Source organism: Sus scrofa, chromosome 7 (genome assembly GCF_054392235.1).
Source record: "Sus scrofa isolate SSC_HxYL_T2T_F1_AM1 chromosome 7, Sscrofa_HxYL_maternal_Yorkshire_Landrace_v2.0, whole genome shotgun sequence".
NCBI lineage: Eukaryota > Metazoa > Chordata > Mammalia > Artiodactyla > Suidae > Sus > Sus scrofa.
In genome coordinates, this window is record NC_139389.1 from 71066037 (window position 1) to 72219469 (window position 1153433).

The 1153433-nt window shown below is 38.4% G+C and overlaps 5 protein-coding genes, 3 long non-coding RNA genes and 1 pseudogene across 76 annotated transcripts; 4 read left to right on the forward strand and 5 right to left on the reverse strand.

The window, feature by feature from the left end:
* Positions 1 to 5658: 5658 nt before the first annotated feature.
* On the reverse strand, positions 5659 to 313786 carry MIPOL1 (mirror-image polydactyly 1). 34 transcript variants are annotated; one of them, XR_014810628.1, is made up of 17 exons: positions 313707 to 313786; positions 255119 to 255197; positions 236759 to 236990; positions 234157 to 234292; positions 232720 to 232825; positions 215529 to 215658; positions 203952 to 203985; positions 203522 to 203692; positions 171367 to 171474; positions 121644 to 121738; positions 75505 to 75735; positions 37589 to 37720; positions 36434 to 36522; positions 27768 to 27919; positions 27466 to 27598; positions 22391 to 22544; positions 5659 to 6908 (listed from the first exon to the last, which is right to left on the reverse strand). XR_014810628.1 is itself a non-coding variant. In XM_021099131.2 (13 exons), exons 2-13 carry the CDS (start codon positions 255135 to 255137, stop codon positions 37654 to 37656), a joined length of 1431 nt encoding a protein of 476 aa, XP_020954790.1. In that variant the 5' UTR covers positions 255138 to 255197; positions 313707 to 313786; the 3' UTR covers positions 34529 to 37653. The 34 variants fall into 34 exon arrangements, 12 of the variants coding, with proteins under 12 accessions (XP_020954790.1, XP_020954791.1, XP_020954793.1 ...); XR_014810630.1 differs by having other exon boundaries at positions 313530 to 313786; XR_014810632.1 differs by lacking the exon at positions 171367 to 171474.
* A 15055-nt stretch (positions 313787 to 328841) lies between these two features.
* SLC25A21 (solute carrier family 25 member 21) lies at positions 328842 to 842319 on the forward strand. Of its 14 annotated transcripts, none has more exons than XM_084968940.1 (12): positions 328842 to 329139; positions 329261 to 329399; positions 636260 to 636308; positions 701734 to 701817; positions 786665 to 786731; positions 795127 to 795186; positions 798883 to 798990; positions 813233 to 813397; positions 834901 to 835082; positions 836004 to 836056; positions 839108 to 839165; positions 840619 to 842319. In XM_084968940.1, exons 3-12 carry the CDS (start codon positions 636280 to 636282, stop codon positions 840620 to 840622), a joined length of 810 nt encoding a protein of 269 aa, XP_084825066.1. In that variant the 5' UTR covers positions 328842 to 329139; positions 329261 to 329399; positions 636260 to 636279; the 3' UTR covers positions 840623 to 842319. The 14 variants fall into 14 exon arrangements, 13 of the variants coding, with proteins under 13 accessions (XP_084825066.1, XP_084825068.1, XP_020954805.1 ...); XM_084968942.1 differs by lacking the exon at positions 329261 to 329399 and adding an exon at positions 339236 to 339377; XM_021099146.2 differs by lacking the exon at positions 329261 to 329399 and adding an exon at positions 837502 to 837575.
* Positions 613006 to 618974, reverse strand: LOC100626204 (SUMO-activating enzyme subunit 2 pseudogene; annotated as a pseudogene).
* On the reverse strand, positions 711037 to 718578 carry LOC146401659 (uncharacterized). The gene is made up of 2 exons (XR_014810651.1): positions 718438 to 718578; positions 711037 to 714650 (listed from the first exon to the last, which is right to left on the reverse strand). It is a non-coding gene; the product is annotated as an uncharacterized LOC146401659 (long non-coding RNA).
* PAX9 (paired box 9) lies at positions 840393 to 857619 on the reverse strand. Of its 2 annotated transcripts, XM_084968936.1 has the most exons (5): positions 857439 to 857619; positions 856060 to 856683; positions 852954 to 853096; positions 843363 to 843585; positions 842341 to 842575 (listed from the first exon to the last, which is right to left on the reverse strand). In XM_084968936.1, exons 1-5 carry the CDS (start codon positions 857440 to 857442, stop codon positions 842484 to 842486), a joined length of 1086 nt encoding a protein of 361 aa, XP_084825062.1. In that variant the 5' UTR covers positions 857443 to 857619; the 3' UTR covers positions 842341 to 842483. The 2 variants fall into 2 exon arrangements, with proteins under 2 accessions (XP_005666257.1, XP_084825062.1); XM_005666200.4 differs by having other exon boundaries at positions 840393 to 843585.
* Positions 857620 to 936755: 79136 nt separating this feature from the next.
* NKX2-8 (NK2 homeobox 8) lies at positions 936756 to 949636 on the forward strand. Its single transcript, XM_001925340.6, has 6 exons — positions 936756 to 937102; positions 937304 to 937565; positions 938239 to 940063; positions 943792 to 943852; positions 945625 to 945707; positions 946345 to 949636. Exons 1-3 carry the CDS (start codon positions 936896 to 936898, stop codon positions 938805 to 938807), a joined length of 1038 nt encoding a protein of 345 aa, XP_001925375.3. The 5' UTR covers positions 936756 to 936895; the 3' UTR covers positions 938808 to 940063; positions 943792 to 943852; positions 945625 to 945707; positions 946345 to 949636.
* A 42832-nt stretch (positions 949637 to 992468) lies between these two features.
* On the reverse strand, positions 992469 to 1001816 carry LOC146401660 (uncharacterized). Its single transcript, XR_014809240.1, has 2 exons — positions 1001654 to 1001816; positions 992469 to 995696 (listed from the first exon to the last, which is right to left on the reverse strand). It is a non-coding gene; the product is annotated as an uncharacterized LOC146401660 (long non-coding RNA).
* NKX2-1 (NK2 homeobox 1) lies at positions 1000625 to 1004877 on the forward strand. Of its 5 annotated transcripts, XM_084966272.1 has the most exons (4): positions 1001099 to 1001275; positions 1001721 to 1001865; positions 1001962 to 1002347; positions 1003253 to 1004877. In XM_084966272.1, the coding sequence occupies exons 2-4, from the start codon at positions 1001726 to 1001728 to the stop codon at positions 1003987 to 1003989; spliced, it is 1263 nt and encodes a 420-aa protein (XP_084822398.1). In that variant the 5' UTR covers positions 1001099 to 1001275; positions 1001721 to 1001725; the 3' UTR covers positions 1003990 to 1004877. The 5 variants fall into 5 exon arrangements, with proteins under 5 accessions (XP_005666260.1, XP_084822398.1, NP_001298115.1 ...); XM_005666203.4 differs by lacking the exons at positions 1001099 to 1001275; positions 1001721 to 1001865 and adding an exon at positions 1000625 to 1000761; NM_001311186.1 differs by lacking the exon at positions 1001721 to 1001865 and having other exon boundaries at positions 1001102 to 1001275.
* A 2510-nt stretch (positions 1004878 to 1007387) lies between these two features.
* On the forward strand, positions 1007388 to 1052930 carry LOC102161914 (uncharacterized). 18 transcript variants are annotated; one of them, XR_014809233.1, is made up of 7 exons: positions 1007388 to 1007525; positions 1007942 to 1008005; positions 1023462 to 1023491; positions 1029524 to 1029622; positions 1037222 to 1037272; positions 1042929 to 1043105; positions 1049043 to 1052930. It is a non-coding gene; the product is annotated as an uncharacterized LOC102161914 (long non-coding RNA). The 18 variants fall into 18 exon arrangements; XR_014809230.1 differs by having other exon boundaries at positions 1007388 to 1007521; positions 1037222 to 1037321; XR_014809239.1 differs by having other exon boundaries at positions 1007388 to 1007521.
* The last annotated feature ends 100503 nt before the right edge of the window (positions 1052931 to 1153433 follow it).

Below are 1153433 nucleotides of genomic sequence, written 5' to 3' on the forward strand. Positions count from 1 at the left end.
GGATGTCACTCTCTGAGGTGTACACCTTCGCAGACTCCTCAAGCTCTAGCTAAGCCAGCCACCTTAGACGTTGGGTCCCAATGACGGAACAAAAAGCCTTCTAATCTCCCTGGCCCGCTGCGCTCGAGAGCCCTGCCTTCCCCAGCCTCACCTCCAAAGGGCTGTCTGGCCTCCCAGTCGGAGGTCTTAACTGATTAACCACAGATGGAACTCCTACGCTGCGCCACGAAAGACGACCCTGGGGCCCGAGGCCTAGGGCCCCCGAGGACGCTGAGGCTGAGTGTGGGCCTGCCTGGTCTCCGATCCCAGCCTCCCGGCCCCAGCGAGCCCCCTCCCCGCCAGACCTGCGGCCCCGCCCGCCAGACAGTGCCCGGGCGCCCCTAGACATATGCTGCCCGCAGGCCGCGCAGCCCGACGTGGTGCTCATTGCAGAGGCGGTTCTCAGCCCATCAAAAGCTCAGGCTTTCTTCAGCCGTATGGGCCGCGAGGTGAACAACAATGCCCGGGCCCCTTCACTTCAAAAGCAGTGATCAGGGGAAAGGCTCCCCTAGAGAATTTTTTTTTTCTCCTTAGCCTTTCATTCCTGGTAAAAAAAAAAAAAAAAAAAAAAAGGCAGCAGCAACTCCAGGGCCTGGCCGAGCCTAATGCCCTTTGATGGGGATTGAATTCATTATCTCCAATAACACAATTGTGCTTGGCCAACGAAAAGAGCAAAGCAAGGCTCTATCCCGCCAGAGGGGCCCGGCCGGGTGGGGCGGGCGGGCTGGCGAGACGCACTCCTGGAACCCGCTCCGAGGCGCAGTCTCGGCCGGCCTGGCCGGGATGCGACACCCCCTGGGCGCGGGGGCGCGGGCCCGCCAGGAGGCTGCAGGACCTGTGGCGCCGCCCGCGGAGGCCGCGCGGGGAGGGGGCGGGGTGGCTCTCGGGCTTGAATTATTTTTCGTGTCTCCCTTTGCAACCATTCCCTGAAGGCGGCCCCTCCGGCTAGGTGTTTACTCTCGTCCCTCCCGGCCTCCAGCTGTGAAGCAGTCCCTGACGCCCGGGGAACTCTGGCCAGAAAGGGCGCCCTGAGTACCCCGCTGAGCTGCTGACCGCAAAGGGCTCCCACGTCCCGGCCCCGCCGCCCAAACCTACTGCCCTCGGCTCGCAGCCAGCTTTACTAGCAACCCAGCTCAGATAAACTGGGCTTTTAAAACGTTCCCGTCCTGGAGGGAAACGCTTTCCCCACTGGCTGTCACACCAGCCACCCGCACTGGTCGTGGAACGGCGCCGGAGCCTGAGCCCGGACAGCCGGACACCATGTCCAGCACCAGGGCTCGGAGTCCGAGCCCCGGACGGTCCCTTCGCTTCCGGCCGGGTGGACACTGCCCAGGGACTGCGACCTCCACATCCCAAAATTCACTGCCATCCTTGCCCTTTCAGCCACCTCCTGCTTCCCGTTTTCAGAGAGGGAGAAAAAGAGGGAGGGAGAGAGGGAAGAGAGGGAGGAGAGGGAGAGGGGGAGGAAGGGAGAGGGAGAGAATGAATCATGTTCAAAGACTTCTCTATATTTTGGTGTCCAAAATTCGAGTTTAAATCATTTCATTATTAGGCATACTTCATACATCCCTATTTTCCCCCCTCACTCATTATTGAGAACAGCATGCATTGCAGTTTTACCTCAGTCAGATAAAAAATAACAATAAACAGAATTTAAAGTACTTTTTTTTTTCAAGAACACGTAAAATGCTCTATGGTATTTGTAAATGTGGATTAGGATCAGTCCTCTCTCAACAATGTCAAGACTATTCCAATCTTCAAGTGATTGACTCTTCACCTTTCTCCTCAGGGAATTAGAGCCACCAACATATACTTCAGGAGGTAGATATAGATAGATATGCCAGCACACATATAGGATGTGTGTGTGCACACACAATTAGATACGCTGATTCAGAGGAACATCCATAAGACCTTTCTGACATGATTGTCCACAAAGCATGAAAGCAATAAATTAAGTAATCTTTTGACTTGAGGCAAACTAAGAAAAGCATTTCAGATTTAAGACTTTCAGCTAGGCATTATTCTCATCAGGAGATACAGGAATTTAGTTATTTAATTCCCTTCAGCATTAAGTGGTGAAAACTTTACACATTCAGTCCATGAAACTCTGACCACTCCTTTCAGTTTTTAGGCCTAGGCACTTGGAAGAGGTGGAGGAGAAAAAAATCCATTGTGATAGGTAACGTTAAAGAGAAAACTTTGGTTCTTTGTTTTCTTTTTTCCTTTTCTTTTTGTCCTATAGAATGATATCCATAATATATTAAAATATATACTTACATTGTGAGGTCTGTGCTTTTCCTTGGCATCAAAAAGGATGTAAAACATTTACCTGCAGATATTCTGAGTCATTAATAAAGAGACCTATGGGTAATGTTATTCTTTAGATGAGTTATTGAACTCCAAATACATATTACAAATTATCAAGGAATGAAGTGACTTCTCTCCTGGACCCTTACTCCACGTTTTATTAACTTATTAAAGAATAGGTCTATATCTTATTGACCTGTACATTTTCAGTGTGGTATTACTTAAGCCACTCTTTATAAAATTTTTGTAAGGTGGAGGTTTAATCTTTGTCCTCAATGTGACATATTATTCCACACCTGGTGAACTGCTGTGCTTCCTTTGTCTATTTATTATCACATGTTTAGAAATACAGTGAGAGAAAGGCAGTGATATGGGGTAAAGATGGCAATGACTTAAATTTTACAGATTAACAATTTGAATAAGAGTTTAACATAATATGTATGAGCAGGATAAGTTATGTAGATATAGCTATTTGGGAACTAATTTTTATGATATTTTGAAGACGTCAGAGTAACCACATTCTGGAGTCAGTGTAAGAACCATTCTGTGAGTAACCATATGTTCAAAACAACCACAAAAAAGCTTTAATTTTGACATATATCTGTCAAACCATAGAAGCTACAGAATAGTGGTTTATCTGTGGTTTATCACATAAACAGTTTGTCTAGTACCAGAGCACACATAAAAGATTATGTGACTTCAGGTGAGCAGGGTCCCCTAGGATGGAGGAATTACCAAACTAAAGATACCATGGTTTTCATGTAGATGTCTTTAGCTATGAAAAAAAATTAGGAGGAAAGGAAATGTAAAGCATTTGAGTAGAAATGAGGATCCAATGTTATCTAAAGTGCAACCTCGATGTATATTTTAGTCTTAGGATCCACTGTATGGGACCATAGAATATAGTATAGAAAAGACCAATTTATTATGTTTTCTACTCCACTCACCTGCAAGATTACTCCCCTCAAAGTTTTCCCAGGTCAGGTCCAGAAAAGATTTCGATGTCAAGAACTGAAGGACTCCTACTTCTTGGATTTATCAATAATGGAGAAGCAGTATATTCATAGTATGATACATCTTACCAATGGAATGTTTTTTGATAGTTAGGTAAAATCAACTTACATTTTATTTTATTGTATTTTTATTCATTCATTTATTTACTTATTTTGTCTTTTTGCCATTTCTAGGGCTGCTTCCGTGGCATATGAAGGTTCCCAGGCTAGGGGTCCAATCAGAGCTGCAGCCGCTGGCCTACACCACAGCAACATGGGATCCGAGCCGCATCTTTGACCCATACCACAGCTCACGACAACGCCAGATCCTCAACCCACTGAGGAAGGCCAGGGATCAAACCCACAACCTCATGGTTCCTAGTCCGATTCATTAACCACTGAGCCACAATGGGAACTCTCAACTTACATTTTAAAGTATGCTTCTTGGGGTTCTCGTCATGGTGCAGTGGCTAATGAATCTGACTAGAAACCTTGAGGCTGCGGGTTCAATCCCTGGCCTTGCTCAGTGGGTTGAGGATCTGGCATTGCTGTGAGCTGTGGTGTGGGTTGCAGACACAGCTCGGATCCCGTGTTGCTGTGGTTCTGGTGTAGGCTGGTGGCTACAGCTCTGATTAGATCCCTAGCCTGGTAGCCTCCATGCTGCGGGAGCAGCTCAAGAAAAGGCAAAAAGACCAAAAATAAAATAAAATAAAGTATGCTTCTTTAAGGATCCTTTTTTAAAAATCTGGTTTTAAGCCTTTTCCAGATACCTGAATACCCCTGTCTTTACCTATTTATTTAACCAATATATATACATTTACATTCTTTAGTTCTCACCTAAGATTGATCCAAACAAAGTTCCCAGCTGGGAAAACAAGTTTCAGCATTTGACTTTCTATTCTTAATAGTGAAAGGGGAAAAAATAAAGTTAAACTTCAGTAATTCCTTTGCATTATACCAGCATTATAAACAGGAAACTTGGTGCATTTGTGAGATGTCACCCAAATGCTAGGTCGTGCAGCTTTTTCACATTTTAAGTAACGTATTATAAGAAGTCAAAGAACTTCAGTTTCTCAAAATATGGTGAGTTTTTAAATTATAAGAACAGAACCTAGAAACCAATCTGGGGGTTGGTTCATTTAGAAGAAACGCTGTTCCTCATACTAGAAAGAGTTTAGAGTATTTGTTAATTTGTGGCCCACCAACTTACATGTGATGTATCAAGACTATATTATGTTGGAGTTTTATATAGTAAAGAGACTGAGGAAGTTCCTTATTAAACTTTGAAAGAAAATTTAAACTTTAAAATTTCAATTCTAGAGACGCAAATCTAGAGCTTCAAAGCTGCATATGATTTCAGAGTTCCCGTCGTGGCTCAGTGGTTAATGAATCGGACTAGGAACCATGAGGTTGCAGGTTCGATCCTTGGCCTTGCTCAGTGGGTTGAGGATCTGGCGTTGCCGTGAGCTGTGGTGTGGGTTGAAGATTTGGCTCGGATCCCGAGTTGCTGTGGCTGTAGCGTAGGCCAGCGGCTACAGCTCCCATTAGACCCCTAGCCTGGGAACCTCCATAAGCCACCGCACTGCTCAAGAAAAGGCAAAAAGAAAAAAAAAAAAGCTGCATTATGATTTGGAGTCTGTTTCAAAATTGGACTCTGGGTTCCCCAAAGAATTCACTCACTTTCTATACTGACCACTAGGCCATGCTAAGGATTAACACTCCAGACTATATACTTCTCAAGTTATAATATCTCTACTGGGTCAGGCAATTAGAAACAAAATGCTTATGAATTTGACAAATAAGTCACTTTGCAAGTATAATCACAGTAAGAACAGGTAGAGAGTTAAGCAGGGGGAACAAATGACGAATGATTTCCACTGTATTCCACTCACCTGTTTCATTTTATAAAATAGAATAGGTGAAAGGGAAAATTGTAATAAAAATGAAAGTTTGTAAGGCCTCTGATGACTCAAAGAGTAACATTAGGTGCTGTAATAATATTATTGTCTATATAAATGCATTGAATGCAGGATTGCAAAGATATCAGTTTATCTCAAGTTGGCTATTGGGTTCTGAGATGAACAAGTTCTACACATTTCTTGTCTCATATGATAAAACAAGTTATGGTGTGGGGTTTTATTTAAGTCTTGGTATTATATGTGCAACTTTAAAAATATTCCAAGAAACTTCTTAAATAAAGTGAGGTTGGCATTTTTTTTTTTTCAGGATATGTTTAAAGTCTTACATTCACTTACAATGGTTAGTAGATGATGTGGCTCGAGGAATAACCTGAGATTTAAAAAATGAGCACAAATTAACGTTAACAGAGTAAATCATAACCCTTTTTATTTTAGCCTTATCTTCAGCAACAGAAAGAGTGATGTAGTAGCCAGTGTTCAACCTGAAAAATAAAAAATGTAGAACATTAGTAAGATTCTTCTTGCCTACACTCAGGACTCCTAAAAATGGATTTATGAGGGGAAATAAACAATAATTACCATCCTATGACCAAAAATAATATTTTTTTCTTAGTGTATTCAACTCAAGAGGTAAACTTGTTTTCAAGAGAAACAAGAACATAGAGATGGCCAAGGAAATGTAAACGATGAAAAATGAGGGGAAAGGAGGGACGGAGAACTACCAGAAAAAGCAAAGTCCTGGGTCTTATATGGACTCCTAGACCCAGAGACTGAGGGAGTGAGAGAAGGGACGGAGGCTGGAGAGAGCTAGAGAGTGTGTGCTGAGGAAGGGCCAGGCACGAAAAGATTTTGTGTTGTCATAGCAACGGGCTCAGCCCTGCTCCCCCTGAAGCCCATTCAGCTCTGAGCTGCCGGAACACGTTTTTAATTAAAGCGTATAAAAGTTGTTTTGTAAGGACTTCTCCTCATCCGATAGATTTCAAAATGGTTAATCAGGCTTCATCTCCTTTTGATGCTCACAAGAGCATGGGCTACTCAGCGCACAGAAACCGCTGCTGCTGCCACCGGCCCCGAGTAAGTTATCTCTCAATCACACCTAATACTGGGAATAAGAGAAGCATCTAGTTATTTAGATACACATAAACAGTGGGCATGGGGGGCATCCATTTTTCTGACTGTAAGTGAAAATGTTAATTTTCTTTGCTCTAGATTACCATGGAACTCATCCTTCTGGATGGCTTTTTGTCTCTGGTTGATGTTCTATTTAGTTTTTGAAAACAGCAAGATCTTTTTCACCTTGGGAAATACAGTCCAAAAGCCAAAATAAAAGTTACAGATTATTTGTATCAAATAATATTTAATCTAGTATGGGTATCCCAAGAAAGAGGTCTGTTGTACCACTCCCACCTAAAAAGACGCTAACAACGCCCCCCCCTCCTTTAAAAGGGAATAAAAGGGCTTTCACTTCTGAATCTCCATAAATCCACAATACACAGCAACAGTTGCATTTTCTTTAGTAAAATGGATGACAATAGAAAACAGCATCTTTTGTCGATTCACTAAACAACACCTTAGCAGACGACTCAAAGCTTCTCCAGGCCTTTTCATCTCCCTTTCTCCTAAACTGTTGGCAGATGATCTTGATTCTGACCTAAAAAGAAAAAAACAACAAAGATCATTTTACCTGACATCCATTCCTTCATCTGCCCTAATTTCCAACTTAGCATTTTTATTTCTGTACCAACACATTCTCTGCTTCCCCTCCAGAATAAACATATTCATTGAAGTTCTAAGTCTCAGACTCTTTTCTGTTTTTCACTACATTACTAGTATGTTTACTGTTTCTACTTTGAACGGTTGCTTCTCCTCATCTCCAAACATGTAGCGACCATTTCTATTTTAGGGGAAAAAAACCTCATTAAATTGCTTTTAAAAAATCTCTCAATTTATATCCCCTTGCTTTCCTTTTCACTGCCAAACTTCTCAAATGAGTGGTCCTTACCCACAATCTCTATTTCTCCATAGCCTTGTAACCTGAACTGTGGTCCCTTAAACTACTTTCTTGAAGATCATCAATGATTCCTTGATTCAATAATGTCTTACTCTTTTTTTTTGGCTCAATTAGTCTCAAGAATTCTGAATATTAGCAATGCTGAACACTCTCATACCAAGGACTCCTTGGCACCAACCTATTCTCAATCTACCTCCTCTAGGCTGCTTTTCTATATCTGTAACTGTCTTTGTCCACTCTAACCTTCACTGTAGTTCCCCAAGGCTAAGTAGAGGAGCCTGAGGGAGAAAAAGAGCTCCTCACAGATGGAAATTGGCTGGACACTTCCAGCTAGGCTCTGGTGTTCCTAAGAATTGGTCTGGCCCTCAGAGTTAGGCTTAGGTGTTCTCCTGTCAAATGTAAACAATTCTACCGAACACCAACAAGGATATTCTATAACTGTAAGAAAGAGTCAAAAATAAGACTACTTTGTAGTTTCATCTAAGCACAGATACAAATAGGAGTCACTGCAAACCACAAAAATAGAAAATACTGGGGGTTCCCATTGTGGCTCAGCAGGAGACCTGACTTTGTCTCCATGAGGATGCAGGTTTGATCTCTGGCCTCGCTCAGTAGGTTAAGGATCTGGCATTGCTTCAAGCTTCAGTATAGGTTGCAGAAGCAACTTGAATCCAGTGTTGCTCTGGGCTATGATGTAGGCTGGTAGCTGCAGCTCCAGTTCAACTACTGGCCTGGGAACTTCCATATGCCACCCGTATGGCTGTAAAAAACAAACAAAACAAAACAAAACAAAACAAAAAAATAGCAAATACCCATCTTAGCTAGAATGAGTAACTGCTGGTTTTGTTTTTATAAAGTACAGCTTTGGATTTGTTTTAGTCTTTCCTCCTTCTAGATAAGGTTTCTTCAGCTACCCCACCATAGAATTATTCTCACATTCTGACAGCATCCAATTCAAAGTCCCATTTTCTTGAGCCCTCCCTCAAACCAACACAAATACCCTAAGTTCTTTCTAACATCCTCTTACTGAAACACCACATAGTCCCCTATGAAGTGTGGTCTCCCTTATTTGCAACAAGCATTACACCCAACTTGCTCAACTATAGGTATATCCCTTAACCAAGCTAAAAGTTCATCTCTGTCCCCAACAAAAACTCCCATCTTATTTCTGCACATGTCTACAAGCTATTTCCATGACTGCTTAATAAATTTAAATCATAGCAACAGATTTCTCTTGGTAACATAGGCATGTCTCCTGATATCCATATTTTTCTCTGTCACTCAGGATTGAAAAGTCATAGTCATCATTGACTCATCCCTCTTATGGCCCATACATCTGTCCGTCTGTCATTAATTAATATGCTCTATCAAAACCCTCTATTCCTCCAACCTTTTATTCCTTGACATTCTAAAGTTCACAATTTTATTTCATACTACCTGTTGAATAGTCCCCAGAATCTCTTTGGCCAATTCTTGTCTGTACACCATTTCTGGCTTAATATTCCTGAACAATAGTTTTCAGTGAACACAATCAAGTCCTACCTCTTGAGGCCAGAGTTTTCATAGAGGTAAAATGAGGAATTACATAGAATAAATAGCATGATTTGGCCCCCTCCCTTATCATGGATAAATGCCATTGGGGCACATATGGAATGGGAAGGGCAAGAATGCCTGTTCACCACGAGATCATGTGTCATGAGTCCAGATCTATTCTTTGAGAAACAGTTAAAAAGTGAGGTGCATTTAGCAGATTCTGGATTAGATGAGAACTGGATGGTTGTGAAGGATGGTTTAGATTGGGGCTATTTGGCCACAGAATAAAACATTTCTGTTACACTAGAGGATAATTTAGTTATCTTAAGCATGTGTGAAAGAAATTGGAATACTCATTGCATATGATTGTAGAGGGCATAATCAGGGCCAGAAGGTAGAAATTTTAGAGAATTACAGACTATAGCTCAATACAAAGGCATTTGTACATGGTTATATATAGAGTGGGCTACCTCAGGAAATAATGAGCTTTTCAACATTGAACATTCAAGTGTAGACTAGATGACCATTTGGGTAAACATGTCCTTCAAATCTGTACCTAATTTAGCTGTGGTCACTAGACTTTCAATTATGATTGATTTGTTTCTTTTCTTTCTAAAGTTTTATTGAAGCATAGTTAATTTACAATGTGATAATTTCCACTATACAACAAAGTGACTCAGTCATGCATACACACATATCCATTCTCTCTTAGGTTCTTTTCCCACATAGATTATCACAGAATACTGGGTAGAGTTCTCTGGCAATAGATTGCTTGTTTTGAATAAAATAAACTTTTTATTACATGTATTCTATTTTTTCTTAAATAGTATTTTTCTTATCTCATATATTTACCCTTTCAGATGCTCTCAATCTTACTGTGATTCCTTCTGTGATCTCTTTCCATTTGCCTAATCAAGTCCCTTAAGGATTTCTTTTTTTTTTCCTCTTAAAAATTTTTTTTATTATAGTTGATTTACAATGTTCTGTCAATTTCTGCGGTATAGCAAAGTGATCCAGAGTAGTATTCCATTGGGTATATACACCACATCTTAAATTCATTCATCTGGCAATGGACATTTAGGTGGTTTCCATATCTTGGCTATTGTGAATAGTGCTGCAGTGAACATAGGGATAAGTGTACCTTTTTCAATGAAAGTTTTGTCTTGATATATGCCCAAGAGTGGGATTACTGGGCCATGTGGTAGTTCTATATATAGTTTTCTGAGGTACCTCCATACTGTTTTCCAGAGTGGTTGTACCAATTTACATTCCCACCAACAGTGATGGAGGGTACAACTTTCTCCACACCCTCTCTTTGTTATCTGTAGACTTACTAATGATGGCCATTCTGACCAGTGTGAGGTGCTATCTCATGGTAGTTTTGATTTGCATTTCTCTAATAATCAGTGATGTTGAGCATTTTTTCATGTGCTTGTTGGCCATCTGTATATCTTCTTTGGAGAAATGTCTCTTCAGGTCTTCTGTCCATTTTTTCAATTGGGTTGTTTATTTTTTGCTGTTGAGTTGCATAAGTTGTTTGTATATTTTAGAGATTAAGTTCTTGTCAGTTGCATCGTTTGGAACTATATTCTCCCATTCCATAGGCTGTCTTTTTTATTAAAAATTTTTTTAATGGTTTCCTTTGCTGTGCAAAAGCTTGCCAGTTTGATTAGGTCCCATTGTTTTATTTTTGCTTTTATTTCTGTTGCCTTGGGAGACTGACCTAAAAAAACATTTGTAAGGTTGATGTCAGAGAATGTTTTGCTGGTGTTCTCTTCTAGGAGTTTGATGATGTCTTGTCTTATGTTTAAGTCTTTAAGCCATTTTGAGTTTATTTTTGTGCATGGTATGAGGGTGTGTTCCAGTTTCATTGATTTACATGTGGCTGTCCAGTTTTTCCAGCACCACTTGCTAAAGAGACTGTTTTTTCCCCCATTTTATATTCTCGCCTCCTTTGTTGAAGATTAATTGACCTTATGTGTCTAGGTTTATTTCTGGGTTCTCTATTCTGTTCCATTGTTTGTTTTTGTACCAGTACTACACTGTCTTCATTACCCTAGCTTTGTAATATTGTCTGAAGTCTGGGAGATCTATGCCTCCTGCTCGTTTTCATCTCCCCTCAGGATTGACTTGGCAATTCTGGGTCTTTTATGGTTCCATATACATTTTGGGATTATTTGTTGTAGTTCTGTGAAAAATATCATGGGTAATTTGATAGGGATTACATTGAATCTATAGATTGATTTGTGTAGTATGGCCATATAAACAATTTAATTCTTCCAATCCAGGAGCAGGGAATATCTTTCCATTTCTTTGACTCTTTTTTAAGGATTTCTTTTATCGGAGTTCTGCTGATGATAAAATTCTCACTTTTTTTTTTTGATGAGAATTTAATTCTAGAAGGTAGATTTTTTTATTTCTCAGCACTTTAAAGGTACTCCATTTTATTTTATTTTAATTTCTGTTTCTCTGAGAAGTTCTTACCCTTATTGTTACCATTTTGTAATTCATATGTTTTATTCCGTTTTTCTCTTTTTAAAGCCTTTTTAAATTTCAACATCTGAGTCATCTCTGGGTCTGGTTCTATTGATTATTTTATCTTTTCATATGGCTCTTCTTTCTTTTTAGTGTGTCTTGTGTTTTTAAAGTTAAATGCCAGATATTACTTATAAAAGAATAGTAGAAACTCAGACAAATCCAAAAATGGGAATACCCCATTCACTAGTGGGGATTTTAGTGAATTTAGTTAGCATTTGAGGTGCATTGGGTTTTGTGGTTGCTACGGTTATCTTTAATGTATCACAGATTTGAAATTCCTCCAGTGGTGAGGTTGACTGTCATTATCTTGTGTTTAGTGAGAGGTCTAAAGAACCGGAGGGTGTTTCCTCAGTTTCCTTGCTCTATCCTTAGATTATAGCGGGTTCTCTATGCCTGCAACATAGAAGGAGTCTGTTTCCATGTTTTTGTTCTCCCCACCAGTACATGGCTGTTACCAGTTACTAGACACAAGGCTCATAGAGTGGCAAGGGAGGAGTTTCTCAGACATCCTGCTCCCATCTCAGTCTTAGGCAGTCCCTGTGCACATATTCCAGTGGCAGATGGTTTTTGCCTCTCATTCAGTGCAGGGTCTAGAGCACAGGTAAGTTCCCATTCTTCCAGATTCCACCTTGTATTGATGGGGGCATCTTAGGTAAGTGAGTTTGGGACTATCCCTTTGATATAGTTGCAGCTGGTCTATTAACAATTTATCCTTTAAAAAAAAAAAAAGGTTTCCCCATGGCATATGGAAGTTCCCAGGCATATGGAATTGAACCCAAGCCATAGATCTGACCTACACTTCAGCTGCAGCAAAGCTGGATCCTTTAACCCACTGCACTGGGTGGGAAATTGAACCTGTACCTCCACAGCATCCAAATTGCTGCAGTTAGATTCTTTTTCTTTATTTTTTATTTTTTTGTCTTTTTGCCATTTCTTGGGCCGCATCCACAGTGTATGGAGGTTCCCAGGCTAGGGGTCGAATCGGAGCCTAGCCGCCAGCCTACGCCTGAGCCACAGCAACACAGGATCCGAGCCCTGTCTGCGACCTACACCACAGCTCACGGCAACGCCGGATCCTTAACCCACTGAGAAAGCCCAGGGATTGAACCTGCAACCTCATCGTTCCTAGTCGGATTCTTGAATCACTGAGCCACAACGGGAACTCCTGCAGTTAGATTCTTAACCCACTGTTCCACATGGGGAACTCCTCACAATTTACGCTTACTCCTATGGCATCGCTTTCGCAGGATCTGAATCAAAAGCTGAGTCTCTCCTGTTTGCACTTCAATTTCTGACTCCTCAGCATCATGGGACTGACAAATTCTCTTCTTAGATTTTTATCTTCTTAGTAAGCGTTTTTTACTTGGTTTCTCTTTGTCTTGTAATGAACTTAGTCTCTTAGAAATCAGAAATGCCTAAAGGGAAAAATTGTACATAGAATGTTGATCTCAACTGCCTGTAGTTCTCTTCTTCTGATCTTGGCCCCCATAGCATAGCTGCTTAATTTAGCCCTAAACTCCACTTTTGTTTCTCTAGTTCAGTCAAACTGCCACAAACTCAAGAATGCTGCTCTTGTTATGCCTCTATGCCCCAAACCTTGAACAGGCAAACACCCCAAGGGAAAAACACAGCTGCAAATGCAGGACTCACCTCCGTGTATTTTCCTTCTCTCCAGGATCTTGGCCCTCAGGTCCTTGGCTGCACTGGTTGTTCTCCAGGGCCTTCAGACTTTGTTTTGAATTTTGTCCAAGTTTTATAGTTATTCTCACTCAGTGAATTAATCTGATTCTAGCAACTCTCCTACAGCCAGAAGCAGAGCATGTTTCCTTATTATATTCTACACTCTAGTCCCTTAGTCCCTAACTAACAAGTCTTGTTGATTCTTTTTTTTTTTTTTTCAGTCTTGGTGATTGTTATAAGATCCTGTTAATTACCTTGTATTAAAGGCTCAAATTCATTCACTTACTCATAATTTATGGATTGACATATATTTGAGGTCACATTATGGTAACATTTATTTTTCTGTAAATTTTGGTTTATTAGTCAATAAAGATCCTGTGGTCATATATTGCTATTCTAGAATAGTTGAATATCTTGGTACTATTTAATCTAAGTAGGTTAGTTTTATCTAAAGGGCAGAAAGCCACAGATTAACATCACCATGAGAAGCAAAGCTTCACATTTAAAAAATTCAGATCAATGTGCAGGATTTGTATTGGTGGTTAGAACTAGACTAGGTCCTTGGCAGAAGACACTCATAGAGAGGAAAGTTGGATAAATACATAACTGATTCAAATTAATATAGTAGTTGAACAATATACAGAAAATAAATACAGTGATACATGATCTAGGTAAATCAAAAAAATGCACTTGATGATTTTAAGCTGAGTTCCAGATAGCTGGAGAGATAATAAACTGTGCTGGTGGAAGTGAAGAGGTAGATGTTCCAGAGGTGAAGGACATTTTAAGCTAAAGATTGTTGGCAAATGGCAAGAAGATGGAAGATTAAGAAAGAAATGGAAGTGTGTTAGCATTAAACAGCTCTGTAATGTATACAGAAAGAGGAAAGATATGAAAAGGAATATAATTTGAGTTTATATTCAAAGCAAAGTCATGTTTGATGGCTTGAAAGAAGGGTGACTAATGTTGAGTGACCCTTTTAAGATCGAAGTTGTACTATGGTCACCCGCTAAGTGAGGTAGTAATGGAAGTAAATTCAATGGATTTAATTAACACTATAAATGAGATCCTGCTGTGTAGCACTTGGAACTATGTCTAGTCACTTATGATGGAGCATGATAATGTGCGAAAATAGAATGTGTACATGTATGTGTAACTGGGACACCATGCTGTACAGTAGAAAAAAATGTACTGGGGAAATAACTATTAAAAATAATAAAAAATAATTAACACTGTAACTTGTGGACTCTTTCAATGGAATGGATGGAGCTGAAAAAAGGGAAGAGTTTAAGAGAATAAATACAAGGCAATCAAATACAATTTTTTTTAAATGTTGCTTTAAGGTGGTTGAGGAAATGACAAATTATATACTTGTAGATAATTGTAGAATGGAATATCATGGCAGGGAAAATAAAAGATGGTGCTATAACTGAATTTCAGGGGATGATTCTCCATTTGAGATCAATTTAATCCATTAATATGATCAATCTATTTTTGTTGAATAATTACTGTGTATAAAATATTGTAATAGGAACTTACAAAGTGATATCTGATGACTCTTGACCTCAAAGAATTTATAGTCTGATAGGAGGGATGAGATAAAACAGCTATTCAACCATGAGAACAGAGTAGAAAATGGTGCTCAACAAAGATTGGCTGAATGAATGAATAAATGACTGAATGAAAGGCACAGAGAGGCACATATAAATACTGAGTTGAGATAAAAAGCTATATGTGAGAAGATCAAGAAGGGCTTTTACAGGGGACATGGCAACTGAGTAAGACCATAAATGTCAGATAGGGCTTGGATATAAGATTTCAGCGTGAGGGTAGTTCTGGATGGAAGTGGTAATGTCAGGAAATGGAAGCCAAAACATTCTAGGTGCATAAAGGGAAAGGTGAAGCTGAAGCATGAAAGAGGAGACTATAGGAAGATAAAGCTGAGAAAGTAGGCTGGAACAAAAGTCTGGAGGGCCTTGAACACTAAAGAATTTGGAATTTATTTGGTAATATTAGCATTAGAAAGATAATGTATGGACAATAAAATAGTTGAATCACTTGAGGATATATGGTTAGAGGCATAAAGAGAAATTATAAGAAAGATGGAAGAGAGGAAGGAAAGTTTCATCTGGGTACACTTGGCAATTTAGACTGTGAAATTCCTGAATAGAAGAAATGAAGATCAAAGATATTCATAATTCAAAGGTTAGATATGCCCCTCATTCAGTTCTAAGGCTCTTGTTGGATTTATACTATTGTGCTTGTACAAGCGGAATACAATTTATGAACACGGAAAAAATCCATTACTATCATTAGTACTTAATCGAGTGATGCAATGTGAAATTCCCTACTAAATCTTTTCCAAAGCAGCAAAGAGAAGAGTTAGAAGGTAGTTTCCTGGGACAGTAGTCTATACTCACTGTGTCCATTTCTATGTTCTCATATCTTAATTCACTGAAATCTAGATTTTGTGTCCTATTACAAACTGCTCTTATTAAAGTCACAGTGGACTCCTTAATTGCCAATTCCAAAGGCACTTGGCTGAAACACCACCTCCTCTGGGAACCCTTCCTTAATCTCGTAGACAGAGCAAGATAATTTTTTGCCTCTTTTGCCAAAGCATTTTAAGCCTACCTCTATTATGGTACCTATAATACTATATTATAATTATTTACAGTTCTGTTATTCCCTCTGGACTGTGATTTCCATGAGGGTAGAAACAGTCTCATTCAACTTTTTACCCCCAGCACGTGGGATGCTGTTGTCCGAATTATTGGTAAAAACAAACAATAATATTCCCTCTATTCTTTCTTTCTTTTTCTTTTCTTTTCTTTTTTTTTTTTTTCTTTTAATGGCCACACCTGCAGGATATGGAAGTTCCCAGGCTAGTGGTCCAATCAGAGCTGCAGCTGCTGGCCACATCCACATCCACAGCCACAGCGACGCAGGATCCAAGCCATGTCTGCAACCTACACCTACAGCTCATGGCAAAGCTGGACCCTTAATGAACTGAGCAAGGCCAGGGATCGAACCCGCATCCTCACGGATACTAGTCAGGTTTGTTACTGCTGTGCCACAGTGGGAACTCCCTATTATCACTTTCAATCAACTCATCAAGATACATTTTTAGAGAAATATTGAAGACTTCTAAATATAATCAGAATGGAAAAATATCCTCTGAGACACTACTTTCACCTTCTCTTGTACTGTAAATTATTTGTGACATGAAATGACTAATATATTAAGACAGATATTTCATAACTGATTCTTTTGTCCCCTAGCCCTCACACATTGCCATAGTATTTTATTCATAATTCTTGCGACTCTATTGAGATTTCATTGGGTAAGGACGGTATTAAATTAGCTGATTATTTTTAAGTGTCTCCTATAGTCAGTATGTTCTAGTTAATGCTGGAGATTCAAAGAAAAATAAGAATTAATGAACATAATATAGTTCATGAATAGACTCATTATTTTATTATTTCTACTTTCATCTGATATGGATGGCTTTGTCTAGTAATATAACTGGTTAGCAAAGATGCTCAGTATTTTCTTATTCTGATTATTTTGCCACATCCTTACATCTTTAAAATTTAATACGTGAAGACCTCTCGTCTACATTTGTGTACACACACACACACACACACACACATCCAAGTTTGCAAATACTTTGGGATTCATTAAATTGATACATGTGGCAGTGTGGAATTATCTTTGGTTGTTTCTCTCTGTTTTGCTCCTTTATTTTAGTTTTTGCCAAAATGTTTCTCCCCATCATCTACAAAGTCCACAGTTTTCATTCTTTTGTTTATAGTTAACATCTGCCTTTTCAGTCTTTTTTTTTTTTTTTTTTTTTTTTTTTTTTTAGGGCCTAACCTGCAGCCTATGGAGTTTCCCAGGCTAGGGGTTTAATTGCAGCTGTAGCTGCGGGCCTACACCACAGCCACAGCAAAGCCAGATCTGAGTTGCATCTGCAACCAACACCACAGTTCACAGCAATGCCGGATCCTTAACCCACTGAGCAAGGCCAGAGAGCGAACCTGTGTCACCATGGATACTAGTAAGAGTTGTCTCCCCCTGAACCACGATGGAAATTCCCTGCCTTTTCAGTCTTATACTTAACTATTACCTTGTCTCCCATTATCTTGTTCATCTATCATTTCGACCATTTTACTCCTGTGAAAGATTTTCCTATGACTACCTTATAGTAGGACCATGAATAAATGATATACAGGCATCTCTATATACCATGAAGATAGTCATCCAAAATCATACTTGGAAAAATCTGGAGCAACAGAGGTATAGGACTGTTGTCTTTTAAGAAAGTGTGTCTCAATCAGTGTCTAATGCAGTGCAAAGTCCAAGAGAATTGAGGACTTGTGATAAAATATTCCAATTGTCAACCTATTATTGTTCTGAGTTATTATTCCCATGAAAAAGTATTACATATTATGAATTTAAATAGCAATGGCAGTATACAATCAAGTGCTAACAAGTAGTGGAGACTACGCTTCAGTGAATGTCATATGAGGGTTGTTTGGGGTGGAACCAATAAATGTAGGCAGGGCTGATGAGAACAGTGATACCCTGATTTGATATTACTTTTTTTTTTTTTTTTGTCTTTTTGCCATTTCTTGGGCCGCTCCCGTGGCATATGGAGGTTTCCCAGGATAGGGGTCGAATCGGAGCTGTAGCTGCCAGCCTACATCAGAGCCACAGCAACATGGGATCCGAGCCGCGTCTGCGACCTACACCACAGCTCACGGCAACGCCAGATCGTCAATGCACTGAACAAGGGCAGAGACCGAACCCACAACCTCATGGTTCCTAGTCGGATTTGTTAACCACTGCACCACGACGGGAACTCCTGATTTGATATTACTTATGATAAATGTCCTACTGCCCTAAATGTACTAGGCATATGTTCCATATTTTAAAGAACATATTAATCAAACTAATTTCAACATTATAGTTTAAATGAAATATACTATGTGATAAGGAATATATGACTATCTGTAAATGTCTTGGTGTGAATTTCTTATTTTGCTTAGAAATTTTCAATTTAATAATGCTGAAGACACTTATTTTGAGTAGAATTGGATACATATCAATTTAAAATCATGTTTATATTTTTTAAGAATAAATGAATATCTAAGCTTATATTCATATTTAGTTTTTTATTTTTTCTTAATGTAATAAAAGATAATGAAGGAAAATCATTTGGATAATTACAAATTTGTTGGCAGATGCTATTAAAGAAACTAAATATTCACATAAGCAGAATTTTTAAAAGTGAAAAAAAAATTGGAAATAACTCTCTTTGCTGCTTATAAACAACTGATCTGTTATGAGGGGAGCAGCAGCCATGGAAGCTTTGCTTTTGCTTAAAAAAAAAAAGCACTGGAACATCTATGGATTTAGATACACTGAAGGCACTGCAAGATTATGCAAACTAAGAGTTCCTGTCATGGCGCAGTGGAAACAAATCCGACTAGGAACCATGAGGTTTCAGGTTCGATCCCTGGCCTTGCTCAGTGGGTTAAGGATCTGGCGTTGCCGTGAGCTGTGGTGTAGGCCACAGATGCGACTCAGATCTGGTGTTGTTGTGGCTGTGGTGTAGACCTGCAGCAACAGCTCTGATTAGACCCCTAGCCTTCGAACCTTCTTTTGCCTCTGGTGCGGCCCTAAAAAGACAAAAGACAAAAGATAAAAAAAAAAAAAAAAAGGACTATGCAAACTGACTGAAGAAAAACAGGTAAAAATTAGTCTTTCAAATATACCTCCTCATCCTTCTTAATGTAAACTTTTCTTCTAATTATTCTTTACTGCTGAATCAGTATAAGCTATGCCATACATGACAATGTTTGCTAGCAAGTGCATCTTAGAGAAGATTTTCAGGAAATAAAATGTTCTTTACAATGTACCATTTGTTAAAACAATGTTATGAACAACAAGATACGTAAGTATAAACTGGTGTTCTATTTATTTGATTTTAAAGATATGAGAATTAATAGGTTACATAAAACCACTTATGCTTAAAAACACAGCCTAACTGTTTGCCACAATTATTTTAATATACTTCTAAGGTTATTTTAAACTCAGGAAAGCAAGGTTTGGAATGGGAAGAGTTAAAAAACACGAAGCAACAGTAACCCCATTTAGATAAGGGAAAGAGGGGTGGAGCAAGGGAACAATACACTAAAGTGCTTTTCTTTCACAGATCTTGGTTCAAATTAAGGTTAAATTCCAAAGGAGGATGTGTTTTCCCCATATGGAGTCTTAAAGGACATGCCTTTGTTTCCAACTTCCAGAGAAGATATATGTTAACACAAACAAAGCATTTCATAATAAATTTAACTTTTATAGAGTGACTAATGCCCTGTGGAGATAAGGTAGACTCTCAGTCACCTGTGTTTAATCCAGGCTGAAGAAATTATGCCAAGGCACACTGACAAAACTTTATTCCTTTGGAGAGAATGGCAGTAACTTGGTAGGGAGCAGAAAGGGTCTTGGTTTTAAAAGTCTCACAGGAATGACTCTCCCTTCCTCACTGTGAATACAGGTTAGCATTTATGTACTTTGGAAGGACAAAGAGGTGAGGTAAGTCTGCCAAAATTTGAACCTGGCTTTCTGGGAACCTGTTTATAGGTAAACTGTTACAAATGTAAGAAGTGGCAAAGGAATGCTGGACACTACAAATTTGGAAGCTGGACTAAAATTTCATTAAAGCCTGCATACTTTTCTTCTTCTAGATCTCCAGTGAGGTGACATAATGTTTAAAATGATCAAATTATTGAATCAAACCAGTCTTTGGTGGAGAGTAGGGGTAGGAGGTGGAACAGCATAGAAAGAGAAAACTCTTTCTGCATTTACAGTTAACAGACAGAAAAAAATATCTTTAAAAATTACTTGGGGTCTTACTAACAATAATTTATGAATTCATTTCTTCCTTCTAAGAAAGACAATTTTTCTTTTTTCCTTTTCTGGGTCCACTCCCGCCGCATGTGGAGGTTCCCAGGCTAGGGGTCTAATTGGAGCTGTAGCTGCTGGCCTGCGCCAGAGCCACAACAATGTGGGATCCAAGCTGTGTCTGCAACCTAAGGCAATGCCGGATCCTTAACCCACTGAGCAAGGCCAGGGATCAAACCCACAACCTCATGGTTCCTAGTCAGATTTGTTAACCACTGAGCCACAAGGGGAACCCCAGAAAGACAATTTTCAAAAATGTAAATAGTGCTTTTCTTTCCTCTTTCCCTTTCTGTTATCTGCAATTATTCTTTAATAACCAGATGACTAATTCTTACATCCTTATTCTTGCAAAATGTCTGAATTTCTGTCTAGGTAATTCACTCACTGAATATATCATCACTATCCCATGTGGCTTCAATATTGGCTTCAATTCAAGATGTAAAAATTAGTCCTGTGGCTCATGAAGGAATTCCTTTTTTCAGAGAGAGAAATAAAACCCTATTTTTGTCAATTGTACCAAAATATCTGACCATACAGTACAATATTTTTTTTATGTTTACTAATTCATCCTTTATGAGAGGTTTAGGAAATCTATTTAAAATTTAAATAAAATAGAGCAACATTTTCCTTTCTTCTTCCACTCACTAAAAAGGAGAACTTGACATAGAAAAAATTTGACTTTAAGTGGCTTTATGAGTATCTTGAAAACATCTCTTTAGTTTATCAATCTAATATTGATTCTAGATCATCATTCATTCCACTAATATTGATTCTAGATCATCATTCATTCCAAGCTAGTAATTTCTTTAGAGTGCTCAATTTTCTTCTTCTGCTCTAAATTAAATAAGAAACTTCTTTCATAGTTTTTTGCTAGTCAGTGACTACCAGAAGAAAACTTTTCTGATCTTAGACTGTTACACAAGAGTAAAGAGGTTTATTTTCTCAGGCTATGTAATACCAAATTCAAATTTCAAAAATCAATTAACTATTCAGAGAGGAATACCACAAGGGGGCAGGTGAATCCAGGCTAGGTCCTAGGTGAGAGGGTCTTAGTATTGGAAATTCTGGTCAAAGGAGGGGAAAGATGAAATGAAGATCAGAAACAACCCTAAAGAGAATATTTCTTCATGAACTTAAGCATTATGTCTGGGTAATCCAAGTGGAATTTTGTTTAAAATATATTCAAAAACATTAATTATAACATGTCAAGAAAATAAATAAAAGAAATCAAACAAATGTAGTCACACATTGAGAGTGCTTACTATATTTGCCAAGGCCAAGAGTATGGTTTTACCAAGAAGAGAAAAGAGTGTACATACACTGAGGAGAAATCCAAAATCCACTATAGAGAAATTAGGGTATACTTTGAAAATAAATTACAACCAGATCAAAAAGTATCAAAATTACAAGGACATATGAAAAGATATCTTTGCTTCAAAGTGATCGTAACAAGCAACAATTTCATAAGAGAAGCATAAACTTTGAATAACAGAGCTATACCATTTTTTCCCTCAGAAATTTGAGAAACTAATTTCAGACATTCTAGGAAAGATAAAAGCTGCTGCTTAAAAGAATCTAATTTTAACTAGAAATTAATCTTAGCTAAACAATAAGAGGTAAAAATAGATAAATTCTCCTTAACAAACATTTTAAAATTGACATGACATCCCTCATGATAATGTCAGTGATATCATTAGTCACCTGTGTATGTGTGTGTGAAAAGTAGCCAGGATTAATTCTGCAAAACTGAAAATTATTGACAGCCTCCCTTTTATACCTCACTGAGGAAACACATTTAATTATTTTATGTGAGATAGTGTACCATTTTATCTTTTACAGATGCATAGAGCATTATAGCATAATACATAGTATACTATATATAGTATAAAATAATATGGTATACTACATAATGTAGTATAATAAAGTATACAAGTTTTGTCTCTTACTGGTGGATTTAGTTTCCAATAACAATTAGTAAATGAGCATTTAAGTAGCTTCTCTTATTTATGATAAAATTAACTTCTTATTTAGGCCTCTATCATAATTTTTTATAGTAACATTGTAGAAGTCAGCTTTTCTATTGTAAATCTATTGATTGATAAAATCATCTCCTAACAGACTTTAAGGCAAGCTGGGTTTTAGAATTTGAGGGGTCATGTTGAGTAATCTTGCTGTTATATTATGATATATTCGGTTTGTGGTACCATAGAACTTAACACTGGCCAGACTATTAAGCCTATTTTTAACGCAAAGCTCTGACTGAAAAATAAATGCCAATGTCACCTTGACAAAGGGTATTTTTCTCAAATTCACTCATTCTTCTGTGTGTATATGCATACATAAATATACACATGAACAGTATATAGTCATACATATAAATTCACACACACATAAATACATACATGATGCAATCCACCGGTGATAATTTAAGTTATTCTTTCTTCTCTTTTCAGTTTGTGAATTTGCTTTCTCTTCCTTATCTTTCTTTATCCCAAGTAACTGCAGGGTCCTCACAAGCTGTGTCACTTAAAGGACATGGAATCAGCTTCCGTAATACTGAAATAATAATGCTTTGATTTGTCAGTGGGAAAAGTTGGGTGGCTTTTAAAAGCTGACCAGTCCAGGGCTATTTGCACATAGTAGACATTCAATAAATATTTGTTGATTTGATTTATTCTAGGGTAAAGAACTGGGCTACAACTCTTTCTTCATTGATGTGCTATGATTTAGCCTGTGTACAAATGCATTTATGAGTAAATATTAATGGTCATGGTCATTGAAGATGTTTTAGAGAGAAAAAAAATCTAGATCTGTAGGTTGTTAGAGCAATGAGTGGGGAATATGTTTAACAATACTCTAAGTAGTTACAAAGCAATAGATGACAGACACCATCAAACAGGGTCTAGAAGTACATTCTGATTGATTATTCAGAAGCAAAATAATTTTAAAAATGAGAGGTAATATTTTGGTGATGAAATTTAATGAGCATATTTAAGACTCATAATACTTTCTTTGATATATTCTTCTTTGTGAGAATCACAAAAATGTTTATGTATGTTTTATTGACAACTGAGAGATCTTGAATATAAAAATGCAAATTTCTCTCAAATTTTAAGTAATGTGTAACTTTTAAAGAGTTAAACTCTCTACTCCTATCATTCAAAAGAGTGTAATTGATTTATTTTCTTTCCTGGTCACTAACAGTAAAAACTGTTTCTGAGCTTACAACATGTTAAATTTTGGCTCAAGGCAAATTTACAACAGCAAGGTTTATGATAAAATCTGTCAAAACATTAACTATGATGGCACAAATTTTTGCTCTTAACAGAAACAGGGAAGCAAGAGCTTAGGAATGGACATGCATTTGTACGTCTAGCTCTGAAAATGCCGGCTTATGTCACATTATGAAAGTCATTCAATTCCTTTTCTCTCATATTACCCTAATGTGAAAGTTCTATAAGGTGATTACATGTTTTAATTAACTGGCTTCAAAGAGATGGGAGATCCTAGGATTATAGATATAAATCTAAGTAAAAAATTACTAGCTAAGAGAACTTCAGATGTTCAAGACAAAAGCTAAGAATCTATATAGCATTTTCACTTCTTGTCTGATGAATTTCAAGAAAATTAAGTCTTACATGGGTAGTGTTTTACCCTTTGTGTTTCTTTAGGGCAAAGATGATTCATTTGGCCATGTGCCATCATTTGAGCACTATTTATTAAGATCATTTTAATTTTTAAACATGGTAAACGATGTTGGTAGTTTGGGTTTACTGTTGACTGATGAGGAAAGAAGCTTCATCTCCTAGAAAATCAGGAACAAAATACTGTTATCAAAAGTGAATCTATCTGCTGGCAGTCAATTATAACCAAGATAGTTAACTTTGTGTGTAAGACACATACTAGAAACAATTTCAGAGGACATACTATCTTAAGAAAACATAATTTAGTTAGACACAGCTAGGACAGATTTATAAGAAGAAACTCTTCAGGGAACTTAAAGTTTTCAGTATGTTAACATCATGGTCATACAAGGAAAATGCAGTGAGTGTTCTATGCTTAAGTGTTACAAAAAGCCTTTGCTATAAATGACCTATTTATTGAAGAATGGTGGGCATTTTTTAAGCTTTACGATCTTCATACAACAAAGTACATGATGAAAATTGGTGGAGACTAAAGAAGAGATAAAATAAAATTAGTAACTAAATACTAAATTTTGAAGCTGTTAACTTGGTGGGTAATGTTCATGCACAATTTATTTTTGCTCTCAAATATCCCAGGATAGGGCTTAGGTATTGAAACAATAATAAAGAACTGGAACTTAAAGACAATAATATCTGCAATAATTAAACTTGCAGTCCACAAGTTAGCTATATTTCTTGAAAAAGTTGTTGCAACTTTTATAAAAGCAGAAATAAAGTGATTCTTTGATATAATTGAGGTCTTAACTGAAGGGAAACTTCTTTCTTCTTCTTCCTTTTTTTTTTTTTTTTTTGGCTTTTTAGGGCTGCACCTGTGGCATATATATGGAAGTTGCCAGGCTAGGGGTTGAATTGGAGGTACCGCTGCCAGCCTACGCCACAGCCACAGCAACGAGGGATCTGCGCCATGTTTGCAACATATACCATAGCTCACGCAACACTGGATACTTAACCCGCTGATCCAGGCCAGAGATCGAACCTGCATCCTCATGGATACTAGCTGACAAGTCGGGTTTGTTTCTGCTGAGCCATAAAGGGAACTCCCAGAAAACTTCTGATTTCAAGTTTTTCCTCACTTCCAATTGACAAACAAGATTACCTATTCACATTCCTCTATGTCACCTAAATAAAAGTTCACAATTACTCTTTACAATATGACCACAATTTAAGAAAATATGCAAAAACAAATTTAACTTTGTAAAATGATGACTATGATGTAAGATACTAGTAATCAGTGTACCATTCAACTAAAGAGCCATTCTTTAAAGCAGTAATACTGAGCTATTTTGTCAAACTACTACATCGCTGTTCAAACCATATTTGAATTTTCTCCTCCAGAATTATCTTCAGAGCTGGTTTACGAATTGAAGAAAAAATTGTTTCCTCTCTTTTAGTCATCTGGTTTTTGTTTCAAAACAGTATATTAAGAAGCAAAATGAAGTTGAGAGATTTAAAATCAAACTTGTCTTTAGCAAGCCAATGTGTACATAATCTATATGGGTTTGAGAAACATTCTTTGTGGCACCACCAGGAGGGTCTCCCTAAGCAACAGAAACTGTTGGCATGGAAGAAAATTCCACACGAGACAAAGTATACTTGACTGGTGCGTTTGGCAGCTCTCACCTTTTCAAATATTACGTAATTTTAGCATCTCTCTTTTATGCAAAGTTCCCAAGTTTCAAAACAGGTATACATTTTGAAGTTTCTGTTACAGTAGGTGAGATTTTCTGAAATGAAAGCCACTTCTTAATTTAAGCTTTCTTAGGTGCACCTTGGTTTATTTCTTTATTTTTCAAATATATTTTGAAGGCTATTTTTTGGGGGGGAGTGGCTGGACTAGATATGCAGGAGTATCTTACTTTGCTAAAGACACATCATATGGTTTTATTTATAAAACCAGAAACGTTGACTGCTGCTTTTTTCTAAGTCTTACCTTACATGGAACCAGTGTTAAAAGTTCGTTAGCTAGAGCTTAACAACACAATGGCTGAAGGAATGGAGTTACCACACAAGTGTTTAAATTCCATGCCGGATCCCTAGCTACAACAAAGAAGAAAGTTCAAACAACAAAAACAGAGTTGCAAGGTCTGAACTTGTGTGTCACGGATACCTCTTACTCATCACCAGGCAGCTCTCATTCAGGGCAACCAGGCCCTCCCAAGCAACGTGGTTAATTGAATAAGGATTCTGAACCTTTTGGCTGCAGATAAACCAAAGTGGCACATGGCTCATAACTCAAACATTTCATTTTAGGCAGCTGTTAGTTTTCTTGCCCAGGCTAATTTGGATTATTCAATCATTTTCTTTTCTCTAATGAAAAACTGCTTGTAGTTACTGGTGGGGACAAAGAGCTGCAATTATGATCCTGAAGGTAAATTTATTATCTATTCCTTTTAATCATGTATACAAGTGATATTAAATTCAGAACATTTATTAGCAGTATGTGTGTGTGTGTAAATAATATTCAGGCCTGACTACTGTTTTCTACTGTGATGGACCCAGAACCTCCCACAGTGAACAACCAAACATGTAGGACAGAAAATGACAAACAACCTCTCAAATGCATCATTATTTTGGTAAGTCAGTAAGGAATACTGAGGCCCAAAACCTAAGTAAAACTGGGAACCCTTAATGATAGGTGAAGCACAAAGGACAGTTTTTACCTTGAGAGCATCTGACTTATGACAGAGGTAAAGTTGAGCTTTGGTTTTCATGCCTCCTAATGGAGCAGGGGATAGTGGACAAAACCCAGGCCCAGCCACAAAGAGAAATATTAAACTCAGACCTTGAATGGAAAATACAAAAAAAAATTCCTTCTATGAATTTTATAAACAGAAGCTAGACCTCGTGTGGATTTTCACCCCAAATTATTATTTTTAAGTGGACCAATAATATTCAAATTAAGATTTTAAAGTGTGCTAAGGCCTGTACATGTTCCCAGGCAGAAGCAAATACTAAATCTCTATGAAGGAACCCATCTTCAATTCAGGCCTTGAAAAGTCCCACAGAGAAAGTGCCTGTTGTGGCTCGGCAGAAACAAATCCGACTAGTATCCATGAGGACACGGGTTTGATTCCTGGCCTCACTCAGTGGGTTAAGGATCCTGCGTTGCCGCGAGCTGTGGTGTAGGTTGACACCTGCAACTCTGATTCGATCCCTAGGCTGGGAACTTAATGTGCTACAGATGCTACCCTAAAAAGTGGGGGCGGGGGGAAAGAGTCCCACAGAGACTAATTTTAGGACATATAAGCCCACATTCATGAATCAGGAAATATATAAACAAAAAGCAAAGATAAATGAAGCCAGCAGAAATAATATCAAAATTGGAGCAGTAAATACTTGAGATATTGAAATAATCGGAAGTATAGAATAAGCATGTTTAAAACATACAAGAAAATTTAAAAGGGGTTAAAAAGATGAGGTAGGAGCAAGACATCACAAAAATGACCAAATGGGTTTGGGAGTGAACAAAATAAAACTTCCTGAAATGAAAAATATATTAAGAGAAATTAAAAACTCACTGGAATTCTGCTTCCAGACAGAACAGAGTCGTTTGTGGCAGATCTGCGCTCCTGCCAAGAACGACTAGCAAAGCTGGACAAAGTACAAAAAGTATTTGTTTAAAAATATCAGAGAGGGGCTGAAACAAAGACAACTAAAGGAACTAAGATTCGAGAAGAGAGAACTGAGAGGTAAAATATGGTCTGTAGCTGCTCCTTCCCCTGGAGGCATTTGCTGGTTCCGGGTGAAGGTGAGAATGATACTCTGGGCTTTACCTTGGCAGAAGAATGCTGCTAGGGACAGAGGAACCAGCAGTGCTTTTGGCAATCTTGCAGGGCTGGAGAACCAGAGGGTCTGAGATACCCGACTTGTTTCCCCTTCAAAATATTTGGCAAATTCTGAGCTGTCCTAAATGGGAGGTTAAAAAAGCCCAGATGAGAATACCTAAAAGGTCCCCAGGGAAGATATTACCTTTACCATTGAAAGCCTAGTAAGTTATCCCATAGGAAAAGAGGCAAAACAGAGAAAACTGAGACTCATTCAAACTGCAACCCAGCTTCAACGCAATACACAGTACCTGACTGGATTAAGGTGATTAGCTTCCACTCAATCTTTCCAATAGACGAAAGGCTAAGTCCTCTCTGGTGAAAAACAAAATCACCTAGAGGCTCAGGATGTCTTATATTCAATCAACAATTAATAGGCATGCCAAGGGACAGGACCATGCACCTACACAGTAGAAACAAACAGAAAAGAGAGAAAGACCCATGGGTGATTTGGATTCTGGAGTTAGTAGATGTGGATTTTTAATTAATTATGACTACAATGGTCAAGAAAACAGAGGCAAAGGGGAGATAATATATTTAGAAAGACAAGTGTTTCATCAGAGAAATGCAAAGTACCAAAAATAGCAAGAGGAATCTGTAGCACTGAAAAATACAGAATCTGAAATTAAGAACTTTATTCATAAAACTAAAAGAAGAACTACCATATGGTCCAGCAGTCTCACTCCTGGGCATATATCTGGACAAAACATTCATTCAAAAAGATACATGCACCCCTATGTTCATCACCGCACTATTTTTAATAGCCAAGACATGGAAACAACCTAAATGTCCATCAACAGACAGACTGATTAAGAAGATGTAGTATATGTGTGTGTGTGTGTGTGTGTGTGTGTGTGTGTGTGTGTGTGTGTGGTGGAATACTACTCAGTCACGAAAAAGGACAAAACCATGCCATTTGCAGCAACATGGATGCAACTAGAGATTCAGAAATAATCACTAAGTCAGAAAGAGAAAGACAAATACCATATGATATCACTTATATGTGGAATCTAAAATATGGCACAAATGAACCTATTTACAAAACAGAAATAGACTCACAGACATAGAGAACAGACTTCTGGTTGTCGGGGGGAGGGAGGAGGGATTGGGCTGGACAGAGAGGTTGGGGTTGGTAAATCCAACCTATTATATTTAAAATGTATAAGCAATGGGGTCCTACTATATAGCACAGGGAACTATATCCAATGTCTTGGGCTAGAACATGATGGAAGCTAGTATGGAAAAAAAAGAATGCATGTATATGTATGACTGGGTCACTCTGCTGTATAGCAGAAATTGAGGGAACACTGTAAATCAACTATTCTTTAATTTAAAAAGTAAGAAAATTAAATTAGAAAAACATTTAAAATAAAGAACTGGATAGATGGCTTAGAAGAGAGGATTAGTGATATAAAAGGTAGTTTTGAAAATTCAAAAGTAATGCACATAGAGAAAAAATGGAAGATACAGAAGAGACATGTGGGCACACAGTTGAAAAATATATTAAAAATATATAATTGGAGTCACAGAAGAAGGAAAAAGATACTGACCAAATATTTCCTAAAATTGATGTCAGAGATTTCATGGGTCTATGAACTCAAGCAACTAAAAATATTATTCATGATAAGAAAAAAAATCAATAGAAACAGACCTGGAAATAGAGTTAACAGACAAGGACATTAAAACAGTTATTAGGACTATATTTTTTATATTCTAAAATATAATGTAAAGCATGAAAAAATTAAAGATGAGAAAGACATTAAAAATACCCAATTTTAATTTTTAGATGAAAAATATGTCTGTGAAGAAAAAGGCTCTCGATGGGATTAAGAAGAGCACATTAGACACTGCAAAAGAACAGGTTGGTAAATTTGAAGACAAAGCAGTAGAAACTATCCAAAATTAAAACACTCAGAGGAAAAGGAGGCCCCCCCCACCCCTGCAAATAAACAGAGAATGAATAAACTGTAGGAGAGCCTCAAGTGGCCTAATATATATCAAATAGTAGTTCCAGGAAGAGGAAAGAGTTTAAGAGACAAAAAAAAATAATAATAATAGCTGAAATTTTAAAAACTTGATAAAGATTATAAATCCATGGAACAACAAGTTCAAAAAATCATAAGTACATAAGTATGCAGGAAATTATAGCGTATCACAATTAAACTGGCTAAAACAAGTGATGAAGGGAAAACTTTTAAAGCAGCCAGAGGACATAAGCATAGAGAACAAAAGTAAAAATGACAGCAGGAACAAAGCAAACCAGAGATAATAGTGCGACATACTGAAAATATTTTTCAAAAAGTTAACCTAGAATTCTATAGCCAGCCAAAAACTTTTTTTCATAAAACGAAGGGAAGGAAGAGAGATTTCCAAACATACAAAAGCTTAAATAATTGATTACTTAGTCCTGCATTAGCATAAAAAATAAATATTTAGGAAGAAAATGGTAACAGATAGAAATTTGGATCTACACAAAGAAAAAAAAGAGCACCAGAAATGGTAAATATGTGTGTAACTATAAAATAATGCTGTTATTTTTTTTTATTTTTTCCATTTTAGTTGATTTACAATGTTCTAAAATTTTATACCGTACAGCAAAGTGATCCAGTCATACACACACACATATATATATATATATATATATATATATATATATATATATATATATTCTTTTTTTCACATTGTCCTCCAATATGTTTCATCACAAGCAACCAGATATAGTTAGTTCCCTGTGCTATACAGCAGGATCTCATTGCTTACCCACTCCAAATGATTGCAATAGATGTAATAGTTTACATCTATTAACTCCAAACTCCCAGTCCATCCCACTCCCTCCCCCTCCCCCCTGGCAACCACAAGTTTGTTCTCCAAGTCCATGAATTTCTTTTCTGTGGAAAGGTTCATTTGTGCCATATATTAGATTCTAGGTATAAGTGATATCATATGGTATTTGTGTTTTTCTTTCTTACTTCACTTAGTGTAAGAGTCTCCTGTTCATCCATGTTGCTCCAAATGGCATTATCTTGTTCTTTTTTTATGACAGAGTAGTATTCCACTGTGTATTGTATACCACATCTTCTTAATCCATTCTTCTGTGAACGAACATTTAGGTGGTTTCTTGGCTATTGTGAAGAGTGTTTCAGTGAACATGTGGGGGTATGTATCTATTTCAATGAAAGTTTTGTCTTGATATATGCCCAAGAGTGGGATTACTGGGCCATATGGTAGTTCTATATATAGTTTTCTGAGGTACCTCCATACTGTTTTCCAGAGTGGTTGTACCAATTTACATTCCCACCAACAGTGATGGAGGGTACAACTTTCTCCACACCCTCTCCAGCATTTGTTATCTGTAGACTTACTAATGATGGCCATTCTGACCAGTGTGAGGTGGTACCTCATGGTAGTTTTGATTTGCATTTCTCTAATAATCAGTGATGTTGAGCATTTTTTCATGTGCTTGTTGTCATCTGTGTATCTTCTTTGAAGAAACGTCTATTCAGATCTTCTGCCCATTTTTCAATTGGGTTGTTTATTTTTTGCTGTTGAGTTGCATAAGTTGTTTGTATGTTTTAGAGATTAAGTTCTTGTCAGTTGCATCGTTTGAAACTATATTCTCCCATTCCACAGGCTGTCTTTTTTATTAAAAAAATTTTTTTAATGGTTTCCTTTGCTGTGCAAAAGCTTGCCAGTTTGATTAGGTCCCATTGGTTTATTTTTGCTTTTATTTCTGTTGCTTTGGGAGACTGACCTAAAAAAACATTTGTATGGTTGTTGTTCTAGAATGTTTTGCCAATGTTCTCTTCTAGGAGTTTGATGATGTCTTGTCTTATGTTTAAGTCTTTAAACCATTTTGAGTTTTTTTTTTTTGTGCATGGTGTGAAGTTGTGCTCCAGTTTCATTAATTTACATGTGGCTGTCCAGTTTTTCCAGCACCACTTGCTGAAAAGACTGTCTTTTCCCCATTTTATATTCTTGCCTCCTTTGTCGAAGATCAATTGACCACAGGTGTCTAGGTTTATTTCTGGGTTCTCTATGCTGTTCCATTGGTCTGTATGTCTGTTTTGGTACCAGTACCACACTGTCTTGATGACTGCAGCTTTGCAATACTGTCTGAAGTCTAGGAGAGTTTTGCCTCCTGCTTGGTTTTTGTTTCCTCAGGATTGCCTTGGCAATTCTGGGTCTTTTATGGTTCCATATAAATTTTGGGATTATTTGTTGTAGTTCTATGAAAAATGTCATGGGTAATTTGATAGGGATTGCACTGAATCTGTAAATTGCTTTGGGAAGTATGGCCATTTTAACAATATTAATTAGAAGTTCCCATCGTGGTGCAGTGGTTAATGAATCCGACTAGGAACCACGAGGTTGTGGGTTTGGTCCCTGGCCTTGCTCAGTGGGTTGAGGATCCGGCGTTGCCGTGAGCTGTGGTGTAGGTTGCAGATGCAGCTTGGATCCCACATTGCTGTGGTTGTGGCATGCGCCAGCGGCTACAGCTCTGATTAGACCCCTAGCCTGGGAACCTCCACATGTGTGGGTGCGGCCCTAGAAAAGACAAAGAAAAAAAATTAATTATTCCAATCCAGGAGCATGGAATATCTTTCCATTTCTTTGAATCCTCTTTAATTTCCTTGATTAATGTTTTTAAAATCACCTCAATAGTTAATTAAAGTAAAAACAGTAACAAAGTTATTATTGTGTACATATGTGAAAGTAAAATGTATGACGTTTTAACAACATACATGGAGAGACAATTTTTTACACAGTAACATTATAGTTTAGATCCTATCAGTTTATAGAAACTCTGTCCCAATGATTTCTATTGTTTCCCCTCCAAACCCTTTAGTCACATACCTTAAACTTTAAATTTTTTTTTTTTTTTTTTTTTTTTTTAAGGGCTGTGCTCTTGGCATATGGAGGTTCCCAGGATAGCAGTCAAACTAGAGCTGTAGCCACTGGCCTACACCATGGTCACAGCAATGCCAGATCTGAGCAGCACCTGCGACCTACACTACATCTCATGGCAAGGCCAGATTCTTAATCCCCTGAACAAGGCCAGGGGTCTAACCTGCATCCTCATGGATGCCAGTCAGATTTATTTCCACTGAGCCATGATGGGAACTTAAGCTTTAAATTCTAAGTTGACTACAGGTGATAGAATGGTACATAGTCTGTTTATATTTACCTTGTCTTTATTGAATAATTTACTGAATAATGAAACACAACAGAAGCAATGTTTTTTAGATTTTAGCTATTGGTTAGAGCAAAATTCCACATACAAACTCCAAAATTAGTGTAGGTGCTCTGTAGTAGATTCAAACCAGTCTATTTTTTTTTTTTTTTTTTTTTAAGGGCCATACCTGTGGCATGTGGAAGTTCCTGGTCTAGGGGTCCAATCAGAGCTCCAGTTGCCAGCCTACGCCACAGCTTCAGCAATGCCAGATCCGAGCCATATCTGTGACTGACACCATAGCTCACGGCAATGCCCAGATCCTTAACCCAATGAGCAAGGCTAGGGATCAAACCCGCATCCTCATGGATCCTAGTTGGGTTTGTTATCTTCTGAGCCATGATGGGAACTCCCAGTCTATTATTTTTAATTAAGAAAATTTGATTTCCCTTCTTAGGGTCTTTATAAATACATTTACCAAAAATATTGTTTCTCTATTATTTTATTAATACAATTTTTTGATATCTAAATAGTGAATTTGTTTACAATGACTTTTATCTTAATTAAACTTAAGTCAGACAAAGTCATTATAAACAAATAGTGAATTTGTTTATAATGACTTTTATCTTAATTAAACTTAAGTCAGACACAGTTTGAGAATGAACTTATCTTTTTCCTTACTGCAGTATATTTTACAGAATATTCAGTACAGTGCCTTTGGGGTTGTTTAGATATATAATAATTGCATTTAAATGTGTAGGGTTTGTGATAGAGCATTCATATGACTAAAAAGTAAATATTCATATATTTCAGATATTTGAGTTTGTGTATTAAAATGCACCTATGTTAATAATCTGATAGCTAAGAAACTGGTGGCTTCAAAAGTTCTAGCATTCTCCAAAACTGTATTTGGAAAATAACCTTAAAAATAAGTATATTAAGCTTTCTGCAAAGAAATATCAGTAGTACAAATATTCTAATAATTCTTAAAAATATACATTTATTGTTGTCCTATTCTATTTATGAAATGCTACATTAAAAATAACTTCAACCTTTATAAATTAACTTGGAGTATATAATAAAAAAAGAAAATCTTTTCAAAAAAGGTTATTCCAGTGAAAGGATTACAAAAACTTGGTAACTTGAGATGCTATTCTGGAACGTATGCTACTAGTTCAAATGTGCAAGCTCCAACTTAACAAATGTTTAAAATATTTGAGTTTTTAAAACAGTGCCAAGATAAACCACATCTTTTCTAGAGATGACATATTTAGCTAAGCACAAGCAATATAAATCTTTCAACCATTCCATGTATTTGTTTAAAAGCCTCAGAAACCACGTGCATTTGTAATAAAACATGAACAAAATACTGAATTCACTGGAGCCTAACAACTGACTTTAAAATCAAAAATTTAAAAAGGCAAATGTATTTGAATGTGTATGTGTCTAGGTATTTATATATCTAAGCATATCTAGATATGAGTAGATAGGCTATCTGTAAATAACAGTTATCAACAACACAATAATGTCTTGTGAAAAATTTGGGTTCCATAAAAACCATATGTAAGAAGACAAATTTATAGGCCATTGCTATTTTATCATTATAATATGTCACTAGTATTTGTCATTGCTATTTTATCATTATAATATGTCACATAGTCTAGTATGTCACTAGACATATTATCATTATAATATGTCGAGTATTTAAAGATAGAAACTTTAATAATTATGTTTAAAAATATACTATTTATAAAATGGTTTTCTATGTAGCTATATCCAATACTAAGACTACAAATTTTTAATAATCTAACTTTTTTTGTGAAATAAAACTAAGTCTATTGGTAAGTGACCTGAAAGGAAGACTCCTCAATTTATTTGAATAAGGAAATATACAAAGGATCAACTTTCTCACTGAAAAACAAAAAATATTTTAAATAACTTTAATATAATGGCTTATTTATAAAAGTAGAATGGAAATTTCTTACATATTAATAATTAATACATTCTGCTATAACTGCTTTATACTTCGCTTATAATCAATAACCTTGCTTATAACACAGGCTTTTTTATTAATAATATATTGTCACAATATTCTTAATTAGTGGAGGCTAAGGCAAGGCACCCTGCTACAAAAATACTATGGAGAGTTACTAATAACGTGATGCTATTTATATACACAGCTCACATTACTGTACTTCACTGAAAGAAATGTGTATAATTTCAACTGTTAGAAAATTCATACATATATGTGTAAAAGAAATGGCACAATAACAGAAATTGCAAGAGTTAAAAATCTTTGATTTTTAATTTTTTTCTAATAGAAAGGTCTGAACACCTATGGTTGCATGAAGTTTACACATAAGACCACAGCTCTAAGTCCTAGTCAGTCCTTGGGAAATTTCTAGGCCCTCTGTGTGTGTTTCCTCATTTGTTAAATGTATTAATAATAACAACACCAATACTAAAATTACTATCATCATTATTACATGGTTGATATATATAGTTAGTTATTATTATATGAATATTGATGGGATCAAATAAAAAACGATGTGAAAACATTCTTTAAGTCATCATGTGCTACACATTTGTATGATTTTTTTCTGAATTTCCTCTGAACTACTTTTTTATAAGGGAATGTAAATCCTCATGTTATTATAGGAATTAGACTTGATGTTTAAAATAAACTCAAACCAACACCTCTGGGCAGTGTGGAATACCTCTTAAATTGCATTATTATTGAACATGTAGAGAACTAACCTTCAGTGAGCTAAACTATTCTTTCATACCCTCCCCAAAAATACTATTTGAAATGTTGGTGGATCTTTTTAAGTGCAAGAAATTAATCAGTAGAAATATTTGGCTGTAATTTTGTAGACAACTCATTTTCAAGGGAATGTAATAATTTGGCAGGGGGGAGGTTACTCGCACTGAGCAATAGCAGACGTTAGAAGTGTTTTATAAATTTAACATTATAATATCAAAGTCTATAAAAGTTCTGGATATTGATAATTGGAATTGGTTATGCTAATCTGATTGTTTAGTTACAGAAAGAGATGTTTGGAAACGGTAAAAATGTCTTTATTCTATATTTTGTGTTTTATAAAACCTCAAGCAACAATTCAAGAAAAGTTTGTTCTTCAGGAATAAACTGAAAGTTAAGTTTACTTGTGATTCATTTGAAGATAATTCAGGATTGGACTATTTTGTTGACAAGAACTGTTTCTCTTTACTTCTGCATATGACTTGAGAGGTGCTGTTCCTTCACATAGGAAGCTGCTACCTGTTTCAATTAGAGCCCAGAGAGGAGACTCCAAGAATGACCAAATTATTGCAGATTTCTATATTTATATTGTCATTGGTTTATGAAAGGCTATAATGCTCTTTAAGATGTAGAATAATTCCAGTTAGTTCTTTTTTAACCCCTATTGTTCCTTATTTTTTAATTCTCACAATTAAAAAAACTAAAAGTAGGCAACATGAGTAAATTCTAAAATTGAACTCAATGGGATGATTCTATCAGTTAATTCAATAGGTTTAATAGGAAAGAAATTGAGCTTGTTTGCATCACGATTCTTTTGTCACTCTATGATAAAGTGCCTTACATTTTCTTGCAAAGTAAAAAAAATTCAAATGCATAATTTTCAATGGTGTATGCAGTTAATTATTCTGTACTTGTTCTGAAAATAGGCAATGGTAGATAATTTAGTTTAATCTTAAAGGCACAGGAGTAGAAAATTTTTCACTTGCCTACAAATTTTCACTAATTCCATCTCTAATGGTCTATTTCATCCTGCTCCGGTCATATTCATTTTCTATTGGCTTCTCAACTATTCAATCTGAAAAAAAAAAAAAAGATATTTTCCCTATAGCCAAATATGTGTTACTTTTATTCATAGTTTCACATGATTAGAAGTGGTTGATAATGATGTAATTATTTTAAGTTTTAAAAAAAGTAGGTAACCGGAACTAAACTGCAGCTTTAATCTTTTTCTCCCAAAAGTTACAATATATTTTTATATTACAATTTTGTTGTATATTATATATTAGATTCCCCCTTTCCACAAAAAATTTCAAATGATAATCTAAATGAAGATAACAAAAAGAACACCTAACATGTTTGCTGGGCTCTTGCCTTTTAAAGCCATTCTGGCACATGCTAATTTTCAAGCCAAAAGTATCTCAGCCTATCAGGCAGACTTGGTAATTCCTACAGTTTAATAAGAGTTTAGGTAATTATTCAGACCCGACATTAAAAAACACTGACAACATGAATTTATTTATACATACCAATAACATTACCTTCTTTTTACTGAAAACAGTGTGCAGTATTTGTAGTGAAATAAAAATCATGCCTTGATTAATGTGATTTTAATGCACCCCTCTTATTAAAGCCAATTATGCATTTGATTCTTGGTATCTATACTTAATATTTTTTAATCTTAACAAAGATTACATGAATGTACTGAAGGAAGACAATACACTCATGTATATGCTTCTCTCATTGGAGGAGAGATAAACTCTATACTGAAAAATGCATGTATTTGAAGTTCTCACCTAACATAGTGGATTAAGGTTTAGACAATATTTATTTTGCTGCATTTTGATTCAGAAAGGGCTATATGTGAAGATATGATCCTGACCAGCATTACCATGTTTCTATATTGGTCTTTCAGTAAAAATATTTATATTAAATACAGTAAGATATAAAAATAGTTGAAAAATAAAGCTGCAACTTTATAGCTACCCATTGGTAAAAGTCTGTAGTTAATACATTTGGATAAATAACTCAAGTCAGCAGCAAAGTGGTTAAACATTTGTGATTTGATTTTATCTCAGCTTGGAATGTGGTTGGAGTGTCCCACTTCTAACAACTGTTTGCTAAGTTAAGGCTTTAGTGTTTACACAGTGTTGAATGAAGCAGCCTGGTCACCAGATGTGATTGCTTCCCCAGACTGTCGTTTTTTCAGTCAGATCACTGTCCTCATGGTCCCTGTTCCAACCTTCTTCCTCAGGACGTCTACCAGTCTTTCCAACCTAAGTTGGGGGCAGGGAGGCGGGAAGAGAAAAAAAAAAAAAAAAAAGAATATAAAAAGTGCAATCATTGTCAGTAATATTTTGGCTGAAAAAGGGCAGTATTTGCCGGTAACCAAGCAGTCCTGATAGTCATGTTAAGAAACAAGGCATTACTGTAAGTGAGAGACACTGGTGCAGAGTGCCAAGTATTTGAGGTTAAAAAAACAGCAAAAACACAAACTTTAACCCAGATCTTCAGATTATGTCAGCTTTAGACATAAAATATAAGATACTCATTTAATACATTTTCCTACTTGCATTAAGGTTGTGAATGAATCATCACTATGTAATGACGAGATGACATATTAAATGTAGAGCAATTTCAAACTAATTTTTACCTAAGAAGCACATATTTCAATACAGAAATATTATCAGTCTTACACCTGTTTCTTGGCTAAATAAGTGACACACTGGTATACTGTACATTTGTTACATATTAAACTTCTCTTCAAAGTAGGTATTAGGTGGCTAGGTGGGAAAAACTTCATGTCTCAGTGGCATAAAAATTATTTAAGGATTTGCAGCTAATAAAACCAGATTTTTTGGTATTACATTTTAAAAGTTTTTATTCTGAAGAATAAATAGGCTAGTCACGACTATATATCCTTTTGAGTCAAAGATAATTGATTTTTAATTGATTAAAAACTCACCAATTATAATGAAAATAGAGTAAAAAGTTCAGAAGTCAGTCTGTAGTGTTCTTAGGCTATTCTATGGGAGGGAGATCACATTCATTGAATCAGTGAGAGTTTTGTTTGACAAACGATGATGGAATCAGATCGTTAATTGTTTTTTTCCCTTTTATTTTCTTTACTGAAAGCATAAATCCTCAACCAAAAATCTTGTTGATGTTATACACACAGAAATCTCCCTTTTAAGTGAAAAGAACACCCAGCAGTTTTCATATACACAATTCTCTTTCCTCAAAGACTACTGAGCGACACAGTCTAGTCTGCTCCAGCTTGCCTCATTTATATGGATCCATGCATGAGGGTCCTTTGCAAATAAACACAGCACAAAGCTAGACACTAAAGGAATGAGGATATTCTTAGTGTCTTACACACTGGTTTAGATGGGCTAATCAGCTGCATGCAACACTGAAAATTAGCTCAAGTTTATCAGAAGACTCTGCATATATCAAGAGTTTGGTTAGCAGAAAACAGGAATGCAAAACAAATTCCTGTGCATAAAAAAAATCTTTGCTTTGAGAAATGTAGCAATTATCTTAGAATAAAAAGGCATATCTTGCTTAAATTTATTACCACAAATTTCTCAAATGTAAATTTTACACAAAGTGTTATACATCCAATAACAACTTGAACTAGGCTGTCAGGACTGGAATTCACTGTATTTCAGATAAGTCTGTATTAGTTAGATGTTCCCTAGTGATAAAAACTAGTACTATTCTACACACTTTGAATATTATGATTCATAGGATTATATAAATCTTTTAAGACAAAGTTTCACTAACTCAATTGTAGAGGAGGGGGAAGGAAAATGTCAGTATGAAATTTTAGGTGTATTGTTCAAATATGATAATAACTTGAATTAAGTGTTAACAAAAGACTCCCAGTAGAAACCTTGATAAGCCATTAATAGAACTTCTTGGCATATACTGTAAAAAGTTAGAAAGTATTTTCAAGTTGGTTAAATATATCCTCTCCCACAATGCCATTTACACTACTATTAAAAAAAAAAACTCCCTTGGAGTTCCGGTCGTGGCTCGGCAGAAACAAATCTGACTAGTATCCACGAGGATGCAGGTTCGATCCCTGGTCTCACTCAGTGGGTTTATGATCCAGGGTTGCTGTGAGCTGTGGTGTAGGCCGCAGATGTGGCTCAGATCTGGTATTGCTGTGTCTGTGGCTGTGGCCAGAGGCTACAGATCTGATTTGACCCCTAGCCTGGGAACCTCCATGTGCTGTGTGTGCAGGCCTTAAAAAAAAAAAAAGAAAGAAATCAAAAACAAAAACAAAACTTCCTCATAATGTAAAAGTAAGCTTTACTCTGCACAGTTATCATCATCATGAATTCCAAATCAATGGAATCCCAAATTATTGAGATGAATCTGTGCTGTGCTCCTTTTGGCTTCTCCTTTACAGGGAGACTCATCTTACTGTAGTTTTTTTTTTTTTTAATACACTAGGATAACTTTCCATTTAGAACTCTTACATCTTGCCAAAGTAAGAGGTGAGGAGGAAATACTTAAATATCATGTTTTGCAATGTCTTTATTATATTTCAACAATTACTAGATCAACTACATTCTCAGTTTATCCAGGTTGAATGATTTATGAAAATATGATTTCAGAAATGAGAAAAATGTCAATTACTTAGTTTTGTAAAAGCTTACTGACTTTTGAAACACAATGAAGTTCCTATTCTTCCTGTATGGAAGAGAAAATATACCTGCCAACCGTGGACTCTGTTGACAGGAAGGCAAGTGACTCTGTCTGCTGAAGCATCTTACAGGATATGCCTGTAGGCTATTCTTTATTGTTCTGATCAATAATATCTCTTTTTTTTTTTTTTTTTTGCTGCACCCAGGGCAGGTGGAAGTTCCCAAGCCAGGTACTGAATCCATGCCACAGCAGCCACCTGAGCTGCTGCAGTGACAATGACAGATCCTTAATCTGCTGTGCCACAAGGGAACTCTCAACAATATCCTTTAAAAAAAATATGTAATTTACTGAAATAGGCTCCAACTGCTTTAAATGTTTCTCAGTGAAAGCTTACCACCAGCTTCAAGAAACAGAAAAAGGTTACAGCTAGCATTAGGATTTTTCATTGTAAATAGGAAAAAAATGAAGCACAGAGAAGTAAACACTTAAACAAGGTCCTAAAATAAGACAGTGACAAATATGGGCCTTGATTCCTTGTTCTTAGTTGAAAGCCTACTTTGGGCTACTAGGGATTCAGATTATAGGTTAATGTATTATTTGTCTTAATAGCTTCATTAAACTGTTTCTTAAGGTTATTACTTAAGTCAAATTGAGTAAGTATCTGCTGGTGTATTTCATCTGTTAGTTTAGTAATACATTATAAGACAGTAAACTGATGACACTGCACATTATTAGGAAAAATAGTCAAAATTTATTATTTGCTATAACACAATTTTTTGTAAACTTGAAAAATACATTTATAGCTATATTATAGAAAGAAATCCTACTTTTTCCAATTATTTTTATAGTTTCTTTGTATCTATGTAATATGTATGTACTATAATGAAATACACAGTTTTACAGTAAGTATGTGAATTTTCTGAATTAGTTTACTTCTTTTTTTTTTTTTTTTCCTTTTTAGGGCTGCACCCATGGCATATGGAGGTTCCCAGTTACAGCTGCCGGCCTACACCACCACCACAGCAATGCAGTATCTGATCAGCTTCTGCGAACTTCACCACAGCTCATGGCAACATCAGATCCTTAACCCACTGAGTGAAGCTAGGGATTGAACCTGAAACCTCATGGTTCCTAGTCAGATTTGTTTCCGCTGCACCACAACGGAAACTCCTAAATTAGTTTACTTCTATTTTTCACTCTTAATTTACATTTAATATACATTTTTAAAGGCAAGTTAACCTAATGAATACTATGTGCCAGGAACTATGAGAAGTAAATTATGCACGTATTTAATTTTTATTACAATTCCATGGAGTAGACGTTATCATCTTTGGTAAATCAAAGAATTTAGATGATAATTTGATCAGAGCCACACACACTGCTAGTAGTTTTGGAGCTGGGATATGATGCAAGATTTAATGACCCTAATCTCTGTAATGTGTAACGCTGCTTCCAAAAATACTGTGACTTTTAAGGCTTATTTTTGATTTTTGTGTGGGCTTGAATTACTGACTAGAAAATATTTTTTTGCAAAGTGACAGTGTGAAAACAGAACAAATTCCTCATCATCAACTGAACTGTACCAAAACAAAAATCTCACTAAAGAGTCCGCTTTTGAGAGCAATTTTTTATCTGTCAATGTGAGAGGAGAATTCTTACTGGCTGGACAATTTTCTCTCTAGAAAAAGCATTCCATTCCCACTATTTGGGCAATGACATTGCCTGATCAAACATACTTGGTGTTTTAATTTTTTTTTCCCAAGGAGAAAGAACCAGGGAAATCAAAGAGAGATGGATAACAATCATTTTTCTAGGAGAGCAGACAGAAAAACAACTAAAAATGCTGCCCTTCGGGTTGGCCATCAGTAGCAAAGATCTTGCCCTCTTTCAAACATGGCAGTAGGGTGAGAAGATTAAATATAGTTTTTTTCTTTTACTGTTACAGCTGTTCTTCCTTTGCTGTCTTTAAAATATTGATTTTTTTTTTTTTTTTTTTTTTTTTTTTTGGCTACTCCCATGGCATGCAGAGGTTCTTGGGCCAGAGACTAAACATGAGCCACAGCAGTGACAATGCTTAGTCCTTAACCACTAGGCCACCAGGGAACACTTATCACACTCTCCTCAAGAGCTGTTATTCATCTCGTTGACTTCACTTAGGTGCCAGTGACTTCCAAATCTAGATCCCTATCCCAAAACTCTCCTCTGAGTTTCAGACTCACATATCCAACTGCCTTTAAAACATCTCCTCTTGCTTAGTCTACAGGCATATGATACTGAGCATACCTAAAGCAGAGATTATTTTACTTCCCATGCATATTTCAGCATTTCATATTTTGATTAATGTTGCTATTCATTAACTCACTCAACTTTTAAGCTGAAAAAATATAGAAAACCTGTTGGTCCACTGAATTTTTTTCTCACTGAAGCTTGAACCTGTGAAGACTTCTGTGATGAAACCAACGTAGACAGTGGGAAATAGTAAAAGAGTCTTTAACCCATCTAGTGAATCATTTTCATTTTAGGAAGATCACATTGGCAAGAATGTACGCCTGGGATGGAGGTAGGTTAGCTCATAGGTAAGAAGTCTATATGGCTTCTTATTAAAATAAGTGAGCACAACAATGTAAATGTACTTAAAGTCACCAAACTGTACACTAAAAAAGATTAAAATGATATACTTTGTTATAAAAATTTACCACAATAAATAAATAATCCTAATAAGACTTCAAAGCTTGAATTACAGCTGTAGCAGTGCAGGTGGAAATAATGGTACAAACATGAAAGATACCTTGGATATGGATCAAAACAACTTAGAGACTTCTGAGGGTAAGAAGGGGCAAGATGGAGTAAGCAAGAAGGATAATTCCCAGGGGCCTGGTTCTGGTGACTAGATAGTGGTACATTACTAACCAAGACAGTAGAGAGAAAGAACAGCAGTGTATGTATGTGTGAGGAAGAGTTTAGCTTGGTACATATAAATTTGAGGTGCTGGTGGCACATGTAAGTGGGAAAGTTAAGTAGACACTTAGATACAAGAGTGTGTTAAAGAGAAAATCCTGGGTCTGTTATATAGATTTAAGTCCAATCAATAAGCATTTATTCAATAATTCCTATGTACTAGGTATTGTTTAAGGCATTGATTATTCAAAGAACAGGACATGATTCTTGATCAAGAGGCAGTAGGGCAGGGAAGTAGATCTTTATATGGATTAATTCCAATAAGTGATTGGTAAATGCTGTAATAAAAGGATAAGCACAGGTATGACACAGAAGCTAGCTTGGAAAAACACATGCCTGTAGAGGCTTCCTGATGACACCTGAGTTAAGTACTGAAAGATAAGAAGGAAACAGTTACCTCAAGAAGCAAAGAAACTGGGGGGGGGGGGAAATGGGCATTTCAGAAAAAGGAAATAACATGTACAGGCATAGAAGTATGAAGAGCATGATGTGTGTCAGGTCCTACGAACAGTATACTTTCTCAGGATCATAAAGTAGGAGGTGGAGAATGGCAAGAAATGAGGCTGGAAAGGTTGGTTATGACTAGGTTTGCTCTAAGTAGTAACTGAAGCCATGGAAGTAGATAGAAATGCCTAGAGAGAAAGAGAGAGAAAAAAAAAAAAAAAGAAAAAAAGAAAAGAAAAGGAGGAGGGAGGTCTAAGAGGATAATCAAAATGAAAACAAATATTTATTTATCTTCCTTTTTAGGACCACACCCATGGCGTATGGAAGTTCCTAGGCTAGGGGTCCAAAGGGACCTACAGCTGCCGGCCTACACCACAGCCACAACCAACATAGATCTGAGTTGTATCTGCGACCTACACTGCAGCTCATAGCAACACCGGATCCTTAACCCACTGAGTGAGGCCAGGGATCAAACCCGCACTCTCATATTTCCTAGTCAAGTATTCATTTCCACTGCACCACGATGTACCCCTACCCTGGGAACCTCCATATGTTGCGGGTGTGGCCCTAAGGTCACACACACACACACACACACATGAAAATCGTAAGTAGGTGCTGTCACAGAATACAGAGAAAAGAATTTCAAGAAGGGAATGATCAACAGGGTTAGTTAAACAAGATCAAAGAGAAAAATGCCCATGTGATTTGGCAATTAGGAAATGATACCCTTTTCCGTGCAATTTTCATGGCATGATGGAAGTAGGATGAAGCCTGAACGAGATGTGAAAAAGTGAAGATTAAGTGTAGGCTGTTTTATATGAGGGTACCTAGAAAGTAAAGAGAATTATAGCATTACAGGGGAATGTGTGGCTCAGGAGGTTTTGAAAGAAATGGCATGTGAATATGTTTATGGACCATGGAGGAGAAGACTATGGGAAGAAGCTAAGGTAGAAGGGAGGAAGATGATACCTTTTTCAGTGGGGTCTAAGAGGATGGAATCATAAGCATGACTTGCAGTATTATTAAAAAGACTGAACAACTCTTCCTTGGAGATTAAAGGGAAAGAGGTGGGAAGAATATAGCTGTGAATAACTCTGTAGATGTGGAGGAAGGGAACTGACAGAACTCATCCTTGCTAGATTCAATTTACCCCATGGAGTAGGAGGCAGAGTTCTCTGCTGATAGCATAGGGTAAAGAAACAGGCTAGAAGAGACTCGCAAAAGTTTAATGGGACAAGAAAGGGAGGTGATCTGAGACATGTAAAAGCAATGTTAGTGGGATTGATGGCCCAGCTAAGCTAAAGACTGCAATTTGTAGGACACTGACCATTACAGCAATACGACATTTTTTTCCTCCTCAGTTCTATACTTTGGGGGGTAGGTATGAGGAGGGCATATTATAAAAGTAATTGAGAGTTTATGACTTAAAGGGCAAGACAGGGGAGACTGTGCCCTGGGGAGAAAGTGACTGAAGCTAGAATCCACAGTGGGTGGAGAAGAAAGCAAGTCTATCAAGAGCTAGCTTATAAACTTCTTCAAGGAAAATGGAAGGAGTAGGGGACTGGATGTCTTGATTTGTGCAGAGGTTAAAAAGTAAGAGTAGCTGGAAGAAGGCTGTGGTAATTATCAAACAGGCAACTTTGATTTTAGGATTTCACACCTATAAGAGTTCTGAGTGATGGCAACATCTATTTTAGCTGAAGTGTAGAAGTGGCAAAAGTTGTTAGCATTTAGTGGGAATTCCCCCAAAAAAAAACAAAACCCACTTTTCTTAATAATAATGTTATGTGATTGAAAAAAAGGCTACCAAGTGTACCTGCCTTTCATTACAAAACAAAGCTTTAATCCAAATCTGTGAATCTCTGATAGAACAATTTCAGCTGTCAATTGATAGGCGTTAAAAAGATATATTTTGGGAAACGGAATGTGACTATCATTTCTGTATACAAATAAGACTGTCCCTATTTGTTATCAACTGGTATTTTGGCTGGATCTAAATTTATTTAAAAAAAAAAAAGAAAAACAAAAATTTTGGTACATGTAACCAATATTTAGTTTTTCATTTTCTTTTTTTTTAGGGCCGCACCTTCAGCAGATAGAAGTTCCCCAGCCAGGGGTCAAAGCACAACTCCAACTGCAGGCCTATCCACAGCCACAACAACATCAGATCCTTAACCCACTGAACGAGGCCAGGAATCAAACATGCATCCTTATGGATACCAGCTGGGTTCTTAACCTGCTGAGCCACAACATGACTCCCAATATTTAGTTTTAAAGCATCATTATTAAGCATTTACTAGTTTGTTGACTGATTTTTAATACAGCTTTCAATTTAATCAAATCTAATTCAATCATTTTCCTAAAATTTTGCTATATAAAAATATATTTGGAGTTACTAGAGTAAAGGCTACAAAGAAATAATATGGATAGATTAACTTGGCTCTTCAGATTACATCAAGTATCATTTATTCATTCAGAAATATTTCCTAAGTATTTATTTTGTGAATGGCACCTTTTAAACTGTTGTGGTCCAAAAAGTATTTATTTATTTATTTATTTAGGGCTGCACTTGCAGCATATAGGGGTCCAATGGGACCTGGAGCTGCTGGCCTAAGCCACAGTCACAGCAACGCCGGATCCAAGTCGAATCTGTGACATACACCACAGCTCATGGCAACACCATGATCCTTAACCCACTGAAGGAGGCCAGGGATCCAATCTGCATCCCTCATGCATACTAGTCGGTTTGTTACCACTGAGCCATGATGGGAACTCCCTCCAAAAAGCCTTTAATGTGTCTACTATAGATATGTGTTATAGTAAGACTTTTTCTTTTGTATCTTTGTTTTTTAAAACCATTACTTAATTTTATTAATTAATTTTTGGACTGCAATGTGTAGCAGATTGATATGGGATCTCAGTTCCCAGCCCAGGGATTGAACCTGGGCTGTAGCTATTAAAGTGCTATATCCTAATTGCTAGACCACCAGGGTATTCCTTATGGTCTTTTTACATACAAAACCCTCTGCAAAGATGGACCATAAGAGGAATTCTCAGCTATAGCAAGTTACAATTTAGTGAGATCAGGTTATAACCTTTTGCAAATAGTTCTAAGGTTTTAAATATTGTGGGCAGAGGGTGTATTCACAGGAAGATAATGAGAAAGTGGGAATAAGCTGTCCTCAAGACATCACAATTTTGGGTCATTTAATTTACCATACTTTGTTTAGCTTCACTTTTATTTATTTATTTATTTTTTGCTCTTTAGGGCTGCAAAACAGAGGTTACTGGGCCAGGGGTCAAATCAGAGATATAGCTGCCGGCCTACGCCACAGCCACGGCAACACAGGATCCAAGCCGCGTCTGCGACCTACATCACAGCTCAGGGCAATGCCAGATCCTTAACCCACTGGCCAGGGATCGAACCCACAACCTCATGGTTCCTAGTCGTATTTGTTTCCTCTGCGCCACATTGGAACTCCCTAGCTTCACTTTTAGATTTGTATTAACACTAAGGAATTGCTCCCCACCTTGAAATTAAGCAAAAGACTTGGATTTTATCTTTGAGATTAAATAGAACATGCAAAAATTTAGTACATGTATATCCAACTGTGCTTAGGTTAGATATATGATATTTCTTATTCAATGTCACTAATACCTAAGGCAGATAAGGCAAGGAAAAGTTACTTATATTTTAAACATGGACTAACACTTCTCTTTTCTATATGACTTTGAAAAATCATTCTCACCAGTCAATCATAATATCAATTAGTATCAATTCAGATGATTAAAAAACATAAAAGTCAGTCATAGAACAACCCAAATATGTAAAACTTGGCATTCTTTACTTCTATTTCATCCCACTTAAAAATCAGAACATGGAAAGGATTAAAGCTGTATTTCCTTCTTTATAAGGATCTCTAAGGTAATTCTATTTCAAGTTTTGGATTTCACATTAATAACCTTGGTACAATTTCACCCAGGGGTTAAGACTGTTAGTAAATCACAGCCCACTGGATTCCAATGGTGTACGGCAGTATTAGTGCAGTAGATGATACTATTAGGAGAGTACCTGCAGAATATAATGGAGTTATTTTGCTTTAACCCTTAACTTAATATCATAAAATGATTGAGATAATAGGATGAATTAAGATCAAATGATAATTTTATTGGGCTCTTACACTTTTTCTATCAGAGGATATTTAAGCCATATGTAAAATTCCTAAGAAAACTCCATACCAGTAACAAGCTCATGAAGCTCCATGAGGCCAGGGACAGTGTGTGTTTTGTTCATAACTGTATTCTTGTAACTAGCAGAATAGGCTCTCAAAAGCCAAAAGGATGTTGTTTATTTGTTTATGAATAAATATTAAACCCACATGTTAAGGGTCTTTGCAAAATCACATTAAGTGATAAAGCAGTTATTCGAAAAGAACAGATTTCTCCCATTTTATTTATTTATTTAGTCTTTTTAGGGATACACCCACGGCATATGGAAGTCCCCAGACTAGGGGTCTAATCGGAGCTGTAGGTGCTGGCCTACACCACAACTCATGGCAACACCAGATCCTTAACCCACTAAGCAAGGCCAGGGATTGAACCCGTGTCCTCATGGATACTAGTCCTGTTCATTACCGCTGAGCCACAACCAGAACTCCCTATTTCTCCCACATTAAATGCAGGGAGTTTGGGGGCTTAGGGAAAAGATGTTAAATGAAATTTCCAACCTTAGTGCAAACTAAGCTAAGGTTACCCTTTCTTTTATCAGGAGGAAATTCTAAAAAACAGCACCAGCTTCAGCTCCTCTTTTTGATTTCCTAACTTATTCAGAGGAAAAAAAGTGAAGCATAAAAGGATGAAATTGCTATGGACACATCTTCTATGGGGAAAGCATCAGAGTCAAAAAAAAAAGAAAAAAAAAGCAGGTGCATGACAATGCTGGAAAAACAAATGAAAATAAGGTCAGTCATTTTAACTATTCCATTAAAAACTCTTGATTTCTACGAATTCAAACAGATGTTAGTGGCATTCTTTAAAAGAATGCAGATTTGGGAAAATTCCTTTTTCTTTTTTTTTTTTTTTTTGTCTTTTGTCTTTTTTTTGTTGTTGTTGTTGTTGTTGTTGTTGCTATTTCTTGGGCCACTCCCTCGGCATATGGAGGTTCCCAGGCTAGGGGTTGAATCGGAGCTGTAGCCACCGGCCCACGCCAGAGCCACAGGCCCACGCCAGAGCCACAGCAACGCAGGATCCGAGCCGTGTCTGCAACCTACACCACAGCTCACGGCAATGCCGGATCGTTAACCCACTGAGCAAGGGCAGGGACCGAACCCGCAACCTCATGGTTCCTAGTCGGATTCGTTAACCACTGCGCCACGACGGGAACTCCAAAATTCCTTTTTCTTATTCTAGTTTTGCGTTTTGCCCTTGCTCTGTAGCTTTCAGGATAGTACTATGAACTATAATTTACATAAATTATATCTCAAGGCACATTAGGAGGCCTTTATGTTTTTAGACTGAAAAGCACTACTGATTATATATGACTCCTTATTTCAAATATCACAGTATCACTATTTTTAGAGTGTCTTTTACTAAAAATTAAGTGATAAGTCATTTTTTCCTTAAATATTGTTTTGAAACTTGTTCAATTCCATTCTCCTAAAAATTTCTTCTTTTCCTATGAGGAACTGATCCTTAGTTTCAAGATAAGGATACTGTTAACAAAAGTTTGAAATTTAATCTCATTCATATCATTAGCCATATGGGCAGAAACTGCTCCTTTCTGGTTATTTAAAATTATATGTTACCAGACTTAGATATTTTATATATAGTCAAATTTTTAATATGAATGAGAGAAATTAGTCTAAAATATTAAAATTTTGTTAATATAATCATGAAAAGACAGCTTACTCTGAAAAGTTTATGATGCATATTGATCATTAAACATATATTATTTAATTAGAATTGCCATCAGAACAACATATTAAAGAAAAATGTTATAAAAATTTATACCACATATGTAAAAGAATGAAAGAGGTTTATATTTGCATCTATCTCAAAAAAGAGTATGTATTCCAAACATACACACATTTTTTTTTGCATAATTTATAGATAAGGGATTCTGGCTGCATACAAAGAGAACACTTCTGAGTTTCATTTCTTTCTCATTTCTGATTTTTATATGCTACTTGTAAATGTAATTTTCATTCTTTAATATCTATTCACTTCAGACAGAGTTAATACTTTTCAAGCACCAGTGACTTGAAATTAAATCACATGCATTTTTTTAAAATATGTTAAAGTGGTAGTATTAAGGATGAATAGGCATTATTCTCAATATCTAGATTATTCATTGGTAGTAAGTTAGTGACACAGGGACACATCCATTCTTTTGAGCTGACAGGACACTAGTAAATTGCATCAGGGACAGAGTTACAAAGATCTTAAATGTGAATTGTGCTTATATTCAAATTTACTTACAGTAAGTCAACTCACTGGGATGGATTTTTCCACATGATTTCCTTTAGCTTTACAGTATCTGTGGTGTTAACAATAAAGGCCAATAAAAACTATTCTTGTATTTTAATTAGTAGAGCAATTCTCATCCAGATGTGAAAAGCTGAGCCTCAAATCTGCATTCTGATAAAATCAATAAAATCCAAAAGATTTTTCAAATATTCTCTAAAGCTTCATCTATGAAAATTATAATTTGCCATTTTCCATTAGATTATGTTTGGGTAATATGGTAGTGTTTACACCTTCTGGTATGTGTTTTGTTACCTAAATTTTGTAGAAATACTTATTTGAATAAATAGATCCAAGTGGTATTAATGAGCAACTGCTGTAAATCTTTGCTAGTAGCCTGTCAACACTATGAGCCTTTTTAAACAAAATAATTATAAAAATTCCTTCTAGGAGTTCTCACTGCAGCACAGTGGATTAAAGATCTGGCATTGTTGCAGGTGCATCATAGGTTGGATTGGATCCCTGGCCTGGGATTGAATTCCATATGCCATGAATGTGGCAGAAAAAGAAAAAAAAAATTCCTTCTACATGCTACTTTCTATGCATATATCTGGACTTTTAAATATCTACCCACAATCCTGGTTCCGAAAATTCTTCCCAATGATATCACCTCAGGAACTGATGTGCTGTTTGCCTTGGAGAGGAGTTACATATTGCCTTTTGAAGAATGACACCTCAAACCACAGCCTTGACATTTGGCCTGTCTTTGAATGGCTTGAGATATAGCTCTTAAGAATAATCTTTATCATCTAGAATAACTTTGGACATTCTGACTTTTAGTGCTAAACTCCGCAGAAAGAGTTTAATTATGTGGGAAATAAGGTTATAGAATCAAAATTGCTACCATTCTAAAGACATTCTCATGGGTATTTCTATTATTCTCTTCTTCCCAGAGAAGAATCCTTAGAAGCCCTTCCCTTCTTTTGCTCTTCAGTTTCCGGAAGCCAATTTTGATGAGTTTTATATCTGTCATCTGACAGTACTGTTCTCAAACTCAATTACTTCTTCTCATGAGTTTCTAAGTTAGGGTTACACAAAAAGAAAATGAAATTAGTTCTCAGCACTGAATTAAAGACATTCTATTAATGGCACTGTGTTGTTCCTATCTTTTAGGCAAAAAATCTTAAAATACCGATTACTTCTCCTTTCACATCTCTTCAGTCACGAAATTATATTATTTTTCTCTATAATGTTTCTGCTATGAATCCCTTTCTCCCATTCTCACTGCTGCCAGCCTACACCAGCATACCACTTCTCCACATTATTATACCATATTATTATGACTGCGTCTTAGCTGGTGCTCTTCTCTCCAACACCAACCTGCTTCGATTAATCTTCCACAATACTAAGTGGGATTGGTGTTCCTAAAACGCTATTTCCAGCAAGTAACCTTTGCCTCTTTCAAAGCTTTAGAATGGCTTCTGATTCCCTATCACATGAAAGCTAAATGCCTCTGCATACTTTCGAAGGCTTTCAGTAATACAGCCTCGCCTCGCCTATCTGATGTCATCCCACAGGAACCTCTGTGCCCTGCCAGGCTGACCTTTGTGCTGTCTCCTCTCGTATACTATACTCACGCTAGCACCACTGCTTCATTTATGCTCTTTCCCTTCTCTCTTACCCTTTATTCTTTCCTCTTTGTTTATTCATATCCCACCCATTCTATAGGGCCAAGTTCAAACTCCCTGAGGCCTTCCTTTTCTCTGTATTGCCTGCACTGAACAAGGAACAGGATATTCAGTACTATTTTCTGAAATAATAAAAAAGGGCAAAATACATATAAATAAGTTACTAGCAATATACACAGATACAAGATGGCAGATACTCTAAACAATTCCACTTCCAAGAATTTGTGCCTTCTCTATACATTTAGTTACAAGTATGTTCATTGTACCTGTGTTTGGAAACAGCTAAATATCAATGCTTTAAAATTCTTGTAGGCAAGAGCTGTATAGCAAATTTTTCATTTATTCCTTATTTATTTATTTCACCCAATTTAATAGAGTACCAAATACATAGCATCTTTTTTTATGATTTCTCTTTATATCTTGTAATAACAGTAACAGATGAAAATAAAATTCAAATCTATTGCTCCTCTCTACACTGGTCCATATTTCTTACTAAAATCCTTTATCTTTCCAAAAAGAGATAAAATATTTTAAATTCCATATAGTAGTAAGAGTAACAAGAAACACCAGAAACTTTTTGCAATAATGCCTACAATGAAATGGCAAGGAGAAAATAGATTGCCAGTGCTAAAGGCACAAGTTGAAAGAGTTAATTTTATTCATAATTTTTACCTTTTTTGCCAAAAAAGTTTCCATAGGCAGTGTGTTTCTTTCTTTCTTTCTTTTTTTCTTTTTTTTTTTGGTCTCTTTGCCTTTTCTAGGGCCGCTCCCTCGGCATATGGAGGTTCCCAGGATAAGGGTCAAATCAGAGCTGTAGCTGCCAGCCTACACCAGAGCCACAGCAATGCCAGATCTGAGCCGCGTCTGTGAACTACACCATAGCTCACGGCAACCCGGGATCATTTAACCCACTGAGCGAGGCCAGGGATCAAACCCACAACCTCATGGTTTCTGGTCGGATTCGTTAACCACTGCTTCACAATGAGAACTCCGGCAGTATGTTTCTAATGCTATGTACATCCGCTCAAAGACCTAAGTCACTCATTTGAACCTGTCAAAAGTGCTGGCCCACTATTTTGACATGCTCACTGAGAAGAGAGGATGACAACTATTCTCAAAGCAAACTATTAACTCCTGTCTAAACTCCATCTGAACTACTGTAGGATGGCTCTTTGATGGGAAGCACACTCTGCCTTTTTTGGCTTCACATCATTTTGCTCTATTTTGTGCCAATGTCTTAGAGGGATATAAAAAGCCATATGAAAAAAGTACAGACATTTTATTTATTTAGTCTTTTTAGGACCACACCCAAGGCATATGGACGTTTCCAGGCTAGGGGTTGAATTGGAGCTGTAGCTGCCGGCCTATGCCACAGCCACAGTAGCTCCAGGTCTGAGCCGTGTCTGCGACCTACACCACTGCTCATGGTGCCAGAGTGTTAACCCACTGAGAGAGGCCAGGGATTGAACAAGGGTCCTTATGGATACGAGTCGGATTTGCCACTGCTGAGCCACTGAGGGGAACTCCAGTATAGACATTTTAAATAAAAAGTTTCTCAGTCCTTGTATCATAAGTACATCCAAATTAAAGTTTAGTTATCACTGTCCTTGTATATATAGCTTTTACAATTTAGGTCATTCTTATAATAGAAAGTACTTATAATAATGTGTTTTATAAGTAGAGGGCAAGAGAAAGTATTACCTGTCTACTATAAAAAAAGCCAGCACCATAATTCTCTCTTTTGCATATGCCTGAGGAGATTTAAAATCTGCTGTTCTGGAGTTCCTGTCGTGGTGCAGTGGTTAACGAATCCGACTAGGAACCATGAGGTTGCGGGTTCGGTCCCTGCCCTTGCTCAGTGGGTTAACGATCCGGCGTTGCCGTGAGCTGTGGTGTAGGTTGCAGACGCGGCTCGGATCCCGCGTTGCTGTGGCTCTGGCGTAGGCCAGTGGCTACAGCTCCGATTCAACCCCTAGCCTGGGAACCTCCATATGCCGCAGGAGCGGCCCAAGAAATAGCAACAACAACAACAACAAAAAAGACAAAAGACAAAAAAAAAAAAAAAAAATCTGCTGTTCTTCAGCAGCATCTCTACAAATAGCCTAGTACTTCTAATTAATAGAAACCGTTTCTAACAATTCTAAGTACTTTTTAACTTAACAATTCCACTTCCAGGAATTTGTGTCCCCTATAATAATTGCGGATATGTGCAAATATTTAGCCGCAAATATGTTCATTGCAGCAGTATCTTAAAACAAGTAACCAGTAACAATAATGACTTAGTCAAATAAATTATGGCACATCATACAATAGATTTAAAGCTATTTAAATTATTTAGTGAAAGATTATGTTTAATGATATAGAAAGCTATCATATTAATGAATCAGGTTATAAAACCCTTTGTACTATACAGGGATTTTTTAAAATGTCAAGTTGCTTAGTGATATTTTAAAAATTTTCTAAAATTAGCGTATATTGCTTTAGTAATTTGCATATAGACAGAGTGGTTGAAAAGCATTTAAGAATATTTGGCCTATCAAAACATTATTTAATATTTCTCTTGATAAAGATGAACACATGTACTTTACTACTAAAGTAAACAAGAAGGTATTTAAAAGAGAAAAATGCAACATCTTTTTCTCCCCATTCTTATTTATTTTCTCCTGAACTCGCCACATGTTTGGGAATCCAATAAGGCTAATAGAGAGCATGAGGCTTAAAAGTTACATGTGGCTTTAAAGTATTTTTATTCAGTATGCATATTTTGCAGTTTAAAAATTTTACTTCTTACTAGCTAGAAACTTCCCGGAAAAACAAATGAAGGGGACATAAAGTACACAAAGATGGAAGAATTATTTCACTGTTTTTTTAACATCATCAGTCAAGGCCATACAATTTTGCCAACTAAGTTTTTACAATATCTAAAAACACTACCTGAAATGGAAGAGATTTTCTTACATAGTCAAGGCTACCTCAGGTACTTTCCTTTAATCTCCCACACCCTAATGAGGCCAATCTAGCAACTAAGAGTTCAAACCTCTTATTGTGTTTCGATCCTGTTTGTTTTATCCTTGCAGGATATTTGCTTTGGAAGAGGAGATTTATAGCTGAAGAACTATGACTAAATAGCTTATTTGCTAAGATAAACCAACCTGTATTAGTATTAAGGTAAAAACAAACTGTTACCCACTGGACTACTAATTAATAAAAACAATCCTTTTCTTTAAAAGAAAAAAAGTATATGAAGATCAAGTTTATAAATAGTTCTAATGCTTTTTCTAGACAGATAATCATAGGTAACAATAAAAAAAAATCACACCTCAAAAAAGCAACAGCAAAAAAAAAAAAAAAAAAAAAAAAAAAAAAAAAAAAAAGCAAGAGCCACAGCAACACGGGATCCAAGCCACGTCTGCAACCTACACCACAGCTCATGGCAATGCCAGATCCTTAACCCACTGAGCAAGCCCAGGGATAGAACCCGCAATCTCATTGTTCCTAGGTGGATTCATTAACCACTGAGCCACAACGGGAACTCCTTTTTCTTTCTATTTTTTTAGGGCCATATCCACGGCACATGGAGGTTCCTAGGCTAGGGATCAAATCTGAGCTGCAGCTGCCGGCCTACACCACTGCCACAGCAATGCCAGATCCAAGCCATGTCTGCAACCTACACCACAGCTCACAGCAATACTAGATCCTTAACTCACTGGGCAAGGGCAGGGATTGAACCTACCTCCTCAAAGATACTAGTCAGATTCGTTTCTGCTAAGCCATGATGGTAACTCCTTGGATCACTTTTCTTTTCTCTCTTTTTTTTTTTGTCTTTCTGTCTTTTCAGAGCCACGCCCACAGCATATGGAGGTTCCCAGGCTAGGGGTCCAATCAGAGCTATAGCTGCTGGCCTATACCACAGCCACAGCAATGCCAGATCCGAGCCATATCTGTGACCTACACCACAGCTCACGGCGATGCCAGATCCTTAACCCACTGAGAGAGGCCAGGGATCGAACCTGCAACCTCATGGTTCCTAGTCAGATTCGTTAACCACTGAGCCACAATGGGAACTCCCACACTTCTTTATTTATTTATTTTATTTTATTTTTTGTCTTTTTGCTATTTCTTGGGCCGCTCCTGCGGCATATGGAGGTTCCCAGGCTAGGGGTCGAATTGGAGCTGTAGCCACCAGCCTACACCAGGGCCACAGCAACTCGGGATCTGAGCCGCGTCTGCAACCTACACCACAGCTCACGGCAACGCCGGATCGTTAACCCACTGAGCAAGGGCAGGGACCGAACCAGCAACCTCATGGTTCCTAGTCGGATTCGTTAACCACTGCACCACGACGGGAACTCCCACACTTCTTTATAACTGCTGATTACTTGTCAATATCTTTCTAGACTGTAAGCTCAGTGATGGCAAGTGCTACCGTATTTAATTTGATTTACCAGTGATTCCCAGTGTCTACCTCAATGCTTGGTGAGTAATACATACATGACTAAAATAATAACTGAAGAACAGAAGGAGTAAGTTCCAAATAATTTTTTAAGTACCGTCACATAGTTCAAGGTACTTAGAAATGGGCAGGCACCAGTCTCATTTAACTTTGTTTTTTAAAAAATTATGTAAATTTTCATCTGTGCTTTATCCACATTTTGGTATTTTTACACTTTCATTTCTTTAATTTTATTAGAGTATAATTGATTTACAACGCTGTATTAGTTTCAGGAGTACATCTTTTCGTTATTTAAAGCCCCCTTTCATCTTATTTTACCAAAATATTTTAATAGCTGTCCATTCACTGACATTTCTATTGTAGTAATATGTTTATTATTATTTCAACTTATTTCTTGGTAATCTTTCCTGTTAATAATTAGGATTCTTTGTCCTTTAAAGAGAGGCATCTGTGTTTAAATGCTCATATTTGCTAATTTAAATTTTTGCTGAATTTTCATTGCTACAGATTTAAAACTGCTACAATTCAGCATATATTCAAATAATATTGACTTGTTTTCTATATTCACAAATGAGCACTGCTCCCTCTACCACATTATTTTTATCTTTCTCATTTTTACTAGTGACACTGGCTTAATCTTGACTCAGATTCTCTGCATTCATTTTTATTTGAAAGAGGTAAAAAACTGAATTCCTCCTTTCTTGTTTCTTACACTAGCTAGTGGCACTTTGAATTTTACAATTCCAATTTATAAGTAGGAAGCTATCCAGAACGGAGAGCACCACAGACACATTCTGCTAATTGACCTGTTTATGATCTATTAGTTTCTGAATATGTACGATTCTTGATACTTAATTTTGGCTCAGGCATTGGTTTCTTTAGAAGTTTTTACCCTGCCATAATCTTTGGTTTCTTTAGATAGGATATTGTAGATTTTCAGAGGATTGTGACGGTTTCCTAAGGTCAGACTGCAGTTGTGCATTTTCCAGGACCTAATACTGTCCATGAAACAATAGGATTAACTTAATGTTTTATAGACCACTAACGCCTAGCTACCCAAGGTCCAATAAAAGTAACAACCTTTTGAAAACTTTGTGGGAGGCAGCTCTGACATGACTCCCAATGATGCCTGCCTCCTGGTATTCACAACACTGTGTGATCCCCTCCCCACTGGTGTGGACTAGACTGAACGACTTGCTTCTAATGAACAGAACATGGCAAAAGTGATAGAATGTCAGTTCTGTGAGTGGGCAACAAAGGCTGTGACTTCAATTCTGTTAGCCTACTCTTTCTCTCTCTCGTGCTCGTTCGGTCCATTGAAGCCACCTGACATGTTGTGAGATGGTACATGGAGAGACCCTTACAGCAAAAAACCAAAGAAGGTCTGAGGCCTTGAGTGTGAGGGGGACTGAGTAGCTTTAGACTAACAGCTTATGAGAACTGAATCCTGACAAACACCATGGGAGTCAGGCCCGGAGATGACTGCAGCCTTGTGAGACAACAGCCAGAGAACCCAGGTAGCTGTATTGAGACTCCTTACCCAAAGAAATTGTGAAATAATAATAGTTTTATGCTATTACATTTTGAGATAATTTGTTACAGAGCAGAATAACTAGGCTGATATAAGCCTCAAAGGCAAAATATTTTTTTTTGTCCTGAAACAAAATAGAACAAAATTATGGCTTCAAATTACATTCTAGCCTGGTTAATATATATTCATTATATCTTTTAACATGATACCAGTTCCTTATTAGGAGGAAACATATATAGCCAGGAAGAATTCTAGCACAAGATATTGACACATATGCATGAATGAAATAGTTTTAAAGCCTAAACTGATTCTTGGAAAGACGGTTTAGTGAAAACTTTTGGATAAAAATGTTCTATTCTATTGAAAGGAAAAAGATACTAACTAAATAGTGTTCTTAGGTTACATCTGGTATTATAGATGTAATCAATCATATCACAGGATATTATCTGGCTTCCTCATAAAGCCTAATGGTATGGTTATCACACAAGAGAACTGCAGGTTATCCTCTTTTCAATAGATTTTTTTTTTTTTTTGTCTTTTTAGGGCTGCATCAGCAGCATATGGAGGTTCCCAGGCCAGGGATCGAATTGGAGCTGCAACTGCCAGCCTATGCCACAGCCATAGCAATGCTAGATTCAAGCTGCGTCTGTGACCTACACCAAAGCTCACAGCAATGCTGGATCATTTAACCCACTGAGCAAGGCCAGGGATTGAACCTGTGTCCTCATGGATACTAGTCAGATTAGTTTCTGCTGAGCCACAATGGGAACTCCTTCAATAGACTTTTTAACTCTAAATATAAGTGATCACTTTAAATATAAGTGATATAAATCTCAAATATTTCCCTAAATGAACCTGTTAACAATTCTGAAGGCTTGTCTGTAAGAAGTCGAAGCCCCTTCCTTGAGAAACTAAGATACCAAGAAGGATGGCTATTTGGATGTCTTATGTACTTACTACTTACTACTCAAATTAAACTTGTTAAGAATGTCCTTCATTCCACCTATTCTTCCTCCAGTCTCCTCAATTGCAATAAAAGGCATTCCCATCTATCAGGCTGCTCAAGACAAAAAAATCTGTAAGTTCTTAACAGCCCACATCCTATCCAGGATATTTACTGCTTAGACGCCACGTGGATCTCAAGTTACACTCCTCAGTATCTCCAATGATGTTCTCCTGGTCCAAGTTATCAGTTTCTCAAGACTGCTATTCCTTCCTAGCAAGTCTCTTTACTTCTACTCTTGTCTCATCCCATTTAACCTTCACAGAGCATTCAGGATTGATCTTTTAAAAATGCAAACCGGAAAGTGTCCCCTGATTAAAATCTATCAACAACTTCCATAGCTTATAAGATAAAGCTAACAAATGGAAACTAACAGACAAAAATCTTGACAAGGGTTACAAGGTTCTTCAAGATCTGACTGCAAACTACTCCATCCTCTTTTTTTTTGTTCCATGTTGTCCTCTGGCCACAAAGATCTTCCTTTGGTTTCTCCAATGCGACAAATTCTTTGCTTTGGCTACCACATGGAAGGTTTTTTTTTTCCCCTGGCTAATTCCTATTTATACTTCTGCTCCCAGTTTAGTAAAAACCTCTTCCCTTTAACACATATAAATTAGATCTCCCTGTTATATTCTCTTACAGTTTTTGTTTTCACAATTTTTCCTCATCACCTTAAACATAAATTGTAGGTATATACTTGTCTGTATATTTAATATTTATTTCTCCTTGATTTCTTCACGAAATCAAGGTACAGTTTGTTCACCACTACCTGACACAGTGCCCAACACAGAGCACATGCTGAAAAAATATTTGTTGAATATAAAGACATGAATATAATTGTTTGAGATCCTGTGTGTTATAATTATAATTGGGAAAATATTAAATTACAGCCTTTCATCCATTAAGGAAATTTCTCTTTAATTTTTTAAATTTACAATGAAATACATTCATTTTTGAGATCTGAAAAATTCTAAATGGCAAATGGCATGGGTATTTACTTCCTCAATCAACTCAATTGTAATGGTTTGTACTTACTTTTTAACTTTACAGTAACGAATTAGGACAGATACACCTGCCAATTATAAATACAAACAGCCACTTTCTAATAGTCAAAGCGGGTATTTTTGTAAGTGATAAAAGCTATCAAGAAAAGAGCATCAAAGCTACGTTTTATCATGAAAGTCCAGTTTCATTACAGAATTAGGCAACAAGATAGGTTAGCTATTTAAGACTTGGTCTTATTTGAACAAGTAATGAAACATGACATTTAAGTAGGAATTATTTTATTTTATTTTATTCTTTTGTCTTTTGCCATTTCTTGGGCCGCTCCCGCGGCATATGGAGGTTCCCAGACTAGGGGTCCAATTGGAGCTGTAGCCACTGGCCTACACCAGGGCCACAGCAACATGGGATCCAAGCCGCGTCTGCAACCTACACCACAGCTCACGGCAACGCCGGATCCATAGCCCACTGAGCAAGGGCAGGGATCAAACCCGCAACCTCATGGTTCCTAGTAGGATTCGTTAACCACTGCACCATGACGGGAACTCCCCGGAATTATTTTAAAATGAGCAAGACAACATTGTTGTAAAGTGAATTCTTTCATGTACTCATTTTACTCCCTTCCAAACACATTTTCAATGTAGAGTTTATTATATTGTTACTTCAATGTATTTTTAAACATTTTAAATGAATTTTTTCTATCTACTATATAACATGATATGGAAAACATATGAAACCAATACAAGATTCAATTACTAAGATAAAAATTTTATTAGCAGGTCCCAGTTTCATTCCCTGAACAAAAAATATGATTCACTAATTTGCTCAAAGGTGGCACCAACATGTAGCTCTTCAGAATAATTTCTTAAAAATATATTCTTGGGATATAAACATTTTTATTATTTTATTATTTGCTGGATTTATTATTTTAAAAACTATGAACAATACAACTAATTTATGCCACACAATAAATGATGTATATTGTGAAAGTCAAATGTTCTCAGAGTCAATATAATCACAATATAACCTTTTTTGGACTCATGCATTCACTTACAGTTTGCTTATAACTGCTTCAGAGAGATAGGAGTTTGTACATTTCAACAAGGTTTTACTGATTTATCAGTTACAGAATATATACTAAGCTTTTTCAGGATATTGAAAAAGGTAGCTCTGGGGCTAGTACTATATAATAGCAAGCTGTAGAATACCTCAGAGCCAAATCAGAGTGTTGGCATAATAGATAAACAGTGTCAAGTGGACTAGCAAAGACTAATATTTAGTAAGTCCACTAACAAATCAGGTCTTAGAATTGTATACTGCTCATGATGAGAAAATATTTATTTAGCATTTTAAAGCATATAGCCAATTATTCTGTGATCAACTATTAAATTTTCTTTTAAAAATGTTTTTATTTATTTATTTTGCTTTTTTTGGGGGTGGGGGTGGGGCGCAGCTACGGCATATGGGAATTTCCAGGATAGGGGTTGAATTGGAGCTGTAGCTGCTGGCCTACACCACAGTCACAGCAATGCTGGATCCAAGCCACATGTGCAATCTATACCACAACTCATGGCAACACTGGATCCTTAATCCACTGAGCAAAGCCAGGGATCGAATCCATATCCTCGTGGATACTAGTCGGTTTCGATACCTCTAAGCCACAATGGGAACTCCTAGCAAAAGATTCTTTTCTATCAATAACTTCTATCCTGATTCACCTAATTCAGGTAATTTATTTGACTTTAAAATGTATTTGTGTGTGTGTAGGGAGGCTGGTTAATAATAATGAAAGTAGTTTAAAGTCTGCTTTTGAGGAAATAAATTTTTACAAACAATACAAAAGTGAGTTATACTGACAAAAGAGTAAAATGAGTGTGTAAAACTACATAACGAAATCCGATTTTCTAAAGCATCATATTTTCACTTTACAATTTAAAAATTCACAGATCATGTAGTCAAATGTAATAATTTGGTAATGAGTCCTGTTTTGAGTTCTTTTTTTGAAGCCAAAGCATAAAATTATCATTGAACATTATGCCCTTAATTTATTTAGCCTTTATAAAATGGACTAGTTTGAAGACTTCTGAGTGCAAATGAATGAGTAGAATGAAGGTCCAGCAAAGATCAGCATAGGATGTTCATGACTGAATCCTTCAGTTGATGTATCATTCAGCTAAACACAGCTGGTCAACACATTGCTTTTGAGCATCTCGCTATCTTTTTTTAAATTGTAAAATGTTTAATTTTTAATTTCAACCTCTAATGGACCACTGAAATATTTAGAAGCAGAAAGTACACTGAACTTGAAATACAAATGAGAAGCATCAAAATAAATCTGTAAATTCATCTCAAGAGTCTCTTCACCAGATCTCTATATTGTGTTTATTTGATCGGACTACTCACATCACTTATTTAGTAGCTGTAACTTAAAAAAAAGTTAGAGAAAATATTGGAATAATAATAATATTTAATTTAGTTTTACATATACTGGAGTAAAGACCCAAACACCCATAATGTGCTATTTGTGGAAATATTCTAGCAAACATTAAGTTTGCATTATTTTATTTTTATGTCATTGTTAAAGTTAAAAATTCCAAATATCATTGCATTAACAGTTATTTAATGTCATAATACATTACTACATTTTAATCTACTTCCTTATATGTATTTAGGCCCTAAACCAAACTAATGTATTATTATAAAGCAATAAATTGCTCTTTCTTATACAGCTGAAGTCAAACACTATGTGATGTTACATATGAATACTAAAGACTGTACTTAAAATAAAACAAAACAATCAATGCAAATTAACTTCTTTATCTTATACATGCAAGAAGGATGCTTAAAACTGTCTAGAGAAGATGTATTACTATTACAGGGAAGTAAGAGTCAAGAAAGGTTAGGAAATGATGCTGTAACATTGCTGAGATTTTTGATCATTTTAAATCCAGAAAAGTTTCAATTAATGATGGTGGAAGTGAGGCACTGAATTTTATACTGTCAAGTGAAATGCTGCAAGCTAGAATAACTGGTTAGTTTTATTAAGGTATCTTATTAAGGTGGCTTATTAAGCTACTCACTGTTGTTTTCTTAGGGCTTTAGGCTGATACTAAACTTTAAAATGTAGGATTCTTTCCTTCCTAACTTTCATAAAAGCCATATATAATTAGCACTGAATGAAATTTTCTAATGTCAACATTTCAAATTTTGATTAACAGGGAATACAAATCAACCTTATTCAAGTTTAATTCAAAAGACTGGCAACATCCTTTGGGAGACTAGTAGAGATAATATATCAATGCATCTTCAAACTTCACACTAAGCCAGGGGCCTACAAAGTAAAAGTAATATTCAACTTATTAAGCTAGAATCATCACAGTAATTTTCTCTACCTGATTTATCTTTGATTCACAAAAACCATATATTCTCAAATTGAAATCAATGCTTAGAGTCTAGAATATAATCACAATCCTACCATTGATAGATATGATTGACCCAACTACAAAGGTGACTGAAATAAAGAGAAAGCAACAGTTAACAAAAATGGTGCTGGTAATAACCATAAAGTAAGAAACAAATTCAGACAATGGTAGGCTTTCTGGACAGTATATTATTAAAGCCAATTTCCACAGGGTGGGAAGAACCACAGGTAGATGTTCAGCTCCAGAATATGACTATCATTTCTCAGTCTGAAACAACATTCAGAAGAAATCATACAAACTAGGGTAACTTAGCAGGTGCTTATTTCTGAATGAGGGTAAACTAGGAGTGGTCCGCCCTTCCTCCAGTCAGGGTCTTTTTCATCTATAGAGTATTCAGGGCTAAATCTAGGGTGAGGTGAATGGAACACTCAATTGAGGTGAAAATTTCAAAGAGTGTAAAAAACCTCATTATCAAGATAAAAAATATTTAATGCAGTATTTAAAAAAAAAAAAAATCAAAACTAACACAAAAAGTCCATGCTAGGAGTTCCCGTTGTGGCACAGTGGTTAACGAATCCGACTAGGAACCATGAGGTTGTGGGTTTGATCCCTGGCCTTGCTCAGTGGGTTAAGGATCCAGCGTTGCCGTGAGTTGTGGTGTAGGTCGCAGACGAGGCTCGGATCCCGCGTTGCTGTGGCTCTGGTGTAGGCTGGCAGCTACAGCTCCGATTCAACCCCTAGTCTGGGAACCTCCATATGCCGCGGGAGTGGCCTGAGAAATGGCAAAAAGGCAAAAAACAAAACAAAACAAAACAAAAAAACTCCATGATAAACAAAATATCAGAATTTAAATAAAAGACCAGTACCTAATCTAATATTGATAAAATCTCTATGTTAAAACTTCTTTACATTACAGTGAGTTTCTTTAAAAGATGAATCTTGATAAAAGGTTGAATGGTTTAGGTCTATCTTCTATTATTTACATAAGCACAGAATATTTGAGTAAGAATCATTTCTAAAGTAAATTTTAATAATAAATCCCTAAATATTGTTTGAAGGCACATGACATCTTAAATCCCCATGTCTAAGCCCTCCCTGATTTTTAAGGAGGCTTAGTTTAGCTAAGTAAGTATATGCTAAACTCTTTGGTATATGCTAAGTAAGTTTTCCCAAACTAGACTGACTCATTCCAGTGCCAAAGTAGCCTCTTTTAACTCATTCTATTGGCTGATGGATGGTCTTTGCTTGAATTAATTACATTGGGAGTTATAAGGTGGTGATTTTCTATCATTCCATTTGTTAACTGCCATTCCTCTTTACAAAAGAGATTTTTTTCCTTTCCATCCTCCATCTTTTTTTAGTATTTTTATAGACCCTAGATGTAATAATTAAATATTCTATAATAAAACACAGTTGCTTAGAAACACAAGAGACCCCGAAGAGCCAAAGCAATATTGAAAAAGAAAAAAGAGGAGTTCCCGTCGTGGCGCAGTGGTTGACGAATCTGACTAGGAACCATGAGGTTGCAGGCTCGGTCCCTGCCCTTGCTCAGTGGGTTAAGGATCTGGCGTTGCAGTGAGCTGTGGCGTTGCAGATGAAGCTCGGATCCTGCATTGCTGTAGCTGTGGTATAGGCCAGTGGCTACAGCTCTGATTAGACCCCTAGCCTGGGAACCTCCATATGCTGCGGGAAGCAGCCCTAGAAAAGGCAAAAAGACTAAAAAAAAAAAAAAGAAAACGGGGGAATCATGCTTCCTGCTTACAGACAATACTACAAAGCTACGGTTATCAAAAGAATATGGTACTGTCACAGAAACAGAAATATAGATCTGTGGAACAGGATAGAAAGCCCAGAAATAAACCCAACTTTTAATCTAATACATTGCTTTTTAGGGTCCTGCTTGTGGCATGTGGAAGTTTCCAGCCTAGGGCTTGAATTGGAGCCACAGCTGCTGGCCTACACCATAGCAATGTGGGATCCGAGTTATGTCTGGGACCTACACCATAGGTCACAGGCAATGCCAGATCCCCGACCCACTAAGCAAGGCCAGGGATAGGATTCACATCTTTATGGACACTAGTTGGATTTGTTTCCACTGCAACACAATGGGAACTCTCTAAAAAGTGTAAGTAGAAGATGTTCTTCATCAGCTTGGATTATACTTTTCAAAGTACTTCTATGCACATTTTGTGTGTGTGTGTGTGTGTCTTTTTTAGGGCTGCACCTGTGGCATATGGAAATTCCCAGGCTAGCAGTCTAATCAGAGCTGCAGCTGCCAGCCTATGCCACAGCCATAGCAATGCAAGATCCAAACAGTGTCTTCGACCTACACCACAGCTCATAGCAATGCTGAATGAGGCCAGGGGTCAAACCCACATCCTCATGGATGCTAGCTGGGTTCATAACCCACTGAGCCACAACAGGAACTCCTGCACATGCCTCTTATGTGATCTTCACAGCTATGTTCTGAAGTTGATTGGGCAGGGATATCAGCTCTATCTCCCAGATGAAGAAACTGAGATGAAACACAACTTAGTGACTTGTACATGCCCAATTAATGATAGTTAGGGGTCTGTTGGTTTACTGGTATTTCTGCTAGATACTAAGTTGTCTCCCTTTTAACTTTCAATTCTAGTATTTTATCATATGTTAGTGTCACTTAGTAGATAAAACTGTTAGGAATACAGATTTATTATATTTACCTCATATATAAAAACTATAAGTTAAATTTGTATTTTAAGCTTATTTTGGAAAATAAAGCTTCATTTGTTTGGATTTAGTGCAAGAGTTGTATAAGCTAGGGAGTTCCCAGTTGTGGCTCAGTTGAAACTAATCTGACTAGTATCCATGAGGACACAGGTTCAAACCCTGGCCTTACTCAGTGGTTAAGAGTCCAGCGTTGCCGTGAGCTGTGGTATAGGTCGCAGATGCAGCTTGGATCTGGTGTTGCTGCAGCTGTGGCTGTGGCCAGCAGCTACAGCCCTGATTCAACCTCTAGCCTGGGAACCTCCCTGTGCCGCGGGTACAGCCCTAAAAAGACCCCCCCCCCAAAAAATTGTATGAGCTATAAAGTGCCAGACAAGTTTAATAATCACATTTATTCTGGAAAAATGTACCATATTTCAATTTAATATAAGGTTGTTATATGAGCATAAGTAACAAGTTGAATACAGTGAATTACCTTTGAATATATATACAATTATTATGAATTTCTAAAATATTAGAAAATGAAATGCAAAGTACCAAAAAATGTAATTTCAAGACTGCATTGACGTTCAAAGGCTTCCCTTGTACTAAACAATGTCTCTTTGCATTCTCTAAAAACATAGGGAAAAAAGTCCTATTCCAAGTATAAAATATGATGGCCTAAAGTTTTAATTAGATTGATGCATCCTGGAGAAGGGCAGCATACATTTATTCTATCAAGTGAACTTGAAGAAAATATTAAATGATAACATTAACAAATGTTATAAATTGAGAGTCATCAAACAAAAGGTGAAATCAATGAGTATAAATATAAACCCTGATTTTGGTCTCTTTTTTGTGATGTAAACTGCTTTCCAAAATACACGATCTGTACATTCATCATTTATTTTCGAAGATAAATGTCATTTATTTTTGAAGTTGAAAAATAACAAAAGGACTTTAGACCCACAGATAAAATGTACTCTTTTCACCCTTTTCTGAGACATTGACCTGTATACTCATTTAAAAATGAACACCCCATCTTTATGTTATTAAATCTTTGTTTTGATCTATTAGTATTCACCAAAGTGGCATTTTTATAAAACCTCACACTGAATAGACAAGGCTCGAGGTGACCATCTGCAGCTTTAGAGTCTGTGTTTGAATTGATGAAAAGAGCTTTGTGTTTTCATTGCCAAGTTTGATTCTTCCAGTCATTAGGCATTCCCCTCAGATCTCATCAATGAAGCCGTACTCTCTTACACCCATGTGTTAAAATTCTCTTCTCCTCATGGTTTCCTTTGCCAGCTCTACTCAAGAATGACTATTGGGCCTTAGCTACATTCTTCTCACAGCTGTGTTAAAAAGAGCATCAGAAAGTCTTCTTAAAACCCGTATGTGTATCTGGTCAGTTCTCTGTCTTAGGGTCACCTCACATTGTGGTGTGATTATACAGAGATTCATTCTTGTTCTTGAACTGTGCTACTTCCATCATTCTGGGAAAGATTAGGCCCTCCAGTCAGTAGTAGAGAAGTTCTTGGAGGACTGATGTGAATACACATAGCTCAGAAGGCAGATTAGTAGCTTAAATTAAGGATGAAGATGTTTCAGGATTTTAAATATGTTTCTATGTTATTTTTACCATTACATAGCTTGGTAACACAAAGAGAAAGAACATATGCTTTCATTATGCTTTTAGGATACCATTGTATGTGGGAAAGGAAAAAGTCAATTGATGATGATGTTCCAAGAACTGCTAGTTGGAATGGTATAAAAGCCAAATGCCATTTTTATAAATCTAAAAAACTACAATTACTAAGTTGACTAAGATTCCAAGTACTACCTACTAGGTAATTTCTGGAGTTTTATTTTTCATTTTTAGTCTTTCTACAGAAACACCTGACAAAGTAATCTATAGCAGTGCAACTACTTTTTTCTTTATACTGAGGTTAAGAGTTGAAGAAAAAAACTTTCTGTTGAGTTGTTCAGGAATATATAACAATATGATAAAGAAAGAAGATGGACTTCAGCTGCTATTATATACCATATTGTTATAGATTGATTTTTCTCTCTGAATATAAATGATCAAAAATGAAGTTTAGGTATGGACAGTGTCTACGATTTCACTATCAAAGTAACCCTAAAGTTAGCAAAAGAGTCTTTCATTCTATATTTATTGAGGGCCAAATGTGCACTTGGGAAAAATCCCTTATGAATAAGAGGGAGAAATAATCAAATATGGTCTCTTAGTATATTTTAGGAATAAAACCTATACCTAGCAAGGAAGATCTAATTTCTGCAATAGCTTCCTTTTTTCCTTGACTATACAACAAAAGTATTCTAAAGTATACTGGTGGTTACTTTAATAAGTTACCTTTCCTAGGAAGTTCAAATCACTTTATATATCTTATTTTTATCAATTCTAAAACTATCTCAGGTAAGATGGAGGAGTTCTCCTGTTTTTACAGAATGACACTGGAGTCAAGGGTTAAACAGTTAAGAAGGCTTTTAACTGGAGCTAAGAACAGAATCAACTAAAAGCGTCTTAGTTAGAGCATATGACCACTCTAAGGAACTTATAATTCATATACATATATGTGAAAATCACATTTGAATGTCTCTGTGGTATAAGAACTCCTGTTGTTTTTTTTTTTAGCCTGTCTGAAGTGTAATTCCAAAGTGTACTTGATCATCAAGTGGGTTCTATAATTTCCCTAAAATAATAGGAACTCGTATCTCCGACTTTCAAATTTTCAATTATGTAGCACTAGGATTGATGAAAAATTACAAAAATCCTGCATTTTATTTAATCTTAAACCAAAATTACATGAACCTTCCTTACTTTATTTATCCCTTTGTTCATTTTCTCTCTTTTCCTTTCCATCACAATCATCTGAAACATGTTTTATTTGAGTAGGCTGAAATGTATACTAGCCTTACTCTTGGTCACTTACTAGAAGACAGATTCTGAAATGAAGAAGCATATCAAATGTAAGAAACCGTGTTGTAATTTAACTTTTTAGTCCCTACTTTCATGCTCTTTATGATTCATTCCATTAAGTTAACTATAAAAGGGAACTTATGAGGCACTGTGTAGATGCTTAGGTTTAGAGAATCCTTTTTCTTTTTTAGCCTGGATCCTTCACTTTCCACTTCACTGGAATTTTTCAATTTTAATAATCCTACATTAATCCTTCCCTGGTAGAAGAGAATGAACTAGACAATTAAAACTGTTTCTTTTTCATGTCAAAGTGAGACATTCCTTGAAGATCAAGGTATAAGCCTCAATTCTGTAGTTTTTATAAAGAAATGAATATAATTATATCATCTATCAAACATTGCAGGTATCTCTGTATATAATAAAGTAGCTCTAAGAAAACCTACTTTATGTACTCAATGGATAAGAAAGGTGATCCACTATACAAATATATACTAGAATTAATTTTTTAATAAAATACACACTTGTTTGATAGAGTACAAGACTTGAAACACAAGTTAAATATGTACTTAACTGACAAACATGTGTTATGATTTTTAAGACCCAAAACATTAAATTATTTTAAGCATATCATATGTTCAAGAAAAAAATATTAGCATGTTTGATGCTATATGTCTTACAACGATTACTTAGTAGGCATCTAACTCCATCTTCCATAAATAAGTGACAATAAAGCTATATCAAATTAGACCTAGATTTAGACCTTCCAAAACTGAATAGGGTGTTCAACTATACATAAAATCTCACAAATAAATTAACTATTTGACTTATTATTTGCTGAAGTAGGGGTCATATTTGACAGAGCTTTTAAATTTCAAACACAAAAAAGATTTTGAAGAAATTTCCAGAAAAGACATATTCTCTCATTTATTAATAATACTAATAAATCCAAGTCAATTTTCAACTTCTTATTAAATATTGATTTAAACCTTGAGCTGAGTTGGGAATTTATGAAATGCATTCTTTGATTCAATCAACAGGTATTTACAAAGTTGTTCAGCTATGCCTAGTATTACTTTGCAACCCTTAGTTCAACCCAGACTTTACAGGAAAAATGCCAAGATAAAGTTGGCAAGAAGCAGAATCATTTTAATGAAAACATAATGCAATTATAAAAAGTCACTGATACTTTTCATACTAAACTATGGAAGACAATTTTAGTACAATTATTTTTCATTATGGTTAAAATCAGATTTTGGAACCAACAACAAAACTAAAAAGTTTAAGTGTTAATGAAAAATCATTGGCTTTTTTTTTTTAATAGGAGAATAACAGGATTTTTTTTTTAAAGTCAAGAAACTGTGGAAATGCTCTGTTCCCCTTCCCAGTATCCAGAGTCATCTACCCTGTTTTATAATTCAACTTACAAACAGATTAAGCAGCTGAGTTTGTGGAAAGTATGTTTGCTCTACGCTAAGAACCCTTGTGTGACACTATGGTGACTCCCCTGATACCTCGAAGTGAACTATAGACAGTTCTCACTCATCAGCAAGGAAACCAGGCTGAGAATTCACAATTTCTTTGTAACCTCAACTTCTTCATAGAAATCAGTATTTGACAAATAGGCAGGAAAAGACTTTTTATTAGCTTTACATGTTCTTCTTTTCTTTTCTCCTATCAATGCTACTCAAAAGACACAGGATGCCCTATATTTTAAAAGGAAATGTTTTATGCTGATCTTTGAAATTTTAATTATGCAATTAAAAATTAGAATTTATGCAAATTTTAAGTAACCAATTTTTTAAAGTATAGAAAGTTATAGTTGATAATTTTTTCTTAAATATTTGTTTAGAAGTTTATATTTTTTCCGACATCTTTTTGTCCAATCTATTCATTATATAGTTATAGTTTATAAGGGAACTTGAAAAATATCGGTGTAAATCTGGCCCAGAGCAAAGATTTGTGATAAAAGTTATTTCATTGTAAAACCTAGGTCTTTGAGAGATCTAACCATATAAGCCTGGTTACAAATACTTTTATTTTAAATAGCTATCTGTAGCTTAGGCATGTTAAATATAGTAAAATATATTTTAAAAATTCCTTTGGAAAACTTCTCTAGGCCAGAGGAAGCATTATCTGTAGATGAAAAGGCAGATGGAAAAATACAGCACAAAGATAAGATTTTTAAATCTCTTGTGATAAAAACATCATTTAATGGACTAGTGCGTCAGTCTTCTCTTTACTAAATGAGGATTATGAATGGTCCTCAGCAAAACTACTCAGAGAAGGTTGGGGTTTTTTCGTTTGTTTGTTTTTTGTTTTTAAACAACGTTCTTGTGCTCTTTGGCCTCCTCAGAACTCTCTGAAACCAAGTGCATCCAGGGTGGGTAAAAGAGCAATTTAAAAGCTAAGTCACTATGTGCTCTTCTTTCACAAACATATACATTTTTAAAAGAGACAGACATAAGGAGAGTAATGCTTAATACAAGGAATGGGTTTCCATTGGTTAAATTTTAGGTTTTATGATACCTGTGCCAAGAAGCTATTTTTGGGCAATGAGATCTGGCATTTATTACATTTGCCCTATAAGTGACCATCTGCCCATAAATACTGGCTAACTTATGGATGGTAATTCTGCACAACTTTCTTTCCAAGTATACTCATATAGGTTTAACACTTTAAGAAAAATATTTGACCCTGAAAGAAAACAAAACACAAATTTAAGATTTTACAGTGATTAGAAACAGTATATGCTCTCTTTCTCCTATTACTGAAGATTTTAGGTCTTTTAAATGTAATTAAACTTGGTGAAAGTTGGTAGTTAGAACAAGGATTAAAAGCTAACCCTAACCCTAACCCTAAGAGATCCTAACTCTGAGGAGAGCAGAAGGAGTGGGGATGCCAGTGAGGGAGGCCATGCTTTTCTATGAAACTGGTAAGCTCTAGGTACTGGGTTGGGATAAAAAAAACTTTATCTACAGCCAAAGCAGATCAAAGCACATCTGAAATTTTCCTGTGTATTCCTGACCTGACCTGTCTTTACCTTTTTCTGTTATTCTAGCAAACTATTAAATTGTTTCTAGTTCATAAACTTAGAAGCATTTTTGGAGTGCCCACTTTACAGCAGGCATCTGTGTAAGGCAACAGGAATAAAAAGATGAATAGAACACTGTCTATGTCTTAGAAAAGCTCAATGATGGGTAATTTTGCAGAGAGTCGATAGGATACTGACATAAAAACAATTATAACACCTAGATGATTAAGACCACTAATAAAAGTATGGACTAAGTACTATGAAAGCATTAAAAAATGAAAAAAATAAAGCATCACAGAGGCAACATTTAGGCTGGAATTTAAGGAGTAACAAAAACCTGGCCAGTAAAAAGGGAGAAATATATTCTAAGAAGAAATAGCACAAGCAGAGATACTGTGGTAGGGGTCATGGGAGGGAAATGATACCAGAACAGTAGGAGAAGGCCAGTGATAGGCCTCCTATATCACGCTAAGTTGTTTAACTTGCAGGTGACAAAGAGCCCCTGAAAGATGTTAAACAGGGAAGTAATATAACTGAATTTATGTTTCAGAAAATTAAGTCTGGTGGTCATGAGGAAGGTAAACTTGAGAGAGCTAGAGGCAGATAAACTAGTTTTATGATTATTTCAATAGTCATGAGGAATGACGAGGGCCTGAACTAATACAATTCACTAGGGAAGAGGGCGAGGAAATCAGGAGATACTCAGGCAACAGATAATAGAGACTGATGGTAAAGTGAATATGAATCATAAGAAAGAGTGAGGGAACAAGGGCAGTGCTAAAACTGCTGAACTCTTCATGGAGACAGGAGAGACAGGAAAATGGGAGGGCTTTATTTTCAGGATAGAAATTTTTAACCAAAACAAACAAACAAACAAACAAACAAAAACCTATGACAACACACAGAAAAGAGTGATTTAACAAACCAAAAAGTTGAAGAAAATTTTGTAGAGAAAAGGCAATTGAACTAATCCTGCTAATTTGATGAATATGATGATACTACTGATAAAATTTATACAATGCTTATAATAAAGTAACTGGTACTAAATTAGGCATTTTTACATGACATCCAGTTTATTCCCACATCAACTTTCCCTGTGAAGCCCTGGGCAATGGTCTAAATATTTTAACTGAAAAACTTTTGCTTCTAGGGGATAAGAAATTTGTCCTAAATCTCAGAGATAACAAGAAAGCAGAGATTCAAACATAGGTCTGGCTGATTGACGACGAAGCTTGCCTCTATCTTCTATGCTGCAGTGCATCTCATAGGATGAATATGTTTATCATGAGGGGAAAGGGCAAAAGGCTCCAAGCAGAGAGATTAATGTATATAAAGGCATTTAGCCTCGAAGGTAGTGAGTGCCCTTCTGAGGAATGAGATAGTGCATATGAGAGAAGTAATAAGAGAAGGAGGGCCTATGCAACACACACTACTCTCAAAGCATCACATGTACAATCTCATCTAATTCTTACAACATTAGGAGATAGGAGTATTACTGTCCACATACTATTGTCCACATCAGCACAGTGTTTTAAAATGTCTAAGTTCACACACTTATGCATTGTGAATCCAGAGACTGAGCTTTTAAATTACCATGGTATACTGCTGAAGATACACAAGCATCTTATTTTACCATGATCATATATAGTTTTATAATAGAGTATAATTAGAAGTGGAGTGTTGAATTTAATACTTAGGCAATTACTGGTAATCTTTATTTTATTTTATTTTTTGTCTTTTTGCCTTTTCTAGGGCCGCTCTCACGGCATATGGAGATTCCCAGGCTAGGGGTCCAATCGGAGCTGTAGCCACCGGCCTATGCCAGAGCCACAGCAACAAGGGATCCAAGCCGCGTCTGCAATCTACACCACAGCTCACAGCAATGCCGAACTCTTAACCCACTGAGCAAGGGCAGGGATTGAACCTGCAACCCCATGGTCCCTAGTTGGATTCGTTAACCACTGCGCCACAATGGGAACTCCCAATTACTGGTAATCTTTCATCTAGGTCTGACTGCCAGAAATCAGAATAAAAGATTTAACATTTAAATTAAAACTTAACATTTAATTCTAAGAAAAGACATTAATTGTTGCACTTAAACTCTGTCCATGGATTGTCCATGCCATTTCCATGAAAAAAGTCTTGATTTGTCTGTTGTTAAATGTGAAAAATAAGAACAGTATAGTGAGTTTTTCAAAAGGTTAAACTTATTTAAAGTATTATCTGAGAAAATGTTATTTTTATTTCTTGGGGTGTAAAGTTATATCTTTCACAAAATAAAACTGATAGCTGATGAGACAAAAAAAAGTTGACAACATTTATAAATATTTTTTTTTAGAAATCTAATTGCTCTCTGGGAAACACTGTTTTAGGGAGTTTTAGTTATGTAGAGAAATTAAAGGATTACATATAAAAAAAGTTGAAATTTTTAAGTATTTGTAGTCTTAAAGCAAATAGAGCTAAATCAGATCTTAACTGTCAAAAGTTACTGATCTATAGTTTACAATGAAATGAGCTCTACCTATATATATATATCTTGGTGTTCGTAGAATGTTAATATACATTGTGAATAACTTGATATAGTTTCTGACTGAATATAAATTTAATGTTTACTTTTTTTAATTTTAGAATTTTTATTATTATTTTTTGGGGGGCTGTGCCTGCAGCACATGGAAATTCCTGGGCCAGGGATCAAACCCATGCCGTAGCAGCAACCCAGGCCATTGCAGTGACAATACTGGATCTTTAAACTGCTATAAGAGAACTCCTTTTATAAAAACCTATAAAAAACATAATACCATAAATCATAAGTTTCAAGGTACATACATTGATAATAAAGATTAATATGCATAATTCCTAATCTGGTTTAAAACAGTCTCAATTATATATTTACCTGATCTTGGGCTATTAATCAAAATATAATTTCAAGGATCCTGCGGGAATGCTTGAGATGACTTATTTTCAATAAAAAGTAGTGAGAAGTAAGAACTTCTTCATACTATAAAACTGAAAAAAACTTAAGGAAAAAAGTATGTCTTAGAAATTGAATGTGATTATGTGTGTGAATGACAAAATGCTGTTAATAAGTAAAGAAGCACTCAATTAAAATTACAAGTTCTTTTATATTAAAGCTGCCTTAGAAAATTTTGCTAGAGTATTCGAGTCCCATAAATTAACAAATGACTTCTTTGATAAGTTATGTTAATGTTTTGCTGGCTATCATTAAAGACTTATGATTATGCAGCTTTACTGAAGCTTTAATAAAGACACAAAGATTACTGAAAATAAACAACTATAATCACATACTTTGAAAAGCTGTATTGAATTCTTCAGAAGAGGAACATAAGAAAATTAATTTCACTGTCCTGGATTCTATGAGCTAGAGGTCTCAGACTGAAAGGTCATAGATGATCTCAACCCAAGCAGGATTATTGTGAAGCTAAATGAGGAAAGCTGGCAACTTGACTGCCTCTTCCCATTGCTAATAACTACCTATTTCTCATGAAACAATTTTAATCATATGGCCTGAATGAACTCATGAAGATCACTTATTAAATAAAGATGTTTATCCTAAATAGTACCTGTGATTCCCAAGTAAATGACTTTTGACCCCAAATATGGATATGACAGGCACTCTAAAAAAGTTCATCTGGCTCAATCTACTTTTGTCTTCAACTATTAACAGTATGCATAATAAATAATATATGATTTAGTTGCTAAAAGATAGCACTTTTGTTCTTTTTTGTTTCATGCTTTTGAAATTATGCAAGGTCATTTCACTTACTTCTGAACTTTGTCATTGGCTGCTCGGGAGGCCTCCACGGTGTGCTGAAGCTCTAATTCCATGTTTGCTCGATCTGTCAGAGCTTGCTGCAGTTGGATAGATAGTTCGTCATTTTGTTGTTGAGTGATGGAAACAATGTTCTCTCTGTTTTTCAAAGCTTCTTCATAGGTACTAAGGGTATGGTTAAACTGATCCTTCAGACTTTCTTCTTGGGATAAGGATTTGTGTAAACTGAGAAAATATAAAAATAAATAATGTAAACATAAATAGGGAGGCTGACTGACCAATAACTATTTGACAAAAATCTCCAGTTAGAAACATCCACTTCTAAAAATCAATAAAGACATACTTAAATGGGCAAATGAAAATAATTTTTGTATGACAATATTACGCTTGATAATTATCCATTTCTCTGCTTTTAGGCTGAAAGCTACCCAGACAAATGATTAGCTTTGCTATCAAAGCCTACACAAAGTTGCTGCAAGATGTTAATTATATCAGTGTAAATATTACATTCAATTTTCTTTAAAAGTAATAGCAAAGAATTACAAAATAAAGTATCTCTAGGTAAATAAAAGAATATAATAAGCTGACTGCAAAGAAGTGAGAAGTAAGAGAACAGGCATCAGTTTAGTAGATCCAGGGTCTATTTGGCTGAACACTTAATGAGAATGAATGAGGTTTGTACAAATACTGATCAGCCTTATACAGGGCATTTTCTACTTGTCACAGTTGAGATATAAATGAAGTTAAAATCACTACTCAGGCGGCACAGAAATAATATGTATTCAGATATATTTTCTTTTTGTTAATGAATCTTATGCCAAATACATGTGCTCATTAAGTCACACAGAGAAACAGCATATAAATTAAGACTAAATGAATGCAGAAGAAAATGCAGACAAATAGAATCCTAAAATGCTAAAGGTCAAATCTTTGATATGTCATTACACCTACCACCTGAGGTTATTTTGAAATGGCACCAAGCACCTCACTCAATTAAATAAAGACATTTTGAAAATATAAATATTTAATAAGGGAAATTTAAAATCCACACAGGAGATGTTCTTTTTTTATTAAATAAAATCATTTCAGTATATGCATACAAAAGAAATGTCGACGGGAGACTTTAAGTAAAACTACCTAACTATATAATACAGATTGATAATATTGAGAGAAAGTAATATAATTCTTAAAGCTTCAAAGAGCTAGTCAGGAACTTTAACTCTGGCTGAATATCTAGTCATTTAATATCTACTTCATTTAAAACTGTTCAAACTAAAGTAATTTTAAATTTCTCCTTTTTGCTTAAGTAACCCGTAAGCCTCTCCAGTGTGCTCAGTTTGGAGATGTCACATGGAAATAAGAAGGACCTGAGACAGGGACAGTTAGCATACCAAAGGAAATCATTTAAGAATTAAAATTAGTCCCTAAGAAGAGAGAATGCTGCTAAACTGTGGTGAAGTGATTGCTATATATGAAAGAATAGTGTACAATGCCAGATTTGCAGAAAGCAAAAAAAAAAAAAAACCTTTCTTTAAGGTTATGCATCTAACCCATATTTGATTCTTGGTTCTAACAATCCATATGCCTAAAGGCTCCTGTCTCTTGTGCATTTGCCCATTATTTTCTCTGTCTTCTCATATTTTCTACATTCTTCCAACTTTAATTTCTTTCAGTCTGCTCTTTGCCTACTTCAAAGATGTAAGAAAGAAAGAAACAAAACAAACAGAACAAAAAAACCTTTAAAAAGTGTATGTTCTTTATTATCCTTAAATGTCAAATACATTTTAAATTACAAAAATTGCACAAATCTCAAGTATTTAGCTTGACAAAATGTAAAGAACAAAATACAGAACACTGAAGACTCCACTCCTCGCAGTTGATCCACTCTCCAAAAATAATCAGTAATCCAACACCTATCAAGATTAATATTGCATGTTTTTGAACTTTTTGTCTGACTTATTTTGCTTAATATAGTTTATGAAATTTATCCTGTTGCGCATTATTCATTTTTTAAAAATTCTATGATGTATTCTGTTACATAAACACACAGCAACTTAATTAACCTTTCCACTGTTGGTGCTATGAATAATTCTTGAATGCGTTTTTTTTTTTTAAGTTTTATTTATTTATTTATTTATTTATTTTTTGTCTTTTTGCCATTTCTTTTTGCCATTTCATTTCATATCCCGCGGCATATGGAGGTTCCCAGGCTAGGGGTCGAATCGGAGCTGTAGCCTCCGGCCTACGCCAGAGCCACAGCAACGCGGGATCCGAGCCGCGTCTGCAACCTACACCACAGCTCACGGCAACGCCGGATCGTTAACCCACTGAGCAAGGGCAGGGACCGAACCCGCAACCTCATGGTTTCTAGTCGGATTCGTTAACCACTGCGCCACGACGGGAACTCCTTGAATGTGTTTTTTGATGGACCCAAGAACTTCTTTTTTTGTTTGTTCCCCCCCCCCCAGTTTTATTGAAATATAACTGACATAAGCACTCATTTCTGGAGCATTAGTTCTCCACAGGGTGCATGTATGTTCAGATTTAGTAGATGCTGCAAAGGTTCCCAGAGTGGTCATACCAATTACTACTCCTATCAGCAATGGTGTTCCAGGTCCTCTACATACACCCTCAGACTGGGACTGCCAGTCCTTTTAACTTTAGTCATTTTAATAGGGTGCAGTGATATTTTATTCTCTTAATGTTGTCTTTTGATGAATGTAAGTTCTTAGTTTTAATGAAGTCCAATTAATCATTGTTCCATTAATGGCAGTACTTTTTTGGGTCCTACCTAAAAAAATCTTAGCCTACTCTATTCCTTTGTATTTATTTATTTATTGTTTTTATTTTATTTTCCTACTGTACAGCAAGGGGATCAAATTATCCTTACATGTACACATTACATTTTTTTTCCCGCACCCTTTGCTCTGTTGCAACATGAGTATCTAGACATAGTTCTCAATGCTACTCAGCAGGATCTCCTTGAAAATCTATTCTAAGTTGTGTCTGATAAGCCCAAGCTCCCGATCCCTCCTACTCCCTCCCTTTCCCATCAGGCAGCCACAAGTCTGTTTTCCAAGTCCAATGGGAGAAAATAGTTTCAAATGATCCAACAGACAAGGGCTTAATCTCTAGAATATATAAGCAACTTATACAACCCAACAGCAAAAAAGCCAATCAATCAATGGAAAAATGGGCAAAAGACCTGAATAGACTGTTCTCCAAGGAAGATACACAGATGGCCAGCAAACACATGAGAAAATGCTCAACATCGCTGATCATAAGAGAAATGCAAATCAAAACTACCATGAGATACCACCTCACACCAGTCAGAATGGTCATCATTAATAAATCCACAAATAACAAGTGCTGGAGGGGCTGTGGAGAAAAGGGAACCCTCCTGCACTGTTGGTGGGAATGTCAACTGGTACAGCCACTATGGAGAACAGTTTGGAGATACCTTAGAAATCTATACATAGAACTCCCACATGATCCCACAATCCCACTCTTGGGCATATATCCGGAAAAAACTCTACTTAAAAGAGACACGTGCACCCGCATGTTCATTGCAGCACTATTCACAATAGCCAGGACATGGAAACAACCCAAATGTCCATCAACAGATGATTGGATTTGGAAGATGTGGTATATATACACAATGGAATACTATTCAGCCATAAAAAAGAATGGCATAATGCCATTTGCAGCAACATGGATGGAACTAGAGAATCTCATACTGAGTGAAATGAGCCAGAAAGACAAAGACAAATACCATATGATATCACTTATAACTGGAATCTAATAAAATGAACATCTCTATAGAAAAGAAAGTCATGGACTTGGAAAACAGACTTATTCCTTTATATTTAAATTTTACATACACGCTCCTCATTTAAAACTCAAAGTATGTCAGTTTAGTTTGAGAATTCTGCATCTGTCTATGATATCTAAAACACTATCCAGTATATTATAAGCAATTAAATAGTAAGAATCAATGACAGCTTTTAAAACTATACCATTATTAAAATCAATGCTATCCCAATTTAATCCCCTAATCATTCATTATTTACTAGTTTCTATCATTTAATCTTTTTTTCTTTCTTGAAAATTTATATTATAGATTTTAATTTTTTTCTCAGATGGATCTGTGACTGGGAGCAATCTCTTAAAAAGGTAAGTAAGGAAGTTCCCTCGCAGCACAGTGGGTTAAGGATCCAACATTGCTGTGGCTGTGGTGCAGGTTTGCAACTTTGGCACAGGTTTGATCTCTAGCCCGGGATCTTCCACAAGTATGGCCAAGAACAAACAAACAAAAAAGATAAATGAGATAAATGAGGCAACAGCACCTCAATGCACTCAGAATAAATCTCAAAAATAATAGCAAATTATATATTTTCACTCGCTAAACCTAACAACTTACGAAGGAAGTCCTATTAATATTACCTTTTTAACTGATGAAGAAATTGAAACAAAGAGAGGTAAGTAATTTAATTGATTTTACACCCCTGGCAAAGCCAGAATCTGAACCCATACCATAGTCTTATCCCTAGGCTGGAACACTCCTCTACTTGCCATAGGTTACAAAGCCCTCTATTATTTGGCCTCTCTATCTACCACCTTTTAGCAGACATTCCACTTCTTGGGAACATCAAGTTTTTCCCGCTTGAAGGATTTGTATGGAATGCCTTACCTTCCATGCTTTTACGTGACCAACTCCTACTCATCCTTTAGGTCTCAGCATAACTATTGCTTTTTAGATAAACCTTTTATAGCTCATCAATCTAAATTTTGTTGTTCCTTCTTTGTTATTCTGTCTTATAGACCTTACCCTTCTGCTTCTTAGTACTTTATAACACTTCATAGTTTTTTTTTTTTCCCCAGTTTCATTTTCTGATTTACTTCCCAATTCCAACATATTGTCATATTACTTAGGACAATTTTTTTTTTGTCTTTTTTTTGCTATTTCTTGGGCCGCTCCCGCAGCACATGGAGATTCCCAGGCTAGGGGTCTAATTGGAGCTGTAGCCACCAGCCTACACCAGAGCCACAGCAACAGGGGATCCGAGCCGCGTCTGCAACCTACACCAGAGCTCACGGCAACGCCGGATCTTTAACCCACTGAGCAAGGGCAGGGACCGAACCCACAACCTCATGGTTCCTAGTCAGATTCGTTAACCACTGCGCCACGACGGGAACTCCAGGACAATTTTATTTTATGGGAAGAATGCATACCTTAAGAACTTCAATAAGTCAAAATGTTATAATTTAGGGAAAGTTTCTTATAGGAATAAAGGTGAAGTAGAGAGGATATATTTCCAGCATGTATAAATCTATAACTATTGAAGAACATTTTTGTTTTAGTGTCGTTTTTTTCTTCCCTCAGAAAAATCTTCCCTAAACTTACAAAAAGGGCCATGCTGTTTAGCTTTCTTCAGAGTAATATCACAATTAACCTCTTTCCAAAGCTACTGATTTTCAGATGCATTTTTTCTGTATGGAAACAGCATTACAATTTAATGGCACCTAAAGGACATTGTATAGAAAAATATTTTAAGTTATAGTAAGAATAAAAGATAAAATAACAGCAGAAAAACTATTAAATCACTCTCAGAAATACATCTCTATTTATCATGAAGGAAACATGGTTAATATAAAAAATTCAATTCACCCTTCCAGTTTTGAAATTATGTAACTCTTAATGTATTAAATTTTCTAATTTACTATAGAAAGTAATATTTAAAAGTATATTTAAAAGTCTCCGGGTCTGTTTCCTCATGTCTGTGGTCCTAACTATTTTCCTCATCCCTGACTCTCTATATTGACTCAGCTTAAAATATCTTTGAATTTTCAGGTTTATGACCCACTTTTATGTTTTATTTAGATATTTATATTCTCCTCAATTTGTCTGTTAACCCGCTTTTTGAACTCTCTCTCAACTGTAGTGTCATACATGAATTTATCTTATTCTTACAACCAGTACTTTTCCATTTATACCAATTTTTTTTTTCTTTTTCTTTTTAGGGCTGCACCCATGGCATATGGAAGTTCCTAGACTAGGAGTCGAATCAGAGCTGTTGCTGCTGGCCTATGCCACAACCATAGCAATGCCAGATCTGAGCTGTGTCTGCGACCTACACAACAGCTCAGGGCAATGCCGGATCCTTAACCCACTGAGCAAGGCCAGGGATCAAACCTGCATCATCAGGGATGCCAGTCAGATTCGTTTCCACTGAGCCACGATGGGAACTCTCATTTATATCAAGTTTTGATGCTACTTTTCCTGGCTTCTTGTCTCCATGATCAACTGTTTCTTAAGTCCTTCCATGAGATAACTTTACTCACCATCCCATACTACGTACTTACTTTTCTATTTATGCTTAGTTTATTTAAAATAATTGTTCAATCATTCATGTGTTCTATATATTGTTTATTTTAATTGAATAAGTGTTCTTGGGTTAAAAAGTTAGACATAAGATGTGACAGTATAGACCAATAGTTCTTGGAGTAATTCTGTAACATTTGGAGACATTTTTCACTGTTACAGCTGGAGATGGGGATGCTACTTGCATTTAGTGGGTAGAGATCAGAGATGCTGCTAAACAAGCCACACGGCAAAGGACACAGCCCACAACAAAGAATCAACCAGTCTTTTTTTCTTTTAATCATTATTATTTAAAAATTATAGTTGATTTACAATGTTCTGCCAATTTCTGCTGTACAGCAAAGTGACCCAGCCATACATACATATACATTTTTTTCTCATATTCTCTTCCATCATGTTCTATCCCAAGAGACTGGACATAGTTCCCAGTGCTATACAGTAGGGTCTCACTGCTTATCCATTCTAAATGTAATAGTTTGCATCTACCACCCCAAACTTCCCGTCCATCCCACTCCCTACCACCTCCCCCTTGGCAACCACAGGTCTGTTCTCTATGGAACCTTCCAGTTTAATATGTCAAGAATGCCAAGTTTGGTAGATGAAAAGTTGTCAGATTTGGACTCTGAGGAATGAGATTCAAATTTTAGTCTTGTTGTTTACTCTGTCTGACCTTGGGGAAAATACTTTACCCCTTTGAGTATTAATTCCTCAACTCTAATAACAGTGGGAAAAATCTCACTGAGTTCATATAACAAATTGAGGTGATCTATATGAAGATATCTAGCACAACACCTGGCAAAAAACAGGCATTCGTATATTACATAATTTTTAAAATAAATTATTTATAATTAACTTTGTGTAAGATTTCATAGGATAATTAGACATTTTATAAATACTTTCATGACAAATGACTGCCTGTTGGTTCAGTTTTTTCATGAATTGGGAGAAGTAAACTAGTTTTCCTAACCTTTATCACTTACTGATAACACTATTAAATCATTCCGGAAAAAAAATAAAGAGGCAGGTCTGGCTTGTTTTACTGAATAAAAATAATCAAGTATGGAAAGCAGAAGTATTTGTTACGTTGTCTTAAGTACACAATTTCTGAGAGGATTGTGGCTTTACTTCCTGGTTTATTGTATCAATTAACTTGATCTGAGTTTCTGACCTAATGTGATAGCCTTTTCTCTGAAGAACTTTTAACATTTCTTGCAAGACAGGTGTACTGGTGACAAATTCACTCAGTTTTGGTTTGCCCAAGAAAGTCTTTATTTCTCTTTCACTTTTGGAGGATAATTTCCCTGGATTCAGAATTCTAGGTTGATGTTCTAAGTTTTAGTCTAACATTCAGGGTGCTCCAGAATTCTGCTCTACCCTTTTTTTTAAGATTTCTTCCTGCCTACTCTATAAAAAAAAATTTATTCTACGAGTTCCTGTTGTAGCTCAGTGGATTAAGAACCTGACTAGTATCCATGAGGATGAAGGTTTGATCCTTGGCCTCGCTCAGTGGGTTAAGCTGTGAGCTGTGGTGTAGGCTGCAGTTGTGGCTTAGATCCCACGTTGCTGTGGCTGTGGTGTAGGCTGGCAGCTGCAGCTCTGATTGGAACCCTAGCCTGGGAAATTCCATATGCTGTGGGTATGGACCTAAAAAGAAAAAAGGAAAACAAAATTTTATTTTAGACAAATAGAAATGAAAACTGTTTTTTAAAAAAATACCCTCATACTTTTCACTCTGAAGTATTGCTCACACTGTTGCCTCCACTTATTCTCTTTCCCTGTCCCTTCACTTATTCTCTTTCCCTATCCCTATTGCTATACTTTAAGACCCAGATGAATTGCCACAATGGTCATGAGGTCATACCCCCATATCCTTCCTTTAAGCTCCCATGTCCTTTCCACATTCCTTATTCATCACTTCCTACTTTCCTTTATACTGTATACAACTGCAAACTTGTTTTATCTTCTCTATTTTAGCTTAAGGCTACTGAAGAAAGGGATCATGTTTTACTCTTCTTTGCTTCCTTCTAGGGCCAAGAACAGTGGTTTCTCCATAAGAGGCAGATAAAAAGTATTTATTGAACACTGTTGCTTAAATGTTCCATTCAAATAGGTGGGCTCTATATTATAGAAGAGTCACACCAATTTTATTTCTCTTCCTTTTCTCCTTATCTTGATGTGCAACCCTATTTTTCCACTGCTGACCCCATCCATACTCCATTTCATTCCATTTTTGAGGAATACTTAAAAAATTAACCTTTTTGTTTTGAGATCATTGCAAATTCACAAGCAGTTATGAGAAATAATACAGCAGGTGTCCTTTACCACTTTCCCCTAATAGTAACATTTTATAAAATTATAGTACACTGGCACTATCAAGATATTGACATTGGAGTTCCCGTCGCGGTGCAGTGGAAACGAATCCAACTAGGAAGACTGTTGGGATTGTAAGCTGGTGCAACCACTGTGGAAAACGGTATGGAGATTCCTCAGAAAACTAAAAATAGGACTACCATTTGATCCAGCAACCCCATTCCTGGGCATCTATCCAAAGAAAACCATGACTCAAAAAGACACCTGTACTCCAATGTTCATTGCAGCACCATTTGCAATAGCCAAGACATGGAAACAACCTAAATGTCCATCGACAGAAGAGTGGATTTAGAAGATGTGGTACATATGCACAGTGGAATATTACTCAGCTATTAAAAGAAACAAAACACCAGCATTTTTAGCAACATGGATGGACCTAGAAATTATCAATTATCAATTCTCATTGAAGTCAGTCAATGAGACACCAACATCAAATGCTATCACTGACATGTGAAATCTAAAAAAAGGACAGAATGAACTTCTTTGCAGAGCAGATACTGACTCACAGACTTTGAAAAACTTATGGTTTCCAAAGGAGACAGTTTGGGGGGTGGGGGGATGCGCTGGGGGTATGGGATGGAAATCCTATAAAATTGGATTGTGATGATCATTGTACAACTATAAATGTAATAAATTCATTGAGTAATAAAAAAACCACTTATCTGATAAAGGACTAGTACGTGAAATATAAAAAGGACTCTTAAAATGCAACAGTAAGAAAATAAACAACTCAATTAGAAAATAGACAAAAAAAATCTAAACAGATACATCACCAAAGAAGAAATAGAGATGGCATATAAACATATGACAAGAAGCTCAATGTCATATGCCGCCAGAGAATTGCAAACTAAAACAATGAGATGTTGCTATATCTATTAGAATGGCTAAATCCAGAAAAGTAGCAACATGAAATTCTGGTAAAAATGCGGAGTAATAGGAACTCTAGTTTATTAGTGGCAGGAATGCAAAATGGTACAACTACTTTGAAAGGCAGTTTGGCGGTTTCCTACAAAGTGAAACAGAATCTTATCATATGATATAATGAACAGGATCCTAAATGTTTATCCAGTAGTAATAAAAATAATAAACAGCAGCTTTATTAATAATTTCCCCATACTGGAAGCAACCAAAGTATCTTTCAATAGGTGAATATATAAACCAACTGTGGTATATCCATACATAGAAAATATTCTATTGTATAATATTCCATTATTGTATAATACTGTAGAATACTCTATTATTGTATAATATTGTATAATATTCTATCTATTGTATAAATACTCTATTGTATAATATTCTATTCTTTAGTGGTAACAAATGAGTTATGAAGCCATGGAAATACATGGAGGAACTTTCAATGCATTATTACTTAGTGAAAGAAGCCAGTCTGGAAGGCTAGATACTTTATGATTCCAACTGTATGACACTGTGGAAAAGGCAAAACCACAGAGACAGTAAAAAAATCAGTAGTTGCCAAGAGTTCAGGGAGAGGCAGAGAGAGATAAAAAGGCAAAGCACATGGGTTTTTTTAAGTGCTGTGAAACTATTCTGTATGATACTGTAACGGTGGATACATGATGTTTTGCATTTTTTAAAATACATAGAACTGTATGTAACACAAAGAGTGAACCTTGGAGTTCCTGTCATGGACCAGCAGAAACGAATCTGCCTAGCATCTATGAGGACTCAGGTTTGATCCCTGGCCTTGCTCAGTGGATTAAGGATCCAGCGTTGCTGTGAGCTGTGGTGTAGGCTTGTGGCTACAACTTAGATACGACCCCCAGCCTGGGAACCTCCATATGCCAAGGGTGCAGCCCTAGAAAACAAAACAAAACAAAACAAAACAAAAGTGAACCTTAATGTAAATTATGGACTTCAGATAATGACACTGTATTAATACAGTTTCACTAATTGTAAAAATGTGCTACTCAATTTTACCGTAAATCTAAACTGTTCTAATAAATAAAGCCTATTAAATCCCATCCCCCCAGTACATACACACTCAGAGTAGTAATGAAGACTGGCTAACCATAAGTTCAGTAGGAATCAAAAGTGACACGTGACAGAAAGAAAAAATGGCAAGCATGGCCAGCAGTGGCATAATATCCAAATCAGAACTAATCATACCTGAATTCAGCTCTGTCTGTTATAGATGAAAAATTGAATCACCTGTACAGGAAGGCTTATCAGGTAGGATAAGCCTACCTGTGATCAGATATCATAGTTATGTAGACACTAGATAACAAGCTGTTAGAAATAGTGTAGAAGAAATCCCTGCACAGTGCAGAAGGCTGGACTTAGTCACCTCTAGACATAGTGATCTCACAGTGCTGAGGCTCAGTTAAATGTCAGGTATCATATTTTGTTATCCTAATTCTACTGAGATGGGGTACTTCATCTAAGAACAGTCAGAAAGGAAGAGTGTTACCTGCAAAAGGGTCATTTTTACACAAAAAGACTTGAGGGGCTTGGCACACACCCCCACTAGCCAATTTCTTAGCAAATGGCTGAGTATTTTGCTTACCTCTTGAAAACTCTGCCTGACATTATCTGCATGCATAAATTATTTTATTAAAAATGTAAAAACAGCAAATAAACAACTGCTCTTAACATAGGTTAAATATTTTTCAATTTTATTAATGATTCCAAGTGACTCCCCTAGGAAAAGTGTATTACATATATAGTTTTATTTCACATTACATAAAGCTTAGGATAAATACTGATGCTGATCTCAGCTATTGAAGTTTAAGTAAATTCATTTTATGAGACCATTACAAATGAACAGTACTTGATACATAGTTGTTGCTGAATAGTTATTTGGTTAACTGAATTGCTGAATAAGGATCAGTCAGTACACACATGTTGGAAAGCATGTGCTTTGCTTTACTTGGAATTGGGTGGCTGCATTGTCACACATCAGGCCCTGCTTCCCTTCTTCACATAAATGAATAACTCTGTGTGCAGGGCATTTTGCTAAAGCCAGAGCAGTGACTAAACACATATTTCAAATTTTTGTAAGTGCTATAAAGGAAAGGATGTGACTCTTGAGTTGAAATTTAAAGGTATGAGTAGGTATTAATTAGAAGGAAGAATTTTAGGCCCAGGGATGAGCATGAGCTAAGGCCTTATAAGAGAAAGGATAGCTGATGAGCTCAATGAAGCCCAGTTACAACCAGTGTTCATACTAGTGAACAAGTGGTTGGATTCTGGTTCTTCTCCTGAGGCAAATGAGAAGCTACTGAAGGCAGCCACAAGTCTCTTCTCCAAGTCCATGATTAAGAAAGGAGAATTTAAAAATTTGCTTTTTTTAAAAATTGCTCTGGTCTGGCTAGGGGGTGTTTTGTGTATCTTTTTTTTTTGTCTTTTTTTGTCTTTTGTTGTTGTTGTTGCTATTTCTTGGGCCGCTCCCGCGGCATATGGAGGTTCCCAGGCCAGGGGTTGAATTGGAGCTGTAGCCACCGGCCTACGCCAGAGCCACAGCAACGCGGGATCCGAGCCGCGTCTGCAACCTACACCACAGCTCACGGCAACGCCGGATCGTTAACCCACTGAGCAAGGGCAGGGACCGAACCCGCAACCTCATGGTTCCTAGTCGGATTCGTTAACCACTGCGCCACGACGGGAACTCCTGTATCTTCATTACCTTACACAACAAACAGCCTCTAATTGCTAAGACTCAACTTGCTCCTCTGTGTGGAATTTGAAGAGAACACGGAACTATACTGAGGCCTTTTTTTTTTTTCCCCCCTTCTTTTGGTCTTTTTAGGGCCTCGCCAGTGGCACATAGAGGTCCCCAGGTTAGGGACTGAATCAGAGCTATAGCCACTGGCCTACATCACAGCCACAGCAATGCCAGATCCGAGCTGCGTCTGCGACCTACACCACAGCTCACAGCCATGCTGGATCCTTAACCCACTGAGTGAGGTCAGGAATCAAACCTGCATCCTTATGGATACTAGTCAGGTTTGTTTCCACTGAGCCATGATGGGAACTCCTACTGAGACTTAAATGTAGAAAATACAATAAAGTTCTAGAACTCACCTTTTATTTCTTTACTTGGGCCTGATATTCTACTACGAAGATTTTTTGTTTTGTATTCTATCAGTTTTCTAAGTTCTAAAGATTTTTGAGTCTGGTCTAAAAGATGGGATTTCCCTTGGATCTAGTTTGGGATCATCTCATTTAGAAAAAGACTGTCTATGCTTATTTCACCTCAACTTCTATTTGAGGTTCTGCCATCTGCTCTATGTACAACTGCTCCAATAATCTTGTTGTTCAGTATGAAAGACATTTTTCAATCCTTTTATTTTTTTTTTTTGGCTTTTTAGGGCTGCACCCACAGCATATGGAGGTTCCCAGGCTAGGCGTCTAATCAGAGCTACAGCTGCTGGCCTACATCACAGCCACAGCAATTCAGGACCCGAGCCGCATCTACAACCTATCCCACAGCTCTTGGCAACGCTGGATCCTTAACCCACTGAGCAAGGCCAGGGATTGAACCTGCAACCTCATGGTTCCCAGTCGGATTCATTTCTGCTGCGCCTGGATAGGAACCCCCATTTTTCAATCTTTCTGTTATTTGACCTATTGGAAGCCAGTTCTTTCTGGAAATGTCTTCTTTCCATGCTATCTATGAAAATACACTTCTGGTTTTCTGCTTCATTAAAAATATTTTTTGATGCTTCCCAATGCTTCTGTATATTACTATTTCTTCTCATTTTAGCCACTCTCCCTTGATTTAACCCATCCTATGGCTTCACTCAACCATGAGATTGCTCATGACTCCTAACTCTGAAGTTTTTCTCTCTACCTCAGATTTCTATCCTGAGCACCAGATCTACACATCCACCTAGTGGACATCTCCAATTGACCATCCTGCAAGGACCTACAATTCAATACGTCTAAAACTAAATTCATGATCTTGTTTTAATCCTTCTATAAACCAGCCCTTTCTTTCCCTCCCTTCTCACTGGGCACTACTTTTTACTCAGTGTTCAAACTCAAAACTTATGCAGCATCCTTGACATCTATTTCTCACCACACAATCTATCAATCCTTTTGCCTTAAACTTAAATCTCTCTTGCATCTTTCTAGTATTTCTTTCTAGCCCCATTACTATTATCGTAATTTAGAATGCCTGCTACTATTTAAGTGGATTACTGCAATAGTCTTCACTTGTTCCTTGTCTCAAGTGAGTTTTCTGAAGCACAAATATGAATGTATAACTACCTGGATTAAAATCCTTCAGTGACTCCTCACTGCTCTGAAGATAAAGTCCAAACTCCTTAAGCATCATTTACACATGCATCTCTTTCCAGCTAATTTCTCATTATTCCCCTATTTATCTCTATAGTCCAGCCAGGATGAACAACTTTCATATCCCTTAGAACACTAACTTTATCTTCTTTTACTTAACTAGCCTCTACTCATCCTTTTGATCTCAGCATGGACATAAATTTCTTTAAGAAATTTGACCTGGTGTCAGATTAGGTGATCCTCTCACGTGTTCCTTTAGTGCTCTCACCTTTCAACTGGATAGATGTTAAGCAATTTTTTTTCACCATTTGATCTCTAGTGCCCAGAAAAGAACTTAATAATATTTGTGGAACTGATTAATTACTGGTTCCATAGGCCTGCTTCACGTGGTTCTTAATTTTTTTTTTAATGTTTTGATGGCTGACTAGAATCTCTGTGATTGGTATGTACCCTGCAGAATATAAGTTATGGATATGTAGTACTGGATATGTAGTTAACTGATGTGACTTTCAGGTTGGTTGCTTTGTGGACACAAAGAGTAATAAAAAGCCTAAGATTTGAAAAGGAAGTGAAAGAAGGAAATGTAAGCAAAAATAACTCTAATGAATTACTCTCTTCTGGAGGGGAATTTTAAATTGACTCTCATTACTATGGCACCATTGTGGATTTCAGCAGTTTCCCCCGAATACTAGAAACAAGTGCTACAGGACGCCCCTCTGGTGGCAGAGTGAACATTTGCTTACAGTGAAATAATCTTTGAAAGGAGTCATTCATTCAATAAATATTTATTGAGCAACTAATCATATACAGCATCAAGTACACGTTAAATGCTTGGGACACAACAGTAATTAAAACAGATAAAAACATCTGATTATATAGAGGTTTTGCCCCTACTTTACCTTTAGCGCCTGGAAGAATTAATATTTGTCAGTTGATTAATTACTGTTTCTTAAGCCCTGCCTCTAATCTGAATCATTCCATATTTCCTTACCTCTTCATGGCCTTCACTCTAAAGGTGGGACTGCATGGAAGATGCATACCTAAGGAAGGAGGACAGCTGTATGTAACATAATTCTCCTGGGGCAACCTCTACATCTCTCCTATTTCCTTTATTTCTGATTTTAAAATTCTTTTTACCATAAGTCAGTGTATTCACCAACAAATGTCAGTTTGTGGAAATTAAAGCAGGTTTCTTTATAGTGGAGAGTTATAAGAAATTATCTTTTATCATAATTTTATTGATGATTTGGGCTATAGTAATTATAGAAAAATGTTATTCACACATCAGAATGATTCCTAATTTAAGCCAATTATACATGTGCTCTATAAATCTTATTTAAAAGGAAATAAATTGGTTAAATATTTTGTTATATTTTTAAGCAGTTTCTCTGTATAATGTGAAAATTGAAGACGTGAATAAATTCAGCCCAAGCTACAGACTGCTTTATCTACATGTTTTAGGGATTATAAAGATAAAAGTAAGGTTATTGTTTCTTTGAGAGCTAAAGAACTCAGTAAGGCATTCATTCAGGTTTCTTCAGAAGGGAATACTTGGTTTATCAGCAGTCTGATAACACTAAAACATGCCTTATATCACATTTACAGGCATCAGAATTCTTTCAAAAAACATAGCTAATAATCAGAATGAATGTCATTTACTTTTGTTTTGGTCTCCAGGAAATACTGTTTACTTTGCTTTAAAATTTATGTGAGTCATTTTGGTTATATGCCTTTTTTAATTAGCTCGAAGGAAGCAATCACTGGGGAGAAAGCGGAAATCAATTCTGATCCGATATTGATAGCTACTGTGCTGTAAACTGTGTGTCCTTTCTAATTAAATGTAAACATGTTCAGTTCTAAAGTCCAGCAGCAATGACAACAGTCACTAGGAAAGATTGCCTAAGTACTTACTGCTCAACTGATCTGCCTGGCCTTTATTTCGTTCAGAGTTGTGCTTGTGCAATCATTGCTGGGTGAATGCTGGTTGTTAACTGACTTTTTTTAGGTCATCTTCAGAGAAAATATTTGACAAGAATGTAGAGTGCTCTGTAATACCCAAAGTTATTTATTAACTATGTCCTTCTGATAGCTAATCAATGGCATTGCACAGAGTCAAATTTGTTGCGCCAAACTGCCCCCCTGCCCAAAGCCAAGTCTTGGTAAATATTTAATGGCAGTAGAGGTGTTTTGCTAGTTATCAAACTGATATGTTAAAAGACTCTTAAAAGCAACTTTATCTTGCCTTCCCTTCCATAAATAATTTGCTCAGCAATATAGTGTGTAGGTGTAAAAGCATCAAGATTTCATTTTCCTGAGTGGCTTGCTCAGAAAAATACAAAATGAGAATATGAAAACAATGCTCATTTTAATCAGTATTCCATAACTTAAACATAAAAGGGAAAAACAAACCACCAAACTTCTCTCCTTGGTAAAATGCCAACTTAAAGGATAAAACAACCCAGCCCCTCCACTGTACTAAACACTACACCAGCCTTATTCAAAACCCATTATACAGCTGCTGTCATAAGCAAAGTTTCTGTTGCTTCTGTAAAAATCAGAGGATATATGGATTTTTGCTTTCTATTCAACACAATAAAGATTAGGTTATACATCTTGATCTTTTTTAGTTTCTGAATTTTTAGGCCCCTTTGTTTCATATGCTAACTCCTGGCTGGGCACAATAAAAAGCGACCGCTTTTTTTTTTTTTTAATCTGGAATAAATCTCTTCAGACAAATCTTATTAGAATACTTGATAATTGCTTAAACTCCTTCTAAAAATAAGGCTGATTTTTTAAAAAATTCTCACTTATTTAGTTTTTACAGATTTTAAGGAAGTTAACGCATTTCTTTTTTATTCTGGCATGCATACTGGTCTAAAAGTTTAACACTAAATTTACTCTAAATACTGACTTATGGAGTATGACTATTAATAGCCTAACTGTAGAAAGCCACAAATTATCTTCCTAAATATCAAGTAAGACCTGGAAACTCAAAGCATTGCACTGAATTAATGACCCTTCAAGATGCATCCTACATCAAAAGGGTTAAAATTGAAAATAAAGAAAAAAGGGTAAAAGTTTAAAGTTTAAAGTTTTCAGAAAGGGAAAATATTACAAATGTGCCAGATTTGAGGTGGAAACATTGGATTTCATAATTTTGGGATGATCTGGTTTATTTTACTTTGTGGTGGTCTGAAAGGAATGTTTATACATTTTTTTGCCTGACACAGCTAGTGTACAGAAGAGAAATAGCCTCCCACTATCAATGACATATGAAGTTAATTTTTAAGATATTACTGATGGCCCAACTGCTATTGAAGGCAAGGTTCTTGAATTTTTCCTAAATTCCTTTCTAAGAGTTACTTAATAATATGGTGCTTTGAGAAAGCAAAGTACCATACTCCAACTTTATTTTTTAATTTTTTTGGCAATTTTTATTACTCAATGAATTTTATTACATTTATAGTTGTACAGTGATCATCACAACCAAATTTTATAGCATTACCATCTCAAACCCTCAGTGCATCCCCCCACCAACCAACCTGTCTCATTTGGAAACCATAAGTTTTTTGAAGTCTATGAATCAGTATCTGCTCTACAAAGAAGATCATTGTGTCCTTTTTTTTTTAGATTCCACATGTAAGTGATAGCATTTGATGTTGCTGTCTCAGTGTCTGACTGACTTCACTTAGCATGATAATTTTTAGGTCCATCCATGTTGCTGCAAATGCCATTATTTCTTTCCTTTTAATGGCTGAGTAAAAGGAGTTTTATTTTGTACATTGTTAACATCAGTATATCAAAGTTTGGAAAGATGGCACAGAATATGTGTGTTCTTAAATTAGTATTTTTGGTTTATATCTTTTGAAGACATGTCTATATTGATTTTGACATCAGAAATGTTATGTGATATAATGCTATTTCCCTACTTTTCAAAATCTGGCCAGGAACCCAGGTTAGACCAGCACTGGGGGTAGGTTGACAAGGTACATGTCTAGGACCTCAATTTTAAATGGTCACAAAAACTTCGCTGGAATAGATTAAAAATATGGGGGTCATTAACTCATGTTGCAAGGTAATCAACTGCTCATGTAATTACAGAACATCTACTTTGTGCTTGACACAGTCAAGGCACAATGAAAAGAGCAATAAGTGAAAAAGACCAATATCCCTATTCTTCTGGAACTTTGAGAATGACATTTATTCAGCTTTATTTAGCAAAGACCCACCAGGTAGGTGAGGTCCCTTTCTGGAGACCTAAACTACAGCCCTAGACCAAAGGCTCCTATCTCTCACCTATTTTCTACTCTAGGTTAAGACTCTCAGATACCAGTTTTTTTTTGTTGTTGTTTTGTTTTGTTTTTGCTTTTTAGGGCCGCACATGCAGCACGTGGAAGTTTCCCAGGCTTAGGGTTGGATCATAGCTACAGCTGCTTCTACGATAGATAGCAATGCGGGATCTGAGCCACGTCTGCGATCCCCACCAAAGCTCATGGCAATGCTGGATCCCCAACCCACTAAGCAAGGCCAGGGACCAAACCCACATCATCGTGGAACTAGTCAGATTTGTTTTGGCTGTGCCACAATAGGAATTCCCCCAATTCTTTGTTTTTTAAAACGAATGCTTTATTTCAAATTTTACATTTTCATGATGACTCCTCTTTTTATATTATGTGTATCTTTAGAATAAATTTTCTGTCAACATAATGTATAAATGCTATGATTCTTTTTAATAGTGAAAGTATATTTGAATATTATGCAAATACCAAAAAGAATATTGGTTACAATTTTAAGAAACAATTCAATTGTAAAAACAATTCCTTCAAAGTAAGCTGTAAAGTGAGTTTTCATATATCCATGCTTATTTTCCAAAAGATTTGATAAGAAAAAACATTAGGATGAATTGAAATATTTTGATAATAAGAAAAGGTCTGAAATTATAAACACTGGATTTTTTAGTACTTCAATATCCATCTAGATTCTGGTTATCACTGCCTATGAAAGGTTTACTTGGGGAAGTGACAAATATAACTTCTAGATCTCTTTGAAGCAAGTAAATCATCAAAACAAACCAACCAACCAACCCAACAAACCAACCAACCAACCCAACAAACTGACAGTTAAATGATCTAGCATGGAAATTTTTATTGGCCTTACAGTCCAGTATTTGGCAAGCTTTGGACTGAAATACAGATTAGGACAAGATGTACTGCTGCTAAGCTTACTATAACAAAGAATGTTAGGCTCCTTTCAATAAGCAAGATTGTATTTCCCTTATCTGAAAAATTCATAGCTGCAACATGCTTGCATTTTATTTAATAAGTTCCTACTGTGGGTATGTATAGAACTTATCCATAATACAAGCATAAACATGGGCGTAACTAATTGGTTCTTCACTTGGGGACTATACATGGACAAATATCATTTAGCTATATTTATTTAGGTTGGGGAATATGTATTTGTCTTGTTCACTACTCAAGAAAGTATCTGCTAATTGAAAGGGAGATTCAACTAGGAAAAGATATAAAAGAAGACTGATTTGGATGGGTAAAGGACTGAAAGCTGGTCTTGTTTATTTATTTTATTCACTTTGTTCCTGCTATGCGTATGATAAATTCATAAATAAAAAGCTACCAATATTAATATAAAATAGAAGAAATCTATATTTTCATCTACATGATTTTAATGAGACAGGGCTTCTGCAATAATACTGTCAGCATATATTACTTTTTTGTAATTTATTGAAACAACTGCAAAACAGAATATAGCAAATGATTATTTCAATGAGAAAATGACATAATAGGGATTAAATCCAATTTGGTAAACATGAACTTACCAAATTGGAGCTATTAAAGATATCACTGATAACACAATGAAACATATTTAAAATTTTTAAAACGTAGTTTTTACGACTAAGACAATTTCTAACAGTATATGCATTTCATAAATACCTAGTGCCTATAATATACAAACATACTACTAGATTAAGTGGTATAAACTGAATAAAAAGACTATATCTGGCCTGAAATTCAGAGTGCAGTTGAGAAGACAGATAATTATAATACAAGCAGAGTGGAGACACATCTAATTTGACGAATGGGAGGTGAAGATGGTAGTAGGTTATTTATTTACTTATTTAGTCTTTTTAGAGTCGAACCCGTGGCATGTGGAGGTCCCCAGGCCAGGGGTCTAATTGGAGCTACAGCTGCCGGCCTGCACCACAACCACAGCAATACCATATTCAAGCCATGTCTGCAACCTACATACACCACAGTTGCAACACCGGATCCTTAACCCACTGAGTGAGGCCAGGGATCGAACCCACAACCTCATGGTTCTTAGTCGGATTTGTTTGCGCTGCGTCATGACGGGAGCACTGGTAGTAGATTATCTACAAGAGAATAATTTCTAAAAGTGTAAGCAAAATCATACTGGTGAGAAAAAAGGAGAGCCTATGGGCAACAGTAAGCAGTTTGGTGTGGATGGGGCTTCCAGTAAATGGCAGGGAAATGGCAAAGATGAAGCTGAAGAGGCAGTCATGAGGGACATCATGAAGAGCCGTAAAAAATAAAAATGATGATATTATCTTGTGGGAATGGAGGGCTATTCTTGAAAGACTTTAGGAGGGAAATCAGAGCAGGGAATGAATCGAAGAGAACAAAACTGGCCACAGAGAAATTTTTTAAGATGCTATCGCAGTAGTTCAAGTGAGGGATTATTATAATGAGTATCTGAATTGGGTGCTGGTAACTGTGATAGAAAAGAGAAAACAGATTCAAGAAGTACTAAAAAAAAAAAAAGAAAAGAGAGAGAGAGAATTGGATTTGTTGACTGAGGCATTTGGAAGAATTTTTTTTTTAAAAGGAAGTTGCTGCCTATAGTTTCAAACATTCTGAGTTGAGGTGCCCGTGAGATATCAACTGAAGTGAAAGAGAAAGGTTTGGGCTGCATATCTTCATTTGGAGTCATTAGCACATAGATAGGGATTAAAATTAGAGGAATAACTGGAGGAAGTCCAGGTAAAAGATTTATAGAATAATTATCATCACAAACAATGAAAAAATTGCTGACAGTCATAATAAAAATCATAGAAAGTTTTTTCTTAGAAGAGATAGTATCTTTTTTCTGATATTCAAAGTGAAATAATAATTGAAAATATTTATCAGTTACCTCCCACGTGCTTAGTATTGAGGGAAATAAGAGAAATGTAAGGCCTATTCACTAGTTAACACTACCAATACTTTTTTCCTCACATAGACTTATACATAGATGCTCCTTCCACATCATGACACAGCACTTTAACTGTGCATTTTCATTCTTATCCATCTAATGTTATTATCTTGAGACACTTTTGTTATCATTTGCCAGCAAAAGGATCACACGCAGTGACTGAGAGGTGAAAAGAGCATGGGGTTTGTGGTCAGAGGTCCTGGCTCTTCCATTACGATCTGTATGACTTCGGCCTAATTACTTAACTGAATTTTAGATTTCCTCAATTGTAACACAGACAACTTGCTTACTTCATACAGTTGTTATGAGGATCAACTTAGATTATGATTATGGAAGAACTCTGCCAAAAGTAAAGCTCTATGTAAGTATTAGCTAACACTATCACTACACCACTGTGGTAGACAGCATGGGAAGTAAGAAGAGGAAGATCCACATCAAGGCTGGCAAAGAAAACTGGCCTCAGAGAAGGCCAAACCTGGGAGCACCCTGAAGCTTATAATCCAGGAGGAGTAGAGACCAAAGGCATTGTTCAGGTCAGAAGATCATGGAGTCATGAATAGAGCCAGTAGATAAAACACAAGGTACCATGGATCAGCAGATATTTATATTGGGGCAACTGAATGACCTAGTGTGGAAATGTCTTATATATATATTCTAGACCATGGCTGACTAGCCCCATTTTCCAGATTCTGATAAATGGTTGTTAGAAAACTCTTTAAAAATAACAGGACTACATATAGAACTACTGTATGACTCAGCAATCCCACTCTTGGGCATATATCAAGACAAAATTTCCCTTGAAAAAGATACATGCATCCTTATGTTCACTGCAGCACTTTTCACAATAGCTAAGACGTGGAAACAACCCGAATGTCCATTGACAGATGATTGGATTAAGGAGATGTGGTCACACACACACACACACACACACACACACACACACACACAATGGAATACTACTCAGCCATAAAAAAGAACAGAATAATGCCATTTGCAGCAACATGTTTGGAACTAAAGACTCTCATACTAAATGAAGTAAGTCAGAAAGAGAAGGACAAATACCATATGATATCACTTATATCTGGAATCTAATATATGGCACAAATGAACCTTTCCACTGAAAAGAAAATCATGGACTTAGAGAACAGACTTGTGGTTGCCAAGGGAGATGGGAAGTGAGTGGGATGGACCAGGAGTCTGGGGTTAATAGATGCAAACTACTGCATGTGGATTGGATAAGCAATGAGATTCTGCTGTATAGCACAGGGAACTATATTTAGTCACTCGTGATGGAACATGATGGAGGATAATGTGAGAAAAAGAATACACACACACACACACACATATATATATGACTGGGTCACTTTGCAGTACAGCAGAAATTGACAGAACATTGTAAATCAACTATAATGGAAAAAATAAAAATCTTAACAAAAATAAATATCACACAGTCATGAAAAAAATCTGGGATTCTGACCTAAATGACAGATATTCAAATCTTGATTTTTGGGGACAGGAAAAGAAAGTGATGATAAAATTGAGTAATGTGAATATCCACCAATGACTAAAGAGCCTAGATAATTTCAATAATTAAGGGGCAACTGCATATGAGAAGAACACTGGATTTGGTTAGAACAACTTTATTCTAACTCTCTGTAACCACTAACAAGCCATGTTAACCTTTGCTAATTCTGTTTAACTTCTCTAGGACTGATTCCAAATCTGGAAATAAAAATTAAAATGGTGTCTATTGTCTTATTGAGTGCTTTCAACGTTTTTAGGCACTCATTTGGACATATGCTATATTTAATCTGTACAATAACACTGGAAAGTAGTTATTATTTCCATTTAAAATTAGGCTAAATGGGGGTTAAAGATGCTAATTTACCCAAGCGAGTCAGGGTTCTAATCATGATATGAGTTCTTCCGAAAATTATGTCATTTTTTTTTTTTTTTTTTGTCTTTTTTTTGTTGTTGTTGTTGTTGTTGTTGTTGTTGCTATTTCTTGGGCCGCTCCCGTGGCATATGGAGGTTCCCAGGCTAGGGGTCGAATCGGAGCTGTAGCCACCGGCCTACGCCAGAGCCACAGCAACTCGGGATCCGAGCCGCGTCTGCGACCTACACCATAGCTCACGGCAACGCCGGATCGTTAACCCACTGAGCAAGGGCAGGGACCGAACCCGCAACCTCATGGTTCCTAGTCGGATTCGTTAACCACTGCGCCACGACGGGAACTCCTCATTTTTGTTTTTTTAAATATTATCTCCTCAGGATTCTTTCAGCCTTAATATTTTATAAGACCAATGTTTAATCAAGTTAAATGAGCAAATACACATTCTAAATACTATTGTGTAGTATACCAAAGATTACTTTTGGGATCCAAAGAAAACTGCTGAGCCTCTCCTTATTTCACCTTTTAAACCATTTTTTATAAAGATAATAATTGATGATACTAATTATCTCACAAGAGGTGAGAAATAAAAAGTGCTTATGACCTTGATATGGAAGATACAAAGAACGTGGATAATAATATTATAATTGCTTATTAAACATCTAAGAAAGCTTTTGAAAAAATTTTTTAAATTATAAAAAAATCATACTTTTAATGCTCTATGCATGAGTTTATAATAAAGATTATCAGATGAGAATTGAAGGAAATTTCTTCCATTAGTAAGTACAACGCACACGCTAACATCATTCGTTTTTTGCATTACTGGAGCTCCTTAAAACCACTGCCTGGTTTCTCAAACACAGTTCCTTAGAAGGCAATTTCACCAAAAATACAGAATAAAGCTTAAAGAAGAAAGAATGAACATCCTGCTACTTGACATTAATCACATTAACTCAGAGAACCTAACAGACAGATATGGCATTACTCCTACGTGGAAGACACTGAAATTAAAGCACAGGGCTTTAAAGTTAATGGGAGTTGCACAACTGCGACACTGTATGTCAACCTGATAATATGCCCCTAAGTTATTGTTCATGGATAGTGCCATTCCTCTGTTTAATCAAGAGTTAAAGCATGTGCAGTAATTCCCTATTTTCATGATATTCTTTCTGACAATAAAGATAACAACAACAAGAACAGATTTTAGCTGGCTAAACCTGATGTACTGGTTTTGTTAATAAAAAATTCATGACAATTAATGAAATGGATCTATTAAGACAGTCCCCCAAAGTAATACAGCTGCCCCACCTACAACTGAACTTCTCATGACCTATATTATTCAGAAAGAACTGTAGTAACTTGCTCTAAAAACTGCTACATACAAAAGGTTCAAACCAAATCAAAGCATTACTCAGAAGCTGGCAAGATAATTCAAGAGAAGAATGTTTGATACGGCCACCTTTAATCAAGTTTTCATTTGCTGTTCATATTCACGAAACTATTTCTGTAATTAATACTTTTCTACTATGTTAAAATTTAATAAATGCAAATCTACATTTAAAAATAATTTCAAGATATTAATGACTAACACTTGGCTGAATTCCAGATTTTATACTTTGTTATTCCAACCGCACTGAAAAGACAGACCATTGAGTAGCCATATCTCTTTCTTTTTATCTCAAGTCCTTAGTGGTCAAGTGCTAGGCAAAGAGAATAGATAAAAGAATGTTAAGGTTCATAATGATTTGTCTGATAATGCTTTGACAAATACAACTCAGCAGAACATTTATTTTATACAGTTTTCCCCTTAAAAATAAGCCTTTGCTTTAACTAAGTCATATTTTGTGTTTTAAAATCTATTGGATGTCAATGCTTTTTCTAACATACACATATATTTCTTTCATTAAACAAGTTTATGATTATCAAAGGAGATAAGTAACTCCATTTCCACATATAAAAGCCAGAGTCTACATAGCAAAGTTCACTGTATAAGAATAAGAGACTTGTAGAAAAAGGTAGACAATGTGTTGCCCATGATAAGGTTATGAAACACTGATGATATACAATCTTTTCTAAGCCAGTGAAGCCTCACCATATTTAAATCTATCTTTAACTTAGGAATCAAAATTATTAAAAAAAACTCTACTTATGCAATAGCTAATAAAGTCCATACCAGACACTAAGCCTTTTTTAACTATGGAAAGACATGAGAACCACAAGATGAAAGAGGAAAAATAAGGCAAATAGAAAAACTACTCAAAAAAAGTTTAGATAACAAAAATAAGAAAAATATTAATATAGACAGAGGTGAGGAGACATCCATTACACAAGATCAGGATGTTATGAAAAAGGAAGAAAATAATAAGGCATTTTTAGAGAATGAAATTTTTGCTGACTAAATTAAAAGTTAGTAGAAGGACTTGCACAACAATGTAAATGTATATTGCCACTGAACTGCAAAGTTTAAAATGACCAAAATGGTAAACTTTATTATATATATATTTTATGCAGCTTGCTAAAATGGGAGACTATTTACCAGAAAAATTCCTTTTAGCTAATAGCTGTGGTGGAAATTTTTTATCTATAGACAACTTTTTTTTAATTCTTGGAAATGGAAACCTACTTTAAAGCAATAGTGAGGAAGTAGACTGAATTATTTATAAGAACAAATGGTTTAAGTCTATCAACAACAACAAAAAGAACTTGAAATAAAGTTGAAGAAATTTCTAAAACCATTTATCAGAAAGATAAAGACAGAAAATATAAAGAAAAATATGAAAGAATTACTTCAGGAGCCACAACGTCTGCCAATTAGAAAACCAGAGTGAAGTATCAGGAAAAAAAAAAAAAAAGATACTCTCAAATATGCCTAAGGAGCATTTCTCAGAGATGAAAGACAAGATTCTTCAAATTGAAAGCATCTAAAGTACAGAGCACAATAAATGAAAGAAGATCCATTCTAGGAACCTCCTTATGAGATTTCAGAATACCAAGGTGAAAAAAAATTAATTTCATGAGAAAAAGTCTACAAAAGAAGGCTGATACGAATCATCCTGGAATCTATTACTGGAGACCTAAAAAGAGAAGATGGTATCTTGAAAGTTGTGAAGGGATATAATTTTCAAATTTAACTTCCATATTCAGAGAATTTCTCTACCATCTGCTCTTTGTTTGGAAGTTACTTGAACAGGCAATAAAGCAAGAAAGAAAACATGGAATCCCAGAAACAGGGAAACCAACCCAGCAGAGCAATGAAGAGAAATCCTAGGGTGACAGCTGTGCAGGAGCCTAGAGAGCAACCAGCAGGTCCAATTACAGCAGGAGGATGGAGGGCTCTGGAGAAAAAGGGAGCTACATAAAACAGAAAGTAAGAGTGACAAGATGGAAAAAGCTGAAATAATAAAGCACAAGTTCCAAGAAAAAGAAAGGTAATTAGAAATTTCAGACAAGATGAAACAACTGTACAGGAAAGTCATGGCTCAAGTTAGAAAGAAACACAAAATATGCTATGATTTTAAGTTCCTGATGGAGTTAAAAAAAAATCCTTTTGTCTTGATCCAAAGAACATTTTCCTTTGGCACAGGGACTGACAATTCAATCCAAAGGAAAGGAACTGTAATTCTTGAATACCATACATCCAGAATAGTCAAAAATGTTGCTTTCTATTTTTCAAATAGGAAAAAAAATGTAAATCTTAACATCAATCTGTACATAAAGCAATGAAGAATTTAGAATCTCATTATTAATTCCACTGAAGGACAGGTAGAGAAAAAAAGGAAAATAAAATTCAAATTCTTCCCCTTCATTCAACTCAAATACTTTTTAGGACAATTGGGACATAAGAGTTCTTTATAGATGTATATATTTGCTATTTCAATATTTTCTACAAGTCTACATTCTGTCAGTGTTTAAACTGATAAATATAATTATTTAAAATATAATCTGAGTGTATGTTTGCTTTGAGTATTTTAACAATTGTTTGTGGATCATCTCTGCCAAAGACTTCTTCCATTTTTTAAATTGATAACATCAATTACAGAGCCCATTAACAGGGGGATTAAAAGAAAATGAAATAGAGCTATTGATTCATAAAAATCACTTCTGACATGGCAAAATGTTCAGCAACCTGTCTGTTCAAGTTTTGATGTATGGAATGAGAAAAATATTCCTCTGGAGACAAAAGGAAGAATGTGATCTTGCTGCCATTCCCTTCTTTGCTGGCATAAACCAGACTTATTTTAGGGTGGTCTCTGAGAATGTCTGTGGAGTCATATATGAGTAAGAAAATAAATATGCAAAAATAAATACCTTGAAGGCATAAAGGAACATGTCTGTCATGGAATTTGACCATGGTATATATTAATTAATAAATACTGATAAATGCAAAAGCTACCAATGATCTTCATACACACAGGAGAGTCAACAGAAGAGTGATTTTGAAATCTGAGGTCCTTTTGTCCTTTTACTATAATTAACAGTGTAAAGGAAGACTTTCAGTTCTCTAAGATCCCTTTAGGAAGTTTTCTGCCCCTTGCACTACTGATTAACTCTACCCCACTGATTTTAAAAGGTCCAGTATAGCAAACAATATTAACTTCCTTGTAAAAAAAAATTAAGATTATTTAATAAGTAAGGAATAAAATGAACTAATGAGACTGTAAAGCTGCTAATGATTTTGCTGGTTGTTATCAACAAGTATTTATTTGCAAATCAAACAATCCTTTAGAAAAAAGTGGTCAATATAGTTTGGTCAAAAAGAATTTTTCTATGTATTAGAACTTATTTATAATAACTTCAATTAAAGCAAATATAATTTTCTGCCAGTAACAGTGTGGTTACTTTATATAGTTTTGAAAAGAAGCATTTCATTTTCTGTGGCTAAAGACTTTATTCTTTTGTTTTTAAATTTAAGAGCATACCCAGCTTGCAGCCAAGTCATGAGGGAGGTACTCTATAATAAGGTCTACAGGGAGGTACTCCATAATACAGTCTCTTAATGGATTGTTTTATAAAATCAGCCATCAGGCATCCTGAACTTTACCTATAGGCTTGCTCTTCTGTGTCCATGGTCAAGTTATCTGAGGTCTCTAGTTCATCTACCAATATTAATCACTGTCTATCTACTCATACACGGGAAAGATAAGTAGCAATATCCTTTAATTTCTTTGAGCAAAATAAAGTCACACTGCACCTATATTGTTTTTTTTTAAATAAGAGCTCAATGGAATTAAATATTAGGATAAATGAATATGTTATGTTGACTCGAGTTGCCAGTGGGAGTAAAATGCAAAATAGCAGCATCAACAAACTACTGAATTATCCACAGGCACATATTGTTCTATCTCTTGTTACTCTAGGTTTAACATGTTCCTGTACCTGCAGTTTCTAATACATACTAATGCAATGACACAAAGAAATATCTAAAACTATTAAGCATTTAAAGCCAGGTAAGTATACTGTAAGCTTTGATTGGAAAGCTACCTAGATTGACACAGTGAATTGAGGGAACTAGAGTCTGTCTAATTAGGTTATATCTTATTGAAGCTGAAACACCAAGTGTATATAGCTTTCTAAAAGTGTTAACAACCATCTCTCACTGAGAAGAGACTTTGAAACCAAGAAATATAGAGTCTAATCATTTATTCATTATACAAACAATTATTTAGCACCTACTATCACAGACAGTATATTAGATACTGTAATAAAAATTTAAATAAGATAAAGTCCCTATCAATGTAACTTTAGTGAATAATGTGAGGTAAGGGTTAATGCTAATTTTTTACATGCAGTTATCCAGTTGTACTGTCATAATTAACTGAAAGACTTTCCTTTTCCCTGTAAGTTGCCTTGTCCTCACTGTTGAAAATAAATAGACCCTATATGTGTTGGACTCTATTCTATTCCATTATCTACATGGTACTTCTAACCTTTCATCAGTATCAATGTCTTACTATCTGTGATTTTGTAGAATATATTTTGAAATCAGGTAGTATACTTCTTCCAATGGTTTCTTTTATAAAATTGCTTTGGTAATTCTAAATCAATTGCATTTTCATATGTTCTAGAATTAGCTTGTCAATACCTATAACATAGAGTGATGTAATTTTTGTAATTTTTATTAGGATAGTGTTGGATCAATTTGGAGAGGATGAATATCTCGGCAATACTGAAGACTTAGAAAAGTCTTCTCATTTATGAACATTGAGTATGTCTCCACTTACTTAGGTCTTCTGTAATTACTTTCAGCAATCTTCAGCAGTTTTGAGGTCACAGTGGTAAATTCATCCTTAAATTTTTCATAATTTTCAATGTGATCATAAGAGAAACTAAAGTCTTAATTTCATTTTCTAGTCCACTGCTAATATATAAGCATATAATTTATCTTTGTATCTACTGACCTGAATTCACTTATTCTAGTAGCTTTTTTTGAAGATTCCTTAAGAATATTCTATGTATACAATCATGATGTCCATGAATAAAGGCAACTTTACTTCTTTTCAATTTCCAATGATTATGATTTCCTATGGGAAGTAAAATTGAAGTGGTGAGTGAAATTCCTTGCCTTGTTCCTGATCTTACATAGAAAGGAGTGAGTCTTATATCATTGAATATGTTAGCTCTAAGTTTTCCCCTAGATGTTATCATGAAGATTTTGCACTTGCCAGCCTCCATAATCACATAATCACATGTGTAGATTCCTTAAATTATATCTCTCTCTATATGTATACAACCTATTGGTTCTGTTTCTCTGGAGAACTCTAATACACATTTTGATATCAGGAGTATAACAAATACCTAAAAATATGCAAACGACTTTGGAACTGGATTAAAGGTAGAGGCTGAAAGAATCCTGAAGTGCATGTTAATTTTAAAAAAGCCTATATTGCCTTGAAGAGACTACTGGAGAAAATATGGACATTAAAGGTGATTCTAGTGAGGTCTCAGATGAGTTTGGAGAACATGTCTTTAAAAATTAGAAGAAAGGTGATCCTTGTTTTAAAGTGGCCAAAAATTTGGCTGCATTATGTTCTGCATTGTGTTGTGGAAAGTAGAAATCGTAAGTGATGAACTTTGCTATTTAATTGAAGAGATATTTTTTTTCCTTTTTATGGCCACACCTGCAGCATTTGAAAGTTCCCAGGGCCAGGGGTTGAATTGTAGCTGCAGCTGAGGCCTACACCACAGCCACGGCAACACAGAATCCAAGCTGCATCTGTGACAACTTGGGGCAACACTTGATCATTAACTCACTGAATGAGGGGAAGGATCGAACCTGCATCCTCATAGAGACAACGTCAGGTCTGTAACCCACTTAGCCTCAACAGGAGCACCTGAAGAGATTTCTAATAAGCAAAGTATTTATGGTATGGCCTGGTATCACCTTGCTGCTTACAGTAAAATGTGAGAGGAGAAAGATCATTTGGAGGAATTGTTAAGGAAAAAGGAACTAGAACCTGAAGATTAGGAAAATTCTCTGCCTATCTATAATGATAAAACTGAGCAAATGTGTTCTGGAGAGAACACTAAGATGGGACAGAAATGCCATAAGTGATTACAGGTGTGATCAATGGATCTAATCATCTGTCTCAGCAGAAGCAAAGAACAGACACAGGGTGCTATGAGGAGAAACACTGCCAGTTTGCACAAAGACAGGACAAAATAAAAGAAGGCTGTTGGATTTCTGGGATTCTGTAAGATGAGACACAGAGATAGCCAAAAGCTGTTAAAATGCTTTTAAGTGTGTTAACAGCATAATGGTAAGGTTAAAGCCGTTCTTAATTTTTTTGGAGATATATACTGAAATATTTATAAATGAATTTACATAGTATACAGGATTTACTTTAAAATAATACCTGAGAGCGTGGGTATGTGCATGAGGATGTGGATGAAAACTGGGGGTGGATGGACCTGGAGTTGATGGTTTTGGGGGGGCAGGTGATGGGAATATGTGGAAGTCATTTTTTTTTGGTATATATTCAAAATTTGAGCTCTCAAAATGCTTTATTTTTTATTTTTTTGTTTTTTTAGGGCTGCACCCATGGCACATCGAGGTTCCCAGGGCAGGCGTTGAATCAGAGCTGTAGCCACTCACCTACATCACAGCCACAGTAATGCCAGATCAGATTCATGTCTGCAACCTACACCACAGCTCATGACAATGCTGGATCCTTAACCCGCTGAGTATGGCCAGGGATTGAACCTGTATCCCCATGGATATGAGTCAGATTCATTTCTGCTGAGCCAAGATGGGAACTACAAAATGCTTTAAATTTTATGTATATTACATAGAGCATAATTTTAGCATAATTTTTATTTTTAATGACATCGAGGCAGATTCCCAAGGCTCGGTATTCCTAAGGAAAACAGAATTAAAACTGGATGCATATTAGCATTCAAACTCTCGCAATTTTCTTTCAATTCCACGGTGTAACACAATATGCTCATTATGACATCTTCATTTCTGCTTATGTTGTTCTTCTGGACTAGAATGCCTATCTTCCTCCTCATCTCTTTCAGAATCCTATTTGTTCATACCTCAGTTCCCAAGCATTCCATAAAACTTGATTTCACTCTGCAATAATTTCTCCCTTCTGTGACTTTCTATGGCAATGTAAAATTTTTATTTTATAGCATACAATCTGGAGTTCTCATCATGGCTCAGTGGTAACGAATCTGACTAGTATTCATGAGGGTGAAGGTTCGTTCCCTGGCCTCACTTAGTGGGTTAAGGATCCAGCATTGCTGTGAGCTACGGTGTGGTTTGCAGACATGGCTTGGATCTGGCGTTGCTGTGGCTGTGGTATAGGCTAGCAGCTATATCTCTGATTTGACTCCTAGCCTGGGAACTTCTATATGTTGTGGGTGTGGCCCTAAAAAGCTGAAAAGAAAAAAAAAAAGCATATAATCTTCTTTCTTTCCACTTATTTATTTGAGAGTAGCAATTGCATCTTTTTCGTTGTTACTTTGTTCTCTGCATACCACTAAATCCTTTGCATATAGTAGGCTCAATAAATTCAGACAGAACTGAAAATGGCTATTTGTTTAATGCTTATTTCTAAATACAGATAATGTGATGTTAGTGATTGTGCTAAGCACTGATAAAACAGCAATACCAATAAATACCACAACATATAAATAAAAATAAATGATTATGTGGATAAAATTACTTTTAGGTGCAGTATTTACTTTCATTGTCTGACATACGATATAATGCTAGAGCTTAAACTTAAAAAAATTCAGAGGTAGTCTATTTATAAATCCAGACACTAACTGCGGTTGTAATTTGTATAGTTTGGTTGAACACAGACAAAGACTGTTAAACACCAAAGCAGGTCAGATTCTTTTACCATTTTAACACGTCTTTAATGTGGTCCCCGGGTGTTTTATGTGATAAACATAGCAAGCACATCCAAACCAGGAAAATAATGTTGAAGTACCAGTTTTGCCTTAGCATTAGTTCTGAGAGAGGTGGGGGTGAGGGAAGCTGTCTAGGAGACAGAGTAAAAGGCCCAAGTATTGGATAGGTTAGGTGATATTTATACTTTTGTTGCTGGCCTTGATGTGACCTAGGGCATATTAGTTTGTGTTTCAGTTTCCTCATCTGTAAAAAGGGATAATACCTTACAAGGATTTGAAGAGATTAAAGAAGATAATGTTTGTACTGTACTTCAAGCTACGATATAGAAAGAATTAGGAACACAGCTTTAAAATTACATCCTTTTTATTTTCTGGGATAGATTTTTAAACAGAAAACACTAGGAGAAATGGTATATTCTGAATGTGTCCTCTATGAAAAATGTTTTTCATAGACTAAAACATATTTTTCATAGAGTGAAAAAAATTACTAAATTTCTAATCCTGAATAGATTTCTGAAAGTTAATATTCTTGTGTGAAAAACAATTCTTGAAAATCAACTGTTAGTCAAAAAGGGCCAAATCTAAGTTCAAGTACATCATTTTGATTAAATAGTTTTAAAATGTATGGAACTAGAGAATCTCATCCTGAGTGAAATGAGCCAGAAAGACAAAGACAAATACCATATGATATCACTTATAACTGGAATCTAATATCCAGCACAAATGAACATCTCCTCGGAAAAGAAAATCATGGACTTGGAGAAGAGACTTGTGGCTGCCTGATGGGAGGGGGAGGGAGTGGGAGGGATGGGAGCTTGGGCTTATCAGACACAACTTAGAATAGATTTACAAGGAGATCCTGCTGAATAGCATTGTGAACTATGTCTAGATACTCATGTTGCAACAGAACAAAGGGTGGGGGAAAAATGTAATTGTAATGTATACATGTAAGGATAATCTGACCCCCTTGCTGTACAATGGGAAAATAAAAAAAAAAAAAAAAAAAAAAAAAAAGTCCTATAATGACAACAAAAATTAACCCTCTAATTCCAATGAAAACTTGTTTCCCAAAGAAAAATCAAATGATTTCATATTGTAGTCACAGTACTGTACTTTGAGCCAAAAATACTAAAAATATTTGAAACGCATGAATAGAGTCTCAAAGAAAAGCATGACAACTGAATATAAACTCAGTACAGTCATTGTAACAATAGTGGTTCACACTTATTAAACACCTGAGTCTGTACTCAAGGTACTATACAAAGCATTTGAGATGCATTATTTCATTTGATTTTTCTCCAAAATAATATGAGGCAAGTATTATTACAATTCCAATTTTACAGGTCAGGAAATTGAAGCTTAGAGAGGTTAACTACCTATCAAAGATCACCTTGGCTAGGAAGTCAGAACCCACACCATCTGCCTTACTATAGTGTTAGCTAGGAATTAAACTCTATCATGCCAAAAGAATAACTGCAAAATAAAAACTAGGCAAATAAAAAGATAAACAAAAACCCAGTTAAGAAAGATTTAGAAACACATGAGATTTTCTTTTATATGAATTAAAATTTAAGTCTATTTATGTCACCTTTTAATTATGCTGATTATAAACCAAAAAGAAATATCTATTAAAAAACAAGTCAGAGATTGACTCTTTGGTTTCACTTAGTTTGCAGGTAACAGAGCAGAATAAATGAAACGTGTAGTTATTGAAATACTGAATCACATACAATAAAACAAATAAAGAAAAAATGAAGCCAGAGTCAGAAAATGCACACATCTCAGTTATAAGCCAACAGTGTCCAATTTTCCAGATGAAAATCTCAATTTTTCATATAATTGATGTTTTAGAACTTTTCATTTTTCTCAGTCCAGATCAGCTAACCAAGCTTGACAGGATAAGTAAAAATTCCTAGGGATTAAAGTATATTAAAACATCAGGTCAATAATATGTCTAATAAAACTAAACTTAAAAAATTCCTTAGGCTATTGAATTTCTTGCTTGTCTCATGAAATAAAATAATATTGTTTGTTTTTGATCTAATCCAAACCAGTTGTTTGGGGGAAAAAATGGAACTATAATAATAGAATATGGGCAGTCATAAAACCCTAAAAAATAGAATACCAATAGTCATGTAAGCCTATTGGGAACATGATATACTGTATAACAACATTTACAACTTAACTGAAGAAAACAGTAAATTGAACCATAATAAATTCTATGAAGTTTCACAAATACTTTGGGTCTGAAATGGTAAGAGGAATAAAATACTTTAATATTGACCTGTGTTTACAAAACAAATTTTTGTTTGGAATTATGGGAGAAACATTCAATTAAACCCTACTTTGAACTTTGCAAACTTTTCGAACATCAGTTTAAACTACTTCATATATAATTGCAACGGGAATATTTACACATTTAAATGCTTAACTGCAGGTAAACATTTGTCCTTTTGGGAGCGGCCCAGGTGGAAGGGCCCCGTGGCAAAATGACAACGTTAAGTCCCGGATATCCAACTGTACTGCCAAGTGCCACCCAGTCTTAAAGATATTGCCAGATCATCACTATCATCTTCAGTCAATATTTACTAAGCTCTTTATGACAGCAATGGCATTAGAAAGTTTACAAAAAATCTAGAGTAACTCAAAGATCCCAGTGTATTGTATCCTGTTCTGCATGTTAGTATGGATATTTATGTATTTGAAATTAATGAATTAGAATGTTTCAGAACAAAGGTCTTTAATTGTTAGTTATTCTACTTATTTTAAAATAGTTTAGATTCAATAAAACTTTAATATATTTAAAAATGTATATACATCTTGCATAGAAAGAGAAAACATAATTCAAATATGCTAAATAAATCTACTGCACTGACTAAAATCTCTTGAAATATGAGGGAATTCTCTCCTTTCATTGTCATTTCTGGCCATAACTAATGTTCACAGGATTGAATTTTTTAAAAAGGCACCCCTTTCCTCACTAATCTGTCATGGGTCCCACTTTTACCAAGTGGAAGAAGAATAATATGGTAAATACTTGTTTTAAAGAGGCTAATGTTTTTCTTAACATTATATTTTTAAAAAGTGCTTGAATTTTTGCAATGAAAAGTACTTTAAGATGTGTGATTAAGCATATGACAATTGCAAATACATGAGGTTTTTTTTTGGCTGTACCCACAGCATGAGGAAGTTCCTGGGCCAGGGACTGAACCCATGCCACAGCAGTAACAAAGCCAGATCCCCAACCTAAGCCACTGAAGAACTCCACAATGTCAAGTACTTAAAAATAGTTTAAATTATTGGCAAACTTAAAACATAAGTGAGGTTATAAGTTATATTTCATAAGACAGGTGAATTCGCTTTGGATTGTCATTCCCTTATATATCTCATCTTTTTGTAAAGCATAATGTTAATAAAATATATTAAAGAGATGAACTTCATTTATATATATATATATACACACACATATATATATATATAGACATTACAGACCTATTTTAATAGATGCTTATTTATTTCTAGGTATCAAATTTAATTTGTCTGGGTTATTATGAATGAAGGCATTAAAATCTGCAAACTCATCTTTATATCAAAGTAACACATATAAATAAAAATTCAAACACTGTAATGCAAGTTAAAATTTCCTCTCCTCTTATTCACCATATATATTATAAACCTAATTGCTAGACTCAGTCCCACTTCACAGGTAGCCTGATGTTGAGTTTCTGATGTATGAGAAAAAAATTTATTGACCATTAAGGATGTGCTAGGCACTGATTCAGATGTCAGATGCAGTGGTAAATACACAAAAAATCCTTGTCATTGCAGAATTTAATTTCTGAGGACAATCCACAAATAACATCATATAGGGTTGTCCACTACTAAGAAAAATAAAAGAGGGTAACAAGAGAGTGATGCAGTGAGGAGGTGAGGTAGGCTATTTTAGACAGTGTGGTCAGGGACATTTAAGCAGAAAGCAGACAGCTGGAACAAAGTGGGAAGCAGACTTGTGACACTGGGGGTGGGGGGTGGAGGTAGATCACTCCAGGCAGAGGAAAAAAAAGTCAAGGCCCTGTGATGGGAGCATTCTTAAAATGTTTGCAATAATAAGGGAGCTAGTGTGGCTGGAATGAAGCGAGAGCAGATGTTAAAAAATGAGGATACAGAGGTAGTCAAGGGTCAGTGCCATGTGGATATATGTACAAATACTCCTTTTATAATTAAATAAGACCACAACACATATCTGGGATCACAACCATACATGCTTATATGATTAAGGCAGATGATGTCAAATGCATGAAGTAAACAGGAGGGGGAAAGTGGTGGAATGGAAAGTGCAGGCCCCTTTTAGAAAAGATAGCTTCTACTTAGCCTCAGATAATTGTTGAAATGCACTGGTATAATGGTTGATTTTATGTGTCAACGTGGCTAGGCTATGGGATCCAGATGTTATGGGATCCATCAGTCTAGATGTTGCTGAAAAGGTATATTTTAAACTATGATTAATATTCAGATCAGTAGACTTTGGAAAATGTAGTTAGCTCTCATAATATTGATGGGCCTCATCCAATCAGTTGAAGGCTTAGAGAGAAAGACAGATCTCTCCAGGAAGAAGGAATTCTGCATCTTGGGACTCATAACTGTAACATCAACTCTTCCCTGGTTCTCCAGCCAGCTAATGGCCCTGAAGATTTTAGACTTGCCAGCCCTCACAACTGTATGAACTAATTTCTTAAAATAAATTTCTGTAAATATATATACACAGTCTATTGGTTTTGTTTCTCTGGAGAATCCTAATACACACACCATGCTAAGGGTCCTACACTGGCAGATTTTCCAGTTTTAATTTTTTTCACTATAAGAAACAATAAGTAAATGAACATAGGATAGTTATATCGTTTCCTAAACTTTTTTTGTTTATTCTAAATTTTAAGAAACGGAGAATTCAAAACATTTCTGGTAAGTTTTCATATCTAAACACTGTGCCCTGAAAAAAAACTTTGTTGGTAGATGAAATGCTTAGTCATATGGAGGCCTTGTTTTGCCCCAAACCCCTGCAAATGACTAACTGAAATGCCAAACTAGGTCCATGTTATCTCCAATCGTTTATTCATCATTGAGCTCATTATAATGCATTGCACAGACTACGACTCTACAGAAGAAACTTTTAATCTGAAGAAACTTTCAATCATTGTTAAACTTGATTGCTTATTTATTTCTTTGGCAAATATTTACTGAAGGCATGGTATAGAAAAAGAATAGAAGCCCTAGCAGGGGAATTAAGAGAAATAGTTATGTAATTACTATATAGGTAAGCATGTGGTATGTATTGTGAGAGTACATTGTGAAGAGTTATGGTAGTCAATTTTAGGTTGAACTTCTGGTTGTGAATGTCAGAAAAAGATTATCAGAAGAGTTAGTACTTAAACTGTCCTGAAGGCTCCATAAGACTCTGATAGGCAGAGATGGAGTACCCCAGGGGGAATGAGGTGACCTACAAGAAAGCACTAAAGTAGGAAATTTTGGGGTGTGTCCAGGAAATAATGAATGATTCATTTTGAGAGTGTGAACAATTTAATATAGGAAACACTTGTTGAGCACCTACTATGTAAGGCAGTGTACTGGCACCAGTGACACAAATATGAATAAAACCAGAAGGCAAGAAGATAACTGGTGAGATATTAAAAATAGAAGTGGTAGTAGTATTAAGGATTCATGAATGTTAGGTTCAAGAGTGGGGAATTAATTGTACAGGTACTGCAGTATTATTAAATACTGTCAATAGTTGATTGAGAGGGTGAAAATAATGTTTTAGGAATCTTAAGAGGAGTAAGGAATGGAGACAGGTAGATGAAATAGCTAGAAAAGCTTGGGCATGAAATTATATTAAGTCTGGTCTAAGGCAGGAATTTTGCAAAAGAAACAGATACTGCGAGGAAAAAATTGGCCAAATTTTGATTTGTAATTAAATTTGTGAAAAGGGACAAATCAAAGATTACCTATGTAGAAGACAACAGGCATCTGTGGAATATAATAATAGCTCCGAGACTAAAGGAAATACTTTTTTAATTAACAAAATATAAACTTAAGTTTTCTCAACCTAATAAAAATAATGTTAATAGATGGTAAACTCCAGGATCTATGACTGGCAAGCCCATTCTAATGCTGGACCTTTCCCTGGTCACAATGATTAAATGGGAAATACTTTTTTAAATGCTCTTGAAAGAGGAAGCTGAGCCACTTTATAGAATATAACTTACTGTTAAAATAAGGCACAGAAAACAGCAAAACTTAAGTTATGCAAAAAGTCCTTCTGGATACAAAGTCATGGAAGACATAAAATATTTTGGTAGAAATAACCTCTGTAGTAATTTAACTGGTCTTATATATTAGCAAAAAAACTTTTAAAGTATTTTTGATCAATGATGCTATTAATGTATTTCCTTTGCCCAGTTCTTGACTGTTTTCGAAAACATTCAAATATAATATTTCACTGATTTTTCTTAATAATCAGGTCAGAGAGTATATGCTTGTAGGTGAAGTAACTGACATACAGGTGCAACTCATTGGTATAAAAGAAGACAGTCCTTGACCCTAAACATCACTAAAGAAAAATTTAATCTAGCTCATATGAAAGGGTTACAAATTCCACAGTTAAAGAAACTGAAACTGGGAATGCCTGTTGTGGCACAGTGGCAATGAATCCAACTAGGAACCATGAGGTTGAGGGTTTGATCCCTGGCCTCACTCAGTGGGTTAAGGATCTGGCGTTGCTGTTAGCTGTGGTGTAGGTTGCAGACGCGGCCTGGATCTGGTGTTACTGTGGCTCTGACAAAGGTCGGCAGCAACTACTACGATCAGACCCCTGGGAACCTCCATATGCCGTGAGTGCAGCCCTAAGAGGACAAAAGACAAAAATAAAATAAAATATATATATTAAAAAAAGAAACAAATCTAGAAAGCTTGGAGCTTGTTCACATTAAAAAAAAATAATCTGATAAATGGCAAAGATGAAAGAATTCAGGTATTCTTCTTCTTCTTCTTCTTTTTTTTTTTTTTGCTTTTTAGGGCTACACCCATGGCATATGGAAGTTGCCAGGTTAGGAGTTGAATCAGAGCTACAGCTGCCCGCCTATGCCACAGTCACAGCAATGTGGGATCTGAGCGGCATCTGTGACCTACACCACAGCTCATGGCAATGCCAGGTCCCTGACCCACTGAGCGAGGTCAGGAATTCAAACCACATCCTCATGGTTACTAGTCGGGTTCGTTACTGCTGAGCCACAATGGTAACTCCCAGGTATTCTTTTCTTCTAATTATTACTGCTTTAGCAGTATGGTATCATAACACAGCTCCATGACAGCTAATTCCCATAGAAAATACAGATATGACAAAATGCTTATGTCACTGGGTAGTCCTATTAGCACAATTGATTAGAACACAGGACTAATGAGGTCAAGATAGAGCATTCGAAGCCCCTCAATGAGGGATTTGCCTTGAGAAAAGTGTTGCTGCATGACTAGACATTGTATGCTATAATCTCTGCTGACTGTCTTATCAATGTGGAGTTCTAAGACAGCATATGGTTCAATGAAAAACTATCACCACCACAAAAAAACAAAAAAAACAAACCCAAGCAGATCCCAGTGACAATATTTCTGATTGCTAAGGATAGCATATACATACATACAGGCAAAAAAAAAAAAAAAAGATATAAGAAGTAAAAAGACATATACTAAATATAATTTATAAAAAGTACATAGAAAAATCAAGAACTTCACTCTCTTTTTGAATAATTTTATACGGCCTTTTATCTTTATGGCTTCTATGACTTCAAAATGTAGTATATCATGAATCCAGTTTTTAGTCTGGTTTTCACTATGTCGACACTTAAGTATTCTATTGAATTATTTAAAAAATCCTAGTACAATTATAGGAAACATATAATCTTAAAATATGAAGCATACTATCCAATGTTTGACCTAAAATGTAAATTTACCATCTTCTAAAAGGCATCACAACTTCTCACTTGGAATTATATAAAATATAACAATAATTTAAAACAAAAACTGCTGTTATTACAAGTATATTAAATCCTAGTTTACTGGCACCAAACAAAAGGTTCTAATTATCTGCACACTTGAATTTATACTTTCTTTAAGCAAAAGGAAATATAAGGAAGCAGTATAAAATCAGCAAACATTGAGACTTAGGCATTCTCTCGATAGAAAGAAGTTTGTTATTATTATGCCTCCTGAACTTAGGAATGCAGCACTACAGGTTTATAAGAACAGGAAAAAAATCATTACTACATACAAATCTCAATCTTACAAGCTTAAGATTCTTCCCTGATCAAACTGTTAGATTTAGAGTAATGAAGCTATTGCAAATGAATCCAGCATTTGGTACTGATAATTTACTTGTGTAATAAGTAAAATTTATTTTACATCTTCACATTGCTAATGCCTCCCTGCAATCCCTGTTTTAACGTGAAAGCACCTTCAGTTATAATGGCATGTTTAGTATCCTTAACCCATTCACTTCACTTGCCCTGTCACTAACTGTGCCAAAGGATACAGAAGGCCAACATTTTCTTTTACTACTAAAAGTCTTCAAAAACTCAAAGGAAACAAAATAGAAAAACTCTGAAATATATACTTCCATATTCCTTATTTCCATTCAGGGACATGGAATGCTTATTGTAACAGTAGCTCTTAACGAACTCAGCAAAAGAAAATTATTTTGGGGAAAAAATTTAAAAAGAATAAAGTCAATGTCAGTAATTGGTAGAGTTAAAGGCAAAGTAGAATGAGAGTCATCAGCATATATTAATTGGCCCCATCAGCATATATTAATTGAGACTTATTCTTTTGCTGTTTCATAGTGTATATGTGTGCTGGATACTGACTGGCTCCTGGCTCTAGCTTACCATCCTACTCCTATTTATTTTCTTAGCATATTTCTCTTACTTACTGATAAATAAGTTTCTTTGACATAATAATACACATATGTGTATCTATATGTATATATGTGTAGATAAGTATAAAACAATTTGAATAACTGAAAGTATATTTTTTCTTAAACTTAAAAAAATCAATTATTTATAAGTCTATTTAAAAATCCTTGGAGTTCCTGTTACAAACCTGACTAGTACCCATGAGGACTTGGGTTTGATCAGTGGCCTTGCTCAGTAGGTTAAGGATCCAGCGTTGTTGTGCGTTGTAGTGTAGGTTGTGGACACAGCTCAGATCTGGCATTGCTGTGGCTGTGGCATAGTTCAGCAGCTGCAGCTCCAATTCAATTTGACCCCTAGTCTGGGAACTTCCATATGCCACAGTGCAGTCCTTAAAAAAAAAAAAAAATCCATTATGCATGTCTTCACACACACACGTGTGTGTATATGTGTGTGAAAGTTACAGACTTAGTCTTGGTTTTCTCATAATAAATGTAGAACTTTTTCCTTGTCCTCTATAACAAAGGAAACTTGGAGGGAAAAAAAATTTTTTTTCTATGAAATAGTTTAGAGTTACTTGTGTTTCATGTATGGATTTGTAACCATTATCTATTCAGATGTGTAAGAATACTGTTTAGATTCATTTAAATGAAAATCTGAGATTCCGGGATATGTAAGCTTTGCTGTTTTTGGTAATTATCTCTCCTTTCCTAAAGTTCTACATCCAAGGGATCTCACTCCACTCAAAAGAAATTTCTGGAATTCCTGCTATGGTGCAGTGGGTTAAGAATCTGGTGTTTTGGTAGCTGTGGTATAGGCTGCAGCTGCTGCAGCTTGATTTCAATCCCTGGCCTGGGAACTTCCATAAGCCATGGATGCAGCCGGGAAAAAAAAAGAAAAGAAAAAATAAATTTCTGTATATCCTCACAGAATGTTCTTTATACCTTAAAAAACTATTAACTGTGAACTTAAATTTATTTACATTCACAGCTATTCTTATTTCCTTCTCTCCTGTATAAGCACAAGGTGACCATCTTCCTGTTCAAGGCAAACTCTTCTATAGATTCTAAATTCTATCTCTCTCTAATTTGGGTGGAATTCTGTTCTACAACAATTCTTTACACTGGCTCCTTCCAAAGAGTCATAAACATGCTCAAGGCCTGCCATTTTTCAAAAACAAAAAACAAAATCCTTAACCCACATTCCTTTCTTCTCAACTGTCATTAACATCTTTCTTATTCAAGTTTTTTCAAGGATCACTTAATAGTCCAAATTGATATGCTTCTTTACTTCAAAACACTCTTCAATTTACAAAAAACTGACTTCCATACCTAATACTCTATTGGAAAGGATACTTTTTGCCTTATCTTACTTAATCATTTAGCACTATTTGACCTTATTAAAAAAAAATAACAACCAAAAAAAAACTCCTTCTAGACTTCAGTGATATGGTAGTTTTTGATTCTACTCTTACCTCACTTAACTTTCTTCCCTCACAGCCACAGTATGTGAAGTTCCCAGGCCAAGGGTCAAACCCGTGCCAAAGCAGCACACCAAGCCACTGTAGTGACAATGCCAGATCCTTAACTCACTGCACTACAACAGAATTCTCTCATCGAGTTCTTGTTGTAAAAAGAAATTAATCTTAACATTGGTTGAGCACTAACAATAAGCCAAATATTGTGCTAAGAGCTGCACATACTTAAAACAACTTTATGAGGTAGGTACTATAATTCTCACTTTACAAAAAGGAAATGGTTTTGGAAAGGTTCATTTACAAAGGTCACGTAAGGTAGGGCTGTCTAACTGCAAATTCCTATGGCTTTACTACATTATCAGCATTTTTCTTTTTTTTAAAGTAGCAGTGAGGGGGTCCTGCAGCTTAGCGTAGAGCCAATAATTATTACCTCTGTATTTAGAAGAATTTATTTAGCTGTGTTATATTCATGTAAACTTTTAAGTCTTTGAAAAATAAATATTTAACCTTTATAACTTTCAAAAATCTTTCAATACTCCTTTGCAACTCAGTAAAGGAAGGAGCCTCAAGAACTGGTATCAAGGTTTGTTTTTCAGTAAGTAATGTCACTTCATATAAGATTATCACATGGTTCTCAGCATTTGGGGACACTGTCACTTTAACAACAGCGTACTTGCTGTTCTATTTCATAAGGATGGCAAGAGAAGGTTCCATAAAAACTCTCCCTATCAATAGGGTGAAACTACTACACACCATATTATAATACCCAAGGTCTGGGCACAAATCATACAGTATCCATAAGTCTTAACAGAGGATTTAATAAATGCTTTTATTTTTCTGCCAAGAAGTAACCCTAATTTAACGTAGATAACTGAAGTGTGCATATAAATCAGCAGCCTTCAAACTTGGCTGCACATGGGAATTTCTAAGGAGCTTTAAACACATTGATAGCCGAGTCCTACCCCAAGAGACTCTGATGTAATCGGCCTGGGATGGGATGGGTATAAGGATTTTTATAGCCTCCTTGACTGATTCAAATGCACAGTTACAGTTGCAAATCTACTGCTGTACAATATTTACTTTCTTAAAAAAAATAAGGATGGTGGCTGGGATGTCTTCATCCACTATCAGGGTTCTGCTTACCTACATGCTTACTTATAACTGTAAGCAAATTATTCCCCTCAGACAGTCACCAATCAGATATACTTGCTATATGATAACTGTATTAGTTTCCTATGGTTTCTGTAACAAAGTGCCCAACCAGGGGGTTGGGAGGGGTGGCTTACAACAAGAGAAATTTATTGTCTCACAGTGGCTTACAACAAGAGAAATTTATTGTCTCACAGTTCTACAAACCCACAATCCAGGTGTCAGTTCGGTTGTGCCCTCTTTGATAGCTATAAAGGAGACTCCTCCTCTGCCTTTTCCAGCTTTTCATGTTTGCTGGCAATCCTTGGTATTCCTTTGCTTTTAAGATGCATCATTCCAGGCATAAGGTTGCCTTCACTCTGTGTCTTCATATAGTCTTCCCTCTATGCCTGCGTCTCTGTGTCCAAATTTCCACTTTTTATAAGAACATCAGTCACACTGGTCTATGTTAATGAGCTTATTTAAGTTTGATTAACTCTATAAAGACCCTATTTCCTAATAAGGTCACATTCTGAAGTAGTAAGACTTCAATATATTTTTTGAGGGACACAATTCAACTCATAACAATAACCAATTACTGTATATGTCATAACACTGATCCAAAGCATGGGTTCTTAACATGAGGATGGGAAAAAATTTTTCACCTTTATTTTTCACTAACTCTTACGTGAATACAGTATTTCCTACAATTATGAACAAGGCAACAAACTGTAGAAGTAGTATTAGCGGTTCTTAAGAGTACACATATGGAAATCACTGGTATTTTTACTTAACATTTCAGTGTTTGCAGTTATCCCCAAAAGAACATTTATAATAATAAGTACTTTGAAGTTACAGTTTTTAATAGATTTGCTATTAGATCTAGTCATTTAATGTATTAATAATGGTGCATGTATATAGCAACATATCATGATGTAATACTTTCGTAAATGTATTTCAATAAAACTTATTTTGATTTAATTCCATTTTATGCACTTAACAGCATTATTCTGAGATAGGAGCCAAGTGTTGAAAAATATCTTTCAATAACCTGCAACTCTGGTTAGGAAATTCTTACATTTCAGACTTCAGGATTTTTTTTTTTTTAATCTTCATAAGTATTAAAGAATATGCAAGGTATTGTACATCATTTTCAAACCTTTTATTTTAACTAGGATCCACTGTGAGAATATATATTTTATAGGTAGCCCAATATATAATCTTTGTCTGTTTGATTTTTTGTTTTTTAGGGCCACACCCATGGTATATGGAAGTTCCCAGGCTAGGAGTCAAAGCAGAGCTACAGCTGCCAGCCTACACCACAGCAATGCAGGATCCAAGTGGTGTCTGCGACCTACACCACAGCTCATGGCAATGCCGTATCCTTAACCCATTGATCGAGGCCAGGGATAGAACCTGTGTCCTCATGGATACTAGCTGGGTTTGTTAACCACTGAGCCACGAAGGGAACTCCCAACACACAATCTTACCTTTCACACAATACAAAACTGAAACAAAAATATCACAAAACAATAGTTACCCATACTATAGAAGATGCACTCTGACATTTCCTATTCTATTTCATTAAAAAATCCTGGTGTGATCTATTGAATTAATTTCAAAACTATTCTTGGAGCATAAATTAAATGTCTTAAAAATCCTTTAATGGCATTCCTTTAGAAATTTTTCATATTATGATAGGTGAAAGGCGGTTATTACTGCTATTCATGTACTATTTTAAAATATATGCCATCACTTTAGAGGTGCAATTTAGATCAGCAAATACTTCAAGAGCTAAGCCGGCTCCATTCAAACAACTGGTTAAGAGTTATACAGATTTTATAATTCTGATGGGAATCTAAACTTAAACTTTACCAAATACAGAAATGAGAAAAGGAAGAATAAGTAATATTTTATGCTTGAATCATTTTAAAATTACAAAAATGTTTTAAGTGCATAATGTTTAATTTCATTTGAGGTATTTCCTCATTCACCACTATAAAGTCGAGTAGAAACATTTCCCAATCAAACATTTATTTATGCCTAGGCTCTGACATTTATTTATGCCTAGGCTATAAAGGATTTTACCTGTAGTAAACTCGAAGAGTCTGGATTTCTTCCTCCAGTTTTTTGTATTGTTGGACTGCAGTTTCTCTGGCTTGCTGCATGGCTAACAACTTTGCCTGCAAGTAATTAATATTTTAGGAAATGTAATATTAGTTTGTTACATTAAAACACATACTATAGTATGAATAGAAGTTCTTAATTTCTGGGAGTTTTAAAACCTATCAGTATTTTTAGTAGTGTTTCATAATCTCCCACAAAATAATCTAAATATATTAATAACAGGAGTACTAAAGACATGAACATATTAAATTTACCAACTTTGCTCATTACTAAACTTCAACTTTATTCATCTGTATCATCAGATATACGCCTTTCTGCAATGTTTAACTTTATACACAGAATTCAGAATGTGGAACATGGGTTCAGAGCAATATCTACAGTAGAGATAAGCACAATGGGTGTTTCACATACAAATTTTATGTGGCTCCACTCCCTGATTGCTAGATTTCCTTTTAACTTTATTAATAGAAACAAAAAGATTCTAAATACGTTAAGCCATCTTTGATATTTAATGTTAACAAAATACACAAAATTACAACCTGATTCTTACAGATAGGATTTAACCTTTTCAATTCCTTTTCTGCAGGAAAAGAAGAATCTCTAACAGGAGAATAACAGCAGTCTTGAATGTTAGAGAGATATTTTATTTAAGGGATGTTACTATTCCTCTCTGCCTATAATACTCACGTTTTAAAGCAACAGTAATCAGTTTTCCAATAGGGTTCAAACTAAGAATTTTAAGAGGCCAATCATCATTGCCACTGAATTTCACACATAGCCACTGAATTGTCAACCTTACTTTAAAATACGGTACTGGTAGGTTAGACTTTTATTTTCTTTACTCAAAGTTTAATTTGAAAGAAAAGGTCTTTCTTTCTTTCTTTTTTTTTTAATTTTAGGGCCACACTTGTGGCATAGGGAAATTCCCAGGCTAGGGGTCGAATTGGAGCTACAGCTGCCGGCCTACAGCCACAGCCACAGCAATGCCAGATCTGAGCCGCATCTGTGACCTACACCACAGCTCACAGCTACCCCTGATCCTTAACCTACTGAGGGAGGGCAGGTACCGAACCTGCATCCTCATGGATCCTAGTCAGATTCGTTTCTGCTGAGTCACGATGGGGACTCTGGTCATTCATTTTAAATGGTGTTCCATAGACAACATAGAACAGAGTGTTATACACATTACCCACATTAAGGGTAATAATTAAATGCTAATAAAAAAATTGGGAGGCCGAAGTTCACAAATTTTGTTGAACTAATTTCACTGAAATTATTTTCTTGCATAAGAATGAAGTCCTAAGACAAATTTTGAAATCCTGATCATAGGAAAATTAATGAGTGTAATACAAATGAACATTAGACAATGCTACTTTTCTATTTTAATATGGCTATAATAAAAATACGCAGAAGTTTAGACCTTTGTATTTAAATTTAGGCACTAAGTTAATTTATTTTCTATCTGGGCTAGCAAATTCTAACAGTTATTTTTAATTAAATTTAAGATGTGTAAGTGTTTGCTTTACATCTAGAATTATAGATGAAACATTCTCAAAAATTATTTAAAAAGCATTTAAGGGTGATATTGGTGCCAATAATTAACAGCTTTGCTAATTTTTAGTATACTATAAAATGTGATTGAGGTGTTCCTGTCTTGGCGCAGTGGTTAACGAATCCGACTAGGAACCATGAGGCTGCGGGTTCGATCCCTGGCCTTGCTCAGTGGGTTGGGGATCCGGCGTTGCCGTGAGCTGTGGTGTAGGTTGCAGATGCGGCTTGGATCCCATGTTGCTGTTGCTGTGGCTGTGGTGTAGGCTGGTGTCTACACCTCCAATTAGACCCCCAGCCTGGGAACCTCCATATGCCAGGGGAAGCGGCCCTAGAAAAGGCAAAAAGACCAAAAAAAAAAAAAAAAAAAAAAAAAAAAAGAAAAGTGATTGAGATGGCAACTTAGACTTAGAACACCAGATATCCACTGCAACTACTAACAAGTTAAAAACAATCACCCAAAAAAGGACATATCACATTCAACTTAAAAAACATCAGACATTCTGTTGCATGTAATTTAAAGTTTATCAAATATTGGATACACAATTGAGAATTTGCTAAATAAACATGTGACAATGTTAATACCTTATATGATTATTTTGATGCCTTTGTACATGGTACTGCAGCAAAAATACAAACCCCCAAAACCTCCCCAAACCCAAAATCAAAAAACAAAACCAATAAAGCTCTAGCAGGAAAAAGCCACAATGAAGATCTGCCTAAGAAATTTCTGCTATGAAAACGGAGTCATGAGAACTATACTTAAATCCCCATGCTTGGGTAATAATGAACATTTCACTTTTCTTTCTACAGTTAGGTGGCTGTGAAGATTTGGTGTTGCCGCATAGCAATCTACTTAATTTATTCATTCCAAATGGCTAATCTTAAGAGTAGAACCTGATGACTGTGTTCAAAGCTATTATAAACTTTCTGGCTTTACAAGCTTCTTCCGCTACTTTATCAGATATGAGCTTATCTGGTCAACATTTTTTGGGGTGGGGAAATACTCTTACCCTATGCCACAGTAATCCTGTTCAATCCTGGTGGCTAAGATGAACTTCCTCTCCCACTACCTCAGGTATATAAGATCTAGCTTGTTCAAACAGAGTACTCCATCAAAGTAGCCCCAAGAAGAAAACTGAAGCTTGATGACATCATTCGTATCTGGATTCCTGTATACCACACAGATCCAGACACATTTTTTGGACTTCCTGGGAACATTGTTTTGTTTTTTGTTTTTTTTGGCTTAAGCTAGTTTTTTCAGTTAGATTCATGGTATACGCAATGTGAGAAAATTTAACTACTTTAAATGTGGTATTTATTTATATTGCTTTTCCTAGTTTCATTATTACCATAATTCCATCACATTATAAGCCAAGAATTAATTTAATCTCAAAAATATTGAAGAAATTAGCAAACCAGATATTTTTCCTATTTCTCTAGCCTCATACTCTTCATATTTCTGGCAATTACATGTAAACATCCCACTTCCAATCTTCAGTACTACAAATTACCTTCTGATAGATCTAGTTACCTGTTTGTTGTATATTCTTCCAGAAATAGCCTACACATATACCAGTATATATAGTATGTATTTGCACATATATATGCAAATAAATATATCTATTTATAATATTGATAGTACTATATATAAAGTTTGTTTTAAATTAAGAATTTTTGCTATTTTGCTTCCTGTTAAAGAAAAAAATCTTTTACCCTAACCCATGTGTCACACTTACTAGCCACATTCTCATCTTCCCTCCTACCCCCAAAGTAAAACATTTCCATGAATTTGGGATCATCATTTTAAAGAATATATTATACTTTTACTATATACTTACAGATTATACATGCGATTATTTACAGATTTCTGACCTTTATATAAATGATACCCTACATATTCACAAACAATTGCTTTTTTGGGCAGTACTATACTTCTGACTTTTAATTATATTGATAGGTGTATCTATTCTGATTATAGACACCTTTACATATTGTGAACATGTGCAGTACATTGCAATTACAGATATATTTGGACTTATTTTTACACATCTTTCAGGTTTAGCATCCTTTTCCTTTGCTTCTTTTTTTCTCTATTCATATTGGATTAAAATTTCTATATTCCCTTTTTGCTGTACTCTTTGGACACTATTTATTTATATTATACCTTGAAATTTTTGATAATAAAACTTTAAAATATTTTTTGAGGACTTCCTGTTTTGGTGCAGCAGAATTGAATCTAACTAGGAACCATGAGGTTATGGGTTCTATCCCTGACCTCGCTCAGTGGGATAAGGATCTGGCATTGCCGAGAGCTGTGTAGATCGCAGACATGGATCTGATGTTGCCGTGGCTGTGGTGTAGGCTGGCAGCTGTAGCTCCAATTGGACCCCTAGCCTGGGAACCTCCATATGCTGTGACTGTGGCCCTAAAAACCAAAAAGAAAAATTTTTTTGAGCAAAGTCTACAGGGAGTCAGAATTTCTATCTATTGTTGGCTTTCGGTATCCACAGGTCCTGCCTCCAGATAAAGGACTCAAATATCCACAGATTTTGGTATATGTGGAAGTCCTAGAACCTACCCCCTCCAGATAATGAGGGACAACAGTATGGCCATAGTTTTAGATGAACAATCTTTCACAAGCATGCACATAGCATTTTTTAAAAATTTGTATTTTTAGGTAAAAATTTTATTGAAGTAAAACATGCATGACATATAGAAGTATACACAAGGATAAATTATTTTAGGTAATTACTGAGTTATAACTTACACAAAGTAAAAATTCACTGATCTGTGATGTACAGTTATATAAAGTTTTTTGTTTGTTTGTTTGTTTGTTTTTAAATGGCTGCTCCGCAGCATATGGAAGTTTCTAGGCTAAGGGTCGAATCAGAGCTGCAGCTGAGGCCTCTGCCACAGCCACATCAATGCCACATCCTTAACTCAATGAGCGAGGCCAGAGATCAAACCTGTATCCTCACAGAGACAGTGTCGGGCCCTTAAACCCCCTGAGCCACAAGAGGTACTCCCAGCTGTGAAAATTTTGACAAATTATACAGTCATGTAATAACCATCATAATCAAGATATAGAGTATTTTCATTACCTCAAAATATTCCCTTGTGCAACACTGCAGCCAATGCTCTTCCTTTACATGCAGCCTTTGGCCACAACTGATGTAATTTTTGTCCCTGGAGTTTCCTCTTTTCTAGAATGTAATATAAATATCATACCAGTAGGCAGGCTTTTGAATTTGGCTTCTTTTACTTCATGCTCTTAACATTCATTCATATTACTACATGTATCAGTAGTTCATTCCTTTATACAACTGAGTAGTATTCCATTGCATAGATGTACTACCATGTATACATTCATTCACCAGCTGATAGACATTTGGATGTTTCCAATTTTGGACAATTTCAATAACACTGCTATAAACATCTGTATATAGGTCATTTTTGTGGAAATATGATTTCATTTCTCTTCTGTAAACACCAAGGAGTGGAAATGCTGGATCCCCTGATAAGTGTGTTTATAAACTTCAAAAGTTATGTCTCCATTAAGTTATAAATATTAGAAAGAAACTGCCAAACGTGCTGCCTAAATTGAAAATTTAAAAAATCTGTGCATAACTACATAGAAATGTCACTTTTTTTCAGGGCTGCACTTGCAGCACATGGAAGTTCCCAGGCTAGGGGTTGAATTGGAGCTGCTGTTGCCGGCCTATGCCACAGACACAGCAATGCAGGAACCAAGCCTCATCTGCGACCTACACCCCAGCTTGTGGCAATGCTGACTCCTTAACCCACTGAGCAAGGCCAGGGATTGAACTTGCATCCTCATGGACACTGTGTTGGATTCTTAACCCACTGAGCCACAACAGGAACTCTACAATGCCACTTTCTGAACATCTTCTATGGGTTGGACTTTGTATTAAGTATTTGAAATACATTACCATAGCCTATCCTCACAACCAATCTCTGAAATAATTCCTAGTATCCCTATTTTACAGCTGATAAAACTGAGGTTTATGGATATTAAGCAACTTGTAAATGTAAGAGAGCTAGTGACTGATAGCACTGAAACAGAAATTCAAGTAGTTTGGTCCCCCCCCAAAATTTCCTTCTTATACCATAATATACAGCATTCTGAGGTGTATGTATGTATGTGTGTGTGCCTTACATCATTTCTTTCTTTATTTTTGTTCCTAGTTTTATTAAGACATAATTGACATACAACACTGAATTAATTTTAGGTGCACAATATGATTTGATGTATGTATACACTGCAAAATAATTACCACAGTTAGTTTAGTTAACACTTGTTGCTTCACATGGTTATAATTTTTTTCTTGTGATGAGAAGTTTTAAAATTTACTCTTAGCAACTTTCAAATATATGATACAGTACTATTATGCTGTACATTATCATTTGCCCAGAACTTATTTACCTTAAATGACTGAAAAAAATATTGGTTAACTTTTGTTAGGTTAATCCTATAACTAAATGTCTCATTATTCCTAAACTCTATCTATCTTGAGCAATGCCATCTAAATAGGACAATTGTTTGTCCTACTACTGTATTAGAAATGAACTATATTGTTTCCTTAGAGTAATTTGGAATGCCAGACAAATTAAAAGACTACACTGTTCACACCACTGAACACTATTTGTTATGGATATTGTGGAAAAAGCACTTTTATCTGACTTTAAAATCTTGTTATGTTTGGTTTGAATGTGTTTTTAATAGCAATAGTCTGATATGGCTAAGAGTTCCTTTGGTAACTCCAAGACCATTAATGGAAATCTGCTTTTATCAGAGAACAGAGGTATTTGATCTTAAGTGTGATATCTGCTAAATAAAGAAACATACAGTCCAAATAAAATCACGGAACCAAATAGTGTTAAGACTTGAAAAGGATCTCAGAGGTAATATAGTTCCCTACTTCTGTAGGTGAAGAAATTGTTACAGAGTAACCACAAATGTATATGGACTGTGCTATGCTATTAAACACATCTCTAAGACATCTAATTAGCTATCTTCAAATAATATGTCTAATCATAAAATAGCTCAGACAATATGACTATAACCATCCTAGTATTTGACTTTTTTTAACTCAGAAGCAGATTAAGAACCTATTAAAAAACACTGCAAAAAGGTATCCAAAAAAATTAGAAGCTATTATATCAGAAAGATAAATAACTGATTTCAATTACACCTCATCTTCATAGGAAGACTGAATTTGTGCACCACAATAAGGTACCACAGTGTTATTGCTCTTTGAAGGTTATTGCTCAGAGCTTGTTTTGTCCTCACGTCATGTTTTTCAGACCAAGGATGATCAGGGTCTAGACTCAAAAGCAGTTATACATGCACTGTCTACCTCATATGAGAGAGGTAAGAAAACAGTTTGTAATGGAAACAGAAATAAAAACATTCATAGGCACACAATGACCCAAGAATAGTGAGCAGAAAATAGGAAACAGAATAAAGGAAGGTAGAGAGAAGTACACCAGAAAGAGGGCACAGCACAGGGATTAAGAACAAACTTGGGCATGACTTCCAGCAATTAGTTCTTCGACTGAATAAGTTGGGGCTCCTGAACTTCTTTCACATGGGTAAAATGTGGGTTACAATACTCATCTTATGGATTTATTATAAATAATAAAACAAGATAACTTATTACAATATAGCCATATCATAGTGAATAAACATATAAGTTGTACAACAGACACTACTGATCCTCTAATGTGAAAGTTGTGTTCCAAAAAAACTTATTACACCTTGGGAAATGAAGAAGGGAAATGCTTGGTCTGTCTAGATGAACATATTTCCAGGGGCAATAAAACGAAATACCTGAAATTCACACTATTCTAGAGCAGGTTCTTCTGGGTAAATAATGATAAGAAGGAAAAAAGGAATAAATAGTGGTTGTATGGCAACTATGTGCTTGCATGGTAACACTGCATTGTGACAGGAAACCATCTTGCCATGATTTCATCTGTTGTATATAAAGTGCAACAAATGAATTTTAAACCTTGTAACTTTAAATTCTGTTTCCTCTGATGTTAACAGAGTTTCAAGAGCATTCTTTTTCATTGGAGTTTGTATGGCATATCTTGTTAACTTCAATCTTTTTTACACAGCTAGGTTGAGATGTGACTACTGTAAATAGTATAAAGGCAAACCACAGAGATGTGTGAGTTCGGTTCCAGAACACCACAACAAAGTAAATATTGCAATAAACCAAATTACATGAATTTTTTAGTTTCTCAGTGCATATAAATGCTATGTTCATACTATTTTGTAGTCTACAAAGTGTGGAATAGCATTATGTCCAGAATACCACTGTGCATACCTTAATTAAAAAACACTTTAGGAGTTCCCATTGTGGCACAGTAGGTTAGGAATCTGACTGCAGTGGCCTGGGTCCTTGTGGATGTAAGGTTCATCCTACAAAAATATTTTATTGCTAAAACACACTAACCATCATCTGAGTCTTCAGTATGTCATAATCTTTTTGCAACAGTAACATCAAAGTCCATTGATCACAGATTGCCATAACAAATATAGTTAAAATGTTTTGAAATAGTGGGAATTAACAAAATGTGACACAAAGACCCAAAATGAACAAATACTAGTGGGAAAATGGTGCTGATAGACTTGCTTGAAAAAAGATGGCTCCAAACCTCCAAACTGTAAAGAAAATAAAAAATTATCTGTGAAGTGCAATAAAGGTGCGATAAATGAGGTTTACCCATATTTTTTTCCTGTCTAAAAATCTTTGTCTTTAAACTGAAACATTTGATCTCTTTATAGTTAATGTAATTATAACTGGATTTGGGTTGAAGTATACAGTCTTATTTTGTGCTATTTGTCCTGCTAGTTTTGTTACTTTTTCCTTTTAAAATCACCATTTCTCATTATACTTTGGGTTCTTCTCTTATTTCACCTGCTTTATTTGAATGTAATAATTCTTTCATATTCTTTTAATAGTTATCCCAGAAATTACCAGATTCAAGTTGACTTACCAAAATGCTCTTATTAATACTCCTGGACAATGAGAGGACCTAAAACTCTTCAACTCTTTTTACTTTTCTCCCAATTTATTTGTTACTGTGTCTTAAAAATGTATTATAGTTCATTTTATTTTGTTTAAACTTCAAAGAACATCATTAATATTATTTTCTCAGGTCAATATGCATTTATATTTGTACTTTTTAATGCTCCATTCCTTCCCTGTTGCGAGATTCCTTATAGAAGCATGTTCTTTCTGTTTAAACAAAGAATTTGAATGTTTCTTTAATACAAAGCTGAAAATGACTAACTCAAATTTTAGTTATCTGAAAATGTGTCTATTTCATATTCATTCTTGGAGGATATACATGCTGGGTATATAATTCTAAACTGGCATTATTTTCTTCCAGCACAGTGAAAACATTATTCCAATGTTCCTGACTTAATAGTGCTTTTTTGAGAAGTTATCTGTAAATCTAATTGTTGCTCATTTGAAAATAATCCATCTTTCCTTTAGTGAGCTACTTTTATGGTTATCTCTTTGATGTTAGATTTCCTCTATTTCATTATGATGTAATTAGGTGTATATTTCTTGATAATTTTGCTATGGGTAAATATCTTTCACCAGTTTTAGAAAATTATCAGCCATTTTCTGTTCTAAAAATGCTTTTCCTGGATTGTCTATATTCTCTTCTTTTAGAAACCCAACCAAACACTTGTTGGACCATCTTACTCTAATAAATCTCCTAATTTTTGTTTTATCTATCAATGGTGTATTGTGGGTAGCTTTTCAGAGATATTCCAATTCATATGTCTTTCAGTTCACTTATTTGGTCTTCAGTTATACACAACCAATTTTAATTTCTAGAGAGTTTTACTTCAAAATATTTGTCTATTTTTCTGATATTGTATGTGATTCTTTTCCAGATTTGTCTGATGTTTCCTAGAATACACTTGTGGTTTATTGATAGCTGTGATTCATACACTATTTAAACATTCATTGAATCATTTCATACATAGCTATTCTATGTTCTTTATATAACTTTATTTTTGTGTTTGTGTGTGTTCTTTTTTGTTTTGTTGTGTCAGTTGACTACCATTTACTTTTGCTCATGTGCTTGATTGACCTGTGCTGTAAATTCACATTTTTCAAGATAATAATTTATGGGAATCATATCAATCTTAATTGGGAATGCTTTTCTCTGAGGGGGACTTGTGTCTATTGCATTGAAGAGCCAAGGGAGACAATTCCTAGATCAAGCTAAAGAAGCCTGGATTAACGCTGGAGTTTCTGGTTCAGACTGGGATCCTAAGTGAAGATCAAAGCAGTTCTATCTGTTTGCCTCTAATGCAGCTGTGGACCAATGGTTTGCTTGTGATTGGAGAGGAAGGTGTCCCTGGTTCAACTTCCAATTTTTTGGTGAAGTAAAATCTTTGGAAGATTTCCTCTATTTTTTGTGAGTCTAGCAATGCATGAATTAGATATTGTCCAGGACCTAGCAGGTCAGCAGCAGAAGGGTTCCCAGAGGACGTTTTTGCTGCCTTTAAGCAAGAAGCCTATACCGAAACTTAACATATATTATGCCACCGACAGCGGCCTAAACTCTTTTTCTAATTTAATGTTTAGAATTCTTACATTTGGTATGTTAACCAGATTTAATTATTTTAATATTTTAATAATTGTCCTGAATTTTCCTGCATTTTAATAGAAAAGATACAAGAGAAAGTTTGAGACTGCCAATTGTAAGCCCCTCTCTGAAAACAAACCATTGTGTGGCTATTAAGTCCAAAATCCAAATACATAAAAAGTAAAGTAAAATTTGGGGCATAGTAACCCTAACAGTATTTCCAATATCATTGCTTTTAAGCTCTGTATAACTTATGCGACATCATTAGTATTTCTCTTGTTTCCTGTCTTTAAACAATAATCTCTCTGTTCTATAATAAACACAGTATAAGAATGAAAGCTATTTAAAACAGTTTAAGGGCAGAATCATTACAGCAGATAGCATGTTTGAGTTGAGTGATAAACTATATCATGTCACATATTATAACTTAACAAATAGCTACAAGTAGTCATAATCTTGCTTATTTTAAAGAGGGAAAGTATATATAAGTAATTATTTAACAAAGTGTGAAAAAGCAGAAATTGAAACATTTCCCATAACTACCATTAACAATGTGAATACTTCAGGCAAAAAAAAAAAAAAAAAAAAAAAAAAAAATTCCATGGGGTGTGAGAACCACTTGTTAGGAAATTATTTACTTAAACCTTCTCAGATTTTAAGGTTACTGTCAGAACCAGAATTTGAGTACAGAACTCTTAACTACCCATTCAATAAAAAATCGAGTCTGTGCATTAACTACTTTGCCAAGCTGTTCTCCAATTTTACATAGGCCATTATATCTTACTGTGATGACTCTAAAGGTGACACAGTTTACTGTAATTTCTAGCTCTTTTTCTGTTCACTGTCATTTATTTTAAAGTCTTTTTCTATTTTTTTATTTTTAGTGCATGATATAATTCAATTTTTCAGCCATTGACAATTTCACATAATTATTTTGAATTATTTCTTTGTCCATTAATTCAGTCTGTGGAGGTCCTATCCTTTCTGCTGAATGAACTTTATCTCAGATGATACTAACTTGACCTTAAATTTGTTGCTAGTTAGATTCCATTAGATGTTTGACTCCCAGGACTTCTTAAATATAGCTCTGAAAGTCATTTATACTTATATGTACAAAACCAGTGACCACCTCACTGGCTTCACTAATAACCTATCCATCAGTTGACCTCTAGAAACAGGTTAGTCATACAGTATTCATAGTCTTCACATAGTATCCATTAAATTATTTTTATGTCTATCACACCACTTCTTGAGGTCATTTCTTCTGGAAAAAAATGTATATACAAGAAAACACTTAAAGCATCAGCTGGAATATAAGTTCCCCCAAAAGTTCATTCTCCTTTCTCATGACATGATATATTCCTTTCACTAAGCTTGCTCTCTCTGATACTACCTAAGAACATGAGCACACAGAGAAAATTAAATTCTTATTTAAACTCAAGAAGCAAACATTTTCCAAAATGACAATATTCCCTTCCTTTATACCATGAGTCGTAAACATTTCTCTACATGCCACTGTTCTTCTATTTAGTGAGAATTTTAGTCAGCGGTATTTTGTTTATTTGTTCAGGATCATGTATGTTTTTTCACTACATCTATAATACACTTCACCACCTGAACACCTGCTGAACTAAACTTAAACTTGTCTTGCCAGCACAAAATTTTGAAATTATGCAATCTGCAATTCAGTCCATGGCAAGCACTTGGGTAGAATTTCTTCTATACCTTTCAACATACTTAACAATTAAAGAACTGCCTGCAGAGAAATATTGCCAACTAAAGTTAATGAAGCGAGTTTAGTCAAGTGAACTTGAGTAACATTTTAGCTAAGGACTTTTCCGATAGATACTCATATTAAATAAATACTATAGTCACTGTCTATCAGATTAAACTTAATATTAATCTAAAATTTTATGAATGTATTAAAAGGAAAATCAGTATGATCAAGCACTTTCTTATTAATAAAAATAAAAATTCCATTCACCAAAAAGTTTTTACATATAGGCTATGAAGAAAATGTAAGACTATGTAAAAGGATGTTAAAAACTAAGCCATGGTAACCAGAAAAATATACTCCTAAACAAAGGAAAGCCATGACTTTAATAAGTTATATTTTATATGGAAATTTTTAAGATAGAAGAAAAATTTTAAATATGTAAACATTAATATATTACTAGCAAAATTTATAAAAAACATAAATATAAAGCTTTATAATCAAGGCTATATGAAAAATATTTTTACCAAAATAGTTCATAATTAAATAAGAGTACTAGAAATTTTCAAATAAATGTCAATTTATACATCTTTCATTTGTAAAACCATTTTACTCAAGATTCTAACACTAAACCAGGAAATTTCTTATTTATTATAAAAAATCAACAAGAAATAATTGTTATCTGACTTAAAGGAAAAGTTTTAAAAAGACCAAAACACATTCTGAAGAAAAACAGACCAAGCAAGATTTCATAAATAAATTAAAAGTTTTCTTAAATACTTTAAGTTGACAAACAGGTATTAAACAAAGCAACTAAAGTTTTTAAGAGATGACAAACCAAGGAAAAGGAATTGCTAAACCTGACTTCATTTGTGTTATTCAATATATACATTAATTTAAACAAAAACTCAATATATGAATGTGGAATTATTCAGGAGTTGTGTTTAAGCATATGAAAAGCATAAGAAAAGAGAATTCCCTGTTTCCTTTTGGATGCTGCAGACAACAGCAACACAGCCTAGGGCACACTGCTGCGGATTTTAACTGTTGTATGGAACTACTCAAAATGCTTTTGATCCATTTTATCTTGCAAGTTAGCAAAGAAATGTTGCAATAAGAAACACCAACAAAGATCTGAAAAAGTTAAGCTCTGGATTACCATATTGTGTTCTCCTGCCATTCAATGCTTCATACAAAGGCAGTGGTGTTCAAAGTAAGGGGGAAAAAAAAGTGGAAGGAGAAAGAAAAAAGAGAAACTGGTCTCAGAAAGTGCAAAGCACAAAGTAAATAATATTCTTCTACATCCCTTCTTTTTCACAGATTGGATGTTAAAAGAGTTGCAGCAATTAGGCTTTTGTTAATTACCAGCTGTTGAAACAGATGTGTTGACTATCCTTATTAGCCAACAGCTGGGTGAGAAGAACAATTGATGCTCCCTAAAACCAACAGCCAGCTGCTCTGCAGTAATTATCTCCAATTAATAAAACAGGTGATAAAGGCAAAAAGCTCCTATCCCTCTGTTTCAATAACTTTGGTAGTTTCAATAACTATGGCTTTATCATTTTACAGTAATAGAGAATACATTTATTACAACAAGTAAGGTTGTACACTTGGATCACATTAACTCTATGGTAGTTTCCATTATGCAATTTCTGGAGAAGGAATAAGACAAGTGCTAAAAGTAGAAGCAGACATTCTGTAGGCTTTTATTTATCATATTTCAAATGCCACTGCCAACTTACTTCTCTAGTACTAACAATAATAGCTAAGCACTTAAGTTCTTTGAAAAGGAGAAGCATAACTAAAATCTATTCTTTTTGATTTCCAGGTGTTTTCACTGATCATGTTTTATATTCAGTTCACTGAAGCAATATATTTCCTCTTGGTATGCCTAAATATCAGTGTCTTGTTCCCTAGCTTACATTTCCTAGGTGACTGGTAGAAGTAATTTTACCGAACCCCAAAACGAATTTACTTCATAGCAGTAAACCTTATTTTATGTACACAAAGAGATCAGCAAAACAAACAAGCAAGCAGGAAAATGAAAAATAAAACTGTATTTTTATTTTGTAGACATAACCTTATAATATTCAAGTTGCTAATTATAATGATGGTAAAAAAAGAAATATCACAATGGAGCATACTAGTAAGACAGAAATAATGATATGCATAAAAATTAGTTTTACTATTTACTGTTGCCAAATGTTCATATTAAAATTTCACTTAAAAGAAATGTAAAACAAAGATTTAAACAAGCTAGGTATCCATCTCTGTTTTACAAAAGAGGTGTCTACAAGAATTACCAACCATATCTATTCACTAATTACAGAACACTTAAAGACACTGCTTTTCTGAAAACAAGGATTAGAGCTGGATGAATACACCCCTTTCACAAATCTTCCTCATGTCTCTGTTGGGTCATCATAAGCAGCTTGTTCTTCCAGCATTAAACAGAAAGGCCTACCGATTATCAGTTCTGATTGCCCTCAGACATCAGGACACTTAATAGGGAGAAAAACTTTAAGAAATGTAAATAAATAATTTCACTAAAAGAGGGTGTAATAAAAAAAAATGAACAAAGGCAAATTTTCTACAGAAATATTATTTAGGTTGACACCTGGGCACTCCGGCTTTCTAATATGAAAAATCTGAAGCTAGAAAACTTTTACCATGTTCTATGCAATTACAGTTCCTAAAATAGGAATTTCAATATTACAAACAATAATTCAACAACAAAATTCAATAATTACAAGCAAGAGAGATGTGCATATTGCAAAAAAAGATGGTCCATTTCTAGGAAACTAACTTTCCATGAGAATTTGTAATATTTAAAATTCTATAATTTATAAGGAGGCTCCTGATACACAAAAGCTAGCAAAATGTGTAAAAAGAAAAACAAACTGTGAGGTTTTATGTTTGAACATCTTTATTAGGCCATAGAATTTATTCTGTGATTTCTCAGTTCCAAGACAAGACCTAATTTCTCACATAGCAGCACTAAGAGCAAACAGCTTCTACACTGACCCTGGAGCAGTCCTCCTTTCCCTCTGCACTATGTAGGGATATTGGAAAAGTACACACGTGACATAGGAGCTGATCAATCATGCTTTTCTCTTTGTGGAAAGGAAGGTTGTGGTTACCATCTAAGGCAGCCATAGCTACTACTGAAGCAAGAGGGTGGTCCTCTCTTAGTAGCCTAGATACCCTAAATGTGGAAGGCAGAAGTGAAACCTATACTAAACTCACTGCTATTCAAAAATAAGCCAGGACATTTGTATCATCTCTCTTCCACAAAAAAACTAATGGCAATATATAGTGAATATCTGAATATTGTACACAATTCCTCTTAAATGCTGCCTTTTTTTGAAAGTTAAAAATACCTAGGGATAAACAAGAACAGTACTCAAGTATTCACAGCTACTTTTTCTCTTTTTTTCTTTTTCGGCCACACCAGCAGCATGTGAAAGTTCCCAGGCCAGGGACTGAATTCGAGCCACAGGTGCAACCTACACCACAGCCCAGCAATGCAAGATCCTTAATAAGCTGCACCAGAGTGGGAACTTCCACACCTACTTTCAACAGGTGGTACTTCAGAGATCTCATTTTCATACCAATTTCAATGCATTTCTCTTTTTTTTTTGGCCTTTTTTTAGGGCCGCACCTACAGCATGTGGAGGTTCCCAGGCTAGGGGTTGAATTGGAGCTGCAGCTGCCAGCTTACACCACAGCCACAGCAACCTGGGATCCTAGCCACACTTGTGACCTACACGACAGCTCATGGCAATGCCGGATCCTTAATTCACTAAGTGAGGCCAGGGATAGAACCCACATCCTCATGGATACCAGTCAGGTTCATTATTGCTGAAGCCACAACAGGTACTCCCCCAAAATAATTTTTATAAATACAAATCATATCATATAAAGATATGATTTATTTAATTTAGGTTGACCCACCTTGTATATCCACATGAATATGAAAATCTATTCTGTTAACCAAAATAATCAATTTGGATTTACTGTATTTCATACTTAAGACATTAATTCCAGTATTACATCACCTCATAACTGATATACTTCATAAATAAAGGCAAAACTTTAAAATCAAAAATAATATTTTTAAAAACCTCCTCTATCCTCACTCACGACTCCTATGGTTTACTTGGAATGGTTTAAAACTCCATATTTTGGATTTTCCCTGTTGTAGGTAACATAGTTAAAATTATCTGCTTACTGCTTTAATTTTATCTGTAAATTTTAAGGCATCTTGACTACCACTGATTCCTGTACATTGTCTTTCTTTTAAGATCTGTTTTACCTTTCTTTAGACTTTACTACTTCTTCAAGTAAGGATAAATAGGTACTATCTTAGCCTTACTCAATATGTCTTCACTATGCCCACCTGTAAAACTGAAATATTGGATAGATATATGATCTTTAGAATGCATATAAATTTACATATGTGATAAATAAGTTATTCTAGCCAGTCCTTGTGATGCACTTTCTTTTTGATAACTTAAGTTTTTCTTTGGTTCAAGTGAGATTTCACCTCATATTTCTTTGAATATGGTTTCCCTTCCATTTACTCCTTCAGTTACTTCTGTTTTTCACATACTAGGTTTCCTTTGTCTACATTCCACTCCAATTCTTTGCTTACTCCCTTTGTTCTTCCAAAACACTGGATTTTTATCCTTGCTTCTGTTGTTTAAATCACCAACGATATATATATATATATATATTTTTTTTTAATGCTGGTCTATTTTGATCACTCCCTCAAAATATCTCTGACTCTAATAAGAAGTCTTATTTCAAATTTTAAACTTTCTTCTTGTAATAAAACAGCTTCCATTGGAGCCAACTGTGTATGTGGTCTTTCTCTAGGAAGCAATCAAATTCCCTGAATTACATGTGGAATCTCAAGCCTACTCATATCAACTAATATGGATTCCCTCAGCACATTTGAAAACTGGTATATTTGGAAAAGTGTGATGAGCAAGACTGAATGGTAAGTAGTTTCTTCATTAGGAAGATGGGCAAGTGTCTCTTAGGGCATGATCATTAACTGGACAGAGATAGCTTCTTTCTAAGATAAGAGGACCTACTGTAACTCTGGTATTCAGGGGAAAAACAACTTTTTCCCACCACTTCTTTCTCTGTCTTTTATTCAAACTTAAAAGATGTATTTGTTTTCCTTTTGTACAAGTGGCAAAGGGTCCTCCTTTTGGATCACAATATTGACTCCCTAGGTAGTTAGAAGTGGTCCTATAGTGTTCTTTGAACTTGGTCCTACCCTTATCTATGACACCAAAAATACTCATCCAACCACAAAACAAACATAAAAGACTCATTTTTAAGAATACAATTGTTTTACAACTCAAAAAGAGGTACAGAAAGCAGTAGTACATTAGCTTCCTAGGACTACTGGAAACTGTGTGTGTGTGGGGGGGCAATCCCTTGCCTTGTGAACACATTACTCCAATCTTTGTTTCTGTCATCACATGATTTTCTTTCCTATGTCTTCTGGGTCTGTGCCCAGATTTTCTTCTTATAAAGACAACATTCATTAGGGTAGGCTCCACCTTTATGCAGGATAACCTCATTTTAACTTAATCTTATTTCCAAATAAGGTTGCATTTAAACGCACTAGGGATTAGAACTTAAAGATGTTTTAGGGGGACACAATTCTACCTATTATTCTATAATTCCATAGGCAAGTTAAAGAGGATTTTCTCAATTTCTTTAGTAAACTGTAACTTATTTGGAATGCAATTTCAACTTCATGAGTTCAAACTACTTCAGTATTCAACTGATGCTAAAAAGGCCTGAGAAAATTCAACATCCATTCATTACAAAAATTGCATCCTTGTTGTAACAGAGTACCTACCAAAAAATTAGAACTAAAGGTGAAAGACTTAATGCTTTTCCCAAAATTGAGAATAAGGCAATGATGTCCATGCTCCCCACTGTTATTCAACATAGTGCTGGGAGTGCCAGCCAGGACAATAAAGAAAGAAAAGGTATACACAACGTGGAAGGAAGAAATTAAAACGTCCCTATATATAGGTGAATGACTATGTTGAAAATTCCATGGAATCTGTGTGTGTGTATATATATATATACACACATATATGTATATATATGTATATGTGTGTGTATATATATGTATATATGTGTGTATATATATATATAGAAAGCCTAGAGCTAATAAGTGAGTTTATCAAAGCTGCAAGATACGAGATATACTAAAATCCACTACATTCTCTAAATACTGGGAATGTAAAACTGGAAACAAAATTAAAGACATTACTTAAAATACTGATAATACATTACTTAGGTGTAAATCTCAAAAAGCATGTGCAGGATCTGTATGCTCAAAAATACAAATGCTATAAAAGAAATCCAAGAAGGTATAAATAAATGGAGACACATACCATGTTCATGGATTGTAATATTCAACACAGTTAATTGTTCTTGCACTGATTTAAAGGTTAATTTCTATCAAAATCTCAGAAGGATTTGTTCAGATGTAGAGAAGCTGATTTAAAATTTTATATAAGGCAATGTAAGTACAATAGCTAAAATAATATTGAAAAGAAGAATAATGGAGAAATTACACTACGTAACTTTAAGAGTTCCTACAAAGCCACAGAAATCAAGACAGCTAGTATTGGTGAAAGAGCAGACAGATAGAGCTACAGAACCAAAGGAGCCGACCCACACAATTATGGTAATTTGCTTTTTGATAAAGGTGCAAAGCAATTCAACAGAGAGTAGAGCCCTTTAGCAAATGCTATTAAAAACAACTGAACATCCACATACAAAAAAAAAAAAAAAAAAGAAAAGGAAAAGAAAAAGAAATGAACCTAGGTCTCACATGTTATACAAACATTAACTCAAAATGGATCATAAATCTAAATGCAAAGTGTAAAACTATACAACTTTTAGAAGAAAATACAGGCGAATATCTTCATAATGTAGGGTTTGGTAAAGAGTTCTTAGGAAAGAACCAAAACCACAATCTGTAGAAGAAATAATTGATTAACTGGAATTCATGAAAATCAAAAACATTTGCTCCACCAAAAACACTAAAAAAAAAAATAATTAATAGATCAAAATTCTGTTGATCAATGGCTCCCCTAACTGGCTACAAGAGAATCCCCTGGAGAACTTTTTAAAAACATAGATTCTCAGGCCCTATCACAGACCTACTGAGTCAGACCCTCTGAGGGAGGGCTTTAGAAACTGCATCTTTTAAAAACTCTACAGGTTGGAGTTCTAATCGTGGCACAGCGGAAACGAATCCGACTAGGAACCACGTGGTTAAGGGTTCGATCCCTGGCCTCGCTCAGTGGGTTAAGATCTGGCGTTGCCATGAGCCGTGGTGTAGGTCCAAAACGTGGCTCGGATCTGGCATTGCTGTGGCTCTGGCGTAGCTCGGCAGCAACAGCTCCAATTAGACCCCTAGCCTGGGAACCTCCATATGCCGTGGATGCGGCCCTAAAAAAAAAAAAAAAGACAAAACAAAAAACTCTACAGATGATTTTGATACACAGCTGATCCAAGGACTATCATTTGGAAATGACTGTTAGAACAACAGAATAGAAGACTGAGAGCACAGCAGATGAAACAGAAGGTGGGACGTCATTTCTCTGATACATTAGGAAAGCAAACAAGAATGAGGTTGAGAGATTATACTTACTAAATTCATTTTCCCTGTGAAATAAGATGCAGGTTTATCTTCTCAGAGAGAAAGGGGCAGAGCACCAGAATAAGAATTCCAAAAGAACAGTGGAAGACAGAAATGGGTGTTGTAGAGATCATGCTAAAAGAATTGCTAAGAGGCACCGTGGACAAACTGAGGTTGAAGGTAAAGACACAGTCACAGCAATTGTGTAATTATCTTGTATAGCAGTTTAGGATTAAGAACGGAGAAGAAATTTACTATACATACTTTGATATCATTTCAATAATATAATGGTGACAAATTTGTGATGTATCTATATTTAAGACCACTTTTGAACCTCCACTATGGCACAATTTCCAAAACTGAGTGACAGGAACCTAGGAACCAGGAGATGTTAATTTGTGCTAAGTGAACAAAGTTGCCCTTGGTCATATAAATGTCTCTACTGTACTTTAAAATGCACAAATAACATTAGAATATTAAAGACTGATAAATTCCACAAAGAAATTTGTTTAATTTTGTTTAATAAATATGCAAACTTATTTTCAGGGGAAGACTACTTCTCAACACACATTAACTTTACCTTATTATGGTATTACCAGTTCTGGAAACTGAGAACAAAATATCTATTTATCACACTGTCTTTGATCTATTTGATGCAGGATATTCAGGTAAAACATTCTAAGATTCCAAATAATAATTAATTAAACTTCCACATTTACATAGATTTTAAATGTATTTCTAATAATAATGTTGGGCTAAGCACAAGGACATCTTGAGTCCTGAAAAGTTCTTTCTTAAAATATAAATTAATGGAGGAGTTCCCGTTGTGACTCAGTGGTTAACGAATCCGACTAGGAACCATGAGGTTGTGGGTTTGATCCCTGGCCTTGCTCAGTGGGTTGAGGATCCGGCGCTGTCGTGAGCTGTGGTGTAGGTAGCAGATGTGGCTTGGATCCCGTGTTGCTGTGGCTCTGGTATAGGCCAGTGACTACAGCTCTGATTCCACCCCTAGCCTGGGAACCTCCATATGCCACGGCAGCGGCCCAAGAAATGGCAAAAAGACAAAAAAAAAAAAAAACCCAAAAAACATATATATATATATATACACACACACACACACACACACACATATATATATAAGTTAATGGAACAACACCAACACCAAACTCCTTAATTTATTACAAAGAATTACAGTCAGTGTCCAACCATTACCGCAGATTTTGGCATGAGGCAAGGTAGGTCCATCTTAATCCACTTCCAATGAATTTTACTGCCAGATTGTTATAGATAAAGAACAGTTAAAGAAAGGAAAAGAGTGAAAAAAATAAGATTGTAAATTTTTCTTTTGGCAATCCATCCTTGGGGGAATAAAGGTAAATGAGGTCAGTAACCTGCATCTCTATCTGGAGGAATGGAGGTGAGGCCTTAGTTATGTTGAGGCATAGAGAGCTAGAGAAAAAAAAAAAAAAAGGTGAGGATTAAATTGTTAATTATGTTGTTCAAACCTCTATATGCTTCTTCTTCTTTTTTTTTTTTTTTTTTTAATTTTTAGGACCACACTGGAGAAGTTGCCAGGCTAGGAGCTGAATCCAAGCTGCAGCTGCAGGCCTATGCCACAGCCACAGCCACAAAAATGTCAGATCCAAGCCACATCTGCGACCTTTACCACAGCTTGCAGCAAGGCCTGATCCTTTAACCCAGAGTGGGGCCAGGGATGGAACCCGTATCCTCTTGGATACTAGTCAGGTCTGTTACCGCTGAGCCACAAGGAGAACTCCACTTTTGACTTGTTCATCTTATCAATTACTGAGAAAGATGTGTTAAAACCTACCACATGAGTGTATATTTGTCTATTTCTCCTTTCTGTTCCATCAACTTTTGCTTCATATATTCTGAAGATACTATTGGGTGCATATAGATTTAAAATTGTTATATCATTTTTATTTATCAATGTTAGATATTCTTTATTTCCAAGGTAACGCTTCTTGAAGTCTACTTTGTTTGCTTGAAGTTTCTCAGCTTTCTTTTAACAGTTGTGTGGTATTTCTTTTGTCATCCTTGACTTTCAACTTTTTGTACCACTATAATTTAAGGTATATTGCTTATAAGCAGTACCTAGTTAGGCTTTATTATATATTGTTTATTATATAATCTAAAATCTTTGCTTTTTAATGAAAATATTTAGTCCTTTTTAGTTAACAAATTACCCTTATTACATTTATGTTTACTGTTTTAATCTTGCTTTCCATCTGATCCGCTTTTTATGTTCCTTTTTATCTCCTTTATTAATAATCATCTTTTGGATTATTCAATATATTCCATTACACTACTAACCTCCTCTATTAGTCCCTAAGTGTACATTTTTTAACATTCTTTTTCATGGAAGGATATTAAACTGGAATTCTACCATACAGGCAACTTTATCCAAAGCTTCAATGATGTCATTCTACTCTCTTTTGGCTTCCCATATTTTTATTGAGAAGGCAGGAGTTAGTCTTGTTGCTGTTCTTTGAACAACCTTTTCTCCTTAGCCTGCCTTTAAGATTTTTTCTCCTTATATCTGAGCTTCATCACTTTTACTATGTGGTGTCTCCATGTGGTTTTCATTTATTCATTTTGCTGGGAAGTCTTAGAATTCATGAACTTGTGGTTTGAGTTTTCCAGCCATTTTGGAAAAATTTTGGTTGTTATCTCCCTCAGTGAGTCCAATTACACATATATCGGTCTATTTATTTATTTATTTATTTACTCTTTTAAGGGCCTCTCTCCACAGCATATGGAGGTTCCCAGGATAGAGGTCAAATCGGAGCTGTATCTGCTGGCCTACACCATAACCACAGCAACACCAGATCCAAGCCATGTCTGCAACCTACACCACAGCTCATGGCAATGCCAGATCCTTAACCCACTGAGCAAGGCCAGGGATTGAACCTGCGCCATCATGGACACTAGTCAGATTTGTTTCCACTGAGACAAGACGGGAATTTCCTATTGGTCTTAGGAAGATGCGGTATATATACACAATGGAATACTACTCCACCATTAAAGAGAACAAAATAATGCCATTTCCGGCAACATGGATGCAACTAGGGACTCTCATACTGAGTGAAGTAAGTCAGAAAGGGAAAGACAAAAATCACATGATATCACTTATATCTAGAATCTAATATATGGCACAGATATTATTTATTTGTGGGATTTATTATTATTCACAGAAAAGAAAATCATGGACTTGGAGAATAGACTTGTGGTTGCCAAGGGGGAGGGGGAAGGGAGCAGGATGGATTGGGAACTTGGGGTTAATAAGTGCAGACTATTGCCTTTGGAATGGATTAGCAATGAGATACTGCTGTGTAGCACTGGAAACTCTATCTAGTCACTTATGATGGAGCATGATAATGTGAGAAAAAAGAATCTATACATGTATGTGTAACTGGGTCACCATGCTGTGCAGTAGAAAATTGACAGAACACTGTAAACCAGCTATAATGAAAAAAAAATTATGAAAAAACGAAATCCCACCCTTCTTCTCATATGATATTTTCTCCATTTTTTAATCTATGTACTTTAATTTAAACATTTACTGTCAATTTTTTATCTAGTTTACCAATCTTGTCTTCTGCCCCTAAACTCACCTAATAAGTTTGTAATTTCAGACACTGTATTCTTCAGTTCTAGAATTTCCAACTGATTCTTTTTCAGAGATTTCAATTTTCTGGTGAAATATATGATTTCTTGATCCACCTTCTCTTTCATTCCCTATTTTTTTTTGAATATTTAAATCATAACTATTATAAAGTCTTTGTCCATCTAACTTCAATATTTGGATCAACTCTGGATAGGTTTACATAATGTGGATTACATAGTCATGTAGTCTTATGTTTTTGTGTGCTGAAGAGTTTTCAACTGAATGTCTACTATTTTGTATAAAATAATGGTAGAGATTCCAGATATTATTTATTCTGGAGGTTTAGCCTTACTTATGCCAGGCAGATGGATTAGGAACTGATCACAGTAGTTCAAACAAGAACTGCATAATGTAAATGATAGCTTGTAGCCTCTAGTTCTCAATAAAACACCTGTAAAGTCCATTCTGATTTTCAGACACTTTCTGTTTACGCTTTTAATCTCCTATCCTATGCAGCCCTGGATGTCCTGAAGGCACTACTAAGTGTGCACTTAAGTCCCCCTTCCTTCAACATCACCACTGAAACTCTGCTGGTTTTTCTGTATCCTAGCAGTAACCTTCAGAGGTATAAAGATGGAATTTTCAGATTTCGGCCTGCAGATAACTAACAAATGTATAGAGGGTAAAAGTGACTACAGAAATCAGTTCCTTTTTCAAGTGTTTTGCTTCCACTATCTTGTTATTGCCCCCAAGAGCCTTCAAATAAATTATTTTTCACAATTGTTCTTGAAAGGAGTGCTAGAATGTTGTAAACCACTGGATCCCACCCAGAAGCAGAAGCTAAAGCCTTTACTTTATTTTTTGTGTGTGTGTGTGTGCCTTTTTAGGGCTGCACCAGCGGCATATGGAGGTTCCCAGGCTAGGGGTCTAATCGGAGCTACAGCTGCCGGCCTACGCCAAAGCCACATCTGCGACCTACACCACAGCTCACCGCAATGCCAGATTCTTAACCCACTGGGCAAGGTCAGGGATTGAACCTTCAACCTCATGGTTCCTAGTCGGATTCGTTTCCATTGTACCACAATGGGAACTCCTAAAGCCTTTACTTTTAAAACAGAAGTTTTTTGTGAATAAAGAATTCTCAAGAATAAAAAAATCAAGGATCAGAAGATATAATATAGGATATATACCATAAAAATAGATGAAAAAAATAATAAAGACCTAGATTTCCAGACTGTCAAAATCCAATCTGACAAACACAGATATATTCCATGTAAACCAGAGATTAGCCACAATACATACGTATGTGCATAAATATACAAATGTATATACATGTATGCTTATGTTAAATTTGTGCTTATCTTTTTTTCTTTAAGAGGTGAAGAGGAAGGGACAGAAACTAAATTCAGTTTTACTAAATGCCAGGATAAATTTTTCAGTCATGTTATTACAGTGGAAATCTGTCTTTGGTTTGCTTTACTACTTTCATTCTTTCTTAGTTCTGATAAAATAATATTTCAAATTTATTTGGAAAACCATCTGTGTTAGTCAGTGTTCTTCAGAGAAACAGAACCAAGAGGGTTCTAAGCAGTCGCATGATTTGCCACCTGCAAGCTGGACACCCAGGAAATATGATGGTGTAGTTCCATCTGAATCTGAAGGCCTGACAAACAGGGGAGTCAACATTGTTAAGTCCCAGTCTGAGTGTGAAGGAGGGGAGCTGATAGTGTATATCCTACTTCAAGTGCAGGAGAAGACAGATGTCCCAGCTGATGTCAGTCAGAGGAAGGAATAATTTGGAACAAATTATTCCTTCCTCTGCCTTTTGTTCTATCCAGGCTCTCAATAGATTGGATAATGCTCATGTTCACTGGGCAGGACAAAGTGCTTTCTGGAATTCAAAAATTCGTACGTTAATCTCATTTGGAGACACACTGAGACATACTGTTTAGTGAAGACCTGGCAAACTGACAAATACGATTAACCATTATTACACTATTCTTCCCTCACTCAATCTAGCTTTAGGAATAGACCAAGACTATGGCAATCAGTGTATTTCATTCCTTTGGGCACAACAATTACTTCAGAGATAAGTAAATAAACACATGATCCGTAGTAGTCCAAACCAAGTTAATAAGACCCAATTCCAGGATTTCTATTTCTGATAATTTGCTTTTTTCCTTTTAGACTTCAGTAGAGAAGCATAAGCAACTAGCTTTATATAACATGAAAATTAAGCCAATACATAGAGGAAAACAAACAAAATCCAGAGATAGAACAAAACTTTTTGGACAGCAAGACACTTTTGAAGCTAAAAAAAAGGGAATGAACTACTGATATACATGACATATATGAATCGCAAAACATCATGCTGAAATGAAAGAAGACTACAAAAGAGTATATATTTTATGATTCTGTTAATATCACAGTCTAGAAACTGCAAGTGAATTTACAATAATAAAAAGCAGATCAGGAGTTCCCATCATGGCTCAGAGGATAACAAACCTGACTAATATCCATGAGGACATGGGTTTGATCCCTGGCCTTGCTCAGTGGGTTAAGGATCCAGCATTGTTATGAGCTGTGTTGTACATCACAGATGCAGCTCGGATCTGGAGTTGCTGTGGCTGTGGCATAGGCCGGCAGCAACAGCTCCGATTGGACCCCTAGCCTGAGAACCTCCATATGCTGTGGGTGGGGCCCTAAAAAGACCAAAAAAAAAAAAAAAAAAAAAAGGAAAGAAAAGCAGATCAGGGATTACTGGGACCAGGGATGGAGGGATAGATAGATTAGAAAGCAGAACAATCTTTTGGTTGGGGCAACTGAAATGCCCTCTATTTTTATTATGATGGATACATATCTGTCAGAATGCATTTAATTGTATACCTACGATGGATGCAACTTATTGTATATAAATTACACCTCAATAAATTTGGTGGAAAAAACAGTTTAACAACTGAACAAAAAGTAATCTCTAGAATTAGTCCTATCCTTGTCTTTCTGTGTGAACAGTAAGTTTTATTTCATTTTTCAATTTTTTTATTTTTTGCTTTTTATGGCCATACCTGTAGCATATAGAAGTTCCTGGACCAGAGGTCGAAGAGGAGGTGCAGCTGCTGGCCTATGCCACAGCCACAGTAATGCCAGATCCGAGCTGCATTTGTGACCTACACCACAGTTCACAGCAATGCTGGATCCTTAACCTACTGAATGAGGCCAGGGATTGAACCCGTAACCTCATGGATATTAGTTGGGTTCGTAATCCGCTAAGCCACAACAGGAGCTCCCAGGTTTTATTTCTTTAAACAATCTTGAGTGTGGTTTACTGATCTTGGAAACAAGCAAACCCTATCTGATACAATTACATTAGGTTTATAAATTTATTATGGTAAGCAAATGTATTAACATTTTTGAAAGACAGTCAATATTGGTAGAACAATAGGACTTACTGGTGTTTAATGACTCAGCTTCTCAGCTTTAACAAAAAACATGATTCTCCAATAATGCTGATTAACTCAAGAGTCCAACAAAGTTTCTTAACATGTTAGTTTGTTTTGGAATAATGATTTTTCTTATCACTGATTTAGTATTTTTTTCTGTTTATGCCTGTTTCAAAATTGGATGTGAAATAACATGTAACTGTCCAAGTTATCACATATTTGCAGAGTTACAAGCCATCGCTTTGATTTTGTCTCTTGTTTCAATTATCTTAATTTCTATCCTAAGTCTTTTTTTTCTTTCTTTCTTTTTTTTTTTTTTTTTTTGTCTTTTTTGGGCCTCACACATGGCATATGGAGATTCCCAGGCTAGGGGTCAAATCAAAGCTGTTGCTGCCAGCCTATGCCACAGCCACAGCAACACAGGATGCAAGCCGCATCTGCAACCTACACCACTGTCATGGCAACACAAGATTGTTAACCCATGGAGCGAGGCCAGGGATCAAACCTGCCTCCTCATGGATGCTAGTTGGGTTCGTTAAGCACTGAGCTACAACAGGAACTCCTTAAGTATTATTTTTTTTTCTTTTAACTATAGTTTACTTAAATTGTCAATTTCTGCTCTACAGCAAAGTGACTCAGTCATATACATGTACACTCTTTTTCTCATGTTATCTTCCATCATGTTCTATCAAAAATGATTGGCTATAGCTACCTGTGCTATCCAGCAAGATATTTAATTTTTAAAATAGCTTTTAGACCTTAAAGTTTTTCCATTTCCCCTTTAAAATTACATGGTAAAATATGAGTTTTAGAGATATATAGATTACCCCATACTCAATACTTTATAATAAGCATATCCTAAATACCAGGTTGATGGCTTAAGACTGAGGAAATGTGTTGTGTATGTATAGAGATTTATGGTTTTATAATTAGGGAAGTTACAAGTGTACTTGAGACAGATATACACATTAAATTTTTGTTAAAGAACTGTAAATTTTATATAACACAAAGAAGTGATGACATGTGAGTTACGCTCAAACATGTCACAGATATATACTACTATTAACAAGAATTGTCACCAGAACAAAACTAACACACCCTATGGAACACCTATATCAAGTTCCATGATTTAATAAGTTTAGCAATCTGAGTTTCTGGAGACAAATGTACTAACAGGACTAAGGGAATCTTTTCTCCCTTTTACTTCCTCATCAGTAGTCACAGAAAAGAATGAAAACGAAAGACATTCAATAAAACTATTTTTCTCAGCAATTTCATCTGACTAAAATAGTTTTGACTAATAGTTTTTATGATCCATGTTAAGCCATACAAAATACAGTACTATTATACACCCTTATTAAAATATTTTAGATGTCATATAACTTAGGCCACTTAAAATAATTTTGCTGCTTTCCCTCGGCTTCAAACATTTTTAATTATCTTTTTCTGAATTCTTTCATATTTTAACAACTCATTACAGTTATTTTCCTCAAGTTTTCATTATCTGTCGGGTTATATGCATCATTATTATCTATATTTCCTTTAGGAGACTGTCTGTAGCTGAGCATCATCCACCTAGATGAATGCCTACACCAAAAAGATTCTATTTTTGAAGTAGAATATCATCTTTTTGCAGCTTTTATGTAATGGCATCAGCTGACTTTATCCTTCAGTAATGCAATAGGTATATTGTCAGTTGCTTCTGTCTGGAAAAATTAGGCAATTGTAATTTTTATTTCAAATCCAATGAGGTACTGGGATTAGGACACCAACATAATGTGTAGGCATAATGGGATTTGAAATATACTGTGAACATACTATTTATATTTAAAACTGGCAAAATCAATTACTACTTTGTTTATCAACTCTACACACTTAATACTTTATTTGACCCAGTGATTCTCTGTGAAGTACTAAGTTAACAACTGTCTAAACAACTATCTATCTAAAGAATTCACAACTCTCTAAAGAAAATAAGACCTAGAATAGGATTCTCAGCCTGGGCTTGGGAAAGGAACAAACTCTTTGAAACTATGCAAATTCCTGTGAACGTGTGCTTTTCAAGGGAAGAGATTCATAACTGACATTGGCTTCTGTAAAGGGTTTAAGCACATAAAATGTTAAAAAGAAAAAAAACTAGTTATATGAAGAAATAAAGGACAATATTCTCTTATCAAAAGACAGAAGAAAAAATTAAAAATTTAAAAGAGGAGTTCCCCTGTGGTGCAATGGGTTAAGGATCTAGTATTTTCACTTCAGTTGCTCAGGTGGCTGCTGTGGCATGCATTTGATTCCTGGCCTGGGAACTTCCACACACCACAGGAGCAGTCAAAAAATAAAAATAAAAATAAAAAATTTAAAGTAAAAAAAACCCAAAAACTTAAGGGGTTCCCATCATGGTTCAGTGGTTAACAAATCTGACTAGCATCCATGAGGATAAAGGTTTGATCCCTCACCCGGATCAGTGAGTTAAGGATCTGGCATTGCTGTGAGCTGTGGTGTAGGTCACAGACGTGGCTCAGATCCTGCATTGCTGTAGCTGTGTTGTAGGCCAGCAGCTACAGCTCCGATTTGACCCCTGAACCCTGGCCTGGGAACCTCCATATGTCACGGGTGTGGCCCTAAAAAAGCTAAAAAAAAACCTTAAAAAAACTACAATCATTCCTTTTATATATCAACCAGCATTGACATTAACTGTAATCTCATGGAAATGTTTTGCTAATATAATAAATAATTTGAATATAACAGCTATGCATCACAAAGTATATGACATCTGGCTTCATTCTATAATTAAGCGGTCTGAAAACAAACAAACAAAAAATACTGAAACAAATCAGTAAAAACAAAATTTTGTTAACTAAGCCATCATAGCTCAGAATACCTCAATTTTAAGAACAATAAAGTTTATGAGTGTCATCTGAATATTATAAAAATGTACAAAATATTTATTTAAAAGAACATATCCCTAAATTGGAAACAAGACCAGCTAAGCAAAGATAATTAAGTTCAAACATCAAGCTATATTCAAACCACTAAAGATGATAAATTAACACAACAATGTAATACATTTTAGGCCAAATTCATTTCTGTCCAAAAAGGTACTGAATTTTCATCTTCATTTTGCAAAAACTTCTTTAAATTGTGAATGAAAATACATCTGTATAATATACTTAACAGTTTTTCACCAGCTTCTTCTATTCAGTGAACTAAAAACAGCAAAATATATCTATAAACATGAATGGTGTTGTTATAATCCAAAGATTACATAAATCCTGCATTATCTGGGGCACATATCTAAGTATAGGAAGAGATAAAAGTATATAAAGTAAGAGAAGTAAATTCTTGCAACAGAAAACTGAAGTATAAAGTTCATTTCTTTCTCCATTGTAAAAAATCCCAGCCATCATGAAGGCCTATTTCATTCTTAGGCCACTTTCAGGCAGATTCTGAAAAGCTGGAAAGTAAACACAGGTGTTTTAAAACTAGAGCTGCTGTCACGGACAACCACAAACACCCTCAACTCTGATGTGGCAACGCCTCTTTCCCGCCCTCTGTTTTTTAAAGCAGTGCCTGAAAAGAAAATGTCAAATGTTTCACCTTTCAACACCTCAAAATAAGTAAGAGCTTAAAGTATTGTTTTGCAAATCTCTAGCAAATAGATCATTTTTTCACTACCTTTAAATGTAGCCAATTAAGTATTAATTGCATAAAATAAAATAGAATTTCCTGAAGAATTAACACCACCACCAGTTTTACACCCCCTCTCCATCACCAAATGTTATAATACTTTATTTTTTGAGAGGAAAAAATCTTTTGTTTGACCACATTTAGATGGTTTGTTCTATTGTATAACTTTTACAGAAAGTAAATGACCTCCTCTAAGGTTTAACACACAAATCAGAAATACATAAGAATCTTTAAAAAAAAAAAAGGAGTCAAATACCTTTGGTTCCCATGGAAAGAAAGACCGAGACTACAGAATATTCCAAGCTTGAAAATATGTTATTATCTTTTAGAAAACTGTCCTTATGGATACTTAAATAGGGCTAGAAATTGTTCATAGAGAAAAAAATAGAAAGCAAAATAATTTCCGAATAGCTGTATGCATGGAATTCATATTCATAAATGAAATCTAATAGTGAAATTTCATTTAGTATAAAACAGATCCACTCCATAATTGTGTAAAACAGCTTCCCAAAGCAAGAACATGCATTAACAATTGATGAGCTAACTAGTGAATATAAAAACCTAACTACTGAATATAAAAACAAAGTGAATGACTTATTTATATTTTACCATAATCATCAAGAAATAGGTGATATTAAAATAATGGCCAAGTTTTTTTATCAGTTCCCAAATAAAACTTGGAGGTTATTTAGAGAGGTTTAGGTCTACTACTCAGGATTCCACATATAATTCCTTTGTAAAATTCATATTAGAACTACTCTGTGAAATCATACTAGTGTATTTGATTATTATAACAAAATACGAATAGTTTCTCATTAAGTTTTTTATATAAAGAATGATATCTGCTTTTCAAGATGACGAAAATGATAAAACAAAAAGTAATTAAGAGGAATAAAAATTAAGAGTGAATATTTTATATCAGTATGTTTTTCAAAAATTTGCTCAGATATTTTATAATTTTCTCTTGTATTACCTTTTCTTCAAAACTTAACTAATATCAGAGCTGCATGATATTGGCTAATCAGAGGCAATCAACTGTAAATGAGAGAAAAGCAAACAAACTTTCCATCTTATTCAGATCCACTCATGCATTGCTTCGTCTCACATGTAAAGGACATTATACAGCACTAAGAAACAAAATAATAATGTTAGGTTGTGACATAAACCAACAAAGTAAAGAAATTTAGAGTTATGTTTGACAGTTCTTAACTGAGTCCACTATATTTTGGTATTACAATACATTGATGATACCTACAGGCACAAAGCAGCAAGGAAAGGGCAGTGTGTCAGCCTTAGAAGTTAATTTCCTTGCTTTTGTTGGTTTATATTACCATCTAATGTTACGTAAACAAACTGTTTCTAGGCAATTAATTTTTTCCTCTGCCATGATGAGCTATGCTTATTTGGACACTAAATATCTTTCAGCATAAAAAATCCAATTTAAACTATTGAATATTATTTTAAAATAAAACTTAAAAAAATATAAGATATAAAATATCCACTTAATGGAAAGAACAGGATAACTTATACTATACAACCTTTCAAAAGATAAAACGGAAACGAAAGAATTTATTTAAGAAAAATGGCTTACCTTAGAGTACTTGGAATTTATTAGTAATTATTTCTTGGTCTTTCTAAAAGTAAAGTGATTACTTGAAAACTTATTGATCTAGATAAACACCAACATTAGTGACTACTAACACAAGTTAGATTCTAGAAAGTATTAAGGACAATAAGTGAATTTTTTAAGAGACAACTCAAGAGTTAAAAGCTGATCACCATCTAATGTGACAAAAATATGTACTTTTTTGATCACTATGCTCACTACTTAATTTCATTATCCTGTTAGTCTAGTAAAAATGAAAAGTCATTCTACTTAAAATGAATAATTATGTAATGAAATTCAATTTTAAAACTTGGCACAGTTAGAAGACAGAAAAATTTATATACCTGCAGAGTAAAAATGCACAAAAATGATTGTGGACTTAATTATAGCAAGTATCAAAAGGAAGTAAAGATTCAACAAAATATTCATAAATTACAAATAATGCTAGATAGAGGATATTGGATTACATTGGAAAGACCTCCGTGGAATATATAAGACTACAATGTGTGATCATGTGAAATTATTAAGGAAGCAGAAATACAAGATAATATAAATGTCATTCAGATATAGGTATGGTTGTATAAGATTCAAAGTTAACATTGTTTAAAGAAAGGGTTATAAGTTATCAAAACTCCTGAGGCTGATATTTACCTAAAAATAATCAAGAGTGTTTTCAAGACTATGAAATATATTTTAAAACATATATTTAATATGAATATAAGGGAATAAAAATGCAGGTTGTACATTTTGTATTGTATGAAACTTTAATACTCAGCAATAAATTATAGGATTTTTTAAAATGTGTCTAGGAGTCACTAGGCAAGAGTGATTTTTCAAGATGCCTTTTTTTGTTTCAGTTAAAATTAAAATCCATGCTGTCTAATCCTTGGAGTCAATTTGTAATTAAGGGGATTTGATGGGAGACCAGGCACTGAATTAATGATAAAATTTAATATCTGTTTTAATGCATCAACATAACAGAAAAACTAACCAACACTGAACAACACAATAAAGCCATTTTGATATAGAAGACATACTATAGCTAGGTCAATTTATGTCAAATGTTAGTTTTTTCAAGAAGGTGTGTACATGCTAAAGTTCTGTAGATTCATTACTGAAAGCTATGTGTCTGTAAACCACTCCAGTGAAAAATGTTACTATCAATTTGCTTGGTACAGAAAACTACACGATTAAATGCAGTTACTTTTCTTTTGAGAATTTTACATAATCTCTAATGAAGGAATTAACTGCTTTCTATCTTCATGTCTCAAATCAGAAACGTTTTCACTTAGTATCCAAATTAATTGTATTTGATAATAGTTTTTAAAAATATGTATTTTTAGTTTACAAACAACATGTAATTTTTAAAAACCATCAAGTTAAATTTCATATTAATTTAAAAAGCCATCTGGATTTTGCACTCCACTTTTCACAATACTACTACACTGCAATTCACAAGAGAATTTAATATATCACTTATTCCAAACCACAATGAGGTACAACTTTGTATAGAATTTGATTGCTGGGAATACTAAAAATGAAAGAGAAAAACTTCTCTTGGCTAGCAATCTCTATGTAGCTTCATCTAGCTTACCCCTAAAATACCAAGAAAGCACTTTATTTTTTTAAACAAATTTTACTGGAGTATAGTTGACTTACTACCAAGAAAGCACTTTAAAAAAGATATAGACTGATAATGCCACAAAAATACTTGTATTGGCCCAATCCTGAATCAACTAGAAAATGAAGCAGAACTAAAATTTAAAAGCACAACTGGTAGAAAACAAATTTTATTACCTAACAACCAATCAAGTGGACCTTTATTGCTTTTAAAGTGTCCCAGTGTAATATTTCCAACAATATCATGGACATATGCTCTTCGACACCTACTTGGTCACTGTAATACCAAAGACCAAGAGGTCAGGAAAAAAAGAGAATAGATAAAAAGGGTGAGAGCAGAAAACAAGAGGGAAGTAGGACTGTTGATGTGGGCAGACTTAGCAAAGCCCTGGGAGGAAGTTTTGGGAGCACTGAGAGGTTCTCACATATTACATTTCTTTTCAGATCAAGGCTTATTTTGTTATTAAAATGATTTCATTCTACCACCCAAATCCCTCTCCAGGGGCCAGAGACAAGAGGACTGTGGCCAAACTGAGGACAAATGAGTAGGTATTAGTTGGCCAAAAGAAGCAGGGCAATAGGTAATGCAGGACATTTCAATTAGAGGAAATACTAGGTCCAAAGACCAGGTGACACAAAGACTGGAATAAGATTCCAGGATCTTTCTAAAGCTGACACCCATAACGATGAATCTGCCTGGTGTGCCTAAAATTCATTTTCCTATTGAAAGTATTTGTTTTCATTCATGTATTCATGCTGATAAACATTTTTTAGCATATTAAAAAACATATAAAACAGTATGGAAATATGCAGTGTAACTGTAATGTCTATCAATACTTATCAAAATAATATCTCAAATTGCTTAACCAGTACTATTGAAGTCAAAATTAGAAAAACATAGTAACCAATATTAAGAGCAATTAAACCTAAGTATTTCCAAGTATTATATCTGGAATTTGCCACTGATAATCTCCACAGCAGTTTCCCACAGTAATTCAGCATTCCTTTTAAGTAAGAGGTAATAGTTCACCCTTGTTTCATCTGAACATCGTCAGTTTTATTGTCTTGATGTACTTGATGAACTTACACATGCTTTGATGATTTGGCTATACCTGGGTCAGTAACCCACAAAGCCACCCTTCAATGTAACTGTTCCTTTCAAAGAGCCTATAATGAATGATGTCATACCAATGCCTCATTTAGTATGCAAAGATTATAAACCTAGTCTAGTTAAGAGTCTTGTTTGTTATACAGAATGAAAAAATTTATTGTGTGGAAAACAAAGCCTGACATGGGAACGGAAGGTTATTAGGAACCAGGATAGACTCTCCTTCTATCACCCATTTCAGAATGTTGTGTTTTTTAATCTACTGGCTCCAACTTTTCCAACTAGCCTCTTCATAACTTCAGAGTACCGATGGCCTACAGCAGTCTATCTGGTCCTAAGTCTACAATGGGATCGTCTGGCTCAGCATTCAAAGCTCACTGTCCCGTTCCTTATCAGTTTCCCAATTCACAATTATTAAATTACCACCTCACTTAGCAATCTTTTGGAACCAGACCATACAGGTCATTACCAGCCAGCTTTGGATTAGACAGGTACACATCAGATTTCTTATGAAAGGAGAATGGTTGAGGATATTTTCACTATTTTGTCTTTTTGCCATTTCTTGGGCCGCTCCCACGGCATATGGAGTTTCCCAGGCTAGGGGTCTAATCAGAGCTGTAGCCAACGGCCTACGCCACAGCCACAGCAACACAGGATCCGAGCTGCATCTGCAACCTACACCACAGCTCACAGCAATGCCGGATCCTTAACCCACTGAGCAAGGCCAGGGACCGAACCCACAAACTCTTGATTCCTAGTTGGATTCGTTAACCACTGCGCCACGACGGAAACTCCCTCACTATTATTTTATCCATTCTTTAACTCATCCTCCAAGTGATATTATTCACATTACACTTTAACCCTTGCACTTTTATTCATAGATAAACTTCCCGAAAAATTATCTACCTTTGAGAGCTCCCATTGTGGCTCAGTGGGTTACGAACCAAACCAGTAACCATGAGGATGCAGGTTCGAACCCTGGCCTCACTCAGTGGGTTAAGGATCCTGTGTTGCCATGAGGAACAAAGAAAGTTCACCTAGGGCAGAGCATGGCAAGAAGGATCAACCATCACACAGAACCTTCCAATATCCCTGACAAAGAGAGGGTTGCACCCACTGGTAGAGTTTTTCCCACAGATCTCCAGCAGATGCTCATGAGACATATTAAAGACAGGGTAGAAAATCAGATAGCTTCCCTCAGTGATGTCCACATGTAGAGGGTATGGGAGAGGGGACTGACCGCTATAGAAAGGAGCAAACCTCCTCCCCTCCCACCCCAGAACCCAGCCCCAGCATCTTCCGTGAATAGAGCATAAGCCACGTATAGCTTGAGGAGGGGCAGAAACTCTCAGAGCACAGAAAACAGAAAAACTTGTTTGGGAATAGGAGAACTCTTTCTGTTCCTGGGTGATGGTAGCAAATAGACCTAGGCCCAGGATATTATACCAATAGCATTATATAGCTTCTACACAAGAGAGGGGCACAAGAGTTTTTCTTATACACTACCTGCCACAGTTACAGGTAGGTCAGAGTTTGGCTGCCATGGAGTATACAGTGAGACACCTCTGAGGTGTCATCATATAGGACCAACTAAAAATGAAGGGTGAAGTAAGAACAATGAAAATAATCCTCCAGCACCTGAGCTTCCATCCTGGGCATAAGGCAACAGCAACTTAGTGCTAGAGCAATGTGAAACTTAAAATGCGCTAACAATGACCACAGCAATAATAAAGCCAAATCCAGAGCAACTCTTGAGTGGATTAAATACAGTGCTCACACTATTGGCCTGATAAGAAGCACTGTTCTGCTCACAATGTCCAAGAATCAAAACAAACAAAGAAACAAAATCATGAGACATATGAAAAGCAAAAGCAAAACAAAAATGTCAAAAGACAAAGCAATCTCAAAACCAGACTGACAGATGACTTATATACTGGAACTATCCTACTGAGACTCTAAATTATGCAGGAAAGTATAAAATCCCATGGTAAATGTCAAAACTAATTGATGTAATATAAATACATTTCCATTAAAATTCCCATTAGACAGGTAACATAGGATAAGTATTGTAATTCCTACTTAAGATTAATTGGGCAGGTCCAGAAACTGTGAGAGGGGAGAGGATTAAAATTTTCTTATATATCTTAGCATATTTTTCACTTGCTATGGTGAACATGTAAAATTTTTAATAACATCCTGTTTTGAAATAATTCAAGGCCCACAAAAACTCCAAAGAATACAGAGATTTCTTATGTAGACTTCATCTAACTTCTCCCAATGGTACCATATAAACACCACAGTGTATTAATCAAAACCAGGAAGTTGACATTGGTACAATTCTATTAACTCAGACATAAACCTTATGTGGATTTCACCTATTTTTACATCTTTCCTCCGTTACTTTCTGGTAAATAATTCTATGATATTTTAATATTATAAAACTAGAACTTTTATTATTAAAGAAATTCCTTGGTACCCTTTAAGAGCCATACCCTGCTCCTCAACCTAACTCCTAGAAACCACTGATGTGTTTTCTATCACAAAAACTTTCTCACTTTGGGACTGTTAAGTAAGTAGAATCATATGAACATAACCCTTCAAAATTGGCTTTTTTTCATTTAGCATAATGCTCTTGAGACCCATCCAAGTTGTTGCATGGATCAATAAGCTATTCCATTTTATTGCTGCGTAATACAAGCATACCTCAGAGATAACGTGGATTTGGTTCCAGACCACTGCAATACAATGAATATAGCAATAAAGCGAGTCACATGAATTTTCTGGTTTCCAAATGCATACAAAAGTTACTATTGGTCTACAAGTCTATATAAGTCTATTAAGTGTGCAATAGCATTATGTCGAGAAAAAAAGTATTTAATTAAAAAATACTTTAATGCAAAAAAAGTTACTATCATCTGACAAGAGAGGGCTGCCACAATCTCTACTTTGTAAAAAACAAAACAAATAGAAAACCATTATCTGCAAAGTGCAATGAAGTGAAGCACAATAAAACAATATATGCTTGTATTTCACTATATGCTCATTTATGAATATTATAATAATGTAAATACTAAACATGGATCTCACAAAAGGAAATCTAAATCCTCATTTTCATAGTAAACAGTCAATTAATAATAACTAAAAATGAGATATCTATAAATAGTAAAAGCCTTTCATTTAGAAATATAGTGTAGATACAGAAGAAAATACTTGGAGTTGAAAGTGATTTCTTCTCTAGAGCAGAAATCAGAAGAGGTAAGATGAGGAAGCAGACTGCAGTATTTTTATTACAACCTTTATATAATCATTTGTTTTCACAAGTGTGTTTTATTAACACATAATTAAAAAGTTATGTTTAATTAGATGCTAATAATTGATTATTAATTTATTAATAATTAATAATCAATTATTAACCATAATTAAACAGAGCTAGTTTCAGCTGATATGTAAAAGTATAGCCATACAAACTGTTAATATCTGGCATCTGCTAATGATTGGTCACTGACTGTGAAATATTTTTAATATCATCAGTAGATACAGAGGTATACAAAGTAAACAAAATCCCTGACCTCATGGAGCATTTACTCCCATCAGGAAAAGAGAAACCAAATATAATAAGTAAAACATATACAGCTGACCCATGAACAATGCAGACGTTAGAGATGCCAAACCCAGGCAGTTGACAATCGATGTTATCACTTTACAGTGTGCCTTCTGCATTTATGATTCCATATTCACAGATTCAACCAATCTTGGATCATGTAGTACTATAGAGCATATTTACCGAAAAACAAATGCATATATGTGGACCTGCACAGTTCAAACCCATGTTTAGGACTTAATTGTATTTCTTAGCTAAGTACTTTGGAGAAAAGGCAGGGAAAGGGATAGAGAAATGGTTGTAAGGGTTTCAGTTGAGATTTATAATAGGTTAATCAGGGAAGGCCTAACTGAGAAGGTGGCATCTGAATAGACTTGAAGGAGTTAAGTGGGCTGTGTGAATATTTGGGGGAAGAGTGATTCTTGGAAGTAGAAACATGCAGTACAAAGGCCGTGAGATGCAAGCATGCCTGGTGGATTTGAGAAATAGTAAGAGAGGAATGTGACTAAAATAAGTGACTAAACTGAGGGCTAGATCAAGAGGTCTTGTAGGTTTATCCTCTGAGTGAAATGGCAGGCCATGGGACGGTTCTTAGAAGAGTAATGTAATCTAATTTATATTTTAATGGGATCATTCCAGAGAATGTGTTGAGAACAGAGGAAAGCAAGGATAGAAACAAGAAACCACTAGGAAGCTTTTCAACAACTCAGGCAAAAAATGAGGCTTGAAAGATGGTAGTAGGAGTGGAAGTGATGAGAAGAAGCTGAATTCCTGACATGCACTAAAAGTAGGGCCAAGGGAATTTGTTTACACAGAGGACCTGGAGTGTGAGAGAAGGAAAGGCACCAAGGCTAACTCCAAGGATTTTGACTAAGCTACTGGTGGACATAGATGTTACTTTCAGATAAAGTCTGCAGAATTAACAGGTTTGGGGGGTGAGATAGTGAGTTTGGTTTGCAGATTTTCTTTTTCTTTTTTTGCTTTTTAGGGCCACACTTGGGGCATATGGCAGTTCCCAGACTAGGGGTAGAATAGGAGCTACAGCTGCTGGTCTACACCACAGCCACAGCACTGCAGGATCAGAGCTATGTCTGCGATCTACACCACAGCACATGGCAACACTGGATCCCCAACCCACTGTGCAAGGCCAGGAATCAAACCCACATCCTCATGGATACTAGTCGAATTTGTTTCCACTGTGCCACAACAGAACTCCTTTTGCAGAATATTAAGTTGAGGTGTAACATATACCCAAGTTGTGACAGGCAGCCTTTAACATGGCCCTCAATAATTCTTCCCTCCTGGTATTCATGTCTTTGTATAAACAGTCCCTCCCCTTGAGTGTGGGCTGAGCCTAGTGACTCACTTTTTAAATATAACTTTTTACTTTGAAATAATTGCAAACTCACGGAAACTCAGAAAAGGAGGTCCTATGCACCTTCCATCTGATCCAGGAGGGGATGTTGACCCACATCTTGCATAATCACAATATAATACCTAGATGAGGAAAATAACACCAGGACACGATACACAGAGCTCATTCAGACGTCACTAGCCTTACATGTACTTGTGTGTGTATGTGTGTGTGGTTCTATAAAATACCACATGTAGATTGATGTAACCACCACCACAATCAAGATAGAACAGTGTCATCACCAAGAGGATGTACTGTGGCACCCTTTTATAGCTACAACCCTGTTTTCCTGCTATAATTATTTATCATACACCTCTTGTTTTCAAAAATGTCTTAGTTTAAATATAAATTTTATGGGATAATCCTACCTGTGACCATACTGACTTAAAACTGACTGAATTTCCCTTAAGTCAGAATCTTTCTGGGCCACAATTCAGACAGTCTCATAAATACATATATATTGTTTAAAAAATGAGTAAAACTATGATATAACACTACAAACTACAATTTACTATTGACTCAGTCTCTTAAAAGAGTCTCTTATCCTACAGTAAACTATAAACAGCAAAGGGCAAAATGATCAAACATCTCTTTTATCAGTACTTTTAAGCTAAGAGTGAAAAATGAAAATTCCTGGTACTACAATGTTCAACTCATGAGCAAAGAAATTTTAGCACAAAATAGAAATCCTCATAAAGTTTTTTTTTTTTTTTTTCCCACTGTACAGCAAGGGGATCAAGTTATCCTTACATGTATACATTACAATTACATTTTTTCCCCATCCTTTGTTCTGTTGCAACATGAGTGTCTAGACAAAGTTCTCATAAAGTTTTAATTGGGCACAGTTAGTGATTATAAAAACAACTTTATACCAGGATAATTTCATAATTCCATGTCTTCCATGTCTTGAATTTAGTAGATACTCAATAAATTTGGACAGATTAAAATTTCAACTAGGATAGATCAAAACTGATTTTTTTTTTCTTTTTAAGTCCACACCTGTACCATATGGAAGTTCCCAGGCTACGGGACAAATCAGAGCTATATCTGCCAGCCTACGCCACAGCCATAGTAATGCCAGATATGAGCCACATCTGTGACCTATGCCACAGCTTGCAGCAAGGCTGGATCTTTAACTCACTGAGCGAGGGCAGGGATCAAACCCTCCTCCTCACAAACATTATGTTGGATTCTTAACCCACTGAGCCACAACAGGAACTCCAGAACGGATTTTTGATCTAAAAATATTATAATGAATTCAAGCTCATCAATATGCTAAATTTCAATAGAATAGCGATATGCAAAAGCAATTATTCCTTAAGCTCAAGAAGTTTTTGATTTAGGGAAGATGACATGTAAGCAATCAACTAATATAAGAGACAATGAAAATAAAGTCATTAACAGAAATAAAGCCCAGAGGAAATTAAAGAACATGACACATTTAGGAAACGGTTAAGTAGTGGGGAATAGCTGGGATTTACCAAGACTATATTCCCACCCATCCAACCACCCCCAAAAAGAAGAAAAAAAAGAAGAAAAAACAGGCTAAAACTATAGTGTGGCATCCTAAATTTCATACTTAGGAGGTTCAGATTATATTCCATAGACAATAGAAAGCAACTGGAATTTTTTATTTACCTAATCTTTATGTCACCCCTGCTCTTGACACTTTCTCTCTGTATATTCAAGGAATTAGTTCCCTTGTTGCTTTCAGTGTATATAAGATATTTTCCCATTATTACTGTTGGGAAGTCAGTGAGTCTAATTGCTGTTCCTTTGTCAATATGTCTTTTCTAATGGTTGTTTTTAACAGGTTTTCTTTCTTCTAATTTATTATACTTGGAATTCATTTGGTATTACTAGATTTGAGGTGTGTATCATTTGACAACTCTGGAAGATTTTGAGTCATTATTTATTGCATCTATCCTACCTTTTCCCCATTCCCTATATTATCTTCTCTCAAACTCCAAAGAGACTTTTTAAAGACTTTTTTTTTTTTTTCCCTCTCTGTATTTTGTACCTTTTAGGATCTCTTGTCTATTTTTCATTTCTGTCTTTCTGGTTCTCATTCCATACTTGGTTCATATATATCTTCTAGTTCACTAATGGTTTCTTTAACCATGTGTAACTTGCTGTTTAACCTATTTGCTGCTTAATTTTAATTATTTGAATTTCTTTTAAGTTCCATCTATCTTTTTTCCAAATACACTTGATCATTTTTAGTCACGTCTTTGCTCTTACTGTCAAGAAGCTCTTTTTTAAGAAATCCACCATCCAGTTAGGGTTAGGGTTAATGAAACATGTCACATTCTCTGTCTGATAATTAGAATATCTGAACTATGTGGTAATCTATATGATTCTACTGCCTATATATTTTTACTGACTTTCATTAGAAATAATTTTGATAGCTCAAGGTCTTTAAAATTTTATCTACAGGAATTATTAGAGGCCTAATGCGAAGTCAGTGTGCTTCGGTCTATTGTTTATGGGCCCCTCCAGGATACTACGACTTGAAATTAAGTTTTCAACTTTTAAAACCAGAGATAGTGAGAATTCAGGCTACTGGTGTGGTTCTAAACTCCCCTAAAAGCTGGCTATGGATAATGAATTCTCAGAGATTTCTTCCCCACCACAGTGAAGAAAGTCCAATACTCTTGTTATATTTCATACAAAGGCCTTGACTCATGTTCACCTAACACCAATGGTGTGGCCATCTGGGATTCTACTTCAGGAGATCTCCCATTACATTCTGGTTTAAATAGGCCCTGGGATCTGTCTCCTATCTGTCTTGCTCTTATAGCCATTAAAATGGAAGCTCAAATTCAACATTTGACAAATGTATTCAGGGTGCAAGATGGCTTCAGATAATAATTTATCCCCACCCCACCCCCTGCTCTTTTTTCCTATTTCCACTTTGTTTCAGGCCTTTCCACATTACTTCTCTTCTTTTCTCAGTAATGCTGTAAAATACTAAGTAACAGCCTCCTTCTTGAGTATTTGTAATCATGAAAGTTATTGAGGATACTCTCTTACATTGCTAAAAATGTAAGACTTAGTAAAGGTTTTTGGGTGGAAAAGTGTCACTCGTGTTTTAGAATGACAGCTAAGGGAAGTGTGACAATTGATTAGAAAGGTGAGAAACTGAAGTTGAAAAAATTAGTCAGGAGGTACTATTATCTTCTAGGTCACAAACTTGACATAAGATAGGAGCATGATAAAATAAATGAGAGAAAAATAGGAAAGAAATTACTGCTGCAGAATTGACAGGACTGGATGCTCAACTGCTTTGTGGTAGGTGAGAGCCTGAAAGGATGTGAAGATTATGTCAATTATATTAGCCTATATATCTAGGAGGACAGTTGTGCCAGTAATTAGCAGATGTTAATAGATCAATCTGGACGTAAGTAAGAATGATTTAAAATACAGGGCATTGGGTTGCCAGAAAAATAAGTCAGGGTACAGGTGCTTAATATCCTCAAGTGGCTTCCTGGCTAAAGGACTCAACGATGTTAAGGCCAGCTTCTCTTGGCATTTACTTCATAGCCACAAAGCAGCAAGTAAGTGTTCAAGGTAATAAGAAGGAAAGGCGTGGTGCCTGCTGCATCTGTCATTATGTCAGGAAAATAAAAACTTGTCCAGAGACCCTGTTCCTTCTTCTCCCATTCCTGCTGCAGAATTCCTCTTATTTCTCACTGGCAAAAAGAAAGGCTCAGAAAATGTTTAACTTTTCCAGCTTCTATAAAGCTGTAAAGGCAAACAAAGGAGAATATAACTGAGAATAAATGTTAAGTTATACAGTCAATAGTGTTTGACTCAGGTCCTGACTTCTTCCCAGGTTGAAGAGAGAGCTTAGGAAGTCAAATTAGGGATTTGGTTTCAAGTCTGTTGAGGTTAAGAAGACATTAAAATATCCAAGTGGAAGGGTAGACAAAGCATTGATTAGGGCATAAATGATAAATGATGTAGGAACAGATGAAATTAGAAGAGACAAGTCTACAATAAACTGAACACCAAATGCTGGCAAGAATATAGAGTAACAGAAACTGTCATTCATTACTAGTGGAAATGCAAAATGGTACAGTTATTTTGGAAGGCAGTTTGGCAGTTTCCTACAAAACTAAACATACTCTTGCCACATAATCCAGCCAATGTAGTTCTTGGTATTTACCCAAATGAGCTGAAAAACTTATGTTCACAAATAACCTGCATGTGGATGTTTACAACAGCTTTATTCACAATTGCCAAAATCTGAAAGCAATCAAGAGGTCCTTCAGTAGGTGGGCAAATGAATAAACTGTGGTACATTTGGACAATGGGATATTATTTGGTACTAAAGAGAAATGAGGTATAATGCCATCAAAAGAATGGATGAACTTTAAATACATATTACTAAATGAAAGAAGCCAATCTGAAAAGAACTACTATATGCCATTCTAGAAAAAACAAAACTATGGATACAGTAAAAAGATTAATGGCTGTCAGGCGAGGGAGAGACAGGTGGGACCCAGAGAATTTTTAGAGTGACACTCTTCTGTATGATACTAGATACTCTCTGATGATAGTAGATACTTGTTTACATTTCTCAAAACCCAGAGAATACACAACACTAAGAGTGAACCCTAATGTAAACTATGGACTTGGAGTTACACTGAGGTAGGTTCATGGACTGTAACAAATGTACCACTCTTGTGCTGCATGCTGAGGACATGTAAATGTACGGGGCACAGGGTATGAGGGAACTCTTCTTGATCAATTTTGCTAGGAATCTAAAACTACTCTAAAAAAATAAGGTTTGGGGGAGGATTTTTTAGAAAGAGACTAACCACATAACCCAAGGGAACATTAATATTTTAGGAAGAGGTAGAAGGAGAGATTATCTGAAGAATAACAAAGAAAAGAAAACTGATGAGGATCTAGAAACAAACAACTACAGCAAAGTATTTCATGAGGGCAAGGAGCACTAAGGTTGAAATGCATTCCAGTTAGGTTGACTTGGATACCGAGCAGGACAGGAAATGGTAACTTTCACAGGTTTAACTATCAGAGGTCACATATAATTCGATAAAGAATGTTTTTCAATGGAATTACAGTGGAGAAGACCAATTGCAGAAAGTTAAAGATGTGTGATGAGGAAGATAAGTAAAATGAAAGAGGAAAGAAAAATAGTTTTATGAAATTTCTTTCTTTTTCCTTTCTTTTTTTCTTTTTTGGTCATGACATGCAGTAGCTTCATATGGGATCTCAGTTCCCAGTGAAAGTGCCAAGTCCTAATCACTAGAACACCACGGAACTCCCTGAAATTTTTTCTTTTTTTTTTTTTTGCTTTTTAGGGCCACACCCATGGCATATGGAAGTTCCCAAGCTAGGGGTCAAATTGGAGCTACAGCTGCCCACCTATGCCACAGCCATAGCAATGCCAGATCTGATCCTAGTCTGTGACCTACATCACAGCTCACGGCAATGCTGGATCCTTAACTTAATTAGCGAGGCCAAGGATTGAATCCTCAATCTCATGGTTCCTAGTTGGATTTGTTTCTGCTGTGCCAAGAATGGGACTCCCCCCTGAAATTTCTTATTAAATTTAATGTTTGCACGGTTATGGCTAATTTAACTTTATTTTAAAATCATTAAATGTTCAAGAGTATGTTGTTCAAGAAACAAATTTCTTAATATAAGTTTTCAAATGAAAAAACAAGCTGTCTTTTTAATTAAAGTAACCCTCAGGATAAATTCAGATCCTCATCCTATATGTATCACTGTATTCTGCTTATTACTAGGGAAAATTGCAACTATTATAAAAGTGGGGAAACAATGTCATGCAAGCAAATTTAGCTAGCACATATTCCATGCTACTTCAAAAATAATGCATTTAAGTGATCATCAAAAGTATAATTTTGGAGTTCCTGTCGTGGCATAGCAGAAACAAATCTGACTAGGAACCATGAGGTTGCAGGTTCGATCCCTGGCCTTGCTTAGTGGGTTGAGGATCCAGCGTTGCAGTGAGCTATGGTGTAGGTCACAAACGCAGCTCGGATCTGGCTCTGCTGATTGCTGTGGCTCTGGCGTAGGCTGGTAGCTGTAGCTCGGATTAGACCCCTAGCCTGAGAACCTCCATTTGCCGCAGGTGTGGCCCTGAAAAAAGACAAAAAGACCAAAAAAAAAAAAAAAAAGTATAATTCTATCCTCTACCATAAAAATAATTTAGAAAAAAATTTCTGGTTATTAAATAAAGACATTATTATTCCAAATAGCACTAGATTAATAAGAAGTATATCCTTGGAGTTCCCGTCGTGGCGCAGTGGTTAACGAATCCGACTAGGAACCATGAGGTTGCGGGTTCGATCCCTGCCCTTGCTCAGTGGGTTAACGATCCGGCGTTGCCGTGAGCTGTGGTGTAGGTTGCAGACGCGGCTCAGACCCAGCGTTGCTGTGGCTCTGGCGTAGGCCGGTGGCCACAGCTCCAATTCGACCCCTAGCCTGGGAACCTCCATATGCCGCGGGAGCGGCCCAAAGAAATAGCAAAAAGACAAAAAAAAAAAAAAAAGAAGTATATCCCCCTACGATAATCATATATTTGTCATAGTCATCGCTAGGGAAAATTCTATGTAATTCTAAGTAATAGTGTGATTATTAACTTAGATTTTTATTCCAAGCCTATCTCTAGGACTGTTTCTTTTAGGAACTACAGCACAACACAACGAAATAAAACAAAGTTTTTCAGTTCTCACTCTATTCAAATTTATTTCACCTTTCTTAGTGTTATTACTCATGTTATTATTTATGTTAAAATACTAGAAATATTGCTAGTAGACTAAAAGCTCCTAGAGAGAGTGACTCTTTTTTAAAAAATTCTTCTTAAACTTCATTTAGATACCAACTAAATATCAAATCAGCTAACAAATTAAATGACATGTAAATAGTTTGTAAAATAAAAACATAATGCTCACAAAGGAGACAGTCTGTTCACCAAATAGCTTTGTAATAAACTTATTATTCATACTTTATATGGCAACTTAAAGACAAGAAGTACAATAAAAGAATGAAATAAAGAAAAGTCCCTGAAAGTTAAGAATGATTTTTAAAAAATGATCAGAAAAAAGACATATTACAAATGACCTAACTTTTATAATAAACTTAAGGTTCCTAAAAAGAATTATGACACAAAATATTATAAAATGATCCAACACAGGGGCTTTAAAAAGACTGAATTGATAAAAAGAGTTTTTTAAAATTAATTCTTCTTCCCACTCTTACTCTATAAAAAAATTGAGTTGCTTGGTTAATGGACAAAGTTATGAAGGATTAAAAAAACAAAAAAAGGAGTTCCCGTCGTGGCGCAGTGGTTAACGAATCCGACTAGGAACCACGAGGTTGCGGGTTCGGTCCCTGCCCTTGCTCAGTGGGTTAACGATCCAGCGTTGCCGTGAGCTGTGGTGTAGGTTGCAGACGCGGCTCGGATCCTGCGTTGCTGTGGCTCTGGCGTAGGCCGGTGGCTACAGCTCCGATTCGACCCCTAGCCTGGGAACCTCCATGTGCCGTGGGAGCGGCCCAAGAAATAGCAACAACACAAGAAATAGCAGCAACAACAACAACAACAACAACAACAACAAAAAGAGACAAAAGACAAAAAAAAAAAAAAATCTGAAAATTTTGGATAATAAAATGAGCAATTAGAAAGATTTAACACAGCATATATTTGTCAGGAAGAAAAAAATGTAGCTTTTGTATCTATTACTTTAAATTACAGTCTACAGTTCACAAGAGATTTCTATTTTCTGGGAGTTTATTTTTTTGGGGGGGATTTTTTTTTTCTTTTTATGGCTGCTCCTGTGGCATACGGCAGTTCCCCAGCTAGGGGTCGAATCAGAGTTGCATCTGAGGCCTATGCCTCAGCCACAGCAACACTGGATCTGGGCCGCATCTGCAACCTATGGCACAACTTGTGGCAACACAGGATCCTTAAAACACTCAGTGTGGCCAGGGCTGGAACCCACATCCTCAGAGACACTGTGTCAGGTTCTTAACTCACTGAGCCTCAATGGGAACTCCTACTTTTGTTGTTTTGAACCTCCTGGTTTCTTCTGGTCTACAATTTACCTCTAGCTTTAATAATCTCTTAGAAGCATGTATCATTTTTCACTCCATAAATAACAGCTGCCATTTAATTCAATTTAACTATTCTATCAAATATGCCAGAATAAAAACTATGCAGTTTTTATGTAACTTAAATTAGAATTTTTATTTTAGATACTATTTTAAACGGCATTAGCCATAATATACATAGCACATAAAATATGTCCCCTAGTGCTGATAATAAATTAGTGTGCAAAGGAGTTCCCTTTTGGTGCAGCAGGTTAAGGATCTGGCAATGTCACTTGCTGTGGCTCTGATCATTGCTGTGGCACGGGTTCAACTCCTGGGCTGGGAACTTCCCACATGTTGAGAGTGTGGCCAAAAAAAATATCAGCACTCATAATTGAAGTTGTCTTTAAAAGAATGTTACTTTCTTTGGTCCATTTACTTTTTAGGGCTGCATCTGCAGCATATGCAAGTTTCCAGGCTAGGGGTCTAATCAAGCTATACCCACTGGCCTACACCACAGCCACAGCAACATGGGATCCCAGCCGCATGTGCAACCTACACCACAGCTCATGGCAACACCGGATCCTTGAACCCATTGAGCAAGGCCAGGTATCAAACCTGCATCCTCATGGATACTAGTTGGGTTCATTACTGCTGAGTCAAAATAGGAACTCCAAAAAAATGTTACTTCTGCCTTGCAAGTATACATGCAAAAAATTATATACTTAATTTTACTCATACAATAGTGAATCCCTTGGGATATCTGAAAAATAATCATAGCAATCTATAATTCTTTTCTTTCCTATTTACTGTTCTGGTCTATAAATTCAAGAGAAGAAAGATAAAGTAAGTACATTAAGCAATAATACACACCTCTACTGAGAATTTAAAAATGAAGCTAAACACATTTTGTAGAAAAATCTGACTTCAACCAAATCTCACACTTGATAAACAGATTAAAATTTTTTCCACATCAAGATGTCACAATTTTTCTCAATATTGGTAGATAATTCTGGCTTAATAAATTACCCTGCTGATGACATAATATTCTTTTGTAATCTGCAGCAAAAAATGAATTTAAGACAACAAAGTACAATATAATTTTCTCAGTAGCACATCTTTTTTTAATTGCACAGTAACAACAATAATGAATTTTTATGTTTTCTGTGGATATATTTTGTCTTTATTTTTAACCCATTAATGAGAACACACGCACCCTGAGGGCAGGGATCCCTACTCTGCCACAAGCACTATGCTAGGAAACTGGCCAAAGACAAAAAAAGAGAATGAAAAGTATCTTAAGATAAAAAGATAATTAGTAGAATTGAAATAATATCCTTTTTCATGATGATAGATCTATATTAAAATGAAACAAAAATTCTTGTCATGAAATGCAGTCTTTCCTTGTTTGAAGTTCTTGTAGAGCATATTTTTTTCTTGCTTTTTTTATTGTAAGTAACATTTTAGGTACTCTTTCAATTCCCAAACATATTCACATGCCTTTCAAGGAGTGTCAGTTCTGTTTGTTATTAACGTTATAAGTCATTTAGAAAATTATTGTAATAAATACTAATGCAAAAAAAAGTTCATTATTTTCTTTCTTTCAGGATGGCCACCTTTTATTAACTGCAAAATATACTCTGAAATCGGAAACAGAATGAACATGAACCAAAAGATATTAATATACCACCACTTGAAATTCAGAAAATATGTTGTTTTCATGTACACATACACACAATAAAATAATACCATAACAGAAGGGTGCTGTATCTGTGTTTAAAGAAGGGGTTGTTGGCAAACACCACAGCTCACTTCTGCTGAAATGTACACAACTGATATATGCAGCGCACAAAGCTGGCACCAAGGGCTTACAAACTTAATTTGCCTGCAAGAAGGAATGGAGATTTACCTTCAGAGCACGTTCTTGATTGTTTTCAGCAGTCAGATGTCTCATGTTGTTTGCTGAAGTCTGGTTCTGCTCTTTGAGATGATGAAGCTCCTGCTCTAGCCGTTTGCACTGCCACAGGGGAAGAATCCCATTAAGTAAAAGAGTTATAGCATTTTTTTACCTACCCACATGAATTAGTGTAAATAATAATACCTCTGTATTCTCTAAAAGACAAAATATCCTTTACGATAAGAATAGTAAGTTAAAAGTGATGTTGAATGTGAACAAAATAATATTGTTTATAGTACTCTGGCAAATTCAAATGCAATTTTCAGTCTGACCTTTAATAATCTAAATACTACCACATAAAATATTAGAAAACATTATTTCTTATAAAATTAAGACAAATTATAATTAAAATTATTTTCTTCATTTACCAAGTGGTTTTCGTTTTGTATCTGTTGGCTGAATAATAGCCTACTTCTAAAAATCACAAAAGGTTCTAAATAATCTACATTGTGGGATTTTGTGTTGTTTTTATTAAATTTTTAGTACAAACTATCATATATATGATACTTTTCAGATTTTAGAACTATCTAAAAAACAGCTGAGTAGGGAAAAATAAGAGCCACAGAGTGCTACAAGATGTGGAAATAACTAAGGAAACAAGTTTTTTAATTCCTATTTTGAGTAAATCTTACTTTTAAGTAAAACAAGAGATAACAAACATGTGAAATGACATTCTGACCTACTGGTAATATAAAAATTATAAGTAAAAAAATAAATTATAAATTAAAGCATAAATGGTCTAGTAGAAGCACCTATGTTCAAAAAATTCAGTGAAATGTCATGCCATTTAAATACAAGATTGTAATGTGAATATATAAAAGATTTTACACAATAATTGTATAGGACATAAACTGATCTGCTGCATATGAGGACCATATGAAGATACAAAGGTAATTTGCAAAGGAATAAAGTATTAAATCTATTGTTAAGAAAATACTAAAAATCACTCCTTAATTTACCTATTTTTAAATTTGGATATTTAATAACCAATAAGTACATGTACTGATTCAAGATCTAGACAAAGTTACTTCTAGAATGAATTGACAAATGGTTAGCTGTAATGAATTAAAAATCATTATTATGATACAATCAAGATGTAGTCATAATCCAAATTGGCCTTTCTTACTACCTTTAACAATGATTTTCGTCTCTGACTTCTATATTATTCTGCAGTCTCAATCAGTATTTCCCAATCTTGAGTAATATACAAATTCCTTTAAAAGAAAAGTCTTATCAAATTCCTGGTTGTGACCTGAATCATATAATGATGTTCACATACCTATGACATTTTTAAAAGTTGCATGAGTGAAACCATAGTGAGATGACATCTTTTGGACTTGATATGGAAGGGACACATACATAATTTACATAAATTGTAAAAATTAAAATATTTGGTGTCAAATGCAGTTGAAATACAACTGTGTTTAGTGAAGACAAAACATGTGGCTTGAAAATGAATAAGGCACAGAAACACAATATTCTCTACAAGAATTACCTGCTACATATTCAATTAATTTTAGTACAAATGATTACATACTAAGTTTAAAATGGAATGACTAACTATGAATTCTGAGGGAACAATGGTGGGGAAGACAGTTTTGGCCACTGGGGTAAAAAATGTTTCATGGAGCAGATGACATCCTAGTTGGACTTATTTTCAGTAAATGATTTTATAAACTGAAAGAGGAAAAATACAGGAGAAAAAGATTGAAGCTATAAATATCAGAGGTCAAGTAAGAAAGCATAGTCATGAGTTGTCTGACCACTTATTTTCTTTTGTTTCCATGTAAATTAGAGATGATCCAAAGAAACTTCTTTCTTTTTACATGATACATACAAAAATATTCACTCTTGCTCGAGAAATAAACATTAGATTTATTTTCATTTCTCCATAAGGTTTAACCTTAACATTGACCTGGGAATCATGCTGGGGTGAGCTAACGATAACTCTGAACTGAATAAAATAGTAAATAAATGATTGTGTCAAATACATGTTTGCAGCTTACACATTCAAAAACTGCATGTTCATATGGATATATGGCTATGAAAATGAGGTACCTTAATTTGGTTTAAAATGTTTTATATATCAGCTTGCTGGTATGTTCCTGAGTGAGACTTATCTCTATTTTCCCTTTTGAGGGACAATCTTTTTCAGCTGTGTTATCAAGAAAGAATTAGCCTCATAAAAAGTTTTCACATTTTATTTTCAGAAAGTTTATATAATATTATCTTTTCTTATAAGAATTGGTAGAAGTCCCTTATAAAACTATCTTAGCTTTCCTTTTGGGTTCAAGTTCCTCTTTTCAGAGGTACAGCTTTTTTTTTTTTTTTTTTTTTTTTTTTTTTTTTTTTGTCCTCTTGCTATTTCTTGGGCCGCTCCCATGGCATATGAAGGTTCCCAGGCTAGGGGTCGAATCGGAGCTGTAGCCACCGGCCTACACCAGAGCCACAGCAACTCAGGATCTGAGCCGCGTCTGCAACCTACACCACAGCTCACGGCAACGCCGGATCGTTAACCCACTGAGCAAGGGCAGGGACCGAACCTGCAACCTCATGGTTCCCAGTCAGATTCGTTAACCACTGCGCCACGACGGGAACTCCCAGAGATACAGCTTTTAAAAGATCTTTTAGTGAGACATTCTGCCCGAAATGTGATTATTTTGTTTTCACACTCTTTACTGGATATAACTGTTATGATACAAGCTGTATCTTCAGCTTTTTGAAGATACTACCTCATCACAGCATGGCATCTATTGTAGCTAATGTGAAGTCATTATTAGTCTAATAATCATTCTTTAGTAGGCATGTCTTTTCTTAATGGTTTCTTTAAAATGTTCTGTAGTTTTAACTTCAGAGTTCTTCAATTCTACAGTATATAAAAGGGTTGATTTGTTTTAATGTTCTAGATACTTGCTGTGCTTCTCACCCAGAAAACTCAGAGGAATTGTATCTTGAAATGCTACCTAGTTCCATTCTGAAATTCTTATAAGTCATATACTGGATTTATTCATTTTTCTTTAATAATTTTAAATTTCTATTTCTTTTTTTTTCAGCCACACCTGCAGCATATGGAAGTTCCCAGGCTATGGGTCGAATCAGAGCTACAGGTGCTGGCCTGCACCATAGCCACAACGGATGCAAGCCCATCTGTGATATATGCTGCAGCTTGTGGCAAAGCCGGATACTTAACCCACTGAGTAAGGCCAGGGATGGAGCCTACATCCTCACAGATACTACATCTGGTCCTTAACCCATTGAGCTACAATGTGAATTCCTAATTTCTATTTCATATTTTAATTTGCTTTAAATGTGTGTGAATTCTGAACATCTATCATTAGTGAACTGAGACTCTTGATTCTATCTTCAGCTGTGTCTACCCCCTTCATCTGTTCGCTAACCTTTTAATTTCAATGACCATAGTTTTCACTTTAAGATGTTTCCTTATATTCTTTTTCAATACTATCCATTTCTTTCATTGTGCTTTATATGTAATACTTAATGATTTCTCTGTTTATATCATACTAAGTGAAGTTAGTCACATAGTGAAAAAAAGGTCCTATGATATCACTTATATGTGGAATCTAAAAATAGGATACAAATGAACTTATTCAAAGAACAGAAAGACTCACAGACCTTGAAAAACTAGGTTACCAAAGGGGACAGGCTGGGGAGGGATGGACTAGGGGTTTGGGATCAGTATATGCACAATGCAGTTCATGGAATGCCTGGCCAATGGGAACCCACTGTATAACACAGAGAACTCCACCCGATATTCTGTGATAGTCTATGTGGCAAAAGAATTTGAAAGAAAATGGATGTGTACATGTATAAATGAACCACTTTGGTGTATATCAGAAATTATCACAACCTTATAAGTCAACAATACTTCAATAAAACCTTAAAAAATGAAAAAAAAAAAGAATGAAGATGTGGTACTGGATTTCCTTTATGATACAGTTGTTAAAGATTGATATGGCATTGTCACTGCAACAGCATGGGCAATTTCTGTGACAGGGGTTTGATCCCTGGCCTGGAACTTCTGCATGTCTCAGGCACAGGGGGAAAAAAAAAAACCCAACTGCAGTACAATGGAATACTACTCAGCCATAAAAATGAAACAACACTTTTGCAGCAACATGGATGGACATAGAGATTATCATACTAAGTGAAGTGAGTCACTTACTTCCAAAGGGGAATGAAGGGGAGGAGAGATAAATTAAGAATTTGGGATTAACATATATACACTACTATACATAAAACTGTTAATCAACAAGGATTAACATATATACACTACTATATATAAAATTGATAATCAATCAATAATCCCCGTATAGCATAGGGAACTGTACTGAATATTTTATAATAACCTACAAGGGAAAAGAATCTGAAAAAGAATGGATATATGTATATGTACAACTGAATGACTTTGCTGTACACCTGAAACTAACACAAAATTGTAAATCAACTATATTTCAAAAACATTTCTTTAAAAACATGAAAAAAAGAAGTTTCAATGAGTATTGCCAAAAAAAGTGGTAAATTTTTATTAAAGGAATTTGAATCATATTTACTATAAGATCTGTTTTTACCAGTAATTTCCTTTTACTCATTATTGTAAATTCTAAAGAACTGTATCAAATGGACAATATATTATGATTCCCTTTTACTTTATATGTACTTTCTGAAAGATTAACATGGCTTAAGTTAACACAAAGTTCTGTAACAATGTCTAAGTTTTTAACAACTGCTGTTTCTGCTCCTAAACAATCTGCTTTCAGTCACAAATCATGTTGATTTCATTACAAACATCTTCCCATTTGGATGCTATACAACTCTATCCTTTGCAGACAAAAAATAACACCAGATGCTTCCAGTCAAAACAGAAACTAAACGTTCGTGTCAATGTGAATTATGTACTTTAAACTGCAGGTATTTGGAAGCACTTAGGATGATATAAGGAAGTTTTTTTAATTCCCTTTTTTTTAAAGAAGAATTTATAAAAAGTCACTTCATTTTAGATTTGACAATAATAATTAGAATGTTTTCTCACATTACAGTAACTTGCAATAAAGAGTTTTCAAATTTGAAAAAGTAATTTGTTTCTTCAAAGTCCTGGCAAAATATCAAAAAAATTGGTTAAATGAACAATATATACAATACTCATGAGGTTTAAAAGAAAACAAAGATTTAAAAAGAAAAACAGAAATTATGTGAATGAGTCTCTGAAAAAACATATTCTGCAGCCGATATACACACATGCAATACACAAAAACAAAACAAATTATTCAGTAAGCACTCACTGAGCATCCTCTAGACAAGGTACCAGCACTTACCAGGCAAAATGCCAGGCAATGACATGTTTCTACATATTTATATATATGTACCTTAATTAGGTTTATATATAACATTTAAAAAACACCATATGAAAGTAGATAACTAAGGATTTAATAACAAATAGTTTATACTCATTTTAAACAATTAAATTGTTCAAAAAAGATTAAAGAAACATTTTAAATTACGAAGTAAAATGATTAATAGTCACCATGACAATTATTTTAAAAGGTATCAACAGATATACAGGTATTTTTTAGTATGCTATGCAATTAAGACAGCATTCTTGTAATACTATTAGCTGTATTCATAAAAGCTATTCATTTAAAAAATTGTGGTTTGTATCTCTGTTTCAAAATAAAAGCTGCCATATACTGATAGTCAATCATCTCTTAGAAATAAGTATGTGCCAATTCCTGTTCTAAGAACCTTCTAAGTATTAAATCAGTCAAACTTTGGACTTCTCTTGTGGCACAGCAGGGAAGAATACCGCATTGTCACTACAATGGCTTGGGTCCCTTCTATGGCATAGGTTTGATCACTGGCCCAGGAACTTCTACATCCCACCAGTATGACCCCAAGAAAATATAATCAGTCAAACTTCATGTGGACACTATGAGTTAGATATTATCTTGCTAGGTAGATAACGACGCAGAAGTAAAGAATAATACGTTCTTTAAATAATAAGTATGGTTCAAACTCAAGCAGAAAAAATCAGTTTATGAAAAAAATTTAGTGTACACACACAGGAAAAGAGTAAAAGGATTGGAAACAGCTAGAACTACAGAAAAAGTTAGGATAATGGGATTAAGATGGCAGAACAGAAGGACTGGAGCTCAACTTCTCTCATAAAAACAACAAAATTCACAACTAAAGGCTGAGTAATCCTCACCCAAATGGACTGGAAACCTTAAAAAAGATATCCTGCTCCAGAATAAAAAGAGGAGGCCATATCAAGAGGTAGGAGGGGCGATTTCATGATAAAAACAACCCCATACCTCCTGGGTGGAAAGCCCCACAGACTGAAAACTAACTGGTTCAGAGACTCACCTACAGGAATGAAAGTTCTGAGCCACACATCAAACTCTCACGTGTGTGGATCTGGCACTGGGAGAAAGAACCCCTAGAACATCTGGCATTGAAGGCCAGTGGGGCTTGTGTGCAAGAGCTCCACGGGACTGGGGGAAACACAGACCCCATTCTTAAAAGGTACACACGGACTTTCACATGCACTGGGTCCCAGGGCAAAGCAAAGTCTCCATGGGAATCTGGGTCAAACCTGACTGCAGTTCTTGGAGGACATCCTGGGAAAACAGGGGTGAATATGGCTTGTTGTAAGGGAGGGACATTGAAAGCAAAGCTCTCAGGAATATTCAGCAGCTGCCTTTCTCTGGAGGTGGCCATTTTGGGAAAATCTGGCCCCACCCTTCAGTCAACACTGAGAAGCCCCAGAGCAAACAACAATCCAGGTGGGATCACAGCCCCGCCCCTCAGTAAACAGGCTACCTAAAGACCCCTCAGGCACACAGCTGCCTCGAATCCCATCCAGAGACTAAGCCCCACCCTCCAGAGGGATTAGAATCAGCTCCACCTACCAGGGGGCAGTCATCAGCCCCTCCCATCAGGAAACCTACAGCAAGCCCCCATACAGACTTCAGCCACAAGGGGGGCAGACACCAGAAGTAAGAGAGGCTACAACCCTATTCTCTAAAAAGGTCACCACACCAAAAAACTAAAAAAATGAAAAGACAGAGGACTATAACTCAGATGAGGGAGAAAGGAAAAACCCCAGAAAATCAGCTAAGTGATGAGGAGATTCTCAGCCTCCAGAAAAAAAGACTTTAGACTGTTGATGCTGAAGATGATGCAAGACATTGGAAATAAACTGGAGGCAAAGATGGATAACTTACAGGAAACACTGACCAAAGAGATACAAGATATAAAACTTAAAAAAGAAGAGATGCAAAATACGATAACTGAAATAAAAAATTCACTAGAAGCAGCCAACAGCAGAATACAGGAGGCAGAAGAACAAATAAGCGAGGTGGAGGACAGATTAGTGGAAATTACTGATGCGGGACAGAAAAGAGAAAAAAGACTGAAAAGAAATGAAGAGAGTCTCAGAGAACTCTGGGACAACGTTAAACACACCAACATCCGTATCATAGGGGTGCCAGAAGGAGGAGAGAGAGAGAAGGGGACAGAAAAAATATTCCAAGAGATAACAGCTGAAAACCTCCCTAACATGGGAAAGGACCCACACACTCAATTCCAGGAAGCACAATGAGTACCATGTAAAATAAACCCAAGGAGGAACACCCCGAGACACATATTAATCAAACTGACCAAAATTAAGGACAAAGAAAAAAATCCTGAAAGCAGCTAGGGAAAAGAAAAAAATAACATACAAGGGAACTCCAATAAGGTTATCCAAAGATTTTTCAGCAGAAACTCTGCAGGCCAGAAGGGAGTGGCATGATAAACTTAATGTGATGAAAGGAAAAAACCTCCAACCAAGATTACTTTACCCAGCAAGGCTTCCATTCAGATTTGAAGGAGAAATCAAAAGCTTCACAGATAGGCAAAAGCTGAGAGAATTCAGCAACACTAAACCAGCTTTACAACAAATACTAAAGGAATGTCTCTAGGAAGAAAAGAAAAGACAGCAACAGGAAGCAAAAATTCTGCAAATGACAAGACTCACCAGTAAAGGTATATATACAGTAAGGACACGAAATCATCCATGCACAATTACACCACCAGAATCGGAAATCATAAGAAGAGGTGGGTACAAATGCAGGACACTGGAGATGAACTTGCAATCAAGAGAACAACAACTTAAAACAATCTCATATACATATAGACTCATATCAAAACTTCAGAATAACTGCAAACCAAAATCTACAAGTGATACACAAACAAAGAAAAATCAACTCAAATACAACACTAAAGATAGTCATCAAACCAGAAGAGGAGAGAACAAGAGATGAAGGAAAGAAAAAAGAGCAACAAAAACAAATCCAAAACAATTAATAAAATGTCAATAAGAACATACATATCAATAATTACCTTAAATGTTAATGGACTAAATGTCCCAACCAAAAGACATAGACTGGCTGAATGGATACAAAAACAAGACCCATATATATGCTGTCTTCAAGCGACACACTTCACTTCTAGGGACACATACAAATTGAACGTGAGAGGATGGAAGAAAATATTTCATGCAAAAGGGGATCAAAAGAAAGCTGGAGTAGCAATACTCACATCAGAAAAAATAGACTTTAAAATGAAGACTATTTTAAGGAACGAAGAAGGTCATTACATAATGATCAAAGGATCAATCCAAGAAGAAGATATAACAATTTTAAATATCTATGCACCCAACACAGGTTCACCACAATATATAAGGCAACTGCTAACAACCTTAAAAGGAGAAATCGATAATAACACAATAATCCACCTCTTAGAGTATTGACAACAAAAACAAAAATAAACAAATAGGACCTAATCAAACTTCAAAGTTTCTGCACAGCAAAGGAAACCATAAACAAAACAAAAAGACAACCCACAGAATGGGAGAAAATCTTTGCAAGTGAATCAACGGACAAGAAATTAATCTCCAAAATTTATAAACACCTTCTGCAGCTCCATAGCAAGAAACAAACAAAAAACCCCATCAAAAAATGGGCAGAAGATCTAAACAGACAGTTCTCCAAAGAAGACATACAGATGGCCAAAAAAACGCATGTAAAGATGTTCAACATCACTCATTATTAGAGAGATGCAAATCAAAACCTCTCTGAGGTACCACCTTACACCAGCCAGAATGGCCATCATCCAAAAGTCTATAAACACTAAGTGCTGGAGAGGGTGTGGAGAAAAAGGAACCCTATTACACTGTTGGTGGGATTGCAATTGGTGCAACCACTGTGGAACAGTACGGAGATCCCTCAGAAAACTAAAAATAACACTACCATTTGATCCAGCAATTCCACTCCTGGGCATCTATCCAGGGAAAACCATGACTCGCAGAGACACGTGTACTCCAGTGTTCATTGCAGCACTATTTGCAATAGCCAAGACATGGAAACAACCTAAATGTCCATCGACAGAGGAGTGGATCAAGAAGATGTGGTACATATACACAATGGAATATTACTCAGACATTAAAATGAACGAAATACCAGCATTTTTAGCAACATGGATGGACCTAGAAACTATGATGCTAAGTGAAGTCAGCCATACAATGAGACACCAACATGAAATGCTTTCACTGACATGCGGAATCTGAAAAAAGGACAGACTGAACTTTGCAGAACAGATGCTGACTCACAGACACTGAAAAACTTACGGTCTCCGGAGGAGACAGTTTGGGGAATGGGGGAATGTGCTTGGGTTATGGGATGGAAATCCTGAGAAACTGGATTGTTATGACCATTATACAACTACAGATGTGATAAATTCATTTGAGTAATAAAAAAAGTCAATGTTTTTTCAAAATTATAGTTTATTTACAATGTTGTATCAATTTCTGCTGTACAGTAAACTAACTCAATTATATATACATACACACTCTTAAAAATTCTTTTCCATCATGTTCTCTCCCAGGAGACTGGATAAACTTCCCTGTCCTACACAGTAGGACCTTCTTGTTTATCCACTCTAAATGTCATATTTTGAAACTACTAACCCGAAATCCAAGTCCATACCACTCCTTCCCCACTTCCCTTTGGTAACCACAAGTTTGTTCTCTATGTCTGTGATGCTAAAGTAAAAATTGAGCATAAGGGGCCTTGTGTTTCTTTCAAGTGGACCAAAATACACGTTATGGAATTCAAATTAAGTGAAGAAAGAAAGTAGAGAGACAAAGAGCTTATGTAAAGAAATAATGAAGACATAAATAGATAATTCTCCAAAGAAGACATTCATATAGGCAACAGGCACATGAAAAGATGCTCAAAATTGCTAATTATTAGAAATGCAAATAAAAACTACAATGAAGTATCAATTCACACTGGTCAGAAAGGCCTTCATTAAAAAGTCCACAGATAACCCTGACACCTATGGTCAATTAATCTTTGACAAGGGAGGCAAGAACATAAAATGGGAAAAGGAAAGTCTATTCAGCAAGCATTGCTGGGAAACCTGGACAGCTGCATGCAAAGCAATGAAACTAGAACACACCCTCACACCATGCACAAAAATAAACTCCAAATGGCTGAAAGACTTAAATATACGACAGGACACCATCAAACTCCTAGAAGAAAACATAGGCAAAACACTCTCTGACATCAACATCATGAATATTTTCTCAGGTCAGTCTCCCAAAGCAATAGAAATCAGAGCAAAAATAAACCCATGGGACCTCATCAAACTGAAAAGCTTTTGCACAGCAAAGGAAACCAAAAAGAAAACAAAAAGACAACTTACAGAATGGGAGAAAGTAGTTTCAAATGATGCAACTGACAAGGGCTTAATCTCTAGAATATATAAGCAACTTATACAACTCAACAGCAAAAAAACCAATCAATCAATGGAAAAATGGGCAAAAGACCTGAATAGACATTTCTCCAAAGAAGATACACAGATGGCCAGCAAACACATGAAAAAATGCTCAACATCGCTGATTATAAGAGAAATGCAAATCAAAACTACCATGAGATACCACCTCACACCAGTCAGAATGGCCATCATTAATAAATCCACAAATAACAAGTGCTGGAGGGGCTGTGGAGAAAAGGGAACCCTCCTGCACTGCTGGTGGGAATGTCAACTGGTACAGCCACTATGGAGAACAGTTTGGAGATACCTTAGAAATCTATACATAGAACTTCCATATGACCCTGCAATCCCACTCTTGGGCATCTATCCGGACAAAGCTCTACTTAAAAGAGACACATGCACCCGCATGTTCATTGCAGCCCTATTCACAATAGCCAGGACATGGAAACAACCCAAATGTCCATCGACAGATGATTGGATTCGGAAGATGTGGTATATATACACAATGGAATACTACTTAGCCATAAAAAAGGATGACATAATGCCATCTGCAGCAACATGGATGGAACTAGAGAATCTCATCCTGAGTGAAATGAGCCAGAAAGACAAAGGCAAATACCATATGATATCACTTATAACTGGAATCTAATATCCAGCACAAATGAACATCTCCTCAGAAAAGAAAAACATGGACTTGGAGAAGAGACTTGTGGTTGCCTGATGGGAGGGGGAGAGAGTGGGAGGGATCGGGAGCTTGGGCTTATCAGACACAACCTAGAATAGATTTACAAGGAGATCCTGCTGAATAGCATTGAGAACTATGTCTAGATACTCAAGTTGCAACAGAAGAAATGGTGGGGGAAAAACTGTAATTGTAATGTATACATGTAAGGATAACCTGACCCCCTTGCTGTACAGTGGGAAAATAAAAAAAAAAAAAAAAAAAAAAAAAAAAAAAGTCCACAGATAACAAATGCTGCAGAAGGGATGGAGAAAAGATAACTCTCCTACACTGCTGTTGAAAAGTAAATTGGTTTAGCCACTATGGAAAACAGTATGGAGGTTTCCCAGAAACCTAAAAATAAAGCTGCCCTTTGACCTAGCAATCCCACTCCTGGGCATATATCTGGACAAAACTATAATTCAAAAAGATACATGCACCCCAAAGTTCATTGCAGCATTATTCACATGAAGGCAGCATAATGCCCATCAACTGAAGAATGGAAAAAGAACATGCAAATTTTTTTTCCCAAGGATGCCAAGACAATCCAGTGGAGGAAAGGACAGTCTTTTCAAGAAATGGTTCTAAGAAAACTGGATATATACATGCAAAAAAAATGAAGTTGGATCTCTACTTTACACCATACACAAAATTTAACTCAAAATGGATCTAAGGCCTAAATAAATGTAAGAGGTAAAAAAAATCCAATTCCTAGGGAGTTCCCATTGTGGCTCAGTGGTAACAAACCCAACTAGTATCCATGAGGATGAGAGTCTGATCCCTAGCCCTGCTAACTGGGTTAAAGGATCCAGCATTGCTGTGAGTTGTGGTGTAGGTTACAGAGGCAGCTTGGATCTAGCATTGTTGTGGCCATGGCGTAGGCTGGCAGCTGTAGCTCTGATTCAACCCCTAGCCTGGAAACTTCCATATGCCGCATGTGCAGCCCTAAAAAGCAAAAAAAGTAAAAATAAACACACACACAGAGGCAAACACACAAACCCAACAATTCCTAGAAGAAAATGTAAGGGGAAAACTTTATAACATTGAATTTGTCAAAGACTTTCTGGATATGCCACCCAAAGCACAAACAATAAAAGACAAAACAGATAAGTTGTACTACATCAAAAATAAGAACTTCTGTGCATCAAAGAGCACAATCAAGGGAGTTCCTGCTGTGACTCAGAGGAAACAAATCCGACTAGTATCCATGAGGATGCGGATTCGATCCTGGACACACTTAGTGGGTTAAGGATCTAGTGTTGCCGTGAGCTCTGGTGTAGGTCACAGATGTGGTTCAGATCCCATGTTGCTGTGGCTGTGCTGTAGACCGGTAGCTCTGATTCGACCCCTAGCCTGGGAACATCCATATGCCACAGGTGTGACCCCCAAAAAAACAAACCAAAAAACCAACACCCCACAATCAACAGACTGAAAAGATATCCCCATGGAACAGATGAAAATATCTGTAAATCATATATCTAATAAGGGTTTACTATTTAGAAGACATAAATAATTCCTTTATTTAAAAAAAAATCAAAAAGCGGGCGAAGAACTTCAACAGACATTTCTCCAAGGATACACGAATGACCAATAAACATATAAAAACATGTCCTCCCTTACTAATCATTATGGAAATACAAATCAAGACCACATAATACACTACCTCACACCTATTAGGAACACTATTTTAAAACAAACAAAAACAGAAAATAATAAGTATCAATAGCATATGGAAAAAATGGAAGCCTTGTGCACTACTGACAGTATGTAAAATGATATAGCTGCTATGGATCACAGTATAACAAACAGTTTCTTGAAGAAAATAAAAATAGGAGTTCCCGTTGTGGTGCAGAGGAAACGAATCCAACTAGGAACCATGAGGTTGTGGGTTTGATCCCTGGCCTTATTAAGTGGGTTAAGGATCCAGTGTTGCCATGAGCTGTGGTGTAGGTTGCAGACGCAGCTCAGATCTGATGTTGCTGTGGCTCTGGTGCAGGCTGGCAGCTGTAGCTCCGATTGGACCCCCAGCCTGGGAATCTCCATAGGCCATGAGCATGGCCCTGAATATCGCAAAAAACAAAAGTAAAAATAGAATTACCGTTTCATCTGGCAATTCACTTCTAGGTATATATTCAAAAGAACTGAAAGCAGGGCCTCAGATATATTTGTTCCATGATCATAGTAGCATTATTCACAATAGCCAAAAGGTAGAGGTAACCCAAGCGTCCACCAGGGGATGACTGTGACATGTTATATACATAAAATAGCATAAATGCATTATACAAGGTGAAATAAGCTAGTCACAAAACCCCACAAAACATGTTGCATGATTACATTACATATAATGTCCAGAATAGCTAAATCTATGCAGATTAGTAGTTGCCTAGGGTTGGTGGAGTATGTTCTGGGGGAATGAATGGGAATAATAATGGGCACAGGTTTCTTTGGGGCTGATAAAAATTTTCTAATATTGTGAGAATACAATAAAAATGCTGAATTGTAACTTTAAATATATGGATGGTATGTAAATCTCAATAAAACTATTAAAATGCTAAAAAAAAAACAAGGACTATATGTGAGATCTGTTTCTGGGCTCTCTACACTGTTATACTGATTTGTGTTTGCACAAGACAGTCTTGATTATTATAGTTTTAAAGCAAGTCCTGAAATCAGATAGTTTAAGTGTTCTAATTTCATTTTCTTACACTATTGAGGAATCATAATTGATTCTCTCTGTAAATGATAGACAATCTAGACAAAATCATTAACATTGCAGAAGGTTTGACTTTTCATTTGCTTTGACCTAACAGAAATTTATAAAGTAATCAACAAAGGAAGAATACACATTCTTCTCAACGGAACAAAAGAAAAGACTATAAGCTGGGCCTTAAACTATATCACAATAGCTTTGAAAAGACTGAAATCATAGAGTATATTTCTGCTAAGAAAGGAACTCAATGAGAAATTAACAAGAATAAGATATCTATAATATTCAAAACTATTTGGAAATTAAACACAGACTGCTCAACATTGCTTCACAGATCACTGAGGCTGTATTCTTTTATTTTCATTTTCTCCTCTTTTCTACAGGTTGGATAAAATGTACTGATCTGTCTTAAAGTTTACTAAACTTTTATTGTACAGTCTCTAAACCGCTATTAACTTTGTTCACTGATTTTTTTCATAGCAGATGTAATGATTTTAGTTTTGCAATTAAGTTCTTTGTACAGTTTTCGATTCCTTGCTGATATTCCCCATCAGTTCACTCATTAGGATCAATTTCCCTTTAAGTCTTTAAAGAAACTTAGAATGACTTCTTCAAAGCACTTTTCTGCTATTTCTAACATAACGAGGTATGTCAAGATTTGTTTCTGTTGACTATATTTTCTCTCGACTGTGGGTCAAATTTAATTATATGCTGGTCATTGCGGGTGGTTCACTGTAAGGTATCTATAATGTGTTGTCTTTCTTTGAAGACTGGATTTTTCCTCCAGCAGAGTTATTTGTGGATTCCTCTGTACCTATGAAATTTATTCTTATAATTTATTTGAACAGGTCTATTCTAGTTTTTAACTTAATCCTAGGACCTGATCCTTAACTTAGAGTTGCTCTAGGCATGTGTGGCTATTAAATTTTAACTATGTATTAATTAAAATTAAATAAAATTAAAAATAAATCATTCTTTGATAATAGCCACAATTCAAGTGCTCAAGAACCACATGTAGTTTGTAGCTACCGCAATGAGCAATGCAGAAAACATTTTCATTGTTGTGGAATGATCTACCAAACAGGACTGCATTCATTCTTGGTCCTTAACCTGAGGAAGAATCGACTGAATGCCCAAGATTCTTTGCAAGGTTTCTCCCCTTTAGTTAGAGTACACCTACTCCAACTTCTCCATTTAACTGTGTCAGTGCTTCTAAACCACTTGCATGCAAAACCTGTGCATGAATTGCAAAACTCTTGGACAAGGACTGAAAGTGAATTACCTCACAAATATCTGGCATTTCCCCTCCAGGCTCCTCCCAAACATATGGGAATAGTTTCTTCTCATTTAATTATCATTTCCTGCAAGTTTCAGCTATTTTAAATACCTGTACTTAAATTTCTTCTTATTTAGTGAAAAACTACTGCTATGACTGAGTTCTACCTTTCTGAGTCAGCAAGAGTGCCTCCAAGCATAATACCAGGGAAATCCCTGAGCTCACTTCCGAGCTGTCTTGCACAGCCTGTTGTTCACACATTTTTTCCAATTTTATAATTGTTTTTCAAGGGATGACAAGATTGGTAATAATTACTTTGACATGACAAGCAGCCTCTACTGCTTTTCAAGGAACAGGAAAGCAATTATTCCCTAATAAGGGAAAGGTTCCTGCAATACAGAAACTGACTGACTGGAATATTAAGTTTTCCTTTATTTCAAACTGACTTAACACCCAATGAAACTTTTCCCTTCCAATTTTCTATGATTTTCAATATTTCTTTTCCTAGTATTTGTAAAACTGGTGATTTTCTAGAACAGTTAACAGAAAATGGAATTATTCCTAAACATTTCCTTTATAGAAAATTTTCTCCAGATTTTGTAATAATATATAAATGACAATAATTACTATCTCAATATGCTGGGGTAGCCTTCAGGTTGAAGAAGAAAATGACAATCTAACACCGAGGCTATTATATTTCACACCTAATACACGAATCATTAATTACATCAATAATTATAAATTATATGGATTCATAATTATACTTAATACGTTAAGGTGGAATTAGAAATGTTTATATAAAATTTAAGAAAACTTGGTTGATAGTTTCCAGATGTTCAGGATTATCATTAAGATCTAGGATTTGAGATGATAACTCTAGTACTTGAATTAAAAGTTGTAATTCATAGTTAATAACTTCCTCTTTAATTTCAATAATAAAACACTAGAACAGTTTTAAATTTTGGTTTTTAGGAATTACAGCAAATATATAGAATTACATATTTCTATAGTTTAACAGGAATAGCCAGAAATAATTAAAATATGTAACATTTTATAAATGAAACAATTAAAATAATTATAAAATTACTACATAAAAGAGGTCTGCTCTAACTTACTCAATTTCTATAATCTTCAGTGCTACAAAGGCATTTATTTGTAAGATGATGATTTCTAGTTAATGCCACTTCTAGGATGTGGTATTATGATCCTTTGTGTGTAGTTATAACCTTGCAATGCTGAACCCTGTTGTTAGCTAATGGTCAGGAAAACAAAATTCAGTAAATAATACCATTGTAATGAATTGGTTCTTAAGTAAACTTCAATGGATTTTCTTAAAATCCATAAATAAACAACAGTATAACCTAAATGTTAAGTTGGCAGTTATTGCACAAAAGGATAGAGATGCTCTTATACTACCGTAAAACACAAAGCAGAGTAAAGGAAATAGTATTAGTACTCACTGAATGACAGCCACAATTGAATAGTTTATTAAGCTCTTTTTCAGTTATTGTATTGCTGGAATCACAGATGCCTCCTCTTGCTTTACAAACCCTGTTTTCTATTATAAATGTTGTAATCTCAATAGAGTTGTCAATTAGTTAAGTGTTCATTCTTAATTTTCTTGTTGTATAATGTGTGTTACCCAAACTCTGTTAAAGCCTAACAGAAGCCACTTGAATTTCTAAGATTACAACAGGAATAAAACTAAAAAATTGTGTGATAAATCAAAGTATCAACAAGTTGAGTATTATATAGAAGTCATTATCTTTGAGAGATAAGACTCTAATTACTTTAGAATATGTAAATATAACTAGCATTCAACACAGGAAACCAGTAAATACTTGTGGACTGATTTACTGACTACTGTAACCAATGCTTTGGAAACTTTTGACAGTTCTCAGGACATTTCCTAGTTTTTCAACAGAGTTAATATTTTCACCAATTTTTAAAATTTTTAAATGTTCTTGAAATTGTTTTATTAATATGCATATGCAAAGGCAGGAACATCATCCAAACCAAAGAGCAATCTCAGTGAAAAATAGTCTACAGCTTCCTAAAGTCAACCTGAATTCTCTTCTAGCTTATTAGTTCTCTCTCTCTCTTTTTTTTGGTCTTTTTGCCTTTTTCTAGGGCCACACCTGTGGCATATGGATGTTCCCAGGCGAAAGGGTTGAATCGGTGCTGTAGCCGCCAGCCTAAGCCACAGCCACAGCAACGAGTGATCTGAGCTGCGTCTGCGACCTACACCACAGCTTACGGCAACGTCGGATCCTTAACCCAGTGAGCGAAGCCAGGGATCAAACCACAACCTCGTGGCTCCTAGTCGATTTGTTAACTACTGAGCCATGATGGGAACTCCTGGAAGTACTTTTTCATTGCCAAGATACTTTCAAACATTGTTTAATCATTTTATTTCCTCACCTCAATAAAAAAAAAAAAAACCAGAAAACCTCACTTACAGTGCCACTTCTCTCTGAACCCTCTCTAATGAGCTCACTCCTTCTTCATATACGGTTACTTTAGAGGCAGAAAAAAAACTATGACGTATTTTTCCTGGTTCCCACTATCATTCCTAGGTCCACTAATTCTTCATTAAACAATCCTTTCACTCCTGAAGTTCCTGTTATCTATTCAGTGTGTGGTTCACGTGCTAGTAGTGGTCAGAAACTGTTACTGCCAAGAAACTAGTACTAAAAGTCAGAAGAAATTAAAAATTTTATAGTAACGTCACAGAGCAATTTTTACGGCTATTGAACTCTTAAAAAAACTGTATGTTGCAGTTCCTATTGCGACTCAATGGAAACAAACCCAACCAGTATCCATGAGGATGCAGGTTTGATCCCTGGCCTCACTCAGTGGATTAAGGATTCAGTGTTGCTGCAGTGTAGATCCCAGATAGGGCTCAGATCTGGTGTTGCTGTGGCTGCAGAGTAGGCTGGCAGCTGCAGCTCTGATTTGACCTCTATCCCAGGAACTCCCATGTGCCACAGTGGGGGCCCAATTAAAAAAAAGAAAAAGGTATGCTTATGAGGTCCTACTGTACAGCACAGAGAACTATATCCAGTCTCTTGGGATAGACTATGATAGAAGATAGTATAAGAAAGGGAATGTATATATATATATATATATATGTATGACTAGGTCACTGCTGTGTAGCAGAAATTGGCATAATACTGTAAATAAACTATAATTTAAAAAATTTTAAATGTATGCTTAAATTTTGTATGTCTACATATTTTTCATTTCTTTTTGGTAAGCTATATCTATTACATGTTATAAAATTAGTGGTTCATAACACATTCAAAAAATACATTTAAAGAAATTGATTTTCACCACAGTTTGAGAAGCATTAATCTGGATGACTTTCTTCTTTCTCACTTGTACCACTGTGATCTGAGAACCAAGAGTACTTTCCCACATTAAAAAAAAATCTTGTTAATATTCTAGCAAAAGCAAGAATCATCTACATAACATTCTAGCCTCAAAATTTCTTGACTCACTTATTCTAATAAAATTTACCTTCAAACAATATCTCAAACCATGGTTTTTTGTTCCTAGTTCTCTTTAATCTTTAACTCTGCTCTTGGATTACAACCTTTCATTCTTCTACTTTCTAAGACTGTTCTTTACTGTTCTTACTGGAATAAACATTTCATCTAAATAGGGACTTGCCTTCTCTGAAATGCAATGCTATGCAAAAATACCCATCCATGGATTTCCAGAGTGCCTTACAAACCACCATGAGATTCCACACAGCATTGTTCTGATCAAGAAACTCACTTCTTAGCAAATGAAGTGTGGCTATGGGCTCATGCTCATGAACACTGATCCCACTATGTTCTCCATCATCCTGATGCACCTGGCTAGATAAAACAGTGGAAGGGACTTTTTAAGACTTGGGTATAGTGCCAGATATAAGACAATACCTTGTGGGGCTAGGACAAGGTTCTCATAACAATGTATATGGTCTAAACCAGAGTCCAATCTATGGTGTTTTTTCAACCACAGTCAATATTCATAGATCCAGGAATCAAGGGATTGAAATCAGAGTGGCTTCATTCACTATTACCCTTAAAAATCCAATATCAAATTTTTGCTTCCCACCTCGGCAAACTGAGATTCTGCTAATCCAGAGGTCTTAGTTCCAAAGGGAGAAAAACTTCCACCTGGTGCCATAACAAAAATTCCATTTAACTGGAATTTGAAACTGTTATTTGGGCACTTGGGGCTCCTCATGCCTCTGAATCAATATGTAAGGAATGAGGTTAATGTACAGGCTCGGATAACTAATCCTGACTACCCAGAGAAAAGAGATTTGCTAATGTACAATGGGGATAAGGAGGAATATATCTAGAATACAGGAGATCCCTTAGGGCATCTCTTATAGCCATCTTACATATTACATCCATCTATATCTAGTGACTATATCCTTAAAAATGAGGGTTAAGTAAAGATATAATCAGATAAATGAGAACTGACCTAACCAAGAGTAGATGCAAATTAGAAAAGAGAGAGAAAGATAGAAAGGAAAAGAAAAGAAAAAAAGAAAAGAGCTGAAAGATGTTATTCAAGTTAAGGAAAATAACACAAAATGAAAATTCATTCCAACAGTAAGAAATAAAGAGTACCTAAAATGATTAATGCATAGATAAACTTAGGAGAGTATATTTTTAATTCTCATAATTTCTCTGAAAGACATTATCTGAATCAAGCTAAATATAAATATGTATGTTAATAAATCAAAAGGATGAAGGAAAAAGAAATTTTACTATTTCAAGATTCCTAAATTTAAACCATGTGATGCATTATTACCATGAAGACTGTGAAAAATACCATGGATTAAAACAAACAAACAAACAAACAAAAACCTAAAAATTCTTAAGATGTCAATCCCATCCACTCCAGTGATCTATGCATTCTACATAATCTAATCATAATCCTATCAGGCTTTTTATAGAAATTGAAAATCAAATTTTAATATTTATAGGAAAATGCAAATAATCAATGATAACAAGAACCTTAAAAAGGAACAAATTTGGAGGACTGTCAATGCCTCACATAAAAATTTACAGCAATCAATTAAGTGTGGCATTGGCATAAGCATAGAAAAAAAAGATCATTAAGATAGAACAGTATGGGAGTTCCATTGTGGTGCAGTGGAAACAAATCTGACAAGTATCCATGAGGATGCAGGTTTGATCCCTGGCCTTGCTCAGTGGGTCAGGAATCTGGCAATGCTGTGAGCTGTGGTGTAGGTCTCAGATGCGGCTCAGATTCCACATTGCTGTGGCTGTGGCATAGGCCAGCAGCTGTAGCTCTGATTTGACCCCTAGCCGGGGAACTGCCATATGCCACAGGTAGGGCCCTAAAAAACAAAAAAAATTAATTAATTAATTAATTTTTAAAAAGATAGAATAGTATGTCTATAAACAGATACATATATGGTCAATTTATTTTCAAAAAATGACAGCAAAGCCATTCAATTTTCAATACATAGTGCTGGAACACCTGAGTATTAACCTGTTCAGAAAATTATCCTGAATCTTATATAATAACTCAAAGCTAACTCAAAGTAAAGCACAGATTTAAAGTAAAAACTAAAACAATAAACCTCTAGAGGAAAGATCTTTGTGATCTTGGGGTGAAGAAACATTTCTTAGCAAGGTATATTAAGATACTGATATATTAGACTTCATCAAAAGTCTAATACTTTATACTAAATTCATCAAAAATTTTTAGAAGTTCCTTTTTAGTGAGTACAGTGAGTTAAGGATTTGCTGTTGTCACTGCAGCAGCTAGCTAGGGTTTGATCCCTGACCTGGGAACTTCCATAAGCCATGGGTGTGGCCAAAAATTTTTTTTAACTTTTGTCCATCAAGATACAGAATTAAGAAATGAATAAGCATGAAGAGACTAGGAGAAAATATTTGTAATACATATATCTGACAACTGACTTTATCCAGAATATATAAAGAACTTCGACAAATCAGTAAAAACTCTTTTAAGTTTAAACTCTATCACCCTATTAAGAGATAGACAAGGAGTTTTGTTGTGCACAGTAGGTTAAGTTTCTGGCTGTTATCACCACAGCAGTGCGGGTTTGATCCTGGGAGAGTCCACATGCTGTGGGAATGGCCAAAAAGAAAGATATATAAATGATCAATAAACACATGAAAAACTGTTGAACACCGTTAGTCATTAGGAGATGCAAATTAGAACCACAATGATATATACTACTACAAATCTAATAAAATAGTTATAATTAAAAATACTGACAACAAAATTGTTGGTGAGTCTATGGAGCAATCAGAACTTCCATAAATAGCAGCTGGGTGTAAAATGATATAGCAAATTTAGTGAACAATTTCCTACTTTCACTTAAAAATAAATACTTGTCAGGAGCGCCTGTCATGGCGCAGTGGTTAACGAATCTGACTAAGAACCATGAGGTTGCGGGTTTGATCCTTGGCCTTGCTCAGTGGGTTAAGGATCCGGCGTTGTGGTGAGCTGTGGTGTAGGTCGCAGACGCGGTTCGGATCCCGCGTTGCTGTGGCTCTGGCACGGGCTGGCAGCAACAGCTCCAATTCGACCCCTAGCCTGGGAACCTCCATATGCCACGGGAGAGGCCCAAGAAATGGCAAAAAAGACTAAATAAATAAATAAATACTTGTCAAACATATAACTGAGCAATTCCACTTTTAAGTATTTAACCAAGAGAATGAAAATTTATTCCCACAAAAAGACTTGTGCAAGAATTCTCTTAGTAGTCTTAATCATAATGAACAAAAACTGGAGAAATCCAAACTTAATGTTCTGTCAACAAGAAAAACAAATATAAGATTACACAACATGGAATACTACTTTATCAACAAAAAAGAAAAAACTACTAATAGAAGGAGCAACATGGATGAATATTACAAATATTTTGCTTTCACTGTATAATCAATCCACTTGTATGAGGTTCTAGAATAAGCAAAACACACCAGTCGTTAAAAACAGAAAGTTGTTTGGGTAGGACAGGTATGACTGGTAGGGAGGAGAAATAAATGAAGGAACTTTCATGGGTTATGGAAATGTTCTATATCTTATCAAACGTGGTTATGCGGATGTTAAGTATTTTTTAAAACTTGTCAAATTGCTGATTTAATATACATGTACTTCATTTGTGTGTGTAAATTTTATCTGAAATAACTATTGTAAATAATAAGTAAACATTAATAGTGAAAAAGTCTCATTTTTCAATGGTCACTAAACCAAAATAACACTCATGAAGATCTAGTAAAACATTTACGATTTATAGATAAATTTATTTAAAAGTTTCCAGGTAAATTATAATTTAAAATTATATTCTATTATATATTTAACCTACTTATAGGATTATTATGATTTTTTACCACAGGGCAAATCATACTAATGATGAGTTTATAACTTTGGAATTTTTTCCAAGGAGTTTAATACTGAAAAAGGCTACTAGAAACAATAAAAACCATTTTCCTTTGAATCATTTTGAAGTATCAATATTATATATTTAAATTAATTCCAGAAGGTGGTTTGGGAATCTGATCCTTTGTGATCCCAGAGCTTAGTATTATGATAGGATGAGTCAAGTGGCAATTAATCAAACAAACCTGTAGGCAAATGTTCAAGCACAGCCACAGAGTCATTTTCAAAAGAATGGAGGCCCTAATATTGAGAATACATACACTGTACTCTGATACTTTTATTGCTTTGGACTAAAGACATATGTTTTATGGTGAATTACATATTCAGATAGCTTTATGTTCCTCCTGCACTATTTGTGTAAGCAAATCAAATAATTTTACTAGTCATTTTCTTGCCATGTACTTATTTATTTAACACAAAATTAAGCATAAATATAATCCACCAAAATGTTAACTGAAAACTTTCCTTTGGACCAAAGACATTTTGAACTAAAGACATACATAGGACTAAAGACACATATTTTATGGTGAATTATATATTCAGATATCTTTATGTTCCTCCCACAATACTTGGGTAAGCAAGTTAAATAATTTTACTAGCCATTTGGTTGCATGTGCTTATTTTTTTAAGATAAAATTAAGCATACATATAATCCACCAAAATACTACCTGAAAACGTTCCTTATGAAATCAAAGATGTACTAAAGAAAGAAAACCAGAGGAATTTGAATTTTTGTGCCCATAAGGCAGTTTATGAAATTATCAATAGTTTTCCAAGAATATTACTACCAAATTTATAAATTTATAACTTATACAAAAAAACTTCATTATGTTTTTAGAATAAAGATGGTTTCATGCCAAAAAGTTTATAATACAGGTTCCCCAATACGTACATACATCTATTAATTATCAAATATGTTCATAATGAGTTCATAGCTTAAATTCACACTCCTTACAATCTTGCCCAACTTGCTACTGGAAGAATGGCACTTCTGGAAAACCAGGATAGGTTTGCTATTACACTGAATAATAATATACTGGAGACAATGGTATTGTGTAAATAACATAGTCTATTTTATTTCAAACAGTATTACAATGCTGGTGAAAACTAATTTTTAGGGAGATAATTTCAACTTTTGATATATTAAGATGGCAAAACTATATGCAGACCTTTAGGAGTGATATGCTAAAATGCACTCATCAGTCTTACAGAATGACCTGCAGGAATTAGTACAGAGAAAGAAATAACAGAAATCCTAGACCTACTTCAAAAAGATAAAGAAAATCTCAAGAAAAAAAAAAAATCAGTCCTTAATAGCAAGATGCAAGCTTAGAAAAATATACATTTCTTATCTGCACAAGAATATAATACACAAATAAATGTGATCATCTTAGATGGATTGGGATCTCCAACATATAACTTTCTAGAAAAAAGTAAAACTAATTAATGATATAAAAATATCAGATTAGTGATTGTTATTGGGGAAGGGTAGGAGCATGGATTAACTGGAAAGAGCATGCAGGAATTTTCTGGGGGTGATAGTAATGTTCTACTATCTGGTTTATGGTAGCAATTATACAGCTCTACACACTTGTCAAAATTCTAAAAATGAAGACTTAGTGTTTACACATTTTGGTGTATATAACTTAAACCAAAAGAAAAAACTAGGAAATATTTAACATGAATTAATGATATGCTATGCTGAAGAATTTCAAGGCCAAAGTACTCTAAATGCATTTAATGAGATGAACCGATGGACAGAGGAATGGATAGATGACAGATAATGTAATAAATCCAGTTTAGCAAAATATTCACAAGATTCCAGATGGTTAGTAAATATTCACTGTAAAATTCTTACAACTCTGCCTTATGTTGCAACTATTTCTTAAGAAAATGTTGGGGAAAAAAGGTTGAAAGCAAGGATGGAAAAGGATATAACATTCAGATACCTGAAGTAAATTTTAAGGCAAGAAGTATTATAAAAAACACAAAAATGGGCATTTCATAATGATAAACTATTCTACTGAATAGGAAGATATAGTAATCCTAAAGATTTTAGAAACTAACAACATAGCTTCAAAATGAATAAGCTAAATGTTACCAGAATTAAAAGAAAAAATTATCATAATCATTTGATACTTTAAACATTTCTCTTAGAAAGATACAACAAGCGAGAATAAATCTATGAATATAGAATTGAAAAACATGATTAATCTACTTGGCCTAAACAACATATAGAGAACACCACCACATTCAACAACTGCATAATATACAGTATTTTAGAGGACATAGCTCATCTAACAAACAGAGCCTGGTTTGGGGTCATTGCAAAGTATCAACACATTTCTAAGGATTGAAAACATATAGTTTATGTCTTCTTGCCACTGTGGAGTTAAATTCTAAATGGCAGAAAGATAACATCAAATCTCCTAATGTTTAAGTATTAAGGAGCTTGTTTCTAAATGATTCATAGATTAAAGAAGAAATCACATGTAAAACAAATATTGTAAGGGACATAATAACAAAATACAACATAACAAAACCTTGTGGGATGAAGCTAAAGTGGTATACAAAGAAAAATCAATAGTTTTCATGCAAAGATCAATGGTTTGGAAGACTCTATACTGCTAAGAGGCCAATCTTGTTAAAGTGCATGCAATCGGAGTTCCCGTCGTGGCGCAGTGGTTAACGAATCCGACTAGGAACCATGAGGTCGCAGGTTCGGTCCCTGCCCTTGCTCAGTGGGTTAACGATCCGGCGTTGCCGTGAGCTGTGGTGTAGGTTGCAGATGCAGCTCGGATCCCGCGTTGCTCTGGCTCTGGCGTAGGCCGGTGGCTACAGCTCCAATTCAACCCCTAGCCTGGGAACCTCCATATGCCGCAGGAGCGGCCCAAGAAATAGCAAAGAGACAAAAAAAAAAAAAAAAAAAAAGAGTGCATGCAATCCACATCAAAACACTAGAAGATTTTTTTAAAAAATCGAAAACGGCAAGCTGGTCAATGGACCAAGAATCTAGAAACAGATACACACGTATACAGACATCTGATATCTTACAATTCACTGGGGCAGGAGGAAAGGAGATAATCTTTTTTTTTTTTTTTTATGGCCACACCCACAGTACATGGAATTTACCGGGCCAGATATTGAACCTGTACCTCCACAGCTACCCGAGCCACTGCCACAGGATTTTTAACCCACTGTGAAGTGGTAGGAACTCCATAAGATGATCTTTTTAATACATGATACAGGGTCCAGTAAAGTGGATATGCATAATCAAAAAAAGATGTTCCTTGACTGTACAAAAACTAATTTGAAACCAATGAAGACCTAAATGTGAAAGCTAAAGTAATCAAGCTTCTCTAAGAAAGCTCAGCAGAATGTGTTCATCACTGTGGGAAAAAGCAAAGGTTTCTTAAACAGGGGATGTTATGCATTAACCATAAGGAGAAAAAAATGACAAATTTCACTTCATTAAAACTAAGAACTTTTGTTAAGAAGAAAAGACAACATTAAGAGAATAAAAATGGAAATCCCAGACTATACAAGCATTTGTATCTAAGTTATATAAATAAGAAAAAAAACAAATTTATTATGAGGCAAAAGTCTAACAGGCACTTCACAAAGGAGGATATCAAAATGGCTAATAAATATATAAAGATACTCAACATCACTAGTGACTAAAGAAATACAAATTAAAACCTAATGAAATACAATTACATATCCATCAAAATGATGGAAACTACCAATGATACCAAGGATTAACCCTCACAACTACTGCAGTTCTTACATACCTGGTGTAAACTGGTACAACAACTTTGGAAAAATGTTTGGCATTACCTACTAAAGCTGTCTATGACAGCTATTCTTCCTCTTTGTATATACCTGCTTATGTACCAAAAGTAGTAAATACTAATGTCTACCAAAAGGCATGTAAAGAACACCCATAGTACTTCATTTACAATAAATCAAAAATCAAAACAATTAAAATTTCTAACACAAGTTATTTTTGTACGATGGAAACAGCACCACAATGAAAAAGATAAACCACTGATAACTGTCACAAGACACATCAATATACTGGCATAAATAAAACTGGGTGAATGAAGTCAGAAAAAAAGAGTACATGATTCCTTTTATATGAAGTTTAGAAACATGTGAAATGACCTATGGTGTTGGAAATAAAAAGGGTGATTACCCTTGGGAAGGAATTTTGACCAGGAAGAGACATGGAGGAGCCCTCTGGAGCGCTGCTCCTGGGTGCTGCCTTACATCACTATATATACATTGGCAAAAATTCACCACATTTTTCACTTAAGACTTGTGCTGTTTACTATATGTTATACATCCATTAAATTGTTTTCTTAAAATATAAGCTTAGTTTTCATATCTATGTGTCTACATTTTTCTTATTTAGACCCTCATTATCTCTTACCTGAATTATTACTGTAAGTTCCAAATCATTTCCTCAGCCTTGGACTTACACTACTCTATTCACTTTATGCAGTACTATCCAGAAATCTTATTTAAGATTTTACTTTATTATCAGAAAACTGAAAAAACCTCAGGAGACCTCATTTGCCTAGAAAATAATGTCTAAACTCCTTAGCATTTTTTTCTACTTAAATCCCCCTTGAATGAAATCTCAAATAACAGTTCTATGTACAATTTTTCTAGGAAGGCAATTTGAAAATATACACTTATTTAAAATGTTTATATTCTTTGACCCAGTATTTTCACTTTCAGAAATTTTCTCTAAGGAAATAAACATGCATGTCCATAAAAATTTAGCTACAAAAATGTTCCCACTACCAAAAGAAAAAAAACATAAAACACTTGTCAAACAGCAGGTGAGTTCAATAAATCTTAATATATTCAATTATAAAACTATAACAATATCTGACAAAATATAAAATTAAAGTGAAAATCAGGTTACCAAGTGGTATGCATGATAAAATATGCATTGAAAAAGACAAAGGATCTGTATATGACTGTTTTCCCTTCTTGCTTATTTGTATTCTCCAAAGTTATCAATAGTTTCAAGAAGTTATAAAAATTTTATAAGAAAAAAGTTATTAAAATAGATCAAATATCAACAATATAGTTCAGCAAAATAGACTGGAAAAAATGCACAGGCAAATAATTGTATGACAGACAGGAAAGCAAATTAACGAACTGACAGGGGAAAAAATTAATAAAAATTTACAGTCATCGTAATAATGAATGTTAAACATGTTTCCTACTTTTGAAAAAATGAAACTCTAGATGTTATAATTTATTTTTAAGTATGAGTTTTTTTGTCAAACTTCTAATAACAAATCATTATTTTGCATCTATTAGATGCTAGCTACTATGTGAATTATAAGGGATACAAAGTGAAGTAAATGCTAACAATATGAGGTTCAGAAACTTGGCTATATTTTTCTCTGCTAATGTGGAAGGTTACCTTTTTATGGTTACATCTCTGGCCAAGATTCTGTGTTTGATCTTCAAGTAGACTTGTTAGTTTATGTTCATTTACAAACAAACCAAGGCAACTACAGTAATCCAGGGGTATACGTGGGGGATTGGTTCCAGAATACCTTGACTCTTTTCTGGTTCATTTCCACCAAAACGCCAACAACAAGTCTTAGAATCTCCCATTAAAAAAGAAAGAAAAACCCACCACAGACACAATAAACTCCTCTCTATCTAATCCCAATTTCTCTGTCTCCATTACAGGGAGATAAAAGTTGTATATATAATCACTCTGTTCAGTTGCTCACCTTGCCATTCTCTCTTCCAATGTGGCCTCTTCCCTGGACAAAACTTGTTTCAAGGCTCTCAACATCTCCCATGTGATCAAATCTCAAAGCAGGAGTTTATGTCGTGGCTCAGTGGAAAGGAATCTCACTAGTATCCATGAGGATGCAGGTTCAATCCCCAGTGGGTTAAAGATCTGGTGTTGCCGTGAGCTATGGTGTAGGTCACAGATACTGTGGTGTAGGCTGACAGCTGCAGCTCGGACTAAAACCCTAGCCTAGGAACCTCCATACGCCATGGGTACAGCCCTAAAAGACAAAAAACAAAAAACAAAAACAAAACAAAAAACCCCCCACCCCCCAAAAAACCAATAATTACTCCTTCTTCACCTTGCTTTACCTCTCAACACCATTTAAGGAAACTGACTGCTCTCATCGTTTGCAAATACTTTCTTTTCTTTTTCTGACAGCACAGTCTTCAGTTTCACTCTACCTCACTTGCCAACCTTTCTAGTCTCCTCTATGCATCCCTTCTACTTAAGAAAGCCAATTGCTAAATTGTTGACAGATCACAGGGCTTGGTCCTAGGACCTCTTCTTTTTCAATTTTCTTTCCCTGCTTTCATCTAGACACACAGCTTTAATTATATGCTGATGGCTGCAATAGCCAAGTGCCTGCTCAACATTCCACCTGGATTTTTTTTTTTTTTTTTTTTTTTTGGTCTTTTTGCCTTTTCCAGGGCCGCTCCTGTGGCATACGGAGGTTCCCAGACTAGGGGTCTAATTGGAGTTTTAGCCGTGGGCCTGTGCCAGAGCCACAGCAATGCCAGATCCGGGCCATGTCTGCGACCTATACCACAACTCACAGCAACGCCAGATCCTTAACCCACTGAGCAAGGCCAAGGATCAAACCCGCAACCTCCTGGTTCCTACTCAGATTCGTTAACCACTTAGTCACAACGGGAACTCCCCATCTAGATTTTTTTTTTTTTTTTTTTTGCTATTTCTTGGGCTGCTCCCTCAGCATATGGAGGTTCCCAGGCTAGGGGTCTAATCAGAGCCGTAGCCACCAGCCTACGCCAGAGCCACAGCAACGCAGGATCTGAGCCGCGTCTGCAACCTACACCACAGCTCACGGCAACGCCGGATCATTAACCCACTGAGCAAGGGCAGGGACCGAACCTGCGACCTCATGGTTCCTAGTCAGATTCGTTAACCACTGCGCCACGACGGGAACTCCCCCCATCTAGATTTTTAATAATCATCTCAAATATTTCACATCCAGCAGGAATATAAATTCCCTCCCAAAATGTGTTGATCTTCCCCCCAAAACTTGTCCATCACAAAGCTAGGAATATCTACACAGTGTTCCGCTCAAAATATAGACTCAGCCTAATTCTTCCAGCTCCCTCACGTGCAAAACCAATACAGTAATACTCACTGTATTACTGAAATAGTTCCCAAATCTGTCTACTCTAAATTTACACTTGCTCCTCTCAACTAATATCAGGTTCATCTCTTGCTTGGACTAATCATTTGCTAGATCCCAAACCATTACAGGGCTTGAAGTTAAAAATCTAAGCCCTAACCCCTCTGAAAAGAATAGCAGAGTTTTACGCAGTCTTACAATGCTGAGGAAACAAACTCTAGAATACCAGATCTGCCAGGAGCAGTGCCCTACTGAATACTCAGCTCTCAGTTTGGGAAGCCTCAGCAAAAGTATAGGGGTGAACCACAAGCAAACCAAGACTCACCAAGATTACCACTTAGCCTCCATTGGATAGAGTAAAGAATTTTATATAGTGATAGAAATGAACGAATTGAAAACATTTTATGAAGTAGGAAAGAAAAGGAACAACTGATCAAGTGATAACCTTAAGCAGGCAAGAAAAGATGTAAACTAGTATGAAATAGGTTGTCCTTAAAGAGAATTATGTAAAAAAGAAATAAAAAAGGCAGAATATATGGATGCACACAGGCTGGTAGAGGAAATGGTGGGCACAAGCAGAAATTCTTTTTTAATTGGGGAGGAGAGGATAGATGCTTGAGAGAAAGGAGAAGAGATAAAATAGGCCTTCAGAGGGGGCCAGTGAGTGGATTAACAAAAGGCAAGAGGGTTACCAGGCAACACCATGTATCTGCTTAAAGACAGTAGTCATGAACTTAAATTCAATTGAGCAAACTTATGTGATATTCTCCTGCTATATACAGTTGTGAAGGTATAGTACAGGCAGACAGTTAAATTTATAAACCTTAGATTTTGGTAGGTGAGTAGGACAACAGAAGGGAAGGCCAAATGAACTAAGTTATACTACATGCAAGTTGGTGATAATTATGGTGAGCTACAGAATCTAAACAAAGAGGGAAGTGAGGACATGAGGGGGTTAAGGGATAGGAAAACAGGATGTAAGATCAATATAACTGGTGTCAGTAGAATGAAAATTTGCTGCAGTTAGAGTTCCAGAGTAAGCAAGCTGAGAAGATAATAACTGGTGGGCAGCAAGCAGGATGCTTGAAACTGAGACTAAATAATTATCAAGAGTAGTACAGGACAAAAAGGTATATGGCAGAAAGTACAGAGCATATGGCTGCTTGGAGAAGAGAGATTCAAAAAGATGAGAGGCTGGGATATTGAAAGTATCAGCTACAGAGATATTTAAATCACTAAGAATTGTGAGAGGAGAAGGCTGAAGAAAAAGACGATGAGATAGATCCTAAAACCTTTAAGAAATGGGGAGTATGTACACAAATACAACAGCAGTATGTACAGGGTGGTACAATCTGATGCATGGGCTTCAAAGCTGGAGGTGTTTAGAGAGGAAAAAGGAAAAGCACTGATGAGCAACAAGGATCCAAGCCCAGTGGCCTAACTGTTGAGGGAGGGAATACAATCACTATTTGAGAGGACTGCCATGGAAGCAGTATCCTCAGGGAGGTAATCAGGTTTCAGTTAGAGCAGGAACATGTGAGTCATGTTCAGAAAGGAATACACGAATAATTTGATTCACTTATCAATGTTTACTAAAAGGCACTGAATTAGGCACTGGGAATAAAACAGTAATAAAGACATAATCTCAGCCCTCACAAAACTGTGACTCAAGGAAGAAGTCTCATATAAAAGTGATTACATTAAAGAAGATAACTAAATTTTTATGACAACCTAACAGTTTTATTAAGAAATGAGGATGCATATATTTGAAGAGTGATATAACAAAATATGTCATTATTTTAACATAGATAATCATTGCAGTATTAATTATAAGCTAAAAACTAATTTGAATTAAGACTACGTTGGGGGAAAAGTCTTTTTTTTTTTTAATGTAAAGAAAGAGGGGGAAACATAAAATGTAAAGAAAGTAAGTGCTTTTTACTGATATATGCAGTTACCTGAGACAAAGCAGCATCCCTTTCTTCTATCACTGCATTCATTTCTTCTGCAGTTATTCTCTTTTTACATTCCTTGGTCTTGTAGATTCTATCCACAATTATAGCTCCATTCTTCTGAATAGCTATCCCTGTGTCTGCATTGTTTATTCTGTTCAGTAATTCCTGTAATGTCTACCAACACCATTATATGTTAGTCAGACATGAAGTTTTAATATATTTTATTTAATATAGGGTTTTAATTAATAGGCACATGTGAATTGTAAATTGACTGAGTGAAGTTATTGAATTTTCATATTGCAGCAAAGATGTACATTATTAGTGTGTCAATTCTTCTTTTTCCCACATCTTAGTTCTTGAAACCCACTCAATTGAACTTAAGCCTCTAAGATATAAGACTGACATCAAGAAATCTCCTCAGAGAATGGCTTACCATGTCATTTTCTTCAGGGTTAATATTTTCTAGCCTAGAAAAAAGGGACACAGAAAGCCTGATCAGTAGCATTTCCTTAGTGCAGCAAAATGAGTTCGCTTTTTAAATCTTTAGAACCTCAAGTAATTTCATTCGACTAGTCTTTAGAGTCAACCATGACACTGAACATATTAAAGTGCCACCTGCTCGACTCCATCTTTCAATAATGCTCCATATCTTCTGCACTGACTTCAGACTGTTAAGTTATTAATGTTTACTGCTATATATGACTACAAGGATCAATTGTTCATATGTGCTTGGATGAAGAAAGTTCCCCAGTGATAGAAGCACTCATTCTTATCATGATATTTATTCCTGGACTTTCAACTCTTACCAGAAACTGTATTTCCGCTCTCTCTCTCTCTTTTTTTTTTTTTTTTTTTGGACATCATCACAAATAAAATAAGGCAAGTATTTTTATTACAAAGTTTAACTATGTTCCCTCAAAAGCAATGACAAATAATTACCACTAAATCTGACCTGAAAATCACCTCCTGCTACCTATTTGTTAAAACAAATATACTATAGAAAGGCTGGCCAAAATTGGGCTACACTTTTAGATGACTAATGTTATTTTCTCTTTTTCAAAACAGAGAATTATTTAAAGGCAAAAAAAGTAAATTTGTCCCTTTATAAATGCATTTTATCTTCTAAGAGTCATAGTGCTTACTGAAATGTTTGTTGATGTTGGTAAATAGAAGAAATTAAGTAAAAAATAAAGAAAGAAGTTCTAAATGACATATTTAGAAAACGTCCATAATATAATTTAGGCAATCATTAAATTCAGTAGATTAAATGGAAATCTGTAATGATTACCATTGAAATGTAGATTTTAGAAATTGACCTCTATTATTTAAAAATTGTACTAAAAATAAAAATTGTACTAAGAAGTTTAGATATCCAAATTTCTGTCTCAAAAATTTCCCATTTTTATTCTCCTCTAATTTAACATCTACTGCCAAAAAAAAATACTAGGAGGAGATAAAAGAAGACATTTAACAAATTTCTTACAAAACTGTTCCAAATGCCACAGTTCAAACTGCTACATTCATGGAGAGAAAGTATAGATTTTAAAATACTAAACTTTGACAGGAAAAAACATGAACATTAATATATATGTGTAGGAAAAAACTATTTCTATACATACTTAAATAGCGTAAGTTAACAGGTAGGTACAGTAATTTTGAATTATGCATACTTAAAGTATCTCAAACTACTAATGTCCACTTGGATTCACATTCCAGTAAGGGCAAATATGTGCTCTCATCTTTTATCTTTTTCTCCCAAACTAAATCAACAGTTTCAAATATCCTGATTCTATAAGAACTATGAAGATAATCATTTCTTTTTACCCAATTAAAAACCATGGTGACAAAATGTAAGATAAAAATCTAAGACTTATTTATGATCATGTAAAAGCATATGAAGAACACAAGCAGCGTTTAGCCATCAGTTATTGGTTGGCTAAATATGATTTTTAAGTAAGTCATATGTGGTGAAGAATATTTACCTTAATGTTGTTCTTTTTAGATGAAATCAAACTAAGAGCCAATTAATGACAGTTTCCAAGGAAGATTCACTTTTTATATACTTAATAATTTAATAAACTTGATCATTTAAAATGCAAAAAGATACAAGGAAATTAAGCATGTAGATTGACAGGTTACTGAAGACTTTTTTTAAAAAAATGTTCATTTTCTTTGTTTCAAAAAATTACATATGATCAAAAAGAAAATAACAGTGTAGATAGGTTACCTAATTGATATATTCCAAATAATGAACACAGCAAAAAATCCAAGTAATTCCTATGCAGTATTTACACATTTTTTCCAAACACTCCTTACTACTTTAAGGAGACATGAAAGGGTTTAAATGTTTTAAATCAACAGCTTTCAACAGGATATGGTTAAGATTACTGTATTTAGTCTAATGTTAATAAGAGCTAACAACCAAAATTTTTTAAAAAATTAAAACAAAATTTTATCAAAGTTGTATACCAGATCCTTAACACATGAATTTAGCGTTCTGACTATAATTAACTTAGGTGATTGCACTTAAAATTATATAATAAATAGTGATTTATCACTTTCCTAATAAATGAATCTGAATCATGTTTTAGTGAGTGTGTCAGATCTGACATGCAGGGCATGAGTGAGCCAAGTCAATCACTTAGCATATTAATCTCAACTTAGATTTATTATTATCCTCTGTGATTGATAGAAATTTAGTGATAAATGGTCACTAAGAGAAAAATAAAGCTAAAAAAATTTTTAAAAACTCTTGCACCTACTAAATTCTGCCTCTGCAGTGCACAATCAGCCATAGACAGTATGTAAATAAACAGGCATGGTTATGTTCAAATTTGTATTTCTTTAAAAGTTGCAGGAAATATTTGTCACAGATATCAAAGACCAATGACACTGTAATTAAGTCTCAACTAGATTATATGCAGTAGGGACAAGCAAACTTTTTCTGTAATGGGTCAGATAATATTTTAGGCTTGGCCATATATTCTCTGCTGCAGCTACTAAATTGTGTCTTTGTAGAGTAAAATCATTCACAGACAATATGTAAATGAACAGGTGTAGTTGTGTTCAAATAAAACTTATTTACAAAACAAGTGGAAGGCTAGATTTACAACATACCTCCCTGCTTTGCTGATCCCTGATACATAGAGTATGGAAAAATAAGACCAGCTCTTTGATGTTAATACACTATAAGTGCCAAGTCCATATATTTGACATATTTTTCTGAGCCGGGACATTCAATATCTAGTTCAAGATTAAAAATCAACAAACATGGTTTCCAGAAAATTAAAATCAGTCCTACAATAACTACATTACTTATTGTATCAGTTAAGAAAACAAAAATTACACAACTTACCTTTTAAAAAAAAGAGGCAGTTTGAAACAGCTATACAAGACACTGAATTTTCTATGTAAAATGACTTTTTTTAGGTTTAGCAGCATGTACAGCATATAAAGTTTTATTAGCTTAATTAAAATAAAGTAATGGTGGTATATGAAATATAACTGACAAACTATACATTATATATCATTAATATGAGGTTTACAATCAAACAAAAGAATCTAAACCTTTTGTAAACCTTACATTATGCCTACAACAGTCTAACTAGACATAGTCATGATAATTAGTAAGAATATTGCTGAAGTAAATGTCTATGGGCTCAAGTTTCAATTGATTTCCTATACCATGCAAATTCTGACTGACAACCTTGCACTCTAAGTGAAAAGACTCATGCATGAAATGTCACATTTCTTGATTTATTCCTAAATCAGTCAATATCACATCTTTCCCTCTGAACCTATAGTCATTTACCTTGTTCAATGGAAAGAAGCAAAACTTTGACTTCAAATGATAAAAAGAACTAGTGAACAGCTAATAAGAAAATTCTAAATTATTTTTTCTCTCAATCTCTTTTACATAGTGTGACCCTTAATATGTTAAAATATATATATATGCCACTAATAACAAATTGAAAAAAGATACTATGATCTCAAAAGCTGGAATGTACTTATGCAAACAAGCCTAAATTGGCATGCATATATAAGTTATTTTAACTTGAATCCTTTTACAAAAGCAAAAGAGACAAAAAAGGCACTGAAAATGCAAGGAGTTAGGAAAAGCAGAGAAGCAGCAGAGTAAGACAAGACAAACATTATTACAGAAAAATTCAGTGTAGATTAGAAGTGGCAAAGATGATAAGAGAAAAAAAGAAAGGGGGGATCTGTAGATTAAAGGAGCAAGAAATAAGGGATTAAAACAAAAAGAGATGTAAAATAATTCATATAATTTCATTTTATACTCAATACCTCTAAACATCCTTTTCAGTCAAGCAAAGCTCAGTTAAAAATTGGTTCTATTTTAACAAAGATTTAGTCTAAAATGCAACTATTAAAAGTTCAGCTGAGAAGAAAGGAACCTCAAGAGTGCCATTTAAAACCAATACTGATATACTGTTATTTGTTGTTGTTGTTTTTGCTTCTTAAGTATTTTTCCTGATTTCCTCACCTGAACCCTTAGATTATAATATAGAAGGAACTGTATATAAACTTTTCCTAGGAACAATAATCCTTTATATCAACATTATTTTAAGTATTTATGTAATTATTTACATAAGGTCAATCTTCTTAACTAAATTGAGATCATAATGTTGTGTTCCCAGCAACTAGCAGTATATCTGATACATAATATATATTCAATAAATGTTTATTGAATGAATTGATTAACTAAAAGTCTTGGGATGAGACTGTTTTCCTTTCCTTCCTTCCCCATTTCTCCCTCAATATGAATGCTACCAAGAACAAAATGAAAAAGGCCCTGCCTCAAGGAACTTTAATTATCATGTATTCTAATAAAAACTATACCAAAATATGTGTATAATATAAATAAGATATGGAGGATTAAAAAAATTAAGGAAGAAGGATAGGCTCAATGTAGATCCATCATTTAAAGAGATAGAATGAACAAAAAGCTAAGAGACCAGTTTAATAAGAGCTCTGAGGAAGAAGTTTTGGTGTGGATATGTGGGTTAATCGTTGTGCCACTGATCAGTACAGGGAATTAAGGAGGGTCAGGTCTTAATAATGAATTAATAATTCCATTTTGGATATGGTCAGTTTGAACTGCCTGTATAGATGAGGTAGTTAAGTTCTACAGTGTGCAAGTGACTGACTGACTCTTTCGCCAAGTACTCAAAGTTTTCTCACCTGTAATGCCTAAATATCACCTACCTCAAAGAGTTATGACCTTGTAATAAAAGTTTATTTGTTAACTTTAAGGGTGAATTTTATTTCTCAAAACACCGAAGTCTATTTAGAGGCAGATTTCGTCATAAAATTGGTGATCAATCTACATAAAAGGTTTATGATCATAAATTACATGTTAACTGTAGTACTGTGCAGCAGTTGATAAACTGAGGGTAACAGCATTTCCAAATCCCTAAAGAACACATCTCAAGTTATTAATAGCTACATTACTGAAATAAGAATAAAAGGTATCTATTTTGAAAAGTATGTTAAAAACATTTGGCCCCAGCAAGTCTTTTTGTAGATATAAACAGACTGCAAGGTATACGGAAAAGCAAAAGTACCAGAATAGTAAAATAATTCTATAATAAAAGAGCCAAGTTTAGAGGGAGGGCAATATCCTATTTCAGGATTTACCATAAAAATTCAGTAATCAAGAGTTTGTGGTAATGGTAAAGGGACAGACACACAGAGCAATGGAACAGAACAGGAAGTTCAGAAATTAACCCACAGAAATACAGTCAACTGATTTTTTAGGAAAGGTGCAAAGGAAATTCGTGGAGAAATTATACTTTTTTCAACAAATGGTGCTAGAATAAGTAAATGCTATATGTCAAAAAAAAAAAAAACCCAAAAAACTTCTACATGTACCTTATACCACTTTCCACAAAAATCAACTCAAAACAGATTATAGACCTAAATGTAAAACATGAAATTTGTAATTTCTAAAAATACAGGAGAAAAATCTGTATGACCATAAATATGGCAGTGAGTTTTAGATATGAAACCAAAAGTACAAAACATGAAGAAAAAAAAATCGATACGCTGGACTTTATAAACATTTAAAACTTATATCCTGGTAAACAGAGTCAAGAGAACAATAACAACAAAAAGAAACATAGACTGGAAGAAAATATTTGAAAACCACATATCTGAAAAAAAGACTTACATCTAGAATATATAAAGAACACTTGAAATTTAGGTAGTTCCCATTGTGGCACGGTGGAAACAAATCTGACTAGTATCCATGTGGATGTGGGTTTAACCCCTGACTTCACTCAGTGGGTCCAGGATCTGGTGCTGCCTGTGCTGTGTGGCATAGGTCACAGACGTGGCTTGGATCTTGCATTGCTGTGGCTGTGGCTGGCAGCTGTAGCTCCGATTTGACCCCTAGCGGGGGAACTTCCATATGCCTCAGAAACAGTCCTAAAAAGCAACAAAACAAAACAAAACAAACAAAGACACAAAATTTAACAAAAAGAAAAAACCCAACTTAAAAAAAAACTGGTCAAATATCTGGACACTTTACAAAAAGATACATAGATGGCAAATAAACATATAAAAAGGAGTTCAATATCATCTGTCACTAGAAAATGGCTATTGTCCAAAACAAAAAACAAAACAAAACAAAAATGACAGTACCAAATGCTGGTAGGATGGTGAGAAACAGGAACTCTGATTTCATTGCTGGTGGGGTCGGTGGGCATATCGCTATAAAACACGACCCCAGAGCATCTTGTAGTGTCAAGAAGAAAATGTTCAAAAATCAAAAGGAGCCGCTTGGGAGTTCCCGTCATGGCGCAGCAGTTAACGAATCCGACTAGGAACCATGAGGTTGCGGGTTTGGTCCCTGCCCTCGCTCAGTGGGTTAACGATCCGACGTTGCCGTGAGCTGTGGTGTAGGTCGCAGACGCGGCTCGGATCCTGCGTTTCTGTGGCTCTGGTGTAGGCCAGTGGCTATAGCTCCGATTCGACCCTTAGCCTGGGAACCTCCATATGCCGCGGGAAGCGGCCCAAGAAATGGCAAAAAGACAAAAAAAAAAAAAAAAAAGAAAAAAAAGGAGCCGCTTGAAAGTTTTCAATGGCCAAAGTTGGAATACTCCAAGCAATAAAATATTATTAGATTATAACGCAAAGAATTAAATGGATATCAATGAGTCCATACTGACATAAATAATTAAAACAAATGAGGGATACAAATCTACTGTATTGAAGAATTACAAATAATTGATGTAGCTATTTGCCCCTGAGGGAAGTAGAATTCAATTAACCTCCTAGCCCCATCATTGAGTATGGGAAGCACTTTACTGATCTGCTTCAAAGGGTAGAGTACAAAAAGGTTATGTGGGTAAGTACTTTTATGGTGGAGAAATATGGCAAAGACTACCTCAGCCAGATGACCAAGATTAACATCACTGGTTGTAATGCAAGTCATGTTGATGGAATATAACCTTAAAATGATGTGATGAAAATGGCATGTCACTCCAGTACTATTTGTCCCATAAAACCAATACCTCAGTCTACCCATGAGCAAAACAGAAATTGAGAAACATTCTATAAAATACATAATCAGTACTCCTGAAAACTGTCAAGTCATCAAAAACAAGGAAATTTGAGAAAATGTCATAGAGCAGAGTAAGTAACAAAGATATGATAACTAAATGTCTACAGAATCCTGGATAAGCTCTTGGAAAATAAAAAGGACACTAGAGAAAAGCAGTGAAAGCTGAATAGAGCATGGCCTTTAGCAAATAGTTGTTTACAATGTTCATTTCCCCCCTGTAACATGTGTACCATAGTAATATATGATGTTAGCAATAAGGGAAACCTGATGAGGGTTATATAGAACACAGTACTATCTTTATAACTTTTCTGTAAATCTAAAAATATTCTAAAACAAAAAGTTATCGAAAATAAAAAAGGAAGTCCAAGTAAAGACAGTGGAGTGGAAGCTGAACACAAAAAAATCTATTCATCACTTCACATAACCACCTGAACCGAAGATAAAAATTAATCAAGCATTAAAGGAAATAAGACATCATGTAGTAATTTTTAAAAGTAGGCACAAGGTATGTGGTAGAAAAATGATTTTGAACAGGTTCAACTAACTTCTCCTTTTACATATGAAAACAGGTATTGAGAAAAAGACCATGACCTCACCAAATCCTGGGAATTTTGCACTAACATTACACTGCTTGGAAATAACCTACGAGACTAATGAATTGAGTTGACAGCTCAGAAAAAAATTGAGGACATTACTGAGAATCTGCATTACTGAATAATCTTTACAGAGGAAGCAAGAATCATCAGGGCTGGCCATTTTCTATTACACTGGTGGAACAAATAAAAGCCCAAAAGTAATACTCCACAGAATCAAGAGATCCACAAGACTAGAGAGAGTGAATCCTCAGTGCAATGCAAGACACCAGACAAAATCCCACAAGCAGAGGACAGAGCCTCAAACAAAAGGAGCATAGAGCTCCAGGAAGGTCTTCCCAACCTCCACTCCTACCCCACTACCCCAGGTAGGGCTTTGTAGAAAGGTAGCTCAGAAGCAATACCTAGCCAGGAATCAGAGGAGAAGGCAAGTAGGTTTCAAGTAATATGAAATATTTATCAAGGAAAATTCACTTGTACCATTTCAGAACAAAGAAAAATTCTTGACAATTTAAGCATGGGCAAGATGAAATGACATGCCAACTATGAATTCACCGAAAGCACATGACAAAACCTCATGCAAATGGGATATAATATATAAAAGATAATACAAACCAAGAGAAAAGAAAATTTTCCCATCAGTGGGTTAGAATATTAGAAAAACATAAGAAGAATATGAATTCTATAAAACAAAGCTCAAAGAGAAGCTGCCAAAACAAATGAGTAGGTGAATAGGAAAACTGGACACTTAAGGATAAATCTGAAACTTATATAGTTAAAACGAGAAAGAAATGAAACCTTAAGGAAACAGAATAAATATTTAATAAATGAAATAGAAAGAAAACGGAACAAAACAATAACAACTAGAATTACTAACATAAAGGAAAGGTTTGAAGTTATCACAGTGAATGCAGAGGAAAAGACAGAGATTAAAATAATTATTGAATAGACAACAGACAAGGACAAAATATATAAAAATGACTAGGTCTCTAAAAGAGAAAACTTAAAAAAAAAATCTAAAATTTCCCTGAAAAAAAGAATTAGTCTTTAGAAAAGGATGCTGTGATTCCAAAAATATTATTATAGAATAATAATTACAAACATCCTGATTAAGTTGTTCTACTTCAAGAGTAAATCCTTTGGGTACCCAGGAAGAAAAAAAATAAACTATCTGTAAGTGAGGGAAAAAGAAATATGACTGACCTCAGAGATCTTTTCAGCCAAACACAATGTCAGAAAAGTCAGTAACATTTTTACAATGTTTAGAATGAAAAAATACTTGAGCCAAGAATTTTATTCATGACCAATCTGAATATAAGGATAATACACAACCAGTCTGGAACATGTTAGAACTAGAGAATAAAGTATTTATAAGCCCTTCCTTTAAAAAAGTATTTGAAAATGAAATCTGGTTGCCCAGGAATACCCCACAATAAAAACTGAGGTGTAAAAATTCCATGTACAATAAAAAGTTCCAGTAATGATTATTCAACCCTTTAAAATATGAAATTAAGATTTAAAAAGGGGGCAGTTTGGCTACAGAATCCAATAATCCAATACAACTTCTACAAATATTTTAAAGTTTAATTTATAAAGAAAAAGAAAAAAAGGTGTTTAATACTGTTACTTATTTCATAGCTGAGAGTCAAATAATATTGTTTAACTAAAACACTGCATAAAAAATATTGACGAGATTCCAATATCCTAATGTTTTTTACCATCTCCATTCTTAAATTTAGAAAGATCTTTAGGGAGTTAATATATCTTATCGAGACTGCATAAAGTTCAAAAATTTCTTCAGTTCCACCTCAATTGATTATTACTCTAAAATTCAAGTAACATTTACATAGTACCTGCCATGAGTCAAGTACTTTTCAATACTTATTAAGTCATTTAGTCTTCATAACGACCAATATAAAATAGCCACTATTTCCATATTTTGAAGACAAAAAAAATTATTCAGAGTCACAAAAACTCTGAATATTTCCCCCATGGCTGTACACCTAGGGAGCAAAAGAGTTAAGATTCAGAGACAGCTACCTGAGTCTGGAAAATGTTTGTTCTCCTCTACACTATAATGCGGCTCAAATAAAAAGCATGGAGAAAATGAATAGATATTTATCAAATTAATTCTACCTATGCATCTATTCAACCACTGACCAGCATCCTTAGAGACAGTAATGCTTATTTAACAAAAAGAAAAATGTTTGGAATGTTTCCCTATTGATAAAGACAGTTATTTGAGAGGAGGGAGTGTGGAATTTAGCTAATTTTTTCCCCCCTTGCTTCTTTATTTTTATTTGTCAATGAGTTTAATGTTTTATAACTCTCTATCAGTCTTCAAAGAAATTAAGTTATTCATAGAGAACAAACTTGTAGTTGCCAAGTGAAGGGGGTTGGGGGGGAGGATGGAGTGGGAGGTTGGGGTTAACAGACGTAAGCACTCTACATGGAAGGGATAAAAAAGATCCTACTGAACAGCACAGAGAACTATATTCAATGCCCTATAATAAACCATAATGGAAAAGAATATTAAAAAGAAGTGTGTGTGTGTGTGTAATGAATCACTTTGCCGTACAGCAGAAATTAACACACTGTAAATCAACTACACTTCAGAAGAAATGAAGTCATTGATATGAACAAAAAACAAGTAACATTAATTAATCACAATCTGAACACTGCAATATTAATTAATTTTTTGGTCTAATGAGCTTTTTTTTTTTTTTTTTTGCTTTTTTAGGTCTGCACCTGTGGCACATGGAAGTTCCCTGGCTAGGGGTCGAACAGGAGGTACAGCTGCCAGCCTATACACCACATCCACAGCAATGTGGTTTCCAAGCCGCATCTGTGAACTACACCTGAGCTCAAGGCAACACTGGATCCTAAACCCACTGAGCAAGGCCAGGGATTGAACTGGCGTTCTCGTGGATACCAGTTGGGCTTGTTACCTCTGGCCAGAAAGAGAACTTCCACGAGCCACGTTTTAATTAGTAATTTACTGTGATCCCTCACAGACCCTAGCACAATGCTGGGCAGAGGAAGCATATGATAACTATATTGAGAGATCAATAAAATAATAGATTACTACATTTTATCTTGCAAGTAACATATTTCTAGATGCTCTAGGGTCGTTCCACAAAAAAAAAAGTGGACTCCTTAGATTAGCATCATTTGCATAACCTCAGAGTTTGAAAAAAGGCAGAATTTCAGGCTTCACTCTATATTTACTGAGTAAGAATCTACATTTTAACAATGATCCCCAAGTGACTGGAGTGCACAGCAAAATTGGAGAAGTACTTCCTTCCAAATTATTGTTTTTGTAAGTGTGGTCCATGACTTACATGTATCAGAATCACCTGGGCTGCTTGTTAAATATGTAGATTCTCAGGCTCTACCTTATTTCAGGCATCAGTAAGTTTGAGACCCACAGCTAGAAATAAAAAGTAGTGAAGAGAAGGAATGAACACATCAAGCAGAGAGCAGTGAAAGAATCCAAAGAGCTAAAATAAATCAAGGTGATAATAAGAAGGAGAGAGGAGGGGTCACAAAGGAAGGCAGAGTGCAGGCACCACCAACCTATGAAGAAGGAAACAAAGTAACTGTACTGAGAATGTTGTACCTTTCTTTCTTCTTTTTTTAAAGTGACTGTTATCTCTGACATGCAAACTAACTAGCATGGCAAAAGTTTTAGAAAAAGACTGGGGAGATATGGAATTTAGCAGTGTAACATATAAAAATCAGCAACATTTGTGAACATGTAACCACCACATAAATCAGGTACTTTATAAATAAAAGGTTCTAATGTCATACGTAGTTTTAAATGTGTACTTACACTTTTAGGGACATTTCCATATGCTTGGCTCGTGCTACTGCTTCATCTCTCTCCTCATTGGCTAACTGCAGACGAGACATAATAGCTTCATCACGTTCCCTCTGTGCAAAATACACTTCTTCAACCAGAGCTATCAAAATATATTTCATAATTAATAAGCGAAAATAAGAGAAATGCATACTTTTAACAAAAATAAAAAGCAGTAACTAATTTTATTTTATTCAACTGAATTAGCATCAATTAATCACTTAAGAAAACATTATCTTTTCAAGCTACTGAAAAACTGAAATGCCATTTCACAACCATAAAGGCAAAAATTAAAAGGTAAAATAATAAAAAGTATTGTGAGCTCCTGAAACAAAGGAAACACTCAAATATGCTGCAGATAGGTGTATATATTTCTACAACTATCTGAAGATCAGTTTGGCAATGGTCTTTCACTGGGCCTTGGAAGTTACAGCAAAGATTTTAGATAGCACTTAAATATGATGGTAGCCATTTTTTCTTTCTTTCTCTCTCTCTCTCTCTTTTTTTTTTTTTTTTTTTTTTTTTTTGGTCATTTTAGGGCCATACCTGCGGCATATGGAGGTTTTCAGGCTAGGGGTCGAATCAGAGCTACAGCTGCTGGCCTACACCACGGCCACATCAATGCTGGATCTGAGCTATGTCTGCGACCTACACCACAGCTCACAGCAATGACAGATCCTTAACCCACTGAGCAAGGCCAGGGAGCGAACCCACATCCTCATAGATATTAATAGGGTGTGTTGACCGCTGAGCCACAATGGGAACTCCCCAATGGAGGTTTCTAAGCAAGGAAATGACAACATCACATTTATGTTTAAAAAGGGAATTCTGATTTCTGGGTGAGAAACAGTCCATAGGTGGGGCAAACGTGGAAAAAGAGACCAGTTGGGAGACTACAGAAGTGGTACAAGCAAGAATTCACATCAATAAACCACATAAACAATCCAGTCCCTGGAACTTTAAGCTACCTAGAAATAAATATATATGCCATCCTAGAGAAAGGACATTTTGAGTAAGAATAATTTGATCGGATCTGCGTTTCAGAAGGAAAACTCCCAGAGATTAGCATTCAGGGTGTGTGTGGAAGATGCAGGTGTCAGAGCAAAGTTGCAGGTTGGATTGTACATATCCCTTAATCCAATATCAGGTTACTATAAAAGTCTAGGTAAGAAATAATGAAATCCTGGGAGTTCCCACCATGGACAGTGGGCTCAGAGACCAACTGCCCTTGCTGGGGTCGCTGCAGAGGTGTGGGTTCCATCCTCAGCCCAAAGCAGTGGGTTAAAGGATCCAGCATTGCCACAGCAGCTGCAGCTCAGATTCAATTCCTGGCCCAGGAACTTTCATATGTCATGGGTGTGGCTATTAAAAAAAAAGAAGAAGAAATAATGAAATCCTGAACTAAGACAAGGGCAATAGAAAGGAAAAACAGATTCAATTCATAACAAAGTGAAACATAACAAGCCTAAGAGTTAAATATGTATCAAATTTATGAGAAGAGAAAAATAAAAATAGGGCAGGTGACCTCACTAAAGCATCCCTGAACCTATCAAAAGGCAATCGTCACAAAACTCTGGGACAGACAGGTTGCTCTTCTCCTTACTCCTACCACACAGATTTCAAGGCAAAAAAAAAAGGAGTTCTTGTTGTGGCTCAGTGGTAACAAACCCAACTAGTACCCATGAGGATGAGGGTTTGATACCTGACCCTGCTCAGTGGGTTAAGGATCCGTCATTGCCATAAGCTGTGGTATAGGTTGCAGACATGGTTCAGATCCCGCGTTGCTATGGCGTAGGCCGTCAGCTGTAGCTCCGACTGGACCCCTAGCCTGGGAACTTCCATATGTCACAGTACTAGAAGAAAACAAAAACAAAAACAACAACAAAAAAGAATGAATGTCTTAGCCTATCATTCAAGGAAAACTATAGAATCCAATTCTAGCCTACTTTCTTCATCATCTACTATTATATTCCCTCTAGGATAGTACTTCACAAAATATTAAATGCAAAACACTTTTTTTATACTTCTGTGTCATTTTAATGTCTATTAGAAAATCATAAATAGCACATTAGACCTATAATTTCTCTTCGTGGCATTTATTGTCCATTAAAATTTACATTTAAGTTACACAAACACTGTTGAGCCAGATGTCAAAAAAAGGAAATCTCCACTATTTCATTTTATTTAAAGCTCAAAAACACAAAAGAATAACCTGGTTACCAAACTTAGGATAATGGTTACTAGCTTTTGGAAGTAGTACTAGAAGGGAGGATGAGGAACTTCCAGTGATATTAATAAGATGCCTTATTTAATATATATTGTTGATATCCTACTGGTGATATATTTTTTGGGGCGTGCTAGTTATACAAATGCGTACTTTCTGAGATTTGTAAAACTGCCCAGTTATTTGTGCTCTTTTTGGGTAAAACCTAAGTAAGAAAGATTACATTAATTTACCTAGTTAAAAAGATGAGGTGTTTTAAAGAAAAATATTAATATATTTATATTTATATTTATATTTACCTTGTTAAAAAGACGAGGTGTTTTAAAGAAAAATATTAAATGAATAATAGGGAAAAAGCATATATGATAAAATCTTAAAGAGTATATGTTAGGATTAAATTTTAAGCAATAGAGGCTTGTCCTAGTCAAGACAAGGTAACAGCACCCAAATTTGTCTTCCTACTTAAAACAAAAATTTTTTAATGGACAAAATACATGGCATGACAGCTTTCAAGAATATAAAGAAACAAAGAACGATGAACTCAAAAGAGTTGAGTCCTATGATTGGTCCAGCTTAATACATTGAAAGAGTTTCCTGGACATGGCGCAGGAAGGGAAGAATTCAAGAAGCCAGCAGATTTCACAATCTGAAGAAGGTAAGGGTCTAAAGAAACCAAAGTGGCTAGAAGTCACAAGTCGGACTATTACAGGGGGAAAAAAGCTGCAAAAGGGAAAGCTTTGGAGACATGCATCGTGTATTGCTCAAGAAATCACCTGAATAATGAGAATACACATGTAAGTAATCTACACCATGAAGGGCAAAGTCACCTGAAAGGATTAGTGTTCTGAGCTCCACAAAACCAGAAATAGTGCATGTTACTACTAATCAGATTGGAAGGTCTCATGATTCATAAAGTACTACATAGAACACACAGTAGGATCTTGCTTCAGTAGTGGGGATTAATTAACCCTAGACTAAACACTGCTCTGGTAATAACTAATCTATCTTTAAAGCATGATCCAGAAGTGTTGATTTGTTCCCAAGAAATCTGACTGTATCTCAGAATAAAGCTCAAAAATATTTTATAAGAATACAAAAATAGCCAGCTCCCAAAATGGTAAAGTGCATCATGTCTGGTATCCAATTATGAGGGACACAATCAAGCAGCCAAACTTAGGAACCATGAGAGAAAATCCAACCAGTTCAAACTGACCAACATTCTGTCAACTAATACATAACCTTCTTTTATGTCTGTTTCTTTTTAAAGACACCTTATTTAATATATATTGTTGATTTATTAGCATCAAATTCATGGCCAACTATACAATAATTCATGCCTGAACAAAGTTCATCTAACACACAGATTTTCTCAATAAGGTGCTTTACAGCCTTCTGCACTTAGGGAACATGAGATTGCATTTCAGTACTCAGCTGTTTTAAACAGTGAAATCACCAAAAAAAGGTACAAAAATGCAACAGTGCACTAAAAGGACACTTGTTCACAGTATAAGAGCTGAACCAAGAAGGCAGAGTGTGGTCTTGAGATGATCAGACTGTTTCTCTTGGTATGTTATTTTGGTAATTTTAATAGTTTTTTTTTTTTTTTAAATGGTAAACCAACCTTGCATTCCAGAAAAGGAGTAAGTCCCAAATGCAAAACCTAAAATTATAAAATTTCTGGAAGAAAACTTCTTTGACTTTAGGTAGGCAATGTGCTTTAACTATAATACCAAAACATACTCCAACTTAAAAACAGATGAATAGGACTTTAATTTAAATTTTCCACTCTTCAAAAGATACTGATAAGAAAATGAAAAGACAAGACCCAGACTGGAAGAAAATAACTACAAAGGATTTATCTGATAAAAGACTTGGACCAAAAACATACGTTCTAAAACTATCAAAGTTCAATAATAAGGAAACAAAAAACCAAATTAAAAAATAGGCAAAAAACTTGAGCATTTTATCAAAGTAGACATAGTGCTGGTAAATAAGCACAAGACAAGGTACTTAGCATTTTAAGTCATTAGAGAAATGCAAATTAAAACTTTGAGATAGCTATCATATATAGCTGACCCTTGAACAACACCAGGGTTAGAGGTGGCCCCCTCCCACCTCTTGCAGCCAAAAACCCATGTACAACTTGACAGTTGGCCCTCTGTATCTATGGATGCAGAACCATGGATCACATAATACTGTAGTATGTATCTACTGAAAAAAATCTGCATATAAGTGGAGTATAAACCAGCTTGGTTCAAGGGTCAGCTGTATATAACTATTGCAATATCTTACATGAAAAACTGAGTAAAGATGTTGGCAAGAATGTAAAACGACCTAGAATTCTCATACACTGCTGGCAGAATGTAAGATAGTGTAATCACATTTCATCACTTTCTTAAAAAAAGGGAAACATACACCCACCATAAGATTTTTCTATTCCACTCATTAAAGAGGGAAATTAAAATATAAAAATTACAACATATGTCAATAAAAAGGCTTAAATAGAAATATTCATAGAATCATTATTTATAATAGCCAAAACTCAGAAACAGATTTCTAGTAACAGATAAATAGATAAACAAAATGTATGACAAAATGTGCTAGAACAATTACATATCCACTTGCATAAAATCAAATGCTTTTAATCAACAGTTTAGATAAAGTTCATACGTTATTTTTATGAGCACAGCTTCTGGAAGATCCAGTACTTTCCAGCACAATTTTCATATATTTTTTAAAGGCTGTATCATTACTATTATGTGTGCCATACTATTCTGCTTCTAAGAATCAATTCTTCATGCTGTCTTGAAAGAAATTTCTGACTCTAATGTACTACGCAATAATGAATTCTATTTTCCCTTTCTAACTGTACAACAATCTTCTAGGAAGGATATCTGTATCATTTTAGAGAAAATAACATGATATATTACGATTCAGATCCATGGTATTATCATACTAAAGTTAGTCAAGTTGGCATTTTTATGTTTCTTAAATTATTTTGGTCATAGTTCAGGAATATATAATGAATATAATACCATCATTTATATTTATTAGGAAAACTAAATGAGATAATATATAAAAGCTCTTGGTCAAATAAAGTGAATTCTCAACAAATATTCACTTCATGCCACCATTACCATTATCACCCTCAATCCAGGCACAATTTAGCTTCATTTCTAGACATATTAAAAACGTGATTTTGGAGTTCCTGTCGTGGCGCAGTGGTTAACGAATCTGACTAGGAACCATGAGGTTGGGGGTTCGGTCCCTGCCCTTGCTCAGTGGGTTAAGGATCCGGCGTTGCCGTGAGCTGTGGTGTAGGTTGCAGATGCGGCTCGGATCCCGCGTTGCCGTGGCTCTGGCGTAGGCCAGTGGCTATAGCTCCGATTGGACCCCTAGCCTGGGAACCTCCATAAGCCGCGGGAGCGGCCCAAGAAAAATGGCAAAAAGACAAAAAACAAACAAACAAAAAAAAACGTGATTTTGATTAATTTGGATCATTTACAACTATTTCCATTTCAAATTTTCTTACTTCTTAGCATTTTTCATTGCCATGCAAAAATTGTAAATGGGAACTGAAAGAAATATTACTTAGAACACATTCTATATTGTATATTATAGTATAATGAATGATATTAGTGTACAGAACATCATGATATTCCAAGATATTTTTTTTTTCTTTTTTAGGGCTGCATCTGTGGCATAAGGAAGTTCCCAGGCTAGGGTCTGAACTGGAGCTACAGCTGCTGGCCACAGCCACAGCCACGTGGGATCCGAGCCACAGCTCTGAACTATACCACAGCTCACGGCAACACTGGATCCTTAACCCACTGAGCAGGTCCAGGGAATGAACCAGCATTCTCATGATTATTAGTCGGGTTAGTTTCCACTGAGTCACAATAGGAACTCCTAAAATTTATACATTATAAAATATTTCTAATTTGTGAGTCATATAGGATGGACAAAATGATACTAAATAGTGACCTAGGTACAGATTAACATGTACATTATATTGCCCTGAAATATTCTGGCGTACTGAAAGATTAAAACACTAATTACGAAATTTTAAATGCCAATAGGCTTCCTATTATTTCTGTATAGTGTGATGAGCTCTTTATAAAGTGACATTTATTGTAAGCTGTGTTCCACTTTATACACAGTAACACTTAATGAGAAAGGTAAGGCTAGTAATATCAAAGGCTTTAATAAGTCTAGTTATCACTGTGCTTAAAGGTAAATACTTTATGTCAAGGGTTTATTTGGTTCTGTGTGATCAAGAGAAAACACTTTTTCCTCTATAATAATTCTATATCAATGCTATACATATAAATAATGTGAGTATTTAAAGGAATATTCTATAAATTTAAAAATACCATAAAACATATGCACATAAAAACTGATTATACATTTTTAAAATGCTATGAGAAGTTTTTTAAAATTAAGGTATTACTAAACGATCATTTTTAACACTTATTAAGTTACATGTGAAATTTGCTGATTGTGAAAAACCTGATACTTTTTCTAGAACTCAGTTCGTCTAAAGAATCAATATGCAACTCTCAAACATTTTTAGTAAAGAAAACTTAATTGTAAACACTGAGCTTTTCCAAGGTAGATGACTATTACAAAGTTCACTAGAAAATCAATATAGCATTTTAGTTGGAATTTGCTCATTAAACACCCACAGCTCTAATGCAAATTATGATGGAATGAATAAAGCAAATACGCATGCTTCTTTCTTTTTATTAAATGTAAAATCTACTGTTAATTGCATCTCGTATGTCATACAAACTTTTCTCCTTAACTATTAAATAGAAGCTTTAACAAAAGTCATTAGAGATTCTCTTTCTTTGACTTGAATAAATTTCAATATTTGTTCAGTAAAGGTTCACAGCAGTTAAATTACATTAACAAATATTATTAGCTACTATGTAAGCCAACCAAGTAAAATACTTATATTGTAGGTAAAACAAATCATTGGGTGTTTACAATAATATTTGGATATCTCCATTTTTAAACAAGGTTATCAAATATCCTATAATTCTTAGTCAAATGAGAAACACTCAAAGTGGATCACCCCCCCACCTCCACCCCCAAATACTCAAATTTGTTTAGTAAGCTAATTGTTTTCTAATATGGGCAAAAGTAAATATGAAGAAGCTGAACCATACTAAGTATGAGTTTATTGAGTCAAGACAGAGTACATATTTTCTTAGTAGAACCCAAGTCTATTGACAAACCCATATTCTACACTTCTCAAACTACTTTTAAAATACAGTAGAAGTGAGATAGTGTATTGGAAAACATTCTAGTTTAAACACTGAATCATGATTCCCCAAATAACATAATTTAGAGGGCAGACATTTTCGAGGAAAAGGAATCCATTTATTAACATCCTAAGGTAGTTATGTAAACATCAAAGGCTACACTAAAGAGGGGGAAGAAGAAATCACTGGGATTTCATTTTGAAACATTTAAAATAATCCTGATTAAAATTCAAATTCTAAAGTTCTCAGCAACAAATATAACATAGAGAATAGTTTTGTGGAAGATTTTACTATGTATAAAAGAATTTCACATTGTCTGGTAGTATTATTGCTTTACATGCTAAATGAATTCCTTGCAAATATGACATTTACTGTTTTGTGAAACTACTACATATATATTCCACAACCAGAAACATTATTACACTATGTCTTAATCTCCTTAAAATTTATAATCTCTCTTTCTCAGCTTAAACTGTTTATTGGAAATTTAAAAACAAATGGTAGATGCCACAGACCAGGAGAAAATTAACAAACCTACTCCAAGTAGTTTGATGGTTCTATTTTTGGTATTACATTGCTGAATTCAACTTGTTTCTTTAGAACTTCTTTTACAAACCAAAATACTGTTTTTCTAAAACTGAATTTGAATGTTCAGCATTTTACATGATTATTCTGTAAATAACCATTTCTGCTTAAAAAGTAATACAGGTTCATTGTAAAAATGTGGAGACAGAAATATTTTGCATAGTCTTGTAACTTTCTGTGTATATTTAAAACAGAATATTTCCTATATTCTTTAGTATTCTTCAAAAATATAAAATACTAGATAGAATTTTATCATTTGAACATGCCATATTTGACTAAACTAAGATGCTCCTAAAATTAGATTTTACACTGATTCCAATTACTATATAAACAACACAGTAATGAACATCTTTGTACACAAAACTGTGTGTATATACATAGGTAATGCTTAGGAAAATTCCTAGAAGTATAATTACTACATTAAAAATCAATTTCATAAAGCTCTTAACATATATTTAAATTTTTCCTCAATAAAGTTGCTATAAATTTATACTTACCAGTAGTAAGAAATTACCAAAGATTAATTAGAACGTTATACAAAATAGTAAGTTTAAGTAGCACAACTATAAAATAATAAGTCTTTTTGGCAAAACTAAGTTATTATATACATGTATTTATTACAGATACTTCAAAGACTATATAAGAAAGTTTTCTTAAAATATGCTATTTACATTCAAACATTTAATATATCTGATATCAGAGCTACAATTTGTTTTGTTTTTCTCTCTTTTTTTTTTTTCTAGGGTCACACCAGCAGCATATGGAGGTTCCCAGGCTAGGGATCGAATTGGAGCTGTAGCTGCCAGCCTACACCACAGCCACAGCAACGTGGGATCTGAGCCATGCCTGCGACCCACACCACACGGAGCTACAATTTTTACTGTAAAAGATATAAGCTTATCTCTGAAGTATTAAAATCAATATCAATTATTTTATGCACTTTTGAAATACAATTTCAAAGGGTTTTTAACTTATTTTCTGCCTAGAATATCTAATTTATATTTTAAAAGATACCAATATGAAAATTCTGTGAAATACAACCATTACCTAAACTTTTCCCAAGATATGCTCTTCTTCAGAATAAATGAAATGTGTGGAAAAAGTCTTAATCATTTTTTGAAGTTTGGTTATTTTTTGTTTTAAATATCCTGGTAATATGATATTCCCTCAAATGCCTGATGTCATGCCAAAGTCCACAGTCTACTATATACCTAACAAAATATTTCCAGTTGTTGGCTACTATAATGGTCTCCCTGTTTCCTCCATGCTTTTTTTGTGTGTGTTTGTGTGTGTGTGTGTGTGTGTGTGTGTGTGTGTTTCCCAGAAAAACACCTTCCTAGGGAGAGAAGTTAGAAAAAAATAGCCATACTTTACCTAGAAGTATTATTTAACCTAGTACTCATTGTAATTAAGCCTGATTCATACCCACAGGATATTCTAACCAAAGATGATAATATAATCAGCATTCTACCTATCAATATTTCTAACTGCTATATTTCACAGAGGCGGGCTTTTTTGCTTTTATCTGAAATGACTGGTCATATTCTTGAAATCCTTTTTCCTTTCAAATTTACATATATATATGTAATGCTTCACTATAATTAATATGTTGTAGCATTTAAGTTTTAGATTAAAGCCTAACACATTTTATTAATGCCCATTATGTGTGTGTGTGTATATATATATATACACACACAGAAAAATGGGATTCCAATGTGTATTATTTCATAAAATAAATATTACATTATTTCTATTTTTTGATATATAGAACTCACTCTTAATCATTATATGGTCAGCATCATCTGAGATATAGTATATTATAACAAATAATTTTTTTCACTAGAGAACAAGGTAAACATTTTCCATTATACAACAATTTTTATTTTGCCATGTTAATTACTTGGGATGTCTTAATATATTTGCTATCACAGTAGGTTACATATCTATACTTTTAACATTTAGATGTTAACCTGAATAGAAAACCTTTTTATGTTTTCAGAGATCCTATGTTCTGATGCTTTAAACAATAACAATTATACTCATCTCCTCACTACCAAAATAAATGAACATTCTCTGTAATAAGAAGGGCTTACTTAATATTTTTTCATTTACATGTATCAGTCTAAATTTGGGTGTAGAGAAAAGAATCTATGTTTAAATTGAAAAGCATATTAAATGCTTACAGAATCAGTACGGTATACTGAGCAAATCATGTAACCACTGAATTACATGTAAAATGTAACTAAGATAGATAGACAGATAGATAGACAGATAGATAGATTTATACAAATATAAGACTTAAGGAACTAAGGAGTTCTTTTGGCTAAAACCCAATATTGGCCTTATTTCAGTTTAATTGGAAGAGGATCTCAAATTCATCTTCTCCATGAGATATCAGGAACCTGGATTTCTCTTTGTACCAAAGGTTAATAAGAAATGTGTCTGCAAAAGTCAAACAGCATTAAATACCAAAAACTGATTATTATTCTACAGGAGTTGTTCTGTCATTCATAATCTCTCCATGCTCCAAGCTTCCACAGCTAATCTTTAATGGATGACATGCAAGAAAGAAAAATAACTAACATATAGAGCAGAGATTCTCAAGTGAGCATTTAAGAAATAGAAAAATAAGGTCTTTAAAGAAATATAAATATTTTAAATATCACAAAAATAACTTATAAAAACTAATAAATACTTTTCTGTGTAAAAATTTAAAATATTTGTATACTGTAATTGCAATAGATTTTAATAAAAATTAAGAGACGTAAACACTAGATAATGCCCACTGAGACTGTTTCAGAAAAATGAAAGTTTTAATTAAACAAATTACATTTAACAGTTATAACTACATCACTGACCTAAGAGTAATTAATGGATGCAAATCAGGCCATATAAACTATCTCTTACTATCAAATTCAATTTAAGTAAAAGGATTTTAAAGTATTTGTGGTTTAGTCACTTTATTTAGATGAAAAAGATGTTTACCTAAAGAAGAGACTAAATGTTTCTACTGTGCTTCTCTAAAATATCATGAAGGTCATACATTCCAACAATTTACAAACAATATTAGCCACATGTACAATTTAATGAGATAAAGCACAGCAAGATCTGCTTATCATATATTTTTCCTTTATTTTTTATGGAGGTTTAAAACCTTTTTTTCATATTTTCAAACTTTCTAAATAATGTTAAATCTGAAAGTCAAGAAAAACTAAAAACTGTGTGGATAAACTGAGATATATAAAATACTTTATAAACTATTTTTAACAAGAAACACATATTAATTCTTTGTGAAACAAAAACATACAAATAGCTAGTTTCACTTTGATACGTCTCCATTAGATCAAGAAGTCTTGAGAAAACAAGATGGTGACATCATCTTATTGTCACAATTACAACTGCCATTTATTGAGTGCTTTCTAATGAGTTAAGTACTTCATAAACATTATCTCACTTAAGACATCACAGCAACCTATAAAGTAGGTTTTAACCAAATCTTAGTGAGGCTGTCACTTACACATGTGAGGTTGTAAAAAGATTAGAACAAAGGTCTGAATCCAAAGTCTGAGCATTTAATCACTATCTATTATAATGATGTATTATGAATGAAAAGTGACTGCAAATAAAAAGACATGTTGGGAAGTTCCCACTGTGGCTCAGTGGTAACAAACTCAACCAGCATCCATGAGGATGTGGGTTTGATCCCTGGCCTCTCTCAGTGGGTTAAAGATCCTGCGTTGCCAGTGAGCTGCAGTGTAGGTCATAGACATCGCTTGGATCTGGCGTTTCTGTTGCTGTGGTGTATCCTGGCAGCTGCAGCTCCAATTCAACACCTAGTCTGGGAACCTCCATGTGCCGTGTTTGACATGGCATGTCAAAGATATATTTGACATACCAAATCTGTCTTATTTACTGAGGTATATTCGGTGCCTATGAACACGGCATCCACAATATAAAAACCCCTTCAATAAATATTTTGTATTGAATTTTTAAAGAAGTTAACACAGTTCCTTTAGTGTCTAATAAAAGCAGTATTGATAGTGATGATGGCAATGATGATGTCAAAAAAGGAGAGGAAGGTTAAAAGTTCAAGCATTTGAGATTTTATCATGATGTAGGACACAGTGAATTCCAAACTCTCATGAGAGCACATTAAAAATGATAGTATTCACATTATTTAAAAACTAACAGAGAAGCAAAGGAAATGCTATTATAACAGTGTACCTGAAGGTATATCATAGGTACACACGAGGTTAAAGCCCAAATTCTGTGCATCTCACTTATGTGGAGATTCACATTTAATTAAAGTGTATTTAAAATAAATAAATAAATAAAATGTATTAGTGCTAATAAAAAATGAATGTGTATGTATATATATATATATGTGTGTATATATATATATATATCTCAATGGTAATTTGTTTCATCATCCAATCCTTTGTTTCCAAACTATTTCTTTTTACTTTTCTGTTTATGTCCCTTTTAAAATCTACTAACAATGAACCATTAATTTTAATGAAAAGCTAAAAAGACCAAAAATCTTCTCATGACTTATTACACTATCAAAGGTTTAATATTTGATAAACATAAAAATAATCAAGTATTAATATTAGCTACAACTTACTGAGAACCAGTTACATCCGAGGTGCTTCTATACATTATCTCTAATCCTTAAAATAACCTAGTAAATTAGTTAATATTTACATTTTACATGGGAGAAAGTAAACCTGGAGAGGCTAATAAGTAACTTGCCCAAAGGCACAGGATCAGTATTAAGTGTCAAAGCTGTGATTTGCATATCAGTCACTCTGATTCCAAGGTTTAGAGTCTTCCCATGGCTTCCTTTTGCCTCACAGAGTACTGGGAATATTTTGTTTCATGTGGGTTTGATTATACCTGATTTTTATTCTTATAAATTACACAATTTATTCTTATAAATTCTTATAAATTATATAAGCTGGGGAGGCAGCTTATATACATAAGTTACATAATAAACATAAAGATATATATAAGGGGGAAATCTGAAAGACAAGAAAAATGGTACAGTTAGAACGGCAAGACTTCATCAGTTATATGAATTTCATAAATTTTGGTTTATGTGGTCTTTATGTGTCAAACCTATCAAAGGAATTAAGGAATTAAGGTTAGAGAGCAAGGAGTTCCCGTCTGTCCATCATCATCCGTGGTATGGCACAGTGTAAATGAATCTGACTAGGAACCATGAGGTTGCGGGTTCAATCCCCGGCCTCACTCAGTGGTTTAAGGATCCGGCATTACTGTGAGCTGTGGTGTAGACTGCAGACGTGGCTCGGATCTGGCCTTGCTGTGGCTGTGGCTCCAACTGGACCCCTAGCCTGGGAACCTCCATATGCTGCAGGTGTGGCCCCAAAAAGACCAAAAAAAAAAAAGATTAGAGAGCAAGTAACTCAAAAAAAAAAAATCACACCTTTTAGGAGTAACATTTACTTTTTCTAATACTGAATCTAATCACATATCCAATGTAGAAAACTCATTAATGAAATCTATTAATTGAAGCATTCATACATCTAATACTATCAAAATCTGACTTTCATTTTATTATGTATATGTATATGCATATAAAGCTTTTTAAACAAAATTATATCATAGTTTTCCCCTACTTTTTTCACTTAACTTTGAGTCATAAACTTTTTCTCATATCATCAAATATTCTTCAGATATGCTGTTTTAATTATTGCATTATTATCTCATACAACAAATGTGCCTTATTATTCAATTGATTCTAATTCTACTGCTATCATATAAGTTATACTGATATGAATATCTTTATATACATAAATCTTCACATTTACTCAAACAAAATAGCTATTTCCTTAAGACAGTCATATTTTAATTGTTTTATTTGAAAAACCTAGACATTTATTTTTGTATCCTATTTGCAATTTTCTTTTTTATTATTATTTTTTAATAGTTGTTTCCCCAATACAATTTTTTTTTTTTTGGAATTTTCAATGTTCAGATGTTTTAGCATTATTTCTTTTAAGTGGAATATCCTGACTTTTAAAACATTTATATTCTGCTTAAGTATACTATAATATTAAAAATAAGCAGTGATAGAAACAAAAATCCATTCTTTTTTTTTTTTTTCTTTTTTCTTTTTTGCCATTTCTTGGGCCGCTCCCACAGCATATGGAAGTTCCCAGGCTAGGGGTCTAATCAGAGCTGTAGACGCCCAGCCTAAACCAGAGCCACAACAACGCAGGATCCAAGCCGCGTTTGCGACCTACACTACAGCTCACGGCAACGCAAGATTCTTAACCCACTGAGCAAGGCCAGGGATCGAACCCGCAACCTCATGGTCAGATTCGTTAACCACTGAGCCACGACGGGAACTCCCAAAAATCCATTCTTAATATGGGTTCTTTATTCTTTCATACAACTAAATAAAACATTTATCACATGTAATCATCCTACCAAAATGTTCCCCTTTCTATTAGGGTAGTGATATAATTGCTTTTGTTACTGTATTAGCTTTCTGACCGCACTTACTGATCAAGTAGAAGACAAGCTTTTTTAAGATTAGCTTTTTTTTTTTTTTTCTTTTTCTTTTTAGGGCCATACCCACAGTCTATGGAGGTTCCCAGGCTAGGGGTCCAATCGGAGCTGTTGCCGGCAGCCTAAACCAGAGTCACAGCAATGCCAGATCCAAGCCACATCTGTGATCTACACCATGGCTCACAGCAACGCCAGATCCTTAACCCACTGAGAGAGGCCAGGGATTGAACTACAACCTTATAGTTCCTAGTTGGATTCATTTCTGCTGTGCCACGAAAACTCCAAGATTAGCTTTTTTTTAAATAAACATTTTAAAAACTTATGTATGAGAAAATCTGAAAAACTTCAGTTGATGAATTTCTTGTAGTTTTAAAACAATGAATTCTTTAACCAATTCAGTTTTTTTTCTTTTGACATGTAATAAACAGTTCTCTCTAAAGTTAAAACATCTTAAATCTTTCTTAATAAGATAGAACTGAAACATTAAAAAGTAAAGATACATTTTGAAAAATTATTTATTTATTTGCTTTTTAGGGCCACACCCACGGCATATGGAGGTTCCCAGGCTAGGGGTTGAATCAGAGCTGTAGCTGCTGGCCCACGCCACAGCAACTTGGGATCCAAGCTGTGTCTGCAATCTACACCTTAGCTCACAACAATGCCAGATCCTTAACCCACTGATGGAGGCCAGGGATCAAACCCGCAAGCTCATGGTTATTCGCTGGATTCATTTCCACTGTGCCACAACAGGACCTACCCCTGCCTTTTTTTTTTTTTGAAAATTTATACTTTAGAAAACTTTAGAGGATTTAAATTTTGTGTCATTTCTGTAACTAAATGGTTGGACATATTTGTTTTAATTATATTGCTCAGCTACAAAGAAACCATACAACACTTAGAAGCTATAAAAACATACTAAACATCAATTAGGAGCTATAAAAACATACTAAACATCTTTCAAATATTCAACACTTATTAAAATAATATTTTGTCATTAATGAGAAGAATCTGATTAACAAGAACCATAAAGCAATCAAATTTTTCCACTTTATGAATGCATGATTCATACTGTTTAGTCATAGGGAACTCTTAAATATATACCAGTAAATAAATACATGAAGTTTAATATTAGCTATGTTATAGAAGAGTTTAAAGAGTAAATATTAGTGCTTCATGAGTTTTCCCCTCCAAGAGATAAATAAACTATGCAGATATACTCATTCATGATCCTCAGTAAATCATGATGGCCTAAATCCTATTAAATTACTTCTGTAAGATGTATACAAAGTTAAATTATAAAGCAAAACAATTTTACTTCTTGTAATAACAGTCTAGCAACTGGTACACATATTTGATCATAAAAAGCCAAGAAACTTATAAATCATTATAAATTTATATTTGAATTACTCATTTTTAATATACTGTTAATTTTCCTTAAAATATATTACTCTCATATTTCCCTATTAAAAAAGAGACCAAAAAATCCTTGGTAGTTTAACAGAAAAACAACCATCTGGTATTTGGCTGAAATATTTATTTATGATCATCTTGTTTATATTTTCATAGTAACATTTAGTTCCACTTTGCACAGTAATAGCTTGAAGACACACTATATTTGTTAATCATGTCTCTGACCTAAATCACCAGAATTCATTCATATATGCAACCAAGTTAAGTGTTTTATAAGGTATGACTATAACTTTTAACTAATCACAAAATACAACTATTTCTTAAAAGCATTCCAACTGATATAAAAATGTTAAAATGACTTATCTACAAAATGCCTCTGAATTCTTATTTCTACTATTCTATGACATGCCTCTTTCCTTAACATACTAAAAAGAGTCACTGGGATAATACACACAATGGAGGGGAGAGAGAGAATCCATCAGACACAAGTGAGAATCAGTCATCTGATCATATCTGTAACACACCACAGATATATTTCAAAAATGTTCTTGCAAAGACCTGTGAGTGAAGAGAGACTCCAAAACATAGGCAGTCATTTATAAACTCTGGCAACCTTATACTTTAATCTTTACAAGGAAAACATTATCTTCATCATCATCCATGTCATCAGATGAAAATTTATTAACTGCACAAAGCAGATTTTTGAATCAAATGTAGGTTTCCACTGGCAATGAATATATGACTATCTTCATACAAAGGAGTATTTCCTCTCAACGAGCTAAAACAATAAGTGGTATCTGAACTGCTGGTTGAAAGGTAGAGGCACTGGTAATCATTATTTCCCCTTGTTTGTTCAGGCCCTTCCAACAAAACAAACAACCTTTTTGTGATTGGATTGACATGGTGTTAACAATGCATTTAATGCCCAAATCAGTATGAATACAGGTAAAGCTCTCACTAATACCAGTACCAGGATGTTAAAGCCACCTATTTTCTAAGCAGCCAAAAAAAAAAAAAAAAAAAAAAGACAGAGCCTTCCCTCCTTTGGCAAATAAGCTAGTATGCTAGTATTCTCCAAGCCACATCATATATATAACAATTTTTGTATGATTCTTAATGCCATGTTAATACTCATCTACTATACCTGCTGTCTTTTCAGCAATTTGAGCTTCTGATGCTTTTTCTTGGAGTTCCAGCTTAAGCTTTAGTTTTCTCTGTTCTTTATCTTCTTCAGTCAGTTTTTCTTGAAGCTAAAACACATTAAAAAAAAAAAGATTGTTATCTGATGAATTTCTTGCATAATATAATTAACCTCTAAGTTAATTTTTGCTTTTTTCTAAACCCTTATATAATATTACATTTAACTTTGTTAAGACAACTCCATGAGCAAAAAAACCCCAAAAAACTATAATATTTAAGGTTTTAAGATAAATAATAATTACCTGAAATGATATAGAAATTATAAAAACATTTTAATATACACTTAATTTGTGTGTGTGTATACAGGCAAATGAAATTAAAGAAGGAACATTATTATTAAAAATAACTACGGCAAAAAGCTATCTGATCCATTCTTTTGTCTTAAAGCAAAGCTTTGGAAGGACTATCCTAATAAAATAATGGAAAGCACAAATTACAGATCCTCTTTGTAATTTTAATATTTTGAAACAAAATTAATTAAGATAATAATCTTAATATCTGATACAAATCTCCCTTTGAGAATGCTATGCCATCATATTCCATTTAAATTGCCATTGGACCTGACTTATAATTGGCATGTAATAAATAACTGCTAAATGAAAGTACAGAAAATATCTCATGCTTTTATACAGAATCCCTCCAAATATCTTCTTTTTAATTTTTACTTTCGTTTTGTCATTTGTGTTGTTTTCCATCAGGCATGATCAATATTCCTAATATGCTTCAGTTTGATTAGGTCAAACAACTAGAATGTTAGAATCAGAAAAGTAAGTAGACACTAAAAAAAATAAGAAAGCATAGAAAGCGAACATTATTTAATAACATTAAAGCTTAAATGAATGTAACTAGAAAAAGAGTAAGAAAGGATAAAACCTGACATGACAAAGTGGATTGGATAAAATGTAGCAGTATAAGATAACACAAGGTAAATGGCAATATTGCTAAGCCTTGGTAATTTAAAGTTTACATAAATTACTGAGGTGAAATACAGGGCACAGATACTAATAAAGAAAATTAAAAAGTTAAGAAAGTAACATGAAACCAATGCATTATACTTCCTACTCTCTATAATACTGAAGTCGTTTTATTATAGTTAAACTTGAATCCTTTTGGGGGGGTTATCTGTGCAAGGTACTATAGATCTATGAAAACGGAAGTGACATGTGGCAAATCAGCAAGGCAGGAAACCAAATAAATTGCCTTTAATAGCCCATGTCTCAACTCAATCATACCCTGAACAGCATGGTATGGCAACAGCATAAAGCTACTGTTAAAGGATTAAAGTACACAATAAAACTGAATTATGATGGGTGACAAAGCAAACTTAGAAGGTCAATAGCTAAAAGCATATTGTACAACTACCAGACTTTCTACATTGTACCTTTTTATTGCTTGCTTTGAGAATTTCCAATTCTTTTAGAAGAAATGCTATTGTCTTCTCTTGATCTAGGTCTGAAGTAACTTGAGAAGGAATCATACATTCATAATCCAAATCATTATTTCTATGTTCCATAATGCTGTAAAAAAGACAACTATTAATATATATAATTTCTACTATACAGGATTTATACATTTTATATTTCAAATTGAGAAAACATTTAATTTTAACAACAGATATGTAAAGAAACTTAATTTAAAACTTCTCTTGTAATGGCACTGTTAAGAAAATACTATGGATTAAAAAAAAAATTACAATTTCACACAGGTGCTAATTTATCAACTGAGAGGGCTATATCTACAAAACGTATTTGGTAACATACACAGAAACTCATGGCTCAACATCCTTAAAGAATCCAGGTTTTAAGAGGCTATAAATATTAATTCAATTTGTGCTTTTGGTCAAGACTCCAGCTACATTTCTTACTTTTCTGAAAGTGGGAACAATAAATATTTTTCATTATAATTGACAGAGTATCATCTTTTTATTCTTAAAGTCATAACATTGAAAGTGAAAACCGGGAGTTCCCACTGTGGCACAGCAGAAACGAATCTGACTAGCATCCATGAGGATTCGGGTTCAATCCCCAGCCTTGCTCAGCAGGTCAGGGATCCAGCACTGCCTTGAGCTGTGGTGTAGGTCACAGGCACACTCAGATCTGGCACTTCTGTGGCTGTGGTGTAGGCTGGCAGGTGTAGTTCCAATACGACCCCTAGCCTGGGAATGTTCATATGCCGTGGGTATAGCCCTAAAAAGCAAAAAAAGCCAAAAGACAAACCAAAAAAACCCCCATGAAAACCAGTTCTTATAACATTTAAGAGTAAGCAAAGTTTTTGACAATGTGCATGCTAATTGAGAACAATATTGACTTGTTAGCAAGTACTACAAAGGAAGAGAAGGGATGACTTTTCCCCAATCTCTACTATTTACTTTTCCCATGTGGTTATAAAACATTTAACCCTCTTCATTCATCCCTATCCCCCCAAAAATGTACTCTAATCTATACTTTGTTAAGAACATAAGTGACTGTTTAAGAGGTCAGAACATAGTAGTATATCTATTTAATTATACATTAATATTCAAAAATATCTACTTCATAATATTTAAGTAAATAGAAATAGCTATTCCTAATTTAAAGCGGGTTAAAATAGTATTCTTTAAAATATGATTTTGCCTACGTACCTGAAATTCATTATGGGGTGGTACTTTGCTGGGTACAATATAACTAACATAAAGATCTAGGTCAATATGCTACTGGAACTTAGAGAACTCATTTTACTCAAAGAGAAAGTGAAGACATTCAAGGCAACACATAAGTGTGTAGATATACATATATGCTTTTTTTGCATGCATATTCACCCACACACACATATAAATGGACAAAGGTCCATGTTTGTACATGTAGATTTATTTTACTCTTTTAAAGGTTCCCCTACAATATTCCATGGCATGTTATCCCACACAATCTATTTATTTCTTTTTGGAGCATTTTTTTCATTCTTTTTGCTCTATAAAGTGAATAATATAATGCACATGTTTGTGCATATAAAAAATAAATAAAATATGATTTTGTCTGGGCTGAAAATATTTATATTTCAATGTAATTGTGGCAGTTCCTGTCATGGCGCAGTGGTTAACGAATCCGACAAGGAACCATGAGGTTGCGGGTTTGATCCCTGGCCTGGCTCAGTGGGTTAAGGATCTGGTGTTGCCGTGAGCTGTGGTGTCGGTCACAGAAATGATTTAGATCCCACATTGCTGTGGCTGTGGGGTAGGCCAGCAGCAACAGCTCCGATTAGACCCACAGCCTGGGAACCTCCATATGCCATGGGAGCAGCCCTAGAAAGGGCAAAAACACCAACAAACAAACAAACAAACAAACAAAAAAACCCCCAAAAACAAAAATCAATATAATTGTGAATTATACTAATCACTGAAAATCTTTAAATTTAGCAGTATATTTATAGTACATAACTATTTATTGAAGTGCTTTACTTCCATAGGTAAAAGTCAGAAGTGTCACAAATTTAAATGCTTTCACAGGATAAGTAGGTAAAATGAATGGATAGAAGCTGCAGAATGTAAAACAATAAGGAAATGTGAGAGTAGAAAGCTCTTCCAAAATCATTCAAATTCATTTAAATGGAAAACAGTGCTGACCAAAACCAAAACACATCTTTGGGCTTAGTTTGTCCTGGAGCTGCCAGGTTATGGCTCTCTTGAATAATATCCCATATATATCAACTTAAGAGTTATTTCCAGATTCCAAATGAAAGGTCACATAAAATAATACTCGAAAAGAAAATAACAAAACGTCATGGCCTTCATCCAAACTCATCTCGTGTTTTTGCACTTAGCAATTTAAATGCATTATATCAACGTAATGAAAATACTAACTCTGGTAGATTCCCCAAATTCTAATAAGTTAATGATACATCAAGTTTAGCCCACATTACAAAGAAGAAAGGGAGAGACAGAGAAGGAAAGGAGGAAGAAAGAGTTCTCCCAATTCTTACTCTCTAAATCTAAGACTGCTAGCACTCACTTGGATTTCTCTGTAGTGCAGTAAGCTGTCTCATCACCTGGATCAAGACTGATGACCTCAAAACTCCTTGATCTCTGCTCTGATGGCTTTGTATCCTCATATGTAGCTTTATTAATTAATTCATAGGGTTTCTGATGAATGCTTCCCTTAGAATTCACAGTCCGTTGCTCATCTGGCAGTGTACTTTTTTTTCTTCCTGTAGTCTCTTGTTCAAGGTAAGTACGGGTTATGTCTGCATTTAAAACAAAACAAAAATATGATATATTAACACCACGGTTACATATTAAATCAAATGATCACTTCTGTGAAATGAGTGCTCTCATAGCTTTAAAAATGCGTGCTTACTAGCTTTACTCCTATTGTAATCAGAAAAGCATGTAGTGTGATTTTGCTATTATTATTTCCATTTTCACAGTCAGTGGCCATTTAGGACAGTGGCTTACAACCTTAACTGCCCACTGGCTGAAGAATTTCTGAAGACCCCAAAGCCCAGGCCATAACTTATACTAATTAAATCACAATCTCTGGAAGTAATCACATGATTCCAGCATATAATCAAGACTGGGAACCACTGATTTAGAGGTTATTAATCTCCACATTACTTTTCTAGATTTTGAAAAAAGGATGCAGCAAGTTACTTGATATGGTGAAGTGATAATGTGCAAGGAATTCTGGTATGAGGCTGAGTTAGAATTCTGGTTTTGCCAAGCGCATAACTTTGGGCAAGGTACTTTACCTGTCCATGCCTTACACTCTTATTTGTAAAATGAAAACATAATAGTACTTACTTAATTGAGTAGTTGTGAGGATTAACTGAATTAATGAATGCAAAGTACCTGGGCTAGTGTCTGGCATGTCAATAAATGTTAAGCATTATTTTTATAATCATCATCATATTAAAATGGAAATAATATAATTACTTTAACTTCCATTTTATCCAATATATATTATACATTATAGAATCTATTTTGTAATGCCTGGAGATCTCATTAAAATTATTTATCTTAAGCTGTAACTAGTAAATAATAGCTATTTCAAAGGAATAGTGTGTATCTGATGTTGTATTGAAATTTGGGGAGAGAAAATGACACACACAAGTGCACCAAACAAACTCATGAACCAGAAAATCAGTTCAACAGGCACAAATACTGATTATAACTAGTATTTTATTATTTCCAATAATAATTCTTCAACTTTAAAAAGCAAGTGAATCTCATCTGCTTGTTAATGACCTGCCAGACTTAAAAATCCTATTGAGGCAGAAGAAGAGTAGTTTTAGAATAAAAACAAAATAGGAGCACGTATAAATAAGGTATTTCTCACAAAGTACTCATTCTTCAAGGAGAAATTACCTGCTTATATCCACAATGAAATTAGGTATAGGCAGTTATAAACTCTAAGTCGTGGGCATTACCTTATTGGTAGCTGCGTGTTAGAACAAAAACCATTTGTTTTTGGTCAATTACTTTCAATTTCACTTTTTTTGAGGCAATAAACTGGGAGAATGTGCTATCATAATTGCATACTGTGGTGTATCTGAAATTTCATCATATTCTGTTTGGTTTTTCTTTTGTTTTTGTCTTTTTGTCTTTTTTTTTAGGGCCACACCCATGGCATATGGAGGTTCCCAGGCTAGGGGTGGAATTGGAGCTATAGCTGCAGGTCTACACCACAGGCACAGCAATGCCAGATCCAAGCCGTGTCTGCAACCTATACCACAGCTCATGGCAACGCTGGATCCTTAACCCATCAAGTGAGGCCAGGGATCAAACCTGAAACCTCATGGTTCCTAGTCAGATTTGTTTCATGATGGGAACTCTGAAATTTCATCATATTCTGTTTTAAACTTTAACAATTTTAGGTCTCTGAAGATTATTTGTTGGTTCTTGAGATTTCAAAACACTTATTTGGTTTGCTTTAGATATTCATCATGTTACTTTTCTAGAACAGGCTATTATTAATTAGTACTAACAGAATTAGCATTCCTAAATCTAAATGAGGATTATAAAATTTTATAAAGGACACTGAGGAATACCACTATATCATCAACAAACCATGCTGTTTAACACTAACTTTATAAGTAATTCAAATAAAATAAAATTATGGTTACAGAAAATAGTATCAAACTAACAAAAACTGTTTCCAGGGACATATCAAAAGGTAACTATTAGGCCCTATGCTCCTCTCCAGTTTATGAGGTACAGAAGAAATCCTTCAAAAGGTAAAAGGATAAGCCAAGGAGCATTGCCAGTTAGAAAAAGACCCTCGTTCCCCAAGAAAACACCTTACCAATTGCTTCATAATCTAAGTCTTGATTCTACGACCTGTTTTTGAGACCAAACTTACCACTATCTGCAACCTGTCCCATGTTTTCACTTCTGTATTTCTCGGTCTACTGCAGCATCTCTCCTTTCAATTTTTTACTTGTAATAAAATAATGTCAATAAGCTTACTTTAGCCCATCCCTAATATCTATACTTATTATTTGCTTACTATATCTATAGCTTGTTTCTCACCTCTGTTTACCTAATGCCAAATTTTGTGACCCCTGAACTCTTGTTAAGTCACTGCCTTTTCACCTATGACTGTGCTATCCTCTCCAAACTCTGAGCATATAGAGGACCTTCCCAATAAGAGGACTCTTCAGTGATCCCTCCTGGACCCTAGTAATCAAACTCTTTGAAATATTCTTTAAATAAACTCATCAAGTTCTAACATACTTCTGGATTTCAATTCTAAGTGTTTATTTAATATGTTTGAAGAATTCATACTGTATGACTTGGCTCTGACTATTTCTGGATGCTTCTAATCTTACTCTGTAGTATAAGCTTTTGGATTCCTAACTGAAAATGTTCATAGAGGAGTTCCCGTCGTGGCGCAGTGGTTAACGAATCCAACTAGGAACCATGAGGTTGCGGGTTCGGTCCCTGCCCTTGCTCAGTGGGTTAACGATCCGGCGTTGCCATGAGCTGTGGTGTAGGTTGCAGACGCGGCTCGGATCCCGCGTTGCTGTGGCTCTGGCGTAGGCCAGTGGCTACAGCTCCGATTCGACCCCTAGCCTGGGAACCTCCACATGCCGCGGGAGCGGCCCAAGAAATAGCAACAACAACAACAACAACAACAAAGACAAAAAAAAAAAAAAAAAAAAGAAAAGAAAATGTTCATAGATATTTAGAGCCTGCTCTGCAAATCAGACTCCCCATACTCTTCTACTGGGAATCTGATTTTACTTTAGAGTAAACAAAGCTGATTTATAAAATTTTCCTTCCTGCCTGCCTTTTTTGAGACCATCTATTTTAGCAAACATTGCTACACCCTATGAATGCTTTCAATACTCTTCTGCTCTGCCATACTGCATTGCCCTATATCAGAATTCAATCGTTTGTATAGAAACTTTGACCCCTCCCATTTATTTATTCATTAATTTAATAATAATCCATGAAAAAGCTTCAGTGTGATATATACAGCCTGTGGTAAGTACTGGAAAAACAAAGATGAGTAAAAAATAAAACTTTCTTCTTAAGGACTCTAGAGTACAGCAAGGAAGACTAACTGATCTAATAATTTAAATACAATAATACAATGTACTAAGGAGTATGCTAGGACTTATAGAGATCACATACAAAAAAATATGCTAGACATCCTGATGCTCAACTGGAAGACTCTGGGAGATTTCACAAAGATATCTGTTCCAAAATAGGACAGGAAGGAATATGCAAACTAATGAACTGTCAAAGGGTTTGAGTTTGGTGAAGTAAAGAAAAGTTGACAGACTGTAAGAATAAAAGACCAGGAAGAATAAGTACAAAAGAGAAGGAACAGCCTTAGGAAAAACACAGACATTTGTGGTTTTGAAAGGACAACAATTATCATTGAAGAGTGAAAACTTATAAAATGAGTAACAACATAAAGACAAATTCCAAGGTGTGGTAGATCTGGGAATGTGTTGATTAAATATGCTGATGATGAAGGTACTTGAAGAAAAGGAAATGAAGGCATCAGAGTACACAGAGTGTACTACCTTTCAAGCACTGAAGTCATTCAGAAAAATGGCAAGAAATGGAGTGAAGAAATGAAAGCCAAATGCAAAACACTACACAGACTAAAGAGGCAGAGCCAGATGAGAAAGCTGACTGATGGTAAACAGCAGTCATTTCTTTCCACCTTTTTATTTTGAAATAATTCCAGTCTTTAAAAAGTTACAAAAGTAGTACAAGAATTTCTACATACCCTTCATCCAGATTTTTCAAATGTTAATGTTTTAACACGCTTATAGAATCATTCATTCTATATATACATATACAATTTTTTCTGAAACATTTGAGAATAAGTTACAAGGGATGATGCACTTTGACGTTTCAAGTTTTAAGATACTGCTCCATTATACTGCATTTTGCCAAATTTCCTTTATCTTATTCAAAGCTCACCTTAAATTTAATTTCTAAGTTAGCACCTTCTCCAACCAAGAGAAGTGACTCTAATTCAGTATTGTTATTTTTCCTAACCTCTCAAGCGCCAGAAGATTTTTACAAAGCAGTAACAGGATGACACTACTAAAAGCTTTCTTTAGTTGAGATGTTGTGTTGTCCTATCACTTAGAAAATAATTGCATTAGAAATATAAACATATAAGAGTTCCTGTTGTGACACAGTGGAAACAAATCCAACTAGTATCCATGAGGATGAGGATTTGACCCCTGGCCTCGCTCAGCGGATTGGGGATCTGGTGTTGCTGTGAGCTGTGGTATAGGTTACAGATATAGTTTGGATCTGGCACTGCTGTGGCTGTGGCGTAGGCCGGTAGCTGTAGCTCCAGTGTAGGCCAATTCGTCCCCTAGCCTGGCAACTTCCACATATCAACGGTATGGCCCTAAAAAGCCAAAACAACAACAACAACAACAACAAAACCAAGAAAGCAATATAAACATGTCAATAAAATGCAATAAAAAGTGAAGTTATGGGTCTATTTTGTATACTATTCAATTAGAAAGATAAAATAGGAGTTCCTGCTGTGGTACAATGGGATCAGTGGCATCTTGGGAGCACTGGGAAGCAGGTTCCATCCCCAGCCCAGCACGGTGGGTTAAGGACCTAGTGTTGTTGCAGCTGTGACTTAGGTCATGTCTGTGGCTTGGATCTGATCCCTGGCCCAGGAGCTCCATATGCTGTGGGGCAGCCAAAAAAATTAGACAAATGTTTAAAAGAACAATTCACTTCTGACTCAAACTCATTTCTAGACAGTTGAAAGCTTGAAACTAAAACTATTTTATTGATTTCTCTTTCTCTCATATAGTTTGAAATGTGACTATTCTCTGTAACATTCTTTATTAAAATGCTTCAATGTTGAATCAACATCATTGTTAATTGTTCCATCATTATGACAACACTATTTTCATTCATTTTCCACATGAATTTAGAGAATAAACTGTCAAACTCTTCTTCATAATTCATAAATCTATGAAATCTAACTTTTTTCTTCAAATAACAAGAAAAAATTTTATGACAACTATCAACTCCTTTATTTACTTTATTTGCTCTTCTGTGGGCACACTGTATTATTTAGAAGTACGAATTCTGACCACTTCAAATATATTTCCCAATTTTTGCTATTACTATCTAATGCTGTTGCTGATACAAACTAATCCTGTGATCATTTGATAATGATTTTATGGAAAATTATTACCTGGTATTCCTCACATGCCACCTACTGCTATTGCTAGGGACAGTTTATTCATCTCAGAAAAGTGGGTGGATTTAGTAAAGATTTTTTAAAAACCTTAATACTTAATACATGTGCCTAGGCCAGCTGCATTATATGCTTTAAAGACCCTGTATCTTTCCAGTGACATTCATACTGTTTCCAATGGATCATTTTCATGACCTAACAAATTCTTTTTTTACTGCTGGAGGTATTAGTACTGAAAATTAACAGCATTATACTATTTCCTAACCTAGGGGGAAAAAAGCTATAGGATACCCTTTAAGTTCAATTCTCTAGACAATTATATATTAATGTATAATATATTCAGATAAATTGATACTATCCAAGAAATCATCAAGAAATCATGACTCATGGCTAGAAATAACTGTTACTTCACAACTACTATACAGAAGTGAAGAGGTAGCTAGAATCAAATAGGCATTCTTAGAGGCTGGGAAATTCTTTTCTGTCTGGCTTTGTAAATAGTTTGTGACAACTGGTATCTGTGTAAACGGATTTGATGGTCCCCTGGGGGGTCAATACTGTTTACAGAGCAGTTTCTTCAGAGTGGTTGAGCTAGAATTGTCTCTAGGGATCCTACAGGGGTTACTCAGAATAGCAACATCTCAGCTACCTGAGAGCTCAGTGGCAGAAAAGACGAAGAGGAATGGAAGTACTTATAGGCAAGTACATTCAGATAAATGGATCTCTTGCTCCATCAGATGCAGGTGCTACTTAGGGGAACTTATATCTAAAACAAACCATAAAGAAAGCAATTTGTTTTTGTACTCTCTGACATAATTGGTCACCATTTCTTTAAACTCTATCTTCTTTTTTTGGAAAGGTTATTATTTACAATGCGGCATGCAATTTCATAAATATAAAAAGAACAAAACCTCAATTTGTTGCTTCTTTCTTTTGTATATTATCATCACATTACGTAAGAACATCAAAATAATATTACATTTTTTTCTAAATATGTGTAAATTAGATTTGATGACGGAATTACTATACTAGTCCCACATTTTAGACAGAAGATGTCTTTTTTCCAATGGTTACGAATTTTTCTAAACAAACATGAGTTCAACACAGTATCAGCTAGTGGCTCCTAATAACTTCTACCAGTTCCTTAACTAAGTTACATGTAGGTTATCTATCTGTATGTGTGTACAAATACTCTTTATTTCCTTTATTAAATATTTCTGATTATTTGTCTCCTTTTATGTGTGGGGGGGGTGGATAGTTTTCCACAGAGATGCATATATAGGCTTTTCTCTCTCCAAACATATAAGAAAAATATCAGAAACTTCTGCCACATTATAGTAGTTGCACTTAATATGAGTGTGTACGAGAGCAAAGTTTAGACCTTCAAAGTAGAATGCCAATGTATTTATAGTTTCCAGTCAGAATCACAGGGCATGGGCTTAGAAGACAGACTGTGGAGTTTGAATTCTAGCTTGACCACATAGTGGTACGACCTTTACCAAACTACTAAACCGCTCATCAATGGAAACCTCTTAACAATAAAAAGTACATAATAATACCACCTACCTCCAAAGGTTGTTATGAGAATTAAATTGTTATATAATCTCTTGGGAAAGTGTCAGCACAAAATATACAACCAATGTTACCTATTTTTGCAAATATCTACTTTGCTAAAAGCAAAACATTTTCTCATTAAAATATAATTAGAATAAAACACAGTGAGAAAAAAATTCTTATTAAAATATCATAAGATATAAATGTAGAAAATAAATAAAATGCTACCCGCTTGATGCGAGACATACAATGAAGAGAAAACACTTAAGTTTAAAACTTGTAGTTAATATATGATGGTTTAATAAAGTTTATATCAGGTTATAAAACTAACATATTACAAAAGTAGTAAACAGGAGTTAAAAATTCAGAAATCCTGACATTTGGGAAAGATCCTGAAAGAAAATTCAATGTCATAGAAAGAGAAGAGTATTTGTATAAATTCAATCCCATAGCAGGAAAATAAAAAATAGCATGTTTCTGTGACATTTGAACACCTCTATACTGGCACATGATATTAGATAGTAACAGGATTGTAGCTAGTAGAACACAGGTACTTATCATTCAGAGATTCTAATTTAGGGGTGACAGGAAATTAGGTAACTTTTGGATCCTTGGCTCAAAAAATGCAACCTTGTTATCTGGAAACTATATACTCTCTTAGGGATTTTTCAACTTATTTTTTGGTTTGAATAGACATAAGAAGAAGAAGAAAAAAGAACTATAACTTCCATTGTCATTGTTTTGTATTCTCACTGCTCATATTTCAAGTGTCCAAAACCACATGTAGTCATTGGCTGTTACGCTGAAAAGCAAAGATATAGAGTTTTATGTGATTCTAATAAGGTCTATTACATATATTACAGGGAAGTCAAAAACATGTGATGGGAAAAGGCTGGATAAGACTTTGAAATAAGGCTTTATAAGAGCTTATAAAGCTGGAAAAGCATGAACCTGTGAACATCATGCATTCATTTGGATATGAATTCAAAATAAACTATATCTTTTACATTCTCATACCTGGTTATATCTCTAGACAAACATGTTCAAAAGAACTGGTAAGGCTATTTCATCTTTGATTAAGACAATTCAACGATTTAGTATACCGTGATTCAAATTATCCGCTAGCTAGTCATGTAAATCACTTTAGTGAAATTTTATGTTTTATTATAAAAAAGCTATCTAAAGGGGTTGTACTACACCAAATTTTTAAGTGTCTGTCTCATCAAGTCTGAAATAGTCATAAACACATCAATATTCATTCAACACAGATTTCTGTGCAAGAACTAAGTTCTCTTATGTTTCAGCTTCTAAATTTTAACATCTTTCACTACCTGAAGAGCATGAACAGAGTATATTACTGTAATCCCTAAAGTTTATGTTACCTAATTAACTTATGAGCATATCACATAAATTAAATCTTTGCAAAAATTTTATCGCCCTATTTAAACCATTACAAATATTATTTAGGCTAAAATGATTGTGAAAACTATTCTAAAATTTGATTAACTAGTGCAATAGTAATCATTATTCTTTTTTCCCCAGTGATATGGAATTATTTGCCTACTTACTATATATTTCTAACCTTTTTAACTTCTCAATTTTTCCTCTAAGAATAATTTATATAAAGTAATTAAAATATGAATGAACTACGTATTAAATTTCTACCATTGCAAGTAAAATAGGTTTCATAATTAAATATTTTTAAGTATGAACATACCAATTCTCTATGAATTCAACAATTCTATAAATCATTTACAGACATTATAGAAGGTAACTTTTCCAATAACAACTGTAAAGAGGAAAAAAAAGATTTTTTTTATATAGGTCCTTTATTTTATTTACGAACATTTTTAGATTTGGAAAACAAAACAGAAGAATCACCAGTCAGATACTAAGTGGAAATCACTGAAACACAATGTTAGTTCTAATGGATGGATGATTGTGTTTGGTCTTTTGAAACTTTGAAGTATAGGTAAGTCTTGATCACACAAATTAATAAATCCTAAAGCTGGAGTTAACAATAACCATTACACCCAAATTCTGCAGCTTAGCCCAGCCAATTTTTCAAAAGGTCAGGTTGTGAACTGGAGAAGATCAGGGAGGTCCACTGCATAGCTTTGTTGCCAGGCATCTCTCGTCTGGATTGTTGCAGGCATTTATTAGTATTCGTCAGCAGACTCAACAGAGCAAACAAGAAATTCAAGCACGAATAATAAAATGAAATGCTGCTATATAACCCTTTGTCATTCAGCAAATATGGGACTTTTTAGCTACATTGTTCCTAAACCTGGGTTACTACTTTAATTTTTCTCCCCAGTGCTGACTGAATGAGTATGCATGTGTGTTAAATGCAGAGCTCCCCTAACAACTGCAGGACTGCCATTTAATCTGTTGGTAGATGGACCATTTCCTGTGGGAACCTTAGCTATGATTTCCAGATCCACCAAATAAATCTCAGATTAAGATTCCAAATGAAACCTGCCTTTGGCAGATAAAAAATGTCAAGATGGATATAAACAGTAAAATTATAAATTATCTAGGTGTTGCATGACAAACCAATGTTCAATTTTTTTTGTTGACATGTGCCTAGATATCAAAACTATATGAGACATTCATCAAATGTCACACTTTCATAATATTGGAGGCATCATTAAAACTGTTTGACTAAGGACCTCAAAGTGTTTAAGCAGTAGCTCAAAAGTATATTTGTGCAAAGTAGAAGAATAAATTTACATATCAGCAGCAGCTCATAAGGGATGGGTAAATATTCTGTTTATCTCTCATTGTAATTCAGGTTACTTTAAATACAAGGTTTTAGGAAATCATTATACTCTATATGGCATCATTACATAACTTCCCATGCAAATGATGTGTGTTTTATTCAAATTCATCATTTGTTTCTGGTGGGAAAAGGGGGAGGGAATAAAAGCAAAAAAGGAAAAGGTAGATGCTCCCATTTTATTAATCAACTGTGACTACTATACTGATGCCTTGTTAGTCAGCTGCACTCCTTGTTAGAGTTAGCACTTTTTAACTTCTAAAAAAAAGCATTAAATACCCGAGAGAAAAAAGCCTGAGAAAAGTTTTAAAAAAAATTATAATGTGTTCATTTTAAATGACTTTGGAGAGAGACAAGAGAATTTTACAAAAGAAAAAAGTAATAAAGGGCCGTTATAGAACATATTAGAGACCAACAGCCTATTAAAAATGCAGAGGAAGTCTGATGCTAGTCTCTACAGCGTTCTCAGGAGATCAAGGACTTCCTTTTTAATGAAAATTTTTGTTTTGTCTTTGCTCTTCTTACCTGGACTAATGCAGCATTGCCTTGGTCTTATAATACACTAATTGATTATAGGCAGTGAAGGTTTCTGAAAGCAAAAAAATCAGACTTGCTGAACTGAAATCATTACTTTTTTAAATTTAAAACTCTTAAAAACACTTGAATAAAAAGGCTTCGGAGACTCCAAATTCTGCAACATTCGGTTTCTTCATCTAGATTCAAAAACCATCTAATCTATTTAAATTAAGAATTCTTCTGAATTGTAAATTCTTTATACTTACTTTAATCTATGGAAAGGATACAGAAAATTCTATATTTCATATCTGTAATGTTAGAATTTATACACAAGCCTAAATCCTTCGGGACTATGTATTTGTTCTGTCTTTTCCTATGTATTTCCTCCAGTAGATGTTGTTGGTTCAAGGAAACAAGCTAAACCCTACCTGTCCTAACCTGTTATGGACCAACATTAATCTAAAAATTTTGAACTGAGGGGGTAAAAATTTTAAAACCAAGATATTAATTTAAGAAGGAAATAAGGGTATCTTGTGCTTAAATTTGATTATATTTCTATACAAAAATACTCAAAAATCAACAAATGCTACTGTTTTATAGTACACCAAATTACCTAAAGTACCGCCAGTGAAACTATTCAAAAGGATTTCATTTTTAATTTAAAAAATATTTAATTAGCAAAAACTAACATATTCAGTATCTATACAAGTACAATTTTATCAATATGAACTAATCACTTTTACTTTTTAATCTACCAGCATCATGATTTTAAAGTACCAAAAAGTTTCAATATATGAAGACTAAAATCACTCAAAAGATAAAAAATGAAAGTCAAAATAAGATTTTCTAAAATAATGTCTTCTACCTTATATCTGGTCAGCACAATTTTACTATCTGGCAAAAGATTATCAAGTTTACCAAAAAGCTACAGATTAGAATATTCTTAATTTAATATTTCAGTCTATGAAATAATCGATGCAACCAATTTTGAAATTTTATAGCCTGATTTGTTCTAAATTTTCTTTTCCACCCCCCCAAAAAACCCAAAAATACAAACGGCAAAACACAAAGAAAATTTGTATCTGAAATTTCTCCTCCCAAAATAATAATGTCCCACATAACAGGCTTTTGTGATTAAAACAAACATACATACATGTACTAAACTCTCAAATTTTTCCTTCAGCTACCAGATTTATTTACAACCAAAAATAATGAGTAAATGTAGTAAATGTAGTCACTTCAGTTCTAATCTACAGCCAGTCAACCTGAACAAGTGTGCAAATGGCCATAAATTCGGCTTATACACTGTTGTATATTGATTCAGATCTATAAAATCAACAAAATGCCAATGCACATTCAGGACTTTACAGTAATCTTGCTAAAAGTGACAAATACAGTCACTATGGAGACCATGATAATCATCTTAAATATGATACCCTGAAATTATAATTTCTAGAAAATTAAAGATTCAATAATATATTATCTTGAGAAGATTTGAGTCATAATAGTGTGTGACACAAGTGCTATGGCATGAAAGGGCCATAACCAGAAATGAATGAGGACTTTTATCAAAGGGCACAGACTCTTAAGAATGGAGAACTTAAAACAAAGCAAAAAAATTCGCAAAATTCAAGTCGTTTTTTCTATTAAAAAAAAAAAAAACCTCATAATTTGGGGCCACAAATAAAGTTGAAAGAGCCTGCTTATTAAAAAGGGCTGTATTTTCATAAATCAAAGAAATAGGTTGCACAAAGAAAAGATCATACCAATAGTACAGAAATGGAGGTGAAGTGGTCTACTGAAAAAAGACATCATTCTTCATGCCTATTCTTTTCAGTAATTGTCATTTCTATAAAATGAAGGACCAAGGCGCAGCAAGAATTCCACACGAATTTCAAACACTTTAAATGTAGTAAAAACAAGCAAATAAAAGTCTCCTATTACCTCACAAACTTTTGCCTTATTAAAAATTTATGGGTACCAGGCTCATCAACTGTAGTGAATGGACCACTGCAGTGGGGAGGCTGTGCTTCTATGGGGTTGAGGAGTAGGGGTATAATGAGAACTCGGTACTTTCCACTCAACTTTGCTGTGAACATAAAACTGCTCTACAAAATAAAGCCTATTTAAATACTGCCAAAAAGTAAAAGTTAAAAATAAAATGGCATAAATTAATAAATATGAATTCCTCATATCAGAAATGATGAATCTTCACAATATAGTTTATAACAAACTTTATAACAAGTTAGAAGACTAAGTTGCTCTTATAAACATCTTCTCTTTTTCCATTAAGTTTTTCTAATGAGCCCAAGAGTAGTGACAAAATCATTCATATTGAGCTTAAAAAATAAAGACAGCAGAATTCCATTTATTTTTGCAAGCTTTTTAAAAATAAGACAATTAATTATTTTCTAAAAAAGTATAACCTCAATGATGCTTTTAAGGACAGTCCTAGCATTTCCTCTGGAAATGAATCTATCCATACTGGCTTGCTGCCAGCAGTCCTAAAACCACTCTCTCAAATACTTTGGATGGTCATGTGTAAGAAACTACCAGTGCTCTAAGTTAGTTAGGTCCTATGAAGATAAGCACTAAATTTAAGCAAACCTTGACATGCTCTTTTTTTAACCCTTCTACGGCAAAATGAAAATTAAAAATGCATTGTTAAATTCACACTTGCCAAATGGAAAAGGTACATCAAGTAATATCACCAGTTTGAAGATTTTATTGCAATTGAGATTATAATACAAAGTTAGATTTTACCCTAAATAAATATTATCAATTTTACATTCTATCAAATATAAATATACTAAGTAAAAGCTTTATTTACTATTTTGAAAAAAATTTCTAATGATATTGCGAAGAGTGTATTTTTAAGAGAATAAACCTTCTATAAAACTAATAATAACCATTTTAGATACTATTATTTGTTTCTTAAAACTTTTGAAACGTATAGACCTACTTTTCACATAGGGATGGAATAACAATGACAACAACCAACACCATTTATCTGGGCCCTGTAAAGTATGTCAACCATCTATTTTTTAAAGCATCTGTATAAACCATTATTACCATCATATTATGGAAAAGAATTACTCTGGTATGTGAAATCCAAATTAAATAAACTCATATCCTGTTGTAGTATTGTAGTAGGGCTTTTACATAATCTTCAGAACCCTCCTAATGGAATTACCTCTCTATTCCATACACAAGAAAACTCTGGCTTAAAAATAATTATGAAGTTTACACCTAAGTCCAAATAGGTAGTAAGCAGAAGACTGAATGATTAAGAATCCAAGTCTATCTAGTTCCAAAACCTATGTTCTTTCTAGTATAACATTTTACTGAAATTATTAAATGTGTTGTTGGCTTTCCAGTGCACTCAACCTTTAAATTAAAAAAAATTTAATGAAATTAACAAATAAAAACAAATTACGTTACTCATTCAGGGAAAATATACCAGTCCTCACCAGAAAGTCAATTATTAAATGTAATTCAAGTCTCATAATTCAACACAGAAATTAGTAATTATACAGATATTTTGAAAACCTTGAATTTCAAGAAGTGTCTAATCATAATGTCAAGTGAATTTTTTTTTCTACCAGCTATCTTGCTGGTGGAAATGGATGTCCATTCTATGCAAGCTGCCATTTCCTTCCTCTCTGATTTAAAACAAAATACATTATGAAAATGATATGAGATTCTATTATTTTAGTCATATGATCAAAGATGTTTAAAAGCATTCTAGTTGTTTTTCTATAGTGTTTCTATAGATGTTTACTTTTATAAAATGCTTGCAAATCATGCAGTAGTTATAGATGTAATTCAATTACAGAACAATACGCAGGTAAAAAATAAAAAGAATACATACTTTGTGAAAAGAGAAAGATAAATGAACTGATATTAAAAGAGGCTGATGGTGGCACACAGGTTCCAAATGCCAAGCAAAAATAAATAGCATTCTGACTCAAGAAGAAACCACTAATAAACCACTTAAAAGTTAGCTTTTGCTAAGTTTTAGTCCTCATTTATTTTGTTTGATAGAAAGACCAAAGCATGATAAAATATAATTGCAGAAATAAAGAGGATAGTTGCTTTTTAAAAATCAGCATAAGACTTTTAAAAAATATTTTCTAGCCTCCAATAAACTGCATCATGTAAGACATCTATTAACATACACAGTTGTAGAAGTGGTTTTTCATCTCAAATGAGTATGATGATTTAGAATCAGGCCCACATGCTAAACTTAAAAGTAAAGAGTTTTAAAACATATGATTCATATCTAAAATGAGATGATACATAAGTGAAAATAACTACTCTGTGTATAAAACACACACTAAATATAATTTACTAAAATAATAAGGCTAAAATAATATTAAGGAAACCCAAACTGAAAAATTGAAAGGTTTTTGTTTAAAGTTCCTCAAGCAGTATGATTCTTATCATTTCCTACCCTCAATTGATAAGAAATATTTAAAACATAGCAGACTTAATGTTTAATTTTGGGTAGGCACAGTAACCTTCCTTAACCTTTCTTAGGGAACACTGACCCCTAAAGGTTCTAAATTTAAATAAGTTTCACAAAATTCTAACATTAACTGGCATCCAGACCTTATTTTTACCTATGTAATTGTAGGTATGTACATTTATGACAGACATGTTTATTCAAAAAAATACTTAGCTTAAGCTATTTCCAATGGCCTGCTATGCACTATAAAACAACTACACCATATTTCTAATTTAATAAAAACCACTAAAATTTAAGAACTATTCAGAAATTTATCATACTATTCTAAATAATTACTCACAAGAGATTTCTAAGCCCCATGACTTTTTTCTAACATAGTTAAGTAAATCCTAAGTAAATGCTAAAATGGGCTAAACAACCAATAACATAAGAACTGATTGAGTATTAACTTTACATATGTCCTTTGATTATGACATTTCATTTTTTTTTCTTAAAAAAGTAGGGCGGGGGGAGGGGAACGCTGAAAAATAGGAACTTTCACGAAAGGATGATACATCATTTACTTCTTCAGAAGCCAGAAGATGTTACCAATGTTTGCTTGGCAACACATGCTTACTCAACCACCTATTGCTTCCATCAACTTAAAACTGCATTCTTTCAGGACTGTATTTTTAACCACCTAAAGAAATCTGAACATATTTTGTGGATATCTTCATTCATCCTACTCACTAACTTCAGCTTTACTTTTTCTAAACTGTCTATAATGACAAAAAAAGAGAAAAATGTAGATCATTTTGTCTGTTAACATTATTTCCTCATAAACTTTTTGGCATCAAATAGTTCAGCAATGTTTTGTAAGATGACACAAAGGCATATTTGTATAATAAAAGTTTCTAATTAGCTCCATTTCTTTAAAAATAAGCTAACTTTAAAAACTATTTACAAGAACAAATTTGTGTATGATAGTGCTTTGAAGCAATCTGTGCTTTATGATAAATCCCATGAACCTGGATATCAAAGAAATAACTATGAGATTTTACTGTTTAAACATCAGTTATCACAAAGCTCAAAAGATATTATACTTACCTGTTTATTTCTTAATAATGTTTCATTTATAGGCTTTTTATATAAAGGAATGCCTTACTCCTATTTCCAATGTTTAAAAAATGTCTGTAAAAATGCAAATTTTCTTAATGATGTTTCAGTCACGTCTACTGCAGTCTGTGCCTTCTGCAAACTATTTAAGCATCTATATCTTTAGCTATGAAACCTTCCTTTCCATATGTGTCCTAGAGCTTCAGTAGCCCCCTTCCTTAAAATCTCTCCTGGTTGTTTTACATTTATAAGAAGTATTTCCTCCACAGTCCCTACTCTTTAGATATATTAAAAAATAATTCCTTTGGCTCCTTAAAGATCCTTTTGTCTATAATTCAAACAGCATAGCTGTCATAGCAATGTGACCTCTGAATAGGGAGCACTGGCAAGAGGGGCATCATTATTTACTTCCTCTTTTCTTATTTTGTACATAAATTGAGTAAAACTGCTTTGAGTTCTTCAAAGGAATGAGTGTTTGCTTATTTGCATAAGTGAATAAAAACAATCAACAACAAATCAGTTTTTAGCCTCACACCAATGTATCCTTATTACAAACCTGTATATAGAAAGAGGAGAGCAAAATTAAGTGTCACAAAATTCACTCATTAAAGCTATTCACTTTGCATTTAAAACCTTTAACTACCTTACCCAGGTATTACTTGCTATTCCTTTATACACTATTCAATCAGTTACTGGATTCTAAGCTCATAACAAGTAACCTGGAATCACAAATAAGAGAAATGTTGCAAATGGTGGGCATTACCTACAAGAAAATTAACAACAGTGTGAAATCAAAAACAAATGCAGAAATTTAAAAAAAAAATGTATACTCGGTACAGCATCTTCTATACTTCGAAAGAATGTGTAGCTATTAACTTATTTAGTATGATAATAGAACATTCCCACAAAATGGCCTTTAACCTTCTGAAAAAAGGAACGGTTTGGTTGATGTATGGTGACGAAAGAGACCTGCTGAAGGAGGGGGAATCAAGAGAGAGAGCATTGTGTGCGATGTTTCGGGAGTAATTTTTTAAATTATAAAACTTACAGGAAATAAAAACAGTGAACATAAAGCTTTGAGGCTTCAACTACAAATAATACTATATTCAGAATGATGTTTCCCAAGGATTCCAGATTTGCAATTATATCCAGATTTAATTTAAGGGGCCTCAATTAAAAACCTAGTATTTTGTAATCCTGTTATTTATAGCTCTTTATCTTGCTCTATTCATGACAGATATGCTCCACCTATCTCCCTATCCATCCATCCATCCATCCACCCACCCATCCATCACTTCTCCCTTTTTCAGGCCACTTTGCAGTCTATCTTTCAAACTGTTTCTGTCTCTGTTCTCTCCCTCTGCCTATGCATATCTGTGTGCATTACTCTCTGTTTTCATGTCTCTCTCTGTCTCTGTTCCAAAGTGTCTTTTGTGTCTCCCACTGCACATCTCTTCTAGTCTCTGTGGCTGACTCTCCCTGGTCCCCTCTGACTCCGTTTCTGTCTCTTTCTGGATGTACCTTGGTTTGCATGTATCTCTACATGTGTCTCTGTGCCTGTGTGTGTCTTGGTCTATTTGTGTGAATGTGTCTCCCTTCCTGTATACATGTTTCTCTCTCTATATGTGTATAGCTTCTATATCTTTTTTGCTTTGTGTCTCCTGTCTCTGTGTGTCTCTTTTTGAGTGTCTGTTGTACGCCTGTGTCCCTCTCAGTGTGTTTCTTTTCTCTTCATCTCTCACTGTATACCTGCCGCTTCATCGTGTTTCTTACGCTGGCATCTCTCCTTCTTCATGAGTCTCAGTTTGTGTTTCTGTAGCTACATGACTTTCTCTGCCTGTGTGCCTTGGTATGTGTGGCCGTGTCTTTCTCCTTGAGTCAGTATCTCCCTCCCGTGCCTGTCTCCTTTCTGTTCCTTTCCCTGCAAGCATTTTTCTCCTAGAGATTCTCTCAAACTCCTGAACACTTTGTGTGTTTCTTTGTCTCTCCTTGTGTGTCTATTTTCCTTTTTTTTTGTCAGTATCTCTTCCTCTGTGTGTCTCTTTTTCCATGTGTCTTTCTTTGTATCTCTTTTGCAGTATGTGGGTCTCTTTGTGTGTGCCTCCTCCCGTGTGTGTGTGTGTGTGTGAGCGCGCGCGTGCACGTGTGGGCTTGTACTTGTCTGCCTCTGCCTAATATACTGGTTAGAACAAACACACCTCATTCACTGGCTTAAACGAGCACAACACTTGGGGTTTGGTATTAATACCTTAAAAGTCCTTACCTTTTGACCAGTCCTCCATGGGTACTCCTATTCTTGTTTGCTCTGGCAACGTCTCTGGTTTTTGCTCCAAGATTTGAAGCTAAAATAAAACCAACTCTAGATAAATAAACTTAAAACAATATATCAGAACACACCTAAATCTTAACTTTGTTTAACAGAGAATTTACAGGATAAATGGTTTTCTAAAACATTTATAATGGGACAATTTACTGTGTTTCAACAGGTGAAATTAAATATTTCTTCTCAGAAAAAAAAAGTTCTTGCATTCACACTTATATTTTAGTGAATACAATATAGGTTAAGCTTCTAGACATTCTTGCTCCTTTGGACAGGGAAACATTTATTTAACTGAAGTCTTTCCCAACTATAACTGCAACAATCTAAGAAAAATAAAAATTTTACTCTATTTGTCCTAAATTTATACAAAAAAATTTAAATTTATTGATTTGAATATACATTTTCACATAAAAACTTCAATTACTTTGTAAAAGTAATTTTAAAATGCTATTCTATTTTCTTAAAGATTATCATTAACTTGTGGAATTATCAGTATTTCTCTCCTGCACTTGTTTTCATAATAAACATGATAAAACTCTAAGGTTTTTTTTCATATGCTTTTAAAGTGAAAAAAATTAGATTTACCCCACAGCAAGAACTCTGTGTTCTTAAAAAAGTCCTCAAATAAAGCTGTAGTAAGATTCTCCTTTTCCAATTTTCTCTAAATATGTTGATCTGGAGTTGGCAATCTTTTTCTAAGTTTCTCATTTACTTTTGGATTAGTTGAAAATATAGGAAGTTATTAATATCAAAGAAATATGTTCCAGTCAATGAAGCCATTTCCCTCCATATTGCCCAAAAAGGTTAATAATAATTGCAGTCTTTTAATAAGGGATTCATATAGCAAGACATGTAGAAAATACAGTCTTTAATAACCTCTGTAGTATTTTAAAACATGTCTTACAGGCCTTAATGTGCTTAGTAATATACTACTTAAAACCATAATTTTATCCCTCTGCAATATACAGTCACTCTTCCTCATCATTTACCCAGCTAATGAATGCCAGCAATTAGTAAAATGTAATCCCATTGCACAATCATTTTAATGCTTTTAGCACTCAGAAAAGTAAACACCAAATTAATACTGCTCAAGCCATATCAGATCCTAGTTGGAAGCAAGCAATTATAGTTCAGCTCCTCAGGTGTAATTAAATGATTGGAATGATTTAGTTCCATAAATGCAAGTTAATTCATAAGCAAGCAACAAATATACTGGGAGTAATTACAAGAAACATTGACAGTCTAAGCAGGGCTAATTTTTTTATGAGATTGGCATAGTAAAATGCTGCCCTCTTCTGGGCATATAAGAGAATATCTTCGAGACCAAAACAAAAAAGTTCCCCTCAACCCTCAAAACCTAACTTTTAAAAACACGTTAGAAAAAATAATAATAACCAATATAACAACTTGATTTCATTCTTCACACAAAGAATTTTAACTTCCGGCTTACTGTGAAAATTTCTACATACTCTAATAATTAATGCTTTTTCCAATCAAGTTCTGAATTACAAGTACCAAAACACACCAGGCAATTCCTACAAATTGAATTAATCCAAATCATTCATATGTAACACTAATAGACTGCAGGTGAAATTTCTAGCACCCTTTTGAACTGCCAGGCCAATGCCTATATTCTTTCACTGGTAAATACTTACTGGTCTATTAAACATAATAAATAAGCTCTGCTGTTATAAGTACTAAAATTTGTAAGAAAAATTATCTCTAATGAAAAGTAAAATACTCAGTATTATTGTGACTATACATAATAATCTAAAATTGTTTTTAATGAACTCCAATAACAAAAATAAAAACTACAGCATTGGTATAATGTCATTACTACCACATTTGAAAACATAAAGAGTAGACGGAGTTCCCATTGTTGCTCAGTGGAAATGAATCTGACTAGCACCCATGAGGACGCAGGTTTGATTCCTAGCCTTGCTCAGTGGGTTAAGGATAAAGCATTGCTGTGACCTGTGGTGTAGGTCACAGACACAACTTGGATCCCGCATTGCTACAGCTGTGGTGTAGGCCGGTGGCTACAGCTACAATTTGACCCCTAGACTGGGAACCTCAATATGCCATGGGTTTGGCCCTAAAAACCAAAAACCAAACCAAAAAAAAAAAAAAAAAAAAACCCAAAAAATAAACTAAAACAAAATAAAACACACCCCAGTTTTACTTAACCATTCTCAACTTTCTACTTCCTTAGGCTAATGTTCAAAACAAATTTACTTTGTATACGGCTCGATGCTTATTAACTAAACTTCTTACACTAAACTTTCAGAAACATATTTATTATACATTTAAGTTATGCTATAATCAGTAAGTCTGTGTTAACACATATGTATTAGTAGCACTAAACCTATTCAGAATCATCCCTTTAACTTTCTGCAAAATTGAACATATTCTCAAATATTACTAATAGCACAACAAATGTTTAATTCTCCAATAAATGTAAAAGATACTTGTAGAGGATAATGGATAACACTACCAATATTCTGGGGCAGGGAGGGAACATTATTCCTATTAGGTTTCCATACCCTAAAAACTATAAAAATAAAATATATGAAAATACTAAAGTCCTCCCACTAGGTTTAAAATGTACAGCACATTTGCTTTGCCCTTGATGTCACAGTCTTATTTTTCAATTCATATCTTGTACACTGTAAGTTAATTGCTTTTGGAAAGTACTTATTATTCATGTAAAAATTAATGTGCCAATGTGTTTAAATCCTCTTAAATGACCATTCATGCATCTTTCTTCTTTAAGTACCAATGAAATCTGTCAAAAGACATCAATGCAAAATGGTCTTAAAGAAACTTCTAATAGAGATTTTTTTCCCTGCTAACACAAGATTTTCATATTCACCAACTTTACTTAAATTCCATTAATTTTTTAAGCTACTTTTAATAAATTCACCAAGTAAAATTTTTAGGCCCCATGGTCTGTCATTTGTGTTCCAGCTGACATTATGAATATTAATAACAGTGTTATCCTGATTAAATAGGCTTCATATGAAATCCCTGTGAATCCTATAGCTCAGACATCTCATTTTTCCAACTCTTTATGAATTTGGATTCAGCATTAAACTGGAAAAAATCTTAAAAAACAGATTTAATGGCACATTTGCATATTGTCAAGCAAAAATTAGATGTTCTAATGATTCAAATAATTACAACTTACATATCTACGTACTGTAATAGGAATAGAAAATTACTGTAAACATGCAACATATTTTATAGTTCTATTCATTTTAGGACAAAGAATTGAGACTGATAAAATACTGGTTCCTTTCCTTATACTCAATTTAAAGATTTTATATCAAGAACTTCTTTCATTCAAAAATTATACATTCACATTAAAACTAGTGGGATGATTTTATAGTAGACATCAGATAAACTAGGCTTATTAGTCAAAGTGCTAAAATCATTATGTCACAGATGTAGTATGTTAACTGCTTTATCATTACTAATGTATACCTGGTTCAAGCAGCAAAATAAAACCTAACTCAAGTTTGTTTTTAAGTTCTGCTGAAAAAAAAAAAATTACCCATGCTAAAAAAGAAAAGTAAAATCTTTATTATAATGGACAGAACATACTATATCAGCATCTGTTCAATTAAAATCTTCTCCATCACAGATTCCTAACTTCATTCCTCAAGTTGTTTTTAATTCTCAAAAGTGAGCCTTACCACATAGAAAAAAGAAATAAATAATAATTAGGGAAACCACATACCCTCTCGTCTTTCTTACTACACTGGAATTTGAATATATCTGCCAAAATTTCCTACTTTCACCCTATCAAAAAATGGAGATTGAAAAAAATTAAACAAACACCTCTATGCTCTCAAACATGACTTGACTCTCCTTTGTTTATTCAGCAGTAAAACACTTGATGAAACAAAATTTGTTCTTTGACCAGTCTAAAATTTCTAATCTGCCTAAAAAATTATAAGTAATTCTAACATTTACCCTTCAAAATTAAACAGTGCTTTTTTGATAGAAAGGCATTTAGAGATGCGATTTCATTCCCCAATGTAACAACACCCAGGAATTTTTTTTTTTTTTTTTGTCTTTTTGCCTTTATAGGTCCTCTCCCGTGGCATATGAAGGTTCCCAGGCGAGGGGTCTAATCGGAGCTGTAACCACCAGCCCACGCCAGAGCCACGGCAACACGGGATCTGAGCCATGTCTGCGACACCACAGCTCCCAGCAACACCGGATCCTTAACCTACTGAGTGAGTCCAGGGATCAAACCCACATCCTCATGGATACTAGTCGGGTTCATTATTGCTGAGTCACAAAAGAACTCCCTAAAACACTAAATTTTGGATTGTCTAGATTGAAAAATGTTGATAACTTGTGCACTGAAATGGTTTCATTAAATGGCCAAATAAAAGTGCTGTATTTCTTCTGAAAGTCAAATATTATATAACTCAACAAATGACATATGCATATCTCCTATTGATAGATTTTCATCTTATTAGACAAAAAGTCTTGCAAATATTCACAGTCCCTGACACATTTTCACTAAAAGAACTCCTTTCACTCAGTCTCCCATCACAGTCCACTCCTTACCAAGTTCCAAACTCAATTTCCTCCCAGCCAGGGAAAGCAAGAAAAGTTTAGAAAGAAAGGACAAGAGATGAAAAGAAACAACATGTCATAGCTATCAAAATTTTAAATACATATACTATTTGACTCCTCAGGTCTACTACTAAAAGTATTTTAAAAATATATAGAACATGTTTTTATGTACAAAGATATTCATTGAAGCAATATTTATTTCTATGAGAAAATACTCATTCTAGTCAAAGTGAACTTCTCTCTGTTCCTTAAACTCGCCAAGCTTATTCTTGCCTCAGCATTTGTATACTTGCTATTCCCTCTGCCTAGAATTCTCTTCTCTAGATCTCTGAACCATTTTTCTCAACATTTAGGCTTGCTCAAAAGTTAACTCTTCAAAAAGGATTTGCCTGGCCATCTTATCTACGGGAGAAACTCCTCTCTCACCACAATACCTGTGCTACTATCTTCATGAAACTCATTTTAAGTTTTATTTCATTCTTTTCGATATGTATCAGCCAACTATGTATATGGAATTCACATTCAGGCACAGTCCTTGTTTTTTCTTTTATCTGCATCCTTAGAAGGCGGCCTGACATATAGTAAGTACTCAGTATGTATATCTGACAGGCACACAGGTGAGTGGACAGCTGTGGAAGATTCTCTCAACAAGTATTTGTTAAGCTCCTATATATTATGTGTCAGACAACTGTTCTAGGAGTCAAATATAAAATAGATAGGTAAGACATAAATTACCTACATAAAATATATCTTTAGCCAAAACAATACAGGTACGGGGTGTGACTAAATTAAAGACAGAAAAAAATGTAAAATTATATTTACATATATGCATCCATGCTTGAACAGGATACACATAAAAAACTATCACCAGTGGTTACTCTGAAGAAAGGGTCTAAGAGTTGAGGATTAGGGTCTGAGATTGAGAGCATGAGAGAAAGAAGTATCTCTATTTTATATCTATCTGTATAATCTGCCTTTTTTTTTTTTAAACCATGTGCATGTATTATCTTTAACTTAATAGCAAATACTTATTAATAATCTTGGAATTTAATAAGAAACTCTGAAGGAAGACACTTTACATCTGAGAGACTCAAAATGAATAGAATGGAAGTAATATTTACGAATCCTTTGGACCTTTGAAAAAAATAATTAATGCTTAATTAACTTTTTTTTTTCTTTTTTCTTTTTTTTTTTTTTTTGTCTTTTTGCTATTTCTTTGGGCCACTTCCGCGGCATATGGAGGTTCCCAGGCTAGGGGTCGAATCGGAGCTGCAGCCCCTGGCCTACGCCAGAGCCACAGCAACGCAGGATCCGAGCCGCGTCTGCAACCTACACCACAGCTCACGGCAACGCCGGATCGTTAACCCACTGAGCAAGGGCAGGGACCGAACCCGCAACCTCATGGTTCCTAGTCAGATTCGTTAACCACTGCGCCACGACGGGAACTCCCATTAACTCTTAATTTATACTTTATTATGGCTGTTTGCTTCCTTGGTTCGTTCACAAAAAGTAAAAAGTTCCAATTAAACTAATATATGGCAGAATTTTTTAGAATAGAAGAAAATAAAATGAATGAGTTTCCTGAGAATTAAGCATGTTTCTTAAAACAACCACATTTCTTCATTCAATTAGGGACTATTTATAATGTCTTAGTGTTGGGATTCTAAAGTTTAAAAGTTTATAATAAAGATAAGTCATTCTATATTATGACTATTTGCTATAACATAGTTCCCCTGTTATATGTTTTAGTAATCAAGAAATTACTATCAAAAAAATGAATTACTTCTCATCACTTAAAGTCATGGAAGAACATCAAATTAAGAGGAAAGAAATATTTAGCGTTAAAAATATGAATTTCATGTTTTCAAAACTTGGAATACTGTAAATATACCACATGGAATACTGCAACAGTTTTCAGTGTCAGTTACAAATGACACTTTGAGAATGGATATGGTATTGCATTAGCCTACTGACAAATTTTTAAAAAGCAAAACTTTAAAACCAGAATTATTTTCAGAGGGCCAGATACAGGGTTTCCTAAAATATCCTGAAACGTTTTGCCCTAAGCTAAACTAAACCAAATCACTTAATCTAGCACAGAACAGAATATAAAAACCAAAGTCATCTTATAGAGTAGTTTTTCTAGGGAACAAACAGCCTGTTTTCTTAAGATTCGTGTGACTGCCAAGTTCTGATGCAATGACACACTCCTTCACACAAAGGCTTACATTTCCACACAACCAAATGAAGTTCTTGGCAAATCAAAGGTAAAAAAGTATTAGAGCAAGTTAAATCGATCTGTAATGACAACTAGTAAGAACAGCCACTTGAAATAAAATAAAACCGCAGTTGTCAGAAATTGTCTTTCTAAAATAAAAATAATTATAAGTTCTTATTATTCATATATCATAATGCTTATTAAAAGATTTTATCAAAAACCTGTTTAATAACTATAATTTATATACTTTAATAATAAATAGTAACAGGGACATTAATAAATAGCACCAGTATGCCCTAATAAAAGTTAAACTTTTGCATTTTGAATATTTTTTAGAATTATTTTTTTTATTTTTTATTGTGGTTGATTTACCATGTTGTGTTACATATTGAATATGTAATAGCAATTCATACATTGTATAATTTAATGTTTATCTACACAATTTGTTAAAATCACAGTATTTAATCATTCGCAATGGACAGTGTGCTGTATGCAAACTATGTATTTCAGTTTTTAATTTATAATGTTAAAGGTAAACTCTAGGTACAAATTACAATTACTACAAACAAAATCTTTAAAGAGTGATTTAAAGTTAGGTTTACAGCTCTCATTTCTTGTTCAATATTAAAAAAGTCACAGTCATTAACTTCACTTATCTGAAAAGCTACAAAAGCTCATGCAATTTCTTGAGTCATTCTTAATAGGTTTACTTTTGCTAATGAAAAGTTGTAATAAAAATATGATCCTAAAATAGATAATCCATAGTTAATATAGAATATGAAAAAGAAAAGTATAAGAAGCCAAATATACAGAGAAATTTCCTTCAATAAACAATTTTATTTTTCTTACATTTTAAATTTTAAAATAATGTCAACTATAAATTCTACGTAAGTATTTTACCAGCTCTTTTGTTCATACTACCATAAAGAGTTTCTTAGGATCTAGAAATATATATATTCACTAAAAATCTGTTTCAGGAAAGTTAAAAAAAAAAAATCTCAAAATGGCAAATCAACTGAATTAAAAACATTACTTACACAATTAATAGTAACACAACAGTGTTCCAAACTACTACATAAATTAAGCAATGTGTGCTGTTTTTTTGTTTTTTTGTTTTTGTTTTTGTTTTTTTTGGTTTTTTTTTTTGTTTTTTTTTTGTTTTTGCTTTTTGCTTTCTCTAGGGCCACTCCCATGGCATATGGAGGTTCCCAGGGTGGGGGTTGAATCAGAGCTGTAGCCACCAGCCTACGCCAGAGCCACAGCAACGTGGGATCCAAGCCACATCTGCAACCTAAACCACAGCTCACAGCAACACCAGATCCTTAACCCACTGAGCAAGGCCAGGGATCAAACCTGCAATGTCATGGTTCCTAGTCAGATTCGTTAACCACTGCGCCACGACGGGAACTCCTGTGTGCTGTTAATTTTTAAGAGACATTTTCCAAAAGACAATGCTTTTTCATTTTAAAAGATAATAATTTTATTTCCTTCAAGAAACTGCATATCTATATTGTGTTGATTTGTACTATAGTCACCATTAGTGCAAAATACAAATAACTTGACATTTTACTAATTAAAAAAAAAAAACTTTTTATAAACAGTGCAGAAAATAAGGAAAACCAAAAGCTGAACCTTATTCTGTCATAAATATTAAAACTATTATAAAACGTCAGTCAAACATTATAGCTTTCTGGTGGAAGTAACACTAACAATAATAACTAATAATAAGTATTATACTGGAGTGGGAGTTGGGGGTAGAGACTGAGGGAGGGAGAAGAGCAGCATTCACGGGAAGGTAGAATACAAGGGTGTAGTTCAACTAAGATTAACTAATATGACCTATGAAGGATAATTGTTGAAGCTGGGTTATAAGTACACAGGCCTTCATTATTCTTGTCCTCTCCTCTTGTACTTTTGCAATTTACCATAAGAAATACTTTAAAATACCTATTATAAAAGGTAACACCCAGCATCATTTACTTTCACAGAATTAGCAATGAGAATTCCATTTTTTACTAGAATTTTATAGAAATCCCATCAGTCTCATGCCTGATACATATATATATGCATACACACAATTATCATGCAAGAAATATTGCATATTTTTCATGAATATACACACGCACACACACACCCCTCATGGATTCTGTACTGCATGCCATTTAGAGAAAAGCCTAAAAACTTAGCAGGTAAGAACTGAAAAGAAAATATTATCCATGAGGGATATGTACTTTATTTACTAAAATGCTTTGGAATTACTCCCTGACCTTAAATTTAACAATTTCCTGAAGCTAAGACCTTATGTTACCAATGACCTAATGCATATGAGAAACAGGGTAGGTACAATCTGTCACCCTTAGCAAACATTCTCTTCACCAAGCCACTTAGAGGACATCTGGTGCACCCTGAAGCAACATCCTAGTTAGTTACTGCTACAGACTTCTGCAATGTAAGTAATCAAGTTTATCATTTGTTAGAGTCATAACTACATGAATCTGAAACATCCCCTTATTGTATCTTAAACGACATGTATTTCCCATGCTGGAGATGTTTACCATTTGTAGAACAGTCACAGTTCTTTGTATATGCACAATAATTATTTCTTAATTAACAAAGATGGTGATTTAGAAGAATCATAACCAGAAATAGTGACAATGACTATACCACCATGTCTCAAACTTTCAACATCTTTCATCATTTAAAACATGTTATCTTAAGTATACTTGCTTGAAACGACAAATTTCGGACTTGTTCACAATGTTTAAAAAATTATTTTAATAAGGAATGTCATAACAGTGGAAGAAATACGTGTGTTTGTAATCTTTCATCAAGGTGAAACGATAGTTTAGCATATGTCAGGTCTCATTTTGCTTCTTTTCTGACTCTTCATTTTGAGGAACTGCAAATTCAAATCTCATTCCAGGTGAAATAATTGACCATTTGCTGAAAAGCCTCCTGATAACACCATTTCAAACTTCGAGCGACTGACGAAAATATAGTAAAATATATATTTTTTAAAACATAGATAAGCTCAAAAGGAAAAACAAGAAACATCCACATGTCAAAATCAAACCACGTCATCCATGAGAATGTTGGGACTGGAAGCCACGTCATCCATGAGAATGTTGGGCCCAAACAGGCCTAACGGTTAGGGTTCAACAGTGTAGACTTTCCCTTTTCTTAACCTCCAATCACCTGCTCAATATTGAAGCCAGACATAAGGCACCTACCAAATTAGGAGGAAAAGTTAACTACCTAAGCTCAACACCAAAAGCCTTTGCCATGGTTGGGGCAAGAAATGCAAAACTGTACTTAAGCCAATCGACTAATGTAAAACCATTTAGCAACGTGAGACCATAAAGTCCAGCCAGAAATCTAAAAAGAAAAACAGAAAAGAAAAAAAAAAGTAGGACATGAGCTAGATTCCTTTACAAGATAAGTCCTTTTAAAAATAAGCTCACATCCCGTAAAAAATTATAACATATATGAAAGAACTTAAGGAAAAATAATACAGACATACAAAAGAGAGAAAGATTCATATTTCAACAACTAGAGAAAACTAAGAAATCTGAAATCAGTCTTCAAAATAGGAATAATTTTTAAATTACCAAAGAGATAAATCAACATAATCCATTAAATTAAGAAAGGCAGCTATTAAGCATATAAAAGGATAAGGATATAAAAAAGAACCAAGTAGAAATTGCAGAAATGGGAAATGTTAAGTTGAAACTCTGTGGATGAAGTAAAAACTAGAAAACTAGAACCCAGAATTACTGATAAGAAGGCAGAAGGGAAGAAATTCCCCAGAATGTTGTGCAGAATAAATAGGGTTTAAAAATATGAGAAAGAAGAGACACAGAAGATAAAAGTCTAATAAGGGTTAGAGGAAAATCATTAAAAGAAAGAAAAATAAAATAATTGCATGTATTCCAATTAGAATAGAAAAGGTGCTCCTAGAAAAAGAGTAAATGAATCAGAGTTGTACAGTATCAGTATCATCTAACTCCCATGGAGATGCACTCCCAGCATCACATTCTGGCAAAGACCTTTCACTTTCTTCAAATTTCCTGAAATTACTGCACATCTACATTGTTTTGTAATCTATAAATCACAGCAATGCAATAATACACTTCATAATATCAAGAGATGTTTCAAAATGCTAAACCTGCTTTATCCTCTCTTTTTTCATCTTGTCCATGAAGGCACACGAAACATCAATATAACTGCATGTTAATATCCAGCATGATGCTATTTCTTCATTTTTTTTTTAATAGCGCAGCATTATCACTTGTACATATCCTGTCATCGACTTGGTCAAAACTGTTTGCCAAAAATCAAAATAAATGGCAGAATGCAAAGCCACCCTTAAAGACTGAGCACATATAGTTCGGTCTGTAGTCTTAGTTCTCACAGGGCAAAATTCTATGACATTACTGAGAGCATAGGAAAAATATTCAGTAGCTATGCTCTGCAAAGTTTTTGTTTACAGATACAGAAATAAATAGGACTCCAAAAAAAAAAAAAAAAAAACCACCTTGCCCATATCTATATGATTTCTTGGGAAGCAGATTTAATGCAATCCCTATCAAAATTCCAATGGTGTATTTCATGGAACTTGAATAAGTAATTCTAAATTTATATGAAACTGCAAAAGATCCTGAATAGCCAAAAAAAAAAAAAAAAAAAAAAACCTGGAGAAAGAAGAACAAAGCTGGACTCACTCTGACTTCAAACTACAGTTGACCCTTGAACAACTCAGCAATTAGGGACAGTGACTCCCATACAGCTGGAAATATGTAACATATATACATATACATATATACATACACATATATAACTTTATAGTCAGCCCTCTGACTTGCAACTTCAGATTCAACAACCATTGACACTGTAATACTAGAGTATGTATTTACTGAAAAAAAGTCTGTGTATAAGGGGATCCACTCAGTTGAATCCTGTGTTTCAATGACCATCTATGTACTACAAAGTAATCAAAGCAGTAGGTTTGGGGCAGAAAAACAGACACACAGATTAATGGAACAGAACTAGAGCCCAGAAATAAAACCACATGTATGTGGAAAATTCATCTACAACAAAGGAGCAAAGAACATACAACGAAGGACAGTCTACTCAATCAGTAGTTTGGGAAAACTGGACAGCCATATGCAAAAGAATGAGACTAGAGCACTACATTACACCATAATGAATTAGACTTAAATGTAAGACTTGCAACTATAAAATTCCTAATAGAAAACATAGGGAGTAACCTCGCTCACATTAGCCTTAGGCAATGTTTCTGTGGATCTAACCCCAAGACAAGGGGAAAAAAAGCAAAAAACAAAACAAACAAAAACAAATGGGACTACATCAAACCAAAAAGTTTCTGAATAGAAAGGAAATCATAACCAAAATGAAAAGGCAACCTACTGAATGAAGAAGATATTTGCAAATTATACATTCAGCATATATTTTAATGTCCAAAATATATGAAGACAACAATAAAAGAAACATAATTTTAAAAATGAGCAAAAGACATGAGTAGACATTTTTCCAAAGATATACAGATGGGAAAACAAATAGAAAAGATGTTCAAGATCACTACTTATCAGGGAAATGCAAATCAAAAACCAAAATGAGATATTACCTCATACCTGTTAGAATGGTTATGACTGAAATGATGAGAAATAACAAAACAGTGAGGATGCGGAGAAAAGAAAACCCTCATAACATACATTGTTAGGTAGGATTGTAAATTGGCGCAACCACTATGGAAAACAGCATGGAGATTCCTCAAAAAATTTTAAGTGGAACTACCATATGACCCAGCTATTCCATTTACTTTAGACAGCAATCATGATTCTTTCCACTGGTCACTTTCTTTTCAGCTACTTGGATAAAATCATAAATAAAATCCACATAACTTGACCTAGCCCATACAGTTTCATATTTATATTTATACTATAGACCTGTTCAAAATATAAAATTAAAATTTTTGAGCTGCAGTAAGAACTTCAATATTTTCATCACTACACTTAGGGATTCAACTAAAATTTTATTTCCTTTGCTTTTAAAATAAATTTTGAGATGTAATTTACATCATGTAAAAGGCATCCATTTCAAGCATACATCTGATAAGTTTTGACTACTGTCTACAATGGTGTAATTAAATCCCCCATTAAAAAGTTGCGTCCTGCTCCTCTGCAATATATCTAACTACTTCCAACCCTAGACAATATGTGTTCCTTTACTACAAAAACTCAATACTACTTCTAGAGTTCTGTATAAATGGGCTCAGTGTACCTTGAGGAGTCCAGCCCCTATGTTTGATTTTTTTCAGACTCAACCATAGGCAATTACAAAGGCTTTACCTGGCAGGACACACAGGAAGAAGCTTCCCTCCTAACACAAGACTTTACATTATCAGTGCATTGCAGTCAAGGACTCAGGCCCCTCCTGGGCCTGTTATTTTACATACATCTGCATTCTGAGCCATTCAGAGATCTCTTCATAAGGAGCCTCCCTCAGAAGGAGACCTCATTAAAGAACTGGGGAAAAGGAAGATATTTCCAAACTTTGTGTCAATAAGCAGTACTTGCCATTCCTAGTCCTTTTCTCTCTCCCTCCTTCCTGCGCTGCCCCAGCCCACAACCTTGAATCTATAAAAATGCACCAGCTTTTTGTTAGTTTCCCAAGTAGTGAGATGACCCTCATATTTGTGCTGATCATTTCACCCTCAACTGTGTGCATGCAGGGGAAATATGGAAGAGCAGGGAGGTACTGTTTTCTCTGGTTTACTCTCTTGCTTATCCTATCATTTTAAGTGATTAAGGCCCTGACTTATTCACTAATTTCAATTTGAATTATTGTCTTAATCTGCTACTCTTGACACCTTGTTGTTTCAGCTCTAGCTCTGCTGAGGTCCTGACAATATTCTGTATCTAAATTTTCTTGTTTAGCATAAAGTTTGAGATTCATCTACGTTGTTGTCTGTTCCTTTCTACTGCTCAGTAATATTTCACTGTATTGTTTAAACGGACTTCAGTTTGTTTATCCATTCACCTGCTAATGAATACTTGGTTGTTTCTAGTTATTTGCTATTATGAATAAAACTGTGATAAATGTGCTGGTACAAGTCTTTTTGCAGACATGTTTTCAGTTCTGTTGGATAAATATCCAGAGTGGAACTGCTGGGTCATATTAACTTCAGGAAACTGTCAAGTTGTTTCCTCAAGAAGTTGCATCATTTTACACATCTACCAGTCATGTGTGAGTTCCAGATGCTCCATAAGACAAACAGACAAATAGACTGGTAGGTAGATTTACACGCACACACATATTTTATATTTCATTGTAGCTTTTATTGATCATTGTAGCTGTTACTACAGATTGTCATATTACAATCTGGAATAGACAAAACATGATGTATTTTGCTTTATCAGGTTTTTTAATTGATGCAATTGACATATTACATTAGCTTCAGGTGCACAGTATTTGATATTGTATATATTGCAACATGATCACCATAATGTCAAGTTAATATCCATCATCACATAGAGCTACAAGAAATTTTTTCTTGCAATGAGAACTTTTAAGATCTCTCTTAGCAACTTTCTTTTTTTTTTTTTTTTTTTTTGTCTTTTTGCTATTTCTTGGGCTGCCCCTGCGGCATGTGGAGGTTTCCCAGGCTAGGGGTCGAATCGGAGCCATAGCCACCAGCCTACGCCAGAGCCACAGCAACGCGGGATCCGAGCCGCGTCTGCAAGTCTGCAACCTACACCACAGCTCACGGCAACGCCGGATCGTTAACCCACTGAGCAAGGGCAGGGACCGAACCCGCAACCTTATGGTTCCTAGTCGGATTCGTTAACCACTGCGCCACGACGGGAACTCCAGCAACTTTCTTTTTTTTAAATTGAAGTATAGCTGATTTACAATGTTGTTCCAATTTCTGCAAAATGACTCAGTCATACATACATATACATACACATTTTTTAATAAATTATTTTCTGTCATAGTCTATCCCAAGATAGACCAAGATACAGTTCCCTGTGCTATACAGGACCTTGCTGTTTTATTCATTCTATGTAATAGTCTTAGCAACTTTTAATTACACAATATAGTATTATTAACTAGTCACCATGCTGAACATTACATCCCCATGAACTCCTTCTTTTTAATATTAGTCATTTTCTTGTGTAAACAGTTGCATCTCATGATTTTAATTTTCATAACCTGCTTAAAGATGATATGCATTTTCAAATGCTTACTGACCATTGAGAGATTTTCTTGTATAAAGTTACCGTTTTGTCCTTTTTTAAAAATTGAGTTGCTTGTCCTTTTACTAGAGTTAATTATATATTCTGAAAACAAGTCCTCTGTTGGACATATGTATTGCAAATATTTTTTCCCAGACTGTGTTCTGCCTGTTCATTTAGTTAACACTACCATTTGAAAAAATATTTCATTTTAATGAAGTCCAGTGTATCATTATTTTTTCTTTTGAGTTAATGCGTTTTGTGTTCTAAGAAATATTTACCAACTTCAAGGTCACAGCAATTTTCTTACAGGTTTTTTCCTTACAAGTCTTATAGTTTTAGGTTTCATATTTAGATCAATGATTCCTTTCAAATTTTGTATATGGTCATGAAAAAAGGGTCAATGCTTACTTTTTTCTCATACAGATATATAGTTATTCCAGCATTATTTGTTGAAAAGATTATCTTTTCTCCACTGAGTTACCTTGGCATTTATATTGAGGATGAGTTTACTATATATGCGTGGATCTTATGCGTAGGCTCTTATTATGCTCCATGTCTGTCCTTTCACTAAAAAAAAAACTAACTTCATTATAAGAGCTTTGCAATAAGTTAAAATTAGATAGGATAAATCCTACAACTTCGTTAATCTTTTAAAATATTACAATCTAGGCCCTAAGCATTTCCACTTAAATACTGGGAAAGCTTATAAATTTCTTTTTGAAAAGCATGCTGGAATTTTGATGGAGATAGATGAATTAAGAAAGAATTAAAAGCTTAACCACCTAATCCATAAACATGGTACACCTCTTATTTTATTTGTCTTCTTTAATTTCTCTCAGCAATGTTTTATAGTTTTCAGCATAAAGGTCTTGCACATATATTTTATAAGGTTTACTCCAAGTATTTAATGGTATATAATACTACTGTGAATGTAACTGTTTTATTTTGTTTTTCTGATGTTCTTAGCTAAATACAGAAATAAAATTGATTTTTTTATATGAACTTTGAATCTTAAAACTTCACTAAATTCACTTATAAGTTTTGCTCATTTTGTTTTAGAGGCTTTAGGGTTTTCTACATATAAAATTATGCCCTTTGCTAATAAAGACATTTTTTACTTCTTGGACCATGGTCCATTTGCCTTTATTTCTGAAAAGCCAAATAATTAAGACAGTGTGATATTGGTGCAAGGATATAGCAATAGACCAATCGAATAAAGTGTTCAGAAACACACACACATACACTTACCTGATTTATAGCAAATGATCCACTGCAGTGAGGAAAAGCTGGTCTTTTCAATAAATGATGCAGCATCAACCAGATATTCATACAAAAAAATCACCCTCAATTCCTACTTCAAACCGTACTGAAAAGTTAATCTGAGATAGATCATATAGATCTAAAAGGAGAATCTACAATCAAACTTCTAGAAGAAAACTATGGAAGAGTATCTTATTGACCTTGGGATGGGCAAAAACTTCTTAAAAGTAATATACTAAACTCCAATTATAAAAGATTGACAAACTGGACTTTATTAAAATTAAGATTTTATGTTCATCAAAAAATATGAGAATGAAAAGATAAGCAATGGACTGGAAGAAAACATCTGCATGCAACATGCTTAACTGATAAAAGACTCATATCCAAAAAATATTTTTAAAAGCTCCTACAAATCTATACAAGAAAGACAGACAACACAACTTTTTCAAAATAGGATGATAAACAGAACTTCCATTAGACTATTTTATTTTATTTTATTATTATTTTTTGTCTTTTTGCCATTTCTTGGGCCGCTCCCGCGGCATATGGAGGTTCCCAGGCTAGGGGTTGAATCGGAGCTGTAGCTGCCAGCCTATGCCAGAGCCACAGCAATGTGGGATCCGAGCCGCGTCTGCAACCTACACCACAGCTCACAGCAACGCCGGATCGTTAACCCACTGAGCAAGGGCAGGGATCAAACCCGCAACCTCATGGCTCCTAGTTGGATTCATTAACCACTGCGCCACGATGGGAACTCCCAATTTTTTTTTTTTTTTTTTAAAAAAAGGGCTAAATAGACATGTAAGAGGGTCCTCAGAATCACTGGTCATCAGAGAAGTATAATTAAAGCCACAGTGATATACCACACATTACACATACACCAGTGTGGCTATAACTAAAAGTTCTGACAAGGCAAAATGGTGGAGATGTGAAACAATAGAAGATCTTTCGCATTCCATCTTATTCATGTGACATAAAAGTTGGCTAATAAAAACCTAACTAAAACTCAAGGCCCAGTGCAATTTGTGAAACTTTGGGAAATGATGTGCGCAAGAAATATCAAGGACATCCTTAATCTCTGAAAAGTAATTTAATATCCCTTATGACCTCTCCCTAGATAGACAGCTCAGACTAATGGGACTATTGGAGTTTTGGCAAAGCCACATCTTCCACCTGAGGATGCTGCTAAGCCTATTAATAAAGTCAAGAAAAAGAAATGTGAATTTGAATAGGGCCATAGGCCAAAATAACCAATAAAGATTTACAAAGGATTGTCTCCTTTAGTCTAGGACATTATGATCTCAATGCTCAAATTATTTTAGAAGTATCTTCAATGCTGACACAAGAAGGAAGGCAGGAGTCTTGGGCAGAAGTCGATTATTACACCTCAGTGGACTCTCGGGTGAGTAGAAGAGATTGGAAAGCTGCCTTGCATAAGTGTTCAATACAGCCCTTTAGACTAGAGCTAACTTGTTGTTAGCTATTGGAAGAAATGGCATCTGTCATGGAAGGTCATCAAATAATCCTGAGGTAAGAAATATCCATCATGTCCTAGATGATGTTAAAAAAATCACTCAAATAAGGATAACAGAAATGTCATGCATGAGAGGTGTTCTCCAAAGGTAAATTCAGGAGGGTTCACTACACACACATACAAGCCCATTCACCACCTTTGAGGTCACTGACAGAAATGCCCTCCCAGGACCTCTCAGTTTGGATTGCTCTATGATGTAAACTCTATGATTTTCAGCCAAAGCAAAACTTATCACTTGTTTTAACAATGGGTGTTCCCTAATTGTAGTGGAGTGCTAAAGCCAGCTTGGAAGAGCCATTTATGTCTTTTTCCAAATACAAAATCAGTGGTGCCACATTTTAAGCTTGAAATTGGCCACAGTGGGAGTATTTACACCAAAAAAAAAAAAACAACAAACGCAATAAATGAGAGCTTTTTCCTTTCTTTTTTCCTTTTTTTCGGATAAAGAGCCTACACTTTATCATTTACCAGCATATCACTGCCTATGTAAGAGTTGTGATAATTTTGAAAATCAGTCATATATGGCTCATAGACAGTAAAGTCATGGTGGAAGGCAGGAAACGTAAATCTGCACAATGGGCATTTGGGGAAAGATCTAGATATTCACAAAATCCTAGGTTACTCTGGTAGAGTCTGGCAAAAAGGCCCTGGATGACTGGGCAATAAAAAATAATCCCTTAAGATACATCCAGCTATAGAAATCCCTGTGAAATTTTATCAAAAACAAAAAAGTGCTGGTCGGGGGCCGGGCGGGGGGGCGCGCTGGGACGCCAGGGCAAATATCTTAGTTCGACACTAGAACTAGTCTCCCAAGTTCATGAAATGAGCATTGGGTCACAAAAGAAATACAAAGATAGAACAAATGACAACATATTTTCTCTGCATTGAGTAAAACTGAATTAAAAGTCAGGAGGAATGGCAGACTAGAAAACTCTTAAGTTCTCATTAGTGCAGAGCAGTTTTTTAAAAAAAGAAGCCGCCATTTTCAAAATGGTAGGAGAGTTTTGTGGTGTTTCCCCTCACTTTTCCCCCACCCGCTTTCCAATGCAATGACGATCTTGTTCTTGAAGCAGCAGCTCAGTTCCCAGTTTCCTCCTTTTACCATAGGGAAGAGAGATGATCTGGTATGCAAATTATTGCGCAAATCTATTCTAAACTGTCTGAGTGTGGTGGTGAATCTGAAGGGCTGCCATAAGGTGCTTGCCTTTTTAATCACCTAACTTAGGTTGGTAAAGAGGCAGGTATTGCTTTTAAAAGCTGTAAGAAAACTACAGATCCATGGACACCCAGGGCAAAAAAAAAAAAAAAACAGAGACATAAACTAGACTATCCAAGGTCTGAAAGAGATGCTAGGGAGAGGCTCTGGGAAACTAAAACACGCAAAAGTAGCAAAAAATATTGGGGAATTTAGAGTCATCCACATGCTCAGAAAAGACCTCAGAAAACCTCAAGCTTTTAACTTTGGCTGATCCACAGGCTCGGAGCAAGCTTAATTAAGGGTTGAAAGAGAACCAAAGCAAAGGGGTAAGCTGCAAAGACTGGAAGAGCTGGCATTCAAGGAAATCTCTGTAAAAACACTGCCAGAGCATAAACTAAAGGAACATAGACGTCAGTGATCACACATAACAAGGAACAGATTGCAAAAATAATTTGGAAAAGTTTCAAAACAAACGACTACAGCCTTCAATAGTTAAAATAAAAAAATAAATACAAAGAATTTGAAGAGATATTCCTTCAAACAAGATATACAAACAGCCAACAAATACATAAAAAGATGTTCAGTATCATTAGCCATCAGGAAAATCAAAATCAAAATCATTACACACCCAAAAGGATTGCTAGTATCAAAAAACTGAAAATACCAAGAGCTGGCAAGGATTTATATTTCTGATAGAAATATAAAATGATGCAACTGGCTATAGAGAAGTTTGGCAGCTTCTCAGAAAGTTAAACATAGGGAGTTCCCATCATGGCACAGCGGAAACAAATCCAACTAAGAACAATGAGGTTGCAGGTTTGATCCCTGGCCTTGCTCAGTGGGTTACGGATCCGGGCATTGCCATGAGCTGTGTGGTGTAGGTCACAGATGCGGCTCAGATCCTGAGTTGCTGTAGCTCTAGCATAGGCTGGCAGCTATAGCTCTGATTCGACCCCTAAGCCTGGGAACCTCCATATGCTGTGGGTGCAGCCCTAAAAGGACAAAAAGACAAAAAAAAAAAAAAAAAAAAAGTTAAACATAGAATTACTATGGCTCAATAATCCCACTGCTAGGTATATATCCCAAAGAATTGACATCAGGGACTCAAACAAGCAAATGTTCATAGCAGGATTATTTACAATAGCTAAAGAGTGGAAGCAACCCAAGTGTCTATCAACAGATGAATAAGTAAACAAAACGTGGCATACATATAATGGAGCTAATTTTCAATTTTTTTAATTTTTATTTTATTTTGTATTTTTCGGGCCATACCCATAGCATATGGAGGTTCCCAGGCTAGGGATTGAATCAGAGCTTCAGCTGTTGGCCTACATGACAGCCACAGCAACGAGGGACCTGAGCCATGTCTGTAACCTACCCCACGGCTCATGGCAATGCCGGATCCTTTAACCCACTGATCAAGGCCAGGGATCAAACCTGCATCCACATAGATGCTAGTCAAATTTGTTTCCACTGAGCCACAACAGGAACTCCTTTTTTTAAAGAGAAGAAAATTCTGACGCATGCCTAAACATGGATGAACCTGGAAGGCACTATGCTAAGTAAAATAAGCCAAATACAAAGGACAAATAATATGATCCACTTATATAAGATACCTGAAATAAGCAAATTCATAGAGACAAAGTAGAAGAGACACTAACAGGGGTTAGAGGAGGAGATAATGGGAACTTACTGTAGATAATGGGTAGAGAGTATCTATTTGTGATGTTGAAAGTTCTGGAAATGGATAATGGTGATGGTTATATAATATTGTGAATATACTTAATGCCACTTACTTAAATGTTTACTTAAAAATGGAGTTTCCGCTACAGCCTAATGGGACAGGTGGCGTCCTGGGAGCACTGGGACTCAGGTTCAACCCCCGGCCTGGCACAATGGATCTGGTGTTGCTGCAGGAGCAGCTTAGGTTGCAACTTCAGCTCGTATCTGATTCCTGGCCTGAGAACCCCACAAGGCAGCCAAAAAACAAAGGTTAAAAATGCTAAATTTCATACATGCATGCAAAGTAGAATGGATGCTATCTATAGTTAATAAACAGTCTAATTATAATATGCACACACACAACGTCAGTACTAATGGCTTAAAATGGACTAACACCTATTGTTCCCAAATTGTGTGCCAAAGGATCCTAAAACAATGCAGCAAACATAGAGGACTTCTATGTTTATTTTATTTTACTTTGTCTTTTGTCTCTTTAGGGCTGCAAGCGCGGCATATGGAGGTTCCCAAGCTTGAGGTAGAATTGAAGCTACAGCTGCCGGCCTACACCACAGCCACTAGCCTACACCACAGCCACCGGCCTACACCACAGCCACAGCAAGGCGGGATCCAAGCCACATCTGTGACCTACACCAAAGCTCACGGCAATGCCGGCTCCTTAACCCGCTGAGAGAGCCCAGGGATAGAACCTGAGATCTCATGGATACTAGTCAGGTTTGTTAACTGCTGAGCCATGATGGGAACTCCCAAGTATGTTTTAAATTTTCAAAGGAAACTAACATTTTGAACACAACATAAACTAGTTCAAGGAATTTCATTGTTAGAACATTAGATCTTACTACATTCTTTCAATGATTTGCTATCTTTGCATTGCTCGGATAAAAAGCTTATTATGCACAAACCAATATGGAACAAGGAGGGCAGCTTATAAGCATCATGAAAACAGACATTAAGGGCATCATTTTTAAAAAGTTAGGGTACTTCTACTTTAAGAATGAAGTAAACAGACCAAACTAGACCCCTACCAGTACTGCAAGGACCTACAAATGAAAACTGACTGGAATCAACACCTATTTTATTCTAAAATTTGGTTATACTTTAATAGAAGTATTAAACTTCCAAGATTCAATTAAAGGTTTAGAGTAGAAAACTGATTATTAATTTGGACCACCTGAATATTTCCTCTAATTGTTACCTATGAACAAAAATGAACAAAGAAATAAAATATTACATGGCACATTCTGTATCACTCTCAAAGTAATGATCCCATTAAAAACTAGAATGGGCAATAAAAACATCGATTAGTTAAAATGGGAGACAGGGCATCAAGGGCTGGCTAACTCAACAGGGCCACTGAGTTAAAAAATTAAGTATGAGAGGAAGTGAGAGGAGACCCAACTGGAAAGGTTTCTAACAGTTGGAATGGTAGTTATGGGGATACTGGTGATGCCATTCATAATTTTCTATTATTTCCAACTTCACGATTTTTTTTTCAGCTGCATCAAGACCAGGATAGCAGTGCCAGCAGAAGTAGGTAATGCTGCACAGGATACATATCTGTAACATACAATTTGATCTTACATATTCTGAAAGGAATTTTAACTTGACCCCATGTAGCTAAATTAAGATTAACTGTAAGTGCTGCTTTAATATTAAGCAGGAGATAGTCCTTTAATTCTTTACCTGTCAAACTGTACAAAATTTTCCTAGGAACAAACAAAAGTAGAGGTCCTGGCAAGGCTGCTATAACTGTCTGCCACATGGACAGGCAGTGTGGTCAAATCAGAGCATTGCCCTAGCAGAGGAAAAGTAGAGGTTAAAGTGAATAATAGAAACTGAAATAAGTAACAGTCAATAGTAAGGGAGCAGAGAAATGGGTGATGACACAAGGAAGAATGCTATTATTCTTTTTCCATAAGAACTTCTCAGAGCAACAAAATAAGTATGACTGAGGCTGAGAAAAAGAAGTTGCCCCATTACCTCTAGAGGATGAAAACTGAACTAATGCTGACTTAACAACAACGAATGAAGTGTTCTGGATAGAGAAAGGACACCAAAGAAAATACCCTTAATGACTCACCTAAACAGTAATAAATTAGAAACATCATTTGAGCTATATTCTTGTTGGCTGTTTATCACAATGATTCCTCTGCAGGCTTAACAACGATTCTACCTTTCAATTGGGTGGAATGAACTATAATAAGTAGTAGACAACTGTACTGTCCTACAGTAGTGTCGTACTGCTGCCAATCAAGACCAGTTCCTCTTGAGAAAATTTCTGGGGTATAAGGGCAAAAATATTGCTGCAGCTTACTCACTGTATGAAAAGCCTGCTGCTTTGTTCCCTTGGTTATAAAAGGCATGAATACAAATGAAATAGTATTCATGGGATTAGAGTGGTCTCTAAAACAGTGAATATGATAACAATATGATGGCTACTTATCACTCTTAGACTCACTTTGGAACTAAAAAAAAGGGCTACTGTAGTAAACCCTATGGCTTACAGAGCTTCAACTTTATCTGCAAGTGAAATACATCTAAATGACTACTACTTAGAGCACAAAAAATATCTGAGTGTGTACATTATATTTAAAATCACACTCAGGCCAGAAGTACTCAATGCTAACAGGATCTGTTGTGGTTCTATCAATACTGGCCCCAATAATCAAGAGGCCACTGGGAAGCCTAAGGAATAGAATAAACTTGAGTTATTGCACCAAGCCCAACAGGTGTTCCAAGAAGCATTTCATCAGGATGAAATAGCTTGTTACCTCAAACAGAGACACTAGAGGGTGCTTTATTCCAGAAGACTGGTCAAGATTAGCAATCTGCTTAGAAAGGAAGCTACACATAAGTGAACCAGATGTCTCCCTAAGCTAGTAAAACAGTATACCCTCAGCCACACTACAGAAGGCCTATACTTTTACTCAGGAAGAACTACTGAATACTTTAATCACCATGGAATCCAACGGTTTTAAATTGGCCATGAGAATTTAATCTTTCTGCCATGGCAGTATGATGTAACAATGAGGTATAGGTTCATTAACAGAAGTAAATAAAACCAAACTTATTTGATTCCTGGGATTAAAAAAAAATTGGGGAGAGTGATTTAAAGACCTCATTTGATATATTTACGGAAAATGGACCCCCCAAAAGGGAATTTGGTTTTAGAAAAATTACACATGCAAGTAAATGCCTCCATCAACACACATAAAAATATAAGTATCTGTCGATAGAGGAGAAAAACAACAGTCAAAATGGCAAGAATAGAGTAAAAGACTTGCAAAGGGGTACAGCTGCAATTAGTACAACTTGCAGAAGAAACCCTTGTTTCCCAATGAATGGCTCATCCTGCTGATATCAGTATACTAGATGTTTTCCCTTTTATATGGAAGACTGCATACTGTAAGGCAAATGATGAAAAGATAACTGCAATCTGTGGCACGGAAATACAGATAAGGGACAAGTAGACTGAATCACTTAAGATGATAAAACTTGGTTATTCCTTCCCAAGGAATGCTTGAGGCAGTTATAACATTAACCAGAACTCCTTATAAAGCATAATGGATGGAATTTACTAGCTAAAAGATAAATCTCTAATTGGTAAGTTACTTTTCTTTCAACTGTTTTATTTATTCCCTATTCTAAGCATTATTTGCATTCATGATATATCTTTATATCATTATGCATTACAAAACAATACATATTAGGTACACTGTACTAGGAAAGTATAATTACATGCCAAACTATTACATATCCACTAATGAATTCATTAAGAAGTACAATAATCAGATATCAGTATTTTAAATGTCATACTGTGATGACAATTATATATTATTATATAAATGTAGAAGAGTGTTTCAGTGACATTTGGAAAACATCTGGTTAGGATTTGGGGAAAGGCTCATAACACTTTATTGCTTTTCCCATTTAATACAGTAGAACATAGGTCCTTCCAGTATTAGAAAACTATTTAAGATCCAGCAATCCCACTCTTGTGCATCTACCAAGAGAATACCATAATTCGAAAAGATACATGCACCTGGATGTTCACTGCAGCACTATTTACAATAGCCAAGACATGGAAGCAACCTAAATAAACATGTACATGATGGAATTATTACTTGGCCATAAAAATCAATGAAATAATGCCATTTGCAACAACATGGATGGACCTAGAGATTATCATACTAAGTGAAGTTATACAGTATAAGACAAACAACATACAATATCACATATGCAGAATCTAAAAAAAGATACAAATGAATTTATTTGCAGAACAGAAACAGACTTACAGACTTTGAAAACAAACTTATGGTTATGAAAGGGAACAGGTGGGAGTGGGGAGACAGACTGGGGGTTTGGGGTTGGCATATGCACACTAAGGTATGTGGAATGACTGGCCAATGGGGATCTGCTGTTTAGCACAGGGAACTCTACCCAATATTCTGTGATAATCTATATGGGAAAAGAATCTGAAAAAGAAGGGATGCTGTGTACATGTGTGACTAAATCAGTCTGCTGTAGAGCAGAAATTATCTGAACACTGCAAATCAACTATACTTCAATAAAACTTTTTAAAAGTTAAAAAAAACTCACTAATATATTTTCATGACAGGATTATATTTGCGTAATAAAGATTCTTATATTTATTAAACTCTAGGGAAAAAAATTTCTGTATCTCCCCCATTTTCTGATCCATTTACATATCTGTTCTATATCTATTCTCTCTATATAAGATATATGTCTATAAATATATGCTGTACTTATTTATACTTTTTCCAAATGCCTTTTAAAATCTTTACATAACCAAGTTTCTCAGAACCCCAGAGTTAGGGAGGACCTCAAATATCATTTAGTAATATTCCATCTCACAGAGTTAAAAATTAAGATTTTAGGAAAATAAAATAATTTCCTCCAAAGTCAAAAAAACAAAGTCAAAGATACATTAGAACTCCTGACTATAAGTTTAGTACCTGGAATATTCTATCAAAAATCGCCAATAGGAATTCCCATTGTGGCTGAGAGGGTTAAGAACCAGTCAGTCTCCATGAGGATGCAGGTTCAATCCCTGGCCTCCTTCAGTGGGTTAAGGATCCAGCAATGCCACAAGCTGTGGTGTGCATCACAGATGTGGCTCAGATCTGGCATGGCTGTGGCTGTGGTGCAGGCCTGCAGTTGCAGCTCCGATTTGACCCCAAGTCTGAGAACTATGCTACAGGTGCACGGCCTGCAAAAAGAAAAAAAGAAAGAAAAAAATATTGCCAACATTAATATTGATCTAAAGCTGTGGTCAGCAAAATTTTTCCGTAAAGAGTGTGTTAATGTTTTAGGCTTTATGGGCCACATGGTCTCTGCTGCAACTATTCAACTCTGCCACTATAACAAAAAAGTCACCAAAAACAACACAAAAAAATGTGCATGGCTGTGTTCCAGTAATATTTTACTTACAAAAACAGATAGCAGGCTACTCTGGGCCCATGGGACATAATTTGCCACCTCTTGATTAAAGACTTGACTCAGATACTAAAAAAATGTGGCTCCCAGGAAATAGGGAAATAAGGAAGGTTGTCCATACTGTTATCCTCCTAGAAAAGTTTAAAGACCCAGAGAAAATAAATCTATTGATTCCTAAGACAAAGATATTAAGTAATTACATTTATCAAATTGCGGAGTGCCTGTTGTGGCTCAGCAGTTAACAAACCTGACTAGCATCCATGAGGATGTGGGTTCAATCCCTGGCATCACTCAGTGGGTTAAGGATCTGGCATTGCCGTGAGCTGTGATGTAGGTCGCAGACGCAGCTCAGACCCTGAATTGCTGTGGCTCTGGTGTAGGCTTGTGGCTATAGCTCCAACTGGACCCCTAGCCTGGGAACCGCCATATGCTGTGGGTGTGGCCCTAAAAATACTAAAAAATATGTACATTTATTTATCAAATTATTGTTATTATTTTAAAGGGTTCTTCATCTAGTAATAATTTATCTAAAAATCAAGAGACCTGTGATTGAAAAAAATTACCCTATAGGAAATATACTAAAATAAAAGACAAAGATTAGATAGACTAGAATGCTAGAAACTATCTAAAAGTTATTCTTTTGGTAAATCCAGAGCATATCATTATAATAATAACAGTGCAATCGTGGCCAATATTTTGAGTGCCTACTTCATATAACAGGTAATGTTCTAACGTAACACAGATTTAAAAAGTCATTTATTAAATGATATAGATTAATATGGACTGACAAAGATATTTACAATAAAAATGAAAGAAAGAAAAATATGTATAGCATAACTGCCTTTTTAAAAAAAAACTTAAAAACTATACATGTACACTGACATCTGAATGTGTTTGTACAAATGAATACAAAAAAAAATCAGTCTGGTAAGATAACCAATTACTTTTAACAGTGGTTATCACAGAAAAGAGAAATGAGATTGACAGCAAGGTAAAACAGAAAACATTTAATTAAAACGTGACAAATCTGGGTACCTCAATACACATCTATTATTCTCTATGTTTTTCTGGATATTTGATACATTTTATAACACAAAACAAGATGCTATGTACGTATACTGGGCAGAAAAATGTAAATGCATAATCAAAAATTCTAACTAATAACTGCAAAAGATAAAGTGAAATTTTCTTAAGTGCCTGAAATTCTGTTGAAAAGAAAAATGTGTGCTGATACCTACACCTCCATTGCCTATCCCATATGAAGTCTCAGAGGTGGAGGGAAACTGAATTGAGAGCAATATTGCTAAAGAAAGGGAAGATTTAAAAAATTACACACTATAGCTGGTGACATAACTACATGTCAGAGAAAGATGCCATTAGGTTCTTGGTTGCTTAACAAGAAAAGGCATAATCTTGAATGAAAATACACAGCTTAGAGAATTTGATGGCTGACAGCTGCGAAATCTGACAGACCATCAGTTATTATAAACAAAAACTTACATACAATGTTCTCATTGTTGAGTTTCCCATTACTTTACACATGCTAAATTCCTTCTAATTCATTATGACAATGATCCAGTTTATTTCGTTTTCATAAAAGATAAATAATATAATGTAAAATATTGCTAATTTGGTTTTAAAAAGTAGAATTCTCTGAAAATTTAATTTATCCTTTTACAAAAATTAGACTATTGGATTTCTTTCTATATTAATTAACATTTTTCAGAATCATTTCACAAGTATCTGGTTGATCATTACAAGAGACAAAGACCAAAAAAGTTTAAGTCAAAGAATTAACAGTCAGCGGCAAAGTGGTATCTATCAAGAAGTTCTATCTTATTTCACAATGTACATGTATATTAAATCATCATCCTGTTCAAGCTAAACATATACAATTTTTATTAGTTAACCATAAGGCTGGAAAAAATGTAATTAACAACATAACAAAGCAAAGCGTAGAAAAAAGTTCTATCGTAAGTAAAAAGTTAATTTGCGTTATTCTCAATAATATAACAAACAAATCATTTGGATCGACCTTCCTGAGCAAAACAGAAATACTGAATAAAATATTATTAAAAATATTTTATAAATATTTATAAAAATAAAATGACCTACGATCTGAAAAATAAAGTAAGAAATTATAAGGCCAACAAAGAGCTAAAGCAAGAACGCAGAGGGGAAACTACCACAGATGTTAGGGTACACACCCAGCTCTTTTTTTTTTTTTTTTTTTTTTTTGGTGTTTTTGTCTTTTTGTCCTTTTAGGGCTGCACCCACGGCATATCATATGGAGGTTCCCAGGATAGGGGTTGAATCAGAGCTGTAGCTGCTGGCCTACACCACAGCCACAGCAACGCTGGATCTGAGCCATGTCTGTGACCTACACCACAGCTCACGGCAATGCCAGATCCTTAACCCACTGAGTGAGGCCAGGGATCGAACCCTCAACTTCATGGTTCCTAGTCGGATTTGTTTCCACTGCACCACAAAGGGAACTCCCCAGATCTCTTAGTACCAAGGATATATAATTCCTCCAGCTGCTAAGAGTGTGGCTACTGACAGCTTTCAGTCAAGACTTTTACCAGAACCAGCCCTCAGACAAAGAGAGCCACTTCACTCAGGATCATTCCTCCTCCATCAGAGTAGTCTGCATTACTCATTCAGGGGGCCAATTTGGGGGTACAAAAGCCACCCCTTTGCCTTAGATGAGATATCTCTAAAGGGCCATCTGAAGGATAAACTGAAGTCTTTCTTGTGACTATGTAGTTTAACTTCTCTCTCAGCCCACACCTGCTTCTCTCATTCTTCACAGACAGTGTTCTGCCAACAAACCTTTAACACACAGAGCTTGAAGTCTGTTTTACAGGAAATCTTAATCTATGAAAGAAGCTAAACACAGAATCTGATTTAGCCTAAGACTATTACCCAAATATAGCTAATTTAGCTGCTGGATTTCCTGGCATTCTCAGGATGTATAAAAGAAGATAAATCCCAGAATACATCCCAAGGTACAGTCTAATAGAACATTCTTCTTATAGAGGACTATAAACCTTTATAAAGGTTATAAAGGTACCACCAAAGAAGGAAAGAGTGTACAGGCACCAAAGAAATAAACTCAATCCACCACACCCACACTTATAGGACTGCAGAGGAATTTTCCATGGTATTGTCCAGAGCAGGAAAGAGAGGTCTTCAAGAAATTTTCACCATAGGCCAAGTCTCTGAAAGGTCTGCAACTAAAATCTCAAATCACTGGGTGGTCCAAAAAAAAACCATTGAATTTGATTTCAAATAGACCCAGAATGGTAGGGCCCTTTGACCGCTGGTACAGGTAAAAGCAGATCTTCTCTCAAGAAAAGAAATCTTCATTCCAAGCCTCTAAGAAGTACCATAAGAAAACAAAAAACAAAGAAACTAAACACTTAAAATATAATGAGTATCACACAGTTAAAACAAACTATCCAAGTACACAAAGAAATAATGCACTAAAATAAAGAGCTACCAGGAAAAACCAACGAAAAACAAAAAACAGAACAATTAAAAAAAAAATACTGCACAAGTCACAAGCAACTCAGCCTTTGGGGTTGTTACCCAATACAAACAATAAAACCATTCATATTATGTTTAAGGAAACAAGAAGAGATTTGAAATATATACAGAGAACATAAAGCAATAAAAATTGGACATATATTAAAAGGAAATAAATGAAACTTCCATAAGTAAAATACAACAACTGTAATGTAAAATTTAATGTGTGGTAACTTCCAGAGTCAAGTCGTTAAATGAACCCTCCTAAAGATAATAATTACAAAACCTAGACAAAATAAGGCAATGGAAAGCATTCCAAAGTAGAAAAAGACAAGAATTTCTTCTTGAAAAACTAAATTTTCGAGAAGTAAGATTTGTGAGTCTGTAGCTTTGTTATCCAAAAAAACTCCCAATTCCCACAACTACATCAAGAGAACACTGATCACAGCTGGCTTGTGATGGCAGAGTACAGAGTTCAGGACTCTAGAGGGCCAAATGGAAATCTAAGGGTAATATTGAATACAAGAGAATCAGAAAGCCAGTAAAACTAAAATCTGAGTATAAACTCTGCCCAAATTTCTGGTGGACCACAAAATTCAGCATGTTCAGGGGAAAATCCTGAGTGTCACCAAAACGAACAAACAACAACAAAAAACATAACAGAGGAGGCTACCCTTGAAATACTCTGCAGCTTTATTCCCCAAGCTTTCACTGAGTGTATTCCCCAAATAGGCAGCAAGGGCAGCACAGAGCTGAGGCTTGAGGTATCAGAAGACAAAGCCCAAGATAAAGAGAGCAGTGGAAAATTAAGCGAACAAAGAAACAAAACAAAGAAAATACAAAAACTGTAAGCCTCCAAACCTGATTACAAGTGCTACCCAAATCCTTGGCTGACCACCAAACTATACTGGCACACCAGAGAATGAGGCTTTTAAAAAAGGCAACAAGTGAAAGATTAAGAACTAAACACAGACAGCAGCTAATGGAATACTGAAAGTCAGGGTTTGTAATTTGCGTTTAAACAACTTAACTGCCTCCTAGGAAAAACCAACAAGAATACCAACATTTACAAGAGAAAAACAGAATTATTAGACATGCAAAGAAACAGTACCCAAGGCATATGAAAACTATAAACCCACAGATTTAGGAAGTTCAAAAAACTCCAAATATAAAAGACCAGGAGAAAATTACATGATGGAATATAATTAATTTTTTCAAAACCAGTATAAGAGACAAAATATTAAAAGCAGCCAGAGATCAAAGGATATGTTATATACAGAGAGGTACAGATAAAGATGACATCCAATTTTTTGCAAAAAACAATGCAAAGCAGAAGTCAATGGAGTAACATCTTTAAAATACTGACAGAAAAGAGCTATGGATCTAGAATTCTACAGCTGGAAAAATGCGTTTCAAAAACAAAAGTGAAATAAAGAACTTTTCAAGTTAGTCCAATAATGAAAAGTCGATGTAATCCATCACAATAACAGTCTAAACAAGAAAAAAGCACAGTTATAGGAAAGATGTAGAAAAAGTATATACTAAAATACAAGCAAACCGTCAGAACACTATGAGTAAGAGGCCTTCTCCACCTAATGAATGGCATCTACAAAAATCCTAAAGCTAACACCATACTTGGTGAGAAATTGGAACTTCCCCCCAAGATAAGAAGCAAAGTAAAGATGTCCACTCTCATCTCTCTTATTCATCAAAGTACTAGAAGTCTTCAACAGAGTTGTAGCCAACAGAATTATCTACGAAGAAAATTCGAGGGAATCTACACATACAAACTCTCAGAACTAATTCACAAGTTCCACAAGATTGCAGGATACAAAACCAACACACAAAAATCAATCACACTTTTGTACATAAGCAATGAAAAATTTTAAAAGGAAATTAATTAAAGATATAATACCATTTATAACAGCTTAAAAAATTAGGTAATATAGGATCTATGTGTCAAAAACAAGCACTGATGAAAGAAATCAAGATCTAAATAAGTGAAGAGGCATATCATGCTCATGAAAGATTCAACCTAGTAAAGGTATCAATTCCACCCCAAAGTAATCAATATATTTAATGCAATACTAATCAAAATAACAACAGGATATGTTAAAGATAGAGACAAAGTGATTCTAAAAATTAAGTGAGTACATCCTGTTGTAACAAACCTGACTAGTATCCATGAGGATGTGGGTTTGATCCCTGGCCCTGCTCTGTGGATTAAGGATCCAGTGTTGCCCTGAGCTGTGGTGTAGGTTGTAGATGTGGCTTGAATATGCCATTGCTATGACTGTGGCACAGGCCAGCAGCTGTAGCTCCAATTCGAGCCCTAGACTGGGAACTTCTATATGCCGAGGGTGTGGCCACACCAACAACAAAAATATTAAATGAAAACTCAAAAGAATGAGAATTGCGGAAACAATTTTGAAAAGAAAAAACAAAGTTAGAAAAAGCACACTACCCAACTTTAAGATTTACTATAGGAGTTCCCGTCGTGGCGCAGTGGTTAACGAATCCGACTAGGAACCATGAGGTTGCGGGTTGGGTCCCTGCCCTTGCTCAGTGGGTTAGAGATCCGGCGTTGCTGTGAGCTGTGGTGTAGGTCGCAGACGCGGCTCAGATCCCGCGTTGCTGTGGCCCTGGCACACAGCTCCAATTCGACCCCTAGCCCTAGACTGGGAACCTCCATATGCCACAGGAATCGCCCTTAAATAAATAAAATAAAATAAATAAATAAATAAATAAATAATAAATAAATAAATAAATAAAATAAAATCGCCCTTAAATAAATAAAACAAAACAAAATAAAATAAAATACAATAAAATGGGCCATAGATCTAAATGAAAGTAGCAGCCCAAGAAATAGCAAAAAGACAAAAAAAAAAAAAAAAAAGATTTACTATAAAGCTACAGTAATCATGATAGCATGGTATTGGCAAAGAGAAAGGTACTTAAGTCAAAGGAACAAACTAGGGGAGTCCCAAAATAAACCCAAATAAACATGACCATTTGATCTCTATGAAAGGTGCAGAAGCAATTCAAGAGAGGCTAGTTTTTCAACAAACACTGTTGGAACCCAAATGTTTAAAAAAAAAAAATTAACCATAAACTAAACTTTACATCATAAGCAAAAATTAATTAAAATGGGTCATATGGGAGTTCCCATGGTGGCTCAGCAGGTTATGAACCCGACTAGTATCCATGAGGATCACTGGCCCCACTCAATGGGTTAAGAACCCTGCATTTCCATGAACTGTGGTGTAGGTCACAGACACGACTCAGATCCGGCATTGCTGTGGCTGTGGTACAGGCCAGCAGCTGCAGCTCCAATTCGACCCCTAGCCTGGGAACTTCCATATGCCACAGGAATCGCCCTTAAATAAATAAAATAAAACAAAACAAAATAAAATAAAATATAATAAAATGGGCCATAGCTCTAAATGAAAGTAGCAAATCTATGAAATTTTTTTTAATTTAATTTAATTTTATTTATTTATTTTTTTGTCTTTTTGTCTTTTGTTGTTGCTGTTGTTGCTATTTCTTGGGCCGTTCCCAAGGCATGTGGAGGTTCCCAGGCTAGGGGTCCAATCGGAGCTGCAGCCACCGGCCTACGCCAGAGCCACAGCAACGCGGGATCCGAGCCGCGTCTGCAACCTACACCACAGCTCACGGCAACGCCGGATCGGTAACCCACTGAGCAAGGGCAGGGACCGAACCCGCAACCTCATGGTTCCCAGTCGGATTCGTTAACCACTGTGCCACGACGGGAACTCCAATCTATGAAATTTTAATAAGAAACAGAAGATCAAGTATACCAGCAATGAACAACTATATATATTTGAAATTAGAGATAAACTTAACAAAATATGGATAAAAATTATATAAGGAAAACAACAAAACTCTTAAAAAATTAAAGCTCTAGGAGTTCCCGTCAGAATATCAACACAACACAATTTCAAGACATACTATAAAGTTATTGCAATCAAGACAGTGTGGCATTTAGTGAAAGAACAGACAAACAGGTCAATGAAAACAGGTCTAGAAATAGACCCACACAAATACAGTCAACTGATCTTTAACAAAAGAGTAAAGGCAATTCCATGAAGAAAGAACAGTCTTTGTAATAAGTAGTACTGGGACCAACTGGACAGCCACATTATAAAAAATAAATCTAGACAATATGTCTTTCACAAAAATTAACTCAAAATGGATCACAGACTTATAATCCAAACTTGCATCAAAATGTAAACTACATAGTGATGAAACTGTGGATTATAACATAGAGACAAGAGAATATTACTCAGTCTTAAAAAGTAATTAAATCCTGATACATGCTAAAATATGGTTGAATCTTGGAAATATTATGCTAAGTGAAATAAGACAGGCACAAAAGGAGAAATACTGTCTGCTTCCACTTACACCAGAGACCCAGAATATTTAAATTCATGGGGAATGAAAGTAGAACTATGGTTACTAGGGGCTGAGGGAGGAGAAAACAAGGAGTTATTGTTTAATGAAGTTTCTGTTTAGAACAAAGAAAAAGTTATGGAGATGGGTAGTGGTAAGAGCACAAAGTGAATGTAGTTCAAGCCACTATATGCACTTAAAAATGGTTAAAATGATAAAGTTCTATGTTATGCACACTTTGCTATCAAAAAAAATTCATAGGAATATACGCCAAATGAAAGTCAATTTAAATAATATTTAAAATACAAAATTAAAAAGAAATGATCAGATTTGATTTTTTTTTAATCTATCTGTATGTTTACAACAGACTCAGCCAAAATGAAAGGGATCAGAAAAGTTGAGTAACAACAACTAAAAGATGCAAAAAGATGGAGTTTCCACTGTGTCATGGTGGGTTAAGAATCCGACTGCACTGGCTCAGGTCATTGTGGAGATGCAGGTTCAATCTCCAGCCCACTGCAGTGTGTTCAAGGATCTAGCATTGCTGCAGCTGTGGCACAGGTCTTACCTGTAACTCAGATTCAGTCCCTGGCCTGGGAACTTCCAAATACTGTGGTGTGGCCATAAAATTTAAAAAGTAAAAAATAAAAAAATAAAAAGATGTAAAAAGATATAATATATTAAGCAAATGATCTTAAGCTGCTATAATATGTAACGGAGTAGATTTTAAGACAGAAAAAGGGTCCCTTCATAATAATAATTCCAATTCACAAGGAAAATACAAAAATTCTAAATGTATACAAATCTAATAACATAGCCTCTAGATACATAATGTAGAAACTAACAGAATTTTTTTTTTTTTTTTTTTAGGGCTGTACCTGCAGCATATGGAGGTTCCCAGGCTAGGGGTTGAATCGGAGCTGTAGCCACCAGCCACAGCCACAGCAACACAGGATCCAAGCCAAGTCTCCAACCCACACCACAGCTCACAGCAACACCAGATCCTTAACCCACAGAGTGAGGCCAGGGATCAAACCCACATCCTCATGGTTACTAGTCAGGTTTGTTAACTGCTGAGCCACAATGGGAACTCCAAAACTAACAGAATTTTTCAGGAGAAAGTGGATAAACCAACAATGATGGATCAAGACCAAACCTTATTAACAATATATGTAAGATTTATGCAATACCATAACAAACTTGACCTAACAAATACGAACATAACTCAATGTTCCACCCAACATCCAGAATATACACTCTTGTTAAGTATATACAATATTAAATATTGACCACATTATGGGACATAAAGTAAGCAGAATCACATTTCAAAGAATTAAATCTTGACAGAGCATCATCTCTAATCACAGCATTAAGTTAGGAATAGTTAATAAGAAAATCTTCATACATTCATATATTAAAATTCCGACATTCAGAAATCAATAAGATCCCAAAGTTTAGAAATTAATAAGTCAATGAAAAAACTAAGATTACATTTAGAAAATATTCTCAACTCTACAATAACAAATTCCACAAAGCAAAATTTGTGAGATGCAACTTAAGTACTACTTGGAGAAAAATTTATATATTTAAATACATATATTAGCAAAGGAGACTAAAAATTAATGAGTTTGAGCTAAGCAACTATTATAAGTCATTAAAACTAAAGTAAAATAAGCTCAAAGAGATTAGAAGGAAAAAGTTAAAAGCAGAATTCCAAAGGAAATAATCATACTGAGAGGATTAATAAAGCCAAGAATTGGTTCTCTAAAGAGACTAAAAAACTGACAACTCCCGGAAAACTGATAAAGAAAGAAAAGGAGTTCCTGTTGTGACTCAGCAGTAATGAATTCAACCAATATCCCTGAGGATGAGAGTTTGACCCCTGCCCCTGCTCAGTGGGTTAAAGCCCCAGCATTGCTTGAGCTGTGGTGTAGGTCAAGAGCTGTGGTATAGGTCACAGACACTGTTCAGATCTGGTGCTGCTGAGGCTATGGCTATGGCGTAGGCCAGCAGCTGCAGCTCTGATTCAACCTCTAGCCTGGAAACTTCCATATGCCACAGGTGTGGCCCTAAAAAAAAGAAAAAAAAAGCGGAATTTTAAAAAAGGAAGAAAAGAAAAAATACACAAATAATCAATATCAAGAAAAATAAAACATAAAAATAAGATTATTTTTTAAATGTTTTTTTAAAAAGCAAAAAAAAAAAAACCATTCCCTTGGAGTTTCTGCCATGGCTCAGAGGTAATGAAACCGACTACTATCCATGAGGACGCGGGTTCAATCAAAATCTATACTTAAATGTCTTGCCATTACAACACTGTACGACTTCCAGGGGAAAAATAATATAATTCTATTGAGAGATATAAAGGAAATTTAAGTAAACGGAGGTACTTACTAATGACCATGGATTGGAAACCAAAACTAAAACGTGTCAATTCTGTTTGAATTGAATGCAGGCAAACCAGCCAGGATTCAAGGGCAGAGTGAATGGCTTATAAGGGCCACTGAAACCTCAATGGAATGAATTATAAGTAGGATGTGAGTTAAGTGAAGTTCCTGTATGTCACTCTTTACTCACCTGAAAGTTTTATAACATTCCTTGGAGTTCCTGTCATGGCTCAGTGGTTAATGAACCCAATTAGCATCCATGGGAACATGGGTTCAATCCCTGGCCTCGCTCAGGATCTGGTGCTGCCATGAGCTGAAAACATTCCTTGACAGTATCTACTACTTATGTAGTTTCACTGAGTTAGAATTCAGAAAACAATGTTACTTTTCTGGTGACTTACATTATCCAATTTTGAAATTTATAAATATCCTTTCCAAGAAACTATTGGTACAGAAGTGCACCGAAAGCAACAAAAAACTGAAATATCTTGCAACACCTTTTCCAGATATATTTTCAACTAGGTAAAATTAATGTTTTCCTGTTTCCATATAATAATTTCAAGATAATAAAACCAGTTTCTCCCTACCACCACTACATAAATGTTCAACCAATATCTACAGCCCTAAAGGGGCCTGCATCTGATTCTGTCTATACACAGCTTCATCAGAGACTAATACTTTTTATTTAGATATCCTCTAAATAATAATCAGTTAAAACAAGAGTATAAACTATAGTAAGGTAGTAACACTAAGAGAAAAACAAAATTACTAAGCACTTAAGCAAATTCTTTAAATAACTTTCATCCAGGATATTTGGCATCTTCAAATAAAAATTGTGGAGACATCTCTGTTACAAGCATCAAAATGTGAAACTTCTACATCTGTAATCACATTGTTAAATAAAAGCATTTTTTGTACAGCGTTTACAGAATTCCAAGCATTTTCTGCCTCATAAACAAGTACATAATCTAGGTTTTTTCACAGCTTTCTCACTTCTATTTTGATAGTAATTTTTTTTTTCAATTCACCTGAATGTTGCTAATTATCACCTTACTTTCCACAGGAAGAACATTTTTTATAAGGATATTTCCATTAGCTTATATGTTTAATTTAAATTATATGACACAGATACAACGGGTATAAAAGGACTGAGGACAAACACAAGTCATTCTTGGTAAATATATAAATCAACTGAACTAGCAGGAGCAGAAATATCTACAAGAGATCCATGGACTAGCCTGAGCATTAAACATACCACAGGCCTCAGTCAGTATAACAAAGGAAAAGCAGAACTTTTAGTATTTTAGTATTCTGAAAAAACAATAAGTGGAAGCCATTTAAGATAATTTCAACTGTACACTGAACTTTTAAAATATTTCTGTCCAATAGGATACCAACAAAGTATAAAGAGAAACCAACAGAAAATTAGCAACTCTAACAACAACAACAAAAATCAAAGGTGCACATTCCCCACAGGTGTCTAGTAAATACGACTTTTCTATATAAAAGATAAAATTATGTTTTACCTTTAGTTATACAATAGATCGATTATTTAGCTATATTAATATACACATTAGCATTACCTCTTCAGACACATGTGCTTGTTGGCTATAGAACAATAACTAGTATACATCGCCATCTAGTGGAGAAATAGTCACATTTCCTGAGCCTCCACTTGAGTTCTTTTAATTAATTTCATAGTAAACCTAAGAAAACTGACTTTTAAAAAGGCCACAGATACAATCTACAGTATAAAACAGGTGATTAACAAGGACCTACTATATAGCACAGGAAAACCTACTCAATATTTTATAAGAACCTATATGGGAAAAAAGAACATGTATGACTGATTCACTTTATTATATTCCTGAAACTAATACATTGTAAATCAACTATACTCCAACAAAATCAAATTTTTAAAAATGCCATCTTTTCACTCATGTCATTACAAAATTTTTCATAATCACTATTCTAACCAACAGTTTCTGTTTGATCATGGATATTTTCAAATATTTGGAATTTCCCCAACATCTTCTGAGAAAATTTTCCACAGGGAAAAAAAGAATAGTGACAACTGATTTTCCAAAGGAAAAACTTAGTATTCACACTGTTCCTTTAAAGAGAATAAAATACACAAAAGTCACTACATAAAAATACATTCTGTGAGCAAATACTAATGTAAAATGTTCTTCAAAGTTCCTATGGTCATAATAACAAACAGCAAAAGAAATATGGGCAAAACATAAGCAGAGTTTCTAAACAATTTCTTTTTTACCTTTCCCACTATTAAATAATGTAACAAAAATTTTGTATTTTAACAAGTTTAATGCATAACTTTAATGTTACATCATCCTTTAAAGACTGTAAAATTTCTCCTTGAATAGTTTTAAATATACATACTTTTAAACTATAAAAACATTCTAATCATGTTAGCTAAATTGAATGCAACTAAACTGAATTCAAACTCAACTATTTTTGAATCACAGGCAATGTATATAAATGTAACAATATAAATGTTGAATAAAATCAGGCACCAGGGAGTTCCCATCGTGGCTCAGCAGTTAACGAACCTAATAACCATGAAGTTGCAGGTTCAATCCCTGGCCTTACTAAGTGGATTAAGGATCCGGTGTTGCCTTGAGCTGTGGTGTAGGTCACAGACGAGGCTAAGATCCCGTGTTGCTGTGGCTGTGCAGCTCCAATTTGACCCCTAGCCTGGGAACCTCCATATGCCGCAGGTGTGGCCCTAAAAAAATTAATTAAATAAATAAAATAAAATCAGGCATCAAGCATGAGGAGGTATACAACCAGTAGTAACAGAGTTTTCCTCTTAATACTCATTTCTACATCTCTGCATAAACTCAAAGGAGAGTTTAAGTGTTTTTTCTCTTTACATCATTGATTTAATTCAAACTGTTACTTGTCCACTACTCTGTGGTGTTAATTCATATGAATAGCATATCAAACATTAATCTTTTAACAATATGTAAGGATTTAATGCTACATTAATTCATATCTCAAGTGGCTGATGAGCACAGTGCCTAGCAAAAGAGTATATATATATATACTCAAAAGAGTATATATATATATATATATACATTGTAAATCTACTACATATATATATATACTACTATACTACATATACTACTATACTACATATATATATATACTACTATATATATATATATGTAGTAGATTTACAATGTTGTGCCAATTTCAGCTGTACAACAGTGACCCAGTCATACATACATATTCTTTTTTTAATATATATTATTTTCCATCATGGTTGATTCCAAGAGATGGGATATAGTTCCCTCTGCCTTATAGTAGGTCTTTATTGTCTATCCACTCCTTTTTTTTTTTTTTTTTTTTTGTCTTTTTGCCATTTCTTGGGCCGCTCCCACGGCATATGGGAAGTTCCCAGGCTAGGGGTCGAATCGGAGCTGTAACCACCAGCCTATGCCAGGGCCACAGCAACGCGGGATCCGAGCAGCATCCGCGACCTACACCACAGCTCACGGCAACGCCGGATGGTTAACCCACTGAGCAAGGCCAGGGATTGAACCCACAACCTCATGGTTCCTAGTCGGATTCATTAACCATTGTGCCACGACGGGAAATCGCTGTCTATCCATTCTAAATCTGACAGTTTGCATCTACTAACCCCAAACTCCCAGTCCATCCCACTCCCTCCCTCCTCCCCTTTGGCAACCACAAGTATGTTCTCCATGTCTGAGAGTGTTAGATTCCACATATAAGTGATATCATATGGTATTTGTCTTTCTCTTCTAGACTTATTTTACTATGATAATCTCTAATTGCATCCATTGTGCTGCAAATGGCATTATTTTGGTCTTTTTATAGCTGAGTAGTTTTCCATTGTATATATGTACCACATCTTCTTAATCCAATCATCTGTTGATGGACATTTAGGTTATTTCCATGTCTGGGCTATCATGACTAGTGCTGCTATGAACATATGGGTGCATGTATCTTTTTGGGTTTTTGTTTTTTTGTTGTTTGTTTGTTTCGTCTTTTCTAGGGCCACTCCCATGGCATACGGAGGTTCCCAGGCTAGGGGTCGAATCGGAGCTGTAGCTGCCAGCCTACGCCCCAGCCACAGCAACACGGAATCCAAGCCACGTCTGCAACCTATACCACAGCTCATGGCAACGCTGGATCCTTAACCCACTGAGCAAGGCCAGGGGATCAAACCTGCAACCTCCTAGTTCCTAGTCAGATTTGTTAACCACTGAGCCACAACGGGAGCTCCCATGTATCTTTTTGAATTGTAGTTTTGTCCAGATACATGTCCAAGATGGGACTGCTGGACCATATGGCAATTCTATATTTAGTTTTCTGAGGACCTCCATGCTGTTTTTCATGGTGATTGTACCAATTTATATTCCCACCAACAATAATTTTGGAGGGGTCCCTTTTCTTCATACCCTCTTCAGCATTTGTTATTTGCAGATTTATTAATGACAGCTATTCCGACTGGTGTGAGGTGGTAGGCACCTCATTGTAGTTTTTGATTAGCACTTCTGTAATAATTAGTGATATTGTGCATTTTTTATTGTAGTTTTTGATTAGCACTTCTGTAATAATTAGTGATATTGTGCATTTTTTCACATGCCTGATGTCTATCCATATGTCTTCTTTGGAGACATATCTACTTAGGTCTTCAGCAAATTTTTTTGATTGGTTTTTTTTTTTTGCTGTTGAGTTGTATGAGGTGTTTGTGTGCATACTGGTGATTAAGCCCTTGTTGGCTGCATCATTTGCAACTATTTTCTCCCATTCCAGAGGTTGTCTTTCTTTTTTTATGGTTTCCTTTGCTATGCAAACGCTTGTAAGTTTGATTAGGTACCATTGGTTCATTTTTGTTTTTATTTCTTTTGCCTTGGGAGACTGACCTAAGAAAAACATTTATACAGTTTATGTCAGAAAATGTTTTGCCTATGTTCTTCTTGTAGGAGTTTGATGATATCATGTCCTATGTTTAAGTCTTTAAGCCATTTGGAGCTTATATTTCTGCATGGTGTGAGGGTGTGTTCTAGTTTCACTGATTTACATGCAGCTGTCCAGTTTTCCCAGCACCACTTGCTGAAGAGACTGTCATTTTCCCATTTTACATTTCCCTACTTTGTCAAAGATTAACTGACTGGAAGTGCCTGGGTTTATTTCTGGGCTCTCTGTTCTGATCCACTGATTCAGGTCTGTTTCTGTGCCAATAGCACACTATTTTGATCACTGTAGCTTTGTAATATTGTCTGAAGTCTGGGAGAGTTATGTATGCCTCCTGCTCTATTTTTTTGTTGTTGTTTTTCAGGATGGCACTTTAAGTGAATGACCCAATGTAAAGACTTTTGATCAGATTGTTGGATTATCGTGGAAACCTTAACAATATTTTAACCTTATAACTTTTCCATATTGGTCAGGGTACTAATTTTATCAAATCATATTGCTTTACATTTTTCTTTCTTTTGAATGCTACAAGGAGTTAAAAATTTGAAACTATGTACTCTGATAATATGGCTTTTAAAAATTACTTCAGAACTTCAACCTGACCTGAGCACAGAGGGGGAAGATAGTATCAACAAGATAGTTTGAAGAAAAAGAAACCTCTTGCTAACACAAGAATCATACCTACAGACCACCCAGTACAGTTTTCTATTCTTCATCACTATCAGATACTCAAAACTACTGGTTTATCAAAATTACCATACTACCTAGACCCTAGGAATAAATTGATTTTTCTATTTATAAGGACAAAAAATGAAAATATTTCCTTCTCAGTTAAGACAAGGTTGGAGTTTTTTCCTAAGAGAGTTTAATTCAGAAGTCAGTAAGGCTTCCAGTTATTTGGAAACTAGGAAGGGTCAAGTAGCAAACTAGAAAGACTGCTGACTCTCTCCTCCAAAATCAATGTAAAAAAACTATAAAGTGAGAGGAATCATGGATGTGAGGAACCAACCACAAACTTCAAGAAATCCATGTGTTTTGAAAGAGTAGTGGGAAAGAGGAGGACTATGACCTTTAGTGAAGAGTAATACTGGTGATGCTGAAGGAACAGGTGAGAGAAAAATTTGCATGGCTCTTACCTCCGACATGTTGCACTAGAACAATTCTTGTCTGTCCCACCAATACAGAAATCAGCAGCAATAACCCAAGTTGCAAGTGCCATGGGATAATAAGGCAAGGCAAAAATCCTACCAGGTAATGAAAAGAGTTAAGATGTCCTACTCCATTTGAACTACTGTAATAAAAATACCATAGACTGGAAGGCTCACAAACAACAGAAACTTCTCACAGTTCTAGGAGTATGGGTATCAACATGGTTGAGTTCTGATGAGTCCTCATTTGGGTTGCAGACCACCAAATTCCCACTGTACTTTCACATGGCAGAGCACAGAGAGGAGAAGCAAACTCTGTCCTGACCCTTATAAGGGCACTAATCCTATTCACGAGGGCTCTGCCCTCACGACCTTATTGAATCCTAATTACCTCCCCCACCTCCCAGATCATCACATTGGAGGGTAGGGTTTCCACATATGAATTTAGAAAGGACATAAAGGAGTCCCTGTCATGCCTAAGTGGTTAACGAATCCCACTAGGAACTATGAGGTTGCAGGTTTGATCCCTGGCCTCACTCAGTGGGTTAAGGACCCAGCGTTGCTGTGAGCTGTGGTGTAGGTCGCAGACGTGGCTTGGATCCCACGTTGCTGTAGCTCTGGTCTAGGCCAGCAGCTACAGCTCTGATTAGACCCCTAGCCTGGGAACCTCCATATGCCGTGGGAGTAGCCCTAGAAAAGACCAAAAAAAAAAAAAAAATTAGAAAGGACATAAACATTCAGTTCATAACAAGATCTAACCATCATTTCCTCTTCTATCTTCTCCCCTTCCAAACCTCAGACTGGTTAGACTAGAAACCACAGCAGTTTTTTTCCCCAAATGTGCAGGAAAACTGCATTTCCTACCCTTCTTTACATTTGGGTCATGTCACTGAGTTGTAGCCAAAGCGGTGTAGGCAGAAGAGATAGAAGCCAATTTCAGGACTCACCCTTAAGGACATTCTATGAGATCCTCTAGCCTTCTCTCCCCCTCCTGCAACAACCTCGAAAACTACATTTGAGATGGTAGCATCACAATATAGAACCTTGATCTCTAAGCCAAACTCTGTATGGGTGAGAAATAAACCTGTGTTGTATTAAGTCACAATTTCGGGGTTATTGGTGCTACTTAGCCTCCCTTATCCTAATAAACAACTTAGAGATTGTCACCCTCCTTCCTGCGATTCTGACCAGAGGAGTTCCTTGGTGCAGCACCAACAAATATCAACAGTGATTTCATGGTACCTGAAACTCTTTTAACTCCAAACTCATACTATCCCCTTCTGAAAATACACACATACACACATAGACACACACACACACACTCTCTCTCTCCCTCTCATACACATTTCTTTTTACACTATTTTAGCACAGTGGGAATCCTTTCAGATTTCTATCCTCCAGAACTATAATATAATAAATGTTACTTTAAGCCACTGTCTTGTAAGTATTCTTACTCCCTCACCTCCTAGTATGTTCAGAGACACTTTCAGCTTCTCCTATAGAACAAATTTAAAATAAGAGGGATCTCAGTCATGAATCAACTGGAAGCTGACCTGCTGATGATCAGGAGCCTGCCAAAAACCATGTCTGCACTCTTTCTGGAGGGGTTATTTCTCATACCATCGAGAAAAGAGTCCTAACTCAAGAAAGCCATTTATTAGCTGAAGGATAAAACACTTTTTTTTTTTCCTTCTCTTTTTACAATCACACCTGCAGCATATGGAAGCGCCCAGGCTTCAAACCACAGCTGCAGCTGAAGCCTATGCCATAGCCATGGCAACTCTAGATCCAAGCTGCAACACGAGATCTTTAACCCATTGAGTGAGGGCAGGGATTGAACCCCCATCCTCAGAGAGACAATGTTGGGTCCTTAACCCATTGAGCACAAAGGGAACTCAGGTAAAACACTTTCTACACAGAGTTCACTTTCACTCGGTCACTTCCTGTAAGTAGTTCAGGGTTGATTACTGTGGAATCATAAAATGAATATTTAGATATAGCTGCTGCCACTTATTAACTTGCCTTTGGAAAGTCTCTTGTTTATTCTGCTCTAGAGAATTGAAGAAATAAGTGGATCCTAAAATTTTAGATTTTACAAACTAGTAAAATTCCCCAAACAAAAATTGTTGCTAGGTTTTTATTTCGTAAAGTTAGGACTTAAAAAAAAAAATTAGAAGCAACTCTTTATGTTTATAAAATAAAGAACATTTAGGAGTTCCCATCGTTGCTCAGTGGTTAATGAATCCGATTAGGAAATATGAGGTTTCGGGTTCGATCCCTGGCCTTGCTCAGTGGGTTAAGGATCCCACATTGCTGTGGCGTAGGACGGCGGCTGCAGCTCCAATTAGACCCCTAGCCTGGGAACCTCTATGTGCCATGGGAGCAGCCCTAGAAAACGCAAAGGGACAAAAAATAAAAATAAAAATAAAATAAAATAAAGAACATTTAACAAAGTATATGTTCCAAAAAGACTATCCTTTAAATTGGATAAATTGAACTTTGTTAAAAAGCCACATTCTGGGAATACTGGTGGAAGCTACTACATAATTTTAAATCTCCCTAAATATCTCCATAAAAACAGACAGAGTAACCAGGATACCAAAACCAAATCTATAAAAAAAAAAAAAATATCAACTGCAAAACTAGGTAAACACAAAAGTACACCACCAACCACTACAAGACCTGCATGATATCCAACATCAGTGCAGGGAGGAGGAGAGGGAAACAAAAGGAAGCAAAGTGGTATCTGGGAGCCATGTGAATCTCTATAAGACACAGGTATGCTCTCAGCAAGCAAACAAGCGTGCAAAGGCCCTCAACAAGGTCTGAAGTGAAGGGGCTGGAGTAGTCAACGCCTTATGAACTCTCAAACATTTGGGCAAAGTTTCTGGTACACTGGGGAGAAACTGCAAATAAAGTCATTGTAACTTTAATAAGGAAGACACAATATGGACAAAATAAAAACCAAGTCCAGATAAATCCTAGAGAGGGGAAGGTGATATTGCCAGAAGATCTAAGAAAGTTACTGGCCATTCATTAAAACGTCTCAAAAACAACAGAAAATATTTTTCTAAGTAATTACCTACTTTTTTTTCCTTTTCTTTTTTAAGGCCGCACCTGCAGCATATGTAAGTTCCTGGGCTAGAGTGTCAAATCAGAGATGCAGCTGCTGTCCTACAGCACAGCCACAGCAATGCCAGATTCAAGTCACATCTGCAACCTATGCCAGAGCCACAGCAACACAGGACCCAAGAAGCATCTGCTACCTACACCACAGCTCAGGGCAAAGCCAGATCCTTACCCACTTAGCAAGGCCAGGGATCAAACCTGCATCCTCATGTATACTTGTCTGGTTCATAACCCTCTGAGCCACAACAAGAATTTCCAGTAACTACCTACTTTTAAAATTTTTGACAATCTACTTGGAAGATTTCAAAGGACCTAAATATCACTATGTTCTTAAAAAAAATACACTGGTTACAATCAACTATAATCATTAGAAATCAGAGCCAATCCAATATTAACATCAAATGATGTTGTATTATTGATTTGGCAAAAATTATTGAAAGAAAAAAAAATTACAAATAGAATTCTAGACACTGCCCAAATGACCATATCCTACAGAAAATAATCCAGAATACAGAAAGTAGGAAGAAGGAAAAAAAGATCGTCCCTCATATTCACCATCAAGACATAAAATACTCTTAAAACCTTAGTGTTTTGTCATTTTTGATTTACCTATTTAGATATGTGCAATCAATGTCTACATATACATGATTTTTTTCACAATAATATTATATCATAAACTTTTCTTTCTTTGTTTTCTTTTTACAGCCACACCTGTGGCGTATGGAAATTCCCAGGCTGGGGTCATATTGGAACTGCAGCTAAGGAATACGACATAGTTACAGCAACACCAGATCCCAGCCACATCTGCAACCTACACCACAGCATGAGACAACACTGAATCCTTAACACACTGAGCAGGCCAGGGACCTAACTCATATCCTCAGGGAGATAACACTGGGTTCCTAACCAACTGAGGCACAATGGGAACTCCAGTATTTTTCTTTAAATCACTTCAATGGTTGTTTAATATTCCACTGGATGGCAATATTATTATACTTTTCTGTTTATGAATGCCACTAAAAAGAACATCTCTGTGGCAGTTTTTAAAAATCTCATTATTATTAAATGTGGTAATGTTAAAGTTTTATTCACTAATAGGCAAATAATACAATCTTTGTTTTTCATAAAGTAATTCCCAAAATCAATAGCATATTTCGGAAGAAAAATTATTCTAAAAACTTTAATGAAGGGAGTTCCCGTTGTGGCTCAGCGGAAACAAATCCTACTAGTATCCGTGAGGATGCAGGTTCAATCCCTGGCCTCCCTCAGTGGGTTAAGGATCCCGCATTGCCGTGAGCTGTGGTGTAGGTGGCAGATGTGGTTCGGATCCTGTGTTGCTGTGGCTGTGGTGTAGACCGGCAGTTACAGCTCTGATTCAACCCCTAGCCTGGGAACTTCCATATACTGTGGGTGTGGAACTTCCATATACTGTGGGTGTGGCCCTAAAAAAAAAGAAGAAAAACAAATTTTAATGAAGAAAAAATCTAACTCTAATTTTTAAGGAATATTTACATGTAGACCAAAAGCTTCCAGAACCAACCAGTAGCATGTGACAAAATATTTTAAAGGAGATTTCAATTCTAAAACAGCTAACAGTGGAGTTCCCATTATGGCTTGGAGGTAATGAACCCGACTGGTATCCATGAGGACATGGGTTAGATCCCTGGCCTCACTCAGTGGGTTAAGAATCCAGTGTGGCTGTGGCTGTAGTGTAGACCAGCAGCTGTAGCTCAGATTTAACCCCTCGCCTGTGAACTTCCATATGCCTCAGTGTGGCCCTAAAAGACAAAAAAAAAAAAAAAAGGCTAACAAGAACATACACATTTTACAGATGTGTATGAAGACTTTAATTTAAGTAAGATAAAATTAATCACCTGTATGAAATAAAGACAATAGAAATTAAGCCACTGAACTCCTAAGCTGAGTTTCATAAAACAGTAAAGAATCGAAAAGAAACTCAGACAGTGAGTTTTTGTAAATGAACTTCCTAAGTTACAGTTCACATACCTAAATGAATAAGAATAATCTTGCCCACTGTGCCAGCTCATGCCACTGAATACAATGTTCTACTTTGGGATGTCATAAGCTGTATCACACAATATCTGCAGCTCCCATGCTGGCAACAAGCTGTTTGACATAAATTAAGGAAAAAGCTTCAATTTACATTAAACTTAAAAGATAATAAAAGTATTAAACTACTAATTAGTTTCAAGACATGCTGCTGAAAGAAAAGGTCTGTCACACTTCAGAAAACATATCATTAAAAAAATAAATTTAAATGTTTAAAATATTTTTAGGTTATATGTATACAGTTGAGACCTCATGCAAAACTGCATTTCAACATCCAAATGTAAAAAGTATCTACAAGAAATTACCATTCAAATTCTATCCAAGAAGTAGAGCAATAATGCAAAAATTTTTCTAACGTTCATCAGAACACATATCCTTGTACTTTAACATGATCTTAGGTCACATTTAATAAGACATGACTTCCTAAAATCAAAACATTATTTAAAGAAAATATATTAATAACAAAATGCACAATGTAGGGGTGAAAAACTTTTCCTTGATCCTCTTAGGATCCCTGGTTGGGCCTGAAAATTAAACTGACAAGGTCATATTAACAAGATAAAAGCAAATAAATTTACTTAATTTAAGTTTTACGTGACATGGGAGCCTTCACAAGGTAATGAAGTTGTGAAGAAACAGTTAGGCCCTAGCATCTTTATACTAAGTATGATTAACAGTGGCTAGTCACAGAAAAAGGGGATGAGCCAAAGGTAGTAAACTGGGAAAACTTAGCAAGGCCTGTTCCTTAAGATTTCTCTTGGCATCCTTCACCTTTGGTGATAAGGATGCTCCTTTCCTCCAGATAAAGGGAGGGCACCGCCCACATGAGGATCTTATGAACTGCTTCAGTTTTAAAATATTTCATATGCCAAGATACCATATTTTGGGGTAGTGTGTTCTGAACCCCATGAACACAAAATGAAAATATCCTATAAATTACCCTTGCCTAACTATTTATCATTTAGCATACTAGATAGAGCACCGCGAAAAAAATCAAGCCAATACTAATCAAAATAAAGCAGTGTCTCTATTAATATCAGACAGAGTAAAAACCAAGAAAAATTACCAAGACTAAAGACACTGAAAGGTTTAAATCACTAACAAGACATAAGCAATCCTAAATATGTAAGCACTTTACAACAAAATGTCAACATACACAAGGTGAAAACTCATTAAAGAACAACACACAAATCCACAATTATAGTTGGAAACTTCACCACACCTCTCTCAGTGATCAGGAGAGTAAGTCCTCAGAAAATCCACAAAGATACAGTGTACTCATTATTATCAACCAACTTGACCTATGTGACACTTGCAGACAACTCCAAACAACAAAGGACCATCTTTTCAAGTGGCACATTTACTCAAAAAAGACCCTATTCTCATCATTAAAAAAAAAAAAAACCCTCAACACATCTATAAGAAATGAAATCAAACAAATGTTATCTAACCACAACAAAATAAACTGGAAATCATTAACAGAAAGCTACCTCTAGAATCCACAAGAGTTCCTGTCGTGGCTCAGCGGTAATGAACCCGACTAGGATCCATGAGGACATGGGTTCGATCCCTGGCCTCACTCAATGGGTTAAGGATCCCAGTGTTGCTGTGAGCCATGGTGTAGGTCACAGATGTGACTCAGATCCCTTTTGCTATTGCTGTGGCATGGGCCGGCAGCTGCTGCTCAGATTCGACCCCTAGTCTTCCATATGCTGCAGGTAGGGCCCTAAAAAGACATTAAAAAAAAAAAAAGTTCCCAAACACTTCTAAAAAACACCTGGTTAAAAAAGGAAGAGTAGGAGCTCCCTTGTGGCACAGCAAGGTAAGAATCCAGCATTAACATTACAGCAGCTCAGGTCGCTATTGCGGTATGAGTTCAATCCCTACCCAGAAACTTCCACATGCCATAGGCGTGGCCTAAAAAAAAAGAAGAGCAAAGGGAAATTTTTTTTTTTTTGGTCATTTTGCCATTTCTAGGGCTGCTTCTTCAGCATATGGAGGTTCCCAGGCTAGGGTCTAATCAGAGCTGTAGCCGCCGGCTTACACCAGAGCCACAGCAACTCAGGATCCGAGCCGCATTTGTAACCTACACCACAGCTCATGGCAACACCGGATCCTTAACCCACTGAGCAAGGCCAGGGATCGAACCCACAACCTTATGGTTCCTAGTCAGATTCGTTAACCACTGAGCCATGACGGCAACTCCCAAGAGTAAAGGGAAATTTTTAAATATCTCCAACTACATGAAAATAGAGTAGTTCCCAACATGGCTCAGTGGAAACAAATCTGACTAGTATCCATGAGGATGCAGGTTCGACCCCTGGCCCCACTCAGTGGGTTAAGGATCCAGCGTTGCTGTGAGCTGTGGTGTAGGTCAGCAGCTATAGCTCCAATTCAAACCGTAGCCTGGGAACTTCCATATGCTGCACATGGGCCCTAAAAAGACAAAACAAGAAAGAAAGAAAGGAAAGAAAGAGAGAAAGACAGAAAGAAAAGAAAAGAAACGAAACAAAACGAAACACAACATACCAAAATTTGTGTGAAGTAGGTAGACTGGTGCTAAGAGGGAATTTCTAATACTAAACACATGCATTTAAAAAGGGAGAATAGGAGTTCCCGTTGTGTCTCAGTGGTTAATGAATCCGACCAGGGAACCATGAGGTTGTGGGTTCAATCCCTGACCTTGCTCAGTGGGTTAAGGATCCGGCGTTGCTGTGAGCTGTGGTGTAGGTCACAGACACGGCTCAGATCCCACATTGCTGTGGCTCTGGCATTGGCTGGCAGCTACAGCTCTGATTAGACCCCTAGCCTGGCAACCTACATATGCCATGGGAGTGGCCCCAGAAAAGGTGAAAGGAAAAATAAATAAGTGAATAAATAAAAAATAAAAAGGGAGAATAGCTGTTCCTGTCGTGGTGTAGCGGAACTGAACCCGACTAGGAACTGTGAGGTTGCGGGTTTGATCCCTGGCCTAACTTGGTGGGTTGGTGATCCGGCATTGCAGTGAGCTGTGGTGTAGGCCAGCAGCTATAGTTCCAATTCAACCCCTAGCCTGGGAACCTCCATATGCCACAAGTGCGGCCCTAAAAAGAAAAAAAAAAAAAAAGGTGGCTCAGCAGGTTAAGGATCTAGCGGTGCCACCTCTGTGGCTCTGGTTACAGCTGTGGCATGGGTTCGATCCCGGGCCCAGGAATTTCTGCATGCCGTGGGTGTGGTAGAATTTTTTTTAAATAAAAAATAAAAGAGAGAACAGCCTCTTATAATACTTAAGCTTTCACCTTTAAAAAAAGGCAAAATTAAGAAAAAGTTAAACCCAGAATATGTGGAAGGATGGAAATGGTAAAAAGCAAAAATCAATGTAACTGAAAATGTAAAATCAACACAGAAAAAAAAAAAAAAAAATCAATGAAACCAAAAGCTGGTTCTTTGAAAAGATCAACGAAATTGATAACCCTCTTGACAGACTGATCAAGATAAAAATAAAGACAATGTATACCGCCAATATCAGGAAGGAGAGGAAGATATTAAAGCAATTCCATAGACATTAAAAAGATAAAAAGGGCCTATTACAAACAGCTTCACACTTATAAATTTCACAGATTCCTTGAAAAATACAATCTACCAAAGCTAACTGAATAAGAATAGATAACTAGAATAGTCCTGCACCTATTAAAGAAATTGAATTCGGGGAGTTCCTATCATGCCACAGTGGAAAAGAATCCAACTATTATCCATGAGCATGTGGGTTCAACCCGACTTTGCTCAGTGGGTTGGGGATCCAGTGGTGCTGTGAGCTGTGGTGTAGGTCACAGATGCGGCTTGGATCTGGCATTGCTGTGACTCTGGTGTAGGCTGGCAGCTGCAGCTCCGATTTGACCCCTAGCCTGGGAACCTCCATATGCTGCAGGTGTGGCCCTAAAAGGACAAAAGACCAAAAAAAAAAAACCATGTTCAAAGCACATTTCAATGATTATTCAATTCAAAGTATCTGATGGTAATAACATGAGTGTTAACTATTTATTAATTGAACTATCTACATACACTTTATATACTTTTCTTTACACACATTAAATTTCACAATAAAAATTTTTTAAAGTTAACTGATCTATATCATAAATATGCTCATTTATTTATTTTCTCAGTTTTTCAAAACTTGTCCCATAATAGCAAAAACTCTCAAGATAAAGCTATGAAGATGGAAAGTTGGTATGGTCCAACAGAAAATAAAAAGATTGAAGATTTAGACTCCAGTAAAATCATCCCTGTTGTACTCTAGCAGTTTCCAAAACTTATATACCTGGGGATACTAAAGACAATTATCAAAATAGTATTTACAGATATTCGAATAACCCTAATGCAAAACTGTAGATAAATAAGAACAGACTATCTGGCTATCTACATTCCAAACAGTATAAAATCCAAGTTAAAAACACCTTCAACATTAAAGAGTATCTGTGAGTTCCCTGGTGACACAGTGGGTTAAAAATCCAGTATTGTCACTGCTGTGGCTTGGGTCGCTGCTGTGGCCCAGGGTCAATCCCTGGCCTGACAACTTCTGAATGAGTGGCCAAACATACACACACCGGTGGTGGTGGTGTGGGGGGGACACAGAGAGAGAGAGAGAGAGAGAGAGAGAGAAACAATATTTGAATCAAAGGTGCTCATGCCAATTGCCAAAAGCAGTCGTATGGTAAGTCTGTCCCATGATTACCCAATTTAATGCAACCCCAAATCAAAGCAACCTTCAAAGTAATCTTCTCTTTATGTTGCCAGTTTTGAGATAAAATACCTAGCAATTAAGTTATAACAAATACAGAATAGTTAAATGGTTAATATTTTACTTTGCAAAAAGTAAAAATAACATTCTCAAACATATTTAAGATGATTAAAAACATGTTTATAAAAACTTCAGGAAGAATTATTTTTTTACTAAAAATGTTCTGAAATTAGTAAGAACAGTTTATTAGTTAGCTATTGCTACTTAACAAATCATTCTAAAATTCAGCAGCTTAAAACACGTACATTTGTTACCTCACAGTTTCTAAGGAATGGGGTGTTACTTATTTAGGTCCTCAGTTCAGAGTCTCTTACAAGGTTGCAGCCAGGGATAGCCAGTGCTACAGTCATTTCAAGGCTTAACTGGGACACAATCTTCCATTTTCCTCATTGGTTGTTAGCTGGATTCAGTCCCTAGGGGGTTACTGTTCAGCATGGGCCACTGGCCAAAGGCCCCCTTCAAGTCCTTGTCTGGTGAGGCTTTCTACAGTTCAATCCTAATGTGGCAGGTGGCATCTTCAAAGTGAGCAAGCAAGACAGCCCAGCAAAAAGGAAGTTAAAGTCTTTTATAACCTTATCTCCATAAGTGACATCCCACCACGCCATATTCTATTACAAGTGCGCCCCTGGGTCTAGTCTATCCTCAAGGAGAAGGGATTACACAAAACTGTGACCTTCAGGGTTATATCAAAAGGCTGCCTTTTTATAAGCAGCATAATGGAGAAAGCAACTAGAGGAGTTCACAGTGGGTTAAGAATCTGACCACAGGAATTTCTGTCCCATTGCGGCGCAGTGGTTAGCGAAACCAACTAGGAACCATGAGGTTGTGAGTTAGATCCCTGGCCTTGCTCAGTGGGTTACGGAACCGGCATTGCTGTGAGCTGTGGTGTAGGTTGAGACGCGGCTCGGATCCCGCGTTGCTGTGGCTCTGGCGTAGGCCGGTGGCTACAGCTCTGCTTGGACCCCTAACCTGGGAACCTCCATATGCCATGGGAGCGGCCCTAGAAAAAGGCAAAAAGACAAAAAAAAAAAAAAAAAATCTGACTGCAGCGGCTCAGCTCCCTGCAGAGATGCAGGTTCAATCCCTGGTCCAGCACAGAGGGTTTAAAGATTTGGCTTTGCCACAGCTGTGGTGTAGGCTGCAACTGTGGCTTGGTTTCAGGCCTGAGAACTTCCATATGCCGCAGGTACAGCCATAAAATAAAAATAAAAATAAAGAAAAAAAGAAAAAGCAACTGAAATAAAAAGTTAGGAGAACTGGAGTCTAATAAGTACGTGATTATATGCAATCTCTCTAGGCCTTAATGTTTTCAATGAAAAGAACTGAGAGGGTAGCCTGAACAAATTTAGTATTAAATTCTAAATACTGTGCTTTTCTACTCGGTCTGTTACTTAGTTATTTTCAATCAGAGAGCTGTAGCCACAGGCCTAAGCCACAGCCACAGCAACACCAGATCTGAGCCACGTCTGCAACCTACACCAACAGCTCACAGCAATGCCGGATCCCTAAGTTCACTGAGCAAGGCCAGGGATGGAACCCACATCCTCTTGGATGCTAGTCGGGTCTGTTAACACCTGAGCCACGGCGGGAACTCCTCTACTAGGTCTTTAGAAAAGATTACCAAGGATTAGAGATACTTGGCCATAATGCCTCATTTTACAAGAGAACAGAACTGCAGGAAGGGTTATTAACACACACAGTAGTTAAGTCAACCTTACTCTGCTCTTAGGCCCAGTGCTCTTGGAATTGTAACATATTTCTTTTGCAATTAATGCCCTAAAACAATTGCCTCTCTTTACAACAGCCTCAAAATCCAACAAATTCAAAAGGAAGAGAGAATAATAATATAGCACCAAGAAGAGTTGCCATAGTGGTTAATGTGCAATACCTCTTTTTCTTTCATCAAACCCTAAAGCTATCTGGGTAGGTGGCATGTGAGATGAGGGTGAGCTATACTCTGCCCATCCTCAGTCACAAGTATCTGGATATATTAGTAATAAGATTACTTGCTGGAAGGAAAGTATAACAGGTAATAGATAACACTAGAGAAATACGGTCACTTTGAACAAAGTAAACAAGATGAAATGTAACCTAAATGAAGTATCTAAAAATAGAAACTGCAACCAGAAAGGGCAAGGTTTGCCCCCATTGGGATCCTAGAAAATGAACCATCCCAGAGGTTAACAATGGCAATGCAAGTAATGCAGGCCACATCCAGGGAAGTAGTTACTCTACGAATCTAATGACAACTGGACTGACAGATAAATCCTTAGGAATATAGAAGCATCAATCCGAGTCTGGTACCATTACACATTTCTACTACATAAATATCTTATTTGCTCCTATATCAGGTCAAGGTTGGGGGGCAGTTTTCCCTTATCAGAGAATCCCCTTCACCAACAATTTCCCTTTACCAGCCATTATAAATTGCAACGATTCCAACTCTGGTACAAGAAGTGCAATAAAAACATAGCATGTAAGTACAACTGTTATGTCTGGCAAGTATAAAGCAGAAAGGTATTTGTATTTGTCAAAATATGTGTGTACATATACACACATGTATAGATGCATAACTGGATCCAAAATTTCTATATAAAAATGGCTTAAAGACTGCAGTGGGTTGGTGGAAGCTGGGGCCTAGAGGTTACCATAAATTTCTGTTTGCATAACAAACAAGCAAGATTACCCATAACAAAGAAAAGATTGCACAGATGGGAGTTGCCCCAAGCCCCTCATTCCTATTAGCTAAATATACAATGAAATTACTTCAATAAACCACCTTTAAAAAAAAAAGTGTTAGTTAAAAATGTCAACACGAGCTGAAATAATAGTATTTCAAATAAAGCTTTTTTTGGATACTTTCAAAAGCTTTTTTTCATACTTTCTGTTGGTACTGAGTGAAAGGAAGAATGGACTTCCATTCTGAACAGGGGTGCCACAGTTGAATTTTATGAAGTTATTGGCTTTTACTTCCTAAATTATGAGCATACTCAGTCAGGCAGATATAAATTTCAACCAAATCATCCCAGGAGGGAACAGCTCAAAAGACAATAAACATCCATATCAAAGTACTGCAAAAAACAGTTTATGCATTTTATACTTTTTTTACTCAGTGTCCACAACTTATCTGCATATTTATCTTTCTCCTAGCCTTTTATGCAAATCAACAAAGGGTTATATTTTCTTTCTTTTCTCACTTCTTACCTCTCTTTTGTTCCTCAGTTTTAAAGGAATGGGAGAAAGTAGGAGCAATAAGGACAATTTAAAGAGGTCTCAAATAGGTCTCTAATTAGTCGAGGTAAACTGGTAAAAAGCGAAGAGGATGTTTAAAGATTTGAAATATAAAACCTAAACCCTACAGCACATACTACTTAATACTATTATGTATGAATACTTTTTCCAGTATAGCCCCATCTAATGATGTCACCACCACCAATGACCATATCAGTCATTTATGAACAGTCATTTTTCAATATAGCAGTGGGAAGGAAGGAAGGAAGGAAAGAATTAAGGGAGGGAGAAAAAGAAAATTAAGGAAAAAAGAAAAAAAGGGAGGAAGAAAGAAAGGGAAAGAAGAAAAGAGGAAAGGCAGGTAGGGAAGCAAGCAAACAAGCAGGCAAAAAAAAAAAAAAAAAGGAAAGAAAAAGAAAAAAGAAGGAAAGGAAGAAAGAAAATACATACAACAGACTGTACACGGCCTGCAAAGCATAAAATAGGGCAGTCCTAGCTGCACACAGTACTGCTTTAAGTGAAATTCTACAAAGCAAGAACTGCCTATATTAACTACCCAGCCCTTTACAAAAAATGTGATGACCCTTGGGAATGAAGGATATCCAAATGGCAAAGAGGGATATGAAGAGGTATTAAAAATCATTATTCACTAGGGAAACTCCCAACATGATATCACTACCCACCAGAATGGCTAAAATGAAAAGGATGATGCTAAATGTCACAAGCTTTTGGAGAAGCCAGAATCCTCAAACACTGCTAACAGGAGTATTAATTGACATAACTACTTTGAACAACTTTGTTAGTATATACCTAGATATCTGTGCATCTGATAATACAGTCATTTCACCAGTAGGTATCCACATCCAACATCCAACAGAAGTGTACACAGATGCTCACCAAAATACTTACAAAATGTTCATAGCAGTCCTGCTGATAATAACCAAAAACTGGATGGAATACTGTACAGTATTAAGAACAAACTACTGTTACATACCTTGTATAAACCTCAGGAATATAATATTAACCAAGTGAGACACCAAGGACTGTATACTGCACAATTCCATTTATCTGAAGTCAATAAGTAATTCACTGATGATGTCAAAAATTGAGATAATGGGAGTTCCCGTCGTGGCGCAGTGGTTAACGAATCCGACTAGGAACCATGAGGTTGCGGGTTTGGTCCCTGCCCTTGCTCAGTGGGTTAACGATCCGGCGTTGCAGTGAGCTGTGGTGTAGGTTGCAGACGCGGCTCGGATCCCGCGTTGCTGTGGTTCTGGTGTAGGCCGGTGGCTACAGCTCCCATTGGACCCCTAGCCTGGGAACCTCCATATGCCGCGGGAGCGGCCCAAGAAATAGCAACAACAACAACAACAACAAAAAGACAAAAAAAAAAATTTTTTTTTGAGATAATGGCTACCTTTGGAAAAGGGACACAAATGGGGCTTCCACTATGCAAACAATGCTCTTTCTTGATCTAGCTACTGAACACTTGGAAAGGCACACTTTGTGAAAATTCATTGAGCTATATACTTATGATTTACCGACTCTGCTGTGTCTATTATCCTTTGAAAATTAGCATACTAAAAAGATTTCATATCTACAAACTCTATGCCTGTGAAGGAAAATTGTGTACATCTCCTGTTCATTTTTCTGATTTGCCATCATTACCTCTCACCCATGAGAAAGATATTTTAATTTCTGTTACCTTAAACAGAATTCATCTTTGTTTTAATGAATTTTCTTGGTATACTACTGCACAAGATTGCCAAATGTTTCTGCAACCATTATTTTAGTTTAGGTCCACACTAGATCCCAAGAAGAAACTTTGAAAAGCCAGTAACTTGTTAAAGTTACGGGAGGAACGGAAAAAAAAAAAAGTCTCCTTAAAATGCAGTTTTGCTTGGCCCTTTGTTTTGGCTTACCTTTTTCTACTACCGCTGTGATTTAAACTGCATAAAAACGTTCAAAGGAGCTTTTCAAAAAGCCTGCTCTTGTGGAAACTTTTTTCTTTCTACGACATCCTGTCTAATAATGCTATTATCTTGTGTTTATCCAGTTCCTTCCATCCATGGAGCTTAAAGTACTTCACAAATTCTGCTGGGTGGTGTTACCTTCCAATTAGAGAAATCTGGGCCCAGAGACTTTGTAAACCAAAAAAATTCTAACAGTATCTTTTTACAGCATGGCTAAAGAAGCACCACACTCTGCCAAAACTTAACAAGTGTGAGAACTAAAATACACAACGAAATGAGTGACTCTCAAGGGCACGGAGTCAATCAGAGGTTGAGCCTAGACCTGAACCCTCTAACTCACTGCCTCTTAAAGGAAAAGCAAACAAAACAAAAACCTACACTTCTGAATACATGCTCAGTTGCTGAGCTCTTGTAAGAGGAAACAGGGGAAGATGCCGAAATCATGCGCAAGAAGACCAGAGGACCACACCAAACTGACCTTCGAGCTAGCCCCATCACTCCCGGCCGCTCGGGGCCGACATTCAGAGGGGGCAGTTTCTGTGTGACCCCCTTCTTCTCCAAGGAGGCTGCGGCCGGAAATTCCAAAGGCTGGTCTAAACCCACCCCTCCTTTTCTCCTCCTTTTGTCGTCCAAACCTCCCAACCCACCGGTTTACCTGAGATGAGCCCCGCACCGCCCCGGGAGCGACTCAACGCGCTCGCCCAGAGTTTCTCAGGCCCGACGCGCAGCCACCACGTCAGCCAATCGTCTCTCTCTCGGAACCTCCCCGTCGGGGACTCCTCCGCGCTAGGAGGTGCGCGCGCCGGCGATCAACCCGGGAGAGTGCGACTGGGGAGGGAACTAGCCGCCAGCGGCGCGCGGGGGCCTACGGGGAACAGAGGCGGAGCGCGCGCGGGGCGGGGGCAGGCGGCTCGCACTAGGCATGCGCATGGCGCACCACAGGGGCCGGGGGGCGGGGCCTCTTGGCAGAGGCGGGAACTTCAAAAGTGCTGGCTGGAGTGGCGAAGAGAGAAGGCGATCTTCATAGCCTTCCTCTGCTGCTCCCAGGGCGCTAAGGCTGTCGGTTCTGAGACGACGGGTGCATTCTGTGAGAGCAAAATATTCTCTGGACAAAACCTAATCAGGATAGAGGGGGGAAACCGCGTCCTTAAAAACATGTCTTGTCGGAGTTCTCGTCCTGGCGCAGCGGAAATGAACCCGACTAGGAAACTTGAGGTTGGGGGTTCGATCCCTGGCCTCGCTTGGTGGGTTAAGGATCCGGCGTTGCCATGAGCTGTGGTGTAGATAGAAGACGCGGCTCGAATCCGGCGTTGCTGTGGCTCTGCTGTAGGCCCGCAGCTACGGCTCCGATTAAACCCCTAGTCTGGGAATTTCCATATGCTGCGGGTGCGGCCCTTGAAAAAACAAAAAGACAAAAAAAAAAAAAGTTTTGTGGCCTCAACTTGAGCGTTATCAAGTCTCCACAGGAGCTGGTGAAATTGTGGTTTTTCTGTTTTGTTTGTGTATGGTTTGGGTGAGGGGGAGAGTGGGGATGGGAACTCGGGAGAGAAGAGAGATGTGTTGGGAAATGGTTGAATGAAAAAGGCTGCAGATGGACTACACTTGGGTGAGCGAAAAGCAATGCCTAGCTCCTAGACCAAGAATGTTTCAAACTAAAACTTGGAAGAAGTTACCTTTTGACTTAGTTATGAAAAGAAATGGATACTTAACATTCAATATATTGATTCTTTAAGACAAAATGTTGAACCTTCCGGAATTAAAAAAAAAAAAAGTCCTTAACTTGTGTTGGAACGAGAAAGGACTATAGCTGATTCAAATGCATAATAATTCAGATGCGGTTTTCTTGTACTACAGATCAGTATTCTTTTATAAATATCACCTTAAGTCACCAACTTTTTTTTTTTTTTTTTTTTTGTCTTTTTAGGGCTATATCCACAGCATATGGAAGTTCCCAGGCTAGGGGCTGAATCAGAGCTGCAGCTGTTGGCCACAGCCACAGCAACACCGGATCAAGCCACAGCTCACTGCAACACTGGATCCCCAACTAAGTGAGGCCAGGGATTGAACCCAAGTTCTCATGGATACTAGTTAGGTTCATTACCACTGAGCCACAACAGGAACTCCAAGTCACCAACTATTTACTGAACATATACTATGTGCCAGATACTCTTCTGGGTTTTGGATAATAAACAGTAATAATGATTTTTTTTTTAACATCCCCAAAGAATAGTCATAATCTGAAATGTTTTGAAAGAAACTTACTCTTGAATAAGTGTAAAAAAGAGGAACATGAAAAAATTGGGTGTAAATTAATAATTGGAACAAAATAGGTTATAATGCCACATATTGTAATGGATGGACAGTGCTATGAAGAGCTTTTTTCTTTTTTTCCCTAGATTGGGCTTTGAAATGCTTTCTTTTCTTTTCTTTTCTTTTCTTTTTTTTTTTTTTTACTTCATTCAGGGTCTGGATCAGATATTTATGGACAAAAATACCATAAAAATATATGAGACAAAAAGAAGAGTAATGTAGTTTGTTAAAGTGGATGGGAAGGGCACTCTAACCAGGAAAAATGACTTGTGAAAGGGCCAACTCAAATTTTATGTAAAAGAAAGGAGGGAAAGTTGCTTTTCCCAGCTAAGGAATAACAAGAAAAATGGGACATAGTGACTACAACACTGAGAAAATTCAAACCAGATAATGAATTCATAGGTTTAATTTAGGGAACATGATTAAACTATTTTTCTTTGGGTAAAGGTACATTAATCCTTGTGGGGTTTTGGGTTATTGTTTTGTTTTTGTTTTTTGCTTTTTAGGGCCACACTGAGGCATATGGAAGTTCCCAGGCTAGGGGCTGAATCAGAGCTGCAGCTACCAGCCTATGCCACAGCCACGGTAACAGCAGATCTGAGCTGTGTCTGTGACTTACACCACAGTTCATGGCAATATCAGATCCTTAACCCACTAAATGAGGCCAGGGATCAAACCCAAGTCCTCATGGTTACTAGTTGGATTTGTTTCCACTGCCACCACAATGAGAACTCCTAAGCCTGGTTTTTAAAAGCTCATTTTCTGGGTGCCAAAAGTCTCCAGGGTAAAGAGAAAATCCATATTTTCTTTCAGTAACCTGTTTTTCTTCCATCTTTTTTTATCCAGTGAGTTCAAACATTATGACTTTCCTCCTTAGTCCTTCCTCCAACTTACTTCAAGTAACTCTTTAATGTTCTTTTCTGAACTTTTCATACCACAATAGCTAATTTTTCCCAACTCCCTTCCATCAACAATCATCACTCACTCACATGTACACTTCTTAATTCTCTAACCTGCAAATCTATATAGTTGCCAATCTATAAGAAATGAGAGAGATCAAATAGAGCTTTTTTCCTTTTCTCAAGCCAGTTATCAAAGATGTTGTCTATGCCCTTACCTCTCCTATAAGCTGGATAAGGATGAGAGGGTAAAGAAAATGAACATTTATTTTAAACAGAGAACAAAAGAATGTTAGATTGTGAACACTCTCACGTCCACAGATAGCATCAGCTTCCCGCAATGTGCCAGCCATGCCAATCAGTTCTGGAAATAAAGTAATGAATAAAAACTAGACACACATGTAGCTGAGAATATCAGGTGTATTTTGATCTCTAGAGAAACAGAAACTATAAGATGATAGAGAGAGAAAGAGGGATTTATTTTTATTGTAAAGGGTATTGTTTTAATATACAATTCTGAGCTTAATCCTCTTTTGATCTCAGTGTCTATTTCTCTATCATCCACCATTCCCTTTATTATGTACCTAATAACAGAACTTCAAAATGCATAAAGCAAAATGTGTTAGCACTGCAAAGAGAAATCCACAATTAATATAAAATTATCATCAGATTTTACACTCATCTCTCAAAAAATGATAGAACAAGCAGACAGAAAATCAGTGAGGGTATATAAGACTTGAACAACGCCATCACCACTGCAACAGTATTAGCTACAACCACAATAATATTAAGCAACTTACCTAACTGACATTTACAGAACAACTATTAACAGTAAGATACACATTCTTTTCAGGTCTGCATTGGATATTCCAAGAAAGACCATAATCTCTATCATAAAACAAATACGAATTCATTTAAAAGGATTTGAGTCAGGAGAAACATTAAGAAAATGGCAGAATCGGCAAACTCAGACCCTTCTTCTCCCATGGAGACACGAATTTAACAATAATACATGGAACAATTCCCTTTGTGAAAAATCCAGAAACCAGTTAAGTGGGTCTTGCACCCAAGGTAGTATGAAACCAACTACATAAAAGCCTAATAGAGAAATTTGTAGCACTCACTTGCAAGTGATCCATCCCTGATATGACATGTTTGGGAGGAAACCCTCAACTCCCATCTTCTCAGTGGAGAGAGAAAGGAGTAGAACATATGTCCAATGACCTGAATTTTCAAGGGGGTGCCTGAGGGACTGGTTTCTACCTTGCCTGAATCTAAGTACTTACAGGAATGGGTGGCCAGTTTGGGGGAGGCTGAAAACAAAAGCAATCAATGTGTCCCAGAGTCCACTATACTATAGTCAGAAGCTAGGTGGAAGTTCAGTACCACAGCTCACTACTGCACCACAGAAGCCACAGTGTTGCAGAGAGATGCCAGAAAGAAGTTCTGAGTAGAAAATGGCAAGCCTCTTCAATTATTAGTTTACATGCACAGGCCCAAAGTAGTAAGATCTCCAGATAAGGCTTAAGAGGTCTCTAGGACCTCTAGCCGGATTGATTTGAGAAAGTACCCCTGTATGAAACCACACCACAAAAATGAGGGGAGGTGACTGATTTTTCCAATGCTGAATCCCAAGAGAAGATTATAAGATATACAAAGAAACAGGGAAACATGACTCATTGAGAGGAAAAAATTAAATTTGACACCTATCCTAAAGAAATGAAGATGTATGAATTACCAAAGAATTCAAAATAACCATCATATGGATGCCCAGTGAATTAACAGAGAACACAAGTAGACAAATAATGAAGTCAGGAAAACAATTCATTAAGAAATGAAAACATTAACAAAGAGGTAGAAACTATGAAGACCCAAAGAGAAATTCTGAAACTGAATTCTTGGCCATAGAGAAGAATGAATCAGTAAATTTGAATGCAGGACTTTCAAATCACCTAAGCAGATAAACAAGAAGAAAAATGAAGAGAGGCTAAGGAACTTATGGAACACTATCATGTAGAATAATATAAGCAATATGGGAGTCCCAGAAAGAGAAGAAAAAGAGAGAGAGAGAGCCAATATGAAGAAATAATGACTGCAGCTCACCAAATCTAGGGAGAGAAATGGACATACAAATTCAGGAGGCTCAAAGATTCCAACTAGATAAATGAAGAGACCTTCACTGAGACACATCATAATCAAAATATCAAAAGTCAGATTCAAGAGAAGATCCAAGCCACATCTGCAACCTACACTGTAGCTCACAGCAAAGCTGGATCCTTAACTGGCTGAGTGAGGCCAGGGATCAAACCTGTGTCCTCATGGATACGAATCAGGTTTGGTACCACTGAGTCACAATGAGAACAATAAATGCTTATATTAAAAAAAAAAAAAAAAAAAGATCTCAGGCCAAGGACCTAACTTTAGACCTCAGGGAACTAGGAAAAGGAGACAAAACTACAAAACTAAATCCAAAGTAAAAGAAGGGAGGAAATAATAAACGTTAAAGCAGAGATAAATAAAATAGAATATAAAAACAATTTAAAAAGTCAATGAAGCCACAGCCTTTGATAAGCTCTTAGCTACACTAGAGAAAAGAAGAAGACTCGTAACTGAAATTAGAAGTGAAAAAAGAGGAGTTGCCGTCATGGCTCAGTGGTTAACAAATCCGACTAGGAACCATGGGGTTGCAGGTTTGATCCCTGGCCTTGCTCAGTGGGTTAAGGATCCAGCGTTGCTGTGAGCTGTGGTGTAGGCTGCAGATGTGGCTTGGATCTGGCATTGCTGTGGCTCTGGTGTAGGCCGGTGGCTACAGCTCCAAGTAGACCCCCTGGCCTAGGAACCTCCATATGCCACGGGAATGGCCCAAGAAATAGCAAAAAGACAAAAAAAAAAAAAAAAAAAAAAAAAAAAAATTAACACCAATCCTCCTCAAACTTCCAAAGAATAAGAGTAAGGAACATTTTCAAACTCATTCCATGAGGTCAGCATACTTTGATATCAAAACTAGAAAAAGACACAAAAAGAGAAAACTGCAACCCAACATCCCTGATGAACACTGATGAAAAAAATCCTTAACAGACTATTCCCAAATTGAACCAAACAGCTCATTAATATGATGATTTATCATGACCAAGTGAGATTTTTAGCTGGAATGCAAGGATTACTAAACATAAGGAAATCAACAAAATAATCACATCAACAAAACAGAGGACAAAAACCATAGATGACCTTTTCAATTGATACAGAGAAAGCATTTGACAATTCTTTCATGATTAAAAAAAAGGCTCAACAAATAAAGAATAGATAGAAACTATCTCAACATAATAAAAACTATGTACAAAAATCCTACAGCAAACATCATACTCAATGGTGAAAGTCTGAAAACATTTTCTCCAAGATTGGGAATAAGGTAAGGATATCTACTTTATCATTGCTATTCAACATAATTCTGAGACTCCTAGCCAGACCAATCAGGCAAGAAAAAAATAATAAAAGGCATCCTCTTTGGAAATAAAGAGATAAAATTATGTGTTTGTAGATGGTATTATTTTACACCTTGAAAATCCCAAAGGTTCCACAACAAAACTACTACAACTAATAAAAGATTTCAGGATACAAAATCAGTTATGTTTTTATGCACTAACAATGACCAATCTGAAAAGGAAATTAAGAAAATATTTTGAGTTCCTGTCGTGGTGCAGCAGAAATGAATCTGACTAGGAACCATGAGGTTTCAGGTTCGATCCCTGGCCTTGCTCAGTGGGTTATGGATCCAGAGTTGCTGTGAGCTGTGATGTAGTTTGCAGATGCAGCTCGGATCCCGAGTTGCTGTGGTTGTGGTAGAGGCCAACAGCTACAGCTCTGATTAGACCCCTAGCCTGGGAACCTCCATATGCCGCAGGTGCAGCCCTAAAAAGACAAAAGAAGACAAAAAAAAAAAAAAAAAAGAAAGAAAGAAAGAATATATTGTTATTTACTATAGCATGAAAAAAGATAAAATAATTAGCAATACACTTAACTGAGAAAATGAAAGGCTTGTACATTGAAAATTGTAAACCATTTCTAAAAGAAACCGGGAGTTCCCGTCGTGGCGCAGTGGTTAACGAATCTGACTAGGAACCATGAGGTTGCGGGTTCAGTTCCTGCCCTTGCTCAGTGGGTTAAGGATCCGGCGTTGCCGTGAGCTGTGGTGTAGGTTGCAGACGCGGCTCGGATCCCGCGTTGCTGTGGCTCTGGCGTAGGCCGGTGGCTACAGCTCCGATTTGACCCCTAGCCTGGGAACCTCCATATGCCGCGGGAGCGGCCCAAGAAATAGCAAAAAGTCAAAAAAAAATAATAAATAAATAAATAAAAGAAACCGAAGTTACAAATAAATGGAAATACATTCATGCTTGTGAACTGGAAGACAATTTTGAAAAAATATCCAAAGTAATCTACACATTCAGGGCAATCTCTATCAAAACCCAAAGGCATTTTTTACTGAAATAGAAAACAGCATTCTAAAATGTATATGGAACCACAAAAACCCCTGAATATCTGAAGCAATCTTGAGAAAGAACAAAGTGGAGGCCTCACACTTTCTGATTTCTAAACATACTACAGACTACAGTAATCAAGTGCATTGTCCATATCTTTTCACATAGCCTTCCCTCTATATATGTCTGTTTCTGGGTCTAAATGCTTTTTATAAGGATATAGCATATTGGACCACAGTCACAACAATGACTTCATTTTAATTTAATTACTCTGTAAATGCCATATTTCCAAATAAGGTCATATTCTGAGGTATGAGAATTAGGGCTTCAGCTTGTCTTTTTTGGAGTACATAATTCAACCCATAATACTTTGAGGAACATGAAAATGAAAACACAACATACCGAGGTTATGGAATGCAACAAAAGCAGTGTTAAGAAGGAAATTCACAGCTGTAGATGACTATATTAAAAAAGAAGACATCACAAGACTATAGCTTAACTTTTCACCTTAAGGAACTAGAAAAAGGAGAGAAAATAAAACCAAAACCGGCAGAAGGAAAGAAATAAGATTACGGCAGAGATAAATGAAATAGAGAATTGGGGAAAAAAATAGAATTGGCTAAAAAAAAGTTTTTTCTTTTCTTTTTTTTTTAAGAGCTGCCCCTGCAGCACATGGAAGCCCCCAGGCTAGGGGTTGAATTGGAGCTGCAGCTGGCAGCCTACGCCACAGCCAAAGCAACTCAGGATCCAAGCTGCATCTGCAACCTACACCACAGCTTAGGGCAACGAGGGATTCTTAACCCACTGAGCAAGGCCAGGGATCAAACTCATGTCCTCATGGATACTAGCTGAGTTTGTTATTACTGAGCCACAATGGGAACTCCCAAAAGTTAGTTCTTTGAAAATTCTCAAAACTTTTGCTGCATTGATGAAGAAAAGAGAGAAGATATGAATAAAGCCAAAAATGAAAGTGGGACATTACTACTGACTATAGAAATTGAAAGAATTATAAGAGAATATTACAAACAGTTGTATACCCAAGAGAAATGAAAATATACATCTATACAGAAACATATAGACAAATGTTTATAGCGGCATTATTAATAATAGCCTAGGGAGTTCCCTTTGTTGCTCAGTGGTTAACAAACCTGACTAGCATCCATAAGGATGTGGGTTTGATACCTGGCCTTGCTCAGTGAGTTAAGGATCTGGCATTGCTGTGAGCTGTGGTGTAGGTTGCAGACGCCACTCAGATCCAGTGTTGCTGTGGCTGTGGTGTAGGCCAGTAGCTATAGCTCCGATTGGACCCCTAGCCTGGGAACCTCCATATGCCACAGGTGCGGCCCTAAAGAGACAAAAATAAAATAAAATAAAATAAATAATAATAGTAGCCCAAAGGTGGAAAACAATCCAAATGTCCATCAACAAGTGAATGGACAAATTATGCAACACATAATGGAATACCATTTGGCCATAAAAAGAATGAAGTAGTGATATATCGTACACCCTGGATGCCTGGATGCCTGGATGCATTTTTTAAAATGATGCTAAGTGAAAGAAGTCAGGTACAAAAGGTTACATATTGTATGATTTCTTTTATTTTTTTATAATTTATTTATTTTGGGGCTGCACCTGCAGAATGTGGAAATTTCAGGGCCACATTCAAAACCACACCACAGTAGCAACGTGAGCCGCTGCAGTGACAATACCAGATCCTTAACCTGCTATGCCATAGGAGAATTCCTGTATGATTTCTTTTATATGAAGCATTCAGAATAGGTAAATCCATAGAGACAGAAAGTACATCAGTGGTCGCCAGAGGCTGGGAAAAGCGTAAATGAGGAGTGATCACTTAAAGGGTACAAGATGTTTCTATGGGGTGACGGTGATTCATTCACTGAATTAATATTTAAGTGCCTACTATGTACCAAGTAGTATTTTAGTCACTTTTGCCTGGATTTTACAATAGCAGGAAATGACTAAGAATAAACAAATAAATAGAGAATATATATAGGTGTTTAAATTTATAATGAAGGAAAATAAATCAGGCTAGATAAAGAGTGAAAAGGTTGAGGTGAAGTGCAATTTTATTTTTTTATTTTTTATTTTTTTTGTCTTTTGTCTTTTTGTTGTTGTTGTTGTTGTTATTGTTGCTATTTCTTGGGCCGCTCCTGCGGCATATGGAGGTTCCCAGGCTAGGGGTTTAATCGGAGCTGTAGCCACCGGCCTACGCCAGAGCCACAGCAACGCGGGATCCGAGCCGCGTCTGCAACCTACACCACAGCTCACGGCAACGCCGGATCCTTAACCCACTGAGCAAGGGCAGGGACTGAACCCGCAACCTCATGGTTCCTAGTCAGATTCGTTGACCACTGCGCCACGACGGGAACTCCTGAAGTGCAATTTTAGACAGGTAAAGCCTGCCTATTAAAGTAACATTTATGCTGATGCCTGAAAGAAGTGAAGAAGCAAGTCAAGGGAATGTCTAGGAAAAGAACCTTCCTGGCATAGGGAAAAGCAAATGCAAAGATTGGGAGCATGCTTGAGAATGTTCAAAGGAATGCTCCCAAAAATCAGTGTGACTAGAGCAGTGTGAAAGATAAGAAAGTTAGGAAATGATTCTGGGGAGGGAGCCCTAAGCCAAATTACACAGAATCTTTTGGGCCATGGATAGGACATTAGATCCTATTCTAAGGATGACGGGAAACCACTAGATGGCTTAGAATAGGTGAGTAATACCTGAAATATGCTTTAAAAGGATCACTCTGTTATAACTACAATATTCAATTCAATTCATGGGAAATGTCCCAGACATCCATGCCTAGATTATCAGTTCTGAAGTCAGGAAATGTTTGGTTTTCTCACCCTACTCTTTCCCTAAGTATCTTAATAACCTAGCTGAGGTCCTCAATCTTTTCATACCTCATCTCCTGAACTGTCAAATAGAGAACTGATTAAAGTCTCCTTCAGATCTGTCATTCCATGAGTCTAGAAAGTTAGAGTAGGCTTTACTACTATGTTAGCGCTTTTCTTTAGGCCAGTGAGTCTCAACTAAGGGCATTTTTGTCTGCAGGGGACATATACATATATAGCTATGTCTAGAGACATTTTTGGTTGTCACAACTGGGGAGGGAGCTACTACTGGAAGCTACTGGATAGAGACTAGGAATGCTGCTAAATATCCTGCATGCACAGGAAACCCTCCCAAAGCAAAGAATCATCTGGCTCACAGTGTTAATGCTGTTGTTGAGAAATGCTGACTGAAGAAACAGAAAATTCACATATTTTATACACAATAAAACTAATAGCACTGAAGTAACTTTTCTAACTTTACATATATAAAGTTCCTGATCTCTCTCTCTCTCTCTGTTAAATAATATCCTGCTTTTTTTTTTTTTGATTTTTAGGGCCACATTTGCAGCAAGTGGAAGTTCCCAAACTTGGGGTCAAATTGGTGCTAAAGCTGCTGGCCCATGCCACAGCCACAGCAATATGGGATCTGAGTCATTTCTGTGACCTACACCACCGCTCACGGCAGCACCGGATGCTTAACCCACTGAGCAAGGCAAGGTATCAAACCTGCATCCTCATGGTTACTGGTCAGGTTTGTTACCCCTGAGCCACAACGGGAATTCCCTCCTGATCCATTTTATCAATTCGCTGTTTATGAAAGTCAAAGATGCTACAGGCTATTTACTTAGAATAATTTTACATCTTGATTCTTTTTTGTACAGGTAGAAAAACTGAAATAAAAATTAGAACATAAAAAACAATATGGCTAATGATTCAGAAAGAAGCTTTCTAAATTATATGCACTTGGGTTCAAATAATATCTCAAATACTCAGTGTGACTTCAGGAAAAATTAATTAACTGATGTGCCAGAATTTCTTCATCTGTAAGATGAGAATATCTCTGTCACAGAGATATTGTGAATGAGATAATAGGTTACAAAATACTTAGTCCAATGTCTGGCACAAGTAAGCATTACATGAACGTTGTAATGATTTCAATTTGCTAGGCAGGCTGCATATGGCCTGAAGGTTGAAGATTATTCTTCACTTTTCTAGACTCTCCTTGATTTCTCTCTCTGTCCTATTCTCTTAATTTGTTTCTTCTAATCTTCTGTGAACCAAGATTTTAGATATCCACCCCATCAACCTTTTGAGAATTGGGTCTAAAATTAGTTTTAAATGAAGGCCTGGGAAGCTCCTAGGAGGAAAATTCATGGATTTCTAAATGTTGACAGTTCAGGGGTCTTAACTCCTATACTCACAGCTATGTTTTAAATAACAGAACTCTGTAATATAAATGGCCTCTAAGTGTTGTTCTTGTCTTATCACAATAATATATAAAAAGAAGCCTCCCAAGTAATTATTTTGCTCATACTGCCCAGTTAAAGTTCCTTGGAAATTAGAAATGCTGTTAGGTGATGGGATAATCTAATGCATCAGAACCTAAGATCTATCCTAAATGATAACATGATGGCATCGTATTTGTAAGTTATAAGCCACTGAAAGCTTAAAGCAGTGACTCTCAGACCCATAGATTTTAAAGCATGAGTCTCATTTGCAAACAGCATTTCTTTAATACTTCTATATAGACTATTCTAAAATAATAGATCTTTTACATAGTTCAAGAGTTATAATCTCTTATGTTGGTCAGTATTTCTTAATCTGATGTCCATGCACCATTCTTCCCAACTTCCCACCCTATTCCATGGACGGGCTCCACATATACCAAATTCTGCATTTATATGTCTGCATGTATAGAGAGAGTATGTTTCAACATCTAAAGAAAACAGTCTCTAGGCTACAATGGCTATGTATTCTTCAGGAAATGGTATTTGAAAATGTGGCTCCAGTCACAGTACATTGAGTACCATGGGATTATACTGCATTTTCCAGTTGGAAATTAATGAAGATAGGATTTCCCGTTGTGATGCAGTGGAAATGAATCCGACTAGGAATCATGAGGTTGCAGGTTCCACCCCTGGCCTCACTCAGTGGGTTAAGGATCTGACGTTGCCATGAGCTGTGGTGTAGGTCACAGATGTGGCTTGGTTCCTGCGCTGCTGTTGCTGTGGCGTAGGCTGGCAGCCAAATCTCCAATTCGACCCCTAGCCTGGGAACTTCCATATGCTGTGGATGCAGCTCTAAAAAAAAGCAAAAAAAAAAAAAAAAAAAAAAAAAAAAAAGAAATTAATGAAGATAAACCTTAAACTTGAGGAAAACAAAATCTTTCAAAATGAGCAAATATTGTAATTTTAAAGTATGGATCTTTGTTCTGAAATTTTTTTCTAAATTGTGTCAACACTGCTAGTTCTTCCCCAGTAATGTTTTCCCCCTTTTCCATAATAGTATATATATTTTTTCTGGACACACTGTCATCCAGCAAAATACTACCTTTCCCAACATCCATTGTACCTCATTACAGGCCTCGAGGCCGAGTTCTCACCAATGAGATTTATGTTATTTCCAGTGCTTTCTTTACCCTTCTAACCTTTCTTGTCTAGTGGTGCAAGCTTTAATTGTGGCTTACAATTGTGTCATTACATGAGGGGTAATAAATTTCTATCTTGTTTAAGTCACCATTATTTTGGTCTTGAACAGCAGCTGATCCAATAGCCCAATATAAAAACTATTCAAAAAGACACTGTAGAAACTGTCAGATACTTAAGTTCAGTGAGTATTTTAAGGTTCTTAATAATTTAGTTTCTAGTCACTTTGCAAACTGATAAACCAGCAATTTAATGATGTAATTCTCAACTAAGATCAGCTAAATCAATCAATAATTCAAAACATAAGCTTGATACTATACTATCAGGACATTACAGCATTAGGTAAAATAATAATAATGTAATGAATTGCGTCTAGGGAATCTGAAATAGCAGGTCAAGTAAATGTTACCACTTTCCCTTGTGCTAAAACTCCTATCATTCCAATACTGGCAATGGGCAAATGTGGCTGCAGAGAAGAGCTATAATCAGATATCTTAGCACAGTGGGTACTAGTTGACTTCCAAGCTCCAGAATGTTCTTATACCTAGGCCCCATCTCAGTTAATCTAGAAGTGTATGGCTAAATTATACGTGATATCAGGCCTTGCATTTTTCGCTCAAAGAAATCTGTTCTAGTCCAGAGAGGTTAAAAGCGGTAGTAATTTTCTAACAGGGTGTTTGGAAAGATGCCTGGGAGAATCAGTCTTCTGACTGAATCCGTAGGGGTTCTGAGAGATTAAAGTTTTAGTGAGACAACAAACCCACAACTATCTCTGCAAAGTTAAAATATTCAGAGATTAAGATATTTGTGGAAATGAATGGATCTGGGAATATTATTATACTTCCTGGAATAATCTAGGGAAGGCAAAAATTTACTTACAGTGCAACACGGCCAGATGCTCTCCATTAGATTATGTGCTCCAGGAGGGTTTTTAACTGTTACATTGTAGTCTCAATGAATGCAGAATTTGGTTCAGCATGCACCTTACAGTTTAATAGTGTTTAATAACATATTTCTTTAAATTTAAAAAGTTCTCTATTTCTATATGAGTAAACAAAATTAACTTGGGTGGTATTTAATTATTTTAGATTTCTTTGTGACAGAATATAGTTTGGTCTGTGGTTAATATTTAAATCTACAATCCCATGGCTATGAGAAGAGGGGATCCTGGGATTGAATCCCAGCTATGCCATAATTTACAGTGTGATCTTGGGAAAGTTTCCTCAATGGAAAATGAGGAAAATATTTTCCCTGAGCTCTAAAATTCTGATTTTGGTGCTTTGTATAAAGTAGGGCCTCAATATTTACAGAATGAATCAGTGATTCTATAGTGCACTCAAGACCTCATATTTAATTAGTAAAAGAATGAAACATTACTCAGAATCTTTTACTCTAAATAATGAAATTTCTGAAAACTATTTTTTGTAATATTTCAAATTTTGTAATTTTAATTAAATATGAGAAACTTTGTTTTTGTTTATCTGGTCACACAAGCAGTCTCTCCAATTCCTCGCTTCAGCCTGAGAAATAAATAGTTATGGCATTTTGTACATTTAATTGTAAATTATATACATTAAGTTGAACCTTATTACAAATCGCTGATATTTAATGGTTTTTGGCCTTCCTTCAAAAATGGCAAACTGACTATATTCAGTACTAAATACTCTGTTTAAGAAATAATATGACAATAAGGGTTCCAAAGCCTCTCAGTCAGTCTCCCTTTTACTCCTATCATTTCCTGCCCGTTTGGGGTGTGGCAGGTATTTTTCTAATTTCAGAATCTTGTGTCTCTCCTATACAGCATTTTCAACTTGTGGTTTAAAAACAGTCTACATTAGTATTTTTGTTTCATCAACTATCCCAAAGCACTAGTATGAATAATTAACCTTTTACAGAGATAATATACTGGGAGTTCCTTAACGTTCCTTGATTAGGTCAGTGTTTCTAAGACTTTAATATTCATAACAATCATTGGAAATCTTACTAAAATAGAAGCTTCTGAGCCCTATATCCAAAATATTCTGATTCAGTAGGTCAGGGCCGGACCATGAATTTGCTTTTCTTACAAACGCATACACATTAGACTGATGCCGGTGGATCCTACTTTGAGAACCACTGATGATAGAGAAGAGACTTTTTCGGTAATAAGCCCCCCCCCCCCACCTTTGTCGTTCAGTAAATAAAGCTCAAGTTGATGAGGTAAAGATAAATTCCCTTAAGCCAAAAACATTTCTTATAAAAGTACTGCGTTAGCTCAATTGTAAGATAACTGTAAATTGGATTTGACCTAGTTGCTACAGCCCAAAATTTCAGGACGACTAACCACAAGGAATTTATTCAACTGTCTCTTTGGAACTGCACTGTGCTTTGGTTTTCGGGAGGGCAAGGGTCGCCCCAGCCTTGCCGCTGAAGTTCTAGGCTAGGGTCATTTTTTTTCTTGCGTTATCACAGGCAGAGCGTCCAGCTTGCCAAACTCGGCAGAAGGCTCCAGATAGGGAAACCCGTGGACGCCAATCTAGAGGACCAAACCGACCCGCTGCGGTCGACCAACCCAATCTCATCTGCGAGTCTTTTCGCCTCCAGGGTACCTCCGGGAGCCCAGGGAGCCAGGCGGGGGCGAGAGGGAGCCCCAGAAGGAGCGCAACAGGCAGGTCCCGACCCGTCGGCGATCACGCGGCGAGTCTCTGCCTCAAACCGTCCGCCGCCTCCGAGCAGTCGCCGGATTGCCGCCTCCCCACCCCCACCCCTCTCGCTCAGGAGAGGCTCTGCAGCTGGCGTACAGGCCCGCAAGCTCGCCCACGCATCAGCCCACGCCGCGGCCCTCGGGTTTGCAAAGATGTCCGCCAAGCCCAATGCCGGTTTCGTGAACGAGGCTTCTCGTCAGATTCTGGCCGGTGGTTCCGCTGGTAAGGCCGCCCCGCCAGGGGCTAGTCGCTTTTTCCTTCTCGTGTTCCTAAAACGTTTCTGAGACAAGTCTCCCCACCCACGTTTTGCTTTCTTCCTCTGCCTTCCGCGCTCCCGGGACAGAGCCCGAGCCCGAGCCCGAGCCGGTGGAGCGCGGGAGCAAAGGAGGCCGGGAGCGGGTGTCCCAGGTCAAGTTGCTGCGGAGCCCTCGCCAGCCGCTCTCTGGTTCCCCGCCTTCTGTGTTCCTAGCCTGGAAAGCAAGGTAGGCAGCCCTCAGGCCTGCAGCTTTGAGGAGGCCTTTTTGTCAGGCTGGTTATTTTTTGGGAAAAGAGCCAGTTTCCGACAGACTTATTTCTGCTGTCAATTGTAGCCGCTTTATCCCTTCAGCTAACTCATAACCCCTGCCTCCTTCGTTAAAGTGTTTACCTCAGGACTCCTCCACAGGTTTTCTTAATGCATCCTGTGACTGCTTGGAGCTATTTGTGCCTTAATAAGCATACTAAAATTACATGAATATGTCAACACATATAAACACCTTTGATATAATAGGCTTACATTAATTTATGGAGAGTTATGCTGTGGGGAAAAGCCTTTAGGAGAAAAATCTGTTATAACTAATTGTGGAAATAATTACTAAGTGTGGCTAGAAAAAGTTACTAACCCATGAGATTATGTTATTTGAACGTATTTTAAAGATTTTTAAAAATATAAATTATGAGTTGGTTGAAAATTTCATCTTATATACTGTGATGCATTTTTATTATGAATATATAAAATAATTACTGTAATTCACTCAAAAATATTTTTATAAATGTAAATATTCTCTTAATAAATTATGGTAATGCTAATATAATAAATCAGTAAGATTACTCGATGTCTAATATTTAACTCTCACAAGTAAATTTTATTTTCAAACAAATTTAGACTTTTTATAAAGGACTTTTACAAATTATGACTAGTTATCATGTCATGAAATCCTTGCATCTGTTGCATACCATAAACAGTCAGGTGTATTACTTGTAATCTGTACAGTTTCCTAAAGATGACATCTTATTAATGTGGCAATTAAGACATTCATTTCGTATATGTAATTGTGCTATGTCCAGCCGTTGTCATGATGTCAGTGACCCCATTTTCTACTTTTTTAGTTGTTTCCCAGTAGTAAGGATGAATTTGCACCAATTTATTCACCATTTTGGTCTAATTCCATAGTGTCCAAGACTCTGCTAGCTATCCCTAACTCCCTTGATTTATAGTCCATGACTCTGGTCAAAGAAAACTCAGCTGGGCCAATAGGGAGATGGAGCTAATTAGTGAACATCCTAACCTATGACTTGTGATTCATAAGCATCTGTATATTGGCTTAGATGATCATACTGGGTAAACTCAAGGGAAGTTAAAAGTAGATCAGACTATGGTCCTACTTACACTGTTTTGTTAGATGATACATATTTGGCATAAATATAATGTGTTATTCCATCATGTTTTTATAGTTGTAACTAATATGAATGAAATTCAGTACATTTATAAGATAAACATAGTATAGTTGTTATATATTTAGTACTATGAAATTATTGAGAAATGATGAGAATAATTTATACCTTCATCATAGTGAAAAAGGGTCATGTTTTTTCCTACTTGGCCAATAACATTTCCATAAAACTTTATATTTATTGGACTTTAATAAAGACAGGCTAATCATGTTACATATACTAGATAAGGGGTCAAAAAGAAATTAATATATGAGAGAGGTAGAACAGATTTCTTTGAGTGAAAAAAGCAAGGCCTGATATCACGTATAATTTAGCCATACACTTCTAGATTAACTGAGATGGGGCCTAGGTATAAGAACATTCTGGAGCTTGGAAGTCAACTAGTACCCACTGTGCTAAGATATCTGATTATAGCTCTTCTCTGCAGCCACATTTGCCCATTGCCAGTATTGGAATGATAGGAGTTTTAGCACAAGGGAAAGTGGTAACATTTACTTGACCTGCTATTTCAGATTCCCTAGCAGTTAAGTTCTGATTGCTGATATTGTCATCAAATGCAACACCTCTATGTATATGTGTTATATGGGCTTTTGATGCTAAAGGTTAAAAATACATTCCAGCTTTCTTGAGGGTAAAACAAGAAGTTGGAGAAGGTTTACTGGAGAAATACCTGGGTATCTCATGGAATTCAAAGTCTGAGATGCTTATCTGGAATTGACTGGAATCTGGAGCTGGAGCACTGGGGCAACTCAGGAAGTGAACTCTTGCCACTTCTTACTTCTTCCCTTACCAATGGTTAAGCATTTTCAAGGCAGCAGGGTGGTGGCTAATATTAGGGTCACAAGTAATACTTCTGTATTCATTAGGGTGCCTTGCCATACTTCCATAGATTTGCCTGTTGAAGAGTAAACATGTCCAAATGGACACAGGCAGCAAAAGTAAGTCTTACAGTGTCAGTTCCCTGTGCCCCTTGTTCTACAGACAAAACTGAAGAGGCCATATGATAGATGGTATGGGTGGTGGATCACTCTGTTTTTGAGGAGCCCCCTTAGATCCACAGACAAGCTGTTTTATAGACTTAATTTTGAGGTCTGTAGCTTTACCCTAAGTGAGATTGAGGTGGAAAGTCTTGTGCTGAACTGAAACTGGGGAGATGGATGAGAAATGGCCTTGTGACAGTCTCCCACAGATAACAGGAGAAACAACCTCCCAGCCGCTCCTCATCAGGCTGCTTGTCTTCTATTAGGTTAGGGAAATCACAGGGCATTCTGCCAAAACTCAGGTCAGATGGTAGTCAAGCCTTGTGTACATGGTCTTTGGGAGATGAGCGAGGTTGTCAAGCTGGAGATATTTCCCTGTTCCTGATATCTTCATCAGTCTTCTTTCTTACAGTGAACTGGTGTTTTGTGCTCTTCTGTCTACATGGAAGAATGTGGTCCCCAGTAGCTCCTGAGCTTATGTGCTCTTGACGTATTCTATGGAGAAAGCAAGAGAGTGACTCGTTTATTTGTTTTTCATTCCCAGTGTAAAATGCTGAAGAAGGTCTCAAAATAATCCAGTATTGGTCAGGGGCCCACTTCTGAACCACTCAACTGTAGTCAATACCCATGGGGAGGATTGGGGATCTCAGGGGACATTATTTTCCAAAGAAGCTAAACATATCATGAGATGGGCAGTAGATGTCTTTTATAACAATATATGTATGTCGTTTTTTAAGGGACTGTTTGTAATATTTATATTTAAAAGACTAAATGATGCACTGATAGTTGCTTGAACAATACACATCTAAAGACTGGCCTTGAGCTTGTAGCTATAGCTATTATATATAGATAGTTACTAGCGGCAACTTTGGTTTATATGATGAAAGCCATGCTCAAGACAAGTCAATATGTACTAGAGTTTAACAGAGAAGCCTTCTAGTCTGTGTTCTCAGCTTTAAATAATAGCATAAAATTCAGGTGAGCTAATAGAAGCCAGTAGAGAGAGCATCAGGAACATCAGCAAGGCCTGACTGCACAGGGGTAAGGAAGAGACCGGAAAGAGGCCAATGGATTAGTATTCAAAATATGGTCCAGGAATGAGCAGCATGGACATGGTAGCATCTGGAAGCTTGTTAAAAATATAGAATCTCAGGACAAGCCTACCCCATACCTACCATATCAGAATCTGCATTTTAGAAAGGTCCCCAAGTCACTGGTTTGCACTTTCAAGTTTTAGAAGCACTATGTTAGAAGACCTTTGAGAAAAGAATTATCCATGGAATGGGAGCCAGATTGTAGAAGGTTGCAAGTTAAATCTTTCTTAGTTTTCATTGCTGACCAGAGAGAGGAGAGTGAATTCTCTACTTCTTAATTATGTGCCCTCAATTTAACTTTCAAGCTTCTTTTCCTATCCTCTGCTACACATCCCATTTGGTATCTGCTCAATAGATCTGTTCACTGTACTTGAATGTTGCTTATACCTCTCCATTTTAATTTTCATTGCCTGGGATGTCTTCCCCTTATTTTCTCTACCTGTTGAAATCCTGCCCACTTTCCAAGGGCTGACTTGAAAACTATTTTCTGTGTAAATGTCTCCCAGGTGGCTGCTACAGCCCCATCCAGGTTTAACATTCTCATTAACATTGAATGATGCAGATAATAAAAATAGCTAACATTTATGGAGTAAATACTAAATGTCATACCTAGTCAAAATTTTACATATGTCTATGTTTCGAATCCTCACTACAACTCCAGGATGAAGAAGCTGATGCACAGAGGGCCTAATTAACTTGCCTGTAGTTGCACAAGCATGTAGATCATTTCTGTAGGAACAGGATAAGAGAGAGGCTAGGAAATAATATTCTCACTGGTAGATATTTTTAGAAATTGGAGAAATCAAGTCTACTATGATCTGTTATTATTCTCTCTCTTTTATTAGTGTGCATCCCTTAAAACAACTCTTATCTACTCATACAATCCTTTCAGTCTTTCTTCTGAATGGTATCTTGCTCTTTCCAAATAATTTCATCTATATGGGCATAAGATTAGCTTTTAGTGAAAAGAAAATTCTAATCCGTCCCACCCATCATGTGCAGTTGGGCGATTGTGGACTGAAAGGGGCTCTGACTTCTGGAGCAGGTGGGAGCTGAGATGTAGCCTATGCTTTAATTCATAACCTGTGTATCCTAGAGCAGAGGTAAGTCTGCCTGGGGGCGAAAGGAAATCTTTTTCTACTTTTTGTGAAGACACTAAATGGCAGCACACCTGATATCCGTGATGACAGAATTTCCCCAAACTTGCTGGAGCTCTCAAGGTCCCTGGGCCTCAATATCTCCCAGGTCCCACATCACTGCGTTGCCTGCTCCCCAGTAGGGCTCCATGAGGTTTCCCTTTTACCCATATCTCTTCCTTGGAGCCAGGAGCATGACTCCACCCCAAACCCTCCCATTCTCCGTAATGACCAATTTGGGCTCTTCCTTGTCTTTCTGAAACTCATGGGGTTCTTATTTCCCATTTCATGTAGGAGCCTTTTAGGCCTGCTCAGATGGATATCCTCCCCAAATTCTCACAGAGCTCTGACACCCAACTTCAGAATCTTCCAGCATCTCTGACAAAGCCCCCTTGGCCTCCTGAGAGACCCTGTTCTTGGCCAGGCCTGTCCGGCTCCCTTCTGAGAGCTTGGCTAGGCCCTGTCCAAACTGAATTTCCTCCATAGTAGAATCTCTAGGACTTTCCTCCTCCTGCCTCCCAGAATATTACACTCGTATTCCTTGGTGTCTGCAAGTCCCACTCCGAAGTCTGTTGAGGGTATTTCTCATCTGTCTATCATTTTACATATCACCATGCTGGCAGAACATTGATTTACTTCCCAGAATTTCCTGGCTGTTGTTTCTTCCTCTTCAGCCCCATGCTGTTTTGTGTCTTGTAGGCAAAAACTCTAACACATCTTCAATCACTGTTTTTATTTTGTGCATCTCGATGGAAGTGTTTTAGTCAAGTTGTTTAGTCAAAGTATCCTGGAAATAAGTTTTTCAGTTTTGCGCTAGACACAGTTCAAGTGCCTTGTACAGTTAATCACCTTCAAGGAACCAGATGAGAGAGTGAAATGAAAGACTTTTTCTGGAGGCGGGAGACCTGGGATTCATGGATAGGCTTCTGGGAGATGAACTGCTGAGAGTATATGTAAAATGTACGTTATGTTGATGGGAGAGAGTCCAAGGCTTTTAACCTAAAAAAGGGCACTAAAAAGGTATAGGATAATTTCAAATTTTATTTTTTAAACTCCTGATCTTATATATGTTATGTATCTTCATTTTCACAAGATTTCTTCCTTTTCTTACTCTAAAACAAAATACAGTTAAAAGAAAAGCCTTAATAGACAGTATGTATACTAGTAGTACTCTAGATTTTAATTTGGACTTGGTAATAAAAGGGCTGATACACCAGGGGGTAATCAAGGTTAAAATTTTGATCAAGGAAAATTCTTTTTCAGAATGGGTGCAAAGGGGACACACGTGTGATTTCGATAAATGGTACCTTTGGAAATACAGAATTTGGCAAACTGCATTTGTTTGTTAATAAATTGCAGGTTGTAATGAAACAGGTGAGCCATTATGACACATCAAAGAGAGGCTGGAACCCATTATCTGGGTAATTAGGGAGGAAAAAAAAATCTTATTAACTACATAGGAGGAAGCAACTCTATTGCTCAAATTAGTTATGAAATGCCCTTAAAAAATGTGTTTTAATTGCAGTATAGTCTCGTCTCTCAAAGAAAATCTAGCTCTCAAAAATATGAATTTAAGAAAAAATAAAATATGAATTACCTAAGGATATTTCGAAGGGTTTATTTTATTGTGTTTCGGTGAAACGTTTTAAAAGTGTAAGTATAGTATGTGGGCACATGATTCAATTGACATAAGAACGTAAAACAACTTTTATTTATTTTAGGAACACCTTGTTAAACCAGACCTTCCCTGCCTGCTCTCTGGCCCCATGCCCTACCCCCTTGTCCTGACTGCAAATCTCAGACCATTGAAAGTCTGGTGTTTTAAGTATAGCACAGTAGATAGATGTTCAGAAATGTTTGCTGATGACATTAAAGAATAAATATCAGAAGCCCAAGCCACAGAATATTATTCTTAGGGTCCAACTCTGAAGAAAGAAAAGTATTCTGGGATTCTAGTCATCAGACAACTGATACTTGCAACAATAAGGAACAATAAGGAAGAGAAACACATGACTGTAGCTTGAGATATGGAACATATAATCATTCAATAAATGAAGTGAAACCATTCAGATCTAAAATCCCTGCCACCTCCTGAGTGAGAGGCTCATGTTGATGTGTCATCTTTCGTTCCAGGATCCCAAATGGAAAATATACCAGTCATTTTCTTTTGTCTTTTTAGGGCTGCCCCTGTGGCATATGGAGGTTCCCAGGCTAGGGGTTGAATCTGAGCTGTAGCTGCTGGCTTACGCCACAGCTACAGCAATGCCGCAGTCACAGCAACGTCAGATCTGAACCTCAGGTCTGCAACCCACACTACAGCTCACGGCAATGCTAGATCCTTAACCTACTGAGCGATGCCAAAGATTGAACCTGCATCCTCATGGGTTCTAGTCAGATTCGTTTCCTCTGAGCCACAACGGGAACTCCACACCAGTCATTTTCAAACATCTTTATGATTTATGTATATGGTATTTTAAAAAGGGCAATGAGTGGAGTTCCCGTTGTGGCTCAGCAGGTTAAGAACCTGACATAGTGTCCATAAGGATGCAGGTTTGATCCCTGATGTTAAGGAACCAGCATTGCTGCAAGCTGTGGTGTAGGTCACAGATTCAGCTTGGATCTGGCATTATTGTGGCTGTGGTATAAGCCAGCATCTGCAGTTCTGATGAACTTCCATTTACTGCAAGTGTGGCCCTAAAAAGCAAAAAAAAAATAAAAAAATTAAAAAAATAAAATAAAAAAAGACTTTAAAAAGGGCAGTAAATAAAAAAATAAAATCAGGTTAAAGGTCTTCTACAGGATTCTTTATAATTGATCTGGATTTTAACTCATTTTTCTTCCCAATTTTCCTTTCCTTTTGCTTTCAAGTTATGTTTGTGTCAATTATGTCCATACTTTGATGCGATCATGGTTTATACACATTGTAAATATTCTAGTAAGTCTGTATTTTTTTATTGTTATCAATTGTATTAGTTTGCTAGGACTGTCTGAACAATGTTCTGCAAACTGGGTGGCATAAAACACAGGAAATCATTGTCTCACAATTTAGGAGGTTAAGAGTCTGAAATCAAAAGTCTGGGCTGTTTCCTTCTGGAGCACCTGAGGGAGAATCTGGGGTATGCCTCTCACCTAACTTGTGGCAGTTACCAACAATCCTTGTGTTCTTTGGCTGTCATCACAGGGCTTTCTCTCCCCTTTGGCCTCTGTGTCTGTCTAAATTTCTGTCTTCTTAGAACACCACTCACTGGATTTGGGGGCCCGTTCTAGTCTGGTAAGGTCTCATGTTAACTTGATTATGTTTGCAAACTCCCTGTTTCCAAATATAATCACATTCTCCAGGTTACAGGAGTTAGGATGTGAACGTATCTTTTAGGGGGGACACAATTCAACCCATAACAGACATTCGATTGCATTTTTCCCTTCATAGTGTGTTTGTCAAATTCATGTTCCATATCTCAAGCTACAGTCATGTGTTTCTCTTCCTTTCATTATCAATCTTTGGAAAAATTCCTCCCTCAGTTTTCAACCTACTATAAATGGCATATCTGTCTTTACCTTTTTGTTGTTGTTGTTTGTTTTCTTTTTACGGCGGTATTTGCAGCATAGGGAAGTTCCTGGGCTAGGGGTTGAATCTGAGCTGCAGCTGCCAGCCAACACCATAGCCACAGCAACACTGGACTGGAGCCGCCATCTACAACCTATGTCACAGCTTGCAGCAATGTTGGATCCTTAACCCACTGAACAAGGTCAGGGATTGGACCTGCATCCTCACAGAGACAACATCAGGTCCTTGACCTGCTGAGCCATAATGGGAACTCCTGTTTTTACCTTTTTGCTGAAACTGTTAACTACTGGTTTTCATTCCTCATTTTACCTAATCTTTGTGGAATTTTACATAGCTAACTGATTTTTCTTTTTTAAAGTTGTCTCTGCTGTTAATTTTCACCCCCTTCTCCATGTATGATCACTTTTTTTTTTACTGTCTTTGCTGGTTCCTCTTCTTTCCCTTTCCTTAAAAATACTTGTTCTGCAGGAGTTCGCGTCGTGGCTCAGTGGTTAGTGAATCTGACTAGGAACCATGAGGTTGCGGGTTCAATCCCTGGCCTTGCTCAGTGGGTTAAGGATTTAGCGTTGCTGTGAGCTGTGGTGTAGGTTGCAGACACGGCTTGAATCCTGCATTGCTGTGGCTCTGGTGTAGGCCGGCAGCAACAGCTCCGATTAGACCCCTAGCCTGGGAACCTCCATATGCCGCAGGAGTGGCTCAAGAAAAGGCAAAAAGACCAAAAAAACCAAAAAACCAAAAAACAAAAAACAAAAACCCAAAAACCAAAAAATGAAAAACAAAAAACTTGTTCTGCAGAATTCTAAGCCCTCCACCCATCCCCACTCTGTTATCTCCCTGTTCTCTGGCTTCAGTGTTATCCATGTGCAGATAACTCCCTCATCTAAATTTCCACTTCTTTCTGTCCCACAAACTCAAATTTCTAACCTATGCAATGAAAATAATGTAGAAATCAAGAATTCTGTTGTTTCTAATATTTTCAAAAATATAATCAAAGTAAATTTTGAAACTGCTATTAGACCCTCAGATACCATTTTCTCTTTGTTATAGAGCTGTGCTTATCCTTATTTTGAGTTCAGGCTTTCTCATTCATTCCTTTTGTTATCTTAAGTTGCAAATGGACTTCTCTGGATGTTTGGGTTGAGTGGATCCTATCTAATTGTCTAGTCAGTAATTACAAGTAAGACAAATAGTGTCTTTGTTAACACTTATTGAGTGGCTACTATGTGTAAATCACCTGACTTTACTTAAATCATCATTATTAATTTGTAATTTCTTTTTTTTTTGCTTTTGAGGGCCGCACCCTCAGCCCATGGAGGTTCCCAGGCCAGGGGTCAAATTGGAGCTGTAGCTGCTGGCCACAGCCACGGCCACAGCCACAGCCACGCCAGATCTGAGCCACGACTGTCACCTACACCACAGCTCACGGTATTGCTGCATCTTAACCCACTGAGTGAGGCCAGGAATGGAACCTGCATCCTCGTGGTTTCTAGTTGGTTTTGTTTCTGCTGTACCACAACAGGAACTCCTTAATTTGTAATTTCTTGAGGATGAGGAAAGTGAAGCTGAGAGAAATTAAGTAACTTGCTCAAAGCCAAACTCTTCTTGCTGTCGAAGCTGGTACTCCTACCCACGACCATTCCCTCCCTGCCTTGTGTTTAGAATGAGAAATCAGGTTAGCTGCCCCATATAGACAGAGCACTGCTTTCATAAGGCCTCTTTTTTTTTTCTTCTTCTCTTGAGTTAAATATTGTAGCTGCTCTGGGAATTTGAGTATTAATGAACAAACAGGGCCTGCCTTTGGAGGAACCAGTCATTTCTTGTTTTTGCCAGATCTTTAAATGTCAGCCACAGCACTGGTGTGAAATTCTCCATACTATCCAGCAGGAGGCTCTGTCAGCATCAGCAGGGCTACATCTTTTCTGCCACCCCCGACAGGCAGTTGACTGGGAATGAGCTGAGCTTCAGTCCTCAGGTAATTGTTTATTGAAGGCTTATGCAACCAGGTAAGACACTGAAGTGACTCACTGGAGTGAGAGCAACCCTAGAGCAGATTGGACAAAATTGTCTATGAAAAAGGAGGAAAGATAATTTGCATAAAATAGGTTTGTCTTGAGTCTTTTTGTTTATCTAGATCTGGTAACTTTAGGTTGGATGTGAGGGTGAATTTAGTTGACCGTCTGTAAAAACTAGAGTGGACAATTGTAGGGAGAAGATACGACTTTGGAGAAAGAATAATGAACTACATGTTTCAGTAGAATTGAATGACACCTAAAATAGAATTGTGGTGAAAAAAAGTTTGTGTGTGTGTATGTCTGTGTGAGAAAGAAAGAGAGAGAGATGACATGCTAATATCCTAATATTACTTGAACAGTTTTTTATGTTTATGGATCATCAAGTGTACCAAAATCAGAATAATGCAGTTATGGGAAACTGGTTTTAGTTCTCGTTGCTGTGGCTGCTTTTGTTATTATTGCAGTTATTATTTTTGAGGATGATTATAGAGGTAGAGTAAAATCCTTTGGAATAAATTACTGGTATGTCTCCAGAAATTCTGGAAAAAGCAGGGTTATTTTGGAACTGCCTTCTGGGGTAGTACATTTGGTTGGTTACTGTATCACCTTAACATAAGAGTCGAAGAACTGCATTCTGTACCTGTGTAGACCTATAGATGGTGCTGTCTTCCTATAATTTTTGTGATTTGCTTAAGAAAAAAAAAAAAAAAAAGGAAAGCTTTCTGCTGACAGAGTTAGATGTAGAAGTGAAGTGTCTTGACTTTTAATTAGATGTAAAACATTTGGAATAGGTGCCTTGCATAGATCATAGAGGATTGCAAGCTTGAAAAATATAGTAGACTGTATGTTTAGAGTTAATTTTTCCATTTAATTATAATTCTTAGCTATCTATGGAAAATAGATTGCTATATAGGAGTAAGGAGGTTGGAATAAACTATTTCTGTGGCTATAATACTTATTTTCTCTGTGGTGCTTTTGAATTTAGAGTTCTGGATCAAATAAAAATTGTTCATAAGCTTAACATAAATTAGTTGCTTGTAGGTCTTGGAGACTACTTTGTAAAAACAAAACTTCTAGATTCTATAACTTTGTTTTTCTAAATTCTCAGGATTAGAATGTGCATTAATGCTAATAGTAAATTATAAATTTCTATGAGCAGGATCTAGAGTGCCAAATGCATAGTTCTTTTTATCTATTTGAGTCTGCCACTCAAAATGCCATTTATTGTTTTAATATACCAGGCTTTAACATAATAAAGCGAGGGATATGCATGAAAAATATGTTTTTCTTAAACATAAGTTCTAAAAAGGGAATTATTTTTCTTAAGTTAATACATAACTGTGTTGTGAAGTTAGTGGGAAAATACCTTCCAGACAAAGATATCACCAAAAAAGAAAACTATCAGCCAATATCTTTGATGAATAGAGGCGCAAAAATTCTCAACAAAATTTTAGCCAATTGAATTCAACAACCTATCAAAAAGATTGTATACCATGACCAGGTGGGATTTATCCCAGGTTCACAAGGATGGTTCAACACACGCAAAATCAATCAACATCATACACCACATTAACAAAAGAAAAGTCAAAAACCATATGATCATCTCAATAGATGCAGAAAAAGCTTTGACAAAGTTCAACATCCATTCATGATAAAAACTCCCACCAAAGTGGGTATAGAGGGAACATTCCTTAACATAATTAAAGCCATTTATGACAAACCCACAGCAAATATAATTCTCAATGGAGAAAAATTGAAAGCCTTCCCACTAAAATCTGGAACAAGACAGGGATGCCCACTCTCACCACTGCTATTCAACATATTATTGGAAGTCCTAGCCACAGCAATTAGACAAACAAAAGAAATCAAAGGCATCCAAATAGTAAGAGAAGAGGTAAAACTGTCACTGTATGCAGATGACATAATACTTTATATAGAAAACCCTAAGGACTCAACCCAAAAACTACATGAACTGATCAACAAATTTAGCAAAGTAGCAGGATTTAAGATTAACATTCAGAAATCAGTCACATTTCTGTATGCTAACAAAATATTAGAAAATGAATACAGAAATATAATACCTTTTAAAATTGCACCCCAAAACATCAAATACCTGGGAATACACCTGACCAAGGAGGTAAAGGACTTATATGCTGAGAACTATTAAACGTTAATCAAGGAAATTAAAGAAGATGTAAAGAAATGGAAAGATAGTCCATGTTCCTGGGTTGGAAAAATTAATATTGCAAAAATGGCCATACTGCTCAAAGCAATCTACAGTTTCAGTGCAATCCCTATCAAATTACCTATGATATTTTTTACAGAATTGGAAAAAAACAATCCAAAAACTTATATGGAACCACAAAAGACCCAGAATCGCCAAAGCAATCCTGAGGAACAAAAACCAAGCAGGAGGCATAACTCTTCCGACTTCAAGCAATATTACAAAGCCACAGTCATCAAGACAGTGTGGTACTAGTACCAAAACAGACAAACAGACCAATGGAACAGAGTAGAGAACCCAGAAATAAACCCAGACACTTATGGTCAATTAATCTTTGACAAAGGAGGGAAGAACATAAAAGGGAAAAAGACAGTCTATTCAGCAAGTGTTGCTGGGAAACCTGGACAGCTGCATGCAAATCAATGAAACTAGAACACACCCTCACACCATGCACAAAAATAAACTCAAAATGTCTGAGAGACTTAAATATAAGACAAAACACCATCAAACTCCTGGAAGAGAACTTAGACAAAACATTCTCTGACGTCAATCTTATGAGTATTTTCTCCAGTCAGTCTCCTAAAGCAACAGAGACAAAAGCAAAAATAAACTAATGGGACCTAATTAAACTGTCAAGCTTCTGCACAGCAAAGGAAACCAAAAAGAGACCAAAAAGACAACTTACAGAATGGGAGAAAGTAGTTTCAAATGATGCAACTGACAAGGGCTTAATCTCTAGAATATATGAGCAACTCATACAACTCAACAGCAAAAAAGCCAATCAATCAATGGAAAAATGGGCAAAAGACCTGAATAGACATTTCTCCCAGGAAGATGCACAGATGGCCAACAAACACATGAAAAAAATGCTCCACATCCCTGATTATTAGAGAAATGCAAATCAAAACTACCGCGAGATGCTACCTCACCCCAGTCAGAATGGCCATCATTAATAAGTCCACAAAGAACAAGTGTTGGAGGGGTTGTGGAGAAAAGGGAACCCTCCTGCACTGTTGGTGGGAATGTAAGCTGGTACAGCCACTATGGAGAACATTATGGAGGTACCTTAGAAATCTAAACATAGAAGTACCATATGACTCAGCAATCCCACTCTTGGGCATATATCCGGACAAAACTTTCCTTAAAAAAGACATATGTTCATTGCAGCTCTATTCACAATAGCCAAGACGTGGAAACAACCGAAATGTCCATCAACAGACAATTGGGTTAGGAAGATGTGGTATATATACACAATGGAATATGACTCAGCCATAACAAAGAATGACATAATGCCTTTTGCAGCAACATGGATGGAACTAGACTCTCATACTGGGTGAAATAAGTCACAAAGAGAAAGACAAATACCATATGATATCACTCATATCTGGAATCTAATATAAGGCACAAATGAACCTTTCCACAGGAAAGAAAATCATGAACTTGGAGAACAGTCTTGCAGTTGCCCTGGGGGAGGGGGAGGGAGTGGGAGGGATTGGGAGCTTGGGGTTAACGGGTGCAAATTATTGCTCTTGGAATGGATTTACAATGAGATCCTGCTGTGTAGCACTGAGAACTATGTCTAGATACTTACATTGCAGCATGACAATGGGAGAAAAAATTATGTATACATGTATATGTAACTGGGTCCCTATGCTGTACAATGGGGAAAAAACCCCGAAAATACCTTAAGTCCTCGTTGCTGGTTCAAACTATAGCCACAAGATGGCAGTATAACTTTCCCATGTCTTAAAATATTTCTAAAATGATTACTAGATTAAATAAATTCTTTCTTAATAAGAAATGTGTACAGTTGTGAAATTTTAATGAAATTATGAATATTGAAAGTACTTAATATGAGACATATTAAAAACTAGCAATTTAAAAAATTTATTGGAGTATAGTTGATTTACAATGTTGTTTTAGTTTTAGGCGTATAGCAAAGTGAATCAGCCATACATATATACACATCTACTCTTTTTCAGATTCTTTTCCCACCTATATTATTATAAAATATCAGGCAGAGTTCTCTGTGTAGTAAGTAGGTCCTTGTTCATTATCCCTTCTCTGTATAGTAGTGTGTATGCATTTTTTTTTTTTATTGAGCAGTTTTCGTTGCATTAAGAACATATTTATTTTATATTCTTTTAGGTCGAAAGTAGGTATGTGATGATGTCAAAATTTTAAGACATATCACCAGCTTTCTTTTACAGAGCATTATAGTCTCATGTTTGCCTGATCATGAATCAGTAAGTGACTTTTTTCTATTTCCTTGATGTTTTCATGAGGACCTTCATTGGCCTGTATCTTCTGTTCTTTCAAGCACACATATGCTGGGTATTAGAAGGCCAGCAGAGAAGCAGAAAAGGGAGAGAGGAAAGAAAGAAAAGTAGAGGTAATGGCATCTGAGTTATTAAAAACAATGAAATAAAACAGTGGTAATGGTGTCTATGTGACTCTTGTCTGATTTATATGTCCCATAGTTTAAAACTGTATCATTTATCCATTCAGTATTGGGTATTTAAATAGCTGTTATCCAGTACTATCTGTATTTTTAATGTTTTCATTGGTATGTTTATATTTTATGTAGTATTATGTTTCACTCTACATGGATGCTTTTCACAATTACTTTAGTTTCTTTGATTTTTTTTTTGTAATTAATTTGAAAGATTACCCTGGATCTATTTCTTATATTTTATGTCTTGCAAAGAGTGAGCTCCTTTTAGGTGGAGACCAAGCCTTATTTACTTTGTATCTCGAGCCCTGGCACTGTGCTTAGTCTATAGTAGCCGCTTAATAAACCTATTTTTGTTCAAATGACGTTTGTCACAAAGCAGTACAATTCTCTTGGGGCCTATTTTGCTCATGTGCCCCTGCCTAAGTGTGGCAGAGCTAAAGAAAATACCTTTTAGGTTAGAAGTCAAGCACTTAGAATTTTTTCATAGCATCTTATTTTGCTAATAGTGGAGGGAATTTTCCTTATAGGAGTGATAATTTCTCAAAGCAGAACTGAAAATAAAACATTAATTAAAAAAATTTTTTTTGTGTGTGTGTGTGTTTTTTGGGCTGCATTCACAGCATTTGGAGATTCCCAGGCTAGGAGCTGAATTGGAGCTATGGCCAGTAGCCTATGCCATAGGCACAGCAAAGACAGATACAAGCCACAACTGCCACCTACACCACAACTCATGGCAACACTAGATCCTTAACCCACTGAGCGAGGCCAGGATCAAACCTGCTTCCTTATAGATTTGTTTCCGCTGAGCCATGATGGGAGCTCCAAAACTTTTATTTTTTGACTGAAGCTATCTAAATGAAAATGGTGTTATGCTAAACAATATGATTTGCTTTCTATAATGGGATACTTGATATATAATCAATATAATATGGGCAGTTATTGCTTGTATACAGCTATACACAGAAATATTTTATATTGTAAACTTGAAAAGGAAGTCTATCACTTTGTTATTTATATAAGATAGAAATAGATGGCAAGATTTTTTTGTGGGCAAGTTAAAAAAAAAGACTCAGTTACCATTTATAGGAAAAACATGTTATATATGTGTGTGTGTGTATATGTATATATATATATATGAGAAATGCTGTTACCATGTGTGAGAAATATAGAGTTTCACTCAATACCTTAAATGTAGGTCATGTTCCAAAAATTTGTAGTTTTAGGGTAAATTTTTGCAGTCAGGGTGTATTTCCTTCTAGAACAATGTTATGAAATTTGTAGGGGGAGTTCCCGTCGTGACACAGCGGAAACAAATCCGACTAAGATCCATGAGGATGTAGGATCAATCCCTGGCCTTGCTCAGTGAGTTAAGGATCCTGTGTTGCTGTGAGCTGTGGTGTAGGTCGCAGATGTGGCTCGGATCTGGTGTTGCTGTGGCTGTGGTATAGGCCAGCAGATATAGCTGCAATTCAATCCCTAGCCTGGGCACCTCCATATGCTGCTAGCGCAGCCCTAAAAAAGCCAAGAAAAATAAATTTGTAGGTGAGCCCCCAAAATCTTTTTTTTTTTTTTTTACCTGTAATAACTGAAATATCTCTACTAGGAGCCATGAACCCCAGGACATTTAGGACTCTTAAAGCCCAAGTATAGAGACCTTCTGAGGTTAACCTCCCTGGAGGTTTCAAGGGCTGTAAACTGTGGGCAGTGAGACTGAGTTGCTCAGATGTGGAGAGCCCCTGGTGACATCTAATTAGCAATGAGATAGGAATGTGTCCTCATCCAGAAGGGAAAGGGTGCCTGCAGGAGAATAAGGGCTCTTTGAATGTGGTTTTACATTCACAGAGGACCTTGTAAATTTAAACTTCTGGTCTTTCTTTCAAATATTTCTCTCAAAAGCTAGATATAAATTCATTGCTTTTGTCATTGCAATTGTGTGTTTCAGAAGCATTACTATGTGAAATGTAGGCATTTAAAATAAACTACATTTTAAAACTTAGTTGGCATTTCTTTGCTTTTTAATAAAGTAAATTGAGAGCCTCAAAAAATAGAAGGTCTTAAGTCTCTTTCAACCTTTGAGAAACTCTGATTTTTTTTTTTTTTTTTTTGGTCTCTTTTAGGGCCGTACCTGCAGCATATGGAGGTTTCCAGGCTAGGGGTTGAATCAGAGCTGTAGCTGCTGGCCTACATCACAGCTACAGCAATGTGGGATCCAAGCTGTGTCTGCGACCTACGCCACATTTCACAGCAACTCGGGATCCTTAACCTACTGAGCGGGGCCAGGATCAAACCTGCAACCTCATGGTTTCTAGTCAGATTCATTGCCACTGTGCCACGATGGAAACTTCAGAGAAACTCTGATCTTAAGGGACAAGGACAAATGAGTTCTAAAGGTTCTCTAATTGTTTCTGGAACATATTTGTGCAATGAAGAGATGAATGGACGGATTGGGGGTGGTGGTGGATGGATTTTGAATAGTCAGACAGCAGAGGTGGACCAAAGGTAGACCAAAGGGGAGTTGCAAACACGAAGCATCAAGGTTGGAGAAAATGAGGATTGTGGGTGGTCATTAGTATGTGTAGGTTGTGAGGAATTTAACTATTTCTGCATTGAAAATGTCTGCATTTTTTGGTTATGATTTGTGCAGTCTATATGAATTTACGTATCCTTACGTTTGAATAAGCAGAGAAATCACTTTTTTTTTTTTTTAATCTTTTTGCTATTTCTTGGGCCACTCCTGCGGCATATGGAGGTTCCCAGGCTAGGGGTCGAATCGGAGCTGTAGCCACTGGCCTACACCAGAGCCACAGCAACTCGGGATCTGAGCCTCGTCTGCAACCTACACCACAGCTCACGGCAACGCCGGATCGTTAACCCACTGAGCAAGGGCAGGGACCGAACCCGCAACCTCATGGTTCCTAGTCGGATTCGTTAACCACTGCGCCATGACGGGAACTCCAGAAATCACATTTTTAATATATATTTTATCAACATTGCATAGCTGGGAAAATAGGCATATATTAAATTAAAATGTCCTAGTTTATATATTTTATTGATCTTTAAGTAACATTGACAAGTTTTAAATGTAAGAAGTCATAATATTAATTATTAGATAAACTTTTTTTTTTTTGGGTCTTTTTTTCTTTTTTTTTTTTTTCTAGGACCGCACCTGCAGCATATGGAGGTTCCCAGGCTGGGGGTCTAATCGGAGCTGTAGCCACTAGCCTACGTCAGAGCCACAGAAACTCGGGATCGGAGCCTACACCACAGGTCATGGCAACTCAGGATCCTTAACCCACTGAGCGAGGCCAGGGCTCGAACCCACAAACTCATGGTTCATAGTTGGATTGGTTAACCACTGAGCCATGACAGGAACTCCCAATTGTCAGATAAACTTGATGTAAGACTATGACAGATATTAAAACATGCTTTTATTTTTCCCAGTCAACAATAAAGTTCCCTGAGGTTAAGAATCTTGGACTGATGGAGTTCCTGTTCCCTGGCCTTGCTCAGTGGGTTAAGGATCTTGAATGGCCATGAGCTGTGGTGTAGGTTACAGATGTGGCTCGGATCTGGCGTTGCTGTGACTGTGGCGTAGGCCAGTGGCTATAGCTCTGATTAGACCCCTAGCCTGGGAACCTCCATATGCTGTGGGTGTGGGCCTAAAAAGACAAAAAGACAAAAAAAAAAAAAAAATCTTGGGCTGTTAAGTGCCCTATTACATCCCCAGTGCCTAAAACAGAGATTCTGGCCCAGGATAGGTACTCAGCGAACATGGGTTGCATAGATAGATGACTGAATCAGTGTCAGTCCCGTTTATTTTGGTTTTCAATTTTGAACATTAATTAATTTGAAAAATTCTAAACTTTTCGCCAAGACTCTAGAGCATTTATTGCTTCTTAAATGACCTGAAGAGTTGATTAAGTTCCTGTCATGCCCAATACATGTCCCTAGTGGTGAGGAGAATCATTGCTGCCAAACTGAGACATTACCCTAGGAACCATGCATTGCCTAAGGTGCACTGTTCCATTTTATTCCTCACAGCTGCAAAGGAAGAAAACAGTAATCCAGAAGGGCTTAGTTTTCCTTCCCTGATTGCTTAATGTAGCAGTCAGTCCTAGGGAGACTTTAAACATAGGTACTACAAGTCCCATTGATCCTGCAGTTGGATATATGTCTTCCTGGAGTGGATGTAGATCTGTTTCTTGCCAATACCTGATTTCCCAGGAATGGTTATAAGACATGTAGACTCTCTGATTGTTGAGTTGTTGACTGTTTGGAGGATGGTTTATTTTGTCAAGTTCAAAAGCTGCTGTATGAGTTGCATTTTTTTTCCACGCAGTCTTTCTGCTTGTCCCTTGCTCCCTTAGGAACCCCCAGGTCACTCCCATATGTGTTGCATACACAGAGAGATGCATGTAGTCGTGTGTCAATGGACTTCTTCAGTAGGGTCAGAGCAACCTAGTCTTAATTGTCTCTTTGGGTCTGTTAAGTTTGTACCTTGGTGTCAGAAAGAGTTAACACATTCATGGGTGAGTGTTTGTATGTCTGTGTCTGAAATATGTGCATTGATCTACCTCATTTTTGTTATTGGATCTTTATTTTGGAATTATATCCTTTTCCAAAAATAGTTCCATAGATGGCAGATTTTTGAGTATACTGGGGGAACAAAGCCATAAATAAGTATAACTGAGACCAACAAAGAAGAAGAAAATAGGGTACCCTGTCAAGAGACATTCCTGTTTTAATAGTGAACTTTACCTTACAGAAAGAGTAGAGGTAACACCAGCAGATGGTGTCCTGTGGGGATTCTGATGTTTTACCACCTGCCATTAGATCCCATCTTGGACACTCACTATATGTGTTACTGTGGGCAGTCAGTTTAATGTGTCTGTGCTTCATCCAGAAAACATAGAGACACATTGCAATCTACTTCGTAAGGCTGTTAGAAGGATCAGATGTGTTGGTATGTGTAAAGTGCTTGTCACTTTGCCTGGTGCTTAGTAAGCACTCTAAGCATGGTTATTATTAATGGAGAGGGAACACATAAAAGAACTTTGGCATATTCCAAACATTTTAGAAAATCTTTAGGTACATGACATATGATATGCTGACTATAATTCTGTTCTACAACTTAGAATGTAAACCCGATTTTTCTTTTTACCTTTTAGAAACCTCATCTTGTTTTTGCTTCACTCAGCTGGCTGGTGATAGAGTTTTGTTTTGTTCTCAAACCTGGAAGTCATTAACATAATCCCATTTTTCATCAGATGATGTGGTCTTTTTATTCCCCAAATGGAGTCATTAGGTTGCTTCTGGAAATTTTCTTCCTGGTATTCCATAGTGGACCTGTAGGGATGGTTCTTAATTCATATCCCAGTGGTTATCCTGTCAAATAACTTGGATTATCCCCTTATCCCAAAACTTACTTTTTTTTTTAAAAGAAAGAAGGGCATTTATGCCCATTTTGTAGTTATTCTATTGTATTTACCATCCATAATAACTTTGGCGGTCTTAAAATTGTAATGTTTGGAGTACATTTTATCAAGCACTATTGGTCAAGGAATAAACACTTTGTCTTTAATGTCATTATTTCCATATCCCACCCAGTGATAAAGAGACCCCCGTGATGGACAACTTCTGATTTGTAGGTTAACTAGGTTCTGTTAGTCCTTTCCCAGGAGGTGAGGCAAAATTATTACCTAAGTTTATAAATAACCATCTTTCCTTTTTCTCCTTAGTTTCTGTATTTTTTTTTTTTTTGTCTTTTGTCTTTTTGCTGTTGTTGTTGTTGTTGTTGTTGCTATTTCTTTGGGCCGCTCCCGCGGCATATGGAGGTTCCCAGGCTAGGGGTCGAATCGGAGCGGTAGCCACCGGCCTACGCCAGAGCCAGAGCAACGCGGGATCCGAGCCGCGTTTGCAACCTACACCACAGCTCACGGCAACGCCGGATCGTTAACCCACTGAGCAAGGGCAGGGACCGAACCCGCAACCTCACGGTTCCTAGTCGGATTCGTTAACCACTGCGCCACGACGGGAACTCCCTAGTTTCTGTATTTTTACATCTCTCAACTCCAGGGTTTAGTGCTCTCCCTCAGGGCCTGTCCAGGGCTTCACGCTAAAGCCCCCCATGTTTTATGACTCTCATCTGACTTTTATTTTTTTTTTAATTTTTAATTTAATTTTATTTTTTAGGGCTACACCCGCGGCATATGAAGTCCCAGGCTAGGGGTCGAATAGGAGGTGTAGCTGCTGGTCTACACCACAGCCACAGCAATCTGGGATTTGAGCTGTGTCTGACTTACACCACAGTTCATGGCAATGCTGAATCCTTAACCCACTGAGCACGGCCAGGGATTGAACTTGTGTCCTCATGGATACTAGTCACATTCATTTCCACTGAGCCGTGATGGGAACTCCCTAATCTCACTTTTTAAATCTCTGATTTTATTCTAGGAAAATTTTATTCTAGTAGCTAAATTGATATATTTAATGAGTTGTACTTTTTTTCCTATGGGATAGGCTCTAAACTGTGCCTTTCCCCCCAAAGAATGTTTGAGTTACGGTAGGCCAATCAGGAAGGAAGTTTTGAGCCACCTATAAAATCAGCTCTCCCCATCTGCTTTGTCACCACAAATGTTGGAAAAAGCATCAAAGATGTCTTCTGTGGAACCCCAAATGTCTGATCCTTGATACTAATGGTGATGGAATTATCAGTCAAAAGCCTTCTCTTTTCATCCTGGTTTCTCCCAAACAAACAAAACACACACACAAACATATATGTCAAAATACTTTCTACCTGAGCTTTAAGCAGCTGTCCTATTATTTATACATTGACATTATTATATTTATGTGTATACAATCTACTTTTCAGAAATATTTTTGAATTAGTTCTCCCCAATGTCCATGAATTCATCCAGAAAACATTTCTTAAATTTCTTATGTGTACTAGGCCCTGTGATAACAGCTACCTGTGGCTGATCTGACTTTACCCATGAGGAATGTGCAGCATGGAAAGGCTGGTAACAGTTAACTGAATCCATTTGCCAGAAGGCGGGTGCTTCGTTCACCAAGCTTCACTAAAATTTGATATTTTGCTTTCGCAAGCTGGTTAGAAGCATTGCATTAAAATCCTGCCAAACTTTGTCCCTTTTTATCCAAATGTTTTTAACTTGAAAAAGGAATTTCAGTGTGTAAAACTTTCCATTATAAGGCCACCTGTAAATTTAAAACAGTCAAAACTGTTTTTTCAGCTGCCTTCAGCTCTGTTTCTCAACTGACTTATACTGACAGATAAAGATGGCTTTCCCCTGAGAAGGATTGTTTTGTTTGTGGTTATTCTGTCACTACCAGGAGGGACAGCTCCCCTGATCCATAGGGAATGCAGAGATGCAGTTTACAGACAGAATCATGCTGACTAGCAACTAAAAAATCATAGTCAAATAATGATTTCATTGTTCCTTCCTGTGTCCATGACAACTGAGAGGTATGCAGCTAGATCAAGACAGTGCCTCGGAGTAGTGTGTTTTTTCTGCCTCAAATACTACTATTTTGAAAAAGTTTGTAATTTTTTCTGACAATCAGGCTAAGGAGAAAAAGGGACATTTCCTATATCTTAATAGTTTTGCTATTTTTATATCCCTGTAGGTAATTCTTCTGTGTTTGTGTTTATTCTTCTGTGTAACACTCTTCACTTCTGTTCACTAGCATTCTGACTTGCCCTTTAGTGCAAGCAGGCTAAGCACTTTATGTGCATTATCTCATTTAACTCCCAACAAAGATATGTTATTTGTGTTTATTTAAGTTTTGGGGAAAACTCTAGCAACAGAATACATGTTTTTATATCTCATGCTGAAGCAACAGTCTTAGACATCTATTACAGTATTAAACCCTTTCGAAATGGGAAGGCTAATATCCATGATAAACTCAATTGTATATTTAAATAAGAAAGCCCGAGTTTCTTCCTGGTAATCCAACCAAGACATTAATTATTAAGTTTTCAACATCTTATAAAGTTAAAATGATGTAATAAAACATATTTTCTGAAGGCATTTCTTAGCCTACAGTTTTTTAACTGTACTTCCAAAGTGAATTTGTCTGTATTTTGACATATCACATTAGTTTGGTAAAGAAATTATTTCAACTTTAATCTTCAAAAGAATTTATTTTTTTAAGGGCCACACCTGCAGCATATGGAGATTTCCAGGCTCAGAATCGAATTGGAACTGTAGTGGCTGTCCTACACCACAGCCACAGCAAAGCCAGATCTCAGCTGTGTCTACGACCTACATTACAGCTCACGGCAATGCTGACTCCTTAACCCACTGAGTGAGACCAGGGATCGAACCTGGATCCTCATGAATACTAGTCAGATTAATTTCCGATGAGCCACGATGGGAACTCCCAAAAGAATATTTTTAATAGATACTTTTTCTTACATTCAATATCTGTTTTTCTGTATATATAATTCTAACCTACATATATTGTTGAGAGTCATCATAATAATTATATTTGCTTAACTACTGCTAGTTTGGGGGACATTTTTATTTATATGTTCTCATTCACTTCTCATAACACATTAGTGGGGGCACAGGTCAAGAATTAGTCTCATTTAATAGGTGGGAAAACTAAGACAGTTTATTAGTAGGCTGTTTAGCTGAACCAGGGCAAAAATTCTTGGTTTTTAGACAGATGTTCCTTTCTTTAACTAAATTCATGCATTTAGCAAGCATTATTAAGCTGTAGGTATGTGTCTAATGCAGCTCTAGGCAGCGGGCATCCAAGATGGGTAAGACACTCGTCTCGCCTCTTAGGAGTTCTATATGCAGCATCATGAATGCATTTTAAAGTTCTTTGCTTTTTGCTTCCAAGGCGGAATACATGACCTGAAATTACCATGGCTAAGGCACTCAGCTCTTCTGAGACATAGGCAGGAAGAAGAAAAGAATTTTGATAGTTCTGAAATCCATAATTACCACCTTCTACAGTTAAATTTTGTGACAGCCTCTTAGACGCAAGATCAGCCTAGACAATGATGTCCCTTGTGGCTGAATTTTCTGGTGATTTCTGCTACATTAGCGAATGCTGTAGTGTTTTTCTAAGAATGTATTATTGTAGTGATGCTTTAATTTGCTTTTTTCCAGCTTTTCAACTGCTAACTTTCATTTTAGTTTGGCCAGAAACTGTTTTGAAGTTTGAGCATTTTGGTTTAATGCTAATTCATCTCAAGTATTTAGCCATTTTTTGAAATAATCCTGTTGCTGAACTGAAATACTCTGATTTACTAGATACAAATTCTAGAGCAAGGTGTAAAGTTTGTTTTAATTAAACTTTCTTTAAAATGCATCCTTTTTTTTTTTTTTTTGCTAATTGTAAAGACTTGAAGGGAAGTTATTGCCTTTGCTGTCTTTTGTAATTAGCCATATTCGTTTTATTTTAAAGCATAAAACACGAGTCACTTAAATGGATAGAGCTATTTTACTCCTTGTTGAGGACTTATAGTTGTCCTAAAGGAAGAAAAGTTCAGAATGAATATTATTAGTTTTTCAGTTACTGAGTGGAAACATTTTATATCTTGAAAATTTTCTTTGAATATTTTGCAATTAACAATATATAAAGAGATAAAAGAATAGTGTATAATATTGAAAAGTTAAAATAAGAGTATTGTTAAGCAGCAAATAAATGAAATATACCTCTTACTCTTATATGAAACTTTTTTAGCTTAATGTCAATAAAGTTTAAATTAGTTCAGACTTTTCTTATTAGAATAAATGTTTCCTTTTAAAATGCATGATAATCATAATCAAGACAAAATTTGTCCTGTTATTTATTTTCAAAATGATTGTACATGTTTAGCAGACTTTTGATTTAAATCCCCAGTGATATATTGGAGACAGATGTTTGGATGACCTCATGTTTAAAGTAATGTTATATTTGGACACAAGATTAAATTTTCCTTAAAATCTTTCCTTATAAGTTAAACTGTGTGGTAGTACACAAAAACTAATCAATGATTTTCAGTGGATTAATGCAATTCCTGTATTTTAAATGAAATTTTGTATCTTTTATGGAATTCCACGTAGTACAAAAGGGCTGATTATGAAACAGCTGTTTACAAATGAAAATATTGTTTTTGGCTGGTCAGCTAAATGGGAAACAGATTTGAAAAGTTCCATGAATTTGAATGTAAATTTACCATATCATTTATACGGAACCAAAGAACATTGGTAAAAGACTGCAACATAGTTTACCAAAAAAAAAAAAAAAAAAAAAAAAACAGTTGAATACTGTTTTGTAGGATATAATATAAACATTTAAAATAGTTTTTTCCTTTTTCAAAATCAAAATTATATTGATTCTTTATGCAAATCAATGTAACTATAATAGGTGGCTAGTATATTGGGAAGGTTTTTAAGGAACTCAGAAACAGTATTTAACATTTCAGTGAAGAGAAAGTAGTAGAGGGAACTGTTAGAAATATATAGGCAGTTTAGTAGAACAAAAAAGATAAAAGAGATTGTCCAAATACTATACATTAATGTATGTGACAAATGTATTTAAGGAGGAGCTGTAGAGTATAAGCATATTGTCATTTTCATCAGCAGCTAGAATGTTATCCTGGAAATCATATTGTTTTGGAAATTATGTGTTTTTTGGCCTTTTTATGGGCACATCTGTGGAAGTTCCTGGGCTAGGGAACAAATTGGAACTGAACCTGAGGCCTACGCCACAGCCACAGCAACATGCCAGAATCCCAGCCACCTCTGTGACCTATGCCGCAGCTTGAGGCAACATCGACTCCTTAAGCCAGTGAGCAAGGCCAGGGATCGAACCTGCATCCTTTTGGACACTATGTCGGGTTCTTAACCTGCTGAGCCACAGTGGGAACTATGGAAATTATAATTTAAAAGACATGGTTTGCAGTGAAAACTTTCACATTTCCCCTCAAAAAAATTGTTTTTTGGCTGTCTCAATAGCATGTGGAAGTTCTTGGGCCAGGGATCAAACCTGCACCACACAGTGACAACCCCACATCCTTAACCTGCTGTGCCACAAGAGAACTCCTCCCCTCAAATTTTAAACAATAATTAAGAATTATTTATTTTGGAAATTATTTTGTGTACAATTAAATAAGATTTAAAGGCCTTATCATTTGAATTTTGAATATGACTCCTTTGAATGCCAAAGTATATAATTTACTTGAGGTAGTTCGTGAGTTAAACCTTCTAGAACTATTGTTTGTTTCTTTTTCTTTTTCTTTACTTCTTCTGTTGTCTTTCTGCTTGTCTCAGTTTTGTGATATTGAGATCATGTTTCTTCGGTAGCTTTTTAAAAAACATATGGAGATAGAACTACCATATGACCCAGTAATTCCACTCTTGAGCATATATGTGGACAAAACTTTCCTTGATATATGCACCCATATGCTCATTGCAGCACTATTCATAATAGTCAAGACATGGAAAAAAACCTAAATGTCCATCAACGGATGAATGGATTAAGAAGGTGTGGTGCATATATACAATGGAATACTACTAAGCCATAAAAAGAACAAAATAATGCCATTTGCAGCAACATGGATGGAACTAGAGATTCTCATACTGAGTGAAGTAAGTCGGAAAGAGAAAGACAATATCATATGATAACACATATCTGGAATCTAATATATGGCACACATGAACCTTTCCATAGAAATGAAACTCATGGACATGGAGAACAGACTTGTGGTTGCCAAAGGGGAGGTGGAGGGAGTGGAATGGACTGGGAGTCTGGGGTTAATAGATGCGAACTATTGCATGTGCAGTAGATAAGCAATGAGATCCTGCTGTATAGCACAGGGAACTGTATCTAGTTACTTATGATGAAACATGATGGAGGATAACATGAGAAAAATAATGTATATATGTTTGTGACTGGGTCTCTTTGCTGTACTGTGGAAATTGACAGAACACTGTAAACCAACCATAATGAAAAAATAAAAATCATTTAAAAATTAAAACAAATAAATAAATAAAACCTCAGAAACTAAAAAAAAAAATCACATGGAGAATAAATGCCTTGTTTGGCAGTAGGATGTTACATCTGGTTCTGTTGTCACTATAACAGAATGGCTGTTAATCTCCTAAGTGGCTGATAATCATTTGAGAAAAGCATGTGTAATATATGCAAACTATTTTAAGAAATAAGTTTTGGGGAAAAATGAAGACAAGAAGAATCTAGGCAGGCAAGCAGCATAAGTAAAATAACTTAAAATTAATAGTGATAGTATAGTAATGTCAATGGAAAAGTAATGGAGAACCCATCTTTAATATACCTGAATCATTGTCTACGTATTGTATTGAGTGTCAGTAGTTAATGAATACCTGTCAGGTGAATTCACTGACATACTGACATGCTAAATAGTAGTAGACTGTTACATTTTAAAGAGGGATCAATGCCTGTGGATGTGTCCTTTGTTTTTGAGAATAGCTGATATATAATCGCCACTTCCTACATAAGGCAGGCTTCATGGTAGTGATTGCTTATATCACATCATCCCATCCTTTTTGGCTTTACTTGAGATTCTGTAATGTAGTGTTGTAAAAAAAAATCAGGAAGCTGGCACAAATGAAGATGCATTTGAGAGCCACTAAAGGAGGTTTGGTTACTGACTTATATTTCAGCCTAATGTATTTACATACTGACATAAAAAGAACATTTTTAAGAAAATCAGCTGATGTCTGTGCCTCTGACAAGGAACTAAAATTGGGACTATTGCATATGGGCAAAATTAAATTTTGGAAAGAAATGTGAATTTAAGAGATGAATAAATAGTAATACTTAAATGTAACATTTTAACATCAGTATTTAAAAATTCATGCCATATTGATTTTGCCAAATGCATAATATCAGGTATCCACCATTAAAGAATTATCCAGGTAGTCTCACTGTCCTAAAAATCACTTGTGTTCTGCCTCTTTATCCTCCCCTCACAACTCCCAACAGCCATGACTTTTTTGTCTCTATAGTTTTTCCTTTACCAGAATGTCATGTAGTTGGAATCATACAGTATGTAGCCTTTTTAGACTGGTTTCTTTCACTAAGCATTATGCTAGTGGTAGGAGAGGCAAAAATATGTTTTCTGGATTCATACAGTTGCATTAAAGTATCTTCATGTCTTTTCATGGCTGGATAACATTCCATTATATGAGATAAACCATAATTTGTCAGTTTACTTATTGAAGGACATCTTGCTTGCTTTGAGGTTTTGACAGTTATGCATAAAACTGCCATAAATATTTGTGTGCAGATATTTGTGTGGACATAAGTTTTCAACTCATTTGGTGATTACCTAGGAGTGTGATAGTTGAATCATTGAAATATTTCTAAATGAACTTAACTGTAAAAGTATCTCCAATATATAAGAAAAATCTATATCTTGTAAAAATTTATTATTTTATTATTCTTTTATTGAAGTATAGTTGATTTGCAATGTTTCAGGTATACAACGAAGTGATTCAGTTACACACACAGACACGTATATTTCTTTTACAGATTCTTTTCTTTCTTTTTTTTTTTTTTGTCTTTTGTTTTTTTAGGGCTGCGCCCGCAGTATATGGAGGTTCCCAGACCAGGGGTCTAATCGGAGCTACAGCTGCTGGCTATGCCAGAGCCACAGCAACGTGAGATCCGAGCCATGTCTGCGATCAACACCACAGCTCACGGCAACGCCAGATCCTTAACCCACTGAGTGAGGCCAGGGATCCAACCTGCAACTTCATGGTTCCTAGTCAGATTTGTTTCCACAGCATCATGATGGGAACTCCACAGATTCTTTTCTTTTAAAGGTTATTACAAGATGTGGAATATTGTTCCCTGTTCTGAACAGTAGGTCCTTGTTATTTATCTATTTTGTATAGCCTAGTGTCTATCTGTTAATCCCAAATTCACAGTTTATCTACCCCTCTACTTTGGTAAACATAACTTTGTTTCCTGTATCCATGAGTCTATTTCTGTTTTGTAAATAAGTTCATTTGTATCAAATTTTTTTTTTTTTTTTTTTTTTTTTTTTTTTTTAGGGCCACATCTGTGGCATATGGAGGTTCCCAGGATAGGGGTTCAATCGGAGCTACAGCTGCTTGCCTACACCACAGCCACAGCAGCACAGTATCCGAGCCATGTCTGTGACCTACATCACAGCTCATGGCAATGCCAGATCCTTAATCCATTGATCGAGGCCAGGGATTGAACCCTCAACTTCATGGTTCCTTGTTGGATTCATATCTGCTGTGCCATGATGGGAACTCATTTGTATCACTTTTTTTTTTTTTGTCTTTTTGCTATTTCTTGGGCTGCTCCCGCTGCATATGGAGGTTCCCAGGCTAGGGGTCCAATCGGAGCTGCAGCCGCTGGCCTACGCCAGAGCCATGGCAATGCAGGATCCGAGCCACGTCTGTGGCCTGCACCACAGCTCATGGCAATGCTGGATCCTTAACCCACTGAGCAAGGCCAGGGATTGAACCCGAAACCTCATGGTTCCTAGTCGGATTCGTTAATCACTCACTGAGCCACGACGGGAACTCCTCATTTGTATCATTTTTAAAGATTCCACATATACATGATATCATATATTTGTCTTCAAATATATGAAGACAGTATGGTAATCTCTATGTTGCTGCAAATTGCATTATTTCTTTCTTTTTATGGTTGAGTAATATTCCGGTAATACTGTATATGTATTGTATAATCTATTGATGGACATTTATGTTATTTCCATGTCTTAGCTATTATAAGTAGTGCTTCTATGAACATTGAGGAAGAAGATTCATGTCTTTAGCTAGTGGTAGGAGAGGCAAAAGTATGTTTTTTGGATTCATACAGTTGAATTCTGGATAAATGAATATTCACTTTCTATTTCTTCCTGCATGGTATTCATAAGCAGGGAAGGCTATTCAAATCCATGTTTCTTTATTTTTTAGATATTTCAAGGTGAGATAAACTCATAATTTGATAAAATCATTATAAATAAGGGTTGAGGATGGGTCACTTCAAAGACATTTGTAAACATAGCACATAAAAGATGGCTACAAGTATACATTTAGGGGATTGGAGTACCTTGCTAGCTTCCTGAAGGTCTGTTTGTAAGATAGTTGTAATAGAATTTGGTTCTGTGTTAGCTATCATTCAAAACCTTTGGTTAGATGTATATCCTTCTCCTTCCCCTGGACAACCAAGAACTTTTTAAGCTAAGGCAGATAATATCAATACAGATACTCAAGAAGGACTAGTCACTAAACTATCACAACTATGTAAATGATGTAACAATAGTTATTATCATAATGCCTAAAATTTATTGAGTACTTACTTTTTTTTTTTTTTTTTTTTTTTTTTTGTCTTTTTGCTATTTCTTGGGCCGCTCCCGCGGCATATGGAGGTTCCCAGGCTAGGGGTCCAATCGGAGCTGTAGCCACCGGCCTACACCAGAGCCACAGCAACGCAGGATCTGAGCCGTGTCTGTAACCTACACCACAGCTCACGGCAACGCCGGATCGTTAACCCACTGAGCAAGGGCAGGGACCGAACCCGCAACCTCATGGTTCCTAGTCGGATTCGTTAACCACTGCGCCACGACGGGAACTCCTATTGAGTACTTACTATGTGCCAGGTACTGTTCTGAGACTAGAGCACAACCAGGTTTTGAGGGACCTGTCAGCAACTTTGTTTTAATAAGGAAACTGAGGGAGAGAGAAAGTAGAGTCCCTCTTGCTCGTGTTATAGGTGGCAGCACTGGAATTCAAATCCAGATTGTCTGGCTCTAGAGCTCTCACTCAAAAGCATGAAACATTACTATTTTGCCTATTAAACTAAATGATTAAATTATCTGCAGAAAGAGCTATACCTTTTTGGATCAATGATGAGGATGCTATAAGATTCAAACTTAGAGAAGACTTTCAAGTGGGATGGAGGAGTTCCAATAAAAATGATGTTGAGTAAATTTACCAAGGGAAAAAGGTCAGGGATTGTGGAAGAGATGTAAAATATTAACTTGATTATGAATCTCCCTTTCAAGGGAATTATCTGGTAACTCTCTGTGTTTATATATATATTTTCTGGAATATTTAGTTTTCAAGTTCAGAACATTAAACCTAAAGAGTCCATGTACACAGGTGGAAGAAGTTCTGAATGTCAAGATACTTGGTTTTTAGTATTTTTCTATTGAGGACCTCAGGAATTATTTTAACTAATGGCTCTCTTACTTCTAGCATTAAGTTTGAAAATTTAAAACTTGAACTTTTTTTCACATTTTTTCACATAAATTAAGGTTGGATTTGATATGAAAAGACCCATCACAGGGAATAAAGCTTACTTCATCTTTTAATTTTTCTAGTACTACCTATGAAATACCAACCTGCCAAGCATGAGGACCCTGGGTTATTTTGATTCTTATTTTGCTTTATATACCCCTCATTCAAACAGTCTCTAATCCCTCTAACCTACCTCCTTTTCTCTATTTTGATAACTTTTGTTTTTTTGTGTGTTTGTGGGAGAAGGTAAGTGCCATATCTTACTCCTTTGCCATGTTGATTCCTCTCTGATAACCATTATTTTGATTTCTAGTAGTTTCTTGACTAGATGACCTCAGTAATTATTTAACTTCTTTGGTCAAATTTCTCAGTTCTTAGTTTAATAAATATTAAGTGTATTGAGTGTCTCCCAGGTGCTAGGTGCTTGGATGTGAGGAGACAACATGGAATAAAGTGGGTCCTGGCCCTGGAGGAGCCCACCAGTATTGTAAGACCCAAAAGAGGGAGCCAGGAACAGTTTTACTGAGAAAGTAAATAATTGTGTTGGGTTCTGAAGGGTGAATATAAGTTTTCTGAGTGAACAAGTACATTTTAGGATGAAGAAGTAGCAGTTGCACTGACATGGAAACTTAAAGAATTAATTGGACTTAATGGTGGATTGGAATGGGAAATTGAGTTATAATTCACATTTATAAACTGACGTGTGGTGGTGTTAAGCATGTCAGGGAGTATCAGAAGAGAAAGTTTGTAATAGTGAGCTATGTTTTCTATCCGTGAGGTTTGAATTATTCAGAGGTGTTGGAAAATATATGGATTGTGAAGTTTTGAGGGTCATCAGCATATTTATTAGTGATTCTCACATTGTGTGTGTGTTCAGGTAGGGTGTGTGTATCAGGATCACCTGAAGGGTTTAAAAGTACATCTCTATCTGAGATACCTAGACACTCTCCTCTCCACACCCTCTGCAGCCCTATTAAGCATCACAGCTGTTAGAGAAGCCAGAAGGGCATTCAGAACCCTGAAAAACATCAGGGTAAGTGGAGGAGGAAAGAAGTGGAGAAGGAGGAGGCAGCGGCTGCATTAAGAGTTTGCAGAATGAGGGAGTTCCTGTTGTGGCTCAGTAGAAACAAACCCAACTAGTATTATCCATGAGGATGCGGTTTGATCCCTGGCTTTGCTCAGTGGGTTAAAGGATCCAACGTTGCCACAAGATGAGGTATAGGTTGCAGATGTGGCTCACATCTGACATTGCTGTGGCTGTGTTGTAGGCCAGCAGGTGCAGCTCCAATTCGACCCCTACCCTGGGAACTTCCTTTTGCTGAGGGTACAGCCCTAAAACAAAAAGAAATAAAAAAGACTGTAAGTCTCATAGCGTTGCTGTGAAGGTTATATGAGTTAATGCAAATAATGTGCCTGACTCAGTTATTTTTATGTGTTGAAACTAAAAGCATTGGCAGTATAGTATTGTCTTAAGTACCCTTAGCATGTTTCAAAGTACATCACTAGCAACAAAACATCTTTAATATCTCCATCATTCTAGGTGGGGAAGAGAGTATAAGGGCTATTCTGGAATAAAGAAATTGTGATTTTCCCCTTCAAAAAAATCACAGATCATAGATACAGATAACAACAACTCAGGTGAATGAAGCAGATCTTCCTAAGCCTAGGTGGAGACTCCAAAAGAAACAAAAATGAATTGTCTTTTGTTACCCTGGAGTGGAAGCTGTCGGAGGTTTTGGGAGCCATTGATCTAACCTGGTCTCTCAATATGACCCTGTGACCTTTGGCTTCTGGTAAAGCATGCTAGTTCCTCCTAATCACAGGACCTTTTGACTCATTCGCATGTTTTTTCTTCTTCTTTTTTTTTAAAGGTTCGCATCTGTGTCGTATGGAAGTTTCTAGGCTAGGGGTCATATCAGAGCTGTAGCTGCTGGTTTACACCATGGCCATGAAAATGCTAGATTTGAGACACATCTGTAACCTACGCTTGTGGCAACGCCAGATCCTTAACCTGCAAAGTGAGGCCAGAGATTGAACCTGCATCCTCATAAATACTAGTTGGGTTCTTAACCTGCTGAACCACAACAAGGACTATTCATGTTTCTCTTCTTGATGTTATTCTTACCTTGAAATGGCTTTTCAGTAGGCTATCAACCTAAGTTCTGGTCTAAGCAGTAGTTTTCATCCTTGGCTTCCCGTTAGAATCGTCTAATCATCTGGAGAGTTAAAACCCAATAACAACAACAACAACAACAACAACAAAACTATGGACGGGTTACTCCCCAGACAAATTAAATCAGAGTCTCTGGAGGTGAAACTGAAGCATCACTGCTTTTAAAAATTCCCCAGGTGATTCCATTGAGCAGCCAAGGTTAAGATCATTGCTCCAAACTAGTTGAATATTTTGGGAGGTCTTTTTTTTTCTTTTTCTTTTTTTAAATTTTATGGCTGCACCCACAACATGTGGAGGTTCCTGGGCCAAGGATTGAATCTGAGCCTTAGCAGAGGCCTGTGCCACAGCTGTAGCAATGCTGTATACTTAACCCGCTGCTACAGTGAGAACTCCTTGGAGGTCTTTGATTAAAGTGATCTAAAGGGTTAATGTTTCTTGCTTTAGCACTTATAATCTTGCTGTGAATCAGAGACTTGCTGATATGTTACTTATAGGAAAAAAAGTCAGTCATTTTTATTTCACTGTGGGCATAGTACTGGCTAGTGTGGGCAGTGCTATGCATCAATGAGGTCTTCTGCATATGGCTGCTGGCTGACAACAGCATTGATTAGTATCAAAAAGTCAAACATAAAACATCTTGTTGAGTATGCACCAATGAACTTGGACCGATTCCATACCAGAATGTTCACAAAGGGACCTCATAAGATGAAATGTCACCACAACATGTGTCTGACTCAATGACATGCCCTAGTGTTACATTAAACAAATTCCTTTTGTTGCTTCTTTCATAGAAACCCACAAAGATTCCGAGGTTAGTCTGTATGACTCTCTGTTGAGGGAGGGGAATTAACTTCTTCACATTTAAAAAAAAATTGTATAACATATGCACATAAAAGTATACAGATTTTAAGTATAGAACTTGACAAATCATTAAAAGTGTACAAACTTATATAGCCAGCAGCCCAGTCAAGAAATAGAATATTACCAGCAACCCAGAACCCCCCCTTGCTCCTTCCTCCAGTTATTAACTTCTCCTTCCCCCATGATGGTAGATGCCTTCAAACTTCTTTTTCAATGAGGTGTGTTTTGCTTGCCCATTAGGAGAACCCTTTTACAATCTGGCCAAAGCCAGCAGCTTTTTTTCTGTGATTATTTTCCCCATCTGTTTAGAATTCACATCCACATTGTATTATTGCCTCATCTAATCAACTGAGAGAATGTCTCAAGAGTATGTGCTCCATAAACTACTTAATTTTCTGAAATATCCACTGCCAGGGGCTTAATGAGAAACCACCAAATCTTCTTTGGCTATGTTTCTCTCAGGACTCGTGTTTCTCAAAAGAACCATTCTGTGTACATGAGCTGCTGTGAATTAAAAAAATAAATTCCTTTAATTTTTGCTTAGGTCAGAGTTCCTATCATATTTGTAGTTGTAGTAATGCACTTTATTTTTCTCTAGATTTATGTTAAGCAACATAACATGCTGCATATGCTTGTTATAAGTAGAAAAGTTAAAAGCAATCAGAGGATAGATCCACCTTACATGGTAATACAGAGCAAACATGTCTTGTTGCTGTCTCAGGAGCTATGTCATGCTCTCTCTGTGGACTCACATTGCAGATAAGACTCAAAACTTATTTTGAGAGCTACATGTAGGCACATATGGAGTATTGATGGTCTGTCTTCTGGGTGGACTGTTTTGATCACCCTTATTTTTTTTTAAGTTTTATTGAAGTATAGTTGATTTACAAGGCTGTATGATCACTCTTATGTAACATGTATTTAATACAATGTTCTATCTCAGTGATAGAATATGGGACTTGGGAAAATGCATAGCTTTCCTCTATCCAGGATCAGTCCTTTTATTATCTTGAGGGCTTATTATGGTTTTGAAAAATGCAGGATATTTGCTAGTGTAAATGTACTTTATAGTCACTTAGGAACAATCCTGAAAGGAACACTGGGAATGTCTGGGTCATGGCTGAAGGGGAAGCATCATGTTTTCCATCTTCTCACCCAACTGTGTTCTAATCCAGACAAATGGAACTGCATAGATAACTCTTGCCAACAGAAAAGTCAGGACAATAGCATCTCCAAACTAGATGGTGATCTGCCACTGTGCATAATAAATGCCAGTTTTTGGGTTTCTCTAGGTAATAAATCCAAGAAAGTGATATTTATGGGACTGTGGAGTATAGCTGTCATTGTATGAATCTTATGAAGTCAGTGCTGAATGAGAAGCCAGGGCTTTCTTGAAATAGAAGCAGTGGCTGTAGTGGTTCTCTACTCTATCACACACATCCTTCTAGACCAAGCACTTTTTAGATCTTCCTGTGTTGATGGAAATGTTCTATATCCGTGCCATCCAATATAGTCACAACTGTCCACAAGTGACTGTTGAGCACTTGGAATGTGGCCAGTTAGAGTGAAGAAATTAATTTTTAATTTTATTTAATTATTATTAATTAAAATGTAAATGGTTATATGTGGCTTGTAGCTACTGTATTGGACAGCATGATTTAGGTTATGGATTTGTCCAAACCAATAAATAATATTTAAAATGTAGAAAAATAGATCATGTTGACCTGTATATTCACTTTGAAATGGGGAGATTCTTTTGTGTTAACATATCCAAAGGACAGTTCACTTTAACAGATGATTCACTTTAAGAGATAAAATTCTTCCTAAACAATATAATGTTTGTTGAGCTTGAAACAACAGATATTTATAGTTCCCACTGTGGCACAGTGGGTTAAGAAGCCACCTGCAGTGGCTTGAGTTGCTGTGGAGACACGTGTTTGATCCCGAGCCCAGTGTAGTGGTTAAAGGATCTGTCCTTGCCTCAGCTGTAGTGTAGGTTGTAGCTGTGCCACAGATTCAAACCCTGGCCCAGGAACTTGCATATGCTGCGGGTAAAAAAAAATTAAAACAAACAAAAACAATAAGATATTTATTGTCTTATAGTTTTGTAGGCCAGATGTCCAAAATCAGTATGTCGGCAGGGTTGGGTTCTTCTGGAGGCACTGAGGGAAAATCTAGTCCATGCTTCTCTCTCTTAGCTTCTGGTGGTTGCTGATTATGCTAGACATTCCTGGGCTTAACAATATTGTATTTTTAAACCATTGTAGTGTGGGCATTTCTTAAAAATGAATGCCTGTTGACATGAAAGTAAGGAGATGCAGAATGGGCATTTTTGTTTTTATAGGAAAGGCTGTATTTAGCTCACAATAGAAAAGAAAATCAGCTTCCAACTGTTAAATATAGATTGTAACATTAATTTTTTTCTTGGTAAGTTTGGTTTTTGAATTCTTAGATCCCTCATCTTAGAATCACTTTCTCATAGCTTTTCGACTGATAGCAAAATATTTGATTTCTCCTAGTTGTTAAAAATTTTAATAGTCTTTCTTTTGATACCTTGACATGGCCTTTACAAAGTGTCAATCTATCCCATCTTTACCAAAATAATTCTACCACCATTTAAAACTGGAATAAGAAATTATGTTGGTTTTGGTCTACTTCCTGCTTCCTGACCAGGTTTTTAGTTTTGAGTTTTCTAGATGCCAGTGTGTATTATTTGAGATAAGACAATTGACTCTAGCAGCTAGAGAACTGGTTTTTTTGCCCTTGAAACTTTACTTAGCATTTGATCAATGTAGATATTGGGTTTTAGGTTTATACAAGAAAAAAAAAAAAAAAAAGAACAATTTGAGACTTACATGACTCTGTGCCAACAGATAGGAATTGCCACACACTCTTTCAAGCTTTCATTTTCAAGCTTTCATTTCATAGACAAGGATCTAGCTTCAGAAGAGGTTAAAAACTGAAAGGGTGCTGGAAATGCATTGCACAGCATTTAATTAAATTTTAAGTCAAAGAAATTTGTTTTGGCCAAATGGAAGGTATCTGTGTAGGTAGGCATCAGTAGAGGTATCTCTCTATAGAGGAAGCTGATGAGTGGAAATTCTTGGTCGTTGGAGTGAGATATTCCTGGCTTAGAATCCTGGTTCTGATACTCATAGCTGTATGACCTCAGGCAAATTTCCTAAGCCCTCTGGGCCTCATTTTCTCCATTTGTAAAGCGAGGGTAAAAATGCCCACTTCACAAGGTTAATAGGATAATGTTTGCAACGTGCTTAGGACTTGGTTGGCACATCATACATGGTAGTTAGTATTAGTCCCACCTAAACTAGGGCTGTATTATTGTAAATTTTATATATATATATATATATATATATATATATATATATATAATTATAAGCGCTCTTGTTTTTCTTTTCACTTTTACCTTAGTGGAACCTGGTGTTCTTAAAACAAGGGAGGGCAAGCAATATCCCTTTAATATCAGTGTTGTAGAAATGTGTTTTAGCAGTTTCTGGTAGACCCTGTTATTTTCTTTCAGGTTATATTGGTTGCATTGTTGCAAACACAGGCCTGTAGCAAAAGTAAAATTCATTAACTCCCAGAAAAATCTCTTCCTGGGAACTCTGTTGAAGAAAAAAAGAGAACCACTGATTTTGTATGACCTCCTTTTTCTTTGTAAGGGAGACTAAAATGTTCTTGTAAGCTCTCTCAAGGTAGGGAGGTGATTAACACATCTGGAATATCCCTTTTTAAATGCTGTTGCATTGTAAAGCTAGCAGCTGCTTTGTAAATGCTTGTTAAGTTGGATCAGACTGACAGGTTCATGTAAACTTTTTGCTGTAATTGAACTATCATGTTGAGTTTGTAGAAATCAGTGTGGTGACAAATAGCCTCTCATTTTTAATGTTTCATTGCATGTGTCATATAATTTTGCCCAAAATATAAAATTATAGACATGTACATTCTTGGTAAAAAATTTTTTCTAGTCTCAATAACTTGTATGTAATATGTGTAGTAATCAGCAGTAATCTGACATCACAAATAAAAAGTGAAGGATAAATACTCTATGTGTAGTTAAATGAATTCTACAAATGAGTTCTGCCTTTAATTACGTATTTAATGATAAGGGCATTGATATTGGTCAAATTCCATTTCAGTGGTTCTAGTAAAGCACCAGTGCTGCCATACCTTGACTGATGGTTTTATAGTGATGTCTTGTTGAGCCGTTGTTCATGAACTGCCACTTCTGTGACAATCAGCAAACCACTACTCCCTCCAGTCCTGATAAATGACAAGGTTCAGCTCCTGATTGTAGTGTGCACCTGGAACATGTGTAGGGAAGAAAACCATCAGCTGGGTCATGGCAGAACAATTCCCTGGCTTATGATTAAAATCAAAATAGATATGTTATTTTTTAACCTAAGTTCTATGTGGAATAAAAAGAGATGCAGTGAAAGATTTAAGGGCCACATCCTTTTATATTATCCATAGTTTTGGAAATCATGATATCATTTGTCAGACTATAGGTTGAAAAACATAATTGCTTCTGAAATATATGAGCAAAGAATATATATATATATATATATATATATATATATATATATTATTTTAGGATCGTACCTGTGTCATATGGAAGTTCCCAGGCTAGGGGTCTAATTGTAGCTACAGCTGCTGGCCTACACCACAGCAACAGCATATCTGAGCCATGTCTGCTCATGGCAATGCTGGATCCTTAACCCACTGAACAAGGCCAGGGATTGAACCTGTGTCCTCATGGTTGCTAGTCAGATTTGTTTCCGCTGAGCCATGATGGGAACTCCGAGCAAAGAATATTTCTTTTGAATTGTTGAGTTCCTTTGGACATTTACTCAATATGGTGATACCTTGCCACAGTAGTTGGACAGCCTTCAAAGTAACTGAAATGCTGTATATCCCAGTTGACTCCTTCTCAATGTGCTAGACCATCGGCACATAATGGATGTCTAATGGGTCCAAATACTTGGAGTCTTTGGGAACAGAAAGGAAAGGTATTTCTTTTTCTTTTTTTTTTTTTGGTCTTTTGTCTTTTGTCTTTTTAGGGCCGCACCCAAGGCATGTGGAGGTTCCCAGGCTAGGGGTCTAATTGGAGCCGTAGCTGCTACCCTACACCACAGCCACAGCAATGCCAGATCCAGGCTGCATCTGCAACCTACACCACAGTTCATGGCAATGCTGCATTCTTAACCCACTGAGCAGCGAGGCCAGGATCGAACCTGCAACCTCATGGTTCCTAGTCGGATTCGTTTCCGCTGCACTACAATGGGAACTCCAAGGAAAGGGATTTCTAAGCACTAGAATTCTCTGTTGAAGATTGTCTGTACCTAGAATATCCTCACTAAAATAGAACAACAATCATTGTAACTCATGAAGTATCTATAAAGTGCTTTCTAATCGATGAAAAGTGCTAGAGGGTTCCACCTTCTGAAGCTGTTTATTATGCATGAAGTAATAGTTAGCATTTGAGTAACTGATTTTCTGCCTCAACCTAATTATAATTGTTATGTTTACCATCATCTAGAATGTACGAATTATCCCCACTTATCCTTCCATCAAATAACACAAGGAAAATCTATCTCAGTGTAGAAACAAGGAAGTTGGGGAGTTTCACATTTATTTCAACACTTTACCTTGTTTCCCTTTGTCCTCTCTAGATGCATGTTTGAATTCTGAATGACAGATATTAGAAGTAGAGTGGAACTTAGAGATCATCTAGTCCACCCACCTTGTTTTATAGTAGCCTAAAGAGATCATATGATTTTCAGAAAATCATATAGCTAGCTGGGGCAGACCAGGGGCTTAGAGATTCTCAACCCTTGGAGGATCTTTCCATAGCTGTGTACATTGACTTGGGGATCAGTTCGTCTGTATATGACTCTCCGGTGTTTATGCATTTGCAGCCTTCTTATCAACAGAGTCCTTCCTTGAACAAGTAAATATCTAACTCCTCAATTTTTTACATGTGGAAACTGACACTTAAAGAAGTTGTGATTGGAGTTCCCTTCATGGCTCAGTAGTTAACAAACCTGACTAGGATCCATGAGGATGTGAGTTCAATCCCTGGCCTCACTCAGTGGGTTAAAGGATCCAGTATTGCCGTGAGCTGTGATGTAGGTCACAGACGCAGCTTGGATCCTGTGTTGCTGTGGCTGTGGCATAGGCTGGCGGCTGCAGCTCCAATTTGACCCCTAGCCTGGGAACCTCAATGTGCTGCTAGTGTGGCCCTAAAAAGTGAGAAAAAAACGAAGTTGTGATTTGTCTAAGGTCATACAGCTTTTTAGTAGCATGACCAGGACAAGCAGGACAAGAGCCTTGGTGTCCTACCTGGTGCACAGCTCTTTCTGGTGGATGGCCATCCATCCAGATCTCATTCAGAGTTTACCCTGTATTTGCATGTAGATGACGTCCATAACCAAAAGAGATCTTTCTGATAATTTAACCTTGGAAATTGCAAACCCTCCAGCTTAAGAAAAGAGTCATTATAACAGAGTCATATGGTCAGGAATCAATTTTTATCTTTGCTGAGGAAACAATAGTAACTGGGAAAACCTGCTTAGTGTTGTATGTGCCCTGTGATATAACTCTAGATATTGACCTCAGGTCTGCTATCTTTAAACTGGGTACCTTTAGAGGGTTATTAGTAGATGTCCTTGGGCAAAGGTGATAAGAAATAGAAAATTCTGTTGTTATTCAGGGTCTTAAATCAGTACCTCTGAAGGAAAAACAAAATGAGAAGAAAGTACCTTAAAGAGGGTATTATTATTTTCTTTCTTTCTTTTAAAACCAATAGAGCTTAATTTTGGGAATTTGGAAAATATAGAAAAGGATTATACTATGAAAGTAGGTTAGGCTTCTGCATAATTTTAGAGTGTGTAATTTGGACTTATGGGTAAGTGTTACAAAGTGGTTTAATTTAAGGGAAGGCCTATAAACAATTAGAGGAATTCAGCAAGAAAGAAAGAATTATTCCTAATCCTAAGAGACATTCTTGAGAATTCCCTGGTGGATCAGTGGGTTAAGGATCCAATATTGTTACTGCTGTGGCTTGGGTCACTGCTAGGGCGCAGGTTTGATCCCTGGCCCAGGAAATTCCACATGCTTCGGTGTGGCCAAAAAAAAAAGAGAGAGATTTTCAGCAATGTCAGGAAGGAGTTTTAAAGTCCTGTTAGAGCAAGGCATCATTCTAGTTTTTCGGGAGATAACCAAGATGTTTAAGTTCCTCAAGAAAGAGAAATGTCCTCATGATAAGAAAAAAGGATTCTCATCACAAGGAAAAAAATGCTTACCGTGAGGTTGATGGATGTTAACTTAATTTGGTGATCATTTCACGATATATGCATTATCAAATCATTATGTTGCATACCTTAAACTAATACAATGTTATCTGCCAACTGTATCTTTATAAAATGGGGTGGGGGAGAAAGAAAAATGTAAAATAGAACACGATTGGGGGATAGATTATTGTCAGTAGAGATCAGAGGAGTTTCCTTCTATCTCTTGGTATTAAGGGACATTATAGAGGATATGACTTTTGAGATAGTTTTTGAAATAGAGAAAGATTGGAGCATGAGATGAAGTGGGATCTAAGGGAAGTTGTCAGTTTCTCCAGCATGAATTCCCCACTCATGATATTTAATGAAGTCAGTGCTTTTTTACTTTAAACAGATTGCATGCTGGTATCCATATATTGCTAAATTATTATGTGCCTGTCTCACTCTTCTAATACTTCCCGCACCTTGTTTGCACTTATATACCATTTCATTCCCACCCAAATTGTTAATGAGATTAGGAACATTAAAATAATTGAGTTCACGTTCGTACAGCTTACTCCAAAGTAAAAATCATATCCCCATCATGTAATCAGCCAAAAGAAAGGACCAAATAACTGAGGACATGATCATTCCAATAAGGATATCATGAAATTCAAGGCTTCTCTTCAATAATTTTCTTGACCTGTATCTAAGAGCAGGGGGGTTCTTAAACATTTTGCCCAGCACAAGTGGTCTGGAGTTTGAAAATCACTTTAAAGGGGTGTGTAGTCACCCTCAGTTTGCTCTTTGGATATTTACTCAAGTCACTGAGGTTCAAAGGCCTTGGCCATGATACTTTCTGCAAAGCAATGTTTATTTAGCCCTTTTATTAGCTTCAGACTGTCCTGTCCTCGTTTAACAAGTGACCTCAGTTCTGTTAACACCCACAATAGCTCTTTCAATTTTCCCCTTGTAAGAAGAAATAATAGAAGGGTGAGGCTGGCAGTGCTTATATCAACTAGGACATTTCACTCTTCAAGTTACAGAATATATGTTTTCCACTAATTTATTTATGGAGAAGCTTCTGTATAGTGTTTTCCTGTTATTGGGCCTGCTAGAAATGCTGTTACTTATTAACACCAAGGAGAGGGCATTAGATAAAACGGCCCAGCTCTGAATGTTTTTCCGTGACAATTTTTTTTTTTTTTAATTTCCCCAATTGGGCCAATGTGTCTGGTAAAGAAACTTAAGGGATGGCACATCTACTGTTGCATGCAGCTTCTTTTTATTCAAGGAACCAAGGTGACATGGTCAGTGATGGAGCTTCTGGTGCAGTACAGAGTTGGCAGCTGTGCTTGGTGTCCTTTGTTTCTAACTCTGGATAAAAGACAGGACTTAATTGACATTCCTTTCTCAGAGAACTAGAGGCAGTATTGAACATGAAGTAATCCCCTCTTGGTTATTTAAAAACATTTCTCTCTCTCTCTTTTTTTTTTTTTTTTTTTTTTTTTTAGGGCAGCACCCACGGCATGTGGAGGTTCCCAGGTTAGGGGTTTAATTGGAACTGTAGCCACTGGCCTACACCACAGCCATAGCAACGCCAGATGCAAGCCATGTCTGAGTCCTACACCACAGCTCAGGGCAACTCCAGATCCTTAATCCACTGAGCAAGGCCAGGGATGCGTCCTCATGGATGCTAGTCAAATTTGTTTCCACTGAGCCACTATGGGAACTTCTAAAAACATTTCTCAATTTTACTTTCTTAACACACTTTATATAACTTTTCAAGACGTATTCTTTCAAATGGCATTAAATGCATGTAAAATTTATGCTTCTTATCCAAAAGCCTAAAGCACAAACATTTAAATACACATTGATTAAACTTGGAGGTGCTGGGTGAGGAGATAATTTGCTCCACTAACTTTTATATAATAATTTTAAGTTATTAGAGGAAGAAGTGTCTCAAGTCTGCTTCATTTCATAGTTTACTTAAAGAAAAACTTTCTTGAAGTTTATTTAATTTAGAAGTCATAAAAATGTACATTATTATATTTTTGTAGTTAAATTTTAATGTAATTCTTTTTTTTTTTTTTTTGGTCTTCTTAGGGCTGCATCAGCGGCATATGAAAGGCCCCAGGCTAGGGGTGGAATTGGAGCTGCAGCTGCTGGTCTATACCACAGCCATAGCAACATGGGATCTGAGCCCGAGTCTGCGACCTACAGCTCAGGGCAATGCTGAATCCTTAACTTACTGATCAAGGCCAGGGATTGAACCCTCATCCTCATGGATATTAGATTCATTATCGCTGAACCAGAACATTGGGAACTCCTTAATATAATTCTTATAGCTTATATGAAGCGTATTCTTCTTTGGATAGACTTATGGAAATGTTTCTTTCTTATTTTCTATTTCTGAAGTCTGAGCCCTGAATCTCCTTCTACCACTCATTTTGTTAGAGCACTGGTCCTTTATGACTATTTCTGTAACAGTGAGCACACCGTCTTTTTCTCCTTTGTGTCAATGGCTCTTCTTGAGCTTGAATCCCACCATTAGGAATGTGGGCTTTTTGTTTGTCAGTCAGGGCAACAGAGCTGTTCTATCCCTGAGTAGCCTGTCAACAGCTAACAAGATAACAACCTCCCTTGTTCCTTCCAGATGTCTCTCATAGGGCTCATTATACCAGAGGGAGAAAAGACGTTCTTCTCTCTCTCTCTTTTTTAATGCTTTTTAGGGCCGCACCCGCGTCATATGGAGGTTCCCAGGCTAGGGCTCAAATCAGAGCTGTAGCTGCTGGCCTATGCCACAGCCATAGCAATGCAGGATCTGAGCCACATCTGTGACGCTACACCACAGTTCATAGCAACGCCTGATCCTTAACCCACTGAGCAAGGCCGGGAATCAAACCCACATCCTCATGGATACTAGTTGGGTTTGTTAACCGCTGAGCCATGATGGGAACTCCAGGTGTTGTTCTAAACAGAGTGAGAGTACGTATGGTGGCAGTGCCTCCTCTGAGCCTCCGATTCTCTCAGCCTGATTCTGAGTGTATTCCTCTGCTTTGGATCTGAGAAATGGCTGCAGTCATTAATCTATTCAGTTTGGGAGCAAGAGATTCCTAATTAGCACTTTTATTCTTGTGTGAAAGATAAATTGCTCAAGAAGTTAGTGATAAAACAAATCTGGTGCTTTAACCTTTATTTTAGCTAAATACATTCTTTACTCTTATTAGTTAAGATTGTGTTGCATTTCATACTGTGTGGGTTTTGCCTTGTAAGTCCTGTAAATGTTATACCTAAATCATTCCCTGAGAAGCACTCTTCCCCTCAGCCTTCCCATTCTACTTACTCTCCAGCCACTTGCTTTGGTAGTGGACCCTGATTTGCCACCATAGCCTCTTCTCTTCTGCTTAATATTACCCGCAAGAAAGACCTAAGACTTGGATAATCGTATAATTTATCAAGATCGATAGAGCAGAGTTTTTAACAGTTGTTCTGGGACAAGAGGCATTGACTGGCATTGTCCAGGAACTTACTGTCTCCCTGTGAGAGAAGAATGCACAGTAAGATCTATGTACTTGAAAATACCTTACAAATGTACCTCTCAGTGAGCACTTTGCGTTTTAATAAAGCTCAACTCTTTAAGTTAAAGCATTCTAGTGATGGATTTTCAGATATCAGTTACTAGGTAAGGAAACTATTAGAGTCAAAGAATGAATACAAAAGCCCTAAAGTAAGATAGTTCAGTGAGTTACTCTGCTGAAATTTGAGGCCAGCTTTATTGACTTCTTAGTAGTTGTCTCAATCTGTAAATATTTTCAAAATAAGAAAAATAAGTTGGTCTGTAATCAATAATAGGATCTATAAGTTAGTTGTATATGTTGCTGTTTTGGGAGGGGGGAAAAATCCACAAAAAAATGAGTCATTTTGTAGTTTAAAATATTTGTTAATTTAGTGAAGCTTATATTACTGTCTTTAGTGATTGGACCTTCCCTCCAAAATAATAAACATAAAAATTATGTGTTTGTTGAATTTTATGTGTTCAAGTAGCTACTTCCTTTTGTTTTTTGGTCCTATTATTCTTATCCTGAGATTGCTCCTTGTATTTCAGCATTTAAGAAGGAGATGGCAGTATTGAGCCTCAACTCTAACTTGGCACTGTTTGAAGGACCTTAAACTTCTTCATTAAAGAAGTATCACTTTAGCTAAATTCAGTTTCATCTCTTGGGATTTCATTTTCTATCCTCACTGTTCTTTGTAATGTCACACAGAGAGTGAAAGAGTGCTCTAATATATGTTAGATTTGTCATACAAAGATACTCTTAAATTACTTATTCTCATTTCTACACATCCAAGAACACTGATTTATGGGACACATAGAAGCAACCCTCTTCTGAAATAAAATGAGGGCCAGCTCTTAAATGCAAAAATATGTTTACAATGTGCCTGTTTTGCTAAGGCTTTGACAGGAAGAATTAACTTCAAATTTCCAGAACAAAAAAATACATTGCTAAGTAAGCCACATCTTGTGGTAAATAAACTGCTCTTTGCAAATATGTTTTTCACCCTTTTTTTTTTTTTTTTTTTTTTTTTTTTTTTTTTTTTAGGGCAATAGGCCACTGCTAAGAAAAAGACTTTTTCCAGGGCTGATGCCCTGCAGAAAAGTTTAGGTGATAAGAGAAATTACTTTCTTAGTCTCCATTCACATCCACTGTTTTGCCTGTATTCCAAGTTTCAAAAGTTTCATGTTCGTTTTAGCTCTATGTTCAAAAATCAAATAAGTAACAGTGCCTTTTGTCAATATCAAAAGCAATTTAAAAGTGCATTTTTTTATGTTATAAACTACGAGAAAGATAGAATACTACCACGTAAAGTTGTAGTAAGTTGTTTTTAAAAGTATAAGCCAAGATTAGCAAACTAAGCTGCCATGTCAAAGGATCTGAAACAGCAGTTGGAATGGCACCCAATACTACAAGTTATGTTTTGAAAAGCTGTCCTGCCATGCTTAAAATATGTAAAAGCAATATTTTAACACATGAGATTATGTGGTTTTCTTTGAAATCTGGGCAGTTAAATCACATGCAAAAAGATGTGTAATTGTGTAGTCTGATTATCATTGATAGTGGGATTTTCATTTGTACCTTAATTTTTATATGTTTAAAATTATTGTTGAAGTGTTATGTGACGAATAATTTATGGGTTTAACAAAGCCAGCAAGCCTATTTGGTTTCCATTATAAGTGAAGGACCCAACAACAACATCTTCATTTCATATTGTTCCGATAAATTTAATGACATTATTATTTTTTTGAACCAAAAGGAAATTTCTTCTCAGCTGGATTCTTTCACTGTAGGTTTTAATCACAAACTTTGAAAATGAGAACATAGCTATTATTTTTTATTAAAAGGATATGTTCTGGTTAGTTTGGAAAGGTCTGCCTAGTAAAGGCTTCCAATGGCATGTCTAAGGACTTAAAATGTAATGCTGAAATTAGAGGATGTAACATATGCTTTTAGTACCAGTGTGTCTTGTATGTTGTGAAATGCATACACGATGAATGCGTAGACCTGATAAGGCAGTTCTTACTGCTCTCAGAACTATAATTAAGAGTAGCCTACTTAACGATTAGCTACTTTAAATGGGACTATGGTCTATACATTCATGACCAAACTTAGCCTCTGAGGTGAGAGATTTGTGTATTGTGTGCCATGATACTTTTTTTTTTTTTTTTTTTTTTGGTCTTTTTGCCATTTTCTTGGGCCACTCCAGTGGCATATGGAGGTTCCCAGGCCTAGGGGTCCAATTGGAGCTGTAGCCGCTGGCCTACGCCCAGCCACAGCAACACGGGATCTGAGCCTCATCCGCAACCTACACCACAGCTCACGGCAACGCTGAATCCTTAACCCACTGAGCAAGGCCATGGATTGAACCCGCAACCTCATGGTTCCAAGTCGGATTCGTTAACCACTGAGCCACGACGGGAACTCCATGGTACTTGAAACAGTGTCTTACAGGTAACGGGTGTTCAATGAATGTTTTCTGGCTGATTTAAATTGTATGACTATCCTTGCTCAATAATTTCAACTTTTTTAAAAAAAATAGCTCATCTAAAAATCTTTTTGAACTTTCGTAGTCTTTGTGTTAGAATAAGCTTGTTTTTCTGGACAAGTTCTTTTTTAAATAAATAAGTCTATGGTGTAGGAGTTCCTCTTGTGGCTCAGTGGAAGTGAACCCAGCTAGTATCCATGAATATGCGAGTTGTATCCCTGGCCCCATTCAGTGAAGATCCAGAGTTTCTGTGAGCTGTGTGTGGTGTAGATTTGCCGGCGTGGCTGGGATCTGCTGTTGCTGTGGCCGTGGTGTAGGCCAGCATGTAGCTCTGATTCGGCCTCCTAACTAGGGAATTCCATATGTCACAGGTGTGGTCCTAAGGGGGAAAAAAAAGTCTATGGTGTGAATTTCTTTACAGTTTATTTTTGTAATATGTATTTTTACATTTTAATTCTTTTTTTTCTTTTTTCTTTTTTTTTCTTTTTTAGGGCTGTACCTGCAGCATATGGAAGTTCCCAGGCTAGGGGTTGAATCAAAGCTACAGCTGCCAGCCTACACCACAGCCACAGCGACGTGGGATCTGAGCCGTGTCTGTGACGTACACCATAGCTCAGGGAAACATGGATTGCAGGATCCTTAACCCACTGAGTAAGGCCAGGGATTGAACCTGCATCCTCATAGATCCCAGTCGGGTTGGTTAACCTCTGAGCCATGAAGGGAACTCCCTATTTTAATTCTTAATGTACCTGTTAAGTAGAAGAAACACTTGAAATCTTAAAATATTTTTTAAAATTTTTAAAAATTATTTTTTCCATTATAGTTGTTTTACAGTGTTCTGTCAATTTTCTACTGTACAGCAAAGTGACCCAGTAGTCACACACACACACACACACACACATTGTTTTTCTCACATTATCCTCCATCATGCTCCATCACAAGTGACTAGATATAGTCCCTGTGCTGTACAGCAGGATCTCATTGCTTATCCACTCCAAATGCAATAGTTTGCAGTATTAACCCCAGACTCTCAGTCCATCCCACTCCCTCCTTCACCTCCCCCTTGGCAACCATGAGTCTGTTCTCTAAGTCCATGAGTTTCTTTTCTGTGGAAAGGTTCATTTGTGCCATAATTAGATTCCAGATATAAGTAATATTGTATGGTATTTGTCTTTCTCTTTCTTTCTTTTTCTTTTTTTTTTTGTCTTTTTGCCTTTTCTAGGACCGCTCCTGAGGCATATGGAAGTTCCCAGGCTAGGGGTCCAAACGGAGCTGTAGCTGCTGGCCTATGCCAGAGCCACAGCAATGCAGGATCCGAGGTGCGTCTGCAACCTACACCATAGCTCATGGCAATGCCAGATCCTTAACCCACTGAGCAAGGCCAGGGATTGAACCCTCAACCTCATGGTTCCTAGTTGGATTTGTTAACTACTGAGCCACGACGGGAACTTCTGTCTTTCTCTTTCTGACTTACTTCACTTAGTATGAGAGTCTCTAGTTCCATCCGTGTTGCTGCAAATGGCATGAAATCTTTAAATATTTTAATTGATGTGCTGAATAGTTACAGTGATAGTATCTGAAGCATTCATTGGCATTTAGCGCAATTAGAATGTGCTAGATTCTGGTACAGAGTGGAACAATTTGCAGGATTTGATGTTACAGTCATGCTTTAGTTATCTCACTAGTATCTTAACACTTTAAATATCTTTGTTATCTGCACAATCTCCTTAACTCTTTTCTTAGCAACCTGAATGGGCACAATATCAAATTCAAATACATTCTCCTAACCCTAGATGGATTTCTAGGAGGAACAAGAAGTTTTAGGAAATTGCTGGGCACTTGAATCATTAGTGTTTCTACCTAAAGTGAAGAAGCCCTGAGGAGAGCCTTTCGGTAGTTTAGAGTTAGGTAGTAATGGGATTAAGAAACTGGTGGGTTTTCTCCCTTTCCCACCAGCCCTTCCTGTGTCTTTCACGCAGGGGCAGGCCTTATATACTTCTGCTAGCGATGTGTGATCCTTATGAAGAAAACCCTCTTGATACTTATTTATTCAGGTATTCATCAGACTCTTCTATAAACTGTTGATACTGAGGAGGAGAAATAAAAAGGGCCCTGTCCTATTTTCAATACGCTGTAGCATCAATTCCTGGCAAACTTCAGGGGGCCTTGGCAGTGCTGCCCTCAAAGACGTGTGCTTCATTATGGTGTGTAAAGAGCCACCTCTCTTAGCCAGGCTTGTCAGGATATAGCTCAAGGGAGAAGACGCCAGAGAGTCTAGGACACTTGGTCTTAAAGAAACTCCCCTTGATTGAGTGGTCAGGGTACATATATTAGCCAAAGACTTGATGATATGCTGGTCTCTGGCCATCCCACATTTGGAGCAGGATGTTATTCAGAATAGAAATGTCATTATTTCAATCTTTTTAGAGCCAGAACAATTGTTATCTTCAGCTGAAGTGTCTATTGTGTCTAGATATGTGCCCCAAAGAACTCTCTTGACATAATTGTACCAGAATACCAGAGAAATTTGATTTGAATACAAAGAAAGCGTCAAAATTCAGAGTTTCTGAAAAACAAAAGTGAAAACCAACAGTACGCCCCCAATAAAGTGACATTCTGTTTAAGTTGTCTCACTCTTCCTCACAGCTACTTCCTTCCATATGCTGCTAATTAGAATGAAACTCTGTGATATATTGATAATGTGAAATTAAACAGATTGTTTACTCACTCTTAAAAATAGCATGTTTTATTAGAACAAGCTCAGAGGGCCATTAAAGAAAATGATTTAAGTATTGCACAGCAACAAATAATAGTGTCTAGTAAAACTGGGTATTTTTTTACCTTCTAATATACTTGGTCTATTTAGAAAACAAATGCATTTAATTGTTTCCATCTCTTAAATATGTCTAGTGAGTTCAGTTTTTAGTTGCTGCACAAATAAGTTGGTCTTAGTTGCATTGCTTTCTTTCAAACATCATTTCAAATTAGGGCTTAATGTGGTTTCAGCATTTTGCCAGAATAGTCATCCTACTTTTGTCTGAGGGTGGTTGATTACATCTATCTTTTCCCGCTTACAAATGCCAATATATTTAGAAGAATGCAAACCCAACCCTGAGATCATTTGTCATCACATGTTGATTGTAACTGTGTTTTATTATGGTGCATAGGAGGAAAAGCAAACAATAAAGATAGTCTGAGGAAAAGTGGAATGTCAAGACATGTTAAATGTTTTTATTACATCACTATGTTCTACCTATTTTTCTCTACCACTTTAATGCTTAATTACCCGGATTATTGAAATATATATAAATACTTTTTCGTATTGGGACTCAAAAATAGCTTTCATATATCTTAGTAGCAAATATACAAGCAGGTGTAAAATATATTGAATGGGAGAGAGAAGTTTAGCATTATTATTTCAAAGCAAAAGTTTCAATAATTATATATGGTGTTCTTCAGGTAACTAGAGAAAAGGATCTAAGGGAATAAGGCAGTGTCAGTGATAAAAATAACATGTGATTGGTTTGTATCTACATATATTCTATGGTGTGTCTGTGTTTGCCCAGTTTGTATATACTCTCTATCACTGTTGTCACTAGGAATGGAATTAAAGAATAAAGAGACTAGAAATATTGAATTAGTTCTTCCCCAGATCCATCCCTCTCAACAAAATGGAAAGGTAGAGATGTTTGTGTGATAGGGGAAATAAAGGTGTTTTTTTAAGCTCCATGTAGTAGGAAACTAGCAGATAGCCATAGCCACCATAGGAGCGTGGTGAATGATTTCAGCCTCCCGCCAAAATTTCTTCTGGCCTCTTGGAATCTGACTTAGTTAAGTGTCTGAGGAAACCCTTTGAGTCACTTTATGAAGCCTTCTTAGTGTGACTTGGCACTCTAGGAGCTAAGTTATGACTCCCTGGTGATTTTAGCCCTCATGGTATGGAGGCAGAATTACTTTTCTGGGTGTTGTCTGTTTGCATCTATCTTTATATTTTTGTTTCCATTTTTAATCATTAATAAAGTAGAAGGAACTTACGTTAATTAGAGTAGAATTTAAGCTGCTGTAACAAAGAAAACTTAAAGTACAGAGACTCAAAAAAGAAAGAAGACATACAGGAGTTTTCCATTTTATAAGGTTAAGGAATATAGATTATTCTTATCTATCCCTGATTTCCCTAGAATATGCCCATCTATGTAATAAAGGCTGAATTACCAGCACTGCATCTCCATCCCAGCCTGAAGTGCTGGTGGGGTAGTCATAAGTAAGGAGGGGAAACAACTTCCTTGCTAAAGATGTGACCTGAATTGCTCACATCACTTTCTTTCTTATCCCATTGGCTGGAACTTAGTCATATGGCTACTCCCAGCTGCAAAGATTTCTGGGAAGCTAATTGGGAAGACAGTTATGTGTCCAGCTAAAAGTAAGTGGTAATGGTGGTATGTTCTTTCTTTTCTTTTCTTTTCTTTTTTTGGTCTTCTTGCCATTTCTTGGGCCGCTCCAGCGGCATATGGAGGTTCCCAGGCTAGGGGTCAAATCGGAGCTATGGCCACCAGCCTACACCAGAGCCACAGCAACGCGGGATCCAAGCTCTGTCTGCAACCTACACCACAGCTCACGGCAACACCAGATCGTTAACCCACTGACCAAGGGCAGGGATCAAACCCGCAACCTCATGGTTCCTAGTCAGATTCGTTAACCACTGCGCCACGATGGGCACTCCTCTTTTTTTTGACCAACCTACGGCATATGGAGTTCGTGGACCAGGGATCAGATCTGAGCCATACTTGCAACCTGTACCACAGGATTGGGATCCTTAAGCCACTATGCTGGGTGGGGGTTTGAACCTGTGTCCCAGTGCTGCAGAGATGCTGGCCATCTCCTTGTGCCACAGTGGGAACTCCAAGGATTTTTTCTAATATATTTTTTTGAATTAAAGTGTAGTCAGTTTACAGTGTTGTGCCAATTTCTGCTATACAGCAAAGTGACCCATCATATACATATACACACATTCCCTTTCTTATATTATCTTCCATCATATTATCCCAAGAGATTGGATATAGTTCCCTGTGTTATACAGTAGGGCCTCATTGCTTATCCATTCTAAATGTAATAGTTTGCATCTACTAACCCTAAACTCCCACTCCGTCCCACCCTGCCTTGGCAACCACAAGTCTGTTCTCTATGGCTGTGATTCTGTTTCTGTTTTGTAAATAGGTTCATTCGTGCCATGTTTTAGATTCTGCATATAAGTGATACCAGACTTACTTCCCCACTCCCCTTGAGGGGGCTTCCTGAGATCTCCTCCCAGGTCAACCATTTGCACTTGTCTCAAAATTAGCCTCTGGAGGAATCCAACTCAAAACCATGCTTTTGCATTTGCCATTTTTCAAAGTGGCTCATTGCACAGTAGGCTAATAAGCAAAAGCAAATCACTGATCTAGTGTGTGGGGCTACCAGACCATGTGATTCTCCATCTCACCCAGGCCCTGTTACTTCTATGTAAGGTTTTTCTTTTTCATTTTTTAAAGTTTTGTTGAAGCGTAGTTTATTTACAGTGTTGTGATAGTTATTTCTGCTGTACAACAAAGGGATTCAGTTATATATGTACATATATCCATTCCTTTTCAGATTCTTTCCTCATATCTACCATCACAGAATAGTGAGTTTCCTGTGCTATACAGGAAATGATAGGTCCCTATCGGCCTATCATTTTGCATGCTACAATGTGCATATGCAGTTAGTGGGGTGTTTTATTACCAAAAGGAAAGAAGAGTAGAATGAATATTGGAGGACATTTAGTGTTCTCTGCCAAAAGTCTATGACAGTTGTGATCTTCTCTAATTCAAATTTCTGATTTTCTTTATTTCTTCTCCCCTTTTCTCTTCTTTCTCCCTCTTCATTCTTACTCTTCTTTGCTTATTTCATTCATTCCCTTATTTTATACTATAGTAATGGCAATGCTTATTAGCCTGTGCCCTGTAGGAATTAGATAGAAAAAAAAAAGAAGTATGTAGAAAAAGAAATGAAAGAGGGATAGAGGGGGAGAGAGAAAGGGAGAAGAAAAATGAAAAGATAGATGTAAGGAAGAAAAGGAAAAGGAAATGAGGCCTTATGGACTTTTGTCTGTTTTGTTCACAGCTGTGTCTCTACCATCTAGAATATTGCTCAGCTCATCATTGCTGCTTAGATATTTGTTAAATAAATGAATGGACTTATTTTTCCATCTCACTATTTTTCTTCAAGTTTGTTTCAGACTTTCAGCTCATCCAGCATATGTACTAGTTTTCCATTAGAAAAATCTTTCCTGAATGCAAAGTGGTAGGAATTTGCTATCTGCACATTCAGCTAAGTATTGTCTCCAACTGCCTCGTAATAACAGACTTAACATTGTTTTAGTTTGGATTTCATCCTAGAATAAGATTATAATTAGTTGTTTCTCTAAGGGATGTCTGACAAAGAATTATTATGTAAAAGAGAAAATGTGCAGGAGGCAACCTATACCTTAAACACAATTTGGCTTTCCTTTGACCGGAAGGTGATTGGTGAAGCTTGGGTTTCCTGCCCTCTTTTCAACCAGAGCAGGTTCACTCTTATCATTTTAAAAAGTTGGGTTCATAGTAGATTTTTTTGAAAAAGGAGGTTCTTATTCTAACAAAAGTTTAGAACCTTCCATTGAACCCAACTTCCTTAATTTAAAGATAAAAACACTAAGGTCTAGAAAGAAATGATTTTTCAAAGATTTTCAAAGACAGAAACTGGTCCAGAATTCATATCCTCTTACTCCTGGGCTGAATATTCTACCACTACACTGTGCATGAGCTAGCTCCAGTGCATCCTTACATTAGTGATTTGGCATTGTTGTTCAAAAAATGAGTGATTATCTTTTTTGGAATTATATAGTGAGGTTTGGCATAGAATAGAAAACCAAGTTCTTCCAATAGTTTATTGTCTCTTAAAAACCAAATAATATATGTGTAAGTGTTGGTTCAAAGAGGTTATTGCTCTGTTGTACATGTTAGATTATCAATTATTGATAAATAGTTGTTTGGGAGTGAAATATTTTCATTGCCATGGCTTTAACTGACAGTGATTGAGTGCAGTCTGGTGGGTCCCTTATATAACTGCATCATGGTGCTGGGGAGGGAGTGTTGGTGGAGAAAACCCTGGCTCAGCACAGACTGGCCTGAAGATAAATGAGTGACCCTATCACCCACTCTTTTGAACTCTTCAACCTAAGCAGGAAGATCCTTGTATCTTTATCATAAAAAATTGGTGTCTGTGCATACTGTGTTTTTGGTTCTCAGAAACAAAAGATGAAGATTTCTTCACACGTAAAAGATTTTGTATGTGCCGTATTTTCAGTGGATGTGCTTACTTAATATTTCAGAACTGAATGATACTTACTTGTTTTCTGTAAGCCTATTAGGTAATTTTGGTAAATGTGAAGATGGCCTTTATCCCGCTGTTTAGTATCTTATTTTGCATTTAATAATGAAGCAAATTCTCTAGGGACTAGTTTTCTGGCTAACTAATGCCTTTGCAAACCAATATAACCTCTTAACATAAAACATAAGTAATAGAATTTCAGAGGAAATAAGCTCCTGGATTCCCTGGAGCATGGTTAGAAAGTCTAAAGTAGTGTTCACAAACTATTGTTTTACAGCAATTAAACAGTTTTTTCACAAGTATGAAAATGTTCTTCATGGAAAGCACAGGTCAACTTAAAGTCAGAAGCTCTGGTTCTTGGAATACTATGATGTTATAAAGAATGCTCATAAAATATTTAAATAATATGATTGTTTTCTTTCCTTATATACATTTAAGCTGTTTTTTTTTTTAAAGACATGAAATGTTAATTTTTACATCTCTGAGAAATCTAACTGGAAAAGTATTATTCATTAAATTTCTGTTTTAATATTCTTTTGTAAACACCTCAGGTTATCTTTAAAATGAGTTAATCAACTATATGGAAGGTTTGCAATGTGAAAAAGTTTTGAAGCACTGAAGGTATAATCTCCTCCATTATATTCCACTCTGAGAGGTGCCCCAGGAACCATGACAAAACCCAGGCCTATAAAAACCAAGTGACTTGCTCGCTCTTGGGCAGTTAGTTAGAGGTAGAGCTAAGTCTAGCATATGAGTCTCCTGACTACATGACATTTTTACTTTCCCAACCACTCTTTCTGACAGGTAAAGATAAAATGATTTTTTAAAGAGCTACAATTGCATTTATATGTCTTGGCTTTGTGTTTCACATTCTAATGACAGATCAGATTTCACTGGAGCAAGAAATAAAGGAATGCCACAAATCTGACACATGTTTTTATGTATCCATCCTTCCCCTTTTTCCCTACCCTCTCTCCCTGCCTCCTTTTCTTCCTTCATTTTTTCTGTCTTTTCTTTCTTGGTCCTGTCTTCTCTGTTTGACCAGAGACTTACTGCTTAATTGAAGCTGAGTAGTTATTATGGCAATTTTTCTTCCCAAAGGAAGATAGAATAATTCACATAATCTCTATCCTTGTCTCAGTCTGAAGCATTTAAACTCCCCCATTCACATGATACCTTGTGATCTATAAAGTTGTGAATTTCATGGGGATCAACTTATTGAAACCTCTCAATTTATGGGTGAGTAAACTGTATGCCAAACTGCTTTTGCAAAGTGGGACTATATGTAAGAAAAAAATACAATGAATATACTTAGATTTAAAGAGATGAGAACATTTAGTGAGATAATAAAGAGGAACAAGGGAAGTGATAGACAGTGATATAATGGCCAATATGTTAGAAAGCAGAGTGTGGGGAAGTAAATGGATGGAAATCAGGGAACAAAAACTTGAAAACTGAGAATTGATACAAGAACGTAAAAAGGATGTAATACTTTTGTCCATTTTAGATGTTCTTCTTTCTCCTGTTTTTGTGAATTTCTATATCAAAAAGCCTGAACACAAAGGGATATTCCCTCTCCCTCTCTCTCTTACACACAGGCACACTGATATACCCCATGATAGATCTTACACCTTTCATTCCCAATGTGTAGGTTATTTTCCTGAATTTCAACTCATTTCTAGAGCAACAAGGTCTCAGTATACTTTTTCTTTTTTTTTAATCTATAGCTTTTCTTTCTGATGAATTACTTAGCAGTACTAGCCTTTTAAACTGTATTTTTAAATAACTAAACAGTTTATATTTTCATTCTACTCAGTTTTCTTGCTTATATGGAAATAATGAGTCAACCATAAAGTGGATATTATATAATGAAATTAGCAAAGCTTCCTTTTCAAGTTTCTTGACATAGTTTCTGGTTCAGTAATAATGGTTAAGAGTGACTTAATGATTTGTTTGTTTGTGCTTGATCCTGACACCAAGGTTTCTATCACAAATGTTTTTCTTGTAAGAATAAAAAAGGCATTATGTACTCAAGGGCAATGAGTCCCACTAACAAATGTAAAGCCACCTTTATGTGTTGTGCATGATGGGATCTCAGCAGTTATAGAAGCTCACTACGCAGCTCTGTGACATTTGTAACATTGCAAAATATCTTACATTTGTACTCTTCTTTATAATGCCACAATAATATAATCTTGGGAGGCAGAAATAGAATAAACATTAGCCTTCCCATTTGACAGATGGGGAAATTATGGATAACAAAGCTTAAGAGCCTTGCCCATTTTAGCCCTTTTAAAAAAGTCTACCCTGTAATTTATTGCCCAAACTTGGACACTACTGAGAATGAAAGAGATACTATTAATAACTCAGACAATAGTTATGAACTTGGATTGTCCCAGGGAAACTCTTGTCAATTTTTTTTTTTTTTTTGGTCTTTTTAGGGCCACAGGTGCAGCATATAGAAATTCCCAGGCTAGGGGTCCAATCAGAGCTATGGCCATCAGCCTACACCACAGCCACAGCAATGCGGGATCTGAGCCACATCTGTGACTTACACCACAGCTCACAGCAATGCAGGATCCCCAACCCACTGAACAGGGCCAGGGATTGAACCCACATCCTCATGGATACTAGTCGGATTTCTTTCTGCTGTGACACAACGGAAACTCCGGGAATGGCTGTATTTGAACTTCACTTGGGAACACCTCAAGCACCTTAACCTCTCTCTGCTTCAGTTTCTCAGTGAAATGAGAATGATAATTATTATTACATTATGGGGGTATTACTTGGATAGAATGAGTAAAGTTCTTGGAATAGCGTATAGCACTTAGTAAGCACTGTGTGCTTTTGATAAAAATATGAGTAGTGATTGTGATGACTACTTTTTTTTTTCTTTCTCTTTTATTTATTTTTTTAAATTGTTATTTCCTCAATACGATTTTTTTTCTACTGTACAATATGGTGACCCAGTTACACAGTATACATTCTATTTTCTCACATTATCATGCTCCATCATGAGTGACTAGACATAGTTCCCAGTGCTACATAGCAGGATCTCATTACTAATCCATTCCAAAGGCAATGGTTTGCATCTATTAACCCTAAGCTCCCAATCCATCCCACTCCCTCCCCCTCCCCCTCGGCAACCACAAGTCTATTCTCTAAGTCCATGAATTTCTTTTCTGTGGCAAAGTTCATTTGTGCCGTATATTAGATTCCAGATATAAGTGATATGTGGTATTCGTCTTTCTCTTTCTGACTGACTTCACTCAGTATGAGAGTCTTTAGTTTCATCCATGTGATGACTACTTTTTATTTTTTTATTTATTTTTTTGTCTTTTTGCTATGACTAGTTTTTAAAGGAAAAGTTAGAAGCTGTTTAGCTTAGAACATTCTTTTTATTCCCAGAACACATTTTCTGACGCAATTCTTGGAGTATTGTCTATTTTGAATATGTAGACCTTAAATTATTAGTGTCGTCCTAGGGCTGTCGAGGGACACAATCTTACTGTGTGTTAATATGTAGCACTATTCATATGTACATGGTAAGACAGCATTAACTAGCAAATTCACATCTTCTTTTTTTTTTTTTTTGTTTTGTTTTGTTTTGGTTTTTTTTGGTCTTTTCTAGGGCTGCACCTGCAGCATATGGAGTTTCCCAGACTAGGGATCTAATCGGAGCTGTAGCTTCCAGCCTACGCCAGAGCCACAGCAACGCCAGATCCAAGCCACATTTGCAATCTGCACCACAGCTCACGGCAATGCCGGATCCTTAACCCACTGAGGAAGGCCGAGGATCGAACCTGCAACCTCATGGTTCCTAGCCAGATTTGTTTCTGCTGCACCACGACAGGAACTCTGCAAATTCTCATCTTAAAGCATTTTGGATTTGTAATGAAATGAGATTTAATAATTGTTATTTTTTGAATATTGCTAACAAGTCTATTCTAATAGACCTTTGTATCTTTAAGCTAAGTAATCTGTTATACTAGAGATCACTTGGTTTCTTCATTAACTAACTCAAGATACCTGTTTTGTTTTTTTTTTCCCCCGCTTTCAGGTTGGATAACCTTGATTTATCCCCACACTGGCTTTCCTCTTTCTTTCTTATAATTAAAATGAAAAAGCACAGTTTAAGATGGGAACCTAGCAGAATGGCATTTCCCTGCAGTTTGCACTGGGGTGATTAGGCACTGAGGAAAAAGACCCAGAGCTCCAGCCCCACCAGGACCTGCGGGGCTTCTGTTTTGTATTCAGGATTGGACACCTCATTTCCCTTTAACTCTTCAGGCTCACACCTTTTTACTTAGGCCATCTCTGACTAAAGCTGTCACTGATTTGATGAGATGTTCACTATGTTTTATGTGGTGCATGAATGAGTCCATATCTAATTCTTTCCTATGCTTCAAAGTTTGGCTTACTCTCCATTATTTGGCTAAAATGGTAGCATCTAGTTATGATTTTTTCATATGATCCGTTTTATATTTCCTTCACTTAACTGCCACCCTTCTTGTTTCCTCTGCCTTCCCCGTCAATATGTCAGCTAGGGGGAGGTAAAGGAGCGAGAAATCCTAGGGAACTGGACAAAGTCCTAGAAAAAAGAGCAACACCTGTGTTACATTTTTTTAAACCTTTTTTAAAGGAAGTAAAATTTCCAGTCCTAACTGCTGTAATTCATGCATATAATAAAGTTATATTTTCCAATAATTTAATATTTAAAACATTACTTTAAATTTTTTTCAATTATTTTTATATGTTATCTGCTGCTTTATAATACTTGTGAAACATATTCTCATTGTCTTTTTATAGATGAGGAAAGTGAAATATGAGGGAATTCACATGACATTAAACACGTCAATAAAAAATCAAAACTGGCACTGTTAATGATAAAGAAAATAAATCACTTTATTCACATTCATTTCTTTATTCAAATATAATCACTGTTAACATTTTAGTGTATTGTCTTTGCTTTTTCTGCACATATATGGTATCTCTATAGACGTATTTAGATGAGTAATTTATTTATTTATTTTTTTGTCTTTTTGCCTTTTTCTAGGGCCGCACCTGTGGCATATGGAGGTTCCCAGGCTAGGGGTCTAATCGGAGCTGTAGCCACCGGCCTGCACCATAGCCACAGCAGCTCGGGATCCAAGCTGTGTCTGCGACCTACAACACAGCTCATGGCAACACCGATCCTTAACCCACTGAGTGAGGCCAGGGATTCAACCCACAACCTCATGGTTCCTAGTCGGATTTGTTAACTACTGAGCCCTGACAGGAATTCCTAGATATGTAATTTAGCATAATTAACTGGGTTTATATTTTCAGCTTTTTAAAGTTATTCTTAGATTGTGATGTTACTTAACAATCTTTGCAAACCACCATTTAAAATTCATCGCATTGCTGTAAAGTTTATTAGACCATTCTTTTATTATTGAACATTTACTTTTTTCAAATTTTTAACCATTAAAAATAGCATTATAATGAATGTCCTTGTGAGTGGTTTTTGTTTATCTAGTTATTACATTTTAATAGATACCTGAGTTTTTTGTTTTGTTTTGTTTTGTCTTTTTAGGGCCGCACCCATGGCATATGGAGAACCTCAGGCTAGGGGTTGAATCGCAGCTGTAGCCACTGACCTACACCACAGCTCACGGCAACACCGGATCCTTAACCCACTGAGTGAGGCCAAGGATTGAACCTTGCCTCATGGATGCTCGTCAGATTTGTTTCTGCTGAGCCACGATGGGAACTCCGATATCTGAGGTTTTTAAAGCATAGGGTGGTATCCTCACACATTGGCATCTCTTGTGATAAATGATTTACATTAATAACATTGGTCAAAATTCAGGGTATATTCTGCAACCATCAAACAGGAGACAGTCTGATTTACAAAGGGAGTGAGTTTATGACCTTGGCCAAATCAGCATTTGTGAGTTCACACAGGGTCAGATAAGCATATTTGGAAGGAATAGGAAAGAGGAAAAATAAAAATGTAGAGTTTAAGTAGAGGAAGTTTTAGAGGTGGAAAAGAAGAGGTATATCTGTGTTGGTGGAAATTGTAGAAGTGAAAGAATATCTAGTCAGTTAATAATTGTGCTTTGTATCAAAATCCTCACATCTGTTTGGTCTAGACATTTTTAGTTTTAATTTTATTTTTATATTTATTTATTTACTTAAGATTTAATTTTTTTACTGTGGTTGACTTACAATATTCTGTCAATTTCTGCTGTACAGCAAAGTGACCCAGTCATATCTATATATACACACACTTTTTCTCACATTATCCTCCATTATGTTCCATCACAAATGACTAGATATAGTTCCCTGTGCTATATAGCAGGATCTCATTGCTTGTCCACTCCAAATGCAATAGTTTGCATCTGTTAACCCCAAACTCCCAGTCCATCCCACTCCCTCTCCCTTCTCCTTGGCAACCACAAGTCTGTTCTCCAAGTCCATGGGTTTGTTTATTTTATTTTATTTTATTTTTTTCTTGTTTAATATTTTATTTTTTTCCTTTTTTTATTACTCAAATGAATTTATCACATCTGTAGTTGTGTAATGATCATAACAATCTGATTTCACAGGATTTCCATCCCACAGCCCAGGCACATCCCCCCACCCCCCAAACTGTCTCCTCTGGAGACCATAAGTTTTTCAATGTCTGTGAGTCAGCATCTGTTCTGCAAAGAAGTTCAGTCTGTCGTTTTTTCAGATTCCACATGTCAGTGAAAGCACTTGATGTTGGTGTCTCATTGTATGGCTGACTTCACTTAGCATGATAGTTTCTAGGTCCATCCATGTTGCAAAAAATGCAGGTATTTCGTTTCTTTTAATGGCTGAGTAATATTCCATTGTGTATATGTGCCACATCTTCTGGATCCACTCCTCTGTCGATGGACATTTAGGTTGTTTCCATGTCTTGGCTATTGTATAAAGTGCTGCAATGAACATTGGAGTACATGTAAGACACATGTTGTTGCAAGTTGTGGTTTTCTCTGGATAGATGCCTAGGAGTGGGATTGCTGAATCAAATGGTAGTTCTATGTTTAGTTTTCTGAGGCATCTCCATACTGCTTTCCACAGTGGTTGCACCAATTTACAATCCCACCGACAGTGTACTAGGGTTCCTTTTTCTCCACACCCTCTCCAGCACTTATTGTTTGTAGACTTTTGGATGATGGCCATTCTGGCTGGTGTCAGGTGATCTCTAATAATGATTTTTTATTGTATAATTGCTTTATTTAAAAAAAAAATTTTATAATTTTTTTTTTATTTTCCCACTGTACAGCAAGGGGGTCAGGTTATCCTTACATGTATACATTACAATTACATTTTTCCCCCACCCTTTCTTCTGTTGCAACATGAGTGTCTAGACAAAGTTCTCAATGCTATTCAGCAGGACTTTTTATTTTTTCCATTATAGGTGGTTTACAGTGTTCTGGTTTATTTTCTATAGGTAGGTTCATCTGTGCCATATATTAGATTCCAGATGTAAGTGATGTCATATACTTGTCTTTCTCTTTCTGACTGACTTCACTTAGTATGAAGAGTCTCTAGTTCCATCTATGTTGCTGCAAATGGCATTATTTTGTTCTTTTTTATGGTTGAGTCCTATTCCATTGTGTATATATACTACATCCTCTTAATCCATCATCTGTCAGTGGGTATTTAGCTTGCTTCCATGTCTTGGCTATTGTGAATAGTGCTTCAGTGAACATAGAGGTGCATGTCTCTTTTTGAATTATAGTTTTGTCTGGATATATGCCCAAGAGTGGGATTGCTGGGTCATATGGTAGTTCTCTTTTTAGTTTTCCAAGGTACCTTCATACTGTTTTCCATAGTGGTTGTACCAATTTACGTTCCTACCAACAGTGAAGGAGGGTTCCCTTTTCTCCACACCCTCTCCAGCATTGTTGACTTGTTAATGATTCTGACATTCTGACCAGTGTGAGGCAGTACATCATCATAGTTTTGATTTGCATTTCTCTAATAATTAGTGATGTTGAGCATTTTTTCATGTGCTTGTTGGCCATGTGTATATCTTTTTTGGAGAAATGTCTATTTAGGTCATCTGCCCATTTTTCTTTCTTCCTTTTTCTTTTTTTTTTTTTCCTTTTCTGGGGCCACTCCCCACAGCATATGGAAGTTCCCAGGCTAGGGGTCTAATCAGAGCTGTAGCCACCGACCTACACCAGAGCGACAGCAATGCCAGACCTGAGCCTCATCTGCAACCTACACCACAGCTCACAGCAATGCCGGATCCTTAACCCACTGAGCAAGGCCAGGGATGGATCCTGGAATCTCATGGTTCCCAGTCAGATTCATTAACCACTGTGCCACGATGAGAACTCCCCCCCTCCTTTTTTTTTTGCCTTTTCTGGGGCCGCTCCCGTGGCATATGGAGCTTCCCAGGTTAGGGGTCTAATCGGAGCTGTAGTCGCTGGCCTATGCCACAGCCACAGCAATGCAGGATCCGAGCCACGTCTGCAACCTACACCACAGCTCACGGCAATGCCGGATCCTTAACCCACTGAGGGAGGCCAGGGATCGAACCTGCAACCTCATGGTTCCTAGTCAGATTCGTTAACCACTGTGCCACAACGGGAACTCCATTTTTTTTTTGCCTTTTCTAGGGCTGCTTCCGTGGCATCTGGAGGTTCCCTGGCCTACGCCAGAGCCACAGCAATGCGGGATCCGAGCTGCTGCCCATTTTTCAATTAGTTTTTTTTTTTTTTTTTTTGCTGTTGAGTTGTATAAGTTGTTTATGTTTTAGGGATTAAGCCCTTGTCAGCTGCATCATTTGAAACCAAAAAAATTTTTTATGGCTGCACCTGCAGCATATGGAAGTTCCTAGGCTTGGATCAAATTGAAGCTGCAGCTTCAGGCCTGTGCCACAGCCATGGCAACACCAGATATGAGCCGCATCTGCAACCTGTGCTATAACTTTTGGCAACACCAGATGCTTAACTCACTGAGTGAGGCCAGAGGCCAGACCTGCATCCTCATGGAGACTACATCATTTCCTTAACCCTCTGAGCTACAAAGGGATCTCCCTGGTGTAGACATTTTTAGATGAGATTAATACAGTACTTTGCAATCCCCATAAAGGCCTTTCATAAGGCTCCTTTGTGAAAGAATCATGTTAGGTCATTTTACTTGCTTTCTTAGTTTATAATGGCTAATTAAGTTGTCTAGTGAAAGAGGAAAAATGGGTTAAGTGACAGAGAGTAATAGTAATAGCTAATATTTACTAAACTCTAGGTACTATTCTAAGTTTACATATAATATCTACAATATATACTGTGTTTTGCAGCTACCCAATCTGGTAGGTTATTTTCCTTATTGTATTCGTGTGGAAACTGAGGTTAAATAAATTGCCCACAGTCAGATGTGCTGACTCCAGAGTCCATTCACTTGACCATTGATTTATACTGTCTCCAATGTATAGCTTTTCTCTACTGATCTGTGCTCCAAAGGGAATGTATTGGTACAGTCAGTGGGGAGTGAGAAATAGACTCTCAATCTGAGTAGTATCGGGCAGAGGAGGTGATTTGCTTATTTGGACTTACCATATCTCCAGTCCCTAGAATGAATAATGAATCAGTGAATGACATTTCCACCTCAGTCTCAAGGAAGAAATGTATTCAATTTGACAAAAATCTGGTAAGTATCTACTCTGGGTGGGGCCTTGGGAAAAATGAAGATGAGGAAGACATAATCCTGAGCTCAGGAAGCTCATAGTCTAGAAGGAAAATGGACATGAAAAATATGATGAGATTATAGTGTGGTATGATAAAGCAGGATGTATCAGACAGCAAGTAAGAGTCAGATCTTCAGGGAGAAAGTGACATTTGAACTGGGAGGAATAAAGATTGCCAGTGAGATGGGGTGAGAGGGGCTGTGAGCAGAGCCTCCAGCTATGGAAGCTGGAGCACCACGACTTGTTTGTTTTTGATTTAATTAAGAAGGAGTGTAATGTGGTGTTTGGAGTTAGTCACATCTAAGTTCTTATCAGCTATATGGTTTTATGAAAATTATTTAATCTCTCTTAGCTTTGGATTCTGAATCTGGAAAATATAGGAAAATATGCTTAACTCAATGTGAAGGTCAAAGAAGATATAGAAAATTTCCTAGTATAGAGCCTGTCCAGCAAATAGTAATTATTAACACCCTGAATATGTAACTAAAAAAAGAAAATGTAAAAAGCATCTTAGAACAAAGACTTTCTTACTGAAGGGGAGGAAGAAGAAGCCCAGCAAGTTCTACCAAATAAGTAAGGAATAATAAGGATAAAGCACTGTCCTTTTGGAGTTCAGATTCCATTTATGACTGCTAAACTGAGACCACTAAGAATAAAAGGCCTTAAAAAGACTCAAGAGGATTCTTGGGACACCAATGACTGTTACAGCTGAATATTTTGATGTGCTAAGTGTAAATTACTCAGAGGCATATGGATTAAATTTTCTTTCAGCAATGCATGGTTTTAAACGTTAATGGGAAAGAGACCTGAGAACAGGGCCCTCCTGGGTTGGAGCTCTCTGATGTTTGCCCCAGGAGGGTTTTAGATGGACTCACAGAGCAAAGGCTGAGAAATGCTCCCTGGGGAAGTCAGGAGAGGGAGCAAGGAAGGGCATCATACCCTCAGCCCCAACTTTGGTGACATCCAAATGATTCCAAATCATGTGGCCTCAACTCCAAAGATTTGAAAAACATTTTAAGTTATATTTGGAGTATAGATAATAGCCATCAGGCCAGAAAATGGTAGATAATCTTTTCTTCATGTGAATGGTAAAATTCAGAACTCATCCTATTAAAGGAGATAGCGAATTCCCCAAATTTCCCAAAAAAGAGCATACTTATGAAACCTTTTGTAGATGAAAGAAGCAGTTACCTTAGAACACATCTTGCTAATGAATGCGTAGAATAAATTGACATAAGGCACAGATGCTAACAGACACAACAGACACAGCAAAGCTATGGCATCTTGGTGAGGTGCTGAGTATAGTTCCTTTGGAAGGAGCTTGGCGGTGCTACTCTTGCCACTAGGGGCACTGTTTCTGTAACTGCTCCCAGCAAAACAAACAAACACTGTTTTTCTTTTTACTTATTATTTTTGCTTTTCAGGCCCATTCCTGAGTCACATGGAAGTTCCCAGGCTAGGGGTCAAATCAGAGCTGTAGCTGCCGGCCTATGCCACAGCTACAGCAACGCAGGATCTGAGCCTCATCTTTGGCCTACGCCACAGCTCATGGCAATGCTGAATCCTTAACCCACCGAGTGAGGTCAGGGATTGAACCAGCATCCTCATGGATACTAGTCAGGTTAATAACCTGCTGAGCCGCAACAGGAACTGCCTTCTCCTTTTTTTCTAAAAGCAAAAATCTTTGAATTTCTTTCATTTGGCGAAAGCAAGTACTAATATATAGGTTTGCTAACAGCAGAGAAGAGTATAGAGAGCTTTGAAAAAGTGAGGTTTAACTGTAATATCCTAGAAAACCAAACCACCTTTACAGCAAAAATGATTTGAAAAGAAATCCGGTTGTGTTCTCTCATTTTATAGATGAGAGACTTGAGGCCCAAGTAGGTGAAATGACCTACTTGAGGCCCAAGTAGGTGAGTATTCCCCAGTGAGTTCATGACAGGGCTGGAACAAGAAGCCAGGTTTCTAAGGAATTTCACACTCAAGAAAAGCACATGACTTGATCAAGGCCATGTCCTGAGGAAAGTGGACACTGAGGGGATTTCAGCCAAGATCTACCTGGCTTCAGAGGTCATATACTTTCTATACTGCTGCTTTAAATTAAATAGGCATCCTTAAGACAAAGGTGGCATATGTTCATGTTAAATTACGACAGTGTAGAAGGATATTAAGTGAATGCGGAGTCTTCTTCTCAACAGTCCCACTCCTGCAAAAGTCCTCTATTTCCCTTTCCTAGAGGTAAACACTTTTTTTTTTTTTTTTTTGGAATTTACTTTCAGAAATTATGTGTGTATGTCTTTTAAAAAAAGAAGAAAATCTTGAACTTGCAAAAAAGTTACAAGAATTATAGAAAGAAACTTTTCTCCAGATTCAATGCTGTTGACATTTTGTCCCAGTTGTTTTATCATTTATTCTCTATAGCTACCTATTTGTCTGTCCATCTATCCATCCATCCATCAATTGATATTTTTTTATCTGAATCAGTTGAAAATTGTTAACACTGTGGCCCTTTAATTTCTTTTTTAAAAATTACTTTGTGAATTTGATTACATTTGTAGGTATACAACAATCATCACAACCAAATTTTATAGTATTTACATTCCAAACCCTCAGCACATACCTCCACCCCTCCCCAATCTGTCTCATTTGGAAACCATAAGTTTTTCAAAGTCTGTGAGTCAGTATCTGTTCTGCAAAGAAGTTCATTGTGTCCTTTTTTAGATTCCACATGTAAGTGATAGCATTTGATGTTGGTATCTTATTGTCTGATTGACTTCACTTAGCATGATAGTTTCTAGGTCCATCCATGTTGCTGCAAATGCCTTTATTTCTTTCCTTTTAATGGCTGAGTATTGTGTATATATGTACCACATCTTCTTTACTCACTCCTCTGTTGATGGACATTTAGGTTGTTTCCATGTCTTGGCTATTGTATAAAGTGCTGCAATGAACATTGGAATACACGTGTCTTTTTGAGCCATGGTTTTCTCTGGATAGATGCCCAGGAGTGGGATTGCTGGATCAAATGGTAATTCTGTTTTCAGTTTTCTGGGGCATCTCCATACTGTTTTCCACAGTGGTTGTAGCAATTTACATTCCCACCAACAGTGTAATAGGGTTCCTTTTTCTCTACACCCTCTCTAACACTTGTTGTTTATAGACAATCCAGAGCTAACATCATTCTCAAGAGTGAAAAGCTGAAAGAATTCCTGCCGAGATCAGGAACAAGACAAGGATGTCCACTCTCACCGCTACTCTTTGACATTGTTTCAGAAGTCCTATCCACAGCAATCAGAGAAGTAAAAGAGATAAAAGGAATCCAAATTGGAAAGTAAGAAGTAAAACTATCCCTATTTGCAGATGACATGATACTATACCTAGAGAATCCTAAAGACACTATCAGAAAACTGTTAGAGCTCATCAATGAATCTGGCAAAGTCTCAGGATACAAAATTAATACATAGAAATCAACTACATTTCTTTATACTAACAACAAAAGATCAGAAAGAGAAATTAGGGAAACAAGACAAATACCATATGATATCACTTATATCTGTAATCTAATATACAACACAAATGAACCTTTCCACAGAAAATAAAATCATGGACTTGGAGAATAGACTTGTGGTTGCCAAGAGGGCGGGAGAGGGAGTGGGGTGGATTGGGAGCTTGGGGTTAATAGATGCAAACTATTGCCTTTGGAATGGATTAGCAATGAGATCCTGCTATGTAGCCCTGGGAACTATGTCTAGTCACTCATGATGGAGCCTGATAATGTGAGAAAAAAGAATGTATACATATATGTGTAACTGGGTCACCATGCTGTACAGTATTAAAAAAAATCATATTGAGGAAATAACAATAAAAAAAAAAGAAATTAGGGAAGCAATCCTGTTTACCATTGCATCAAAAAGAATAAAATACTTAGGAATAAACCTACCCAAAGAGACGAAAGATCTGTACTATGAAAACTATAAGACACTGATGAAATAAATCAAAGATGACACAAACAGGTGGAAAGAACTACCATGCTCTTGGATTGGAAGAATCAATATTATCAAAATGACTATTTTACCCAAGGCAATCTACAGATTCAGTGCAATCCCTATCAAATTACTAAGGACATTTTTCACGGAACTCGAGCAACATATTTTAAAGTTTGTTTGGAAGCACAAAAGACCCAGAACAGCCAAAGCCATCCTAAGAAAGAAAAATGGAGTGGGAGGAATCAGGCTCCTTGACTTCAGACTATACTACAGTGCTACAGTCATCAAAACCATATGTTACTGGCACAAAGACAGACATATTGACCAGTGGAATAGGATAGAAAGCCCAGAATTAAACCCATGCCCCTACAGCCAACTAATCCATGACAAAGGAGGCAAGGATATACAATGGAGAAATACAGCTTGTTCAATAAGTGGTGCTGGAAAAACTGGACAGCCACATGGAAAAGAATGAAATTACAACACTTTTTAACACCATACACAAAAATAAGCTCAAAATGGATTAAAGACCTAGATATAAGACCAGACACTATCAAACTCTTAGAGGAAAACATAGGCCAAACACTCTCCGACGTAAGCGACGCAACATCTTCTCAGATCCGCCTCTTAGAGTATTGACAATAATAACAAAAAAAAAAAAAAATGGGACTTAAGTAAACTTAAAAGTTTCTGCACAGCAAAGGAAACCCTAAAAAAAAATGAAAAGACAACCCACAGAATGGGAGAAAATCTTTGCAAAGAAATCGACTGACAAGGGATTAATCTCCAAAATTTATAAACAACTTCTGCAGTTCCATACCAAAAAAATAAACAACCCCATCAAAAAAATGGGCAGAAGATCTAAACAGACAGTTCTCCAAAGAAGACATACAGATGGCCAAAAAAAAAAAAAAAAAAACCATGAAAAGATATTCAGCATTATTAAGCATTATATCTTAATTCAGCATTATTAAGATATTCTCATTATTAGAGAAATGCAAATCAAATCCACTGTGGCCCTTTAATTTCTGTCTTAGTCCATTGAGCTGCCATACAGAATACCATAGACTGGGTGGCTTATAAATAACAATAATTTATTTCTCACAGTTTGGAGCCAAGAAGCCCAAGATCAAGGCCATCTGCTGATTTAGTGTCTGATGGGGGCCTGCCTCCTGGGTCATAGATGGCTGTTTGTCTTCTTGCTCTGTCCTCACACAGTGGAAAGAATGAGGAACTCTCTGATCTCTTGTAATGGCACTAATCCCATCATCATAACCTAATCATCTCCCAAAGTCCCTGCCTCTAAATACTATCATATGAAGCATCAGGATTCAACACATGAATTTTAGGGGGACATGGTCATTCATTCTATAGCAACTTCTAAATATTTCAGTGTGTATTTACCAAGACTTAGGATATTCATAAGCACAATACAGTCATCAACTTCAATAAAATTGACATTAATACATTACTTCTCTAAGACTGATCCAACAATATACATTATAGTATTTTTTTCTCTGTCAGTATCAGATCTAGTTAGGATCATGCTTTGCACTGATTGTTACATCTCATTAGTCTCTGTTAATCTGGAATAATTCTTCAGCTGTTCTTTTTCATTTATAACATTGACATTTTTATAAAATTTAATAGAATGTTTCTTATTGTGAGTTTGTTGTTTCTGCATGAATAGCTACTGGCTATACATTCTTGGGTGGAATACTACATAAGTGATATTGTTTTCTTCTAGGGTATCACAACCAGAGGCAAACTTGTTCATATGAGCCTCATTTGTGATGCCAATTAAGGTGTTGTTCATAGATATCTTTTTTATTCATGCCTTCTCTTCAATATGTTTTTACTGAATAACATAGTTATTTCAATTCAACAATATTTATTGAGTACATATGTGCCAAACACTGTTCTAAACCTTGATAATATAACAGAGATCAAAACAGGCAAAATTTCTCTTCTTGCAGAGCTTGCTTGCTATCTGGGACATATATTTTGTATTCCCATATGTAGGGCTATTTCATTTTTTAGAAAACTGGATAGTAGTATTCTATTTCATTGTATTTATGTACTGTAGTTTACTCACCCAGTCACCATTGATGACATTTAACTTGTTTGCACCTTTTCTTTTTTGCTATTACCAACCATGCTGCAATAAGCACCCTATAATGTAGTATATTCATCTAGATGCATGCGTGTGTATATGTATCTGTTTATGAATGTTTATGTGTGATTGTGTGTATCCGTGTGTATGTGTGAATGTTTGAGTAAGTATGTATGTTTGTGTACAAACTGGTTTATCTGTAGAGTAATTCCCTAAAAGAGAATTTATGGGTCAATCAAATTTGGGTTTTACACTCTGATAGACACTACCATTTCCCTGTAGTTTTTGTTTTCAGTGCAGTATATTCTGTCCTCAGTACAGTGCTTATTTCTCCCAGTTTTCAGTAGACAGGGCACTGTCAAAGATTTTCATCTTTCCCATACTGATAGGGACCATCTTAGCTGGTTGGTAATGGAGGTAATGAACTTTTTCCAAGCCTTATTTGTAAAGTGTCTGTTTGGGTTTGATTGTTATAGTGCCACTAGTCTTGACATCTCCAGGACCTGCCTCCAGTGAACTGAGAGATGGATCGTAGGGTGACTACTTATATCTTTAGAAAAAAAAATGTCTTTTTTTTTCTTCCAGTTGTATTGAGATATAAATGACAAAGAAAAATTGTCTGTATTTAAGATGTACGATGTAATGTTTTGATATATGTGAACAGTTACCACAATGAAGCTAATGAACACATCCATTACCTTACATAGTTACTTTTTGTGTGTATGTGAGAACAGCTGAGATCTACTCTCTCAGTAAATTTCAAGTATGCAATACAATATTGTTAACAATAGTTACCATTACTGTACATTAGATCTCTAAAACTTGTTCATCTTGTGTATTTGAAGCTTTGTACCTTCTAAACATTTCCCCACTTCCCTCACCTTGCAGTCCTTAGAAACCACCATTCTACTCTGCTTCTAAGAGCTGGATTTTTTTAGATTCCATCTGTGAGAACATGCAGTATTTTTCTTTCTGTATTTGGCTAATTTCACTTTGTATGTCCTCTAGGTTCATCCATGTTGTTACAAATGACAAGATTTCCTCTTTTTTTTAGGGGTGAATAATTTTCCATTGTGTGTATATATATGCGTATATATATATGTATATATACACCACGTTTTCTTTTTTTAATGTGATTTTTTTCTTCTTTTTTTATTATTAAAGTATAGTCGATTTACAATGTTTCATCAAGTTCTGTTGTAAGAGAAAGTGACCCAGTCACACACATTTCCCTGTGCTGTGCAGTAGGATCACATCTTCTTTATCCATTCATCCTAAGCAGCCTAAGGAATGCTTAGGTTGTTTCCTTTTCTTGGCTATTTAAATAGTGCTGCAGTGGACATAGAATTGCATATATCTCTTCAAGATACTGATTTAATTTCCTTTGGTTATATATATCCATCAGTGGGATGGCTGTATCATATATGGTAGTTCTATTTTTAATTTTTTGAGGAACCATCATACTGTTTTCCATGGCAGCATCATTTAACATCCCCACCAACAGTGTACAAGCATTCACTGTTCTTTACAACTTCACCCAATACTGTCTTTTGAGGGTTTTGATAGTAGCCATTCTAACAGGTTTTATGGAGTTCCCATCGTGGCTCAGCAATTAATGAATATGACTAGTATCCATGAGGACGCAGGTTCGATCCCTGGCCTTGCTCAGTGAATTAAGGATCCGGCGTTGCCATGAACTGTGGTGTAGGTCTCAGACACGGCTCGGATCTGGTGTTGCTGTGGCTGTGACGTAGGCCAGCGACTACAGTTCAGATTCGACCCTTAGCCTGGGAATCTCCATATGCTGTGGGTGCAGCCCTAAAAAGACAAAACAAACAAACAAAAAAACCCTAACAAGTGTGAGGTGATACATCCCTGTGGTTTTGATTTGTACTTCTCTGATGATTGGTGATGTTGAGCATCTTTACATATACCTGTATCTCTTCTTTTGAGAAATGTCTGTTCAGGCCCTTTGCCCATTATATATATATATATATTTGTCTTTTTTTGGTCATTTTAGGGCCACATCTGCAGCATGTAGAGGTTCCCAGGGTAGGGGTCGAATCAGAGCTGTAGCTACCAGCCTGCACCACAGCCACAGCAACATCAGATCTGAGCCTGTCTGCGACCTATACCACAGCTCTCAGCAATGCTGGATCCTTAACCCACTGAGAGAGGCTAGGAATGAACTCAAAACCTCATGGTTCCTAGTCAGATTCATTATTAACCCCTGCTCCATGACAGGAACTACCCCCTTTGCCCATTTTAAAATTGAGTTATTTGTTTTCTTGCTATTGAGTTCTTGAGTTCCTTATATATTTTGGATATTAAATCCTTATCAGATGGTTTGCAGATATTTTCCCCCATTCTGTAGGTTGTCCTTTCACTATGTTGGTTGTTTCCTTTGCTGTGCAAAAGGTTTTTAATTTGATGCAGTCTCATTTTCTATTTTTGTTTTTGTTGCCTGTGCTTTGGGGTTCATATTCAAAAAATCATGGCCAAGACCAATGTCAAGAAGCTTTTCCCTTATATTTTCTTCTAGTGGTTTTGTAGTTTCAGATCTTACATTTAAGTCTTTAATCTATTTTTTTATATAATGATTTTTATTTTTTTTCTCTTATAGCTGGTTTACAGTGTTCTGTCAATTTTCTGTTGTAAAGTATGGTGACCCACACATACATGTATACATTCTTTTTTCTCACATTATCACGCTCCATCATAAGTGACCAGACATAGTTCCCAGTGCTACACGGCAGGATCCATTTTTGAATTGGTTTTGTACATGGTATGATGTAAGATCCCTTTCATTCTTCTGCATGTGGATATCCAGTTTCTCAGAGCCATTTATTGAAGAGACTCTCCTTTCCTTTTTGTGTATTCTTGGCACCTTTATCAAAAATCAGGTGACTGTAAGTAGATTTATTTCTAGGCTCTCTGTTCCAGTTCCTTTGATGTATGTATCTATTTTTATGCTGGTACTATACTGTTTTGATTTCTGTAACTTTGTAGTATACTTCAAAATCTGGCAGAAGATTTGCTTAGGATTGCTTTGGCTACTCAGGTTCTTTTGTGGTCCCATGTGACTTTTAGGATTGATTTTTCTTTTTTCTTTTTCTTTCTTTCTTTATTTGTTTACAAAATGCTGTTGAAAGTTTGATAGGGATTGAATTGAATCTGTAGATGCTTTGGGTAGTATGAACATTTAAAAAAAAATTATTTATGTATTTTTTATGGCCACTCCTACTGCACATGGAAATTCTCAGGCCAGGGGTTGAGTCAGAGCTGCAGCTTCAGCCTAGCACAGTCATGACAACACCAAATCTGAGCTACATTTGTAGCTTGTGGTAACATAGGATCCTTAACACACTGACCATCAGAAATCGAACCCACATTCTCACAGAAACAACTTTGGGTCCTTAACCTGCTGAGCCACAATAGGAACTCTAGTGTGAGCATTTTAAACACCTAGTTCTCAATTAATTTCTGTTAGGAAAGAAATCTTTAAAATCTAAATTCCACTCTTGATTACATTGCTGTGATGTAGGAATGCTGTCTAGAGCTTAGAGACATTTTACTAGGAAGCTAATGAAGTAGTGTAATAACTGAACAAAATGTACACAAATATTTTATGCTATTTGCTATATACTATGAAGAATGGGCTTTATACAGTCTCCAAAATGACTAGATTATCGCTCAAACATTTCTGAGATATATAGTGAACTAAAGAGGAAATATTTGTTCATGGCAGATGACTTTAGAATCTTTTAAATGTTTACCGAGATGACCTGATTTTCTTTTTTAATTTTTATTAAAGTATACTTGATTTACAGTGTTCCTTCAGTTTCCACTGTACAACAAAGTGACCCAGCCACCCATACACCCCCCCTTTTTTTCATTTTCCATGACCTGATTTTCTTTTTTTGCTTTTTAGGGCCACACCTGTGGCATGTGGAGGTTCCCAGGCTAGGGTCTAATCAGAGCTGTAGCCACTGGCCTATACCACAGCCACAACAACATCAGATCCGAGCCGCATCTATGACCTACACCACAGCTCACGGAGATGCCGGATCCCTAACCCACTGAGTGAGGTCAGGGATCGAACCTGAAACCTCATGGTTCCTAGTCAGATTGTTAGATTGTTTCCGCTGTGCCACGTTGGGAACTCCTGATTTTCTTTATGATTATTACTGAGGTTATCTCGGTTGGGGGTGGAGTGGGGTGGGAGAAAATTCGGATTAAATTTTTGTTGTTGTTGTTGAGGAAGCTGTTAATTTTTTCATTTATCCTTTATTCCTTTATCCCTTCCCCCACTTTTTTCCCCTTTAAGTCCTCTCCCCTCCGTTCATCCTCCAAATATCTGAAGATATTTTGAAAAGGAAGCCTCTTTCTTACGTGCAATGAATTTTGCCCACAATGGGCTAATTGCCAAAGCAGTTGGCCACCTGTGGGAGTAATTAGTCACTTGTCAGTCGTTCTGAGGTTAGTCAGTTGCAGTTGCAATTTATTATAGACACAGTTTTGCATCTACAAATAACCATGGCTATTAAAACCACCCATAGAGAAAGAAAAGGTTGAACAGGAACTTTAAGAAGTTGTCATATTTCTTTACATTTGTGAATGAAGCTTGGGTAACATTCAGCCCTGTTCTTTTTATCCCAACCCACAGAAACTGGAGTTAGGGATACTGAAGAAAATGTAGTCCAAAATTATCCTCTTAGAGGGTAGGCAAGATATATGATCATGTTTTCTTTGTAATTTTATTCGATAAGGTAAAAAATGTTCTTGATCAGTCATAGTAAGATGTAGGTTGTCTTATCATGCAGATGTGTATAATGTAAAATGAATCCCTTTATGTTTAAGACAATCATAACAAGAACTTTGTTCTCACAGTGAGCAACAATGTGATAGCCGTCATTTTGGTTAACCGTTGTGAGGTTAACATGGTTTATCCGCAGAAGGCATTCTCCATTTTACTTTTTCTATATATTTATCAGTGGTTGCTACTATCAGTCATGATGCCAAGAAGTAAAAAGTATATAAAATATAAGCAATAGATAATCAGGTAATTTTATATGTGTGTGTGTTTTAGTAGCAGGGGAATAAAAAGTAGCATGTAGATTTTTCAGGTTTCTCTTGTGTACTATACAGAATCTCACCTAAGCTGCCTTAAGCGATGAAGGATATTTGTTAGTATTATTATTAGTTATTGAATTTAGAAATTTAAAAAATAAAGTTGGATAAATGTGAGACTTTTTCCAGGAGCACAACACTATTACCAAAGACCCAGATTCTTGACATTTCTTCACTCTGCTTTGCATAGCGCTTGCTTCATTCTGAGGATGGTTCCCACCCTAGCTCTCACATAGAGAACCCTTTTTCCAGATAAACTTAGCAAATATCTCCTTGTGTGTCATTAGCCCAGACTGAATCATTTACTTGTTGCTAAAGGAGTCACTTGAGCCAAAGGGATGGGTGCATTCATTGGCTTAAAGGCCAGTAGCCTAGTCCTAGCGGCAACCCCACTTAAACAGCATGCGTGAGAAATCTGAGACCTAGATAGGTGAGGGGAGGAGGGAAGTGAATGCTAATAACAACAGCTGTCTGCTATAATAAATAACAATAATTCATGTGCTACAGTAAGGTAGAGACACAGAACCCGGTGCTGTGTAGGGTGGGCTTAGTGTGGGTTGACTCTATTACTGTAGTAGTTATAGGTGCCATCAACATTCATGTTCCTAAGATGCTAAAGGACAGAAACATACCGGAAGGGCTTTGTAGCTTACATTGTTCTTAGGGAGTCTATGGCCACCTCCTTTATCAGTTAGCACATGAAGGCTTTGCTTGACTCTGAGGCTGTGACCCTTGCTTACTGAGAAGAAAAACTCAGAGACCTTCACTGAGAAATCTGAGGGGAGGAAAAAAAAATGCATGAGTGTATACACAGTTGATTCTCATTATTTGCAGGGTTAGTATTTGTGAAATCAGTACTCACGGTACTTCACGGTCATTTGCAGACGTGTGCAGCGTGGTGAAAAATTTGAGTCATCTGAAGCCCACGTTCTTAGCTGAGGTCGAAAAAAAGGATACTCTGCCTTCTCATTTCAGCTCTCATACTGTAACCATGTGTCCCTTTCGAAGTCTATTTAGTACCACGTTCTTCACATTTTCATGCCTTTCGTTGGTGATTTAAATTTTTTAAATGGCCCCCAAGTGTAGAGTTGAAGTGCTGTCTAGTGTTTCTAAACGTGAAAAGGCTATGATGTGCCTTATGAGAAAGTACATCTGTTAGGTCAGCTTTGTTCAGGCATGAGTTATAGTGCTGTTGGTTGTGAGTTCAACCTTAATACATCAACTCTTTTTATTAAATAAGGTGTCTTTAAACCAAGACACACATAAAGTTAGGTACTGATTGGTTGATTTAAGCATTATGACCAGTGGCTCTCAGGAACTTAGCCTTGTTATTTCTCCTAGGAGCAGTGGGTTTGGTATCTACTAATTTTGTGCTCACAGTGACTTTATAGAATATAACTGTGCAAGTGATGAGAATCAACTGTGTATGTGTGATTGCATTTAAAAATAAAGAAAATTTCTTTGTCTAATATCCTGCAAGGTTTTAAGCACAGAATTCTAGTATGTAAAGGGATAAACAATTTTTTTTTTTGTTGTTCCTATTAGTTAAAGGAAAGAGTTCAGAGTTTCTAAGTAGTGTGCTTGAGGAGACATACCCAGTCTATCTGTAAGTTATGTTTTTTTTTTTCTCCACCTGGACGCTTCCATTTATGTTCTTTCAACCTCTATCTGAAATGATAGGTCATGACTTACAGGCTTCAACTGACTATAGCTTCAGCCTCCTTCACAGGGTGTAATGAAGAAAGAAAGAAACAAACAAAAAACAACACACATGATGAATTCCAATGTCTTGTCAAAGACCACATTTGCTACCTTCTCCCTAATGCCCCCCAACCAAACATCATGAAGCTTGCAGCTGCCACAGGAGAGCATGAGTTGAGACCCACTAACTAAATTATGGTGAGTAGGGTAAGGAGGTGTCTTTGCATCTAGGGCCCTGCTTGCATCACTCCATTTGACTTTTGTTTCGCTCAAGCTTGGAACTGTGTTGCCAGCAGCAAGTATGCTGACTGAAAACTGTCACAACAGCGATCATTACAATCCGGGAGTTGAGTTTGACTGGAACATATGTCTTCAATTTTAATAGCTCAGCTTCCCAGATGCCCTAAAGGAGAATATTGCCTGAGAGGGAGCTTTTCATGTAAGAATAATTTGTGTTAAGTAGCTCAGTGATCTGTTTGTTAGGTTAGAGCTGACAGTTTGTTTATATTTCTAAAGGGGTATGATGAATGGGGGAGAAGTTGATGCTAATTAGCCTAAATTGTTCCTAAGAATGTAGAGGGCTTTGCCAGTTTCATTGTTTCTGTTTCTTTGCACATTTTAAATAATTGAATGGAGCTCAGACCATTCATCATAATTTCAGGCAAGATGGAAATAAATGAATTTAGCACGGGTCTGCATGTGTAATGGAAGATGTCACTTTAAAGGGCAATTAGATAAGACATCAACTTGGGGCTAATGCAGACTATCCTAATCCATTTGCATAAAAATATCAAACATGAACGTTTTCATTTACTCCATTAATTATCTCTGTCATCATAAGAGGATACAGTCCTTCTTTTTGAAAATCCATCCATCTCCATTAAAGAAGCAGTGCTGTGGTATAAAATTTGGACTCATGACTCTGGACAAAAGATCTGTGGCCGTCTCTCTAACAAAGTTCCCTGTCCTCTCTGATGTCATCAGACACCTCTAAGAAACCTGTTTGAAGAGGGACACAGTGCCTGGCTAAGGGAGATAATGAAAAAAGCAGCAGAGAAACATTTTAGAATTTGGGACTCAGGTAATGGTGTGAATTCCCCAGTAAAAGCTAATATACCGTGGGAGAATAGTTCCATTATTTCTTAAGAATTCTCATATATTTATTTGTCCTGTACGCTGGGTTGCATTGTGATATGATGCTAATAAGCCCACGATGTAACTTCCCATCTGAGTCAATCCAGCATTTCCTCTAGGTAATAAGGTTAACATAAATGGATTATTTTGTAAGAGTGTAGGAAAATATATATGTTTTGTTAACACACATTTTGAGAGTTAAAATAAGAAAAATGAAACTAAATTTAGAAAGTCTATGATTTTTTTCAACCTTTTAATCCTCATTGGAGGCCATTCTTTTTTAATTTATGCACATAAAATACCACAGGAAGAGATGGTATAAATTTGTGGACTGTGGAGAATGAGTGAACATTTTTGAATCAGGATCTTTAAAAGGGGTGAAATTTGAGTATGATTAAGTTAGGAAAAAGCCTCGCTTACGGCGGAAGTCGGAGACTCTGTATACATTATGGGCATGTCATGGCTTTTAAAAAGTTATGTTAGACTTCTATACAAATTGTGAAGGAATTTGTATAACCCCAAACAAAATTCTGTGTGGTTCTGAACTTTTCCAAAGTTGAAAAAAGAGAGAGAGAAATAATGCTGGTTATTATTCCGATCAGGAGCAAACTTTACTGTCGGTGGGCTGGTTGCTTGTACTGCCTGGGTGTTTTCTTGGTTACTAGTTTTCTTGGAAGGAAATGATCCCCGGGCTTATGCTAGCCACGTTTGTGCATATATGCCCTATAATTGGCATTTATTAAGGAGACCTTCAGTTTGATGGATGACTGTCAGGGCTGAGCCTGCTGGCTTTGAAGAGAGTTGACTTTGCTCAAGTTTTGTTACATTAACTCATTAGAACTCTGCACTCCTTCAACCCGCTCTTTGTTTACTTTCTTATAATTAAGATTTTTGAACAATCGATTTTCAGAGACTTGGCAGGGGCCCATTCCCAACTTGGAGACTTTGCCTGACAGAAAAGTATGCAACAGAACAAATATTCACAATAAGGACCTGTGAGTATTAAAAGTAAGGTTTTTGTACTCTCTTTAGCTGCCCGGCTAATGATTTGCTTTTAAACATAAAATGGTTTATTAATTATCTTTATTTTGTCAACTGCATTATTCCTCAACCTAAAAACAGCAAGTCCTACAAAAGCAATAGCTATAGAAATATTTTCAAATCAGGGTATTTAAAATTAGAGCTTGTATGTATCATGATATTTTAGCAACAATGTTAAGTTAGTACTTAGGAAATAACTAGGAAAATGAAAGGCCATCTGAATTTAAAGATACACTTTCAAAGGAAAAATGCATTATGTATGCATTTAAACATGTAATTATGAATAATCAATAATTCCCAATTGTGTTTTTATTTTTATAATAAATAATCCCCAATGCTCTGGTGACACATTTAAAGTTAAAACTGATATTTCACTTTCTCTTTTGAAACTCTAAAGAAAGTGCACATGTAAATGCTTAAAACAAGGGTCAGGATCGTTTCCAATATGATCTGGTGAGACGAACTGTATTTCCTATAGTCTTGATGTCTCTTTTGCACACTCTCTGGAGAGGCACAAAATGGTGATGTTGTGTTTGGAATGTGTGTATTTTGAAATATTTTCAGTTGACATCTATAAAAGCTAAACACTTGAAGAGAAAGGATGTGCTTTTACAAAAAGAAAACCTGGTTGGAGAGTATTTGCACTAAGATTTCAGATTCACTTGTGGTTGTCTCTTCTCTGACTTGTTGTGACTAGTTGATGAGTTCATTATCTGTGAGGTCTATTTACCAAAGATGGTGGCTTGATGAGTGAATGCATTTGTCCTGTCATCTCAGTATCTAAATGAGTGAGAAAGGAAAATAATGAGTGAATGAGGAAAGAAAAACAAACAGCAGCTATTTATGAAAATGAAGACTGCGCTGGGTCGTAATTTATAGGCAGTGATCCGAGCATTACATTCTTAAAGTAATTTTATGGGGCGTGCTACTGTAAAACAGTCCTAGGTCAATGGACAGGCCTTCACAGAAGGAGAGGGGAAAATGAAAATTGGTTGTTTTCAGGTCACAGATAATTCAACTTTCCTTATTCTCTGAAAGAGACTTGAGTTAGCAGAACAATAGTTAGCTTCTTTGCCAATGAAGACAACCTTTTAAGTTTAGTGACGAGGTCGACTCATTTGTATTTCATTTGGATGGTGGAAAATACAACTAATAGGCTCTTTATTTGGTCCACGATGCTCAGTTAATGTATTCAAAGTTTTTACTAGATTAATGAATTCACAGGTCAAAAAAGTGAATTCACAGGTCAAAACTTCTTTTATTGTGGAGGAAACTGGCAGTCATCAAAAGAGCCATTAAAAACAGTTTAATGAAGAAGTATGTGACTGTTTAAGAAAAGCGTCTCGTCTAAACTTAGCAGGAGGGCCATGGATCCTTCTCCTACTAGACTGCAACAGTAGAAGAAAATAATCTTGCATCTTTTAGTCTTTTGCATAAATTTTCACTTTAGAAAGTCATTACTTTAGCTGCGCAAATAAAATACAATTTTACACAGAAAGCCTAAAGCTAAAATAAAGTGTTCCTACTAATTTTATGTAAAAATGTGTGAAATTGTATTTTTAATTTTTAATTGATTTATTGGTGGTAACTAAGACTTTAATTTTAAATGCTTTTTCCTTTCAACCTAAAAACAATATCTATCACTTATCGATGGTATCCTATGTAACAAGCACAGCTCTAAGTATGCCACACGGTTAACTTAATCATCAAAGCCCCTTGTGGTGAGTGCTGTGTTATATTTTCTTCATTTTAGAGATTATAAAACTGAAGAATAGAAAAGATAACTTGGACACTCTCACAGCTATTAAGTGGTAGATTGGGGATTCGAAGACAGGCGTTCTGACTCCAGATTCAAGGCTCTTAACCAGTCTGCACTGCAGCCCTTAGTTTGTTTAAGTAGTTGAGAATTTATACACAAACATCTAAATTCACCAAATTTATTATTGAGAAGACTTTCGTAATGGTATTCCAAAGAATATTTTATTATGTTTAGAAGCCTTTTCTAGAAGGAATATTATGTTAATATATCTATACACTTAGTAATATCCTTTATTTAAAACTTTCACATCCCAGCACATAACTAAAAGAAGGGTGATTGTCTTAACAGTGTGGTCAAGTTTACATCATGCGTGGTTGTTGAATTTGGGGAGGGACAGGATTTGACCTATGGCCTACCCAAGCAGTTGCAATATTGAGCCTTATTTTAACAGGGTTCTGCTTTGTTTTAAAAACACAACTATTATTTTGAAAAGGAGATAAAGTAACAACAGTAGAAAAAAAAAATCTAGGCTCCAAGAAGTAGTTTCTATAAAAATTTGTCAAGATTTCAGAAGTTAAGTGTTTTGAAGTCTGTTTAACAAAGTCCAGCAATATTTGGGTTCAATAAAGGAGGCTGGTTTTTATCACTAGAGTGGAGTAATGAATTCTTGGATAATCTAAGCTAAGATTAACCTTAAAAAATTATGTTTTTTTTTAGGGGGGGTAACTTTAAGAAAGAGACATTGCAAAATTGAGTGAATTACAGCTTATAAACATTGTTGAAGATAATTCAGAAGTGTAAAATGCCATGCCTACTTTTTTTTTGGACTTCAAACTCAGACAAAGAGATTTTGATTATCCAGACATCTTTGAATTATGTAGCAGAGTATGATGTCTATACAGGAAATACTCTGATGAGATGGGTAAGAATCAGTGTTTTCATCTCAAAGTGAAAAAAGCAGAAACTGTGCACAAAGATAAAACGTAGGTGAAGAAATTTAAACTGTAGATTTGATTTTTAGTGTTTGTTTATTCACCAAAACTGATTGAATGTTTTCTGTGGATTGAGTATGTAGGATTGTGCACAGCAGACAATGCTTTCATGAACTAACATTCTAGTGAAGGAGATAGGAATAAGCAAATAATATAATGTCACATAATCATAAGAGTTATAAAGAATATAACCTGAGTAAGGGGATGGCAAGTGATATCATTTGGGAACATAGAGTAGTGTCTATTTTAAATAGAGGGGTTAGGGAAGAGATGCAGATATTTGAGCAAAAATCTAAATAATAGTACAGAGCAACAGTGGCATTTCTAATATATTTGTCACCCAGGATAAATAATTTTCTTTGCCATTCCCCTCCTCTAGACAAAATTATTTTTAGTAATATTCATGCAGTGAAAAGAATGATAATAATGGTCAGAAAAAAACAAAGAAAAAATTATTGACCTTCACATATTATCATGCCAATAACAAAATTAATTTAAAAAGACTGTACAAAAAAGGGGGGGAAATAATAGGTTAGTACTTTAAAATTACATCATTGAATTTCTTAATTAAAAAGGAGAAAATAACATACCTTCATTGTATGCAGTGTGCACCCTTTGCTGTTTCAGAAAATTTTTTTTTGTGGGGGAAGCTTTATTAAGAAATACATGCCATAAAATTCACCTATTTAAATTGTATAATTCATGGGGTTTTGGTATACACATAGAGTTGTGCAATTATCATCACAATGAATTTTAGAACGTTTTTATCGCCCCAAAAGAAAAACCCATACTCTATGAATCACCTCTAGTTTTCCCCCTACCACCGTCCCTCTCCACCCCCACCTTCCCCATCCTAGGAAGCACTAATCCACTTTCTGGGTCTATAGATTTGTTTTAGGCATTTTTATGTAAATGGACTCATAACTATGTTCTCATTAATGACCAGTTTCTTTCACTTTGCGTCATTTTTTTGCATCATGTTTTTAATGATCATCTATGCTGTGGCATTTATCAGTACTTCATTCTTTTTAATGCAGAATAATATTCCATTTTATGGATATACTATACTTATTCATCAGTTGATTGACATTTGGGTTGTTTCTACACTTTTGCTAATGTGAGTAATGTTACGAACATTCCTGTGCAAGTTTTTATGTGAACATATGTTTATATTTGGGGGTATATTCCTAGGAGTGCAACTCTATGACAACTCTGTGTTAAATCTACTGAGGAACGTCAGACTGTTTTCCAAAGTGGCTGCATCATTTTAAATTCCCACCAGTGATGTGTGAGGGATCTGACTTCTGTAACACTCTTTGCCAGCACATGTTTATTATCTGAGATTTTGATTCTCTCCATCTTTGTGAGTGTGAAGTGGTAGTTTACTGTGATTTTGATTTGTACTTCCCGGATGGCAAATGATGCTAAACATCTTTCCATTTTCTTATTGGCTATTTGTATGTTTTCTTTGCCTGTTAAAATTTTTTAAGTTTAATTTTAAAAAATTTTAATGTAATTTTTCCATGTTACTTTGTGCTTTCAGTTATTACAAGATATTGTACTGTACATCCTTGAGCCTATCTTACACCCCATAGCTTGTACCTCCCACACCCCTATAGTCACCCTCATCAAAATGGTAACCACTAGTTTGTTATCCATATCAGTGTCTGCTTCTTTTTTGTTACATTCATTTGTTTGTCGTATTTTTTAGATTCCTTGTATAAGTCATATTATGCAGTATTTATCTTTCTCTGTCTGACATACTTCATTTAGCATAATGCCCTCCAAGTCCATCCATGTTGTTGCAAATGGCAAAAATTTCATTTTTTTATGGCTGAGTATATATACATCTTCTTTATCCATTTCATCTGTTGATAGACACTTAGGTTGCTTCCATATCTTGGCAATTTTAAATAATGCCTCTATGGACATTGGGGCACCATTCTTTTTGAATTGATGTTTCTGTTTTGTTTTTTTGTTTTTTTTTCTAGTATGTGCCCAGGAGTAGAATTGCTGGATCATATAGTTCTATTTTTAGTTATTGTTGAAAAACCTTTATACTGTTTTTCACAGGTTTTTTTTTGCCCATTTTAATTGCTTTGTCTTTTTATTACTGAGTTGTAAGAATTCTTTTTAAGATGATTTGTATTTTTTCCATTATAGTTAGTTTGCAGTGTTCTGTCAGTTTTCTACTGCACAGCAAAGTGACCCAGTAGTCATATATATATATATATATATATATTCTTTTTCTCACGTTATTCTACATCATGCTCCATCATTAGTGACTAGATATAGTTTCCAGTACTATACAGCAAGAATTCTTTACATATTCTAGATATAAGTCCTTTATCAGAATTATGATTTGCAAATATTTTCTCACATGGTATGGGTTTTGTTTTCACTTTCTTTTCTTTTTTTTTTTTTTTTTGGTCTTTTTGCCTTTTCTAGGGCCGCTTCCTGAGGCATATAGGGGTTCCCAGGCTAGGGGTCTAATCAGAGCTGTAGCCGCCAGCCTACGCCACAGCCACAGCAATGCAGGATCCGGCCCACATCTGCAACCTATACCACAGCTCACGGCAACACCGGATCCTTAACCCACTGAGCAAGGCCAGGGATCAAAACTGCAACCTCATGGTTCCTAGTCCGATTTGTTAACCACTGAGCCACAACAGGAACTCCTTGTTTTCGTTTTCTTAACTGTGTCCTTTGAAGCACAAAAGTTTTTAATTTTGATGAAATCCAATTTTTACCTTTCTTTTGTTGTTTGTACTGCTGGTATTATCTGAATTAAAAAAAAAAACAAAAACCTATAGCCTAATCCAAGATCACAAGGATTTACACCTGTTCCCCCCCCCCCAAAAGTTTTATGGTTTCAGCTCTTGCATTTAGATCTTTGGTATATTTTGTGTTGATGTGAAATGAGGGTCTAACTTTACTCTGTTGCATGTGGATATCCAGTTGTCCTAACACCATGTGTCGAAAAGACCTTTTCTCCCATTGAATTATTTTGGCACTTTTGTTGAAAATTCATTGATTGTAAAGGTGAGCATTTATTTCTGGACATTCAGCTATATTCTTTTTTTTTTTTTGTCTTTTTTGTCTTTTGTTGTTGTTGTTGTTGCTATTTCTTGGGCCGCTCCTGCGGCATATGAAGGTTCCCAGGCTAGGGGTTGAATCGGAGCTGTAGCCACCGGCCTACGCCAGAGCCAGAGCAACGCGGGATCTGAGCCGCGTCTGCGACCTACACCACAGCTCACGGCAACGCCGGATCGTTAACCCACTGAGCAAGGGCAGGGACCGAACCCACAACCTCATGGTTCCTAGTCGGATTCGTTAACCACTGCGCCACGACGGGAACTCCTCAGTTGTATTCTACTGACATAATGTGGCTCTCCTTATGCCAGTACCACACTATCTTGATTACTGTATCTTTGCAGTAAGTTTTTAAGTTGAGAAGTGTGCATCTTCCAACTTTGTTCTTTTTGAAGACTGTTTTGGCTACTCTGAACCGCTTGCATTTCCATATATTTAAAATCTTAACTACAAATCACAATTCCAAGAAGTCAAATAAGATGACAGAATTGAAGTAAGTCAAGTTCCATTTCTTTATCTTTATAATCACTACCACAATTTATTCCAAATCTACCGTTTAAATTCAAAAATATGTAGTTAACACAGAGGTTGGAGACACAAACCACCCCAAATAAGATATGACTGTTCTGAAACTATTAGGAATTTACTCTTGAGAAGAAGCCAAGTGTTTGTATTTGTGTCTTTTGGGAGCCACCTACATACCTGAGAGTTTTCCATATTACCTGCCTATAGAATATAATGTTGTTTATTAAAGGACAAGTACCAAAATGTTTTTTGGGTGAGCAGTATATTATCACTAACATTTTAAAAATTGCTAAGGCATAGTCATAAATAAAAGATAGACTGAGTTTTAGTTGGCTTTACTATTGTCAAATTCTCAAAATTGCCTGTATTCTGTGTGGACTACTCCACCAGCCCACTCTTAGGGTGCCACTGAAGAAGAGCAAATCATTCTGAGATCTTGAGGAAGATCCCCCTGGGAAATGGGAAGAGAAATATTAAAGCCTTACACGAGTTTGAGATCTTTTTTGTTTTTGTTTTTGTTTTTGCTTTGAGGGCTGCACCCGAGGCATATGGAATTTCCCAGGCTAAAGGTCGAATCAGAGCTACTGCTGCTGGCCTTCACCGCAGCCACAGCAGTGTAAGATCCAAGCCTCATCTGCAACCTGCACCACAGCTCACGGCAACGCTAGAACCTTAACCTACTGAGTGAGGCCAGGGATCCTAGTCGGGTTTATTTCAGCTGAGCCACGATGGGAACTTCCTGAGATTTTTAAGGAACTGAAAAAAGCCCATTATTGTAGTTAAAGAATAGAAATCAGGAGTAAGTGGTAGGATGAATGAGGTTGGAGAGACTGGCAGCCGGGGCATGTACTATCATACAGCTGGAACTACTACATGACTTGTGGTCTACAGCACTTCTGAGAGTGAAAGAGGCTACTGCTAATTATATCATGACCACTGCTAATTAATGGGGTTTTCCCAGGAGAATTAGGATGCCTAGTCACTGTGCTTTCAAGGATATGGCACAGATTTGTTTTTTGACTGCACACAGACTCCAAACCAAAGGACACCTATCATGAAGGCTGAAAATTCTTAGTTGCAAGTGAGTAGTAATCTGACCTGACAGAGATCATTAGTACACAATGAATTAGGGAGACTGACAGTGTAGAGTGTAATTTAGAGCAATACTTATCAAACTTCAACATGTGTAAGAATTACACGGAAGGCTTGTGCTCCAATTCCCCAAATTATGAGTTGGTTCTGTATTTCTCACAAACTCCCAGGTGCTGCTTATACTGTCAGTCTATGAACGACCAGACTTTGAGTAGCATTGGTTTAGACTTTAGGGAATGGATTCTAGACTCAGACAGACTTGGTTTGAATTTCAGATTTTTTGGTTACTAACAGGGTGGATTTGTCAAGTTAAATATTCTTTCCATAGCTCTTTTATTTATCTGGTAAAATGAGGATTATAATAATCTCTAATCCATATGAGTGTTGTGAAGAGTTAATGGGGGTAAAAGGGATAAAACACTTACATTGTGCCTAACATTATCATAAGCACTTGGTGTATGTTATTATAGTTAGGAAGAAGATAATACTCATTAGATAAAACTATGAACATGTTTTAGGTTCTGCTTTGTGAGTTATCTCTAGTAGTATATACTTGCAACTGCATACCTTAGAACAGGGTATCAGTGCCTGGCACATAGCAGGCTCTTAGTACTTGTTGACTGAATAAAAAAAATTGTGAATTCACTTAAAGGGTTCTGTGTGGACTGGAAGAATTTATTTACATCCTGCTACACCCCTTTTACTCTTAGAGCCTACCTTACCTGCTGATCAACGTAAGAATAAAAAGCATAAGGAAATAAGAAAACATAAGCATAAGAAAATCTTGCCTCACAGCTGCAAACAATTTGATGTATTTAGCCAGTTAGGATAGATTTAAACTTGAAATTGATGAGACAGTTACATTAGGAGTTTCCTGGTATTTGGGTATGCAATGAACTTTCGACTTATGATCAAATAGAGGTAGGTGTATAATTATATACTCTAAAATTAGTTTTATTTAGATCATTGTGCTGAATTGTAGTTGTGTTAAACACAAAGTTACAAAATGCACCTTATTCATGATCACAGAAGAAATACTTCAAAAAACAACAACCCTAATTTCTATAGGAAAAGTCATTAGACCAAACTACTGCGAGGAGAGGTCTGCAGAATGGGACCTGCTGATATGAGATCTGAATGGTTTCTGTTTTGTCCAGTGGCTGTGTGGTTGCCCCAGGCGAGGGTAGGAGGGAGTGTGGGAGGAAAGGAAGAAGGAAAGGAGCTAACATTTTCTGAGTACCTGCTATGGACTAGGTACTTCCTCATGTGCTAGGATACTTACATGTACTAATTCATTGCTAAGAGCCATCATGTGAGATAGGTATCATCACTCCATTGTCATTCAGACTAAGGCTTTAAAAAGGCAAACAGAGAAATAGGTAGAGCCAAGTTTCTTCTTTAGATGTCCCTGTAAAACCCACTGTCCTTTTTACTACTACCTTTGGAAAGGGCACTTATGTAGAAGGTCATTGTATGTTTTTCCAGCAAAGTTGCTGCATTGTTATAGATTCCCGGCCTGCTACTAGCAACCACTTAGGTACTGAAGAGATTCTTGTATGATAATTGAATATTGACTATTCTTGCTGAGCCTTTATATTTATCCAGAATTATTCTAATTCATTCCATTCTATAGTTGTTTTTTTTTTCATTCAACATCTTTATAATTTCCAATGCTGGGATTTGAAGCATCTGTAGTTGCAGAATTAGACCACTGAATATGTTTTAATTCCTAATTGTTACTTTATTTCATCACCTAAGCAATATAGAGCAATAAAACTATTAAGCCAATAATGATTTTTGGTTTCATAATGTAACCTAGTATTAGTAAGCCTTAAGAATAAATAAGACAATAAGAAGTTCCTGTTTGATGGAACACTTGGGAGACAGGGAACATTTATTTGGAGATGGGAATATTGATGGACAGTGGTGAGGAGCAGAACATTATCAATGGACTGAGTGCTGGTTGTGAGGTGAGGCCACAGCATGTGGGAGCCTTTTGTTTGGATCCTGTCTTGGGAACCAGCTTTGGCACAATATGTCATTTTCCGTAGTGTATCACTAACATTGCATCTTCTGTCAGTTACAGCTGTCTCAAGAGGTTACATATGATGTTTTATATAACATCTTGAGAAACATATACAAGAGCTAGAGAGAATTGAAATGGCCCTTAAACAAAACTCTTCTGACTTAGGTATCATTTTAATGCCTGTATAAACCCACCGTTATTCTCATGTTCTCAGGGTTGAAAGAGTTCACTCATCTTACTGGCAACATGATCAGGATCTAAGTGTGTCATTGGGTAAAATGTTTCTCCAGCTTAATAACATCTTGTGTAACCCTCTACTTTTCTTTAAACTAGGTGACAAGATCAAGGAGAATAAATAGGGATAGTAAGTGACCATTTATACAACTTAATTTATTTTTTTACTCATGACTTTTGGATTCACCAAAGGCAAGTTATGTCTTTGGGTCTGGCTAAGCTTAGATGACCCTGCTACCATCCTGATAACTAAGCAGAATTTGAGGCAAGTGATACCTATAAATCCTATAAAATATCTTAATTATTGTTATTCTGAATCTTAATTTTTGTCTGGAATGGCTCACAGTTCCTCTGTGGTAAGTGAACACGCAGGTAAGTCACTGATAAGTATACTGCAGGTCAGGTGGCCTGCAGGGGCGCTGCGGGGGCAGACCCACCGTAAGGACGCCATCTTAACCTGATTGCCTCTGTAGAGACCCTTTCCCCAGATGAGGTCGCATTTGGATGTCCTGGGGGTTAGGCTTCAGCCTCTGAATCCAGGGAACACAATTCAACCATGATGTCCTCTCACAGGAACCAGCTCCTTAGGTGCCACCAGCATGGGCCCCAGAGGGACAGGCTTCCGAGACCCGCTTCCTAGGAGAAAGCCTGACTTGGGGTCACGAGACCTCCCCCCACCCCACCCCCGGCTGAAGGAAGATATTTATACGTCTTTCATTTTTCAGTGAATAAACATTCCTTTCCAAGTACCAGGTGCTGAGTAGTAATTAACAAGACAAATGGAGTTTCTGCTCTGGTGCAGTGGGTTAAGAATCTGACTGCAGCGCCTGTGGTTGCTGCAGAGGCACAGGTTTGATCCTTGGCCTGGCACAGTGGGTTAAAAGGATCCAGCATTGCCGCAGCTGTGGCATAGGTAGCAGCTGTGGCTCGGATTCAGTCCCTGGCCCTGGAACTTCCATATGCCGCAGGTGCAGCCATGAAAAAAAAAAAAAAAATACAAATGCGATCCTTGCCCTCATGGAGTATACAGTAACGTGTAGGAGACCTTGAACACAACTAAATAGTATGTGATGAGTATTGTGCTACAAGTTAGGATGTTTTACAAGCATATTTGGGATCTTGATCTATTTTAGGGTAAAGAAATATATCCCAAAGGAATTGATATTTGGATTGAGGATAGGCAGTGAGAACTGAATGTTCCAGCTAAAAGCGTGGCATGTTCTAGGGACTAAAAAGATGCTCAGTGTGACCAGAAGGGTAAGTGAAACCTTATCAGTGGAGAAGTAGGCATAGACTAGATGCTAAGTGTCTTTTTAGTGAAGATGTTTAGACTTGATTATAAGGATAATGACAAACTATTGATGAATTTTTATCTGGTGTGTCATGATCAGAGTTGTGTTTTATAAGGATCACTTCAAGAAAGCTTGCTCCAAGGGCTGTGTGGAGAGTAAATGAATTGGGTAGGAGTATTAGATTAGTGGCAAGGGGACTGGTTAGGATGCTGTTTCAGCAAAATTTGTCAGAGAGAACAATGATTGAGGATGATGTTGGAGATGATGATAAAGTATATTAAAGTGGTATTGGGGAGGAAGATTGATAGGACTTGGTCATTAGTTGGATGAAATAAAAGAGTCAAAGAGATCCTTGGATTAATTGCTTGGGCTACCTGGTAGACATTGATGACAAGGAATGCAGGGACAAAGCTTGGATAGAGAGGGAAAAAGGGCAGTGAGTTTACATCTGAACATGATGCACTGGAAGGCTTATGAGATACCAAATACACTGTTGTTCATTAGGCAGTTAGATAAATGGGTCCAAAGAGCAGCAGATCTGGGTGGAAATAAGTTAGGAGGTGAGCAGTACGTGGATGCTAACTGAGGCTCTGCAAGTCAACGCAAAGTGCCTAGAATGAGAAAGACTGAGGGCCTAGAACTGAGCCCTCACGGAAATGCTGACATTTAAAGGATCCTTTTCAAATTGATGATTTAAAGATAATATTAGATGAAAACATCTTAAAAATGTTTTTTAAAGTAAAGAGGAAGGCTTGCAAGCCCAAGAGTTTCCTTTCTTTTTCCAAACTGATTTCCCATTTACTTCCACCTCAAGTGAAGTCATACAAATTCCAAATCAGAGTCTCTTCTGTTGTGGTTAAATTGATTCTTGAACACAAACCATCTTAAAACATGCAATGAAAAAAATGAGGAATAAAGGAAAACCGAAGCATCAAATTATCCATGGCTAAAACTTTTGAATTTAGCGAATAATCAAAGCAACCATAAAAGGCAGTGTTGCCAACATTCAGTGATGGCCAGAGAAGGACCTTGCTTCCTTTCCCTTTTTTTTTCCACTGCTGAGTTGCAATATCTTTACATTTTTAAAATCCTTTGGAGATAAGAATCTCTTTGTATTCTGCCTCTCATCTTGATCTCACAGGTGTGTGGCAGAAACCAAGAATAATGGCTCCCAACTTGCTCTTTAACTGCTTGTAAAGGGCCTTGAATAATTGGCAAAGCCACTCTTCTTTTTTATGTGGACAGACCCATGTCCACAAAACTTTGATTTTTGGTGTGATTGTAGTGGAGCTCTTCCTCCTTCTTAAACACATGATGGACCTATTCCTTATCCTGACATATCATCCAACTTTGTTTCTATTTTCCCCTCTGGGGAAGATAATGTGGTTTACATTCTTTTAGAAGTCTTGGACACCAAGAATGTTGAGGTCAGCCCAACTGGGGAAGTGAAGGAAAGAATGTCAGCTAACCCAGCGGTGAAACCTCAGGAGTGTGCTCCGTAAAGGCTATTTCTCCCTGTTGCTCTTTTTTTCCCTTTGTATATTAACCACAAATAACCCACAGCCTTTAAATCAGCGTCACAAGAAGCCACCAACAAATGCCTAAAGCATCTCAACAAGGTTTGCACGAATATCTTAAATAAAATTGTTTTATGAAGAGCGATGTACCAGCTTTTTTTTACCCACTGTCTCCATTGATGCAAAATTTACTGAAGTCTCAGATTTTAAGAAATCAGAAAATGTAGCAGAAAGGAATGGTTTTATTTCTCAAGGTAACTACTTTTAAATGAAATAGATGGTTACTTAGGGAAAGGTCAAGGAATGAGAGACTTACACATCCTCCTAAATAATTGGATGGTAGTGAGTTTTATGGGTAACTTGCAGTGAGTATAGAGAAATATCTTTCCTTAACAAATTTACAAACACACACAAATTTACAAAACATTTCTAAAATGTCTTTAGATATAAGTTACTTTAATTTTTTAAAAAGGAATGCAAAAAACAGATGAAGTAGATTATAGCATTGGTGATGTTGTTCCCAGCAGATTTTCATGGCTTTCTTTTTCTTTTTTTTTTTTTGTAAAAACCTGAGGATTTACTGAAAATTATATTTATACTTTCATTTTGATTTGGACAAAACACACAAATAATTTTCAAAAATATGCACATATATAAAAGTCCTTTCTATTCCTTTAGGAAATATTTTTAATACTATCCAGCAAAGATTATGAATGACATGTAAATAACCAGTGTTGGATGTTATGAGAAAGAATAATACGGGATTTTGAGTATTTTTATGGAGGGAGCTGCTCCTGGTACACCTGGTCTTTCTTTTGAGGCATATTTCCATGTAGTGTGTTACATGTTCTAAAATTCCTTTGATGTTCATGCCACAGAGATTTCCATGGGTTCATACATTGTGCATGGGTATATAACGTAGTGTGAAGATAGTCAATAAAGGAATAGACAAAGGGAAAGCAAAGTAATTCACTGGAAATCCAGAGACCTTTACAGTACTGAAAACTAAGTAAAAGCAGATGTTGTAAAGTTTAGAAAATCAAGACATTATTTTCCTGTTTCCATTGAATTTTCTCTAAACACATTATAAATAAGCTTTGAAGTAATACAAAGTCCTCTGTTTGTTTTGCTGATAGCATCTTTTGTAAAAAACTTTATCAATGCTTGTTTAAGTTATAAACTAAATGATCTGTCAGTTGGTGAAAGCACCGACTATATCTGCTGGCAAATACAATGCTGTGATGCTGAAATTACGGTGTGAGTCACTTGGAATATAGTTGATTAGATCGTTGGGGTTTAATGTTAAACAGGTCAGATATTTTGCTGTAAGACTGCAAATATGGAACCCCATCATTCATTATTCACAGACTTTACATTTAACTATATTTTATAGAGCCTTTATTTTACTTTATAATAGAAACTGCTATTTACATCTTTGGAATTTTGAGGAAGGTGGCCTAGGAATTTGAAAATAAGTTTACTTAATGCCACACTCTCCCCTTCTACCATTCTCTAACACTGTCTCATAGTAAACTTTTGAAAAGTCTTTACATTGTGGTCTCTAGATATGAAGGCTATTTCAAATGAACTGTCATTCTTCAGATTTGCTTCTAAAACTTAATATCTAAAAGAACCCAGGGGAGAGTTCCTTGCCAGAGCAAGGTGTTTGCCAGCTCAGGGAAGCTACAGGACAGGTGCCCATCCTCACAAGTTCCCTCTGGCCCTCATCATTTGGAGTCACTGAATGTCTTCCAGCTGTTAGAGAATGTCCCAGTCTCAAAACAGCATCCCTGCTGGGATATTTTCAGGGTCTAAGCCAATTCTGGAAATGACTGGCTGCTAAAATATGGAACAAGGGAAATCAGTTTCTATCAACGACATAAACCATCATCTGTCTGTTATTACATCCATTCAGCTGGGTCACATGTGACTCAATAATCAAATTACCACCCTATATATCTTAAATCTGGATGTTCATTTGACCACCATATGGACATGGGAAAACAAAAATGATCTAGGCTGTCTTCTCTTTGTTTCTTTTAAATATGTTTTTTTTCCCTGCATTTATAAGTAAAAGGCTTGTAAAGTTTTGAAAGTTATGTAATGTAGAAAGCTAAAGTCTCCAGTGGTGGCCTCCCCTCCTCTCCACATTGACATATATTGTAAACAGGTAGGTGTGTATCAGCTACTTGTTAATCATTAATGAAATTTTCTGTTGTTAATACCTTGCTCATACAATTTTGGCCTTTTAAAATTAAGTGGAAAATTAGCTGGATCTATCAATAAAAAAAAATTCAAAGGTAGATACACTTTAAGTAGGGAAAAATACAACAATCTTGTTTTGTTTTGTTAGTTATGCTTCAGTTTCTTTCAAGAAGCATTTGAAACTGCTTACAATAAAAACTGGGGCAAAGGAAAATACAACCAAGAACCATCCCTAAAGTGTAAACAAGAGAAGGAAAGGGGAAGTATTCAGAGAAGGGGGTTTGTTAAGAAGCTCTAATGGTAAGAAGCTGTGCCGTCTAACATTGCACAAAGTTTCAAAGTGGTCTTCATAGTTCTTCCTGGGATGCAGAAGGAAACCAGTTCCTTTGAGAAGAATTCGCATAGGAAGCTGTCTGTGGTCAACTCTGACCCTCCATGGAATTAACAGTGCTGCCTTCAGGTAGGGACAGTACTTCATGCTACTTTGTGTTTCTAGGACCTAGCACTGTGCTGTCTAACAGCAGACCCTGAACACATTTTATAGAACATACATGAATGAAACAGTAAGTGAAGCAATGAGAGAGTGACCACAGTACTTGTTAGCAGTTTATTATAATGCATGTATATTCCACCTATGATTGTTCCTTATTATTGTCTCATTACCCACTAAATTCAAAAGCATAATGCCCAGTTCATTTTTTTTAAATAAAGTGTTATTGAGTGCCTAGTGACATAGTTTTAGGAGCTATAGTGTGTAAGACAGTTTGTTCTCTCACAGAGTTTATAATCCTATAGGGCAGATAGGTAAGTTAACTAAAAACAAAAAAGCTGCAATGTAGAGAAACCAGTAGATAATTTCAGGATGCTGTGGGAGCTCATAGGAAGAATAGCTAAGGCAGACTAAGGAAATGGGAGAGTTGAAATCCTTTACAGGCAAAACAGTCCTGTAGAGTGTGTACAGAGAAACATAATTGAGGTATGTTGCTTCCTTGTGCTGGCCTAAAACAAGGATAATACTTGGGCTCTTGAAGAGAGAGTGGCTAACATAGACCATCCTCTTAACTATCAGATATTTCAGGCATGATTTGACAATAATAGAATGATTAAAGGTTTTTGGTTTGTTTTGTTTTTTAACTGCCACACCCATGGCATATGGAAGTTCCCGGGCTGGGGATTGAATCTGAGCTTCAGCTGCAACCTACATCACAGTTATGGCAACACTAGATCCTTTAACCCACTGTGCTGGCCCTGGGATCAAACCCAGGCTTCCTTAGAGACCCAAGCCACTGTAATCAGATTCTTAACCCCCTGCACCACAGCAGGAACTGCTAAAGTTCTTTTAATTCTTCAAAATTGAGATTATAATCAGGTATTTGAGGAAGAGACATCCTTAGCTTTAGTTTGAAGGGACGAGCCACACTAAGCATTAGCTGGCATGTATTGTTATAAATTCTGATATATTTGTTACGTCCTAGCAGGAAATGGCACACTGAAAAGGCATAACTGAGAAAGATTAATGGAAGAATTATTGTTAAGGATCCAGCAAGAGAGAGTGCAGCACCCGGGGCTTGGCAACAGTGAGAAACCATTGCCAGCCCTGGCCACAGCCTAAGCAGGAGAAGGCTGCCTTACAGATCTGTGGCCTTAGTCAGCAGAAACAATTGAAGCCATACTTGGAGAGGAGGAAACTGGGGAAAGAAATATCCCCCCTTCTGCCTTTGAATTCTTATAGGTACCTTTCTCTGGTCAAACCCAACTGGAAGCCAGAAGATGAAAGGAAGTACAGTTGATGCAGTCCTTAGACATTAGCCTCCTGGGGAGAGTTCCCATTGTGGCTCAGTGGGTCATGAACCTGACTAGTATCCATGAGGAAGCGGGTTCAATCCCAGGCCTTACTCAGTGGGTTAAGGATCTGGCATTGCTGTGAATGGTGGTGTAGGTTGCAGACATGGCTTGGATCCCACATGGCTGTAGCCTGCAGCTACAGCTGCGATTCCACCCCTAGCCTGGGAACCTCCATAAGCCACAAGTGTGGCCCTAAAAAGAAAAAAAAAAGAAAAAAAAAAAAAAAAGAGAGACTCCTGAGAAAAGCGTAGAGAAGAGAGGATCAGAGGGGCAAGTGAAGAGTATCTAGCATAACTGAGGGTCCTGATTTCTAGGTCCACAATAGAGAGCTATTCAATAATGGATATGTCATATGTTATGAAATATAGAAAACATTGGCTTTAACACTAGAAAAGAGTACCAAGCCATTAGAAACAACCGTCTTTGTTGTAGAAAACACACTATTTATTTCTGATGCATTTGACATGTCTTCTTGTTGGCAGTGCTACAGAAAAAATTGAAGATTCATTGATTTGTATTAAGTTGTCTTTGGAGTAATAGTTCTTTCCTCATGAGTTCCTGAGAGGCCATCTTGGGTTATGATCAAATAAGACAGGCCAGCACTGTATCTTGAACTGATACAGAGTGCTCAGGAGCAGAGCATTTAACCTGGACCCTAAGAGAGCCTGTTGGCTTCAGAAATGATGCCAGGAGAGAACCTATGTAGCAGGGGTAGGCAGTACTGAATGAACTGGTAACCAAGCTCAGGGGTGACACCTAGTCCTGGGACAAAGTGTCACACTAGTGACCATGGTTATTATTATTATTGTTATTATTATTGGTATTTAAAGATGTTGAATCCATGACTGTGTTTTCTACACACGCATGTGTGACTAAAAAGACAACTTCATAAACGGTAGTTCTTATAAGCCTGTTAGACAGTTTCCTGCCTTCTTATTTTAAGGGATATTTCTAGAAGCTGTTCTTCTTATGACTCTTTCTCTTTAGTTTGGAGTCAACCAGAAGCTTTAAAACTCAAATAAAACTCTGTTTGTTCCCTACTTCTGACTGAGTGTGGGAGGCTACTGAAAGTGAAGAAATTTCCTCAAACTCATTAGTTCGAAGCTACCTTTGAGACAGCCTGTGAAAATCAAAGCATGTGGTCTGGAGAAGAGTGCTCTCAAAATTTGGGATTGGAGAGTACCCGTCGTGGCTCAGTGGTTAACGAACCCGACTAGTATCCATGAGGACATGGGTTTGATCCTTGGCCTCACTCAATGGATTAAGGATCTGGCATTGCCGTGAGCTGTGGTATAAGTCGCAGATGCGTTGCTGTGGCTATGGCTTATGCCGGTGGCTATAGCTCCAATTGGACCCCTAGCCTGGGAACCTCCAGATGCCATGGGTATGGCCCTAAAAAGCCAAAAAAAAAAAAATTGGATTGGTTTGAGAAACATATGAAAATGAAAATGCTATAGTTCTCAGATTTCAAGATAAATTTCCCACACACTTTAACATCTCTGAAACTGGGGAATGTTTTATAATTGCTGTAGCCTTACAAATAATTAGCAGCATTTTCTTTTGCTGCATAAAAACAATGTGCATTTGATGATTGATGGCCTCTTAGAGTCCTTGAAAAACTGAACCTTGAAAGGATACTTGTAAACAGAATTTGGGTATTTCTCTATCTTGAATGACTAGAATGTACCTCTGGCACTAGAATATAACCCAAGAAAGCTCAAACCTAGTTAATTACTAGTAACCTAGTAATAATTTTGTAATGATTACTGAAAATGCTGAATTAGGAAACATTCAGGAAAGCTGAATTAGGAAACATTAGGAAGCTGCATTCTGACTTAGAGTTTATTCCATTTATAAGGACTTTAATGAGTGGGGATAGAAAAATGGCTGCATATGAGCCAGGCATTTATCTTCTTTCCTATAAAGAAATTGGAAAGAAATTGTCTACCTGGAGTTTATATTAAAAAGGGAATTGGAAATTGCTAACTTATAACTTTATCGAGCATTGTCCAGGTCTCTGAAAAATAGTATCTGACGGACTCAAGTTGTCTGGTAATGACAATGATGTATTGTATTCTGTAGTAGGATTAATTTAGCATGTTTTTTCACTTTCATCAATACCATGTAAACATCTTTGCTTTTATTCTGTACTTGCCAAGAAACCTTCTGAATGAGCTTTCCGGGGGATTTATGCCCTTGAAGATCTATTGGATGTTTTATAAATGGGTAATCACTTAGGAATGTGGCTTAATATGAGCACAAATGCACAGTTATCCTAGTGTCTTTCTTCTTTCTCTTCTGTATGGTCACTGTACCTTAGCTTGTCTTGTCAAATTATTCAAAAATTGTGCTTTCAAGGAAACTCTTGGTATTTCAGAGCCTTGGGTGAAGATGCTTTATCCTGGAAAAATTGATATGACAATTTATCCAGTGAGGAAGGCAACTCAGGATTAAGAGGAGGAGGTGAAACTGACAAGGGCACTTTGCTTCTCACCTCTGCACCCTGTCTTAACTGACAAGCACCATTCACCCAGAGCCTTTTTTTGATTCCAGTGTGGTGGTATGTGGTGATTCCACAAGTGTCTTAATCATTTCCAGGCTTGCTTATAAATTGTTTTAGAGTAAACAATCTCTTTGTACCTCATTATGCACTTTACCAGGAACATGGTGTGCAGTTCTGGTCAGCAGCCCTCAACAAAGACATGATTAAAGTGAGAGAGTCCAGAGAACGTTAACTAACATGGGTGAAAGAATAGGCTTCTCTAGTGATTAATTAACATAAATTGGTGAATTCATTCATTGAATGTTTTTCTGAATGTAACATAAAAAGAGGGCTCTGTTTACAAAGAGTGGAGGCTGAGGGAGAGGATATGATTAAAATCTATAAAATTATGAAAACTGTTTTCTTATTTATTGAATTCTGGTATACCAGAACTCAGAAACTTTTTTTTAATGATTGTTTTTTTTTTTATTATAGTTGGTTTACAGTGTTCTATCAGTTTCTACTGTACAGCAAAGTAACCCAGTCTCACACACACACACACACACATATACACATTCAGAACTCAGAAACTTAAAAAAGGTCTCCAGTGAGTAGAAACTTGTGGAATGCATTATCCCAGGATGTGGTACAGGTTGAAAATATAAAATAGATATATTAAAAGTTTAGATAACCTCATGAATAACAGATTGGGGGAACAGTGACACTTGAGGGTATGTATACAATTCTTTTTTTTTTTTGCTTTTTAGGGCCGCAAGTGCAGCATGTGGAAAATCCCAGGTTTGGGGTCAAATTGGAACAGTAGCTGCCTGCCTACGCCACAGTCACAGCAACGCAGGGTCTGAGCCACGTGTGCGACCTACACCAGCCACTGAGTGAGACCAGGGATTGAATCTGCATCCTCATGATACTGCTTGGGTTCATTACCACTGAGCCACAAAGGGAACTCCTCCACAATTCTTTAAGGAGACGAGACATACTTTTCTAAGTCCCTTGATATACCCATCACAGAAGGAATATCACGGTGATTGAGACATGGGTAAGATATATGTTATAGTCTGATTAGGCAGGTAAAACAACTGCAAAAATGTGGAGGAAATTGGACTCATTAAATTACCCAGATTCCAAAGGCATGGAAAATAAGTGCATGTAAATTCTAGGGCATTGTTGGTGGAAAGCCTCTGTTTAAGAGTGTACTTTATACACTAGGAACATCTGATACTTGTTATCAGAGGAGTGGACAGTATTGTGCATAGGCTGGACACAGGCAGAGTTAGGGATCATGTAACCTTCTGTTTTGTAGACCACCATGTTGCTTGTGTCATGCCTTTTTTTTCAGAGAACCAAGGTTTTGTGTGCAAATTAATGCATAATAAATGAGACCCAGCCATATATATAAAAAAATAAATGAAAGTTCCCTTTAAACTATATCCTTTAAAAATGTTCCTGGAAGGGGGCCTCTATTCTTTTATTTAAAACAAAACTGGAAATGTGGTAGAAATATTTTTGTAGTAATTTTTTTTTACAAATAAATTTTATTGGCATTCTTTGTTGTCTCTCCCAGTATGAATTAGTTCCTTACATGATTTACTTCTGTTTTCAACAAAGAAGTCTGAAACTAATTTAAATTAGAACAGCCTCCAGTTCTATTAGGATGCATGTGTTACTGTTTCTCACCTTGTATCTTCACTGAAGATAATAATGTATTTTTTTCTTTCACCAAATTTCTGGCATGTTTTAAAAGGGCATCTCCACATGTGTTCACAAGCATGTATTTGTACACACATGAGGGACTGAGGCATATAAAAATTATGAAAGCATAATCTCTTATTGCCACAGATAGTCACAACCAAGTTAAGCTCTAAGAACTTTATCTTATGGGGTGATGGATGCAGATGGATGCTCTTGAAAACCATATCTTTGAATCCAAAAAAATCAATTAATATGATCATACAGTTAAGTATTATATAGTATTAAGAGAGTAAAGAGAGTTAAGCTTTTTTTCCCTTTAAGCCTTGAATTGCTTGAGTTAGCTCCTTATGTTTGGAAGTCTCAAAAATTATAAGAAAATATAAGATTGGGTTTATAGATCTTTTCCTACCATATTATTTCTTTATGGCCTTCTTACATTTTTTTACATGTATTATACATATTAATATGCAAATCAGTGCCTATACAATATATGTTCAACTAAAGACCATCTTTTGTAACTGAACAAGGAAATAAATTACACTGAATCTTAGCATCTGGAAGCATTTTTTCAGGCAAGTGACTAATGAGTTTAAATAAATTAACACAACTAAACCACATCTAAAAGTTGATAGTACTAAATAATTTCAGTGTAGCTATGTGATACAAATATTAAGATGTATTAAAATATAAGAATACAGCCCAAACTGAGAGAGCAAAATATTTATAAATCTTCCTCAAATATTCATTTAATGAAGGTCTAATGCAAGTAAAATCATCATACTTTTGTTGTACGTATGGGGATTTACAGTTTAAGAAATATTTTATTATATATTATTTCATTTGGCCCACAAAAGAGCTCTGTGTGAATTATCAATCCCACTTTGTAGACAAGGAAACTGGTATCGGAGAAAGCACTTTAATCAACATCACCAAAATATTTCCTAATCAGTCTCCTCTTTCTGATCTCTATTCCACTTCCCACATTGACTTCTAGGTAACCTTTCTCCTGCTTAAAATTCTGAGAAGCTTCCACATTGCTTATATGTTTCTATCCACAGTGTAGTGGCTTATGAGCCCTTTACTCTCCTGTTCCTGCTCATGTTCAAGCCCAGGGGTTGGAAACTTTCTCTAAGGCACCAGATAGATATTTTAGATTTTCTGGGCTATATGTCTCTGCCACTGCTACACAACTGTTGTTGTAGCATGAAAGCAGTCTTAGGTTATATGCAAACAAATGAGTATGGCTGTGTTCCAATTAGACTTTATTTACAAAAACATGTCATAGGCTAGTTTTGGCCTGTGGACTAGTTTACCAACCTGTGATTTTAGAATAAAATCTCAGAATATGAGAAGAAACAGAAGTTTAATTTATATTTTGTTATTAATCTCATCTTTTTTAATTTTATTTTTTTGTGTATTTTATATTATACATAATACATTCAATGAAAAATCTATAGTATTCATGGCATATGCTTAACTTTATTTATTTATTTATTGCCTTTTTTGTCTTTTCAGGGCCGCACCCATGGCATATGGGGGTTCCCAGGCCAGCCTACACCACAGCCACAGCAACACCAGATCCGAGCTGCACCTGTGACCTACACCACAGCTCATGGAAATGCCAGGTCCTTAACCCACTGAGCAAGGCCAGGGATCAAACCTGCAACCTCATGGTTCCTAGTTGGATTCATTTCTGCTGCACGACAACAGGAACTCCTTAACTTTATTTTTACTGATAGGATTTGTATTTGATAAAATTGAGATTAACTCTCGGTTCCACCAACCCACATCCAGCCTTCTGGCAATTCTCTAGACGTATCAGACTGTTCTTTTTCTCTTTGCCTTTGTTCATGCTCTTCTCTTATGTATTTAACATTCTTTTTGCTTGTTATTCCTTCTTGCATCTTAAACTTTCCCCTCTAGAATAATTTTCTTTGAGGTATATCCTTTTAAAATTCCTTTATCTGTGTCCTACTAGAGGAAAAAAAAATCACTTTATTTTCCGTAAAGCACCTGTAATAAAGATAATTTTGCTGGGTATAGAATTCTAGATTGACAGTTTTCTCCCAGCACATTGAAGTTGTATTATAATTCCACTGTCTTTTGGACTTTCTTCCTTTCTTTCTCTCTCTCTCTCTCTTTTTCTTTCTTTCTTTGCTCTTTAGGGCCACACCTGCAGCATATGGAAATTCCCAGGCCAGGGGTCAAATTGGAGCTGTAGCTGCTGGCCTACACCACAGCCACAGCAACTGGGATCTGATCTGTGTCTGTGACCTACACCACAGCTCATAGCAAAGCTGAATCTTTAACCCAGTGAGTGAGGCCGGGGATCAAACCTTCGTCCTCATGGGTGCTAGTCAGATTCATATCCACTGAGCCATGATGGGAACTCCTCTTTTGAATTTCATTGCTGTTTTTGTGAAGTCATCTGTCAAACTGTTGCTCTTTTGGAAGCAATCTGTCCTTTTTTTTCTTTCTGGCTGCTTTCACATTTTTTTGTGTAATGCAGTTTTGCTGTGATGTTTCCTTAGATGCATTTTATTTTATTTGCCTGCTCAAGATTCACTGTGATTCATTAATTTGGATTGGTGACTTTTATCACTTCTAAAAAAATTTAGTTATTACTTCTTCAAATTTTGTTTTTCTTCCTGCCTCGTTGTTTTTCTCTTCTCCTTCTGGAATTCCAGTTAAACATATATTTGCTCTCATTCCTTAGCCCATATTTCTTTTTTTTTAGGACTGCACCAGTGGCACATGGAGGTTCCCAGGCTAAGGGTTGAATTGCAGCTGTAGCTGTCAGCCTAAGCCACAGCCACAGAAATGCTAGATTCAAGCTGCATCTATACCACAAGCTCAAGGCAATGCTGGATCCTAAAACACTGAGCAAGGCCAGGGATCATACCTGCATCCTCATGCATCCTAGTCGCTTAGCCCATATTTCTTTTTTTAATTTTATTTTGCTTTTTTATTTTTAAATTAAAGTATAGTTGATTTACAATGTTTCTTCAATCTCTGTTGTACAGCAGAGTGACCCAAACACACATGGTTCCCTGTGCTGCACAGTAGGACCCCATTCCAACTTATCCTTTCCAAATGTAACAGTTTGCATCCACCAACCCCAAATTCCCCGTCCAACTCACTTCCTCCCTTCTCCTCACGGCAACCACAAGTCTGCTCTCTGTGATCGTGATCTGCTTCTGTTTTGTAGCTAGGATCATCTGTGCCATATTTTAGATTACACATATAAGTGATGTTATATGTTAGCCCATGTCTCTCAACCTTTCTTGTATATTTCCATTTTTTTCCTACTATGCTGCATTCTGAATAATTTCTTTTCCCCTACCTTCTAGTGTACTAATTTTCCCCTTATCTATGTCTAGATTGCAGTTGAATCCATTCATTGAGGTTCTTTTTTTAACCTTTTTATTTGGAAATAACTTTAAATATTTAAAATATATGGATAAGTTGAAAAACAAAAACAGCGCAAAAAAAAAAATCTGTAAACTCTTTGCCCAGATACACCTATCAAGATTGTACTCCATTTGCTTAATCATTTGTGCTCTGTCTTGCTCTATGTATAATTTTATATATTATATAAACTATAGGTATTAATATGTATGCATGTAAATAATTTTTCTGAAGCATAAGCATAACTTTATGTAACTACAGTAATCAATTTCAAAAAATTTACATGGTAAATTTAAGTTCAACATATAGAAATTATTGGTACTGTGCTTTTATCTAATCTGCTATATTCCATTTTTCAGTTGACTCAAGAATGTCTTTTACAGCATTTCTATCCCCTCTAGTAGTGACCAGTCTAGGTTCAGGTATTGTATTCATTTGTCATGTCTCCTAAGCCTCCTCTAATCTGGAACACTTCCTTAGCCTTTATCTTTTATGATATTTACATTTTAGAAGCATAGCCCCCATGCCTACCTTTTAAAAATAAAATATTCCTAACTTGGAGTTTGTCTGATGTTCCCTCATAATTAGAGTCAGGTTATACATTCTCGGCAAGTATACCACATCAGTGATGCTGTGTCTTTTTCAGGGTGTCTTATCTGTAGGCAGTGATAACAGTTCTAATCTATCAGTCAGTTTATTGATTTTACCACAGTGAAATTACTTTTTCCTCTCTTTTACAATAATAAGTCATTTTTGAGGTAACACTTTTAGATTATACAAATACCCTTCCTCTGGAAGGGGGAAGTGAGGAGTTGCTGTTCAGTGGGTATAAAGTTTCAGTTATGCAAGATGAATAAGTTCCAGAAATCTGCTGTACAACATTGCGCCTGTGGTTAAAAATGTTGTATTGTAGACCTAAAAGTTAGCTAAGAGGGTAAATAGCATGTTGAGCATTACCTTAATTAAGAAATAAACTCTATGTCTATAGAAGATAAATCAAGTAAGTAAGTTAGATGTGCATGCAAAAAAAAAAAAAAAAAAGATAAAAAACCACAAACCCAAATATCCTACTCCTTATAAAAATCTCCCCCTAGATTATTATTATTGCCTGATCTAATCTTTACAATTATTGCAAGAATGTTTTAGATTAATTTTATTTATCAATTCTAAAAGATCTATTATTTTCAGATTTGCTAAGGACACACTTTGACATTTTCCTTTTAAATTTTATTCTACTTTTTCTTTATTTCTTAAGAATAGGGAGTTCCCTTTGTGGCACAGCAGAAACAAATTCTAGTATCCATGAGGATGTGGGTCAGATCCCTGGCCTTGCTCAATGGGTCAAGGATGAGGTGTTGCCATGAGCTGTGGTTAAGTCACATATGATACTTGGATCTGGCATTGCTGCAGCCATGGCATAGGCCAGATCCTGTAGCTCCAATTTAACTCCTCGCCTGGGAACTTCCATATGCTGCAAGTGCAGCTCTAAAAAGCAATACATATATTTTTATTGTATATGTCTTTTATAGTATATGTCCAGTGACTCATTATCTGAAGTCTTTGAGGATGTTTCTGAATTTTATTGTTTCTGATTCTTGCTCATACTACCTTTCTTCTAAGAGATGTGAATTTGGACTTCACAATTACTTTAGGGCCATCTTATAGTTGCAACTTCTCAGGGACATTCCTCTATAATTTACCCAGCAAAAATACTTTTCTTTTCAGTCCCCTGGGGTTTGGGAAGGGATAGGGTGAGTTTACTTCTAGTTTATCTTTTCCTTGAGGGTATAACCCTTTGGGGGGAACAGTTGAATGTAGAGATCTCTTCGATTTGTCTCCCTGTCTTAAAAGATCTGAGTTTTTATTTTATTTCTGCTCACTCTGAAATGTCTCCAAATAAAAACTCAAAGTTACTTAACTGACAGATATTTTAAAGCAAAAGCAATTTCAGAGCTCTATTCACCTCAATGAGCTTTTGTTTCACTTAGATTTTAGCCTGGTTTTCTATACTTGTCAAATTTTTAAAATGGTTTTAATATGTTTTTATGCTTTATCTAATATTGTTGTTTTCATTGGGAAGACTAGTTTGAATACCCTAAGCTGCAGTATTCTCCCATACTGTAGTCTCTACACTGAGATTTTTTTTTCATGTTTTGTCTCTCAAGCACCTTTTTAGTTTTCACATCTCAGTTCAAGTGTCACCTCCTCCATAAAAACTTTGCTGAACAAATCCATGTCCCAAGGTACAATTATTCTCGTACTCCAGTTTGCCTTCCTGTCTTTCCCAAAAAGACTATGAGTTCTTTGAGAGAAGGTATGATATCTTGTTCTTTTTTTTTTTTTTTCATCCCAAGGACCTAGTATTGTGGCTAGCAACTAATAGGCCCATATAGATATTTGTCAAGTGAATGAATTAAAACAGATCCAACTTTCTCCTGGACTCTACTCTTTGAGAATTAGTGTGTCTTATTTATTTTTGTGTTCCCAGTACTTGGCATAGTGTCTGTCACATAGTTGGTATCTATTTGTTGGAATTGAGATAGGCTGTGGGACAGAATGACTCATGCAGTATATAGGCCAGGGGACCCAAGCAGGTTAATGTATAGAGGTGTTAGTGATGGGGGTGGCAATGGTGGTAGTATTTCTGTGAGTTTTGAAGGGATACAGTCTGGTTTGTATACCAAACAGAGGCAAATGTGGAATGTTTGGGGATTTATAATTCACAGTTGATCAGAGATATAGGCTAGGGAGGAGGATCCAGATAGAAGTCATAGTTGAAGCAACTCCTGAACTGGAAAGGAAGATGGTGATTGTCAGTGGCAAAAGTGGAGGTAGTTTCAGGGAAGGTCTTCTTTGGCTTGCATTTTGGTCTTAAGACTTGATTGTTGTGGGGGCTGTTGGGTATATTGAGTCCACACTGGCTTCTCCTTAGGGTAAGGCAAACTTCTTTGGGGTTAGCTGTTGCATTGAGGACTAAATTCTCTGGAGAGAGATTCTACTTCCAACAGGTCTGCTTTTAAGACTTCAGAGTTTGGCTCCTTCTAGCCTAATTCACCTGGTACCTTTCTGGTAGGTGCCAGTCAAGCTGGAATATCCCAAAATCCATAGTAATTTCTGTTCCTGGATCTCAACAACATATCCCCTAGTTTGTGCCTTTGCTGTAATATTCTCCCATTCCAGTATGCCTTTCTTTATATCTACTCAAGGCTCAAGCCCCACCTCAAATTCCATCTCTGCTAAGATACCCTCTCTATTGGTTCAGTCCATTGACCAAAACTTCTATAGCTTAGTGGAACTCTCAACATTCTGTCTTTAATTATACTGAGTTTTGTCATGCTTCTTAATTGTTTCTAAAGGGTTACTCCTCTTTCCTGGTCTTAATTGTTGGTTCCTTAAAGACTATTGTGTTCACTCTGCTGGGCCTTTCATTTATCTAGCTGTAATACTGGTTATCCACTCAAGAAATATTTTTTGACCTGTTGAGTATAGACTGAAATCATCCTGTCCTAGATGTGAAAATATCCCACGCAACTCAGAAACTGAAATTTCACAACTCAAAATTCTAAGAGTTGGATTGAATAAAGGTTCCTTTTTTGTTTTGTTTTATAAGCTCTGCTTTACAAATATAAGAGAGGAGATTATGTGGTTTCCCCAGCTTCAGAGGTTTAAGTCTGGGAGTGGCGCAGTTGAAATTATAGTCTAAGCATGATGCCTGCAGTTTAGGATTTATTCTTCTCCTGGCTCTCCTGTGAGAACACAGGCATAGCATCATTTCCCCTATAATAGGTAGTGTACCATGGGGATGTGGTGTTGTTTTCCTTTCCTGACTTCCAGTGCCTATAGAATTTGGTTTAAATCAACACATTGGTGAAAGTTATACCAATTGGATTTGTTTAATCCATATGTAGTTAAAATTAAAGAATCACCAAAACAAAGTATTTCATTACTTCTGTTCTGTTTACAGGTTCTTTTCAGTGTTTTATTTAGACTGTCACAGCTACTCTGTGCATAGTAAAACCTATCAGTGGATTATTGTACGTGGAGTTTCTATAGGGGGGCCATGCTGTTCGGACCATTTTCCCATGGAAAGCTCTGCCAGCCCTTACAGTGCCCTGGTGCTTTAAGTCTTCTTGTGGAGGTGGCCTCCCCTTAGGCGGTCATTCTGAAGAGCCTTTCAAGAACCTGAAATGTTGCCATTGGAGCGTTTCCCAGAATGAAATTGAACCACAATTTTTTTTGAAGTTCAGGGAACTCTCTACCAGGAGTATGTCATGTGTCTAGACATATTCTGATGTGTTTTTCATTACAATAATGCAATAACATGGGCTGCACCAAATGATAGGGTAAATTCATTAAGACTGTTTTCTTGTCCATTTCTTTTACAAACACTCAGCAAAAAGGACACTATGAACTATGAACTACCTATGTGTTCTTCTAGCTGCCTTCTTTGTTTCTTTTCCCTTCTAATCTCTTTGTTACTTAGTTTTTTGCTTTCCCTATTTTCTTTTTGCTTCTCACTTCTCTCTGAATAGAAAAGTAGAGGTTTATCAATTTTACTGTATTTCTCGACTGATTATAGAGAAAAAAAAATCATCCTAAACTGACTAATGGACAGCCAGGGAATTACAAATAAATCAGCAGTTGCATAAGGGAGGGAATGAAATTTAACTAAGGAAATTGGGATCTCTGCTGCCATGAAGAAAATAAATGAGACAGTGTAGAATCATTATAAGAAGACTGGGTGGTCTACAAGAAAGAGGACAGATTGTGCAAACTGACATTTGAGGAATCGGCCTGAATGTTGTTGCTTGGGACCAGTGCTATTCATTGGTGTCATAGCAAAATGTGCTTTATTCAGGGAGCACTCGAGGAGCCCTAGCAGACAAGCGAGGCTCTGAAATATAGAAAGTCTTAACTTTCTTGTCTCTGAGGTGTGCTTCCTATTTAGAATGGAAAGTTCAGGGACCCTTACATTAAGAATCTCCCCGGAATCCCAGCTGGATTGTCCCTGTTCCAGCAGGGATCAGAACACATCTGCAGAGAGAGGTTCCAGCCAGCTGCATGCACTTCCTTGTGCATACTGTGGTTCCAGAAATGGCTACCACCCACTACCAGCTTCAGCTCACAGCAAGAAGTAATGTCTCTATTGGGCAAAACATCCCCTGGCTCAGCTTGCTCTCTGTGGTTTGAATTTCTGGTACCATTGTCTTAACCCACTGAACTTCCTAGCTTCTGGGCTCACTCCTGCTTTTACATCCAGGATCCCTTTGCTTCACCTTACCTTGTCTAACTTGCTCAATTCTTTCCTGTTTTTATTTCTGACCGCAAGTAACCATATTTGCCCATGTAGTTAGTTCCTATTTTCTAAATATTAGGAACTTAGAGTCTCTATTTCAAGGTTAAAACTGGCAGGCCATGGGCCAAATCTGACCTGCAGTTATGTTTTATTTGCCATATCTAGAGTCTATTTGTGTTGTGGGTGGGTGTGTTTTAATTGAATCAGTTGCTAGTATTTTCAAAACTAGAAACTTTTACATTAAAATCTGGATTTCTGATGTCCCATAAAAAATTGAAAGATTTGGAAACTAATGTCTAGAACAGTGTACGTTTCTCCCTTTAGTTCTCTGTAGTTCCCACTATTCCCTGTTTTTCTCGTGGTCATCATTATTATTATTATTATTATTAGTGTAGTAGAGTTAAGAGAGAAATGAAATATTTTCTTTTATCCCAGTGTTTGTAACTGTTTTCCTGACAAGGTAGGCTTCAATCTTGTTAGCTTCCTGGCAATTCTTTAGGCCTTGCTGATGGTGTGGAGCTTGCTAGGTGTTTGGCTCCAAATTTGGATCCAGAACTATTGCTTGGTGCACCTTTCATTTTGACTGTCACTGTGCCAGTGACCTCACCTGGACATCCCAGGTGAGGTCATAGCTTGGGGTGGCAGTCTTGGAAGATGCCAGATTCCATCCACATAGGACCTTGTTAATGTTTGTTGTCTCTATGAAGACTTCCGTTATAGAAGATAATGTTTGCAGGTTTGCCTTTGTGGTCATTTCCTCCCAGTGGAAAATACCAAACTAGCTATTTCTTGTACTTTGTTTTTCTGATTGTTTGTTTGTTTCAGTTAACCTATCCCCAGTGGAATTATAGCTATTTTTAAAAATATGATTCTACTTCACATAATTCTACTATATATAACTTCCATATATCATTTTGAAGCCCAGCCTAGAAACAAGCCTTCTCTCAGAATGAGGGGAAGAATAATTTGATCGTATATATGACAGTAGCATGCTGAAAGATGCTATCATGTAATAATTAACCACTACATAAAAGGTAACAGCACAGACTTTGTTGCCAGGTTCTTTGGATTCATATTCTTATTCTGTCACTCTCTGGCTGTGTATAACTGTGGACATGTTACTTAACCTTTAACTCAGTTTCTTCATCTGTAATATAGTGATAATAATGACAGTACATTCTTCTTAGGATTGCTGTAAGGGTTCAAAGCTGATGTTTATAATGTATGTGCCACTTAATATATTCTCTATAAATGTTGGCTGTTATTATTATTTGAATGTCTTCTATATTGTAGGCTCTTGTCTCAGATACAAAGACAAATAATACATGATCCTTATTCCAAAGAAGGTCATGGTTTAGTATATGAGAAGATACTTAAATAACAGTAATATAGTATGGGAGTAACCCCAGATACATTCAAGTTAGAATAGTGACCAGGAAGGAAGGGACCCCTATCTCGAGGGATCATGGAAGTCTTCATGGAGATATTTAACCTTTCTTGAGAGAAGAATTTGAGGGGGAAGGAAGGGGTCACCACGGTTCAGATAGCATTTCCAGTCATCTGATCCAAGACTTCAAGGCAAGCAAGGCTCTCAGGAACAGAATGACAGCTGGTGCCAGTTCGTACATTCCCCTGAGTGGAAAAGGGCTGGGCTCCCGGACCAGTTAGCAGCTTCAACAAAACTTGACCACAGTTATGACAGGCCTTCTAAAGATCTTGCTATGGCCTTTAAATTCAGCAGAGCAGCTGCCTTAGAAGAATTTTTAGAGATGAATTGTAGGGCTGAGGCCTGCTGATGCCATGGCTGGAGGCAAGCAGGTAATAGTGATTAAAAACACCACACCTGGGATCATTGAGAATGGGAAATGGCCTGATATCCAATCGGTATTTCAGATGTTGTTACAGTGCCTATCAGAGCAGCATCTGTCTAGTCCAGGTAATACTCCTTCTTATCAGTGACAAAACAGAATCCAAATACCCTAAACCTTGAAGAGTCCTCAGTCGTCATCTGGTCCAATCCCATCATCTTACAGCTGAGAATATTAAAACTCGTAGAGGAAAATTAAATTTTATAAAATGATGGATTACTGGGCTCAAAATAAATATTGGGTGCCTTTATTATTTCATATTGTTTCACAGAAATAATACAAAACAAAGATTTCCACTTGAAGGTCTGCTTTAATAGTTGCATACATGGGTTGGTTAAATGAGTTGTATCTTCACCAATTTAAAATCTACCCAAAGAGTGAGAGTCACCCCGATGGTAGTAAAGATATAAGGACTTTGTTAGGGAGTGAGGACTGTGTTTTTCATCAATAAATTTCTGACCCTTAATAAATATTTGCTGAATTGATTTCAACAGATCGAGTTGAATTGTATGAGTATTTAAGTGTGGAGAATAATTTGCCATTGATATGCTTTATTCACTTTTCAAATTATTTAATAAAATTTTGAAAGTTTTGAATGCATAGGTTGTAGTTCTACTGTGATTTAAATGTGGGAAAGTTCTGGCTATAGGATCTCATGAACACATTCCAAATTCAAAATTTCATGGATATGATCATTGCTGCATGGGTAGAAAGCTGTTCATGTGCCAAACATAAAAATACAAACCATTCCAGGCCATATGACGTTTGGGCTGAAGGTTCCTCTATGCAGTATGTGTGAGTATCTTGAGTCCTCAACATTAATTTGTTAAGATATTAGTGTTCTACATCTTGGTATTCACATGTTGTTAAAATGGAAAATGCACTCAAAATACTGAAGTAAGCATCCATTGACAAGATAGAACTAAACATCCAGAAGTAAAATATTTTACCAAAGGAAAGCTTTTACTTGTATGAAAACTCAAGTTAACATAAAATAAAAAGTGGCATGTAATTCATCATTAGAAAAAAGAATAAGATTGGATTTACTTCCACTTGTACATAAATATTTGCTAAAATCAGTCAATGCTGTAAGACTTTTATTTTTAAAGGATTATTATATTTATCTCATTGTTGCTAATGTCTGCTGGTTTAACTGGGAGAATTTCACAAGATTTTCAGATCCAGTAACTTTTTGGCTGAGGATATGAAAGGGAGCTAGAAAAATCAAAGGAACTTGCACAGTTCATATGAAAATCCTCCATTTATAACAATTTGTCCTTTTTCTAGCTGAACTTGCTAAACTTTTCCTAACTTAAATTTATCTTAAAATTGATTGGCCAGAAGAAATACTTTATGAGGAACAAGTAACTCAGGACCCACCTGGAATATTGCTTTAGGTTCCAAGTGTCATTGTATCACAGAAGAAAGCAAAACAAAATTGTTTCAGAAAAAATGAGCTGGAGTGTGGAATGTCAAGACTGCAAAAGCTAAAAATAGTTAGGGAGCCTGTGACTAAGGAGAGGTTATTGTAGCTATGTATACATATTTGAAAGTTCTAAATCCAAAGGGAAGAGAATGGTACTACATCACTTTGGAAATAATGATAATATCAATTTAGAGGAGGATTTATATTAAATCTCAAGTTAAGAAATAATATATTTGTGAAATCTGTCTAAAATGGTCTTTTACATTCTCTTGAGCTGTGGTTTAAAAAAATCCAACTCTTAGTGTGTGGAAATATATTTAAATGCTTCCGGGGAGGGGAATGAGATTTTGAAGTGTTTCTAGTCTTTCTTTATGGATTGAGGGTTAAAATCAATACCATGCCTAGATAAAGATTTTTGGAAGTTTGTATGGGAGAAAGAAAAGCCTGATGTTTTGGAAAGGTGTGATGGATATGGACGAACGCTTGCCCCTTGTATGTAAAAATAAGCCATCTTTCATTGTAGACTCAGAGTCTGACTAGGAGTCTATTGCTGGAGGTCAGTGCACAGCAGGGTGGCCAGAATGTAAGGAAGAAGGCTGTGGCAAGCCCATCATGTGTGGACCTGGAGGGGGAGGGTGTGACTCATTTCATAGACTTGGAGAATGTGTAAATTATGGACATGTGTATGTCACTTTATGGATATACAGACTGGGTATTCTATTTTATAGAATTTATAATACTTGTGAAGTATTATAATGTCTTCATTTAGGCAGTTACCTTATCTTTTGAAGAACAGAATGAGATAGGAATCTTGGTCTCTAGTCATTCCTGTGTCTGGTGCTTTTAAGGGGATGATTGTAAGATTAGGCTCAGCTGGAGTTCCCGTCATGGCGCAGTGGTTAACGAATCCGACTAGGAACCATGAGGTTGCGGGTTCAGTCCCTGCCCTTGCTCAGTGGGTTAACGATCCGGCGTTGCCGTGAGCTGTGGTGTAGGTTGCAGACGCGGCTCGGATCCTGCGTTGCTGTGGCTCTGGCGTAGGCCGGCGGCTACAGCTCCGATTCAACCCCTAGCCTGGGAACCTCCATATGCCGTGGGAGTGGCCCAAGAAATAGCAACAACAACAACAACAACAACAAAAGACTAGGCTCAGCTAAGACTTTCTTCTGGAGAGCCTGTCTCTAGTCTCTCCAGAAGAAAGGTCTCAGAGTAATTGGATTTCCATGTATGGCAGGCAGGTCTACCAACAAAATGTTTTAAAAAGGCCAGGTGGAAACTTAAGGCCACTAAGTCATAAGAGATCCTAAGATGTCACTGCATTCTTTGGCCAAGCAAGCCACTAACTCAGGCCCAGATTGAAGGGGAAGGAAATAAGATTCCCCCATTCAATGGGAGAGGCAGTGAAGAATTTGTGGCTACATATAATATATTTCACACTGCTCTTTGTTACAGTATTTACATTCCTACATTCCTACCAAGTACAAAAGAGAGTTATCTCCTTCCCAATTTCCCCAAACTCTCATCTCATTATGGCCTCTTCTTTGAAGTCTCAAAGTCATTATCTATTATGGACTGAATGATTTGTATTGCCCCCAAATTTTTATTGAAGTCCTAACCCCCAGTGTGATGGTATTAGGAGATGGGACCTTTGAGGGGTAATTAGGTCATGAGGATGGAGTTCTCCTGGATGGGATTCGTGCCGTTATAAGAAGAGACACTAGACAGCTTGCTATTCCTCTCTCTGCTCTCTGTCATGTGATGAAACAGCTAGAAGATGGCCATCTACAAACCAGGAAGTGGGTTCTCACCAGAACCAAATCTGCCAGCATCTTGTTGTTAGATTTCCCAGCCTCCAGAACTGTGGGAAATAAATATTTGTTACTTTAGCCACCCTGCCTATGGTAATTTGTCAGAATAGCCTGAACTAAGACATTATCTAAATCAGGTCCAGATGCTAATGAAGTTCCCTGGGTGTGATTTCTCAGGTACAGCATAGTTCCTTTTGATCTGAAGGTCTGTGAATTAGAGTTAAATTTGCCAAGTTTGTCCAACCTCCCCCCACTGTCACCCCCTCCCCTTACACCTAACATAATGATGCTGGCAACTGCGTAAGAGATCTACAGTATACATCTCCACTCACAAAGAGGTAAAACAGGAGGTGCAAAGCCAAGAAGGTCCATGGCAGTTTTGAATTCCAGCTGGACTGTTATAGCACATTCCTCCTCCATGGGAATGATTCTCTGAAGGTCTTGGCGTGGACCTCTGGGCTTTTGTTTTCTCACTGAGTGATTATTCCTTTTCTTTTCTATTTGCAAAGGAATAATCTTCCCAGTTTGATGTCTGCTAGTAGAAGTTTGGGAGTCAGATTCCACTTTTTCTTTTGGATTGGTTTTTGCCTTTTAATTGAAGCTGGTACAGGTTCTTAAACCAATTTGTGGGCTTCTTGTGTATCAAATTACAATCCAGATAATTAGACAAATGACCCATCTACATTTTATTCCAAAAACTTGCCCTTCTCAGTGTTGAGCTGAATGTCTGAGTACTGTGGAACAGTGATTCTAAAATAGAAGCCTATTATCTAGTTGTAAAGGGCTATGAGGCACATCCTTAAGATTCCTGGAGGAATAGTAAATAGTCCCCAAACCAATGTTTTTACATTTTAGGTTTTTGTTACTGCAAAACTCTACTTTCCAGGTATAAACATATGTTCTAGTTATCTATTAATGCATAACAAGCTATAAAACCGTTTTATTATAGCATATGACTTTGTAGGTCAGGAATTTGAATAGGTCTTGGCTGTATAATTCTTTTGCTCCATGTGGCATCAACTAAGTCACTTGGTGGTGTTCAACTGAAGATGAGCTGGTGTGAGAGATCAAAGGGGTTGTTACTCACATGTCTGATGATAGTAAGGGTGGCTGGGAGGCTAGGCTGAGCTGGGACTGTCAACTAGAACTGTCATAATGACAGCTCAGGACTTCTGGAGAATATTCTAAGAGGACCAAATGGAAGTTGCACATCTTCTTATGATCTAGGCTTTGAAGTCCCAGAATGTTACTCTCACTGCATTCCAACTGGCAAGTTGTTAAAACCAGCTCCTATCAAGGGAAGGGAATTTAGATTTCACTTCTCATTGAGAAGAATAACAAAGAACTTGTGGCCATCTAAATCTACCGCACTTAGTATTCTAAAGATGAGCTTTAAAAAAATGGATCATTGTCAATTCATGGATAAATATATTTGATGTGCTTCAGCCCATTGAAGCTGTTATTTTCTTATTGATGTTCAAGCTGTCTTATTGTTGACTAATGTTAGACTTCTCAGCTTGACTTCTGAATTCTTTTGACCTGATCCTAATAGTACTCCATAGCTTCCTTGTTATCTGGTATGACCAAATATTTCAGGCTTCACATTTCTTCCCTAAACCTAGAATCGCCAATTTATCCAAGAAGTCCTGCTATCTTATAGTGAAAATTAGTATTTTTAAGACCACAAATTGCATGGTTACACCAAAAGGATTATGAAAGCAATTAAGAAAATTATTTTTGCACATGCTTTCCTCATTTCCTTCATTTGTAAAAAAGTTGTACTCTGTTAACATTGTTGGAGTATGTAGCCATTATACACATTTTCCCCCCCTTTTTACAGCTGCACATGTGGCATATGGAAGTGTCCAGGCTAGGGGTCAAATCAGAGCTGCCACTGCCCAGCCTATGCCACAGCTACAGAAATGCCAGATAGGAGCAGTATCTGTGAACTATGTCACAGCTTGTGGCAACATGGGATCCTTAACCCACAAAGTAAGGCCGGGGATCAAACCCGCATCCTCATAGAGACTATTTCAGGTTCTTAACCCACTAAGCCACAGTGGGAACTCCCATTACACACATTTTAACCTTCCTTTTAACCCTTGTTGGGTCTTAGATCTAAAAGTTACTTTTTATTTAATGCCGTGGGAGGAGGTGAGTTCAGGAGTATCCCATGTCACCATCTTGGACTGGAACTCCCAGAAGTCTTTAATTAAATGTTTACATTTATTACTGATTTTACTGATTGGTTTTAGAAATTTGAATGACAAATTGTCTTTGATGTATACTTAACTCAAAACAGCATGAAAACAAGCATGGAAAAATAAAAATGCTTCTAAAAAACTATGGTATTTAGCATTTGAAAGTGACATTATAAAACATTAGTTCTAAAAATCTGTGTGTCATAATCCCTCTCCTCTCCCCGTGAAGAGTCAGAGTTAGGGGAGTTCAGTGGTAGGGTCCAGAATGCTTTTGAGGTGATTTTGATGCATTGTCATGTTTGGAACTACTGGCCTAAAGTTCACAGTATCAATTCTTCAGTGTTCTATAGCTCCATCTCTGTATCAAGGTATGGGATCAAAACCACTTCCCTTAGCTCTTCAGTTAAATGCTTTAACAGAACTATATTTTAATACTGTGAATTCAGCTTTTATCATGTTAAGGGAAACTTCTTCAGTATATAACTTGACTTTTTGGATGTAATGGTAACAATTTTGTGTTTAAATAATTCAAATAATGGTTTTAACCTAAGAGTGAATCATGAAGTTATGGAACACAAACTCTTCATGTTGCATTTCTCAGGGTGGGCTGGGAACCCTTCATATCCACTCTTTACTCCTCTCCAACCTACTCTGGAACTGGAGGGCTGGCCTCTGGACCACGCAGTGGGCTTCCTTGTCCTCTGGCTTCCTGCTGAACTTTGCTAATGGGAGGCCTTGGCCACCAGGCAGGGTAAAGCAAGAATGAGGTTGGAGTATTTATCCACTGTCTCCCTTGCTACCTGGTCACAGTGGCTGGGCTGTGTCCCTTGGATAAAGACTACATACAGCTCCTATCAGGTATGTATGGGTAGCCCTTTTCATGCAACCATCCTCAGGGTCTGGCCCTCCTCATCCTTTTAGGTTTAGAGTTGGGAATGGCTCCACTTATCCCGCTGAAGTATCCATTCTTCCTCTCCTTAAACCCTGCCCCTCCTCCTTTCCCCTCCCAACAATGGCGCCTTGCTTCTCCTGCCATCTGGTCGTTCTCCCAGGTTCCCTCTGCTGTGGTGTTTCCCTCCTTAGCCCGTGGTGCACTGCTCCTTAGCCCCTCATGCCATCCCCAGTTCTCTCCCTGGGACTGACCTCTGGAGCCTGTGTCTCAGTGCCCAGCCCCCGCCCAAGCATCTCAGTCTGTGGTGTCCGGGCCCGTGGTTTAGATGATCTGTGCAGCTCTCACTCTGCTTTGCTGTTCTCAGTCTAGCTGCTGCATTTTTCTCCTCGACTTTGAGGTCCCACCCATTCAGCTGATGTTTCTTCAGTTAGGTGGCTTCCCAGGAGGTGGGTTCCTTTTCTCCTTCATGGCTCCCTCTCCAGAATGCTAGTCCCGTCCTAATTCCTTTTCTCTTTCTTTTTTTTCTTTTGTTCTACCCAGTTATGTCGAGTTTCTTGTCCTTTCTGCCAGCATTCAGTTGATGTTCTGTGCGAGTAATTTTACACGTAGATGTGTTTTTTTGATGTGTCTGTGGGAGAAGGTGTGTGTGACCTCTTACTTCTCTGCCATCTTGCTCTGCCTCTGTTTTTCTTTTTTTAATGTGGCTACTGGAAAATTAGAAATTATTCATTTGACTCACAGTTGCGGCTTATTACCTATCTGTTGTACAACATTGGTCTAAAGTGTGTACCTTTTACTCATTACTTTAATAGTTCTTGAGATTTCTTGAATCATTTGAGATCTGTGATGGCTCTCAATATTTTTTACATTCATGACCTTTTTTTTTTTTCTTGACAAGACTTATTGACTGATTTATTCAGTTACTATTGTCAAAACTTTGGAAATTTAAGAAGATTTGGCAGTTGTTAGTAGTTTTTAACTCTGGCTGCTTTATAATCTATGCGGAGATTAAAAATAAATAAATAAAGATTACCTTAACTCTACCCCTGAAGTTTATGATTCAGAACACTTTTAGGGGGTAGAAGGCGGATTGGTCCAGCATATGTTTGGTTTTTTTTTTTTTTGTCTTCTTTTTTTTGCCTTTTCTAGGGCTGCTGCCTCGGCATATGGAGGTTCCCAGGTTAGGGGTCTAATTGGAGCTGTAGCTGCCGGCCTATGCTAGAGCCACAGCAACATGGAACCGAGCTGTGTCTGTGACCTACACCACAGCTCATGGCAACGCCGGATCATTAACCCACTGAGCAAGGCCAGGGATCGAACCTGCAACCTCATGGTTCCTAGTTGGATTCGTTAACCACTGCGCCACGACGGGAACTCCCAGCATATGTTTTAAAAAGCAAAAATTAAAACAAACCTCATAGAGGTGAGTGATAGTTGAGAATAGCTAGTTTCCAAGGCTGCAGTAGGACACAGTACTTGAAGCCAAGGCTTCCAGGGTAAAATAAGAAGGTTTAGCTGCTCTAGTTATTGGTCTGAGTGGCTAAATCCAAGGTTCCCAGTGAGAATCAAGCCTGTAAAGGTTAAAGTGCTCATTATACATTAGCTCCCTTGGTTCTCTCAACTCTGAGCGTGAGACACATATGCTCAGCCTATATTTCACAGATGAGAAGATGAAACTGAGAGGTAAGTACTTTCTCATTCAAATACCAGAGTGAAGTTTTGAACCTCTCTGTGGGAGATTTGTAATTAGGCTCCTCTCACCTGTCAGATGTCATAGTTAGGTAGCCAGTGACATCTCCGTGGTTACAGGCAAGATTTGTATTTTTGAGTCTGTTGAATAATATAGATCTATTTAGGTGATGGTACCTTCTTGTTTAAGTGCAGAGGTATGCTCGTTACTGCAAAAACAGGAAGATAGAGAAATTTAGCTCTGCTTCTTCCCTTCTCCAGATCCTATAACTTGTCTTAGTTGATAGAGACACGTGACCCAGGTTATGATGACAGTAGTTTTCTACCTGTGTGTTTTTAGAAAGTGGTGGTTTAGCATATGAAAAATGACATGGCCACTGGATAAGTAGGTGTTTGTATGGTCTACTTTAGCCTTGCAAAATCTAAATGTGTTATTGTTTGCATGAGTTCTTGGGAGACAGCATTTTTTCCCTGAGGGTTTTCCTTGACTTCCTGTTAGATATTTTGTTGAGCGAGGAATGGAAGTAGTGGTCATTTTTCCAAATAGTCTAAATAGATACATACACATTTTAAACAGCGGAAGAATTTTATGAAAGCACCTGGAAAGAAGTTTTTAAAGAATGATTTTCTGTCTTAAAATCTTCATTCTTTGGGTGATGGTGGTTAGTTCCATACTAATTTTAAGATTTGCTTTTTTCCCTAAAAAAAAAAAAAAAAAAAAAAAAAAAAAAAAAAAAGACAAGCTGTATGAAATCCAGCACCTACAATTCTGTGCTATGAATATATTCTTACTGTTTTTCCTGATATGCCTAATAGAGATAATTTGAAGCCTCTCATGGAGTGGATGAAATGTTGAAAACCACATCTACTTTGCTTGAAATTCATGAAAGATTTTGCTTTCTGTCATCACATATGGCTATCAGTAAAACACTTTTGTTTTCTATGAGCAAAGCAAATCAAAACACAAGATTGCATTTTGGTTTTTAATCAATGTGAACTTCTTTACTGCCCCATTTCAAAACTCTGCTGGGACTGATTTAATAGTTCTTGTTATGTTACATATTTTCTGTGTTTCTGGATTGATCATGCTGTGTGATAAATAATTACTCAGCATTCATTCATTTATTTTTGCATTGCCATCTGGGTTTGGTGAGACCCAGAGCCTCCTGCTTTTTGCCTCTTAGCAAAGTTCCAGCAATGGACCATAATCTGCTCTTTGCTACATTGCCACTTAAGGTCATATTTTTCTTATTGCTCCCATATTTCTGACTTTGTTCTGGTTTTATGGCAGTTGATTAGTATCAGTTATCCTTGTGTTAGTGCACAGAATGTACACTTCAAAATATGTCTCAGTTGCCTGGACAAAGTGTCTATTTGCAAGTTCCAAGGTTCTGGACTTGACACCCAGGCTTCATTTCCTCTAGCAGTGTGCTCTTCTTAATCTCACATGAATTTATTTCCAGATTGTTTTAGGGTTAACACAGCCCACTAGTATGCATTTCCTTAGCCTCAATGCCTTTCCAAATCATTTGACTCATTGTGTCTTTTAGAAGTTATTGAAGTCTTGGAAGGAAGAGTCTAGTTAAATTATTTCATAGTTCCTGTGCAAGAGATTTCTTTGTGATTAGTGCAACTCAGTAGTTGCTTAGAGGCTTTTGAACTGTAATGTCTTAAAACAAACTACAATAAAGCCAAATGTTTTGGATACCATTGTCCTGTTTGGCTCTTATTTAAGATAGACTGGGGGAATCTTGGGGGAGTAGGAACCAGGGGCGTTGTGTGGGGCAGAAATAGTTCAACATTTGCAGCTGTGTTCAACAGCCTAATATACTTTCAGTTGTTTTCTCATTTCTGCTGGGACCTAAGAATCCCCAATCCTGTACAGTCTGATGATAGAACCTCTTATAGGGACTGAGGGGAGTAAAGGCAGAGCACAATCAAGAATATATACAGACTTTAAGAAACCAGTCCAACGTCTGCTTCATGGAAACTTGGTCTGCAACAGTTTTCACTTTACAAGCTGTTATCTTGTTGGTTCTTTGATATTAATTGCCAAGTGTCTCTAACAGAAGGTTCAGGATTTGCCGTTATTATTAAAATATCTCTAGGGAGTAATATTTAACAAAAATTTCAAATCCTTTTCTATTCTAAGTATACACATCCTGAGAGACAGTCCAGTTCCCTTAAATTGCCATTTTGAAGCTATTTAACACTCCCCCTTCCCCAACTACCTGCATCCCATAAAACAATAAAATCTGGAGTTCCCGTCGTGGTGCAGTGGTTAACGAATCTGACTAGGAACCATGAGGTTTCGGCTTTGATCCCTGCCCTTGCTCAGTGGGTTAATGATCCGGTGTTGCTGTGAGCTGTGGTGTAGGTTGCAGACACGGCTTGGATCCTGCGTTGCTGTGGCTCTGGCATAGGCTGGTGGCTACAGCTCCGATTAGACCCCTAGCCCGGGAACCTCCATATGCTGCGGGAGCGGCCCAAGAAATGGCAAAAAAGACAAAAAAAACAAAAAACAAAAAAAAAAACTAAAAAACCAAAACAATAAAATCCTTTAAGGGGAAGAAAGGTATGTGGCCAATATATGTCTTAATCCACGATTCTGTGAGAGAAATCCTAGTTAATCTGATTAGACAGGCCATTAAGAGATCAGATATGCTCTAGCTGTCCTGTTCCTAGCACCAGATCTGGAAAAACTTGACAGCTTCTATGGAGAGGAGGTGGTGCAGCCTGAGGAGCAAGGACCCTAGAGCCAGACTGCCTGCATTAGAGCTCTGGTCCTGCCACTTACTGGCTGTATGACTTTGGGCAAGTTACTCAACTTCTTTATAATTTTACTGCCTCATTTGCAAAATGAGGATTATAATATACCTAACTAGTAGGGTTATTGTGAGAATTAAGTGAGTTAATATATATATAAAGAATTTAGAACAAGTCCTGGCACATATTAATCCCTCAGAAAGGTACTAACTGATATTGTTTTTAGGTTTTGAAATGAAAAACATTGGTGATAAAGTATCAGCATAACTTTCTTTAGCATACTTTCAAGCACCAGGAGACAGCATAATCCATATAATTCCTCTGTCATCCAGAGGAAAAAGATCATTTCACAGATACTCTAGAGGGGAGAAATTGTGACTCTTCAAAAACCCTGGGGGTAAGTCAATCACAAAATCAGATAGAGAACCCAGGTTTCCTAATGCCCAGTCAGGTGCTGGACCACGATTAGGATGAATGATGTTGAACAATGGCTTTGCTGTTCAGAGTCTGACCTTCCAGGTCCAAATGGAGACTCCAAAACAAACAAACATGAGTTCTTGTTTTTGTTACCCTGGGGTGGAAACTGCTTTCGACTTTGGGGAATTAAACTCATTACTTTGAGCCTCTGGATGTCTTGGGGTTTCTTCAAACTGAGTTCCTGTCATTATTTTGTGCTTCTCAATGAAACACACTCTTTTCACTTTGTAATTTTGAAATATTAATGAAGTTCTTTTCTCTTGTAATTTGTCTTTTCATTCAACTACGTATACCCTCACAGACTCTCTTAAATGATGGAAAGTATTAGATTAAAAAATAATTACTGAAACATTATAGAACCCATTAATTCCATGATAATGGTTTCCAGAGAGCTTTCCCTCATAGCTGTAGTAATTTAAATCACACCTATGTTATACCACACACTTTCATATTCCCTAGAAAGTCCTAATACAGAGACTTGATTATTTAACCTCTCTTCTGTAGATAACTGCAAGCACAGAAATGTTTGTAAATTTTAGAGTCATGTAACTTCAGATTTGAAAGGGGTCTTTGGAGATCTCACAGACAAGTGGTTTTAAAGCTGTGCTCTATTTAACTCTTGACACCCTAGAAGCAGCTTGCTGTGGGGCAAAGTGGGCAGGGAGCAAGAGCTTATCCCTTTTTCATTTCCCCCAGCTGAATTCTGTAAACATTTTATATATTGGTAATCTCCATAATATTTGTTTTAAAGAAAGAAAAGATTTTTTTGGTTGGAATAATGTTTGGGAAACATTGATCTAGATCACTTTTTTCATTTTGCCCAGGAGGAAACAAGTAGCAAGTAAATACCTTAGTTTTAAGGTGGGCGGATTTTGTCACAAAGTTCAAAACCAAAAAAGTGGAGGTCAGTCCTTCATTTAAGTCAAAACAAGGTTAGGAGAACATTCTTCATTATGTAGTTTCAAAATTTACTTTTCCTTTCTTCATAAGCCTGAAGTCTTTCTTGGTTTTTAATGCTTCATGACTGAGCCTTACCTTAAGAAAACTCAATACTGTACATAGAAATTAAAATTTCTAAGGCCAAAGAGAATGATAGAGCCAGTGTTTTTTAAATAACAAGGCGGAAGTTCCAATGGTACATTCAAAACTGATAGTATTTCTAAAACTTGCTTGCCTATAATCTTTTAGGTTCTTCTTTATGCTGTATATCAAAGTGTACTTGCATTGAAATTTCTGTTAATAAATGAGTGTACCTGTAGTTTATTTTTTATTTTTTTATATTTATTTTATTATTTAAATTATTTCCCCAATACAATTTTTTTTCTACTGTACAGCGTGATGACCCAGTTACACATACATGTACACATTCTATTTTCACACATTATTATGCTCCATCATAAGTGACTAGATATAGTTCCCAGTGCTACACAGCAGGATCTCATTGCTAATCCATTCCAAAGGCAATAGTTTGCATCTATTAACCCCAAGCTCCCAGACCACTCCACTCCCTCCCTCTCCCCCTTGGCAACCACAGGTCTCTTCTCCAAGTCCATGATTTTATTTTTTGTAGAAAGGTTTATTTGTGCTGTGTATTAGATTCCAGATATAAATGATATCATATGGTATTTGTCTTTCTCTTTCTGACTTACTTCACTCAGTATGAGAGTCTCTACTTAGTTTAAAACAATAGTCTGCTATTAGTCTTCAGAAAAAGAAACATGCCCAATGTTGCCTTTAAATAAATAAGACAAAGTAAACATTTTGTAGTTTTGTTTCCATTTTTTATGTATTGTGAAACCAAGAGCAAATAGTTTTAAAAAAGGAAAGCTAAACACATTAAGAGTTAAAATATCAATAACAAAATACAAAAATGTTTTTCGTTCTTGGCTTATGTTTCTTTATATACTTTTATTCATTTCTCTATCTCCGTTAGTGTCTACTGTGTACTAGACTGTTTTTGAACACTGGGAATGGAAATTAAGGCACAATTGCTGCCCTTAAGTCTCTTATAGTCTAGAAGAGGAGACAGGCAATGAATAAGCAATTACAATAAAGAGTGATAGGTTCTATTGTCTGATTAAGTATAGGGAACTTCCAGAACACATGGGAGGGACACTGTCTTTTATATGAGGGCTGGAGGCTGGTCAGGTGAAGCTTCCTGAAAAAATAATATCTTGAAATGAGACATCAAAGGCAAGTAAGCAAAAGCAAGTAGGAAAGAGTTTAAGAGGGCTGCAGAATAAATGAAGTGACAGTGAGGGGGCACGCAGGGGACTGCAGGTAGCTATGTATGTTTGGAGCTCAGACTGGAATGTTGGGAGCAGTGGAAAGAGGTTATCTTGAATGGTCTTTTATGCCATGCTAAAGAATTAGGCCTTTTCCTGGGAAATTCTTCAAGCATTTAAGCAGGAATTATTTACTTAGATTTGTATTTTTGTTAGATAATTGGCTGTACAATAGGAGTGGATTAGAGAAGGGTACCACAGTACCTGGTTAGCTGTGCATTTGTGTAAGAGGACGGGAGCTGGCCTGAACCAAATTAAAAAGTAGAGGGGGGAGAGAAATGGATGCATATAAGTAATATCAAGAAGGTACAAGCAGGAGTTCCCGTCATATCTCAGGGATAACGAACCCGACTAGTATCCATGAAGACACGAGTTCGATCCTGGCCTCTCTCAGTGGGTTAAGGATCCGGCGTTGCTGTGAGCTGTGGCGTAGATTACAGACGTGGCTTGGATCTGGCATTGCTGTGGCTGTGGCAAAGGCTGGCAGCTACAGCTCCAATTCACCCTCTCGCCCGGGAACCTCCATATGCTGTGAGTGTGGCCCTAAAAAGACAAAATAAATAAATAAAAGAAAGTGGAAGCAATAGGGCTTGAGTTGTATCTGTGGTTAAATGTGAGGGAGATTTGAGAGTCCTGGCTAGAGCTGTGGATGGCTGGTTCAGCAGTACCTGAAATAAGGAAGTAGAAAGGAAGTAGAAAGATGAAGTAGAAGATGAAGTGATACTGTCAGTCCTAAATGCCTTGGATTTGGGTTTCCATGTGTTAAACAAATGGCGGTATCTCATAAGAAGTGCTGTCTATGAGTCTGGAGTGCTGGAAAAGTGTCTAACCTGGTGGTATAGTTGGTAGGTTCTGCTAAGAGGAAGTTGAATATGTAAAGGGAAACAGAGGAGAATGAGTATCGTAGACCCATTGTTTTTTTAAAAATTCACACATGTCTTGGATTACACAGTAAATGTGTTTCCCCAAAGGCTGTATGAACACAACATTTATAAATTTATTTTTAAATTCTCTGAAGAGATTAGTATATTAATGAACCATGTAATGTGAAGAATGCTTTTTTTGAACAATTAATATCCTTCTAATTTATCTTCTTCAGAAAGGTTTTGCATATTAAATTTTCTTAAATCAAGTTATATCTAAACCATATTTCTGTAAAGAGTTAGGAAACATACCTGGAACTCAAACTACATTGTTTTCTACTTGAAAAACAAAAATTCTTCAAAAAAAAGAGAAGCTAAGAAATTCCTTTGAAAATTGTTAGACGTCTTTTGGAAATGGTAAACTTAAGTTTGTTGCTTTTATTTCATTTTTAAGGTTCTCCTCCTAGAAAAAAATTGGAGGGTATTTTGGAAACAAGTTTGATGATATCAAGAATAAGAATTTTTCTCCCTCAACAGATCTTAATAGTTTTGCTGTTCTTGGAAATCAGAATAGACACTTTGCTATGTCCTGGGCTCGGCTTCTAGCTAGCCATGTGGCAGCTGAAGCAAAAAATTTCACATTCTGCACTCTATTTGCTCGCCAGCTTTAAAAACATATCAACAAACTGAGAGTATCAAATTCACACGTCTGTTTTTCTATGGCAAGTAAAGCTTACCCCTTAATGTATTATGGGGGAGAGATCATGGAGGAAAAAAGTTACAGGGGAAGCACTTTCCATAGCAGAAATTGCCCAAATCACAGCTTCTCCACTTGGTGTGGTGAGAAAAATGAGGACTGACTCATTGATGTTTTCCTGACCTCCTTACTGTCATTTACCTCGAGTTAACCTAGTTTAAAGATACAATAATATTTACAGTCTTTAGATTTAATTTGGATTAGGAAGGCTTTCTTAGTTTTGCTAGGGGTGCTGTTGGCAGAACTGATATATTTATGCAGAAATGTGTCCAAATTGTCACCTGCTAAATTCTGCATGATGTGAAAAAAATGGCAGAAGCAATATTCAGTGTGTTGTCTGATTTTTTTTATGTAGCTATATGTTTTATCCCGTAGCTGGATGTGACTGTCATGGTTTTTCTAAAGTCACATTACTAGATTTGAAACTGGAAGCACTTTTTCCTTTTATATATTAGGTTAAATATAAATTTTTTGTTCCTACTCAACAGAAATAGATCACATCCATGTGGTGGTAAGAGTTCATGCTCTAGCACCATTAACCATTTTAGTGAATGATTTAGTATATCACATGGATCAATTTCTCAGAGATAGCTATAGACCTAGATTGACTGTATTTCCAGTGTTCAAGTATGCAAATAATGAATTAGTTTTGATCCCCTTCTTTGTTGCAGGCATTGAGTTACTGAAAAGTTTAAGGCAAAGCCTGTTCCTTCAGGAATTTACAAACTAAGGAGCAAAAATAAGTATATGAGATACAGAGCTCATTTTTCCTTATGAGGGCAGTGTTGCCAAGAACTGCATTTTAGGTATTTTGCTCTTTCATTCTTTATCCTCTTTCTCCTTCAAGCCTGTACATATGAGGAACTGTATCTCCACCTCCAAACTCCTGCACAGTCTAAACTCATGTTTACATCCATCGAAGTTCTGGCCTTCTCCCTTTGAATATCCCACACAACCTTGAACTCAAAATGTGAGACTGAATGTTATCCTCCCAACCCTACTTCCACTTCTTAATTCATTGTCTATTTACATAGTTTTTCATGCCTTAAATATGGGATTGTACTTGACTCTTCCCTAAGCATTTAATCCATCAGTGAGTACTTAGAATTCTGTTGCCTCCTTCTCACTGTCTTTTTGGTCTGTCCACTCCCCTAGTCTCTACACCCTCCATCTGAGCCTAAACCTCTCATCTGGGCTTCTTTGATAGTCTCTTAATTGGTCTTCCTATCTGTGGACTTGTTTTCTTCCAGTTCATTCTACACAGTAAAAAGTAAATGTAATTATGTCATTCAATTGCTATTTAAATGCCTTAAATAAATCTCGATATAATTTAAGCTTCTTACCCAGTATAAAAAAAAATCCCCCTCACTAACTTCCTCTGCCCCCACCATACTGGGCCTTTAGAACTACTTTCAAGTCTTTGACCTCGCCCTGTAACAAGTTTCGCCATATCCACCAAAATCCACATCCCTTCAGGGTCTTTGCTGAGACTTCTAAAGCCCTGTATTTACCTCCCTTACAGTGCAAACTTTACCATAATTGTCAAGTTATTTATTTGTCCTTATATTAGACGGCAAATTAGATCCTTGGGAGCTGAGTCCTAGCCTTTAGTGACCATGTATCCGGTGTCTAGCACAGTACCATGTAGAAGAGACTCAATAAGTACCTTTCAGATAGGCACATCCTTACAATGGAAGACTACACAGCAATAAAAATAAACATGCTAATGATAATACAACAACACTGATAAATCTCCAAATAGTTAGTGCTGAGTGAAAGATGCCAAATAAAGGAATTCTGACAGTAGTGCAGTGGGTTAGGAATCCGACTGCAGTGGCTCGGGTCCCTGCAGAGGTGCAGGTTTGATCCCTGGCTGGCACAGTGGATTAAAGGATCTGGCATTGCTGCAGTTGTGGCTTAGGTCACAGCTGTAGGCTCGGTCTGATCCCTGGCCTGGGAACTCCCATATGCTGTGGGAAAAGACATAAAATTAAAAAAAAAGAAAAGAAAAAAGAAAGTAAGAAGCCAAGACAAAAAGGAGCACCATACCATCACTGTACCTCACCTGATGACTCCTTAATAACTGTTCCCTGTTTCTAAGGCAGTGTGTATCAGACTCAGTTGTTTGGAATATGGGAGTAACTAAAACTTTGGATCCTGGGATTATGGATTATGGATTATATTCTAGAAGAAGTAAAAAGGGGGCTGGGGAAAGGCATATTCTTCATCTACGTAGTGGTGGGGGTGGAAGGTGTGTAAATGACAGTGATGCTGAGAGATCCAGGCCAGGTTGAGGGCACAAGAGACCTGGTATTTGTGAATCTTGAGGCACGGGAATCTTTTTATTAAGGAAATGGAAAGGCAGAGATTCTACTAGTCTCTCATTAAGAAAAGTACCCCAAACAGCTAAAGCAAGTTCTCTCTACCGTCTGATCTATAAAACCAGAATTAAATGCAGCACAGTTTTAGAGCCAAGAAGATTGTATTCTCCATCTCCTTCCTCCTACAATATTCTCACTTTCTAAATGTTCTCTAAACCCCTCTCTTAGGAGATGATCTGTATTCCATAACAGGAAACAAGGCTTACAATAGAAAGTTCTTAAAGGAGTGAGTATATTTGTAATAATTAATTTTAGGTAAGGGGTAAAAAATATTGCATCTTGCTGTTTTTATTTGGAGAAGTTAGAAATTAAGAAGGCACTTGCTAGGAGTTCCCGACGTGGCTCAGTGGTAAACGAATCTGACTAGGAACCATGAGGTTGTGAGTTCGATTCCTGGCCTTGCTCAGTGGGTTGAGGATCTGGTGTTGCCATGAGATGTGGTAAAGGTTGCAGATGCGGCTCAGATCCCTCATTGCTGTGGCTCTGGTGTAGGCCAGTGGCTACAGCTCTGATTTGACCCCTAGCCTGGGAACCTCCATATGCCACAGGAGAGGCCCAAGAAAAGGCAAAAAGACAAAAAAAAAAAAAAAAAAAAAAAAAGGGACTTTCTACCTGAGGTGGGGAAAGGAGAGAGGACTCAGAGACATTGAAGGGGGTGGCTACAGGCAAAGGACACATTTTTTCAGATGTTACTTTGCCAGCTCTATTATTCTTCATTTTTGCACTGACAGAAGCTGGGTATATCTTATGTCACCTCAGAGATCTTGAATCAGGTAGATGTTATTCATATGCCTACGTGATAACAAAGGACAGTGAGCGAGTGGTCATTTAAGATATACATAGTTGTCACAGACCGCAGAGCATGACAACCAGAAAAGCAACTTCGGACTTCAGTTAAGTCTGAAGAAATCAAGATTTCTTGATTTTCCTCCATTTTAATACAGAGAGCACTGAATGACTTGAGACCTCTAGAAACACACAAAAAGTATTTGGCCGTAAACTCATTCCATTCTCACATGGAGCTTTATGTTTAAATAAGGACAAGAAGATATACAAATGAAAGAAGGAAAGAACAGCAGCAGAAGAATCATAGGAAAAATATAAACCTCTGCAGAATATAGAAACATCTTCCTGAGAGATTTCTCCCGTCAGTGTGCCGACAGGGTTGTTGAAGTGATCTGGTTCAGCAGAGCCATATGAGGTTAGTTTAGGAGATGATTCCTAGCAGCATTCTGAAGGAGGAGGAACATGATTTGACATCGATGATCTGTGAAGACTTCTGGGCTGTGTGAAGGGAGAGGTAAGACCAAGAGACTCTAAAATTCTCTTGAAATGTGAAATATGCTGGGAGTCAGGTACTGATAAAATGTAATCTAGAAATGTGTTGGGGGATGTACATAAGAAAGAAGGGGAGAAACACCCAAACCATCTCTGAAATTTGTTGAAAAAATTTGTTAAGTAATAGGACAGAAGGAAAAGATGACTTTAAGTAGAATCCAAAAGGGAGAAAAAAAGAGGTGGAACTTTAGCCTTATTTGATGCATTGTCAAATAATGACATCTTCCATACAGAAGCAGTGCTGGTGATTTTAGGCCTTCCTTGGATAGAGGATTCAGGCAAAACTCAAAATCAAGTTAACTGCTTTTTAAAAGAGACTGGTCATGAGTCGCACAGTAAGATTGTGGTGATGATTCAGGGAACTCAGTACTGCACACTAAAGGGGATCTTCCAAGCAAATTTAAGTCTGTTACATTTCAGGAATAACCAGAACTTAGAAATCCTGCAAAGAAGGGAATGTGTGCCAGGCTCAAGAGTAAAATGAATTATCTCTTGGCAAAGCATTTGAAAATGTTTAAATAATTTTGCTGCACCAAGAGCTCTGAAGCCAAGTTCTTTACAGTGCCTCCACCCAACATGCAGCTCCCCATCCCACTCCCTCCTCTAACTCCCCTTTGGAGATGGTCTTTTGCCTCCAATCTGTCATAATGCATGTGCCAGGGCACATTGTAAAATAATTTGATGTTCATATATCGAAAGAGAAAACATTTTCTAAATCTTCTTTCCAGGCCACCTGTAAACTAGTGACGGGGCTGACTAAGTAAACAGGAAAACCAGCATCCTCTGCTCCAGAAACCAAACATTCACACAAGAACTGATTCTCTGGATAGGTGGGTCACTCACATCTGAACATCTGCTTTTCTTAGTCTTCCTCTCCTTTTTCCTTTCGTGATACATAAAGTCCTTAACTTTCTTTATTCATATGAAAAAAAAGTCCCCTTTATTAACAAAGGAATGGAAGCAGATTTGGATGACTTGAGCTTTAACATTTTGGAAGGTATGGGGAAGAGGTAGAAAAAGAAACCAACCAGGTCTATTGATAAAAGAGCATGCGAAAGAATATATTGTAAAGAGATAGGCACTTTGGAATTTTTCTTAACTAAGAAAAGATTTCATCCTTTTGATCAATGTTGGGTATAATGATAAAAGAGTTAACAGAACAGGTGTATTTTAAAACTGCCTACAGCAACCAGAAAGGCAGGTAGAAATCCACATACTGCCTGGGAAGAGTCAGCTTAAACCTCTGGATTTCACTGCATATTCCTTGGTCTGCAGTTACTTTTTGATTATAGCACAGCCTTGGCATAAGAATCCGACTTGCTAAAAGTGTTAAAAAAAAAATCTCTGGCATTTCCTGTTGGTTGGAAGCTATTTGGCTTTCTGCATTACTATTTAGTGTTATCATTGGCCAAGCACCTTTGCTAGGTAGGAAAATACTGGTGTAAATTTTACTGGCGAGGTGGGAATAGAAGCCATAAAAATTCTCAATTTCCCTTTTAAAAACTTAACTCATTTGTCCAGGAGGAATGAATACAGAAGGACAAGAGATTTTAAACTTCCCGTACATCTGGGTACAGCAGTGTATTTTGACTCCAAGCACAATAAAACAACCTTACTTGCTGGTGGTATATGACATAATGACCCAAATATGTTTTTAAAAAATCATTTATTGCTGTACATAAACAGCAAAGTTAGCGCAAGGGATGATAAAATAACACGGGTAATTCTTCCTTTAGCTGGGAACCATTGGCGGCCCATTAGGATTCCAGATGTAGCCGTGTGTGCTTTTCCATTTGTTTTCCAATGTCTAGTGCTTATGCCCTTGGTACCTTGACGGTGCTTGTCAGGCATGTTGGCTTTTCAGCTTGAGGTCTTCCTTGGAGAAACACACTGATCGGGCTCTGGGCTATAAAGCACACTATTGTCTTGGGCCCAGTTTGTTGAGAATATAAGACCCAGGGCAGCCTCCTGCCAAAGGTCAAATACCAGCTTGACCAAAGTTCCTCAAGTCAACACTGGACCTCCCCAGACAAGAGACACTTCAACTCTTCCTGAAGAAAAAGTGTTTCTATATTTTTAGCACTCCATGATAACAGATTGTTAGAGTACAAATAAGCTGAAGTGCATTTCAATAATTTTTTAAATTATTGTTACTCTTGTAAGAAACAGCTTTCAGGGCCAGATGCTTATAGATAAAATAAGAATTACAGTGTATTCCAGTGTTTTGGGCATTTAAAAAAGAAGCAATCTCCCAGTCCAAGAGATAGTCTAATAAGCAGTATTGGAGGGCATAGTTGTAAAACTGTACAGATAGAATCACTGTATTTTAGGCAGAGAAAGAAAGCAGCTAAAAATAGAACCATAGCTAATTTAGCCAGCCGCCCTGACTGCCAAAAATGCATGTCTGAAATCAGGTGGGTGTTTCTTTATGAGTCACTTAGCCAAATGTAAAATTTATAGCCCAGTCTTGTATATACTCTAGCAAAGATTCAGAGCATCAGTTTATTACAGGCTACTATTAAGGATGCTTAAAATTCCCCAGCTTTACACTCCTCACCCCAGGGGTCTAGCTTTAGCTAGTTGTGGTTGGGCCTGGCCCAAATGCTCCTATTAGACAGGGATTTAAGTATTCAACAATACAGTTAGGCCTTTTCTGTGGAGCTGAATTCTCTTCCTCCAGGGGAGCTTGGCTCACCTCTCCTGTGTCCAACAACAGCAACTTCCCTTTGCTTCTTACCACTTTTCACCTGTGCCCTGGCTTAGCCAATCGAGGGAACTAATGCTTAAAGAAAACAAAATAAATAGCAGATGGTCGAGTGTACTCTGGGATGAATAAATTATGGCTGCCGAGGGGAAAAGTGACTTAGTGGATGCACACTGCTGTATTTGTTGCTGACATACAGGATGCTCAGCACGCTGACCTCACATGTATCAGGCCTACCACCATTAATCACTCCACATAATCCAAGCCAGAAATTTAATGGGCCCAAGGGATCCATGACCCCTCGGAGTGAGAGCTGAGAAAGTGAACTGGAAGCAAAATATAAAATACAAAAGTGGCTCCCGATAAGATGCAGTGAATTCTCGTTGCCTGAGGAACTCCAGTGGTTTCGGATGGACTTAATCCTATGTACAATCAGATGGAGCCATGTCCTCTGTGTTCGGTCCATTCTCTCTAATAAATAATAAAATAACTGTTCCCACATGATTCATAGTGCCATTCAGGAAACTTTTCCAAGTTGCTAAATGGAACACAGAGCTCAGCTTTTTAGACATCAAATGGTTTATCATGTTCATTATTGAAATAAACACCCATGTTCTTTGACAAATTTAGGATTTACATGTAATTTTCATTAATCAAAAAATTTTTAATCTGAAAAAAATTTGGCACTCTCCCAATCTTCATCCATCCATTCATGGTACTTTCCTCTCAGTTGAGCTACATCTCTTACAATTATAGCCCTAGACTAAGGGAATAAACATATTTACATATATCAATACCCTTTGAATAGTTCCATCAAGAAAGGATGCCAAAATAAGAGGGAGGTAGAAAGCAAAAGCAGATAAATAATAAATTTAGTTTCTGATAGACCCACTGAGTAACTTCTGTTAGGTGTGCCCAGTTTCTTGTAGTCCCTGGAGTGATGAATAGCAAGTGGATAGACATTGTTCCAATAATTGAACTTTCTCCTTATTGTTTGGATGTGTTTTTCTCCTAGCATATTTTATGTCAGTTTCCTCAGAAAATATATTAAGATGAAGACTTTGAGGCGAAAGTAACCCAAATGTCCATTGACAGATGAATGGACCAAAAAAAAATGTAGCTTGTACGTAGAATGGAATATTACTCACCTTTAAAGAAGAAGAAAATCCCATTTACATACTACATATGGATGAACCTTGAGGACATTATGCTAAGTGAAATAAGCCAGTCACAAAGAGACAAATACTGTATGATTTTACTTATTCAAGATATCTAAAACAGGAGTTCCCATCGTGGCTCAGTGGTTAATGAATCTGACTAGGAACCATGAGGTTGCAGGTTCAATCCCTGGCCTTACTCAGTGGGTTAAGGATCTGGCATTGCCGTGAGCTTTGGTGTAGGTTGCAGACACAGCTTGGATCCCGTGTTGCTGTGGCTCTGGTGTAGGCCGGTGGCTACAGCTCCGATTGGACCCCTAGCCTGGGAACCTCCATATGCCATGGGAGCGGCCCAAGAAATGGTAAAAAGACAAAAAAAAAGAAAAAGATATCTAAAACAATCACATTCATAGAAACAGAAAGTAGTGGTTTTCAGAGACTGATGGAAGGGGAAATAGGGAGTTGTTGTTCATTAGGGTAAGAATTCCAGTTTTTGAAGATGAAAAAGTTTTAGAGATCCATTGCACAACAAGGTGAATACATTGAAAATCACTTAAAAATGGTTAAGATGGTTAACTTCATGTTACGTGGGTTTTTTTAAAAATATAATTAAAAGAAAATATGAAGACATTGATTGCATTCTTTTTTACCTTTTTAGTGTTGCTTAGAATAGTCCACTAGGTGTTCATTGGGACTTGGTAATTAGGTTCTCCCAAAAGGCTATATATAGATTAATTTTTAAAATTAACATTTTTTGTGAAAAATTTCAACCATTCACTGAATAGAATAGCGTAATAAACCACATATATCCATTAACAATGATAATTTTATAACAGCTATAAATGATAATGAAGTTATAATTATAATATAATTTTGCCAATCTTGTTTCATCTGTTTCTCCACCTTTTTTTTTTTTTTTTGCTTTTTAGGGCCACCCCTATGGCATATGGAAGTTCCCAGGCTAGGGGTTGAATTGGAGCTACAGCTGCCAGCATACACCACAGGCATAGCAATGCAGGATCTGAGCCACATCTGTGACCTACACTGCAGCTCACAGCAACACTGGATCCTTAACCCACTGAGCAAGGCCAGGGATCAAACCCACATCTTCATAGATACTAGTTGGGTTCATTTCTGCTGCACCACAGTGGGAACTCCTTGTTTCTCCACCTTTTTTTCCCCCCTGGGCTATTTTGAAACAATAAATTGATTAGTTTTTAATCATAGACTTAGCACTTATTTCAGAAACTCAGAATGCATTGTTGATCTTGTCACATGAGAATAATATTTGTGATTTAGATGTAATATTTTCTATTATGCCTTAATTTCTTCAAATATAAAATTCAGATACCTGTATAGGAAAGCCTGAGAAAGGTCTGTGATTATAGGAATAGGAATGTTGAATGGAAATGATCAAACCCTCATGACTGAATTTGGCACTACTTTGGAAGTGCTAAAGAGTAGAGGACTGAAGTATTTAATTTTAGCAACTGGAAATTCTTTAAAGAGAATGTATTTGTTTCTTCTGAATATAGTATGAGGTAAAAAGTCTTTTTTTCTTCTTTTAGACCCGCACCTGCAGGAAGGTCCCAGGCTACGGGTCGAATTGGAGCTGCAGCTGCTGGCCTTCACCACAGCCACAGCAACATGGGATCTGAGCCATGTCTGTGACCTACACCACAACTCATGGCAATGCCGGATCCTTAACCCACTGAACAAGGCCAGGGATCAAACCCACGTCCTTATGGATGCTATTTGGGTTCATTACCACTGAGCCAGGATGGGAATTCCTTTTTTTTTTTTTTTTTTTTTTTAATGTGGATGTTTTTACAACTCCTGCCCAGAAGAGATGAAAGAGCTAGTCTCTGAGCTAATCCACCCACCACCCATGTGACCTTGGGTGAGTTGCTTCATTTTTCAGGACCTTAATATCTTCATATGTAAAATAATGGCTTTGGAAGGACTCGTTGCTAAGGTCTTTTTTAATTTAAGACTCCTGTGTTTTGAGAGTAGAAGTAAATATTTTACTACAGAAGATTAAACTGATGGCTGAATTACTCACGTAAAGGCCCTAGCTTTTGATATGGTTGTCACTACTCCCAGGTTATGAAGGTTGAGATAACTTGTCATATTTTAGCCAAAATCAGATGTAGAAATACATACTATGAGGTAACCTATAAGTTAGTGCTGAAGAGTTGCAAAAACATCTTTGTAAAGTCTTCTATTAAATGTTTATAGAAGTTGATAAACAGTATTTGATTTTCTTTGCCAATTTCATATTCTAAATTTTTAAAACTGGAAAATAATGTATAGTCAAATGATTTGAATTAAGAAGTTAGTGGGTTACTTTGAACTAAGGAATTTTTTTAAAAGAGAAATTTCTTATTTAGAGAATTAAAGAGGAAAAGGAAAAATGTGTGGGAAACATGCTTTGGAATGGTTGGCTGGAGGGTGTAAGCTGTGTGATTGAAAGAAATACTGTTCACCATTCAAACGTACATGTTCTTCAGGTGGCTTTTTAGTAGGCATGTGCAGAAAGGCTTGCTGCCTTGGAAAGCTCTGGGTTGTTGGAAAGTGGCTTTGTGTTAGAGTCCTGAGGAAAATGAGGCAGAAGGAAAAAGAGGAGCTTAGAGAATGCCAGTCTTTGGAAAATCCATTTCCCTTCAACAGTGAACCGTTCATCCTCAGAGTAAATGTGAATGATCAAAGAAGTAAAAGAAGTTGGAGAGAGTATCAGGAATAACTAAGAGATAGAGAAAGATCAGGGATTCAAAAGAGGTATTTGGGAGTAAGATAAGTGATTGTTAGGGAAGCAGATTCTCTTTCCAGCATAGGGGTTCTATCTGGAAGTACTGCTCTGACACTGCTTATGGAAACATGTCTAAGAACTGAATAGCTTGACCTTATAGTTCACTTAGTTAAAAATGCACTGTTGAATAGCACTGACCATGCCCTATTTTCTTTCTTTATGGCCTCACCTACAGCATATAGAAGTTCCGGGACCTGGGGTCCAATCAGAGCTGCAGCTGCAGGCCTGTGCTACAGCCACAGCAACACTGGAACAGAGCCACATCTGCTACCTATGCTGCAGCTTGCCGCAGCATTCCATCCTTAACCCATTGAGTGAACGTGGGGATTGAACCTGCATCCTCATAGAGACGACGTCAGGTCCTTAACTCACTGAGCCACAATGGGAACTTCATCTTTATAATTCTGAGTTAATGACATTTGCCTATTCACTAAGAGTTATGCAGTAACAACAGCAGGCTTTGTGTTTCTCGAAAGGAAAACACTGACTACGCAAAGTGGTGGGACCATTCCTCTATGTTACCCTCCTCAGATTGCAGACAGCTAAGAATGTAGACTGCTTTCTTGTGCCCTATCATTTTTGAAGATCTCAGTTAGTAGAATTTACATTAACTGTCTGAAAGGGAAGGATTAAACCTTCCTTTTAAATATTGCTTTTCGCTGAGTTCCTCTCTAATCCTTAGGTAAATTGTACACTGTTGATCCAGTTCCACAGCACATTTTCTGAATGGAAACCCCAAACATGATATATTCTCCTATTTAAAGAATATTGACCCCAAAGACGGATCATAATATGGAAACATTTTAGAGAAATATCACATGAAACTTTGTTGTTTGTGTTATTCTGATGTGCTGGCAAGCACTAGTTAGAATAATTGGCAAGGGCTAGCAAGAAATACTATTTAGACTTAGGAAAGCTACAAAACTATCCCACTGGAAAGGTAAATATGTCATGTTTTGCATCCAGCAATAATAATTATAATAAGAACATCTGAGACTTTTCCCTGGGCTTTACACCACCTAAGTAATTTTCTTCAAAATATTAATTTTCTGGTGCAATCTTTTCTCCCTTTCTCTCTGTCTTTTTTTGTTGGGAAGCAAATTGAATGTATCTAAATGAATTAAAATGCTCTAAAGATGTCATTTTATTGAAAAAAATGTTATTCTATAAATAGTTGTTAGTATTAGAACGTATTTTTGATGTTATTGTTTATTTATACTTTTTTTTATACATTTAAGTACTCATTCAGTGATATAATAGAGATTGACATAAAAATAGTAGTCAAGACTTAAGCCTTTGTTTTCTTTAAAATCGTAATATCTTGTATTAGATACTATTAAATTTTTTTAACTATTTAAAAATAATTACTGGAGCATCACTTAAAAAATTTTTCCAACAACTTACTATTGATTTTCCCATTGTTATCATAAGCAAACTGAAGCGGAAATAAAGTGCCTAAATAAGAAAGGAATAGCATTGATGTTGGTAATAGACGAATTTAAAGCAAAAGTCCACAAATAAGAAATAGAATTTAAAATGCTTGAGTAATTTATCTTACTCTGAATAATGTTGAATGCAAAAGCCTCTTCCTTAAGAATATTCTTTTGCTGTGATTTTTCATTATAATTGTTTTTCTTCTCAACAACTATAGATGTGCCAAGTTTGAATTAAAAAATAGAAGATTTACACTATTAAAAAAGACATGTTTGGGATCTCAAGAGGTAGCAGTTTGTTGGTTACTGTTCATAAAATCTCTATACAAAAATGATCTTTATAGTTATTTGAGAATTGGGATATAGTATGTCACTTCAGTAAAACTTAAAAAATAGAGTCTTAAAATATTAAAATATTTTCTCAGCATAGATACTGAAAGTTATTACTGTAATATAATTATATGTTGTGTAATTAGGTCTTGGAAGATTTAATCAATTGGTATTTGAAAAGGTTTATAGGTAAAGTTTTTAGAAGATTACGTTTCTGGAATTTTTTATACAGTGGAATTTCTGATGCTACAGTAAATTAAAAAGTTGGATGATTTTCATGTGATATCCTATTTCACTAATACAGAACAACCTTGAACCACACTAGAGCAATAATTACTTAACCTAAATCAGAGACCAAGCCAGGCCAAACAGCTGTTTTCATTTTGTTAGGAGATCCATTTGATTTACTCTTTTAGTCAGCTTTCATTACTGTAGAAGACAAAACTTCACTTGAGTTTTTAACCCTGAATTCTCTGCCTTGTTTGCTGCCTGCTATAAAATTGCATGGTTGAGCTGCCACAGCCGCTGAACACGCTCTGGAGCTACTGTAGTATTGTGGGAGGCTGCACTTCAGCCGAGGGAAGGGGTAGCTTCATGAAAAGAGATAAAATCGAGGTCCTTCCCACTGCCCTTTAAAAAAACAAAACAAAACAAAACTGGTCATCATTATTCTGATTATAAGAGAAGCCTTTAGGAATGAATATCTGGTTTGAATTCCTGTAGTCACTGTGTCATAGCTCAACTGCCTTGGAAACTAAAGAGAGGAATGTCCCAGAGACACAGAGATAAGAAATTTGAATTGAAATGAGTTACTTAAAGCTAGATTCAGATATATTAGAAATTAAGTCATTACCCCTAAAATTGATCTCTTACATGCTATATAGTATGTCCTCTTTTAAACTGTGCAATTAGGTTTCCTATAATTTCTAAGAATGAGGATGTACTAATATTTTGTGAGTTGTATTATGGTGTTTGTAAGTCCATAAACATGTTGTCTCCATGTCCCTCAATGAAAATAAGGTGAAACAATATTGGTACCTTGTGACTTCATGGAAAAGGTAGCTTGAAGTATTTCTTAAGATGGCTGTCACTTGGGAAAAAAAAAATCCTTGGAATTGTTGGTGCTGATTAAATCTGTTTTTCTCTTCCCTCAAAGCAGTCTGTATCTATTCCTTAAACAGAACCTGGCAAGACAGTAGGTTCTCTGTGGCTATACAGATTGGCATAAATAGAGTCAACCACACAAAGACAACTATTTGATGGTCATGATGAACTCTTTGACATATTTCTGCCATATAATAGACCTGCATTTCTTAACCATGTCTCTTCCAGATTTTTAGAGTTCTCTGAAAAAGACTTTCATGGTCAAAGTAATTTTGCAAACACTCTCTTAGAATATTACATGATACCATATTGTAGCTATGAGAAATCCAACAGAAAAAAAATGCTTTAAATCTAGATTTAATTCAGTTTTTTCCAAACTTATTCTGAGTATGAAATATTTTTTTCACATGACACTGTAATATGTGACAAAATAGTTTGACTTTGGACACTAGTTTGTATTGGAGCATATGCTATGTACATATTATCTAATATAATTGTTTCTTCAAATGCAAAAATATGTGGAATTTAAAGTTGGTGGAGACAAGAAACTCTTTTGGTGCTTATTTTTTAAATAACAAAATAATTTGGAAGTCTTGCTGCTGCTGCTAGCTAGAAAGACACTGGGAGATTACCAGCTTGGTCAAGGCTCTTCAAAAGTGCCTTTATTAAAGGGTAATCATTTTGACAAAACCCAGAGAGCTAGAGTGATGGTTCTCCCATTTTCTAGCCAACCCATAATAGTGTTGGGGAAGAGTTTTATTGAAAATAGTTGAGAACCAATGATATATAGAAAAACAGATTATTTCCTGTGGTGCAACAGAATCTTTACAAAGAGCCATGAATTGCATCTTAGATGTTAGCACTTCACAAAGGTGGAAAGCTGGTTGAAGATTGCTTCTTTATTTAGGAAGTCTAGTCTTGAGGAAGATGACTAGGATCCTCTGGTGCTTTCTTGTTATGTGAGACAGAGAGGATTAGTCTGGGATAGCTCCTGACTCCCATGGTGAAGTGTAAATGCTTAGTCTAGGGCTTCTTTCCTTTGCTGCAGTTTCTAATATTTACCACCCAGTGTTGTCCACACCAGTGTGAATTTAGGTACTAGTCTCTTTTTCTCACCTCTTTCCCCCCCTTTTCTATTTTCTGCTCCTTTTTCTTTTCTTTATTTTAAAAAGAACCTTGAGCAGGACTTGGTAAAATTGTATCTGCAACAAGCAAATCAAGGAAGCCAAGGGCTGAAAAATCTCTGGTTTACTCTTTTCACAGTCAGTTTAATAAAATATGATTGACATTTGCTAACAAGTTTATTCTACAATGGTGAGGAGGAAGCCATATGAGAAAAGGACTCTTCAATTGGAAGAAATATGAACTACAGTCTTTTTCTGGCAGAGTTATGTATTGTATGTGTTTGTTTTTACTCTCTATTTAAACTATTATAAGTTGTTTTCACTTGGTGTTTTCAGTCTTGCAGATGGCTGAATCTGAACAAAGTTAATTTGCTGTTTTGATAATTGCATTAACTTATAGCAGAGCATTAGTGATGCCTCTGCTGGCAAATGTCACACCATTACTACCATCACCACTGATATCCACAGGCCAAAAAGTAAAAATTATGTCTTTATATTGTATACCTTTCCATAATTTCAAAATTACCTTGATTTATGTTATCTTTATGTTCATCTCAAAACAGCCTCAAGAATTAGATAAGGGTGAAACTATTATTTCTGTTTTAGAAATGAGCAAAGTGAGATTTAGGAAGTTTGAGTGACTTGCCCAATGTCACAGAGTTTATGACTAGCAAAGTAAGATTCAAACTAGGATTTTTCCGATACCCAGTTCTTTCTGATTTTGTGTACTGTCTAAAGTAGTGTAGTTCTGACTGTCTTGTAGTTTTCATTAAATATTTTGCCTGCTATTAGTTTAAAAAAATGTTCATCCTGCTTTTAAACCTTTTATGTATAAAAAAATTCTGTAAGTTTGACAGTGTTGTTTTCAAATATAGTTATATTTTCAATGTAATATTTCCAATTATTTGTAAATAACTGCTTATAAATTGAAAGATTTAAACTTACAAATGCAAAATATTTTCTAAAAATTATGCTTCTTCATGAAACGCAATAAAAACTTTCCCACTTCTGAAGCTAGACACATGTACCTAGGAAATTAATTACAGTTAGAATGCCAAGACATCAAAAGTATTAAATTTTTTTTTTTTGGTCTTTTTAGGGTCACATCTGTGGCATATGGAAGTTCCCAGGCTAGGGTTCGAATCAGAGCTGCAGCTCCCGGCCTATGCCATAGCCACAGCAATGCTAGATCCAAGCCAAGTCTGTAACCTATATCACAGCGCATATCAGTGCCAGATCCTTAACCCACTAAGCGAGACTGGATTCGAACCTTTGTCCTCATGGATACTAAATGGGTTCATTACTGCTGAGCTACCCCGAGAACTCCTTTTTCTTTTCTTTTTTTCTTCTTTCTTTCTTTCTTTCCTCTTTTTGTCTATAAGTATTTAAATTTTAATCTGTTGCCTGGTTGTTTGAATAACTTTGCTTTTCTTGCTTAGATCAAGTACAAATGATCTGGGAAATAAAAGATGCCAGAAATATATACATTATAATGACAAAGCTGTTGGTGTGTTTAAAAAGTATTATTTTCTTCTTCTAATAATCCTTAAAATCTAGTAAAGATTTACCTTCATCCCAAAAGTTAAATGTGTTGAAAGACTCATCTTGCTTTTTGTCTGGAGGATTACGTAGACTTCATATAGAGAAACCATGTGCTAAAAGTTGAATTAGTTATATAACTTGCTGATTTTGGTATATAAAGAAAATACCAGTGACTCACTATATTAGTAGGGTGTGGTCTCTAAAATATGAATTTAGTCATGAATTACACAGAACTATTTATGAACTACCCTCGCCTGACCCTGCTAGGAACCAATGGCACTCCCATGAGACAATTGACAGGGATTAGGATTCGATTTTTGTCCTGTGCACAAGAGGTGTAAGGTATGTTCAGCATCAATATAAAACAGATGACTCAGTTATAAAGCAAAGCATAGGAGAGAATAGGACTGCCCTACAGAGGTCGGATTTCTATTAGCAAAGCTAAGCATTGGAATGAAATGATGGATTAGTTCAGTTAGGCAAAATCTTGCTTACTCACTTTGCCCAAATTAGCACATTTTTTGTCTTCAGTGATCTGGATAATTACTTCGTTTCACTGCTGTCCTGTTTGTGGAGGTCTGACCTTAACCAGTAATTAACATGGCCTGAATTGCAATTTGTCAATCCAGTTCAATTCTGCAAATAAATTTGTAGAGCACCTAGTATATGTTAATTACTATGCTGTGTTTTGAAATTCAAAGGTGACTAGAACGTGGTCCTGTCTCCCAGGAGTTCATAGACTATGCCAGCATGGAGGAAGCAAACTCACCACTGTAATTTAAAGATTTGGTAAATGCAGTATTAGTAATGGGGGTGGGGGAGACTGTTCTTTGAGAACACACATAGGAGAATTGTTCATCAGAAGTCATGGAAGTACTGTTTGAAGTAAGTGAAAGCAGGAGCAGCATTCATTATTTACATTTGAGGTTATAAATTCCAAGTAAATAGAGAATTAAAGCTCTTGCATACAGAGGCAAAGATAGTTTTAGAAGAAAGTTAATTTACTGATGAATCAATAAATGGAAAAAAGGGAATCTGTAGGTTTTAAATTTCTTTGCTATGGCTAAGGTAAGTTAGTGCTCCTTCTAACAGAGGAAGTAACTATGAACTCTTGACCAAAGGTGCAAGGAAATTGGATCATTTTAAACACTGATTTTTTTTTTAAGGTCCCTCTTGAACTTTAGAGATGGAGCACCAATTTAAAACAAACACACCATTCTTAAAGCAGCACATGGGTGCCCAATTGTGCCCTAAGGCATTTTCTTCCATTTAAAAGTTCAGTCTGAAGTTTCCTGGCAGCACAGAGAAGTCCCTACATAATAATCCATGTTACGGGAATAGTTGACTTTTGGAACACTTTTGGAATAAAGACTGACAGTGAGATCCCTTCCAGAAAACCAGTGGAAGCAAAGATTGTTATAGAATGTCACTCAGGTTTTCACCGAGGAGCAAAACTATGCTGGAGGTGTGCTCAGCTTGTTGGTAATCATAGCAGTCAGAGGCAGTGTTTGATAGTTGGGATGGTGACCAGTTGGAAAAGTGAGATGGGAAGAGGAAAAGGACCCTCTGGGAAATTACCTTAAATTGACAATCATTCTTACATCACGGTTCCATTAGATTAACTTTTTTTAAATTTAAATTTTTTTTATTAAAGTATAGTTGATTTACAATGTTGTGCCAGTTTCTGCTGTACAGGAAAGTGATCCAGTCATATACACACACACATTCTTTTTCTCATACTGTATTCCATTATATTCTATTCCAAGGGATTGGGTATAGTGACCCAGTCATATACACACATTCTTTTTCTCATACTATATTCCATTATATTCTATTCCAAGGGATTGGGTATAGTTTCCAGTGCTGTGCAGTAGGGCCTCATTGCTTATTCATTTTAAGTATAATAGTTTGCATCTACCACACCCAAATCCTCATCCACCCCACACCTTTTCCCCTTTGGCAACCACAAGTCTATTCTATAGGTTATCTTTTAAAGCCTCTTCTAGTTTAGTAATTATATGCTATTGCTTTTTTTTTTTTTAATATTTTTAGGGCTGCACCTGAGGCATATGAAGGTTCCCAGGCTAGGGGTTCTATCAGAGCTACAGCTGCTGGCCTACACCACAGCTCAGGGCAACGCTGGATCCTTAATCCACTGAGCAAGGCCAGGGATCAAACCTGCATCCTCATGGATACCAGTCAGATTCGTTTCTGCTGAGCCACGACAGGAACTCCTGTATGCTATTGACTAACAAAATAATTTGCTCAGAGTGGTTTGTCTAGAAGAAGTGATTTTTGCCCAATCCATTTATTTTCTTATTCCTTTACAGATGACATTAGGTTTCAGCTTATTTGGACATAGTCAAAAGTTGTTGTCTGTCACCACAGAACTAAGTAAAGTATCTGAGATCCCAGATTTTATTTAACTCATGATTAGGGTAATGTTTTAGGAGGATTAATTGGAAATATTTGCATAAGCTGAAGATCTGGGGAAAACTGAAATTAAAAGGTTCGGATAGAATGAAAAAGTGGTAATCTAGGGTTGAGGTGATGAGATGTGGAATTAGGATGATGGTAGTAGAAGAAAAGTAAAAAAACAAAATAAGAGAAATACAAAAGGAAGGACGGACAAGATTAACAATGGGATGTAAATGGAATAAGCTATAGAGTTGGAATGTTGGGTGGCAGAAATGGCCAAGTGGAAAAGTTAAAAAGTGAAAATAATTTGAGGAGAAAAGAGAAGTGTTGGTTAGGGCCAATTGGTAAAAGATTTGCTGAGAGATCAAGTCAGAGACAGAGAGAGAGAGAGGAGTGGGGCAGAGAGGGAAAGATATATCTTATGTACTGATAATAACAATAAAAGAGTAATAGGTTAAACTCAAGTGAAGGGATCTTATATGGAATTGACCCTCAGAAGCAATTTGGTTTGAAATATTGAACTGCTTTCACTGACCCCATTCTTGTTGTTGTTTTATTCCAATAAACACTTGGTTCAACTTGAGCATAGTATTACTTTTAAAACAAGGAAACTTTAAAACCACATCAGATTGGATTTTTAGTGGAAATATCCAAGAGTCTATTTCTAATGTGGTCAGTGTTGGTGTAATATGTATATTCTTATTACAAAATAAGTTTTTATATAATTAGCTATGCTTTACATCTTAGTTGTTTTGGTTAATAACCATTATTTTAAGTGAGACCTACACTATACAGAAAATAATGGCACTCTCTCAAGTTTCTTCCATCTCATCAATGGATTTCTAGAGAACTTTTCATTTTTTGACTAATAAAGGCATCTGAAGCCCTATAGGAAGATAAATTCCCTATGAGCCAGCTAATTCTCAGAGGTTTATTTTATTTTATTTTATTTATTTATTTAGCCTTTTCTAGGGCTGCTCCCGCGGCATTTGGAGGTTCCCAGGCTAGGGGTCTAATCGGAGCTGTAGCTGTTGGCCAATGCCGGAGCCACAGCAATGTGGGATCCGAGCCATGTCTGCAACCTACACCCAAGCTCACTTAACCCACTGAGCAAGGGCAGGGATAGAACCCGCAACCTCATGGTTCCTAGCCGGATTTGTTAACCACTGTGCCACGACAGGAACTCCTCAGAGATTTATTTTAGAAATAATCCCCTCCACTTTTGTCGTACAACTACACTCTATCTTCTTAAGGTGATCTATTCATTTAGAAATCTAATCTCCAAGGATGCATTGGTCCAACTTACCTTATGCTTCTGATACACTCTGTTGGTCTTTTTAGAATCCCCAGAGACTGTTCTGGGGAGAGAATCTCCTTTGAATGAACTTTTTAAATCTCTAGTATTTCTGGACCTCCCATATTATGTATCAAGGCACAATAGTTATTGCAGAAAGTTAACAACAACACAGGTTGTGTTATAAGATCTTTTCCTGGAACTTACTCTGGTGCCAAACTTTCCTTCCTCCCTCTACTTCCGGCCCCACTAATTTGCAAGTTGTCCCAGCCTACCTCAAGCAGGGATTTAAAATCTGTTAGGGAGCTCAGCCTATTGATTTACAGAGCTGAAGTCTGCACAGAGGAGTCATCTGTAATGGGATTCTTTGCTCCCTAGAGAGACATTACATAGCAGAGCTGTAAATTACTGAAGAAATGGGGGGGGGGGGGCGGAGAGCCAGGGTATGTTCAGTAAAAATAGGATATACTATTGATCAGAGCAGTTGTCTTTTAACTTTTTATTTTTCACCATAAAATTAAGTGATTTTCCTGAGAATAAGAGGGTATATTTAAGAAATTGAGTGTACTGTATTTGTTGTCCTGTTTACTTAGTATGTGTTGTTTTGTTTTGTTTGGTTTACCAGTTGTCTCCCAGTGAAGTGTCTTTCTCTTTTTTTTCCCCCTCCTGGGATTTATTTTTAAGGCATTCATTTTCTTTAAGTCCATCTGATTTACAGCCAGAAGTCATCACAATCAGCCCTTTGCCCTCTCTGCATTACCGCTGAATCAAACTACAATGCCGGCTGGATCAGGATAATGTACAAGGTGTAGTGATATAAAGTTCTAAGTGAAAATGTCCCAAACACATTGCCAGTGCAATGAGACTAGCCAACAGAGAAATGGATGACCTCAGGAAATGTCTGGCTTAACAAATGTATATCTTTAAATTGGAAATCTAATTATTTGCCTTAGATTTGCACTGCTGGGAACCTAATGCAAGACCATGTTAAATAAACTTATTATTTCCGTTTTTCATTTAACCTGTGGGTTGTAGTATGACCAATCTGTTTTGTATCCTCAATCAACAGATGATTGTATTTGGTAATAATTTATCAAGAATAAAAATCTGTTTTTGAAACTAATCACCTCATGTTAGGTCTGCCCTTTTTCAAAACCACCATCTGATATTCATTTTGTCTGCAAGACAAACATACTGATGAAAATGCATATACCACAGGATATAGCCAGTGGAATGAAGCATTTCCACTCTTTGTATATATTTAGAACATTTCTGTTTTCCCAACAGATGGACTAAATTTTAGTATTAAAAAAATCAATTTTACATAGTACAAACAAATCGAACAAGTATATTGTGTATTTCTAATTACTTTGTAACAGAATGTCCAGTGGAATTTGGGGTCAACTCAGGTCATATTTAAACTGTGATTTGAAAATAGTGACTTTTTTCATATTTACTGGGTATTTCCCCTCAGATTACTGGATGAATCTCTAAATGTCAAATACTGAGTTTCATGTATTTTCCATTTTTAAAAAATGTAATGACTTTTGTTTAGGTACAAATATTTGACATTGTTTTTCTGTAAGTCCAGCAACCTTAACATATAAGGTTTACCAAAGTAATGCATGGATTATAAGCCTCATTTTTTTTCTTTTTAAATTTAGGGCAAATTACTCTGTTTCTGTTCTTACAAGCTAACTACATTAACTGACTTTTATCCAGCACAGTTTTGGCACTTGTTCCTTTAGCTGACATTGCCAAAATTTCATTATTTTAAAAAAGGTAACTTCTAAGAATGTATTTGAATTTACACCAAAAACGTGCATGTATTTGTATAATCAACCTTAAGTAAAAACTATATTTATATCTCATGTTTCAGACTTACATTGCATATCTTAATTTTTTTGGTTTGTTTTTGTTTTTTGTTTTTGTCTTTTTGCCTTTTCTTGAACCTCTCCCTTGGCATATGGAGGTTCCCAGGCTAGGGGTCTAATCGGAGCTGTAGCCACCGGCCTACGCCAGAGCCACAGCAATGCAGGATCCAAGCCACATCTGCAACCCACACCACAGTTCACAGCAATGCCAGATCCTTAACCCACTGAGCAAGGGCAGGGATAGAACCCGCAACCTCATGGTTCCTAGTCGAATTCATTAACCACTGCACCATGATGGGAACTCCGCATATCTTAATTTTGTTAGTGAGAATTGGGGCTACAGATTTGTTTTTTAGAAAATGGTCTCTAGTCTTTTCTCCTGTGACTCCATCTACATCATCAATCTAATACTGCACTCTCTGTCTTTTAAGATTCCTATGGTTTCCCAGTGTTTATAGGACAGAAAAAGATCATTAGTCCTTCATTATGTGGTTGCACCTATCTTTTCCCATTCCTCACGTTCCTCTTTAGGCCCCCAGTATTCTGGAATTTGACATCTTCTTATGTACTTTTGTCCAGCTTTACCACTTGAAGGTTATCCCTTGACTTGGAATAACCTTTCTCATTTCCCTGCTTAGGACATTCCCTTGAGTTCAGGACTTCATGTTGTATTCCTTTTTTTTTTTTTTTTTTTTTTTTTATTTTCCCACTGTACAGCAAGGGGGTCAGGTTATCCTTACATGTTGTATTCTAAGAGGTCTTCCATGACTCATAGCTCCCACTACCAATGCTTCTATCATAGCTTATGTTGCAAAGAATTTCCAGAATATTGGGAAGACACATGACAGACAAGGAAACAACTTCAACTGTGTTAAGTGATATAAAGGAATGAGGATGGTGCTATGAGAACGAAAAGTAGGAATAGGCTACTTACTGGTCAAGGAAAGACTGCAAAAAAAGTGATATTGAAAAGAGAATGAAAATATAAGAAGGAGTCAGCCACATAAATCATGGAAGGAAAAATGTTTCTGGCAGAGAGGCACATATACAATTTCGAAGTGAAGAAGAGGGAGTTCCCATGGTGGCTTAGTGTTAATGAACCCTATTGGTGTCCATGAGGATGTAGGTTCAATCCCTGGCCTCAACTCAGTGGGTTAAGGATATGGTGTTGAAGTGGCTGTGGCATAGGCTGGCAGCTGTAGCTCCAATTTGACCCATAGCCTAGGAACTAACTAACATATGCAGCAGGTGCGGCCCTAAAAAAAAAAAAAAAAGAAGTGAAACGAAGATGAGATTGGTGTATTTGAGCAACTGAGAAGAGACCACTTGGCTCTGTGATTTTTGTTTTGTTTTTAAGGTCTCCAAGTGTGGCATATGGAAGTTCACAGGCTAGGGGTTGAATCAGAGTTGCTGCTGCTGGCCTACGCCACAGCCACAGCAACATGGGATCTGAGCCTCTTTTGTGACCTACACACTTGGGGGCAATGCCAGAGCCTTTAAACCACTGAACAGGGTCAGGGATCAAACCCACATCCTCATGGATATTAGTTGGGTTCATTTCTGTTGAGCCACAACAGAAACTCCCACTTGGCTCCAGTGTTGTAATCAAGGGGATAATAGGCTGAGATAAGGTTGGAGAGCTAAATGGGGGCCAGATCAGGTTGGTCTGCATGACTGGAGCTTTTAAGCAAGGGAATGTCGTGAATATATTACTTCTCTTAGTGCTGTGTGTTAAATAAATTGGAGGGGAATGAGCATCTTAGGGAAGTCTGTAAGGAGGCTATTGCATAGGCCCGAGCAAGAGATAACTTTCAAACAGGTGATCCTGAGATGAACCCATGCTGTCTTCAGAGTGCTTATGAGTAGTTACAGTTGACCCTTGAACAACATAGGTTCGAGTCACTTACACTCAGGTTGTTTTCAGTTTGTACGTACTACAGTGCTATTGGATCTGCAGTTGGTTAAATCTGAAGGTGCAGAACCATGGATGTGGAGGGCCATCTGTAAAGATATGTGGATTTTTTGACTGTTCAGGGTCAACTATACATCTCTTAAAAGTTCTTTTGAAACCTAAGTGAGGAAGTGTTTGACAATATTATTATTGCTTTTGCAGTGGTAATGCCATTGGCTGGGGAAATAGTAGAGTTGAGATAATGCAGGTGGCCTTAGGCCAAGGAAAGGAGATCTTCTCTAAGTGCAAAGTGATGTCATGGAAGGTTTTAGGCATGAGGTGACATGATCTGCATTTTTTTAAAGAGATGTAAAAAAAAACTAGATTAGGAAACTACAAGAGTAGAAGTCAACAAATAAAATAGGAGGCTCTTGTAAAAATCAGGGGAAATATTATGGAGACATAGGGTAATGGCAGTGGAGATAGCAAAGAGTTGACAGGTTTGAAATGTTGAGGACTGGATTGGAAGGAGGGAATATGAAAGAGGAAGATGTCCCTAGTTTCTTGAGTGAGCAAGTGAGTGAACTGAAGTGTCATTTAGTAAGATAGGGGCAGTCCTGGGGGAAAAATCAGTAATTCAGTTTTGGAGACATTAAATTTGCGACATGTGTGCCTAAATATTTTTAAAGTAGACAGCTAAGTACATGGATCTGAAAGTAATATGCACATATGTATTTGTAAATTAAAGAAATGTACTATAAATATAATTTTGTTTCCATTTAAACCAAATTATTGAAATTCTTCCATATCTATAATACAGAATCACTTCATTATTTTGTGTTTTTTTTTGTCTTTTTTGTCCTTTTAGGGCTGCACCTGCAGCACATGGAGGTTCCCATGCTAGGGTTCTAATTGGAGCTGTTGCTGCCAGCCTATGCCAGAGCCACAGCAGTGCCAGATCCGAGCCACGTCTGCTACCTACACCACAGCTCATGGCAATGCCAGATCCTTAACCCACTGAGTGAGGCCAGGGATTGAACCTGCAATCTCATGGCTCCTAGTCAGATTCATTTCTGCTGTGCCATGGGAACTCCAATATAGAATCACTTCATTATTTTTTAAAGCTGCATGATAGTATAGCTATTAGATAATTTAATCAAAGTTTACATATATGATTATTATGTATATTAATACATAATTTTACAAGTATTTCTGTAGGATAGATTTCAAAAAGCAGAATTGCTGGATCAAAAGGTATGCACATTTTGGAAGGCAGATATGCTCACTGCTATACTACCAACACCACATTTTGAATTTGGATAGAAACTGCCATCCTTGAAAGTAACTGCACCATTAACCATATATTAGAGTGCTGATTTCCTAAACATTGGGTTCTGTCAATTTATATTATGTTTGCAATCTACAAGGGGAAAATTTAATATCGGTGCTATTTTACTTTACCTTCTTGCGATCCAAGATATTAAGCATTTTTTCATTTGTTTATTAGGTATTCCATTTTTTGGCTTTATGTAAAACATGTATGAAATGCTTCTAGAAATGAAAAAGCAAAATAAAATTCAGATATGTAAAGGAAAGAACATGAGAAGTTAAATAATGAAGGAAGGAAAGAAGGAAGGAATGTAATAGGAAAGCATAAAGGAAAGAAGTGGAGGCCTAATTACTGTTTGCTTGTTTATTGGTTATTGGATGATTTTTGAGAATTTTTAAGAGTGGTTGGTGGGGTAAATATTTTACAAAAATCAGCAGTTATGCTCTTGTATATAACAGTAGGAGTTCCTGCTGCGGCACAGAGGGTTAATGGTCCAGCATGGCCCACGGCTGTGGTGTAGGTCATGGCTGCAGCTCAGATTTGATCCCTGGCCCGGGAACTTCCATATGCAACAGGTGTAGCTGAAAAAGGACATAAAAAGTTGTGCATTAACAAAATGTTAAAAGTAGGCCTTGGAAGGCTTCTTAGAAATCAGTGTTTTCAACTTAGAATAGATTTACAAGGAGATCCGGCTGAATAGCATTGAGAACTATGTCTAGATACTCATGTTGCAACAGAAGAAAGGGTGGGGGAAAAACTGTAATTGTAATGTATACATGTAAGGATAACCTGACCCCCTTGCTGTACAGTGGGAAAATAATAAAAAAAAAAACAAACAAGAAATCAGTGTTTTAATGTCTCTTCTTATTACCTATATATTAAGAGACTTGAAAACAAATCTGCAAATGCACAAGAAACTTTGATGGTTAAAGTAGAAAAAGTTAACAGGAGCCCAGTGAAATATTTTTTTCTTTGGAATAGCCCAGGATACTTCGCAGAGCAGCTGTTCATTGCAGGCTGCTACAACAGTCACAGCAACCCCAGAAAGAGGTTGCCCACAGCCATGTGTATCCTGTTCTATTAATAAAGGGAATTTCGAGGACACTGGGGATTAGACATAGTTTTTAAATGCCATTTAATTGATCTTTATCTGTAAAGCCAATACAGACATACGAATAGTTAAAGTGAGCTCCTTGCCACTAAGATTTCAGTGGGATAAAGCCTGGTGTTTTATTTCACACCTGTAGAATGGCAGCTCTGAATGGCAAGAAGTCTTTAAAAATCATATTTGTTGAAGCTATTTTCTTCAAATACTACTTCAGTTGTTAGGATTCTTGGAATATAAATATGTATGTATATATATATATATATAAGCAGTTTAACTTTTATTTAACTAGACTCTGAGCTCCGCATTCTACTACTATCCTCTTAAGAAGTCCAACACCATACTGTCAGAGTTCCAAGTTCATAGTAGTTGGACCAAGTTGGCACATCCCCAAAGTACACTGGCTTATTTGAAGACTATTTATGATCAAATCAGTTTTGTCATTTCAACAGTAGGAATGAGAAGTTAAACATAGCCCAGCACTGTGGATTCTTTGTGGTGACCTCTAACTTCAAGAGGAGTGGTTGCTCCATTATGAGAATGGAATTATTTAAGCCAAATAACTATTATTAAAGTTGGGAAATTTGGCTACCACATACATGTAGACACTGTTCTAAAAATGTTTTGCGTATTAAATGATGCAGTCATGAAATAATGAGTCAGAATTAGGAGTTCCCGCCGTGGTGTAGCAGGTGAAGGATCTGGCATTGCCTCAGCTGTGGCATAGGTCACAGCTGTTGTACGGATTAGATCCCTGGCCTGGGAACTTCTGTATGCGATGGGTGTGGCCAAAGAATAAAGATGGGTCAGAATTTGACTAATATTTATCAAAACTACAGAAAACATTAAACTTCCGTTAATACTTGGAACTGAGGTTAACTTTTTCGTGATAATTGAGAGATATTTACTACTTTCTGCATGCACGTTGTATACTATTTGTGGGCATGTTATTACTCAGACATATAATTTAGCTTCTGATTTCCTAATCATCTCATTTTAAGGGTGGTAGAGGCAGAAGTCACAATGCTCAAGTTTTCTTATAGTAGGTTAATTTCATGTGAATTATGTGTAAAAAATACACATCAAGATAACATAAAGATTTGATAGCAGTGAATTTTAAGCTTTATTTCTAAATATTACCAGCTATGTTCTCATTATGTAGGCTATGCATCATGCTGTCTCCTAACTTTAGCAATCATATGTAATAATAGACCTTTGGATTTAATATCCTTGATTTCACTCTTCAAGCATGGTCCCAAAGACCTGACAGGTACTAATTTGTCATTTTGCTGAAGGATGGATTTGAATTGGTTGTACTGGGTAGGAGCAATTCACTGTGGTCAGGGAGTGAGCCCAGCTGATTACTCTGCAAGAACTTTTCAGGGCAACTTAGTTGTTCTAAATTGGTTATTGTTATATTGTAATTCTTGTGAAGAGTAAAGCTTTGGTTTATTTGTGAAAAGTAGTCCAGAGGAAAAAAAGCTAAGCGCTAAATGGTGAGTATAATAATGAAGTGAGAATGTAAAACCCTGTGAAAAGTGATGTTTGCTTATTTCATCATTGTTTAGGTATATGAAGTGAGCCTATTATATGCTCCACAGAGGAATAAGAAATGATTTGTAAATCTGTTTTGGGAATGTTCTAGCCAATGTAAGAATTGCTCATCAAGTAAGAATTTTTTAGCAAAATTGAAAAGGCCATAGACTTTTGGTATGATAACATGTTCACCATTTTGGGTAATAAATGTTTTTTTTTTTTTTTTTTTTGTCTTTTGTCTTTTTAGGGCCACACCCTTGGCATATGGAGGTTCCCAGGCTAGGGGTTGAATCAGAGCTGTAGCTGCTGGCCTGCACCAGAGCCACAGCAACTCGGGATCCGAGCCGCGTCTGCAACCTACACCACATCTCACATCAACGCCGGATCCTTAACCCACTGAGCGAGGCCAGGGATCGAACCTGCAACCTCATGGTCCCTAGTCGGATTCATCTCCACTGTGCCATGACGGGAACTCCCAATAAATGGTTTTTTATCTATCAGTTGCTTGAGACAGTATTTAGCACATAAAAACCATACAAGTATTAGCTACTGTGATGATAGTGAGAGGTCATGCTGCTGCTGCTGTGATTCTGAATGAGATTGATTTGAGAGAAAACCAAGTACAGGCATTCTCATACACCAAATATTTGCTGTGTTGTCTCTCAGTTAATAACAAGTATATGAAAGTAGAATATCTGATGTGGTTTTATCAATTTATTCCCATCACTGCTTATTCTTACAGACGTGCTCATGAATTTCCGAAGATGTAAATCTCTGTTGCTTTAAAATTTTTCTCGGAGTCAATTGGGAAAAATGTGTACAATTATTAATGGTTTAATATGGACACACAACCCATACAAATTTAGAATTTAGGCACCTTCAAAAAGAGCTTTTTAAACTCTTAAAAATATTTTAGTGCTTGGATATCTTTCTTTAGGTTCTGTCTGGAAGACCTCTCCTCTCTCTCAGTGCCTGGCAGATCCTGATCCCTAAGCCTGAGTCTAAGTCCTGCTTCCTGCTGAAGCCTCCCAGGCTCCCCCAGGTTCATGGATTCAGCATCTTTCCCTGATGCTGCCAGTGTACCACCTTCCCTCTTGCTGCAGCAGTTACACCCTGGATTGTAATAATTTGCATTTCTTTCTTTCTGCTAGGTGCAAACTTGTTGAGGAAGAAAGTAGGTCTTTACTAAATATATGAATGAGCCTCAACCCATTTCACTTGTGACAGAAGGAGATAAGATAGACCTAATATTTCAAGGAATGCAGATGTCAGGCAGTGACGACATCAGAAAGAGTATAAGTTTTTTCCTACCTCCTTTTATTTATTTCCCCAACCAAAAGACAGTTTTAAGATATGAGTTGATAGCGCACAGCTGTGGTGGAGGAAGGCCGTTTTCGTTAAACATTTATTGAGTATCTACTGCATTTCACGTACTATACTATTAAGTTTCTCATGTTTCATCTTATTAAATCCTCACGATAATCCCATCTCTGTGTAGCCGTAGTTTCCCAATTTTCTGATAAGGAAATTAAGGCAGAGAGATTATATCCAAAGTCACTTGTAATAAATGTCAGAATAAAATTTGAACCAGATATGAAGACTCTAAGTGGACTTTTCTCCCCACCATTCTGTTCAAACCAAGTTTTAATTCTTATTCACCTAGACTAGACAATTATTTGAGCTTTAGAGGTACTTTTCACACTATGTCAAAATGCCTTATGCTTAGGCCTACAAAGTATATATTTCTTGAGCCCTGTCTCTCCCTGCTAATTGTGGATTTATAGTTGATATTACCTGTCCTGTCCTGTCTTATAAGCATCAGCACCTGAACTAGTAGGACCAGTGAGAGGATAATATCTATCTGTAACATTCTTTGAGCATTCAATGGCTAGACTATTGCTTCTACTGGGGAAAAAGTTTCTTAAAGGGTAACAAATAAATCAGAGGATTTTCATTATGTTTAGATACTACACTAATTCAGAGATGTCAGCAATGATGGTACGATAACATTAGGGACAAATAGAAGCCTACTTTTATTTCTTCTCCAGATTTTTCTGAATTAAGATTTATCTTACAAAACTAAACTAAGTTCTGTATTCCTTAGTTCCAAGGAAAAGCACTAAGCGTGTCATTGCAGTAAGTGGATATTTTGGCTTTGGACAGCTGATGGGGGCAAGATTAAGAAAAAGGAAAGAAAAATTCCCTTACAGTGCAGCAGGTTAAGGGTCTAGCACTTTAATCCCTGGCTCAGAAACTTCCACATGCTGTGGGTTCAGCCACTAAATAAATAAACAAACAAACAACGACCAATTTTTAAAAAAGAAAAAGAGGAAAGAGAGAAACAAGAACAGGTGAGAGAAAGAACTAAGAGAAGGCTTATGTTTGCCCTGCTATGTTCATGCCCTCACCTGGGCCCTGGGTTCCTCCCACATGTTTTATCTCCATGTACTTCTGTCTATAAGGAATTATTCTCCTGGCTAAGATTGTCTTCCCTTTCAACTTGTTGTTGGGTGGATTTCTTTGATTACATAGATGTTGTATTAGAAGCAGGAAAATATATTTGCAGCCTTTTGATGTAAAATTGTTTTATAAACATTCCTTTAACTTCACCATAAAATAATTGAGATTAAACTTTGAGGGAAAAAGGAATAAAATATTAGCATTTAATCAAAACATCTTTTCCTTCTTCAGCATTATCTGCTAGTTGGTTATGAGCTGTACCTCTTTGTAAGGCCATCTCTATATTACACCAGGTAGTTAAAATTATGGGTTGTTGCTCTACCAGGTGGATGGATGGATGTGGTGAGTCATCATAAGATGTCGTTTAAATGGCAGAAAAGAAAAATCAGATTTATATATAAAAGGTTCAAGCTTGGTTTCCATTGCTTTGCTTTCACCTCTTCTACTTTTAATTTATACAGATTAAGAATTTGAGTAAAACTATAGCGGGTTTCTCCTTTTCAGATACCTTTCTATTACAAGTATCTCTTTAGAATAACATTTGGATTATATAAAAATGAAAAAAAAAATCAGTGGCGGAGGAGGTGCCTTTATATTGGTGTGGTTCTAGTTACCTCAGAATATGTTGTGAACTTTGGGGCACCACATCTTCTATTGTAGTGTCTGAAACTATCCTCCCCCCACCCATTTCCAACCTTCTTTGTCAGGTTCTATAGGGACTGAGCAGCATTAAAACTGTATCTTGGAGTTCCCGTCGTGGCTCAGTGTTTAATGAATCCAACTAGGAACCATGAGGTTGCAGGTTCGATCCCTGGCCTTGCTCAGTGGGTTAAGGATCCGGCATTGCTGTGAGCTGTGGTATAGGTTGCAGATGCAGCTCAGATTCCGTGTCGCTGTGGCTGTGGTGTAGGCTGGTGGCTAGAGCTCCGATTAGACCCCTAGCCTGGGAACCTCCATATGCCGTGGGAGCGGCTCTAGAAAAGACAAAACAAAACAAAACAAAACAAACAAAACAAATAAACCAGAAACTGTATCTCTAACCTGTGACATTTTTACACAAGTATGAATAATTCTGTTCAGTGAATCAGCAGAGTATACTTTTGTTTTGGAGCAAAGAATATAGGCAATGACATTTGGAGCAATGAGTAGCCTGGCAGTTTGATGGTCTCTTTTAGCAATCAGCTTTAGGCAGTCTGAAAATCTTTACAGTCCTTTTAGCCTGATGGTTTCCTTGAGCATGGTGAGTAAGAAATGATGTTGGGCATTTGATTAGAAGTCATAGAGATAAATTCTTTAGAATAATTAAAAGTAAATGTGGAAAACTTGAGATAGTAAAAGTTTTAAATGGAATTTGTTATATTTTTTAAATGTGCCTATCATACTTTGGTTGAAAAGATGAATGAATTTATAAATGAATTAACTATTGATAATCTTTTCCCTTAAAGGGTGCTAGTAAAATCAATATGGATGAACAAGCTTTTTTTTTTTTTTTTTTCCTACCAACATAAATAGATTTCTTGGGCAAGTTATGGTGAGTGGTCTGAAAGTTCTGACTTTTTAATGCCAAAATAAGTTCCAGACCATCAGAGGTAGTTTTTAGCCAAGGCTTTTGCATGACTAGTTCTTGGAAGTGCTGCATGTAGTCTGGCCAAGATAATGTAATGGCCAGTTCTTAGAATAATAATGTGTCATCTCATAAGAGAGTCCCTCTACAACAGATAACTCATACTGTCAATTTGGCAATGAACCTCATTATTTTTTCAGTAATTTTGGTCTCTATTGTCTGTATTTCTAACCTCTAAATCTCTCTCTGGTGTCTTTACTTTGGTAAGTGATAAAATGACTTGGCATTAGTTGCTATTGTAGAAAAAATGTTTTAAAAATTGATTGGTTCCAGGATTATGCCACTTCTTTGTTTTAGGAGCTTGTAGGGCTCCACTTTGGGTAGGGTGAGTTGTAACTTTAGCAAGTATTACTGGAAGAAGTGTCAAATTAAAAAGTACTTAGTTTAGAGTTCCTCTTGGTGAGTAATGCTGTATTCACTAGATTTCTATGATTCTAATCTCTATTTCTGGTGGTATCTGACATCAATTTAGTGCAACTTTTTCTTTTTTAAAAGGAGACACCCCACAAAATGTTTATATTCTTTGTAAGATAATCCCAATTTTATAAACATTAAAATATGGCAAAAAGTAGGAATTAAGGAAATAATTTTGGCTGAGGTTTGTCTGAGATTCTGGCACAGTGTTTTAGGAAATTAACTGTTGTTAAATTTGGATAATATGGAATTTTGCAGGCGCTCTTCTTTTTCTAGACAATATAACAAATTGTTGAAAGGCTGTGCATGAGGTTCCCTTCTTGTCAATTCTGGCATTGCATAATTTTTGTATTTTTACAGGAATTCTGTCATTATTATTATTATTCAGAGGGAGGTTTATTGCAGGGCCAAGCAAGGAGAATGGGTAGCTTGTGCTCAAAACTTTCAGATTCCCTGATGGTTTTTAGGGAAAAGTTTTTATAGGCTTGATTTGGGGTGAAGGCTGCAGGGTGTATGGATTTCTTCTGATTGGTGGTGAGGTAACTGGGAGATGCTCCTGGAATCTTGTGCTCAGCCTGAAGTGGGGACCTTAGTTCCTGCAGATGAGCTCAAAAGATATTGTTATGTATAGTCTCTGAGGAGGAACCAAGACAACAGGGACCTTACTTTAGCAAGTTTTTTAATAAATATGTGAATATGTGTGTTTATAATATTTTAAGATTGGGATATGATTTGAAGTAAGGAGAGAAAAATGGGGCTATTCAACTTAAAGGTAAAATGCTTAAAGTAATTATGAAATTTCCAGTGAACATTTGAAAATACTACAAAAAGTGTAGAAAAGGAGGCCAATGACTGTTCTCCATCAATAGTGAGACAACAGTGGGGAAAGCTCACACTTCATAAATGTGGTACTAAGTATATTATTCAATTATTTAAACATAAATTATTTATTTGAACAATTTACATTATATTTCATATAACGGTACTTTAAATTAAATGGCATTTCCTAGGGGGCCCTGCAGGCCATGGGCCTCAGGCATGGCCAAAAAAAAAAATCTTTCGATTCATTGGTGGGCTAAAGTCAAGAACACAATACATTAACCATTACCTAGCAATCGTTTTTTTTAGAAAGCTGCATTGTTATTTACTCAATAAGTGGGTAATGGGCTTTCTTTTTTAAAAGAAGAAAGGAAAAAATATTCTAGGAATATGACAGCTATATACCTTATTTTATATAGGCAAGGCACATGTTCTCTGTGTTTTATGCTATAGTTCTTTTCATTTTTTGTGTAGTGTGCTTTAATTCCACATATACTGATTTTGTATGTATAGCTTTGAAAAATCTTAACCTCTTTGAATCACATCATATATTTATATCTACATGAAAGGTATATGGCGTATTGATTTATAGGGGAAATTCAATTGTAAAATATACATAAAACAAATCTAATCCGTAAGTGCAATATTTAAAAACTGAAAGGTATGATAACTAGGTAAGTTAATTCAGTTCTTAACAGATGCTGTATTATGTTTCATAGTTTGTAACAATTTTTTTTTTTAAAGAAAACATATCATTATACCATCCAATCACAGCTATTTAATAAAGTATAATGGATGGATATTGACATAATTCTTAGAATATAAATAAGAGAAACCAAACAAGATACCACATTGACTACAGATGGGAACTCAGAATCAGAAACAAGAGTTTAATTTTGAAGAGTTGCCCGAGCTTCCCCTGGAAGCCAGTTGAAATGAGACTGAACCTGAAGACTTGCTCCTCTGACCTTTGCTGTCTTCAAAATTCTCTTTGTCATGGTGTGTGTGTGGGGGGGGGAGGGGCATGCACACAGGAACATGAGGTGCAGATGTATAAAGGAAGGCTACTTAGATGGAATAATTTGGAAAGTAATACTCTGGAGAGCAGCAGGGGATTTGGTGGTTCCACATAAATATGTTTCACGTGAAGCACTGCCTTCCATCAGATGGCTGGTTGAAACACAGAGCAGGGATCTGAAGGAATGGCTATGGATCATAATTAATTCTGGCCTTGCCTCTGTTCTTATTCCTCTTTCTAGAATGAGGTAAAAAAAAAAAAGTGTTTTAAAATTAGAAAGCGGTACAGCATAATGGTTATGTGATTGTACCTTGGAACCAGCAAACTTGAGTTGAGCCCTGGCTCTGTCCCACATCAGTTTTCCACAGCAGGTGCCTCTGACTAATGAGCTGCTTACGGGGCTCTAAAGGGAGGGAGGGAGGATGTGACCTCCCAGGGGCTCTGCAGCTGGTCCCTCTTCTAGAGGAGCCCTCTGTAGGTTAATAGCTGCTCACGCCAGAGGCAAGAGGTGGTCATAGGACGGCTGGAACAATTTTGGATTTTGTTTTTCTCAGCGGTGTTTACCTGATCATTAGCCATTTGGTGGCACAGAAAATGTTCAATCCATCCATCTTCCTGACTTGTGGCTTTTTCAGTTACCCCATGAATTACACATTTTCACTGACTTAACACATAACCTTGGCCCAGGTGCCCTCAAATGCAGCACTAACATGAAATGCATGTGTTGACTCTGTGCTCGGATTTCAGGTTAGTAGATAAAACACTCTTGACATCTTTAATACCCTTTATAGGGTCTTGTATAAATAATAGTTGTCAGTTGATAGTTATTTCCCCAAGCATTGATGACATTTCAAAATAGAATTTGATGGGTGGCTGCAGGTTGTTTTTGGAAAATAAAGACAAGCTATTTACTTGCTTTACCATCAAATGACTCTTTCATTATTTTGCCATTTTAAAAAAATGTCTTAATGCCCCATAGAACATATGGCACCAATGAGCTAATCATAGTCAAAGAAAATATTGATTCTAAGAGTGGTTTGCAGCAATACTCTCTACTTGCATTATGCTTATGGAGGGAAAGATTATTAATGCTTAAATTGGATGGGTTCTCAGAGTGCTTGGCTTTGGATAGAGTGACACACAAAGCTAAGAAACACATGGCCTGGTGTTGTGACAGTGAAGGGGAAAATAATGTTTGCAGGAGTGTTTTATTGAAAAATAATATTCAGTGAGAAAAATACATATATGTATATATATATATATATATTTTTGTCTTTTTAGAGCCTCACATAGGGCATATGGAGGTTCCCAGGCTAGGGGTCTAATTGGAGCTACAGCTGCTGGCCTACACCACAGCCACAGCAACGCAGGATTCGAGCCGCATCTCGACCTACACCATAGCTCATGGCAACGCTGGATCCTTAACCCACTGAGTGAGGCCAGGGATTGAACCTGCATCCTCATGGTTCTTAGTCAGATTTGTTTCCGCTGCACCACGACGGGAACTCCAGAAATACATATCTTAAGTGTATATAGTTTGATGAACTTTTACCAACTGCTTAGGCACACCTGACTAGGAGCCAGAAGCAGACATTACCAGGGCCCTGAAAGCCCTTCTAACTCCTTCCAGTTACTCTATCCCTAAGAAGCCACAGTCCTAACATTTTAGCATCATAGATTAATTTTGCTGTTTTTACATCTGATTTTGATGCAGTCATAGAGCATGTGTACTTTTGTATCTGGCTTATTTACTCAGCATTGTTTTTGTGAACTTAATCCATGTTGTTGCATGCAGTTGTGATTTGTTCATTATAACTGCCATGTAGTGTTGAGCAAATATACTGCAGTTAATGTTGCTAAGTATATGAATAGTTTCCAGTTTTTACTGATTGTAAATACTGAAGTTATGAATATTCTTATGTGTCCTTTGATGAACGTATGAACGCTTCTGTTGGGTATATAATGATGAGGAATTACTAAGAACCATAGAAATGTTCAACTTTAGTAGATATTTCCAGTTTTTCATCATATCTATTACCTTTTAAAAATGCACATAATCGTGGAAGCTCTTTTGCTACATCATGGTTTCTGAACTGCAGACGTAATGGAAAGAATGCACCAGAATATTGTGGACTTAGCCCTTTCTCTCTATTACAGTCATGTTTGTATATAGTCATACACTTTATTCACTGTATGCACTTTATTTACTAGCAGTGTTATGTATAGTTTGTAATAGTTTTACCTGAATATTATTGTATTTTATCTAATTAACTGCTCTCAGTTTCCTTATTGCTTTTTATCATTTTGTACCCTCAGCACCTATCACTGTGTTATAGATTCGCCTATTAAGCTATTTTATATATGAAGTACAAAGAAGTGAGTAGCTTGCTCAAAGTTACATCAGTAGGAAGTAGGGATAATGTGTGTTCTTTCTTTACATGTACATTGTACAAGATTTTTTTTTTTTGTCTTTTTGCCATTTCTTGGGCTGCTCCCACGGCATATGGAGGTTCCCAGGCTAGGGGTCGAATCGGAGCTGTAGCTGCCAGCCTACGCCAGAGCCACAGCAATGCAGGATCCAAGCCGCGTCTGCGACCTACACCACAGCTCACGGCAACGCCAGATCCTTAACCCACTGAGCAAGGGCAGGGATCGAACCCGCAACCTCATGGTTCCTAGTAGGATTCGTTAACCACTGCGCCACGACGGGAACTCCACATCATACAAGATTTTAAAAGTCTGACTAGGGTGTAATCCTAAAGACCAGACCTGTGTGCAGAGAAAGCTCATAGAGTCAGTAGAGCCCTTAAAAATTCTACAAAAGACAATGTATTTGGATAATTTGTGTTGGACTGAGGTGAAAATTTTCTACCTTGAAATATTTACCAATGCTAAATTTATCCTAGCCTCAGTGAGCATAGTAGAGAGACATGGTTAAGAATACAGGCCCTGGCTGGGCTCTCTGCAGTTAAATCGCCCACAGCCCACCCAGAGAATCTAGTTCTCTGCAGAAAACCCACGGGACCTTGCACTTTCCTTGCGATGCCTTTTGCTGGGGTCCTTCACAGCAGTTACTTCTTCTGTGTCCCTCTGCCTGACCACGAACTCACTGAGCAGGTGCCATGTCATTTTTACTCCCTAATGGTATCTAGTGCTGTGCCGTGGTGATAAATATTTATAAATATTTAAGGAGCAATGAAATACTTAATGTTTTATGTCATTTACTATTTATAGTGTATCTTCTTTCCAAAGAACCAGAAACAACTTGCAAGGGAGAAATGCAAATATGGTATTAACATGTTTTATGGCAATTGAGATAAGCAGATTACAACATTTAGGCAATGATCTGAGTAAAATTTCTTGCCATTTAATGTAAAGTGGGATATATGTTGAGTAAAATGACTTCTACTTTCTGAGAGAAAATAACATATCTTGGAATTATTTGTTTATACATCTGCGATTCCTTTAGACAAGACAACTCTTTGTGAATGGGGAACATGTCTTATTTAAATTTGTATCCCCAAAGCCCATCACCATGTTTAACATGTGGGCACATGAATGAACAAACTAAAGAATGATAAAAACGAGAGGAGGGAAAAGAATAAGGAAGGGAGAAATACATTTCTGGAAACTATCATGAAAATAAGAATATTGGAATGACTGATACATCTTCACTATAGCAATGTAAACAGCATATAGAGCACAGAGGTTCGGAGCCAGAGCTGGCCTGCTTGGGTTTAAATCTTGACTTCTTTTTTTGCCCAGATGTGTGCCCTTGAACAAGTTACTTACTTAACTTCTCTGGTCATCAATTTCTTCATCTCTAAAGTGGGTTAATAATATTAACTGCCTCTTAAGGATCATGAAATAATGCATTTAAAGGTCCGGCATATAATAAACACCTGACAAACATCAATCATTAATTAATTCAGCACATATTTATCAGGGGTTACAATATACTAAGCACTATTCTGTGTACTAGAGCTACAGAATTTAGCAGAACAAAGTCTCTAGTTTTGTGGAGTTTGCATTCCAGTGAGATGTGGAGACAGAGAACAAATAGCCATACAAAATAAGAGAGTGGAAAGTGCTAGGGAAAAAATAAATATAAAAACATGTAAGGAATTATGGGGGTGAGGCTGCTCTTTTAGGTCTCTTGGGTGAGGTAACTTCCGAGAGAGACCCAAGGAAAGAGGGAATGGAGTGTGGATGTAGCCTCAGGTGGAGAAGCAGGGCGTACAAGGCCTTGCAGTATGGAGTATGCTGGATGGAACCAGGGGCAGCAGGGGGGCCAGGGGTCTGGAACAGTGATGAGTGAAGGGAAGAGAAGGGCTAGATCATGGCCTTGTAAAGACTTGGAAGGTTTTGGGTTATGGGAGTGATGGAACCTGATTTATAATTATAAAAGGGTAATTCTGACTGCTATGTGGAGAAGAGATGGTAGTGGGGTGTGAGAGGAAACGGAGAACAATGGAGGCTATTAAAACAGGTTGAAGAGTTGATGATGGCTTAGACTAGGGTGCTAGCAGTGAGGATGGGATGAAGAGATCAGAATTGGGATACAGATGAATGTAGGCTTGATTCAGTTTGCTATTTGATTGGAGGAGGGTGAGAGGGAAGGAGGAGATTTTGGCCCAAGGAACTGGGTCAGCTGGAGTTGTCATTAACTAAGATGAAAAAGATGAGGATTTCTTCTGGGTACTGGGAGTGGGTGGAGGAGAGATCAGTCTGATTTAAGTTACTTTGATTTATTCATTCATTCACTGTTTATTAATCTCTGACTGGCTGCCAGTGCCAGGCAATGTTCTAAATTCTTGGGGTAGGAGGGTTCCCTTTTCTCTATACCCCCTCCAGCAATTATTATTTGAGGATTTATTAGTGATGGCTATTCTGACTGTAGGAGGTGGTATCTCATGGTAGTTTTGATTTGCATTTCTCCAGTAATCAGGGATGTTGAGCATTTTTTCATGTGCTTGTTGGCTATCTGCATATCTTCCTTGGAGAAATGTCTATTCAGGTCTTTCGCCCATTTTTTCATTGGGTTGTTGGCTTTTTTGCTGTTGAGTTGTATAAGTTGCTTGTATGTTTTAGAGATTAAGCCCTTGTCTGTTGCATCATTTGAAACTATTTTCTCCCATTCTGTAAGTTGTCTTTTTGTTTTCTTTTTGGTTTCCTTTGCTGTGCAAAAGCTTGTCAGATTGATTAGGTACAGTATAAAAATCGTATTGGGGAAATAACAATAAAAAAATTCAATAAATTCTTGGGGTAGGTAAATGGGGAAAATGTGAAAAAAAAAACTGCTCTTGAGAAGTTTTCATTCACATAGGGAAAGATAATGATAAATACATGAGTATTATAAATAATACACACTTGAATTCAACACTACTGCCCCACTCCTCTTGTGAGCTCTCCGTCTGCTTCTAAAAGTATTGGACCACAATCTTTTCCATTGTCTCTGATTATACTTTCTTCCAATTTGCATCTTTCTCCTCAGTCCTCTTCAGATGCAGTAAATAGACTCTTTTTCTTGGGTCACACAATTCACACCAAATGCCAACTCTATACATTCCTTATATGTGAATTCTCCAGAATGAAATATGCACATGCATACTTACCCAGACTTAGTATTGCCTGGATATTTATGGACATGTGGTGGCTGAGTTTAGGGGCACCAGCTCCTTCCTACTTAATGGTACGTTGGTCTGAGAGTATAATTTTTTCTAGAATCATCTTGTCATAATTTTCTACCTCAAATTTATATTTCTCTGCTCATACTCAAAACCTGTATAGCTTCCTGCTCACCACAGTCCACGCTGGTGTAGCGTTTTCTAAGTCCAAAAGATAGACCATGAGAAAAGTGTTCTGTGCTGAAATAAGTTTAAGGAAAGCCATAGTCCACATCTCTCACTTGGAAATTCACATTGTACATGATCATTTTTAAGGCTCTGCGTAGCCTCACAGTAAAAAATTTGTTTAACTCTGTTCACTCAGCATGTCTGACACTTACTTTACCACAAAACAGAAACTTGCTAACATTCTGTAGAACTAGTGGTTCAGAGCTTGAACTTTGGGAAAGTGCTGAGTGGGTGACAGTAGGCAGGAGGTGCGGAGAATTGGGTCCCAGGGTTGAGGCTGGCTTTGTTTGTGTAACCTTAGACAGGGCAGTTAACCTCTCTGTTCCCTGGATTTCCCATCTGTAAAGTGGCGATAGTAACAGGCTCTCACATGGTTGCTTTAGGTTTTACTCAGTATCTCTTAAGTGTATAAAACATGAATGAAAGTGCTTTGTACCCATTGAACTAATATAGTTTTAAATTGTACTTTTTGTGTCTCTTCAAGCATTTAATTTCCATCTCATGCATTTTCTGAAGTAAGATTTATTCGTAACGTACATAGTAATTTTATCACCAAGTTAAGTTTCTCTTACCAGCGGTCTAATTTGTACTTGTGGCCCACAGCTAAGTGTAAACCATCTCCTCCTACAGTAAGTCACCCTCCATTCGGGCTCCTCCTTCCTTCTTTACTCTTTTGGCCACTCATTGAGAAAGTCTGCCTCTCTGATATATAGCTCTGCAACAACACAGGCCATTATCTTCAGTACCTGGCCCATAGCAGGGGTTCAATTAATATTGAGCTGAATCCTAGATTGTTCCATTTTTAAGAATTACATCATCCTGTTTTCAATTATGGTACCCACAAAATTGGGGGAAGGGAGCTCCCCTTCCTTCATCTTGAGTGTGTTTATCATCAGGATTCCCACAACATAATCCTTCACTGACTTTACTTTGGTTCTAGTTCTGAGAACAAATTGTCCTGTGGTTCGGAGCACTGCCTGCTTTCCTACTGGGATTTGGGCTGGTTCTTCCCTCTCATTCCTTCCTTTTCCCTTGCTGAAGTCAAACACTAATCAGTAGAAGTAGGAACAACTCCAAGGCTTCCTTCTTTGTCCTTTCTTTTGAACTGATAGCTCCTCATTTTGAACCTCTTTTTTTGTGTGTTCATTTTATATACTTTGTATTTGTCACCATATTTCTGTTTGAAGACATATTGAGGAGACAGAGCCCACGGCCTTGTCATTTCACCTGTGAATCTTAAGAAAATGCTGGCTTCCTGGTTAATTTCTGAGACCAGTTTCTCCTTCATCCTACTGTTTTCTCTTTTATTCCTTCACTTAATTGTTTTGGTTTCATTGCTTATTAGTTATTTATAAGGCCATTTCCTCATACAGGCGGCAATCTGTGAAAACTTAAGGAGAGGAGAATAAACATTCAAACAATGTGAAGGAGAACAGATGAGATGTACATAGCTGATGTGGTTAATCAACAGCTTTTTGCTGCTCACAGCAATGTATTATTATCCCCATTTGGCAGATGAGGAAATGGAGTCACAAAAAGGTTAAGTAACTTGCCCAAGTCAGAAAGTAGAGAATCCAGGCTTTGAAACCTGGACATCTGGCTCCAGAGGGCCTTCTTTTAGCCATTGTATTACACTATTACCATATACAATAGGAAGTTGTTAATATCTGATGCTGAGTATCTGTGAGGACCTGATCAAGGCTGGCTAGGATGACTTTGATATTATGAGCAAATGAATCACAGAGAACTAAGATGATGAAGAGTTGATGGACCAGGAGATGGAAGTTAGCTGAACAAGAATACTGGTTACCAAGATTTCTGATATTAATGAAGACATTAACTGAGAAATGACATAAGGAATGTGATAGACGGTGAGGGCACGGAGAGTGAAAGTCAGCTATGGCAAGGACAGAACCAAAGAGTACTTGGAGAGGTAGTATGGTAGAATGGTGAAGAACTTTGGAGGCATGCACTGGAAACCGAGCTCTGCTAGCTTTAGCTGACTTTGTAGGTGGCCTTCTTACAATAATGCTCAAAATGCAGTAACTGACTATTCCAAGATCTGAACAACATGTTGACTCTCCATCATGTATTGCTTTCTTAAAGATTTTTCCAAATGTTTAGAGTCTCTGTGTAGTTTTCTGGTATACTTGGCAAGTTTGGGACAGGATCATAAGCTAATAAAGCATCTTTGTTCCTCATGAGGAGAAAAGAGGTTTGGCGCAGTTTGTAGCAGCTGGCATGGACCCTACATAAAATTAAGTGTCCTGTGTTCCAGTTAGTATTTCTGTTCCAGACAATACCAAATAGTCTCAAAATCTGATATTTAAGACATATTCTTTCTGTAGGCTTCAATTCAATAAATATATAAGTTTTAATACTGTATGTGGCTCTAGTTTGCCTTTGGGCTGAGGTATTTTTTTTTTCTCAGTCAAAGGCATGTGTGAGTTCTCTCCATACCTAAACCTCCAAGATAACAAATTACATGGATAAAGAGAAAAACATGAAACAGAAGTTTTCAAATTTTAAAGTGGGCTTATTTATGATGTAGGAGCTATCGTTTTATCCCTTTTCACTGTCTCAGATTATAAAAATGAACTGGAAGGAAAATTTGTTTATAACAGCAAAGCTAGATTAAGAGCAGGGACAGTTAGATAGTTATTTGGAACACCAATACATTACCCTACGTGTAATGTGGTCATCTCTATGAATGAGTTGCCTAAGGTGGGACCACAGAATGTACAATAGTAGCAACAGATGGTTGCCCTATGGCTTCCAAGGACAGGGGTCTATGTTATCTGCAGGGATATACATGGGGAGCTAATGGTCCTCCTCCTCAACTCCCTCACTGTCTACCCCACTTCTTCTCCCCGAACCCCCACACTTGGTTCACATCAGTGTTAGATGATTAAATGACATTAGCATGAAGGGGCCAAATTATCAGCCTGCATGGGGAAACCAGTGTTTTGGTCTGAGCTGTGTACTATCTAAGGGTAATATATTAAACAGTAAAATTTTTATTAACTTGATATGGCAAAAATGCAAAATCTAATAGCTTGACTCTCTATTATGACAAATTATAAGAAGGCAGCATCATACAGAGGCAAAGAAAATATGATGAATAGTCAAGAGCCTTGGGTTCTAGTCCAGAGCCCATCCCTAACCAACAGTGGGCATTTAGGCTAATAATTTGAACATTTCCTAAACTGCTTTTTTTCATTTCAGTTTGTTTATGTCACTTATAATGCCTTAAGAAATTCTAATGACAGGAGCACTAAGCAAGTCAGTTTCAGGAAAACCCTGAAAAGATAGACACTTCCAGGCAGAATATATACTGAGGAAGACTATATTATAATGTTACAAAAACTCACAGAACTAACTAAAGCAGATGTTTTTGACAAATTCAAAGAATTTTATTGCTTTGAAAATTCTCGGAAGGAGTTCCTGTTGTGGCTCAGTGGTTAACGAATCCAACTAGGAACCATGAGGTTGCGGGCTTGATCCCTAGCCTTGCTCAGTGGGTTGGGGATCCGGCATTGCTGTGAGCTGTAGTGTAGGTAGCAGATGCAGCTCAGATCCCGCGTTGCTGTGGCTCTGGTGTAGGCCGGTGGCTACAGCTCCGTTTAGACCCCTAGCCTGGGAACCTCCATATGCTCGGGAGTGGCCCTAGAAAAGGCAAAAAGAAAAAAAAAAAAAAAAGACAAAAAAAATCTTAGAATATGTAGGGTTCGATTTGCTTATTAGTACATTGAGGCCTAGAGAAGTTGCTAAAGGCCACAGAGTTCTGCCCTGATATTTAAAATTGCTGAATGTTTTAAAAACACCTTCTCAAAAAAAAATTTTTTTTTTTGCTTGGAATTCAAAATGAGAGCAGAAGGAGGGAGTTTTATTCCTTTTCCCTAAGTAGCCCTTTAGTTATTTCCAGCTCCTTTTCTTTAAATTTGAAATGAGGGAATGTGTTTCTGAGTTTTACTGCCTGAATTTTGCCTTGGTGTTTATTTCAAGTAAAATGTTGCAATCACAACTATAATTCTCACTACATATTTTTTCCCCAATGAGCTTGGCTCAAAAACCCACTCTACTTCTTACGCATTATATGTTATTTATTGGAGAAAAGGGAAACCTCAACACTGAACCAAAAAACTAGCTCGAACCAATAAAATTAATTTAAAAACCATATCAGGGCAGGGTGAAACTCCGTGTGACTTCCACTCACTTGATCACAGCCAGGTTTGATGCCCAAAGGAGCTATTTTTAGGGGTATTGCACTAGAATATCCTCTTACTGTCCTCTGAGCAGACACCAGTCTGGGATTATACATGCAAGGATTTTATTAGAAGATACAAAGCCCAGCCTGTGCAGTTGCACATGACTGTGCAGTTAGAATACTTGGTGTGAATACTCTGTCCTCGGAGTTCCCATCGTGGCGCAGTGGTTAATGAATCTGTCTAGGAACCATGAGGTTGCGGGTTCGGTCCCTGGCCTTGCTCAGTGGGTTAAGGATCCGGCATTGCCGTGAGCTGTGCTGTAGGTTGCAGATGCGGTTCGGATCCCGCATTGCTGTGGCTCTGGTGTAGGCCGGTGGCTACAGCTCCGATTCGACCCCTAGCCTGGGAACCTCCATATGCCGCGGGAGTGGCCGAAGAAATAGCAAAAAAAAAAAAAAAAAAAAAAAAAAAAAAAGACTAAAAAATAAATACTCTGTTCTCCCAGTCTTAACATTTTTGATTTTTGAACAGAGGGCCCCATATTTTAATTTGATACTCAAATAATGTGACAGGTCCTGGAGGAAACTCCTGAGAAAGGAAATAGACAGGGAGTCAAGAGAATTAGAACAGCTCTGTTTGACTGCTCTGCAGATCTGACCCTGAGTGGAGGTGGGAGGAAGGGAAAGTTGTTGGAAGTGTCCTAGTCAGCACTGCAGTGTAAGGACTGTTCAGCAAAGTCATCAGGAAATGATGGAGCCTTGCAACGGACAGTCGGAGGAGCTCGGTGTTGCCCAAGAACCCACCTCCCTCAGCGTGGTAGCCAGTCAGTTGTTAGCTGGGAGCAGCTGTGGGAGGCACGCTCTCTGCACAAACACCAAGATGGACTGCCCAGCAGTAGCTGGGGCCCGGGGTCATTTACTCCTGAGAGCTGGAGGTCTGTGAGATGCATCTCATGATTCCATGTAACATCCCCTGTCCTCCACCCTCTGCCTGATGCCTGAAGATTCAAAGTCAGTATCGGTATCTGTACTAGTTTCCTATTGCTGTTGTAACAAACTATAACAAACTTTGTGGTTTAATGCAGCGCAAATGTTTCTTTTACAGTTCTGAACGTTGGAAGTCCAACATAGGTCTCACTGGGCCAAACTCAAAGTGTCAGCAGGGCTGTGTCCCTTTGTGGAAGCTCTAGAGAAGAATGTGTGCCCTTGTCTTTTCCCAGCTTTTGGAGGCCTCCTGTTTGCCTTGGCTCATAGCCTCATTCTTCTATCTTCAAGAGTAGGAACATTATGGGAATTCCCGTCGTGGCTCAGGGGTTAATGAATCCTACTAGGAACCATGAGGTTGTGGGTTCGATCCCTGGCCTTGCTCAGTGGGTTAAGGATCCGGTGTTGCCGTGAGTTGTGGTGTAGGTTGCAGATGCGGCTCGGATCCTGCGTTGCTGTGGCTCTGGCGTAGGCTGGCGGTTACAGCTCCGATTCGACCCTTAGCTTGGGAACCTCCGTATGCCGTAGGAGTGGCCCAAGAAATGACAAAAAAGAGAAAAAAAAAAAAAAAAAAGAGTAGGAATATTGCACCTTTCTGAGGCTTTATTCTTTAGAATTTCCTAGGACCACTGTTGGTGGTCAGAAATGCACTCTGATTTTAAGAATCCTTGTGATTATCTTGGGCCCACCTATATAATCCAGGCTATTGTCTCCATCTCAAGGTCCTTAATTCCTTTTGCCCTATAAAAAAAAAAAAAATTAGGCTCCAGGGTGGGACATCTTTGTGGGCCATTTTTTTGCCTACCAGATTATTTTTGCAACCAATTAGTCAATGAACAGGGTGGCATTTTGTGGCCTAAAAAGTGGGCATAAGTGATATATTTTTAAATTTAAAAAATTATTGACATATAGTTTACAGAGTGTTAATTTCTGCTTAAAAGCAAAGTGATTCAATTATACAGATATATTCTTTTTCATATTCTTTTCCATTATGATTTATCATAGAATATTAATTATAGTATCCTGTGTTATACAGTATGACCTTGTTGTTTATCATTTCTATGTATAATAGTTTGTATCTTCTAATCCCAAACTCCCAGTCCTTCCCTCCCCAACCCTCTGCCTTGACAACCACAAGTCTGTTCTGTTTTATAGTAATGTTCATGTACTTAAATGATATTGATGTGAATGAATGAATGAACGAGACGCTCACCTCAAACTAATGATAGGACACTTAAAATTGCACCTTCATTAATTGTGCATGTGTGTGTTTGTATGCTTTGTTCGCTTTCATTCTAAAGCAGTAGTTCTCAGCCTTGGACTTACATTAGAATAACCTGGGAAGTGTTTTCAAGTCCTGATACTCAGGCAAACCCCATACCAATTAAATCTGGATCTCTGGGGCTGGGACCCATCAGTGTTTTTAAAAAGCTTCTATGGGAGTTCCCGTCGTGGCACAGTGGTTAACGAATCCGACTAGGAATCATGAGGTTGCGGTTTCGGTCCCTGCCCTTGCTCAGTGGGTTAAGGATCCGGCATTGCCGTGAGCTGTGGTATAGGTTGCAGACGCGGCTTGGATCCAGCATTGCTGTGGCTCTGGTGTAGGCCGGTGGCTACAGCTCCGATTCGATCCCTAGCCTGGGAACTTCCATATGCCGCGGGAGCTGCCCAAGAAATGGCAAAAAAAGACCAAAAAAAAAAAAAAAAGCTTCTATGGGGAAATGTCTATTCAGGTCTTTTGCCCATTTTTCCATTGGGACCTGAATAGGCATTTCTCCAAGGAAGATACAGATGGCCAACAAGCACGTGAAAAAATGCTCAATGCCCCTGATTATTAGAGAAATGTAAATTAAAACTACCATGAGATACCACCTCACACCAGTCAGAATGACCATCATTAATAAGTCCACAAAGAACAGGTGCTGGAGAGGGTGTGGAGAAAAGGGAACCCTCCTGCACTGTTGGTGGGAATGTAAACTGGTACAGCCGCTATGGAGAACATTATGGAGGAACCTTAGAAATCTATACATAGAACTACCATGTGATCCAGCAATCCCACTCCTGGGCTTATATCCAGACAAAACTTTGCTTAAAAAAGACACATACACCCACATGTTCATTGCAGGACTATTCACAATAGCCAAGAGCTGGAAACAACCCAAATATCCATCGACAGACAATTGGATTAGGAAGATGTAGTATATATACACAATGGAATACTACTCAGCCATAACAAAGAACAAAACAATGCCATTTGCAGCAACATGGATGGAACTAGAGACTCTCATACTGGGTGAAGTAGTCAGAAAGAGAAAGACAAATACCGTATGATATCACTCATATCTGGAATGTAATATATAGCACAAATGAACCTTTCCACAGAAAAGAAAATCATGGACTTGGAGAATAGACTTGTGGTTGCCCTGGGGGAGGGGGAGGGAGTGGGAAGGATTGGGAGCTTGGGGTTAACGGGTGCAAATTATTGCTCTTGGAATGGATTTACAATGAGATCCTGCTGTGTAGCACTGAGAACTATGTCTAGATACCTACATTGCAGCACAACAATGGGAGAAAAAATTATGTATACATGCATGTGTAACTGGGTCCCCATGCTGTACAGTGGAGAAAAGCAATAAAAAATATTAAAAATAAAATGAAATAAAATAAAAAGCTTCTAGGTGATTCCAGTATATAGCATATAGTCAGGATTATGATGTTTTATAAGCCTTATACTGCATGACATAGTTTTAACTTGGGCAATGACAAGTGAAAAGCTTTTAACATTAGACTTTTCTGTAATAAGTGCTCTTTGTATTGAATAACTTCACTTTGTAAGATCCTAATACATTGTTGAAAAGCATGTAGTTTCATTTATCAGTAGCAACCCATAACCCATAGTCAGAGGCTTAAAGACACCAATAATTAATTTGCCTTTTTAGAATAATAGAGGGTAAATTATCATTTTGTTCATATACTCTCTGCCAAAGCTTTTTCTATTATAAAAACCTGAAAATTCTAACATTATAGGCCTTTGAAGTAGAATAACAGACCAATGAGATATTAAAATTGCACAAAATATAAAAGTAATTCATAATTGGAAAACTTAAACATTTATAATTTACAATTGCAATTAAGAAACTGTGGGATATTTACTTTTTAGTAAAATTTGGTGTTGAATTTTTATGATCATAGGTTTGGCCAGCTAGTATTACTTTAAGTAAAATAGAACCACTTCAATACACTTTGGGACACATAATGGGACATCCAAAAAAAAAAAAAAAATCCCAATGGAAGACTCAGGACAGACATTGGCGGGTTTCATTTCAGACAAACTTGAGTAGCCATTTGACCCAGCATCAGGGAAAACGGAAAGAGAACTTCAGTCATTTGCTTATTTAACTATTTTAAAAGACATAATTAGTTCTATTGAATTATTGCAGTGGAGGAAGGATAGAAATATGAGAACTGGTACAAAGTAAGGGGGGAAATAAAGGCAGTGGTAACTCAACTTGATAACTTCAAGAGCTAAATAATGTTGCATATGAGGACCACTTGGTTTAATGGCAAATTTCCTTTTGTTTATTGCTGGTCACTAAGCAGGTGGTCCCTGGGCCTGTGTGTGGTGCTGGTAGGTTCAGTGTACCTGTTTTCACTGACCTGCTGCTGCACTAGGTCATCTGAAGGCAGATCCATATAGATGGGTGATAGTACTGGTCTCTGTGTTTGTGCTCACTTAATACCCCAGGCTCCCGCACTGACCATGGTAAAATGGATTTACACTCTCTCCAGAGTGTCTGTCTACAGCCGTCCGGATGGAGAATAGTGGCAATGAGTCAACTGCAGACAGAATGTGTAAACTTACTTGTCCATTTCAATGAATAGTCACATAAAGGAACAAAATCCCCTTTCCATCCATTTTATTGAATGCACTTCACAAACTTCCAAGTTCTGAAATATGGATCAGTAAGAGGGAAACGTCTGATTATTTTCCCCATCCTCACAAAGAAATTGATTCCTCTTTTTACCTTTACTTTTTGTAATTCCCTTCTCCCCGAAGGGATTGAACAAACAGAATAGGATGTAGAATCTTGGGGACTGCCTTTAAGATATAATGCATTTTCTTTTTCTAGACTTCTTTCTAAACTGTGAAGCGGGTAACATAACGTGGTTTAAAGAACGACATCTCTTCCGCTCTAAGTGTCTGACACTCAGGCTTAATTTATTAATCAGTCATCACCCAGGGTACACTGGAGAGATGTCAGATGTTAGAAAGTTAAATTTCTTCTTTGTACACAGCTCGTTATCTCTGAGGCTACTAATATTGTGTATGGCTCATTCGTTGTTAACGTGTGAAAGAAGCTCTCCTCTTTACCAGTGCAATGCAGAAACTCTCATCTCCTTCCAGTAAATGAATTATTTTCGTTGTAGACTGATTTTATTGTTGTAATTCTTATTGAGTGTAGTCATTGTTTGGGTTTATGGTAAACTGAGGTGAAGGATTGTCAAGTGGCCACATTTGGGGATTGATGAAGTGTTCCTTTCCTTTCTTACAAATTCACCCCAAGGTACATATGTTTTCTAGGGATTTTTTTTCCATGCAAAGAGCTGTGTTAGTCCCAAATTAGCTAATATTTATGATGAAAATGATAAAATTTATTGTCTGGAAGTGAAAAATATCAATCCCTCATACATAATTTGTCTGCCGTGCTTTGGTACAACCTCAATCAAAACGGAGTTAATCAGGAGTGACCTCATAGGGTCACTAACTCTAAAATTAATTCTGGTTTTAATGATATATGTCTCTAATTTATACCTAAAAAGTGTGGACCACCTGTGTTGTTGACTGGTTGTGATCATCTTGAGACCTAAGGGATTTGTATCAAGAGAAAATCCAGACATGCAGGATAGATGTTTCTTTAAAGTGATGCTATAAAAATTATTTTCTCAATTAAATCTAAGTGATTCATTTTTTATTTTGTAAAGCTATAAAAACTCATGGCTTTGAAATGATTGAATATATGTTTGTGATTTGTTTTCACTAGCCTCTTTCCTTATTACCCTTCTCCAATGACACCGTTCATGTAGCATAACCACAAGTCTTTTAAAGCACATTTTGTAGCCAGGGCCACATTTGGCACTGGATTTGTAGCTTGCAGTGATCAATTTTATAGAAAATAGCAGTATTAATTAGTTATATTCTGGTGAGCTAGAAGTAAATGTTTCTGATTGTTGTCTAAAGCCAAACAGGAAAATATAAAAGCAATAATAAGTATGTTCTCCCTCATTCGGATATACCAGCATAGGCAAATTTTTGGCTGAAAAAGCATAAGTGAGTAATTAGATAATTGCTGCCTTGATTGAGCTTAATAGGAAACATTTCAATTAGGCTAAAACTACATAGAAAGGAAGTGGGTTTTTTACAAAGGGAAACATTCCTTGTCATGCAACTGTCAGCTTGTGCCCACACTAAGAGATGGGATTAAGTGGATCTCTGCAAAGGAAACAAAAAAGAAATGATTGCGGTAATTAGACCTGTACTTAAACATTGTGTCTTCTGATAGAATTTCTTGATGATTCTAGTTTCGATAACGCAGCCCCTAGAAATGCCTTGCCTGTAACAAATTACTGCCTTAAACCTGTGGCAAAACAAGTTCCTGGAAAAAAAAAGTTATGATTTTCTCATACTACAAAAACTAACATTCTAGAATTGCAGGCCTCTTCTCCAAGCCACCTGCATGCTAGCAAATAATCAGAAAAGTCATTTGGGGCTAGTTTGCATGGTTAATGGTTTCTCCTTAGTATACCTTGAGCTCAGGAGCCAGTTGCTGACTTGGGGCTTGAGCCAGATGTAAAAAGTCTCCTTTCTCAGAGTAAGGAACAGAGCTATTCATAACATCCTAAAAGTTGTGGTAGTGATATGACTGCTCTGGCCCATCATCACAGGGGCTTTATCCATCGGGAGGGCAAATGGTTCAACACACAGGTGATCGAGTTTGTACAGATCGTGTAATTACTGATGCCATGTCATGGCCCCCAGCCTAAGGCCTCACACATATAGATACCTAATAAATCATCAATGTTGTTTTCATATTGCTTTATATGAAAAAGATAATCACTTGAGGTCTTGCTAAATAAGAAGAGAGAAGCCACTGATAGAATACCAAAACTACTATATCACTTCTGTAGAAATATGATATGTTGCCCAAATCTGGTAAGAATCTTGTCAAGTCAAACGTAGGTCCCGCTTAAGGTATGCTGAGTCTCAACCCCAAAACTCCTTGAACTGATTAATAAATTCAGCAAAGTAGCAGGATATAAGATTAACATTCAGAAGTCAGTTGCATTTCTGTATACCAGCAATGAAACATTAGAAAAGGAATACAAAAATACAATACCTTTTAAAATTGTACCTCACAAAAACAAATACCTCGGAATACACCTGACCAAGGAGGTAAAGGACCTATATGCCGAGGACTATAAAACTTTAATCAAAGAAATCAAAGAAGATGTAAAGAAATGGAAAGATATTCTATGTTCCTGGATTGGGAAAATCAATATTGTAAAAATGGCCATACTACCCAAAGCAATCTACAGATTCAATGCAATCCCTATCAAATTACCCATGACATTTTTCACAGAACTAGAACAAACAATCCAAACATTTATATGGAACAACAAAAGACCCAGAATCGCCAAAGTAATCCTGAGAAACAAAAACCAAGCAGGAGGCATAACTCTCCCAGACCTCAAGAAATACTACAAAGCCACAGTCATCAAAACAGTGTGGTACTGGTACCAAAACAGACAGACAGACCAATGGAACAGAATAGAGAATCCGGAAATAAACCCTGACACCTATGGTCAATTAATCTTTGACAAGAGAGGCAAGAACATAAAATGGGAAAAAGAAAGTCTATTCAGCAAGCATGCAAAGCAATGAAACTAGAACACACCCTTACACCATGCACAAAAATAAACTCAAAATGGCTGAAAGACTTAAATATACGACAGGACACCATCAAACTCCTAGAAGAAAACATAGGCAAAACACTCTCTGACATCAACATCATGAATATTTTCTCAGGTCAGTCTCCCAAAGCAATAGAAACTAGAGCAAAAATAAACCCATGGGACCTAATCAAACTGAAAAGCTTTTGCATAGCAAAGGAAACCAAAAAGAAAACAAAAAGACAACTTACAGAATGGGAGAAAATAGTTTCAAATAATGCAACTGACAAGGGCTTAATCTCTAGAATAAACAGCTTATACAACCCAACAGCAAGAAAACCAATCAATCAATGGAAAAATGGGCAAAAGACCTGAATAGACATTTCTCCAAAGAAGATATACAGATGGCCAACAAACACATGAAAAAATGCTCAACATCGCTGATTATAAGAGAAATGCAAATCAAAACTACCATGAGATACCACCTCACACCAGTCAGAATGGCCATCATTAATAAATGCACAAATAACAAGTACTGGAGGGGCTGTGGAGAAAAGGGAACCCTCCTTACATTGGTGGGAATGTAAACTGGTAGAGCCACTATGGAGAACAGTTTGGAGATACCTTAGAAATCTATACATAGAACTTCCATATGACCCCGCAATCCCACTCTTGGGCATCTATCCAGACAAAACTCTACTTAAAAGAGACACGTGCACCCGCATGTTCATTGCAGCACTATTCACAATAGCCAGGACATGGAAACAACCCAAAGGTCCATCCACAGATGATTGGATTCGGAAGAGGTGGTATATATACACAATGGAATACTACTCAGCCATAAAAAAGAATGACATAATGCCATTTGCAGCAACATGGATGGAACTAGAGACTCTCATACTGAGTGAAATGAGCCAGAAACACAAAGACAAATACCATATGATATCACTTATAACTGGAATCTAATATCCAGCACAAAGGAACATCTCCTCAGAAAAGAAAATCATGGACTTGGAGAAGAGACTTGTGGCTGCCTGATAGGAGGGGGAGGGAGTGGGAGAGATGGGGAGCTTGGGCTTATCAGACACAACTTAGAATAGATTTACAAGGAGATCCTGCTGAATAGCATTGAGAACTTCGTCTAGATACTTATGTTGCAACAGAAGAAAGGGTGGGGGAAAAATGTAATTGTAATGTATACATGTAAGGATAACCTGACCCCCTTGCTGTACAGTGGGAAAATAAAAAATATATATATATTATAAAAAAAAAAAAAACGTATGCTGAGTCCAAGGCACTGATGTTAGTGACACACCCCCAAAGCAGAGATTCTCTCTCTCTCCTGGGTGGGCATCCTTCTCCCTCATGTGGAGGAAGAGCCCAGGTTAGGAGATAGCGGCTTGAAGAGACCACTAACTTCCTTGTATTATGTGGTGGTTAAGAACATGGATTTTGGAATAAGGTACACCCAGTTTTAAACTTGGGCCTATTGTCTGTGTGATCTTGGGCATGTTACCTAACTTTTTCAAACCTTAGTTTCCTCATCTGTAAAATGGGAATAATAGTATTCCCTCCCTCCCAGGGTGTTGTGAGGAATTAGTGAAGTGATGCTAGTAAGGCTTTAACACAAATTAAGTGCTCAAAAATTCTTGGCTTTTCTTTTTATTACTAGAGGGCGCAAGTGCTCGTGATAGAGCAAAGTGCTTAAGAAATGCTTTTCAAAATCATTGGTGCCAACAGATTGCTTCCACGTGCCCTTATCTAAACTAGCAGCCATGTTCATAAGTTTTAATGCCATGCGGCAGGGGTGCCTCTCGCCTGCTACAGTCTGGCAGAGTGTAACACTGGTGTGAAGCTGAGGAGCCAAAACCGAGAAGAGCTGAAACCTTGCATCAAGTGGTCCCCATTAACGGTCCTCCCACTTCTGGTCAGTGTTATTCAGTCCTCTGACAGATGGCCCATCTCCCTTTGTGGTCGAATGCTCTGTACAGAAAGCAGCCCTCTTCTGTCATACCCGGGTGAAGCTGGCAGATGTGTGATGTTCTTTCAGCTAATGACTAAAAATGCTCCATTTGACTATTTATATATTAGGACTTTAACATAAAACAGGCTTCAGATGGAGTACACTTTTCAAGAGTCCATTTGAAGGGAAAACTGTATGCTCTTGAATAAAGTGATTTGCACTGATTTATTTCCTAGCCCATAGGGGTAGAAACTCCAGTTCTACTGACCATAGATAGCATTTAAAAAGTTTGGGACACAGCTGATTTTAGATTCTTAAAATTAGGTTCTTACAAATCAGTACTTTTTAGTTTGTATAGTGGTGATGGTAGGGAAGATTTCTTTGGAGGGTGAATTTGTAAACATATTAGGTACCACACAACAGAATTATTTCTATTTTTTTTTTCCCTCTCCTTAAAACCAACCATGATAGGTTAAACAAAAAAAGAATTTCCAGGAGTTCCTGCTGTGGTGCACAGGTTAAGGATCTGGCGTTGTCTCTACAGCAGCTCACGCTGAGGCTGAGGTTCGGCCTGGCTTGGTACAGCGGGTTAAGGATCCAGCATTGCCACAGCTGTGGCATAGGTCGGAGCTGCAGCTCAGATTCTATCCCTGGCCTGGGAACTTCCATATGCTGCGGATATAGCCAACAAAAAAATTTTTTTTTCCTAACTCTCATTTAATGTGTAAAACCTTACCTCGTTTTTCTTTCTTTGGGGAGGTGTCCTACCAAATGATTAAGTGGAAGAGGATCCACAAATCATTTCCACGGAGTGAGCTGGGGATAGTGTATTTGGGGCCTGGAGGCCTTGTGTAGCTTGATAGGCCTTTGCTTTTCTTAAAGAGCCTATAGAGTTTTTCATTGTCCTCATTTGTCCTTAGACTGTTTATGAGCACTATTCATGTGGGGAGGTGCCAGCTTGGAATCTCAGGTAGCAGGCCCCACTTCTGTGGCAAGACTCACATACTCTGTGTGCCTAACAAACAAACTGCTTGTCTTTTCTATTAGTATTTTCTTATGTGGTTCTGTATTCAGTACTGCATCCTTTCTCTAGGAACCCTTTATGCTGAGAGTTTTATTTTATGACAGCAGCTTGACTTGCTGCCAGAGAAGTTGGAAATGAAGGAAGTTTAAGATAAATATTAATGGTGATTTTTTTCCTCCGTCACTCTTTTTTTTTTTTTTTTTTTTTAAGGAGAGTCATATGCTCATATCCTAACTTGTCCCAGAAGAGGGTCAATTACAACCAGTTGGCTGTAAATCCAATCCAAGAAAAACACTGAGGGAAGGAACTGTAGCACTAGATACCAAGGGTCTCTAGAATCACTATAAATGTTAAGAACGTGTCAGCTGTGAGCTCAGGGCCTTTAAGCGATATTTTAGGACCCAGCACTTCCCAACATGGCCCCAGATGAATAAAAATTAGCAGAGCATTTTTGTATGGTTAGATATTTTTTTCTGGAAACCTTTTTTTTTTTTTTAATCTTTTCTTTATATACATTTTTTTTCTACTGTATAGCATGGGGGAAACCTTTTAAAGATAATATAAAGGCATAGTTAAGACTTCATAAATGATGTGATTAAAAGTTCATCAGTAGGCTCTCCAGAGTTAAAATTAAAAAAAAAAAAAAAACAACCCAAAAGACTGAAAAACTGGTTTGTTTAAGGCCTTTTACCACCCAAGGTCTTTAAGATCATCATACCTTTGCCACTGCTTACCAGTATTTGCTACTGCATTCAGCATTTATCCCTTCCCCGGTATCTAAAGGAATAGTGTATGTTAAGAGAGGAGGCCTTCATTGCATACAGGGCAAGAGTAACAATTACATTTTAGAAATTAAGAAGAATTTTGGAAATGGCACCACATGGAGACCGTTTCTGACAACATCTATGCCTCAACCATTATACATTCAAACAGTTTTGAAAACCAAGACTTCAGAGAACTTCATGTCATGAGGAGAACTAAGAAAGATCTGCGTTGCAGCCGCAGTCTCTCCCTTTCTGGGGGAGAGTAAATGGCAAAGCAAGAATTTTTTTGGCTCTTCATCCAGGTGAAAACTGGGATCCAATTTCTTCATCCCATGTGTACATATAATATGAAATATGATAATTTAAAAATTAGAGCAGTAAAGAACCCTTGCCAAATGGCAGTAATTGCCTTTTAAAAAATTGATTTTTGCATTCAGTAAAATGTCTGTCTTCTATCTAATAAGTTTCTTTGAGATATTCTAGCAATGTGCTAGAATTCTAGGTTTTTGTCCTGTTATTACCAAACTGTGTGATGTTTATCAAGTAATTGAACTTCTCTAGGCCTTAGTTCCTAATCTATAAATCAAGGGTGTTTAATTAAAGGTTTAGATGACCATTTCCAGCTCTTTCATTCCAGAATCTATGAGCCACATTATCCATTAAAACCTCAAACTTGGCAGTGAATCAGAATCAGCTAGGGAGCTTTAAAAATTACAGATATCTGGGTCCCATCCTGCAGAGGTTCCAGTTTAGTAGGTCTGAGTGAAGCTTTTAAAAGCTTTTAAAAAGTAGATATACAATCAGGGGTGAGATTGTGATGAATAGTTAACTCCTTGCCAGGTCCTACTGTGTTCCTAGGTAGAGCAGCCTGATCTTATCAATAGAAACATGATGCAATATCTTATGAAACCTTTCCATTTTGGCTTCTGTATCATGGATGCCATTTCCCCTAGGCCAGGCCTTTGAAAGTCCCATGATTTTATGCTGCTACATGACAAACATATAAGCATCCAATATATGAACTCACCAGTCATATATATGGTAGAAGGGTGTATATACTAACAGACTCGTGGATAATGACTGTGACCTGTGGACCATGTCCTGTTTTATCTAGATCATGAAATTGTCTTAAAGGTGGATAGTGAAGCTTGATGGGAAGGAATAATTAGTGGGTAGAGAAGTTATCAGGCAGTTTTACATCTAATCCTTATAATGAGATAGGCATCATTATTCCATTCTACAGAGAAGGAAAATTCTCTATAGAGAATGAAGTTTTACCTCTATTACTCAAGGCTACACAGGTAATAGGTGGTAGAAATGGAACAGGTACGTCTAACTCCAGAACCTATTATCTGCCTATAAGGCCATGTTGCTGCAAAGAAGGGAAGAAGAGCCATTCTGCATAAGCATGGCTTTTCAGGGGCTCCTATGGTCATTCCTACACAGGTATATCTAGTTGGAGGGCTGTCTATGGTATTCTCAGGTTCCACTCCATAATTCAAGAGCCCTTTAATTTGGAATTTTAGGAGAATAATAAAAAGGAGTACTTCAGAGTGGTCAAACCCATATGGAAGAACCATGATAAGGACATAATACGACCAGCTTTCTTAAACCCATGATTTGTAGCACAAATTGTTACTATTTTTATTGAAAGTAATTTGGCAGTATATATCAGGAATCCTAATTATGTTCACATCTTTTGATGTAGAATATTAGTTTCTAGGACTCTGTTTTTAGGGATTAATTATTGGTATCAACTAACATTGAATAAAAGTAATGTTCTTTAGAACATTATGTATAATAGGAAAAAAAGGAACAGTCTAAATATTTAGTGAAGGTGAATAGTTCACTATACTTAAGTACATCCATATGATGAAATATTATGTAGCATCAAAAATAATGCTTATGAAGAGGTTTTAATGAGGTGAGGAAATTTTAATGACATTATGTGAAAAAAAGATACAAAACTGTATGGTATGATATCAGCTATGAAAATAAAGGATGTAAGCATTAAAACCCCAAAATGTTAATAGTAGTTGTCTCCAGGTAGTAGGATTATAAACAATGTTTATTTTAAAATACTTTTTATGAATTCAAAGTTTTTTTCTAAAATGATCATCTATTTTTTTAATAAGTAGGAAACATTAAAGTATACTTATAAAAATAACCACAGATTTTGGTTAAAAAAAGAAGATTGGCTAGAGATGAATTAAGGATAGTAGACCAGAGACCTAAGTTGCAAATAAACCTAAGAAAACTCTCTAAAGTGCCACTAACTTTGGTAGAAATCCTTCCTCTCCTTTTGGCTACATTTTCTCCTTGTGTCAGATTAGGGGAACAGATCAAAGTAATGTGAATGACCTTTTGTCTTTAAGATTTAAAAAACAATTATTCTTATCACAACTTTGCTACTAAGAATCCTTATTTTCTGATAAGAACAAGAAGTATTATTTAATAATTTCTCTTGTCTCACTTTTTTTCCCCCTCCCTTCAAATAGAAATCAGACTATTGCAGACATTCCTATAGTGTTTCAAGGGCATTAATAGTTTTGTGACATAGGGAAAGAACAATCCAAATAAGCCTATAGACACATAAAGACAAATTATGGCTGGGTAGATACTCTGAAGGGCTCCACTACATGGTACAGCTGAATCTGGATAAATTAGAAAATTAAATTTCAGTGCATTCCTGGGATATCAAGAAGCCAATGGAAGTCTTTAAGGACAAAAACAAAAAAATAAGAAAGAATACATAAATAAAAAAATATATAAAACCAAAACAAAAGAAAAATAACAAAACAAAAACAACAAAGAGCACCATACCCTCCAAAAAAAATTTTCCCCTAGCACTCAGAGAACTGAAATTGGAAGAGCAGTAAATGGTAGGATAAGGAAACTTAGTCTGAGCCTTGTAATATGAGACTCAAACTTCTGAACTAACTGTGATTCTCTGTGTAGGAGTCTCCATGATCTCATACTGGCAGTGCTATAGGCTCTTGGTAGAAGAAAACCCAAATCTTCTTTATAGGAAAGCAACCTCACTGTAAGCCTTCAGGAGTCCTACATATTAAGTCCAATTAGATATGAGGTCCTAAGGATCCTCCAAGCAGGTAAATTGGGGGGTGGAAGCCCAGCAGGATCAGAACATTGGCTATGCACACGGAGAATGAGCAAATAAGTGGATAGACTGAGGATAATGGGAATAAAATTCCCTACTTTTGGAGGTGGATATTACTAGTAGTAAAAGGAAGAGTACAGAATAAATCTGTGGCATTGGGGGGTTGGAATTGCAAATTTGGTGGAAACACATGGCTTTCAATATATATAGATAGAGAAATAAATATAAATCTAAAAATATGTGTATATAGATATGTGTGTACATATGTGCATATATTTGGCTCTGTCTACTTGAAAGTACCTGAAAGATCTCAGTAGTAAAAAGCACACCTAACACCTAGATCTTGGTGTCTAAATACCACTCCCTACTGAAAGAAACTGGGGCTCCTTGTAGAAATGGTTGGTTTTGGGGCTGAGGCAGGAAACAGTATAAGGTAAGATTAAAATGTCTTATATCAGAAAGTAAGGACATACTCAAAGAATGATGAGGACATGTGAAAAGAACATATAAAACAATTCGAAGGGGCAAAATATGGGACAATTTGAACACTAAAATAATGGTACTAGTGGATTCTATCACATTGACTAGGATGGGAAGCCAGAGTCCTTACTAATATAAATGAATGAATGAATAAATACATGTAGATAATAGAAAGTTATTTTTATAGTAGAGTTCTGACTAGTAAATGTAGAAGTAATGCAATTAGAAAATTATAGCAACCATTATAGTAATAATTAATTCAGTCAAGAAACACCATTATATGCTAATATTTGACATAATATGCCTCCTGATATGTTTCCCTGATGTAACAATATATTTAGAATCTTATCATGAAGAAGCATCATACAAACCCATATTGAGATTTTACAAAAGGTCAAGGAAGAACTGAAGAACCATTTGAGATTGAAGGAGACTGAAGAGACATAGAAACTAAGTGCATTGTGATCCTTGATTGTATTCTTTGTTATAAAGTACATAATTGGGGCACTTGGAGAGAGTGTTAGGATCTTTGAGTGAAGGGTTAACACAGGAGTTCCCTATGTTTGAACTTATTTTAAAATATTTTTTAAAAAAATTATGCAATTAAAAAAATCAGATGACTGAGAGATTGGTAGAGACAAAAAACAAAAGACTTAAACCTACGGAGTTTTTAGGTATTTGAACTATAAGCTAAAAGATATTAAATACTCATAAAAATATTTAAAGAAATAAAAGATGAAATTCAAGAAGTGCATAAGGAGCAAAAGACTTTCAAAAATGACTTGGCAGGAAAAGTTTTTAAAAAGAACTAAATTTAATTTGAAAAAAGAAAAAAAGTGTTGAGATTAAAAATTCAAGGTATGGGCCAAACAGAAGTGCAAAGAGTTGGGCAAGACTATTAGTGAGCTGAAAGAGTTAACAAAAATTACCAAATGTAGCTCAAAGGGACAAAGAGGATTAAAAATAGAATTGAGAAGTTAAAAGACGTGGAGAATGTGGAGCAGAGATCCACTATACATGTAATAAAATGTCCAGATGATATAACAAGAATAGAGGAGCAGCAATATTTTTTTAAAAGGTGATATTTAAAATATAAATACATCATTCTACAAATAAAGGTGCATCCTAAGTAGAAAATATTTGAAAGTCTTAGAAGGACATATCATGGTAAAACTACAGAACACTAAAGACAAGAAAAGAACTTAAAAGCAGCCATAAAGAAAAGACAAATTGTCTAAAAAGAAATGAAAATTGGATAATAGTAGATTTCTCAACAGCAACAATGGAAGCCAGGAAATTGTAGAACATTTTTACAATGTTGTCAACCTAAAATTTTATAACCAGCAAAACTACATTTTAATAATGAGAATGAAATAAAGATATTTTGAGGTGAAAACAGAGTTTACCTATAATGGTATTATGAACTGAGTTGTGCACTCACAAAGTTCATATGTTGAAGCCCTGACCCCCATATCTCAGAATATGACTGTGTTTGGAGATAGAGACTTTAAACAGGTAATTAAGTCAAAATTAAGTCTTTAGGGTGGCCCTAATTTAAACTTTCTGGTGTTATATAAAGAGGAGCTTAAAACATAGAAAGAGACACCAGGGGTGCATATGTGCACATGAGGACAACCATATGAAGAAAAAACAGCCAGAAAGTAGCCATCTGAAAGCCAAGGAGAGAGGCTTCGGGAGAAATAGACCCTGCTAGTACTTTGACCTTGGATTTCCAGCTTCTAGAACTGTGAGAAAATAAATTTCTATCGTTTAAGCCACCTGTCATTGGACATTTTGTTATGGTAACTCTAGCAAACTAAGTTCCATTTACCATGAGAACTTTAAGAAATACCTCTTATATTTCAAGAAGGTAAATAACCTTATCAGGAAGGTTTGAGATGCAAAAAATTCTTTGTTTACAACATCATCCCTTAAATAGTCTTGATGGGACAAATGAAAGAAGAGGTAATAAATTATACAGAGTCCAGTTAATTTTGCCACTATTCTGAGGTTACTTGGAATGTAGTACCCTTCAATATATGGGGTAAGAAAGGCAGAGGTAATATAAAACTGTGAGAACAGGAGTTTTTTCTTGGTCTATTTTGTTTACTGCTGTATATTAACACCTGTGCCAATACCTGGCATGTGGTAGGCACCCCCAAATATTTGTGAAATAAGTACATCAGAATCATACTAGCCAGACTGTGTTTTTTCTTCCTTCCATGTCTAATTTTAGCTTAAGAGTAAGGACAAGATGCAAAGCTATGAAAGTAAACTGAGCAATATAGACCATTCACTGAAAGTGTACTCAATAAGTATAAACTATCTAGAAGACCTTTATACCATGTTTTGGAATCTTTCATTCAAGACTTTTGAATGTCAAAGGCAGAGCAAAATAACTGTCTTTTTAAAACTTTATAGATATTAAGGTCTAGGGATATTTAATATTAAAGGCCATAGATTAGATTAAAGTCCATTAGATTAAATAAATATGCTCTTTGTTTTGGAGCATATTCAGTCATACTTTATAGTGGTTATCAGCCATTCCTTTGGTGTATTTTTTTTTTAATTTTCCCACTGTACAGCAAGGGGGTCAGTTTATCCTTACATGTATACATTACAATTACATTTTTCCTTTGGTGTATTTTGAAGAAAATTCAAAAGAAATTACTGTCTTTAATGTAGGCTTGGAAAGGAAACAAGTATGTTTCCTTAAGGAAAATATTATTTAATAAAGTATATCTGCAATAGCCAATTAAAAGTATAAATCTACTTAAAATGTACTAGAATCATTAATGGTTAAAAATGCTATTGTTATATATTCCTGTGCTTATTTTTGTTCTTTTTTTTTCCTGTGCTTATTTTTTTTTTAAATTTTACTCTTTGTTTCATGTATTCAGGTCCAACAGGATGAAAATAGGTTACTGTGGGGGTTTTTTATTTTTATTTTTTATTTTTTTTGCTTTTTAAGACTGAACCTGCCTTATTCTTTTTAGAGCCATACCCATGGCATGTGGAAGTTGCCAGGCTAGGGGCTGAATCAGAGCTGCAGGTGCCAGGTTATGCCACAGCCATAGCAATGTGGTATTCGAGTCATGTCTGTGACCTACACCACAGCTCACAGCAACACCAGCTGGATCCTTAAGCCATTGAGCAAGGCCAGGATCGAACCTGCATCTTCATGGATATTAGTTCAGTTCATTACCACTGAGCCACAACGGGGACTCCCTGTGTTGTGATTTTTGAGTAATACATATATTTTGCTGTTTTGGTACAGTGCAAGTTTATTCATTAAGGAGTGTTCACACTAAGAATGGCATGAATAATATACAATAATACACTATGAATAATACACAACGAATAATTTAAATTCTTAAATGAGTCACAGTTTCTGTGATGGTATATTTTATTTTATTTTATTATTTTTATTTTTTCCACAATATTATAACATTTAATATATTATTTTTTATTACCAGTGCAAATTCATTATGTAAAAACAAGAAAACTGGACTTCAAGTGTTATGCCTTTAAGTCACAATAGAGTGTGGATCATTTTGTCACTGAATTATGATGTATTAGACAATGATGTATGCATTTTCAGTGCCTGTGGTGTAACTCATTTCCCCCTTGGTGGCTTAAAACAATGCACATTTATTCTTTTACACTTCTGGAGGCCACAAAGTTTGAAATGGTTTCACTGGGCTGAAACCAAGGTGTTGGCAAGGCTGCTCTCCAGAGGGAGGCTTTAGGGAAGAATCTGTTTCCTTTCTTTTTTCAGCTTCTAGAGCTTCACGTCTTGCATCCCGAGGCTCATGGCCCCTTCCTCCATCTTCAGAACTGGCAGCATAGACTCTTCAAATGTCTCTCTTTTTTTTTTTTGAGTCATAATGTACAATGTACATGTGTATTTTTTAATTGTACAGTTGCATTATTTAATTATAATTATCATAAATTATTTGATGGAGAGGAAATCAGAATCAGTTCTAAGAAGACTTCAGCATTCCAAGAATGATGTCAAATGACCCCCTTCATGGTGGATTATGCACTTATTTACTATGAGATATATTTCTTCTTCAGAGATTCCTTGTTTGTGTTTCAATTGTAGATTTTTGGTTTGCAGTTATTCTGAAGTTTTGATATAAGAGTCTATATGTACATGAGATTGTTTTAAGTTGTTCTCTTAATTGCAAGTTCATCTCCAGTGTCCTGCATTTGCACCCACCTCTTCTCATGATTTCTGATTTTGGTGGCATAATTGTGCATGGTTGATTTCCTATCTTTACTGTATCTTTACTGGTGAGCCTTGTCATTTGTGGAATTTTTGTTTCCTGTTGCTGTCTTTTCTTTTCTGCCTAGAGACGTTCCTTTAGTATTTTTTGTAAGGCTGGTTTAGTGTTGCTGAATTCTGTCAACTTTTGCTTATCTGTGGAGGTTTTGATTTCTCCTTCAAATCTGAAGGAGAGCCTTGCTGGGTAGAGTAATTTTGGTTGGAGGTTTTTTCCTTTTATCACATTAAGTATATCATGCCACTCTCTTCTGGTCTGCAGAGTTTCATCAGAAAAATCTGCCAATAACCTTATCAGGGTTCCCTTGTATGTTACTTGTTTCTTTTCCCTAGCTGCTTTCAAGATTTTCTCTTTGTCTTTAATTTTGGTCAGTTTGATTAATATGTTTCTCGGTGTATTCCTCCTTGGGTTTATGTTATATGGTACTCGTTGTGCTTCCTGGATTTGAGTGAATGGGTCCTTTCCCATGTTAGGGAAGTTTTGGGCTATTATCTCTTGGAATATTTTTTCTGTCCCCTTCTCTCTCTCTTCTCCTTCTGGCACCCCTATAATATGGATGTTGGTGCATTTCACGTTGTCCCAGAGTTCTCTGAGACTCTCTTCATTTGTTTTCAATCTTTTTTCTCTTTTCTGTTCTGCATCCGTAATTTCCACTAATCTGTCCTCCACCTCGCTTATTTGTTCTTCTGCCTCCTGTATTCTGCTGTTAGCTGCTTCTAGTGAATTTTTTATTTCAGTCATTGTATTTTGCATCTTTTTTTTTTTTTTTTTTTTTTGTCTTTTTGCTATTTCTTTGGGCCGCTCCTGCGGCATATGGAGGTTCCCAGGCTAGGGGTCCAATCGGAGCTGTAGCCACCAGCCTACGCCAGAGCCACAGCAAAGCAGGATCCAAGCCGCGTCTGCAACCTACACCACAGCTCACGGCAACGCCGGATCGTTAACCCACTGAGCAAGGGCAGGGACCGAACCCGCAACCTCATGGTTCCTAGTCGAATTCGTTAACCACTGTGCCACGACGGGAACTCCTGCATCTCTTCTTTTTTAAGTTTTATATCTTGTATCTCTTTGCTCAGTGTTTCCTGTAAGTTATCCATCTTTGTCTCCAGTTTATTTCCAATGTCTTGCATCATCTTCAGCATCAACAGTCTAAAGTCTTTTTCCTGGAGGCTAAGAATCTCATCACTTAGCTGATTTTCTGGGGTTTTTCCTTTCTCCCTCATCTGAGTTATAGTCCTCTGTCTTTTCATTTTTATAGGTTTTTGGTGTGGTGACCTTTTTAGAGAATAGGGTTGTAGCCTCTCTTACTTCTGGTGTCTGCCCTCCTTGTGGCTGAAGTCTGTATGGGAGCTTGCTGTAGGCTTCCTGATGGGAGGGGCTGATGCCTGCCCCCTGGTAGGTGGAGCTGATTCTAATCCCTCTGGAGGGTGGGGCTTAGTTTCTGGATGGGATTCGAGGCAGCTGTGTGCCTGAGGGGTCTTTAGGTAGCCTGTTTACTGAGGGGCGGGGCTGTGATCCCACCTGGATTGTTGTTTGCTCTGGGGCTTCTCAGTGTTGACTGAAGGGTGGGGCCAGATTTTCCCAAAATAGCCACCTCCAGAGAAAGGCAGCTGCTGAATATTCCTGAGAGCTTTGCTTTCAATGTCCCTCCCTTACAACAAGCCATATTCACCCCTGTTTTCCCAGGATGTCCTCCAAGAACTGCAGTTAGGTTTGACCCAGATTCCTATGGAGACCTCGCTCTGCCCTGGGACCCAGTGCATGTGAACGTCCATGTGCACCTTTTAAGAATGGGGGTCTCTGTCTCCCCCAGTCCCGTGGAGCTCCTGCGCACAAGCCCCACTGGCCTTCAATGCCAGATGTTCTAGGGGTTCTTTCTCCCAGTGCCGGATCCCCACACATGAGGGTTTGATGTGGGGCTCAGAGCTCTCACTCCTGTAGGTGAGTCTCTCTCTGTGAACCAGTTAGTTTTCAGTCTGTGGAGCTTCCCAAGTGGGAGGTATGGGGTTGTTTATATCGTGAAATCGCCCCTCCTACCTCTTGATGTGGCCTCCTCTTTTTCTTATGGAGTAGGGTATCTTTTTTAAGGTTTCCTATCCATTTGGGTCGGGATCACTCAGCTTTTAGTTGTGAATTTTGTTGTTTTTAGGAGAGAAGTTGAGCTCCAGTCCTTCTATTCCACTGTCTTAATCCTCCCTGTGATGGTATATTTTAAAAGATCTTCCTCATGAAAAGTGTGCTTTAAGAATGAGTTTAAAAGATTCCAAAATGATTTCTATGTTCAGTTTAGCACTGAATTTTTACTGTTGCCTATAAGTGCTAAAATAACATAATGTTGACAGTAACAGACATTCTCCATGTTTTACAAACATTTTCCAGAACATTTGACTATATTACTCATAAAGCACAATCATAGGGACAGCGTAGAAAACTCTGTTATTTGCATGATGCCAGAACAACCATTTAGTTCAGTAAAAATGTGAGGAGTGAATTCAGGTAATAAATAAGCCTATTGAGCATTAAATGAAGGAAATACTCAGTTCAGTGTTTTGCTTTTTAAAAAAATTTTATTTATTTTATTTTTTATTTTTTTGTCTTTTCTAGGGCTGCACCCATGGCATATGGAGGTTCCAGGCTAGGGGTCTAATCGGAGCTGTAGCTGCTGGCCTACACCAGAGCCACAACAGTGCAGGATCCTAGCCACATCTGCGACTTACACTATAGCTCACAGCAATGCCTGGTCCTTAACCTACTGAGCGAAGTCAGGGATTGAACCCACAACCTCATGGTTCCTAGTCGGATTCGTTAACCACTGAGCCACGAGGGAAACTCCTTTTTTTTAATAGGGCTGCACCTGCGGCATATGGAAGTTCCCAGGCTAAGGGTCAAATCGGAGCTGTAGCTGCCTGCCTATTCCACAGCCACAGCCACAGCCACAGCAACGCCGATAGACCTACACCATAGCTCACCGCAATGCCAGATCCATTGAGCACGGCCAGGGATCGAACCTACATCCTCATGGATGCTAGTCAGATTCGTTTCCACTGAGCCAGGATGGAAACTCCAAAGCTCGCTCTTTCTTTCTTTCTTTCTTTCTTTCTTTCTTTCTTTCTTTCTTTCTGTCTTTCTGTCTTTCTGTCTTTCTGTCTTTCTTTCTTTCCTTCTTTCTTTCCTTCTTTCTTTCTTTCTTTCCTTCTTTCTTTCTTTCTTTTTTTCTTTCTTTCTTTTCTTTCTTTCTTTTATCTATCTATCTATCGTCTATCTTTTAAAATTAATAGTTAATTTACAATGTTGTGCCAATTTCTGCTATACAGCAAAGTGATCCAGATACACACACACACACACACACACACACACACACACACACACACACACGCAAATATATTCCCTTTCTTATCTTTCATTGTGGTCTATCTCCTGGGATATAGTTCCCTGTGCTGTATAGTGGAACCCCATTGCTTATCCATTCTAAATGTAATAGTTTGCATCTACTAACCCCAAACTCCCAATCCATCCCTTTCTCTCCCTCCTCCCCCTTGGCAACCACAGGTTTGTTCTCTATGAAACACTGTTTATCTTTATAGACAGCATAGGCAGGTTTTAAAAAGTGCTATTTCAGCTGGTTGTTTAGATTATCTCACCATCTTCTGCATCAATTTTTACTGAAATTTTTGGCTGACTTATTTTCCAAAATAGTAATATAAGCTGTGAAGTAAAAAATCTCACATCCTACTTAGTTTGAATACTTCAAAGGACCAGGTACTTGGCAGATACTTGGGTTTTGAAAGTATCAACATCGTGATGCCTAGCCACTTAAAGCATATTGTTGTGTTATGAGAAACTGTCTTTTAAAGACTAAGAATAGCTGCTTAATAGTAGTGATCAGTGGGTTAGCTAACAATGCAGTGATCTTAGCAAAGTTGATGAATGGCTTAGGCACTGACATCATCTTACTCTCTGGGGAGAGGACATTCACTTCCAATCCAGTTGAGAATAACTAAGTTTAAATAGGAAATAATATACAATACACAAAATTCAGTCTTCCAAGCCAAATAATTGTAGTATTCTAGAGTATGCTGAAAGTATTATTTTATATAATTTTATATTATATAAAGTATTATTATATATAATTTATAATTATATTATATATATAATAAGTATTATTTATAATTATATTATATATATAATAAGTATTATTATATATAATTTTATACAGGAGTATATATAATTTTATATATACTCCTGTATATCCTGACTCCTTCCTTACCTCTTTCGAACATTCCTTCAGAGTGATCTGAGAGGCTCTCTTCTGAGCTAAGTCCTCAAACACAATTCTCAACTTTTAGGTTGTGCATTTTCTTTCAGTCGATATATACATGTATTTATTCATTCATACACATGCATATTCATTTGTTATTTATATGCAGATAAGTTTTGTCCATCACAATTGCCATCTGAGAATTGTTGCTGCAGTCTTGTCACTGCTCAAAAATTTTCGGGACACTCTTAGAGCTGGGTTGAATCACAGAAGAAATCTAACCACTCATATAGGCTTTTACCAATCAAACGAATGGTATCCAACTTGATCATGTTATTGCCCATGACTGCCTCCAAATTTGGATATTTACAAAATTCAAATTAATTCCCAAAAGAAAAACTTTATGACCACTGAGGGGAATGTGGAAATTTAAAAGGAGAAGAAAGAACTCTGAGGACATATCCAAAAGAATTACTCAAGTGCCACGTGCAAAGAGAATGCTCATGGTATGCACTTGTCTTAACAAGACCACAATCCTGAAGGAGACAAAATATGTTTCAGTTTTGAAATTAAGGAGTATCTTTATCTTTTAAGTAACATCTTCTTTCACTCTTTGGAAGCGATGCATGGTGTAAATAATACTGTCATATATAACACCTTATAATTGATAGACTCTAAGAGAACAAACTTTTAAAAAAATTTTTTTATTTTTCCAGAGATGTAGCATTTACTAGGCTAAGAAACCACCCATGCACTATCTTTTTGTTTTGGAGAACAATATTTGATTTTTTATTGATTTAGATTTTTTTCCCATTATAGCTGGTTTACAGTGTTCTGTCAGTTTTCTACTGCACAGCATGATGACCCAGTTGCACATACAAGTATACAGTCTTTTTGCTCACATTATCATGCAATTAAAAGTCCCCATTTGCATTAGAACATATAGAGAAGTAGTGTAACATTTTCCTCCAAAGGCTGTTTTGCTATAAGAGAGGAGAGGTATCAACAGCCATTCTGTTTTCTCAAATTTGGGAGGAGGCAGTGGCAGCTATTACAGAGCTTAAGGTCCCCACAAGTGTTTATGTTTAATTTTTAGGGAGAATCAATGCTATTTCTGGTGGTGTTTTGATATAGCAGGCATTTTCAGTAAGCCCTTTCCTGAAAACCCTTTTTTATTGATTAAAACACTCATCATTTACTATGTACCAGTGGGTCTGAAAAGCAGAGAAATAAGGCTGAGTTCTCCCTCTCTGATCAATCAAAATGCATTGCTTATATCAGAAAAAAAGAAGGAAGTATTCATTTTAAAAAAAACCAAATCTCCTCCTTCCCAGATTATGTAACGCAAACCTAAACTTTTGAGTAGGCAGTTGATCACCAGATCAGAAGAATAAACTAAGGAAAGAGGATGAACAAATAATTAAATGAAGGTAGAAAAAAATTGGTGCCTTGAAAGCAAAGTCCTAAATAGAAAAGTATAACATATTTAAGAGGAAATACAGGTCATGTAAACATTTTGTCCTCCATGTGCACAAAAGGAAAACTTACGATATTGAAACATTCTGAAAAACATTTACTCCCAAGTACAAGAGATCTGGCTGTGAAAATGGTTTGAGTGGCTGCAGTGATGACTAGCTGGTGGGAGATGGGGCCCAAAGCCTTGTATCCATCAGGGAGGGAGAAGAGATGACTGGTGCTTTTCACTCAGGGTTCTCAAAGCAAGAGGATGAACTCAGGTAGCAGGCATGGCAACAGAGTAAGGGGAGCACACCTGAGGTGCAAATCCTAAATGAAACTTGCTTCCTTCTGAGGCAGAGCCTCTGCTGTCCTACCTGGTCCTGGTGAGTGACTCAGCAATTTCCAAGAACCCTGGTTTGAATCAGCTTCACCCTGAGGGTGAGGTCCTCCTGGAGCCTCGGGTAGCAGGAGAGGTGAGATGCAAATCCTCTCACCATATCCTGACCCCACTTTTCCCAGGCACTTTGCATTTGAGTTTTTTTCATCTGCAGGCTAGGGCTTGTTCTTAAGGAACCGCTAATCATTTAATTTCAGTGATGCCTAAAATGTGGGCTAAGCAAAATCAAATGATGTTACAGGCAACAACAGAGAAGTCTGAGAGGTAGCTGTGTAGCTATGAGCCTTGTGAAGATACTTGAAATAAGTTAGGGTTTGCCCACCAAAATTACTCAGGTCCCTGGGGGACATTCCAACCACCCCTTGCCGAGTACTGATCTCACTTTCCTATGTTTTCATAGGACATTTACACAAGGGGGCCACCACCACTTGTTAGGGGCCTGCCGACAATCATTTCATGGGCTCCTTGCTTGTTCCTTCTCTCCTGTGTTGCACGATTGGTGGTCTGCTGTACACTCTGCAGATGTTCTGTGCTATTTCATGATTATTTTTCAAGTGGCCTCTTAGTCAAGGGATGGCAGGTCAGCACATGGAAACATCTGCTCTTACCATTTTTCTAAGCAAACAGCAGATGGCATTGCTGCTGTCCTTTTGATCTGGAGCAAAAATTCCCATGGCTAAGGTGTTGGTTTACATTGACACTGCCTGGTAAGGGACTGCCTGAGGGGATGCCTCCCCCTACAGTAGCACTGCTTACAGATGTTTGCTCTGCAACTCTCATTTTCAGTTTGTTTCTTCCTGGGACTCTACTTCTGCAGGGTGTCTTGAACTTTGATTCTTCCTCCTGTGATTGTTGCCTAATCACCTCAGTGGTATCAACTATGGTCCCCAGGTTTTCTCCCTTTTGTCCCCTGTTGCAGTTCTACTCCTGTTGCCAAAGAGGAGACAGAACTGTCAGTCTGGGTACCTCAGGATTTAGACACTGGATATGTATGTGCCATGGACTAAACAAGGTTATCTGGGAAATAGCTGAACCACCAAGATGTTTTTTTCAAGGTGCTTCTTAAGCCAAACAAGACCATTTTAAAATTACAGTTGAATTTGTAAAATGTTAACATGTGTATTCTTTAAGTCTGTACCCAATGAACAACTGATTTCTTTACAAACAGCACAAATACATCAGAGAAATTTCTTCTTCTGTGGGTTTCTAGAAGCAGAGCTAGTGTGTTGGAAGTAAGTTTTTTTCTCACATTTTTTTCTTGTTATATTAGATTTTCAGTGTATATTTCATTGTAATGTAACTTTTAGTCATCTTCTCTGCTTTCTCATTCTATAGCATCTTTTTCTGGTAGGAGTGTTTCGTCTCTGTTGTCGTCGGTCAGGTTCTTTATGTATGTCTTTACTGCTGCCTAGTCTTATACATCCTGCCAAGAATTCCAGGAAGCTTCAATTTCCTCATCTGTAAAATGGGGATAGTTAAAGTATTTTCCTTATGGAATTATTGTGAAGATTAAATGAGATAATGTGTACCCAGGGTGTGCCTTTAAAGTAGTAGTCATCATTATCATCTTCTTCACCATCATTGCATCATAACTCAGTCAAGGAATCAAAAGACCTAACCTGATCATTTCCATGATGAAATGTTGGGCACTATTGCTATCTCTTTTGGAGTTCCCGTTGTGGCTCAGTGGAAATGAATCTGACTAGTATCCATGAGGACGCAGGTTCGATCCCTGGCCTCGATCAGTGGGTTAAGGATCAGGCGTTGCCATGAGCTGTGTATAGATTGCAGATGCAGCTCAGATCTGGCGTGGCTATGGCCGTGGCATAGGCCGGCAGCTACATCTCGAATTCATCCCCTAGCCTGGGAACCTCCAGATGCCACCAGTGCAACCCTAAAAAGACACACACACACAAATGATTCTCTTCTCTCTCATTCTAGTTCCAAGTTTGATCGTCTTTTATTATACATCTTGATTTCTTGCTTTATGTATTCAAGCTCTGCACTAATTTTTTAATATCCCTAGAGAATTATACTCAGATACAGTTCTTAAACTCTTTTGGCTCTTGCTTGATGTAAATATTCTAGCTTTTTTGACTCAGGAATCCCCAGGTTCATACTTGTGGCTTTACTATGGTATAGTAATCATCGCATTTGAAGATTTGTTCTAATCTTTCTTTGCCTTTTATTGTTGGCAAAATAAAAAAAAAAATACTGTTAGACCCTCATAGAGACTGAAATACATTGAAACATGCTGCAAAGGGTCTGTGCCTTTCCAGATATCCCCAGTTTGCTCACTCTCTCATCAGAGTTCCATGCCCTCTGATCTGTACAACCTGTGATGATTCAAAATGGCAGGCCATGGAGTTCCCGTCGTGGTACAGTGGTTAACGAATCCGACTAGGAACCATGAGGTTGTGGGTTCGGTCCCTGCCCTTGCTCAGTGGGTTAACAATCCGGCGTTGCCGTGAGCTGTGGTGTAGGTTGCAGACGCGGCTCGGATCCCACGTTGCTGTGGCTCTGGCGTAGGCCGGTGGCTACAGCTCCGATTTGACCCCTAGCCTGGGAACCTCCATATGCTGCGGGAGCGGCCCAAGAAATAGCAACAACAACAACAACAAAAAAGACAAAAAGACAAAAAAAAAAGAAAAAAAACCAAAAAAAAAAAAACAAAATGGCAGGCCTGCACACATGCATCATTGCTTCCTGGATATCAGAGGGCCAGGCTACAATAGCTCCATTCAATTTTAGTTTTATGCAGCTACCAATGTCTGCTATATTCTTGCAAATTAGACTTCAAAATGACTCCGTTTTTTAGGGTATGTAGTTTTTCATAACAAAGTGTTTGAAGGCTCAGAAAATATAAACTTTTAGAATGTTTAGCAGCCACCTGCAGTGACTAGGAAAAAAGAAATAATACATGCACCTACTGTTTTTTAAGACAAGTTCTCAAATATAGAAGAGTTGTCAAAATGAAGGTCTTGGTACATACCACTCTTTTAGAATTATCTTAGCAAACAAAAAGGGAGGAGTAGAGGGGATATTTAAGAGAAAGTATGAGTCATATTTCTAACAAGAAAGGGCAGTCACCGACTTTGTGTGGAAACAATGCAGGAGCACGTCTGTTAACGTCTAAGTCATTCTAGAAGTTGGGATTACCAAGAGTCAGTAAACTTAAATACTGGTGATTAGTTTACGTAACACTGGAAAAATAAATCTCCTTCTATCTTTCAAACAAATATTTCTGGTGAGCCCATCCCTGTGTCCTTTTATTTCACTTCCACTCACCTCTTTTGGAGTTTGTTAAATCTTATTTCAAATGTTGCTTCCCCTCCACTCATATGTAGGCTTAGGAATAAGGCTGTCCCAAACAGAGTCTTACTCATTCTTAGCAAACATCTTTTTAATTTAGTACCACATTGGACTTTGTCCTTGCAAAGTTTGATTTGAAAATTCAGTTCGCTACACTGCCTTCTCCTGCCCCAATAAGGCTCCTCATAGTCATCCTTTAAATGAATTCGAGTGTGCTGTTTCCTTTCCCCTTTCCCCTGAGAGCTTCCAGTTCATTTCTCAATTTACCTGGTTTCCTTCGATCTTTACAACTTATTTTACAATCCAGTTGGATCAATTTAACTGCGCTATGATTTATTGTACTTTCAGTTTAATTCTCATGGTACAAACCTTTCCTCTTACTATGTAATAGTTTATGAATCTGTAAATTGGACAGTTTTCAGCTCAAGGAGGGTGACTCCAAAGTTGGCCCTAGTCTCTCCCCTGAACTTGAATCTGACTTCCTCTTTTGTTGCTGAACATCTGTTATATTGGTGCCCCTCCAATGCTATAAAGTCATCACATCCCCATGTTTGGTGATGGAACTGCTCAGTTATTCTAGCCAGCAAATTTGGTGTTTTCTTCACCTCATGCCTTGTCCTCTTGTTTCACATTCATTTGGTCACCAGATCTTATTTCTGGTGTGTGTCTCACATTCATTTGCTTGGTTCCATGCTTATGTTACTGAACTCATTCAACCCTTCAACACTTTTCTTCTCTTCCATTGTTCCCAACTTATAACTTATCTCCCTGCCATTACCACCCCCCACCACATGTACCACCCTCAGCTTCCCTGCCTCCTGCCACTTCCAATCCATTTTACACATAGCTTCCAGATTTTTCTTCCTAAAATATGGCTCTTGTAGTTCTTTGTTTCTGCCCCAAATCTTTCAGTGTCTTTTTGCTGCCTACTACTGCCCTCCCTAATCACTACCTGTAAAGATACTGGTCATTCCTCAAGACCTGCTCCAGAAAGTCATCCTGGGTTCTGCCATATTGCTTCCCAAGCCTGCTGACCATCTCACTTTACTGTTCCTCTTTTCTAGTCTGTCAAACTCTATCTCCCTTTATAGCTTATTGTATTTCTTTCTTTCTTTTTGGCTAGAATTTAAGATCCCCCAAGGTGACAGCCATTGCCTTAATTATGCTTGTATTCTTCATGGTGCCCAGCAGAATGCCTTATACATGCTTAGTACTTGATAAGTATGTATATATTAAATATATATAATTAAATATTAATCTTCAACATCTTCACTTGTTTCCCTTTTTAAAATGTAGTACTCACAGCTAGTGTTTCTTTATGTGCTACTCCAAGACTCAGGACCTCCCTTTCCAGGAGTTCTACTTTGAGGAAGAAAATGGGAAAGAATCCCTCAAAAGCCTATTTTCATCCCATTTAGATTAATGGGGAAATGCTGAAGGAACTCAGAAAGTTCATTTCAGTTTGCCTTGCCTAATGAGCTTACATATTTTACCTAAACTTTAAAAATATTGAAGAGCTTTATTTGCTTATATCTTTATCTCCTCTGCTGAGAAGTCTTTGAATCCCTATAGGCAGGGACTGGTTGAATATATTCAAAGTGTAAATGTTGACTATACAAGTGAATGTATAAATGTAAAAAAAGCTTGGCGTATTAACATAATTTTTTAAGAGCTCTTCAAAGAGTGAAAGATTAGTAATATGGCTAACCCATAGTCATTTGTTACCTTTACTTTTGTGTGTATATATATATTATATATTTTTTTTTCCGCTTTTTTAGGGCTGTACCCACGGCATATGGAGGGTCCCAGGCTAGGGGTCAAATGGGAGCTACAGTGCCAGCCTGTGCCACAACCACAGCAGTGCCAGATCCGAGCCCTGTCTCCGACCTACACCACAGCTCACAGCAACTTCGGATCCTTAACCCACTGAGTGAGGCCAGAGATCTAACCCTCATCCTCATGGATACTAGTCGGATTCGTTTCTGCTGCACCACAGCGGGAACTCCTTGTTACTTTTAATTCAGTTATCTGAATGAAAGTATTAGGTTAAACTGTATGAAACTGATGATGTTTGAGCATTTTAACAAAAACAGCCATTTCACGTGGCTTGAGCTAGGTAGGTATGGAGTGGGGTTAGTTTTGAATTTCTGAAACTTAGGATCAGTGTACATCTGATTCTTTCTTCTCCCTAAACTGGTTTGGTATTTTTACTTCTGACTCAGCCTAATGGAGATAAAGTGCTAATTAGTAATGCTACTTGTTAGTCATTACTGGTAATTATTGGCTTAATTCCCTGTAGCCATAAGTTCATAGTAGTTCGTAATTAGTTGGTTTTATTATACTAGTAATTAAAATGTAAAATTAATTGAGTATTTCCTTTTCTTTGATGTTGGCCTAAAGGTATATACATGCCATGTCATGTCTCTGACTCAGTAACTTTTATGCATGTTGATGAATTATGCTCTTGGGCTCATCTATTTATGGATGATTCTTTCAGCAGGTGTTTCTTCAGCACCTCTTCTGCATACCATCTTAAACAGCATAAGGCTCCTGACCTCACAGAGAGACAGTATGAAAAGTACCTAGCCTATGATCTTTGGTCAACTGGAAGTCACGGTGATAATCATTATTATGATGATAGTCACAATCCCAATTGATAGTTAGCTATATATATATATTTTTTCGGTCTTTTTGTCTTTTTAGGGCTGCACCCGTGGCATATGGAGATTCCCAGGCTAGGGGTCTAATCGGAGCTGTAGCCTCCAGCCTATGCCGGAGCCACAGCAACGCGGGATCTGAGCTGCGTCTGCAACCTACACCACAGCTCACGGCAATGCCGGATCCTTAACCCACTAAGCAAGGCCAGGGATCTAACCTGCAACCTCATGGTTCCTAGTTGGATTCGTTTCTGCTGCGCCACGACGGGAACTCCGATAGTTAGCTATATTTTAAGAATTTCTCTTCATGATAAAAAATTATTGATTTTTTTTTCTTCTGACATTTTTATGACTAAGGAAAATGAGATGAATCTTGAGGTGGCGTCATTAGGTGTGCAGTTGTGATGACTTAAGAGTTTATTTGGATCTTTGCTCAAGGTATGCAGAGACAATGGGTTCTGGAGCCTCTCCCCTCTTTCTGCTCTTCCCCATTGGGCTCTAAAGCACCCAAGAAGCATTTCCTCTGTGAGAGGATGGCTCAAAACCTGTACCACCAAAACTGCATCTGCCTCTGTTGTCTGCTTGGGATAGAAGAATCCAAGTATAAAACTGAGTGTCTAGAGCTTCTTTGGACCCTAATACTCTGCCTAGTTGGTGGTAACAAAAACTAGTTTGTGATTTCAGGCCCCCAAGTGTCGATTAGATTCACTGTGGTCCAACCCCTCATTTCACAAAGGTCTTCCATAGCCCACAGGGGAAACCAGACTGTGAGACAGGATGGCAAGAGCTAAATAAACCTATTCCTACTCCTGGAAAATCAGCTCAGTCCACAAGCTCTACAGCATCAAAGGACGCATACTTATTTAATTATTTATTCTTGCTTTGTGTATGAGTCATGCTTCCCAAAATTTAATTGCTATGAGATTATTCAAAAGAGGAAAAAGCTAAATTTTCAGATATACTTTCTTAATTTTCATACTTTTTTCTGACACCATCCTTTTATTTTTATGTCTCTGCAACTTCATAGTTTAAAAAAAAATCAAGGCTGAATGAACTCTAAAGCCTTTGTTCTTATTAAACTTATTAATTCTGCTTTATTGAGAAGACTTGACCCCTTGGCTATATTATCTTGGGATCAGACTGTATTTCACTGTATGTTCTTTGATATATGCATAGTAAAATACCAGACCCTAAAATAAAATCCCTTGCTGGGCTGCTTCTCCCTGGGAAACAATACACTTTATGGCCAGATGGAATGGCATCATGTCTCACTGTTGGGGTAGCTCAGAAAAGACAACATCACTGATCGCTATCCATTCTCATTCAGCGGAGGCTCCTTAGTTTTGTCAGGTGCTGTTACTTGGACCCAACACTGAGCTGTAGCTCAGGAGACAAAACAGTTGGAAAACTTGGGGAAGGCTCTAAGGGTCAGTGAAATTTACTGTGGGCAGCTGCTGCTTCAAAGCCACTCTCTGTGCAGAAGCCTATTAAGAAGTAGTAGGTTACGTTCCTGCCATTTCCCCCAGCATGATGGATGATGCTCTGAAAAGAGAAAAGACTTCCTGTTCCATGGAGGTGGCTTTCCTCTAGGCTGCCTCGCTGCATTTCTCAGGCTCTCCCCATTCCGTTTCTAACCATTGAATTCACTGCTCCACTACATTTAATAATAACCTGAGTTTGTCAGGAATGACTGACTGTGACTCGCCAGTGACAGCTTGTCAATCAGCAGGACCTCCCACTCTCAGATGAGGTGCTTAGCAGTGCTGTTGGTGCCAGGGAGAAGTTCTTTGAGGGAAGAGAATCAGAGTGCATGTGATCAAATAACAGATGTGGCTTCAGAGTTTGCTTGACCTTTTTTGCCTTCAGAAGCATTTTCGCTTTCCTTTACGTAAAGAAATTATTCCTCCCTGGCCTTCTCTCAGGCCCTGGTGCTTGCTAAACTCACTCCTACCACAGAGCATTTATACACTCTGTTCCCTTGACTGTGCATGCTTTTCCCTCCCTGCTTCACCTTCTTAACTGCTGCTTATCTTTTCATTTTCCTAGTATAGAAAGGCCTTCCCACCTACGACTTCTTGCTTAGGATAGAGCTTCCAGATCAAGATGTTCCTAGGATAGTGTCCCTTTCTCGACAGCAGTTTCAGTGACCATTTAATGTGTCTTTCTCACTCTCTGTGTTAAGTATTATGTGTGTGTGTGTGTCTGTCTGTCTCTCTCTCACACACACACCATTGTACAATGCCTGTCCTCCCCACCCCAACATCAGGTACCTCAAGGGCAGGAATGGTGGCTGTCAGTCTTCATCATTGTATTTCCATTGCCCACTACTCAGGGCATGTTTGTTACTGCTGGATACAATGACATTTAATTTTTCCATTATTGGGAAAGCAGAAACTTGTCATTGTATCTTTTTCACAGGCATAAAAACAGATACAACATTTTGGTATGAGGTACCTTTTCAGATAGAGGCAGAGTTGGTAACAAGCATAGCAACCCCTCCTTTTATGTGTGGGGAGAGGTGTTTTACAACTAATGGATTTTAAAAATCCAGAGTGGATGTGTGTGCATGTATAACTAAATCACTTTGTTGTGCAGTAGAAATTATCACAACATTGTAAATCAACTGTACTTCAGTGAAACTTTAAAAAATGAAAAAACCCAGTATTTTCAGATCAAATGAATATACGTATTTCAAATAAAGTTCCCTCTTATTGATTTTATCAAGCAGTGGTTACCAAGTGCTGGTTGTTGTTTAGGACAGTCCTTTGTTGTTGTATAGGGTTGACTAGCATAGACAAGATCCCCGCCCTCTTGAGGCTTATCGTGTAAATAAGAAACATCAGATAAAGACCAAAGAACAGTGTTCACTTGTGGGATTGTGAGAGAATCACCAACATGAGAGAGGAAAATTTAATTCTTTCCCCTTCTAGAGGTTAGATCTGGGGACTCAAGAAAGATAAAAATATAATTTAACCTCAGTTAGTGGTGATTTATGTAGACCTACAACCCGTAAATCTTGTGATTCCATTCTAAATTAACCCAATATTCAAAAGGAAGAAAAATTAAGATTCCTTTCAAGATTTGGGGGTGGAAACAGGTGCATTTTGTTGATGGTTCTGTTTGGATGGAACTAAGGAGTTAAGTATTTAGGGAAGTAAAAATTCACATGGAGATTTCCTCTTGCCGTCTGATTTAGAGGCTTTTCATTCCCTGTGAAATCCCTGCAGGGGCCTCCGAAGGAGAGGTCAGGAAAGGAGGAACTTAAGGGATAAAGATTTGGTCCCTCCATTCCCAACCAGAAGGGCTCTATGCTGAAATCCTCATTGAAATTTTAGAAACTCATTAGAAGAAAGAGTTCTGCTGCTGCAATTTGCTAGTTTGTGTTTAAACTGCAGAATTCAAGAATTCTCATGCAGCGCAGATGACAGTAGTCAGTGAATTTGAGTATTGGAGGAGCAGAATGTTTGTAAGCTGAGGGGTGAGTCACGTTTCCTGTAAGAAAAGCAAGGAACTGGGAGTTTCTGTTGTGGTGCAGTAGAAACGAATCCGACTAGTATCCATAAAGATGTGGGTTTAATCCCTGGCAATGCTCACTGGATTAAGGATCTGGTGTTGCCTTGAGTTGCGGTATAGGTCGCAGCTGCAGCACCAATCCCTTGTTGCTGTGGCTGTGGTGTAGGCCAGCGGCTGTAGCTCCGATTCTGGGAACCCCTAGTCTGGGAACTTCCATATCCTGCAGGTGCGGCCCTAAAAGGGTGGGGGGCGGGGAGAAGAAGAAGAAGAAGAAAAGCAGGGAATTGATAAGATCATAACACTGATCCTCTGATCAGTGAGGCCATCAGGGCAGGCTGTGCTGAATCTACTCCAGGGCACACAAGGGCTCTTTTTTAAGTATGTGAATTGAGTAGAAAAAGACTCTCAAGCAGTTTCTTTGATCAACTCAGGAACTCCTAATATGTGCTCATGTAACTTAGAGGTCCATTCTCTGGTGGAAATAGTGATGAGTTGTTGGAAGGTCTATATAGTCAGTCGTAGATTGCTGTATGGATGGGGAACTCCCTTTCTGGGACACATTCTTGAAATGTTTCTTTAGGGACAGCAAATGAAGCAGAAGAGCAGAGGAAAAAGAGAAGTCACCTTAGAAATGGAGAGTCAGCTGTTTCTCAAGACCGTGACACCTCCGAGCCATCCATTTTCTTCTGTTCTGTATAGGTCCTATCCCAGACAAAAAGTGTATTTGCAGATTGTCAGTTATTAGGGCTTTCTTAGAGACTGTGATTTATTTTTAAGTGTTATAAGAAATATATTAACTAGAAATAAATTAATTTAAATGACAATATTAAGTGAAAATTAAATATTTTTATAAGAATATGAAAATCATTTGTCAGAATTTAATGGGAATCTGTTAGAGTGAGAGAGTAAGGAATAAACTCAGAAGGAAACTATTTCTGGTCTAGTGTACTCCAAAAAGTATTGGACTTGCTCCAGAATATTTTACTTTTATTTCTGATAGGAATAAATAGGAATGCTATAGTTCTTACTTGGAAAATATGTCTATATATAGTTTGTGTGTATTTATATACCAAAACCAAGTGAGATTATTCAAACATTGGAATGTTTAGAGATTATAAAATACTCTGTAAATTTCATTATCTCATGGGGTCTTTTTTCTTTGCTAAAAATTAAAAAATGTAAATGTTTATTGACAGTCCTTAAACTATCAGAAATAATAATCAAGATTCACTGATCTGGTTGAGAAGAAATTCATTTTCAAAAGAATATAGCCTAAGATTTTAAATTAAGTGGAGTGGAAAAAATGAATAATAACTGTGGATCTGTGAATTCATTATGTTTACTTGGAAGGTCATGTGATTGTGACATGAAATAATGATATCCTTTGATTAAAACATAACTCTATTGTATAAGTCATGATCAAAAGGGAGCATTTTCACTTTACCTTCAATTTGATCAATTGTGAGGATTCCAAAAGAGAAGCAAAACCAACAAGTATTTGCAAAAAAATCACATCAACACATCTGCTAGCCAATTGATCCCTATCCTTTGAAAGTAACCACAAACATTTAAAAGTGACAGAACATGGAGTAGATAATTGGAGGACAAAATCAGAGCCCAACCAGAAGCATTTCTTTAAGTAACCTAGAAAAACCTTTTCTCAGTTTAGAGAAACACCCACATGGATAGGAAAAATACACTTATCTAATAAAATAAATCAGGACTAAACTGATGAGACAGCTATAAGAAAATTCTTTCCCTCCCCATCACAAGCAAGTCTGTAATTCTGATACAAAAAAAAGATGTCCATGTTAAATAGTTTATATTGAAATGCATAACTCAGTTATAATTCTGAGGGAGCACACTGGGTAGGATTATGTGGTTATACCACAGGCACTGATTCTACTTATATTTATATTCACTTTTGCTTAATACCTAAGCATATTGTTTGAGTGTTGACAAGGTACCAATAATATTACTTGGTCCTTTTATGGCACCTCTCATGAGAGGATCTTTAAGAGCTTTACTCACATTACTGTGTTATTCCCAGGATTATTTTTCCTGTTTTATAACTGAGAAAACTGCTTCCCATGGATATAAGTAACTTGTTCAAAGGCTGCAAACCAAGTCTCTAATGTGGCTACAAAGCCGTTCCTGATTCCAAGGCTTGACTGTTCCAGCCTCGAGATTAACACTTGAAGAGGTATTCTGTGATGGCTTTCACCCAGAGAATGGTCATGTGGACCCCATTAAATTAAGAATTTGTGAACATACATGAGGGATCCACTTTGTAGAGTCCATATAGAAAGGGTTTGCTGAGCAAATGAAGTAATAGAAATACAAAGTAAAATGGTTAACTTGCTGCTTAGAAAGGTTGCCAAGCACCTCATCTGCACTGGCTTACACTCAATATGCTGAATATAAACAAGCTGTTTATTCATAAATTAAGATGCATGTAACATTGTATTAGTATTTATCTTGAGTCCATGATAATTAGTATTTATGAGAAGGTAGCAAAACTCTATTTCTTTAAAAATATATTTACTCCTTTTAGTTTTTCATAGATTTAGACTAGGAAATTATACATGTACATAAGAAGCCTTGGAAATTGAAAGCACTAAATAGCCTTTGCAACAATAGCAAAAGTGTAATTTCTTTTTCTTTTTTTTTATAATATATTTTTTTTATTTTCCCACTGTAGAGCAAGGGGGTCAGGTTATCCTTACATGTATACATTACAATTACATTTTTCCCCCACCCTTTCTTCTGTTGCAACATAAGTATCTAGACGAAGTTCTCAATGCTATTCAGCAGGATCTCCTTGTAAATCTATTCTAAGTTGTGTCTGATAAGCCCAAGCTCCCCATCCCTCCCACTCCCTCTCCCTCCTATCAGGCAGCCACAGGTCTCTTCTCCAAGTCCATGATTTTCTTTTCTGAGGAGATGTTCCTTTGTGCTGGATATTAGATTCCAGTTATGAGTGATATCATATGGTATTTGTCTTTGTGTTTCTGGCTCATTTCACTCAGTATGAGAGTCTCTAGTTCCATCCATGTTGCTGCAAATGGCATTATGTCATTCTTTTTTATGGCTGAGTAGTATTCCATTGTGTATATATACCACCTCTTCCGAATCCAATCATCTGTGGATGGACATTTGGGTTGTTTCCATGTCCTGGCTATTGTGAATAGTGCTGCAATGAACATGCGGGTGCACGTGTCTCTTTTAAGTAGAGTTTTGTCTGGATAGATGCCCAAGAGTGGGATTGCGGGGTTATATGGAAGTTCTATGTATAGATTTCTAAGGTATCTCCAAACTTCTCCATAGTGGCTGTACCAGTTTACATTCCCACCAACAGTGCAGGAGGGTTCCAAAAGTGTAATTTCTAAAAGAGATTTCAAGGGAGAGATGGAGAAGAGTATTGTGGAATTGTGAATGCAGTGATCCTGTTAGATAGGAAAAGCCATTTTTCACTAAGCCTTTTGAGTGTCCCTCCACTTTAGTTAGCAAGTTTCCTACTGAACAAAAAACAGTGTTGTTCTATCTATGATTCTCTTGAGTTGTGCCATGTAATGAGGGGTCACTATGTGCTCCTGGCACCCTTAGAGCCGGCTCGTGAATTTGGAGCAAGACTGGCCTGGCTTGGAATGAGGGTAGATGTACTTCTGTGTATGAACCTTTGGCGGCTCTTTTTGCAGGCAGTGTTAAGTGCTGTGGCAGCCCCATTTCCCACTAGTGAAGAGTCAAACTATGCCTTTCACCAAGAGGGTGCAGGATACCAGGGAGAATGGCCTCTTGGGCCATGCACGTTGATTCAACTGTTTATTTTGATCACAACCCCATGCGTGATCTTGTATATCTGTGCTGAAGGCAGATAGATCTATTATGGTCCCTGCTTGAATAATCTATTATTTTAAAGTATAAATTTTCCAATTACTCTGTCAGTCATAAATACCTTCTTTGCTAACATGCTGTTCAGAATCACCATAATCTGGGGAGGGCCATTTTATATCCTCTGTTCACATGATCTAAGCAGCATTTTTGCACGACTTTGGGGAATAAAACAGGAAAAGGGGGGAATTTTTAAAAATAGAATAAGCTTAATGGCTTTTTCACTTATCATTTCTTTAACCACTTTAATATACTGTGGGGGGGATATGCACTAACCTTTGATAGGAAGGGGGTGTCCATTTTGTAACCAAAAGAAAGTGGAAAATATTTCTGGAACATTTTGACTTTCTTTCAACCTCTTAAATGACTCAAAAGAAATATGGAATAATAAAATAAAAACTTGAAGGCTGCTAACTCAGGTCTCACAATAACTTTTCTGCCAAAAACTAAAATTACTGCTATTCATATTAATAGTTCTACCCCCCTACTAAAAAGAAAATTTCTGGCTCGGTCAAAACAGCATATCTACTACCTCTCCCTCAAATTCTAGAATCAAGGAAAGTAGTAAAATTATCAATTTTTAAGGAGTGAATTTCATTGTGTTTGCTATGTCTAATCCCTAAATGAGACTGTTATCCTTAGAGACAAGAAAGGCTGAAAGTTACATGGCATTCTATGATCTTTAATTAAACTTTTGAATAATTTCTCGATTCCTTTCTGGATAAAATATATGCAGTTACTACCTTCTTTGGTTATTTTTCAGATATTTCAGCTACTGATTTAAATTCGATGCTATTTGATTGTGTTTTAAAAATTTTACGTCAAGGAATAGCATGGAGCCAAATAGACAAAAGCAGGGATATTAATACTAAAGCAATTTATCTGTGAGAAAAATAACTTTGGTGGGAGAGTAGAAAAAGTACAAGTGTTAGGAGAGCGTGGAGGTAGCGAGCCACCTTGGAAGTGGCTGCAGTTGTCCAGACAAAGATGAGGAAGGAGATCTCACACCAGGACTGTGGAGGTGGAGTTGAAATACTTCTAAGAGATGGCATCGTCCATTGGCTGGCCTGGGGCTCTAGTTCTCCTTATTTCATTGTTTGTATGGGAAATTATGTTTTAAGTCATATAGGAAGGAGGGAATGTGTCTGTCCTGGAGGTAGCACTTAACAACTGCTTCAGCATCTAGTGAATTCCAGGAGTTTAGAGTAGGGCTTCAGGGAATACTTCCAACCGCCCCAATTCCAGGGAGAGGGTGTGCCTTTCCACTTCGGATGCACCATTCATGTATTAAGGACATTAGTAAGACACTGTTTCATCACTCTGGAAAGGCCTAAAAGCCCTTGCTTTTGCCCTACATAGGCTATAGCTTTGGCAGTCAACTGGAGAGCCCAGCTGCCCTCTGCTCCTTACCAGCAATGGAGCAAGGAAAGTAGGATGGGGAATGGCCCCTGAGCTTGCAGGACAAGACTGAGGCTAAGGACAATGAGGGGTTAGCACCAGGCCTGGGGCGAAAGTGACTCTCTTGGGACCATGCCCCCTTAGAAGATTTCCAGGCCTTATATAATAGTGACTACTTTCTTAGCAGAATTTTAGAGCATTGTTTTCCAAAGTGTGGTCCCTGGAAGTTCTTTATCAGAACACCTGTGGAAGTCTTCCTAAAACTAGATTTCTATGTCTTACCCCAAACCTTCAGAATCAGACTCTTTGGGAGTGGATTTTTACAGACTCACTCAGGTAATTCTGCACATGAAAGTTTGAGAACCATTGTCTTAGGCCTTCTCACCTTGACAGAGTGTGCTTAGTTTAAAACCTAGTACAATGATCACAGCGTTATTGCTGTCAGAATTCCATTTGAGCAGTTAGGCTGTTGTGTTCTATATTGTGTGAACCTTCCTTTTTCTGACTATTGGCAAAAAGCAAGAGTTTCATATGATGAGAGTGGCTCCATGCACGGGGTGTCTTGCAGAGTGGAATCACCACTGCTATTTAGAGAGGTGTTCCCACGGACTTTCTTGCTTGTTTTGGCTGTGACTGTGTTTGGTGCTGCTGAGCAGGGCTGTGCATAGAATTGCAGCCTATAGCTTTACTTTTCTCAGTCCTAAGGGATTGGCTATAAGGATACAGGCCAGCAAAGAAACGAGAAAATAATGGTAAGGCCATATTTGGGGAGAGTGGGTCAGAGAAGGGAGAGAAGGAAAGAAATGAGGTGGCAGGTTGGGGCAAGAAGGAAAAAGAATAATAGAAAAGGGATGACTAGAGCATGACATTAGCACAGAATCTGCATTATAAGATAAGTTTATATGAAGAAGGCATTCTTAAGAATAGAAATAACTTGTTATTATTGTGATTTGAAAAGCATAGCAATTTAATATTATCTCTACCTCCCCTCTTCTCTACTTCTCATCACATGAAGCCCTGAACATGAAAATCTAGGTTTTCTTTATGAAAACAAATTTTCTCAATTCTGGCTTGTTGTCCATTTTTTTATCTTAGGAATTCCAAATAGCTTTTTCAGCACAAACACATGTCTGTGTATGGTTAAGTGGTCAAACTACTGAAATAAAAAACGTGGAATTAGATAGGAATAGGATTCACAAGACTAAAAATAGGGATGATATAAATTGTTGAGTGAAAATAGATTATGGTTCTATAAACACCGAGGTGTATTTTGAATTAAATGCTTAGCGTCCCATTTTCTCTTTTGAATTAAAAAAACAAAAAGACACACCCATGGACCTCTCCACCTTAGGCATTTGTGGGTTTCATGCCTGCTTCATCTCATCTGATGCTCAGAACAGTCCCGCGGAGAAGCATGAAATAAATTTCTTGTCCCAGTTGAACAGATGGAGAACCTAACAGCCAGAGAGCTTAAGTGACCTGCTGTATATTTTATGATCAGCAAGTGGCAGAAGGAAAACTCTAGTCCATTTCTTTTGGCTCCATGTTCAATGATCTTTCCAGTATGCTTCCTTTTCTCTTGTCTTAATATTCCAAGAGAAAATAAATATTTACTATCTTGGTCATTGATTAAATTATTACTAAATAGGTACTGGAACATCCTTCATATATTGTTCTAGGATCAGACAGAGGAAACTGTGGTCTAAATTGTGGAATCTAGATTTAAGAAATTCAAACAAAGATGTGAAGGTGAAAATGAGACAAAAATTGGATTGCCCTTCCTTCCTTTCATTTTATTCTATAGGTTGTCTCAGGTCAGTTGGTGGCCCATGCCCTTTCTTCTCCATCTCTTTGGCTTTTTGAGGAGCCTCCCTTTCTAAGGACCCTTAGAAACATGGGCAAAACTGGGCATGCTCTGGGTTGGAGACCTTATTTCTCAGGTTGTAAAAGCAGGTGAAGCATTGCCTTCACCACCTGCAGTCAGTGGGGGGATTACAGGGGATTAGGCTATTTAAAGACATTTCTTGAGGTTTGTTTTTAGAGACAGTAGAGATAAGAATGTCCTAGTTTGAGTAAGTAGGATCAGAATCAAAGGGCTTGGGATCTGGCAGTCAAACCAGTCAGCTGCACTTGCCGTCACTCCGTCATAGGATCCCTGATGGAGGGGAAGAAGGGAGGAGAGTGGGAGCAGTTGGAAGAGGAAGCAGTGAGTCAGCTGGAAGAGTGGGGTGCATTTGGTGCAGGAACAACACCCACTGAAAGCAAAACTGAGCCTAGAATTCATGCCACACAGTCGGGTTACCCCCTTAAGACATTTTCAACTTATAGTCAAAGCAGCCCCAAGAAGTACATGACAGTGTTACCCCCATTCTTGGTTTGTATATGGTAGAATCACATAAGGGGTAGCCCCTACCCCTTATTTATGGGGCAGCTAAAGGGCTAAGAGTTAGTGGAGTCAGTATGCACAGTCTTCCAAGACAGTTTAAACAAACTCTCCCAAAGCATGTTGTCAAATCTACCAAAAGGCTGGTTTGAGGAAGACAGGTTTGGAGTGTGGTTTTGTTTCTGGAGGTATCCTTCAGGTGGTTATGGCTCTTTCCACGTTGTTCTGATTCATTTGTGTGGCAGCTTTGTATAAACTCTTCAAAACCAAGTGGCCTCACTCAGTGTTCTTTTCCCTCTGGCTCCTTTGCTCATGAGCATGCATGTCTACGTGCATGTGTGTGTGTGGCTGACAGTGTTAAGTGGGCAGAGATCGTCAGTCTCCCATATCTGGGTAAGGCCTCAACATCTGGTGACGAGGCTAGTTTCCATAGGGCGCAGTTAATAACTCTTAATATCTATGATGTCAGGAAGCTAGTCTCTGAACAAGGGCTAGCTGTTCATTGCATAAAGAATCGTAATGAAACATATACCTGCAGGAAGACTTCAAAGGGGTTTAATCTTGGAGATTCCTAAAAGGAAAATTTCTTTAATAGTTTTATAATATGAAACTTCATTCAGACTCATTTTTATCTTCATTATGTAAAATAAATGTGTGCACCGATTACATGAGACAAAATATTAAATTGAATGTTACTAAAGCTATAGTTGTCTGTGTTTCTAAGTGCTGTCTTTCTTGGGCAGGAGTGTCCAGGGAAGCAGGCATGGTTACTTGCTTGTGCCTATGGCACATAGGCAGTTAGGCAAAGAGAGATGATGGAGATGTTTGGCAGTTTGGTTCTTCTGGGCAAACACACTTGGAAATGGCCTAGTTGCATTATTATCCTTGGTAGCTGTTTATGTGTATGATAATGGCCTAATGTCTGAATTAAAAAAAAGAGCCTTGAGTAATTTCTGAAGGCATTCTTTGTTTATTCTCTGATAACATATAACCCCATCATACCCTATGTTGTTATATATGTTCAAGTTAATCAGCACCATATTTTTTTGTTAATAACAGTTTATTCATACTAATCCCACTGAAATGAGAAATAACCCAAATGTTTGTCAATAGTAGAACATATCAACTGTAGCATATTTATAAAATGGTATATTAGAGAGCAGTGAATGCAAATGGATTACAGCTATGTGCAGCCACATGATGCATCTCATAGATGAAATATTGCACAAAAGAACTCAAACACAGAGTACTATATGATTTCATTTATGAGAATTTCAAAAACTGGCTAAATATATAGTGACAGAAATAAAAATACTGGTTTCCTTTTGGGAATAAGCAGGAGAGGGGCAAAACAGAGATGTCTGTGGAGCTGGGAATGTTCTATACTCTTTTTTAAAATTAAAGTATGGTGAATTTACAATGTTGTGCCAGTTTCTGCTGTACAGCAAAGTGACTCAGTCATACATATATATACATTCTTTTTCTCATATTATCTTCCATCATGTTCTATCCCTGTGGCTATATAGTAGGACCTCATTGCTTATCTGTTCTAAATGTAATAGTTTTCATCTACTAACTCCAAATCGCTGGTCTATCCTACTCCTTGCCCTCTCCCCCTGGCAACTACAGTCTGTTTTCCATGTCTGTGAGTCTGTTTCTGTTTTGTGGATAGATTCATTTGTGCTGTATTTTGGCACTACATTTTATCACTTCCAATAGAAAGATTAGACTCTTACCTACAGTTACCCAGAAAAGAAAGATATATTACCAAAGAAACATAAGCAGTATTGACTATAAATGAATATTATTAAAGAACAAATTCTATATAATAAAACCATTCTTCTGACCTGACCAGAAGTCTCTACTAATGTTAATTGTTAAGGTGGACATAATGCATTACATTGAAAGAGAAATCATTTAGCAGGCACATTTTTCTCAGCAGAAATATCACCATTTCAGTGAGTAAAATTTATACTCGTGGCTACATTTGAAATGTGATTAGTTTCTCAAATTTGGGGGTTTTATGTCATTTAAGTTGTGATTGATGAAGGATGCCTCTGTCTGTTGGTGGTTGTCCAGGAGGGGGTCACAGAACTGTGGAGCAAGAAGCATTTATAGAGAGTACCTGGAGTATGCCCACCCCCACCCCAACCCATTTATCTTGTAAGTGAGGAAGTAAAAATCCATTGAGGTGGGTTCCCTTATCAAAGTAGCATATTAGTGAGTGAACCAGGACAGGAATTCAGGGTTCCAGCTATGATCATTCTAGTTCACCCTGGCAGCAGCTTTGAACATTTTCCATAGGCATCCTAGTGAACACTGAGGAAGGCACCTCTCACTCCCTAGGCTGCCTGCAGGTTGCAGTGCCCTTTTTTTGTGTCTTTGGGTCTCTGCCAGCAGCAGCACCAGGCCTAGGAATGAGAGGAAAGCAAGAAATAAGAGGAGCAAATGAGGGGGATGACAACCATGGAAGAACGTCCTGGTTTCCAGAATAATAAGGGACCACAAAGGGTCTCTGATGGCCAAATCTAAGACAAAGGCCAAAAATGCTTTGAGCAGCCTGTAACATTGTTTGAATATGCAGCCAATCTTTCAGTATGGTGCCTTTCAAAAACAATTGAAATTTGAATGAAAAACTCTGATTTTACTTCTGTTTGTACTCATACAGGGGCATGAACTTAGGGGTACCTAAGAATTTTTTTTTTGGCATTATTTATACATGCTGCGTACATCTGTCCATTGCCAAACCATGTGATATAATATGTAAATAAAGGTATCTATTTCTTTCACTCTAAAAATAATTGTTAGATGGTAAGGGCATTAGCACATTTTTTTAAGTTTCAGGGTTATTTTCCTTTCAGTTTTGGTGGCTATTCCAGTGATTATTGAGTTACGTCTGCTGAGACCCTTACGAAAACGTGTAAATATTGATAAAAATGGTTTGAGGTTTCTTTTATCTAAAAAATAACGTAATTCTTTTCTAGCTACATAAAGTAGGTGTGATAAATATTCTGTTTGTTGAAGGAATGAATGAATGAATGTATGTATGAGGGAAGGCTAGAGAGCTTAACGTGGCTGACTAAATTAACAGAGATTGGGCTGCTTAAAAAAAAAAAAATTGGCAACATCAGCCTGGTGTTATTTGGTAGACACAGTAAGGTACAGTATGCATTACTAACCTCATTAAATTCCAAATAAAACTCTATACTTTACACCATTTCTACAAGAGGTTTTATTAGATTTCCTGAACTGGTGTCATATTTTTTGGCCAGGGCATTTTTAACCAGCTTCACATAAATAAAGTTCTATTTTGTCACCATGTCATAGTAAAATAAACTGCTTGTACTATGCATCCCTGCCAAAGCCAGAGCAGACGGGGAAGGATATAAATGTGTCAGTATTCAGGGAGAGAAAACACATAAATGCACATGGCGACTCTCTTTAACTCCAAGGCTCAGCATGATACTAATTCATTTGGGTGACATTTAGAAAGCTACTCCCAACATAAATAATATGTATATGGTGGGGGGTATCTCTGACAGACACAAAGTTGAAAAAAATGGCCTAAAAGAATGCACATCAGATTTTACAGGTGCTCAGGACATTAATGTACAGTGATGGATGACCTTTTTGCTGAAAGTTGACATAATGTTGAATGGAATGTTTTGTTTATATCTGGTACCAAGTTTATTGACCAGCACCAAAGGGTAGGGCCAAGCTGGGATTTGAACAGTCTCTATTTTTTTCTTTCAGTGAAAACTGTTTTCTATGCCCCACCCCCTCACAGGCAAGAGTTCTTAAGTTGTTTCACAGATATCATTCTACAAGATGGATTACTCTCTTTAAAAAAATATCTTAGGCCTAAATATTCATTACCAAAGGCACAATTTTTGATGGGTAAATATGAAAAATTAAGCAGAGAAGTTTTTTTAAAACACATTTATCACACATCTTTAATCTTGGTTTGTCATCCCTAATGTGACTACAGCTAAAATTCCCATGATTGATAGTGAGGTGCCACCAAGAGTGCCTGTAGAAAAAATCACGAAGTCCAGAAATATAAGAGACCAACAAGTCAACCAGACCATCTGAATGACAGCATAGACTTGTCCCTATGGTGCCCTTTCCTGTATGGATGGAAACAGAGTTAGAATGAAAAATAGGAAAAATTTTTAGTATCAATCCAAGTGATAATTTCCTTTCACCACTAAGTAGGAAATTATCACTATACAAAAGTAATCCCTTTGGGAAAATTTTCCAAGTACTTAGCATAAATTATTTCTTTCATAGTGTCAGCCATTATACCTAGTTATTATAACCTCTTGAGCAATGCTGTACGTTCTTTTTTCTTGATGGTTACACCTTTCAAGTTAATTTTACCATGACCGTCTTTAGTCACTTTTAGTTTGCTCATTTGTTCATTCTTTCATTTATTCAGTAAGTATTTCTGAAGGCTACACTGTGCCAGGTTTTGAGTAGGAGGCAAAAAAGCATTAGACAAGGAACTTTCAATGGCTTAAAAAGCAGCAAAGTGAATAAAACAGGTGCAAAAATGCCCTGAATACAAGGTAGAATGTGAGACATGTCCTCAGTTAGAGATAGCACGCCGAGAGGCGAAGCTGTAGGAATGACCATTAGTTATTGCTACAGGACTCTGGAAAAACTCCCAGAAGTGGCAATATTTGAAATGGACTTTAAAGGATGCCTAGAATTTGTACTTTCAGAGAACAGAATGTAGTAGAGGAAAGCCATGGCAGACATAAGGAAAATGAAGAAAAGCACAGAGGAAAGGAAGGAAGGGAGAAGGGAAGGAATCAAAAAATAGTGGGAATATAAGTTGGGGCCAGATCACCACTGACCTTGAGAGGCCAACCCAACAGTTTCAGGCCTTCTTCCCTAGTTTATGGGAGGAATTGAAACAGACTTGAGTAGAACTGTGCTAAGGAAATGCTCCCTAGAATGGGGTGGAGGATAAAGAGACCAAAGGCGAAGAGGCCAATTGGGAGTCTTTGATGAGAGGGAGAGAATTCTGTGAAAGAACATGGAGGGGGGGCAGTAGAATGGAAACATGAGACAGAGGTCACATCAGAGGATGAGAGACATGTTTGGGGGGCTAATACATCAAGGTCAATCTTCAGGTTTCAGCTGAGTGACTGGAAAAGTCAGTAAAATTGGGGGTAGGTTTAGAAGGGATGGAAGGACAAGTTCAGTTCTGGATACCAGTATGACAATCTGGTTCTACAGAAGCACATTATGTATCTCTTTGAATATCCAAGTTCTAACAATATATGGAAGTTGGATGAAGTTGGAATGTTATTTAACAAGCAAGTTAGGTCATGAGAAGATGTCCAGCAGACAGTTGGAAAATCAGGAGTCATAATTTATTTTCTCTCTTTACAGTTTCTGGTATGTAGTATACACTTAAGCATGTATTAAAGAATGCTAAGTTTTATTTCTTAACCGTAAGAGTGGTTAAAATGCATAAATAGCAAATAAATATTTTTGAATAGGTTTCTTTCTTATTATGATAATTTCCAAAATGATAGATTTATACCCTCATGTTCTAGCTAATACAGATCAGAATTTTTGAACTATATGGTCTTATGCTGAGAAAAATTTTATGCCAACAAACTTGATGCCACAAATAGTTTCTGCCAGTACAGGACACTTCCAGCCATTTGCTTACAATATGAATAAAAAAAATTGTCTAAAAGTTTTTGCCTCTGTTAGTTTTGCCATCTATTGAATATTAAGTTTAGTAGGCATGGATTTGCATTTTTAAGTTTGGAGGTAACCACTTACCAACTTTTATATCCTGTTTTGTTCTGTTTTGATTTTTTCCCTTGGTATTGCATATTCCTGACTTTATATGTACTTCAAGATTTCTGACTTGATTTTGCCAGCTCTTTATGCCATTTTCATGTTAGGCACAATGTGAATCGTTTGAGTTACAAAATAGAAATATTAATGCAACCTGTGTCATTTGGCCCAGCCTGCAATTTACACAGAGTAGCCCAAAAATATCCTACTGATTTATATTAAATTCTAAAGTTGATGATTAAGAAACATCTTAAAGTTCAAGCACATTGCTGATTAGTAATAGCTTATAGTACTATGTCATGTTATCATTAACCAAATATTTTCTGACATTCAACCCCTGATAACCAAAAGCAGTGTTTAGACATGGACTATAATACAGGCAATTGATACTTGAAAACTAAATAAGTAGAGGTGGAGATAGAATAGCAAAATGATAAAAATCAAATTCCACAACACCATTGAAGGATTCAGAGAGCACTGGGTGGCCAAAGCTTGATGATAGACAAGTAACCAGATCTAAATGTTCTGTAAATACCCAGTCATTTGAGAGAAGTCTTCTTAAATATCCCATTCTTCATACCTGAGACATGACAGCCTGGAGATTGGGCCCAAACTAAAGGTGTAGTCTATTTGCCCAAGACCACAATCTTGTGTACTGGATGAAAATGGGATTTTTTTTTTTTTTTGTATTGTATCTTGGGGATTTGTCTTTTTAGGATTTATTGTTATGATGTTAAGGAATCACTGTTTCTTTGTTTTATTTTGTTTTTACCCTTAATTATTGTAGCACAGAATTCCTAAGAATTGTCAGTTTGAACTCCATATATCTGCAAAATGGTGAGACTTTTTGAAGTCTAGAATTCTTTGGTCTATGATTTGCTTTAAATCCTGATGTGAGTTCTGATAAATGACTATAAAAATTCAACCATTTATTTATTTTATGAATATTGGCATGTGATAATATAGTAATAAAATTAGGAAAAGAATTCTACCTTTTAAGAAACTTATCCAGAAATTCCTGTCGTGGCACAGCAGAAGTAAATCCAACTAGGAACCATGAAGTTGTGGGTTCAATCTCTGGCCTTGCTCAGTGGGTTAAGGATCCAGTGTTGCTCTGAGCTGTGGTGTGGGTCGCAGATGAAGACTGGATCTGGTGTTGCTGTGGTGTGGCACAGACCAGCAGCAGTAGCTCTCATTAGACCCCTAGCCTGGGAACCTCCATATGCCTCAGGTGTGGTCCTAAAAAGCAAAAAAAAAAAAAAAAAAAAAAAAAAAAAAAGTCGCTTCTCCATAGAGACACCTAAATATAGTAATTGCTGAGAACATCAAATAATAGATGACCCCTCCCCAAAAATTGATGCCGATTTCTTGCTTCAGTAGAAGTACTGCTAAGAACTGAAAGACAATTGTTTATTCCATTGTTATCCTCTTTTTTTTTTTTTTGGTTCAAATTTACCCTGCTATCATTGTACCTGAAGCAAGACTACCTGAAGCATGAGCAAAATGAAGCTATTGCAGGATTCCCCTGCCTAGTCTGTGTGTAACTGGCGAATCATTCCATGGAGTTCCAGAATGTAGTCTCAGCTGATGAAATCTCTCAATTACCCAAAAGTTTGTAACCAGAAGCTCTGAATTGATTCTATGTATGTAGAGAGAAATGTTCTATACATCCACAATGGCAAATCAGGGTTAATTTCTTAGCAATGTACTTTGTAGGAAATAGCAGGATTCCCCCATCCATCTATTTCCCCAGTAGGGAAAAAAGTCTAACCCATGGAACTGAGTAAGTGTTTTTGGTGTGCCTGGATTTCATTCATTTGTTTGTTTTTTCTTTTACTGATTTATTCTCTTTTCATTCAGTCACTCATTCATCCATTTGTAAAGAGAAATCCAAAATTTATTACCTTAGGCATTGAAGACATAAGATGAATAAAATAACCCTTAATTTTGTCTAATTGAGCACATACAAATGAACAACTATATGATACAGTGTGATTACTTCTATAATAGAACTAACATGAGCAATTCTTTCCTTTCTTTCTTTCTGTCTGTCTGTCTGTCTCTCTCTCTTTCCTTCCTTCCTTCCTCCTTCTTTCCTTCCTTCCTTTTTTGGCTTTTTAGGGCTGCATTTTCAGCATATGAAAGTTCCCAGACTAGGGGTCAAATTGGAGGTACAGCTGTAGGCCTACACCACAGCTGCAGCAATGCAGGATCCAAGCTGAGTCTGTGACCTACAAAAGAGCTCACAGCAATGCTGGATCCTTAACCCACTGCACGAGGCCAGGGTTCAAACCCACATCCTCATGGATACTAGTTGGATCCATTTCTGCTGTGCCACAATGAGAACTCCCTAATATGAGCAATTCTTAAGGGAAATGAGGAAAGAAAATACCTGATATGGTAGGATGAAGGAAAGGCTTTACAGTGTAAATTAGTGACTCTCAAATATTGCTCCCTAAACCCATGTCTGTCCATATTGGAGTCTTTGCTGGTTTGTGTGAAATAATAAAAGTAAAGAATGTATCTTCATAAAATTATTATTATTGTTTTATTATTTTGTCTTTTTAAGGCTGCACCCACAGCGTATGGAGGTTCCTAGGCTAGGGGTAGAATTGGAGCTGTAGCCACAGGCCTATGCCACAGCCACAGCAACGTGGGGTCCAATCTATGTCTGTGACCTACACCACAGCTCATGGCAACGCCGGATCCTTAACCCACTGAGCAAGGCCAGGGATCGAACCCGCAACCTCATGGTTCCTAATTGGATTTGTTTCTGCTGGGCCATGATGGGAACTCCCATAAAGTTATTTTTAATCAATTTAAGGAACTGTCACTTTAAAGATTCTGTCCTTTCTACTTCTATGCTAATTAAAGTGTAGTTTTGTGAAGTAATGGTAAGCGTAGATGATGGGAATCTAAAACGTTTCCTTCCTTGGCAAAGTAAAAACTTGGCAACTCTGTGGTTTCTCAAGATTAAAAATAATTTTTTTCTAAGTTCCCTTTGTGGCTCAGAGGTTAATGATCCCGACTAGGATCCATGAGGATGCAGGTTCGATCCCTGGCTTCGCTCAGGGGGTTAAAAATCTGGTGTTGCCATGGGCTGTGGTGTAGGCTGCAGATGAAGCTCGGATCTGTTGCTGTGGCTGTAGTATAGGCTGGCAGTTGCAGCTCTCATTCAACCCTAGACTGGGAACTTCCATATGCCACGGGTGTGGCCCTAAAAAGCAAAATAAATAAATAAATAAATAAAAATAAAAGTTTTTCTATTACTGTGTGAAATCTGGTGAGAACCATGTGGACAATTTTTGAGATTAACTTATGCTTAGGTTTACTTGTTTTTCAAATCCTGACAACAATTAGAAACTGGTAGGAGTTCCCTGGTTGCCTAGCAGGTTAAGGATCTGGCATTGTCACTGTTGTGGCTTGGGTCGCTTCATCAGTGTGGGTTCGATCCCTGGCCTGGAAACTTCTACATGCTATAGGAGTGGCCAAAAAAAAAAAAGGTAAATCCGGGAATCTTATTTTTTCAAAGGGTAAGACAGTCTGAATGACTGGCCAATGGGAATCTGTTATATAGTATTGGAACTCTACCCAATATTCTGTGATTATCTATATGGGAAAAGAATCTGAGAATGAATGGATGTGTGTATATGTATGACTGAATCACTTTGCTATACTGCAGAAATTATCACAATATTGTAAATCAACTATACTTCAATAAAACTTCAAAAAATAAAAAAAGACAATTTGAAAAGGTAATTTGTTTTAAGAAGTATAACGTGTTCTCATGGACAATTCTGAAGAGACAGAGTCATCATTGAATAAGCTTTTGATGGTAACTCCCATAAAATTATTTTTAATCAATTTCAGGAACTGTCACTTTAAAGATTCTGTCCTTTCTACTTCTGTGCTATTAAAATGTCCTTTTGTGAAATAATGGTGAGAGAAAATGATGGTAATCTAAAAAATTTTCTTCCTTGACAAAGTAAAAACTTGGCAACTCATTCCTTTTCTTGTCCTCTTTATGAACTCATGGTGGTCAGTCATACTTTACCACAAAATTGATCCTGGTTCAATATTGGAGACAGAAAATTTGGTAGTATGGACCAATGTCTGCTTCAGTGAGATGTATTTCTGTAATAAGTGGCTATGATTGTGCTTCGACCATAATTATTAAAAACTCTGAATTCATCTGCTCCATTGATAAAGAAGCACTGAATTGGATGAGCTTTCCTAACATCTACCACCTGTCTGAAGAGCCATGAGTTTTCCTCACTGTGATCTGTATCCATGGTGGAACTTTGGAGCCACAACCAGATGGTCTTGAGTCTTGTTTCCACAACCTTTGTTTGTACAGGTAGTAAATGCTCAAACAGAAAGGCCAGGCCCCATAGCCCTACTTCCTCTGCTTCTTGGACATGTCCAGTACAGAACAGGGATGAAGACCAATAATTATTTCCAGAATGGAATAATTTTACTCTGTCTGCATTGGTATCAAGTTACCAATTCTTCATTACAAAGCACAGTGTTTTAAAACAATGTGTGTACAGTGATATTCAAAATAAATAAACTGTCTTTATACAAGCACACATATAATTTGTACAAATCTCATACTCATACTCATTCCTTCCAAGAGATTGGCCTTGTCTTTATTTCTAGACAGAAAGTAGTAGTACACAGTTGGCATTGCTTTGCTTTTTCTTGCTATTTAAATAAAAAAATGCAGCCCAACTGGATTGTTTTGCAATGGCTAAAATTTAAGTAGAACTAGCCAGTTTTCTTAGTGAATCATAAGTTGCCTAAAATTTAGAACTACAAAATATAAGAAAGAATGGAGTTTTAAATATAGCATTACAGTTTGTTTCAATAAATAATTTTTTATTCAGTAATGGCATTTTGGGATATTTTAGAGCTTAAATAAACTTTCCGTTCACTTTGAGTTTGAGAAAGCAGGTTCAAAGAGGGTAAGTGACTTTTTCAAGAAGGGATAGCCAGATCTGAACTAGATCATCTTAATAGCAATTGAATTGTTTGAGTATTACTGCATTAAAAAAATTTTGTCTTGAAGTGTAGTTGATTTACAAAATTCTGTCAGTTTCTGCTGTGTAGCAAAGTAACTCAGTCATATGTATATACACGTTCTTTTTCTCATATTATCTTCCTAACATGATTGTTCTTTCACAAATGATTGGATATAGTTCCCTGTACTATACAATAGGACCTCATTGCTTATCCATTCTAACTGTAATAATTTGCATCCACTAATCCCAACTCCTAGTCCATCCCATTCCCTCCTCCCTCCCCTCCTTGGCAACCACAAGTCTGCTCTCCACATCTGTGAGTCTGTTTCTGTTCTGTAGATGTTCATTTGTGCCATATTGTAGATTACACATATAAGTGATATAGTGTTTGCCTTTCTCTTTCTGACTTACTTCACTTACTATGAGAATCTCTAGTTGCATCCATATTGCTGCAAATGGCATTATTTTGTTCTTCTTTGTGATTGAGTAGTATTCCATTGTATATATGTGCCACATCTTCTTAATCCATTCATCTGTTGATGGGCATTTGGGTTGTTTCCATGTCTTGGCTATTGTGAATAGTGATGCTATGAATATTGTATGTATCTTTTTGAATTGTAGTTTTGTCCAGATGTATGCCCAGGAGTGGGATTGCTGGATCATATGGTAGTTCTAAAATATTACTACATTTTAATTGTTTGTTTATAGTGCTGCAAAACTACTATTTGCAAAAATATTCTATTTCTTGCATGAATATTTAGACAAAATAATTGACTCCATCTAATGGACAGGTCTATGGATGAAGAAATCCCTATTTAATTTATCTGCACCAGTGACATAGCTAGAGGAATTGAGCAGGTCTGTGCATTAGTTAATAGGGAATTTAACCTATTTGAGATGCAGAGAGTTGCAATGATTTAGAGACAGTGCTATGAAAAAAGTGGTAGAAAAAAATGTAACTAATCTGTAGTCCCCCACCTCCCTAAGTTAAATATTTTTGTAATGTTATCACTGTTTTATTACATTGCTTATACCATATTTCTGAACATAACTATTGATCGCTTAAAAAATAGGCTTTTTGTCTTGGTAGTAATTAGCTTTTTTTTTTTTTTTTTTTTTTTGTAATGACAAAGAACTCAGATTATAATTCTCTTTGTATAATTTGAAAGGGGAGGGATAAAGTTCATGGTGTGCGGCTTGCTTACCAAAACCTTTTCCCTGAGACAGATGGAGAAGGCTGCCTCTGTAGGGTGTAGTGGATGGGGTTGACTTCAGATTGAAGATTCAGGGGCAGAGAGTGCCCACAGTGTGGTTTCCACAGCCATAGCCAAGGAAACATGTGAGATATGGAGCCTAGTATTTGGGCTCTTGGAGAGGAAGCATGGAGTATATATTCTTGGCTGCCTGGTTGGGATATCCTTCCATACCCTAAAGCAAAGTTGAAGAGACTCAGGCTTTGATTCTTGGGATTCCAGGTTTTTCCTAAAAATGAGAAGGAGGCAAGATTTGGTTTCTGGTGGGACCTCTCTTCCCAGGTTGTAGACAGCCACCTTGCTGTGTCTTTACATGACCTTTAGAAAGATAAAGAGATCTCTGGTATTTCTTCTTGTAAGGACATTAGTCCCATCAGATTAGGGATCCATCTTATGACCTCATTTAACCTTAACCACTCCTTAAAGGCCCTATCTCCAAATACCATCATGCTAGAGGATTAGGCTTTAACATAAGAATTTTGAAGGGACAAAATTCAGTCTATAACAAGCTAATAAAAGGGTTTTTTTTGGTAAATGAATTGAACAAAATAAATGGTAGTTATTCAGCAGTAATTCAAAGGCTAATTTTATGTGATTTTTTACAAAGTATCTTGCAGAATATTCCATGATCCAGGGTTTCCCCAAGTATGTTCTCTAGGATACTAGTATCCCAACATGCTCTGTGAGAACAGGATTTATATGGTGTAAATAGGTTTGGAAAACTGCACACTATATCCCTCTCTTGAGATTAAGATTATATATTAGCATAGTAAAGTTTCTGATATGTATTTCATAAAAGAAAACTGTTTAATTGTATTTAGCCCATAGTTTCCTCCTACATATTGAATATAGGACCTTCCCTCCATGTATTTTTTTTTACATCTGTTGCTATTTATTGCTAACTTTGAAAAATGCTTCACACCTTGCTGAAGGGTAATATCCTCAGGCTCAGAGTTGAGATTGGAAGTAGGGGGATTACAGAGGTCAGGGTGGCATGTGAAGATCTCTAGTTTATCCTGTTTTCCATTCACCATTTCAGCTTAACCCTAGACTCTCAAAAAATAGGCGTCTAGAAGTGGACATTAATATGTAAACTTAAACTTGGTATCATGGTGATAACAAAAAAAAAGTTGTTTTAATAAGACAAAAACAGGCAAACAAACCATTATCCTATGGATACAGAAGTGGTCTCAGAAAGGAGAAGACTTTTGTTGAACAATTCCTGAGAAAGAAATCTGGAGCTCATGTGAAAGGTGACTTAACCTTTATTGTGCTTTAAAGACAGGTTCAAAGCTTATTTTAAATTGGTTTGGTTTATAGACTTGTTTACCTTCTAATTAATCTCAGTTTATGACATGAATTAAAAATCTTGACTGAGTAGAATGCTATCTAACACCACATACAAAAATAAACTCAAAATGGATTAAGGACCTAAATATAAGGCCAGACACTATGAAACTCCTGGAGGAAAACATAGGCAGAACCTCTTTGATCAAATAAGCAACATCTTATTTGATCCACCTCCTAGAATAATGACAATAGAGACACAAATAAACCAATGGGACCTAATCAAATTCAAAAGCTTTTGCATATGCAAAGGAAACCATTAAAAAAATGAAAAGAAACATTGCTGTTGCTGTGGCTCTGGCGTAAGCTGGTGGCTACAGCTCTGATTATACCCCTAGCCTTGGAATCTGCAAATGCCATGGGAGCAGCCCTAGAAAAGGCAAAAAGACACACACACACTCACACACACACAAAAAAAAAAAAAAAAAAAAAAAGGAAAGAAACCCTGTAGAATTGGGAGCAAATCTTTGCCAATGATGCAGCAGACAAGGCCCTAATCTCCAAAACATACAAACAACTTATGCAACTCAACAACAACAAAACAAATAACCCAATTGAAAAATGGGCAGAAAGATCTAAATACACATTTCTCCAAAGAAGACATATGGATGGCCAACAGGCAAATGAAAAAATGCTCAATATCACTAATTATTAGAGAAATGCAAATCAAAACTACAATGAGGTACCACCTCACACCAGTCAGAATGGCCATCATTAACAAGTCAACAAATAACATACTGGAGAGGGTGTGAAGAAAAAGGTACCCTCCTCCACTGTTGGTGGGAATGTAAATTGATACAACCACTATGGAAAAGAGTATGGAAACTAAATATAGAGCTATCGTATGATCCAGCCACTATGGAAAAGAGTATGGAAACTAAATATAGAGCTATTGTATGATCCAGCAATCCCACTCCTGGGCATATATCCAGACAAAACTTTCACTGAAAAAGATTCATGCACCCCAGTGTTCACTGCAGCACTATTCACAATAGCCTAGACATGGAAACAAGCTAAATGTCCATCGATAGATGAATGGATTAAGAAAATGTGGTACATAAATACAATGGAATATTACTCAGCCATAAAAAGACAAACTAATGCCATTTACAGCAACATGGATGGATCTAGAGACTTTCACACTAAGTGAAGTAAGCCAGAAAGAAAAGACATATATCATATGATATCACTTATTTGTCGAATCTAAAATATGGAACAGATGAGCCTATCTAAAAATAACAAACAAACAAACAAAAAACAGAAATAGATCATGGCCAAGAGGAGCAGACTTGGGATTCTGGGGTGGGGGATGAATGGGCATTTTGGGCGTTTTCGGGATGCAAACTGTTATATTTGGAATGGATGGGCAATGGGATCCTACTGTACAGCACAGGAAAATGTATGTGATTGGGGCATTTTGTTGTACAACAGAACTTGACAAAACATTATAAATCAACTGTAATAATAAATTTAAAAAATAAATAAAACTTAAAATGTTACAGCTGGGGAAAAAAAAACTAAAGGTGAAGAGAAAAAATGCAAGCGTGAAATTGAGATCTTTTTTTAAAAAAAAAAAAATTCACTGAAATACATTCAACTAATGTTAATGGTACATAAAAGGCACGTCCACCACCAGAATCGAGTGGAGAATAAAGACAATTGCATAGATAGAAAACTTTAAGTCAGGATCAAAGATGCTTATGTTATATCTCAAAAAGTGAGAAAAAGGTTTTCAAAACTGCCTGAAAGTTGTTGTCTTTTGATTGAGAAATGACATTATCTCTCCGTGGTACTGTCTTGGAAAGAAAGCTGAATTGATAGACACTGGCCTCTAAAAGAATCTACAACTCATTCTGAGCTTGATGAGAATCCATCATTTTTTCAAGCCTCAGTTTCCTTGTTTGTAAAATGTGGGGGTTTGAACAGGGTGATTTTTAAGTTCTTAACTGATTTTCATACTTGCAACTTTATCTTTTAGATCAAGTGTTGCAAACCAGACATGTAAATTCAAATTTTTGAGTAGCCACTTTTTTAAAAAGTACAAACAAGTAGAGCTGATTATATTATTTACCTAATATAATTACTTCAGAATTTTAAATGTCAACATGGAATCAGTTTACAATGTTAATGGGAATATTTGAAGTTCTGTTTTTCATATTGAAACTTTGAAATTGATGTGTATATTACACCTACAGCACACCTCAATCCGCACTAGCCATATTTTGTATGTTCAATTGCCACTTATGGTGAGCAGCTTTCATATTTGTCTGCACAGCTTTAGACTCAGAGCATTAGACAGACAGACTTTTCACGGTATCACAGAGTAATTTTATTCTGCTTTTCAACATTGGTTGTTTTATTATAGACTATTAGATGTATGGTTACTTCTGTTATCTTCACGCAGGTTTTCATTAAATGATTTTTTATTAGTTCTTTCCTACCTCTTTTCCACTTATCACTGTGGAACAGCTTCCTTGAGTGCAGACTTACCATTTATACTAAACTATCTGTGATGGATTTGTAACTTATCCCTGCTGAGGATGACAAGCTTAAATGAATCCCTTCATATTCTAATTTAGCATCTGAACTCATGCTACCATGCATACCTAAGAGAAGTTTATAAATCTATACACCAGGTGACTTTAAAAATTTATTGTTTTCTGGTTTGTATTATTATACTAGCTAATTAGGGTTGTAATTTTTAAAAATCAAAGGCTTTGACTTACATGTTTTGCATATCTGTGTATGTCATACGCAAGGCAGTACTAATCGGCATGTATATAATTGAACGTATGCATGATGTAGATTTAAAGTCATAATTGCACACTTAGGAACTGGCATTTCTAAACTGATGTGTCCAAACTTCCATCCGAGCCAAAGTTCCTTCTTATTAATAGTATATATTTTTCTGTGCTCATATGAAATATTCACACTTTAGAGTAATGATGGTCCCTTTTTAGAGGAAAAATAAATATCTAGTTACTAATCCAACATTCCCTGAGAAGCTTTTGCTATTTATTTCCACATACACATCATTTCAAATAGAGTAATGCCTAAAATGTGTTTTGGGTGCAATACTTCTAAGTCTTAAAAACAGTCCCTTCTAAGAGGAAAAATGAATCTCAGGTTACTAACCCAATAAAACCTGAGACGCTTTTGCTATATATGTTCAGATATATACCATTTAAAATAAAGTACACTCTAAAATGCTTTTTGAGTGTCACATTTGAGGGGGAAAATGTGTGCAGGTGACCAAAACTCTCTGGTTTTCATGCTGCAAAAGTAAATCAGACCTGAAATACCATCAGATGTGTGTGTCTGTATGTGAGGGAGACCTTTTTGGAACAGTGTGTGTCATGCATTTCATAGCAGACATGGTAAATCATCATAAGCTAAGGACCACCACTGTGTTTGTGGAGCAAAAACTCAGCCTTTCTTTGCTGGATTAATAAATGATTGCAGAGCTGGAAAGGAGTCATATGTTTCAAACTTGTCAAAGACAAACTATCTTTGAGTTCAGTCTTTTTAATTCACCTGTACACATCCCACATTATTACTCAGGTGCTAAGCAGAAGTGCTTTTTGTCTTCAAGGCTGAAAGACCCTTTAGTTTAAATTATGAACCTTCTCTGGTTTTTCTTTGAGAAAGTAAAATAAATGCTATAGTGGTTACTAGTTGTAAAAAGTTGTTAAAATACACAAGTTCTGCCCCATTTCCAGTGAAATGCTGTGACTTAAGAATGCCTGTTTATTGTTACTTGGCATGCAGCTGAGCTATGCAGGTAGATCTAATTGGATTCTCTTTCTCATTCCTTTATGCATTTCATTATCACTTATGGGCTGTTTCAAAAGGTGAGAGTTGAAATAGCCTAAAAGTAAAGTACAAAATAACTTTTAGAAACTTCTGCTGAGCATGTGGGGTGGGGTGGCTTGGAGGATATGGAATTTAGAAACTTCTCAGCATTTAAAAAAATTCTTACAATAGAGAAATAGTTTCCAGAATGGGATTGCTACAAGATAGACTGAAGAAAAGTTGTAATGTTATGCCAAATAAACACATATAAAATACTAAAACCTGGTCTGAGCTCAGGTTGGTTTGTGTTAATAGCTCATTTCCATTATCTGTCAAGTTAGATTTCATGCTCAGGCCATGACACACTGACAGCCTAGAGGTATTAGTAAGATTATAGGGGTGGCCGTCTTTCATAGGACTGCTCAGCCAGACAGTTGTTGAGCAAAACCAACTGTTACTTAGATTTTAATTAATTGGACTTTTGAGATTTGTGACAACATATGTGAAGTAATGATTTATGGAAGAAAAATTTTACCTACTCAGTATTTAGCAGGTCTTTTTCTTAATGCCGATTATGTCAGGCAGGCAGATACATGTATAAAATAGACATCTGAGTAGACACATGTTAATGTCATTGAAAGATTTAAAAACACAGACACTAAGCCCTTTTGTTTGAATTACTATTGCTGTTATTTACTATAGGGTATATATTTATTAGCATTAAAACTGACAAAATATGAGTTTATTTATGGTATACTTGGTTAAACTTTTTTTTGTCTTTTTGCCATTTCTTGAGCTGCTCCCGCAGCATATGGAGGTTCCCAGGCTAGGGGTTGAATCAGAGGTGTAGCTGTTGTCCTACACCACAGCCACAGCAACGCGGAATCCCAGCCGCATCTGCATCCTATACCACAAGCTCATGGCAACGCTGGATCCTTAACCCACTGAGCAAGGCCAGGGATTGAACCCGCAACCTATGGTTCCTAGTTGGATTCGTTAACCACTAAGCCAGGATGGGAACTCCTACTTGGTTAAACTTAATGAATTACACTTAAAGTAACCACAGACACACTTCTTTCTCTTACATTGATAATAGCTAGTGGCTAGTAAATACAGAAATTATTTAGAAGGGAAAGGACTTAATCTTTGAGTACACCTAGAGTTTGTAAGATCCCAGCACTGTATAAAGCTTTTAACATTCTATTTTAATAATTTACTGTATTAGTACATTGTGAAACAAAGGAGTAAATTGGCGTTTGCAAACTTGTTTCATGTTTTGTTTATAGTTGATAACATCCTTCTGCTCATTTCTTGTTCTGAATCTAATACTATTTTTATATTCTCAACATTCTTGAGGTATTCAGTAGTTTATCTGATACCTTTATCTTGTACTAACAGAAGCCTGAGCATCATTCACAGCATAGGTACATTGTAAGATTAGCGAGTGTGTTGCTAGCTTGCTTACATTCATATGTTCAAATGCTGTGATTTTTGAAAGGCAAAATATGTTTTTTTTCCAACTTATTTCTTTACTGAATAATATTAGGTATGTTCTCTGTTGTGATAAAATACACATAACAAAACTTACCATCTTAACCATGATTAAGTGTACAGTTCAGCAGCATTAAGTATATTCACATTGTTTTGCAATCATTACCACCATTCGTCTCTAGAATTCTTCTCATCTTGTAAAACCGAACCTCTGTACCCATTAAATAATTATTCTTCATTTCCTCTCCTTCTAGCCCTGGGAAACCAGCATTCTGCTATCTACCTTTATGAATTTGAGTACGCTCAGTACCTCATATAAGTGGAGTCATACATTGTTTATCTTTTTGTGCCTGGCTTGTTTAGCACAATGTCCTCAGGGTTCATCTGTGTTGTAGCTTGTATCAGAATATCCTTCCTTTTGAAGGCTGAATAATATTCCATTACATGTATAGACTACATTTTGTTCATCCATTCATCTCTTGCTTTGATGTTTCCACCTTTTGGCTGTTGTGAACAGTGCTGCTGTGAACATGGGTATGCAGATATCTATTCCACTCCCTGCTTTCAGTTCTTCTGGGCCTTTGCCTAGAAGTGGATTCAGTGGGTCATATGGTTGAAATTTGTTTTAAATAGGCTAAAAGTGAAATAAATCACTTGGGTACATGGTATCAATGCACATTTCTACCTCCTTTTGTAACAATGTCCTTAACTTCAATGCCTCACTTTCTTCATTAAATGAAGATTACTTTCCTCATTACCCAGTGGTTTTAAAATGATTATGGGAACATTTTGAGTCAGAATGAATAACCACTTCCTCTTACATTCACAGGTAGTCCTTAATAAACTAAAAATAATAATCTAGGTCAGAGGAAGGAAAGGTTATTGTTTGGTTTGATTTTGGCTGGTGAGGGCACACCTAGAGGAAGGAACCTGGGAGGAAACATGATTTGGCATGTTCTTAGCAACTATTCCAGGTGGTTTGTGTGTGTGTGTGTTTTAGGGCCGCACCCAAGGCATATGGATGTTCCCAGGCTAGAGGTCACATTGGGCCTGTGGCCCGTGCCCTGCACCACAGCCACAGCAATGCCAGATCCAAGCCACATCTGTGACCTACAACACAGCTCATGGCAACGCCAGATCCTTAACTCACTGAGCGAGTCCAGGGATCGAACCTGCGTCCACGTGGTTACTTGTCAGATTCACTTCCATTGAACCACGATGGGAACTCCTATTTCAGGGGTCTTATGAAGAGGACAAAATGATGACAAAGCATGAATTGATTCACACAACAGACATGAACCACGACAGGATAATCACCTGCAGGCAGCAGACTGAATTTTAGGCCCTCAGTCTTGATTCTCTGTTTTGTTGGTTTGACTTCTGAAGTATTGCCCAAAACAGAGAATCAAGACTGAGGGCCTAAAATTAGGAATGGAATGGGTCAGGAGAAGGAAAGAAGGGTGGAATTTATCATTGCTTTTGAGGCCACAGGTAAATTTAGTGGGCTTAGAAATACTTTGCAAATGTTCGTTGGTATTCTTGTGGATATAGGGCAGTCGTAGTTACTTGTTCATGCCTGTGCCCTGGCTGGCTGCTTGGGGCCCCACCCTGCTGACATGGAGCAGATGGCTTTCTCCTCAGGCTGTCCAGCCAAGAGGGAATGGAGATCCTGTCACCATCTGCAGTGTATCCTGCAGTGTATCCTCATGCACAATGTCCTCTTCTCCCACATGATGGTTTCCCAACCCATAACTCAAATCTCAACCACCTCCTTCCAGAAATCTTCCTTGACGCCATCATCCCCAAATCCCTGCCTTGAGCTGGAGACAGTTCCCTTCTTCTGAATCCCCTAACAGTCTCTCTAAGCCCACTGTGGCTGTTGCTTTTTTCTGCTTCTTGTCCACATGTCCTTCCTTCCTGTTAAGAGCAGGCTCTGGCTTTCATCCCTGTCCTAGTCCCACAGCGTGCTGGGCCAAGGGCCCAACTGTGGGCAGGCTTCAGGACATGATCCTGAAAACTGGGACATTCTTTGAGGGACAGAGTCCTTTACCTCTGGTCACTGTTAGGCAAAGTCACCTGGAAAAGTACGGAGATGATCGCAAGACCATGGTTCCATGATGTGATTGGATTGGGATTAGGGAAGTGGTTGTAAGTGTGTGAATTTGAGATTTCAGAGGGAATTGGGGTGTTCTTTGAAGGAAGCCTTCTCTTGCTAGTGAACTTGGACCGTCCATGTGTCTGTTTGAGGGTGTCTCTGTACATCCTTCTGTTGCTGCTCTGCCCTCAGCTATCTCAGAGAGAGGGAGGACTCCACTGCAGCTCCTCCAATAAACTGTCTAACTGCACACACACAAAAAGTCTCTTACAAATTTCTTATTCTTCTCTTATCAATTTAGTAATGATAATGTCAAACTTGGTGTAAAAGTTAGTTACTATATAGTTTCTCAGCCAATCGCACTTGTTATGAGGAGGTTTCCCAGCCAGCCAAAAATACTTGCCCACTGGAAGGCATAGTCAGATGGTCTGGGACACGAGTCCAGTTCTAAGTTTTGAGAAACAATTTTAATGTGACCTGGCAGAGAGTGATCAGGTAAGGTACTACTACATCAGCTGTATAGAGTCGAAGGAGTTATGCTGCCATGTATGTGGGTTATCTGGCAGTTCCCTGCAGTTTCATGAAAACCAGTCACAAGGGGGTGATTAATCAGTTCTCATATCATTGCAGTATCATTGCCGCAGAACAGAGACAAAGAGGGCAGAACCAGCCCTCCAATAGTGTGGTACTTGGGATAGTTCATTTATGTGCTCTGAAATAAACTTCTAGATGTCTAAATAATGATATGAAACAGATCAATTATATTAGTTAAATTGGTTTTAAATTAGTTTTAAAGTTGAGCATCAGTAACATATATAGGAAAGGCCTTAGACACATGATTAGGTGTATCAGGTTACTACAATAGGATGAAAATAGGTTGTCTCCATGATTAAAAATGAGGAAGAGGTTATCAGTAGGAAAGCCTGTATATAAGCCTCTCTCATCATGTATTTAATTAAAAATTGAACTAGCTGCTTGATAAAGCAAAGCAGACCTGAAGTAAATGATGGAGTACTTGCACTTTAGTCACCTAAGCAATGCAATTATGGAAAACTTGACTCCTAACCTACCCTAAGATAAGTCTTGATTTAACTTTAGTATGATTTGATTCTTCTATGTCTTCATCATAAAATAATTACCAACCATTCCAGGAATAACACGAAATAAGGAGATAGATGCAGCCCTTGTAATACTTATGGAACGGTGAACTAAAATCTATTTCCTAGTGTAGAAAGATATAAGAAAATTTTTTTTTTTAGAAAATCATAGCCTCTCACAACAGGAAGAGACCAGAAAGGTCCTTGAGGAACTTAACTGGTGTCTGCCTCCTCCCTGGTAAGTTGAGGTCATTCTGCCTTAACTTACTTGCATTGGATGAAGGACTCATTGCCTTCAAAGGCAGAAGCTCTCCACCAAAAATAGACCTTTACCCAGTCCCAAAAGACAGAGGAGGCAGGGCTCAAATTTCAGTTTGTCCTTCTCCTGAAAACTCTGTGAAGGAAAAATAACTATACCTCTGCATGTAATGTTGACATTTGAAAATTCCAAATTTAATGTTAAGATGTGGTAAGCAGTGTTTGGTGACTTTTGTCCTGAATACAGATAGAGCTTCACAAACATCCTGTCAGTTGATTTTCATAAAAATTCTTTGCTTGATGGAGAATAAACTAGTGTGACCAGGTTGGGCAGAATTTATCAAGGGAAAAGAAAATTACACAATCCTTGTTTTTACTATGTTATATTTTTCACCACAGCTGGTCTTGTTCCTCTCTACCACCCCCACCCCTCCAAATTTTCTTTTTGTCCTTACAGAAAATTAAAACCATAACATTTGGCTGCATACTTAAGAAGAATTACCCCAGATACTCTTCATTTATCTTCTTTTCAGATGTGTATGATACAAAGCATAGATTAAAATTAAAATGTGTTCATTTCCCAAGGTGCCTCTGAGATCCAAGGTAAATGACTCTTCTACTGCCTTCTCCACTAGGTGCCAGCACAGCACTGCTCCCTGCTTTTGTTCATTTCTGGAGATGGTTATTTTAGCTAGTCCTCCAGACTCCTTAATAACACAGATTTTGCATATATGGTGTATTTTGGTTTGGTTAGTTGGTTTGGATTTGTAACTTTGACTAAATTTAACCCCAAAAAAGCCTCATATTGGTTTTCTAAGCACTAAGAATTTCATTTCCAAAAGCTATTCAGGGAATGAAGAACTTAAGTAGATACAAGCAGCAAGATCTTTTATTTTTAGTCTGAGCTCTTGTTTACAAGCTCAATATTAATTGTGAAAGAATAGTAGTTAAAATAATTGAAAACCCAACAACTGGATAATATAAATAGTTTGAAAATGAGGTGTATATTTCTAAAGTAATAAGAACACAATTTTAGATGTTTACATGTTTCGTATTCAATAATTAGTTTTTCAACTTGATACAGTTATTCCTCTTTCAGTGTTATATATGTAATTTGATATATCCCTTGTTTTGCTTCATCCAATTACGTTTTAAATTTTTTGAAAGCATTCTTATACATGTCAAAATGAAGATAAACACCAGCATATTTGCACTGTCTTTTATTTGTTATAGTATTGTATGTATGTAACAAGCTCTAAAATTATGTAATAAGCACTTCATTGTTCACCTACTCGCATTGGTTTCATTATTTTAAAATGAATTTTTTAAAAGTAGAAACCTTGAATTTTCAGTAATTAGCAATTAATATCTTGACTACAAATGAAAAATAGCATGTAAATTTATTCTGTGACAAAAAGTTATTTTTTTGTATATCCTAAGCTATATAAAAAAACAATAAAAATTCCATGCAATAACCAAATACATAGCACAGATCTTCTACCAAGAAAATACCATCGAAATGAATTAAAACAAAATTTTTCTTGAAGTAAAGCTGGTTTGCAGTGTTGCGTTATTTTTAGGTGTACAGCACAGTGATTCAGTTATACACATATAGTGTTTTTAGATTCCTTTCTTTATAGGTTATTATAAAATACTGAGTATAGTTTCCTGTGCTATAGAGGTCCTTGTTGGTTATCTACAAAATGCAAATTAATGTGGTAAAAATATTTATTTAAATGGTGGGAACTATATGATTCAAGATTTATATCAAAATTATGTGAATTTCAAATTTATTTGATGTAGTTCTCTTGACAGTGTGAGTTAAAGCTACAGTCAGTACTGTTCCTTTTTTTTTTTTGACATCAAATATATAGTCACAACATTCTCTGTACAATTTTGTGCAATATGATGTTTGAAAATGATGAAAGCCATAAAATGTTAACTGCCTACACTATGTATTTAGACTAATGGGACAGCTTGATTTCTGAAAATGTGAGACGATTTCTTTCCTCTTTATATGGTGTGTTGTGGGACAGGATCTCTGCTGTTACTGATCACACACTTTGTAGAAAAGACCACTGTGTGCTCCCAGAGTTTGTTTTGATACTATTTAGTGTCAGTATTTTGAATAAAGCTTGGACTATTCAAAGCTCAGGAACCTTCTGTACCTATGTAGGTAAAATACATACTGCATAATTCTTTCTCCATTCTGATTGTTTGTTTTAATCCATAGAAGTGTTTTTTGTGTTAAGAAAAAAAGGAAAAGGAAAGCAATGAAGTGCTGTTTAATCTGAAACAGAGGTTTTTAAATTCACTCTCAGAAGCAAGATCAAATGACCTATCCAGTCATTCTGTATCTGTAATTCCTTCACAGTACTTTTCTTGAATTTCTCAGATCAGCCTAAATCCTGGTTGGGAAACTGTATTCTGTACTTCATCCTTTTTTCAGTATCAGACAATCATAGTATGGTCAGCGTTCTATCCAACTTCAAAGATGGTCATCTGTAAGTTCGAAATTCTTTGTTGTTGTGAAGTCCAATGAAAGATTTCAGTGTTGAATTCAACCCAGACCACAGAATGATTAAATTCATTGTTTTTGATATGTTGCATGAGAAGATATTATGTAATTGAGTTGCTTCCATCTTTGTAATTTATTTTCTTAAAAAAAAATAAAAAGGTCAGGCTATTAACTATATATGGCAATTAAAGGAAAGTGCAGTGAATGTCCTGGCAACACATTACTTTTTTCTGTGTTTGATTTAGGCATCCGTAAAAGGACACCACTCATGCCTTTATAGTTAAAATGCTGTCATTTCCACCATAAACTCCTATTTTTAGGAGTTTTGGTTTATAACTCAACCGTTTAAAAAAAAAAAAAACCTACACTCAGTACATTTCTTTTTTTTTTAATCTGAGAGAAAATTTACTAAAAAGTTGAAATCCATGTAGTTTCATTATTTTAAATTTGGAAGAAACCAAGTGAAAAAAATGTCAGTGGTTTTGAATGCATTTTTTTGTTTTTTGGTTTTTTTTTTCCAGTTCCAAACTAGCCCAGTTGTATGGGAAAATATGTTTTAGCATTTTAATTCAAAGACACTGCTGATAGTGGTTTTTAAAGTTGACTGAATATAAGTATAATTAAATATAATTACGAAACTTTTGCATTTTAGAGTGTACACTTTAAGATTTCTTGTTAGATTCCCCCTTTCTGTAAAACACTGTGGGAAGGTAGGTGTGTACAGAGCTACAGCGATTTTTAAAGTCTACTTCAGTACACTGCAGAGAGCTGCTAGTGACCCAGATCTATTTAGGAAAGTCTGAAATGAAAAAGGACGCTGAGCACAAAAAAGAAGACGGAGTAATCAGAAACAAGATTTCCTTTTTTCTTACCATTCACATTTTAGTGACTAAAAGTGTCCATGTTTTCTGTTCATTCATTTACGATTCTAGCTAACGTTGCTGATTCTTTAAAATTCTCTGTCCTTTGAATTCGTTTTTTTCTCTTGTGAGGTTAATAAAACATAAATAGAACTGTACGTATACAGCTTATTTATGTGTGTGTAAATAATGAATACTTTCCCCTCAAAGAACCCATTGATCTGTTTGGTATAAAATACATTTTCTTAAAAAGGCTTCTTTTTTGCACAGGACAGTAAGAGGCAGATTATTGTGAACGTGAGCAAAGTGAGAGACAAGATTCTAGATTTGACAAAGCTCCAGGTAACCTGGAGATGGTATGTTAGGAAGATTCAGGTGGACAACAAGAAGATTAGGGGTTTGAGAAAGAGAAGCATAAGTCAAATTTACTTGACAGAACCATTTAATAAAATGCTATCTTATCAAGCAGTGCGTGTGAATATATTCTTTTTAGTCACAGGGCAGTAAAACTCCTTACTGAAGGAAATATGCATGACAGAGGATTCGTATTTACATTCCCCCCCTCTGGTTTCAACTTATTGGATTAAGAAAAAAAAAAAAAAAAAAGCTATCCCCTCTCACTGCTTTTAAACAGAAACATGGCCTTCTTCTGTTTTTCCATAAATGAGTCTGACCACAAGTTTAGGTTGACTAAAAATTGTTACAAGTTATCTGGGAAACACAGAATTTTGCAACAAAGCTCACTATTAAGCAAAATCTGTTATATGGAATTATAGAGACACATTTGAGGGGACCTCATCGATTACACACAGCTTCAAAATTTAAGTAGTAAATTCTATTAATGTACTTTTAGATAGGCAAAACTTTGATTTGTTAAAACATTCCAGAAATGCAAACTGAAAATAGTGAAAAAATCTGTTGTTTAAGCACAAGAGAATTAAATCTAGATACATTAGAGATTGATCTATTTCAATGCTACAATGAGAGGAACAGATTTTTCAAAATAAATTTGTGTTTTACTCACACGCACACACACATACACATCCCAACTTGACTGTTTTTCATCAGATTCTTGTTTAGAAGTTTATGAGATTAACTGATTGCTTAAAGAGCCAAAACTTCTTCATGGTTGATCCTGTTTGGTCATTAAAATGAGTAAAATAACCAGATGTGATCTCAGTGATTAAATTGGATTGGCTGTGCAATGATCCAATTGATTGTTTGGCAATCGTTTATTATTATGTATTGAAGAATAAAATCAGGCAGGAGAGAGCCTATTTGATCCCACATTTAGACAAACCTGAGCAGGATGCAGAACAGAAGGGGATGACACAGAAGTGCCAAGGATCCCAGCCCTTCTGTTTCTCTAACGCTGTCCAGAGCCTGATGTCTCCAACAGTACTTCGCCCCAACACACAAATGAGGTGGTCTTGCCCCTTGTGAAACTGTCATCCAGCATCAAGTAAACCTGGCTAATTAGAGACCTACATCAATAGACTTTCTGTGAAGTCTAGGTCAAACCCCACGGCACAATCCACTCTGTGCCATGCGAACCTGATATGTTGCCATCAATGGGTCAGTTTGTTTATTTATTCATTTATTTATTTATTGCCCTTTTAGGGCCAGACCCATGGCATATGGAGGTTCCCAGGCTAGGGGTTGAATTGGAGCTGTAGCCGCTGGCCTACACCACAACCACAGCAACGCCAGGATCCAAGCCGCATCTGTGACCTACGCCACAGCTCACGGCAATGCCAGATCCTTAACCCACTGAGGAGGCCAGGGATCAAACCTGTGTCCTCATGGGTATTAGTCAGATTCCTTTCTGCTGAGCCATGACAGGAACTCTGTCCATGGGTCAGTTTAAATCAACTTCTAGATGTCACCAGGAGAAGGCTTCTCTAAGAAAGATAAAGTTTAAAAAAAAAAATCAACAGTAGGACCTATATATTATGTAGCTTAACGATATGCTTTCATGGGTGTTTGAGAAAATAATCTAAATCAAGGGTGGAAATTTAGACCTCTCAGACTTCATCAGAGCATTTTCCTGGGCTCTCAAAGGAAAAAACAAGCCAAACATATTTGGCCCTTGGAAAAGAAATAAGTAAAATAATAGTAATATTATTATTATTATTGTGTTCTTCTCTCCAGAAAATATCTAAAAGATTAATTTTAAAAGTAAATGTATTTAGTTAACCCATGCTTTTTTATTATATACTTTTATTTATTTCTTAGCTATCTATTAGAAACCCAATCATCAAAACAACAACAGAAAAACCTTTTTCCTCTGTGACGTGAGGTTTTGAGCATTTTCTATTCATTCTTAACTCATGGTGTTTGTATTTGCTATGCTCTGTCTGGATTGGTTTTCTGGCGCCTTGCATGGCTAGCTCTTTTTCCTTTTCCTAGAGTGTTTTATCTGTAATTGTCTGTCCTCTCTGCCTCATTACTCTATCCTGTCCTTTTTTTTTTTTTTGCTCCATGATCCAAAATTATGTGGATATGGTTTCCTTTATTTTTTCCTGTTCTCCACACCTGTCCACTCCAAATTAACCCAAGTGAGAACACCACTTCTGGGGGCTCGTCAGTGGTTCTGTTCTTCCTGGAAACCCAAGGGACTTTTGAACACTGTCGGGCAGAGTGGGACAGCATTCTTTCAGCATCGCTCCAGTTAAGTCAGACAAACAGTTTCTACAGTGCAACTGCGGGATTTTGGTCAGCTATAGGCAGTCAACTAGTGAAAGAAAACTTAGCAGTGCCCTGAGAAAGAAGCAAATATTTAGCAAACTCTCCTTCTTTATTTATTTTTTCTTTTTGTCTCTCGAGCTGAAATGTAATATCTATCTGTCCTCATTGTAACAGAGAAAGAGCTCTGGCTGTGTCCCTCAGCCTCCAGTTACACTATTCTAAACGAACCTCAGGCAGCATGAAAAGACATGCAGTAAAGGGTGAGCATTCTGCTTTGATCTCCCCCCATGGAACATTTAGTATGTTTCTCAGTGAAAATAAAAGTTTGTGATTCTTCTAGGACATCAGGTTGAGAAATTATATCCAGAGATTTTCTTCTGGATAATCTAAAAGGAGAAAGTGGAAAGAGTTATTTTAACACTATCATATTGAAACCCGTCCCCCCTGAAATCCCCCGGTATATATGCCTCTATTACTTTTCTTGGTATTCCTGCTGGTTAAAGACAGTCAAAATAGATCTTGCCTTCACATGTACTTTGAACAGATCTGTGGGTGAAATCCTTAGAAGAAGATTCCCAGAGAGACTTTGGGTGACTTCCATTTATTCTGAGAAGTTCTGGTCTGTGATTGAGTTATCGCTTTACAATGTCAACACTTCTGTCACAAATCAATTACCAAACATGGAAAAATTGTCAGTGGCTTTGAAAGCTAATGCAGGGTGGTAGTAATCATTTAAAGGGCTTATCTATCTGCCTTGAGCAACACAGAAACTGAGAGAAGGCAAACAGTCTCAACAGTGGCCAGGGTATGGGAAACAGAGACGGGATGTGGGAGGAGGGGAGCTCATGAAAAGCATTCCTGTCTGTTTGGGTCCTTCACAAATCCTAATGAGATAATAGCTCATCCAGTCAAGCCCATTCCTTACTTTCAGGAAGTGCTACACAGGTAAATGAAGAAATTATTTGAAGAGGGATCATGATGGGTGTGGACTGTTTGTGATTCAGCTTGGAAGAAATGTAGATGCTGAAGATTTCTTCAGTCTGACTAGGATTGATTTCCTCTGATGGGGTTCTCTTCTGTGATTGTTAGCCTGGGGTTTGCAAAACTGATGGTACTGATAGATAAAAATGAAATACCAGTAGCTGAAGGAAATGTGGAGTAATTTACCCTAGAGTAACTATTCCATCATTTAGAGACAAATCATTGCTTTCTTGACATCCAAACCATGCAGAATTCTGCTCTTAGGACTCTATGGTGGCTCTTAAAAAACAGAGGATCCGAATGTATTTGTCTTTCAAATAGAAATAATAAAACAAATATGTTATAAAATAATAAAGCTTAAATATGTTATTTTACAGATAGTGTAATTTAAAATGGAGAGGATGAAAAACCTATGACCTTACTTTTGGCGGGAGAGCAGAATATCAGAATTAGATATAAATAACATTTATCCTGATAGTACTTGAAGGCATGCTCAACTCACTTCCAGGTTTCTTTGCTAGATTTGTAAACAGTCTATTATTCTGTTTCAAATGTGCTATAGTTTGACATATTCAAGGTGATGGCAGTGAGGAAAACTTGGAGTTAATCCATCTAATCAATCGCCTGTTAAAGGATGAAAACAATGAAATAAATGTGGATTTATTCCACTGAAACATCATGATGAATGTAGATAGTAGGTGGCTCCCATAGAAACCTGTTTGCTTCTGCAAAATGATTTAGTTCCCAGGACTAATCTGGAAAGAGAATCATAGTGTACATGGTGATGTCATCTTTCACATAGTCCAGGTGAGAGAATAACTTGAAAACAGTGACCATATTAGAATCAAAGTTGGGGAACTGGGGGACCTCTCAAGTCAAGCTCTGGCTCAGCCCCCTGTTTGGCAATAGCTGGCTCCATGCCAGGATCAGTCAAAATGGAAAGATGTGAGGAATGAACATGTTTAATTATGATTCAGAATTGTCTTGTTAGGAGATCCCTCTGGAACATTAAGGGGCTTAGCCAGGACAGTATTCTGGATGGTGTGTCAGCAGTTAGAAAGTCTACACTGCCTCAAGGCTTTAGAATCCTGACAAATTGTTTGGAGGTATCAGTGGCAAAATATGGATTGGGAGCCTTCTGGGATCTCTTGAATTTTCTTCCCTATTTAAAATATGCTGACAGATTACTGTGAGTTATGATGATAGTCTACAGGAGAAAGGAGGAACCATGAGGTTTTAGCTGCTTATATTCGTTCATTCATTCATTCATTTGGCAGGGGTAGTGCTGGGTAGGTTGTTTTGAAGTTTCTTGTGGAATGAAACTCATGAGTGAAAAAGCAAGGCTACTAAGATGGAAATGGGTACTAGAAAACATAGTAGGTGCTTAATAAATATTAATAAATGTATCTTAAGGTTTTGGGAATAAAGGGCATTAAGCATGTGTGTGTGTGTGTGTGTGTGTGAAAAATCTAATTAGAGAGCAGTAGTGAGTATTTTAACAATTATATTTTTGTAAACTAAAAGCAGAGAGTTTTAACACCTTCTTTTCACCCTCTAAGTCCTGGAGAATTAGAAATTAAGTGGAGGAGTTCCTGTCGTGGCTCAGTGGTTAATGAACCCGACTAGGATCCATGAGGATGCAGGTTTGATCCCTGGCCTTGCTCAGTGGGTTGAGGATCTGGTGTTGCCATGGGCTGTGGTGTAGGTCACAGACGCAGCTCAGATCTGGCGTGGCTGTGGCTATGGTGTAGGCTGGCAGCTATAGCTCTGATTAAACCGATAGCCTAGAAACCTCCATATGCTGCTAATGCAGCCCTAAAAAGCCAAAAAAAGGAAATTAAGTGGAAATGGCATAGGAACTAGTATCATTAATTTCAGTCGGTGTTTTGTGGCTGGTGATTTATAGCTTTAATATAAATGAAGAGTTAATGCCCAAGAGATTTCATACTTTTAATTTTTTTTATCTCCCAAAATAAAACAGATACAGATCTGGTATAAGAGAGACTTTGAGTCTAAGAGTTTTAAGAGTGGAATGTGTGGCTCAGAAAGTTGTGTAACTCAGAATCTGTGGGCTTGCTTTTTGCCTAGATACTTTAATTATTAGAGGGTCACCTTTCTAAAGATATTTACTCATTTTTCACAAAAAATTGTGTGAGAAGCCTTGGATCAATAAAAAAGGCATAGCTTTGCCTATGATTTGGACAGTGGTTCTCAACTCACATCCTAAAAGATTAATAATAACGCATTTTTCACTTGTTATCCAAATAATCTTCTTTTTAAAACAATTTGGATTTAACCAAACACGAATTTTAAAAACACTATTTTGGAACTTAAAAAATGTGGTTCAAGTTTGGTATTTTTCTAACTAATCCTTTCTCTTTATTTACTCTCCCCAAATGCTAGCCTGTAGTCAAAAGCCATTCCTGAAGATTTGCTTTAAACTTTCAGTCATGCTTAGCATCAGAGAACCTTTATGGTGTTTAATTCTTAGGATCCAAAAATCTCCTCACCCATCTCTCCTGTGCATCCCCTCTTTTGGTAACTAAAAGGAGAACTGTGAGTAAGGTTAAAAGAAAAAAGAAGCCCCACTCTGCTCTCTTTTATCCTCTTATTTACAGCACAAAAGCAGAATGAGAAAGAAATACCATGATATTGCCAAGTCTCTTGTTTCCCTTAGTCAGTAAGCTTTCCATCCTGAAACTTGAGGGCAGTGAACAGCTTTCTGACTCCTCTTACTGAGCTTGGAGATACTTCTGATGTGGAGGTGGGTAGAGGTTTTCTTAATTTAGCTTCTCTGTTTGGTGTTAGCGTCTGCCTTAGCTTTGGGTATATTAGCAGAAAAATCTCATGAGAAATTGTCTTCTTCTAGGGCCTGGATATTTTATGACAGAATTTTGAACAAAACCTAAACAAAGTCTGTGAGCAAAGACAAATGAATTCCATTATAGTTGACCTCCCAAGATTAACAAATGGTTCTGCCGTTAAAGCTGACACGCATCAAATACCTACCCTGATGTGGAAGTGTTCTTGTTTGGGCATTGGAGAGCTGGGAGCATAATCTTCAATGGAGGCATGATCCTTACCAATTAAGAGTCTCTTTCTGAAAGTACAATTGGATGAAGATTCATTTTTAAAATCCAAGAGTGGTTGACGCAGGTGGGGCTCATGCTTGCCTTCCCAAATTTATAGATGCAAAATAGACATCTTGTTAAATTCTGTCCTGAGTGAGAAACCATCTTTTAGTCATGCATCTAATTCCAGTTTTAATTTTAGTTTTTAATTAGATCTGATTAGGGGTGTGTCCTGATTTTAGTTATTCAACTCACCCTGCTTTCATCTTGGGATTTAAACTTCCATTAGAATAACTATAGCAGGCTTTTAGCTTGCATGTAATTTTATGTAATGCTACCAAATAACAATACCTACAATTTATTTGGTGCTTTTTCTTAAGGCTCAAAGTATTTAATGTGCTTTTACTGATTTAATCCTTATAATATCCTGTGAGGAATATTAAAAGCAGACCTTATTATCTCCATTTTATAGGTAAAGAAATGGAGTCACAAAGTAGTCAGGGAGTTTGCAAATGTTTCTGAGTTTCAAGTGCACTCATGATGATTTTTCAGTTTTCCTGCCTTCCCTTCTCAGGGGACCTTGTTGCCTTGCTATATACTATAAATACATTATATAGTGTATAGTTTTACTGTTCTCAGGCCCATCAAGTTTAATGGGGTAGTAGCCTGGCATGGTTCCTAGAGCAGGATCATGTACATGATAAATATTACTTTATAAGATGATGTGTTTTGGCTTGAATATGGTTTACAGTTTTTAAAATGTAACAAAAAGGAGCATGTCTCATTTAAATTTGTTTCTCTAGCACCTGATGGGGTGCCTTGCACATAGGAGGCACTCAATAAATACTTGTTAAATAAATGAAAATACCTCATTAAAAGAAAAATGATAAAGAATCAGATTATTAAGACAAATAAAAGGAAGTACTACTTCATTCAACAGGAAGTGTTCAAATAGGACAACATACCTCCACCATAAATCCCTTGGTTCTTGTTGAGGATCAACCACTGATCTTGGTAGAATGTAGTTCCAACCAAGTGTTGTGACTTGTGGAGTTATTGATCTTAGAACTGAAAAGGCCATCTGAAATCATTTAAGCCTTCTCTTTTAAAAAAATTTTAATAGAGGAGGAAATTGAAATTATATTTAATTTTGCCTTTAGGAAACAGAAACGACCACACAGTCAAATTTACTTTTGAGGTGTTTCATTGAATTATCTGGGTGGCATGTATTTTTTTCTTACTAGTATAGGAAATTTTGCAAGATTGCAGAAAGTTTAATGACACTTTGGGATCACACAGAGAATCCATTGCATAATCCAAAAGAATTACATTTCATGACTGTTTCATAGCAAATGGACACTAGTGTCAGAAACATCTCTTTCAAAACATCATGCCTCTTATATTACAAAACATCTCTAATTAGCTCAAAATAGATGATTAATTTCTCAAAAATCCTTGAAAATTAATTTTGTGTTAATTTGGCATCCCCATCCACAAAATGACACAGAGCAAAGTTCTGAGATTCTAGCTGCCCCTCCTTTATATACAGTTAACAAATCTTGTGAAATCTAACTCTGTGTCTTTTAAATTTACCTGAATTACTGCATTTGACTCTTAACCATTCCTCTCTGCTCTCTATATCCCTCCTTTAATCAGTTTTCCACAACTAAGCTTCCTAACATGTAACCCCAATGTTTCTCTTACGGTTTCAAGCTTATAATGGCTCCTCAGTGCCCACCCAATAAAGTATAATGTCCTTCCCAGAGCCCCCCAACTTCTGGCTTCTGCTCATCATAAGAACCTTACATTCTGCTCTCAGAATATGAAGCATTCACCACACTGATCTATTTATGCTTCCTGAACTCTCAGTTTCTCCCACGTCTACATACCTTTTTGAAGGCTTCTCCATCTGCTAGGATATGCCTGCAGTCCACTCTGTATGGCAAGTTGACCTCCTCTGAAAAGCTGCTCCTTTGCCTCTGGCTTGAATTGTGTGCCCCTCCTCAGAGAAACAATTTTCAAATCATAGTTGGAAGTAATATTTATTTATGTATTAATTAATTTATTTTTAATTTTTTGTTTTTTTTTGTCTTTTCTAGGGCTATACCCATGGCACATGGACATTCCCAGGCTAGGGGTCTAATCGGAGCTGTAGCTGCCAGCCTACGCCTGAGCCACAGCAACTCGGGATCCAAGCCACGTCTGTGACCTATACCACAGCTCACGGCAACGCTGGATCCTTAACCCACTGAGCAAGGCCAGGGATCGAACCCGCAACCTCATGGTTCCCAGTCACATTTGTTAACCACTGAGCTGACGGGAACTCCTGGAAGTAATATTTATGATTTTCACTGTATAAATGAAAATATCATGGTTTTCAGTAATCCAGTAGACCACTTCAGGGAAGCCTTCTTAAAAGAGATGTTGCTTGAGCTTAATTTTGAAGAACGAATAGGAGTTAGCTGGAGAAGCAGAGGGATGAGTGTAGTAAGCAGAATATAGAGCATTTGGGCAAATAGGAGTGAGGTACCAAACTCTCTCAGATGGCTACAAAAGTTTAATTATGGTAGGATAAACATATGGGGAGGAGATGGTAGGGGTGAGGCTTGAGAGGCAGGAGGATGCCAGATCATGAAGGCCCTCATGTGTTAGATTAAGAAATTTAAAATCCGCTGTAGCAGTTACTGAGAGCTGTTGGAGGATTTTTAGGTAGAAAGATGAGAGGCTTGCATTGCCGTAAAAAGACAATTAGGGTAGTAATGTGAGGGATAGATAGATACGGGGTTGTATTTTAAATGATAGAGCTGGGCTACAAAGGGGGCTTAAATGGTCTGAAGGAGGGAATATTAGTTGTGTCCTTTAAATGTTAACTTCAAATGTTATATAAGGCAATGGCAATGTGGACAAGGAGGAGTATGTAGAATCAGGCAATATTAGGGAGGTTAATTGGAGAATGTGTTGATTGGATGAGGGGACTGAATTAAAGGGGAGAGTATAACATGACTCTCAGTTTTCTCATTTTAGCAACTTGTAGAATAGTGAACATTAGTTTGGTTCCTACTTTATATTATTCTAAAATCTCACTTTTTTAAAGTATTCAGTAATAGAATAATGTAAAATGTCATTCTGAAAACCTGACTGATGGTGATTTTGTGCGGTGTTCTTTAGCTTGCTAAAATGGAATGACTTAAAATAACAGTTTGTTACTATGTATCCTATATCTGGTGGTTGATAGGTTCAGTAAGGCTGCTCTCACTTGGAGTGCACTAGAAGCTGATAAAGCTAGATTCCTCTGAAGACTTCTTAACTCACAGGTCTGGTGCAAGACTATAATGACTGGTTGGACATTTCTCTTTTAAGGGGCCTCTTTGTGTGGCTTTCTTGGGTTTCCTTGTAGCACAGCACTCTTAGAGCAGTTGGTCTTTTTTTTTTTTTAATGCCTGCACCTGTGGCATATGGAAGTTCCCAGGCTAGGGGTTGAATTGGAGATGTAGCTACTGGCCTATGCCATGGCCATAGCCACGCCAGATCTGAACACCTGATGGAAACTTCCATAGTTGGACTTATGTGATGATTGGCTTCCCCTAGATGTGGGTATTCCAGGAAGCCAGATGGAAGCTACAAGTCTTCTTATAACCTAATCTGGGAGGTATACAGTGTCATATTCTATTGATCATAGTAGTTATAGACCAGCCCAGATCCAAAAGCATAGAAGAATAGACTCCAATTTTCAAAGGAGGAATGTTTGCACATCCATGGAAGGAAATAACTGGTAATAGTCATCTTGGAGAAAATTATTTTATAACCTCTTGTCATAGTTCTTTTTAAGTGAATCAAGGTGACTTTTATCTTTTCCCCTTAAATATTTTTTTTCTCTATCCTAATGGTAAAGGAATTACAGAACCACTTTTTATTTAAAAACACAAGATGTTTTCCAACATCTTATGTTTACATGATGTTTATTCTATTTAACGTTATAGCCAAGCCTGCTAATTCTAACCCATACAATTCCTATCACTTTTCCATGGTCACACACCCCCCAAAATCTTCTTTTATCTAATATTCTCTAATTGGAAGCAGACTTATCTTTGAAGAAGAAAAGAATAATTGCAATGTTTACTTTCCCATTCTTCTCTAAGACAGGAATAGTCAATGAACTAAAGCAATGAAAAACACATTTAAAACATAATAGAGTATCTCTATAAAAGGCCCTTTAAAAGCTATTTAATGTGGGAATCTACTCCTCTACCTTTTTTTAGGAACAGAAGTCCCATGAACTGTGAGTGGGATATTTCAGTATTCATTTGACATATTTATTATAGATAACTGTGTCTAAGCATCTTGCTTGGTAGCGTTGTTTACCCTTACAAGAATATGCTGGCTTCTTTAGAGCAAAATTCATTTTTATGAAGACCTTACATGGTGTTAGGTGGAAAGTACCATTGTGTTGAACTTTTAGTAAAACATGATGCTATTAATGTAGCTCTTCCTTAAATGTCAGTGGAGTCATGTGAGATTGTGTTACGGTGACTTTAAGTTTTCAAAAAATGCTCCAAAATAATAAATGCAACATTTTCATTTTCTCTGTGGAGTTATTTCTAACAAGCCTGCCATTATGCAGGATGAGGGAATTCTTTCTTCACTTCCATTTAAGTGCTGTTGATATTTATAGTGTTAGTTTTTCCTGCAAATAAACTCCTTGAACAACTAGGCAAACTGTTCACATTTCTTCAGAATGATTCTTAGCCAGGAAAATGGGGTACATTTTAGGAAGAGGATTTTCTTTGCAGGGATTTTGTTCTGATTGAATAACCAGATGGAGAGTCACGGATTTGAAAATGTTTAGCTGAGTAGTTCGGCATTCTCAACTGGGTTCCACAGTAGGATGCCAAATAAAAATCACAATTTAAGCCGTTATGAATTAATGAGAGTCTGCAATACACATACTTCCTCATTCTAACCCAGACCTAAATGTGCACGCATTGTGGATAAATACGTTGGAGGATAAACACGGATCCATAATGTACAACATTAACCTCCCATTAGTTAACTGTGGTAAAGTTTGGAAAAGTGCTTCCATTATTAAAAAAAAAAAAAAAAAAACACACACACACACACGCACACAACACTCAACTTAGAAGCTTAATCCGACCATAAAAATTGATTGAAATCTGGCAAAAAATAAAATAAATAGTAATCAAATTAACTACATTTTATTTAAAAGCAAAACTCTCACATTTAATGTTTCTGGCATTATTCCTTAAGTAAATTAGTCCTCTTTAGAGTACCTGTTTATTTTTCACATGTGACTATTATAAATTCTTATGCTGTGACTATTTGCCAGGACTTAAGAATTATTCTGCGTTGTTTTAAAGATAAGGGTGTCAACTCAATGTTGTCATAATGAGGCAAACTGTATCAGGAGGGAAAACCTCTCCCTGGGAAAGATTAGATGCTTTAGGAAGTCAGCACTAATGCTTCCTTGGGCCTCTGAGGTGTCATTAAGAAGTCATTGTTTTAGGGCCTTAGCTTCCATTGCCTCCAGTTGTATGCTAGGAATCAAGATTTCCTAATGAAGGCTGATTTCTACACAGTAAAGGGAATAAGAAGAATTTTTTCATCCAAATAGTTGCTCTCCTTCTGAGGCTACTAGCTGTTGAATCTGTGATTTCAGACACCACAGAGTTCATTAATCATATTTTTGGGGACATGTACAAAGCTGGAGTCAAGTCAGTTTTGGTTGCTATTTCCATTCTTGAATTAGGCAAAGGCACTGTAGATGTAATGAATTTGCTCTAAAAGATAAAATTTTTCCCCACAGAAACTATATATGGGACTGATTCTCCATACTACTTGAGTTGCCTGTTTCCTGATCATCTAGCTAGAGGTAGCATCCGAGTCTATACTGAGTAAAGTAGGGACACAGTCAAACATTTCAAATGCATGCTGCTGCTACAGACCCAGCCCTGCTGGAGGGCTGTCAGTTTCCTTAGGGTTGGCCAGGGAAATAAGATAGGAAGAAGCCCCTCTGACCCTTCACCTTTTTCTGTTTAGAACTACAAACATGGAGATGACCCTTGGAAAAGAGAATACATGATCAAGAATAGGTTCGGGATATGTCTGGATTGAGACAACTAAGGATATGTTGGAAATCTTTTGATTTATTCAGAGGTCCCAAATATCATTTTATTTTTTTACTTTTTAAATTAATTAATTTTTTTCTTGCACCTGAGGCATATGGAAGTTCCCATGCTAGGGGTAGAATCAGAGCTGAAGCTGCTGGCCTGCACCACAGCCACAGCAACAGCAGATCCAAGCTGCATCCATGACCTACATTGCAGCTCGTGGCAACACCCAATCCTTAACCCACTGAACGAGGCCAGGGATTAAACCCACATCCTTATGGATACTAGTCAGACTCTTAACCTGATGAGCCACAACAGGAACTCCCCAAATATCATTTTATAAATTCAGTGATTTCACCTGCTTTTTTATCCTTAGTGGTATCACTACAACCTGGAAATTTCTCTAATGTGTCTAAATGAAGAAAGGAGACATATTCTACCAGGGCTTGGTTATTATAACTTTTCAGTGATATGGAATTACTACACAATGCCCTCTTTAGATCTAGTTGGAAACAGCAGATAGTCTTTACAATTAATTCTCTTGTTGGCCGGGGACACCATACAAACATTACAGGTGTATTCCAAGGTTTTTAATATGCAAGTGCCAATATAGTTAAATATTTGAGCTACTGTAGGATCCTGTATTCTAAGCATGAGCTCTTCCAGAGTCACTGAGTTGGTCCTCACCCACATGCCCTTTCACGTACTAATCTTAATGCATTTCATTACCTGTGTTGCCCTCTCTACTTTGTCTTTTATCTGACTTCATGGTTTTGTTATTTGACATCTTAAGATAAATGTCACTCCATCTGCATCCTTATATCCGAGAAGTTCCATCCTCGTGCTCTACCTGCTGCCACTGGACATCTTTCTTCTCCCTCTTCCAAAGGTCTTTTTCTGTTCTCCTTAAATGTCTTTGTTTAAATTTTTTACTTTTTTTCCCCTTTTATGGATAACGTTTTTTGTGTTCCAGCTGAGAAGTTGTTGCCTACCCTAAGATCAAATTTTGCTATGTTGGAGCTCCTGTCGTGGCGCAGTGGAAATGAATCCGACTATGGACCATGAGGTTGCAGTTTCAATCCCTGGCCTTGCTCAGTGGTTTAGGATCCAGTGTTGCCGTGAGGTGTGGTGTGGGTCACAGATGCAGCTCAGATCTGGCGTTGCTGTGGCTGTGGCGTAGGCTGACAACTGTAGCTCTGATTAGATCCCTAGCCTGGGAACCTCCACATGTCACAGGTACAGCCCCCCCCCAAAAAAAAGTAAAAAACCAAAATTGCTATGTTGCATTTTCGTTGCAATTCAGCTAAAAATATTTCTAATTTCTGTTATGATTTCTTCTTTGTGACATGAGTTTTTGAATTGTGTCCTTTAATTCCAAATAATTAGGGATTTTCTGGATATTTATCAATTTTTGATTTTTAATTTAATTCAGTTATGGTGAGAGAACATAAGTCTCTCTAACTTCAATTTGTCAGATTTATTGAAACTAGTTTTATGGCCCAGTATATATATAGTCTATTTTAGTAATGTTTCTTTAACACTTGAAAGACTGTATATCCCTCAGTTGAGTGCAAGGGTTTATAAATGTCAGTAGGTCAACTTGGTTGATGATATTCACCTCTTCTGTATTCTGAGTTTTTGTCTTCAACGAAGAACTACATTTGTGAATTTGTCTCTTTCTGTTTTCAGTTTTGTCTGTCATTGTTTCATTTATTTTGAAGCTCTATTATTAGGTGAATGTACATTTAGGATTATTGTATTTTTTTGATGGCTTGCCCCTTTTATATTATAAAGTGTCTTGCTTTATTCTGATAATATTCTTTAATCTTAAGTCCATTATCTACTATTAACATAGTCATTTCTGTTTTTTTTAATAATTAATGTTTGCACAATATATCTTTTTTGTCCTTTTAGCCTGTAAGTATTGTTATATTTAAAGTGGATATCTACTAGACTGCATATAATTAGGGCTTATATTTTAATTTACTCTAACGGGATAGTATCTGCCAAGTATAGTTTAAACCTTTACATTGAATATAATTATTGATACAGTTGAGTTAAAGATTACTCTTCTGCTGACTGTTTTCTTTTTGTTCCACTTTCATTTATTCCCTTATCTCTCTATTCTTGTGTTCTTTAGTATTATTTTTCTTTCTTTTTTTTTCATCTTTTTAGGGCTGCTCCTGTAGTATATGGAGGTTCCCAGGCTAGGGGTCAAATAGGAGCTGTAGCTGCTGGCCTACGCCACAGCCACAGCAATGCAGGAACTGAGCAATGTCTGTGACCTACACCACAGCTCACGGCAACGCTGCATCTTTAAACCACTGAGCGAGGCCAGGGATCAAACCTGCGTCCTCGTGGATACTAGTCAGATACGTTTCCACTGAGCTATGACTGGAACTACATCTTTAGGGTTACTTTTTTTAATGATTTTTATTTTTTCCATTATAGCTAATTTACAGTGTTTTGTCAATTTTCTACTGTATTGCAAGGTAACCCAGTCACACATACATGTATACATTCCTTTTTTCTCACATTATCATGCTCCATCATAAGTAACTAGATAAAGTTCCGTGCTATACAGCAGGATCTCATTGCTTATCCATTCCACAGGCAGTGGTTTGCATCTATTAACCCCAAATTCCCAGTCCATCCACTCCCTCCCACTCCCCTTTGGCAACCACAAGTGTGTTCTCCATGTCCATGATTTTCCTTTCTGTGGAAAGGTTCATTTGAGCCATATAGTAGATTCCAGATATAAGTGATATCATATGGTATTTGTCTTTCTCTTTCTGATTTACTTCACTCAGTATGAGAGTATCTAGTTCCGTCCATGTTGCTGCAAATGGCATTGTTTTGTCCTTTTATATGGCTAAGTAGTATTCTGTTGTCTTTGTATATACACCACATCTTCTTAATCCAATCTTCTGTCAATGGATATTTGGGTTGTTTCCATGTCTTGGTTATTGTGAATAGTGCTGCAGCAGAAAAAAAACATGTTTTTCAAGGCAAGTTTTGTCCGGATATATGCCCAAGAGTGGTGTTGCTGGGTCATATAGTGGTTCCATGTATAGTTTTCTAAGGTAGCTCCATACTGTTTTCCATAGTGGTTGTACCAATTTACGTTCCTACCAAGAGTGCAGCAGGGTTCCTTTTTCTCCACACCCCCTCCAGCACTTGTTATTTGTGGACTTATTAATGATGGTCATTCTGACTGGTGTGAGGTGGTATCTCATGGTAGTTTTGATTTACATTTCTCTAATAATCAGTGATATTGAGCATTTTTTCATGTGTTTGTTGACCATCTGTATATCTTCTTTGGAGAAATGTCTATTTGGGTCTTTTGCCCATTTTTCAATTGGGTTGTTGGCTTTTTTGCTGTTGAGTTGTTTAAGTTGTTTTTATAGTTTAGAGATTAAGCCCTTGTCTGTTGCATTGTTTGAAACTATTTTCTCCCATTCTGTAAGTTGTCTTTTTTTTTTTTTTTTAATGGTTTCCTTTGCTGTGCAAAAGCTTGTCAGTTTGATTAGGTCCGAATGGTTTATTTTTTGCTTTTATTTCTGTTGCTTTGGGAGACTTACCTGAGAAAACATTTGTAAGGTTGATGTCAGAGAATGTTTTGCCTATGTTCTCTTCTAGGAGTCCGATGGTGTCTTGTCTTACATTTAAGTCTTTAAGCCACAGACTTAAAGACTCAAGACTTAATAAGACAAAGATAAATGAAATACTGTGTATATAAATTTACTTTTTAAAAAATGCTTGCTTAATAGGGTGTACAATACGTATTTTTACCATACATATAGAATTTTACCACATTCTATATAAGAAGCTCACCACATAGTATTTCCACTTTTTGCATTTTATTCTTTGTGCTATTGCTGTCATGTACCTGACTTCTGTATATGTAATAAGCCCCACAATATATTATTATTATTTTTTATTTAGGCAGTCTGTTGTTTAAATATATTTAAAAATGAGAAAAATTGACAAAAAAAAATTGGAGTTCCCACCTTGGCACTGCAGAAACAAATCTGACTAGGAAACATGAGGTTGTGGATTCGATCCCTGGCCTCACTCAGTGGGTTAAGGATCCGGTGTTGCCATGAGCTGTGGTGTAAGTTGCAGACATGGCTCGGGTCTGGCATTGCTATGGCTCTGGCATAGGCTGGCAGCAAAAGCTCTGATTGGACCTCTAGCCTGGGAACCTCCATATGCCATGGGTTCGGCCTAAAAAGACAAAAGACAAAAGACAAAAAAAAAAAGAAGGAAAAATTATTTTACATTTACTCACAAATTTATCATTTCCAGTGTTCTTCCTTTCCTTGTGTAGATCTTAATTTCCGTGTGGTATCATTTTCTTCTGTCTGTAGGAATTCTTTTAATATTTCCTATGGTACAGGGAGTATAGGCAATGAATGCTCTCAAATTTTATGTGAGGAAAAAAATCTGCTTTTTCTTTTTAAAGATATTTTTGTCTGGATATAGAAATCTAGGTTTTCCTTTTCATATCAGGACTTTAGAAATGATTGTCTATTGCTTTCGGCTTATAAATTTCTTTCTTTCCTTTTTTTTTTTTTTTTTTTTTTTTTTTTGTCTTTTTACCTTTTCTAGGGCCGCTCCTGAGGCATATGGAGGTTCCCAGGCTAGGGATCTAATCAGAACTGTAGCTGCCGGCCTACGCCAGAGCCACAGCAACGCGGGATCCGAGCCGAGTCTGCAACCTACACCACAGCTCATGGCAACGCCAGATCCTTAACCCACTGAGCAAGGCCAGGGATTGAACCCGCAACCTGTGGTTCCTAGTCAGATTCGTTAACCATTGAGCCACGACGGGAACTCCGTCTTCTTTTTCTTTATTCTACTTTGGATTTTTTGTGCTTCTTAAATAAACATTTTATAGTGTTCCTTTAAATCCTTGATATATGTACTATAGTTGCTTGAAAATCTTTGCTAATTTTATCATCTCTATCATTTCTGGGTCTGTTTCTGTGGACTGGACTGATTTTTCTCCTGAATATGGATCAGATTTTCAAGCATATTTGTTATTTTTGATGGGACACTGGGCAGTGTAAATGTTACATTGTTGAGTGTCTAGATTTCACTTTTCTTTAAAGTGTCTTTTTTTTCCAGCTAATTATGTTACTTGTGAATCATCTCGAATATTTCAAAGCTTTTAAGTTTTTTAGGATGGATCTAGGATATCTCTTATGTTATTGCTAGTTTAGCTGTGCTACCAGGTTGTAACCTTTCTGTGGCCTCTACTGAATGTCATGTTTTCAGTGGTATCTCTCTCTACTGGCTGCTTTAAACATATGAATATCTTCCAGCCCTAATGTGAGCTCTGAGAATATTTTAATTCTAGTTCCCTCATAGTTATTTGCTTTGTCTTGTAGGATTTTATGATACATATGTGCATCTACAATGGCAAAAAAACCAGGAGACTCTCATGAAGATGTACGGAGCTCCTTCTCTGTATAGCTGATTACTCTCTTGTATTCTGTCTTCCAAATCAGAGCTGCATTGACCTTCCTGGGCTCTACTCTCTGTCTCTCCTGAATTCAAGAGACCACTGTATTTTGGTTATGTTACCCTTTGCTGCATTGCAGTTTAGAAATTATTTCCATAATAAATGCACGGGCAGTTATAGAGGTAATTTCAATTGTTTCCCTTCTTTTAGGAAAAATAGTCCTATACTGCTGGCTTATCCATTTTCTGAAAATAGCTGTTCTATATTTTGTCCAGTTTTCTAGTTTATTTTTCATTTTTTAAAGTTTTCTTAAAGTATAGTTGATTTACAGTGTTATGATATTTTCTCCTGTACAACAGAGTGATGCAGTTATACATATATACATATCTATTCCTTTTCAGATTCTTTCCCCATATAGATTATCACTGAGTATTAGGTAGAGTTCCCTGTGCTGTACAGAAGGTCCCCATTGGCCTGTCATTCCACGTACCACAGTGAGTATATGCCAGTCTGAAACCCCCAATCCATCCCTCCCCATTCCACCTGTCCCCTTTGGTTGCCATAAGTGTGTTTACAAAGTCTGTGAGTCTATTTTTGTTCTGCAAATAAGTTCATTTCTATCCTTTTTTAGATTCCACGTATAAGTGATGTTATGTGATGTTTGTCTTTCTCTGCCTGACTCACTTCACTTAGAATGATGATCTCTATGTCCATCTGTGTTGCGGCAAATGGCATTATTTCATTCTTTTTTATGGCAGAATATACTACTCCATTGTGTGTGTGTGTGTGTGTGTGTACCACATATTCTTTATCCATTCATCTGTTGATGGATATTTAGGTGGCTTCCATTTCTTGACTGTTGTAACTAGTGTTACAGTGAACATTAGGGTGTATATATCTTTTGAAATTATGGTTTTCTCTGGATAGATGCCCAGAAGTGAGAGTGCTGGATCATATGGTAGTTCTATTTTTAGAACCTCTATACTGTTTTCCATAGTGGTTGTGCCAATTTACCTTCCCACCAGTAGCACAGGAGGAGTCTTTTTTCTCTGCATCCTCTCCAGCATTTATTGTTTGTAGATTTTTGATGATGGTCATTCTGACATGTGTGTTTGGGGGGTTTTTTGTTTGTTTTTTGGTTGTATCTTATCTTAATTTTGATTTCCATTTCTCTAATAATTACCAATGTTGAGCATCTTTTTACTGTATCTTTTGGCCATCTATGTGTCTTCTTTGGAGGGGTATCTATTTAGATCTTCTGCACATTTTTGATTGGGTTATTTGTTTTTTTGATATCCAACTGCATAATCCAACTGCATTGTTTTTTTTGATATCCAACTAATATTTTGGATATTAGTTCCTTGTCATTTGCCTCACTTGCAAATATTTTTCCCTGTTATGTGGGTTGTCTTTTTTGCTTTGTTTATGGTTTCCTTTGCTGTGCAAAAACTTCTAAGTTTAATTAGATCCCATTTGTTTATTTTTGTTCTTATTTTTATTACTCTAGGAGTTGGATCTGAGAAAATAGTGCTGTGTTTTATTTTAGAGAATTTTCTGCTTATGTTTTCCTTTAAGATTTTTATCGTATCTTGTCTTAAATTTAGGTATTTAACCCATTTTGAGTTTATTTTTGTGTATGGTATTAGCAAGTGTTCTAATTTCTTTCTTTTACATGTAGCTGTCCAGTTTTCCCAGCATCACTTATTGAAGAGACTGTCTTCTCTGTTGTGTATTCTTGCCTGTGTTTTTTGTAGATTAGTTGACCATAGGTATATGGATTTATTTCTGGGCTTTCTATGCTGTTCCATTGATCATGCTGTTTTGATGACTGTAGTTTTGTACTATAGTCTGAAGTCAGGGACCCTGATTCCTCCAGTTCTGATTTGCTTTCTCAGGATCACTTTGGCTGTTTGGAGTCTTTTGTGTTTCCATACAAATTTAAAAAAATTTTTGTTCTAGCTCTGTGAAAAACGCCATTGTAATTTGGAAGGGATTGCTTTGAATCTGTAGATTGCTATGGGTAATGTAGTCATTTTGACAATATTGATTCTTCCAGTTCAAGAACATGTACATTTTCCCATTCATTTGATTTCTTTCAACAACATCTTAGAGTTTTCAGACTTTTTTGACTCCTTATATAGGCTTATTTCTAGGTATTTTATTCTCTTTGCTGTGATGGTAAATGGGATTGTTTACTTAATTTCTGTTTCTGATCTTTTGTTGCTAGTGTATGGAAGTGTGAGCGGCTTCTGTGTATTAATTTCGTATTCTGCAACTTTACTAAATGCACTGATGAGTTGTAGTAGTTTTCTGATAACATCTTTAAGAATTTCTATGTATAGTTTCATGTAATCTGCAAACAGCAACAGTTTTACTTCTTTTCCAATTTGGATTCCTTTTTATTTTTATTTTTTGCCAGACAGTACTTTTATTTTTCTTTAAGTCTTATTATAGTTGATTTACAAGGTTGTGATAATTTCTGCTGTGCAACAAAATGATTCAGGCATGTATACACACATTTCCATTCTCTTTCATATTCTTTTCCCATGTATATTATCACAGAAAATTAGGGAGAGTTCTCTGTGCCATACAGCATGTCCCTGTTAGTCACTCATTCCATATACCTCAGCATGGACATGCTCCCACCTCCCCCACCTGTCACCTTTGGTAACAATAAGTTTTTCAATGTCTGTGACTGTTTCTGTTCTGCAAATAAGCTCATTTTTTATGCTTTCTTTCTTTGTTTTTCTCTAATTGATGTGACTAGGACTTCCAAAACTATGTTTAATGAAAGTGGAAAGAGAGGACATCTTTGTCTTCTTCCTGATCTTAGTGGGAAAACTTTCAGCTTTTCACCATTGAGAATGATGTTAGCTGTGGGTTTGTTATATTTGGCCTTTTTTTTTTTTTTTTTTTTTTTTTTTTTTTTAATGTTGAGGTAGGTTCCCTCTATGCCAACTTTCTAGATAGTTTTTTTTAAAATCATAAATGGGTTTGAATTTTGTCAAAAGCCTTTTCTGTATCTATTGAGATGATCATATGGTTTTTATTCTTCAATTTGTTAATGTGGTGTATCACACTGATTAAGTGCAGATATTGAAAAATCCTTGCATCCCTGAGATAAATCCCACTTGATCATGATGTATGATACTTTTAATGTATTGTTAGATATGATTTGCTAGTATTTTGTTGAGGATTTTTGCATCTATGTTCGTTAGTGATATTGGCCTGTAATTTTCTCTTTTTTTGTGGTATCTTTGTGTAGTTTTAGTATCAGGGCGATAATACAATGTGAGTTTGGGAGTGTTCCTTCCTTTGCAGTTTTTTGGAATAGTTTCAGAAAAATAGATGTTAACTCTTCTCTAAATGTTGATAGAATTTGCCTGTGAAGCCATCCAGTCCTGGATTTTTGTTTGTTGAAAGTTTTTTAGTCACAGTTTCAATTTCAGTACTTGTGATTGGTCTGTTCATCTTTTCTATTTCTTCCTGGTTCAGTCTTGGAGGATTATACCTTTCTAATACTTTATCCACTTCTTCTAGGTTATCCATTTTACAAGCATATACCTGCTTGTAGTAGTCTCTTATGAGCCTTTGTATTTCTGTGACATCTGTTGTAACTTCTTTTTCATTTCTAATTTTATTGATTTGAGCCCTTTCCCTTTTTTTTCTTGATGAATGTGGGGGTTTATCTAGTTGTTTTTGGTGGGAGGGAAAGTTCATTTATTTATAATGGGAGACCAAATTATGGCCAGAATTGAAAGTTTTCATACTGTAATTTTTAAAGTGACTGTTAATTACAGTGTGGCATACATATAAAAACTGCTCAAATCATAAATATTTAGCCTAACAAATTTTTTGCAAATTGAACTGACCCATCTAAACTTGCATCACAGAACATACTCAACACCTAAGAAGTACCTTCTTTTCCCCTTCAAGATAATACTTTCTCCCAAGCAAGAGTAATCTCTCCTCCCAGTAACTATAACTCTAGATTATTTTTGCCTTCTTTTGAACTTTACTGAAGTGAAATCATACAGTACGTATGGGTCTGTATTCTTTATTTCAATATGTGTGGAACTTTTATCCATTTTGTTTTATGTAGCTATACTTCATTCATTTTAATTATAGTACAATATTACAGTGTAAAATAATTTATTTGTTTTACTCCTAATGGTATAATTTGAGGATATTACATTTATAAACATTCTTATACATATCTTTTGGGAAATATATATATACTTCTGTTGAGACTATTCCTAAAATGTGAATATTCAGCTATAGCAGATTCTGTCAAATGGTTTTCCAAAATAGTTTTACCAATTTATAGTCCAGCAGTATATGAGAGTATCAGTTGTTCCACATCCTCAAGATACTTGGTAATGTGTGTGTGTCTGCATTCATTTCAGTCATTCTGATGGGTGTATTGTAATATTGCATTGTGGGTCTAATTTGCATTTCCATGATGGCTAATGAATTAGGGAGCTTTTTCATATATTTGCTTATATGAAATAATTATTGTCTTTTACCCTTCCCTACCCCCAACTTTTTTTTCTGTAAGAGTAATTTACATGCTCAGGATAGAAATCATTTGCTGATACACGTATTGCAAGTGTCTTTTCCTGTTCTGTGGCTTTCCTTTTCACTCTTGTAATTGTTCTTTCAGTGAAAAAAAATTTTTAATTAATGTAGGACAACTTATTTTTCTTTCATATGACATGTTATATGACCTGTTTAATAAATCTTTACCCATCCTAAATTTCTGCAAATTATCTTCTATGATTTTCCTTTAAAGTTTTATTGTTTTGCTTTTAATGTTTAGATGTATGATCCCTCTGAATTTGATTTTGCATGTAATGCAGTATAAGAGTCAAGATTTCAGTTTTTTTCCCCTCTGTGTATATCCAGTTGTTCCAGTAGCATTTATTGAAAAATCTTTCCTTATAGTTCTTCAGTGGTGCATTAGTTATAGATCCTTTTATTCTATATGTGTAGAATTACTTATGGATTTTAAAATTCTATTTCATCAGTCCATTTGTTTATTCTTATGGCAGTATCACATTATCTTACTTACTATGGTCTTTATCATGTATCTTGATATAAGGTAGTATAAAGCCTCTAACTTTGTGCCTTATCACAATAGACTTAGCTGTTCTTAGCCTGTGCATTTTCATGCAAATTTTGCATTTTTTTGGACAAGAATTAGCCTGTCAATTTCCATGAACATATAGTCATTTTTTCTTTTATATATATATATTATATTGTCATTTCATTGAGAATAAAGGAATCTATTTATTTTTGCATCTTTAGGATTCAGTATGTGTCTTGCATGTCAATGTGCTCAATGTATGTTCATTGAATGAACAAAGGAAGTATCTTCTTTAATGGAAAAAAAATCATTCGTACCAATATTGTTTCCTTTGAGTACAGTACAGAATATGACTAGGTGAAAAACAGACAATTCACTATCAGTCTAGGGGAAAGTTCATTGGGCTGCAATTTCTAGCCAAACAACCCTAAAGGAGGACTCAGTTTTTAAGAATGCATTAGACGTAAAAAATCTAAAAGTTCTTTTATTGAACAGTTGAAAGCAAACAGATCCGCTTTCCATGTGATTTATTGTAAATCACGAATCAATAATTATCAGTGTGAATTGTTTTCCTAGTGCATAGGTAGTATATGAACAATATTTATTGAACAAAATTGAGCAAAGTAACTTTAATTTTAGAGTACCTTTTGTGCTAAGTGCTGAAACATTTCCCGTAGATCTATAGAACTGCTAATGTTTCTCCTTTTCTATTTTTATAAATTGTATCTACTGTAATAATCTGTGAAACCCAGACTGCATTCAGTGTAGCATTTCTGCATAAAACACATTAGTCTTCTCTCTCTTGTGGCACTTCTTCCAGGGACAATTAAAGGAGTTGTGATGGAAAGTCTCTACTTGGGAATGGCCCAATTTTTTTTAAGATGCATGATGCCTTCTTGACATGTGGAGTCTCTCAAATAATATTTACTTGAGTTTGTTTAGAGATTTTGTTAGGATTGCTGTCCTGATTATGAAGTATATTTAATGTCATGATTTTAAAATGATGTAAATAGAGTAAAACTGACTTAAATCCATATTTTAAAAAATTATATATCACATTTATGCCACCTGTGTGTGAACTTAAATTTTTAAATTTTAATAATTCTAAATTTTCTGTGGAAATAAAACAGTAATTGATACCAAGAATTATTTTACCTAAATCAGTAGTTTCTTAACACATGCGGCTCTATGAGAGGATAGATACATTATTTAAGGAACATTTTCCCCTGCCATAAACTGTTAAGTAGAAAAAAAAAAGTTCTTAAAACTAACACAGTATCTATAAAAAATATTAACTAGATTACTTGATCAATACAGAAAGATGTCATAACTTGCTTCTTCAGCTCCATTTTATGTGTCTGTGTTTATTTGACTGATTTCCAGAGTTGAAATTAGTAATCAGAAAAGAAAAGAAAAATTTGGAAAATTGACAAGACAAAATGTCTTCAGGACATCTCTACAGAATAAGAGCTGAGCTTTTTATGGTGTTGTAATTTCACTTACAGAGAATGAAGTTCATTGGCAAGATCTTTGCTTTCATTCATCATCATTATTTGTCTTTTGTGTTTAAGTATGTGATATAATAATGTGGTCTGCGGTCTTTATTAAAGGAAACACTTTGATTGCAAATCAAGTAAGTGTATATCTCTGATTCAGTTAAAAAAAATCCTACTATCTGTTCTTTGGTCTCCTGAATAATTAGCAAAAATTTGTTCCTTGGGCTGATATATATATATACATACACACACATCCATCCATATATATATATATATTTCATCCCATTTCATGAAAGGATTATCAAGGGAAAACATTTTCATTTCAGGAGATAGAGAAATTGCTTTGGACATAGGAAGTACAAACTGTGTTCATAAAAGGTTCATATAAAGGTGTTCATAAAAAGAATGCATTTAGAAATAATTTTGAGGAGTTCCCGTCGTGGCGCAGTGGTTAACGAATCCGACTAGGAACCATGAGGTTTCGGGTTCGGTCCCTGCCCTTGCTCAGTGGGTTAACGATCCGGCGTTGCCATGAGCTGTGGTGTAGGTTGCAGACGCGGCTCGGATCCCGCGTTGCTGTGGCTCTGGCGTAGGCCGGTGGCTACAGCTCCGATTCAACCCCTAGCCTGGGAACCTCCATATACCCCGGGAGCGGCCCAAGAAATAGCAACAACAACAACAACAAAAGACAAAAAGACAAAAGACAAAAAAAAAAAAAAAAAAAGAAATAATTTTGAGCTCCTAAAGATGGATTAGGAGTTTTTACCCCAAAAGATGGGCTCCATAAACAAACTGTATTCAAACAAGGATAAAGAAACCTAATGAAGATAGAACCTAATAAACAGTTTCCTAATTTCTAACATAGAAAAAGCTGTTTAAATCTCACTGTAAAGCAGTTTAAAAGAAAGCATTTTATCTAATGCCAAAGTGGATTTGGTAAACAAAAAATTGGTTTCCAAAGATTTAGAGAGGCGTTTAGCCTCTGAGATTATAAGAAAAAAATGTATCTTATTTATATTTTTGAGGTGCATATTTCTAGGAGCAATGAGAAGAATGTGAACTCTGTTCTGGTCTCTATGGTTGGACTCGAAGTCTTTTTACTGTCTGTTTCTCTCTGTTGTAGTTACTATCTAGAAGTTCTGACTGATCACATAACCCCCCTCCCCTTTTAAGAGGAGGGCTGTTAAAAAAGAGAAAGAAAAATTTATGTGTCTTACACTTAAAAGGATCTTTTGGGCTGCTTCTTTTACAGCTTCTCTCTTTTTTACTCCACTTTTTCTTTGTGAATGTTTTTCATTAGTTATTTTTAAAGGTAATAAAGATGTGTGACAAAGTTATAGCTTCTGCATTTTTTTTCTACATTTGCAATTGTGTTGGTTTCTGATCATTTACAATGAGAAAGTATGAAGTTTATTTATCTTAAATTGAAGGTGATTTCTAAAAAATGGCTCTAGATAGATACAGTTATTGTGGACTCTATTTCCCTGACCTTGGTGAAATCCCTTTAAGGCCCTCTGTGCTGGGCTTTCTTGTCCTGCAATTCTGAAAACAACTCTGATTCAAGTCCAGCCAATTCCCTAGGTCCAGATCAGGAGTCTGTGGTAAATTTTGTTTTTCAGGAAGGATTTAAATCAGTTTGAGGATGATAGCTTTTCAATAAGTTATTTAGGAAACAGGGGACATTTGAGAAATACCTGCTTATCATGTTGAGTTTGGCATTTTGGAGGAAAATCATGGCATCCCACAATCATACCTTGATCTCTGTAAAGACATATGATTCTGGGGTGGGTGACCCATGGGTCTGACTCAGTGTAGTAAGACTGTCTGTGGACATCTGGAGCTCAAAGTATGTCTAACATCTGTTATACTGATGTTAAGATTTTTTGCAACCTTTTCAGCTCAATCTTTATAGTATGTCTTATGCAACAAGAAAGCTGGCCTGAGCTAAAGAACTTATGGGGCTTTCCATTTTATATTCCTTTTTAGAGAGTGTACCTCTGTATCACAGTCACGTAAGGTGTCTTTGTCTCTTCCCCAGGGTCTAGTTCCTTGATCACTGTAGATATTCATATATGAAAAGTGGTGCTGAACCACACACCTCAGATTTTGAAAACACTTATGATCATGAAATAGTAAAAAATAGCAAGATGATGATGGCAGTTTTAGTTTTTCAGATGAGAACATTTAATTTTGTTGTAACTGATTATAAATAAAATTCACATTTCCTGAAACTTCACCATTATCTGTAAATATTTTTACTCTTTTCTACTAATGTTACAATACAAATGTAAGATACTTCCTCGCTTTTTATATAATTAGCATCATGTTTCTCAGGGACTTAATTTTCTTCCTTAAAATTACATTTTGCTAATGTTTAATTAGGAACTATTCAAACAGTTTGCCTCTAAATTTTCTGCCTTATTCATGTAGTTCTGAATCTAAGAATTGACGCATCCTTCAGTGTTTCACTGGTTCATTTGTTAATTTGTCTGTTCAACATTATGTAGTTGTCTCCTCTGCACCATGCATTGTGATAGATGCTAAGACAGGAATATGGACTGATGGATTCTGTTCTCTGAGGAGTCCACAGTTTGGTGGGAAAGAGGAGGGTATGTAGAAAATTATTATAAAAAACAAAGTATAAAAAGGAACTTCAATCTGTTGGAGGTGCACAGGTGGCATTCAGAATGCAGACAAGGAACACAGGGCATTCCAACTGCTGGTGTCCAGAGGGCCAGGATCAAACAGGACCTGCAGTTCCTTTTCTAGGGCCAGAAAACAGAATGCCCACCAAGGAAAGAGACTTGAAGGTTGGAAGTGAAGGCCTGGACAAAAAGATGGGGTTTGGATGAGTCTTTGTCCTGTGGGTGGTGGGTAGCCACTGAGGGAATGGAATACAATATCAGAGATCCATAGAGAGTAGAGAGAAACTTGAAGCAGGAAGAGCCATAGAAAAGGATATTGTTAAAGTCCATTCAAGAGGTAATGAAGGCCTGACATTTGATAGGGGTAGTAGAAAGGGAGAGAAGGGAAGAGATTTGAGAGAAATCAAGCAGTTAGAAATCCCAGGATTCAGAGACTGCTTGAAAGTCAGGGCTGAGGACATGTAGGATGAAGTAGTTTCTGATTTGAATTATTGCATGTAGAACATATGGGAAGAGCCAGAGGAGGAGCAGGTTGATGTGATGGTGGGCTGGGAAGAGAGCTGAGAGATGCGTTCCGGTTAGATCAGGATTCAGGTGCCCTGAGTCATGCAGATGGAGCTGTCCAGGAGGCAAATTTAAAAGCTAGGTCTGGACCTTAGAGAGATCCAAGCTAGAAATACTGTCTGGGAGTCAACAGTTCAAAGGCAGTAGTTACAAACTATTTACTTTCATAATTCCTAGAATTCTGTCAGGGTTCTGAGTCCATTTTTTCAAAATTAATTGAACTTTAAATTCAAACTATTTAAACAAAAACAACAGTTTACAGCATTATGGCCTACAATTAGATAGCACCTTTCTCTATATTTCAGTGGACCCCACCAGCATATTCACATTATCCAGAGTTGTTAAAATGTGGGTTTAAAGGAAAGCTCAGTGAAAACTAGGCTGGAAATCCATTGTGTTTCATTTGGTGCTAGAACAGTATGAAGTAGTATGAACTATATATACACAAGAGAGAAATAGAAATATTTATATTTATTCTCCCTAAAAGTGGGGTATAAAATAAATTTTTGAGAGGACAAAAGACAAATAGCTCAAATGAGATGCAAGCTCCTTAAGAGACAGCATCTGAGCTCTTTTTCATGTCATCTTATGATCCCCAGGATGCTATTAGCATCATCAGAGGCCACTTGTACTAAAGATAGTCTAAATCTTCAGATATCTGAACTTTTCTCAGTAACATTTTCTCATATTATGGAGAATCCAGGAAATGCTTTCATTGATTTTTTTAAAATCTGAAAAACCACTTTTGTTTTTTGTTTTTTGTTTTTTTTTGTCTTTTTGCTATTTCTTTGGGCCGCTCCCACGGCATATGGAGGTTCCCAGGCTAGGGGTCGAATTGGAGCTGTAGCCACCGGCCTACGCCAGAGCCACAGCAACTCGGGATCCGAGCCGTGTCTGCAACCTACACCACAGCTCACGGCAACGCCGGATCGTTAACCCACTGAGCAAGGGCAGGGACTGAAACTGCAACCTCGTGGTTCCTAGTCGGATTCGCTAACCACTGCGCCACGACGAGAACTCCTGAAAAACCACTTTTTACTTTGTTTTCTCAAATCTCACCAAGAGTTTTGAATTTCTTTTTTGTGTCCATGGTCTTTCCACAGAAATCTTTATGGATCCACTTATCTGAGAAAGGTTTCAGGTGTGCAGGCAGCAGTGTCCCTCTGTGTATAACTCTCAACTTGACTCTGACAGAGTGTTTAGTGATGCTGATTAGGTTACAGGGGGCCATGACCTTCAGGGGCTTGGCCGATTTGTCCTGTGGTTACTGGTCATTTTTCAAGGTCAGCAGGCATGGGACAATGCTAAGAGAAGCCGCCATATAGTGTGTAACTTGACTAGAGATAGAATGTTGACCTCTTGCTGTTAAAGGGGACGTGGGGCAGATCACAGCCAAGGCTGATGCCTGAATGTGTGATGATGCCTCTAGGATGTCACAGCAGGAACCTCAATAGCTGTTCAATTGGAGTCAGATGTTTCACAGAGGACGGGATGTGGCCTGCATCACAATAAGCTGGAGGGCATGATCCTTTCACTTTGGAGGGCTAGAGACTCTTGCTCAGATGGCCATGTGGTTCTTAATTAGAAGAGTTTGTTCCCCAACAAGACCAACAGTATTGTTTTCTAGTTCCATAGTTAAGTGTTCATGGTGGATTTTGCATGACTATCTTACCTTTTGGTTACAGAGTTGTCTCCAGCATCTCTTCAACCAAACTCTTCCACTCCTTTTCGCTGTACTTCTGCTGTAATTAAGTTTTGAGAGAGAAAAAAGAGTGTGGGAGTTTGCCCCTGTTAAAGACAGGTTAATTCTAGACATGGCTTTACATGTTGACATTTCCCAGTTAGCTCACGGCTCATAGTAGAATTCTGTTGAAACTGTGCCATGATATACTGCCAGCAAGTGGGAGTGGTGAAAAATACTAGGAAGGCTAGTGACGGCTAAAATAACACAAAATAGTGCTGCTGTCATCACCTGTTTTGACAACACAGACCTTACCAAAAGTGCAACAAGAAGACCCCTATATATTTGATAGTATTTTAAGGATGAATAGGTAGCTTGCATCATTCTGATCATTTTTTAGAATGAAAAATTAGTGTGTTTTTTTAAAGGAAACTAAATCATCTCGTATTAAACAAGCTGGCCACTGGCTGGTTTATCTACTCCCTTTATTTATTTTCATTTAAAATGCTTTGTCTGTATTATTCCTTGCAGTTTGAAATCAACTTTCAGTTTCTTTCCTTCAGGGAAAAGACAATCATTTAGTCCTTTAAAGTTCTTGCTTTGTGTAATAGCCAAATTTTAGGGAAATATAAATTAAAACCACTTGCTGTGATTAAATCTGAAACTAACAAATACTTCCATGCATGCAACATCACTACTTTTTTTTTTTTTTTTTTTTTTTTTTTACTGACATGATTATTTGGTGCAAGATACCCTATTTGTAAAATGTTTGCATTTGGCTCATCATAAAAGGTGTTTTCTTTTTCTCTGAAAAATACCAATTAGCCCTGATTATGTGTTGTCACTCACTTTATGTTCTTTTTCCAATGCAAAGAAAAAATAAACAAAACACAGAAGTTGGTCTTAAATATCAAAGATCAAACAAGATGAAGAAAAAAAGTCCATTACCCTATGGACTCTTGGAAATTAAAATATAAAAGTCTCCTGAAATAGCACTGCTTTATGTTATGTTGCTGTGAAGCACAGGCAAAATCCTGTTTATATTAATCATCCTTTCCTGTAGCTTCCATTGGCAATCAACTTCTGTGTTTCAGCTGCAAGAGCTTACCTTACCGATGTTTTCTGTCACTGGGTAGTACTGGAAAATGTTTTCACAAGGCCTTGGGTATACCAGATGGAGCCTACGTTGTCTCCTAAAGAACTGACAAATCATTTATTAGTTTTCATTATGGTGATTAAAACCAGTCAGGTAGAAATGAATCTGGAAGCATATTAAATACATATTTATTCTAAGTTGGAAGATTTCCTTAGAGTCTTCTTGATTTTTAGAAAGTTTGTGTTCATTTGTTCTTGTTCATCTTCCACCATTGTCAGTGTGTTTAGCTTATAGGTAGAAGATCTGCCTTGGAAAAGTTGCTTGTTAAGGGGAATCCTTATGTAATTGCAGTTGTATCATGTTATTACAACCTATTATTACACACAACTTAGCAATATTTTGCACAATCATGTGTTGGAAAAGCATAATATCTATTGGAGTCTTTTGATCCTTAGAAGACTCCTCAAACCTTGTTTTATTGTGATAATTTAGAATATTCTGATTTATCTGATTCTAAATTTCCATGTCTATCAAAGACATATGCAGCACTTTCCATTAATGTTTAAATGTTTAACTTGGTATTTAAGATAATTAATGCTTAGCATTTGCTGTGATTAGTTTACTCCGATGACAATTAAATGATCCATAAAAGATTCTTTTGACAATTTATGATTTACCATAGGCTAAGAAATCTCTTCACTTCAACTTTCTAACCCTTGTTTTAATGGTGGAAGGGATTATAAACATCTCATACAACTAACTCATCTTGTCCTTCAAAATTCAGTTCAGACATCACTACTTCTACTTCAACCTTAAGGTGTTTTCTTTTCCAGGATATGATTTGGATTTTAATTATGTAAGATAGAGGCTCATACAGTAGTAGCCTTTGTGTTTGGATTTTCCTTTCTTTTTATATCATTTTCTGAGTCTTAAACTGTGTGAGTTAATGTCTTTGGAAATAGAAAGGAAAAAAATGTCTTAAAATAATGAAAACTTTGTTTCATTATTACCTAAAGTTATTTTATTACTGCTCTTTCTCAGTTGAATGAATAGATTTTCTCAGCCACTGGCAGGTGGAAGGGCAGCCCAAGTGGGTGGCTACTGGGAGTGGAAGGAGAAGTGGTGGAGGGAGGTCTCTTATCCAGGGATTTATTCTTTCACCAAAGATGCTGAGACAACAGAAATTAACACCATATATATATATATGTATATCTTATTCTCAAAGTCTTCACAGTTCAGTGTGAGTGAGAGAGAATTTAGAGGTAATTGGTGACAAGAACATTAGAATTCACTGATACATTATATGAGAAATAAGATTGCATCTAACTTGACTGGAATAGTCTAAATTGGTCAGTTGCCTAAGGAGGAGAGGATTGAGTTGATAATTTAAGCACTATCTTTAGCTAGGCAGAATCTTAAAATCTTTACAAATTAACATGTGGGTAAACTTTTACCCACACAAAAAAAGAATTTTTATTCATCAAATATTAATTTGCATTTGTATGTTAGTTTATCTATAGACTTATCTTAAATTGTAGACTGTATCAATTTAAATTGAAACTAGGAATAGGCACTTCTGAATGTCTTTTTAATGAGACTAGATATTCAGTGATGCTTCAGTCAGATTCTAATTGTCATAATTTATAGTTCCTGTTTGGCAGCATCAAGTACGGGAGAATGTGGGAGAAGAGCTTGGACTCTAACTCAAGTTAGATAGACTTTAGTTTGACCCAGGCTCTGCCACTTACCAGCCGTGACCTCGGGCATTGTTCTTGCTACATCCTCGATTCTTATACAACCTTGTGCTTGCGAGGAGCACGTGTATGTAAGCTACCTAGCGTGTTATTTGTGAACATAGTATTTGTGCAATAAATGTTAACTATTTGTTGAACAATTGAATGAGTGAGTGAATATTAGTGTTATATATTCTTAGTGGCGTTAGATAGATATAATCCTTTCTGTAAATTGGTTCTTATGGTAAAACTGAATTTTCTTGGCAATAGCTAGGTAGTTTGTTAGTTTTGAATTCCTAAGATACATTTTGGATGTGAGGCAGAAATTTAAAATAAGTAATATACTATACCACACAGAATAGACAGATTTTATAAATATAAATTTAAAATAAGCAGTTATGTTGAACCATCCTTGTGCACCTGGATGAATCCCACCTGGTCGTGCTGTATGATCTTTTTTATATGTCGTTGGATTTGGATGGCTAAAATTTCGTTGAGAATTTTTGCATCTATATTCATCAAAGATATTGGCCTATAGTTTTCTTTTTTGGTGGTATCTTTTTCTGGTTTTGGAATTAGGGTGGTGGTGGCATCATAGAATGTCTTTGGGAGTATTCCTTCTTCTTCAACCTTTTGAAAAAGTTTAAGGAGGATGAGGATAAGTTCCTCTTTGTATGTTTGATAGAATCTTGAATTAGGAAGATGTGATATATGCACACAATGGAATACTACTCAGCCATAAAAAAGAATGAAATAATGCCATTTGCAGCAACATGGATGGAACTAGACTTTCATCCTGAATGAAGTAAGTCAGAAAGACAAATACCATATGATATCACTTATATTTGGAATCTAATATATGGCACAAATGAACCTCTCCACAGAAAAGAAAATCATGGACTTGGAGAATAGACTTGTGGTTGTCAAGGTGGAGGGGAGGGAGTGGATGGGGAGCTTGGAGTTAATAGATGCAAACTATTGCCTTTAGAATGAATTAGCAATGAGATCTTGCTGTGTAGTGCTGGAAACTCTGGTCACTTATGATGGAGCATGATAATGTGAGAAAATAGAATGTGTACATGTATGTGTAACTGGGTCACCATGCTGTACAGTAGAAAAAAAATTGTATTGGGGAAATAATTAAAAAAATAAAATAAAATACATAGTTATGATAAGTATACAAGAGATGTTCATCAAGTTGTTTATATATAATATTTATTATGTACATATATAAAATGATTATTTAGGAAGGTACCTTCAATTCAGGATAGTAAAGTAGTTAAGTTTGGAGCCAAACTTGACTGGGTTTTATTTTTCTGTTGCTTTATCACAAGTCACCCTAAGATTTAGTAGTTTAAAACAACAACCATTTCTGTCATCTCTCACAATTCTGTGGGTTGCTTGGACTCACATGGGCACTTCTGCTTATCTCGTTTGGAGTCTCCCCTGCAGTTACAATCAGATGGTGGCTAGGGCTGCAGTGGCCTTGCATGCTTGGCAGTTGGTGTATGCTGTTGGCTGGGACTACAGGGCCTCTGTCCTCCAAGTGGCTTGGGCTTTTCAGTGCATGACAGCTGGGTCCCCAAAAGAAGTGCAAGCGAACACCTGCGTGCAAGCATCTTATCACACCTTGCTTATGTAACACATGTTAATGCCTCATTATTCAAAGCACATCATGTAGCCAAGCTTGGCATCAGTGCTAGAAAGCATTCCACCAGGGATGTGGTTTACTGGTGACCATCAAAGTAGTGGTCTACAACAGGATTGGATCCCAGCTCTGACCTTTATTAGCTGTGTGACCTTGTGCAAGTTCTCTTCCCTTTACCTCAATCTTCTCTTTAATAAAATAGGGAAAGTAGTGGCACCTTCTTCAGAGCATTATTGTGGATGTTAATACACCAGCAATGAGTTAATGAATTAATACACATGCAATTCATGCAGGAGTTTCTGGTATGTAAGAGCACTTAATAAAGTAAGCCAGTTTTAGTACTGATAGTAATGATAATAGTAGTTATGATAAGAGTAATAGTAGTGTTAGTAGTAGTAGTAGCAGTAATAGGCATATATATAAGAAATATCATCTTAGGATAGAGTAGAGAGCTTCATGACGACTGCTGATGATTTAGTTTCACTAGAGCTTTAAAAATCTTTGGTGTGTTGATACTTACAGGTTGAGTAACTGTTAAGTTGAGTTCAGTTTCCCTTTGATCATATTAAGAACTTAAAAATTTTAGTAAGTTTTAATAAATCCTGACAATTCAGGGAGTAGAAAACACACACTGAAATATATAGGTACGTTTCATTTAGAGAAGCAAATCAGAACATGCAAAATACAATAAAAGGATCTTTGATTTAAAGAATTAATTTAAAGAGCATTTCCCGGTTCAGTTAGGAGTTTTACAGGTCATTAACTTCTTGACAGGGCTGTTCAATGGAGAAATAAGTGTAATTCCAAAATAAGCCGCTAATGAGTGCTTAGCACTTCCATGGTACTTGTAGGGGAGTACCACAGATAGAGGCTGAGAAATAATTAATATTTTTAGAGGTACCTACTGGGATCAAAAACATCTACCAAGTCCTCCCAGATAACCTTAGAATTATTTCTTAATTTCCAAATTAACTTCTAAATAGCTTTCTGATAAATCCCTTTCCTTCCATCCCTACCATCACTTCCCAATTTCAGGTCCTAATCTTTTCTCATCTAGCTTAATATAAAAGCCTCCAGTTAGGAGGCTCATGAGGCTGGGGTCTCTGCACTAATTCTACACCTAGTGTTTTCTCTCTGAAAACGTAGAAGAAATCCTGTCACTACCACACCATGTCTCATCTCAACACTTTGATGATTTCTTTTCTCATACCTGTAAAGTCCAAACTGCTCAATGTAATGCTCAAAACCTCTGCTTAATAAGAGGTGGTTAATTGAAAGAATAGCCCAACATGGGGTCTGAAATAAGAATGACCCATAGTAGTCCCTAAACTTACATTTGCATTATCTGCTAGTTTTTATGAATATTTGAAGTACAATAAATAATATTTCAGCTAATGCATTAGCTGTGCTTCTCCAAATAAGAGTGTTTGATAGTCTGATACACCAAAATCATTGAGAAGAGTACTTAACATACCTTTACCCTGCATCATCACAGGTTTTATGTAGAAGTGGCAGTCTTTGTTAAGGCTGTGATTTGCATAGTGAAAACTGTTGGTAAAGTAAACTACAGTTCTCTGAAATGATATCATTATTTGCTTTTAGCTCAGAGAGTTTTATTATGCTTCTACCTTTAAATTTTTTAAAATTTATTTTTTAGCCATATCAATTTTTCTTTCTACAATAACATACTCATCACAGCTCTCAAACTTCCGGGGGTGGTGCCTTTTTTTAAATTGTGGCAAAATATAGGTGGCATGAAACTTACCATTTTAACTGTTTTTAAGGGTACAAAATATATTAAGTATATTCACAGTGCTATGCAATCACTTGAAAAGAATGTTTATTCTGGTTTTTTTGGTATTGTCCTTGAGCATATCAATTAAGTCTAACTGTTCTGTTGTTTTATTTAGGATCTCTATTGCCTTACTGATTTTCTCTCTGGAAGATCTGTCCATTGATGTGAATGGGGTGTTAACGTCTCCATCTCCTACTATTATTGCATTCCCTCAATTTCTCTCTTTATGTCTGTGTTTGTTTTATGTATTTAGGTGCCCCTATGTTGAGTGCATATATGTTAATGAGTGTAAAATCTCCTCCTGTGTTGATCCTTTTATCATTAAATAGTTCCCTTCTTTATCCTTCTTCGTGATCTTTGTTTTAAAGTCTATTTTGTCTGAGTATTGTTACCTTCTCTCTTGTCATTTCTGTGTTCATGAAATATTTTTTTCCATCCCCTCACTTACTTTCTCATTTTTTTTTTGTAAGTGTCTTTTTGGGGTTGCACCCGAGGCATGTGCAAGTTCTTGGGCTAGGAGTTGAATCTGGGCTGCAGCTGCCATCCTGTGCCACAGCCACAGCAATGCGGGATCCGAGTTACGTCTGTGTTATACCACCGACCATGGCAAAACCAGGTCCTTAACCTACTGGATGAAGCCACAGATAAAACCACAATCTTTATGGATACTAATCAGGTTTGTTCCATCTGAATCTCAATGGGAACTCCATCCATCTTCTCACTTTCAATATATGTATGTCCTTTGACCTAAAATTGGTCTCTTGTAGGCAGCATATTGTAGGCTCTTGTTTTATTATCCAATATGCCACTCTATATCTTTTGATTGGAGCATTAAGTCCATTAACATTTAAGATAATTATTGATAAATATATATTTATTGCTATTTTATACTTTGTTTTCTAGTTAATATTGTTGTCTTCTTTGTTGTTTTTGTTTTTCCTTCTTTGATTTGATGGTTTTCTTTTCTTTTTTTTTTTTTTTGTGCATTTTAGGGCTGCACCTGCAGTGTATAGAGGTTCCCAGGCCAGGGGTCTAATTGGATCTACAGCTGCCAGCCTAGACCAGAGCCACAGCAATGCCAGATCCTTAACCCACTGAGCAAGGCCAGGGATTGAACCTGCAACCTCATGGTTCCTAGCTGGATTCATTGCTGCTGTACCACGACGGGAATTCCTGATGGTTTTCTGTTGTATTAAGCTTGTGTTCTCGTTTTATTTTTTAATTTTTAATTTAATTTTATTTTATTTTCACCCTGCAGTATATGGAGCTCCTGGGCCAGGAATCGGATTCTGAGCTGTAGACTTTTTTAATTACTCAGTGAATTTTATTACATTTATAGTTGTACAACAGTTATCACAACCCCATTTTATAGCATTTCCGTCACAAACCCCCAGCACAACCCCCCACCCCCTAACCTGTCTCCTTTGGAAACCATAAGTTTTTCAAAGTCTGTGAGGCAGTATCTGTTCTGCAAGGAAGTTCATTGTGTCCTTTTTTTAGATTCCACATGTAAGTGATAGCACTTGATGTTGGTGTCTCACTGTCCAACGACTTCACTTAGCATGATAATTTCTAGGTCCATCCATGTTGCTAAAAATGCCATTATCTCTTTCCTTTAAATGGCTGAGTAATATTCCTTTAAATGGCTGAGTATGTACCACATTGTCTTAATCCACTCCTCTGTCGATGGGCATTTAGGTTGTTTCCATGTCTTGGCTATTGCAAATAGTGCTGCAATGAACATTGAAGTACATGTGTCTTTTCAAGTCATGGTTTTCTCTAGATAGATGCCTGGGAGTGGGATTTCTGGATCAGATGGTAGTTCTATTTTTCGTTTTCTGAGGCATCTCCATACTGTTTTCCACAGTGGTTGCACCAATTTACATTCTCACCAACAGTGTAATAGGGTTCCCTTTTCTCTACACTCTCTCCAGCATTTATTGTTTGTAGACTTTTTGATGATGACCATTCTGGCTGGTGTAAGGTGGTACCTCAGAGTAGCTTTGATTTGCATTTCTCAAATAATGAGTGATGTTGAACATCTTTTCATGTGTGTTTTGGCCATCTATGTCTCCTTTGGAATATTGTTAAGATCTTCTGCCTGTTTTTTGATGGGGTTGTTTATTTTTGGTATTGAGTGGTAGGAGTTGTTTATAAATTTTGGAGATTAATCCCTTGTTGGTTGATTCATTTGCAAACATTTTCTCCCATTCTGTGGGAGTCTTTTTGTTTTGTTTAGGGTTTCCTTTGCTGTACAGAAACTTTTAAGTTGAATTAAGTCCCATTTGCTTATTTTTGTTTTTACTATCATTATTCCAGGAGGTAAATCTGAGGAGATACTGCTGTGATTTATGTCAGAGAGTGTTTGGCCTATGTTTTCCTCTAAGTTTTATAGTATTTGGTCTTATATTTAGGTCTTTAATCCATTTTGAGTTTATTTTTCTGTATGGTGTTAAGGAGTGTCCTAATTTCATTCTTTTACATGTGGCTGTCTAGTTTTCCCAGCACCACTTATTGAAGGGGCTGTCTTTTCTCCATTGTATATTCTTGCTTCCTTTGTTGTCATAGATTAGTTGACTGTAGGTGCATGGGTTTAATTCTGGGCCTTCTGTCCTTTTACACTGACCTATCTATATGTCTGTCTTTGTGCCAGCACCAAATGGTTTTGATGACTGTAGCTTTGTAGTATAGTCTGAAGTCAGAGAGCCTGATTTCTCCATCTCCATTTTTCTTTTTCAGGATGTCTTCAGCTATTCTGGGTCTTTTGTGCTTCCAAACAAACTTTAAAATATTTCGTTGAGTTCTGTGAAAAATGTCCTTGGTAATTTGATAGGGATTGCATTGGATCTGTAGATTGCCTTGGGTAGTATAGTCATTTTGATAATACTGATTCTTCCAATCCAAGATCATGGTATGTCTTTCCATTTGTTTGTGTCTGTTTGGTTCCATTTGCTTTCTTTCATCAGCATCTCATAGTTTTCAGAGTACAAGTCTTTTGTCTCTTTAGGTAGATTTATTCCTAAGTATTTTATTCTTTTTCATGCGATGGTAAACAGGATTATTTCCCTAATTTCTCTTTCTGATCTTTCATTGTTAGTATATAGAAACACAGTTGATTTCTGTGTATTAATTTTGTATTCTGTGACTTTGCCAAATTCGTTGATGAGCACTAACCATTTTCTGTTAGCATCTTTAGGATTTTCTAGGTATAATATTATGTCATCTGCAAATAGGGATAGTTTTACTTCTTTTCCAATTTGGATTCCTTTAATTTCTTCTTCTTCTCTGCTTGCTGTGGCTAGGACTTCCAAAACCATGTTGAACAGTAGTGGTGAGAACGGACGTCCTTGTCTTGTTTCTGATCTCAGTGGGAATTCTTTCAGCTTTTCACCATTAAGAATGATGTTAGCTCTGGGTTTGTCATATATGGCTTTTATTATGTTGAGGTAGGTTCCGTCTATGCCCACTTTCTGAAGGGTTTATTTATCAAAAATGGGTGTCAGATTTTTTCAAAGGCTTTTTTTGCATCTATTGAGAGGATCATATAGTTTTTATTCTTCAGTTTGTTAATGTGGTGTATCACATTGATTGATTTACGGATATGGAAGAATCTTTGCATCCCTGAGATAAATCCCACTTGATAATGATGTACCGTCCTTTTAATGTAATACCACAAGAGAAGAAAATTACAGGCCAATATCACTGATGAAAATAGATGCAAAAATCCTCAACAAAATACTAGCAAACTGAGCCATGGTCTTGACCTAAGCTGGAGTTGTGGCAATGCCAGATCCTTAATCCACTGTTGGTGTGGGGATCAAACACGTGTTCCATTGCTCCCAAGGCACCGTCAATCCTGTTGCGCCACAGTGGGAACATGTGTTTTCTTCTTTTTAGTTTTTTGTGCATCTACTGTATGTTTTTGGTACATGATTACTCCATTTTTCAAGTATGTTAACCCATTACTATACCTACTTGCTTTAGACTGGTAGGCATATAGGCTCAAACATATTCTAAAAAAAAAAAAAAAAAAAACTACATTTTCTTACTCTATTCTCCCATATTTAATGATTTTGATGTTCCTTTTTATACAGCTTCGTGTTTATCCTTTTGTTATTCATTGTAGTTATCATTGCTTTCACAACAGTTACTGTCCTCATCATCATCCTCATTGTCATCATCTGTGTACTGGCTTATTTAATTGATAAACTCTCCAATTGTGATTTTCTCTTTCCTGTAGATTCTTGCTTATTTTCTATTTGGAGAAGACCTTTGAATATTTCTTTTAGAATAAGTTTAGTATTGCTGTATTCCTTTATTTTTTTTTGCCTGTCTGAGAAATTCTTTATCTTTTTATTTTAAATAATAATCTTACAGGGTAGACTATCCTAGGTTGCAAGTTTTTCCCTTTTAGTATTTTGAATAAATCTTGCCACTCCCTTCTGGCCTGCAGTGTTTTTGTAGAGTAATCTTCTGATAGCCTTATGAAGTTTCCATTGCAACTCTTTGTTTTCCTCTTGCTGCCTTTAGAATCCTCCCTTTATCTTTCACTTATACCATTTTAGTTTTAATCTGTTTGGTGTAGATCTGTTTGGGTTCATCTTGTTTGGAACCCTCTGTACTTCCTGTTCTTCAATATCTGTTTCTTTCTTTAGGTTTGGGAAGTTTTCAGTCATAATTTCTTCAAATATATTTTAATTCCTGCTTTCTCTTTCTTTTCCTTCTGGGATCCCTATTTTGTGTAGATTGACACACTTTTTATTATCCCATAGATCTTTTATACTGCTTCTTTTCCCTCATTTTTCTTTCTGTCTGCTTTTCTGATTAGGTGATAATCATTATTCTATCTTTTAGATCCCTTATTCATTCTTTTGCATTATTTGGTTTGCTATTTATTGTCTTTAGCTCAGCTTTTGTCTTAGGAAATGAGCTTTCTAATTTTAATTGACTTTATAGTTTCTAGTTCCTTTTTAAAGTAATCAGTGTTACTATTGATATCCATTCTTAATTCCTTCATATTTTCATTACCTCCTTTTTGAACTTGGGATCTGATAGACAGGATAGGTCTGTTTTGTTTGTCCTTTAGGGGAATTCTCATGATCTTTTAGTTTGGGAGTAGTGTCTCTGCTGTTTCATTTTACTTATAATTCTCTATGAGTTTGGGGAAAATAATTATCTATTGTGGTCTTAGAGGGCTGTTTTTATGTGCCAGCATCCTCATGTAGCCTGCTTGAGGCTAATATTTTTTAATTAGAGGACTATTTTCAGTATGGATGCTTGCCACATCTTTCCTCAGTGTGTGCTGGCTTCTGTCTCCTTGATGGGGTTTGAGTGCTGCTGTGGTGACCAGGGCCTGCAGTGGATATTAAGCAAGTCCTCCTCTTTGCTCTGTGGTTATCACAGGTCTGTTGGGGACCTTGTCTGCTCCCCACTTGGTAGAGTAGAAGCAACCAGATCTATTTCTGAGCTGTACTGTGGGGTAGGCAGGACTGGAGCACTCCTGCTAGGAGAGGAGCCATTGAGTATTCCTTCACAGGAGCTGTCCATCTGGAGGTGCACTCTGTGGTGTAGCCCCTGTTGTGTGGACTCACAAGCACTGCCCTTGCCCTGCCTCAGCTGTGGGAATGCAGGCAGTCAGCCTAAGTATCCTTCAGGTGCTGTGCTCATTATGCCACCAGCACAAATTTGTTAGCACATATCTGCTGAAGTCAGGTGCCAGGACTACTGTAGTCAAGAACCTGGACCTGCTGTGGGAGCTGTGGAATCATCCTAGACTCCAGCCCCACTTCCACATGCATTTATGCATGTCTACATCTGCTAACAACAGACCTGCCTCGGCCACAGGAGCACCAGTAATTCACTTAGGTGTCCCATAGGTGCTGAGGTTACAATGCCACTGGGTGGTGCTTAAATCCATGGGTAGCACAGCCCCTGGGGACTGGCTTAGATTTTATACCCACCTCTGCATGTGGACAACCCACCAGAGCTTAGTGCTCACAGAGCTCTTGTAGATGGAGACCCACCCATGATGAGCACACTGAGAATGAGGCTATTATGGTGGGGCTGCATCCATTCCTTTGCACATACAGGGCTCCTTCTGTGTACATTTCTCTTTGTACCTTGGTATGCTTCCACTCTTAAAAATCAGTATATTTCCTTGTTTCACAATTAGTTGTTAGTAGTTTATTTGATGGCTTACCAGATGTAGGAAGGGCATTGGACATTTGTTTGATAATAAATTTACAGGAGAGAGAAATACTTGTAGATTTTATTTTACTTTTTAAATAAATTTTAAGTTTTGAAGTAATTTTAGGTTTACAGAAAAGTTTACAGAGAGTTCCCATATACCCTTCATCCATTTCCCCTAAAATTAACATCTTATATTGCCAGAATACATCTAAGAAATCAAACTGGTGTGTACTGTTAACTAAATTCCAGATTTTCTTCATTTTTCTTTAGTTTTTTGTGGATTTTACTCTTTGATCCTCTTGTATCTAGCAATCTCCTATGTAATTCCCATATATCCCTATATAACTTTCCTCTATATCTCCTATATAATTCTCCTTCCCTAGTTCACAAGACCACCACTCCATGCTCTATCCCACACTATTCAGTGTAGTATCTATAACCCCTATATGGCTATTTAGATTTAAATTAATTAAAAATAAATTTAAAAAAGTCATTTCTTCAGTCATGCTAGACACATTTCATGTACTCAGTAGCTACATGAGGCTAGTGGCTACCATATTGGACAGCCCAAATTATAAAATATTTCCATCATTGCATAAAGTTCTGTTGGACAACACTGGGTTTACTGAAATCATTTTGTTTCCTGGAACTTTTCCTTCTTTTCTCATTTATAGTCTTTTATGCTTTCCCTGGAATGCTTTATAGATATATATATATGTGTGTGTGTGTGTGTGTGTGTGTGTATAATGATTTTTATTTTTTTCCATTGTAGCTGGTTTACAGTGTTCTATCAATTTTCTGCTGTACAGCATGGTAACCCAGTTACACATACATGTATACATTCTTTTTTCTCACATTATCATGCTCCATCATAAGTGACTAGACATAGTTCCCAGTGCTACACAGCAGGATCTCATTGCTAATCCATTCCAAAGGCAATAGTCTGCATCTGTTAACCCCAAACTCCCAATCCATCCCACTCCCTCCTCCTCCCCCTTGGCAACCACAAGTCTGTTCTCCAAGTCCATGATTTTCTTTTCTGTGGAAAGGTTCATTTGTGCAAAAAGAACGAAATAATGCCATTTGCAGCAACATGGATGGAATACTTTCTAATTCTTCTTTCCTCAAGTTTCCTTAATGCCTTATGCTTTCCCACTGTTTTTTTTTTTTAATAGATGTTATTTTTGTGGAGTATAAATGAGGAGGAACTAGAGAGGTTCCCATATACCCTCTGTTCCTACATATATACATACAACCTCCCACTTATCAACATCCCCCACTAGAGAATATATTTATTATGATTGGTGAACCTACACTGACATATCATTATCATCCAAAGTCCATATTTATATTAGGTGTTATACATCTATGGGTGTTGACAAATATATAATGACATATATCCATTATTGTAGTATTTTAAGGAATAGCTTCACTGCCACAGAAGTCCTCCGTACCCCACCATCATTTTTTGCAGTCAAATATTCTACCACTGATCTATAACCCCAACTCACCATCATTTTTCACACATCACTTCCCCTCCCTGAAATTCACTCTCTGCCTGCTCTCCCAACCATGTCTGATCTATCCTTCAATAGTAGCATACCCAAATTAGACTGTAAAGCTTTCCCATTCCTTCCTCCTCTAAACTCCTATGTAATTACAGAATGTGAACATAAAGTAACCTGTACTTTATTAAATGAAGAAAAAATCAGGATTTAATTACTCAATTAAATGTTGCCCATTTAACTAGTAGCTTATTTTATGGTACTGCCTTAATCAAAATATTTTTGGGATATCCACTTTTGGAATACTCTTCAGAAATAACATATCTTACATACAATTATTAATTAGTAATTTCATCATTCTCTGGTCACAGTTTTTTTGTTGTTGTTGGTTTTTTTTTTTTTTTCCCTATCTAAGGTTGTCTGAGCCAGTCTGATCAGCTTCTATATTCACCACTCTTGATTCCATCTGATGCTTGGTTCTTTCCAGAAACTGAATCTGTTGTCACCAGTTATCACTTTAAGTTTTTAAAAATTATATAGCATAGGCTCAAGGGAATTCTGTAGGGTACAAGAATGTTTCAAACAGTGGCAGTACCTTTTTAGTATGTTTGTAGGGGGGCAAAATTGACAACTTATAAAAGGATAGCAATCACTTGTGTTCATTCATTCTGATACATTTGTTAGAAACAAATAAGGAAACCCCAAACTTATACTCTATTTTGTTATCCCTTCTCAGATTTTTACAGTTCAGTTTATGATTATCTGACACACTGCACTGTAAGTTGGACCTGGTTTCAAATTTTAATTAATATTTTATTTGTTTCTATATTTTATCTCCAAGTACATGATCCTTAAAGATACGTTCTTATTCATTTTTAGTGTTTTCCACAACACCTTAATTACCACTAGTAATAGTTAGTAAATAATTAATACTTTGCAATTTCCAAAGCATCCCTAGGGATATGATCTCCTATTTCTTTTTTTCTTTTTTAACAAGTATGCAGATGCCATTTATTTGGTGCAGAAGTACATTATAGTTGTATTTAGGTTTTACCAAACATCAAATACAAATAACCTGAAACTGTAACAATACACAAAATTGGCTTCTTACGGACATACCAGGCAGTATAAGCTGAAAACTTGAGTAAATTAACAACTGTTTTACATTAATATACATAGTGCCAAGTTAACATTTAAAAACAAGTTTCAATGTACAGCACTTAATACTTCTTTGAATTTGTTTCAGTCAGTTAAGAATGAAAATGGTTAGATCTAGGCTAAAAATAATTCTCGTTCTAACCAAAAGTAAAGGCATAATATTTATAACCAGGTATCAACTTTACTAAACCACAATATTTTAACACTGTTAAAAAGGCAGCATGCATTGTGTTGTTTCATCTCATGACTGGTTATGCCCACACTTTGTTCAAAGGGTCTTAAAACTATATTCCTACTTTCAATACAGCATACTGCAATGTTTCTAATAGTTCTAAAAAAATGAATGCTTTCAAAGGGAGCAGAATCATCTTTAAGTCACTGGTGTCAAATTTTTCCTTTTGGAACCAAGGACATAACAATTAACCTGGTTCTGCCCAGAAGGCCTAACACGGAAGAAAGTTTTGTTCAGAGACATTTCCATTCAATCTAACACTGTAACATCAAGTTCTTCTGTCTGTTCTGTGCGTGACCTTTTTGCACTGACATTCTCTTCCTCATCTAATTTCCTCTTACGACTTCTTTTTCTTCACTGATGTCAGCATTATTTGAGGGATCTTCTTAATCTGAATCAACTATGAGCACATCATCTTGCTCTTGTGCTGTGGTTGTTGAAGGCTGAGCTCCATCGTCACTGTCATTGGTTATGCTTTTGGCAGCATCCTTCAGTTTGTTTGGGCCCCACTTTTTCTGGGGCATCACCAACAGCTTCAAATTCCACATCCTTTCCTAGGTCTTCACTATGAAGGATGTTGATCAATGAAGTTTAGTCCAAAAGGAAGTCATCTGCTTGAAGTCAGCTCCCATTTCTAATTCCAAATTCTGATAACTTCTTGTGGTAATTAGCTTCTGCCTCTCCCTCCTCTGAAAATATTAGGATTGTTCCATTTCCATCTTCAATTTGGACATGTGGTGTTACCATAGCAAACTTTTCTTTTACTATCTTATCTTGTAACGTGGGAATGGTCACTTTATGGACGTTCAGCCACACAGTCACCTCTGGTTTACATACATAACAATTGGGATTGGAAGGATCCAGTGCATAAGACATATGAGCTTCTTTCTTGGGTTTGGTTGTTTATTCAAAAAAAATTGTTCTACATGGGTCTATTTTTTTCTGATAAAATCTTCAATCCTTCTAATACTATCAACCCAGCACTCGTTGCATTAGTAGTAGCAACAGCAGGAATAATGTTCCCTGTCATTGGTTTGATATCACATCTGCTGTTCATATTCATACTGAAAATGTGCATCCTGAGATTTGCAGCAGAGGTGACAAAATCCATTGCAAATTGATCATCCTTGTCCCATATGAGCTCAGCTCCATCCACCTTTTCTGCTAAATGAACTCTCAAAGTTTCAATGCTCTTCAAAAAAAGATGTGCATAGCTCTTTGCATCTAAAACCTGCTGGTCTTTCAGACCTAATTGGGGTTCGTTTCATTGATCTGATGCATTGGTTTCTTCTCCTTGACTTTGCACTTTGGCCCAGTACAAGGGAACCGGAGGTTTCCTTTTGAGCCATAGTTTGTCCATTGTCAACAGACACCTGATATCATCTTTAAAAAGCTTGGTTAAAAAGTTTAACTGGATCATATCCAGTTGATTTAGCCCATTCCTTAGTGGAAATACATCTAATGTCACCATCTTCATTAGATGCTCTGGCTCTGGCTTTGGCTTCCATTGGTTCCCAGGAATCTTCAGGGTCAGCTCCATCAGGAGATACTTCTTTTTTTTTTTTTTTTTTGTCTTTTTGCTATTTCTTTGGGCCGCTTCTGTGGCATATGGAGGTTCCCAGGCTAGGGGTCTAATCAGAGCTGTAGCCGCCGACCTACACCAGAGCCACAGCAATGTGGGATCCGAGCCGCGTCTGCGACCTACACCACAGCTCACGGCAATGCCGGATGGTTTAACCCACTGAGCAAGGGCAGGGACCGAACCCGCAACCTCATGGTTCCTAGTCAGATTCGTTAACCACTGCGCCACGACGGGAACTCCAGGAGATACTTCTTGATCAGCATCTTCTTCCCCAAACAACTGGTTGAATGAATGTTTTGCTCAAATGATGCAATGAATAGGTTCTGAAGGTGTATTACAAATTGTACAGCTGGGAAAAGTTCTCTGGGTTGGTTTGGGATGACATTCATAACACTCAGTCACATCCTTTTTGATAGTGGTTACTTGCCCAAGATGACTAGCAGTTCCACTCTCAGTAAGAGGGACGTCTGCTGCTAGACACATTCTGTTAACATGGTTGCAGGCAGCTCTGTTATCTAAAGCATTCATAACCAATATAAATTGTCGAAAAAATTCCACAGTATAGTCAGGGTTCATGATGCTGTCAAGGTAGACTATGATATTAGCTTTTGGGTAAAACTGCAGGACGCTTTCTTTGGCAACCTGGGCCTTTGATCTTCCAACATGTTTCTTTTGAAACAAAACTGTCTGTTGAGGTTGCTGACATCAATAGTATCCAGATCAATCGAGTCGATGTGTGAGAAACCGCTGAGCACAAGGGGTTTTTTAGGAGCTTGCAGCCATGCTATCCGTGCCCACCACCAGGACCCAGCCACTGGCCACAGCCCTGGCCAGTTCCAGGCACAGCCCCTGACACAGTGCTGTGGCCGGAAGACCATGAGCCGAGGCAGAGGCGGAAGAAATAAGCCTCGGCCAGAAGAGGGTGGGGGAGGGGCCTGATCTCCTATTTCTTTACATAGTCCTCTGAAGTAGGCATTTTCCTATAATCTTTAATCTATAGTAAAGAGAAAGTGGAAGTCAGGTATGGAGCTTGCTATTCTGGGCTATAGCAAGTACGCTAACAGGTGGACCACAAGCTATCCAATCACTTTGGGAATTACAGAGGATGCAGTGCCTTTTCTTTTATCCATGCTGGAGATGCACTTTTAAGGAACCAGTGCAGACCCTGACAGCCATTTTTCTGGTGTAGATAGAGGTTAATGACTTGTCAGAACCCAGACCTTTCACTCCATCCCTCATGCTTTGTAGCCATCTTGGCCATTCACAAACATAGGTACTGTGCAGCTTCACTTTTTCTGGTACCTGTTCAGTTTTTTCTTTTGATTTACATATAAATCCTAATGAGATTCTCCCTGAAGCTGGGATTTGGGAGAATTTCATTTTCTTTCTTCCATGCCTCTGGGATTTCTGAAATATTTAGAATGAAATGCATTGCTTTAAAAATTATAAAAAGTTATTTTACTTGAGTGATTTAGATTTAATAACATTTTAAAAATCAGAAAAATTGAAAAAGAATTTTAAGATATAAATACTGTATAAGACTATTCTTTAGTTCATTTTCTTTCAAATCATAGCAGAGTAACTCATCTCTCAATGCTACTTCTACCTCTTTATAACAAGTCATTTTACTTTTAATGTGGGAAAGTGCTCAGTGCTTTCCAAAGGAAACCCCAGGTGACTTCCACCTGTCCCAGGTAATTTCACTTTCATTAGTATACTTCCTTCACATCACTTCCTCTTTCTTAAGCCACACCCTGAACATTCCTTCCTTTTTTCTATTTGTATGTATTTGAGAGGTATCAGTTTCTCAGGTTTAGTGACAGTTCAGGACCAAGGGACAAGGTCACAGGGATTATAGACTGTTGAATGTGTGACAAGGCGTCTCATAAAGAATCTGGTCAAATGTCCTTCATTTGCCTTTAATTAACAACAGCTGTTTTTTATGTTGCGAGCTGATCTTTGATCTGCTATCCCCGTCAGACCTCTTTGCACAAGGTAGTTAAAAACAAACTAGGAGGCCAATTTTAAAGACAAAAAAAAAAGAAAAGAAAATCCCTCAGGGGTAATCAGGGGACAGGCGAAGCAGCCATAAGCTGTTAGCTTTATTCATTAGAGAACTTTAAACTTGTCAAGAAATGGAATAATGTTCCTGCTGTTAGATCAGCCTCAACAATGAAGATTACAACAGCTTTGGGACACATGAGTGGGCAAACTTCTTGTGAAAACAAGTTTATTGAGGAGTGTTTTACTACAGTGGCACAGAATCTAGCTTACGCAGTTTCATAGCAGGAATATTGGTTCAATATGCATTGAGAAATTTGGCCCTCTAAGAATGGCAGATTTACAGTGCAACCTTGTTCTAACCCAAATGGCCCCTGCAATTAGGTTTAGAAAAACTTCCTGTGGTCTATACTGCTGATGTGGATGGCCTCGCTTATCCATATAACTTTTGCCAAAGTATCCACTATGTAGTACATGATCCAGAATAAATTTTAGTTTGATAATGGCTGTATAAATCTTGAAATCTTTTATAGGTATAGGTATTGATCTTTTGAATCAAAATTCCAGTGCCAATATCATCAATTTTTAAAAAATAGAATATTCCTTAGAGCAAATAATCTTGGACTAGAGCTTAAGAACTGTTTTGGGGAGTTCCCATCATGGGACAGAGGAAATGAATCCAACTAGGAACCATGAAGTTGAGGGTTCAATCCCTGGCCCCACTCAGTGGGTTAAGGATCCTTCATTGCTGTGGCTGTGGCATAGGCTGGCAGCTCCAATTAGACCCCTAGCCTGGAACCTCCATATGCCGCGAGTGCGGCCCTAAAAAGACAAAAGACCAAAAAAAAAAAAAAAAAAAAGAACTGTTTTGGAAAGAAGTCCATTCTAATCATATCTAAGTGGGTTTTCTGTTGTCTTTTTTTTCTTCTTTATTATAACCCATAGCATCATTATTTGGGGGTCCTTAATAACATGAGAGAATATTTGACTTGAAAAGGAAGATCAAGGACTTCCTAATCCTTCATTTTCCACCATGCATGTTCACTTTTTATGGTAGTTCTTCCTCTCCATAAGTTCCAGAGAAAAGTCAGCCTTGTGTAAGCAATCTCTTGCAACCAATGAAATGTAAGAGAAACAAATCAATATTTCCACCATCAATATTTCACAATTTTCTTATCCTTAAAAGTAACATTTTTGCTCAAGATGAAAATAGGAGGCTTTTTGAGTTGCTGATTCATTTCAGGTTCTTCCCGGTGCTATGTTAGCAATCCACCTCTTTCTCCTGTTGACAAATTATGAGTCACAGTCAGACCTTCTCCTTGGCTAAAATGATTTTTTTCTCAGTCACATCACTTGCCTCTTTCTTGGATCTTTTAATCATGTCATGGGTCTTGTTCTTTAATATTCCTGTTGGAGGATGTTCTTTCAAAATATGAGAATTCACTAATAGAAAAAATAACATATATGGAAAATAAAAGCACTGTTCTCAATTGCCTGAATGTCTATTCTAACTATTCTATATTTGAAGTTTGAAAGAACATTCTAAGAACAAAACGGGGGGCACCTTGTATATTTTCAAAACCATAATTAAACTCAGTTAAGATTTAGAATTAACATCTGTAAGCTGGGGACACTTATACGACCAGCTGGTTAAAGGAGGGGAACCAAAGAGCCAGATTCACCTTCAGTGGGGGGAAGGCGGGTGGTAGGTAGTGACACACATCCCTGTTCTTGGCTCTGGCCAGTTGCAGCCTTGTGGGAAAGTGACTCAGGGCTGCAAGATATTTCAGTTTTTCAAATAACCTGGAAATCTAATTATTTCATGTGAAAACTTCTGATTTCTGAATATTTGACAACCAATTCATTGTGAAAAGAACACTGTGAACTGAACAAAACACATCTGTAGACTATTTTCTGGAGATTGAGCCTCAATCTTCTTTTCAATGCTTACTGCTTGGGTAAGCTATGACACGACTCTGAAAAAGTAGGTGGAAGATTTTGAGTTCCTTGTAGATGACACTCTGCAATCAGAAATATTCATGCAAATAGATTAAAAAAAATAATGACAGCAAAGTCAGAAATAACAAATGTATGGTGATGCCTTTAGTGTGCTTTCACATTCAATTTAAAGGGGTCCTCAGGACAACCCTGTGGAGCAAGTAGGACTATGATTTTTATTCCCACTTTACGGAGGAGGAAACCGAAGCTTAGTGGGTGGTTCTTGATCATTTTAAGGATGCGGAATCTTTGGAGAAATTCTCGAAAGTCATAGTCGTCTCTTGCCATATAATTGAACATTAAATTAAAAACTTGACAGATAATTTCTTTGAGTTCATGGACACCTTCCTTTTTCCAAAGTCCAGCCATAGGCTAAGAACCCGTGGAATAAGCGATCTGTGAAACTTGATTCAGAACTCAAACTGAGGTTTTCAGAGCCGTGTGTGTGTCTTTTTCTACTCCTTGATTTTCCCGTCTTTAGAGAAGGGCATAATGGACAGTGGCCACCAGAATGGACCAGGGTGAAGAATCATCTGCAGTCCCACCTGTGCCACTACCACCAGAATTGCTGACTCTGAGATGATGCTGGGACTAGGGAGGCTGACATCAGCAGTGCTGCTGGAACCCTCGTCGCCATTGTCTCTGGAAAACTCAGGGTTTTCTTGGAAGTCTCAGAGTTGCAAAGCAGCTATAAGAGTAGCCACTGTTTGTCCCAGGCTTGTAATATGCCAGGCACTGTGCCAAGTGCTAAAGTCATTACTGTTTTTACCTCCAACACAGATAAACTGCTAAACCAAGATTTGCAGCCTGCCTCTGTATCTGGTGCTGTTTTGTTTAGTTTAGTCTTGTTTTTAATGGCCACACCCATGGCCTATGGATGTTCCTAGGCCAGGGATTGAATCTGAGCTGCAGCTGCAATCAAAACTGCAGCTGGGGCAACGCCAGATCTTTTAACCCACTGAGCCGGGCTGAGAATTAAAACCCACATCTCTGCAGCGACCCAAGCCACTGCAGTTGGATTCTCAACCCGTTCTACCAAAAGGGGAACTCCTGGATCTGGCACTATTAACCACTCTGTTATACTGCTTTTCATTTTAGAGTGAGCATATGAAGAAGAGGAAGGTGGGGGCGAAGGGGGAGGTTCGTTTATTCTGTCATCATTCTTAAGATATGTGATTGTATAAAAATTTCTGAAAAGTCAATTATTTTTTCCTTTTAAGACATGATTCTTTTTTCAGATGGCATGGATTTTTTAAAAATACTGTGCATTTAAGAAGGTAAAGGAAAAATTTGTACCTAGTCTAGTGGGACTCTTCATATATATCCCATTGCTAAACCCTTGTTAAACTGCCAAAATTAGTGATAATGTGTGTCATCTTCAGCCTCTTAAAGGATAGTGATACCAAATTCATTTACAACACTGTTGAGAATTCAGTATTTCTAAATATTTGGGGAAATAATATATATTATAGGTTTAATTTCTTCACTTCATGCAATATGTTATATGAATTATGTAAAATGTGATACTTGCCAAATAAAAATGAGTAGATGCCAAATGTGAATAACTTACAAGATACAGAGTTAATCATACTTTTTTTGTGGAAAACTCCAGTACTCAAGAATATATCCCCTTAAAAGAAGTGCATAGTTTTTAATAAGTTACATAAAACCCTTGCTAAATGGATAACCTTGGAGTTTATAGAACCAGAATAATGTTTAGGCACACAATGTATAGAAGATTAATTTGCTTTGTGGATGATACTTGAAATAGAAACTTAACCTTCAAGTGAATACCCAAAATGGAGCATTTGAATTTTAAAAAAATATTTTATTCTTATTTACATGATGGGAAATAAAGTCAAAATTTCTTATTCTTGGGCCTAATTTCCATTTAAAAATTATTTAGCTTTGTTTTTTCCTTTTTTTAAAAAAACTTCATTTTTATTACTCAATGAATTTATTACATTTATAGTTGTACAATGATCATCCCGATCCAATTTTATAAGATTTCCATCCCACACCCCCAGAGCTTCCCCCCACCCCGCAACCTGTATCCTTTGGAAACCATAAGTTTTTCAAAGTTTGTGAGGCAGTATCTGTTCTGCGAAGAAGTTCATTGTGTCCTTTTTTCAGATTCCACATGTCGGTGAAAGCATTTGATGTTGGTGTCTCATTGTCTGACTGACTTCACTCAGCATAATAATTTCTAGGTCCATCCATGTTGCTAAAAATGTCGTTATTTTGTTCATTTAATGGCTGTGTAATATTCCATTGTGTATATGTACCACATTTTCTGGATCCACTCCTCTGTTGATGGACATTTGAGTTGTTTCCATGCCTTGGCTATTGCAAATAGTGCTGCAATGAACATTGGAGTACATGTGTCTTTTTGAGCCATGGTTTTCTCTGGATAGATGCCCAGGAGTGGGATTGCTGGATCAAATGGTAGTTCTATTTTTCATTTTCTGAGGCATCTCCATACTGTTTTCCACAGTGGTTGCACCAATTTGCAATCCCACCAACAGTGTAATAGGGTTCCTTTTTCTCCACACCCTCTCCAGTGCTTGTTGTTTATAGACTTTTTGATGATGGCCATTCTGGCTGGTGTAAGGTGATACCTCATAGAGGTTTTGATTTGCATTTCTCAAATAATGAGTGATGTTGAACATCTTTTCATGTGTTTTTTTTGCCATCTGTATGTCTTCTTTGGAGAACTGTCTGTTTAGATCTTCTGCCCATTTTTTGATGGGGTTGTTTGTTTTTTTGGTATGGAGTGGTAGGAGGTGTTTATAAATTTTGGAGATTAATTCTTGTCAGTTGATTCATTTGCAAACATTTTCTCCCATTCTGTGGGTTGTTTTTTCATTTTGTTTAGGGTTTCTAAGGTAATTATTGATATGTATGTTCTTATTGCCATTTTATTAATTCCTTTGGATTTGTTTTTGTTGCTCTTTTTTCTTCCCTTCTTCTTTTGTTCTCTCTTCTTCTGGTTTGATGATTATCTTTAGTGTTGTATTTGAGTTGATTTTTCTTATTTGTTTGTGTATCAATTGTAGATTTTTGGTTTGCAGTTATTCTGAAGTTTTGATATGAGTCTATATGTATATGAGATTGTCTTAAGTTATTGGTCTCTTAATTGCAAGTACATCTTCAGTGTCCTGCATTTGTACCCTCCTCTTCTCATGATTTCTGATTTTGGTGGCATAATTGTGCATGGATAATTTCCTATCTTTACTGTATATATGCCTTTACTGGTGAGTCTTGTCATTTGTGGTATTTTTGTTTCTGTTTGTGGCCTTTTCTTTTCTGCCTAGAGAAGTTCCTTTAGTATTTGTTGTAAAGCTGGTTTAGTGTTGCTGAATTCTCTTAGCTTTTGCTTATCTGTGAAGCTTTTGATTTCTTCTTCAAGTCTGAATAAGAGCCTTGCTGGGTAAAGTAATCTTGGTTGGAGGTTTTTTCCCTTTCATCACATTAAGTATATCATGCCACTCCTTTCTGGCCTGCAGAGTTTCATCAGAAAAATCTGCCAATAACCTTTTTGGGGTTCCCTTGTTTGTTATTTCTTTTCCCTAGCTGCTTTCAAGATTTTCTCTTTGTCTTTAATTTTGGTCAGTTTGATTAATATGTGTCTTGGTGTATTCCTCCTTGGGTTTATGTTATATGGTACTCGTTGTGCTTCCTGGATTTGAGTGCGTGGTTCCTTTCCCATGTTAGGGAAGTTTTTCCATATTATCTCTTGGAATATTTTTGCTGTCCCTTTCTCTCTCTCTTCTCCTTCTGGCACTCCTATAACATGGATGTTGGTGCATTTAATGTTGTCCCAGAGTTCTCCGAGACTCTCTTCATCTATTTTCAGTCTTTTTTCTGTTCTGCGTCCATGATTTCCACTAATCCGTCCTCTACCTCACTTATTCATTCTTCTGCCTCCTGTATTCTGCTATTAGCTGCTTCTAGTGAATTTTTTATTTCAGTTATTGTATTTTGTATCTCTTCTTTCTTGAGTTTTATATCTTGTATCTCTTTGCTCAGTGTTTCCTGTAAGTTATCCACCTTTGCCTCCAGTTTATTTCTAACGGCTTGCATCATCTTCAGCATCAACAATCTAAAGTCTTTTTCCTGGAGGCTGAGACTCTCCTGATCACTTAGCTGATTTTCTGGGGTTTTTCCTTTCTCCCTCATCTGAGTTTTAGTTCTCTGTCTTTTCATTTTTATAGGTTTTTGGCGTGGTGACCTTTTTACAGAGAATAGGGTTGTAGCCTCTCTTACTTCTGATGTCTGCCCCCCTGTGGCTGAAGTTGGTATGGGGGCTTGTTGTAGGCTTTCCAATGAGAGGGACTGATGCCTGCCCCCTGGTAGGTGGAGCTGATTCCTATCCCTCTGGTGGATGGGGCTTTGTCTCTGGGTGAGATTAGAGGGGGCTGTGTTCCTGGGGGGTATTTAGGCAGCCTGCTTACTAAGGAGCGGGGCTGTGATCCCACCTGGATTGTTGTTTGCCCTGGGGCTTCTCAGTGCTGATGAGTGGGTCCAGATTTTCCTAAAATGGCCACCTCCAGAGAAACACATGCTGATGAAGATTCCCAAGAGCTTTGCTTCCAATGTCTTTCCCCCACAACAAGCCACATTCACCCCTGCTTTCCCAGGAGGTTCTCCAAGAAACGTAGCCAGGTCCGACCCAGATTGCCATGGAGACCCTGCTTTGCCCTGGGACCCAGTGCACACGAAAGTCTGTGTGCCCTTGCCAAGAATGGGGTCTCTGCTTCCCGCTGTCCCGTGGAACTCCTGCACACCAGCCCCCACTGGCCTTCAATGCCAGATGTTCTAGGGGCTCTTTCTCCCAGTGCCAGATCCCCACGCATGGGGGTTTGATGTGGGGCTCAGAACTCTTACTCTTTTAGGTGAGTCTCTGTGAACCAGTTACTTTCCAGTCTGTGGGGCTTCCCACCCAGGAGGTATGGGGTTGCTTATATCACATAATCGTCCCTCCTACCTCTTGATGTGGCCTCCTCTTTGTCTTCTGGAGTAGGATATCTTTTTGAAAGTTTCCAGTCCATTTGGTTGAAGATTGCTCAGCATTTGGTTGTAAATTTTGTTGTTTTTAGGTGAGAAGTAGAGCTCCAGTCCTTCTATTCTGCCATCTCAATCCCCCCAAAATTATTTAGCTTTAAAAGCAAGATTTTCTGTTGGAAATCCAGTTTAAGTTATACAGTTTGAGTTCTCTGTTGCCAACTATTAAGTACAGTTCCCCATTCACTGGTACTCTAGGACTCAAAAATGAGATAAAAATTTGTATTTTATGATTTCTTAAAACCAAGTGAGCTTCTGAAATTATGTGGTCTAGTTGGCTTATCTTCATATCATTATTAATAGTTATGTTATAAAATTCTATTTATTTATACTGCACAATTAGGTATAGTGTTTATGCTTATGAAATTAGTTTTCACAGTACATCTCATCCCCTAACCTTCCAAGATAATAGTTTTCCATAATTCAAATGAACTCAAAATACATCATTGTGTTGCTTTTATCCCATCTCAGTTGAGATTACCAATACGGTGTAATTTTACTGCTACTTTGAAAGTTCATCAGCCCTCACTTCTTACTTTTTATGTTTGACTTCTACTACTCCTTTGAATCATATGAAAGACTGTCTCACTCTCAACTTTTTTGGGGACAGAAAGTGTGTGATGTATCTTCAGCTTATCAGAGATCTGTTTCCTTTCTTATCATTTTATTCTTCTTCCTCTGCCCTAGTGGTCCATGTCTTCTAAGTTTTTCTTTGAATTTTCATCTTATGATTTAATGCCTTAGGTTTTTTCCTGTTGTTGTTTTTTTTTTTTCCATGAGGCAATGTTTGCATACAGCTGCTCTGTAACGTATAGCATATATTGGCTTGAGAATGAAATTTCACTTCTATAAAGTGTTTTGGGACACACTTTTGTGCAAGATGCTATGCCAATCCGAATCGTGGATTGTAACATGCAGCCAAAGTTACCTCTGTTTGCCCTTCTAGGAAGTAATGTACAGTTTTAATAATTAGGATGCCTTATTGCAGTGGCTTCCAGAGTTATTATGTAAACTTTTCAAATAGGGATTGTGTCTTCCCTATTTCTGCACTCTTTTTCTAATACAATAAATACTTTATACACGATAAGTTTAGGTGAGCCAGGGCCTCATTCACAAGTTAACATACTTATGCAATATATGTATATTTAAAACTTGAGTCATTTCACTTTCTTTCCAAGTTTGCTAATCTCACAGGAATATAGAATAACCAAACCATAAACTAGAGCTTCTACCAGAAAAGTGGTTTTTGAGATGAAGTGCAATTAATTAGTCCCAGTACCATTGTCACTAGATGGTCAACAGTGTGGGAAAGAAGTCAGTTAATTAGGATTAAAACTTAATTACTTAGATAAGGAAGCAGCTAGAGTGTTGTTTAAATATCAAACTCAGTCTTATTTTCCAGATTATAAGGAAGATGATGTTACAAAGAGATTTAAATTATAAGAAAAATGTTACAAAGTGTTTTAAAGCCCTGGAATTGTCTTTCCTATAGCCCTCCATCCAAGAGTAAACATGTGACCACCATCAAATGTCCACAACCTCCTTCCCACAGTGATTGGACCATGGGTTCACATGTGACCAGAGTGAGGCCAGTCAAAGCCCTTCCAGGATGTTTCTCTTGGAGCCAGCAGTGAAGAGTCCTGCTTGCCTCTTGCATCTAAAAGAGGACAGGGTGGGAACTGGGGCTCTCTGAGGCAATATACCTCTCTGTAGAGGAACTAATAAAGACAAGCAGAGACAAGCAGATGAGGAAAGGGTAGAGAAAGCCTTGGAGCCAGGCATCCCTGCCATTTCCGACACTTCAGTTACGTGCCAGCAAGTTCCCTTTTTGTGTTTAAGCTGATTTGTATTGAATTTTGTTTTAAACAACCAAAGGAGACCTGACAAATGATTTTTGTTAGAATTGACCACCTGTGTGAATAAGAAAGCATTGTTTCTCTCACACAAACTCCTCTAGCTTTTCAGTGGTAAGGTAAGACAGAAAATGTGGAATATGTGTTCACCCTGGAAAACACCATTTTAATACATAAACGGCTCCTTTTAGGAGTATCTTTAAAACTCTGTGAAACAAATACTGAATTTAGTTCATAAAAGGTGACATTTATGAATTTATAATCTAGTTAGCAGCTGTGTGATGGTGCTATTTAATTTTGCTTTTGTATGTGTCGGGTAAAACTAAAGGGCTATATCAAAGAGACCCAGCAATATAGTGAGTTAAAGAACAAAAGGTTTATTTCTCTTTCATGCATCCATCCTGATGGTAGTATTTCAGTTCATCATGGAATCTCTGCTCCTCATAATTACTCTAGGACACAGCTCCCTTCCAGTGGTCGCCCTGTCATTCCCTTGGGCACTGTCTTGTTATCCATAAGGCGTAGCTTGAGTTACCGCCACACTGAAGTTAGTTAGTGAGAAGGGGAATTAGGTAGGAAAGAGGCATACTCATGGTCTCAAGCTCTCTGCCTCTCACATTCCATGGGTGAGAACTTAGTCATGTGGTCACACACAAGAGATGCTGGGAAATGCCATCTTTCTGAGATGTCACGACTCATGGAAGAAAGAGAATGAATTTTGGTAGAGCTCTGGTTTTGTTCCTAAAATTGTAGTACCCTTTTAGTTTCTGCCATTATTTCACATACCCCCTGTATTACTTTATAAGAAAAAAATGAAGAAATTGATCTGTGGAGCATCAAAGTATCACATGAAGAAATCAGAGTTAAAACAGAAATATTGCGCTTCACTCTTTATTTATTCAAAAATTACCTGGTAGCTAAATCCAGTCCTTGAGTGAATATAGAAGTCATACTTCTCCTGTTTAGTCATCAGCAGTCTGGAAAATAGATAGTAACAATTTACCTTTTTACAGATTGATAATTCCTTTCATGAAATTGTGTTTATTCATCTATATTTTCAGACTATGTAGGCACCCTGTAGAATTCCAGGCTTGATTGTCATAGTTTTAATATTTATCCATCAAGAGATTCTTCTAGTGAGGATGCATTTTAAGTTGCTAAACAAAAAGTTAGGGCTGCCTTCCCTAGAAAAGATGATTAATTATTTTAAAATGTTTCATTAATTCATAATGTTTTCATTATCTAACCTTGCTTCTGAATATAAATATGAATGTGTCCTTTTACTTTTGAGGACTTTCTGCTGTAGTTTCAAAATCTCTTAAAGTAGTTTTGTTTGGGTTCGTAAATAACCCATCTTTGGAGGCCTGTGTTTATTTGTACAATTATTTTAGTCAGTGTTTCAATTTTCTACATTTCTGTATGATTTACATCGGCTATTAGGTATTTTAACTGCTAAAGGTGTGCACATTTTGGTCATTGTGGGATCTTAGTTAAATATTTGTCAAACCATAAACTCAAAGGAACCTTGGCGATCAAAACAGAGTATCTGCTGAATTTAGTTTAAGGAATGGTGAGTGTTCATCAGTGTATTTGTTCTTCACATGCTTGATATTACTTAATAATAGGGTCTTCATTTTGTTCATTCAGCATTTTTATTCAGTATATAGATGATGTACCATATATTGTGATAGATAATGGAGATTCAGAGAAAAAAACCCCAAATTTTAGCTGCTACGTATTAATAAGAATGGAAATTGGTAGTTATCTCACTGTTAACTCACCTCTTCTCTTTCCAGCTCTCTCTTCTAGTATCCTGACTCCAAACAGAATCAAGCCACTGATCTAACCACCATACCTCATCATCATTTGCCCTCTGTGCCCTCCTTTCTAGCTTCAGTTCTATGGTCAACCATTCTAATCACTTCCTGCCACACATTCTTCTCTTTGCCCTCTCTCACTTCCTCATATTCATTTGGCACAACCTCATGTTGGTTCAATATTACCTTGCCTACTTCGCCTGTACACACATGACTGAATGTGTTTGCAGAAAATAACACTAAATTCATGACCTTTGGCCTCAAGTCGACCCTCAGTAATCATTACATTTCCCCAATCCATCCCTTTCCTACCTCCTATAGACAACTTTTTCATACCTTCTCTCTGCTCTCTCCAGCGTCCCCTTCCTCATCCTCTCTCTCACTGATTACCTTGCTTCCTGAGAAAATGGAAAATGGAAGCAAGCAGAAGAGAACCAACATCTAGAACTATGCTAGAAAAACTAGTTACACAGAGGGCACTCAAAAAAACCTGTTGAACAGAAACCCTCCTGGATGGAGCTCCCGTTGTGTCTCAGTGGTAACGATCCTGACTAGTATCCATGAGGATTCAGGTTCAATCTCTGGTCTAGCTCAGTGGGTTAAGGATCTGGTGTTGCTGTGAGCTGTGGTATAGGTCACAGGTGCGGTTCAGATCTAGTGTGGCTGTGGCTGTGGCATAGGCCAACGGCTGCATCTCCAATTTGACCCCTAGCCTGGAAAGTTCCATATCCCTCAGGTGCAGCCCTAAAAAGCAAAAAAAAAGAATAAGAAAGAAAACGCTCATGGCCTCCTGGATATGGACTTGTCTGGCACCTAGAAAATTGAGATTAAGCACATTTAAGGTTGTGCAGTAGCAAAGAAACCATGGTGTTCATTGGGATGGAAGCCAGGGAGGCAAATGTTGTTTCTAGTGAGTTAGTAATTTAAGAATATTAACTGAAATCAAACATTGGTTATTATTTAGATAATGTTTCTGTGAGTAGTAATACATTCATTGCTATTACAATTAAATATTTGCATTATGAAATCTATCTGCCGTCGTGTTTATGTAATGTCTCACACTTTAATATCTAAATACTGGTTTTTCAGCTGCCACTTATTTTACTTGAAGTGCAGTCAGTTTCATTTTTGCAAGTTTTTCATGTAGAAATAAAGATTAGCTTAATTCATACTTAGTAGAAATTTTATGTGATTAAACTATATGGCTGCCTGTGTAACTGAAAGAGGAGTCCCTGAAAATGAATCATTTTTCTTGTTTTTTCCCCATAAAACAGACCTTGATAAAGAATGTGGTATATTGGAATTTACCTAAAATGCTTGACTCAATAAGCTAGTTGGATTTCCTAGGAGCATGGCACAGAGGCTGGTATAGTATAACAGTTCAAAGATAAGAATTTGTGTAGCTATAGTTCTAGGTCATTTGGCAATAAAAAATTAAGAGCTGTCACCTAAAGACAAGTATTAAAGCAGTGGGATTGCATGTAGATAACTTAGCTATATATTAATTAAGGCATTGGTGTCAAATATTTTAAAAGTTCTAGGTCTTTTACTCTTTCATGAGGAATAATATGATTACAAGAAGTAGTACTAATTAGGGAGAAAGCATTATAATTTCATTCTTCTTTTTCTTTGAAGGTAATTAGTGTTAGTGACTTCCTTTTCTAAGAAAGAACTGGCTACTTGTGACCCCCAAAATTGAAAATTCTTCACTTAGCCAAATGCTGTGTATTTGCCTGAGATCTTCTTCCTGTTTCTGGACATCTGTCCAGTGACTAAGGGCAAAGCTGGCTTTGTAGCCGCATTTCTTCTCCTTTCTTTTAAGGTGCTCATACTCTTGGGAGAGGACGGGGGAAGGAAGCTATTTTCCTGAGAAATGAAGTTGTTCTCTTTACCAAATTTCTATGTGGTCTAGATAATAGGAGCATCTACACAGCAGCATGGTGAATCACAGGTGTGGTGGGTAGTTTTGTGGGATGGTTGGTTTTCTTGAATATCAGTCCTAAGGACTTCTTAAAAATTCTGGTGTAAGATCATAATTCTTACTGTTAAATTGTTATGAACAGAGAATATAAGCTAAAGATTATTTATGGGACCTTTGGAAACTCGTAACAAGCAGAGTTAAAGACCTACTAGTAATTAAAAACTATACTATACTTTTTTTTTTTTTTTTTTTTTTTTTTTGCTTTTTTGCTTTTTAGGGCTGCAGATGTGGCATATGGAAGTTCCCAAGCTAGGGGTTGAATCAGAGCTGCAGCTGCCAGCCTGTGCCACAGGTACAGCAACACAATATCCAAGCTGCATCTGTGACCTACACTACAACTCATGGCAATGTTGGATCTTTAACCCACTGAGCAAGGCAAGGGATCAAACCTACATCCTCAGGGATACTAGTCAGCTCCGCTGAACCACAATGGGAACTCCTAATACTATACTTTTAAAATTATTTGAACCTAATAGGCAAGGCACCAGAATTTGTGGTTAGATTTGGGCAGTGTTGTGCTGGTAAATATTTAAAAAATGTCTCTCTGGAAAACAGACAGTTAAGCAAAAACTTCAATTTGTAGCTTTTGCCACTTTCCTTAGTGTAAATATTCCCAGCATGGCCAATTTCAAGCTACCAAGATGATGCCACTAAATGCATAGTCAGGAAGAGGAGTGTACCATCTGGCCTGAAAGAGCCAACTTCAGCCCAGGATTGGAGGGGTGGGCGAGGAGGGACTGAGTTCTGTTCCTGATTCTTGAGAAATATAAAGGGATTCTTCTTCCCAGGCAGTTCATTAAAAAAAAAAAAAAAAAGGAATACCAATCCTGAAGAAGTTATAAAACTTTTGAAGACTGGAATTTAATTATTCCAACCAGTAAAAAGAAAGGATAATTGTGATGTGATAGGGAGGCTAATTATTGCTACAGTGGCAATCACATTACAATATATAAATATATCAAATTATCATGTTGTACACCTTAAATTTACATACTTTTATATGTCACACATATTTCAATTAAAAAAAATCAATGCTGAGGCAGAGCAAAACATCTTTATCTTTCTGGTGGATAAAGAAGTTCCCAGGATTGGGTAAGTCTTTTGCCGAGTAGAAAGAGAGGTCCTGGTACTTGGTAGACACGCCTTACCATGAAGTCCTGACCCCTCCGTCAGCCTCCATTTTGTATTTTGATAAACTTCCAATATTGAAATACTGGTCAGCTTGAACAATTTTTTTCCCTTTAGATAAACAAAACATGATGCAAACTTCTTCTGAATGTATATATATTGTATACACAGATAATCTGTAAAACAAGTGATGTCTCTTTCTCTTCCATTTCCTTCTCTTTGAAGACTTTTTCTGCACTTCTAAAGGTATTTGACCATCTGCCAGCCTAATCCACACTTATTTTTCCCCTGGTGTTTCTCCTTGCATTACTAATTGTGTTAAGGCCCATATATAGCAGTTAACTTTCCATAAAAGAGCAGCATATCTGAAAATTAGACTTCTTACCTAAGTATACTTGGAGATTGCTTGGGGTCTAATATAAAGGTTAATAACAAAAGGAAAATGAAAGGATAACTTCCACTGAATTAAAATAAAAAAAAATTTAAATATATTACATTGAGCTGAAATTGTTTAAAAAACTTTGCTCACATGTGAGATATTCATTAGTTTAATAATTTTCAACTTTTATGTCTTTGCCTTCAAAGTGTGGCTTTTTAAAACTCATTTTTAAGCTCTGCCTCAGCTTCTCTTCCTCCCTTGTACTTACTCATCCTACCATGATTTCTAGGCCATAATGTATACTTATAACACTGAAATATATTTTCCTAAATTCTTAAGTCAATGAGATTAAAAACTCTCTGAGAGCAAGAAGTATGCACCAAGGAAATTACTGCCCTCATATTAGATCATGCTAATAGCCATTGCTTAGAGTTAGTTTCTTTAGAAAAATACATGCTAATAGTAAACTTCCATGAAAATATTTGCTTCAGAATTTTCAAGACTGTGGCTTGCCCAAAAGCATAACTTTTAACAACATCTTTCAAGCCTGCCAAATCACATTGCCTGCTTAGCCAGTTCAGCGCACATAATATTAATTTACTGTGCCACAAAGGTAGTGCGCCTTAACTGTTATTAGAGGAAAGTATAATATATTTTATTTCCCTTTATGAGTCTCACATTGCGTATAATTCAGTAGGGCTACCACATTTTCTGGGCAGGCTATCAAATAGGATGTTGTAATGATTTGCTTGACTAGTAGAGTAGATGAAAAAATATCAGTTCTGCCTGTAGCTGTTCTATTTTTGAATTTCAAATTTGCACAGTTCGAAACCATTTATTCCTCTGTGGTTCTCTTTAAAATCATGAAAAGATTCTTTTAAATTTTAAAGAGTTAATCATGTCACGTAAAATCAGTTAAAGTAATGGTTAGAACAATGTGAATTCGGAGAACAAAAGAGAAGTCTTAGATTTAATTTGAAAATGCCAAGGAAGGGGCTATAGGACAATAAAAAAATTTTTGGCTTGATGAAGGGAAACATTGGTCTTGTAACTGACGTCTTGGGGATGTGTGAATGCCAACTTCTCTGTCTTTACTGTTGTTGTTCCTTTGCAACTTCATGGAGATGTTGAGATGTTTTCTGATTCACAAAATGTTGCTTAACAAAATTATCTTTGGAATAATCCATTCTACTTAGAGGATAGGTACAAACTCAGAAAGTTTCAGTAGACTTACTTGCTATTTTAGATATTATCATGGGTTCCTTGAATGAATGGGTGAGTTCTCCATCTCTACACTAAATTCTTAAAGCTGCATCTTCTACATACCATTGAAGAGGAATCCCACCGTTGTGACTGGTTTATTGTTTTATATAATTTGGGATTTTTTTCAACACACATTTACTGAGAAACTACCAGGTGTCAGGCATGTCTTGGATACTTAGTGCATATTGGTGGACAGTGCAGACAAAGCTCTCTTCTGTGATGATGCTTATATCCAGCTGGGACAGCAATAAACGTAAAAAAGAAATAAGTAATGTGGTATGCTAGGTGTTGATAAGTACTACAGAAAAAGGAAAAAGCAGAGCCTCATGAAGAGTTTTATCAGTGCTGGGGTAAAGAGGAGCAGTCACTGTGTTAGAGTGGTCACATTACACAGTGACCATGTGAAGGAAGCTGGCCAAGTAGAATCGGGGGGAGAAGTATTCCAGGCAGAAGGAATGGCTAGTGGAAAGGCCTAGAGCTGATATAGTCCTGGCATGTTTGGGCGACAGCAAAGACCACTGGGGGAGAGTGCTAAGAGAGTTGATTAGAGAAGTTATACAGGCCCAGATTACACGTGGCTTTTCTCTGAGTGAGATGGGGAGCCATTGCTGACCACAGGAATGACATGAAATGACCTATATTTTTAAAGGGATCACTCAGACTGTTGGGGGAGAACAGATGGAAGAGGTCAAAGATGGGAGATCCATAAATGAGGAGCTGCAGTTGATCAGTTGAGAAGTGAGGACCATAGTTTGACCAGAAACGGGGTGAGGGCATGGGCAATCGAAATGACAAATGATGGAAGTCCGGTTATATTTTGAAGTAGAGCCAGTGGATTAGAAGAGAGTTTTGAGAGAAAGAGGAGTCCAGGGTAATTTTAAGGTTGAACAGGTTGGGTTTTGTTTTGTTTTGTTTTCTTGTTTTGTCATTTTGTTGAGTTAGTGGTATGGGGTAAGATAGGAGTCCAGTTTTAAATATGTGAATTTCGAGATGGCTCTTAGATATCCAAGCAGAGATGTCAAATAAGCAATCGGATATTGAAAGGGAAGTCTGAACTGGAAATGTAAATTGGTAATTTGTTAACATGTAGATGGTAATTAAAACCATGGATTGGAGTAAGATAAGCAAGGGAGTGAGTGTAGATAAGAGAACTTCCTGAGTGAATTTCATGTATTTGGCAAACTTCCTGAGTAGATTTCATGTATTTGGTATTACCTACTCAGTGGGCCTATAAAGTTAAATACTCCCTCTTCTTGAGAACTCATGGTTTGTATTTGACTACGCATTTTCACAAGTGCAGGCGATGCCATTGACATAGACTACAGTGTCTGGAGATGACTATTGCAATGGCAAGCCTGGGGGTGGAGAGAGCAGTGTGGAGAGACAGTTATATATATATATCTGTGTATATTACTATCCATAATATGATATAAGCTATTCTTGATATATGTAGTAGAATTTTAATATAATATTGGTAATGTAAAATGTAACATGACTTGTATATGTCATGGGATTGTAGAGAAAGGAAGTATGAATTGACTCAGTGATAAGAAGTTTGAATAAATTTGCAAGACTGTTCTCAAAGTGTCTTAGAGAAGATTAACGTACAAGAACATTGTATACAGTTAAAATCAAAATTAAGACTTTGGCAGTTCCCGCATTAGCAGCATCTCTGCAGCACCAGGATACAGGTATTATCCCCAGCCTGGCACCAAAGATTAATGGATCGAGCATTGCAGCAGTGCTGTGGCATAAATCGCAACTGTGGCTTGGATCTGATCCCTGGCTGAGGAACTCCATATGCCATAGGGTGGCCACAAAAAGAAAAAAAAAATTAAGACTTTAACGAAAGGATCGCCTGACATTGTCCTCTGATAATCTATGTTCAAGTCTACCTTTGGGCACTTTGTTTTCTGCATCCTCCATCCTGCAGCTAAGGCCCACTCATTGCAACTTTGTTCATGGGTGAGGGCAGAGATGGGCCAGGAGGGAAGGTACAGGAATGATGACGGTATTCTAGGTTTCAATGCTTTAGGAGTTGGCAGGGGTGGTGTGTCCCATAGTTAGTCCATCGGTGTGGTCCCATACTCTCCTAAGCTTAGGCTTACTAAGCTTAGACTTACTCTCCTAAGCCACTTTTACAACCTAAGTGGCTTAGGTTGTAAAAGGGTGGTTTTAAAAAATTGGTCTTCTGCGTTACATTGTAAGCATTCTAAATCTCCAAAAGAAAAAAAACCATCACTTTCTGGAAGGAAGTGATGGTTCTTTAATGTGATTTTCTCTTTCTATTAATGTAAGGAAAAGGGACACTCTTGAGTCATCCATCAGTGGTTATTGGCAAAGTAGGTGAAAACTGTAGAAAATGCTTCCTGGCAAAATATATATATACATTTAAAATTTTTTGAATGAGCTTCACCTCACAAAAAAATAAGCCTTGTGACCTAGAATGAATAATTTCAAATATAAAGCACACTTAGGCCACAGAATTTAAACTTTACTTAAAAATTGTAAATACTTGTCTGCGTTTTCTGTCATTCATTTTATGAGAACCATGACATATAGCTCATTGATGACAGTTGACAATTTGACAATAAAAGTAAACAGTTGTGCAAGACTAGAATTGATGTAGAACATAATGTTTCACTTTGTAAATAGCACCTCTAAATCATGAGGCGGAAACTTAATTTTATGCATATTGCTGTTCTCTGCTTATTGTTTTCCCTTTACATGGAAGATTGTTCTCAATGTGTCACTTCTGTGCCCACCTTTGAAATCCTTCATCCTATCAGGCATCTTGAATGCTGCATCAGGCTATGTCCCAGCATATAACACAATACCCTGCATGCACACAGTGCTCCAGAATCATTTGTGAATCATCCAGTGTGTTGGGTGCTGAGTTACTGGTTGCTTTCTCACATTTACTTGGGAGCTGAACATCTGGATATGTGATCAACAGTACTGCAGTTCCACATTTGAGGATTTCCTTGGTTTATTTCATATCATTTTTACCAATATTTCTCTGTCCTTACTTCCTTATTTGTATAATGTTCAAGCTAATGAAATAAATGCAGGATAGTGCAGCGAGTTACCTAGAGAATGAGCTGACATAATGGCATGTGCAGTTACTCTAATGAGCATTAACTTAGTAACTTCCAACAAGTGTTTATCAAACTTACTGAGTACCAGCTATCATGCAAAGTGATGGGGATATAAGGCAGGTGAAGTCTCTGTCTTCATGGAACTTTTGGGTAAGAAAACAGTTGCAGTGCCTATAATAACAGAAATTCAGGGCACTGTGGGAGCACATCAAAAGGTACCTCTATCAGTTAAGAATTAGATTTAGGTACAAGTGTCGGAAACCCAAATGGTAGTAGTTTAAAGGGAATAGGAAATTTTCTTCAACAGGACTGTCTGGAGGTAGACAGAGCAGAACTCCATGGTGTCAGGGACTACTTCTGTCTTGTTGCTGTGCTGTGTGTGACCTCTATTCCCCAGGTCATCTCATTGTGAAGATGGCTTCTCCTGCCCTAGGTCCACATTCCTCAGAGGGAGGTAGGGAAAGGGTGGAAAGGAACAGGCTCTCTAACTTTAAAAGACTTCTGGAGGTTGCTCAGACAACTTTTGCTTACATCCCATTGGCCAGAACGTGGTCTCATGGTGACCTAGCAGCAAAGGAGGTTGGGAAATTCAGTATTTATTCTGGGCAACCAGGAAGAAAAGAGGATGAATGCTAGGGGACAACTAACAGTCTCTGCCCCGGGATTTCTACGAAAATAGTTGCCCAAATTGAGATCTGAAGATAAGTAGGATTCTCAGAACTGTATGTGTGTGTGTGTGTGTGTGTGTGTGTGTGTGTGTCCTCATAGGAGGAGAATATTCCAGGGAGAAGGAAAAGCCCAGGGCATTGAACACTGAGAAGAAACTGTTCTTGACCAATCATAGTTCATCCTTGTATGATAGTGTTCTCTTCTTCTAGATAGGCGTTGGCTCTTTTGCACTTGGCTTGGGACACCTAAGCTAAGTAACTCTATGCTGTGATGAGAGAGATGGTGCATTTGCCAAAGGGGAGGCGGGTTGGAGCATCATTGCTCATGTGTTTGCATGTTAGTAAGTGTGACTGGGAGCAGTGGGAGGATGAATGGACAGATGATTAGATTGCTGGGAGGACAAATTAATAGAAGTTAATATCACTCTTCTGCTTAAAAATCCCTGCTTGTGCCAGAGTACTTATAAAAAAAACTCACTCACATATCTTGTTCTCATTGAAATAAAATTGCATTATACTTTAGTCTTTTGTTATTAGCCTCTTTTACCTGTCATGTCCAGAGTCCCAGGTTTTTTCTTTGAATCTTCATACTTGAGAAATCAATAAGGTCAAGGAAATAAGAACCAGTGTTTACATAAGTATTTATTGGAATTTTCTTTATCGTCTTTCAGGTCTTGTAGAAATTTGCCTGATGCACCCTCTCGATGTGGTGAAAACCAGGTAAGGTTCTGCATAAACAAGTTTTATTGACTTTGGCTGATATTCAAATTAAGATTCAGAACACTAAATGCTAGAACTTGTCCTAGGCTGGTAGCTTCTCTCAATAATGGAATCTATATTTACTTCTTAAAGAAAGTACTATTTGACAGATAAAATGTGAGCAGTGAAAAGCATTTCTGGATAGAGGTCATCCGAAGGTATATTACATTTTACTGCCTTTGCATGACAACCATAAGGTATGATTTGTGACTTAACTGGAAAGGGAGGGAAATTTATCAAAATGATGTAAAAACTAAACTCAACATAGTGAATTATGACAGCAGACCTCCATTTGGCATTGCATGTAACAGATTGCTGTATAATAGTCGGCATTATGGTGTGAGACTCCAAAATTTCAAGAAAACTTCTTAAACAGTGCTTAAAGAGTTTATTCCTACAACTGTTTGCCAGTGCAAAATGCCGTATTTCCTGAAAAATTCATTTACTCTTAAAGGGAGAATCAAATCAGGACAAAGTATTAAATCTGTTTACCAAAGGAAAAAAAATCTTGTGTGTTTTAATATGATCTAGAGAATTTTTTAAAAAGTTAAAACTGTTGCTGAACTACTCAACTCTCTTCTTAACTTAAAAGCTCTGAAATGATGGTGAAAGTTTCAATTTATTTGCATTGCGTAAAACCTAACACCACCATACCTAAGTTGAAGCTTAATAGCAAACAGAGCTATGAAACGATGAGAGTCGAACAAACCCTTACTGCCACAATTAGGAAATAATTGGTCATTGAATGGACATGTTGCTTAATTTACCTAAAGAAGCAATAGAATCTTAGGCTGGTTACTGAAAGCAAGGGGAGTTAACTGTGATATGCAAATTATGTTACATTTCTGATAGAGAAGATGAGAATTTGGCCCCTTCCTTAGCCCAGGCAGCTATAACAAAATTTTGTAGGGTAGGTGGCTTAAGGAACAGACACTTATTACAGTTCTGGAGGCTGGGAAATCCAAGATCAAGGTGCCAGTCAATTCCCTTATTGGCGAGGGCTCTCTTCCTGACTTGTAGACATTCACTTTCTTTCTGTATCCTCACATGGTTATGACAGAGAGAGGAAGCTCTGAGGTCTCTCCTTCTTCTGATAAGAGCACTAATCCCATCCTGGGGGCACCCTCATGACCTCATCTAACTCTAATTACGCCTCTCCCAACAAAGGCATCACCTCCAAATACCATCACACTGGGGTTAAGGCTTCAATATATGAATTTTCAGGGACACAAACATTCAATCCATAGCAACCTCAAGTCACCAAACCCAAACAGAGGATGAAGGAAATCTAAAATGACATTCAAATATAAGGTGGTGTATAGTCTTTGGACCATCTTTTATATAGGCTTTAGAAACAACAAAATTCACTGGCATTGCTTTTCTTTTTTTTCTTTTTTTTTTCTTTTTCTTTTTTGCTTTTTAGGGCCGCACCTGTGGCATATGAAAGTTCCCAGGCTAGGGATTAAATTGGAGCTGCAGCTGCTGGCCTCCACCACAGCCACAGCAACACAGGATCCAAGCCACATATGCGACCCACACCACAGTTCATGGCAACGCCAGATCCTGAACCCAGTGAGCAAGGCCAGGGATCGAACTCTCAACCTCATGGATACCAGTCAGATTCATTTCTGCTGTGCCACAACTCGAACTCTTCACTGGCATTTCTTCTTTTTTTCTTTCTGCTTTATGACTCTTTTTATTAAAATATAGTTGATTTAAAATGTTGTGCCAGTTTCTGCTGTACAGCAAAGTGACTCAGTCATAAATATATACAAATTCTTTTTTTTATATTATTTTCTACCACAGTCTATTCCAGGAGACTGGATATAGTTTCGTGTGCTATACAGTAGGACCTTATTATTTTTCCATTCTAAATGTAATAGTTTACATCTCCTAAACCCAAACTCCCAGTCCATCCCACTCCCTTCCCCTTCCCCCTTGGCAACCACAGGTCTGTTCTTTATGTCTGTGAGTCTGTTTCTGTTTTGTAGATACTTGTCTTTATGGACTTTATTTTAAAATCTATTTTGTCTACTATGAATATTATGACTCATCCTTTCTGGTCATTTCCATTTGCATGAAATACCTTTTTCTATGCTCTCTTGTGTGTGTGTGTGTGTGTGTGATTCCATTTATATAAAACATCAGAATAATCCAGTCCATAGAGATAGAAAGTAGATTAGTGTTTGCCTGGAGCTAAGGGTGATACAGAGACCTGCAGTGGCAGGTAGAGTTGCTAAGAGTGAAGGGTTTCTTTTAGGGTAATGAAAATACCATTGTACAGTTGTATTGAGGAGACTCTGGTAGAAATACCTTGCTTGTGAAGAGGTGGGCAGTGTACTGAGACTAGGGGCACAGTGATTATATAGTTTGAAAAATACTCCAACTTGACATGTACTTTTTGAAAGGCTTATCACAGTAAATATAGCTCTTTAGGCAAACATGCAGTTTATTAAAGTGGATCAGTTACCATGACAACATATCCAGAATTTATAGCTCTTTATTTTGAGAGGGCTTCATTTCCACTTTCTGAGGCACTGAAATCCAAGGCTAAAATTCTTAACAGCCTCCAGTCTTATTGTACGAATTTTTATTTTTTAGAAAACTTAGGCATATGAAATGTAGCTTGCTGAATCATTCATGTCTTTATAGTCTGATGCATGAATTTTTCAATAGGTATTTTTCAATTTTGAAATACTCCCATTTTTAAGTTTTTAAAGTTATTATCAAAGCTACATATGGTCATAATTTAAATGAGGAGAAATGAACATTTCAAAAAATAACAGTTCCCCAATATCCCTTCACTTTTAATCTATGTGTGTCCTTTGCCCTAAGGTGGCTGTCTTGTAGGCAGCATATTGTAGGCTCTTGTTTATTTATCCAGTCTGCCACTCTATGTCTTTTGATTGGATCATTCAGCCCATTGACATTTAGGGTAATTATTAATAGACATGTATGTATTGCCATTTTAAACCTTGTTTTTGGGAGTTCCCATTGTGGCTCAGTGGGTCATGAACCTGACTAGTATCCATGAGGATATGGGTTTGATCCCTTGCCTCACTCAGTGGATTAAGGATCAGGTGTTGCTGTGAGTTGTGGTGTAGGTGGAAGATGTGGCTCAGACCCACATTGCTGTGGCTATGGCCTGGGCCAGCAGCCACACCTCTGATTTAGCTCCTAGCCTCGGAACTTTCTTATGGCACAGGTGCTACCCTAAAAAGCAAAAACAAAACAGAACAAGACAAACACCTTGTTTTCCAGTTGATTCTGTTTCTCCTTTGTTCCTTTCTTTTTCTTTTTGTGATTTGATGATTTCCTTCTCTTTTATGCTTGTGTCCTCTTCTTTTTCACTTTTGTGAATCTATTAGTTTTTGATTTGCAGTTGCCCTGTTTTTTGAGTGTGTTAACCCTTTCCTCTATCTGCTTGCTTTAGACTGATGGTCATATAAGCTCAAACACATTCTTTAAAAAAAAAAGGTCTCTATTTTCTTACTCTGCTTTTCCACATTTTATGATTTTGATGTGCTTTTTTATATCTTCGTGTTCTCTTTTTGCTGTTCCTTGTGTTTATTATCGCTTTCACAAATAGTTTTTTTCTTTTTGATCTGTATACTGGCTTATTTAGGTGATTACTTTCCAATTGTGATTTCCTCTTTACTGTATCTTCTTACTTCTTTCCTATTTAGTGGGTATCTCTCAATTTTTCTTTTAGGATAGGTTTACTGTTGCTGTAAACTTTTAGATTTTTGCTTGTCTGAGAATTTCGTTATTTCTCATTCTATTTTAAATTATAATCTTGCTGGGTGGAATGTCTAGGTTGCAGATTTTTCCCTTTTAGAATTTTGAATATATCCTGCCACTCTTTTCTGGCTTATAGTGATTCTATAAAGAAGTCAGCTGATAGTGTTATGAAGGTTTCCTTATAATTAATTCTTTGTTTTCTCTTGCTGCCTTTAGATTCCCCTCTCCTTAACTTTTGCCATTTTTATTATAGTATGTCTTGATGTAGGTCTTTTTGGGTTCATCTTGTTGGGTACCCTCTGTGCTTTTTGTATCTGAATATCTATTTCCTTCTGTAGGTTTGGAAAATTTTCAGCCATAATTTCTTCAAATACACTTTCTTTTTTTTTTTTTTTTGTCTTTTTTTGCTATTTCTTTGGGCCGCTCTCACGGCATATGGAGGTTCCCAGGCTAGGGGTCAAATCGGAGCTGTAGCCACTGGCCTACACCAGAGCCACAGCAACTCGGGATCCGAGCCGCATCTGCAACCTATACCACAGCTCACGGCAACGCCGGATTGTTAACCCACTGAGCAAGGGCAGGGACCGAACCCGCAACCTCATGGTTCCCAGTCGGATTCATTAACCACTGCGCCACAACGGGAACTCCCAAATACACTTTCTATCCTCCTTTTTTTTTTCTTTCTTTTCCTTCTGGGATCCTTGTTATGCATGGGTCGGCATGCTTTATATTATCCCATAGATCTCTTGTGTTGCTTTCTTCTTTTTTTTTTTCATTTGGCTTTCTCTCCGCTGTCCTGATTGGATGATTTCCATTATTCTCTCTTCCAAGTCACTTTTTCATTCCTCTGCATTATTCATTCTTCTCTTCAATGCCTTTAGCTCAGCTGGCATCTCTGCAAACGAACTTTCTAATTTTTCTTGACTCCTTATAGTCTGTAGTTCCTTTTTAAAGTAATCTGTATTACAGTTGATAGCTGTAATGTTCTTAATTCTTTCAGTATTTTCATTACTTCCTTTTTGAATTTGATGTCTGTTAGACTGCAGAGGTCGGTTTCATGATTTGCTCCTTCAGGGGAATTCTCCTATTCTTTTACCTGGGAATGGTTTCTGCACTTCTTTTTTGTTTGTTTGCTAAATTTTAGGGCCACACATGTGGCATATGCAAGTTCTCAGGCTAGGGGTCGAATTGGAGCTACAGCTGCTGGCCTACACCACAGCACCAGCAACGTAGTATCTGAGCCATTTCTGCAACCTATACCACAGCTCTGGATCCTTAACCCACTGAGTGGGGCCAGGGATCGAACCCACATTCTCATGTATACTAGTTGGGCTCATTACCACTGAGCCACAATGGAAACTCTCCTGCACTTCTTTATTTTGCTTATATTTCTCTGTGAGTTTAAAACAGTTGTCTACTGTAGTCTTGTAGGGCTATTGATAGTCAGAAGCATCACTGAGTAGCTTGTGTGGGTTTACTTTTTTTGTCATGCAGGCTGCTTTTGGTTTGGATGCTTGTTGTCTCTTTCCTCAGTATGTGCAGACCATCATCCCCTTGATAGGGGTTTGCAGGTGCATGGCCTGCATGTGCTTCCAGGGAGGTGTGGGAAATGGGTAGTGCCTGCAGACAACGCCTGCCTGCCAGACCCTTGGCAGTGGCAGTGACCCCTAGGGAAGTAGTGGCAGTGCCCAGGACCCTTGGTGGCAGCAAGATTAGGGTGTGTGCATTCCCAGGGATATTGGGGCAACAGGTGGCTCTTGATTGCATAGCCCTCTGTGGTGGCTACCCCTGGGATGTCTGGGGCAGTGGGCAGTGCCTGGTCAAGGGACTCTTAGTGGTGGTGGGCAGCACCCACCTCTGCAGTCCGAGATGACTGCAGCAGCTTGCACCCACCCCTGTAGCCTGCACAAGAAGCACCCTGCCTTCTGAGAGCCCGTGTGCCCCCCTCCTTGCACTCCCCAACAATGGTGTCTTACTTCTCTGGTGGGCAGAGGCCCCCCTCCCACACTCCCTGGGCTGTGATGCACCACTCCCTGACCCCCTTAGGCCGTTTCTAGACAGCCAACCCTAAGCCTCAGCACGCAGCCCCCACCCAAGTGTGTCAGGCTGTGATACACTGGGTGGTGGTACCCATCGTCTGTGTGGTTCTCTCTCTGCTTTGCCCTCCTCACACCTGCTGCCTGAGGCTTTTCTCTGAGGCTTTGAGGCTCCATCTCTTTCTCCTCTGATCTCTGTGACAGCAGGTGGCCTCCCAGGGTTCAGACTCCTTTCCTCTTTCACAGCTGCTTTTCAGGAGTGCCGGTCCTGTCCTGATTCCTTTTTTTCTCTTCACTTTCTCTCTTCTTCTTTTTTTTTTCCTTTTATCCTGCACAGTTTTGTGGAGGTTTTCTTGCCCTTTTGGGAAGTCTGAGGTCTTCTGCCAGTGGATTATCTGTGAGAATTAATCTACATATAGTTGTCGTTGTTTCATGTGTTTATGGGAGAAGGTGAGCTACACATCCTTTCCTCTGCATCTTGATTCTGTCCTCCTCCTTACTGGCATTTCCTTTGTAGTTTTTTCTTTGAAAAACTGGATTATTGCTGTTAGTCTTGCTGAGAAATAAATCATCTTTTTCATTCAACAGTGATTTCCTAAATTAGTGCAGTGTTCAAATGAGTATTGAGGAGAAATAAGAATTATTTAAACAAGACAAGATATTGACTTTATACTCATTCATTCACTCAATCCTTTATTCATCCATTCAGTGACATGAGTTGAGTATCCAGTGCGTGTGAGTTCCAGGCTAGCTCTGCCCTCAAAGAGCTCATAATCTGATGAGTTAATAGGGATCCCATTAGATTTTCAAAAACTATATCATTTCATGGTGTTTGATTTGAATAGAATATTTCTTAAAATGGATGTGCTAAGTTTTGAGGGCTTTTCTTTCTTCTTTGTTATGTAGATATTTTAATGAAAAGGGCATTCATTGACTGGAACTAATCACGTGCCTTGACCAACTTCAAGGAAGAAAGAAAATACGATCATTCAAGGGACTGAAGGAGAAGGGAACTGGGTAGTGGATGGCATTTGACCTGCATAAAAATAAAGAGTACATTGAATAAAGACTCAACATCAGAGAGTAAACTGAAAACCCAAACTTTTCAACTGATTGCATCTGAAGTAGAATATGCAAGATTGGTAGCATTTATCACCGGGCGCTAACACACAGGTGCTAAATTATTAACACACAGACTAAATTATTGCTGAAATTGTCATTCTTATATTGTGTAGGAGATAATTATGTTTCTAAATAAGATAAACTGTAAACTGTGAAGGATAATACATGAAACCATATTCATTAGTGATTTGAGCAAGGTATTTTTCTTAGCAACATCTAAGAGCACTGGATTCTAAGTTGTTGCAGGCATCATCCATGTCAGACATGGGACACACCAGGCCAAATCTCACTTGCCTCACAGTTGTTTTAGCCTCTCCTTGGATATTATTCCTTGAAGGGTGATATAGTGAATTAGTCTGAGTATGGAAATGGCTCATGTACTGGAATGTGGCAGAATCAATAACTGTATTTACTTCTTGAAGTCTGGTCTTTTCTTCTTTTGGCCATGTCCATGGCTTGCAGGAGTTCCTAGGCCAGGGATTGAACTGGACCACAGCAGTAACCTGAGCTCCTGCAGTTAGTGACAACACCCAGTCCTTAATGGCTAAGCCCCTGGGGAATGCCTGGTCTTTCCTTTTGGGGTTCTGTTTGTGCCTAATCCTCTTTTTTTGCTGAAAAATAACAAATTCTAAAAGTGTATTTCCAAATTCTTTCTTCACAGGGATTTTTTTTTCCTTTTTTTTTTTCACAATCTGTAAATGATCAGTTCTATAACCCCTGGCTGGAGGGACAGGTAAGATGGTGGTATTACCCAAGCCCAGGGGCCAGGGCTACCTTATGAAAGCTGGAACCATAGTAGATGTGTCTAATGGTAGCTGTCTCAGGGGAGCCCCAGCCACTGCAGGATTCCCTGTCTGAAGCAAACAGGGACAGGGGAAATCCTCTGGTTTCTCTCTTCTTCCTACTCTTTAGTCACTCACCAGTGCTCCTATATGCTGAACCCGTGGAAGTCTGAAAGCCCAGCCAGGTCCCTCTGCATAACAGAGCAGAGAAGGACAAGGGAAGAGTGAAAACTAGTCTGAAGACAAACAGAAAAATAACTGGCACAGTCATTTTAGTGGGATTTGGAGAAAGCTGATATAAATATGCATTTGCATTTTCTTTTTTAAAATTTAGATATAGTGGATATATAACGTTATATTAGTTTCAAGTGTACAACATAATAATGTGATGTCTATATATATTGCTGAGTGGTCACCACAGTAAGTCTAGTGAACGTCCATCACCACACAGTTACAATTATTTTTCTCGTGATGAGAACTTTGAAGAGCCCCTCTTTTAGCGTCTTTCAAATATACAATACAGTATTATTAACTATACATTACATCCCCAGGACTTACTTATTTTATAACTGGAAGTTTGTACCTTTCAGTCATCTTCATCCATTTGACCCAACCTCTACCCCCAGGTGGAGTACAAACAAACAATTTGTATTCTGCATTTTTGATTTTCTTTTTAGATTCCACATATAAGCAAGATCATACAGTCTTACATTGACCTGATTTATTTCACTTAGCCTAACATCTTCACGTTTCATCCATCTTGTTGCAAATGGCAGGATTTCCTTTTTTACATGGTTGTACAGTATTCCAATGTAGATCTATATCATATAGTACATTTTCTCTTTCTTTTCATCTATTGGCGGACACTTAGGTTGCAAGCATGCATTTTTTTTTTGTCTTTTTTAGGGTTCCAACTGTGGCATATATAGGTTCCCAAGCTAGGGGTTGAATTGGAGCTGCAGCTGCCAGCCTACACCACAGCCACAGCAATACAGCATCTGAGCTGCATCTTCAGCCTACACACAACTCATGGCAATGCTGAATCTAATCTGTGTCCTCATGGATACTAGTCGACTTTGTTACTAACCACGATGGGAACTACGCAAGCATGCATTTTCAATTCAGCATGTTTTATGGGAATTCACTTTGCATTTTAGAAGATGATTAGAAGTTATAATTGATAAATCTTTTTTGAAAAGGTTTTAGGCACTGTGGCACTTGGCTTTATATAAGGATAGCTTATTCTTCATGGAAGTGTAGCTCCAGGGAGAGACCTAATGTGAGCATAGGCTAACCACATGACAACAGTCTTATTCTAAGTGTCTCCACCTGATTTTAGCAGAGAAGATTTGGCTAAGATGATGTAAACAGGGAAATTAGGTAAAATCAAGATCTCCTTTGAGATTCTCCCCAGAGACATGCCTATACTCTGTATTATAGTTATGTTTACATACAAAGAACTTTGTGTACAATTGTGGTTGGACTCCCAGTTAAGAACCCATAGCTACAAAAGACTTTATTCACTATATAACTAGGAAGACCAAAAGTAGTTTAGTTTCTGGCTTCATATCCTCTAGAAATTCAAATAAAGTAATTAGTAGTATCTCATACAGTCTATCATATTGTCTCTCTTCTTTCCCTATCTCCCTGTCTCTCCCTCTCTCCCTTCAGCTTTCCTTTCCCTATATGTGCTTCATTTTTGGTGTGGCTTCTCTCATGTAGCACCAGATGGCCTCAACAGCTTCAAGCTTTTACATGATCCTTACTGTTTGTACTCTAAGACAGGATTACCTAGTAATTAAGAACCCTGGCTTTAGAGTTAGGTTGCCTGGCTCCAAATTCTGCTTCTTTCTTTATTATCCTGTGCCTCATTTTTTCCTCATCTTTAAATAGAAACAATAATGGTACCTACCATTATTTCAGGAAATAAATGACTGTGTGTGTGTGTGTGTGTGTGTGTGTGTGAGAGAGAGAGAGAGAGAGAGAGAGAGAGAGGGAGAGAGAGAGAGAGAATGGTGTTTAATACTGTGTCAGCAAAGGAAATGGGAACTACCAAGACAAATGGAGTTTATAAGGTAGTCAGGGAAACACTAGGGAGAATACAAAGTATGAGAGAGAGGGGGGCGATGTTTAATATGGAGTTAGGAGGCTTCAGGTTTCCAAGCCGGAAGACTTGTGTTATATGACCACTGCATTTAAATCTTTCTTCAGAGGGGTGTTTGCAAGTATAGAGTCCTTCCGGGTCTGAGAACAGGAGAGCTTCGTTTTCATCTGTGCGTTCCTGTTGACATCATTCCACACATCATTTTAGGGCTGTGTGCTGAAACCACCCATGGCAAGCATAGTTCCAGGAGGTGCCTAGTGAATGCTGTTGAACAAATGGATCAATGAGTGTTTGGAAACAATCAGTAATTCAGTATAGTTGGAGCAGAGAGCCTATGAGTTCTGTGGCCAAATTGGAATGTCTAGAAAGTGAATAATATGCAGTTGTTGTCTTTATTGAAAAACATAAAAGTTCGTGAAGGAGGAAGAAGGTAAGAATCTGTTGAGATAATAAGGGAGAAATGATAGGATGATGGGCAAAAACATTTCAGGAATGGACTAGGCAAAAGTGAGGTGAGTCTCCAATAGGTGTGTCAAGATGAGAGGTAGGTGCAGTAAACCTGTGCAGGACATTGAAGGGGCTGAGGGAGCAAGTGTGGCACGCTTTGGGATGGAAAGCGAAATGCTGGACTTCCTCCAGGACAACGCTGGCTAATTGAAACAAAATGTATGACACATGCATAGTTTTCAGTTTTCTGAGCCACATTTCAAAGAATAAAAAGGAAATATTTTATAAAATTCATTTTGACAATGTATCTTATTTCAGTATGTCTTATTTGATCTCATATATCCAAAACATTGTCATAGCAACATGTTAATCAATATTAAAATTATTGAGATATTTGGCATTCTTTTTTCCTCCCACAGTCTTTGAAATCTGGTGCATATCTTGCAATTAGAGTGCATCTACGTATCGATAGTCACATTTCAAATGCTCAATAGCCACATGTAATTAGTAGTTATGGGGTTAGACAGCACAGGCCTAGAATGCAAGGGGGAAAAGAATTCTTTCTCTTTCTTTTTTTTTTTTTTTTTTTTTTTTTTGTCTTTTTGCCTTTTCTAGGACCGCTCCCACAGCATATGGAGGTTCCCAGGCTAGGGGTCTAATCAGAGCTGTAGCCGCCAGCCTACACCACAGTCACAGCAACGTGGTATCCGAGCTGCGTCTTCAACCTACACCACAGCTCACGGCAATGCCGGATCGTTAACCCACTGAGCGAGGCCAGGGATCAAACCCACAACCTCATGGTTCCTAGTCGGATTCATTAACCACTGCGCCATGACGGGAACTCCGGGAAAGGAATTCTTAAACGGGAAAGAGAGGTGGTCCGGTGGTTCCTTAGTAAGAAGAATACTCTTGCTTAAAATGGGTTGACAGTTACAAATAACCAAGGTCCTGGGTGGGAGGGAGTTTCACTCCATAGGCATTTGAAGGTTTGTACTTGTATGGAGAGAGTGGTATTTAAACCCCCTCAGATTTATCGAAGTCACAGCGCAAGTGGGTTTTAGCTTACCTCCCCTTCACACTTTTATTCCCATGAAAGGAAATGGCTCATTGTGCTTCAGGAAGACCGAATTACTGAGGTGTTCATTATGTTTTGTCCACGGTCATTTTTCATCATTTTTGTTTTGTTTCACTTTCGCACAGGACATAAATCAGGGACAAATGAACTAAATTACCCATCATGTAAAGATGATCTTTTAAAAGCATGTCCTGTCAAAGAGCTTCAAGGCACATCTTTAGGTGGGTGTAGGGGAAGGCGGGGATGGGAGGCAGGTGAGACGGCGTCCCTGCTGTCCCCACAGACACAGAGACTGCTGCTGAGTGGACAGGCCAGTGCATACCTTGGCTTTCATCCTCCCTCACATCAGGACTTAACTTGCACTGAAAAGTCTTATCATTCTTCTTTCCAAACTTATTAATCACTGTGTGGATTCTAAAGACTCACATGGGTTGAAAATTTGGCTTCCACAGTTTGTTATATATGTGTTTATGTGGCTTTTTCTCAAGCTGTTGAGGTTGATTAACTCTCTCTCTCTCTCTCTCTCTCTGTCTCGGTGGCTCCCAAACCCCAGACCTGCTGAATCTGAAACTCTGGGGGTGGGGCCTGTGGATATTTATATTTAACACCCTTCTGGGTGAATCTTAAGCCTGATTGGTCATTGGGTCAGCTTTTGGGAACCATGGCTAAATACCCCATAGGCAGTTATGTAAAAAGTCTTCATGCAAAGAATTCCTTGTGTGTGTGTGTTAAACATCTCATTAACCTGTGGTTCTCATTGGTCTCATTTCTGTAAACCGCTTTGTTAGCAGTGACGGGAAGTGGAAGGGCAGAGGTTTCCTTGCAGAGCTCATTCTGTGGTTTGTGAGAGTGATATGGGAATATATTATCTGCAGCCAGAGAAAACACATTTTGTCCTACTGAGTGAGGTTATAGGGGCAAAAATCAGTGCCAAGAGATGGGAGAGGAGTGAGTGTTGGTTGTTACAGAGGGAAGGTAAATGGCTCTGAGGGGTAAAAATGATTTAGAGGCATAAGCCCACCACAAACTTTATTAAAAAGAGAAATCTGAGGACATGCTATGGTGAGACCTGCTTCATGGGGAGCCCAGCAGAGAGCAAGGAGCCAGGGCTGGGGAGCATCCATAGCCTCCCTTTATAGGGGGAGGGGAGCACAGCAGTGAACTTGAAAATGAACACTTAATTTAGAGGTTGGAGAGGGGACGTTGAGCAGACATTGGGGCCAACAGAACAGCAGGGTGGAAACAAGGAACGAAAAAAATTTTCCCCCAATAGATCCTTAAAAAAAAAAGAAAAAAGAAAAAAAAGGAATTCATTTATAATGGGGAGGAAACAGTGGAAAAAGGTCAGGATAGAGCAGAAAGTGGAGGGAATAGTCTACAGGATTAAAAAAAAAAGTTATGGAGCAGCTGAGAGAGTTATTTCCATATGTTAATGATTTGTCCATGGTATAAAACATTAAGATCACATTCAGGGTTAGACCATGGTTATGCCTGATTTCTCACCATGCATAGAAATCCAGGGCTAGACCACTGTCATGGCTTGTTTCTAACGATGGAGAGAATGTGTCTGAAGTAAAGCAAGCAAAGAGTAGAACCACATTTTTATAAACTATACTTTTTTTGGGTGTTTGGCATATAGCTAAATCAGTCAATGGTGACTTATAATAGTATGAAATGGTTACAAAATCCTGAAATACATTGTGATTGTAACTTCAACTTTACCTTTGAATTTTCATGACCATATTAGGGGTTTTTTTGGGGGGGGGATTGTTTTATTTAATTGAAATGTCTTTCTCTAGTTACTGAGCCAAAGCAAGGACGTCCTGGGTGGTGGGAGCACTGTGGCTCTGCATTGATTATGTCATTCTTTCCATGCAGTCATCATTAAAGATTTTATTTATTAATATAATCAAGTAAAAATGGTGTACAGGGAGTTCCCTTGTGGTGCAGCTGGTTGAGGATCTGGTGTTGTCACTGCACTGGTTTGGGTCACTGATGTGGTGTGGGTTTGATCCCTGGCCTGGGAACTTCCATATGCCATGGGCATAGCCCAATAAAATGGTACACAGGATGGATTTTAAATAAATGTGTGCTTTAAAATGCCATTTCTCACACCTAAGTGCTTTATTACAAATTAAACTCATCATTGCCAATGAGTTCATGCACACTTTAAAGGTCCTACACTTATATAGTGATTAAAAGACTAATATAACCTAAGCTTGACCCTAAAATGAGAAAATAATCCTGTTTTGTGCACTGTTAAGAATGCTGCATTAGGAGTTCCCATTGCGGCCTAGCAGTAATGAACCCAACTAATATCTATGAGGAGGCAAGTTTGATCCTCGGCCTTGCTCAGTGGGTTAAGGATCCAGCATTGCCGTGAGCTATGGTGTAGGTCACAGACATGACTCGAATCTGGCGTGGCTGTGGCTGTGGCTGTGGCTGGCAGCTCCAGCTCCAGTTGGACCCCTAGCACCTGGGAACCTCCATATTGCCACAGGTGCGGCCCTAAAAAGCAAAAAAAAAAAAAAAAAAAAAAAATGCTGCATGATTTTCTAGAATAGGTGTGACTTTCTGGAAAAAGACAGAAGATTTGGGGATGAGAGACCATAATCCCATGAAGAGATTTCATTAATATTACTCTTGGGATTTTTACTTTGACAATGTTCTGCCTCTTTGGGAGGAAAAGGGTTTTTATCTACACTGTAGAAAACTCAGAAGGGTTCACTGTAGACAGTCTCGTCCCTCCCTTATATTTGGTGACCCTTCCCACTGAACATAAACCCAGGCCATTGGGTGCGTTGGTTGCAAGAGTTTCCTTATCCATAGAGAACGCTTCACGTGTTGTTGGCCTTTGCTGCTACTGAACAGTTTTAACCATTTCTCCAGTGGCCCAGTAATAATTAGGAAGAGATAGAATGAGAGAACAATCTAAAAACCTGTTGTTCTGTGGCACTGGAGAAAAAAATTAGTCCCAAAGATCTTATGCAGAATAATCTTGCTACTGTAGGTTGAAATTATTTTTCGGATTTATTAATAAGGAGAAAATCTTTTCTTTTTCAAAATATCCAACCAGTTCCCCCTATATAAATAACACAGTTCTGTTAGGTTAAATCAACTGTAACTCCCTACATAATCTTGAAATGTTGTTTCTAATTTTTCTTTCTTTTCTTTTCTTTTTTTCTTTTTTGTAACTAGAGTTCTTTTTTAACTCACTCCCTAGAGAAGCATGCTATTTTTATGACTCACATTGTGGAACCTTTGTAAAATGTTTAATCACTCCTTAATTTGGGTTTTTGTCTAAGTTTTTAAAATAGAGATTTGGTGTTTGTTTAGAGTACAGTAGCTATTATTCCTCAATTAATGAAATGGGCTTAGAAGTCTCCCTTAGCTAATAATGTAAGGTGTGTTCTGTTTTGACATTTCTCCCTTCCCTCTGCTCAATGGCAAAGACTTCTTCCATGTTGAGCCCAGTCTGGAGGATGAGAAACAGTCTCTGTCCCTTCTTCGCCTTCTTCATGCCCATCAATGGGCTTCTCCAGACATCCTTTTTTGGGGGGGGTGGGCTGAAAGGTAAATCCTTCTTAAATGGCTTTCTTATCTTTGTCATGGGAAAAGTGAATTGCTTCTAAAGTGAGCATCAGCATGATGTGACTTCCTCTGTCCCCCCCACCTCCCAGTCCTCAGCCAGGGTTTTTTTTCCCCAATTTATCCCTAAGTTGAGTTTTGTCCCAAATTTAAAATTTTCGGCAACTTCATTAACCGTCTTATTTAGCCAGTGCCCATCACAGGGTCCCCTATAATGGGATATTTTGCCTTAACCATAGCTTAGATTCCAATTTTAGATTATTAGAATTTATTATGACTATAAAATAAACTGATTTGGGATTATTTTGAATTAAACAAATGGGATTTTTTCAGTGTTTTTAATGCAAACATCAACTTTTCTCAGATAATCATCTATTTTAAGTAGAGGATTTGGGGGGGAAGGGAGAATTTGAAACTAATAACCATGTCTATTTTCAGCAGCTATCCAAAGACTGTTTGAGATAAGCTCTAGCTCTAAATTCAAGAACAAAATGTTTGCTCTTTATTTGGCTGTAGTGCTTATTTTATTTTAAATGATTTGTAAGCTCTAAACAATCAGTGAGAATAAAATTATCAGGGATATTTGCTTCTCATCTGCATCTGTAAAGAGCAGGTGCCTGTGTCAAAGGGCTAGAATCTTCCTTAAAGTCATGTGCCATGAAGGAAATGCTTGGGCTCTTCCTGTATCATGACAGAACTTAACGTGTTGAGCAAGGAGCTGCTTGAGAAGAAAAAGCACAATTATGAGCTGACCCTTGGGACCTCAGGTCCTGCCCATGGGAAAGCTGCTTTTGAGTTGAGCGTAGAGTGGGAATGAAGCCGAATGAGATCTGAATTGTTGGGATTGTAGCATGACTGAAAACTATGGTTATCATGGACATTTTAGAAGATTGTTTTTCCTTTTTGCAAAGCAAGAATAAAAGCCATAAATTTCTTTAGACAAACATAAAATCAAAGCTGATAATGTAATATCATAACTGTGAACCTTGACCAAAAATTGATAAAATTATTTAAACATTCCTGGAAAATCGATTAATTCTCAAAACATTCTTGTTGAGATGGCTAAAATAGCCTGTGTTGCTCTTGCATTGCAGTCAGGGCACAGCTGAGATTTAGTTTTGACATAATGAAGAAGTTTGCAAGATGATAAATAGAGCTATATATTCTCTGGATGCAACTCTACATACTCTGGGCCAAGTTCCTACAGAATAAAATTTTCCCATTTGGGGTTATTGAATAATATTTTCTCCAGTGAAACTTTTGTGAGTACCTAATAGGTTACGTACTTTTATAGCAAAAACAATCCAAAATTAAGCTGAATATCCTCAATTTTTGGTAATCAAACTCTATCTGGAATATGCATTTCTCTTTTTTATGAAAAAAACACAACATATCATGGCAAAACGTCTTTCAGATCTAATTCAGTACTGCTAAATTCTCAGAGGAAATAAAAGGCTTTAGAATTTAAATTCTCTGCACTTGTGTCCTTTTAAATTCTGAAAATAACTAGTACACATAAAAATTTTTATTTTTTTTTCAGATGTTCTAAAGTGGGCGCTGGTTAGAATTCTGACCCATTTTCATTCCAGTAGGAGAGGTTAGCAGAAATGACCCCTTTGCAGACAGGCTTTTAGTGTTGAGTCAGAATGTGATTAACACATTAACTCAGAGAGACATTTAATCAAGCAGGAAGATGAATACAGGAGCCAGCATTCTAGTTCAACGCTGTCGCTGTCGGCCCCAGCAGTGGGAATTAATGGAACTGCTCTGGGACTTGATTCCTCACTTGGAAGTTAAGAGTATTCCCCTAAATGACCTTAGAGGCTTCTTCCAGTTTAATATTCTGTGTTTCCAAAGCCATGTTTTCATTGCTTAAAAACATGATCTTAGTACACCTCCACCAGTGTGATTTCGCTATTCCTTGAACATGCCAGGCTTTCTCCCGTCTCAGAACCTGTGTGCTTGGTATCCCTTCTTCCTGGAATGACTGGCTCCTTCTCAACCTTCAGACGCTGGCTTGCTTGTCATCTCCCCTGAGGGTCTTCCCTGGCCGCCTCATCTAAAGTGGCCTCTTGTGTTTCACTCTTTTTCATTACTCTATTTATCTTTGCTCTAGTCTTCTGATGTCTCGGGGATGATTTATGTGTGTAGTCATTAACTGTCTACTTCTACTGGAATGTAGGCTGGAACCTTCTTTCTCTTGTTCATTGATGTATGTATGCAGTGTCTGGGCAGGGTGTTGGCACAAAGTAAGCATTCAATAAACACTTATGGAATGAAGGTAGTTTAAAAATTGATGCGTGTATATTTTAAAATTATATATTTGGAAAAATAAAACAAACGAAAACATTAAGCCTGTCTTTTGCTCCAATCATGAGCCAGGCTTCACACAAGGGCAATTCACCTACTTTATGGAATTCACATATTTCTTTGGCCATGTAACCTAGGCATTTTATACAGCATACGTTGTATTTTCTTTGGTGTTTAACTTGTGCGTTATAGCTTTATACCACAGAGAATTAGAAATGATATTCGTAAATTCACTCTGTGTCAGTGAATATTCCAGAGCTTCCATACCAGCTGCTCCTTGACTGCTTCTGACAGTAAGAAATTGCCATCTAGACCCAGGAGAGTTGAGCCTCTCTAGGTCTTGTCCATTCTCTTCTACCCAAGTTCAAGACTCTTTTTTCCAGTCCATTGCAGGGACCGCCCCTTCCCACTAGCATAGAAAGAGACAGACTCACTCTTGGGGGTGATGCATGGAGTGGTGAGCATGATGCTGGTGACAGGTAGGCTTCATGAGGCTAGCCTGGACACTCCTTAAGGAAATGTTTTTAGTGCACACAATATCTTATTTTAACTTGCACAACTCATAAGGCTAGGGTTTTTTTGTTTGTTTGTGTACTTGTTTCTAATGAATAATGCCAGATGGAGTAGGGAGAGGTTGTTGCATTGCTCAGTGAATTGGCTTAACCTCTTATTGAATTAAAAGGTATGGAAATCTCTTTTTTATCAGGATTTGTTAGGTATCTTAAGCTTTTCCTTTTTCAAAGACAACCAGGATTAAGCAGGGCTCTAGCTCCATTTCAAAATAAAAATAATGCATGACTTCCAAAAGTAGTATTTTCTAGTCTCTTCTCCTTGGAATCTGAGAGAGGCAGAGGTAGCTTAGGGTAGGGGGAAGAAAAGGGAGAGAGAGAGATTTATTAAGAAAATGTTAATCTTTGCTTCTGAAGTAATAATCTTGGAACAATTTTTTAGCTTTTTGCTATGCTTAGTCCTAAAGAATCTCAAATTAACTTTTCTATTTCCTTGGTATATACTGAAAACTTAAGTAGATTATTTATTTGATTTCCTTTTAGTACTAAAAGAGAAACTTTTAGGTTAAATAAGAAAAAAAAAGAAAAAAGAAAAAGAAATGACCTCAAAATTCATTCTGAGGTTGAAGAATTAGAAAAGAACTAGTGTTTTACGTTTTGATTTCCCAGAGTATGAGAAAACTGTCCCTGTCCAGATGCTTGCCAAGTTCTGAGAGAACATTTAAGAGTGTTTTTGGGTAGCACAGGGAGATAGTCGGGGTCTTGTATGCGGGTGTTCCAGGTTTCAAACTGTAACAAGGGAACAGGAGAAAAGAGGGAAGCATTCCCAAATCAAACATAACTCTCAGGAAATGAGCCAGAACACCTGTGAGAGGTCAGGGGTCAGAAAAGACAAACTCAGGGTTCACTATTTTGATCATATTACACAGAAGGAAATGGTCATAGATAGTGGACAGAAGAAAAACTGGAATTTTACAGAGAAGTTAGGACCTAAGGATTCTGTCATTCTATAACTCCTTTCTCCCATGACTCTGATGCTTCAAAAAATATTTTCAGAATGGACACTGAAACTTTCTGGTGGTCTCTTGTTGCTTCAGCATCAGGTTGAGAAGTTATTTATCTCCTTCTTGGAACTCCCAAAGGTTCACTTCTGGGAGCCTTGTGAGGCGGATTCTTTGGCCAGGGCTCACAAGGCTCTTGGCAGGGTGGTGGTCCAATAGTCAGAGATGGAGAGACATCACAGCCCTGAATCGCGGGCAGTTCACATCTATGGAGAGAAAAGAGGTTTGCAAGCTTACTTCATGGGACCTCCTAGGGAAAAAGAGGGTGTTTTTTTTCCAATCTCATTTCCCAGCCCTGAATTCTCTGAAATCTGCTTGATTTTTGCCAGGTGTCAAATTATAACCCTCCTTGTCAACCGCAAATGACTAATGATTAGCCTAATGACTATGCAACGTTTGAAACTCACATTCATATTGTAACTTACTGGCTACATTGTGTTTTCATAAATTGGGGAAAAAAAATTTCCCCCCAAAGCCAGTAAAAACAAATTTTAGAATCTAATTGCCATATTCATTTGCAGTTGTTGACCCGGTAGGTGCTCAAGGAGAAACAACATGAGAGCTGCGGTGGCCCATCTACAGGCCTGTAGCCAGCCAGCTCAGCAGATGACGCCAGTGCCCCTTCTCCTGGGGAGAGTTAAGTGATGTCAGCAGCGCTGGGCAGAGCAATATTTGACCCTTACACTGCTTCATGTCCAAGCAGCTGTTTTCCCCTTTCCACCATCCCCCGAAGGAAGCAGGAGGGCTGAGTGATCTGATCCTCTCTTTGTTTAAAATCCCCCTCGATAGAGTAAATTTAAAACTTTAGGAGTTCCCATTGTGGCGCAGTGGTTAACGAGTCCGACTAGGAACCATGAGGTAGGTTTCGGGTTCAATCCCTGGCCTTGCTCAGTGGGTGAAGGATCTGGCGTTGCCGTGAGCTGTGCTGTAGGTTGCAGACGCAGTTCGGATCCCGTGTTGCTGTGGCTCTGGGGTAGGCTGGAGACTATAGTTCCGATTGGACCCCTAGCCTGAGAACCTCCATATGCCACCAGAAGTGGCCCTTAGAAAAGGCAAAAAGACCAAAAAAAAAAAAAAAAAAAAAAACCACTTGGCTTGCTGGCTGTTTACTAGTAGGCCCCCCTTCTCAAAAAAGCCTTTGCATAATTTTCTTTTCCTTTCCTTGTGTGTAAAAGGAGTATGATCTCAGCAAGTTTTCTCCATATTTACTCCCGGTCCCCAATGTGTGCCTTGAGAGCTCATAAAAACAAATCTGCCTCTCAGCCGGCCAGTCAGTAATGGGATCTGGAGCCTCTCTCCGCAAGGTCCCCTGTTTAAATAGAGACTCCCAGGGTGCTGCCTGAAAGGTGTTTCCATCCCGGGGCCTCTTCCTTCCTCGCTTGGTGTCTTTTAGGAAGTGAGCTTTCCCCTGTTGGCCCTGACCTCCACGGAGCCTTCATACTGCCTGTCTCCATTGCTGTTGATGGTAAGAAGTTCGGAGACCCTAACCAAGGCAGATCTAGACCCCAGGTCTACGATCAAGCACACTTTAGACTCTCAATACAAATTTCCTTTAAAATGAAAATAGAATTGTATTCCATTTGGCTACTGGAGTGCACTATAGAGTTGTCAAACAGGGGGAAATGTGAAAAGACTCCATGGAAATGTGAGGGCTGTAAAAGCATTGTGAAAAAAAGTTGCCAGGAGTTGTTCACAGGAATTTAATGGCCTTTTGCACCAGCAGCAAGCTTCCTTGGACAGCACAGTGGACAGGCCTCCCCCAGATTACATGAAAAGAAAAACAAGCCAAATATATGTGACTCTTACTTATTCTGATTCCACATTTTTTTGTGTGGGACATGCTGCCAATGTCTAGCTTTTAGTCTCCATAGATCTGTCCCACAGTTAAGCCCAGTTCCTGCCTGTTCAGATTCTAGCCAGCTTCACTCAATAAATGGCCCCATGTGCCCACCTCTGCTGTACCAGCCATCTTCCAAGACGCAGGGATCCCAGGCTGCACTCAAATATCCATCACCCTCTGTGTCTGGCACAACCCTCGCCAGCTCTACATCTCTCCAAAGTGGTGCTAGTGGCCCCCCTTCCTCTAGCTTCTCCCAAATGAAGAAGGGAGAGAATCTTGACGTCAGCATTTCAGTGAGGTTGTTCCCCCAGCACCCACAAGCCCCACTGGCAGCCTCCAGAATCCCCCCGCTCTTCTTACATGTCATGTCTGAGCAGCCAGGACTCAAGCATTAGCTCAAGATCCAGATCAGGACTGGCCCAACTGCTTTGGAATCAAAGAATGAAGTCAGAGTAGAAACAATATACAGAAGGACAGGCTCAAGAGAGGGAGAGCAAACAAAGCCGGCAGTTCCTGGTTAGGGTCATAAAGCTTCTACTTCCTTTACGGACCAACAATAAACAGAGTCGGTCAGCAGTCAGTAAACATTCCTCACACACAGGCAGGGGATTTGTGTTCAAAGACACCAGATTGGATGCCGACTTCCTCACCTTGCTTTTCCCTCCCCACAATTAATAGGGATCCTAAAGAAATCTCTTTCTTTGTAAGGTTAACCAGGTTTCTCAATGTTAGCTCTACTAGCACTAAGGGCTGGTTAATTCTTTGTTGTGGTGTGTGGGGGGGGTCTGCTCTGGGCATCGTGGAGTGTTTCGGCAGCATCCAGGGCCTCTATTCATTAGATGCCAGTAGCACCTTCCTCCCAGTGCGACAACCAAAAATGTCTTCAGACATCGCCAAATACCCCTTGGGGGGCAGAAATCACCCCCACCCCCTTTGAGAATGATTGAATGAAACAAAGGAACAAATCCATTGGTCTCATGCATAATACGTATAAATATTGATATGTACAGATGTCATAAATATCGGTCAGGCATCAGAATACCATGTCAGAACCCAGAGGATGTGGTACTGTATTTAGGGCACTGCTCCGCAGTTAGGGAGAGCTAGGATTCTCAAACTTCAGTGTGTGTGACAGTCACCTCGAGGGCCAGTTAAAACACTGACGTCTTGACCCCACCCAGGGTTGCTGATTCAGCTGGTCTGGGTGGGGCCCCGTGATTTGCATTTCTGACGAGGATGCTGATGTCAGTGTTCTTGAAAGCCACAGGGCTGCACCTTTCTGGATTGGCACTTGACCTGTCAGTGGTGAGGTCACAACAGATGAGGAAGCTGCATTGTTTTAAGCCTTCTCTGTGGCTGTATTTTCTTCGTCACCCACCATCCAGGGTCATTTGATGTCTTTTTCTCAGGGTCTCCTTGTTGGTGCCTCCTCCTTTGACCTTTTTGCCATGGGAGATGTCCCCAATTTTTCCCAACGACTTGGCCACACTAGGACTTTCAGTTTGGCTGCTTATTTCTCAGGTCTGGTTCCCGCTCTTGATTTAACCCATGCCTCTGTGTCTGGAAGTACTAATGGACACTTCTGGGTGCTTGTTAATCCTCCTCAGATTTCACAAAACAAACTACCAAGCCATGGCTTATTGGGGAGGTGGCTTGCCCAGCAGGGAAGAGTATATTTCATCACTGACATTGTTCATAAATACCAGAGCATTGTAATAATAAAAAGCAAGCCAAAAATTATCACTAAAAAAAATTCTGTACAGATAATGCACGCGCTCATTATCTGCACCCCAGGTAAACTGCTTTCATCACTCCCCCTTGGTAGTTTCCAAAAGTGGTAAGATACCACCCCCCCACCCCAGTATCATGCCCTAGAAAAGCATGAAAGACACCAATTACCCTCCTACACTACAGGTTTCTATAGGCTGTAGGTTTCTTAGCAGGTGCTTTACTGAACTCTGTGACCATTCATGGTTCCCCTTTGTTGAGGAGATGAAATCCAGACTCTTTAACATGACATATGAGGTCTTTTGTGGAGGACCCAACTTACCTTTTCTAGAATCCACTGTATTCACAGACTCTGATGCATAAACATTCTGTCTGTACCAGACTGTCCTTTATTAGTCCCCAAATTTGACCTGTAACTACACATAATAGTGATAATAGTAATAAAAATAATCATCTACCTTATTGAACATTTACTATGTGCTTTACCATGTTATTTGTTTTAATCCTTGCCACAAGTCCATGAATTGTTATACCCCCTTTATAGATAGGAACTTGGAACTTAGGTCAAAAAATAAAGGAGACAGTCAGGATTTGAGCCAGGCAGTCTGATGCTATACATTGGACCTTTTGGATTGGTACTTTTTTTTTTTTATTTTCCCACTGTACAGCAAGGGGGTCAGGTTATCCTTACATGTATACATTACAATTACATTTTTTCCCCCACCCCTTCTTCTTGGATTGGTACTTAACTACCAATGGTGAGCTGGCTACAGATGGGGAAGGTCTGTTGTTTTAAACCTTTTTTCTTGCATCTCTTACTTTCTGTGTTAAACACTGTACACATAATTTATATTTGCAATGATTACTCTTACCCAGCTTCTCCTTGGGGAAAACCTCTTTCAAGACCCATCTCAACTATAACTACTTCTGTGAAGCCTCTTGTACATCTTCAAGTAGAATGAACCATTCCTTTCTCTGACTCTGGTTAAAACTGTGTGTTCGCACATGCGCACATGGGGGTACATGTGCCATGTGCATGTGTGTCTACAGTGTATTTAATATGCAAGCTTCACATCATAGTATTATTATATTATTATTATATTTTTATAGTTCCCTCTATTAAAATATGAGATCATGGAGTTCCTGTCGTGTCGCAGTGGTTAATGAATCCGACTAGGAACCATGAGGTTGCGGGTTCGGTCCCTGCCCTTGCTCAGTGGGTTAGGGATCCAGTGTTGCCATGAGCTGCGGTGTAGGTTGCAGACGCGGCTCGGATCCCGCGTTGCTGTGACTCTGGCGTAGGCCAGTGGCTACAGCTCCGATTTGACCCCTAGCCTGGGAACCTCCATATGCCGTGGGAGCGGCCCAAGAAATAGCAAAAAGATAAAAAATATATATATATATATATGAGATCATGTCACATTTATGATTGTACTTCTAGCATCTAGTATTGTGCCTGGTATATATATATATATACTAACTGAAGGAATGAGTGAATAAGTAAAGGAATGATCTATCCCAGCCTTAAATGCAGCTTTCCATGTGTACAGTCCACGTCAATCTATCTGTTGTCCAGCCTGAGTTGAAATGAACAGCAAAACATACACTAGTTTCTGTAGCTTAAAAATTTTTCACCCTACCTGCTCTTGTATAAAACAGGGAAAATGTAAAACAATATAAGAACTGTGCTCTCTAATCCAAGTGGAACAAAAGCACTGGATGCATAATGCAGCAGTGTTTGTTGGAGGGTCTCAGAGGACACCTAAGACCTCTGAAAAATAGGGTGTTGGCTGATGAAAGTCCCAGGGATCAGACCATTAAAAAGCTGTGGCATTTGTCACTGGTCCAGCAGAACCAGGAGTAGCCAAGCTGGAGCAACTGCAGCCGTCAGAGCACGTTTCCCTGTATAACCATTTATTTATTGAAGTAAGTGCTAGTTTGTATGTCCAAATGGGCAGAGGAAGGGCTTAGAGATAGCAGGCAGGCCCTGCAGAGGAACCGAGAGCTGAGGACTTAGGCTGCAGGCAGGAGTCCTGGGAGGGGAGGAATTAAGCTGATCCTGACACTGCTTAGCATATTAGGAAATGATTTCCAGAAGTTAGAAATGAATGCTCAGATACAAAAAAGTGTGTCCCCCACATCATACTTCAGAGAGGGCTGAGTGTTTGTTCATAAGAGTTTAATCCATTGAAGTAGTGTAGTGTTGTGCTGAGTAGTGTTCCGTCTGCTGTGAAATGCTTTACTTGAGCACAACATTCACTCAGTTTGATCTCAGATTTTGCAATTTTAGGGTTGTCCTTGGGAGATTGCAATGGCAGCAGAGCTCTGCCCAAACATTTATCTGGAATATGTGATTCATATCTGATCATTACAGCTTTCAAAAGAACATTTTAATTATATTGTTTTCCCCTGAACTATTGTTGGTTTGGTTTTAGCGCCAAATTCCTTTGTAATATTCTGTTTTATTTTGTCTACTGAAACAATGTTACGTTAAAGTACTTTGCTGCACTCCTGGTTTTCACAAGAATCGCCTAATTTATTACCAGGGATATATGTTCTAACAGATTTACAATTTTCCCTTTTCAGTGCATGGAAGTTATTTGATCCCATTTCATGTTTATGATAGTCATTATATTCAAATTCAATATATTTGGTTTCCATGTAAGATTTTAGGAGTGTTTCCCGTATGTTTTTTAATATATATATATTTAAAGCTGCATATGGTTAGCTGTGTGTTTGTTTTGGAAATATTTGAGTGATAATTTTCTTATCCAAAATTCCCTTTACTATGCCTAACACATGATGGTAGATTCCCAAAGAATTCTATGACCATGCTCTAGACACACAAACAAAAAAGCCAATAGGAATTTATAAATTTATGTAAAAGTACACTTCAGTTTTTATAAGTTTTTATAATCTTGTAAAAGTTACATATTTCATGTAATAAATGAATTTTTGGCACTCCGAAAGAGTCAAATTCAGTTTCATGATGCTAGGGACTCTATTAGTACCTTCAGCTGTTATCGCCACATAATGCTCGGGAATCGCATTGGCATTTTAATGTGCTGTCACATTAAGATATACCATGAAGTGTGAACAGAGCACAGGGCACTTTAAGCAGGTGTGTCTAATTGTTAGTTTTCTTTTTTTCCTAAATAGCAATTGTATATTTAAGAAAAGATTAGAATCCAAGAAAAGTGTTTCGACCCTAAAGCAAATTAAGCAGGCTCATTTTTGCTGGCTTGTAGGGACAGATTGGACCTCATCATTATTTTTGTTGTTCTGTGTGTGTAGGTGGTTTTGCTTGTTAGGTTCTTCCTTCTCTATGCAGTCGAAGAAAGGATACATAACATGCTCATTTGGATAGCAATGAATGTGTTTCCAGTACTTCTTGGCTTTGAGTTAAAGTCTGCAACTGCAAAAATAATCATAAGGTTGGGGGAGGTAAATCTATTTTATTATTTAAAAAAATATGTAACAGTGTTTTCACTAATGCTTCCAAATGTTTAATATCCTTGGTATTCTTCCAGAGTACCATGTTCATTATTGAAGAGTTAGGGAAACCTTAAAGTAGCTGATCTGTCCCAGGAAAAGTCTTTGTTTTTGGATGTGGTCATCATATTGGCAAACAACTGAGCAAGCAAATGTTAGTATATATAAAACAGTGCTTCGTGGGGTGCTGGGGATTAGCAACTCAGAGAAGACTCTTAGCTGCTCATTTGGAGAACATACTTTAAAATGTAAGTCTCTCTCTCTTTTTTTTAAATAGGAGACACAACATTTTGAATATCCAGATATTACACCATTGAAAAGAATAATTTCCATAGGTTTTCTAGTTTCTATTTTTGGTCTGTTTTTTGTTTATCGGTTTATTTTATAATCAGCCACATTCAATTGATTATTTCTCCTGACATCCAGAGTGAGCAGGTTGTTACCCAGAAAATTATATTATTCATAAAAAAATAGTTTGCCTTATCCCAAGGTAACAGGTGTCCCCTCTTCTTCAAATGACATGGGTTGGAGCTATTGAATATTCCAAGGTGACTTGCCTTTCTGGGTTCTTAAATTTTTGCTGCTTGATTGTAGGAACTCATGGGTACCAACTTGTTAGCCAGGGTCTAGTTAAGGTAAAGGAATTCTGATCAATTTGCTCAGAATTGTCTCCAGCTGTGCAGGTTTCCGTCTTTGGTTGAACAGAAGCTGACCAAACTCTCCCTTAATTGCTCGCCTCTTTTTCTTCAGCCACTGAAATTAGGTGTGATTGGGCCCTAACAAATCATGTGACACATATGGCTCCCAGGTTATCTCAGATACTTTGTACATAGTAAAGAGTAAATTTAATAAACTATTAATGACTCTAGCATCTGTTAGCTTGTTCATAATTAGAATATTTTCCTTTAAGTAGAGATGCCAAGTAATTCCCTGTACAGAGCGCATGCTATACTTTAGAATCTTAAATAGTATCTCTTATTTAAAGAGGACTGTAGAATGTCACAATCTTTAATCGTCGTTTTTACCACTAATATTTTAGTAGAGAGAAAGAATAGGTAGAAAACAGGATTCCCCGTCACCTACCATGGTTCCTGTGTACTCCCTGCATTATGCATTTGATCTGAATTTCTAGTAGTGAATGAAGGAATCCCGTGGAGCATAATCAAGACCAAAATATTCCTTCCTCAATAGATGCTAAATCCTCCCTCTCTTTTTCCTCTGAATGGTGCTAAAAATCCATTCAGAGTCTTCAGCAGGCTTTTGTTTCCTGTGCACTACAGCTCTATTAGGTGCCTGGAAAGTACAGATAATATGGAGAAAGTAATATGTTGTAACAAAGCAATGAACTGTCAGCCAGTTTTCCTAGGTGGTTACAAGGTACCCCAGTGAACATCGTTTTTGAGAGATGGGGGTGGGTAGTCAAATCTGAATTCTGATTACCTTTCTGTGATCACAAGCCTTCTGAACATAAGCTACAGGTGGGAATTTTCTTCCATGGTCTCCTGCTTTCTGTAACTGACAAGCTAAGGTATGGGAAGAATTTGAATGTTAGAGCAAGAAAGGACTAAGTTTGAATCCTGACTCTACTGACTAATAGCATGACTTGACCAGTTGTTTAACTGATCTCCAGTTTTCTAACCTTCAGAATTGAAGTCGTGATACCCTCCTAATGAAACAGTGTATTAGATGCTATGAAATGTGTAAAATGCCATGGGAGTTCTGGCAAAGAGTCAGTCACTGGTAGCAATCATTACTTTTCTGCCAACATGGATTGATGTGATTGGAAGCATGCATGAACATCATGTTTGCTTTGGAAGCAGGACGTCAGGCTAACTCTGTTTAGGTAAAGTACAAGCCCTTTTCTGATCTTTGAGGCTCAGATCCCCCTTACCTTTAGGATAAAGCCCACACTCCTCATCCCTGCTTACAGGGCTATCAAATCTGGCCCCTGTGGCTTCTTCCTCCTCCTCTTCTGATGTTCTCCCATCCTGAATTCTGTGCTCCAAACACTACTCTCGTCTTGCTTTGCCCTTGACCATACTGGTCCCTCTGCCTGGAATTCTTCTCCCTCCATCTCATTCCTTCCCCTGGATAACACCTCATCCTTTAGGTCTTTGTTTATGCATCACTTCAACTGGAAGGCCTCCTTCCCCTGAGATGTTAGGGCCAGTTACCCACCTGCTACTGTGCACCCCCACCCCCATCAACTTCCCTTATCAACACACTGCAAATGCAAAGTATAGCCAGTACCTGTTCACCTCCCCGTATCCACATGAGATGGAAAGTTCTTTGGCTGTAGGAGCTGTCTGCTATTCACTGATCCCCAGATATTGGCACAAAGGTGTGAACTAATGGATAGATGGCTTAATCAATTAACCAGTGAATTAATAATTAATTGGAAGTAAAATAAGTGCAACTTTTTAAAATGTGTAAGCTTTTGATTTTGGAAAATTAACTGTGCATGATTAGAGACTCATCAATCCAGTAAGTTCTGGCTTGAGTTTTAGCAGGAAATAAGCTCTACGGAACTGATTTTCAAGATCTACCAGAGATGTAGATAGACTGTTCCAAATATTGGCATAGCCCAAAGCTTTAGAAATGCCATTTCTACCTTATTTCACTTTGTATCATTTAGAGTTTTTTATGCAAGATAGGCAATCCAGAAACTTTCATTGAATTGAATTGATATGAAAAGAGCTACATTATTATCTCTGCATTTAGAATAATATTGGTAAAATAATTTAAGTCAACTGAAATTAGATTGTTTTGAATTATTCTTAGGAAATAGTGATAGTTTTTGCTTATTATGAAACATAGAAGCTCTTCATCACTGTTTTTTTCCTTAATATCAGATTTGTTGAATTAGGGTGTCATTTCAAAAATGTGTAATTCATTCTGTTGCTATCCAAAAGAGCCATACTTTAAAAATAAAGGTAGTTAAGGGAGTTCCCATCATGGCTTGGGTTAAGAACCTGACTAGTATCCATGAGGATACTGGTTTGGTCCCTGGCCTTCCTCAGTGAATTAAGGATTTGGCATTGCCATAAGCTGTGGTGTAGGTCAAAGATGCGACTCAGATCTGGTTTTGCTGTGGCTGTGGTATAGGCTAGTAGCTGTAGCTCCAATTCGACCCCTAGCCCCAGGAGCTTCCATATGCAGCAGGTGTGGCCCTCAAAAGAAAAAGAAAAAAATAATAATAAAATAAAAGTACTTATTATGGAATATGTCTCATAAAATTATTCGCCAAGGTTCTCTTTGTATCAAGTGAAAGGGGAACCAATACAGATGGGCAGAGAGGGACAGAAGGAATAAGAGGAGAACTACTTAGATATGTACCAGAGTAATATACACCAGCAAACTCAAATTCCCGTATTTGATCTCTAAAACTTATTTTAATGTTACATTGCACTTTATTATGCATCAATTTTGATATTTATCCTAAATCGTAGAATAAAATAGAAGCTCCAGGAATATCCACCAGGTTGATTTTACAACTCTGCAACCTCCCACCTTTCTTAGTTGGAAAAGCACAGAATTAAGAGAATATTTTAGGGGGGTTACTATGATCAGCTGGGCCTGAACTAATAGAGAGAGAGATGAAAATTTAGGATTTGATTGGGTTACAAAGATGAGTCTTCAAAAACCCCGAACTTAGATGAAGAAAAGTATATTTGAGCACATGAGTTTCTAAACAACCTGATTCAATAAAATTTCACAATTGTTTATTGATCTTTCAATGTGTGAAAAAGAAATGAGGGTCCGCCTGAACCCATTACGCCCTGATCAATTATTAGGGATGCCATTACCAAAATAAGAAATGTCATTTGGAATATGTAACTTTTTTTTTTTTTTTTGTCTAAAACTGTGGCATGTGAAATTTCCCAGGTCAGGGACTGAAACCTCACAGCAGTTGTGGCAAACACTGGGTCCTTAACCTGCCACACGGGAACTTCCTATAACTGATTATTTTAGGCAAAGAGCTGGTATTGATTCCATGCACAGGTATCTTTGGTAAGAAAGAGAAATCTGTTGACCATTTGGGGATAAGAATGCATTTCTACTAAAAGTAGATGAGACCCTGTTTGGGGCCAAGTTCTGTTTTGGGGAATTGCATTCCGCAAAACTAAATGCTACAGGGAGTCCCATGGAAAATCTGTCTCCTCCCTTCTGTTCCATCCCTGTGGCAGAGTGCTGCTGACAGCTGTTGGACAGCTGAGGCAATTCACCTCCAGAGTTGCATAATTTGGAAAGTGCTTTGGGATCCATTCAGTTGAAAGGTTGTTAATTATGATGATTTATGACACTGGAAACAAATCCGGGCCTTGACAGTATGGAGAATTTACTTAATGTCTCATTCTTTTGCCTGTCCCACTAGAAGGTCCCTATGTACAAAAAAAAAAAAAAAATTTTAAACTTACTGTGCCGTGTGAATAGGGTCCACAGGGATGTAAAACAGAATATAATTGGCCTTTTGAGGTAGGGTGATAAAAAGGAGAATTTCTGGGTGTTGATGATATTTATCAGTCCCTTATGAATATCTTAGTTTATGCTATTTTTCTCTACCTGGTTTTCTCCTCCTAGTGTTCCAGGTCAGAAACCCTGACTCTTTCCTTTCTGTCACTACTCACATCTATTGGTCACCATATACTTTGGGGTCTGCTTTGGAAATGTCTCTTATATCTACCCTCCTGCCTTGCTGCCCTTGCCTCGGTGCAGCCTTTAATCACCTCTCCCCTAGGCCTGCCTTCCGCTGCTGGTCCCTGTTCAAACCTAACCTTCGTATTTCTCCCAGAATTCATCTTCCTAAAACAACAAATAAAACACTGCAAAAAGCTGAATGTTTCCCTCACTTCCATGCCTGAAAATGTTCTGTGAAAAAACATCTATGCTTCTTTGCAAAGCCCCAGACAGGCCTTCTTAGGGCTTGTCTTTTCCACCTTGTAGGTGTCTACTCCTGTGTACCCTCTGCTGCCACCACAGTGCCTACTCGCCTTTTCCTCAAACATGCCCTGCCCCTCTTGAATTCTGTGAGCATAGAAATCTACCTCCTGGATGGTCCTCTCCCACCTTCTCTGCCTGGCAAACAGCTACTCATCTTTCAATGCTCCTCAAATGTCACCTCCTCTACCCAGTCCTCCTGGGCAGAAGATGATGATTGTGGCATTTATCACAGTGTGTGATGTTCTTCTGTTTTCATATCTGTTTCCCTTACTGGTTTGTAGTTCACAAAGACAAAGATTATGCCTCATTCATTTTAGTCTCCTCAGCAGACCAGTTAGGTACAATAAATGGACCAATAACATTAGGGCCAATAACTGCCAAATAATATGGGTTTAGGTTGTAGACAATGCAAAATGTCTAAATCTATTGATGCCCAAGTATTTTAATGCTATTATCAGATTCACCTGAAAAAAAAATCTTAAAACATCTACTTATTCCTTGCATCTATTCACTTGCTTCTAGACATAATGATATACTGATCTAAATTCCTCATCCAAAACTCTTGTACACTGGTTGGTGGAAATGTAAAATGATGGAGCCATGCTGGAAAAACAGTATGGAGGCTCATCAAAGAATTTAAAATAGAACTATCATGTAATCCACCAATTCCATCTCTGGGTAAGTAACTGAAAGAGTTGAAATCAGGATCTTGGAGAGTGTAGGGCACTCTTAAATTCTTTGCAGCAGTGTTCACAATGGCTCAGATATAGAAACAACCCAAATGTCCACCAACAGGTGAACAGATGAAGAAAATGTGGTATTACCATCATCAGCATTAAAAAAGAAGGAAATCTTGTCATTTGCAACAACATGGATGGACCTGAAGTGAATTACACTAAATGAAATAAGCCAGTCACAGAAGGAGAAATACTGCATGATTCCATCTATATGAGATGTCTAAAGCAGTAAAGCTCAGAATCAAAGAATGTAATAGTGGTTGCCAGGAACCGGGGTGTGGGGAGAATGGGGAGTTGTCCAATAGGTATAAAGTTTCAGGTTGCTAAATGAATAAATTCTAGAGATCAGCTGTACAATGGTGCCTATAGTTAACGATATAGTATTGTACATTTTAAAATTTAAGAGGGTAGATCAACAAAGGGACACAAGGAAACTCTAAAAGGTGTTGGATACGCCTATTACCTTGATTGTACTGATGGTATCACAGGTTTATGTATGTCCATATTCATCAAATTGTACACATTAACTATGTGCAGTTCTTTGTATATCAATCATACCTCAATAAAACTGTTTTTAAAAAACTCATGGGGCCCACCTATGTTTTGAAACTCAGAAATTTCAATATGTTATAAAAGTCAATATGATGCATTTACTTATCATGTGTATTACAAACACCCCAGTAGGGCCTGGGGCAGCCGTCCATACTCAAATACGGTAATTCTGCAGCTTAGCATATAACCATTCCCACTGAATGGAATTAAAAACTATAGATAGCCTTACTTCTTTTCAGGAGAGATTTGGCCACTAAATGAGTTTGCCACAAACTCAGGAAAACCATGGTTTTGGGATGTTTTGAGCATTTGGATTTGGTCATTGTGGAAGGGATTAGGAAGGAATTGGCCTATTTGTTTATTGTTCATCTCCCTCCCTAGGATGTAAACTCATTGGGGCCACAGACTTTGTCTTGTTCACTCTTGTATCTCTAGCTCTAGGACTGTTTTGACTTTTAGTATGTGCTGAATAAATTTTTGTTGAATAAATGGATGAGTGGATGAATATAAGAATTTGACAAAAGCTGAATGTAGATATAATCCAACTTATGGAGACTGTTGTGTTTCTGAGCATTCTTTTTTTCATGAACTGTAAGTTCTTACAGGTCAGGATATTTCATTTTAGTCACATCTTGTTCTCTGATGCTTTGTTTAGATTCAGTTAGTGCTGTCTGCACATAAGGAATTATAAATTCCTTTCACAACTAGAAAGTAGTAGTTTAACTTATATGAGAAAATTAAAATATATTCTAGAAAGTTCACTGAGTTACAAAGCAGAGTAATGTGGTTTAGGGGTTTAGAAGCAAACTCTATTAGTCATTCTTCACTGGAGCCCTGGGTATAAAAAGCAAATAAATATCCTAATCACCATGTTTTGGAAATATATTGCCTTACACTCCAGTTTACTATCCATGTCCAATGCTGAACTATAAACTTTTATTTCCCTCAAACAAACCCCCAAACATTTATCGCATTAAAAATGAATCATCTGTTATGCCCCAACCATAAACTGAATAATAAACAGAGGCAGGAATTATGATCTCTGGAAAACTGGAGAAGCGCTGGTGTGTGATCACAATATTCCGCCCCATAAATCTTCAAATCTAATATTTACATTAAATTCCCAGACTGTCAAGAGAATGTCTAAAATTTTGGCTAATTGTTTTTCAGAAATAAGTGGAAGCCAAGAGAAAGACCTATTTCTTGAAATAGGAGTTTGAGGCAAATATGATAATTTGGCCATCAAGTGGATCTTATACTTCTATAGAAGTTTTATTTTAAATAGATCAAGTTGAGTCTCTTTTAAATGCGGAAATATTCTCTGCATTCCTGAAAATCCCAGTGCCTCATACATGGCTTGGCACATTTTAGACTTTTGCTGTGTGTAAGCAGGAACATTTTTAGAATATGATTTGACTTATGGCATATCTAAATCCATGTACTAGGTAAGTGGAATATAATTGCTACTATATTTTAAAATACATCTTAAGGATATAAGGTTTGAATCCATCTGCATGAAATTAGCATTTGATTTTTACATTTTTCTGTATGGTTTTTTTAATATACTCTGAAAACGATATATACTTTTTTCATAAAGCCATCCATTCCTGTGTTGCTAGTCTAAGCAATTAAGACAGATTTTTAAAATAATATAAAACAAACCCATGCTTGATTCTCTAGGAGATGTGAATTTTTCTAGGGTAAGTTTTGGTGAAATTGTTAGTTTGCTTTATGTGCTCATGAGGCTAGAAAGATGGAGAAGTGACATTGCAGTCTGACTTTATACAATGTTACATGATTGCAATAGGTCAAATCTGACATGGCGTTGAAAGAAAGTTCCTTTTGCAGATAATTAACGAAATGCAGCACAAAGCATGCTATCACCTAATAAAAACATCAGCTTGTGAGAAATGTTTACTGCCCTTTTCAGAAACTTCCCCTCAAATGTGGGCATATGGAATATTACCTTTCATGTATGAATGACTCTGGCTTCCCATGCAGCTTTTGAGTACTTGCTGTGTCTCAGCTAAAGAAGAGATCCTATAAGGAAACTATTAGCCCTTGGCCAGTCTCTCAGGCTCATGATTCAAAATGACCAGCATTCATTAAACTTTATTACTGAGCTGCATGAACTTTCTTTGGATTAGGAGACGTCATGACCCTCTGTCCAGGTTTTTGAATGGTGCTGAAGCCTTTCATTAACCTGGAAGCCTTCTATTTACATGGTTCACAGGCTGGTCTCAGCTCACTTGGAGGTAACAACGGGTGTCGGGACAGGAGGGCAGTGGGGGTCCCTACATGGCTTCCATCTGACTTTGATCAGGTCAACATTTTAACTCTTGCTTCGTTGGGTAAAATAAAATGGCAGTGATTGAGAACTCAGGGATAGTATTTCAGATTTGGCTTCATCCATTCCTCACACCTTCTCTGGGTAGCACAGTTTTGTATGATCTGGTTTGCTGGGTTCTCCTCTTGTGTGCTGCTGACATTGCTGGTGCGTACCTGTGGGCCAGCTTGTATTTTCCTTCCCACATGGAAGGGAAATAGTGAGAGATACTGTGACCTCATGTTGTCTGGAGCAGGAGCAATTCTCCTTGACAGAACACTTGTCAGAAATAAGAAAACATTCATGTCTCTAATGGAAAGGGGAGTTGTAAATTAGGACGGATGTGTTGGCATTCCCATTGTGGCACTGTGGTTAATGAATCTGACTAGGAACCATGAGGTTGTAGGTTCAATCCCCGGCCTTGCTCAGTGGGTTAGGGATCCAGCGTTGCCGTGAGCTATGGTGTAGGTTGCAGACGTGGCTTGGATCTGGCGTTGCTGTGGCTCTGGCATAGGCCGGTGGCTACAGCTCCGATTGGACCCCTAGTCTGGGAACCTCCATATGCCATGGGAGTGGCCCTAGAAAAGGCAAAAAGACAAAAAAAGAAAAAAAAGAAAAAAAAAAGAAGGATGTGTTGTATTCTTAAAGTGTGATAAGAAAATGAATGCTGAGTAAATTGTTAGTAACCTGATTAATGCTGGATTAGCATACTAATAAGTTTGATGCTTTTGAAACAGCTGACTTCTTTAGTGCTATAAAATATTAAAATCTGTAGTCTTTCCCATTTATAATGGGACAAACTGGCATTGTATGCCTCCTAATGTGACACATGAAAAGGACAGAACATCACCTATGTTGTACTTTTATCAAAAATGATTTCATTTGACCTAAAAAAACTGTAAGGATTCAATCAGTCAAGTTCAAATTATGGGATATATTGATCTATATTCTTAAAGGTCAGTGTCTTGAAAGATCAAATGAAAGTTCAAGGAACTCTCTTAGACTAAGGGATATTAAAAAGACCTGGCAACTGAATATGTGATACTGGCTACAACAAGCAAACAAACTACAAATGATGTTATTGGGACAGTTGGCAAATTTGGTTACTAGATAATATTATTGTATCAATGCTGAATTTTCTGAATGAAATGATGACATTTGGTTATGTTGGAGAATGTCCTTGTTCTTAGGAGACATGTTATGAATATTTAGGGGTGAAGTGTCATGATGTCCTCAACTTAAAATCAAGTGATTCAGCAAAATATTCATGTTATAAATCTATATCTACTGATACACACATAGGTAGAATGAGAGGGAGGGAGAGGAAAAAAATGTGTGGCAAAATATTAAAAACAGATGACCCTAGATGAGTTTTACAAATGATGTATATAATATTTAATCTCATAGGGCTGTTTTAATAATTAAATAAAAATTATGTAAGCAAAACAATTAGCATATTGATTAGCAGAATGAGCTGTCTCTGCTGTTATTTCTAGTAGCGTTTTTTTTTTTGGGCAGGTGGAGGGTACACCCAAGGTGTATGGAAGTTCCCAGGCCAGGGATCAAATCCATACCACAACAGTGCCCTGAGCCACAGCAGTGACAATGCCAGAACTCTTGAGCATTCCGTCTGATGGTGTTAACAGGGAAATCTTGATAGCCTCACCTTCCATGGAGTTCCCATCGTGCAATATCCTACCTGGTTAGAATTCTCAGACTGAATGAACAGCTGTTGTGGCTGTCTTACTTGATGTATGAAGTTTTTTAACCAAGTTCTTTCTAATATCAGCCAGGCTTCAATCCTGATGGTGCCAAACATGTCCCCTAGCAGTTTTTTTTTTTTTTTTTTTTTTGCTCTTAATACCCAGGAGTCAGCCCTCTTAGAATAATGGATCCTGGTGCATTGGTCCCTTGGCCTCCGTCTTCCTCCCTCCCCTAGCCCAGGTTTCCACTTCTGCAGCACCTGCATGGGTGCACTCCCTGATACTCCATGTCTTTCTACCCAGTTTTAAAGCCTCTTCTACCTTATTCTTTTCCTACTTATACCAAGCATTGTGATTTTCTCCTCACTTTATACCACCTTACACCAAAGCCTGTTTCTCCTTTATTGGTACCAAATAAGTTAGGAATTATACTTAGCTGTAAGTAATAGGGAGCCCTCTTTTCCAAATGAATCAGGAGTATAGTCCCACAGTATTCTCTGGGACCCAAGCTCCTTCTGTCTTTGGCTTCTCTCTCCTTTGTCTGCCTTCCTTCACTTTATTTTATTTTATTTTTTCGAAATTCTAATGATTTTTATTTTTTTCATTACAGCTGGTTTACAGTGTTCTGTCGATTTTCTACTGTACAGCATGGTGACCCAGTTACACATACATGTATACATTCTTTTTTCTCACATTATCATGCTTCATCATAAGTGACTAGACATAGTTCCCAGTGCTACACAGCAGGTTCTCATTGCTAATCCATTCCAAAGGCAATAGTCTGCCCTTCCTTCATTTTTGCAAAGTCACTTCATAGTACGAAATGGCTGCCAGAACTCCACCTGTACATCCAGCTTCCAAGTCAAAAGAACATGCTTCCCAGCTGAGTCAGTCCCCTTCAAAGTAGTCTCCTGGGAGCCTCCCCTAATAATTTCTGCTAGCACTTGCCAAGTAGCGTGGAAGTTTGAGAAATATAGTCTTTCCCCTGGGTACCTTCTTGCCCCAAATAAATTCAGAAAATGTATTAGGAAGAAGAGAAGGAACACTGGCTGGGCAGCTAGCAACCTTGTTTTCCAGCATCTGTTAGGATGTCATTCACTGAGTAGGACGTTTGAGTATAGACTCTGGGCTGAGGGGGGAATACATAAAAAAATAGGATATACCTCCCATGCTTCCTAATCTCCTGGGAGATTATATTTACTGAAGCAGGTAAAATATGTGGAAAAGTTAGAAGAAACTTTGGTGCTAATCTAAATGGAACTCAGAGAAAAGAGAGCCAAAATCTTCAGGCCAAGATTTCTGACTTCGCATAAGATTTAAATATGAGATATGGTGAGAGAATTTTTCCAAAGGAAAGAAAGCACAAGTAGAGCACAGAGGAAGAAATGAGCAGACTAGTCAGGGGTCAGTGCCTTGGCCTCCTTACTAGACAGAGATGATGGTTTGGAGAAAAGCAGAAACTAAAATAACAATGAAATGGGGATGGGTTATACAGGATATTGAACCTAAGACACGTGTATTTGGTCCTGACGGACAAGGCACTAGGGAGCCATTGTAGGTTCTTGAGCAGCATATTCAATAAGTGAAAGTAGTGTTTTTAAAAAGATTATTAGTTGCAAATAAAAGCAAGTTAAGAGGCTGGAGTTACTAAATGAGTATAGTTGTGAGTTAATATCAGACCTTGTGTTAAAAAATCAATGGAGGGAGTTCCCGTTGTGGCTCAGTGGGTTATAAACCCATCTAGTATCCATGAGGACTAGGGTTCAGTCCCTGGCCTTGCTCAGTGGGTGAAGGATCCTGCGCTGCTGTGAGCTATGGTGTAGGTCAGAGACATGGCTCGGATCCCATGTTTCTGTGGCTGTGGCATAGGCCAGGGGCTACAGCCCCAGCCCCTAGACTGGGAACTTCCATATATTGCAGATTTGGCCCTAAAAAGCAAAAAAAGAAAGCAAAAAAAAAAAAAAGAGAGAGAGAGAGAGAGAAAGGAAGAAAGAAAGAAAGAAAAGGAGAAAGGAAGGGAAATGGAGTGGAAAAGAAAAACCCTGAAAGATATTTGAAAGAAAAATTGGGGTGGAATGATGTTGAGGGAATGGAGGAAAGGGAAAAAAATATGAGATGATTCTGAGATTCCTATCCTGGGAGACTAGTGGAGCCTTTGACCAAAGGAGATAGCTGAAAATTCCGGAGGATTTTGTACAGTTGAGGAAGAACTGTAAAGGGTGGATAGAAGAGATGTAAGTCAGTAAGTAATTCCTATAGAACTAAAAGCCCCAAATGTATTTCTGTTGAGTTAATTGAAACATGAACTGTGCTCTTGTGTTCACCTATGTGTATTACCAGAATATACCTAGTGGTTTGTGTTTTTTTAAGGGTAAAGTCTTCATGAGAGAGGCAACTATTTTTGAAATCTTTATGTACTACCTGAGGTTGACAAACTAAGTCAGGTTGATACTTTGAATATGCTTCTAAAAATGCAAGGCTTCCTATGTTCATTCTTCCCAAAAAGAGAAAAAGAAGTCTCATTTACTCAAAATTCCTAAAGGAAAAGAATGAACATTTAATTTATGCCGTAATAACAATAAACTAAAATATAAATTATGTAACATTTAACATATCACCAGACATAATTTCATTTCTTCCTCCAACATTTAATTTTTAAACTCAGAGCAGGTAAGTGCTGTTCTTGGTTATATAGCTGAATGGTGGAACTAATAATAGCCAAAGCCCAAAGCACTGATGTTAGAGCTGCCACTCATTCTTTTCCATACTGTCCTGGTTTTCTTCTTAGTTCCTCCTTCCTTCTTTCTGGTTCATCAGATATCAGGTCTATTGAAAAATTATTCATCTCCAATTTCTAGAAGTCACAGCTTATTAAAATTTAGGAAGATTTTGAGAACCCTGTGTGTTACATAATTTTGTTTTATAATATTAAGTGGAAGAACTTTTGGATAGCAGCATTTGGTTGTTCAGAGCCTAAACTAAGGAAATTGATGCTATCAAGCTGTTTGAAAGATAATACCTTTCAAGAAGGTTTATCTCAGTAAAGTCTGTCCAAAACAAATGGATTCTTCTGTTCTCATTAGGGAGGCTAGTAAGGAATTTGCTCAAGTTACCCATTTGAAAAACTTATTTTTTAATGTTGAGAACACTGAAATATTTGGTAGATAAAAGATAATTCCAAGTAGGAATAGCATAACAGTTGTTTTGCTTGAGAAATTCAAAGGAGAGAGACAAACAAATATATCTGTGGTTGAAATAAACTCTTCCTTTCATTGCCCATTAGAAAAGTTTCTTGTCGGAGTTCCCATTGTGGCTCAGTGGTTAACGAATCTAACTAGGAACCATGAGGTTGCAGGTTCGATCCCTGGCCTTGCTCAGAGGGTTAAGGATCCGGCATTCCCATGAGCTGTGGTGTAGGTTGCAGATGTGGCTCAGATCTCACATTGCTGTGGCTCTGGCGTTGGCTGGCAGCTACAGCTCCAATTCGACCCCTAGCCTGGGAACCTCCATATGCAGCAGGTACGGTCCTAGAAAAGGCAAAAAGACACACACACAAAAAAGAAAAGTTTCCTGTCTCTAATTACAGAGGATTGACTCTCCTGGGTTTTCCCTGGTGACTTCTTGGATAATAATTTTTCTTTAAAAATTCTTGTTTTCATTCTTGACTATGAATTGACGTATGACAATGAAGCCTATCAAAGAATGTCCTTGTGGAGTTAGCTCCTTCTGGAAGGTCCCTTCTGCGGTGCTGCTGCGGAACGTTTAGGGCATAAGTCATCTTGTTGCCCTCGAGTCACTGTCCATTTCTCACCAGCTTTTCGCCACCTCTCAGAAGTGAATTAGATCCTCTATATCTCTTAGAGTACATTTCTTTTGCCTAGGGGCTTTGTGTCCCTATGCTTATAATGGTCAGTGTGCGACAGGCAGACACAGGGAAATTTGTTTCAGATATGTCACATTAATGTTTCAGAGCAAAAGGATGTCATTCAGTGACATGGTGTGGCCTTTCACTAAATTGAACTATAGGAAAGTTAATGTATTCCCTTTGGTCAGTTCCATTTAAGCAACGGAGATGATTTACCCACCAGTTATTATTTAAGCAAAACTGGTTCTTTTCATTCCCAGTTCTGTGTTCCCTGGGAAAAATACCCACCTCTTAGTAAATACCCACCTCTTAGTAAATACCCAATGAATGTTTATTATATTCCCTCTCGTACACATCATTGCAAATGCTGACTCTAGAATTTGGTTTGAGAGATGAGTTAACATGTTAAGACCATAGGGATTTATAATAAAATTTGTCAATATAATTTGAATGAGAGCCTCTCACGGTTGACTGTAAATGCACTTTAATTAAGGTTTAATAACCTTAAGAAAATGGAAAATTATTGTAAGTAAGTGATGTTGGATAAAATCCATTGCCTCCTTTAAAGGAAACATCAAATAAAAACATAGTAAATATTTATGCAGCAATTAGGTAGATTAAAGAACTTCATTCAGCTGAATGCTTTTTGGCAGATCATAGAATGCACACTCCATAGCAAGTAAGATGTTGAAAAAGGCGCTAGCCTTGTAACAACTTGAAGTTTCCATTAAGAGACTAGTAGAAGTACTGGGTATAATGTACTTAGCCAAAGAAAATGCTTATTAAAAGAGAAAGGTGTGTTTCTTCTGGCAACTACCGAACACTAGCAAATGAATAAGCTTTCCCACTCAACTCTAGAGATAAGCATCACTGTTTCACGCTACCACGAACAGAAAAGCAGTCTAATGTGCCAAATAATATCTCGCTAATTATGTAGCCCGGAATGTCAGTCAAAGTAATATAAATTGCTCCTGTCAGTGATCGTTCCCCATCTTCCAGCCCCCCCTGAAATTTCCTTTTTCCCATCTCTGAGGTTGATTTTCTGAAGACGAGGCCAGCTCTTTGGGATGTCAGGCTTATGTTATCGCATCCTGTTCTTTACTCCCCATCCACATTACCTCGAGGATGCTGTGTCTAGTCAGGAAGAGATGAAGAGGTGAGGTCGTGCTCTAAGTCTGTATTAAGCCCTGATTTATTTAGCAAAAACACCACAATTTGCTAGAAACTAGGTGGCCATCCAGAGTAGTTGCAGTGTGCCCAGTGTGGCTTCCCAAAGACCCCCGGGGGTGTGCAGCTGCCACTACCACTGTTTGAGAAGGTACCGATATGTTATGCTATAGCTATTTCATGATTTGCACTTATTTCGTTCTTCCTGAAGCAGGTAGGACATCTTTACAGACATCTGGGCTCCTCTCTTTTCCATCCTCAGCAAGCCCAATCATCTGTAAGAGAAAGCAGAGTGAGGGCCCTGGCATCTGTGAGCACTTGACCTGCCTCTGGCCATCTCTGTTTCTTCATAGTCCCACCTCTTGACTCTGACTTAATTCCCTCCATGATTAACTTGGGTGTTTGTGGTATGAGTTTAGTTTGAGAAGCATGATCATAAAACCACTTGCCTCTGTTGGCCTTCCATGGGGAAAGCTGTCACACAGCTGGATCTCTGATCCCTTCATTGACTCTGGGGTGATGACTAGGTTCCTGGTGCTCATTGCTGATGCAAACCCAGAGCCCAGGTGCAGACCCTGCTTCCACGGGGACAGGGTGGTGGAGATAATAATGGCCACTGGGTTGCAGGAATGAAGAGCTCATTCACCCGAAAAATTGCAAGGGCAAGACGGCAACAAGTTGCCGTTTGAGATCACGGTAGTGGAAAGTCTTCCAGCGTGACAAGGTCAAGCTTTAGCTATATGGGCGAGTCATGGGATTGTGGTATGGAGACAAGGACACTGGAGCTGAGAAAACCAAGGATTTACAAAGCCACAGTGCCCTCCTGTTCTTTGACCCCAGGCTAGACCAGCCTTAGGTCTCCCTGAACCTGTCCCACCTCCAGCCACTGCTCACATTAGATATCGCCTCCTCATTAGATATCACCTCCTCCTCTCTTTCCACCTCTTTGACTCTGGTACTCTCACAACTCTCCAGAGAAGGCTGCTGCTCCTTCTCAGTTCACACAAGGGGCTGGCATGTTCCTCACCTGCCTTTGCCATTTTTCTTTTTTGGGGGGAGCTGCACCTATGGCAGAAGTTCCCCGGCTGGGGGTTGAATTGGAGCTGCAGCTGCCAGCCTGCACCATAGCCACGGCAATGCTGGATCTGAGTCACATCTGTGACCTATGTTGCATCTTGGCAGCAATGCCAGATCCTTCACCCCCTAGCGAGGTCAGGTATCAAACCTGTATCCTCATAGAGACAATGTTGTGTCCTTAACCCACTGAGCCACAACAGGAACTCCTTTGCCATTTTTCTGGACCTTCATTCAGTATCTTTCTATTTCATCCTTTGATCATTTACCAACAGCCTAACCATGGCTTCACAATCCTTCAGGACTCCAGAGCCTCCTCCCTGATAGCATTCAGCCTCAGTCTTACCAAGCATTTAACGTTTGTCCTCACAGTTCAACCCTGGCCTTCCTCTCCAGGCAAGGTGGTGAGTGAAAACTCACCTCCCTAGCATCAATCTGAAATCCCCCCTTCCTGCTCTTCTGTGTTCCCCTCCCTTGTGTGTGTGGTACCTTCTCTTCATCCTGTTCAAGACTGTTGCTTTTCAACTCCCCCTTCTTCCCTGAATCCTCCACGCCCCTTTGACTCCACTTGTCTCTTAATGGATGCCCATAGTTGGCTTTTTTCAGCCACATGTAACCCTAGCCCCATGTTCTCAAGTCCTACTGCAGCTCGGTAGTCCTTCTGATAAATTTCTTTCTGAGTCCCCATCTCATTCCCACAGCAGCCTTTCCAGGCTCCCTCCCCCTGCCCAAGCCTCCAGTCACTTCCCAGCACTCTTGGCAGATGCATTTGCCTTTTCTACGGAGGAAACTGGAGACATCTGACATGATTTCCTTCAAAACTCCTCTACTCAAGCTTACACCTGCTTGTTTCTCTTGCCTGTATTCTTGTTTCTAAACAAACAAACAAACAAACAAACAAACAATATCTTTTGTAAGATTAGTTCCTTCTGATTCTACTCCTCTAGGATTTACTCTGTCCCTTTTTTCTTTTGGTCCTTCAGTTTTCCCCTTTAAATACAAATATGCTCATCTCCCCCATTCTTTAAAAAGAAAACTTCCTCTTAATTCCTCTTGTCCTTGTCCTTTCTCTCATTTTCTTAACTGCCAAACTTTTTGGCAAAGAATATTGCCTATGGAGTTCCCTAGTGGCTTAGCAGTTAAGGATTTGGCATTGTCACTGCTCTGGCCTGATGCTACAAAGTCCTTGGCCCAGGAACTTGTGCATGCTGTGGATGTTCCCCCCACCCCGTAAAAGGATATTGGCTACATCCATTTTCTTTGCCACCTGTTCATTTCCTTACACAGGTACTCTGATGGCCACCTCTACCATTCTATTGAAACTGCCTTCTCACACATGGCCCTTGTAGTGTTTCACTCTAGCTGAGTTCAAGGTCAAAGTTTAGATCCCTCCATTACATAATTACATAATGCTTCCATGTTGGTACTCAACACACCTGTGTTTAAGAGCTACCTACTCTGTTAGTCTGAGAATGAATATCCATGAAATTCAACAAGATCTTTATCATTATTACCCAATTCTAAAGCCTTCAAGCTGGCAAATAAGTATATGAATGTATAGAAAATGTCATCTACTGTTTCCAGGACAATATTTTGAACAGAGGTGCACCGATACATCATCACAAAACTATATTGTGCTTTCCCATTAGATTCATGGTTTGAACCAAGTTGGATTGTAGCAAATACCAATGGATGCCTAAGCATCACATTTTTTTCCTGCTGCTTATTAGCAAGTTACGGAAGTAGCAGGTCTCACTCTGGCAGCAGTTGGTCCATTCAATAACAGAACAGCTTCTTAACAAAAGCACTCTTAATTTATACTAAACACTCCTAAATTATAACTTCGTAGATAACAGAAACCACATGTTCTGCAGAACGATTATATTTTCTTTTCTCCAGACATTGTACAATGGAATCAGGATATGGCCAAATGACTGGTTAGATTCAGTTTTATTTCGCCAATAGTTGCTGAGTGTGCCTGCTGGAGATTTTTCATCAGTCCCTGGAGGGAGGGGATGCAAAGGCCAATTAAGTTGAACTTCCTACCTTCAGGGAGCTTCCAGTCAAGTAGTAGGGACAAAACATGGACCTGGAGACCACAATTGACGGGAGACAATGGTGAGTGCCATTCAGAGGAGTGAGGACCACTCCAAAGGGCGAGGGGGGAGAGGCACCACCTTACCCCCAGCAGGAGATGATACTCTGAGAATGAGGACTGAGAAAAGCATTCCTCTTATTTAAGAAGGGCTCTGTTGAGAAAAGGATACTTTCATCTGAAAAATCAGAAATCTCTCTGCACATGTATTTGAACAAATGCTAAGCCATTAAATTCTTATTTAGAAGATAAGAGTTTGTCAAGATCGAATTGTGTCATTTGTGTTTTCTGGAGAGTGCCTTTTTTGTGTGGGTTAAAAGTTTGTGTTAAGCATTGTGTCCATTCAGAGGCTTTATGACCAAAGAAAGGTTTCTGCAGGGAGGCAGGGGCCTATGGAGATAAAATGCCTTGTGTTTCCCTGCAGGAGGTCTAGCTTTCTCAGACGAATTTAATAGTCATTCTTGCACCGAGAAGATCTTATCTCGTGTCCTATTGGTTCAGGGTCACTTGCTGGCTCACATTATATTGAAATGTGGGCAGAGAGAGGGAGTAATTTGTTAATGTCATGTAGGATGAACTTGGTTAGAAAGGGAAGTGTACCCGCTTTATAATAACACAAGTGTTTCCTTGCTAATCCCTTGGCAGGTTCATTATCTGTGCAGCCCCGGGCAATGGTTAGCCTATCGTGAAAGTGAAATTTAACCCTCAGCATGAAATTAATCCTCAAAGACTTATGTCTGCTCAGTCTAAAAATAATACATTCTAAGTGATTTTCTAATCCCTGACTTTTTTTATGCATAGGTGCTAAATTGTTATCGAGGGCACTCTGGGAAGTTGATTTTTGTTTACCTGAGAAAACTGGACAAATCTATAAGAACAAAGAGACTGATATTTCGGTTCAAGTTTGCAGTTGTAAACCTGACATGGTGGGTTGGCTGTATTTTAGGCACTCGTAGGGTTACCATCTGGCATGATCATACTCATGTTTGCTCTATGTTTTACTTAAAATATGTAGGAATTAAGAATTTTTTTTTTTAATGTCACTTGATAAGGAAGCTCTTTCGATCAAAGTATTGACATTTGACATTGAAAAACTGGGAAAAACCAAGAGAAGGCCAAATGGGTGTGAATGGTTCCTTGTGGAGTCAGGAAACCTTTAACAAGGGTTTAAGAGTAGAAAGAAGTGTGGCTGTGTCTCTTTTCTTGTTTCATAAGACAGGGCTTTATTCTTAGTCTTTTCGTGTATCTTTTTTTCCAAGGCGTGTGGATAGGAAGAAAGGAGGGAGGAGAGATTAGGATTGAGAAGGGGCGGAAGGGAGCCAATGTTTACTGAGAGATACGCTTACCAAGTATTTTAGACATATGGTCTTATTTAATCCTCACTGCAAATGGCAAGGTAGATATCACTTTTCCAGATAAAGAAACAGCAAGGTTTAAATCTCCTGCCCAGGTTTGTACAGTGGGTAAGTGACATAGTCAGGATTTGAATGCAGGTCTGTTTGATTCCAAAGCCTTTTCTTATTCCACTGTATCACAGAACCTGATCCTAAAAAAAGATAAAAGATTTAAAAATAAATCAATGAAACCTTGCTAGATTAAAATGCAGCCCCCCCACCCCCACCCCTGGCCACACACACCAAATGCAAGAGGTCCTTGAATTTACTTAGGTGCAATTTAGAATACTAATGTTCCTCTGTGCTAATTTGTATTTTCTTTTAATGCAACATGATGACTTACTTTTACCATATTTTTAGGTGGCTCGTAGTTCCATATACAGCATTATTACAAAATTAGGCCATCCCTTCACTCATAACACTTTAAAAGGTGGTTGTGAGATAAATATACAAAGGGCTCAAGAGCTCTAGTGTGTAAGTATACACTAGAATTCACAGAATTCTTTTTTCTTAGATATTTCAAAGAAATTGAGGGTCTCCTGAAATTAGGAATTATTTCTGATATGCTAATTTAATCCAGCAAATACACCTTTATTCGAAGTCTACTCTTACTTCATTATCTACCGCCACAATTTTAAATGATTTTTACATAGGAAAGGTGGACTTTTCTTTTCCATGAATTACAGCTATGTGTATCCTTACATTGCCAAACCCCTTATCAAATTTGCGTTCCAGATACTGGTTCTCTCATGCCTGGTCTGTTTTAACATCCTTTTTTCCTATTGCTTCCTGTTGGTTGACATTGTCTGTCACTTTGCTGTGGGAGGAAATTAAATTGGTCTGGTACAATTTTCCCATCATGGAGCCAAGTTCAGTGGAAGCCAATACCCATTCCTAAGGAGATACAAATCAACTATTTGATGAATTTAGTCTCATTTCTGCTTATTGTTGAGGGACTTATTTCTTTCTAGCTCTAAATGTACCTTTTTGTAAATGCCTATAACGTTCCTCCTAAGCTTTCAGAAATCATAAGCTTAGTTCTTAGGAAAAAGCTACCAGCCTTACTGATGTCCATATACCTCCTTTTAAAGCTCTCTGACAAGGCTCTTTTCTGTGCTGCTTTAGCTTCCCATCCACACATGAAAACACTCTGCTTGCTGCCTCAGAACTGTCCTTCCTGGCATCATAACTTACTGCTTCAAATAAGTTTTCTTGTTTAACCCCACATTTTCTCTAATCCATCAACTCAGTTTGTATATCCTATCTCTTTTAAGCATTTATTTATTTTCTGTGTGTATATGTAAAATTTATTTTAATAGCACTGTATATTTACTTTGAATTCCCTTCTCATTGACTCTGATTTTCAAACTTCCTTGTATTTCATTTTTTTTCGTGTTCTTATGTCTGGTAGGATTTGCTATGCACTTTATAGATGGATTGAAAAATTAACTTTGAGGGACTTATGTGGAAGTTTCACATTTTAGTGAAATTAGTGGGTTGTTTTTCTAATTTTAAACAAAGTAAAATTATTCACATTCTGATAAATGAGTATTTACTTTAGTGAAGTTAATAGATTCTGATAAAGCGTTCTTGCGTTATTGAATCACACACCAAAAAAGTGTGGCATCCGCTTGGTTTTCTGAAATTTGCTTCCTCATTGTAGAGTCCACAGCATGTTCCTTTGAAGTGATGCTTTTCATAAGGGTAGAAACAGTCATTTATAGTATTAAAAAATAATCCTAAAAGGCATAAAGCTGAAAACAGGCAGTAAAAATTTGTTGCAAATAGATTCTTTTGAGTACCCAAGAATGCCTTCTTGTTGGCATTTGTTTATAATTCTGTTTGTTTTTCTAAAATTACTTCCAAATTGTCAACCCGCAGAAAAGCATGAAAAGGTATAATAATCACACTTGAGATCCGTTAAGTTAATACAGATTATTATGGAAAATTGTTTTAACTCTTGAAAATCCCTCTCCAACTATAAAAGTGCAAATGAGATTGTCCCTGCTGTTTTAGCCCAGCCTGTGAGCCTCAAAGCAATAGGATATTTATAAGAAAATTCCAGACATAGCAGTGCTGCCATGATCCATATGACCCAAACTTTCCAGTTTTTGTCTCTTGTCCTGTCCAAGGAAAAACAGAGCGGCATAAAATTTAAATGGGAAGATCTCAAATCATTGTTATGACTCGTGATGAAGATATGTGCATTGTATTATAGAGTCGGTTGCTTTGGAAGAAAAAAAGCACTTTTAATTTTCATTATAGTCTGGTTATTTTCAAATCACTATCTCTCCTTAAATAGCTCCAAATTCTCTCCAGCACTGTTCTGAGAAACCTTTTCTGTTTTCTAGTGAAGGATTAGGTTTTAAGACCATACTTATTATCCCTTATGTTTGGAAGATTCTATGTAATTTTTATCAAACTAGCAAAGACACAGCATGGAAATGACTTGAGCCTATCTATGTATTGATCTTTCTCAAATTTTATACTTGGAAAAGACTGTACAGTATCTTCAGCTGGGACTCAAATAGCTTGAAGGAAAAGAACATTGTACATTTAAGAGTCTTTTTCAATGTTCCTAATTTGGTTTGGAATTTAATTCAGTAGATTCCAATTTGGATTTCTCAGAAAACATTTTTGCCAGCCTAATGGGTACTTGTGGCTTCATTCTAAGGGTTGATGCATTTCATGAAAGACTGTTTGAGGAACACCAAGGAGACATTTTCATCTTTAATCAGTTCAAAACTGGCATAATAAAATTATCTTGTGGTGGAAACTCATTTTATTTTAAACCTAGGTAAACAACTGAAGCAAAGAGGGCCTATATGCCACAAATAACACGAAGCTTACAGGAGGAAAGTTGACTTTGAAAATCAGGATTTTTTTTTTCTTAATTTTGTACCTACTCTGTACAAGAGATGTTTCCCCACAAACTCCAATAATGCTGCACATATTAGGGTGCAGCTGTATGCAAAAATAAACTTGCATTTTAGCCTTAAATCTTAGCTTTTCAGCCAGAGCTTTCTAATAGAAATATGATGTGAGCCATACATATAATTTAAAATTTTCTTTTAGCCACATCTTAAAAAGTACATTCTTACTACAGTGTATCTTATGGGATCCAATGGTGAAAGTGTAGTCCTAGCACAATGATGAAGTCATGTTTAATGAGAAAATATTTTATACTTCTTGAGCTCTTAAATTTAAACCTAAATCAGTTAAAATAAAATAAACTCATTTCCTCAGTTGCACTAGCCACATTTCGGCTGCTCAGTGACACATGAGACTAGTGGCTACCATATTGGACAATGCAGTTCTTAGCCTTTGTGGATTTTACTCAAAGTTCTAGTTCCATTTTAATGCTCTTTTTGTATGTAGTTACTGTTTAGAGCAAACAGGATAAAACAGAGATAAACTGCTTTCTATAGATCCACTAGAAGTCAGTGCAAATAAAATGCTATTGTGTTGGATTGATTTCTAAGCACACTTATTTCCTATTATTTTAGCGATGCATTACACATGTCTTCTGGGAGGCTTGTGGGATGGAGGGATGGAAATAGTGGCCATTTTGTCAATCTCTGACTTTTAAAACCATGTAACCACCTCCCACTTTGAACCCATCATGAAATTCTAGTAAATCTAAGCTTTTGCTTACATCTCAAGTCATGAAATTCATGGTGTGAGGATATTGAGGAGAGAATGGTATTGGTTTTCGTGAAGGGCAGTGGTAACATCCCTTAGAAAAATATTATTTTGGGAGTTCCCTGGTGGCTCAGCAAGTTAAGGATCTGGCATTGTCACTGCAAGTGGCTCGGGTTGCTGCTGTAGTGTGGGTTAGATCCCTGGCCCTGAAACTTCCACATGCTACAGGTGTAGCCAAAAAGAATATATTGATTTGGAAAAATAACTATTTTACAACATTAACCTTTTTTTACCTCATGTAAGACATGCATCTTTAAAACGAAATAGAGTGAAGATATATGTTTTCTCCCATTTTTGTCTTCTCCCAAAGAAGAAGAAGGGAGGAAAGTGCTTTCTAGTTCCCATTTTCCTGAAATAAAAAGGACACAACTCTTGTCACCAATGTCTTACTAGCATCCTAGGGTAAAATATTTAGAGAAAACTTAAGATGGAATTTTGGATTCTGTACCTGGATTTTCACACAAACAATCTTCCTCACGTCTCAGGTACACACTTTACCCCATGTCTGAGGCACTTTTCACACTGAATGAAAGTGATGAGATGTTTGGTTTAATTATTATAATTTCACATTCACTTTGGTGCTTATGTAGCATCTTTTGCTAGGAACTAATGACAGTAAAGGAATGTGAACGATACCAGGGAAATGTGAAAGAGAAAATTGGGTTAATTCTTTGGATGCAAATACTGTATGACATATTCATAGCATCCTCAGGCTGGTACAAATTTTTTTTTTTTTTTTTGGCCCTGAAAAATAACATGGCAATACATGGTTCTGTGGTTATGTCTACTTTTTTCTCCCTTTTTGTTTTTATGAACATTTTCTTTTTCTTTTTTTGCTTTTTAGCTCAGCACCTCTGTTATATGGAAGTTCCCAGGCTAGGGGTTGAATCAGCTGCAGCTGCTGGCCTACACCATGACAAGATGGCCTGAACCTCGTCTGTGACCTACACCACAGCTCATAGCAATGGCGGATCCTCAACCCACTAAGTGAGGCCAGGGATTGAACCCGCATCCTCATGGATACTAGTCGGGCTTGTTACCACTGTGCCACAGTGGGAACTTCCAACATTTCCATTTTTAAATGTAGAGACTTGGCTTCTAAATGGTGTACTAGGAATATGCACTATTCACAGTGCGTAATCCTGTAAAAAGCAGTAATGTGTTCTCACAGTGGTGAGGCAATCCAACAAGGGAAAAAAATGCAACAACAGATGATGGCAATCATATAGCTGAAGAGGAGTGAAAAGAAGGGACACTTTTACCAGAAGAAATGAAGCTGTACTATTTCGTAAACATTTTTGGGGGTGCCTACAAGTTCCTTCTCTGCAAGTTGCCGTCACTAGAAGGCTCTGCTGAAGGGGTGGGTTTGACGACCATGTTTGCACAAAAACTCCATCCCCTGGACATGGCTAAGCAAGCCATGGGTAGACTGCTGACTCCCTAAAGAATTTTAATTGCGATATGATTTTACAGTGAGAGACCCAAGAAGAAACAGAAAGCACTTTCAAGTTAGGATAATTTAAAGAAGGTTTATAAATGGATTCATTATTAGAGTATGGGCAAGGTATAAGGAAATTACAAGGAAGATCTCAGGATCCTGTGGCTACCAGCAGCAGGAAGGAAAGCTGCCACTATGCCTAAGCTCAAAGGTGTGTGTGAAGGAAAAGGTTACCAAAACTTGAAAGATGAAAACCATGAAGAAAGGGCTCCTTGAGAGGAGCAGCGAATTTCTGTTGACAGAGACAGGCCTGAGGAAGCATCACAGGAAGGAATCAGACAAATAAATATCCCCGACTCATTTTTTCTCCCTTCTTCTTGTCACCTGCCAGGGCTTCTCTTTGACCACATCCAACTGGAAGGCAGAGAATATAGTAGTCTTTTGATGTAATCAGTTCAGATCACCTCTTAGGGCAACAAACTGGATAGGGAAGAGTAGAGGGTGGATGTGGAGGAGCAAATGAAAGGTATTTGGTACATGTAGTGGCAGATATGAGTAAGTGGTGGGCACTAGGTTTGTGTCATATTACACCAAGATTGGGGTTCAGTGCTGTGGAGAAGCAGGAGGCATGAGTAACCAGAAGAAGCTGGTCTACAGAGAGGATGTGGAGAGAGACAGAGACACAGTGTAGTGATGATTCTTCGATCAGTTAAGGCAAATCTAGGGGTAGTAACAAGTAAACCTCTGTATTTCAGTGGTTTTCCCTAATGCAGCATACTCACATGGCAGTCCAATGTGAGTATGACCAGTGATTGGAGGTTTTCTTTAGAGTGTGATTTGGTGATCCAGGCTCTTTCCATCTAGTGGCTCTGTACCCACTAGAGCTTCAGAGACCTCTCCTTCCTTCTCGCAGGTGATATGTTAAGATGCCGCTAGTCTTGACATAAATGTATCTTGCAAAAAACATTTGCAGAAACAATGAGAGAGAGAATGGAGGAGTCCTGCTCACTCCTTAAAACCCTCAGTCTGGAAGTAATATACATTACTTTGCTTAGATGCTACTAACAATGACTGACTACATGACCTGCACTTTGATGTAGAGGGGGCTGGGGATGTACTTACTATCTAGCTGTGTAGGTATCTCCCAGCATTAACTTTGCACAAGGCATCACTGTTGTAATAGTTCCTGATGGATTCCCATGTCCCAGTCCTAGCTCCCAGGAGACCTCATTATCCTTCCTTGTCACCTATAGTTGCTGTAATAACAGCCTCCCCTTAATATGAGTTACCTTGAGACATGCCAGTTCTAGCAGCCAAAGCCCTTGGTGAAGCCATACTCATTTAGGATAGGTATTGTAATATATTTTTAAAAAGCATCTGTTTATGCCTTCCAATTTCTAGAATGTTAAACTTGGGGTTTTAAAGAAAATGTTATTTTTAATCTTATTTGTATCTAAAAGTATGGTATTTTCAATTGTATACATGTTTATCTGTGATAAATTTTTTCTTAAGTCATGAAAACTTTCGAAGATTGGATACTCCCCCCCCCCTTTTTTTTTTTTTGCTTTTTTGGGCTGCACCCATAGAATACGGATGTTCCTAGGCTAGCAGGCTAGGAATCCAATCAGAGCTGCAGCTGCCAGCCTACACCACGACAGTTCTGAACCTCGTCTGTGACCTATACCACAGCTCATGGCAACGCTGGATCCTTAACCCTCTAAGCGAGGCCAGGGATCTAACCTGCATCCTCATGGATCCTAGTCAGGATCATTACGGCTGAGACATGGCAGAAACTCCTGGATAGCTTTTTAATTCTCATGATAATTAGCTGAAATTCACCTGACAGAAGTAATATTAATATGTATACATCTATACATTCATATATATTTGAACCAATCTTCATTGCAGAAAGTTCTCTTGGCATCATATATTTAAAGTTCTGAATGTATTGACTTCACATTGAAAATACCCTTTTCTTCCCTTACTTTATTCCAAAAGTTGTCTACATTCAAGGGAATGAAAAAAATAGGGAACACCTTCCAACTTTTCTATAAATTATATCGAGTTCTTTTAATAGACATTTCAAAGTATAGAATTGCAGCTGTCCCGCGATTTCTGCCAGAATTTGACGTAACATACATGAGAGTGGGCTTAGCAGTTCCAAAAGAGTTTGTACGGGGAAGTAGAGTTTTTTACAGTGGTTCTTTCCTTCTTTCTTTCTCTTTGTTCTTTTGTTTCTTTCTTTCCTTCCTTCCTTTCTCTCTTTCTTCTCTTTTCTCCCCCTAAAGGGCTATGCGATACCACCAGAGCTAACAGAAAACCAGTGATTTGGTCAGAATTCTGAAAATAGAAACATTTTTCAAAAGAAATTTTCATATGTTCTCAAATTTTCAAACTAAACATGCGTCTAATAAGACTCTAAATAACAGACACTTACCACACAGTCCCTAATGCAGAAGTAGAAAACAAACACAAAAAAGCAGGGAGGGCATTTTATTTCAAAAAACAAACAGAAACTAAACCCACAAAACAAATGGGAACAGAATCAAGAAGGAATCATTGTGCCTGGGGTCAGCTGTGCTTTAGGTCCTCATCGTAAGTTATAAATTATGACTTGTTTAGCTTTCAGGAGCAACAAGACTTTTTACTAAGCCCTCAAAGTGGAGGAATCCCAAAGAACTAGGATGTAGAAGCACGCCATCCTCCCACCGAGAGGAGAGACTGTACCTGCCTGAGGTGCTCAACCTTACTGCGACCACAGTACCAGGAAGAGAGCACCAGAGGAGATCAGAGGCTGTCTGCCCCTTCCTCCTCTCAGGATGGCCCATTCTCAGGGGAAGTTCAGACTCAGTCAGGGACCTCTTATCTTAGAACCTTAGCCCTGGCACCGAACTGAAAAACAACACACACACACAAAAAAAACAGTCTCTAGACAGCCAAATTGGATGCTATGCAGAGAAGGCACTGATGTTCATGGACCTGACTCATGGTATGGCTCCTCTGGTCCTCACTAAGTCATGACCAAGCTGGGTTATCTGGTCCTTAGTTCACTCCTGGGTTTAAGTGATGAAGTAAAAGATCGTGCAAGAAATGCAGGAGAGAAAAAGAGGAGAGGGGAGGGAAGCAAGGAGAGTGCTCACGGGCAGATTGATGTGCAAGAAATGATAGCTCATTGTCTAGCCATAAGGGAACAAACAAAACCATGTATGGAAAACCAAGAACCAGAAAGTCACTATGAGGCCATTAGTGTAGGGACTGGTCTGCCCACACTTTGTGAGGCCTGATGAGATCGCTGTGTAACAGCACAGGAGGGCAGTTCCTATTCAGAGGGTCCACACAAACTCCAGGTGCTACAGAAATGCTATGTGGATTCCCTGTGTGCTGTTCAAGGAAGCAGCAAGAAGATGACAAATCTGGGAAGACTTGCCTGTTATTAATGTTTTAATGCTATGGGTTTGTCCCTATTAGAATGTAAACTCCTAGAAAAGGGTCAGTGTCTAAATTAAGCAGAGTTTCACACCCAAATGCCCCGTACAGAGTAAGCACCCCATAAATGCTAGTTGGCCTGAATTCTCTGTAACTTTTATTGCTTCAGAACACTTTTGCTCTTCTATGCTCAGTGTTAACATATTGCTTGTGAAGGGAGGCAGTAAAACTCCAAAAGTTTTAAGTCTAATCATCATGCTTAGAATTCATGATGATTAAATGAATGAGAGTGAGTGGAGTTTCACTGGGGACAAGCAGGGCTCGTCCTAGCAGAAGTTTGAAGGAGGAGGTTTAACTCTTATGTATTCACTGTAGGTTTCTCACTTGGGCATCATTTTATATGAATGTTTTATGTGTACTCTTAAAGATTTTAGGGAGCCTAGGTTAACCAAGATATCCAATTATCTGGATCTTAATTTGTAGAAGAGAGAGCTATTTAAAAAACTGTTTTAAAATGCAAAGTTAAATTTATATAAAAGCTGCTACAGATCAGCATTTTATAAAATTAAATGACTTGAGCTGTCTTGAAGTGCTTTGTTACCTGCCAAAGTACTCATCTATAATTCAGCCAAAAACATTAGTTGTCTTTTATTAAACATTTGGTTAATTAGTGGAGCATAGATTTGTATACCAATTCTGTGGACAAGTTAGGTCTGTTCCTGGGTGGGAATAATCCATGCATCTTTTCTGTTGCCAGCGTTCTAAGTGATTTTAAATTATTTTTAGCATGTTATTTGGTGATAATAATGAAACCACACCCTTCTACTGGAGCTCTCTCCAGCGTAGGTTCATGACATAATGGAATGTTCATCATTAAAAGCATTTAGTTGAGAGAGAGAGAGAAAAAGTGTAAAAGGAGAATTTGCAGAGTTAGTAGATAGTGGCCTTCACAATATTCTCCAGACATGCAGTAGGCACTTCAAACACTTGGAAATAAACCTCACAGAAGAAATGCTAAATAAATATAGAAAAAAATTTTTTTTGTCCAGAATGTGTATCAATCCAAATTCTACAATGAGAGGGCTGAAAGGAACCACATGATGTCTTTTGCTCTTCAAATGGAATTACATCTAAATTCTACAAAGATGTTCATTCCACCTTCCCCATAAATCTCTCTACCCCTGACAGGGAGAGATCAGATTAAGTGAACATGGTCAGTGTTCATTTGGGTGATGTGTAAGTAACATTATTCCCTTTTTAATAAATGAAAAAGCCTGGGTCCAGAATAGTGATTTTACTGAATGACCACATACACTGAACTAGAGGGAGTATTTCCGGTACAACTGTGAGACTTCAGGGAAACCTACTTCTTCTAGTCTGATGCCCTTCTGGCTCCAAGCTGATGCTTTTTCTTTTCTTTTCTTTCTTTTTCAAGTAATTTTAACCCTACAAATAGAAGGAAATGTGAAGCTATGGGTCACCCTGAGATGAGATCAAAAATGTAAAAATACAATCAAAATTTAAAGTGATTCACAAGCAGGCAATATTATTACCTGTTTTTGTTTTTTTTGGGGGGGAGTTATTTGCAGGTGCTATACACCCAAGAAATGCTTTTGAAAACTTTGTCCTCACTTGGAACCGATAACTCATCCAAATCTTGGTAACATATGAGGTCAACCTTGGTACAAAAATATAAACTTGCCTTGAAATTTTCCTCAACCCTGATAAGCATAAGCATGCTTTCTTCCATAATAGCCAAGTTTATTATCTTCATTTTTAAGATTTCTTTCTAGCATAAGCATTTATGCTTATGAATACAAAGAAACCACCCACTCTTTTAATCTTTCTTTCCTTGACATTATTGAAAAGCATTGTTCCTTATCAGTACTAAATAAACCATAAAATAAGCACGTTTGATCATCTGAAATAAGATGGATTGTGTATATTAGGTCTCCAGAGATGCTGTTTTCTCTGACATTCCGCGCCCCCCCCCCATTGGGACACAGGCTTTCGGTCTCTCATCATAATTAGTTTCTGTCAAGTGGCTTGGTTCCCAGGGCTAGTAAGAAGAGTCTGGTAGCGTTTTGAATTTCCTGTCCTGGAAATCTTTTATGGAGGCTAGAAACCAAGAAATTCATTCTCATCCAGAGCAATGAGCTGTGGTTCAACAGGTAAGAATGATGTCATATGGTCCTCTGTCATGAGATAGTAGGTGCTATTGGTGAACACTCAGGAAAGGTGTGAACCCAAGGAGGTGGGGGGAGGGAAGATCAGAGAAAGAACACCGCTAACTTTCTTTGGGGGTGGGTCAAATTTTGAAAAACTAACTATTTTGGGAATATGAGAAAACAATACTTGTCATAAGTGTGGTTATTTTAATATTTAATTGCTGAAGTTGATGTAGCCCTATTTTCATCACCTTGATAATAGGTTTTATTTCTAGGCTGTGATCTGTCCTCTCTCACTTCCCAAGTACAAGTTGATTTCATGCTAATCAACTACTCTAATGACCAGCCTAGTTTAGTGCACTTGGGAAAATGTAGGTAGGTGCATCTGGGTGTAAGGTCATTTGTTGGTATTAAATATGAATTTTAATTAAATATATGTATACATACACACATATGTATTTTCAAAGAGTGGCAGCACTACAATCTGATATTTAGCATAGTTTTATATTGTGACTGATATTTTATAAAGCAAAATGACTGAAAGACATGCTACTCAAGCTTTTGTTTAATTGAGACCAGTTTATGCTTGGAGCATTTTAATCACACAGCTCTGTCAATTAGCCTATTTTATTGCTTGTGGTTTAACATTATTAGATTTAGGTTGTAATCTCTAATGGTCATTTGTCTCTGACTTGTTAACTAGCATATTGTCATTAAAATAAATTGTAGAATTATATTGTCAGTGTACTTATTATCTCTTAAGTAATATAAACAACTGGAAGAACTTGTGCCAGATGGTAGAATAAACTCTCTTATCATGATTCATCTTATAATGTCAAATTTTACTAGGGTTGTAAATACTAGAAATACCATATGCCTTATAGTTGTGTAAGATGTTCAAAACTATATCTATTTCATCACACTGTTTTAGGACACATAGGTAAATATTTATTGTAGCTAGCAAAATGATGAACCATTTATAGGATATTTAAGTGTACTGTTAAAGTATGAATTGTAAAATCTACAGTCACAAGCCATCAGGTTTTGAATCTCCTTGGCTTGTGAAAAGAGACTGCAATTAGATGTGTCTAGGATCACAGGAAATTACCAAAAGTAAAATCAGACTATCTCAGTTGTTCTGCTATTTCAGAGAGAGAGTATTTTTGAGGTTTTGTTCAAAAACATGTTCAAAATTATATGGCGCAGATTTCCCGCACTGTTGTGGCCTTGCCAAGATGTTATTACCATATCGGTAGTAGTTATCTCAGCTAACTGAGCACTCCAGGTTATATATTTCTTCAAATTATAAACTGTTTTATAATAACATAGAGAAATTTATTGGTCTTCTTTATAATATCATGACCGCTAAGTCAAGCGTAGCCCAGCCCACCTACAGCTAGTAAAGACATTTAGACTTTAAACAGTCAAAGGGCATCTTAATTTTTATCAGGTAAAGATTCCTGTTTCTTTTCTTTATCAAAGAAAAGACTCTTTCCTTAGGGAAATGACTGAGCAACAATCAGGATAAGTATCTTTCTTTTCCCTGAATTTTCAGAATAATTTGATGAGCAGCCAAATATGTATGCATACAGCTTTTGAACTTCAGTCAGTGATCACTGCAGAGGCAGGGCCAAACTCGTGACCCTTGTGGATTTGTTAGCATTATTTTAGGGTGTTAATTGATGCCAGGCCTAGATTGTGAACCCACCAAGCAAAGGCAGTGCTTAAATTGCAGATGAACTACATTCCTGGAATCCCTATTTAATACTTGTGTTCTGCCTTATTTTATAATTAATTACTAACATCTCCCTGCCCCCTACCTGTTTGTCCCATTCATGGAAGCAAGACCTGTGGCTTACTCACCCCAGAACTCTTCACCTTGGTCCTGATGCAGATGGAGAATCTCAGGAAATGTCGAGACAGAAACCTGTGTCTAGAACTCTAAACCACTCCCTTCCCACATGATTAAAGGCCTCTGGTGCTCATCATTGCTAGAAAAATGTTTTATAGATTGTTGTATATTTAATCTGGAGTAAAACAAAATACTCATAGCTAATTTTTTTTTTTTTAATTATCATTCGCAATCACTGGGGTCTTGAAATTGCAACAGGACAGCTGTGGCTATAGAGAAATGTTAGGAGAATACCTTTCTACCCAGCACTTGCTAAAGAAAACCAACAGACTCATCTCCCAAATCAGCAGCCTTATCTCCCCAACATCTGATATGGTCTTTCTGCTGGGTGACAAATGCAAATTCCCCTTTTTCCTGCCATTCAATGGTTAGCCTTTCATGGGAAGGAGGTATTTCTTCTCTTGGGCCAGCCTCAGTGCCAGGCGATTTTTCAGAGTACAGGAAACAAATATTCCTGGTGGGAATTTTTCTAAAGATGTGCTTTTAGAGCTTTCCCCCAAAGTTTGTAAACTAGGTGTGTACACCTAAATTTCAAAGCCTTGGACGTGTCTTTGCATGTTCACTGACTTTGGCGGTGCTCAGCCAACCGGTAAGCAAGCAAACATACTCTGTAAGAGCAACATCTTATTTAAGATACGCTAATTACAGTGAATTAAAATCTTTATTTAATCTTCCTACAGTTATCCTTTTAATGTGTTCTGTAATTGTGAACCTTTAGTCTGTTAATCTCTGGTTTATTAGTGGGTTTCTTAAGTGTTCCTTAAGGAGCACGTGTAACATTCTGGTAATTACTAATAGTCTTTGTTCATAGCACATTTACAGAGAGATCTCTGCAGGGAGTTTCATTAGGCTCATCACTACTTATTGTCAGTGTACAATTTTTATTAGCAGCCTCTCACCCTTATAAAATTATGGAATTTGGGGCTTTACAAAACAAAATGAAATGTCTTCTCTCGTATGGCTAACACTCTCAAATGTTAAGTCGGTGTGTCATTGACCCTTCAAAATGAAAGTGTCTTCTGATGTCTCTGGTCCCAATTTATTGCTGAGGAGAAAGGCAAAGAGGAGTTAAATTACAGTTTTTACCAGTTTATACACTATTTACTGGTGGCAGCTCTGGAATTGGAACTGGTGACTCCTAGTTTGTGTCTCAGTTTCCTACGTGCCGCACCTCCTTTGACACAAAGGTGTAATTTTTATGTAGCAGTGCATTACGGTAGCATAAAATTTCACTCAGGAAAAAAGAACCCCTTAGGGCTGTCTCTGGTGGTAAAGGAATCCCTGAATCCCCACCCTAAACAAAACCAAACCTTCCTGCCTCCCCTCTGAGAGCTCAAATCCCTTAAATGGACGAGTTCTGGAAGATAGCATATCACATTAAAAGCCATAATAAGGATAAGTGATTGGTATGAATGCTCTTTGAAGAGTAGGGCTGAATAGGGGAAGAGCGCAGGAACACTCTTGAACTGGAAAACAATCTGGAAATGATGCTGGAAATAAAAGCTACCTATCACACTGCTTTGCTTGGGGATTAGTGGCAGTGCCAAAGGGGTGGCTTGAGATGAGTTTGGCTCCCACTGCCAAATCTCCATCAGTTCCCAGCCCTAATATACCACAAACAATCATATGGTCTAACTAAAAAGCAGAGTGTGCACTATGCAAATATAGCTTCAAGACAGGTCTCATCACCTACCCCAACTCAATTTGCTGCCCTTCATATAAATATATAGATTACCTATGCATGTCTATGTATATTTATATACCTAATGTGTGTGTATCCTAGAACATCTACTTCCCAGTATAGACTTTGTTAGCTGATAGTGGATGAAAAAAATAGAGGTAAAATTACTTTGACAATAAAGGCATTGCATAAATTTGAGATTTAGGGACTTTCAAACAACCTCCTTCTACAGCTTTTAAGGCAAAGTCATTGTATTTCTCAAGGCGTATCTTTCTTATGATATCTTAGGAAGTGCTCAGACAAGCTGAATGCCTCAAGTGGCATTTCTAACTATGCTGAGAGTCAACAATAGACTTGGGCATCACTGACTAAACACACAATTTAAGTCGGGGGAAATACTGCAGGAATGTTTTTGACCAGTTTAAAGAAAAATGTTTTAGTGAGTGAAAACATTCTTTTAAAATATGCTTGTACATTTGCTTATGAACCTTAAGTAACTCTTCCTTACTCTGGTCATATCCACAGTAACTCACATCATGTTTATGGTAAGGTGGATGGTCGGGTTGTTCCCTTCCCATTGAAGGAGTGGGATGGAATTGCTGGCAACTGGGCAATAGAGCATAGAGTTTGAACCACATTCCTTTCCCTTGTGTTTCATTCTGATCTGATATTAGGCACTGAATATTTCTTTAGTATTATTCCATTGTCGTGTTTGCCAGTTTGGCAGCAAGTTTTAATTCTAATGAAAGAAGTTAGTTGGATGGAGATTCCAGATGTGTCTAAGCTGCTTTTATTAGGACAATGGGAAAGTCTAACCTTTTCTTCTAAATACAATCAAGAGTGGTGTGGCTTTGCCTTTGTAATTTAACAAAGAGTTGTATTACGTAACTTGGAAAATTGTCTCCCTGAGCATAGAGAGAATTTGTTAGCACAGAACACAGCTTGGAAAATGCCGATGTAAAGCCTCAATCCAAGAGAGGGAACCTTTTAAGTTGCTGAAATGTAATGAAGAGGAAGGAGGAAATTGCTGTTTTACATGATTGACCAAAATACACTATAATTATATCAACTTGAAACAGATTCTTTAGAAGAACTGATAACTCTGTGATCAGAATAAGTCATGTGTAGTGGAACTAAATACAGCATGTACTTTCTCTGCAGCGTATAGATATGCCGTATGTGAGATGTGTAGGAGGAGAGACAGCTGTACTTGCTGTAGCCTGTTTAATGGGGCCTCTCCAGCTGCTTTAGGATAGTAAGGAATGGTGGGAAGGTTTATGGTGGAATTAGTATTTACCATGCCTGCCCATCCTTTTGCATTGCTCTACAGCACAGCTTGTGGACTCTCCTCATGCAATGCTATTTTGATGTTGCTGCTCCTGTTTGTAATTAACACAGCATCACTCATTAGACATCTTCTAAATGGAACACTCCTCAAAGATTCCACTGACTGTCCTTGCTGCCTGTTTTCAATTGGGAGGGTAAAGTTTAATCACAGATAGTTAGCCCAAAGATATCCTTTATGTTTCCCCTCTTCCCTCCAATGTCTCTGCATGGTACTGTTTTCTGACAACCACAGTCCACCCATAGATAGGAAATCATCTCCAGTAAGAGTAATACTAGTGTTTATTCAATTCCAGTAAAACGCATCAGCTGATATATGGTACTCCAAAATACTATTCCTAAATATTATTCCTTGCATATGGTAAGCATCTATTTATACATCTCCTTCACCTAACTATAAGCTTCTAAAGGGCAGGATTATGTCTTATTTCTTTCTAAATAGAGGAGTACTTAATACACAATAAATATTCAGGAACTCATTAACTGAGAATAGTGTATTGGAAATAGTATCTGTTGGATTCTGAAAAAAAAAAAAAGAAATTGCAATTAGTGGGTGAAGAGGTTAGACTTCCGATAACAAAGTTAGATAACTTGTCAATTATGAAATAATTGTACTCTATTCATTTTTGTGTAAGTTGACAGAAGACCCACCTTGGTAATAATGTCTCTAATGCCAGCAGTAAATGAGGAACCAAGGTCAATTTTCTTGCCATTGGGATGCACTTGCTCTGGCCCTTCTGCAGACTCTTTCACAGATCCTTCTAGGACAAGGTCACATGACTATAAGGCAGCCATAGAATTAGCCAAAGTACCCAGCGTAGTAGCAGGAAAAGGTCAAATGTTCTATATGAGTCTAACTTTATCTCATAAGTACGCTCCTCTAACCCACTCAGGTCTCCACCCATCCTAAGCACTGAATGCCACCAGCTGGGCACCATAACCTCCATCCTGAATGAAACACGGGAGGTTCTCATGATGGGAGATCTTTTCTTTCACTTCTCTTGAAAGGAGATTGTTGCTTCTCTCATTTCCTAACCTGGAATGCTTCCTCCTGGCTTACTCTTCTTGCCTCTCTGAATCCTGCAGGACCAGCTCAAATCCCTCTTCCTTCCTGGGGTCCTTGCTGACCCTCTGCAGAAAGCAGTCATTGCCTACTCTGATGAACACTTGGGGAACTTATGCTGATGCTACCTGACATTTTGGATATTTTTCCTTATTTTGCAATTATTTTTTTCCTCATTTATTTATTATGCTTCTTGAGAGTGGGGATAATGCCCTGGATTTTGGAAAACCTGAAACATCTTATTTCATATGGTAACTACTTTTAAAATACATGGTATTTGGGAGAAAAGCATCTAGAAAGGAATTTGACAGAGGTAAATAAACATAATGAAAATTATTACAGATTTTAGGAGAAATATCTATGAGCATGTGATGATTTTATAATATATAAAACTACTTTAAGTTATTTTCTGTAAAAAAAAAATAATAATATTAGAGACAATCTTGGACTTCCCAACTAGACACAGAAAATTTTCATAGTCAGCAATGAACATAGGTTACAAATATGCAAATGCAGAGATGGAGATTCTTGTTTGAATTAGAATCAATGTCATATTCTGGAAATAGCTCTCTATGTTTCAAAATTATTCCTTTCTGCTGAGCCTGTCTAGTAACATGAGAATGCAGGTTCAATCCTTGGCCTCGCTCAGTGGGTTAAGGCTCCAGCGTTGCCATGAGGTGTGATAAAGGTTGTAGACGCGTCTCAGATCTAGTGTTGCTGTAGCTGTGGCATAGGCCAGCAGCTGCAGCTTTGATTTGACCTTGGGAACCTCCACATGCCATGGGTATAGCCCTAAAAAGACCAAAAAAAAAAAAAATTAAATTAAATTAAATTATTTGTTGTTTAAACCTACACGTAGTTTTTTTTTCATTGTACTCTTTTGTCTTTAGCATTAAGTTCCTTTGTATCCCAAGTCCCAGATATTACCTCATCTAATGCAGGAGTCCAGAAATATCAAACGTGGTTCATCTACTTGACCATCAAATCACATTCTTGATTCTAGACAGAACTGCTTACTAAGTCTTCTGCGCCGGTGGTTATACACACACCAAATGCACCCCTGGATCCAGAACAGTTCAAATGAGTTAGCTGTACTGCCCCATAATCTTCTGATAAACACCAGGCAATTTAAATTTCAGAGGTATAATTCTTGTCGAAAAACTAACCAGTAGATGATCATGACAATAGAGATGTAAGTTTGACAAGCAAAAACACTGTAAAGATGAATATTTATGGCATCTTTTAATTTCGCAACTGTAGGTATAGTGGAATATTCCTTGCTGTGTTGAAGGGAATCAAGAGGGAATCGGGTTGACTGTATCATTAAAAAGACCATGGAGGTGTTCTTTGGTGGCTCAGTGGGTTAAGGGTCTGGCGCAATCACTGCTGTGGCACGGGTTCGATTCCTGGCCTAGAAACTTTCACATGCCATGGCCATGGTCAAAAAATGTTACAATTTTTTAAATTTAATTAAAATTAAAAACCATTGATTTAAAGGAATAAAAGATCACCCAACAAGCTCACTATTTTATTACATTTCTGTTGCCTCTATTCATTTTCTGGCATCATAATCTCCACCCAGACTATCATAATTGCCTTCATGATTATTCTCCCCTCAATACTTCCATTCTAATCCACCCAGGCAGGCAACAGAATTTTTTTTAGGAATTTTTATGTTTCAAGTACTCTACTGGAAGTCTCAACTCACCCATCTCAGGACGGCTACTCTCCTGCACAGTTATATTCAGCAGCTCTCCACTTTACAAAAGTCAAATGCAACCCTGCTTCATTTCCAGTCTTAGCATATACATGTTCTGTTCAAATGCTCAACCACTTCAATCAAGACAAAGTATTCACTCCTTTCTGTAATGTGTCATTTTCCAGCATAATTCCCAGAGGCCTAGAACTATAAAATAAATCATCTTTAGACATTATGTTCATATCATGAATGCAACAATCTGAGAAAAGCATCTTAGAGGAGACAATATTAAAGGCGTTTTTTGAGAATTTCTTTGTTTAAATGCTTGCTTTAACTGTGGAGGGAAATTCAGAAGGGAGAAGGGCCTTCACTGAGAATTGGGACAAGGAAGTTAAACACATGGAGTAGGCAGACTAAAGAAAACTGAATATGGAGAACTGGGGTATAGGGAAATGAGAGTACTTGTCATAAGTCTCAGTAGAAACAAACCTCAGGGTTAAGATACAAAATACCTAAGATAAGGCCCTGATGCTGGAGATTTCCATGTTTTGAAGGTTAGAGTTCTGAGATGAAAAGTCATACCCAAAAAGAAGAAAAGGGTTTAACTTTCTGAAATGGGAACGTTTATATTGCATACAAACTATATGCAGAACCCTGTGCTTCTATGAAGGCCCAGCTAGCCTGAACTACCCCAATGACCAACACGGCTCCGTCATAAAGTAGTGGTAGTAAACAGTATCACAATACAACCCGAACTCTTGCCTTAAACACAGGCTCCTGTCTGCCAGAATGAATCTTAAATTCATAGTCAGGATCAAAGTTAGACCGTATTAACTGCTCTGTATTTTTAACCTTTGTATCCAATTACCCTCAAAGAGTATTAATTAAGATAAGAAATAGAGCTACTTATTTGTTTCATATACATATTCAGATTTCTGAATTGTACATTAAAACAATGTATGACATCTGTGTATGCTTTTCACGAAAGAAAAAACATAAATGCCTCAGGGCGCGTCTGCCTAGCTAAGAAACAGTAACCTCTTTCTATAGTTTCTATTAAAGTACAGAGAAGTATCATGATTTTAAAGGCTACAAAAATAAGGTAAAGATTATAAGGCAAATAAATCAGTAAAGTCTCTTCAAAAACTGGAATATTTTAGATTAATCTATAAAAGCTGAGTTTCCTAAGACTTTTAAAAGTGAAAAAAACCATTTGACAAAATCCTTAACTTGAATTTTTTTCTTTATTTGATTTTATTTCTAGGTTTCAGATTCAGAGATGCGCAACTGATCCAAATAGTTACAAAAGCTTAGGAGACAGCTTTCGAATGATTTTCCGCACAGAAGGGTATGTACAGTTCTTCATATATAGTCTCTATTTTGATTTGGGCATTTTAATATATTACTACGTAACACATTTTCTCATTTTGAATGATTTGTTTCCCTAGTCTTAGTAGGGAAAAATATTTAAAAGAGCGCCTTCATATTTTTGTGTGTGTTTTTCTTGATAATACCAGTTGAAAATTGAATATGTATATGATGGAAACTACCACAAAAGCACATATTAATAATATCCTTTATTAATAATATTTTGATGATTAGAGGACAATTTTTAATTTGTGCTTTTAAGGCTTATTAAAGTTCTCACAACTGAGGCTATCTAAATGTAATAGTTCTTTGTTTTGATTCTTAAATGTAGTGCCCAAATGTGTTTCTTGTTTGCATTCTGGTTTATAAATATTCAATCAAAACATATCTTTGTCAAAAATTGATGTGTCAAATTCATTATCCTATCTACTAGATGATCAGATAAACAGAATATTTTTGTTACTTTAGCTTAAATTTTCTTTGATGTGTCGATTCAGTTAAAGAATCTATTCAGCATAATTTTCCAAAGTATGTTAGATTTGCTTTTTGAGGTTGTTTTTATAAGAGAATGGTTTGAAAATAATAAGTATACCAAAATGGTAACAGTGATAATAATAACTGGTATATGGTTAGCCTCTATTATGTATTAGGAATTCTCCATATACCTCTGAGGTAGGTTCTCTTAGGACCCATTTTAGTTGGACAGATGAAGAAACCAAAACTCAGAGAAATTAGTAATTTTCGTATACCTGGTAAATCGTGAAGCTGGAACTAAAATCCAGGTTGGTTTGACCCCAAAGCCCGTGCTCCTAACCTCTGTAGTTCACCACCTCTCTTGGCAGATTATATTAAGGATACTATTTTGCTAATTGTCCATTTCAATTAAACATGTGTCATTGTTGTCTTTCCATGCCAATATATTCTTTTTAACAGTAGCATAGTAATTTATTTATCTACATACTGCAATTTATTAAATTAATCCCTTTAGGGAACAACTATTAGGTTGTTCCCAGATTTTCACCATTATAAAAAACAGCACAATGCATATTCTCATCCTATTTTTGCACATTTATGTATGTGTGTTTGTGTGTATATATATATATGCTTCTATTTTATTGATTGATTGATTGATTGATTGTCTTTTTAGGGCCACACTCTCAGCATATGGAGATTCCCAGGCTAGGGTTGAATTGGAGCTACAGCTGCTGGCCTGTGCCACAGCCACAGCAACACACGATCCAAGCCACATCTGCGATCTACACCACAGCCCACAGCAATGCCGGATCCTTAACCAGCTGAGTGAGGCCAGGGATCCAACCTGTGTCCTTATGGATGCTAGTCAGATTCGTTTACACTGAGCCATGATGGCAACTCCTATGTATTTCTATTTTAAAGTTGCTCACTGTAGACTTAGAGGATCGAATGATATGCACATTTTATGTCATAGATGTTGGGAAATTATCTTCCAAAACATATGTACAGATTTTATACCCTTAGTATTTGAAAGTTCTAACTTCTTCACACCATTTCAAACACTGGACATTATCAGTCATTATTTTATATTATCTGTCACATGCATCTCCTATTTATATCATAAGTGAAAAATAAAGCTATCTTAATAGTATTCCTTTAATTGCAACTGGAATTGGGCATATTTTTATATCATCAGGTGTCATTTCTTTTGTGAATTGATTATTTGTGTCCTTTGCTCATTTCTCTTAGGTTAGATTTTTTAATTAATTTGTAGAAGCTCTGTATACATTATTATAGGTACTAATCCTTTAACTATTACATAAATTGCAGGTTTTTGCCCAATTTGTCATTTGTCTTACAATTGTAGTGTTTTACACCTTTCAGAAGTTTGTGATTTTTTAAGATTGTGATTTTGTGATTTTATGTCTTTCCCGCTGTGACATCTGACCTTGATGGCACATTAAAAAAAGAAGGGCCTCCTCTAATCCCCAAATTATAAGCATTTACATTTGAATCTTTAATCCAATCTGAGAATCTTATGTGTGTGCAGTGTGGAATCTAAGAATTAAATTTTATTTTCAAAAGGGCCGCATCTCATTTACCTCTGTATTCCCTATGCCTATGTCTGGCACTACTGGTTGAAAAATGCAGTCACTGCTTACTAACTGGAAATGCTAGCTTTTTTGTATATTAAACTTCCACATGTGTATCAGCTGAATTTTCTATTATGTTTTTCTGTTTCCTATTGTATTTCATTAATTTATCCATTTCTATGCTAGTATCATACTGCTTTAATTATTCTATCTGTAGAGTATTTGGGGAATATGTAAAAATATGGCCTATAGTAGAAAGTCTAAACTTGTTACCAGGTGCACAGAGCGCTTCCTAGGACAGCCCTCCCTTGTTCTCCAGGTTCATTGCCTATGCACATATCTGTTTTAGGAATAACATATGATTTGCAGTCCCCTGGTCTCTTACACTCTAACAGATTTGCATGCTATTCCCTATTTTTGGAGGACCAACCCCCCTAATCCCCACAAGAAAGTACCCCTCTTCACTCAAGGATACCCTCAAGTTTTACTCTCCCTGACCATCTTTTCTCTATCACATGCTTTCTTTACCAGTCTTTCTACATATACATATACTATATAAAATATAGCATGCACCACCCTGATTTATTGAGCTTATTTTCTATATGTGTCCCCTCCCCACCCCAAGAAAGTCTTTCCCTAAGGGCCACATCTCATTTACCTCTGTATTCCCTATGCCTGTGTCTGGCACTAAGTAGAGATACTCACTAAATGCACTCCGAACAAATGAGTGAAAGTCAGTCATACCAACATCATGATGCAAAATTTAAAAAAAAAAAAGATGATTCTTGCTATAGACTAGCTCCTATGAACTTATAATAATGATCCTGAAGCCTGATAAAATATTTTGAGGTCATCTAGTGATACAGAATTAATAAATTCTTGCTGTTCCTCTGATGATGTGCTAAGTGTCATACATTGATAATATACCTGCAATTTTGGCAGTTGGGCTCAAAATCATGTTCATTCTATATAAAGTTAAAGAACCCGTAATGTATTATATAGTCAATAAAAGTGTCTCTTTCCAGTAAAACAATAGTGTCAGCACTGCCAAGTTCTGTAAACTGTAATAGATATCTCTGAATTGGATGTGGGAGTTCCTTAAGCTAAACTCTTCATTTCATGTGTATTTTAGGAAGAATTTGATGTTTCTGCTTTGATATCAAGTGATATAACAAACATACAGTATGTGTGGTCCCTGCATAGTAAAATTGGCCTTTTCCTTGACTGTATGTATAATTGCTTCTAGAGCAAATTGAAATTCTTTCTGTAATGCCTTTAGATCTGGACATGTTGTTAGCAAAAGTCAGAAAGCTCTAGTCTTAAAGATGGAAATATTTGTAAAAATACAAAAGAAAAAGCTGCCTGTTACTTCTGATACAGAGTGAGAGCAATTCATTGCCTTAAGTTTGAGAAGAAAAGAAAGGAAAAAGGAAAAGAAAACCTTTTAATACATGATGTGTTGATTTTTTTTTCCCAGTAAAAGCAGTTCCTTTTTATTTTCTTATTTAGCTTTTAGAGTATAGTCAGCTTTCAATTTTTCTTTTTTTTTCTTTTCACTCAGGTGCCTAGAGGCCAGTTAGGTGTGTAACCTGGAGGGGAGATGGTGCTACTCAGTTTGACTATTAGCATAATTAAGAGAATATCCCTTCTTGGTTCTTCTTATCAACCGCCACCCCCAGTTAAAGGTTTCGAAAGCTAGTTCTTTCCTGTTGTTGAAAAACATTGAAGTCTGTTAATACACCTAGAATCTGCACAGATCTCCTATTTCCTCACTGTAAGAAAGTGAAGTGTTACTTGTCACCGTTCTTAGGGATGCAGTTCTCCTCCTCTCAGCCCAGAATTCACATTTCCAAGAAACAGTAGCTCAGGCACATGGAGCTGAATCCCTTCACTGCTTCTGAGATTTTTCTCCTTCTTAAAAGCATAGGTACCTTGTACTGTTATTAAAGGCATAGTTTTTTAACCCAGCTTTACAGAAGCGAAATTAAGTTTAAAAAAAAAAAAAAGGCTTTCCAAATTCTGTGTAAGGATTTCCATTATGTGGAATCATCATATTTACTAAGATTTTACTTAAAAAGCTTTCATTGTAGAAAACTCATGAGGAAGGAATTGGTCACTGTGAGAGTACCTCCATGGTCACCATGATTCTTCATCTTTCTCTGGTTTGACAAAATAAACAAACAGACTCATCTACTGTAATCATGAGCCCAGAAGACACAGAGATTTAGCCTAGTTGATTAGGTGCCTTCGAAACCAGTTGAGTTTCGTTTTAGAAACTCCCCTGGCAAACAGCAGCCAGTATCTCTTTTTACCACGTGTTCATCCATCACGCCTAACTTCCCTTTGCTTCAGAGTATGTCCTGAGATTTCGTCTAGTCTCTTTTGTACTTATCATTCCTTTAAAGAGTGATTGAGATGCTCACAGATGGGTGAGGAGGTAATAAGTGATGCTAAGACAAAACAAAGACTGCCTACTCTGAAAGCATCTAGTAGTCATTCTTCCCGAAATAAAGAGAAAAAAAAGCTAAACAGAATTTAAGATGTGATGGTGACATAGGGAAAGAAAGATGTGAAACTACAATTTATTTTCTTCAGTGTACCGGGCGCCATGCTAGGGACTTTTTCATACACTTAACCTCCACACAGCACAAGTCTCAACACAACACAGCATCCTTATGTCTGTATTTTCTGTGAGGTAACTGGTCATCAGAGAAGTTAAATAACTTGCCCGAAGTCAAGCAGGTATTAGTAACATACCATGATTTTTCCATTACATTGAATCACTTTTCGCTGAAGACCAAATGTTGTTGTTTATTACATGAAGAGAAGACAATATGGAAGTCGTGGCTGTAAACCTCTAATTTTTAAATAGCTATTCAAAAACCTTTGGTATTTCTACCCTCAAATCACATAGCAATTAAAGGAGCTTTTATCTCTTCTTTCCAGAGAAGGGTGAGAGACCAGGATATGTTCATTCAGCCAAATCTTGGTGATTCTGAAGCAGCACCACAAACCTCTGACAACTCCAGATGTTTAATGCAGCCTTAATCCAATCATTGCCCCATCTCTTGCAGATAGCTCCATATCTCTGGTAACTTCATGGCTTTCCATCAGTCTCCCTTCATCCTGCTTGTTCCTTAGTTTTCTTATGAGAAAAATTCTTGGGCATTGGTTTGCCCAAGGCAAAATAACTAGGAAACAACTAGGTCAGATTAAACTTCGTTTCAAATGAGAAACATGTTGATTGCTGGTGCCTTCAGAAATATGGTATTCCTCAGAAAGTATTACTGTAGAAAATATGTGGTTGCATTTGGGGGGCATTTGAACTGTGTTTTGTTTCACGATTTGTTTTCTGTAACCACTGATGCTGCCCCAAGTATCATCTTACAATCAGACCACTTGGTGATTATAATATTTTCTAGTTAAATGACATTTAAGGCCTCGTTTTATGAGCTCCAGCGTAATTGGCTAATTTGGTAAACTCCAGATGTGTGAGATAATGTGCCACTCATTTAAGTGCCTTTCAGACGGCATAAATGGCACAGCCCCAGGAGGTATAATCACTCCCTCTTGTTTTCATTAAGAAGGGGAATGAGTGGCTTGTGACACAGACAAAAGAAGGGGGATGTCTACAACTCAAAATCAACAACAACCTGGTAAGATTTGGACATTTTCTTTTTACAGGCAGACTCACTCCAAGATCTTTAGCTTAGTTTGGTGTCTATGTGGGTCTGCATTTTAAAAAGTTTACCTAATCTAACAGGACCAGGCGATTTTAAAGCAACCTCTATAAATAGAAAACCCCCTAAGTAAAGTAATCTCTGGAAATGGTCTCTTACTCTCACAGGGAAGTGAGGGGAAGCACTGGATCTGAAGAGACAGTGGAGGAGATAAGTCTTCCTGCTGCCAGGAATCATAGTTATTTAAACAATCAGCATCCTCACTGTCTAAACCAAATTCCAACTTCACAAGGTCCGATAGTTGCTGCTGCCTTTTCTCTCTCCTCTGGACCCTGCTTCTCATCCAACAGAAAGCCATTTATCTACCCAGTATTGCCAGGCTGCAGTGGAGCAAGTGATTCTTGGCACCACAGATCCCTGGATCCTCGAGCTGATCCCTCTTATCTGACTAGAGAGCCAGTGGAGGTCACATATCACTGAATCATGGGTCACTGTGGACTCACTGCCGCTTAATGAAAGCAGAGTTTTCCCTCAGATGAATAACAGGCAGACCATACCCCAAGGCCCAAAATGGATAAACCACAGTATAAAGCAGTGGTGTGTAGATCACTGGGTGTTAACTGGGTTTGCAAGCCTGGTCTACCTAAGTGCATTCATTCTTTGGTGGGTGCCACATGTGCACTGTGCCTTCTGTGAAGAGTTTCCTGGTATCTTGAGTACCTCCCTTGCCTCCTTTTTATTTTACCAAAGAGTTCCTTTGTGGTACTCACTGGACCCCCCTTGAGTACTCCCTTGTTTTGTTTCCTTTTGTTTCCAGCTTTATTGAGATATGATTGGCATACAACTTTATGTAAGTTTAAGGTGTACAACATGGTGGTTTGATACTCACATCTATTGCAAAATTGTCACCACAGTAGGGCTAGTTATCGCATCCATCACCTCACATAATTACCATCTTTATGTGTTGTGAGAACATTAAAGATCTACTCTCCTAGCAGTTTTCATGTACACAGTACAGTATTGTTAACTGTAGTCACCACGCTTTGGTGACTACATGACATCCCTGCTCCCTTGTTTTTAAGTGGTGATGAGAAGGAGACTAGACAGTCCTAGCTGCTCTTGCACCCACACTGCAGAGTTCAATGGCAGAACAAGAGGAAAAGGGGACCTATAAAATAAAGTCAGAGCAGCTGAGAGTTGGAGAATAAACTATAGCAGATCCATCTGGCAGATCTTATAAGGGATGTCCCAGGTCCAGATTATGGCATTCAGTAGACTAAAGCCATTGTCTTCTTCCAAGCCTTTTCCTGCTTTGGGAAGAGAGAAGAGAGATAATCTCAATCCAGGCATGGGCCTACTATGATTATTGTCTAATGATCTGTGTTCCTTTTAAAATTTGTTTATCAATACTTTAGTAATTATATTCATGTCATTTTAGTCAAAATGTATGCAATAGCTTTTCAGAGAAAGCTTACACTAAGAATTTTAAACACTGATTATTTAGCAGTACAAGGTTGAAAATGAAAAAATGAAGAGTAAGGAGAAAGACTATTAAAGAATATTTTTTTAAAAATAAAGATGTAATATGTATATTCAGTAGAATACTACTTCACCGTTAAAAAGGTGAATTATTGCCCTTTGCAACAACATGGATGGACCTTGAGGTTATTATGCTAACTGAAATAACTTAGACACAGAAAGACTTTGTGGCATATAAAAAACAAACAAAATAAATGAATAAACCAAACAAAAAAATGTAGACACAGAGAACAGAATAGTAGTTACCAGAAGGAAAGGGACAGGAAGGGGAAGGAGAAATGGGGGAAGAGGATCAAATGTATGGTGATAGATGGGAACTAAAATTCTGGTTGCAAGCATGCTGTTATATATACAGAAGTAGAAATATATATAATGTTGTACATCAGTGATATCTCAAGCAAGTTTTTTTTTTTTTTTTTTTAAGAAAAACAGACAACTGAAGCACTGGTGCATGATATTTCTATTTTACCAAATTAACTCACACTGCTGCTAAAGCAGATAGTTGTTGGTTGAAGCTGTACTGGAGGTAGTCTCTACAATCAGGGAACAGATAAGGAATTTTCAGAGTGTTCATTTAGCATCATCCTGGTGCTTCCACTTGCCAGAGTTCTGTTTCCTTTCCTAAATCAGAGGTCTTTTGTTCTGCCCATGGAGTGACCTTTAAAATGGTTTCAGCTCCTAGATTCCCCTCCTGTCATCACCACAGATTGCTAGCTGACAGTCACACTCGGCTCCCCCAGCCTCCCACTAACAATGCTTTCTGACTTACTGACTGGCCTTTGGCAAGGATTTAAGTGTTGCCAAAGAGTAAGTGAAAACGTTTGCAGTGATGTCAGCCCGTCAGCAAGGCCTGATTAAGAGACCAAACACGGCCTTTCCAGCATGCAGTGCTGACAAGAAGGAAAGGAGGGCCAGTTGTTTGGGTGGAAGTAGCTGTCTTTTGGGAAGGTTAGTGTCTCCATCCAGAGCCTGAGCAGATATTCATCATGCTTTATTAGAGTGTTAATAGGGGGTAAGGAGATTCCATAGTCAGTGGTAGATGTCCTCTTGAAAATATTTTCAGGTGTTTATTTTAACTTACTCTAGGTTTCTGATGGGCTAGATGCATAGTCACCTTGGGAGGAGAAATGTCTTTACGAAAACCTCAATCCTTTTTCTAGTAGTTGTTAAACTTTTCAGATGAGAATGAGAAAGAAAATCTCTAAAATCTCTTCTACCTTTGTCTGATTCTCTTAGAAAATAAGTTAGGTATGATTTGACATAGATGAGGTTAAAGGAGTTAATATTTGGTCTTCACCATTGATTTCAGCTAGGACCTCTGATTTTGTAGAATTATATCTTTCATTATACTTTGTTTTTAGTAGGAAGTCTTCTATTCCTGGCCATATGCAAATCTGATCTCATTTTATTTTCCTCAGAAAGAAAAAAAAATCACCTGGATTTTTAATGTTCTAGAACACTGTTTAGAAGTTAAAAGCTTTGGCAAGATATATACATACATATGCACACATACATGTATTTAAATTTAATTGCTTATAATTTACATTGCTATGTGTTCTCTGTAAATCCCATGAGTCAGATGTCATTACATAATCTGTGAATATTAATTATGATAAGCTTCTACTCAGTTTCTGCTTAGGAATCTGTTTAGTCTCCCAATTACAATGCACCCATTACCAGCCCATGAATTTTTTGTCTAGTCTCATGACTCTAGCTTTATCTCTCATCTAACTCTTTCAGGTGGTTTGAACCTGAAGAAAAGGAGACGGTTCAGACACATTGTTGTAATAGGGATTGTCTCAAAAATCATTTTTAGCATTTTGGCCCTTTACTGTACATGAGATGTGTCCACATATCTTACTTCCCCTGATACTCATAAGAACCCTAGCAGGTAGAAAATTGGGGAATATAATCTTTTATTTTCTGGTCAGAAAACTGATAAGTTATGTTAAGGGCCTTGCCTAGCATTTCATAGCTGATGTTTGTTGGAGTGGCCATTCATTTAAGGTCTTCTGCATCCTGTAGCATTCTCCCTGTATTCTGTTAATAACTTAATAGTAGCATTAGTAATAATAGAAGCAATATCTCAGATTTACACTGTTCCCATTATGGGTTCAAAACATTGCCACCTATTTCGTTTCTCTTGGCTGAATAGCATCTGAGAGAAGCATAGAAGAGATGGTATGATTGGTTACATTCTAAAAACCAGAAAATTTCAGCAGAAGGGAATTTACTGAGATTACCGGAATAATAGATTGGATCCTAAGCTCACCACTCAGAGAATACAAAGATTTAATTTTTTAAAAATGGCATCTTGGGCAAATGAAATTGGAAAAAAAAAATTGTATTCTGAAGTGTGGCACCATCATCCCATGAGATCAGGGTAGGGGTTCTCCATCCTTAGGGCAGGGCACTCTCCAAAAGGAAGTTAAAGGATGAAGTTTAAGATTAGACTCACTGCATGAACTAATTCAGTTCTTTGACCTGTTGGTGCCTTTGCCTAACTCAACGTAAATATTGGGTAATAACCAGGAAAACCTCATGAAACATGAGATAAGGCATTTAACCAAAGTTCCTTGGATGAGTTGTCAGAAGGGGTGGAAATCATCATATGATTGCAATACATGTTGAAATATGTGGTCACCAAAACCTAGAGCAGATGACAGCCACATGCAGTGGCCTATTCTCCCACTGATAAACATTGTGTTCCTAATTCTCCTTCTCTGGCCACAGAGAACCCATGGGAAAACAAACTCCTAGGTACCAGGAATTCTAATGTAGACTCAGTTTCAGTGGTAACAAAATAAAAATGAGATAAAGTGTGAGATGAATTTTGGAGACTGTTAAAGAGAGTTTGTAAGTTTGTGTTCAGTGAATGTGTTCTTTGATTTTTTTTAACCTAAAACTTTTCCTAAATTAGAAAAATCAAGAGCCAAAATAAGAGGAAAGGATATGCTTTGATGTTATTACCGTTTTGTATCCTTTAAGTTTTCAGCGAACAGGTCAACATGCATTGAAAAATTCAAATAAAATCCTCAGAAGTTGGCACTATTTATAAAGGAACCAACATTAAGAGTATTGTAGTGTATTCACTAAGCAATAGGACATATCAATTGCTGTAGATACGGCTTCATGTATAAAATAGAACGTGTGTTAGATTATAAAATATTTCTTAACCACTTGTTCACTCCTTAATACTGAAGATCTAGCTTCCGTCTACACCCATGTTTACAAACTGCTCTTTCAGAAGCCACCACAGGACTCCCCTTCCATAGAATTTGAGACACTGATGATTGTAAGATGTGCTATTACTTTATGTACCGGTAGAAAGAAAAAATACTGACCATTAAACTCCTTGAAGTGATATAACAATGAATATGGATTTTGAGTGAGAAGGAGAAATTTTGCATGACTTTGTCCTTTGGGCATGGATAACTGGATGATAGCCAAGTTATGTCATGTGCACATTTGGAAATCTTTGATGGTTTCCCATTGATGCTTCTGGTAGGCCACCAATGACCCCTCCTCCTTGTATTTATGTCCTTGTGTAATAATACCCTCCTTTTGAGCATGGACTAGGTTTACTGACTCTCTTCCAGTGAAGAAAACAGGATAGAAGTGATGAGAAGTCACCTTTGAGATTAGTACATTAAAAAAACGGTCTTCCTTCTTGGTAGCCCTTTCTTATTCTTGCTGCTCTTTTGGTTTCTTGTTTTTCTATTGCTTTGAGGTCCCTGCCCTGTGAAGGTGAAGGAGCCCATGTGACAAGAAATTAGAAGTATCTCTGGTGAAGTAGGCAATGAGAAACTGAGGCCCTCAGTCTAACAACAGTCTGGAAGTACTGAATCCCATGAAGAACCACATGACTGAGCTTGGAAGTGAATCTTTCACTAGTGAAACCTTTAGATAAAACCTCAAGCCCAGCTAACAATGTGCCTGCAACTTCTTGAGAGACCTTGAGTCAGCAACACATGCTAAAGGATGCCCAGGCTCCTGACCCACAGAAATTTTGTGATAATAAATTTTTTTTGTCTTTTTTTTTAGGGCCACACCCATGGCATATGGAGGTTCCCAGACTAGAGGCTGAATCAGAGCTGTAGCCACTGGGCCCATGCCACAGCCACTGCAATGCCAGATCTGAGCTGCGTCTATGACCTATACCTCAGCTCACTGCAACGCCAGATCCTTAACCCACTGAGCAAGGCCAGGGATCAAACCATGATATACAGTAGAAAAAAAAAATGTATTGGGGAAATAACAATTGATTACAATTAAGACTACTTGATAAGAAAAATAAATAAGTAAATAAATAAATAAATACCTGCTTCCTCATGGATACTAGTCAGATTTGTTTTTGCTGAGCCATGACAGGAACTCCAGTGATAATAAATTTTACCATGAAGTTCTGGGGAAATTTGTTACACAGAAGTAGTTAACTAATACGATACACAAAAGCAAATTGAAAACCCTTGACATGATATTTATTGGGAGCCTTCCATATCTGGCTTGAATCTTTCAGACTTTATTTTACCTAGTGTCATCACATGCATCTTCTGTTTGAGCCCTTATAGACCAATTATAACTCCTGAAACAACTTCTCTATGCCTTTTGTCATGTACATGCATCAGCCAGAATGGCATTTCCCCTTTTGAATATTCTGGTCATCCATAAATGACCAGCTCATAATGCTCTATTCTCTTTGATGCTTTTTCTCATCATACATCTCTTCTCTTATGGCACTTTTCTCCTCCATAACGTTTCCCTTTGGAGTCAAAAAGGCCTGGATTGAGTCCTATATATAAGTTTTGGGACCTTGGACAAATTACTTAATCTAATTATACCCCAGTTTTTTATCAGTAACATGGAGATAATAGTATCTACTTTACTATGTTGCTAGCACTATGTATAGTTAGATAAATATGTACACAGGAATCCTTAGCTAGTTCCCTTATTAGCTGCTTTATTATTACAACTAAGTATTTGTAACTGTTCACATTATTTAAGTGTGTGGAACTCTCTGAAATCATCTTTGAAGCTTCTAAAATATATCACACAGTTCTTTATGTATAATCATCATCCAATATATGTTTGCTGAATTTAATTGAATGATTACTGTTTTCTTATACCCAGCTATTCTGGCCACATTCATATAGAAATTAAATATGGTTAAATAAAAGCAAATACCAAGAAAAATATATGGCTCTGGTGGTATCATTAAGACCAGGATTCTAAAGATGATAATTTATCTCTATCTCCACAACAGTAGCATCTTTTAATAGTCTCAGAAAAACAGTAGAATATTCTTAATGGTCATGCAGTGACTGAGGTAGGAGTTGGATTTGGGCATATGTTTTTTAGGTTCAGCAGACTCACCATTGACAAGTGTTTTTGGGTGGTTTAGTTAGGAAAATTGGAAGGGCTGATGAAGACCCAAGTAAAGGGCAGTCTATCTCCATGGCTTAGAATGTGTTCTGTATTCACCACTGTACTATGACACTGCCCAACCGAGGTTTAATAAGCACAGGAGCCTAAAACGATATAAATAAAAATCAAATATTCAGGTCAATAAAAAAGAATTAAGATAAAAGCAAAAGAATATTTAAAACAGAATCAGAGACAAATCAAAAGTTAGAATTTTAAAATGCAGATTAACAGAGTTTGATTCCAACAACCATAGTAGCTTGTATCAGAACAGCTCCCCTGATGAAAAGAATTATAAGCATTGGACAAAATATACTAACTACCTTTTTCAAGGCATCAGAGAGTCCCTAAACCAGGCAGAACTTGTGAGGGGCTGTATGACCTGAGGGAAGAAAGCCCACCTCAGTGAGCTCTGCATTCTCTCCAGACCTTTCTATAAAGGAAGGGTTGAGGGAAGGGTTGAGGGAGGGAGTTGAGACCAAGTCTTAGTTGAGGAGAGGAGTTGGAGGTTGGGAAGGGTTGAGGGAGGGAGTTGAGACAAGTCTTAGTTGAGGAGAGGAGTTGGAGGTTGGTGTTCAGGGCTGACAAATGACGTACCAGAGAAACAAAAATCCCAGAGAAAAGGAAAACTGCAGAGTAGTGAACCCAAAGATCTCTAAGCGGTTTCCCCTTGAGGCATTTGTCAACTCCTCAACTACCCATGAGCAGGAAGAAACTCTAAGAAACCCAGCCAAAAAACCAACCAAACAAAAAAACAACCAGAAGTTGAGAAGCATAGAGATAAGCTGAAATTTCAGCAGCCTCATGATGCTGGGGAGACAAGGGTTGGCATTTATGTCCAGCCAGGTGGAGGAGTTCTGGTAAACAGTTTGGGTTTTTAGTAAAAACCAGAATGTCCATTCTGAAGATAAGGGCTGTGCCCTGGGAGTGAAATACAAACATATTGTCCTTAAGCAAGCCTAAATCCAATCCTCAGCAAGATGAAGGTGATCTGTTAGATTCCATCTGTTTGCTGGGAGAAATTATATTCCTCTTTAGTGAGAGATAACACCATTCAGAGGCATTTTGATTTTTTTTTCTTTTTTGGTATACAGTGTCCTATATTCAATTTAAAAATCATGGAATCTTAGGGAAAAAAGACCAACTACCAAAATATCAAGAGAAACAGAGACCATAAGTGATGCAAATGTTGGTGCTATCAGACTTTTAAATTTAATTTAGCTTTTACTCTGGTAAAATATACATAACATAAACTTTGCCATTTTAACCGTGTTCACATGTACAGGTCAGTGGCATTAAGTACATTCACATGATGTGAAACCATTGCCACTATCCATCTCTAGAGTTTTTTTCATCTTCCCCAATTGAACCCTATAGCTATTAAACAGTAGCTCCTCATTTCTCCCTCACCCTAGCCGCTGGCAAATACCACTGTTCTTTCTGTGTCTATAATTTGACCACTCTAGGTATATATCATATAGGTGGAATCATACAGTTTTTGTCTTTTTTGTAACTGGCTTATTTCACTTAGCATAAAGTCTTCAAGATTAGATCATCCTGTAGCGTGTGTCAGATTTTCCTTCCTTTTTAAGGCTGAATAATATCCCATTGTATGTGCAGACTGTATTTTGTTTATCTATACATGTGTCAGTGGACACTGGGTTATTTTCACCTTTTGGCGATTGCGAACAATGTTGCTGTGAACATGGGTGTACAAATATTTCTCCAGAATCTTGCTTTCACTTCTTTTGGGTATATATGCAGAAGTGGAATTGCTGGATCATATGGTAATTCTTTCTTTAGCACACAGAGATGTTTAAAAAAATATAAAAAATATGTTCAAAAAAGTAAAAGATAGGGAATTTCACCAGAGCTTTGAAATCATTTTTTTTTAAAGACTCAAATGGAAAACTTGAAAAATACTATAACCCTGAAAATAAGAATTCAGTAGGTAGATTTTTAACCCACATGATATATTGTCAGCAGGTAACGTGTTAACTGTTTTATAAGTTCTTAAATATTAGAAACCATGTTTTATCCTACCAGTGTGCAGTTGTGGGTACTCATTATTACAATTGATTGAAAAAGTACAGGAGTAATCATCTTTATCATCATCATCATCATGTAATTTTGATGAGAGATGTCACAAATTTTTTTTAAAAACTCATTTTAAGCAACCAAGAAAACTAAAATTTACCAGAGGCCAGACACTAAATGCTTTACATGCTCTAACTCAGTTCTCACAGCAATCAGTGGAGAGGAGCCAATCATTCTTCCCATTTTATTGATGAATCAACCAAGACCAAAAAGTTTATGTAACTTGTGTAATGTTTCATAGGTTAAATAAATTGGAACCCAGGTGATCTGGATCCAGATCATTGCCTTTACAATATTTAAAAAGAAAAAAGTTTTTGAAGAAATATAGATTGTTCTGCTTTGGCTTGGCTAGTTGCAAATTTTAGAAAATAAATGGAAAACCGAGAAACCAAATTTCATAGTGACATCTGCTAGGACACTAAACTCTTTTTGAAAAGTGACCTTTATATTTTTTCAGATGTTCCTTCTGGACAACGGGGCACTGGTTAATATATTTTGGCATGGGCTCTATTATGCGTGTTTGACATATAAGAAACACCATCATAATGAACAGAATGTCCCTTCTTTCTCCTGCAACTCCAAATTGCTCAGGGCCACAAGATACAAACTGTGGATTTAAAGTTGACACTTTCAATTTCCTCCTTTCATGTTTGTGGATCTCATTTTCAGGATGCTGACATTTTACCTTTTCTACATCCCTGTCTCCTTCCTCTACCCCATCATCCGTCTTTAAAATTTAATCTTTTTGCTACACCACCTCAGAACATGATGGCTTTTGATGGCAGATCTCTTCTCCAGTGATGGGACATTCCTTGGGGAAATCCATTTTCTTTCAGCCTTGGCAGGGAAGATCATACATTTAGTACGGAGAACAAAGGGCGTATTCATCAGGACCTTAAGATTCCCAATGTATTTGCCTTCAGCTCTCTTTTCCTCAAACTCTGTTCATCCGGGTTACATTTCTAAGTGCTCCACATTCTAATTTCGGACCCTCCAATATAAAAGATCTTTTCTTTCCTTCTTCCTTCCTTCCTTTCTTTTTTCTTTCTTTTTTTTCTATCTTTCTTTCTTTCTTAGAAAAAAAAACCTACTCATTTCAGATAGAATTAAGAGAACAAAAATTAAAAAGAAACAACTTTGTTGTAATATTAGACAATCATATTAAATATTCCTTCATTTCTCTCTGGTATAAAGCCCAATTCCCTAAAGTTTACAGAGCTTTTTCATACAGGTGATGAACATTGTGCCAGCTAAAGACAGATATCTACATCTTTTCTGTATTTATGCTCTTTCTTTACTAGCCTTAATGGAACATTTGTAATCCACCAAGCAAATAGTATTTAGTGGCTGCCCATGTATACACAGCCCTCTGTTAGGCAATGCACAGAGTACATAAAAGAGATACAGCTCTGGCTTTCTAATAGCTTCACTCCACAACGCAATGTCTATGTAATGAGCAAAAGTCCTTGATTCAGTCACGTGACTGTTTTGGCTTTTGCAGAAAAATTCCTCCAAAAGCAACTGCAAAAATGGTAGAGATTTGACCAGTTGGAAAATAGATTTGTATTTTCAATACGTCCGTAGCTCTTAACACTCTTGCATCACAATTGTCAGTAACAGGAAAAAAAAAACCCACAAAAACTGTGAAGGGACTTTCCAGACAGAAGTAAACTATCCCCATAGGAAATAAAAATCTTCAAAGTGTCCCTTTCATTGAACTTGTTTCTTTTCTTACAACAAATGGACACATCAGACATAAAATTTAATGGAGACACACTAAAGTAAGACCTGGCTTACCTGAATAGGAGAGGTCACAGCATTCCATTAAGGAGACAGCAAGGCGCTAACAACGCATTGACTACTTTATATCACAGTAGATTGAACTTCTAATCACCACCAACTATTTAGGATTTCAACAGCCTCCTGTTAAACTCTGCTGCGTGATTCTATTTTACATTTCTTTTCCTGTGTGTTTGTTTAATTTAAGAGCCAGTGTGCATATTGACAATTCTTTGACAGCAAAGGTAAAACCACCAGGAGTGTATCTGTTTATTGAGGACTGACAGCTTTATAGCTAACATAAAAATAATCTAATGTTTATTGGGGCAAATGTTTGGACGGAGGATTAAGTGAAACTACCGAATAGAGAAAACCTTTTCATCCTATTTAGACTTTTCAAATAAGGTTTGGGATCAACTACATAAAAACTTTTTGTGTTGATTTCTTTAACGCTCTTCCCTTAATTTGTCTCACTACTCGCTCCCCTCCACTTCGCTACCTCAAATGATGTTTTACGACAGGAGGTTTCCAAGTGAGTAAAATCTTGAAAGGGAAGATGCTACCGTTCAGAGATTTCTGCTTTAGAATGTACATGAGCTGTGCAAACTTGCTAGATAACAGTAAAGTAAAACCTAAACCACATTGCTTATAATATAAACTGTCTTTTCCTACTGTTTCCTATAACTTATAGGAAGAGCTCTTACATTTGTTTCTGTTTTTGTTTTTGCTTTCCTTGTTTTTAATCATTGTTGTTGGGGAAACGGTACCGGAATAGTGTTAACCTCTTTCAAAACTGGTTTTAAACTGTTAACGAGTTGTTTTCAGTTTTGCCTTTAGCCAGGTATCAGCGGCATTAGACTGTGATCTTTATTTGAAATGAGACATTCGAAATGTTTTAAAAATAAACTCTTGTTTCTATATGTGGAAATACTACGCATTTGGAAATAATCTATTTAAATGAAAGTAGTTCATCAACCTGTTGTTCGATTAACAATGCTTGACTTTGGTTTTTTTAACTTCGTGGTAGTTATAATTACCACTAACATCTCTTTTCCTAACACCTTTTCTCCAAAAAATAGAGAATTTTATACTCATCTACCTCCTCCTAGCAATGTTCAGGTCGGCTATTTACTACTCCTCTCTTCATTATGCTTCCTACCCCCACCATCTCCTAATCCTATTTTGCGTTGAGGAAAATAAATGGGAGAGAAAAATTAGGCAGCTTGTTAAAGGTCTCTCGCTAAGGAGTGACTGTAGAGCTAGAAATGGAAACCAGGTTTACTAGCTGAGCCCAGCGTCCCAAGGCAATTAAAGTACACTTTTCCTTTTGACAAATCTGCTTATCTCCTGGCAAAGTTGATAGGTGAACATTAAGTTAGCTCAGTTTTCAATTTTATTACTGGAACTAAATGTCCCCATGGATATGGGTAGGTTTTGGGGTAAGTGTGCTGTGTGTATCATACATGTGAATAGACCAAAGAGATTCTGGGAGTATCAGAATCCTGCAACAGCTGAGAGGTAGTATATCAAAGAATCTTGCACCAAGCATGCGTCTAAACTAATTAGCCCATCACCACCAGACAGTAGGAAGCTGTTCAAGGGTCAGGATCCTATGGCACCATCTTGGTGTCTGGAACCAGACATGGTACCTGAATCATAGACAGTTTGTTGAACTCAGCTAAACCTTTTAAAAATTTTTGACTCTGTTCTTTTTAAAAAACATTTATCTTTAAACATACTTTTTAATTTACTAAGTAGAACATGTAATGTATTCCTCAATAGATTTAATTTCTTCTTAATTCCTTTCTGCACTATGTCCATGGTGGTGATGGCTGCCTGCAGTATTTTAAAGTGTTATAATATCTGTGATCCAGAGATTGCTAGTAAGTGGCTAGTTATGGTATCTATGGAATTTTCATTTCATTCCTAGAGCATCAACATGTTAGGTCTTCTTGAAAGCAAACTGACTTAGAGGCTTGTGGGCCCTTCTTCTGTTTTACATTGTGCACATTTTGCTTTCTTAATAAACGAAGAAAGCCATCTCCTCCTTTGATCATACACCACTTTTGTCCTTTGTCACATTTCCCGTGACTCTGATACACTGGAACAAGGCCTTGGCATTTATCTTGTGCTTGTTCTGAACATGCTATGCTACGTGTGCTGGATTCGGATGCTCTTCCCCAGTGCTCCCTCCACCTCAGCCGGTCTGTGTGAACTATCTATTGCTCTTCATGCACAGCTTATGGTACTGCCATGTTCCTCTAACTCATTCTGGGCTTTTGGTTCCACCTCTGGGTTGGCGACAGGAATCTTAGCTTTGTAAACAGTCAGCTACTACGTGTCGTCTCAGGAAGGACTGATGGGCTTCATTAGGGCTTGTGAGTCACGCTGACAGATGCTTCATACATCCACACTCTCAGTCTTGCACGCACACTCTCCCCAGTTTTAGAAATAAATTCTTCCTCTGTCTTAGGCTTCTATGACTAGAAACCTAGAGGTTACAAGTAACCACTTGTAAATCCATTCTCCCTTTAAAACCCAAACCAAAAACCTCTGGCAACATGCTAAGCCTAATTGATTTGCATTTTATTTTACACTTGCTTTAAGACGTCTGGACCTTCGTTAGAATCTGTTAGGCAGACAGAATTGTGGTGCCAGGTATGCTATATTCTCACTACAAGAAGCGGGACTTCAGAAATGGACCTAAGGAATCCTGTAACACAACAAAATTCTGCCCGGAGCCAAATTTGGCTCAGAATGGATTGGTTTGCCTATAGCTTAAATTGACCAAACTGACCACTTTATTTATGATCCTTAGGACTTAACAGCAGAGTTAAAATCGTTTTCCAAGCTATATACCTCTCAGCAGCATTTTAAAATCATGTTCTAATTTTCTTTTTTAAAAAAGCAGTTTCCCCATAACAAAAAGAGCAATTTATATAGATTAATTTTTGTTATTATATCTTTAAGGTTATTATAATAAGCTATAGTCTTATAGGGTGGCCTGGGAATTCCCTCTTTTCCCTTTTATTCAAAATGTTGTAATAAATAAAGTTTTCACCAGAATGGTCTAGTGGCCTCCAATGATGGAAGCATGGTTTATGGTAAAAACAAATGCCGGAAATGCATAAATCCATATGCTGCAAGTAAAACTTAGTTTATTTAAAATTTATGAGATTTTTATATTGTTGACTTTTGAGTTAATTTTATGCACTTACATAAACATACCTTTAGTTTTTGTTACTCGGTCAAGAGTCTTATTTTACTAGTATGTTTATATACATCATCAATAAGCAGGTCTTTAGTTAAATTTTTGACTCATTACATAATCATATTTTCTAACCCTGTTTCTGTCTGGAACAAGTATATTGCATATTGGTGTTGTGTATCTGTTAAGACTCATTGTGAGTTATTTTATTAAAACTTTATTAGGAGTTTCTGGAGTCCCATCATGGCTCAGTGGTTAACGAATCTGACTAGGAACCATGAGGTTGTGGGTTCGATCCCTGGCCTTGCTCAGTGGGTTAAGGGTCTGGCGTTGCCGTGAGCTGTGGTGTAGGTTGCAGACGCGGCTCGGATCCTGCGTTGCTGTGGCTCTGGCGTAGGCCGGTGGCTACAGCTCCAATTCGACCCCTAGCCTGGGAACCTCTATATGCCACAGGAGCAGCCTAAGAAATGGCAAAAAGACAAAAACAAAAAAACCACCTTTATTAGGAGTTCCTATTGTAGCTTAGTGGGTTAAGAACCTGTGGGTTCAATCCCTGGCCTCACTCAGTGGGGTAAGGATCCAGCGTTGCCATGACATGTGGTATAGGCCGGGCAGCTGCAGCTGTGATTCACCCCCTAGCCTGGGAACATCCATATGCCACAGGTTAGGCCCTAAAAACAAAACAAAAACTTTATTAAAAAGTGAGGGTTGGAGGTCCTGTTGTGGCTCAGCAGAAATGAAGCTGACTAGCATCCATGATGATGCATGTTCGATCCCTGGCCTCGCTCAGCAGGTTAAGGATCTGGTGTTTCGGTGAGCTGTGGTGTAGGTCACAGATGTGGCTTGGATCTGATGTTGCTGTGGCTGTGGCTGTGACCAGCAGCTACAGTTCTGATTGGACCCCTAGCCTGAGAACCTCTATAAGCCATGGGTGTGGCCCTAAAAAGCAAAAAAAAAAAAAAAAAAAAAAAAGTGTTGATTTTTTTCCCTCCTTTCTGCACTTGAAGAATTAAAACTGTATTTGGAGAGAAATTAAAAGGTGGATATCGCTAGCTAGGTAGCACTTCTTATTCCATCCTGGTCTCCTCCTAACATCCCATGCCCCTGCCCTGAGTGTATGTGACCATCACCGTGTGGTATTTTATCTCCATTAGCCTTGGCCAGAAAGTGTTATTTTTGCACATTTGTCTTGACATTTGCTGATTGATACCTTCATCTCTATTAACTAGTTATTTGCCTTTGAGGTTACATTGCATTCACTTTCCACGTCTGTATTTTTTTCATAGCCCAATAAAATAAATGCATTTCATGAACTTCTTTGATTTGCTTCTGCTTGCCAATTTTGTTCTACTTCTTTACTGAACTTCACAATGAGTATTTTACTCTGGTTCTCTTGGAGGTGTGTGTGAGTTGATGAAGTCCCATTGTATAAATAAAACCAAGCCAAAACTTGCCACTCAAAAGATAAAGCCAGGAGAGAATAAAGGCCATGTGTCAATACAGAGAAAGAGATTGACGGCAGCTATTTTTTCCCTGCTTGATGTTTATAGTTATTTCTATGGAAACTGCACGTGGATTTCTGTGGGTTGAATTTGACCGGGGTACACAAGTAACTGTGAAAACAATTGGTCCCTTAACTTTGGGTTCATCATGTCCGTATGCTTGTCCTTCTCCTTAACTCCTATCATGACATGGATGAGACTGTCAAGGTATTCATGCTGGGGGTTTTTGTGTGTCTTTCTGGGTGGGGGAGGTGGGAGAGGGTAAAGCAATGTGGGAAGAGGCTTCTTCTCCTTCCGGATGACTGTGAGGTACAGAATAATATATTCGTTTCCTTGTTGCTTACAAGTGTGAAGCCGAGGTTCTCCCACTTTTTTTATTTATTCAGATTTTCCTGTTAGTAACTTTGCCAGAGCCAAAAGCAGTTTGCTGCCTACCACTTCTATCCCCATTTCCCCCACACCCTACCTCTCTTTCTCTTAGTAAAGAGCTGTTGGAGATTTCAAATTATGAGGAAATTCTCTTTTGGCATTCCCCACACAGGGTAGAGAGGTGATCAGATCACATCTTTGCCTATATGTTGCCAGTTTGTACGTGTGTATATATATATATATATATGCATGCTTAAAGAAGATACTGTCATTTTACTCAGATTTGAAAAAAAACCCACAAAAAATAAAGCCAGCATAAGACCCCATTTCAGAGGGTAAGGGCACTACAGGAAGACAAGGATTAGTAGATAAGAACATGAAAGAGGAGTTTTGGGAAGAGAACCAGAGGACTGCCTTTAAGATATGGGGTGTAGGATGGGGTAGGCTCTGTGATTGGGGTAAAAATACACAGTGTTGGGTAGCTGGGCACTATTTCAGAGTACACGATCCCCAAAATTAATCCGGCATGTTGTTTTTAATTTTTTTTAATGATGGAAGAAATAGTATATTGAGAAAACGGAAGTAGTAAATGTTTTTGTGCTGATGGATTAAACCTTGAGAATTTTAAATAACAAAACTCACAGAATAGTTGTGCAAATTAAGCTTTTGCTACATAAAGGTATCCACTTAATGTGTCGGTTCTAGAGCTTTTCAGGGGATCATTAGCTGGATGTTGTTCTTTACTTGCCCTGCAGTCGCCTAAGCTTTGGACATTTCACATTTTTTAGCAACTCAAACACAGGCCAATTTTTCTGTTTATTTAATACTTGGACCCCAGTTTTAATGGGGGAGGGGTTTGTTCAGCTCTTGACCATGGATTTCAATTACCCACATGGCCTGCCCCCATTAACACGAATAATTGGAAACTGGTTGTACAGAGTACACATTCACAGCCATAGAAAAATTCTGCTAGAAATAGGAATTTTACAAACCTCTGTTAGAGTTTCTTCAAAAAGATCATGTCGGGAGTTCATGTCTTGGCTCAGTGGTAATGAACCCAACTAGGATCCATGAGGACAAGGGTTCGATCCCTTGCCTCACTCAGTGGGTTAAGGATCCGGCCTTGCTGTGAGTTGTGGTGTAGGTCACAGACACAGCTCAGATCCTGCATTGCTGTGGCTGTGGCGCAGACCAGCAGCTGCAGCTCCTATTCAACCCCTAGCCTAGAACTTCCATATGCCCCACCTGCTGCCCTAAAATGAAAAAAAGAAAAAAAAAAAAAAGTCATGTTTTTTTGCGGAGCTTTTATATATGAGACCACCAGTATACACTCTTTCTCTCACACACATACTTCTCTCTCCTAAAATGTAAAATATTACCCTATTCTCTGCTTCTTTAGGACTAGCATGGGACTCATCACATGAGCCACTGGCATAATTTTTAGTTCTGGTAATATAACTTTTGTGGGGGAATAGTTGGTGGTCCAACTATACCTCAGAGTATTTAAAAAAAAAAAAGAGTACTTATCTAGTTACACTAAAATTCTTTTTATACTATCATTTAAAAAGAACGTATCAATCTCTGTTTAAAATTTTTCTTTGAAGTATAGTGTAATACAGAAAGTACACATAAGTGTCTAGTTTCAGTGAATTCTCACAAGCTAGATACCCCTGTATCCAGCGCTCAGACCAAAAACCAGAATATTTTCAGCTCCCAGAAGCTTCCTGGTACCTCCCTCTCTTCACTGTTGCACCCCACCCCCACCTAAGGTAAGGACCATCCTGATGTTGACTCTTTTTAATTTTCAGATATCACATCGTTTTCTCACCAAGTTTATTGGCTGATTTTTGTGAGAGAGCAAAGGAGGGTGGTTAATCCCCTATAGCTGACTTCTTTGCATTGTGGGATTTTCCTAGCTGTTAATTATTAACTTTTCTTTAAAATAAAACTTCCATTGTGTAAGGAGAAAAACTCCATGAGCACAGTACATGTGATATAAATCACTTTTATGTCTGTGAAACAGCTGAGTTTACATTTTTATTACATTGTTTGAAAAAGTATCTTTTCATCTGGAAAGAATCAGTTTAAAATGTGATTGTCAACACAACTAAACCAGTTTCTGTTTAAAATGGCTGCTGGTGGAGCTGACTATAATTAAGCCAGGTTTTTCCTCCATAGACATTAGTTGCTAAAACCTAGAGGTTTTCCCTGAGATTTGTCAAAGAAATTTCTAGACTTTAAAAAGCAGGTAAAGTGTTTTGGTTTAGATGGAGGAAGTAATAAGTAATAAAAAAGAATATTATTGTAAAGGGCAGAACCATTTCCCTTCTGAAAGGTGATTTAGTGGTGGTGTTTTAAGTTAAATTCAAAATAATGATGTATTTATAAAATATTGCCTCTCATAGGAATATGTTTGAAAAAAAGATGCTTACTTACTAATTAACACCTTCTAGCATAATTTTTTTAAAAAAATTAGATATAAATCTGAGTATATCTAAATATCTAAGTATTCTTTAGATATAAATAATTTCTGTAATTTTGGAAATCCACTGCACTTTAGATTAACCATTCTAATATAAGCATAAACAGTAGTTTTAAAGTCTGTAGTTATTTACTTATGTTCACTAACTTCTTACTATTTATTTTGAAATTTTAAATAAAGAAAGACAAATCTTTTGGTTGTACTTCTTGCTGCATTGAATTTTGAACTCTATTATTAAATCAAAATTGATATATAGCAAGTTCCTTTTTTTACTGAAATACTATCTTTGGAAGATGTAATATGGATTTTAGTTATACATAGCCCCTTGTTTCCAGTACTGTGGTGCCATTCTATACGTAGTTTTATAATAGTCCAACCTTCCCAAATTCCTGCTTTGAAAAGTTTATTTTTCAAAACGTAGGGCAGTCATCACTGTGCAATTGTGTGTGCTCACTAACCTTTCATCTCAAACCAGATTTCCCAAATCCCATTATTTTGTGGCTCTTCTCACAGAGAACTTATTTTTACACCCTCAAAAGTGTTGCATCTTTTTTGGAGAACAACATTTCTCAATAATCCATAATTTAGTGAACTATCTGTTAAAATATGAGCAAAATACAGACCATTTTGAATATACAATGGTTCATAAGCAAAAGTCTTTCGTGAATTCACAGTACTAAATCCGTAGGGTTTTTTTTTTTTTTTTTAAATGAGGTAAAGTAGAATAAATTTAGCATTTTACCTGGCAAAAGCGGATGTGGTAAAACATTAAAGACAGAAAGAGAGAGATAGATGATTTATAGATTTTAGCAGAATACAGATGGTATGAACCATCAAAAATTAAGTTTAGAAATAATTAGAATGCTTGCACCGATAGGAAATTTTGATGATGATTTATTTTGGTTTGGACATTTCCTTTGAGATAGTAATTATTTTTCTACTTATTACTCTTGAATTATCACTGTAAATATATGTATAGCCTAGGCTGCTACCACACTTTAGAAAGAAAATGTAACCTTAATGAAAACACTTCTAGATCCTGGGGCCAACAGATGTTAAATGCCACCCCGTGAAGCTGTGGATCTCATCTTGAAAGCTGCCAAACAGCACTTTGTACATACCTTTCTCTTTTTATCAACTATTTATTTAGGAAGAGTAATTTACTAGGGAAAAAAAGATATGTAAACCTAACTTGTAGTAGGAAGATGAATTCTCATGCAGACAAGATGATTGACAAAATTAAGTTTTTTCAAGAAGGAAAGGTGTTAGTAAAACAAAAGCATAATAACCACTTTAAATACATAATGCATATCAAACTCCCAGGGGTTTTCTCTTTCTTCATTCCAATACTTGTCCATTCTTCCTTGCTTCCTACCCACCACCACCACCCTGGAAGAAAAACTACAAAATACTTTAAGGAAAACAGATTGCCAATAGCAGAAATTTCAAGTGACTTCTGTTTATTCACTGAATTTAATTATTTATGAGAGATTATCATAGTAATGCAATGTCAGTATTAACTCAATTCAACTTCCTCTAAAGTTTTTTTAATTTCTGTTATGAAGTTAATATTTTTTATTTCTGTCATAAAGCTAACATTTGTGTCTATTATACTTGTGAGCTCATAAATGAAACTTAGTGAAAGTTAACAAATAGGTCAAATGTTAATACATAATTAAAATAAAATACATGTTCAAAAGCAACAAAGAAACATTAGGTAAATATCTTTTTTTCTGGGAAACCTATAGATATTTTGTTTGGTTGCTGGAGCAGTAAGATGAGTAAAACCAAATCTACAAAAATCCTGTTCTCACCTGAAATTTATAAATTTAACAGCTCTATTAAGCCATAAACCCTTATGGTTGGAAAATTGATCTTTTCTGAGTAAAATAACTAGAGAGAAATCAGTGACTTACTTTCCTTGAGGGCCAAACCAGTAAGACAAGTTTAATTCTCAGGGATATGAGGTCCTTTCAGGAAAGGAGAAGAAAGATAGATGACAGCAAAGCACATACTTTCAATATTGATCAAATCCAAAGATTCCCAACAGAATTTTAAACATAGGCACAGACTCATTCCTTAGTTGGCTGTGAAATTAAAGATGCAGTTTAAATGCTAAATATTTTATAGTATTACAAGAGAATGTTTGGAGCCTTTTTGTTTTTTAGCACACACAGGTGTGGGATGCCTGTCCTCAGATGCAGTGGTCATCCACGATTAAAGCGATTAAAGCGTGGTGTCGTGCTTGGGCTCAAGTGATCCATGAAAGGGGTGGGCTACGGGAGGCAGTGTTCCCGGGTGCCTGCCTCGGTGGCTCAGCTTTCCATGACCGCCGTTCTTTGTTGAGAATTGTTGGCAATGGCAGCAGTTTGCAGCTTCAGATAAGAGCCGCCGTTCTCAGGTAATGCCCTCCATCGGGGCCCTGATGACAGACTGTGGAGTGCAAGTTTTTTCAGGTGCTCTGTTTGCTCAGTAATCCTTCAGTGCCAATCTCTTGCAAAGAGTGAGCGGGACTCATCAGTAATGGACATCAGCCATTAAGCTCGTAATATTTGCCATATATCAGGTTACTGCTTTGTTACTCTCAAGTGATGAATGGATGCTGTGATGCTTTAGGAAAATAAAGTGGTGTTATAAATATGTCCTAAACTTACAAAAATGGCTGCTCTATCTCTTCCATTTCTTGAGAAATAAATGCCTAGTTCCCCAGAAATGCTAGTCTTTCCTTTCAAAGTACAAAGAGCAATGTTCTTTAAGTTAGCATTTGTGGTTGTTTAGGGTCCACATCAAAGTGATTGTTTCAGAGTGTCTACACCATGTTTTGCCTTGATTTGATACAGCTCTTCAGAGTTGTGCAAGCATTCTGATTTTAAAAAGCATGCTTGCTAAGAATTATTCCAAGAAAACATCTGTTGCTGCGTGAAAAAACCCAAACAGCAAATTTAGGTGTTAAAAGTAGCGTGAGGCCAAAGCAGTTCTACATCTTAGTTATTTCTGTGTTATCTAGACACGTTTCTGCATCACAGAAAGAAGTAATAATTTTTTTAACTTCTTGATGTATTTCAGGAAGAAAAGTTTCCAGAAAATGATATTGTATTTAATATTATTTTGTACGCAACATTTGCATGTCTTTTTAATACACACACACACACACACACACACACACACACAGTTATTAGGAAGGATGTTATTTCTGGTTAGTATGAAAAGGGCTGTGTTTTCACTCTTTTCGTCTTTTCTAAACTAGTGTTAATTTCACTATGAATTTTTGAGATTCTTCAAGAAAATTTGTCTTTTTTGAAAATTTCCAGAAATTAAATTCTAGAACCAGCATACTAGGTATGTTTTTAAAGCCTTTGAATTTTTAACTCTTTTGTAATTTTTTTTTTATGCCATTGGCCCCTTCATGAAGAAAAGGAAAATTAATGGTGACAGCCCTGAGGTAATACTATAATAAATGAGGACCCAGCCAGCAGAATAAATGGCTGCTTTCCCACCCCATCAAGATTCTCATGGCATCACAGACTGTTCTGAGGAGAGTGTATTTGGAGGGCTAGTTCCATGACTCTCTTCTGATGGCCACTCTCCTCCTCTCCACTGCTCTTGCCAACTAATGCAAACTCCTGTACATGACTGAGAGCAGGTGTGTGAATCCATCTCATCCAGGCCACTGAGTAAATAGTAAAGAACCATGTCCCAGGCCTTGCCCTGACACTTGAACTTTCATTCTCATGGCTATCATTGTTGATGCCGCAGCCCTCAAGCAAGAAAACTTCTAGAGGACAGTGGCTGTGTGTGTTCATTTTATTACCATAGGCTCATAATTGTCATAGGGGTGAGGGCCTCACCTCTGTCAATTCTAGTTGTTGTGGAAGGCTGTGAGCCTCTACCCACGCCCACAGCATGGCCCAGAACATTTCCCGGACAGAGGCTGTGGCCTAGGGTGCCGCGTGATACGCCGAACTCTTTCAGAGTTTCCCCACCCTATCCCTATCCTCAGCCATTTTTCCCCCTTCTTTTCTAGATGGCCCTTAAAAGGCATTTTATTTATTTATCTATTTATTCATTTTTGTTTTTTGGCATATGGAGGTTCCCAGGCTAGGGGTCTAATCGGAGCTGTAGCCGCCGGCCTAGGTCGCAGCCACAGCAACTTGGGATCCGAGCTATGTCTGCAACCTACACCACAGCTCAGGGCAACACTGGATTCTTAACCCACTGAGTGAGGCCAGGAATAGAACCTGCATCCTCATGGATACTAGTTGGGTTCATTATCTACTGAGCCACAACAGGAACTCCTTTTTTTAAGCATTTTAAAGGGCAGGTCCATCCAATAGGATAAATGAAACAAAAATTGTATAGGACCTGTGTGCTCCAAGAGAAAAAAGCATTAGAGTGATCTCAGGACTCAAAGGAAGAACATTGCAGAGACATTGTTGGAGGGATTAAGCTGTCTCCGAATTTAAGCTTAGCCAACAGAATGATGTCTCTGGGAATTTAGACACAAATTAGGAATCTCCTGGAATTCATTTAGTGGTGATTCTTCTGATTACTTTTCAAATAGAGCTGTTCTAATCAGCCTGTTCTGAATGGGTCTGTCCTAATTGCAGAAATATTGCAAGACATCTCTTTTAGTGAGTAGCGGTAGAAGAGAAAATCACCTGTGGGTTGCCCAGCATTTAGGTTCAAGTATTCAACACTAGGTGTTTTTTACATGCCAGTATATCGATTATATTTGAAGAACAATATAGATGTTTGAAACGTGCCAAACAGCAGGGGACAGGAATAATCTTTAATGAGCGCCTGCTCTGGTGCTGGGTTCTTTATACACATTACAATGCGTGATCTTTGAGGTAGATTTTATTGTCCCCATTTTATAGGTGGAAACCAAGGTGCCTGAGGTCCCACAGCTAATAAATAAATCCATGCGTGTCTGATTCCAGAGCCCATGCTCTTGCCTGTACACCAGGGTGCCTCCCCAGGATCAGGCCCATGGGCAGGGTCTTAAATAACTAAAAATCTCACATTTGTCCCCAAGAATGAAGGTTCAGTGATACCGCATCTTTAGTGTCCATCAAAATGCTTCACTTATCAAAGCAAAATTTCAGTATCCATTTCAAGCTGTTCTCTGGTCACATAATCTGTACATTAAGCACTTCATAAAGACTTGTAAGAGTCCCCCAACTTCATCACGGTGGGACTTTGTAATATAAACATCCATTAAAGAAATGAGAGCGCAAGCATCCATTTCACACAGGTGTTACCTGTGCATGTCTGTTCTTGCACCTTCATTATTCTTCTTGCAGGGTGACTACATCTGGCCCCTTGAATGTACTTTCATCAAAAGAATGCTTTAATATGGGACCCGAGAGTGCAAAGACAACCAATTTCAAGTTGAACTGAAATGATGCAGGAGGCTGGCACACTGATCTATAGACCCTGCTTCTCATATTGTAGTTTTAAACCACACAACAATGGTAATGCTAATAGTCATTGGTATTCCAGTAGCACTTTTGGTAAAAAGCTCAAATAGCTCTATGGTTATTGTCTCAGTAATCCTTTCACCATCCCTCTGAGATAGATGAGGGAAAATGTATACATTTCCACTTTTCACAAGGAGAAAATCCAGCATAGCAAGGTTACTTTCTGGATGACAGGCAGAGGGATGTGTCAGACTATTAAATGCATGTTGATGAATCCAACAAACATACTTTTGTTTGTTTGTTTGCAGGTTGGTTTGGTTATCAGATCCAAAGATTCAAATGGAATCTAATTCCTCAGGAAAGAGCAAAGCAGCCCAAGAGCACATGGTTGGCTCTGCTCCCTTCACGAGCACCCACCTTTATGCCTGAGGACTGGTCAGGTCTTAAATGAGTTTCCGTGATCCATTCCTGGAGGAGGCCTGGCCATGTGCTCTTGAGTCCATTTTTCACCCCGTGATGGTACAGAAACTTACTGAGACACTGTTGGAGCATCGTTCCTTGGCACCCACCCTTTCTGAGAGCTGCTCAGGCCAAGGAGAGTAAGGATAGATGTTATTCACAAAGCACCCAAGAATTCATTTTAGCACTCAGTTCCAGTGTCAGACCCCTTTACTTCTGATGTCATTTTGAAAAATGTAGACAGTATAGTAGTCGTATTTTGTGTACTAGAACTCTGTTTTCTTATCCATAAAATGGGAATGGTGACAGCCGTCACTCAGGGTAAGATAGCACTGGGCACCTGGTAAAAACTTGATTGCTGTTTTGATCCCCACCTGTCCTCCACTCCTGTGCAGCTCAGCCCCTTATTCTGCTACACTTGCTCTTATCTCCTGGTGTTGTCTGGCTGACCTTAAGCTTACAGGTCTGTTCCTAAAAGGAAGAGATAGGCTCCCATCTGGGGAGACCTGGGGTTACTAACCCTGTCTAGCTCACTCAAACCCTGAAAGAGATGATGACTTAAACCTGACTAGGGACAGTGAGGTTACTTCTAGAAAAGACAGTGTGCTACCCAGAGGAGATCCCAGGCTTCTGTCACACAGAACTGTACCACCGATGAGCTGACTCTCAAGATCTCTCCAGCCCAGATATTAGGATCAGCCAGGGCCAATGTTCTGGTAGCACATAGATCATCCAGACTCCATGAATGTAATACGTTTCCATCAGGAACTATTGAACTTCTTGCATAACAAGCCCAATTTAAAACACTATCTCTTGTGCTAATAGTCATGGAGATCAAATGTGTCTTCTGAATTCTTTGCTGGAAAATGCCACACAGCTTGATTTAAACCTTCCTCAAGTCTACCATTAAGAGCACCATCTCTGCTGTCTGTACTCCTCCACTAACGAATAACTTTCATCAACAGTGTATCTGACAACCTGAGGAGTCATTTTTTTGGTGGTGCAGAGAGACTTTCAACCAAAAAAAGGTGAAAGGAATATCCAAGCCCTTAAATTTTCCTTCATATTTTGGTGTAAACACATGTTTTTTAATGTACTCATCCCAGAAGCATGATACAAATTTGGGAAATGTGCTTTCACTGACTGCTGAAGGCTCTGGGGGTGAGAGGTGAAGAGCAGAATCCAGGATGTCTTCCTGATTCCCATCAATTCACATTGACTCCTTTTTCAGCCCAGCACTAGTTCTGGGCTCCCTTGGGCCTCCAATGCAATGGTAAGGTGGTAGCCCCCTCCAGCTGTAGTTTGAATTTGTCTCTATTGAATCCAGTCATCTCTGAATAATCAGAACTCATTATCTTAAGTAACACAGTGATGCTGCATTGATCTCCTCACCCTACCCTTGCCCCAAATTTAAGTTAATGCTCAATATAACTTAAAATGGTTGAGTACAGTGGAGAATGTTTTAGACACTGAAATAGTTTGCATCATCCCAGGGTCAATAAAGTTACCTAATCCTTAATTTCTACTTATAACTGTTATTAGGCACACATATACACAACTTGGCCTTGGAGGGCAGTTTTGATATGTGTGTGGGAAAGCTGGATGAGCAGTGCTGCTTCTTCTGCTTGAACAGACTTTTGTGCCTATGCAAAGGCTGGTGACAAATGATGTCTCCTGTGCAGAGTATCTTTAGATGCAAGTGTGCATCTTTAGATGAGGCCAAGATCAGAAACCCTCAACATGCCTTCATCATAAAATGAAGTGGAGCTCTGTGAGTAGAAATGCCAGTGGGTATTATTAATCTGCTATTGGTGAAAATGCTTTAGGCAGCAGACTGAAAACATGACTAATGGTAAGATGCTATTGCATTAAAAGCACATCCTGTGCAGAGCACCATGTGCTACAGGAGACAGTTCTCTGCGATGTTTTCAATGTGAGCATGTTGATGTACATCCTGGAAACATTACCCTTGTATTTATTTCACTTAATAAAATTTGGTAGAACTGCCTGCAAGTTTTCTGGGAAGCATGTTGGATCCATACATTGGTGTCTGACTTAGCTTGGAAGTTGGTAAAGGGAATACCCAGGCTGGTTTTAGTTTGGTGCACCCACACTGTCCTGTGAGGAAGATACCACCAATGGTTTGACCCCCCACTCCACTGGTCCCCCCGTCTTCCTGGCTCTTGCCAAGTCTAGATCCCTTAATCCATCCCTCACCAAATCCTGATTCTACTTCTGGAATGCTTCTCTGCCTCTCCATTCCCACTGCTACTTTGTAGCCAATTTGCCCAGCCTTTGTGCATCCTGTCCCCCTTGCTCTTCTCTTGTGTGTTCACTCATCATTACCTTCTCTGTGCCAAATCAGATTTGATGCTACATTACATCCTTTACATCCTTTGCTCCTCTCGAGCATGCTCTTACATCTCTTCAAGTGGGTCACCTCCATGTCCTCGACATTGTGCCTTAATTTTTTTCATGCCTTTCCCTCTGCCTTGCATACCCTGTTCCCTCTGCTTATTTAATCCTAACCACACCTGAAAATTAAGATAAGCCCCATGTGAACTGAGCTTGCCCAATGACTTATTTCACTAACCATCACACAGAGTGGCTTGTCAGTTTTGTTCACAAGAGTTAGAGCAGGAAGTGGATTGCACATGTGCTGATGACCAGCCTCATGATCAGTGTTTAGAGGGCTGCCCAGGAATCTTAACTTAGGGTTCATAGACCTCAGGAGGTATGAAGCTGTCAGCCAGTGTTGGTGTGAACCTGTGTTTTTTCTGGTGAGAGTCCATAGTCCAGTTCTCAAGAAGATTTTCAAAATAGCCCTCAATAGGAGGGGGGGGGGGGGAAATAAGGTGAGAAGCACTGCTGCTGTTAGAAAATATCAAGGAAATGGTAGGGTGCAGTCACTGCCCTCAGTGCTGTCAGAGTTTTAATGCGAACTAAATGCCACAAGGAATAATTGAATAGAGTTATAATTTAGTGCTTGATAGAGCAGAGCTCAAGTCAGAGCTACAGTTTAGGGGCTTCTGCAGTAACTCAGAAAAGAGATCATGTGGGCTGCAGTGGGTGCAGGTGCTACAGGACTGGAGGGAAGGGGCCTGATGAAGGAACATCAGGAAGGAAGAAACTATGAGACTTTGGAAGTTGTAGGGGGTGATTAACAGGGATGAAGTGATAAAAGACGGAAGCAAATCAGCTTTGTGATCCCCAGGGCTTCTACTGGGGTGATGAAGAGAGTTATGGTGTCATCTGAGAGCAAGCTCTGGGGAGGGAAGTGGGCGCGACTGAGCTGAGGGGAAAGAAGATGTCCAAGTGGACCTGTCCTCTGGGTCATCAGAAACATACAATGGAGATTAGGGAGAGATTTACACATTGCCCGCATCATCTCACTTGGGTATTTTAAGTATGCCCCATAACTAATTTTGAGGGTCTTAGTTAATGGACTCTTACGTTTCTTGTTCCTGGGCATTGGGCTCAGGTAAGCTAAGTCATGGCTCTACCACTGTGTGCCACCAAACGTATGTTATTCTCTCTAAGCCTCCATTTCTCTCTCTGAAGGTGGGATTACCTATTTTATCAGGTGACCCTGAACATCAAACTGAACAGTGTGTGTGTGTGTGTGTGTGTGTGTGTGTGTGTGTGTGTGTGTGTGTGTGTGTGTGTGTGTGTGTGTTGTCTGCTTGGGATGCCATAACAAAATACCCAGATTGGATAGCATAACTGAAATGAATTTTCTCGCAGTTCTGGAGTCTGGAAGTCCACGATCCAGGTGCCAGTGTGGTTGGTTTGTGGTGAGAGCTCTTTTCCTCATTTGCAGATGGCCACGTTCTCACTGTGTGCCCCCATGGCCCTTCCTCTATGCAGAGGCAGAGAGAGAGTTCCCTGGCCTTTCCTTCTCCTAAAAGGGCATTTTTTTTTTTAATGAGAGGGACTTATGCTAGGTTTTAAGGGGTAATTGCCAGATCTAAACCTCTAAGGAGGCAAGCGTTGACCATGCTAGTAAATACACTGTAACAGGATGAGCTCTCTAATTCTCTGAGACAGGATGTGTGAAGGTAAATAGAGTTAAGGGTGGGGAGCTGGATGTTGAAAGATAAACTCCCTGATAACCACTATTTACTCTCTGAAATGGAAGGCAAGATTATCTGCTGATAGTGAAGAAGGAACTTGAGAAAAGTGGTGTGAAGGTTAGAAATAGCACTGGTGAGAATAGAAAAAAAGACCAGGAACTCATCGCAGAATTGTTAAGAGTCATTGAGCTCCCTGGTGACATGTGGCACCATACATTTGGGATGGTACCAATTTTCAGGCCGTGTGGTATTCTCCAGTGATCTAGAAGCTGAGAATAGGGGCAGAGAAAGCAGCTGATGAAAAAGTTTAGAATTGATGGATTGAGTGTGATTGCAAAAAAAAATAAGAGAACATAACCAAGAAAAAGAGGAGAATCCAAGAGAAGTTCCATTAGACTGGGATGAATGGGAGAGATGAAAGGAGCAAGTCTAAATGAGGTTGAAAGGCAGGTCTTATTGAACCAAAGCAGTGAGAGGAGCAGGGCAAGGATAGACACATTCTTAGTGTCTCAGAATGTCTCAATTCCAGGAGATGCCATGCCCAGGCCTCAGGAACAGACTGCTAAAATGAGGTGGTAGTAAAGAATTTTGAAATGAAGATGTTAAGGATATATTAGTCTAAGGTGTTTGGGTGGAGGTGAGGGAACTGTCCCATGCAATGGCTGGTATGAATGAGCGCAAAATAAAAGAACATCAGTCCTCACTAACTGTGAGCCACTGACACAAAGGTCACTCACAGCCGGAAACAATGGGAAGAAGCAGAATGAGCCCCCCTCAGCTCCACTCAAGAAACAGTTATTGGTTGTTTGATTAGGGAGAAGGGAAAGTTCTTTCTCTTTTGGTGGGTTTTATACACACCCCTCTTCCACACCTTGTTTTCAATGTCTATGCCAGCAACTTCAGCAGAACCTCTTGCTTAACTAAATAATCTGCCTTCCAGCAACCCAATGCTTAAACCAGTATTTCTCTTTCCACAACCAGAGATGACTGTTTTTGACTTGCAAAGCCCTTAAATATTTGACAATTTGTAAAATTATACAAATTAGCTGGGAATAGATCTTTTCCAGAGCTCTGTACAGCCCTCACATCCCTGGTTCCTTTCAATCATTCTTATATGTAGCTTCTAGGGGTAGATTTATCTAAGTATTCTGGGAACCAAACTTAAACATGGGGCTGAGTTTCTACTCTTCCCTTTTTCTGCCATTGATTTCCTGAGTGGCAATCATTTATCTTTCACTGAAGCTGACATACCTCTTCATTAATTTCCAAGTCCTTTGGGAATTAATTTCTACTCAATTATTTGGAAATGAGCAATTGCAAAATGTTCCAAATGCAACTCATGAGTAAGGAGAAGAAAATTTTATGAATGATAAGAATGAAGTATGTGATTACTGCTATACTTATTAATATAATAAAGGTGATTAAAGTGATATGGCACATCAATACCATTTGGATTAATTTTAAATTTTCATGAAAACACTTTAAGTATATTTTAAAAATATTTAAAATAGAAACATCTTTTTCCTTTAATTTTCAATAATTTGTTTAAGTAAAATGAGAGGATAGTTGACAAAATTTATATTATTAAGGAAAGAAAGATTTCTAGAGTTAGTCAGTGTCTTCAAAAACCAAAAGATAATGTTAATTCTTATTGTACCTTTTTATTTTTCATTTAAAACTGGTCTTTTCAATTACTCAACTTTTGTTAATAAGATGAATATAGAGCCTTCTCTCCTCTTAGAATTCAGAGTCTGGATATATAATAAATATATTGTTATCAAAATCTAGCAAAGTATCAGCTCTTTCCCTCTTAGTGGCTTTACCTGGAGTGATCTCAAGAAAAGAAAAATCCTGGAAAAACATTTTATTTTTGCCTGCTTTTAAAATATCTTTTCCAATGTCACAGAAAATAATATCTGCTAACATGCAAGCCAAAGCAATCTGTAGAAACTAACAATGTAATCAAAGAAATCAAGAGCCTGTATGAGGTGACTGCTCCCCAGACTTGCTGAGTAATTAAAAGTATTAGAATTTACAGACTTCAAGTTCTTACTATATATAAAGCACTTGCTAAGTATTAAGAAAGCAATCAAAGCTTTTTTGTCCAAGAGCTTACAGTCTAGTGCAGAAGTATAATAAATACATAGATCACTACTATACATGGCAAGGATAACATTTACAATTGGAGGAAGGCAAGGGAAGCACTCCTGGTTGTTCTTCTGCACTGGAAAGGAGGAATTTGAGCCAGTATCTGGGTCTTCCCCTCACCTGCTCAGTAGAGACAGACAGTTTTTTTTTTTTTTTTTTCCCTCGGCTGCACCCATGGCATGTGGAAGTTCCCGGGCCAGGGATCAAATTTGAGCCACAGCTGCAATCTATGCCACAGCTGCAGCAACACCAGATCCTTAATCCACTGTACCACAGCAGGAACATCTAGACGTAGACATTTTTTTGTGAGGGGGTCTTTTTAGGGCCATACCTGAGGCATATGGAAGTTCCCAGGCTAGCGGTGGAATCGGAGCTACAGCTGCCAGCCTATGCCTTAGCCACAGCAATGCCAGATCCGAGCTGCATCTGTGACCTACACCGCAGCTCATGGCAACGCCAGATCCTTAAACCACTGAGTGGGGCCAGGGATCAAACCCGAATCCTCATGGCTATTAATCGGGTTCATTACCAATGAGCCACAGTGGGAACCTCAAAGTAGACATATTAATCCAAGACATCTACCAGTGTCCATCTGGTAGACAATTAATATAGTTCATGTTTATTCATTACATAAAGCATCAGTGAGTACCAAGACTCTTCACCTTGTTACATCTCCATTTTCCCTGCTGTCATGTGTGCATGTATGTAAACATGTATGTGTATGTATGTCATGTAATGGTTGAGAGCATGTGCTTTGAAGTCAGACAGACATGATCAAGTAAATTATTTAGCTTCTCTAAGCTTCAGTTTTCTCATCTATAACCTGTCAACAACCCTAAAACTCTCCACATAGGATTATCACAGGGATTAAATGAAATTGCACAGTGGCAGCCATCTGGTAAGCATTCAATAAATGTTCCTATTATATTTGCTGTTAGTGTGCTGCACTCCTTTAGGACAGGGACTATTTATTTTTCTTTCATAACTTACTCGGAACAGTTCTAGATTTTGAATGAATACTAAATGATTATATGTTGCTTGGGCTTTTAAACTTTTGGACGTACTTCCTCTGAGCCTGATGAAATCTGAGGATGAGCCAAGCAGAGAGTCTTTTTCCATCACATATTCTGACATCACTTATATGCCCACTGGGGTCTTTCCAGACGAATGTGAATTCATATGGCCTTTGGTGACATGGGCGCCTTAGCTGGTGAGCCTCGGATCACAGCAGTGTCTGGGAGGACTAACTCATCACTCACAGCTGCAAAGACATAAACATTCCACATTGTTATTTAGCCACTCAGTGGCTGGTAGGTGACTTTTTCTCCCTCTCTCAAAATCTGTCATCATGCATACAACCAGGCAAAGTATTTTAAGTTTATTTTGAAAGAACATGAAATCCTCAAGAATGCTGGTAAATGTGAGATATTTTTTTTCTTTAACCTAGTACCACGGCAATAAAGAGACCTTTAACCAGCTTTTCCTCCTGAACAATGTTCAGCCATCTCCCAGCTTCTTATTTCATAATATCCATTGACCACTGTGTCAGTGCAGAGTGAAAACAAGAGAAGTTCATGGAGGCAATTAGTATGTTAGTTTTTTAAAAATGTATTTTGCTCTTATTTTGCTGTGCTCTGAATTGCAACAAAAGAAGATGTCGTTAGTGATTATTACCATTCCAACAGCAGCCTGGGTTTCTCACCCCAAATTATGTAACACTGAACTGCCAGAGAACTATGCAGGAGACCCTTGGAATTCACAGATTTAACACTCTAGGTTTTGAATATTTGCAATCGACCATGAAGGTTTGTGATGTGTTAATTGGCAGTTTTGCTGAGGTTCAAATTTGAATCACATGTACTTTGAAGCTAGTGTTAGGGAGTGATTGAGGAGCTAGTGAGTTAGCCTCATCAGCCCCTCAGCAATCCTCTCCAATCAGATTTTTTTCTCTACCCCTGGCCTAGGTAGTAACTCTTAAGGTGATTAAAAAACTGGGTTTCAGTGAAAAAGAGAAATAGTCATCATATGAAAGATAAAATGAATAAATGAGTAAATCTTTCAAAAACATTTGCCTGGTTTCAAAAGACGATATGCTTTGGGAATACATCTCAAAAAAATAAAAAACCCAAACTAATTCTTTAAACAGTGAGGAGCCTGTGCAAATATCTCCATATTCACAGATTTGGAGGTTTGTGTGTGTGTGTCAGGATTTATCCCTTGCCAGTATCAAGGATTTCCAGACAAGTAGTTTGGAGGGTCTGAATGAGATTTTTAAAATACTGAAAAGTTTCCCTTGCTTTGCTGTTGGTACAGACGAAATATGAGTGCCGAGTCCCAGGCTGCAAGAGTTTTCTCTTTTCCCTGCTAATGAAGTCTCTCCTGAAGGAATCCAGGCTACGTAAGACCAGTGCCCTGTGGCCAGAGTATGGCCTTGAAGTAGCATGTTCTAGGAATGTGAAATCTTAGGGTCAGACAAGCTCTCCCATCGCTGGGCCCTAAGGAAAGTTCTGCTTCACCCAGTGCTGCCTGTGGGTTCAGACACGGGCTTATCAGTAATGAGCACCTGGCAGACAGCCGTGAGACTGCTGGCCCCAGGTGCCAAGCTGTGTAACATTGTCTCTGGCACACTGCAGAATACAAAGACAAAAGGTTTTGGTAAAGCTTCAATATTCTCGATTCAAAAGGTCTGTTCTTTATTATATTTTTATGTTAAAATGTCCTTTTCTCTCTCTTTTTTATAGCCACACCTGTGGCATATGGATGTTCCCAAGCCTGGGGTCTAATCAGAGTTGCAGCTGCTGGCCTACACCACAGCCAGGGCAACACAGGGTCCGCGTCGCATCTGCGACCTACACCCCCTCTTGCAGCGACACTGGATCTTTAACCTCCTGAGTGAGGCCAAAAAAAAAAAAAAGTTGCCTAAAATTTTGCTTAATTGGTCAATCTCACCATCCCTCAGGTACTGTATGAGTCCAGTACTGTGGATACTATGGTGAGTTCTTAACCTGCTGAGCCACAACGGGAACTCCTAAAATGTCCTTTTTAATAAAATGATAGAGGTGGTAGATGGTAGGTTTTTTTATGTTTCTTACTTAGCATGATTAAAAAGGTGGTGATCTTATGTAAATCTTACATTTTTTCAAATTTTGCTTTATCTGGGAAATCCAAAAGACTCTGTCTAGTTCAAAGATCCTAAGGCTTAACAAGGAGGAAACTTCTCTAGAGATCACAAGCTTGTCATCTCAATCAGGAATAGACATAGTATGTACGGCCTCTGGGCTTTTTGCACAAGAACCTCCAAGTCCTTGGGTCACACCTGAACGCAACGCTTCTGTGGCAGTGTGCTTCATTGCCACTCAAGCTATTAGACCAGCTGTGTTTACATATCTTGAGCCATTCAAAGTAAGTGATCTTTGTTCCGATAACAATGGAAGGAGTCGTATTTTGAATTCATAAGCCGCATCCAAAAAAAAAAAAAAAAATTCTTGGGTATCATCCAAAAATGACAATTGTGAAAAAAGAGATTGAATCTATGATTTATTTTGTATCTTTTCTTTGCTTTTTATTATTTATTTTGGTTGTAGTATTTCTGTTTCTGTAGAACTCATACAGTACTTGAGGGATGGTGAGATTGACAAATTAAGCAACATTTTAGGCAACATTTTTTCAAAAGCATGTTAAAGATTTAAATATAACCGCAGACTGAAGACCAAATGGACTGTCAGGTAACAAAACTTGAGCTAACAAGAGATTATTCTTGAAGACCCACATCTTTACCTGTCGTTTATCTCAGTGGAATGTTGACATATCGGTTTCTTCCCAGAACCGGGCACCTTAAACCTGATCCCCAGGCAAGGCCTTGAAATCTAGACTTGAGCATAAGGTGGACATCAGCATATAACAACATCTAAATAAAATAGATATGCAGAAAGTCAAGGAGGTTCCAAGAGAAGTAGAATATAGCCAACAAAATTTTTAAGACTGATTACACCTATAACATAATTACATATGGCAAAATGAAATACAAGCAGCTTCCAAATCTACCTACATTCCCAGTAAAGGTAACATAAGTAGGAAAGACATGTGTCAAATCTGATTTCCTCATAGAAACAGTTATAATAGAGGATTATATGCCTCACCAAGAGCATGATGCCTAACGTTTCTTAGAAATCACCAGAAATCATAAATAATCAACACCAAATGCTGTGTATACATAGTGTAATGCTTTCTGAAATAGATATAAACCAAGCAGGGCAGTCCTTCAGGTCCCAGTCTTAGAGACAAGCTCCGTCTAGACTGGAGCCTCTTGAATTGGATGAGGATGAACTCCAGACAGCTCTCTGAATATGTGTAGCTCCTGCGTTCAGAGATGCCAGTGTCTGCCATGGCAGAAAACTTAGATTGTTCCTTCTTCACAAGGGGCTGTGCCAGGCCCTGTAAGGATGAGACACTAGATAAGGGAGAAGACAACCGTGGCCCTGGAAGTCTAAGCGTAAGAAGTCTTCCTTGAAGAAATGTAAATATAGAAATGATACAGCAACTTAAATATTCCAGGGCCACTTGAGGTTTCCTATTGAGAGATGTGTTCAGTTTCTTTGTCCTGGGTTCTATTTTTGTAGCAAAAATAGGGGTCTACATATTTTTAAAAGAATTTTAAGCAACTAAAGAAAGTTTAAAAATTCTGATATGCCCTTGGGAGGAGAAATATGTAAACGTAGGTCATCCAAAGATAAATTGCCATCCTTGTTAAGCCTTTAGATAATATGGAAATAATGTGATGAGAGTTGTTCTCCTTGGGATTTTTAGAAATTTAGCTCTGTTTTGTAATCACTGGTATTTTATTTTAAAATACTTTTCTGATGTTGACAGATGAAAAATTTTCCAAATTACGAATGACCTTCAAAATGTATACAGTTTTAAAAACAGTAATACTTGAAGGACTATGGAAAACTCCTTTAAAAATAGTAATAAATAAATAAAGAGGACAAAAGAAGACTTTTAGAGGTTTTTAGATATATTTATGCCATAGATTGTGGAGATGGTTTCATGGGTGTGTACTTATCTCTAGACTCACTTAATTGTACATCACATATGTACAGCTTTCTCTGTGTCAGTCGTGCCTCAAGAAAGTGATGTTTAAAAAAAGAGAGAAAGGAAAACTACTTGTAAAACAAACTCTTCCATTCCTGAGAATATTGAAGAGAGAGGGAGAACGTATGCCTGCCTGACAATTCCCAGAGAGAGAAAACGTTTGTAGTTGTTGGAAATATGATAGAAATGTTAAATAGAACCAGATAGAAAATAAAGACAAAGGAAACTTGAATTGTCTTTTCTAGATAAGAGCCCCACTGTTACACTTCCAAATAAATCTGTTTTATCCACATTTAGTGATGTCCTGCCATCATGTTCCCTTTATCTCTGGCTGCAGTGATACCAGGTGATACCGTACTGCTTCATGAAGGAGTATAAAGAGCATCTAAGCACATGGATTTTTATCACCTTGAACCATTGTAATAGTAGCCACCTTTTGCTGGATACCTCCCCAAGTGTGGTGCTAGCCTTGTGCATGCTTTACCCATTTTATCTTCTAAACAACGTGAAAATATGGCCTCTATTACCATCTCATTTCCCAGACATGGAAGCTAAGATTTAGAGCAGTTAAGTAACCTTCCCTTTGTCATAGAATCTGGAGAGATTTGAACCCAGGTCTGTCTGAAAGCAATTTATGTCTTATTGCCTCAGCCAGAGGGATAAGGGATGTTGTAGAGATGCTGAAGCCACAATTAGAAAGCCTAAGTAACTCAGAAGAGGTGACAATGGAGTCAGAATAAGAGAGACATGCAGTGCTACTCTTAAAAAAAAAAAAAAAAGAAAAAAAAAAGGATGGACATTAAACTAATGTTAATCATTAATTTATTAAAAATATATTAATTGGGAGATAAGCCCTGGTCACTATCAGTTTACTGATTTGCGTTTTCTCCCTGTGTTTTAGGGCTTTCAGCACTAATAGAAAATGACACAATTGCTTCTCTCCTTGTTCATTTTGATGCTGACCCTGATGTTAGGTGCATCTCTCTTGCTGGCTCTCGAACTGTACCTGGCTTCCTTCCACTACCTTCTCTAGGTCACTCGGTTACTGGGCCCCCTATTCTCTGATGCTTCCATCCCTAATGCACTGAAGCCATTAAACAAAGGCTCTTTCTAGTAGGTGATTCCAGAGCCACAGAATATGAAGAGCCAGTTGGAATCCTGAAAATTCTTAGAGTACAGCTCTGCAGGCAGCTACATGTCTTTCCACACTGTAGAATTCAACTTAGTGCTGCAGGAGTGGACCCAGATGTGTGCCAGGATTCTGACAGCCTCGTCACAGCAGAATTTGTGGCACCAGATGTCCAGTAAAAAAGGGTTAAAACTTCAGATCCGAAGCCTGTTTTGCCACCTTCTCCCAAAGTGCCCTGGTGAGACAATCCTTTGTGATTACCTCATTATTCATCACCTCCCAGCAGATACCAGCGGGCTTGATTTGCTGGGCTAGAAATCCTTTTGGGTGTCATGTGTCAGCTAAACAGGTTTAGTTACAATAGAGCCTGATTAGTTTTCACCTTGGCCTCATAAAATGTGGCATATGTATTAGCATAATGGATTAGGAGGAAAAGAGCATTCACTATGAGAAGTGAGTAAGTGCAGTCCTGGGATTTACACATTTGATCTTTGGCGTATTTGACTCACTCCAACTTTTCAAGATTCGATGGCTCCTTTTTCTCCTACAAAAGGTAGTTTCAGATTCTCACGTTCTTTACTTTTATGCTGACTCTCCCCAAGTACCACACAGAATTTATAGACTTCATCTTATAGCCTCGAAGGTGACTCATAATACTACAATCTATTTTTTACTTTGAGAGGAAGTACTCATGGATATAGAGTTTAAGATTACACACACACACACACACACACACACACACACACACATACACACACACAAGCATCCTGTGCATTCAAAATAAAATCAGAATAAAGAATCAGGATTCACTCTCAGTTGATTTATGCAGGGCCCATAAATGTAGAACTTTCCTCTGGCTAGACTACAGTGTGGTAGCATTTCTGCTTCCAATCCCATTCCATTTTTTTCAGCACTGCCTGTATAAAAGCCAATTTTCTAAGCACTGTGAGATACAGCAGAAGGACTTTTTAAAAATCCCTAATCTAGGAGTATTAAATCCACTTAAAGAAAAATAAGCACAAGAATTATCCAGTTTAAGAGAGAATAAAATTAGAAAGTTTGGAGTGAGACAAAAAAAAAAAAACAACCAGAATATTTGAGTGTCTCCAATATGCCTGATATTATGTCATATCTGTGTACACTTATAACAGTATAAGTGGTAGCTGTTTTGTGATGAACGTGGATATCATCACCCAGCGTTGGCATGTTGACGACCCTGGCTCCCATTCATAGACACCCACTGGTTGCCACGCACTGTGCTGAATGCTTTGTGTGTTTTACCTCATGTAATCCTCATGCCAACCCTACAAGGTCCCTCTTAGAGATGAGGAAATTTGGTGTCAAGATTATATGACTTGTCCATATCGTTAGTAACAGAGCCTTGGAGTCATTTTCTACCTTGTGTGGCTCTAAGACCCGACCCTTTCCGCTATACCGCACTGAAACGTGGAGTTGCTAAAACAGAGTCAACATGTGGCGATGTCGGCGAGACCAGGGCAGGGCACAGGGAGCAGAAGAAGGAAAGACCCAGAGAGAGAATGCCAAGGGTATGTTCAGGGAACAGTCAGCAGCCCTATTCTGGGTCGGAACCTGTGATGACAAGTAATATGAAATAAGCTAGAAAAGGGCTTAGGCCAAGGCAGAAAGGCCGTGGAACCCAGAGTGAGAGCAGGCCTGTCCTTTGGTTAGCAGTAGTTACCCATCAAAGGCACTGAGGGAGAGAGCAGTGTGACCAGAACTGTACTCTAGGAACATTAGTCTGACAGGAACGTACAGTTCAGACCAGTGTTTTCTCACCTTTCTTTGATCGCAGTCCATGGTAAGAAATACATTTTCCATGCAACCTTGTGCATACATATTTAAAACTTGTTTTTAATGGGAGCCAAAATTGTATTAAATAAATACTTTTATTTTATGCAAAATACTGATACTTTCTATTCTGTTGTATTATATTCTACTTCTTTTTTTTAAATAGTACTAATTATAATTGGTTTTCATAACTTAGCCATGGGTTGCAACACAGTAAGAAAAACAGAGGTTTAGATCATAGTTGAGAGACATGGGACAGGGTGGAGAAACCAATGATAGATTCTGGCAGGAGTGGAAGCCAGATCCAGGGAAATGGGAGGGGCATGTAAAAAAGATATTTCAGAAGGCAATTCAAGATGCTCCAGGATTGATGACCATCAGCAGATGTTGGAAAGATGGGTGGAGAAAGTGGCTTTGTGTGAGAACAGAGTATGATTTTGGATGTGCTGAGTTTTGGGTTCTAAAAAGATTTCAGGTTCTAAGAGGTATCAAGGTTCTAAGAGGTATCAAGCAGGTTCTAAGAGGTATCAAGCAGACAGCTGAGTAAGAACCTGTAAGACAGAGAATGTGTGTGTGTGTGTGTGTGTGTGTGTGTGTGTGAGAGAGAGAGAGAGAGAGAGAAAGAGAGATTGGGTCACCTTTTTATACAGCAGAAATTGGCACAACATTGTAGATCAACTATAGTAAATTAAAAAATTTAAACAACAACAACAACAACAAAAAACTCCTGTAGGCCAAGATTGACTTTGGAGCTAGAGTCTTCTGTATTGAGTGTTGTATATTGCCATTTGTAAAGAGGAGGAGCTGAAGTTGAAGAAGTGAGAGAAGGGAAAAGTCCAGGAACAGACCCTTCTTTTTCCTTTGATGATGCAACTTTTTATTTTTTGCTTTTTTAGGGCTGCACCCACGGCATATGAAAGTTCCCAGGCTAAGTGTTGAATCCGAGCTACAGCTGCTGGCCTACACCACAGCCACAGCAACTCCAGATCCAAGCCGCATCTGTAACCTATACCACAGCTCATGGCAACACCAGATCCCCTGACCCACTGAATGAGGCCAGGGATCAAACCCGAATCCTTAAGGATTCTAGTTAGATTCGTTTCTACTGCACCACAATGGGAGCTCCCTGATGATGCAACTTTTTATTTTTTTTTTATTTTTTTAAATAACTTTTATTGGAGTCTAGTTAACTTAGAAACTTGTGTTAGTTTCAGGTGTGCAGCAAAGTAAATCAGTTATACGTATACATATATCCTTTCTTTTTCAGCTTCCTCTCCCATGTAGGTTATTATAGAGTTTTGAGTAGATTACCCAGTATTATGACTGGGAGGTAACAGAGGAAAAGGATACATAGGAGGAGCCCAAAACACCAAAATGCAGGAAGAAAACCCAAACCCTACAGTGTGTCTCTTCTTCCTGTTTTAACTTTTCATCTTTTCTAGTTCATTCTGAGTTTTGACAGGCCACAGCATACTGGACCCAAACAGTAAACAATAACGAACAAGGTTGGCTTCTGCTCTCTCACACCATCAGCTGAATCATCACTCATACTTTGCCTTCGGCTCTCAGGTTCCAGTCATCTTCTGCCATGTAACAAACTACCCCAAAACACTAAAGCTTAGAACAACCCTGATATTTCCTTCACTCTTTTATGGGTCAGGAATTTGGGAAGGGCCTTCAGGGAGCTTCCTCTCTGCTCCACATGGTCAGCTTGGATGATGGGAGCTAGGTGATCCTTTCCAAGGCAGTTCCTTTACTGACAGATCTGGTACCTCAGGGCTCCTTGGAGTTTAGCTTTCTCCACATGGAGTCTCATCATCCAGGGCATCTTCACAGAGCATGGTGGCCTCGAGGTAGTCAGACTTCTGACATGACAGCTCAGGGCACCAGAGCAACCCTCTTAAAATACAAGAAGTGGAAGCATCTAGTTGTATAAAGGCTGGGCTTCAAAACTGGTCCCGCATCACTTCTACCATATTCTATGGTCAAAGTAGTCACAGAGCCCACCCAGATTTAAAGAGAAGGGACACAGGCCCTCCTACTCAACTTGTTCCCACAGTCTATACAGAGGATCTCAAGTGTGTTCAAGAGCATGACGGCCAGTTATCTTGTGGTTCCCACCACATCCTTCCTCTGGATTTAGGCCCCCTGTGTAGAAGGTCTCCTGCTACATGTGAAGCCATGTGGGCTACCTTGTCATGGACCCTGCTAAGGGGCTTGCCATCAATTGAGAAAGCTCCACTCACTGCCTCCACTGATGGTGGAGTGTTTCATGTTGGGCCACTATCTGAACAGTTGGAGCTCCAGATACATCAAAGCCATGCTGGGTCCTGTGCCAGAGGAGTGTGTGTGTGTGTGTGTGAGAGAGAGAGAGAGAGAGAGTGTGTGTGTGTGTGTGTGTGTCTGTGTGTCTGGATTCACTTTTGTTTCTATTACCTTGGTCTCTGAGCAATGCCCCTTATGCTTTAATGTCTCATGGAGTTTGTATATGAAAACTATTCTTCTTGTACTCACTTTTTTCTTCATTGTTTCTGTTTTTTAATGGAAGTCCCCAGGACCCAGCCCTAGTTTATACTGGGGGCTGGGCCTAGGGAGCCATGTCAGTGAAAAACAGCACTGACCCCAGCCTGGGGCATTGTTATTGGATCAAGTGACAGTTCCTAGATGGTTCCTCCCCTGGAATGCATTTAGTCCTGAGAGGGTATACAGTGTCTATGATAATGGACTTGATGGGGCTGCTTTTTCTGGTCTTCTCAATGTGCCCCACTGTGTCCAGCAACTACCTGAACACCACTTGGAGCCAAGCAGGGACCACACCCCAACAATGAACATCTACCATTTTAGCTCACTATTCCCACCCAAATACCTGAAGCAGTCTAGCAAGCATTTCTTATCCAGCACATGCAGCTCAAGTTTCTTCCTGGTCCCACCTCCAGTGGTAGAGTGACTAAGAGACATATAGTGCTCATTGAAAGCATTCATCACCTTTGTAATAAATCAGTTATTTGTTAATACTAGAATATCCTCTCCCTCCCCAATGGACTGTAAACCCTATAAAGACAGGGGAAAAGCTCATGATTCACCCCAGTATCTCCAGCACCACCCGAGGACAGATTAGCAACACTCAATAAATATTTGTTACATGAACAAAGGAATGAGTGAACAAGCAAATAAATAAATGAATGTTCCCTCTGTCCTAAATCCTTCTAGAGAAAAACCCTTGTCTGGGGCCTCTGTAGTACTAATTCAATCCCACCCCAGAGTCAGTATGCCCATTTTTTTTTTAATCTGCTGTTTGGAAGCCTACATTGAATATAATTTAATTAGCGTGTTTCATTTGTTTTTTAAAATTACAGTGTTACTTTTTGAAATTCCAAGATCTAATCTCTTTGCCTTGCATGGTTTAATGCAGGCTCTTTAAACTTAGATGAGGATAATTATCACATGATGTTCACCTTACAGTAGGTTATAAGCTCATGCATCCACATAACTACCAGAGTCTATGTAATTTAGGTAATGGGTTTATTTTTGCTAAATTGTCTAAGTGTGTTGGATTAATTCAATGACATATTCTTAAACTCTACTTTATGCTACAGAGATACAATAATACTAACATTTATTAAGGGCTTACTGTGCACTGGTCAAAGGTGTTACTAACATTTATTAAGGGCTTACTGTGCACTGGTCAAAGGTGTAAGCTCTTTACAAACATTATCTCAATCCCCATACCAACTCAAAGAGACCAGCATAATGTCTCATTTTACAGTTGAAGAAACTAAAGCTTAGAAAGATCCATGTCAAAGTTACACAGCTGCTAAGTGTCAGAGCCAGGGTTTGAACTAGGATCCAGTTCCAGATTTTAAATGCTTGATAACCACATGTTGTACTAGAATTGATTACAGTTTATATTTTCAAACTCAGATGAGTTTGCAATATTCAGGGAAGCCTGAGCTTCCTAAATACCTCATGATTGTGGTGTTAACACACATAGTTTCACATTCTTGCTATCTTTGTGACTTTTGACAAGTCTCATAGGTGTCTTTTCCAGGACAAAGACACAGTTTGCATTGAGGGCAAATCTCAATGATAGGTGAGCAATCTCAATGAAAGGCAGTACACTGACCCAGGCTGCCTCTCCCCTCTGCCAGCACTATCAACTGGGCTCAGTTTTCTCAGTTGGAAAAAATGGAATTAAGAAAATCTAATCTCTTATCATGAGATTTAGGTGGCATAATATGTAAAATAACTCAGTGCCTAATAAAGTAATAAGCACCCCCCCATGAATTGGTATAGATGTGATCATTTTTACTGTTGAGATAAAAGTTTTTTGATAATATGATAAATCTGAGAGAGTATCTCTGTTGTATAAGAAGTCGAACTAGCATTGATAATGTTGCCTCTGCTAAGTTTATTGCTCATGGTACCTTCTTTACACATGCAAATATATTCATGTTACTGAAATATACCTATTATCCCTAATGGTACCTGTATTTTGAAAGATTTTGATAATAAAAATGAGCAGATTCAAGCTATATATTTTCTCTTCTCTTGTCTGTACCTCATTTTTTTGGCCACACCCATCGCATGTGGAAGTTCCTGGACCAGGGATTGAACCTGTACCACAGTCGCTGTGGGCGCCCTAGCTGTGACAACTCCAGATCCTTAACCCGCTGCACCACACAGGAACTTCCTACACCCTATTTTTAAGTGAGAGTATAAACAGAAATCCGACAGCAGGAAGGATAAAAAGACCTAAAACTAAACTTCAACCCCAGATATTATCTATACAGCATGAATGATTAGCATCTAATCACCAGAGTACACTGTGTCCTTGAATCCCTGATCTATTATAAAAAATTTGTATTTCTTTGTAGTTGATTTAATAACCTGATTAGACTACTAAATGCAATAGTAGTCCACCTTTCCTTATTATTTTTTATTCTATAGGTTGATCCCAATCTTTAAGTTGCTTTCATGCAAATATATCCTAATGTTAATAGACCATAATTGTGATTGACAAACAGCTCTTAAGCTGCCTCTTTTCCAACTGTCTGCGTGACCTCTGAGAAGTCAGTTAAGATTATTGGTTTGTTACTTTATTTACAAAATGCAATTTAGGATCCTCCATGAAAATTTGTGCAGATTAACTGACTTTCAGTAATTGTTGCAAATCACTTTAAAATGCTCATTAGCAGGCTCTGAAACTTGATTGGGTCAGCTTAAAAACGAGCCAACTTTATAAAGAGAGGAGCCCATATTTTCCTGGTTTGCATCTTCTGAGAGAGAGACGCATAGTTACTGCCCCTTCAAGGAAGCTGTCTGAAGTGAATGGAGAGACGCATAGTTACTGCCCCTTCAAGGAAGCTGTCTGAAGTGAATGCTGTTGTAAAGACATGTCTGGCACAGGGCAGGACACTAATGTGATATGTGCTCAAGAAGAAAACAACAAAAAAAAGACGAGGGAGAATAGCAGAGTCACACCCCGTGTGCTGGCCTTGCCAACCTAAGCAAGAGAAAAATGCTTCAAGGCTTCTGTTTGGATGCACAATCTGAATGGTGACAGGGTATGTATAACCTTTCAGAAGATAATGGCAAGGGCCAGAGCCGAGCCCCAGAAAGGCCCGAGATGAAAAGGAAGAGGAACATCTCTGTGGCTGTAATTAAAGAAATGCCTTTAAGCCTGGTCTAGACATCTAGTTGGTTTTCAAGGAACAGGCTCTGCAGTCTCTAAGAATCTGCCAGCAACTTTGGCAAGAATGAAAAATAATGAGGCAGAAACCATTTGATACCCCCTTTCCCCCCCCTTTTCCTTTCTTTTTCTCTTCTTTCCCTGCCTTCCTTTTTTTCCCCTTGCTTTCTCTTCTCTTGTGATGATCTTTCCTCCCTTCCTCTTTCCCTCTCTTTGGGAAGGAACCAAGTACTCTCCCAAGGGGTATCCTCCTAAACACATGCCCTGGCCTCCCATGCCATTGGTAGGTCTGGAAGTGAGTGAGGGAGTTAGACAAGAGGTGAAATAGTTTCAAAAATTAATGAGGTTTGCATGGGCTGGTGACATAGCTTCAAAATACATAAAGCATACATTGACAGACCTTAAAGAAGAAGTAGACAAATCCATAATAATAGATATTTTAATAATTTAAAAACACTATTCTAAATAACTGGTATAATTAGACACAAAGAATTTAAGTAAAATATTAGCCAGCTGAACCAGTGGCATATAAATAAGATAATACATCACGAACCTAATTTAACATGAAATAAATCAGTGCTGGATATAAAATCAGTATATTAAAAATTCAGGAGTTCCCATTGTGGCTCAGTGGTTAATGAACCCGACTGGTATCCATGAAGATGCGGGTTTGATCCCTGGCCTTTCTCAGTGAGTTAAGGATCTGGTGTTGCCGTGAGCTGTGGTGTAGGTCACAGACTTGGCTTGGATCTGGTGTTGCTGTGGCTGTGGCATAGGCCGGCAGCTATAGCTCCAATTCAATCCCTAGTCTGGGAACCTCCATATGCCATGGGTTCAGCTCTAAAAAGACAAAAGACAAAAAAAAAAATTAATTGTATTTCTGTGTAGCAGCAATAATCAGAAACTAAGCTTAAAGTTTATGGTATTTACACTTACGTCAAAGAAAACATTGAATGTCTGAGAGGAAATCTAACTAAATAAAGATGTGTGAGATTTCTATACTGAAAATGACAAGATATTAAGAGAAATCAAATATGACCTAGATAAATACTTAATGCTGAGAAGATGTCAAATCCACCAAAATTAATCTATAAATTCAATAACTTGCCCAGATGGCTAAATTTTTTTTTTTTTCACTCAGACATCTCTGGCTAAGCTATTCCCTTTAGCACAGAAAAGTCATGGGTGCTTAGGCAAATTCTGAGTGTGCCAGGGTGGAGCCGACAGTTCCCTCCCTGTGACAGCCAGCTATGTGCTTAGTTTTGTGTTTAATTTTAATTTTTCACTCCCATCAAATTTATGAGGCCTTTGGATGGTAGGGACTGAGCTTCTCCTTACTTTCATTAGACAATGCAAGAAAAAAAAATTGTAGAATCTCTTCTCCAGATATTATCACCTACAAGGTGCCCACCCAACTCGAGTTTCATAAGTCAATATAGTAATAAAGTCACAGTAGGTATTTAGTTATGCTTCATGAAATGTGACTTGTGACTTTGCCACGGCCTGTGGTGATACAAAGCAAAGCACTGCAAAGGGCCCCTCACAGGGGCCCCTAGAATTACAGTGTCCACATCTCCTGGGGGTATCCCAGGAGAATTGAGTCCTCAGGGAGCTGCCAGTGAAGGGCCAGCTTTTCTCCTCACTCATCCAGATTGAAAACATGCACGGGAAGATGCACACCGAATCCTTTCATGAGATGATGTAAGGAAAAAATCGCCCAGTTTAATTTTGTAACTGTTTTATCATTATCATCTGGACATGAGACCTATCTGCTGTGAGGAGGAGATGGGCCATCATTCTCTGCCCATATTAACTGAGTTATTCTGTAATCCTGACCTTTCCCCCTTAGGGATGTGGTTTTCTCCTCTGTAAGACATAAACGAAGTCACCTTAGGCCAAACAGCAGTGAAAGAACATGAGGGCTGTGAGGGCTAACTTGTAGCCAAGGGATTATGTCAGCAGTGCAAAACACTTAGAGCCTGTCTGCAGAGAGTTTGGAAAATCAGGGTGTTCGAACGCAAGAATAAGTACAACAAAATGTCCCTCTAATTACTTTGAAATGGAGGTGATGTTTATAGGAAAAGGGTCTTCTGGCTTTCTGAGAAGAAAGCTAGATACACATTTGAAAGTACTGTCCCTGGATTTAGATTGCCACCTTACTTTCATACAAGAGGCTGAGAGGAGGAAGGGTGCCCACTCAAAAGAGCATGTTCAGAGTAAAAGAAAACATTTCTGAAGGGATATGTAAGGCAGGCCTGCTGGGGCAGGTTTCCACTTAAAGGGATCTTTGCAGACTTAACAAAAAAAAATCCTGCAGGAGCTGCATGTTTAGGGGCTGGCAGGTCACTGATGAAGTGCCGAACCCCGAATCCTTGTCCAGTGTAGGCATTGCCTGGGATTCAGGGTGCATCTTAGAGCCTAGGCTGATGAGGAGAGTAATAATGCAAATGCCCCCTTATCTCCAGGTTGTTACCTGAACTTCTTTTCAGCCTCCTTTGATGGTGATAATGCATGCTCCAGAAGTAAAGCTGAATCAGCCTTTGATGAAACACATCCATCCTCTTTGAAACTTAAGTTTGATTGTTAGCCTGGATGCTTCCACCCAGGTGCTCTCTCTAGGACCACCTGGGGCTTTACCAAGACCAAAAATTTAGATCCCCTCACCACCTCTCAGTATGTGTTTAGTTCTCATGCAAGAGAATTTCAGGTGAGCCTTCATGGTATCCCAGATTATCTCTTCTTGACTGAAAATACAGAAGGAAGTTATTACTGCGTTTCCCCCTTCTGGGTTAACGAAACCCGACTTGATGAACTTCATGGTACAAACCTAGAACCTCCTTTTCCTTTTGACTGGGTTAGCCCAGTCAAAAGGAAAACTTGTCTTTCAGCTTGAGCAGTTTTGCTTCCACACAGAATCTTTCCCAGTATCTCCATACGTGCTGGGAGACCTGACATAATCGGCTGTGTTGGAGACATCTGAAATATAAACATCAGAAACACTACGCCCCTCCCTGGGTCATGCCCTGTGCCTGGAGCGAGACTGCCGGAGCCAAATGCTCAGGTTCATCTTGACTAGACCTGCCTGCCTGGGAGTGTGGTTTCCACACACAAAGCTGACTGCTCCCACAATGGGCCACTTGAAGCCCTAGCAGTCACATGAAAAATCATGCAGGTAGTCATGAAGAGTGCCAAATTCAGCAAAAATACTTCAAGGGAGGAACTGGGTGCCAAGCTGGGGTTAGTTACCAGGCCCACCTTCCTTTCACGCAGGCTCTCAGGTGAAGTCTGAGCCGCAAAGTTAAGCGCTGGGCCTTGGCTGAATGAGGGTGGTGTGTGGGACACCCGAGGCAGCCTGTTTCATTACTTCATATTCACTTTTCTGCTACTCAATGGAAAAGGCAATGCCTGTCCTTTAAACGATTCATCCCCCCACCTTTAGTCCTAAAACCTCTGGAGAAGGTTGTGTTTTATGCCGTTAAGTGGTGAAACTGCTTATTCCAATCATTTTACCACCAGTGTGACTCTCAGAGAGCTCACCAAGCTTGTTTGAAGGGAAAGAACCTTTGCAAAAAAAAAATGTTGCTTTTGCTCACAAAGTCTAACAATTTCTAGTGATGAATTTGACATCAAAAGGCATGTGGAATCCCACTGTCCATTTCTGTAGATTATGCCATTAGATTTTGTCTGTAAGCAAAAACTAGACACCATTTGCACATCCATAAATATTGAGACTGGCTAAAACTAATTGTTCATAATGTTGAATGCCTGGCAGCCACATAAAAGAATGAGGTAGATTTTTTATGAAAGATGTAAGAATATATTAAGTACAAAAGGCAAGTCATAGACCAATGTGTATACTATGATTCCTCTTACATTTAAAAACGTGTATCATGGAGTTCTTGTTGTGGCTTAGCAAATTAAGAACCCAAGATAGTGTTGTGAGGATGCAGGTTCGATCCCAGGCCTCGCTCAGTGGGTTAAGGATCTGGTGATGCCATGAGCTATGGTGTAGGTCTCAGATATGGCTTGGATCCTAGCGTTGCTGTGGCTATGGCATAGGCTGGCAACTGCAGCTCCAATTCAACCCCTAGCCTGGGAACTTCCATATGCTGCAGGTGTGGTCATAAAAGGAAAGAAAAATAAGTAAATAAAAAATAAAAAACATGTATGTGTATGTACATGTTTGATATGTATAGAAAATTTTCAAAATACCCAGTGGAAGATGAGTAGTCAAAGTGTGGTCCACCATAAGTACAGAAATGGTATCACAATTTGATATTTTCACTGCACCCAAGTGTGTGATCTATTGATCTTAACCTTTTAAAAATGGATTTGTATTTTTTATGCCTTTGCGTGCTTTTTTGTAAATATTCTAGTAATTCGTTTTTATTGTATTTTCCAAACGTATTGGTCCATGAGGATTGGAGATAAGGAAAATTTATTCCTTTACCACAAAACATCTGGGAAGCACTGTCCTAGGAATGTGGCAAGAAATCCTACTTACACTTTTACTTCACACTTTCCATATTTATATATTGTTTGAATAAAAATCCAAACCTTGAATTACTTTTCTGATTAAACATTTGGAAATGTTTAAATTTGGGTCTAAGAAATTATACCAGGCCCATGGTTTTATCTAGCACATCCTTCCTTGACACATTTGTCCTGAAGCCTCAATCATAGCATCTCTCAAGGCTTCCTCATTCTCAGAAATTGCCCAGGCTTCAAAAGAAGCATTTCTTTGGCAGGAAAGCCAAAGTGTTCCAGGAGAAATGGGCAGCCAGTGACCAATCAAGAAAGACGGTCCATATTTTGCCAGAGAAGTTTTCCACATCCTTGAACACAGCTGGAGTGAGATCCTCTCTCACAGATGAGAACGCTAGGCTCATGTCTCATTAAAATCTCCTCACTGGATTACAGATCCAAAATCCTCTGGGGAACCTTGTGAACCACGTAATGTTTCTCGCTTTGCATCTTCAATTATGCATCTTTGATTTAGCTGACAGATGTGAAGCAGCGTGCATAGCCAGGCAATCCCCCGGTGGCCACACATGTGCAGAGGGAGGCGGCAACGTGCTGTCTTCCAGCTCCATCTGGCACCGGCTTCCAATCACTCAGAACTTTTCTTCTCCTTCCACTTTCCCTCAGCCCCCGCCTTCCCCTCCTCCACCTGGCCCTGGCACAGAGTGGGTGGACACACCTACTTTTACTCAACCACCTCTTCCTTTTAGAGGGACTCCCGAAGCAAATGGGAATGCTATGCCAATCCGAAGGACCACCTCTTTTATTATGGGATGGCACCACCCCAGCATTCCATCAAGCTTTTCAGTGTAGAAATCAGGCCAAATTCTGGCTTTTTCCCAAGCCATGGCTGCCAGGACCATATAGAGAAACATCTGGCTGGACGGTTGGAAGCCCTTGGCTCAGCTGTCAGGAAATCCACTCTCAGCTCTGAGTCCCAGGCTCTCATTTGCTGTCCTAGTAGAGATGCCAGACCTTGACACAGAACCCACTTGGTCTCCAGTGGGGGGTAGAGGGACAGCTCTGAAGCTGTCACCAGGCACATCGGCTAGTAGCTCTGTAGCAGAGGTGCATTGCCAAGCTACATGGGAGTGGGATTCCTAGGGATCAGAGACCATCACCGCAGGGCACTGACAGAGATGGAGAGAAAAGGCCCCCATGTATGTCAGTGTGCCTGTGTGTGCTTGCACATGTGATTCATGGTATTGTTCTATATGCAAAATGCCTACGTTCTGAATATAGTGTTGGTTTTTCGTGATGGATGGTAACTGTGAATTCTTCTCAGGTGTCATGCTGTTGCTTTCTTCAGTGAGTAGGGAATTTCCATGCCTATGGCTGGATAAAAACTGTTCTGTGTCAGTTTTTTCTAAAATGTAGTCAGATAGCAGATTTGTCCTCATTCATTGTTATTTAATGTAAATGTGGTATGTTTGAACCATGATTTTCAAGTGTCAATACTAAATTGCATTCTCTATTTTCTTTCCTTCTTTTCCTCTTTATTTTAGAATTGTAGATAGGGGTTTATGTTATTTTAATTTAAAACTTTTATTTTGCTAAAATATTTTTCCCTAATGCTTATAGTTTTCATCATAAATACCAATTTAAAAGTTAACACTCATGATTATTGAGTGTGCATTTTTTTTAGTTCCATTTCCCCATCCCTTAGCTCACCTGAAAAACATAAAATTATGCTTCCTTTGTCAAATATTCTGCTATTGGTGGTAAGAATTTTTCTATAAAAATCCTTTCTAAATTTTAATTTTTTTTAATTTTTAATTTAATTTTTTTAACAGTCACATCTACAGCATATGGAAGTTCCCATGCTAAGGGTTGATTTAGAGCTGCAGCTGCTGGCCTACACCACAGCACAGCAACGCCAGGTCCAAACTGTATCTGTGACCTATACTGCAGCTTGTGTCAACGTCAGATCCCTAACCCACTGAGCGAGGCCAAGGATGCAACCTGCTTCCTCACAGACACTATGTTGAGTTTTTAACTCACTGTACCACAATGGGAACTCCCTATGCAAATTCTTGAATTCTGTGGGAAAATGTACAAAGAACCAGTAGATGAATTAATAATACCTTTGCAATTAAATTTTTCCTCATATTATACTTTTCTTCCTTTTTTCCTCTTTTGAATACTATCTTTCTCACGTATTTTGACATCATCACCTTATATTACTCTGGAAATTATTTTAAGTGCCTACAGCATGCATGCCATATGGTATGGAGCAGTGGACAAACCATGGGCTTCAGGATCAGAAAGGCCTGGGCTTCAATCCCATCTTAATTATTTGCTAACTATGAGGATGTGGATAAGTTACTTAGGCTCCAAGAGGCTTTCTTTATTCTGCATCTGTAAATAAAGATAAAATAAGATCATATATGTCAAGCAACACTTGTTAAACCCTTTTTTCCCTTCCCTTTAATGTGCTTGGAACATATTTATTCTTACTCATCGTTCTTTCCTTCTATCATGGCCTTAAGAAAGTGGAAGAGTGGTAAGTTTACAACAGCAGGTTCTGTGTGCGTGCGTGTGCGTGTGCGTGTGCATGTGTGTGTTGCAGGTATACGCCACAGAATGGCATGGGTAAAACAAAGCTCAATTGCTCTTAGGCCACATGAATATAAGTATAACATTTAGAACAAGGAGGTAATGGTCTTGCTCTCCTCTGCCCAGATCAGCCCACACTAAATGTGGGTTTTGGTCCAAGGAATCTGAGGTGGATTGATGAGAGATGGGGAGCCCTGTTGCAAGAAGAGCTGATGTTGCAGCTTATTGAAGAGAGGCATCAGGGTGCTCAATAACCATGTTCAAATATTGAAGAGGGCTGGAATTAAACTTACTTTCTATGGCAGAGTGTTAGCCAGGGTTCTCCAGAGAAACAGAATCCATAGGATGGATGGATGGCTGGGTATGGATAGGTAATATAGATGGATAGGTAGATAGATGGATGGATGGATGGATGGATAGATAGATAGATAGATAGATAGATAGATAGATAGATAGATAGGTTTATTGTAAGAAATCTGGCTTACAAGTTTATAGAGGCTGGCAGGTCCAAAATTGCAGAGCTAATATCCCACTTTAAGTCCAAAGACTGGAACCAGGGAGAACTGAAATCTCAGTTCATATGCTATCAAGCAGAAGAATTCTTTCCTACTTGAGGGAGAGTTGGCTTTTTTTTTTCTTTTCTTTTCAGGCCTTCAACTGATTGAATGGTGTCCACTCACATTAGAGAGGGCAGTCTGCTTTATTCAGTCTGTTCCTAGCCCAGTCAAGTTACACATGAAATTAACCATCTCACCTGCTGAGTAGAGTCAGATGAAGGTCAGCTGAAAATGGAGCTGAGCTCAAAGCAGAAGTGTCTCTCTTTCCATCAAAATAATCATTCCAGGACTAGATGGACATCCTGAAAGGTTGTAGGATCATGGCATCTAGAGATGCCTAATAGGAAGCTGTGTGATGACTTGGAAAGGACATTTTAGAGAGAAATCAAACTTCAGAAGAGAATACTGATGACTATGAAGGGTCCTTCCTAGTCCAGAGATGCTGTAGTTCTATAATTCTGTATTTAATATTGGCTTCGTTTCTGGTGGGTCATACTCAATTATTTGGTTTAGTATCATCATAGTATGCAACTCCTGTGGGTTGAGTTCCCTATAGGTAGAAGAATGAATCTAAAGAGCAGAAACTATTTTTAAAAGTAGTTTTTTAAACATTCCAAGAGAGTACCTTGTAAATCACAATTTCTTCATCCTCCTTATATGAAGAGCAAAGCAAAATCTTATGATCTGTTGCCTTAGATTCTCCCAGCGTGTAGTGATTTTTACATAAAGCTTTCCACTTCTAAAATTTTCTCCCCCCCCCCAAAAAAAGGAGTTCCCGTTGTGGCTAAGTGGTTATCAAATCCGACTAGGGACCATGAGGTTGCAGGTTCGATCCCTGGCCTCGCCCAGTAGGTTAAGGATCGGGCATTGCTGTGAGTTGTTGGTGTAGGTCACAGATGTGGCTCAGATCTGGCGTTGCTGTGGCTGTGGTGTAGGCCAGTGGCTACAGCTCCGACTCAACCCCTAGCCTGGGAACCTCCACATGCTGCTGGTGTGGCCCTAAGAAGACAAAAAGACAAAAATTTTCTCTCCCACTAGATTGTACCTTTTCTAAATACAAATCCTCCTTGTTCAGCAGGTATCTTCTCAATGAGGCCTTAAGACCCACTTAGAATCAGTAGCCTCCTGTTGTTTCATAAAACCACCAGTTGCCCTCCTATTTTATTTTCTTTGTGATTTTTACTCTCTGGTATCATTTTTATTGAAGTAGGATATCCATAATATAAAGTTTACCATTTTAACCATATTTAAGTGTACACCAACATTAAGTACATTCACACTGGGCAAACCATCACCACCACTCATCTCCAGACTATTTTATTTTGTAAAAATGAAACTCTGCCGTTAAACTAAATACCATTCAATAGAAATTCCCCTTTCTCCTCTTCCCCCAGCCCCTGACAACTGCCCCTCTACTTTTCACCTAGAATTTGACTATTCTAGGTACCTCGTCTAAGTGGAATCAGTGATACTTGTCCTTTTGTGTCTGGCTTACTTCACTTAGCATAATAATGTCTTCAGGATTCATCCATGTTATCTCATGATCAGAATTTCCTTCCTTTTTAGAGGTGAATTGTATTCCATTGTATGTATATACTACATTTTGGTGATCCATTCACCTGTTGCTGAATATTTGGGTCATTGTAAATAATGCTATTGTGAACATTGGTATACAAATGTGTGTTTGAGTCTCCGCTATATACCCAGAGGTGAAATTGATGGATCATTTGCTAAATCTACACTTAGTTTTTGTGAATAACCATTGTGCTATTTTCCACAGTAGCTGCACCTGCACTTTTACATTCTTATCAGCAATGTAGCAAAGTTTCAGTTATTGCACAAATTACCTCACACTTGTTATTTTCAGGCATTTTTGATAATAGCCATCTTTCTTAATGGGTGTGAAGTGGTATCTCACTGTGGTTTTGATTTGCCTTTCTCTAATGATTAGTGATGTTGATCTGACATCATTTTATTCATTTGTTTTTTGCCTGTCTATTGTCTGGCTCCCTCAACAGGATGTAGGCTCTGTGAGTCTGAGAATTTTGTCTGACCTATTCACTGCCTTATCTCTGACCCAGAGAGCCATGCCTGGAAAATAGCAAACACTCAGTTATTTGTTAATGAATGAAGAGATGAGAGAATTTTACTAGACAGAAAACTTTAAACTCCGTCTGTGGAATCCAAATTACTCTTCAAGCACTCAGTTTTTTGCCTGAGAAAATAAGTAAAAGTAACCTTTCTATTACTCCATGTTCCTTAAAAAATGGGAGAAAAATATACTCGTGTCTTCCCTGTCACATGCACAAACTACACAGGTTGATAGAATGTTGTAGCTGGATCTCTCTAGCTTATAGACTTAATAATTGACACAATTATAGCATGTTTGCTATTTCAGTGACAAAATTAGATATACTGTTGGTAGTCAGTACTAGATTATAGTAGGTGTTCAAGAAATACTTGCTAATAAATAAGTGAATGGTCTTGAAAATGGTAGCTAAATGGTAGCTAAAAATACAGACCTGGTATAAGAGACATGAAACACCCCTTGGGAGAAAAGAGCCTTAGAACCTTAGAGGCTTTGGTGGGAAATGTCAACATCAAAATTAGTGTGCAATTCACAGGTCTTTTTTCTTCAAATAAGTAATCAACTTAGAAGCTAAATCTGTAGCCACACTCCCATGCAATGTGGCTTCTCTAAAAATCAGTCCCCTGCAGAATCCCAGAGAAGCCTGACTTCTTTGTTGCTTCACTCCCTAAAGCAAGGGAAGCATTTTCTTCCATTCTTCAGCTCTAAGAGCCACAGGTGTGGTCCTGCTTGCTTTATACCAGGGTCTACTTCCTGTTGTACCTGTTCTGCAAAGTGCAAAACTCAGGGAATGAAAGCAAAGTACCTTCATTTGAATTTTGTTCTCGTATTTAAACAGTGAAAACATGCTTTATGCCAACCAAGATTTCTGCTAGTCCTGATAGAGGTGGAATGCAGTATTAATCTCTTTTGAAAAAATGTGGGTAAGATAATAATCTGTTTTTTACATGCCCCAGGGTTGTTTGTAAATAAATTAGAGAGGAAACCAGGAGATAGGAACAAAGTACCTCTGACCAGCAGATCTTGATGTGGGACAGGAACGCAACCTGGTACCTTGTTTAGCAGTGACTGATGGCAAGAATGTCTGTCACTTCCTGAACTTGGAGGAGAGTTGGACCACACTTGCAGTTAGCAATTTTTGGCTCAAAAAGTGAATACATTCTAGACTGAAAAGTGAGGATGAATTCATGATGTTCTTGGGAGAATTACCTGATAATGGTGCTGAGTAATTGGCCTGTTCCCAACAGATGGACATCTGGTTAAAGAGCAGCCCTAGGTCATTAACCATATAGGAAAGTATTTGTTTCCATTTTTCAGTGTGTGGTTCCTGGACCTTCTGTAATTAGAGGTGCAAATTCCTGAACCTCCACTCAAACCTACCAAATCCAAATTTCTAAGAGGTAAGGCACACCAATCCTATCTTTTTAGGAAGGGGAGAAATCCTCTCTCAAAAGCCCCCTCAAGTTTTATTGGCTCTAATTAAGTTGCGTGCTCATTGTCTCACACTATTATAAGCCAGGAGAATAAGACAAGGTGATTTACTGGCGAGGGTTCACTTTCCCTGAGCACATGGCCTCAAAGGTGTGAACACTACAATTCGGTTCTGCCAACACAGAGGAGGAAGGAGGCAAGATGGGTGGATAAAAAATGCCATTTGCTACCTGCCTTGCCAGCTGAGAGAGGATAATAACTCCCGGGAAGTCTAGGCATCCTCAGTTAGTATTTTTTTAATTTGACCCATGTTCACTAGGTCAAATGCCCAGAACGTTTCTCCTAGATAGCCATTTTGGTGAAGTCTAGACGAATCCAAAGAAACCAAGAAGAATTGACATTTGGTAGAAAAGTGAAAGAGATCAATCTTGGAATTGTTCAAAATGCCAGGTACAATTTTCTATTCAGGGCACCATCACACTGGGTCATTGTGATGACCATTTAAATAATCATTTATTCTTCATCCAACAAGTATTTATCAAGCACCTGTTATATGTCAGTTCCATATTTAGCCAGAGGGATACATTAGTAACTAAAATATATAGGGTTCCTCTTGTGGCTTAATGGGTTAAGAACCCTGCTAGTATGGATATGAGGCTGCAGGGTTGATCCCTGGCCTTGCTCAGTGGTTAAGGATCCCGTGTTGCTGCAAGCTGCAGTGTAGGTTGTAGATGCGGCTCAGATCCCGTGTTGCTGTGGCTGTGGCACAGGCTGGCAGCTGCAGCTGCAGCTCTGCATTGACCCCTAGCCTGGGAACTTCCATATGCCACAGGTGTGGCCTAAAAAGAAAAAAAAAAGTAAATAAAATAGAAATAAAATAGATAAAAACTCCTGCCCTATTCTCATGAGGCTGGCATCCTTGTGGGGGCAACAGGCAATAAATAAAGCAAGCAGTTATATGACAAAGCATGTTTGAAGGGCATAAGCTCTATAAAGAGAAAATGAGTAGAAAGGATAGGTAGTACTCAGGTGAGAGTGTTGCAGTTTTAAATAGAAGGGAGGTGAGGTCAAGCCTCACTGAGAAGGTAGTGAGTTCATGCAGTTTAAGATGGTGAGGAGTGAGACATGGGAGTATGTGAGGGAGAGGGATCCCAGACAAGAGGCCGCAAGTGTAAAGACCCTAGGATGGGAGTATGTCTGGTTCGAGGAATACGAAGAAGGTCACTGGGGCTTGAGGGGCATGAACCAAGGAAGACCTAGTAGGAGAAGAGTTGAGAGGCCTGGTGTGCTGGGAGCAGTTTGCCTGGGCCTTTGGAGGAATTTGGGTTTTGCTCTGAGGGAGATAGGAGAACAGTGGCAGGTTGAGAGCAAAGGAGTGGCCTAATCTACTTTTTAATCTTGATAGGACTATCCTGTCACTGCTGTGAGAATAGAGTCTGGGGAAACTAGTTATGAGGCTAGCACAAAGGTTCAACTGAGGTATGATGAGGGATTGGGCCAGGGTAATAGACATGGACAGGAGAAAGAGAGCATTCAAGTACGCTTTCAAAGATTCTGGCCTGCGTCACTGGAAAGATGGAGTTACTATAACGGGTGGAGAATACTGTGGGTAGATAGGTTTTTTGGTTTTGTTTTTTGGCTGCTCCATGGCATATGGAGTTCCCAGGCCAGGGATCAGACCGACTGTGGCAACACTGGATCCTTAACCCACAGTGCTGGACCAGGGATCAAACCTGTGTCCCACAGCTTCCAAGACACAGTTGATCCCATTGCACCACATCAGGAATGTCTTTTTTATTTTCAGGGGTCTGAGGAGTGGGAGTAGAGCAGGTTTGTGGCAGAAGAATCAGGAGTTAATGCAAACATGTTCATTATGAAATGCTTATTAGATAATTAGCGGGAGGTGTCAAGTAGGTGACTAGATGACCTGAAGATGACAGTTTACAGCATGAGGATGATAATTAGTCTTATGACTGGATGAAATCACCAGAGAGAGACAGAAAAATTCCAGAAACTGAGCCCTAGGGTTGGCTTCTGCATTGTTTTTCAAATGTCTTGAATGCTATGTTGGTTATCCAACATGTAGTTTTTTAGAACATTGACTGAAGGAGGTAGAAAAATAGTTTTGTTTGTTTGTTTGTTTTTTAATTTTTTTTTGTCTTTTCTAGGGCCACACCCATGACATAGGGAGGTTCCCAGGCTAGGGGTCTAATTGGAGCTGGCAACACAGGATATGAGCCGTGTCTGCGATCTACACCACAGCTCATGGCAACGCCAAATCCTTAACCCACTGAGCGAGGTCAGGTATCAAACCCGCAACCTCATGATTCCTAGTCAGATTCATTAACCACTGAGCCATGAGGGGAACTCCTGTTTTTAAATTTTACATCATTTTTTATTACTCAGTTACATTTACAGTTGTACAGCAGTCATCACAACCAAATTTTATGGCATTTCCATCACAAACCCCCAGCCCATCCTCCCACCCCCCAACCTGTCTCCTTTGGAAACCGTAAGTTTTTCAAAGTCTGTGAGGCAGTATCTTCTGCAAGGAAGTTCATTGTGTCCTTTTTTTAGATTCCACATTGTAAGTGATAGTAGCATTTGATGCAGGTGTCTCACTGTCTGACTAACGACTTCACTTAGCATGATAATTTCTAGATCCATCCATGTTGCTAAAAATGCTGTTATTTCAATCCTTTTAATGGCTGAGTAATATTCTGTTGTGTATATGTACCACATCGTCTTTATCCACTCCTCTGTCTATGAGCATTTAAATTGTTTCCATGTCTTGGCTATTGGATAGAATGCTGCAGTGAACATTGGAGTACATGTGTCTTTTTGAGTCATGGTTTTCTCTGGATAGATGCCCGGGAGTGGGATTGCTGGATCAAATGGTAATTCTATTTTTAATTTTCTGAGGCATCTCCATACTGTTTTCCACAGTGGTTGCACCAATTTACAATCCCACCAACAGTGTAATAGGGTTCCCTTTTCTTCACACCCTCTCCAGCATTTATTGTTTGTAGACTTTTTGATGATGGTCATTCTGGCCTGTGTAAGGTGGTACCTCATAGTGGTTTTGATTTGCATTTCTCTAATAATGGGTGATGTTGAACATCTTTTCAAATGCTTTTTGGCCATTCGTATGTCTTCTTTGGAGAATTGTCTGTTTAGATCTTCTGCCCATTTTTCAATGGGGTTGTTTTGATGGGGTTGTTTGTTTCTTCGGTATTGAGAGGTAGGAGGTGTTTATAAATTTTGGAGGTTAATCCCTTGTCAGTCACTTTATTTGCAGATATTTTCTCCCATTCTGTGGGTTGTCTTTTCGTTTTGTTTAGGGTTTCCTTTGCTGTGCAGAGCAGAAATGTTTAAGTTTATTAAGTCCCATTTGTTTATTTTTGTTTTTATTATCATTATTCTAGGAGGTGGATCTGAGAAGATATTGCTATGGTTTATGTCAGAGAGTGTTTGGCCTATGTTTTCCTCTAAGAGTTTTATAATATCTGGTCTTATATTTATGTATTTAATCCATTTTGAGTTTATTTTTGTGTATGGCATTAAAAAGTGTTCTCATTTCATTCTTTTACATGTGGCTGTCCAGTTTTCCCAGTACCACTTATTGAAGGGGCTGTCTTTCTCAAGTATATATTGTTGCCTCCTTTGTCATAGATTAGTTGACTATAGTTGCGTGGGTTTAATTCTAGGCTTTCTATCCTGTTCCACTGATCTGTATTTCTATCTTTGTGCCAGTACCATACAGTTTTGATGACTTTAGCTTTGTAGTATAGTTTGAAGTCAGGGAGCCTGATTCTTCCAGTTCCATTTTTCTTTCTCAGGATGGCTTTGGCTTTTCTGGGTCTTTTGTGTTTTCAAACAAACTTTAAAATATTTTGTTCTAGTTCCATGAAAAATGTCCTTGGTAATTTAATAGGGATTGCATTGAATCTGTAGATTGCCTTGGGTAGTATAGTCATTTTGATGATATTGATTCTTCCAATCTAAGAGTGTGATATGTCTTTTCCATCTGTTTGTGTCATCTTTGATTTCTTTCATCAGCATCTTATAGTTTTTAGAGTACAAGTCTTTTGTCTCTTTAGGTAGGTTTATTCCTAAGTATTTTATTCTTTTGGATGTGATGGTAAACAGGATTGTTTCCCTAATTTCTATTTCTGATCTCTCATTGTTAATATATAGAAATGCAATCAATTTCTATGTATTAATTTGTATCCTGCAACTTTGCCAAATTCATGAATGAGCTCTAACAGTTTTCTGGTAGTGTCTTTAGGATTTTCTAGGTATAGTATCATGTCATTTGCAAATAGTGAAGGATTTTTATCAGAAATGGGTGTTGGATTTTGTCAAAGGCTTTTTTTGCATCTATTGAGAGGATCATATGGTTTTTATTCTTCAGTTTGTTAATGTGGTGTATCACACACACCGATGGATTTGCAGATATTGAAGAATCCTTGCATCCCTGGGGTAAATCCCACTTGATCATGATAAACAATCCTTTTAATGTATTGTTGGAATCAATTTGCTTGTATTTTCTTGTGGATTTTTACATTTATATTCATCAGTGAAATTGGCCTGTAATTTTTTTTTTTTTTTTGTGGTATCTTCGTCTGGTTTTGGTATCAGGGTGATGGTGACCTCATAGAATGAGTTTGGGAGTGTCCCTTCCTCTGCAATTTTTTTGAATAGTTTCAGGATAGGTGTTATCCCTTTTCTAAGTGTTTGGTAGAATTCACCTGTGAAGCCATCTGGTCCTGGACTTTTGTTTGTGGGAAGTTTTTAAATCACAATTTCAATTTCAGTATTTGTGATTAGTCCATTCATCTTTTATATTTCTTGGTTTATTCTTGGAAGATTGTACTATTCTAAAAATTTGTCCATTTCTTCTAGGCCTTCTGTTTTATTGGTGTAGAGTTGCAAGTAGTAGTCTCTTATGACCCTTTGTATTTCTGTGATGTCCGTTGTAACTTCATTTTCATCTCTTTAATTTTATTGATTTGAGTCCTCTCTTTTTTTCTTAATAAGTATGGCTAAGAGTTTATCAATTTTGTTGATCTTTCCAAAGAAGCAGCTTTTAGTTTCATGGATCTTTGCTGTGTTTTTTGTTTGTTTGTTTGTTTCTATTTCACTGATTTCTGCTCTGATCTTTATGATTTCTTTCCTTCTGCTAACTTTAGGTCTTGTCTGTTCTCTCTATAGCTGCTTTAGATGTAAAGTTAGGTTGTTTATTTGAGCTTTTTCTTGTTTCCTGAGGTATGCATGTATTGCTATAAACTACTCTCTTAGAACTGCTTATGCTGCATCTCATAGGTTTTGGAGTGTCATATCTTTGTTGTCATTTGCTTCTAGGTAATTTTTGATTTCCTCTTTGATTTCTTCAGTGATCCATTGGTTGTTTAGTAGCATGTTGTTTACTCTCTACATGTTTGTGTTTTTTGCAGTTTTTTTCTTGTTGTTGATTTCCAGTCATATGACATCGTGGTCAGAAAAGATGCTTGATATGCTTTCAATTTTCTTAGTTACCAGGGCTTGATTTGTAGCCCAGAATGTGATCAATCCTAGAGAATGTTCCGTATGCACTTGATAAGAATGTGTACTCTGCTGCATTTGGATGGAATGTCCTATAAATACCTATTAAGCCCATCTGGTCTAATGCTTCATTTAAGGCCTGTGTTTCTTTCTTGATTTTCTGTCTGAATGATCTGTCCATTGTTGTAAGTGGGGTGTTAAAGTCCCCCAGTATTATTGTGACATTATCAATTTCTCCTTTTAAGATTGTTATCAGTTGTCTTATATGTTGAGGTGGTCCTGTGTTGGGTGCATATATATTTATAATTGTCCTATCTTCTTCTTGGACTGCCCCTTTGATCATTATGTAATGTCCTTCTTTGTCTCTTATGATATTCTTTATTTTAAGGTCTATTTTGTCTGATATGAGTACTGGTATTCCAGCTTTCTTTTGATTCCCATTTGCATGGAATATTTTCTTCCATCCTCTTATTTTCCATTTGTATGTGTCCCTTGAAGCGAAGTGGGTCTCTTGAAGACAGCATATATATGGATCTTGTTTTTGTATCCATTCAGCCAGTCTACATCTTTTGGTTGGGGCATTTAGTCCATTTATATTTAAGATAGTTATTGATATGTATATTCTTATTGCCATTTAACTGTTCTGGATTTGTTTTTGTTGCTCTTTTTTCTTCCCTTCTTCTCTTGTTCTCTCCTCTATGATTTAATGATTATCTTTAGTGTTGTATTTGAGTAAATTTTTCTTATTTCTCTGTGTATCAACTGTAGATTTTTTTTATATAATGATTTTTATTTTTTCCATTATAGCTGGCTTATAGTGTTCTGTCAATTTTCTACTGTGCAGCATTGTAACCCAGTTAAACATACATGTATACATTCTTTTTTCTCACATTATCATGCTCCATCATAAGTAACCAGACATAGTTCCCAGTGCTACACTGCAGGATCTCATTGCTAATCCATTCCAAAGGCAATAGTCCGCATCTATTAACCCCAAACAACCAATCCATCCCAGTCCCTCCCCCTCCCCTTTGGCAACCACAAGTCTATTCTGCAAGTCCATGATTTTCTTTTCTGTGGAAAGGTTCATTTGTGCCATATATTAGATTCCAGATATAAGTGATATCATATGGTATTTGTCTTTCTCATTCTGACTTATTTAACTCGGTATGAGAGTCTCTAGTTCCATCCATGTTGCTGCAAATGGCATTATTTTGTTCTTTTTCATGGCAGAGCAGTATTCCATTATGTGTATATACCACATCTTCCTAATCCAATCATGTGTTAATGGACATTTCGGTTGTTTCCATGTCTTGCCTATTGTGAATAGTGTTGCAATGAACATGTGGGTGCATGTGTCTTTTTTAAGGAAAGTTTTGTCCAGATATATGCCTAAAAGTGAGATTGCTGGGTCATATGGTAGTTCTTTGTATAGTTTTATAAGGTACCTCCATACTGTTTTCCATAGTGGAAAACAGTGCAGAAGGGTTCCCTTTTCTCCACACCCCCTCCAGCATTTGTTATTTGTGGACTTATTAATGATGGCCATTCTGACTGGTGTGAGGTGGTATCCTGTGGTAGTTTTGATTTGCATTTCTATAATAATCAGGGATGTTGAGCATTTTTTCATGTGCTTGTTGGCCATCTATATATCTTTCTTGGAGAAATGTCTTTTCAGGTCTTTTGCCCATTTTTCAATTGGGTTGTTGGCTTTTCTGCTGTTGAGTTGTATAAGTTGTTTGTATATTTTAGAGATTAAGTCCTTGTCAGTTGCATCATTTGAAACTATTTTCTCCTACTTTGTAAGTTGTCTTTTTGTTTTCTTTTTGGTTTCCTTTGCTGTGAAAAAGCTTGTCAGTTTTATTAGGTCCCATTAGTTTATTTTTGCTTTTATTTATGTTGCTTTGGGTGACTGACCTGAGAAAACATTTGTAAGGTTGATGTCAGAGAATGTTTTGCCTTTGTTCTCTTCCAGGAGTTTGATGGTGTCTTGTCTTATAAGTCTTTAATACATTTTGAGTTTATTTTTGTGCATGGTGTGTGGATATGTTCTAGTTTCATTGATTTACATGCAGTTGGCTACGTTTCTCAGCAATACTTGCTGAAAAGACTGTCTTTTTCCCACTTTATGTTCTTGCCTCCTTTGTCAAAGATTAATTGATCATAGGTGTCAGGGTTTATTTCTGGGTTCTCTGTTCTGTTCCATTGGTCTGTATGTCTGTTTTGGTGTCAGTACAATACTGTCTTGGTGACTGTAGCTTTGTAATATTGCCTGAAGTCTGGGAGAGTTATGCCTCCTGCTTGGTTTTTGTTCCTCAGGATTGGCAATTCTGGGTCTTTTATGGTTCCATATAAATTTTTGGATTGTTCATTCTAGTTCTGTCAAAACTGTCATGGGTAATTTGATAGGGATTGCATTGAATCTGTAGATTGCTTTGGATAGTATGGCCATTTTTACAATATTAATTTTTCCAACCCAGGGTCATGGAATATCTTTCCATTTCTTTACATCTTCTTTAATTTCCTTGATTAATGTTTTAAGTTTTCCTTGGTCAGGTGTATTCCCAGGTATTTGATGTTTTTGGGGTGCAATCTTAAAAGGTATTGTATTTCTGTATTCCTTTTCTAATATTTCATTGTTGGTATACAGAAATGCGACTGATTTCTGAGTGTTAATCTTATATCCTGCTACTTTGCTGAATTTGTTGATCAGTACAAGTAGTTTTTGGGGTGAGTCCTTAGGGTTTTCTATATATAGTATCATGTCATCTGCATACAGTGACAGGGATCATAAAGATCAAAAAGGAAATCAATAAAATAGAGATTAAAAAAACAACAGAAAAAGATCAATAAGACTAATACCTAGTTCTTTGAAAAGTTAAACAAAATTGACAAACCTCTGGCTAGACTCACCAAGAAGAGGAGAGAAAAAACCCAAATGAACAAAATAAGAAATGAAAAAGGAGAATCATAACAGTACTACAGAAATACAAAAAGCTATGTGAGAATACTGTAAACACTTGTATGCTGACAAATTTGACAATCCAGAAGAAATGGACAACTTTCTAGAGACTTACAGCCTGTGAAAACTGAATCAAGGAGTAGATCAACTGAACAGACTGAACACTAGAAATGAAATTGAATATGTCATAAAAACACTCCCTACAAATAAAAGTCCAGGACCAGATGGCTTCACAGGTGAATTCTACCAAACATACAAAGAGGAATTTGTATGCATCCTCCTTAAACTTTTTCAAAAGGTTGAAGAAGGAACACTCCCAAAGACATTCTATGATGCCACCATCACACTAAACGAGACAAAGATACCACCATAAAAGAAAACTATAGGCCAATATCTTTGATGATTATGGATGCAAAAATTCTCAACAAAATTTTAGCCAACTGAATCCAACAACATATAAAAAAAAAGATCATACACCATGACCAGGTGGGATTCATACCAGGTTCACAAGGTTGGTTCAACATATGCAAATCAATCAACGTCATACACCACATTAACAAAAGAACAATAAAAACCCACATGATCATCTCAATTATATGCAGAAAAACCATTTGACAAAGTCCAACATCTATTCATGATAAAAACTCTTACCAAAGTGGGTATAGAGGGAACATACCTTGACATAACAAAAGCTATTTATGACAAACCCACAGTAAATACAGTACTCAATGGAGAAAAGCTGAAAGCCTTCCCACTAAAATTCAGAACAAGACAAGGATGTCCACTCTCACCACTGTTGTTCAACATAGTATTGGAAGTCCTAGCCACAGCAATCAGACAAACAAAAGAAATAAAAGGCATCCAAATAGGAAGAGAAGAGGTTTGACTGTAGATTTTTGGTTTGCAGTTACCCTGAAGTTTTGATATAGGAGTCTATTTATATATAAGATTGTTTTAAGTTGTTGGTCTCTTAATTGCAAGTGCATCTCCAGTGTCCTGCATTTGTACCCTCCTCTTCTCATGATTTCTGGTTTTGGTAGCATATTTGCACGTTGGTGATTTCTTACCTTTTCTGTATATATGCCTTTACTGGTGAGCCTTGTCATTTGTGGTATTTTTGTTTCTAGTTGTGGCCTTTTCTTTTCTGCCCAGAGAAGTTCCTTTAGTATTTGTTGTAAAGCTGGTTTAGTGTTGCTGAATTCTCTTAGCTTTTACCTATCTGTAAAGCTTTTTATTTCTCCTTCAAATCTGAATGAGAGCCTTTCTGGATAAAGTAATCTTGGTTGGAGGTTTTTTCCTCTCATCACTTTAAGTATATTATGCCACTTCCTTCTGGCCTACAGTTTCTGCTGAAAAATCAGCCAATAAACCTATCGGGGTTCCCTTGTTTGTTATTTGTTTCTTTTCCCTAGCTGCTTTCAGTATTTTCTCTGTGTCTTTAATTTTGGTCAGTTTGATTAATATGTGTCTTGAGGTATTCCTCCTTGTTTTTTTTTTAATATAGTACTCATCATGTTTCCTAGTTTTGAGTAAGTGGTTCCCTTCTCATGTTAGGGAAGTTTTCAGCTATTATTTCTTTGAATATTTTTTCTGTTCCTTTCTTTCTCTCTTTTCCTTATGGCACCCCTATAATACAGACGTTGGTGCATTTAACATTGTCCCAGAGTTCCCTTAGACTCTTTTCAGTTCTTTTCAATCTTTTTTCTCTTTTCTGTTCTGCATCAGTGATTTCCACTAGTCTGTCCTCTACCTTGCTTATTCGTTCTTCTGCCTCTTGGATTCTGCTGTTGGTTGCTTCTAATGAATTTTTTATTTCAGTTGTTATATTTTTCATCTCTGCTTGCTAAAGTTTTAAATCTTGTATTTCTTTGCTTAATGTTTGCTGTAACTTATGAATCTTTGCCTCCAGTTTATTCCCAATGCCTTGCATCATCTTCAGCACCATCACTCTAAAGTCTTTTTCCTGGAGGCTGATAGTCTCCAGATCACTTAGCTGTTTTTCTGTTTTTTTTTTTTTTTTTTTTTTCTTGCTCCCTTATCTGCATTACGGTTCTCTGTCTTTTCATTATCATAGGTTTTTGGTGTGGTCTCCTTTTTGCAGACAATAGAGTTGTAGCCTCTCTTACTTCTCAAAAAATAGTTAACTCTTTTTTGTTTTTGTTTGTCTTTTTAGGGCCACAGCCACAACTTATGGAGGTTCCCAGCCTTGGGGGTGAATCAGAGCTGTAGCTACTGGCCTGCACCACAGCCACGGCAATGCCAGATCCAGCCGTGTCTGAGACCTACACCACAGCTCATGGCAATGCTGGGTTCTTAACCCCCTGAGGGAGTCCAGGGATCAAACCTGCATCCTCGTGGATACCAGTCAGATTCATTTCTGCTGAGCCACGATGGGAGCTCCAATAGTTAACTCTTAATTACCCTTTATTCATTGATAATAATGTGGTGTGAAGTAAACAATTTTTCTTTTTCTTCTTTTTTTAAAAATCTGTTAGGGCTGCATCTGTGGCATATGGAGATTCCCAGGCTAGTGTTCGAATCAGAGCTGTAGCCGCCAATCAACCTCCACCACACCAGAGCAACGTGGGATCCAAGCTGAATCGCCAACCCATACCACAGCTCATGGCAATGCAGGATCCTTAATCCACTGAGCGAGGCCAGGGATAGAACCTGCATCCTCATGGATACTACTCAGATTCATTTCTGCTGAGCCACAATGGGAACTGCGAAACAATTTTTCAAAAGAAGAATGACCATCCAGAAGTCCATAAAGTATGGATAGACTCTGTCTGATTAAATCCATAAAGCTCAGTGACTGCTCATTTATCTTATGTTTCAGTCAGTTTAAGTAAGAACTCAGCCACTCAAAAAACTGGTGCAGAGAATTAGGGATGACAAACAGGGCCGTTAACACTGGCTCAGCTGTTCCTCCATTCAAAACCCAGCATTTTAGCCCCTTCCAGAAACCAAGCAGAGCCTGAGGCCCAAGCACAGGAGACACAAGCGCAAGAGGGATCTAAAGCCAGGAGGTGGAGTGACATTTCTCACTGACCTAACTCTGTCCTTGAGGACCCAAGAGTCAAGCACAGCATTCAAGGCCAGAAGTTTTAGAGTCAAGCAGACTTTGTTTTTATCACAACTATACCACTTACAAGCTGTTTGACTAGTAGGAAACCTGCTTAACTTTCTTGAGTCTCTGTATCTTTTCTATGAAATGGAAGGAGGAAAATCTATTTCATGTAGAAGTTGAATGGGATATAGCTGTAAAGCATTAAGCACAGTGAGTGCTGGTTTTGTTTCTAAAGTTTCTCACAGTAATCTCAATTCCGGTAGAAGACCAAGCTGTTATAATCCTATTCCTTTGGAGCCTAATTGGGTGAATTGTAAGTCTGCTAAATAAGACTGTAATTTGTAACCTACAAATACCCTGGTCCAAGGCTTTGCTCTTTAGTAGGGGTGGGACAATTGTTGAGTTGCATTTAACTGTGATACCACTAGGGGGCACTGCAAGAAATTAATTTGGAACCTACTGGAAAACTGATGGCCATAAGGAGTTAATACCTTTCCAAAAGTGGCTTATATTTTGGGAGTAGCCTACTTAGTGCACAACACCTTTGGTTTCAAACATATGAATTAGTTGTAGCAGAATTCCACAACAGGGTGTGAATTCCTAAGGCACTGGGTCACACACTTAGGTAAGGTTCCATCTGTGAAGGACATCTCTGAATTCTGAAGCTTTCTGCTCCAGCTGTGGTCATACACAGCCCTGCAGCTAGGTCACGCTATAAAACCAGGCCACTTATAACAGTGTACTAACTCATTTCCATAAGCACTTGTGGAGAGAGCTGACATAAAAAACATCTCTTTTCTGGCAGTAATCTTTTGGAATTAATTTGCTCACCTTTTGTGCCAACAGTTTTTCATGCTGGGTAAACAGCTAACACATGGTTGAGCTAGAATTCTAACCCAAGGAGTGTGGCTCCAGAGCCACATCATATTGCTTTGACTGACAGATAGGATTGAATTAATACTAAATGCCAGAGGTGGTGATAAAGAACAGGAGTGGCCATTGTCAAGTAATTTATAACCTGCATTAAATATGGTAATCATGCAAACAATACATACTCTATTCAGTTAAAAATATACACGTCATTTAGATTGTTAATATGGATACTGAGTCATGTCTGTGTATATGGACAACATATGTACATGTGTATGTACATGTATTCATATATACATAAATAAGTATATACATTTCTTATTTGAATATTAGTGCATTCAGTGTAGCATTATCTTAGTTTTACTATGTATTAATAAGCACATACTGTTATATAAAGGACGACATCTTGGTCAAATATTGCAAGCAGGTACAATCTCAGGATTTTTGTCTACCATCTCAGAGAAGGCTTCCTGGAGAAAATTGAGGTCTTAATTGATTTGGGGACAATGGCACTAGTCTATCAACATTTAACCCTCGTAAGGGGTGTTTAGCTTGGTTCTTTGAACAAAATACACTGAATAAATGAGTGAATAAATGAATGATGACTTCATGGATGGGAAGAACAGAAATCAGAGACAGAGGGGTTAAGAAAAAGGGGATTGGTGAGAGGATGGAAGTGACTAGACTGGAGCAAGGAATTTCTTTAGCAGGACTTATTTAGGAGAGACCTGGGAGCTGTCTGGCAAAGGACTTTTTGACTCCACAGTCAGGTCCTTTTTTTTCCTGGTTTTCAGTTTCAGTCCAAGAAACAAAGTTGCTTTGGTGACTTTTTTTTTTTTAAGTCTTCTTCTTTGTGGTTACCCTCCACAATGGTGAAGCCCTTTACATGATTCTTACTTCCTGGTGGAAATATGTCCATCTTTATAAGCAAGGTGATCTGCTGTCACTGAAAACTGCTCTACTTTTTGCATAATCAGATCTAAATCAGTCTCTTCCCTTATAGATTAATGGAGCGGTTAACACCATACTATTCTATGTTATTTACCATGTTAGTTGATTCTCAAATATCTTTTTTTGTTTTTTCTTGCCTTAGCATTTTCCATCAGGGTTCTGGTTCTCATATCACGCTAATGCCTTCCCTGGGCTGAGCTGTGCAACATGTTTAGTGCTTCGAATGCCCTGCCAACTTTCCAGGGAATGGAGCCACGGATCTACCTCCTAAATGATACTGACAGCTAAACTAATTTTTTTGTATCTTAGAAAATCAAAGTTGTAGTTTATTTTAGACACATCAACAAAGTTTAATTGTGGTGGTAAAATCATACTGAAAGTTCAGTTTAAAATATGTGTTCAGGAAAACTTTAAAGAATTCCTCCATACAGCATGTAATGAAAGTAGCATGGTTTGGGGTAACAGATATAGCCAAGGACCATATGCAGAAACTCAATTCAATTAATTCTCTATAATGAAAAATAATAACTGTATTATTTGTGCCTGAAGACATGATATGAGTTGAAGCAGGGAAAACTTGTGTTAGCTCTATTTGTTAGAAACTTAGCTGAAACTTTCCTGATGTTGCACTTCCTTGAAGTTCAGTTGCTGCCTTTAAAAGAAGAATCTTTGTCACTTGCTCTTTTTAAGCGGTTTTTCCTCTCCTTTGAAGGATATCTAGTTTTCCCTCTCTCCTTAGCCTAAATGAAAATGGCCCCAAGATGCATGCAATTTTGAGAACTTCAGATTGCAGATTCTACATAATTCAAATAACAGAGCCGTGGAACTCCACTCTTTCATTTGGAGTCTGTGAACCGCTGAGACTTGTGGAGTGTAAGTGATGTCAGAATTTTGCCCTAAAGTGTAGTGTCAAGGCCAGAATTCTTCCCTGGGATATAGGACCCATGCGCTCATAACCCAGGGCTGAGTGCCACCCTCATTGTTTTAATTACAGAGCTATGGAGTGTGGCTCACAAACTTGGATTTGACTACAGCAGAAGAAAGAAGATATTGTACGCCTTCAATCAGCTTTGTATTAGGAGATCCTTAAAGGGAAAATTATGTGAAAGAAAGAAGGAGGAAGAAAACAAACTAGTAAGAGCCCTATTTCAATATAATTTGGAGAAAATGACTGATTTGGTTTGGTCGTGTTGCCAGAAGAGATGACTCAAGGCTTCCAAACAAGAAATGGAAATCAGGAGGATGCCTGAAGCCTGAAAGAAGAACAAATTGTGAAGATATGATTGACTGTAAGGCTTCAAAATCAACTGTACCAAAGATGAGCTTGGATCATTGCCCAGAACAGAACTGAATGGTGATGTTCATTTAGGTCCTGACTGTTGAAACAAAATAAAATGTAGTAATTGTGCTCTGTTAGGTACACAGACATCTTAATGCTTTCCAATTTCCCCAACTGGAGATCTGGTGTCACTTTCCCTGTCGCTCCTATTTCATGCTTCACTGGTGAGAATTATTACCGCTCTGGACTCTTACTGAATGCCAGGTTTTTGGCAAAGAAGTAGGATCCAGGTGAACACATCCGTCTCGTGCTGTATGGGAGCATGCTGCAGGTGGCTTTGAAAAGGGCTTTTCAGCTTGGAAATCATTTCTTTAATTGGCCTTTTCAGGCTCAGATGATGTGCACCTCCATCCTGGCGTTCAGCGTGATGGTTGCTGGACCTAGGTTATGAATCTCAGCAGTTTGGGCCCCACAGCCCTTCATCTCCAACAACCAGGGGAAGCCTTGGTCTCCACAGGCAGCAGATTTGTGCAGTGATCTCTTCCGCTCTTAGGTTGGGAAGATAATTCTTTTACGGTTTCTTCATATCGTCTCTCAGTAATCTGTCAGGTGAGCTTTAGGATAACCTTTCTGATAGACAACAGGGTATGACTCCCTCTAAAGGTCACTTGTGAAGCAGCTACACTGTTTCCCTTTCTCCCTGGGAGCCACAAAGAAGAAGATTCCATGTTGTTGCTCCTGAGGCCAAAACCCTGCTTACCAGCCCAGCAACTTCAGATATTTCCTAGCCTGCCTGTAGGAGCAGTCCAGCTCTCTAGTACAGATGTCTTCCAAACAAACATTTTCTGCAAACTAGTTAGAAAAATAACAGCAAAACCAACAAGGAGGTGACTCAGAGGGGAAAAAAGGAGAGGCAGACAGGATTCGTGATTTTTCCATTCCTTTTTGGTTTTTCTACCTGGGTCAGATTTTGAGAATGTTAAGCCCTCTCCTGTCCACCCACTATTTATCGCAAAGTCTTCAGATTTCAGTCGCTGACTCAAAGCAGGTAACTTTTTTTCCAGCCATTCAAATGGACTAAAGATGTTGTCAGATCCAGGAGTTCCTGTCGTGGCGCAGTGGTTAACGAATCCGACTAGGAACCATGAGGTTGCGGGTTCGGTCCCTGCCCTCGCTCAGTGGGTTAACGATCCGGTGTTGCCGTGAGCTGTGGTGTAGGTTGCAGACGCGGCTCGGATCCCAAGTTGCTATGGCTCTGGCGTAGGCCGGTGGCTACAGCCTTGACTGGACTCCTAGCCTGGGAACCTCCATATGCCGCGGGAGCGGCCCAAAGAAATAGCAAAAGACAAAAAAAAAAAAAAAAGATGTTGTCAGATCCAAGATGTTTCATTAAGGATCTGTCTGGTCTTTGGGGGCGGGGGGGGGGGGTCTAAACTTTGGGCCTTAAACAAGGTAACCTAAAATTGGTCCCTATGAAGGAGAGACAGCAGGATGCTTCTTCCAGGGTTTGTAAATGAACCACCGAGTGGATCTCAAAGGAAATTCCACATTTCCTTGCTTCGTACAATCAACATCTTTACTGGTTGGTCTATGACTTTGGAGCCACCCAATATGTTGAATAGCTTTACACTTTAAAAATAGGGGAGAGGGGAAATGAGGGGTAAAATTATTTTGTGGGGTTTGGCATAAATCTGTATTTCAAATAAGCTATGTGTGAGCCGTGTCTTTGAGAAGAACACGTGCATTGCAGTTTTGATCTTCATTTTATAGATGTTCATAAGTAAAACAAGGCCTGTTTTGATTATACAATTAAAAACAAATGTCATCCAATATTGTCATACTCTTTGTCTACTTATATTCCTGAATAACAACTCTCATGAGTATGTGAACCATCGGGATCTAATGGTTTTGGAAACCTGGGACCCCATCCTCATTCGTGCCTATGAACTTCTCCACTTTCCATCTGTGGGGTGGGGGCTCTCTCATAAGTAATTATCCTAATGGGATAGAGTTTAAATGTGTGATAGGCTCCTGGATGTGCTTAGGCTGTGGGATGGAAATCCTGTGAAATCAGATTGTTATGATCATTATATAACTACAGATGTGACAAATTCATTTGAGTAATAAAAAAAAAATGGAAAAAATAAATAAATAAAAGGAAGGAGAGATCTCCAAAAAAAAAAAGAAATAATCTAAAAATATTTTTAATGGTTTTCACAGCCTCCTTCTAAGTGCTTTGCTTAAGATTTAACAACTATCTTCATTAGGATTATGCTTTAAGAATTACAGCTTAAGACTTTTTCAGAAATGGGGCTGTTAAAAACTATTTGCATCAGAATGCTTTTAGCTGTAGGTTAACAGAAAACAAAATTGAAAGCACCTCAAGTAGGAAAGATTTACTTTTAATTTTACATAACCAGAAACCTGGAGGTAGGATGCCAGGATTGGCTCACTGGGCAGCTCAATAATGTCATCAAGGTCTAGGTCTTTTCCATTGTTTGCTGGCCATTCTCAGCTCGTGGGCAATGCTGTCTCACTTGACTGCAGGACACTGGGATCTCGTGCAATGAGGACATCTAGCAAGAGAGGGGCTTTTCTTCCCATGCACCTCTTTTCCTTTGGCTAGAAATCCAAGTCTTGCAACATATATCCCTCCTTCCTTTGTCCAGTGGGCTAGGTCTGGGCCCTGTGTGCATGCTTAATCCACTCACAGCCAGGGAATGGGACCACTGTGATTGGTTTCAAGAACTTTGCCTTACCCACTGGACTGCAAAGGGCTCTCTTCCCTGAGCACAGGGGATGTTGAATACCTGCACCCCAAGGAAGGGAGGGGCAGGTATCTATTGGATCAGTAGTCAAAGATGCTCCCCACTGATTTTTTTGATAACGTCAATTTTTAATATTTAGTATTAATATTTCCTTATTTTAGCATATTACTGAACTATGCATTTTCTTTTTCCCATACTAATAGAATTATCCTGGTGTATCTCTTAAGGGCAAAAATGTATCCTATGAAGGAAAAAAGTCTATCCTAGGGCCTACATTTTTTTCTCATTTTGATCCAACTAGAAAATATTTAACAAACAGCCCAAAAGTTTTCACGAAAATGATCTTGTTGATCTCAGCCCAGATCTATCAGTTATGCAGATAGTTTTTCACATCACTTTAAAACAGAATTGAATGGGAGTGGAATAGAAACCTGATTAATTGCTTCTTCTGCTTCCTCCTAAAATAGGAAATAATAAGACATTTTTTGGCAACAGAACTTGACTCTTAGAGTTCCTATTGTGGCTCAGTGGTAATGAACCTGACTAGTATTCATAAGGGTACAGGTTCGATCCCTGGCCTCTCTCAGTGGCCTTAGCTATGGTGTAGGTTGCAGATGTGGCTCAGATCCTGCGTTGCTGTGGCGGTGGTGTAAGCTGTCAGCTGTAGCTCCAATTCGACCCCTAGCTTGGGAACTTCCATATGCCATGGGTATGGCCCTAAAAAGCAAAAGAAAAAAGAAAGAAAGAAAGAAAGAAAGAAAGAAAGAAAGAAAGAAAGAAAGAAAGAAAGAAAGAAAGAAAGAAAGAAAGAAAGAAAAGAAAAAAAAAACTTGACTCTTCAAAAGTATTTGTAAAAATAGTTTTATTTCAAGGAAAACTGTAATACCTTAATACCTCAGCTCAGGTATTAAGCTCAGTGGTCAAGGACAGGGACTGTGAGGAAGTGAGTCACCATCCCCTATTTGGTAGCAATATGCTGCTATGTGCTACTAGGCTTCCCCTGCAAAATGAAGAAAATCATTCCTGCCTCAAAGGGTTGTTGTGAGAATTGAATGAGACTAAAATATGCCTACATACATTTATTCTTAGCAGAGTGGCTAGTGCATATTAAGAATTCAACACATTTTGACTATTTTTACTTGTAACAATACCAACAAAAGCCTGTACACATCCAAGTTAACATTGTCCTAAACAGGATAAACTCAAACTCACAGCTTTTAGAAGTAACAACTTTAAAAGATAAATATGAGGTCTTCTGCCCAGTTCTACTACAGTCTTATGGGAGGTATTGTGTTGATTCTTGTGTCTCTTCCAAAGAGCTCTCCAGTTGGCTCAGTAGGGGTCAAAACTTAAAGCCACAGTGGTGATTTTACTCTTTTCCATAGATATTAGCATCTCACTTTTCATTCATACAAGGAGTAGACAGAATATATCAATCTGCTTGTAGAGAGTAAGCAGGACAAAGCAGGTTGATAAGGGCATCAAAATCTCTTCCCTGCTTTCTGTCCTGGTAAGTGACATGCTCTGTATTTCAAGCTAAAATTACATGAAGGCAGAAAAAATGGGCAGAATGAATAGTACATGTGGGTATAAATATTATTTCTTTAGTCCCCCTGCCCCCCAAAAGTATCTTATTCATAAACATTACAATTTCCTTCTTGTTTTTTAGAATGTGTGTATCAGACTTTACATTAGGCAAATTCCCAGTAATTATCTAATCAAGTCAGAAAAGTAGGTCATCAGCTGAGGCTTTGCACATATTCTCTTGTTCACATGTTGGGTGTGACTCTTCAGATTGGTCCAAGTGCCACTCTCACCTGACCAAAGGTGCTCCGTGGGAGAGGGCGTGGCACAGAGGTACTATGGCCATCACTTGGGCTGAGAGAACAACTTCTGGATCCAGGACTTTGGGTTGTAAGTAAATAGAGGACTTTAGTATAAGTGTTACTGGGCATCTCAAAGAATTAAAAGCAAAGGGAAATGTTAACTTCAAGAAGGGTCAAGGCTTAAAGAGATCCTGACAGCAGGATCACACTCAGGGTACCAGCACTTTTCTCCCTCTTGATTCTGTGTTTCCCTGAATGATGGCTGCCTTCTTTCTTTCTTTTCTTTTTTTTTTTTTTTTTTTGTCTTTTTGCCATTTCTTGGGCCACTCCCGTGGCATATGGAGGTTCCCAGGCTAGGGGTCGAATCAGAGCTGTAGCCTCCAGCCTACGCCAGAGCCACAGCAACACAGGATCTGAGCCGCGTCTGCGACCTACTCACAGCTCACGGCAACACCAGATCCTTAACCCACTCAGCAAGGCCAGGGATCGAACCCACAACCTCATGGTTCCTAGTCAGATTCGCTAACCACTGAGCCACAACGGGAACTCCTGCCTTTCTTATCACTGCAGACTGACTTTCTCTGAATGACAGAAAATATGACTGTTGTTGATATTCTACTTTATATCTTAGAGTTTCAACCACCTAGAGCAGGCTGGACCTTTTCAGTTCCAATTCCAAAATCTTGGAGAAAAACTGCAAGGTCTAGCTTGGATCGGATTAACTGGGGCAAAGACACAGAATACCATTTGGATCCATTTGGTGAGATGCCCAATCCACCCTGCCTCCAAGACGTATATTATTGTACTAATATGTTGGTTCCAGTGGTTTAAAAAAATTAGACGGGGCAATTCTCAACAGAAGAGATTCCAGCCTGACTATTCCGTAGAGGCTGCCGTTGAATGAATACACTGTAAAAATAATGCAAGGAAGTAGGTAGTTCTAACTTCCCATTTGTTACCAAATGCTGTCTGTAGTCCTTGGGAATTTCTCTTTAAAGCTGTTCTTTCACCATTAGAGAGTTCGGGATGGGGGAGCCAGAGTGGGAGGGGGACTGATTGCACATTAAAGGAGCAGAGCAGAGAGAGGAGAGAAAGAGGGCACATCCAGGAAGCATCGCCAACATGAACCAGAGGGCTCTGGACCTCCCAGATCTTTCAGATTAAATCCTTATGGTTCTCCCAGCTGCCTCTTTTCCCTCCTGCCTTACACCTCTTTTTAAATATTTTCTCTCATCATTTTAAAAATGAAGACCGTCTGTGTTTTTTATAAGACTTCTGTCCTCCTCCAGAGAAGCAGTCCTTCACTTTAGGCAAAAGTTTGAAGCAATGCAGCATCTTGAGGAAAGTGCTTGTCTGTGTCCTCTTATTCCTTTTCTTAGAATAACCAAATCCGAGAGTTGGAGTAAACCAACCTTGAGGACCATCAAGTCCTTCCATTGCTGTGTCCATCCATCTCTGGCGTCCATGATGCGTGGTCACTCACCCAGACTGCTTGATCGCGTACCAAGGGGAACTCTCCACTTTTCAAGAGAGCCCATTCTATCTTTAGATAGTTCTGACTATTAGAAGTACTTCCTTATATTAAGCTCCTACTAAGATAAAAATGTGTCTTTCCTTTTTCTTCCACCTGTACAGTCCTAGTTCTACGACCTGGAAACAAACAGAAAAATCTAATCTCTTTCCTACATGCTTCATTTTAAAAAAATCCATCATGTTCATCATATTTCTCCCTAAGATCTTTCTTCTTCAGGCTGAGCAATTATTTGTCCTATATCTGTTCTCCATTTTGTGGGATTTCAAGGACCTCTATTAACTGAGACACTCTGTTCTAAAAGCTTTACTTACTCAAATGTTCTTCTTCATTTCCCCCTCTATAACCAGAGTCTTCCAGATGTGAAAAAATTAGCACGAAAGGAACAGAACTAAGTATGTCTTTCATTATAAATATAAGAACTTCTATTCAGGAAAATAACATACTATCTTTTAGGAAAAATAAATCTATGCTTAGTTGCTTTCATGCTGGAAATCATACAATAATTAATTTATAATAAATTTAGGAGTTCCCATTGTGGCTCAGTGGGAACAGATCCGACTAGTGTCCATTAGGGTGTGGGTTTGATCCCTGGTCTCACTCAGTGGGTTAAGGATCTGGTATTTCCATGAGCTGTGATGTAGGTCACTGATGTGGCTCAGATCCCACATTGCTGTGGCTGTGGCATAGGTTGCAGCTGTAACTCCAATTTGACCCCTAGCCTGGGAACTTCCATATGTCACAGATGCGGCCCTAAAAAGAAAAAAAAATTAATTTATAATAAATTTATGATAAAAAGTATTTAATTTTTACAAGTGAACTTCAGGAATCAATAGCTGGCATTAGAATGGAAAGGAGGTAGGGGAAATTCTTGTATTCCCATAGTTCTTCAAATCATATGTCTGCTTTACTTCCTATTAACAAATGCTAGCACTATCCATTAAGTCAGAAATAATGGACAGAGTAAGCCCAGATCAGGGGATCATTTGATTCCTCTCCCTCTCTTCATGAAATCCTTAAGCTTTTTTTTTTTTTTTTTTTTTGCTCTTTAGGGCCTCAGTTGCAGCATGTGGAAGTTCTCAGGCTAGGGATTGAATTGGAGCTATAGCTGCTAGCCTACACCACCGCCACAACAAAACACCAGATCTGAGCTGAGTCTGTGACCTATATCACAGCTCATGGCAATGCCAGATCCTTAAGCCACTGAGTGAGGCCAGGGGTCGAACTTGTGTCTTCGTGGATTCTAGTCCATGAATTCTAGCTTGGTTTCTTCTGTGCCACAATGGGAATTCCCGAAATCCACAAGCTTAACAAATATTTGTGTCCTGGTTATATGCGTGTGCATGCGCACGCACGCACACACACACACACACACACACACACACACACACACGACTCTGGGTTAAGCACTATAATGCACACCCAGCCCTCAAAGAGCTAGCAGTTTAGAAGCTGTACAAGTCTTTTGCTCTCTTCACTGAAGGGTAGTGTGTAAACCACTGAATTCAGAAAGAGCAGGAGGTCACCATATTTGATTGGGTAGCACAGCAAGTTAGTCTAAATAATCTTTTAGTTTTCTTGTTCCAGAAGCACAGCTAGAAGCAGAAGCCAGCTTCAGTGAGCTGGAGTGAAGCTTGAGGGGCCAATCAGCCTTCTCTAGGATATTAAATGGATATCCTAAACTAAGGACATGTTGAATCCTGCCTTTGTCTGTAACCACTTATGGGCTCATCAGGAAAACTGATTATTAGAAAATAATGCAGAATGTTATTTTCTGTTGAAGAGAGGTTTAAATGAGGGTTTTAGGTTTAAATGACGGTATTGCTATACATATAGAAAGATTCCAGGGCAGAAATATTTAAAATTTGAATCTTAAAATCTAATGAGACATAAATGGTGACTTTTTATAAAACTTATCATAAACACATGGCACTCGTTCTGTTTTTTTCCTAAAAATTCCTGATATGTGACCACGTGTCCCTCAATATTGACAATAATAGCTGTCCCATGCCCTGTGAGGTTGTATATCAGCAAGGGAGCTTGAAATTTCATCTGTCAACATATGTTCCTATAATTAGCTCTCCTTAACCTTCTTCCTTCTCCATCAAGGAAGTTATAAAAATTATGACTAATTCAGCGAGTTCCCATGTGGCTCAAAGGAAACGAATCTGACTAGGATCCCTGAGGACGCAGGTTCTATCCCTGGCTCAGTGGGTTAGGGATCCAACGTTGCCGTGAGCTGTGGTGTCGGTCAGAGACACGGCTCGGATCTGACATTGCTGTGGCTGTGGCATAGGCTGGCAGCTGCAGCTCAGATTCGACCCCTAGCCTGGGAACGTCTATGTGCCTCAGGGCAACCCTAAAAAGATTTTAAAAAATTATGACTAATACAGGACAGGGCTGGGAGCCCTAGTTCCACAGTCATAGAGTTTGTTAATTCCACCGTGTTAGTAAAGCTAAAATTGAGAATTTCACCACCCATTAGCCTCAGCACTTTCAAATCTAGTGGGCTCAGGTGTAGCCCTAGCCTCACTTGGTCACCACAGGGAGGATATGCAAGACGGTAGACTACTTGAGGCTACCAACCACACAACTGAGAAAATCAGTCCAGAATTTTTTAGATTAAGGAGGGGTTGACTTTATCTTTAAGGTACGACTTGTGATTTTGTTTAGCAACTTACTTAAGGGGTTCAGTCTCAGTATCACTTATTCTTCTTCTGAGTCTCATAGTGCTATTAATGTAGAATTCATAATCTCTCCACTTTAAAACAAAGGAAGACTTTGTGATAGATGTGCTACATTGAATAATTGGGAATACCTTAAGATTAGTTGCTTTGTCCATAAACAAAGGCAGAATTACCTGTTTTCCTAATTCCCTTACTGATTTAAAATCTTTTTATTTCCCTAATAGGTTGTTTGGTTTTTACAAGGGAATTCTACCACCCATCTTGGCTGAAACACCAAAAAGAGCAGTGAAGGTAAATGCCATGTGCCTTCCCACTGAGTGAACAGTGACTGTAGTATGAGCTTCAGTATCAACACATCCCACAGCAATATGGGACATAGATGGGAATTAAATATAGAACACTAATTCTTTTTTTTTTTTTTTTGTCTTTTTAGGACCACACCCATGGCATATGGAAGTTCCCAGGCTGGGGGTCTAATTGGAGTTGCAGCGGTCAGCCTACACCACAGCCAGATCTGAGCCGCATCTGTGAACTCTGCTGCAGCTTGCAGCAATGCCAGGTCATTAACCTGATGAGTGAAGCCAGGGATCAAACCTGCATCCTCATGGATGGTAGTTGGGTTCTTAACCTGCTGGGTCACAGTGGGAACTCTCTAACATTTTAATGCAGAAATTAAAACATAATTTGTATTATAGTTAGACTTGGTCTCTCAAATATTGGCGTATTGGTTTGTGAATTTTTTTTTCCAGAAAAAAGCATTTCCTTCTAATGGGGAAATTACACAGAAAGCACAGCAATGGGGTTCCCTGGTGGCCCAACTGTTAAAGATCCAGCATTGTCACTGCTGTGGCTCAGGTTGCTGCTGTGGTGCGGGTTTGATCTCTGGCTTGGAAAAGTCTGCATGCCGTGGACGCAGCCAAAACAAACAAGCAAACAAGCAAACAAACAAACAAACAGCACAGTGGTGAATGAAATTAATGTAATCAAACCACAGCAGCCACAAAAGAGCTTGGGCTTTTTCTCAAGGCAATTCATTAAATTGCTTTTGGAGCAATAATTATTAAAGTAAGAGAGAAGGAAAGGAGGGGAGAGAAGTGAGGTAGAAAAACCTTTCTCCCTAAATCATGCTCATTTTATGAACAGAGCATATGGTTCTCTTTGTGTATGATTCTCAAAGAACACATTTCTTTGGTGTGCTAACTTCATTTCCCCCTGGTCTCCTCTGTTAAAATTCTCTATTCTGGTTTTTACGGAATAATTACTTCCACTACGCTGACTTCCATTCTTGAACCACATAACTCTGGAGGTTTAGATACTACATGCTGGTTCAGAGAGATCTAGTGGAACCTCCTGGGGAGAAAGAACTAAATGTGATCATGCTTTCAGAAGCCTGATCATGGTGACTCTAATTGGCATTGCCCCCCTCTCCCACACCACTGACATCACCAAATACGGCTTTGTCTTCTCATAGTAAGGATAACATATACTTAGACTGAAAGGCTTCCTTTGCAGCTGCTGGCATAAGGCTTTTTTTTTTTTCCACACACATTACTCAATTTGCATTCCCAGTATTCCTGAAAAGTAAGAAAAAGCCGCTTGTATACTTTTTATCAGTAAATTAAGAGGATGACTGGGTTAAAAATTATGATTAAAAAACCTAACATATATACACAGACACCGAACTTTTACATTGTGTCAAAATGGAAATTTAATGGGATTTGATTCAGCTCTAGAATTCAGGAAACAAATCTTTAAAACATGCTTTCTCTATAAATTCATCCTCTTCATTGCCACAGTTTTTGTGACTTTATATTATTACTTCAATACAACTTTCATTATAAAGATCTGAATCGCAGTGGAGAATCTGGAAAAAGTTCACCAAAGTACACAAGAGAGCTGAATTGAATTATGAAATGGCTTCACTTGATAAAAGATTGCCCAAGTAAACAAACAGAGCAGGGTTCCTGTTCAAAAGGAAAGTCACTTTGTCTCCATGGAATAATATATTCATTTGTTCAGAGTTTTACATATATAAATAAAGTAAACTATAATCAGGGTTTTTCCTGGAATATTTTTCCTTAATACTATACATTGGAGACAATTTGAACTTTAAGAGGATTAAGGTTTATCAATGTTGAACAGTCTTTTATGGAAGAAAAAAAAAAAGTTGAGCTGTACAAAATTGAGTTAGTCTCTACTTAGAAAAAGCAATGCTCCCTGCCAGAACAATGGTTAACAGATGAACTTTTGGGCAACTGGATATGGTGTATGAGTCCCAGACATCTTGTTTCAAGTAGATTTTACCTTAAAATTATTGAGACATATGGTAAGTATGTTGGCTTTTTAAGTATAACTTCAAGTTAAGCGTATCTTTGCCAGATGGATAGCACTAGTTTTTCGACACAATTTATGAAAACATTCTTTTTTTATAGATATTTATCTTAGGATTTGTGAGGAAAGTGATCATCTGATTGCAACCATTTCATACATCGTAAACTGCTTCACTATATGTCATCAAAGTTTACTGTGAAAAAATATTCAGAGACCATGGATATACACATATACATGCATATATATGTAAATATGCATATATCTTTGTGGTCTCTGAATATCGTATATATGATATCACTCATATATATGTATATATGGAGAGAGACATTGTATGGAAACATTTTTTTCTGTACTTTTTTCTTTGAAATGAGATTCATCATTAAAATAATAAAACTCATTGATGCAAAAAAGCAAACAAACAAACGTCCCCTTTCACAAATGAAGACAGAATTTTTATCGCAGTTAGTAAAAGGAAATGAAATACTTCAAAAGAGACCAGCTGATTGCTTAGAGATGGCAGGCGCCACATACCAGGTTCCAGGGTCTAGTCCTGAGCTTCACAGGTCCAGAAACACCATTTTTCTGTGGTCAGGCTCTCAAGGACAGTTTAATGCTAACCACACTCAAGAGAGGTTATAAATTGCTGTTTGTTCACCACCATATCCTTATGTTTATCACAGTGTCTACACATAGTACATGTTCAATGGATATTAGATGAATAAATGAAACATATATAAAGAGAAACAGAAACAAAATTTATGACTCTATAACAGGATACATTCCTGTCCTGTTCCCCCAAATTCCCACATCTACTATTCAGAGTTTTCGAAAGGCCATGACTCCTGTTTCCAGCCAAGATGAAGTCACAGGGACCAGATTTACTCTCCTGCCTCAAACAGTGAAAACAGAAAATGAACAAAATATACAACACCACAATTTTCAAGACACTAGACATGAGACAAGGAAGGAGATTCATACCTGAGAGATGAGAAGCAAATGAGATGAGCCCTCTAGACTGCCACAGCTCACTGCCTTGAGAAAGTTTCCAGCCCAGGGGCATGCCCGAGAAATCCAGCAGACACCCTCAGCCAGCTCCCTGGGTTGGAAAGGAGCTGAGAGTCCAGGGAGGGCAAGGCAGCTGCAGTTCATAGGACAGAGCTCCAGGGAGAGAGCTGCACAGAGGGACTCCTAAGATCTGCAAAGGGACAGGACGCCTCAAGTATCCAGCTGACCAGTGCACACATGCGGAAACTAGCAAGGCCTGGAAAGAGCTGTCAGAGGATTTGAGGGAACAGCTCTGGGCAGTCACACAAACTGGGATTAGTGCCTGTTCCCACCAGGCAAACTGGGAGGCCTCAAAAGGTGTGGGGTTTTGAGAGGGGGACCCGGAAGAGGTTTGCCTCTGTGGTGGGGATGGTTAGTCTAGTCTGAGCACTGCTTGGATCCTGCTTGTTAAAAGTAAGGATTAAATGGATCAAACTCTTGCCATGTAATTAAACTGCACCCCAGAACAACAGATCTGGGAGGTCAGGTTAGATTAGACTGCTTAGTGAACGTGGATGAAAGCAAAAGGAAAAGTGCTATCTGCAGGGCTGGGCACCCAGGAAGACTGTACCCGCTTCACCTGCCCAGACCCAATATGATACCTCTCCAGGGACCTCACAGCCTGCCCTCCAGGTCCAGACCCTCTCCCTGGGATAAATCCAGCCAGACTACCAAATTCTAGATTTCAGTATATAGTTTATATGTAACGTACTAATTTGTATTGCAGATTTTATACTCAAGGTTCCCAGAACCTTGATTATGAATGTTTTCAAAACTCTTTAGTCACTCATTTGCGTGACTTTGGGTAGGTAACATTATTACATCTTGACCCTCCTAATTTCATCCTTAGAGTATTACCCTATGTCTTATATGAAAGGGTACTTTTATCACATCTGTACACTAGCTAATGTTGTACATAAGAAATTATTAAGAAATATCATGAGGGCGGTAAAAGAGTAGTGTCATATAGAAAAGAATTAAAGTAATAGCTAATCTACTCGTTCTTTAAGAATATACTTCTGGAGTTCCTTAGTGGCTCAGCAGGTTGTGTTGTCACTGCTGTGAGTGGTTACTGCTGTGGTGCAAGTTCAATCCCTAACCAGGAACTTCCACATGCTGCAGGTGCAGCCAAAAAAAAAAAAAAAAAAAAAAGAATATACTGCTGGTATAATGTCTTCTCTTTACAGGAGACACCCAATAAGTGTTTGTTGAATAAATGAATATTTTAGTTAATATTGGTTTCAAACTATAATGACATTACATTGTTTTACTATTGTTGAAAATCCATTTTATTTTATTTCATTTTATTTCTTTATTTATGTATTTATTTTGGTTCTTTTTGCCTTTTCTAGGGCCGCTTCTGCGGCATATGGAGGTTCCCAGGCTAGGGATCGGATCAGAACTGTAGCCACTGGCCTACACCAGAGCCACAGCAACGCGGGATCCGAGCCGCGTCCGCAACCTACACCACAGCTCACGGCAATGCCGGATCCTTAACCCACTGAGCAAGGCCAAGGATCAAACACGCAACCTCATGGTTCCTAGTCGGGTTTGTTAACCACTGCACCACGACAGGAACTCCATGAAAATCCATTTTAAAAGACTTTCGCTTTTCCTTTCTTGAGATACTGTTTTATTTAACATTCAGTAAATTAGGCTATGGTTGCAAAGGTAGAAATTAAAACAAGATTTCTTTTTTAGTTTAAAGCACTATTTGCATATGAGAATATGGGATATATATTGTTCATTGCTTTTGAATTTAGAACATTAGCAATTTATCATTGGCCTACAAGGCTTCTTTATTCCCAGGAACCCGAATCACTTTATCCTAATCATTCACTAAAATCTTCCAGCCAGACTGCTGATGAGTACTAACCAGCAAGTGGTAGTTGGATTGTTTAACAGTTTCAGAGAGAGGGAAAGGAGAAGCCTAGCTTTGCCCCAAAATGTAGACTTGGAATTCCCTGTGAGAATGCTTAGAGGGACAGGTCAAGTCCATGTCCTCAGACTTCTCCTTTGAAATCCTAGTTTGTTCTTTAATTCCCTGTCATGACAGAAAATCAGAAAGGAAAGAAATGCATCCTCACACTGGAAGGGAACAAGCTAGTGAGACTTTCTGTGAGGTCCATCATCTCGAGAACTCTCCTGAACCCACATGGACCCCTTAGGGCAGTGTTTCCAAACTGTGGGTCATGACCTGTGAGTCCTAAAATCAATTTAGTGGGTCACTAGATATAGATGTAGTGGATCCACTAGATATAGTGGATCACCAGAAGATTTTTTGATAAAATAGAATAGACACAGAATGCATTACACATAGAGAAGGGGTAAATATTTTTTATAGCAGTGTTTTATTTCAGTTGTAAATATGAACAGGTACTGCCTGTGTGTGTGCACCTATATTGGGTATATTTTTTTTTTTGTAGATTGTGGTCAGAAAACTTTGAAATATTCTGCTTTAAGGGACTGAGCTTCCAGGGTCAAGAAAGGCAAGAAGACCTCCGAAGCAAGAAAACTCTAGCACAGAGAATCTCTTCCCAAACTAGTAACAATCATGGCTCAGCAGTGAGCAGTACAATATAGTGGCTAAGAGCTACCCAGGCCTATGTGGATGTTCACAGGCTAGGGGAATGCCACAGCGGGAACTCCTGTTACCTGATGATGTTGTATTTATTAAATGTAGTAGCACGTGCAAAGCCTTCGCATGTTTCCCAGACCACAGCAGGCTCTCATGTATGATACATATAACTACGGGATCTCTGGTTCCTTTAATAACCAAAAATGAAGAAAGGAAATGGAAACCAAGATTTTCTGAAAGTCTCCTATGTGCCAGGGATGCCAGGAAATCTTACTCAAGCTCTCTTATTTAAGGACTACTCTAGAAGCTAAGTTTTTTGTTTTAGGTCACAAAACCTATATTTTAGGTCATAACATCAAACTACGCCTTCATAGCTAATTAAAATAGCTGGGAATCAGACCTAGGATTGCTCACAGCAAAATCCACTGAAGGAAGGAAGTTCCCAGTTGTGGCTCAGCAGAAACAAATCCAACTAGTATCCATGAGGATGTGGATCTGATCCCTGGCCCTACTCAGTGTGTTGCTGTGAGCTGTGGTGTAAGTCACAGACACGGCTCAGATCTGGCCTTGCTGTTGCTGTGGCTGTGGCTGTGGTGCAGGCTGGCAGCTGTAAGCTCTGATTCGACCCTAGCCTGAGAACTTTCGTTTGCCACCAGTGCAGCATTTAAAAAAAAAAAAAATCCACGCAAGGCGATTATCAAAGAATAGTGATGATGGTGACCATGAAAAAGAAGAAAAAATAAGTTATTTTTTAAACCTAAGACTATAACTCTTTTTCTTTTAATGGCTTCTAGTGCATGTCTCATCAAAACCATGGTGGCTCCCCGTGGTATTATTTGAACACCAGGGTAGTTTCAGGGTTATCACCATCCACTAGAATGTTAGACCAAGAAAGCAGGATTTCCCTTGTTTACTGTTGCATCCCCAGTGCATAGAACGTAGGAGGCATGGAGTTCCTGTTGTGGCTCAGTGGGTTAAAAACCCAATGTAGTATCCATGAAGATGCAGGTCCCATCCCTGGCCTCGTACATTGGGTTAAGGATCTGGCATTGCCACAAGCTGTGGCATAGGTCACAGATGTGGCTTGGATCCCACTTTGCTATGGCTGTGGCATAGGCCTGCAGCTGCAGCTCCGATTCAACCCCTAGCCTGGGGAACTTCCATATGCTGCAGGTACAGACTTAAAAAGAAAAAAAAAAAAAAAAAAGAAGAAGAACATAAGAGGCATCCAATAAATATTTGTTAAATGAGTGAATGAATGAATTCCTGTTCTACAGAAGTCTACATCTATAGTTGATCTAAAGGACCAGAGCACAAAAATAGCTCCTGAGTCTTTAAAAAAGAATCAACCCATCTGGTGCTATAATGACTCTTAAGCTGCCCAAAGACTCATTAGAGATATGTAGTCATGGAACTACCTCTTTCTAACAACAGAATATTATCTGGCCTGCAAACTTATGTTTTTTTCTTGCCCCATTGTGCTGAGTTATAGAGTAATAGAGTAGAAGAGACATTTAGGACCATAAAATACCCAGGCCATTTCTGAGGGCTTGAGAAAAAGGCCCTAGCAGGAGCTAAGAATTAAAAAAAAAAAAAAAAAAGTGCCCATTGTGGCTCAGAGGTTAACAAACCTGCCTAGCGTCCATGAGGACAAGGGTTCAATCCCTGGCCTCACTCAGTGGGTTAAGGATCTGACGTTGCCATGAGCTGTGGTGCAGGTCGCAGACGTGACTTGGATCTAGCATTGCTATGGCTGGGGTGTAGGCTGGTGGCTACAGCTCCGATTGGACCCCTAGCTTGGGAACCTCCATATGCTATGGGTGAGGCCCTAAAAAGACAAAAAGTAAAATAAAATAAAATAATTTTTAAAAGGAACTGAGAGTGTGTTTTATCAGTGATATTAGCAGCTATCTAACAGAGTACCCAGGAGCAGAACATTACATTCAACCAGATTGTTGTCCAAAATGTATAATATAGAAAGAGAGGAAGAAAACTTATTTGGAGCATATTATACAAAGTGATTGATTAGATGTGCCTCCATAGCGATCCATTTACAGAGAAAATTATATGCAACATCGTCTACTGAAGGAACCAAGAAAATCTTCGTCATCCTCAGATTTTAAAGGGAGGAATAAGCAGCTGTCTTTCTTCATTCATGTTGAGGACCATCTTACTTTCAGGCATGGGGGGGGACTAGATGTCCTTGTTGAATTTATCATGGCACCTTCATCATCACTGAGCTTTGAGAAATCCCTTGGAGCAGTAGAGATACACAATGATGTCAATGCAAGTTAAAGCTGAGAAGTGGATGTTGTTTACAAGTGGGTGAGAGAACTGGGCATTCCTTGGGAAAGGAGTTCATAGAGAAAACATAGGAGACCCAAGATTTCAGGTCTCTGCGCCTATAATTTTGAATCACTGCCATAAAAAAGAAGTCTATTGATGTCTGAGGAAACTGAAAATGGTCATGGTAAATGGAAGCTATATGGGTCATTTATTGCTATAAAGGATTCCATCAGCTCTTCTGTAGGTTATTATAGCAGCATTTGAAAATGTAAATGTTAAAGTAAGATTCAAGAGAAGTTACCGAGATCAGATTAAAAACTGTGTTTGACGGTTTATCATTTTTCAAAATGCAAGGTAATATAGTGATTAACTAAAGAAATTTGAGTCAATTAAAGGGTTTGTGGCAGGAAATTGTTATAAATCTCTGGGTTTGGTTTTGTTTCACAGTTTTTCACCTTTGAGCAGTACAAGAACTTGCTAGGATATGTGTCACTGTCACCAGCACTGGTAAGTGAGAGTATTTATTATTCTTAAGTGTGTGTGTTATTTCATAAACTAAAATCTGGAAACAAAAACCCCTTTGAGTCCCCAAGCCCAGTTACTAAAATATGAATTCGAGTTATTCAATGTTCAGCTGCTTGTTGAAAGCCATCTTCCTAATAACTCACAATTTGGCTATTTTATTGCTCCCAGTGATGAATTTATGATAATAATGATATGTGTAGAAAGGCCCATATGAGATATGGTCAAGAATATAAAATAAAGAGTACATTTGTCAAAGACTCTTTTAAAGCCAAAACATGTGTGTGTTTACGTACATACTGCACATATCTATTTATGTGAAAGTCCGTGTACCTAAAATTATTTCCTAACAGGTCACTTTTCCAGCTTTTTCTCAGGCAAAAGTATAGGACTTTTGAATATAAGAATCAAGTACATATAGGATTTCAGATTATTTTGTGATCAGATGAAGATGGAGGAGCCTTTTATCGTCTGGGAGAAGAGTGATCTTACAGTGACATATCTCAACTGTTACATGAAAAGCTTTTGATGATTTGAACATTTGCAGATGCCACTCCTTTCCTTTTTGGTAATTTTGCTGATTTTCCCAAAATAAATTAAATTTAACCAAATAGGTTCTACCAGTATGTGTGCAGCAAAGCCCCAGAGAGAGCAAATGCACTAATTTCTCCCTCAAAATCTGCAAAATAAAATGAAACAAAACTATATCTGTATTGGTGCCCCAATTGGCAATGTGCCTTGCAGCCTCTAGGAAAATCCCCTCGTTTGCCTGCTGGAACACACCTCAGAACTCAGTCGGGGGGTGGGTAGCATTTTGAGCTTCAACTCTTTAATTACTTTACTTAATTACCTTCTCATTAAGAAGAAATATCTGCTATTTTAAAAGTCATACATTCTCCCTTTCTAGGGAGAAACCTAATAGTGTCACTTTGTGTTATGACAAAGAAACTGCTGGTCCAGCCACCTGCTTAAACCAGGGGGCTGTGAGGTAGCCTCACATGGAAGGAGAAGGTAGCATGAGTCCTAAAATGGGCTGAGTTTTTTTTAATTCCTTCCCTGACTATCTCCCTTTACTTTGAAAACATCTTATTAAAAAGAGGATTAAAAACTTCCTAGCAAAGGACAATAAAATATGGTCTCCAGAGGGCCAGCTGGCTGTTCCTGTGTCGAGCATTGATACATGTGAGAGACTGCCATTCTTTCTTGAGTGTTAAACGCAAAAGCCTTTGGCCACTCCAGTTCCTCTGACTGAATTTGTGCAAACTGTATACAGTTTTTCTCTTTTCTTGAACTCATTTATTCCAGTTTCTTTTTGATACAGCTAGACACTTAAACAGCCCTTAAATGTCCCCTGGTGCTCTCACATGAAAAGCCTGGAAGACTGGGAACCGGACGGTTACTGCTGAGTCCCTGGAACAATCTGAGTAACATGATCTGCTGATAGCTGATCAATTCTTTTGACAAAGGACTGCTGAACACTAGTTCTGACAGCAAATGTAGCTGAATTTTATAGAAGAACAAAAAAATGAATTACTTGGAAGATTGCATATAGTAATAAAACCTGGACATCTGGATTTTAGCTTTTTCAGTCAGAAGAGTTTGGGACTAGCATTTTTTTTTTTTTTTTTTTTTTGGCTTCCATGATGGAAGTCTGAGATAAATGAATGAAATACTTGGTCCGTTACCCTGTTTAAAATTGTGATGAACGAGCAGGAAAGGAAAACATCATTAGTTATTCCTTCTCTCCTAGAGTGTATATAATCCCATTCTTCCTCTCCATTTAAATGGGCGACAATAACAATGGGTTTTGTACAGCACTTTACAAAGGGCTTTTGCATGTTATGTTGACCCTCCTAATACCCTTATAACTGCAAAGATTAGGTATTAGTATCTCCATTTTACAAACGAGAAGACTGTGGCTTATAAAAGATTCAGTGATTTAAACACAGAGCTGCAGCTAACACACATGGTGTTTTCCTGTGGTGTATGAGAAGGTGCCCCTTTTTCATGTGGCTGATGCCTCTCCAGGACTCCAGCCTGGCAAGTAGGATGCAAGCTGATTTCAGCCCCCACATGTACCTTTGTGCCCAAACTGTTGTACATGGCAGCTCTGGTCACACAGCCAAAAAAGCCACAGAACCAGAACCTAAGCACAGACCTCCTGGCTCTGGATCCTGCTCTGGTTACATCTTGCCTCGGTTGTAGAACATTGCCTTTCTCTCTCTTCTCTTTTAGTCTCCTACTCTGAGGTAATGAGAGACTCCTAATAAGAGCTTCTGTTCTTTATTCTTCATTGGCTCTTTTCTTCTCTTAGTTGTATGTAGTACTGTCTCTTCTCTGGGAATTAGAGCTTCAGCACTAAAGACGTATTTTTCCAAGCATCTGTTTTGAAGACTTGAGGCTCTTTTTCAGTTTGTTTTTCCTGCTGTGTGTGTGTGTGTTAATACTCGTGGTTATTTTTGATACAAAATTTCTGAAAAACCCTTAAGCATTCTACTTAGAGGAAAATTCTAGAAAGTTCTTTTCTATTGTAGATGTTCTTAACAGATAGCAAATAAGAACCTGACATACAGCTACCTTCTGATAAATGTTCTAGATCTTAATTTGAACTCTTCAAAACAACCTAGCTATTTCTTTTTTCTTTTTGTCTTTTTGTCTTTTCTAGGGCTGCACCCGAGGCATATGGAGGTTCCCAGGATAGGGGTCCAATGAGAGCTATAGCCACCAGCCTACACCAGAGCCACAGCAATGTGGGATCTGAGCCACTTCTGCGACCTACACCACAGTTCACAGCAACGCCAGATCCTTAACCCACTGAGTGAGGCCAGGGATTGAACCTACAACCTCATAGTTCCTAATTGGATTCCTTAACCACTGAGCCACGACAGGAACTCCCAACCTAGCTATTTCTGACCTCCGCTTTTATTGCTCAGCTTCAAGGTCTAGAAGAACAAGGCAATTATTCGTTTAAAAAGAAGGGTAAAGGATAAATTTTAAAACATTTTTTGGAGTTCCCACTGTGGCACAGTGGGTTAAGGATCCAGTGTTTCTGCAGCTGTGACCTAGGTCAAAGGGGCAGCTTAGATTTGATCCCTGGCCCAGGACTTCCATATGCCTTGGATGTGGCAAAAAACAAATAAAATAAAAATGATTTTTTTGTTTGTTAATGTCCTAGAATAGTGACTCTAAGAATATGACTACACATTAACTATTTTTAGCTATACTGTTTGGTTACCTGAAATTTAGCTTTTTATTAACACTTTATTTGTGGTTCTGCTCCTTGAATTTTTTTATATGCTCAGTAAATGTACTGAAGTAGATATTTAAAAATGAAGCTCTCCTTTTACAATCAAACTCTCTTTAAGTCATTACATGTGCAGATGTTTTATTATCCACCTTAAGTAAGTAAAACAGCCTTTCTTTTCATTAAAGGAAAAGGTCATTGTTGATGGGGCTTTGACATTTTATTTTGAATTGTTAGGATGTGGTTTGTGGCTTCTTCTTCATGAATTGTCAGCATCTAATCAAGATCTAAAGCTGTTGAGTAATGGTATATGGTGCATTTATATGAGTTCCTCCAGTCTCATTATAACATTCAGCTGCATAGTATAATGAGTAGGCTGCTTAACCCAGTACACATGATAACTTGTTTTAAAGTATTGACTGACTTAATTTTTCTAGACATTTGCCATTGCTGGATTGGGATCTGGACTAACAGAAGCCATTGTGGTCAACCCCTTTGAGGTAGTAAAAGTTGGCTTGCAAGCCAATCGGAACACATTTAAAGAGGTAATCATTTAATGTTTTCCTATTGTTGAGGGAATGTAAAAGATTCTTCTTCAGTGTATAGTATAAAATTATGAACCCAGCTCTTGGCCACTTGTTAAAGCCATAGTAAGTTATTGTTAAGGAAGTAGCATAAGAAAAAGTCCAAATTTTTCTGCAAGGAAAGCGTTAACAGAAATGCACTAAAGTCTGATGGACAAACACATGTTTATACATTTTTAGCTTAGAGTCCTAATGTAATCTATAATGACTTATTTTGAAATGTTTTTTCTAGTTTAGGCAAAACCTCTATTTCACATGTTATTAGAATAGACTGTAGCAAAAACCACTGAGGTGATAATATTATTGTGCTTTAAAAAAAATTATGAAGTCGTTTTTAAAAATTACCTCACTCCTCCCCACTCCCCAGCACTCCCACTCCACCCACTGCAGTCTCCCAAAGATTCTGGTAATCTGTCAAGCTTGTCTTTTGGTTAAATCTGAATGAGCAGGTTACTAAACCTGTCTAGACGTCACCACTTGGACAATGATGGGTCTTGACATTTAATCATTGGAACATGATGTTCCATGAAGACAGCTTCCCTTGGTGTGTGCTGCCTTCACTTCCTTCCAGTTGCCTAATAATTTCAGTTAAACCACCAAGTCCAACTGTTCTAGGTTTATTCTTTTGGGTGCCAAGCACAAGGTTGGAGGGAAAATAAGGAGATTGTCAGTCCAGGTCCTTTCTTAACATTTGCATTTACTTCCACAACTGGGTAGCATGTGGTCTAAATTGGTTTGGAGTATCTGCTGACCTGAATTTCTCTGTAGAAAAGTTCCCCTGCCTACTACTTGAGCAGCTGCTAATGGGTGGATACCCCCCTCCCTCCCACCCCATTTCCTGCCTGCTGATACCGCCTGAGAGCTCCCTGGCACTTCTTGAGCTGGGGTGTGGGAAAGGAGAGGGGGGCCCACTCACCTGTAGATGCCAAGACCTGCTGAGGACAGGGTTGGGCTGCTGCAGCAGATGGTGCCTACCCAGATGAAGTCAGTCCTAATTAAGGGAAATTTTTTTTTTTAATGTTTCAAAAGGTTGTCTTAATTGCAGTGATATATAGCGCTGCAAAAAAAGGTTAAAAATTCCTGTATTTCCCTAGTCTTTGTTTCTGTTTTGCCTTTTCTCTGTGCTTCCTTGAATGATAGTAAAAGATGGTAAGGACTATGAGGGAAAAAAAAGACTTTTCAAAGGTCCTGTCAATTTGGAGCATTTAATTAGGGTTCCTTGGTGGCTCAACTGGTTAAGGATCAGACATTGTCACTGCTGTGACTCAGGTTGCTGTTATGGTGAAGATTAGATCCCTGGCCCAGGAACTTCCACATGCCATAGATGCAGCCCGCCCCTCCCCGCCCCCCAAAAAAAGAACATTTGAGGCAGCTCCCATAGAATCTGCTCAAGAAAAATTTGATTTTTTTAGACTATGAGAATTACCAGCTAGAAGATGTAGAATTCCCCACCTAATGCCCCATTTTACCCATTGGGAAGCTTTCTTGGGGAAGCAAGGAGTAAGCAGAAGAATACATAGGCCTTCAAACTGCATTCCTTTATCAAGACAGCCTGTAAGCCGAGGAACACCATGAAACAGAGCACCAGGGAGCACTCACAGGATTGAAAAATTATCACAGCACCCCTGCTCACGCCTAACGTTCTTTTTCTCTCCTCTGCCCTCAAGGAGGTTCTACACTGAGGCCATGTAAGAACTGCTCATTTTTTGCATGTGCTGAGGCTAGAACATGGTAAACACCCTTCCAGCCCAACACAAGAATGCTGCATGTGCATGTGTTCCTGGTTCCTTTATACGAGTGTGGTCTGTGTAAATTGTTTATGTATATGCAGCCATTTTTCTAAGTGGGGGGATAGGGGAACTTGTTTGGGGTCGTTTCTCTTACAGAAGCCACTGAACTGGATTCATTGTCAGATATTCACTTAGACAAAATAAAAATCTCTTAGAGACATCATAAAATATTTGTCATATTACCTCAGCTAGTCAGAACTTATAAAAGAGGGATCACATAGGTCACACATATCAGCATTTATTTCCAGCAACTATCAGGATTCAGTAGCTGAAAGGAGGTGGCACTTTATAGGCAATATTGATCACATTGGAAAAGAGCGCATTGTCGCCCAACAGAAGGTAACGGGACTATGCTAATTACAAAAAAAAATCTGAAAGAAATGATATAAGAATAGCAAATTTTGAATGGAGTCATTCAAAAATAACTACTGGGGAGGTGGGAGGGAGTGGGGTGAACTGGGAGTTTGGGCTTAGCAGATGTAAACTATTAAATTTAGAATGGATAAGCAGTGAGGTCCTTCTGTATAGCACAGGAAACTATATTCAGTCTCTTGTGATAGAACATGACAGAAGATACTATGAGAAAGAATGTGTGTGCATGTGTATAAAAGAATATATACATACACACACACACACATATGGGTTACTTTGCTGTATAGCAGAAATCGACACAACATTGTAAATCGACTAACTTAAATTTTTTGAAAGATTTGAAAAATAAATAAAAAATAACTACCAGCCATTTTGAGCAAATGCAGCTGTTTCCTATGACTTTTGTCTAGAAAACTCCAAAGCCTCATCCATTGACTAGCATGTCCTTTTATCCCACAAGGGATAGCCTTTTGTTAATCTGTACCTATGTTGAATTAATCCCGATATTAAGTGTGCTCACTTCAGCATTTGTATAGCTAAGAATAGTTATTACTTTCTTCACTCTAAGGCTTCATAGATTGTTAGGAAGTAGGGGAAGGGGGCAGGGATTGGGAGAGAAAAGGAAGAGGAAGAGAAAGGGAGGAAGAAAGGAATTAATTTAATTTCCAGTGCATGTAAAGATTATGCTTCTTTTTTAAGGAAAAAAGTGTTAATTCAAATATAAAAGTAATGTACATTTATCTTCGAAAACACCAAAAAACTATGTATTTCTATATATACGTATGAGTGTACAAATGTACTAAAAATGATCTTGACTCTAGCAGTGCTGTCCAAATATAATGTGTGCCACATTTTCTCTAGTACCTATATGAAAAAGGTAAAGAGAAATGGATGAAGTTAATGTATTTTATTTAACCCATATATTTTGTAACCAATATACAAATTATATATTTTACACTTTTCATACTGAATACTTAAATCTAGTGTGTATTTTATGCTCACAAGCACACTCTAGTTTGAATTAGGACTTTCGAGCATTCCGTAACCACATGTGGGTCCTCATAGGACAGTGTGGGTCTGGAGGGATTCAGACAAACTTCTCACTGTGGTTGCCTCTGGAAAGGAGACTGGAATGGGGAAAAGGAAGATGAGTTTAAAGGAAGGACTTGGTGTAGTTTCATGCTTCACAGGAGAACGTATTCAATATTATCTGTGAACATTTGCTTTCAAAAGTAACACTTGCTCTTTGTAGAAAATTTAGAAGATACAGAGCTGTATAAAGAAAAGCAAGTAACCCCATAGAAATGTCCTAATGCCTCTGCCAGAGGCAAGCCCTCTTCAGAGAGAATCTTTTCAGCTAATCAAAGTGGAATGACATGCTGGCCCATCGTAGGACTCAACCTTGCATAGTTCAGGTTCTAGTACTTCATTTATAGGAGCAGGAATCCTCACTTTTCCTGCTCTGTAATTTCTTAAAAAGTTTAAACCTTATGTGCAAATTACCAAAGAAGATATATAAACAAAGATGCCTAGAACAGGAAGGCAGTTGGTTTGGGGAGAGAAAACCGATCAGTATTTGAGGAGAGATACACCCATCAAGTGCTTTACCATTTCCTAACAGTATGGCCTTGAACAGGTTACCTGCAGTTACCCTCCGTGGTAAAATGATGGTGATCTGCATTACAGCAAAGCATTTCTGTGAAGTAGGCAGAAATACAAGCCCTGCACGGTCATCTAAATTATTGACTGTGTGACAGCCTCCTGATTCCTGCTCTGACCATAACCCCTTTCCTCTTTTGTTAGGGAAGAATAATGGTAATAGCCACAGCAAATGGTTAGTTGAGGTGTGCATATAAAGCTGTCAGTGCAGTCTGTCATGTAGTGATGGTTTAATTAAGTGTTAGTAGTTATTATCACAACCTACTTTTTATGAGAATTTAAATGTGATAATATATGCAAAGGTCTTAACACAGAACCTGGTACATGATAGGCACTCAATCAGTGGTAACTATTTGTAGATGCAAATTGATCTTATAAATTCTTCAGGGTAACTAAAGACATTTATCTTGAGATATTGCCCCAATTAATATCAGTCACAGCTAACTCCAGTTGTGGACTCAAAAACAGCTTACTGAGCGATGGTTCCCCTTGGGTCACTCCCAGCTGCCAACACAATCCCTTCAACTTGAATCCCTTATCACGGCTTAAGGGCTTAAGGGCAGCATAGTTACAGTGCCTGTTGACAAGTTCTTTAAACTCAGGTGCAGATCTGCTTTCATAAACAGTAGTAGTTGGATAACTGTTTGCTGTAAATAACTTGCATATAGCAGCAGCAGTTCGAGAGGAAACTTAAAAAAAAAAAAAAAATTAAGCCACTTTGGGAGGAGTTCTACCACAATCAAGATGTTCTTCTTGCAGAATAGTCATGTAAAGTGGATTCTTGAGCAAGCTTTCCTGGTCACTTCATCTGGAGGTTGTGAACTAAGCTCATTTTCAGCCTTTCCAGTCAGTTGCAGCCAGCAGCTGTGGTGAAGCACTAACTGGATGGGCTGCATGCAGAATGGTCAAACGGCCTGACCACATCTTCGCAAAAAGCAGAGCAGTTTCCCCAGAGGCTTACTTTGCGGGGAGATAACACTTGCTGTTCTGCCAATAGTGTGAGTCTCTCAGGCCCAGGGTGTGCCGCCCAGCCTTTCTGCCTTCCTGCCTTAGAAGTGAACCACCATAGATTCCTACACAGTAATGGTGAATTTTCCTATTTCATCAGCCTGAGGAGGTGAGTCAGCATGACCCTTGAGACTGGAAAATTTCCCAAGAAGTCGTCTGCGGTAGAGGATAGCCTAGGGTGACAGTGGTCAGTGCTACTCTAAGTATTACACTTAAAGTCTTGCAGGCAACGGTAGAGTGATAAAGGTGGAGCCAAAGGACAGCCATGGTCCCGGGTGAGCACAGCATGGTCTAGAAGGTGGCTGTGGGAAGCAAGTAGATGTCTGCTTGGCCCTGTGGGGAGAGCATGGCTGGCAAAGGGCCAGAATCAGGCCCCTCTAGCTGGGGTCCAAGGGCTGAGAGCAGACGCTGAGTGTGCTGTGTTCTTGGAGCCCTTGGTGAAATTCCTGACAGGATTTCCCAGGAATGGCAGGTACCCTGCTGGCTGCAGCAGCTGCCTGTGTTCTCACGTCTGTGGTCTAGGGCTGCTGATTCTCTAGCCAGTCAAAAGTATGTTACCCATAAAATATGCCTTCCCACCCAGTTAGCCTTAAACCAGTCTGGAAATGTTATGGAAATTGTGGTTAATTTGGTTCCTGATACCTCCCTCATACCCTTCCAGCTTCTGTATAATGTATTTCAATAGGTGTGCTTGACTTGACTCCACTTTTGAAATTACCACCATATCAGTCAAAGGCTATAATCCCTGCCACACTTCCTCTAATTCCAATACCAGAATCTTGGCCAGCATCTTAAAATTCACAGCGAATAAAGAAAACCGGTCTCTAATTTAAATATGCTTGACCTTCTGTGGGGAGCAAAGTAATCACAGCTTTGTCATGCTCTGGTTTGGTTCAGTGGGTGTAAAAACATGTTCAGATAAAATCGGGATAGACCCAAATTTCCCCCCGTCCTTCAAACTAAACCCAAGTAAAGTGTTGTTCTGGTTTGTAGTCTTTTTGGCTTAGGACTACACTTGCCCGAGGATTTCTCTCTTGGAGTTGGTTTATATACCCAGTCTTGCCAAACGTGTGGCTTTGTAGCTTGTTGTCCTTATAAGACCCCACTCCCATCTAACTAGGTGCATCGTTTTTTTCTGTACACATTTAAGAACTAGAAGTCCCCTATCAAAATTTGCTAAGCCAAGTGGTGTTTGGCTGGCACACTCTCTGCTAGCCTGGAAAATGTGAATTTCTCCCCAGGAGCAAAATCTTGTATGAATTGTTTCCCAGTTTTTCTCTCCACTTTGAAATCTACTTCAAAGTTATTATTTGGCTAGTGGGATGTGTTTTCCTTCCCTTGAGGTCTATAGGATTTGCTTCTGATGTGTGGATGGGGCACAGGTTTTTCTTCTGCTCTGTCATTTTTATCTACGTTACATATGAACATAATCATTCTCACCCCTAAACATGAAACTAAACCTTTAGGAAATTGCAAAAGCCTGTTTCACCTCTATTTGTTCTTTAAAGATGTTCAGCCCAAGAAAGAAATACTCTTCCACCCATGTTCTCTATGATTACAGTTTTAAGGATCAGTGAACCAACAGCAAATGTGTCATGGATGGTAGAATTGTTAAAGATAGGGATTTTTAAAAAAAAATCAGTTCAGGGTTTGATTCTGATTTTTGGATAACACCACTAAATATAGATCTACACACTTTATCCTGGAACTTAATTGCCTAATAGAGAGACCAGTTAAATCATGTATGCTAGCACAAAGCTTAGTGGTTATTTTCTCTGTAAGCAATTAACAAATGTTTGAACCTACTTATATTGTAGAGAATAGGACTTGACTTTGTGATCTTCTCTTTCAAGAAAGAGAGAAGTTGAGTTATACAGAGAGTGAGTGTGTGGCTCTGTTTTCAGATAGTGTGAGAAGCCAGCTTCAAGGGCATGTCAGCATTCATGATGATGTATTGAGTCAAGTTCAAATTTTTCCTGCATTACTATATGAGATCCTGCCTGGAAGCTGTTCAGCACACAAATTACTCCTTTCCAGTCTATGATTCTTGTGGGCAGAAAAGTGAGTTATGTATATGAATCCATTCCTGTAGTTATCTTTCAACAATAGCTAAGGCAGCAGCCAAGTTGCCTCTCTATTATCATTTACAGAAAATAGACTTCAGTCTTCCACTCAGCTGTGCCAGGATCCTAGATTTTTGCTTTCAGAACTAAGACTTTGAAGTAATGATAATAGCTACCATTTACAGAACATCTACTGTATGCCAGATACTGTGCAAGATGCCTTACATGGTTTTTTCCTTTATTTGATTAAAAAAAAATTTTTTTAACTTTTTAGGGTCACATCTGCAACTTATGGAAGTTCCCAGGCTAGGGGTTGAATCGGAGCTGCAGCTGCTGGCCTACACCACAACCACAGCAACACAGGATCCAAGCCACATCTGTGACCTACACCACAGTTCATGGCATTGCTGTATCCTTAACCCACTGAGTGAGGCCAGGGATTGAACCCGCATCCTCATGGATCCCAGTCAGGTTTGTTACCAGTGAGCCACAATGGGAACCACTGATGTTTTAAATTTATATAATTTGGGGGGAGCCACACCCACAGCATGTGAAAGTTCCTGGGCCAGGGATCTAAATTTATATAACTTTGTAAGTTACAAAAGTAATACTCTTTTCAGAAATTAAGTAATACAGAGCTATATAAAGAAAAAATAATTGATGATTTCTGCCACCATTGCCCTGCAGCACCATTGCTCTGGTCACTGCTATGCCTCCTTCTGTCTTTTCCAGTGCTCACACAAGCTTGATACCAGATCCTCCAGTTTTCCCTCTAAGGAGAATGGCTTTCTCTCTGTATTATAGATGGGAAAATAAGGCCTATTTCAGTTATTAGCTCTAAGGAATTAAGCACTGACATAGAGGTCTCTTTCTGGTCAACCATACTGTTTTCATTGGGATAAAGAAATGTGGGTAATTAAGAAGCTTAAGAGGAAATCAGAAGTGTTTCTGGAACCATAAAAAAGCAAAGGTTCCTCCCATGTTACCAGACTTCTCTGAGCAGTCACCCCTGTGTCCACAGTGCCATCACCTTCCCTCCTGCTCTGCCAGCAGGGCCAGGGCCAGGCACGGGGTCAGCCTCTTGTCACCCGGAAAGCCCCATGTTCCTCCAGACAGTTATTGGGCAGCAACTTGGTGTTGATGTAGCTTTGTGGCTTAGCATCTGGAAGAGTTTGTTTAGAGAAAATTGTTTTCCACTCACAGATTGTTTAAAAATAGCCCTACTCATGAGATGTAAATTCTAGAAAGAACACAGTTATGTTCTGGGTGTCTTTGTGTCCATCATCAGGCCCTATTAAACTAAACCGCATTGACTACAGCTGGTGAAATACCTATCTAAGAGAAGGGTAACTGTGGGATTTTGAGCCCAATTCCTCTTCTTTCGCCTAGATTTTGTTCTCAAATAAAAGGGAGGGTTTTTGGGTTTTTTTTTTTTCAAATTTATGAAAACACTTCAAGACTTCATTTGAGGAATGAAAGGCCTAAGTGATCATCTCGTGATGAGCAAGGGGTGTTTTTCTACTTAAGTTTAGCCACGGGATCTCCTCTCTTTTAACAAAGCAGTATTATTCTTAAGGCCCAGATCTGGATACTCACACCATTGTATGAAGGTCTCATCCAGTTGGCTTTCCAATCATGATGAAATCTAGTGCGACACCGTTATTCCATTGGCTCTAAAATACAACCGAGCTCCCCTTGCCATAGGAAGCAAGTAAAGGGACATGCGTGATGTGCTGTGCCTAGAGCTCTTCTCTCGCTTTAGAGATGGAGGAAATCCACTGACACACCCAATGCCTGTGCCTACTGGCCATGCTGTGTTCACTGTTTACCTAAGGAACAATGCCTACTGTCTGAAACCTCCGTCCGTGATATCACAAGCTAATCAGAGCCAGCTATGGTCAGTAGGTGGATGGAAGAACTCCAGAAAAAACAGCTCAGGCTGCCATATGTCACCCCAGTGATATGTTGGTAATTCTGGGCTCTCCGAGGGTAAGGAATCAGTGCCCCAGCGTGGTACCTGGGAGCATTGTGTAGGCAACAGATCTTCTCTTTTATTTAAACCTCTTAAGGACTTCTAATTTTTTTTAAAAAATGTATTGAAGTACAGTTGACTTATTATAATATATAAGTTTCAGGTGTACAGCATAGGGATTCAGCATTATTATAGTTTATATTCCATGAAAGTTATTACAAGATAATGGCTATAATTCCCTGTGCTGTACAATATATCCTTGTTGCTTATCTATTTTATACACAGTACTTTGTATCTACTAATCCCATACCCCCAATACAACCCTCTCCCTTCTCCTTCCCCACTGGTACCCACTAGTTTGTTTCCTATATCTGTGAGTCTCTTTCTGATTTGCTATATACATGTATTTGTACTGTTTTTCAGATTCCACATATAAGTAATATCATATAGCATTTGTCTTTCTCTGACTTATTTCACTAAGCATAATAATCTCTAGGCCCATCCATGTTGCTGCAAATGGCAGAATTCTGTTCCTTTTTATGGCTGAATAATATTCCATTGTGCATATATATATATCACATCTTTTTTAATTGAGTTATAGTTGATGTACAGTGTAAGTTACAAGTGTACAGCCTAGTGATTCACAAGTCTTAAAGATTATACTCCATTTATAATTATTATAAAATATTAGCTATATTCCCTAAGTTGTTCCATATATCCTTGTAGCTGATTTATTTTTTGCATAATAGTTTGTATTTCTTAATCCTCACCCTCCTCTTTGCCCTTCTCCACTTCTCTCTCACCACTGGTAACCACTAGACTTTTCTTTATATCAAAGAGTCTTTTTCTTTTTTATTATATTTACTATTTTATTTTTTAGATTCCACATGTTAAGCGATATTAATTTTCATTCTTTTTTATGGCTGAGTATTATCCCTTGTGTTTCTGTGTGGGTATGTACCACACCTGCTTTATCCATTCACCTGTTGATAAACACTTAGGTTGCTTCCATGTCTTGGCTATTGTAAATAGTGCTGCTGTGAACATTGGGGTGTATATATCTTTATAATTAAAAAAAAAAAAAAGCTTTTTCCAGTTTACTCTTTACCCAAGAGTGGAATTGCTGAGTCATATGGTAGTTCTATTTTTTAGTTTTTTGAGGAACTTCCATACTGTTTTCCATAGTAGCTGTACCAATTACAGAAATTTGATTTCATACTTCATAACTATTGTGAAATATTCTCATGGGTAGATATAAAATTTATCAGTATATCTCTCCAAATAAAAATCAAAGCAAAAAATCCTTGTTATATGCAGCACAAATAGGCTCAACATTGTAAATCAACTATATGTTAATAAAAATGAATAAATATTATGTTTCTAGAATATGAGCAAAGTACTGTGCTAGATGGTAGCACAGTGCTTGGAACCTAGCAGATGCTCAGCTGGTATTTGTTGAGTAAATAAATGCATGAAAGAACAGGGAGTTCCCAGATTTAGCAGTTGGCAATAGCTGAAATCAAAGGTAAAGCAGACTTCGACTGCCTTCAAATGGAAATACTTTTGGAAAGTAGCAGTAAAATGAAGATTTTTATAAGCCAACGTGGAGAGCAGTGTGATAACACCATATTAACTACTTTCTGAACCACTTATTCTTCCATGCTTGCAGCTCTGGTGCAGTTAGTGAAAGGTATATCTGGGAATCTCAGAATGCAGTTTGGCCCACAACTGGTAACTAAATATGAAAATTGGACTGAATCTAAATATTGGAAGGAAACTGAATTGGTGGTGACCTGCTGGGTTGGATAGTATTGGAATCATTTGGCTGATGATGCTAATCAGGTACCATTTTGTTTTGAAATGGAAGCCTAGTAATCAAATAAGTTTAGTAAAATCCCTTGTGTTTACAGAGATCTAGTCAAAATGATTCTATATTTTCCTATTTAAGCATCCTAGTGGAAGTCATGTTTTGCCTTTCTAATTAAATATTTGCTTACATGTGCGTGATACAATGTCGCTGAATGAAGCAAAAAGCCACTTCTAATTCTTGTGGGAATTAGAATTTAGGTTTTTCTTTATCTCACCATAAGTTGGCAGAAAAAATATATTCATATTATTTCCTGTTTCCTTTATCAGTTGGATTATCAAACTCTGAAAATCTTACAACATGTATACAACAAGAATAAGTCAACGAGAATGAAGGCAGCACTGGATGAGATGTAGAATTCTACTGACACCACTTAGCAGTACTTTCACCTTAGGAGTATTATTTAACAATCCTTGGTTTCCTCGCCTCTAAAATAAGAATATACCTGCTACCCACCTTGCAGGTTGTGGAGAGAGGCAATCAGATATGTTAGGACGATAGAACCACATGGAGTATAAAAGTACAGACTTGGAGCCTAAAGGGCTTCTTGAGCAAGAATTTAACCTTAGTTTCCTGAGCTATCAAATGGGGGTCATGGCAATGCCCATCCCACATGCTTGTTGAGAGGATTAAATATGATGGTCTGTGTGAACAACCAAGCATCTATAATAACAGCTAATGTTGATGAGCATTTACTGTGTTCCAGGTACCTGCTAGCACGCATGAAATGCTCTTTAGAATGTAAATAAACTGTGTGAGGTGGAGAACCACTTACTGTCCCTTTCCTTTCCCATCCTTTGCTCCAGTGTGGCCTTATTTCTACAGTCATAGACCTGTCAAGTGCTGAGTTCTTACTAAGTGGTAGGGAAGAGGCCAATGTTACCGTATCTACTGATCCTGAGAAGAAAGCCCTGGGGTGAGGAATTGTCCTTGGAACAGGATTGCTAGCCCAAGAGTGGCATGTGTTTGGGTCTCAGAGGAAGCAGACCTATGATTTTGCATTCTGCATGCATTTCTGTAGGACTTTGGCACAGGGGTCCAGAGCTTTGAGAAAAGGAAAGGACAACCAGAAGGAATGAGCAGGAATAGGCTATGCATATCATTCCTCTCCTTCAAATCAGCCTCTATCTTTTGACTGTCATTGCCTTCAACTAATAAATTACCTGTCATTTTACTATTATTAACTATTTTTATCATCATCATAACTGCCGTCATTATTAACAGCTAATATATAGTAAATGCTTACACTGGGCAAAGTTCACTGACTTATTTATCATCATAGATTCTTTTCTTATCCTTATTTTATAGATGAGTAAAATGATAATAAATTGGAAGATAAAATACCTGCTTTAGCTAGCAAGTGGTATTGCTGGTACTAAAACTCAGGGCTTTCTGACTCCAACCCACTGGTTCTAAATACTGTGGTACCCTCTGAATTGTTTAATTATTCACAAATGAGCTCTAACTCAACAAAGCACTTTAGTTAAAATACATGCATTATATTTTGTACTCACCTAACAGCCAAGCCGGTAAAAATAAGGCGATAGGCCATCAGCCAATGTCATTTGAAGTTTTGTTGATCCTCACCAAGATCTAATAGAAGTCTTCTCTTTTAATTTTGATGATTTAGTAGACTAGATTCTAAACAATAGAAAGTTATACTTGTTTTATGTAGGGAAAGCTTTATTAATCTGCACTGTAATTCATTCATTGGTTCCTCTGCTGCTTAAGAAACTAGGTGGCCTCTGAGTTTCCCATCTCCCTTCCCAGGACCTCAGAGTGAGTAAGGATAGAGAGAAAGCTTGAGCTGGTTGCAGAGAGGACCAGCGTTGGTCAGTCTGGACCCAGGCAACCTGACTTCTACCCTGTTTCTTCCATCCCCAGGAAAGCTGCTTCCTCCCCTTCCCTTTGCCCCCTACCTAGATTGCCTTCCTCAGAGCAAGAGAGCAGTGCCTAGGAGTTTGCTCAGCACTTTCAGAGTCTTTCCAACAGAAATGAACTTCTGCTCAACTTGTCCTCAAGTCTGTTTTGAAAACCAAAATAAATAATAATTTGGTTGATAGTCAGTGTGGCAGAACACAAACAAAAATCCCGTTTTGTAGCATGGAGAGTGAACTTTAACCTTCCAAGAGTTTTTGGTTTTCCTATATGAAATATCTTTTATCGTTTTAAGATGCATTCTCATTTATTTTCTTCATTGCAAAAAAGGGTTTTCTTAGGCTTAATATAACTTATTGTAATGAATCCTCTTAAATGAAAAGATGAAGTTGAGTGCAGAATTGTAACTAGAGTTTTTAAAACATTTGTCAGCAAAAGCTATAGGATTTACTGTATAAACAAGGTCATTTAAATGTATCATGTTAATTATACAGCTACAAATACGAGTTGGATGGAAAGCCTTGATTGGATTTGTTCTATTCTGTTCTGCTGATGCAGCCTTAATTGCACCTGATAAGAAAACACTTTTAGTCAGTAAGTGCATCAGACTGCCATGACCACACCAGCAACCTGCTCCAGTTAAATTTCAAACAAATGTCATGACAGTGCTTGCCTCTGGGGTGGTGGTGGGGGGGAATCAAATGCTGAACACTTCCCCTTGTTTACTATTCAGTATTCAAAATGTAAGAGGGAGTGATATCCTTTGTGCTGTGTCTCCAAAAAGGAAATAGTCACTCAACCTTATTTAAAAACCCATGTGAATTGTTGTAATTGTATTGTAACAAATTATAAACCTCAGGGCAAGCTACAGTGAGTTCTTTAGTAAATTCAAAAGTAGCATAGACTGGATTCCAGCAGTCAAGGTATTTCTACCTTGGGTAATCAAAGGACTGGAAAGAAGTAAATTAAAGGTAACCCAGTACTCTCAACACCATTGATTTATCATTTATCACAGCAAGTGATATACACACTGATTGCCCACTTTCTTGAGGAAGTCTGCAATCAGCTTCTATTTATCCATGGCCCATTTCTAACCTAGCACCAGTTTAAACTATTGAGGCAATGGAATCAAGACTAATTGTAACATTTGCTTTAGAAAAAACATAATTAGAAGGATACATAATGCTGGATCCAGGAGTCAAATTTAAATTCCTTTTGGATTAGGAGCAGTTATGGATTACCAGTATATCTGTATGTCTAATCCCTTCTGTTAGTGTGGATGATCCAGAACTGGATGCAGCTATTGACATGTTGAAAGTGATGATAGTTATTATATGACATTAGTTTCACTAATTCTACCAAAGATATTTTTTCTTTGCCAACCATCTTCCTTGTAAGTTCTGTTGTTATGCATGCAATTTTGTTTACTTTTGAGCTTTCCTGATTTTGGAAAGCATGAATCTAGGCATGATTATTCATGTTTGGGGGAAAAAAAAGTCCTTAATAATTCTGGCTTGAAGAGAAACTAAGTCAGTAATTTACTGTTTCATGGTCCCAAAGATGACCTTTCTGGCTTTTCTTCTCTCTCCTATAGCAACCATCCACCATGAGTTATGCAAGACACATCATTAAGAAAGAAGGCTTGGGACTCCAGGGCCTGAACAAAGGATTTACAGCAACTTTGGGACGTCATGGAGTTTTCAACATGGTTTATTTTGGCTTCTACTTCAATGTCAAAAACATTGTTCCTGTCAATAAGGTAACTATTTGATATTAAGATTAAAATCCTGGAGGAAGAATCCTATCGATGATAGATAGCTACATTCGTAGAGTTGTTTCTCATGTGCAAGTCACAGAGCTGACCTCTTACATCTGTTATCTAATTTGATCCTTGCACCAGCCTTGTTCTTTGAGTGTTGTCGGAAACAAAGGCTTAGAAAGATCAAGGAAATTGTCCAGAGTCACACAGTAAATAGCAAAGGAGAGATCTGACCCCAAGTCTGACACTAAAGTGCATCTTAAAGAATCACCATTACACTTGAAAGCTTCACAGTTATCGCTAATAGGAATTTCTAGAAACTATGTTATTACTTAATTTTTACTTCAGAAGCATAACTTTCTCAAGAAAGTTGAAATCCATAGTCTAAATAAATTTTGAATTCATGAGGGAAATTAATCAGCCTAAAATTTAAATTTTACCTAGATACTAATTTCTAAATTCACCTAAGTCAGTTAGGGTAAGAAATAAAGCAACCCTTCTAGGATCTTACACTTTTGATGTAAAATAATAATAATAATATTTAATGGTAACTTATAGATGTCAGCACCCTTTCAACTTTAATCAGATAAAAGTAGCCTGTGACTTTTTTGGTTTTGTTTTGTTTTGATTTTATGGCCGCACCCGCGGCAAATGGAAGGTCTTGGACCAGGGGATGTGTTTTTAAATGGGCGTCTTTTACTAGAGCATCACAGAATTTTCTCCCACTGTCCTATTGCTTGTCTTCAATCAAACCTGTAATTCTGGAAACACCAGCTGAGGAAACATTTTTCACATTCGGGCAGTTTCCCACAGGAGTTCAGGTCTTCATTTTGCTTAATACAAAAGTATCGAAGGACTTTTTATGAAGCATAAAAACATTTCTAATATGGCTATCACCTGATTCTATAAGTTGGTTGTACTTGCTGTTGTCCAGCTACCCCCCATAATTTAGACCAGTACTTATCTCAAGTACATGTTCAAGACATGTTCCACCTTAACCATCTGTTGACAGTGCCTTGCTCACTAGCCAGAATTATTAACCAGGTTTCACTGTATTTAGAAATCTCATTTATTGAAATAAACTGACGCTTTATCAGCTACAATCTATGAATGACCACAGTGTGTATCAATCCCTCCCTGTAGCTGACTGACAGTTCTGACTCTGGTGGTCCTCAGAGCTTTTCTGTTCCATTCACGAAACACAGAAATCTGGATGACATAAGATAATTCAACTCTTAATACATTAAAAAAAAAAAAGTTTAGCTGCAACAGACTCAATAATCTGTGGAGCCCAGGACAAAATAAAAATGTTCAAAATTAAGAATTTTAAGACAGCAACAGTAGAGCAATAAATGAAGTGTGGGGCTCTTCTAAGTGCAGGCCTTGGGGGACCGCACAAGTCTCATGCCCATGAAGCTGATGTTCTTTTAAACTCTGAGATGAGTAAGGTGAATTACAACCTGGGGGAAATGTCCATGCCTCTGTTTCTCCAGGTAGCCAATAAATAGATAGAACTCTATCTATAGAAATTAGACACAATGAGGAGTTCCTGTCGTGACTCAGCAGAAACGAATCTGACTAGCATCCATGAGGATGCAGGTTCAATCCCTGTCTTTGCTCAGTGGGTTAAGGATCTGGTGTTGCCATGAGTTGTGGTATAGGTCACAGATGTAGCTCCTATCTGGCAGTGCTGTGGCTGTGGCTATGGTGTAGGCTGGCTGCTACAGCTCCAATTCAACCACTAGCCTGAGAATTTCCATATGCCATGAGTGCTGCTCTAAAAAGCAAAAAAAAAAAAAAAAAAAAAAAAAGGAAAAAATTACAATGAAATGAATTATATAATTATTTACAAATATTATATAAATGACATTTTATTACCTATATTTGTGCATGTATTTTAATGTATATGTTATTACAATAATGTGAATTTGGTTGTATTTAAGAAAGAATTTCAAAAAAATCAGTAAGATTTATAAATGATCCTGTTACTAATGCTTAAAAAAAAAATCCACAAATGTAAGCTTCATTCTACAATTAATACATTTAAGTTATTAAATGCTATGCATTATTTAAAAAAACACAGAAGCTTACGTATTTATTTTTCATTTTAAAAAAGACATCATGGTATTCTGACATTATGGAAAGACCTCATTTATCTTGCCAGTTGACAGAGGTCAGATTATATTAACCCTTATAGGTCACACAAAGGATCCGTCTTATTTATCTGAAGAGCACCGGGAAGCCAAGATTTTAAGCAGAGGAATTACCTGATCACTCAGGGTGCAGCCTTGACAATGGGTGGAGTGGGGGTAGTGAGAAAAAGACAGAGGGCAGCATGGAGATGGTTTCTGTGTGTGATGCTGGACTCTTGGACTGTAGTGTTGATGGCGAAGGCGAGGAGAAGTACACTTGACTGTTTAGAGGCCAAAAGCTATGGGATGCGGAGATGGAATCAATATACATGTTGATAAAAAGAGGCTGTGGGTAGGGATGATACCTAGGTTTGGGGCTTGAACAACTGAAAGGATAGGGGTACCATTCATTGAGAAAGAAAACCATTGAAAAAGAACAAGTCTGGGAGAGAATATTATGGACTAAACCGGGAAAACTGAGTTTGACCACATTTGGACTCTGAAGTGCAGAGGTTGGGTCTGCAGTCTCATGTGGGTACTGGAGCTTGAGAGGAGAGATCTGAGTTGCAGATAGACACCTAGATACTATTGGTATAACTGGGGGAGCATACTTTTACTGGGAGAATGATCTTGAGCCAATCACTTTACTGCTCTGGCTTCAGTTTTGTAAATATATTAATTGAAAAGCTAAAATTGTTCTTTTTACCTGACAAAATGGAGTTGGGAATAAAATAAATAATAAAAGAAATAATATGTGAAGTTGTTTAAGGTGTCATGGAAGTGTTAAGTGTGGTGATGCTGATAATCATGATTGGGGTAGGTGCAGCGGCAAAGAGGGTGGTGGAAACATTTAGTGTGTATAAATGAAGTCCTTTTCCCCAGAACTGTTCCTTTTGCACTCGAACGAACGCTGTGGTGTTGGTTGAGGGTTGGGGGCGAGGGGGGCAGGGAGTGTGTTTTGCTTTTTGGTTTTTTTCTTTTTGCCTAGAACAAAGTCATTGATTTTATGTGTTCTGTAATCTAAGCCTGATTCAAAACTGGGAAACCAGTATTCTTTCAATTTAAACCATAATAAATCAATCCTTTGCTAAGGGGAAGGTATGATAATCATTAAAACATGTTGAAGAACGTCATCAAGTTGTTAACCACAAGGAGGAGGTGGTGTTCCTTGAAGGCTTTTTTCCATCCCTGCTCTCTGCCGTTTCTAGCCATATACTTTGGACAGTTTGTTTGCAGGGTTATTGCTTCACTTCCCTCACCCAGCAATTGGTCATTCTGTTTTCCCAAGGGAATTTGAGATTTCACCAACTCTGCCTGGCCTGAGATAATTCTAGATTTTTTATTTAATATTTTTGAAAATTCACAAATTGACCTCCCAGGGTTTTCCATGTTCAAAGTATTTGATTTTATAAGAAACTGTCCATAAGGATCATATCTGGGGAGTGGAAATGGGGAGGAGTGTGTGTGTGTGTGCCTGCGTGTGTGTGAGGAGGGGTGAGGAGGGGAGGAGCAGGAAAAAGCAAACAGCCTTGACAGCTAGTATTCTGAGCTGTCAAAAGTGTCTATAAGAAGCATGTATTAATTTTATAATTGGAAATAAATCAGTGAAATTTTTATTTATTTATTTATTTATTTATTTATTTATTTATTCATTCTCTTTTTGCCTTTTCTAGGGCCGCTCCCGCAGCATATGAAGGTTCCCAGGCTAGGGGTTCAGTCGGAGCTATAGCCACCGGCCAACGCCAGAGCCACAGCAGTGCGGATCCGAGCCACATCTGCAACCTACACCACAGCTCACGGCAACGCCGGATCCTTAACCCACTGAGCAAGGGCAGGATCGAACCCGCAACCTCATGGTTCCTAGTCGGATTCGTTTACCGCTGCACCACAACGGGAACTCCAATCAGTGAAATTTTTAATAGAATCTCATAAAATAGAATACCTAGTTAACTTTTTCACATTTTATTCAACCCTAAGACTGTGTCTACAGAGTTAAAATAAGACCTTGACACAGTAAGCTCAGATGTAGCTCAGGTCAGATATCCACTCTGAAATTTTTTACTTTAATTAATTAATTTTAATTGGTGATCTCTGGCAGATACATTTTCCAAGTTTCACAGAAATATCCTGACCTTCGGTGCCATTCTATACTATTAAAGCCATTTGTAAAGTCCATGATTTTGCCTGACCCTCATCACAATAACTGTTATTTTCAGATAAGGAAATAAAGGCCCAGAACTGAAAGTTACTGACATAATTTATCTGAAGATATACAGCAGGGGAAGGAAAGAACTAGAAGCCAGAACTCTTTCCACTATATCATATAATATTTTAGCTCTACATCTGACCCTGTATTTTGTCTCACATAAATTATCACTTTAAAATTGTTACTAAAATTTAACTCAGAGATATGGCTAGAGTATCCAGACATGTAACCAGATTCCTCTTTTGCCTCTTTCAGATCTGGAACCTGGTCCTCTGTTTTCATATCCTTAGCCTATAATCTATAGAAATCAAGAATTATAAGACATGACTCTGGACAAGCCAGGCGTTATCAGTTTGAAAATGGTGCCATGTTATATATTCTTGCATATGTATTTCTAGAATCTAGATGTTCCCATGGAATGGTAAATAAGTGGCTGCGATAGAAATTTGCTTTGGATATTAACTGACCATGAAATTCATTTCATGGAGGCATTTGTGCAGTAAATGGAGTAGAATGTTAGTATAAAGAATTATCACTTCTCCCCAGAAAGAGGCCATCACTTCTCAAAGTGAAGCCCTCTAGAAATAGATATGATTAACTTAAATACTGACATCTTTTTCAAATATCCATGAAGGTCAGCTTTCCTTTCAAAAACAATTTCTTGGAGTTCCCGTCGTGGCGCAGTGGTTAACGAATCCGACTAGGAACCATGAGGTTGCGGGTTCGATCCTGCCCTTGCTCAGTGGGTTAAGGATCCGGCATTGCCATGAGCTGTAGTGTAGGTTGCAGACGCGGCTCGGATCCTGCGTTGCTGTGGCTCTGGCGTAGGCTGGTGGCTACCGCTCCGATTGGACCCCTAGCCTGGGAATCTCCATATGCCGCGGGAGCGGCCCAAGAAATAGCAAAAAAAGACACACACACAAAAAAAATTCTTTCACTTGCATTCCAAAGTAGGGTCTTCAGAGCACTTTTTTTGTGAAGCTGACACACAAATGAGAATTGTAAGATTGAAATGTTACACCTCTTTAGTAGCCTTGTCTTCCAGTTCCATATTTACTATTTTCATGCGTTTCTGTAAGTAAAATAATAATAACAGCGGAAAGGGCTATCTAAAACTCATGGCTGTCAAGAGTACTAAGCTGAGCTTTCAGTTTGCATCCTAATTAAGCATGTTTGCAGGTTATTTTTGCCAAAAACAATAGACCTTTTGTGTTGAATTCTGCCATGATATAAATTACATGTGTGGGTTAGAAATATTCTAGGAGAGAACAATTTTTCTTAGGTTCAATCTTTCTTACTTAATAAACCATTTAGACCTGTCCCTGTGGTCATTTGACTATAGACAGCACTAAGTCAAACATTTTGTGTCCTCCTAAGGTAATATTCATAAAAGATTACCTTTTAGAAATGCAAATGTTTTTCTTTTTCTTTTGATTTTTAATATGGGCTTTGTTGTGTAAATTCTAGAAAGTCTGAGGGTGGGGCCAGGCGCACTTCAGTTTATCAGAGGAAATGTGGAAATGTGTTAGTTGCATGATTTAGAGCTCTGTCTTTCCCTATGGTGTGCATTGAGCTGAATGAAAAATGCACCTTTGGGTTCCAGTGGAGAACTTAGGCAGAGATGTTTGTATTTTGAAAAGAAGAATCTCAGTAGAATTAGATCATAGTAGGATTTAATTTATGACCATTTATTTTTCTGATTCTCTCTTACTCCATCATTAGTCTTACCAATCATCCGGTAATGGGAAGGGCAAGAACATTAAAGTTTCATTAAGAACAACTCTCCTTTCTAGTAACCACGGGGGTAAAACTACGAGTATATATTATCGATAAAATTCCAGGGCATGTGACAAGATTCTGCAGTAAAAAGTGGTATCTTTCACTGGCAGTTTTCACAGACTCCCTTGGGGGGGGGGGGGATATGGGGGGAGGGCAGAAAGAAGTGGGGCAGGGGTTCAGACACTTTCTTAAATAAACTTCAGGCCAAAAGTTTCCAGTCAGGTACCACCCAAGTGGATGGAAATGAGGTGCAAGTGGCTTTAGATTCTCAGTGGGTGCCTTCTCTTCATTCATTCCAGAAGTGTACATGACACATCCATCATAGGCCGGGCACCATCTTGCTAAGTGTCAGCACTGCTCCTGCCTTAATGGGGTTTACAGTCTAGTTGAGGAGACAGACAATAAACAAGTCATTATACAGGGAACTGAGTCGTGGCAATCGTGATAAGTGCCATGAAAGACAACTCTCAAGCTGTGGGAATTTTTAACCAAGGATCCTAATCAGACCTATGGGAGAGGGGGGCAGGGTAAGGGTGCAGGAAAGGCCTTCCTTCAGAAATTTTAGGCTGGGGCTCAAGGATGAGGATTAGCCAGGCCAAGATGGAGAGGATGAACAGACACCAGAGAGAGAGGACAGGGTGTGTGACGGCAGAGAAGCAGAAAGCAGCTTGGGGAACCTCAGAGAAGATAATGAAGATAGCTGGTATATAGTGACCCTGGGGGAAAGGAGCAGTGGGGGCTGCAGAGGGCATCTGGGCCAGAATGTTTTAGGCATGTGGTGGTAAGGTAGCTGACCCCCCCTGAATGATTTAATAGAAGCGTCATGTTGAACACACCATGTAAGTAGCACTAAGCAAGCATGGGAAAGTTTCATTATAGAGGGAGTCCATCGATAGAATCTCGTGAAATAAACTTGGTTCAAAGACTTCTTGATCAACTGCCTACCTCCCTATCCTAGCATCTCAGTGTGTCCTTGCCCTGACTTCTCAACATTTAGAATTTCGATTTGGGATCCTGGCTTTTTAGCTTTCCTTGGGATCAGTGTCTTTGTTGAAGCAAGGAATAGACCACACCAAAACAGAAAAATCCTCCGGTTCCCAAGGAAATATGTTAACACTTTCCTGCATTTTGTATGATAATACTGGGTGGTATAATTGACTCTCAGAAGGTTATATATATTTGATTTTTTTACAGAGAGATATTTATAAATAATAGATATATAGAGGTGTATGTCTGTATATATATATAATGAAATAATCAAATAACTGCTGTTCTTAAACTCCTAACCCATTTTGACACTGTGTGTATTTTATAATTTGAGCTAAGTAGGTAAGACCTTTAAATTTTTTTTTTAAGGGCCACACCCATTGGCATGTGGAAGTTCCCAGGCTAGGGGTCGAATTAGAGCTGTGGTTGCTAGCCTACATCACAGCCACAGCAATTCAGGATGTGAGCCACGTCTGTACCCTATACCACAGCTCGAAACAATGCTGGATCCTTAACTCACTGAGTGGGGCCAGGGATCAAACCCGCATCCTCATGGATACTAGTCAGGTTTGTTACCACTGAGCCATGATGGGAACTCCTAAAATTATTTTCTATTTCACAACCTTTTAAAGAACAGACATTTTAGGAATTTTCATGGCTATTTTCTGAATGGCTACATTTAGATTCTGAGCTTTTAATAAGACTTTGATTTCACTCCAAAGCCCAGAGCCCTACAAGGATAGGATCTTGGGAATACTCCACATTCCTTGAAGAATGCTTATCAAGTAAACCATCTTATTTTAGTTAGTGACCTTCTGTATAGTGAGAAGCTAGAATTTCCCCAAATTATCTCACATGAAGAAAAAACAAACATTGTAATAGATTCTTCTGATAGCTCTGAAGTGGAAACAACTGTATCTTTTAATTAAGGTCCAATAGCAGGTATTTTCACTGGGGGACAAGACGGCATGATACCAGGAGAAGAAAGGCTTTTCTCAAAGTTTATGAACAAAACAGCAAAAGAGAATGAAGATTAAAGAAAATGAAAGGTGCATACTGAGAGCTGACTCTACTCCTAGTTGACTTAGGCCACTGAAATTGACACTATCTAAAATGCAAATTACTTCTTTTAAAAAAAAGAGGCAGTTCACTCTCACTCAGGCTGCCTCCCTGTTCAGTTACCAAGAGACAACTATGATTTCAACACACCACATCATTTTCATAACAACCATGGCCAGCTGTGGGGAAAGCAATGCTGGGCTGCTCTTATTTGCCTTGTGGTTGCCACCAGGTGCTTAACCAGTGTGTGTATGTACCTCCTTTGTAATTTGCTTCTGAGACCTTGGTTCTTTGTGGATTATGTCTTTATAAAGGGGAGAGAGCATTTATTAAACACCCATGATGTGTCCAGCCCAGATTACACACAAAGATGAATGTGCCATGGCAGAGTTCCTTCCTTTAAGAGGCCCTGGGCTTTGGAATGAAATGTATTACCAGACTGTGTTTTCTGCAGTTTCTTCCCATGCAGATACATCATAAACTTTATGTTGCATCACCTCTTACTTGCAGCCTTGAGAAATTCAGAATTACAGCTTGCCCACCCCTCCACCTGTTGATGATGACGTGCTACAGAAGGGATGGAATAGTTAAGTATAGAATTGATGTCTGCTCTTAGCACAAACTTAACTGTAAAATTATGGAAATAACTGTGATAGGTCCTATTAAAATTGGTTTTGCCCACATTTTAAAATATCATCGAATTTAATCTAATTAATAGATTTCTTAAAATGTTCAGTTCCTTTTGAATCACCCTGTTACGGTTATAACATTCCCATCATCAATTTTCTCTTTCACTTAGGGAAGAGGGAGCTGAATAAAAAGAGTTCTGCAAAGAAATATTTTGTGATATGCTGAAAATCATGTCTCTTTATAGGACCCCCATATTGTCTTTAATTTTCTTATCCAAGGCATTTTGCAGCAGTCTTCTTTTAGTCACTTCTAAACAAAAATTTTAGTTCTTCAAATGGTGAACCTATTGTAGGAATTTTTGACAAGTAACATTAAATCCACTCTAGGATCGCCCGAAACCAGTCCTGAACAGAGAACATTCCTCTCAGTGTCCTCATTTTAAGGCGATTTGAGGAACCAGGGTATACTGACTTCAAGTTAGGTCATTAGGAACTCTGTTAAAATTACTCAAAGCTAAAGTTAGAAAGGATCTCGGATTTGATGTGGTATCAAGAGGAATAAAAGGGTGAGTGAATTGCAGCAAAGGAAATATGATTTTGAGGTGACATGAGGTAAGAGGATGACCTTAATGTATATATATATATTCATGCTGAGCTCCCTTGAATGAGAAGCCTGATTTTGCCTTGTGGGGAGCAGCAGGCTTCCTGGCCAGTCTCCCTCACCACCCCCAGCTCTCACTAGCTAACAAATCCTGCTTCCTCTATCTTCCTTAACCCTCTCCTTCTGGCATGCCTCTGTGTGGAATGTCTTCTTAAAGATGCCAGATCCTAATCACAAAGGCCTGTGAGATGGGCGAAGTTTCTCTATTTATCAAGCCAACAGCCAGCTGGCCAGTCACTAACCAAGGCATCAAAGTCCATGCCAGGGAAGGTTAAAAGGGAGGCATATGCTTCTTTTGATCAAGATATTTTGCTTCTCTGCATGTTAACTCCTTAAGTGCCACTACTTTAAATTTGCTGGTACTGTTTTTAGCTGCCATGTAATGTTTGGATTAGATGGTTAAATTAGTTACAGATATGTAGTGTGTCGGTTTTTAACTATTTTGAATCATAAGATCTCATTTCTGAGGACTTGGTGCCTTTCGTTGAATTTTTAGAGGTCGTGGAACATCATTGTTGCCAATGGTTTGGGATCGGTTATTCATGTCTCTTGTTAAGCTGTGGAGAGTCTATAAACAATATGTCCTGTCAGGGAAATTCACTGAGCTTCCCTAGGAGGGGCTGGTAAACACATCTCTTAAGCTCTGCACTCATCCAAAGATCACACTGTGATGGAAACAGCAGTATGATTCTAGTAAGAGACCTTGTGTTCAATCCCAATTCTGATACTTAACTAGTTAGCCATGTCTCTATGACAGTTTATGCCTTGTCTCTGTCTTAGTTTCCTCATTTGTGAAATGGAATATTAACATCATCCTTAAAATGTTTGCAGGGGAATTAAATAATTTTTTGAAAATTAAGCATGTTGGACTTTGTATTGCCATTACAAAATAAGGTCAGTGCATATGAAAGCCACTAATACTTAAGATTGCTCAGCTCCAGTTTAATTATAAGTTCCATATTTTTTGAGAAAAATTGGAAAATATTCAGAGGAAAAGAATAAAACTCATCTGTAGATAGGGAACTAATATATACTACTACTTAAACAATTAAAAGCAACTGTGGTTTTTAAGCATGAGAAAGAAAAGGTTATTGCAATAATGGTTTGTAAATCATGATGAATTATGTCAAGAATGGTGACAGTTGATTGCCCTTGCAATTGAGCAAAAAATTGGAGTAAAATAGTTTAGGCATATGCTTGAGAAATGTGGGTTAGGGAAAAAGGAAGTTTCCCGATTGCTGACAGTTGGAGCAAATTATGGAAGTAGGTTGGAAATGTTTAATAACAGAATAGATTTTTTATCAACATTAATACCTATTTACATAATTAAGATATGATCCATAAAAAATATTTTACTTAGGCTACGTGGTATTCTTTTTTCCATCAAGTTTTTTAAAAAAAATTTTTTTGTGTCTTTTTGGGCCACACCCATGACATATGGAGATTCCCAGGCTGGGGGTCTAATTGGAGCTATTGCTGCCGGCCTACACCAGAGCCACACACTTAGGTTGTTTCCTTATCTTGGCTGTAGTGAATAGTGCTGTAATGAACATAGGAGTGCTAATATCACTTTGAGATTCTGATTTTATTTCTTTTGGAGAAATACTAAGAAGTGGGATTGCTAGACTATATTATGGGTATATTTTTAATTTTTGAGAAAGCTCCATATTGTTTTTCATAGAGCCTATACTATTTTGGATCCCCATCATCAGTGTACAACAGTTCCAACTTCGCCACATCTTCACCAACACTTGTCTTTTTTTTAAACATATATTAGCCATTCTCACAGATTGGCAGTGCTATTTCACAGTGGTTTTGATTTACATTTCCCAGATTATTAGTAACATTGAGCATTTTTTCATAAACCTGTTGGCCATTTGTAAGTCTTCTTTGGAGAAATGTTTACTTAAGTCCTTTGCCCATTTTTAAATCAGGTTATTAGTTTTCTTGGTATTAAATTGTAGGAGTTGCTTATGTATTTTAATATTAACCACTTGATATGTAGTTTGCAAATATTTTCTCCCATTGTCTTTTGACTCTGTTGTTTCTTTTGCTGCTCAGAAGTTTTTTTAGCTTGGCATAATCCCAATTTTTATTTTTGGTTTTATTGTCTATGCTTTTAGTGCTACATCCATGAAGTCATTGCCAAGACCAATGTCATAAAGCTCTTGCCAAATGTTTTCTTCTAGGAGTTTTATAGTTTTCCATTCTTATTTTAAGTCTTTAATCCATTTGAGGTTGAGTTTTGGGTATGGTATCAGGGTTCATTTTTATTCCTTTTGATGTGGGCATCTAGTTTGCCCAACACCATTTGTTAAAGACTATCCTTTTCCCATTGTGTATTTTTGGTACCTTTGTTGAACATCAGTTGACCATATATGATGCTTGGATTTATTTCTGGGCTCACTATTTTATTCTATTCCATTAGTCTATATGTCTGTCTTTATGGCAATACCATACTGTTTTATTCACTGTATTTTTGTAATATATTTTAAAACCAAGACGTCTAATGCCTCCAGCTTTATTCACATATCTCAGGGTTGATTTGGTACTCATGGTCTTTTGTGATTCCATATGAATTGTATGTACTTTTTCTGTTTCTATGAAAAATGCCACTGAGATTTTTACAGAGATCATATTGAATCTGTAGATCATTTTGAGTACTATGGAAATTTTAACAATACTCAGTCTTCTAGTACATGACAATAGAATGTTTTGTGTTTGTCTTTTTAAATTTTTTACTAATATTTTGTAGTTTTCAGTACAGAAATCTTTCATCCCCTTAGTTTATTACTAAGTATATTATTTTTTGTTGGTGCTAGTGTAAATGAGATTATTTTCCTAATTTCCTTTTCAGATAGTTTACTCTTAGTGTGTAGAAATATGAATGATTTTCATATGATGGTTTTGTATCCTGTGGCTTTACTAAATGTATTTCTTTTTCTTGCATAATTGCTCTGACTAGGACTCCTGTTACTATGTTAAATAGAAGTGGCAAGAGTAGTCATCATTGCCTTCTTACTGATCTTAGAGGAAAAGCTTTCAGTTTTTCCCAGTGAGTGTGTTGTTAGGTGTGTACTTTTCTTATATTGTATTTGTTATGTTGAGGTACTTTCTTTATGTTCTTACTTTGTTAAGAGTATTCTCATGAAAACATGTTGAATTTTGTCAAATGCATTTTCTCCATCTATTGTGAAAATCATGTGATTTTTATTCTTCATTCTCTTAATGTACGCTGTCACATGAATTGATTGTCATAGGTTGAAACATCCTTGCATCTCAGGGATAAATCCCACTGTGTCATAATGTATGATCCTTTTAATGTACTGTTGGATTATATTTGCTCATTTATTTTATTAAGAATTTTACATCTAGGAGTTCCCATCGTGGCTCAGTGGCTAACAAATCCAATTAGGAAACATGAGGTTGTGGGCTTGATCCCTGGCCTTGCTCAGTGGGTTAAGGATCCAGTGTTGCCATGAGCTGTGGTGTAGGTCACAGACACAGCTCAGATCCTGCGTTGTGTGGGCTGTGGTGTAGGCTGGCAGCTACAGCTCCAATTAGACCCCTATCCTGGGAACCTCCATATGCTGTGGGAGCAGCCCTAGAAAAGGCAAAAAGACAAAAAAAAAAAAAAAAAGAATTTTACAACTATAGTCATCAGAGATCTTGTCCTGTAGTTTTCTTTTCTTGTGGTGTCTTGGTCTGGCTCTGGTATCAAGGTAATGCTGGCCTCATAAAATGAGTTGGATGGGAGTTCCCGTCGTGGCGCAGTGGTTAACGAATCCGACTAGGAACCATGAGGTTGTGGGTTCGGTCCCTGCACTTGCTCAGTGGCTGTGGTGTAGGTTGCAGACACAGCTCGGATCCTGTGTGGCTGTGGCTCTGGTGTAGGCCGGTGGCTACAGCTCCAATTCGACCCCTAGCCTGGGAACCTCCATATGCTGTGGGAGCGACCCAAGAAATAGCAAAAAAAAAAAGACAAAAAAAAAATTGAGTTGAACGTGTTCTCTCCTCTTCTATTTTTTGTAAGAATTTAAGAAGCATTGGCAAATTCTTCTTTAAATGTTTGGTAGAATTCACCAGTGAAACTACCTGGTCCTGGGCTTTCATTTGTTGGGAGGTTTTCGATTGCTGATTTAATAACTATACTAGGTATAGATCTGTTCAGACTTTCCATTTCTTCATGAGTTAGTCTTGGTAGGTTGTTTCTAGAAATTTATACATTTTTTCTAGGTTATTCAGTATGTATGTAATTGTTGATTATAGCCTCTTATGATCATTTCTAGTTCTGTGGCATCAGTTATCTCTTCTTTCATTTCTGATAGTATTTATTTGAGTCTTCTTTTTTTCTTAATTAATCTTACTAGGTGTGTTCAAATAGCTTTTTTAAAAAAACTATTTCACTGATTTTTTTCTATTGTTTTTCTAGTCCCTGTTTTGTTTCTTCTTTTCTTTTTTTGGCCACCCCATGGCATATGGAGTTCCTGGCCCAGGGATCAGATCTGAGCCACAGCTGCAGCATAGGCAATGCTGGATCCTTAACCCACTGTGCCAGATTGGGGACTGAACCTGAGTCCCAGTGCTACTGAGATGGTGTCAATCCCAGGGTGCAGGAGACTTTCAATTCAATTAATTTCTATATTTCTCACACAGAATTTACCCACGAATTGTTGCATGTGTGGTAGTAAAGAGGGTCCAAGTCTTCCTACTCTGCCACCTTGCGGATGTCACTCCTTAGGCTAGGCAACATTCTGAATTTACTTCCAGTTTTGTGATTCTAGGATTTTATTTTCTTTTTTAAGATTTTTTATTTTTTCTATTATAGTTGATTTACAATGTTGTCAATTTCTGCTGCACAGCAGTGTGACCCAGTCACACATATATGTACATTCCTTTTCTCAAACTATCCTCCCTCATGTTCCATCACAAGTGGCTAAATATAGTTCCCTGTGCTATACAGCAGGATTTCATTGCTTATCCACTCCAAATGTGATAGTTTATATCTACTAACCCCAAACTCCCAGTCCATCTCACTCCCTCTCTCTCCCTCTTGGTAACCACAAGTCTGTTCTCTAAGTCCCTAATTTTGTTTCTTTTTGTAGATAGACTGATCTGTGCCGTATATTAGATTCCAGATATAAGTGATGTCATATGGTATTTGTCTTTCTCTTTATAACTCACATCACTTAGCATGAGGGTCTCTAGTTCCATCCATGTTGCTGCAAATGACATTATTTTTGTTCTTTTTATGGCTGAGTAGTATTCCATTGTGTATATATACCACATCTTCTTAATCCATTCATCTGTTGATGGACATTTAGGTGATTTCCATGTATTGGCTATTGTGAATAATGCTGCAGTGAACATAAGGGTGCATGTATCTTTTTCAATGAAAGTTTTGTCTGAATATATGCCCAGGAGTGGAATTGCTAGATCATATGATAGTTCTATATTTAGTTTTCTGAAGTACCTCCATACTGTTTTCCATAGTAGTTGTACCAATTTACATTCCCACCAGCAGTGAAGGAGAGTGCCCTTTTCTCCACACCCTCTCCAGCACTTGTTACCTGTTGCTTGCTAATGATGGCCATTTTGACCAGTGTGAGGTGGTACCTCACTGTAGTTTTGTTTTTAATTTCTCTAATAATTAATGATGTTGAGCATTTTTTCAGGACTTTATTTTCTACCGCTTAAGTCTTTCCTTGGACTGAGATGTGGTTTCCTTGGATGTTAAATTAGAGTAGAGTCCTGGGAGGCAAGCTTATGTCTCTAATTCTGCTAGTTGATACCTGAAAGCCTCAGAGTTTCTCAGTATTTTGGCTTCTTCACTTTCAAATAATAGAATCTTGGCTGTCTTTTGGCTAATTCAAAATTACACCCATTTTTAAGTAGACAGTTTCTATAAGCCTCAGCTACCTCATCTGCTCAGTGATGTTGTGAGGGTTAAATATACAGAAAGTGCTTAATACAGTTCCTAACACATAGTGTCTTAACATTATCATCATCATTTTTTCCAGTTTTTAAAATAAACTAATGGAAAGGATAAAATGACATTCCAAATAATATTATAATCAAGTCATTATATTATAATCAAGCCAGAGGGCTAACCATTTAGCTAATGAATGTGACAATAATTAGCTGTCTTCAGTTGACTTCATAAACATCCAGGTGACTAAGTTTTTTGTTTTGTTTTGTTTTTGTCTTTTTAGGGCTGCACATGCTGGCATATGGAAGTTCCTAGGCCAGGGGTCAAATGGGAACTGCAGCTGCCAGCCTATACCACAGTCACAGCAACATGGGTTCCAAGCCACATCTGCAACTTATACCACAGCTCGCGGCAACACTGGACCATTAACCCACTGAGCAAGGCCAGGGATCAAACCCAAAGCCTCATGGATACTAGTCAGGTCCTTAATTCACTGAGCAACAATGGGAACTCCATGACTAAGTTTTTAAGAGGCAGAAGTTAGGAACTCTCTCAGAACTTTAGCAGTGAAAGTCCAGAAGGAATTCCCTTCTCTTTATTGCATGTTTACCCCTACCTTTTGTTCACACTTGCACTTCAGTACTCATCACATTGCACTGTGATACTTGATTATAAAGCTCCCCATCCCCTCTCTAGACCATTTATCTTCATACTCAATACTAGTACCCTGTGTAGGACTCAGCATGTATGGACATCCAGTAAATGTTTGTGAATGGGAAGCAATATAACATGATGGATGGGATATAATATAATGGTGGGGAGTCTGAAGAACCTGAGTTCATATGCAAGTTCCACCTCTTACCAGGAGTGTGATCTTGATCAACTGATTTAACTCTTTAAATTAGATGTCCTTATCTATAAAATGGTGTTACGTCCCTCATTCATAGGGTTCCTATATGTGTTTTGTATGTGTTTTTGCATATAAAGTTGTCTAATAATAACTGTTATTAACAGTACCATTATTTCTCTTAATGAAAGTTATGAAAAATAATACAAATATTATAACATGTATTTTATACTTTTTAAGTTTTTTAAAAATGACATTGGTATATAGTTGACTTACAAAGTCATGTTAATTTCAGGTATAAAGCAAAGTAAATCAGTTATGCATATATCCATTCCTTTTCAGATACTCTTCCCCTATAGGTTACTGCACAGTATTGAGTAGATTTCCCTGTGCTATACAGTAGGTCCCTTTACTTTAACCATTAATTTTATTGTTGTTATGGTTATTGACGGAAATGCTAGAATGATTCACTGATAGCCAGTACAGAAGGACCCATTTAGATTATGAGATAGGTTTCACTCAGTCTCAACAAACTGACAGTTATGCATTCTTGTTTTGGGTGGAGTTTGGGTAGGAAAGGATAAACAGGGTTAACAGCAGTGCCTTCAGTTCTGCAGCCTTAAAAAAAAAAACAAAAACCCTGGAGTTCCCATCATGGCTCAGTGGAAGCAAATCCAACTAGTATCCATGAAGATGCAGGTTCAATCCCTGGCCTTGCTCAGTGGGTTGGGGATCCAGTGTTGCCATGAGCTGTGGTATAGTTCACAGATGCAGCTCGGATCCTGCATTGCTGTGGCTGTGGTGTAGGCCGGCAGCTGTAGCTCCAATTCAACCCCTCACCTGGGAGCTTCCATATGCCCTAAAAAAAAGAGTGAAAAAAGAAAAAACAAAAAAACCAAAGCCCTGGTTTCACCAAAGAAGGCTTTAAAATGCTTTCCAGCCCATGTAGATCCTTTTAGAGCACCATTTATCCAGCCCTAAGGATCCAAAAGGATGAATCATAGGCATCAGTTAAGCAGAGTCCTCAGACTTGAGCATCCATCTGAATAACTTAACAGATTGCTGTGCTCCAGTTTTGGGTTCAGTAGGCCTGGAGTATAACCTGTTGTCATTTCTAATAAATTCCCACATGATACTGATGATGGTGTTTCAAGGACTACACTTTGAGAACCACTGAATTCATAGATACGGTCGCGGTATGAGTAACCTGACTTCAGAGAGGGAATATTTGCAGAAATCTTTTCACTAAGGTGAACTGCCTGATAACTCCCATGAAATGAGGGCTTCTTATTTGCAGCCCCAGTTTTTTCAACACTGCACTGTCCTTTTCTTACTTTATAAATTTATTGGTAGGGGAAATAATTTGATGAAGTTGTATTTAAGCTTTTACGAGCCTGATAAAATCTACACTTTCTCCAGAAAAGCCCATATACAGATACACAGAAGCATTGTTTATAATTTCAGGAGGTTCTCAGGCACCTCTCCCACCAGCCTATCCACTGACCCTTAGGAGTATCAGAAGAAAAAATGTCTCCTAAAGCCAAGTCTTTAGTTCACTTGAATGTAACAAAAATTCCCTCATTATACTTAACCTTTCCATTAACTCATTTGTAAAACAGGATTAAAAATCATACTTCTTCAGCAAAGGTTGTGAAGACCAACTCATATAGTACATTCAAGAGCCTAATTTGAAAACCAAAAATACTAAATATTACCATTTGTTCTCTCTTTGTAGTCCTGCTACAAAACCCTTCATTCTTGTGGCAAGTGGATGCCTATCTCTCCTGGGGGAAGATCAGGACATTTAAAAAAGAGGAGCCCATAGAGTAATATTTCAAGACCTTACTATGACAGTTGTTTTCTTTTGCTAAAATCTGGTTAGAGGCTGCCACACCATGGTTCTCTTTTTGAGTCACCAAGCAATAAGTCTAGTAGGTGCAGGCCTGGCTCTGTGACCTGAGAGTCTCAATTCATTTGGCCACAAATGCAGAAAGAGCCAGAGCTCAGACAGTGATTGTGAGTTAGACAGTATTTCGGGAATGTAGCAGAGGGAGAAATCAATTTTAATGGGGATCAATAGAGATCTCTCGAGTGGGATGAGATTTAAGCTGGACCCTAAAGAGTGAGGCTGCTGTAAGTGAATGTGGTAGAGAGGCATTCTAGGTTGTAGGAATAGTTTGAAGAAAAGCGTAGAATTAGAGAAGTGTTTGGTAGAAATTGCATGATTACAATTTAACCAGCATGATGGTACTATGGGTTGGCAGTAGAAGTATAGAATTTGAGTCCAGAAAGGTAAGTTGGGAGCATACCATAGGAAAAAAAAACAAAAAAAACAAAACAAAAAAACCCAAAGACTAAAGAGGACCCTTGGTGCCACTTTGAAGAATGGGTGATAGAAGCAAAAAGAAAGCAAGACCTCATGAAAGTAATGGGAACTTGAACTACAGGCAGCGAAGCAGGAGTAGCTGGTGGCGAGGGGGAGGAAGATATGAAGAGAAGGGGCATTTGAGGGGCTGAATTTATCCGAGGACAGAAAACGACATCCAGCAAAGAAAGCAGAGGTGAGCTGGCAGGGCTCTCCTTGGCACACCCAATCCCAGGTTGGGTTGCTGTATGGAACAGACTACAGACTCAGAGGAAGAGACTGGAGAGGGGCCCAGAGGCCAGGTGGCAAGGGGTACCCCTTGGCCATCCCAAGACTTTTCTCCTCCCTAGAATGCCCAGGGGGGATAGCAGTTAACCATCTGCTTTACCTACATGGAAAATCAAAATCAGTCAATTCCCAGACATAGGCCCTTAGCCTGGCAATGTCAGAAACCCTGAAGTTCTTTTAAAACAACTTTTAGGCACTTTCCCAGGTGACTCTGACCTGGGCACCTGAGGTGGGGGCAGGGGTCCATATTTTGTAAAGCTCCCAGGTGACTCTGATGCACAGCTGGATTTGGGAACTACTGTGTAAACTTTTTATTTTTTTAGGGCCACAGGTGTGGCATATGGAAGTTCCCAGGCTAGGGATCGAATTGGAGCTGCAGGTGCCACCTATGCCATAACCACTTCAATGCCAGATCTGCATCTTCGACCTTTAGCAGATCAGAGCTGCAGGTGCCAGCCTATGCCACCAGCCACATCAATGCCAGATCCTTAACCACTGAGTGAGGCCAGGGATCAAGCCCACATCCCCATGAGCCAGAACAGGAATTCCTGTGAGACCTTACTCTTAGCTGGGAAACGTATAGAAAATGGGCTCAGTGTATGCTTATGCTAGTGAACACTATGATGGCTTGAAGTCCTTAGGATTTGGTCCCCAGCAGTGTCTGAAACACAATGACCTTCATTGAGTATCTTAGCCACCCCTCCCTCCTCAACTCTAATCCTTAGCAAACACACCAGGAAGTGGGAGAAGCACTGTGGTTCTCCCGAACTTCCCCAAAGCACGCTGTGCATACAAGTCATCATTTTCACCCTTGTCCTTGGCTGTGTCATAGGAACACCATGAGAAGGTCTCACTATAGGGTGCTTTGAGACTTTAGAACACAGGCTGCATAATAATACCATCCATTTTCTGCCAGGCTCATATGTACAACCTTCATAGCACTTTTACTGCTGTTATTTTATTTCTCAGAAAAACCATGCAGTACAAAGGGAAGGTTAGTGTTAAAAACGTCCCTTCTACACACTGGGCTCCATGGGATTTAGTGACTCGTGCAAATTCAGACAGAGCTGGTCCTGAATCTGCCATCCTCCAGAGCCCTAGTTCTGCTTCTGTGCCAGAACAGAGAAGGGTAACATAAAGACATTTTTCGCTCCTTGTAAAAGAGAAAAATGGGGGGAGGGGGAATTATTTAAACACACCTCACTCATACTGCAATCACTGCATTGTTTTTCCTGTTGAAACACCCTGTTGGTTTTTAAATCCCTTTAAACCTACCCGGCACCTGTATGGCCCAGATCCAAGAATTATTACTGAGCCCCTCACTTTTTATATTTAGCCACATAGGAGTTTCTGTGATGCTATCTGGCTCTTGGTTCAGCTGAAAATTTCAGAGCTTCCAGAATTTTTCTGCTCCCATCAGAGCTAGAAGCATGCAATGCTCAGACTTGATTTTTTTTTTTAATTAAGTGAGGAATGGTTCTACACTTTAGTGCTCTTGCTGGATAAAATGAGATCACGCTGTGTTGTTCCTCCGTGAAGATCCTTCGGAAGCATTGACCAAAAGAGAGGGCAGGAGGAGGATGGCAGAGGTCTCCATTTGCAGCTTACCGTTTGTGAGATGACCTCTCTTTGGGGCAAGAACTGAGGCTGAAAGCACAATAAGAACTTTTCCAGCAAATTCATTATAGCAAAGCATAATGTGAGTTCACTGGGCATAAAAATAGGCTGAAGGAAAGTGACTCCCACATAAGACCTAATTAATTCTTTGATGTCAGAAGGCAGAGCAGGGAGGGGTGAAAATCAAATCAAACCAAAGCGAAGGACTTAAAATCAAATGGAAAGAAGAACTAACTCTCCCTCTCCCCCAACTCCATCCCCCCCACACACACCTACCCCCACCCCCGTGTCTCTCTCTGTCTCTCTCTTCTTTCTTTTCCTTGAAAGGAAGAATAAGATTCAGAAACAATGGGTTGTAAATTCTTCAGCCAATTAGTCCAGTGACTTACTACTGTTTATAATGCACAGAATGTCACAGGCTGTTTTGCAGCCTCCCCAAGTTGGTTTGTTAATAACAGGAAGCTAGCACTTCTCAGTACAGTGGATCAGCTACACGTGAAAATAAATGCAAAAAACCTGGAGGGGAATAGCAGCAGACCGAGAGTAGCCTTGATTTAATTTAACATTTGGGGGTCCACACACAAATGAGCATTTTAGTAGGCTTCATGGTGGAAGTTGCTGTCATTTGTAAAATATTCTGGCCAATTAGCTAATAGTGTGCTTGGATTTCTCCTGTTTTGATACAGTAATACTAAGTACATTGTGAAGCCCAATTATACAAATCATCCCCATATGCCATACCAGTCTTTCTTTATGAACTGTGTTTATAAATCCTGTGTGAGGAAATGTGTACTTCAGCAATTTAGACCATGTGTAAAAACATAGCCAATGGGATTGTCAAGAAAACAAGTTCCAGCCTAGGAAATCCTAATGTGTTCCGCTGGAATAACAGGAGGGTGCCGGCGAGTGCAATGCTCTGCTTAAATACATATTGCTTTATAGTGTTTAACTGACTCAGGGGCTTCCGCTTCCCTCTCCGTTATTTTATTCCTCTTTTCTTTTAGGATCCAACCTTGGAGTTTTTGAGAAAATTTGGTATTGGCCTTCTCTCGGGCACAATAGCTTCAGTCATTAACATCCCTTTTGATGTTGCCAAAAGTAGGATTCAAGGGCCTCAGCCAGTTCCTGGAGAGATCAAGTACAGAACCTGTTTTAAAACGATGGCAACCGTCTATCAGGAAGAAGGGTAACACATTCTTGTTTAATATGTAAGACGAACGCATTGGTAAAACCATATTGTACTTCCATTTCGATGAGAGCCACCGGGCCCCCCTGAATTGAGCGTGTGTCTGAGAAGCTCAAGGGAGTAGATGGCCAACTTTGTGAGAGAACACAATAATGAGATGTTGGCAACATCTTCTTACACCATCAAGAAACATGAGCTACCATCGTACACTGTGCTCTCAGTGTGTCTCTGAATGCTGCGATGGACTTTTTGCTTGTCAGTCTGCATAACGTGCTATTGCATATAATACGCCCTGTTCACACAGGGCAAGAGAGTGACTGTCTTCTGACTATAAATCTAATCAAAATGTCACCTGATGATATTCTCCTGGGAGAATTAAACATGAGCAGTCTGTGAAAGTAGTTTTCTTTTAAAAATGTAAAATCTGTGCCTTTTTCCACTGGTCTCTTTTTTTTTTTTTAAATCTAACTTTTGTCTCTTCATCCCTCTTCAAGTAAGATCTTATTCTCAAGGAAGCAATTCTTATTTTATTTTGACCTAAAATGCATCATATTTCCTTATGTGAAAATTGAGTTTGTATTCTTTTAAACTCAACTGCAGGAGTCGTTTTGTCCATATACACAGCTGTCTTGAAAGTAAGGCCTGTCTTGAAAGCAAAAACCATCTCATTGATGAAAGGCATGTTTCCAATGGGGCAAGATCAGCATAGCTTGGGTAATAAAGAATTAATTAACCCTTTCCCCTCTTCCAATTTGCTGAAGAGACTAGTTAGCCAGATACTGTCTGTTTAGGGATTTGAACTTTTTTTTTTTCAAATAATTTTTTTGGGGGTCAATGCTGGGTCAGCATCTGAATAAAGCTGAGGTACAACTCCATGTTATTTTCAGAATGAGAATATTGCTCTTTGCCTTCCGGTTCTAGGATTTCAGCTTTGTATAAAGGCCTGCTTCCCAAGATTATGAGGCTTGGACCAGGTAAGTGTTTCCATTACTTATATCCTTCCTTCTCCATTGTTCAGGTATCTCTTTTTTTCTTATGTATATCTCTTAGTAACACAATAAAGCTTTATCACACTGTGAAATATGGAAACCTTGAGGATAAAAAGTTGTCTAGGAGTATTCAAGACGCTACAAGCATCGAATAGAAATGTCCTACCTTTGTTTATAAGGCACTATTTCTGGCCTTGCTGGAGGCTGATAGACGCCTAAGCCCAGCTTAAGTCAATAGGAAAGGATCCACAGCCAGCTGGAGCCTGACTCGCTTCTAGCTGAAGGGGAGAATTTTCATGGAGAGGCCAGTCCAATAAAACTTTTCCTGGTGGTCCTAGTTCATTCTTGCTCCTGCCTCACCTTCACTTCAGGAAGAGAAAACAGGAGGACCACTTGTCCCCATGAACAGCAGAGCTCCTCTCCTCACAGTCACCTTTCCGGAGCAGGCGCGGTGAAGCTGCAGCCTGGTGGCACCTTCCTGGCTCCTGTCAGCATGATGGTGGAGGCTTCTGGCTCGGGGCCTTACCTCAGGATGCCAGCCCGCAAAAAACCGGCTGCCATTCCCACAGGGAGAGTCAGCTGCCTCTATGTAAATAGATAAGAAAGTAACTGCTACAGACTCAACCACCTGGGCAAATAGTCTTGGATTATAAGCAACCTTGTGAATAAGTACAGAGGAATGCACTAGACCACACATATTTTTTTTTTTGGCCAGGCCACACTCACCTACTTAGACATCCTGGTAATCTTCCCCAGAACTCCTCCTGTCTCTCCCTTTCCCACTCCTCCCTTTGAACACCACTGGCCCCCTCCCCTACCACAGTCACACACTCATACATTCACCTTCAAATCAAAGCCCAAGGAACCAGCTTTTCTGCCAACGTGAGATATGGTCTATAGATTGAAACTGGTCGACAATTCATACTTTTACATATTTAGAAAACATGTCCACAATTCCCAGTCAGTCCATCCCAGCTTTCTAGACATTTAAGCAAGGAGTTTTCTTCACATTTGAGATTCAGACCTGCCTTCTGTCATTGGCCAATGTGTCAAAACGAACCCAAGGACAGAGAATATTGGCGATTTCATGCAACTCTCTCTGCAGTATGTGGTGTTTTTCCTTAACCACATACTAAAAACCTGCTAGTAGACCTAGTATTAGAGAAAATCATAGGACTGGCCTTAACCCAGCTTTCTCTGGAGAAGATGGGCCTGAAAAGTGTGGTGTAATTGACTAGAACCTGAATCCAAAACTCTTAATAATCTGACCCCAAGTTTTGTTAGAGGCTTGCAAATGTTTGGTTGGCTTTTTAAATGTTTTTGCATGAGGTGTTTTGAGTTGCTGTGGTGTTAACTCCAATGAAAAGAGTTGTTGTGAACATACTATCCAGGCTAAACCAAATTGTGAATAACTGGAAATCTCATTCAAGGACCTGGCCTGCACTCTCATTCCAAACATGCAAGTCCTAGCAACCTCAAAGGAAAGAAAGGCATAGAGAGAAAGGTAAGACTTGAATTCAGGATAAGAATTTATTTTTTAAGAGATAGTAAAAGAGACAAGAACAGTGAACCTAGGATTTTCATCTGGAGAAACATCCCATCTTATTTTTAAATAAGCCTTGGCAGCTCCATGTGGCCAATAATCAGGACCTTCCATGAAAGGAGAGTCTTGAAGTCTGTGGTTTAAACTGCAAATATCACTAGGTTGAAAACTCATCCAATTCTGCATATTCTTGTCTTACGTTGTGAACAGTTAATAACAGTAAACATAGCAATTACATACATATTAACAACCCTCTGTCGTGTGTCCCTTTTTGTTTGCCAGAGCACCAAGGGAGCTATAGGAGCTGAGAGGGGGCTAATAGAGTATCTTCATGGGTTAAAAATGAAAATTACAGGCAGATAATTATCTTTGGTATAGGGTTACACAAACACGAGCAGCCTGTAGATTTTTTTTAAAGCATATGGCAGTATGTACAAAAAACCTAAGATGAAAATCAAGTTCTGTTTCTTTCTGTCAGAAATCAGTCTTCTGTTCATGCAGCCAAGTCTTCCCTAAGCTGTGTTCTGGATATTTGTCCACATTTCGACTTTGTAATATTGTTCACATAGACATGAAAGGATAAACAGAGAGTATCTTAAAGGGCACAGCACATGTGCTATTTACTGCATCAGATAGAGCACAGAGTCATCCACATGCAAACCCTTCTCCTTATGTATTCAGCAGCCTCAGTGCTTGTTTTCCTGTATCATATTCCTGTTGACATCTTACACACAAACCTCTTTGCAGCCAGTTTTATAATTCTCCTCTTCCAAGATAAATGATGTCTTATGATACCCAACCCCCACTACCAAATTTTCAAGTGCCATCCATATATATCTGAGGCAGGTAAAAGGAATGAAGGCAACAAATATCTGAGGCAACAAAGGGAGGCCAAAAGCTAAGTTTTGAAATACAGATTTAAAAAGTACTCAGAAGCTATTTTTCACATTGCAATCCAGTTTGAAAGCTGTAAGAGAAAACCAGGCTCATCCATCAAGCACCATCTTAGAGATTTCCTTCTTGAATGCAACTCCAACAATGCAAATTATGAACTGAAAAACATAAATCCTTTGCCTACATATGAAGAATCTGAAGGTTTCTGTTCACAGGAAAGCCACATGCCCTTACATGACTAAATGTGTCTGTATTTATTTACTTTCAAAAATTAAAAGTGCCTGAAAGAGTCTGATGAGAAATGATGAAAGTTACAGAAACTCATGAGGAAAAAATGTATTTGGAGAGTCAAGATGGTCTTGATTTTGCTCTGAGAATTTTCCACAATGGTTTTATATCTATGTATTGGAGCTTGAGAGCTAATGATTCTGAACAACCCCTGCCTGATAGGCTGCATAGGACTTCGTGGATTCAGAAACCCACTTGTGGGGAAAAAAAAAAGAAAAAAAGAAAAGAGAGAGAAAGAAGAGAAACCCAGTGGGAAAGACAACACAGTTTCACAGGGCTTTGGCATTGAAAACCAGCTCTTTCTTTTCTAGGTGGTGCCGTGATGCTGCTGGTTTATGAATACACCTATTCATGGCTTCAGGAGAACTGGTGATTGCCTATGGAATAATTGTCAACCTTGTGATAATGGATATTTATTATAGATAAATAAACGAGGAGAGATTATTGATCAGCTAAACTGATATAAATTATAATTATACAAGTATATACAATTATACAGGGTGAAACTGTTCAAGAACAAAACCTATTTTGACACTTCAAAAATTATCTCAAAACAATGTGAAACTGTAGTTTTGGTCATATTCATAAAGCTGTGAGAAAAAAATGCTGTGAAAAAATTGCCATGAAGCAGTGAGGTATGTAAAATGAACATAGAAAAATAGCATAGAAATCAGATCTATTTCATAAAAGCAATATAAATGTTATGACCTATGTTCATTTTACACAGCTTCACAATGAAAATTCGGTGTATTAATGATGATTTTTCCCAAAGGTCAAGAAATGCTTAAAGTGAAAAAACAGTAAGCCAAAATTTAAATAGATTTTATGGGAAATTAAATTCTTCCAGAGTGTTTAATTACGTACAAGGAAAATACTTCTAAAGTATAAGAAACAGCCTTTGCAAAACTTTATGTTAAAATGTGAATCCGTAAGTTGCCTTTAGTAACAATACACATCTCAGGTATATTTTCCTAAATCCTCTTGCACACTTGATTAAAGTAGTTCATATTTTTAAATCATGATACTTGACATCTTTTATGACAAATATAAAACATGAAATTATATTAAACTACTGTCCTTCACATAGTTCCCTTTGAAAACAGGTTTTAATGCTGAAATATTTTCATGTTAAATCACAAATTGGAACCACTCTTCGGGCTCATTTATGCTGTCTGTATTGGCATCCAGATACCTTTGTTCAGAACTCTTACCGATGCCCTTCTGGAAAATGGTGTTTAGAATAAAATTACATATCCAGGTTATTAATTTTAAGTGACAATTTCAGGTGGGAAGCCTGCTAACCCCAATGTTAAAAATATGTATTATGAAAGGAAAATGTTTCAAAATAGAAGTACATTCTTAGCATTTCCAAAGATTCCTATACTAACGTGCACTCCAAAAAATATCTCCTTGGCACTGATAGAACCAAACTTAGTTTTACATCTGCATCCTGAAATGGCGCTACTTCAGTAGCGGAAGTCAACAAAAATACCTGCATGTTCTAGAGGACACCTGTTCTTAACTACTACTATGAGATATTTCTACCATGAAGCCGTGTCACTAAAACATTTTGAAAATAAAAAATGAAAGATAACATGGTAATTATTACTTTTATTAATTTAGAGCATTTGAAGTATAAAAATAAAGGCTTTTTGACATACTGTATATACATACACAGCCTTCAGTTGTACATCCTTTTCAATGTGTTTTTAAATTTATATTTCAGCCCAATATTTAATAAGAGGGTCATTAGAAGTGGGGAAAAAAAAAAACAAGAGGAATAAGACTGTGTCTGTTGTACAACTGCATTCTATCCTTGCAGGTGATACCCTTGCAACCTATGAGAGAGAACACTGCCTGCTTGGAGGCCATGAGATTGAACCTTTAACCTCTCCATGTGGATGGGACAGAAAAGGATCTCTGAAGAGTGCATTTGCCAGTTTAAAGATAACAATTTTACTCCCTAAGAAACAGAGGAAATATGTCAACATTAACCAATAATGATAATGTTCAAATACCAGACAATCTCAATCCCATATCCCATCCCAATTTCCTTCTCTTATTTTTAAAAGTAGCTTTAAATCATAATGTGCTTTGAATAGCAAACTGTATTTGGGCTTTGTCTTTATCTTTTAAAATTTATTCCATGTGAATTCACCTTTGCTAGGAAAAGACCTAGGGGAGAAAAGAAAAAAAAAGAAAACTTTGATACTATTAATATTAGATTTTTTTAAAAAATACAAGAACCAGAAAATTATAAATAGCATACTAACAAGAGATTTCTTAATTTAGATAAAGAAAATAACATTTAGTTGTGTTTCCATACAAATGTTTGATATTTTTTTTAAAGACTCCTAATACCACCTAAAAACATCTGATAAAGAATAATTATGTACCTTATGTCAGTTTTTCGCATGGCAAGAGAGTCCCTTTACAGTATGCTTTTAAAGTCTCCACCAAAATATTGGACTGGTGTTTTGTTCCATTTGGTTTATAGTCTATTTTCTCATCAGACTGGGAACTCCAGATGTCATTAGGAGTCTCACAAGATCAAAGGAAGACTGTGGCCCTGAGAGTTCATCTACTCCTTCTGCTTGTTCTTCTCCTGAACTTAAAATCCTCCGTAGCACTGAATTTAGGTTAAGAAATAAATGCAGTTCAGAGTTCTCCATGAGATATCTGCTACTTGAAAAAAGCAATTCCTTGAATATAATGCATGTCAGAAATCTGCTTACTGTTTATATCCTAGTGATTTGGAAACCTAGCTACTCTAGCCATCTGAGTTTTAAATGAGGCCACAAGCCCGATGTGACAGAAACAGATTGCCGTGTGGGCTGTGCACAGCACAGATAGAAAGAAATCAAAATCCCCTAATGAATGCATCTTTCACATCCATATCTAGTGATGTGCCCTGTTAGCTATTGCACAGAATTAATACCGAAAAACCCGCAATATATTAATTTTCCAATAGACAAATTTTACCAATGTTTTAAAAACGTATTCTCAAGCCTGTATTGCCAAGCAAGAAGAATTTTCTAAACAGGAGAGATTAAAACTGTAGAATTTTGCTCAAGAAAATCAATTGTTTTCAAATACAGCACATAATCACATGCTCACACACACACACATATACGCCTCTGCTCTATTATTAACATTAAAGCAAAAAACAAATTGCTTTCAAAAGATCCGTTGCTTAAACTGTGTCCTGTACCTCCAGAAATGAAAAAGGGAATTTTTAAAAATTAAATAGCATTTGTATTTCTAATACCACCACCAGTTGACCTAGACATGAAACATGCTTCTGTACAACAATGTAAACTTCACAGCGAGCCATTTTTACATTCATTAGAGCAGAATTTTCCATTTTCTTTAAATTACAACGTAATTTTGGGCTGAGATTGCTGAACACACAGGTAAGCCAACAATAACAGTACAATTTAGTTTCACAGTGGTTTTCTTAACATAAAGTTCATTTTAAGTGTCTTTGCAAAGCCTTTCACATTAAACTTAAGTTTCTAAGTGACTTCCTTTAGAGCCTTCTTGTTCAGTAATTTTCCACCCTCTTGTCTTTCTATGCTTGGCATGTGTGTTGTTTGATTGGGATACAAAATGGGAGACTGGCTTGTTTTATCTGCTTTGAGTCCTCTGCTGTAGAAAGAAAATGTCCTTCATGCGATGTTGAAGCCTTCACTGCATACACAAAATCTGGGGCAAGTCCAGGTCCAGGGGCCTGAGCAGCCCACCACCAAACAGAGACAAAGACGTTGCCAGAAAGTCACCTTTGCAAAAAGAAAGGAAAAAAATAGACAGGGGCGGGGGGGGGGGGGGGATATCCCATGGAATGAAAACGCAAATGCACCATCCAGAGTCCATATTTACAAACTAATAGAAAATATAAACATTATTGTATTTGGAACCAATCAAAACACCAGGAGGAGCTAAATTCAGATATTGCTTCAGTTATACATGTATTTTCCAACAAAATAGGTCACCTGTTAAAAATAAACAAAGGATCACTCAAAAAATGAGTTATTGATTGGTTTCCTAGTAATGGATTACAGCTTATTTTGTTAAGCTTTTTGATTAGAGGGTGTAGCATAACTTTTTTTCTATACATATTTTATTGATTTTGCAGAATCTCAACAATTGCACGTTTCAGAAGTTCAGGTTGATTTAGAATAAATATACACGTGTGGTTTTACCAAAGACTCGTTTTAAAAGTTCCTTAAGCCCTTTGAGGGGTGCAGGTTTCTTCACTACGTTAGAACAGTGTGTGGGCAATACAAATGTCTCATTCAATCCTTAACATTGCTTTTGTTTTCAAATCCTAAAGTCGTGTCAGGTTTTCTGTGAGAGAGAAGTTATGGCAAGAAATATTTAAGTGTCATCAGCACAAAGGATGTGAGTCCGTAAAGCCAGCTCTTGAGGCAGGAGGGTTGGAGGGCAGAGGGGTGGGATCCGAGACCAGGGAAGAGGGGGAGGGTGAGCGGAGAAGGGGGGACTCGGGTGCAGCTGCAGCAGACGGAATTTCCCATCAGAGTGCGGAAGCCGTGACAGAGTGGCTACCTTCTCGGGCTGCCTGCATTCCCTTGAACGCCAGCGACGCGGGAATGTCACAGTTGTGGGGGGAGAGTGGGGTGCCACTGGCATGTTGCCACCCATGTCCAGCAACATAACCAGAAGGAGCAGCACTGTAGGTCATGTAAGGCGACACTTGGGCCGGGGTGGGATAAGGAGCCATGCTGGATGCTGACACAAAACTGCTTACAGCTGGGAGACCATTTGGTGCCTAAGAGGAGTAGGAAAAGAGAAGAGGTGAGAATAATCACGTTATAGTGGTTGACATTTCACGAGTTCTTAGAAAGAGGCAGAATGTGAGTTCTGAGGAGGAACTAACAATATTCTGACTCTGCTTTCCAATTTTTAAAAAATAATTTGTCTATATTCTAAACGCATTCACAGTCTTGCTACTTAAAACATATTCGTTCCACAGAGGTTTTTTTAGGAGGCTACAAACAAAATTCAGTGTTTGCATTGCTGTTTGGCCTATGGAAGGAAATGTAAAGTGAGGAAAGAATTAATGGTGACTAAATACTCTTAGAATCCATTTAGCTATCTTTCTGCCTTTGTTAACCTTGCCACACTTCAGTTTTGTTTGGCTCTTTTGTTGAGAAGGGCCTGGTTGGTGTAGCTTTCATTTCCAGTAAAGAAGGGCACAGAGTGTGGGCTGTCACTTTAGAAACTCAAAATGAGCATGACCTTTGTCAAATAAAACATGATGTCTATTTTTAGACATCTTAGACATCATGTTGAAAATGCCTGTTGGACAAAGGACATGCAAAATCAGGGAGTTTGTCTGGTAAGTTTTTTTTTTTTTAATGAAAATGGGGGTGTTTTCTCCAGAGCTATTTTGTCAAAGAGGAAACTGTCTATCAGAATACTAAGGAATTGCATATGCATGGTTTTGAGGTTAGAAAACTTGCTTGCAAAGTTTTAGGGCCCTGTGATGTAAATTTTTAGGAGCCACATGGATAAATCTCTTTAAATGAATTTAAATGTAATATCTTAGTTTGCAAATAAGATGCAGCAACTCTGGCAGGCAAATCTGCCTAGAAGCCAGTGCTCTCTCGCATTCCAATAAATTATAGTTGGTATTGTTACTATTAACAACACCAAAACACCCTGATTTCTAATCCTGATTCTGTTGTGAATACTCAGCGCCTTTCTTCAAATAACTTAATTTTCTCTTCCTCAATTTCTTGTTTAGAAATAAAAGACATTCCTGTTTCCTAGTAGTGATATGAATAAATAAACATATCACATATACTTCCTAATGGAAGTATAATGTAAACAATAGAAATACTATTAGTAAAACAGATTTAATGCTTAGAGGTAAGAAAAGCAGACATATGTTAGATACTTTTTCCAATTCAGTTGCAACGAAGAAATTGTTTTCTAGTTTAATTCATTTGGTTATTATTTTCCTTTGCATGTCTATGAGAATGCAGGGGGTGGGGGGGTCTCAAAAATTATTTTCTCAATTGGTAATGTATGGAGTTAGAATATATATATGTATGTGATTTAACACTGCTTGTGGATTTCCAACAAAACAAAAATAAAAGTAGTGTTAACTTTGTGTAGTTGGTCTACAAGAACACACACCTCATTTTCTTTGAGTGCTTGTTCTTTAAAAAATAGGGAAGGGGAAAGGAAACAGGTTTCTTAAACCTGTCCCAGATCCAAGAAATTTCCGTCATATTTTGTCGAATAATAAACTGAATTATCATATTGATAAAATTGTAGCTCATTATAACCTATTGAGTTTATAATAATTACAAGGTAATATATAATCAGTACAATGTTCAATTGAAATTAAAATGTTACAAAGGGTGATGCTGTATTTTTTAACAAAGAAGCCATTGCACATCACTGTTGAATATAAATGAAATCTTATCTTCTTTTTATACAAAAGAATATAGATTAAGGAGTTTAACCATTTACCATAGGGCGATCAGTAAGTCTACATCCATGTGTTAAAAGAAGTTATCCCCTGTCTGAAGGATGCCCTGTGGCAAAGCATGCTGCTTCTCTCGGACGGTTAAAAGACATATACAGTTTAATCTCAAACTAGAGCATCTTTTCTGGTAAAAGATTCTTTCCTCTTTTAAAACCTGATCCTCATTCTTATATCCTCATTCTCTTTCTTTTTCTTCCCTTCCTTCCTAACTTCCTTTTTCAGCCGAATCCACAGAATATGGAAGTTCCCAGGCCAGGGATTGAATCCGAGCTCAGCTGCAGCTGCAGCAATGCCACGGCCCTGGGCTTTCCACAGGAACTGAACCACTTCAGTTGGATTATTAACCCACTGAGCCACAATCGAACTCCAACTCAATCTGTTTCTTAACTTCTATTAAAAAAAAAAAATTATTTCCCTCCTTTCTTATAGCTCATTAGAAAATGGCTTAGGAGTTCCTGTTGTGGCTCAGTGGTAATGAACCCAACTAGTATCTATGAGGACAAGAGTTTGATCCCTGGCCTCACTCATTGGGTTAAGGATCCTGTGTTGCAGCAAGCTGTGGTGTAGGTTGCAGACGCTGCTCGGATCCTGCATTGCTGTGGCTGTGGTATGTGCCAGCAGCTGCAGCTCTGACTGGACCACTAGCCTGGGAACGTCCATATGCTGTGGGTGTGGCCCTAAAAAGACAAAGAAAGAAAGAAAATGGCTCAAAAGATACACACTTTAAAACTCTCAGCAGAGGTGTGTGAAGATAGAGAATTGTCAAATTGCAGAAGAAATTTAACATTGCATAGAGATTATATTTTTGATCATTTTTATGTAGGATTTTCCCAATAACCTAAGAGAAATTAATTTGGAAAGGAATCATTCCAATTCAGTGTTCACATCCATATTTGGCCTCTTCCATTCTAGCATTAATTTTTTTATATATTTATGCTATTGTGCACCAAGAATCATAAAATAAGAATGTAAAGCCAAAAATTCCTTTAAATTTAATGAAAACTTTTGCTCACCATTTTACAAGCGCATAGACGATTTAATGTTATACAGAAACAATGTTCTAGTTAGCAAAAAAAAAAAATGTACTGGTGAGTTTTGTTTTTTATCACAGCTCATTTTTTCCTACCCATCCTTTTTTCTTTATATTTTTTCTATCATTTAAAATTAACAGTTCTCTCTTCAAATACTGGCTTTATTGCCTTCCATTTCCTCCCCTACACCCATGCCTTTAGAACCATTGCTCCGTGATTTGACCCCTTTGCTTGGGGCTCTTCAGCTGTTCTGATGTAATATCTACAATGCCTTACATGGATCCACTTCTTTTTACCCAGAGATGTTCCCCTGAGAAGCTATTGGGCTCTCATTTTAGATAGTGCGCCTAAGGATTTGGGGGAATGCAAAACATGGGATTTAGGACCGTGTTACCTTAAGGTGCCTTCCCTACTCCATAACTACCTTTGCTTGTCAAATGTGAAAAACACTAATAGTTCTTCCCCGGTTGTCAATCTTCTCATACTTAAGACATCAAACTTGTTTTTATGTTATTAGTCTTATTAATATTAAATATTTCAAAGTTATCTAAAATCTGCAATATATTTAGAGTCATTTCAGTGATTCAGACCCCTCTGTATTGCAGAGGGAGGGTGCAGAAAGGAAGATTGGGAAGGGAAACTCAGAAAGATTTGGCCTCCTCATCTTGTAGAAAAAGGCAAAGCGAGGCTAAAGTGTTTGCTAAAAAAAAAAGAAAAAAAGAAAGATCTTTAAACAGTATATAAATAGCTCTTAGTTTTCCCCTAGGTTAAATTATGACCTAGATTTGGGGTGGAAATTTTTGTCTTAATTTCCCTTTTTACCTTTAAGGTTCATATTTAGAAATTTAGAAAAAATGACATAGGCAAGATGAGGGAATTAACATTCTTTAACATGTACCTGCCACCTTCACCATTCATTCACTCTAGTGATTCAGTAAACACATCAATTTTCTCACTATTAATTTTGAAACATTACATTACTAAAAGATATAAATCTCTACCAGGTAAAGTAATTGTTATTTATGAAGCAATCACTGAAAAAGTAAGATTTTCCACCGCAAAGGAAAACAACTACAGGTAGCATTGATGTTTGTTTATTCTTTCCAGTAAAAGAGTACATGACTTAAACTTCCCAAATCTGTTTAATGTTTTCAGTGAAGGGCATGTAATTAATCTGAAAAGCTAGTTAGGCTGAGTAGAGACTACCAAATGTACACCATAAATATAGTGAGAGCAAACATGCTAAATTACTCTATTTAATTGGATTGTAAATATGATTTATAAATCAACCTACATATGGAATCCCCAGGGAAGAGTAAACAAATTTTCCAAATGAAACTCCAGCAATGGGCATGTAATGGAAATCTCATTTTTGAAAATGACTTTACCTAAAGATTCCATAAATAAAACCTCAATCCATCAACCCCTTTTTCATGTGGATCTTCCATGAAAGCCATGAGAATTATCTCCTCTAAAGAACTGTCCAAGGGTCCTCCCTAAAGCAAACTATCTTCTACCTGGTTTTGAAAATGAGATTTACTAATACAAAGTAAAATATACCAAATTGCCTACTCTGAAAAAAAAGTCGCTTGCTTTGTTGAATGTTTTTAGAAAATGAGAGATTTTTATCCCACTGAGTTAAACAAAAGAGTCCAGGAAAAATACATAAGATGCAATGTAGTCTAGTTAAGGGTTATCACAAGAGTGAATAAAAGTATGAGTGTTCATTCCATTTGTTCTAGAATGTTAGAAACATTGATTGGCCAGCTTTAAAAAATATTTTAATGAATATGTTGAGAAGCTGTATTGGCAGAGAGCTAGAGTATAAACAGTTTGAGGACAGGGACTTGCCTTTAATCATCTCATAGCCCCGCAAAATAGGACACATCACAGGCATTTCATAATCATTTCTATACTTAAGTTAGTGCAACCTTTTGCAAGCAAAAGATGTGATACTCTTGCTTTAAAAAAAAAAAAAAGGAAACAAAAACTGGGCACCTTTTATCACAGAACAACCGTGACACTTTAAGTAAGCAAAATGAGTGAAGCTGTTGAAAAAGTAAATAAAAGTTATAACCTAGCTATTTCATTATTTGATTTATGGGTCATTCCATTTATCTCCCCCCAAGCCCCAAAGAAAATGGAAATTCATTAGTATCCAAACACTTGTGACCACGAAAAAAACTGGTATGGCGAGGTTACAGGCTAGTCTTCAAATCCTGGGAATTGAAGAATATTCTCTCTTGAAGTAAATGCAAATAGCAGTGTTAAGTCTTCTATCCAGTTTTTCATCCATTCATCAGTTCTACTTGATTCTCTCCTTATGATAAAATGAGTTTACTTTGGTTTTATAATAAAGTGGGTTCAGCCACAAAGAGATGTGCTTCACCTAGAATTTCAGTCTCAATATCATAAGCAAGAAAAAGCTTCAGATCCAAAAATAAACAAGATTCTCTTTCTTTTTTGGTGAAATCATTTATCTGACTGTTGTTCTTACCTTTCTTAATTCACTATGCAATGAGCTAGTAAAACAAACCTGAAAAGCTGAAATGACGGTTATAAATATAGATTCAATATTCATCCAAAAGGATCTTATGTTTAGCTATCACACTGCAGATCTAAATGTCTCTAGGTAATGGAAAGCTTCTATTTAAAATGTTTTTATAAATTTTGTCTCCAAAATGTTAATGAAAACTGAGGTGGCCTTGAAAAAAATTTAAATCACTCTTTTTTGGCATTTTATATGACACATTTTACTGATACATAATCATTAATTGTTTTAAAACACTAATGGTTAAAAGCTAACCAGGTCAAAGAATATTTTTCATAATAACAGGAGTTTCAAAGACTATTGGCATTTGCCAAAAATTACGTTCTCCACAAAACTATAAATTATTTAACACAAAATTCACTTTATTTGATATGAAGAAAAACATAGGGCAACTTTATATTTTCACAATAATAGTAGGTCTTCAAGGACAGCCAGTTTGTTAAATAATGCACCAGAAAGTTATATTCGGGATGCTGAAATACTACATTTTAAATACATTGTACAAATGAATGTTTCATAAGAATTCAGATTAATTTACATCTTCCCAAAGTAAACTTTTTCATATCTTGTTTGACTCTGAATTTTTTCTTAAGTTCAAGTATTTATAAACTATCCATTATCCATTCCTGATATCTCAATTTATAGCTAACTTTATATTAAATTTGCTGAGTTAATATTACACCACCCTAAAATGAAGACACTCAAAGTTTATAAATCTGCCATTCAGATTACTTTAGAGTACCAGAGATGCAATTTTTTTTCTGAAATAGCATGCCCAATTATAGGAAAAAAATTTAAGAACTCTACAACTATTGATAAACTGTTTAAACAGATGAGGCATTAATTTACTCAGTACCATGTAAAAGAGTAGATATATTCCAACCTCATGTTTCTCTCTCTCTGCCTCTCTTTCTTTGTCTCGATATCTCTGTTTCGATCTCTCTCCATATATATACATGTATATGTATGTGTATATATAGAGAGATTAATATGAATATGTGTATATATAGAAATTAATATAAATATGTGTATATAGAGAGATATATAAATATATATTTACAAATATATACATCTGCCATGCAGTTCCATTCAAAAAAGGTTTTATACTTTCAACAGAAAAGAACCAGCCATTAGGAACAAGAGAACAGCTTTGTTGATATTCAGGGTTAGATGAGATTAAAGAATTCTAGCCCAATATTAATGTGGGTTTTAAAAAAAAAAACCTAAATAAATAAATATTCTTTTTCTTCCATCCTCAGAGGTAGACAATAAGGACTTCTGAATGGCACTATAACGTATCAGTTACAGTGTAATATTAATGTGTAAGGTAAGTTTGAATATTCTAAGCTAATGTTTTAAAAACAAGATAGATGTGTGTATAAGGTTATTATTACTAGCAATTGGGAATCTTTCTTTGCAGTTTAAGCTGACAATAGAAACTCTAGGTTATGATAATCAATAGAACCTATGATCAGTTGTCAATTTATATACTTTGGTAAAATTTACAGGTGTCTTTTGAGAAAGGATTGTGTCTAAGTCCTATGATCCTGAACCCTCAATTTCCTCCTTCATGTAATAAAATGAAACTGAGACCATATTATAATAGTGCACGAATCAGTAACAACTATAAATGCCCTAAAAGTATTATATGCAAAATTTTTGAGATTTTTTTTTTTGCAAAGACTTTCAATTTTTGTTCATAATACAAATAGAGAAAAGTCTTACCCAAGGCTAAACTTGGGTTGTAACACTGATAACACTTTGAAAAATGACTTTTAAAAAATAAAGCTACCAAGCTGCCCTTTGAATACTGGTAAGAGAAGTGTGTGTGTGACACACACACAACATGCCTTACATTTGCATGTCTATGAGCCAGCTTTAATGTATAATTTTACCCTCAAGGTAATTAATGTCTAAATTCCAATACTGCTCACAAGATAACATACTCTAAGTGTCTACTTAGCACATCTTCAGCATTAAGCACTATTTTGATAATTATAATAGAGTAGCTACTGATTTAATTATGCTTTAAAATGTTCAAGTTTTGATAATTTACATCATTAGTATTACCGTACTACATGGCAATGCAGAAGATTAGCATATTTCCAAGAACTTTCCAAATGAAAGTTTGATATGAATGTCTTCTCTGCTGAAAAAACTTTTAACTTGTTCTCTTAAACATTTAGAACAATAAGCTGTTCACTTATTTATGTTACTCATAAATCTGACAATTTAGTGATTTGATATTCACTGTATAAAATGTCATGTTATTTTTAATAAAATATTCAGAATATAGAGAGCAGATTACTTGACACACTGTTCTATTTTTATTTTAAATTGACTAGTTTCATTTTGAAATACATATATAAATTAACCATTTCTAAACAAGATTAAATACGAGGTCTGTAATTCAAGGGAGTAAAAATAAAAGTAATCATAAAGATTTTTGGATTATAATACTGCTTTATATATAAACCATGTTCATCAACTGTATGTGGAAATTAAAGGCTTTTTTTCAACTTCATACTTTACAATGTTATTCCAGGAAATTATGATCTAGTAAACATAACCCATCACCTATTAAATGCTTGCTACTCTGTATACTAGGTGCTTTATAGACACTCTATGGTTTGTAACAAAATACCTTGACATTTTTTGACTATGGGCTCTCTGAACAAAGTTGCTTGTTTTTAGAAGTCAATCGCTAACCCTCATTTGTATCCACAGGTAATATTTAATGAAAGCTTACTGTGTGCCACATGGTTGCATTACCTCATTGAAACTCAACATCTCTTGAAGTTGGGCCTATTATTTCTGTTTCATAGACGAAAAAACAGAGACTCTAAAAGGTTAAATAACTTGCTTCCGTGGCAATGTACACGTCTCTTCTTTATGAATTACCTGCTTTTTTTTGTAGCAGATAATGACAAACTTTCCTATAATTTCTCTCTGGCATTCTTTACTGTAGAAAGGGATTCCGGAGAGGGATTTTCCTTGTTGCTATTTTCTGTGATGTTTGTCATAGGAGAGCTACTAATATGTATCGGATTCTGTTTTAACAAAATAAGGGAAGGAAAATGAAGTGGAAATGGGGTTTGTTAGAGAAAATAACGACTGAGGCTTTTTTTTCCCAAGTGACCCAAAGTTACGAGTTCCATTTCACTTAAAAAGCTGATTTTTACAGATAAGAAAACATTAAATGTTTTAAGATTTCAAAATAAAACGAAAACCGGGTCTTTTGAGGCTTAGATCTGGAGTTTGGTATGAATAATTTTGCAAACCTACGCAGGTCTGCTCAGAGAAACCTGCTCTAAGGTCTGGGTTACTTGTTGTGAGGGTTTTTGAGAATTTAGAACTCCAAACTCCAGCCTGGTGATGAATTTAGACTCAAAATTCTTGGGCTTTTGTTGTTGTGGTTGCTTAGTTATTCTCAAGGGGGAAAAAAAAGAACACGGGTGTTTTAATTTTTCTTTTAGAGAGTCGGGGGAGGGACAGAGGGAAAGAAAAATTAAATGGTCCACAGCCGGTCCGTATAATTTGAGGTTTTCTCACTAACCTCCCTGGGGAGACTGCGCCCTGACCTTTCACCGGGAAGCGGCAACTTTACCAGGTCTCTCCGCCTGCTCGCTCCTCACTGTCGCGGGACAAGCCACGCGCGCCTCTTGTCGCGGAGCCGCGGCGCCGACCGTCGGCACGGGAGGAGCCGCAGGGCCGCGCCCTCGGGCGTGCGGGCCGCTCGCGCCGCGCGCAGCTGGGGAGCCCATCGCCGCTTGCCCGCCCCTCGGAGCCGCCTTCCCGGGTAAGTGCGGGGCCCGACGCGAGCCGCCGAATGGGCTTCAGGCGCGGCCTCCCCGAGCCTCCGGAGCCAAATAGGCCCGAACGCATTTCCAGGGCAGCGCTTCGGGCAACCGCCGCTCCGGGGCCCGGCCGGGGGTCGAGGCCTCAGCCCCGTCACCTCGGCTTCAGGCTCGTGGCCTCCAGGGGTAGTCGGCCTGGAGCCCGGGGCCTGCGTCGCCCAGACCCCCGCGGCCCACCCGGCGGGGCCCTCGCCTGCTCACCTGAGCGTACTTGGCTTCTTGCTCCAAGGCCCCCTTCTCCAGCCCGTTCACCGCGTGCGGGGCGGCGGCCGGGAAGTTGCTGCGGCCCAGGCTGCTCCACTCCTCCACCTTGGGGCTGTGGTACGGGGAGCTGTCGCTCACGCCTGGGGAGGAGGAGAGGGCATCAGGTCCGAGGGCCAACCGCGCGCCCCCTCCTGAGACCCGCTCCGGAACCCCCACCCGCGAGCGCGAGGCTTGCGACCTCGGTCGGCCCCCTGCCCTCGGCCTCCCGGGGGCGCGGGCCGGGTCTCTCCCGCTGGCAGCCCAGGGCCGGCGAAGGTGACCCGCCTCGGAGTAGGCCTCTCCCAGCTCTCGCCCCCAGGCCGCAGGAAGATACTTTTTTTTCTTTTTCGGGCCGGCCTTTGGTTTCTTCTTCCCATCCTCTCTCCCCGGGGAAAACGAATGGAAGGAACCCGAGAGTTTCCCCCAACTTTTCCCAAATCGGGGAAAGAACCCGTGAAACTGGATGCGCCATTCTCCCCAGTCCTAACCCAGGGTCCCAATCCTAACCCAGGATCCACTGGGGGTTGACAAAAATCTCAAATTGGTGCGTGCGGACTGAAAAGGGAGAGAAGGTCGCTCTAGCCTAACTGAGCCCGTGCTGGCTCTCAGAGGCATCCAGAAGAGTGCTCACTGTGCCTCGGGGATCTAGTACTTTTGTCAACAGACGAACAAAAGACCTGCAAAGTCCTTTGCAAACAAATAACTAAAGGATGCCCACATGCAAAACATAGGTGTGTAGGTTTCTGCCTCCTGTGTGCGTCTACCGTGTGTGACTACCCTTGATGCTCCATCTCTGCACATTAAATACTTGAGGTTATGTGCATATGACTCGAAAAATAAATACTACAATTACCACTGTAAATGCCACCAGTGTTAGTGATGAGGTTATATAGTTTTTCTTTTTCAATGCAATAAAAGGGTAAGAAAATGATAGTAGAATTACGTATTTTGGAAAAGAAGTAAAGCCATCAGCTCTCCTTTATGTTCTTAGCAGAGATGCAAAGACAATTATATTGTGTAAACTGATTACCTAAAAGTATGCATACTGAATCATTGGCATCTTTAAGTGAGCAAGTACATTTTAAAAGAGAGGATATTTGAAGACTATGAGCAGTTTGTCTTTGGAACCTGTGGGTGAGAACCGAAGTTTGACAAAGCTAGTACAACTTGATTTTAAATACTTCCATCTAACACAGTGCTTCAAAGGGGCAGTCATTTTGTAGAAATGATCATTTATGGAAAGAATCATCTTATATTCACAATTTTTGTCAGAAAACAGGTTGTTTAAAGCTGGCATCTAGAATCAACAACATGTAGAATGAAGAGTTGCTCCTCTCCATGATCTAATACCTTTTCAGCTGACATTTGGTCTGATTGTAGGATCCCTAGGGAGGAAAAGTTTTCTTTTCAAGTCTGTCAGTCTTTTTTCACTCTGCCTCCCCCTCTCCAAAGAATTAGATTGTGTTCCAGTTTGCACCAGGAAACTGTGCCTTGGCCCAGAATTGCCAATCTCTCCTTGCCTTCCCAGACAAAAGGCAATTGGTGGGCACAAGCCTGAAGTTATCTTAAGAAATTGAGATCCCCCTGCGTGCCCCCATTTCTGCTGATCTCACACTTTCCCATGAACAGGGGCTTCCTCTAAATGTCAGTGAGGTCAGTTTATCCTATAAATCAAGGGCAAACTCGCCAACTAAAGCTCAACCAGCTCCAAATAAGACAAAACTGAGCTCTTATAAGGATCTTGTAAATTCAGTCAAAAAAAAAAGAAGATGACAAATAAGGATTATGCTTTAATTATCTTAAAAGATAATTGTGCCAATGTGGTGGCAACCGAGAAAGACAGAAAATGATTAAAGAAACTATTTCCCCTTTTTCTATTTAATTGTTCCTCTGCTCATTTTAAGCTTTTGGCAGAGAAATTAAGGAGGTAGGCTCTTTATCTCCGCATTATTTAATTTCTGCATCTAGGGCAATTTGACTTTATTTTCTCCCTACAAAGAAATAAGTTAACGCTGTTTTTTGTTTTGTTCTGTTCTGTTTTAACAGTGCAGTAAAAGAAAACAAACTCAGGTCTCCTGCGGAAGCTCCGACTGAACAGAAGGACTCAGGGAATGGTTCTTAGCCGGCAGAAAAGACACTCATGACACTGCAAGGTCAAGGGTGAGAAAGGAAAGGAACAGTGGGGTGTCACTGCTGAAAACGTTCAGAGACTAGATGTCCACTCATGTTTCTGGGGCCTGGGGGACTCTAAAGGGAAGCAGCAGGTATGGGTAAAACGGGAAAGGAGAATTGAGGACAGCATGGAATCACTGTGCATTTTCCCTCCATCACAGCGATGGTTAGTGCCACTCTCTAATAGAAATATATATGTATATATATATATATATTAAGGTAAAATGTGTCGGGTGAGGGGAGGAGGGGAGAGAGAAATAAAGCAGAAAATTAGTCCCAGAATGAGCGATGCAGTAACCTTAAGTTACTAGTAGTAACTTTGGGACCTCCGTTTCCGAGGAAAATGAAGTGAAGCATAAGAATGAAACCAATTAGGTGACATTTGAACTTCCTGCCTGAGCAAATTTGGTCTGATTACCAGAATCCAAGAAGAATACTGCAATTTCCACAGGGTGCCCGACTTCTCGAAGCCCATCAGATCCCCAAACAAGCTGCCCAAAGCAGTGTCTGCAGCCGGCAGCCCCACGACGGCTCGGGCCTCCCGGGCTGCGCCCCAAGTCCAGCGGTCTCGCTCTCCAAGCGAGAGAGCGCCGGTCTGAGGCTACCGCAGCGAGAGAGGCGGGGGAGGGTGGAAAATGCGAACCATGTGTTAGGGATGGAGGGATGTTATGGGTCTGGTAGTTTGAGATGAGGCAGGAGACTGTGTGTGGCAAGGAAACGAAGGGCATGAATTTCACATTAATGAGATCAGGTCACCCTCTCAGAAGACTCCTTACATTTCCAAAGGAAAAAGCCTCAGGTGGTGAGATAGACGTGGCCCCAAATATAAAGACCCTAGAGAGGGTGAGGAGGGAGGCTCAGCACATCCACACATCAAGCCCCTGAGCCTTACCTTGGTCGGTGATGGAGCGAATACCTAGGATGTCGGTGACGGAGTGGGAGGAGGGCCAGGTGCGCGGCATGGCCACTGACCCTGGGATGGCGGGCACCCCGGGCGGAGTGGGCACCTTAGCGGCCGCTGAAATGGGGCTGGGGTACGAATAGATGTGGTTATAGGGCAGCGCCGGCTGCGGTGCCGGCTGGTGCTGTTTGTATGAGTCGTAATGGCCCTGTTGGGCCAAGTTGCCGATCTTGTTGCGCAGGATGCGGCTGATGGAGCTCACCGAGGGCACATTGTACTTGTCACACACTCCATCCGCCAGCAGGCGGTCCCGTATTTCCCAGGCGAAGATGCCGGGATCCCTCTGCTTGTAGGTCCGGATGTGCTTCACCACGGTGGGGGTGGTGACCCGAGGCTTGCTACCCCCGATGGCTCCTGGCAAGATTGAGCCTGTCTCATTGTAGCGCGCCAGGATCTTGCTGACGCAGCCGTGCGAGACCCGTAGCTGGCGGCTGATGTCACATGGTCTGATGCCCAGTTGGGCCAGTTCCACTATGCGAAGCCGGATGGCGTTGGGCAGCGGCCTCCCGTTCACGAATACTCCTCCGAGCTGGTTCACCTCCCCAAAGGCTGGCTCTGCAAAACGAACACAGGCGCGTGGGGACGCGCACCCGCTGTTTGGGACAGCTGCTTGCTGCTTGGGCTCCGCGCGCGTCTGGGGGCAAGGCGGATACACCGCCTAGGACTAAGGACCCGGGCTTTCCCCGAACCATAGGATCTCCGAGCCTTGAGGAACGGCCTCAAATTCCCGTGGTCCAGGTAAACCCTCCTCCCTCATTCTGGTGGTGCCTGCGGCGGCTATAAACGAATAAAATGGTGAGACAAGAGCCTCTCCGAGTGTTCAAAAGTCTCCGAAGCAGGCGGGAAATAGGTCTTGACGCCTGTAATAGGCTCCTTCTCGCCTACTCAGCTTTAAAGTCCTGGGGCCGCTCGCCCTTGATCCCCAGCGCCCCGCCTTGGGACCTGCGCAATTAGACAAGATCTAGTCTTTTTTTCTGGTTGGGTTTTTTTGTTTGGTTGTTTTCTGCGTGTCTGCCTGTGTGTAAAACAAAATTTGGTCCGCCACTGGCGCTGCGGGGGTTGCTGATGCCTTGGCTCCCTCCTCTTGAAATCAGAAAATGGCATCAAAAGCAGCACCCCAGTAGCCATCGTTCAGACGGAACTGCTGTGCGCCGCTGACCCTTAGAGTGTTCCTACAACTTGTAGGAACATGAACAAAGTCAATAAGGAGAATGTAAGCGCTCTGTGCTGCGTGCCCTCCCTCCCTCCCTCGCCCGCTTGCTCCCTCCCTCCCTTCCAGGCTCTGTCAAGCGTCCCCCGCCACCACTCACCCATTGCTCCGAGCAGTACACCAACGGGGCCCAAGCTCCACACTCCCAGAAAGAAACTTTTCTCGTGGCCTCAGTGGCCCGGCCTGTCGCTGCCTCCGCTTCTCCCCGGGAGGAGGCGGCGAGAGTGCAAAAGGAAGGAGTAAAAGGAAGTCTGTGCTCCGCTGAAAGAGGCTTGAGTTCTGCATTTCAATCTAAGCAGCAACGTGGGCTGGGCTGAACGGGCCGGGCGGCTCCGTCTATCACTCACTAGGGACACGCCCCCCAAAGAGGCGGGCCCGAGAGGAAGCTGCGTGGTGATTGGTGTAGTCTGCTGAACGACAGCACAGTCTGGGAAAGTCCTTCCGCTGTCTCTTTCAATCGTGCTCTGCACCTGGGTGACTAAATGCAACGAAAAAGGGTGTTTGACACCTTCCCAGGGGCAGCGCAAACAGACAGCAAAATCAAGCTGTTAAATGCTGAATAAGCAAATGAAAGCATTTGGTCTGAATTTGAGAGACTCCAAAGGGGAAGGGACTGAGAAGACTTCTTTGGGTGAAATACAGACATCTCAGAATTTAAGTTAAAACTCTAGATGGAAGGTGAGCGCCACCGTCATTGGTGGTGGTGAGGGTTCTTAGAATAAATAGCCTGCCGTGCAAGCCTCGCTAGGCTGTCAGGAGAAGGTGGCTGTCACCAGCGGACACTACCACACTCCAGCTTACTGGTGGCCAGCGGGTAGGTGTGAGAAGGTAGGCTCGTGGGAGAAAGGAGGAGAAATAAGGAAAGCCAAGCCAGAGATGGAGGCCGTTGTTACCCAGGGTGGGGATGGGGGGAACACTGGACCCTTCCCCACCCGTTGACTCCTCATAGCTGTCTCTAGGGAGTTCATCCAGGAGCTGCAGGGGAGGCGAAGAGGGCGGGTCAAACCATAGCCTAGGTTCCAAGCAGGAATGGCTAAAGCAAGGCACAGCCAATGTCGACCAATTGCAAGTGCACGTGGCACCCTCTGCAGAGGCCATTGCAGTGCTGTGCCCAGCCATGTTGCTGATCCAATGGCCCTTTGCGCCAACATTCCCTGCTTTACCCCAGCAGTAAGCCACTGTAAAGGGCTTTTGTTTAAATATGAAAGACTTGATTCCAGGAAGGTGAGTACCTAACTTGCACATTATTATATTCCATTCTTGTGTCTTCTGACCAGCTGCCAGAGGCCCTGCTGTTCAGCCAACTTCTGAATTTTCACCTTCATTCACCCTAAGTCTAATCTTAAGCAAACAATATTCTTTTGGGTGGTCAGTTATTCACAGTTTGAGTATGGGTTGTAGAGAATGCTAATTAGAATTAAAAGCAAGATGGAAAACATTTTTAATGAAATTGGGAGTTTGTACCGCTTCAGGCTGAGGATACTGCTGCTGCTACTTCACCTTCATAACGTTAGCACCTTCTTATGCACACAGGTTTTGGCCTGATTGTCCTGAAATCCCAAGGTATATGTGGCTCTAGTCTGCACATAGGGAAGCTTACTGGGCCCAGATATGAGGCCAGTAAACGACTAGAGCCCAGGGAAAACTCATGATCAGCTCTGCTTTTTGAAAACAACAGATCCTCACACTTCAGTGGTGGAGGGAGCACTCTAAATTTACATGTATGAAGGATTTGAAAGATAAAGGAATGATGAATTCAAACACCCTTAAGTCTTCACAATCAGATTCTTATGGGAAGGCCCGCAACTAAAAATACTTGAATTTGTCTGCCTTTGTTGTTGTTATTGTTGATTCAGTCATTTAAAATCTTGGTTTGACTTGACAGTGATTTCACCCAGGTCTGACTCCCGATACCTGTTGCGTGGCACCATCCGGAGCTTTATTGGAGGTCCTTTGGGAAACACAGATTTTAAAAGCAGCAGCTCCTTGGGGCTGAGGTGCAACTTAGTTGAGACTGTGATATCCGAGGGGAGCATACGATCTCTCTTTAGGCTTGTGCGAAGAAATGAATGTGCTGGGTATCTTTATCAAGGCTCCCCCTGGCCTCTCCTCCCCCTCACTGATACATCCTGAGTAGTGACCCCTGCATGGACTCGGTGCCCAGCTCTTGGGTGCCCAGTGAATGCTTCCCGGACTCTGAGGACTGCGATGTTACTAAAAGGTTTTTCACTTTCTGACTGGTAAGACCCAGTGCATCACTGTGGGTCTGTGTGCTCTGTGAAGGCTCTAGCAGTTTTACAGTACCAGCCTGAAGTGATCCAGAGACTTCTATTGTTTAGAGCTCTGGCTAGGTGGACCTAACTCCTTCAGCTGCCTCACATTTCTCACACGGGGCAGGAACAGATCCACTGCTGCCTCTCCATTTCCACCTGTGGTCGTTCGTGCGGTCTTAGCTGCGGTGGAGCCTCTGCTCTGTGCCTCTCTGAGCCCAGCAAGCACTCAGTATGCTGGCCGATGCAGATGTTCAGCACTCTCAGCCCAGCTCACTCCCTGTTTAGGGACGCTAAGCATGGGGCGGCAATTTGAAGCGGGGGCTCCGGGATGAAGAGAAGTCAAAGCTTCAGGGGACAGAGGTGCCCAACCCTAGGAGAATGGGCTAAGGCAGAACCCTCCCGGGGATGCACACAGTGCTGTGGCCAGGTAGCCAGGAGCCCAGAGACCAGTGTGCTGGTGACCTGATGAGAACCGAGTGACCTAATGGAGGGAAAGAGGGATTGGTGGGGAGAAAGGAAGGAGGGAGGAAGGAAGGGAGGGAGATTGAAACTGACTAAAACTGTGAGGACCAGTAAACCGCTACCCACAGTGGGCGTAGGGATTCAGAGAAAAAGCAAGGGTCAGTTGAGGTCAGCGCCCCCTGGTTACTGCCCCCTCAGAACCCAGGAGATCACACAGAGATCGGAAGTATTTCCACTAAAGAAATTTAAGACCCAAACCACAACACAACCAGTAAGGCCTGCAGTTGACACAGGCCCAGAAGAAGTCAAAAGCCCTTCTTAGGGTGCTGTCTGGGCCTCCTCTGAGGAGGGACCCATTCCCTGGGTAAATATTTACTCAGTAGGGGACTGGAAGCAGATGGAGCTGGAGGGTGTGAAGGAGTGGGCTAGACCGGGTGGAGAAAAATCCATGCGTTAGCCACTGGCGAGGACAGAAGTGTACCGGAGGGGAGCGGCGCCCGGGGATTCCCGAGGCTGCCAGGCTCAGGCACGCGGCTGGGGAATTTTAGCTCGCAGTGCACCTTTTTGGTCGGACTCCTGCCCTGCCCCGCGGGCCCAGGCCAGATGCTGTAAAGTTTTCATAAATCTGTCAGCGGTCCTGGTGCCACTGGCAGTCACCTGCGGCGCTCCACTCCGGGCACCCGCGGGGTCTGAGGAGAGATGCGGAGGATCTAGCTCCTTGCGAGGCCGCCCTCGTGTGGCCTGGCAGACGGCTCCCGGGGGCTGCCAAGGTCGGATCTGGGCGCAACAGGCTGTACAGAAAGTGGGAAGCCCGCAGCTCTCTAAACCGGACTCGCGCCTTGGACCGCTGCGCTGGGTGTCTGCTTCCCTCGTCCTGCAGGTCAGGGGGAAGTGCTATTGTATGGCCAGAGAGGGGCTTGTGTATGCGCGCGCGAGGGGTCTTGCTGTTCCCAGACGCATTTAGAATGACTAGAGGTGGCCGAGGAGAATATTAAGCAGATTCCTCCAAATTTTGCCACCACCACCACCACCGCCACCTCCACCCCGCGGTCGAAAAAAGACAGGATCGTGAGGCTCCCGACCGCACCAGTCTCGCGCCCTGGCCGCAGACACTTCTGGGAATCTAGAGCAGCCAGAGTCTGAGCTCCAAGACACATTTTCAGAGGACAGTTACTTTTTCCAGTCATCTGAGGGAAAACGCGATAGAGGCAAGCCTTCCGATCCGGTTCTCCCACGGGAGCGCCTCTTCCAGGGTAGGCGAAAGATTGCGCGCGGCGTGGAGAGAATAAGGGGCCGGACTTCATTCCTCTCTAAACTACGCTGCCAAAGTTTCAAACCCGGATCGGCCCAATACTACATTCTGGCTTGGTAGGGTCAGCGACTACCCCTCCACCACTCGTCCTCCCAGCTTCTTCTGCCGCACGCGGCAGCCTGAAGTGTACAGGTGTCTAAGGAGAGGTCCACCATGAGCTGAGGGATGGACCCAACCTATGCGTGGAGCCGCGACTGGGGTCAGAAGCTGCTAGAGAGAAGAAAGAGACAGCCAGAACGGGCCTTCAGCCCCAACCAGGCCAGGGTGGTGGTGGTAATGGAAGGGGTGCGGGGGTGGGGTGGCCAGACACTGACCTTGACAGCCTGGAATTCGCCGAGCTGCGGACTGCGGACACAGCGGGATGCACCAACCCAAGAAGAGACCACTAGGGCCCCCAAGAGGAACCTGGAAAATTCTCCGAAAGTCGCTAATGCCTTCCCACGTCCTCTCTTCCCTTCGGCTGATGGTGCCCACGATTCAAGACCCTTTCCCCAGAGGGCAGCAGCCCACGGGGTCTGGCCAGAGCGCGGAAGTCCCGCTGCTGGCCATGGGATCGGCCCTGGGGCTGCGAGCGCTCCTCACTCTCTTTCTCCTTCCGAGGGCAGGGGAGGGGCTTGTTGCTGCCTGAAACCCGCTTTTAATTCTCCGCCTGCCTGTTTCCGATCACCCGGGGTTGGTTTTTCTGTTTGCACACTCCTTCTGTTACAATAAAAACAATCGACATTTCTTTTCAGTTTCCCCATATTAGCGTCACTCAGTAATTGTTCTCCACCCCCTCCCCCCCGCTTTGAAGGCGAGCAGGATTGCTGGTACCCTCGCATTGGAAGGTTCCCGAGTATATAAGCAAATCTTCCCTAAAGACTTTAAAGTAAAAACAAATAACGGCCCGGGAAATTGCTGTGACCCTAACGTCACTTTCTGAATGCAAATTACACTCATTTTTCAGTTTTCAACAGCGGAATTGCTTTCAGGAGGTCGGCGCGGAACCCCATGTGATATGATTATATTTGTTTATTAAAAATCCACAAATGAAAGAGAATATATTTTTAGGGCAAGGGGCAAAAGTCTTGGCTTCAGAACAAGTGGAATCAAGGATCAATCCTGCTGGGGCCGGGGCAGGGAGGATGGGGCAGTGAGGACCCCTGCAGGGACGCTGGGCTGAGCCTCCATCAGAAGGGAGGGCGGACTTCGACCTGCTTGGTTCGAAACACCCCTGCCTCTGGTCACTCTACAACCTTGAACTGCCCCTGACTCAAGAGAATTGCAGCTGCATGTGGGAAAAGAGGGCTTTGGAGTTCTTAAAGACCCTGCCCTCAGGTTCCCTGTGAGGGCAGTGAGGCTGCATCCTACTGAAGACCCGAATGGCCTAAAGGCTTCTAGAAAAGATAAAGAACCAGGCCACCCCCTTTAGCCTAGTTTCGGGTCTTAAGCAAGGCAAACCTTTCTAGCCCCCCATCTGGATCCAGGTTCTGTTGAGTGCAGCTTGATTGAAATTGCCTGTAGGCTTCAAGGGGCCTGAATCAACCTGTGGGCAGGAGTCTTGGTGGTAAAAGCCGGTGTTCCTCTGGTTTTCAGTGACGCAGAGAACCAGGGCTCACTCACTTCTTCGTCCTCTCGGATTGTAGATGGCACGGTGTCCCCGCGAATCGCCCCGGGTATTGCGCAGCTCCGCGTGTCCTCGCACGTGAGCACTGGACAGGGTGGTGGGACACCCGGCGCGGTGTGGTCGAAGCTCAAGATTTCCAACCTGTCGCTTTTTCCGGCCTAATTCCACCGCCAACCAGCTCTGAAACGGAGACTCATGCTTCCCTGTCCTTGCCGTCTCTCCGAAAACTTGAGAGATCAGGTTTTGAGAGCAGAGAATTGGGGTCGGATTCACGGAAGAATTTCCCGCAGCCTTGGAGTTCCTAGCTGCCTCTCTCTCAGCAGTCACCTTGTCATAGCGCCACCTACAGTGTCAGATTTGATCGCACTCCCATAGTTATTTTTACCAAGGTAGGGGAAGGCCTTTGAAAATGAGCAGAACTTCCATACCCCGAAAATTTTAGCCCTCCTTTCCAGGTCCTCCTCCAACCTTAACTCTCCACTGGATTCCAAGTCTTCATACCTTTTCTTTCTCACCATGTTCCAAGGCAAAACTGAGCATAAGTCTTTTCATGATTCACTGAAAGCCCATCTTCCACGAGATACCAGACTGTTCCCAGGAGCTACTCAGGGCCATGGGCTGTCAGCTGTCCCTGCGTTGGGGCTGGAAAGCCTGAAAATGCAAAAAGCCTCCGCGCCTGGAAGGGGAGCGATGGGCCCACCCTTCTCCAGCCTTGTTGAGTGCTCAGAATGTCCAAGAATTCACAATAACCTTACAAAGGAGGTGTTGCCTTTCTGATTCAAACAACAGCTAAAACAGAGACTTAGATTAAATGAGAGCACGTGGTTAAACAGAGGAGAGTATGTAGCTCATATGCCCCCAGTGTCATCACTCTCTCTACTTCCCTATTCTGCAGGAACAGCTCATGCTCGTGCCCCAAGAGAAGCCCCTTTACAGTAGGTGTTTGCGCAGATAGTGGGCATTTCCCTTCCTGCCTCCACCACCTAGAGGAGAGAAGCCTGCCTAAGGCACCTGCACCCAATGCCTCCTCACTGTCGGCACAGACTCCATGCCCGGCGGCCGGGAGACGGAATTCAGCTCCGCTGCATGCATTGTCCCCTCCCTGTCCCAGGCTGCCACAGGGTAATCCTGGGGATCCCTCTGAACTCTGTGGCGGCGAAATGGTGGGAACAGAAGCACGGCGAGGACTGGTGAGGACCGAGCAGAACCAGGAATAAGCTGTTCTCTGAGATTTCCTCGGCTGCCGGGACGTGCCCATCTGGCTCCCCATGCGCTCTCAAATCAAACTACAGGCAGAGAAACCCATGTTTGTCTTTCTTGGGAATTCATTCTGGTGTGTGCCTGTGGGTGTTTCTTTTTAAGACCGCTGTAGTGGGGACAAACCGGGAGGAGTGGAGATGCAATAAAATTAGAACCCGTAATTAACACAGCTAGCTGGGCCCAAGTGAGTCGGAAATACACGTGGTGGCTAGCCTTGTTCGCTCACGGAGTCTGGGCTACAGTTGGCTTTTCCTTCCTATGGGGTGCATATTGTAGTTTGGCTCAACTCTTCCTCATCCTAGATACAGAGGGGAAACAAATCATTTCACTTTGTGATAAAAGGATTTCAGCGCACCCTGGGAGAAGTGGTAAGTAGGAGAAGAGAAAGCCTCCACGCTATCATTGGCAGGGGTCACTTTTACTGGCTTGGGAAAAATGCTCTCTAGCTGTGGCCCAGAATTCGCTCTGTCGTTGTCTGTCGTTGTACCTTGAGTGGTGATTGGACAGGGGGACCTAAGGGGAACACTCTCAGTCAAAGACTTCGACTGTGAAATCCCAAGTTGCACCTTCAGGTTTTGGAAGGAAACTGCAATCCACACCAGGATCTTGCCACTGGAGTCTTGCCTAGGGTCACCAGAGCTCTGTAGTTCAGGAGGAGCCTGACTCTATTCTTGCAGCAAGGGCCAATATTCTAGGAATCTTCAGCGTGGGTCGAGAGGGTGGCACACAACGAATCTTCCTAGCTGCGTTGGGTCCTCCCTGGCCCTGGGTAGGCTCAGGTTGAAGGCTGTTGGCCCCAGGAGGCTCACTAACAGCGTTCTGGGTGCACTCCCTCTTCTTCCCCCTTCCAGCACAGCATCCTGTCAGTCTAAAATCTCTACCCTCCCCATGACCATCGAAAGAGCTGACCTCCCGTCTCCTCTGCAGAAGCAGTGGCATTTGAGACAAGTTGTGCACCGAGCCAGTGAGAACACAGAGGGTAACCACTTCTCCACAGACACAAATGGAGGGTAGTTATGGGAAAATTGTGGAGGAACAATGTGGTTTTCAATGGGTACATAAAGGCTAAGGAAGAGATAAGCAAAAAAGAAATAAACTTGACCTCTCAAAAGCATCCCTTTTCTAAGCCAAGAGAGATAAAACATGGGACATCTTTGCGGAGTAAACGGATTTCTTTCTTTCTTTTTTTTTTTTTCTGAAAAGAGAATGACTTGGGGGGGGAATTACTCCCTTTATATGATTCACTTTCTTTTTCATTCAAATGAAACATTTTAAAATTAATATAAATTGGGAGTTACCATTCGTCAGTGGTTATGAACCCTGACCAGCATCCATGAAGATGCGGGTTCGATCCCTGGCCTCGCTGCTCAGTGGGTTAAGGATCTGGTGTTGTGGTGAGCTGTGGTTTGTCACAGATGCAAACACGGCTTGTATCTGGAGTTGCTATGTCTGTGGTGTAGGCCAGCAGCTGCAGCTCTAATTCAACCCCTAGCCTGGGAACATCCATATGGCAGCATGTGTGGCCCTAAAAAGAAAAAAAATTAATATAAATTGGTCTGAATTATTTTTCAGGAAAACTCATGTAAGTTCTATTGTATACATTTATTCTTTGTACAGATGTGAACAAAATAATTTTAAAAGTTCTTTTTATGCTGTAATGAATTTGCACATCTAGAAGCTCATTTTAAAACGTGCACACCTATGTTTAAGTGCATATTTCAATTACGTAGATCTATCTTGATAGTGCACTTAATAAATCACTTTTTGGTAGTGCTTTTAACAAAAATCATAATTAGTAAGGATGGGCAAAGGAAAAACAAAGGAGAAAGAAACTTCTTGTGGGGAGAATTTAGGAAAATTTTTAAAAGGGCATTTAGACAATACCAACCCTTTGTATTTTATCCCAATTCTTACAGTTTTGTGTTATTTCCATTCTTACTTATAAAGGAACAATTTTTGCTCTGTTGCTGAATCACATCCACATCTAGATTTAATGGCTGCAGGGGTTGGAGAAGGTTGGGTTGCAACAACAAGAAATGCTGGGCCAGGGTCTTATGTATGATGTGGAGGCTATAACAGTGTAGCTGCCATTCTCAGTGGACTCCCAGGGTCTAGAGGATTGGGAAAACATACCACTTCTGTTTTTTGCAGGATTAAGATGCGAGTGCAGATGACAGAGGCTAGCCTGGAAGCCACTTTTTAGTAGGATAGAAAGCCAAGGTCATGGCAATAGGGGACCTTTAAAAAACCCCCTAGCACCTTCCTGCAGGACCAGAGGTGTGAATCTGATGTTCTGGTGAGGTGACAGCACAAATTCCCCTAGCAGTTTTTATTGCCTGATCAAGTTCTGTGCAGTTCCCTTTGGGATTACATTCTGCCTAGCACATGGTTGTGTTCTCAGAGACACCCCTTTCAGTGGTGGGGGTGGGTGGCTGGGTGAGACACAATCCCATTACTCAATGCCAAAAAAAAAAAAAAAAAAAAAAAAAAAAGAAAGAAAGAAAGAAGGAAACCCTTCAATAATGCCAGTTTAAGGATAAAATTTTAAATCTCTGAAAATCAGGAAATAGAAAAGTTAAAATTATTTTAGTTGGGTTAAATCACCCTTGCTGCACAAGCTATATAATATAAGGTACAAGCCTATAACATATATATCATCATATATATGTGTGTGTGTGTGTGTGTGTGTATAATATATCTAAGCCTATATAATATAGGGTACAAGCTATATAATATAGGGTACCAGCCTCCCCAGCAAAACCAACCAGGCACTGCCACTGCTTTGTTTAAAGGGAGAATGCTGTAGCACTACTTGACTGAGTAGATTTTCCATTTGCAGTGTGAATGCTTCATGTTAGTAGATTTCAGTGGTTACCTGATAGGTGAAAGCACTGTACTGCATGTATTGATAAGTGGGTTTAAAGAGTAAATAAAGTAAATTAACTTGTAGGTAACAAAAAGCCAACTTAAAACAAGATAGGGACATGCTATAAATGTTTACATACCTCACAAATTCTCCGTTTACTAAATCCAGAGAGTTTTATTATTCAATACCAACTCTATATCTTTCTTCAGCTCTGATATAATATGAAGTCCTCAAATGGTAATTGATATGAGTACATGTATCTTCTTCATCATATCCTCAATTTTTTATTTTAGAACTAAATGTATGTATCCATCCACACTTTCCCCAAGAAAATAATGGTAGAAAGATGTATTATTTAAGTTCCATGCTGGATTTCAGACATTGCTAAGTTATGTATGAATTACGACTCCCAGAGTTTCCTCCAAATTGTCCTCTTTCAATGAAGGGTAGACAAAAGTGTGCACAAGTTTTCCTTTGGAATAAGACTCGTTATATTTTAGCTGTGAAGCAAAAAAGCCTTTCTGCTTCTCAAGGGCTCCCTGTGTCAAAGAGGGCCAAAACAAAACAAAACAAAACAAACAGAAACTAGAGGGTTAAATTTTTAGAGTTGTTTGTAAGATGAACCACAGCTTCTGGCCACACATGCACATGATCTGTGTGTTTCATCAGGGAACTGCTAAGTCACATGAGGGTTTTGGGGGATAAAAGTATTAGGTACAGTGGAGGTATTATTATTCCAATTAGAGCAAATTAGTCTCATTGGGGAAAATATACCCTTGGGGTGAGGTATATATTGAATTATATAAGAGGAATGAATAACATACACTTGGATGATGCTACATAAAAGCTGCATTTTTTTTCCTCATAAGGAAAAGTTTCTTGTGTCAATAGACATGATGAGGGAAAGTTATGCAGCCTGTACATGTTATCTGTACAGAACTCAAGGCATAATTCAGGATTTCACAATCATATCACTTAGCTGTCCAAAAATCTTCAAACAAACATATTTATAAGCCCCCCACCCCCCCATTGAAGATATAATTCTTATTATGTAGTTAAGCCTTAATGAACCAAATCACCTAGGAAAACAAGTGTGGGTGAAATTTGAAGGAGCGTATAATGTCTTGGGAATGTTTTCTAATAACCTGCACGTCTCTAAACAGGATAATATAAGAAAAAGAAGTGTGTGCATGATGTGTTGTCCTTTTATAATTTTTTTGGATATGAAAACTATTTTAAAAATCAACTTGGGTAATTTCCATGCTTTTCCCAGAATGTGGTATAAGAAAAAGTTCAGATAGGTGGATACCAGTGGATGCTTCTTTAGCCACCAAGCCTTCCTGGTAAAAATGCTTAAAAAGTCCTGAATTGGAGGTCATTCATGTGACTGTGAAGATAGTGAACATCAATATAGAGAGTCTAAATGACCCTTTAAGGGTGATGAATAGTTATTTTTAGAAGGAAAATTGAATAAGTGAAATATTTTTATTGCTGATAAAAATAGACATTTTTCTCCTTTATATCACCTTTTTAAGGCATATATGAAAAGCAAAATGAATGATTTGATTAATAGCAGAGGAATACAAACTTTATAAATTAAGTTCATTGCTGTTGTTGCTACAACACATATGGATAAAATGTTTGTGTTTGTATCTCAACAAATAAATTTGATGAACTCGATTATAAGAACAATTTGCCAACTTATTGCTAAGTAAGTTATCTCTCATAATAAGCTATCCAAGATAAAAGAGATAACTTATCCAGCATAAACTTTTTGAAAATATTCTAAGCTTGAAATGCTGTATTTAGATCTGTTATTTGCTTCTAAAGTCCAGTGAAGACACTGTATTCAGACTATAGGCTGCTTTGTAGGTCCACAAGCCCATTTTCTCCTATCCTTTCTAGAAGTCAGTGCTAAACTAGAGAAACAGAATCTTTCTTTTGATGCCTGGCATCACCGTGCCTGAGAGTATGAAGTGGTAACTCAAATTACTGGAACCTTTATCCACTAACTAAGGAAAGCTATGAACACCAGGAGACTTTGCCCTTTAATTAATACCCTATATTAATATCCTATACATCTCTCTCCCTTTAGCTCCAACTCCCTTTCTCTGATATACTACTTTTCTCTCTCTCAAATACACACACACACACACACACACACACACACACACACACACACACCACCCTATACACTCCCTAAAAGAAAGCAGCATTTTGCATAAGACTTTGATTTTTTAAAATGTTCTTTTCTTGTTAAAATTCCATGAAATCCCTGAAATATTTTAAGACACACCAGGAAACTAAGCATAACATTACCAAGATGAGTTCCAGTGAGGTCATAAAGCAGTTAGCATTCTTCATATTAGATTCCTAAGCCACCATAAATGCATATATGCCTGGATCTATCTTGAAGCTTATATTTTAAACAATCCATGAAAAGTATATCCAGACCATTTCATGTTTGGCAAAAATTAGCACACAGCTAACACAGGGTTGGCTTTTGCATCTGTACTTGCTCAAAATCTCTTTGCCCTAAAAGCAGGTAAGTTGACCTTAGCTATATATAGCATTAGAGAAACATGGCATCAATGAATCCAAAGTGGAGACTGGGCAGTTGAGAAGCTACTCAAAATTATCATGTTTTGTGGCTTAATCTTCCTCTGATCAATGGTATAAGTCCACATATACTGTTGTGTCAGAAACAATAATGACACAGCCTGGGCTAGTTAACTCCTGGAGCTTTCTTGGAACATTGGCTTGGTTTCTTTTCTAAAGTACAATTCTAAGAGCAGATCTAAATTAGGGCAGCTGCGTTCTTTTAAGGTCATGATTTGGGGTGGGTGATTATTAATCTGACCTTTCAATAGCTCTAAATATACATTGGTTATTTTACACAAATCACTCCTCAGGTCACATGCCAAATAATGTGTGGCTATTTACTTCTTCTGCCTCTCCCCCCTCATCCTTTTCCTTCTTTTTCAGCTCCTCCTCCTCCTGTCTCTAGAATGCTGTTTGTAAAACATCAACAGCCTAATCTATGCTTTCAATGTAGATTTGGAACTATTGGGAGGAAGACACAAGTAGTTTTTTTAATTGAATTATAATTAACTTAATGTTATAGTAGTTCCAGGTGTGCAACATAGTGATTTGATATTTTATACACCACCAATTCATCACCATGATGAGTGGTGAATTTCTATGATGAATTGTCCTCATAGAAAGTTATTACAGTATTATTGACTATTCTCTTCATGCTGTCCATTTCATAACTGTGACATTTATTTTATGTCTAGAATTTTGTCCATCTTAATCTCCTTCACCAATTTCACTTATTCCCCCATTCCCTCACCCTCTGGCAACCACCAATTTGTTCTTTGTATCAGTGAGTCTGTTTCTGTCTTGCTTGCTCATTTGTTTGTTTTTTAGTTTCCATATATAAGTCAAATCTTAGAGTGTTTGTTTTTCTTTGTCTGACTTATTTCACTTAGCATAATGCCTCTCCATGTTGTTGCAAATGGCCAGATTTTTTCCTTTTTTATGGCTGAGTAATATTCCAAAAATTTATATATATATATATATATATATATATATAATTTTTTTTTAGTGTCCAAAAAATTTCACATCTTCTTTATCAGTGGACACTTTAGGTTCTATATATATGGAAACAACCCAAGTGTCCATCAGTAGATAAAGAAGATGTGAAATTTTTTGGACACTTAGGTTATTTCCCTGTCTTGGCTATTGTAAATAATGCTACCATGAACACAGCAGTGCATATGTTCTTTTGGATTAGTATTTGGGGGATTTTGAGGAGGAAATAGCTAGGTGGAGAATAGCTAGATGGTATAGTAGTTCTGTTTTTAATTTTTTGAAGAAACTCCATACTGTCTTTCATAGTGGCTTCCCTTCTTAGGCTTCTTATGCATAGGTTAGAGAGCACATACACTTTAACAACTGTTAAAAATATCTCATAAGGTCTTCCACAGAGAAGCAACCCTCCATCCTAATGTGAACCCAGGATATGTGCTAAAAATGGATGCTTGAACCAAATACATTGCTATTGTTATTATCTTTTCTACACTAATATTTACAGAAAAGAACAGATTTGAATTTCACTGCTTTATTTGCAGGGAGGAAGGTCAAAGTGTCAAATTGCAGATCTTGGGTGCTCAATAATGGGCCACTGTGTCTTGCCTCCTTCTTTTCCTACTTATAGGAAGGAACAAAATAAAATGTTTTGTGGAAGTTTATATTGAAATGAGGTCAGGTAAACTAATGACTGCTTGGTATTTTATGACAAGTTTTATAACCTTGGCGTTGCCATAACTTTCAAACGATCATCAATAAAGTTTTATTGCGAAAGGGTCGCCATGTGTCTGAATGCTTTTGCACACAGTAAAGGCCGGTTGCCCCACTGGCTCAGCTCACCAGCCCCTTTTCACCCCAGTCGTAAAGTCCTTCTCTTTTTATTGAAGGTTGAAAAGTCCTCAGGTCTGTTCTCCCCCATCACGTTGGCAATTCGAGGACTGCACAGAAATTATTTATTCATGATTAAATGATGTACTGAACTACACTTGCAAGAATGTAAGACGTCTAAAATTAGATTTTAAACAGACTCAGTAAAATAAATGACAGTGCGGGTTGGGGTGTTTGACATAGTTTATTCCAGAAACACATCTTTGAATGCTAGGCTATGGATATCTGCATACTCCAGAAGGCAGACATAAAATAGGTGCTTAGGGATGGATGATGATTCTCAAAGACAAAGCGACAAGTTACTTAAGACTCCTCCAGCAGACCAGAGAATCTTAATGATTTAGGAGACAGCATTTCGTACTACCCTGAATTGTCCCAAAGGGGGGAAAGAGGATTGAACCGGAACTCTTGCTTGCTGGATTGTCCCCAAACACATTCCCAGAAACACTCCAGAGTGTCGGACCAAGAACTCCAAATGTCTAATTCATAGCTTCAGCTTCCAGGTTCATGTTCAAGTCCGACTACACCAGTGCTTCCTTGTCTGCTGTCAACTATTACATGGAAACGAAGTCGAGAATAATGTACGGCGATTCGCGATTCGGATGAAGAGAGCTCTGACGAATGCGAACTTTAGACAGCTATTCTCTGTCAGGCAAGGATTGTGACCCTAGGGGGGAGAGTGGCAGGAGTGCTGTCAGAATGGTGACCGGAGAAGGAGAGGCAAAACGAAACCTGGAAAATTGACCCATCCAGAGACATGAGTTACAGAGCCTTCTCCGACCGGAGCAGGGCCCCGGGTGGGAAGGCCCTGGGCTCCCGACTTTCCTTACGCATCGGGCAGACCCTCCAACCTGAGCCATCCCAGTTTGCACAGGGGGGAAGGTATTGGTGAATATCGCCCTCTCCCGGATCTCCGGAAACTCTCCGGAGAGTTCAGAATCCGCTCCTTCCCCGGCTCCGCATCCTGCAGGCGCAGCAGCAGGGAACGTCCAGCCCAATGAGACCGGGTCGGCTGCGAATCCTCTTCCCGCGGGGCAGACATCCAGAGCCTCGGATCTCGGATCTGGCCTTGAGCCGGATCGGCGGAGCTAAAAGGACCCGAGCTCCCGCTGGAATCCATATCTTGTCCGCGGAGAGCGCGCTACCACACGCGTCGTTCCTCCCTGGCCAGTACGCCCCGAACCCTGCTCAGCTTTTCGAGCACTGCAACCTCGGCTGGGCGGGGCGGCAGTGGGCTTACGAACAGCCTGCTCCGAATCTCTAAAGACAAGGGTTTCTTTCTTGTGTTTCGTAGCCACTGCGAGAGGATTTGTGGTTACCCACGGCAAAGGAATGTCGTGGGGATACTTGGTTCCCAGTCACCAGCCGAGATCCTGCCCTGGGCGCTCCCACTAAAGTGCCAAGAGCAACAGTGTCCTAACAAATGGCTCTTGGGTCATCGCGGAGGCAGCGGGCCCAAGTCGAGGGCTCGCAGATGTCGGCTGCGGCGCTGCACGTGTGCGCTGGGAGAGCGGCGGGATGGGGTTCCGATCCACGCGCGCCAAAGCTTAGAGTGCCCGACAAGTCCGCGCAGTTGCGGTCCCTCCGTGACTCACGCGGGGACTCGCTCGATTTGGTGTTTGAGCTGCCAGAGTGCCGCGGAGGAAAGGAGGGCTGCAGCAGCTCAGAGACGGGCTGTGGCGCCACCTTCCGAGGAAACCCCGCAGGAGGTGTGGCTCCTCGGGTGGCGAGAGCTCGGCCCTCCCCCGCCTTCAGTCCGCGCTATTTCCCCTAATAATAATCCCCAAATGCCTCCAGAAAAGCCTGTGGTAACAATTACTAAGCCGTTGGTAGATATCCTCTGCAAGCCCTAGCTCTTCGGGATGATCTATACACTCCCACGCAGGCACGCCAGCTCCTGTACCCCCGCCTGCGGAAGGCACAGAAGGTTGTAACCTCCTGGGTAGCCTTGTATGAGCTACCGGGGGATATAGGACCCTTGTCATGTCCAGGAGAGCCAAGTTCCCAAGACCCTAGCAAGAATTAGGAGGTGACTCTAAGTGGTGGTGGTGGGGGTTACTGGGGGGGGGGGTAGCCAAGGCAAGCTCTAGATTGTAGTGGGATCCAGCCGTTTGGAAGGGATCCAGCTCTGCTCACCTGACTCCAACAAAGCCAGACTGTCGGAAATCCCTCCCACACCCTCTGCGGAGACATAACCAGCCTTCCTCAGCACCACCAGAGGATGAGAGAAAGTTTTTCCTTTACATTTCTATCAATAAGGTTGGCAATTTTTGAACATGACATGTTAAAAAAGAGGTCACGTCGGGAGGTGGGAACAAAACATTCAGAAATACAGAAAGAACACTTTTAAGAGTTAGGTTTCTGAGGTCAATTACAGTCATCCGCCCTCCCTTTCAGGGGTACCCTATTCCTGGCTTCCTTTCTCTGGCTTCATCTTTGCCTCATTTAAAAAACTTGGGCTTCCTCTGTTAGCACTGGTCACTTGAATGGACCCATAGCAGAGTAGTGGTAACTTCTCTTTACACATTAGCTATTAGCTACTGTAAACCCACCTTATTAAAATTAACCGAGGATGGCTGTGAAGAGAGAACCTTAAGGCAAAATGCAGGAGTTGGAGCTTCCTCTCCACGTTATCTCTGGTGAATTACTGTGGGTCATGTTTTGCTGTAAGGATTTTCCCGTATTAGGGAGGTGTTACTGCCCTTTTAAAGCCCTGGCCAATGGGCCATAGGTACCTATCCTCATTAATGTAGAATAGCACACACATATTCAACACATATTTATTGAGCACCTGCTGTATGTCAGGCACTGTGCTAGGTGACAGGAATACAATGACAAAGAAGAAAGAAGTGGCCTCATTCATTTGGCTGATAAAATACTGCTCTCAGCTTGGGATTCTCTATTGGGCTGCTGGCTGTTTCCCCTGTCAAAGGCAAATTGCCTTTTCTGTCCTCTGTAAGGCAAGGAGAGGGAGGCCACAAGACAGGTGGATTCACCGGCCAAGCTGAAACCTAGCTCCCAAATTCCTGAACCCAGGTGGCTGAAGACATACCTCTTGTTTGGATTCACCAGCATGATGTGGTCTTTCTCTATAGCTTCAGTAAGGCAATAATGTCAAAGGCAGTGAAAGGCCCAGACAGAAAAAGAGCTACCTCAAAACAATGACAGGCAGCTGGTTTCTCAGGCTACCCTGTTGTAGCAAAGCAAACACTTTATATGCTGGCACCCACTCAACAGGGCAGGAGCACCTTTCTGCTCATCTCTGGGCTTTTCCCCCTTTCTTCCCATGGTGTAAACTTTGATCTCTTACTAAAGATGTTCCACAGGCTCGCCCAAAGATGTGCAGGAGACCTTCTCTGGACCCTTCAACGTGGAATTTTGAAAATTCCCAAGGACCAGCCAAGAGGGAAGGTCTGGGTGAGAGGCATTGGCTTTCCCTCAGAGCCCTCCTTCGCAGGGAGCCAGAGGGTTGTGGTTAATTTAACTCCAGGCTTCATCCTTTGAGCCTTTTTCTGCCTCTCTTTTATGAGGCCTCACTTCCTGCCCCTAAATGGAAGCCACAAGCCACAAACTCCTGCAATGTTGGTATACATAGTTTCCTTTTTTGATAAGACTGCTAGAATGAGGGGATGCTTACATCTGGCATCTGTACATTTTGCTGTTTTGTAAAGGACTTTTTTTAAATTTATTGATCTTGACAATCTCTGATAATCCACACATGGGAAATCTAAGGCAGAGAGAAACGCAGTGACTTTTATCAGAATGAAAGGTAGCAGGATTGGTACAGATTTGTATTTCAATAAGGCATTTGACAAAGTTCTTTTTTTTTTTTGTCGTTTTTTTTTTTAGGACCACACCCCGCAGCATATGGAGGTTCCCAGGCTAGGAGTCCAATTGGAGCTGTAGCCACCCGCCTATGCCAGAGCCACAGCAATGCCAGAACTGAGCTGCGTCTTCGACCTACACCACAGCTCACAGCAACACCAGATCCTTAACCCACTGAGCAAGGTCAGGGATCAAACCTGCAACCTCATGGTTCCTAGTTGTATTCGTTTCTGCTGAACCACGAGGGGAACTCCCTGACAAAGTTCTTTATGGCAACCCTGGGGGTAAGATAGAGAAGTGTGACCTTGGTAATATAATTGGCCGAATGTACCATTCACTCATTTATTCTTCGAAATAAATGGTTTCTCTTTTAAGCATATTCTGTGTCAGGAGCTGAACTGAGTACTAGAAATACAAAGATTGAGAAGCCACTGTCCTTAGGGTGCAGTTGAGTGAGGAAAGAAACATGACAAAATAAAACAAGCAATGATATAATGTTTCAATGGAGTTAGACACAAAATGCTATGGGAATGAAAGAAGGCACCAAAGGGCAGTCTTCAGGCCTTTGGCATGCCCTCATATTTATGAAAAACATGACATTTGGAAAGGATATGAAATCTGAAAGAAGATACAATCAGAATACCAAAATACCCTACTTAGACAGGATAATTAATCATAACTAAGACAAATAAATATATGAGAAATATTAAATTCAACACTCAGATACAAAATAATTGCATGAACATATGAAGGGACTGACAGGGATGGCAGCAGTGTTAAACTCATGGCCTATGGTTAATTACAGGCTTGACATGAGCCTAGAACGTGAATGCTCTGACTTGTGCTAAAGAAGTAGAGTATCCATCCAGCACGTGAGGGTGACTATTCTGCTGATTATTCTGGTCCAGGGAGAACATGTCTCCATTCTGGTGTCCACGCATTTGAGGGAGAGGTTGACAATGGGAGTATGGATACAAGGGATCCCACTGGAATGGTGAAAGACCCTAAGTCAAGTCTAGTAATGGCTGATGGAACTGGGATTATTGCTAAAGATCAGAGGACTCAGGAAGGACAACATAGCTGTCCTCAAATACCTGAAAGGGTCTCATATGGGAAAGAAATTGAACTTAATCTGTCAAAGGAGCACTGTCAAGGTTTTCTCAGTTGGCAACCCAGAGGTTGATGGAGCAAGTCATCTTCTACGGGCTTGACTGGCCATTTTGGCAGACGCTCCAAAAACGTAGGGGTCATGCCTGTCTTGTTCACTTGGTAACACCAGTGCCTTGCTCCAGAGGGACAATGGAATTTTGTCATAGAAAAGAATGAATGAATTATTCTACGTGGCTCCAAAGGACAGACCTGAGACTCAAGGACAAGATGTAAAGTTGGGTAACAAATGAAGTCTACTAATTTAGCTATTTATTAATAGCTAAATTAGACTTTATCAATGTAAATAAAGATACATGATTCAGATTTTTATTTTTATTTTTTGCTTTTCAGGGCAGTACGTTTGGCATATGGAAGTTCCCAGGCTAGGGGTCGAATCATAGCTGCAGCTGCTGGCCTAAGCCACAGCCACAGCAAAGCTGGATCCTTAACCCAATGAATGAAGCCAGGGATCGAACCCGCATCCTTGTGGATATTAGTCAGGTTTGTTACTGCTGTACCACAACGGGAATTCCTGATTCAGATTTTTACTTTCAACCAACACTTACCTGTTTGGCAAAGAAATTTTACAGTCCTTAAATTTTTTCTCCATAAGGGATGTTAATTAATTAATTGCCCTTGGTTGGCCTTCTAGCTCCTTGATAAGTTATGGGACACACCATAATGTAGGTTCTTCTTGAGATTAGGGAGGGACATAGGGAAGGCCTGGATATGCTTTTGTTTTATTTCAGCTGTGATTTTAACCTGTAAGTGGTGGTAAAAAGTTGTTTAGCTTTGACTGTGTTCTCTGTTAGTGGGTTTCAAACTGTTTTCAAAGGGACCGCTTGCATATTGCATAAAAAAGATAGCAATAATGCTGATTGTGGAACCACAGAAGAACTGAGTAGCCCTAGGGTTCTGGAGAATTCAGTCTCTAGACCACAAGCCTGTTTTACGCTAGGTGTTATTGCCATGTACCCTGACAAAACCATAGTGTGAAATTCAATTTGGATAGAATGAACTATTTCTTATCAAAGAACCAGCTCTTATCACATTCTGAACTATTGATTTTTTACTCATCAGCTTTATAGTGCTGCTTTCTCTATATTGGTCTTTATTCAGAGTTTTGACAAATAACATCTCCCTTAAACTAGATATGCTGCAGTTGGTCAGCAAATCTCAGAGTCTTGCTAGTTCTTATGCCCATGAAGTCAGAGGGGAGGTGATGAGGAATGTCCCTCAGTCACCAAGGAATGCCAGATCCCGGGCTTCAGAATTCAAAGGGTCTTCATACCATTTTAATTCTTATTCTTGGATGATGCTAGCATCACGAAGAAATGGAAACCACGGTAGTTAAACTTGTTTCTTAGCCATCGTTTTATTTTTATTTAAAAATTTATTAGTGTTAAAAGATATTTTTATGTGGTAGAGTTCATATTTTATTTCAGTTCATTTCAATAACTCAGATTTCTTGGTGACCAGCTCCCTTGAGAAGACACGTTCTGTAATTTGTAATTCTGTCCAGAGAGTGTTGGCTGTGGTGAAGTAATATTCAGATTCATCACATTTTGTGTCTGTTTTCTGTCTGGGCCATCATCACAGAGTTTCAATGGTCTTAAGGCAGCTAAACTGCCCTTAGTCTTCTGAATCCTAAAAACTGTACCTTTGGCTTATTAATAATAGCAATAACAGTCAGCACTTATGCCATGCTTACCTTATACCAAGCACAATTCTAAGCACTTTATGTATGTAATCACCACAGAACACCTACAAAGCAGGTATTATTAGTCCCATTTTACAGGTGAGGAAGCAGAGGTAAGAAAGGCTAAATAGCTTGTCCAAGTTCACATAAGACATACCTTGGTGGTTTGGGGTAGACCCAACTGTGTGCTGTAGGCTTGGGAGAAACAGTTATTACATTTTTAGGAATTTAATGAGATCGTTGTTAAACTCAGCCATTTTATTTATAACCAAATTATATAGATTTAAAATTAAATAGATTATTTTAAAACAAAGTAAGAAATATTTAAAAATCATTACAAATTTATTTCTTTCTAATTATATCTCTACATTTTACTTTTATCACTGTTCAGGCAGTTGTATGTTCATATGGTAGAAATACCATGTAACATTAATATAATGGTGTTTATCTCTTTCTAGCTCTGTGTTTGGTGACATTGCATTGGCAGCTTTAAATTTGCTGTGGTGGAGTATTTATACCACAGAAAGCAGCAGTAGCTCCAAACAGGGCTTTCTTTCCCCCCAGAGAGCCAGCTTTTAATATTGGCCAGCACACCACTGCATAGCCCTCTGGGCTCAATGCTATAAGCGCAGAGCCTGAAGAACCTAAGGCGAGAGGAAGTGAAAAAATATTTTAGAACTGTGGTTTTTGGTGATGAACTACTTGATTTAAATCAGGGCTTAGTCGCTTATTGTCTATAAAAAAGGCTAATGCATTGCCTCAGAATTTTTTTTTTTTTTCTTTTTAGGGCCACACCTGCAGCATATGGAAGTTCCCAGGCCAGGGGTCGAATTGGAGCTGCAGCTGTTGGCCTATACCACAGCCACAGCCACTTAGGACCTGAGCTGAATCTGTGACTTACATCGAAGCTCATGGCAATGCGGGATTCTTAACCCACAGAGCGAGGCCAGGGGTCTAGGCCAGGAACCTGAGTCCTCATGGATATTAGTCAGCTTCATTACCTCTGAGCCAAAACAGGAACTCTGCCTCAGCATTTTGAATTCCTACTCTTCGCTAGAAGCCAGGCACAGTAAAAGTTAAATTCAGATAGTGAAAAAAAAAATTTTGCAATCCACAAGGTAGAAAAGACTTTCAGTTGACAAATAACTATACCATCTATTTTTTTTTAATACCAGTGGTTGCAAAATCTCTACTAAATATTACCTATTTCAGAAATATTTTAGTGGCAAAAATGTAAGGTTGTAAACTAGAGCTGTGTAGGGCGCTCCAGTTGTGGCTCAGCAGTAAAGAACCCAGCTAATATCCATGAGGACACGGGTTCAATCCTTGGCCTCGCTCAGTGGGTTAAGGATCCAGCATTGTTGTGAGCTGTGGTGTAGGTTGCAGACACAGCTCAGATCTGGCATTGTTGTGGCTGTGATGTAGGCTGGGGGCTACAGTTCCAATTTGACCCCTAGCCTGGGAACCTCCATATACCGTGGGTGTGGCCCTAAAAAGACAAAAAATAAAAATAAACTAGAGCTGTGTATAATGTAGTTTCTTGATAACTGTAATATATTATCTTCTTGAAAGGGAAAGAAGAGCCACCCAAAAAGATGTGACTGTGCCAATTTGCTTATTGGTCTAATTCATTCATTCTTTCTCCTATATGCAGAGCGTAAGAGGACAAAGAGATGAATTTCACAGATGCCTGTTATTCAAGGTCTTACAATGCATGGAAAGAATAGCTATGCAAACAACTCCTTACAAATAATGCGATGATGAGGGCAAATCTTTAGGATAATAAAGAATGTAGTGATTATCTTTTTTTGTTGTTGTTTGTTTTTTGTAGGATTATCTTAAAGAGACAAACAATATGATAAATGTTTATATGAGAGGGTACAGTAAGGTATGATTAAATCTGACAGGCTAAAATCAAAGGTCTCTGTACATTAATCTAAGGATATTCTCTGGGTTAAATATTTGTTGGTTACAGATCATTGTGGCAGAGTCTTAGGGCCATTCTTAAGGGAAGAGTTGGGGGGCGCAGTTCTTCGGATTTTTGTTCATTTTTATTTTGTTTTGCTTTACTTTACTGAAGAGAGGACTAAATTAAGCACAAGATATCTTGTCTATAAGTGGTCATGAAGTGTGTGGACTTCATTGTAAGTATTTCTGGACTCAGGGTTTAAGAGAGCTGGATACATGTCTGGGTTTTGCCGCCGATTGCTTTGGAAAGTCATTTTCCCTCACTGGATCATCTATACAATCTGGGGCTTAAATAAAGGATCAATAAGGACTCTCCAAACTCCAATGCCAGGAGTTTATCTTGGGAGAAACATGGGGGGAAAGGAAGGTTTGCATTGAGATACACTCTTATTCTATAAGGTACCTAGATATGACTACTCATGCTAAGAATGGAGGAACATTTGGAGATGTTGGAGGTCTAAATTACTGTCCTTGATATTGGTTGGCTGTTTTATCAAAGATACATTTGGGATCTAGTTGTGATAGTCTGGATCAGGATGCACTTGAATCATGGTAAGACAAGGGCTGCTATAAAAGAATCCTATGGTTAATTGTATTTCAGCTAGGTCTCAGTTCTTTGGAACTATACATTACATTTGCAAAGAAGGGCTATCGTGTAGGCAGTCTTTTCTAAATGTGAGGATTTGGGAAATTTAGCTATTAAGTGCTTTTCCCTAACTATCACTCTTTCTCATACAGAATGCCTATTTTTCACTTAGACCTGAATTTTCTTAAACTTTTTTATTCATTCTTTCCCTCTTTATCACTTCCAGCCTTCCCATCATTCAGCACACTTCTCCCAGGACTTATTATGTGTTGCTTGCTTTCAGCTGTTGGACTTTTCTTACACATATTCCCAGAACACCAAACATTTGTGTGAGTAATAGAAAAGGTTACTGATTAATTCTGTGAGTTTTTTCCTCCCTTTTTCTCCCCATGTGGAACTCTCATTGGTTTCAAAGAGTTATAAATGCATCCTTGTTCTTTGTGTCTTTTGTGAATACCAGGGAAAGAGCTGTTTCAAAAAAGCATACCTTTAACATCCCTGGTGTTGCAAATACTTAGGGGTCAAAGTCAAGTGTGGGCGAACATGTGCAGCTCACATTGTGAGACAAGAAAGACCTCTTGCTAAGTCTCACATGCCATTCAGAACTCGTGTTCGTTTCTCCGACAGGAAGCCTTACGGATTTGATCAGCTATTTGTCAGCAATAGCACAGAGATGTTAAAGTCTGTCTTAACTTGGGTGCATTGTTATAATCCGAGGAATGAATGTGCTCTGTCTTGACCTCAGATATTTGTGCATCTCCCATGGTGAGGTTGAGAAATTAAAAACACAAGGTGTGTGCACGAAGTCTGAGTCTACCAAGACTAGGCTGAATTTCAGAAGACTCCTGGTGGTGTGACTAACCAGCGTTAATTACCCAGGTTACTTATCTATGGAGCCTCTGTATTTCCAAGAGTAAAGTATTGATGGAAAGGAGGGAAAATGTTGATAGAGAGGTCATTCATTCTGTTGTTCCTGGGTTAGATGTTGATGGAGGAGGGAGGGATCCAAGATCCAGGTGAAGGAAATAGAAACTAGAGTTTCTAAAATCAAGTCTCATTATTACAAAAGCAGCACACATGGTAGCAAATTAGAAAATAAAAACAAACATACATTAAAAAATGAAAACACTACATATAAAATAGACAAGCAACAAGGATTTACTATATAGTACAGGGAACTTGTAATATCTTGTAATAACCCATAACAAAAAGTATGAAAAAATATGTATAACTGAATCACTTTGCTGTACACTTGAAACTAACACAATTTGTAAATCAACTGTAGTTCAACAACAAAAAATTAAGATGTATTCCTGCCAACCAGAGATAGCCACCGTCAATTTTAGGTGTATATTCTTTCATATCTTTTTCTGTGTGTGTGTGTGTGTGTGTGTGTGTGTGTGTGTGTGTGTGTTTGCTAAATGAGGTCACACTGTACTTGCCTTTTTAGTCAACAATCGCTACCTTTCCATATTAGGATGTTTTTAGTGTTCATCCCATAAAATGACTAGGTTTAATTCAAATTTCCCAGTGACCCCAAAATATCCTTTACAGGAGCTACCCCAGTACTCCACTGGCATCTGCTTGTGTCCCTTAAGTCTCAATTTGAATGTGGCAAAGCTGCGATACAGACTGATTAAAGAGGCTAAGCAAACTGTTGTACTTCCTGACTGTGTTTGGCTATTTCCTTATGAAGTTGTTTAGCCTGTTCCTCCACCTCTATGTCTTCTCTAAGCTGAAAGTTTGACTTTTGATTTGAAGGTTTGAAGTGGGAGACAACAAATACCTACACTTTTGTGAGGATCAAGAAATGATTGTCATTAAAAATGATATGCAGGGATGTATCATGTGCCAGGAAACAGGGGAGAAAGGACACCATAAAGGGATCAAGACGACTGCAGCTGAAAGATTTAACTATCATCATGTGAGAGGGATCTTGTTGGGAGTTCCCAGAAATAATAGGGAAATACTAAGTAGGAGCTAAGATTCCAAACTGATAAATGAAGGCTCAGAACCATTACAATTTGAGCATAAATATAAATGTGATCTCAATTATATCTACAGGCTGGTAGCATTTGAGTTACACCTGGAAAGATGTTGAAGATATATAACTAATAAAGGTAATGCATGCACATGGGTTTTTTTTTTTAACTATACCATATAGGTTTATGTAAAATAAAATGTAAATTCTCAAAAAAAAAAAAAAAGTTGGAGTTCCTGTCATGGCGCAGTGGTTAACGAATCTGACTAGGAACCATGAGGTTGAGGGTTCAATCCCTGGCCTTGCTCTGTGGGTTAAGGATCCGGTATTGCTGTGAGCTGTGGTGTAGCTTGCAGATGCGGCTCAGATCCCCGCGTTGCTGTGGCGGAGGCCAGTGGCTACAGCTCCGATTAGACCCCTAGCCTGGGAACCTCCATATTCCACAGGATGTGGCCCTAGAAAAGGAGAAAAAAAAAACTATAAAAAAAATAAAAAAATAAAAGTAAATTCTCTCTTTCCTTGACACCGCCCCCCCTCCCCCGGCCCAGGGTTCTCCCACTCTGCAAACAATGTCAGTTTCTGCTTCTAACATTATCATTGTAATTTTATTTTATCTATTTTATTTTATTTTATTTTATTTTTTGTCTTTTTTTTTTTTGTAATTTCTTGGGGCACTCCCATGGCATGTGGAGTTTCCCAGGCTAGGGGTCTAAGCGGAGTTGTAGCCACCGGCCTACGCCAGAACCACGGCAACACGGGATCCGAGCCAGGTCTGCAACCTACACCACAGCTCACGGCAGAGCAGGATCCTTAACCCACTGAGCAAGGCCAGGGATCGAACCCGCAACCTCATGGTTCCTAGTCGGATTCGCTAACCACTGAGCCACGACAGGAACTCCTATCATGTAATTTTAAAATATGTAATATAATTATGCTTCTACTTCTTATTTTTATCAAATTCAGGCATTATACACTGGCCTCTAGATACAAAATATGAGGAATTTGGAACTTAAATGTCTTTTTATCTCTCCTTCTGTTTAACTCCTGTTTTTATTGCATTAGTATTTATGGTGATTACAAGCTTCTTAACCATAGCTAGTCTTTTATCCTTTGTCTAAAGGTTGATTATAATAGTTAAAGACCAGTGTGAAACATTTATTTATACAGCTAGGACATGAATACAAATCTCTCTAGAGAAGAAAATGTAATCCTCAATTTTGAACATTTTTGTCACTCAAACAAGAACCTTCTACATGCCCTTGTCTAAAGGATTGCCTTTAATTTCCATTTTCATGTCTGTAAATCTTGGGTTATATCAGGTAGCTGCAGCTTCTTATAGCTCATATTTTTTCTTTCTTGGCTTATTTTTAGATTTTGCAGGGTTACTTCAGAAGTAATGCCTTCTTCCTGAGTGTGTGATTATTAAATGTACTGAATTCTTTTAAATGTACCGGCAAGTGCCTTTCTTTAGCTCTCACACTTGAAATTTGGCAGGTATGGAAAACTAGTGTCAATGCGGTTTCCCCTCAGAACACTGGGGACACTGCTCCATCACTGTTAGGTGTGTCTTGATGCCCATGTCTGCCATTGGGTGGCAGTTCCTTGACAGTTGCCAAGAACAGGTGGCCTTTTCTCCAGGGTGAGGGGCTTCAGAGTTACCCATTCCTGGGAGGCTCTGCCTCACCTCCTTTCCTGAGCTGTGTGGGAGTACAGATTTAACTCCAACTCCGTGTTACTCTTCTTAGCCCCCAACTCGTTCACCAGTAGTCCTTCCAGACATATTTTCCTAGTCCTCTGGAAGAGAAAGGCCTTGTCAGTAGTCATTCTATTTACAGAGGGAGAGAGAGAGCAAGCCTCACACAGCCCAGCTATTCCAAATGCAATTCTTTAACACCCCAGACTAACATAAATTTGCAGCTAGAATCACCTGAGGGATTCCCCTGCAAAAGTCAGCCTTTATTTCTGGAGTTTGGACTTTTGTTGCCTCTACTGTAATTTCTCCACTTACCATATGTCTTGTCTTTTCTATTAATTATAATCCTTCCAACTTTCAGACTAATTGAAGATTCTTGGCCTCATTGTCTTGTTTGTCATTGCTGTAGTGGTTTGAATTTTATTTTACTTTATTTTGGTCTTTTGTCTTTTTAGAGCTGCACTCAAGGCATATGGAGGTTCCCAGGCTAGGGGTCGAATTGGAGCTACAGCTGCCAGCCTACACCACAGGCCCAGCAACTTGGGATCCGAGCCACATCTGCAACTTACACCACAGTTCATGGCAATGCCGGATCCTTAACCCACTGAGCAAGGCTGGGGATCAAACCCACATCCTCATGGATACTAGTCGGATTTGTTAACCACTGAGCCACAATGAGAACTCCTGGTTTGAATTTTAAAATGAACCTTTTATCATTTCAATGGGAACTTTGAAGACAGAGGGAGTGGATATGTGCAGAAATGCAAGGCATGTTGTTAAAACCAAAAAGTACAGAAGATTATGTATGTGTACAGACACATGCAGAGAAGTATTGGAAAGATAGTGTGGCTAAAACTTAACATTGGTTCTCCTAGGTAATAGGAAAATGCTTGTTTTATTATTATTATTATTATTTTTACCATGAGCATGATTTATTTTTGTAATGATAAAGAAAACAAGGGGTGTGTGTTGTGGTGTGTGTGTGTGTGTGTGTGTGTGTGTGAAAGAAGGAAATTATGGCTTGGTCATATACAGAGAGCAAAGCTATAAACCTGCACAGGAATGGAGGTTTTCAACTGCTATGAAACTGCCCTTCTCCTCCCCTACAATACAATGCAGTGCAAGCCATTTACACAATACTGCATTTACATGAACGTCTCTGCAAAACCAACTCTAGAATATGAAATATTTACTGAGCACCTACTCCACACAATGCTAGGCAATGCCTCCAAAGGGGGCTGCTCCAGATGAGGGCAGACCTCAGGAGGAGACAGTAGCAAAAGGCCAGCTCTCAGATCTGTCCAACAAGGTCCAGTGTGCTTTGTACTAGAGGGTCCCCCAAGAGACTGGGTAAGTTCTGGGCCTTTTTCCAGGTGTTCTAATTTCTGAGACTATAAATGTCATGTTACCCATTTAATCAGATTCCAAAAGGGCTTCTTGGCAGAAAAATATGGGAACCACTGTGGCAGATCAACTACAAAGACAAACCAGTTTATTGGTTCAGGCTTCAGAAGAAACACTAGATGGAACTAAAATTTGCTGTAGGAAAAATGTGATAAATCTAGTATTACTTAAAAGCAATGGCGAATAATAATAATAATAAGTTGCATACCTCTTCCACATGCACAACTTCTGCCCTGTGACTTCAAAGAAAACTCTTTGAGTTGAGGGGGAGATGCACAGCTCTGCTGAGGAGATATTTATGGAGTTGTTATGATGCCTGGGATGTTCCTATTATACTCCAGATTCAACCTCCAGATTTCCAGCATTGGAGGAAGCATTTTAAAAGGTGTGCTTTTTCCTAGAACACAAATGATGAAGTTTGCATTGTTGTCATTCAGTTTCAAACTCTTGGCATGAATTCTACTCATGGCATGCTTCACGCATTTTAAAATGGAGAGACAGAACTGAAAAAGTCCTTCAGGCAGACTCAAGTGGAGTAGAGAGCTGGTAGCTATGCGGTTCATTTAATAAGTGTCACCAGACAAAGAAGAACACGTGGAGCTTGCATAATGGGGCATAGCAGGATATGCAAAATCTGATAACTTGGTGTGGTGCAGAGAGGAGCATCCCTTCAGTACATCAAGACTGGGGGATAGGGGAGTTCCCTTTGTGGCTTAGCAGTAAGCAACCTGACTAGTATCCATGAGGATGAGGGTTCGATCCCTGGCCTCACTCGGTGGGTTAAGGATCTGGAGTTGCCATGAGCTGTGGTGTAGGTTGCAGACAAGGCTTGGATCCCTCCTTGCTGTGCAGCTCTGGTTCAACCCCTGGCCTGGGAACTTCCATATGCTGCAGTGTGGCCCTAAAAAACAAAACAGCAACAAGAACAATAACAACAAACAAACAAACAAAAAACAAACAACTTTGGGGACTGGAATGTTACAGCCACACCAGCCACACTCTTTGGAAAAGATGAGGGAGGAGCTATACTGCTGAGGGCAGTAATATACAAAATGCCCAGAGGTGGTGGATGAAGAAGAAAGTGGTGAGAGTGTGGAGATGAGAGCAAGGGGATTGTTGCTGAGCACTGGTAACAGCAGCCCCTCGTCCCTCAGGCTCTCATGCTTTAATAATGCAGAAAAAAAAATCCATAAGGAACACAGTTTTGACCCCTGGAGAGTATAAAAGTCATTAGAAAAGTCTGAATAAATCAGAATCAGGATATTTTAAGAACTCTTCTGGGGAAATTACTAGTTTACAAAGAGATAAGTCTTTGCGAGACAATTGGTGCTTGTGCCTTTAAATTCTGAGTGATTCTCAGTGATTTCGGGCATTAAAAAGAAAGAAAATACCTGGGGTGGAAGTAATGCACACTGAGGTGGTTTGATTTTCATCAGGCTGGTAGACCGCAGACAGCAGCCATGTCTACAAATACAAGTGGATGCTTTGGGGAGACTGTGTATGTAAGATAAACTCTTTCACTATGTGACTGTTTCAAAACCAAATGCTATTTTGAAATTACTCTGTTGCGAGCGGCTTCATTTCTCCTTACTTTCACACAAATAACAATAATGATATGATTCTTTGTATCCTTTTTGATAATTGTCTGTTTTAGATTCTAAGACAAAAGCGTCTCAAACTTTAATGACCATGTGAGTCAACTAGTGATCTTATTAAAATGCTTATTTTTCAAAATTGAAGTATAGTCGATTTACAATATTAGTTTCAGGTGTACAATATAGTGATTCAAAAATTTTAAAGATTATACTCCATTTAAAGTTGTAAAACATTAGCTATATTCCCTGAGCTTTATAATATATCCTTGTAATTTATGTATTTTATGCATTGTAGTTTGTACCTTTTAATCCCCTAACCCTGTTTCCCCTCAGCTCTTCCCTCTCCCACCTGCTAACCACTAGTTTCTTCCTGTATATCTGTGTTTCTGTTTTGTCATATTCATTCATTTGTTTTATATTTTAGATTCCACTTATAAGTGATAACATTCATTTGTCTTTCTCTGACTTAGTCCACTAAGCATGGTACCCTTTAGATCCATCCATATTGTTGCAAATGGCAAAACTTCATTCTTTTTTATGGCTGAATAGTCTGTTGTGTATGCATACATATATGTGTGTGTGTGTGTGTGTGTGCGTGTGCATACAACATATTCATCTGTTGATGGACACTTAGATTGCTTCGGTATCTTGGCTAATGTAAATAATGCTATTGTGAACTCTGAGGTGCATGAATCTTTTTGAATTAGTGTTTTCATTTTCTTTGGCTATATACCCAATTGTGGGATTGTTTGATCCCGCGACTGGGCATATATTTGGTAGTTCTATTTTTTTTTTTTTTTTGTCTTTTTGCCATTTTCTTGGGCCGCTCCCGTGGCATATGGAGGTTCCCAGGCTAGGGGTCAAATCAGAGGTGTAGCTGCCAGCCTACACCAGAGCCACAGCAACACAGGATCCGAGCCGCGTCTGCGACCTACACCACAGCTCATGGCAATGCTGGATCCTTAACCCACTGAGCAAGGCCAGGGATCGAACCCGCAACCTCATGGTTCTTAGATTCGTTAACCATTAAGCCATGACGGGAACTCCCTATTTTTGGTTTTTTGAGGAAACTCCATGTTGTTTTCCACAGTGGCTACACCAATTTACATTCCCACCAGTTGTGTACAAGGGTTCCCTTTTCTCTACATTCTTACCAACATTTATTATTTGTGGTCTTTTTGATGATAGCCATTCTGACAGGTGTGAGATGGTAAGTCCTTGTGGCTTTGATTTGCATTTCTCTGATGATTAATGATGTTGAGCATCTTTTCATGTGCCTTTTGGCCGTCTTTGTGTCTTCTTTGGAAAAATGTCTGTTCAGATCTTCTGCCCATTTTTTAAAATCAGGTTGGTTTTTGATATGAAATGTAGATTGTGACGCAGTAAGTCTAGGGTGAAGTCAGACCTACTGCAGTTATAAAAAACCCCCAGGTGGTGCCAATACTCTTGGTGTGAAGACTACATTTTGAGTAGTGAGAGTTTAAAAGCCTGTAAATTACACGTTACTCTATATCAGCAGCTAGTCAATCCTGGGTAAGCAAAAACATACAGATGCCTAGTTTAAATATGCAAACTCAAAAAATGCCTTACTGATTTAGATCTACTGAGTCAGAGGGCATTTGTGGAAGAATTTTTTTTTTTTTTTTTTTTGTCTTTTTGCTATTTCTTGTGCCGCTCCCGCGGCATATGGAGATTCCCAGGCTAGGGATCAAATCGGAGCTGTAGCCACTGGCCTACACCAGAGCCACAGCAACGCGGGATCCGAGCCGCGTCTGCAACCTACACCACAGCTCACGGCAACGCCGGATCGTTAACCCACTGAGCAAGGGCAGGGACCGAACCTGCAACCTCATGGTTCCCAGTCGGATTCGTTAACCACTGTGCCATAACGGGAACTCCTTTTTTTTTTTTTTTTTTTGTGGAAGAATTTGACTACCTTTATCCCTTTCCACCACAAAGTTCCTCCCTTCCACAACTTTGCAACCAGACCAAAGCCAGGTGCAGTTTCCTCAGTCAACTTGTTCAAGTCTAGTACCCATGGATTTAATGAAATCTTATCACAGAAAGATAAGTTTAGAAACTATGTTCTTTCCCCACTCCAAAATTAATTCAAGTACTTAGGAAAATGCCTCCACTTCAATAAATTTTATAATGTATTCTGTGTAATCAGATGAAAGAAAAAATGAGTGAATAATACTGGCTTTAAGATATGGCTGTAAGATGTGTGTAAATAGACACATTTGTGGAAGACTTAGATTTCTTTTGCTATGTAATTAACCTTTTGGTTATTTAGTACTTTAGAGCAGTCCAGATGTTAAGCTATTTCATTCTTACATATGCTAAAAGTTATGGGACATTTCTTATAAATTAATTCTGTTATATCTAGCAAAATTATCAATATTTCTGTGGTATCATCCAATGCTCAGGCAATGTTTGGCTTTCCACAATTACTTCCAAAATGTCTGTTACAAGTGGCTGTTTAATTCAAAGTTACACATTATTTGGTTGTTAGATTTCTCAGGTGTCTTCCAATACTCCTTTCTCTTTTGTCTTTATGCCATTGACTTGTTGAAGAAATCAGATCAATTGCCCAGTAGACTATCTTGCAGCCGTTGTTTTATTCTATCAGATTTGGAATGAGGGCACCTACCCACTTATCTTATGAGAACACTTTTGAAACACATAGAACTTGTACTAGCGCAATCCTCTTGATGGAAAAACAGAGGAACAAAAACTTTGTGTCATGTACCTTTAAAGATGGGAAACTAAATTCTCGTGTCCTCATTTCTTATCCAGTTATTTTTCTACCAAACATTTTGACTCTGTTTTTGTGTTAAAGAGTAAGTGTGGTGCAATATTGTAAATGTGTGTGGTTTCAAAAAGTGGACTTACCTACTTCACTTCACAAGTCATTTGTTTAACAGACTTTACTGGTAAGTCTCATGAGGACAACTTCAAGTCTGTCTCATTCACCATAGTATTCCTAGGGTGTGGCAGAGCCTGGTGTAATTTAATGCTCAAGAATGTCATTGTTGAGGAGTTCCTGTTGTAGCTCATTGGAACTCAACTAGTAGCCATGAGGATGCATGTTCAATCCCTGGCCTTGCTCAGTGAGTTAAGGATCAGGCATTGCCACAAGCTGTGGTGTAGGTTGCAGATGTACCTCAGATCAGTTGTTGCTGTGGCTGTGGTGTAGGCTGGCAGCTGCAGCTCTGATTTGACCCGTAGCCTGGGTATTTTTTTTTTAATGATTTTTATTTTTTCCATCATCGCTGGTAGCCTAGGTATTTCCATATGCCATAGTTATGGCTCTAAAAAGAAAAAGAAAAAAAAGAATGTTTGTTGAATAAATGAGTGAATGGATGAGCATGTGTTGTGTTTCATCAAAGTGTACCAAAGCCTTGAGTTTGAATTGGGACTCACTCTTCACAGATCTTGTGTTTAGTCTTTCATTTAATCATACAACAACTATTTAAGACAGATTTGGCAATCCCCATTTAACAGATAAAGAAACAAGATGGACAGCATTTCGTTAGGTATACCTTAGGATAAATGAAAGTGAGACTGGGTTCCAGGATGCTTTCATTTCGTTAGGTATACCTTAGGTATAAATCAAAGTAAGACTGGGTTCCAGCATGCTTTCATTTCATGAGCTAACACTTTGTACAATGCCACCCACTCTGGTGAAGCAGACACCCAGTATACTTTACAACTTGCAAAGCCTCTTGGCTCCTGTGGTCTCTTCAGCAACCATCCAAAGCAGGAGCGATTATCTCAAGATTATAGATGAAGGAACTAAGCCCAAGCCACATGACTACTAAGAGGAAAAGCCAACTTGGCCCTGGATTTTCTGACTTCAAATACAGTTTGGTTTCTACTACTACACATTGGATTATACTCCTGCCCCATCTGTCCTCCGCCTTATTCCACTGTCAGACACCAGTCCTTTTTCTTACCTCCCTGAGTACATTACTATTCATACTTCCCTGGGTACCATGGCATGTTATGGACTTATTCATATGTTATAGCTTCCTCCCATTTGTATCACTATACCAACCTGTTTCCTATCATTACCCTATTCCCTCCCTTAATATAGAAGCAGAGTTTTCTCTTTTATATCTAATTCCATCCTATTAAGTAGATGAGGCCCAACAGATGATGTCAATTGACTAGACATCTAACTGGTCAGATTTTGGATGCCCCTTATTTCGAAGAAGAATCCAGAAGTGACTGTACTGTTATTTTGCTATTCGTCTGGAATAAATGATTATGCATTTAAGGTGAATAGCTGCTTGAGAGGCTGATATAAAGTAATGTACATCCCCAAAACAAAATAGGGAAAAACAGCATTAGCAGATGGTTGGGGAAGCAGTCATTGCAGAGATCTTAACAGGATGGTGAAAACCCAGCCATTTGGAAAATACATGCATCACTCTGGGCATATACTTACAGACACACACACCTCTTTTATTTTATTTTACAACAAGACAACCTGTATACCAGCCATTTAAAATTTTTTTTTCAGGGTTCATTTTTAAAAGAGTCTTTTTTAAAGGGGTTGGATACATGTACTTCTTCAATTTGACTTGAACTCAGGTCTCAGCGATATGAGGATATAGAATTTTGGGTATCCACCCCCACCCCACCTTTGGAAAATTACTTTGAAACATTTGGAAGTTTTGCATTGGGAGGGAGGATTGGGAGTGGGAACAGTTTTATTATGCACGTTCTTTTATGGGTTGTGGCCAGATATATTCAATGTGCTATTATCCTAGTTTTATGGAGTCCTTGGACCCTGTTGGTATAAACATCTGGGAATAAATGGTTGAGTGAGAGCTGTATGCTATTGTGCCTTGTACATTTGTGTTACATTTAAAATGTGATGAATTATTTGCAAAGGGAATAATAACAAGTATACTAACAATACATAAGCTGAAATAAGAGGTTTTTTAAAAAAACCCTTCTACGGCCTATATACAAATGTTTCCTTTGATGCACATAATCCAGTCAGTCAGATTTTTGTCTTCACAACTGGCCAGATCTGTCTACTACCGGAGTGTTGGATTAGGAGACTAATTAGTGAATGAAGGGAAGATTCTGCCACTTAAGCCCTTTCAGTGGTTAGACTTGAGATGGAACTTGAAATTGGATTTCATGGTACTCACTTTTTAAGGGGAGAAAATCAATATGTCTATGATGAATTCCTCTTTTGAAAGTCTTCTTGATTCTATTTTTTCTCAGACTTCAGTACTTTAATTAAATAACTCTAAAAATGTTCTTTTAGGATGAAGCCCTTGTCTTCCTTCAGCCTTCCTTTCTCCCTCTCTCCTTCTCTACTTTCTTTTCTGAAACTCTCCGTGTGCACATATCTCAGCCTGTAGTGATCGAAGTTATGGTCTCCCAAGTCGCTCCTGAGTCCCAGGCGTTCTACCAGTGTGAGTTCCAGCTCTGCCAGCCAGCCTTGTTTCTGTGCCAATTCCAAGTAGAGTAGGGGCATCGATCCTTTTTCTGGAGGTAGGAAAATACCCTCTGGTCACAACTTGACCAACTGCCCAAGGAACAGTATTGCCCAGTACAGGCTTTCTAGAAGCCCTCAAGGATGGAGCCAAAAGAAAGGGGATACTTCTCCCTCCAGTGGCTGCGGCTCTAACAGGGAGCTAGCATCCTCTGACAGATCCCGGGATAACAGCAGCTCCAATACTTGTGGCGGAATTGAGACTGGGTCGTATCAGCTTTGATTTTGATCTTCACATTAAAATTGAGCCACATTGAGGAAAGCAAGGAATGAAGGAGAAGGAAAAAAGGGAGCAAGGAGAGAGAAAGAAAAGGAGGAGGAGCGCACATGTGCATGTTCAAAACCCTAATAGGATTGGGTGAGAGCCATTGAGTACCTGGTCCGCTGCAATTGTAAGGTCTGCTTTCACCATCAGGAGTGGGGTTTGGCATCTGGAAGTGATTTCAGCCTGTGATTACCTTTGGACTCCAGTGCTTGTTGGTTCTTTACTAACAAGCAAGCTCAGATCCAGAGCAAGCCTTTCATGCTAACAAGCAAACAAGCCATCAGCCTGCAGATTTCAAAACCAGAGGCAGGAGGCAGATGTGAAGTGGGTCAAAATTCTGCGGCTTCTCAGAGAAAAAAAATAAAAGTTGAGAGAGAAAGAGAAAAAAGTGTCTTTGTCCTCCTCAGCCCCTTCCAAAAACACATGGAAAAGTCAACAATTGTTTCATAGATCATCTGTCCACCCATGTATTTCTAAACTTTTGGAATGCAACTAACACTGCCTCAGGCAAGCAGTAAAGGACACTCTACTCTGCTCGGCTCCAGAATATAACTTTGGTAAGTAAAGTGTCTATGGGCCATCTTCCCTCTGAAACACTTGGAGACTTCAACCCCAGCCAAAAGATGTGAGACAAAATTCCCCTTCTCTGTGGGGATTCACTCAGAAATCAACCATTCAAAGAGCGGACGAAGATTAAATAAATGAAATATGAAAATTCAACTCCACTTCTCCCATTCTATACTGTTTTGTTTCATGCAAACTTCTGCAATAACCTGCTCTAACTTTGAGATGCTTTATTTTGAAGCCAACTACCAGCATCAGATTTCCAAAGACTGTGATTATAACTTACACATATTGGTGCCATTAAAAACTGTCCATGAGTTTTTAGCATTGACCAGTTTTTATTCATCCTAAGGGGAGACAAGCCAAGCTTGAAGAGCAGGAAATTTGAAACAAAATACATTGGATTAAAGAACAGTAATGGAATAATAATGATAGTGATAAGCCCCAAGATTTCTTTAGTACCTACAATGTGCCAGGTACAATGCACAAGATCTGTCTTCATATATGTAATCATTTTTATTTAATCATACTCAAAACCCAGTAGCATGAATTCTGTTATTACCTTCAGTATATGCACAAAGAAATGGAGCTTCAGGGAAGTTTCTTGCCCAGAGTCACACAGCTGGTAAAAGACAGAGCTAGAACTCAAACCGAGGGGTCACAGGAGAATGGAGGGAAGATACACTAGATGTATTTTATTTATTTATTTATTTTTACTTTCTTAGGGGTGCATCCATGGCACATGGAAGTTCCCAGGCTAGGGGTTGAATTGGAGCTGTGCTGCCAGCCTATACCACATCCACAGCAACACAGACCCAAGCCAAATTTGTGACCTACACCACAGCTCACAACAATGTTAGATCCTTTAACCCACTTAGCGTGGCCAGGAATTGAACCTATGTCCTCATGGACACTGGCTGGGCTCGTTACCGCTGAGCCACAACGGGAGCTTCCTATGCTAGATTTATGTTTTAGCCTCACTCTCCTCAATAAACTACAGTACAACTCAGCTTTCCCAAGGATTTGTATATGGTTTATGTCCATGCTGTGTGTGTGTAATAACATCAGTGCTTGACTTTGTAGGAAGGTGGTTGATATGGACAATTATGTGCATTTCTCAGCTTATTCAAAGAGATGAGCCAGTTAAGTCCAGAGGGAAATGACCATGTATCACTGCTTGTGCCCCTGTGTATCCCGAATGACAAAGCTGGATTAAAATTCCCAAGGATCTCTACTTCCTGGCATTCCAGCTCTGTGCATTCCCTTCTGCTTGAGTGTGGGATGGACCTAGTGACTGCTTCTAATAAATAGGTGAGAGCAGAATTGATGGGATGTCACTAGTGACATCAGATCACAAAAAGACTCACTCTCCCACTGGTTTGAGCTAAAGGAAGCCTGCTGTCATGTTGTGAGTTGCCTTATGGAGAGACCCTCTTGGCCAGGAAGTGAGGTTTCTGGCCAGCAGCCAGGAAGGTCAGCTTGGCAGTCGATTCTCCTGCAAATGAGCATTGAAATGACTACAGCTCCAGCTGACACCTTGGCTACAGCCTTGTGAGAGATCTAAAGTCAGGGGCACCCAGATAAGCTGCTCCTGACAATCAGAAACTAAGATAATAATTCTTTGTTGCTTTAGATCTTTACGTTTGGGAGTAGTTTTTTTTTAGACAGTACAGTAATTAATACATTTTGTAAGAGAGAAGGTAGGAGAGTAAAGCCTGCCCTCTGGGAGTAACCTCTGGAAGAGCTGCTGGAGAATCCTGGTCCCAGGAGCCAGCCATTCTGTCTTTGCTAATGGGTGGATGGATCAGCTTCTTCCCAGTTTGCTTATTACATCAGGACTGATTATGCTGATTGGCCCAGGGGAAAGTGAAAGTGAATGTGAACTAAATTTGTACCCCTTGAAAAAAGAACAAGGACTAGGCAGAATTATGCACTCAGCTAATAGTAAGTTTGCTATACAACAGAAATTGAAGAAACATTGTAAATCAACTATAATTTTTTAAAAAAAGAACAAAAAATAAAGGCAATAATGAATTGCTGAGAAAAGCAAAAAAAAAAAAAAAAAAAAAAACCACCACCACAACAACAAAAACCCCAAAAAACCAAACAAAACAGAAGAGAAACAGGTCCTCATGCTGCCCTTGGGTGGTTCAGGGTGTGATGGTGAACACAGACCCTCATGTGCAGGTGTGAGACATCCTTATAGAAGGCCTGCAGCCACGTGACTTTGCATTACAGAGAGAGTCAGCTCAAAATAACTGTCCGCCAACCAAAGACCCAAAGAATTAGTCTTTACTCAGTGTTTCAAGGTAACATCCAAGCAGAGAGTCTATTCTTTTTTTTTTTTTTTTTTTGGTCTTCTGTCTTTTGAGGGCCTCACCCGCGGCATATGGAGGTTCCCAGGCTACGGATCAAATCGGAGCCACAGCTTCCGGCCACAGCCACAGCCACAGCCACGTGGGATCTGAGCTGCATCTGCAAACCACCACAGCTCACAGCAACGTTGGATCCTTAACCCACTGAGTAAGGCCAGGGATTGAACCCGCAACCTCATGGTTCCTAGTCAGATTCGTTTCCACTGCGCCACGACGGGAACTCCAAGAGTCCATTCTTAATGCATAGCAAAACATCTTTTAAATCTCCTTGCTCAGTTTCACCCACTCTCAAACTTAATCTACTATTGGCAGCTGCTCCTCCTAATTCCCTCCCAACTTCCACATCAGAACTCTTTGAAATCAGCTGTATACTTGTCCCCGCCCCCTCATTCCTGTTCCTTTCTGATGGACATCTTCTTCTCCAGGAGTCACACACTGGCAGGCATGGGCCACACTGCCTGCAGGTTGTTTTCTTTGACTTCTATGATGATTGAGAAATTTTATACAAAAATTCATACTTGGTTTGACTTGAAAAGGATTAAATCTGCCTAGAAGGGGGCCCATTCTGGGTATGGCGCTGCATTCAGCACCTCACCAGCTTTTGCTTCTCTGGCCCCTCTCACCCACTGCGTCCCTAACTGCCCTCCCCGCCCCTGAGAAGCCTTTTCCTCTGTGTCTCCTGTTCAAGCTTCACGCCCAGCTCCTCATACTGATCCCAAGATGGAAGGAAAAGGAGCGTGCCAAGTCGATGCCAGGATTTTCTTTAGGAGGCAGAGAGGAGGGAGGGGAAGAAGCAGAGAATGCACACTGGATAAAAATGTTTGTCACTGTTACATGTAAAATTGCAAACTTTGATAAATGCTGAAGGAAAAGTTTAGATTCTTGAGTCTTCAAGGACCAGGCAGCACAGCTGCCATGGAAGGTGTCATGAGAGCCTGGGCTGAAGCCAGGGGCTGAAGAACACTTGGGGTCTGCTGTGCCCATGTCAACACTGTTCAGGGGCCCTGAAAACAGCTCCGGTGACATGGGGAGCCTGGAGAGAGCCTTCTGAGAGCATTTGCTCTGCAGAGTGTCATGGCCCCACTCTGTTTTAAGAAGGAAACCAGGAATGAGCTGATGGGTTTGCTCTGGCAGCAAGATGTGGAGCTCGCTTAGAAAAAGAAGACCATGGTTTATTATGATTGGGTAAAGCCCTTAATTGCCACTTGGGATGAAGCTTAGTTTTAAAATTCATATTCTGTAGCCAAAGGGCCTCTCTTCATACAGAAGTACTGCGGCTAATTAGTGGCTGGGCATCTTGTAAGAAGTGGCTATTTACTTTATTTTTAGTAAAATCTTCTTGGAATTTTCCTGCCTTCTGCCTCCTTTCAGTGCCCCTGGCTGCCAGAGGATGTTAACAGGAATGAGTAGGGTTGAACTTTACTCACAGCCAGTTGGCCTTTTCAGGGGCTTTTTCTCTTCGGGGGAGGGAAAGGGCACAGCTCTGGCTCCTTCCAGTTGGCCCCACCTGGTGGCCCAGCCACTGTTGCAAGAGCCAGGTCCCAATGATAGGCCCCCCGGTTTCACTTCAGAGCTGGTGAACCTCAGAGCTTTTCCTCCCAGGGAGCTGATGTCAGGAAGTGTGTGGAGAAATACACTGGCCCTGCAACAAGGGGCTGAGAGTATAGCAAAGGCTCTGAGGTCACAGATGCTCCCTGGATGTCTTCCCATTTTCTGTCCAGATTCACTCCTTACCCTCTTCCACCTGGCTCTGAACCTGACCAGGCTCGCCTGTGTAGACCACATCAACCTGCTCCCTGGTTCCCTTTGGGTTTGGCCAGTGTGGACACCAGTAGGAGACTGAGGTGGGGTATCATTCCCCCGCCCCCATCCCCTGGGGTTTCGGCTCTTGTCAGGTGACCATCTTCATACAGCTTGCTCCGTTCAGATTCTGGAAACCATGTCCTCCTCTCTTCCCTTCAGACATGGGACAATGATGGAGCCCATCATCACTAGTCCATCATTGCCCACACCTTTGCAAAGAGTTTGCTCATTAAACTCTCAATTATTCTAATTTGAGTGTGCCATAATTTCCTGCAAGAACCGTAATTAACACAGCTATCCCTCCCTAACCAGATCTTTAAGAACAGGCTGCCTTTCCTCAGGAGCGGTGAGGGAATTAGCCAGGATGGGGGCCCAGACTGCTGTGTGCAGAGAGGAGCCACACTCCCCCATGCCAGAGGGTAGGGATGGACCCACTGTTCATGATGAGAAGTTGAGTGGGCTCAGACCCTCCAGCAGTTCTTTCTAGGCCACGAGAGAAAGGCTGGAAGATGAAAGAGGACAAAATCACAGGACTGCACAAGGCCCTTTCTTCTTCCATCCTCTTCGATGACTTTCTGTCACTTGTTTGGCTTCTGGCAATTATGACACAATAGCAAAAACACATGCATTCTCAAAGAACTGGCCTGTGTGCTTAACCCATGTTCAAATGTAAGTTTGTTACAACCCTGAAGGGATTGGCCTCACTGGAAGTTTTTGGATTTTAAGGCAGAAGGCTCTTGCAGGTTGTATGAGTAGATGGAACCACACTTAGAGAGCAGAGAGAGAATTTTTGTTTTGACGCTGTATGCCAATGAGGATCTTGCTTGAAGGAGCAGATTGTGATATAACGTCCATCCCCTGTGATAGGTAGCCGTGTAAGGTTAGGTGGTCCATGTAAGGCTGTGACATAGGGGGCCTTATGTTAGTTTTCTCTGAGGTTTAAAACACTCTGTTTTTCTCTCATGTTGTATGATAATTACTGGAAAGAAGCACAGGAACATATATACACATATATACACACTCATATGGCTTTTTCGGGTCTTTTGAACCTCTCCTGATGTGTAGAAAATCTTTGTCTTCTTAGTTCGACAAAGACAATTAAAATTTTTTTTTAATTTTTATTTCCCCAATACAGTTTTTTTTTCTATTATACAGCAAGGTGACCCAGTTACACATACATGTATACCTTCTTTTTTCTCACATTATCATGTTCCATCATAAGTGACTAGACATAGTTCCCAGAACTACACAGCAGGTTCTCATAACAAAGACAATTTTAAAGTACTTCAAAGGATCATGTGCAAAGGTCCTGAGGTGAGGATGGAGGGTAAGGGGTAAAATGAATGGTAATAGATGAGTTCAAAAGTGCAGGTTTCATAGACTCTCCCAGAAAATGGAAGAGGAACAAATACTTTGAACCTATTTTTTTAAGCCAGTATTACTCTGATTTCTAACTAGACAAGGACATTCTAAGAAAACTACGGAACAAAAATCCTCATAAACATACATGTAAAATTTTTAACAAAATAATGATGAATTAAAATCAGTAATATATAAAAATAATAATCCAGGCTCATCAATAAAGGGAGATTTATCTCAGAAGTGCAAGATTCCTTCAACCTTTGAAAATCGGTCAATGTAATTTATGTATCAGTAAGCTCAAAATGAAAAATCACATTATTGCCTGAAACAATGCAGGGAAAAAAGCTTTCTATAAAATCCAAAATACATTCATAATAAAAACTTTATATAAACTAGCAACAGAAGGAAATATCTAAATCTGAAAAATAGAATCAACAAAAGCCTGCAGTGCACATAATACTCATTGGTGAAAAACTTGATTGCTTTACCCCAAAGGTTGAGAACAGCATGTGGGGATGTCTACTCTCACCACTTCTAGTCAGTCCTAGCCAGTAACAAGGCAGGAAAAGTAAGTAAGAGTCATCAATCTTGGAACGAAAGATGTAAAACTATATTAACATATGGCATGATTATCTACATAGAAAATTCCAAGGAATCATAATAATTACTGGACTGCTGTGTGAGTTTAGCAAGTTGAGATGGTACAAAGTCAATATAAAAGATGAATTAGAAGTTCCTCTTGTGGCTCAGCGGTAATAAACCCAACTAGTATCCATGAGAATAAGGGTTTGATCCCTGGCCCTGCTCAGTGGATTAAGGACCCAGCATTGTGGAGAGGTGCAGTGTAGGTCACAGATGAGGCTTGGATCTGGCTTTGCAGTGGCTGTGGTGTACGCGGACCACTGTATCTCCAGTTGAACCCCTACCTGGGAACCTCCAATATGCTATGGGCACAGGCTTAAAAAGACAAAAAGAAAAAAAAAAAGAGAGTGATGAATTTTATTTCTATGCACTATCAATGAGCAATTGGAAATTGAAATAAAATATAATTTATGATAGCATGAAAATGAAATGCTCAGAGATAAATTTAATAGACTATGTATAATACCTGTATACTGTACATTGCTGAAAAAAATCAGAGGAGAGCTATATAAATAGATCTATACACCGCACTTTTGAATTGGAATTCTCAATATTGTTAAGATATCAGCTCTCCCCCAAAGTGATGAATAGATTCAACAAATCACAAAGAAAATTCCAGGAAGCTATTTTTTTTTTTTTTGTAGAAATTTAACAGCAGATTCTCTCTCTCTCTCTCTTTTTTTTTTTTGGTCTTTTTCCCTTTTCTAAGGCCGCTCCCGTGGCATATGGAGGTTCCCAGGCTAGGGGTCTAATTGGAGCCATAGCCGCCAGCCTACGCCAGAACCACAGCAACGCGGGATCTGAGCCTCATCTGCGACCTACACCACAGCTCACGGCAACGCTGGATCCTTAACCCACTGAGCAAGGGCAGGGACCGAACCCGCAACCTCATGGTTCCTAGTCGGATTTGCTAACCACTGCACCACGATGGGAACTCCATAAAAGCAGATTCTGAAATGTATATAGAAATGCAAAAGATATAGAATAGCAAAAATAATTTTGAAAAAGAGGAACAAACGTGGGGTTCATAATATCAAGATTTAATATAAAACTATAGAAATAAAGACACTATGGTATTGGTTTAGGCATGGACATATATGCCAATAGAGAGTTAGAAACAGATCCACATATATGCGGTCATTTGATTTTGACAAAGTTGCTGAGGTAATTCAGTGAAAAAAAAAAAAAAAAAAGACTGACTTTAAAGCAAATGGTGCTAGGACAGTTGGGACAATTGAACATCCACATGCGAGAAACACAAATGAACCACAACCCTTACCTTGCAGCATATGCACAAATTAACTTTTTTTTTCTCAATTGCCATTTTTTTCTGTTTTTTTTTTCCCCAATACATTTTTTTCCTACTATACATCATGGTGACCCAGTTAAACATACGTGTATATATGCTCCATCATAAGTGACTAGACATAGTTCCCAGGGCTACAAAGCAGGCTCTCATTGCTAATCCATTCCAAAGGCAAGAGTCTGCATCTATTAACCCCAAGATCCCCATCCATCCCACTCCCACTTCTTCACCCTTGGCAACCACAAATCTGTTCTCCAAGTCCATGATTTTCATTTCTGTGGAAAAGTTCATTTGTGCCATGTATTAGATTCCAGATATAAGTGATATCATATGGTATTTGTCTTTCTCTTTCTGACTTACTTCACTCAGGATGAGAGTCTCTAGTTCTAACCATGTTGCTGCAAATCGCATTATTTTGTTCTTTTTTATGGCTGAGTAGTATACCATTGTGTATATATACCACATCTTCCTAATCCAATCATCTGTCAATGGACATTTAGGTTGTTTCCATGTCTTGGCTATTGTGAATAGTGCTGCAATGAACATGCGGGTGCATGTGTCTTTTTCAAGGAAAGTTTTGTCCGGATATATGCCCAAGAGTGGGATTGCTGGGCCGTATGGTAGTTCTATGTATAGATTTCTAAGGTACCTCCATACTGTTCTCCATAGTGGTTGTACCAGCTTACAATCCCACCAACAGTACAGGAGGGTTCCCTTTTCTCCACACCCCCTCCAGCATTTGTTATTTGTGGACTTATTAATGATGGCCATTCTGACTGGTGTGAGGTGGTATCTCATGGTAGTTTTGATTTGCATTTCTCCAATAACCAGTGATGTTGAACATTTTGTCATGTGTTTGTTGGCCATCTGTATATCTTCTCTGGAGAAATGTCTATTCAGGTCCTTTGCCCATTTTTCCATTGGGTTGTTGGCTTTTTTGCTGTTGAGTTGTATAAGTTGTTTGTATATTTTAGAGATTAAGCCCTTGTCCGTTACATCATTTGAAACTATTTTCTCCCATTCTTTCATTTGTCTTTTTGTTTTCTTTTTGGTACAAATTAACTTAAAATGGATCGTGGCCCTAAATTTAATAGCAAGAACTATAAGAATTCATTTAAATAAAAACTCCCTTTTGAAAGTTACCACTAAGGAAAAGAAAAGGAAAACTGCAAAACAGGAGGAAATAATTTCAAAACACTTATCTGATGAAGGACTTTTACCCTGAAAACACAGAGCACTTACAATCACTAGTAAAAAAGATGAACTGTCCATAAAAAATACAAAAGATTTTAACACATACTTCACCAGAAGAAGAGATAAGAATGGTAAATAAGTACACAAAGAGGTGTTCAACATAATTAGTATTGAGGGAAACAAAATCCCAATAAGATACTATACCCACTAGAAAGCCTAAAATTTAAAAGTTTGACAGTAGTAAGCATACACAAGAATGTGGTGCAACTAAAAATCTCATCCATTTTTGGTATAAACACAAAATGGAATAGCCACTTTGAAAAACAGTTTGGTAGTTTCTTACACAATCCAATTTCTACTTACCATAATATCCAACAATCCCATCTCTGGGTGTTTTCCCACAAACACTTGCAGGCAAGTGTTCATAGCAGCTTTATTCACAAAAGGCACAAATCAAATATTCATCAACTGGTAGTGGGTAAATGAGGTTTTGTACATCATCCACAAGCATGATTTCTATTCACAATGGAATACTACATAACAATAAGGAGGAATGAACTATTGATACGTGCAACAACAGATAAATTCCAAAAGCATTGTGCTAAGTGAAAGAAGTGAGACACAAAAGGCCACATACTATACGATTCCATTTATAGGATATTCTCAAAAAGGCAACATTAGGTAGTTGCCAAGAGCTAGGGGGTGAAGAGGAAAAGACTGACTATGAAGGAGCAGGAGGAAAACTTCTGGGGTGATGGAAATATTCAGCATCTTGATCATGATAGTGACTGCTCGGCTATACTCATTCATCAAAACTCATCCAACTCTACACTTAAAAGTTGCACTTTATTGTATATAAACTACTCCTAAATAAACCTAAACTTAATAAAAATAACAAAATACAGGTCTTTGCTTTTTACTCAACTAAAATCTAGCCAAACTGGCTATTCTTACAAGCTAATGGAAACACAACTCACAGTTCCTTTCTCCCTTTTTAGCCCTATATTGGAAATCCAGTAGTAAAACGTTTTTTTGGATCTTGTCTGCTTCCTTTTCCACTTCCATCTCTACATCTAGCCTAAGCTCTAACCTACACCTCCTTCAGAGGAGAGAGAGAACTCTGCTCACTGACTTAGCTAGGCAGGATGATATGTTAAATGGCTGAGATCCCACCCACCCCCTTGTTCCCATCCCTACTGGAGAAATGAACTGTTGAGGTTTTTGGGTTTTTTTTACCTGTACCTATCACTGTATCAGCTCAAACCGAAAGAATAATGACTCCTAAAAGTAAAGCATCATCCCACAGAGTGGCAGACTGGCACAGAGAAAAAGATAGGGACTCTGGGATATTCCACTCTTGGGTCTGTCACTGCTTAGCTTTGAGCAAACACTTTAAACCTCCTGAGCCTTGATTTCCTTTTCTGTGAAATAAGTACATGATACCTGCCTTGTGAGGTGGCAGTAAACATTAAATGGGACTTATATTAACATTTCAAAAACCCAGGGAGTTCCTGTCATGGCTCAGTGGAAATCCATGAGGATGCAGGTTCAATCCCTGGCCTTGCTCAATGGGTTGAGGATCTGGTGTTGCCCTGAGCTGTGGTGTAGGTTGCAGACATGGCTCAGATCCTGCATTGCTGTGGCTGTGCTGTAGGCCAGCAGCTATAACTCCCATTTGACCCCTAGCCTGGGAATTTCGGTATGCCGTGGGTGCAGCCCTAAAAAAACCCCTCCCCCAAAAAAAAGTCTAAAAAAAAAAAAGAATCTAGCATATAGAATTTCTCAACCAAGAGGTGTTGTTATTATTATTATTAATTATTTAATTAGGCTTGATAAAGTATTCTTGCAAAAAAAATCAAATGAAATACCTGGTTAGGCAAGGAATAGGTAGAATGAGAGTTGAGGTGGCTACTTAGTTTTATTTATAACCAGGCCTTGTTCTATGAAGGATTTAAGGCAAATTATAAAATATATAGAAATAAAACAATAAAAATTAATCAAAAGACACTATGACAAGGAAATGGACAGAAAGATAGTAACATTAATACCAAGAAATGCATGTAATCTGAAGATCTTGATAGCTGCTATGAGTGAGTCACAAAATTTGGCCTTGAAATTTTTTGATAATTCAGTGTAAAGAGGAAGATATACCGAGTTTCAAGATTCATACTTTCCATTAGCTACAAACAAGCTAGGTCATGAGGCAAATGCATAGCCCAGGGTCTGGTAGTAGTCACTAGGGGTGAGTCACAAATTTGGCTTTGAAATTTTTTGATAATTCAATGTAAAGGGGAAGATATGCTGAGTTTCAAGATTCAGATTTTCCACTAGTTACCAACAAGCTAGGTCACGAGGAGAGGTACATATTTTCCTCACACCCTGGGACCACATACAAAGGGAGCACAGTCATGAAGTAGATGGTTCCTCAACCACAGCCCCCCATAAATTCAAAAGTGAATTCCTTATAAAATCCTTTCAGATAGGTCCGAGTACTTCTGCACTTCTTCAAAAACCAGGAGACTCACATGGTTCGGTAGAATCCTAAGGTAAAAATTTAAAACATCTAGAGGAATGTTTGTGTGTCTTTTCAAGCCAGCCACTATAAATACTTCTTGAAACTTTTGATAAGTGTTGGATTGCAGAGAGTTCAAAATTGTGATTTCTGGCAAGAGTTTGAAGGGTGAATATTTTGAATTGTTAATTAAAAGGAAAAGAAAGTCACTGGCTAAAAGTAAAGTTAAGATCCTTGGAAAATTAGAGTCTAACCAAAATCTACCTCTGCATGGCAGTGTGATGAGAGACAAACCATGGGCAGGGTAAAAAGTACTCCTGAGAAAGAGTCTCAGGGCCTGCTCTGACACACCAAGAAACAGGCAGTTGAAATCCAAAGTTCTAAGCTAGAGTATAAGGCCATAATGATTTTACTCTGGAAAATTTTCAAGGCAGATGTTAGCAATCACCCACCATGGGCACTGAAAAAAAAAATCTCAATAAAATACACATAGCATTTCTAAATTTAAGCAGTGCAGGATCTGGTCAAACACTTCAAGACGAATTAGTTGCGAATCATATTCTCAGATAGTGAAATGATTTGACCAGTAGTAGGGAAGTGTTGGCTATAAGCCACACGAAACACAGAGCACATCTGCCAAGGATAATGAATTTGGTTTGGAGAAGTTGATCTTTCTTTCTGGTAACATTTAGATTGCAGAGTAAAAAAAAAAAAATCTTTTTTGACACCACTTCTAGTATATGCCAGAAAAGTCTCTTGGAAGGGAATTGGATGGAGTCAACTTGAGAGGGACTCAGCCCAAGAGGGCTACCTGGAGGGGTGAGGAGACCCCAGCAGAGATGGCCACCTGAAACTGGAAGCTGAAAGGAAAGTTGCCAGGCAACTTCTACTGGAGGAAGTATCACCCAAGTTAAGACTTCCAGTGATGGTCGAGAATCAAGAAGCCCCAGCCAAGAGAAGCCATTAGAATTTGGAATTTCCCACAGCCGGAGGGTACTAATGTCCTTCTGCAAATGTACCAGTTGTAGTGAATGCTGGTGTGTGCTCTCAGATCCTTCTCTCAGGACCACGCTCTCATTCCCCAGCCCACAGCTGAGTCCTTCCAAAGGAATTGCTCTTGGCAGAAGATTTTGTCCTCTCCCTGGAAGCAGCCCGAGCCCAGCTTCCTTTAGAAGCAGTGCTGGACCCTGTGATACACCTGAAGACCATCCCAGCTTCACAGCTCTGAGGGACTGGCTGAGACCCCTTGAAGTTCACCTTTTCCCTTTACACATAGACACAAAAACCTCCTAGGGTTTTGAAGAGTCCTTCGACCCCCCTGAAGATGAAATAAAGGTTAAGAACCTCTGTCTCACAAAGTAGAAGGATGACTAAGATCCCTGATACAATGACCTTAGCTAATTCTACCAGTAAGTGGGAATTGTTAGCTGAGTAGAAGTTACAGAAAGTGTAGGAGAAGATGATCGTGCTTTTACACACACACATGCATGAGTATGTGTAATTGTATATATATATATATAGTATATGTAAATGTATATGTAATTGAGATATATAATTGAGAAGAGTTCATATAACATAAAATGAACCATAAGCCATTTCAAAATGTACAATTCAGTGGCAATTAATGCACTCATAATAGTGTGCAACTATCACCTTTATCTAGTTCAAGGTTTTTTTCTTTTTATGGCTGCACCTGCATCATTTGGAATTCCCAGGCCAGGGGTGGAAATGGAGCTGCAGCTGCCGGCCTACACCACAGCCACAACCCCACTTATGCTGCAACTTGCAGCAATGCTGGATCCTTAGCCCACTGAGTGAAGTCAGGGATCAAACCCGCATCCTCAGAGACAGTGTCAGGTCCTTAACCTCCTGAACCACAAGGGGAACTCTGAGTTACAAGAAATTTTTTACCCTCCAAGTAAACCCTGTATCCATTAAGCAGTCACTCCCTATTATGTCCTCCTCAACCCCTGGCAACCACTAGACTGCTTTCAGTCTTTATAGATATACCTATTCTGCATATTTCCTATAAATAGAATCATGTGTTGTATGACCTTACTGTGTCTACCCTATTTCGCATGATGTTTTCACCATGTTTTCAAGGTTCATGTACATTGTATCATGTATCAGTACTTCATCCCTTTCTGTGTCTGAATAATATTCCATTGTATAGATATAGCACATTTGTTTATCCATTCATCAGTCGGTGGACATTTGTATTGTTTACAGCTTTTGTGAATAGTACTATTCTGAATAGTACTACTATGAATATTTGTATAAAAGTGTTTATTTGAATACTTGTTTTAAGTTCTTTGAGGTATATATCTAGGATCAGAATTATTGGATCACTTGGTAACTCCGTTTAACTTGTTGAGAAACTGCTCTTTTCTTCCATGTCTGTACCATTTTACATTCCTACCAGCAATATATGAGGCTTCTAATTTCTCCATTTCTTTGCTTGCTAATGTGTTACTTTCTGTTTTTCACTATGACCAACCTGTGGGTGTGAAGTGATATTTCACTGGGTTTTGATTTGAATATTCCTAATGACTAATGATATTGAACATCTTTTCATGTACTTGTTGGTTACTTGTATATTCAGGGGGGAAATGTCTAATCAAGTCTACTGCCATTTTTAAATTGGGTTGTTTGTCTTTTTTTGCTAAGTAGTAGACTTAGTATATTCTGGATACTAGACCCTTATCAGATACATGACTTGCAAATATTTTCTCTCATTCTGTCGGTTTTCTTTTCACTGTCCCGATAGTGTCCTTTAATCCACAAAATTTTGACAAAGTCCAACTTTTTTTTGCTTGTGCTTTTGGTGTCATATCTAATAATCACTGCCAAATCCAAGGTCATGAAGATTTACCGTTACATTTTCTTATGAGTTGTATAGTTTTAGCTTGTTTTAGCTTATTTTTAGGGTTTTTTTTTTTTAATCTGTTTTGAGTTAATTTTTGTGAGGAAAGAGTCCAACACCTTTCTTTTTCATGTGGATATCCAGTTCTCTCAGCACCATTTGTAGAAGAAAATGGAGCATGTCTTTTTGAGGATGTAACAAGATTTTTAGTATGGTTCCCACATTTTCTCAGTTCATGATGCCCTTGATGTCATAGTAATTTTTTCATGATGCTCTTACAACAAAAGTAATACATAATAGTTTCATGTATTATAAGTGGTTAGGGCTAAAAACTCTGGAAGTATATTCTAACTTAGTAGCTGCTTGAAAATGTATTAGACATTGAAAGAAAAAATAATATTTTTATTTCATTTATCAACAACCAACAAATACTAAATATGTGTACCTGTTTGTGACTGCATAACTTTTCAAACTCTGGAATCAGATTGAAGACTGCCACCTTTTTTCCTGTTCTATATTGATTTTTTTTTCATGGTACTTGCATTTTATTACAGTATCTACTGAAAATCCAACCTTGCACAAATATGTCCACCAAGGAACATAATGTGATATAATTGTGAAATTCTAAATCTTTGCTTTCCATTTTTTAAAGTTTTATTGACATATCGTTGATTTACAATGTTGTGATAATTTCTGCTGTACAAAAAAGTGATTTAGTTATACATATATATAAATCCATTCATTTTCAGATTCTTTTCTCATATAGATTATCACAGAATATTGGGTAGAGTTTCCTGTGCTATACAACAAGTCCCCATTGGCCAGTCATTCCATATACTACATTGTGCCTATTCCAGTCCTAAACCCCCAGTCCATCCCTCCCCTCTGCCAGTCCCCTTTGGTAACCCTAAGTTTGCTTTCAATGTCTGTGCATCTATTTCTGTTTTGCAAATAAGTTCATTTGTATCCTTTTTTTAGATTCCACATATAAGTGATAGCATATGATGTTTGTCTTTCATTGTCTGATTAACTTCACTTAGTATGATAATCTCTGGGTCCCTCCATATTGCTACAAATGGCATTATTTTATTCTTTTCTATGGCTGAGTAATATTCCATTGTATATATGTACCACATCTTTATCCATTCTTCTGTTATGGACATTTAGGTTGCTTCCATGTCTTGGCTGTAAATAGGGCTGCAGTGAACACTGGGGAGTGAGTATCTTTTCAAATTACGTTTTTCTCTGGATAGATGCCCAGGAGTGGGATTGCTGGATCATATGGTAGTTCTATTTTTAGTTTTTTGAGGAATCTCCATACTATTTTTCATAGTGGTTGTACCATTTGACATTCCCACCAATAGTGTTTTCTCCAAACCCTCTCTAGCATTTATTGATTACAGACTTATTGATGATGGCCATTCTTGTTGGCGTAAGTTGGTACCTCATAGTATTTATATGCTAATTAGCGATGTTGAGCATCTTTTTATGTGTTTTTTGGCTATCCATATGTCTTCTTCTTCTTTTTTTTTTTTTTTTTTTGAGGGCCCCACCATGGCATGTGGAAGTTCCTGGGCTAGAGGGCAAATCAGAGCTCTAGATGCCAGCCTACACTACAGCAACAGCAACATGGGATCTGAGCCCTGTCTGCAACCTACACCAAAGCTCATGGCAATGCTGTATCCTTAACCCACTGAGTTGGGCCAGGGATTGAACCCATGACCTCATGAATACTAGTTGGGTTCGCTAGCACTGAGCCACAGTGGGAACTCCTATCTGTATGTCTTCTGAGAGAAATGTTTATTAGATCTTCTGCCCATTAATTTTTTTAATTTATTTTATTTCTTTTTTTTGTTTGTTTTTGTTTTTTTGTCTTTTTAGGGCTGAACCCATGGCATATGGAGGTTCCCAGGCTAGGGGTCCAATTAGACTATAGGTGCCAGCCTACGCCACAGCCATAGCAACATGGGATCCAAGCTACATCTGCAACTTACACCACAGTTCACTGCAATGCCAGGTCCTTAACCCACTGAGTGAGGCCAGGAATTGAACCCACATCCTCATGAATCTTAGTTGGGTTCATCAACCACTGAGTCACAATGGAAACTCCTGTTTTTGGGGGTTTTTTTAATGTAATGGTGTATGACATGTTTGTATATTTTGGAGATTAATCCCTTTTCAATTGCTTCATCTGCAAATATTTTCTCTCATTCTGTGGGTTGTCTTTTTATTTTGTTTGTGGTTTCCTTTGCTATGCAAAAGCTTTTAAATTAGGTCTCATTTGTTTATTTTCATTTTTATTTTCATTCCTCTAGGAGGTGGTTCTGAAAAGATATTGCTGTGGTTTATGTCAGAGAGTGTTTTGCCTATGTTTTCCTCTAAAAGTTTTATATTATCCAGCCTTATGTTTAGGTCTTTAATCCATTTTGAGTTTATTTTTATGTATGGTGTTAGAGTGTCCTAATTTTGTTATTTTACATGTAGTTGTCCATTTTTCCCCAACACCACTTATTGAAGAGACTTTCTTTTCTCCACTGTATATTCTTGCCCCCTTTGTCATAGATTAGTTGACCATAGGTGCATAGGTTCATTTCTGGGCTTTCTATCCTGTTCCATTGATCTATATTTCTGTCTTTGTGCCAGTACCATATGGTTTTGATGACTGTATCTTTGTAGTATAGCCTGAAGTCAGGGAGCCTGATTCCTCCAGCTCCATTTTTCTTTCTCAGGATGGCTTTGGCTATTCAAAGTCTTTTGTGTTTCCATACAAATGTAAAAAATTTTTACTCTAGTTCTGTGAAAAATGCCACTAGTAATTTGATAGGGATTGCACTGAATCTCTAGATTGCCTTGGCGTTATAATCATTTTGACAATATTGATTCTTCCAACCAAAGAACACAGTATATCTTTCTGTCTGTTTGTGTCATATTTGATTTCTTTCATCAGTGTTTTATGGTTTGCATAATACAGACCTTTTGTCTCTTTGGGTAGGTTTATTCCTAGGTATTTTATTCTTTTTGATGTGAAGGTAAATCAGATAGTTTCCCTAATTTCTCTTTTTGATCTTTCATTGTTAGTATTTAGCAATGCAATACATTTCTGGGTATTAATTTTGTATCCTGCAACTTTACCAAATTCATTGTTGAGCTTTAATAGTTTTCTGGTGCATCTTTAGGATTTTCTATGTTCAGAACTATGTCATCTACAAACACTGGATTTGGATTCCTTTTATTTCTTTTTCCTCTCTGATTGCCATGGCTAGAACTTCCAAAATGGTGTCAAATAAAAATGGTGATAATGGACTTCTTTGTCTTCTTCCTGATCTTAGAGAACATTCTTTCAGCTTTTTGCCATTGAGAATGATGTTATCTGTAGGTTTGTCATATATGGCCTTCATAATGTTGAGATAGGTTCCCTCTGTGCCCACTTTCTTGAGGGTTTTTATAATAAATGGGTTTGAATTTTGTCAAAAGCCTTTTCTGCATTTATTGAGATGATCATATGGTTTTTATTCTTCAGTTTGTTAATGTAGTATATTATGTAGATTGATTTATGGATATTGAAAAAAATCCTTGGGTCTCTAGGATAAATCCCACTTGATCTTGGTGTATGATCCTTTTACTATATTGTGGATTTAATTTGCTAGTATTTTGTTGAGGATTTTTGCATCTATGTTCATCAGTGATATTGTCCTGTAATTTTATTTTTTTGTGGTATCTGTCTTGTTTTGGTATCAGGATAATTGTGGCCTCATAGAATGAGTTTGGAAGTGTTTCTTCCTCTGCAGTTTTTTGGAATAGGTTCAGAAGGTTAGGTGTTAATATTTCTCTAAATGTTTGATAGAATTTGGCTGTGAAGCCATCTGGTCCTGGACTTTTGTTTGTTGGAAGTTTTTAAATCACAGTTTCAATTTTAGTACTTTCATCTTTTCTATTTCTTCCTGGTTCAGTCTTGCAAGATTGTACCTTTCTAATAATTTGTCCATTTCTTCTACGTTGTCCATTTTATTGGCATTTGTTGCTTGTTGGAGTCTCATGATGCTTTGTATTTCTGTGGTGTCTGTTGTAACTTCTCATTTTTCATTTCTAATTTTATTGATATGAGTCCTTTCCATTTATTTCTTGATGAATCTGGCTAAGGATTTATCATTTGGTTGATTTTTTTTCAAAGAAGTCGCTTTTAGTTTCATTGATCTTTTGTCTTGTTTCTACTTCATTTATTTATGCTCTGATCTTTATGATCTCTTTCTTTCAGCTAACTTTGGGTTTTGTCTGTTATTCTTTCTCTAGTTGCTTTAGGTTGATTATTTGATATTTTTCTTGTTTCCTGAGGTAGGCTTGTATTGCTATAAACTTCCCTCTTAGAACTGCTGACCCAGATTCTTATGGAGTCTTTTCCCCAGGACCCAATGCACATGAAACCCTATGTGTGCCCTCCAGGAGTGGAGTCTTTGTTTCCTCCAGGAGTATGGAGCTCCTGCACTCAAGCCCTGCTGGACTTCGGCTCCAAGTTCTCTGGGTGCTCCTCCCAATTTCAGTTGCCCAGGCTGGGAAACTTGACGTGGGGTTCAGAACTCTCCTGTGGGAGAGCCTCTTCTTTATAGTTGTTTTCCAGTCTGTGGGTCGCCCACCCAGCAGTTATGGAACTGTTCATATAGCAAAAGTGCCACCCCCCATCTCAATGTGGCTTCTTCTTTGTCTTTGGGTGTAGCATACCTTTTTTGGTAGCTTCCAGTCTGTTTTGTTGATGGCTGTTCAGCAGTTAATTGTAATTTTGGTGTTTTCTTGACAGGAGGTGAGCTCAAGTCCTTCTACTCTGCCATATTAACTGAGTCTGAAGTTCTAAATCTTTTTTTTTTTTTTGTCTTTTTTTTTGTCTTTTTGCCATTTCTTTGGCTGCTCCTGCGGCATATGGAGTTTCCCAGGCTAGGGGTCGAATCAGAGCTGTAGTCGCCAGCCCACGCCAAAGCCACAGCAACGCGGGATTCGAACCGAGTCTGCAGCCTACACCACAGCTCACAGCAACGCTGGACCCTTAACCCACTGAGCAAGGCCAGGGAGTGAACCTGCAACCTCATGGTTCCTAGTCGGATTCGTCAACCACTAAGCCACAATGGGAACTCCTGAAATTCTAAATCTTAAGCCAGTGTTCATACAACACTTGGCAGATGCTGGATGTCCTTTTGCCTTCCTCAGAAGTTGAAAATATTTTACAGCAGGCATGTGAGTTTGATGTAGTGTCCATGGCACCCCAGCCCACAGTTGGGGAACCATGGTCTCAGACTTGTGGAAAACTGATTTTAAAGCACAGGAAAAAGATACATAGTTCCATCACAAGAAGCTCTGGAAGAGAAGGCCATGTAAGACTATTGAGAACTCTCAAAAATGTAATTTTACATGATTCTGGTGTGGAAGAATAAAGGGAATTTCACAAAGAAATTCTATAAAGTCAAGATTTAAAAACAACATCCAGCAATGATGGAAACAGTGTATGAAGAGGAGATGTAATGTTAAGTACAAACTCAGAATAGTGGCACAGATATGCAGTGGAAAGAGCTGGAAAAGTCGATGTCTCAAGTGAGGCAAGTCTTGCAAAAAGTACTAAAAAGAGCGAAAAGTGAAATTAATGTTTAGTGTAAGGAAATTCATTTTAGAGCAAGAACAAATCAAGCAGGGTAGGCCAAATCTACAGCCTGTTGTTATAATGTTTAGTGTAAGGAAATTCATTTTAGAGCAAGAACAAATCAAGCAGGGTAGGCCAAATCTACAGCCTGTTGTTATAATGTTTATGGAGATCCAGATAGAAACATGAACTTCTGGTGGCTCCTGTTTCCCTCATCAAGGAGAATGATGTTCAGGCTGAAAAGAGGAACTTTATAGCAGCACAGAGGCAGGTACCAGCAGGAGAGGCTGGACAGGCTACAGTAAGAAACAATGCCAACAAATCAGTGGCTTAAACAACAAAGGTTTAATTCTCACTCACGGGAAGTCCTTTACTGGCTCAATCAATTCTCTCAGCAACTGCCCTCCATGTGTTGTCTCAACGGCCAGGTGGCTTTGGTCCTGGGCATTGTGACATCAATGTAAGTGTTTGCACAGGGGATAAGGGGCCCGGGCCTTCTCACCCCACTCAAATGTTTCCACACAGAAGTAAGAGTCTTCACTTCCTCCCATGTTTCACGGGCCAAAACAAGCCCCAGGGTCCCTCGCTTTGAGGAAGTGGGAAGGGGCAGTCCTCTTGAGCATGTGAAGGGGCTTGGAAATACAGAGAGTGGTGGGAATGCCCACCACAAGGTTCTCTCTACTTCCTTTCTCGACTCTTCTGCCAACCTACATTTCCTGGCACCTAGGACAAGTTTTTAGGTCATGTACAACGAGAAGATACAATAAACAGAGGGTTCTAATTTGACCCTTTGTTTCTGAGTGGATGAAATTCTTCTGGAATCTCTGTGGTTTGATGACTCTTCCACTGGGTCCCTGTCAGCCATCGTGATCTATGTGGTTAGAATGAAGGATGCCCCGTGGACCATGCAGGGCAAAGGGGGCAGGTCTTGGGTAAGGGTGTGGAGGGATTCTGGGAGCTTAAAAGCAGACCACATGGCCAGCAACAGAGAACAGGTTCTTTTGAACAGATTAGGTTATTTACTATTCCCTCTTCCCTGGGATTTAAGAATGCTGCACCTTGGCTAAACGATTGAAACTACATTATTGCTAGGTTGTCCCAGAAGCTGTTTTTTGGGTAACTAGAAAAGCCAACTTTATGAGCAGTCCTGTTAAAGGTATGACAAATAGTAATAATCCCTTAAGATTAACCACTGGGCTAGCCTTTGTGACTATTAACAGTGATGAACATTTGCAGCTTTGCAAATCTCTCTCCAATGCTTCATCCCCTTCTTGATACACTCATGCCTAAAAAGCGCCTTGCAGTCCCCACTGTGCCTGACTTCACACCCAGCAGGGACCTGGACCTTGGATTAGACTTTGGATGAGGCTGTAGATCAAGTAAGGAGGGGACATGGGTCTTCTCTTCAGCAACAACCCTGAAAGGGCCATGGCATAACCTCTAGTGTCCTAGAACTGGTTTCATGGAGTATTGGGTTATAATGGGGCACTATCAATGCTTCAACTTCTGGCATCACTTTTGAAACATGGCACTCCTGTTCTGTCAGCAGTGGGAGTAACACTCAGGGTAAAAATTCCAACTGAACTGGAATGTTCTTGCCTTAAATGGAGATTCTGCCAGTGTTAAGAAACAAACAACCAGTAAAAGGCAGTCTTTTCTCTAAGCTGTCTTTTATGTATACCCCACCAACTTGCAGATTGCACAGAATCAAAGATTGGCTGTAGTTCTGAGAAGATTCCAAACTGAATTATAATTCCAAAACAAGGCCCCTTTGCTGACTCAGCTGGAGAATGTCCACTCAGTGGCCTGTGTTTCCTTGTCAGTTTCCTAGTAGAAGTCTCATGTTGTCAGCACAGTGGAGGTCTTGGTGCACAGGTTTCTTGGAAGTGACACAAGAAAACGGCCTGAGATTATTTTTACAAGCATTGGCTTCAGAAAGTAGAACAGATAATCCTCCCTGTTGCCTCTGTACAACTTACTTAGAGGAGACACATTTATGGAGAAGAGATGCCTTTAGAAAAATGGGCCCCTTCTTCCAAATAAATGATGTGGGCTTAACTTCTAACAGCCAAAAGCCATAAACAGGAAGCGTTGGGAGAGAACTCTGGAATAAATGGTTGAATTGAAATGAATTGTATCAGAAGATGTATGAAACAGGGATGGAAAGAATGAATAACATGTTGCAAAAAGAAAAAAAAAAGTGTTTGGGACTGTAGGGTTCTGCCAAGCTCTAAATCTTAAGCAGGTCCGCCGCCTCATTTGATGGATTTTTGTATTAAATTCATGAAGATTTCAGGCAGAGCTCTAGAGGGCAGCAGAGCCATGGCTTCCTTGATAAAGATATTCACACTAAAAAGTGGAGGGTACCAACATTTCTTGCATATGGTACCAATTTTTGTTTTTTACTGATGTCTAGGTTAAAACAGAGTCTAGATTACTATAGAAATACAGAATTTTAGGCCTTAGAAGCCTTGTAGTCTAGTCAAGTTAGTTCAGTTCTCTTATTTTACATAAGAGGAACTTGGCCCTGAGGGGTTAAGTGATTTTCCCCAGGTCATCTAGTAAGGTGTCGGCAGTTAAGACTGTCCCCTCATCCCCTCACATTCACAGACAGACAAGCTCTCTCTCACATTTAGTCAAGGTTCTAAAAAGGTTTTTTCCGTTCTGAAATTATTCAGTCATTTAGAGGCTTGAGTTCAAATACATATTCACGTCCTTTGGGGGAAAAAAAGGGCTAATATGCCTTCCTGAGTCTGAAGCTGGTGCTTTTTAAGTGCTATAATTAAACCTGGGCAGAGAAATGTCTTGAGTCAGATGGTTTTAAATTTCCACAGCCCATACTTGCAGGCTTTGGACTCTAGGTGGCAACATAGGACTTTGTTTTGCTTTCCGGAGTGGCAGCATCTGGACAAATCTTTTAGGAAGAAACCTGATTATTGCGGTTCTTCTTGACCTTCCTGGACTAATGGCATTTTCTCTCAGCTAAGCTGAGGCTCAGGGCGTGGATGCTCACTTCTTCCATGCTTTAACTATTTTCACTGTAATCCTCTGACAATGACTTATTTCACAGGTCATTCTCTATTATGTCATCTATTTGGCAGGGTCGTATCTGGAGATAAGAGCATTTTTATTGATTTTTAAACTTCATAACATTCATGTGGCTACTGCCTCTCCTCTTTGCGAGCAGCCCCTGCCCCCTCCCCATTCTCTTCAGCCCAGTCACACCTCCCCTTTCCCCCCCACCCACTATTTTAAGTCAGTGGAATCTGCTTTAAATGGGCGTAAGAGACTCTTCCAAAAGAACAAAAGGGTTCAGAGGCTGGTCTGGGAAGTTGGGAATGGTCAGGATGGCACTTAATGCCTTTCTCTTCTGATCCTTAATGTCTCTAGAGCAGGATTCTTAAGAAACGGTATAAAGACCACTTGGGAAAATGCAGAATTCCTGGGCCACACTTGGGACCTGCTGGTCACCGTCTCTGGGGATGGATCCTGGAACCTGTTTGTTAGTTCCTAAGTAGATTGTGCTGTGAATCATACCTGCAAAGAAGCTGCAGGGTTTTTAGGTTTTGTGGGGGTTATTTGAGCAGCTGGTGGCACCATTTCCATTCTCCTTTGTTGCTTCTGCTTTATGGGCCTGGTGCCTGCTTTTCACTGCTGAACTTGGAGTCTTAAAGGTTATGAGTAAAGATAGCCGCCCATTTCCTAGTGCCTGCTCTTCAGTTCCTCTCCCCTAACAGTAACCTGACTCCGTGGAAGAGAAAGAACGTGACATTGGAAGTCACAGAGAAGCAGGATGGACTCTTGGATTGACTGTTGAATGATTTACCCTACAAAGGGCTTCCATTTCAACAATTAACCACAGTTACATCATTCGGAGATAGCCAACTGTTAACATTTAAGGAATATTTGTTCCAGTATTTTTTCTCATTTTCTTCCCCCCATTTTAAATATTTTAGATTTCATAAGTAAATATATTCTTATTACAGATGTTCAAATGATGCAGATGAGATTGAAGTCCCCTTTAACCTTCCCAATACAAAATCATGGCCAAGTACGGTAGTGCACTATGTTGTTTAGAAACATGCTTTCATGATATGATGTCAGATTTTAGGAATCTTTCCATGTTGGTACATTTAGGACCACTTCCTCCTTTTGAACTGCTGCAGGGCACAGTCTTTTCTCTGGGACTAGAGATTCTCAAAAAACCCTACACACAATTTTGTATACTGCTCTTTCCCTATCACATGTGTGGGTGAGTATTTTTCTGTCTCGTTATATGTTCTTCAGAAACCATGGTTTTAATCATTTTGTAGCACTCCTGCATATAAATATACCAAAATTAATAATCCTCCAGTTGTTGGATATTTAGGTTATTTCTAAGTTTTGATAATTGTTCCTTGTTAATGATCAAGTCAGTGGCTCCTTATACCTATCATACCCACTGCTCCCTTTCTGAGGGATTTTTTTTTTTTTTTTGTCATAACCAAATAATTGTGGCTCTTAAAAAGTGGCTGATGGGATCAGGTTCATTTTGTAGTCTCTCAACTCACCTTAGGCACAAACTGCTTTATGAGGGAGGATAGGTGTCAAATTTTAACTTCATAAATTTCTGTTGAAACCCCACTCTCCTCAGCCAAATAACTGAGGCAAAATGAACGTACATTTCCAGAACTGTTTACTTTGAGCAGGTGAGCACTGTCACAATTAGAAGGAAAGTTTGCAATCAGTTTCTTTAATGGAAAAGGTGCTCTTATAGAATTTAATCCCTGCATGGCTCAGAGGAAGGAAGACTCTCTGAAACTGATTAGATTAAAGGGGCTCCTTAAAATTGGAAATACTTGGGCACTCATCTCCTCTGTGGGTGATTGACAGAGGTCTCCAAACCATCATCCTTCATGGGAGGTACGTGGTAGAGAATCAATGTGATTTCAGAGCTTCTGGATTAGCATCAATTAAATCCATAAATAGAAATGAACTGCCATTATCATTCCTAAAATGAAACCCCAACACCTTCACCTGACCCTCTCTTGTGTTATGCAGGAGTTACAGACAGGCTTGCTGTGCTTGCAGGGCACAGCTAAATGCCGACTCCGGGAATAATAGTCATGTCATGGGAAGGGATGCGCTGGTTTGTAAGTGAAACATGAACTTGAGCATCTGTTTCACCCTTCTAAAAAATACAAGAGGAGCAGAAGGCATAGCCTCTACCCTTAAGGACATACTAAACAACTATAACTGCACTACGTTCCAAGCACTAAGCTAGAAGGCTTTACAGGCAAAATAAAATGCAACAGTGACTAATGGCAGTTGCAGATTCAAATAATATTAGAAGAAAGTAAATATTGTTACTATCTGCTACATGAACAAGACATGCGGATATTCCAAGTATTCACTGTGTCTCCGAGAATTCCAAGGCTCTTTGACTTAGAAGAACTTAGATAATTGCAGGCACAGTTTAGGCTGTAGGATTTCCATGATTTAACATCTGCTGTCTTCAGAAATGTGATTAGAGGGATGTTCCCCTAGGCTGGGAGGAAGCTGATCTCTCTCTTTTCTGTTTTTTGTCTCTTCCCCTCTACCCCTTGAAAGAATCACCTCCTTCAAGGAGAAAGAAAAACAGGACTTTGGACACTCTGGATTTATACAGCGCCATCACTTGGCATCTGTGATTCTTCTAACACCCTCCATGGTGCTGGGAACAGGGCTTGCCGGCTCCATTTTGACTGAGAGAAAGTGAGGCAGGAACTGGTGAATGGCCGGCTGGCCACCCAGCAAGAAGCAGCAAAGCCAGGATTAGGACACAGGCCTTTGAATTCCACAGTACTCCTCCTTTCTCTTTACCCCTCTTTTACATTTTGGGCCAAATGCTTTGCTTTCTTTCTGGTTAAAAGCATTTCTTTCACTAGTTTTTACTCGCAAGTCAAAAACCTACCCTTTGGCCATCTCCTGGGTGGAACTTTGTTTTCAGGCATTCACTTCTAACTCCACTTGGTGATAAGACACTGGGTCTCCTGGGGAATTTGTGCTGGGAGCCTGAGGGTGAAAGGTCATCCCCTTCTCCAGGCCCTGTTCTTCCTTTGGTGAGTTGTCAGGCAGCCTCTCAACCATTGATCAATCAACCCCGACGGCAGACTGCCTGCCATGCAGCCCTCGCTGGCTCTGTGTGTGAAACAGGAATCTTCCTCTTCAAACCATCGAGCCTTTCCCGGCTCCTCCATGCCTTCCCCACCACTCTTCCTCTATCACGTTTTCCTCCTTTTTACTCCCTGGTCCTCACAGCCACACTGACTCTAATCTCAGGAGTTAGTCACCAACTTTCTACTTGCACAGGGAGGTTTCCAAGGATTCGCACTCAGCACCTCCTGTAGTGCAATCAAGTAACTGTGGATTTTTGTGCTTATGAGATAAACGTGGATCAATCGATGGATAAAGGTCATAGGCTTTTTAGAGCCAGGAGGGAACTCGAAGGTCATCTGATTCAACTAATTCATTTTTACAAATGATGAAACTTAAGAAGAGGCTAAATGACTGTCCTGGGTTATATAATTACTGAAACAAATACTATTAACCAGATCTTCTAAAATGCAAATTGCTCTTTCCCCCATGAAACCATCCAGCTCTGGAATTCCTTGGTGGCTCAGCAGATTAATGATCCAGTGTTGTCACTGCTGTGGCTCGGGGGTCACTGCTGTGGTGCAGGTTCAATCCCTGGCCCAGAAACTTCTGCATGCCATGAGTGCAGCCAAAGAGAAAAAAAACCATACAGTTTCTACTTATTATAAATCCTTTTTAATGATATTTGTTTAATTCCATTCATTTTTTTAAATTTTAGAGATATGGCATATTTTTCATTTAATTAAGAAATTACCTCTCAACTTTATTCATTTATAATAACATGTTTTGTCTCACACGGTGTTTTAAAAACCTAATTCTCCCCCTAAATATTAAAGCAATACATGCCCAATGTGTAAAACTTGGGAAGTAAAGGAACCTATAAAGGAAAAAATATTACCCAGTTTCACCCATTAGAGATAATCATTGCTAACATTTTTCATGTATTTCCTTCTAGTTTTCGCATACTTCTTATGTTGTTGAAATCAGGCTGTGTATAGAGTTCTGTATCCTAAGACTTTTTTGTTTGTTTGCTTTTTTAACATATCATAAACCTTTACTGTGTCATTACAAAATCTTTGTACATATGCTATAAATAGCTTCATAGAGCCCATATCTTTGATGGTAGCACAGTGCTCTTAACCATTTTCCTAACCATGGGCATCCGCATTTCAACCCAACTTTCCATTTTTAAGGCAATGTTGCAGTAATACCCATGCATACTTATTTCTATATACTTTTGTTTGTCCTTGGAAAAAATTTCTAGAAGTGGGTAAAAACCCATTTATATTTTTCAGGCCCTCAATGCATTTTACCCAGTTGCTTTTCAGGTAGGTGACACCAACTGACACACCTACCAACAGGTTTCATAGTACTTTTAGGGTATTTTTCCAGAACTGTATTTTATTTTATTTTTTTTATCATCAATGCAGTCTTGACTAGTCCACGGTCTAAAGTAGCTGCTGCCAAACACAATTTCCAAATTAAAATTGTAAATGGGACTCTCAGCCCCTCCGTATAACTGTGTTTTTTTAGCCTGTTGGTGATCCGTGTGGCCTGGCCACATCGCTACCCACTTTCTGAGTGTGTACATTTTACTGAAAATCTGCTGAGTGACAGGCAGTGTGCCACATGTTAGAGAGCAGACAGGTGTTCTCAGTGCAGGGTGTTCTCAGTGCAGAGGAGGAGACAGTCACGGAAGCCAGCAGGGAGGACAGAGTGATGGGTGCTGCCGTAATAGGAGTCGGCACAGGCTGAGTGCAGCCCAGCCCAAGAGCACGGAAGTCAGCCTCTGGAGGCAACAGGCAGCTTTGAAGATATGGCACTTAAACTGTATCTTCAAGGGTGAAGTGCTTGCTAGATGGAAGACCTGAGATGTCCACAGTCTACACAGTGGAAATGTCCTGAAGTGAACTGCACACAGTGGAGTCACCTTGGGAGACTTGTGACCTTGGGACAGTTACTTAACTTCTCCATAGCTCATATTCCTCATCTATAAAAATACTACTCATCAAACTACTTTGCAGGGCTGTGAAGAACAACTGAGATACCAAAGGTCAAGTGCTTAGAACACAGCTTGGTGCATCGACAGAGCTCCAAAGATGTCAGATACTGTCATCGCCACCACCATCGTTACAGCAGAAGCACTGAGTCCAGATGAAGTGGCAGGGGGTGTGGGATTGACAGAAGGGTCAGTGCACAAAGGCCATTTATAACATCCTAAAAAGGACCTACTTCACCCTGACATCCATAATTCCCTTGAAGATGTTTGGGGTTTTGGACTTAACTGCCTAATGGAGAATCTCCTCGGCTTCCTTCTAGACATGATTCCCAGCTGAGAACAAGCCCCCAGTCTCACTCCTGGGCACACAGTCTCAAAGAACACACCCCCTTCTACTCAGCCTCATATCAGTAACCAAAGGAAGGTATCTTCCTGCCCTCTGGAGATTTTAGTGATTCATAGCCATCCAGTGGGAACAATTCTTTTAACAATATCAAACTAATAAATTCCTGGGAGCAGGGAGTGTAATCGGAAAAAAAAATAACAAAAACAAACCCAGCCCCAATTTTCTTTTCTGAAAATGATCTTGGGAATTTTCACCCATTGAGTGACTTGGTTTTACCAGAAGGGAATGTGAAACAAGATGGACTAATTTTGTCCAGAGAATAGAGACCCTCTGCTCACTTTCCCTTGCTTTTCCTATAGCTTAAAGCTGTGGTCCAGTTGCCCGCACCACTGAAGCCCTGCCTCCCAAGTTGGGTTCGTCTCTGATTACCTGGTGGCTCAGGAAGTCAGCCTAGGTACCGTTTCCTGCCCTCTCATCTATGTCTGTCCCAACCTCATACTCCTCAGCTAGGCCAGCTTCTATCAGGGCAAATATGTCCCCACAGATGCATTGTTTTCTTCTTGGACAGACAGGCTGGGAGAAAGGGAATAACCACCCCTCCTAGTTTGCACCAGTTGCCCTGGCATAATTATCATAGTGCCTCTTTTTCCTCTCAAAAATATCCTGTTTGGGAGTTCCCCTTGTGGCTCAGTGGGTTAAGAACCTGACATAGTGTCTATGAAGTTACAGGTTCTTTCCCTGGCCTCACTCAGTGGGTTAAGGATCCTGCGTGGCAGTGGCTGTAGTGTAGGCTGGCAGTTGCAGCTCCAATTTGACCCGTAGCCTAAAAATTTCTATATGCCACAGGTGCAGCCTTAAAAAAAATGTCCTGTGTGGATAATAAATTATATTCAAATTCCATGGTCACATGTATCTTAAATATTTAGCCCCTCAAGGCCAGGGACTGGGTCATTTTTTATTATTAAATCTCCAGCACAGTGCCAAGAAGAAGCATCTGATAGTCTTATGTGCTCCCCATAGTTTAACCTTGATGACTCTCCTGCCTTCATAAAGGCCCTGGGATCTGGACATCAGTTTTTTAAGGATCTGTAAAGTGGAGATAATACTACTTACCTTCTAGAACTGCAAACTAATACAACAAAATTGTTATTTTTTACCCTCAGAAAATTCTAAAACCTTATGCCAGTGTTATGACCTGAATTTTTCACTACTAAAAGACACCATGAAATGTGAATTAATCTTTTTTTCTGATTAGAAAGTACATGAGAAAACGAAGCACTAAAGTGAAATTTTTTTTGAGCTTGCATGTGTATGTATGATTTTGGAATCATAGAAGTCTGACTTTCATATCAGATTGGATTTTCAATAGCTAAAATTAAAAAGAAAAAATCCTAGATCCTGACAAAGAGGCAGGAATCTCAAATGAATAGTACTAAATAATGATCCTGCCTATTTCTCCTAACACTGGAATTGGGTCTGAACCAGTCATCTAGCATTTTGTGGCATCTTTGGTATAAATTATAAAAGCTGTGAGATCTCTTATTGAGCGGTAGGATGATTGTTGGGTGTGAGCAAAACATGCCTTTTCTTTTAGAAATTTTTAACTTAGAAAAATTAAAATACTACCAGCTTGTCAATGACTGCATATCCCATTTATTTATACTTTCCAGACCTAATCCTTGCTGGATGTCTAGAACTGGAGACTGGATGAAATTAATGTTAGTAAAACAGGATAGCAAGACAGGAAAACTCTTTCCTCAATAAGCTTGCTACCTAGTTATGCTGACAGGACACACATAAGAAGACAAGTGGTGGCAGAAGGTGGAAATGACAACCATTTTATTGCTTTGGGAATTTAGTTAGGAGCCAAGAAATGACATAATAAAGACAGAGAAGCAGCCCCTTACCCCAAACAAGTGAGAGAGGATAAAATGCTTTGGGGCCATGACAGTTGCAAATTGAAGCATGAGATATTTTCAGCAGCCCTTTCCTACTGAATGAGTATCATTGCATAGCCCCTGGTGTGGGACAGGTTCCTAGCCTGTCACTTCATCTCAGTTTTTATCATCCCATTCAAATTTTCAGTCTTGCTTGTGGAAATCTCTAACCAACTCCTGTGCCTGTGCTTGAACGCTAGGGCTTGATATCTCACACCTGAAGCAGTGTGGTGCCCTGATTTCTCTTGCTTTGATTTTATTAGGGGTCCATCGATTAGGGTCTTTAAAGAGATTATCTACTCTTCCCTCTTCTGATCAATGCAGGTTTCCAGTTCCTAACCCCATCATTGCGGCAGTGCATCCTCCTAGGAACCAGAAGTCACTTATTAGAGTTGTAGCAACATGGCAATACCCGCAGAGCTGAAGCAGCACAGAAAACATTCCTGGACAGGTCTGGGAGAATGAGACAGCCAAGGAAGTGACAGCAGGCAGCCAGGCATATTGTGATATCCTCCAAAGATACGTGGTAGAGGGACAAGCATTAGAGATAGAAACACTGGGATTTGTATCTTGATTCTATCACTTAGCAGCTGTTTGATTTGGGACCCCATCAGGGTACCAGTATTTTTTTTTTTTTTTGTAATGGGGATGTCATGACACATAATTGCCAGGATTATAAGGTCTGAATGAGCTACTTTTTATAAAACGTTAAGCATTATGCTTGGCACACTTTTTTGGAAGCATGAAAAGAACTGCATAAAAGGAAGCAGCGATTGACCCCTCAGCTCAAAGGAGAGCTACAGAGAAAGATTTAATCCACCTGGGGGGACTTGCCCACAATTAGTGGCACAATAATAGCAGTAAGGTCCTTGAAGAGAAGCTTAATATTAAGGAAAGATCATGAACTTTTCCCTGTCAAAAATAGCGGAAGGGAGGAAGGGAGGAGTTTCTGCCATAGCTCAATGGTCAACAAACTCAACTGGCATCCATGAGGATGAGGGTTCAATCCCTGGCCTCACTCAGTGGGTTAAGGATCTTGCATTGCCATGAGCTGTGGTGTAGCTTGCAGACATGGCTCAGATCTGGTGTTGCTGTGGTGTGGGCCAGCGGCTACAGCTCCGATTGGATCCCTAGCCTGGGAAACTCCATATGTCACAGATGTGACCCTAAAAAGACAAAAAGTCAAAAAAAAAAAAAAAAAGTGGAAGGGAGTTCTGATCATGGCTCAGCAGAAATGAATCCAACTGGTATCCATGAAGATACAGGTTTGATCCCTGGCTTTGCTCAAGTGGGCTAAGGATCCAGCGTTGCCATGAGCTGTGCTGTAGGTTGCAGACGCAGCTGGGATCCCAAGTTGCTGTTGCCAAGGTGTAGCAGCGGCTACAGGTCTGATTTGACTCCTGGCCTGGAAACTTCCGTATGCCATGGCTATGGCCCTTAAAAAAAAAAAAAAAAAAGGAAGAATGCAGTGTTCTCGTTAACTGAATAATCTGATTAAGAGAGAATTCTCACCACACTGCTTTTGATAAAATGGGATCTCAATAAATATTCCTTGAATATATTTTATAATAATTTAGTATATACCACATGTGAAATATCAGTTTTTCAAATATAATGTCTATAATGTCAAAACCATGTAACATACAAATCACTCTTAAAGGAAGGGTAATTCAGATAACATTTCAGGATACTTTAGTGCTCAGAGACATTACTTTGCATATTAGTTCTCTTCGAGTGTAGTGGGTTGAAACTATTTCTTCCCAAAAGATATGTTCTAACCTTGGGTACCTGTGAATGTGACCTTATCTGGAAACAGGATCTTTGCAGATATAACTAAGATGAGATCATACTGGAGTAGGATGGCTCTTAGAAGGACTACTGTCCTTCTAAGAAGAGAGGACACACAGACACACGGGGAGGGAAACTATGTGACAGCAGAGGCAGAGATTAGAATGATGCAGATACAATCCCAGCAACACCGAAGACTACCAACACAACCAGAAGCTAAGAAGAACCTAGGAAAAATTCTTCCCTAGAGCCTTCAGAGAAAGCAAGGACCTGATGGCATTTGAGTTCAGACTTCCAGCCTCCAGATCTTTGAGAGGATACATTTGTGGTCATCAGTTATGGCAACACTAGAACACTCTACATCAGGCAATACCAGCGTGGAAGTTTTGATGTCCACATTTTATTGTGGTCATAAAAGTAGAAGTTATATTTTAAGGAGAGATGAATTTTAGTACACTTGGAAGTATACTCATTTAAAGTTCCTATACTTAAAAAATAACGATATGTATTACTGAGATAATGATATAATGAAAAATTATGTGTATATCAAATTATAGTACATAAAATAATATGCTAAATACCCTGAAAGAATTCACCCTTAAACATTCATGTTCAGTGAAAACAGTTGTAAGGCAATTCATCATCCCTTCATAGTAAAATTCCAGGAGCCAAAGTAGCAAATAGTGTGACCTCTTTCATTATTTCTGAGCAGCTCACCTTTACTTTAAAACTTTCGCTAGACCTGCTAGAATTAACAAAATTAAGTCCCACTTTGAACAAAATGCATTTTTTCTCCTTGTAAGGTAAAACTTAGCATAAAACTCTAAGCATGAGAAAGTTCAGGTTGCCTTTTATTTACAGTCTTTATCAAGCAAATAATATTCATATTTTGAATTATGCAAATAAGCATTTACATGATAAATCGTAATTGCTCTCAGACAGCTGTTTATAATTGGGTAAATGAGACACACTTTTAAATTGTCTAAATACATACTTACCCATGTTTACATATTTATACACTAGAGTGTAACTGTTCTAAATCGGCTGTTATCATCTATTGTGTCTTATACAGACCAAGAGAACTTTTCATACAAGCAGCAAAATTCCTTTTAATTTGTTCTGAGATCAGAAGCATTACCAATTTTCTCAGATAAGGGTGACCTCTCTCAACATACCCCTTGCCTCCAGCATTCCATAATACTTCAAGCAGGAAATGCTTTGATATCCCTTTGGTTTGGTGGGAGACTCATCCTGACTCATAGTCCTCTCTGATTAGATATACCTGTGGCAAAGAAGAGACATAATCCTTCTGGTGAAAAGTTTTTAAACCTAAAAGGTCCAACTGACTTATAATTAGCAAAGTATTCTTATGTCAGTCAAAAAAAGTCGACAAGTGGAGTTCCTGTCGAGGCTCAGTGGAAACAAACCAGACTAGCATCCATGAGGATGCAGGTTTGATTCCTGGTGGGTTAAGGATCCATCGATGTAGTGAGCTGTGGTGCAGGTCGCAGACATGGCTCGGATCCCTTGTTGCTGTGGCATAGGCTGGCGGCTGCAGGTCCAATTAAACCCCTAGCCTGGGAACCTCCATATCCAAAAAGACAAAAGACAAAAAAAAAAAAAAAGTCAACAAGCGTTTCTTTTGAAAATACAGAAATACAGAGGCCAGTATCTGTCCTGGAGAGGCTGACAATCAAATTAGGGAGAAAAAATGAGCATGTTTGAAATGTACAGAAAGCAATGAAGAGGAGAAGCAGGTGGTGTTGACTGTAAGACGTAAAGGAGCTTAGGGCGGAAAAGACAGCAGGAGGACATACAGCCCTGGTGGGGGTCCTGAGTTTTGAGAACCCTGGGAGCTAGCTCTCTCCTCCCTGCAGAGTGAGTGAGGACCCTCTGGTCTCTGCAAGGCAGCCAGAGTTGAGGAAGGCAGAACATGTCGGGTCCAATGCACAATTTTCTTCCTATCACAGGGAACTCTGAGGGCTCGACAGGAGAGACACAGCCTTATTGTGAAGCATTACTCTTTCCTCCATTTTGCCCAGTAGGTGAAGAATTCTTACCACTACCACTACACCCCTTTAAAAAAAAAAAAATCTGAATGCATTTCCCTTTGCTTTCTTAAAGCAGCCAACATTTGCCCTGTTTCTGGTCCTCTCCAGGCAAATGCATTTGTTTCTGATTCATCCGATTCTGTTCTTACATGGTGTTTCAGATGTACTGAAGAGAGAGAACTTTTACTACAAGATGCTCTGGCTGAATTGAGAGGACTCAAATGCTACTTCAGGGAGTCACACACTGGGAAGAATGAGTCCTACAGCATAGAGACTGGCAGGGAAAGCACCTGAAGCAGCTACAGAAGCACCCAGAAATGAAAACATTAGGACTTGGGAGGCCTATCCTCTATCCTCCCATTAAGTGCAATGAGAGCCTTTGCATCACAGCCAGAGCTTTGAGAGCTATAGCATCAAGGAGGCCTGTGGCCCAAAAATCTGAAACTGGAGGGTCTTGGTAATGCTGCTGAGTTTAAGGAAATCTCTTCTATAGGCAGCTTTTTCCTAACTCTGTTAGCAGAAGAAAAGCTGCTTCAGGAATGAGTTATGCAGGATGTGCTGAAGTAGAAAGAACCCTAGATTAGGAAAATCTGAGCTCCAAGCCAGATTCTGTGGGATGCTTGGGAAGTCACCTAACTTCTCTCTGTGCCTCGGTTTCTTCTGTAAACTAGATAAAGTTCATTTCATCCCTGTGACTGATGATCCTAATCTTATAAGCAAGCTCCCAGTTGGCTACACGAGTGAAACTCAGCCTCTCCCACCTTCCCAAGATAGGTTATTATCACACCCCTAATTGCCACTGTTAATTGAGCACCTACGAACTGTGGGCAAGCACCATGTCAGGCGCTTCACACAAAATATCTCAGTCATCACAATACCCATAGAAATGATTACTTCCATTTCACAGATGAGGAAACTGAAGCTCCAAGAGATTACAACACTTGACCCGGGTCACTCAGGTATTACTGGGAGAGACAGACTTCTGCCTAGGTCTGGTTCTGACCATCTGATCCCCCAATGTGGTGTGTGTTGCAAAGGAAAATCAGGCTGCTGCTTCTGCACTGTGCATTATGCTTGACTAGATCAGCCTCAGTACTAGCTCAGGGCCTGGTGCTCGTGATATGTACCACCATGTACTTGTGGGTTATAATTTTCTTAAAAATTCTGCCTCCCGAAGGCCTTGTAAGATGCTAAGTCTGACTGGGTGGGCAGTCTCTCTTTGGGGAGTAGAATGGATTATATATTTATGTAATTCAGCCGACTCTAGTAGCTCTGAGTCACTCTCACTAACAGCCTCTGGATCCAGGAGAGTGGCTACTGACCACAGCTGTCAGAGGACCAACCTCCTGCCTTTGGGTTATATTTGGGGGAAGAAAACTGGCTGTGAATATAAGCGTGGTATGGAACAGGAACAAGCAGCTGGCCTGGCCCCTGGCTCCAGGTCTCTGTCTGTCTCGGAAAGTGACTCGGATCCCCTTGGGTGGTCGCTCCCATGGCCATTATGCACGTGCAGCTTTCTGCCTGTTGACATTAGGGGATGTGCCCCCACCTTCCCTTTGTTCCATCCTCGATTTAAGACCCATTTGTTCTCACTGGCTTTTAACTGGGTTTCAATCTATGTTCATTGCTGGGGTGAGTTATCTTTTTCAAAAAATGCAACTTGCAAAGGGTGTCTGTGCCCCCAATTAGCATTGTTAAGTGGTGTGGAAACAAACACAACTTAGACAAGATGAAATCACACTCTGCTAAGTCACTGAGGTGCTGTTAAAAAGCAAATGACAACAGGATTCCTAGAAATTAGTCTCTGTTCCCTACGAGGACTTTTGAAATGCTGCAGGCCTTTGGGTCCCTTAATTGGCATCTGAACAAAACCACCCTTTCTCCTATACAGGTCCGGGTGTGCTGCTCCAGAGGTGATAAAACCCACTCCCTGGCACTGATCTGCCCTTTATCAACCTCCAGCTGGCAAAAGCTGGGGCTGGCAGGAAATGGGTTGTCACCAAGCTGACACGGCACTCACTCTCACTTTCTCCTCCAGTCACCCAGATGCTTTCACCTCCATTCAAGGCAAACATCTCCATTCACTTTAAGACACTAGCAGTTTCCCCCCTATGTTGTCTGCCCTTTGGGAATGTTCTTGTGACCAGTCAACTGATGGGGGAATCAGGAACCTACTAGGACTTGAATAATACGAAGTCTCTAGGATTTGGCTTCTCTAGGATTTGCATAATAGAAATCTCAATAATGGAAAAATGAGTGTGCATGATAAAAAGAGATATTCATGTACTTTTCCTAATGGCTCTATAAAAGAAATGATTAAGATAATTCCTGAAACCTGGTTGGTTTTTACCTAGCTTTTGTTATCGAAAAAACCAGATGACTAAATTCACCAGAGGTGACTTGCCAATTGTATTGAATAACCCTCTGCATTCTGGCATCTGAGCTTTCACAAAGTTTATCACTTTTAATATTTTATTTTATTTTATTTTGGTCATGCCTGTGGCATGTGGAAATTCCTAGGCTAGTGATAAAACCCACATACCACAGCAGTGATAAAGCTGGATCCTTAACCTTACATGCTACAAGAGAACTCCAACAGTCATTTTAACAACACATAAAAAATAAAACGTCTAACTTTAAGCACATATTATTTCTTTGATCCTCCCCCCCATTTGTTTTACAGCCCAATCCTTTTGCTTTTTTAAAAAAGGTGTTTTTTTTTTTTAAGTAGACAAAGCCAAAGAAGCAACTAGAATCCAATGTGTAGTCATCCATTTCTTTCTTACACCACAAACCACCCAAACATCCGTGTGCTCCACTGCCTAAGGAAAGAACTGAGTTCTGATTACATACCCGAAAAAACTCAATGCCATAGCCACTCAGGAATATACCAATCTGGTTTTTCTAAACTGCCTTGATGTGAGGAGCTGGTAAGGAAAACAAGCAATGGAAACGCAGTGTCAGCCACGGACTGTCTTTACAGTTGGTTCATGTGGACCATGGACCGAGGGAGGCTGAAAACAAACTTGAGGAAAACCAGAAGGGAATGACCTGGGATTGGTTATAAATTAAAGGCGAACTTGACGAGTAGATGGAATTAAAAAAAATACAGTACCGGTTTTGTGAGGCACTTTTTTACACTTCTTCAGGTTTATGTTACAAAGCAAAATGTTATTTTAAGGGTAAGTCGACAACAATTTAGAATGGATCTCGTTAAACAAAAAACTTGTTTACTGGGAGAAATTTTGTTTTCCTTTCAGTTAAAGGTCAACAACTCAAAGAATACAAATACCTCTTAAAGATGAATTTATTTGGGGGATATTCAAGCTATCATAAAAACATCATCTGAAAAGTACAGCTTCCTATGTACAGTTATGTTAAATACACAGCATATATACTTTAGTATCAGAATCCTGAGATAAAGTCATTTCTTAGCTGTTTCCTGACCTGAATAAGTCCAAATTACGGGTATTAAGATTCAGAGCAAGACAAATAGAACAATAAATTTCTCAAGAAATTCTAAGCACCCTTCCTCATATCCTGTTGTTGAGATAAAGCCAAACCGAAGATGCCCAGTGTTGAGCTTTGTCATTTATATATTTGCCTGATGGCTCCAGCGGTAGTTTCCATGGTAAGCTCCCAGTGCACAAGAAGCAGGATGAGTGGAATGTCTCCTTCCAATGAAGAACTTTTCACTGACAGTGATAAAGGCCGAGAACCTCCTTCACACAAACGATTGAAAAACAGGACACGGAGGACATTTTTATTTTGTTTTGTTTCCTTTGTGTGGTATGTGACTTCAGTGCAAATACCCATTTAATCAAGAATACAAAGACAGCCACCTTTGCCAACTAAGGGATTTCCAGAGACTGCAGTAAACATATATGGCTCTTTTCCTCTTTTTGTGAGGAAATTCCTGTGAGGAATTGTGAGGTGGTCATTTCATGCTCCTGTTGTGCACTTTTGCCTCCTCTTGGAAGAGGGGAAAAGATTTTTCTAAAGGAACCTTTAAAAGTAAGCTAAATCAAATCTGGAAAAACTTGAAGTGCGTTAAAAGCTGACGTGTGTCTATTGTCACTTTTAAAAAGATATGATGGACATATAACATGGTATTAGTTTTAGGTGCATAACATGGTGATTTGATATATGTATTTATTGCAAAGTGACTGCCAGGAATATGTTTGGATAGCACCATAATTACAGATTCTTTCTCTTGTGATGAGAATTTTTAAGACCTATTCTCCTAGCAATTCTCAAATACCCCCAAATGGTACTGTTACCTCTAGTCTCCATATTGTCCACTACCTCCTCAGTGTTCATTTATCTCTGGAAGCTACTACTGTTGTTAATTTTTAGAAATACAAAGAATTTGGGAAAGAATATAGGAGCCACCATTAACTGGAACTTTCTGGTTCAGGCATTTTTTTTCTCTCTTTGAGTTGATGAGACTAAATTGAATCTGTAGCTCTAAGCGAGCACAGGCTCTCTTTCACCTTTTAATCATTCTTTTCTAATACCTTCTGTTACAACAGACTCTCTTTCTCCTCTTTTAGGTCCTCTTCATTCTCCTCCCACCCCCGCCAATTTCTTCAATTCTAGGCTTATCAGACTCTATCTGCCTTCAAGTCTCTCCTTAAGCTACGCTTCTTCTAGGCAATCTATCCTGACTCAGGATGTGATGGCAAGTGTGAGTGCACATCGCAAACGTCCTCAAATGTATAAAACATAGAGTGATATTTTATTACGAATGCTATCAGCATCATCACTGATAAGAATGTTGATTCTTTAGCCCTCTGAGAGACTGTGATCCTTGTTTTCAGCAAATACTTCTCCAGAAAAAGAACTGGCTTTGTGTTCAAATTGCTGTCAATATAACAGACACACTGTCTCATCTTAACAATGCAAGCCATTTAAAATGCCAAAGTTAATCTCAGACACGTGAAGGTGTATTTTTAAAAAGGCCTCATTATATAATGCTTGGTAATTTAAGGAAAAATGAAAACAACTGGCCTGAACTGAAGTGCTGGTGGTTATAAGCATGCCTTGCAGGCAGGTCTCTATGAGGGAATGGGACAGCTAGCATAGGATATGTTCACAGGGTCAGGCTACTCTGTCAGTGTCTCGATGTGACATTAGGTGTGACTTAAGGCCTGGACATCAGTGAGGGTTCTGTATTATACAAATTATAATATCAGTATCATCAAACAAAAGGGATAAGTTGGTACCTTTTTGAAAAGAAAGATTAGCTAAAAATGAGTTCATTTGGCACCTTCCCCAAAGTGTGTTATTTTTATTCTGATAATTTGCATTCCATGGTGTCACAGCCACTACCCTTATTATACCATGGAGAAGCATGGGAGAGACCAGAAATATTTAATAAACTGGTTAAAAAATTAAAAAAATTATTTGCTGGCTCTTTAGGAAGTGGAGAATGGATATTTAACTAAATACACTTACCTTTTAATTAATTGAACTATTTAAAATCCCTTTTTTTATGTATGTCACTAAACAACTAGAGAAAGAAACATATTTGGAAAGAAAAACTTTTCTCCTAGAGATCAAGCACAACAATAAAAAAGTCCATGTAAAGTCAATATTTTAAGGAATTTAAGGTGAGATCTTTCATGTCTTGTCATTTGACATTAAATAATAAAATCTAAAGCCCATTTCAAAGATGTAATAAATTCCCAGTCTGAAAGTAATTGCTGTTCCTTGTCCCATGTGTATATATCATCAGCACAACTAAGAAAGAATTGCAGCCAAGACTGGACCACCGCCAAGCAATTGATTATTAGCCATTAAAAGGGAAATGTTTACTTATTCATGGCAAGCAGTTTTCAGAAGGAAAGGCAAAGAGGTCTGATTTTAAATGCTGCCTTTTCTTTCCATCCTAAGGCCGATCAAATCATTCACTTCTTCTTGGAAATGTCAAAAGCCCAGTTTTATTTTCCTTTTGCTATTTTAACCAGAATACTGATAAAAAGGGAAAAGCAGTTGCTATGAGGCAAAGAAAAATGTCCTGGCAGTTGAGGGCCCTCCATCTATCAAGGGGAATTTGCAATGTTGCCTCTCTTCAAGACTGTATAGATTTGCAGGATTTTGTGAAACACTTAACCAAAATGGAAGGATTTAAAAGCAGAATGCAAGATATAGATGCAATCATTTTTTTAAAATCAAGATACTTTATAGTTTTATTTCAGAATTTTCTAATCTTAATTCTCAAGCACGCAGTAGTGATGATCATGTTGGATAATACTTTTGAAAGGATGATTAGTGCAGACTGCATAAATACATTCACTATAGCACAGATGCCTTAAGATTAAAAACGCTTACTGAGATTGAGATGTGCTACTTCCAATTAGAGAGAAACAAATACTTATGTAATTAAATAATAATATCCACAAGTTATGTTGAGTTTCAAAACAGGTTTAAGTGTCCAGAGAACCAAACAACATTTTAAAGTCTGGAGAGAATATCTAGTCAGATGTTTATAGGAATCTCTTACCCAACGGAGGCATTTCATATAGATATTTCTCATATGATTAAAACTTAATGTTTTGACTACTTTCTTCCCGTTGACCCAATAATCAAAATAATTTTCTCCTCCCATGTCTTTGAGTTTATTCGATGTGAAGAGACAATTTAAAAAAGCACCTTTCTCTAATAATTCTGGCTCTCCTTATTTCCTGCATTTCTTCAGAAGGCACAGCTTGAATGGAACTACCTCCTGGAGTCCCCAGGTTCTGGCTCTTAGACATAGTTTAGGTAAAAATCCCAGAGTAGGTTTGAGAGGAAGACTGGACCTGTGCAGAATCCATGATGGAGCAGCACTTTCTAGCACCAGGAGGTAGAGTTTCCCTGGGATATTCAAAACACAGACTGGGGCCCAGTTCAGGGAAGGTACAGCTAGAAGTAATATTTGGAGCTAATCCCAGAGCTAGGTCCTCTCTAGAGCACAACTGCTAGATGGAGGATGTATCTTCTCTTTGGGAGCCAAATACTAAGAGTAAAAGCAAATATTTGATGCTGAAGAGCTCTTAAGAGCTGAAGAGTGCCATTTACTTATTTCTACACGTCAGTGTGGGCTTAGGATGTTAAATAGATTAAAAGGCTAAGAGAGGTCAGTCACTCCAGGAAAGACTCTTCTTTTGCTTCTCCTGATTTGGTTCTCTTTCCAAAATTGTTATCCTGTGGAGGGTCCTTTGGAAAATGAAAAGATGTCACATCCTCTTCTAGAACATTCTGGACAATGTGGAGTCTGAGTCCCAGGGATGAGAGGTCTAGTAGGGGTGGGAAGAGGGAGACCAAAGGCTGTTGGTTAATACAGTGAAGATGGTTTTAGAAAATTTCCAGAGATACATAATCATAAAACTGGGAGGATCCTTGGAGGTTACCAAATCTATTCTGTTTCAGATGAAAAAAAGAGCCTCACAGTCAGGAGGTGAGTAAAGCTAGTTAGGGACCAAGCTGGGATGCTAACCAACTTCCAGGCTGGGGCTCTCTCTACCTGACATAGGCTGGAAGTTCAGACTTTGGGGGTCTGTCCTAATTAATACCCGCCTAGGATAGTCTTTGTCAATGCCCTCCTTCCACCCCCTTCAGGAGACAGGCTGGCAGAGGTTGCCAGGCACCCAGCCAGAGAGAAGTCCGCATCCACAAGGCGAGTCTGTGATCTGCTCAGCCTCTAGGCCACAGGAACTTAGGTGCAGGACACCGTGAGCACCGCGTTTCTGGCTTCTGCCTCCCCCTTTCTACCCGGCGGCTCCCTCCTCCGCCCCATCTCAGAGAAGACAGCCAAGTCATTTCAATTTAATCTTCTTTAAAAAGACATAACTAATAAATCTCTTGCCGGGACCGCGGAGAGACGGCCAGCAGAGTCGATCTTGCTCCCAATCCCATTGAACCCCATTGAAAACCATGACAACACAGGACAAGCTCCGATTTATCCCAGCGCGCTAAAGCGCATTGTGAGCAGGCGTCAATCACGCATTATTTCGGACTGAACAAATGCAAAATCTTGACTGGAACAAATGCTCCAACAGGTCCGGGACGTCGAGCTCCATTTCCCCTTTGTCTGAGGCCTAGCAGTTGGCCTGCATTGGGGTTGCCTCCGCCCCGACCACCCAGCGCGCCGCACAGCCCGGGGCGCCTCGGGCACGCTTGACGCGGAGGCTGCTGGGCAGGGTGCGCCGGACCCGGCAGCCACTGCAGAGAGTCAGGTCCGAATTCAGCTAAGGTAGAGTCAGGATTTCAGGTGCGGCCACTTAAGTGGCGTGGCCCCCACTGAAATTTAACAACCAATTACTCTAACCACTGGTTGCGGGAGGAGAGGCCTCTGAAAGCGCGACCGAAGTGTAGCCATGGGAAGCCATGGGCCAACAAAATGTATCCCTGCCTCCGATCGGGTGGGGCTGGGGGTACTAGAAGATGTTGGGAAACCCTGAGCAGGCCATCTTTAATGCTTGGCGGACACAGTCTTAATTCCCGCAATCGGTTCCTTAGCAGGCCAGGCCCTGCAGCTGGGGCTGAGCGGAGAACCCAAGCCACCAGAGGCGTGCTCTTGGGCAGAGGCCGCATCTGCGGCCCTGGGCCTGAGGTTGAGGCTCTCGCCCAAGCGCACAAGTGGCCCCAGGGGTCCTGGCGATGCCAAGGAAGCAGCAACGCTCTCGTAGGCCTGGAGTGGGAACGCTCCAGGAGCCGGCTCGTGGTGCCTGGAGCTGGCTTGGGCCCTCAACGGCCAGGGAGTAGGAAAACGAAGCTAGTGCTTCAGAGGTGAATTGTATGGCCTGATTCCGTCTCCATCTTGCTAGTCTGGGGCAACTGGCACAGATCTGGGGCTCCCAAGGTGCTGCCAGCCCTTCCTCAGCACCCCTTAAGTTGGGGGTGTGGGAGGCCCCTAGCAGCTTTCGAAATCCTCGGCACAGACGCCGGTGGGCCCAGGCCACTCCTCTCTGCCCTCCTGAAACTTCTCGCCTCTGACTCCTTAGAAGGGCCCAACGAAAAAGGAAAGAGTGCGCCAGAGTTTAACGCCGCCTTGTAAATCACTTTCTGGATAACTGCGGGAAACGAACACTCCAGCAAACAAGCTCGAGGAATAAGACAAACAAGGAATAAATTCCTGGGTGCTCATAAACCCACCCATGCCACCCCCACCGTTCCCGGCGCTCCCGCGGGGCCAGGCCTGGTGTCAGCCCTGGAGGAGGAGGAAGCTGGGACGGGCGGGCGGTGGCCACCGCTCGCCACCCAAGATGTTATTCTTTGGTAACAATCCCCATTATCTGCCCCCACTTTGCGCTAATCAGACAGAATCGCTAATGCCGAGGACTGCTTCCTGCTGCCTCTGGGAGGTAACTGGGCGCCCGAGGGGCGGGGGACGGGGCGGGGCGGGGGGTGGAGGTGGCACCTTCCGGGCTGGCTGGGGCTTTGGTCCTGCACTCATTCAGGTACTTAACGCCCGGGAGACCCGGACCTACACTTTCAAAGCATCCCGGGTAGGAAGAGCTGTTTATATAAGGGATTCCACGGTAAACGCGCTAATATCTCCGCAGCCAGTGCATGGCGTGCGCCTCCCACGCCCACTCATAAGAACGGCTTCCCCCGCTGCCCCTCGGTTCCCAGCCTGCCCTGCCCCCGCCTCCTTCCTGTCCTCGGCCATGGCCAACCCTGGACGCCTCAGCTTCACCGTGCGCAGGCTCCTGGATTTACCCGAGCAGGACGCGCAGCACCTGCGGAGGGGGGAGCCGGAGCAACGCGCCCCAGGGCTCGGCTCCTGCGCCTCCTGGCTGGAATCCGAGCGCAGCCACTACCCCTGTGAGTGAGCAGAGGGCGGCGGCGAGGGTGGAGGCGGGGTGGGGGTCGCGAGAGGCGCGGAAACAAGCGTTCGGCCCTTGGCGGAGTTGGGAAGGGGTAACCCCAGCCCAGGGTCTGGATTTCCTCAGTGCTGGATCCGGAGACTGTCTCTCTCAAGCCGCTATGCCAGCGGTCACATCTTAAGAGCAGATCTCTTGTGCCTGACACTAACCCCTAGGTTTGGGGTTTTTGTTTCTCGGGGTCAGAATATTTAAATATCTAAGACACTGCCCTTGAATGCCTGAAAAAGTGGCCACGCTTTCCCGGCCTCGGTCTGGGATGGGCAGCATTGGAGAGCCTCGATTCAGGGCTTGGCAAACTCTACTGCAGTCGACCTGGAAGTGGCCCGCGTTGGTGTGGCAACTTGCAGTGAATCTGTCTCCCAGCGCAGCGACCAGGGTGGATTTGTTTTAAGAGTTTCCAGGGTGGGTTTCTTAAGGGGCGCCGTCCTAGGTTGTGGTCGCCGAATCTGGAGAGGTGGGTCCAGGTATGGGGAAGGAAATGGTCTCATCCCAAAGGCCGCGGGCGAATGGGGGTGCGCTTCGGCCCGAGCTCGGCGTGTGAGAGCGCGAGAGGTAGCCGGCGCGCGGAGGGGCCGGCGTCTCACCAGACTGTGTCTCCTTTGCATCCTTAGCCTCGGACGAGAGCAGCCCAGAGGCCAGCCCGCGGGACTCATCGCAACGGCCGTCCGCTGGGCCTGCGTCTCCGAGCTCCGATGCGGAGAAGAGGAAGAAGCGGCGGGTGCTATTCTCCAAGGCACAGACGCTGGAGTTAGAGCGGCGCTTCCGGCAGCAGCGCTACCTGTCAGCGCCCGAGCGGGAGCAGCTGGCGCGCCTGCTGCGCCTCACGCCCACGCAGGTCAAAATCTGGTTCCAGAACCATCGCTACAAGCTGAAGCGCGCGCGCGCGCCGGGGGCTGCGGAGTCGCCCGACCTGGCAGCGGCGTCCGAGGTGCGCGCCGCGCCGGGCCTGCTGCGCCGCGTGGTGGTGCCCGTGCTGGTGCGCGACGGGCAGCCGTGCGGCGGCGGCGGCGGCGGCGGCAGCGAAGTGGGTTCGGCCGCCGCCCGGAACAAGAACGGCGTGGCCCCGGCCGCCGCCTGCCCTCTGCCGGGTTACGCAGCCTTCGGGCCCGGCTCAGCGTTCGGCCTCTTCCCTGCCTACCAGCACTTAGCGACCCCCGCGCTGGTCTCCTGGAACTGGTGAGGCAGCTGCTGGGTGCGGGCATCTGGGGTTACCCGGACATTGGGATGCGCTCTGCGGCCAGAGCCCGGCCTGAGCCAGAGACCTGGAGGGCGCCCCGGGCCCCACCTCTTTCAGCGCCAGGGACCCCTACCCCACCCTCACCAGCTAGCGAGCCGGGAACTCTCCCTCAAGGCGCCCGCTCTCCTCTCCTCTCAACTGCCAGACTCAGAACTAGATTTTATTGCCTGAACTTTATTTGTACACTTAAAAATAGCTATTTGTATGGGAAGCAACTTATTTTAAAAGAAATAGAGTATTTTTCCTTTCTGTGGTGTGAGAATAAAATGTGTAGGATTGGGTGCCCTTGCGTGCCTGCGCGAAACGCAGGTGGGAACTATGCTTTCCACCTCGGAGTTCATGGCGCCTGTCTACTCCTTGACCCGAATGTTAAGGTGCACCTCGTGTTGAGTCAAAGGGCAGATCACAGTCCCCACGGGGCTTTAGGAAGATACCGAGGGAGGGACAAAGGAGGGGGAGAAGCAGAGGCAACCCTGGGTTCCTATTAGCAAGAGTTGGTTCCGGCCCCCAAGTGACACAGAGGCCCCTCGGGACTCCCGGAGCTGATGGCATTTCTAACACCAAAAATCAACCGAGTTGACCACGACAGGACAGAATGAGCTTCTCCATGAAGACCTTCCCGAGAGGTACCAGCGGAGCCTGGGCTGAGCGTGCCGCGCCAAGGAGCAGCCCAGGCTTGACCGCAGGTTCCCGCAGGAGGGCAGGGACCCAAAGAGTGGACGTGAAACTTGTAACCTCCAGTGAAGCCTGCGAGTCCCTCTCTCTGCAGTTGTGATTTTCTGCCTCCTCTTGGTGGCCCACCTGGCCAGGGTGGGATGGGGAATGGATAATGTGGTGAAGAAATCAATGGATGGTGGGGAATGACCCACCTCAGGGCTGCCGATGAGGGAGGACAGCCTTGGAGCACCCTGGTGGCCCCACAGAGGTGTGGAAACCACTGATAGGTCTGGCCGGTCTCATTTCACCTATGTCCGAATGTACACGCTGCTAGGAGATCTGGTGCTTCGTCCCTCGGGTTTGTAACTGCTCCTCACCTTGGGATCCCCTGGGTATCTGAGTCTTGGGCCTCCCATGCAGTGCGGTGGTCACTCTCTCTGAGAAGTGTGGACCTCTCTCCCTGGCACCCACTGGAGGGAGACCTTAGTGAGGAGAGCAGTTCTGGGCATCAGCTGGAGGGGAAGGAGCAAGTGCTCAATGAGGTCTGTGAAGAGTCTCCACAAGGCCTTTTTCTGGTCCCAGGAGGAAGAAGAGGAGGAGGTGGTGGGGAGGGTGGCTGAGGCAGTGTTATCACCTGGGATTTTTGGGGGTGGGGAAAAAAGGGTAGAGGGGGAAGGGAGAGGGGTGTTTGGGTCTCAGCTGCTGGCCACCTTGCCTTCCATATGGATGTGGTTATCTTAGAAGAATCTCGATCCTTAAACCTCCTTTTGTCTTGGGAACTGAAAAGGGCATTGTCAGGCCTGAAAAGGACCTAGACAAAATCCGCACTGTTTCAATTCAGGATTCTGTTTAATCAGTCCCTGGTGACAATGTAGTGGGTGTTAGGAAGGACAATAGTATCCTTTTAAACCTTGTGGCCTTCAGGAAGACAAAGGGCTTGAATTTCATGGGCTTACAACTTCAATTAGAACAGTGCCAGTGTGCATGGGAGATTATCAAATTTGTATCATAAAACCTCTTTCTAATAAATGATGGCTGGGGTGGGAGCCTGAATGTTGTAAGACATATATTGGCAACTGCCCTGGGGACTTCCCAGTTAGCCCTGGCAGCACAGATGGGAAAGAAAGGGAGGGAAGGATTTCTGAAGAAGGCCCGTGGAACTTGTCATTTGGTCAGCTGGCTGGGGCTTGGCTCTTCCATGCTCTTCCTCCTGAGGAGTGTTTCTCTGAGAATGGAAGTGGAGACTTACAGCTTGTTTTCTGCTTGACGAAGACCTGAATATTGGGGGAGAAAGTGCAAAATCACCACCTGTTCAGTTCTTGCCTTTTTTCCCCTGGAGCTCTGGAGAAAGTAGGTCTTGGGGTGTGCCAAGCAGAGAGTCTTTTATTTTTTTTTTATTAAAATTTTTTTTCTTGTTTTTTGCTTCTTAGGGCTGTACCTGCGGCATATGGAGGTTCCCAGGCTAGGGGTCAAATTGGAGCTGTAGCTGCCAGCCTGTGCCACAGCCACAGCCACGCCAGATCCAAGCCACGTGTACAATCTATACCACAGCTCAGGGCAACGCTGGCTCCTTAAGCCACCGGTCACGGCCAGGGGTTGAACCTGTGTCCTCATGGATCCTAGTCAGATTTGTTTCTGCTGAGCCATGATAGGAACTCCAGAGAGAGTCTTTTAAACATGAGGCCTGTAGGACTAAGGGATCTGGACCATGGAGAGACTGTCTTCCCAGGAGGCTCTTTGGGAGAGCATGTCTTCAACCAGATTCATCCAGAGTCTAACTGATAAGAAAGACCATTGATTTGCTTCTCAGTGAGGTGGTCAGAGCCTTAGCAGGATGCTGACCAGCAAGTCAGCCTGTGTCCTAGGTAGGAGAAAGGCAGACATTTCCTATGGCAGTAGCATTGGGAGACCTCCTGTCTGCACTGTTACAGGCTTCCTTTTGCTCCTTTTTCCTGTAGGGCCCTTCCTTTAGAGAGGAAAATCCACAGGGGAGAGAGTTAATAATGCCTTCCCATCACCACCATTTTAGAGATTCAGGCTGTCATCTTTCCTCTGTAGTAAGGTGGAAACGGTGAATGTCCATTTATTTTCTGACCTAAAAGATCAGTTTTTCCAGGTTTTGACAAGAGAAGCTAAACCCAAGGCCTCTGTACCAGCAGCTGTGAGGACAGTTAGGATCCCCCTCCCCAGGTCAGAGTATTTCATACCTGTTACCCATCACTAATGTCAGCAAATTTTTATTGAAACTCTGTTCCAGGCATTGTTCTAGGCACTTGCATAGAAACTTTATGCATTGTATATGGAATACACGCATTTTACAGATAAGAAACCGAGGCTTAATATGTAACTGATTTGCTCAAAGCAGTTGTAAATCTCACTGAATGTTACCACTGTCCTCAGTTTAGCCCACATTTAAGCTAACCTGAAAACCTCCCTTAAAGAGGACAATTGTAATCTTGATGTGGCGACAACATATATACTACCCAACCATCAAAAATTTGTCTTATGTCTGGAAAGATGAGAAAGCATGCCAAATGTACTCTACTTGGCTCAAGACCACTTACAGAAACCGATCACAGAATATGTCAGAAGTTGCTAATATTTATTGATGTGCCTGTGTATGAGGCAATAGTCTAAACTTTTTACTTTTATTTTTTGGTCTTTTATCTTTTTAGGGCCACACCTGCAGCGTATGGAGGTTCCCAGGCTGGGGGTCAAATTGGAGCTGTGGCCACCAGCCTATGCCGCAGCCATAGCAACGCTAGATCTGAGCAGCATTTGTGACCTACACCACAGCCCACAGCAACACTGGATCCTTAATCCATTGAGCAAGGTCAGGGATCAAACTGGTGTCCTCATGGGTACTAGTGGGGTTCATTAACCACAAAGCCATGATGGGAACTCCTAATCTTAAGTTTTTAAATCATATTAACTCGTTCAGTTTTCATAACAACCCTGTAAGATGGTGCTACTAGTCCCACTTTACAGATGGGGAAACTTTAAGGCCAGGGAGGTTATAAGGAACTTGTCCAGGGTCACACAGCTAGTAAGTGACAGAGAGGATCTGAACCCAAGCAATCTAGCTCTAGATCTCACACCTTTAACTGCATGGTGGGGCTTCTTTCCCATTCTTTATGGTTTATTCTCCTGTTCACAGTCCTGGTTACCTTATAAACACTTGCGTAAGGGACATGTTTTTAGCATCTCTGTGTCTCTTGGTCTCTCTCTGCCCCTCCCTCCTCCATCCCTCCCTCCCCAGATAAGAAACTTCCAGCTTTTGGACACAGCCTCTGTGTTTCCCCTAGGTCTGTTTGTGTGCATTCTTGTTCAGCTGTCAATGAAACACCGCTCTTGTCTGCAGGTCACAATATTTTCCTGTGACTATCATTCCACCATTCTTCTTCCAGAAAAACATCTGCTGCTGCTGCCTTGACACCAATTGTCCACTCAGCGTTTGGTTGTTGCTGACTCTGATAAGCTCCTCTATGCTTTCCCATCCCCCAGGCCCAGATCCCTACGGAGCTTTATGACTTAGGCTTCCCTAGCCCTTTCCCCAGTGATCTTCTTTCTTCCCAGGTCTTTAGTGTTATCTTTATTATTAAATATCATCGTCTTCACATTTTCTTTCTCTTCCATTGTAAACATTTTCGCTTCATCTCGCTTAAGTCTCTTGTGGGTGGAGATTGCAATTTTCACTTCAATTTTCTTTCCTCATTGTTCAAAGGATCTTATATTTTAGCACGTCTCTTATCTGACCAATTTAGCACTTTAGAATCTTAGATAATGTGCTCCTGATGGGTTAGAAGGAAGTTATTTGAGCCCAGGTTAACCTATGCCTTCTTTTCTAACAATGATGTTTAGTTGTTTATTATTCCTTGTGTCGTTAACACAATTTGTTGTTGCCTCTTCAACATAAACACTTCAGTACCTTTAAAAGGTTTTAGATTTAGGAATAAAATGCCCAAGCAGGATAACTGTGGGCTTGGTGTGGTTAAACTGTTTGTTAAATATGTTTATCTGGGTCTGGGTGTTTCGGTTAACTAGCCTAGGCAGGGTTACCTGCAAAATGAATAACAAACAGTCAAAAGAGCTTTTGGAATGATGAGGAAGTACTGCCCCTCCCCCAGGGCATGATTATTTATGTGGATGTGATTATATCACGTAGTATTCAGAATTTGCATGAGAAATTGTATCCCTCCAGGTTACTTGTCATTTCTCCAAGCCATGATGTGGGAGTGGATTTACTAAATGGTACCTTAATTCTTTTCAGAAGTCCAGTTCTGCACCTGTTAACTCCCCTCTGGTGCCCCTGCCTAGACTAATAACTAAAGGTAGGTGACATCCCCCTTTCTCCTGTGTTTCCATCATTCATGTTACTGAGTCTATAAGCTCACCAAAGAAGGGAGCAGTGTTCCCTTCAATGCTGATCCATAGAGCAGTATTTTAACCCAGAAGGATAGGTTACACTATTAAACAGACATTCATCCTCTCCAAAATTTCAAGCACAGGGATTCTTATTTTTCCTACCTGTGTCCAGCAGAGAGTTCTTGTTTTTTTATCCAGAAAAGTAACATCAGATTTTAGAGGCAGAAGATCATTTTCTCTTCGATACTCTGCTCTATGGACCAGTAAAAATCTCTAGGTCTTTATCAAGGTCATGTAATTTCAAAAGTTACTGTAGTTTCAGTATAGGTTCTGTGATAGGGTGTTATGGAAAAAACATCTAAGGGAAGCTTGGTCATGCTTAATTTCCTCTGCATTCTGACTGGGTGGTCCTTTATGAGTCAACAGGTTTTCAAATGCATTTCCCCAGCTAAAAGCTCTGAATTGGACTGTCCCTTTTCTCTCCTTCCAATACCATCTACCCCCCACCCCCTGCCCCTTTTCCTAGGGACTGGATAGGATACTTGGCAGAATTCACTAGGAAGGGAGGTGGAGGCTGTTTGCAAATTAAACCAGAGACAAAAGTGCCAAACAATCTGTTAAAAGGGCCCTTCAATCTCTCACCTGAGATGTCTGTTGCACCTTCCTCCTCCAGCCTTGCTGAGGATATAGTGTTTTAAGCAGTGCTTCCTCCTGAGGAAGTTATCAACTTAGGTTTAAATTACCTCTTGGGAGGTAAATTCTCAACCAGAGGCAACCCAGAGGCATCATAACATATTAGGGTCTGACCCAGTCATCAAGCATCAGTGCAATGACAAGAACATTTTTTAAGAACAAAGTGAAACTCAGAGCAAGAGACACAAAACACCAGGAAAAGACAAACCGAGTGTGGGGAGTAAAGAAACAACTGCTTTTCTGGGAAGCTGTTTTTACCACCCAATCACACTGATGGATTCAGTCATCTGTCTAGCCAAGTGTTCAAGTGCTCCTAAATCACTAAGGGGAACGTTTCATATTTAAGTCAAAACATAGATATGGAGTAGGATTTTCTTATTTTCCATATTTGTGGGTAAAATATTATCTTAGATAAGGCTAATCATTTTATCAATTTGAATATGTGTGGGAGCAGAGGTGACTAACAGAATAAAATAGAGTTTGCAGAATTTTTTTGCCCAGAAAATATTACAGGAATCTTCTCTTTCTTCACCTAACTTATCACTGATTGAGAGGAAAGTGAACGTGTTCTTGAATTCTTCAGGGATGCCTAATAGCTCAGCAGCCTGATTCCAAGACAGTCCTTTTAACTTTTAAATTTAAATATGTGAATATTCTACACACACATAGTACACATCTAAGTGGGTATGAGGCAGATTTGGGAAATGTTCATTTCTTTTCCTGAGAAAGAAAACCTCTCATTTATAATCTCACTTGTCAAATCCACATAGAATGGCCAGTTTGTTATTCTCATTCTAAATGTATTTTCATTGTAAGATAATGTGAAAAATACAGAAATATATAAATAAGCTGTGCTCTTAAGGATAGTTATTTTCGTATGACCTTCGGTTTCTCATTAATATAACAGCGGTGTGATGAATAGGAGATAGAAGTGAATTATTAAAACTCCGGGGGGACATCTCATTTATAGCCATGTACATTACAACCACAAAGAGAAATGATTGAGATCATGTTGGTTTAGAATGAACAATTCTCTGTCCTTCAGTTTTCTCTTCTCTGCAGCCTCGGATTGTTCCCTCTACCAAGAGGCATGCATTGGGAACAACAACCACTTCTGCCTTTAGCAAGGTAAGAACCAGACTGTGAAACAGGTTAAAAGAACATAGACAGAAGGAGCTGGCTGTTAGTTTCTTACTTGGTATGAGTTCAAGCAGGGCAATAGAGTTTTCAGGAGAGCTGTAATTCACCAGCTTCTGGCAAATCATGGACTTTGAAAACTCTACTACCCAAAACCTATGAAGCCTTAGAAGGTAGAGGAATGAGGAATTCACACTTGATTTTAGAATTTATAATTACCTCCAATCCCTCTGAAAAGGAACTTCGTAGTTTGTGTAAGCAACATTTCTCCCATCATTGCCCCTCAATGATACCTCAGCCAGCTAATTTGCAGACCACAGAAGGAGAAAATCGAGAAACTTGTCTAATCTTAGGCATCCAGGTATGGGGATTCCCAAGATGCAGAACTTCTTACCACTATTGACTCTGTGGGGACACTGGGGTCCCCTTCTGCAACACATGCAATAATAGTACATCACCGCATGTAAGGAAGACGAAAGCCAGACTATCCACCAAGAAATCCAAATTAATTCTCTTTAAATTGACCCTTACCCCTATGAACATAGCTGTCTATGGTCACTTTAACAAGGCCCTTCTCCCCCATAACCTGGTGACTCTTATTCACAACTCTCTTTCTTTCTCTTTCTAGGAGGGCTTCATCAAGACACACGAAAGCTTTGAGCCCTCAGATCATCTCAGGGAAGTCTGTGGTGTTTCATCATCTAGCCATCCTCTTCCTGCCTTAGAACTTTTATTTTAGACTTAAGTTCTTTGCTCAGAAATGCCCTAGACTACAAGTTACTCTTTTTCTTTCTGCAGATGGTTACAGTTGTAGAACTCCTCCTTTGTCTGTAAAGCTTTCCCTAACGGATTGGAATATAAATCACCTAGGTCCATCCCATCTAATCTGCAGCAAACTTAGAACTCCTTCAGTCAGTGGGCAGTATGACAGAGTGGAAAGAACATGGACTTGAGAACTGAGCAATCTTTGATTTGAAAGAAAGAACTGAATGTTGGTTGTCCCATGAATTTTGTGAAATTACTTTTTGCCTCAGTTCCTTAGACCATCATCTAGAGATAATACCACCTACTCCATATGATTAATATGAATAGTAAATGCATGAATATTATGACAGTTGGCACTGCATAAATGTCTCTACTCCCTTTTACAGAATGCACCTAAATCTTTTATATACATCCAATGTAATGTTCAATTTGTTTATTTAGCAGTCAGCTTGGATTAAGTTTTATAAAACAAACAACTGCAGTATCTCAGTGTCTTAACTGCGAAGATTTGTTTCTATTAATATGTTTTGTGGCCCTGCACCCTGCAACATTTCATTTTCATTCTGAGACCTAGGCAGAAGGAACCATCCTCTATTTAGGACATTTCAAAAGAGAAAGAGAATATACCATGGCTGTTAAAGCTTTGGATTGGAAAGGATCTGTATCACTTCTTGCATTGCATTGGCTAAAACAAGGTCACATGATCAAGCTTAATACCAGAAGGGCAGGAGGGAAGGTGGATATTCTGAATAATAATACAATCTACTATATTTGTGTTCTTAAATATTTAATTTATGTATGTATTATGCATGCTTACAATGTTAATTATTCCTTTAAATTTCCAGAAGAAGACATATCACATGTGATATTTCATACTGTAAAGTATATTTTATTCTATAGGCTCCAGAAGAGTAGGAACTGTGTCCATTCCCATTACTTTGAACGGCACCTATGCCATGTCCTCTTGGTGGCATTTGGGAGAATCATCAACATCCAACTATACAGACAGGTAGGAGGGCATCTGAGGATGCCATGAGCAATGATCATCAGGACACAGCGTTTAACTGCTTAATAGGAGGTTATTCCTATGGAGAGTCTTCTGCCATGACTCATCTGTGGGTGATAAAAACCACTGCAAGGACTAATTGCATTTTCATTTACTTCATTACGTATTATTCCAGAAAGTCCACTTATATCATAATATGGATACCAGAATAATAGAAGCACAAACAATAGTTATTTAAAGTGCCAGAAAGTAAGTTTCTCAGTCCTGCTTCAGCATAAATCCACAGCATTGCCTCACATATTACCTGACAGATAAACACACAATCACACAAAACCTGTTTGTAATTTAGGACCGTAATTTATTTAACCAGATCTCAATCAATATTTATATAATTATATATTTTTATTGTTATATAAAATTCTGAAATGAACATTCTTATAGGCATCTGCCTCCTTATTTCTCAGGGATAAATTCCTAAATATGGATCATGGACTGAAGAGGTATGTAAATCTTTAAGGCTTTTTATTCCAGTCCACTGATCCTCCCACCCTTCACTGTCCCCCAGTTCCTTGAGGCCCTCACTGCCCTCCTTACCTGACCTGAGTTCCATGTCCAATCATTATAATCATTCTCTCAAACACACCCTCAACCCCTTGACCCCCTCTCATTTCCTTGTACATGAAGCAAAGCTATAACTTGTTAAATCCAACTCTCCTTCTACTCTGCACCTGCACCCAGGGAACAGTGTGGCTGGGGAAAAGCCCACAACCACATTGACTGGTCCCGTTTTATGACCCTTAACTTCAAATGAGCCCTGAATGTAGCCAGGCCATCAAGCTAGATGTCTCTAGACCATTCATTCTCCCCCTATCCTCCTCGACTGTTTCCTCCCATTTTATTTTTCCTCAACTTCCCACCTCCTCCCCGTCCTTACACTCAGGTTCCTAGTTCACTGTGGAAACAGAAGTAACCAAAGATGAGCGGTCCCTGTGCCCATCTCCTCCAAGAATATCCCTCCAGCGGTTTTGCTGTCTTTTACATTATCACTTCTTTCTCTCTCCTGCATCATTCCCGTCAGCGTACAACATGCTGCTATCTCCCTCATCTTAAAAATAAAAGCATTTCCTCTTGACACCCATTCCTTGCCAACTATCATTCCTTTAGCAAAACTTTTTTTTTTTAAATTTGGTTTTTACTTACTATTCAAATGACATTAGCAAATTTACAAAGTTCTCTTGACTTCTCATTTCATTCTATAGAAGTAATGATATGAGTTTCAACTATTATAACTATTATGGACAACTTAAAGTTTAAAATATCAATCTCTATTACAAAGCTTATGATGACAAGCACCCCTATTCACCCCTTTCTGACTCATCAGTCTTGCTTCTCAGGAGCAACCACTATTGCCCATTTTAGTTGTTTCTTTTAATATTTATAGTTTGCTTTTTAAAAAAATAGCTCTTAGAAATGAATTATTGAATTATATATTTTAGAAGTTTTCTACTTAGTTTCCACTATGGGAGATGGATATGCTGCCCTCTCAAGCAATATCTTAGCTAAATTATAAAGCAGTTTATATAATTTATGACTAAATAGGGTTATTGCTGGACCCAAACATCCTTTAGCAAAACTTTTAAAATACCTGCCTGCACTCAACAGTCTTTGACTTCTCTTCTTCCATTCTCTGTCATTTTAATCATCATGGAGATAGAATTTGCATACAACACCATTCACCAATTTGATTAGTATTGACAAATGTAAGTAGTCATGTAACAACCACCACAATTAAGAGAGAATATTTCCACCACTCCAGAAATGTTCCCATTGCCTTTCTGTAGTCAGTTCTCTCCCTACCCCCAGCCTCTAGGAACCGCTGATCTACTTTCTGTAATGATCATTTTGATTTTCTGTAATTTTATATAAATGGAATCATAAAGTATGTAGCCTTTTGGTAAGACTTCATTCACTTAGCATATTTTGTGATTCATCCATGTAGGTTTTTTTGTTTGTTTGTTTCTTTTATTTGCTGAGTATTATTCCACTATATTGCAATGCTATGCCATTTGTTTACCAGTTTACCAGTTGATGGGTATGTGATTTGCTACCAGTTTTTTACTATTATGAATAAAACTGCTATGAACATTGATGAACAAGTCTTTGAGTGTACATATGTCTTCTTTTCCCTGGGCAAATACTTAACAAATGCAATTGTTGAGTCATAGAAAATCATACAGTGAACTGTAAAAGAATCCCAGTAACAACGAGAATGAGGATTCAGGTAACTCGACATGTTCAACAACACCGGGTTTGTCAGTCTTTTTTTTTTTTTTTTTTCTTTTTTCTTTTTAGGGCCATACCTGAGGCATATGGAGGTTCCCAGGCTAGGGGTCAAGTCGGAGCTACAGTTGCTGGCCCACACCACAGCCACAGCAACACAGGATCTGAGCCACATCTGCGACCTACACCACAGCCCACGGCAACACCAGATCCTTAACCCACTGCGCGAGGCCAGGGATCGAACCTGCAACCTCAAGGTTCCTAGTTGGATTCGTTTCCAGTGAGCCGCGACAGGAATTCTGGGTTTGTCAGTCTTTTGTTGTTTTTATTTCTTTTAATTAATTTTAAATTGAAGTATAGTTGATTTACAATGTTGTGTGTGTTCGGCTAGTTTCAGGTGTATAGCAAAATGATTTAGTTATACACATATACTATCTATCCTTCTTGACTCTTTCATCCCATTTTGTTTCTCCACAACTTCCCACCTTATCCCAGACCTTACACTCAGGTTCCTACTTCACTGTGGAAACTAAACTGAACATATATATTATTTTATGTATGTATATATATACATATATATATTATTTTTCAGATTCTTTTCCCTTATAGGTTATTACAAGATACTGAATATAGTTCCCTGTGCCATGTAGTAGGTCCTTGCTGCTTATCTATTTTATATACAGTAGTATATATCTGTTAATCCCACACTCGTAATTTATCCCTCACCATCTTTCCCCATTTGGTATCCATAAGTTAGCTTCTATGGCTGTGGGTCTATGTCTATTTTATACACAAATGTGTTTGTATCTTTTTTTTAGATTCCACATATAAGCAATATCAGTCAGTTTTTTTTTAAATTTTAGTTGTTCTGGTGAGTTGTAGCCATATCTCATGGGACTTTTATTTGCGTTCACTTAATGACATGGTGTTGAACATCTTTTCATATGTTTATTTGCCATCATACATCTTCTTTAGTGAAGCGCCTCTTCAAATCTTTTGCCAATTTAAAAAAGTGAACCAGGTTGTTTGTCTTCTAAGAGTTCTTTATAAATTCTGGACTGAAGTCTCTATTCTATCATATGTGGGTTTTGAAAATATTTTCTTTCAGTCAGTGACTTGCACGTTCATTTTTTAATGTTACATTTTGAAGAGTGAAACTTTTAAATTTGATTAAGTCCAATCTATTGATACTTTTCTTTTCTTTCTTTCTTTCTTTCTTTTTTTTTTTTTTTTTTGTCTTTTTGCCTTTTCTAGGGCTGCTCCAGCGGCATATGGAGATTCCCAGGCTAGGGGTCTAATCAGAGCTGTAGCCACCGGCCTACGCCAGAGCCACAGCAATGCGGGATCTGAGCCACGTCTGTAACCTACACCACAGCTCACGGCAACACCAGATCCTTAACCCACTGAGCAAGGCCAGGGATCGAACCCACAACCTCATGGTTCCTAGTCAGATTCGTTAACCACTGAGCCACGACAGGAACTCCCAATACTTTTCTTTTTTGATTCAAGCTTATTTGCTCTAAGAAATCTTTATTAAGCTAAGGTCATAAAGATTTTTTTTTCTGGAAGTTTTTCTTGTAGAAGCTTTGTAATTTTAGGTCTTAAGTTTCAGTCTATGATTCATTTAAAATTATTTTTTGTTGAAAGGTAAGGGTTGAGGTTTGTTTTTCTCCATCTGGATGTCCAGTTTCTTTATCAGTATACGTTTCTTTATATGTTTTCCTAACTGCTATCCTAGATGCGTAGTCCTGGCACCATTAGGAAAGACTATCCTTTCTTTTTAAAGTGCCTCGAGACCTTTGTTAAATATAAACTGATCTACGTCTATACTTGTATCAATATCATACTCTTTTTGGTTTTTTTACAAAAGGAAAAATAGGGTATCATTTTTATTTGTGGGTGTCCCTGAATGGGACAACATGAAAACATATTAACAAATAAATACGTTCACCTGTCCTTCTGATAGTCACATTTTAAAAGACAAAGATACTAAAATGCATGTTTATGAATAGTTAAATGTTAGTTTGGCCTCTAGATTACAGTTACTAAATAGCACAATCTTTCCTCACAGAGTGATACTGGAGCCCTTTACAGACTGCCCCATTAGGAGATGCTGGCACAGTACTGGGGGGTGGGGGGGACACATCTGCCAGCCAAGTACTACAGATGGTTTCCCTCATTAGCCTATAGAATGCCCAGCTGCCATCATGGAAGAGGCCTGCGATCTCACTTGGACAAGATGTTAAGCTAGCCTCCTGTTCAGTGTCATTATGGTTTCACCAAAATCATCTCCTTAGTGTGCCCCGCTGGGCTTGAGCTGGTCTACATGTCTCACAGAGATTTGAGATGGCAGCATCGTTTCCAGTTTGCCAAAGGGCATCATATGATTTTCAGATTTGACACAGTTCCACGGCAAGTCAGACTAATACCATACGCTCTTGATTACTATAGTTTTATTCATGTAAGTCATGAATTCATATAGTGTGAATCCTAAAACTTTGCTTTTGTTTCTGTTTTCTCAAAATTGTTTTAGCTATTCTAGGTTATTTATTTATTTATTTTTGTCTTTTTAGGGCAGCATCTAGGGCATATGGAAATTCTCAAGCTAGGAGTCAAATTGGAACATCATCTGCCGGCCTACACCACAGCCATAGCAACGCCAGAGTTGAGCCATGTCTGTGACTTACACTCCAGCTCATGGCAATGCCAGTTCCTTAACACACTGAGCAGGGCCAGGGATTGAACATGAGTTCTCACAGATACTAGTTGGGTTCATCACTGTTGAGTCACAACGGGAATTCCTAATTTTTTTTTTTAAAGAAGTCTGCTAGGAGAGTTCCCTGGTGGCTCCATGGGTTAAGGATCTGGCATTGTCACTGCTGTGGCACAGGTTGGCTCCCTGGCCCAGGAACTTCCACATGCTGCAGCAGTGGCCAAAAAGAAACAAAAAAAGCCTATTAGGATTTTGGTTGAGATTACATTGAACTCCTAGATCACCTTTATGTTTGGAAGATATTTACACTGGGTACAAGATTCTAGATTGAAGGTTATGTTCTGAACCATGGGGTTTCTGGAGTTCCCTTTGTTGCTCAGTGGTTAACGAACTGGACTAGGATCCATGAGAATGTGAGTTTGATTCCTGTCCTCACTCAGTGGGTTAAGTTTCCGGGCGTTGCTATAAACTATGGCATTGCTTTGAGCTGTGGTGTAGGTCACAGATGTAGCTTGGATCCCGTGTTGCTGTGGCTGTGGCTGTGGCATAGACCAGCAGTTGTAGCTCTGATTTGACCCCTAGCCTGGGAACTTCCATATACCATGGGTGTGGTCCTAAAAAGAAAAAAAAAATAAAAGAACTGTGTGGTTTCTGATATTAACTCTGCTGTCATTCTTTATATTTACTTCTCTTTAGGTTATCAGTCACTTTCCCTTGGTTGCTTTAAAGGTTTTTCTCATTATCACTGGGTTTCAGCAATTTGATTATGGTATACCTTAAACTGCTTGTTGTTTCTTGTTTTTGGACCTATGGGTTTAAAATTTCCTTCAAATTTGGGTTTGTTTTTGGGTTTTTTTTGGTGTTTATTTCATCAATTATACTTATGTCCCCTTCTCTTCCTCAAGTCTCCTCTCCTTCTAAGACTCCAATTACAGGCATATTAGATGCTTTAATCAGTACCACAGCTCATTTTATGCTTATCTCTTTTTTTAGTGTTTTTTTTTTCTTTTTTACTTCTGTACTTCATATTGGTTTGAATCTTTTGCAGCGTCTTCACATTCACTTGCCTTTTCTGGTACTGTATTTTTTAATCTCTAGAAGGTTTGTGTGGGTCTTTTAAAAATATGTATCTTCTGTTTCTCTCCTTATCAAGTTTATATTTCTGCAGGCATCCTTGAACATATCTATAAGATTTATAATACTTGTTTTAAGGTCCTTGTTTATGAAGTTCATGATCTCTGTCAGTTTTGGTTCCATCTCACTTCATTGCTTTTTTTTTTTTCTTTTTTGCTTTTTAGGGCCACACCTGCAGCATATGGAGGTTCCCAGGCTAGGGGTCTAATTGAAGCCGCAGCTGCCAGCCTGTGCCACAGCCACAGCAATGCCAGATCTGAGCTGCATTTTTGACCTCCATGACCTAGACCACAGCTCAGGGCAATGCGAGATCCTTAACCCACTGAGCAAGGCCAGGGATCAAACCCACAACTTCATGGTTCCTAGTCGGATTCGTTTCCACTGTGCCATGATGGGAACTCCTCTTCATTGCTTTTTATTCTGGTTATGGATCGTATTTATTTGTTCCTTTGAAGTCTTAGTACTTTTTAGTTGGACACAGAATTCTAAATTTTGCTTTATTTGCTACTGGATTTTGTTTTATTCCTTTTAAGATTGTTGATTTTTTCCTGCCATCCATTTAAGGTACTTGTGGATCATTTCGATCCTTTTGAGACTTGATTTTAAGTTTTGTTAGGTTGAGTCCAGAACAGCCTTTAGTTTGGGAACTAATTTATTTCCATCACTAAGGCATGATACTTCTGAGAACTCCAGCCAGAGTGTTATGCTATCTCTCCGTTTTGGTTGGTGGGGACATGAACTTCTTCCAGCACTGTGTGATCTCTGGAAATTGTCCCAGTTACTCTTTTCCCAGCCCTCGGGAATTTTCTCTCATTTATGTGCAAATCAGTACTCAGATAAAGACCCAAGGGGCTCCTCTGCTGATCTTCAGAGCTTTGTGTCCTATTGCATTCTCCTTTTCAGCACTTTGCTTTATAAATTCTTGCCATCTTGGTCTCCTCAAACTTTGATTTTATTTTCTTCAACTCAGTTGGAGTGTTAGGTTCTTTGGGCTCCCCTCCCCTGCAATATGGCCTGAAACTGGCTCTAAACAGTCAGCAAGAAAGTCCTAAAGCTCATCTCATTGGTTTCCCTTTTCTCAGTGATCACAGCCCTATGCTGCCTACAGTCCAATGTCTGAAACTATTGTTACATCTATTTTATCAAGTTTATAATTGTTGGCAGTTGAAAGGTAATTCCTGTTGCTGCTTATTCTTCATGGTCAAAGGAGAAATCTCTCAGTCTCTTGTAAACTTAATCTAATAAGCTTTTGCTCCACCATTCTGCTGAAACTCTTTGCATCAAGGCCTCCAATGATTTCTGTGTTGCTAAATCTTACACTACTTGCATTTAAGATTTACTAAAGACTGTTGGCTCTCCTCCAGAACTTATAAAACTACTACAGATAACATAAGTAGGGTGACATGTAAGAACATTAAGTAAAACTGTATAGCACTTTAGGTCTAAAGAAAATTAGGTATAGATTAAGACTTTCTTAGCATGGGCTCATCTAGGTGAAGTGCAACTTGTTTTAAAATATACTTGGGATTTTGTGGGGTTTTTTTGGTTTTTTTTGTTTTTTTGTCTTTTTGCCATTTCTTGGGCCGCTCCCACGGCATATGGAGGTTCCCAGGCTAGGGGTCGAATCGGAGCTGTAGCCACTGGCCTACGCCAGAGCCACAGCAACACAGGATCCAAGCTGCGTCTGCAACCTTCACCACAGCTCACGGCAACGCCGGATCGTTAACCCACTGAGCAAGGGCAGGGACTGAACCCGCAACCTCATGGTTCCTAGTCAGATTCGTTAACCACTGTGCCACGACGGGAACTCCAGGATTTTGTTTTTATTCAGGCATGGTGTGGAGGACAGATCAGGAAACAACTGCTATTGAAAAGATAGTTTGTTAGCTATTGTTTCCAAGAAGTGGGGCATGCACAGGGCCACAGGGGGAAGCAGCAGAGTCAGTTAGGAGGCAGAAGGAGTGAGGGAAAAACATGGGCAAAAGGCTTTTTTACGGTTTTTGCAGGAAGGCATGAACAAGGCAAGGTAGGCAGCTGATCATAGGGCTTCATAAGTTGAATAACTGCAGTGGGCTCTGGGCCATGGGGTGGTCCTTAGTTGTCCAGTACCTGGCCCTGCAGAGATGTGAGCAAAAGAATACTGCCTCCTAGAGTGTAAAAGTCAGGGGAGGTAGTTTGGAGTATGGGCATTGGATTGGTTAGGCTACATGTGGAAGATATGCTTACAGACAAGTTGTGTGGTATTTCTGGGAGTTAGCTAACCCTGGGCAGGGCTGTTCCTCCCCTGTCCACAAGGCCCCAAGATATCAAAGCATCATAAAATACAGATCATAAAAGACATTCTTTTTTTTAATGCTTTTATTTTTATTATTTAAAAAATTTTTATGGCCACACCTGCAGCAAATGGAACTCCCTGGGCTAGGGGTCAAATCAGAGCTTCAGCTGCTGGCCTACACCTCAGGTGCAGCAACACCAGATCCTTAGCCCACTGAGCGAGGCCAGGGATCGAACACACACCCTTACCAACACTATGTCAGGTTCTTAACCTGCTGAGCCAGGAACTCCTAAAAGACATTGTTAATATACAACAATAACAAACCACTTCACCTACAGAGATTTTTTTTCTTCATCAGGGATGAAAAAGGGGAGATACAGTGATTCATGGAGACTCTGGTCCAGTCCTGAGTCCAGAGGCTGGGCACCAGAGCCACTGCAGTGGGTGGGCCGTTATCTTCTCTCAGCGAGGTTCCTGCAGTCTCCTTGCATCTTGTTTTACTTTTTTTGCCTCCATGCTGTATTCACAGCGATGTTTATGTGATGCCTGTTCAGTTATCGACTCACCTGCTTAACACCCTGCAGTGGCTACTGACTACTTGTAGAATCAAGCCCAAGCTTCCTAACTTCCTTCTTGTTTTGTCTCATTTTTTGGTGTGAGCCACTTCTGCCTTTTTTGTTTTTGTTTTTTTTTTTTTTGTTTTTCAGGGCCACCTGCAGCATATGGAGGTTCCCAGGCTAGGGGTCTAATCGGAGCTATAGCTGGCAGTCTATGCCACAGCCACAGCCACATCAGATTCGAGCCGCATCTGCGACCTACACCACAGCTCATGGCAATGCTGGATCCTTAACCCACTGAGAGAGGCCAGGGATCGAACACTCCACCTCATGGTTCCTAGTTGGATTCGTTTCTGCTGCACCACAATTGGAACTCCCACTTTTGCCTTTTAATGCCTTACATCTACTCACCAACTCCCCCACCTCACCCCACCCCACACACAGTAGAGGCAATTATACTGAATTTCCTCCAGTTCTTTAGAGACATCAAGTTCTTGTTTCACACATCTTCCCTTTTGCTCTATCATCAAAGGACCCTTCCAACCTTGATTCAAACCTACCCTCCCCAGAGAGGTTTTCCCTGTCTGTCCCCCAGTATTGGTCAGCTTCAGGGACCAGCTTAGTCCTCACATGACACTCCTGGCTTCCCCATCACAGCCCGAACCACATTTCTATTATTGCCGTGGCACTTGGCATGAAGGTAGGACCGTATAAACCGTGTTCATCTCTGTAGTTCCAGAAGCTAGGATGGTGCTTGACACATGACAGTCTGTCAGGAACTATGTGTAAACTGCTTATGGATGAATGAAGCAGCAGTGCTCTAGGACCAGACCTGGGTGCGGCAGGGAGCAGATCTGAGTATTCCCAGAGGGGTCACATTGGTTTGGGAAGTGCCTCAGGCTTCTAATCCTTTTTCCACTGGGCTGACTGGTTGGGGAGAAAATTCACCTTCATTCCTGACCCTGAATGAGAACCACACTGGTCTCCAGGGGAAGAGGAAGTACAGCATTTTCTTGGGACATTTCTTTTCAGTAAATTCATTCTGGGCCATTTAGTTCTTTATGCCCAAACAAGTTAATCCATCCATCAGTAACAGTGAGTGCTGTGATCTTAAGTTGGTTTTAAATGAAGACAGGGGTGACTATACTTGACAGAAGAGGGTGAGTCATAAGAAATCCAGTGTTGTTAAGAAACGATAAAAATGTTAACACTTTATAAACTTTGTGATCGTCTTTATTTTCAGCATGAGAGGTGATGACTATTACATATCTATTTTTCTGAACCTGTAACTTCAGAGTATTTTCCAAAGAAAGATAATTAAATTCATAGAAGCTTTGGGAAAGAAATCCCCAAAGGCTAAAGAAAAATGCTGTAGGAAAATAAAAACTTACAAAGGAAAAAGAGATGAGGAGGCACATGGGGAGGTGTTGATTAGCTGTAGTGAATTTGATTTAGGTCTGGACTAGAGGAACTGGCCTGAAGCTGCAGCAGGATGCATGCAGTTAGATAGCAGGGAAGGTGAGCAACTGAGTTAGTTTCTCTCTCTCTCTCCACACACACACAGAGAGAGAGAGAGAGCCCACATGCACATCAATTTATACCTAGTTTGTTTAAAAGCAGCTCCTCTTAAAAAAGAGGTTTGCCAGGCCACTTTCTAAGGTAACTTCAAGCATCAAGTAACATATTTTTTCCCCTTCCTCTATAGTAGTTCCTTCTGCGAAAGAAGAGGACCCTATAGTTTGACTTCTTTTGTCTAGAGCTTTGTCAGCAGCACTGTTTTTTCCATTTCAAAGAGTCATTTTCAGAAGTTATGAAAAAAAAGTGTGAAAATCACTAACATCCACACCATCGTCAGAAAAGCAACCGCTCAATTGGCATGTATGCACTCTGTACCATCTGTTAGGAGTAGCTGGTGGGAATGGGGCAGGGTGTGGTGACCAAGTGGGAGTGGGGTGGGGTTGGTCCTTTATTTTATTTTATTATTATTATTTTTTTTGCTATTTCTTGGGCCGCTCCAGCGGCATATGGAGGTTCCCAGGCTAGGGGTCTAATCAGAGCTATAGCCACTGGCCTACGCCACAGCCACAGCAACTGGGGATCCGAGCCACGTCTGCAACCTACACCACAGCTCATGGCAATGCCGGATCGTTAACCCACTGAGCAAGGGCAGGGACCGAACCCGCAACCTCATGGTTCCTAGTCGGATTCATTAACCACTGTGCCATGACGGGAACTCCGTCCTTTCTTTCTCTCTTTCTTTTGGGCTGTGTCTGGGGTATGCAGAAATTCCCAGGCCAGGGATCAAACTTGAGTCACAGCCGTGACAATGCCAAGTCTTTAACCGCTAGGCTACCAGGGAGCTCCTCTTCCTTGCTATTATGTATAATAAACCAATACTTAGGAAAGATATATCTGGCTATAAATATTAGCTATCAAATCTACCAGTACCAGCCAGAGCTAAGGCTAGCGAATTTCAAGATAAATGTAGATGAAAGTGAATGTAATGGACGCAAGGATCTGCTAAAAGTTAGAGGATTAGGAGGGAAGTTCAGATGAGGGTTTACAATTTAGGCAATTGAGTTAGAAAACTTGTTGGCAAAGTCCTTTTCAAATCTAGGATGTGTTGTTATTTATTTGCGTGTGTGTGTGCGTGTGTGTGTGTACAGGGCACACTGTGTGTAAAGTACCATCTGCAGCTGTTTAGAACTCAGAATTACCCTTCTCTGTGCTGGGGCTTTCCACTCCACCAACCCCCTCTCTGCTAACACAGCATCTGTAGCAGCAAGAACGGTTTTACAGCCTGCCCTGAACTTTTTGTTGCTGATGTTGTTTAGTGGGTGTTGGGGGACAGGAATGGGGAGGCAGGGGAAAGGAAGAAAAGTGACCAGCTGGAAGCAGCCCCGAGGGAGGGGACTCATACCCCATCTAGAAAGTCCCGAGATTCTCTGAGCCATCCTCCTGTGATGTATGAAGCAGCCCAGCAGCAGGAGGTCAGGATTCTGCTGTTAACAGTTTTATGCCATTTTCAGTATCATTTGCCTTGTGTCTCTGGTTTTGTTTTCTATTGTTATAAGTTTTGCTGGCACACTCCCTAAGTCTTCAGGACCTGCCTTCCTCTCTGGCCCTTGGCCTATACCACAATACTAATTTTCCTATTCAGTTTTCTTTCTAGGCTATGTTAGCAAAATTGAGGTGTGGGATGAATGTATTGCCAAATGATAAAATGCCCAGTTGTCACATGTTTATTTACCTATCTAAATCTTTTCATTGAAAACAAAAGCCATGATCACTGGACAAAGGCAGAGAAACAGAAACAGAAAGATGTCAAGTTACAAGTTGTTTAAAAGTTAAGAGGTGGTTGCATTTTTCTGGTGGCAAAATGAGGAGGGTGCTGATTTTGGAATAAGACAACTTAAGTTCAAACAGAGATTCAGCTGTTTCTTGACGTCTCTGTAACAGCTCAGTAAAATTGAGTTTAATTAATGTGGCTGCATGTGGAAGGTCCCACTGAGAGCAGCCACCAATAAAGGCTAAGACACTTTTGCACTGAATAACCAGGAGTTAGAGTATTATGGTTTGAAAATGCCCATGCACTGTCTTTCTGTCCCCACCTACCCCACATCATGGCAAATACTGAATCTTGAAAACTGAGAGAAAAGTACTGTATTGAATCTGACATTGCCTTCTTTAGAATAGCCTTTAGAATAGGGGATAGTTTCTATGAAATAAAATATTTCTAGAGCTGAATTGGATGAAAAGATTGAATCACTTTAATGAAAAATCTAGGAAAGCACTTCATTCCCTCAAGTAAACAAAGCTCTTAAACCTCTAAAATCCTCCTCTCTGCCAAGTGCTTCAACCCCTAGAGGGCAGCATGTCCTCAAAGAAACTCACCCAGGCCCAATTCAAAAGCCATTTCAATGGCCAATTATCTTCTTGAATTGTTTCTTACTGACCTTAAAAAAAGACCCTCGAAAATCTCATTAGAAACCCTATCAAAAATTTAGGAGAGTATTATCACTTTCTAATAACTACCACAGAAATGTGTTCCATTGACACCATCAAATTAAGAAGCATTACAAACCCCGGGAAATGAAGGGACGAGGCGGAATCTGCACCACCTTCGCTGAAGGAACTCTGCTCAGGTGGGATTGCTTCTTTGAAAGTGACTTGCAATGGTCTCAGAGCGACAAAGGGAGGGTTAGGGTCTCTATGCGTCCTCCCACCACCTCCAACCACTTAGCTCCTTCGCTTTCCTTCATTCTTGGCCTATTTAAGCATAAGGGTGCCTCAAGCACTTGAGACTGGGTTCCTAGCCTCCCTTCCTAGGATTCTAGGATTAGCTTTTGTTTTCCCTCACTAACACCTCCATCACTGCCTCAGACAGGGTGGGGAGGCACAGCCCCCACCCTCGACCCCCCACCCCCAGTCGTGATCCGCACAGCTCAGAAGCTCCAGGCCAGCCTGGGCTCCTGTGCTGGTGCTTTACACCTGGGGCTCCACGTGGCCTCCTCAGTCCCCACCCTCTCTCTCTCTCTCTGGAAGCCTTGGGTGGTAATCCAGTCTCAACCTCTAATCAGGGCCTCACACTTCTAACGTGCAGAGTAGAGAATGACGCGGAGCACCTTCACCCCCAATCTGGAGAGGCAGATGCGAATTACCAGTCACTTTGATGCCACAATCATCTTGGATAACAGGTAATGCAATTTCTCCTATTCATAAAGACACATCATTAAGGTTTCTATACCGATTCTGGTTTGACTTTGGATTTTTGGTGACTCTTTTTTTTTTTCTCAAAGAGCGTCTGAGTTTGGGTGGATAAATGAGTTTTCATCTATGTACAGGATGTTGTCAAAACAGGACACTAGAGTTTTTTTTTTTTAATGAAAAATAACCCTTCCAATATTAAAAGGCAGTATCCATTAATTCAATCGAACATTATTTTCATAAGCAAATATGTTTGAAAAAATTAGCAAGTAAATGCATAAATAAATTACCTACATTGAAAGCTGTTACTGGCAGATATGATAACATGTTTCTTGTTAACTAGTTTACATTTCCTTTGAAGTGAATTTCTGGCTGACGGTGTTTATGTCACAGATGGTACCCTCACCTGCTTCATTAAGGCCTGTTTAGAATACAGTTCTAATGTAGGTTTTATTCCGTGTAAAGCCACCTAGAGATAATTTTAAATGATCATATCGACTAACAAACACGTAATCAAGAAGCTCTTAAAATTTTATTAAAATTCAGGTCTTTCACCATTAGCAAACCTGCTTCATTAACATATTAATAGATAATGTTCCTGCTCATAATTAGCGTGTATTTTCTTTGCATCATTGTAGTTGAAAGAATTCAGGTGGAGTTTGATAGAAAAGTTTGTTGTTTTTTTTAAAATTTCTACCAACAAAGCACCTGGAGAAAACAACTGATGCTGCTGACCATCATCCATCCCATTTAAAGCACAGGTTCCTCCTGCCCACAATTTTCTCTCCCTAAACTGCATTTTGTTGTTGACTTTCCTTATATTCAGCCCACTATGAATCATAGACACATTAAGCAATGAACTACATGCAAATGGGCAAGGGTTTGGCCCACGCTGCCTGCAACAGCAACCCCGGGCACAAAAATTCTTTCATCTCGAGTTTGAGAGAAGTGGCAGCATTAAACCTGAAAAGAGGCTTATGTTTTTCTTTAAAATAATTTTTTTTTCTTAAATCACTTGTTCAGAATGTGACTGTTGGACAAAGAAGAAAGCCCATGTCTTCTCTATTAAAAGAGTGTTATCCATTTTATCTATTAAAAGAATGGCATCTTACAGAGAGGAATAATTCAGGGAGCCCCCTAGGAAGGATTTTCCCTTTAATGACCACATTAGATTAAGACTGTAATTGAGATTCCCTGGAATAAAGCACATCATTATTTTGAAATACTCTGTTCTCAGTGACTAGTGATGTATTAGTTGTGATACAGTCACAATAACGAATGGAATTAGCATTATCTTTTGAGGTCACAGTTATTTCAAGGTCACAATCTCATCTTAAAAGCAAAAATGATATTTATACTAAAAATAGCAATTATCTTCTAACAGTCTAAATATTTCACTAATGCTATCACCAAAACTGCTCTGAAGCCACACCATTCTGTGACTTTAAATCTCATCTGTGACATGAGGCAGACGCTGCTCACATAGCCTCAGGATGTTGGACGTTCCTGTATGGGCCAGAGCTTAGCTTTACATATAAGGAGTATACATTATAGTCCTGCTGCACTTTGGTGTCTTAGGTCTTAGAGAACATCTGGTCACCCTACGCATTTTATCCAGAAGCATGTGCAGGCCCAGAGAAATTCAGCAACCCTCTGTCTCAGCTGTTGAGGGTACAGGTGGGGACTCTTTTTAAAACAAAACAAAACAACAAAAAGCCCCACATCTTCTTACAATTCATTGGACCTGATTTTTTCAATAAGAGAAAGTTAAGTGACATCCATGAATTTTTAAAGAGATGGAACATGCTGGCTATGTGGGGAAAGTAAGTTGAGTGGGATCACGAAGAATGTTTTCATCATCCACCCAGGACAGCAAAGTAGGGATTCAAATGCGATGCTGAAGAACTTCGGGAGGTCAGGAGAGGTGCTGCCTCTTTGTCCTTTTAACAGTCTTTCTACATTGAGGAATTACACTGACAGGATTTCATGCAGCACTGTCCACTAGGACTTTCTGCAGTAGTTGTTCTCTGTACCTTCCCATGTGGAAATCACTAGTCATATGTGGATATTGAGCACTAAAATGTGGTTAGTGTAACTAGGGAACTGGATTTTAAAGTCGATTTAATCTTAACTTCTTTAAATTTACATAGCCACAGTGTGGCTCATGGCTGTAGTATGGGACAGCACAGATTTAGTATATCCCAAGAAGAGTTGGATTCAGATAACATCAGTGAGCTAGAGACCCCTGGTGGTGGGGACTGTTATCTGCAGGACAGAGAGCACAATTTATTAGTAAGGTGGGTGCTTTTTTTTTCCCCCTGAAACAGGTGCAGCTGTTTCAGGAATCTACACATATTATGAAACTAACACCACCACTTAAAGCAAGGTGAAAACTCTCTAGGTGTTACAGGGTGGAATAATGAACAATGCAAGGGCTAATTACTATACTGATTAATGCTCACTGTAATGATATCAAGTCTCTTATATTACGTCATTTACAAGACATTGTCAGGACAGTGAAACTAGTTTAAAACACTGCATTTGGTTGCCTGGCATGAGTAATGGAATATCCTAGGTCCTTAGGCAGACCAAGAAGCATTCTTTGGGAAGGAAGGATGCTGTTCTCAAGTTGCATTATGTCAATTAAAAGATGATGCAGCTTGGCCGAAGTCTGTACTAAAGACTGGTTGTTTGATCAGTTGACTAGAAAAGAAATGCCGCTGTCCCTCCCACTGCTCACTAACACAAAACCACACACACCTGTCTCCGTTAGGCTTAGGTAAGCTGGTATCCTTAGATTAAAAAGGAGAGATATTGGCCTTTTTGAACTTCACTTAAATCATGCTCCCTAAAATGGAGTTTCCTGATATATTTGGTTCCTTTCTTAGCCATTGCCTTCTGTACTGATTGTTTTCCTCTCTAGCTGTCCAAGACCATAAACACCCAAACTACAGTCCTTATCTGTTCACTCTCCAGGAAACTGAGGATCCTCCCTTTCTGTGGCCATTCTTACCTCTTCCCACATTCCATCTTTGCTTGGCCTCAATCCCAAGACTCTGCTTTCTCGAGTGAAAACAGTATGATAGTGATGCATGGCTAGAATAGGCAAAGAACTCACTAGAAAGTTAACCATAGATCCAAGTTCAGGTGATAAATGCATCGTTTCAATTCAGCAAGAAAAAAGTAGTTTAATATGTGGTCCCAGCCAAAATTATCTCCCATGTAGAAGAAAATGAAGTTAGGTCTCTATTGCACACACACCCTGCAAAAATTTTTTAAATTTGTCTAGGATTATTTTATTAATTCTCAGTAAGTCACTCAGAATACCCAGCTTCAATGTTTCACTTTTTAATGTATACATTGTATCAATTAAGAGAGGCCAGGGAAGTTCCCATTGTGTCTCAGTGCTAACAGACTACTGTCCTTGAGGTTGTGGGTTTGGTCCCTGGCCTTGTTCAGTGGGTTAAGGATCCAGCATTGCCTTGAGCTGTGTCATAGGCTGGCAGCTGTGGCTCTGATTCAACCCTTAGACAGGGAACTTCCATTTGCCATAAATACGGTCCTAAAAAGACCAAAAAAAAAAAAAAAGAAAAAGAAAAAAGAAAAAGGAAAAAGAAAGAGGCCAGGGCTAGGAGAATCCTCTGTAGAAGTTTGCTTGTTAGAACTATATATATATATATATGCCACACCTATGGCTTATAGAAGTTCCCAGGCTAGGGGTCAGATTGGAGCTAGAGCAGAGCAGGATCCAAGCCACATCTGCTACCTATACCACAACTCACTGCAATACCAGATCCTTGACCCATTGAGCCAGGCCAGGGATCAAACCTGTATCCTCATGGATACTAGTTGGGTTCATTTCCCTGGCATCACAATGGGAACTCCAAAAAATATTTTTGTATCTTATTTAAAAAGATATATAGGAGTTCCCTGGTGGCTGAGCCATTAAGCTTTTGGCATTGTCACTGCTGTGGCATGGGTTCCATCCCTGGCATGGGAAGCTCTGTATGCCACAGGCATGGCAAAAAAAAAAAAAAAAAGGATGTAAAAGTTGGACACTAATATTCTCCACTAATAATGAAATAGTAAATCATCTTATTCTAAATAACATGGATAATTAGAGACAAAAATGAGTTTAGAGCCCCAGATTTTAAAAACTCCAATACTCAACCATGCAGCGCTCACTTCCTTCCTTCCTCCCTCCCTCCTTTCCTCCCTCCCTCCCTTCCTTCCTTCCTTTTTTTAGGGCCTCACCTGTGACATATGGAGGTTCCTGGGCTAGGGGTCTGTTGAAGCCCCAGCAGCTGGCCTATGCCACAGTCACAGCAAGGCCAGATGCAAGCCGCATCTGGGACCTACATGGCAGCTCACAGCAACGCCGGATCCTTAACCCAGGGATCGAACCAGCATCCTCATGGATACTAGTGTGGTTCATTACCACTGAGCCACGATGGGAACTCGCTATGCAGCACTTTCTTGTTTTAAATTTTCCTCCTGTTGTGGTTTTAGCCCTGAAAGTCCTGCATGTTAGGGAAACTCTCAGTGCTGGGCAGCTGGACAGTTGGTCATCCTACAAAAGATCCTCTCTTTTATAAACTAAGATGAACTATAGCGGGAATGGGGGGTGGGGGAAGGTGGAATTATTGAGTCACAACCTTGAAGAGTCTTTTAATGTAGCATTATCAGCTTGAAGAACTTCTAATACTTTGAATTACGGGCAGCACTGTGTGAAATACCGAGTCTGGGTTCCTGTAGAGAAAATCAGTAAAGTATATACGTGAAATCTCCATCCTAACTGACAGGGATATGTGACAAGATATAAAACAAGTGATAATTTTCTTATAAATAACCAAGTTTAGTGAATTTGTTCATTGTTTTCCTCTCTACTCATTAGCTGCCAAATTGCTAGAGGCTAGCTAACAAACTACTTACTTGAGTGATAGATCAATCGATGCCAAGTCTTTCATTTTGAATTTTTAAGAAAATTCTATTTTATTTTTCTATTGGTTTTATCGACTTAATTTTAGATAGCCTATATTTAGTAAAGAATATTAAGTAAAGAATATGGAAAGATCTAATTCTTAAAAATTTAATAAAACTCATATACATTATCAAAGACTATTTTTTTTTTTTTTTTTTTGGTCTTTTTGCTATTTCTTGGGCCGCTCCCGCGGCATATGGAGGTTCCCAGGCTAGGGGTGGAATCGGAGCTGTAGCCGCCGGCCTGCGCCAGAGCCACGGCAATGCTGGATCCGAGCCGCGTCTGCGGCCTACACCTCAGCTCACGGCAACGCCGGAACCTTGACCCACTGAGCAAGGGCAGGGATCAAACCCGCAACCTCATGGTTCCTAGGCGGATTCGTTAACCACTGCGCCACCACGGGAACTCCTCAAAGACTTTAAAATAAATTCCTTCTCCCTTTGAATCATCAAGTTTTAAGCTAGCTCAGTGTTGAAGCCCAGCTGCGATGGAACAGAAAGAGTTTACCCATTGGAGTCAGATGGATTTACTGGCTGCACGATCTTGGGTAAATTACTTAGCTTTCTCACTCTAGTTTCTTGCTTCAAAAAATGTGTATAATATCAAGCGTCTGCAAGAATTGTGTGAGAATCAGTTGATATTGTGTACAAACCACCTGGCGAGTAGAAGATTATCGAGAACAAATGGTGATACACACCAGGATTAAGACTGACACACAAAACGGATGGTGCTAAGAGGCGGTTAGAAAGACCACAGAATGAGGCATCAACATTTGGATTAAGACCAAACTTGTCACTTGCTAACCTTGATTGAAATAGATCCTTAACAACTCAGTTTTGTTATCTGTAAATGGAAATAATTTATCCCTGTAACACCTTTGTTAACTTTTTTATCTTTTATTGCAAAAAATGAAATAAAATACAGCTTCAAAACAAAGGATCCCCACCCACATGAGGCTAGGTTCCCTGGCAACATAACCTTCCTGTAAATTCATGTCTACATAGCAACTCATCTCTCACAAGTTTTGCTGCACATACTTGTCATTTAGGCATCCATGACCTCCAAGCCTGGCCTTTATTTGGCTATTTTGTTCCCTCCAAGATATGGCTCCTCTCCACCAGCCCAGTTCCTATCGCTTAAGTGAGTTTCTGGGAGGGCGGCTACATAATTTTCAGGGCCAATGCAAAAATACTGGATGCTTTGTTCAAAAAGCAGGAAAATACTGCCACTAAAGGTACTAAATATAAAACATTACAAAACTAAGTAGTTTTATCATATGATCCAGCAGCTGAGCTTCTTGGTGTTGAAAATTTACATTCACACAAAAATATGCATGTAGGTGTTTATAGCAGCTTTATCCATAATTGCTAAAACTTGGAAGCAACTAAGATGTCCTTCAGTAGGTCAGTGGATAAATAAATTGTGGTACATCCAAATATTATTCAGTGCTAAAAGAAATGAGCTACCAAGCCATGAAAAGACACAGTGAAAACTTACATGCGTATTGCAAAGTAAAAGAAGCCAGTCTGAAAAGGATGCTATGTACCATATGATTTCAACTATATAACATTCTGGAAAAGGTAAAGCTATGAGGACAATAAAAAGATTAGTGGTTGCCAGAAGATGGAGGCAGGTAAGGATGCATACACAGAGCACAGAGGATTTTTAGGGCCGTGAAACTGCTGTGTATAGCAGTATAATGGTAGATACCTATTTTTATAAATGTGTTCAAACCTACAGAATGTGCAGGCACCAAGGGTGACCCCTAAGATGAACTGCGGACTCTGGGTGTATGTCATCTTAGGTTTATCAGTTGTAACAAATAGACCACTCGTGTGGGGGGTGTTGAGAATGGGAAGTCTAAGCATGTGTAGAGGCAGGGCGTGTGTGCAAAATTTCTGGACCTTCCCCTTGATTTTGCTGTAAGTCTAAAACTGCTCCAAATGGTAAAGTCTATTAAAAAAAAAAAAAAAAAAGAGGAGGGGGGGCGACATGGGATGTCCCCTTGACAAATTTGCTCATCCTTCTCCCTTGGGTAGATTGCGGCTACATCTTGCACTAGTCATGGATTCATCACATTTTTTTCCAAGAACCCATGGAAACTTTCCGCACTGATTTGACTATCTGGTGCCTACCAGGAGGCCTCCATTACCCTAAGCTCTGTTTTCATTGTCCAGTGAAAGACTCTCTCTCGTCTACCTTTTCTATGTCCTCTCTCCAGCACATATTTTCTCAACTAATGTTAGTCATCAACAACTCTTTTTACCATTTAACGGTCAACTCTCCTGTCTGTTTGAAGCTATTTCTCGATTTTAAACAAGTCACTAGGGCTTGATTGAAATGCGCCAGTGTGCAGAATTTATAAGTTTTTCTTTTGTAAGTAACTATACCATGCGTCTTCCATTTCTCAGCAGTGTTAAAATCAGTTTCACCTGAAAATGAAAATAAAATTATAAAATGTTCTTTTGAAAAAAATCAGTGATACATTATCCAGTATGGACAAATCTCAAAAACATTATGCTAAGTGGGAAGAAGCCAGACACAAAAGATCACATGCTGTATGATTTGATTCATATGAAATGTTGAGAATAGACAAATCTAGAGATAGAAAGGAGATTAATTATTATTATTATTTTAAAATTTTATTGCATTTTTTTTTCTTTTTAGGACCAGACCTGCAGTGTATGAAAGGCTAGGGGTTGAATCGGCGCTGCACCAGCAGGTCTACGCCGCTGCCACAGCAATGCCAGATCCAAGCCACATCTGCAACCTATAGCACAGCTCATGGCAACACTGGATTCTCAACCCACTGAGCGAGGCCAGGGATCAAACCCCTATCCTCATAGATCCTGGTTGGGTTCGTTATCACCGAGCCAACCCAATGGGAACTCCCAAAAAGAAATTAATTATTGATTAGGAGTGATGGTGAGGAATGGGCAGTTACTACTAATGACAGGTTTTTCTTGAACTGATGAAAATGTGTAAATTACTGTGATGACTGCACGACTCTGTAAATACTCTAAAATTACTGAATTATGATTTATGGTGGGAAATTTTTATGATGTAGAAATTATATCTCAATTAGTGGTTTAAAAAAACAAAATCAATGGATATGAGCCTCTGTTGAACATATACATCTAATACCAGTTCCCTCTCTGTTACACATCCCTTATCCTTTTTGTCACTTTTTATTTTTATTCCCTCTGGAGTAGGCTTCTAAAATTCATCCTGTCAATTTAGAACCAAGAATACCCCATCATTTTTTTCAAAAGAAATGCATTGAATATATTAAAAATCTGAGCAGAGGGAGTTCCCATCATGGCTAAGCAGTTAGTGAACCTGACTAGCATCCGTGAGGATTCAGGTTTGATCCCTGGTCTTGCTCAGTGGGTTAAGGATCCGGCATTGCCGTGAGCTGTGCTGTAGGTTACAGACACAGTTTGGATCAGGCATGGCTGTGGCTGTGGCATAGGCCGGCAGCTATAGTCCAATTGGACCCCTAGCCTGGGAACCTCCATATGCCGTGGGTGCAGCCCTAAAAAGACAAAAAGACAAAAAAAAAAAAATCTGAGCAGAGACAATTACTAAAGTATATAAATTTGATTTGTTTTATGAAATCTTCCATAGTTCTTGTAAATTTGCAAATTTGCCCAATGAATTTGAAATATGCCTGTTTAGATATGAGAGGTTGATTTAAGCTCTTATGAAGATTCACTTGTATTATGAGAAATATCCAGTCAGTGTTCTCAAAGGAAATGTCCCCAAATAGGGCTGCTGCTATGAACTGACGTGTCCTCCCCAATTCATATATTGAACCCTAATCCCTAACATGATAGTATTAGAAGGTGGGGGCCTTCGGGGTGATTAGGTCACAAAGGTGGAGCCCTCATGGATGAGATTAGTACCCTAATGAGTCACAAAAGAGCTTACTTCCTCTCCCTCTGCCACTTGAAGGTATGATGAGAAGATGGCCATCTGCAGACCAGGAAGTAGACCTCCCCAGACACCAGCTCGGTCAGCACTTTGAACTTTTTTTTTAATATATATTTTTAGGGCCGCACCTGTGGCATATGGACATTCCCAGGCTAGGGGTCAAATAGGAACTCTAGCCACTGGCCTATACCACAGCCACAGCAAGGCCAGATCTAAGCCATGTCTGCAAACTATACTGCAACTCATGGCAATGCCAGATCCTTAACCCACTGAGCAAGGCCGGGAATCAAACCAGAATCCTCATGGATACTAGTCGGGTACATTACCTCTGAGCCACAATGGGAACTCCACACTTTGATCTTAGACATTGCCCCCTCCAGAACTAGGAGAAAGAAATGGTTGTTAAAGCCAGCCAGTCTATGGTGTATTTGTTACAGCAGCCTGAACTAAGACAGATGCTAGGTGGGAGACCTATGATCAGCAGAGTCTGAGTCCCCCAGGGTTCACAGCCACTGGGACAAAGCAGGTGCCAATATCAAAAGTTTGGCCACATATGCAGTCCCTGGACATATAGTATTTGGCTGGCTGTAGGAACTGAATTGAAAAAAGCAGTAGAGTGTAAATTAACAATAACAGCTGCCTTTATCGGCCACTACTATGCACCAGACTCTGTGTTAAGTGCTTTACACAAACTGAGTTAATCCACACAACATTCCTATCTCAAAAATACAAATAGAGAACTGAGACTCAGGAAAGTTAAATAACCTGCCTGAGGTCTCACTGCTATAAACTAATCTCTGTATATGTAATGTTAAGAAGGTTATCAGACCTTTCATTGAGTAAAGAACCCCAGAAAATTACTTGCCCATTTTGGAACCCACTACTTGTTTGCTGTAGAATTGAGACTGGTATTATCGTGAGTGAGGTAGTTGTTTTCTTTGTATTTGTCTGTTCAGTTCCATATTGCTGAGTCTCTTCCCCCAGAGTATAAAAATACACTTTAGAGCTTTAACCCACAACAAAGGGAAGTATGTCATATTACTGCTTAGTTTAAACTAACCCCTGGAGTGCTGTGATTTGTCCATGTTTGATCAAAGGTTCTTCCAAAGCAGTCTGATTTTATGAATTTTCCTGAGCTGTGTTAAACAGCATCCCATTAGCATCATCATGAATGAGGAGCAAGGGCTGGGCTCAGCACAAAAGCGTGACCTCTTATTAGTTGCTATTCTGATACTTTATTTGTCAGCACTGATTCAATGGCAGGGAGAGAAGCCTCATAGGAGATTATGTAGAAAGACTATGCTACACTTTTCAGCCTTTCTCAAGCCATCAGAGTAAAGAATTGACTGCTACTTACATCCATAATTATATGTGGCAGTTGGCTCTGTAATTAAATTCAAAATAAATCACATGCAGCAATTTGTTAAATTTAAATAATGTTACAAAAAATAAAAAGATCAGTGAATGAAATGAGCTTCCGAACTTAGGGATATGATTTGAGGAAAGACTGTCATTCACTCAAACTAGCTGCGTTTGTGGCTGCAAAAATAAACGCCACTCTGCTGAATCTAGGATGTGATGAGGTCATTAAAATCTGTGCCATTGGACTGGATTATAAAGGAAACAACTGTAATAAACCCTCGTGTACAGGGAATTCAAAACAAGTAATGTTCATAGACGGGTTTCTACTTGTTTTCCAAATGATTAAGAATTACACATAATATTTATTAAAATCTAGTGGGATTTTCCCTAGTCCTTCAGAAGAGGCTGAGGCACAAAGAAGAGATTTATCCAAATCAGTATCAAAACTAGGATAAATTAAAATAATTATGAATAACAACAATACTTTATCCTTACTGAGTATTTTTTTAATTAAAAAGCACTCTCGTATATATTAAATAGGTACAAGTATCCTGAGAGACAGTCCAGAAAAAGACTTGATTTGTGGTCCCCTTTAAACTGCTCTTTGTTGGAGTTCCTACAGTGGCGAAGTGGGTTAAGAATCCAACTGTAGGAGTTCCCATCGTGGTTCAGAGGTAATGAACCCGACCACTATCCATGAGGATGCAGAATGGATCCTTGGCCTCCCTCAGTGGGTTAAGGATCTGGGATTGCCATGAGCTGTGGTGTAGATCACAGATGCGGCCCAGATCCTGCATTGTTGTGGTGCAGAGCGGCAGCTGCAGCTCTGACTGACCCCTAGCCTGGGAACCTCCCTATGCCATGGGTGTGGCCCTAAAAAGCAAAAGAAAATCCAACTGCAGCACCTCAGATCATTGCGGAGGTGAGGGTTCAATCCCCTGGCCAGGTGCAGTGAGTTAAAGGATCTGGTATTGCTGCAGCTGTGGTGTAAGTTGCAGCTGCAGCTTGGGGTCAATCCTTGACCTGGGGAACTTCCATATGCTACAGGTGCAGCCTAGGGGGAAAAAAAAAGCTTCTCACTGTCAGTGTGGGGAGACAAGGTAGGACAGAGTGGATGGGGGTAGCCTAGGGCTAGATTTGCCTAATGGACGTGATTGACAGTAGAACAAGGTTTGGTAAGTGAATCTTTCCAGGTGTCATAAAAGGAACTTCAAGACCTGGGACCTAGACATTAGGCATGGACAAGGTAGCTGAATTATCTGTCTGCTGAAACATGTGGGTCAGTGTGGCTAGTGTCTCTGCCTCTCCAGTTGGGTGGAGCACCTGACTCTGGGCAGGCTGACAAGAGGCATTACGCTTTAAGTGTGCCTCCCTTCGACGTGAGGGAGACAATGGGAAGCCACATCTACCTACTTACATCTCTATCATGTGCATAAACTTTGTACCACTAATTGATTGCTTTAGGAGTAAATCAAAGTAGAAACAGCCTCGAACCCAGTCTACGTTACTCTTCTTGCCCATCCTTGAACCTGAAGCAATCTTCGTGGTCTGCTGAATACAGTGGTGTTGTTCCTCAGCCAAAGTCAGGCCCCCAGCCATCTTAATCACGAGTTAGTCTTTCTAAGTTTTTACTTAGAATGCAAGCAAATAATTCTCCACCTTCTCAAGGGAACAATCCACCAAAGGTAGGCAGTTTCTGCAATGAGACTTTTAAAAAATTCACAATTTTATCTAAGAAAATTTGGTAGATATTTCATTATGTATTTTTTTTTTTTTGTAACAAAAGGGCGGATTCTAATTTCCCAAAACTGGAAAAAGCCTGTTCTGCGGTTGATAGCTACCATATCATATCTGCCATACTCTCTCATCAGGAGGAAGTCAGTCTGTCCAGCCAGCACTCAGGAGGAGGGGATTATATAAGGGAATGAATATCAGAGGGCGATCATTGAGGACCGTATGACAGGCTGCCTACCACAATATCCACCCTTGCTAATAATCAAAAAAACACAAAATAAATAGAAAAGTACCCTTGAAATGGTTTATATGATAAAAAGTTTTAAAATTATAATATCTAGCAATTGCCAAGGTATGCTAAAACATGCCTTATTTTTTTTGTTAAATTTTTTTTAAATTACTCAATGAATTGTATTACATTTATGGTTGTACAATGATCATCACAACCTGATTTTATAGCATTTCCATCCCAAACCACCAGCCCATCCCCCACCCCCAACCAGTAATACATGCCTTACTGGAAGCAAACATAAGTTGACACAATGTTTTAGAAAGCAATAGGTAAATATATGTTAGAATCCATCAAAATATTTAAATTATTTATTTATTTATTTATTTTGTATTTTTGCCTTTTCTAGGGCTGTTCCTGAGGCATATGGAGGTTCCTAGGCTAGGGGTCGAATGGGAGCTATATATGCTGGCCTACGCCAGAGCCACAGCAACGTGGGATCCGAGCCTTGTCTGCACCCTACACCACAGCTCACAGCAACGCCAGATCCTTAAGCCACTGAATGAGGCCAGGGATCAAACCCACAACCTCATGGTTCCAAGTCAGATTCGTTAATCACTGAGCCAGGACGCGAACTCCTAAAATCTTTTAAACCCAGTAATCCCACCTCTAAGAATCTATCCCAAGGGAAAAAATTACAAAAAACAATTTATAAGCATGGGTGGGGATTATTACAACATTTTTAATAATGGTAAAAAAGTGAGGAAAATAGTAAAATAATGTATGGAGAGGAATGGTTAAATAAATAGAGGTTCATTTACTTTACAGAATATTATATAGTCATTGTTTTTAAGATCATGGAATATCATTGTGAAATGCTTATAATTTAAAGTAAATTGAAAAAATAAAGACGTAAAATTCTTTGTAAATTATAACCACTATCAAGTAAAAATATTTATAAGAATAAAATTTCCTCCCAAATGCTATCAATAATCGAATTTGAGTGAGGGAATTTTAAATGATTTTTATCTTCTATTGGCTACTTTTAACTTTTCTGGATTGTAATTATTAAAATAAAAAAATGTATGTAGGAATTGATTCATCAATATATATATATATATATATATATATATATATATAGCTGTGATTGTAGGAAACCAAACCCTCAGAAAAACTGTGGGCTTTGGGAGTTCCTGTTGTGGCTCAGCAGGTTACAAACCCAACTAGTAACCATGAGAATGTGGGTTTGATCCCTGGCCTCGCTCAGTGGGTTAATGATCCATCATTGCCACCGTGAGCTGTGGTTTAGGTCACAGATGCGGCTCTGATCATGAGTTGCTGTTGCTGTGGCGTAGGCCCCCACCTGCAGCTCCAATTTGATCCCTAGCCTGGGAATTTCCATATGCCGTAGATGAGGCCTCCCCTCCCCCCAAAAAATTGTGGACTTTATTTTGTGGAATTTTATTTTCTGTGAATTTAAGTATCTCTTAAATCTGTTGCACTCAATTACTTGACTTAAAAATATCATTATACATGTATACATGTCTTATAGTGCTTTTATAATGTTTAAAGTGTTTTACCTCTACCTTTCACTTTTATTGTCACTGTATGCTTTTATTTATTCTTCCCATTGGAAAGATTAGAAATTGAGATTTGAAGAGCTGCTGGCAAGGTTACAGGGAATCTGAGATAGTACAGCCACTTTGGAAAAAAACCTGGCAATTTCTTATAGACTTAAACATAAACCTATCATATTGACACAACATGCAATCTCATGCCTAGAGATTTACCTAAGAGAAAAGAACACTTATGTTCACACACACCAAAAATCTGTATTTGCCTGCATCTTGTAGTTTTAGTCCTAATCACAAAAACAAAAACAAAAACAAAAACAAAACCCCACAAACTGGAGACAACACACGTGTTCTTCAACTGACCAGTGAATAAACAAACCGTGATGCGTCCATACAATGGAATACTCCTCAGCTATAGAAAGGAACTACTGATACATGCAACAAAATTGGTGAATCTCAAACACGCTATGCTAAGTAGATGAAGCCACACTCAAAAGGCTCTTCTATTTATATAAAATTCTGAAAGAAGTAAAGTTAAAGGGACAGAAAGCAGATCCTTGGGGACCAGGGGCTCAGGCTGACAAGAATTAACTGCAAAAGAGCAGCACACAGGAATTTTTTAGATGACAAAACTGTACTGCATCTTGGTTCTAGTAATGGTTACATGACTACACATACTTGTCAAAACTTACAGAGCTGGGGAGTTCCCATCATGGTGCAGCAGAAACAAATCTGACCAGTGCCCACGAGGACATGGGTTCATTCCCTAGCCTTGCTCAGTGCGTCGGTGAGCTGTGGTGTAGGTCATAGATTTGGCTCAGATCCCACATTGCTGTGGCTGTGCCAAAGGCCAGCAGCTATAGTTCCAGTTTGACCCCTAGCCTGGGAACTTCCATATGCCGTGAGTATGGCCCTAAAAAGCAAGGAAAAAAGGAAAAACAAAACAACAAAAACAACGACAATCTTGCAGAACTGTGTGCCGAAAAGAGTGGGTTTACGCTATGTAAAGAAAAAGATTAATTGACAGAACATTGTAAATGAACTATGATAGAAAAAATGAAAATCTTACAAAAGATAAAAATAAGAAGAGAAGATTAGGTGACTTTCTCAAGGTCATTAGAGTAATCTGGCATGGTTTCCAGTACTGCATATTTCTTCCTCTATATCTTTCTTCCTTCACCCTGCTCTTCATAAAACAGAAATATCTCTGGTTAAAGATATTTTAGGCACCAGCAAACCAACTGGACACATTTTGTTGAGTCATGGTTCCCACAAGAATGACCCTGAATAATAACCACTTTAGTGGGTTTTGAGTGCCTGGAGGAATTGGTTTGGAAGTTGTTTAAATCATGTGTCCTTCTTCTTAAGGATCTCTTGCATTCCTAAAAACAATGGGCCCAGCTGCTGGAGTATTAGGGCTTTTCTTCTGGGAAAGGAAGAAAAGGAAAACTAACATTTTATTGAATTCTTACTATGGTCCTGAAGGATATGAGAATAAGAAGTCTTATTTATCTTGTTTTATCATCACAAAAGCTTTCCGAACCAAGATATTGTTATTCCCATTTTATACAAAAGGAAACTGAGGCTCAAAGTAATTAAGCAATCCACTGAGAGTGAACTCTGACACCTCTATGCTTAACCAGGTCTTATTTGAATAGAAACAATTGACTCACAGACTTGTTATCGACCCTTTCTTTGCCATTGCAGAAACACAAGAATGTTCTATAGCCCAAATATGAAGCTACGTCTATTCTGGATGAAGGAGGAAGTAAGTGACTTTTTCTAATTTGCACAAAAGTGCTGTGTGGGCAAATAGTGGATCTGGAGTCTTTTATTGGCCCTGACTGTCCTCCCAGGTCTATCCCTACAGACCACCCTCAACCCCTGTAGCCCCCTGTACTTCTGGCTTCACAGATGAGAGGGTTAGCTGGTATATCTGGGGAAGGGAGAAATTCCCTGGAGCCTGGGGAGGCAGGATGAGTAGGCCGGGGGGGCAGAAGCAAAGGATTAGAAAACTTAAGGAATGGAGTTCTCACTGTAGCTCAGTGGTTAATGAATCTGACTGTCATCAATGAGGATGCAGGTTCGACCCCTGGCCTTGCTCAGTGTGTTAAGGATCTGGCATTGCAGTGATTGTAGATCACAGAGCAGCAGTTACAGTTCCAATTGGACCCCTAGCCTGGAACTCTCCATGTGCCATGGCTGCGGCCCTAAAAACCAAAAAAAAAAAAAAAACTTACAGAAGGTTAAGGGCAATGAAATATAACAATGAACTACTAGGAAACTCTTATTGTTTTGTCTTATGTATTCATAGTGTTAAGTTTTTAGAGTTTGCTTACCATAGAGAAGCTAGGTCTCTGGTTAATCAATCTAGTGAATTAACTTCCAGGACAGAGTCTTTAAAGCTCATCCCTTATAGACTTTAGTTTTATCTTCGTTTTCATTCCAGGAGAAAGGTAGGAGTCAAATTGATGATAAGCTTTGTGACTGAATGTTTTGTCTGGCACATACAGATCTAAGTTGCTTTTCACTACAACCTTCCAGGCAGCTCTCTTGCGGCTCCACCAGCCTCTACTCTTTCTCTGCCCCTGATGGAGTAGAACTGGACCTGAATGAAATGATGAAAGCTCTGTTTAAATTGAAGTTCTGTCCCAAGGTCTCCAAGAAAGAATGTCTGTGATAGTCAGTGCTGTTCACCAAATATTTTCACACTTCTTGCAATATGTTAGGATTGTCCATCCTGGCCCTTTTATGGTTAGGTGTGGTCTTATGTCCAGCTCTGACCTGTGAATTATGAGCTGAAATGAATTGGGGCACTTCTCTGCCCAGTACTTAATTGTCCTCTGTCATGGAGATGGCCAAAGTCTGCTTAACAGCCTGGATCCCTGAGTGACTGCAATGAGCTAAGTTCCTTGCTGATCATGATGGGCCTGCTGTTTGAGCCACTGTGACAGGGGGGTTGTTTGTTATCAACTACATAATCTATTTTGACTGATATAATGCCTTTCTGCTTTTGTATAATGTTTTCGGTTTTTGATACTTTTGCAGGCTAAGGATAATAATTGAGGGCCTATATTTCTTTTTTCTTCTTCTCTTTTCTTTTCTTTTCTTTTCTTTATAGGGCTGCACCTGTGGCATATGGAGGTTCCCAGGCTAGGGGTCTAATCGGAGCTGTAGCTGCTGGCCTATGCTACAGCCATAACAACGCCAGATCCAAGCCACATCTCTGACATACACCACAGCTCACAGCAATTCCAGATCCTTAACCCACTGATTGAGGCCAGGGATTGAACCTGTGTCCTCATGGATGCTGGTTAGAATCGTTTCCGCTGAGCTATGATGGGAACTCTGAGGGCCTATATTTCTGAATGAGGAATGTTTTCACTGAGAATATTATCTCACCAGGTTGTTATAAAATTATTCAAAGCAAAATATGGCACTGTGTTTGAGACTGTCTGAAAATAAACTGTCCAGAATTACCTTAATAAAATACTATTAAAGTAGGAAGACAATAGAATTGTTTATTTGAAAACCATCAAGTTAACTAAGCTTTTATCTGTCTTGAATGCAATATTTCTTCAAGAAAAACTTGGTGGGTTTACAAATAAACCTTTTATATTGACTGAAACAAGTTTTCTTAACTATTAATCTCGATATTAACTATTACTTTATCACTTATGTTATAATCTGATGTATTGGAAGTATTTTTAAAAACTAAAACAAAGATTCCCTTTATTTTTCTTTTATGGCTTTAATTAAGTTGAATTAACTATATTTTTTATTTTAAAAAATTTTATTAAAGCATAGTTAATTTATAATGTGTTAATTTCTGCTGTACAGAAAAGTGATTCAGTTATATACTCTTTTTCATATTCCTTTCTATTATGGTTTATCACAGTTACCTGTGCTATACAGTAGGACTTTGCGTGTGTGTGTGTGTGTGTGTGTCTTTTTAGGGCCATACTAGTGGCATATGTAGGTTCATATGCTAGGGGTCAAATCAGAGCTACAGTTGCTGGCCTACACCACAGCCACAGCCACTCCAGATCTGAGCCACGTCTGCAACCTACACCACAGCTCATGGCAATGCCAGATCCTTAATCCACTGAGCAAGGCCAGGGATTGAACCTGCGTCCTCATGATGCTAATCAGATTTGTTTCCTCTGAGCCAATACGGGAACTCCAGGATTTTGTTACTAATCCATCCTATATATATAGTAATATTATATAGATAATATATACATATATATATATATATATAATAGTTTGCTTCTATTAATTCCAATTCTTCCCTCTGCCACGTCTCCTCCCCCTTGGCAACCACAAGTCTGTTCTCTGTATCTATAAATCTATTTTTGTTTCATAGATACATTAGTGGCTGTACCAATTCATATTCCCATCAATGATGTAGGAGGGTTCCCTTTTCTGCACACCCTCCCCAGCATTTATTATTCGTAGACTTTTTAAAAAATTTAATTTAGTTTTTTTTTTTTTTTTTGGGCCGCACCCTCGGCATATGGAGGTTTCCAGGCTAGGGGTCTAATCAGAGCTGTTGCCACCAGCCTATGCCGAAGCCAAAGCAGCGCCAGATCTGAGCGTTGCAACCTACACCGCAGCTCACAGCAATGCCAGATCCTTAACCCACTGAGTGAGGCCAGGGATCAAACCTGCAACCTCATGGTTCCTAGTCAGATTCGTTTCCACTTCTCCACAATGGGAATGCCTATAGACTTTTTTGATGATGGTCATTCTGAGTGGTGTGAGGCGATACCTTGTAGGTTTGATTTACATTCTCTAATTAGCAGTGTTGAGCATCTTTACATATGCCTTTTGGCCATCTATATGTCTTCTTTGGAGAAATGTCTATTTGGATCTTCTGCCAATTTTTAATTGGGTTGTTTGTTTTTCTTGATATTGAACTGAATAAGCTATTTATACATTTTAGAGATTAACACCTTGTTAGTTGCATCATTTGCAAATATTTTCTCCCATTCTGTAGGTGTTTTTCATTTTGTTTACAGGTTGTTGTTGTTGTCTTTTTTTTTTTCTTGTAAAAGCTTTTAATTAGGTCCCATTTGTTTATTTTTGCTTTTGTTTCTATTACTCTAGGAGACAGATCCAAAATATATTGCTGTGATTTGTGTCAAAGACTGTTCTGCCAGAGTTTATGTTGTAGCTCAGTGGGTTAAGAACTGGACATACTATCTGTGAGGATGTGGGTTCTATCCTTGGCCTTGCTCAGTGGTTTAATGATCTGGCATTGCTGCAAGCTGTGGCATAGGTTGCAAATGCATCTCAGATTCAGTGTTGCCATGGCTGTTCTGTAAGCCAGAAGCTGCAGCTCCAATTCAACCCCTAGCCTGGGAACATCCATGTGCCACTGGTATAGCCCTAAAAAGGAAAAAAAAAAAAAAAAGAGAGAGAGAGAGAGAGAGAATTCTGCTTTAAAAAAAAAAGAGAATTTTATAGTATCTGGTTTTACGTTTAAGTTTATAATCATTTTGAGTTGATTTTTCTGTATGGTGTTGGAGAATGTTCTAATTTTAATCTTTTGCATGTAACTGTTGTATTTTCCTAGCACAACCAATTGAAGAGACTGTCTTTTCACCATTGTGTATTCTTGCCTCATTTGTCTTAGATTAATTGATGACAGGTTCATGGATTTATTTCTGGGCTTTCTATCCTGTTCCATTAATCTTTGTATTTGTTTTTGTGCCAGTACCACATTATTTTGATTTTTATAGCTTTGTAGTATAGTCTAGAGTCAAGGAGCATAATTTCTCCAGCTCCTTTCTTCTTTTTCAAGATTATGTTGGCCATTCGAGGTCTTCTGTTTTTCCATAAAAACTTTAAAGTATTTTATTCCAGTTCTTATACAGCAGTATTTAGCTAAAAGAAAAACTGGTACCTGGATGTGGGGTGCTATTGTAAAAAAAATTAGATGGCACTTGGTAAATAGTAAATATATGTACAGTTGATCTTGGGGAGAAGTTCAATAACTTTAATTAAATTCCTAGAAGGTTATAAGGCCTATAAAAAAGATTAAGAACCTCTGATCTTGATATATCTGAATACAATTTTTAATGTCAATATGTAAATATGTAAATATGAGCACACATTTTTTTTCTCTAATTTAAAAATTTCATTAACAACTTAAAATTCATCCAATGAAAATGTCAATTAAGTATCCCTGGCTCAGAAATTCCTGTTGTGGTGCAACAGAAGTGAATCCAACTAGTAACCATGAGGATGTGGATTTAACCCCTGGCCTCACTCAGTGGGTCGGGGATCTGGCAATGCCATAAGCTGTGTGGTAGGTGGCAGATGTGGCTCACATCCAGCATTGCAGTGGCTGTGATGTAGGCTTGCAGTTGCTGCTTCAATTCAACCCCTAGCCTGGGAACTTCCATATACCATGGGTGTAGCCATTTAAAATAAACAAACAAACAAATAAAAAAGAATTCCTGGCTTGAATATTGGTATATTTTCATTAATTTTCAATTTATACTTCCCAGCTGCAGATGCAGTTCTTCATTTGGCTTATTAAAATTACTTTTCATTGCTATATTTCATTATTGCTTCTGTTCTAAGTGCACCATACATATGTAGGCTTTCTCTGCTTTGTTGTCCATTGTCACCAGCTTCTTGTCCTTTTCTGTGTAATTTTAGCAATCTTCTCAAATGTTTTCTCCACATTACTAATTTGGTTTCCTTTGGTGTCAGTTCAGTTCATTATGGACATACCACTTGAAGGCAGTGTGTGGGTTTGGTTTGGATTCTGATTAGACAAGCCAAGTACTTGAAGAAATAGTTATTGAGACATTTGAGACAATCTAAATATGGTCTGGGTATCAGATGTACTAAGGAAGTATTAGTCTTATTAGGTGTGATGATGGAATGATGGAATTTTTTAAACAAAGAAGAAAAGGCTATGTATCAGACATACTTACTCAAGTAGGAAATTTCTCATTACAAATAATTCAAGGTAGAAGACAATGGAATATCTTTAAAATGCTAAAAGAAAAATTATCTCATTAAATTGTATATATTAAATATATACAGTTTTTTGTAATGTCAATTATAACTCAACAAATTGGCTTAGAAAGAGATTATCAACCTATAATTCCATGTAAAAATTCTGCAAAAAAGGAAGCAAAGTAAAACATTTCAGACCAATAAAAAATGAAAAACTCCGTTGCCAGCAGACTTGCACTACAAAAAATGTTAAAGGAAGCTCTTCATATTGAAGGTAATTAATATGGTAAATTTTCCATTTACCAGATGGAAAATAGGATCTACACAAAAGAATAGAGAGTGCCTGAAATGGTAATTATATGAGTATATATAAAAGATATTTTCCCTGGTTTTAAATTTTTTTTTTAAATAATAGGCTGTTTGGAGTTCCCATCGTGGCTCAGTGGTTAACGAATCCAACTAGGAACCATGAGGTTTTGGGTTCGATCCCTGGCCTTGCTCAGTGGGTTAAGGATCTGGCGTTGCCGTGAGCTGTGGTGTAGGTCGCAGATGCGGCTCAGATCCCGCATGGCTGTGGCTCTGGTGTAGGCCAGTGGCTACAGCTCCGATTAGACCCCTAGCCTGGGAACCTCCATATGCTGTGGGAGTGGCCCTAGGAAAGGGAAAAAAAAGAGACAAAAATAAGTAAATAAATAAATAAAATAATAGGCTGTTTATAATATATAGAAGTAAAATATATGACAATAGTAGAAATAATGTAAAGAAAAAAATTGAATTACACCGTTGTAAAGTCTTTACATTATATATGAAGTCTTATAATATTTGAAAGTAAACCAGAAGTCGGAGATGTGTTATAACTTACTTATATGTTATAAGCTCTAGGGAAACCATTTTCTGAAGAATTAAAGTAGATAAACGAGTGATTTGAAAATGGAATACTAAGAAATATTCAGCTACCAAAAGAAGGCTGAGAAAGAGGGGCAAAAAAGAAGCAAAGAGACCCTGCTGTATAGCACAGGGAACTATATCCAGTCACTTGTAAGGGAACATGATGGAGGATAATGTGAGAAAAAGAATACATACACACACACACACATGTAAATATATGACTGGGTCATTTTGCTGTACAGTAGAAATTGACAGAACACTGTAAATCAGCTATAGTGGAAAAAATAAAAACCATAAAAAACAAAGAATAAAAAGAACAAATATTAAATTAGTATGGGAAAATTAAACCAGGTATATTTAAAGTAACTTCAAATTTATATGGTCTAAATATCCCAATTAAAAGGCAGAAATAAGTCTGGATAAAAAAGCAAGATCGAACTATATTCTGTCTACAAGAAAAAGATTTATATAAGATCTCAAATAGATCAAAAGTAAAAAATGGGGCTCTGCTTCTTGTAATGGCATTGTAGTTCCTACTTAACCAAATCTTTCACAGATTAACGATCAATTCTAGACAAAATATAGCAACTACCTAAAAGTCCCAGAGAGTAACAAAAGCAGGCAGAATCTAGAAGGGAGTCAATATTTGGATGAAGAGAGAATCACTGGAGCAGGTCCAGACTTTTATGACTTTTTTCTTAAAGAGAGGCTACTGTGGAAAATAAAACTCACCCAGAAGCCTACAGAACCTCTAATGAATCATTCACAGTGGATGAAGCCAACATTACTATGATGAAAAAAGAAAATGAGGCTCATACTCAAAAGTAGTCAATGGATACCAACCCTAGGATGACCCAAATGTTGAAATTAGCAGACAAAGATTTTAAAGCAACAGTTATAGCTATGCTCAAGGACATATGCTTGTAATAAATGAATATGCTTACAATAAATGAACAGATAGAAACTCTTAAGTAAGAGCCAACTGACAAGGCAACAGCTTTAGCGCATGGTAAGGTTGTGGAGCTCATGGACAAAATGAGCTGGAAATCTCTGCAGCAGATAGATTCCAGACCAAGTGCTAAGTTTAACTTGTGATGCTTATAATTAGGATCAATAATTTGCAGTTGCAAGTTCACCTGATGCACTCCTGTCCTTTTTATCCAATTTCCTAAGGTCCCTCTCAGTTTATGAACCTCTTAAAAGCATTAGTCTTCTAAGATCTGATAATTAAACCCTGTAGGATAAATCAAATATTTATTACAGAATTACAAGATAATGCTGCCGCTGTTTCAAGGTCTAACCATGGGTCTCTTCCACTAAAAGATGTGATAATCACCAGACTACCAAGATCCAGTATAGCCTGTACTGTGCTGCTAAGGCATGGGCCTTTGACTCTTGGATATTCACATCGTTTGTGACAGGAGAAGGATCTCTGAGCTTGGCTATACAATGTATGAGAGGTAGTTTCTGCTGCTACATGCAGCAGGATGACAAAGTTTAGCAGTTTAAACAGGACCCAACCCAATGCTTTGTGAAGCTAAACAACTTCTGCCGGCTTGACAGCATGGAAGATGTTGACTAAACAGGCTTCAAATCATTGAGTTTTTGAGTAGAACTATCTCTAGATTCTCTGACCAAGCATTGCAGAGCCTGTAAGAAACACTGAATGGTATCATTGCACCTAAGGAGCATTTACCATAGCAGCCATTCTGTCAGATATGATTGTGTGAGAGGAATTTCTCCTTCTTGAAGACATATTGGAAAATAACAACTAACCAAAGAATGGAAAGGTCATGGAGAATAGGTAATGGCTGTACCTATAGTACTGGAAAGAAATCTCCAGCCAAACTTTCAAGACAAAAAAGTAGATCTAGACAAACTAGTGAAAGAAGCAATTCATGAATTGCAAAAGTATGAGATTCAAGGATTCTCTTGTGGTGCAGTGGGTTAAGGATCTGGCGTTGTCACTGCAGCAGCTTGGGGTGCTGCTGTGGCATGAGTTAGATGCCTGGCCCAGAACTTTCCGCATGCCACAAGTGCATCTAGTGTGTATATATATATATATATAATATGTATATGAGATTCAACTAAAGGAGGATGAAAAAAAAAGATGATATGGTTTCTTTTTACAACACTCTTTCCTCCCCCCTCCCCCGGAAAAAAGAAAGACATAGCTGTTTAACAAAGGTTCTGATAACTATTCTGCTGGAAAAAATCAAGTCAAGCAATAATGACCCATGTTTGATTAGCTAGTGAGGCAGGTAGAAGAAACCCTCTTAGGGACACTTTGTCTGGAAGTGTTTTCAATTTTGCTGTTGGATCTTAATCAAGGCATCCATAAACAAATAGAATGATTATGCTGGCGAGTTGTTTGCCACACTTTTGATGGGATGTTGGACCCCTTGAATGCTATAACCAAGCTAATGGTAAGAAATAGCTTGATTCAAGGGGTAAAAATATTGACAGTGATGCCAATAGCAGTAATAGTCTTTACTGAATGACAGAAATAATTTTAAAATGAAAAAAAATCACCTCTGCTTGTTTAATGAGCTAAGAGAGCATGAAAATGAATCTTTGCTTGATGTTTTTTGATCACTTGATATGGGCTCATTGGCCACTGAGGCTCTGCTTTTTTAAAAAACTTGTTTTCTCTGCTCTTCAGATTGGATCATTTCTATTGATCTGTTTTCCAAGTTCTTTGTCTCTTTCTTTTTCTGTTTCCAGTCTTCTCTTCAGCTCATCTAGTGATTATTTTTCCCATTTCATATGTTGTAACTCTTTCATTTCAGAATTTGTTTGCTTTATAAAATAGCTTTCATTTTCCTGGTAAGGTTCTCCATTTTGTTCAGTTATTATTATAATATTTTAATTGTCTTTGAGTGTATACATATATATTATTATCTATACTTACTTCTTTAAATGTATGTTTCTGCCAATTCCAACATCTTGGTCATGTAGAATTCTATTTCCATTAGCTGCTTTCTCTCTCTCTTTTTCTTTTTTTTTTTTTTTTTTTTTTTTTTTTTTTTTTTTTTGGCTCTTTAGGGCCGCACCCACAGTATATGGAAGTTTCCTGGCTAGGAGTCAAATCAAAGCTCTTGCTGCTGACCTACACCACAGCCACAGCGATGCCAGATCTGCTTGCATCCACAAGCTATGCTTGGCTTGCAGCAATGCTGGATCCTTTAACACATTGAGCACGGCCAGAGATTGAACCCGCATCCTCATGGATACTAGTTGGGTTCTTAACACTCTGAGCCACAAGGGGAACCTTGAGAACTATCTCCTATGTCTTCACCTGCCTATTAATTTCTTATTGTAATCTGGCTATTGTGGATAACACATATTAGAGTCTTTGGATTCTGGATTCCTTTATCGTTTGCTATTTTGCTTTGAAGAGTATTGATTTTTGTTCTATCAGGATGTTAGGTTACTAGCTGGTCCCCCACGAACTTGAGGAACATTGGTTTTACACATTGCTAGGCATATCTATTTGCCCTTTACATTGGAGGCCAATCTTTCAGTCCTGTGATACTGCGTTTTTTTTCCCCCAAGGCAAGCTTTCTTTTGATGGAAATCCAGAGGTGTTCACTGAAGCCATTTAACGAGGTGAGAATCCCACTCTAACTTCTCATGCTTTTACACTCTTCCAGGTGTTGTTTTCTGTTGGATTCCTTAGAATCTCTCCTGTGCATAAACATTTTGGGAGTTGATTTGAAGGGCATTTAAATGCAATTTTAGGGTTCCCCCCAACCCAGATCCTCCACAGGTTTCCTCTGCTCTATGATTTCCCTAACAATTTTTCAGATATTTTTGCAGCCTCTAATTTCATCCCCTGATACCTCAAGCTAAAAACTCTGGGTTTTCTGCTTGTCTTCTGTCTTCCCTCTGTGTGGTCTGAGTAGTGCCCTCAGTGGAGTGGCCTGGTAACCTCGATTCTTGTCTAGTAAGTGGTTCCATTAAAGACTAGAACTCCCTTCAGTTTCTGCCTGCTTTTGACCACTTTCCAAAGCCTTCACATAATTCTGTGTGTGTCTGTATGTGTGCATTGTCCAGAGTTTATTATTGTTTGAGAAAGACAGTCTAATATAAACTACTTTCCATTACTGGAAGCAGAACTTTCATTCACGAATATACACTTTAACAAGCTTTTAAGGTTATTCTTTTGCACTCTCAAGTTTGGGAACTGCTGTCTTAGGTAAACTTCTGTGCTTTATCCTTTAAAAAGTCATCTTCCTCACTGCAAAAAAGTATTTAAACTCTTTAGGTACATTAGTCACACTCCTTTTAATGGTGAAAGTCCTACAAACATGATAACTGTACTCTTTCCCACAATGAGTTCCTTGTTACTACATTTTCCCAAAGAGACTGAAACCCGTTTGTCAGAGAACATTGAAATAGAGTAGAAAGAATACAGTGTGCCCCCATGGAACTTGGTTGTTAGGTTTCTGATGTGATAATGCCTAAGGTAAAGAGCCAATAATATCAAAATTATGCTAGGAAAATCCTATAAAATTGTGACAAAAATTTGTGTATATAATTTGATACTGTAGCTTTTATGTGCTTTTAACTTTGAGAACTACCAAGCTAGACAATAAGGGTCATACCAAGAAATTTCCTAGGCAATGAGTGGACATTCAAACTATCCTGCTGTCAAAATAAGTACAGAATTAGAAGAATTGAATGGGGCAAGTGGATAATTCTTAGAATTCCCTGTTTGTCTAGTCTATGACTTCTCTTGTGTTTTGGAATATGACGGCTGACAATCAAAATCTGGCTCTACTAGCTATATAATCTTCAGCAGTACCCTTAACCTTTGTGAACCTGGTTTCCTCTCCTATAAAAATAGAGAACCATTCTCTTGTAATATGAATGCCAAAATGCCTGAAACATTTCCTGGGACAGATCAGAAGGGAGGGTCCAGGACTCTCCCTTCATCTAAGAGTATTCCCTAAGCTTTGTTCTCAGAAGACCCAGGCAAATTCATTCCTAATGGTTGGTTTAGACTCAATCTTCATTCTCCTAGAACTTTGTTTTTAAAAGAGGGAAAGGTTTTAACGAACAACTTCAACTTAGACACAAGGTAACCTGATGAAAACCTATAGTTTCCTGTTCACTTTCCCAAAAGAGTGCAACTTGATGGATAATTTATGAGACTTAGGCAAAAGGAGAACAACCATTATAATGACAATTATGTCTTGGAAAGGGCTTAAAAGAATGATTATAGAACATCTAACTCTGCTATCTCCACAAAGAAATATTACCACCTGCTGTTCTGGAAGCAATCAGTGGCAGTTCCATAATTTCCATAGAGGATGCAGTGAGAGAGAACAATCTTGTGTGCCTTTTGGGCAGATGGAGGCAGGGCCATGAAAATGTACTTATGCAAGGCAATGAAAATAAACTTTACGTATCAGAGGCTGGAGGGAATTTTTGAAGGTTTTGAGGGATGCTCTCAATGCTTCTCACTTTTATGTTGTCCCTGGAAACAGTGTAAGCCAGAAGGTGGTGGAGTAACAGCTTTAAAATATTGAAAGAAAAAAATTACCGTCCACCTATAGCTATATACTCAATGAAAATATCTTCAGAAAATGGAGATTAAAATAAACATTAAAATAACTTTTTAGGGTTGTGGATCCACACTATGAGCTGTGATGTAGGTCACAGATGCAGCTCAGATCCCCCATTGCTACGGCTGTGGTGTAGGCTGGCAGCTGTAGCTCTGATTTGACCCCTGGCCTGGGAACTTCCATATGCTGCGGGTGTGGCCCTAAAAAGCAATATATATATTAACATATATGATTAACATATATGATTATATATATATAACATATATGATTATTATATGCAATATATTAGATATATTATATATAAAATAATAAAAATAAAGACATTTTCAGAAGTTCCTGTTGTGGTTCAGGGGGTTAAGACCTGACATTGTCTCTGTCAGGATGTGGGTTTGATCACTGGTCTCGCTTAGTGGGTTAAGAATCAGGTCTTGCTCCAAACTGTTGTGTAGGTCACAGATACAGCTGGGATCCTGTGTTGCCATGGCTGTGGTGTAGCCTTCAGCTGCAGCACTGATTCAACCCCTGGCCCAAGAACTTTCATATGCTGCAGGTGCAGCTATAAAAACAAAAATAAAAATAAATAAAATAAAGACATTATAAAATATAGACAAAATAAAATATAAGATATGCAAAAGCCTAAAGAACTTATTACCATGAGAGTAGGACTTCAAAAACATGTTTACAATAAATTCTTCAGGCAGAAGGAAAATAATACCAGGTAGAAATAATCATCTACTGAAGAGCACCAGAAATAGTAACAGTGTGAAATGGAGAAGTCTTTTTTCCTTAATATTTAAATCTTGTTAAAAGATAACTGACTTGTAAAACAAAAGTAATAAACATTTACTGAGGACGTTCTAATGTATTTAGAAATAAAATGTATAGCAATAGCACAACGGCCAGAAAGCAAAAAGTCGAAAGTATGAATTTGTAAGGTTCTTATCCTATACATAAAGTGGTATATCATTTTAAGGTAAACTGTGGTAAGTTAAATCGTAAAGCAGCTACTGAAATAACATAACAAAAATTATAGTTAATAAGCAAAAAAAAAAAAGAGATAAAATGGAATCATAGAGAGTACTCATTTAATTCAAAAGAAGACCAAAAAAGAGGGAAAGAGGGGAACAAAGGAACAGTCTCAAGTAGAATATAAACAGTAAGATGGTCAATTTAGCCCTGACAGTAGCAATAATCATGTCAAATACAACTGCTCTATTCCAATAAAAGGCAAAAATTGTCAAGTTGGACTAAAAGCAAGACCCAACCACATTAACTGTAAAGACACAAATAGGCTAAAAGTAAAAGAAGGAAAATAGATATATGATGCTAATACCAATCAAAGTAAAGCCATATTAATATCAGAAAAAGAAGAGATCAGAACATGGAATAATACTAGAGATAAAAAGTTTCATTTCATAAGGGTAAAGAGTTGAGTTCAAGAGGACATAGCAATACAAAATGTTTATGAACCTAGTAACAGAGCTTCAAAATACGTGGGGCAAACGCTGATAGAACTGTAAGGAGAAATAGAGAAGCCCACAATTATAGCTAAAGATTTCAATACCTCTCTCTTAAGAACTGATAGAACAAGGAGATGGAATAACAATAAGAGCACAGAAGTCTGGAAAAACACTATGAAGCAAGTCGACCTAATTGACATTGACAGAACACTCCACTCAGCTTTAGCAGAATAAACATTCTTCTCAAATGTACTCATAGATTTACCCAGAGAAACCATATTCTGGGCAATTAAATACAAGACTCAATAAAAAGGATTTGAGTCACACATAATTAGTACTCTGATCACAGCAGAATCAAGGGTACGACAGAATCACAAGAGAAATCAATAATAGCAAGATCTCTGGGAAATCACCTAACATTTGGAAGTTAAAGAACATAAATATATGTTACCCAAGAAGAGTCAAGAAGAGTCCAAAACAGAAATGGGAAAATATTTTCACCAATTTGAAAATGAAAGTGTCAAAATGTATAGAATATTGGAGTTCCCGTCGTGGCGCAGTGGTTAATGAATCTGACTAGGAACCATGAGGTTGCGGGTTCGGTCCCTGCGCTTGCTCAGTGGGTTAACGGTCCGGTGTTGCTGTGAGCTGTGGTGTAGGTTGCAGACGCAGCTCGGATCCCGCGTTGCTGTGGCTGTGGTGTAGGCTGGCAGCTACAGCTCCGATTAGACCCCTAGCCTGGAAACTTCCATATGCCATGGAAGCGGCCCAAGAAATAGCAAAAAAAAAAAAAAAAGTAAAAGTATAGGATATGGCTAAACCAGTACTTATAAGGAAAAATTTATAACCCTAAATGCCTATTTAGAAAAGGAGCTCGCTCTTGTGGGCTGAATTGTGACTTCTCAAAAGAAATGTCCACATCCTAGTCCCAAGAACCTGTAAATGTTACCTTATTTGGAAAAAGGGTGTTTGCAGATACAATTAAGGATGTTGAGATGAGATCTGCCCTGGATTATCCTGGTAGGCCCTAAATGCCATCCCAAACATCTTTATAAGAGAGAGGCAAAGAAGAATTCCCATTGTGGCTCAGCGATTAAGGAATTTGACTAGCATGCATTAGGGCGCAGGTTCAATCCCTGGCCTTGCTCAGTGGGTTAAGGATCCAGCGTTGCCTTGGGCTGTGCTGTAGGTTGCAGATGTGGCTCAGACCCTGCGTGGCTGTTGCTGTGATGTAGGCTGGCATCTACAGCTCTGATTTGACCTCTAGCCTGGGAATCTCTATATGCCATGGGTGCAGCCCTAAAAAGAAATAAAGAAAAAAAAAAAGAGAGAGAGAAATACACACAGAAGGGAAGATCACGTGAAATGGAAACACAGATTAGAGCAATGTATTCATAAGCCAAGGAATGTCAGCAGCCACTGGAGTATGGAAGAGGCAGAGAAACAGAATCTCCCCTAGAGCTACTGGAAAGAGTGCAAACACACTGGCCCCTTGATTTCAGACATCTGGTCTCTAGAACTGTGAGAGGATAAATTTCTGTTCTTTTAAGGCTCCGAATTTGTGGTAATTTTTTACAGCAACTCCAGGAAACTAATATAGTCTCAAATCAATGACCTCGTTTTCCATAATAAGGAACTAGAAAAAGAAGAGCAAATTAAGCTCACTGTTAGCAGAATAAGAGAAATAATAAAGATTTGAGAACAGAAATCTTTGAAATGGAAAACATAAAACCAATACAGAAAATCAATGCAACCAAAAGTGAAGTCTTTGAGAAGGTCAATAAAATCGATAAACCTCTAGCTAGACTTCTCAAAAAAGAGAGAAGGAAAAAAGTCTGAAGTTATGGATATCAACAATAAAAGAGGTGATGACATAACTATAGACCCTACAGGTATAAAAAGTGTCATAAGTAAATAGCTTATGTGAATAATGTTATTTCAACAACTTAGATGAAATGGACAAATTGAAAGACTACCAAATCTTGCTTAGGAAGAAAGATCATCTGAATATCTGTTTCTATTTTCATAATATTTACATAATCTTTTCACAAAGGAAAGTCCAGGCAAGATGGCTCCACCGATGAGGTCTACCAACATTCAAGCATTTAGGGAAGACACAAATTCTTCACAAACTCCAGAAAACTGAAAACATAGGAATATTTCTCAATTTGTTCAGTGTAGCCAGCTTCTGATACCAAAGACAAAGACATTAAAAGAAAATAACAGAATAACATGCTTGTGACCAGAGATACAAAAGTTCTTAAGTAACCTTTAACAAATCAAATACGACAATATATTGGGAGTTCCTGTTGTGGCGTAGCGGAAATGAACCCGACTAGCATCCATGAGGTTGTGTGTCCCATCCCTGGCCTTGCTCAATGGGTTAAGGATCCGATGTTGCCCTGAGCTGTGGTGTAGGTCGAAGATGCAGCTTGGATCCCACGTTGCTGTGGCCGTGGTGTAGGCAGGCAGCTGTAGCTCCAATTCCACCCCCTAGCCTGGGAACCTCCATATGCTGCCAGTGTGGCCCTAAAAAAACAAAACAAAAGAAAACAAGGACAATAGGTCTAAAATGGATAACAAATGATGACCAAGTAGAACTTATCTCAGAAAAGCAAGATTGATTTAACATTCAAATATCAATTAATATAACTATATAAATGAACAGGCCAAAAAAGAAAAGAATCAAGTCATATCTTAAGAGATACAATAAAAGCAATGGACAAAATCCAATGTCCATTCCTGACACAAACTTTTAGCAAACAGGAATAGAAGGGAACTCCCTCAATCTGCAAATGATATCTGCTAAAACCTATGGCTGATGTTATGCTTAATGGCAAAAGATTGACTGCTTTGATAGCCATAGATGTATTATCCAACTATTCTATTCCTAGGTACCTACCCAAAATAAGTAAAAGTATTATATATAATATAAATGTTTATAGCATTTTTATTTATAGTAGCCCCAAGTTAGAAAAAAGCCAAACGTCCATCCACAGGTGACTGGATAAAGCACATTTGGTACATCCGTATATTGACACTACTCAGCAGCAATAATAACAGTAGCAAAGCAACCTATGGATGCAAGTAACAACACAGATGAATCTCAAAATAAGTATGTAAGTGCAAAAAGCCATATAAAATAGAATGCATACTTTTTGTTTCCATTTATGCATAAATTTAGAAGATAACTAATCTATACTCATTGAAAGCAACTAGACTGATTGCCTAATAATCAGGATGAGTGCAGGGAGGGATCGGAGTGAAGGCTTACTCTAAGGGTCATGAGAAATTTTGAGATGTTATTCATGTTTATTATCTTGACTGTGGTCACGGTTTCATGGGTATAGACATACAGCAAAACATCTAGTTTTAGACTGTGTACATGTGCAGTTTATTGTATGTCAGTTATAATACGATAAAGCTCTGTAAAATGAATAAAATTGAGGGAAATTTAGGGTAACTGGAGAGTAGGGTATGAAGGGGTAGGTAGGAAGGCAGGGAGAAATTAGTTTGGAGAGATGGGTTGAACTCTGTCCTGTGGACTGGCTCATGGACTAGACTGGAGAGACCCAAATAATGGTAGAAACAAGAGCTAAGTGATTAGGCAATAGATGATGAGCCACCTTGATGATGGCAGTGAACGAGAAGAAGAACTGGGTATAAAGGAGTGGGCCTGGATCTGGTAGATATCTAAGATATGGAATTGATATGACTTTATGACCAGGTGGATAATAAAGAGGAAAAAGTTGATATTCAGATATCTGGCTTGGAAGCTGCATTAGCCTGTTTTTTGTTCCCCCAAATTCATATGTTGAAGCTCTAACCTTCAATGTGACCATATCTGGAGGTAGAATATTTAGGAGGTAATTAATGTTAAAAATGTTAACTGGAGGCATCCGGGTGAGGCCCTAGTCCAATAGGACTATATTCTGTTACTCTCATTTGGGGACATGGTGGGAAGGAACTGTATGCTAGCCAGAAAGAGTCTTCACCTGAAAACTGAACCCTGCAGAACCTTAATCTTGGACTTTACAGCTTCCAGAACTATTAGAAAATTAATTGCTATTGTTTAAGCCACTCAGTCTATGGTATTTGTTATGGTAGCCTAAGAATATTAATACAAGCTTTTGGGGTTAGTGGGGTTAGGGGCTACAGATACATTCATGCCATTCATCTAGCTCAAGAACACAAAATATCAAGCGAGTTGGCACGGTTTTTGAGTTCAGACTGGGTTATGTTACGTTAGGTGGACATTCACATGGACACACATAGTTGTACACATAGGTCTGAAGCTCTGCAGCAGGATTGGTTCAAAGAACATATTTGGGAACCATCAGCAATAGGTGACAGTTGAAACCATGGAGATGGGCATACAGTAGGGCAGGAAAGTCCAGCAATGGAGAAGAAATGTCCAGAGACAGAGGAGAACCATGACTGAGTGGGGGACTCTGAAGCCAATGAGAGAATTTTGAAAAGAGCTGATTAACAATATCAAATGCTGCAGTACACTGGGCACATTTCTGGAGACATATCAAGGGTTTGGCCTGAAAATCAAGGACCTTACACTATAGCTTAAAAGAGAATACAGATGCATATGAAACAATTAGGAAATCATTCAATTAGGGTAAATTGTCCTGTCACTGTAGGAGAGAAGTGCAATAAAGATTCATCCATTTAGGGAGTTCCCATCGTGGCGCAGCAGAATCTAATCCGACTAGGAAAAATGAGGTTGCGGGTTTGATCCCTGGCTTCGCTCAGTGTGTTAAGGATCTGGCGTTGCCATGAGCTGTGGTGTAGATCTCAGAGGTGGCTCTGATCTGGCGTTGCTGTGACTGTGGCGTAGGCAGGCAACTCCGATCAGACCCCTAGCCTGGGAACCTCCATATGCTGCAGGCATGGTCCTAAAAAGATAAAAATTAAAAAATTAAAAATGATTCATCCATTTAGTCTACAAATGTATTGAGCTCCTACTGTGTGTCAAACGTTTAGTTGTTGGGTGAGACAATTTGGCTTTTTAAAAGAAGAGTCTGACTGAGTTATTATAGTTAAAAATGTAATTTGGGTATATAGGGAGGGACAGAGAGGATTCAATCTGGAAAGAGTCCAAGGAGGAGGGAATAACTAGGGAGAAAGGCTGGCTGGGTGAGTTGGTGCCAGAAACTGGAGGACTAAAGGGCGCCCACTATAGCTAGTCTCAAAAGTCTAGTATTTTCTAGACACTAGTATTTTCTAGACACTAAGCACCTAATGTCTCAATAGCTAGTAGAGCCTTATTGTGTCACTTGCTGTCAACGTGCCACTGCTTTGTGCAGGCTTAGACACATGCAGAAAGTACAAGCTACTTCACTGGCCACCAAATATGTGTCCAATTGCCGTCGGATATGGAGGAGGAATTTTCATGACGCGATTCTAAGGCAAAGCGTAATTAGAGAAGGGCTTTAGGTGTCAGCGCAGCTTCCGTGGCCTTTTCAAATAGCAGGTGCATGAGGCTGGATGATCCCAAGAGTCTATTATAACATATATTTCAGTGCCTTTGGTAACCGGGCATATGGTCGGATAATTATGGTGGACAAATTAATGGTGGATGGTCACCTACCACTCTCTGAACAGAATCAGTCTTGCAGGACGGAATTAGTAACGAAGTTCCCCCAGGACCGCCCGATGATGCAGTTCTCATGATGGCCGGGAGAGGGCGCAGTGGATCGTCTTGGTCTGTAACTCACAGACAATTCTGGGCCTCGAAGGGAAAGCCAGCTCTGGTGAGGTCCTGGAAAATCCAGAGCTGCGGACATCTCCCAGAGTGCGCCTGGGGTTGGTACTGTGGCTACCTGAAACTGACAGGACCAAATATTGAGACCGGGGTATGGTGGAAGTTTGGAGAGGAGAGAGGAGCAGAGGGAGAAACCCTAGCGCTACTGATAAACCGCGAGAAACGCAAACGCTCAAAGCCCTTGGAAGCAAACTGCTGGGGCTGCGGTTTGATGGGTGGTAGAAGGTGGAAAGCTGCGGGTCTCGACCATCTAAAGCTGAATGCGGCTTCGTAAGAGTCCTGGAGCGAAACAGCGGTGCCGTCCCCAGGATCTTTCCCGAATCTGTCATTTCGGTCTCAGCAGCGGCTGCAAAACTTTCCTTCGAGCTGCACACGCCCTAGAGCGCCTCTGCAGGGAGCCCCGCTCCTTAGCATGGGGACTTTCCCTCTGTCCAGTGTATCTTGAAATCACCACTATCCACCCTCACGTGTATTTAGAGGCTCTTAATTTAAACAGCAACGAAGAGGTGGGAAGAAACAGAAGCCAACTCCCTGTGTTCAGGCTCAGCTGGTGCATCTGTTGATTGCGGCGCCCCGCATCGGGCCGAACAGCTGCAGGCCCTTGTCCCCCACTTCCCACCCACCGCATCTTGATTTTCCCCAATTCAAAGGGTGCTGCTGGCTCAGAGTGCCCCCCTCCCCGCCCCTTGATTTGTAACCCAATACCCAGCTCCCTACCCCAACCCCCTTCCCACCAGGGGGCGCCCCTGCAATTAGTGGAGAAGGTACGGGCTCTGGCTATAACCCAGGACAAGTTGAATCTAGGCTTGAACCGTAAGATTGAAAATAGGAGGGCTTCGAGACCACTGGTGTCAACCTCTGGGGGTTTGGCCCGACAGAGGAGAGGTTTCTTTGACACCAAATGCCTAAAAGTGGAACTCTCCTGGCCGATGCTAGCATTCACATACACGATCTTGCCTCCTGTTCCAACCCAAGCGCAGAGTGGATCGCAGGAGTGGGCTGTCCTAGTGTCGTGCCCTTTTAAGGAGAGCGTCCCCCAAAGGAAGGCCACTTTCAAAGATCTTAGACGGTCAAGGCGAGGTGGAGGGCAGTAGAGGGACCTCCGAATCCCTTCTTTTCACTGCGTCTGCAAGATCCTCCTCCCGAAAGCGGCCCAACTGCACTTACTGGGCTTTGCGCAGATTCTCGAGAGGCTCTCAATTCTAGTGACTGGGAAAGTGTGCAGAGGAGTCCTGTGAGATCTTTCAGGGAGGGGAAGACGCCCCCCAGATGGGGCTCCGGACCCTCTCTCAATCCCTTGCCGCTCGGGATTGGAGAACAGCGACCCTCAGCGCCCAGCATCATTCCTGCTTCCCGCTCCCGGAAGCCCAGCTCAGCTGGCTCTGGTGTCTGCGCTTGGCAGAGGAAGACTCGCCCAATTCGGGCCTTGGTGTGGGAGCAGCCGAAGGGCCTAAGAGCTTCATGCAGAGAGTAAGAGTCCTGGGTTCACAGTTTCTATAAACCCAATATACAGAACCAGAAGTAAAAACCCCTCCATTTGCTGGTGATGTTTATGATTTACAAACTCACAGACATCCCTAACACAACCTGGGAGGTACACCAGACAGGTTATGACCATTTTTGAGGTTCAGGAAACAAGTACTAAGAGGCTTTGTTTCTTTAATTGAACATTTCTTGAGGCACTGGAGGATTCAAGGATAAATAAAGCAAGGACTTGCCCTGGCCTGGGAGGGGGGAAGGGACCAACACCCTAGTTTACTTTTGCCATGCAGGTAGTCCCCTGACTGTGGCAGGAGGCTGCAAAAGCTATACACCACATGGCTGAAAAGTGACAAAGCTGGAGCTCGAACCAGGACTTCCAGCTAATATTTAAGAGTCTTGCCCACCATCCCTGAGCGATTGAAGATCTAAAAATGGTGCAGAAAAACATACAGAAACTTTCATTACAATCCTCTCTATCTCAGTGGGAGCCTGAAGTAACATTTGTCGCAAATTAGCTGCATATTACTTGAGTGATTTATTGTTAATTTGTAAGCTCCATGTAGTAGGTAGGAGCTGCATCTAGCTTATTGAAGGCTGAATTTTTCAAGCCTAGCACAGAGACTGGCACAGATCCCACACTCGATAAATATTTGTTGAATGAATCATAGATTGCAATAAAACTCAGCGTAAAATAACACCACTAGGAAACAGGCTTGCTTCCTGACATAGAGGAAGTGTGAGGGACCATGAAGGGAATTAGAAAAATGGAGGAGGAGAGAGGACAGGCTTTCCCATCGCATCTCCAACCTGGTCCCAGCTATAGACCCTGAATTAGCCTTCCATCTGAGTCCTCTTTTCTAAATTTTCAAAGAAGTGGTCCAGGAGGAAAAGAAAGGCATTTTCCTTTGGCCAGGCAGGTGGTAAGCAAAGGCTAATGGCAATTCTGCCTATTTTCTACCTGGCCTGAGCCTGCATCTCCCGGGCTCCTTGACTCAGGCTGAGCTACAACCAGCAAAGAAGAATTTGGTTGGGATTAGGGTGGGTGCTAGGGAAAACTCCATGAGAGGCCAGAGCCAGGTCCTGCTCTGCACATGCCTGACTGCACCACCTAGCCTGGGAGCAAATTAGCAGAAAAATAAGGGAAGATGCGCAGGCCCTAGTAGGTGGACTGGGGGTTCCCCAATATCCTCTGCACTCATGGAAAAACCATGGAGTTGATTTGAGTCATGGCAGTCCCCATCCCTGGTGGGGGGTGGGGAGTGTGCAGCTAAAAGAAAAGACACTGGTCAAAAAGAGGTATAGGGGCCAGGATGGGGATTCTCAAGGCTTTTGCTTGAGATATGGACATCTGCATTTTCCCCACAAGATGCCTTGGTCTTCAGGCTTATTCTTGGCAGTGCAGCAAATCTGGGGAAAGGTGTGGAGCCATGTGTGTGTGTGTGTGTGTGTGTGTGTGTGTGTGTGTGTGTGTGTGTGTGCGCACGCGCGTGAAGGGACAGAAACAGTGCAGGGGCAGGTGCCTCAAGGTGCTGCAATGTCCCAAATGAGGTCCAGAGGAGAGCTGGTGCTGGGGAACGTGCCTGTAGGAGGGAGGGGATGCGGGAAAGAGAGAGGTTGCAGCGCCATCTCGGTTGCGGTTGCGGTTGCAGAGGGTATTGGGCTTGGAACAGGAGCCCTTACCCACCCACCCCCTCCCTCCAGCTTCTGCCCCAACCCACCACCTGCCAGCTACGTGGATCCAGGGGCCAGGATAGGTCCTGGTCCAGTCTGCAAACCTGGTGTGGGAGTGGGAGCAGCCAGCCACGTGTGCCTGAGCCTGCTTCGGAGCTGAAGGCTGCCCAAGGGCTGAGGCCAAGGAGGCATGGCTCAAGGACTGTGAAAGATTCACCCAGCTCTTCCCTTCACTCAGATTCTGGGCCTTAACAGGGGGAGGGGATCATGCTCTAATGATAACAATACAGAAATCTTGAGCGCTGACACTAAACTTTAAATATTTCCAAAGGTTTCAAAGCACTTTTTTGTACCCAATCTTACCTGAATCTTAAAAACCTTGTCAAGAATTATCATCATTTCTGAGTTCATTGAGATCAGGAGAGATGTACAACGGTTTACACTTAGTGTTTCTTACCTTTACTACTACTACTAATATAAAATAATGGACAGGGAGAGAGAGAAAGAAGGTGGGAGACTGGGAGACCCATCCTGCCTTGGCATAAAGACCCCAGACACAGCCCTCCTGCAAACAAGATCTGCATTCAGTTTTCTCCACTCTCCTCTGTTTTGTCCTTTGTCCATTTTCTGGAGCCTAGTTTCGTCCTCTTTCCTCCTTGATCCCTGGACCTAGGCATCTCGTTGACCAAGGCACAGTTGATGAGGCTCTAAGTCCTTCCTGACGGCGCCCCCCAGAGCAGTCCCTTGGAAGGAAGGGCAATGAGCCCATATGGCACACAGGTGAAGCACAACTAACTGCAGGTTTGCCTGCCCCAAAACCGCCAAGGGGGCCCAGAAATGGCCCAGTGAGGGAGGCAGGTGATGGGAGTGCTCTGAGTTTTTTCTCTCCTCCTAAGGGACATAGGTGGTGAGGAAAGTGAATGTTAGTAAGTAGGCTGGCTTTGTATTGAGGGAGCACAGAGCGCTCCTCAAGGAAAAGATTGAAGTCTTGAAATAAAAAGCCAATAAACAAAACGACTTCCCCTACTACAATTGCTATTAATGGAAAAGGCATCTAACCTGCTGAATTAAATGATTCAAAATTGTCTGTTCATCATCAGGAGCTCCTCTAGAAAGAGGGGAAAGAAAATGTGAAAACAAAAACCTCAATCCAGAAGCCTTTTTAACCGGCCCCCGCGGTGTCTTGGAGGCTCCTGCGGATCAGGGAGTGCTCCGCCCTCCCAGTTCCTAGCTAGGAGAGGAGGCTAAAACAGCCAAAGAGAAAAACAAAACAAAACAACTGCAAAACGTTTAAATTCCAATGAGAAAAGTCAGTGGGTTTCAGGATCTGCACTGCGCAGGGCTCGGCTCCGTAGTCCACTCTGCTGGAGGCCCTGGCCTGGCTGGAGCAGCGCGGCGGATGCCTCCGGCCGGGCTGGGGAGCGCAGCCCACAGCTCCTCCTCTCCAGGCGCCCAAGGACCCTCAAGGCGTGGGGCTCACACTTGAAGCCTGGGAACGCGCAGACAGGAAACCACTTCCTCCTAAGCAGTTTCTTGCTAGCCGGATGAGAGGCGCCCAATTGAAGCAGAATGATCCTCATCTACTAATATCCAGCGTGGCCACAAAGCGACTGGCCATTTACGCTGCCACTTTAAACAAAGATATTTGGTTATTCCCAGGGAAGCAAGTGCACTTTTGCATGGCTGAGCTCCGGGTGGAGGCAAGCTTCAGCCCAGCCTCCCGCCCGCTGGGCTGCTCACGCCTGGGGATTCGCCCCCTCCCGGCCAGCACATCCCTCCAGGGTTCAGGCTAGTTCCGCCCGGCAACAGGCGGGCGGGCACTCACGACGTTCCCTGCCCAAGCCCTCCCTGAAGCATCAGAGGGGAAAACAGCGTGACTCTGGGCTCGGGTCCTGGGGCTGTGATGTCCTCGGAAAGTCAGCTCCAGTCCCAGAACCCCGCGTGTCCGGGCGATGGGAGAGGGTCGGGGACATCAGGTTTGTTCGAGGTGGAGCAACTAAAGCGATGGCGCTTAGCGTCAATCCCCCCAGCCTCTCAGCTCGGGTGGCCAGTGGTGTCCTAGTCTTAGCCAGGGGCGGGGGTGGGGAAGGGTAGCCGCGTGTGGGTTGGGGGGGGCGTGAAGCAGGGGGCCCTGGCCCTCTGAGAAACCCCTGCGCTGGGGGGAGGGGGGCGCGGAGATCTGGGACAGCCTCTCGGCAGCTACAGTCGATCCCCTGCTCAGCGCCCCCTCCGCCCGCCAGGATTCTCTCTCGGGTAGGGGGAAAGGGGGCGGGGAGCAGAGGTGTCCTTCTGACGGCGGCAGAAGAGGCAGACAGACTGACAGACCCACTCGCAGAACAGTGCGGTCCCAGGGTTCGTCCCCAGACTCGTGAGCTCCTTTGGTGGCGGCTGGGGCTCGGCACCGCGAAGCCAGATGTGGTCCGGAGGCAGTGGGAAGGCGCGGGGCTGGGAGGCCGCGGCGGGAGGGAGGAGCAGCCCCAGCAGGCTCAGGTGAAACCCCCACCCCGTCCCTTGGCCCACTCCTTTCCTGTCCCCGCCCGGGGAACCCCGACCAAATTGGAAAGTGGTTCACTTTGTAACTCGGCAAGTTGGTTGCAAAGCAGCATTCACCTTCCTTCCTACCCACCATCACTCCTCCTTGGCTACTCCCAGTCCCACCTCTTGCCCTCCCCTCTCTCGGTTCCCTCCTCCTTTCCCTCCCCCACCTCCCCCCACCCCGCGCCGCCCGCACCCCACAAAAAATGGGGGTGGGGGGTCCAGGGGAGGGGGGGGGAAGAAAAGCTTCGGGTCGCGTCTCTGCCTCTCTCTCTCTCTCCCTCCCTCTTTGAGACCTAAAAATCCTGACAAGTGAAACTTAAAGGTGTTTACCTTGTCATCAGCATGTAAGCTAATTATCTCGGGCAAGATGTAGGCTTCTATTGTCTTGTTGCTTTAGCGCTTATGCCCCGCCTCTGGTGGCTGCCTAAAACCTGGCGCCGGGCTAAAACAAACGCGAGGCAGCCCCCGAGCCTCCACTCAAGCCAATTAAGGCGGACTCGGTCCACTCGGTTACGTGTACATCCAACAAGATCGGCGTTAAGGTAACACCAGAATATTTGGCAAAGGGAGAAAAAAAAGCAGCGAGGCTTCGCCTTCCCCCTCTCCCTTTTTTTTCCTCCTCTTCCTTCCTCCTCCAGCCGCCGCCGAATCATGTCGATGAGTCCAAAGCACACGACTCCGTTCTCAGTGTCTGACATCTTGAGTCCCCTGGAGGAAAGCTACAAGAAAGTGGGCATGGAGGGCGGCGGCCTCGGGGCTCCGCTGGCGGCTTACAGGCAGGGCCAGGCGGCACCACCGGCCACGGCAATGCAGCAGCACGCCGTGGGGCACCACGGCGCCGTCACCGCCGCCTACCACATGACGGCGGCGGGGGTGCCCCAGCTCTCGCACTCCGCCGTGGGGGGCTACTGCAACGGCAACCTGGGCAACATGAGTGAGCTGCCGCCGTACCAGGACACCATGCGGAACAGCGCGTCGGGCCCCGGATGGTACGGCGCCAACCCAGACCCGCGCTTCCCCGCGAGTAAGTGAGGCCGCCCCACTGCGGGGCCGCGGGCTGAGCTCAGGAGGCGCAGAGAGAGCCGCCGGGAAGGCGCGGCGCCTATGAGCTGCGCGGTGGGCATCAGGGTGGGCGGCCGGGCAGTGGCGCCAGGGAGTCGGGCACAGGAGCTGGGGAGTCTTCCCTTGTTGAGCTGATGGGTTCCAGAAGAGGCACTTGGTAGCTCTGGGGTCCTGAGGGCAGAAGCTGGAATTCGGTGTTTGCCAGATGCGGCCAAGTGGCCGCTCTGCTCTGTGCGGGAGACCTTGGATTGCTGAGGGTGGCGTCCCTCCAACTAAGAGAGCCGGGACAAACAGGGCACGGAGAGGTGGCCTGGCCGGGAGGGAGGTTTTCCCGGCTGGGATGCGCCCAGGCCCCTGGCCTGGCCCACTCTCCAGTCTAGGCAGGTGGGAGGGCGCGCGGCTTAGAGGGGGCTCTAAATGGGCCGAAAGAGTGCCCTCACTGGGGCCAACGGAGGGAGAAGCCAAGAGGCAAAGAGTCTGGGGTTTCTAGCTTTCAAAAATGAACACCTCTCTCTGCTAAGCTCCCAAAGCTGGGGTCTACCATCGGACCCCAGCTCCTGGCCTGGGCCCAGTTTGCTGCCTGTGGCCCGCTAACCATGAAAGGAACAGGAGCAGCCTTTCTCCACGCCGCTTCTTTGGGGTGGAGCACTGAGACTGAGAGAGGTAGCGGGGTTTGAGGCAGAGAGCTCTCCAGCAAACACTTCGAAGACGCCATGGCCTGAGGCAGGCAGCTGGGCCTCCCAGGGTGGAGGCAGCCTAGGTGAGGAGGGCGCCGTCGGGGCGGGCCGGGCCGGCCAAGGGCGCAGAAGGCAGAGGCGGTCTGGTCCGGCCCGGCCCCTGCCGACGTTGTGCGTTTGTCGCTTACAGTCTCCCGCTTCATGGGCCCGACGAGCGGCATGAACATGAGCGGCATGGGCGGCCTGGGCTCTCTGGGGGACGTGAGCAAGAATATGGCCCCGCTACCAAGCGCACCGCGCCGGAAGCGCCGGGTGCTCTTCTCCCAGGCGCAGGTGTATGAGCTGGAGCGACGCTTCAAGCAGCAAAAGTACCTGTCCGCGCCCGAGCGCGAGCACCTGGCCAGCATGATCCACCTGACACCCACGCAGGTCAAGATCTGGTTCCAGAATCACCGCTACAAAATGAAGCGCCAAGCCAAGGACAAGGCAGCACAGCAGCAACTGCAGCAGGATAGCGGCGGCGGCGGCGGGGGCGCCGGGTGCCAGCAGCAGCAGCAAGCTCAGCAGCAGTCACCACGCCGCGTGGCTGTGCCAGTCCTGGTGAAAGACGGCAAACCCTGCCAGGCGGGCGCCCCGGCTCCGGGCGCCGCAAGCCTGCAAGGCCACGCTCAACAGCAGGCGCAGCAACAGGCGCAAGCTGCTCAGGCGGCGGCGGCAGCTATCTCAGTGGGCAGCGGTGGCCCCGGCCTGGGTGCGCACCCCGGCCACCAGCCCAGCAGCGCGGGCCAGTCTCCGGACCTGGCGCACCACGCCGCCAGCCCCGCGGCGCTGCAGGGCCAGGTCTCCAGCCTGTCCCACCTGAACTCCTCGGGCTCGGACTATGGCACCATGTCCTGCTCCACCTTGCTATATGGTCGGACCTGGTGAGAGGAATCCGGGCCGGGCCTAGCCCAGCGCTCTGCCTCATCGCTTCCCCTCCTGCCCGCCACGTACCACCAACCACCCGCTACACCCTGCGCTTCGACTTTTCTTAAGAACCTGTCCCCGTTTAGACCAAGGGAAAAAACACAAAGACCAAACTGCTGGACGTCTTTCTTTTCTTTTCTTTTCTAAAATGTGCGGGATTTTTTAAAATTAGAAAATAAAAGCAACCAGACTAATCCAATTCTTTAAAGAGTATTTAAACGAAGGACAGAACAAGAACCGTTTTGAGGGTGTCCTTTGGGTGATTCAGATGGGTTTCCCACGTTCGGGCACAGCACAGTTTGGAGAGGGCTCTACACTGACGTAGCTCTGGACTCTAAAGATTGAAAACTTCACTCTGGGTACACTGTGCCAGCAAAGTGGACTCGCTTGTAAATACCGGGATTTCTTGGAAGGGGCAACGGGGGCTGGGAGAGGAAAAGACTCTCCGACAGAACCCACTTGCCACTGACACAAAGGAAATGCCCCCTCCCGGCCCTCTCTGGCCACCCAGGCTCAGCTGGGACCCGCCCTGGTTAAAATTGTTTAATGTTTGATGTGAACTTGTAGCTGTAAATCACTGTCAAAAGTTGGACTAAATGCCTAGTTTTTAGTAATCTGTACATTTTGTTGTAAAAAGCAAAAACAAAAACAAAAAACCAGTCCCCCCTGCCCCAGCCCATCATATTTTTTATGGGCCTTGACAAATCTGTGTATATTATTTGGCAGTTTGGTATTTGCAGCGTCAGTCTTTTTCTGTTGTAACTTATGTAGATACCTGGCTTAAATATAGTTCCTAAGAAGCTTCTAATAAATTATACAAATTAAAAAGATTCTTTTTCTGATTAAAAACCCATCTTTTGTTTGGTTTTGATTTGGCTTTAGAAGTCATTTTTTTGGCGGTAGGAGGAGTGGCTCAATATCGGCCTGATGGGATTCGAATTGAATTGCTTGGGGGCTGAAAGGATCCTGAGCCAGCTGAGGAGGCCAGCCGCAGTGAGAAGAGGGAGTTTTGTTCTGCCTGTGATTTAAGTAGAAGCAACCTTGAACAGTCCTGGGACTCAGCAACAGAGTAGAAAAACTAAACTACTTCCACCAGGAGGAAAAGGGAGAAAGGAAGAGAAAGAGGCCAAAGTGTTTAAAGCCAGGCTTCTGTTTTTTTGAAACCTCACAAGTATCGACTGTGGTCTTATACCAATGCAGCAATGTTTTAAAGCAGTCGGCCAGGACATCCATTTTAAATAACACTGAATTAGCGATTATTTTTATTAGATGATCACCCTTGTAGATTTCAACATTAATTCTTTATGTCTAATCCTCTGCGGAGCCTACTTGGAACTAGAATTCAGTGGGAGGCTGTTTTTGAAAGTGGGGGAGTCTTTACCGGTTTCGTTTCTGCTCTGAAACAGTTATCGCTCACAGCGAATACCTGATTTCTTATGGCTTCTCTGGCCTTGGAAAGTGTCTGAATGGGTTGTTGGCCTGGGAATACCCCTGGCAGGACTTTGGGAAATGGACTTTCTGCTTTTTGTTCCAAGGTTTCCATCTCTGGGCTCCTAAATATTTGTAGTAAGGAATCTTTCTCCTGTCTCCAAATCTGTACCTCTCCCCAAGTCCCCCCACCCCCCATTTTTGACCTCTCTTATTTTGGTCTCTTTGGTGCCCAGATGTAGCTGATGGGGAAATCTTAGTTACTCTGGGAAGGAAAGGAGGAAGGAGTGATTGGGGGCAGGGGGAAATAATTGTCCCTAGATGGGCTATTGCCCCTTTCATGTCACCTCTGTAAACTTATGGGAAAAGTGGCCCAGTGGGCTGTGGACTGATGCCCCTCCCAGCATTTTTCTCTAGGCCTGAAAGTGTTTGGTTGTGGGTGATTGATTCATTTTTGGTATGTACTCATTTAATGCCTCAAACTTCAACTTTCTTTTTTCCTTTCTTGCCTCTCTCCACCTCCCCACCCCTTTCATCTCATTTTTTCTCCCTCTCTCTCTTCTCCAATTTCCACCCCCCCCCAAACTTGTAAGGAAAATGGTGGGGTGGGGGTGGGGGCTTGGTCCTGGGGCATTTCTCCCATGGTGCCCTGACTGGGGGACTGGGCAGAAGGGTGGGCTTCCTTGCTCGGGTCTAGCTGTGGGGGAACTGTTTTCAATATCTAGAAGAGACTCGGGGATTTCAGGAGGGTGAGTGGTTGGATCTAGAAAGTGTGCTCTCTGGGGAAATTCTCAGCAGGCTCACATTTTGGAAAACAAGGAAAAACCTGTAAAGTTTAAACACTTGTGTTGGAATGGGCTGCAGTGGCCCTGGGACAGTGTGTGTAGGTGGTCAAGCCACCCAGCTCAGGCCAGGATTGGCAGGGGAGACGTTGGAGCCAGGGTCCAAATTCTGTGGGGTAGGAGCTTCTGCTAGACCTGCCCCCGTGCCCCCCAAGCCTGGGAGGAACAGGCTGTGCCTGACAGTGGCCAGGGGGCTGCCCCCCTCAACCCACCTAGCTGGGAGTCACAAGTTTAGTGAGCTGCGGTGTGGTACCCTCAGCCTTATCACCCTTGCAATGGATGGAGTTTCTATGGAATACATGCTTCTGCCAGCCATCTAGAGCTGGCTTAGTTTTGAAGTCTGTTTACTGGTTCTGGAGAAAGGTGAATTCAGCCAGGACTGCAGATAGGATGGAGACAAACAGGGCCTTGGCTGCTTCTCTCCATTCATCACACAGAGTCCACCAGCTCCGTCCCTAGCCGAGAGATTGCTATAGCTGCAGGAAGCAGACCAGGAAGGCAATCTGAAGAGTCTTGGTAGGGAAATAGGTGCGTGCTGGTTGCAGCAAAAGACCAAAGACTGGAGACACCCTTCACCCCCACATCCCAGTCAGCCTCTGTGATCGGAGGTCATCCTCTCCAGTAGTGGACCTCTCCTAGGTCTCAAGCATCTCCCTGGGGGAGGTTCTGGGCTCCTCTGAGGAGAAATCAGCCTGGTGATATCTCTGGGGCTGAAGTGCCTGGAAGAGTCAGAAGCTTTCCCACTCGTGGGGGCAGCACAGTTTGCCCCGAGATCCTGGACAAGCTGAGCGCCCCCAGCCTAAGGACCCCATCTGTCCTGAGGCCCCTCCGTCTTCTATGGGAGGTGGGGGAGATTTTGCAGACAGCATCTCCCCCCACCCTTCCTCTTCTTCCCCACCCCCACCCTGCCAAGTAAACACGAGGACTTTTTCGAGAGCCTTGGAGAGCGGCTCTAGTGGCTTCCGGGCCTGAAACCCCAGGCTTGGCTTGTTTGATGTTTAGCATCCCAAAGCGGCTCCCCACCCCCGCCCCAGCCTGGGAACCCAGAGCTGTGGAGACAGGAAAGCAGCCCTCTCAGCTGACCAGGCCGAGGACTGGGCCAGGCTCAGGGGAGGGGAGAGGATGGGGAGAGAGATGCTCTGAACAGGGGAGATGGGAGACTGAGCTGCCGCGCCCCCAGCAGGAACGCAAGCTGGTACAACTGGAGTCCTCAAGCCCAGGAGGCAGGTGGGGTCTGGGAATGCCTCAGCAGCCCGGGTACTTCCTCTGGGGCAGGCGCTGGCCCCGTGGAAAGTAGCTCAGGGCCTGCGAGTGAATCAGAGCCAGGCCTGGCGGACTCTGGGAGAAACCCTCAGCGCGCTTACTCCTGGAGGCGGGGGTGGCCCCGCGCTCTTCAGTGCAAGGGCCTCGAAAGAGGCAGCTCTTTCCCCCCACTGCTTATGGCTTGGCCTTCCCAGGGATTTTAAGGGGAAGGGCGAGGCCTAGGTCTCGCTGGCATCGAGGTCTCCGATGATTCTGAGACCTCGAGGAAGAATTCTCATACTTTAGAGGCTACACGCTCTTGGAGCGCACTCGCGGCGAAGGCTGGTGAGGGGCTTTCTCCAGGCGCAAGTGCACAAAAGGTAGCGCGAGTCTCTTTTCAGGCGACCCGAGATAAGCGGAAAGGAGAGCGGGTTTTTTTCTGACTTCCAACTCATTAGGGACCAGGTAAGGTCAATGCTTTCTCTATTATGTCTTTATCTTAAAAGCGGGTCAATTTAAGATAAGGCGGGGGGGGGGGGGAAATCCAGGATCTGTGTGAACCATGCTGATAAAGACTGAACCCTTTCCTGAACTAAAAGCAAGCCAGGCAGACGTTCATTTTCTATAAACAAGAGAGTTGTGAGAAGCTGTCTGGAATCCCGATCTAATGTCTCCAGTCTCTCTAGACATCTCTCTCCCCTCCCCCCAATTTTTGTTTAGGGGGTGGGGAGCCAAGTGATCCAGGATATTATTTGTGGAGAACTAGAAAGCCTGTTGGGAATTGTGAATCTGAGATGATAAGGCTCTCATATCTCTTAGGCATGGTTTGCTGGCTTGTTTGTTTCAAATGCTGCTGTCTTTTAGAATGGATGGAGAGCAAAAGACTTGAGTATTGGGAGGGATGAGACTGGATGTTTTCCTTAATCAGCCAGCTCCCTATTAGGAGATGCTGGACGCCACCTTTCCCTGGTCCTCCCTGCCTTCCTGACTGGTGTGCTTGTGGTGCACAATTGTGTTCTTGAAGCTTCGGGCCACCCTCAGTGGGGCCCAATTTCCACCTCTGCCTCAAGTTGGAACACAAAGTTTTCCTGTGCCTCTTTGGCCAGTAGCTTCAGGAAAAAGTGTCCTGTCCCCAGTCACCATTTGTGGTGAGCTTATCCATCTAAGTGACTGAAGGAATTGGGTGTGGATGGGAGTAGAGGAAAGATTTTTTTTTTTTTTTGAAGGAGAGGGCCAGGATCTGAAAGTCACCTCCCCTCCATGAAGTTGTGTTTTTAAACTTCCCTTGATGATTCTCAAAGAAACAGAGGAGGAGTGGGCTCAGCAACTTGATAGCATAACTTCTGCCTCGTCTGAAGCCACAGCTGAAGTGGCTGGCTGCATTTCTCTCTGATAGTGACCTAATGCCCTACTTGGAGGGCATCTAGGCACAACCCCAGGCTTCTCATTTGATGATGTTTCCCGTTTGGTTTCTGCTTCCTTAAACACGTCTTGTCTTTGTTATTAGTTGCGTTGTAACAAAGATTGGGAAAGAATGAGAGTTAAATTGATTTTCCTGTTTTATTTCTTTTTTAGTTATTTGCAGGACACTGCAGTATTAATATCACTATTAATGTTCTGCTTGAAATGGAAGCATAAAAAAATCACAGACAATAATGGGCTTTGTTAAAGAGAACTCTTTTCTCCAACACAATATTTACATCTAATTCTGCCCACTCTGTATGTAGATGTAAGTGGTTGCATATAGACACCAGTCTGTGTATAGAATACATATCTATCTTATATATCTATTTTATAAGACATTCAAAAAGAAAAAAATAATATTGCAGTCTCTTAGTAGGAGAACTTACAGAATCTGTTAGATGTAAGAAAGTTGAAGGCATTTATTACCTCACGTAAGATGCCACATGAAACTGAGTTTCCCTTTTTTAAAAATCAAGTAAACAAAAACCTTCTTTAGTTTTTCCTAATTTAAATTGAAGTATTAATTTACTTTCATGTGAAACTAGAGAACTAATTACATTTGGGCAAGAAAGTAAAATTTGTTCTTGAAGAAAATGAACTTGTTGCCTGAGACACACAGCTGTAGATGAGACTTCCTGAAGCAATCTGTAACAAAAATTGTTGTCATGTGCTGCACCTACATTATCCACTAAAAGAAATCCTTAGTTTGAAACTCTTTTGTCAACTAGTATCCCCCCTATTCTGGCCTTCACAGAGTAGTGGAAGTAAGAGGGCAGGTTTGAATATAGTCTGACAAGAAAAAGACAAACTTCTCCTCCTCCTTCCCCTCATTTTGTACATTTCTGGAAATCCTGTCTTTTTGAGATGAAGTTGTTATCAGTAACACCAGGCTGTTGGTGGAGTGTTAAACATGGCATTTCTAGGGGGTTTGGTGATTGTTGATAATGTCATTTCTATAAAATCACAGATATCAGGGCCTGCAAAGCGTCCTTGGAAACCCTTTCCCAGCCGCTATGTCCTGGAGCCATTCTGTGGAAAGTCACTCAGAACAGCCTGGCTTCCACTTTACCTAGCATTCTCCCTCTCAATGCTTCTTCATGAAGATGGCCAAAGCTCTAGGAAAACAAGGGTTTATTTGGTCCACCTGCTGCAGATTTACCTGATCTTTGGGGCACACAGAGGAGGCTGAGTGTGCGTGCAGATGTAAACCTGGGAATTACCGTAATCACACGAAGAGGACCAAGAGCTGGTTTCTTTGAGTGGGCTGTTTGCTCTCTTCTAATCTAGGAGACCAGGTCAATGGTTGAATGAATCTGTCTATGCCTGTGTATAGAGGGAACCTCCTCAAGTTAGGGTCCCCACAATTGCCCCCAGAGCACCAGGTTTCTAAACAGACTAGCAGTGACAGGCCTTTTCAGAGGAGACTCTGAAGCTAGAGGATTAAATCTTTCTCCCCTCCAGGGCATTTGACCACAACTTGTGGTCTGAGAGGCACTGTTTTCTGGGTGGAGTCTAAGGGAGAGGGGATGCTGGGCAGTGATGGTTTCTTCCCTGGTGAGTGTGCTTCAGAAAGAATTGCAACTCTTGCAGCACAGGTGTGCACAGAGCCTAGAGCCCTGCCTCTGGCCAGGGAAGACGGAAGTTGTCCCTAGTTCATTGCTACTCACCAACCTGGAATAGCCATTGATAGGTTAATTACTGCTCCCTCGAAGGACTGCTAAGCCTGAGGCCACGATATTGTAAATTTTGGAAGTGCTACAATATATCATACCTGCCATTCACACTGCAGGTAAAACTCAGATACCTGTCTGCACGTTTGCATTTTTGTTTTGTGTTGAAATCAAATGGAAGAACCTGTGGAAATATTTAACAAAAAGCCAACACGCTCACAGCCACGATCTAGCACAGGATGGGGGAGTGTGAAAAGAAAGTCTTTCACGTAGATGGTAGCATACAAAAATCATCACTCATCATAGTTGACATTAACCTTCCTGTGTGAACCATTTTCTAACAACTACAATGCCATGCCAATCTAAAATTAGTAGTTGAAAATTCTCAGCATGGCTAAATACTTAGATTCTATTGGTTGTGTGCCTGTGGAAGTTGGGGGTTTGTGTGTATGTGGTTGGGTTCATTGGTAAGACAAGAGAGGAAAGGAGGAGAGACTGAAAAAGAGGGGAGGGGAGGAGAGGGGGGAGGAACAACTATTTCTGGTGAAACTGTGTGAGATTCTGCTGGTATTTGGTTAGAGGAGGTCTTGGATGGAAGCCTGGGTACTGGGTGGATGAGTGTGTGGTGTGTCTCCTGTGTAGGGGTGATGCTAGTAAGGAGGACCTGGAGCAGAATGGGAGGCAGTGTGTGTACCATGTCTTTGCGTTGTGCCAGTAACACAATGCTAACGTAATTATCCAGCTCAAACATGCTCAAATGGCAAAAAGTTGCAAAATAGATCGACCTCCCTGAGAAGAGCGGGAGCTGGTTACAGAGGTCTGCAGCCATCATCCTTTTTTCAATACATTTTAAACAAGAGGATCTAGCGAGTGATTCCGATTCAATACACATAATCAGTTTGCAAGTCTTATTTCCATTTGAAAACAGGGCCATTTGCAATCATAAGAGCTGGACACGCTGGCTGAAAGATTCAGAGCGCTTTCTGAGCAGATGATGGGTGACAGAATCTGCAGGCAAGCACTAAATATTTTCTTCTAGCCTCAGACCTTACGCATCAGCTTTTAGTCCCCAACGTATTTTACATCGAATATTACGGTTGTATATATAGGTTAATTACTTAGGAAATCGAGACCCCATGATGGGGGTGGGTGGGTGGACAGACGGCAAGAAAGGTGAGAGAAACCGTATTAGTGCTTTTCCTAGGTGCTGGTTAACGGTCATTTAGCGAAGAGTACACGGGGAAAAGATTTGATGAAAAATTCAAACTTGTTTTTAAAGGAAGGGCCGCCAGAAGAGGTTATCTGGGAATATAATTCGCAGATTGGAGCGGCGCAGCCCTGCCCGGGTGTGGCGGACGCCAGCAGGGGATCTGCGGGGCGGGCGGCCGTGAGTTGTCACCAAAACCCGGGGTGGAGGGGGGCAGCTCCGCGGCATCCCTGCCACACCGCCAGAGATCAGAGGTCCCCTCCCGGCCCCTCGGTTTCATATCGGTTGTCAGGGGTCTTAGCCAGAAGCGTGGGCACTTAAAATCTCGAGCTATTTTATAGTCTCTCGTGGTGGAAAGTTTTGGTTTCCATGATCCGGATAAGCAGCTGTCCACGACCTCCGCCTTCCCGCCGGCAGCCTCAGCTCTCCCCACCCCCTCGGCTTCCCCCTCCAACCCGGGTCCAAGGCCTGCTCCAGTCCCCCGCCCCCGCAGCCTCTCCCCACCCCCAACGCCCACCCCAAAGCTTCAATTTCTCCTCCCACCCAGCCTCGCCCCCCACCTCAGCCAGCAGTGACTCTCTGCCTGGTTCCAAGCTGGGGCCCGGAGCAACCTCCGCTCCTTGCGCCGCCTACACAGCCGGCCCCCAGCCCTTCTTGAGATTTCCCCAAGAAGTCTGGTATGCGGCTGAGTAGAAATTTCCCCGTGAATTTTGACCCCAGGATACATAGTGAATATTGGTTCACCGGGTCACGACAACGATCCAAACCCTAACCTGGAGGGAGTTTTAAACTGATCTTAAAACCTAACCTTTCTTTGAACAAATACAATCAAACAAAGCCAGTGAACCACTGCTGTTTCCTTGAAGAGTGTACCTAAAGAAAAGAGAGATTCTGTCTCTGCCCAGAAACCGACATCTAAGGAACTTTCTAGTAGGCTGAAATAATCTAATAATAGCATGTGCTTAATGTTGATTCCATTTTTATTTCTCGAAAGGAGATAATTTATTAACCTCCTCAAGTTAGTGCCTCTTAGACAGGCGTTGTGTTTTTAGCCATCCTTGCAAAACATTTTCGCCTCTGGGAAGATCTCGGGAGAACCAATAGAAGGAGGCAGGGTGGGTGGGGGAGATTCTCTACAGCTCCTGCTGGCTTGCTCAGTTTTCTGCAAAACTCATCCTAAAAGCCCCGGTGTTCTCTTTGACAGATGTCAAATTATAGGGACCACAAAGATGTAAATACATCCCTCACACATACACACACCAGCTGTAAACTCTCTAGTTTTTTTTCTTCTCTAGAACCCACTCCGTGGATAAGCAAGAGCAGTCCTGAGGCACCAGTCCACCCTGAGCCAAGGGGTGGGGGCAGGTCAGGCCTCCCACAGCAGAGAGCCTCCAGGTTCCCTGTTTCTGCAAACCGGGAGGACAGAACTCTGATATCTGACAGGAGGTCGGGGGAAGCTGGACCACTAGGACCCAATATGCTAGGGTGTGGAGGGACTGGCTCATTCACCTGAGACCAGGGCCCCAGCCTAAACTTGGCTGGGTAGTCGAAGAGGGTGCTCAGCAATGTGCCACCCCCTCCCCCCAAAGAAGCAGAGATCTACACCAGGATCCCAGGCTGGAAAGTTTCAGCCACCTGACAGCCGCATAGCGATATGGTTATTACAGGACCATTCCCAGGAGTAGTGGTTGATTTGTGCTGATTCCTTACCACCTTCCTGGATCTCCCTGAGGACCAAGGATACATAAGTTTAGAACTGCTGGCCCATCTTCAGGGACAATCCTTGTCAGGGAGAGGAAAGCCCAGCCTGCCTTCCTCAGGGAGCTCCCTCCCTGACTCCCAAAGCAGATGTGGGAGACCCTCATTAGGACCCAAATGTCACCTGCAGAAGCATCATATCCTTGTATTTATAGCCCGAAATGACTTTATTATCTACTTTTCATTTGTTTCTTCATCCTCTTCATTTTGTTTCTTCATTTCAATGCCTACATTTTACATGCTTTCTTGTCCATTTCCAGCCTCAGCGCTGCAGTCTTACTTCGCAAGCAATTCGGTATCATTTTCCTAATATCAGTACTAAAAGGAAAAGCAGATAAAGTGGATGCGCTAAGTCATAAAGAATGAAAGCCAGCAAGTCCCATATGGGAGGCCACCTGGGGGGTACGAAGACCAGAGAACCGCCAAGGTCAGCCTACCAGAGGACTAGGGAGAAAAATGAGGGAAGCAAAGAGCAGCAGCATCGCAGAGAAATTCAATTAATGTCAATAGATGGCAAGGAAGGAGTACAGCCCCGGCCTAAGACATACGACTGGCTTGGGCAGGCATCGAAAGGACTGAGGAGGAAGCAGGTCTGTGTATGGTGGTCCGTCTTTGAGCTGAGAGGCGAATCTAGCAACCCTTTCCTTCCCTCCTACCAGACCTTAAGAATGGGGACTTTCTGCCAGAGCTAGTTAAAGGGCTATGATGCTGAGGAGGCCAGGGACTGGAATTCGCCTCCCAAAGTCCAGCTTCTCTTCCAGCCTGGCCAGCTCGGAGCAGTATACTCCAGGGGAACAAATTCCGGGGAACCTGGGGGTGGGGTGGATGGTAGAGGGCGGAGCTACCGCGTGAGGAAATAGTGGCTTCTGGAAACTATCGTGGAAACTGACAAAGATTTCTTTTGCACAAGTGCCCCAACCCTTCTTGCAATTGGAGAAGGGACTTTAGAAAGAATTGGTCTTTGCCTACCCTGACTGTTGGACAGCGCCCCCTTTCGTCGCTGTCTGCGCGGTCTCAAAGGAGGCGCTGCAAGAAGGGAGTCCCAGCTGCCTGGGAAAACCGCGGGGCAATTCCTCCGGGACGCGGACTCAACCATGCCCCGCGGCCCTCAGTTTCGGGTCCCGAACGGCTTCCCGAAATGGAAGGCGGGTCCCGAGGGGACGACCGGTTCCCCAGGACCCTGGCGGAGGCACTGCGGGCAGAACCGCGTCTCTGCTGGAGATCCCTCCCTGCGGCCGGGAGCGCCCGGCTCCGCGGGGCGTTCGCAGCCTCTGAGCGCCCGAGAGGAATCCAGGGCTTGCACCGCTGCGGGGGGCTCTGCCCGCGGGGAGAGGGAATCCCCCCAACTTTCAATTACCGGTCATTCCCCTCTTCCCCCGCCTGCCCGCTTGGGGCCTTCTTAGAGGGGCCTGGATCCCCGGCCCTTCCTTTTCTCAGGGTCTCACGCACACTGTGATATATTTTAGCTGCAACTTATTAACCCTTTTAATACCCCAGCATGACACTGTTAGTGAGCGCCTCAAGTGATTGGTGACCGCAGAAGGGCACATTTGAGACGCTTCCCGGCCTGTGAGGCACAGGCCCCCTCCTAACGGACCCAGGCGGAGCAGCCGCTGGTCGCGGTGGAGGGCGGCCGCCCAGACTTCCCGCCGTGGGCGCCCACCGGTCGGCCCCAGCGGCCAGAGGCGGCCGACGTCCCGGGTTCCCGCCCCACGGCGGCTCCGCCGTCCGGGCTTTTCCCCGGATGGCACCGCAGAGCAAAGTCAGGCCAGCCGGTTCCAGGCGCCTGGGTCTTCCCTTCGGATCCGCGCGCTCGCCCTCCCTCCTCGATTAATAATTCTTCGATAATTTCGGCGGCAGAGAGTTCCAACTTTGGGGGGAATTTGTTTCATCTCTCCTAAATTCAGAAACGGAGTCTTCAAAAGTCTTAATGTGTGTGTTTATTTTTTTCTAGCATTCAAATGAATGCTAAGCCACGGATCGAATCCCGTCACTCATTTGGGGTTAGCTTCTCCCGATATTTCACACGGAAAACAAAACTGGGTCCCTCTTATTTGTACTTGTCCTTAACCTTTGCAGCAACTGCTGTAGATGCGGCTCTGTCCATTCTCTAATAGATTTTACCAGGGGCTGGTGACAGAGAACTGATTTCTTTTCTATTAGGGTTTAGCACATCTTTGTTGAAGGCCTGTAGAATGACCAGGGATTAGATTTGCATCTCTTAGACGCCCTGTGTGGTCTTTGTGCGAAGCTTGTAACTGTTAAAAATGACTTGTTAGGAAGCGTGTGGGCTCTCATGCTCTCCTTTTGACAGAATGATTGTGAAATTCAGATTGGCCCTGTAGGATTTAGCCCGCAGATTCCACCTGAACCCTAAGCAATTAGACCCTAATCTCACTGCAATCATATTTGAGTTAGGATTTGTTGCACTTTGTTTACTTCAATTAAAAGCAGTGGAATAATTTTTTTTTCCCCTTCAGCTTTTAAAGTGAAATCTCCAGGCGTAAAACCTCAGGACTTCTTAGAAACGGTTTTGGTGGTGATGGGGATTTCTGTTCCGTACGGTTTCCTTCATAGTCCTCCCGCCCGCCCCTCCCCCATTTAAATAACTCTTCTTTCTTCCCCTGTGGCCCGGAGCATCTTCTCAGGGGCTGAATTCAGGTCGCCAGCGAAGAACCGCGGGGAGATGACTCCCTGCTTCAAGGGGCGCCCAAACTCCGGGCGTCCCCAAGTCTCTAACAGGGATCCTCCGTCCGGCTCCGGCACGGAGCTTTCCCACCCTAGCTGGCTGGCAGTCCCCTGCGTGAGCTGCGGGCCGTGGGCGCGGGTCGGGCGTCCTGCTTCCAGCGGCGGAGCAGGTGCTTCTAAGGCGCCCGGCTCCCTCCCAGCCGCACGGCGATTGCGAGGCGGCGCAGTTACTGCGACCGCCGAGTGCGTCGGCAGCCGCCCCCGGGACCCACTGCGCCCCGACGTGGACCGGGCTTTTGCCCGGCGGCCTGCGGCGAGCCGCTCGGCGTCAGGACGTGGGGGAGGGAGGGTGGTCCCGGCCCTGGCCCCGGCTTCCTCCGCGCGCGTACACGGGCTCGGTGAGCCCGCGGCCTCTCGGCCTGGCTCCGGCCAGCGTCCAGGCCTAGAGCACCAGGCTGGAGGCCTCTCCTCTCTCGGTTCCCGCGGCCCAGAGCGCGCGCCTCCGGGTGTCTCCCTGCCCGACCTTCCGGATCTCAGCGATTCTTACTTAGGGCATTTAACCCCGCTGCGCTCCCCAAGGGTCTCCTTCGGTTACTGTCAAGTCAGGTCACCTTAATAGTATTTCTTGGTCCATGGTGAGTTGATAGCCTTCATTTATTTGTGTGGTGCGACTCTGTCGCTTTTATTTCCTCGGAACATCTCATTTGGGAAACCCAGGACAGTAACTCCGGGTTATCTTTTTTTTTTTCTTTCTGTTTTGATTCCCGACCACTTCTTTGCTCCTACTGAGTTTGATTCGATTCCCTAATTTATTGCTACACCGCTCTCAGCACTAAAATGGAGCGAGGCAACACAGTATGTAAACAAGAGGAAATTTCTGGCACGGAGGACCTCCTTGCTATATTTGAGAGAGGGAGGGATAGGGAGATAACCACTTTTTAAACTTCCCAATAAACTTTTTAGTAGCAAGTGCTCTCATTGTCACTTGCCGCAGGCAAAAATTAAAAAAAAAATCTTTGTATTTGATTCCTTAGAAATGAGGGAAAGCCAGCCTACAACCTAGCTCTGCCTTTGCAACGAAATTATTTCAAATGAGGAGAAAGTACTTTTTTGACACTAAGTACAATATAAATGTGAACAATACTAGCTGGTTTAAGCAAGGGGTGCTCTTCCAGTATTTTCTGAGGTGGAGTCTATTTTAAAAAGGTCCATCTCTTTGGATAATTCTTATCGCTAATTATTCTTAACTTTATTATGAATTCTTAAGGGTTCAAAGGAATAAAGGTGATTCTGTCTTGCCATTGGATGGGGGGAAGTGGGAATGTGGTTTTGGGGGTGGGGAAGAAGGGGGAGCAAGACTGTGATAATCTCTTTGAGATTACCAGCAGAAGTCTTGATCTATTGATTGAGGATCCCTCCTTTAAATGAGTCCTGTGTGCAGTTTAGTGCAGTTTTTCATTTGTGAATAGGGACTGTAACAAAATCCTAGTGCGACCATGACAATTGGGTAATCACACACAAGGCATCTTTGCTAATGGAGAGATTCTGTAAATATGTTTCTAGTGAATACACAGATAACATTCACAGTGGAAGGGTCAGGTGCCACAAATCATAGATTACTCTGCCAAGGGTTGCCAGCCATCTGAGGCTTGGAAGGACATTAACTGCCTTTGCATTCTCAGAATACTCTCCTCAGTTTGCGATTTCACTTACTTGACCCTACTTCTGTTATTAAAAATCTGGCAGGCGCAATCAAGGGCAAGCAGGTTGGCTACCTACCCTTCTGGCAGCTCTCCAATATTCCCATTTAGCTGCCAGGAGACAAGGAGGGGAGTGAATCAGTCATGTAATCCTGCAGTAGCTAGAAGGTACCAGGAAAACTTTAGTGACAGCAGGCAGGTCCATCAATCAGCCCTGTTCCTAAATTCTTCACTTCATATATGTAATAAATTGCTCTGGGGGAATTCACTTGTTGGAAGGGCAGGGAGGGGAATAATAGGAAGTGACTTAGGTACCGGAACTCTCAGTTTCCTTGGAAAATAAGTCATAAGGGTATTGCTTGATTGGTGGTTCCAGTTTTGAAAACCGTCACAGAAATAGGATTTTCAGGAGTTCCCTGGTAGCTCAATGGGTTAAAGATCTGGCATTGTCCCTGCTGTGGTGTGGGTTCAATCCCTAGCCTGGGAACTTCTATATGCTATGGGCTTGGTCAACTGCGCCCCCACCCCCACCCCAGCCCCCACCCCCCAAAAAAGAGAAGATTTTCATTACTAACAGGAAGCATCAATCAGGAAAAGTGTCCCTTATCAGAGAGAGTATGGGAAAAGAATCAGGAGTTTTTAATGAAATTTTGAGGATTATCACTTTCTATCCATAGAACAAAATTCTGGCTTTTCATATTTGCTTTAATAGAGAAATTATCACTAACTGGATAAGATTTAGGTACTGGACTTCCAGAAAAATGTGAAATTACAATTATATAAAAATAATTTTTTCCTATATCAAATTGAAACAAATAAGTATTTGGCATACAGGAATATTGCAAAAGCAAAATACATCTCTCCTGAGCATTCTTTCCTTGAAGGTGTAAAATCTAGGATTATAACATGAAAGAGTCATAAGGGTGAAAGAAGACTTTCCAGGTTCCCTTTGTTGGCAGGAAGACCCTTTTCTCATACTCTTTACATTGGAAGTGGTTCTGGGATCTAGAAAGAACTATCATGATTGACAGTAAAGCCATAACTTTTATTAGTTGGTACTATGAGAAGTAGACTTGCCTTCATCAATGAATTCTTCTCTAGGGGATTTGCTTGTGTGAGAAGACTTGTAGCGCTTTTTGAACAGGAAAGAAAAGTATAATTCACTGAAGTATGAGTGTTCAGGATGGCTAGCAAAGTGTTTTTTGAAAGAATATTATATTTCTAATATTTGATGAGGTCCCTAGATGTGAGATATAAAAAAAATCTTTTTTTCAAAATTAGACTCTCATTACATTAGTGTATTCTTAAAGAATAGAGATAGACATTACTCATCTACATTACCAAAGGGGAAAAATATTTAAAAACCAGATGACAGATTGATGCCTTATAATTTAAACAATACTGAATGGTGAACAATCTTCCAAGTTCATTTAAGCAGGAATGGGAGAGAATCTCTATAAAAGTGAATAAAAAAGATCTTATGGTACAAATATGTCTAACCCCCCATTTTATTCACTTATAATGCAAATCATTACTTGCTCTTGCTACTAAGAGCCATTTTAATGTAATGGATTCATTTCAGACCCTCAAGAAAAGCAAAGCCTATGTCTTTTTCGTAAGTTTATGAAGAACTTTCAACTAGTCCCACACAAGTTGAGACATAGATATATTCTTTTCTTGCTTATTAAGTTAAAAGTTAGAATTTATGCTGATGAAATGTTCTATCTTGACTAACACTTCCTGTCAAAGAAGTTTTTCTCTCAAAAGAACAGATAGCAAATGGAAAAAAGGAAATTTCAAGCTTATGTGATTTGATAGTAATCACATTTCACATTCTTAAATTTAGAGCTTTACTATATTCTGTTTTCCTTTTGTATATCTGCTATTGGTCAATATCTTTGTAGTGCCTAGCACATAATAGTTGTTCAGTAAGTTTGCTGAATAATTAAATTAATGAAACTCTTTTGCTGTTTCTCTGGTTGTAGTTTTTTCTGAAATGCAAAAATATGAAGCTAAAGGAGTATTATTAACATTTTTCTTTTCTTTTTTTAAATGTGAACAACAATTTTAAAAATTCTATGTGAGTTTGACTCAAAGTGACAGAAAAGAGTCCTTATTCTGTGCTAGTTAGCAAGAGAGGAATCTCTGATTCACATTTCTCTGCCTGTTCAAATGAAAACTGTTTGAGGCAATGCTGTAGTGTTTAAAACAAACAAACCCCCCAAAGCTTAGATGTAATACAAAATGAACCCTAAAAATTAATGACTTAGAAAATCTGCAGTTAATCTCTTTTTACATTCCAGACTTAAACTTTCTATGGCACACCCACCATTCAAGACCTTTAAAATTCTAAAGGAGAGACATTTCCTGAAGTGGTAAGGGGACCAAAGGTCACAAATCCTATCATTCTTTAAAGGGTCGGGGTGGGAACTGGCCAGTGTGGTCTCATCTACTAGAAAAGCATTTAAAAACTGTTGATGGTTAATAATAATGCCACATAGGGCTGCTCTGTGAAAGGTAGTCGAGGGCCAAGAGGAATCCATTATGCAGATGCGATGCCTGCTATTACTGTGCTCCCAACTTCTATGCCTTAGTGAGCACCCCTGTGTTTGAGTAGGGACTGTAGCTTTGGGGCAAAATGGAACCATGGAGTGAGGTCAGTGGGGAGGATAATCAAAAGATTGGAAGCGGCTTCAGAGTTGGGATGCCTTGTGCTATTTTTTGGCCCCAATGGCTACTAGAGCCTCTCTTCATTGATTTGGGGCCTGCTCAAGATGTTAAGGGAAGACTATACAGGCAAATACTTCTCTCTTTTGAATATGAAGCCTTTTATCAAGGAGTATGAGGATATTATTTCAAGTGGAAAATGTGTGCTATGTACCCAGCTTCAGCTGAGCAGGCTTCCTAGTGTCTTGGCAGCATTTAAGATGAAGAAGACTGGAAGAAGTTAAACAACAATAGAACCCCAAATCAGCTGACTCTTAAATCTATATTACATTTGTTTCAGACTAAAACTCCTCTTATAAAGCACTCACTTGGCATGAAGATACTGATATCACTTACAGTTTATATCCAAATAAGCATTTACAGTTTTAGGGCATTGTAGGTAATTCTTCAGCTTGTGTTCCTAATAAGAAATGGAGCCATAGAAGGAGTTGTTCTTTATCAACGTCTGGAACAATGGTGACCCACTGTTTACTCAAGAATTCTCCTCTTGATTCACAGATAGTAATTAATAGTTCATCACCAACTTCAAGCCAAAGTCAACTTATTATAGTGAGAGGGTGATAATAAAATTGTACTTAAACCAAAAACAGAGGTTGACACAAACATCCTATTGTCAATATACATCCAGTTGCAACATTATATAGAAGAACTAGGGGATATCACCTTAAGACTTAAAGATTTTGTGATAAGAAAAAATATGGGTGATCTATTTATTGCTTTTTTCATTCAATCAGTAAGCATTCACTTAGCACGTACACCAGGCAAAGTACTAGGCATGGAGAAAAGATGTATCTCTGACTTCAAGAACAATGTGTTTGGGGGAAAAGGCATGTATATAGATAGAATTCAGTGCAGTATGTGGAGTAATGTGAAGTCTGTGCAAAATGCAGTGGAATCTCATGGGAAGAAGCATATATGTTTGGCAGGAGGAGAAAAAGTAATGCTTGAGCTCACTCCTGAAGAAAGAGCAGGGTTTCATCAGGCATTCCAGGTGAAGGAAACAACGTATGAAAAGACCTGGAGGCAGCGAAGCGCATATTGTGTTAAGGGAATCATACCTAGTTTGTGTTGCTAAGGCAGGAAGTGTCAGGCAGTGTTAGGAGTAAACTGGGGCTGGCTCAACATTTTGGAGACCCTTGAATGTCAGACTGAGAAATGTAGATTTCTCTTATGGTAGATGGAAAGCCATTGAAAAAATTCAAACCTAATCAGATGTGCATTTTATTTTTTTTATTTTTATTTTTTATAATTTTTTTTCTCCTGCTGTACAGCATGGGGGCCAAGTTACACTTACATGTATGCATTTTTTTCCACCGTTTGTACTGTTGCAATATAAGTATTTAGGCATAGTTCTCAATGCTACCAGATGTGCATTTTAAAAAGACCATGTTGTCAGCAGACTGGGCTGTGGGTTGGATGTGGAGACAAATTAGTGACAGTGACTCTATGGTGCTGGTTTTTACCTGCCTGCTTGGTGTAAGAGGACTAAAGAGAAATACCTTTCATTAAATAGATACAAAACCTCAAACCCTGGCAAGAAGAAAGGCATAAAAATAGCTTCCAAAGAGGCATCTTTTAAAGGAAGATGACTATTCACACTGGGTAAAAATTGTTTGTTAATTTTGTATGCCCCACATGCACCTTTGAGGGTCAAAGGTGCATTGCTTATTGTTTTACTTAGTTGTATGATTGACATCCACGTGGGCCGCTATTTCTGTTACTGTGTAATGTTGAGAGACTATGTAATGTTGTAGAAATTGTGCTACCAAGAGTCGTGACTTGTGTCTAGTTTAGCTTTACCCCTTAGTCTTTGTACAACCTGGGGGAAGTCACCTTACCTCTTTGGGCCTCAGTTTCTTCAGTTTATAGTGAGAGGTACAGCATAAACTATTTGTAATTTTACTTTCAATGGTTCTATGACTTGTTACTTTGTATTTATTAGTCTCTCCTAATGTTTATTTCTTACTTCATCTGAATGATTTTTCACAATTCTAAGAGGGACAGGAATGTTTGGAAAAGATAATCCTGGATGTGTTATTTAGGGCACAATTCTGTTTTTTATTGCACTGTATTTAAACACACTTAGCCTTCCTCCTGGAAATAGCAGGGTGATGGTAGCCGTTTTGAAACTGTAGCCTTTCTGCTTGGATAAGTCACATTTTATCCTCATATGAACAAAGAGATGAGTATTTAAGCACTTTTAATGTCTATTAGGCTAAGTTAATAATTTAGCTCTACATCTTAGGTTTTGGATTTTCCTTTCCAAAAGATTGTTTCCTTTTTCTCAGGTCAAAATGATTATATGGTCTCAGAAAGCTAGCCTATTGGTAAAATTGTGGCCCTTAAAATTATAGAAAGCGTACTGCTTCTAATAATACTTTATTTTTATTTTTATTTTTTTGCTTTTTAGGGCTGCACCTGCGGCATAGGGAAGTTCCCAGGCTCTGGGTTGAATCGGAACTTTAAATTCTGCATTTCCTGGGAAACTTCCTGTTATTTAATGCTCTTTTTCCCCCCACTTAAGGGCCTGTTTGCATTAGTAATATATCTTCTAGAGCTCTGGGAGTTCATAGGGTTTGTACCTACAAAACAGCACAGCACTGTTACTGTGCTTCAGAGACGTGCAGGGGTCCCAGGGCAAATCAAAATGTTTTTAAATGTATGACATGTGTGAAGTTGATGAAAATTCATGACTTCTCTCTGGCAGGGCTGCTTGAGCTTAAATCATCACAGAAAGGTGAGTGCAAAGAATTTTATTTAATACTTTTAATTCTGGAATCCTTCCATTCCTTGCTCATGCTCCCATGTTTTAGTTCTGTTCTATTTAGTAGACTGATTAGCAAAATAAAAAAAAAAATTAGCAGCATGCTCTGAATTGCTTTTCAGATTTTCCTGTTTCAACCATCACTCAGATGTATAACTTTTAAAGAGGAATTGAAATGTGGTTGGAGAATGTAATCACGTAGTATAGAACATGCAAAATACATGTGAAAGACCACACGAGTGCTGTTAATTTAACTGATTATGCTTTAGACATATTTTTAAATTTATCTTTTAAAATTGAAAAGAAAATATTGCAAGAAAAATTTTAAGACATTAAAAAAAGCCAAAATGCTTTGGATATTGAGATCAGCTGTTTTTAAGTAAAAATCTATTCAAAGCAAAATAAAAGGCATTGTGTGGTGTGTGCCGGCTAAAACTGAGAACACAAGAGCGTTGCAGTTAATTAGAACCAATCAACAGGATGCTTTGCAACATTTCTCACATCAGTGCACCATCTGATCTTCATAATACAAATTTCCCACAGCCTTGATGCAAAAAAGACTAGAAATAAATATTTGAGTCATTAAAATATGTGATGTATTTCACTCACTTTTCAATAATTCTTTCTAGGTAATTGTTATGAAAATAAGGTTTTGAAAATTCCCAAATGTTCCATTTATGTTTTAGGGGGATAGTCTTAGTTCCCTTTTTTTTTTTGGTTTTAATGTTATGTGTTTGAACATGGGGAAAATATCCAGTTTTGAAAATAAAATTTAAAACATGGATTTGAGTTTTATATGATTTATGTATAGTTACTGTACTTGTGAAAGATAACTGAGCTTTTCCTGGACTGTTGAGCCATTATATTATGAGTGATTAATTATAAATAATGAAGTACTACATTATGAATATTTTCGTATTAACAAGATACTGAACTAAGTTACCTGCATTCACATTTATATATGTCTTAAAAGAATATGTGACACTTAACGCTGATATTTCTTGCTTATTCAATACCTGGTTCTACTCAGAAGTTTTACTTTAGTTTCCTTTATTCTACATTAAGAATTATTCTACTAGGGCCAAAATATTGCTTTTGCCATATTTTCATGAAGTTCCTAGTCTATTCCTTACAAACAACTTTTGTTTTCCATTTCTCCCCCACCCTTGAATTTTATTTTTGCATTTATTTTATTATTTTGTTTTTTGGGTGTGGATGTGTATGTGTGTGCCAGATTATTTGTTGTCTTCTTACGTTAAAGGTAAAACTCCCTCTGGGCCACTGAGGGCTTCAAAACAGATTCCTAAAAGATGGCTTGCTGAAAATGTTTAACTTGAATCAGAAATACATACATCTTGACAATAGTTTATAAGTTTTTCCTCCCTTATAAAAGCTAATTTGTGAATGTCTAGCTATTTTTTTTTAGAGGCAAAAATAGCTCTGAAACTGGTGCTATTAATAAGAGAATTGTCTTCCAAACAAGTGGGTAATCCATTCTCCTATATTTATAAAGTACAACTCCCTGATGGCAGTGATTTACTCTTCAGACTGCAGTCATTTCTTGCCGAAAGGAGACCTCTTTAGAAGAAAACAAATACAGCCCGCTTTTAACTGTTTGGGGGTTTTGTTTGTTTGTTTTGTTTTGGTCTCTATGTTTTTTCCTATCACATCATATAAGATTTTTTCCCCCCTCTCTCTGCTCTACACAAAGCTTTTTGCTAAATATTTTCTTTCTTTAGCACTCATTATATATTTCTGTAGAAAGAAAAAAATAATAGTTTCAAAGAACTATCCTCTCTTTAGAACCACACTTTTTTCTTTGTACCCTTCTTGGCACAGATTTGATCTCCTTCATTGCAGGAAGGTGTCTCTTAGCTGGGTTCTCTTTAGGAAATTTACTCTTTCTAGTGCTTTACAGAGACAAATGCTTTGATGACAAATACTTTAGAATGCTCATCTGACAAGGACAGGAAAAGACTATGTTAGGATGTAAATATTTTTTTCTGACCCAAGAGCCTATTAAATGCATAGCAGTATTTGTGTTTGCATTTTAAAAATCTGACCTATTTGCCTGTCAAGATTGGAGCATTTGCTACAAATATTCACTGCTCCATGAAAAGCAGTTTAATAAATAACATCCTGAAATGGGCTCCGTTGCAGCTAGTTTGATTTATAGGAATTAGAATAATAATGCTTTAAAAATGCATATTAAAATAACTGCTTATCTCTAACATCATTATATCTTAAAGCAAACAATTTAGATAGAAAAGTCATTTGGTAAAAATAATTGGTTCGCACAAAATAGGACTCACATTCTTCTGTCAGATAATGATTCAGCAGCTACTCTAACTTCAGTGGTACTTCATTAGAAGCAATTCTCATTTGTCTTAAAGTCTTAAGAAGAAAGCCACGTTCTTTATTTTTAAAAATTATTTTTAAAGAAGTAAACAAATGCAGGGGAATGGAATAAAATTTCTAACAGCATTTATTTGCTGTTATTCAAGCTTTTAAAAATTTTCCTAGGGGACAGGAATGTCATATGTTTAGTTTCAAGACAAAGGCACCTTTTTAAGTGAAGAGCTTAAAGAAAATCTATAAAGAACTTTGTTTAATAGAAAGTAGGCTGACTAAGCTTTCAGTTGTAAAAATTGTCTACATGACAAAATTAAAAAATAGTATCTAATGAACTTAGAACTAATATAAGTTTAATTTTTAATAAAGAGCATCCTTAGAAAAAATAAAAGCAACTACAAGCAACTTCTGGAATTCATTTTGGGTAACATTTCTGGGGGACACATTGTTTTACTGTTTTTCCATGGTTTTCTGTGGTAGAGCTGGTTTAACTTGGGAGTTAAGAAAACCTATTTAACTTCAGTATGTTTTCAGGTAGTAGTTTTATGCAGAACTAGTATTATGCAGTTAAAAACAAAAACCAAAACCTTAGAGTCATATAACATTAAGTAACTCATTTATCAATTATGAATTATTGTTATTACTGTGCTTATTATTTTTCTAGAAAAATGACCAAGCGATACAAGCCAGGAGTTAAAACAAGTCAGGTTCTTTGCAATATTTTAACGTTCTTTTAATAGCTTAAAAGTAATTAAAAGTCCTTTGCACGTGATTCATTAATATTCACATTTATATTTTGAGACTCCTGAATTTAAAAATTTAAGCTCATTAAATGATTTTAGCTGTATATTGTATCAAGGCAAAAAATCTATTTTAAACTGAGTTCATTTAAGAGTGTTTATTACATTTATATCACTTTTCAATAGAAAGTTGCTTAACTTAAAAACATTTGTTAAAATGTTTTATTTGGTAATTAAAGCTATTTCATAGCTATTAGTAAATCTTCACCTTCTGGACTACTTTCTATCAATTTAAAATTTCCTTAAAAATAAAAATCTTTATTTTTAAAGGAATGGGTAAATATATTTAGAATTCAAATTCACTTTAGTAAAAGAGAGTTTAAAATCTTCAGCAGGGTAGTGAAGTATTTACTTAGGTTTAGTTCGTCTGTCTTGTACATGATTTGATAGAACTAACTAGTGAAAACTAACCAAAACCAGAAATTAACTGAGAGAATAGTCAAGAAGGAAAAAGGAAGACTTGCAGGAAATGATATTTTCCCATCAGTGGATAGGCATGCATACATTAAAGGCATAAAAGGCAGCAGGGAGAGAAACAAAAGCTGTATACTGAGGATTCTGAAAGTCTGAATTAACCAAATGGAAAAAAATGAAATCATTCTGCTTAAAGTTGTTCACTAATAAAAGGAGAATCGCTTTTGTTAAATATGCTGGGTGTGATTATCAAGCAAAATTTTTTTCTCCCAGACATCTATGAATAAAACATGTGTTTGAGCATTAGGTAAACAAACAATAAATGGATGAGTTCAGTTGCAACATAATAACATTTTATTTGGAAAACATATATAATCATATTTGTATTGGCAATCCAAATTTAATGACTTCTTTCAGTAAAATTAAAGTGCCTCACAAATAGCGTCTTATGCATAAGGATTGCTTATTCTTTGCCCATCTTTTTTTCTATTTTTTCATAGAAATGGATTTTTAAGGTCTCTGCTGAACCATACATAAACCAGATGAAGCACGATTTCTCAGAAAAAAAATTTTCTTTTGAATCATCTTAATTTTAGGTTACAGATGTTGTAAAAATAAATTTTAAAATAACGTTTCTAGGGCTGAGAGAGAAAACATTCTCAAGTCTAGTGTAGCTTGGGCTGATTTGAACAAGGCTCTGTGTGTAGCTGAACCACAGTCTTTGGCTTATTAGCCATTTCATTAACACAACATCTTCTCTAAACTATGAATGAGAAGAAACCATTTACAATAAGGAAAGCAAACAACAGAATGAATTTCCTCTGTTGGTGTTTTATAAGACTGTTAAACAGAAAATGGAGGGAAGAACTCTCTTTAGACGATATCACTTAATTAAGTAAAGCATCCTAATCAGAGTCCCCTCCAATTGTAATGACTGTAGGGAGTCAAGTACATTTCTGTCTATATTAGAGTATCTAACTGCAATGATTTATTGATATTTATTTTAGAAGTACAACACAAAAGCAATAAAACAGGAGAAGCAGAGAGAAAGGAACATGCTATTGCTTTACTGCAAGTACAACCAGAGCACTTCAACCAAATTCCTGATTTTCTTGAGGGAGGTTTTCCTTTTTACAATAAGAGCACATTTTTAGATGAGAATGTGCCTTTCCCACATTTGAATTTTCCAAATATTCACTGTGACGTTTCTTTGTCCATGGGGTAAATCATTGATTCACTTTCTTCACTGCAAGAATCACCACAAATGAGTGGATGAGCACCTGCTGTTTTCTGCAGTGACATTACTGGATTGCATTCTACACTGATTTTTGTCTTAAAATACAGCTTCTCTGTATGGGAGAGAGATTTGAAGAAGGAGAGTCAATATGCTGTATAGGCAGACAGACCTTGGCTGCCCTCCAAGCTGCACACAGCATAAACCTGTTTATCTCCCACGTTTCACAAATTTCAAAAACATATGAATAATCAGGCAAGAAACTGGATAAGTGATTCACACTAGGGAATCTAACCAATATTCTGATGAGAGAGTTGCTAAGACATTGGAGCAAATAGACTTGTATTGTAGAAACTGCACATAATAAACTTGATTAGTGGTTCAAAGGAGAAAACATTGTATATCAAAACGAATCTGAAGAGGGATCCCAACCCTCTGAACTTTGGTGGGATATTTATATTCAAGTTACCTGGGTAATTGAGTTCAAAAATATGCTTTCTCCCATACCATTCCAATTATTTGTCAGTGAGCATTTGGATGTCTTTTTAGTTGTCAAGTTAATTTATTTCTAGATTCCTGGATCTCAGTATTGGAGGCCATTGCCTTAAAATCCCCCAAAACAACAACATATATTTTAAAGCTAAATTGCCAAACATACTTATGACTTATTTATTTTGTGGGAGCAAATTTTCTTAAATAGTTACTCTCATTTTTATAATTGAAGATTAATTGCTTAGTAATAAGTAAATTAGGCAAAGGTATAATTATTGATATATTTACTGTTTATTTTTCTCTTAATTTCTGTGATTTCATCTTCAATTGCTGATTTTTTTAACTCCTCTTTTCCTTATCTCCATGGTTATTTTGCTTTAGCATTCAGTTGTAAAATGGAAGTTTTCAAAAGTTTTGGGGCTGAACTCAAAAGTATGCTTTTGTCCTGAAGATCTCTTAAGATTGCTTATGACTTTCAGGCTTGGATACTTCCATAAACTAAATTTGCATATTATAATCATAGAAAGATGAACTTTCTATTTGCTTAGTATCTGTCTACTAGCATCTAGTATAGACCTACCATCTTAGTACCACGAGAATGTAGGTTTCTTTACATTTGCAAACACAAAATACGATTTCAGAGAGAAGAGAAATCATATAAAGCCTTTAAATTAATGTTGTATACCCCACAACTTTTTTTTTCTGTATTGCAGAGAGAAAGGCTAATTGCTAAAACTTTTTGAAGTCGGAAAACTTGGTTAAATTAGTAACCAAGGGCATCATCATCTTAGCAACAGGAAGTCTTCGAAAAGGTAGGTGACCCAGAAATTGATGTTACAAATGAAATTGCTACATTTGATCTTCTTGATGAAATCCTTGCCTCGAGAATTCCTATATTTGAGTCTACTGCCAATTATCTTACCAAATTTTTTTCTTGCCTTGACATTTTCTCTTTTTCTTGCTTCTTGTCTCAGGTTTATCTTCTTTAGAATTAGACACAGAAATTGATTGAATGGCTGCACCGATCAGGATTTGAAAACCTAGTATCAGGTGTATTCCTGCCCTGAGCAATCTCTTCTTTAGCAACAGGACACTTGCATAAAGGGAGCATCTTTTCTTCTTCTCCCTGACTTTGTAAAATGTGATAACATTTCTCATAATTTTTAAAGCCTACTTCATGGGAAATCTTGCTGCAAATACAATATAAAAGCTAAAATGCATTTCTTAAAATGTATTACCTATGTACAGGTAAGTGTCAAGTGTAATTTTGGGAATAGCTAAGAGTGATACTAAAATTATTTACAACCTCATCAACAGTCTGAAGGCTCAACACTTTGATTTTTGTAATCACAGGAAATTTTACTAACCCCTCTGTATAAGTTGTAATTTGTGTGTATGTCCATAAAGCTGCAGTAAGGTCTGTGAACCTCAATTAGGATCAAACATAGCTCTTCACTCAGCCATTAATAACTCTTTTGGAGGGCTTTTAAAGTGATGACTATTTGGGGTCCAAAATGACCAATAAACCTCATAAAATCTACACACCATAGGAACTTAAGAAATAATAGATTTGCTCAAGTGAACTTTTTAAGTATAACGGCAATACAAACAGAATATAAAGTTTAAAGAAATTCCTTTCTTTTCTCCCCCAGCCCCCTCAATCCCTTTCTGTGGTAGTAAACATTAATGATAGTTTCTCATGTGTTTTAAGAGAACTTTTTATTTATATGCAAGCATTTCTTCTTTTAAATCTCAAACAAAATCACACAATATATTTACTATTGTGAACTTACTTTTATTCACTTGACCATATATTTTGGCCATATATTGCCATATATGTAGGTCTACCTCATAGCAGCTTCACAGGATATCAGATAATATGTTATAATGGATATAACCATTCCTTTATTGATGAATATTTAGAGGGTTTTTTTTAAGAAGACTTTTTGCTTTTCAAATAATGCTTCAGCAAACCTAAGCATGTTTTGTATATTTTAAAAAATGTATTTGTAAATGTAAATAATTGCTTAAAGTGAAATTGCTAGGTAAAAATACATTTACAATTTTTGAATGATTTCATTATATTATTGATACAACCTTTACCTTGATAGTTTTTGAGAGGCAGGTATTTTGAGAAGAGTTGAGATGAGTTCTGCGTGTGGCACATCTGCCTGCCATTCCATCTTTTCAAGCTTGGCTTAACACAGTTCAGTGGCCAAATTGGGAAAGAGAATACCACTCTGGCCTATGTGCTAGGGTAACAGCTATCACTGGAGAGAAGGCAGCTCTGGGATGGGGAGGGAACAAGCTGGGAAGCATAGGTACCATCTGTTTAGGATCGGGTCTGAGTTTTCACCAGTTTTCTAGCAGCCTTCCTGACAAATGTGGGGGCTGCAAAGCAGAATCAGGAGCCTTTCACACAGGCACCTATGAGAATGGAGATGGAGGTGAATTAGAACCATGTCACACACACACACACACACACACACACACACACACACTTGCACAACCTCTCTTTCTTCTCAGATTCTTATCCAGGTGTGTACTTAGCCTTTTCCCCATCTTAGACCAGGCTTCTAAAGAAGTATTGTTCTCGGTCAGTCATGGCTGATCTTCATCAGGCAGAAGTCCTCGAGGCTCCCTCTCTATTTTACCCTTCAGCTTTTCTCTGTTCAAAGAATCCAGAACATTTATATGACATGACCCTATCACTGGATTTGAAGAGATATCCTCATCCTTGAAACTGCTACTCCTCATTCAATATTTTCATCTGGCCTGGCATTTTATGAGTCCCATTTTTATCCTTAAATAGAAACTTGGAAGTGACTTTTAATTTACACCCAAGATCTCAGCCTTTTAAGTTGAGGGTTACTTTAATGTTCTCAAGGTTGTTATACTAAGAAGTTTAGTTTGTATTCAGTATTAGCATGCTAGGTGCCATGGTAGGGCCTGTGGATGCAAAGATGAATGAAACACAGTTCATGCCTTCCAGAACCTCATAAAATGGTGAAGAGACTGCACACACTAAAATACAGGCTACTTTTTGATAAGTGTTAAGACAGAAGTATTTAATAAAAATCCTATGAAGGAGTTTCCGTCGTGGCACAGAGGAAATGAACCTGACGAGGAACCATGAGGTTGCGGATTTGATCCCTGGCTGCGCTCAATGGGTTAGGGATCCGGCGTTGCCATGAGCTGTGGTGTAGGTCGCAGACCAGGCTCAGATTTGGCATTGCCATGGCTCTGGCGTAGGCCAGCAGTTATAGCTTCGATTAGACCCCTAGCCTGGGAACCTCCATATGCCAAAGGTGCGGCCCTAAAAAGACAAAAGACAGGAGTTCCTGTCGTGGCGCAGTGGTTAACGAATCTGACTAGGAACCATGAGGTTGCGGGTTCTGTCCCTGCCCTTGCTCAGTGGGTTAATGATCTGGCGTTACTCTGAGCTGTGGTGTAGGTCGCAGACGTGGCTCGGTTCCCGCATTGCTGTGGCTCTGGCATAGGCTGGCAGCTACAGCTCCGATTCGACCCCTAGCCTGGGAACCTCCATATGTTGCGGGAGCAGCCCAAGAAATGGCAAAAAGACAAAAAAAAAAAAAAAAAAAAAGACTAAATAAATAAAAATAAATAATAAAAAAATCCTATGAATTCCCACTTCTGGAAATGTATGCTGTATGTGAACAAAAGGATACATAAACCAGTTGTTCACTGCAGAGTTGTTTGTGATGTGAGTTAAGGAACATCCTGAGTGCTGTTAACAAGGACACTTTGCCAGGTTTAATAAGTGCTCTCTATGCATTGATAGAAAGTGATCTCTAGGATATATTTCTATATGAAAGAAGAAGCTGCAGAACATATATATGTGTGGAACATACATATGTGTAGCATATATTTCCTTTTGTATAAGAAATACAGGAAAATAAGAATATGTATTGTTACATGCATAAAAACATTGGAGGACCCCATTAAAAACTAATACAAGTGCTAACCCCTAGGGGGCATCAGGTCGTGGGGTGGATGGGAAAAGGGGTGAAGCACAGCTTCTCAAGGCATACTTTCTTAGTCATTTTAATTTTTGAACCATGTGAATATGTTACATTCAAAAATTATATTTAGTAAATTTACGTTATAAAATAAAATTTCCCCCTCCAAGCTCTGCATTTTCTTGGGAATGCTTAGCTACACTGATGTGGGCTAAAGAACAGTATATGGGACAGGACAAGGAGACTCTGAACAGAAGAAAGAAGCCTTTAGAGACCACTGATTTTTTCTTACCATATTCTTAGATCCACTGTCTCGTGGAAATTATGTTCAGTAGAGCTTGGAGGAAGAATAATGCTCTCTAAAAAGTTCCCAGAGATGGAATTTCTTATAAACAGGTCATATGTGAGACATGGAATAGACTTCATTCCTTAAACTTCCTACAGGTGAGGCAGTTCAGAGTGGCCACCTCTGAGTGAGTTGATCTGCTTAAGCCATGAAATTGAGCAATATGAAAATTTTCTTTAACTTTTAAGGTCTTATTCTGAGTTACAAAGAGAGATTGGCTGCCTTGCCACAGAAATGCTACTTTTCGTTGGCAAGGATGTGCTCCATAAATTTCCCAGAACACCACATTTTAAGGTGATTTGGGGAAAAGTAGTGGGATAGAATTAGATCTTGAGAATTCTCTGGTCACTTCCATGAACTGAGATTATGAGAGGTTATGATGAAAAGGAGGTAGAGCATAATAGCTTGTGAGAAAAAAAAGGTGTTGATGATTTTATGATTATAAAATGGTTGAAGAGTGATATAATCATCACACAGACCACACAGGGGCAGAAAAGACTGCTAGTGGATGAGGGGAATTTTACTTCTTTGTATGTTTCTGCACTAAATCTTCTCCTCCTGCTGCTGCTGCTCCTCCCTTTTTGGCTCGTTTTAGTCATTTTTGTCCATAATGCTACACCCAAGTAATAAGCCCCGGGTATCCAGGGAGCTGGCAGCAAGTGGCTGGCAACATGGGGGTGGGGGTGTGAGCATGAAGACAAGTGACTCACCATGATTCACCACCTTCCATTCACTGGTTTCTTTAGTCCCCCCCCCAACCCCTCTATTATTTACGCTCTTGGTCTCAAATCAAGATCCTGTAGAAAAGGATCTGAGAAGACCTGGTGACTTGGAAACAAGGTTTCCAGAAAAGATAAAGTATCCAGCCTAAACCTAGAATCAGGTTCTTTGGCAAAGTACTAGTGAGTCATTATTTTTATTTGATTACCCACAAATATGAACACGTTAAACAAGAAATTGCCTGCAATCAGGACCACTTGTTACATAACATCCGTAAGAGGGACTCAGGTGAGAAACAACTCTGATTATAGGTATTTAGCCCAAATGTACATCAGTTGTAACTCATTAAATATATTTCTTTTAGCAGCTAATTGAAATACTTTATCAGTGCAAGTCTTGACAAACAGTTATACAAACACACATGTAAGAACATAGGGGAAGTTAAATAAGACTTATACACTTTAACAAAACGATGGCTTAATTTGTACTCCCTTTGTAATTTTAACTAAATGTTGTGGCGAGTATTTCTTACTTTAAATCCTAAGGATATGGGCGTTGACTACACACAATATGAAAATACTTCAGGAGGCTTGTGATTAACGCCATGGTACCCAGGCACAGTTTATAGAGACTTTCAATCAAAGACAAAACGCCCAAGTGGATGATGAAACACACAAAATAGATGGGTATATACAACCAAGGCCTTAATTCCAGTGTCTCATACCAGCTTAGCTTTATCTCTTGGCTTATCAGGAATGTCTCCAAATAAGCATTCTCTGCACCTGTCCCAAGGCTACCCTAGGGATCAGCCCCTAGGGTAGGGTGGCCAGATAAATACAAGATGCCCAGTTACATTTAATTTCAGGTAAACAATGAATAATTTTTTAGTATAAATATGTCTCAAATATGCATGTGACATGCTTAGGGAGATGCATGCCATAGCTCTTACCTGCTTACTCTCTGAGGCAAGGTGCTTCACAGGTTTGACATGCTTACATCCAGAATTTCAGTCTTGCACCACAGTCTGGTTCTCTTACGGGGTACTGCCTCACCCTCGATTGCCTATTTGCTTCCTCCCAATAGAGCATTTTGTTCATACTCCATGTTTTCAAAGAATTTTTTTTTTTTTTGTCTTTTGTCTTTTTGTTGTTGTTGTTGTTGTTGCTATTTCTTGGGCCGCTCCCACAGCATATGGAGGTTCCCAGGCTAGGGGTCGAATCGGAGCTGTAGCCACCGGCCTACGCCAGAGCCACAGCAACGCGGGATCCGAGCCGCGTCTGCAACCTACACCACAGCTCACAGCAACGCCGGATCGTTACCCACTGAGCGAGGGCAGGGACCGAACCCGCAACCTCATGGTTCCTAGTTGGATTCGTTAACCACTGCGCCACGACGGGAACTCCTCAAAGAATTTTTTAAACATTAGTGACTAGAGGGAGACATTCATTACTTTGCCACCAACTGTAATAAAGAGAAAAATTCTAAAACCTACTTTCTTTTCCCTATCTCTCTCTCTGCAAATTTCAATTTTTTTCAAAGGCATGTCCATAAAATTTAGAGCTAGATTTAAAAGTGTGGACAGATGTGGAATAACATAGGAGGGTTCCTTTCAGACTAGGTACATACCCCTGGGTTGGTTCCTAGGGGTTGTGGTAAATAAAGAAAGCTACTCAAAGGTTTAATTCTAGGAATTCCCATTGTGGTGCAGTGGTTAGCGAATCCAACTAGGAGCCATGAGGTTGCATGTTCGACCCCTGGCCTCGCTCAGTGGGTTAAGGATCTGGCGTTGCCGTGAGCTGTGGTGTAGGTTGGAGATGTGGCTTGGATTTGGCGTTGGTGTGCCTGTGACATAGGCCAGCAGCTGCAGCTCCAATTAGACCCCTAGCCTGAGAACCTCTATATGCCACAGGAGTGGCCCTAGAAAAGACAAGAAAAAAAAAAGTTTAATTTTAAAATTTCTAGATCAGGCCAAGTACCACCACTCCTAAACTCCAGCAACCAAAGAAATGAACAGTAGAGTGGTAGAATAAAGAATAAGGAATGTAGAGTTGTCGGAATTGGGATTGAGACCTGGCGCTGAACCTGAAGCAGCTGTGAGATCCTAAGCGAGTCACTCAGCCTCCATGCACCTCAGTTTCCTCCTTAATAAAAATGGGAATAGTGGGGCAACTGTGAAGAGAAATATTGTTTATAGAAATGATTTGTAAACTTCAAGTTCCATCTAGACGTTTGTAGTGATGATGATGATGAAAATGACGGCCAAGACATAAACATTACAGGAAGGTATTTATTAAAGAAATATTTTATTTCAGACCCGAAAAATTTTAATATCTGTTCAGTTCACAATACATTTATATTTATGTATACAAAAACGAGTGTTATTCTTATATGCAATGGGAAGAGAAAAAAAGCACCAAAAAACCCACAATTCTATACACTTTTAGAAGAAAGGTTACTAAAAGATTTTGTGTTTGAGTTCCCATCATGGTGCAGTAGTTAACGAATCTGACTAGGAACCATGAGATTGTGGGTTTGATCCCTGGCCTTGCTCAGTAGGTTAAGGATCCGGCGTTGCCGTGAGCAGTGGTGTGGGTCGCAGACGCGGCTTGGATCTTGTGTTGCTGTGTCTCTGGTGTAGGCCGGTGGCTACAGCTCTGATTTGACCCCTACCCTGGGAACCTCCATATGCCGTGGGAGTGGCCCTAGAAAAGGCAAAAAGACCAAAAAAAAAAAAAAGATTTTATGTCTAAAAATGGGATTTTTCAAATTGAACTATAGTTGATTTACAATGTTACATTAATTGCAGGTGTACAGCATGGTGATTCAGTATTTTTATAGATTATACTCCATTAAAAGGTATTACAAGATAGTGATAGCTATACTCCCTGCGCAATACAATATATCCTTGTTGCTTATCTATTTTGTATATAGCAGTAGGTATTTCTTAATCGCACAACCCTAATTTGCCCCTCCTTTTGTCTTTCTCCTCTCTGCTAACCATTATTTTGTTTTTTGTATCTTTGAGTCTGTTTCTGTTTTACATATACAATCATTTGTATCATTTTTCAGCTTTCATATGTGATATACAATATTTATCTTTCTCTTTCTGACTTTTTTCACTAAGCTTAATATTCTCTAAGTCCATCCATGTTTTTGCATTCTTTTTTATGGCTGAGTAATATTCGATTATACACACACACACAGACACACACACACACACACATATACACACACCACGTCTTCTTTATCCATTCATGTGTTGATGGGCATTTGGGTTGCTTTCATGTCTTGGCTGTTATAAATAGTGCTGCTACAGACATCAGGGTGCAAGTATCTTTTCTAATTAGGGTTTTCATTTTTTCCAGATATATACCCAGGAGAGGAATTGCTGGATCATGTGACATCTCTACTTTTAGGTTTTTGAAGAACCTCCATTCTGTTTTCCATAGGGACTGCATCAACAGTGTATAAGTTTTCTCTTTTTTCCACATCCTTTCTAACATTTATTATTTGTAGACTTTTTGATGACAGCTGTTCTGAAAGGTGTGAGGTGATATCTTATTGTTGCTTTGATTTGCATTTTTAATTAGGAATGTTGAGCATCTTTTCATGTGCCTGTTAGCCGTTTGTATGTCTTCTTTGGAGAAATGTCTATTCAGGTCTTCTGCCCATTTTTAATTGGGTTATTTCTTTGGTACTAACATTGATATTGATATGATATTGATATTGATATGAGCTGTTTGTATATTTTGGATATTAACCCCTTGTCAGTCATATAATTTGCAAATATTTTCTTCCATTCTTTGTCTCTTTGTTTTATTAATGGTTCCCTTTGCTGTTCAAAGCCTTTTAAGTTTATTTAGGTCCCATTTGTTTATTTTTTGCTTCTGTTTCCCTTGACTGAGGCAATGTATCCAAAAAAATATTGCTATGGAGTTCCCATTGTGGCTCAGTGGTAATGAACCCTACTAGTATCCATGAGTACATGGGTTTGATCCCTAGCCTCCCTCAGTGGGTTAAGGATCCAGTGTTGCTTTGAGCTGTGGTGTAGGTTGGAGATGTGGCTTGGATTTGGCGTTGGTGTGCCTGTGGCATAGGCCAGCAGCTGCAGCTCCATTTGACCTGTAGCCTGGGAACTTCCATATGTTGTGGGTGTGGCCCTCAAAAAGACAAAAAAAAATATTGCTATGATTTGTCAAAGAGTGTTCCACCTGTGTTTTATGGTTTCAAGTCTTACATTTAGGTCTTTAATCCATTTTTAGTTTATTTTTGTATGTGATGAAAAATGGGATTTTTAGCGTGTAATTTATTTAGAATCATGTTGAAAAGTGGATAACATACATTGTAAATCAACTATGCTTCAATTTAAAAAATAGATAACAGAGTGACATACTGAGCAACATTTTGTTTAAAGTCTTCTATTTTGGGTCAACATTCATTCAACAACCAGCCTATTTATTTTGTACAAGCCTCAGACTCTATTATTACTATTATTATTGGTGGTGATATTACCATTTAATATAACAGCTTGGAGTTTTCCATACACAGAGAAAGCTTTCATGATGTGTTAAGTGTATCCATTTGCTTAGTAATAAAGCAGAGGGAGCAAAAGAAGAGATTGAACCAGAGACCCTCTGGTGTCTTTTTAGCGCTTCCATTCTATGCCCAAGGAAAAGAGTGAAGGTTTGGGAAGAATGAGTTATCGGGCACTGGGTACAAACTGACCGAAGAATATTTATCCTTGTTTAATTTTACTTCATTTTAAAAACTTTGCAACAAGTATACATGGGTTATAGAAAACCAGAGAATATAGATAAGCAAAAAGAAGAACATGGAAATTACCCCAAACTCTCCCCTCCAGTGTACAGTAGATAAATGGCTGTACCAGGCAGTAGAACTCATCAGAGCACAGAAAGCCTTGAAGTGGCATCTTCCATAAGAATTATAGCAAAGCACAAGTGAGGTGTGTGTGTGTGTGTGTGTGTGTGTGTGTGTGTGTGTGTGTGTGTGTGTGTAGGAGGGCAAGCTCTAGAGACGGCTCTGTTTTAAACATCTTACCTTAAACATCTTCCCTAATACCAGTCCTAAAACTTACTACTAAGGTAATAAGATGATGGTTCATTCCTGGCATTTGACCCAACTGCTCCTGGACTCACAGCCTTCCTCTGGTTTTCCATAAATCTTGCATTGGACTTAGGCATCTCTATCTCCCAGTCTGGAATTTCTGGGCTAACAGTACTATTCATCTCGCAGGGTTGTTGGAGGATTAAATGATGTAATAGTTGGAAAGGGCTTAGAACAGCATTGGGCACATGGTAAGCCCTCCTCATTGTCAATTCTAGCATAATTGCTGTCTCAATTCACCTTCCAAACAGGCCCCATTTTCTGCTTTGTATGCCATGAGAGAGACTTAGGCAGAAATTGTGACTCAGATTTACTAGCTGTATGTCCTTGGACAAATTAATTAACTTCTTGGTAATTGTGAATTAACCCCACAAATATGGAGCAATTTCTGTGCCAGACATTGTGCCAGGTGCTGCAGACCCATGGAGAACAGCTCAAATGTGGCCCCTGTCTGCAGAGTACCCACTGCCTGGCTGGTAGCAGGGTGGGGACAGGAAACTAAATAATCCAAAATAATATAGAGCTGTAAGGAAAGCACATTTGTGTAACTTGAGTTGGATCAGTAGTTAATAGGTGAATCCAACGAGTCAGAGAATCATAAAAAATGTTATCTACTTATTTTATTTCATTTTATTTGTCTTTTTAGGGCTACACCTGCAGCATATGGAAATCCCCAGGCTAGGGGTATAATTGGAGCTGCAGCTGAGGCCTATGCCACAGCCACAGCCAACAGCCACACCAGATCTGAGCCACATCTGTGACCTACACTGCAGCTTGTGGCAATGCCAGATCCTTAACCCACTGAGTAAGCCGGGGATCGAACCTATCTTCACAGACATCATATTGGGTTCTTAACCCACTGAGCCACAACAGGAACTCCTAATATATATGCTTTAAATGTTCTATTTCAATAAGCAGATTAGGGGTTGCCAGGGGACAGGGGAGGGGGAATAGGGAATGATTACTTAAAGGATACAGGGTTCTTATTGGGTAGTGAGAACATTTTGGAACCAGAGTGAAGTGGTAGTTGCACAACATTGTGAATGCACTAAATGCCACTGAATTATACTATCTATCTATTTATTTATTTGGTCACAGCTGGGGCATGTGGAAGTTCCCTATGGTGTGTGGCCAGAGGTCAAACCTGTGCCACAGCAGCAACCCAAGGCACTGCAGTGACAACGCTGAGTCCTTAACCCACTGTGCCATGAGAGAACTCCAAATTATACACTTTAAAATGATTAATTGTATGCTATGTGAATTTCATCCCAATTTAAGAAAATCATACAAATGAGCATTATTTTGTCAATTTTTTGATATAGTGCTAAGGACTTTTTCTTTAGGTATGTGTCCAATAACTGAAGTCCCAGGTCATCTTTCTGGCATAAGTCACACTCACAGCATATGTATTTTGATTTCCAGTTTTAGTTTCTTTAAACTGGGACAAGAACTCAAATACCTGAAAATCTGCATCATAGTCTGTTTGAATTTATGATTTTTCCCCATGTGCAGCTTTTGCACCCACATGTAATATGACAGAAGTTTTTTAGCCATTCATATTTGTCTTTCTACATTATTTTACATAGAAACAACTTTCCTTCTGTACCATATCTTATGAATTTACATAATATTTGTTGAATAATAGAGTTATAATAACAAGTAAAACTGCTGTAAGTTTGAAACAAACATATCTGACTCTCGTGAGGCATACAATTAAATTCAACTAATGGGAGCAGAAATTAGATGGGTGTACTGGAGAGTTAGTTTACCACGTTTGACCCCTTGTGCGGCCAGGGCTATATTCACTATGTTTTACGAAGGAAATTATGTGTGTCAAGTGAGTTGGTTCAGTGGAGGTCAGTTTTCCAATACATGGATTGCATTTCCAGTACAGTGCAATACATGGATGCCTATAAAAAGGATATTAACCTGAATTTAGGGAAGTGATTATAAGCTGAGACCTAATGTTTGGAAGGATCTAACCAGAAAGCCAGGAGATGGTATTGCAAGCACTGCAGATGTCTAGAGAGAAGAGAGGGAGTTCCCATCATGGCTCAGGAGAAAGGAATCTGACTAGTATCCATGAGGATGCAGGTTTGATTGCTGGCCTTGCTCATTGGGTTAGGTAAGGATCCAGCATGGCCGCATGCTGTGGTGTAGGTGCGGATACAGCTCGGATCTGGCATTGCTGTTCTGTGGTGTAGGCCAATGGCTACAGCTCCAATTCGACCTCTAGCCTGGGAACCTCCATGTGCTGCAGGTGCAACCCTAAAAAAAAAAAAAAAAAAAAAAAAAGAGAGAGAGAGAGAGACAGAGAGAGAGACAGAGAAGAGAGAAGAGAGCACCTATAATGGGGGAAGAGCAGGAAGAATGTTTGGGCTATGGTGTGCAGAAGGAGATGTGTGGAAAATGAGGCTTGAAGAGGATTTGCAAGGCATGTTAAGAGGTTTAGACTTTATTTTAGGGACACTAGAAATCCGTGGAAAAGTCTTGAGGAGGAACTGACATAATTACTTTGCTTATTAGAAAGATCTCTTGGACGGCATTCATGCCAAAGGATGGATTAGAGGTAGTGGTGGGGCAGTGGAGGGATGGGATACGAGTGAGGAATGGTAGGGTCTGAACTGAATGTCATGCTATGGGGGCCAAAGAAGAGTGCTTTGGGGTTGAGGGAGAGGGGAAAGACCTGATTAAAGCTCCAATGAGTCCTGCTTTGGTGCTGGTGCCATTACCAGCACCAATGTAGAGAAAATGGAACTAGAGTAGGTTTGGGGGGAAGGTGAGTGCAGCTTGGAAGATACTGAATTTGAGGTTTTATGAAGCTGTGGTTTGTCCATTGAGTAGCTAGACATATAACTCTAAAGCTGAATCAGCACACAGTAGGTGTTCAAAAACTTAGTTTCCCTTTACTTGGTACCTGTTTCCTTGCTGTTCACCTTCAAGCCATTTTTTTCTCTGCTGTCATCTACTCTGTCTCCTACTTTTTCTTTCTTCCTTTTTTTTTTTTTAAAGCATTTTGGTGTATTTTTTCCAATATTTCTATGCTTTAGAAAAACATAGTTGAAAACATGCTGTATGTACTCTTTTCACTTGCTGTTTTAATGTGAATTTTTTTTTGAGTCTGTCAGTAACTATGATTTTTGATGACTGCTAGTATTCCTATCTTACAGATGTATCAAGCTTCACTTGGCCATTTTTCCATAGTTAGGCATCTAGGTGCTCATGTGTTTACAGATGATCTTTGTTCATTTTGCTGATTATTTCCCTACACTAGTCTTCCAAAATTGGGATTAAAACATTAAACATTTTAAGAGAAACAGGAAAGCCAGTTTCATATTAAGGTTTGGAAGTGATACTGCTGTTTTCTTACCAGCACAGTACTAACTCTTCAAGTCCTATTGATATTAGTACCAAAAAAGGGGGCTTTATGAATCTCACTCATCTTTTTTATTTTGTAAGTGGCAAAATAGCATATTCTTCATCTTAAAGATATTAATGATAATTGTGTATAGTGTTACACACTGTTCAGAAAGAACTACATAGATTTGACCCCTACATTCTAAAAAGTTTAAGAGGGAAGTACCACTGCAAACATGCATGCTTCAGATTCATCAGAAGGGGACCGAAACTGTTAAAACTGCTATCGTGGATGGACCTCCAAATGAGTCTAGAGCAATCACATTTAAAGGATCAGGATGAAAGGACACTTATTACATAGACTAGGAGTGAAGAGACCAGTGGGGACCAGTTGGGACCCCCAGTCTTCACCCAGGCCAAATGTGTATCCCGCTCATTCTCTGTAAAAGCCTCTGCTGTAACCTGCTTCCTCCTCTCTTCCATTGCCTAATACCAAGTGGCTGTAAGGTAACCACCACCTGCTGGGTTCTTTGACTTTTTCCTCCCTTTCCCTTTGGCTCACCTTTCCAAGATCACTTTCCTGTCTCCCAGCTCAGGTCCCAGACAAATCCTGCCATCTCTCAGTGGAAGTGATGGGCGGCACCAGTTTAAAGAACTCACCGATCTCTTGTTAGCCTGGAGTTGTGTTTGAAAAGCAAAAGCCCTGACCGTGGCTGTCAGCCCTCTCAGACACAACATCTGCTGCCTGTCTGTCATCATCAGCTTCAGGTACTGTGCTCACATGGCCAGGCCTCTGTCTACAACCCTCTGCTGTAGCTGTCCTACGAGTGCCCACCTCGCTGGCATGAGAGAGCCCATTCTAGATTCTAGGAACAAATCCTTCCTTGTCTGCCTCGTTCCCACAGAAGATAAAACTGACACTAATAGCAACAAATGACATCTAGTGAGTGCTTACGATTATTCACCTAATTGTTTTGGCCCTTCTACTCCTGACATGACAAGAGACATGCTATAACTTACTCTTGAAGAAATCTGATGACACGTGTGGACAAGCATATTAGCACTTTATCACTGGCATCAAACCTAATGTCCCAGTTCCTATTGTGGCTCAGTGAAAGCAAACCCAACTGGTATCCATGAGGACATGGGTTCAATCCCTGGCCTCGCTCACTGGGTTAAGGATCCGGTGTTGCTGTGAGCTGTGGTGTAGGTTGCAGATGAGGCTGGGATCCCATGTTGCTGTGGCTGTGGTGTAGGCCAGCAACTGCAGCTCTGATCCCTAGCCTGGGCACTTCCATATGCCACATGTGCAGCACTAAAAAGCAAAACAGACACAAAACAAAAAACAACGCTAAAAAATAAGAATATTCACTAAAAGAAAGGCACCAACTTCATACTTTGGCAGATTCTCTTCCTGTGAAACGCCTAATCCTTTTACCTAGTGTTCTTGTTCTTCTTGAGTCTAATCTATATCTGTTTTTTTTTTTTAAACTGTGTTTCACCAATGAGTGCAGTAGAAATAAATGAGAAAGAACTTTAAAAAGCTTTCCCCCTGCTTATTGGCTTCATGCTAATGTGAACCTATGGTCTGAAAAGACGTTTTTTGATTATCTGGGTATGCAGTTATCCTTACCATCGACTAACTGAGAGGTAATTATCATCAAGTATTCATCTGTCAAGGGGGAGTTACAAGTTATGGCAGGTGTTTGGTGAATAATACTAATGCAATTTATTTTACTGTTTACTCTCTCATCTTAGAATGATCAGCTAGTGAAATACAAACTATAGATTGGTACTTAAAATTTTTTTGGTTGCAAGGCTTCTGTCCATCCATGTTAGATTTAAACTTTTTTCAACTTTATTTCACTAATCATATTTCCTGTGCATGAACCACATAATCATGAATACACTGTGCTATGCTAACTACTAGGATTGTATTCTCTTATTTGGTGCTTAAAGTAACCCCATTAGACTGATGCTAATATTATTCCCATTTTATTGATGAGGAAAATGAGACTCAAATTGAACTCCAGAACATTCTGCTCCAAACCACTGTACTATCATGGCATATTTCCTTTTAATATATTTTATTATTTCATGGAAATTTTGTGTTAAAGTAATGGTGAACTATAAACTATTTAGAAGGGTGAACAGTTACCTTACGAATGCTGGTATGAGTCCCAAATTCTTGGGAATTGTTCAGGAATTAGAATGCTCAAGTAAACATCATTGGACTATGCTAAATCTTGGGTTCTGTTTTTACCTTTGCTGCAAAATTAAAACATTTCATCTGTTTTCCCATTTCTGATCAGGCATAGGGAAAAACTAAGAAGTGGAGAGATTTAGAAATGCCTCTCCACCTCTTCAACTAATGTCCTATTTGGTTCAATCTTCTGAGGAGCTGAGATGGGATTATGACCGTACTACTGTGTCTTGTCATGAGAATTCTTTCTATTCTGCATTTATCAGATGTTAATTATTCATACTGCATGATTGAGGCTTATGGAGTCAGAGATTCACCTGCAATATTTGGAATACCAGTGGAGGTCTACATCAACACAGAATTTATACAGCAGCTGGTGCTAGTCAAGGCTAATGATGGAATTTCAGTTTAATAAAAAGACCCCCAACTGAGCACACCATCTTGAAAAAAGTATACTTATCAAACAGCTTTCAATCAGTTCAAGAGAGACACCTTAATTGGGAAGAGGAAGATTTGAGAGTAGTTTGTCATTGTGCCAATTCCAGATCAATAACTGCATGTCTGTGATTTGGTAGACATAGCTTTTATTTTATGTTAAGTAACTGTATCTATATCCTCCCCATTTGAATAAGGAGATTTTGGTTCCACCTGACAATGTTAAATGCTATCTTTTAATTCACCTCCATAGCTTCATAAGAAACACAAGCCAAATTTAGACTTGTAATTATAATGGTCAATATTTTTTTATTTTAAAAACATTTTTATATTTTTGTAGCAAGAAAGCAGTGCTTATAAGATTTTTATATTTTCAAAAAGTGTTTCATTGAAATAAAGTTATATGAGTAAAATTAAACTATGGTGGTTTAACTAAAGGAAGAATATGCTGAGCAATGATGATCTGGAGTCAGATAAAATTATTTTGGAGAAAACTGTACAGGATAATATAACAAGAAACAAAAAGACAGTGGGCTTACTTTTGGAAGAAATTAGTTGGAATACTAAAAAGGAGGGTGACCCAGTCATCAAGTCTTAGTTTCCTTATTTATTAAAAGGAGATATTCATTCAAACTGGTGGCTTTCAAACTGTTTGTAATGACTGGTTTTAGTGGTGGCTTAAGGGGCACTATGGACCAGCAGGGAGGTGGAGAGGCAGAGGGATGCTGGAGCAGGGGCCCAGTGGGAAGGAGGAGGCAGAGCTTGATGAGGGGAGGGAGGATGCTCTGCAGATGCCTTTCTCACTTCACCAAGACAGAGTCCTTTTTTCACTTTTTTCTTCCTTCCTCTCTCTCTCCCCTTCTCTCTCTCTCCCCCTCCCTTCCTTCCTACCAAAGTCTATACCTATCTATATAGATATAGATGAACACATAAAATACTGAGTTTCTGCAGACAATTTCTTTTTGAAAAATAGGGTTCCACTGCTAAAATGTAGTTGGAGAATCACTGAAGTAGACAATTCTAAGTCCTCTTCCTTCTGTGAATTCCTTCCTTCTAGTAACTCTTTGATTACTGTTAGGATTTTAAGATCCACGAACAAAATAGCAGGGGAGGTTGAAAGTTTTTTAGAATACACAACTAATATCTATCTTGCCTGAACTGTGGTTCTGCAAGGAGGCAAAGATATGGATGAAATGTCATCTTGCAGACTCCTACAGAGATATGGAACTATGATGAATAGGTCTAGTCTTTTTCCCCCTTTTTGAGAGCAACTATGCAAAACAGAGCCAAGCTTACTTAGGCACTTAATCTAATAGATGATGTTTGAGCAGAATGACATAATTATGGCCTAAAATTAAAAATCAAAGTCCCTTGCATTTAGGAGATCCTATACTATAAAAGTCAGGGGAATACTTTAAGATAACTTTCCTCATTTTATATGTTCACTCATCAATTAAATCAGTAAATTTTTGTTAAATTTGAGTATGTCAGCCATTCTGCTGGGTGTTGGGGTAATAGTATATTGTTCCTTATCTGTATAGAGATTATGTTTTAGTGGAGGAGACAAAGAGTCAAACATATAAGAATGTAACTACAAATTTTTATAAGTGTTATTAGGTAAAAGAACAGGCTTTTCTGAGGTCGTATATTAGAGAAAACATGAGAGCACTAGGCTGTAGAGAGAGAAAGTGACATAACTGTGCGCTGTGGAGCTGGTGCCAGATTCAGTCAACGTGTTCTCTCTGTCTCACCAGCTTGGCTGTGGAAGTTGAGGCCAATAGTAAGGGCTAAGTGATGGAAATCAGGAATCTTTGTACTCCTTTCCTGGTGTCTCCACTGCTTTGAAATGTTAGGCGACCTTGAGAGACACTTAGATATCTGCATTAAGAATGGAAGCTTCAAATTTTTCAAAGATGTTTTAAACAATTTTTTAAGCAATCTGTTTGCAATGTAGTTGACTAAAGGCTGAAAATAGTTTTCAGAGGTAACAAAGACTGCAATTAAAGAAAAGCAGTCATTTAGTGGCTATAGCAAGACTGCTGGTTATTTCTAGGCTGCAACCAGGCCCAGCAGCTTCCTTGAATCTACACGGCTGTCAAATAAGTGGTTTTGTCTGTGGAAGGTCCAGTCCAAATGTACATCAGTTTTCGTTTTCATTACAAACCTTTGCCTAGACAGGTGTGCCACACCTATCAATTAGAAGAAAAATTAGGTTAAACCATCGTTATTAAATTAGCTAACAGCAAGTATAATGAACTCATTCTCCTGTTTAGAGACTGAGCCAAGTAGGATAGCCTTCAGCCCCTATGCATAAGAAGTTTGAGGCTGTTTTCTCTGGAAAGAACCTGAAGAGTGGAGGTAGGGTGGGCATGACTGATGGCAGATCTCTATATTTTGGAGATCCAACAAACACACACCCAGATGGCATCCTTTCACAAAATGCCAACATTGATTCCCTCTACTTCTGGGAAGCACCTGCCATCAAGTGGTAACAGTTTAAATCTTTTTTTGATTGACTTCCCTCAAGTCAAAGTACCATGAGTTTGGAATGTTTCATTTGTTTTTATATGATCATATTTGCATTTTTATTATAACTAGAGATTGTGTCAGTTTAAATCTTTTTTTGATTGACTTCCCTCAAGTCAAAGTACCATGAGTTTGGAATGTTTCATTTGTTTTTATATGATCATATTTGCATTTTTATTATAACTAGAGATTGTGTATATATTCACTGTATATAAATCTTTGCATTGATGAACAAATGGGATTATAGCACAAATGTTGGGTTTTTTTTGGTACAGACTGTTTGTTTTCTTTTTCCTTTTGCAAACCTCATCTCTGCTCATCTCTTTTCCTGCTACCCTGACCCATACCACAATCTTTGTTATCAAACTAGCTTGTATCTTTGCATATTTTAATCTATATTCATATAACCCTATATATACACATACGTGTACATAAAATATTACATTCCCATGAATGGGTTCTTTGAGGGCCATTTAAAAAAAATAGAATCATATTGTATATACTCTTCCAACATTTATCTTTTTCACTGGGAAATGCCTCAGGAAGATGTTTCCAAGTCAAGTGGTATAGTTCTACTTCATTTTTTTACTACTTCTGTAGTATAGATGGATATTTATGGTGAATGAAAAATTTGATTATTTCTTGACTGGTAGGGAAGAGTGAGCTCTGGGTACAGAGAAGATAAAACACTACAATGAAAGGAAAGCGAGGTACAGATGCCTAAGCCATTTGCCATTAATGATAGAACGGATTAATAGACGAAGAGACATTTCTTGTCCTGAAGAAAAGAATAAAAATAGATCTTTGATACCTCAGCAGCAATTTTCATCACCAAATCAATTCCAGACCACATGGGATAATTAATTCTCTCAGCCCCCTCATATGGTGAGAATTTCAAAAATACCATTAGTCAGAAAATGAACTTAGGAAAACATTTGCAAAATCTCTTGTCATCTCAGAATCTTAATACAACAAGCTACTGAATTGTCATTAAAACTTGCAAACTGAACCTCCTCATCTTGTTCATTTAGGAAGGGGCATCAAACACAGAAAAAAGATTGGATAGAGTCTGGATTGCTCAGTGTATAATTCCTATGCGAGTGCTTGAGCATTATTTAAACCCCTTCACATTCATATCTCTTAAAATCCCTCTTATGTTAATCACATTCATCATTTTGTTCCCATTTTCATTAAAAGAGAAAACATCTTCGTACCAGTACCACCTTAAAATCTGCTGACTGACCCAGTTTTCAAAGGCAGAATCTCCTAGTAAAAATATGTCTCTTGTTACATGTTTGACCAATAAAAACAAAACCAGCTTGTACAATTTAATGTAACTGTACTGCAGACTTCCATGGGACTGATCACTATTTTATTGCCTTAGTTTAATTCAAAGCATTAGAAACCACGGTGAGTATCAGATCTTGCACCAAAGTAATGACTGTGTCTTCTGAATTATCTGGAACTGACAGTGGGTTCGAAAGGGGGGCATCCTTGGATCTTTAATGAAATACCTCTTTTCTGTTCGCTGATTTTTTAAGGTCATGAAGAGTTGGTTGAGAAAGAAGAAAACGTGGAATATCTGGTTTTAGATCATCCCAAACTCTAATTATCCCATCAATAAAATGTCACTTCAGGTCTGGTTATTTGATGAACAGGAAAGAGGTGGAAAATTTAAAAGGCCTGAAGTAACCTTTTGGATTGAAGAGAGACCTTCTCAAATCAGAAGACTTTTTTTTTTTTTTTGGATCCTGGATGTTAGCAGTTTCCTTTAAAAAAAAAATACTCTGGAAACCCTCTATAAATGAAAGAAATGTGTATAGTATGCAAATCAAAGTGTGTTGTCCTCATTTACCCAGTGGAATTCAAAATAAGCCCCAACTTGTGAACATATTAAAGCAGATTGAAATGGATATTAGCGGGATTTGTAAGGAGAAGCACTCCAGTCGGTCAAACATGCTATGCACAAGAACTTTGATAATGTTGTTTTACTGATAATTACCTGCCGGCTGTCACCTCAAAGTGGGATTTCATGCAGGTTGCAGTATTTAAACATTACATTGGGAGCCAAGCCTGCAAAGACGCTTACACCAATCTGGCCATGTTCATTTTATTTCCCAATTATCTGTGACTTTCTTCATGAAAAGCAATGCAGTTAACTCCCTTTTAATTGTGTTTGATCTGTGTGGGCAAGAGAACATCAATACCACATTCCCTCTTCCCAGGTCCAGAGCAGGTTCTGCCCTCTCCCTCACAGACATCAGCAGACACCAGAATTACTGGAAAGCAACACTTCCTGGTGGGCATGAATATTCATCTGACCTCCAAAGCTGGTGGGCTGGGGCCAAGCAAACCCCTTAGACTTATATTAACTAAAGGTGGTTTAAACAGGAAGGACCATCTTATGTGGTCTTCCCAGGGCCACTAGCTCCTGCAGATCCTCCAGCTCGCAGAAAACTTCCTTTTCTTTGTACCCTCCCCCCACTTTTTCCCCCATACTGAACTCCTAATTAAATTTAACAGTTTCAAGAGTTTAAACTGTATACCTTTTTAATTGTGTCCTACTTTGTATTGGCTGATGCACAAGTCTGAAAATGGATATTACAGCTTTTTATGATATAATATCACCCTAATTGGTGCTTCATAAGGCCGTGGCTGAATTCTTTTCAATTGAGCCCTAACATACAGTAACTGTTTCTCTCTGCAAATGCTGGAAAGCCATTCATAAGAGAGGACTGGTACTGCACAATTCCAAAGTACCTTAATGTGTCAAAAATGTTTTGTGAAGAAAGCTACACTGTAAATGCAATCACCTACATTGGTGTTCCCATTGTTAACTGGAAGTGAAAGTATTGCTAATTGTCCTGCGTTTTAGCTGGGTTTTTAAAGCATTATGTAGTAAGTACACCGGAGGGTCAATTTGTGAAGTGAAATACTTAGCATGCAAAGCGTAATACAAGATGCTGTGTAATACTTGACCTCTCAGCATAATAAATGTAGCAGTGAAACGCTGTGCATTCAGTATTCACTGAATAGAGCCTTCGCAGTGGAACAAAACCAGAAAATGTTCTCTTCATTCCTTTTTTTTTTTTTCACTAAGCGAAAATTATTCTTTATAATGGCCATTGCAGCAATTAGCTGGCATTTGGTAGAATAAATGTGCAGAAATAGCAATTTCTTATTTTAAATGAGATTTTGTATGGAGCCTGCAAATTACTTGAGGTATATGAATAATTGTGCCTTAGCTTTATGCTACAGAATAGGGTGTGGGTGGGTATAAAGATTTCCTATTTGCAGTTAAATGTTTAGACATTTTATTATTTTAATTTCACTCACAGACTGCCTGGACTGACCCTGCCTTCCCATTGATCATTTCATGTGCGCCTGGAAGCAAGTGTGCAGATGGCGGGAGACTCCCAATTAGTGCACCATGTTTTTTATGAATGTGACATGTACGTGCAATCAGGTCTCCCCTGGAGGCAATGGCAGTGTAGAGACTTTGAGTTTCTAAATCAATACAAGTTAATAATCTGCATGGAATGGATGTTTATCTATATTCTCTGTGGTCAAATGCAATTGGAAACTTCATTACATTTTTACCCAAAGTTTTTCCCCTTATTGAAATGCATTCTTCCAGGCATTCATGATTCATCTAATTAGCCTTAAATAGGGTATTTTTTTTCTTCTCTCAAAGTGATTCAGTTAATTATGTCCATCTATTCATAATTATAAGGTGGATGAGTCGGATAAAACTGAAATTATGAAATCTGCAGAGATTCAACGAGGTTTAGAACGTACAATGTAAAAAAGGATTGAGTAAATCAGAGCATTGTAATACTTTGTTTTAATCCCCCTCAGCCCACCCCACCCCAACTGCTTTCTCACAGGGTTTTATATACTTACTTTTTTCACTTGTCATTTGTAATCCAACAACTTGCTAAAATTGATTTGAGGTAAGCTCATAGTGATTGATAATACTCACAATAAAGCAAACACCACAAATACTAATAACACTTGACTAATGTGTCCAAAACTATTTTTAATTGAAAAAAACTTTAAAATAACATATCGTCATTTAAAGGTTAACTCTTCAAATAGTAAAGGGAGAAATTTCCTTTCACCCACTGACCACCATCCAAGTTCTCCTACTGATGTACCTACTTTAGCAGCTCTCTTATATGTTCTTATTCCACCTTTTCAAGTCCTTTCTTATTACAGTCCTTCCCATATTTTACTTGCATATTCTATTCATAAGTACGCTACACAATATTGTAAGTTTCAAGCATTTTATTTTATTTTCTCCAGACAACTTTTCTAGCTCAATAACTTTTTTTAGTCTTTAAAATTATGTTTTTGGATTTTTTTTAGTTAAATGAAAGTACAATCTACCTTAATTTTTATTTTAGCTAAGACCGAAGCACATTCAACTTTTTACTCAAACCATTGAGTGATGCCAAAAATTCCTCTGCCAAATGCTATAATGAAGGCAACCCATTATCAAATGACATAGCTCATGTGTTAAATCCAACCTGTGATACTACAAAATTGGAAATAGCCCCAATTAGTGATTGTTCATCTAATCTTGGTAAATGATGTTCTCACATAGCAAGCAGATACTAATTCTCTATCTTTCTACAAGCAAGGCTTGTTGGCTACACTCCCTCACAACAAGCCCCGGAGAGGGTGCTGGGTCATTGTATTACTGTCTTTGCCCAGTGGTCATACTCAAGAGTTTTAACAAATTGCATAGCCACTGGGCAGAAAGAATTGTGTGATTTCTGTCTTATTTGAACTCCTCATGATTTTTTACCAATGAGACAAATAATAAGTCACAATCAGAGTTTTATCATTTGAAATGATTTGTAGTAAACCCAGGTAGCTGACTGCAAAAATAAATTTCTTTTTAAATTGGATATATAAAATGAAAGAATGTGAGTTACGTTATTTTTCTTTTAATTATTCCTTTCTGAAATATCCCCCTTAAGACTTTCCAAAGGAGAAGAGTGGTGGACTGAGGGTAAAATTTCATTCATATCTTTGTGGGGTATATGCAAGTGTTATATAAATAACCATATAAGTAAAGATACTGGTATGTTAGAACAGAGACAGAAAAATGTCAACTGTGTTTTCCCATTACTGTTATTAAATAATAATGCTCTGGTCATGGTGATCTCCTGGATAATTCTTTTCACAAGTTATTTCCTGTCATTGTGATCAACTAGCCAATCTTCACTACATCCTGAGAGGCAAACATTAAAAAAAGAAAGGGAAAAAAAAGGATGATGGCACAAATAGTGAAAATCTGTTGTATGTTAAACTGTTATTCTCAGCCTCATTTTATATCATTGCTGTAAAATCTAATAATATTTTTACCTGGAACACTTCCCAAGGTATAAATAAACTTTCTCTTTCAAATATTGAGTAGAAAACCTATGTGGAGGGTGCTTCCTGTTTTAAGTGTCTACATTAAGAAAGAAACTTTCCTTTCCTGTTTCCCAAGGAAACTCCAATGAAGGGACCTCACTGTACTTCACTTAGATGACTCTCTGTTTTTCATATCTTTTCTCCTACATCCTGTCTTCATGGGGGGTGAGCCTTTTCTTTGGGGATCTCCTCACTCCCACATCTGGTCATCCAATTCCCTGTCTTCGTTGAAGGCTCAGGTCCAGTGTTCCCTCCTCCATGAAGCTTTCTCTGCTGCACTAAGAAGGAATCCCTCCCTTTTCTGAACCACGAAAGCAATTTATCTCTCTGCCTCTCAGATGTTTACATACATTCCATTACCCTTGCTTGTAGGCTTCTTGGGCATAGGATCTAGTCTTGAACTGATGCTAGTGCCTTACACATTGTGAGTGTACAATAAATACCTCTTAAGTGAATAAATTTTATCAGCAAGACTCTGGTCATTGATTCATCATTATGTATGGCAAAGAGTTCCAAAAAAAAAAAAAAAAAAAGGTTCCGAAACTTAAAGGTACATAGAAAGTCCATTGTACTTCTGTTGTGCCTCATTCTTTGAGAGATGACCAGATTCCAAGTGCCTCTCCCTCCTCCAATGGCAAAATAGTTGTGTGCAATATGGGCAACAGACATTGTGGAATTTCTCACTTTGTCCCCTTGTCTGGTTAAAGATAGGTAAACTTTAATCAACGATAACCTCTCTCATGGATGTCTAATTTGCCATCCTGGTTATCAGGCAGAAATTTATTTTTAAAAAGTTATAAAAGCTAACTGACACTTTTTGAGGGTTGTGTGCCAGAAGCTGTACTGAGGACTTTATAAACATTGTCTCATTTGATTGTCATAATGTCACATGACAGAGAAGCTATTATTACCCCTACCTCACTAGGAGGGAACTGAGTTGAGAGGTTGGATGGCTTTCCCAATTTATACTACCATTCTGGGAAAGAGCAGAACCGGGACCCAGGTTTGTTTAAATCCATAATCTGGGCTTTTAATCCTTTTTCTTCCTTTTTTCCAACTTTACAGTTTTCTTTACCCTGCCCCTCTTTCTCAGTGAACTTCCTGTGAAACAGCTGAACTTGGGAGGTGTTTTGACAGCTTTTATGAGAACTGCTTCTGCAGAGCAAACTAACTCCAAGGGGCTACAGGTGATGAGGTCCAGCAAAAACACTCACTTTCAACCCAAAGTAACTGAAAATCCATTTCTACCAAATTCAATGGTACGGGGAGGGGGAGTTAGGAAATGAAAAGAGGCTGAGTGAAGGCACAAACATTTCTCTTCTGGGGAAGGCACTCTTACACAGCTGAGCATGGAAATGGGTTTACACTAGGGAGGTGGGCCCAGGTGTGAATGAGGTGATCCCCTAGGCCACCTGGGGGCTGTGGCGCTCAGCCTGAGATAACACCAAGCCACTCAGTGTGTGCAAGGCGAATTGTGCTGATACGTGGAGCCCAGAACGGGGCTCCTGGAGAAGCCTTCTGCTTGGCATTGGGAGAGAAAAAAACAGCGATGCCCTTCACCCAACATGAATTTTCCAACATGAAAGCCAGAGAGAAACCGCTTACTCAAACAGGTAAAAACGCATCTGATAAACCCTGCCACCATATTTTCTCCAAGTTTTATTTTTTCAGCTTTTACACTTGAGTGGTGCTCAAGTTTTAGGATGTAAAATTACCTGAGGGATTGTTTAATCGCATCTACCCAGATCCTCACCCCTAAAATTCCACTTCTGTGGGTTTGGGGTGCGTTCCTGGGGGGTGGCGTTTTAGACCACACTCGGAGAGATTCTCATGGCCCTCATCAGAGAAGTCAATTCCGAGAAAACAAGCCTGGAAGCTAGGCAGGTGCTCCAAGAGCTGACGTTCTGTAGAGTCATTTAGGATGAAACTTATTAATAACATTCTTTAGGAACCCTTGTCTGTGGAGAGCAGGTGACAGCTGACCATGGGTATGGCTACCACCAGAAAGTTTCCTGTTCTCCTTCCACAAGGAAAACTTGTTCTAGAACTTTGAGACAAGACAGGGCGGGGTGAGGCGCAGAGATGCTGTCCTTGTGTGGCTGAACGGGCGTACCTGTCCCCCCCCTGGTCTTTGAGGGCAGGCCTCCCAGGCACACCCTGCACGAGGCAGGTGGAAGGACCCTTTAGCTTCGAGGAGGATCACTTTCTGAGGCAGGAGTCAGGGAATGTGAAGTCTAACAGCAGATCATTCATTCATCTGACAGTTATAGGGGCCTCTTGTGCATATACCATGCTTTAGGCCTGGGCCTTGCACAGGCTTTTCTTGCCTCCTGGAAGGCTGCTGTCCCCCAGCTTCACCTGTGTACTTCACCCTTCCAGACCCGGCCTCCCTAGCGAGGCTAGTTCCCCCAGGATAGACCCTCGCGGTATCATTAACTTGGGAAATGGGATTCCTGGATTCATGCCTGTCTCCCTCACTTGTAAGTTCCATGAGGGCAGGGGCCACGTTGCTTATTTTTTATTATTTTAGGCTCTGAGCTGCTTATAAAAATAATTTGTGGAAATCAGGTTTTCAGAGTGACTGCTTCATTTCACAATGTACCAGCTTAACAGAGTGGATTATTTTCCTGTTATAAATTATACAGCAGATTGTATTGGAGAGAATGTTTTAACAGCTTCTGATGATTTCTGTGAAGGTTTAGTTGATTGGTTTTAATTTTGTCTTCATAATAGCATTTTAAGGAATGTTTGATTGTTAACAGCTTAGGATCCTAGAATGCGTTAGCCTTTTAGAGCATATATTAAATATTCAGGAAAGGCTATTTAATAACCAGTAACCAAAACTTTACTTAAGATTAGTACCCCAATTCTGACATTCATCCCCTTAAGTATGAAATTGCTCAAGAGGGATTCAGAGCAACTAAATTAACATGAAATGCAGAGATTTTAGGTACTAATTGCTAGTCATAAAATCAAGGCTGATAAGCCATTTGAGGCATTGGTGAAAGAGCGTAAAAATGTTTCAAGAGGAAGTACCCTTGTGATGCAGAAGGTTAAGGACCCGGCACTGCAGCAGCTATAGTGAAGTCCTCAACAGTGACATGTGTTCAGCCCGTAGCCTGAGAATTTCCACATGCTGTGGGTGTGGCCAAAAAAAAAAATGCTTAAAGATAAATCCTAAATGACACTGCAAGATGGGGAAAAACCAAGTCAACCGAAACAATCTCATCCCATGTATAATGCTGAAATTAAAAAAATTAATTGCTAGGAAAAGAAGTTAATTCCATCATGCCACCAAGAAATTGTAGAAAGAATATTAATTAATAATGGTTATAACTTGAAAAAGTTAGAAAGTCACAGAAATTAGAAGTAGCAGAAGATTCAATTTTTATTTTATATCAATGAGAAATTGAGATAATTTTATACGGTTGCAGTGCACCAAAAAAATTTGAAATAAAAGGGCAAATGTGTTCAAAGAGGCATAAAGGAGTAAAGAGGCTTATAAGGGGGTGATGATTAAATGAATGAAAAAAAGTTCAGATTTGATTTCTGTATTACCATAAAACTAATATTTACAAAAAGGATTTAAAAGATAGGTTAAAAATTCTAAAAATGCTAAACATAGGTTAAGAAATGAACTAGGAAATAATTAAGCAACAACATCATATACTGAGGCCAATACTTCTCTTAGAAAATTGGCGAAAATAATCCCATAAGTGCTAAATGGTTGACAAAACTGTAAATGACTTAAGAAATCTGCAGTTCCCATTGTGGCTCAGCTGGTTAAGAACCTGACATAATCTCCACGAGGATGCGGCTTCAATCACGGACCTTGCTCAGTGGGTTAAGGATCCAGCATTGCTGCAAGCTTTGGTGTAGGTCCCAGAGGCAGCTGGGATTCAGCGTATGCTGGTGGCATAGTCCCCAGCTACAGCTCCAATTTGACCCTAGCCCGGGAACTTCCATATGCAGCAGATGTGGCCCTAAAAACAAAAACAAAAAAGAAGTCTGTATAAGACTTACTATTTCTAATTTGGGTAAAATATGAAATATTTTATGAATATAAACTTTATCCATAAGAAGAGCAAACCATCCTTAGCTTCTGGCAAATTATTGTTCTTCAAAATGCTGCTCTAAAAAGCAAATCAACTAAGACTATCTGTACAAATTATAAATTGCATAAATGGTTAAAAGAAACTCGTTTTTGATAAATAATTGTATATGGTAAATCTGACATTAGTGATCCAGTAAATAATCATTTGATGAATCAATTCTTGTAGGGTCAATTTTTGGCCAGTTAGCTGGTTTCTTTCCTTTATAGAGTTTCTTTTATTTACCATTGTATCTCCAAAACCTGTCGCAGTGCCTGGTATGCAGAAGGTGCTCAATAAACAGTGGATGAATAAATGAATGAATGAATTGCACTGGAGGAGGGGAACATAAAGAGAAACAGGACCATCAGGGCTCCTGGCTTCAGGAAGCTTACATCCTCCAGTGGTAGTTCAGCTCCTTTCTGTTGTTGTGTATACAAGCGGAAGGCCACTTCATCCTTCCGTTGTAATTGTTGTTGTAATTGTTCTTGATTCGCAGGAGCAGCTTTGCTGTACTGTTACACTCTATTTGGCATTTAAATGGAAACATAACTTCATTCCACTGAGAGATGAAATTGGCCAGCGTGAGGCAATATTACCCAGGGTTGTTTGGCAGGGAAATTTCTAATAAAGTGGTTAAAACTCTGAAGATAAGTTCTGCCTGAGTGACAGTCACACAGCACTTTATTCTGAAGTGATTGTCAAAGAGGCAGGAGTGAAAGAAGCCAGCAGCGAGGAAGGAAGAGCCAGGCGGCCCTCTCTGCCCTGGTCCTCTCAGAGGAAACACTCCTCACACAAATGCCATCCCAGGAGGTCACAGATGGGCTGAAGTTTTTTCTTCTTTCCTTGTTTTCTTCTACCCTTTCCACTCTTCTCCTTGTCCATGATCAGAAATGAAAGGCAATGAGGTCAAGGGAAGCCTATCCCAACTTTGCCAGCGTTGCCAGAAGACAGGTAGGGCGCGTCGAGGGCCAGCCCAACCCCTCGTGTGCAGCCTGCGTTATGTGAGCTTGTGTGAACTGGTACAGTAAGAGCCAGAGGCTTTTCCTGTGCAGTGAGTTGGAATTAAACATGCTAATTTGAGGTCTCTTTCAAGTATTTTGTTTAACTCCATTGGCCTTTAATTCCTTTATATTGCATCATTTAATGTAATGTTATTTATATATGAAGCATGTTATGCTTATTAACCAATGTGCAAAAATCCAAAGTACAGATTTTCTGTAATGGGCTAATTACAGGACTTTAAAGCCACCTACTGAGTTTTGCTGAGCTTCACAACAGGTTCACTGAACTGGATAAATTTATTCAAACGTGTGGAAATGAACCCCATTCTATGTGCATCGGTACTGGGAAAACACACAAATTATACCTCAATACCAGTTTAATGGGTCAAACAGTGAACCTGAATACTGAACTTATCTACATCTTAAACTAGTGGGGCAGCCTGTGGTAAGAAAGAGACGTGCCCATTCAAAGGCGTTTCTCCCTGTTTGTAAACAGCGGTAATAAAACAATAAGCCTGGCAATCAGGAGCCAGTTCTCTACCCTCAGAAAACAGAGGTGGGTTGCCTTCCAGTGACCTTTGAAAATACACAACTTTCATAACCCAACCTGAGTGGAATGGAGTGACGAAAGCTCAGCAAACACACATCTCAAGCACAGCCCTTTAATCTTTTTCTGGGGAGGACAAGAGGCGCCTTTTCTTGTGTCATGGTTTAGGAAGAATTCAGCACAGAGTGTTCAGAGTTAGAAACACAAATAAGGTATAAATATGTGGCAGAATTAAACACTCTCTTCGAACCAGCTTTTGACCCCTGGGCTTGATCACAACAACAGGGGGATGCTGATCATGTTGGTAAGAATTCTTCATTCGTCCATTCTTAAACGGATTTTTTCATTTGAAAATTCCAGAGGACTTCATACTCCAACCCCATAGCACTGTATTAAGAACAATTACCAGATTATAAGAATACAAAGATGGGGGCAGGGGCAGGAGAAGAAAACAGAGTTAGACGGAGAGGTCTGAGAACCTCGCCAGGAACAAAGTTCCAAGAGAAGATCCCATTTCCTACGTTGCATCATTGCCAGTGGAAGGACTGTTCTCCAGTAGGTAAACACACACACACTCATATGTGATCATTTATATGCCTTAGATGAAGATGGACATTGCTTTAATTCTTTGAGAGTTTCCTTTATTAGATCTATTAATTTTGTCATGAAGGGGGAAAGAAGGTCATTTCCAAGGCTGCAAGAGCTCTAGTCTTGTCCTCAAGGCACCTTATTTACCACGTACAGTCCATCCAGTGGCTGACAGGTGGGTGTCGACACTCTAATTCACGCTCACCTCTTCAGGGAGACGCTGGTGTGCCCAGCTCTCAAAGCCACAAGCCTGGATTTTCAGAGCACTCGCCCCAAGTGCCCCGAATACCAATAAAAAGAGACTTCTCCAGGAAATGAGGTGTGACGCACCGGCTTCGCCAAGACTCTCTGACCAAGAAGTAAGAATTTAAATATGAAATACTAAAATTTAACACATGACTGAAACAAAATAAATGAGGTACCAGTGAAAGCATTTGAGGTAATTAATCAATGCTGTGTTTGTACATATCATTAAATATATTATACTCCGTTTAGATTTGATTTCTATGCTCCTTTTATAAAGAGTTAAAAGAAAATACATTTGAATTCACGCTGATACCGAAAACATGCTCCTAGCTTCTAGTTTTTTGGATTTCAAATCATTTCCATTAACAAACAGCTATTTGCCCTCTAATAAAATATGTCATTATGCTTTATTCACATCGCACAAAAGAATCACTGAAAAATCGCCCCAATGATGGCCAATAATTACACATTTTGCTCCTGTGCTAGCGATGAAGAAATCTGTTCATTGGAGGAAGCAGGTGCTGGGGCATCAAGCTAATAGTCAATGTGAGCCGTGGTAATTAGCGACTGCGATTGCTAAAATTAACAATTAGCTAACATGCAATTCTCTTTTTTGCAGGCTGCAGTTTACTTTGTGTAATCCTTGCATGTTCTTAGTAATTATTCTGACAGCTTATTATTTTTATTTTTTCTGGTTTGAACACAGCTTTAACATTTGCATCGGGCGACCCAAATGTTCAACAGGCAGGGGTGAAACAACTGCTTGACTAGGCATTTTTCGGAGGCGCCCATTTGGTGGTTTTCTTAACTTTTCATTGTTAGGGAGGGGCGTGGTGAGGGGTAACGTCTCTGATTCTCTCGCAGGTATTGTCTTCTCCTCTTGGGCCTTTCCCCCAGGGCAGCACACTCGGTCATCCTGAAGCTTTTAGAAGAGGAAAACTGCCCAGCCAGCGGCAATTTAGGCGGAGGGAACGACTCCAGGATGAAGTGCCACAGTCAAGCTGGTCAAAACCTCTTCTTTTCATCCTTCTTCCCTGGAGTGTGTCTCTGGTTAATGCATTCACTGTCCCCACACAACACCCTCCGCTCCCCCTCAATAGAGGGAAAAATGTAGCCTCCTGTGTGGATTGTTCTTGTCAGGGGCTGTACGCCGAGATAATGCTGCTAGAGCCTTTCAGTGGAATAAACCTGATGAAGCCTCAGCCTACATGTGAAAGAAAAAGGAAAAAGAAAAATTAAAAGGAAGGGAATAATTTGGGAGGGAGTAAATTTAAAATTAAAAGGGAGGGAGTAGGAGTTCTCGTCGTGGTGCAGTGGGTAACGAATCCGACTAGGAACCATGAGGTTGTGGGTTCGATCCCTGGCCTTGCTCAGTGGGTTAAGGATCTGGTGTTGCCGTGAGCTGTGGTGTAGGCTGCAGATGCGGCTCAGATCTGGAGCTGCTGTGGCTGTGGCGTAGGCCGGCGGCTATAGCTCCGATTTGACCCCTAGCCTGGGAACCCCCATATGCCCTGGGAGCGGCCCAAGAAATGGTAAAAAGACAAACAAACAAACAAAAAAAAAAAACAAAAAAAAAGGGAGGGAGTAAGGGAGTAATTTGTTTTCAGGAAACCTCTGGGAGAGAGAGATGTGATGGAAGCTCTGAACACACTGATGTCAGATAAATTGTGACAACAAATTTAGCCACTCATTCCAGACGGCATTCCTTTCCTAGGGTGGCCCACAAAGTACCACAAACATAGTGGTGTGAAGAGTACAGTGTTATTATTGTGCAGTTCTGGAGGTCGGAAGTCTGACATGGGTCTCATTGCTCTAAAGTCAAGTTGTCACCAGGGCTGCATTCCTTGCCTTGCTTTTCCAGCTTCTAGAGGTTGCCCATACTCCTTGGCTTCTCACTCTATTCTCCTGCGGTCCCGGCTCCCTCTGACCATGGCTGGGAATGATTGTTCAATCTGAAGGGCCTATGTGATTTTGTCTGGCCCACATGGATATTCCAGGCTACACTCCCCACCACATGACCTTAATTTCATCACACCTGCAACTTCTCTTTTGCCAGGTAGGTAATAGAGCCACAGGGATTAGGATGTGGACATCTTTGGGAGGGCATTATTCTGCTTCCCACACAGACCCATGAAAAATATACACTCGGTAAGTTGGGTTTCTCTACACGTGTGAGTCCTTGCACACTTAATGTCAGGGAATTGGATTGTTTGGGAGTGGTGGGGACCGGGGCAGGGGGCAGTGGATTTCAGTGGTTTCTGTAGACAATAACTCTGTATGCCAGGTGTCTTAAATGCTCAGAGCCCGTGTAGGCCAGGCTTTGTCCTGTCCCTCCCTCCCAGGCTCCTGAGTGTTGAGGGCCTTTTCACCTTCTTGATAAGAGGGCTGCCTTTTAGAGTGCGGGCTTGGCCTGGCTAAGAGCTATCATCATGTGTACTGTGCTTTATTACGGTGTTGAGCTGTAGCAGCACATTGGTTTACTGTGCAAACGAGTGACCTGGATTGCAGTCCACAGAAACTCAGAATTACATGAAGAAACACTGCCCATGGCAGCTCTGACTTCTAAAAGGCAGTGATGGGAGAGGCCAAGCACTGGTGTATGGTCAGGCCACCCATGATGGCTGTTCTCTTGCTCTCTGTACATCCCCTGCTGGACCAGTGCCTGCTTCACCTATACCTACTCACAGGACTGACCTTCCTACGTACTTGCCCCAAGCTGCAGCTGGTGATCGTTCCAGCAGGACCAGAGCTCTCCACTGAGCTTATTAAAGGGGCCCTGAGGGGCGTGCCCCTCTGTGGGTTTCCCTGGTAACTGATGAGCCAAACTGACATCAATTCCCCTGTAAGTGGAGCAAAGACTGCCTCCTCATCCTGCCCAATATCCTCCTCTCTTGGGTGGGGTGTTTTTCCAAGACTTTGCTTCTGACGTGTAAGTACCCCCTTACCCCTTAAGCCACTGATGGCTCTCTTCAGTCTTGAAGCTGAGCAAGTATAGGTTTTGAAGGCCTCTGGGCTGCAGCCCAATAGCTGGGTTCCTGAGAAGTGCAGAGACCTTGTCTCTGCAGGGTGTGAGCTGACTGTTGGGGCTCAGAAGGGCTTTAGCAGGCTATAGGGCAAGCCTGGGGCATGGAGCCTTGGAACTGGCAGCAGGCTGCAGAGACCGAGAAGGCCCAGGTTTAGGAGGCATCCAGGAGGTGAGCAACGGCGGAAGTTGGGGCCAGGCCTGTGGTGGTAAAACATAGCAACGTGTTGTTTGTCTAAGTGGGAGGAAACTGGAATGAGCAGAGTCTGTCCAGAAGAGCTAAAGTAGACAGGAGTCAAACATCCAGAGAACAAATTGCTACCAAGTTGAACTCAGGTGAGACCTCAGGCACAGATGTTCCTGGTCAGGCAGTAGACGAGCGAGGGGTATTGAGGTGTGCCATGTCTTGAATCTACTCTTCAAAACAGAAATGTGTTGGGTTTTTTTTTTCCTTTACAAAATAATTCATCGATTAGGTTGTTGAGTTCCTGTTGTGGCTCAGTGGAAATGAACTACGCTCGTATCCATGAGGATGTGGGTTTGATCCCTGGCTAGATCAATGGGTCAAGGATTGAGGGTTGCAGTGACCTAGATGCAGCTTGGATCTCACATTGCTGTGGCTGTGACGTGGGCTGGCAACTGCAACTCCAATTCCAATTCCACCCCTAGTCTGGTAACTTGCATATGCTGCAGGTGGGGCCCTAAAAAGCAAAAAAAAAATAAAGGGGGGAGAGAGTGTTGATACAGTGAGCTCCTCTCATGTACATAGAATTTTAGCCACAAAAAATATTTTGTCCACCCTTAACAGCATGTCTGTTGCCTAAAGTGAGCCATACACAGAAGCTTAAGGCTCTTGAAAAACAGTTGACCCAGGGAAATGTGGGGAAGTTTGGAGCCAAAGCTTAAAAATGCTTCGTGGAGTTCCTGTCATGGCTCAGTGGTTAACGAACCCGACTAGAAATGATGAGGTTGCGGATTTGATCCCTGACCTCGCTCAGTGGGTTAAGGATCCGGCGTTGCCATGAGCCGTGATGTAGGTTGCAGACTTGGCTCGGATCCTATGTTGCTGTGGCTCTGGCACAGGTTGTCGGCAGTAGCTCCGACTAGACCCATAGCCTGGGAACCTCCATGTGCCATGGGTGCAGCCCTAGAAAAGACAAAAAAAAAAAAAAAAATGCTTTGCTAAAAATTTCGAGGTGCTTGTCTCAACTCCCAAGGATGGCCAAGATGTAGGGATAAATTTCTCAGGGGTGTGACAAACTCATCAGAATAATAGTGATAAAACCGGGCAATATGTTTAAGGAAAAATGTGTTCTAATGAGGAGGCATCTCACCAGAGGATTCTCTTTTATGTCACCTAAGAATAACTATAGCTTACATAGAGGAGCTACTGGCTCATGGCATGCATACCACCTGCGTTCTCTAGGACCTGGCAGTTTCTTCATTCTGGCTTCTTGCCAGTGTTGAGTATTCAGCTCATTTTTATTATTTTTTGATTTACGGATGCCAAGACACTGTGTTAGAAAATAGTTTCACTTCCTAGAGACAGGCCTCGCAGAGTTGGAAATAGAATCTAGAATTCCTGAGCTGTCCTCTGATGTGGATCTCTCTGGGCTGCTTGTGCCTGGTGTGGGCTGGACAAGAGAGAGGAGTAAGGGAGAAATCGGGCGCGGACATGGAAGGGGTGGCGTAGGGAGTAGGGAGCGACAAGGGAGGAGGACAGGCTGGTATTTAGAAAACAGGGAGCCATGTATGTTTCTTAAGGGGCAAGGGCCCATGCAACCCCAGAACTTGGGCACCACAGAAGATTCTCAAAGATGGGCTTCAGTGAATAAAATCTATTGAAACAGGAGTTCCTGTTGTGGCTCAGTGGAAATGAACCCAACTAGTATTCGTGAGGATTCTGGTTCAATCCTTGGCCTCGCTTGGTGGGTGAAGGGTCTGGTGTTGCTGTGAGCTTCTGGTGTAGGCTGCAGGCGAGGCTCGGATCCTGAGTGGCTGTGGCTGTAGTGTAGGCTGGCAGCAGTAGCTCTGATTCAACCCCTAGCCTGGGAACTTCCATATGCCTCACCTGTGGCCCTTGAAAAAAAAAGTATTGAACCAAATGCTACCTTGTGGCCACAGATGGGTGAGGAAAAGGAAGCTGTCACAAGTCACTATAAAGGAAATGGAAGAATATGGAAAAATAGGGGGCTACGTAGCCAGGAAAGGGACTACTCTCCTCAATCTAGGTAGTTTTTGTAAGTGAGGCAAAGAGTCAGATTCCCTTATTGCAAAGTTACTGAACATGCCTACCTGTCAAGTGCAGCACAAATGGGAAGCATAATTCCTAAAGTTCTCCAGCATAGAAAGTTTATATCCAGCCTAGAGTGTTTCATTGTACAGATATGCAACCAGAGCCACTCCCACCTTTGCCCCTTACCTCAGGCTGTCCTGCTGTCAGCCTTCAGCTTCATTATCTCACCCCTTTACACCGGGAGATAGTTCACAATTGCAACTCAGAGAGAGGCATTGGAAGTAGGATTGGTCACTTTAGAGAAGGACGGCAGTATGAATATATCCAGGTTCATTCAGATCAATAATATCCAGTTCGGGGCAAAAATACCAAATAGAAAGAATAAGAACCTGGAGGAGGAGGCAGGAGTGTGTGTATGTGTGTGTTTTCTAGGGACACTCAGAAATGCTCACTCTGTATTCTTCATTTGGCATCAATCTCAGTTTGTATTGGTGCTGCATTTTCTCTGCTTCCATGTAGAACAGAGGTTGGTGAGTTGCATTTGCTCTTTGGCTGAAGCCAGGATGGCAGAACAGTATCTTGTCTATGGATTCCACTTTTCCAACACCCACTTTGCCACTTTCCTCTTTTCATACCAAGTACTATCCTCACACCAGGATATCCAGTACCGTGCCATATCCTTAGGAATGTCCTCTGCAGCTTGAGTTACCTGGGTGTAGAATCAAGGTCCATGAGCTCATTGGGTTCTTATCTGACCCATGGCTTCTCAGTCTGTGACTGGTACATAGCCTGTCCAAATCATGTTCAGGAATCCTGGGTTCAAATGAAGATCCATTAACTTCAAATTAAAGCCACATTAGAAGGGATATCACTGCAAAATTTGACTAGCGTGGAAACAGAAAATACGAGTCATATTAGATCAGGAAAAAAAGAACTTGACATCAAAAATTTAGGCTTGGATGCATTAACTCCATAAGACCTAATTCAGGTACCATTTGGGTGGTGTTATCACAGGTTAGCTAACCTAATCTTTGCAATGGCTCCAAGAGGAGTAGAGTCCTGTCACACCATAAAATCTTGTCGATTCTATGTCTCCCTTTAAAAACTTTGGGCAGTCCAGGTATTTTACCGAGACTCCCAAATGTAGAAATCTAATTTTAAATCTTACCATTAAATATCTCCACAGTAGTGTTTTGGATGAGCTGATGAGCGGCACCATTTATAGGACCCAAGGTTATAATGGAAATTTATGAACTGTAAAGAAAGTACCAGTATGCTGACTAACTAATGAGCTTTTTAATGATGAGAAATAGATAAAGCTTAAAATGCAGAATGTTGATCAAGGACCTCAGACAATAGCAAAGTGGAGCAATTTAGAAGTACTTACCAGTGCTACTGCTGTGAAAGCAAGAAGTGAACTATTTTCTTTCATTTTAAAGCACCTCCTTTCATCCGTGGGAGTAATTTCTATATTTTCTTAACTAAAAATTAAATGTCCTGGTATAATTCCCTTTTCAATAGAGTTCAAAATATAAATAACCTATTGATAGCACTTGTGAAAAAGCAAGAGAAAATGTGTCTACAAAGGGGGGAAATATCAACATAGGGTGATGGGCCCTGGATGTAGAGAGGCAGATGGTTGAGACTTCACTCAGGGAAGGGCTTCCCCGGAGCAACGTTAAACACAGGCGTGCTGCCTGGAAAGGATGGCAGGGGCCTGGCTAGACTGACACAGGTCATCGCCTTCTCAGGTGATCTATAGCAAGTCTGGCCTTCCAAAGAGCATGCCTTAAGTTTGCCTGTGGCTGCCTTTGCCCTTATGCTTTGCAGCCTACAAAGAGTTAATAACACATTCCCTTGCTGTAAAGGCTCTTGATCTTGGGGCCTCTAGAATGTGGCACCCCAGACATCTCTGGGATGTGGTACCAGCCTGGGTGAGATGAGCCATTTCAGAACACCTGGGTTCACAGGCAGCTATTGGGGTATGAAGGTACTGTCCTCAGTTTTAACACTCGGAGTCTAAATTCCCATGACCCAGGGGTAAAGGAAAGCCTGGGATATACTGTTATGATGGGGCTTTGCTTGCTGTGGCTGCCATCGCTATTATTGTTGTTCATAAGGAACTAGACTGAGCTTGTCTTTCCCTTTCCTGGAAGTGAGTTTTCTAGCTGGATAATTTAATTGCTCTCCCTTGGACAATGGAAAGGACCCAGGAGAGTGGGGCTTTCCTAGCTTTTGACCTACAACACAAACCTACCTGCTGGCCCTGACAGTTGCAGTTCCTCTATAGGAAATGGGAGAAATGGCAGAGAAAGGAGCAGGGAGAAGAAAATCCTGAGTGTTAATCTCTAGGGAAACAGTGGTGGCAGGCATGAGGTCTTTGGTGTGTCGGCCCTGGATTTGAATCCCAGATCTACAACTATTGGCAAACTGCTTAACTGCCTGGAGCCTTGGTTCCTTTATGCTTTATGGGGATGAAGCCCAAGCCCAGCCTGCATTGCTTCATCCATCGCAAAAGTCAGGACAGAGAGGGAAAGAAGCCAACTGGCGCTGTGTTCCCAGCCAGGATAGCTCTGAGCTGCCTCCAGCCAGCCTCCCTCCTGCCTTCTGACTTATTTTACTCCTCCTCTCATTACTCCCCTTTCAATCCTGAAAATCCTCTTTGGTTTGAAAACAAATTGCCAAAACTTGCCACTTCTGAGTTTGGTTCAAATTCTTTGACTAGTAGAAACAAAAGCTTTCTCACATCACTTAATTATAACCTACATTTGGATTTACTTGCCTTATGCAGGACCTTGATTCAGGATTTCCAGCTAAAATAGAGAACAACCAGCAAAATCTGCCCTTCAGATTAATAAGAAATAGTAATTTGGTCTAAGTATGTTTTAAGCAATACTTGTATTTCTCTTTACTAAATCTGGCAACCCTAGTTAGATGTGAGCTAAGTTCTCCTTGATAGTCTTTACTTTCTTACTTTTGCATCTTACCAATCCTTAGATTTTATTTCTATCTATAATCAGACTCGTGTAAGGCAAAGAAGCACCGTTTATGTGCTTGTTCTAGTTTGCTTTTGCCAGACTCTCCTCCTTCCATGTGTCCATGGTGTGTCCCTTGACCTATGTAGACATGAGTTTTGTATATGGGGACATGGGGAGGAGTCAAAATCTAGGAAGGCATGAGGACATCTTCATCCTGGGAAATTCTGTGTAGTCATATGTATGATGGGGTCATATATCTGGACACCACCTATCAGGCCCATTTCTCCTCTTTGCTCTCCCTAGAGCAGCAGTGACATGCTGTGGACACCTGATAGAGATTTGGAAGCAGGATGCAGGAGTCCTGTGGGTTCATGGATTAGAATCTAGGGGTTCATGAGTTTGGATGGGGGAAAAATACATCTTTACTTTCATAACCGCTTTCAATTATTGGTGCAGGGAACAAAAACAATTATTACAGTACCTGTGATTGTGTCACCAAGAGAAACCACAGATTTATTTTTTTTAGTAGCACATTGAAGTTATTACAGATAGTCAAAATCTATTCATTATGACTTCAAGATTGCAGAATTTGCTAGATCTATCCATAGATGTTATTTTTTTATAGAAATAAATTCATTAACAATAAATCATAATAAAATTACTATATATAAGCTTGAATTTTTTTGTTTGTTTTTTTAGGGCCACACCCAAGGCATGTGGAGGTTCCCAGGCTAGGGGTCTAATCAGAGCTACAGCTGCCAGCCTACACCACAGCCACAGCAACACAGGATCAGAGCCACGTCTGTGACCTACACCACAGCTCAAGCGAGGCCAGGGATTGAACCTGCAACCTTATGGTTCCTAGTTGGATTCATTTCTGCTGCGCCACCATGGGAACCTCCACACTTGCCTTGGAAATTTTTTGATAACTGTATTTCCATATAATTGGTTTTCTTTGTAATCCTTGGTATTTTATGCACTGAAAAACATTATTTTGTACACACTACCATATATAAAATAGATAACTAACCAGGACCTACTGTATAGCACAGGAACTCTACTCAGTAGCATATAATAACCTATATGAGAAAAAACAATGGATATATGTATATGCATAACAGATTCACTTTGCTGTACACCTGAAACAAATACAACACTATAAGTCAACTGTACTCAAATAAAATAAATATTCTGATAAGAGGTGCACTGTCTTCATCAAATTGCCATGGCACACGCAAAAGAAAAAGTTAAGAATTTGGACCAAAAGAAGATCTGAACTCATGTATATATAATTTACTTTCTCACATCTACTATCTCCAAAGCAAAAGGGGTAGACTTTCCTCATTTTCTCTTCTCAATGCATACTTCCAACTGAAGAATTTCCCGTCATGTCTTCCAAGTTGCCTTTAATATTCCTCTTAACTTGAATTTTACCTGCTTAGAATTTTTTCAAGGGGAGTATAGATGGTAAAAAAAAATAAGAATTAAGACCAGAGCGCAACTGCCTTCACTTCTTGGCTCAATTTTCAAACTCTGTGATTAGGATCACTTATAAAAGCCAATATGGCATAAAACTGTATTAATAAAATATTAAATGTGTAAATGTGTTGGCTAGGATAGCGAAATTGTGTTTGTAATGTTTAGATGTAATCCCTGGGCATTTGCTCCTTGGCTTTTTGTTTTGTTTTTTGATCGTGCCTGCAGCATGTAGAAGTTCTTGGGCCAGGGATTGAATCCGCGCCACAGCAGCCACCCAAGCTACTGCAGTGACGACGCCAGGTCCTTAAGCTACTGCGCCAAAAGAGAACTAACTCCCTTTGGCTTCTTTGAATGCAACTCCTCTCTACCACCTTGTTGGTTAGATTGGGAACCCAGGGAAAGATGGGCTCCAGCTTAGGAAGCAGGTAACTCGTGCAGAGAAAAGGGAAGCTTTTACCGTCCACACCCCTGTGTTATTTGTGAGCTTCCACAGGCTGGGAGAGTGGTGAGAAGGCGAGGGGCCTAGAGGTGGGGGACTGTGTGCTGGAAAATGGGTTGCTTGCTGGGTGGGAAGTAGGGGTGCCTGATCCTGGCTTGGAGGAGTGGGGGGTGGGGATGGCAGGGAGACTTGAATGAATGCCTGAGGGTTGAATAAAGCCACGAAGGAACTGTTCTCATTAAAGAATCCATTTCCCATTTTCAGCAGTTGGCTACATTAACAAGCTGAGCCATGAAAGGATTAGATCTGCTAAGTGAGTGCCTGGTCTGTGCACCATTGCTAAACACATTTCAGAAAGCAGTGGATTCGCCTTAAATGAGTATCTGCTGGAGGAGCAAAGCCCTAGGAAAACAAAGGGACACGCCAGGGTAAGCTAATAATTCCTGCTGTGCTTTGAGGGCAATGAAATGACTGCAGCCCTGAGAACTTTTTCTCCCACCCCTGCAGTTGGTATAAACATAAGAGCCATTCTGATGATCATATAGACACCTCAGCAACAAGTGCTTCTCAGGTGCCAATAAAATGTCACTCGCCAAAGGGTTAAATGAACCCAAAGGCCTCCACCTCAAATATTCCTTTTCTGCACCCATTTAGTATGCATACCTGTTAAACAAAACAATGGGCACAGATTCATATCCTGTCTACAAATAATCGAACGATACAAGAACAAATCTACCACCAGCTGCTTCGTCCCATGCTATGCTTTGACTGGGAGGGGAAAGCCAAGTTTCCAGGCGGGTCTAGCCTGACTCAGGCCATAACTTGTGAGTCCTGCTATTCTAACCCTTTCTCTTGATCTGCTTTTCAGCCTGTCTCGGAGCACACAGCTCAGAGCAGCAGGGAAGTTGCTTAGCAAAGGGCCACCCACTTGCCTATTATTCCTTCCTCGCCTGTGACATGACACAAGAACAAAGTAGACATTAACCGCTACATTAAACCCAGAAAGAAAGTAATCAGTAACCTGTTATTCCCTTAATAAAGGGAAACACATGCAGTGTGAAATCCAGAAGACTAATCAATAGCCGCAGACAATGCAATGTGCCAAACAAATTGCAAATCAATTAGAATCCTTGTTTTCTTTGAAATGGTTCACTATATCTAAAGCAATTACTCCTTCATTAGACCTAATTTAACAGCATGACTGCCCTGGCTACAACTGGCAGCGTCTGGCTATCAAATGGAAGAATGGCAGCTTATTTCTGTCTGTCTGTGAGTCTAGCACCAATCAAAAAAAAAAAAAATTGAATTCCTTTATATGAGAGAAACTTTTAATGAATGGGTGGATGTTTGCCTTAATCAAAATACCAATACCAAAATGACCATACCTCCCCTAAGGGAAATTAAAACAGAAAAGAATTGCAAGGATTACTGAATTAAAGAGTCTGTGATCAAAAAATGTATTTTTCTTCTTTTTGTGCTTGCCTCAAAGAGAGAAAAATGACATTGAAGCATGTGAAGTCTTTTTAGCTTTTCAGTTACACATACCTCTTGGTACGAGTTTCATGGCTTTTGATAAAAGAAGCCTCCTGAAACCTGCTAAGAATTTGGGATAGTCTTGTGAATGATCACTCAGAAAAGTGCTCTTTCACTTTATTGGCAAAGCTATTTTAAAAATAGCTTTATTGAGGTATGATTTACCTAAAAAAACTTCACCCATTTAAAATATACATTTGATGAATTTCAGCAAATGTCTACAGTCATGTAAATACCAGCTCAATCAAAATAGAGAACACTTCCATCATCCCCCTAAGTTCTCCTGTCCCTTTTGCAGCCTGTCTCCCCCTTCATTCCTGACCCCAGGCAACATGGAGCTGCTTTCTGTCACCCCACTTCACTTTAAAAACAGTTTCCCACCCTGTTGGGGGGTATGGGACTGGAAAAATAGTTGAAGTAATGTTTTCCTACCAGTTCAGGGAAAGTGGTTTTGTACAGTTGTGGTGGCAAGCAACCATCTCTCAGAATTGAAGAAGAGGATTACTCACTTTCTGGAAAGTAGATATGCTTAAGGAGAACAAACCACTTCTGGAGGCCAAGGAGCATTTTCCTAACTGAACTGAAAACAATTGAGTAGTCACAAAATCACTAATCGGCTAATATTTCTTTCTCTTTGAAAATGGTTACAGCTCCAAGAATTGTTTTTTTCAATTTAATGTTCCTCAATTATTTTTGTTCTGACTGTAAAATCAATCCATTTTGATCCTATGAAATGCCAACATTACAAAATTACTAAAAGTAGGAAGGGAGGTCCTTATATTTCCTTCTCTCCCAATACTTTTCAAAAGGACACAAAGCTATATGTATAAGGATGTCTTTATAGCTTCGTGGTAACAGCAAACACTTGGGAACTCTGGGAGTTTGAGCCTCAAGAAACAAACGTTCCTGCTTCCCTTCTTCCTTCCTTTGCTCTCTTATAACAGCTTTGACTCCTCCTCCCCTCCTCCTAATCCTCCCTCTTCACCCCACATCAAATCTCTTTTCATTCTCTGCATCCTTTGCCTTTCTTTTTTTTTTTTTTTTTTTTTTTTTTTTTTTCCCTTCAGAGTTCAGGCAGGAAAGTTCTTGCCCTGAGAGCACCCATATCTTTTGCAAGCTAACCAATCCATTTCCCATCTCCTCCCCTTCAAAAGAAAATAGTCTGTCAAAGCTTTCACATTCTTAGCATAAATTTGTGCCACCCCACAGTGCACTCCACCTTGCCCCTTTAACCTTTCTCTATTAACACTGTCACTCAGTCAAATTATTTTTTGTTTCTATCAGTTAGACTAACACTCATAATTTACCCTAGTCAATCAATCAATTAATCAACGAGCATTCATTGAAGGCCTGCTTCCCAGCAAAACCTGATTGGCTGGTTCTGGGAGTTGATTTGTAACTCTAATGAAAAGCATTCGTGATGGTGGGGGTTGGGATGAGAAAGTTATGAAGTTCAATCACCATCTAAAGGTGATTTCGTTTGGGCTTATGCTAAGCGAAAGCTGAGGTTAAAGTAAGGGACAAAGAGTACATTCCTCCTTTTCAATTCTCTCTGCTGACCTTAGAGTGGAAAAGACTTTGTCGTGGACACTGCAGCTGTACCAGTCCCAGGGCTTGGCTAAAAATGCAGTGGCCTTGGGAAGGATGATGCTATAACTATCCGAAGAGTATAACTATTCGAAGAGTATTTTTAATTATTTAGATAAGATCTTCCTTAACCCATGGCTATTTATGCTCTTCAAATTTGCGTGTGCAGAGGATATCTGTGTAAAGACACTGTTGTCTCAATGTTCATGTGCATCTGCCCCCAGTGCTTTGCCATAAAGACAATTGTCAGCTGACCAGTAGGTGAACACTTAGGCCAGGCCCACGGCAGGAAGGAGAGGAGGAGGGGTTCAACAGGTGGTAGTTAAGGAAGAGATCAGGGTTGGTCTGTGACCAAGGAGCTGGTGACCACCAGAGAATTAGATACTGAACAAATCAAGGCGAGCTCTTCTAAGAGGAGAAATGGCAAATGTTATCCTTGGTGAGGCAAAGAAACAAGGATCTTTAGGGTTTTCAGACAGTTACCTAAGAAAGATAAAAGTAAATTAGATGGTAAAAATTCCCACTAGAGAATCTTGACTGAAATCCCTTCCCTCATAATTTTATATCCTGCCATCTTTACTGGTTAAGTTGCTGCTGGCAATTTTGTAATTGATCACAATTATTTAATTTTTTTTTGCAAAGCACTGTCCAACTAAAATGAACTATCTGATGACTCTTGTTCATATGCTTTACGTCATTCCTGCACATGGCATGGAGACCTGATTCTTGCTAATGCACAGATAAAAGCCATAACGGAATGGTGACAGAACAAATGAAGTCTGTCCTTCAAAGCAAGCACTGCCCTTTGTTTGCTCCGCTATAGAAAAAGTGAATAGACGGGTCCTTTGCAAACTTTCAGGGTACCCACGTTTTATCCCCTACCCTTACTCCTTGGAATAATCATTTCAGTTATTGAATCTTTCTTTGAATCTCTTACTATTAACATGAGAATTTTACCCACCATGGATGAGCATTAGCTAATACAGTTTTTCATACAAATGCAAACTTCCTCTTTATCAGCCTCTAGTGACTCTGCGTCTTGCACCAGCATGGTATCATTCAGCTTCAGTTGCTATAGTATTTTCAAGAACCTCTCTGTTCTTGTCATAAATTATCTTTAAGTGAAAAAAGCTCAAAGGAGGTCTGCAGCAAACTGTATCAAATAATGAATTTGTAAGCAGTGGAAGAAAACACTTATCTTAGTTATGCTCTTCTCCCATCGATTGTTCAGTGACCCTTCTTTGGGATACAGATGAGCATAACCCTGAAAAATGTTTGTGTTGTCTTTCTTTAACTGGCAGCCTGCGGGCTGCATGATCTAATAAATATTGGCAGGGCCAAATGAAATAATATAGAAGAGCTTCTCTTCTTTAAAGTCCACAGACCAAGAGACTCTTGTCACTTGTTAATATCTCCATCAAACACTGAAGTGTTAACATATGTGATACGACCACGCAATCAAGTAAGGACCGATTTGTTGACTAATTAAACCAACACAACAAGCTCTTTAGCACCTACAAGTGACAAGTTTAGAGCAGGCAAGTGGAAACTCTCAATTGAGCCCCCTTTTATGAGACTATCATGCCAAATTCAATTCTGACTGAGTAGTATTTGAATGTACTTGACTTCCACCATGTGCTGACATGCTTACAATAATTCATCATGGGTGACAATAGCCCAATATTAGAGATTTATGATATATACAAAACAGTTACAAATGAAATATAGCCCTAACGTGGCTCTGCTTTCCTTACCCACTGCCTATTGATATTATAATTAATGGTCAATTACTTAGGGGAAAGAAAACACAAAATAGTCATTAGTGGTTTCAGTCATCATTGGCTTTTGGGGAGGCAGATCCTGGAGGTGAATGAAACCGTTTTCACAGTGGTTGCTTCAAAATAATAAATAGTCATGCCTGATGTTCCTGAGTCATTTTAGCAATGAGAATGAGCTGATAATAATATTTTAAAGGGAACTGAATGTAAATTAAGGCTGAGAAGTAGAAAAGCATTCCGGGGCTTATCTTTGTGTGAGTGGATCACACACACATGTGATGTGTGTGTGCGTACAGGCACTCCCCCCACCTACCACCCAGAGGCTTTATATTCAGTTTGCTTGTTTGTAAATTGAAGCAGTTCCATTAATGTATTTCTCATGTCATTCTGAGTGCTAAAATTTCATGGCCTCTGATCTGACCTCTCCATATCCTGTTAGTGAAAAGAAAGGCAGAACACTTCCTATTGTTTTTGGCATGCAGCCAACCCCTCTTCCTCTCTTTCTCTATGTACTCACTTTTTTTTTGTCCTTTATATGCACCTATACAAATTTTCTGCATCCAGCCCCAACCTTCTAATTGATACCACCCTTGCCTGCTGGACAATTCCACTTACGGATAATCAAGGATTAAGTGTATCCGTAGAAATGTAACACATATACCTTCAGATATATGTGTCACATTTATGCCTATAACACATTAGTACATAAGACATGTTAGTAGTAAATCCTCCCAGGGGCTATTGAATTAGCAGGAGAAGCTTCAGGTCATGGCCACTAGAACTGTACCCTGGGTCCAGCTACAGGTGTTCTGCTTTAGCCAGGGCCCAGGGTCTACACATCCCAGAGCTACAGATCAGTAGCCTGTACCCCAGGTGCTAAATGTCTTCATGTGTCCCACTGGTAAAGTAACTCTGAGCCCAAATGCCTGGCTAGGAACAAAGGTCAGAATCTGGTAAGATGTCAAGTAGGTTCTCATCAATCTCTGAGGTTGACCTTCAGACCCTAAGTGGCCACATCCTGTCCACCAAAGAGCTGTGCGGTAATTTCCTTACCTTGTGAGGAAATGACTGATACTGTGCCCCTTGCAAGTCCTCCTGTCTCCCGCCCCCAGCCCCATCACAGAGACTATCCTCTTATTTTCCCTTAATCTATGCCTGGATTTTATTCATTTTGAGTAAGCAATATAGCCACACAGTTTAAAAATCAAAATTATATAAAAACCTATTCCTTGAGAAGACTTGCTCATAGCTCCATCCCTGTCCACCCTATTTCTCATCTCCCTTTTGGTAATTTCTTTTATCAGTTTCTTGTATATCCTTCTAATGTTTCTTTAAGGAGATGTAAGCAAATATATATGTATTTTTGTTTTTTCCTCCCTTTCTTAACCAGAATGGAGACCAAGAAATCCCACAGTCTGCTGTCCGCAAGCTGGAGAACCAGAAAAGATGGTGGGACAATTCAGTCTGAGGCCAAGGACCTGGGAAGCAGGGGGCTGCTGGGATAAGTCCCAGAGTCTGAAAGCCTCAGAACCAGGAGTGCAGATGTCCAATGCCTGACAGCAGGAGAAGATGGTGGTCCCAGCTCAAGAAAGGAGAGAGAGTTTGCCTTTCTTCCATCTTTTTGTTCCATGTGGGTCCCCAGTGCATTGGATGATGCCTATCTACAATGGTGAGGGAGATTTTCTTTATTTTGCCTGCTAATTCAAATGTTAATGTCTTCTAGAAACACCCACGCAGATACACTCAGAAATAATGTTTTAACAGTACTGTGGGCATCCCTTAGCTCAGTCAGGTTGACACATAGAATTAACCATTAAAAAGATATAGTAATAACTTCTTGATGTTCAAACTGGGATGTGTTTACCACTATTTTTTTTTTGAGTATATATGCATAAAGATATTTTTTATTTCGATAGTTTTAACTTTATTTTGCATCAGAAAAATTAATGATCAACATTTCATAATAATATCATGAATATTATTTCTTAGGGTGAATCTTAAGATAAAAAACAATAACTAAAGTGATTTTAATTAAAATCCATCTTTTCGTTTGTTTTTGTTTTTTAGGGCCACACCCATGGCATATGTAAGTTCCTAGGCTAGGGGTCAAATAGGACCTGCAGCTGCTGGCCTACGCCATAGCCATAGCAACATAGGATCTGAGCCTCGTCCGCAACCCACACCACAGGTCATGGCAACGCCAGATCCTTAACCCACTGAGTGAGGCCGAGGATCGAACCTGCATCCTAATGGATGCTATTTGGTTTTGTTACTGCTGAGCCACGATGGGAATTCCTAAAATCCTTTTAAAGAGAATCATAAAGTAAATAATGAACAATTAATGTGCAGTTATAGCAAAAACTGTGATATACAAAAAGATCAAGATTTGGGGAAAGCTGCTCCATACAATATATGGATTTCTAAAAGTAAAAAAATTTTTCAAATGAAATAGCTTTACCATTTTTAGAAACAGTCACTAATTAAAAAAAAAAACACCTCAAGTGAATCTTTTCATAACTTGAATCATCACATAATCATCATTGATCACAATATAATCATTCCTTACTGTAATTATCTCAAAATTTCATGTTGTGGCTTCAAGTTGCTTCAAGAGAAGGACATATGTATTCCAATTTAGAACCCTAACACAGGATTGGAGAGATAGCTAATGTGTTTCTGCATGTCATAAGCATGGGAATAACATTATAATTCCTTTTTTTAAAACTATGCACGTTTTAAAAATGTGTATGTAGTTTGGGGAACTTTGGGCTTTTGGGTTGATGCAATATTTCAAAGAAAGTTTTAGCATGTTTGCAAATACAGTAATTCCCTTTGGTAAACAGAGAATTCAGAAAGTTAAACACAGGAATGGAATATTGGGGTTTTTTTTAATATGTACAGACATGCACACTTTCATTTTTGTTTTTAGATGCAAATTACTGGGAGAAGGAAAATGCTCAAAAAACTGAGAGCCTAGATTTTTAAAAAATCCATTAATTTTAGTTTCTTTCAAGGTCCAGAGGATTTTTTACAGACTGCTATTGAGATCAGATTGTCTCTAAAGAAATCAATCCAATTTCAATAGAAGAGCTATGCTGTGTTGGGATTTTTCGTATAATCCAACTGCTAAATGATATCAGGGCTACTTTGATTTAAAATAAGAAACACAGACAACTCACTATTCTCAAACCTCTACATTCTCACATATCTGCCGACCAAAAATCCTTCCCTAAAGAGAGAGAATACATTTTACATGATCAAGGAAAATCAGCACTAATGAAATAACATCTGTGCTTGTTATGGAATGTTATTTATTTGGTAATATCAAGCATGGCGCTAATGCTCTAAGTGAAGGCCACGAGAGTAAGGATGAAGCACGTAAGATTTATTTTTGCTTTGTTTCTGAAATGGGACTCAATTCCTGAGTCCTACAGGTGCTTCTTCAGCCTCTTGACTCAGATGAACCTATAACTATACTCTCCAGATTTGGCAGGGAGCAATAAATAGAGCAGGTTCATGAATAAAGAGGGCCTTTAGTAAGTCTAAATCTAAGAATGTGCTTCTATTGCAAAGGGCAAGGTAAGTGAATTCTTATTTTTATCTTTATTGAAGTATAGTTGATTTAAAATATTGTGTTAGTTTCAGGGGTACAACAAAGTGATTCAGCTATATATACATATATGTGTTCTTTTGCATTTGATTCCTTTCCATTATAAATTGTCACAGATATTGAATATAGCTCCTTATGCTATGCAGTAAATCCTTGTTGTTTATCTATATTATATGCAGTACTGTATACCTGTTGATCCCATATTGCTAATTTATCTCTCCTCACCACACTTCTCCTTTGGCAGCCATAAGTTTGTTTTCTGTATTGGTGAGTTTGCTTCTGTTTTGTAAATAAGTTCATTTGTACCATTTTTTAAATATTCCACATATAAGTGATATCATGTAATATTTGTCTTTCTAAGTAAATGCCTACTTCATTTAATATGATAGTCTCCATGTCCATCTATGTTGCTGCACCTTTTTTATGGCTGAGTAATATTCCATTGTATATGTATGTATATATTACATCATGTATGGAATGTATACACATTCCATTTTGTGTGTGTGTGTGTGTGTGTGTGTGTAGAGGAGTATATATACACAGTACATCTTATTTATTCCTCTGTTGATGGACACTTAGGTTGCATCCATGTCTGAGTTACTGTAAATAGTGCTGCTATGAATATTGGGGTGCATCTATCTTTGAATTGGAGTTTTTGTTTTTTCTGGATATGTGCCCAGGAGTGGGATTGCTGAGTCATATGGTAACTAAAATAAAGAAACCGCTATACTGTTTTCCATAGCCACTGCACCAATTTACATTCCCAGAAAACAGTGAAGGAGGGTTCCCTTTTCTCTATGTATTCTCTAGCATTTATTATTTTTGGACTTTTTAATGATGACTGTTCTGACTGATGTGAGGTGATACCTCATTGTAGTTTTGATTTGTATTTCTCTAATAATTAGCAATGTTGAACATCTTTTCATGTGCCTATTTGCCTTCTGTATGTCTTTGGAGAAATGTCTATTTAGGTATTTTGCCCATCTCTTGATGGGTTGTTTGTTTTTTTGATATTAAATTGTATGAGCTGTTTGTATATTTTGGAAATTGAGCCTTTGTTGGTTGCATCATTTGCAAATATTTTCTCTCAATCTTTAGATTGTCTTTTTGTTTTGTTTCTGGTTTCCTTTGCTGTGCAAGAAATTGTAAATTTGATTAGGTCCCATTTGTTTATTTTTGCTTTCATTTCTATTGCCTTGGGAGACTGACCTAAGAAAACATTGGCACAGCTTATATCAGAAAATGTTTTGCCTATGTTCTTCTAGGAGTTTTATGGTGTCAAGTCTTATATTTAAGCATTTAAGCCATTTTGAGTTTATCTTTGTGTATGGTGTTAGGGAATGTTCTAACTTCTTTGATTTACATGCGGCTGTTCAACTTTCCCAGCACCACTTAATGAAGAGACTGTCTTTTCTTCATTGTATATTCTTGCCTCCTTTGTCAAAGATTAATTGGCCACAGGTGTATGGGTTTATTTGTGGGCTCTCTATTCTATTCCATTGATGTATATATCTATTTTTATGCCAGAACCACACTGTTTTGATTACTGTAGCTTTGTAGTATTGTCTGAAGCCTGGGAGAGTTATGCCTCCAGCTTTGATTTTTCCCTTCAGTATTGCTTTGGCAATTTTGGGTGTTCTGTGGTTCCATATAAATTGCAGGATTATTTCTCTAGTTCTATGAAAAATGTCATGGGCTATTTGATAATGATTACATTAAATCTGTAGATTGCTTTGGGGCGTATGGCCATTTTAACTGTATTCTTCCACTCCAAGAGCGTGGGATATAAATAAATTTGTATAATTAAAAATCCCCCCTAAAGTTTTGAAAAGTTCAATCTAACACCTGCGACCAAATCTTTTTTATTGACATGTTGTTGTAATGGTTTATAAGATCAAAACAAGAAAGAAAAGGGTTTCTTTTTCCCAAGTTGCTCATTTATAATTTCCTTAGCAACTCTTCACCTCCTCCACCTCTGTGAGTCCTTCCCTACCCACTCCAATGTTTTTAGTCAGTTGTGAAAAAGGCACTTTCTAGAAGGCTCTTAATGATGGCTGTGATTTGTAATTTTGAAAATGTCTAGCTCAGGTTTCACAAATTGGATTTATTGGAACCCCAGTCCTTGATGATATAAATTGGTATTCCCTGCAAATGTGTTCAATGTAAGGCCCAAGATGACCAAAAGCCATCTCTCAAGTGCCTGACAGAAAAAGTAGTTCAAGGGACCTCTTGGAAAGCTGCCTTTTGCTAAAGTCCATCATGTGTGAGGAGTCAAACTTAGGATGTTTGGTGTAAAAAGTAACTTTGCCATATTTACGTATCCTTTAATTCTTATGTCAAATAGTAAAAGTCATACAAACAACACGTGCTAATTATACACAAATATAAAATATAGATACTCTTTTAGAATAATCCCCCTATATTTTACCACACTGAAATAACTTCAAAAATTTTTGTTTAGGAGTTCCCATCATAGCACAGTGGAAATGAATCCGACTAGGAACCATAAGGTTGTGGGTTCAATCCCTGGCCTCGCTCAGTGGGTTATGGCTCCAGTGTTGCGGTGAACTGTGGTGTAGGTCCCAGACGTGGCTTGAATCCTATGTTGCTGTGGCTGTGGTCTAGGCCAGCAGCTATAGCTCTAATTAGACCCCTAGCCTGGGAATCTCCATATGCCGTGGTGCAGCCCTAAAAAGACAAAGACAAAAAAAAAATTTGTTTATGTTCTTCCCATTTTTTTCTTAATCCCATATGTGTATACACACACACACGTGCACACATTTTTAAAAAATATAATCATGTCATGTCTGTGGTTTTACAATTTAAATTTATTCACTCCATAAATGTTTTACAATTTAAATTTATTCATTCCATAAATGTTTTACAATATCACTTTAATGGCTATATAATATTCCATTTATAAGTGTTCCCTAATATATCAACTAATATCTGATTGTTGAATATGTATGACTTTTGAATATTTCACTTGCTTGAATAATAATTCTATTGGTTAATGACTCTAAGAAATAGGTTATAGGAAAGTTTGAAATTAAAATCAGGGAAACTTTTTTCTCCCTCTTTTCTGCCCTATGATACCAAAATTACATACCAACTGAAAAATCAGAAATATAGGACATTATTATTTATAACTTGTGCCCCATCCAGCTCCCTAAAGAATTACAGTAAAGGACCTATATCTTTCATTATTACTTCTAAACTAAAAGCAATCAACATACATCCTGCCTATATATAGTAGGTTTTGAAAGTGCCTATCTAACAAACAAATAGAATTTTGTAAGTGATGGTACAATTTCCACTTCAATATTGATTTGAGTTTTCATCAGTAATCAATGATTATAAGGGTTACATAATAGTATTATATGATCAGTAATCTACAGTGTGAAAAAGCAATGAAATTAAGAAAGTACAGTTAAGTACTGTTCATTCCTAGGTGTCCTATAATTGTGGTTGTCACATAAACACATGTCCTTGTGAAATGGTCTCTCTGTAGGTCTGTCAACAGAGTCAAGACAAGTTTCTGATCAGTATGATCTTGCCAAAGTTTCCCAAAGGAAGATGTGGTACATAAGTCTAAGCAAAAGCCAAGAAGCTTCATGTCTTAGTTAAATTTTGTGAAATAGTAAATATAGTTCGCAGATTGAAACTAGGCCCTGTTTTCTGTCCTCCTTTTTTTCCTCTGTGGTTGATAAGAAATCCTGTGTCCCAACTTGGAGGAATCTGCTACTACACCAACCCTTTCTTTGACATTCTAGATCTTCCACAGACTGGCTCCAAACTGTCTTTTGAGTATACTTCTCCCTCTCCTCCCTTCTCCTCTTGACTCCTTTCATCTACTCAAAACTCAGCAGTTAGAATAATCCTTATCTAGTCTGTAAGTGAAATTATGTCACTCATCTGTTCAACCCCCCCAATGCCTACAACAATGACTCCTCCTTTGACTCATAGTAAAAGCCAGAGGCCTTGAAACCATCTGAGCTCAGCTGCTCCTGCTCTCCAGCCTGCTTATTCGTCTGCAGCCACCTGGGCCTTCTTCCTCGGGTTCCTTGAATTTCCCCCTTCTGCCACCTCGAGGTCTGAGCACTTATTACCTCTGTTTGGGATGTTCTTCCTCCAAGATATACACATGGCTTGTTCCTTTAGCCCCTCAGGTCTTTACATGAATATCATCTTTTCAATGGGGACTTCTCTGGCTACCGTACCTAGAGTAGATTGAAAACTATGGCCAATATTGTGGTACATTGCAACACTGCAGCCTCACAACACGTGGTACAAGCCCAGATGTACATCAGACTAACTTCAGACATGGCTGGATCCAGGGGCTCAAATGACATTTTTTTTTTAATGGGTTAGATATATTTTATTTAAAAATTTTTTTTATCATAATTGATTTACAATATTTTGTCAATTTCTGCTGTACAGCAAAGCGACCCAGTTATACATACATATACATTCTTTTTCTTACATTATCTTCCATCATGTTCCCCCACAAGTGATTCCACCTAGTTCCCTGGGCGATACAGCAGGATCTCATTGCTTGTCCACTCCAAATGCTATAGTTTCATCTACTAACACCAAACTCCCAGTCCATCCCACTCCCACTCCCTCCTCCTCCCCTTTGGCAACTATATGTCTGTTCTCCATGACCATGAGTTTGTTTCTTTTCTATAGGTAGGTTCATTTGTGCCATATATTAGATTCCAGACATAAGTGATAACATGTAGTATTTGTCTCTCTCGTTCTGACTTACTTGGCTCAGTATGAGAGTCTCTAATTCTGTCCATGTTGCTGCAAATGGCATTATTTTGTTCTTTTTTATGAACATTAAAATAGAACTTTATTTTGTTCCATTCCATTGTCTGTATATACCACATCTTCTTAATCCATCCATCTGTCAATGAACATTAAGTTGTTTCCATATCTTGGCTATTGTGAATAATGTTGTAATGAACATTCAAATGACACCTTTGAAGCTCTGTCACTTTGTCTCTATTTCTTGGACACTTTGTCCACTACCAGATTAATTTCTCCAGAGAAAAGAGATAGTGTTTCCTGACAGCAGTTCCAGAGAATTCCTGAGGTTGTATCCAGTTCATTCCTGAACTGATTGGTGGACAAGAGGCATGGTTATCTCCTTACTATCCAGGCCTGGATTATAGACCTATCCCTTTGGATAGAGTTGCGAGCGGGGCCAACACCCTCTTCATCATATGGGAGGGGTTCCCCAGGGAAAGGAGAGCTCAGTTACCAGGAGAGAAGAGGTAACATGTTCCAGATTCACTTTCACTCTGCATGCGCACTTATATTCTGTTAGTGGCATTATGTATTAAACTGTGGATAAGCCCTCCCAAATAGTAAAAAAAGGACACAGATATCATTGATTTTTCCCTTTTGAAGAACAACCAGTAACAAAGGCGGAGACATTTTTCGTTGGATGAGAAAGCAGACAGAGCGATTGCCAAGCTTTCTGATTCCCTTGCCTAGCTCCAGCCAGTTTTCCACATGGCAGGTTTAGAATATAAAGATGGGGGTGGGAGGGGTCCACAGTGTTTGTAATTCACAGTAAATAAGCCTCCACAGCAACATCCTCAAGCTGAAATAAATAAAAGTGGAGTGTTTCAGAAAACCCTGCCTGGAGCAGAGAGTTGAGGGGAAGGGGAAAGAATGGGGCAGAGACTGCGTTTGATTGGGAAAAAAAATCACCATGTTTAACAAAGATTTTGAGAACAAGCTGAAATGAGAATATGCAATGTCCATTATAGAGCAGAACAGAGAAGAGAGAAGGGACTCAATAAGCCTTGGCAATACTTAAGAGATGTTACTCATCTGAGAAATGATCTTAGGGCCACTTTTGCTATTTTGAAATCCAGCCCCAAGCACTTGTGAGAAGATGACCTTTTATATATTGCATTTTGCAGAGGACTATATATAGTTGGATACAATATCTTGACCTAAAGGGGAAAAATGAAATAGAGAGGAAAATGGTGTTTCCGGGTTCTCAACCAAAAAGGGGGACATGGCAGAACAGGGAGAGTGGAGGCTGCAAACTTGGCCCAGTGGGCTGAAATGTCATTATCTGAAGGATTCTAGACATCTGCATTATTTTGCATGAGCCTCCATCAGCAAGTGACTTAGCGCGGGGAGGAAAACCATTGTGTTTTCATTTCTTAAAAACATCTTGTCCTGATTCTTGGCTTCACATGCTTTTTTGGGGAGGTGGGGGGAGGTGATGAGAGGAGCTACTTCTGAGGAGAAAAGGTCACTGATTTCCAAAAGGTTAGAGATTCTTTTTTTCTTTCAAAGAATAACATTTCAGCTTGATATTATTTTAGTATTTACCACTCTGCATTGTCTTAGACCTCATCTTGGCAAAGGGCTCCTAAACAACTGCCACTTTTAGCATTGCTGCCAAAAGGCGCCCTTTCACAATAAAGCATGCTGTGCTTTGGCAGGAAATCAATAAAGTGAAAATCTGTTCTCATCATCCATACATTTACCATCACAATCAACAATCAAAGGCAAGACCTGGGTTCTTTATCCACAGGCTCCAGCCTCCCAATTTTCTGCTATGAAAGGCAGCATAAATTAGAACCCTCGGTTCCTGTTAGCTGGGCTTAATGGGTATGATTTATGAACCATTAAATGAGGTTATGTAAATTGATCCTCAGCCGAATGCTAGCGCCCAGGTGACAGGTGCAGCGCGCTCGTCCACAAGGGTTCTGCACAAATCAGATTTCAGTGACATTCAGTTTGAGGAAAGAGAAATATGTTGTCAACAAGGAAGTGATTTAAATAGTGCCCTGGGTTTGTCAGCAATTATGTCTTTCTTCTTAATTGCTGAAAACTATATAAATTCTAATAGGAAATAAATTAGTAATTTACCAGTTAATGACAAGGGGTATAAAGGAGAAGGGCTTATATTTTAAAAGCCATATTACCAGTGAGGCCATACACTTGGGTGCTTTCACGTAGGCTGTTCGAGTTGAAGAGATGCTTTAAAGCAAAAGTATAAACTTTGACACACGACAACTAAAATTACACTCATCACAACAGAAAACTGGATCCACATAGAAAATGCCCTTAAGTAATTGCTTCGTGTGTTCCATAGAAATGGAGATGTCACCAGGGTTTCTATTTGTCAACATCCTAAGCTTAAAACAAAGGCTCTTTTTAAGCCGGGTGCAAAAACTTTGCTTTGCCTTTCAAAAACTTTTTGGAAATCTGGCAACTGATCCCTCAAGTTAAAAACATGCAGTTGTGAAAATATGAGGAGAGTGAAGGCGGGTCTTGTGACTGACGTGGCAGGGCTTTTGGCTTGCCTGCCTTGTTCAGAAAGTACACAGCAAGAACACTTTCTGCTATACCCTCTGCTGAGAAAGGAACAGGCTTTGATGATCCTCTCACTTCGAGTCTCTAAACTTAAGGCCCAGTTAAAAAAAAAAAAAAAAAAAAAAAAAAAGCTGTGGAGGGAACGCATACAAATTAATCTTACTAGTGTTAAAAATGAAAAAAAAAAAAAAAAAAAAACACCTCACATCCATTCCTCCACTTAGGCTTGCTGTCCCTGATTAAGAAAGTGGTGATCTTCTGAGAAAGGCTTCTCCTGGGAAAGTGAGTTCAATATCATCCCCGGCTTTTGTCTGAAGCTGTTATTGTGCCTGTTTCCATGAGGCTGACCCCGTAAGAGGACACATATGGATGTGATCGGAAGGTTCCCTGGTCCCTGGCCGAGCCTATTAGAGCTCTCAACAGGGGGTCTCTACCATTCTTTTTAGGAGTCATTTCTGCCTCACAAGTGCAGTTGTTTATGGACAGAGGAGATGATTTGAACCACTGTGGTGCTCTATGAAAGAGCGACAGTGGGGCAAAGGTCATTTGTTTAAAGAGGGTTGTAACTGTGGCCTGGTAGGAGAGGCTCTCCCTAGCAAAGGGAAATACGAAGATGCCATTTGTGAGCTCAGAAAAGAGCTCTGAAAGGTCATAAGGGAAGAGGTACATAACCGTTGATATCTAGAGATGACTTTAGTGCTGGTGGGTAAAAATCATTTGAAGCAGAGAAGGGTTATGAAAAGTAGTTTTATAGTTAGGGTGGGATAAAGCCCTTGGGGACCCATGCAGCGGTAAAGGCCCACCACCTGCTTCACGTACTGGTGCCATGAATTAAAAAGCGTAGGCCTGTGAGCATGTTATTTCGCCTTCTCAGGTTCTGGATAACAGCTCTGTCTTGTAGGATACTGTTGTGGAGATTAAATAAAATAATGCATGAAATATATGTATATGTGTATGTATATATACCCTACATATGTGCAATAGCCCCAACTTTATAGTTGACATATATATGAGAGAGAGAGATCTCAGTTTCTCTCTTCTAGAACCTTAAGATACCTGCTCCTAGGTATCTCTGTCCATGTAAACACACCCTCTAGTGCCAGATCTCCAGGGACCTCTTACCCAAAGCAACCAAGCCCCTCCCATATCTTCCACTCGGGTCCTCCCCTGTCTCCTGTCCAGAGCAGAAATAGTGTGTTGATTAAGAGCATGATTCCAAATCATGTCATCGAGATTTACACCCTGACTGCCCTACTTTTTAGCTTTGTGACCTTGGACAACTTATTTCATCCACCTGTGCCTTGCGTTCCTTCTCTGTAAAATGGGGATGAAAAGGAGTTCCCTGGTGGCTATTGTAACTGTTGCGGCACCAGTTCAGTTCACCGGAACCAGGGATGGGCCAGAGACTGGCTATGAGTGTGACCAAAAAAAAAAAAAAAAAAAAAAATGGGGATAAAAAATAGTACCTCCTGGAGTTCCCGTCGTGGCGCAGTGGTTAACGAATCCGACTAGGAACCATGAGGTTGCGGGTTCGGTCCCTGCCCTTGCTCAGTGGGTTAACGATCCGGCGTTGCCCTGAGCTGTGGTGTAGGTTGCAGACGTGGCTCGGATCCCGCGTTGCTGTGACTCTGGCGTAGGCCGGTGGCTCCAGCTCCGATTCAACCCCTAGCTTGGGAACCTCCACATGCCGCGGGAGCGGCCCAAGAAATAGCAACAACAACAACAACAAAAAAAAAAAGAGACAAAAAAAAAAATAGTACCTCCTGCATGGGGTTGTTGTGAAGATGAAATGAATTAACATACGCGATGTGCCAAGTGCAGAATGTGGCAAATAGTAAGTGCTCTGTACCGTTGTTATTCTTACTATTATTATGATGGCGCCCTCTACCTCTCTTGTCTTTATATTCAAATACTCAATTGCTTGCCTGAAAGAGGGCACTAACATACATGGAGCCCAAGCCACACACCAGGCGCTTTCTGCACGTGGCTACTATCCAAAATATGCATTGTATCCCCACTTGATAGGTAAAGTGGAAGCTCGGGGAAATTAAGTAATCCGCCAAGAATTCAGGGTGGATAAGTGTAGAGCATTCAGACCCAGCTTTTGCTGACCCCCAGTCAGAGGCTCTTTTGCTGTACATCACAGGCCCAAGACAAACCTTCGCAGGCATGGAGAAGAAGTGGACAGAGTCCCTCGTAGTAGAACTTCACCTTGGTATGGTAGAAAGAACACATGGCTCTGACTCCCACACTCTGAAATTTGAGTTTCCTCACCTATGAAAATAGAGGCCCTAGACTGGAGGCTCCCAAACCATCCTGCTCCAAGTCCCCTTGGGTTTCTTCAACATTGCTCTGGGGCTACTGCAGGGGGCGAGGTCTAGCAACAGAAACTGGGCCCCCATGGGATGCTCATCCCATCCAGATAGAGTAACGCTGGGTAAGAGGTGTGACAATCCTGAGATCAACGCATCAGCTCTGATATTCTAGGTATTTTTTTTCAAATTCAAGAGAGTGAAAATATGACCCAATCTATACTGAAATAATATTCTATTCAGTAAACATTTCTCTGGTTCTGCTACATGCCAGACACCATGTTGGATGTTGACTAAACAACCCCCCTTTCCCCCCAAGATTGTCTTATAAGAACTTCCTGCTCTCCGCTGAGTGCACTCTTAACACGCATTTCTTTCGAGAACTGTGTTTTCAGTTCACTTAAAAGTCAGCATGTGAAGTGTTCCCCTAAAACTCTTCACCTTTTAACTTTAGACCCCCATTTCCCCGAAAAATGTTTTCATCCCTTCCCTTTCCCATGTTTTATCAGTGCACTTTAGGCAGTGCACACAGCTCTGTGTCCTAAAGACCCTAACATTATGCTACTTTTTCAATAAATAGTACTCAAGTGAACAGCCACTGCCCCTGGGGTGGCAGACTTCAGGCATTGCCAATATTTTCCTTGTTCGCTGTCTGGGCAATGGTCCTTACAGTCCCCTGCCCTTTCTCGTCCAAGAAGTTTGTTCTAAGACAAGGCATCACTTGCTAATTGCATTAGCCTCCCTCTTTGTGTTTTGATTCAATGGAGATTACCTCAGGGAATTCAGTGGCTCCTCTGTGACTTTGTTCCTGGGAGGCTAATTCTTCCCCTTGGGCTCCAGAAGTGATGCCCTGCCCCATTCTTATTTCTTGGAAGAGGGATCAGCGAGGAATGTGGATCTCCCTGAACACTGCTGGGCAGAGGACAGAATGCAAATGAAGGGTTGGCTTTAAAGGGAGGACCGATAGAAAAAGGGTTTCCAGATATCCCCTGGGGCGCTGAGTGAGGTTCATCTTCTCTGAGGAAAACTCCTGTTTAAGGATGCCATGGTAGTTGGGAAAGGTACATAATGCAATAAGACGCAGCTTTAAGAAAACCCTGGGGCAATGGGTTAAAAATCTGACTGTAGTGTCTAGGGTCTCTGCAGGTTCGATCCCCAGCCTAGCACAGTGGATTAAAGGATCTGGCATTGCTGCAGCTGCAGCTCAGATTCAACCCCTGGCCTAGGAATTTCCATATGCTGTGGGTGCAGCCATAAAAAGAAAAAAGAAAAGAAAACCCTGGAGATTGATCTTATTGATTTTAGAGATTCTGATAATCCCAGAATATCTGTGGGCACCTCTGTGAAAAAAAATGGGCGGACTAGACTGGCTATCACAGACCTGTGTGTGTGTGTGTGTGTGTTGTGTTAGACCTTTTCAGCTTTACTATCTAAACCAGCGGCTCAGCATCTCTAGTTGTACACCAGAATATTCAGGGAACCTCAGAAAAAAGTAGCATAGACATAGATAAATGAAGATGCCATCCTTTGAGATTCAGAGTCAGGTGAGAGCTCTGCATCCTCTATCTTTGAAAATCTCCCCAGGAGATGAGGATGCCCAGCCAGGCCGAGAATCACCAGCCTAAGCAAAAACACGCCCTGGGGGCCTTCATCATCATACCTTCTGCTTTCCTGGGTTTTGTGCCCTGCTGAGTGTCAATCAGCACCAGGCCACACTGTAGTGACAAGGTGTTGGACAGGTTGATTGCATATAGAGACCATAGCCATTGCTTTCTTGGGTCTGTAATTTCACTGCTCAGGGTTTATTCCTAAAATAATGCTACTTTTGACCAAATGATGTTAGCACCAGCAAGGGTAGAGCTCTGCCTTAATTAATGCATTTAGGCTCTTGTGAGGTCATTTCTCCCCTCTGGATAACTCAGGCTCTCTAAAGACGTTTCATTTGACATAGTGGATAACACTGCGAGGCCACAATTTCACTGGTTGTTTGTTTTGTCGTAAACTACTTCTTGAGATAAGAACTCAATAGACGGCATCCATATTTTTTTTTCTTTAAACTTGAAAAGTTGATACCTACTATAATAGACCAGGAAGCTTAAATCTGTGATTTGGTCCCAAATCAGCAAATTTGCTTTAGGGTCAGACAGCACTGTTCTGGAGCTGCAGATATAGCTGGTGAACTGGTGTTCTCCTCACTCCACCCCCGACGCATGCACACATAGTCTCTGCTCTTCAACTCGCTGGACATAGTCTTCAGAATTGGCTTCTTTTAGCTCCTTTGCATCTTGTCACTTCTCTCTCAGGAACTTCCAGGGGTTTCCTGGTGTCAATCCTTTAAAATCTAAATTCAGCTAGTCAGGCCAGGCTTTTTACCCCACAGTGACCGCTGTTCTTTATTGTCCTCAATGTAGACTTCCTTGCCAGGCTAAGAAGAGCAGCTGAACTCTTATTCATGCTTAATGCTGGCTGATGCTCATTCTTCCTAGACCTTAACATCCTTCCTACTTCTGCCTTAAACTGGGTGGCTGTGGCCTGCAGGGCTGGAGCTCTATTTCTAGGGCCCATTTTGACTCCACCCTAGAAACAGTTGCTCTGTGCACTGGCAGGATAAACCTCCACCCAACTTTCCTCTCTTTGACCCTATGTCCATTTTGGCCCCAAGAAGTCCCCTGACCCCCATTTGAGTCTTCTTCCAAGGCATGGCTCAAAACTCACACCTTCAAGGACACTTTGGTGTGATTAACTTCGTTTCCTATTTGCAGGTATGGACTAGCCTGCCTGCACTGTTTGCATTAACTTTACCTTGTCCTCGATTGTGGTCTCTGCCATATTCCATACCACCAGCTGCACTATAACTCCTACAGAGCAAGCATTTTTGTCTTCAGCTACTTCTCCATCTCTCTAAGTTCCTCTGAAGTTTGGTGAACATAAGCTGTTCTGTTCTAGTGGATGCTCTTGTGAGGGCATGGCCTGTGGGCCCTGAGCAGCATGAGCTCTTGGATGCCTTTGGTCAGCTTTTGATTCCCCCACCACTCTGCCCAACCCCTGGGGCTAGAAGAATGTAGGAGCACTGCCCCATCGAAGGCGAAGCAGGGAAAGGCAAGGCATCCTGGCCAGAGGCAGGTAGTGGTGGGAAAGCCTCCAACAGCACAGTTCCAGCTGTTCCCTGTGCAGGCATCACCGCAGGGCAGGCTCCCATCCTCTGCCTTCCCTCCTCCACTTCCTTGTAGCCTCTTTGTGTTACTTAGGCAAATCCACTTCTGTACTTAGATGGTGAAGGAGAAGGAAAGGAGATTGTTTTCTGCCATCCACAGGGACATTCATGCAAAGTGAGCCTCCTTAGACCTGGTGTCTAAGCCCATTTGATTTATCACACCCCCAGATTTGACAGGACTTGGGATTCGCTGATTTAGCAAGGGCTTTGTGGCAGCTTTTTGCAAAATCAGACTTCTCTGTAAGCCTCAGCCCCAAACCTGTCTGGGTTGGCTTGGGCACCCAGTTGACATCAGCCACAATTTTAATCCTCTTTACTGCCTTTTCTGAAGAAAGTAACACTGCTGCCCACCTTAGCCCTTCAGGTTGGTCCTGCAGGACTTTGGAGTCTTAGTGATGATGACAACACTTTTCTCAAGGAAACAGCTCGGACTGCTATTTATTAGTGTTTCAAAGTCAACAGCCTTTCATGGTACTGTGTAAAGTAGGAAATTTACAGAAGGGAAGGGAGGCAGCGAGGAGCCATCAGGACACTTTTCGGGGCCAGAGGGGAGAAAAATAGCACACATTTTGTCTCTTATACCTTCTATATCTTTGTCTTCATTTTAAAACAAAATTTGTCTACGCCATACCACCCTGAACGTGCCCAATCTCGTCTGATCTTGGAAGCTAAAACCAAATTATTCTAGGAAATCATCTCAAGCCAGTTTTCAAATACCTGACTTGATGCACTCAATTTGTCACATGTTAAAAGTAAGACTATGAAAAGGGAAAAAATAACAGTATGTTATATTTTTCTGTTGACAAACACATTTTTAATAACAAAAGATCTACTACTCAGTCATTTCTGATTTAATCAGGTAGACTACTGATTTAATCAGTAGACTGAATTTTTAAGGACAGTGTCAACAGCTTTCCACAGGTTATGAAAATCTTCGATCTGGACATTTCTCAGCATTGCTATTCTATCTCTACTAACTCCCCCTTCTCATCTCCTCTTTTAAAGGTGTAGGTTGACCACAGGTCTTGTAAAAAGTAAGAATGTAGAGCAGGACTTTAGGGGAAAGGCCTGTATTCTGATCCTAGGCTGGGGGTTAAACACCCCATTTGAACTAAATTGTATAGTCCAAGGCAGTTACTCTAAGACTTAGCTGCTGCTTTGTGGTTCTTTTTCTTTCCTTCTCTCCACCTTCCCTCCCTCCCTCCCTCCCCCAACCCATGGCATACAGAAGTTGTGGGCCAAGGATCAAATCCAAGCCACACTGGTGACCTGAGCCACAGCAGTGACAATGCCAGATTCTTAACCACTAGGCCACCAGGGAACTCTTTGTTCTTAAGTGAGTGGCAAGAGAAAAGTGCAACATCTTTTTCTCCTTTCCTGCATTAAAGAATAACAACTTTCATCACTGTTCGTGCTTTGTCCTCATACTGCTATTTAGTACTATTCACACCAGTCAGTGTTCAACCAACACACTGGTAATTAATACCCTGAAGCAATTTTCCACTGCTTAGAGTTTTCTGCTTCCTGGTTCCATGACCATGAGGACTCCATCTTTCCAAGTTACACACACCTACTTGCTGTCCTTTATCTCAAAAGACCATCCCAACCACAATTCCAGCACATGAGAAACAGGTCTGAATAATTACCTCTTTTCATTTCAAATATAACGTTTGCCCTTTCAGCATAACTGGTGAGAGGATACTGAGGTGCTCTTTAAGATGAGTCTCTTGTAAGAGAAAACAACAAAGATGACAAACTTATCTGGAAGATGCAGTGACAAGAAATGAAAACAGGAGTTTCTGATGTGGTGCAGTGGGTTAAGGATCCTGTGTTGCCATAGCAGTGGCATAGGTTGCAGCTGTGGCTTGGATTTGATCCCTGGCCTAGGAACATCCATATGCCAGAGGTATGGCCAAAAAAGGAAAAAAAAAATGAAAACAAATAATTAATTAAAAACCTTTGTCCACTGTAGGGATGACTTTGGTTGAGAACACAAAAGTCTCGAGAAATAAGAAAAAAATCCCTTCCACCTAGTGGCTTCCTAGGATATTGCCATTGTGGTGTCTTTGAAAGTGGCCAGTTTTGGGCCTTGGTGGGTTGGGAAGCTACACTGTGGGCAGAACAGCGGCGTCTGGTGTGCAGGGGTCCATGCCCACCTGTCAGGAATTGTGGGCTGTGAGGTTTTGTCAGGAGAATCAAAGCATTTGACTGACAGGGTCACATTTCTCTTACCCTTACCAGGGAATGTTGTTCAGGCAATTGAGAATATTATCAGTGTTAAATTCACCGAACATATTTATTAAACACAGAAGCATTTAAAAGAATATTTACTCCTAATAACCCTAAAGCCAATAGTAGAATCAGCTGGGTGTACTTTTAGGAGCTTAGAAACAAAACTAGGGGAAAAAATGGGTAAATTCTAGAAAGACTTTTTTTTTTTTTTTTTTTTTTTTTTTTTTTTTTTTTTTTGTTAGTTTGCTTCTTTTTAGGGCCGCCCTGCAGCAGATGAAAATTTCCAGGCTAGGGGTCAAATTAGAGCTGCAGCTGCCAGCCTACACCATAGCTGCAGCAACCGCTGGATCTGAGCCACATTGGCAACCTATGCCACAGCTTGCAGCATTGCTGGATCCTTAACCCACTGAGTGAGGCCAGGGATAGAACCTGCATCTTCATGGAGACTGTGTTGGGTTCTCAACCCCCTGAGCTACAACAGAAACCACACACACACACACACACATATATATGAGGCTATGCACAGTGTGCAAATAATAACACATCTCCCTAACACTCATATAAAAATTGCATTCTGCCCAACAGCAGTGACACTGAAGACATTGGAAACAATGTAATCGCTCACCCTCAGCTTCATCTTATTTTTCTATCTTTGTTAGTCCTTTGCATCTACTTTCTTCTTTATTTGACTTTTGATGTTGTGACACACATATGCATATATGACCTCAAATTCTCTCTTAGAACAAGTAAGGTGTACAGAAAATAAACAGGGCTCTTGCTGCTGCTGACTTTAAAACTAGTACGAGAAGCTTGACCTTTCAGTAGGACTAAACTCACACAAGCCACCTTTGGAATTTACTGTTGAAGTGATTTCCATTGAGTGAAAGGAAGCAGGCTTCTCAGATCATGTGAGTAACCTAAGTCAGCTGCTCTATCATATTCTTGTTTTTTTTCTTTTTATGCTGTATAGCAAAATGTCAGATGTGAGGTACTTGTTGACAATGAATCGTTAATTTGCATTCACATCACCTCATGGCATTTCTGCTCAGAACCATAAGCATTTGTTATTATTTAAAGTTCGGTCTCAAGGAATATAAATCCAAAGGGTTGTGATAAAAAGCAAGTAATAAGTGGTTTTTAGAAGTTAGCAATCCCTTATTTGATTGAAATTGCTGAACTTAAAGGATAAGCTTGTTATGAAATAGAGTAAAAGGAGGTCTAAGATTTAAGTAACACCAAATGAGGAGAATTGAGTAAGATTTTAGAATAAAGCTAATGGGTATATCTATTTGTAGAAATACCAATGAAAATATCTTCCATGATACATGCAAGGCTTGGAAAAAGAGAAATAGTAATAACTACTGTGTATACATAGTAGTTATTGGTTTACAAGGCACATTTTATCGCTGTGCCCAAGGCCTACAAAAGTTACCAGGTCAGAGATCAAACCTGCACCACAGCAGTGACAATGCCAGATCCTTAAGTGCTAGGCCACCAGGAAACTCCAACAAGGCGTTTTCTACCTATATGATCTATTTCAATTATTGTGTTCTTTTTGCGAAATAGATTTTATTGACCTTATTTTAAAATTTAGACAACTGGGCTCTTAGAGGCTGAATGACCTGCCCAAGGTCATACAGTTAATTAATCACTGAGCAGGATCTCAGGTAGGGCAGATGCTAAAATATCCATTGCACATATGAAAAAAAGTGCTCCAGAAGTTCCTCTTCTGGCACAGTGGAAACGAATCCCACTAGGAACCATGAGGTTGTGGGTTCCATCCCTGGCCTTGCTCAATGGGTCAAGGATCCAGTGTTGCTGTGAGCTGTGGTGTAGGTCGCAAATGCAGCTTAGATCTGATGTTGCTGTGGCTGTGGCTGTGGCGGGCAGCTGTGGCTCCGATTGGACCCCTAGCCTGGGAATCTCCACATGCTGCGGGTGCGGCCCTAAAAAGCAAAAACAAACAAACAAACAAACAAACAAACAAACAAAAAAAGCAAAGGAAAAGTGCTCCAGAAACACTTGCCTGAGGCACGGGGAATGTGATCAGTGGAGACAGAACTTAGAAAACGGCCTTTCCCTTTGCCCTGTGTCTCCCTTTAGGTCAGTACGGTGCCAAAAAGGCCTAACACCTTTGGGTCTGGAAGGCTCTTTGGACGCAGATCAGAGACAAGTATCGCCTTGGCCACAAGGTCACTCTCTGTTTGTTGCTTGGCCCTTCTGGAGCCCTCCCTTCTCTCTGTGCCTCTCCTCAGGATTCCCCAGTGCTCCTGCTAGTGCTGCCACTGGCTGGTGGGGCAGGGGTGGGGAGGAGCCCAGGCCATGTGCTACCCATGTGGCTCTGTTCGGTGTCTTCCTGTCCCTCTCAAAGTCCACACAGGCTTTGACTATGCTCTTGTCCTCCTGTCATCTCTCCCCCATGACCTGTCAGTGATAGCAGCTTCTCATTTGATTTGTATTTCCTACTATAAATTTAAAGAGGGAGAGAAAGAATCTAATCAGCCCAGTTCATCTATTTTTTTAGTTGAAATATAGTTGATTTACAATGTTGTGAGTTTCAGATACACAGCAAAGTGATTTGAATATACATACATATATATATATATATATATATATATATATATATATTTATACACACACACACATATTTCAGATTCTTTTCCCGTATAGGTTACTATAGAATACTGAGTAGAGCTCCTTGTGCTACACAGTAGGTCCTTGTTGATTATTTATTCTATATAGAGTAGTGTGTGTATGTTAATTCCAATTCTTAAGTTATCCCTCCTCCCTTTCCTCTTTGGAACCATAAATTTGTTTTCTATGTCTGTGAGTCTGTTTCTGTTTTGTAAATAAGTTTAGTTGATTATTTTTTATGATTCCACATATAAGTAATATATGATATCTGTCTTTGTCTGACTTTGCTGAGTATGATAATCTCTATTCATGTTGCTGCAAATGGCATTATTTCATTCATTTTTATGGCTGAGTAATGTTCCATTGTATATGTATATATATGTGTGTGTGTGTGTTTTCTTTATCCCCTCATCTGTCAATGGACACTTAGGTTGGACCATGTCTTGATTTTTGTAAATAGTGGTGCTATGGAGTTTGTCTTTTTTAACGGGGACACATCATGGGTTACTAGCATGAGAGGTCCACCCTTGCATCAGGCACTGTTCCTGGCCTGTCAGTTGTGAGACACTCATAGGATCTACAAAGGATTAATCTCCATAGGGCAGGGCTGTGGGGAAGGGCAGTTTCTGTCAAAGTGGAATGTGGGCACGGCAGGTTTTTCTTTTTTTGTTGTTTTGTTTTGTTTTTTGGTCTTTTATCTTTTTAGGGCTGCACCTGTGGCATATGGAGGTTCCTAGGCTAGGGGTCGAATCAGAGTCACAGCTACCGGCCTATGCCAGAGCCACAGCAATGCCAGATCTGAGCCGCGTCTTCGACTTACACCACAGCTCACACCAATGCCGGATCCTTAACCCATTGAACAAGGCCAGGGATGGAACCCGCAACCTCATGGTTCCTAGTTGGACTCATTTCCTCTGTGCCACGATGGGAACGCCCCATGGCAGCTATTTTGAGATGTGGTCTATCTAAAACTATCCAACGGGAAGAAACTTAGAGTAAGTACCACCTGAATTTGTAGGGGTGAGGGGTCATTGGGGTTGAGGTGGGACCAAGAGACTTCACAGGGGCAAAGGAGTTTGGACTGGATCTTAAGGAACAGAGTTTTGGCAGGCCTAGGAAGGAGAGGGCTGAAAGGAGGGTGTTACAGACAGAGGCACAGAGGCTTCACTTAAGAGGGCACAGCATGCTGGGGAAGAGGGATCATTCTCTGTGCCTGAAACGCCGTGTCTGTGGAGGAGCAAAGTGGGATGTGAGGCTGAGAACTAGGGAGAGCTAGATGGGCGATCCTCCACTTGGGACACTTTTACTCCACAAGAGCTTTAGGAGATGTGAAGGATGTTTCTTTGATTGTTGTGGTGAATAGGGATTGTTATTGGCATTTAGGAGGTGGGACCAGGAATAAGAAGGACATTGTGCACAAAGAAGAAAACTTGCAGTGTCCCAGTGCCACTAGGGCCTTCGTTGAGAAACACTAGGATAGACTGTGAAGGCCCTTCAAAGTCAGGCCAGAGAATTTGAATTTTAGTCCCAAGAAAGATAGTGATGAGAATGAGGAGTCTGGAGTTGCTTCTGGTTTGGGGGTTAGGCAGTTGGGTGGGAAGCAGTTCCAAGCACTGAGGTTGGGGGAGTGGGGAAGAGGGAGCAGGCATGTCAGATGGTAGGAAATATGATGAACTCCCATTGTGCCTGTCCCATGCAGATGAAATAGCCCAGAAGTCAGTTGGGGACACTGCATTGCTCAGGAGAGAGGCTGGAGGAGGAAGGTCAACCAGGAAGCCCTCAAAGCATCACAGACAGGTGAAGTCGTGGGCATGGGTGAGGTCACCCCTGGTGACAGTGGATTTTGGATTGTTCAAAATCAATTTTTAATCTCAGGAAGATTTTCCTGCTTCCTCTTCAGTGTGTTCACAGGAAATACCAATTAAAATTAATTTCAACCCAAGTAAAATATAATTAGGAAGATAAACTTGCTGCCAAAAATATAATGAACTCCAGAATGTAACATAAAATTGCTTTTAGCTCATTTATCTGATATGTTTATGTAATGCTTTATCTTTCTTGATTCTACAAAACTTGGTAAGTTAGGGTGCAGAATATTTTAGAGATTTCAAGGAGATTAGTAAAAGAAAAAGAAAGAAAAGTTGTGTCTACCTCTTCATTCTTAGGACTCTCTCCCATTTAGCCTGGGGATTTGGACTCTTGAGTGTCTCTGGCCTCCCATTTGGTTACTGTTTTTCTGACATACTAGAAAGAGAAGTCACCATGTGGTTAGAAGGAATATACCAGGACACCAACTTCATTTCTGCTCCCTCTTGCCACAGAAACTATATTTGTCCACTACTGTTAGTCTGAAGCATGCCTGCCCAGATAGACACGATAATGCATTGTATGATTTTTTTATGACCTAATGATTTAAATCTTAACTTTCAGGCATCTGGGCTTATTGGCCCTTGAACCAATTGAGATAGCATCATTAGTGAAGATAATCTATAGACATTATTTTTAATAACAATTAGCAGGGTGTTTCTCCCCACTTCTAGAATCGCCTAGAAGTTCTTGGGAAGAATCCTATTACTGCAGTTCACACTAACTTCAATTTTCAGATTGTCTTCCCACTGAGTTGATTCAGATGGTATCACTGGCTTTAAATAGACTGGAGTCATGACTGTTTCTGAGGATAATATTTGTCTTGCCTTTGGGTCCTCCCTAGGGAGGGTGTGGGCACAAAGATTGGGAGCTTTTGCTTTTCTGAGATGACCTGCCATTCAGTTGACTGTCAGATCAAAAGTCCATTTGCATCAGACAGCGCGGAGTAGCTATACTCCAAATGCTTGTCAGAGGAAGTAACTTGAACACTCCATGGGTAGATTCTTACTAAGAACTTAGTTTTGGAAAACAATATTTACATCGAGTTGCCTGAAGGTACACAGTCCTTAATTTCCCCTGATGATTGTTTCCCAAAGCGTCTCTTTAAATTTCCCTTAAATGTACAGAGGTGTTATATGCTGAAAGAATCACATTTTTATTTTGGTAAACCTCTGGGTTAAAATATCTTTACTGAAGGACTTCTGAGAGCATTTAGTATTGCTCATGTACATGTAAAGATCCAAAAAAGATAAATCGGAATATGCAGTATTTCTCCAATGTACTTGACCACAGAAATCTTTGTTTTAGTGCCTATCACAGAGGATAGTCATATTCCTCATAACATACCTTATTCTAGATATTCTAACCTCTATCCTCACATCAAACCCGTTCATCAGAGTTCTCGGTACTTGGCTACATTGTTCTGGTCTCCCTGTCACAGAATTACTTTAAATTTAATATATGTGGGGGGAGGGAGTGGGAGGGATGGGGAGCTTGGGCTTATCAGACACAACTTAGAATAGATTTACAAGGAAATCCTGCTGAATAGCATTGAGAACTTTGTCTAGATACTCATGTTGCAACAGAAGAAAGGGTGGGGGAAAAAATGTAACTGTAATGTATACATGTAAGGATAACCTGACTCCCTTGCTGTACAGTGGGAAAATAAAAAAAATTATAAAAAAAAACACAAGAAGGATCGGTTGCAGTTATACAAAACAAGAGCCTTTATCAAAATAGACCTAGAAACTTTATAAAAATTCCAGAGTGAATAAATGTAATTAATATCCCTTCTCACTCTTTAATTATAAATCTCGACATTACTTGCATATAGCAAAATATTAGCAGGATTTTAAGTGCAATAAAATAGAACAATGAATAGCCAAAAAAAAATTTAATATATGTGATTAGCCTATGTCGAAGGACATTATTTAAAAAAATAAGACCTACTGAATTCACTGTTATATCTAATATAGGGATGTCCTGGAACATACTGTCTGTAGCTCAGCCAGTCACCCTGTGAGGCTCCATGGAATCATTTCTTTTGAGCCAACACAAGGATAGAAACTGAGAAACTTTTTCTTTTTAAATTCTATAGGTGCTATACATTTTCTAAGTGATTTTTTTCTTTGCTTTGACTGCTAGGAAGTTCAGAGTAAAATTTGCATCTCACCTTTCACAGTATTGCATGACTGTATAGTATGTACTTTGTACAGATTTCATCTTGGATTGCATATGATTTCTTCCCCAACCTTTCCACTGATCTGATTGCCAAAGTAAAAAAACCCAGTTCATTCACTCTTTCAACAAATATTTATTTAGGCACTTCTCGTGGGACAAACACTGGTCTGGGTGTTAGAAATACAATGGCAAAAATGACATATCTTTGTTCTTCAGAGGTTATTTTCCCCAGATGGATATAAACTAGTAAATATACAACACACCATACCCAGTATGATAAAGACTTAATGGGGAGGTATAAGAGGGATGTCTAACCTCCTGGGAGAGATCAGAAACACCATTAAAGCTACTACATACAACTGGCAGATACAAGCTACTTCAAGTATGCTAGCCTACAAACAGGTTTGAACTCTTCCTTTATCCTGTGGTCAAATGCCTTGTTGTCTGCCCATCCCCCATCATACGTTGCATCCAAGCATGACACCCCAGTGCTTCGTTGCTATGCTTGTTCCTCCCATTTTGGTGCTTGGGCTAATTCCTGCTCTCATTTCCTGGTAAGGAATTCTGCAAAGCCCCTTGGCTAGACACACCTTGTCTTAGAAATTCCATTTCCGACAACTCAATGTCTGGATACCCTTCCATAGCCAATGCCCAGACACGGCCAGAGAGAGGGCACAAGGAGGGAGGAGAAGAGCAAGAAGACACACACTTTGGACATACTTGCATTTAGGGGGAAGAAGGAAGATTAGCAATAATAGGATCCAGAGGAGGAGCTGTCACAGAGACGGGAATCTCAGAGAGACTCGGGATCATGGAAGCCTGGGGAGGAGAAAATTCTTAAATGCATCCAATGCCACAGGGAATTCAGGAAGGTTAAATTTGTTATGCAGCCATTGGATTTGGTGATTCGAAAGGTACCGGCAGTCTCCAAAGAGCAATTTTAGCTGAGTGGTGAGTGAGGATGCAGAGTTAAGGATTATACAGTTCAATGTTTTTTGGGTGGTGAGGCAGTGGAAACAAGTATGGACTAGCTTCTTGACAATTTAGGGAGTAGAGGGAAAGTGAGAATCAGGGCAGTACCTTAAGGGAATATCAGGGTTAGGAAAGGGTTGGTGCTTTTTTGAATGACCGAAAGCTTTGCCCGTATACGTCTTTCATCACTCAAGACTGACGAAATGTAGTTATGCCACGGTTGCTGGGCACTGGGATAATGCATACAGTCAACATTCTGAAATGCTTCTTGAAAGAGCACTTGAATCATAACCTAAATTTTTAGGAGGGGCAGTGATTTCTTATCCACCATATCTTGATCAAACTTTAGATAGCCTTAACCTAATATTTGAAAAGTGAATAGTTTAAACTCATTAGTTGAGTTGTTCCTTTGCGGTGGGGTAATAGCCAAACAGTGACAACCAAACAGAATTTTGCAAGCAGAGCACCTCTGTTGGCAGCAGCAGCCCAGGGTGGCAGCTGTTTAGGATGAAAGGTGGAGGCTTGACATTGGGAAACCAGAGGGACGGCTTGAAGGGTGATGGTAAGGATGGTTCCCAATCTTGTCTTAGACTATTAAGTATAGAATATAGTAGAGAAATTTAGGTAATAGCGCAGTGGAGCCAAGAACTTTCTGGTGACTTGCACACGCGTGCACACGCGCGCACACACACACACACACACACTCACTCCTATACTACTGGTCTATCTCCCAATGTGCCGGTTGAAACTCAAGCTTGCCCACAGTCTGAGATCATTCTGTTTCCAGGGAGGATGCAGACAAGAGGCCCTGAAATATTTCTCTAGATTCTTTGCTTGACTGCCTCTAAGAGTCTGCTGCCCAGATGATTCCTGACCCCTTGGTGTGCTGTCCTCTACTCCTTCATTGATGAGTCCTGGCTTCCTCTCATCTCCACTGTAGATGTTGACCCCAAAGGGGCTTGTTTCCCCTATTGCTTGTCCTTGGAGCCCACTCCCCATCCTGCCTCTTCATCCATCACTCTCGCCCTGCCTGCCTCTACAATAACCTCTAGCTCATTGGGCCAGAAATATGCTAATAATAATGTCAGCTAACTTCAGTATTTCCAAGGTGCCTGGCACTGTTCTAACTGCTTTACATGCATTATTTCATTTCGTCATCTTAATGACTTTTTTCTTTTCATTTTTTAAAGTTTTATTGAAGTATAGTTGACATTGTGGTAATTTCTGCTGTACAACAATGTGATGACAACTTTCTGAGTTGAGGAAACAGGCACAGACAGTTTAAGCAATTGGTCCAAGAGATACATCTAAGAAGTTTCAGAGTTCAGAGCCTGGCTTCAGAGCCTATGTTCTTAACCCTTACATTATATTGTCTCATCTATAAGTTTATTTATTTATTTATTTATTTGTCTTTTTAGGGCCATACCCACAGCACATGGAGGTTCCCAGCCTAGGGGTCTAATTGGGGCAATAGCTGCCAGCCTATACCACAGCCACAGCAATGCCAGATTCGAGTCGCGTCTGTGACCTACACCACAGCTCACAGCAACGCCAGATCCTTAATCCATTGAGCAAGGCCAGGGATCAAACCCGCAACCTCATTGTTCCTGGTGCGCCACTACGTGAACTGCTGTCTCATCTGTAAGTTTGATGAAAAGGATTAGGAGCACAGACAATGTATCTGTACTCCTAGGGATCAGAAGCCCAAGTAGACATTGGGTTTTAGAGCCTAAAAATCCAGGCCTAAAGTCTAAGCAACAGGCCCAAGGCCTTGGCAGACAGGGGGAAGTTCCACTCCATCCTAGGCCCATAGGACCAGGCTTTCCAAAAAAACCTCATCCAGGCAGCAGTTAGGCATGTCTGGAGAATGAAGAAGCAGCCAGTAGGGTAGGAAAGGGGGGAGATTAGCACTACATCTGCCCAATCCAATGCTCGGATCTACATTAGAAGCCCTGTTATGAGTTAAATTGTTTTCTTCCCCAAAGATTTAATTTATTTATTTATTTATTTTTTTTTTTGCCTTTTTGCCATTTCTTGGGCCGCTCCTGCGGCGTATGGAGGTTCTTAGGCTAGGGGTCTAATCGGAGCTGTGGCTACCAGCCTATACCACAGCCACAGCAACGTAGGATCCAAGCCGTGTCTGCTACCTACACCACAGCTCACGGCAACGCTGGATCCTCAACCCACTGCGCAAGGGCAGGGATCGAACCCACAACCTCATGGTTCCTAATTGGATTCGTTAACCACTGCGCCACGACGGGAACTCCCCAAAGATTTTAAAATCCTAGCCCCCAGCACCTGCGAATGTGACCTTATCTGTAAAAAGGGTCTTTGCATGTGATCAAGTTAAGATGAGGTTATTTGGACTAATAACCTAATCCAATGTAACTTTGTCCTTTAAAAAGGGGAAATTTTGACCCAGAGACAGACACATAAGGAGAACTCCATGTGAAGATGAAAGCAGAGGTTGGGGTGATATATTTGCAAACTAAGGAAAGCCAAAGATAGCCAGCAACATGGGAGAAGCTAGGAGAGAACCAAGGATTAATTTCCCCCTCACAGCCCTCAGAAAGAACCATCTTGCCAATATCTTTGAAAAAAATTTTTATTGAAATATAATTGATTTACAATATTGTGTTAGTTTCAGGTGTACAGCAAAGTGATTTGAATATACATATGTATTTATGTTGTTTTTAAGATTCTTTTCCATTTTAGGTTATAAAATATTGAGTATAGTTCCCTATGCTATATTGGAGGTCCTTGTTGGTTATCTATTTTATATATGTGTGTATGTGTGAATACGAAACTTCTACTTTATCCTTCCCCTCCTTTCCCCTTTGATAACAAGTTTGTTTTCTGTCTGTGAGTCTGTTTCTATTTTGTAAATAAGTTCATTTGTATCATTTTTTAAGATTCTACCTATAAGTGATATCATATGTTATTTGTCTTTGACTTACTTTCCTTAGTATGATAATCTCTGCGTCCATCATGTTGCTGCAAATGGTATTATTTCGCTCTTTTTTATAGCTGAGTAATATTCCATTGTGTATATGTACCACATCTTCTTAATCCATTCTTCTGTCAGTGCACATTTAGGTTTCTTCCATGTCTTTGCAATTGTAAATACTGCTGCTATGAACATAAGGGTGTATGTCTTTTTAAACTACAGTTTTGAATGGATATATGCCCAGGAGTGGGATTGCTGAATCATATTGTAACTCTCTTTTTAGTTTTTTAATGAACCTTCATACTGTTCTCCATAGTGGTTGTATCAATTTCCATTCCCATCAACAGTGTAGGAGGGTTCCCTTTTCTCTACACCCTTTCCAGCCTTTATTATTTTAGACTTTTTATGATGGCCATTCTGACTGGTATGAGGTGGTAACCCACTGTGATTTTGATTTGCATTTCTTTACTAATTAGCGATGTTGGGCATTTTTTCATGTACCTGTTGGCCATCTGTATATCTTCTTTGGATGAATGTCTATTTAGGTCTTTTGCCATTTTTGGATTTTTTTTTAAGAGAGAGCTGTATGAGCTATTTTTATATTTTGGAAATTAATTCCTTAATTCACATCAGTTACAAATATTTTCTCCCCTTCTGTAGGTTGTCTTTTGATATTTTTATTGGTTTCCTTTGCTGTGCAAAATAAAAGTGAGAAAGATTGGTACTTTATTTGGAAGATGTGTGTACCACTTGCAAGGCTAAATTTATTTTTCGCACAAATGACTTGCCTTCTGACTCTAGTTATTCTTTCCACTCTTCTAGAACCTTGGAGTATGTAGGGCTAGATCTGTAGGGTTAGCCTTAGGGGAACCAATGATTCAGCCCTTCTTATTAGGAAAGTATAGACAAGCCATCAGTTTGTGAATGTGTGCTATTATGTGGGAATATGAACAACATGGGACATTGGAATCCGTAGGTGCATCAGTATCTATTAGGGGAAAACATCACTGGGTCCTATGGTTATACCACCCCTAAGACCTGCAAGAATTCTGGACACAGGGATGTTAAAGCCCCGAATGCTAAAACTCCCAGCCTATGTGATTATATGCTGATATGCTGCATCAGCATCAAGGTTAAGTTATCAGCTTAAGTCAAACTGAGATTCAGTTTCAAATCCAGTTTTCTCAGGAACATAGGAAACCATCCTGAACTTGGTCTATCGAAAGGCACCTAGGCCTTCCCTTTCTTTTAGTCAACAAATATTTGCCACTAACATATGCATATAATAAGAAGTTCCTGTCGTGGCTCAGTGGAAACGAATCTGACTACCATCCATGAGGACACAGGTTGATCCCCGGCCTCACTCAGTGGGTTAAGGATCCAGCGTTGCTGTGAGCTGCGGTGTAGGTCACAGACGTGGCTCGAATCTGGCGTTGCTGTGGCCATGGTGTATATAGGCCAGTATGTATGAGTTTGGATTTGACCCTTAGCCTGGGAACTTCCATATGCCATGGGTGAGGCCCTAAAAATACCATATGTATATATATAATACACATATAATAATAAATAGAGTATAATATATTTCTTCTAGTGGAAGGAAAACTGCCAGGAATTCAGGGGTCCTGGATCTTTTTTCCAAAGTTAGGACCCTGGGCAATTCCATCCCTTTGAGCCTGTTTCCTCATTTGTAAAAGTTGGGCTTGTACCCAGCAACTTCAGAGGTAACCACTAATTCTACAATGTCATAGTTTCATCTCTAACACCAAAATACTAACACGACTGAAGAAACAAAATGTGATTTTTAGTATATTCTCAAGTAATAATTTTAGAAATCAGGAAGACAAAATTATTGCTATCATAATGGGAAACATTCAGTCCGCTTTTTCCTATTATCAGTTAGTGACCTAATTTAGATTATGAGCATCATGATATAAATTATCTGACTATTAATATTGAATAAAATTTCCAATAATTGTACTATAATGATTCAGCATGGTTCAGTACCCACAATAATCAAATAAACATCTGTTTGGCAGCTATCAGTGGATGTGAATTGGGAGTAGAGTGAGAGGGAAGGGCATAATTACCCAGGTTGGGGCCAATTCCTTATTTCAATTGTTCTTGTAATTTCAGTGGTGCTTTTGCAATATTCCTGCCCAGAACTGCTGTGACATTTTCCTAGGTGTAGTCAAATGGCTGTCTTGCTCCCTCCTCAAAGAGAAGGTGTCTCACCAAAGATCAAAATATTCATTTTTGTCTACCATGTCCACGGCAACATTTTCTCTATTATGATTATTATTATTATCATTGAAAATTAAAGGTGCAATATTAAATATTTTCAGTGGTGGACACTAGAACTTTTACCTTTTTACAAAGGGAGGAATACAATATGTCTCTGATTACCTGCCAATTGCGTGGGACAGCCAAGGCTTTCAGAGAATGGACTTTCTGCTGACAACCTCTTAAAAGGTTGTACGCTCGGCCCTTAGACTTTAAGCCTGGTGAATGTTTGCCATGGATAGCAGCCTTGAAAACCCTATGGCCCATAACAAAAGGATATTTTCCCCCTTTCCCAGGGTCAAACACATGCTGCATGCTTTCCCGTCAGCCCTGGAACCACAGACAAGCTCCTTTCATAGAGCAGCATACATAAAGCCTGTAATTATCAGCTGCAGGTAGTGGCCACCTGCTCATGGAATACACAGAAATGGAAAAAATGTGGAAGAATCTGTAGTAAGAATTCTCCTTTTGAAGTGGCCCTGAGAGGCCCTGCCTCTGAGGGTTTGAGAATATATATGACTTTTAATCAGCCTCCTTTTGCTTACTGAACTGGCAATTTCAGAGTCAGAAGGTAATCATACATGGACAATTATGGCTTCAAGAACTTTCTTAACATATTCAGCCTGGACACGGCTCCATCAAATTTCATATCACCCTATTCTCTGGGCTTAACTGCATGCTACTTTCAGAGCTAGGATGCATTTGTTTGGTACTCATTTTGGTGTTTGATTATGTTGTAGATGTTTTGTGCACTGCCCGGGCCCCCTTCAGGTCAAGATAGTTATTCTCGCAGCTCCCAGGACTGCTGCCTGGTGAGGATCCCTAGCCGAGTCCCTCCCTTGGAGTTGCCTTCAGGCTGAGGGAGTTACTTCAAACAGGCCCCACCCCTTCCCTAGGGTAGCCCATATCCAGTGATTAGTCTGTGCAGGGGTAGAAGGGCTACCCTCTTAATTCTGGAAAGCTCTGAAGAGCCACCCCAGGTTCAGAGCCCCCCCACCCAGGGGATCGGCTGAAGTCTGTTGTGACCAAAGTAAGTTCAACCTCTCCTTTTGCCCTATCCTGCCACCCTCACTCCCTAACAGGTATTGTTGCTGAGAGCATGTGTTCTCCAAATCAACTCATGCAACCCAAGATAGATTTCAAAAAAATTTTTTTTTCTGTTTAACATCTTTTTAAACAGAAAAGCTACAATTCAGATTGCTGAATAGACATTTTAATGGCTACTTCAGTTGTAGGCTCCTGGAATGAAAGGGCCTAGTTACCCGTTGCCAGCTCCCATATGATCCTGGTCTGGAATAACCTGGGACTTGTTGAATCCGTTGAACTTTGTCTACAACTCTCAGGCTTGGTGAAAGGTGAAAGTTAGCTTCAGATTGCTGTCATTATTTTTAGTCATTTTAAGATCCCTAAAATTGGGCTTAAGGAGTTCCTGACCTGGTTCAGTGAGTTAAGGACCTGATGTTGTCTCTGTGAGGATGTGGGTTCAACCCTGTCCTTGCTCAGAGCATTAAGGATCTGGTATTGTTGCAAGCTGTGGTGTAGGTTGCAGATGTGACTTGGATCCCATGTTACTATGGCTGTGGTATAGGCTGGTAGTTGCAGCTCCAATTCAATCCCTAGCCTGGGAACTTTCACAAGCTGCAGGTGTAGCCATAATAAAATGAAATGAAATAAAACAAAATCCAGAAATCCCACTCTTGGGCATGTATCTGGACAAAGCTTTCATTGAAAAAGATACTTGTACCTGTATGTTCACTGCAGTATTATTCACAATGGCCAAGACATGGAAACAACCTAAATGTCCATCGACAGATGATTGGATTAAGAAGACATGGTATATATACACAAGGGACTACTACTCAGCCATAAAAAAACACAAAATAATGCCATTTGCAGCAAAATGGATGGAACTAGAAACTTTCATACTAAGTGAAGAAAGTCAAAAGAAAAAGACAAATACCGTATGATATCACTTATATCTAGAATCTAATATACGGCACAAATGAACCTTTCCACAGAAAAGAAAATCATGGACTTGGAAAATAGACTTGTGGCTGCCAAGGGGGAGGGAGAGGTAGCGGGATGGACTGGGAGTCTGGGGTTAATAGATGCAAACTATTGCCTTTGGAGTGGATAAGCAATGAGATCTTGCTGTATAGCATAGGAAACTATATCAAGTTACTTGTGATGGAACATGATGGAGGATAATGTGAGAAAAACAATAAATGTATATATGTATGACTAGGTCACTTTGCTCTACAGTAGAAATTGACAGAACACTAAACCAACTATAATGGAAAAAATAAAGATCATTTTAAAAATAAACAAAATAAAATAAATACTTAAAATACTATCTGGATAAAATCCCATCTGCTACCAGAATGATATGGCAGAAATGGAGCTGCCATTTATTCTGCTCCCAGGATGCCAGGGAAGTGGCTCTGAGGGTAGAGAAGGCCTTAAGTTATGTCCAGTCCATTCTGATCTCAGGATAGGGGTAGGGATTGTCAACGTTCAGTCGTCTTCAAGCCAAAAAAAACCCAGAAAGCCAGCCACTTCTAGGGATGGCCTTGGGATTTATTCTACCCTAGGATGTACTCAAGAGTGTGTGAAAGGTAACAAAGCTAGCAACGTTATCAGAGCCCCTGGGAACTGGTCCTGGTTTCTTCAAGGCACTTTTATTGTGAACTACATGGGACTGGGCTGGGGCTGGTGATCTGTTCCCCAAGACCAGGGTAAGGAAGGTGAATGAGGGCATGGTTGCTTACTTGACTGCCCTCTATCTTATGCTATTAAGTGGAAATTGAGTTGATGTCACCTCAAATGTGCCCCCAAAAAGTTCTGTTGTGTTTTTAGGACTTAACAAATCACACTAAAATGGCTTCTTGTACCTTTCAGAGGTAAAGGGATTCTGTGTGGCAATCTTTACCTATTACTCTAAGAATTATTGAGTTCCACCAGTCTGAGAGAGAAAGCCCCGAGCTGTAGGTACATGCAGTGCAAGAAACAGGATGCACACCACCGTATTGGTACTTTCTGTTACCAACTGACTGCTTTCAGACCTTTGCCCAAGTTGCCTGGGATGCTGGGTATTTTGGATTGCCAGATTTATGTGAAATGCACACTGACCCAAACATTCTTCTGGAACTGGTTCTTTTGTCTTTTTGTTGTAGTTGTTGTTGCTATTTCTTGGGCCGCTCCCGCGGCATATGGAGGTTCCCAGGCTAGGGGTTGAACTGGAGCTGTAGCCACCGGCCTACGCCAGAGCCACAGCAACGCGGGATCCGAGCCGCGTCTGCAACCTACACCACAGCTCATGGCAACGCCGGATCGTTAAGCCACTGAGCAAGGGCAGGGACCGAACCCGCAACCTCATGGTTCCTAGTCGGATCCGTTAACCACTGCGCCACAACGGGAACTCCTGGAACTGGTTCTTTTTGTGTTCTTTCGCAAAATATTTTATTCATTTATTGTTTTTTATTATTGTTTACTGTAGCAAAACACTCTCTCCTGCCCATTACAAAAGCTGCTTGCATTTCTTTTTTTTTAAATCAGTCATCTATTTTTAAAATTGGTAATACATTAAACATCAAAAATTATTGGAGTTCCCGTCGTGGCGCAGTGGTTAATGAATCCAACTAGGAACCATGAGGTTGCGGGTTCGGTCCCTGCCCTTGCTCAGTGGGTTAACAATCCGCCATTGCTGTGAGCTGTGGTGTAGGTTGCAGACGAGGCTCGGATCCTGCGTTGCTGTGGCTCTGGCATAGGCTGGTGGCTACGGCTCCAATTAGACCCCTAGCCTGGGAACCTCCATATGCCCCGGGAGTGGCCCAAGAAATAACAAAAAGACAAAAAAAAATTATAAAAGATACCTAGTAAAATCTCCTCCCACCTGTATTCCTCATCTGCCCGATAAAAAAAAAAAAAAAAAAAAAAAAACTTCATTTCATCCCAAAACAACCAAAACCAGGTAGTTTTTCCATCCTTTTTATGTGGTAGTATATCATATATGCTTTTCTGCATTTTGCCTTTTTCATAAAATAATATGATTTAGTAACAATATTCAGTAATCTTTTTTTTTTTTTTTTTTTTTCCCTAATGACTGCACCACAGCACATGGAAGTTCCTGGGCCAGGAATCTAATCCAAGTTACAATTGTGACCTACACCACAGCTTCAGCAGCACTGGATCCTTTAACCCACCACACCAGGACGAGGATGGAATCTGTACCTTCACAGTGACCCGGGTCACTGCAGTCAGATTCTTAACTCCCTGCTCCATGATGGGAACTCCAAAAATCATTGCTTTTTAAGAATGACAAAATGTACTGGGTCTTCAGGAATTGCTGGGAACTTTCAAAGAGGGCATAATAAGGAAAAAATGGGCAGTGTCTTGGTACTGGGCTGGAGGTAGATAAAGTTAGTTATTTTTCTCAGTAGAGATCTAGTAACTGGTAAAAAAAAACACCAAAGAGGAAGAGAAAAAAAATAGGAGCAAATCCACCCAAGGCCATAGCATGGGGAAAAAAAAGAGAGAGACAAAATATATAGGACAAATTGTGCCAGTGGTTGGGGTGGAAGCCACATAGCCTGAGTTAAGAGCAAGACAGTCAGCCAGGGCATAAGCCATAGGGCAAGGGTGAGGCTAAGGTCCCCGAGCAGCCCTAGGTCTACACGAGAGAGAAGGGGAGAGGGGATGTTCAGGCTGCCCTGAACATCCATAGGGCAAGGGTGAGGCTAAGGTCCCTGAGCAGCCCTAGGTCTACACGAGAGAGAAGGGGAGAGGGGATGTTCAGGCTGCCCCAGTTGCAAGGAGGTATTGATGGCTCCGTAGAGAGCCTGGGGACAAAGGTCATGCACAGGTTTTAGAATCAGAGGTGCATTCTAAAGGTTAAGCACCTTTAAACAAATTACTTAATTTCCCTTAAATTTTCTTATCTGTGAAATGGAAATAATAATAATAACCTCTTATAAGATGGTCCTAGAGATTAAATGAGGTAACATACAAAAAGTGCTTAGCACAGTTGCTGGCACATAGTAGAGGATCAATAAATTTGCAGTTGCATTATCATGAGGAAGGTTAATAAGGGAGAAGAGGATGTATTTCCTGGTGACCACAGAGGGGGAGACACCAGCTCTCAGGTGAGAAAAGTTTCCGCCTCAGCTGGAGTGGGGACCTCAGGGCCTGGGGTGAGGAGGCCCCTTCTCCAAGGACTAGGAACCATGAAGCACCAAGAGATGATGAGGTGAGTACAGCCTGAGGGCCAAGTACGAAGGACATTACTCAACCCATGAGCTGGAAGTCACCAGCAAGAAACGTGTTCTTTCTTGGGTGGCAACATAGAGGATAACTTTAAAAATGGTATGTTTGGTTGGAGTGGATAAGCAATGAGCTCCTGCTGTATAGCACAGAGAACTTTATCTAGTCACTTGTTATGGACCATGATGAAGGGTAATGTAAGAAAAAGAATATATACATATATATGTATATATGTATATATATATATATATATACACACACACACACACATGTATGACTGTGTCACTTTGCTGTATAGTGGAAATTGACAGAATATGGTAAGTCAACTCCAATAGAAAAAAGCAAAATCATGAAATAAAAAAAAATTTTAAATAAAATAAAAATGGTATGCTTGGGAGTTCCCGTTGTGGTTCAGCGGGTTAAGAACCCAAGTAGTGTTCATGAGGATGCAGGTTTGATCCCTGGCCTCCCTCAGTGGGTTAAGGATCTGGCGTTGCTGCAAGCTGTGGCATAGGTTGCAGATGGGGCTCAGATCATGCATTGCTGTGGCTGTGATGTAGGCTGGTGGCTACAGCTCCAATTCAACCCCAAACCTGGGAACTTCCATATACCACAGGTGTGGTCCTAAAGAGAAAAAAATAGCACGTTTGGAAGGGGAATGATTTTTGCTTACATTAGATTGCTTGAAACTGTTTGAAAAACTGAATTGCAACACTAACAATTGCAAATGCTGATGTAATAGGAAAATGTTATTTTTAACACCCACCTTAACTTACCATCTTTGAAAAGCATGTGTCATCTGTGGGCTCTGATCAGTGTGAGCATGGAAGCTCTGGGGAAGAAGCTGGGGAAGGGCTAAATTGTTCTGTGTGATAGATGGAGGAAGCTTGTGAGGTTGAAGCACGGTGGGGAAGAAAGAACCTCAGGGAACAAATGTGTCTGATCAAGAATGTTAAGTAGTCCGCCCTTCCCTAATATCACTACAAAACTTCAGTAAAATCAGCATTGCCCACCAATGCCTGTGGTGTGAATGAATCCCTTCTGGGGGAATGTCAAGTGCTGATCTCTGAGTTAAGCCTGGTGAAAGGTGAAAACGGAGGCTGCCCCTGGGGAAAGGTGCCATTGAGTTTCCTGACGTTCTCTGTTGTGACTGTTGTCCGTGCCTTAAGTCAGGCCACCTTGAGAGTTTACTTCTTTGGCTGAAGGTGCATCAGATGGAAGGTTTAGGAGAAGCAATGCTCTTGAGGCTATTAACTCAAGCAGTAGATATTTATTGAGCACTTTCATGTGCTGAGTGCTCTGCTAGGAACCAAGAGCACAAGGATAGCAGAGACCTGGTCTTTGTACCAAAAAACTCCAATGGGGTAGAAGGATGAGAAACAATGTGACAAGTGCTGTGGTGGGAGTATGCAGAAGGTGCTACGGGAATAGGGAATGGTGCCAGAAAGACTCTGTAGAACAAAGTACAAAGCCAGCGCTGATGAGCAGATCATTTATGAGTAAAACATTATGTTGGAAAACATCAGTACTGCCCTGTGAGTTGACAATCCAAAATGAAGCTACAGACATACAGCCCTTCAGAGAAGAAGTATTTGATTATTATCCTTTGTGCCTCCTGGTTTTACTTTTTTCCCCACCCATATTTTCTCATGGTTTCTGTATTTTGTTTTATGAGGAAACTGTCCCAGAAACCTCCCCTTAAAAATAGTATAGAATTGGTGAGTTTTCAAAATCAGGTTAAAAGAAAAGAGGTGGTTAATTAATAAGCAAAGAATAGACTCTTTAGATGACAAGTTATTTTCAAGTACAATGAAGCATGCAGCCAAATTGACTTCACAATGAGCTTGCTTTCTTACTGTTATTTTAAATAATAGAATTTGCATAAATCCAGAACAGAAGGATTTAGGAGCAAAGAAATGTATGTATGTTGATGTATTATTTTTATTTAGAGTACTGTTATTCAGTAAGAAAAGGGAGGTGACTAAATTAATGAGACTTTTATGATTAACATAACACAATTTATTTCAGATGAGTAGTACTTTTGACATATAAGTTTGAGAAGATACATATTTATTTCAGTATTTCTGAAGCTGCTTAAAATGTTTTTGAGCTTCTCTAGGGAGTCAATTGAATTTTAAGCCAAGAAACAATGTGATTTTACTTAGCATCGGCGGTATAGCATAAAGAATCAAGTTCCAATCCTGGTTCTGCTGTTTGCAACTGTGTAATCTTGGAAAACTTGGACCATCTATTGTACATTCCTCATTCTAAAATGAAAATAATAGGAGTTCCTGCTGTGGTGCAGTGGGTTAAGAACCTGACTGCAGCGGCTCGGGTCATCACAGAGGTGTGGCCTGGCATAGTGGGTTAAAGGATCTGGTATTTCCACAGCTGTGGCATAGGTTGCAGCTATGGCTTGGATTCATTCCCTTTGCCTGGAAACTTCCAAATGCTGTGGGTGTGGCCATAATTCATAAATAAATAGATAAATAAATAAAAATAAAATGGGAATAGTAATGTCGAACTATTCAAAATTTCTAGGAGTAATGGATTATTTCTTGGCCTTTTGGCTAAGATCAAGTGCATAATATCTGGGAGTGATGAGATAAGTTTTTTGTTATCAATTTACCTTCTGGAAATTTATTTTCTAGAAATACTCAAACCCATATGCAAATGAATACTTATAAGGATATTAATTACAGCATTGCTCATTAGGCTGAAAAATTGTAAAATCAGCCCAGGGTTTGTCAGTAGAAAGTGGCTTAAATACATTAGGCTGCATCTGTACAGAGAAGGGCTCTGTGGTCATAGATGAATGCTAAGTCTATGCCAAAAGGGAAAGGTATCTAAGAGAGCTATATTTCAAGCAAGTCGTTGAATACCATGTATAATATGGTCCCATTCCTGTTAAAATATATCTGTAAAGATAAACATTAAAAAAAAAACCCTGGAAGGATATGCTCCCAAGTATGAACAATATTTGGGGGTGGGTGATTGTGGGAGACTTTCATTTTTTAAATGGTCTATTTGTGTAATATTGAATTGTTTACTGTGAGTATGTACATGTATCACTTCTATAATTAGAAAACAGGAGAAAAAAAAGTGGGGGGGGGATATTACTTCCAGATTCTGGAGGAAATGCCAGTAGGAGGGCATTATAAAATCTTTATTCAGAAGTCACTACTCGGCCTTGGGAATCTAGTCCTTGTTTGGAGAGCATCTGGATCTTGGTATATTGTGAAAGTGTCTGCCTGTCTGCTTAGAGACATACCAACTGTTAGGACTACCACACTGAGTTTCACACTTTCACTCCATAGACAATACATATGTATTACAGGCGTACTCAAGCTATTCCTTCTAGATAAGGCAGAGCCAGTGCTGTGTGATTTGGGGGTCCTCAGGAAGGCCTCTCTGCCAGTACCTCCCTTACTAGCTTGTTAGAACACCAGAAATTCTGTTGTTAAGGAGTTTAATTTCTTTGAATTAAGGGCTTATCTGATATGAAAATTCTTCACTGAGGGCCCTCCCTTTTTTTGGCCACACTCCCAGTCTGTGGAGGGTCTGAGCCAGGGATCAAACCCATACCACTGCAGTGACAACATCGATCCTTAACCCACTGAGCCACTAGGGAACTCCCAAGGGCCCTTCTTATACTTTGTACCACTGGCAGAAGGTTTATATGGGATTTATTTATTTATTTATTTACTTACTTATTTATTTATTTATTTAATTGTCTTTTTAGGGCCACACCTGCAGCATACGGTGGTTCCCAGGCTAGGGATTGAATTGGAGCTGCAGCTTCCAGCCTATACCACAGCCACAGCAATGACAGATCCAAGCCATGTCTGCGACCTACACCACAGCTCATGGCAATACCAGATCCTTAACCCACCCAGTGAGGCCAGGGATCGAACCTGTGTTCTCATGGATACTAGTCAGATTCGTTTCTGCTGAGCCATGACAGGCACTCCTATATAGGTTTTAATCACCTACTTTCTATTTGCCCCATAAGACTCAGCTTCCTCCCAGAAGGAGCCAGGTCTTGAAAGCTCCGTTCCCCAGTGCATGCCACAAGACTGCACACAGTAGGCTCTCAGTCCCTCTGTCTATTGCATGAATGCTCCTAGGAAAGACATCCCATAAAGACTGAACCTGTGGTTTCCATGCAATTCCTATGAAGTTGAATTGAGGAACTATATGGTAAGGCATGCTGTAAACTACGAATCACTACACAAATGCACATTATTATCACTATTGCTGACAATTTTTTTTCTCATATAATTTCTGACGGGTATATTTTGATGGGTAGAGGAATGACATTGAGTCTTCTCTACTCTTCTCTTCTCTGTGGCAAACATTTCTGGACCATCCTCCATCTGCTTGCATTCTAGAGTTCAACTTTTTGCAGGAGGAAGGACCGCTGAGAAAAGAATTAACAAGGAAATGCTTACTTCAGTGAAAACAGGCATGAGTGAATGGTGGGCAAGGATTACATGGGAGCAAGGTATAGGAAAATACATAAAGCATGTCCTGAAAGCCTCAAATAGCACTTTTCATCTATTCCAGAGTCTTTGGTCAATAACACTTCTTTATATGAGATGGAGTTCTGTGGCTCAGGGCTTTTGTCCTTGTGAAAGGCATGGCTTTGCTCTCTAGGATGCAAAGAAAATATTTTAAAACTGGGATTTTTGTCATTAGTTTCCCAGGAAACCATTTTGGTTCTGATGCTAATTTGTGTACCTGACTGTTTTAATTGAAAATGGAGCTGAGGGGAGGGAGAAACAGAGGGAAAGACTGCTTTGGGTTACTGCCCACCAAGAGGGTGCCAGGCTGAGAGTGCCCAGTCGACTCTTCGCTCTACCCTATGCTTGGTGCCAGTTGGCACCAGGCTTCTCAATTGAGGTCACCAGAGTATGGGGCTGGGAGACAAAGGCTCATTTTTTTTTCTTATTTCTGACCCCAAGAGAGTAGAGGTTGGGCCCAGCAAACACTCACTGCAGTCCCTGTTAGAGGGAGCCAGCAGACAGGCCTAAGCAGGACAAACAGCTCACGCCTTGGAAGTGGTCAAAGTTTCCTGCTTAGGACATTTTTTTTAATCTCCTCCCTCAGATGGAATGATGTCCCTGGAGGGTGTGGATATCTGGAGCTTACCTTGGCCAGGGCACCCACACATGAGCTGTATTTACTCTTCTGTGGCTTTTTCTTCAGGTGACGGGAGCGTCCATGATGATGGCATTGAAGGTGTGGCTTTACATTCTGAAGAAAGCAGCATTCTCACTACATGCCTGTAACGTTCCCTAGAGAGGTAGCAGTGTATGTGTGCCTTTCATCTCCTAGTGCCTGGCACTGTTAGCTGCTAACGGTGGTGAAGGCTCCTTGCTGGCCACACTCAGCTTGCACGCAGGACCCTCCCAGCCATACTTGGCCTCATAGCTCTGTGTGGTGTACAGGGAGACCAAGGGTAACAAGGACTTGGTAAGAACCACTCCTAACCACCTAGGATGAACCCTGGACTAGTCTGTAGCTTTCTTCATGTGCAAAGGTCCCCCACAGAACCTGAATAAGCATCGTCTCTCGTCTAGAACTGTGCTATCCAATATGGTAACCACTAGCCACGTGTGCCTACTGAACACCTGAAATATGGCTGGTCTGGTTTGAGAGGGTGAGTGCAAAATAGATGCTGAGATTTTGAAGACATAGTATAAGAAAAAAAGATGTAAACCATTTCAGTAGTTTTTTTTTTTTTTTCTTTTTCTTTTTAGGGCTACACCCCAGGCTAGGGATCAAATTTGAGCTGCAGCTGCTGGCCTATGCCACAGCCACAGCCATGCCAGCCATGATCTGAGTCATGTCTGCAACCTACACCACAGTTCATGGCAACGATGGATCCTTAACCCACTGAGGAGGGCGGGGATTGAACCCACATCCTCATAGATACTAGTCGGATTCATTTCCACTGAGCCACAACAGGAACTCCAACTATTCGTTATTATTAAAACTCCTAATAAACTAGAAAGAGAAGAAAATGTTGATAAAGTGATATAGGGGATTTATCACAAACTCAAACTTAATGATAAAAACATTAGAGGCCTTCCTTTTAAGGTCAGGAGGGAGACAAAGGTGTCACTCTTCTGGAGGATCCAGGAAACACATGAGAAAAAAAAAAAAAGATGTATAAAGTTTGCAAAGGGAAGTGTCAATGAATCCTCTAAAATCAATTAAGCTAATAAAATTCAGGAAGAGGAATAGATAATGAAAACATATAAATCAATCATTTTCTGGTAAAATGTCAAAAATGTCAAAAAACGTATGGGGGCTATTGTACATGAGAGAAAAACTCATGCACAATCACCTCCCCCCACCACCACCACGCACAAATCAACATCAGAATCTGCATTGAAGAAAACTCTAAAACTTCACTGAAGTACACAAAATAAAAATTGAATAATTGGGGAGAAATACCAGGTTCCCAGAGGGAAAAACTCCATATCATAAATACATCAACACTCTCTGAAATAGCCTGTAAATATAACACAATTTTAATAAACATCCAGACCATTGTTTTTGGAGAGTAGAGGACTTATTAAGTTTTATCTGGAAGAATAAATCAGTGATAATAGTCAAACTCTGAGGAAGAACAATACATTGAAAAGAAATTTTGTAATTTCAGAATAGCAGGGTGTTGGTACCAGCCGATGATGCCCTTGGTCATTCCTGGGGAGCGGGGGCCATGGCCATTTATTAAGGTAGATGTAGAATAAGGTAGGCTCCACCCAGACATTTCAGTGACACAGGGTTTCAGTTGATAACGATACCTGGAGACCTGAAGTGTTTTGAACAACTCTCTTATTAGCAGGGAGTGTGTAAAAACCAGACGAGGAGTGGGGCCTGACCAGGAACTGAAATCTACCCTGTGGTCGTTTTGCTAGTCCTTGAATGTCTAATTGTAAGAGAGTTGCAAGAACCTCCTCTTTGGTTCATTCTTCTGTGGAGCAAGATCTCTCATAGTTGGGAAGACCAAGTGGAAGCCTCTGAACCTGCTTCCCCACCTGGCAAGCTATTAATCAACAGTATTATCACCTCCTGGGGAGAATGGCAGAGGTTAGTGTCACCCTTAGAGATGCAAAGGATGCAGGGGCAGTGTTCCCTGTTCATATCTCCATTTAATCCCCAAGTCTGGCTCAATACAAAAGGTAGGTGAATTCTTAGAGTTCCCTGGTGGCTCAGGAGATTAAGGATCCAGCTTTGTCACTGCTGTGGCATGGGTTTGATCTCTGGCCCTGGAACTTCCTCATGCCATAATATAATCTGAAGCTACTTAGAAAATGAGGATATTCTACAGAACATCATTTGGTTTCATTATATTGATGATATCATATTAACCAGATAATTTGAGTAAACAGTGGCAAATTGTTGGAGGATTAGTTAAGACGAATGCAAATTGGACAGGCATACCCCTCCAAAATTAATTTTGCTCTGTATTTGAGACCAATTTGAGTTTCCTCACCGGCATGGTCTTGTGCTGAGGGCTGTACTAGAGTCAAGCAAGTGTGAATGTAGTTACGGTGAAAACACAAGGAGAAAAATGCAGTCAGTGAAAATGCCAAGTATCCTATTGGCTCAAACCAGACCTGCCTCCAGGCTAGAGTCTTGACAAGCATCTCATATTAGCCTGCCAAACACCAGTGGCTGGCCCCACTGCCCTCACCAAGTCTGCAAATAAGCGACAGGTGATCTCCACAGGGTTTTAACAGGCTATCAGGTCACACACACAGTACTTTGCTCAGGAAAACTCACTTATGTGTCTTACCACTGATCAAATTCAAGTATTTCATATTTACAGTTTAAAAGCCTAAAATGGGTTAGTTTCTCATAGCCCAGCTTCATGACACTGATGCATGTGCTTCTACCGAGTGGCTATGAGCTTGGTGCTCTTTGATTTAAGTGCAGGAAGCTTTTATTTTTGAATTTCTACCTACTCATGGCAATACATCAAACAATCAGTTTTAATATCTTTAGGGTTAAGTGCACTCATGTAATTTAGAATTAAATGATTTTTATTAAGCACTTTTATAAACTATCTACATGCTATACAACTCCACTGATTAAGGATCATGGTGACTAGTAAAACAGCAGCTCCCATGAATTAGGGAAGCATTAGTGAAATGCATTTTCTGACTACATCACAGAATGCATTCAGTACTAAGTGACTCAAATGTCACAAGAGCGTCCGAATGAACATTACTGTCTCTCCACAACGCAAACACTCAGCTAACCCTGTGGGCTAGAGTGGATTCTAACAGTGACATATCCCTGGTTTGTGGTCCGTTTCTCTGCTTCTATACTCTCCCCCACTCTATTTACACCTCAGCCCCACCCCTCTCAACGTTTAAGTTTAGCAGGTTATTTCTCTTTGAGGCTGCTAGGAAATGGGGCTGGGCCTGGGGTAGTAGTCAACCAACCCAGGCCGGGTTCCCCCTGTAAAAAATTTGCAGCAGAGCTGCTCACCAGCAGAGGGCAGCATAAATCTGTTGCCTTGCACATGCTCAGAGAGGCTTTGGGCTTCCCGCCTAAGGCAATCTGGGGCTTCCTGGTGTGGCCTACGCAGGTGCTGCTGTGACAACACGTGATTTTGTGTGTGCTGAACCATGACCAGATCTTCAGTTCATACCGCTTGATCAAAGCTAACGAAATCCTCTTTTCCCTGTTGTTGGAAGTGGAGCTGGTATGGTTACAGAAGTCGTGTGGAGACCCCTGGGCTTACTTAAGGATTCTTCTGAGAATCAGTTTCATCTTGGCTCAAAGGTGAGTTTTTTTTTGTTTATTTGTTTGCTTTCGGGTTTGATGTGTGACTTTCCCTCAAAAAAGGCAAACCAACAGTAAATTCTTGATAGAAAGATCATGCAACTTGTGGCTGTGCAAACTGGCAAACCTTTTCTTTGACCTCCATCCAAAGGATGTCTGCTGTCCAGAGGACCTTGCTGACTTTTATTGGAACTAGTGCTGATTCTTCCAAGCAGTTCAAGGGTTGCTTTCATAAAACTGTCAGGCTCCAGCTGTAAGAAGAAAATGTTTCTCAGCATAATGTTTCTCAGAGGTAGATGGTTGTGGTGGTCTTTAAAGGTCAAAGCCAACACCTGGCTAATAGGAGAAATCTTCTTTACGGAGAATTCGTCTAATAAAGTGAATGATTATTATCCCAAGTTGTACATGCTTCACTGACGACACATCTCTCACCAGTGGGGAGATGAGATTTTCATTCCATTTTCTTCAGGAAACAAAAATACGCCTCTGGATGCTACTGACTGGAGAACCTCACCTCACACCTGAGTCACACCTGAAGCCTCGCTTAATGAGTTTTCAAGTGTTGTGAGGAGCCAGAGGAAGAAGCTTTCTCCTGAAAGGTGAGGTCTCAGAGAGAGCAGCGGGGATCACCTAATGGAAGACGTGAAGAAGGTTTGAGATGGAGGCTGTAGTGGGGTCCAAAGGAGGGGAGAGAATGCAGGTGGGGAGGGCACAGGTGGGTGGATCATAGGACTTGGGGGACCCTACCCTTGGATACTCAATGCTGGAAGGCAGTATCCCTTGGTTGGGACAAGGGAAGATCTAAATTAAGCCTTGGAGACCCCATTGTGGCTCATCGGGTTAAGAACTTGACTAGTATCCATGAGGATGCGGGTTCAATCCCTGGCCTCACTCAATGGGTTAAGGATCTGGAGTTGCCATGAGCTGTGGCGTAGGTCGAAGATTTAGCTTGGATCTGGTTCTGGTGTAGGCTGGCAATTGCAGCTCTGGTTCTACCCTTAGCTAGCCCTGGAGCTTCCATATGCCACAAGTTTGGCCATAAAAAAGAAATAAATAAGTAAATAAATAAAGCCTTTATTTCTCCCTGCAACACCATTTGAGAACTGCTGGATGCTTCTGCTAAGAACTTCGTTTTTCTCTGTGATGGTCTGGAGAGCTGGGTTTTATGGAGGCTGAGAGGGTTGGAGCAACAAGAGGATGACTTCCTTGAGAGTTCAGAACTAAGGGTGGGAGGAACACAGTCTGTGGATCACTTTTGATTATCAGAAGCACAGAGACAATGACCCAAGATGGTCACAAGCATGAGCAGTGCCAAGACTAATCTTTCCAAATTCTTTGCTTCTCCCTTCCTAAAACTTCTTAGGGGTCAAAGTTAAAATCAGATTTTGTTTCTGACTTTCCATCCAGCTCAACTCTTTCTCCCCCGAGGGTTTGCTTTTGTCTGGTAGATGCCCCTCCACTGGACTTCACACTCTGTATGTACCAGCAGTAGAAATTTCCTTTCTAGACTATGAGCTTCATGAGGGCAGAGATATTGTCAGTTTTTTCATAGTTTTAGACCTAGTGCATATCACAGGGCCTGCACAAAATAGGTGATCAAGACCTATATGTCGATTCAACATCCTGAGATAAACCATAATGGAGAAGAATATGAAAAAGAATGTATACATATATATATGTATTCCTGAATCACTTTGCTATACAGCAGAAATTAACACAACATTGCAGATCAACTGTACTTCAATACAGTAAGTTTAAAAAGAACTATATGTTGGGTAAAGGCATGAGTAGATCTACTTGTCTTATACATTGAATCCTTATGGTGTCTATTATTACCTTCCATTTAACAGATGTGAAAACTGAGGCTTAAGCAGTTACATAAATTTCTCAAGATTACACAGCTATTATATAATTCAGGAGGAGGTGGTATATGCAGTGGACCTTGAAGAGTAAGTAGAATTTCAACAACATGGAAAAGGGAACATCAAAGAGGAGGTAAGCCCATGAATATGAGTATGGAAATAGCAAAACACAGGGCATATTTGGGGACTAGTTGTTGTTGACTCTGGTATTGTAAGAAGGCATGTATAATGGTGTAGTGAAAGGTAAAGCTCAATGGAGGTTGGAATAACAGTGAAGTAGCAATAAAAAGAGTAGGTAATATTTATTGAGCATTTAATACATGCCAACATAATTCTAAACAGTTAAATGGAGTTCCCTGGTGACACAGCAAGTTAAGGATCTGGTGCTGTCATTTGTTTTCATTTTCAATATATTAGAGACCAAACTTACATTCTGGAGCTGCCTCATTCTTTTAAACTGCCTCTTAGTATTCCGTTGTATGGATACGCTATAATTTAACTCGTTCCTTCTTAATAGACATTTAGGGTGTTGCAAATCTTTTGCTATTATAACCACCTGTATTTAATATCTTTGTATATGTTGCTTTCAGTTCATGTATGAGTATAAATGTAAGATAATTCCTAGAAGTGGAATTGATGGGTTAAATGGAATGTGCATTTTAACTTTTCACAAATTTTGTAAAAGCATAACAAACTAAGATGTTATACTTTATGCTTTTACCCATAATGTATTATCAAACTTTCTGATCTTTGCCAATTTGATGGGTCAAAAATGGATTTTCACTGTTGTTTTAATTTATAATTCTCCTATTATGAGTAAAATGAGCATTACTTGATATATTTAAATATAATACAATTTTATTTCATAAAATATAAATATAATTTATAGTATTTAACTCAAATTTAAAGTTTAGATATAGTTTAAAATAATAATACACAATTTTTATAAAGATGAAACAATATATTTTACATGTTATTATATATAGTTTTCCCTTTTTCTGTAATTGATTGTGTTCATTTTCTATTTTGGTTCTATTTCTATTGGGTTTTTTTGCCTTTTTAAATTAATTTGCTCGACCTCCTTTTATATGAGAGGAAAAAGCTTATTACATGTCTTATTTTTTCCTTAATTTGACATCAGTTTTCTAATATTGTCTATGGTATTTTTATGTTTTTTTTAAATATTTTACCTCAGAAAATTCACACATATCCAAGAATAGAATAGATTAATGAATTTTTAGGAACTAAATACCCAGTATTACCAATATGTAGAAAAACTTAATTTGTTTACTACCACCCCTCCCAGCATTGCTTCTATCTCTCTGCCCTGCTGCTGGATTATTTTTAAATAAATATATCATTTTATGTTATTTTTGTCCTTGATAACTTTGTCCTAAAGTGACTTAAATTTTTGCATAGTCAAATGTATTATTATTTTATTTCTATTGTTTTGATCACCAGAAACTCCCTAACAATATAGATAGTCACAACAAACTTTGGAGGTGAATTATATTTTAAAGATGAGCCAAATTGAGCCATAAAGAAGTTAGGGTACCTTGCCCAAGGGAATACAGCTTATAAAGGAAGGGTAGGACTTGGGACCAAATCCTAGCAGCAGCCTAATTCAGGACTGCCTCTCCTGACCATCACACCACATCCCTGCCAGTGAGGCTCTGATGGCCATGCAGGGCTGAGCCTCACTTGGGCAGTTAGGTTCATTTGTGGCTGCTGAACAGTACGATCGTCTACAAGCCATCTGCTCCAAAGTGAATGCTTACATGGGAGCCTTCTAAGGAAGTGTTCTTTGGAGGGCTCGTGGGTCTGCTGCGGATTGCCTTGAGAATCTCATGCAAATTCCTGGACTCTGGTCATAGAAAGTATGCCTATTTACACACATGGACACACATACACACACACACACAGACACACACACACACAGACACGCACACACACACACACACACGCATATGGTCCAGGGACTTGCCTGTCTTCATTCTGTCATCTCTGTATTAGTCAAGCAAACAGGCTCTCAGTTATTATGAATCTGGATTGGATATTTATCTGGGTTTTCTGCCATTTCAGTTCCCTAGAAAACATACAGTTTGATTATATTTGTATTTGTAGGCAGGTGAGCATGACCTATTTAATCAATACATCTAAAGGCTAAGAGGTAAGCTATATTATTCAGACTTAGTAACAAAGCTTATGTTAATTTAACATGACATGTAGCATGTTAGGTTAATATGATTTGGATTACATGTACCATTTTTAGAAATTGATGTGTTTGTTGCTAGTTCCTCCTGACATTTTTGAACTATAATATGGATGCAATACTTCTCCAACAAAGAAGGTAATTCTCACTAGTGAAGGTAATTAATGGTTATTTGATCATATTACAGCATAGAAATGATGTTTTTGCTACACAATAGGTTTCCTAATTGGTGATCCAAGGATGACCATGTTCATTTTCTGCCGATAGCGATTTCCTACTGTGCATGGCATTATCTCTTAATACTCTGATAGCAGTAAATCATGGTCATAGCCAGTAAGAAAATTAATTTACAATGCTTCAACAATCATTATAAAAGGCCTAATAATGCTAATTTAGGTGTAGTCATCTAATTAGTTAATTAAATAGGACCTTGCTGCCAATCTCCTACAATGGCACATACTGTGTTGTAGGTGTTTGCTAGAGCTGAACAAAGCCGGAGAAAGGTAAATGAGTACACATTGACCCCCACTCATGCATTGATGTTTATAGTTAGGAAAACACAAGCAGAAGCAATTGCTTTACTCAAAACCAGAAGCAAACAACCAATTTTTTTTAAAAAAAGGTTGTTTTGTTCTTATTTTATGAGGAAAAAATTCTGCCAGCTTATTTGCTAGCTTTACAAACTCTCCAAAAATATCCTAATTTTTGATTTCTGAAGTTCAAAACAGTCTCACAAGTTTATTACCCCCTGGTTTTTCTTAAAGAGAGTTAAAAACTCACTACCAACATCTCCATCTATTAAACTGCTCTTCGTTGCAGTGCTTAGATCTAATTTATAAAACTTGTATACGCACATAGGCCATAAACAAAAATGGAGTTTCTAATTTTAATTAGCTTGTCTAGCTGGTGGTCCCACATAGCTGGGAATTCAGCAGAGGTCCCAGTTACTTCTCCCCTTTCAGCTTTTGTTATTTCACACTAATAGGTTTTTGTATTTTTAGTCTGTCTTCATGTGAGAAGTACCCTGTCCCTTCAGTGAGTTTAGCTGCTTTTCCCTGGGCCTTGCCAGATGTCCTAATTCTTTTTTTTTTTTTTTTTTTTTTGACCTGTGGAGGGGTACAGAGGGCAAGCATTGGGACAACCAGAACATCACGTATTTCTCATTTGAATGCAGCATAATTGCTCAGAAAGATCTATCTTTACCAATGAGGTGATATACTCCTTTTCTAACTGTTAACCTGAAATAAGTAATTTTAAATGTTTTTGTATTATAAAGTAGGAAATTGTTTCCTTCCTAAAAAAAAGGGGGGGTATTGAACATGATTACAATAAAAGCTATCTAACTGAATAGAAGCTCAACATGTTCTTAAGAGTTTACAAAATAACAATAGATTTTTCTTTCTGTAATTCAGATATTCATAGATGGTCCAGTCTGGCCTTCTGCCACAGTGCACCTATAATTCCTTATTTTAAAATATTAATTAACTTCTAAACATAAGTCCTTTAGCTCTGGATACAGTACTGTCTATATGAAGGAAATAACATGACTGAGGTGAAGAATGGTGTTTCTTGGAATAGGTATTGTTTGCCAAGCTGTATCCGAGAGCCCTACAGCAAGTAGAAAAAGACATTATAGAAGAGTGAGCAGACATTTTTACAAGGTCACTTCATTCAGACTGGAAAGTGGCCAGCACAATGTCATTATTTACAACAGGATCTGGGAACACTTGAGGAAATTACAGACCATTTAGTTTTGATTCCATTGTGGGGGGCAAAGTCTTAGGAAGTATTTTAGGAGATTAAACGGGGAACACTGAGAAAAGCACAGCTTGATTAAGGATAGCCAATGCAGTCTCGGGAATGAAAAAGTCATGCTTCAATAATTTTTTGACTTCTTTAAGGAAGTAAATGCCAAGAAAAGCATATGAATGCTTCAAAATTCCATATTATAAATTTTTAGGAGATGCTTTTTAAAGTTTTGCTTGACAAATTAGCAACACACAAAGTTTGTAAAATTGGAGAAGTGCAGAGACAAAGATTGACTGTATGTTAAATTGTTTTTAAAGTGAAAAGGAATCAGGCAACTAGACCTTAAGATCAAAAGAATTTTCTGAAACAAAGACGGTAGTCTAAGTCAGCTCCACTGTATTTACTACCAATATCAGCATCATGTTTTTGTGCATTTATTATACAGTTGTGCAGCATTTTTCCAAAAGACAATGTAAAAAAATGAAAATCCCTGACTTTCAGGAATATCCAGCCTAATAGAGGCAACATTGATTCAGGTGAGTAGACAGAAAACTAGGCAAACATATAACTAAAATTTATTAAGGTTGACTCTCACATTACTACTAATGAGGAAAACATGTTGGTATTTAAAGTTCAGAACATGCATTCACAGAGTATCTTTGGGCAGGGAAGGCAAAGCTGCCATGAAAAGATGTCTAGTGGAGGGACAAACCCTGTAACCACCAAAGGAACAAGCTGATGGGGGCATTTTCTGGGTGTGGAGGTCATCCAGATTGCCCAGTCTAAGTGGAAGGTAGACGGGAGATGGCCCTAGGAGAGTCATCTACAGCTACACATAAATAGAGAGTTAACTGAACAGGAATAAGGAATGGATGACAAATAAGCAAATGACATTAGTGTATTTTATTGTACATCTCTAAGTCCTTCCCAGATCTAAAATACTACACTCTCAGGAGTTCCTACCATGGCACAGTGGTTTAAGAATCTGACTGCAATGGCTCAGGTAGATCCCTGGCTGGGTGTGGTGGGTTAAAAGAATCTGGCATTCCCACACCTGTGATGTAGGTCTCAGCTGCAGCTCAGATTCCGACCCTGGTCCAGGAACTTCCATATGCCATGGGTGTGGCCATAAAATTTAAAAAATATATGCTATGGTCTTCCAGGAGAGACACTGCAGGTTTAGTAAGGATGGGACTTGAATTTCTTCTAATTGGACTGGAAAGATTTCCTGGATAAAGTAACCTAGGAATATACAACATCCTCTAGAAAGCAAGATTGCTTAGAATAAAAGGGGAGAATGGTTTACTACATAGCTGACATTTATTTAGTACTGACTATGTCCTAGATAATATGCTAAGCCTTTACCATATGTTATAATTTATTCTAATCCTCTCTAAAATCCTTTTTTTTAAAATGATTTTTATTTTTCCATCATAGCTGGTTTTCAGTGTTTAAAATCCTAATAATAGGCAGATACTATAATTATCCCCATTTTACCATTGAGAAAACCAAATCAGAGAAGGAAGGCATCGCTTAAGATTCACCTAACCAGTAGTGAACGCTACGAGGGCCAGTTAATTTAAAAAACTACATGAAAGTGTCCCAATCTGCCTGATCATGAAATTAAATCTGAGGTGCTTGGTTATAAAACAGATATTCCTGGCCCCTTCTCTGAAGCATCTAGGAAGTAGATTCAAGAACGAGACCTAAAAATACAGTTTTTCACAAGCACCCTAAGTCAGTCTTAATGATCAACCTTGTTTGAGAAACAGTACCCTAATACCACAATGCCTTTAGGGAAACCAGATTTATTTACTGTATCCCAAGCCTAGAAAATTTGGGCAGGTGGAAGGCTGTGTAGTGGACAATCCACCGTTGGGCTGGGAGCCTAGAACCCCAACAGCAACATCAGTCCACAAGGCTGTGGCTATGCATTTGCCAGCAAGGCACACTCACCCTCCTGGCTCCATCCCACATAAGCAAACTCTTGGCTTAAAACAGGTCCTCTTGACAGACAATTCAGAGACCCAGACTCCAGCATTAAAAAAAGTTCTGACACAAGGTATAAACAAGAAAAATAGAATCATGTGGAATTATATAGGAAGGGATCCTTTCTGACCAAAAAGGGGAATATGAAATAGATCAGAGAACATCTTAAAATATCTAGTTTTAGAGAGCCTGGAAGTGGTTAATACTTTGAACCCCAGTTATTTCTCATCTTTGGTGTCTTTGTTAACTGAATACATAATAATTGCATAGGTCTTTTTTTTGGAATGAACAATAAATACCTTACAATATGCAGTCTATCTTCTTGATATAAGAACTCTAAAAAGATTACACTTTTAATTAAATGCACCAGAACTTCAAAGAAGTCTGCTAAGGTATCAACACACTCTTCAAGGGATTCATGGGGAAATTACCAATTATACACTCAGATAAACATATGCATAGCAGACAAGGGCTTATTAGTGTTCACACGTCGTTCAATTCAACAAACATTTATTGAGCCCCCTACTATGTGTCGGGCACTAAGACTGTGCTCTACAAGGAATACAGAGCTGAATACAATAGCTTCTATCTTAAAGAAACCTATGATCCAATAAGTGAGATCAAACATGTACACAAATGAATCTAATACAAACTCTAAATATCATGAAAGACTATAAACAAGTGTTCAGAGGGTTCGGATGGCTTCTTGCCTCTGAAAAGTCTTCAGGGAGAGATGACATTCAATCTAAGACTGGAAGGCTAGACAGGGTTTGTAAAGGGAGCTTATAAAATTCTCATTTTGTACCTTTATGTTCTCATCTGTAAAACAAGGATAATAATAGTTCTCACAAGCTACTCTGCAGTAGTGATTACAAGGTCAACCCAACTTCATGGATAGTTCAGAAATAATAGTTACTTCTCAAGGAATGTGTACACTTGCCGCTACCTATTATTAACTCACTGTTTATGTTCCCAGGGTCACCTTTCAAATCACTTCAGAATGAGAAAGCATAAGCCTTATCCAGGAAAGTTCACCTTTTACAAACCCCACAAACGTGTACCATAAGGATGGATGTACTGTGTAGCTGTGTACAAATCTATGGTTATTTGTATATATGTTGCCATGCTGTTGAGGTGAACCAGGTAGGTCTGCGTTTGTTCTACAAGTTAAAAAAGGTAAAGGACATCTCACTCTCTTGACTTGTTCAACAAAATGCCTCGCACATCTGTCTTGACTGTTCTGGTCCCACTGCCCTGCTTGGATTCAGGCCTTGAGCACTTCACCCCTGGAGAACCATGCTTTTCTTCCCAGTGACGTCTTGGTATCTAAGCCCACCCACTGATGTTCTTTTACACAAACCACTGTCAAGTCAATTTTCCTGTACATTGTTCGCGTTGCTTTGCTCAAGTCCTTCCATGGCTGTCTTTGGCTTTTCAGAGAGAATCCAGACCCCAGGGCCTGCCATTCTGGATACTTCACAACCTGGATCCAACACGTTTGTCTTGTTTTAACTCTCACATGACTCTCCCATGTCCGTGGCTTTGCTTATGCACCTCTCACTAATGAAAACACTTAACTTCCAACTTCATATACCAAGATAGTAAGCACCCCTCAGTGCCTGTCCAGCTCAACTTCAACCCTCCACCAACATTCTGTACTTATTGCTTGGTATTATTGTACATATCTGAGTACATGGCTGTATTTAGGATAAGCAACATTAGCTGCTTACAAAATAATACAATAACAATAAAAAAATACAATGATTCCTTGCAGAGCTTTGCTCATTTGGGGCACTTAATAGCTTGTCTAATTATACAAATAATAATAATAATAATAATATTGAGTAATATTTTCCTGTGATTCAGGAGCCTTTTTTAAAAATGCTTTTTAGGGCTGCACCTGCAGCATATGGAGGTTCCCAGTCTGGGGCCCAATCAGAGCAACAGCTGCTGGCCTATGCCACAGCCATAGCAACACAGAATCCTTGCCGTGTCTGTGACCTATACTGTAGCTCATGGCAACACTGAATCCTTAACCCACTGAGAGAGGCCAGGGATCGAACCTGCATCCTGGATACTAGTCAGATTCATTTCTGCTGAGCCATGATGGGAACTCCCCCCAAGGCCCTTTTAAATTCTATACATACATCACCTTGTTTTATCTTCTCAAGATCCCTCTGGAGTAGGTATTGTTATTATTTTCCTGAAGGAATGAGGAATCTGAGGCACAAAGGGTCAGTTGCCCAAAGTTTTGCAACTGATAAGTTGGACTCAGGTAATTTTACTCCTGATACTCTTAATGAATATACCATGCCAACTCCAAAGCTTTTATAAAGTCTTTTACAATCTATAAAGCACTTTTACTTGATTTTCCTTTTGTCCTTCCAATAAACGAATGAGGCTGGAATCATTATCCTCTCTTTCCATATGTGGAAAGTGAGGCTTCGTGGGAGGTCCAAAGTTATGTTGTGAGTCACAGAGTAAGGATTTAAGTGCTAAAGGTCATTTCCCCTTAGTACTGTAAGGAGTCACAGCAGTGTGCCCACACAATAAAAACAATGGCAAGCAGGTGCCAATAACTGGAATTGTAGTTAGGGAGCTTTTCATGATCAGTATGTGACCTGGTGCATTCCTGGTGCCAACTGTCCATCTGGCAACGTGACCCAAGTAACAAAATAGGGAAGCCACATCCAATGAGTTCTAATCTTGCCTTTCTAAATCTCCCCTTGCCATGTTGAAACTCATATAGGTTGGGAGGAGAAGTGTTTGATCCTCAATTTCTGGGAAAGGCCTTTGTTTTAGTTTGGGTTCCCTCCAGATAAGAATTTGGGTGCAGGTAGTACTTGGGAAACGATTCTAGGAAGGAGTAAAGGAGTGATAAGAGTGGGACTGGGAAGGAGAAGGTAGCAGTAAAAGGTGTGTTATCAAGATTGGTGCTGGGCAAAGGTGGCTCCATTACACCTGGATCTTTGAGAAGTATACAGAATGCCTTTCAGAATTACCTCCCCAAAAGGCAAGAAGTCTAGGGCGTTCATCATTGTCTCCATTGGTTGAGAGTGCCCTAGAGGAATTAGCTCCTCCAACTTCTGGACTTTGTTTGCAAGTTGGTCCGGGAAGCTCTTATATCTTTAGTGAAGGCATTGAAGCAGAAAGATAAAACACACAATGCATGCTCGAAGTATGACAATATCAGCCTGAACGTGAACTTGCATCTGTTGTCCATAATAGCTGTGGCTATAATCAGAGGAAGGCTGAGGGTATGTAAAATGGGGCATCAGAGGCTTCTCTCATACCTATTGAATTTCACCTGAAGAATTTTTAAAACTCCACAAGACCCTTGGGGATTTAATTCTTTGGGTCATAACTCTTTGGCAATATCCTAAAATATCCTAAGTGATCTAAATATATATCCTAATCATAATAATATATCTTCTGCAGTATAGATTCTAATAATTTCAAAGTTTCATATCTAAGAGCTGTGACCAATATAGCCTATAACAAGATAGCTTAGTCCTAAAGTTACCACTTCAGATATGTTCAGTTTATTTGATTTTATGTTAAATGGTCATGAGCACTATTAAAGGATGATGGTTAAAAAATGCAAACTTGTAATGTCGGAAACAAAAATAAGTTATGAAGACACTTTGAAAAGATTTCAGTTAACACTAATAGATTGTTTTTTCCCCCATGAATATATTCTTAGTTGAGTTGCAGTAGTATAGTAAGTAATAAAGAGGATAGGTTTTAGGATCAGACAGATTCATTAACTTGAGAGTTTGAATTTGAGCCAGTGTATATGTCAGCTATTGCTGCAATAATTTATAAACCCCTCTTTCAATGACTTACACATATAGTTCTTGTTCACCAAGTCTTTGAACAGATTATAATTCTTCTGGGCTCAGCCAGGATTGGCTTGTCTTGGCTGCAGCCTTTGAATTAGGTTCAGGTATACTTTATATTTCTCCTTGTTTTCAGAATAGTAGCTATGCAGGCAGGTTCTTTACATGGTGAATAGCAGAAGCACAAGAAGAAATCCGTTGACAAAGCATATTTAATTCTTGGTTCATTTCTGCCCACATATCCTTGGTCAAAGGAAGTTGTATCAACTAATCTCAACATGAATGAATTGAAGAAATGGGCCTTGCCTACCCTTTTGGGTGATGCTAAAAAGTCACATGGCAGAGGAAGGCAGTGAAGAATTAAGAATGATAATCCAATCTCCCTGATAAATAAAGTAGGGATAATGATATTTACCTTAGCATATGTTACAAGGATTAAATTATATAGTTTGTGTAAAGTGTATATTATGGTTGTGCACATAGTAATTGATCACCAAATATTAATTCCATTTGATCCCTTCCCTACAATTAGGAAAAAGGTGGAAGGAAACAGTGTCTCCTTTCTTTAATTAAGGAGAAAAATGGTTAATCCTTTTAAGTGAAGAACAAACACCTTTATTAATTTTTTTTTCACTTCAGTACTTTAATGTTTATTTCCTACTTCATTTTTTTTTACTTAACTGCAAAATGACCATCAAAATCAGGAAAATAACATTGATATAACACTACTCCATTGATATAATATTACTCTCAGACTCCATTAAAGTGTTCCCAATTGTCAGAAGAATCAAATTCAAAATCATGCAGTGCTCTTAGTTGTCTATCACTCTAGTCTCCTTTAATCTGAAACAGTTTCCCAGTCTTTAATTGATTTTCATAACTATATTAGTTTTCTACACTGCGTAACAATTGCCACAGACTTAGCAGCTTCAGACCTTACACATTTATAATTTCAAAGTTTCTGTGGATCAGCAGTTCAGTTTAGCTGAGTTCTCTGTTTTAGGGTCTCAACAGGGTATCAGCCAATGCTATAGTTGCATCAGAAGCTATGCTAGAGAAATACCTGCTTCCAAGCTCCCTCAGGTTCTTACTGGAATTTGTTTCCTTGCTGCTTCAGGATGGAAGCTTCGTTTCTTTCTGGAAGCCACTCTTAGCTCATGGAGGTTGTGCACGGCTCCTTGCCATGTGACATTTCCAACGTGGCCACTTACTTCCCAGCACCTCACTTCATGCACAGTAAGGGGAAGTATCCCAAGCACCTCTGCTAATAAGATGGACTCTTATATATACCACATATAATTATGGAGTGACAGCCCATCACCTTTGCCATATCCTATTGGTTAAAGGCCAGTAACGAGCTCAAACTGAAAAGGAGGTGTTTATACAAAGGTGTGAGCACCAAAGGACAGGGACCAGTGGGGTGGGGTTAGGGTCACCTTAGGTTCTGTTCGTTACAGAGACCTTGACGCTTTTGAAAATTACTTTGTAGAATGTTCCTCAGGTTAGGTGTTTATACAATGTGTCTCAATTTGGATTTGTCCAGTGTTTTCTTATGATTCAATCAGAGAATCTTTGTTCAGAATATCACAAGATGTTGAACGCTTCACATTGCTTGGTGTCTCATGATTTCAGTTTGCCCTATTATTGGTATTCACATTGATCATTTGAATTAAGTAATATCTGCCAGGGCTTTTTCACTGTAAAGTTACTCTTTTCTCTTATGTAATTTGTGTTTTGTGGAGAGATGCTTTGAAACTGTGGAAATATTCCATGCTTTGCCTCACTTTCAATCAATCAGCTTATTTAATAACCTCATTTAATAATTAAGTTTTTTATTTAATCATTATGGACTTATGATTTACTATTTAATTTTATATCTTATAAGTTCTAATATTTTATTTATTGCAGTGCTCAAATTGCCACAGATTTATCCAGTAGAAATTCCTTTAAGTGGGTTCGTATCTTCTTTTTAACACATCTCCACCATTCTTTGAACACTTCCTTCTTTTATGACACAATAAGATATCAAGGCTTATGTATTTTCATTGTCCCAAGTGCTCAAATCAGCCATTATGCCAAGGAGCCTGATACAGTGCTTTGGATTCAGATTACTGTCTGGAGGGACTTGCTCTAAACCTAAAGAACTTCCTTTAGTATTTCTTATAAGGTGGATCTGTTCTGCTGGCAATAAATTCTCTTAGTTTTTGTTTATCTAAGAAAGTTTTTTTTGTAATCAAAGTATAGGTGATTTACAATATTGTGTTAATTCTTGATATACAGCAAAGTGATTCAGTTTATATTTATAAAATGTATATTTAAAATATTATTTTCCATGTGGTTTATCATAGGATATTGAATATAGCCTGTGCTATTCTGTAGGACCTTGTTGTTTATCCATTCTATGTACAATAACTTAAATCTGCTAACCCCAGCCTCCCAATCCATTCTCTCTCAACCCACTGCCCCTTGGCAACCACAAGTCTATTCTCTGTGTCCTTTAATCTGTTTCTGTTTTGTTGATATGTTCATTTGTGGCATGTTTTAGATTCTACATATATGTGATGCCATATGGTGTTTGTCTTTCTCTTTCTGACTTTAAGAGAGTATTTTGCCTTCACTTTTGAAAGAGAGTGTTGCTAGGTATAGGTTTCTTGGATGATTTTTTTTTAATTATTAATTTTTTAGTACTTCAAGTATTTTATCCTGCTGCTTTGTGGCCTCCATTGTTTCTGCTGAGAAGTTAGATGATAATATTATTGAGGATCTCTAGTAACTGACCTGTCTCTTCTATCTTTATGCTTTCAGGATTTTCTCCTTGTCTTTGACTTTAAGCATTTTTACCGTGCTGTATCTGTGGGTCTCTTTGAGTTTATCCTCTTTGGAGTTTGTTAAACTTCCTGGATTTGTAAGTTCCTGCTTTTCAACAAGTTTGGAATTTTCAGCCATTATTATTTATTTGAATTTTTTTCTTCTCTGTTCTTTCTTCTCATCCTGATACTTCCGTTACTTGTATGTTAGTACATCTAATAGTATCCCACATCTCTGAGGTTCTTCTCATTTTTCTTCATTTTTTTTCTCCCTTTTATTCAGCTCCTATCTTTAAGGTCACTAATCTTTCTTTACCTATTCAAATCTGTTGAGGCCCTCTAGTGAATATTTCATTTCAGTTATTGTTATTCTGTTTTCAATTTTTCAGAAATTTCCAATTGGTTCTTTTTTATAATTTCTCTTTTGGTTCTTTTTTATAATTTATCTTTATTGATATTTCACATTTGATGTGATATTATCATCCTACCTTCCTTTACTTCTTTCATCATTCTTTCCTTTAGTTAGGTGAGCATATACATAATGGCTAATTTGAAGCATTTTAAAATTAAATATGACATCTAGTTACTTTTGTGGTGCTTGCTTTTATCCCTGGTATATGAGTGTTATTTTCCTGTTTCTCTGCATGATTCATAATTTTTTGTTGAAAACTGTAAATTTTAGATAATATTTCTTAGCAACTTTGGGTCCAGTGGACTTGTTATTGCTTGTTATTTGCTTGTTTGTTTGTTTATTGATAGGCTGGATTATTTTAGTGAAGTCTATTTGAACCCCACAATGTTAAGCTGCTGATGTTGCTCCTCAAGGAGGTGCACCTTTGGGGATGCTCACAGTCACTCTTTCTCTGAGCACACCCAGCTGTTAAACTCCATTAATTGCTAGCTGATTATTATTTTCAACAATGCCCTGAGGAATTAATTCCTGAACAAATGAATCCAGTCAAATTGGGACTTCTTTGGAAGCATATTTTCTTTTCTTCTTCTTCTTCTTTCCTTTTCTTTTTTTTTTTTTTTTTTTTTTTTTTGGTCTTTTGTCTTTTTAGGGCTGCACCAGCAGTGTGTGGAGGTTCCCAGGGCAGGGGTCTAATTGGAGCTGTTGCTGCCAGCCTATACCAGAGCCACAGCAATGCCAGATCTGAGCCACATCTGTGACCTACACCATAGCTCACAGCAACACCGGATCTTTAACCCACTGAGTGAGGCCAGGGATCAAATCCGAAACCTCATGGTTCCTAGTTGGATTCATTTCTGCTGCGCCAAGACAGGAACTCTGAAAGCATATTTTCTAATGTCAGTGTTTGATATTTGTTCTGTCCCCAGGAGGGCTCCTCCCAGCCATCTTATTCTCCTTTTTCTCCTTCAAATTAGCTTGCCTCAGTCTTGGCTGTATCTTCATTAGATTCATAAATCAGATCTCCTCCCAGTTGCCCTTCACTACCCTGACACTACTCCTAAGAGTACCCTTAGGCTTACCTTTTCCACTTTATGTTGCAAATGAAGTCTGTCCCTTTGGGAAGAGATTAGGAACTATCTGGTTCATGTCCTGAATCTCCTCTCAGTAAAATTCTTTGATCCTAGGCTCTGGGGCTGAACATAGGGACAATGAGGTCCTCTTAACTTGCTTCTTCTGGTATGGAACCACCACCTTGGGAACTGGGCAAGAGGTTATCAAGGCTCTTGCATTTCTATCATGCCACTCCCAAGTTGGAGCCTCTGTTCCACACCTGGGGGTTGAGCAGAAGGGTTCCCTCACCTCTTGACTGCTCTCAGTCAGGACTTAGTCTCAGCAACAGGCAGTGAGGGGCAGGGTGAGAGGTGCTGAAGTCCTGCTAGTCCCAGGAAGAAAGTCCTCTGGCTAGGAGCTGGGTGGAGAGGAAGCCCTGTCTTCTCAGCTAGAGTGGAGGCTCTTCCTCATTGATTTGGTAGTCCGGTTCCCTTTCTTATCTAGTTTTTTTTTTCCAACATAAATTTTTAAAGTTTTATCAAAGTATAGTTGATTTAGAATGTTGTGATAATTTCTGCTTTACAGCAAAGTGATTCTGTTATAACATATACACATATCTATGCTTTTTCAGATGCTTCTCCCATATAGATTGTCACCGAATATTGGATAGAGTGCCCTGTGCTAGATTTTCTTGAATAGATTTTTTTTTTCATTTGCAATGCCCTTAGAACCATTTCCAGAGGTCCATTTTTGTTTGTTTCTTTGTTGTTTGTAATTTTGACCAGTTTTAAAAAATAATTTTGACCAGTTTTGACCATTTCAGTGGGGAGAAAATCAGCAGAGCTTCTCATGCCATAAATTAATCTCACAAAACTTTAAAAATTTTAAACTAAAAATTTAACTTCTTAGGTAGCTGCATTGTTTTTGTATAGGAATGACCCATAGCCCATACCCATATCAGAGTTTCGACATATCAGAATTCTTTTACATTATCCATAATTGCAATTTTTCCCAGAACCTTTGTACTCTCTGTTCTCTCTGCCTAGAAAGAAATCCTTTTCCCCCAGATATTTGCATAGCTTACTCTCTTTCTTCCTTCAGATGATGGCTCAAGAATCATCTTTTTAGCAAGGTTTTCTTTCACCACCCTGTTTATTTATTGGTTTTTATTTTTTCTATTTTAGTTGATTTACATTGGTCTGTCAATTTCTTTTTTTTTCTTTCTTTTTTTTTTTTTTTTTTTTTGTCTTTTGTTGTTGTTGTTGTTGTTGTTGCTATTTCTTTGGGCCGCTCCAGTGTCATATGGAGATTCCCAGACTAGGGGTTGAATCGGAGCTGTAGCCACCGGCCTACGCCAGAGCCACAGCAACGCGGGATCCGAGCCGCGTCTGCAACCTACACCACAGCTCACGGCAACACCGGATCGTTAACCCACTGAGCAAGGGCAGGGACCGAACCCGCAACCTCATGGTTCCTAGTCGGATTCGTTAACCACTGCGCCACGACGGGAACTCCTGTCAATTTCTGCTGTACAGTTCACCACCCTATTTAATATTGAATTCTCTACCCCTAAACTTATCCACCTTTTTCATTATTATTATTATTCTTATTATTACTTTTGGTTGAAAATCTCTTTACTGCTGAATCCTTGGCACCTTAAGTATCCTGCACACTGTAGGCAGTAAAAATTTTTGTTAAAATGATATTCTTGGCACCTTACATATATTAAATTATCTAATGTAGACCTATGATCAAAAATAGTACGACCAGGAATTCCCTTATGGTGCAGTAGGTTAAGGATCCAGTGTGGTCACTGCAGTGGCTTGGGTTGCTGCTGTAATGTGGGTTCAGTCCCTGGCCTGGGAACTTCCACATGCTGGGGCATGGCCAAAAAGGAAATAATTTAAAAATAGTAATAGTAATTAATAACTAATAACAGTGCTTCCTAATCTCTAGAAATGGAAACTGAGGTACAGAAAATTTGAATGCACTCAGGCTATAGAAAAGGCAAAATTTGAATCCAGGGCACTTGACTGTTAGATTAAATTTCCATCCTCATAACTCCAAGTTACTGGCTTCCTTTCTCAAGCACTAACACAACTAATTCCAGTTAATATGTTAAAAAGACATTTGTTGACACTAGTTAAGATTATTAAGATTCCATAATCATGGTTTAATAATTAAATCTTAAATACCTTCAGATTTCTTTAAAAGCAATATTTCTAGCAGGAGGTAGAGAGAATTATTTCTTAAAGAAAAGGAACTTGGTGCTTCTCAAATAAGGAGTGGCCTGTTTGCCCTGCTTATGGGCAACATGCACTGAATTAAGTGAGGGATAATAGCTGTGAAATATACAATTAGTGCACACTCTTAATTTTTAGGAATTATGTTAATGCAGCTGGGTGTCACAGCAACCAACATCAATGCAAATTATCAAAAAACTCGGTACTGAAAAGCATCCCTTTAAAGTCAAATTGGAATAGAAACTTCATGATATGTAATAGAACCAACATTAGCACTTATTGGTATTACTGTCCTACCTAACAGAAATAAAAATTATAAGGTTATATTATGAAATGAATAATAAAAGTTACCACTGGGTATATATTGGTGGTAAAATTATGGGTGACTTTTAAGACTCTCTGTATTTTCTCTACGTTTAAAATGAGTGTATTCTTTTTGGAATCAGAAGAAACGTGGTTAACTGTTAGAAAGCACTAGAGAAGCTTGTGTTCATAAGGAGAAGCTTTAATTACTAAACATGTAAATAAAGCTGTTTATCTCCATGTTATGCATATGTAAATATGTTAACAACTTATAGATTCATTTTACACAGGTACGATTAAGATCTGCTATATCTCAAACTTACCATATGGAGAAGTTCATATGATTGGATAATTATACCTTACTTTCTTAAGTAAAGACTTCTTATTATAAAGTTTTAGCCTTTACTATCAGAAGGGGCAGCAAGGTAGAGATGAAGAGATTGGGCTTTGGGACTACCCAGCTCCATCACTTACTAGCTGTGGAGCAGTAGTCAAGCTACTCATTATCTCTGTGGTTCAGATTCTTTATCCATTACATAGAGGGAATAGTAACTTCTGTCTCTTAGGGTTATGGTACAGATTAAATGTTTTAAGCACTTACAACAATGCCAAGATATGTATTTACTATCATAATTATTACCAAGTTGGAAGCCTCTTCAAGGGAGGGAAGCTACTGTATTTACTACTACCTTGTACACATAGGAAAACATTAATAAATAACTATAGCATTAATAACAAGATTAATCTGAGAACTAAAGTTAAAATGCAAACTACATAGTCACTAAAGCAAAAATTAGAAGGTTTTGTGGACTGTGAAGTATAAACTTTCTGTCAGTATTTCTCTTTATTTCCCTAGTAAGACCTCTGGGGAGAGAAATCCACCTCTAATTTTTCGCTGTAAACTATAGAGATTTTTCTGAGGGTATACAAATAAGAAACAAATTTAGAATGTGCATTAGCCAGAACTCTGTATGAAAGCATCATCAAACTCAGGGTTGGCTGCTCGCTGTTTGAAAACTAATATTCGAGAGACAAGTATTGGTAGGAAACAAAAGGTTGCTTTATTCAGGAAGCTGGCAACCTGGGGAGAAGGTGGACTCATGTCCAAAAGCCAGCGTCCCACTGCAGATCAGAGTCAAGAGCTTTTAAAGTAGAACTTTAAGAGTGTGTAGGCAGAGGGAAGGGGCTGCATGTAGGATAGCACAGTCAGCTCTGACAGTTATCTTGAAATTGGTCATGCAGTGGTCTGACAAACATTATCTTGATTGTTTTAAGTACAATTAGTCTTCAGTTCCAGGGTTGGTTGGTTACCATTTATTTGAGTCCAGTTCTTGGAATTGTGTTAAGATGGAATAGCTTATTTCATGGCTACAAACATGGTCATCATGTAGTTAACTTCTTCCATTTGGTGGGGTTTCAGTATCTTTAAAACTCCTCAAAGGATATGGCTCAGAATATTATCTATAGTTCTTGATGAGGAACTAATTGTCCTTGATTTTGTTTAATGGCTAAACTATTATTATTTTGTCTTGACTTCTTTTCTTTGCTTCTGCATTTTCTCACTTCTCTGATTAAATTTCTTCTTTGGCTAAAGTTTTTCCACAGACAATAGGTGATTAGAGGACATGGTAGGGAGTTCTGTCCTGGGAAGGCCCTATTATCTGTCACAAAAGTAATAGAACTACAATTCTAATTAGTTCATGTAAAAGAAAAAATAAGGAGATGTTAGTGCTTATATATAGCCATAACACAAGGAGAGAGGTACTGAAGCTGGCCTTAAAGATACCTAGAATTAGATGAGTCAGTCTGTCTGCCCACCTGTTTCTCACATGCATCCTCTCTCTTGGTCTCACCCCTTACTCTTTGCCTCTTGTTCTAATTCTCTCCTCCACGTTGGCTTTGTTCTCGCCCATTGCAGGCAGTTTCTGTGTAGGGTAGGGGACACGGCTACCACCAGCCCTAAGCTCACATCCTCAAATTTTCTTGGAGAGGAGAGAAATCATATTTCCATGTCTCCCATTATAAAACATGCCAGGGAAGGCTTTTTTGGGCCCTGCTTGGTATTTTGCCCATTCCTGAATCAATCATCGTGTCCAGGAAGGGGGATTATATAATATAGGTACTTGTCTCCCTCTTTGGGGTTTGTTATTGTTATTTGCTTGTTTATTTGGACTGGCTGGATTATTTTAGTTTTTTTTTTTTGGTCTTTTTGTCTTTTTAGGGCCACACCCATGGCATATGAAGGTTCCCAGGCTAGAGGTTGAATATGAGCTGTAGCTGCTGGCCTACACCACAGCCACAGCAATGTGGGATCCAAACTGTGTCTGCAAACTACACCACAGCTCATGGCAATGCTGGATCCTTAACCAGTGAGCAAGGCCAGGGATTGAACCTGCATCTTCATGGATGCTAGTCAGATTCGTTTCTGCTGAGCCATGATGGGAACTCCCAATTTTTTTTTTTTTTTTAGTAATTTTACAGTGTTAAGCCTGAGGATATTGCTCCTCAGGGAGCATAGCTCAGGGTATCCCTATAGTTACTCTTTCCATGACCACACCCAAATATTAAAATCCAGTGATGTGTTCTCGGGGCAGAAGAGAACTAGTCTCCCAAAAGCAGATAAACAGGCAGCCCATACAGGCTGCTGCAGCAATGCTAAATATCAGGCAACTGTTTGAATATGAGTCTACTATATGAAATAACTTAAGAGACTTAAATTATGGGTACACTACTACAGTAGGACATAGACATTTAACTGAATGTATTCCAAAGCAGGAATGTTTCAGCTCTCAGTGAGGTTCACATGAAGAATCAATATGATCGTGTAACTTCTCCCACTTTTTTGGGGGGGAGAGAGGAGGTTCCCAGGCTAGGGGCCAAATTGGAGCTTCAGCTGGGAGCCTACACCACAGCCACAGCAACTCAGGATCAGAGCTGCGTCTGTGACCTACACCACAGCTCATGGCAACACCGGATCCTTAACCCACTGAGTGAGGCCAGGGATGGAACCCGCATCCTCATGGATCCTAGTCGGGTTTGTTAACTGCTGAGCCACAAAGGGAACTCCTTCTCCCACTTCTTTAGGTTCAGTGATTACAGTTAGAGTACTTGGAAAACAGTTAAAGCCCAAGATCACTTATTATCCCTACTAATCTATTAGAGTAAAATATACGTTATTTTGCTGTCAATGCAAAACACAGTGATTAGTGCCTTTACTCTTCCTCTGGTTCTTCTGAGTCTTCTTGGATTAGTCTGAAGGGAGAATGAAGGCTTGGAATAATCATTATGTGAAGCATGGTAAAAATCGATGTACCAAAAGATTTCTTTTTTTAAAATTTTTATTTATTTATTTATTTTTATTTTCCCACTGTACAGCAAGGGGGTCAGGTTATCCTTACATGTATACATTACAATTACATTATTTCCCCCACCGTTTCTTCTGTTGCAACATGAGTATCTAGACATAGTTCTCAATGCTATTCAGCAGGATCTCCTTGTAAATCTATTCTAAGTTGTGTCTGGTAAGCCCAAACTCCCGATCCCTCCCACTCCCTCCCCCTCCCATCAGGCAGCCACAAGTCTCTTCTCCAAGTCCATGATTTTCTTTTCTGAGGAGATGTTCATTTGTGCTGGATATTAGATTCCAGTTATAAGTGATAGCATATGGTATTTGTCTTTGTCTTTCTGGCTCATTTCACTCAGTATGAGATTCTCTAGTTCCATCCATGTTGCTGCAAATGGCATTATGTCATTCTTTTTTATGGCTGAGTAGTATTCCATTGTGTCTATATACCACATCTTCCAAATCCAATCATCTGTCGATGGACATTTGGGTTGTTTCCATGTCCTGGCTATTGCGAATAGTGCTGCAATGAACATGCGGGTGCACGTGCCTCTTTTAAGTAGAGTTTTGTCCGGATAGATGCCCAAGAGTGGGATTGTGGGGTCATATGGAAGTTCTCTGTATAGATTTCTAAGGGATCTCCAAACTGTTCTCCATAGTGGCTGTACCAGTTTACATTCTCACCAACAGTGCAAAAGATTTCTAAGCCACAGTGAGGGCCACTTGAAATTGGATGGCTTAAATTGGAGGCAATCCAAGACTAATGGCCATTTCACTCTTTATTTAAATTCATGATAGTACCAATTAATGAATATATACATAATATTTCCATGTTTATCATAACTGTCTTTCTCTATGTATATATAATTTTAAAATATATACCAGAACTCTTTCCACATAAATGTCTAAATAATGGCCCCCATACTTTGGATATTCACACTGTGCTGCCAGGCACTGCATATTCATAATTTATTATATCCAGTTTATATTGAAAACCTCTTGCCTTACAGAAACTACATTAAGGCTGCCTGCTTACTAATCAGATAGTACCTGCTCAGTTTTCCTAGTTTGTTAGAAATATCTTGTTTTATTCACAATTTAGTAATTTAAACTAAACTCTTGATTTTTATTTTAAATTCCCTCAACAATTAAAATCTCACACCTGGATGGAGAGCAATAAAGAATTTCATATGGAATACATTTTTCCTTCTATGACAAGTGTCTTAAAAATCTGTATCTTTTAACTAAAACTCTGCTTGATCCAGTATTTCCACTGCTAGAAATAAGCAAATTATTATGGACTTAGGGGAAAAAAAAAATCTATCTACAAGAGGGTTCATTTGCCAGTGGTTTATACTGGCAAAAAATTGGAAATAAGCTAAATGTACAATAACATTAAAAATGAAGTATGGTATATCTATGAACTAGAATATTATGTAATCAGTATAAATTGTGGAAGAATATATATTAATATAAAAGGATTTTCTAAATTATCATCAAATTTGCTTTAAAATATATTTACAAAATAGTTTAATACCATTATTTAAAATGTACCTATTCATGTTACATGTATATAAGTGAAGAATGAAAAACATGATACACAAGTTACACATGATACACATCAAAATATTAATAATAGCTAAGTATAGGTAATAGAATTATAGATTATTTTCTTTTCTGTGTCTTAGAAGTGTTTCCTAAATTTTCTGTAATGAAGAAGCACTACACTTATGTAAGAAAAAAAATTAATTGAGGCTTTAATGAGTATTATAAGAAAGCCATTGTCAGTAGCAGATTCTTTGTGCCCTTGTAGTAATTTCTGTAGAGTAATTTCTGTGTGACACTATTTCACAACTTCGTCCTGGACTGCACCAAAATCCATGGACATACCTGATCCAAACAAAAATTATCAGGAATCTTCAAAAGAGCCTTGGGGTATGTTGTTTTGGGGAATAAATGGTCAACACTAGGGACAAGTACTGTGTCCTCTTTCCCATTCTAGATTTCACCTCTGGGCTTAACAGTGCTTTGTTCACACCCATGCTCAATCATTGGTTGAATGAATGATAAACTCCTTGAAGTCCTACCTAATTGCTGCCAGCACCCTACAGGGTTTGCTGCGAGATATACATAAACCTCATAAACCGTAACCTGCCAAAATGGGAACCCAGATCTGATTTGGGGGATTATAACTGAGGACACTGCCTTTGCTTTGTTAGTTCTGAATTCGATTTTAAGTAAACAGTGTTGATTCCAGAGTGTGAACGTATGTGAAGAGTTCACTTTGTCATATCTGACATATTTTGTAATAAGATTTTAATGTCCTTCATTATGTTGTCATTTGCTATGATCCAATGTGACAACAAATGACTGGCTAAACTGTAAATCTCCTAGCAGAATGGAACAGCACAGAACAATTGTCATGATTTTAAAGTGACATCGCTTCTGCTTATCCTATTGTCCAATTTTATTTCATCTGCAGACATATTTTCTAAATTAGATTTACTTTTTATCTGTTAAATATGCACAGGAGTTCTTATCCTCAGTCCTGCTTTTGCCCTCTCTATCTCTTTAGTAATTTGAATCACCCACACACAAATTCAAGGCAAGTACCACAAGCATAGCAAGTCCTTATCCAAATCCAGTGAATTTTGTTCACCTAGTTTACTGCCTTACCATCTGCCCTTCACTTCTGGAGGACTTGCAATGAAGCAGGAGCCAAAGTAAATGCAGATACCCCACTGCTAGCTATTTAACTTTCATTAAGTGAGTTGGTGCAGTGCTCAGGCTCCTTCTCAAAACCAGCCCATCATCTAAGAGTATTTACATAAGACTCTTTGCATTATATTCCGACCTCTGCAACATTAGTATTAACTACTGACATCTGCCAAGTCTGACTGGTAAGTGCTTTACAGTATCAATTCATCCCAAGCAAAAAGCATTTCTGAGTGCTGCAGTGCTCTTGTTAATGCCAATAAGAAGTATCAAGGCTCATATGACACCTAGCAGAAATTAGTACCCACATTCAAAGAAAAGTCTTTGTTATTTCCCAGAGTATTATGTGGACTTTATTGAGATGACTGCATCTGACACCTGCTGTAATATAAAATGCAGCTATAATTAGCCAACTGATGCTCACTGCAGTTTAGGTCGAATCCCTTCTGTGGGAATTATGCTTTAAAATATTCAGAACTCCAAGTGGCTCTCATTACATTTAATTTTAACTTAGAATTAGGTGGTCTAGAAAAAAAATTTAGGATTGTAATAGCCCCCTGCTGAATGCCACACAGCAACGTGAAAACCCATAGGGTTTTTTTCCCCTCTAAATAAAAAAAAAAAAATGAGAACAGCAGACTACACTAGAGCCTTCAATTGAAGTCTGGCTTTGCTTAATTGTACTTTTTGCACTCATCAGTCTCTCCTCTTCAGAGCAAGCTACAAAAATTGCCTGAATAGCCAAAGAAAAGTTTCCCACAGTCACTGGCCACAGAAAAACACTATTGTCCTTCCTCACAGTTTGATGGACAACATTTCTATAAATGGGTAGCCAGGCTGTCAATGGTACCCTGGCTGAAAAGGCAAAAGAAGAGAACAGATTCTGCCAATATCTGACAAAGCATGTTAACACATAATCAGGCATTCACTAGTCAGGCAGCTGCCCCTGGGACCTTCATCACACAGGTGCCTTTAAGCCATTTCCTATTCATAGATAAAGGAAACAAGCAGGAGATACCTGGGAAAGGAGCAGTCTATTATGGCTTGCCAAATGTCCATCTTCTGCGCTGTGTGTATGAAAGTAGAAAGAAGAAAAAGGAAACGAGTTTCAACTAAAAAATGTAAAATACACAGAACATTTACAAAACCTATCATTTAAGCTGTGGGGTTTTTTTTCCCCCTTTTCTCTCTCTCTCTCTCTCTCTCTTTTTTTTTTTTTGTTTTTTGTTTTTTGTTTTTTGTTAGGGAGGTAGTTTTTTGTTTGTTTGTATGACATAGCAGCACTCATGTCTAATTACAAAGGTCTTTTTTCAACAGTGGCTTATCAAATATTTTTGCCCCAAAGCCCCTTCACATACAAATGCTGAAATACCTGGTACAACTGAATCACAAAGAATTTGTCACCTTTTTTTTCTGTTTTTACCATTATATCTTTTAAAAGTTTATTGGCATATGGTTGATTTACAGTGCTGTTTAAGTTTCAGGTATACAGCAGAGTGAATCAGTTATACATATATCCATTCTTTTTCAGTTTATTTTCCCATGTAGGTTATTACAGAATATTGAGTAGAGTTCCTAGTGCTATGTAGTAGGTCCTTGTTAGTTATATATTTTAAGTATAGTAGTATGTATAGCCCAACCTCCATAATTTATCCCCCACCCCATGTTTCCCCTGTGGTAACCATAAGTTTGATTTTGAAATCTGTGAGTCTATTTCTGTTTCGTAAGTAAGTTCATTTGTGTCCCTTTTTTTTAAGATTCCACATATTAGTGATATCATATGATGTTTGTCTTTTACTGTATAACCTCACTTTGTATGATAAACTCTAGTTCCATCCATGTTGCTGCAAATGGCTTTTTAAATTTTTTTTTTTTGTCTTTTTGCCATTTCTTGGGCTGCTCCTGCGGCATATGGAAGTTCCCAGGCTAGGGGTCGAATCGGAGCTGTAGCTGCCAGCCTACGCCAGAGCCACAGCAACGCTGGATCCGAGCCGCATCTGTGATGCACACCACAGCTCACGGCAATGCTGGATCGTTAACCCACTGAGCAAGTGCAGGGATCGAACCCGCAACCTCATGGTTCCTAGTCGGATTTGTTAACCACTACGCCATGATGGGAACTCCTTTAAATTCTTTTTTAAAGGCCGAGTAATATTCCACTATGTATATGTGCCATATCTTCTTTATCCACTCCTCTGTTGATGGACATTTAGGTTTCTTCCATGTCTTGGCTATTGTAAATAGTGCTGCAATGAATATTGGGGGTGTATGTATCCTTTTGAATTATGGTTTCTCTAGTTATATGTCCAGGAGGGGGTTGCAGGGTCATATGAAGTTCTATGCTTAGCTTTTGAAGGAACCTCCATACTATTCTCCATAGTGGTTGTACCAATTTACATTCCTACCAACAGCATAGGAGGGTTCCCTTTTCTTCACACTCTCTCCAACATTTATTGTTCGTAGACCTTTTAATGATGGCCATTCTGACTGGCGGGAGGTTATTATTATTATTTTTTGGTCTTTTTAGGGCCACACCCACTATATATAGAAGTTCCCAGGCTAGGGGTCCAATCGGAGCTGCAGCCACCAGCCGCAGCCACAGCCACAGCAATGCAGGATCCAAGCCATGTTTGTGACCTATACCACAGCTCATGGCAACACAAGATCCTTAACCCACTGAGCAAGGCCAGGGATAGTGAGCCCACGTCCTCATGGATACTAGTTGGGTTTGTTAATTGCTGAGCTATGACAGGAACTCCCTTGTGTGAGTTTATACCGCCTTGTAGTTTTGATTTGCATTTATTTAATAATTAATGATGCTGAGCATCTTTTCGTGTGATTTTTTTGCTATTGTATGTACTCTTTGGAGAAATGTCTATTTAGATATTCCGCCTGTATTTTCATTGGGCTGTTTGTTTGGTTTTTGTTTTTTGTTTTTTTGATGTAGAGTTGCATGAGATGTTTATATATTTTAGAGATTAATCCCTTGTCAGTTGCTTTGTTTGAAAGTATTTTCTCCCCTTCTGTGGGTTGTCTTTTCATTTTGTTTATGGTTTCCTTGGCTGTGCAAAAGCTTTTATGTTTAATTTGGTCCCATTTGTTTATTTTTGTTTTTATATTAGAATTTGCTTTGTCACCTTAAGCAGTTTCGTTCTACAAACACACACCTTCCATTTCAAGATCTGTGATCAATAATGCAAAAGTGGCTATTGGGTGGATGATTCTCCAATAAAGCAGAAACTCTGGACCATCTCCTGAGAAACCACCAAAATGAATACTTCAGGAGAATGATTACCATTGTTTATTTCTTTGCAATTGCTTAGACTAAGAACATTGATTCCACACTGTGTTGATCCTACCCAGTCAAAGGAAGTGTCAGATCTCAATAATCCATCAAGCCAATGGCCCCATTAGTGTAAATATAGGACATTTTCAAATTAAAAATGAAACTAAAATTTAGTAAGACATTTTCAAATGAAAATTTTATGCTTACTACCTTATGGTTGTTAAAAATATGAATTTTGACTTCATTTCTTCATTTGTTTTACTTGTTACCATCCTTTCAGACCTACTATACTCAAGGTATGAAGCAAATATGAGAAAAGAAGCAGGGACACCGTTTGACTAAGTAATTAAGACCTCAGGGTCCTTTGATTGACTAAATATGGTCCTTGGGATACAGTTTGAAGATGAATGCACTCATAATCATAACTTTTCCTCTGAAAGGCCAGGTACTATAAAACTACTATGACAAAATCTATTAACCAAATGTCATGAGTTAAAGTACTAGTTTTTCAACTAACTTCTTGAGTGCTACTTATTTTGTGTAGCTTCTTCATCTGTAAAATAGAGTGCATTGTTCACCATAAACAGTTGAGGGGAATAGTCATTGCTGAAAATTTCTGCCCTTGAGGTAGGAAGAAACAGCATCTTCTAAGTGGAATAAAACCAATCAAGGGTCATGAACACTTTAGAAATATAGCACTGCATTCTCTCAATTAAGATTTGTTTTCTTCTTTATTTCTTTTTATTTATTTCTAGAATAAAAATAAAATTATGAGGTTGACTTAATAAATCATTAATACATAAGATGTATTAATTTTATAATCCTTATATATATAAAGACAGGAAATTTTCCTTAAGTTTAATTCAGTTAAATATATAGTAATTGTTTATATGTAATCATCACCGCTATTGCTACAATACCTTTTATATGCTAGGGACTGTGTATATGCTTCATTGTTTAATTTTCCTAACAACTCTCTGAGGCAGATAGAATTATTGTTGCCATTTTATAGGTGAGGAAACCGAGGCTGCAAGATACAATAGTTTAATCTTCTGTGTTTATCTATTAATTTGCAGAGCTTGAATTTGAACACAGATCTATCCCCTTCCCTTCTAAAGACCATGCTTTTCCTATGAAACTCTGGCTCATGTTTTAACTAATAGAATACAACATATTTTTATTTATTCATGATTTGAAAACATAATATGCTCTTTTAATAGGTAGCATATACACATATTTATATTTTATGATGTGTGTGTTTGATCATTGTAACATGAGTTAATCAACCTCTTGTCTCCAGGTAGAATAATCAAAACTTTTGGGGATAGTCGAGTTAGAGTTTTGTTTATTGTTTAGCCTAGAGAAAGAGTTTCCATCAGTGACCAAATTTACACTTGAAAAGTTTATCCAAAGGCATGGTCTATGTCCCCAACCAGATGGAAATTCTTTAAGGTCTAAGAGGAACCCCTTTGATTGTCAACTTTTCAAATTTTTTTGTGACAAAACATAACCTCTTAGGAATTTCTTCTTTTGGGGTATCCTAAAAAACTCCAACAACTTAAAACACTCTTTTATTTGTTGGTTGAATGCACAGTTTCTCACTGCTGCTCATCAGGTCAAACATAAATGTTTTAGCTTGGTGTTCAAGTTCCTAGAAGATTCTCTCCCAACCCCTAACCTCACCCTTCACTACAGCTGAGCAAATCTCACCACTGCTTCTTCCTTGCTCATTCCCATGTCTGGCCTCTTAGTTGCTTTGTTTCTTACTAGAAATACTCTCCTTCTTTCTGTCAACCTAAACCTAATGTTCCATGTCCATCTAATGTTACATTCCCCAAGGAAATTTTCTTAACTCACTCCACTCAGCACTGATCTTTAAATTAATTTCATCTGCCCCTGTTACTTAATGATGTGGCCTGTCACCATTCACTTGAATGATATGATGGCCTGCCTCATCCTTCAGGTTTTCACGAGGCCTAAACCTATCACTTTTTTCCTTTTTCTGCTAAACTTTAACCTCCTTGGGGGCAAAAGAAGACCATGAATCCTCAGACAAAGGAAGGAAGAGTAAAAACAGTTTATGCTAATGCTCCATAAATATATGAATATTTTTGGCAACACCAGTGGCATGTTGAAGTTCCTGGGCCAGGGATTAGACCCACACCACAGCAGCAACCAAGGCCACTGCAGTGACCACACTGGATTCTTAACCGACTGTGACATAGGGAACCCTGCTTCATATAGTATTCTCTCACGTTTAGTGCCTGAAGAAAGTTAATGCTATCCTTCTAATTCTACAATTAGAAAAGGAATGCACACTCCAACCTGGCTTGGACAGAGAATGGGTTCGAAGAGTTGCACTCTCCAATCTTTTCTAGGTAGCTGTGGATCTCATTAGTGTATGAAATATTTTTGGCTTTTCTCCTGAGCACATGAGGAGATTACCTGTGACTCCATTTGGAGTAGGCATGGCCATATGATTTGCTTTAGTCAATAAATGTGATCAGAAGTGACAAATATCACTTCTAGGGAGAAGCTTTAATAGTTTGTACTATTTGCCATCTGACTTTTTCCTTTATGTAGTAATCATGGAATAATGGAGGTGGAGCCCTTTCCTCAGCCAGGGTCCCTAATGAGGACAAGTATACAGCACAGTCCCCACAAACTCGTGCTATATGGCTAAAAATAGCAATAAGCAAACTTGTCTTGTTTTAAACAACTAAATTTCTTATTGCAGCATTGCCTAACCTAGGATGCCTGATATAATAGCTTACTAAGGTCGAGATGGGGCTCAGAATGTCAAGATATGAGAAGAAGACTGAAAACACAGAATGAGTGGCTAAATTAAAGCATCTTCAGATACAATCCAGAAGTATGTGAGTTATTTCATTTCTTAAACTGATGGGCGAAGATCAAGCTCAACAGATCCTTCAGATATCTTGTTGAGTTGTTCACAATTTCTTTCCTTTCTCCACTTTAGTATCCATTTTCCCTTCAAACTCTGCACATTATTTTGAAGTTTTGAAATTTTTTACTGATCACAGACTCCACTAAAATCTTTACCACTGCAAAGTTTAGTATAAAATTTCTATAACTTTTATGTATGTATAATATTTCTGATCGAATAGTAAAATATCATTTGTGTCCTTGTAGGCGTAGCTGCAAAATGATATGCATGTTTGGCATTATTTTGCTGTTGGTATTTTCCAGGGCATTAAAATAAGAAATCACAGATCTGGCTTTCCAAATCTACCAAAGAGTTGCTTTTACCTAGTTATGGCATTAGTACACATTTTTTGGGGTGTTCTTTTTTAGGGCTGTACCCACAGCATATGGAGCTATAGCTGCCAGCCTATGCCACAGCCACAGCAATGCAAGATCTGAGCTGCATCTGCGACTTATACCACAGCTCATGGCAACACTGGATCCTTAACCCACTGGGTGAGGCCGGGGAGTGAACCCGCATCCTCATGGATGCTAGTTGGGATCATTAACCACTGAGCCATGATGGGCACTCCATAATACACATTTTAAAAATTTTGTTTTCTTATATTTGTTCGAAAAAGGAATATATATCTTAAGCTTCAAATGTAAAGTATGAGAACCTACAGAGTCTTGCTTATTTTGTTTTTACTTTTATTCCTTTTTATATGCCAATATGCTAACAGCTATATTCCCCTATGACTACATTCTTCACCACACATAAGTACTATATAGTTATGAATAATGAAATGATTAAAAAGTATAATGAAAGAATGGCACAACTGTTTTTTATTTCTCACTCTTGAGGACTCATTGCAGTATTTCCTGCTCCATATTAAGTTTGAGAGCTTCTGAGAAGTATTCTTAGAATTCCGATCTTTTGGAAAGAATAATGATTCAATTAGAGTTTTTTTAATCATGATGATTACTTTATGATAATGATCTTATATAGCTAAGATGTTGTACTTATATTGCACTTAGATGCAGTATTTCATTTTAGCAAGTTCCAAGAACCATCCATGACTTTATTATGTACCTGATTTTTTACAAATTCTTTATCTAAGAACCTCTTCATTCTCAGTTGAAATGGGGATGCTATTTGATAAAGTACAGTGATAACCAGTACTAGCTGAAAAGCACGCAAAATGAAAAATATTAGAACCATTTGAAAGCAAACTAGAAGTCCCCATTTGTAGCCTAAGTAATCTACCTTGGAATTGGCTCAGGACCTAGGCTTTCAGGGGTACCTTGCGAAATTAAGACTTCCTTGGCAAAATTAAGACTTTAGTAACAGATGGGATACTAAGGCCTTAGTTTCCTGCCATAGTAGAGGAAGGGAGCAAAGGCTATATCACCATCACCATTTCTAACAATATCCTGCTAGCCAAAGATTGAAGCTAGCCAAATTACCGATAATTTTATTCATTTGATGGCAAGACATGAATAGAAATAGCATTTAAAATGTTTATTAGCGTGATTGTAGGAAAAAAGTTTATTTTGTAAAAAAATAACTTTAACCATTTTTTTCATTTGCCATCCCCATTTTAAGATATTCAATTTATCAATGCTCATTCAGCCAGTATTTACTGAGCCAGTCTGTATTAGGGAAATAAAATCCACGGCATTGCACAGAAGTGGAAGACAGGTTAGGATGTATGTCATAGAGGCAGCACAATGCTGATTCTCCCAAGAAAGCTGCCAGCTACAGGGGTCAGAGAAGGCTTGGTGGGAGAAGTGAGTCTTAAAATGAGTCTTGAATAATATCTGAGATTTCTGTTGGTATAGATAAGAGTAATAATACAGACAAAATGAATGCAAGGGAGCAATACGGGTAGCAAGGAAAGGAGCATACCATAGTAATTGCAGACCACTTCACTAAGTATAAAAACAGGATGTTTGTAGTGGGCAGAGTCAGAATTTTCATTTTTATTGATAATGGTGCTCAAGGTTTTGTCAGGGAGTGGTGGGTTTCAGTAGAGTGATGTTGTCCTTTTTGGAGAGAGTGGAATCAAGTTCACAGAGGAAGTGGAAAGGAATGGTATAAGGAGTTGAGCCTTGAATATAAAAGATACCTCTTCTTTGGAGATAGGAATCAGCCTTCTTTACTAAGAAAGAATATTAAGGTCATAATATCTATTGTGCACTTCCTTACTTTCTCCCTCTTCTTGAATGGTCTTTTCCCTAGGAAATACCACCTAAGGTATCTTAGCCTTTAGACTTATCTTTTCATCAATACATACATTCCTTTCAACATTTATTAAGCACCTACTATGTGCCAGGCACTGTGCTAGGCATGATGCATTAACGACCAGCCAGCTACATCGTTTTTGGCATACTATTGCCCAAGCATAGTGCCTGGCACATGGTTGATAATTGATAACATTTTGCTACTTTCAGGTAGAAATAAGGAAAAGTGAGAAAGCACAACCAGTTATCTGTGAATTTCTCTGTAAAGTAGGATCGTTATTATCTACTACCGTAGTGGAAAGGGTAAGTAGTGAATTAGTTGTGTGAGCAGAGACCTGAAGC

Excerpts from the sequence above, each read along its gene's own strand:
- MIPOL1 (XM_021099131.2), bottom strand. Across the intron at positions 203,693-203,951 it reads ACCCTGAAGAAAATGACATG|ACATTACAGGAATTACTGAA; the intron begins GTAAGCCATTCT and ends TGGTGTTGGTAG. Across the intron at positions 75,736-121,643 it reads ACTCTTCGAGTTTACTACAG|TTTACACAAATCCTTATCCC; the intron begins GTAAAATCCTTT and ends ATATTTTCTCAG.
- SLC25A21 (XM_021099141.2), top strand. The coding sequence starts at position 329,070 with ATGTCCGCCAAGCCCAATGCCGGTTTCGTGAACGAGGCTTCTCGTCAG. Across the intron at positions 798,991-813,232 it reads ATCGGAACACATTTAAAGAG|CAACCATCCACCATGAGTTA; the intron begins GTAATCATTTAA and ends TCTCTCCTATAG. Across the intron at positions 836,057-840,618 it reads GATTATGAGGCTTGGACCAG|GTGATACCCTTGCAACCTAT; the intron begins GTAAGTGTTTCC and ends CTATCCTTGCAG.
- PAX9 (XM_084968936.1), bottom strand. Across the intron at positions 853,097-856,059 it reads TCGCTCCATCACCGACCAAG|GCGTGAGCGACAGCTCCCCG; the intron begins GTAAGGCTCAGG and ends CCTCCTCCCCAG. Across the intron at positions 843,586-852,953 it reads AAGAAGCCAAGTACGCTCAG|GCACCAAATGGTCTCCCAGC; the intron begins GTGAGCAGGCGA and ends TACTCCTCTTAG.
- NKX2-8 (XM_001925340.6), top strand. The coding sequence starts at position 936,896 with ATGCCACCCCCACCGTTCCCGGCGCTCCCGCGGGGCCAGGCCTGGTGT. Across the intron at positions 937,103-937,303 it reads CTTCCTGCTGCCTCTGGGAG|CCAGTGCATGGCGTGCGCCT; the intron begins GTAACTGGGCGC and ends ATATCTCCGCAG. Across the intron at positions 937,566-938,238 it reads CGAGCGCAGCCACTACCCCT|CCTCGGACGAGAGCAGCCCA; the intron begins GTGAGTGAGCAG and ends TTGCATCCTTAG.
- NKX2-1 (XM_084966272.1), top strand. The coding sequence starts at position 1,001,726 with ATGCCCCGCCTCTGGTGGCTGCCTAAAACCTGGCGCCGGGCTAAAACA. Across the intron at positions 1,001,866-1,001,961 it reads CCAACAAGATCGGCGTTAAG|CCGCCGCCGAATCATGTCGA; the intron begins GTAACACCAGAA and ends TTCCTCCTCCAG. Across the intron at positions 1,002,348-1,003,252 it reads AGACCCGCGCTTCCCCGCGA|TCTCCCGCTTCATGGGCCCG; the intron begins GTAAGTGAGGCC and ends TGTCGCTTACAG.